Source organism: Buteo buteo, chromosome 5, assembly GCF_964188355.1.
Source record: "Buteo buteo chromosome 5, bButBut1.hap1.1, whole genome shotgun sequence".
In the NCBI taxonomy this organism is placed as follows: Eukaryota; Metazoa; Chordata; class Aves; order Accipitriformes; family Accipitridae; genus Buteo; species Buteo buteo.
The window spans coordinates 14,562,313-15,630,655 of record NC_134175.1 but is presented as its reverse complement, the minus strand read 5'-3'; the positions used below and the strand labels follow the sequence as shown (position 1 = coordinate 15,630,655).

Here is a 1,068,343-nt window from a genome sequence, read left to right as displayed (position 1 = left end):
ACCATTAACTCTAAGAGTAAAGGAGACACCTTATTGGTTCATTGATACCTCATCCTTTCCTTAAAGGTCACCTATCTAATTATTGAATAAGTATAACCTTATGTAATTGCAAGGCAGCTGGAAGATTTTTTTTTTGAGAGAGGGAACAATGCATAAAAAAAAGAAATCCAGCAAAACTGTCTGCATTTCTTACAAATTAGATGAGTACTCATTGCCTAATGAACAATCTTTGTGCTTCTCTCTTCAGTTCAGGGAGTGCAGTGTTCATTTGTCTAGCTGAACAGAGAAGGAAAATAACAAGCAGGGAAATTATGGTTAGGTCTGACAGTCTGTAGGTACTCTAAAGCTTGAAGTTAGGAACAAGTTGGTCTTGTTTGATGAGCGCAATGATAGTGGCCATATTTGTTAGCATCTGCACTGGAAGATCTAGGACTATTCATGCTGAATGAACGAGACTCACACAAATACATACACACAATTCCTCCATATGCTGTGTGTAAAACTGCAGGTGGCCATTATCATATGGGAAGGGGACATATGGCTAGTGAACTACAGAGAAGAGATTTCTCAGACCTTAAATTTAAGATTTAAATTTAAGAGCAGGAAAAGATTCAGACTAAATCCCCAGAAGGTATATGCACTTGGTACAAAAGTGGAAGTTCCATAGTCACTGAGCTGGTGTCAGGTAAACAGCTGTGTCTGCAGAGTATGCTGTACTGTGTCTTGTGGTTCTCAGCACTGTTGACAACAAAGGAGGAGAAGGGAAAGTCTGTAGAGAGAAAGGACTGAAACTTGTGCCTTTTGAATCCTACTCCAATATTAATTCTAATACTAATCCTGTTCTGCCAGAAATTGCAGACCCACTTTTCTGGTCGTATAGAAGGGCTCGAGATTGCAGGAGCTTTCTTATGCCTACCTTCCTGAACTCAGGGATTAGAGCTCCACAGCAGCATTTATCCTGCCTAATTTTTGCTGTCTAAAAATTACACATCTTGTGGAGAGAATGAAACTCTTCCACATCTTGCCTATGTGAAATATCTGTGTTGGGAAGATACAAATGTCTCTTTGGAGGGGTCTGTATCTAGTCTGATGGTACAGAGTTATTCAGGGTAGGGGATGAAGCCTTTGCACATCTTCATGAGACTTCATGAGTGAGCAATAAAGTGTGAGCTAAACCACAATGTAACATAATGCCATTAAGAAAAAATAAACCTAACATCTTATGTAAAATGGTGGCCTTTGAGTTGGCTGTTACAGATGAAGACAGAGATTAGGGCTACAATGGAAAGTCTCATGAAAATTTCAGCCCAATGCTTAGCAGAAACCCTAAAATACTGGTGGAATTGGGAGAGCAGTAGGGGACATCTCAGTGCTGCTGTACAAATCCATGGCTGGCCCACACCTTGAATCCTATAGGCAGTTCTCGTCTCTGCATCTCATAAACGATACAGCAGAATGGAGAGAGGCTCAGGAAAAGGCAACAAAGCTGATCAAGAGTTTAGATTTCATAGGAGGAATAAGTTGGAAAGCTCTGATCCTCTGTGGTGGAGTCTATAAAAACCTGTGTGGGAGAGAATGGGTGGGAATCAGACAGTCACCACAAGTTTATATGTATTCAGGGGAACTTGGAACATGTTCATGAAAAAGTAATCCACTGCATTATAAATGCACAATAATCACGTGCAGTGCTGGAAGGTGATGAGCTGAAAACAGTTGGAGGTGCAGCCATTTTATGTTCTTACATTAATTATAAATTACGCCAAAAACTCATAGGGAGCTGATTCTTTTGCTAGATAAGGTTGTGCTCCTGTATGAGGAACACAAGTCTGTAGTGGTTTGGTGGTTTATAGTTCATGAAGGATCTAGGAGCAGAAACCCAAGTACTTGCTTGACTTCACTGAGCTACTTAAGATCCCTACAGAATTCTCCCTGTAATGTCTCAAACCTGTCAAGCTAAACTAAGCTCCTCTGACAGACCAAGTTTTTTATGTCCCAGTCTATGCTTACAAATTCACAAAGATAATGCTAAAAAATTATTATGCCTTTTTCTAGAAGGTGTTGTCTTAAGGAAAAATGCTGCTCTTGAATCCATGCTGGGATATGTGCAATGAAGGCAGGTATCAAAGATAAAACCTCCTCTTGTAGTCATTCACACAATTTTTTCAGCAAGATGTGAAAGAGGGATTTGACTGGGGCTGATCTAGCACTTTGTGGCTGCAAGTGTAGAAGAGATATTGAGAGACTGAGTCTCAGGGCTGTTACAAGTTTTTACAGAGATGTCACGATTGGCATTGGCTTAATGGGACAAACTGTGGTGTAATGGGACAGATTCCTTCTTTCAGATGTGTAAGACCTCCTCGATAGTGAATATGTGAGGACAGGACCTTGCCTCTGTGAAAAGGTTATGTACCAAAGGGCAGGGGGTGCACTATTGTAAATGCTGTGGATTTGCAGAAAGCATAAATCAGGTCTGAACCTGGCCTGTGGACTGCAGCAGCCTTCTCTTTGTCTGTTACTCCAAATTTCAGACAAGGTTTGGGACTACTGAGAAATTTTGAAACTGATAGTCTGATTAGATTTGAAATCCCTCCCCCAGCACTATCCCTGCTTAAAATTCCTAGGTATCAAACAGCTACTTCCTCACAGATTTTTGGCTTTTCACGTTGCTCAAGTGCAGCCTTTTCATCAGATTGCATATGTTGTGATCACTTTCTGGCAATTTTTCTTATTGTAAATAGAGCCCATTCAGCCACAGTTTATATAACCACTATCCAGATAATACCCTCCTAATGACCACTTTCCCTGGAAAAACACAATTATATCTCTTTCCCCATTTCTGCCAATTGCATTTGAGTTTGCCACAGAGCCAGACATGGCCCTGCTATTGTACTAGTGCAGATGGGTGCGAGCCACAAAAGCCTGAATTGGAAAATTCCCAATCTCTGGGCAAGAGCTTTGGTTTACTTCTTTCTGCTGAAGGGGTTCCCACTGAATGAGTTGGATAGAAGAACTTTTCTATACTTCCAGACTTTTTCACAAGCTTGAAGGGATGTGATTTCAAAGGGTTTGTGGAAAATTAGGTTTGTGTTTAGATAGGGTTGCAAACAGGAAATGTACCTGAAGTTTTGCCTGATGGAGTGTTGTCAGCAAACAATTGCATGGGCCATGGGCTCACTTTTGCCATAGGTATGCATTGTTCACTTTTAAGATGGTTGGGGTACGTTTAAGCTGCTACAGATGCATGCAACCTGGGGATCCAGCGCAGATGAGCACTGGAGGACAAGCGAAAGCTTATCATAAGGAATACCCAACAGCTTTGCCACCAGCTAGCGGGCAGTAGCAAGTTGTGTAGGCAGACATACTGGCAGCAGGTTACATATTGGTTGGTTGCATTGCCAAAATTCTGCTAAATTCCGTGGTATTTGAAAGTGCTGGGTTACCAACACCTACCTCTGACACCAGGGCAGCTGGAGTGAGGAGTGGTACTGAGCATGGTGCAGCTAGTGGCTGCCTTCTAAAAGTATGGACCTCCAAAGCTAATGTGCATGCTGATTAAAGCCTACCTCCCCTTCTCAAGGTCTCTGTGTGAGTACTTTGGGTGGTAATGTCTGTCTGACCTCTTGTCCCAAGCCTGGCAGGGAAAGGGGTGAAAATGTCCCTGTTACTGCTTTCCTGCAGGCTTCCCTGAGCTCTGTGACTTGGGGACATCTCAGGGAAAGGGAAACAAGACCACAGATGCCAAATGAGCTGCACATCTCTGATCCAGGAGGTCAATATTACCTCTCTTCACCTCCCCATCCTGTGCCAGGTGGTGCCAGTGAAGAGTAGATCTTTGACAAGATGACTTCTTGTGGGTAGATGACAAACTGAACAGCTTGGGAAACCAGAGTCAGATTTTAAAAGGCTTTCACCAAACTTTTCAGGTCCCTGCATGTTTAGGCATCTGCCAGAAGGCTCAATGCAGGGGCCATATTTTCATAGTGTTTTCTAAAAAAAAGTTGCTCCTTTTAATACTTTAGAAGTGAATATTCTGAAATTGTTAGTTAGGCAGAATTACTAGGCTGCAGATTTGGCTGCTTCAAAAGGGAGGTAAAATAGTCCCAGGATTGCTCCTGCTGCTGCAACCCCAGTGGTCTCAGGTCACCCAAAAGACAGTGATAATTAGCCAAATATCAAAGCAGGTGCAGCTATTTAATTCTGTAACTTTTACACTCTGCTAGAAAAGTTGAAAGAAGAGGGCCAGAAAAGTCTGAGCTAGGATGGTGCCTTCCCACAGGCAGTGATGGGTATGATAAAACAGGTTTAATGTTATTCTTGTACAGGTAAATGACATTTGGCTGATTGTAGGATAGGCATGGCGGCCTTGTATTGCTTACAAAAGGTGACATTGATGTATTCTAAGAATAGCCGTAGGAATATGCACATGTACATGTGTAGATGCATGCAATTATGGACATTCAGAAAGTGCAGTATCTCTCAGAGAAATACTGATGTGTTTAGAATTTATTTTGGTTTTAGGGAAGCAAGATGAATTTTGCATTTTTTCCCTTCACAAATAACTAAGTATCACAGCTCAGAAATATCCTACTAAGGAAACCTGCTGGCAAAATGCAAAGGCAGGCTCTCAGATCAAGCAGAACAGAAAGAAAGGAGGGGGAAACCAAAAGTGTCTTTCAAATGCCTTCATGTGAATCAGACAGACAAAAAGCTAATTATCCTTCTGTCCTTTTCTGGTGAGAATAACATAATTTGTTGCCCTTTGTGGGGAAAACTCCAGGCCCCTTGCAGACAATGCATGTTGTCCATGCTAGGAGAGCACAGCTTGCTTGTTTTAGCTGGAAGCACATTGACAAGGTGGAGCATCTTGACTCAGACTGGATGCATGGCCCAAGGCTCCCTGTTTTGCCAGGGGACCATGTGTACAACATGGACTGACAGCCTGGCTGGAAGTAATACATGGCAGATGTTTCCTATTAGGCCATGAGAGAGAGAAAGGGAATCAGTTATTGATGTCTTCAGTAGCCTTTGTTCATCATGACAGCCCACCCTTCCACTGGTCTTCCTCATGTTTCTTTCCCAGCAGTTCATTATCTGTAATAATCTCAAGGACTGAACCTAATGGGTAGGTTGTGGGCCAGGAATATACTGTATTACATGCCATGCATGGACCCCAGAGAAGACCATGGCTGCCCACAACATGTGGGCAATTTGGAAATTACACAACTAGATAAATGTACCCCCAAACTGCAAAATTCGTCACCCATTGACTGCATTAGACTACAGCAGGAAGTTTGCAAACTGTTAGCAGTGAATTTTAATGTGAAATATTTATAAATTCTTCTGTATTTTTAATATTCTGTGGAGATTTGGCTGATACTGCAATTCTTAAAATTGCACAGAAACATGATATACTCAATGGCCCAGAATACATTGGCATGTCTCTCCAAATCACTGCTGGCATACTGGGGATGTTTTCAAGGTAAGTCAGTATGGGAAAATCACTGCTGGCTCAGTGGTGTCAGTGTCAGTGCCAAGTCCTGGGACACTGGATCACAGCTTTCATTGCTTCCAAACGGCCTGATTCTGCTTTTTTACATTGCCAGCGATGCCCCTGTGAAGAGAAATCAAGCCTGTGGCTCCTTCTTGGGCCAGATGGCCACTCAAACCTGGAGGTCAGGCTCTGATCTTGCTGACATGAGGCTGGATCCACTGCAGTGTCACATCACCCTTCATCTTGCTTGAGTCACTCTGGGCTGATATGGGTAGATGACAGAGAGCCCTGGGTTTGGCTAAATGATCAACGAGGCCTTTGTGGCTTGCTGCAAAGACTTAAATCCCTCTGTGGATCTTGCAGTGAATAAAACCCTAGCAGAAATTAGCCCCAAATGGCTAATAGCGGCTGACTCAGACAAAGGAGTCAGCAGCACAGGGCTAAAGTAACAGTCTGGCAGAGAAAATATATCCTGAACAGCAAATGATTTAAACAGGCACACTGATTTTTCTGCTCTCTTGTGTCAGCGCCATCTATCTATTGCTTTATTTATTTATTTGTAAGGAAGGGATTTGCAAGATAACAGCCAAGCTGTAGAAGCTCCCAAAGGAGGAAGGAATGGTGCTAAGGTTGCTCGCAGCAGTGGGTCCCACCAGCTGGATCATACTTGAGCTGGGGAGCTCTCAGTATGAGCAGGATCTGACCTCATATTAGCTAGCTGCAGCATTTCACTGTGTGGTTCACATTACGCTGGGCAGAAGCTCGCTCCTGTTTAGCAGATTACTTACTGTATGCCTCATGAAACCTTCACACAGCATTTTTTCACAGGATCTGTCCCAAGTTTTGCTTATAAAAAGATGTAAGGAGAAATCCCAAGTCCTAATATTGGTGGACAGACTCCCACTGGTCAGGGCTGTCCCTACCCAGGTGATTTGAGCATAGCCACAGGTAAGCACAGTGACTGTCCAGGGTCAGGCAGAAGATGCCATGGAGCATTTCCTGATCATCTCAAGAGGTGTCAGAACCTCTTCTGTACACACATGTCTCCATGGCAGAAGAGATGTGTGTGGACCTCCCCTCCAGGCACCCCCAAGCCATCTGTAAATTACTGACTTCAAGTACCGCTACCAGTTAACATTGCAGCCCTGGAACTGCCTGAATGAGGTTTAACCTTGATTTACCCTTTATTTTATAAAGTTTACCCCTTATTCAGAGTACAATACCCTGAGTACAATACCTCCAATCAATTCTGTTTAAGATAGGCACCTCTTCCTAGCCCAGCTCTGGCTGTAAGAGAAATGGGTGTTGATGAAACCTTGTGTTTGTTCAACCCTGTTTGGAATTTACAGTGCTTTGTAAGTGATTTATTGCAATAATAAATAATTGATGCCTCTGGAAATGGATTCCTGTCAACAATACATTTAGACCCAGGCCTTCATTTCAGCCTCATGGTGGCAATATGCATTTAATGGGGAAATTGGTCCGGTTGCTTTAGGTTCTTATTTATGTCTTGAAATGTAGTGCTTATATACCTGGTGGTGGTTCTTGCTTCTGCAAAAGGAAAACTGTGTGGAGGGTGCAGGCCCTTCCAGTGCAGGAGCTGTGGTACATATCCTACCTGTGAACAAGCAATGCCCTGCTTTGTGGAGGAATGACACAAGGAATTGCAGTGTGGGCTTTCTGTTATGCTATTAGTCTGAAGAGTGGAGTCTTCGAGGAAAACAGCATCCTCAGAAGGTCTTGACTGATGGGGCTAGACATAAACAGATGAAAACATTAAGGCAGATCTTTGCCTCTCACTCTTCCTCTCAGCTTGAGATGGAGACTCCTTTGCTTATCTTTTCCCGTAAAGACTTCTAGAGACCATGTGGTTTCTTACTTGTATTCCTTTCTGGTCATATCATAGGAGAACGTCTTCTACTACGCAGACCAGTTTTAGGCTTTCTGCTAGATTTTCCCTTTCTTTCTCACTGACATGCTATGAAAGCTTCTGTCATGCAGGATCTGGGCTGTTGCCCTTTTATTAGATTTGGTTCCCATCTGCTTCCACTGGTGCCAACAGCTCTTCTACTGATGGGCACTAAGCACTTTCTGCTTACATGAAACCAGAACACTTTGGGATTGTGGAGAAACTGGCTGTTCCCCTGTAGGTGCAGTCACAGTTGCTCCCACCAGAGGAAACATCAGTGTGGAAAACATCAGCATGGAAAATATGGGGACGTTGCACTTGCTCAGTAGCGGGCATTTGTCTGTGAACTCACCACCACCACGTGAACTGACTGCAAAGGAGGAATTCAAGGAAGGAATGGTCCTTACCACAAGGCACAGATCTGCTGAGTAAGTTGTCCATATCTGTCCATTCACAAGTCCATCCACCCTCTTCCTTGGCATTTTGATGTCTACAGCTTCAGCCATATTGACCTGTGGCCTCAGCTGTGACAGCAAGTGTAGTTCTGTGAGTCAACAACATTGCTTATGTATTTTTGAAGTAAGGATAAAAAGCTTGAATGCATTTGTGAATAAATGTAATAGAAAAATAATTCAACTTGTCCTTTAGAGTCAGTAATCCCAAATAGCCAGATGTTAAGCATTTCACCTAGTACCTGATTACTATTTTCAATCATCTCATTAAGTGCCTGGTTTCACAGTGACTGCAACATGTTATCTCCAAGGGGATTAGCACACCAAATACAGAGTAATTGAGACCTTGAGATCATTCTGTCACAAGTATCAACAGAAGGGGGGAAAAACTGTTACTTTTTAAACAAGATACTTAAAGAGAAGGAATTACCTTCCAAAAATAGAAGCCAACACTTTCAGCAGTCACTTGTGTTTTTAAGGTGTCACTGTTATTTGGTACATCTTAAGGGCTGCAGGTTTTAGAGAAGTGATATCTGTCTTCTCTGTGCTATTTACTGAGTCGTGTATAGGGACTGAAGAACAGTGCAGAGGGAATATACTTCAACTTCTTATTAGAAAGCCTGAGCTGGGAAGTATGAAGCCTTTTCTAGGTATGACCCTCTAACATGCCCATGGGTGAGCTGGTCTGACCCTCTAAGATAGCCTGATATCATGTCTGGAGTTGCCTAAAACAAGGTGGGACAGACTTGATGCTCCAGATGGGTTTTTTGCTTTCATCTTATGTACTGCTAAAGTGAGGTATTTTTTTTAGTTCTTTTTGCTTGTGGCTCAGAGCAAAGCCACCTTTGAGCCCACAGCATGAATAGATTGGCTGAGATTTGTCTGCTGGAGACTTTTCTCCAAACCCTTAGCTCTTCTTTTCCTTTGGATAATTTCCTGGCTGATCAAGATCCAGTTTTCATTATTTTCTGTCACATGTGTTTGTGCTGGTGGGTTTTGTCTTTATTGCAAGGCAGTCTTTGCTCCCACTAGGAAGACTGAGATGTGGTGATGTGCTGCTAAAGTCTCAGGATGCATTTGTGTGACTGGCAGATGGAAACAGGCAGTGTTTTAGGGGCTAATAAAGATGACATGGCTGCAGGGCCGACTAGAAACCCTGAAAAAGCCCAGAGGAGTCAAAGAGAATTCAAGATGTTAACCCAAACCTAGCTGCAAAACAAGTTGGGTAAAACTGCTTCAGTAATTCAAGCAGAAGGAAAGCAGGACGTGTGATGGCATTGCTGTGCATTTAGCCTGCTTCTGTCAGCTTGCGGCCTTGCCTTTGTGTTTCACTGTTTGCTGTGGTGGGTTTTTTGCTTCTGGAGATAGGTACATAATCGCAAGCCCGTGGATCCCCCTGGGCGTTAAGCGCTTGCACGTGTGTGCTTTGCTCAGCAAGAAAACAACTGTGCTCGTCCTGGCAGACAGCTGTGCAAGTAAGGGAACTTTAAGCAAATCTGTGACTGAGGCTTCCCCGAGCAGAGCTGGTGGCTCAGTCACAGCAGCTCAGAGCCACTGTGCCGGTGATAGCTCGATGACAGTTTCACAGGCTGTCAGTGACCGTTGTGCCTGAGTGAGCCAGCTGAAGGGTAATGGGATTTAATTGGTCTTTGGAGCAGAGGAGGGGCAGGGGGGTGGGAGGAGTGGGCTGGGTTTTTTGCATTTTTTTTGGCATTGTGGGATGCATGTAAAAAACACTTTATGAGGTGAGGCTGGGAGGGAGAGGGAGTGGAAATGGAATGTGCCTTTATGGAGTGGGATGAAGCAGCTTTAGAAAGAAAAGGGGATTCTTCGATGCATTTGTAAGTGGTTCTGTGGATAGGTGGTCAAGATAGGCGGTCAGCCAGTGCAAACAGCCTTGGAAAGGGTGAAACAAGGTGGGTTGGGTTTGCCCTGCTGACAGTCTGCCCCTCTTCTCTTTGTGTTCCCCATCCTTCCCACTCCCCCAGGGCTCCTGGGGCTCAGGCTCTTGCCAGAGGCACCATATCTAGGCTGCTGGGCCCGTGTGGCCTTCAGACTCCCACAGTTTGAGATCTGGGGGGCTCCATGGGACTGTTCCACTCCCATCCCCCAGACTGTCTGTGCAAGCCACAGAAATCACCCAGTTCTGACACCATCTCATGTGGTTTGGCTCTGTCTCTGCAGGAAGGAAACAGGGGGCATTGGTAAGGCAGCACAGAAGTGAATCCAACCCGGCGGTAGCCTGGAGCCCCTGTCCACACAGTGTCTGGCACCAGCACCAACTCTCAGTCTCCCCCTTAACTCCCCCCATCCTGAGGAAATAAAAAGAGACACCTTGGCTCCTTTCTCCCCCAGCAAGTGTCCTGGCAATAGAGTAAGGTCAGTAATGGTTTTCCCGTCCCTTCTTCTTTCCTGTTCCTTTTGTCTGGCATGAGGAGCCCTGGCAAATCCAATTTATTTTTTCATTTTTCATTCTTGGCGGTGCATTTGAAGTGCTAACTGGTGCCACAGGAAATGAGCTGTGGTAGAAGCCTGCGGGGACCCGGGGCTGTGCAGGCACTGTGGATTGTGCAAGTCAAGAGAGTAAAGGAGCTGCTCTCTTCATATTTAAAGGTACCACAAAACACACTGCCCAGGATGAGCATACCCATAGAGGTTTCTTGTTGAAGACATGTTTATCTTTAGTATGAATATACATGGCTCCTTGTTTTGAAAAACTTTGCAGTTTCCCTTATTTAAGAGTGGGGTAAAGGGAATTCACTATCTGTGTTTAAACATTTGTTCCAAAACCAGCTTTTCCAACACAGGGCTGCATTTGGCTTTACTTGCTTGCTTCTAGGTCATGGTTGTATTGTGGGTTTTTTTCTGCTTTGTTTATTAATTTCTACCAAATTAACATCTTCTTTTTACATCTAGCTAGCAGATAATGACCTTGTATGATAGTCTTTTATGGTGTCTGTTAAACACTACTTTTGAAGCAAGCAAAACTAATGACACGGGTAATTAAACGTCACACTTCAGGATATAAGATGATTGGCGGCAGACCCAAGATGGCTTTATTCCCTCCTCACCTCCACTCTCCCTGGCCAGTGTGACTATGCACAGATGCCTAGGGCCTGTGTGTCAGGTAAAGTCACCTTTCTCTGGAGCAATGAGCTTTATCAGAAAGACCAGGTTAATAAGGGCTAATACATACCTGTGGTCTGTCCCAGTGTGCCACACTTCATGAGTGAAGGTCTGGGTGTCTCAGCAGACCTCAATTCCCTGAAATCTCAGTCTGAGTACTGGCAAGGGGATGCTCCTACCTGGAGCGAGTCCCACACACTTTACTGCCAAGAAGCATCTTGGACTGGCCCTTGAAATTAAAGGGTGACTCTTCCTGTGTGAACATTAAAAATCATTAAGGAATCTCTATTAGCTGAAACAGTCTTCTTGACCAAAATTAATGTTCTTTCCAGATAGCTCTTCACCTTGCTATGCAGTTGGATATAGTCCTTCCTTTCCTCATCCTGCACTTGCTGGGCTGCAGAGGCATATAGGCACTGACATGCACCAGAAGCAGATTGTTAGCTGTTAGATATATGATAAGTTACTTGCTGGGGAAAGTGATAAATTTGTTTTCTGGCACATTTGCACACTTTCTTCTTACCTCCTGCCCTCCTTCCCCAGATGGTTAAGACTGTTTAAGGGCAATTCCTGGGACCCAAGTATGACACTGGTGCATGTTGGCATGAGCTGACAAGCACTCCGTGGCATCTAATGCAATGGCTCATTTTTGTAGAGTTCAGAGTAACACCACTCCAGTTGTGGGGTACCTGTATCAAGTAGGCACTATCTATAGCATCATTTAATTGTTCAAAGCAAAAAGAAAAGCAATGAAAAAAAAAAACAATGAAAAAGATAAACTGTAGATAAGTTTATATTTTCTATTTTGAACAGTAGGTCAGAGACCTGCTGTAACAGCTACATCAGCATTTATTGCATCTCTGATCCAAAAGCTGTCTGATAAATTCTAGCTAATTTCCAGACTTGGTTTAGAATGAAGCAGCAATCTCTTCTGAACCTCTTTTATATGCCCATTTTTATTGTAAAGCTATAAAGTAATTTTTTTTTTTATGATTTGCCTTTTAATGTCCTCCAGCGTTATGCCTTTGCTCATCCATTAACTACCAGCCTGGTCTAACACACTGCAGCCTAGCTCTGTTAATATCGAAAGGCAGTAACAGTCGATGCTTCAGGAGTCATGAGCTCTGTTTCAGAGCAGATGTAAACTGTCACACTTGCGTGACAGAAAGTGTACAGCCTTGGTCAGCAGGTCCTTTGCAGGACTGAACAACAGACTTTCCTTGGCAAAGCCGTTCAGGCCGTATCTTCAAACATACTGGGAATTTATATACCCTGAGGTGTAACATGCATTCCTTTAACTGCGTCCTGCCCTAGCTGAAGCTGCTAGACACTGTCCTCATAAGAACTCAATAATATTTTCTAATAAAAATAGCTACAGTTTTATCTTGTCATTATTTCATTGCAAGTACTTGCAGCAAGTATTTTTAGACCATATTCTGCTTTATTTTCAAGAGTTTGTTATTCATTTTGGGTATTAACTTTTGTAATGTATTCCCTTAAATTATTTTGCTTTTCACAGTTACGTGCCCTACACTTTGGAATTATTACTGTGATTTCAGTCAACAATTCTTACCAAACCCTGTGTTTTTATTGTGAGTCTTGTGCATCAGTCCCCAGATTCAGGAGCCAAGTGACTTCCGGTGCTGCAGCATAAGTGATAAAAACCCAAAGTCCCAGGGGTTTCCAGTTTGGAAGGCCAGCTCACTTTTTTTCTGATTTTGCCCCAGTCTGAGCAGAGACCAAAGGGGGCACTTCCTTTGTAACTCTGACTTGCTCGGGGGAAAGGACAGTGATTTAGCTGCCTAACAGTGCCTCAAGAGTGAGAAATCCAGGGACAAACAGTGTCCATTGAAATGAATCAGTGGGTTATGGTCTTTCTAAGCCCCAAGCCTGCTGGTTGTTGGCAGTGTTGTGTTAGCTATCGCTAAAGGGCTGCAGTCTAAAAGCAAGCAAAACAAGATGTTCTCCTTCCCCCAACTCCCACACAGTCACCTAATACTTTCACAGGGAATTCTTCAACACTGGGAAAAAAATAGAATTAAAAAAATGAGCCCTTTCAAGGACTCTGTTAATGGCCCAGGGACTGAGCTATATCCCAGGAGATGGAGCTGTCTGTCTTATACAAGAGCTGCAAAGCCTGCTGCAAAAAACACATATCCGAGAACATGTTCATTATGACTCCAATAAGCTCTGTGTTGTTATGCTGAGAGATAAGGACAGAGTCAGGCTAGTCATGATTTTCCTCCCTTTCTCCCCTTCCTCCTACATTTCCACACTGAATCCTGGAGTTCCTGGTCTCCACCACCCTGGTGAACTTTTTAAAGTCAGGAGATGTGGCAGAGCAAGTGATCCTGTGTCCAAGAGAAAAATCACACACACACACACACCCCGCCCCGCCAGTGGGAACTGCTGAGGACCTGATGTAAATGAGCGTGCTTTCACTGACACCAGATTACTTCAGTGAAGAAGATTTTGATAATATTGTGATTTTGATAATGTTTTGGGGGTAGGGTGAAACCACCGTTGATGACACATCGCTAAGGACATGTAACCTAAATAACCCTACATCTCTCTCATGCAATCTGCTGAGCTGCAAACGCAATTAAACATTTTTATTCCCCCCTCATATTGCTTTGCAGAGTTCATGTAGCCTCTTTTGATCGGGTGCTCTGTGGTGCTGAGGGTTGGGAGTATATTAGCACAAGCCTCCACCTTGTGGTTACAAGCACTGGAAAAGGTGTGTGATAGATTTCTCTGGCTGTATATGAAAGAAAAAATTATATACTAGAAAATCAGAGTGCTGGATGTCATGAAGGTGGTGTCACTTTGCATGTGATGAAGGAGGTTGTGGGAGCCCTGGGCAACCAGCTCTCAGAAAGCAAAGGTAGGATTTTTGAAGTGCTGAGCAAGAACATACATAATATTTTGTACTGATGGCCATTCAAAGAAAGAGCCCTGTTTGTGCTCCTTGCACTCCCTGCATGCAGGCCCCCCCTAGAAATTCCTGGAGAGAATTGGATGCCTGTGGATTGGGAGTTGGAGAATAAAATCGACGCAAGGTGGAAAGGCTGAAAACAATAACTTTGCATAACCTGATGTTAATTTTGCATGTGGTATTCTTTGCATGGAGCTTAGTGTGAAGTTGAGTGGCACCATCTCAAGTTTAGCTTAGACAGAAGACCTGGACTCAGTGAAATCAAGTATAAGCATCCCCAACCCTCACCAATAAAGAGCAGACACTCACTTTTCAATCTCGTTATCAACCATCTCTGATCAGATCAGTGGGTTCTTGTGAAAGACCTAATAGACCCTTGCAGCCCGGTGTCTCAGAGAGAAAATATATACCTAGAAAACACTTTTCTTTCTCATTATGCTGCTGGTTAATAATCATAGCAAATGGAGAAGCAATTTGAAATGATTTAGGCTGTTATGCCATCATCAGTGGTGGCTATTTTATGCCTACTAGAAAAAAACCTTGATTATAAGGACAGTAAAATGGCACGTGGTCGAGAACAGGAAAGTCTCTCTTTTGTAGCACAGTAGTTTTGTCCCAATCCTTTGTCCCTAAGCTCAGGAGGATAAGGCTGACTAATGAGACTCGCTACTTATCTCTGTGTCTTGTGAACATATATAAGTGGAATTATTGATGTGGCACTTCTGATGGAAGTCTTTGGCTGTGTATAGCTGAGGGTGGGACAGGATGGGGGCTCAGGTTTTGGGGATGCAATTTTGCTTCCAGCTGAAGTTTAGAAAGCAGTGTGTTCTCTGAAAGCAGTTACTTCTATAGATAATGACCAGGTCTCACCCAGCTGAAACCTCCCTATGCCTTAGCAACCACCTTCCCCTCCCGCGAAATGATGGATTAAGTAATCTGTGTTGCGGTGCTGCTGGCTGTAAGGTTGTAAATCGCATGCATGTGCTTGCAGAAATATGAGATCTCACATTGTTTTTTAAAGAACTGCTGCAACAGTAACGCTGATAAAATCTCCATCTCGCAGGGCATACGTGCTGAACCAAAGTCTGCTCTCAGACAGGCCCATGCATCAATGGGTGAAGAGCACACAGGTCTGACAGCAGACACTTCCCTTTAAGGGCTGCTGAGCTAAGTGAAATATCTCTTCTTGAGATGTTTTGTGGTAGCTTGGCATGTTACGGTATGTGAACTATTGCCGAGGTGATTGCAGGCAAACAAGAGCCATTTAGAAATAAAATGAGAATTAAACAAATCATAGAAACAAAGCCTTTCTGTTTCGAAATGATGCCTCTGTCCCTCAGCCCTGGGCATTGCTGTGGATCCGGTCAGTAGCTGGTGTGGTTGTCCATGGTTTTTGTTGGCTTCAAGTGGGTGATGCCAGTTAGGACCAGTCGAGACCCAAGGTCAGATATTCACATCAGCAAAGCAACAGAAGTAGCAATGCAAGAGCAGCAAGCTCATTTTTATCATCCTCAGCAGTGACTTAGTGGGACCTTGGCAACATCTGCCTGCCAAGGAACAGGTTGTGGCTCTGAATCCGTGCCTCGTGCTGACTGCTGGCTTTCTCTGGCAGTAAAAGTGATGTTTGCTACCTCCCACTTGTTGTCATTCAAGTAATTGTAGGGCCACACTCTCCAGTCATAACAGTGCAGTGATAAAGGTTTCAGTGACTTTCAAAGGCTTGTTGGTTTTGGGTTTTTTTTTGTTTTGTTTCAGTATTCTAGCTAGAGCAAAACCTTGCAAACTGTTGTACTGGTATAACTGGGGGGGACAGGGATGGGTGTGCCATGTCATCCACTGGCCTGATGCCAGGAAGAGAACAAATTACTGACTCGAGCCCAAAGGGAAAGCATGAAGCTTATCTTGCCCTGTAAGCCTGGCTCCATGGATGGGCAGCTGGCTGCAGGCTGCCTTGCAGTAGCACATTTGTCTCATGAAAACGCTCTTTATTTAAAATGAGCTCTTCTTTCAGAGTCTCCTGTTTGGGTTGCTTATTCATGGCTACATCCTATTTTGTCCCTGTGCTTGGTCTCCTGTGTGCTAAACACTGTGTATTTCCGACCTGCTCAGAGATCATGGTCTAGCTGGGGCCAGACTTATGTTTCAGAGGGAAGTGAAAGGCAGCAGAAATCCAAAAGTGCATTTACAAGGTGGGATGTGATTTCACTCCCCTTGGGTTGATGGGACCATATCTGAGAGCTGCTCCTCTCAAACAAATCCAATCTCCATTTTGGAGCCTGGCAGTAGCCCCAACACTGGCTCTGATTTTGCTAGAGATGGTGTTTTGGGCTGGCATCTGTAACACTGCACAGCTGTCTGACAGCAAGGGGAAAAGTCGCCTCCTGGCATTTATTTCTGAAGGAAGTGCTGCAGGGCTTTTCAGAAATGAAAAATAAGGCAGTAGCAAACAGAATTGGCTCCAATCTAGCTCACAGTCACCCCAAAGTTGTTTGTAGCTGAACTGCAGCTTAGGGAAGGCAGTAGGACCTGGACTAATGTTAAAAGGGAGGTAATGCCATACTCTGGGGACTGGGGACATCATTGCTTTTTGCTCAGGGCTTGAGGTTTGATCTCACCTCACCCCTCTGGGAATGGCTTTACTGGGAAGCAACAGCTCCCAGTGTGAGCTTGAACAAGGTCTCCTGCAGGCTGGCCATCAGCCAGAGGGCCTTGCTCTCCCCTACCACCCAAGTGTGGCCAGAGTTGTCTTGCCACATCAGCGCCCCGAGGAAAAGCCAAGCAGCCTGTTAAATGATGATTTTGCAATACAGCCCAGAGGGGGATTTTGAAGGAGTCCAACAAACTCCCTGTTTGCATTAGCCATGCAAGGTGGAGCATGGCAGCAGCAGGTAGGAGCCACACTGTCCAGCTATTGCTGCTTCCCAAGAGGAAGCTCCAAAATCACTGCCTGATCAATCTGACTGGTAAAGAAGCTGCCTTAGCACTGCTAGAGGGAGAAGTGACAAAACTGCAATCTAAATGTGGCTCTTTCAAGCTCTCTGAATGACAGAAAACACCTGACACACTGTGTTGGGGAAGGCTGTCTCTTTCTTTCTGCACATTGACAGGGGCATTAAAATATATTTATAACAGCTGGGGATGGCTTGCCCTGAGGAATGAACTTAATTCTTAGTCTGCCAGGCACTCCTTTGTGAGTGACAGTGATTTGTCCCCTGTGTGTTCATTCTCCTTCTTGCCCTCTTGCATTCCCCTTGCATTTTATAGTGCTGTATTTGACAGTCTAATTTCATATAACTAATAAATAACATTATGTAGTGAAATGAGCTTAAATGTCCGTTTATCTCTCCAACACTGAACTGCTTGGTAAACACTACTTTTCCCACCTCTTCTGTTGAGCCTCTGCCATGGTTCAGTTTTCTGATCTCCCTTTAAAACAAACTCTGACTTGTGTCTTCCACATGACTAAGCCAGAGAAGTGCTTTATGCAGCCGAAAGAGGCCCTTTGGTGACAAGCTGCAACAAGTAACTAAACAAAAAGCTAACCTGAAATTGGTTATTTTAATTTTTCAGGTAGAAATCTTGACAGCACATCTCAACCCTCCTCCTCATCTTGACATCGAAACAAAATGAATGCAGAAATCCCAGCTCTGCAGAAATCGGGGAGAGAGCTGGTGCTGACTTTGACAGGCATCAGTCTTTGCCCCTGCAGCTTCTGGTCTTTCCTACTCACCTTTGATCTGGAGCCACAGAGATCTGGATTGTTTTGCCCAGCTGAAAGGGACCTTTCAGGTAGAGGACTTGGATGCGTGTGTTGCAGCCCCGTCTTGGTGGGGGTGATGGTGGGGGGAAATGTGGAAATGAAGAGCTTCAGGTCAGTGCAGGACATGTGAGACAACTGACAGCTCTTGTTGCCTAATTAAAGGGATTTTCTTAATAAGACTCACCAGGAGGTTTGTAGCTGAGGATATGTATTGTAACACACAGGCTATGACTGCATACAGGTTGTAGTCACCCACAGAAATGACTAATGGGTTTTGTAACAGCTTCTTAAAAAGCTTTTGCTCTTGGCCACCAAAATACCTTGGGGCAATGAGTTCCACTGGGTAAGTCTATGGGGAGAAATTTTCTTTTGGTAGCTCATCTTCATATAGCAGGCAGATACATCTCCTTGGTATTGTGTAGAAAAGGTACAAACAAGAGCATATGTGCCATCATCAACTTCTTTATCCTGCACTTGATCTTCGAAACCTCTATCATCGCCTTATTGTCCTCTTTGGACATCCCATCTGCATCCTCTGTTCCTGCAAGGAAGAGTCAGATGCAGGTCACTTTTGAGGAATCAAACTTTCCAGACCTGTTTTGAAGCTAATGCTTTTAAAATCCTTTTAATTTTTTCTGAATCTTTTTCCATCACATTACACCTATGAATATTTTGTTTTGGTCAAATGTTGCATCAAATTCTTTTTAGCCAGGTGCAACAAAGCCCTCTGATTAAAAACTGCATCTTTTACAATGTAACCCTGGCCCCTGGCCTCATCTTTTCCCAGCTATAGCTCAGCCTTGGTTTCTGACATTAGCATGGATTTTTCTTACAAAATAAATTCTCAATAAAGGGAAGGGGAGGGGGAAGGCATAGATCAAAGCTGGCAGCTTCACAAACCTCATCCATTCAACAGAGTGGTGCAAATGGCTCTGCTTATTACCTGTTTCACAGAATATCATAGCACATCCTCCATAAATGGGAGAAACAGATGTTTTTCTATTCAATACCTGTACTCCCACTTCCCACATGGGAACAGAACGTGAAGGGGATGGCTGGTAACAGTGCAGCATACCTTGCCCACCTGTCCTTTCTCAGCATATATAAATACATATGTGTATTCACAGATAACTTTTATATATGAGGTGGTATACGGCATATGATAAAGCAAGTTAAAGCATGGAGGCAGGTCCCCCAGGTAGTGGGAACCACCCCAGCAGCAAAACTGTTTGCTCTTTGCTTTGGCCTTTGCTCCTTGTCCACATGGGCTGAGAGTTGTGGTGTCTCCAGAGGGAAGCAGTGGTCCTGCCTGCTGTTCCCAACCACCACTGCTCCATGGCTTGTTTATAGCCACAGTGTGAAGTGAATTTGGGATATAACCACAGTTGATAGCACTGGTTTCTCCTGCTATAGGAAGCAGACCCACAAGACACTGGATGTTTCCTGCCCATTGAGGGATCGGTAGGGATAGGACTAATAGCTACTTGGTAGAGTTTGGGCAAGATCTGCATGTGTGTTGTCCATCCTCTGTAGTGCAGTAAAATGGCTTTAGGTGAGAATGAGGATCACACTTGCTAGGCATGCTCTAAACATGTAAACATGAAAGACTGGTCCTGCATCCAGGGATTTGCAGCTAGCCCAGAGACAGAGGGGACGAGAAATTACCCGTTTATGGTGAGGAAGCAGAATGCTAGAGAGAATAAATAAGCATGGACAAAATAGTGGGTCAGTGATATATTTCGACTTAGACTTTGGAGGGCTGGATCTAGCCCTAAGATCCTTCTGCTCGTGTTTTGCCTTTTCTGTTCCTCACCATGCCATGAAAACAAAAGCCAACCAAGGAATAGTGATTTCCCTTCGGGATGGAGGAGGAGGGAGAATATCACATGGATAGCAAGTGGGCACTCCTCGTTCTTTCAGCCCATATGGAGTGCAAACTCAGTTCTGAAGAAAAAGCCAGAAAAGTATTTACTATTTTATTTTTAATAATAAATATGGCCATGTGGTGTAATTAGAAAGATGGCAAGTGCTAGATTGTGAAGGGGTTACTTTCTGATGTTTCCACTGACATCAGTTCTTTTGGCTGGCCTCAAAATCACAGTTGAAATGGCCCAAATTAGCAGAATTGAGCTGCAAAACAGAGAAAAGCTGCAGATCTTTTTTATTCCATCCAAGCATTTTCTATAAAGTTGTTTCCAATGGGTTTTTTCCTCTCATATTCATTAATATAAATTTTAAATGCTTAATTTAGAAACGAATGCAGTCCTTGATCACCTTCCTGTTTACATTTTGATGTTGGACTAGGAGCAAAGGGACCCCTCTTGTACTTCTTCTCCCTCCTCCACTCTCCAAGCTTTGTCACCCTCCTTCGGGATCTCTTTTCAAAAGATCAAGAGTAGAGAAAAGGCTTCAGCTGCCATAAATATTGCAGGAACCAGTGTTCATCAGAGAATGGCCTCCTTTAAGATCAATATCTCTTCCTGAGGGGGCATTCAGTCCTTCAAAGTAAACAAGCTGGGAACATTAATTCAAATGCTTTTATACTAAATACATATACATGAATTAGCCTGTGTGGCTGTGATAAATAAGTGTTATATAAGTGAGGTTTAAAGCAAACCACACATGCAAAAAAAGCAGACTCTGCAAATTTGCTAGGCACAAGCCAATTCGTACTGCAGATCTTCTGATGACCGAGATAATTTTGTTAAAGGGCTAAAAGGAAGTTCTCTTCACCTTTGTGAATAGATTGATCTGGGCTATCAGAATCTTCTCCTGAGAGAAGGAATGCTATTATGCTGATGTGTAAGTTGAGATATTTTGCAAAATGTGCTGAATCTACATTTTGCAGTCTGTCATTGCCTGGGTTTCGAAATGTGGTCATTTCTTGGGGCGGGGAGAGAGATGGAGATGGGGTTACCTCCATCTCAAGGAGGGAAGGTGGAAGCAATGTGTCTTTATTTCTTTCTGTCAGACATTGAAAACTGGCTCAGACTGATGTCACATATTTTGAGCAGGTTTGTAACCTGCCAGTCTTCCCCAAGATGGGTGAATTGCAGAGCTGTAACTGCCCTGCAGTGAGAGCAGGAGCCTGGCAAAGATTTGGCTTGAACTGGAGGTGGATAATACTGTTTGATTCTTTCATGATTCTGATACCGGCTTCCCTCCTCCCAGTGCCACAGGATACCAGGACAAATGAAACTTGTTGGAGAAGGGGTCCATGGAAATTCAGGAAAATCAGAATGGTCCTGAATGGACTATTTGGGTCTGTTCATGTTCAGGATAGCCCCTGTCCCTCAATGAAATCACAGTCTCCTGCAACCCTGGAGAAGGTAAGTGTTCTTAAGAATATTTGAGTCTCTAAGTTATTAACTCTGGATAATGGTTTCAAGAAAATCCTTCCCTCATAAAGTATAACAGGGGAGAGAAGACAGCAAAAAAATTTGGTAGGAACAGAGGAGAGGTTGATCATAGAGAAAATGTTATTAATGATGATGCATTTGAAAAACATTAGATTAACCAAGTGGAGGAAAGGGGAAGGAGAAAGACCCTAAATGAATATGGGAATTAGCAGAAGAATAGCCTTGTGGTCATTAATTCCTATCTGGCAGAGTCGGTAATTCAAAAGAATCACTTCATATGTTAGAAAACAGACTGGCTGGTGGCTAAAGCACGGGACAAAGTGGGTGTTTGTGGGTTTGGGTTTTTACACTGCTGTGGTCTGTGCCTTTTTTGTGTTTGGACAACTGGAGGATTTCCTCTTAACCCATGAGCTCTCTAATTCAGCAGGATGGAAAAAATCAAAGATTTCAGCATGACTTGGCCAAACCTCCTGATTGTACCAGGCATCAGTGCAGCAAAAATGTACCTCTGGGCCCGTGCAGATGCAGACTCAGAGTGCTGCAGACATGATACAGTACTAGCATCTTGATGTCAATGAAAGTACATTTCAGAAAGAAATGGTTTTATCCCTTAAAAGAGTTTAAGCATTCTAAATATTTGATCAATTAGCTTTTATGTACTACTTAATTCCTTTTCTGCCAAGTGCTCATGTCCAGAGTCTCTCATTTTGGGTGGTGGTGAGCAAGCAGATTTATATCACAGCATGGTGTGTTGAGCTACTCAGACATGAGGATGTGCCTTCCATGCCACAGGTGAGTTCACCTATCTTTCTGAGCACAGTTTCCATCTGAATAACATAATCTCCATCCAGTAGTCTTGAGTACTGTGACTAAGACTCATGAGGAGACCAGCACCAGGACTATGCAGTGCACAAGGGCAGGCTTTGCTGGGTTGTTAGTAGAAGAGAGCTTTGTAAAGTGAGAAGCAGGGCAGGCAGCTAAAAAGTTGCAGCTGAGAAGCAGTCATGCTATTCTCTGTGCTCTTTGTGTTGAAGGGTGAAATCCACCTTTTTATTGCAGAAGAATAGAGTTGCAAATAATTTTGGCAAATGACATTGCCTGCTCACAGGTCCTAAGGCACCCCTAGGTTTCCCCAGCTAGCCACTGCAATGGAATTTCCATTCCTCCTACTCTTTACCTTTAAACTAATGGGCTGAAATCCTCAAGTAGCTTTCTTCTGGTCTTTCCAGTTTGGGGCCGTAATTGTCTGAAAGGAAGACTAAGTGAATGCGAAACTACCAGCTAGGAGGGTCAGTTTTCATGTGGGCATTCTGGTCCTGACATGCAACAGATTCGATTTAAAGGAATTTCATACAGGAGGGATGGAGAAACAAATGGTAAATCCAGCAGGCCTGGTAAGGCTGCTGTGAGTTATTCCTTGACCTTGGGCGGCTCCACAGTATTTATGTGCATTTTGTTCATGGGCTTTCATCTCACAGATCCATCTGTGCTGCCTGCTGTAATGGGGATAATAAAGACTCCTAAGACATTTCCCAGGGTCTCTGATACAAAAGCCACAAACTTCTCTCCATCAACCTCATTTGACACTGTTGGAATTGGTCTGTTTGTTTAGGACTGTGCTCACTCTGTTCCTCTGAAAATGTTTAACATTGGTGTTCCTCTGAAGAGTGTAAAAACAGCTATGTGTGCAGAATATGTGGAGTATCAGTTCAGACTAACATCAGTATAATTATATATATATTTTAGTCAATATTTGCAGCAATGTAAATAATGGGGAGGTGGTGTTTGACTAGCTTTTGGACTTATTGGATGGACACATTTTCCATGTGTATAGCTGGGAGGTCACTTTCTAATTTATATTATTCTCCTGCAAATAAGCTTTGACAGGAATCAGAATAAAGCAAAAGCATCCAAACAACCTGGAAGGGAGATGCCTCCTGCACAACACATTGTGCAGGATAAGTGTACACTTCTCCCTGAGCAGTGCATCATAATTTGTCCTTTCGTTAACTCTAGCTCTTGTGCTTGAGTCATTGTTTCACTTCAGTGAAAGCTCTTGATAGCTGCAATTCTCCCCCTTCTTCCCAAATCAAATTCTGATCCAAAGCGTCCTACAGGCAATGCGAAGACTCTTGTTGACTTCAAGTTTTTTGAATCAGACTTTAGTGGGTTTTTTTAGACAGAGAGAAAAGCAGTTACTGCCTCTCCATCCCACTCTTCCCCTACTCTTTCTTTTGGTGTTTGTGGTTATGAGTCTGCAAGTTCTTTACTGGTGTGAATTTTTCTTTTTAAAGGAGGGATTCCCTGTGCTCCATACCATACGGGCCACACATCCATATGGTCAGTATTGACATGGAAAGCCAACTCTACCTAAGCAATGGGCTAATAAAATATAAGTCACCTGTCTGGAAGCTGTGAAACAGGTCAGGGTGGGCTTGTGCCCAAGTGATTTAATTTGCTGCTAAAAATCTGTTCCTCAGGCTTAGCAGAGCAGTGTGGTACTGGAACCATTCCAGCACAGAGCACACAAGGCTGCTGAAGTTGTGCAAAATGAGGCTTTGGTGTACATGAGAGCTTGATGATTATAGGGCAAACACCTACCTGGATTAGCTCTGTGCAGTGCTTCCCTCAAAACATAGCTCTGTCTTTTACAGTTTGGGATTTTCAAACTATAGGGAGCTGGGCTCACCCAGCCCTTCAAGGCCATGTGAGGCAGGCTGTTACTCAGCAAATGGGACCTGGGAAATAAAAATGCAGCAAAGAGTTTCCTGCAAATTCTCATTCTGTTGTAGTTCTGGTTTATTTAATTTGGCTCCTGCTACGTCTAAAGGTGGGGAAGACATGACACAAGCAAGCAGGCAGCAATACAAAAGGTTAGCTTCAGAAAGAGATGTGGGTGTATGAACAAGCAGAAGCTGACACTAAAAAGGGTCAGCTGTTTAAATGGCCTGATTTAAATAAGGCATGCGTCAGGCTGTACTGCCCCCAGCGGAGATTCCTTGTGTGGGTTTATGAACTCTGGGAAAGGGGCCAAGTTAGCCCTAATTATATTTTGTTTAATCAGCTATTTAAATAGTGAACTGTTTCCTTGGCTCTCTTCCCCGTCAAGATCACATCTTTATACTCTTGACCTTTTTATTTTATGCAAAAGGCTCTCTTATTGCTTTGGACCATACTTCTGAATCCAGGTAAGTCAGCTGCACTTAGCTTGCTCTTACATCACCTCTCTTCTTGGAGGAGAGACAGCCCAAGGTTATTTCTTTCCCATGTTCTCAATATTGAAGAAATACAGAATTTCTTTTTTTTTTCCATTTTCACTATGCAAACTCAAGAAGGCCCTCTGGAATAAAGGGAAGTATGTTTAAGGATGTAACATAAGTAGATTTCCAGACAATACCAGGAACATCTTGTAGTTTTGCTTTGAACAATGTTTGGAGAAAAACACAGCTCAGCTATCATCTTCAACATATATATTATTCCTCTATTCTAAAGCTTCATTTAGCTGTAAAGAAATGATGGGAGACCAGAGGAATTAACTCTCTGAGACCTTCATGCAGTGTGTTTCAGAGGACCGTTCTCCACCAGGAATACTGACTTTCCTTGAAAGTCAGCAGGGTCTGGATGTATATTGGTTGAAGAATAGAAGACTGAAATGATGCTCGTGCCTTTTCCACCTCTGGGTTAGGGAAGGAGTGAAATCTGGGCCATATACAGCTTCCTTTCTAAAGAGCTAATATCATAGGTTTCAGCCTGGAACCCACCTGCTTGTGGATAAAGATCTGCATGTTATCTTTGGAAGATGGAGACAGTCATATCACAGTTATTGTTGTCATTTCCTTGAGAACATTTCTAAGCATTTCACTTCTCAATAGCTTAGAAAATTTAATTACAGTTGTGGATTTAACAGGAACAAGACACTATCAAACAGCAGCCAGGTGGATTTTAATGAGGAACATGCTGGCCTTCCAGTTTATCTTGTAGCTAGACTCTTGCTTCCCAAGCAGACATGGAATTTTTAGCAGCAGCCTTTTAGCTCTTTTTCCCGTGGCTGGGAGCAGCTTCTCTCACTTTCCCTCTTTAAAAGGAGCATCCTCACACTTTAGCCCCTGAACTAGCCCTCTCCAGGGGAGATCTCTGCCCTGTCACTTCCGTTATGGTGTGTATGTGGTTACAGAAATTTTGCAAATAGTCTTGTCAAAAAAAGTACCATTGATGCTGTGGAAATCTGTCTGACTGAGCCCTGCTCCCTCTCTCCCTGCTGCCATCTTTGCACAGTTCAGGAAGGTCAGGTTTGTCTCTGTGAAGGCCACAGTTCAGATGGACATGCCCCAGTTATGAGCTCCTCTCTGGACTCAACAAGTTATGCGTGTTTAATCATCCCCTCTGCAGTGCTGGCAGGATGCTGAGGGCATGGTTTTGTCTTTGCTCTGGCAGCAGGGTGGGATCCTGTTTGCTCAGGAGCGGGAGGCCACAGGTTGCTTGTGCATCGACGTGATGTATGTCCTGAGAAATGCCCAGGCTTTCAAAGAAGTACAAGCATCACCATTTCACTGTTGGGACACCGATGTGCTTCTGGTGAAAATTCTGCTTTCTGATGTCACCTCCTTTCTCCTTACTCCTCCTCTTGTGCTGATGTGCACCCAAGGGTGGCATCTCAAGGGAAGCTAATATTGTTTCTGGTAAATGCAGATTTTCGAAGGGAGAGGCCTGTAATTCTTTGGCACCAAGTGCATCTGTCCCCTCGCCCCTACACAGCTCATTTGCACTCTGGTCCTGAGGGGACAGACAATCTGAATTTTAAATGGAAAATTGGAACTGATCTTTCCTTGGCATATCTTGGCTTTAGGAAGAATATCTGAAAACAAAGGCAACTTGTGTTGAAGGGGTCCCTGGGCAGGGGAGGGAAATATCTGTAAAAATCATCTGCTTTTGAAAACAACAGAGTTCCCCCTCTGCCACACATTCCCCTTCAACGCCTCTGTCTCCCAGAGGGAAACTGCTCCATGCATCTGAGATTGCAAAAGCCTGAATGAGTTGACCTCCCTTTCCTTCTTCGGTAAGGTAGGGCAGGCTCCAGGATTAGTTATGCATCTGATTGTGCGTCTAATAAACTAAATGTAATTAAAAATAGAGCAGGGCCATTGCATTTTAACAGCTTGGAGCTTTCCCTGTGGAAGGATCATCAAACAGTGAAAGAATATGAAGATTCAGCTCCCCAGCACCTGCTGGGCAGCCTCTGTCAAGATTAACAGCATCTCACCAGGTTATTAGAGTGAACATGAATACTTTGGAGGCTCTGTGGGTAGTTATGGTATCACGTTTTATTATCTTCCACTGAAATGAAATTACTTATTGTAATTGCTTGTCAGTCACAGGCCAACGAATCTGACAAAGGAAAGCTTTTGTGCTATGAACAGGGAGCAGGAGACAGAAGGGAGAAGATGGACTGAGCAAAATTCTGCTCTGATGGGGGGGGGGGGGGGGTTGAAAAAATATAACCAGAGAGGGATGGAGAGGAAGGGCTTCTGCCTTGCATAGTGAGCTGAGACAAACAATTCTGGCCAAATGACCTAAATTGAGCAAGCATCTTTAAGAGCTGTGCAGGGAGTGAGCGAGCTAATCCAGGGTGGTGCATTAGGCTGGGTGGAAGTGACTGCTTTGTGGCTAGTATATCAGCCACAGCAGCTCAGCAGTTTCTTGATAACATCAAATATTATCTCTCTCAGAGACGCTGCTGAAGTTTGATGTCTGGGGACCGCCAGTCAGCAGGAGGTGTAAGCTTTGCACATTGCAGAGATCCGAGTCAGACAAGTAAATGATCCATTTCGTTTGTTTGCTTTTGGACGGCTCAGTCTTTTCTGTTAGAATTGGACTTAAAGGAGGGAGAATTGTACCTGGGAACAAAGGTGCTGGGAGCAAAGGAGAGAGCAAGGGAGCACTGCAGATATTTGGAAGTGAAGATTGCTGTACCAGCAGATAGCTGCGCTCTTTTAAGAAGAGCTCAGGGAGCCAAGATTGCAGAGGCCCAGTAATCATGCATAATCTGTTATAGTGCAAGGGAGAGATGTGATCATTTTAGCTGCAGGCAGTCAGCTGTTCCAGCCCAACCAGGAGAGCAGAGCTCACTGCAGCTGTCGAGGCAAGGGTTGCCTTTTCCATCTGAAGAGCATCTTCCAGTCTTGCATCAGCAGAAGGCAAAAGGCTCAAGGTATAATTAGATGGAAGCGTGCCACTGAGAAGGCAAATGCCCCTAGTGTTTGCCATTTGCCATGACATTACATAAATCCACCAAGTAACCATGCATTATAGTGAACCCTAATGGGGTGTGACAAAAAAAAAAGAGGAAAAATGAAAAAAGACAAGCCCAGTCTCAAACTCTCCAAGTAGAAGGATGGCCTTGAAAGGACTGTGTGTCTTGTATGCAGCCATAGCCAGCATCAGGCAACAGGAATGGGTAAGACCTCAGGAAAAAGGCAACCATTCCCTACTTCCTCAGTCTTCATGCTGTTTTCTGGCATTTGCAGCTCCAATTTCCAACTCAGAGGTATATTTCCTCTTGCATCCATGATGTTGATATTTCATCACTTTTGGAATCTCTGTATATTGTAGTATCTGTAGCCTTCTGCAATATTTGAAGTACCTCTCTCCCTTCATGTATTCTGAATTGTTACTTCCTGACTTCATTTGACCTCCTCATTGCTGCTTCAGAAAAGACTGTGAGCAGCTGCTCCATATGCTGTGGCTCATGGTACTCACAAAATGCTGACTCACTGACCAGTTAAGTCAAACCAGTTGTAAGAAAAGTATGGGAAATAGCAGCTTTCTAGCTTCCTCACAGGCATAGAAGCAAACCGTAGCAGTGAACGTCACAAATCCTGTTGGAAGTCCAACATCACGTAGATCACCAGCCCAGATGGTTCATCTGTGCCACAGTTGAAGGATACAATCCTGCATTTACACAAGTGTAAATGTACTAGATGCTGTTCCAGAAGAAAATATGTTCAGCTCTTTAATTATTGTTTTGTCTACTGTATCTAATTTCCTAGTGCATGAATCCCTGTCTGGAGATAGTTTTTGTTATGTAATTGCTGTTAATGATTAGAGCTCAGCATTAGTTAGATCAGTTTTCATTCTCAGACATTTTTGTTAAGATGCCTTCAGGCTATTAGACTGGGAGGGGGTTCTTTTTTTTTTCTTAAGCATGTCTTCATTAGAGCTTATGTCTCTTTTATCTGCAGATGAGGATTCTCTACTTCCTTTGTACTGCAACATCAACCAGAGTAGTATCAGCTTTTCCTCCTCTCAGCAGAAACTGAACTCCAGTACTTTATTAGAGACATAAAGGATGCCTAGTGATACAATTACAGCTCATACCTGTCCTCCTGGCTGCTTTTTGAATCAGGAATGATAGTATGATATTTACATACCAATTTTAGAACTTAATCTTGAAATCAGCCTTATGCCATGCACTGGTGTTTTCAGCTGAGCTCTAGAACTTAACAATATCACTTCCTCCTTTAAAGTTCATTCTACGATGAAGCATCTAAATGTGAACTGCTTATGATAACAACTGCAAATTTGTGTTAACATAATTGTTAACAGTAAAGGCAGGAGGAGTCATTGCAATTGTTTGGATACCATGTGTAGTACAAAGTGAAAAACAACATTAATAACTCCTGTTTTCCTCCTGTCTTATGTGTGAGCTACAACAGACCCTTGGGAAAGTCATCCAATCTTCACTTACAGCAGAGGTGAATCCATTACGTTCCTGTGTTCCTGTAGTTAATTGTCTTCATCACTGGAAATGTGAATCTTATTTTGAATCAGAGCCTGTGCATTTTCAGGTTTTGGTCCCTGAATCTTGTAATTTCTCTGCCTGATATATGTAAAGTGCCCTAACCTAATGGAAATCTTCACTTCCGTAGACATAATTATAGGTGCTCAAGTGTTACGTCCAATTTGAATTTCAAAATGGAAGTGATTAAAACTCCTGTAATCATTAGTGAGGAGGTTTGAACTGTTCTAGATTTTAATGATTTTTAGAAGGTGGGATGCTTCTGTAACGAGTTAATCAATATTCTTCTTTAAGAGGTAGGAGTTGGTTCTGTAGATCTCTGATCAGAAGATCTGACCAAATGAACAGGATCAGATAGATTTCATGCACCGTGTGCTGGTTAGTGTGGAACAAGTGCCATGCTTTTCCAGAAAGGTAGGCTTTTGTTACTGATGCTCATTATCTTCATTTCCTGCTGGTCTTTGGGCTATAGATGATAAGGTTTGATGAGTCATTTTGCACTGGATAAAGTATACAGCAATATGGGCATCTTCTGAACTGTGGGTATTATCCTTTATAAGATGATCTGATAGCCTCTGTGGTATTAACCTGTCAACTGTGCTGTGCGTAGCTTTTAGAGTCTTGGCCTAAGTTTGCTTTGAAGAAATTAGTAAGAGCTTGGGTGGGACTGAGAGTGTAGAAAAGGGTCCAGATTTTCTGCACATAGCAGCAACAGTTATCTTAAGAGTTCTCCAGCTGACACCAGATACCCCAAAGTGCCTTGGGTCTTGTGGCTCAGAAGGTAATGAGAAAGAAAAAATATGAAGCCAGCAACAAAATATAACCTTGCCTTGGTTTTCTCAATATCAGGTGACAGAGAAGACCAAGAAGAAACAAATAGAGCTGGTGGAATACTCCTGAATGCCACTGTCTGGCTGTTTGCAAAAATGAAGGATTCTCCTTGGCATGGCACATATCTAAGTGCTTCATCATCTCTTGGATGCCTGTAAATCCTTTAGCAAATTATTCCAGTTCCTTATTGATCACTTAAGCATGTTACCTAACACAAATTACAATTTACCTCTTTTTAGTTTCAGTCCTGCTACGACACATACAGCTTGGCCACATAGTGAGATTCTTCTCTGAAACACTCATGGTTGCTAATAGCTTTATCTCAGTTTTAACCTTCCCTTCAACATCTTCTCATGCTTCTGGTCTTGACCTCTTTGAGGAGATCATATCAGAGTCATTAGTTAAATTCTAGGTTTGGTTTTGTTTAAATGGGACAAATATCCAAACTACAAGGCTGGGTTACAATTTTACCTCTCGCATTAATGTCAGTCTTTATGTTCACACCTTCTTCCATTAGCAAACAAACATGTAATATAGTAAAATGGAGAAAGAGCGAGGCTACGGTTCTGATCCTTGCCTTGCCCAAACACTGTAACCAGGGCAGCCTTCACTATCACAGTCTAGCCCTAGGGGCCTTTTTCAAGGCTCAGTTAAGTCAGCTGGGACCATTGATTTAAAGTGATGAATTGGCTTTTCATTGCTCATGTGGGTAAGGTTATTCATCTGCTTTGCAAAGTAAAGTCCTCTGGATGGAAGTAATGGCCAGGAGACATAATCCCATCCTGATTCCCCAGTATATCTTTCCTTATTTGAAAAGATTTATGTGATTTTTTTTTTTTAATATAATTTCCCTCAGAAATGAAATTGTAACCAAATACATTGTGATACAGCTTTCAAGGCTCATTTCCTTGGTGGATAATCTTAAATCTCTATTGCTCTAATTCTTTAACACTTTCAGAGTCAGTAAATTACGATTTGGTGACAGCAGTTTTTGCTCAGAAATTTTTTCTTCTGTAAGGTGTCTTCACAACAAGGGGGCTGCAATAATATAATAATTGTGTGGTATTTTAAAATGACTGTTTAAATGTGCTTTACCTCACATTAAAGAGAGTTGATATAAACAGTGTTCTGTTTAAACACTGTTTAAAAAGGACATATTTAAAGCCCCTAGAAGCACAGCTGGCTTTTTTTTTTTTCTACCTAATCAGATTAAGTGTAATATACAATGCCTTTCTGTAAAGGAAAGTAGAATGCACTTCTCATCAATTTAAAAGGGGCCTGTGGCAGTATTTAAAACAAATTAATTAAAAATTGTTCTGTTCAGAGGAGCCAGCCTGAAGCATAGATCCTCCTATACTTGTTTAAAACGATTTCTAAAGCCTGCCTGCAAGCAAGTACTGCAAGTATGTACTTCTCCAAAATGCTCCAAGCCAGCTTGTTCACACTGACTGTTTCTGGGGTTGGCAGAGCAGGCCAGAAGAGCAGTGGGGGACTGGCCTTAATTGGGAACACTGCAGAGTTACTGGTTTGGTATTTATTATAAGGCTCCACCCTATTTTCCATCTTGGATCAGGAAATTTCTCCTGGGAAAATGTGAGCCCTTGTAAATAAGTCTCTTTAATGCCATCTATCGCATTGTCACATGGGGTTTCAGGTGTTTGCTGTATCACTGAAGCAAAATACACAGCTGACTAGGCAGAATTAGAGAGGAAAAGGCCAGACTGCAGGACAGGGCAAGTTGCACATATTTGAAAATCAAGTGGGACTTCAAAGACCTGCATTTCTCATCTCAGTGCTTTTGGACATGGGCAAGGCATTTGGTCCCACTGCTTTGAGTAGTGCCTGTATCCCTGAAGGTAATGAGAAACTGTTGCTATCCTGTCAGCTCAGCATTTAGTGGCCAGAAAAAAAGGGAAATAAAACAAGTAATTCATAAGAGTACAGTTGGTGATTAAGAAACATATCCAGCTTTTTTACAGGACTTGCTGCTCTTTACTTGCCTGAAGACTTTTTTTTCTTCTTCTTCTTTTACTTTTTCTTTTTGTGAGGTGAGATTGTGTGGTTGAAAGTGTGTGACATCTTGCTGAAGCACAAGGGGATGAAAGCTGTGACTGGGCTATGTTTTCAAGCAGAAAATGCAAAGAATGCATGAAACGAGAGAAATAAAATAGGTGCTCTGTCTAAATTCTGTAGGTGTAGTGGGGGGTCCTCCTTGAAGAGCAGTATGAAAGGGAACCAAGTAAGAGCCAAAGAAGTCGAGCAGCCTTGAAATTGCTCCATACTCCTCTTCCTGTTCCTGTGGCTGGAGACACTACATTTACACTGAGTGGTGTTCTCTCTCAAAGGAAACTAAATGGGGCATGAACAGCAATTCAGTCCCTGGGGAAATATAAGGAAACTAAATCAGATTGAGCATGTAGGAAAGAATTGTCAAAATCATCCCAGGTGATAGAGTTATGGTAGAACAAGGAAGGACATAGACAAATGTGGGAAGGAGAAATAGATGCTGAGTGCTGTGAAGCCTCCTGTGTTGATTCAGTCGGGACCAAGGGCATCCTGACCTTCCCAGGAAGAAAGGAGACTGCTTGAGAGACTGATGGCTACTTGTCCTCAGTGTCTTCAGAAAACAAAGCTGAAAAAGACCTAGCTAGTGAAAAATGAGAGCTGAGTAATTCTGGCTGTTTACTAAATGAAACTCCTAGCACAGGATTTGCTTTTGCCAGGTAAAGAAGTGGATCAACATATTTTCTGGTAACTGAAGGAACGAGCTGTTACATGATGTTACACTGTTCATGATCATGGCCACTAGGAGAGTGAGCACTATCAGGTCAAGCAAACACAGCCAAAAAATTGCCCACCCCTCTGTAATAATTTCTGGTTTATAAAAAAAGACTATTTTGCGATGCAGCCAGGAACCTCAGTTAAAGACTTCCTACTCATTAGCTGTCCACAGATCCAGAACCGAGATCAGTGCACCATTTGTAGCCATGACTGGAAGCAAATGGAATTGAACAACTGTAAGAAATTAATTCGTTGTCAGTGAAATGTGTCCCTTTTTACTGGAGTATCTCAAGATCTATATATTTTGTAAGGACCACCTCTTTTGTGGCCTTTGCCACTGGTGCAAATTTTCCAACAAATGCAGCTTTATGTAAATATTATAATTCAGAAAAAATATTTTCTGTGGAATGCCATGCACACCCAATACAGGGAATAAGAAATTCAGAAAACAGATGACAATAGATAGTCTGTACTGGGGAAAGAGCATCCTAAGGTAATCCTAAGGTATCCCACAGGATACCATTAATGGTATCTGTGGAAGAGAGGAATTCAGGGAAGAAAAAGCAGCTAGCATCTCCTCTGGAAACTACTCAGAGATGACATTTTGAAGAAAACTGCCTATAATTGAAAAGGACATGAGAGAATAAGCATGAAACAGGAGCACCCTATAGGTGTAAGCAAGCAGGTGCAAAAATGAGAGTGGCAAATCCCTCTGCCTCTCCTCAGCTTCCTCCATCTGCAAGTAAGTTACAAGATAAATTGTTTAGAAGGGAATAATGGACACAATGAATTAAAACTGAAGTAACAAGGACTAGAAGAGCAATGCACGGGAAGGAAAATAAATGAAAAATACACCTGACTCCTGTTGTGTGAAGATCAAGATCTGTCATCTAATTACGCACTCCGTGATATGTATAAGGGATGGTACTGGATATGGATCTCCAAGTTTTTATCCTTGTGTCTATGTTCAGAGGTGGCTGCAAGCTGGCAATCTTCTCTTGCAACCAAGTCCATCTATAAGTGTATGTGGGAATCTTTTCTTTTCCATCTGAGCTTGAATAAATTATATGAACTGTTATTGGAGTGGGAAGGGATTCCTGGGGTGGGGGGTGGGAGGGAAACATTTTGAATGAATTGCAGTGACAGTCTACAGCTTTATGGCTCTCGACAGTATATGAGCAAGCCTTCTCCAGATGGAGATTCACCAAAAGGACTGATTTTTGTTCCCCACAGGAAAATGAAAAAGTTTTCATTGAACAGTTACATTTAGAAAAAAAGAAAAAAAAAAGAAAAAGAAAAAAAAAAGGAAGGCAGGGGGAGCTATTCAGTTCCTGAGCAGCATTGGCTATGGTGTGAAAGCAGGTATCTATTCAAACTGAGGGCAAGAGAAGCTCAAAATCCGGGAAGGAAACTATTGTTTTTCTTTGCTTAGGACACAACATGGAAAAGGTACAAGAAAGGCAGAGAATATATATGATCCCTGCAGGATAAAGGTCTTGTCTCAGTCAACATTTACTCTCTGGATGAAGGAGATGAAATCATCCCAAATGTACACAGTGCTCTGTCTCTTCTTTATACCCTTTCCCAGAGGTGCAGTCTGAAGTGTTTCAAACTGCAATGGTGGTATTAAATTACAGAGAATGAGAATTTTCCTGTGCTTTCTTCCCCAGCAGAGAACAGTAGGCCATCAAGTGTGTTGCTGCAGCATGGATAAGCTCCACAGTATCCACACGTAGCACTGCTGAAAAGGTGCTTAGAAGAGTGTGAATCCCTTTGATTATGTTCCTTGTCCCAGATGGTTGATTGATTTATGAACATGGAAAATCACAAGTCCACCAATGCCAGCCCAACAAGCAGTTTGTTTGGTTAAATGTAGAAGAGGCTCAAAATTACCAGTCTTCATGTTTACAGGGATGTTTTTTATTAAATATTTATGTCAAATATGCTGTCCTCTGCCAGAAAAAAATTCAGCTGTCAGTGCAATTGAAAATAGCAGGGGACTCTTGCTTTTAACTGTCAATTTGGTTAACCAAATTTAGTGGTAAAGATTTTCTAATATTTCAGCTTTTCATTAAAAAGTGGCAAGTAAAGGGTGATGAATTCCTGCAGAACTTCTCCCTGGCTTTGTTGCTGCATTGCTTGGTTCTAAGAATTGCAGCAAAATAGTTGAATGGAGACCTCCAGCCACAGGGCTCATGTAGCTCATGTTCACCTGTTGCTTTTGTCTAGGAGAACTGCTGGACTGAAAGGCATGAGAGCATGGTTAGAAGAAAATAAGTTTTATATGTTTCCCATAAATCTGTGAGCCAAATATCCTTTAAAGTATGTATTGTCTAGGTATTTTAATGCTCTTTCATCATATTTGGATGTGCAGAGTAGTACCTTGCTGCTTCTGTGTTGCTGTAGCTGTCCTGAAGGCAGAGTTGAATCCAGCACAATTTCTTGATGGTGTGTTGGTGTGTTGCTCACGTCCAAGAGGAGAGAGCAAAGGTTGTTTCCAGAGAGATTTCTGAGGTGTTGATTACATGTATTTCAAGCAGATATTTGCAACCAGTTTGCCACCTGCTTATCCTAAATACCCAAGTAACAAGATGTCTCTAAAGAAGCATGAGTTTTGTCCGTCTTCCAGGCTGTTACTCCAACTGTGCAAAGTCTGCTGCCCTTGTGCTTAAATAAAGAGTAGGTTTCATCATTGTACTACAGAGATAAAAAGGATTTCAGCAAAGACCATGGTTTCCTTAAGAGCCTTGGAATTATGTGTTTAGTCCCTGTCAAATCTCAGTGAGATTTTGGATACTCACAGATGCCTTCTAAAAAGAACCCCCAAAACCTCTGTCTGAATATTTACCATGTTTGCTGCTCCCCCCTGGTCCAGCTACACACCACTGCACCTGCCTTCGTATCACTCTGTTTATTCCAAGAGGTGTCCAGGTTTTATCCAGAGGGAACATGCCCAGAACAGGCTGAAATATTTTGGAATATGCACTGAGACATTTGAATTAGAATGAACCAGACCAGACCAGGCAATAGGAATGACTTATAATAAATGGCTGATTGCTGCCTATGCTGTGATCACTCAGTGAATTAATGGGGTAATAGGGAAATATATTCAGAATTAATGTATTCATATAAATATTGTACAGTAAATTATTTGCCAAATAACATTCATTACTTTGCAGCAGAGGTCAAATAATGGAGAAAATTTATTTGTTAATAAATTATTCAACAATTAATGCAAAACATAGCGGCTAAATTATTCACAGATACTAATTCAACCAGTTCTAATTCATTTCCACTTTGAAAGTGTTTCTGGGTACATCTACATGAGCATTTCAGCTAGGGTCACGAGTGCACTTTTGAAGTGAATCTCCTGGTTACTGGCACTCGTACAGTTTCAGCTCCCGTTGCTGCGTTGACTCGCAGCACGCGAGCAGGATTTGGGGAAGCCAGACTGGGAGGTGTGCTCCAGGAGAGCAGCTAATGTCCTCCCTCTGTGGCATGTGAGGGTCAGTCCTCCTCCATGCCAGAGCGACCACCCTGCAAAACACGCATGGTGGGGCTGCCACGTCCTCAGTGCTGGCTGCTTCTCTCTGCGGATCTGTTTCTGTAGTGCCATGCTGCTGCCTGACCGGGGTGTAGCCTGTGGGCAACCCACACACCACAGCTGAGTCCCATGGGAAAGCTGAGGTCCTGGTGCTCTTTGGTGGTGTGAGATAGGGGAAGGAGTGAAATGTGAAATAACAGCAACATGGGATTTGTGCAAGAATGCTGCCCTGTTTCACCCACCCCAGCATGGAGAGGAGACCCCAGGTGATGGCAAAGGTGTTTAATCTGACCAGGAGCTGCTTTCTAGAGAGGTGCTGGAGAGCAAACTTGCTATGATATCAATGAATGGTTCTTGCAGCCAGTAGAGACCACTACTCTTACCCTCTGCATGCTGCTGTTACTGAATTTCATCCACTAAGGCCTGTGTGGAGCCTGGTAACTTGTGCTCAACTACATAAATCCATAAAAGCATTTATTTTTGACTTGAAGACACAAATAACCTATTGCTTGCCTGGATCGTTTCTCCCAGTGTTGACTACCCTGGTATTAAAAAAAAAAACAACAACAAAAAAACCTGAACCACAACTGCAAATTATTTTTAAATTGAATTTGGTTTCAAGAACAACTTCACTAGAAGTTGTTATGACCCACCCTACCAGCCCAAAGATTTTTTTTGTGACCCAAACCCCTTCTGCTTACAGATCTTAATATTCTTTTTCAGTTAGATAAGTGGTTCAACCTCTGTCAGTTTCAACCTGCAAGATCATTTCTTGATCCCTCAAATCATGGATGTGCGGAAGAGACTCAAACTCCAGTTTGTTGGGTGTGTTCAAAGAGAAGGTAAGCAGACCTCCATGAGGTATTTAATTACCAGTTTGACAAATAACATAGACCTGGAATAATAGCACTGCTTCTGCTCATTAGCATTTACTTTTCTTTTTATTAATGCAGGGAATGAGCAGCACCATTTCACAATTGCATCGTAGTCAGTCCCTTCACAAAGGGCCCCCCATGTTGGGGTGTTTTGAGGGGCTGTTGGACCTGCTTTGCAGTGTGGCAGCTCTGATTGTATCAGAGGCCCAGATGCTATTTACAGGTCCGGGGAAAGGCTGGGGATTGCCCATGGTTGCTGTAATGCCAGTCAAGTTAATGGAAATACAGGAGGGAGCTAAGAGTTACGTATGTATTAAGGAGGTTAAGGCATGTCAGCAAAGATGACTAAAAAAAATGTCATTTTTCGTAGTTAATTGCACTTTAGAGTAACAAAAAGTACAGTGTGCTTCCTAAGATAGAATCTGAATGTGGAGAAACACAAAAGAGAAACGTAGTAAATTCACGTATTTTGAGCCCTTGTGTTTCCTTTGTATGAGGGAGCAAGCTGCTTTGCCAGCAGTGCTCCCCAGCTGCTGTGAGAAAGCCACTGAGTGGACTCGTTTAGGGGACAGGCAGCTGGCGAGTGGCTTTTCCCCTGGGCAGAGGCATCTCACAGGCCCACAAGGGTCACTGGTGGTCTCTAGCTCCCTAGCTTGAGGATGGCTCTTGTCTGAATTTCATTATGCTGAATCAGGATTTCTGGGCGCGCAGGCAGAAGTGTGAGCAGGGGCAGGAGCAGAAGGTGGTGCAGAGCAGCAGGGGCAGGTGCGGGAGCAGCAGGAGGTGATGCAAAAGCAGGAGGTAGTGCAGGTGCAGGAGCAGCCGGTGCAGGAGGTGGTGGAGAAGCAGGAGGTGGTGGAGGAGCAGAAGGTGGCGTGGGTGCAGAAACAGTAGGTGGAGGAACAGGGCGGGTGGAGGAGCAGGGGGTGGTTTGGATGCAAGAGCAGGGGTGGTACAGGTGCAGGGGTGGAGCCTGTCCCAGCTTGCTTAATTGCCTGATTGCCCAAGCAGGCTCAGGTGTGCACCTCTCCTCACCCATCTCTCACCTCCTCAGAGCAGTCATTGCCTAGGCAGGCAGGAGGTGCGGGTGCCATGGGAAGGGTCCCTGGCGTGGGCCTGGCATGCTTACAAGTGGTGGGGTCTGTCTGGGGAGCACTGTCCCCTCAGTAGGAACCTGAGGGGAGTCCCATGTGGGCCTGCAACTCAAGACCCTGAGGAACTCTGCCTTTTTCCTACCTCTCCTGACCTGGCTTATCTCACCCACACAGGATTTGGGCTCAGAAGGGCACAAGCGAGCAGGTCAGTCAGCCCCGAGGCCAGTGGCCATCTCCTCATTGTCTGGCATGAGGCAAGGGAGATGGGTCCCCCTTTCCTGGTGGAAAAGGACATATAATGGCACCTGGCCCTGTGGGTGGGCATGGGGTGAGGCGGCGCTTGGGGCTTTTCTGAGGAGAGAAGGATGGGGGAAAAAGCTTTTCTGAAGTGAAACAGGTATCCTGGCAACCTGTGCCATGACGGGGCCACTCCATGGTTACTTTCGGGCTGCTGTGAAGAAGTGAGAAATGGTGGGCTTCTTGTCATGCATTGTGTTAGAAGCCAGAGCTCACAGAGGTCTGTGAACGAGCTGCCCAGCGAGGGTATGAAAAGTATGCTGTTGGATGATGTAAAAGTTTCTCTGTTTCTGGTGGTTTCCTTCCTCAAGCAGCGAAGAGTGATGTTGGGTGGTTGCTATCAGCAAACTTTATTTTCCTTCCAAGCCCTATTTGAATCAGCCCGCTAACGCTGCTTGCAAGTGGAGGGCCAATGTACTCCTCCCAAAAATCAGCATTTTAACCTAGCCATTTTGCCGAAGAGCCAGGTTTGCAAGTTCAGAAATATTTGGAAACCCATATCTCATGGAATTTATGGCCTCTGACGAGGTGTTATTGGCATTTGTTGCTTCCAGTACTGACAGGGTGTGGGGAGGTACATAAAAATACCCAGACTTTCAGGAGCTGGGTCTGTGGTGATTATTTGGATTTATTTTTGGGAGATGGGGTGTAACATAGTCTTTGTTTGATATAGCGGAAGCCTTACCTGAAGTGAATGGACATTTTTCTCTTATTCTCTATTTCAAGGACGTACTATTTTAAGACAGCTGTTGTCTTTTAATATTCCTTACTTTTTTTTTAAACATTTTCTACCATATGTCATAACCAGATATTTTGAACAGGTCATTTGTTCCATTGACACAGTTTCTTATTCCCACTGAACTAGAATCCCCAAATTTGCAGTATTCATTTATGCCTTCATTATGTGCTGCTAAAACGTAATGAAGACATGGATGCTTCAGTAGCAGACCCAGATGCCTTGCAAAATAATCACAAAAATTAACCAGCCCAGGCATAAAATGTACTCTTGCCCTTACCATGATCATATTGGTATTAATCAGGGGAAAAAAAAAAACCTATTAACTGACTTGCAAAGAGTTTGAAAGAGATTATTCATTTCCAGTGAGTGAGATGCTGGAGTTTTCACTAGAAATCTGTGTCTTATGGTCTACAAAGAGTTGCTGTGGGTGCTGCCTGCCCATGGCTGCAGGGGTCAGGGGGTGAAATTTTTTGGCAGGCAAGCCTGCGCATAGGGCCGTGGTGCTGGGGCACCAGCACCAGTTCAGGTCCTGCTGCTTTGCTCTATGTTTTTTTATGGGAGGTTTAGCAACAACTTCTGCGTGAAGAAAACGTGTTAGGCTTTGTAGCATTTCACGCTGCATCTTTCCGAGGTCTCCCAGGACTAAATCTGTTTTTGTGTTGCCAGTAGTGGGAGTAACTGCTGGCGTCTCTGGTGTTACAGCAATAAAATACCAAAATCGTGCACATGAAAGAAAAGAGATTGGGTTCGACAGAGCTCAGGCTCAAAAGCAAGTTACCATGGTTTAATGAATTATCCTGCGTTAGCTGAACAATGTGTGCCTTTACCCAAAACGTGAGCTAAAGCCATGTTAGAGAATGTCTCTGTCAATAAGGTTTGAAACAGCTAACTTGCTTTTTGCCAGGTTTTGAGTGTATGCCTGGCAGCTGTCTGCCTGGTGATCAACAAGAGGTGGCAGTGTTTCTGTGTGGTGGCAGTGTTCTATTGCTGGCTCTTCATTTACAGTGGATCTGACAGAAGGGCGTTCTGACTACACAGAAATATGCTTTTTATAATGACCTCTAAGAATATTATGACAGACAATTAGTAATCTGACAGCAAAGTAACTAATTTTAATGGCTTTAAGCGAACACTTTATTTCATCTTTGAACCAATCCTCACTGTAATCCCATTACTGCAATAAAAGTTTGGGTAGCTGAATATGTGCTGGCCTTGCTCTGCCTTGGTGAGACCTGTGCTGGCAGGAGCAACGTGTCCAGCACCAACAGAAAAGCCTCAGGGCAGAATTGACCTGCTGGAGCATGTAAATGTGGCAGCAACTTAGTTATAAAACATCTTAATTAGCCTCAAAGCAATATCTGTTTGGTTTTGGGTGGTGATTTTTGTTTGGAGAGTTTCATGGGTCTGAGGTTATATACCTGTTTTTTAAAGGGGGACACTGAGATGTGCATGGCATACTCTAGAGTGCTAGTTTTCCTGTTATACAACATAAGACCTCGTCCAGATTCTGCTGAACTGAGTTTAAATAGTTTGCAGGGTGAACTTGGAGCATTCCCAGCAAATTTTGTGAGCTTTAGATGAGATTTTGCATAGCTGACAACTGCTTGTTGGTATGTAAGCATCCTTGGTAACGCTTATTCTGCTAGTCCGATCATAGGTACAGGCTTCGTTACTCCTGGTTTCCACCTATTGCAGTTTTCATTCGAGAATCTAAAACCTGCTATTACTGAAGTCCAGGGGAAAATGGTGTCTTATCCTTAGAAACAGCTTTTGAAAAATAATAAACAAAGTCGCTCCTTGCCTGTAGAGAAGGCTGTATAGCTTTCAGCTAAAACTATGGCACTTCAGCAAGAAGTTGAACTGTACAATAAATTGTTCTTTTCCTGTACTTTGTACCAATGCTCAATATCTGTATTTGAAGGGGGGTTAATAGAATATTTTGAATGATCACTGGTAAATGTTACATCGTACATGGCTTAAATCCAGAATGTGACAGATACTGCAGCTGGCTGTGATTCAGGTAAGAAACATGAATGATTCACGAGGTTGGTAGAAGTGGAGTAAGTAATTCTTTCATCTTGATCATTTTCTCCCTGAAGCCAAATATCTCACATATGGTGACAGCTTTGTAAAATAGTGTGATGGCCAGTAAGGATAGGGGAACTTAGAAAAGACCTGCTAAAACAGATTTGATTTGGATATAAGAGATGGAGCCTGTCTCTTTTTTTTTTTTTTTTTTTTTCCTCTTCTTTTTCTTTCCCTTTTCCTGGCTTTCTCTCTAGGTACACAGGGAATTGTTAGGAATGAAAGGTAGCTGGCCCAGAATGCTAATATCTCTGCTTTGATAAGCCTGAGAGATGTTTTAATTAGGAAGAGGATGCAAAGACTTAGCAGAGTGTAGTTACTTGTGTAATTTGAAAACCCTGGAAACAATCCTGAGGGGCAATAGCCTGAGGAACAAATGCAGTTTATTTCTCTGGGAAAATATAGCCGGATGTAGCTTATATGTGGGTTTCTGATGTGGCTTTATTGGAAAATACCCGTGTGATTCAGTTTCAGTTGGCTGTTCTCCAGACAGAAGAGCCCTAAAAAGCAGCACTTACTGTGTTTTCAACTGCTACTACCCTGGACCTTCTCACTTGCTTTAACAATGTAGATAAAGAGCACCTTTACCTGAGCCAAACCCATAATCTAGTAGATGTGGGATGTAATCCACGGAGGAATCCCTGCAGTTAGCTGCAGGAGAGGGGATCACTTGTAATGCTGCCGAACATCAGTACGATCCATTGCCAGAAGCTGAATCTTGCCAAAGAGGCTTTGCAGTGCCAAATCTGTCCATACGAGCCCACTGGGGACTGGCCAGTGACATAAAAAAGGAAGGACAGTCTCTGTGCCAGCCCTAGCATAAATGGTCAGAAGCTCCTCGTTCCTATGGTCATGATCACCTCAAAATTGCTGCCAGACTTAGTACTCTTGAAAGGATGATTTAACATAACTTAGAATTGACTTCAGTATCTGTTTCTACCTTCTTTTTTTCTCTGCTTCTCTTTGTCATCTTCTTCTTAAGACACCCATTCTTCTTTATTCTTTTTTCTTTCTTTTGTCTGTCGTCTTTTTTCTTTCTTTTGTCCCCTACTCTCCTGAGGCCTAATTGCAGGTCATCAGCACAAGGCTTCCTCCAGCTCACCTTCTCTGCATCAGAAAGAAGTTTCATGAGCCAGTGCAAGGCATCGTTGCCTTCTCTCTTGCCTGCAGTGAACTCCTCAATACAATGATAAACTACATGTATTAAACAACAGAAGAAGAATTTTGAGGCAACAAATAAATCATCTCCCTGCAGAGCAAATCGGTAAACGTGAACAGGGTAAGCTTTAAGCACTTCCAACCTCAGGAGCCACAGCATGTGTAAGGATTTGGTCCAACCCTACTGAAGTCAGTGAAAAGAATCCTGCAGGCTTCTAGGAGCTTTGGCTCGGGATTTGTGATTTCTGGGGAGACGTGAACTGTTTGTGTTCTCATTCCCCCAGCTGTCTCCATCAAAAAACGAAACAAATCTCACATGTTCTGCTTTCACTCTGATCCCCAAATGGTACTCTGATCCAGCAGTGGCACTAGGGCAAGTAGGAAGCTGGATGTTTGTAAACACCAGTAACACCACTTCTCTCTCTTCCAAAATGTTCAGTGGTAATACTACTTTTTTTTGTTATTTAGAAAAGTAGATTTAAAATAAGTTATTCACAGTAATTTGCTTTCTGCTGCTTATTAAGTTTTACATTTTGACAATTACTTTCAGTGATAACACTTCAATCAATTTTAATGTTTACTGTAATTATGAGATTTGTGAGCCTGTAATCTACAGCTTTGCATTTATTCCACAAAATGTTGGTCACATTTATAAAGGTGATCAGAAACTTCGGTTTTGTTTTGTACAGGGAAAGAAATAGCAGAGGCATTGGCCTTTAAGGTTACCTTATTCTATCTCCCTTATTGTCTCTTGCCACAGAACTTTGTGTATTGGGATGAAAGCCGACCTTACTGGAGAGAAAGCAATGTTTCTCAGCAAATCCACTTGCAAGAAAGCTCAAAAGCAATTACCTAGGTAAACAAGAAAGGATGTTGTAGATCTTGTCCCTTTTTCTAGCTGGGTACTAAATGCAAAGCTGATGGGATTCTTTGATTTCATCCTTCCAAATCCTACTGTGTGTTATCTTTGCTGAATGACTTTTATGTAATCTTCAGTGTGCATAAATACATGTTAACAAAAAATGATGCAATGAAAGCAAAATGGCAAGCATCGAAAGCAAAGCATTATCATGCAAACATCATGATACTAGGCTTGTGATTTGGGGGTTTTTTATCCCCTGTGAAAGGTAAGCCCATTGGCTTGGATACTGCAGGAATTCGTTATGTTATTTCTCCAGAGTGCAGATTCATAAAAAATCTAATGTGGTATGGAAGCTGAAAACATATGATTAATTCAAAGGAATGAAGAAAGCTTTGTGTGGTTGTGATCATGATTTTCACCTGATCTAGTTCCATTTGTTTCCCTGGTTTCTATCAGATACTAATCAAACTGGAGCCAACAGGATGGATTCTTGCTTTCAGAGCTCCACCTCTGTTTTCTTGTATGTGTTTGTCCTTATGAGTCTTGTAGTCAATGTATATCATCAAGCTCCCCACCCCATAATGAAATGTATGCCCTGTTTTAGAGGCATGATGAAAACTTTCATCAGAGTTTGTCACCTTGTCTTCAAGGGGGTTCTTAGCAATCAGCAGTAGAGAAGGAAATGTAAAGAGCTCTGTAGCAACCATAATGATTCTACATTTCATTGCAGCTGCCATCCGGAGGGGCTGCCACACCTCATTTCACATAGCAGATGGTGCTGTGGCTTCTGTCCTGAAGTTTTGAGCCTCTTTAACACTCCTTATAGCCGTTTCAGAAGGAAGTAAATTACATCCTTTGGAATTCAATGTACAAGAGGAAATCAACTAGATCATTTCTCATTTCTGCAGTTCAGGGAAAGCAAAGTACTCCAAGAATTTTAAAACCGGTTAGAAACACTGATTCCATACTAAGTCAGGTGTGTTAACCATTGAAGCAGCATGCCACTTTCTGCTGTGTCCAGCTTCTGCCTGTGACCTGCACTGTCATACAGTGGGCATGCAACTGCTTCTTTAGTATCTGTTGTTCAGATACCAGCCTGGCCTCACCTTCCTTATCTGAGGCCCCACAGGTGTACCTAGGGAATGAGAGCATCTACTTTCATGTAGAAGTTGAGGGAACAGTACCTTAGATTATGTCTTGCATTTCTGATTGTGAATTTGCTTGCATGTTTGTGGAATATATTGAGGTTTAAAAGGCTTGCAAAATGCCCTCTCTTCCAGATTTGATTGCACATTCATTACTCATTACTTAGTGGTATGCAGTTTGCTGTACAGAATAGCAGTAGTGCTATCAGTAATACCTAATGTAATTAGCATTTGAACATAGGAACTGTGGAATCTGGCCAACCAAGTCCAATTTTGCATCTTAGAAATGATAAACAGAAAAATTGTGCATGCATGAAATAATGTCACCTTAGGCTTGGGCAATTTTCCAGTTACGGCATGATGGACCTTCTGCTATAGGAATGGATGGAGGTGTGCAGGTCTATCTTCTACCTTCATGGTTAGGAAAAAATATCACAAGTATCTCATGGCAGGAATGACATCTCCATGCTTGTGCAGGGTTCATGCCATTCATAACTGTGCTGTCCAATTGCATTTCCATTCAGCCCTGTCTGACTTTTAGACATCTTGCAATAGGAAATTCCGTAAGGTGCCCATGTGCTGTGTAAACTGGCATCTTTCATTTGTTTGACACTGGCGTGCTGGTAATTTCATTGCTTGAACTCCTGTTCTTGTATTATGAATCAGTAGAAAAAGGAGAGATGAATCATTTTCATATTATGCCCTTCATAATCATAAATACTTTAATAAAATTGCTTCTAACTGTACTATAAAGTGAGAAGACAGATTTAATATTGTTTTACAAAAGAACAAAAAAGGCTGTGTATGTATGTCTTTTATTTTTTAAATTCTTTATGACTGATCCAGAACAGGAGAAAGGATTGGAGATGTAATGTTTTTTGACTTAATTGTAGCTGGAATGCAGTTAGTGAGAACACTGTGGGTAAAATAACAATTCAGTCAAAATGTTATTTTATCAAAGCTGGAGGGTTTTGCAGAGGCATATTTATTTCTAGGATCTTCTTGCAAGGGACTCCTGGGTCTGCGGCAGGAAGCAGTGTTTTACGCACTGACCTCAGTTGCAAAGAACTTGTGTTCAAATCCCTTTTTTTAGGATGAAGGGGGGGAAAAAAAGAAAAGAAAAAGGTGCTTTGTAATTTGCAGTCCTGGGACTTTGCACATGGGATTTTTGCATTGCAGATCTTCATACATGTTCTTTTAGAAAAATGTGTGAATGTATCTCTCCTTCATTTGGCAGGAAGGCAAATTTTGGCATCTTAACTTTTACCTTGAAATAACAATTGTTGCCTTCTGCTCTGAATACCTCATCTTCTCTGGATTTACCAGGGAACTCTAGGGGGGCTCTGGGGGATGGCTGCAGCACATTCCCAGTACCTGGGGGGGATTCAGTCAATTGTTTATGAAAGATTTCTATTGGTATTTTTTTAAAGTATCACCTAGGGGACCAGTCACAATTTGGATTCAGTGGTGCTACAAATGCCACAGAAAGGGGTGCCCTTTTTCTGAGGAACCTGAGTGATAAAGTAGGTGAGGCAGAAAGTGCATGGGAGGAGGGAAATGCTCTTGTGGTTTTATAGAGGGGAAACAGAGACACAGAGATATATAATGATCACCTCGAGCGTGACAGGAGCCTGCAGTAGAGTTAGAACTGCAGGTCTAAGATTGTCCAAGGCTCAGAGGGGTCCTTCAGCCTTTCTTCAGCCCGGGGAGTTCCTCTGCCTCCCCCTTTCCCAGAGACAGCTAGGAGGTGCCTTGCAGTGAGCCAAGGCAGGTGCTGGTGCAGTAGATGTTCCTTTTATGTTTAGTGCTTTATTTTTATTTTCTTATGCCAAATATGGTAAGTGATGGTGACTCTCAGAACGCTGCTAATGAAATATACCTGCTAGGTAGTAACTGTGGCGCTTTGGGCTCCACAAACCCTCCCAAGCACCAGGCTCTCATTTTGTTGGGTGCTGTGCAAATGAAGAGCTGAGTCTTACCACTGCCTCAGCTGAGGATGTAGTTTTAGAGCGCAAATGGAGGACAATACAGAGTCCTCCACTGTTCTTGCTCAGGAGAGGACAAGGCAACGTAATGTAGCAATCCAAAGCTATGAAATGAAGAAGTTTTAGCTTACCACTTCTTGCACCAATTCCCAGGAGTCCTTTGTAGGCAGTTGCCAGACAATGGAGCTGAATGCAGTACGCTTTTATTACTATGATAGTAAACTGTGAATATAATGCAAATAATATTTCATATAATAAAATGACTGAGTGATGCAATAGAAGGTAAAGACTCAGTCATGAATCCCCAGTCTTTTTTTAACCCCAGGTAGTGTTATACTTAGGTTCTTCCACCAAGATGCACGTGGCTATTAGCCCCCTTTCTGTGGACTACCAATGGCTTGCAGTCTGCAGCAGAAAGACTTCTTATTTCCCCATTCCACTCCATAAAAGTTTGTCATTGACTTCACAAAGACCAAGACTGCAACCTTACACATTGGCACTGGTGGCTAGTGTCACTTAACAGATTTCAGAAATCCTTAAGCTGGGTCCGGAAACACTGTGTCAATGAAGCAGCACTTCCAGACCAGGGACTAGTCTTTCTGTGATGCAGGATTATGCCAAGTAAGGAGGCTTTTTATGCTTTCACAAGAGCTGGGAGAGCACCAGCTGTTTATTACTGATCCCAAGATCTGAGTGTTGATAGAGGGAGGGAGGACTTCACTGCTCCTTAGTTAGATTTGTACTCTGCTCATGGTGCTTGGTGTGAAATTATACTCCACTGCAGTTAGTGGGGCTGTTAGCACTGATGCTGAGATTTCACCCCTGGTACTTTCAGGGTGGCCAAGGTTTGTGTTTGGTTTCCATGCAAAGTTGAAGGAACTGAGAGCTGGATGGAAGGCCTGCAACCTGCTTCCCACCTGCCTTTCTGCAGGGCTTAAGAGAAACAGCTCCTTCTCAAAATACCAGCTCTTCAGATTTATTGGCTCTTTGCTTAATGTGAAATAGTCTTGATTTAAGGGACATTGAAGCAGCTGGAGTCAGGTTAATTTTAGACCTTTCTGAATTGTTTCCTAAATGTAATGTAAGTTGCAGTGAGAAATTTACAGCAGTATGAGAACAGGCATTTCAAAATGTCAGATTGTGTCTGTAAATTGCCATGTCTGGTAATAAACCCACCCATCAAGTAACTGGCAATTGCAGCCTACTGGTGAATCTGATTTTGCTGTGTGCTGTTTCTTGAGTAAATCACAGACAGAGCAAAACTAGTGATTCTCATACTCAACAATTTTTTGGAAATTCAAGTGAAAGCAAACCTGGAGCTGTTAAGTTAAATGTGCCAGCTAGTTAAAAGCAACTCTAGGGAGATAAAATTTTAAAGCTATAAAGTTAAGCACTTCTTTAAACTAAGATTTGTTCTTCAAACCTGTTCCTTAGTATGGTTATATGTGTAAGAAACAGTAGCCTACAAAATCTTCCTTTAAATATTTGGTTCGCCATTATCCTTGCTGAACATTTTGAGCACACACATGCGATGTGATGTGATGTCTGATGGGCTTTAATTCTTCCAGCTCAGCCATCTGATCTGAAGAGGGAAGCAAAATTATAGCCATAAAACTGTACCCTCTGATTCACCTTCCTGTTCTATTTATGATTTTTGCAACAGGGATGAATAAACTCCGTAGTCAGCATTCAGATGGGCGGGTGTATAGTTAGCTCATTTCTCTGCACGTGTCCTCAGAACAGAATAGTAAATCTGGCTATTTTTGAAAATACTTTACTGCAATATTGTAATTATAATTATTTTGGCATGTTTGTATTTAAATGCGGTATATGAAGTGAATGAGACTGAAAGACATTCTTGGAGTGCTACCCATGAAGGTTATGCGTAGGTTCATTAGACATCAGTTGTATTAAAACACTGAAAAGATACCAGGAGTGCAAGGCCTCTGCACTGGTAATTATCCAAAATTCCTTGCCCATTGTCTGTTACTACCTTTTCTTTCACTTGCCAGCCCACCCAAAAACTGGTAACAAGGAGAATTTTCAATGGGGTGTGTTTTTAATAAACAACGGTATCCCCCAAGATGGTTGACTTTCAGAGAGTGCATGCCCATCTTTCTGCTTTAATGGCTGCTGAAGCACAGGTCACCTAAATTGCAAAAAGGTACACCTTGACCCTGAAATTCTGCCAACATCCTAAAAATGTATTTGATCTACAACTTGCCTAGTTAGATGGGCATTTATTTGGTAGTTTTATTCTGGTGTTTTAAGTATTTTTATCTTCCCCCTTAATTTCTTCTTGCAAGTGCAGGCTTGGCATCTCTTCCTCACAAGGAAAATCACAGCAAAACCCCTGTCCCAAGCTGTGAGTGCTAATAGCTGTACTTTAGGTACCAGAGGCTGGAGGGAGTCAGCAGCATGGTTTGAAGCTTTGTTGTCTCTGAGACTTTACCTGACTGGTGAATCTTACAGTGTATATTACCTGGTGGGGAATGTTACAGTGTATATCAGTAAATGGTGGAGTCGCTGATATGCAAAGCTCTATATTCTTCCAAATAATTTGTTTTAGCACATCTTGATCCTGGAGATTTTTTAAAAAATTGCAAGACTTCTAGAGTATAATTTATTTTAGCCTCCAACTACCCCTTGCTATGGATGGTGATACTTTCTAGAGTTCTTCAAATCTCCATTAGTATTTCCATGGTAAAATCTTTGTAGGAGCAAGGAGAAAAGATTTGTTTTCTCTCTTCCTTTGCATCCAATTTGGCAAGGAACCTCAATGTTTAACTGTACTTCACTGGCCTTCCTCACCAAAGCTGAGGCTGGTGCTGCAGTGCTGTTAACTCCTCCTGTGCGGTGGAGGCCACTGAGCGAGGGGAGTCTAAGCACGTGCAGGAGATCAGGGATGGTGCAGAGACTTGATCTGAGGTCTCTGAGCCATAAGCTGGTTGTCAGCCCTACTCAGGTGCCCCTGAAAGGATGTTCATTTGGGCAGAAGAAACATCAAGTTTTAGCAAATCCACAAAACGGGCTGGGGGATTTAACCAGATAGCATCTTCTATAATCACTAATTACAATATATCCACAGCCTAATAAAGAACCAGATTCAACAGAATTGGGAGACGTGCCAGCTCGGATCTGTGCCAGAAATCAGCCTGGCATTTTAAACCCCTTTTCGGTCATTCTTTTCCATTCGACAAAGCACTTCTACACTCGTTTATGAAATGCTTTGTTGTTGTGGGACAATACATGTCCTTGCCTTTGGTATGTTCCTATCTGCTCTCCTGTAGACAGTGCTTCACCTGGTATGGTGTATAGTGGGATAGTTTTAGCACAGCTGTATTGCTGCAGAAAATGATAAATCTGGTTTCTTTGGGGGTGTTATAAAAGCATTTACACAGGTGACATTCCTGAAGCTCAGTAATAGCACAAATGTATTGGGGATGTTTCTCAAGTATTTAATATTCTCATATATCCCCTTCCCCCATCTCCTCTCACCCCCTATTTGTAACTTCTAACAAAAAGGATGGCTGTGACAAAAGAAAGTAGATTTTTCCCTATTCAGGTTAAAGCATGATAATCCAACTCACCCAAGGGAAGCCAATGAAATCACATAAGCTCCAGACATCTGAAGATGCTGCAGGTCTTGCTGAGAATGCACATGCTCTGGCGAAGCTGTTTTAGATGTTTGTAACAGGAGATTAGCAGAGCTGGGAAATACTGCCACAGCTGAAGTATGCTTGTAACAGGCCATAGTGTTGTTTATTATGGGAAATCTCATGGGCTGGGGATAAAGGAGAGCAATTATTTTAGGGAGTTCCTCTAGTAAAGCTGCTACTCTATCAACTAATTACATCCCTTGTTTGCTAGTCCAACCTGATAGAAAATAATAAGTGTCCATGGAAGACTGCTAGTTAGAAAGTCACTGTGCTAGTGGGGAAATAAAGGTTAGGAAATGGCCGCTGTACCAGAAATGACCATGGAGAATGTCCTAACTCTAACAGGTTATGTTAGCCAGTGCCTCTCTTCAGAGCCACAAAGATGTGCCTGGCAGACACACCCCTGACTGGGGTGTACAGAGTAATACTGAGTGCACATTGACAGGTGTATTTGCTAGAGATTCCAGCTGGTATGGATGTACAACAAAATAGATAATTTCCTTAAGGTGTTTTTAGCAGTCAGGTCATAAACAATTAAATGGCTTCTCCTAAGTGACTCAACTTTAATCCAGCTGAGAAACACCACCAGGCTTTATTGGTATAAAGGGACTTTCCTTGCTCTTTCCCTGTATAGTTCCTATTCTACAAATCAATAACAGCCTGCAATGTTTATGTGACATCTTGAAGTCCTCTATACAAAAGTTCACTCCAACAACAAATATATGAAAATTCCCTCCACTTTCTGTCCATTAGAGCCTTCAGCTGGGAAATGTCAGCAAAGGACTGCTCAGCTGAAACATGACCTGCAGTTTTTCTTGAATGAAAGAGACATTGATGTTGCAAAGTATTGATGCCTTCAGAAAGATGCAGTTAAAGAGCATTTTTATTTACTTTACAACATCAACCTCTGTGCCCACAAATGAAGTCATCACTTACAAATTACTCTAACACAGAAATAAGCAGCTCCTGCAGCAATTTTCTCCTCCAAGAGTTGTGAAAGAGCTGTATTACTATCCACTGGAGTAGCACTTGGAAGGAAAATGGGAGATTTGTTTATTCGGGTTTTATTGGTAAAGACCTAGATTTACTAAAGCTTGCCATATGCTCTTGTTAAGCGTCTTGGTTTGGTCGTCTTCCGTGCCTGTTACCTGCTTCCCTTTTTAACTGTGTAAATTAACTGATGCTGATTCTGGTTTTTATTAAGACATTCCCAGAAAAGAGGGGGTGGGCAGAAACCTCTTCATGTCCTCAAATTCTGTGCTTAACTTAGCCCATTAGTTCTAGTATTGTGAAGTGGTTTTAGACCTAGATCAGATTCAGCAATTAGCAAGTGAAATACAGCTATTGCAGAAGAGAGATGTAATATTCCTGTTTGTTCTTTTGCATATACTGTGGCATCTCAATTAAACATGATGGTGTTTTTTCAAAAGCTGCTGAACGGACTATTTTTAGATAAAGAATCTGGCACAGCCCACTAATGAGAAGTTTGTTCCTTGCTGCTGCTAGCCATGGCCTCTTTTTTTTTTTTTCTTAAAAAAAAAACAAACAACAAACCACCAAAAACCCCACAACTGTTTAAAAGCCACACAAGTAAATATTGCCGGGCTCTTGCCTTTTTAATCTGAAGATCAAATCATTCCCATGAGGAGCTTCTGTCTCTTCTTGTACAGCTGTACTCCTTCATAATCAAGGGTCAGCATTTTAAAGTGGCTAATAACATTAAGTGCTTTAAATTCTGGGTGCTTAGTTTCCCATGTTCAAAAGGGCTGATTTTTAGAAAGTCCTGAGCCACTCAAAATACCAGATTCTGCTAGCTGGCTGCACAAAATCCCCCCCCCAAACACTGCTACCTTACAATGATATTTCAAAGCAAGATTCTTTAACACAAAAGATGGTATCTTCCGGAAATGATGCCATTGCTTTGAATTTACCTTCAGAGCTGTAAAACAATATGGGAGCTCAAACGCATATCCTCTGATTCTGCCTCCTTGTTGCCAGATGTAGATGAGGAGAGGGTGACCTAGGGACTGGGCTGAAGTCCTGTGGCTGTCGGTGGCATTGCACAGTGGCCAGCTAGAAGCTGAAGTGAGCCTGCAGAAACCGAGGGCTGCTCCCTTCAGAAAAGTCACTAGGGGCAAGCTTGGGTAAATGCAGTTTTCATCTTCTCATTTCAGTACACTTGCTCTCTTCTCAAGCATACCAATCAAATAAACTTGCATATGTGTTTATTTACTGCTCTGTTGCTGTTGTTCTACCATCCCCAGAAGCTCAGTGGAGGAAGTAAATTACAAACTGCCACTTAACATGCTGGGGTCAGAGCAGGTCCATGCCAGTCGCTCTCAGGTTTGCCATCAACTTCTGAGGCATCTGGCAGTGACTTCAGAGGAGCAAATTTGCTTTTAGTCAGCTGACGGTCTGCTTCCTGGGCACCTTTCTTTGTAATGTGTAAAAGCATCTCTTCCAGCAAGATTTTCACCTGCAGTAAATCCCTGCACTTCCATGAAAGTCAGCAGAGCTGTGCTGATTTATGCTAGCTAAGCATCTGACCTTCGCAGTCCACCTGCTGAAATCCTCCGCAGCACCTTAATTCTGAGGGTATGCTCTGCAGCTGCAGAAGATGCGGGACGTTGCTTATGGTCTGTCGTACAAGAGTCCAAAGCTTTCCAGGGAAAACTCCTTAATTTCAATTGCTCTCATGTCTAATACTTCATAATGGAGACAGTCTATCACTGGTGAGGCTTTTTCCTACACTCCTGCTATTTCAGTGCTAAAGAAAGTGTGGTTCTTAGAAAGAGGCTTCTGCTGTTATGGCTAAGACAGTTTATTTTTCAGTCTGGATGTGTTAAGATGAACAGCTTTTAATTTGTCATGGAAATTAGTCCTTTAAAATAGATGTTTTTATAGTTAAGTGGACTCCCTCAGAGTGAATCACTGTGTGAAAAGCCACACAGAGCCAGCATCACTTGGTGCTCCATGTGAATCTGGAGCAACGCTTCATCAAAGTCAGTAAATTGTATTTAAATAAAGTAAATCCAGTGTGAATGAGTCTGGAATCAAGTCCCATGTTTTCAGACATCTGCATTGGTTTCAGACCTGACAGGAAGCTGTTGAGAGGCTGCCACTGGGTGATTTTAACGGCCCACAGGAGAGTGCCTCTATAAAAATGATGGACTGGCACTACTCATTAGCTGCAAACTCTGAAGGTGAAATAGATAAACTTCACAGGAAAAAAAAAAAGTGGGTCTGTGAGCCATTTGTAGGACATATATATGCCATGCAGCTGAGGGTGAGAAAGCACCCACTGAATTGCCTGTCTGCATATACAGTGTGGGGCTGCTGCATTTGCCATGTGGTGCTTTCCTGCCCTGTAGCACAAACTGCCTGTAGGCACAGAAGAGGTAACATGTTTAGATCCTAGATGGTTTGACTTTTAAAGGCAGCTAAGTGATTTTGGACCATAAGTTGTGATTTCAAGTAGATTTAGGAGCCATGCATGATTTTTTGCATTTCCTCTAGTCTATATTGTCAGTCCCCACCGCCTCAGGGACCACCACCATTAGCAGTGGGGGTTAAGTTTCCTGTGCCAGGGCTTCAGGGCTGGAGAGTATTCCTGTTATGTGGCCAGGATTAGTGGTCTCTAACATCTGTGTGGCCCTTTGATGCTTATTAAATCTATAACTTTCTGATTTCCAGATTTCCCATGATGTTCATGCAAAGGGAGGTTTCCCAGGTACTCCACATGGGGTACACACATGGCCCTGCCCTGGTCTCATGCCTTGGGGGATTTATAAGGATATCCATGGGGGTTCTACTGGAGTGCAAGGCCCCATTTTGCTAACTGGAGTGGGAAGAAAGTGAGAAAAGTAGCTGGTTATCCAAACAAGAGGATCCGAACTTTGAAAATTCGGGTATGCATTTGAAAACATCTACTACCACCTTATCTCTGCATAGTTTCATAGCTCTGGCTGCTTGGGCAAGTGGCAAGTTGATTAGTAGCCCAAGCAGCTCTGATGAATTTGCCAAGAGCTTGCTAGCAAAGCGGTGCTGTGGATTTGTATTTCTTTTTTCCTGCCTTCACTGGATGCAGCAGCAGAAAGCTGATAGCAAGGCAAAGCAAAACACATTCATATGTCCTCTTTTCTGTGAGCAAAATAGCATTGCCAATTTGTTGGAGGGCTTCTGATTAGCAGATGCTGGCTAGAATGAGCTGGACCTTGCAATACATTTTGGTTCCTTGTTTGCAAACTGAAGAGGTATGGAAAACCCTGGTGGCATTCAGTTCTGTTTGTTTTAAATTTAACCTTTATTAATTTTTGTAAATGATACTTATTTATTTCTGGACGAGCATAGTCTGAATTGCCTTAGCATACTGGGCTTGACATTTCTGATGTAAATCAGACCACCTCCCCTCCCAGCTAATGTTCACTAGTTGAGGATCTGGCATGTACTGTTTTATTACATGTTGATTCTCCTGTGACACTCGGATCCTGCAGGTCTTTCTGGAAATGTTGCTTCATGGAGATGATAGGTAGCAAAGTTCTTCCCCATCACTTGTCTTGCTGAACTGAGAAATGCTCCAGTTGGAGTAGACTGGATGGACTGGGCTGACACTGGTTCATCATTGTTATGCTGTGGTCAGCAGAGGCCTCAAAAACTTACATATTTCTGAAAAATTAGGTGTTGCTGTGTATTCCTCTGGATGCTCGTGATGAGACTGTTAACCCTCAGCACTGTTGAGTTAATGACAGGGGTCTACAGAGTAAGCGTAAGGTTTGCATGTTGTATCTCTGTTACTGGTGTTGACCGTGCTTTGGTGACTCTCCTTTGGGACCTGCTCAGTCATCTGGACAAGTTGTCTTCTCCTCATACATGATTGCTTCTCTACACAAATGTTCAACCCTTGCATGCTGGGGTGCCTGGTGATTTCAGCAACTGATAGACAAGCAGTTAGGGTCTGCTTTTGACCTTGCATGTTGTACTGGTGTTTCTCTGTTTCAGTGTTAAATTCCAGGCCTGGTGCTAAGGTAAGCAGCTCCAGGGAAATCACTGGGTTTTATTTTCTTCCCCCTCCATTATAAAATTAAAAGGCTCTTGAAGCTTCTGATCCTGCAAATGAGAGCACTGCTGGGAATTTGAGTGCATCACTGGCTTTATTAGAGCTAGCCCTGAAAATAAATTTACTTAAGTGTGTTAGTGTTTGCAAAGGGAGGTTTTGATCCCATGAAGTGTCATGCAGGTGGAGAGGGCTTCCCAAGCATTCTGAGAGATAGGAAGGAGCCCATAACAAGTGCACCTCTAAGTCATTTAGAAGCTTGTAATCTTGCTTTAGTGTTAGCACACCTTCAGAAGAGTGAACTTACCATGCACCATGTCTGACGACACTTAACTCGGGATCCAGTTAAATGCAGCTGGGAGGAGCTGGCTGAAAATGCTGGCTTGGAAACTGTGTATGTTCCATTCAGTCTGGATATTGCTGACATAAATATGGATGATGAGAGTCTCTACAGCTGCCAGTGCAAAACCAGCACGACAGGACTATGTCTGGTGTCTGTCATGAGTCATGTTGCTTAATTTTTTCATGTCAGGGTGGGGTTTTTTTTTCACTTTTATTTTAGTTTGGTATGCCAAACATTTCGATATACATAATTTAAAAAAAAAACCCAAACCTTGGATGATGAAGATGTGGTCCTAAGTGATTCTGAAGTGTGAGGTATAGCAAAAATAGGGTAGTTGATGACTAAGATACTTCTGATGCTTCTGGGTCACTGTATTATTTCTTGGTAGTTATATGTGGGCTGAAATAAAGCAGGTGTTTAGTCCATTTTGATAAGGAAATGTCAGCTTTAGTCTATGAATACAATGAAATCAATAAGCTCAACAAAGCCGTGAATGGCAGAGTTGGCCGAATAAGCAGAGGGTTGAATCCCACAGCTCCGTTTGCAAAATAATAGCTGCTCTCTACAACTGCCAGGGTGAGATTGTATCCTAGGTGTTGCCAGGGGCTTGCAAGAGGGTGTGGGAAGGCTATTAACTGCTGGAGCAGGAGCAGCAAACCAGCTGGCATCAGGCAGCCATGGAGCTCGGGTAGAGAAGACCTCTGAAATACAGGTGTTACTTCAAAGCTAATGCAAACTTTAAGGCATTAAGGGTAGTTTTGTATGAGAGAAGGCCAAAAATGTTTCGCAGATGTCTTCTGCAATGCTTTGTGTCTCTCTAAAGCCAGGAAGTGTGCAGGCTTTTAAAGTAGGATCTTCTTAAAGGTTTTTGACTACATTCATTTAAAGCTTCCTAGAAAATACACAGGTAATTTCAGAGCAAGGGACAGTGATATCGTTAGTCTCTTGAGCCGTTCCTGCCCTGGAGAGGGGGAATGACTGAGGACTCATCTCCAGATTTTTCCAAGGGTGGTATATTTCAAGGAAGGAAAGGCTAGCTACAAGTTCTGCCAGCCTGCTGGGGGACCCCAGGAGCACAAGAAGGGCAGCTCTGAGGATCAGTGAAGGTTGTTTTAAAAGTTTGAGGGAAAGGGTTCGTCTTATGCTGGGTGTTGAGCAGCTCAGCAGTCTCAGGTCCACTCTGTTTAGGCAATAGGGAGAGGAGGTGAAAAGCTCAGATCAGATTTGTTTTAAGGAAGAAGCAACTGTTTTGTGTCAGGTTCATGGGTCTGTTTTGAGGAATGAGCAGATGTTTGTGGCACTTCATGTGACCCAACCAGTTCAGCCATCCATGTAATAATAATGTAGATTCACGTAAGAGAAACTACTCTGAGCTGGTTAGGGGTGGCCTGACCTACTCTTAGGGAACTCAGCACAGGCAAAATTCAGTTACTTAAGGTGATTATTGAGGTCCTGGTGGAGACAACAGCTGAGGTCTGACTTGGATCCTCCAGTGACGATGCGTTATGAATTCAACAGGGCTCTCTGGTAAGGATGGGTGCTGTGGGCAGCAAGAGCGCTTGTGACAGGTATCCCCAGTCCTCCGTTTAACAGGAGCAAGCATCACTTTTCAGGTCAACTGTTACTCTCAGCCTTCCTTTATCTGTGTTTGGTTCCTCTGCATGGCTGGTGTCCTTGTTTGTGCTGTGTTTTTTCCTGCCTTGCTATGCCAGGTGTATCAGGTCCCAGTCCAGCCACTGGGTCAAAGAGGTGGCGAGGAATGGAGGGACCTGCTCACCAGAGAGGATGCAGCTCTTCATCATGGTGTGGTGCTTGAAGGAAGGGCGTTTCAGACCTGGCACCTGGTCCATCCCTTGTACAGATCTGAGCACTGTGTCGATTTTCTTCCTAGTGTAGTAAGCTAAGCAGATTTCAGGCAAATTACTCTCTTGGAGCGCATAGGAGGCTTCTGGGTTGCCTCCTGCATTCATCTTCATGCGCTTAACACTCTCGTTACTCCACAGATGCCAAAAGCGTTACTCTGGTTCACCCTTGTGCAACTGGAAACAGAATCAAGCCTTTTATCTATAGCTGGGTTATGGGACTCCTGTCAAAATAATCTATTTATTTTTTAATGCATTGCTGGTCAGGGCCAAATTCTGGGACTTTTGTTTGTTTGTTTGTTCCTTTCTTTCTCGACATCCCTAGTGTCCTGGTTTCAGCTGGGATAGAGTTAATCGTCTTCCTAGTAGCTGATACAGTGCTATGTTTTGAGTTCAGTAGGAGAAGAATGTTGATAACACTGATGTTTTCAGTTGTTGCTAAGTAATGTTTAGACTAAAGTCAAGGATTTTTCAGCTTCTCATGCCCAGCCTGTGAGAAAGTTGGAGGGACACAAGAAGTTGGCACAGGACACAGCCAGGGCAGCTGACCCAAAGTGGCCAACGGGGTATTCCATACCATGTGATGTCACATCTAGTATATAAACTGGGGGGAGTGGGGGCGGGGGGATCACCACTCGGGGACTAACTGGGCGTCAATTGGTGGATGGTGAGCAATTGCACTGTGCATAATTTGTATATTCCAATGCTTTTATCATTACTGCTGTCACTTTATTAGTGTTATTATTATTATTAGTTTCTTCTTTTTATATCCTATTAAACCATTCTTATCTCAGCCCATGAGTTTTACTTCTTTTCCTGATTTTCTCCCGCATCCCACTGGGTGGGGGGGAGTGAGTGAGCAGCTGCGTGGTGCTTAGTTGCTGGCTGGGCTTAAACCACGACATCTAGGGACAGAGAATACCGACTATGCAGAACTTCTTGAAACAGTAGCGTAAGGTGAGCAGCTTCTGCCATCTGCACGGAGGGAACTCAGCAATGCCCCTCCTGATACACACAGATTTTCTGCCTTTCCAAACCTCCGCTTCATGGAGGGGGCAGTGCCCAGGTGAGCATGTTTGCACAGCCACTGGGCTTCAGTGAACCACTGACAACCATGGCAACTTTGCTGAATTTACTGACCAGTTAGAAATGCTGCATTGTTTGTTGTCGGCGTGCAGTGTCCTTTGTATTGACTGGCTGATGCCTACGTGCACGCACATGTGCACAGCGCTTGGGACTAGCTGGCCTGCAAGTGCTAGAAATGTATATGCCCAGAGTTTTATATATAAGAATGGGAAGAATGGGTTTTATATGGGGTTTTCTTAGTTTCTGTTTCTTATATTCCCAGTTCTGTGGGAGTGTGTGTAGCTGTATTAAATGGACTGTTTCATCTGTCATTTCTCATGTGATGCATTCACATGCCTACAGAAGTGTCGTGCTTACAGAGCACACTCATAGCAGGGTTATGAAACATGGCTGAGTAGCTTAGATGCCTCAGTGTTCATGTGATGCCACGTGTGCTTTCCTTCCAGCTCCCTTGTTGCTGTGCATGACTCTAAAGACATTTCCTGTTGTTTTCCCTACACTCGCATCTAGTGTCAAGTGGGGTTTCTTTGCTGTTGCCTTTTTTCATTTACTAGCCATTTTCCCTTTCAGCAGACCTGCCTGAGGCTGGATGAAATAATAATACTGAGGACTCTTACTAAGAGGAGGTATTATAACTCCAAAATTATTTTCTGACACTAATATATTATAACCTCATCCTAATTTAGTTCCACCTTCTTCTTCCTTTTTGCCTTCCCACCCACCTGCCCTCTTTTTATAATCTCTACTATTTTCCTTACATACCAGAATGCATGTGATCTTGTCACAAACCCAATTTCTTCTTTTTGGGCAGTAGAGTATTAAGATTTCCTTCTGCATCTGCAATAATAACATAATAAAATAAAATAATAATAATAATAATTCTGATGTTTTGCTGTGATAATGTGATGGCCACTGCTAGTGTGATCAGCATAGAGATGTCTCTTGCTGCTGGTAAATATTTGCAATTAACACAGAGTTCTGGGTTTTTGTTTTTTCCACTCCACACTGTTTTCCTTTTTTTTTTTTTTTAAATTGTACTTTTAAGAAATACAGAGAGTGCCACTAGAAAACTTCTAGTACCCTTAATTTCATATTGCCCACCTTACTCAACCTGTGAAAATTGAATTCTGGCCAGGTTCTCTCTGTCTGTCATGCTTGCTGGCTGTTCATGGACCTCTGTGGCATGAGGTCTTACGCATCGACACTGAAATTTGTAATGAACTGGCTGAAATTTGTAATGAACACTCATTACTTATGGATGGCCTGGATGTTTTTCTCTCACTAGAAGGCTTGAGTGATTCATGTTTCACGTGCTTCTCGGGGGATGATGGGCTGGAGTGACCTCAGGCAGCATGTACTCTTTGCTGCTGGAAAGGTAATTAAAAATGAGAACTGGTAAATAGGGCTATGGCTGGTTCTCAGTCATGCAGGAAAACAACCCCCACTTCCATGTTAGACTTCTTCCTGGATAGGGAGAATGTGCTCAAGCTTGAACTTAAGCTCAGCGTGTAGTGCTGAATCCCCAGAGATCATCAGCAAATGTCACCTCCTGGCTTTCTGCTGAGACAGAGGAAGAAGTGGTAGGACACAGGACTCATGGGCCTGTGCTTGGAGAGTGGCATGGGCAAGACTGCTCCTGCCCCCAAAATATTGCAGCTCCTCTTAGCTCCCATGGAAACAGCAGGAGTCTGGTACCACTGTACACAGAGGCACTGCAGTTGTGTGTCCATCTGGGTCTGATTCCTGAAGATGCTGAATGTAGAGGTTCCCAGCAGACTCCATGGGTGCTTTTGTGGCATAGCAGCCTTTCAGAAAAAGTCAAGAGAGTGGTGAACAGCCTACATGTTGTTTTCTTTCCTGTTGTGCAGGCAAGCAGGACTGTGGCGTGGGAGGGGAAGCGTGCGTTTCAGTGGGGTGGTGGGAACTGGCAGCAGGACCCCAGGCAGCTGTCTGGCACCCACCTTCCTCCTGCCCCAATTCTCCACCTGAGTGCTAGTGCTGTGAAAGTGGCAGTCTGGCCCTGTAATTAAATCTCAGCAACTCTGTGGTGTTCAAGAGCCCGTCCTCCCAGCCCATCAAAAACCCATCACTCAAGAGAGATCCTATTAATTGCCCGTGGAGATAAGCAAGAGGCATGTGCAGCAAGGCGTGTCGAGCTTGCTGCTCCTAGCCCACCGAAATTTGCTTCCAGAAGGCTGCGTTTAGTCCAGCTGATGTGTGGGGTCAGCAAGGACTCGGAGCTCTAATTTGCACCTCCTAGCATGATTCGACGGTAATGGGATGAAATGTTATGGCAGGGTATTGACCTCTCACTGCTGCTGCCGCAGTTGCTCTGGCATTGGGAGTAAACAAATGTTAACGTGGGGGCGGTGATTCTCTCATAAACAGGCAGCAGGGATGCTTGTATGCTGTTTTGTGACAATGAATAGATTACACTGAAAACAACAGATGCTGATTTCAATAAAATAATAGCATTTTCAGGCAATGGTTTTCTGCAACTTCAAAGAGCTTTGCAGGCCAGAATTAATAAGCTGGTGTTACTGTGGGTTGTTGCTGCACAGCACAGCAATAGACCTGTTTCATTGCTGGCTTTCAGCTTAGCCCCTGTTCTTCACTTCAGTTAACAGTAAACTGCTTTGCACAAAGGTAGTTTAAAAAAAAAAAAAGTTGTACTGGCTTTTATGAATGGGCAGAACTCCGAATGACAAGAGGTTCAAGGTGCATTATCTTATCAGTTACTTAGTAATCTGGCTGGTGGACAGCCCAGTGTGGTACTGAGCATAAGGTACTTATCTGCAATTAATAGAGAGGTCTTTTTCAAGACCTTGCAGTTGGAGAATGCTGATTGTTCCAGCCTTCTGGCTCAATCTGCAATCTCGGTACTGCTCTCAGCTGGGTGAATTTGTGTACTGAAATTGTTCCCTGCCCTGAATCACTATTCCAAGATCTCTGAATCTCAGACATTCCCTGAAGAGCAACAAAAAGCTGAAATGCAAAATTGAACAGGACAGTGGACTGGAGAATATGGAGTGAGAATATTTTTTTCCCTGATGGCAACATGGCAGCAGATACCTTTTTCTCCATTTCTATTTTTCTATTAAGTTGGGAAAAGAACAGAAAACCTGTTCTTTTAGGGTTAGGCTCTAAACACACTGCAGGCTGAACAACTGTTTGGTCATTAAGTTGGTACAAAAGCCTGGTGGAAAACAAACAGTTTAAAGCTGTGTATTACTGCAGGAATAGAAAAGCATCAGTAAATGTTTCCTTCTCCATGCACCATTTTACTCATCCTGGTGGTGTGGGGCCCTCTATCCTCCGTGCCAGTTGTTTTCCAATGCTAACGCTGCATGGATAGCGAGTCTCCACCTTCCAGGAAATGATGCCTTCTCCCAAGTCTGTTCTGCAATGTAAACATTGCATGTATACAAATAGAGGACCCAGTAAGATGGTTTGGGTCAACAAATAAAGCTTTTTATTAATACAAGCTCTGTGTTTTGCAGTCCCTTTTCCTGGACATGAGGTAGATTTTCTGACCCTCCCTGGGAGGCTGTTCCAGATCCTTGCTGCTGCAATGGCCTGAGATGTTTCCTATGCAGGTGCAATGTCCTCCCTTCCCAAAATGGTATGTTGTGATGTCGTGGTTTAACCCCAGCCAGCAGCTAAGCATCACGCAGCCGCTCACTCACTCCCCGCCATCCAGTGGGATGGGGGAGAAAATCAGGAAAAGAAGTAAAACTCCTGGGTTGAGATAAGAACGGTTTAATAGAACAGAAAAGAAGAAACTAATAATGATAACACTAATAAAATGACAACAGTAGTAATAAAAGGATTGAAATGTACAAATGATGCGCAGGGCAATTGCTCACCACCCGCCGACCGACACCCAGCCAGTCCCCGAGCGGCGAATCCCTGCCCCCCCTTCCCAGTTCCTAAACTAAATGGGACGTCACATGGTATGGAATACACCGTTGGCCAGTTTGGGTCAGGTGCCCTGGCTGGGCATGAGAAGCTGAAAAATCCTTGACTATAGTCTAAACACTACTGAGCAACAACTGAAAACATCAGTGTGTTATCAACATTCTTCTCATACTGAACTCAAAACATAGCACTGCACCAGCTACTAGGAAGACAGTTAACTCTATCCCAGCTGAAACCAGGACATGTGACTAACGAGATGATCTGAGATGAAAATGAACTCATTACTCTCACTTCAGTGCTTTGAAAGGTCTCATGCTCCTTGTGTAGTGACATCTCTCTTTTCTTGTTTTTGTTGCTGAAAGATCTTTTATTATTTGTCCTAATTTCCTTCAGAAGATGTGACCTGGTTTGTTTGTTGGGCAGCCGTTGTTCTGTATGGGAGGAGTGCTCCTCCACCGCAGCAACAGCAGCTTTACTGGCTTTCGAAAAATAACAGGCTCAAGTGTTTTCAGAGACCTGTAGATGGCACTGCCTTACTGGGCTAGTTGAGTGCCTGTTGCATGTCCCTGTGACGGGCTCTGTGTAATTTTCAGTCAGAACGGCTCTTCTTGCAGCTGGAGTAAATAGCTCAAAAGTTCCAGCTGTGGGATGTTTTTAGTTAACAATGAAAAATAACATGGAAATTGCTAGGAACCTTTCCCCTTACTCCTCTTCAGGTGGTTTTATTTTCTGGACTTCTGTTCTTTTTGAGGTTTATCTTCAAAGGGTTTTCAACAACTTCTCTGTACAGCTATTTTTTCTCCCCCTGACATTTCCCTGTGCCAATTAAGTACCGAGTTGGCTGCAGAGTTAATTGTCTCTTTCTAGGAGGACCCTGCTAGCAGTGTTTCCTAGAAGATTCCCTCCTCCAGGGGTAGAAATGCCCTCCCTGTAAAGAAATGGCAGCATCAAGGACATAGCAGTAGAGATGCATCTCATGTTGTTGTTGTTGCCTCTTTCCTACTGCTTCAATTGCTTTGTTTGCGTGTACTGTTCAGTTCCCGCAGCTTTTCCTGAAGGCTTGCAAGGTGTTGGGGGCACACCTTCCCCGTTACGCGAAGGTGGAGCACTGCTAGCCTTCGTGCTTGCATCTCCCTGGTCACCCTGTCCAGCACATTGTGACTGATGTTAGATGTTTGTTTTCTGGGGTACCTGCACAGCCCTGGTTCTCCAGGGGTGGTCACACACCCTCTGGGACTCTTATCCCAAGTCTTCCAGCCCATTTTTAGGTCGTCTTCTGTCCTACACTGGCTGCAACAAAGAGAGACTGTGACTTGTTCAAAACCTGCTGACACTGCAAATTGCTGACAAGCAAATGGAGGTCGATTTTTCTATGATTGCTCTCTCTGGGATTTCATGGTGGGCGAAACGATTTGTTTGCTGTTGCAGTGTTTAACGGAGGCAGGAGCTATCATATGTAAGGGATCTGCCATGTTTCCCAAGAGTCAAAAGAAAATTCAGCAATGGTGAGGTGTTCTTGTTTGCTCCCTGTACATAAATCCTCAGCTACCTCGCTTCAAGGTCAGTTGGGTATTTCATGCCTCATAAGTGGTTTGCTTTGTTGAGTGACTGGGAAGTAATGCTGCCCGGACATATCAAATCTCTAATTTCACTGCTTGTATTTCTTCTGTATGGAAACACTTGAATTCTGCTTTGCTTCATCGCTAATATAACTAATCAGGTATGCACACTAGCAGTTCTGGACAAGCTGCTTTCAGGATGACAGCCCCGCAGCCGTTTGTAGGGAACTCTGTTTTGCGATTGCAGGTGGAGAGCTGCTGCCCACATATGCCAAGTTTTTGTGTGTCTAGCTGCCCGGCGTGCAATGGATGTTTGAAATGCACCATCTCCTTGGGCTCTGTTAGCACTCTTCTCTTGGAGTATTTGAAAAGGAAGTTTTGTGTCTCTGCTGCCACCAAACTTGACTGAGCTGGCTTTTACACTGAAAAGTTTAATCTGCAGCATGTATGGCAAAATTTCCGGTTTTGATGCTTCAATAGTTTTCTTGATTTCTAAATATGTTTTTAGAGTGGTTTTGTACATTCATACAAGCAAAGTTAGGTTTGAGATTTTTTTTTGTGCATACCAGCTCCCAAAGACAAGTAGGCAATGTTCAAACCTCACATTGGAAACAAAAGGCAACTAACCCTCTGGGCTGTGAAGAAAAGCCTGAAAGCCAATGAAGGGTTCAAAATCCACAATGCAGTCAGGCTGCATTCAGAAATAATATTTTGGTCTGAATGTTGTTCTGATTGCACAGCAAGACGTGTTTCACATGCTTGTGACTGTGTATTGCAACAATGTGAGGACTGGTTGAAGGAACATACACAGTCTGAGTTCCTGGCTTTGGTGCCCCAGAGTACACAAGCTTTAGCAAATTAAGCTGTACATCAAATCTTCATGATGCGATTAATTAGCAAAACCATCATTCATGTTACAGTATTGGTAGCATCAAATTATTTTAAAAATTTCTGTTGGACATGGGTCTCTTACGTAGCCAGTTGTTTTTTTTATTAGAATTGGTCAGGAATTAGAAGTTAGGTTGCTCTTAAATAACAGTGCTTTATTTCAAAGACTTCATATATCTTTGCCAAATTTAGGTGGGTGGTAAGCTGTGTGTCCCTGCCACAGTGGCTGTTTGCAGGATATCCAATCCATGTTCTTTGGTATGGTGATGACAGAATTTTCTGTAGAGAAAGGAACCATCTCCAGAATAATTACTATTATTTTTTAATCCTTAAAACGATTTCCCCTCCTACCCCTACCCCACATAATTTTGAAAGTAGCTAAACCATTTGAAACCATTTGAAAGTAGCTAAATCCCCTTTCTTCTGCCAAACAACAAGGCTGCTGTGTATACCACCTTTCACAGAAGATTTCAGTCTGAATGGGGGTAGTCTGACAGAGCTAATAACCAAACCAGGACATCGTCCTATAGTGGGAAGATTTTGAGTAACAGTAGTAATTGATGAACATTGCCTACAGTTGTGTGGAGTCAAGGATTGAAATACTTTTTAGTTACTTAAGCCTTTCAAAAAAAGCCCTTCAAATACTTCTGTTTTCTTATTTTTGAGAATTTCTGAGTATTAGAATCCAGAGATACAGAGGGAGGGTAATGGGTGAAACACATTCAGAAACGTTAGCATGTGGAAATATGTATTTAGGGGTCTCAGTGCCTTTAGTTCTGTCACTCTCCTGACATTTATCTCACTTGTTCCATCTTTATTTGTACATGACTCGGGGCCAGGTCTTGTCTTTTCTTTGCTCAGTGTGTACATGTAAATTTGTAGAAATTTAGTGTGGGAACAACAACCACAAAATTCTCAGCTTCCACTGCCTCCTCATTGTCCTTTTTTTTTTCTGGGGCCTGCAAAAATACTTAGTATTGAAGAGTCTGCTACTGCAACAGCTTGTAGCCCTCCTGCAGTGCTTGCTTCCTATCATAGCTACTGCACAGAGGCAGTAGCCAGATTTCATGAAAGTAAACTGAATTGGCAAAAAGTCAGAGTGCACAGAGGCGTTTCTCAGCAAGTTCAGCAAAAAAAAGGTTCTGGCATGCAGACGGGCACCAGCAGCGAAGGCTTCCTGGCACCTTCAGGGAGACTTCCACCAAGGAATGGTAGATGCAGGTGTTGGTGTGCAAGGGCCATTTCATGCTGTGCTCATGTGAAATTTCTAATGCAGACCTCTAAAGCACTACGTGAGAAATGCTGTAGCTTCGGGGCTTGGGGTGATCCACAGGGACTCTGCAGCAAGTGCAAACAGGTGTAGCTGCAGTCAGGGCAACAGGACTCTACCTGTTGCCTGACAAACCAGTCCATGGTGGGCTTTGGGCTGCTCTTTTAAGGATAGGGTTGCCCCACAGTGGTCCGTGTCACATCTGCAGAGACGTGCCTGCCTTGGAGAATTTTCATTTTAATGCTTTGGGATATTCCTGGTTTGGGAGAAATTTTGGATGTCAGCAAATGGTAAGAAGATGCTGACAACGCTGGCATAGATACAGCAGTTTTCTCTCCTGGCTCTGAGCTAAACCCAAGCAAAAATATCCTTTGAAGGGTTACTGGGGCCATGTTCTGTTTTTATATCTGCTTAAAATCTTGACTTACAAATGGGTTCCTATTATATGCCTCTCTAAAAATTAGATTTAAAAAAAAAATAACAAAACAAAACTGTCTTTTGAAGTTATTGACTTACCAACCCTGTCACTAAAGCAGAATTGAATCTAAGTACCTCCTGATTGTTATTAACTGTTCCTGGTTGGCTACAGTGCATGATTGGTATCGATCTTGTGGGAATAAAACTAACAATGCTTTTGGGTTTGGATCTGGAGAGATATTTATCTTTCCATCTGTAACTATCATTTTCTATAAAAGAACATATCCAGGTCTGTAAATTCACACTACAGTTATACATGTTATTATTTTCTACCAATGATTTTCATTGGAAATACTGAGCAAGATGCTGGGTTTTTGTTGTACAACTTTTCACTCTGTTCTTGTCTGGTAATGTTCCCGAGGGCTAATGGATATCAATATGTAGGATTCTGGGAGATGGAGAGGGGTGGAACCATTTTATAGCCTAGGTCTTCATCATCTATCAGAACTATATGATGATTTAGATTTTATTGTATATATATTTTACTTCTATATTGTATTTGGGTCAGATGCACAGCTATTTATTGAGTGTATTGATTATCAGGTTTATGGACCTATGAAAAAGGGAAGAGAGACATGAATGTAATAAATAAGCATTAGTATTAGTTCATCCTATGCTATGATGGTTATTCAGATGGGTTTTCTTCATTTAACTCAATCTGAAAAAAAGGGGAAAGTGGCCAGAACCCTTCTTCTTGCCCATTTTCCCCCTCTGATGCCAGGGCAGGAGGTTTCTGGGAAATGGAGGGAATGGAGCAGCTGCAGGGAAGGGTGACCAGATCCCTCCATTTGCCTGGTTTGTTCCTGTTACACCTGGCAATCCCAAACAATAGGATGCTTCAAGAATATCTTACAGCTTTGGTGGGATGAGATAAAAGGAAGCATCCAAGCTGCTTTGTTTAGCTGCTGCTTTGCTTCCAGCCAGGGAGAGTTTGCTGGCCTGGGTGAGGTTGCTGCTTACCCTTGTAAAAGCAGCATTCACCTGCCTTGAGTGCAGGGGCATGTCTTAGTGGCCATGTCATCCATGGGGTTTGTGTGCTTGACTTAAGCAGGTACAGGTACAGGCTCAGAAACACATGCAGACCTGCATCAAGTCAGATACAGGCGTTTGTCCTGACACGTTTCAGCCAAGCTCCCATGTATGAGTTTGTGATAGGATTGGTTTCAGATTAATGGGACTTGGGAGGTGCCAAAAGATGGATCTTGGCTTGTTTGGTGTGGTGGCTGGAAAGATTTTGGTCATTCCTCTAAAGCACATTGCTGAACTGGGGCTTCTAAAGTCCCCCTTAGAGCCAGAAATTAAATCAGAAGGTAGTGAGCTGAGAACACAAACTGCTTTGATCTCACGATGTTATGAAAAAAGGTTGCATTCCCTTTTAGTTTGCATGTGGAAATTACCAGAGATGTGCAGAATTTAACACAGGGAGAGAAGTCTGGTATTTGTCGCCCTTCATCACTCTTGAGGTTTTGTAGCATTGGTTTGAGTTTCATTTAAAATGCTTCAAGAGGAGCCCATCTTATGGAGAAAACTGAACTTTCTGTGAAACATGTATTGATTTAATGGGGTTGATTTGTTTCATTTTCTTTTCATTAAGATGTGCACTGCTTGATATGGCTTAATGGTTATTTATATATTAGCAAATAATATGCTATTTCTAAATTCATTCATGTCACTTCTAAATTCATGTATATGTAATAATAACTTTTTACTCATCTTATGCCATTTACAGCAAAGAGGAATTTAAACACTGCCTCCCAAGATGCCTGAGCAATTTGGTTGTTGACCTAAATGCTGTATATAGAGAGGAATTGTAGCCAATGTTTTTCTGATACTTTTATGTTTTAAATCAAAAATGAACTTTTCTAAATAATATTTCTGGAAAAAATACTGGTTCACAAAATTATCACTGAAATGTCAGTGTCCTGGAAAGATGAATTTTTGACAGCACATTATGAAAAAGTATCATAAAGTGAACTTCATATCACACATAACGAAAGCACCTTCAAAATGTTGTGCTATTTGGTGGTTCAGATGAACAACTGTAAAATTGTCAGCATGTCAGGAACTGACTGCCCACGTCCTCTACGTTCTCATTACCGAAGGGACAGTAACAATGGAAAATAAAGGCAGTGCTCACAGTTTTCAGGTGCACTTCTATAGGTTGCATAATGCTATAAGACACTCTTAATGGTAGGCAAATTGCAGGGGGTGGGGGGCGTTGGGGTTTAGTGGGGAACTCTGCCTGGAGAAGGCTGAGAGAAGAGTTTCAAAACATCTCTCTGAATTCTGCATTGCTAATTTCTTCAGTTTGTTTGTATGCACAGGGAGAGATGGTAAAACAAGACAGAATAATCTGAGTAATTGCTGCGAACAGAAACACATGCAGTGAGGAGATACAATGAGAGATAGACGGTACATTAGTGTGTGAGTTGCAAATGTTATCAAAAGGTTATCTTCAGCTGCTGGTGCAAACAGACAGTGGAAATATCAGCAGAGCTTCTGAAATGAGTGCTTATGCAGAATAAATGAAAAAATATTCTAAGTTCCTGATTTTTCTGAGCTTTGCATGTGAACTTGGGGAATTCAGACAACTTTCCTATGTGAGAAGTTTGACTGATCAGAAGGAGACAAAGACTGTTTTACCAGCTGCTAAGAGGAATTCCAAGAGTGGTGATATTGTGCTCTCTGCTGCAAGTACAGCAGAGGCCATTAGTAGGTGAGTGTTGTGAGCATTTAAAGACGTAACTTGGTGTTAGTTTCATTGCCTTTTGGTGGAGGAATGGGTTCTTGGGATATGAGATAATAACATTTCTGGGTTTTCCTTCATCATGGTGGATGTTAGAAACTACTTTTTAATGAAAACATAATTTCCTAATCCTGTGAGTCTAGAAGCTGAGGTTTGAAAACTTTGAGAGCTGGCATTAAATTTGTGGCAATCAGGACCACTGACTGTTAGCTGTGATCACTTCGTGTGTGTGTGTGTGTGTTCAGCTCCCATAAAGAGCAACCTTCCCTGTAAGAGAACAGCACATAACTCATAATACGGTCTGATAAATGAAGGTCTGTCCCTGCATATATATTTCAGGCAGTGAAGAAGTGGCTAGCAATAAAGCAGTAGAAGAGGCCAGAAGAAAAAACAGGCATTAACTCGTGTTTGGCTTAATGGCAATTCTTAAGTTTCTTTTTTTTTTTTTTCTTACTTTTTCTCCCACCAAGGAAAAGTGTACTGAGCTGTGTGGCTTCAGCTGAGGACTGAGGTCATTATAACACCAGTGCCAGAGCTGTGACTAAAATTTCCTGGGAAATACGAACTTTGCAGGGAGTTGTTGGCAGCTTGCCTGGATGTTCTGATCCCCCAAGACCACTTCCATTTACGGGGTTGTGGCTACACGTGCCTGTGTTTCTACATTCCAGAGATATTGCCTCTCCCATGTTTTTTTTACTTTTGATTTTCAGCAGGATTAAGTTTCCCCAAGAAGCAGCACTTCAGTTGATAGCTTGTGACTGAGCGTTTAAGATGGGTAGGCAGCCATAGTTCAGGGCAAATGTTATGGGCAGTTTCAGCCACCCTGAAGTTGAGTTTGATTTTCTTTGAACAGACACACAAACTTCTAAATATCCCACTGTAAAGTTTAGAAGTTAGCATACTGACTCAGCCTTAGCAAGTCTCAGGGTGGTTTCTAGCTAGGCTTAAATTCTCCTTTTGCTGTCACTACCAGAGGAATTTATTTTCCTAGGGCAAGGTGTCCTCAGCCTGTCTCTCTGGCACTGTTTCTTCAGTGCATCAGTGGATATTCACTGCAGTTGGTGCACAAGCCTCTAGTGAAGTGTCCTATTCACCATTGCAGGGAGTCTTTCTCATGCCCTCTCTCCGTGACCTTTTCCATTGCACTGTGCAGGGTGGTGGCTGTAGGTGGTGAAGGCCCTCTCCAGCGCCCTCTTGCAGAAGAGTGCTGTCATCCACACAGAGGTTAAAATGCTCAGATGAAAGGCAGACTCCCAGCCTTAAATCAGGCAGAAGGTTTCCCTGATCTGCTTTATTAAAGTTAGTATTTCCTTTCCTTTCCACACAAGCACGCGGAACAAAATATTTCATTTCGGAGCAAATGGAATGTCAGGTGAAATGATTTGGTGGGGGGATTTTGTTCTGCAGAGAAAAATAAAGTTTGATCCAGGACTGTTTGTTTAATTTTTTTATTCTCACTCTATATTTTTTGGTTCAGCAGCTGAGCCAGAAAACCAATTGTTCCTACAGCCTCTGCATAGAGGGGGAATACAGATGCAACTAGAACCATATCATTTTAATCTGAGCTTGTGATTTAGAGGTGGCACTGAAAACTCGAGGTAAACAAATATCTAAATACTACTTTAAAGAAAGTGATAGAAACATGAGTGTTTGGGTAATTGTCATTTGTTTATAGATTAATTGCATATAAAACCCAGGCAGAAATTGTATGTTTTAAAATAGGAATTATGGCATTTGATCCTGATGATTTAAATTAGTTTCACTGACTCTGTTACCTGAATTGATTGCAATCACATGCATGGCTTAGCCCACTCAATAAATGGTTGTTAGGCACTGAAATGAGGTGTTTCTGCAAAATATTGTTTTATTCGGGTCTCTACAACAAATGGAGCACAGACACCAAGCTAGGATCAGTACCCTGCCTGCTATGTTTGGGGCCAGAATTGGGACCCTGGCCAGGTAAAGGTTGAGGATGTTGAGGCAGCTGCTTAGATGGGATTACAGGGAGAAAGGATGTGCTAAAGACACATGTGTGTTGTGGGTAAGGGTAAAATTAAGGCTGGGAGCAACATGGGGTTGTGGATTACGGACAGAGTTGGAAATGCCTGGAGTTCCCCAGGTACTATTAGGATGGGGCTGGTACGAGTTAGTTTCCCCAACAGGATCAGGGTTGGCTGCTAGTTTCATAATTGCTTTGTAATTATTACAAAGAAGCCATAATATTTATTTGTAAAAGCCTGGTAACCTGAAGAGCTAAGTGATGCAGCCTTGCAGCAACCCTGGAGCAGTGGGAGTCAAGACTTACTGGTCTAGACATCCCAGGGACACAGGTCCCCTTTTAATCAATGACAAATTGATTTCAGAGTGTCCCTGGCTTCATTGCAAGTGCACAGATGTTTCTTTGGCCCTCTTTTAGAGCCGCTTTGTGACTGCTTTAGAAGCTCCTCTCTTTAGGCTGTTAGTGTAATCTGTAGAGAGAGGATCCTCCAGAAGGGAATTTGGGGCTGTGATTCATTTTCAGAAAGAAGCTAATTTCTGTCAACTGGCAATGGAAGTAGCCTAAGGGAAAGCATCATCAGGCTGAATGAACATTCCCCAGAACAACCTTCTCCTGCTCTTTATTGCATTACTTTTGATGAACTTTCATGAACAGTTTTACCACTGAAGGATAGAGCAGTCTCACCAGGTTTCAGGTCAATGTACTCGGGTTTTATAGTTTTGTTGAATGTTTTGCTGCCAGGGAGCACTTCAGATCTCACCCAAACTGGAATTCAATCTAAAACATAATGGTCCTCCCTTCACATAGGTATTGCTGACCTCTGCTGGTCCCAACAACTGATTTGGACTTTCTGGAGCTGCCTTTAAGTTTGGGCCCCAAAGCTGCACAGAGACTGAGACCTATCCTTAGCTTAGTCCCTTCTCATGTTCATTAAACAGCTTTATCCAAGCAGCCAGCTGGTGGCCAACTTCAGAAAGTGTCACTGCTAAAAGTCCGTCTAGGATGTGTGGGGGTGCCTAGTGCATGCCCGTGGCTGCCGACAGTGGCATAGGCACTGGGTGTTCCTCACAGGGTTGTTGTGAGTTCAGCAAAGGTTCTGTCTCTTCTTTTTCAGGAAATGAAAACTTGAGCAAATAATTGAGCATAAAGAAGCTCAATTCTTGTTTTTCTTAGCTTTTTCCATCTCAAGTTGAGCTATATCTGAGGAAAGCGTGTCACTCTGCTGGTGTCATAGGCAGGTGAGGTTTACTCAATGGCTTGTAGTGGAAGCAATGCTGACTTAAATTTTTCATCTGAGTCTAGAAATTCTTTTTTAGTTAAATATTCCAAGGCAACTATTGAAATCTTTAAAGGCAATTCCTGTTTGTAAGACATATTTAATATAGTATAATATTCTCAAGTACAGCAAAACTCACTGTAGGAAGGTCTTCCTTAAAAAGAACAAGACTGGTTTGTAAGTTAAAAACCTTCCATTACTGTCTAACTACACTGGAAAAAAAATAAAATCTCTCTCTTAAAAATTTGCAGTGTATTTTAGAAGAATGTTATGTCATTTATAGTGCTGTGAAAGCCCTATTATTGGCTTATGGGTAGTCTCCATTAAAATCAGAAATTACAAAGCCTGTCTAAAAAATCACTAGGAATGATTACTCATACTTAACTCTGAGTATTTAGATGGATCAGTGCAACTCTGGTTACTGTGGGTCACTGTAATCCTGATACCATCACATGGTTATTAGTGACAGCAATCCAGCTCCCACATGAATGAAAAGTAAAATTTCAGCATTTCCAAAACTGTGAGCCCCTGGGAATTTTACCAGGCTCAGTGAGTTCAAAAGTTGGCATCTGTTGTTCCTAATTATTCCATAATAATTAGTGATGCAAATCCCACTTGGGGAGGATCTTCGCTGTGCTTTTAGAAACTAACAACAGAAGACAGAGCCCTCGGAGCTGAGGTTCAGTGCTCAGCGAGGTGATTATGCAGTTATGTTAGTAAGGATTAGAAGGAGTGAGCCAGCTGCCTCTGCCACTCCTGATAACACAAAAAATGATATTTTCTACTTGGTGTGATTTTTCAAGACAAAATGCAAAGTATTATCTGATGCATCAGTAACTTACAGCTGAGCAAGTCTATATAGACTAAATAAATTACCATTTTTGTTTTTAAATACCCAGCTCCCCCCCAAAATGTTTAATGTTTTACCCTTAAAACAGCTTACTAATTAGAAAGATTTCAGATGGAATTCATTTCCAGTTGGTTGACAAAATTCCTCTGATAATTCTGTTCTCAATGATCTTATCTCACATGATGTCTGTCAAACCCAGCCATGAGAGAGGATTTGGGCCCTCTGATTTCAATCTTTTCTATAAATGTTTATCTCAACTTGAACGTTCTTCTTGTAAGATAGAAAATTGTATCTTTTTGTACAGTTACAGTAATTACAGTGTATCTCATGAGAGATTGTGAATCATTCAGAAAAGGATGTATACTGTCTAGCAACAGTTATCCTTAGTGCAGAGTCAGAATAGCATGGGTAACACTGGAAGACTATGTGTTTTGTATCATGAAATAAAAAAATTTTGTGCTTCTGTTGCTCCTGTTCCCAAGAAGAGGTGGCTCTGATTTTGTGCTATAACTTCCAGATTGGTATCTGTACAGTCCCATCTCCAGTGTCATGGCCAAATACTTCTCTTCTTCAGAAATGGCTGTTGGGTTTTCCAATAGAGAGTCATTGCTACTGCTGTTTGGTTGTGCCAGGCCACCCCTCAAGACCCCTTTTCTGTTTCTCTTTTCAAAATTGTCTCTCAGTAATATGTAAAGTCTAATTAGCCCCAGAAGTGATCAGCTGTCTAGATTGCATCAGGGAATTTCATATTCATGAAATAACTTAAACATGTTTCTTACTCTCTCAGGTTATTTAGTTTCAGCGTACAATTTATCTTCACAGTGTTTGACTCTTAATATCTTATAAAAAGAGAAGAGGTCACAGAATGACAGGACTGTTGGCTGGGGAACTTTCTGCAGGTCTCTAGTCCAGCCTCCTGCAGGACAGTCACCAACACTAGACCACACCAGCTCTGGCTTTCTCCAGCCAGCTCTTGGAAATCCCCAAGGATGCACTTTCCACCACCTCTCCAGGTACCTATTTCAGCTGCACTGCTGTCTTAGTGGAACAACTTTTTCTAGTGTCCAGTCTTTACCTCTTGAGCTACATCTTGTGGCCACCATCCTATCTTTTGCTATATGCCACTACCAGGAAGAGTTTGGCTCTGCTATCATCATAACTCCTTTCAAGTAGCTCTAGGCTCCTCTTTGTCAGGCTAAACAAGCTCAGCTCCCTCAAGCTCTCTTTGTAGGTCTTGTATCCTGGACCCTCATCACTGGTTACCCTCCCCTGGCTTTTCTAGCATCACAGTTGCAGCCTTGCCAGCAGAGGCACCGTGTAGAGGATGATTATTGTTTCCCCCAGTCTCCTAGCAAGGATCTTCTCAGGCATCCCAGTAGGCAGTTTGCCTTGTTTATGATGGGATCCCACCACTGGCTCATGTGCAACTTTGTCTGCCACGACCCCAGCTGCTTTTCAGCAGGGCAAATACTCAGCCAGTAGTGATGATGCATGGGACTATTTCACCCCACCTGCCCAAGACTGTACTTCTTGTTGAACTTTGTGTGGTTTCCTTCACCCCACTCCCCAAGTTGCTTGAAGTCCCCTCGGTTGAAACAACATGGGGTACAGACAAGCACCACTAATGAGAAACAGGTCCATCAGTTCTGCATGAATTTCTAGTGTGATGAGAATGAACCTGATATCTTTGTGCAACATCATGTGATACCATATATATGTATCCTAGTTGAGGAAGGGGAGCCATAGCCACCCACATGCCTGCAGAAACACATACTATTTATCGTTATGTAGGATGCAAGGGCCGGTAAAATTGCAGGGCAAACATTTGCAATACTTGTTTTAAACTTGTAGCTCCTCATCCCTACTCCAAAAGATGTCAGCTTTGTGCTGCAAATGTTCTGGCTATTGCCCTTGGCTTGTTTGAAACGCATCTGAGCAGTGCCTTGTGTTTTATGAGCCATGGCACGTGAGGTATCTACAGTCAAAAAAACTATACAAGGAGCTAATGCTTGGTACTGGATGCACACCTGAAATGGGAACCATGGCTGTTAATTTAAAAAAAAAAAAAAAGAAAAAATGGAGCCCCCCCACCTTTGACTTGCTGAAGTTACTGGAAAAGTAAGTCTACCACTCCTTTGGTGGCTTTTGGGCCATCCTTGCACAAGACCACCATGTGAGGGGCTGTTTTTCCATTCTTTGTGACTTAGATTTTGGAAAACCTCTATGTCTGCACGCAGAGAGCAAGAGAGACATTGTGCTTTTTCACTTAGACCATGAGCAAGACACTACAGCAGTCGTGTGATCAGAGTCCTTTGCCTGAATGTTAGACAAAGAAATTAAACTTTCCTACCTGCCTGGGTCAGCACAGGCTCAGTGTCTTTGTCTCTTACATAGCAGGCAAGTGCTTTAGCTGCTGCTTCTGCTCTGCACCTCTCTGGTTTTGACCAGATATTCCATTCAGGACCTGAGGAATCCAGACAACAATAAACACTGTTCAAACTTTTAGTACGAAATAACAGATGCAATTTCAATGAGTCAACTTTTTCTGACAAAAGCAAAATGTGATCAGGAATTCCCTGACCTGATCTAAACCTTACCAAAGTTTTGGTCAGTGTCTAAATTTTCTTCACTGCAGAGTTGTAAATCATTGTTTTACTACGGACATTGAAAAATTCTGCTCTCCTAATGCAGAAACAGTGCTGCCATCTCTTCCAATTAATTTTTACCAGCCTTCTCGTAGTAATTGTTGTTTTAAACCTCCTTCACCTAAGTTCCTGTGAATATTGGCTTGGTTTCTGTTTGTGGGGGTTGGTTGGTTGGTTTGTTTGCTTGCTTGAGGGGCTGGGTTTTTCAGTTTTGTTTTGGTTTAAGCAATTTTTCTATCCTTACAAATAAAGAGAAAAAAACTTTAAAATCCAGTTGAACAGTAGGGAGCAAAAACCAAAGTACAAACAAAAAGAACAAATACCGACTCTCCCCCTGCATCTTTCAGTCGATTTCAGCCAGCTTTAAAACACTTAAATGTAGATACTGGTATTACATAATGTGGGCTGCATCCTCATACTACCTGTTGGAGTCAGAGTTGGATGACAATATACTTTTGTACGTGATCTGCATCAACTACATTTTACCAGACTGATGTTTTATTTCCACATGTAAATTAGTGTGACGTTTTCCCTCTCTTCACCATTCTTGCTTGCTGGTGGCTGTTTTGGTTGCTTAGTTAATTGCAGAGGTATTTATTAAATGGGGCTTTTTCTTTCAAGGTACTTGGTCCAGCCTTCACTCTCCCCTGCCGTTGTCGCAGTAAAGTGCACTTCCACAATTAACCATCAAGCAGGGATGTAAATTAAGCTGCTGGACTAGCAGATAAATGAAACTGTCACATGTATAATTTCTAGGCAAAGTGGTTACAATTTTAGCCATTTTCATTGGCCTATTATTGCAGCTTTCTATTGCTAAAATAATAAATCATTGTGTAGAAACAGGTATGTACCGTGAGAGAGAGGGAGAACTATTGCATATGTAATAAGGTAGGATGTCGGGAGATTTTTAAGCAGCGATTTTGTATAGGAGAACTTTGGCAAGGCCCCAGGTCCATTGTAACTTAGAAAATAATTGTTCAAACAGGGTGCAGTGCTGTGCTGGATGCTTTGCCAGTGTGCGTGGACAGCATGCTTGAAGGAGGTGCTGAGAGCCGAGTGTGGGGTGTCAGCAGGCTGGGGAAGCACTGAGCTGGTGCTCTACCAATGCTGGGTTGGTCCCTGGTGGTGCCTGAGAGTGGGTCAATAGCTCCACATGATGTCATCCTCTGTCTGCTCTGTTCAACTGTGAGGCTGTTTCAGGGACCATATTTCACCATGTGTATATACCATAGTTCAGTCAGCGATTCGCATTGGGACATAATGCAGCACCGTGATATAAAACACAGCAAATAACTTTAAAAAGTATTGGCAAGCTTTTACTTTTTCCCCCAAAGTAATTCTTCCTTAATGTTTGTTTCAGCTTAAAAGAGTATGGGTGTATTTGATCATTTCCTTTCTTGTATGACATCCAAGAGACTTATTCATATGCCAGATGACTAGAACATACCTTTCACTTAGAAGTGAAATGAGAACAGTTTGGTACATGCTTTTGATGCATTTTTCAGATTGCTCTGTGTAACTTTAGCCTGTCTGTTATTGTGCTGGTATTTGGAGCACTCAATAGTACTTGCTTTGGTATATCAACTGGATGTTTTGATTAGTTAAAACTTCCATTTGGAGAAAACCCAAGATTAGAAATTCAAGTTTTATCAACTGTGCCTACAGCAGAAAGTCATCAGAGTTTCAAATAGGTCTCAAGAGCCCAAGAAGCTATAAATCATTTGAGCTCATTAGAAAGTTGCTTAAGCTCTTTTGTTTACTATCCTAAAATTCTCTGTTATGCAGTATTTTATCCTATATATAAAGTCCCTACAACTCCTCCTTGTTATGAAAAACAAATGCAGGTCTTTGTAATTGTTTGGTCTGTATTCATGGAGGAAAATTTGGAGATATCATGTGGAGTATATATATTGTATATTTAAAAAAAAAACAAAACAAAACACCAACTTCGGGCATTTTTTGACAAAGTTTCTGAGGATATTCAATCCCTCAAAGAGATGATAGGCAAGTGATGAAAGTCCCATCTTTTGTAAATTACACCACTGTAAGGAGTCTCCAGTTAGTCACTCAAACGTACTGTCTGCTTCTAAAAATACTGACCTCAGTATTTCTCTTTACCCTAAAACTTATCAGTAGCATTGACAAAGGAACCCTATCCTAGACTGAAATTCCTACTTTTAATTGGAGAATATCACATATGGTAGGCTCTGAATAGGTCCAGCACAGTTGCAGATCCAATTCAATATAAGCAAGGTGTTTGGTCTTTCTGCAATTTCCCAATATGCAATTTTCCCAGAAATATTAGCAGATAAAGATAAAGCAATTTTAGCTATTCCTCAGTGGCATCCTCTGTACTGATTTCAGGTTCTTCTTGAAATGCTAATATATCATCCTCACTGCTGTACTCTTGCAGCCTGTTCCCCAAAGGGGATTCGGATTGCCTTCTTAGTAGAGGATTATTTCCTGATCACATTTCTCATATTAGGGAATCCATGTATTCAGCAAGAGACCAAAGCGCAATGATAATTTTACAATTTAGCTTTACCTAGTCATCTATTAGCAAGTCGTGTGATACTTCAAGTCGTGTGATACTTCAAGTCGTGTGATATTTCAAGTCGTCTGATATTTCAAGTCGTGCGATATTTCAAGTCACTTTAGCTTTGAGAGGAAAAGAGCTCACCCAGATATTATTCACCCAGTAGTTTGTATACGAAGCAAATCTGTCCCTCAAAGCATCTAAATGAAATCCTACCTCTTTGCCTAAAGAAGAGATATTCTTGCTATCAAGGGCACCAGAGGATGTTTACAGATGCCTTCATGTGTCTACTTTACTGGACCATTTAATGTTAATCAAGTGTTAGATTACCTTTCTGAAACTGCTAATAAAATCTGTTACATTACTGTGTTTAGCTGAGGCCCCAGGGCTTCAGAGATGAGATTTCTATCCACTGACAAATCATGGCTGGGTGAAAACTCAAAGCAGATTGAGTTTTCTGCATCAGGTGTGAAACACACTTGCATCCTAATCCTGCCAAATGATACCATAATGGAGAGATGTGTAAAAGGTTTGTTTTTTCCACAGAATAGATTTCATCTGGGTATGAGGGCAGGGGAAATATATATCCTTGAGCTGTATGCAATTGCAGGGAGGCCAAAGTGGATGTGGAATGCTGTTTGGCACCCATGGAATGCAGATTTTAAGGTCTGTACACAGTGGTAAAGGCTAAGACCCTATTTGTCTTCTCAGCCCTGCTAGTCTCACTAGTGCAAACAGTCCAGGGAATGCAAGAACACCAAATGCACCTCAGTGAAGAGGGGCCTGATAAGAGATTTTCAGTTGGCATAAATCTGTATCATTCTCTCGTGTCCCAGTGTAATTATGGCTGTTAAGCTTTTGGGGCAAGTACTGCAAGAGTTGGTGAGTTAAATTGGCCCTGGAGAGCACCTCTCTATATGACAGCATGACTGGAAGACTGAGATTTTTCCAAGACTAATGTGACACATCAGACCTTTGTGCTCATGTTATTGATGGAGTTACTCTATTGCATTTATTGTCCAAATGCCTTCCCTTTTAAAAAATGAAAAACTGTATTTTATAACTATTGGTATTCTTGGAAGATTCCCCTGGAAAACATCTCAGATTCCTTTGTCTAGGGTGCCTTTGGGGGTCTTTAATGTTTTGGATGGATAGTGATGGCTAGTGCCAAACAGGAATGCAATTTGGAAGGAAGCTTGAGTTTGATTTTTCACAGCATTATTTCTGGTGCAGCCCTTGAAATCTAGGCACTGAGAGTAGGACATAAAACACCTCCCATACAGAAATTCAGGACACCACACAGGCTTTGTTCTCTCTGTAGTGCCACCCGAAACTGGAAACCAGCAGGAAATAAAGCTTTCTCTTTCTGCTTTCCAAGTAATGCATCCAGTTTCTTCTACTTCAGATGGCAGCAGATGAGCTACTCATCCAGACTTTCTTTATAATCACTGCTAAGATATAGGCATTTTTGGAGCATGATTCATCTGATCTGTTTCAGATGTCTGCATTAGGAGGAGATGGGATGCACTGCTGCTTTCTGCCACCTATGAAGGGAGGCTCTCCATGTCTAGTTCAGAGGTAGGTGTCCAATCTTAGCTGACAGATCCTAGCCCGTATGTTCAGCCCCTTCCCCTGATGATCTTAGTCGGCCCTTCTAGAGAACAAGGCCTCTTCTGAGTCAGACTGTGTGTGTATGTTTTTTGGCAGCTGAACAGTGCAAAAACACAAAGCCCAGTGCAGGTATGTAATTTGTCCTCCAATTTAGAACAGGCAATTCCCAGATTACAGATACATGTTTCTAAGCCGTGCTGCTGTTGGAAGAAATGCTCAGTGATGGTCTTCCACCAGAAGCACTGAGCTCTGCAGGGTGTAATTTACCCTTTGCCAAAGTGGGACCCCAGACTTGGTGGGATGTTGATTCCCTTTGGCTGCTCCTAAAAGGAGACAGCAATTTCCTTTCAGAAGTGAGTGTGGAAAGAAAAGCTGGGGCTTGACTCCAAGTTGTTTGCCCTTATTGCTGTAAGGATCAACTCTGCACATGATAGTTTTCTGCATACTTTTTGCTTCAGCTGCCCACCCCCTCTCTTGGGACATTTTGCCTGGGTGACCAGATTTTCAGACTCGCCCCTTACTGTGAGTCTAATGGGAGAAAAATGAAGAATGACTCAAAGGCACCAACTGAAAAGAAGAGCCTAATAGCTTTGTTTATAGAGGGGGAAAGAAATTAAGAGTTGGTCTAAACGAAAGGCTGGGAGATGAAACGGAGATAAACTAGAAAACAGCAAACAATCAGTAGACTGGATGGTCATTTTTTGTTCTTGAAAACTCTGCTCTTATGAATAGTAGTGACCCTTGAAGGATCTCTCTGATTGATTGGACAACTCCAGCTAAGTGGGGAATACAGCAGTATATTTTTCATAGATCCTAGAGACAGGCCTGCTAGCACAGGCTCAGTGGCAGCTTGGATGACTCTGTTCTAACCCTTTTGCACTGCTATTAGACATTCTGCAGGCTGCCAAAGAAGGGATAATGAAAATCAAGCCAAGGGAGGTCTAAAAACCTCACTCCATCAAGGACAGTGTCTGCTGTGTGAATTGTCAGCAAAGGTTTAGATATTGGCACAGTCTGCTCTCCTGGAGGCAGGACAGTCAGGCAACTGAATTCTTCATAAATTTTCCTGTCATTCATCTGCCAGGAGTATTTTTCAGAAAGGCTGCTGTTCCATCCAGGTACTCCCCTTTTGTAATCGCATGATGATTTATTATCCAAGCAACGAAGAAAAATATATTACCTTGGAATTTATGAATGTGTAATGATATGTAAGCCATAATAATGAATCACTCCTTTCCCTCCCCTCTCTTCCTCGTGTATATTTGGATGTTTATTTCCATATGAATTTCCATTTATTTATGTCCTCTGAAGTTCTCCTTCACAAAGGGGAATTCCCAAGTTAAGGTGTTGGAGAGTTTGAGATACCTGAGTTAAAGAACAAATAAACAAAACCAGTATGCCTTCCACCTTTCTACTTTCCTGTTTATTTGCTTTCCCAAAGCTTGCTCGTTCTCCTTGTCTGAGCTGTCACTGTGTCTCCCTTACACACCTGTTTTTGACTCAGGTGACTCTTTACTTAAGGTCTGGGTGCAGAGCATTGCCCAAGTCTGAGCGCAGGCAAAGGCAAGCTAAGGTCCTTGACCACTTTGCTGCAATCGTGTGGTTCAGCAGGGACCAGTGCAGAGTCAGAGAAGTGCTGAATCCCCTGCAGGTTGTCCTGGTGAGAGGTGCCCAAGGTGGGGTGATCCCCGGGACAGCAGCATTGCATGCCTTGGAGTCTTTCTCTAGTCCATAGTCTTAGGTTTTGCTTATATTTGAGTAAAACTGAAGGAGCCAAGGGTCTAACGTAATCCAGGCTGGAGCAGGAGAGAAAACCCTGTTGTTAAACCCTTGAGGGGAGCAGTGTTGGAGAGAGACTGAAGCCTGTCATGAAGTGAAATGATGCAACCTGCTCAAAGTAACTTCAAATGAATGTGCTGCATTCAGGTGTTGAACTCGGCTATCATGATGTCTAGCCTTCACTGTAAGGTTATTTTTTCCACTCTAACGCATTACTCCCTCTGGACCTATTTGGAAGACAAGGTAGTGACATGCACAATGGCAGAGCCATTACAAAAGAATAAATCTATCTGAACTAGATTGAAAATTGTTTAAGCTGATTCAGTGGCATGGCCTTGGCCAATGTTGTGTGCTACAAGATGGGGTGGATCAAGAGTAATTCCATGATAGGTAGAAGTGACACCAGTTAAAGCATACCCGAGATCCCTGCCACACGCTCCCCAAACCTCTGCTACTGTTTGCCAGGGAACCTTCTAGTTAGGCTGATGCTTATATTTATTTTCTAGAGTTATTTGCAAATATTTGTGTGCTATTTACAAGCATCCCCAGTTGGTTACTATTATGCTGTGCTTGAAATGTTTTTGGCAAAATGTGTTCTTCTAGACTGGAGATGTCAAAAGATCTTGGTGGTGCTTAGAGGCCCAGGTCTACTGAAATTTGGAAGGAGCTGGGTATCTAGCACATAGAAATTTCATTGAAAATCCCAGGCTAGGCCATTTGTTATACTTGGTATATTCAGAGCATGTCACAGAAAAAAAATTTTTTCCCCATAAATGCTGTAGGGAACAATCCCACAGTTTTGGCTGCTCTGTTGAAGTCTCATAAGGCAGGATAGATGCTGCAGCAGGCTTCATCCCTTTGGGGCTACAACCTGTGGTTCTGAAGGGATTAATAAACCCACTGTATTTCAATGAGTGCTGTAACAAGACAGTATTGCAAAGGTGTCTCAAATACTGAGTAGGACTTTGGCCAGAGGCAGACTTTTCAGTGTCTGGAACTGCACACACACAAGCGCTCTTAGGTTGCTCAAGACTCAGTCGGTCTTCAACAAAATGAAGATGTTACTGGAAAAACATAAAACTTTATCCATCCTTGCAGGCTGCATTTGCATTTGAATGAATTTTGTTCTTTTCATGCTCATAAAAAGTGTTATATTAAGTATTAATATGGTACTTTTCTTGTGTTACTGTACACTTTCCACACACCTGGAAATTAACTCCATTGTAACCACAGTAACCCCCTAAAAAAGGACAAAACCCCTGTTTATACTAGTGGAAGAATATTGCAAAAGCAGATTGAAGAGTTTCATTTTTCCACCAGCCTGCTAAATTCATTGACTGACATCACTAAAGATATAGGCCTGACTATCTCTATGTTCCTTTATTATTAAAATGCAGCAAAACAACAGGGCAGGCAGTGCTTAGTAAAGCATGGAGAAGGAACTTGTAAAAACCTGCTTAATAGCCTTACCTTATCTTAGGGAGTCCAAATGAGGGTGAAAGTTTTGACTTGAGCTGCAGGGTGTGTTGTCCCTGATTCTTCTGCAGGCTGGAGTTAGATGTGTATGTGTGCTGGGGGGAGATGAGATAGGAGAGGCACCACATGAATTCCCTTGTGTGAAGACACACCAGAAACATCCTCATTAAAGTTGCCATGAACTCATGGGCAGGCAGTTGCCATTGATTCTGGTGCAGTTCCTTTTGCACTTACACTGGTTTGAGCAGAATTCAGTGCATTTTGCTCCTTGTAGCAATACATGTGCTCTAATTGCTTTCAGTTCTTTCAGCGTTAGGTTCTGGAATTTCCAAGCAGGATGTGAATATGTGAATTTAAAATTGAATTTGGAGCAACACAGAAAAGGAAGAAGGAAATTTTCCATAGGTATAATGGACTTCAGACACATAATATCTAAAAGCACAGTAATTACATTTTTCTGCTCTCAATATGAAATCTACTAAGGTACCTCAGCTGTAGTCCCTCATTAAATTGCTAATTTACCTGAAGGTTTGTCATGGAAACTCCATGTCAAACTTCAGAACTAAGGATGAAGCCTTTCTTCTTCTGAGGAGCAGACTGATTTGTTTAGGCTTGCTACACTTACCTTATGTCAAACACTTCCTGCCAGTTGCTAGTGATTAATTAAAAATAGGGAAAAGATTCTATTGCATGGTCCTGGCTGACTTTCTTATATGTTGCATACCAGCTGACTCGTGGTCTTACCAGGCTGACCTTTCGGAGAAGGGAAAAGCTGAAAGAATCAAGACCAGCCCTGCCTGATAAGACAAGAACTGCTGACTCAGCGAAGCCATATGTTTGAATTGCATATGCTAAGCTAACATACGATAGTATTTACAAGACTTCACTAAACACTTAAATCTATTTTGTGGACAAATGGATTTTAAGTTAATTTATTTTGTTGAGAGAATAATTTAAGCAAGTTAGCATTTTGTTGACAATTATGATGAAATTCATTTTGTCTACGCAACTGATTGGACAGTTAGCTGGATGCATTTTCTCCACAGAATCAAGTATGTGCCAGGACTGCCCAACAGGGTTTCCTCCACGGTTTCAAGTCAGTTTGTCAACAAAATGAATACAAAATCCTTTTGTCTACAAAATGAACTTAGTTGTTAATTGTTTGTCCATAAAGATTGCAAAGCCAAATGATCCTCTGTTCAGCAATGATAAAAAGGTATGGGGTCTGTGTGTGTGTGTACACAAACACGCAAAACTGTGTACCTTTGTTGTCAGAGTCTGAAAGTCACAAACCAAGTACCTGGCAGGGAGCAGTGTCCGATCCAAGTGGGGATGAGACATGGTCTGGATATCATGTTCATGTTGAGAGCATCACAAGGAATTAACTAGTGTAGAAATGCAGAACACAGGGGCTGGAAAGCCATCAATATTGTTTCTAGCAGGGATTCAAAGCCTCCCATTGTGAGTGTTAATTCCAGCTGTACTTGGTATGGTACAAATGTGGGATGCAGTGGTCTTCCTACCTTAAAGAATTGTATCAGAAATAGATGTGGCAGATGAGGAGCAGAGAGAGGACGTGTTGTATTCAGATCATGCTGGCTGCGAACTGAGGCATAACGAAATGAACTCATTAGTTTGAAGTCCCATGGGGAAACACCTCTGAGAGACCAGGAATAGATTTGAGTCTTCTTGACCACATAAACCACCCTCTCCTTCTGGACAGATGCTAATTAAGGTGGTACACCTTGAGCCGTGTGCCCTTACAAGATGGAAATCTGACTTAAACCTTGATTTTTAAGCACAGTTAGGCTCGTCTGAAGCCCGCTGATGGCTTCATTTTCTTTTGCCATTTTCATTTTTTCATATTTTTGCAGGTATAGTGTGATTGCAAGTATTCCCAGGGCTCAGATTTGAAGATAGCATCTGGGGTGTTAGCTCTGAGCACCCCTTTTGTAGATCTGGGAACATAATAGAAAAGATGTTGTGTGTTTTTATTCTGAAAATATCATTATACTTCTGGAGCAGTCTGCTTAGCATTAAATAACTGGAAAGGAACAAGAAAAAAAGAAATATTCACTCATTAAATATGTCATAAAAAGTGCACAAAATCTTTTATTTTTCCTTTTCCCTCTCCTCCTTTGTGCTTTTAAGAGGGTTAAAGTCAATGGAGGGTAGGAAAAATATGAAATAAAGCTATGAAGAAATATGACAGTGTCATAGTGCAACATAAAAGTTCAGCCCTCTACTATGTTTTCATGTTCATTCAGGAGGAAACAACCAACTAATCCCCAGGTTCATTTATGCTGTTTAAAGTACCCTGGCTTTCAGCTCTGCTAATTGTCAGAAAAGCCAAAAGGAAAGAAAAGCAGTCCTTTTTCAGCTGTGTTTTCTCTAAATATTCTAGTCACTGCCAGAGTGTTGAGGTTAAGGAGAGGTACATTGGGTATGGAGAGGCAAGGTTAAAGGCACAAAAGTTGTTTCTCCTAATGAGGTTTGTCATTTACAAGAGCATAATCATCTCTGTTTTCTGCAAGGGAACATTTATGTCGGGAGCACCATGTGAGATGCCATTTTCACATTCTTTTGCAGAATGTGACCTTTCAGAGAAAAGCAGCCCCGTACCTGCGGCTTTAAGGCTGCTCAGACATGGTACACGTTGCAGCAGCACTGGCAGGAGCTTGGCTGACGGTGGGGCCGTCCAGCTAATGCTGGACACAAAGAGCAACTGGCCTCAAGTCAGGAGGTGACAACCTTGTTTGCGCTTGAGTGTCTATTGCTCTTTATTACGTGCATTTTTTACAGTGCTTCCCACAGGTTTCCCTACTGGCTTTTACCTTTTGCTTCTGGTGTGAACAACTGGTCTGTGGGGCAGAGCAGGAGCAGCAATAGGGGTTTTGCAATTCGATTATACCATTTATTCACACTTTTTCATTTGAGCACCTTATGCTGTGTCCTACAAAGAGCCACAATTGCTCTTGCTGCGGAAGGTAAAGCAAATCAGACGTGTCAGACTCCCTTGTTGCTCAACAGTCACTGATGACTGCAGCATATGTTGCTGCTTCCCAGGCCACTGGGAGCTCAGTGCATCTGTTACTCCTCCAGGAGCCAAGTCCTGATTGTCAATACCATGATCCCCGTGCACTTAGTCAGCAGAACCATGGTGGTGTTAGCTGGTCCCAGGCCAGCAGCAATGAGGCTTGAGAGGGACCGTGCTGGAGAGGGGGTGCTGGGAAACCTAGGGAGAATTAGGCAACAACTGGGGACCACGACATGCTAATCTGTAATACACAAATGAAGTAACTGTCTTGCAGAAATCCCAACCTGGATATAAAAAGGTTGCAAATTGCAGATGTTACGTTAACATGGGTTCGTAAGGCACTCAGGTAATAAAAAAACTGCAGTGCTAGTGCTGAGGGACCTCTCAAAAGACAGGATTTCCAAAAGGGTACCATAACTGTGTCTGTAAATCTGGCCAGTGCGCTATGAATGTAAAGCTGGGAGACCACATTTTTAAAATGGCCTGGTAGAAACAAAATGACAAGAAAAGGCTTTAGTCACTTCTGTGTTTGAGATACCTCTTCACTGCTTACCAGCTCACATACTTGCATACTTCGCAGCAGATCACACCGCATTTCCATTTTACGCTGAGGTCAAGTCTGCGATGTAGGCAGTCAAAGTCACACCTACTCATAAAACTTATTTTGCAGCCTAATAACTCTTCAGGGCCAGGGAGAGGAGAGCAGGATTTTAATGCAGGCAAAGGCAGAACACTTGGAAAAAATAACAAGTCTGTTCTGTAAGGAGGAGAGAAGGGAGTACTTCCTATTAAACTTATAATGTCATACCATATAATAAAACCAAAATTTGAGCCACTAGAAAGGCCAAACCCTGCTCTCTTTTGCCTACGTGCATTTTCTTTGCTAATACAGTTATTCCTGCTGCTGGCTCCAGCACAATAATTTCCTAAATGACTTGGCCTGTGTTACATCTCACTCTCTAGGGGAAACCATAAGTGTCATTTTAGAATCTTGAGGTGGTGTAACAGACCTTCTCAGTATGTAAATTATTATCAGCTTCGTTTAAAGCCCTAATAACTAAGCGCACGAATGACTACAGATTCTTAGTAAGGTCTGTCTGCAAAGGTCTCATAGGATTATTTTGAGCGTAAACTGCTGAAATGGTTTCCAGAAAGGCTGTGTGGTATTTTGGTATGAGGAGCATAAATGGTAGTAGTTATTCCACCTATATCAAAAAGAATCGAGATGTATGTGGTTTACAGCTTTGTGTGAAGTAGAGTGCTATAAAGGATGGTTAGATCACCCTCACTGCATGCAGGCCACTGGAGGTTTCTGCTGTTCAAGGCATTTGCTCTTGTTTTGTCCAACAGAACCCCAAACTAATGGAGCTGTCGTTGTAATCTGACAGGTAGCTAACATATAAAGGGGGAAAGATACATGACTTGGAGCAGCACTTGTTTGGAGCCATCTCATTAGTCACATGCAGGAAATCAATCAGAGTGTGGTGGGGCTCCCATAATTCAAATGAAAATAAAATAAAATATATGTATACTTCATAGTCTATGTAGGTGACCATTTTAGATTTGTGCTGGAGAGCTTTTTTGTCTCCGAGACAATTTTTTGTGGTATTCCCACAGGGACTTCTGGGTGTAGAGGGGTTCACAGTACCTCCATCTGTGACCTTCTGTCCTTGCAGAAGTAACAACAGGCTGAAGAGATGGACTGAGTGCTTGCTGGGGGAGCACAGAGGGAAAAGGGGGCAAGATTTCCTTCTTGGAAGAAACCCGAGATGGTTTGCTGCACAGACATACTGGGTTTTTAGGTAGCCTGAACCTAAGTTGAGGACAGCCTGCTTACGAGAGGCCCTGTGGATGGGTAATGCCAGGTCTTGGGGACAGCCTAGGATTCAGAGCAGGGGTGCCTTTCTCCCACAGCCTTGGAGCCAAGCCCTCACTCGTCAACATGCTGGAGCCCTTGTGCATGTCCAGGGGGCTTCTGTGTTCATCTGCTCATTTTGCTGCTTCTAAGTCATCTCCTGGTCACCTTGTAATCTCCAGCAGCCTTGCTTTTAGTCTCCCACTTATCTGGAGCTATGTGGCTGGCAGGGCCATCTCTCCATTAAACATTCATGGTGCCCATCACAAAGCAGATGATTCCCTCTCTGGACTGCTCAGCGCAAGACAAGAGTCCCACCACCAGATTCCTACATCTGAAAGGGACAGGTAGAGGGTACATGCCTGGCAACTGAGGTGCTAGAGATCTATCATATTAAATTCTTATTAAAGCAAATTACTTTTTCAAGCTCACCTTTAGCCTGATTGAGGACCCACTATACCCATTTTGGGAACAGATTTCATTCTTAATGACCGAAGACAAATCCTACCTTTCTTTTTTTGGCAAAGAAGGCTCAATTATGTCAGCTAGAGGGGCAGCAACAGTATTCCTTTCTTCTCTTTTTGTACCCTAATGAAAAAGCATAAGAATGATACTTAGAAACAATAGGGTTGACTCATAAGGGATGAGTATATATGACTTGTAAGATGTGAGATTATTTCAGACTTGAAGTACATATACATATGCTGAGACTTGGGCTTGGGGGTGTTATTTTTCATAACTTTAAGAAGAATGCTTGCCGTGTATTTTGAGATGTACCTGACATCCAAAATAACATGTTCCTTGATGTTGTATAAGTGACTTATAAGATTCAGTGGCCTTTCTAAAATACTCCTGGTCTCTGAGGAAATCCAGCATTAATCACACTTTGCACATCCTTTGCTTTAACTTGGAAGGCTACAGCTGATGGCTGATACAATGGGAACTGTAACTTTCTAAAGAAATTGAAATCACCAGCTTTTGTTAGAAACAGCCTGGGAGGGAAGGGTCCCAAACCAAGGGTTGGCCTATGAAGATCCCCAGTGTCATCCTGGGATTTTGCACAGATTAAAACTGGCTCTGCCATTTTGCTTTGAAAACTAGGAAAGCCCAATTCAGAAACGTCTGTGCAAGGGACAGACACCCTGAGGATTAATGGCCTGTCCCTTTAAGCAGCACAATTAAGCACTAAGTATCCCTGAGCGATAAAGATGTGCGCTTTCACTGTTACAGCCTCTCTAACAAACCCTTGTGATCAATCAACTGTCCTGTTCAATTAGAAAAGAAAGATGTCACTTGCCTTCCATTTGCCAAAGGTGTCCTTGCAGTCAGCTGGGCAGAGGCACTAACCTGACCACCCCTGGAGCAAGACTCAGGGTCACCACCAGACAAGCTCTTGTTCCTTGCCTGGGGAGCTTCATTGGTTTCCCAGCCAGAGAAGGCTTTTGCAGCTCTTTGTTACCACATGCTGGTAAGGAAAGGCAGTGTGATGGATTAATGAAATGAGCCTGCTTGAATGGGGCTAGTAAGCTATCGATGAGTTTCCCCTATACCTGCATCGTTCTCCTGGATTATAACCAAAGCTACTTTTTCCTTAAAATGAAGCAAGCTCTTGGGTTTATACCAGCCAACATTATTTTCCAATACTGTGACATGTAGTGGCATCTTGTCCCATTAATTTGCAACTTGGAGAATATAAAGATCTTAAAAGAACAGATCATGTTAAAATGGGATAGTTCATGCATCTGAATTGCAGGGACTCATTAGTCCACAGGGAAAGATCTCTCCTTCCAGCTTGATGGTTTCCTTTATTTGGCTGCACATAGCACAAACAGTAGCTTTTCCTCATATGCATCCAGGTCCTTACTGCCCTTGAACTCTCTGCCATGCTCCAGTTATTGAAGTGCCTGAACAGCCTAAACTAAAGGAGAACATCTTTGGCATACTTTTTGTTTAGAATTGATTAGTTTGATGTGCATGTTGTGCCACATATGATTGTTTAACCTGGGCTGTGGAGATAACTTCTGAGAAATCCCAGCAGCTTCACAGTTGCTGCAAGCAGATGAGTTGCTCCTCTGCCTTCTCACCTTTTTAAAGAGTGATCAGGTGAGGTGGAAGGGAAAATGCCCAAGTAGCTCAGTTGGTCTTGTGAGCCACATCCCAGGTGACATTCATTTCCAAGATATGTTTGGATGTCAGGCTGTGCACGTGCTTGGGTGGTAGGGGGACATTCAGCATTTTTCTGCACCGCCACATCAGCTGCTGAAATCAGAGGTTGGAAGATTTTATTGCGAAAGTTGCACTTTGTACCAGCCCAAAGAGCCCAAACCTGCTAGACGTGGTTTCCAGCATGCTACGGATGTGTGTTCAAGCACTGATCACCTCTTCTCTCCATACTCTACTTGTAATTGTTTATCAAAAGGAATGTGAAAAGACTGTTGCAAAAGCATGCTGTGCTATAAATGATGGCTTTGCTGTGCCGAATATGAGCCATTCAGTGACTTGAGCAGAGACAGCTGTTGACAGAAGGCTGAATTGTTCAGCAACAGCAGACACCAGGATTAAGTGTGAGATTTCAAAACTGCCTCATAACTTGCACAGGAACATTAACATGTGACATCAAAGATTATTGGTGTTCCCAGGCATGCATTCTCACAGTGAGTTTTCTTTGGGTAGGATTTTCCTCCTGGAAAAAAGTAACACAGATTTGTGTAACTCTTCCCAAATTCTTCACATATTTTGAAGCTATGTTCTGTTACTCCCCTCTGTGGCATGTAGCCCTTATCCCAGCTCTAGCTGGGATCCACATACCAGTGCTTATGGTCAGGTGTGCACATACTGGCTATGGATAGTATTTTAAAGAACAAGGTGTATTCTGAAAAATCCTCATGTTAAAATTAACCCTTTCAGTCTTGTGTGTGTCCAGCACCAGACTTGTCCACCAACTACATATCATATGCAGAAACCTGTGCTCAGATTGGGATTTAGCCAGCATCAGAGGGCTCGGTACACCTACCCTAAATTTGCCACCTTTAGATAGAGATCAAGTGACCTTGATACGTGTGCGCACCTCAGTGTGAACATGTCCTCTGGCTCCAAGTTGTCAGGGGGTGCAGCGCATCCCAGCAGACTGGAGCATGCTCAGTGCTCGTGGTGTGGACTGCTGGGGCATGGATAGGGAGGTTGCTTGGCAGCCCTGCTTTCAGCTGGTAAACTACTCAGGGCTGCTCACCTGAGTGGTTTGCACAGGAGCTGGTGGTCATGGGCTTACAGCCAGCAAGATGTGAGTTGTGGCAGCTGGCATCGTTAAGACTGTTCAAGTCTGGTTCATGGTGTAGAAGTACTCAGGGCACCTGAACAGCTACGTGTGTGACATCTTCTTTTATTAAGGAAATCCACATTATGTCTTTGATGCCAGTTATGATAAACCACCACAAGGATCTGCTTAGATGGGAGACGGTAGGATGTGACAGGAAACCCCCTGTTTCCTCGGGGCTGTATATTGTTTTGTTTTCCTTTTTACAAACAGCAAATATAACGTGTTAGAGACTTTACAGGACACAGAAGGTAGCTTTTTGTGGTAACTATGGTTTGGAAAAGGTGACAAATATTGGATTCCCATATTACAAAGAGCAGCAGTCTAGCAACTTGATATTTGGAGCTTAGAATCACTCAAGGTTCATTCCTTGCTTGTACCAAAATCAATAAGCAAAGTCTATATTAACAGCGTAACAGAGGCTTGGCAAGAGATCCAGAATCTTGGCAGGAGTTAAAAAAAAATCAGAGTAAATCCACAAATATTTCTTTCAGGAAAGGAGTAATTTTAATTGTGTCTGAATGTGCAGTTGGACATGTATGGTGGGGAAAAAGTGAACTACTCTATGCTGGTGAAATCGGGACGAGGTGGGGGCATAACTCAGCATGGTTCCTGGCTTCAGAGTGGAAATTGGTGCTAGGAATTTGTCCATGTGTAGCTGGGAGGGTTTTGAAACCATGCCAGTCTGAGCTGGTTTGATTTTTTCCATCACAGACAAGTATTTTTTGCTGTAGTGTTTAACATACAAAGCAGGGCTTTCCCTGCTCCCTTTGAGAGGCACTGCTGCAGCCCTGTGAGATGTTGGTTGCAGGAAGGTTTTCCTGGTGTTTATCCTATGTTTTCACTTGCTCAGTTCCAGCCCATTTTTCATCATTAGAATTGGTTAAAGTGTGGGGGAAGGTTTTTATTTTAGGGATTTTGTTGAAAATCCATGCACGCTGTTCATCCTTTTTTAAGGGAGAGGTGTATAATTAACAGCATCAGAAGTTTTGATGAAACACTTTGTTGGACTCCTGAAGGTTTAAACAAGCTGTTTCCCTAATTGGTAATGGGCAACATAACCTTCTCGCTGTCCTTCCCCGCCTCTTCACCGGAGACTTTGGGCAAGCACTGAACATTCATTACAACCTCATTTCACTGCCAGCTTCCTTGAGGACTTTCCTTCATCCCTCTGTTCTCTCTGGGTGCAGCTTGGCACCATCCTTGTTCCTTACACTGGTGGTGAGGTGACACTATGCCAAGCTGTACTGGTGTGCGGAGATGGCGGTGGCCACTGTGAGGAGAGGGCAGGGCTGCGGGATGCAGCTGTTTCCAGCTGGCTTCAACAGACCCACTGGCGCACAGCTGAGCCTGCCAGTGTTAGTGGTGGTGTCTCTGGGAAAAGACACTGAAGAAAGGGGCAAAAAAGCCACGCAGGCAGAGGAATGGGAGTGGGGGGGGGAAGTGAGAAACAGCAGGGAGAAGGCCAGGGTCAGAGGAGGAGGAGGGTGAGGGTGAGCTGCAGGTGCCTCTGACCACGGTGGACCAGGTACCACCAGTAGCCTATGGAGAGAACCACAGTGGAGCAGGCATGACCTGCAGGCTGTGGAAGACCACGGTGGAGCCAGGGGTAAGGTGTGAGGAGGAAGGAGCAGCAGTGCTGACCTCAACCCCCCATTCCCCATCCCAGGCAGGAGGCAGAGGATTTGGGAGTGACGGAGTGAGGTTGAGCCTGGGAAGGGGGAGGAGGGGGAGGTGTGGGTGTTTTAGTTTTGCTTTTGTTTCTCATGCTCTAAATCTATTTTAATTGGTGATAAATTAATTTTCCTCACATCCAGTCTGTTTTGCCTTTGACAGTAATTGATGAGGGATCTCCCTGTCTTTATCTTGACCCAGGAGCTTTTTCATCTTATTTTATCCTCCTGTCCTGTTTGAGGAGGGTGAGTAAGAGAGCGGCTGGGTGGGCGTCTGGCAGTCGGCCAAGGCCCACCCACCTCAGAAGAAACATGAGGGCCTGTGGCATTGACAGGAGGTGACCCTGCCTGCAATGCACCACAGAGATTTGCGGTGATCACATTTGTGCCTCCCAAGCCCTCCTAGCTGCAACAATAAAATGGAGAGACCATTTTCTCTCGTTCAGTGTGGAGATGGCAGCAGGTATCTGCTGATTAGGATCAACCAGCATAGTAGCCATTTGTGTTTGCTTCTGCCTTGCCAGAGGACTGTGCCTGGCAAAAATTCAGCAGCTAGCATTCAAGGTCTTCCAAACCTCCTTGTGTTTGTCCTGGATGGAAATAGGCCTCTTGGACTATAAACATCCTTACGGTGGCAGATGCTTGACTTTGGGACTTTTGTTTCTGTCTGTGAGGGTGGTTGAAAGACTTTGAATTCGGAAGTAATCAGTGTCATGTTCACTGAGGTACAAACAATCTATTGTTACTTTACAAGCTATAGATACAGGAAGATTAACGAGGAATAAGCTACACAGGTTGAGGATGGGCTGGTTTTTTATTGCATTTCTGCAACACTTCAAAAAGACTGAGAGAGAAAAAGAAGCGAATAATGCCCAGGAGTTTCAGAGATGAGTAATTACTGGTTTGGGAATGAAATCTCATTTCTTTTCAGTGTCCCAAATAAATACCCAATCATTGCAGTAGGAGGGATTAGCCTTCCAGCTCCCCCAGACAAATATCCCCCCAACTTATCAGTCACTTTTTGCAGTTGACTAGTTTTCTAACTCAATGGGTAACCCAACTTTCCTATTTTGTGGTATGTTGGAAGTCAGCTGCCTCTTCCTTACTGGGTACTTTCCTTCTTTGAGTCCGGTGCATGTAATTAAGCAGAAGATGATATTGCAATATGTAATTCATCATGTGACAAGCAAGAACTTCAAGATGGAGATGGTTGCAAATGGGTACTAGAAATGCGGCTCTTCTGAATGGCTTGCCTCAGCCTCAGCAACTGTGTACCTCCCTGCCTCCCTGGTTTTACTGGACCAAAACTGGATCATCTGCTGCATGTCCTGGAACATGTTTGTCATAAGTGTCTCAGCCACTGTTCATCTCTCTCCAAATCTCCACTGAAAGCACATCATCCTTTGCTGCATCTTTTGTTTATTGCTTTTCCATTATTCATAGTCCCTTGAATGTCTCCTCTTTCTGAATTACAAATAGTCTTTTAGCTTATATGAAGCTGGAAAACAGAGCCACACATATGTTTGTGGGTCTTACAGATACAGAAATTGTTCGTGTCCTGTGGCCTGCATTGGACATAGTCTTGTAAGGAGTGACTTCAAAGTCTGTCTTTGCCTGCTCATTGCTTAAAGCAGTTCACAGTGGTTTTATAACATAGCAAACCATGAATCTACCATCTATATACAATTCACATATTGTTTGTATAAAGTCATGTACGTATATATTTATATAAGTAACAAAATACTTTCAAATCATAACTTTTGTTTCTTTTCCTAGCAAGTGGCTATGCCTCCATATAATTTAATGATGTATTTACTGTCTTGGCATAAATTAATAGAAGGCCCTAATAATACAGGATGGAAAGGGAAGTGAAATTTGAATAAACAAGCCTTACTGGGAAAAATGCAGGTGGTATAAACACAGGAGGAGGAAAGGTGGCTCTGAAGACCTTGTCAGATGTGCCTTTTTCCAGTCATGAATGTCCGCTCTCAGCACATAGGCAGGGGAATATATGAGAGCAGGGAAAAAGCAAATTTATTCAAGTGGGATCTGATTGTGCCATGAGTGAGAGGAGGGTGCAGAGCCATCCCCCTGGAGAAAACCTCCACGTCAGAAGTGACCTCTTAGTCCCACAGCTGATTCCCAGGACTCCTGCCTCCCACTTGCAGAGACAAGCTAAACATCTTTGATCCTCTGCAGGCCTTGACCCTGTAGGAGAGGATCAGGACCACAGGAAATTCATTAGGGACTTGGCTCCTGCTTTTTATGAAGGGTACAGAGAAAGGCACCAAGAAGAAACCTTGCAATGGGGGAGAGGAAAGATTAGGCTATTGCTTAGGCAGCGGCATAGCCTGGGATGCTGGACGTGCCAAGGGTGCATATTGAGGAGTCGCTGTGGAGTGAGGAAGAGGATCGCTGCCTACTGCCCCACGGTACTTGCCCCCTTCATAGCTCCTCTTCTTTCTTTGGGACTCTAAGATTTAAGGATAGTTTGTCCCATTGTAAGGTACACAGCTGCTACTTGTGTCAGGGAAAAATGAATTTACATGTTACTTATATTGAGCTTTATGGTATCTTACCTGTAAGGGAACTGTTGTCTTATTTTCACTGCAAAATGAGACAGTCATAGATAGACGAGGTGGTAACAAAACCTATGCAAGCAAAAATAGCTTTGGTATTTATCCAGTGTGTGAAGAACACTGCAAGCAACTGTGTGTGAATTACAATAGATGTGTCACATAGTGCTTTCTTTATTGCAGTTTCCTGGAAATTGCAAGGCTGTTTTTAGTTGCTGATAATTTCATCAGACTTTAATTGCTTGGGTTGATCTTCTCTACAAACTCAGTTGTAGGCTGGCATTCTAAAATTACTATTATTTTAGCCAAGTCTGTTCACCTGTTTTTGGGAACAAGGCATCGAGAATGCTGCTTTGATCTGTACATACTAAAAAATTCTGGAAACCTTTTCCTGAGCAGTTCAGGTGGTGGTGGCTGTTCCATCCAGCACGCAGTTTTCTGCTCTGCTGTGCAAAGTTAGACTAAGCGTGATGAGGTGTTTGGGGAATTAAGTTTGTACATGGTGGAGAAACCTGTTGATTTTAGCAGGGAAAAAACTCCAAAGAGTCGAAACTCTTGAAGCATGTGCCATCCTTTTCTGTCTGCTAGCAATGACCGATTGGTGCAGGTTTCAATCCCACCAAGTGACTGCCCATGCGTCCGTGGCCCAGGACTACAGTGCTAAGTCAGTGTTTGAACTTGCTTCAGCTGTAGGCCCTGGGGGACACTTTTATTGCCATGTGAGTTTGCATTTTTGCATCCTTCTTGTGTTTGCACATTGCAGGCAGGGGAGCCATCCTGTTCAAATGCAGAGCAGATGGGGGGCGAGGAGAATTAGGCTTTAGTGCTGGTGTTCTGTGACCTTTGAGCACATGGTGTTGCAGTACTAATAGAGATATTTACCGTGACCTGGAGCTTGTCCCCAGAGTTATGCTGGAGTCAGCTTTCATCAAAGCATCTATGGTGCTGAAGTTCCTTTTTAAAACAGCTGGGACTGGGAAAGGGGTAGTTGCTCACAGCTTCAGAACATTTCACTCGCAGAAGGATTCACTTGTGCTATATCAAATAGGAAAACAATTTGAAATATGCAGTGGATTTTGAATTATGGATGTCCAAAGCCTGCAGAAACCAATGAACCCATCTCACGTATCGTTCTATGTCATCATATCAGAATGGTTTCTGACTCCCAAGAGAAGGTCCTGAACAAATATTGGTTAAATTTTAAAGACATCAGGAAGGTGTCCAGATTCTCTGTCTTCTTGCTTCTCTTCGTCATTGATTTACTTGCTAACATTGCAGGTGGGTTGAACTGAACTTTCTAACACACTTGCACTATGGATCGTAAGTGCTGCTTGCCTGCAGTAGGATGAGTATGCTAATTCCTGCCACGTGTACCCAGCTGCCATCTTCTGGTGGACTGGTTGCTCCAGATCAGCTCATTGAATGAGCAGTGGCCATGCCACTTTGCATCTGGAAACCTTCCTGAAAGCGGGAGTATGCAAACTGTAATCCACACAGGGACCAGAAAGGATCTTCTGTATAGAGCAGGAGGAGGACTTTGCTTTGGAGGACCTATGGGTGCATGAGCCGAGGTTTTTGACCTCAGACTGTGGCTAGCTGGGAAGCCACCAAGGGTGCACATTTCTCTAAAGAGAGCAGATGAGGGAAGACCCCTCATTCCAGCTTTGTTTCCTCTTGTGAGGAGAGTGAATTGCTTTCTAGAAAGCATGCAGAATGGAGATGCTGACCTGACATTACACATCCGAAAGTTCTGAGCAACCTCATCATACATCGCTGCTGACCCTGCTTTGAGTAAGGGTTGGACTAGAGACCTCCTGAGGTCCCTTTCAGCCTGAATGATCGTATGATTACCACATGCAACAGCTGCCTTAGAAATTTCTGTCCCAAATCTCTCACCTTTTCTGCCACAGGCTTTGCATACTGAGTTGGAATGATACTGAGGAGAGCTAGAACTGCAGGCAAGGAATGACGGACTTTCACCAGGTCCTGGATGTCCTGGCACCCAGAGCCACAGGAGCATTCTGCAGGGTGTGGTAGCTCTTCAGCCCGTGCTTCCCTCTAGGGCTGGGTTTACAGCAGAGATGGGGGAAGCATGGGAAGAGAGGTTCCAGTGCTGCTCCATGTCCTAGGTGGGAATGGATTTGTTCTTTGTTACTTCTTTTCCCTCCCAGGCATTTGGGCTGACACTTGTTAATGCAGCTGGATTAAGGCCTGCACACTGTGATTATTACCTGTGATTAAACCCTGAAGGAACAGGACAGCTGGGAAATATGGGGTGCTGGTATCTTCTGGTGTGAACAAAAGGTAAAAGTTGACCTGTTCAGGAGCAAATCAGTCTGGATATTTATTGCCCTTGTTGAATATTAAATTCTGCCTCTGTGCCTGCAGTTTATTCTTTCCTTTAGTCCCTATTCATCTTCCCTCCTTCCCCCTTTTTAAAATTATTTCTCAGATGCCTAAATGAGTGGCTTTGCAAAATGCACAGTGTGTTTTCCTTATGTTTCTGCCCAGTCTAAGAATAAATTATAGCTGAAACTTGGGAATGCTACATCTGTCACTAGTTGTAAAATGGCCTTAAAGAATTTTGCCTTGGCAAGCCGTAATTGCTGATAACTCCTCCTTTTATGCAAATCTCAGTGCACGTGGGACTGCTAATGTGGTGGTGGGCTCAGCAGAGGCACGCAGCTGCAGCGGGCAGGACGGTTTCGCAGGCACTGCTCTGCATTGCAATGGGATGCCCCGGGAAGCTGTTTTTTGAATGATCATTAGTTTAGATACCTGCAAAAAACCCATGTGGTATTGAATCCAACCCAGAGAAAAAACTACTTATTTAAGTTCCTGCCCATCACTAAATTAGTCTTCAGTATTCATTTTTAAATACAAGCAAATTGTCTTTTGAGCTGTGTTGCTTTTATTGCCTGACTCCCTTGCCTTCGGTGGTAAATATAACTGCATGATCATACAGTGATCATGCTGCCTGCCAGCTTGGCTTGGGGGACTTTCACTGCCCTACTATGCCATCTTACCTGCTTCTCCTTTATTGTAGAAGCAGTTATTGCTTGGCGAAAGCTGGAAGTATAAAGTCATAAGGCTGCCAGCCCCATCCTTGGCCTCCAGGTGTGGTTATGGTGCCGAGTGAGCAGCCTGGCAGCCACTGAGCTGCAGTAACCCACGTGTCCCTTGCAGGAAATAAGGCGACTCACTCTTTCTCTGCTCCTTCAGCAAAGGAGCAACTGCTAAAGGGGTGGTAGCTGGGAAGAATGTTAAGATAAGGCTACATGCTTTGCTGACCATCCTATAGAGCAGTCTCTTCTTGCTTTAAGGCTTTGTTGAAGCATATTCACATCACTGGGAATGTGACCACCCAGTTAACAGTCCCAGAGACAGGTACTGTCAGAGCAACAACTCTGAGTATAATGTGCAAACTGTTAGCTAGCTAGTATCTAGCTGCTGAGGTTTGCAGTACCAAAAATGAAATGATTATAGAGCACAGTGGGGCTCAGCACAGCATGTGAAGCATCTGTTCAATGCTACATGGCTAATAGTACAAATTGTAATACCTGACTTATCTGGAAAGGTCAGCAAGCAATGCAGCTGTGGGACTGTGTTGCAGCTGGCATGCCTGTCTCCCTGCAGCCTGTTGTTAAAGGCTGATTCCAGCACATGGATGCTCCACTGGACCTGGCACTCGGTAGACTTTTCTTTTTTTTCTTCCAGGGTACAACAGAGAATTATACCTATTCTACAGATGAACAATATAGATACATGAAGGTATTATCTTACTTGTTTCACTTTAAAGTTCTGAGGTTTGGGGAATTTGGAATCCTTGCCCTTCTCAGCAATATCTCCTTCATCTCTCCAGTACCTGGGCATACCAAGCATTTTGCCTGGAGAATATGGGAGAACAATAAGGAAAAGTGGAGTGTTTAAATTTGCTGACTGGGGATGCTGTCTCAGTGTTACCTGGCAGAACTCAGAGCCATTAGATATCTTGGCTAGCAAGCACATAACAACATAAGGACAAGAATTAGATTTTTGCATGAGTAACAAAATGTTTAGTAGTGAAAATGGGAGGACCCAGGGAGATTTTGGAGGCCTTCATGGTTCAGGCTACAGAACAATTTTGCAAAGGAAGAAAGTTCCTTTACAAGGAAAAAGATTTCCTTGCAGAAGCTTTTTCTGCAGCACTTCTTATACTTTGCTCTGAAGAAGCTGGTGTGTGCTGGCTCCATCAGCATGTGTTTTAAGTCACAGTGGTGTTCCTTGGCTCTGGTGTTTCAAAGCCTTGCACTGTTACCTTTACAGCCCGTGGTAGATTTGCCTGTAGGAGAACATTGCATGGGCATACACTGAATGCTGCACTTAATATTGTCAAAGGCCTTTGCAAAATAAAACCAGGAAGGAGACCGCACCTAGTCTGTTCCCCTGATAACAACATATTCTTTGACTAGCAGTGGCTTTGCGGCAGGTTACTGCAGGATGATGGAATTAAATAGATAGTTTAAAAGTCCCAGTGTAACTATTGATTTTTCTGTTCAGACAATTGTAGTATAGACAAAGAAGCAGGGGAAGCGGGTGCCTTTGCAAGCTTTTGTGGCAATGAGCAGAACAGCTGTGGCATCCACGTGAAAGTGGCTGTCATCTCTCAGCGTGGAAGATCACCACAACCTTACTTGTAGCTCAGTCCTTTTGCTGTCAATGTGTTTAGTGAAGACTCATGCAGGCAAGACAGAGGAAAAGAAGCCCTTAATGGTTCAGCTCTGGGACTACGTTAGTGCATGTAATTATTTGGAAACAAATATGACTGTAGAGATCTCCCATAGTCACAGGCAATATTGAACAAGTCATCTACTTAACAGGGACTGTACATCTGAAACTGTTTCAGCTACGTGGATAGCTGGGTCCCTTCTATGCATATAAATCTGCAAATGCGTAGTAGGTTGTAAAATTTATGAGCATTTTAGCCCTTATAAATTTTTATCAAGTGTAGCTGTTAAAACCAAGGGTTGTTATTAGTGTTACATGCAGATTTTCATTATTATTAACACTCTGCTCAGAGAGAAAATAAGCCCTAAAGAAAAGGGAGCAAGAAGATTTAGTTCATTGGATGAAAGTAGTGAAATCACTTTCAGGTCCGCAGATTGGTGGACTAGGGCCTGGTAGTAAAGATTATATAATCCAGATGGGAGGAATTTGAAGGAGGATATTCCCATTAAATTCTAACTGCCTAAATGCAGTGTTGCTAAAATAAAATATGTATCAAATAAATCACTGCTCACTACAGCTAGATGGAAATCAAATGGTTTTCTTGCCAGAATTTAACTCAATTAAGAATATAAGACATAGTGTTGTTGAAATATGCTGGACTGTCATTATGAGGAAGGAACTGGTAACTGGAACCTTGATTCTTGCATCTCTGAGCTCCTTTTTCCCTTCTTCCATGATTTGGATGTTGTCCATAGGAGTCCTGTCAAAGTATGTGCAGGGCTGGAGCATGCCTGGGACCAGGGGAGGATGAGGCAATGCAGAGCCAGGCTGCAGAGCAGAGCCACTTTACAGATCTGCAGGGACCCCGGGAGAGTCATGGGGGACACACAGGACATTTGATTCTCACAGACTTGTTGGTGGCCTAGAAAAACTTATCCCAGTCCAGTGTAAGGATATCCACAGTCCACTGCAGGCTTTGGAGCAGTCCTCATTACTGTCATGTAATGATATGCATACTATCAGTGCATGGTATGTTCTCACTCCTGTATTTTCTTCTCTTCTTCCATGCTTTCTTTTTTTTGGTCATGGACTGGAGTCCTTTTTTCTCCCTTCTTTTCAAAAAGAGGAAAAAATGCTTTTAGGATTATGTCCTATTACTTAAAGTGCTTGTTCTGCTCCATGTACACGTAAATTTAATTATATTGGCCATATGAAAGATGCATGACGGTTCACTTTTGGGAAGTATGCCAAAGATATCTTCTGAATGTGTAGCTGTTTGATGTAGGCTTGTGCATGGTAATTGAATTACTGATCAAGTACTGTATCAATGAAATAATCTTACTAAATTCTGTGTACTTAAGTAACTATAGCCTTGAGGCTGTGGTAACTGGAGTAAAGCTGTTATTGATCTTTTTTGTTGAATATGCATATTTTATACCTCTTAATAAAACCCTCCTTTTCTAGCTGTTTCTGTGTCCTTCAGAACTGGGGTTTTCCTTTCAATCATTTGTGAAGGATAGTCCTGTCACTGCTTATACTAAGGGACTTCTCAGACGTCCTTCTCACAGCCCCATTGCTGCCTTCCTCCTCAGCCATGGGGAATCCTGCTGCAATGCCAACTCCAGTGAATTGCCCTCTGCTTCCCCCTCTCTCTCTTGTGGCCCTTGCGAGACAGGAAAAGTAGGACGTTCTCTTTCTGTCCTCACTGCTTTCTGTACAAAAAGTCCTTGCTCTAATTCTGCTGGAGTTTTATGGCAAAGTCCATTTACATCTCCTCTGTTGCTTTTTCCTGGTCTATCTGTCACTATCTACCCTTTGTATTGTCAGGGAGACATAAGGTCACAGGACTGGGGCATGACAGTAGTAAATCAGGGACCAGGAGAAGTGAGTCCATCAGGATCCTGTTAATATTATGGATTCAAAATCAATTGGTTTGTCTTTCCCCTCCTTTCCTGTATGTTTTTTTTCTCCTCTCCAGTAGACTGCTCCATAGTTAAGCTCTGGTCCAAGGGGTAGCTAAATTGGTGTTCTTCGCAGTGTTGCTATCAAATTGCAGAAAAAAGAGCTGAAGAAATAGCAAGCGTCATCCTAGGATCATCTGCAAACAGCTGTTGAAGCTGCTTCAAGACAGGGTAGGATGGCAAATATACTAACCCATAACACAGTACCTCCATGAATATATGACCTCACCCACTTATATACAGGTGCATGTATGGTATGCAGTGGATGGACTTGAGTAGAAGTTATTTTGCAGACCTTCATTTTGGAGTAAGTCTGAATCCTAAAGTGAGATCTGAGCATGTACTTTACACTTTTCCTAGAGCAAAGCTGTTTACTTCACCCTTGTCAGTACTAGACATGACTTACGGTATAGATGGCAATAATATAAATGACTGATAAAGGTCATTCAAACTCATTTTTGGATATAGGCATTACGTATAAACTCCTATAGTATGGCATCAGCAAGAAGCACAGTCTTAAAAATTGACCCAAACCTTCTGTCTTGAAATGCATGATTTATGAAATGCACTTAGTCAATTCCTTTTGGTATTTTAGAGACTGAAGATTTTAAAGAAAATTTCTGAATTGCTTGAAGTCATTCATTGTTCATTGCATTATGCAAGGTATTGTTACAAGTTGGATCTGACGTGCTCCTCTAGCAGCTATAGTCTCTGGTGGCCTGTTCCAGCAATTCCTTCATGCGTTCAGGAGGTTTTCCAGTGAAACTGAGCCCCAGCAATGCACTCAGAATTTGACATGCAGAACTTGGTTTGCTCAGCTGGAGAACAGCACTTGGGGATGTATTAAGAAGCTGAATCGGACACAGCCGATGCATGGGGAATTGAGCGACTGCTATTCAGGTTTCATGGACAAAAGTTTGCTTCTGGATGAGAGCCACATGATCACTGAAAGAAATCCCTTGGTCTCCTGGCAAGAGCTGAGCATGTCTTGGACTGTGTAGCCTGGCTCACGAGGGAGGAAAAAGCATTGGTGTGATGGGTTAACCCTGGCTGGATGCCAGATGCCCACCAAAGCCGTTCTCTCACTCCCCCATCCTCAGCTGGACAGGGGAGAGAAAAATATAACAAAAACTTGCGGGTCAAGATAAGGACAGGAGAGATCATTCACTAATTACAGTCACGGGCAAAACAGACTCAATTTGGGAAAATTAACTCAATTTGTTACAAATCAACCAGAGTAAGGTAATGAGAAATAAAATGAAATCTCAGAACACCTTCCCTCCACCCCTCCCTTCTTCCCGGGCACAACTTCACTCCCGGATTTCTCCACCAAGCCCCCCCCAGCGGCATAGGGGGACAGGGATGGGGTTTATGGTCATCACACGTTATTTTCTGCCACTTCACCTCCTCAGGGCGAGGGCTCATCACACTCTTCCCCTGCTCCAGCATGGGGTCCCACCCACGGGAGACAGTCCTCCACGAACTTCTCCAACGTGGGCCATTCCCACGGGTTGCAGTTCTTCACAAACTGCTCCAGCATGGGTCCCTTCCACAGTGTGCAGTCCTTCAGGAGCACACTGCTCCAGCGTGGGTTCCCCACGGGGTCACAAGTCCTGCCAGAAAAACCTGCTCCGTGGGCTCCTCTCTCCACAGATCCACAGGTCCTGCCAGGAACCTGCTCCAGTGCGGGCTTCCCACAGGGTCACAGCCTCCTTCGGGAACCCACCTGCTCTGGCGTGGGGTCCTCCACGGGCTGCAGGTGGATATCTGCTCCACCGTGGACCTCCCTGGGCTGCAGGGGGCAGCCTGCCTCACCATGGTCTTCACCACGGGCTGCAGGGGAATCTCCGCTCCGGCGCCTGGAACATCTCCTCCCCCTCCTTCTTCACTGACTTGGTGTCCGCAGGGTTGTTTCTCTTACATGTTCTCGCTCCTCTCTCCAGCGGCTGTTTCTCCCTGTCTCAACTTTTTTTTCCTTCTTAAAAATGTTATCACAGAGGCATTACTACTATCGCTGATTGGCTCGGCCTTGGCCGGCGGCGGGTCCATCTTAGAGCCGGCTGGTATGGGCTCTCTCGAACACAGGGGAAGCTTCCAGCAGCTTCTTACAGAAGCCACCCCTGTAACCCCCCTGCTACCAAAACCTTGCCACACAAAACCAATACAATCGAGCAGATGTGATGAGACCTCTGCTAAGCGTGCACTGCTCTATTCAAGGGAGAATCTCACTCTTCACTTTAGATGTTGTCAGTGTGTTTTTTTCTAGGCAGCTGCACCTGCCAAGACTGGAAGGCCAGTTTTTATTCTTCTTCTCCAGGACCTTGTCATTGTGTGTCCTTTGCTTTGGCACTTTTTTTTTTTTTTCATTTAAAGAAAAGAGAAAAGAAAAATGAAAATCAGAAATTATCAGGCATTAATGTTTCCACTTGCTGCTTGTATCCACACAGAGATCCTAAATGCAAATCCTCTGCTAGCAAGAAGAAATCATTGTTTCCCACTGTTTGCTCTTATTAGGGCTTATGTGTGAAACAGTGGAAAAATGAAATGTTTGATTTTCTTAAGCTTGGATGACCCTATAAAAAAGACACTAGAAACAACGTGTCTTCACTAGTAAACCGAACAAAAGTGATGTAAATACCTCTGAACATGAGTTTTTAGACTGTGATCTAGTAAACTTCATGAATGCTGTAGCTGTTCCTTCTTTGATGTTTGAGGTGAGAAAAAGCCAACGTTTGACATCATTCATAAAAATATCATCCTATTTCTTGTCACTGATAGCACATGGTGCAGGAACTTAAACATCAAACTGTTTTTTCCACCTTCTCTTCTTTCCCACAAACCACTCTTTGTGGCATTCTGTCTCAATGCGATCAAACTCCAGTTGCAATCACCTCCTATTTTTTGTTTCCTACTAAACAGAGCAGCCAAAGGAGGTGGGAAAAAACCAGCTGTCTAAGGCTCTAGTATAGAATTTATCATACTGGTCTACTCCTTTAATTTTTATTTTTTTTCCAAATTTGCAGTGTGTTTAGTTATGTTTTCAGGTCAGGGCATAGCCACGCCAGAACCTGTATTGGCAGTTCAAGTGTAGATCACACCTTTGCTGCACAGCACAGTACCATGGGAGTGTCTTTGCTGCGCATGATGGGACGTCTCACCTTCCTTAACAAGGGTGCAGGTCTGAGCCTCCTGAGCATCCACTGGCAACTGCCTTCTGCCTGCTTCCACAGAGCTCTAGCAAGTCCCTGTTTTCTCCTGGTGCTGTGGTCTCCCAAGAGTACAACACAGAGATTTCCTGCAAAGGAGCGAGGCTGTGTTTTCACAGCCGCTAGCACAGCACAGACCTGCTCCATCACCAGCGTTTCTAACGTCTGTGGCAGTAGCGGTATATATTAATAAAACTAAAGGATTACAGGCCAAATTTTGGTCCTGTAGGGCTTGGTAAGGATGCCTGACCTCAGCGGAGCGTGTCAACTCACAGCAGCTGAGGACATGACCTATCTCTCTGCACATTCGCTCTCTGCCGTATTAACTTGATTCAGAGTGGCAAGGATTATGGTTTGGGGACTGTTACCTAAACATGAGGCAGAGGGCAACAGCAAGGGTGCATTTATGATTATTTTTATACAATGCTGTGGCCAATGAAAATTCTGAAATCTGTTTAATGCTTTTCACCCAGGGTAATTGATGTACAGATTCTCTCAGACCTTTAAAATCAGGAATGCCTCAGGCTTTGTGGTACTGTCTCTTCCCTTTACCCCTGCCTTTTTCTCAATCTCGTGCAGTTCAATACTTGCATTTCCCTCACCTCTGCTGTACAATTTGGCTCCAATTGCACTAAGCCCCAGAGGCCAATTCTTTGTAAAAATCAGCCAATAGTGCCACTGGGGAGCATTAGCTAAGCAGCAGCTTCTTCCAGCTTTCTGCCACAAGAAGACGTCCCTGTGTTACCAGGCCTGGGGAGAGGGTTGGTGTGAAGCTTCCCCCAAACCTGTTAGTGGTCTGGAATAGGGGACTGAGACTATACCTGACTTATACCCTCTTTGTTGCATCTGTCCTGTTGTTTAGAAGAGAGGTGGTTCCCTCTGAAGGTAGGCAATCTTGCTCCTGCAACGTGGAAATTAATTTTCTCAGTGTTAATCAGATTTTGAGCCCCTTTTAAGTCATGGGATATAGTTTTAATAGCAGCCAGTTATCTGTTTTTAAAGAGGCCTCTTAAAACCATGCCTTCACAGAAGATCTTTAAGATCTCCATGCCGGGTTTTTTTCTATTTTTAATAACATGAAACTTTTCTTGAACTCCTGCAAATACTCCACAGTATTTCCTATTGCCTGCTGCCCAGAGAAGATGGAGAAGAGATGCCCAGGATGAGTGCTGTTTCCCCCTGCAGGAGCATGGCAAAGGACTGGACAGAGCTGGCGCTACTGGACTACTACCTGCGCTGGCCTGCGAGGGACTCACAGAGATGGATGGGCTGCTGTTAGGCTGCCCTCAAGGCATGATATACTTGATGATTATTCCCAGATTTTCCTGAAGAGTCAGGATGTCTGCTGTTCCCTCTCAGTGAACAAACCTGAATATGTGTTAACCTCATTAATTGTTTTCAGACATTCATGGCAGGTGTTCTAAAAAGGGAAATAGATTGCATAAATGATCAATAATGATGAGAAGAGAAGAGAGACCTCCCCCACACATCCCCCGAAGAAAAGTTCAATTGTTCATGGAGAGCTGTGAATAGATTTCAGGGAATTGTCACTATATGGGAATTTGAGGGACCTGCATTATTCTGTGATTACAAAGGACAGTAAGAAAGTGTACTGAATTTCTTAAAGATTCTATTGGTGTTCTATATTTTATATATCAATTTCTGATCTGATTAAAGTATTTAGTTAAAAAATGTGATAAAAGCCAACCTTGAAGTGTTTTCTAAGGCATATTCAAACACTGAAGAAAAGAAAAAAACAGGCCCTACAATGTAATGTATAAGATGTTTTGCCTCAGAAAAAGTATTTAAAATAAGTGGTCATGTTTAGAAGACTGTATGAACAGAGCCATTTAAAATTCTGTGGTAGAAAGGTAGTCCATAGAGATTACAACTATTGAAAATACTGTGCTACTAACACACACTTACACTTCCCTCAGCAAAATGTAGCTAATGAGACCACTTCAGCTTCTAGTGCTCTTATGAATGTTAACTTCATTGTTTAAAAAACATAAATAAGCAGGAGTGGGAGTGTTATATAATAAGAATGGTAAACAGTTGGGCTGTCCCTTGGGGAGCAGTTGCTGATGCAGAGTCCAAGCAGGGGTAATGGGTGGGTTTAGTGAAGGGAAGCTATCATTAGTAGTTTCATTTCACATGGAGATTAATAACCTCATTTTCTATTCCTTTCTTGTGACATTAAAACTGTTACAAAAGCAAATAATCTATTTTTATGGGATGAAAAAATGGCGGAGAACAGAAGTTCAGTGCACTTACAAAGACAAAAGAGAAGGAGGTATGTATCTCAGAGTAACATGTGCAGAAGGACACAGCGTAGTACAGATAGAGGAAAGCATTTATTAGTTTCTTGAGCCTAGATCTGACTCTGTAGAAAAGTCTTGGCTAAATATGTGCTTGCTTGTGTGTATGTGTCTTTAATAAAATCTTTTCTGATTTTATTCCTCCTTGCAGTTGTGAATCAAAGACCAGTATCACTGATAAAATGGAGGTCAGCAATTTAACAGCATCTTGCAGAAAAGATTTGGAGGTGAGTGAAATTAAGTGGTTATATGAATCAGACTTTTTTCCTATGTGGGGCTGAAAGCTCAAAAATCATGATGTCACCTGTAGGTGTATTTGGGATTTTCTGAAGTAGCAGGATCCATAGTGTTGGGAACAGACATAGAAATTGAGGGCTCTGTGACAGCTCATGGAGATCCTAACTGATGTTGGGGCCCCATTGTGCAGTACCGTGCACAAAAGCCTGAAAGCTTTTGGCTCTAGTTTCTGATTTACCAGTGAGATCAACTGATTAAAGTGCCGAATGATTTTCTTTCAGTTCACTGGATTTGAAATACTTAGAGCTAAGCTAAGCTTCAGGTCCTGCTGGCTCAGAGGTTACAGGGACAAAAAATGAGAGATTATGAAGTCAGCTGGACTGGGGCAGACCAAAAGTACCTGTCTCGGCTGCCACTCTCTGGGGTCAGAGCTGGGGGGTATGCTGGAAATGTGACTTTGCAGAAGGGAGACTGTGGTCCAAAGCCCTTTTTGCTGGCTACAGGCTGCACAATCTGAGTGATGCTGCATCCATCCGGGATGTAAATTGTTACTGGAAAAAAAGTACAGTGCCTCACAGAGGATGCTAAAGGCAAGTGTAAAAATGAGTAAAGGTCTGACAGTCAGTAATTTAGCGTGAGAGGGTTTTGTGAGGGGTGAGGGTTGGGGAGCGGACACAAAGGGTGGGAGGTGCCTGGGATCTGGCCTCTAACCCCAGCCAGCCACTTCCTTTCAGGAGAGTCCTCCTGCCCTGCAGTGAGATCTCCCCACTCTCACTTACTCAGGCTATCCTCTTGTACTCTAAGCTGCTTTTTTGGGAAGAAAATAAATTAATTCTTCAGGCAGAAAGCCAGAATGTCCAGCAACTTCCAAACATTTGTACTGTGTTGTATAGGGGGATTAATGTCGTCTGGGTGTACATCACCTAGTGACGTTTTTACTTTGGTTTTAAATTTGGTTTTCTGAGTGTGTGAGCAAGCTGTGACTCTTGTGAAGGTGTGCTGCATTGTTGGCCTTGGGTTACAGCTGTGGGAGAGAGGGGCCTCTGTGAGCAGCAGGTGTGCTTGCTGTTCTGGCTGTAGTTTGTTTTTAAAATGAAGCTATCCCAGGAGACCCAAGAGCTGGTGTAGGCTGAATTTTCTTCAAAGAAAGATTTGTTTGCATATGGTTGAAAATGTGTGTTGATGTGGTCATGTTACACCTTTGTGTCTTCATGGAGGGTGCTTTGCTGTATTTCTGTTCAGGGAACCATGTCTGCTACTGGCTGGAAGACAGACAGTACTGGTAATAAAAGAAGATATGAAACTGCCTTAAATTGAGATGAGGCTTAGCCTATAAACTCAGATATGAATTAAAAGCAAAATTTGGAGTATTTTAGGGTGTTCAGGCTTATGGTTCTTCTAAGAAACTTCTGTTGATGCCCTACTTTCTGACTGCTGTAATGGAGTAAATATCAAGGGGCTAAATTTTCAAAAAGTGCTCTCCATCTGTCCTCTCAGTTTTACTATTTAAAAACCTTTCTCTGTTTCAAAGCTTCTTGAGTGAGGGTCTCAAAATATATGAAAAAATGCCAAGTAGTAAAATTCTCAGTTATGTTTTGGTCATTTTAAGCAACTCCAAATTTCAGTGGTATTACAGTCGCTGCTCTGGTTTACATCCATCCACTGGTTATCCAGACTCAGTAACTGCTGGTCAATAGTTTGTGGCTCTTGTGCATTGTTGTGCAGAGTAATACCAGTTCAGAATCTGTATATCTCAGTTCTCTATTTTGTGGCTTGAAAAATTAATACAGCTTTCCACTCACTAAATGCTGTCATCACCGTCTAGTTGTCAGAGTTGTTTAAGTCTGTTACTGGAGTAGGATACATGCAGAAATGTTATTAAAAATCTGGCATCTCCAAAGAGATAGACAGAGCAAATGTAATGACAGTCATAAGCATTTGATTTTTGAATACAGCCTTCACAAATATACTTCTCGAACACCATTTTGCTGCAAAACTATAAACCATTGTGAAGTGCAAACTTCACATCTCTCTCTAAGTGATAAAAGAAAAAGAATAAAAAACCTGATCAGATCTAACACATGGTAGATAAATGATAGGTGATGTAAAAACTGTTTAATACAATAAATCCTGTTCATCAAAGCCTGCAGACATGTAGTCTGGCCCAATGTGGGCTAACTGGCGTTTTGCAACACATCAAAAGTTGGTTTGTTTCTGCCTATATGACACTTTGTGAGAGTGCAGGTACTTTATAAAGATCTCTTAGAGGCCTATCAGTAGTGACAGTGGGAAGGGCCACAACATTTTAATCAATAGTTGCTGAGTCCCTAAGCCCATCTGTAACATTGTCTGCCAACGTGCTTGTTGCTGTCTCCCACAAGATTTGCTTGTCTGCAAAGTCCTTAGTCCTCCGTGAACCCTTTAGAGAGGGATCGCCCACTGAAAGCATGGCTCAAAATCACCTCTGCTTTTGTCTGTTGGTTTTTTTTTTAAAGATCTTTGGGTGTTTTTACAAATCAGTAATGTTTATTAGACATGCCATCATATTCATTGCGTTACTAATGTTCACAGGGAGGGCCTGTTCCTACAAGCACTGGTTGCCATCATCTTTCTCTCCTGTTGCAACTTCCTTTAAGACCCTTATGTTGTTAATTTAGCAACAGTGGTAGTCCTTCAGCCAAACCTTTAAAAAAGATAGAATAGATTAAGTCTTTAGGCACTGTAAAAAATTCAGTTGTTAAGCAAATGAAGAACAGGGGAGGAATAAGCTTCTCCATTAGTACCCATATCTTGTCTGCATGGGCTCCTTCCTACTACAGAGCTGGGAACCCCATTCTGCACTGTAGACTGAATGCCCTCTGCTCTGCCCTGTGTAGCGATGCTGCACCTGCGGAAAATTGAGTCTGAATTTGTTCAGAACCTGTTGGATTATAACAGACTTCTCAGTCTGGAGGAAAAAAATCACTGTCCGCAGAAAGCATGCAGCTGAGAAAATGGCCTTTACAGACTCTTGTAGCCTTTCTTCATGGTGTCAAGCCTGAAAAAAGTGTACAACATTATGCTAGTCTGAAGCAAGAGAGACCACTTCCAATGTCGTTTGCATTTCTATTGGCCGCATAGACAATACTAAGCATAGTCTGTAAGCCTAGTGGGAAGGGTTTACTACTGAAAGGTTGTAAAAATAAAAGGATTTATAAAGATTCTGTCCTCTCTTGTGAACTCACTGGCTTTGTGATTGATGTGCTTTACTTCCACTGCATGCTGTAGTAAGTTGTAAACATTGGGATTGCTTATTTGACCAAAGCCAATCAATTTTTGCCAGATGAAACAAGTGAACTGAGCAGGTTTAGGCCAATCCTTGTAAAAAGGAGAAGCTAAATCTCCGTGCAGAGCCTCTGGTTTACCCTAGCAGGGCAGAGGGCTGAAGCTGTAGGACTGGGTCCTGCCCTGCTGAAGTGCTGTCCCTGAAAAGGGACCAGCCAAGTGGTGTTGCTACTGTTGGTATTGTGGTCCTCTTCAAGAAGCGCTGCTAACCCACTTTCCTCTCCCTATTTATTAAGAAAGGAAAATGACAACAGCTGCCTAATCTTTAACTGTTACCTAACTGGCTAGAAAGCTGGCTATCTGTCCTGTTTTCTCTGTGTATTTTCTTGATTGCTTTATCTAATGATGTTTAGTATTCTTCATTCCTCTGTTATCTGATATGTTGGATGATAATAGCAGACATCAAAAGTGAGAATTTTGTCTTAGAAACCCTATCAGAGACAGCATGGGCTTGATGTGGCAGAAGCAATAAGTTCTGCATCTGCTGGTGTGCAGTGAAAACTCTCTTATCAATTAGCCCGTCACTCACAGGTTTGTGCTGGCTTCCCAGCCCCGCAGTGTGTACTAGTAACAGCAACATAATGATGGAGATAACTCTGCTTTCTCTATCGGGTAAGGTTTTTTTGCTATAACTTTCTCCCCCTCTGTATTTTTCTCCAACTGTTTTCTCTCCAGCTGTACAGCTCTTTGGGCAAGGGCCATCTTTGAATTGCATAGAGGACAGTGATCATATGCTAGGAACTGTGTGCAAAACGCTTTGGTGGAGCTTAAACATCAATGTGTGCATGGCTTCGGGTCAGTTAAGTAGTCCTGGGCCCTCCTTGTTTAGCAAACCATCCTGTACAAGCAATCAGGCTTAATCCCACACTTAACATTCATTACAGGCACAGGAGTTTTGCTACACAGGCCTTGATTCTCTTTCTGATGGAAATTGCAGGTCCGAATATGTAATGGTCAAATTTAACAGAGGGCGGGCTCTGCCAGGGGCTGGGCAGGTGCCCAGAGGAAGTCAGGGCAGAGGTGGTGTGTGCTGTGCCCATGTGTGTAGGAGCTGGGAGAGGATGACAGCCTGCCAGCACATCCCAGGCAGCAGCATCCAGCCCCACTGGTGACAGATGAATGGTCCTTCCTTGGGTCCTGGGGCAGATGGCCCTGCAGGGTGGTTAGACCCTGCAGGTGCATTGTTTGTAGGCAGTGGTTAATACAGATTATGCATCAGAAGTGCCTTAACTATAAATGGTATCTCCCAGTCTGCTGGCATATGTGGTATTGTGTGGTCCAAAAGCCCTTCCCCAGGCCAAACATGCTGCATCATCTGGGAATTAGGGACTGTGGGTGAGAGAGACCGTCACCTTTCTCCTCCATGGGAGTCCCAAAGCCTGCTTTGGGACAGGATGGGAGGGCTCAGGGGGTGCTAGAAGGCAGCTGCATGTCAGAGAATGGCAGTCATTAATCCCAGCTGTAGGAAAAGCATCAGTGTTTGAGATCTATTTTTAGAAAACTGAAATATTGAAAATTGATTTTTTTCCCCTGCTTTTAGAAAATTGGCCAGGTGTCTGACATGTTCCCTGAGGGTTACAACCTAGTAGCTGTTTTCTGTGGCCTTCTTAGAAGTAGCCTGTTCCTACCCCTGGTTTCACTCCCTAGAAGTTCAAAACCATCACTTCTAGAGTTACTGCATGTGAGAAAAGTGTCTCTTCTCAATCGAAAACAAGGGCTGCAGGCTTGGGACTACAAGCTGGCCTGCTTAAAATGTGTACTGAGCTCCCTTGAAATACCGTGTTTTATAGACTTGGTCAATAATAAAAAAAGCCCCAGCATAACACTATTAACTGAAGCTTGGAACTGAGCATTATGGGCAGCAGTCTAGATGAGCTCGCAGACTTCCCCAGATCAATCCCATTCAATTCCATGCTGTTTTACAATGATTCTTGTAGTTCCTACAGATTTATGTGTTCAAATCCTTTTTCAAAACACATTAAAAGCTGAACTTGGCCTGGGTGAAGGTGGAGAGAGTTCCCACCAGAGTTTTTACGAAGCACGTTGCTTTGGCTTACGGGTCTCTCTGCAGGAAAATGCTGCAAAGTGCTTAGCCAGATGCTTATAATACTAAAACCTCCATGGGCAGAGTTCTAGCAGTATAAACATTCTTGGTTTAGGATGGTTATTCCCCTCTTGTTCCAGGTAGAGGGTCCAATCAGACCAGTATATTGCTTGTTTTCTTCTTTACATCAGCAAGTGTTGTTGGCCCAATGTGCTCTTTTGGTAGGCTTGCAGGGGTCAGTCTCCACCACGTGACGGGGAAGCTCAGGTCGCCTGCACAAAAATTACAGGGCTGGAGGCAGCAAATACTGAGCCCAAACACCTCTGACACAGTTGCTCTGCATAGGGTTGCGCATGTTGCCTCCATGTAGCAGCTTGGTTTAGCTTGACTTTTGTGTCTTTGATGGGGGACTTTGGGCAAAATGATGTGTTCCACCTTTGAGAAGTCCCCTTCTGCCCTGCTCTCTGAAGAGCTGAGTCACTGAGTGGCAGATAGGTGTAACACGTAACATGCCTCTCAACCACTGCTCCTCTCTCTGCCACAACTTGCTGCTCAGGGCAGCGGGGTCTTAAGTCCAAATCAGAGGCTGAATGGTCAGGGCTAATTCTGAAATGGTCACATTTGATGCTGCGATAAAAAAATTCTGGCGTGGATTCTCATATAGCATGTGTCATTGACAAAGTGCAAATGACAGTTAAGGGAAAGATCACTCTTATCCCCTGTAAGGATTTGTTTTAAGGATGTTACGCTGGCTAAAGATGTCCAGTGAAATGCTGGATGTTGCTGTGACAATTGCCAGGATTTACATAATCCTTTCTAGAACATCTGAATTTAATTTCTTATGTATAATATAATTCAGAATAATATGTCGTTTTGTTTTGTTTATTTGCCTATTCCATGGTGGTAACACTCTTTCAACCTTAGAAGCAACCCAGTGGCCAGGTCGCTTCATTAGAGGGATGGTATTTGAGGAAGACCCCTTTGCTTTTCATCTGTTCTTTGTCTGTGGCAATCCAGCCCACACTACTGGCCAAGCTGTGGCAAAATATAATCCAGCTCCTCCATAAGCTCCTGCAAACATGCTAATTGGGGAACTGAGGTGCGGGCAGTCCTCCCAGGAAGCTCATTCCCTGGGGCTGCATCAGTGTCTCAGCTTGTCCCATCTGCTACCAGAGCTGTCCTCTTTCCTTGCACATCAGAACGGATGTCTACCGCACTAAGTGCTGGAGACCAGAGCTGTTGCAAAGGTCCTCATTTGCTTTAGGACTGGGAAATAATCTCTCTGGGACACTGCAAAGTGCTGCCTCAAAGGTAAGTGTGGTTTTTTCAAGGTGTAGAGGCTCAAAGCCTGCTGCAGACTCAGATGGCCACATTCTCTTCATTTTAAAGGGAACTGGGAGAGAAGCTCTTGTTGGCAGCTTTGAAAGTCTGTGCAAAAAACTGAATCTTGCTAATGAAATGTGTTGCATCTGTTGGCATGGAAAATTAGAATCTTATTTTTTAACTAATGTTATTTGACTAACATAACATGTGCTTCCAAACTGCTTTATTTCTAAATACCCAAATAAATGTGAAATTTCCCAGGAACCAGTGTGACTTTCTCCAAAGTTTTCACGTCCTTCATATTTTTTCAGCCTATTTCCTTTCCCCTTTCAGGCCTGTGATACTTGCCAAATGCATCTCTAAGCCTTTCTCTGTCTCTGATTCTCTATGCACTAGTAGTACAGCTGTTTTACAAGCATGGTATTTGTTTGTGGGAGAAGCTAAAATGCTTTCCTGGCATAGGAGAAATCTCTGCCCCGAGGAGTTCAAAGACTAAGACTAGAAAGCCTGGACTAAGAAGATAACAGACCATTAGTGGTTTGGGTATTACAGCCTGACTCGGGTGACCAGATTATATTCTTCCCACAAGCACAAAACGCCTGTTTGACCTGGGGCAGGTCATGCGGATCCAAATAGTCAAAGATATGGAGGCAGCAGTGATTTGGGCATTATATAACCCCACTCCTCCCTGTAAGATAGCTCTGCTCCCACCTGTCCTGGTTTCAGCTGGGATAGAGTTAACTGTCTTCCTAGTAGCTGGTACAGTGCTATATTTTGAGTTCAGTATGTGAAGAATGTTGATAACACTGATGTTTTCAGTTGTTGCTCAGTAGTGTTTAGACTATAGTCAAGGATTTTTCAGCTTCTCATGCCCAGCCAGGGCACCTGACCCAAACTGGCCAACGGTGTATTCCATACCATGTGACATCCCATCTAGTTTAGGAACTGGGAAGGGGGGGGCAGGGAATCGCCGCTCGGGGACTGGCTGGGTGTCGGTCGGCGGGTGGTGAGCAATTGCCCTGCGCATCATTTGTACATTTCAATCCTTTTATTACTACTGTTGTCATTTTATTAGTGTTATCATTATCATTATTAGTTTCTTCTTTTCTATTCTATTAAACCGTTCTTATCTCAACCCACGAGTTTTACTTCTTGTCCCGATTTTCTCCCCCATCCCACTGGATGGGGGGGGAGTGAGTGAACGGCTGCGTGGTGCTTAGTTGCTAGCTGGGGTTAAACCATGACACCACCTCAGTGGAGCATTTCAAAAATAAATGCGTTACAGATAGTTAAGACCTCCATATACTAGCAACAAGGAACAGATTAAGTGCATTAGCTGGGATCAGGGAAAGGGAAGCTCCTGCACAAAGGACCATCATTTGTTGCAAGCTGGAATTAAATTTTAAAGCACAAGAGAGGTGGTTATGCTGACAGCTGCTTCACAAAGCAAATTGGCATGTGCTGAACCTGTGCTGGCACAACTAGACAGCTTCCTCAGCCTGATCTTCCTCCTCTTTGTTGAAGGGATTCATACCACATCGGCAGGCTGGACAGAAGGAGGAGTTGCAAAAAAGTGGCAGGAGTACGAAGCAGAAAAGTTCAGAGATGATGTGAAAATTTACAGGAAATGCTAAGGAGGGAGATGAAAAGGTGACCAGTAATTTTAATCTGTGAAAGGGATTTGTGAGATGTTCAAGTATATAGCCCATGCTGTATACTCAGCAGAGGTCAGATCTTTTTCTGCAATCCTCCATCTTTCTGTGCTTGCCTCATTTAATTTTGATGGGTGCGTTGCTGCATACCCTGCCAGTCAGCCTGGAATTGCCCATGTATCTAGTGGAAAATGACCCATACAAACAATGGCATTGTCTTTTTAAACTAAGGATACTACCTTGGGTTTGAATTTGCATATTGGGCAACTTCAGTTCAGAATGAATAGGGTTAAATGAAGGCCAGATATCAGGGAGTGAATATGTTCATTTTCTGTAATACCGTCTGTCCTGCAAATCCCTCATGGTGAATGATGGACAAAACTGGTGACATAATAGAGTAGTAAGGGACTACTTAGCCCAAGTAAAATGGTAGTGCAAATAGGTCCAAGGCTAATGCTTTTCTTTTTATATATATAACAAGAATTGCACCCTCAGGACTACTAGGAGTAGCATGTAGGAGGTGTATTAGGATTTCAGTGTTCCTTTGAGCTTCCAAAGACAACATATATTGGGCTGGGGAGATACTGACTGTGGTGAGCAGGCTGGCAGGGGGTGTGAAATTGCCACTGAAAATCAGTATTTCTAATACACTGTTCCCTCTTGTCCTTTAGTCAACAGCTCTGACAATTAAATGGTTTTAAGCAATCTCTTGGTCTATAACAATTGATTAAGCATTTATTAAAACATCTATTAAGAATGTATTACCCCTTCCTAAACCATTTATTAAGGGACTGCTTGAGCACTGTGTGACTGTGTTACAGTTGCTATCCATGTACTCCAGCAGAGTTCTTTGGGATGTAAAGATGCAAAGACAATAAAAAGTCTTATTACAGCAACATACATCTTGCTTGTTTTTACTACTCCAGATGACTCTAGTTAGCAGAACAGGGTGGTTCAAGGAAAACATGCCTGTAGCAAAATGCCTCTTGGATAATGTTCCATGAAAGGGGCCTTCACTTCTTGTTTTAGTGCAGCATATGTGTGCAATGAATGAAATAGTACTTTGGGGCATGGTGTATTTTAAAGGGTTAAAAGGGACTAGGAAATGAAACTAATTTTTTAGGTGACATATGTTGCATTTCTACCTTGTGATACTTAATGAAATACAGTATTTTTGTTATTGTATCCTGTCCTATCCACTTTAACTAAAAGTTACTTGATCTCATATAGGAACCTCTGAAATATCTGTTGGCAAAACCTGGTGAGAAGACAGTGATGTGCTTGAAGCAGAAATTTGAAGAACAAAAACTGTGGCTAATTCAAGAGGTGATGACAGAACCTATAGCTCTCTATGAAGAGGAACAAGTAGGTAATGGGCTCTCTATGAGGACTCATCATCACGACTGTAATGATACAGACCCAATGCCAGCATTGCATAAGCCATGAACTCTGTAGCCTGATGAAACGAGGGACACCCAGCCCATGTCTTTTGCCTCTGGGAGTCCTCTGCTTCTGTTGGCACCAAAGAGTGGGTTGGTTTGAAGTGCTTGCCTTTCCTAGAGATTGGTTGTGACTAATGGCATAATATTAACTGACAGCTCCTCTGTGGAACCTGTGGTTTCAGTTGTGATGAACACTTACACAGAAATAGACAAAGTACCCCTCAACATAAGTTTTTCTGCCCATCTGATGGGTGAAGTGTCAACATAAGTTTTTCTGCCCATCTGATGGGTGAAGTGTGTGGTTCGGGGGTGAGAATATCCAGTCCCTCCTAGATTAGACCCTGGCACCTGCCCAGCCTGCCACAGAGGCCGTTAACCTGGGGTGGTCCCATGCTCCGTCTCCTTCCCACCCTTTCTTCCTTCTCCCCACTGGTGACTGCCTGCACGAGGCTCTGACACAGTCCTTCTCTTTACCCTTCCCTATGAAAAAAAACTTTACCCATATGCCTCCTGGATTCACAGGGTCAATCCTCAGCTGCTGTGTAATGTCACTGGTTTCAGAGGGGCAGCTGTACACCACCATGGGCTCTCTCTGTCCATACATAGGTGCTCCTGTTGCATGGGAGCACAGTGGTACCAGGTGGGCTGAGGTCTGAGGTACATCCTCTCTGTCATACCACCACAGCTGCTGACAAGGGGCTGCTGCAGAGGGAGCTAAACTAAGGAAGCAAAGAAAAATGTGTTCCTCACTCCCCCAGAATTTTATCTTAATCCCTAACAGAGACTAGGCTAAGCCTGGACCTTTTGTTTGAAATAATCGCTATAATGTGAAATAGTCTCCTTACCCACCCAGAAGTTCTGTGTTAGGACGAGTCAGTCAATCAAAATAAAAAAAACCCAAACCCATAAAATTAGAAGAAGTAGCCAGTCCCTTCTGTTTTATTGTGAACATGTTTTCTCCTTCAAAAGGAGTTAGGGCTGAGTTAGATCTGAAGCACACAGAAAACAGGCATGCATTCCCTAAAGGGTTCCCTTCCTTGCTCTGCTTAAAATGACTGTTGGCAGGTGGGAAAAATCTGCAGCAGTGCTGCCCGGGCCTTGCACAGCACTGTAGGCACAGGTTAGCTGAGCCATGTGAGGGTGTGGGTACGCCTGGCTAGGTGGAGGTGGGAAGCATGTCACGGTTTTTCCATCCTCACTCTGTGTGCTCTGGGGCTGTCAGGAGTCACCCTCTCTCCTTTTGGGCAAGAGTAGAAACTCAGCCCTTGGCACAACAGAGCTTGATTTATTGTGCATGAAAGTGTGTGAATTTACACGGGGGTTCATTCTTGAACTTACACTTTGACTTTATTCCTATCTTTCTCTTTGAATGTATTCTACAAAAATACGGCTGAAATCCAAAGGATTCTGTTCTTAAGTAAATAGCAATATAAGACATTAGAGTGTTGAATGGACTCTGTGATGAGGCTAGCAGTGAAATGTTCACAGGCTTGAGGTATTATTATTTGAATCTTCATTTGGGTAGCTCACTGAGGGAAGCATTCATAATCTGCCTGAATTTCCAGTGCAGCCATAAAAATGGAAAAAAAGTTGGAAGCAGAAGTAATTAAACTGATAGTTAAATTCATACTGAAGGAACTGTGGGGTGCAGAAAGTCATGTAGCTTTTTTTTTTTTTTTCCAGGAGTTTTCCTTTTGTTGCTTTCTTTCAAGTGATTTCAAAGGCTTTTCAAGGGAAAGATTAGTGCTGTTCCTGACTTACGGTCCAAGTCAGAGCAGTTGCGTGGGGTTTGTTTCACCTGGAGTTTCTTGCCCAGCCTCCCTGGGCTCAGGTCCCCTGCCTCAAAACCTGCCGCACACCGGGGTATCCATCTGTGTCACGAATGGTGCTGTGTCTCATTATCTCCCTATTCTTGTCTGGGTCAAAAGCAAAGATTGTGAATACTTATCCATTCTGGTCTTGCCTCTTTCAAAGGAAGCTGAAAACAAGTTTATCACCTTTTATGTTTTCGAATCATAGATCCAAAATCCTCCTCTGACCTCCTTTTGCATGGTCTTCAATAGGCTTTGCTAAGTAGTAGCTTGGCACCCTTAGAAAAACTGCAAAACAATATGCCCTTTGCCTTCCTTGCTGGATCTGCCTATGTGGATAGCGGTGGGGCTTAAGGCATGGCAGTCACAGGGGAGAGGAAAGAAACTGAAAATTTTCTTGGGCTGTAGGACTCGCTGTGCTCTCAAGGAAGGAAAAGCATCGGCAAAGCAGGAAGAACAGTTAATAGAATTTGTAGGGGAGATTTACAGAGTACAAATTAGCCATTGTGCCAAATATCTCATTTGCTTGTTTTGTCATGCACTAGTTTTCAGTATTGCTATTGCTGGTACCGAGCAGGAAATAAATGAAAACAAAGATGCAAAAGGAGCGTTTATACATGAATTAATTCAGTTGCTTCCAAAGCTAAGGCCGTTCTTATGTTTCAAATCTGTAAAAAGTGCCTGACTTTTTCTTTTTTCCCCTACTTCTACAAGGTTGTTCAGGCTCTCCTCTTTTTTTTTTTTTTCCCTCTGCCCTATGTATGAATGAGCAGATAATAGTTTGATCAATACAGGGGAGTGCAGCTCTTGCTGGAGACAACTGGAAAGGAACTGGTGGGATATTTTTTCCCTCGCAGCCGAATATTTTGCATTGAACTAACATCTTTTTGTCACTTTTTTTGTGCCAAAGAAGTGGAGAATTGGTTAGGGGGAAAACCACAAAACCTTTCACAGCCTCTCAAGCCATTGAGCTCAAAAAAAGTATGACTGTAAGTAAACCCATGATTTCTTTCCCAATGAAGTGTCAGTGCTTCCTCATGTTCCTGCAGGACCCATGCACAGAGACTTGCAGTGAATGTTAATATGGGGGCTGGGCTGGGAGGTGACAGGCACCAGAATGAATGGGGGGGGGGTGTTTCCTTTTACTTGGAGGAGGAGGAGGGGAGGTAGGGGATCCCCCTCATTTCTGGTCTCGATACAATATTCTAGAGTCAAGACACCAGTCCAGAAAAACAACCAAGCAGGTACTATTACATAGCTGATGTTGACAGTGGCAGAAGTATTTGTGTACTGTGAGCTGAGCATGGGCTTGGCTCACTAGCTGTATTCAGGCTGTTTTAAATTGAAAAAGTGTGCAAGTAGAGTTTTACAGAACTTTTGCTGAGGGAAGTTTGGGAGCAGAACTAGAAAGCTTGGAAATTTGTCTTGAATCTATTTCTTGCATGTTTGTTAGATAGTTTTACATTATTTTGTGTCATAACATAATAGAATTGATGTATTTTTATTTTCAGCTCTCTACACAGAATTGAAATTTAGTGATGATTAAAATATTTTAGTAGTAGCTGCCCAAAATTGTTTTAAAGAGAATTATTTAAATAACATATCATTTTATTCCACTAAAACATGGCAGTAATGGCCACTTATATTTTGTAGAATGCACACATAAATATAAAAGTGAAAGAGAAACATGGTATTCTGAAATTCATTATCTTTGAAAGTATTTCTTGTCAGTCTGTATTGGAAAGAAAACAATTGTTGACATATCCAAATATTCTGTAGACCAGAAATCCTATCATCTAGCCAAGTGTACTGGTTCAAAAGAAAAGGACAGCAAAAGAGAAAAATTAGAAAGCAAACTTGAATGCGAAAAAACAAAGTCTGGGGAAAGATGAGAGAGAGGTAACAGAATTATTTTTAAAAATTAGTATTCAGAGTTAGGCATAACAGTCACTGAAAGAAACAGCATGGTATTCCCAGAAGGAATCAGCAGAAGTTCAGTTCTGCGTATAATACCTTTTCATGTAATAGTCGAAGTAGATATTTACCATATATATTTAATTTTTATTAACAAGTGATGGCTGGATCCTGCCATTTTGCTTGCACCAAGTGAACAGCTTTACTGGAGTTGTTTTTCACTGACTCTAAGGCCTGTTTACATCTAAAGTCTGTTTACATTAACCCAGGAGAGTAAAACACCCTTTGAAGTTACCTAGATCCACTTTAACACCACCAAAGTGCTAGTAATAATAACAGGGGATCCACAAAATATGGGTGAGGGAAGCAGCCTTAGATATGGTTTAAGCCTGAGGCTCTGTACTTCTGGCTGGCAAAGAGTGTAAAATAGCACTAAGGACAGGAATTCAGTCTCCAAGATGGGTGTTTGTAAATCTGCATGTCTCAAGCACTCTAACTCTAAAAATGTCCCCAAGAGAGGTTGTTGTCAGAGACTTGACATGGGACAGAGTCTGAGGAGCAGAGTTTGTTTCAGCAAGTCATCCTTCCCAGTTGAGGTCAATATTAGGACTCACAGAAAAACATATTGAAAGAAAAATTACTGATCCTTTTTACTTCTGGACTTTCGAGTGAAAATTAAGGTCATGTACAAATTAACCTGATTTCTGGCATCCAGCTGTCCTCCTCAAAGAGGAGTAAATGGCTCTCGCCATGAGGAGCTTCCCCCCCCCCCCCCCCCCCCCCCCATTTTAAGGCTCCGGTCTTTGCTGTATTAATGAATAGTCACACCCTCATGATAACGGCACCATTCATTAATGCACAGTGTAAATGCTGAGAAGGGGTATTGCTGGAGGAGAGAGCAATGGCGGTGCTGGAGGATGTTTGTAGGCTGACGGCTTCTGCCTAGAAGTCTCAGGGTGATGTGTGGTTTATTTTGCTGCTTTGGAGGACATGAGTTTGAATGGTATGCTATCAGAGGAAGGGTTGGAATTATTCTGAATTCAGGTTAAATAGACAAGTGCTCCCTTCCCATTCAGTGCTCTCTTCCTTGCTTTTCTTTCTTTGCCCACATTTCTCTCCCTCTGCCTCCTGAACAAGTCTGATGTTGTAGAAGTGGTTTGACAGAGCAGCCATGCAGTTTGTGAAGAACAGTAGGGTTTCTGGAGTGCCTTTCTTCTTGGAATATTACAAATTAATCATCACAAGATTCAATTGTTTCAGCTGAACTTCACATATTTCCACCTGATGGATGGCAAATAGTGGGCAAAACAGAAACAAAAGGATCAATTTGAATCACACTTGAGTTTCTCCTATGTTCCTTGACCTAGAATTTAATCGGGGATCTGACTGAAAACTGAGTGAACTAGAATGAAACAGACTTCACTGGACCTTGTCTCAAGCCCTGTCAGTATTACACCCTAGGAAAAGAAATTTGAAGCCTGAGTGTGAGGACAATGTGGAGGAGTGCTGTAGAAATTGGAGAGGTAGGCCACTTAGTATCTGTGCCATTATTTCTTATGACAAAGTTCATAGTTTTCCCTCATTCCTGCAGTCTTGGTTAACAGACCCACCTTTTTTCCAGTATGCTATTACTCTCTTCTGCTCCCAGACTTTAAAAAAAAAGATTTTTTTTTTTTCCCCAGTTGTTCCTTTGTTCTGAAGGTAGGGTGGGTAGGCAGACATCATTCATCTAGGGAAGGGATAGACACTGAAGGCTACAGAAAGCTCCAAGCATCTTTTTCTCTGCAGAAGTGTAAATATATTTCATCTCTACATCCTGTGTCCCAGAGCTCTCAAAAGCCATGTTTCCATCCTTTATAGGCCCTCTTTTTTGCCATCCCTTTCTCTTGACTTTTGCTCTTACCAGGAGCTTCCTGCCTGCTCCTGGGAGTACCTGGAGAAATGATGCCTGCTTGGGGGTTGCTGTGGCTGGGGAGCCAAGTGGGGGCCTGTGGGGGGATCAGTCACCCTAGGACATCTTGCATGGTCCATATTGGCTCTAGGAGGGCTGTGCTGCTTGTGTCACACGGGGCAGCCCCCATCTCCCCTATCCTCTCCTTCTCCTCAAACCCAAAGTCGGCGTAGCTACAGCAAACATGAGGAAGTTTTATCAGCTGCAGCCAGCTGGAAATCTGGCCTTGTACCATATAACCATGGTATAACTTGGACCGCTTTCCATTCTCCTCTGCTTCTCCCTCTGTGAATTAGTGGCCGTAAAGCATAGGCAGTAGCAAATCTTTCCATAATTTCTGCCTTCCAGAGCTGGCTAACAGTCCAGGTTTCTCATCATCTCTCTCTCCCCCTCTTTCTTGCTCTCTTTTAGGGACAAGTAACAATAATACTACACATTACATGTCCTCCTTACAGCTAGATAACTAATGATTGCCATTATATCTCTGCCAGAACTAGGTAACTGTAATATTCTTCATTATATATCTGTCTTAAAGCCAGTAACAGCAGTACTCTAAATTATGTACCTTTCTTCCTTTTTCTCTGTCAGGCAGGTAATTGTTATGCTCATCTTTATGTGTCTTTCCTGGAGCTGTAATAGTTTTCATTGTACCTCCTCAGAGCTTATTATTGTAATGTTCCTTACTGTATATTTCAGAGTTATAAGCAGATATTTTTTAGAGTCACCTCGGTAGTATTTTGCCTTCTATATTTCTTACAATTTGAGTAATTAAAATAGCGTCCTAAGGTTAACAGCTTTCAAAGGATCGTGCTTTTTGTTTCAGGAGCTCTCTATGGGACTATCTCAGGGTTGGAAGTGTCCTGTAAAGCGGCCTCTGCCCAGTCTTGATACCAGGGCTGGCTGGTGCCATTCACCTTTTGGATTTTAGCAGTGCTTTACTGCCAAGCCACCACGACTGTGGGTTCAGCTGTGGAAGATGCTGAGAGGGGCTTGGCCTCCCCTGGTAATCAGGGCCCATCTTCAGATACCATGCCCTAAATGTGTGCATTTTCATGTCCAGCATTTTGCAAATTGAGATGCTGAGTTATTCAGAGGAATGGGCTGCTCTGTTATGGTGCCTAGCACTGTTACCCCTGATTTTGATTTCAGTCCTCTTTCTTATCTCATAATATAAAATCTGCTGTGCGTGGTTAACTGAGGCAAGTTACACAAACTTGGCTATCAATCCTTGATTATTATTATGAATTATCTTTCTGGGATTTCAGTGTTTGCTTTTCATTTTTCTTCTGACAGTACAATGTCTTCTGTGAGACTCTGATGGAGCAGAAATAATACTGTGTGTTTTAGGTGATCTTCTTCCTTGCAGCATGTATACTAAATAAACCGGTTAATAAACTGGTAGTTGGTGATCAATTTATGTAAAATAACTCCAAGCAGCAAGCCCAATCTGAAAATCACTTGGTAAACTATTCAGTAAATGTATCTGCATAAATAACACACAGGAATAAATCGGAACTGGTTTGAGAGTAGAAAAGGAGGGCTACATTTGAAGCAGGGTTCAGACACTGTAAATCAAATCAAACCAATTTTGTCTCCTGTTCCAGCTTTTATTAGAGAATCAGAATTCATATCAGTCTCATGAAAAGATTTCCTTGTACTACTTGAATCTCATAAGTAAGCCTGACTCTACTTGCAAGTGAACACTGACTCTAAAAAAAAATGGAAATGCTGCCTGCCCATATCCCCAACATGAAGTAGCTGAAAAGTAAAATACATTTCAAGAAACATTTTGTTTGAATTTTGTGATGAACTGGAGTAGAAGCTGCTAGGAAAAGTAATGTGATGTGACTCCAGGTTAGGGGCAGAACATATGGAGAACTCTTAAACTTCATGGGAAATTAATGGGTATAGCTGAAGTGGGTAATTTCAAGAGTGCAGCCATAGAAGTTGATGCAGACCTGTGAATAACATTACATCCAAGAACTGTGTTATTAAAATTGCCACCTTATTGACTGGCATGGAAAAAAATCACAGAGGAAATCAGTCAGCAGTATTAAGGTCTAATCATGACAAGCCAGCAAAAATGGAGGGCATTCTTGCAACTTAGAAAGAAGCTGCAAAGTTCATTACAAAGAGCACTGCATTTAGGAGAAGGGCTTCTAGCAAAGCCAATCTAAGTGAAGTTACCTTCAGCTTACATGAGAAAGATATGCTGGCAATATTTTTTTCATATAAAAGAAATTCAAATTCCTAGCCAGAATAAGGAGGGGAAAAAAAACAACTGGAATTTAGTGTGATTGTGAAATTCCCCCTGTTGTAATCCTATCTGGATACCATCAGCCAGGGGAGGCTTTATCTGTCATTGCCTGACAAGGAGAATTTCCAAAGCAAAATGTCCAAAGTAGTCAGCACAGGTGATTGCTGTCAGTGGCAAAAATCTATCTACTGTTGTAAGAGCAGAGCTGGGGTAGTGCTGAGCACCTCCTGTGGCAATAGTTCATACATAAACTAATGTCATGAGGTATTTGGTGTAAATTGCTGTTGATTTCAGCAGGTGTAAAACCAGCCCGCATAAAGAGCTTGAAAGTAATAGATAAGTACATGCTGCCCAAAGTGCTTCACTTCTCTGCACCTCTGTGTCTTGGATGAAATGTTTTTATGTCTCATTTCCCCATCTATAAAACAGGTATGTGGGCACTCCTGCCTTTGCCTTATATATAGAGGGTGATGGGCATAGTAACTTAAAATGTTGAATACTCAATTTATCAAATTGAACCAGGGTATGAGTATTAAGGTGGTATCTGCAATACAGTTTTGCACAGCCCATCCCAGGCTGGTTTTATGCTCCCCAGAAACTCAACAGACCATGAGTTTACCAGTCCTGGCAGCTTCTAAGATCTGTGGTAGACAGCACCAAACAAGCAGGCTCCCTGTCTCAGATGAAGTCTTTTTATGTTACACCCACCCCCTAAAAAAACTTGCTTAGTACTTGTTATGTTGCACTAAGTTAAAGGAATTACTTCTGTCTACCTGCTAATAGAAGGAAAAACAAAATGAGCCATACTGTGTGTCTAACAAGGTCTACCAGTCTCAGATAATAACATGCCAGCATAGCCAGCTGTAATGAAAGCCAAGCAACTTATTGACAAGGAGCTGAAGGAGTCAAATTCTAATAAAAAGAAATAATGTAGATTGAGGCATTTCTTTAATTTGTTTCACATGAGGTCAAATCACTTGATTCTTTTTTTAAACGAGTGGAAAGTTTTTACAGATTTCATAATATGTTCAAGGTAGCTTATGCTTTTGCAAGAAAGCTGCTTTCAGAGAGCTGCAAATACTTATGTTCTGATGGAGGTGTTACTAAACAAAGAAGAGTTACATAAATGCCTTGTAGCACAGGCTTCATTTATTAGGAATATTAAAAATAACTCCTCAGTGCTCACAGGGTCTTATTTCAGTAAAGCGTGCTGCGTTCTCCATCCTTTTATTCATGAATTCAACTACAAAACAATTATGGAATTGAAATGTATCTGAATATCCAATATACAATGCCCCTTGGCAAAACCCATGTGAAAATAAGAGGGCTAAAGAGAGAAAACACATTTAATATTCATATAGGAATTGACTATATAGTCAATACACTGGCATGCCTTTTTGCTTAGTCTTCGGTTAAGTGTAACCATTTTGTGTCCAGTTTTCATCAAGCTTCAATGAAGCAGCATGCAAAAAAGAAAAACAACCTATTCGTAAACAGAGGTCCAAAACATAAATTTGACTTCCCCAAATTTGTAATTGGTAGGATCCACGTTTTGGGGCTTTCTGATATCAGATGGGTCCAGCTTTGAACATCTAGATCCAGATTTCCTAAGGATTCAGGGAGGGTCTTGAATTCATCTTAAGTCTGCTGTCAAATTTTATATGAATCCATACCAAATCTCTTCCTGCTCTTTAGCCTGGCTTCTCATATAAAATGTCTTTCTAGATGGGACAGTCTGTCATTCTTTCCCCAACAACTTTTGAAGATATTCAGTTTCAACATTTCCCAGGGCATCAAAAGCCTCAAAACATAGTATTCCTACAAGCCAAATGATTATAAACAGCTGGATAAAGGAGAAAGAGTGTAGAACTGTTCCCCACTACAGAAAAGAGGTTGCAATGGACCCCTCCTCATAGCCATCCAGGAGCTGTGAACCATGAGAAAAGCTCAGGATAGAGCCCTTTTCTCCTTAGGCTCCAAAAATCTAAGCACAAGACATGGACTCGTAGTAAAATAGGCTCTTATTCAGCTATATGGGAACTCTCACTTGTTTTCTTTGCTAGCCTGGGAAAATATTTTTAAGCTTTTAGCATAAGATTTGCTCCTATCTGAGACTTGCCAGAGTGGGATAGGAACCTATTATATCTGAAAATGAATGTGTATATGAAAACCAGTTCCTCAAACACACACTTGACACATGATTCACAGAGCATGCAAGAGCAATTGCAAGCAGATTGTAGTCCTGAAGAAAATGAAATAATTTTGTGAAGAGTTAGGGTTTGGTTTTGGGGTTTTTTTTCTGGGTTTTTTGTTTTGTTTTGTTTTTTTAATCTAATTAATTGAGAGGAAGAGAACAGAGAATGAGATCTCTCAGTGCCTTTTGGCCCTCTCCAGAGAAGAGAAAAAAAACCCCAAGCAAATAAAGAAATCTTGAGTATTAAAGCCATTTTTAGGAGTTGCCAGGAAATTTGAATACCATAAATTACTTACGTGCAACACAAATTCCCATGGTTTTATATTCACAAAGGCCTTAAAACTAATGTAGGAAACTAATTTTTCTTAATCTCACATACAGTATGTAAATCAAAGAAAGACCTCTCTTAACAGTAACAGTATTTCTAGCACTTACAAAACCTCCAATAACTTTTGACTGTTTAAAATTTCCCAAGTTCATGTACATGTGCTTTCCTAGGAGGGCCTGTTACCTGTTTCCTCCTAATGGCAAATACTGGGTGTGAGTTTTCAGTTTTCATCAGGTATCCCTGAGCCAAATTGCATTAGGCAGGTGTCAGATTAGATGGTTGGCTCATGTTTAACATACCAGCAGAAAGTGCAATTATATTAATTTTGGAGTTTTAGAAATATAAGGCAGTGTTAATAGGTGCTTCATCTTAATCACTGCCAGGACATGAGAAAGGATGAAGAATATTGGTGGAAGGATTAAAGGAGTAGCTTTGGGACAGCTTTGGTGGAGGTAACACTTAGCTGGTATCATTTATTTTCCATTCAGGCTGGGTTTCAGGAAAAAGTTCCCACTGTACCGTATAGGTCCAGCAACCTAAAATAAGGCTGAATCTGTAAGGGGAGATCTTTCAAGATATGGTGTTACAATGGAAAATAGATCATCAAGATACTTCAGATTAGGCATGGTAAATTTAGGATTTCGGAAGGCAAGGAATGAAGGGAGTGTTCTTCTGAACATGTCATAGCACACAGAACAATGAAGAGAGACAGGCTTTATCTAGGGTTACAGCAGACACCAGTTTCCCATGTGTCCATTATGGTAAGGCTAGGGTTTTTGAAAGAAAGTAATTGGACAAAAAATTTAAAGAATTTTTTGGTGACTCTAAAAACTAAGCTGGGAAATGGCATTTGTGAGAGCAAATGTCTTTACATGAAGTAAATTCTCATACAGCACTGTTCACATAGGCTTCATTTACCTAGTGTTAAGATTTAGCGGTAGGATTTCTAGAAGAAGGAAGGTCTTTTTCTCCATATATGTATATATATCTGTACGCATCTCCATATGAAATTACATGTATGTATTGGTGTATTTCAAACATAAAAAAATATATATTTATAGATATGCATTTAGTCTTCAGAATTGCAATAAGAAGGACCATTTTTCTGGAAAATTTTTCTTGCTGTTGATTCAGAGACTGGTTATCATGGTATAGTTGAAGGTAAGGGTGAAGGGTAGAGTTACCCCTCCTGAAAGCAAACACAGGGAGTGTTTCTGGTGATGAGTTTATCGGCTATAAAGATAGCATGAGAAACAACAGCTTATGGAAGTGAATGACTTCTTGTATGTTTTTGTAGAGGCACTGCCAACCCAGATGTAGTTTTTCCTGGTGTTGTAGTTACAATGAAAGCAGATGAGATTGTTTTCCACATATTCTTTTATGGCCAAATAACATCAAATAATTTTCTATTGGTTTAGATACAGTTATTACTATTGTGGATATGGTTTTCTAGGTAATTAGAAATAAGTTTTTTAAAAGAAAGTGATGTGCAGAGCAGTTTTCATCCATGCATGGTACTGTTTAGAGGAAGGACAGTCCTTGTATAAGCAAATGCATTTATATAATTTTTTTGTGTAGACACTCCTTACCTGTATGTGGTTTTTGCCAGGGATTTAGAAAGCAAGCAATGAGGTGTGCAGTTTTCTGCTAATTATTTTATGGCCCTTGGGTTTAGTAAGAAGAATGGTGTGTGGGAGGAACAAGCAGCCTCAGATTAGTTTCAATGCACGGACTGCTTAACTGGGTATGGTTTTCTGCCCCACCAGCAATTGCAGGGACAGCTAGAGCATAGCTTTCTGGAAGAAAGCACTCAGGAGTGTGATCCTCCATGGCTTCTGCTATGCTCAGGGAGCTGGGTAGAGGACTGGGATTTATACCAGCTTAGTTGATGTAGGGTGGGGGTTTCCAAAGGAAGCACTCAGGAGAGCAGTTTTCTTCTGGCTCTGCTGGATTTGGAGCAAGAGGGTTAATTGGAGCAGGTGCCGAATTGCCCTGTTGGTTAGAGAGAGGAGAGGAGAGAAAGGCTAGTTGTCAGCTTAGGAACAGGTATGGGAAGGGTTTCATGGTTCTGGTGAGGCAAAACCTGGTTTGGGTTTTGTTTGTTTATTTGTTTTGCTAGTGTTAGATTTATGGTCTTAGAAAGGGAGCTCTAAGTGTAGCAGGTGATCTCAAATTCTTTCATGGTCTATAGATTTAGAAAGGGGAAGCATGTCTTCAGGAGTGCATGGCTTTGTATTAGTATTGGTGCAGACTTTGGATTGCTTTCATTAAGTTTCATACACGTCAGGTTAGGATTTCAGAAAGGCAATGTCATGAAGAGTACGTTTTTCTTCTGTTTTCTTTACCCTGATGTTAGAATGTGGAACAATGCTTTATGGAATTGGATATAAACCCTTAATCTTTTATATAGATACTATTCATACTGGTACATTTTGGTCAGAGTTCATGATAGAGATCAGGTTTCAGAAAAGAAGCAATTAGCAGAATGGTTTTCCACTGAAACTTTGTTTGGTCCACAGCAGGGACCAATTTTGAATGAGACTGTGATCTTTATTTTTTGCACACAACGGTTACCCGAGTGCTGTTTTCCTCAGAATTTAGGTTACATGTATTAACCTGTAACATTTTGAAAAGCCAATATTAAGGGATGATGTAGGTCTGGGATGAAGAATCATATCGGAAGGAACAAGTAGTTTTGATTCAGCTCTGAGCAATATGTTTTACACTGGATTTATGACTAACATTAGTTTCGGAAACGGAGCAGGGAGGACTTCGTTTTCCTGTTGGCTGTTGAATGTTTGACCAAGTTATGATAAGGACTATGGTTCACAGGGTAAATGGCATTTATTTAGTTTGAAGTAAATACCAGCCACTCAGGTTTAGAATTAGTGTAAGATTAAGGTTCTGGAAAGAAGAAAACAAAGCTCTGGTTTCCTACTGCTTCTTTATTGGGTAGAGAATTTGGAAGAAAGCTCCTCCCAAAGAATTCTCTTGAATATATGCTTGAGGATTTGGGAATATTTCCTAGCAGAACAGGATTAAGGGAATGCAGAGCTTTTGTGTAAGTATCACAATTGCACTGAAGTTTGCTGGACCATCCGTCTAACTAAGGCAGATTACTTCTGAGAGAAAAAGCAAAAGTTAAAACAGGCTGATATGTTTTCAGGGAAAGGCATTGTGCTTGAGACTTTCTGGCATCTCTGTAGGCTGGGCAGCCAAGGCATGTGGAAAATAAGAAACATTGGTCCAGAGAATGATCTCTTCTCCCCCAGATGCCAACTCATACTCTCTAAATGAGACATAGGGGTCAGATGAAACATTTGCCCCATGTCTTTCTTAAAACTGGCTGGAGGGGATTGCACTGCTATCAAGGAGCCCTAAAGTGACATACAAGCAAGTGCCCTGTCAAACTCGGCAGTGTGCTGAAAGCAAGCAGGAGCACATAGCATCCAAAAATTTTGTGGATGGAGAAGATGTTATCGAGAGTCACTAAAAAGATGCTCAGGCTTGTACCAGAGGTGAAGGCCAGAGAATGGAAAGATGCAAATGTGTTAGGGTCATGGCATGGCTGGACCCAGGAGTTGTTTGTTATTAAGACTCTAATTAGATTATTAATTGGATCTTGGGTCATTAATATGGGCAGTGTGGCTCAGTAAATCCTGTCCCATTTATGCAGGGACTCTGTGAGACCTTGCAAGATATATTGCCATCACAGTAGTAAAACTTCCACATTGGCAGTTGATTTTAAAAGTGTGTCAATAAAGAAATCCAGCAAAATACTGAGTTTATCCCTGTCCTAACCCCTGTGATTACAGTAGAGTAGTATCAAGATGTGCTGGAGTGAAATGAGATCATAAAAAAATAGCAGTAACTGAGCAGCAGCAGATTTGTCAGCCTGGGGAGGTTGCAAGAACTAAGTAAGTAAAGATGGGCAGGGTGATATGGGGACAAAGCCTGTCATATCTAGAGTGCTCACAAATGGTAGTAATTTTTAATGGGAGCTGGAACTCGGTAGCACTACAGCTTGTCATTTCAAAAAAATGTTGTAAAGGTAATGTTATGCCCTGTTTCTGAAGGAAATGATAACAGTTTCCCCTTTGGAAAAGACTCCCCAGAGCCAAGTTGATGATTGAGTTTTGCATAAATTAAAGCATATACAGACTCATTCAGAGGGGCTGCTGTATCAGTGAAGGGGAGGAATAAATCCCTCAGAAACAGAAAATAGCAGAGACAGATGTGGTGTGTATGAGATTGGCAGCCCCGTACAGTGCAGTACAGGCATGTGGCTTGCCCAGAAATGCACAGTCTGAGTCAGAAAGCTATCAGCACAGTCCTCGTCATGACTTGGAGGTCAGAGAAGCTCTTAAGGATGGAGCCAGGCAGTGGACTAGCCTGCCAGCAACATACTGCCAAAAAAGCTATACTACGCTGGCTGGCAAGGGTCAAACAGCATTGCAAAAATATCTCCAAGGGGGGAACATCTGAGTAAGGAGTTGAGAGACAAAATATGTTGAACATACAGGGTGTCTCTGAAAGAGCCCTTGGTGGTAGCTCGTTACTGCCAAAGCATGGGGCTGGGATCTGACTGACTCAGGGCTCTCTGCTGCCAGGGCAAAGGATAGTGGCACTATGTGCCGTGGAGGCTCTTGATCCTCCACAGTGGAAAGTCGCATGCCAAAAGACGTGCATTTCTGCTTCCTGCTGCATCAGTCTTCCTAGCTTGTACAGAAGGTAATGTGCTCCTTCTGGAGACCAGCAATGTTTGTTCCAGGCAGAGTTGGACCCTCGGTGCTGGAGGGAAACACACAGTGTGTCCTGAAGTGTGCTTCTCACCCCAGTGCAAACTAGGAATTCTGCCTCCTTTCATAGTATATTGGGAATTCCTCTTAGAGATAGCCCTACTGTGTAGAACACTTAGGTATTACAAAAAGTGCTGAATACATCTGCAGTCTTTAATACAACAACATTCTTTTCCTGTTTTTATGTATTTTAATGGGAACTTGCAAGGACTGTTCCACCAACACATGAGGAAGGCAGATAAATGTGTCTGTGATTTTGTGTAGCTTGTGCAGTTGGTTTTCTATAGAGGTTGGATGTTATTTTTGATAATATGGATTGGTGTTATTTTGCTTTTGAGACTGGCCAGGGTTTTGTAAAATCATACCTGTTTGAAATGAAGTCCCTACTTTAAGGCTATGAAGGGCTGGAACAATGATGAAAGAAAAGACATTTATGCTTTTACTTTCTCCACAGATCTGGAAAGCACCTTGTGCTTTTCTGAGTGGAAAGCTTTTACAAGAGAAGAGCTTCTGGGGGCAAAAGACAAGCCTGGAGGACAATGACCCAGCAGACCTGCTAGCTGCTCCATGTGCTGGTAAACTCCAAGGGGAGCTTTCCCTGAGCAAAGTGGTCCACTGTCCCCAGTGCGGGGCACCTGGGGACACTTCGCTTCTATGTTGTTCCCTGCCCTGCATCCAGTTTGTCTTTTTGCTCTGTGTCTTCTTCAGGACAGACATAGATGAGGATCTAGTTTGTTAGACACTCCACGTCCTGTTTCAGGATATACCATCTGTCTTTGTGGAGGGGTAAGTATTTTTTACGTCTGGATGGAGAACTCTTTTAGATGTTTTTTGAATTACTGGAAGCTAGTACTTACATATAATACTAAATGTATTAGTTATACATACAGTCAGTCTATTTCAGAGCTGTCTCATTTGGCTATGATCATTTAGGTAACTGCTCTGTGATGCGTACCTGAAGAGCCCTAGAAAATCTTTTATTGGCAAATAAGACATAACTCTAACCTTCAGCAATTGGGAAAAATAGAGAAAAGAACTTAACAAATACATATCTTTGTGTTTTTTTCAGTGGTGCTCTTTTTATTAACTAGGTAAAGCAATTTTCAAAATTACATTTCAGGGCTTTTAAATGACCACAGTCTCTGGACATATTATTATCTTTAGGTGATTCAATACATTTGCACTGTATTTTCTGCACAGTATTCATTTTTAGCTCTTTTTTTTCTTGTTGAGAGAAATATTGATTTATCCAATGAAAACTAATTAATTTAGGTGGAAAAAGTGTCATCCACAAGGGAAAGATAGAGAGCAGGAATATCTGGACAATGCATATGTAGTAGAAAACATTCTTTGCGTAGTTGACTGCATTGAGGTTAAAGGGAATATAGTTCCTTGCTGCTCTGGAGATTAATTTCGTTGCTGACTGAAGATAAGTTTCCTGAATCTTTTTATACATAGGCAGTGATATGGTCATTGCAATGCTGCTGATCTTCTCCTGATGTTGATCCATATGTCAGGGTATGATCACAAATGCACTAATACTGTATTTGTGCATTTGGTGCCCAATCCAGTCAGTTGTATCCTTTGATGTGTTTCAGACAGGATTTTAGCAACTATCTTGAGAAGGAAGGAATGGAAGAAATCTTTCCCATGCAGCTCCTTTGCAGGCTCATGATGTGACGAGTCGTGACATGCTAAACTCCCAGTGCCTGATTTAGGGTGAGAGATCAGCCACTCTTCTATACATTGAACCCACTCAAGCCCCCTTGGGTGGTCTTGCATCTTGGCAGTTGAGATGGCTGGTTTGAGGTTATTCTTTGGGATATTGTGCCTTCTAGTGGTTTGGGGTGGAAATGATGCAGACAGGAAGGTTGAAACGGGCTGAAAGCTTGTTCTTGCCTACACAAGCTGAATGTTGGAGCCTAAGACATGGTGGGTGCAAGCAGATGGCAGAATTTAAGAAGGAAATGAGGTGTAAGTAATCTGAATTATTGATAATACAAAATACAGCCAGAAAGTTACAGGGGTTTACATATATATATTAATATACATATATATTTTATATGTGTATTCTTAAATTTGTATCCAGCTTGGAGCTCGCAAAATAGCCAAAAAGATCTCAGGTGTGACCCATGCCCTGGACATTAAGGCCTTGTAAACATCCATCTCCTACATGGCTCTTGACATGCCTCTCCACTTGGGAGATGAACTCTTCATTTGTATGCGGGAAAGCTGCAGTTCCAGCAAAACTTCAGCACAGTTCCTGTTTGTTTATATCAGTATAACTGGGATTGGCACTGGAGTCAGTATTACCTTTGGAGGTGTGCATGCTTCCCACTGAAGGAATTTGGGAGAAGGATATGAAGAAGGGTCATGAGTTCATGAGTTCATGAAAAATCCTGTCTTGAGGCAACTGTGTGTTGGATCCTGAAGCTCACTCTGGCTCGAAGGCAATAGTTGGGTCTTCAAGTGCTTTGGGCGCAGACTGCCCCTGCACAGTGGCGGGCCTGCCCCACCACCCACAGCCCACCTTGTCGGGGTGGGACAAGAGGGTGATGTTCAATCAGATAAATCCCCTGATCTGCTCCTTCATGAATTCAGTCTGTGTAGCAGGCTAATTGGCAGCTGAAGGCCAGGAGGGGGAATATTCCCCATGCCCTCCTGTGCCAAAGCCCCCATCTTCACAAGTCATTTCCCCAAATGTCTGTATCTGAGCTACACAGGTACCTTAGCCGTACCAGAAAGTGCTGGGAAAGGATATTTGTCTTTCATTTTGTGTGTGTGTTTTTTTTCTTTTTTTTTTTTTTAAGTATTAGTGTTTGTTCTGTTTCTCCCTTTTAAGGGGGGGGAAATTCTATCTCATGGAGAGATGAAACTTGACATGGTGCAATAAACAGCCGGTGGGATAGCTACATATTTAGCCAATTTTGAAAACTTGTCATATAGCTTGTATTTTGGAGTTGTGCTATCTATTGCATCAGGTTAGCAGAGGCTGAAAGAAGTGCTAACCACACACCAGGTGATCACATTAAAATTACCATAGCGACAATGGACACCAAAACATTTTCAAATGCAGTGTTTTGTGTCTTATTTTAAGGTGACCTCCAAAACAAGCCTATCTAGAGGAGCATATGGGTTTAATGCAAAGTGCGACTGAAATGAACAGATATTTGAGTAGCTCCTTAGCCCTGCCCAGAGGCCCCTTACTGCCCAGCAGGTATATGAGCAAGCTTATCTTCTTCATCTCAGTTACAGTTCTTGAATCTATTTAGTTTTGGTCCACAGTAAAATAGCAGCCTAAGGGAACTATCTCTGGGATGTATTTAATTTTACACTCTGAATCCAGACAAAATTTTCTTTAGTGTGACTTCTGGAGCATAGTACAAAGATGGGGATAAATTTTCTGTTCTAAAAGACCAGTATGTGGTCCTTATTTGTGACCAGAACAGTTCTTCCTACACCTATCACAGTGCTGTGGAAATATTGTCACAGCTGACTCGGATATCCAGTATTTTGGTAGTGTGCAGAGGGTTGTGTTTTATCTGCATTCTCTTGACTCCAAAACAGCACGAGTGCCCCATGTTCCTCTGCCAAAGTATGGCTTAGAAGTATAAGAAGAAAGAAATAACATTTTTCATTGCCTTGCTGAGATTCCTTTAAAGACCCTTTTTCCAAATGGTTCCAACTAACTTTCCTACAAACAATTAAAAAGAAAACTAGGAAAAGTTTTGAAACACAAAGGCAAAGGAAAATGAAACAAAACCCATCTGCCTATGCAAAGTAGCCTTGACTAATGCACATACTTTCTTATGAAGTGTAATTTACCAAATACTTAGATAAACAGCAATAGTCTATTTTGCAACATCAAAGGTTTTCCTACATTTCTTGATCTTATTTCAGCTAGTACCAACTCCTCTCATTAATTTAAACCTGAAGGGAGTACTTGTCTTCAGTGTCTAGGAATAAGCTTAAAATATTTTAAAATAAATACAGTAGATCCACTTTTCTTTTTAGCTTTGTGTATATAAGAGATAACTAGTAGCACATTCTCCAGATGTGTCCAACCTGATGAATCCATATGCCAGGTTGAACACAGCAGCCAAAGAATGGGCAGGGTGCAGTGGACTGGGAATATTATTAGTAAGAACAGCAGTAATAATGATGGCCAGGGTTTCTTCAGCCTTTTCATTGGGAAGACTCAGTGTGCTTCATGGTACCAGGAGCATCCCCATTTCACTAGGGTAGAATCTGGTCTGCAAAGAGGGAAAGTGGCTTGTCCCGGAGAGCCAGCAACCAAGCCCAGGACTCCTCTGCTGCTTTCGATGAAGTTTAAATACTCAACTACTTTCCAGGGGAGAAATGAGAATGCGCTGAGAAAATAAATAATTTTGATGCATATTGAGAATAATAATATTTTTCTTCCCTCTGGGTCTAAGGCAGGTTGGATAATAGGGAGGAATTCAGGTATTAGTGGCCTAGAGCCTAGCTGATGTAAATAATGGCAGCTCTCTTGACTTCAATCACAACAGTTCATGCCAGCTGAGAATTAGGGCTGTGTTTGCAGAGCTCTTTGAACAATAAACCAGCCATCTTTCTCAGTACCATTTCCCTCTGATGAGAAGCCATCTCCCAGAGAATGGCTCAGATAATCAAAAAAAGTCAATGTATAGAATCATAGAATCATTTAGGTTGGAAAAGACCTTTAAGATCATCGAGTCCAACTGTAAACCTAGCGCTGCCAAGTCCACAAGTAAATCATGTCCCTGAGTGCCACATCTACATGTCTTTTAAATACCTCCGAGGATTGTGACTCAACCACTTCCCTGGGCAGCCTGTTCCAATGCTTGATAACCCTTTCAGTGAAGATATTTTTCCTAATGTCCAACATAAACCTCCCCTTAGCACAACCTGAGGCTGTTTCCTCCTGTCCTTTCACTTGCTACTTGGGAGAAGAGGCTGACCCCCACCTCGCTACAATCTCCTTTCAGGTAGTCATAGAGGGTGATAAGGTCTCCCCTCAGCCTCCCTTTCTCCAAGCTAAACAATCCCAGTTCCTTCAGCCAAGGTGACAGGAGGGGAGGCTGTTTTGCCTTCAGTGCAGAGGACCTGCTCTGGCCTCGGGGTGGCTGTGTGGGGAATGGGGTTTCTCCGAGGCAAAACATAGTCAACCCCATTTTGACATGCAGGAAAGGAAGGCACAGCTGAAGCCTTTCTCCATGTTGTTCTTGTGATATGGATGAGTTGAGCTTTAAAAGAATAGTAGGGGTAAGAAGTACGTTCAGTTACTTGTGGCAGCCAACAGCACAAGGGAAGCAGAGGGAAATCAAGCACACAGATTTGAGTATATTGTCACTGAATACTATGCACTGAATTACACATGTAGTGGAGAAGAGAAAGCAAGTCTGGGGTTTTTTTTCTTTGTAGCATGATGAGAGGCTTAGACTCCATTAAAGCTGTTAGCCATGTCTTGATGTGGTGGTGTCAGCACCAGTGCATGCATTAAGATTTCAGGCTTTATTAGGGCATCAAGCAAAGACAATAACCCAAACAATTTTTACTTTTTTAATTTAAAAAGTAGATGCAAATACCTTTATGGCAGTATCAAAATGTGTCGCAACTACGATATTTCCAAAGTGGAGGGTGGAAGTTGTTTACAAAAGCTTTTTTCAAGGGCTAGGGGCTCTGTGCCTATTATCCTGTGAGCTTCCTTAGATGACAAAAATAAAAAAGGACAGTGTCCTTTGTTCAGCAGCAACCTGTGAATGGAATGAATTCAGGAGAGACACTTTGCTAAGGCAGCAAAGTCCTCAAATGTTACAGGCAATGTGCCAAGTTCAGTAGAGCGATTGCATTCGCGAAGGCTACTAGGGAATAAAGATAAATAATCATTTAGTGCACCAGAAGTGCTTATTTTCTCTCTTTCTTCTTCCCCCTCTTTCCCTTGAAGTGTGAGGAAATGTACTCATTTTGTAACATTTCTACTAGTTGTTTTTGTTTCTGCATGGAAATCTGCAGATGTAAGGATATTCCTCCTACTTTTAGTCTTACTGCCAGTGAGGTTGTCAACTTTGAGAACATCTGGGTAGAAGTAGAATGAATGCTTTCTCTGTAATTAAAAACCAGTCAGGCTATAGAAAGGTTGTGTCTCTGTAATGTGCTTGGTGTTGTGCTACCGTGCGTTTTGCAAGATGATGGTTATTAATTGGAAAACATTAAAAAATAGAAAGACATGCTTACATCAGTTGTTTCTTATGGTGAATACATAACTTCTAAAGATGTGTCTATTTGCAGTTTGAAATTGCTGTTTTAAATTCCACATTGTTGTTCTGCCTTTTTCCATTAGTTCAAAGAGTCCTTCAGTGCCTTGGGTTTTCTTCCCATACAGTGGTTTTTCACATCCCTGGATCAGTTGTGAAATTAAGGGGGAGAGCATGTTTGCCAAGGAAGTCTCCTCTCTGGCACTGAATAAAGACATAGCATTAGAGTGCTGGCTCTGTGGAATGACAAAATATCTCTGAATAGGTCCAAATGTCTGGCACGTAACAAAAAAATTTTGTTGGATCCTTTGGGTGAACAACGCCACTCCTTCCCTGTAGCAAAATAAATCCTCTTTTTAAGGGAAGAGTTAACGATTCACTCCTTTGAACCTAATTCACTTTTGCTCAAGCCCTTTTCTAGCACAAGAAAGGATTTATTACTTTCTATTATTGAGCCTATCCTAACCTACGCATTCCCACAGGGAAGTGACAAGCTCTGTATTGATTTTGTGAGTGGCAGTTGCAGAAGGCAACGCATGGCTTTGGGACACACTTTTCAAAGAGCATGGCCATGTCCTTCTGCCATAGCTTGGGCACTGTCAGACTAAAAACCCTCTGATTTTTATGGGGGAGATGCTAGAAAACTCCCAAAAGCATTTTGAACTGTCATACACTTTCTCCCTTGAGCCCAAATATCCCATATGTTCAATTCTTCAGCATGCAGCAAAAACTATTTCCTCTCCTAGGCGGGTAGAAAGATGGGCCATAAGACTTGAAAATGTAGATGGCAATTAATTAGGACTGGCAGAAATTATTTTAATTTCTCAGCTTTTGTTGGGTTGGACTGGTGAATTTCAGTTTTGACCACTGGCAATGAAAGATCTTGAGAATTTCAAAAAGGAGTAGTTGGTTGTTTGACACTTTTCATTTCAGCCCTTCTTTGCAAATACCATCAGGGATTGGTCCATATTGGAGCATGTCTAGTTTGGAGGCTGCAAGAGAGATGCTGGCAAGCTGGAGCAAGTTCAGTGTTGGACCACGAAGGTGTTTGGAGGCTGGAGCACAGAAGCCAGGGAAGTGGGGGACAGGCTTGTTCAGCCTGGAGGAGAGAAGGCTTTGGGTATGGAGGGAGCTAACTGCAGACTGTCACCACTGAAGGGGGATCGTTATAGAGGTGGAAGTGTTAGACCCTTCCCAGGGGTGCACAGTGACAGAAGAGGCAGCAGGCATAGGTTGCAACAAGAGCAATTCTTGTTGGGTAGAATTAAAAAATATTGACAGCAGCAGCAGTAAAGCAAGGGAGCAGGTAGTCCTGCGTGTTGGTCCTGGTTGTCCCAGTTTGGTGCAATTTCTGTTGTTGCAGGTTTTGAGAATTTGAGTGGAAAAGGTGCTGAGCAATCGGATCCAGGTTTGAAGTTAGTCCTGCTCTGAGCAGGGGATGGACTAGAGACCTCCAGAGGCCCCTTTCCACTTGGATTATTCTGTGACCACATGATTGCATGCACTGTATGCATTGAACATTGCACATGTTACAGTTATGTGTGCTTTAGCCTATGGTTACAGCCATTTAGCAAAGGAGAACAAAATTTTAAAAATCATTCCTATTGAATTCACTTGTTGTATAAATACTTATAAACATTCAGTTTCCACTATCCAGTGTTTTATTTTCCTGAAGATCTCTGGTTAGAAACAAAAGCATTAAGAGTTCCCCTGTCCCTGCTTAACATGGCACTCTTGGCTTGATAGTGAAACCTGCCCGTTGAGTGCCCATCTGTATTCCTTCTGTCCTCCTGAAGTGCTAATCCTGTTTATCCTGTCGCCATAACCTTACTAAGTCTATTTATTTGCTGATTAGCTCTAGGCTTGATTATTCCCTTTAAGCACTGACAAAACATGCTGAAAACAAGGTATACACATGGCAAAATTTGAATAAACAGAATTATCAAGGAAATGCTAGAGAAAGCCCAGAACACAGTGCTGAAGATGCAGAGATGTCTGTTCACAGCTATTAGTCTTAGATGGAAATCAAGGGGATATTTAGATGAGTAATGTTGGAAAACTAGGAAATATATAGGTGCCTGTGATAAGGCACTCAGATTTTTCATCTCATGACAACTGGTCAAACTCCACTTACTTCAGTGAAATTGCACTGATTTATTCTAGCTGAGGATCTGGGCTTGTGGTTTGTAAAATCAGCTGTGAATATGCCATGGAGATGGTTTGGGTTTCTTCAGAAAATGTGAAACCATTTAAATAAATATTCAACACACTTAATATGTTGCTACAGGAGAACCAGTTGCAGGAGAAGCAAAGGAATTAATGCAGCCTCATACATTGAAGCTCGTAACAATGGTGTCCCGTAGTTTTAGACTGACCTCATGAATAAAACAGCCCATAATATTTTGTCCTGTGCTTATTCCTGTGTTAAGCTGATAACTTTTTTTGAGTTACCACAGAGCTTTTAGAAGGCAAATGTCCTGCCTAGTTTTAAAGACATCAGGTGCTTATATCAAGTCCCTGGGCCAATGGTTTCAGTGGTTAATTACTTCTGACTATTAAAAGAAAATAATGCTTAATGTGGCCTGAATTTGTGTAGCTTTATTCCCTGGCCATTGGATCTTTTTATGTCTTTATGTGCTAGGTTAAGGAATTCCTGGTTACTGAAATGTTCTCCCTGGTTGTTTGGTTAGAGACTGGCAAGATTTGCTTAAGCTTTTAGGTTTCAGTTGTGGCTTTCTTAACCAACGTTTATGTTTCCCAAGACAATAGGCTAAACAGCTTTAAAGTAGACTATGCAGCCCATATTTACCCGGCTAGCTTCCACCTGGACCCTTGTTCCTGTTGGCTTCAACCACCTCCGGTCCTGCAGAAGGGTCTAATTGATGACAACCACAAACATGGTTGGAGAAGGAGTTTAGACTCACTGCATCTGAGAATATCTTTAAAGAAGGATATCAGGGTCTACTTCAAACAGCATTATTGTAACAAGTTCTGGGATTTCATTTGCCTGTTATTGCTAATTTAGTTACAAATAACAATGCATAAAATCAGTTCATGAGAATATATAAAGACACTGCACAGTAGTAATGAATTATCATTAGTGTGATGAAAATAGCAGTTGTGTTAATGAATGTGGAAAGAAACATTAATTTAATGTGGACTTCTGGTGTCAGGCTTCTGAACTTTCTAGAAGTAAATAATAGATGTGTGTTATCTGCCCAACTCACTCTCTTCCATTTTCCACTCTTCTGGTTTCTTTGGTAAATTTGTGACATTAAATGACTGGAACAGCTTCAGTCTGTCCCATAGAGCAAAGCTGAATCTTACAGGTGTTCTGCATTGCCAGCACCCCGCAAACCTGTCCAAGGGTATCAGTGCATCTCTCCTACTACACTTATGTTGTATTGTCTGCTAATGCCATTAACAGACCTTGAAGGATGGTCCCTGCATATGGTACCACCTTTGGAGTTAGCGCTTAAGTCTGTTCCTATTCAGATATTCTTATTTACTGGGTTTTACCTCTGGCTCCATTGAGGGAAGGCTGGAGCTTGTATTTGTGGAGGCTTACCTTTCATATAATTTCCAAAGTACCATTTAAAAAGTGCTTTTTCTCCACTTCTATGATTTTAAAATGGCCAGATAGATGAAAATTTGGGAACACAAAAATATATTGCCTTCAAAATTCATCTCTTGGGAAATATAGCTTAGTGCTGGATATGGAGGGGTCAGACAAATTTTAGATCATACACAATTGCTCACCTTATTCCTCAGCATGTTCCCTGCACAGACCCAGAGTCTGGGAGCATAACAAAATTGCTATGAGTAAGAAGCAGAGACAGGCAGGGAATGAATGAAGATTTCCTCCTGATCGTCTTATGCTGTATGCAGCCTCCTGAAGACAGTGATTTACCATGAGCATAAGCCATGGTTGCAAGGGCTGAATAGAGGAAGGGGGTTATTTTGCACTCTGGAGTTCACTGGACCTTAGTGGGCCATCTCTTTTTTGTAGAAGACCAGCTGATAAGTACCACAATGTATTTTTAGCAACATGACACATTGTTCTTCTCCTGTCATGGGTGTGAGGCAGCAGAATGCCGATCTGCTCTCTGCACAGCAGTAATTCTCGCCAAGGAATATTAGGAGTAATTAAAACAGCTTCTCCACAATGAAAAACACATTGTAATACCTAATTAGGAGACCTTTTGAAACAGAAAGTATATAATGCCTGATGCTACCCATCTCCCTCTGACAAAGGTGTTACCAGAATTTGCTGCTTTTAAACTTGCACAGGGAAGTCTTCATTTTAATTCTCCTGAAGTGTACAGCAGTGTTTTCCATGCGGGAAGCAGCTTCACGCCTGTATTTCATTTGAGGTCAGTAGGAACCTCTTGCAGCTGAGGAAGCGCTAAGCATGAGTGTGAGTGGTCCACATCCCCTTCCCTGGGTGTCCGTCAGTCCAGGAGGCCAGCACTACTGCTCACTTCCTGTGCTGTCCTCTATTCCAGCCTCACTGGCTAATCGGGCAGCAGGCTGGCTGCCTGCAATACACAACTTCCTCTCTTAAAAAATCTAGCGCACTGCTATAACTTTGAGTGCTAATTGCTGACACAACCTGAATTATGGAGTCATAAACAGAGAACTTTTACTGTTGCATGGGGAATTATTTACAGTAGAGAAGTATGTGAATACTGAATTCTCTGAGTGATTTCTGGGTGGATTTCACATTTAACTTATGATAACTACCTTGATAAAAGCCCTGAGAGAATAATTCCATCTTGTATCTTTTTCATGATTGCTATTGTATGGGTTATCGATCTTACGCTTTTCATTTAGATATGCTAAATAGGTTTTTCTTCTGTTAATAATGAGAAAATTCCCGGGTTTTGTATGCTTTTCAGTATTAAAATTAGTATTAACATTATATGGCTATCTGGTTGTGAAGGCAATTTCAATGATGTGAGCAAGAAAGTTAATTTCATTTTCAGAAGAATACTACTGGGTGGAGAAGTGCCACACAAAGAAGAATTTGTGGGATGGGTCTTCTCTCTAGCACATTAGTGAGTGGTCTGCAGTGATAGAATTCTTTTCTTTTTTCAGAATAGTTTTGGAAACCCCAACAAGCTCCTCTGTGTCTTAAAAGTAACGTCCTTGTTCTGTTAAACTCTAAAATTCGGGCTACCAATGTAAATGCATTTTTGTAGACTCTTTAGAGACCTCAGATTTATGGTGATGGAAGGGCTAAGCCATGCCCTGCCTCAGTTTCTTCTGCACCACAGCAGAAATGAGTGCAGCAGTTTGCAGTGCTGGATGGTAGCAGCTCTGTTCCTGGGGCTTTCCAGACTGACTGGGCAGCTCTTTTTGCTGTTCATGTGTCCCTGTCCCCAGTGCTCTCAACAGGTGCCTGGCTTCCTGTGACATGCCTGGCAATTGGTTTTGACTAAAACAACAGTTAGCAAATATGGCACATTATGGATTCTGGATTTCTGGTATAAAACAACTGACTCCATCCCGCTGCTCTTTGTTGCTTGGATTCTCCTTTCAGCTCCCATATGGAAGCTGCAATTCTCCCTTCTTTTTGAACTGTGTCTGATCCCAAACTCCTGCACAAGCCTGCTGGCCTTTTTCCTCCAACACCAGCCCTACAGCTGTGGCCTTATCTCATCCATCACAGAAGTAGAAAACAAAATTTTTACCATACCTGAAGACTGTTACTGGGTCCTGTCTCAGTTTTCCCCTTTTAGGGTAAACCATTGAAATACTTGCAGTCCTTTCCACATAAATTTTGTTTTCTGGACCTCTGATCCTATTCAGTGCTCCAGTCTAAGCTCTTCCCAGATGGCATCTGATTTTCTAGAAATGCGGAGCCCAAATATGATGCTTCACCAAGGCCGCCTTCCTGCTGAAGAGAGCTGGAGGATTGTTTCATGTACCTCGGAGGCAAAAGGAGCCCTCAGTCCTGTCAAAGAGCATTCTGGTGGCTGGGGCTAGAGCTCTTATTTGTTAAATCATTTTCAATTCCAGGTCTGTTCTCTAAAGGATGTGTTGCTCTTCTTCAGTTGGAATAATCTGCAGACTTAATAAGCATGCTGTCTGTTTTATCATCCAGATCATTAGTGGAAGTATTGAATAGCCCTAGACCCAGGGCAGCTCCCTGTGGATCACAGGGGTCCATACCACTGTTTTGATGCTGAAACACTGATAACTGCTTTCCAAGTACTGCTTTCCAACCACTTTTACATTCTCCTTGCAATGTGAAGTCCCTATGCTTCCTTAATTCAGCTATGAGACTGCTATAAAAAACAATGTCTAAAGTCAGGATATGTGATATCTGCTGCTGTTCTTCTACCTACAAAAGCTATCACCCTCTCACAGGAAGAAATTATTTTGGTTTGACACAATTTGTTCTTGAGAAACCCATGGTAGCTGCTACTCAAATCCTGCTTTCTCCTAGGTGCATACATGCAATGTGTTCAACTATTTGTTTCAGGGTTTTTTTTTCTTTTCTTTTCCCAGATTTCACATTGCTTCTATTTCATTTTTCCTTTCAGAGAAGGAGCCAAAAGCAAGAGCTGTGGATTTGGAGAAGTGGACACTGATAACACACATCCCACATGTGGGTACTGTTTGAGGTAGGGGGAGGGATGGTTTTGCGTGAGGACCCAAGGCAGAAACTCTCTCCTTGAGTCTGCCACATTTCCAAGATGACAAATTTCAGTGACCCAATGCTCTTTGCAGAACGTTTGCAGATAGAATTTCCTTGCTTACACAATTCTCGCTAGCCTTTTAGTTTGGGGTTTTATTGGGTTTTTTTTCACTCACACTGTGAGTCAAGGACTGCTACTGGCTCAAGAGCTCAGAACTGACCCTGATTTTTAAGTGTGATTTAGTTTCAGGTATAAACTTTACAGGCAGTTACAAAATGAAAGCTATTACAGAAAATGGTGATGTTTTCTCTCTTTTCCTCAATTTCCTCCCCTGTAAACAAGGTCAGGAATGTTATGAAGCTAACATCATTAATGGTTGCAAAGTGTTTCGAGATCCCTGAATGGACGGGCTTATATAAGCAGGAAAGTCTTATTAGGATAATTATAATTGCTAACTGTATTGGCACAATGTAGATCACTTAATGAGTTATTTGGCTTTTCCTTTCTCTCTCTCTCTCCACCTCGGCTCCCCAAAGCAACATAAACAGACTGATTTTAATTGGCAACTTTCATTCCTAGCAAATGGATTTTTCACTGAAGTTCAAACTCAGCAGCAACATTTAGAAAATGTGAGTTGGTTTCAGATCAATTGGAATTTGCAGGGCCATGGTAAAGAGGAAATTCTCTATGCTCTTTGAACTAGAGCACATGCTGAACCTGCCTTTTGAATTATGAGCACTTCTCTCTCCATTACCTTGCAGTGTGTTCACTGCAAGAGCTGTGCTCAGCTGTTGACAGATGCTTGTGACTAATATGATGAAGGTGAATTGATGACTTAGGCTGGCAACTAACATGATATAGCTAATGGTCTCTGTGGAGGAAAAGAAATCCCTTTTGTAGTTTGATCTCCCACTGATGTGTTTTACTCTCTTGGTTTTGCCAGCATTTCACTTGTATAGGTTTGAATGCGTGGTCTTCTGGAACTGACCCAGAGACGGGATGAGGAAATCAGCTCTTGCTGTTTTATTAGGACTTAAAGGACTATTGATAATCACCTAGCTTCCTTCCAGTAAAACTTTTTCTCTCAGCTGCAGTAACTACTCATGTTTATCCCTGTGACTGAGAAGTGGCTACTTAAAGCTTTATAAAAGTGGATTAAGAAAACTATTAAGATTTAGGACATTATGATCTCCTTGTAGGTAATATCAATGCTTAAATCAGTAGGGGTTTACTTGTTGAGCCCTGAAAATTGTATCTAATAGGCAGTGAGGACCCATTTGGAAATGGCAAGTGTGCTGACTGCTATAGAGCTTATATGTGCTTTCTTTCCTTTCTTACTTCTTGTGGGTTCCTTAGAAGTGCTCCCAGAGGTTGTTTGCCCGTGCATTGAAACACCATGCATTTAATTTATACAACTGCTATTATAAGTAATACAGTACTTTATTATTATTACTGCTTGTCATGATTTAATCCCAGCCAGCAACTAAGCACCACGCAGCCGGCTGCTTACACACACACACTCCCCACAGTGGGGTGGGGAAGAGAATTGGAAAAAAAGTAAAACTCGTGGGTTGAGATAAGAACAGTTTAATAGAACAGAAAGGAAGAAACTAAAAATGATAATAATAACAAAAATAAAATGGCAATAATAATAATAAAAGGATTGGAATATACAAAACAAGTGATGCACAATGCAATTGCTCACCACTCGCTGACTGATGCCCAGTTAGTTCCCAAGAGGTGATCCCTCCCAGCCCCACTCCCCCCAATTTATATACTGGGCATGACATCACATGGTATGGCATATTCCTTTGGCCAGTTTAGGTCAGCTCTCCTGGCTGTGTCCGCTCCCAACTTCTTGTGCCCCTCCAGCCTTCTCACTGGCTGGGCATGAGAAGCTGAAAAGTCTTTGACTTAGTCTAAACACTACTTAGCAACAACTGAAAACAACAGTGTGTTATTAACATTCTTCTCATACTAAACCCAAAACATAGCGCTATACCAGGTGCTAGGAAGAAAATTAACTATCCCAGCCAAAACCAGGACACTGCTATAAAATATTTAGCTGGAACTCATACGTACAGATCTGTCCCTTTCTGCTAAATGTTTTTCAAATATACCAGGAGTGAAATCTCCACCCTATAAAACAAATAATGTAGCACAAAAGGTTGTTCCCCAGCTTTTCAAGTTCACCTTCATTCCTGTTGTCAGCATGGGGGGAATACACAGCTCTTACAGTACAAACCAGGGGCTTCTGAACCCGAGTGTTGAGAAAGTGTCTGCTCAGTTGTGAAACCAGGGAGGGATTGGTTTCTTGCTTAGCCATCACTTATCTAGGCTTAATACTCAAGGGGCTACAAAAGTGAGCAAGAGCAGCCCAAAGAACTGTGCAGCCCCACTCTGTCCGTGTTTAGCTGCTGAGCTGAGAAACCCTCATGCAATACCACGAGGTGAGATGATGTACAAATGGGCATCTTTATGGCAATGTCAAAGGGTGGTGATGATTGTCATGAGTGAGTAGTGTGGCATAGCCCCACGGAACTGTATTCAGTTGTCAGAAAGACAAGTCCCAGTCTGTATTTGCTGCTCCATCAGTATTTCATTCTGCACTACTCAGATAGCAACAAAACAAAGCCACAGCTACTACTCAGTTCAACTTTCAAAAGTAGCTGAAGTTTTTCATGCACTATTCTTTAGGATGTCATGTTTACCTCTGGATAAATCACAGTGCACTCAATCATGCTTTTAAAACATGGGGGATGTCAGATGTGTAAATCCTGAATTATGCCTCAGGGTCCTTCTGAAGCAGCAGAATGGGCTGGGTTCTGCCTGTTCCCCTTCCCATCCCCCATACACTTGGTGGAGAGGTCAGCTTACACTGTACAGCTGCTGTCAGGTTTTTCCTAGTTAAAAATTTAAATCTTACTGCCATCCTTACTAAAGATAATGCTGATGTTTACAGCCCCTGGAAGCCCTTAGATAAACATACTATGTCCATATTGCCTGCCTTGAATCCAAAATGTTACAGCAGGAATCACATCCCATACAGACTATCAGCTATAGTCTTGCTACAGCAGAGCTCTGTTGGAGGTCTAATGAGCTCCGTATCTCACTTATGCGTATGTGTGTGTGTCAAAAAACACTCTGACATGAAAGCCTCAGAACATCACCATGTCTCTCAGGGAATGCTGCCTCATCTCTGCTCTCTGTTCAGCCTCAGACTTCCCACCTTGTGCTTAATACTCAGCATAATGTTCCTGGTCCTTTGGGGCTGGAACATATTCACCCCTTGGCAGTCTAGCTGAACGTTTCATATACAGCTCTGGGGACTCTTGCTTTGTGTACCCGTTTCTGCAGTTAGCTGTAGTGCCATCCTAGCCCAGGGCTGGGGAGATAACATGGGCTGCAGCGTGCTGCTCTGCACACAGCTCTGCAGTAAGCCCTAGTCGTGGTTTGGCACTGCACCAACAACCTTATCTCCCTCTAGACCTCCTCAGTGCTGTACAGCATCCATGTGGCAGCCCTATCAAGAGTATCTCGAGACACCCAGTCTGAGGTGCCCTTGTTCTGGTCAACCATACCAAAGAACCGGGAGGAAAGCTAAGACTGAAAACTCCTGTTCTGTTTGTGTCTTGGAGGTGTGATCTCGGTGTGCACAATACAGCTTTACCTTCACTAGGACAAGTAACAGCAACCAGCCCAGCACCTGGCTTACTTCTTGAGGAGCTTCAGTCACTGATTCATCTTCTGTTACTAGTCAACCTGCTTCCATACAGATTGAGAGTATCAAGGTGGGATGCAGTGCCATACAAGCACCAATAACAACACTGCGCTTGGCATAAGGAGCATTTCTTTGTGTGAGAGGTTGCTAGTTGTAGTGACAGCTCTCATTTTTTCCCAGGGAAAGGTTATTTTTAAAGGCCTTTCCCTTCAATTAGAACAAAAATTGTTAATATTTGAAGGTACATTACATTTTTTAGAAGCAGAGAGACAAAATGCTTAGAAAGGCCAGCAGTGGCATTTTCCACTGTAACCAGTGCCACCAGTCTCCGCATTGAGCAAGTTTCCATTAAACGCTTCATCTCACGCTACCTGATGGCTCAGCATTGTGGGGACCTGCGTGGCGGAGCAGATTGCTGTGCTTACAGGCTCAGTGCCATTCCTGGGGGCTCTGGTCCTGTGAGTGAGAACGAGGAGGCATTTATGTAATTTTGGGAATATGCTGTCTTTTCTTGGCATGAAGTATTCCCATGCCCTTAAAATACTTTATTTTATTTTTTTTTTAATTACACCATAGTTCTTTCACTGACGATTCTAATGCTTTGAAAGGAAGGTTTGAGTTCTGCTGTTCTGTGGAACTGATGTGTTTATAGCATCCCGCCTCACCTCTTTCTCCCAGGTTTTGTGGCTTTTAAAGAAGAAATTGGACCAGGACTGTGCATCAGCTGTGGGTGAGAAGAGTGCTGGCGGGTGGCAGGTCCAGGCAGTCCTGCCTGCTGCTGGCTGAAGACTGCCCAGAGTAGCAGTGGGAAAAGCTCTTGAGAAATAGTGAATATATCAGAAAGTGGAAGAGAACTGACATAATTTACTGCTTCAGTGGGGACCCGGCAAGGCCTAATAGCCCCAAAATGGGAAAGGAGAAGCTCTGAAATCTAAAATCTTTCTGATTTTCCCCTTTTTATTTATTAATGTTAAAGAAATAGGAAATTCTCAGCTAGTTCATTCCTGTGGTTTGCAAACAAAACTTGTTTGTTGTTTTGCTTTCCTTTCAAAAAGGCATTTCTTTATTTAAATAATGACCTACCAATTTAAAAGGAGAAGAGGTTTAGGAAAAGGATCAATAATCTGAAAATGAGATGAAGGATTTTGTGTTGGACTGAATGGACCATTTTACCCAAAATGACATTTTGAGGGTTTTTTCTTTTTGTTGGCTGAAAGATATTTTTATTTGTACTGGAGTTGTTTTGTTTCAGCATTATAAACTGCTGCATAATTCCAGAAAGTCACAAGCAGGTGAGAGTCCAATAATTGTTTATTAGCTACGGATGGTGAAGCTAAGGGAATTAATTCTTGGACTTGGGATTTTTCTGCTATTTTGCCATGCTTTATGCATTTTGGCTTATCTTTGCTTCTTGCTTCTTTGCATTAACACTCCTTCCTTAAGCATCTCTTTAATTCTGAATCTTGCAGCAATTTTTTTGTTTTCTGTGTGTGTGTTTTATTTTAATTGCTCCACCTACAAACTGTTGAAACTGTTCAGGTATCACCAAGGAGAGGGAAATGTGGATTGGGACTGGGCCAGTAAGCACTGCAGGCTCAGCTGTGGTGTTCCTGAAGGCATAGCAAACAGGAGACGATCAGTAGGTGTATTGCCAGGACACTTAGGTACCAAAATTCAGTTCAGGGCAGTGTTACGCTGACCACTAGTTGTATTGGGTCTGGCTGAGATGGAGTTAATACTCCCCATAGCAGCCCTCATAGCGCTGTGCTCTGCATCAGTAGCTAGAAAGGTGTTGATAATACACCAGTGTTTTGGCTACTGCTGAGCAGTGCTGGCACAGCATCAAGGCTGTCTCTCCAACATTTTTGCCCCCCCGCCCTCAATGGCAGGCTGGGGCAGGGCAAGATCTTGGGAGGGGACATAGCCAGGACAGCTGACCTAAACCAACCAAACAGATATTCCATACCATATGACATCAGCTCAGATATAAAAGCTAAGTAAAGGGAGACGGAAGGGAGGGCATTTTTTTGTCTTCCAGAGCAACCACTACACATACTGAAGCCCTGCTTCCCAGGAAGTGGCCAGACATCACCTGCTGATGGGAAGTAGAGAATAACATCATTTGTTTTTCTTTGCTTTCGTGCGCGACCTTTGCTATCACTTTATTAAACTGTCCTTATATTGACCCACGAGCCCTTTGTTATATTTTGTCCCGCCCTGTCCAGCTGGGGAGGGGGAGTGATAGAGCAACTTTGGTGGGCACCTGGCATCCAACCAGGGTCAACCCACCACACTAGTGCAAGAAGTAATCCCTGCCATGGACACCTTGTAGTCTAGGTAGACACGCAGGTATAAGCAGTATAGGTATAAGCAGTATATTTGACAGGTCTCAGGTGGAGTTGCAGTACCAGGAGGTGGAAGCGCTTGCTGGGAAGTAGGGGGCTGTCGGCAGTGTGACACTGGCTGCAGGTACCCAAGCGTGTGCCTGTTCCATCAGGAGGGATGGGGCACCGGGAAGGAGCTGCGGGAGATTCCCGCTGCCCTCACCAGTTGCAGGCAAAAAAGCCAGAAGGCAGCGTGCCATTTTGTATAGTCAGCCTGCTGTTATCCTGATCTAGCATGACAAATTGGTGTTCCCAGAGTGGCAGCAGAGTAATCAGACTGTGACAAATGGTTTACTTAGAGCAATTTGTTTTCATTTTACTGAAAATTTCCGCAGTCTTAACAAAAGTTTCCCCCCGCCTTCTCATTCCCACCGCCTCCTTCTTCCTTTAATGACATTTGCATGATGTTGAGAGAGGGACTTGGACCTGACCTATGGCCAAGAGGGCAGCATGGCAGCTGGGACCCCTGGCTTTTCGCAGCTGGTAGCGGTTGCTGGAGGTGATGTGGTGGTAAGTGTGAAGCTCCCCCTCCATTAGCCATAGGGCTGTACACATGCTTTTACCTGCCTTTCTCACATGGGAGCTGAGTTACCTCTCACCTTTTGCAGGTTGGTTGCTGGTAGATGAAGGTTGCGTGGGAGCATGGGTTTCCCTGAGGGTCTGAAAAGGGTGTCTGTCAGTGTGGCACCTTTCACAATTACTAAAACCCAAGCACAGCCCTATAGCAGTATGTAGCTGGGAAAGGGGAGCTGTGCCTGCCTGAAGCACCGCTAGCCACATCTGCCCTGTGGGTGACAGGGCAGCTATGCAGCCCCATCCCTGTTTGAGGCACGGCTGGATCTGTCTGCTTTAGCACACTTGCAAAAGCCAAAGAATACAGAGAGAAGGGGAAAACTGCTAAAAAGGAAACAATGACAAAAACTGACCAGGAATTTGAGACTGTTCAAGTCCCTGTCATTGACAGTGCCTCCAGCTGGCCCTGAGATGGGGACATCACTGCCTTTCCCTGCTCGAGTCTCAGTCCAGTCTGGCACAGGGCTTTTCTGTACCACGGTGCCATTGCAAGGTTAAAAGTTGGATGGATTCACCTGCTTGGCTTTCCTGGCAGAGAGATGAAAAAATGGGTAAACTCTGCATTGCCAGTTTAGCAGAACTTCACCCTGCCTTGTGGCAGGGAAGTAACTGCCGTGAGACTGACCTAGGAGCAGGCTGAACTCAGGCTCCTCATCTTCTGCTTACTCCAAGTTGCTCTCATTTATAATTACACACTGCTTCCGAGTGCAGTTCTTGCAGTTTCAGCAGACAGTGCTCTCCATGGGCTGCAGGAAAGGGAGACTGACACCTTGTGTAAAATAAAAGGGTAGTGGTACGTGGGGGCTGGAGCCAGGGGCTCTGTGCCATGGGGAAGAGGCCAGGAGGGCAGGAAAGAGTTAGGCTGGTGGCAGGGGACTCTGCAACAGTTGGCCTTCAGACATGGGTTATTGAGACAAATATTGAGAGTGCCCCACTCAGTACCATTCTCATGCAGGCCAGCAGGCCTGTGCTACCCAGCTCTTTTTGAGTTCTGGCTCCTTTCCTGCCTGGTCTTTTCCAAAAATGCATCACTGGCCAGGGCAGAGTACCTGAGGCTCTGCAGATGTGACACATGCTGCTGCACTCCTTTGAACCCACACCAAAGCCAGAAAAAATTATTTGGTGCCTTCTGGGGTGCAAGCCTTGCTTCTGCACAAATGGTGGGCCTGGAGCATTGGAGGGTGAAGTGATGGAGTCAAGGATTTTCTCCATCATGCTGCCTGTGGCTGCTACTTTTTTAAATCCACATGCAATTGTTTAAAGATTATCTCAGTACAGGCTAACGGGATGAAATGCTCAGGCCACTCATATGGGAGGTTGGACGTGACAGTCTATAGTGCTCTCGTTTGAATCTGAGGGCTGCCCGTAGCCTCAAGGGCTTGATTTGGCAAGCTACTGTGTTAGGTGCTGGTACTACATCTTGCATCCTTGTGCTATTGCACAAATACTCAACAACATGATGCAATTCACTGCTACCTCCCCCATGCAGCCACCAGAGACAACCATCAAGGTCTGGGCAGCAGCCAGCCCAGCCCTCTTCTTGCACTTTGTCGCAATGGCAGTTGTGTCTGAAAATAGTGCAGTGCCACTTAGAGAGCCTGGCAGTGTAATGGCTTTCCTTAAATGAAATTCCCACTCTGTTGGCAGCTTTGCTCTTTGCAGAAGCCCTTGGAAATAGCATAGCGGTGTGTAACTAACTGATGCCCACTGGAACGTGTCCCTGGCCTTGAGTGGAACGAGCTTTCTGCTATACGCTCATACAACAAAATGACTTAAGACAGACCATTATCACAACATGGTTTTCATAATGTATTAGCAAACATAATAAAGTGATGGAAAATTACTTGCACTAATCAGACATCCATAAATAGACTCGAATAGTATGTTTGACTATCTATTGGAGTGAATAATTTATCAACTGATGAAATCCGATCATTTTGTACAACCTGCCAGTAGTTTTCCAGTGCATGTTTCTACTGTCCATATATCTCTATTAGATTGACAGATTTGGGTAGTTCAGAATGGTAATAGTCAGGGAAATGGCATGTGTAAGTAAATAAAGCTGGATTTACAGCATTGGGGCACTACTCTCAGATAGCTAACACCAAAATGGGGTGCTGTTACATATTTAAATAATAGCTGCTCTGTGTCTCACAGGTGATTTCTTAAGATTTAGGGAGAAAGAAGGAAAAAACCCAAACCTCCACCCACCATATATAACCTTCCAGATAGTGTAAGTAGGGCAGGAAAGCTGCCCAGAGCCCCCACAGTGCCTTCTGGGGTTGCTCAAGGAGAGCAGTGGGGTGTGATGGCAAGGGGAGGAGATAACAGCACTCAGTGTTTCAGTCCTGCTTTGTTGGTGTTGGTAAGTCCCAGTGGTGAACACCCTTCAGCTCCCTGTCCACATCTCCTCTCACTGTACCTGCTCCCATCCACACCCACGTGGGGATTTTCTGAATGTTTTGATGTTTGCTTTCCTTCCTTGATGTTAAACACTAGTTCTTTTTTGCTGTTTGGATATGAGACATTTGCCTTGATGACACAGTAAAGTCTGTATTTGAGTGCAGAATCCCACATGGCTGCAAAACTTTGAAAGAGCTACATTTAAAAAGAAATTACAATTGTGCATAAAATTAATATTAGGTGGCTGCGGAGGTCTTAGGCAAGTCTTACGCACTTGTGAGAAGTGCAGTGTTATTGAAGGCCAGGCCTGAGAGCCTGAGCTTGCTCTGCACAGTCACCTCATCCTGTGCCACACAGACCTGAAGTCGCTGCGTCCCCACACCTTTGGAGGCTGGTGCAGGATCCCAGGATGCTGCTCCGGTGCCCTGTGGCAGGCAGGCTGGAGCTGGCATTGAACCCTGGCCAGGTTGGTGCCAGGACCTGGGCTGATCCACAGCCAGCAGGGAGAAGTGGATTCCCCGCTCCTCCAGTACGTGCAGCTCGCATTTAATCTGTGGAAATCAGAGGGTGGTCAGTTGGAAAGGGGGATGACGAATCTTAAGTGCTCTTTACTCTGCAAACAGGGTAGGTGTACAGAAATGCAAATAAAGATACTTTCTGCATTTGGCTGCTTCTTTTGCACTAAGGGAACATGCCAATAACCTGTCATGAACTGAGGAGCTCTGGTTTCAGTGCTTAGTGTGATGGTCCCGGTTCTGCTCTCCTTTGAGAACTGTACCAGTGAAACTTGGGCTGACTTCCCTAGGAAGAAAGGGAAGAACTTTGCATCAGATGATTTGCAGGGTTGCTTAGCAGTAATTTAAAGGAATTAAAATGAAAAACACCAAGGGGGTGAACCAGTCAGCCAGGGAGCATTTGTAGGGCTAGCTGTGTGTGAAGCAGGGTAATAACTGTTGCCATTTCCCTTCAAATTTGTAGCTGAAACATCCCTGTGATCCCCAAAGGCCATCAGTTCAGTTCTGAAGGAAGAAGGAGAATTGAGAGAAAGAACAAATTTTCAGTACTGGATCAATACTTTGGGTAGATAGATAGAGGTGTGGGTATAGAATAAATTTTAAAAAATTACTATATATCAGCATATAAAAGTAAGCATATGAAATATATACCTTTGGCAAGTCAATGAAGTTAGTGTTAGTGTTGTTACTTTGTACTGAAAATATTTCCTGTGTCTCTCTCAGAGTGGTGGCAGGTTAGGACCCACAATTAGCAACATTTTATAGGAAAAAAAAAAGCATTTTTTTCTGTATTAAATTGCTGCAAAACTAGATCCCAGCCTGGATTGGCACAGAGCAGTGAAACCTGGAGAATGCCTAGGACGACTTAGTGGTTTTTTGATAGGAGATAGGGTCTACGTACACCAGAAACACAATCATCCTTTTTAACTCAATGACAGTGTTGCTTGTTACTTACAAAACTAAACCAGTTCCTCTAGCATTTCCTCTTGTCATTCTTCAGGCCAGCCTGGGCTCAGCACGGCATGGGTGGGGGATGTGGCCAAACAGGGAAAGAATGGCCAAAGCTTTGGATTTGGCAGAGCTTTCTACTGCTTGCATTTCTTGAGTACTGCCGCTGCCTTCAGTGGGACTAGCTTTTGTCCAAGCCTCTCAATAATTAGCACTGCTGGCAGCATTATTCTCCTCAGATACACTCAGCCAAATAACACTGTTGTGTGGCTCTGGGCTGGCAAGCTGGGGCATGCCAGGAGTGTCGTTTGGAGGCTGGAGCTGCGTCTTGCCACTTGCCAGCCCTCACACAAGAAGAATTAGCTTAAACCCAGATTCACTGGATCAGGTATTCTGGGCAGACACAGAAATGCTGAACCACCACAGTTTCTGTTCTAGCTGCTTCAGGTCTTTTACGGTAATGAAACTGGTGATGATGTTAGCCCTAGCACACACCTCTGTGTCTTGTAGCGCTGGCTATGATTACTGTGATACAAGGACTGGTTCTTCCAAAATGTCTTTCTTGGCCCGGCCTGGACAGTATGGTTCATCTCTTCCCTCTCCCTTGGGGATAAACCCCAAGTTATTCTTGTACAACTTGTTAAATAGAATGGTATATGGGAGTACGTACCAAGCTTGTCTTGAAGGATGGCATCAAAATTCAGGACTGGGGTTCACAAAATCCAACATTTTCTTGCATCGTTAAATATCAGTCTTGAGGATGCTCCCTGGGTTTTGTTGTTTATGCATGGCTAAGGTGACATTTGACACTTCAAGTAGGAAAGACAAATTGCAGTGTTTGGCAAAGCTGCTAAGTGTTCATCAGTTAGTGATGAACTAGTTAGTAATAAGAAATTGATGTTCAGGTCTTTGGGTAATATCTGAAGCAAACAGATAAGGTCAAATCCTTTACCCGTCTGCATCAATGTCCTGTTGACTTAAGTGGGGTTAAGACAATTTACCAGCTATGTACCTCAAAAGAGTACTTACTTCCTGGTGCATTAGCAGCAAGATCAGAGCCTAGGAGAGTTATTTAGCTGTGAATACGCAACATGTTTGGTGCCGATTCCCTGCAGGTTCTCTTGTGCGTGCAGGCAGAGCTCACTGCTCTTCCTTTCTGGAGCCCACGTGTGTTTCAGCATTTGTTGTTTGCTGTGTGCTTTTCTCTTTCGAGCCTAACGTGGCCACTGATGATTTTATGTGCCCCTTCTCTTCCTACCCCACATAAGGACACCAGGAGCTTCTTAATCAACAGTGTTTCATTGTCATCATTTTGAAAACAGAGAGTAGCTGCTGATAATGCCACAACACTTTCTGACGCAGTTTTACGTGACACCATTTGCAACTGGAAGGGAAGATGGTGATGTGAGGGAAAACAGGTTTTACTAGGTTTTACTTTTCTGCATCATCATCTCACCCAAGGAAGATATTACTTTTGGAACTCAAGGAAAATGTTGCAAATTCCTACAGCTGTAGAGCACAAAACCCGAGCCATTTACCAAGGCCAAAATAACAAACTCTCAGGACTGAGGGAGAGGAGGACAAAGAAGGTGCAACCCATCTCCCCTCCCCCAGGCTGTCTGGGCATTGTAGAGAGGTGGACCAGGGAATGGAGATATGGAAAAATGTATCTCATGCTAATTATATCCCAGTTATCTCTGATCCAAGAGCTGCAGCAGTGCACAAATATGTTTGTTCCAGGGACGAAAAGAAAAGCTACATTTTCAGACACCAGCATCAGTGCTTTTTCCCAGTGCTTGCTACAGCAAGCTTTGGCCTGCCTCTGATATAGCAACAGCTGGAAAAGGAGATTGATGTTTATTTTCATTCATGACCTATAGATTAAACTGTCTTCTTCAGCCTTGTACATTTGTCCAGTATATCATCTACACCCTGGTCCCTCCACTGACCTGTTGATGTCACATTGGCTTTTAGTGCAGCATTGCCATCTTTTAACATTGCTCTAAGGTTCACAGCTGCATGAAGCAGGGATGGGGGATCACAGGAAGACCTGACTTCCAAAAACTGAAACAATATATTATTGGATACCTCTGGAAGTAACCCTGGTAATGATCAAGTCTGTGAGTTTGCTGTTTGAACCTTTACCCACTGAGATGTTTGAGTATTCACAGCAGGGAGAAGCAGCAGCTAGGTATGCAATTGGGGTTTTTGTCTCCTAAAGATTCATGAACAAACCAACCATCAAATCCAGAGGAGTATAAATAACACTGGAAAATCCAGACAGATATTCGCCTTAATTCCCTCCCAAGAGGGGAGGACTGACTGTGTGAAATTCCATCTGAAAGAAAAAAAACCTTCATTTTTACTATTTATTACAATAAAACAAAAAGCAGCCCACATTTTCTCTGAAATGGGAATCATGACACAGTCAGTATTACATTTTCTTTCTGGATGCAAGAAAATGACCTTCATAGCTCACTTGAGGCTTTGTCTCTTTAGAGTTATGGGCCATTCCCTTGTTAGTGGTAATAAACTGCATTATATTCCACTTCACATTGATGGGCTTTTTCTACATAAAGCTAGGGAACTTAAAAAAAAAAAGAAAGAAAAAAGGTCAGTGAGTTTCAAAATGTGCTTTATTAAAAAGGATATAAAAGGGAAAGAGCTCGTATCACTTCTCAAATGGTATGTGTTATATTAATAAACCATTATGTTTTAAGCGCTATTTGTAAGTGTTGTGCACACATAGTTTGGGATGTTATTATACCGTACACGAGGGTACCAGATGTTCAGCACACAGAATGGACTGGGACAAAAATCAGGGGGAGCCACAGAGACGGTGGCCCCTCTGCTGCTGAGCATGGCCGAGGAGCTTCACCTTGGCTATCTGAGTCAATGGCAGGTCCCAGTATCTGAAGCCCTCCTAAATGTTTGGCTCTGTTTTTAAATAACCGTACCTGAATAACAGAGACCAGGGCACTGTGTTAGTGCAAGCCAAAACCCCCATTGGCATGCTGTGCCTTTAAATAATGCACAGAAACTCCCTTATCTCCCCTCTGCACTTTTGGCCTCCGATAGGCCTGTAATTAGCACAGATTTTTCACATCTGTGAATAGATTGGGAATTTGGAAGCACTTAATGAAAAAGGTCAGTTACCTTGACCAGGCTGAAATTGCAGTTGGCAGACATTTACTTGCTCCCAAGGCTGGCAGCATACAAGTACATGAATATGAACATACTGCACGCAAAAATGCAAACACCCTGTGTAATGTTTGCAAGGATAGGACCTTGCATTCAGCATGACTCCAGCTCCGAGGGCTTTCTTGTGTTTTGGAGGCATTTCCTCCTAGACTTAGTAAGGCAGGGTTTGCACACAATCCCCAGCTCTAGAGCTGGATTAGGACATGACTCCAGATCCAGATTAAATAGCAATCCAGATTACCACCCTCCCATATGATTTGAGCCAAAGTCTAGGCCCAAGCCATGTGTTTCTTTTGTGGTAAATCCAGCACCTTACCCACCTCAGCTATTGCATTCGGTGGTGGTGCCAAAGCCTGTGTTTCCAGTAGGTTTTGTCTTGGGGAACTAGTTTCGATAGGAAACTAGGGGTTGTTTTGGTTTGCGGTCAGGACCAGGGCCTCAAAGGTCGCTGCCTGTTTTGGTTTTATATTCCTGAAACAAGGAAGTGCAGGAAACACTCCACCTGCAATATTGTGGGCTTTGGGGACAGTTAAAAAAATAACATGAATAAAGTAACACCCTCTGGATACAGGAAGGAAGTGCCCCTGCAGCAAGGGACTGGCTGGTTTTGGTCCCATGCCATCTTCTGTGATGCCTCCTGTCCGATATTTGTGGACTGGAGGATGACAGCAGAGGTCAAGAGGAGGCTGCCTCCAAAACCGTATCTACAGGCTGGGAAGTGATTGAAGGAGTCCTGTGGAAACAGAAAAAGATGTGTGAAGCACAGTGTGATTTCCTGTCTCTCCCTGTAGTTCATGAATTTAATGCAGATTTCTAAGACACTGGGCAATAAGTGCATAATGCATTTTTATTTATCTGTATCAATCTCTCAGACTATGCTGAATTATGACAAAAGTAAAATAAGAAACTCACACAGCAAATCCTCCAAACGACTGTTAAATTAGAAAAGCTCAGATCCTTTCGTTTCTGGATCTCTTAGGTGCAGGTAATACATAATGGGAGAAGAAGAAGGTCCCAGGTAATAATTACACAGTTTGAACTGAAGCTTATGATTGGCAGCTGCAAGGATTCTTACAGCAACATGTCTTATACTCAAAAAAACCCCCCACGCCTTTTAAACATTTATTTTTACTGTGTGTGTTTAATACTACAAGTGATTATAGCACATTGCCCTTCACCTTAATTGTTTGGCAAATGTCATACTGTAAAAGCAAATCCCTCTCTTGCACTTACAGAGTACCATGATATTCTCATGCTGCCAAGAATCCCCTGCAAGATACTTACGGGAGCCCCCTCCCTGTAGCACAGTTTGTGAGCATTTCATAAACCTTTCCATGCAGAGCATCCCTCGGAGATGAGGAAATTACTTTATTCCAACTTCTTTAAACCTGGAAAACTGAAGTACAGTAAAAGCCCCAGATCCCCTGTGGTGCTCAGATGCATAAATCCCCCTGTGACTGAGTTCTAAGTTCATCCCACCTGACTTTCAGGGTGTGGCTGACAGGAGGGTTGTGCTGGAAGTTTAGTTACCCTTAAAAAATCAGTTATCAACCGCCAGACCACTTTGTTGCTTCACTTTCCATCTCTCTGCAATGCTAAAGCTGGCTTGCCCACCAAGTGCAGAGCTGGTTCTCCAGCAATGCATGGACAGATTTCCAAAGGATGTCAGCACCAATTATTTGAACACCTCGCACCATTTGGATCTAGTGTTTGTTTGGTTTTGTTTTTAAAAGAAACTGGGCCCTAGCATGTGCACCATGTGTTCATTAGCATGGAAGAAAGACAAGTGTGATGAACTACTCTTACCTAGGAGTAAAGCAGAGCAGAGTAAGACTTGCAGCTCAGCACAGCCAGAGCTGTCAGGGCAGAACTGGTGCCTCTGTGATAAGCTGGACAGACCAGACAGGGACAGTTGGGTCTTCTCCAGGATCAGCTTCTCCTCTGACTGCCCATGAGGGTGCCAGTGGTGAGACTGCAGTGGTACGGCTAGATCACCACTAGGAAAGGAAATTCAGGACCTTCAAACTTGTTGCATGTGTGGAAGTTGTTAGTGCCTGGCTGCTGGTGCTCCTTGCTGTTGTTGCTGGTTGTCATTTATAGAATAGAGCAAGTAGAGCTATCAGCGTCTCAGGAGATGCCTGATGCCTTGCAAGATCAGGTTCTGGAAATAAGGAATCCACTTTATATCACAATGACTGTCACCTGCACTTTCCACTCCATAAACTGGATTTATTGTAAGGCTGCATCAAACAAATAGAGTCATAAGCTGCACTGTCCCCAGGGTGACTGGATGAATTAAAATATCCAAGACCATGATGAATGCTGCCAAAGGTGTTGATATTGGGTTGCTAGACCTGTGGTCTCTGGCAAAACCCAAGAAACGGTCTTGTTGCAGGGAGACTCCAGAGTTACCGTTCTCAGCAAGAGGGGAATTGGGTTCCTCTTTCCTCTGCCTTTGCTATCAAAGGGGCAGCCAGGCTCTGTGATAAAGCATGCTGACTCTCCACACTTTTGAGAATGAAAAGCTTCTTATCTTCAAGTTTAGTTTTCACAGGTCTCATCACCTCCTTCCCTCCACTGCTCCAAAATTCAGCCAAATAAAACATAGATCAAAACATGCAGCAATATATTGTGGGCCCTATGCCACTGCTGCTGAAATCAGCAGTGACAAAACTCCTTGTCATTTAAATGACATGAGATCAGGCATATGGTTATACATTTTGGCTGTGCATTGTTACAATATTCTTTGTGTGCGTCCATGCACATGTATTTTATATTACATATGCTTATACAGGTATGTACGCTTAGGAGAGATGAGTGCCTTTTATCTACAGGCAGCAAATATGTGTCTGTGTAAATGTAGATTTCTCTGTGTGTGCTGCTAACGTGTTTAAACTGGCATGAGGCCTGGACTGTGAGTCTTTGTAGAGTGTGTATCCCCATATGTGTACGTAAAAAGCTAGTCTGCTTTTCAAATTGTAGAAGCCAGTTCTGGATGTAGGCAGTAATGGAGACCTTTGATTTATAAGGACTTCTTTCTTTGTGGCTCTTTGTGTAGGATACCCATGTGATGCAAAATCTGAAATTGGTGATGGATCGTTATCTACTGGGCTGCAAGGAGAAAGCTCTGTGTGTAACCCTATCAGGTACAAGCTCCTTGTACGATGCCATTTTATTTTACAGGTGGTCAGCCATCCGAGGGGAAACATTAATTTGAGAGAGTCTGTACTTAACAGCAGCAATCCAGAGCCCTGCCATGTCCTTTCCATCAACCCCTTTTGTTCCTTTCTATTAAAAAAAATATTACCAGGAGACCCTTCACAGGGGAGAAGTCAAGGAGGGTAGCAGTGTATCTGCTCATGGTAGCAATAGTAGCAATGGCCAGCCCAGCTCTTGGCTGACTGCAACCTTGTGCTGATGGGCTGGCAAATGATCCCCTGCCAGGAAACATGACAAAAAGGAGAGCGTTTTTTGGCAACTCTGCCCTCGGGCCCTCAGCTCCCATGGAGGAACTGTGACCCTGGGGAAGACCAGGAGCAAGCTGTCTGCTTGGGGGAGGAGCAGGGGTTATGCATGGGCCCAGGCGCTCAGAGAATGACTCAAAATCAGAGCAAGGTAAGCAGTGCATCTGTTCATACCCAGAAGAAATCCATCCATTGCATCTGCGTCAGCTGTATTGAATCAGTCACGCAGCCGCAGCTACCTGGGGCTGCATGCTCATACACAGAAATTATACAGCCTCATCTCCAGCAACCCCCTTCTCAGCTGGTGCACATTTTCCCCTTCCCCATCCCCGTCCTCCCCTGCTTGCATGTTTCTGTCTCCAAAGAAATCACTGAGGGAGAGATACATTTCTTTTCAGCATCTTGCTGACCCCCTTTCTCCTCCCCCCAAGCCCTGAAATTAATTAAATGATGTCACGCTTGATTTTATCTGATTTGGAAGCAATTCATCACCCTTTTGCTGGTTCTATTAGTCCAAGTGATCAGCACATTAATTCATTTGTGAGACTAAGCTCAAGGGTAATTACAGTGAGGAAGAAGCTTAATGCCTAAACATGTTAATGTCTGTAATCAGAACTATTGTCTCAGTGCAGAACAATTGTTAGACAATTACACTTGGATATGATTGCCCTGGTAGGCAACAGACACTGTGTCAAGAGGGGAATAGCAGAAGCTTGTTTTGCAAGTAGTGTATTATCAACAAATTCAACTCTTTGCAATCTCTTTTTCTGGATTCTGCACAACTCACCCCTACCTCAGTTTTTTGCATTATTAAATAAGTTGAAAAGTCATCTCTCTTTTTCAGGCTGGGTAGTGTGGGGCACAGAGGAAAATAGACTCCTCTGCTTTTTTTTCTGGCATAAATGTCATGGGCTTTTGCTTCTGGTGACCTGGTTTATGTCCATGGAGAGAAATAATGAATTTAATAGGCAGCCCTTTGCTTCTCAGTAGACCCATTTTTTTTTTCTGTTCTACAATCAGTGCTTTCCAGTCAAAAGACATCTAGGACCATGTGAACTTTAGGACTGAGATTCTCCCTCTTTTGCCCATCTGGGGGACTCTTTGTTGACCTCATGGTGGGGAAGTGTCTTGTCAGGGTAAAATTCTGGACTTCTTAATTTAAAGGAAAAGTAGCTGTTGATGGAGGGGCCCATATGGGCACAGTGGGACCACACAAGTGTAGCAAGGGGGCAAAAAATCTTTCTGGGCAAGGTCATTTCCTCTTGTTCTCTCCTCTTCTGACTGAGCTGTCAGTGCCCTTGTCAGACCAGAAAGCTTCTAGTTTTATCTCAAGTATCCTAAATGTGTCATTTCCTTCATGCCTAGCTCCAGAAGGAAGTGAGGAAAATTACAGCTAAATGTAAAAAGATCAGCTTTTATTAAAAAGGCACCCACCCACAGAGTGTCAGGAAACATCCCATCCGTGTGATCACTCAGCTTAACGCTCAGCAATAACCCCACATACGCTGCACACCATGTATAGTATACAGCAGCGATGTCTGCTGATACATAGTCATGTGGGATGAGCAGGCACGCCGCAAACTGCCTAAATGCCATGTTGCAAAGGGGTTTCAGGGAAAGATACAGCTCTGGCTCCTGCCTGCAGAGGGTGGGCTGTGGCAGAAACCGGTGTTGCTTGGCCATAGAGAGGCATGTGGCAGTTGCAGGCAGGTTTTGTTCAGCCTCTTCCCTCCAGATATAGAAGCCCTCTATAGTGGAAGTGGGAATCAGTTTGCTGCAGTGTCTGTGAGCTGGATGGGGTGTCTGGGCAGAGGGACAGCCGGGAACACCACAAAGTCATTCCTCTTCCTCCCTGGCCAGCCACAGTGACTTCCACTGTCGCTGAGCGAGTCCAAGCACTTGTGCTTTTCAGCTGGGGAGACATTTTATTCCAGCTCAGCCTGGAGGCCCTCCAATGCACAAGGCACTGTACCTTGCAAAAATTCTCATTTGGGGTAATGATGTCCCATACACCACTGGTCTTGAAAAATGCATTTCTTGGTATTTGAAGAAAAGCCTCTAGCTGTGCTGGATTGGCAGCATCCTCAGAGGCCCCTGCCTCCTTAGCAGCAATCCCAGCCTCCTGCCACAAATGAGGCAGGGGAGGAAATGAGTTTACAATGATGTGTTCTGCAGACACGGTGAAGCTTGCGCCAGTGACAACCACAAGAAGAGTTGTCTGCTTGGATGGTTTCAGAAGGCTGTCTGTCTACACTGAGCAGAAGGTAAGAATAAATCTAAAGTTTCTGTTGTCATTAGTGGTATAGATGAAGAACAAATGATTTCTTTTCCTCCGGAAAGCAATCCTCTCTGGTCTCCAGCAGGACTTGCAAAGGGGCTGTGGCAGTGACCTCCTGCTGTCTCCACATCTGATTTAGCAGGACTGGTATTAGCACCTCCCTACTTTCTCCAAAACCTAGGACACAACAAAGCCCTGCTGGGGTGCCCCAATGAGGTCTATGCCCTCTCTTAACAGCACAAGAGCAGGGAGACTCTGCGGGTGGGAAAGACAACATGGCCTGGGCAATTGCGAACCAAAGTGCTGTCCCGGCCACTGACTTGCTTCAGTCCAACCCTTCGCCTGTTCAGGCTTGTTCCTACTCCAGTCTTTAGGTTGGTTCACTTGGGAGCTTCCCAGGAGAGAAAACCAGCATGTGTCAAGGGTTCGTACAGTGCCCAGCACGCCAGCGAGAGCAGCTTCACGAGGGCAGTGCGGGAAACCTGCCCAAAGGACTATGAGGGCTGCTCCTGCCAAGGGGAGCAGTTAGGGCTGGGGCAGGCTGCATGGGGACAAGATGGGCAAATTTCTCCTGCTGAGGCAGCCCGGGGCAAAATGATGGCTGACTTTGCTGTCTGTCGTCCCAATGCAGTCTTCTGGGGTCTCTCTGCAGGTGTGCCAAGGAGCGTGGCACAGCAGGCAGATTTTGACAGAATGGTGTGAAAACTTAACAAGATAACTTCACTGTTGAATGAGTTAAAAAATAATGAAATTCAGGGCAAGCTCACATCTGTTCTCACCCAGCTATCGGGTCTGACAACAGGGAATGTAAGCACAATAGGATGTTATGTGAAGAGGTCTGAATTTTGCTTTGTTTCTTCTCCTTTATGCTGGAATACCTTCTTAGCAGTGTAGAAAACCCATTCCTCACCCTTTCACGTTTTCCTGGCAAATCTTTGAATATTAATGCTTTCACCAGCTTCCATGAGTTGAAGCGATCTGTGCTGGGTTGATGAGGGTTGTAGGACATGAGTGATGTTCCTCTGCCTGCCCCTCTCCTGTGCAGGCAGCAAGCAAAGCCCTGGGGCTGCAGTGGCACGTTGTGCTGCAATACGGGACACTCACCTGCTCAGCAGGGACCCTGGCCTGGGAATCAGAAGGTTGGGGTTTATTTGTTTGGCTCTGGCACCGGCTTGCCAGGGAAGCTTAGGCAAGGCATCTCCTCCCATCTTTTGCCTGCCTCACAATTTTAATCCAGTCTCTCTGGTCCTTGCTCTGCTGATGAGGTTGAAAGCATGTTAACTCTGTTATTCAGAAAGGCACTGATGCCTGGGATGGCTGAGCCCATTGTACCATGCAAGGCCTCCAAATTTTCCTTCTGCTGTCCAAGTTGCAAGGACCCATAGCCCGTCCATTGTGTTATGGATGTTACTCCTCAAGATTAGTCCCAAGTTACTGTAGATACCATTTGAAACTATGATATTCGAACAATAGCTTCTAAAATACTCACCTACTCCTCCTCTTTTTGTCTTTCTTAAAAGCTATAGAATATTTCTAATTTGACAGGAAACATGCTCCATTGTTTCTCCACTATAATTGACTGAAACGAAGCTGCACAAAGCTACCCACCTCTGAATAGTTCACTATTCTGAGCCCTGTTAAATTTGGAGTCTAACTTATTTTAACTATTGCAGTCTCAGAGAGCCATCTTCTTCCACTCCATTAAAGCTCAGTGGGGTTTTACCCCATTTGCCAACAGAGATACAGAGCAGCACGTGGTTTCCAATGAAATACAAAATACAATCAGTTGAATTAATTAGGACATCAGTATCTCCATCCTATCATCTCCTGCGTTTGGTGGTTGGATGCTTTGAGATCCTTTCTGCCCACCAGAATGCAGTCTCCTTCTCCATCATGCATTTAGCCAGGGGTGATGGGATAACAGATGTAGTAAGAAGTAAAAATTTAATTGCCTAGGAGATCCCAGACCCAGAGATCAGATCCCTGTGCTCCCAGAGAAGCCTAGCAAGGCCTGCTGAACCCTGCTGTGCCCGGGGAGACTGGCTACAGTGCTGGGGTGTGAGGCTCATTCCACAGCCCCATCCCCAGACACAGCTCATGCAACAGCATCCTCCCATGGGGAGGGATGTTTCCCTGTGCATCACTGTGGCAGCGCTGTGTAAATGCTCTTGGACCTCTCCATCCCATCTGCAGTGTTAAGGAACAGCTGCTGAACACTCTTCCCACAGACGTGCTGGTCAGGGAGGTAATGGACAGGTAAAAGCCAAGCTGCTGTGTGGGTACGGGTGACTTGGAGCAATGAGTTTTTGCTGAGAACAAACTGGTGCATATCACCAAGAGGTGAGAACTTGTTGTTAGCGTTACCAGCCTGGTTGAGAAGAAGGAGGTAGAGGCAGATGTCTACAGCGCCTGGGGTATTGCAGCTTCACAGCCTCAAAGTGTTTCAGCTTCTGCACTGCAAAGCAAATAGCTGCCTGTATTGATTTACATTGCAAATGCACAACTATAAGCCACCTGCAAACTTCTTTGTGAATTTGTCTGACTGTAAAACCCATCAGAAGAAAGAAACTCCTTGCTCACAGATTTCAGTTCCTTTGCCCCTGGTTATGGCTTACGGAACCAAAGAAAACAGCCTTTTATGGTGCAGGAACAGTAAAGTTACTGAGACTGAATTCTTTTTCCTTGTCACACAGCCGTGAGTGCTGGAGCACTCCACCGGCATCGGTGCAGAAACACCACTGAGCTAAAATTCACTGGAGACCACAGGGCTGTGGGGAGAGGGGCAGCAGTGCTCGGCAGGATGCCTGAGGTCTCCTCCAGCCAAAGTGATCCATCACTCCCAGCCTCACTGGTATGCACAGCTTTGCACTCACCAAAGCTGCCTTAATGAATCTGTCCATGTCTCGTTTGGTGTGTCATATTGACATGTCTGCTGGGTGTGCGCCCTATTCCCTGAAGTCAGTGAGCAAATATGGGTGTGTTGGTGTGGGCAAGCCAGGGCTAGCTCATAGTTCTGCTGCCCTTAAGGACTTGGGACACAGCTCAGGCCATGGTAACTGTGCTGGGGACCAGCACTGGAAAATTACTCAGTTGTTACTCCTACCTTCCATGCATGATCATTTTCTCCCTCGTGGTTATAAATACATTCAATCAAAGTAAGTATGTTTTACTCTTCTCTGTAAACAATACAAATGCAATGCAAACATTTCACTGTCTGCTGCTTGGTGTTTCTGCATAATCTGGCAATCCTGCACAGAGCAGATAAAAAGGTAGAGAAGGAAAGTTCTTGCCTCATTTCTCTTTTTTGGCCAAGACAATACATCTAATGGCAGGACACTCAATCTGTCTGCCCCAGATACACAAAGCTCTCATGGCTAATATCACCTCTGCTGGGGTCCTGGGAAGCGTTGTGGTCCCCAATTCCTGCCACAACTCCTGGTTCCCGGTTGGAAGCCATCACCGCCCCATCAAACACTCTGCTTTTAGCAAATCAGCAAATTCAGACAAGAAAATATTTCTTGAATAATTTTTCCTTTCCTGCTGCCCTGCTCTCTCCTCAGGTTGTATGGGCCACATATTGCATAGTGTGACAGTGTTTCAGCAGATGATAGCTTTGCTCGTGGGCTAGTGCCCATGTGTGTACGTGTGCGCATGCATCCGTTTGCTCAGGCCCTCCTGAAATGCCTCGTTCAACTAAGTGAATCACCCTGCTGCTGGGTGGCTGTGGCATGCTCAGCACATCTTAAAAAGTGCAAACTTGCAGCAGAGAGGAAGCACCCTGACAGAGACAGGCTGGGGGTTTCTCTAGGCTGTTGGGGCAGCACATTTGTAAATGATGTTTTACAGACAACAGCACAGGTGGGGTGGCCTTTGGGTAAGAAAGACTGGCATTGCTATTCAGTGGTAAGTCATGTTAAGTATGTATTAACTTAGTTTGTTTTCCTTGGTTTGGCAGGATTCAGGGGTGCCATAACTCCTTTGAAACATAAAGCAATGATGTGGCATTCAGCGCAGCTATCAACTGGGGAGCCCAAATGTGCCATCTGCTATGTTAGAAGGCCAGAAGAAGGAAACAACAACTCATCTGTGGAAAGCTGCTCCCATATGGAGCAAAGGAGGAGCGAAGGGCAGGTTGTTTCCATCCCCAGGTGCTGTTTTGTGCTCCTCAGAGCCAATGGAGTACAGGACCAGTCGCTGGTGACTGACAGGGTTTTTGAGCAGTTGGGGCCCATTGCCAGCGAGCAGGGTTCGCTGGAGCTGTGTCCGCGTTGCTTTCCTGGTTGCCTTCCCTGTGCTGTGCTGCAGCATGCGATGCCTTCAGCCGTGGTTCAGCTGCTGAGGAAAGCTGGAGGAGTACTGCAGTCCACAGCCCCAACTGAACCAGCAAGGTCAGAAGGAGAGAGGCAGAGAAACAGACACAGGTGCCAAAGCATGAAAGAGATGAAAGAGATCAGTTTGCTTTTCATGCAGTATGGCTGTTTCTTCATCCCTCCTGCCCTACGCTGTTCCCATCCCCTTCCCAGCCCTGGCCCCTGCCTTGCCAGGAGCACACTTGTACAAAGGTCTGAAAAATCAGGACCACTTCTAGTTTGTGGGAACAAAAGGTTTCCTTTGTTGTAATTCCTCTGTTCAGCTCTGCGCAAGGCCCTCGCATGGGGGACAGCAACACGTGCCCTGTACGACAGGGACAAAAGCAGATTACTGTGGGGATGGCTGAAAGGAAACCATGACTCATTCCCTTGTTGCTACAATCTTGTTGACTTGCTGGTGCTTTGCAGGAAGAAATTCATATGGGTTTTCTCTGTATAATAATAGTAAAGGCATTTCTTGGTGGGAAAACACAGGGGGTGGGGGGGAGGATTTATCACAGGGACAAACACAGCCTTGCCAGAAGCAGTTTATACCATTTATGCAAAAATGAAATAATTACTTTCTGCTTCCCAAATGTTGCCTTTCAGCGTCACGGCCCTGATTCAGCATGGTGGAGAGGGTGATGTGAAGGGCTGGGGGCTCAAAGGCTGTGTTAAACACTCATTTCACTGCTGGCCCGTGACAGAAGAGTGGAGTGCGACACAGAGGGAGGACATCAGCTGGGCTTTGCTAAGACCAGCCTGCTACGTGTCTTGACTTAGTGTTTGTTGGGGTTTTTTTGGCATATATTTGGAAAAAAGTAGGCCTGTGTTAAAGGTCATGATTAACATGCACCTGACACCTCTTGGACTTCTGCAGACCCCTCCTGCTATCTGCATCTTAGACTGTTCTCCTGGTGCCTCTGTGGCCACTCTGGTGGCCTCCAGCATTGGCTACTGTGGGGGGGTGTAGCAATAGAAACACCCACTTTTACAGGTGGTTTTTTTCCTGGTAAGGAAAAAAGGCTTTTGCAGCTGTGCTGGCTGTTTGCCAGACCTTCCTTCTGGAGAGGTAAGCAGCCACAACAGGTTGGGGCCACAGAGCAGGTGTCCTTTTTGGGGGTGCTGGCTGTCCCCTTGAACAAGGTCTTCAGCAGGGCTTTAACGGTCAGAGTTAAACCCAGCAATGCCCTGCTCTGGTGTATGCTACTGCCTTCCGAAAGAAAGGGGGAAGATGGGTTTGAATGGAGGGTTGCAGACAAAGTTTTTTAAGTATAATCATTTAATCTGGGTTGGTTTTGTTTTTGTTTTTTTTTTTTAATACTGACATGTAAAGACTCATGCCAGCCTTCTGAGTTGTGCTGCAGGCATGCCAGAGGACTTCACCCAGCTGCCTGTTTCCAGCAGTTGCTTCTCTTGGAGGATGTGGAGGCTGCCTGCGGTCTCAGGAGCTCTTCCGGGGCAAACTGCTCTCACAGGCATTCATGACTCTGCCCACACAATTCACCTTTAATCTTCACTGTCCCCCATCACATCATAACCCACACCTCCCATGTCATTTTTCTGTGTGGCTGCTGAGACAGTCTGGGTGTTAGGTGGTGGCCCACAGACTGGGACATCCCCTTGGTGGCTGTACTGGAGGCTGGAGAGGGCTCAGGCTCAGAAATGGCAGTCCCCATGTGAGTGAGTAGTGGAGGCCTGAGCCGTTTGATGGTTTTGCCTCCTTTCTGGCCAACCTTCAAAATCAGTTTTGCCCTGGGAAGGAACAAGCCATGACTGCAGGGTAACAACAGATGAACCCCTCGGGGCAGGAGGGAGGGAGCAGGGAATGCACTAAGGCTGCACCAACACTCCGGAGTGTCCCCAGGAACCTGCCTGGAGGATCTGTGTAGGGAGCTTAAAAAAAAAAGGCAACACCACCCCTGACAAACACAAACCAACCCCCAACCCCCCCCCCCAAACCTTATAGGACATATCTCAGGGTCAGCCTTCCTGTACAGAGAGAGGACTTGCCAATATGAAGGGCTCAGGCAACAAATCCACCTTTTCAGGTAAGATCCCCACCAACAGCGCAGTTCCCAGCTCTCTCTTACACATGCATGTGTCCAGTCCTTTTTCTTCACCCACCCCCACACAAGCTGGTCTGAGGATGGGCAAAAGCTTGAGAGCCACGCTGTTTCTGGGCTGAGCTCCTCATGCAGTTGGTGTGAATGCTTTGCACAGCCTTTAACTGCTAGTGTGATGGGTGCTTTGAGCAAAGTACTGTAGGCAGATTAAAGGAGCCAAAGGGAAGCTCATTTGCCGAGCTTTATTTTTCTGTTTTGACTTTTTCTAGCTTCTGGCAACAATTGCCAAAATATTTGCTGGGCCAGTTTGAGAGCTGATACAGGCAACACGTTCAGCTGCTGTGCCTTAGCAGTAGCCACAGCCACATTGGTGGAGCTGAGCTGATTTTTATCCGCTGATGGTTTTCATTTGATACATACTTTAATGCATGAGAGGGGTTTGTTTTAAATGGGATGGTCACTGGACCTCTTTAGTAGCTTTACAATCATAGTATGGTTCACAAACTGAGGATGAGCTTTAAAGTGATTTAGCTGAATTCTGAGGCTGACCCACCATTACGGAAACTGGTAAAACAGCCTCTTCTGCCTGGAAGCTCCCCAGGGCTTAACAGAGGCATTAACAGTGCCAGCAGTGGTGGCATATTTTGCTTTTGGAAAGCAAAAACCAAAACCAAAACAAAAAAAAAAACCAACCCCAAACCATTCCCCGTACACTCAGTGCACAGGGTTGTAGTGGTGGACAAAACCTGCATCTGGCAGTGCAGGCTGGCCAGTTTCACTGCTGCAAAACTGAGCTGAATCCTGGGCCAGTTTTTTGTAAAGCCTGGTGTTGGTGTGTTAGGTCTTACCATCCCTGTAGGGGTTTTCTGCATTTTGTTTTTTAAGCCGCAGGATCAACTTCCTTCAGAAATGAGTCCTCGGGTTTGAACAATGTCATATGTGAGTGCCTATCTGGTTCATGAGTGACACAGAGCCGCAGCGACCTTCATTGCCATTAGCGCAGCATGAAACTGCTCACAAAGGCTAAACTGTGCTTTTCAGTAGCAGCTTAAACACCTGAACTCAAAGGCCTTTGTCAAGCTTTTCTGACTGAATGGCAGAGGGCTTTAAATTAATATTGTTTCACTGGAAAATAGTTGGTTGAGTAATCTTTTCTTTCTTTTTCCCAGGTAAGTAAAACCCACTTGGAGAAGGCATGAAGGGAGAGAGGGGTATTTAGCAACTGTCTCTCATATTGCTTATGTCTCTGGCTTGTATTTATTCTGAAACATTGCTGAAGTTCTACTGTGATCACGTCACTAGTTTCTTCTGTCACATTTCTGCCTTTGCATCAGACACCATGTCCTCTGCACTGTATTTATTAAATTAGCCGCAGCCTCTCATGGTGTGCGTATCAGGGCAGAGTGCGGGCCAGCCACGGAAAGGGCCTTGTGGTGCTGAGGTGGACGGGCCTTCACTGCTGTGGCCCCGATAGGTGCCAGCCACCTGCTGCAAATGGCATCCTGCACCTCCCCGCACCCTCCCGGGAAAGGGTGGGCATGCAGCAGCACTCCAATTTGCTAACAACCAGTGCTTCATCTTACCCCCACCCCCCCACCTGCCTGGAAAATATAGTTTATAATACCTACAGTCATAAAGCATGCATGCTTAATAATGTAAAACTAACTGCTTTTCGGCAAGCAGTGCTGTTACAAATGGCTTGTGCTCTTGGTGCGCGCTGGCAAGCACTATCTAAAAGTAGGAGGGGAATGTTAACAGGGAGGATCCACAGGGCTGTTAGGCGAATTGTATGTATCTATCTGTGCAATGACCTTTCCAGACTACTGGGTATAAAATGTTGAGGTCATTCGTGAAACAAATCACTGCAATCCAGGGAGACTGGAGTGTTTTCAAGTGCGCCGCAAAAAAGCCAAATGACCTTTCCCATTTCTCGCTAAATTTAAAATGCTCTGCGGAGTCCTGGTAACGTGGGTAGACGCAGAGGCAGATTGGGGGGCAGTGAGAGCATTTTGATTTAGGGTGCATGCCAGACCCCATGTGATTAACTGCGGCTTTTGAAGTGAAAGCTGCGCTGGGAATGCCACACGTGTTCAGGCAGGAGCTGGTCACTCCCAAGGGTGCAAGACTGTGTGCGACTCATGCGCTTTAAGCCACCTGTGGGGCAACAGTGGGCATTTGGCTGAGGGCACGTGGTAGCACCTATGGGCTTATTCAGCCCCTTTGATTGGTGGAAGGGTGGGGCAGCAGCTACACGTTTCCTAACTGGATGTAGATGTGCCTCTGCCAAAGCCACACACACACACCCACACACCCCCCCCACCCCACCCCCCACCCCCCACCCCCATGTTAGCTGCAGCGGATCTCGAGGTGAGTGAGTCAGGGCACAGGACCGTGGGACTGAAACCCTTCACAGGCCTTTTTTTAAAAAGAATAAAAGCTCAGAATTGCACAACCCCGTGACATAACAAGTTTGGGGGGGGTACAACACACACAGAGAGGTGTGTGGGGGTGTCAGTGGTCAGAAAAGAAGGCTGTTGCTGGAGGAGCTAACTTCAGTGCGCTGTAGTGTGGCAGCATCGCCATCCCACAGAGCTGGGCAGTCCTGGGGTGCCAGAATTGGGGGTTCAGGCAGGCTATGCGCCCAGGCTGCCATGGCTTTGGGGTCTGCTCAGCCTTTACTGGAGCAAACCTCCATGGGGTGTTGCTCCCTGCCCCAAGAGCTGACCAGTGACACCCGTGTGCCAGCAGGACACCCCGATGGGGGCTGTCCCCCAAAGGCACTCCCTGCCTGCAGTCACGGGGCTGCCCCACAGCCTGCTGGGCTGTCCCCATCTCAGGGCCACCCCAGTGGTGTGGGGTGTTGTGGCGGTAGGGGTGGGGAGAAAGGGAGGGACTTTGGGTTTTGGCAGGGGCACTGTGGGGCTGGGGAGTGGGTAGATTCGGGTCAGGATGGGGCCGCCCCCCCAGCCAAGGTGCCCAGCATGAGGGTCTCCCCGAGCAGGGTCCAAGGCTGCTTACTGTCAGGACACAGGCAGTCCATGTTGCTGGAAGTGCTCAAGCCCTGGCAAGAAATTTCACGTGTACACAGACTTTGTTTTGTATTTTATTGAATTTCATTTATATTAAATTAAAAATATATTTCTGACAGATTCATGTAACAAAAAGGCAGAACAGTTTTCAAATTGTTCAGCTGGGATGAGCGTGGGTTGATGCAAGGTGGGTCGCAGTCTACATTTGCCTTAACAAACAGATAAAGCTCTACCCAAGGACCATGAGGAGAAACTCGGGACTGCACACGGGGGGGGAAATATAACCACACGAAGAGAAGATCCACAGGTTTCTCCCCAGCCTCCAAACAAGACAAAAGGGGGGGGAAGGAAAAATAGAAAAAGAAACCATGAAAAGAAGGGAAATTATGCTAAAATATGTACCTAATATTAACCCAGGTCAGTAAGTATTTTAACAGTGCATAATCCTCGATAGCTAAAATATGAGAAACAAAAGGTTAAAGTAACATTACGCCACACACTATTGGCATACCCTACTGTGTAAGCAAGTGCAGAAAGTCTGAACACACCACAATAGTGCTTAAAACACAGAATCACACAGAATGCCAAGAATGGTACTTCTAACCGAAACCAGAGGGTGGGAAGGGAGAGAAAGAAAAGGGGAGGAGCAGCTTAAATCACAAGCAAATTACCTATATACAAATCAACCCTAAGGACAATTATGTTCCAAATAATGGTGTTCACAAGGAAAATAAAAGCAACATTATCCTTATTTACAAATGCAACTAGCTGTGTCTTTAACAAGCTATAAAAATACTATTCACATTTTCAAAGTAACATACAGTAGTTTTTGTATTTTTTATTTTTGTTTCAGAAAGGCAGCTAACTCTGAATGCATCACTTTGCAAGAAATGAGTGTCTTCCCCAACACGCTGATGCTTCTCTTATTCTGACGGTACTCCGTAAGGCAGAAGTATTGTTGTCTCTTTGCTCTCTGAGAACACAGAGAATTGGCTAAAACCCAGACCCTCCCCATCTCTGCCCCTCACCCACCTCCCGGGATGTGGCTGGGACAGGCCAGCTGCAGCAAGCGGGGCCCAGGGAGGCAGCTGCCCCCCATGCTGCGAGCCTCGCAGCAGCTCGGTGCTATCCCTGTGTCACCTCCCAGGTGGGGCTCAGCCTTTGGTTTTGAAGGGACGGTAATGTCATCCTCCTGACCTGAGAATCTGAGCCTTGTCAGAAAAGAAAAAGTCGATAGTTCAAGACTGCCAGGTCAGGAAATAATACATTTTGGGTATCATCTCGATTTTCAGAAAGACTTCTTCTTCCCCTCAGTTTCCCCTCCCTACACTAGGGCTACCACCTCTTTAGAAATTCCGGCTTATGATGTTGGGGAAATTGCAAAAACTGGGCAAAAAAAGGGGATTAAACCCATTGTATGTATCAAATGTACCAATTTCCAACATTAAAATGCTATAAAAAATGTTGTGTTTTCATTGGCCTGCATTTTCCTCTTAACACACCCCACCATGAAACGACAAGTACCCAGCAACGACCTTCAAGTTGCCGTCTTCAAAGGAACAGTGGTTTAGTGCATTCAAAGTTAGCTACCCCTTAACACAGCTGCTCAGTTAATAATCGACCCATTTAACAGCAGTACCAGTTTATGCTACATATGTCATAGTACCTTACCTCAAAAGAACGGCATACATATCTACACTTACTTATAAAATACCATTCACAGTTTATTACTGTGGTTATCCCAAAAGGGTTTAGTCTTCGGAGTGCTATGGACAATACAGTGTTTTCTCCCCGAGAGGGCTCAAAGGTTGGGCAGGGCATGGGGACGGTGGCGCTGTGGGGACCAGACTGCTGGCAAGCAGCACTCATGGCGAGCGCACGGCAGTGACAGCCGACGGCTGGATGTACGTGTGTGCTCTGCTCACACCCGAGCCGTCAGCGAGAGGGTGCTGTGTGGGATGCACCTTTGCCCTGGTGGTTTCGTCCACAACATGCCTGGAGCACGATATCATGGCTTTTTTTATTGGGGAGGGGAGAAGAACTGGGACATGATGAGTCACACTGCCCAACACCTTACAAACCTCCCTTTAAACCCCCTCTCTACCAAGGTCCACAAAGCTCTCTCTCTCAAAATTAAATAATAAAGAAGGGGAAAAAAAAGCAGCTCTGACTCCTCTTGGTTCCCGATGGGGATAATGTCCTTAGGTGTCGTCCCCCCCCCCCCCCATTTTCCTGGCTTTGTCGGCACAGACCCCAGCTGGAGGATGCCTGGGGCAGAAGCACCTCTTCAGGCTGGCGCTGGTTAGGAGACGCGCTGGGCTGCGGTTCAGGCAAGTCCTACCAACATCAGTCAGAGCTGGCCGCCCCAAAAGGTGCTCTGCATCCTCCAAACCTACAGGCGGATCCTAGCTACCACTGCAGTACCACTCACAGCAGCCTTACCTGTCAGTCATTTCCGCAACAGCAATGAGCCTACCAGTGTAACAACGTACTGATCCACACAATGGTACAGGAATATGACCTTATGCTAAAATAAAATTAAAACAAAGGTGGGGGCAAGTGATTTTTGGACATCTGAGAGTGGTGCTTCTAACCACAAAGCTTTATTTCTGTTACTTATTCCAAGTTTGAAAGCCCCATTCGTAACAGTGACCTTTGCCACCCCTCTAATGCTTAGCAAGAGCCAGAAAATTAAAAAGAGGGGGAATCTTGCAAACACAGAGATGCCACAGATTGTCCCTGGGGGACAATCACAGCTTCTTGTACGTGATGGAGTATGAATGTTACAGCCAACCAACCCTGCCCCGCGCAGCCTTGGCTTTCTAAAAAAAATTTGAACCCAAACTCACAGATTTATATAACAACAGACAAGCTCTTTTGTCAGCAGCAGAGGTCCACAATCCACGGGAAATGAGACTATTGCAAGTGAGAGAGCTAGAAATGCACAGGTACACAGCCTTCACCTAACTGCAAATCACAACACCTTTTGAAAAATAATTCCTTAAGGGAACGCGAGGCAATAATCTCCCCTTTGAGATGCTCCTTAAGAACCAAAGAGGTGACTAACAACTGGACGCCTGGCTATGATGGTTCATGCTAAAGCCTCTGTTCCACCAGTTGCCCTCAAGCTAAAGAGCCCTCAAAGCAGGTAAATACCTACGGGAGCTCAATAGTTCCAAATGTGATTGGGAATCAGGCTGGGAATCCCTGTAAGCCCCTTGTGCAAAGCAAGGGGAAAATCCATCCCGACAAGTGAGCGATGCCCCAGCTGTCAGTCCCCGGGGCATTTACGTTACTCCAATTCCTCCCTCCTAAAGGGTCAGCAGGCAGAGGGTGTGAGTGTCTGTGTGTGGGTGCTGCAGTGGCTGCTACCCTCTCCATAAAGAGATGCCTGCCCAGGGTGCGCAGAGCTCTGGGGGGAAGCAAGGCTGACCGGGACACCTTCAGTTATCCCGGGCAATTACATGACCAACAGCCTAATTCTGACTTGTGCCAAAGCCTCCTCATCTCCTGGGTGGTATAGAGGAGTGCAAATAACCCCTTCACTCCTTTAGCTGCCACCATGACACAGGACACCTACACAGACACCCCACCAGAAAGAAAAGATTTTTTTTCTTTAATATCCGAGTTTCCCACATAGGTCCATCCTCAGAAAAAAACCCAACCCCAAGCTACATTTCTAGGCTGACTTACCTCACAGCTGTACTGCCCAGCTCTACCTATAGGTATGGAAAAGAATGGACCCACAGAGAGCCAGGGCCAAGTTGGTCTTTCGGAGCTGCCATTTTCTTTGCTTCTAGGCTGGGACTGGTGGTGGCTGAGGGTGAGGGGACATGCTCCCCTATAACTCCCGATCAAATCTTTAGTGGAAACTGGTATCAGATCAGTGGCATGTGTCCCGGCTGCCCTGCCCCAGCACCACATCTGCACAAGTGCCCTCTGCAGGCAGCCTCTGGGCTTACCACTTGTGAGACAGGAAGGGAAAGGTATTTCCCCACTAATCCAGGAAATAATTGGAATGAAGTCATTGCATACAATTCCTGCAGTCAAGAAATGCATTTCCTACCAAATAAGTGGTAAAACCAGCAACCTTTTTTTGTACAAAGAAAAGGATTTCAGGGCTGAGCTTAAGGTACCTGAAACAGACCCACACGGCAGCTCCTACTGCTGATACTCACTCGGATTTATTTCTATTGCTTGCTCCCTGTGAGAGATGACCGGTTTGAAAGCAAGTTGTAAATACTCTGCTACAATCTGAGTGAACGGCCATGTAAGAATCCCTCCTGGCTATTTTGCAGAAAAAGAAAAATTTGAAAAGAGCTGAAGAAGGAAACTTAAAAGCAGTTGGTTTCAGTCAATTATGTTACAGCAAGTCAATCAGATCCAGCATCCACATCTGTTTGAAATAACCCTCAGGTAGATAATAACATCTAAGACAAGTATCACTGAAAGAGATTACAAAAAAATAAGCTGTTGTTCTCTTTTATTTAGCGCGTTGCTTTGTACCTTGGATGATGGCCGATACACACCTGGATATCTGCTCTTGAAAAGTTAGTCACTGCTCTTCTGCCGCGCAGGTGACGATAAGGGAAAGCAAAACATTTACAAATAGGAGACTGCAATATAAAATCCATAAAAACTGACAGTGCTGTGTACAGATACCATTGTTGAACTAGAGAATTAATTACACCCAGACAAAATACTTCTGCTGGTGCTCTCACCTACTGCTTTGTGCTGACCAAACACTGTTTGTGTGTGGAAATACCTGCTTTTCCCCACCAAACCTGTAATTATTCATTAATTAAGCCTGACCCTTATCTTTCACAACATAATACAGTGGAATGTTTGCCGTGATTTTGGCATGTACATTTGCCTGACTTCTTTCACCAAGCCAGCAGCTATACCCACTAAGGCAAATGTGTGACATAGGACCAGCCAGGTATTTCTGCTGATCTGATTAAAGCAGCCAAATGGTTCTGCTCTCAGTTTTGCTTTCTTTCTTTAACCATGGTTAAACTTTCTTTGGCAAAGAGACAAAAAATCTGCCAAAGTAGCTCAGAGGCAGTACTCTTCCAGAGGAAAGGTGCAGATTTACGGGCTATGTTCAGAAGACTGCTATTCTTACTGGGGAAAAGGAAGCCGCTAACCAGATGCTCAGCACCACGCAGGCCCTTTGCACTGCAACCAAGGTCAACTACTGGCACAGCAGGAAACGTAAGGGCCATTTTTGGCAATTGCAACTCAAACCAGAAGCCCAGGGAAAAAAAAAAAAAAAGCCCACTTGTGAAGCTGCAGTCTGTTGAGTTTTCCATCATCGGGAATTACTGTATTCATTAACCCTTTGTTTTCCCTCTGCTATTCAAGACACAGCTGGCATGGCTCAGCGCGGCCCAGCCTGGCTGTGTGTCAGAGCCCCGGTGTAAGGTAGCTCCCGTTCTGGCCTTCATGCTGCCTCACTTCAAGGAACCTCTGCATTTCCACACTACTTAATACATTATATCACACCCACAGACAATAATTAAAATGAATAAATAATTCAAGTTTTGTAAGAAATAAAATGTTAAATTGTTAAAACTCACAACTATTTACATTTTGATTATTCAACGGGCTTGTTTCCAACACTGGTACTACTTAATTACCAGAGAAACAAACAGGCCTTACCTCCATTAGCAGCTACATCCCAGCACCATCCCACCTGGGTTTGGGGGTGTGCATGCTTCTGCCCCAGCAGCCTTTGAGTGCACCTCTTTGAATTCGAACACCTAAGTACATCCTAGTACACTAGAATTTTATTTTTCCTCCATTAGGCATTACTCTGTTACAAGACTTGCGCAGGGACAAATCACCCCTTTCTCCACCTACCTCTGTAACCTGAGCTGCTTCTGTGCTCAAAGAGGACATCCACAATCCTGCGCTGGTCTTTGTCTCCAGGCAGCCTGGCAATTGCATCCCAACCTGGCAGACCCTTGCCCGTGCTTCAGAAAACACCCTGTGAGCACTACCGCTGGCAAATCTTCCCTGGAGGGGTGCCTCCAGGACCTCGTGCCACCCCTCTGCACCCCCAGCCCCGCCACCCCTCTGTGCCCCAGCCCCTCCCCAATGCCTGCCTCTGTCCCCTGCCAAGATCCTGAGGAGTTACAGGAGGGCACTAGGAAGAGGCAAGGCCTCTCAGGTGCATGATGCTTCTGTAACCATCTATCCCACTTTAGCGGTCTGCTGGTCATTTTGTTCTGCCACTACAAACCACCTTGGTACAGCTTGACCCAATGTCTCCTTTTAATAGCTTCAAATGTCTGTACTCGTTCTTGCTGTTTTCAGACTTTTCAGCTACGTACTCAGTTTACAGGTTTAATATCCACTCTGCAGCTGGTTCAAGCTGGCCTGAACACACCTGACGCAGAAACAGGCTGTTGGCCGCACAAACCTTGACCTAATGATCATACACAATTTTTTTCGCACCTACAAGCATAACAACCAACCCAGGTTTGAAATCTCTTCATACCTTTGTCAAGCTGACCCTCAGCCACCAAGATTTGGGTAACTATTGCTTGTTTCTTACTCCTTCCTCTGCTTCCCTACAATTAAAGGTGGCAAGCTGTTGAGATGGCAGGAATTTGGAGGAGCTTGATGTCATTTCCAGACCACTGGTTGTTGCTGGTTTTGTTGCCAGGTTAGGTCACCCCAAAGATCTTGACTTTAATAGTACTGAAGCATATAAACTGAAATACTGTTGTCTCACCTAAGACTGCCATCCATCAGGTACTGTTTCTTCCCCTTTAAAGGCCTTGATAGATAGAGACATAGGCAGATCTTCAAAGGTACTTAATAGTTCCTTAGGATTTTTGGTGGGAACTAGATATACAAATGCTCCTACACACATGGGCCTTGGCGTGTCAGGAGCAAGCCATCAGTGTCTCTGGCCCTTACACCTCCCTTCCCAGCTCCATCTGCCTCAGGTTGCTAAAAACGTCCAGAACTCTGGCTGAAAGATATTACCAAAGAGGAGCAGGCCAGAGGGTTGGGGATGTCTACCTAAAAATTGAGGTTGATGAAAGCAAAACTAAGTGCAAGGAGTACTTATTTACATTTTTGATGGAGTCATGCGTATTTTGACTTCTCAAACCTCATATGCACCGTCTTCTGTACCAGAGTAAATCCTCCCTTTAGAAGAAAGTATTCGTACTGTGCTGCAAGCCAGAGCAAGACATTTGTCTCCTTGGATCCCTTTCAGGGCTTGCTCTGCTGTCCTTCACATGGCAGCAGTATGAGCTGGTTGCTCTGTCACTGTATTCTCTGAAGCAGTCAATGCAATGGCTTCTCAGAACTGGTAGACATTGTTCCAAAGACTTGATTTGCTTCATTTTGGCATTTCCACAGTCATCCTTTACATATAATTCATTTTTTTTAAATTTAAAATTATTATTTTGTATTTTGCTGGTCACTTCCATATTGCTTCATTCAAAATCCAGAAAACAGTTCAAATGAAATTGTAGCTTAAGTGCAAACTAACTTTCCAGTGAATCACTATGTGCATTTTCTCCAGTCCAGTGTCTGTCTTCCAGTTTAAAGGACCCTTCCCACCACCACCCCACATAACACCAGCAGACTTCATGACCCATAGCAAACTCTCCAGTTCTCCATCTTGTCCTCAGTGTTGCCTGACAGCATCCCCAACTCCCTTCATGATCACGAAGAAGAAAAAGAGGGAAGAATTTTTTTAGGTCTTTTTATGCATTTATAGTCACCAGGTATAAAACAGGAAAGCAAAGTTTTTGCATACAAATCTTGGTTTCTTGGCCTGTCTTTTAGCTTCAAAAAGAACATGTTGGAGGCATGGTTTTGTTACTCTCTTCTGAAAGGGTTTTTTGTGTTTAAAGTGTTTGTCATGTTGGCACATATACAAAAATGGTCGTGTCACGTACCAGTTCTGAGCAGGAGTCTCTGTGGTTAGGAATTGGCACAAAATCATGCTGTGGCTCAGAAAAAGGGTTTAGCCATGTTTTAGAGTCACATCATCATTTCTTGGAAAGCCACGATGAAGATCTGAACAATTATGAAAAGCCAGGTTAGCAATTTTCAGTTGCTGGGATAGAAAGTGTTAGAGAAAGAAATTGGATTCTTAATCTCAATTACTATGCAAGCACACATGATATAAAAATTGTCCATTTTTCCCCCTATGAAAACTGCGTTGAGATTTCCAGGAATGCTGTACAGACTCTCATCAGTTCCTGCTGAAAGAAACAGCCTCTCTGTGGCTTTCCCTACAGTGTCTGGGTTGAATCACTGAGAACTAGCTCAACAGCAGGCAACACTGCCACTGGCCTTTACTGGTACTGTCTGGCTTCTCTGACCGTCTGACCCTCTGGATCTGTGGAAAGTGAGAAATGCCAGGTTGTACATGCCTTCTTTCAGTCTCTTTCCTTCCTTCCTTCCTTCCAGATTCCCAACCCAATCTGCAAACAACTCCAAGACATCCTTTCACTTAGAAATATCAAAATGAGTGAACTGGCAAGAAGAGGAAGCTTATGGGAGAAAAGGAGGGAGGGAGGGAGGGAGGGCGTAGAGAGAGAAGGAGAGAGAGAGAGAGAAAGAGTGAGGCAGCTAGAAGGGGTTGCCTTTCCAATTCTGTAAGACCACGGTCACTACACCACTGTATTTCTGTGTCTGTAGGGTGGCGGGGGCAGCACAGTACCAGGCTTCAGGGAGAACTCAGAGAGGTATTCAGGATTCTCTGCCACAATGGGCCGGATCCGTCCATTCTGTTTGTAAAAGTATTTTGTGCTGTACTCTTGCAGGTAGTCTGGGTGCTGGAGGGTGCTTCGTGGGGGCAGGCTGTGGTTCCAGTAGTCTGGGTTGTCAAAGGCCTTCTTGGCTTTCTCTGGCAAATTGTTCTTCAGGTACTCAGCATTTTCCAAGGTGTTTGCAAAAGTATTGAGGTACAATGGCTCGTTCACATACTCATCCTCTGCTTTGGGCTGCCCGTTCGGAGGGTTGTGATACTCTGGGTTGTCCACAGCTTGAAGATCTCCATTCTTTCTTCGGGAAACAAATGGGTTCTCTTCCACCGGGTTTAGGTAATCTAAGGAAACACAAAAAATAAATCAGCAAAGAGAGGGAGTTATCCATCCACGTAGCAAGCACCATGTGTATGTTACTACCAGGCAGTACCAGAAGCAGTACTTGGACTTGTGTGTCCTCCACCCCAGGCATTTCCTGAACTCCAGATGAGATCAGGTGCCAGCTATGTTGAATGCACACTTGCTAAAAGGGAAGAATTTACAACCTAAACAGACAATATGGGTTAAAATGAAGGGCCTGGAAGATGAAGTGACTCATCAAACACACTGGCAAACTAAACTACAGCTCTCGCTGAGCCATAGCCCATGTGCCTTGTGTGGTCCTGGACTTCCTCTCGGTGTATGATCTACAGGGCCCAACACACCCAGTGACTTCTGCCTCTGCTGCTGACTCTCTGTGCAACCTTGGACATATCAGTCAAGCCCTCTGCTCTGCAGTCTTTCTATCCAGAACGCTCTATAGAAATCTTAGTTCAGCCTCTCTGCACAAAAACAATCCCCAAGGGCCAACTTCTAAGACAGCTTCATTTCTAACAGAACAATTTGCCTAATTAAAAACCTTCCATCCCTGAAGGACAAAGGGCCTCGAAGTATTATGAAAAAAATGATTCAAATGAGCCCTGGAAAGGGTACAAGAGAGCCTTACATCAGCTCCAAAACAGGACTTGGAACAGGTTACAGTTGCTTCAAATCACTTTCTGTGGATTAACACCAGAAAAAATTGTAGCTGAATTGCAGGAAGGTTTTAAGGCATATGGTGCTTGCATGGAAAGCTAGATGGGAGGTGGGGAGAGAAGAGAAACATAAAGACACTGGCTGTCCTACGTTGAAAACACATGCTTAATAAGGTCTCTCCCATGGTCACACACAGCCGACTGAGCCATGGAACAATGAATTCATTGAGTGTCATGTCCTGCCTTGCTCTGTGTACAACAAGGTCCTGCTGCAAATGGAAAGCCAGTCAGCCTGGCCAGGAGAAAGGTCGCTGACACTGCAAGTGGGCTGCAAAGGGAATGGCTTGGATGTGAGCCAGGGACAAGAGTGACTGGGGATGTGATGCCTGCAGCAAAATATGTCAAAAGCATCCAGTTCATTCAAGGCTGGAAATCATCAGATCAAACCTATTTCCACTATTAATTTTGCCTTTCATCTCACAGCCTAGAAGTTCCTTGCAAAACAGGGTCTCCAAGCCACCGCCATTAGTGAGGGATGATCTCTCAGCCTGCCTGTGCTGCACAGGGATGCTAACACAAGACCTCCATTTCCAGTGGCATGGATCTGGTCGTGGGCTCTGGAGATACCTCCACACAGAGTCCTGCCTGCAAGGAAACAGGTCTCTGCCTGTTATAAGAGGGTGGCTATGGTCCTCACTTTAGCTCTGTTTTTTATCCAGGATGGGGCCAAAACAATTAAATTGCAAAAGTTCAAGACTTAGCGAGTACCTTTGAGCAGATAGCTAAAACTTCGCTGAATCTGAGGTGAAGAGGCCTCAGATCAGCAAAGGCATGTCCGCCTGTACCAAGAGCATAGTGGGAACACATTTTATTTTAGCGATGACAGCCAAGCAGTGCTTTGATATGAATCCCCCATCTGACAGCGTGCAGCATTGTGGCCACACTGTGACATCTCTGTGTCTCTGCCCAGTGAGACAGGAAGGAGGTGCTTTCTCCTGAGCCGCTACTACTGCATCCGCAAGGGCTCAGGTAGCACCTGTGAAGTGTTAAGTTCCTGCAGAACTCTGAGGATCCCCAGGGTGAACCTGTCCGTGAACATATGTGTAGGCTCACACTGAAGCAAACTTACAGCATCAAATCCCTTACTGCAAGGGTGGTTGCTGAAATGCAGGGCCATGAGTGCACTCCCACAATTGCTACTGCTGTGGGTCAAGCCCCAGGGCTCCCTCCATTTCCACCATTTCCACAAAGGGTTAAGTGGCTTTCAAATTCTTAGGAAACACAGTAGTTACTTGGCATTTCCATTTGCATTAATTAATTTCTTTAAAGCTAATGCAAAGGTTTGAAAACAAATTACTAATGACATATCCCCTTACATCTAAATGACTGCTATCACTATTTAAAAAGGAAGAAACGAATGATGGCAAACTGGGAAGTGTAGCACTCTGAGCTGGCACAGATCTAGGCAAACTTCACCTTGCAGTGATGGTCTTTCTGAAGCACATCTTGTTCTTTCAATCCTAAAGTTCTCTTGGGTATAAAATGCCAACTGTGTTTACCGGTTCTGTGATACGTTCGACATGACATTTACCAAGCACAATGCCATGAAGACAAAGAAGATCAATAAACAAAGCGAAGTGGAGACTACAGCTGGCCAAAGATAGATCCTTTTCTTGGAAATAACTGAAGATTTGTGTTTGGATAAGAAAGGGGTTTGGCTTTTTTTCCATCCGTCTCTCTTGTTATTTCCCAGAAAGAAAAGGGGGAATTACCAAACTTGACATATTGGCACATTTGAGCTTTTCTAAGTAGAAAATTAAGGAAAGAAAAACAAACCCCCATGCAAAGAAATATTAACCTAGTCAGAATGTTTCAGCCTTGCTGGGTTACTCCATAAAGTCATTTTGGGTGAAAACCTGGTGATGTAGAAGAAGGGAGAATGCAGTCAGACTAGATCAGGAGCTTCTCCAGAAAGGCAATTTTTTACCTGTTTTAGGTTTGTCTCGCATCGGTGTCATGTACCCATCCTCATCCAGCTCTCCCCGGACGACCCGCTCAGGTATGAAGACTGTGGGATCAGCACTGTACCTCTGGGTGCTGCTGTCCTCTTTTGCCAGGGTTGCCACTTGTTTTCGTATTGTGCCATTACAGCAAGTATCTTCAAAGATCTCTGCTGTGGCCCCTTGAGCAACTGGGGCTTCTGGTATTACACAGCTGGGAGCTCTGTATGGCATTGGCACTTCTGCAGCATAGCCACCATCTCGATACACAAACTGGTTCTGTTGAAGAAGAAAAGGCAGCATGAGAAAGGAGGCTCCGAAGGGAGAGAAGATTCAACAGCAAGACATCTCTGTGGCTCCTGTGCCTTTCCTGCCACACTTGCTCAATGACACATTTCACTAGGCAGGTGAAGCCTTGTCCATCCTGCAGACTACTGCACTTCCAGCACTGTGGGACTAGCAGCAGCACAGGCTCTGTTGTGGACCAGCAAAGCATCTGTCTGCCCAGTGGTGCTGACCCAGGTTCCCCTCCCAGAGAGGCATCATCGGTGCAGCAAGGGGAGCAGGGAAGCAGGCTGGCTGCTCAGGGCTGGAAATGTGGCAGGAAAACTTGTCTCCTACCTAGACATGTGGAGGTTGGATATACACAGCTGCAAGAGGCAAACATGGTATCTCCTCTTCTATCACTTTGGCAATCTCCCCTGATCTCTGAACAAAACCCTTAAACCTCATGTTAGGGAAATCCCCTTCTGGAAACGGGACTGGGGATAGAGGACAATATCATCTCTGAACTCTGTTTATTCCTGGTGAATAAACACTTTTACGGTGTCCTGCAGTGACAATCACACAGTCACCCAAACACTATGTAATTCCATCAGGTAGTGCATTTCAGGCTGGTGAACTGTGTTCGTACTGATACCTCAACTCAATGGTTCAATCCAACCTACCATTTTGCTTGTCAGCAAGGGCGTGCAAGGAAATTCCAACATCATGACCTATAAATAGGAAGGTAAAATGTACAGATTCATCCAAGCCTGTTACCTAAGTGCTTTTTCAAGAAAAGTTGGCAGTTGTCAGAATTTTGGGTGTGGGTCCATAGAGTCTGCACATGAATCCAGGCTGAGTGTAGAGATCTTGACTATTTGATTGCTTATATACACACTTCATTCACGACTGGCTTTTGGGCCATGTATGTAGGAAAAAGGGGGTTGAAACAGAAAATACGTAGTGAAGGAAGGAGGAAAACCTAAAGGATGAAGGTTGAATGTGAAATACTTACTCCTGACATAGGGGTGTAGGCAGGAGGAGGGCTGTGTCCAATTTCACTCTAATAGGAAAGAAAAATGGAATGATGGATATGTAATAAGAGGTCACATGAATGAAACAAGTCCCATGAGCTGTATGAGCTAATGGGGAGAAACATGCACATCAGTTAGATTTCCTAACTGAATCCAAAATTCAAAGAATTCAATCATAGCAAATGTCCCACCAACATCAACAAGCTGTGTGCCTCACCAGTCTTAGGGAGGGCTACTGAGTTCCTCTTGCTGGGTAAGGACAAGTGTCGTGTTACACCTGCTGACAGCTGTATAACCTGCTAATGTCTTGTGTCTAATTTTTGGAAAGGCAGATTGTACAGAAAGAATGACAGATGGTACACTCAACTGCAGAGGAAATACAGGGCAGGAGAAGTGCAGAAAGCGTCTAGCTCCAAACCAAAGCTTCCTTTCCCAGGGACAAAGCAGGGGAGGAATAACCAGGAGGGCAGGAGGGTGCAGGACCATCATTAGTCACAGCTAGCTTAAGAGTCACAGGAAGAACAGCCCCTAAGCTTTGGTAAACCCAGATAGCACAGCAGCTCCTGGATTTCAAGACTCCAGGAGTCCTGCTTTCAACATATACCACCCTTCTAATGTTACCTCTATATCACAGGCTAAAGGGTTTTACTGAGAAGTCTGCAGTATCCATGCAGAGATCTTAATTTTGATATTGGTTTCTTGAACCATCTTACACTGCCCTGTGGACCCTGAACTGCTGTAACATCACCAGCACAGTGGCTGCATTTATACCTATTACTCAACACTGGCCTGTTTTTCATAGAGGAAATGCTGATTTTTGGAGGAAAATAAAAATAAAACAAAGAACTCTTTATTTTTCATGTGTTTTTCTAGTGCCAAAATGATATTTTTGAGACTACAAGATCAGTTCTTCATAATTACTTTGTTTCCTATTTTGTTTCAAAAACTTTATCGTATTTCCCTTACCTCCTAGTTGGGGGAAAGAAAAAGTCAGGGTTTGAAAAAAAGAAAGTCTAAACTTGAGATAAATTAGAAGGAAAAACCCACTGCCTCAGGAAAGAAGTCTAACCACCCTGAGAACACTCTACTTTAGAAGATATCTTGTTCATCAAAATCTGTTTCAAAAACATATCCACACCAAGAAACATACCAAAATTAAAAGAAAAGACAACATGCATCTTCTCATAGTTAAGGATTGGATATACTACAGTCAATCTTTCCCTATTAAACTTCTTGCCAAAACATCAGGATGGAGATGATGGTCACTGTCAAATATCTTACTTTATAAAGGAATGTTTTGTGTTTAAGCAAAATACCTGCACCAGGAAAAACCTTAAACCCAAACTTTTTTTAAATGCATGCTGTCATTCTGAAGACCCTCTTCCAGTGATCAAAAATACACCCATTTCCTTCTGTTTGAAGTATGCCTGCAGCCACTTTGTTACTCAGATGTAGCACCTTGTGTTTGAGGTGTAAATGTGGTGATAGGTCATAGTTAGAGATACACTCTTCTCAATCCCCATGAAAATTCGTCTGTATTTAGCCAAGTTATGACCTAAAAAATGCTCCGGGTTGCAAATTACAAAAGTGCAGGAAAACCTTTGTTAGCTGAATTGTCTATCTGCACCATCCATTAGGAAGGCTTGAGCAGGACTCTCTCTCTCGAGTTGTTTTTCCTCAGGGAAACTAGGTCCCAGAAGGAAATACAGGAGAAGATCTATCCCACGGTCTCAGCGACCCCCCTGCCAGCACCAGTGCCCAAGGGAGGAGGAAGAAACAGCAGACTGAGCAGACTGCAGAAGAGTTGAGAGGTTTGCAACGGAAGTGATGCTGGAGGAGCTGGCAGCAGGGATGGTCAGGAGCCAGGGCACGGTGGCTTGCAAAGGAACGGAGGGCAATGGTAAGTGAGAGAGACTGTGAGGTGCTGGGAGGGAAAAAGGGTTGGCATGTGATAGGAGGCTGAGTAGGAAGGGAGAGATGGTAGTAAGACCTAAACGTGACAGGGAGGAATGGGAGGCACAAGGACAAAAGATAGTCTGAAGCACCAAAACACCAGCTTCTCTAGAGGCTGGAGCCGAACTTGAATCTCTGCTGTCAGTAAATTGCTCTTGAACCAAATGGCCAAATGCAGGCTTGGTTCAGCCAGTGCAGAGGAAACAGAGCAGCCACCGGTCCTCCCTTAGCACAAGTGGCAGAGCTCTGCTTTGTGTAGTCAGTGTACAGGTGAGGGAGGAGGGACCAAGACACCACTGAAGTCTAGGCTAACTGTGACTGATTTCACTAAGCTTTTGCCAAAGAGCTCATTATGTTTGAAAAGTAGAGCTTAAACTTAAGACCTAGGCTTAAGTTCCAGAAGAACAACAGCCAAGAAAAGTTCACAAGGAGGGAAGGAAGAACCAAAGTCAGCAGTTGCCTGGCTGAGATCATCACACTTGAGAGTGAAGATCGTAACAGAAGAGGAAACAGAAGACACTTTACCAGAGATTATGTTTTTTGATGGGAACAGACATCAATACACATCTGGTTACAGGCTGCACAGCAAGCTTGTAACTTGGCAGTCTTCTGCAAAAGGTTTGTTTGGGACAATTGGGAAGATCCCTTTAAACAGGGAACACTGTGGGAACCAGAGACGCTCTGATTGCAGAGGTCAAATCCCTTCTGAACCCCCCCCACCTTTCTTTTGTACCACAGACTTACAGTCCATTTGTAACAACACATGGGCAATGACAGGTTACAACCCAGAATGTGTTAGACAAAAGGATGAAAATCATCCCCTGAGCCTGCCAGCTGCTACTTTGAAGTCCTACTGATGGCTACAGGATGTTGCACTGCAGGAGACTTAATCTGCCTTCTCCTTGCCCTCTGATATCATATTTACTTGAATTCAGGGAAGCTTTCTGTCTACTCCTAAGAGGTGGAGAAGGAAAGACCGAAGACAGGCAAGTAGTAAGCTGTGGTCTATGGAGGGTGGTGAGGAATTAGGCAAACTGATGATTACAGATAGGATCCAGAGAATAACTACAAAGTGGTGACTAGAGAGAGTCAACAGTGAGGAATCCGAAGCTCTGCTGGGAATCGTCTACCTCCTTGTAAAGCTTCCCAGCTTCCTTGCCTCCCACCTGTAGGCTGCGAGATCCGAAGAGGGGGGTTGTTTCTTTTGGTTTCCAAGGTGGCTACAGCACTCCAGACTGCACAAAAGAGCTGTAGCAATACTGTATTAGTATTATGTGCAGGGTATTGGAGTTCGCTGCTGTCCACTTTTCACAGACACTAAACCAGTGACTGTAACCACTCCTTTTCTATTCAGTACTACACCATGCTATATCACACACCTTTAATTTACATCTTTCTATTTTCACAGAGGCACTCCCATAAATCAACTTGTGGTTCATTGATTCTGAATGAATAAAGGGAGAGCTGTCTTAAACTATTTTTAGTTCACAGCCCACAGTAATCTCTTAAAGATAACTTAGAAAATCAAGTCTTTTGTCAACAGGCTTGACTTCAGTACACAGGGCTATGCTCCTCTGCCAGTAAATGTTTAGATGACTAGCAACTTAAAAAAATACTGTTCTAGGATGGCCACATTATCTATCCGTGGGCATGCTTTGCTCCACTCTCATCACAAAAGGCTAAACCCACCATCCTATCTCTAGATCTTCTTGGCCATGACTCTAACATTTAAATACATACTATGAAACTGTAACAACATAATAACAGGCCCTCTTAGAATAGCCCTGTCCCAAGATGTCAGGAGAGGATGGACTACCATTAATGCATTTATTGCTATTTTTGCTGACAAGACCGTTCCCAGTCAGTGACCTGCCAACTAAGATCACAGAAACAGTATTTTCTTCATGCCTGCCCTTTAGCTCTGAACTAAACAAAGCTGTCTTGCAACACCATTAACACAGAACCTTACAGCTTGGCTCTTCTCCAAACCACTGGTGTCTGCACACTTTTTTAATTCTTTACTGTTTTTCCCCATGAGTTAATACCCTGTGGCCACTGTTCCAAAAAAGGAGGCAAAGAAAACAGCTGTGGTGCCAATTAGTCAGGCTGAAAATGCGATATAATTGTTTAAATGACTTTAAATTGCCTGCTAATTGTCATCACTTTTTAGGCTTCCAAGATAACTACTGAAAGCCCCAGCCAACTCTTATTGGTCGGGACATGAATCACAGTGTGAGCAGAAAATACACCTGGACCTTACCAAGTAAAACTTAAATAGCTTGATCTGCCAATTTACTTTGTTGATTTTTTTTTGGTCATAGTTTTTGCATCTTAAATACTATCTTGAAAAAAAAAGCTGATGTTCCTTTACTGAGAAAATCTAGATTTTTGGATTTCTGATCCTGAAATTCTGACCTAAATGATCAAGATCTCTAGCTTGTTGAGATGGACAGAAACTTCAGAGGCCGGTTGCTCAAAGACCTCACTACATAAGTCTACTTAAAAAGTCTCAACTCGCATACTAAAAAAAAGAAAAGATGAATCAATAATCACCCCTTTTTGATAGTGTAATATGCATTATAGCCAATAGCTCTGGAGTGCATACATCCATTGCCATTTAAAGTCTAAGCATTGTCCAGAAAGAGCCTAGCCTTTTTAACTGCCCATGAGCAGCCCTAACTAGAAATGCCCAAGATTTTGTTCTTTATATCACGATTGAATTTTAGGCACAAACATGACATCAGAGAGAAAAGTCAAAAAACAAGCAAATGTCCTCTAAAACCTTTAGAGGCCCTTTGGTATTAAATACCAGTATCATATCAGCTATTACAACTGCTAACATTTGTGTAAAATGAGCCTTGATAAAAGAGAGGTAAATAACACTTTTCTGAGTATTGGCTTGTGTTATTGCTTTCTATTCATTAATTTCACTCTCCAATTCCTTGCTTCTAAAATCTCCCAAAGGTAAATATCTCCTTTATAGCAGGGATGTAATATTTTCTGGCTGCATGTTAAACTGTAATGAAATCAAAGCCTTGTTGGGTCCTGCCACTCATATTTATATAGTTATGTGAATATGCCTGACTTGTCTCTTTTCATTTGCGTCTAGTGTCATGCTGAGAGTATGGCACCCAGAGCTGTGTTCATCCCCCTGCCTGTGCTACAGCTCATCCCACACCAGCCCTGCAGTGACCACAGCTGCCTTCAAAGCTGCACCCACAGTAGATCTCAGGTGGAAGAAATGCTGAAGGTACTCAGTGATGTGATGCTGCTGTGGGACTATGGGTGGTACAGGACTATCACCAAACAGAAAATAAATAAAACTATGTATTTTACAGCATGATCTGGTACCCCCATGCTTTGCTTGCTAGCAGAGCCTCCCAAAAGCACCCTCGCTGCTGCAGAGCTGGTTTTCCTTGTCACCCACCGAGACGTGCACACACATTTGATAGAGTTGCACACTTATTACTGTTTCTTGTTCTCAAGCAGCCTGCTAAGCTCATGGGACTGAAAGATTTTTCTTTACTAAAGGCAAGGCTCTGCCAACATCAATGTACGTACACACAGGTCTGAACCCACTCTGATACTGCTCCTATCCACAGGAAAACCCAGCTCCCTTTCTCTCTCCTTCTGCTCTCATATGCAGAAAGCACCAAACCATAAAGCAGGAGTAAAACACTCCCACCTTCTCACTGGGATGCTCCTCAAACATCCTGTTCAGGGGCTCATGGTCTGTGCTTCAGACAACTCAGTGATTATCTGTTTTGATCGAGCTCTGCAACACTTCTTTGTACCAGTTCAGTCTTGGGCCATGTGCCCCCAGAAATAACTCACTTTCCCCTAGAAACTGTTTACCTGATTTGAAACCAAGTCAGTTTCTAGGCTTGAGTCACCAAACAACAGCCTCCTAACATACCAGGCTGAGCAGATCTTGCTGCAAGCACCAAGATTTCAGCAGTTCTCTAGGAAGAGGGACAGCTGATTTATGCAAGTGGATCTGAATAATACGTTTGGGATGCTCTGGTGGGGCTGCAGGAAAAGCACACAACACAGAGCTGTCCCACCGGCCCCAAGCAAACTCCAGCTACATTTCAAGGGAGTAGCCTGGTATTTACAACTGATCTGAACTGAAATTCAAATAGGAAAGACCACTCCAGGAGAGCAACCACCTCTGTTCAGGAGCAGTCCTGCTTCCCTCTGACCACACAGCTAACAGCTTACTCTGCCCTGCTTCAGAGAACCCACAGCAAACATGTCTGAGACAAAAATCAAAGGAAAGAAAAAACACGTACCACGAGATTGCTGTATAAGGTTAAACAGAAATTAAATGCTGTTTGTATAGTAATAGCTAGAAGGCTTTGCAAACCTCTGGAGATTTCTGGTCCTAGCCCCTGCTCAGAGCAAGGCCATATATAAAAAGAAAGGATTAGACACCCCCCTGGCCATTAAAGTTAAAGCCTATCCCTACAGCTCGCAGCACCTTACACAAGCCTGGCATTCCTCATGCTCTCTCTTCTGTTCAGCCTGGGCTCCCCACCCTAATTAAGAAAACTCTATTCCTCACTGGGCACTTTCCTCTAGGACTATGAAGAAAAGTTCCGATTACTGTCACTGCCAAGTGTCATGGCTTGGCACTAGGTACAGGTCATTGCTGGCATCCTGCATCATTTCAGCACACAGAAAAACAATCACAGCATTACTGGAGATGTACATCCTCTGAAACTGGTTTGGGATATGTGTGTGTGTGTCTCTTACATCACCTATTTCAGGCACACAAACAGCAATGTGGCCTGCCCGAGTCAATGTAGCAAGACAGGACATGCATTTTTCCAGTGAGGGGAAATGGGAGCCTATTATTCAACAACAAAAATAAAAGGGAGGAATAATATACACAGGTTGTGGACAGTAGCTATGCAACAAATTACAGTGCCCTTAGTTCAATGGCTATGAAGTTCCATTGGGGATCAATGAATCTTTATTGGAAATGATGACGTCCCAGTCCCTTTTCCAGCACTACCCTTTCTCAGAATGCGTGTAAACATTTTAACTTGAATGTTGATATCCAAGTATAGAAAAGAATGCACCATCCTATGTTAGCTAAAGTGTTTGCTCCAGTCTTTGATGACTGCTTCTTCCACAATAAAGAAACAAAACATCCAGTTTAGATCAGTGTGGGGTGGGGGAATAGAAGAAACAAGGAATAAGTTTTTCTGCACCTAAGTTTTTTCTGGTTGCTGTTTGTCAGAAGAGAGGTAAGACTTTCAGGCAGCCTGAGCTCTAACTCAGTTCACATAGGCTGCCTGTATCATCTGGATGTGCCAGATCACGTCCTGGCAATATGGTGGGTTTAGACATCCCTGAACTTGTTCAAAATCAGTATGGATGTTTCACTAGTGACCTGGATTCAGGTCAGTACTGACTGACTTTGTAGCTTCGGATGAGTCATTTAAACTTTCTCTTGCACAATTTTCTCTCCTAACAGCTGTCTGCTTTCAGACTTACAAATTCTTTTAGAGCAGTCCATATGCAGTGGGATACCCAAATCTGAATACAGCCTTCTCGGAGTAGTTTAGTCTGGACTGTGAACAGTAAATGGCATGTGTCACAAACAAAACATGCCTAACAATCTTGGTATAGTGGTATAGAAAATGACATACCTAAATATTGCACAGAATAGTTCCTGTGCTGTTACTAGAAAATACCAGACATACACCATATATTTTTAGTCTAACACTTCACCAAGTAGAGGAATCAAAGATTACAAAACCACCAACGAAAATAACCTGTTAAAGAGATGCATGATGTGGCCACAAAACTCAGTATCCAGGCACACTGACAGGGAAACATAGGTGAAATGCTTTTCCATAGACCCATCTCCTATACCTGTGCTGGGAATAGAAGCATTCTCCTGCTGTATGGCATCAAAAACGCTCCCTGGAAACCCCCCTGTCCTCCAGACCTCGGAAACGTTTGTCCTTCCAACTTCAGAACAGCTGGCAAACAGACTTCAGCATGACACAAGAATGAAGATGCACAAATTCCTTTTCCCTACTATTTTGTATTAACATATCGTGAGTGTCAAACAGACAGGAGAGCAGGAAGAGAGACAGCTTGCATGTGTCTATCTTTCCTTTTCAATCTCTTTTACTCCCATATCCTTCCTGTCACCCATGACTAGCTTTCTGTCACTCCTTTTTAATATACTCTCCAAGATGTTTTACAGTAAATGGCACCTTCTGGGCCAATTCCCCACAGTTTGGAAGAGACAACATACCATTTCCTAGCTACTCTAGCAATTCCCTGTGGGACAGAAGGGTCAAGGTGCTGCTCCTGCTCATGTGCTGTAGCATCTGTCCAAAACACAGGAGCAGCAGCAACTTTTCTGTACAAACTTCAGGCTTCAAATCCCAAAACAGGGAAAGGATGGGGAATGGGACCAAAATCACAACTCAGTCATGATTTGTGATTGCGACATGGCAGGGAAAAAAAAAAAGCACAAAAGAAAGTTGATGAGCAATACTCGGAGGAGCAGCCCCCTCCTATGCTGCACACTGCATTGCCATCTTCCCCAGTCTGTTTTATACAGTAATCAAAGGATATTCTGAGCCTCTCAAAATGCCATCAACCCTCATTGAGAATGAAATAGAGCACATCTCTACTGAAGCCTTTACAGCAGTAATCATTACAGCATGCTGGCCTGAACAGGGAGCTCTTACAGACAAAGACAGGTTTTAAAAATAAAATAAAAAATCCTTCCTAAAATCTGAATAGAAACTTGATGATAATCTCCCAATTTTATTATGCAAGGGGGAAAAGAAACCCATAATTGTGCACTCTTGGTCTCTTATGGCAAAGAATAGGCTTCCTGATGAAATGCTGAGTTGATTTAGAGCAGGGCTGAGGTTCTGGTGGCAATAATACACTAAAAGAAATAATCATCCAGCTGATTTGGATAAAATAATCATTTTTTAACATTCTAAATCTAAACTTCATCTGTGCCTCCTCCCACTTCTCCCCACCACATCTTTTGGAGAGTCTTTTTATAGCTTTGAGAATTTTTTTTCCCTCCCCTGCCGCAGCATTTAACATGAAAGACAGACTCTTTACTCTGGCTAACAAAGGGCATTTTAGGCTGTGCTGGCATTTATCCCCATTCCATGTATGTTTAGAAAGTGCAGTATTTGGCACAGCATGCTCCAGAGTCCTCCAGCCACCTTACACTCGAAGCATTATCACACGGGTCCCACTGCTGTGGGACACTGTGGACAGCACTTTCCGGCTCATGAGCCCCAACCGTCGCAGGCAGACAGGTGTTTAAACGACAACTCTTTGGAGCCCTGCCAGGTGCATTTCCAAATTATGGCCCCTTGTATTTTCAGGTGCTTTTATAATTTTAAGAAAATCAAAAATACGATTTCTCAGAAATGGGTATTTTTCACTAACAATTTCTGCTTCAAATCTAGTCACTGAAGGAAAATTTTCTCCCAGCTCTCATAATTATTTCCTGACTCTCAGTCCACTTTTCCATCTACTGAATTATGTAGACTTGTTTAGCTTGCTGTTTTCCAAGAATGCCTCATCAGTGCAGTGTAGAAATATTTATTACTTACTCTCTTTACATCTATTGACTTTTTTTCTTTTCATGAGAGAAGAGAAAATGGATCAGCTGTGAGCTCTCTTGACTGTTAACACAGCCAGCAGCTATTCATGGATTAAGCAGATGCTGCCTGATTTTAAACCAGTTTATACTAAAGCTCAATAAATTTACATGTCATGCATCAAGGTTTGAAGCAATATACAGCTACAGTCTCTTCCACTGATTCCACTGAGCGTGAACTTGCAGGTCTCACCAGGAAGCACTGTGAGGCGGTGATTTGTTATTAAATATGTATTAAATTTGTAGAAACCAAAATGCCATCCAACACTTTTGGGAAGTCTGACTGTAAATCTATATGCCTGAATTCAGGAGACTGAACATGACAGAAAACAGCTAACATTAAAACCCTCCTGTTTTAAAGCACTTGACCTGCAAAACCATGAGGCAATTTGACAAATTGGCCCTGATAATCTATTCAGGCTGAGAAGGGCTTATTCCTTGAGAAATATCACTGATTTCAGCTGGCCTGGTTGCAAAGCAAGAAACTAATTGCCACAAAGCACTTTCAAAGAATTCTCTGTGAAGAGTCCGGCATCATCTATTCTGTTTGAGTCCTCCATATGAATTTTCTTCCTTTCTCCTCTGGCAAATTTAGCACATTTTAAAAAGGTATTTAAATACTCATATTCTAAATATACATATTTTGTGAGCAGCTTTCCTTTTTCATGTAAATTATTAAGACTGAAATAATTTCCATTCAAGGTATTTTACAGGGTATTTTTGCATGTTTATTCTTACTACTTCATTCACCCTGAGCAATGAAATTAGGCTGACTAGTATCAGCCTGCGTTCAACTCCTGCTTTTCATGGACAAAGATGGCCTTCTGCTATCTACATTTCCAACAAAGACTAGAAGTAGACACAGAAGAATTTCCCAGAAGAAAGAAGTTACAGTAGGTGAAGTATTTGTGATAGTCAACTAGACACCAACAAAACACTAACAGCTACTGAGAACTGCTTAATGTAAAAGTCAGAGCAGAACAGGAGCCTCCTACCACCAGGGTGTCATTAAAAATAGGGAAGCAGAAAATGGGAATTTGAGATCTTGAAAGAGAGCTTGGTGGGACTTCCAGAATTACCCTAAAGGTTTGATGGCAGCAACTGCGGTATCTGGTACACTGTTGCCTAGACTCTACTAGGAAAGTACACAAAATGTAGTATTTAATGAAAGACATATAGAATGGATTCATACAAACTTTCCTAACTAATAAAGCAGTTTTTCAAGAAGCAAGAGAGCTAATATAGAGTTAGTATCAGTGTAATCTTCTGAAATGTTATGAAACACTTTGATACAATGTCTAGTTAGTTTACAAGTTCATCTGTTCTGGCATTAGAGATTCCACTGCAACACTTACATGAGGAAGCTATGGAGTCTAGTAGAAAGGCAAAAAAATGAGTATTAAGATTTCCAGAAAGTTTTTGATCACCTTTAAGGAGAATGATTTGAAGAAATGGGAGAGAAATCAATAAAAAAGTCTACAACCTGACAGACTGCAGTAATAAGCATCAAATTTAAGAAAAGATTTGGTCATATTATTTTTGGGAAGATACTGCAGAAGCAAAGGGGTGGCAAACACCACAAGCCAACCTAATAAAAAGAAGACATCAGTATTGTCCTTCCTTAACAACAAATACGTACAAATGGTATTATCCTACTCAGCCCCTTAAGCAGAAGAGATTTCTGATAACTGGCAGCTCCTTAATCTAGCACAAAAAGGGGTGCATGGCAGGCAGTAATAGGATCCAAACCCTGCTAAAGAGTCAACATTAACTGCCCTGTGAGACTTTTCTACACTGTGATGTATTTTACACCCCACCTGATACAATCAAGACAATCTTTCTAAAAGACAAACTCCACCTCAAAAAGAATTTCTGCACTTCATCCAGAAATTAAGAGACAAGAGACTCTAGCCTATGTTATGCCAGAAGGTTAGACAAAATGCTTGCAATGGCCCCATCTAGCCTTGATATCTCTTCACACAAATCATCTATTGACTTTAGGACGAAGCAGTTTTACTGTCATAAGCCCCACATGGCTAGGACACACCTGGAGAAATAACTTAGCTTGAGAGCTTGGGCAGGAACAATTAACTGCCTTTTCTTACAGAAAAAGAAATGGGAACCAGGAAGGCGTTGACTGCTACTAAAGCCCTGGGGACAAGGAGAATCATAGACAAATCACGACTCCCTCCTGCCACCTTATTTGCCAAGAGGAAAGGATGCTATAACCAATTGCTAGCTCCCTCCACCTGCACTGACAGTACCTCTCATACTAGCTCAGCTGTGCTGACACTCTGGGAAGTGCCCCTCCAAATTCTGACTGCTCTCCAAAATCCTTCCTTCCAGCCGTAACTGAAGACAGCAGTGCTTACGGTCCCCCACCTTCCAAGTCTGCTGTATTTCAGTATGTAAAGGAGGTCATATTAGACTTCAGGTCTGATCTTCTAACACTGGAGCACTAGAGGTGCCTAAGAAATTCAGCCCTGTTACTTAGAAATCTAATAAAAGTCACTTAATTCTGGTAGCAGTCCCACTGGGTGAATAGTCCCTATTGTTCATGATAAGCTTTGGAAGGAAAGATGCCATACGCCATAGTGATGTGAAACACATCAGAAAATCACTAACAACCATCTCCTTTGTAATCTTGTGATTTGAAAATGGCTACCTTTCAAATTTAGAAACCAGAACAAATTAATCATAAAGATAGCTTCTTGCCTGGTTTCACTCTGTAATAATCCTTTTATGTGCAGACATTTACACATGTTCAGCCATGAAACACTACCAGACCTAATGTCACACCAGGACTGTTGCAATGGCATACCAGGCACTACTCAGGGAATTGAAAACTGGCTTTTGGCATACCAGAGTCTGCTTTAGCCAAGCAGAATAGTGTCCCTGGATGTATGACTTAGACATCTCTGAAAAAAATAGCTTGATATTTAATTGCAGGGTTGGCAGGTGCTTCCATGATATATAGCATATGGAATAAAATTACAGGGACAGTATCAGCAAGTAACAAACAGTATAGACAGTTTTCAGCAGGAATTAGCCAAGGATTTAGAGCAAAAAGCATCATGGGGTACACGGAGTGCTTTCTGTGTTAGTATTATCTCTGTGCACACAGGACAGTACTCATTACAAATACCTGAATGAATCATCTAATGGCTGTGAATGTAGGACATTCGAGCACTAGCTGGAGTCCTGTGCTCATGAAAACACTGCTGAGGATTCAGCTTATCTCTCAGAAGCACAGAGCTTCTAAAACTCCGTATTTCTAGAATATCTCTAGACAACGGAAAATAAAAGCTGGAAAAAGCTGAAGGGCTGAAATAGCAATTGAAGAGTTTCAGCTGCAATGAAAGAATTCAATTTAGCTTAGGATGCTAATTTTTACTTAAAAGCTGCATCAGTCTCAGGCTGGACTCATAACAGAGGGTACTGTTATGGGCTAGAGCGTGTGCAGGCTTCTGCTCCTGGCAGTAGAGGTCCCAAAGACATGCTAGTATGAAGCCAGTGTGGGTGTGATGGAAACGCTGAAGCTGTGTCTGAGCCTCACAACTTCATAAATCTCAGTAATCCTTGGAAGAAGAAGGATGTGACAATTCCCAGGGAGCTGGGAACTTCCTGGAAGGCTCCCCTCTTTCCAGTCTTCCTTCTACTGGCTGCATCTCTGTGCTATTAATTCATACCCAAATAGCTTTTTTCTTCTCATGGAAGGGAGAAAGCAGGCAGTGTTATACACAAATCACATCCAGTGGTGCCTCTCCCAGGCAACAAGCTGCAAGGATTTAGGACTGAGATCACCCTAGAGAAACTTCAGAGCTTTTCTTATTAAGTAAATGCTCTTGCTCTTCCTTAATTCCCTGACTTCAAAGCCTAAGTGTGAGGAGCCTCATGATCTCCCTGCTTTCTTCCTGCAAACTTTTGTCCGCAGTAGAGCTGCGCTGCTGGAACACTCAACTAAAGCTGTCCGTACAACACGTCCAGAGAAGGAGCACAATACTCTGCCATCACATAACTGACTCTTTCTTCACTAAAACTACAATCAGAACAATTAAGGTGGTAAATACAGTATCTTTCATGCTTCTGATCTCTGAAAATGACATGAAGATCAAGTAGCTCTTGTCTGTGTGTTTTACTTCACCAAATTGCCTGGCAATCTCCTCATAAAATTTAATTTGCCAGACACAGTGAACACAAACTACCTAAGCTGTATCAATTCCTTTGGCATCTATGGCTGTAGCAGCACCATAATGAGTTTGTGTAATATTAATATTCACTAAACCAAACAAGCATAAATCACAAACTATCTAAAGGAAACACAAAGACAGAATCAGACAACTGCAGATAGAGAGCTCTGACAGCATTTCATTTCTGTGTGATTCTTGTAGCTGACATCCATCTGTACTGAACTATACACAACAGATGTACTATTACTTTAAAGGAGCTACTATGTATTTTGTTTTAAATCAACACAAATCTTCACTGGAAGAATAGTTAATGCACCAAGAACCTGAGTGCTTCAGAAAAACAACAGACAAATATGTAGCTTTCTGCACAGAGAGGAAACAAATGTACTACATCCAGAAAAAAATTCTCTGCAAAGGAAACCAGGAATGCTAAGATTCTATGGGGCTCTCAACTTGGCCCCAAGTTCCTCCAGCAACAAGGTGCTGTGGACTTCCTGCAATCTAGATGTACTTACCTATATGGCAGTACTAGCAGTACATTTAGGAGATGCAGAATTGTTAGCAAACAAAGCTGAGACTGAAGCTAATCTGAGACACTGGACAAGCATCAAAATTCTACTGGTAATCCTGTTATGGGACAAGAGTCAGTGTTCAATGATACCAGCAAGTGCGATTATACATCAGCTTGTTTTACAGTGGGAACTTCTTTGCCCATCTCTTCTTTTGGCCTTAAAAATGACCCCTCCATAAATATGCTCCTACAATAAAGAAAAACACTATGAAGATGGAAGGGGTACAAAAATACAGAGCTGAGTGCAAGCTTTCTGTCCCCCAGCTGCCCTCTCTGAGGTTACCTGGGTCAGAAAACTTGGCTCAGAATCTGAAAACTTTTGACAAAGGGTAATTCCAGATTTGTTTAAGTGTTAGATTGTCATATGATGCCAGAGAAAAATTCCCAGCAGTAGGTGTTACTGAAAGAAGGATACAGTCTAGCTACTGTCATTAAATTGAATTGCAAATCAAAGCTCCCACTGACTTTAGTGGTACAAGATCACAGCCTCAAACCAAGACGGGAAATTGTAAGCTGTGCAGAGGAGACATCACACCAAGAATGTGATGGAGCTGCTGTGTGGCAAAAATAAAGGCACAGGGTCTCTTTCTGCAGCTCTGCTGACTTCAAGGGGATCACATGTGGGCAAGCAGCTGCAACAGTGTGGTTTAAAGTTGGGCAAAGGCTGTGAGAAAGTTACTTGAATTTTCCTACAACAACAACAACAACAACAACAAATTATTATCATTATTATTATTAAACAATGCCTGTGTTTGCTTTCTGTGAATATCCCAGTGACCATGTTGGCTGCCCAAACAGCACATTTTAAATAACTTGCAGAACATTTACTCTAAGATTTTTGTTGGAATTAATTCCCTCAGCTGTAGTGGACTCCTCTGCTCAGCTGGCACTAAAGACAGAGGGCAAAACGAACTGTTGAAAAGGCAAGAACATTTTCCTACTAATTCTTTCTCCTTTAAAGGTGTCCCAGTGTTGCCAGCAAATATGGGAGTGAGATGAATATAGCAAACCTGATGGGTCTGACTCTGCTCTCTCAACCCTATGTTGGTGTAAATGGTATAAATTATTCCACTGTGTAAAACTAAGCTACAGTGATTTACATCAGTATGACAGTGAGCACCTTTCAAAGGTAACTATTGTTGCTTCCTTCTTTTCTCAGAAGTTGGCAGCAAAGGAAACAGAACCTCTCCAGAGGCAGCTAGGAGTAAAACTGACTTATTTCAGATCAGCATCAACACTAAAATTTAACTCTTGTTGCCATAAAGAGGAAGTTTCTTGCTTATTGCTAAATCATTCATCGTCCCCTCAAGCATCATCCCCTCCTTCACTGCCTTTCAGTGATGCAGGAGAAATGCTACATGAATCCAGCCTACCCAGTGGGATTACAACCCAGCCTCTTCCTAAGACCTCTCTAGTCACCTTGCCTTTAAAAACAGTAGCAATTTCCTTATGGATTGACTGGATGTTATTTAAGATCAGATTTTGTCTTCCTTATTCCAGAAAAGCACTGATTTACTCAGGAGAGGTGAAAGAACTTCATGCAGTGTATGGTCAGAGCATCAATATTGACCTGGTTTATACACTCTTAGCTCTTTTGCTTACCTCTTCCCTGCCTCACATGGTGTAATCAGTTCAGACCAGGATATGAATTTGGAACTACCTCGGCTAAGGACAAATGTCCAGAAGGTTTCTAAAGCATGAGGAATAAACAACAACATTTCAATGAGACTCCACTTAGTATTTAAAATGAGACTTTCCACTAAAAGGAGCATGGAGACAAAAACAAACAAAAACAAGTCCCTAAATACATCTGATGCTTGTGCAAATGTCCTCACATTAGTAATGCATTTCACCATTTCTTAATTTTGTGTGAAGGGGTGGCACCTAAGCTGTTAAAAGCATGGAGCCAATGCAGGAACAGGCAGAGGTCAGAGCTGCAGGCAGGGAACTCAGGAGTGAAAAGGAATTCTGGAAACCTGAACTCAGGTCCCCACCTAAAGCAGGGCTCCTGTGGCACTGAGGTTGAGGCATTTAGGACAGGATCCAATTCACCAGAGCTCACACAACAGATCTGAGACTGCTCTGGAGTCAGTGAATAGTGAAAGACACCTCCAGAAAGTAACTTATCCCACTGTAACTGTACAAGGCAGGCAGCAATAATCACCCACTAGACACACCCACTCTTCTCCAATGACATGAAATGAAGGCTAGATGAAGAGCTTAGATTATATTCCTATGCTTTTGATAATTAGAGTTACGTGAGCTCAATTCCAGCTGAACACTCTCTGTGCCTCAGCTCCCCCTGTAAAATGAACAGCATTTCCTCCCCTGACAGGGATGTTACAAAGATCAACATGCTAAAAATCTGTGACATGCTCTACAAAAACAGATGCTTGTGAAGGAGGACCATGAAAGCATCACACACAAATAGAAAAAGGGGTTGGGTCTGAAATCTAGCTCCAGACACAAAAGCCGCATTATCTATATATTCCAGCTGCTCTCAGTTACATTAGTGCCAACCCTGTCAAGCCAACAGGATTGCAGGGATGGGAGAATCAGAGCTATGTCCTTCCTGGCCAGGACAGTATGCAACTGAGAAACAGCACTGCTTGACTTCACAAGACTCAGCTGTGCTTTCAAGACAGGCAGTTAAATCAAGTCTTTGTTCACTCAAGGCTGAATTCACTGAGGCACAATGAACAGGTGTCCCAGTTTCAGCTGGGACAGAGTTAATTTTCTTTCTAGTAGCTGGTATAGTGTTACATTTTCGATTTAGTATAAGAAGAACGTTGATGACACACTGATATTTTCAGTTGTTGCTAAGTAGTGTTTAGACTAAGGGAATGATTTTTCAGCTTCTCATGCCCAGCCAGCAAGAAGGCTGGAGGGGCACAAGAAGCTGGGAGGGGACACGGCCAGGGCAGCTGACCCAAACTGGCCAAAGGGGTATTCCATACCATGTGACATCATGCCCAGTATATAAACTCAGGGGAGTTGGCCTGGGGGGGTGCAGATCACTGCTTGGGAACTAACTGGGCATCAGTCGGTGAGTGGTGAGCAACTGCCCTGTGCATCACTTGTTTTGTATATACCAATCCTTTTTATTGACATTTTATTATTGTTATTATTATCATCACTATTATTATTTTCTTTCTTTTCGTCCTATTAAACTGTCTTTATCTCAACCCTCCAGTTTTACTTTTTTTTCCTGATTTTCTCCTCCATCCCCCTGGGTGGGGGGAGGTGAGTGAGCGGCTGCATGGTGCATAGTTGCTGGCTGGGGTTAAATCACAATAGTCCTTCTTGGTGCCCAACGTGGGACTCAACAAGTTGAGATAATGACAAATCTGACTGGAATGTGTTAGAACAAATTTGTTATAAGCATTCATTGTATTGGTTCAATAGTCACTGGTCACAATGTTGATTTATTTGCTCTCAAAGTTGGTGCGCTTGTTCTTAACGTTGCGTTACACAATACCTTACTTGCAGTATATGCTCCCTGTTGTGCTGTATGGTGCTTAGTTGCCAGCTGGGGTTAAACCACGACAACAGGGAACCCAGTAACAACATTTTTATAGTCACTCTCCTTACAATGGGAGCTTGTAATTCCTAAGGCAATTCTGGCATGTGTTTGATTAGTGTACTTAAATCTCCACCTGTGCTTTTATAATAACCAGAATTTTCTGTCAGAGCTTGCTCTTACCCTGTTGGAATCAATTCTTGTCCTGGAGGTGTAGATGGGAGGAGGGATGTTGAAGCCTTGAGGAACAAGATACTCTTCAGCATCCATCATATCTTCCAGGTCTTCCTCATCAAGAAGGTTTTGGAAGAACTTGCTGTCATTTGGGCTTGGGAGCTTCATACGATCATCTCCCTAAACAGGTTGTATTGAGAGAGGAAAACAGTCAAAAAATGGATTAATTTCCCGAACAGGGAACTTCAGCCTTCTTCATGCCCTGGCAGCCAGGCCGCAGGGACCACACATGCTGCTTTGTTTGTTCTAAAGCACCGCATCCACATCATTTGTTTTGATTTTTTACTGGGAATATGACGACAGAAAGAGAATAACTGCATAAATCAAGCAAAGTCAGTTTTTGGCGTTCTTGTGATCAAGCTTTTATTCTTTCTTCTCTCTTTTTCCCATACAAGCTCAGCTTCTGACCCAAGTTATGTCAAGGCCTGATGTATTTTGTGAAATATCTCCGCTATTTAGGCACACATGGAGAAGAAAAATAACATGGAAACTACTGTGTCTGGGTGTTTGCTTTATTTTCATTTGAATTTTTAGGGACTTAAAGGCTAAACTTGCCTCTCATCCATATGGAAAGTTCTGCAGAATGTAACAGAGCTGAAAGCAATAAAAATCAAACCAGGGAACTACAGCAAAAACAATGATATGTATTTTTATTGAAATAGCATCTACAAGCTGGAGAGGCAAATCAGGGCTGCAGGTTACTTGGTGCCACAAAACACCACAAAAGGCAGCCCATGCCCCAGACTCCTAACAGCCCATAGAAATTATGCTAAACTTAACTGCATGGCTAAAGAATGGCCTCCTACTCTGCAAGAATTACTATGCCACAGGTGGAATCCAGCAGGGAATGATGGCTGTGCTATGGGGTGCATAAAGACCAGTTTAAAAGCTCAACAGCGAGCTTGTCATTCTTGATTGCATCTGGGGAGACGGGGATTCATAATGGTAGAGATACCAGTGCAATGGAGATACCCTGCTTTCTCCTCAAGAAGCACATGGACTATATTGTCTAAAAGGATCATTGGAGAAGTCGCCTCACAGGATGAAATATCCACCAGACTATACAACAGGGGAGGGAAGGGCAGGGGAGAGAAAGGGAGGGAAGAGGTATTTGGAATAGGGAAACATGTCCTATCTAACGAAAATTCAATCATTTTCCAGAATCACTTGTATCAGCTGAACTTAGAATTTAACAGTGGGGATTACTGCAAGAGAAATTGACATTTCAGCACCACAAATCCTCTTGAGTAGTATTTTACTTTTCAAGTATATTTTACTTCTCCTCAAGCTGAAGGAGAGTAGCATACTTTCACACTGTGCAATAATATACCATGAGTAGGCTAGTGTGTCTACACAGTGAAATGAAACACCACACGATGAGACTAGCACTAGACCCTTTAGCATCAGGAGAAATAGAGTGGCAGTGACTGTACTTCTGGAGGCTCTTCAGCTAGGAATTCTTACATCAGTGTGAAGCTAAGGACCAGCTGGCTGTATCTCTGCCCTATACTCCTTGATGTGGAGCAGATATAGCATAAGAGTATCATTACCTGGATCAAACTAATTCGATGCTTTGGTCTCTGGTGTTTCAACATCACCTTACTTCTTATAATTTTTCATTTTAATTTGAACTGCTTACACACTGGGACCATCTAAGGACCTTACCAAATAATCGGATTCATTTTCTGTGGCTTGAGTCTGAGTTGTAATAAACACATACACAACTCTAGGCTTCTGCAGAATGTAGGAGTGAAAGGACAAAAATTTCCACATACGCCTGCACTCAGGGCATACACAGATCCAGCTAGATGTAGTCAACAGATATACCCTGCTGCCACAGTGTCGTTTCATGTGATGCATCATGCTGGTGTGGGTCTATCGCAGGGACAGCAAAGCAATACAGAGCCTACACAGCCTAAGGAGGACACAGAGGGAAGCTCCTCTCTAGCATGAGAGGTACCAATGTGACACAACTCCCTGTCTTCTGAGAAACCCTAATGTTTAGGCTATGAAAAGAAATTTTCTTATGATCTCAGCAGTGCAGGCTGAGATTCAGCCTAAGCAATCGTAGAATCAAGCAAGTCCTTGGTCTAAAGTAGGTCTACTGTCCACTGACAGACAAATCTTGTCCCCAGTTTCATGAGAGAATGCAAAGTAGTCAGTAGCTTGCAAAGCCAGATCTTGTATATGGGCGTTTAAATACAAGCTTAGGAAGTGAATTTCAGATTATTTAATTATTTTTATTATTTTTGAGATAATGACACTGGCCATTCTACTTCATTCTTGTATAATACTGTGGTCACTGTTTGCTTTAAGTTCAAGAGCACCTTGAACTTAAGTGATTCAAAGGCAACCCCCTTAACAGTTAGGTTTGGCAGACAGAATTCTTTATTTTTTTTCCCTGATGTTGTAGAGTTGGTTACCTGAATTACTAGGTATCTCTGAGGGTCTCGGGCCATTCTAGAGAATTCAGCAGCCAGCTCCTTGAATTTTGGCCTACTATCAGCATCAATCATCCAGCCTGGGGACAGATGAAAGACGAGAAAGAGAACAGTTAATTGTCAAGGGAAGAAATCATTCAGTTTTTAAAAACACACAAGTTTGAAGTCTTTGATGTCCCTGATAGCTCTGGCCTAAAGAAAAGTTGCAATAAAGAGCCCAGAAGAATGGAAAGCTAGAACTTTATGATGCATCTAAAATGGAAAACATCTGGTCTTGGCCAGAGAAGACTACATTGTTCCACACTGCATGGATTTCTTCTTGCTCTGAGCTCCTGTTCCCCATTCCCAAAACACAGACAGCAACAATGCCTTGCAATCTTCTGTGTCTATCTTGCCCATTTAGATGCTAGCTCTGACTACCTTTTACTATGTCCAATGTCTAATATAATGAATCTGATCCCATCTGAGTCTAGTGGGTTTATTACAAAGTGACTACTAAATACAATTTTACTTTAACTGACCTACTGTTCCACAGTGACTTAGATTAAAAAGAGCTGTTCAACAGATCTGCAGGATGACTGACCTCACATCCACCTTTCAGGTAATTCTGCATTCACGTCTCTGCATCATTAACACAGACCTCACACAAGGCATTAGATGCTATTTTAATTGAGTAAGGGTGATTCTTTTGTCCTTCACTCTCCAGGAAACATTCATTAGGAACAACAATTCTCAATCCCTGCTAATGCTTTCTGCAAAACAAGCAAGTAGGTAGTATAGGCAGTCACCACCAGCAACTAGTTTATCTCAGTGTCAGCTTTTTCTAATGGAAGATCCTATCAGCAGCTTCCCAAGAACATGTTCTCATTTGCCAGGGAGGCTAAACGAAGCAGCCTTTATCTCCTTCATGCTGTTTAACTGAAGAAGTGACCAATACAGGAAAAACAAAGCTACTATAGCTTATAAAGAATTTCACACAAACATTACAGGACTAAGTCCATATGTCTAGCCGTAACTTTCCATCTTAAAGAATATCCCATCTACTTGGACTTCCTTTTTTCCCCTCAGATTCACCCCATACTCATTAGAAATCCTATCAGATGGAACATTTTTGCACTTGACCAACATGAACTCCTTGCGCTATTCAGACATTTTCATACCTGCATGCACAGTACAACTGTTTTCAGAAGATATGTTATTTACCTCTTTTTTTTCTCTCTTTTAATGTTTTTGTGTACAAAGCAAAAGGAAAAGGACTATATAAGATGGATGAGATGTCTGTATGTTAATCTCACTTAAATTAAGTCAGAAACACCAGAGAGATGTTCCTAATTCTTTTTAAATTAGAAGCATAGCCTTGGAGGATACTGTCACTAGTGTGGGTATCTTGGAGATAAAAGGGTAAGAAGAAACCATGTGCAGATTGTTTTCCTTTTTTGCTACAGTAAAAATATTCATAAATTATTGTACTGGACTAAGAATGATAAAAAATTACCCTCTCTGTAGCATTTCTTGTATTAATTTAATTTTACTTTTTATTACTTCTGCAATCATCATCCTTGTTACTAACAATAAAACATTCATGCTTTCTTTCCTCAGTATTTGGAACCAGCATTTCTCCTCACAACCTTCACTGGCTGGGTATCCATGTACCATAATTATGTTTAATACTATCTTTTTTAACATCAAAATCAATTGTCATGGAAATGACAAGGGTTTACAATAACAATCATACAATTCTGACTTCACAGCAAGAATATGAGATACCATCTGACAGTAATAAGAAGCCGAGCTAACTCAACCCTTCATGGCTAAATTCATATCTTTTGCAATTACAAAAAATGTGCATACAGTATTTAAATGGAGTTTACAGTACCTTGGGAAGCTTTTGTTTTGAAGCAGCCTGCTCTATCACCCAGCACTGTGAGAGACTACAGATGCAAATCTTCAAAAACAGCGTCCTTCTTGCACTGAGCATAGGGATATTAAAAGTGACAATTACTTACACTTCACCATCACCATATAAACATCGATAGTGCAGATTGGAGGTTGGGGCAACCGCTCTCCCTTCTCCAAGAGGTCAGGGATCTCTCGAGTTGGGATTCCATCATACGGCTTCCCACCAAAGGTCATAAGCTCCCAGATAGTGACTCCTAGACAGAAAAAAAAGAGTGTTAATATTTGAGGTCATACTACTCAGATTCCTTCACAATTTCTTACAGCACCAGTATTCTGGCCCAGTTCTGGACTGCAATCTCTTCTTCATTACCACTGCCTGTAAAAACACTGAAGTTTGGTCTGCCATTTAAAAAGCTCAAGAAAATGGTGAAACAGCACTTTGTGTTAATCTTGAAAAGCAACTTCCCTCAGTTTTATTGGTGTAAGAAGCAGCATGATAGATCTGAGGCACAAGAGAAAGGTCTAAGACAAATAAATGGTGGTAAAGTAAATGGATGCAATAACAAAAGAATGCATCTCACTCTTTTATCATATCAAAACGGAAAATAAATGGCTGAGGTACTCTATTATTTTAAGGGGAAAAACCGCAGATGTTCCCTAACTTAGAGCATCAATTTCCCACAAAGGTACAGCACTGAGTAACATTATATCATTGTCTTTGCCTTGTAAGTCATTCACAGCCACTTGTATTATTTTTTTTCCTTAAATCACCTTATGGACTTGAGTTATGATAGTGCTATTCTTCAAAACCAAGATTCTCTTTTTGAATAGCCGTAGGATTTGTTTTGGCATCGGAGCTGGAAACAAAGATCACATATCATAGGTAACAGAATTAATCCCCCAACAAAATCTTAAATATTGAAAATGCTGCTCTCACACCAGTTTAACTTTTATTTTTATTGCAAAGGTCATTTTAAACACGCCTCTAGATCAATAACCATATTTTGCCAGCTGTCATGCTGATGTGAAAGGTGATGAGCAAAATTACCATATGTATAAAACACATATTTATTTCAGCCTCATTCACCTCTTTGTTGATGTTCAAGAACTGTAACTTGCCAATTGTTTTTGGTCTTGTCCTTTCTGATTACAGATATTCTGGGCTTCCTGCATTGAAAATTAATTTCATAAACAGAGGCGTATTTTTTCCTAAGTGATACGAGCTATACAGAATTTGAGGATAAAGAGCAGCTTTACATGATTGATTTAACTTTCATATGTTTTTCTCATCTGAATAGGAGAGGGCAGCTAACCAGTCACAGCAGTGTCTTTTGCTGCTACCCACAGGTAAAAGTGAGTAATGAATAGAATTGTACACATTTTTGTTTCAAAATGATATGGCAACAGGAAATGCAAACAGGAGTCCATAGCCCTAGATACTGCTGAAAAATTCCACTTACAAAGGTCTACATGATTTTATTAGTAATAGCTGTACTAGATAAACAGGCAGGTAGCTCAGCACATGCGGCACAATAGCTCGTCTGGATAACAGAATTTACAACAGTAAATGAACATCTCATTTCTCAAATGTGACTTTTTTTTTTGGTGTGTGTGGAGTCCACATGAACTGACCTGTCGAGCCAATTCCCAAGTTTTCTGTGAAATTAAATGGATGCTTGTTTTAGTTAGCTTGGAGAGCTTGTCTCTCTCTCTTCTTTCTCTTGCTTTATTTGCTCTGTATTATGACAAATTCCCTTTTATCTGACTGTAGATACAGAAAGTCCCATAAGCCTGAAAATGTTCTTTGACATTCATGGCTTTTAGAGTTAAGATTTTCAAAGGACTGCTGAAAATTATGGCCTGCAGCTGTATTTTTATGAATCTGTGGCTGAGCTGAAAGAGGCCTCCTTCTGTTGTAATAATCATCCCAGACCTTACGGCACTCGTCCCAGCAGGGACATCATGATAACATATTTTAGTGAGCAGGGAAGTAACACAGGAGACAAGTAACAATTGCTGTTTAGAGTTACACATTTTTAAAAAAAAAAAAAAAGGAAAAGCAAAACCCACTGGAATTAACTCCTCTTGGAAAAGAGGATGTCTTTAACATGGTAACACAAGTTGGTTTAATGCTCTACAAGAGACAAATTTTTAAACTAATCACATGAAGATTTACCATAGCTCCAAACATCACTCTGGTGGGTAAATTTCCTGTAGTGTATGCACTCCAGAGCCATCCACTTAATTGGCATCTAGGGAAAGACAAAAGAAATGTAACCTTAGAAATGTAATATTAAACCAATATTAAAGAAATAGGTCCTGTATGTGGACATCAGCTTCCTCCCTGTTTCCTTTTTTTCAACTGCAAGCTTAAAAAAAAGCAGCACTACCCAGCAGAGGAAATGGTTGTTCCTGCCCTCTAGAATGGGGCTTTGCCTCATAAAACATATGGAGGTGAGAAATACGAACCAGTTATCTGCAGGACTTCTCATACCACCCAAATTTTACTGATTCAGATGTAGTGGAACAACTGACTTTTTCATCATACCTGTGTAAAGATGGGAGCAATGCAAAAACTACATCCAATCCCTCTAAATATGAAGTGCAGCAGAGAAGGTGGAATACAGAGCTCTTTCTTTTGCCTCAACAGTTTGCAAAACCAGACACTGCTATCTCAATTGCTCTCTAATGAGGCTAGTTAATAATGCAGTGTCCACATAATCATCATCAGAGTAAACAGGCAATGGGGAGAATTTACAGTCCTTAATTTCTAACTCCTATTATTGGTTAGGAACTTAGCCTTCCCAGTTCTCTGTATCATTACTGCAGTGAGAAAAGTTGCTCCTGAAAGCAAGTCAAAAGTCCCAAGTTAGCCTTAGACTCTGAATCACCCCTGGGGGGAGCTCATCTCTTCTAGCAGAGAAGGCTGTGCAGGCAAACACAAACCTAGGTTTGGCATAAGGGTTTGCCCTGTCAAGTTTGTGTTAAAATGAGTTTCACAGTGTTTCCTATTCCTGAGCTGGACCTGTAAGGCACAGTAGTGCAGTCCATTAATTTCTAATGGACAGACATTAAAAATAGATTTTTACCTGGCATGGACTTGTATGGGTTGCCTTTAATTTGGAACTATGGAATATGTACTGGAATAAACCAGAGAGCTACATAACTGCACGCAAAATCTGAACAGATGGTGGGTGTAAAAGCAGAGGATGTGTCTTCAAACCCTTATGGAAATACCTTCCATGAAGTTGACTAATGAACATAACCTATACAGTTATGGCAAAAATAGCACTCTTTAATAAAGGTTGGCTTAGCACTTGTAAAGACAGTTCATCCTCCTCCACTAAAATCTGCAGAAATGTACCGCTTTCATTCCCATTAAATACGACTGGGTTGTTCCAAATTTGAACAATTGCTGAAGTAGCAAAGCTGCATTGCTCATCATGGGATAACTTGGGTTGGAAGGGATCTCAGGAAGTCTCTAGTCAAACCTCAGGCTCAAAGCAGGTTCGGCTATGTCATGGTTTCAGCCCAGCTGTTAACAGAGGACCATGCTGCCGCTCGCTCACTCCTCCTGTCCCACTCCGGTGGGATGGGGAGGAGAATCAGAAAGGAGAAGAGAAAAAAAAAACCAAAACAAAACGGAACCTCGAGGGTTGAGCTAAGGACAATTTACCGGGACAACACAAAAAAAAAAAAAAAAAAAAAAAAGAAGTTGCAACAACAACAATGGTAGTAATAAAAGAATATACAAAACGAGTGATGCACAGTGCAGCTGCTCACTGCCCAGAACCCGACACTCCGCCACTTCCCCCACTGAAAGCCAAGAGAGCACCCCCCAGCCCGCTCCCCATTTATATACTGAGCATGATGTCACATGGTATGGAATAGCTCCTCGGCTAGTTCAGGTCAGCTGTCCCGGCTGTGTCCCCCCTGACCTCCCAGGTTCCTGTAAAAATTAACTCTATCCCAGATGAACCCAGGACAGGCTATAAGATCAGACCAAGTTACGCAGGGCTTTATCTAGTCTGGACTTGAAAATCTCCAAGGATGGAAACCGCACCACCTCCCTGGGCAATCTAATCAACCGCCTGATTGACCTCATGGTGGAAAAGTTTTTCCTTTTATCCAGTCTGAATCTGACTTAGCATGCTCTTAATACAACTTTAAGCTGCAAATGTCTTCTGGATTTCACAGGATGCTTCTCTGGAACTGGGAAGTGACACACCTGATGTGTAAATCCTGCTCCAGAACTCCCAGCGGTGTGACTGGCCTCACAAGTCCAAGACACCACCTAACAGCTGCCAGGGAACAGCTGGTTTGCAAGGACCAGCTCATTTTGCATCATTCACTGGCTGATGGAGGGACGAGGCAGAGGGGTTACTGAAGAGGGGATTAGAGAACTGAAGGAATCGGGGAAAACTGCCAAAACTCCACCTTCCCTGCCAGTAGGTCTCTTTACTGGGGAAATGGGAAAGCACTGGTGACTCCTTTCAAGCTCTTCACCTTATTGACTGAAATGCCTATGCCAAGGGCAGCAGCCACACGAATAAGGCAGCAGCCCATCCAGGAGAGAAGCACACACTGGCAACAGCTGTTTGTCCCAGACAAGGGCATAAGTGAGCACAGAAAAACACAGACAGCATGTAGACAGGAAGCAAACTGAACATTCAGGAAAAGGAATGACAGGAGAGGCAGAATCCCTTGGGATTTTGTGACAGGTTGAAATGTGGAATTTCAAGATGTTTAGGGAGCAGCCAGCAGCAGTAGGTACTTACAGCCTTTACTTACAGCTTTCTGAATTTTATAATGTATTTATCTGAAGGCATTAGAAATGAGATGAGGCACTACATGGATGTTGTGCGGTATGCTGAGAAGTTATATGGGAAAATGCCTGGTTTCAAAATTATCCTCAAGCTTGCTTTTTAGTGGCCTGGCATTCAGCATGGTATTGGAGACATGGATGCAAGAAATAGCATACGCAGGCTCTTCCAATGTGATAGAAGAGGTGGCTCTTCATTGAGCATATGTAAACTTTCATATGCTACAAATACAAACATGTTCTCTGGCCTTCCTTTTTGTCTTCTGGAAAATTACTTGTCTGGGAAAATGGGACTGCAAGTTATTGAGGTCCTTATGACCAAAGAAAGGAGTTGGCAGGAATGCCCTAGAACATCTGTCACTCATTGAACTGACTTCAGAAGTCTTCAAAACAAGACACAAAATGGAGCATCTGAACAAAACCTAATTCCGAGTGTGAAAACTGTTCAGACAATTATATTTTGGCACCTGGAGAAGCTCACTGAGCAAAAAATGAGTGGCTTTTATGTGTGCTGTCACAACACAGTTCTTCTAGAAGACAGGGCTTTGCTAAGTCACTGACAGACTTTCTTACACAGATAATAGTCCCATAGGAATACACTGCCCTCGCAAGTAACTTCAGGAGGTTTGTCACAGTGTGGTATATTTACTTCTAGACATGTTCAGTACTCACCTTCCCTCCATCAGCATTATACTCCTTTTCATCCCCTTCCAAAAGTCTGGCCAAGCCGAAGTCAGTGATCTTCACATGGTTTGGTGATTTCACCAAGACATTACGGGCTGCTAAGTCCCGGTGGACAAGTCTCCTCTCTTCCAGGTACATCATGCCCTGAAGGACAAAGAACAGTAAAATAATCTTAATGAGTCTTACACGATTTTTTAGAACTACTTTTCACTGGTGACATGTAAAATTTCTGGTTCCCTTATTAGTATTCACACTAAGAAAATGGCCTAGAGGGCAGAAGTTCAACACTGCCCTTGCTGTGAGCAGGAAGTGGGATTAGATGACCTTAGGTTCCTTCCAAAGCAAATGATTCTGTAAGATTCTATGATAATTGCCAAAGGAAAAAAAATCAACAAAAACCCACATAGATATCTCCTTTGCTCGTGCAAGTTTAAAATCTGGAAATGTAAGACAAAGAAAAGAAATATTACGGCCCTTATTTTTCAGACAGGAAATCTGAAGATTGTAAAAATATATTCAACTTAGCCAGAGCCCCACAGAAGTTAGGCCAGACTGGTAAACAATCCCAGCTCTTCTATGTTCCAGGCAAGTGTCTTCAATTCAAGATGAAGCTTCTTATTCATCTCCAAATGCTTTTAAAGTTGGACATGAATTTTCACTACCCTCAGTGGATTAGAAGGAAAACAATTCTTTATTCCAAGTGCTGCAACCCACTTGCCTTTTTACTCCCTTAAAATTTTGCATGTAGTATTATAATAAGACACTAGATCAATCGCCATTTCTTTAATGAGCATATATATTCCATTAGAGGTACTTTTGTTCACAAGCCCATCCAGCTGCCTTTAAATATAAGGTAACATATACTCCAGCTGCCTGGCCTTAACCTTATTCTTACTCTGGTAAGAGACTAACCATCCACCATCAGTACAAAAGTTTACATGATGCTTTGTGACACTGAGATGAACACCAAAGCTTGGTCTTATTAATTATATGACACATAAAGGATAGTCAGGCAGGGTTACAAGCCTATAATTTAATTAAAAGGCATTTTATGACATTAACCATCATTATAAGAACCTACAGATGAAATTACACACTTGATGATTACCCTTAAGTATCTCTTAATATATTAGCTCTGTATAATATATATGGTAATTTTTAAAAAGTCATTGCTGAATACCGAAGAGATCATATTATCCCATAGTACAGATGATAATTCAAAGAGTCACAGGTAGTGATTAAAATAACCAGGTTACTCAGTGTCATGGGCCAGATTTTATTCCCTTTCACAGCGTGCTAAGTTCACACGAACCTATCCCCATACATACAAGGAGGACAATGCATATGAGTAAGGCACAACTCATGGTCACTGGGCCAGAATGTAGCTCTTTCTTGACAGAAAGTGGATGTCTGTACAAAAAAGCATCCAGTGGAGCTCTGAACTGCTGTGGCTTTTAGATGAAAAATTTCAGTGCAAACACCACTAAAAGGTTTGAAAATATGTGACAGAACATTTGGCATAAACACTATTTCATTTTTAATGTGGTAGGCTTTGCTGCAGTCAACATGAAGGTGGTTTGAAAGGGGACACAGGGACACTTTGGCATAAAGCAAATGGAATTATTTTTTAAAAGCACTGCTCGTTGAAGCAAACACACCCTCCTGCCAATTGCAGATCAATACTTTTGGCTGCTGAACATCAGAACTGTAAGTCTTCGAAAGCATAAAGTTTTTCTGACATCAAATTAAAACCTGTAGAAAAAGGACAAATAAATCTCATAGGTCAAACAATTGGGAGTCACACAACAAACACCCATGAAACCATAGGCACCATCATGACTTAGCACAAGAATTACCTCCTGAAGAAATCCAACCAGAAAAAGACAACACAGTCAATAGCAATGACACTGTGTAATGGAGGAAAAGCAACCACAAAAGTGGCCCTGTAAAATTCAGGCAGATGGGGAATTCATATAAATCCTGTTTCACACCTCTAACACTGAACAGTAACCACAAAGGGCTTCAAGGCAGTGTCAAAATCGCTCATAACAGGTATTCTGGGCAGTAGGTGGACTACAGCAACCTCTCAGTCTCATGTCCCTCCTCTTCACCTGGGGGTCTTGCAACAAGTCTGCTGAAATGTCTGCAGGTAGGTGTCAACCAACCTGTCTGGATGTGCCACAGAAAGCCACTCAGAGAGCACCATGCCCGTGTTGTGTTGGGCTGAACAGTGTGTGCAGGCAGGCAGGGCTCTGTGGAGCAGCCTCTGGCCCACAATCACATGTCCAGCTTTGCTGCTCTTACAGACAGTGAATCTAATTTTAAGGGTGGCTTCAGGGTGCCCTTAAATATACCACGTAGTCATTCCTCACACATCTAAAAATATACCGGTTCTTTGCAGTTCCTGACAGTGCTGCCCTTGAAGCCAGGATTGCAGTCATGTGCAAACAGACAGGCGTCCTTGTACTTCCCCCAAACACTTCTCTCCTGCAGCTCACAATCTCTTCCTCCACCTTCCATGGGATTAAGCTCCTCTCTTAAGTCTTGCATCTTTCACTGCAAAGGAGCTCCTCCCCGCAGAAAGTTTCAAGGTGCTGCTTACAATTCCTTTCTACTTAGTTTAGGAAATATCTCAATTTTTTAGAATGAACAGAAATACTTCTAAAACATCACAGATTTGAGATAACTTCCAATATCCTTATTTGGTCAAAATTCTCAATACCTCAGAATAAGGGGGGGAGAAAAGAAAGGTCCAAACCTTCAAACAGATCTTTGTAGGCAGAATCTGATGAGGACACAAGAACCCAGAGAATTTGATGAGAGAATTCTATTGGTATCAGAATACATTAGGCTCAAATAAAATTGTCATTTTAAATAGATTAATTTGCACCTATCAGCACTGAAATGATATGAAGATGTTGCAGATTTATTTTGGCAGAAATGAAGAAATAGAATTTCTGTCTTGTTAAAACCAAAATAGATGACCTGGACCAAGGCTTTAGCCTCCAGTCTTTAGCTAATGATGGCAGAAATGCATGGTAAGGTGTCCAGAAACATCCTTCACTGAAAGAGTTAAACAATCAAACTCTTAACCGTGCCTCCTTGGTCTTATTCTACCTTCTCTACATATCTAATTTCCAAGCATTTTTTAAACGTGTAGGCTAACACTTTAGGATGTTTCACTGTTTATTCTACTCATTCCTTTCCATTTATTTCAATCTTGTGCTATTATTTAATATCATCTTAGTAAGATTATATTTTATTCAACCTAACTTCATACTGTCTTATGAACTAGAAAGATGTGTAATCACCAACCTGAATACTGCTCCTAACCAATACCACACCTGGTTTTCTTTTCTATCCAGAAAAAGGGCAGAAATAGCTGTCTGTGTATCATTGAACTTACAGTTTACTTCACCTCTGTCAAACAAGCTTCTCATGGCTTTTCCCCCGCTGTGTTACCTGCCAAGCTAAAAACAACCCATGTACAGCTGACAGCTGCAAAATCCTCTGCAGGTCCATGACCTGCAGAAATGTAGATCCTCTTACAAATAGCCAGTGTAAACATGTTTGATTTTCCTGATACCCTATCAACAAGTTTTAAAGGTGGATGGTGGAAGTATAAGAGAAAAGGTGTATATATGTATATATTTTCAATAAATGAGATTATACAAGCAGAATGAAAACAGTCTAAAAATGGGAATCCTACAATATTCACTACAGCAATACTGTCTAAACATATACTATGCCAAGAATCATCATTTGAAGGCATTTTTGAACCTGGCAGGGAAAGTGCTCTATATGCATCTCTAATCTTTTTACATGATACAGAAGTACGATAACAAAAAAATACTCTCTGCATTACACAGCTGGTGCCATCACCACCCAACAAGCCCATGATCAAATAACAAGAGGACATTTTATGAGAGTTGCAAGACAAAACTACAAGTGACCCTAGACCCTGACAATGGAAAAAAGATCTGTTTGTAAAAATGACACTTTAAAGCCTGATCCAAAAGACACTATGCTGTGCCATTTGCGGTGTGATCTGTGAGGCTGGGGAAATGAAGTGCCCTTCAGAACTTGTGCAAATGAGAGCTATGCAGATCCTATATAATTATCAAAGTATAAAATGTCCAGTCCAGTTAATAAGAAACCCCATACTTTAGTATACATATTAGAACATCCACAATAGGGTGGGACTTTTATGCAAATCACTGAGAGGAAAAAGTTCAACATCAAGCCATTACGGATCAGTTGTCTCATTATCTCTGAGCCCAGATTCACCTCTCACAAACACAAGAATCAGCCATGACCTACCAATCACTGATGCTTCCTCATTACAGTCACGACAGAGGTTTCCACACAGAGAATGCCACTAGAAATGCAATTACTGCTGGGATCCCTTAACGTAAAACCACTCTCTGAATCGGCACCTAATGCTATTAAGAAGTCAGACAGCCACTGCAAACAGCTATAACACCGATAAGTTGAGGAATTCCCTTTGGAACTTCAGGATGAGTGAGGAATAGCCTTTTATCTTTCACAACTGCACCCCTTATCCTCACCCAGTACCAGTGTGATGTATGAAGACAAACCTGTGCTATATGGATCTTTACTTAGATGTACACAGCAGTAAAACCACCTGTAGTCTAGACCCCTTCTACCTGTGTGATTATGCAACTGTGAAAATGTAAATTCTACTTTCAGAAGCAGACACAAATGCCCTTTCCAGGACTTTGATTAGTGTTAAAGGTCTTTTATCCTTGTCCACACAATTACTAACCTGACCTGCCCATGTGTTTATATATTTCACAAAAGGCTTGCAACAGCACCAGGGAAACTAATAGCAATGCTGAGGGGTAGAATAGGCTTGTAATAAGCCAAGATGGCTTTGTTCAAAGAAGGGAAGTGGACAGGAAAGATGTAAACGGCCACTAGGAGCTTAACACCAGTAAGAATATCCTGCCTGTCACTTTTCAGCCGTGATAGTTTTCTATGTAATAACTAGGGGAAAAAAACCCAGCAGTTTTATTAGCCGAAGTGAATCCTGCTCTCTACCCATCAGTTTACTCTCAGAGTTGGCTAGAAATAACGGAGAACAAAAATTATCTTGTTGAATAGACTAAAAGTTAGCCATTAAGAGCTATAAAAGAAGAAAGTCTTTCCCAGTTTTATTATGGAGTGTTTGTGAAGTCTCTGGGATTGTGGATAGACAGATTTGGTATGGTCATTTCAGGTACACTCATGCTCTTTTCACAAGAAAAATGACAGACCTGAAAATGAAGTAACATGCTGGCAACAAAGTGAAGTGGGACAGTGGAAAGGAGACTTTGTGTCAAAAAATCCATGGGAGGACAGAAGACAATGAGATGGGACAGCTTTCTGATCTTTTCAAGTGCTGAACTGCACTAGAAAGTATCAAATTAGGTTCATAAAGTATTAGGACTTCTAGTGCTGCAGACGTCTACAGACGAGTATCATCAAAGGTGGGCTGGTGGTGGAATAAAAGAATAAAGGGATTTTTTAAAAAAACAAAATGATGTTTTTCTTCAAAGTTATGGGTTCGTCTCCTAAGATCTCCTGCCTTTAAGACATGGTTATAATTTGCTGTTTTCTTACTTTAATACCAGTGTTATTTTCTGTTGCTGTCATTTGTCTCCCAGTTCCTGAGGGTAGTTTTTGAGCACAGCCTCCATTTGTAGAGCTCAGAGTGTAAGAGTTGCAAGCACAGACCGTTTCAGATGCTGTTATTTGATTTCCTTTACTTTTCTGGACTTTTCAGAGTTCCACCTGCCCACGAGGGTGCTTCTGGATTCGTTTCAAAGGTGGCAGCTGCCGTTCGGGGAATGTCCAACTCTTTGAATTCCATGAGCCTTGTCTGAAAGCTCTTTCCGTTAGGTGCCTGTACCTCATTTCCAGAAAAAAGGTATTCATTACTCAGGACAGAATTTAAGCAGGTATGTAAGTCATTAAATGCAGAGTCCCTTTGGGATAATTACCAGAGATGAACTGAAGTGTGCTGAATCACTAACGAAAGTTTAAGTATATACATATGTCTTTGCATGATACAAGACATCATTTTGCAAGACAATTCAAATTAAAAAAAAAGACTGTCACCTGCCCCAAAACTTCAGCAATACCAGCAGATGTACTATAAACACTTTTTTTTCAGTGTGACTTTTTGCTGTTTTCTATAATAAAAGTTATTACCTCCCTAAATAGAGGGAATGTTGATCTTACCCATCCAGAAATTAAGAGCAGCCTGCCTTTCTTCGATAATAACTTCCACCCACCAAAGCCAGCACATATGGCAGATTCATCAAACAGGTAAGTGAAGGAAGAAAATTTCAAGTCCAACTCAAATCTCATGGACATTAATCTCCAACCTTGGAGACTGCCCTCTTTTCATCATAATAACTTGAGGCTAGCTTAATAACAGGAATCACTACTGAAAGCTTGAAATGATCACCTTTTCCCCCACTTACCCCACGGAAAAAGTGTAATTTTACCTGGGGCTAAATATGCTTTCAAGGAAAACATGGTGCCCTTTTTTGTCAGGAGCAACCAGAATCATCTAAGTAGCTGTTACTCCAGAGATAACTGTGCGAAGGAAAAACTGACACTGCTTTCAAATACACTGACTCAGCTGCAGAGGTGTGATTTGTTATGTAGGTCTGCTTGGGAGCTGGGACTGGAGGTCATCCTCACAGCCAAGGGAAAGCAAAGGATGCTAACTATTTCAGTCCAAAGCTGCCAGACTAAGCTGGGAACTCACACCTTGTGGTATGCACACCTCCACCAGGTTAGCTGCCAAGGATTTCTGAAAATGTCTGGAGTTCTGCCGACTCTGGTAAAGCTGCCAAGGGAGGCCTATTCCTGCATCATGAGCTGTGGTACAACCCCAAATATTTAGGAGTTCAATTACTTCCCATTTATATGCGGTAAGTTAATACCTCTCTTTGGTAAAGGGTGGACAAAAGAAACTTATGTGATAGTAATATATTTATTCCCATCTCCTGTTCCCTTGACTAAGCTATCTCTCTCTCATGGTTTCTCTTCTCTACAGTTTACTTAAGTTTGAAGAACTGTGCTATTGACATGTAACAAGCTGTATCTTGAGGTAAAAGTGCTTTTATGTCAAGCTGGTTGTCTTTAGATGCAGCCTTAGGGTACAAAGCTGATATAACTAGCTGGATTTTCCTACAGCCGCTTTAGACCTGTCTACCTGACCAGGACCAGACAACTGAAACTTTGCTAGACCTGCACTGGTCTAGCTGGTGTGACATGAGCAGCGTGGATCCTGTGTACTCATGCCTGCTAATATATCCCTTTTCTCACAGTCCTGCTGTGACATTACTGAATGGTTTCAGACTAAACAGTTCAGAGTACACAGCAGCAAGCCCAAGGCTATCTGTACTTGACTTAAGGGACAGGATCCCAGTGCAGTTGGATTATTACCCCTATGGAAAGGTACCGGTGCAAATACAAATCCTGCACAGGTAACTCAAGCTACTTCTGCCGTGAAAAGAGTTAGCGGTGATGTTTTGCACACAGGTCAGTCTTACATGTCTCCTCTTGCGGATCCCCCAGAAGTACAAATTCCGTCTGCTCACACATGGGAGTGTGATTGTACATTGGCTGACTCAGCTGAAGAACAAAATCAAGATGACCTGGCTTCATACCAACCACAGGAGGACACACGCTACCTGTGGCAGTATAAAAATGCCAGTTATCCATCAAAAGAACAATCTGGGAAAAAGAAGTCTACACCAGATCTTTGCTCTGCATCATGTGGCTGCTGCAGTATATTTGTTCCAGTAATAGGAGTCCTAAAGCCTGATTTACTACATTGCTGAGCTATGGCCCAAGACACAAAATAAAAAAGACGCTAAAGCATAACAGGTCAAAACAAAGCCAGGAAGCAAAAGGAAAGGGAAAGAGGCTATGAGACTAAAGTTTAGATGAGAATTACAGGAAAAATGCAGGCTACTCCAAAATGACAGGTGATTCATAAAGGGAGAAAGAGCAGAAAGAAATGAGAGAAGAAGCAAGTTCATAAGCTTATGACATTTCACGACTTAATTGACTGGACCGAGCAGACATTTTGATGGGCCCAGACCCACTACAATCCTAAATTAAAATCTCAGGAGTGCCTTCTTGCCCTTTCAAAGCACAGATAAATGGGCCACCGCTGAACTGACTGGTTCATGATTCTGAGGCTATGGGGTCCTTAAAATGAAGCTATCTATCCTGGGTGGGTGTGGAAGTTCCTCAGGCATCACCAGAAGGGGAGTTTGTTCCACTGTCATCATCAAACATGTCCTTTGTCTGAACTCCTGTGAAAAGTATGAGTTGTGTCCCTGGCTCCCTCAAATTATGCAGATATCTAGATTAGGTGGTGCTGAACATAACGAGTCTGTGAAGCACTTCATGTTCTTCTGATGAAAGATGTTACATAAATATATTAAGTAGCATAAGCAATGAGATGCAAACCAGGTATTTCAATACTGCCCATGCTGCATGTGCCTCCAAGTTCTGGTCCCACCTACGGTCACATCTGTGCAGCTGCTACATGGGCTGTTTAGGATGGGAGAAAAAGAAGTTCATTCCTATGCATGACATTCCTGAGGGAGGAAGCTGTGGAGTTGTATCTAATCTCCCTTTTGCAATTAAGACTACTGCCACAGTGCTTCCTTAAGACAGCTGGGTGCAAGGTGCTCTCCTATGCCAGCTTTAGTGCCTTCAATGAGAAACTGGCTCATATTGGCTGTGTTACTACTTCACGTGGGCCAGGTGTCCCAGCCTCCTGGGCTGTGTGGACACAGGCTACATCAGTCTCCTGCAGTACCTTCTCCCTATTCCCAAAGTACTCAAAAGGACAGGGATATTCTCCTGTAATCTATGAAGAAAATCACAGCTCATCTTATGGTATTGCAGCCCAAAGAGGCAAGACAAATTGTAGCTTGTACCTGTGCTTATAATAAACATATCACCAGTAAGGACACAGTAACCTGGATACAGCTTTGCAGCTCCTCTCATACCCTTACTAGGCCAACATAGATGCGATGCACAAATACACATTGCAGCAGAGACGCACCAAGAGAGTTTCTGACCCTCCAATTACTGAACAGGACCAACAGCTTTAATAGGAAAAACTTAATAAAGTCAGGGACTTGTGGGTAAAGGGTCACCCCCAAGACTTTGATAAAGTACTTAGCATCTGATGCCTCCCTGCTAGCTCTGCAGTATCTGCTTCTCACAAGGGCTTCTGAAGGTGAGCACACAAACCAGACAGGTGTTTTCAAGAGACTGTCCTTTGGGTGCATTGCCCCATGCAGTAAGAGAAAAAAGCAAGGAAGAAATCTACTGATGGTCCTTGTGTAAGAAGACGACTGACTGTTCAGATGCAGATTTCTGTTCCACTGCTGGGACGCCCTTCTACAGATGTACCACAGGCCTGAGTCAGAATTTAACACTTGCTGTGTCTGCTAATGCTAACACAACTCACCTTTGTCCAGGAAGCACAGAAGTACTTAGCACTGTTTTGGCTGCAACTGCAGCTACATGTTGTCAGCACCTTTTTCTGTAAAAGAAGCCTTTAAATAAGAACTAACTGCCTAAATAAGAAACTTATTACTGCAAAACTCTCCTTGCTGGGCAATAAACACTTACTGCAAAGTAACTACAGTTAAGAGGCTGGCAGGAACAAAGTCCTTACGACAAAGACTGTGAATTACTGTTTCAAAAGCGAATTCTAGTAACCTGTGCTACACACGCCAGCAGGAAGAATGTACCTATCCTCTGATTTGAGGAGTACTCAGAGACATCAGGTTTCAGCTCCCAGTGGATCACATACTCCTGGAAAGCATTTGATGCTTTTCAAAGTGGCAACCAAAGAGAGAGGTATCAGTGCATTAACAATCTGAAAGGGCTTTTTGAATACTTTTCTTCTCTCTTAGATTAATTGCTACAGTTAGACTAGCTCCAGCTCCTTCCTCTGAAGAGGCAGGCAGCCTAAATGTGTCCTATAAAGGATCTCCCAGTGCAACTTGAACAGTGGAGCTGTGACCAGTGCTTTCTTAATACTCTGTAGTTATAAACTGTCCATGAGGGAGAGAACTTGGCTTTCTTGAAACAAAGCCTGCAGAGAAGCCTGCGCTCGGAGGGCCAGCAGCATACTAAACAACAGGCTACCTTTCCCCAACCCAGCCACTGACCTCTTGCCAATACAATTACAATCGGGAGAGTATATTGTGTAGTGCATTCACTCTCCAAGAAAGTGTATTTAAAATGGATTACTTCTGCTCCTTAGGCAGGTGATCAATAGAGATGTGGACTGCAACAAGTACAGAGCTGTCTGTGGGCTGCAGCACTTATCCTCTGTGTCTCTTCAGAAATTAATTAAAAATCAAAGAAGTGTGCAGACTATTAATAAGGAACCTCCAGATTAACAGATACAAGCACAGCCTTCCCCCAGGTTCAGAACAAATGCAACCACAGTGCAAGCACATTAGAAATTCTCTAGTGCTTCAAACAATACTGTAAGAACTGTGACCTTTCATGGCTATGCCCTGCATCTGACTGAACTGCAATATTCTCAACTTTATGCACCCTTAATAAATTATATGCTATTTGTTTCAAGTTGGTTAAACAGGAGGACTTGGGGTAAGCATTTAGAGGCTTCAGATTTACTGTGCTGGCTTTCTAGAAAATGGTCTTATGACAAAGCAAAATCACCAGCATGGAGATCAGATCCAGCAAACATCTAACAGAGGAATACGTGCACTTTGTAATCCTGGAGGTCACTCTCACGATTCAGCAATAACTGACGAATTCAGTTATCTGACTTCAACAACCTGAAGACTATGCTTTGCAACCTGCTAAATGCTTAATTACTGTGGAAGATTGAATTTGCCTGGGCTTAGAAGCAGCTGGGCAGGGGCTGGAGAAAGGCATTTTTGTTGCTGGTTTCTGTCAGTCAGGACCCCCATCTCTACTACCCCTCCACAGCCCACACTCTATGTTAATAAACATACTAATTTGATAAATAAAGATTTAATAAACAAAGCTGTGTTTTAGGAGAAAGATGAAATGACTCGCCCAAGATCATTGGTGTTGGGGCAGAGCCAGGGACTGCTCCTAGGTCTCAGGAATCCCCGGTCCAATACAATACCTATCTACCCTTAGTTACAAACCCACCTTTTTTGTACAGCTTTCTTGGGAAATGAGTACTGACCCAGTAGCAGATAATAGTTTTCCACTGGAAGTGCACTGATAAACTGACATGTCATGCCTCATGTTGCGGGTTATGATAATAAAGTATGTGACAAAACAGGTCTTTCCTGTACTCTGTGTACTTGGCTGGTTCAGATGAGACAATGTTTTTGGACAGCTGAACTTATTCTCCCCTTCTCTTGGGCAGTGTTCACTGAGCATACAGGGAACACTGTGGTGGCTACTATCTTGTGTGTTCAGATGAAAATCCTACAAGAAGAGCACACAGCAGCTCCCTGCTTTGCAAAAGGCAAATATGTATATAATTCCACTGATCCCCCTGAAACACTTGAGAGGGGAAGTGTTTGACCTCAAGAAGCATGTTTCATAGGGCACTTTTGGTCCAATTAAAAGCTTTTAATATTGTCCTGTGTTCTCATTAAATTAAGCATGGATGACTTTTTTTCCCCCCCCTCAGCAGACAGCATGATCGGGGCTGAATTTCTGAGGTAGGTGCCTTTACTTGAAAGATGCCCCTGAAGCACACACAGCTTCAGGGCTCTGTATGACCACTTTTAAAATCACCATTTCAGTGTAAACAGGAATACAACAGGACAATGGAAGCACCGCTTCTCCTAGAAACCACCACTTTCAAAAGCTATTCCACTGCAAGGGTCACCAGGCTCTGCAGGAGAAAAGTGGAACAAAGGCATATTTACCCTCTCCCACTCCTGTTTTCTTCTCATGTGAGCAGAGCGAGCAGGCGGTCTGTATGATGGCTTCTGCTTAGGACTGCAATATTGTTGTACAAAAGAAAATGTTCTGAATTTATTCTACATGCTTTTGATACTCTGATTCAAGAGAGTTCTTGAATAAATTAAAGCTTTGAACCTCCAAACTCTGTTGCCACTAGGTTTCTGAGTACTTCTTAAAACCCCACATCATAGGTAACCATAGTTACCTATTTCATACTTTTCTTTTTTTTCCCTTTTCTAATTGAGAAGCTTATGACAGCTGACAGAACAGGAGAGGCCAGCCACATAAACCGAGTGTGCTAGCCTGATAATGGCTGGAGAAACTGCTAAATAATCCATTAACCTTATTCAATAAATCCAGATGAATGCTAGAGTGGGGTGGGTGGAAGACAGAAATGTGGTTTCAAGAGACACATATTTCCTCTCAGCTAAAACGTCACGTTATTATTAATGGTTCAGAGCATCACTGTGTTGACAGTGAGAGCCCACAGAGTGTGAGTCAAACCGCCACCGTGCTCCGCTATTTACGTGCATTCAGACTGAATAGCCTTTAGTGCATGTGTGGGGGTTAATCATTAAATACAGCCTGTCACTTTTCTTTTCACTTCATGATGCTGAGGAGGATGTTTATAACACAGATAATTTATCCAAGAATATATGAAAGGTCCATATGCTTCTTGAGCGTATGGAAACAACAGCCAGTGACTTTGCACTGGCAAAGTAAGGGACAACTAAGCACTGCCCACTGCACTGGGGTGCACGATCTGTCCCCTTCTCTGCTCCTCTGTACCTCAGCTCAGCCCTATCTAGACGGTAACACCGACTCCATGGAGATGTGAGGACAGCATCCACGTCAGGTTTAGACAAGCCCTCACATTACTTTGTTACAAGTTACTCACACAAAATGAAGTATAATTCTACCCTTTAGGTATATGGACTCAGATAATTACAGAGCACTGCCTGCAGTAATATTTTGTGCTAAGCATTAGTTCACTTGTCCTGCAAAGTGGTTCTACAGTTTTACCATGGGACCACAATCCTACACAGAGGAGAAACTCCTTCTCAAGTTGTAAATGCCTAACAAGAAACCTTCATTATGTCCTCAAAATAAAATTGATTCTTCTTTTTGCCTAGATCTCAGAAATAGCTAAATGTGGTTTGGTTCAAGCTTTCAAAAGCCATTAACTTTTAAGGTGAATCCCAGCACTGGAGGTTTCAGTTCCCAAATCTGAGAAACTTCTCAGTGAGTAAGAACTGGCTCTTTTAATTGATCTCTCTACACTTCCCAGCTACAGCAAATACTTCAGTTACAGCTACATTTTTGTCAAGCTGTCTCCGGAGCCATGAATGCCACGATTTATTTGAAAAGAAAGACTCATGACTTTGACATCTCAAGATTTGAGCATGTGGGTAGGTGAATACACTGGAAATTTTGAGAGCTGCTGAGCTGAAACAGGTGACCTGAGTAGAACAAAGAGGAATTGGGGCAGGTATATTTCCACTGATAGTAACATTTCAAGGTCTTAAGACTCAATTCCTGAGTCACTAAACTTAAAGGGAGTTTTTCAATTAATTACAAGTGAGACAGGGTCAAGCCTTGGGTCAGTGCTGCTACCACTGCACAGCACCCAGCTGGAACCTGCAAAGTGGGTTGAAATGGTTTTTAATCATTAGCAAAGTAATTCACCGGGGAAGCAGAGGAAACTTAACACCCTTGGGCTCCTCTAAAATCCCGAGTCTTCTTTGAGAAGACTCACACTTGACCTTTCTCCCCAGCTATGAACCCATGCCTTTTTGCCTCTCACTCTAAACCACAGCCATGAATTTTTCTATGATTTACAATGACAAACTGCTAGCCCCAGCTATGGAATATGCGTGGGGCATTGCCTGGAGTAGCTGAAGGCCTTTTAGTAGGAATCAACTTCTTCCTCTAACCTGTGACCAAGACCTTATGGGGACTGGCTGCTAACACCCTGCCTAAGAAATTGTCCCCATTCTTCCTCTGGTTCTGCAGCAGCATTTCCATGCTCAGACTATTGTTCCAGCGCTGCTGATCTGCCACATAGCCACAATTGTTATTGCCAAATTACCATACAGATACATGAATCTTCTTTTTCTTAGTATTGAAATGAGAAGATTTATAAAGGAAGGGTCTGCTAATAGTAAAATCATTGCAGCGAGTAGAAAAGTCTCCTGTTGATTTTGGTTCATTTGGACCAGACCAAACATAAGAGAAATCTCCAAGCGCAGCTTCCGTATGTCTCTTGGATGGAATTTTTCAGCCATGCCTCCATTTCTTGGCTGCTTCATTCACAGTTACGGTCCTCTCTCTTTTAAACTGCCTAGATGTTTCAAAGGCTCAGCTGTAGAAACTCACCATTTCCCTAAGGACCCAATCACGCTGGGCTTTTTTCTACTCTTCAATTAAAACTAACTGGCACCAGGCTTAAAATGTTTCTGTATCTTGACTGAAACACATTGATTAAAACATAGGCAAAGGCACAACATGACCCCCAAACAGAAATACCTTTAAAAAGGTCTTTACTGTAAGGGTTCTTTATGAGCATGGCAAGGAGAATCAAGCTGACACTGAGAAAAGCATAAAAAATCAGGTCAATAAATGCTGCACAGTCACCAGGTGGTATGGACTGTAATGGAAAGAACTTCTTTTCTAGAGGCACTGAGATAACTGAAGATGCCTGGGATCACACATGGATACCTATCAACTGGCTTCTTGCCCAGGAGACTACTACTAGAACATAACACACCCATACATAATTCTGGCTCTGCCTCTCCAGAAAACTCACACCACTATGAAAATTACTTTTAGCACATTAGCACACATAGCACAGATCATATGTGCACCTCCCATCCCAGATTCTAGAAGTACTAGAATTCATTTATAAATTCCCAGCCAAGCACAGGCAGAATGAAAGGTACCAACAGCTTCTCAAAATCTATACTGCATCTGCTAACGGTCACATCATTGGGTTGGGATCGGATACAGCGGCTGCAATTCTTTCTATCACAAGAGCTCGGAAATGACCATTCTCTGTTTTCATTTGAATTGACATTTGGTTTGGTTTTGGTTGGTTTTTTTTTTTTGCCATTTAATGTATTTTAAACTTGGCTCCCTAAGAAATCAGGCTGGTGCAATCATGATGTTTGCATATTTATCTTTCTATCTGTCCTTCTCCAGTACTTTTTGATGTTTTTGATTGTTTTCAGTCTGATTTGGCACTACACTTGTCTCAAAAGTTTTACATTCTTATGAGTTTCCTGAAAGTAGGTAGGCAAGGAGAGGAGAAAGACTGTAATAGTTTTCCTGCTATTGTGATTGCAGTCTTCCTTGGGCACTAGAGACTCCACATAAGAGAGAGACATTATTGAGGATACTTTAACTAGCACTAGGAACATATTAAATTCCAGATAACCTAATCACTAGACATAAATCGTAGGCAACCAGCTCTCAGCAGCTCTACTGCTCATAAAACTGCTTTTCTAAAGAGCTCCAGGGGGCCTCATTGATCACGAATTCCATGAAGTTCTACTGAAGGAAAAAATGCAGCCCTATTTACATACACATATCCAGACTAAAACTAGGGCTTGGTGCACCTAATGTGGGGAGCTTCAGACCAGAACACAACTACCCATGGGATGCTGAACCCTCTTTCCCTTGAGTTGTTAAATGACACTAAAGGGCAGCTGCAGAGATGCTGGTAATGGGGTCAGAGAGAGCCTTTCTTCAGGAAAACTACTGAAAGTTTTGTCTGTCACATGGAAATTTCTGTGACATAGCCTCCCCCAGCTTAACCCACAAGGGGCTGAAGAGTACCTGGCCTCAAACTTACAATAGCTATGGTCCCCTGTGAGGTGGTATACCCTATGGACAGTAGGTGTTCAGGAATGGCAAAGACACAACCAAGCACAGTTTCCCCTCACTAACTCTGGGGCTGGAATCATGAGAAGGGACGTGCAGCTTCGGAAAGCCTAAGCCATGTGCGTGATGCAAAGGCCAAGGTTGGATGCACTGCAACTCTTTGAGCCTCACATTGCATGTAGGTATGGAGGGAGCCCAGGTCTTCTCAACCTGGAAACAGCATGGCAGCAAGCCAGGACACTGCATCTGGACCAAGCTGGTAAGTCCTGTATGGTGCCCTGCTGCACCACACAGTCCCGCTTGCAGATCACAGATTCCCACTGACTTGAACATTTCTGCCCCGTCTTCCAGTCTGCAGGGGGTCTATGACCTGTAGAGCTTACCTTATAGCAGTGATGACATCCCCTAGACCACAAAAAGGCTTCATGAAGCTTAACGCAGACTAATTTACTCCTCCTCAAGGACCTTGAAGCCTCTTCCAATACCAACTGAACTCCAGAGGGCTTGAGATAAGCTAGTTTTGAGGGAATTAGGTAGCTTTGCAACATTGAGCTCACTCTGAAGGTCCTGATGTGTTCTGCTGATGCTGCAGGTGCACTAGTATCCTCCTCTAACAAAGAGGCAATCCTGCTGCAGATATGTCCAGGAAAAAAGACATGGATTCATTTTACTTTGCTGCTCCTACCACTGGGATGCTGGGCAATCTGGGTGGCAAAAGAAATGGAAACAGGAGCAGGCAAGACTCTCCAAGACAGCCTGAAGGCAGGTTTTCTATGGCAGTCTCCCACATGGACTTCCCACATGGACTCTCAGCTGTTTAATAATGTGGTTAAGCCTACAGTACCTTTTTTCCTTTAGCGGGAGTACTAATCACAGTCTCATCTATCTAGGTGCCTATTTTTATGAAAATCATACAAAGATAATATCTTTGAGACCTTTTCTCCCCTGTCAAATCTGAATAAATTCAACCAACATTTTGAAAAGTTATTGCAGGGGAAACTGAAGACAGACACAGAGATTGCAATGAGGCCAATTTCCACAGAAAACCAGGCTAAGTCCAAAAAGTTTTAAGAAAACTCAAGCCCTTACACATTCCTTTCTTTTAATGGAAAATAGCTTCCCTTCCATTTTTTAAAGGAAATTTAAAATAACCACACAGCCCTGTCCTGAGGGGTAAAAAGCCTGACCTACATAAATACACTTTGGGCCTTATTTTATGGATGCCAAACCTCACATAGCTCTGATAACTACCATCTGCTTCATCTGAACTGTGAGCTATTGTTCAGCAGAAAGACTGTACTAGAGCATCTTTGTATCACAAACTGGACCATCAGCTCCCTGGCACATCCAGGCCAGCAAGCCTGGGCAGCATCCAGGGTTTTTTTGCCAGAAATATCTTTCTGATCTTTCCTGTAACTGCAGCAATACCATAATTCCCCAGCAGCCATGCTGTCACAGAAGTCCCTCAGAACTCCAGAAGGTTCACCAATACACATATTATATGGACAAATGTCATGTCTTGCTATGCAGTGGAATTACAGCCAACATAACAGACACAATAACTGCCAACCTCAAACACTGAAAAATCAAGGCCAGAGCCTCTAAAACAAAAGATGTTTACTTACAAAATTCTGAAATTAAAAATACTTAGGGGGTTCTGTTCTTTGCTGCCCTTTGGCTTCTGAGACGTTAAGGTCTACTTCAACCCTGTTTGCAGGCTCATCCATTCTTTGATTTTGCTTTAAATGAAAGTAGAAAATCTCATAGTCTGACTAGAGCTGGAGTTTTCAGAATATCCTGAGGAATGGTGGTTTACAACACAACCGATGGCAAGAGTGTGGATGTGCAAGAAGACTTGGATAGTGAAAGACATTCCCCAAACAACTGACTCTCAAAGGTCTAAAAGTTTACTTCATCTTTTAAATTTATTATAATTTATACTGCAGTATTCATACTACTAATTTATATCTCATAGTCCCACAGTGCTAGACCGCCTTCTTCCTCCAACAAAAATACAATCCCAAGCCAATATTACTGTATGTGTTTACATTTTCAACACCCAAACAGCAGAGTCTTGGTATGTGTTGAACAAACAACATGTAAATCACAATAAGCAGCTAACCTAGTGTGCTGGTTTTGGCTGGGATAGAGTTAAGTTCCTTCACAATAGCTAGTGTGGGGCTACGTTTTGGATTTGTGCTGGGAACAGTGTTGGTAATTCAGGAATGTTTTTGTTATTGCTGAGCAGTGCTTACACAGAGCCAAGGCCTCTTCTGTTTCTCACACCACCCCACCAGTGAGGAGTCTGGGGGTGCGCAAGAAGTTGGGAGGCGACACAGCTGGGACAGCTGACCCCAACTGACCTAAGGGATATCCCAGACCATATGACGTCATGCTCAGCCTATAAAGCTGGGGGAAGAAGAAGGAAGGGGGGGACGTTCGGAGTGATGACATTTGTCTTCCCAAGTAACCGTTACACGTGATGGAGCCCTGCTTTCCTGGAGATGGCTGAACACCTGCCTGCCGATGGGGAGTGGTGAATGAATTCCTTGTTTTGCTTTGCTTGTGCGTGCAGCTTTTGCTTTACCTGTTAAACTGTCTTAATGTCATCCCATGAGTTTTCTCACTATTACTCTTCTGATTCTCTACCCCATCCCACCAGGGGTTAGTGAATGAGTGACTGTGTGGTACTTAGTTGCTGGCCAGGGTTAAGCCATGACACCTAGCAAACACCAAATCTTTTGGAAACATCATGCTGTGTGTATTTTAATAAGGAAGTTGGTTCTGTAGCTTTCTTACGAGAGTTAACAGTGGCAAAGGAAAATGGCTCATATCATTCCAGGAGTTGTGTGAAACAACACGGAATCAGGTGGGACTGAAAAACAGCTTTCATTCAGTTCAAGTGTGAGAAGGGACTCAGTCTGCTGAATGGATTAGATGGCAAAAGGAAGAGAGGCCACCCCCAGGAGCCCAGCCAGGAAGCTCAGATGTCTCCTGCAGGGTCAAAAAACAGCCATGGAGAAAGGGAACTGCCTGAATGCCAACTGGATGTCTACATGAGACTAAGGGATGCTATAGGATGACACACAGAAAGGAGGACAAAGAAAGTGAGAACAAGACTTTAGCATATCTTGAAGGAAAACCTGAGAATGACAGTTTCTGCACTGAATTCAGGCATGGGAAGTCAGAGGCTGTCTCCAGGGAAGGAAGGCTTTTCCATATGTTCCTAAATTAACTAAAATGAATTAAAGAAAAACTCGAACACATTATCTATCTGCTATGCACATGGAAACGGGATAACAGATCTCAATTTTTGGCGGATGGTGTCAGTCAGTAATTACTGGTGTTCAATCTTTGCATGTCCCTGTGGTTCCAAGGCACTGTGACACAGCAAGCGACACTGTTCTTGGGAGTGGGGACAAGAATATTTTCCAGAGACAAAAGGGACAAACAGTTGAATACAAACTGCCTGACCTGCCAAAATTTATGGGATTTCTCAAATGCAAACCCAGACTAGACAGTGAGCTGCTATTCCCTGTTCTGATGACATGAGTGGGGCAATCCTAGCCCCTTTACCTCAGCTTCACCTGACTCTCCTACCTTGGGCTCCTAGACTCCTCTGGGTTCTGCCATACTGCTGTATTCTCTACTGCAGGCAGCCCTCAGCCTGCTTATCCTGTGAGGTGCATCAGTCCCTTTGGAAATAGTGAGAGCTAAAGAACTGGAAAATGAAAGGTGGCGGGGGAAGAGTTCACTGTTTTGGCCAGAACTGGTTTGGCTAGAGGGATGTGGTTCAGTTAAGCCAGCAGAAGAGATTGTAACTTTTATTTGAAAGTTCCTAGGTGAAAAGAGAAACAGACAAAAATGGGAAGGGATACAGAAGATGATGAATTTACAAGGGTAGTGCCCTCAGTTTTCAAAGGACCTCAGGTAAGGTCATATTTAATGTTTGCCATTTTGAAGGAAATTATCATATTTTCTCTTGTAATTAGCTGAGCATTAGAATTAAAGCTATACTACTTACACAGTTGCAATGTGTTTACTGTTCTGGGTTGCATTTTTTTTTATGTCTAATGCAATTTTAATACTTTATCTTTTATGACAGGCCTTGGTTCAGACCAAAATAATCACCGTATTAACATTCTTTTCTTACCCACTCAAAGTAGTTCAGTTCATTACTGCAGAAACAGCAAGCCTCCCCAGTCCATCATTAATTCCTACTGTTTGAATTATGAGAAAGAAAAAAATTCTCTATGGAAGATTTTATGCATAATGACACTGTAAATACAGATCTTAATGCAAAGCTATAAAGTATAAACCAGACAAGTCAGTTGCTAAAGTAAGATTTTGGTAAAGATCACATTTTATTTGGTAGGAACTTAATTTTTCACTCTGCCAAGCCATTCTCATGCTGCTTTAAACCCACTGAAATTAACTGCATCACATCTGCCTGGAGAAGAATGAAGCCCTTAAAACTCTCCTAACAATGAGTTCAAACCACATCCCCATATCTTAATTTGACAAAGTTCAGGGAAATGTCAGCTCCAAATGGTGTAGAAAAGACCTATTTCTGTAATTAATTCCAAACAGCTCTTCAACATGGGGAAAGTTTTGATGAAGATCTGAACTTGGACTCATTTCTAGTTTGGGCTAGTTTCTTCAGCTACTTTCACAACAGAAGCCAAATCGATAAACCCACTACTTGCAGACAACATCTATAATGATACAGATAAACTACACATCTGAGATAGATGGTATTTTCAAAGGTATGAATAGACTTGATTAGGACCATTCTGACCTCAGGGCTTTTGGATCTCAAACTGAAGCATGACAGAAGTGCCACAACACAGAAACTGCACATCCACATTTCCAGAATGGAATATTTGAAGTTTGGAACATACATACATGGCACCTCAGAGACAACAAGTTTGCTTGCAAACTAGGAAATTCAGGAAGCTTAAGGTGATGTGGATGAATGCACCATACATATATATCCAAATGTGAAAGGCTGGAGCTTGTTTTTTTTTGTTTTGAGAGTAACTGGCACAAACACTGATATTTCACATTTGAAAGTGGTGGGAATTGGCTAAAAGAAGCTAACGTGAGGAAAAAGACTAAATGTAAACCACAACATTACACTGAAGTCTAACAATTCCTCCAGGTTGAGGTTTCAATAAATACTGTTCTCCTTCTGAATATTGGAAGATGCAACATGAATGACCCTAATTAACATGCAAGACCACAAGATAAAGATACAAACTGAAAGGATTTTTATGCCCATTCCTAATCCAGCCCAGAGGCTTTCTGGCTCAGAGTTACACCTGACTCAAATTCATTTGCTTCCAACCACTAAGTCCTCCAATACTGGAAAACAGATGTGATTAGACAGACAGATAAGAAAGTCTAGGGATCTTGTTAATGGTCAAAGCTTCCTGCTTACTCCTGATTATTTTAAAAGAATACCAATAGAAGCAAAGAGGACACCAAGAACACCTGGCATTCACGCTAATAATAAATTCAAGCAAAATCAAATCGCAAGTTAAAGCAAAACCAGGACCAGAGAAATAGATTCTTCTATTAAAAGAAATAAAGTTTTCTTCTACTATCCACCAAAGTTAACTACCTTTTACAACTAACAACTGCTTGCACCAGGAAATTTTACTTGTTCATATCCTTGTTACATTATACTTAGTTCAACTACTGAATTATCTAGCAGGCATGTTATTAGATATAGCAGAATCTTCTTCAGATGACAAAGGGAAAAAAGCTTCTTGCATGTATCTTTGCTGATTAACTGATTATAGCAGTAATATATGGAGCAACAGTGACCATTCCCAATAACTCACAGAATAATTATTTTCACATATATATATATAGATACACATACAAATAAAAAAGCAAATATGAAATGTTTACTGTGATACAGAAAACCTCTTGACAACCTGACCTGACATCAATGAAAAGACTTTTCAACCCCCATGGCCTTTGGATTAAAGTGAGTAAGGTGGAAAAGCTAGAGAGTGGCTGAGAAAAAGCATAATGTACCTTCACAATGACTTTCAAATACTGCATAATTATCAGGTTCAGCTTTGACAGATCAGTATTTGAAAAATAAATAAATAAATAAATAAATCCTCAAATTCTGCATTACTGCTGGATACTTGCTGTCAAGTCCACAGCAGATTGTACCTTGGGGCTTTACCCCTTATAAAAATCATCATCAAGCTTGACTGTATCACCAGTGACCAAAACCACTAATGGGAATTGCTGCGTAAAGAAATGAGCATCTTCACTGCTTTCAGCATCTTTGCTGGCTATTGAAATTGCATTTGGACTGTCTGTACTCTGCCTCTACTGCTTTGGCAAACACTCCAGGAACAGGGGCATCAAGGAACTTAAATCCCTACTGGACAGGTACAAGAGCTCCAGATATCGATCATGTCTGCCAGTTACTGCAGTGGTACCACAGGTCCATCCTTTGGCTTCACAAGATGGAGTCAAATTAGACCTCAAGCCACTTCTGCTGCTACGTAAAGCCCAACCAGAGATCACTAATGGACTGAAGATGATGCGTAAAGAGACATCTCTTGCCCGAGTTTCACTTCAGGCCTCAGGCAACTCTTGAGCAGTAAGGCAAAGTCTGGCAAGGACTGAAGGGCTAGCGGCTGTTGGGCAGGATAAGGGCTTAGCCTGGTAGGACTGCAGTTGGATCTCCTAGTAAGGACTAGAGAAAGCATGTCATGAAATGGATGTTTCCTAACAAAAAATATTTCTACAGAAACATGAGCTCTGCTAGGGTTGAACACTTTTGCTTGGAGCATTACTCTCCTTCCCGACCCCAATTCCCTGCAGTTATTCTACGATCAAGAGGTTGATCAGACCCAACACCCAAGGCTCAAACAGAAAACATATGACTGCATTTCCAGCATGGATATAAGACCAACTGAAATCAGGGAGCAAAATCCACCCCTTACTGGAAAGAAAACAAAATTCTGCAGCCCAGACCGATTTCTGGACATTACTTTTCATGGAAAGTGGATGATACAGTTAGTATAGAGTGTTAGTACAGAAGAAGCAAGAGTTTGTACAGTGAGACCACCATACCTGGTGAGAAGCAATTTCTTTTTTTTAAAAAAAACTGTTCTGGCCTTGAGCTGTCTCTGCCTGCCTGCCTGTATTTCAAACAGCTGCTCACCTCTTTCCATGGGCACCCTATTTCACAAAATCTAGTGAGGCTGTTCACATGTAAGCGGTGACTGGGAAAGCTGGCATGGAACAAAACTTAAAAGAGACAACTTCAGAAACTCTGAAGCCTGAGGTATCAATAGAAAAGGACTTTTTTAAAGACATAGTTAAAAACAGCCCACAGTTTTTCAGCCACAGAGAAAATTAGCAAAGAGAGCCTTCCATGGCCTTATTTATAACTATATTTACTAAGGTACAATGGTTAGAAAAAGATGTAGACTTTCTTTTCATCTTTCCCCTGTAGTGTTTTTTTTTTTTCTTACTTTGTATTTAGCATCTCAGGACTCATGACCAATTTTCAGCAACATGAAGAATACTGGCTTCCCTTGTGGCTATCTACTGGACTGTACAAGGAACTTTTTCCCTTTTCTAATAGTAGCACACAGCTATTGTGAAGATACACCAGACTAGGGACTTTTCTGATAGTAGCACACAGCTATTGTGAAGATACACCAGACTAGGGACTATCACAGACATTTAAAATGTAACACTGCCCATTTCAGCCAAGGATGCCCATTCACATGGAGTGGGACTATGTGTAAAATAACCAAACTGGACACGTGCTGGTAGGATATGGCTGTTACACTACTCCAGCGACACCCTGCACATGGCTCTGAACAAATGAGGCACCAGGTACCTGCCTGACCATAGATGCAACTGCAGCAAGTACCTCCTGACAAATATTTCCCTGCCCATTTCCATTTCATGTGTTGGGTTTTTTTGTGTGTTTGGGGTTTTTTTTCTGGTTTTGAGCTGCCATTCACAAATGAACATGGAAATGGAGAATCTAAAGGACGAATAAGCCAGCAAGAAAGGTAACAGACCAGGATTTCTCAAATGACCTCCTCTTCTCCCCTTGCCCCAGTTCTGATTGGGACCATGGTAATTGCCACCATTTAGTGGGGAGAGGTCCTGAGAAGCCCCATTAGCTTTCTTAGGATGAGTGGCAGCAGTAATCACTGTAGCTATTAGGCAAACAAGAAGAGCTGCCAGCTCTCACAGGGCTTGTGAGACCCACCCGAGCTGCTCTGTCCCCTTCTTTTGCTTAAGTTATTTGCTGGCTGGCTGGCAGAAGAATGCCATCAATGTTTGCTAGCTGCTTATAAAACATTTTTCCAACGGGAAAAAAGTGTGATCCCTTCACCTCTTCCCTGCCACTGCCACCCCCACACCCCAACCAGCCATTCAGCTGCTCGGCTGCCCCCTCTCCTCTTTGCCACCCCTCTGTCTGCCTCTCTTTGACTGTATTTTAAAGCCCCTTAAGCGTGCTTCCTTAATGCACTGTCACACATTTTAATTCCAGTTCTTAGTCTGTCAACAATGAACTCTGCCAGCTAAACAGAGCTGAAACTGCTTGCAGTTGGCGGCAAAGATCTATTGAAGTGGGGGGTAACATTTTTTCAATTGCAGGCTTTCATGTAAAATACTAAAATGTAGTGAAGTCTTTCTACTATAGACTGCAATTAAACTGTAATTCCCCGATAGGCTTATAACCATGATTTCCTACCAGCTGGCCTGGGAAATTATTTCTGTACTTCACCCAACAGAGCTGTTATTTAGATGGCACACACAAAAAATGCACATTCAGATTTGCAGTGCCTGTGTTTGGAAGGGAGGAATGTGACGCAGCTCCAGCCGGGGGCAGGTTTCTACAGTAGATGGCAGCACCCAGGAGCTCTGAAGCTTTCCAGCTGGCCAGGCTATTCCAGCGGCCCCCTCCTTCCATGGCCTTACTTGATTTTCACACGTTACGCGCAACAGGGGTGTCCTTCCCTGCCCTGCCTCTGGCTGTAGTCACCTCAGATTTCCTTCTGAAAGCCTTTCTTTATGTGCCCCCTTTCAGAGCAGGTGATGCTCAGCTAGTTCAGCTAAAATGACTTCCAAGCAGAGTCAGAACAGAGAACCTGGCCCTTTGCTAGCTCCCTTATTTGACAGATTTATTTCATCCCATAAAAAGAAAACAATACAACATATTCTTCAGGGCACGAAACTTAAATGGGCTTTGTACTTCACTTGCAGCATTCATGCAGTGAAAACAGAGGAGCAGTAACAGGTAACACCAACACAGACTACAGGCCAAAGGAAATGAGATGTGGAGAAGGAACGAGCTCCAAGCAACCATTCTTAGCTTTGCAAACTGAGAGCACATCATATGTTATCTTTATTATTCTCCCACTCTGGCAGAGAGGCATCCCACTACTCGTTTGCACCAGGAACAGGGCACGTTTCCCTCTGTTCCAGCTCCAGGTCTTTTCACATGCTTCCCTCCTGGCTGTGGGTGTGCCACTGAGGCCTCTGCTCCAGCCTGGCTTCAGCAACTTGTTACACCTGGGTGACTCATACAAACACTCCCGGATTTCTCTCAGGTCAGAGGAACAGTAACCACCATCCTTCTAAACTGTTCCAGCCAGCTTAGCTGATTTAGACTGAAATTGGTCTGATTTAGACTGAAACTGGCACAAACAGTGCAGTGACAACACCAGGGAGAGTGACCTCTTCAGACCGCACAAGCACAGCTGAAGGGGACTGTGTCCCCCAACACCCCTGCCTTGGCTGGTGTGGCTGGCAGGTCAAGGAGCGAAGCAACTGCTTCGGGTACTGCATGTTCGCTACCACCTACAGCAACACCACTGATGCTCCCCTACACGCTCTGCAAGTGGCAGTAGTAGAAGGGATCATCACATCCCCCAAAACATAGCTTGTACATCTTTAATACAGAGATGGGAGTACTGAGGTCCTCAGAAAAAGAAAGGGATGGAAGAAAAATCTGCAGAACACATCAAGATGAGCTCACACTTTTAGTAACAGAGAAATGACAAAGTATGTTGCTGCACAGCAATTCTGTTGGATGCCTCTATGCAAGGCAAAGGGTTGTACATCCAAACCTACAATGAATGGTATAGCTAACAATGGCTACTATATCAGGCAGACCTAATTTTAACCAGAGAATAAAAAGACCCAAAACTGCAGTTTTAAAAATTAATGCTTACTTATCCTGAACTTTTCCTAATACTGCCTTCTCAAACCTCATTGCCTTAGTTCATGCTGATTTAGCAACAAAGGTGTTAAGGAGACCTGCAGTGGCCCTGATGCGTATGTGGAGCAACACAAGCTGTTTTCTTTTTCCTCCAGATTCTGTTGTGGTTTAATGCGCTTGAGGAAAGTATAATAAGACAAATATGAATGAGGAGGGTTAGTACTACCTCTAGTACTGTCCTGCAATCACATTTCAGTGCATGTGAGCTGATTTCTTAGTACAAATGCAGAAGCCATTGCTCCTGCAAATCAAGACCTGGGATTTTCACATTGTGCACCTGATGATTTAATTTTAGGCCTTATATTTTGTGGGGTGCATTTCTAAGCCTTGTTTTAAGTGCCCAGACCTCTCTGTTTTGCCTCCTGCATTCAGAGGTGGTACAGAAGAGACCAAGGACAAGGAAGAAAGGGAAGATAGCACTGTTTGTTGTGGCTTTCATTCTGCTCCATTCCCTTTCCTAGATGAATGCAATAACTTTCCCTGCCACTTTGTCAGTGAGACAAAAATATGCAGCATCAAACATGCCATGTTAAAGTGCTGTCTGGGATATGAGCTGAGGGAGCTTGAGCCTTTGCTTGTGTCAACAGCATCTTTCACATTTCACAGGCATGGGGAGATGAAGGTCACTGAGGAAGAGCACTTGAATCAACACAAACCCAACTGACAGTGTTAAGCTTGAAAGAGAAAATTGCTCATGAGTTTTTTTTTCTCATTTTTGACCAAAAATAATAGGAGGAAAGTATTTAAAAATATCATACTGCTAACAGCCACTCACCTCCAAACCACCATTAAGATAACTACAGTACTGTGCCTCTCCAGGACCTTAGCAATGTGAATGCTCTGAATGCACCTGCCATTTCTGGCTTTGTGCAGAACTGAGTTCTGGGACTGGAACTTGCTCTTCCCTCTCTTTAAAGCCACCTTGCCAGCCAGACACTGGCTGCCACTGGGAAAAGTCCCTGTATGAAATACCAAATGGATTAGCAGAAAGTGACAGAGGGAGAGAAAAATACGTATTGCAAGTCTGATTCATGCACCATACCAACAGTGATGAGCAACCTGAATGAACTGAGGATCAAGCTCTAGCCATATTTTTTTTTTCCTGTGTGCATGGAGGTGCGTTTCATTTTGAATAAGGCTCCAAATACATCTAGTTTTAAAAAACACAGCAGATTATTTCATTTGGCAGCAATACTATACTCCTATATTGTCTTCCACAACTGAGTTCGGAGAACATGAAAAAATCCACCTAATGAATCGCTTTCATTATGCTTATATATTAAGCAGGTAAGGACTTCCACCAGCATTGCACAGTGGGGAGTATGAAACACAGGAGGGATTAGGAGGCCTGCAAAAGGTGAGACAGAATGTCCACAGGTTAATCAGAAACACTGCTCCCAATCTTGTGCTGTTAACACTGTCTGAGGACATCCTGTGCTTGCAGCACACTACTATCTGCTCTTGATACAGCACGATGTTAACATCAACAGCTGGGATATCGGTCTTCTAAAGGATTGGGAATTTAGTCCCTTCTCTTAACACAACACAATAGCTACTTGAACATAGCTGCACACACATTCAAAAGATGGTAAATCCTACTACACTATTTCAGGAGAAGGTGAGATCAAGGCTAATAAAGAAACAACCCAGGACATTGATTTTTCAGGTTTACAAAATGTTTCAGACAGAGGTGGCTCTGTGGAATTTGGCATCTTGTAAGAGTTTAGCATGGAAATAATGTATAGTCTCTGCCACATATTCAACTTCATTATGAGTGGTGAATTTTTATGATGAGAGTGGGGGTTTGCATTTTTTTTTTCATTATGAAATCCTTCATTTGCCACAAAACCAGAAAGAATAAAGTTAAACTCTTTACGATGATGCCTACAGAGCTGGCAATTTCCTTTTTGTCCTACACTGCATTCTCCTGTTAAGATCTGTGCTGACTGGGATCCTGATGCTGGAGAAGGCATCTGAACTGGACAGAGAGCCAGGGGTCCCCAACCAGAATCACAGGCACTCCTGTGCCACTAGACAGAGGATGAATATTAAAGCTCAACAGCAATTCCAAACCCTCTGGCCTTTCACTCCCTTTGCTGTACATGCCAACGTACAGTTAATCGTACTTTTCCCTTTTGTGTTCCTTAGCTAAGTGGTAGCTGGAGACAGGAAGACAGAAAAGGAATATGCTGCCAAGACATTTTCATCATCAGGCTTGTGTCCCAACACTATTTATGCTACATCATTATGCTTCTTCTCGCCTCCAGATGAAAGAAGAGAACATACAGTCTCCAGACACGAACTCACAGTCCTTTGTACACTCTCACCTGAAGGAAAATTCCCACTGCAAAATAGTGGGAGTTTGGAAAAATAATTGGTTCAGATGGTAGGAATCTGTAGTGCACATTTGAGCACGATATTGAACAGCAGTCAGCAATGCACCATCGTAGTCATGAAGCCTAACCACAGATTGAGCTGTACAAGCAAGAAATAGACAGCAGCTTAAAAGAAGAGATTATTCCCCTCTACTTATTTGAAATTGCATATGAAACTTCATGTACCTCTCTGCAGTACAAGAGAGATGTCAACAGATCAGAGAGAGTCCAGCAGAGGACTACTAAGATGGTTAGGTGAATGGACTAGATAAAATATGAGGAAAAGCTGAGGAAGCTGGGTTTTCTTTACCCTGGAAAGGAGGTGGCCAATGGGGGAATCTAACTGCATGCTTCCACTACCAAAAGGGAAGTTACAGAGGCAAGTGTCCTGAGGTAACAGGCACAAGTTGCAAGAAAGGGAATTTCAAGTGGGTAGAGGGATGCATCCAAGTTGTTTGCATTTCTGTGTTTGCTACCTTTCCCTTGCAGATTGCCTTACTGGTGAGGTGAGGGGGTTGAAATGTTTAATCCAGTCACTTAGTCCCATTTGCTTATTAACAGAATGTCCATCAAAAAATGAAAGAAAAAAAAAGAGAAACACACAGAGCCCGGCCCTCTAAACTTCCTTTGTGTGTGACTAACACAGAGTGGGGGAAAAGAACAGTCCCTCATTTCTGGGACTAGCTGTGCGCATTTGTCCCCCCAAATCAGTGCAAGACGGTGGGGCATGATACTGGAAATCTGGAGAAGACCCCCTGAAGGGGTCACTTGCAGGGCTACCTATTTTCAACAAATTTATCAGGTGATTTAAAAGAAGATATTACCTATCCTTCTCCAAATCTTTCTCTTTGTAATTTGAGCTATTGTGGACATGTCCCCTCAAGTATCACAGGCCATCCTGGCTGCAAAACAAGGAGGCTGAGAGCTATCATGGACAAGGAACCAAGCAGGCTGCTTTATGCTCAAGCCAGCCCCAGTATTCTGCTTTTACACACCACCTGCCATTAAAACAGGACATCATTCCTAAGCTGCAACAGCAAGCTGACTTTGATATCACTTGAATTACAAAAAGAGAAAAACTGTAATACCCAAGTCATTGCAAGTGAGGAAACTGCAGATAAACAATAGCTTCTGACACAAATGAGTGACAGTCAACATGTGAACCTCTAAAGGTATCAGCTTGTCATTCTTATTATGCACCAAGCACCCACTTTCCCCTTCTATGTAGTATGCTTGTGCATGCTACTATCAAAAATGTACACAAGGATTGTATTTAAATCAGCAAACAGTAATGAAATACTTCGCAGAGAGAACCTGTTAGGAAGTTGGATCTGTTAGAGAATTACTGGACTGGTCAAATGATGGCCTTCTCCAAGAAAATGTGAACTCTGCTGTGCACTTCAGCTTTTTGCCTCTGAGGAAGGACATTTCTTTGAAATATGAATATTCTGAAAAGCAACGGGGACCTCCAAAAAGCAACAACAAATGAAGATTCTGTAATGACAATTTCAGACTTCGCTGTTTACAAATCCAGCTTCAGATAGTAAAGGTCCATCCCTTTTTCCTAGGAACCATGTCCTGCAGAATTACTGATCTGTGCAAAAGTGTTTTTCATGACATTTGGCTAAAGACTGAGAGCTGCAAGGTTGACTCATACGCAAGAGGATGGGGGATTGTACAAGTGTGTGTGGATTTCTTCCAATCTTTCCATGAATAAAAAAAAAACCAAAACATTTCAGCAAGGCAGGGTTAGCAGCCCTTGAGAAAGATTTTATAAAACCTTTACACAGAATTGCTTTCCCTTTGTAAGTTAGTGTTGTTGTTCAACACAATGGCCTTCACTTAGCAGGAGTCAAGGGGCAGTAGTCTTTTTGTGATAGGTAAAAAAGGTGCCTCACAGCACTACAAGGAGTTAAGTAGATAAAACATTTTAGTTGAAAGAAAAAATACCTGCTTACAATGACGTATAAATGGTTTTATGCCCTGCACTTCATGTGCAGCTGTAAAGCAACTCTGAGGTCTTCTGAACAAACTCATTCAGCACTTAAGAGAAGGAAAATGGTGTGTCTGTAGCTTCCTCGACTTCATGAGCTCATTTCAGCTGGGTCTGAGGTTACAGAGTCAGTGTACAGTAACTCTGTGACTGCAATCAGGTTTGCCTTTTACCTGCTCCTCCACTAGGTCCCTACAGTTTCTGGGGTGTAACTAATCATCTCCTTGTCAGTAAGAGTGAGATTTGACAAGGCCTTGATTTCACCTTGTATTTTTAAGCAATTTAAGTTTTGTTCTGTTTCCACTTAGAAAATCCCTCAATTCGCAGAATCAGGAAAAGGAGAAGCTGAGATAATCAAGCCATTATCACAACACCACTTTGGGGGAGAAGACAGCTTTTTTTAGCTGATATCCCCCTATATAAACTTCCTGCAAAAATGCAGCAATGCACTTAAATAGCATTATATTGGGTATGCTTGTCCCTTTCCTAGGAAGAAGATGGTCTGTCAACCAGCTCCCTGAACAGCTGACTAACCTGAAACAGCTTCCGAGTTTTGCTTCTACAAATCTAAGCAATCCAAGTAGCCAGTTCTGCAAAGAGTTACAGTATGAAACAGCATCTTCATTTCAGCATTTTCCCCTCTCTTCTTAATTATTCTACTCTGGTCCCATGCATCTGAACTTTGCAAACACCCCGCAGAACAACTTGCCTAGTCAAGAGTTTGCATTACCTAACACAAATGTCTATTAATGACTGAAGTGATGCACAGCAGAAAAGATACTTCCCAAAGAGAGACAAAAGCCTATTAATTCTATTTAGTTGCACATATAAAATATGCAGCAAATAACAAACATGCACAGGAACGAACATACACAGCTCTCCCAGGGGAAAAACCTCAGAAGTAAAAACCAGGAATGACAGAAAAAAAATAGTATTGCTGAAAAACATTAAGCTTTAGAAGTAAAGATCAAATGTTTGCCTGTGAGAATAGGAAAAAAAACCCACAACAGGATCAGAGAATACCCTGTTGTGCGTGGGATTCCTGCCATGATATGGAACAGGGAGAAGATGTTCAAATAATAAGGTTATTTTGACAATAAGGAGTATTGTGTTAGTAGGCGTTTCATATGAAAAGCAGAAAGTAATCCCCAAATAGTAATAACTTCAGGTGTCTGGTTGCTAGCACTAGCATTTTCCTATGAAAGAGCATATGGATGTCTGCTTTTACGGTTATTTGTTGGACAGAAGGAGTGTCTATGACATTCACAAATAAAAAAAGTATCCTGTAAGAAGTTATCATTATACACCAAATGACACAGAAGGTCAATGATATTGACTGACTGATTAAAAATGAGATTTATAAAAAAGAATCAGATGAATAGCTTGTGTACATGAAATACTGCAAATAACATATAATGCACCAGGGGATTTATTACTAAAACCAATTTGATTTTCTAAGCCTTAGGTAATTTAGAACCTGCAAGTGAATAAGAAAAAGGCTGTTGTCCTCTAGAAAATTTTTCTTCTGGCAAAAAAGAAAAAGAAAAAAAAAGGAAAAACCTGCTAAACATTCTCCCCCACATAAACCAAACAGAAAAGGAAATAGGAAAAAACCCCAACCCTTAAGGTAGCAGAGCTCTATGCTTCATAATTTCATGTACTGCATTGTCAACCAGACTGGCAGATATAAGAAAGCTGACAGCTCTCCAGAGGACCCCGCTGAAGCTGCTGTGCAGAAGTCTGGAACGGCACAGACCTGATCCTGCATGTAATGAGACTGAAGAGAGCTGGAAGGTAAACTCCCTCCCCCAGCTGTAGGAAGGAGCAGACAGGCTGTCTGCCAAGCCTCACACGTGCCCTTCTGCATGTGCAAATGTAGATACACAGGCATGGGCCTTCCCTCCTGGGTGGCTTTGCTCGGGGGAGGCATCCTTGTGGGGAGGGAGAACCAAAAAGTCAAGGTTCTGTTTGCCGTAAATACACTGCAAAAAGGCATTAAATTATATTACATTAGAAAAAACCCAACTTGCACTCGAAGTGTCTTACTCACAAATCCAGAGAATATACAGTCAAATCAAGGAAATATTGACATATCTGTGCTTCTCTTTTATGCCTTAGGTTAGGCACACTGGAAAAGCCTCATTAACGGGTGACAGTTATAGCTGAAGGTCTTGCGCACAAGGCTGGCTGAGAATATTAGGCCTCATTAAATTAAAAAAAAAAAAAAGAAAAAAGAACAAACATAGCTGCTCTAATACTCCATTCAGTTTGTCTAATTCCACTTTAATTGGTATCCATGTAACTGATCTCTTGCATTCCTTGTGGAACCATCGCAGACACACGCACTTCACACAACTGAATGCAGCAAACAAAATCAATCCTTTATTTTGCTCCCACTGATGCCAGCCCAAAAAGGCTCCGGACGAACAGAAAGACTTTTCACAATCTCCTAGCAGGTGAGGCAATCCAAAAAACATGGCTGTGGTGGCAACTTGGAAAGCGCACAGCTCAATGTCAGATGCCAGAGGAGTGGTGGCCCGTTGGTAGCTAATAACTTACCCTGATTGTTGTATGAGACAACGTACCAGTGCTGCTCCATTTACTGCAAATTCACCACCACCTACAATGAACAATCGACCCCTAGCAACATCATGTGACTTCTCTTATTGAACGTATACCACTACCACAGCGAGGTCATCTCTCAGCAAGTTCAGGCTCTCTCTGATCTGTATTTAAAATAGATGCCCTGCCTCTGCAGGTAATTTACTCTGAAAACCCAGAGTAAACCTGCTGAAGAGGTTGAGGGTAGGACTCTCAGCAAGCTGAAGAGACAGCATGCCAAAAGTTGACACTGATAGTTGCATGTTTGCTGCCTATGGCAGGAGCTATCCTGTTATAGCATCACATCGTTTATGACTTAACAGGATGAATGCTCAACAAAAGAGACTGCAAAGGACAACTGCCACCCTAATGCAATGCTGATGTCAGATCATTCCTACTTCAGTAAAGCACTCTGTATTACTAGTGGTATGCTGGTGTAAAGGTGCAGAATGGGAATGGGCTTGCAATCTTCATGCTCCTTTCTGACAGTAATGCAGAAAAGGGCCTGTTATGCAGGATGGTTGTACCACCTCCACATACGATGAAATTAATACACGTACAGCTGTCCATTAATGCACACACATATGTATACGCCCAGACCTGGAGAACACCAAGACAAGACACAAAAAGAAAGAGAAGGAACATACATCTTATTCTTTGCATAATATTCACAGATGTGACTTTGGGTTGTACCTGCTCTGACATGCGATCTGTCTGACTGCATTGCAAACTAGTGGTATTTTCCTTTAGGGTGTGTGAATTCCTTAGGAAAGGTGGTTGTGACAATAAGAAGTCTAAGAAGTCAGCATCAAATGGAGATGCTGCTGGCTTGCAGATGTTTAAAGGAAAGTATCTCATTGGCATTCCTTTGTGTCCACTATACCTCAATTAAAATCAGACACTATGCAACAACAAAAAAAGAAAAGAAATACCAACAGAAATAAGATTGATTTTATAGCCTCATGCCTGTGGAGAGTAGGACATGTATGAGGATTATGATAATTCTGACAAAATTAATAGGCAATACTGTAATTTGGGGAAAGACAACGTACTACTCAAGTATAACGCATGTGACACTAATAGTCCATGCTTGGCATCTTTTAACAACAGATGGAAATGCTATGGCCAGGTCTCTGCTTCTGCATCAAACCCCTGTGGTTGCACTGCAGGATAGCCCCGCTGACCCCGCTGACATGGGCTGCCAAAGCCCCGGCACCTTCTCACTCCAGGCTCCTTCTTGTGAGGTTCATCTATATAAAGTCATTAAAGGGAGTAGGAGGAAGAGACCTTTTATTCATCAAGAGTTTAAGCTAGTAAAGAATTGCTTGAGAAAGAGAAAGGACACAGAGCTTCACTTTTCAAAGTGCTGGGCGAGACCCTTTTGTTCCCATTAAAGGCAGCTTTAGCAGCATTGCAGAATGACTCGGGATAGGGGAGGGAATGGGATTTTTCACTCTTTGCTCAGCCTGAAAGACCTAACTAATGTAGGTGACCCAGCACATGCTTTTTACTGCACATCATCAAACTAAACCCCACAGCTTCCATTCACATGTCCATTCTTGCTCTGCTCATTTTTGCTAATGTGCCATGTTCTCTCTTTCTGTCCTGCTGTTCTACTGTGGCGGTGTTTCCTTTTCCAGGAGATAATTAATGCATGAACTATAGCAAAACTAAGCAATCAGAATGCAAACTAGGAAGGAACAGTGCATTGGAAAGGTACGAGTTATTCCTTTTAAAGATCAGCCTGCATACTAATTTAACTTTCACTGGCCAGAACCAGTCTGGTCCCTGGAACTTGGTCCAAGAGGACACTCCTCTAGAGCAGATGTTCCCTGAAGTGCTCTGCATGGGATAATGTGCCAATGGTAATGACAAGTTTTTGACAAAGACAATGCTTCCATGATGTCACCATCAGACGCTCGCCCTCAGCATCCCCCAAACCAATCACACAAGTTGTAATATGCTTGTGCTCTTCTCACATCCATGGCATCCAACCAGACCACCTCTTCCATACAGGAGTGTTTTGGCCATGTTGAGTGAAATTCTCGGCCTGTGGAGATCATGGCTTATTCCTCACCTCCACCACATGGTTCTCTGCCTTCCCTTGACTTAGCATGTCGCTCACAAACGCTGATGGTGTCTTAAGGTGGTTCCTCTCTCTTTGCTTTCCTCAAAGCCAGCAGAGACAGGCACTTTCAAAGGACTGCTCAGAGCATGCCTCTGTTTTCTCCGTCCTTACTGCCCCTCTCGAAGTAACATCTTTCTCCATAACTATACAGCAAGAGAGCTATAGACTTCAACCTAAGTTACCTTTTCAGACATCCTCCTGTAATCTATGGGAACTTGCACAGCTATATATGCTGTGATGTGACTCTCCCTTCCCCACTCCTCCATACTCAGGCATGCACACACAGACACACATGCAAGCATTCCCAAGGCTTCATTGCTGCAGTTTAGGCTGATAAAAAAGAGCAGCTTTATGGAAAACCCCTCTAGGACTGACTGCACATTCTGCAAAACTACCTCTACAGCAAGTAAATAAATAAATAATGTGATCCTCATTTTTGATTTAGACTGTAATTTCCTTTTTAATAACTATCTGCTTTCACAGCATACTCACCAACTCAACAGTATTTAACAGGAGGCTTATACTATTTTCAGGGGACTTCAATTATGAATTAGACTGTAAAATTCTTCCTCTTTCTTTTTATTTCCTCTAACACTTATACTAAGTGGCAGTGTATTCAAATTCCTCTTCAAACAGATGTATTGCTTCAAGTTTTTACATCAGGGAATAAGGCTATTCTCTTCCTGCCTGACTCTACTGCTCTCCTCATGGCCATCAGATTAAAAACCAAACCAAACCAAACCAAACAGAACAAAACAGCACACTAAAAAAGCCCAGGCACCAAATAAACATTGTCTGAGATGAATCCCTTGTTTCAATCATTCAATATTCCTTCATCTGGCTACATATAGCCTTTTAGGTTGAAATGAATAGAAACACTTAAATTTCACAGTCACCTCTGTCCATTTTAAATGTCAAACCACATTTGACTTTGTAATGAACTGCAGAACTGTTTACACAGCCTCCGTGTGTTTTAGAAATAAGCAATAGTCCCCATGAAATCACTCATTACCACCAAGTTTGTTTATTAGAGCCTCAGGCAAGTGTAAGGGCAGTTAACTCTCTAACACCAGGATTGCTGACTCCAGTAATGACTTATTCCCAGGTCTTTCTTCTACTAGATATGCAACTCCTCACAGAGCAGAGTTTTTACAAAATGCTTTAAAAGTTACATCTCCGAATGATCATTCATTAATAAACTTAAAAAGTAGTTAAGTGGGGTAAAGTTACTGGGAGAACGATGTATCCTAAAAGGGCCAAACAACGGGACAACCTTCATTAAAAGTCAGAGTCACAGCCTCTAGGCCAGTAACAACCAGCCTGAGAAAGGGGAAATGCTGTCACAGAGAATCAACCACAACACATTCAAATTTGGCAAGAGAGGTCAGGAACAAAGTGATGCTCTCAGACCACTGCCAATGAGCACCAGCTAGGCATGATAGGGAGCCAGCCAGGTCTTCTGGCTTTCCCCTCTTACAGAAGGTTATCAATAGCAGACACAGAAAGCAAAGAAATTCCCAGCCATTTTGGCTACTTGGCATTGCTCACGTGTCAATCTTCTGGTTAAAAATAATTTCAGCTGATTGCCTCTTTGGAGGTCAAAGTAAAAACCCTTACTCCCAGCTTAGGAAGAGAGCAAAGAGGTATTCTGATACTGAAAATGAATCAGAGCTGAGTTATGCTTCAGGAACTCATACGCCACGTGGTACAAGTTTTGAGAAGGAGGGAAATGTGAGAGGGCTTGTATTTCACTTCTTACTCCAGCAGGACCCAGATGATTAAAAGGGACTTTGGCATCGGCTGTCATTGTGAGCCATGTGGTTGGACCTAACTGCATCTAACAAGCCAAATTCAGACTGGATTTATGAGGATGAATCTCACACAAGACAAATGAGATGTTTCTGGTTGAAGTTGATCTGAACCGAGTCCCAACTCTTCAGCAATCATAGAAATTTTGATGGCAACAAAGGATGCTGGCTTCCTTGCAAAGGGAATTTGCATCTATTGTACCACTTAATGAAGGGAAGGGCTGGGTTTCCCACAGCCCTGAACTTTGGTCAGTCATTGACAGGACTGCAGAACTGTTTCCCAGTGTGGCAGGACACCCTAAATAAATCAAATATGCCTTGATTTATCTGCCTATATTTATTAATACATCTGATTAGCCTGTGAATACAATACCTTAATATGCGAGGAAAGGGGGGTATGTCCTGAAGTCTACTGGTCTGTAAAGTGGAGGGCGAGAAGCCATTCTTGTCTTCAAGAATGGCAGGACAAAGACTGCTCACTTTATTGTAAAGCAAACTTCTGCACCACACAGACTTACAAGATTACCTTCAGAAAAGGATCACAGGCTACTTAAACATAGTTCTAAGCAGTGAATATATTCAATAGACAATTCTGCTCATTTTATATTTAGTTTGTAAGTATATATATAATAATACCATGTTACATAAATATTTGAATATTTATATGCTATGTATATTTTGTTTATAAATATGTTACAAAACCACACTGGCTAAAGTTTATTTAAACCAAGAAGGAAGACTTGCTTTTTTACATATTCAAAATTATTCTTCCATTAATACAGAGTCTGAACGACTCTGATGGAGAATGCTACAACTGCCAAGCTCTTAAGACCCTGGTTCTATTTCTGCAACTACCAAGCTGTTAAGACCATGGCTCAACGTAAGTCTCTTTTCAGTTTTTCTGTTATACACCCAGAATCAACTATATTTCACGCAGTCCTGAAACTAGCGTTCAGACTTCTTACCAACTGAAAGTTTAATTCCACACGATAACATCACTGTGTGCTGTCAGTGGAGTCAAAATATGAATATATTGCTAGACAGCAGTAGGATATATTTTCATCCTTTCTAAACACACACAGGCACAGATATATGTATCTGTGGTACAGTGAGGGATGGAGGATGGGAGGAAGGGAAGTGAGCTTTTCAAAGATAAAGAGAAATTAGTTGCCAAGTACCTTACCATTATATATGTATATATTATATATATGGTAAAAACATACCTGTGCTCTTAACTGCTTTAGAGAGAAAAATACATACATAATTGAAAAAAACCCAAAAAACCACCAAAACCCCCCAAACAAAAGGCCGTATAACACCTCCATTGCACTAGCACTTTCAAACTTTTCCGCTAGAAAATGAAGCTGAGGTAGTGGGAAGTTGAAAAAAATTGCCTATTCTTACCCTACTACTGACATGGAGAAGACCAGCTGAGAGCAGAAATGAACCCACACATACATGTATATTTTAAAGCAGAGACAGAAACAAAATCCCTTGAAGTTCTCTTTTTGGTACACTGCAACTTCAAGGAATCACCAGTATTAACTGATGTTCATGTATTTTTCCCAGTTATGAGCACAGGTTGCCACTCACTTGAATGCTGTTGATAAAAGAACGACGGTGCCTTTTAGTTCCACGTGGGCCGAGCTCGAGCAGTAAGAGAACATTATGCTATTACTGTAAATTACACTGACAGTGGAGGGCTGCTGGGGTTATATGGGATAAGCAATGCTGCACAGCCACCAGTAGTAGAAGTAATTAGCTGGTGTAATGAAGAGCAAGAAAAAGAAGTGTTGGACAGCAGAGTGTTGTGCTGTCAGCATTATCATTCTCCAAGGCTTCGGCAGAACAATGCACTGCTGAGCCGCTGATAATCTCTACACATGGCTACCCATGAAGAGAGTAATTAAGAAATGTCATTGCCTCCTTGGGAAAATACCATCTCGACTCAAAAGAATGATGATAATCTCCATAACAGCCCTGTTCTCTCTCTCTCTCTTCTCTTTGTTTTGGTGGGGAGTAAAAATGCATGACAATGCACTCTATGCTAAATGCGCTTTTGTTCTTCCTTTTGTTACACATCAACCTAAATAAAGCACTGTCAAAACAAAACAAAGCTAGATTTAGAAGGAAGTGCATGCACTCCTGAAGTCTGTATTACCAGGCAAAGCTAGATCTACTTTGGGCATCCCCACTGAAAGAGTATTTAAAATTCAAGTGTCTGGCACAAGAGGAGCAAAATCTTACAAACTTAAGTCCCCAGAGAGGAAGGCTTTTACAGGAGCTTCTGGATCTGACAAACACTGAATGATTTGGTGAAAGAGGCAGTGCCACAGCCCTTGTCCAAGGGCCAGGGAAGTCCATGCAGGACTGCTCTTTCAGGTCTGACTCCAACTAAAGAGCAGCATTCCTGCAGTGGTGTGCAGCCATGTTACCTAGGAAGAAGATCAGTACTTCCAGGCCAATGTAAACAAGACAATTGTTATTTTACCAGCACTGGGCCAGACTCATGTCATCCTTCACTAGGTGACCTTTGTATCATACTCATTCTTTGTCAATCAGCCGTAAAAGACCGACCCTGTTAATTGACACTGTGTCTGAAAATACATACATAAAACTGACCTTAAAGGTTACAACCTATAGTTTTCTAATAAAGACTTTTTCAGAGAACTCCATACTGCAGGGGAGCAAAGTAGTATGCACTGTCAGAGAGCAATGCAAAGGCCATTGCCACGAGTCACTGAGGATGCCGGAAACATCTCAGCCGTTCTTCCTCTCCCTACCTACTAGATGTGTACCACTAGAAATGCATGAGAACTGAAAGATATCTTGCTTGTCACAGCTGTACCTGTATAAATACTAGAAATCCCCTTACAAATGGTGTGATTCATTACACAAGCAAGGATTTCAGAGAAAATCTGAAATTTGCAGCAGTCTGCTAATGAGGCTGATCAGTTCAAATACTTTTTTCCTTCCCCAAAATTTCATTCCAGGTTGTTTATTCTGCTCTCTAAAATTAAGCAGTTTTGTCTACACAGCTAACACCTTTGATTCTCCAATTCATCGCACATTTGGATTGTACTGGAGGTAAATATTTGCAGCTGGAAAGTAGACAGCTGAGAGTTTAAATTTGCTATTTCTGTTTATTCCAGCGTGTTTCTCTGATAAAATGGAAAGGATGAGATGAGAAACTTTCATATAAAAGGTGTCTTTTGGGTTCTGTGTTACACAGCACAAAAGGGTCGGGGTTCTCAGACACTAGTGCAACTCACAGTCATTACCACTACTCACATGTTTTATTCTGGAAACCTTTAGGCAGAAATACAGCATTGATTAGTGTGTTCTGAGATTCTGAGCAATTTTTTCTGCAAACATGATTACATACAGAATGCCAATGCCATGCTGAAGGAATAAATGAGGGGATAAAAAAAAAAAAATTCTTTTCCAGCCTCCACTGATGATAGTAACTGTCATTCTCCAAAGGACCCTGATGGGTCCCTCTTAGCTATCTCTAGCTTCCCAATTTCAAGACATTATCTAGTGACACTGCTGGTTTAGTCTGGCATTCCCCCTCAGGATATGCTGAAACCAATCAGGTAAGTAACTAGGCAAAAAATAATCACAGTGAGGTTAAAAATATAATGGAAAAATGAATATTTAAAAAGAGCTGAATACACAGTTTGGAGAAAATGGAAGTGATGGAAAATGACAAGTCTTCATAGGCAGATTCAGAAAGAAGGGGTAGAAAAAAGTAAGGCTTTTTAAATGGCTTTTGGAAGAAGGGCTAAGTATTTTTAATCTTGACATTGAACTATTGCAAGAATAGTAAAAAAAAGACTACAATCTGTTAATAGTCCAAATGGACAATTACCTCTGCAGTAGACACATAACCTTGCCCGACAGAGTTGCAATCCCTGCAAAGGCTGTATTAAGAGTTTTGGCTTTGTCTGTATCTTTTCTTTGCCTCTGTCTACAGCAAATAACATTTTTCTTCAGCTATGGATTGGTGGGTTTGTACGAATACAGAGGGCATTTTCAACGTGCTTCCGATACACTCAGTAATGGTGTCCCCAAGTCTTTTACTTTGACTGAAAGTTGCAGAAAAACAGGGTATGACAGGGATGTATTCAACTGATACAGCCTGAAAAAGCTGGAAGGATCCTAAATCTCCTTTTGATTTCATGTACAATATAAATTCTGAAGCAGTGGGCTATGTCCCTTTCTGCCTATTTATGTTGATCTCACTTGTTCTGTCATTGACTTCAGTAAAACTCTGATTGTAATCCAGAAATGTCCAAATATGACAAAAGGACAACCATTTTTTCCTTGGATTATCAAGCCTAAAAGTGAAAAGTCTCACCAAGAATTCTTGTGTATAAGTTCTGAGGCAGTAGTGCTGACAACCAGCCCAGATAATTTGGATTAATATTTATCAAGTATGTCTGATCAGGAATCATTTTCAAAAGCAGTGTTCTTCATAATAAGCAAAATGATTTAACACCATTGGTATGGCTAACCTCCCATATTCTTTTTATTTAGCTTGAACAAATCCCCATAGATGCTTTGACTCCAATGGATTTGCACCTACAGGGAATTTGCTCACATATTTTCAGAGGGATTTAAAATAAAACATAAAGCTCTGAGTCTGTACTATTTTGACTAAATACCTGACAGAATGGGAAGAGGCAAGTTCATTCTCATCTTTCTGTAAGCCACTCCATTTTCTAAGATGGCTCCCAAGGAGCAAAGAACCACAGAGCTTCAAAGCAATGGAGGAACGCTTGGCTGAACACTCCAGGCCCCAGTAAAACAGACTTATTTTGTAGGCTATGTTGCTACGATGCTGTAAAAGGGAAAAAGAGAGAAGGGTAAAAAATGCCTGTGGTGGAGGGGGGTGGAAATTACATTTAACAGGGCTATAAAATTCTGCCTGACTCAGATCAAATGCTTCTGTCATTGCTGTCAGGCAAAATTATGGCAGATCAGTATTAACGGTGCATTCTTCTGAATCAATAGTCCTGCTTCTCACATTGGTTTGTGGCAATGGGTCAATACAGAATCCTTAAAAAAGTACATATATGTGCATAATTTGAGTCGTAGCCAGCAACGCTAAATTTGTGTGTGCATGCATGTGTGTATTTTATTTCATTTTGCTCCCATTTACTACATGAACGTCTTTTCAAACACATTCATTATTGTGACAACAGGTTGACTCTGCAATTCACCATCTGCCTAAACAACATTAACCTTCATGCAACCTCATATTATTATTGTTAGGCTTTGAAATTTAAAATCCTCCTAATATAAGCTGGGGGGACAACCCTTGTACTTAACGTCATCCCTTCTGTTATATGCACAACCATCCTTCTCTAGTGCAGTTGGAAACTTGCATTTGAGATTGATTTTATTTACTGAGTTACGCTAGACTCTTTTAAGACAGCTCTACTGTTAGCAACTGTCTTGTACCACTGGACAGTCTTCAGATACACCCCCCCCCCAGCCCTGGCCTTTCAGCAGCTGCAACTTCTGAACAATACTGCTGGCTGCTGAAGTACATCACCAAACTCCCTCTTCTTTGCTTCTAGAGACACAGGTACAAGATTTGCCAACCACTTTAAATACCACAATGCTATTCCTACAGAATCTTTTCAAAGGACTGCAAGTAGTTCTGGATGTTGAGAGTTTCCACTGAAAAATACAGCAAAGTCCCTCTAGTGGGAATATTAACACAGCTTGCTGTTGCAACAAAAGCACTATCAGGCAGTGGCACCACATCCAGCACTCATTTCTTGACAGCAAAAGTATGGACTGAGACTAAGAAAGTTCAGCGAATGCTGAATATATCACACATTCATCCTGCTGTTTTCATGAGAGCACAAAGCCTTTCCATATACCCAAATTTAACCCTCCTGACAGAAAGCTGATTATACATACACTTACAGCATGTGCACAGCTGAATAAAGGAACTGCTTTATTACTTTTAAAAAAATCTTGTATTAGAGTATTTTAAATCAAAATCCAGTTCAAAAACTCTTTCCTGAAAGTATGTCACAGTTTAATAACCTAGGTTACAGCATCTCTGCATTACCCTTCCAGAGGAGGAGGTAGGTGTCTTCCTCATTTCAAAATACCAGCATGTGTTTGGCTCAGACCACAGCTGGCACATCTGTTTGCAACTGGCATTCACTCCAAGCACTAGTGAGTCAGGAGAGACTCCAGTTCAGGAAAACTTCCCTGTATGTGAAGGGGCATGCTAAGCACATGCTTAAGTTTGAGCACTTGCTTAAGGCCCTTTCCTCAATCACACCCAAAGTCAAACCTCACTTTTCAATTACCTGATTTAGAGGTGCCTGAGGTAGGAGCAGAGCTTTCACTGACTTTCAGTCAGCTAGAGGGTTCAGAGCCCCACCTTCATGGATTCAGGGGCTGTGCAGCCAGTGACAGTCCTGCACCCCGCTATCTGCTATTGTCCACATATTTCCAACTCAAATTTCTTAATGTCATTTGGGCAATGTGTCTCAAACATGACCATAGAAGACACAAGAAAAGAAGCCCATTAACGACTTCACGCATTTCATGGTTTCACTCTTGAAACTACTGACAGGAAACTGAAGCAGTTTTTCTGAGTTTTAGATATTTCTGTAATATTACAAGTATCTTTATATAAAATATATACTTTAAATTGTTGCTTTCCTAGTGGCAGTAACTTGCATTGTCTGTCAACTAGATACTCAGCTGTACTTTCATCCAGAAAGGAGAAATCCAGGTTTGCAGCTATAAGCATTCTGAAAAATAATACTTTGCTATTTTTCTTTTTATCATTTCTGAGAACATAATTTCTGAGAACATGCTGGTTCCTTGGCTTTCCAGAAATGGACAACCATTACTTTGTTATGTTTCCTCTCCTTATAGACCACACTGCTCCATGCTGTTAGTCCTCTGCTCAGTTCTAAACAGACCTTTCCACTGTCACTACCAATATCCATTAGCGAAATATTTTTATATATACTGTACAATTTAGTTTCATCATTCACTACCACACTGTACTTAACATTGAGAAATTAAGCTGGTGGTGACTGGTCGCCATTCCCACTACCTTTGAAATCTAACCTTTTAGTGTGTGCCTCAGATGGCTTTTTTCCAGTTATGAGGTGTGAGCCCAGTTGCTCCCATTTTATCCTTTTTTCCCCTGTGTAACTGCATTGGAACAAGAGAAAACTGGTATGGAATTAAGATAAAAGGTAGCCAATAGAATCAAGCCCCCAGACATCCTTGGATCTCTGGGAAAGGCTGGATCTGGGTCTGAATTCTGAAACTTCTGCTTCTCTCCAGTCATTACTGGGGCTAAGACTTCCTGCACTTGATGGAAGTCATCACACCTACCAGTAATAAGTGCTGCACTGGGAATGCTGGGGTCCCAGTCCTGCAGAGGCTAAATGACATATGTGAGGATTTAGATGCCAATGATGGCAAAGATATGTCACTTTGAAAATAAACATCTTTGTTTTGTTTCTGCATGCTTGTTTGCTATAAATGCTTTAGCTAAGCCTCAATAACTATATTTCACTGGGAGAACATTATCTGTTGACAATTATGCACTTCTATTAACATCATTGCCTTTTTAATCTATGAAAGGTTACATTAAACAGAAAGAAGGCACACAAGAGATTACAGAAAGTACCTACCCTTTCAGGAAAAAAAAGATTATTCAAATTATTGTCCTGACATTTATTTTTATACGAAGGAAAATAGAACAAGAAACATAACAGGGTATTTTGGTGACCTGAATACTAACAGAAAGTAAATTAAAACTCACACAATAAATGCAAATGACAGGACAGAATCTTCCCTCTGCTCAGGTATGTTTACAATGTTGGGGTGAATCAAATTAACTGCAAAACGGTTATTTTGTGGACTTGTCTGCACCAGCCATTGCTGGACTGCCTGACAAAGCACAGCGAAGATCAAAGAGGGTGATCTAATGTATGCTACCTTACTATAGACTCTTAGCTGTCTAAAGAATCTAGGAAAACCAAAAGCAACCACTACTTTTGAAGTATTAGTAGTGTAATAGCCTTCATAGCCATAGGAGGAAACACATCTACCAACTGACATTTATGCCCAACCCAGCACTGGATGAAAATTCCAGCACAATTTCCAGCAGCCAAGCTCTTCTTGTTGCAGGGTCTTTGCAGGGAGCAGAGCCACCCAAAATGCACCCCTTCCCACAGGAACAGCCCCGGGAATGTGCATTCAAAACCCATACACCCAAGGGAGCTGCCTGGAGCAAAGAGGAGCTGCAGGCTTTCCCTGCATCTGGAGGTGGACCATTACAGTATCAGTGAAAACATGACAGGCAGACAGAATTTGCTTATTTTTCTTAATTCACAAAGTGGGGGGAAAAAGGCCCTAATTAACCTAACAGGTTATACACTCTGAATACTGTGCTCAGTTCTACTGAGAAGGCTCCCTCCTAATCAGGACTACAATTCCAAATTGTCTCAGTGTCCAAACATACCACTACTTTAGCTGCTTCCGAAGTGTCACCCTTCAGCTGGAGTTGCTGGCCAGCAGCATACAAAGCTCTGGAAGTTGGTAAATGCTTCTCTGACTTACTGAGTACTTGTGGCTTGTGGTTTTTAATTAACTCTGGGAGAAGAGTGCGCAAATACATGGGGAAGAATTGTGCAGTCTTCTGTCCAAAACTGAAATGAATGTGCATACGTATTTTTCATCAAGCATAGGCTAAGGACAATTGAGACAACAGAGAATTTACTGATGCTTAGACACTGCAACTGACTGACTTTCCTGCCTTACAGATCCCATTAGTTATTAGTTAGGTGATTTCAGAAAAACCTGTTTACAACCGTTATCTGTTTAAGTACATCTGAGTAGGCTTATGACCTCTAGTTAGCTGGCTCTTTGCATCACTCAAGTACTCTTTATCTTCCCTTTCCAACGCTATGCTGTCTATTGTACACAGTGTAGGAGGGATCTGTAATCACAAGCCAGAAAGTAGAGAGAAGAGGGTTATTTTTTGTACATTCTGTTAGTGCTTGAGAGGTTGTACATTGAATGGAAGGGGCATCTGAAGCAGAAGAGAAACATGAGGGCACCTTTCTTGGGACCCAACGCTGTTTTGCAAAAGTTGAATGATGGCAAAATTGCTAAAGAATTCTAGCAATTGCACCCCTATGTGACATTAGGGCAAAAATCACAAAGAGCCAGATTATGACTTCCTGTGACCACCAGCACTTTGCTCCACATGTATGAGTAGAGGTATGAGCTGGTGCTTGGAATTCTAACTTCTACCAAGGAAATCACATTTTCTATGAAAACGTGCATATTCACCCCTTAGATTTTTCACTGTTCCTCACTTGCTCTTTTCCTAATTTTCATCTTGAGACTTATGCTCTGCACGTGGTTGCTGTCAGATAGAGGTAAATAAAGATTAGTAGTTCAGTATGCAGAGCCAATGTAAGGCATGAAAGTACAGGAATACTTTTTATACTTTACTTTGTAGTTATGATAATGTGTATTTCTTATGGTGCTGCTCACAGAAGTATTTGCTTGTCCTTTACTAAGAAGTCAGAATTACTCAGTCCAGAACTGCACTTTCTTACCTGTCTTTACTTCACCTGAAATGACTGATTAGAAGACTATATTTGTAATACAAGTAAGGGGTAACGCCTGCTATGGGTCGGTATCTACAAGGACCTAAAACACTTAGAAAAAGCCTGTACAGAATCTTATTTCATTTGTGACTGGAAAGGATTTGGGCTTAGAATAAGGCAATTACATAACTGAGAAACAAACACCAGCTCAGGTTCTCTGCAAAGAGCTGTGAACAGACATAGAAATGTTAGTTAGAAAGGACCTCTGGAGGTCACCTAGTCCAACCTCCTTCTCAAAATGTTGTGGTTTAACCCCAGCCATGGGTTGAGATAAAGACAGTTTAATAGGACAGAAAGGAAGAAAATAATAATGATGATGATAATAATAATACAATGACAATAATAATAAAAAAATAATTAGAATGTACAAAACACGTGATGCACAATGCAATTGCTCCCCACTCGTCAATTGATGCCCAGTTAGTTCCCAAGCAGTGATCCACATCCCCACACACCAACTCCCCCCAGTTTATATACTGGGCAGGACATCACATGTCCCAGCTGAAACCAGGACACAAAGCAAGACTATCTCCAGTGCTGATTCAACTTCTCCAAGTATTTTTGAAACAAGTTGGTAATTTGCAAAACTGTATTTTCTAAACAATTCATTTCTTCATCTGCAATGCGTAAAAGATCTATAAGTAAGAACATCCCTGAAAATACAAGAGATCACACATCTCTGTCTAGCTATGAGAAGGCCTTTCACCAGATATGCGAGTTCACCAACTTTTACTATTACTTTAACTTACATTGAACTTAAACCATGAACCAGCCTCTGGCTGGCCTTCTTTAATCACAGGGAAAGCTGGTCATGGCACACAACTGCACTCGTATGAAGACAGTCCTGCATTTCTCCATGAAGAAAGACAAGGCTACACCAGTGAGAATTTTGCATGTTCTGGTCAATCACTACCAAGCAGATCCCCAGTAAGTGGCTGAATACATAGTGGGCTGTTTCTATGAACTTAGGAACTATTTCTATGAAAAACAATACTCTCGCTTGCAGTCATGTTATTTGTACCAAAGTCTGCTCAAAATAATACTGAGGACTGAAAAAACTGGTTGCACCCAGACAACAGAGCAACATTTAAGTTCAGAACACACCATTTTCTGTTACTCTAGGCTAAGGTTTTTACAAAAGTCTAAGCTATTTAGGCACTAAAATTTTGTTGAAAATCCAACAACTGTGTAAAAGAAGTGTCAGTAACTCACTAGCATTGCCTACAAATGCCAATGGCCAATAATGATAGACTTAGGCGGTATTAATAAAGCCAGTAACTGCAGAAAAGATAAATTAGTCCCTGTGAGGGTATTATGGGGCTGTAATTTCAGTTCAAGTTTCTATGACAATACAAGCCAGAAGTCTGAAGTCTGAATCACACTGAACCTAATTAGAAATGGCAAGCTTTGGAAAGCCATCTGTAACTTTCCTTTTAAATGGCATGCTGTACTAATACATGAAATGGTTTTACATGCCTTTTACCAGTTTTCACTAAGGCTAGTTCAATTTCAGAACTCATTCTTTAATTGCAATGTTATCTGAGAAGAAGCCTTTCCAAATGCCAAGGTAAATGAGCATCAACAAGGTGATGGATGAAAAAAGGAATGTGCTCTGTAGACAGGCATCAGTATATAGATGCAGATTCAATTAAATAACATTTACCTGGGGTCTTATGTTCCAGTCCTATTAGATCACCATACTTAAGCCCAGACACCTTCAAAAGGTTGTAGCTGGCCAGGAAAATCTGCTTCCTGGAATGGGAATAGCTTTGGATACATAAACATTCAGATTAAGTTTTCCTCTGACTGCTAACTAGAATGAATAGAAGTGCCATCCAGCTCCATATGGTACTCAAGTACATCAGCAGCCTTGAAGTAGGATTACCAGACTCATTATATGGCATAGCAAAAAGTGTGACTCTTCTGGAGATTGCTGATATTTGAAATGAAGGGCTGTCTTTCCTTTGGGGTTATGCTTGTATTTTTTCCTTTCTTCCTGAAGAATCACAAAAAGTACTTGGCAGTAAGCCAGGGATTCTGTTTTAGAAACTGTACAGAAGACACCTACACAGAGATGTGTTTTCCGTTATTGAACCTGTACTATTAGAAACTTTAGAAAAAGTAGCGTGTTTTAGGTCTGCTGAAGCTAAAATACCTGCTGTTCCTAACAATCTCCAATTTGCTGTTGGGCTCAAAATATCCATTAGTTGTCTCTCTTCAGGGCAGTGAAAGATTAGATTATCAATTATAAAGCAGACTGCTTATGAGTCTCTGCTATCCATTTCTGATATGTTTCTTTGCCTTCATAAACCAACAGTAGGCCATAAATGATGTGTTGTTGTGCCACTGCATCTGCAAAGCCGAAGACTTAAATTAGATGATGCAGCTCCACAGATACATATCTGTGCTCCTAATCATTCTTACTCACAGTATTTGTGAGTATTGTAACCAGCTCAAACACTTTTGACTTTGCCAAGCAATGCTCCTGGTGGGAATAGAGACATAATGAGATTTTTAAAACTGGTTGAGATGGAAATAAAAGTATGTCCATGTAACTTGAGAAAACTAGCTATGTGGCATATTCAACACAAAGATTTCATGCTGGCTTTTATGCATATTCCACGTTTATTTAGACAGATATTATCACATCTCAGACTTAACACCTGTGAGCTCCAATTTGATAAAACATTGTGTGTGCATGCTACAACCCACTGAGAATGCACTGGTTAACATAAACCACCTTTATCTAAAAAGTTTACTCGAAAGGGACCTCACATTGTTGTGCAAGTAAAGAAAGCTGTAACACATAGTTGGTTACTGTATGTCAGCTGACAGATGGAAATTTATTAAGATACACCAGTACGCGTATTTTCAGGTAACCACAAAGGTGAATGCTTTGTCTGAAAGTTGGAATCTAACTATTGCACTTACCTTCAGGATAACATAAATAAACAAATCTGTAACAGGTCTGCCATATGTAATCTTATGAAATTCTCTCAATTGGAAGCAGTTATCAATAATAACACTTGGCACTTGTATAGTGCCTTTCATTAGAGGACCTCCAAATGCTTTACTGATTAAGGACTGCAAGCCCATTTGCTGGAAAGAGTTTAACTGATGTGTCAAAACCTCATTTAAAAAAAAATGAAACAGCCAGGAATAGAATCCAGCCCTTTCTAACTTCGCACCTTGTCTTTTACCATAAAATCAGGGACTCCCATTTGAATCATTGCCTTCTGAACTAACACTGAGTGCAGGCACCACTGAGGAAAGAATGCTAGCAACTGGCTAAAGTAGGTTTTTGCTTAAGAATCAATGGCATTTTGTTATCTGCTGCTTTAAAATGTATGTGATCTTTTTCTTCACCTTAATTTGTTCTGGGGCAAACATTCAAGATTAAAAGTTGTATCTCTTCTCACCACATGCAGCCTGGATGGAGTGAAAGACTAGCATTCATGAAAATGATGAGAAACAAGAAAGCACCTCCTGACAGGTTCTGCACACAAACTGACTATGAAATAAAAAATGGTCTGAGGTTACCTTTACTGTAAGTGCCAGATGACTTCACATGGTTTACTCTTCAGCTGCAAGTCACTATCCATGCTTCTTTAGCATAATTCCTATACTGCATATGCAGGAGGCATGCACTTGGCACTTATGCAAAATTCTCTGCAAGGCACCTGCTTTTCTGCTTCTCATTTTGAGGATTTCCAGTTTAGATATAATTCATCATATCAAGCAACAGAACATTGGACCTTACCAAGAAAATAAATTCAAGAATGTCATGTATAACTTCTTTCTTTGTTTGCTGGGCAAAATACCAAGAGGCCTAATGCTTTGCTGCCAATACAGAAATGTGCATGTACATGCTCTTAAAAAGGAAAAGAAAAAGGTAAATGAACGCACCAGAAAAAAACCCCACAGGCTGATATATACAGCTAATTAGAAAGTTCTAAGAGGATTTGAAGATAAGCTACATCAAAATATCCCCTAGAATCTACTGCAAGCATTCTAATGCACTCAGACTCCCATGTGCCCATCAGGATTTCCAGGACAAAAATACAGGCAAGTATGCTCTAAAGCACATATATATGGTAAAGCCAATGTGTCCAACATGAATTGTGCATAATCTGTGCATGCTCAGATCATCAACACCGTTGGTGCTGCAGCTTTGGGCATGCTGCACAGTCTGCACATGCACAGTAGTGCAGGATTTTTGGTCTTCTAAAACCTGGAGATGAGCTAGCCCCACAAAGCATCAGTCTGCACAGCATCTGGGGGCTTCAGCCTCCTCACAAAACACAAATGCAGGATGCTTTGTTTCTCCAAGCATCTTTTGATGTAATTATTACAACTATTCTGGCACATGTTACATCAGTGGTAAAATCCTGATATTAATCCTTCATATGGTTAAGAGCTTTTAACAGTTTTTTTTTTAATTTCTCTCCCTTTCTTCAAATAATTGTATATTATTTTATATTGTTATGACACATCTACTCCTGTAATCATAATGTGACACCATATCATGATAAAATACACAGAAGTATCAATTTCTTTTTTATAAAATTTTACAATCTTAACAAGCATGAAAAGCAGCTACTACTTAAAGAACACTGCAACAGCTTATTTCTTTGTTAAAAACATCTCATTTATGTTGCAATGAAATAAGCACTGATCAAAAGTATCTTCAAAAGTTTTTCAATTATATTTTATTATTATTATTATAATATATAATGTATTATTATATATTATATTATGTCAGAATCAGGTATGTTATCAGATGATACACTTGACATATCATAGTTTACCTTCCAGGAAATACAGTAAAAATATGAGATGTATGTATTTAAAATGAACTTGCTTGAGTTTATTTCAAGACTAAATATGCCAAGTGCGTTTTTGCAGCTTCTTTTTGAAAGTATAATCTTGTTCACTATTCAAATCTTGAAATTCTGATAACTGGCCAGCTCTGTCAGGCAAAAGGAGCTTCCCTATGTGTTTTCCATCAGTTCTGTAAACCCGTTCATGCAGCAGGCAAGGTAAAAGACTAGAAGTCAAATCGAAACCAGCTCCAAAGGTCAAACAATATACAACCCACCCTTGAGATTTTTACAAAACCACAAATCCCCAGCTGAACTGGACAAACCACAAGCTACTTAAAACCCACCCCAAATCTTAGACATGATTCTGTTCCGTAGAGGAAGCCTTTCTAACTCATGTGTAAGAGACAGAGAACACAGAAAAATGGTCGTCATGTAGGACTGCATTAGACAAAGGGTCAAAAGCCTGCTTGCTCTACAGATTGCTTATTTATTATCATTTTCTGCAACTTAATCCTAAAATAAGTGGGTTTCATGAAATCACTGGCTGACCATCACTTAACTCTGTCATGGTCCCTGAGGAAGAACAGTTCTAAATCTAAGTCAGTCTTTTCAATCACAGAGGAGCAGTTTAAAGCCTTATCCTAACAAAGTGAAGCCTGCGTCTCTCTAATAAGCATGACCGTTGGGGACCAAGGGACTGCAGCACATTGGAAAAGGCTGTGACTCTGTCAAAGCTGTATTTTATCGTGAAATTTTGACAAAGAAGGGGAGGAAAGCAAGGATGTGAGATGGGAAAGGAACCAGAGCTGAGTATGAAAGATAACCACTCCCAGGTAAAATCCTGCCCCTTTGGAAGGCAACAACAAGGAGCTGTGAGTCCTGGCAGGGCTGGGATTTACACAGAGATTAAAACCCAAACAACACTTCCCTAGTGTAAAAAGAAGAGTTTGACAATGCAAACACAGGCTATTAATGCATAACTAAATGTTTTCCTCAGCTTGCTTCTGAAAGACAATTACAACAGTTTTCCATGAAGACAAAATAAAAAATTCCTAAAACTGTCACCTCAAGATTAGTTAAAACACAGTGAGAAAGACTACAGTAACAAGTGATTCAAAGGTAGGTAAAGACTAAAACCAAATTAATGCGAATTAACTAACACATTAAAATGGAGTCTGTGATTTAACTAACAGAATAATGAAAGAAAGCTCTGATGAATGAAATTAAAATAACAATACAACACTTTTTGAATACATGCACTGTTGCTCTTTGTCCTGGTTTCAGCTGGGATAGAGTTAACTGTCTTCCTAGTAGCTGGTACAGTGCTATGTTTTGAGTTCAGTATGTGAAGAATGTTGATAACACTGATGTTTTCAGTTGTTGCTAAGTAGTGTTTAGACTAAAGTCAAGGATGTTTCAGCTTCTCATGCCCAGCCAGCGAGAAAGCTGGAGGGGCACAAGAAGCTGGCACAGGACACAGCCAGGGCACCTGACCCAAACTGGCCAACGGTGTATTCCATACCATGGGACGTCCCATCTAGTTTAGGAACTGGGAACTGGGGGCAGGGAATCGCAGCTCAGGGACTAGCTAGGTGTCGGTTGGTGGGTGGTGAGCAACTGCCCTGTGCATCATTTGTACATTCCAGTCCTTTTACTAATACTGTTGTCATTTTATTAGTGTTATCATTATTAGTTTCTTCTTTTCTGTTCTATTAAACCGTTTTTATCTCAACCCATGGGTTTTGCTTCTCTTCCCGATTTTCTCCCCCATCCCACTGGGTGGGGGGGGAGTGAGTGAGCGGCTGCGTGGTGCTTAGTTGCTGGCTGGGGTTAAACCATGACATCTTTAATGATCAACTTGGTAAAGTGGAAGAGCTTAAAGGAGGCTGAAGATCTCACAATACCTGGTTATAATAGAACAGAAGTTCATGAGAAAAAGCTTCTTAATTTGCCACAAATATCTGATTCAAGTTGGAATGTGATCCTAAAGAAGGCTTTAGTTAATGCACAGGTACCAAACATTCCTTTCTGTTTGTTAATGTCTTTCTGCCCCCCCCCCCTTTATGTTTATGGGAAACAGATTTAAAGAAAAAGTAGCTCAGTTAACTAACATGCATGGCAAAAACCCTGAATCCCAGCCCTTCAGGCAGCACCACTCAGTGTAGCTCCATTGACTTCAAAGCCAGTTTGCCCCAGCTAAGAGTCTGTTCAGAACAGCATGGTAGATGAATGCAACAAAGAGAAGCAATGACCACTTAAACCCAACCCAAAACAAAACAAAAACCCATCAGGTTTAGGAAGCCTATTTTGGATGTCCCACCTTGCACTGAAGCATAATCCTGTGTAAGGGTTGCCAAGAACTGAAACCTCCATGTGTAAGAGAACACAGGGCTGTGAGCAACATTGCTGCCACTGGCAACACTGATGGGGAGCAGGATAGACAAGGCTGGGCAATGAGAGCCGTTTGGCTCCTCTTACCTCATGGGCTTGCTGGCCAGAAAAGAGAGAGCATCCTTGAAGTACAGTAACAGCTTGTGCACTGCTCAACTGCCTGAGACGCTACTAAATACAATACACATCAGTGGCGCAGACATGATCCATACAAATGTCTGAATCTAGCTCCTCAGCAGCAACATCAAGTAACAAGACCAAGCCACAGTAAGGTACTAAGGGATCTGAAATACCTTCTCAACTGTTAAGATCTGCTTCAGAAGCATAGGACTTGATTCAAAGAAGTAGGTTGTTTTGTTTATCACAGTGATGACTACAAATGCCTTTGCAACTTTCTATGGAAAAAAAAAAGGCCATAAATTAAATCTATGCTTACCTCAGTTTGGGAGGCAAAGCAAAAAAACCACACAATGTAGCACCAATATAGAGCTGTCAAAACAAAGTTTTTCTACCGTTTCTATGATTAGATTTCCTTTCTTTCTGACATTCATGGTTTTAAAATGAGATGTAAAAAGAATTATTATTAGTCTTACAATTCAATATACAAGATGCTGTACAGAGCATAACATCATTATTAAGATTTTAGTCTTAAAAAGACAGAACAGCAAAATTGGAAAGATTACAGAGGAGGAGGTAACAAGCTGTACTTGTAAGAAGCAGAGTAGAAAAGAATTCATAACTAATGGGAGGGACGCAAGAGCTGTAGCAGACAAAACACGAGATATTACTCTGTGAATACCGGTAGTCCAAAAAGACATGTAGGTCTGAATATCTCACAAGAAACAAAGTGAGTTGGAAGGCAAGATAGATAGGAAAAAACTCAAGAGAACATGGAATAAATTCCCTCTTCAATGAAATATTGTCCAGGTGGGTGAGCTCTGAACTATAATGAAGTATTTTTAAATGTAGCCAAAATGAAAGACACTGTTATTTCATCTTTTCCCTGAACCGTCAGTTTTGCAAAAGAAATGTTGTGGGTCATTAGTCTCCAACACAAACTAGAACATTTATGTTTAAATGTAATAAAGTATTCATTAAATAATGCCATTATGTGTGTTTTCTACCTACTGTACACATACCGTGAATTACTGATAGCAAGCTCTAGGCAAAGGCAAGAGGAAAAAACAAGAGAGCTGAAGTGAAAACTACTTTTTTTTTTTTTTTTTTTGGGTGAAGCAGGCTGAACACACATGAGATCGATTCTGATATGTTTACTCACAAGAATAGCATCATCATTGCATGAATAGGCTTGCTGATTTCAATGAAAACTCAGAGTAATGCATTATTCAGTTCAGGTAATGGAATCAGAATCTGATTTAATTTGAATTAAGAATGAGTAACATGAGCAAGTCAGAAACAGAAAAACAAGAAACAATCCAAAGTGCAAAACACAACTTGATCTCTATCTGCAGAAGCTCCAAATTTCAGACCTGGGCTGTCTCCCAGCAAAGCGTGGGAATGCTTCCTTTCATTGTTTATTCTTGCCCTGTTACTCAGCTTTGAAACAGGGAACTAAAAGCAACCATGTCATCAGAGTCTGCCCCTTGAAAGCAACTGTATCATTCAGTCCAAATCTGCTTCATAAATTTATCAAGTTCCATCTTAAAAGTCATTCATTATTTTGCCTCCCTTATTCCTACTAGAAGGTTTGAGAACCTTACCACTTAATAGTGTCTAATAACCTTCTTCTAATCTCCACTCTAAATTTATTCATAGCCAGTTAAGACACATTCATTCTCATGCCAGTGTTGTCCTTTAGCTTACATACTTGTTTTCCTCTTGGGTATTTAACCATGCTAAATTTATAGCTAACACTCAGCATACAAAGCTTCATTTAGTTAAACTAAATACACCCAAACATTTAATCTGTTCTCCTATGATGAACTTTGCATACGCCCAAACCACTACAACTGGTGCAATTTGATTTCACCTTTTGGGTACAAGTGGATGCTTTTCACTGTTATCCAGAGGAGGTAAAGTCAGAGCTTCACATAGAGATAACAACACATCTTCTCTCTATCGAAAGTGAACTGGCTGGTATATTTTAGACTTATTCTTATCTTTTATTGGGACTTCAAATTTTGTATTTAAATCTGAAAATGTGCAAAAAAACCCCTCAAAGTAAACCCACCCAAACCCACAACTGCAGAAAGTGTCATCTATGTTCTTTCCAATTCAGAAACACCAAATCCTCTCTTCATCTTGTGTATAGAAAAAAAAAAAAAAATTGTTCAAAGGTTAGGAAGTGAACCCTGAGTTTTGGAAAATAAAGACATCTGCTCCAACCTCAGAGTCCTGACACATCACCTGGTCTTTTGACCCTGCAGTTCCTCATCTACTATGACAATGATATTCCCCTGCTTAGCAGAGGTGTATTAGGACTGCAAGGTGGAAAGACAGTACCATTTTGAGAGTGCCCAAGCATGATACGGGAGCGCAACAATGATAATGTAAAGCACAGGACAAGATGACTTCAAGTGCTTTAAGTGCAACATTCAGAAATACTTGTGGTCAAGCAGTGGCTTCACATCACAGGCCTGCAAAGTTCTTTTATGACTTAACATACACATGTGTAGGCAGCAACATGCTAGCAAACACAAAACAGGACTCCAAGCTTTCTGACCAACAGAACCACTGGTGCACATAAAGGTAATACACAGGGATCCCAGCGTCACACGCTCTCAGGGAGTACCAAAGATGTAGTACTACCTGCTACACTACGCATGCCAGCAGCCTGAGTTGACACAGTAACTCCCAGGAATCAGTAAAGCATAGCAGCATACTCTTACTTGTGCCACCTCCAAAAGCCTTAACTTAAAATCACTGTCACCTATCATTCACAGTGTTGCACTGTACTGTTCCAGTCTACTCACAATGTCAAATTCCTCCTTCAGGGACATCTAGCTCTTAAACTATCTCCACTCCCAAACATATAGAAATTCATGTACTTTCTGCCTTTTCAAGTACCCTTCTGATACCTTACATTTAATTTCTTTTTTCCTATCTACTACATCATGCAATTTGGATTGGTTTACTGAATGCTGACATGGGAGACACTGCTGTAGGCAAGCCCCTACATAAAGGAATTCATGATGCAAGTAATGCAAGTTGAGCGTAAACACAAAACCAAATTGTATTACAGTGTAGCATTTTAGTTACATACACAGGTTCCTAGGAAATATTGGTCAAAACACTTTTTTTTGAAAAATAAAAGTTGCCTTCTCTAAAACTGACTTCGGTTGTATGTGTGAAACAACCTGACAAAACACCATTTTGAAAAAAACATAACAAGAATGTTTATGAAATAGTGAACTGTATTTTTTTTTGTTCCAAACCAATTTGCTTTAAAATTAATTAAAAAAAAAAAGCTAGTATAAATCAAAGACATTTCAAAGGTCTTGGAAAAATGTCTTCATTTGGAAAATTCGGAACTGTTCAGAACTGTTTTGGTTCAGGGCAACGCATTCTTTTAATGTTCAATATTTTTCATGGGATACATAACCCAATACTATTTCCCCTCTAATCAGAAGACATTAATGTGTTGCAGGACTTCAGTTTTAAGTCATGCACTGTGCAGAATACGATCCCCTCTGTTTGTTTGATAACATAGACAGTTTTAGTAAATAAAAATAGAAGCAGTGAGGATTTTACTCTGGCCCACAGACAAGGGTAAAGTTTATGGAAGCACAAAGGTCACAGGATGAAGAAAGAAAACCAAACTACAGTGAGAATTGCTGCATACTGAGAGCTAATTTGCACAAACGGGCTAGACAGAAACAGATGGGATGTGGGAAAGCGGGAGAGTGTTGACTAATGACACCTGACTGCCAGATGACCCTGTAGGTTTGCTGGCTTGCATAGCACCTGAAACTGTGCCAGCAGCCACTTGGAACTGCCCTCTCCCCTCTCACATTTCATTAAGCACACTCACCTTGCTCTTCTGCATCGTGCAGGAGCTCAGAGAGAGATTACACAGCATCCCCAGGAAGCATATTCTTTCAGTTATACTGCCCTTCTATCCCCAGTTTATCGAGGAGCTGTTTAACTGACTGCTGCTCACTGCTGCAGGTGTATTCATTGCCGTGCCTCAGGGGAACTCAGTTTCAGTAGCTCTTCCGTGACATGTATCCCGTTCCAGTGTTTCTGCAAAACTTTACTTTAGGATGGAGGGAATGTATCAGCAAAATACCAGGATGTAAGATGCTATCTTCAGCTCTCATTTACGGCTTGAGATATTCCTCAGCAAGGTTTCATAAAAGCGTATCAAGTGACTGCTGTGTCCATACTTTTTTCATGGGCCCCGACACAGCAAGTCACACTAGGACAGGTAGACAACAGGCTGCAGTCCACTACTACTCCTGGCTCCCACTGGGACAGAGAAGCAGTTATACATGGGGAGTGGACAGTTTTGTTTTTTTAAAGATACATCTGGATTTGGGACATGGTCAGTAGCTCTTCTGCTAATAGGCATCTGCTAGGTTTGATCTCATACCTAAGGACCACAGACCTCATCAGGCATGGCTTCTGTTGAGCATCTCCCCTTTCAACAGGCCAGTTCTTTTCTCTTGTACAAAAGGCTACTGGATTTATCCCTGAGCATTGGGTTGCACAGGAGAACTTGGAGATGTAGCAAACTGTGAAAGCTAAGCTCTATTCAAATATGGGTGCATCCTTTACTGTTGAGGATTTCTTGGCTGGGCAAGGGCATGTGAGCAATCCAGCCATTAGCTGCGAACAAAGCATAAGTTTACAAAGTGCTGAAGCAGACAAGGATGCTGTGTCCTCGTACGCTGGGAAAAAGGAAGATAAGAAGAGCCTGACAAACAACTCCTGGATGCCGAAGAATGAGATAAAAGTAACTGCTGGACACCTCGTGAAGAAGCTTGCACAGCCAATAGAGGATAAGATAGCGTCGTGTGAAGCGGGGTATTGTACCAATTAGAGTATTGTATAAGGCGCATGCACAAGCGCATAAGGTATATAACTGTGCTAAAAGTTGTAGTAAATGGGCTTCACTTGATCACATTGGTCTGTGTGTGATGTCCCCTGTGGATCCTCCGCAACACTTTACTGTCCCAGAACCTTTTGCAAATGGCCTTGCAGAGTTTCCTGAAGACTCTTATGTGGTTCTAGGAGCAAGTTTTAGTAGGGCATGTGCATACTGTGGTACTCTGCAAAAACGTGAGGGGTCCTAACTGTAAACATCAATGCCTTGGCCATCCATTTTTTGTAGTTACCCAAGCAGGATAAATTACGTTATAAAACACAATATTGAAAGACAGGCACTCACTAGGGAAAACAGCATTTTAATTTGTGGGTATATATAGAGAGAAATCCAGCTTTTGTTTCTGAACTCCAGCAACTTAAAAATAGCCAAATATGTTTATTTCTTGAATAATAATAAAAAAACCCCTGCTTTGGGCTGAGACATTTTATGCCAAGTCACGATCTAGAGCGGAATTTTATGGTCGAGTTATAAATGTGAAAAATATGGGCTTATAATGGAAATCCTGACAGACCCTAGTAGGTGCTCCTATAATATCTTGAATTTGATTTAGGAGTGGTTTTCAATAACACTTTCCCAAGCCAGTCTGTTGGGGACTGCTAGGAAAACTTTAATGTTTCCCCCCCCCCTCCCCCATCCCCAGTGCAGCTCAGTGTACTTTATGAGAATGCTGGTATGTTCAGGCAAAGCCAGCCTTCAGGGCTTTTGTAGCCTGTGGCTGTCAGGTCCCCAGTATCAGAGACCCTATAAATGTCAGTGCTAAGTGCGCCTTCCATTTTAACAAAACAATAAATTGTCTATCTCTGTGCAATAAATTGCTCATTTCTGTGCCTTTGCAAAGGCCGATGTGATTTGTAAATGGCTGAAAAATCTGCCTCTGCTTTTTTCCTAACAACTATGAACCACGGGGAACACTGGATTTTTGAGGGGAAGGGAAGAAGCAGCCTAGATAATCCAGAAGGAATCAGGTTAAGACTGGGAAAAGAATGATTACTACCCATTACAAACCTCTCCCTGTCACTGACAAGCTGAAAGCAAGTTAACATCCCTGCTCAGGACCTTACGCAGTACAGAAGGGTACAGCTCACTAACACAATATGTACCATACTGTGCAGAAAAGAAATCCAACCATGCTTGCGTTAGTAGTTCCGACCTTAGTTTAGTCCTCCAGTACCTGCTTTGTCCCAGATTCCCTATGTGTCCTTGTCATTACCCGCACCCTTCACATTTATCCCCCTGTAAATTAAGCTGTCAGAAAGCTACAAGGTTAGCCTACGCTTGTCTTGTAGACAGCGTAGTCAGTGGAGAGACATAGTCACCTTCAAAGGTTGAGTCATTCCACCCAGCTCTAGAGCTAATGACCAAATATATATACACACACACTCTAAAGACCATAAAAACCTCAAATACTATCAGACTGAGGTTATTATAGCATGCAGAAGAGTCTTAGAGAATCGGACGTCAGAGCACAAAGCTGGAAGAAAGATATATCTATAATTTTTATATAAACCCCATCTTACATTTCTGATGCAATCTTCCAGATTAAAATATCCCTCTCACACAACCTAGAACAGCACATGGGATTCATGCAGTCACCAGTTAGCTGGTATTAAAACCCTCAAAGCCAAATGCATTATTATGAGAGAAATGAGGAAATTGAGGTCCATTCCAAACCCTGTAATGAGACACAACAACATAAAAACTCTGGTGGGTGGCAGGCATGATGCTCCTGTGCTCTTTCAGAGCACTGAATGGGCACCAGCTAGAGGGAGCCAAGCAGCCAGAGAATGAGAATGGAGAAGAAATGATGACACTAGAAGAAAGAGCAACAGGAAATAGAGGTTGACACAAAATGCTGTAAAAGTAGGGGAAAGACAGAAGAAAGCAAAGGACAATATCACAGAGAAAGAGCGTGAATTTGGTGAGTGGACAGTCAGCCTGAGGTGAAAGGAGAAAGAAAGAAATGAAACAAAGGAAAAAAACTCACTTGTTCAACATTTGACTTGATGAATTATATCATGCATTCCTTCATTTTAATGCTTTTCACAGGAAATGTGGGCAACTCCTGTGGACAACTGGGTTTGGTAGAAAAGATAAAGAAGTTACTAAACCAGTTTAATACTCCAGATGAAATGACTGGTGAAGAAAGGGGAGGAAACTGAATGAAAGTCTCCATAAATAGGTACATAACTATGCAGGAAAATGTGGAATACTGTGCCTGCCAAGGAAACATGCAAAGCACAAACATGCTGTAATTATTTTTAATAGGATCCAATGCCCTGATTTATTTGGAGAATTATTTCCAGCCACAGCAACTAACAGTCAAGGGAAGAGTTGCCAGGCCCTGATCCTATGTCTCAGCACACTAGCAATGGCTGCACTCAATGTGCCTACATTAATCTGAGCATGGCAGATCAGACACGATGACTGAATAAGGTATATAACTGTGCTAAAAGTTGTAGTAAGTCCTAACGTTTATTTCCTGCCCTGCCTTGGATGGAAAAAAAAATATCTTAATATCTGAGACGACCAAAAGAGACTTCTTCAGCATCTTGCAAAAGCCCAAGACAGTCCAGTTAACCACATCAAGAAAGAAATCTGTACCCTTTCACCACTTAAAAGCTAGGATGCAGAATTCTGCAAGATCCACCTGAATTTTGTTGCAAGGGCTTCTCAAGTTCGTATGAACCTTTGTAAGCCAGCTAGCTGCCCAGCAGGGGTACCAAAAAAGTCCCTGGGTATAGGCAAGGTGGGGTAATTTCCCTCTGAGACATGATGACATTACCCTCTTTCAACAAGAGCTAACCAGAAAAAGGGTCCTTCATTTCAATCTGCCATCTGCGGATATCCAAGCTTTCCAGCAGAGTGAGAAATAGTCATGATGAATAGGAATAAGAAAAGCAAACTGCATAGAGGTATTCAGGAGAGTAAGATTATATTTTCCCCACCTATTTTGATTTTGCTCCTTCACACAATTAAGGCCTTGTTTCAATATGGCTTTAATTTCATAGCCCGTGGTTTAGATCCTACTCTTCTATACATTGCACTTCCTAATAGAGCAGCCCCATTAGTAAACTACATTTATGCTAATGTACTTGCTTGCAGTGATAATTATCATAGCCCTTAGCCCTGGTCCTTGCCAGTGTGAGCACGTCAGGAGGGGTTGGTATAGCATTATAATTATACAGTTAGCCTTGTCATGGCAAGGAGCTCTGGGAATAGAGACATCTTGAAGCTTAAAATGTAGACAGCTGATAGATGACTGTCATTAAGCTCCTCTGTTCACTCCATGATGGAATAGTCACTGAGCTGTAGGGTAGGCTTCTTTAATGAAAAAGAAAGACCTTGAACCATGGCCACTATCCTCCACCTCCTCTCAACTTGTCCAGTGACCCCCAATTCCTCCCACTTCACACAGCTTCCCTCTCATTCCATCTGCAGCAGAATAATAAAAGCTGTCTCTAACAAGTCATTCCTAATCCATAAAGACTTGATGGAGGAGAAAGGCTCCTCACCTCACAGTACAGCCAAGGGGACCTCACTTGCCTCTGGTCACCCCTGCTTAGAGCCTCCCTCACTCTATTCATGAGGAGTGCAGGCCAAAACCCATTTAGCTGAGGATGTGAGGTGAGCGCTGCTGTACCAGCTTCTGGGTCAGCTTCTCAGTTGCATAAATCAACACAGATCCTTTGAATTTCACATAGCCTGTGAATTTACATCCAGTTGAGAAGCACTGCCCTGGGCAGTAATAAAATACGCCTTTCTAAAAAGCCTGGCATGGAGGGAGGCTTCAGGAGCAGTCAGCAGACAAGCCCTCCTTTTTACCAAGAGAACTACAGAAGGGCACTGAGCCCTGTAATGTGAACCAGCTAAAAGGGAGAGAGAACAGGACAGCAGAAAGAAGCAGTAAGGAGGCTTTGCAAGCGCCTTTGGCTTGATGGCTCCTGGAGACTCCCAGCTGTGTATTTGCACTGCTGGCAGGGAATCCTTAAAGAGAGCAATGACTGCAAGTGTGCTGGAATAATACTCAACAGACTTGAAGACATGCATCTGCTTCATTAAAATTCAATCTCCAAGTTCCTCTGTCTCTTTCTTTCCTAGAGTGTTCTCAAACATTGTTTTCCTGCATACCTGGATAACTGAGGCTGTGCAGGGCTTTAGTTAAGGTAATTTGAGAATTCTTTTATATTGAAAAGGTATAAAAAGTAATCCCCTGAAGTACTTTGTTTTCCTCCCATGACATTCCACTATCAAACTACTTCTGCTTTACCTCATTAGTATTCTGAGGAGTTGCGAATGAATTATTATAGTTCAGAATGCAAAAAACAGGACTGGCAGCCCCTGGGGGGTACAGGCCAGAACAGTATGGGGCATTGGCTAAGACCCAGGAGAGCTGAGCTATCCTCCACAGGCTAGGTGATCGTAGGCAAGTTGCTTTGTTTTAGGAAGATTGCTTCCTTTCTCACTCTTCCTCTGCCTTGTCTTCTTTGGGGCAAGAAAAGTTTGTCTGCATTCGAACACTGCTCTGCCAAACTGGTGTGGATGTAATGCAAATCAACAGCAGCAGAATGAAACTGTAATTGTATCAGAAAAAAACAGTAAAGCAGTAGATGGGGCTGCCTGTGTTGAACTTCTATGTTGAATTTAGCGAGTGTTGTGTGCAATGTTACAGAAGCAAAAATGGATTTCTATATGCCTTTGAGAGAGACAGAGAGAGGGCCTAGCACAGCACAAAGGCCCACGATTATAAGTCCAACAGGACTCAGGCTAATTTTTCCACTAGAGTACCAGTGAGAGGATACAGCCTCAAATACAGATGCCTTATAGATAACCTCACCTAGCGGCAGAGTGTAACCAACTCTTTCTAACTAGAAACCTCAAGATGTTTCTTCTCTCCTTGAATGCATTTCTGTAAGAATGTCCTCACCCCCACAGCTCCAAGTTGCCAGTGAGTGTGTTTGGGCAGCCCTTGCTGAGAGAAATTATATCAAACACATTGAAATATCAATGCACACAGTACCTTTTTCTTTCTGTGTGTGTGTGTTAAATCTTCCTGATTTACATGTATCTGTCATACACTGGCTGACAAGGATGTAATTCACCTACTGAGAATTCACTTATAGGCTTGTGCTAACCTTACAAAATTTGATTCTCAATCTGTTTCTCAAGTAGTCACTACTATGGACATCCATGAAGCATTACTCCATCCTTCCATACCCTAAGGCCACCAAGGTTGTCACTCTTTCCCCCACACTAGGAAGTATCTTGATACATGAGCATAGTCTACTGCTTTACTGGACATCAAACTCCACATAATATTGCTGTGTTGAACTCAGAGCTAAAAGGTTAAACATTCAGTCCCTAAGTGAGACAGTACACATAGAAGTGAGACACAAGGAGATGTCTTGTGTATCTGCAAAGCAGAAGGGAAGAACCCCCTTAGACACAGCTGCTGTCTAACAACCATGTTTTATGCAGAACGCTTGGGGGCTACTCTATTTTTATAACTTTCATCTGTAAAATAAGAAGCTCAAGCTTCTGGAAGGAGAACACAATTACCCTACAATGACATAACAGTCAGAATAAATTCAACACAATCTGTATAAGCAAAAAGAAAAAGCATCCAAGCTTTTTTCAATTGGCAGTAGATAATACTTAATAACTGCCCTATTGTCAACCTTCAGAAATGATCTCCAGAGCCATATGCAGGTTGGCAACCAGGCATAGCACCTAACTAGTTTTTGCATCTAGTTGTACAGAAGTAGAGACATATGGAAATGAACAGCCTGGCAAAACAAGTGAACTCTGAAGCAATGACTTTGATAAATAAATGCCTGCACATTGGCAGATGGAGAAAAGCGCAGTAGGGAGGAACTGTATTGCAGCAGCAACTCGATTTTAACCGATTCATAAAAATCAGCCTGAACTGCGGAACTGAGGCATTTCCAATTCCTTCAGTCCTCTTCTCGTTGGGGAAAATTCTCACCATAAAAAGAGGGAAGGTGAGGGTAGAAAGGTGTATCTAACATGAGATACCAGAAGCTGCTTCAAGGAGCAGAGAATAGGACTGGGAGGTCACTGATCATTTTTGCCTCTTACTACATTGCTAATCACGGTTTTGGTAGCTTTCAGAAAGACACAACCAATCATTCCCAAAAGTCTAGAAAAGTAAGATGTGGAGAGACATTCTCAAGCCGTATGGCAGAGCCTGAAATATGAGCACAGTGGATACAAGTACATGGGATACACAGACCTTTCCCGCAGTGAATGGAAACTTGTGCTGCATGCAATAGCCACCTTCTGCACTCATTCCTCTGGAGACCAGTCTATTTGTAGGCAAATTGAATCTTTCCTGTTTGCAGGCTGCAGACTGATTCCTAGTCACTGTTAAATGTGACAGATGAGTGGAAAACAAGTATTACTACTCCCCTGCTGCTAGCAGGGGACTAGCACGTTTATTCCACTTTTTGGGAAAAGGGGACTCCTTGTCTGGTGACCTCAAAGATTACTCTTCCTACCAGTTCTGAAACATTTTCTTGTTATGACCTCTAACCCCAATCAACATTACAGTCTGAGAGATAGCAAGGGAATAGGCATTCCTGTATCCCATCAGAAAGCACAATGCAACGCAGAAAATGCTGTGCAGCATTTGCACTACTCTTACATATTATGCGGTGTGCACAGCCTTGTATGTCCCTACCTCTTTCTTCTCTCCACTGATAGCCTCCTATGTAATAATTATGATATTATTTTTATGCATAGATGCAACCTGACAGGGAAGATTTTCAACACACAACTGTCATTCAAGGTCTCCAAAGACAAGAAGAAAATAAAGAGTTAAAGGTACATTTTAATTCTTTGGAGTCTACTTCTGCAATAGGATTGCATCATACTGGCATGGTACGCAATTAGTCAGTACCTGTGGTGACCTTCTCAACTATAACAAGCCATCCCCTACTAAATACCACCGCTATGCATGCAAAAGCAGCAAAATGCAGAACTCCCTATCAGATGTCTACTGATTCTCTCCATACCCAGTACCAACCACTGCAGTAAAAATAACAGAAGGGAAAGAGACACATAAAGAAACCAAGGAGAAAACAATCCAGAGGAACTGCAATGGCCCAGAGTTAACAGGTCAGCCATATGCACCAAGTACTGCACTTTTTCAAGAAAACAGTCACTTACTGCTGTCCCCTTCATGGGTAGCCAAGTGGATGAGCTTCATGCTGTAATGTGAGGCCAAGGCAAAATTAACCTCAAGATTACAGTGATGCAGAAGAAGATTAAATTAATTAAACTTCAAGAAACCAACTAAACTTCACTAAACTTCCCCTCAATAATATGCCACCTTTTGTTATAAAGAAATTCCCTTTCTCTTTCTGATACTTCATCAGTTAATATTACGTGTATGATCTCACTTCTTTGCACTGCTTGGTTACCCTCCATCTCAGAGCTCAAATATCTATAGTAACTCATCTTCTCCTCCCGCATCACATGGTGATCAAGAAAACTGACAGGCAATGATTTTCAAATGGGTGTACCTAAATCCAATCCCCATATTATGCTGAAACCATTTACAATGGAAATCAGTTTAGAACCCGTTTTACTTTGATAAGAATCACCATGGGAAAACCATGACCTGCCTTCCACAGACCCTCCCATGGATCTGTCAGCTCTGTAAGCCTCTACTATGGATCAGGCTATTTGCTTCACTAAATCAGCTGCCCACATAAAGTCCACAGCAAAGCAAGTACAGCTATTAGTCCAATGAGTCAATAGCCATATGCATGCACAAAGTAAAAATAAAGGTGGATTATCTTTTCAGGTATGCCACTGTGTAAATGTTTTGTAATAAATAATAACAGCCACTATCAATCAAGAGAGTGGAGAACAGATCGGGAGAAGGTTGTGTTGAGAGAAAGGACTCAAACAGGAATATGTATTTTCTCCGCCACCTTCCTTGGTCTGATAACAGACCTAAATACACCTTTGCACATCTCTAGAAACAGGCAAACCCCATCAGTGTGTTCCAATATTCCGTGCAACTCTGGCTGCTTTACCACGACAGCACAGCAGAATCACAGATACTAACACATCTACAAAATGCTGGAACATCAGAATGTGGGCTGGGGATTTCCCCCCACCCCTTTGATGGATCAACTCCTCTACCCAGCATTATGCTCATTTCATCTACTGTCACCTTTGGGCAAGTTTGACAACAGATCTGACCCTCGAAAGAAAATAGTCCCTATTAATGATGAACCTCAAAATTCCTCCTCTCATTGAACAAAAACTCAGGGCTAGCTGAATTTCTCAGTTTTCTTACTTTTGTAAGAAAATATTTTGTATTTAAGTTTTTAAGAGAAGTGAATGTTCACTTGATGGCTGCAATTTGGTCCAGCAAAACAATTCCAAATCTTCAGGTTTCTCTCCAGTGCTAAAAGTTTAACATTACAACTTAAATTAAGATTTCATAATACAGGTTGCAGCAAATTCACTTAAGGCTACAGATTTAATATAAGAGAGCAGTCTGTGACACACGAGTATGTAACAAGCATTTTCACCAAAATAATCTAAAACTTTAAATAACTTCTAAATAACTCTAAATAAAAAATGGGTTCCAGATTCTCATTCATAGTAACATCATTGTACACAACTCTGTTTGCACAAACGAGCCTTTAAAATCGATAAAAACTATGGCCCTCTATACTCCCATATCTTGTTATTCTTAGCAACCAATTATGAGTAATTTGTTCTTATTACAACACTGAATACCTAAACATACCTAAAACCAAATGTGAAACACTGTGCAAAGATTATATTAGGGCTGCATTTATGACTGATACTCTGTTCCACCTCAGCTGAAGTGCAGTCAGTGTCTGAACCATAACAGATTCGCTGCTGCTCCTAAAACCCCACAGGAAGGCAGAGAGCATTACACCACGGCAAGCAAAGCAGGATCCAGCCCTTGAGATTTCCCATTCTGCAGAGACGAGCAATATTACACTCCAGCCTCAGCTGTTGTGATAGCTCTTAAACACAGCAGAACCATGGTGGTTCCCAAAGGAGTGACATGAAGTGAATACTTATCTTCTTGGCAGTGTGGGGGCAGACAATTGATGGCATATCAGAATTTAACTGGCAATGCAGATCAGAAAGGTTGAAAACTACAATGAGGTTAAATCAGTATCTATGAATAGTGAATAGTAGAAGAGGCTGAAAAATTATTCTATGCTCAGCCCCAGATGTCACACAGGGGGCTTCTTCTCCCACTCGCACTCCCCCTGCCCCCCCTGAAAGACTCCCCCATTAACACTGAGTTAGAAAGACAGTCAAGAAAAACACTTTGGTATACATATTAACAACTAATCTATAATATTCTAAGCAGCCAAAAGAGTGCATTTCAAGAACTACCCAACCTTCTTGAAAACACACTCACACCTGAAAACCCCCACAAACAAAACCCAAACAATTTTTTTTTTTATCCTTTTTGGGTTTTTTTTGCATGGTATGTTTTTCAGTTAGTTATGAAAATGACAAAAAAAGAACAGCATGAACTACATACCTTAGCTATTTGGACACACCAGTTTAGCAGAAGCTGGGAGCCAATATTGTCCTTATGTTCATGAACATAATCCAACAGGCAGCCATGAGGCATCAGCTGAGTGACTAGTTGGATAGTTGGGCTCAAGCAGACACCCAGGAGTCTCACCAGGTGCGGGTGGTCCATGCTGGCCATGATAAGAGCTTCCTGTAACAACAAAAGTGACCCAGTTACTCCAGTGTGCTTGAAGACTCTATGTGTAGAAGATTTCCTGCTTCCCATAAAGCATCTAAAGGGGATCAGCGTAGCCTAAGTGTCATGAATTCCTGTGTTGTCTATCCAGTGCTAGGCATACCTAGGCAAGATACAGTCTGATGTAATGCATGCTTGATGTAATGAGCACCAAGCAATGGGTCAGACTATCTGAACAGATCCAGTGAAGGCTCAGATCAGAAATTCTGCACTGCCCTATATTCCCTGTCCCATTACAGCCACAGAAACAAAGATGTAAGTGTGACACACTTGACTTTGCTTAAAGGTCTCATTTGTCTTGTTCTACTTCCCTTAATTTTGTTTCTTGAATATATTTTTCCAATTTGTGGTCAATCCATTGGGCATCAGCTTTTTTTTTGTATGCAAGCAAACTATGCCACCTGTCTATATGGTGAGATGGCCAGTTAGGCCTCGTTTGGCAAGACATTTGATTAAGCTGTGCTAAAATGCTTTACTGGATCAGAGATTTAATGCTTAGTATTTTACAGGCTTGAGCATGTAACATTTATATGTCAATCGAAGCTTTCCCAAAGTTCAACCTGCAAAGGGTTAAGATTCAGGAGGTTTAATGTGGGCCTTTCAAATGTGTCTGATATTCGTAAGTCATAGAATCATAGAATGGTTTGGGTTGGAAAGGACCTTAAAGATCATCTAGTTCCAACCCCCCTGCCATGGGGAGGGACACCTTCCACTAGACCAGGTTGCTCAAAGCCCCATCCAACCTTGGCCAACAAGTCCTACTGAAAGTTGGCAGATTTGTTAAGCTGTTAGGATATGACTATGCTACTGTCTCTATGACTGTTGTACAGCAATAGCCTAAACTAGAAGTTGTGGTGGTACAGTAGTAGCCCAGCTGCAGCAGCATGTCCTGCCTGTCTCCTGATGTTGCCACAAGTAGACCACTACAGAAAGCAGCAGCTTTCTAAATCTGAACCTTTTAGCTCAGCTCCTGATTCTTCCAAAGTCCTCTACCAATAATAGATCTTGGGTCAGTTACTTTGTTTTTTCCATCATTCAGCTTCTCACACAATGAACAAGAGATAGTATTCCTTTCTTTCTTCTATACTTTATCTTTTCCAGATCTTAAGTTTTCAGAGGTTTTCAGCTAGCTAGCTAGGTTGTCCAATGCCATGGACCAGAAAGACTTAATCATGGCTACACTATTTCGCTCTGAAGTTCGTACCACTGACAAGTAGCACAGGAACTCCTTATAAAAAACTTACATATCTGTTCTTAGAGGTAATGTTGCCATCACAAGCAACTGACATTCAAAAAAGGCAGGGAGAAAGCTTTTCTCTCTCATTCACTAAGCCGAGTCCTCCATTTCAAGACCACTTCATCACAGCAACAGAACAATGAAAAGTGAGATGAAATTGCAGCTTTGTAAAGCTATTTTGGTTCTCTTTCTTTCTCAGAAAACCTATATGACATCTTTCTGACAACTTAAAGAATAAAAACAGTAATAGCGCCAAAGAAAGAAAAAAAGGATGAGAAAAAGTTGTCACCAGAGGAACATAGCATACCCCCCAACTCATAAAAGTTCTGTTGTTTTTTTTTTTTTCCTTCCCTATATTAACACAAAAAAAAAAAGTCCTGGCAAGTAGGCTGAGTTTGTATTAAAGGAAATTGCTCATCATAGTACAAAGAATATTTGAAACCAAATTGCAGAGTATTTGCATAATAGTTCTCTTTCTTTCCCTCTCTTTTTTTGTTAAAATGAAAAGATGAACAAGACACTAATTGTAGGAGGTTTTTCCCCCCAATAAGAAAAGAACAGATGGCCTCCATTGGGGGGAGTATTGCCTTCCTTTTTCTTCCTAAATGTATGTGAAAAAATAAAATAAATAATGAATAAATAGGGGCTATTTGATGGGATGACTGGCATAGGACCTCTGAGGAAGATTCTGATGTAACAAATAAGAAAAGGGATCTTAAGTAGTTTTGCTCACATTCAAATTAATATAGTTCTTTCTCACTCAACTGGTACGTATGGGGTCTTCTTGATAAATTTTAGTCTCTTTTCTGCTGTCACTAGAAAATGTCACTGAAGGCCACCAGAATAAATACCTGTTGACAGGTGCATTATCCAGTTTCAGAGCACAAAATCACTCTGCCTCATTTTTTTCTTTTTACCCCATTCATTTTTCTCCTGCAGATGCACAAGGGCATAGTACTTGTTGCCCTCTCCCTCTCTGAGTAAAGGTAAGAGTTTCTCCAGGAATTTGGAGCAGGAGTACTTTTCTTTATAATGAGGACTGATTAGAACATAGACAATATACTCTTTTTGCTCACCAAGGGACCGGATGGAAAGCTTTGAAGCATGTGCTCCATTAGTCTCCAGCTATTTGCCATTTACAAGTCTGAGTCCAAACAAAAGACACTTCTGTACAATAACAAAAGCAAGCAGTGCCATTTGTCTCATTCTGATGTTATGGGAAAGCACATATTCTTCCAATAGTTTTGGGCAATGGTTCCAGAAAAAAATAAAAATGTTGTTAAAATATTATGGACTGCTCTGTAATGAATTGAGACACACAACAGAGAGCAGGGAAACCTTCATTATAGATCTAAGTCACTAATGGATACTAATTTAGCATGAATCCTGGTTTCACATAGTTATTCTCATTAGTAAAAGTATTGTTATTTTTATTGAACTAGCATCTACAGGAGAACTAAATTCAGGGTTATGTCTACCCGGCACAGCACAAACACGAAGTAAGAGAGATTGCAATTGTTCTGCTAGAGCCTAATTAGACAAAACAGACAAACAACAACAACAACAGAAACATTATGACTTAGTAGAATTTAAAAATCTGTTCAGCAAATAAGGAATCTGAGTCTCCATTTTAAAATCTGTTTGGACACAAAACACCCTAGTGCTACAATCTCCATAGCACTTAGGCACTCTGCAGTCTGGTTCCTAATTAAATTTTCTAAAACATTTAATCAGGTAAGGCACCTAAACTCACAGACTTGGCTGTCTGACACTGGCATCTTTCAAAACCAGGCTCTGCAATTTCCCATATCTTTTGGTAGCCTTATGTCTGCAGATCTTGTCTCTATACTCCATTGGCACATGAATGATTCTAAAATTGGGCCTATTCTAATTTAGTGGAGAGGAAACTGAGGTACAGAAAAGCACAACCTACTATCCATAGTCACATAGGAAGTCTAGAGCAGAAGTGGGAACTGAGCCTCACATCACTTTATCTTTCTCTCCTGAAAAAAAATCCTTTGAACGTTGAAATAAAAAAGGGGATGAGGGGAGAGAAATTATTAAGATATGGTACTTTATCTTTCCCCCAGGAGCCAGAGTTTTTGTAACATCATGTGCTCACACTAGCATATGAGAAATGGCAAGAGTGGTGACAGTTTTGAAAGGCTTCTGTTGGACATCGGGCACCCTCCTTCATCTATCTGCAGGAGCAGGAAGTCTTATCACAAGAGTAACTCCCCAGCCAAACCAAATCTCTTCCTGGAGTTTCTTTATGCTGTTGCTGCTCAGGTATTAATTATCACAGCAGTGTGTGGCAGCCATACACAGGACAGCTATATGTCAGCCAGTTTAGACACAGGTAGCAGTTGTGGACCTCAGCTTGCTCTTACCTCTTAAGATGTATTTTGCAGTCTACAGTGAGCCCTGACCAGCTGAGACTAGGGTACTACAAGATCTCAAATGAGTTACTTAAAAGCAAGGCTGTGTATGTATAGTCTATTCACAGCAATGCTTACAGTGTTAATACATCCAAGGGGAAGGCTGGTAAAGAAAGACCTTGATGCAGAAGGCAGCTAATCCCTGCTAATCCAAGATAATCAGGTAGTTTGGCAGGGCCATTGTTGTGTCCCCCAGCCTCATCACAGAGAGAATAGCAAGTGACTTTAATTGAGCCTTCTATGTTCAACTCGGTATTATACTTCTCAGATATGCTGTTTTGTATAAAGCAATCACATCACACTGATCATTCCTCTCTTCTGCCCCTTCTGAATGTGGCTGAAGTATTGCCACATTAAGCTCAACTCCTGTGATTTATATACACAACCCTATATTAAACAATTATATTAAACAATGACATAAATGTTATTTTTAATGCTTTACACTGATCCGTCTGTCATCTGCATTTAGTAACACAATAGCATACCACAGAAGAAGGGTCAGTTTGTAGGTCCCAGTGATCCATCACCAGACCTATGGCTGGTTTCTGTCAGCACAGCTATGTCAACAGGGGTGTGAGAAGGTGCAATTGCTAACACACAGCGAGAGGCCAGAAGAAGCCCTCAGAGCACCTGCCGTTAGATTGCCAAAACAGGCTTAGACAGGTAGAGCTTATTTAAGTTGTGAGAGCTGACCATCACTGTAACAATACAATGCATAGTTACATCCAGGCTAAAAGCACTTTGTCAACACAGATGATGAAGGGAACTAGTCACTCACTTCTCACAGGTCACTTAAGTCACCTTCTTCCTTAGATGGCTTTGAAAATCCCACCTAAAACTATTTCCTGATCTATCCATACTCTGCAGTCATGTTTGAAATGCCTTTAATTTGACTGCTGATTCTGAAAAGTAACTCAAAATCCAGCTAAAGCAGGATTTGCATTTCAGCCTTCCAGGATGAGGAAGAAAAAACAATTCTCAGGACTGTGACAAGAAACGGTGCTCTGAGTAACACCTACAGCACATCTTATAAGATGGCATTTAACTTCTCCCTTTCCTACTTTGATGTGTTATTGCTAACAATTGCAACTGAAGATAAATATTAGCCAGCATGATGGTCCCTGAAGAGCATCCTTTGATACAGGTTTTGTTTCTCTGACCATTTAGTTTGTAAACCAGTGGACTCAGCAAGGTGCATGTGCCACTAGCAGTAAAATAATGCCATACTTATGTCCGTTTTAAAATTTATTCTCCACCTAGAGTGGTCCAGGACACAACTCTCTTCCAGCACATGTCCTCGTTAATTAGTATACCAGTTCAGTATGTGGTCAAGCATTCCTGGCCAGAGTGTTCCTGAGAGGCTAGAGATTGCACACAGGCAACTCCTGAGACCGCTGGGGTCCCGGAACAGGGCAGAACTGACAGCGAGCCATCACCCTGCTGAGCCCAAAACCATGCTCTAAAGGAAATCTGAACATCAGAATCGGTCAAGAGACCTTCTCTCTGCTGCTTATGGAGGCTCTGAAACACATTAACAGGTTGTGTCATTAAGAGTCCTGTACCATGTGGTGGATCCCAGCACCTCCTAATGCAGTGCTTGATAACCTGATCTTCTTGCTGCTGAAGACTTCACCTAACAAGAGAATTAGCATTTGAAGCAATATTGATTATCTCATTATAGCAGATGTAAGTATCTGGCAGAGAGGAAAAGATAATCCTTCTGAAGGCTTGCTCTTTAACACATGAGCTTCCTGAGTGCCAATGGCCATACCACACAGAGCACCAGGAGAAACTCTCCCATAGGTAGCCAATGTCCCCTTCCAGCCCTCCACATACATGTGCTGTGCCTCGGAGCCAGTGCAGGAGAAATGTGCTCTCTGTTCCAGAGAAGTATCACAGATCTGCTGCCCCAATTCAGCAAGCCCAGGGTAAATTTTACTGCTCCAGTTAAGCCAGATGAACATATACACCTGATAAAGAGTTCAGTAAGCAGCGACAAAGTCTGAAAAATATTTGGTTTCCCAACCTTCTGCTTCTAACTGTTCTCGCCGTAAAATGTCCTCAAACAAAACAAAACAAAAGAAGCCAGACAAGAACAATCCACTTGTTTTTCCTAATTGTTGTTGAGTAAACAAATGTACTTAAAAGCTGACTTCATACTGTGCTGCGCATTTTTCTGAAAGCACAAGCTGTGCTGTAGTGAGAGATACTACAGCGAATACACTGCTTTTTACGTTAATTTTACAACTGCTTCTAATGGCTAGGCCAAACATCTGTCTGGAATGCATGTCTGACCTGCTTCAGGCCAGATCCAAACACAGTCGAACATATTTTCAATGCCTTTTGTTTGTCTGCTAGGTCTTACAAATTTTCTAGGTTATAGCCAACTTAGCCTGTGCAGTCTGCACTATTACTTAAGCTGAGAGACGGCACAACCTATGTACTCAACAACATACTTGCCCACATTTATCGTATGACAATGATACCCATGTTATATTTTCCCTGTACTTCCTATGCAAGATGCCGTTTTTCAATTGCTTTACAGCACTGCTATACTTTCAACCCTTGGGCTGCAATTTTTCACCACTTGGGCAGATACTCTCTGGAAAGCTTCTGTTGAAATGTCTCAGCCATTTCTGAAAATGAATGAGAGATGCAGCTATAGGGAGCAACAAAGGATATCAGAGTCCCACAGCGGGACAGTAGCAAACAGAGGGAGGACAGTAACAGCATAAACTGCCACAGCTGGTTTTCCAGGAACTGTTTCGCAGTCATTAGAAGCAGACACATTTAACAGGGCACTTTCAGGCAAAAGTCTTATTTGGGACTGGGCAACAGCTTCTATAACCAATTTTGCTGCTGTGTAATACAGTGAACAACACTTGAATGCTGCAAGGGCACATTCAACCCTGAGGTTACTACTGCAGGAGTGAGCTACATGCTTTAACTTGGCTCATGTGACTATGGTAGCATACCCCATGTCCTGTGATGAAACCGGTTTCTGTCACTGCACCCTCCTGAGAGACAGTGACAACACCTAGGTTACATGCAACAAATTCTCTCAACTTCTCACTGGAGAAGCAGGACTCAAGAGCAAATGAAGAAAGCTATTTTTTTAAAAAATCTTTCTAGACGTCCACATCCATACTCCAAGCATAAAGCAAGATGAATACTTAGAATAGGTAAAGGTTCATCAGTGGTTGTTGCACAGAAGTGCAACAGTGCACATTCAGGTCCAAATCCTATATGCACATTCACAAGAACAATCACTTTTTCTCTGTAGAAACACTGAGTTTGGCAGGCACAGCAAGAAACAACTAGAGGTCTAAATCAAGGCCCTGTTATTAAGAAGTCTAATGGGCAACGTTAACTAGAGTTTTGCACTAACCACCATCTCCTTGAAACTCCCCCTGTGCTTGTTTTGCTTTAGGAAGCCATGTTAAGGAAGCTATATGTGACCAAACAGAGAAGATAACAGTATGAGTCTTGTTAACATGTGTTTCCTCAGAGCCAGGACAAACTCTGACGACTAAAGAGACTACAGGCTTTGAATGGGTGGTTTTGGACTTTAACTCTTTTGGACATAAGAGATTTGAGCTTTTTTGAGTTCAGTTTCCAATGAGGAGCTTGACCAGGGGTCCGTTGGGTATTAAGTAGAGTCACTGCATACTTAGACTGGAGTACAAGTGTGCTGCACCATTAAATGGTGATATTAACTTATTCCTTCAGAAAGTTCTGGAAATCCAGCTGCCAGGTATGCCACTACACCCAAAACTTTCTAGTGTAAAAACTAAGAATGAAAAATAAAATAAAATAAAGTAAAATATCCACAGCAGGGACCACACACTGTGGTCTATCATGCACAAATGTGATGGAAAGTGCATCAGGCAAGTACCGCTCACTTGGCTCTGACCAAGCTAGTGTCATTGGGAGAAGCTGGCTCCAGGTCAGTGCCCCACCCTGCATCCAGGCTGTAGCCTGGTGATGAGCAAGGCACGGTACAACACTAGAGTAATGCGCTCTCCATTGCCCAGGAGCAGAGCTGGTCTCTAGCTGAGGCACTGCTAAACAGGTGCACAGCCTTTTCTGGAGGTGGTATGTGTCATTAAATGTGCTGCATTTCTCAGAGCAGGCATACCCTCTGAGACTCCTTTGCTTGTCACAGCACGTGCACACAGCAGAGAGGGTATGTAGTCTTACTGACTCAATGCTGCAGAGGCACAGCCTGCATTGTTGACACTGAATTAAAATGCATGCAATTGCCCCATGTGATTCAAATGCATGAGAGAGATGCCCCACGCTCCTCCAAACACTTACTTGAAACTAGCACAATTCAGGGATTTGAAAGCTCTCCCTCTTGAAGGTGACACTTACAGACTGCTGGGTCAAATATTCCGTGCCCACCTCAGAGAAGCAGTAGGTCCTATTCATGCACAAATAGATACCTTAATGTGCTTATAACAGCAAATCTGGCTCAATATATATTTTGGAGCAACATAAAACAAATAAATTATTAAAAGAAGTGGTACTGTGATCCCTGTCCTACAAACACTGAGGGCATGGGCAACCATGCTGACTCCAACAGGGCTCAAGTGCTTAGAGTTATGCACATGCTTAAATGTTTGAAAGTGTACAAGATACATTTTGTAGAACACCATATGCTTCTTAGTTCTCCCTGCTGACTTTGTACCAATTAAATCTCCCAATTCATCAGAGCCCATGTTAGACAGCTGAGGAGGAATCTCAAGTCTAAAGGAACAGACCTCTAGTGCACAAGCTAAGTGAAGATTTTCCATCAAACATCCAGTCAGGGGATAACTCCCACCAGCCCTTCTGTGAACCTGGCTTGAAAACATAGATTCTGGTGATGAGAAATCAAAATCTAGCCCATTTTCAGTTCACTTTTATGGGTAAGTGGCCAACAGTTCAGGACCTCAGCAATCAGAAATGTGTCCATTGAAAGCTCTAACAGTGTGAAGTAACAGTGGGTTTCAGACTGGCCATTCCCCCTTGCAGTAAGTGGTTTAACAGTGTGCACACCTCTTTGTAAAAAATATTGTATTATTCTGACAAATGTTTTACTTACAGTTTGTGACACGCATCATTATTTCAGAATAGTCTGTCAAAAGTGATTTGTTTCTTACTATTTTGGTGCAACTAGCAAAAATGTTTGAAGTTTTAAACATACAGTCTAAAAAAGCAATCATTTCAGCATTATTTGAACATGAGGGTAAACAGACCTTACCACTGACCAGCTTACAAATATTTTCAGCCTTAGCTGCAGATTCCTTTCAGAAGGAGGGAGTTATTGCTTTGATTTTTGATTTAATATGAGTGATAGCAAGGTCTCAAGAATAAGTGATAGAGGGAAAAAAAAATCAAGTTCTCACTCCTTTCTGAAGAGTCTTAGGACACTCTTTGAAATTTTCTAGTATCACTGAAAATGTTGACTTTATAATCACACACTCAAAGCTCCTTCCTCCTTCAGGATCCATTTGAAGGGATAGCATCAGATTGAAACCTAATTTAATCAAGTGTACTATCAACATTGAGTTGTTTTAATCAAAGATACATTTTGCCCATAACCCAGGTATTTAATCTCTCACAATTGAGAATTCAAACCAGACTCATCTCCATGTTTCCCTCATCTATATTCAGCTGCCTAAGAGCATCACACTCAGGACTCAAGTACCGCAAAAGGATGATGATATTTGAACAAAACAGTGTCATTGGACTGTTTGGTTCACTGTTAGATATATTTTTTTTTTGACCAAGCTGGCATCAGTGAACCACAAAGTCATCAAAAGCTGCCACACATTACCTGTGTTACAGTGCTTTCTTCCTTTCAACATTATTCTGCCTGCTATTTTGTCCTGAGTTTCTACAGTTCTTCCTTCACCCTTTTCTTCTCTACTTTCTTTGTTCTTTCTTTTTACATCCTGTTGACCTACTCTTCTCCCAAAGATAAAATTAAAATTAAAAGCCTCTTTAAAAAAATGCTTGAAAGAAAATCACTGCCATCACCAAAATTCATACAGCTCCCATCTTCTGTGCACTTCTTCACCTCTCCTGACTGCTGCAAGGCCGGGCTCTGCCCTGCGCTTCACCTGCCACAGCAGAACCTCGATCCTGGCCAAGTCCTTCTGCACCCAGCAATGTGGTCCTTACCCCAGCCGCTGGGCAGTTACCGCCAGGCTTTAGGACGCTCCTAGAACAGCAAATATTGGGTGCGCCGGGTGTGAATGGCAGGGCTGTGGTAGCAGGGGTGCTGCAGGGGGAGGCCCCTGGGGTAAGAGGCTGGGGCTGCCCAAACCAGACACAGCCGGCTCCAGCCAGCCCACACTGCTGCAGGCAGCAACCAGCTGGGAGGAGAGCTGACTGGAGTTGGGCTGGGGTAAAGGGGGAGGAAAGGTGGGGTTTTTCGACAAATGTTTTAATGTGGGTTGTTGTTGTTTCCTAACACTGAATCAGCTATTAAATATTTATGTTAATTGGCAGTAAATTAAGTTAAATTCCCCAAGTCGAGTCTGTTTTGCCTGTGACAGCAATTGGCAAGTGATTTCCCTATCCTTATTTTGACCCAGGAGTCTTCTGTTCGTCCTATTTTCTCCCTGTTCCCGGTGGGGTGGGTGGAGGCGAGCGAGCAGCTGTGAGGGAACTTGGCTGCAACCGGCTGTGAGCCAGAACGGCTCCTCCACTCCCTGCCATGGCCACCCCTGGGGTGATGCCCACGCAGTTCAGTAACCTGGCCCTGAAAAGTGGTCAGAATTTAGGAAGTCAATGTGAAGGAAAGCAAAAGTAGCTTACATCCTTGGCCTGTCTGTCTATAGATATGTTTTGGGCTGGGGGGAGTGGGTGGTGTTCTTATAAACCTTAAGACTGGCAGCTTGTCCTATGCTTTCTTCATAGGGTTTCATATCCCTCCCTTAACTTTCATAAGATTTGAGCATGTCCTACGGTCAGGGTAATATATACATATATAAAAAATATAATATAATAATAATGAATCTTTTTGTCATGTTGATAAAATCTTGACATCTGCAATAACCCCCACATCAAATACTATGTCTGATCTTCAATGTGTGTCCATGTTCAGGTCCAGACTTCTGTCAGGATGAGCCAAACAACTCCAAGAACAAACTTGCATGAAAGAGCGGTCAATTATCTGTTACCCATACAAAAACCTTGGTCAAATCAATAAATACCACTGTATTTATTAGTTTGTATTTGTGGCTGTGTAGACACTCTTATAAAGACAGGATCTCACTGAAGTATAGAAGCCAAGAACATAAAGTTATAGGCAAACACCACTTAAACTTGCAGTATTGCAGGAGGGAATGCCTACTTTATAAGTAATCCATAATTTGAGAGTGGCATGAATAGGGCAAAATAATAATTTATGTTACACTTTCATCCTCTTTTGTGAATTATCACAATCCCAAGAACATTTAACTATGCTAGTATGATGGCATGGTATCACAGATCCAGAATTTCCAAAGGACTCTTCAACTGAAAGGACTCTACAAGTCAAAACCCAAACCTCTTTTCCTAGCATTTCCTACAGCAAACTGTGACAAGGCTGATGGGTGAATCTGCTTTTCAACAGCCAGCCATACCTTGCAGCTGTCTAGGAAAGAAAGTGAAAAAATCTCTAAGTGACACCACCAGGGAAACTTCAGGCAAAGGAAGCACAATTAGAAAACCTGGAACCCTGAGGCACTACCGCGGTGCCAAAGTTAGTGCTAGAGACATATTCACAGCAGCTCTATGGATGTGCCACAAAAAGAGCAAGCTTGCTTTCAGATCTGAAGCACAGCCAATGTGCACTCTGATTATAAAGCAGTAACTCCATCCACACTGTAGAGACTTTTGACAGCTAGCACCTACTTTGCATCTTACTGCTAAGATCAGTAGTCAAGGGGTTGACATTCAATAAAAATCAGGAAAAGGTATCCATAGCTGTTACACCATCAGCCTTTCTAACCAACACAATTAACTATTTGGGATGACATTTATAAAACAGAAGTAGAGTTACATATAATTAATCCATCCTATCTATTCCTTGTTGCATGCATTTATGTTTTGATTTTTTAAAAGTTGTTTTTAAAGACCTACACTACCACGGTATGACATCTTACGAGTATCAAAGAATATGCTGTGCCTCCAAGAGGCACACCATGAAGCTCAAAGTGACACCAAGTTGCCATTTCTTTGGTTATCCTCAGTGGACTTCTGTGCCAATGAAATGCCAAAGCCACAGCAAGCTGTTACACATCACTGGAGGCCTTACCGGAGCGTTCACTGAGAGGAGGTTTTGGAAGTAGATAAAGATGGCACATTTAGATTGTGCCATCACTATGTAGAAAAGGAGAAAACAGGTATCAGTTACACCAACTATGGGCAAGCCAATATGAATTTGGAAGTGACCTGGAATTTTGTCTCATTTATAGAGGCAGGCGAGTGAGACAGACATCTCTGTACATTATTGTGTCTTTCATGACTGGGCTATGTAAGGAAATTGCATGGTAAGAAAATGCTCTCTCTGTGTGGCACTTTTTATGTCCACATGGAACAGTGAGTGCCACTCACTTTTTCAACACCAACTCCACCAGAGGGCTGATCTGCAAATTTTAGTTGAGCTAGAAACATTTATATGGTGACACAACATGGTTTAAGGCACTTTCTGGAGCTCTAGGACACTTTGAGAGCTTACTGAGCTGTCATATAAACATCGACATCAATAACCTTTGGTAGTCTCGAATTTCACTTGGATCTCTGTTCTCATGTGAATGACAGTACTGTCAAGAACGTAAATTGTGATCACATCTTGTGGAGATTAGTCACAGAGGAACCAGAAGCATCTCCCCACTCTGCTTAAAATCAGGCAGGACACAGCATTCAGATCCTCTGGAAAGACCTAGCACTGGAAAATTTCCCATTCTTTACTCAGCTAAAGAAAAAATTGCCCAGTCCTCCCACTCCTTCTCTCTGCTGTCCACAACTTAATCACATGTGAAAAGTGTTTAATATTCAAATTTAGCTTTGACAACATTCCTGTCTAATAAACACAGTCTGAGTTTTGAAACAACCAATGACTGCAAAACAGAAATCCACCAGAGTTCATTCAGAAAATGACAAAACAGGTATTTCAATCACTATCATATTTCTAAAACATCTTCTAGCTGCGGAATTCACTGGAATTTATCTCCCATTGAAAAGCTTCAGCAGAAACTCTCTTCCGTTTCATTCTAGCAAGTTAATATATTTTACCAAGAAATATTTGTTCAGTATTTTGCCACGAAAATATTTCACCAAGGAAACTCACTTTCTTTCCTCATTTCAAACACCATTTCTTTCCAAACACTTTCATTACTAAAATAACTTCTCAGAGGACTTGTATTTTTAGCAGGTGACTCTGGCCTCTGACCTAAACCAACAATACTTCATTTAAACAAACAAACAAACAAACAATTTGCTTGGCTTCAGAAAACATACAAACAGCTATATTCTGCTGTGCTATTTTACATGCATATGCGAATCATCCCACTGAACTCCATGAAAGGGCACTGCCTAGACAATAAAAGCTTCCTCGACACCGGAGAAGGCTTCCAAATAGATTCAACCTTGGCGTTGCCTATCTACTGATAGTACCTCCACTCAGTAAATTGAAGCCTGGGGAACCACCCATAGCTAGTCCATGTTCTACATTCTCCTACTTTACTGAGGTCTTACATTTCCATCAGATAAACTGTTATTTGACTGTACGTCAGCCATTTCCTACCTTTGCATTGGTATTGCTCCGTATCACAGAATTTACCTATGCAAGTCGATCAATGAATGCCTTTGAAGCTCGTATTGAGCAAATGCAATGCAGCTGCAATTTGTCAACATAGCTCAAAAATCTACATGAATATTTTTGTAAACATTTTTATATAATTTGTCATGTGAAGCATTAAGATAACAACAGGCCCTGGTCCATCTGAAACCTACATAATTCTATTTTGTACAATGCATATTTGTCTATGTAATTAAAACCCCGATATTCTATATAAAGCAGAAACCTTCAGGATACAATTGTTATCACATTATAAGTAACTAAGAGGTAAGAAAACTGATTCTCTTTCTTCTCTTGCTGATACACAATTTACCTTATATCAAGTGTCATCCAGCTTCTTTAAAATACCTGACTTGGGGAAAGCACTGACTGATAACAAGAGATGTTTAAGAACAGTTTAGACACATTCTCAGTGGCTAAGTAGATAAAGCAGCTTTGTCTGAAAACAAACCTCATATAGTATCTGCTTTTCTAAGTAAACATTCCAAGCCAATTTAAAACCAGAATGTAATTAAAAATAAAAATTAATAAAAGAACATTAAATGATTTGCTTAGATGTTATGAGATCTGTGTTGCAATTCACAGAGTCCCATCTATAAATGGGTATAATAATAATCATTCCTCTACTCTTTATCTCTTGCGTCTATCTTAATTGAAAACCTTTCAGGGCAGGGACAAGCTCACCATGTTTTCACAGCACAAAGGTTTTCTGATCTTAACAGGTCCAAGAGATGCCATATATGAGAACGAGAAACAACACCAAAGTTAATATGGAAAATATTGCTCTGCAAAATCTTTTCATTTTGGAACTACAGTTTCAGTATCGAAGGACTAAGCATTTCAAACCAGCAATTACTGCTTTGTGGAGTGCCAGCCACATTGTGAGCTCAGCTCTATCTGTTTATCCTAGTTATTGCACTGAAGTCTAAAAGGTATTGGCAGAATATTACAAAGATTATCAGCAAGCCAGTCATGTACCAGATTCCCCTGTCTTATTTCTTCCATTACAACTATGTGACAAGCAACGAAAGGGACAGTTGACTATCATTTGTAGATAATACATAGAATATTAATATGAACAGATGTTAATTATTTCATTTTTATAAATCTGTGACAGTTGCTGATGTATCAGAGGTGTCTGGATCAGCACTGAGACATGGAAAACAATTTTTGAAGTGTTATCTGCAACAAAGCAATAAGGGAGAAGTATTCCAAACTACAATATCTTGAAGATAAATTTTATTTTGCCAGTGATACTTCAAATTCAGCTCCTGTAAGCCTGAGCTTCTATACCCTTACATTTCTATCAAAAATGGACACAGTGTGAGTATTTGTATGTATAAAAGGTGTTGGAATTTTTTTTCTCACTACAACACAGAAAACCTTGCTCTCCCTTAACTTTAAGTTGACTTGGCACTTTGGCAGTATAAAAACAAGTATGACAAATACAATGCATTGATCCTCCAGGGCCGTCTGCCCTTGCTCGCTTTCTTCATTGTATACTGATCTGTGAGTTGCAGCATGTGCTTGAGCTCACACATAGCCCCCCATCAGCCTGCTTTCACGAAAAATCTAAGATGTAATAGCCTACCCATCTGGCACTGAACTAATCACAGGCAAGTGTACTTCAAAAATGATTAGCCAGCATATACATGCAATTTTACAGTCAGCTCCTCTGACTTAAGTATCAAGACATTTCTTCTTCAGTCTTTTCCTCAAACCTCATTAGATTCACCATTAACCTCAAACTAGTGATGGCTTGTTTGGGATGCATTACAGTTAAGCCTGTGGAAACAGTACCTCTGTTTTATTAACAGAGGTCCCATAAAAACTTGCATTTCTTATCAGCATGACAACATTCTGTCATACGCATTGCCCTTTAGGAACTGAAACATTAACAAGCGCCTATTTTATATTGCTAATGTGAGCTGGAGGCTCACATAGAAAAAAAATGCAAAGCAATAGGAAGTTTCTTAGGTACAGGCTTTCAGTTTCTTTTAGCAGTAAGTCAGCACTAGTTGCCCAGTTGTCAGTGCTGAAGTCTGCTTTAAAACAGGATATCTGTGTCAGTTTCTCCTCATAACATATTAAGTATTATTCAGTAATCTTATCTGCCATTTGACCAAGTTTTGTCAGTTTTATTTCTGCACTTTGCATCTGAACTTCAGAAAGACTCCGCAAAGAATTCCAGTATTCCCAATCACTTTGCTGATATTTAAGGAAGGCTGTTTCTCGTGTGTGTAATTACAAGTCTACCAGCTGTAGCCTACCACTCCAGCAAGATCTGTTCCTGCACAGATAACATCTTCCCCTCTGCCTTAAATCACACCATCCACTGGTGGTGCAGATGAGAAGACCAGCACCTGCAGGCACTATAATACTGGAAGGTGGGTCCCCAAATTCATGGCCTTACAGTATCCAGTGGAAACTTTTACTGAAGCACGTAAGATTGTTCTCCTAAAAGCCCACATCCAGATACAAAGTACGTTCTTGGAAAATACGAATCTGGAGGAGAGCATTCTGGCTCAGGTCCAGATCTAACATATAGTAAAGGGTGGCAACATACAGCACAATGCCAAGAACTAGAGACCCAGGGTACTGTAAGCAACAGAAAACCCATCATGGAAATACAAATCCCAAGAGCTTCTGATTAAGTCTCCTAATTAAACTACTGCATACCACTTTTGATACTCAAAGCACCACTTCTCTGCCTTCTTAGTTTTTTTTTTAGTATTCCCATCCTTTGCCTGTTCAATTTCTAAACACTTTTTCAAAAAGCCCTCTTCTACTGCGTCCTGATAAAACAGTGGCAACTATGAGATCATGACCTTCAGAACAGTAATACATACAGTAAGCAAATAACTGACTTCATGTTTCAGTAACCAAGCTCAAACCTACACTCCAAAGCAACAAGTATCAACCATGTTATTGCTGTATCTCATACCTTTAAAAAGAAATCATAATATATGACATCAGTTCAAAATGTTTCCTTCATATACACACACTTTACAGCCAAAACTACTTCTTGAATTTGATTAGAATTTCTAATAGTTTCAATTAATCCACAGCTATGTTTCCCAGTGAATAAACTAACACTCCTTCCTGATCCTCTCCCTGCGCAGAGATTTACCCAACCTTATGCAGGGTTTCCAAGTCATAATGCAATACAAACTTTAAATAAGGAGTTATGCTATTGCCATTAACAAAGCTTCTGAACATACTTCCTAACTCATTTAGGAATAACTCATAATGTCAGTCACTCACTAAAGCTTTTGATTCTCCCTTAAACCTGTGGCAGACTTCTTGGATGGGTGACTCCAGAGATGAAGTCCTGGCCCTGCTGAATTCACTGACAAATACACAGCTCCCATTGATTTCAATAGGGCTCAGATTTCCCCCATCACCAGTAGTAGGCAAACTCTCTTTCCCTCACTGTATTTTCCCATTAGAGCATTACGTTATGTTGTTTCCAAACAGCCTAGCTTGTCTGTCTGTGCTTGCACTTCATCCTTACTGTGGGTATACTTTCTCCATACAGCCACCTGCTTTTGCATATGGAAAATTAACACCCGCCTGCACATACACACACATCTTATCTTTGCATACTATGGAAGGAAGTATTACTGGAGTAAGTAAACATTTAAACAGAAAATTATTACTTAAGATGGAAATAACAAAAACGTGGCCTTGAAACACAGGCAATCTTCAGATGACTAAAGGCAGTTAAGCTTCAGATTTCCAGCTTCTGTAGAGGCTGATCACTACTGGGACTTGTGCATGGTATGCAGAGTTCTCCAGGACAGCTTGATTTCTGGCATCTCTGGACAAGTTGGAAATTGTAATTGCAATCACAGTGAGCTTCTGTGCCTGGAACTGACAGGCAAACAGTTCCCCCTCCTAAGTGGCTATACTTAGAGTGTGCATAAGTGGGAGGCAGAGGGGAGACTGCACAAAAGGGAGTCTACAATCAGATGAGTTCGGTCACCCCTTGCCTCCCACCCCCAGCAACTTAACATGATAGAGTGAAAACCTGTTTGAATCACAGCTGAAGCACACTGCCAGGCAGCGCAGCAACACTGCTGTTCATTATCAGCTATTCTTACAGAGATCCCTTATACCAGTTGGAAAGGAGGATGTTTACATAAATGACAGCAGAAGAAAATAAGGAAAAATGTCTCACTGCTGCCATAAAGGATTTCATTTGATCCTAAAGCTGCCCCATAAACCGAGGTTCAAGATTAACTTGGTTGTATTTCCCAAGCAGCTGTGCAGTCAGTGAAATGATTGTGGGGTGCCTGGATGTACTATCCAACTACTGTTGGTAGTAATGTCTTTTCAGACTTTCAGAAGCATCTACGTGGACTGTTGAAGATCTGGGTCAAACACTTGGCTAGGTAGCATGAGATGTACACAAGGAATTAAAAATAATTTAAGGGACAGACAAAAATATTTCTCCAGTCACCTACATAGTCATATAAGGCAGGATCTTGCAAGGAGACTTGGTGTAAATGCATCTGTATCAACTGAGAAACTGTACATTACAGAGTGTGTCCACAGGGAACCCCAAGGGCTCTATGAAAGCTGCCGTGGGCCAGGGAAGGAACCCAAAAGCTTCAGCTTAGAACCTTCCTATGTCTAATGCCAGTGGTGGAAACCAAGAAAAGGTAAATCTTCTCTCACCCTCCCCGCCTGACTAGTTAGCTGTATCTCCAGTGTACTTTCCACAATGGCATCTAGACCTACCTGAAGAAACAAAAAAATCATCTAGACCTATCAAGATCTCTGGGTTTTCAGCTGAACAGGAGATAAAATTCTTTTTTGCTAGTCAGCTACGTGATTTTTTTTCCTCTTGAAACCCTGAACCAAAGATAAGTTTGATATGTCTTAAGGACCTGTCTTTATTATAAGACAGGCTTATAATTTAGGAAAAACTGTTTCTCCTTTTTGCAGTACAAGACATTTGACTGCTTTATTAATTCAGTTAATTAGGCCAGACATAAAGAAAAGATGTGGGTATCAGCCCCCTGTATGCAGCTTTAATTTGTTTGCTGCATGCCTGGTGGAGGTCATTGTCACTTATTACCTTTACACTTGACTTGACAAATGCTCTCTTGCACACTGAATGCTGCTCCGAGAGACAGCAGGGAACTACAGTAAGTCCAGGTGAAGTCAAGAAGCCCCCTAGATCTTAATTATAAAACCATAAAAGGAACCAACTACCTCTGAAGCTCTCTTACCAGGAAACAAATGAGAACGGGAAATTTATTTCCAACCATAAATCCCAAACCCTTCACTTTAAGTTTTCCCAAGTTAACTTTCTCACCTAGCTAAGCAGCACTGCTTTCTATTATTAGCTTCTGGCCCAATATCAGCTGACCACCATCAGTCAAACTGTCTTCATCTCAATGAGCTCAGGGACTCCCAAGGAACTCTGTGTATGCAGACTTGTGCTTGCAGCCTCTAATTATTTTCTAACAGATAATGGAGCATTTAAGTTCAGAGAGGATAGATTAAACTTGTAAGTGGATCAAAACCCTGGACAGAATCACAGCTCAGGATTACTTCCTGGAAACATCAGGCTTAGAGGGCTAGAGAGGAAAGGCCCTCATCAATTGTCTGTTTTCCCACAACAAGTTAGTTTAAATATATTTTTTTTAGCCTCAAAGATGGTTTGCTATGCTTTACAACTGCAGCATGACTTTAGAATGGATTACATTATCAGTCGAGCATCTGGTTTAATGTTAAAGCACGTGATCAGGCCAATGGCTACTTGACTTATCAGACAATCATAACAGTCAAATCATTTGAGGCTGAGGAGGGGAAATTGTTTTCACAAGTGAAATTAGAAGCCCCTGTTCTACTATCAAGTAGCCTCTTAGCTGCCTATTTGCCTTTTTTCGTCACAACAAGCCTCTCTTTCCTCCCAAACACTCAGGACCCTCATGTATTCTTTTACCAGGCTTAGGGTGAGGAGTAGGATATCCTTCTCTCCTGATACCCTCTGTGTCAGCTGGTGACTCCCCTCCCAGCCATGCTTGCAAGCTGCAAGCTTTCCCAGACTGCAGACCAGCAGCAAGAATGCCTGCACTCTGAATCAAATTCCAGCGCCCTTCTGGGGATGATGAAGTGTGACCAGCCAAACAGGGAGGAGAAACTACGCCCCACAACTTAAGCACCTAACCATTTCAACACCTGAAGGGAAATTCTTTAGACTTTGAAATTATTCCAGAGATAATATGTATTTAGAAATAAGTGGAAAAAAAGGTAAACCTACATTTTACAAAACAGTAGCAATAATCTCTGCACGGTGAAAACAAATCCATAGAAGTCCACATATACATTCTGCTTCTGCCCTGGAGAAGGCAGTATGGGTTACTTGCTAGACATCAGCTTGCACTGCTGTAACAGACACGGACTACTGCAGTGATAAAAACTATGTAAGAAAGCAGGGAGCAGAGTAAAAGAAAGAGAGCCAGCTGGGAATGTGTGGAGAAAGCCGGACAAGTAGACTCTGCTGTAACTCCTCGAAGAAACATTCCAAATAGGGGATGTACTTTTTGGTGATGGCCAATTCATCATCCCCTGATGGGAGAAGGGTGGAAAGTGTTTGGCCATAGCAGGTGCTAACATCATGCATTATATCATTATAGCCATTACAGATCCATTAGTGGGTGTTCAAGGTGCTGAAATGACAGCCTAGTAGCCAAATTGTTGTTCTTTACTCTTTTAGCATAACATTTAGCAGAATTTCAGCAGCTCGCAGAGCACTTTTAGACTTAAATTCTGCCAACATTAGAAGTTTTAACCAGACCCTATGGACAATGCCACTAATATCTGTACTAGCCATTTCTGTAGACACTGAAATGTCCCAATTACTCTCTCTGTACACAAACTGCTGTTTACAAGAGGCTTTACATTTTCTAGAGCCTCTCTAAAAGGAATGCTAAGTTTTACTTGCAAGTACAAGGACATACACAATCGAGTAAGAAGTAACTGCTGACAAAAGCACACCTGTACTTGACAAGTACAAAACCCCAAAAGTCAAGGGTGTGACTCATATAATGACAAATCCTTCCCACTAACCTCCTCTTCCCATTCACAACCAACATGTCAGACACTTATTTAAGAGTTAACCCCCACTATGTTCATAATGGCACTTAGCCACCTATATGCCTTTAAAAAGTCTGATACAACTGCTTTTAACCAACAACTACTCATAATACTCTTTTTACTGAAATCACAACTGATACATTTTGCTTTCATATGTACACTTAAATTTTCCTCATAAAATAACACCAGTAAACAGTATCAAGTTTTATCCAGACAGTTATACTGACCAAAGCCTTGGAGTGAGAATGAGTAAAACACATTTTTCTACTATAACTTACTCTTCAATGAAAGATAATTAAGTTATCTCCTCATAATAGCTTAAAATTTTAAAAAGTTGAAAACTATGTCCTTTCTGGGACAGAGAGGAGTGGTCACACTAAAACCATAAACAATGCCTAGGCCATTCTCTTTAAAAATATGGCTTGTTGCACAAAATAAATGACTGGGTTAAGAGGTGAGGACGGCAGGAATGTCTGTACAATTGCATGAGCAATTGTTTCAAAAGAATGAAGTTAAATCTTCAACAATGCTGTACAGCAAAGGATGTTACAGACCACTGTACATATATCAAATGCAGCATTGATACAAAACATCTTTTTTCTCCTTATTGTCACTTATATCAACTAATGATGGAGTGCAATTTTTTTTATTATGATTAAAAATAACGTGTAAGGTTATTATTAACCTCTAGGACTAAAAATAACTTTAACTTTTCTCTCATCTTGTTACCACTGGGTCAGAGACTCATGAGAAACTGTTAATTTAAAGAGAAACTTTCCTAGTGTGGCTGTACCTTACATAGTTAAAATCTCCAGAGTTTCCAAAAAACCTTCATAATTTCTGAGCCATTTATCAGATGTTATGATGCATACACTGGAAGGAAATGTGGTCCGGTGAATTAAGTCAGCTGATCAAGCTGAGCTATGAAACGCCAGACAAGTAAGTCTGTCTTTTAACCAGGACTTTATGTTTTCTTTGTAGAGTGCTTCAAGGTTAATCAATATCAGAGAAGGAGATATTACTATTATTTCTCTATCAGATCAGGGGTCAGATCCTAAGCTGGTGCAAGTTGCTCTGTTCCACTGACAATTCCCTCATTTTGAGGCTGGAATCTACATCACTGACTGCCAGCATCAGACATGGAGCGCAGGTTGCATTCAGTGTCCTTGCACTCCCTGCACGTTGACTTCAAAAGTGTGCTGAATACCAGCTCTCCTCTTTCTCCAGCTCTACCATTAACAATAGTCTTGACCATTATTTTGTTCATTAAGCAAACATTTAATACTCTTTATCCCTTTAGTGCAATTAATTCCTTTTGAACAGGGCCAAAACGTCCTTTTTTTAATTTAGTTGTGCACAATGATTACTGAATGTCATCTACATAAACGTGCAGTTCTCTGTAAAAAGCACAGGAAATCCCTTCATCTATACAGCCTTCGTTCAATTGTCTAAGAACTCACACATGATAGTTTGTCTGAAACAGCTAAATCCATAACTGTATATTTCTATTCATTTCTAGATGGAAGAATAGCCTATATAACGAGAGTACATTCTCCTTGTGGTTTCCAGTCTCATTAATGGTAACCAAATTAAGTCTAAACACTGAACAGCTCTTCAAGACTTAAAACTCATATGTAATTTTCAAGTTCACAAGAGGGATTTACAAAAAAGTGCAAATTTTTGTGATTTGTCAAAAATTGTCACTGAATAGGACATACGCATTCACAATGTCAATGAGGCTTGATGTTGACAGAGTGCGTAATATCTGTGAACATAGAACATTCATGAAAATTATGATCTTGACCTCTCAACAATATTTCAGATTAGTAAAGCAAAACAGCTTTTAATATCCAGCACATTTTATTTTCCCCTCCCTGTTATGCTTTGCTGCTGCTGACAGCTCCCAGATTCTTAGTGCTTAGTTCTCAGGAACACTGAAGCAGAAGAGAGCCGAGGCTGAATTTCTGTTCCTGTGAGGTCTGCACCAGCTGAGACTCACATACGTGGTAGGATGCTCCCCTACAACTCCTTCTCTCTCATCTCTAGTTGCTCTGCCATGGAAAGATAAAATAATCTGGCACATGAGATAGAGGAGTTTCAGCCTTCCACTGATGGGAAGACCATTTATAAGAAAACTCCAAGCATCTTAAGGGTCTGTGACATCTGCACAATGAAAACCCCAGCCCTTCATTACCATGGGACTGGCATTACCCTGGTAGCCCAGGTACTTATGGTTCTGGAATGGAATGATCTACATGCAATAAACTAAACAGGGCAGAGCATTGCCTTATATAGATCTGCCTAGCTCTATAGCTTCAGAAAAGCAGCACTGACCTACCCGCAGCTTAGGTGTAACCTTGGCTGGTTGGTTTTGGTTGGTTGGTTTTCTTTGTTTGTTTGAACATTGCTGCAATAGAGAATGCTATGGATATGCATTAATACTGAGACAGCTTGTCAAAGACTAAGGGAAGGAGGCAAATGGCCTACACAGAAAATCTCAATAGCTGAGTGGTTCTAGGGACATGATACTGTAGCACTTGCTGAACATCAGCACAATACTGGTCCTGTGTACAAGCCTCCTTCTGCTATTTAAATATAAGGAAAGAAAACTGGCAGAAATTCCTCTTTACAATCTCTGTGGACTACAGAAAGACACATCCCCACCAAAACTCAAAGACACTGATCATCTCTTACTTACATCCATGAACTCCACATTGGCTTTTGGACCAGTGGTCTCATTAAGGATCTTAATGGCCACAGGAATCTTTACGGTTTCTCCTTCGGGGACCCAAATACCCTAGAAAAAGAAGAAAAAGTGACATAAGACTAATAAGACAACAATTATAAAAACTTCATGCAGAGTTACAGTTCTTTTTGATGCATTCTGTCACATTATGCAGATCAGTTATGAACCTCAGAACTGAGAATACACACAGCTATAAAATAATAGAAAAACCTACAAAACTAATTCTCACACCAGAAGTAAACCCCTAGGTAAAATGAAAGATTTTTGTATTAGTAAACATCCTCATCAGGCCCCCTTGATTTTCCTGTCCACAACCAGGTTTCTAGAGTAATGTCAGCACGTCAGTGATGCGCATACTTTTTCCATTGACTATTGATTCTGATAAAATTAAACAAAAAATCTGGATTTTCTCTCTGGATTCTGATGCTGAACTCACTTAAGCTATCAAGAAATTCTCAAAACTGATTATCACCAGGTCATACTCTCATGAAGGGACAGGACATTCTAAGAACAATATATTTAGGGGCTATTTCTCTAATTAATTGATATCTGAGAATTAAAAGCTTAGATGGCTAAAGAGTAAACTTTAAAATTAAAATTCACAAGCTGTGTGTCTCCCAGGCTACTTTTCCATCCTTCGTGACTATTGCTGTGTTCTTGGCAACCTCATGGTACCCATCTCTACTACTTTATTATTGTCTAAGTATATTCAAACTGATTATTCAAAAATGTATTCCCATGACCTTGTAGCTGTAGTGACCTGGTCTCTACTTCCTCCACCTCCTCCCCAGTTTGAAGATAGATGCAGTATCTGTCCTCCTTCACTGCTCTGACCTACCACCTTGATTTGGCAGGTTTGGGTTGCTCCCAAAGGGCTGGGTGATTGGTTTGACTTGCCCATTAAGCCCTACTTCATGCCTTTGAGATTTGGACATGACCAACAGATCTTAAAAACCCTCATCTTTAACGGAAGTATTTTTGTAGCATTCGCTACATATCAAGGTGCCACGCTTAGATCACTGGTCGGCCCGGACCAGGGAAAGAGACAGATAACACACGCAGTGTGAGCGCCAACTTCCGCCTTTTATTGCGCAGTTAATTCCTTTTATACTAACAAGGGGAGGTGGGGTTACAGGTACATCACAAGGCTGCGACTAACCCTCTAACTTTCCGTGACAATGCGAGATCTTCCGAACGCCGACCCCTACATTTTTTCCCCTATTGGTTCTGCTCTTATATCCTGGTTGTTACAGGGTGCATTGACATAACTCATCTTTTTTATTTCAATGGAAGAAACAAAAAGTATCATGGTTTAGCTAATGACAATATTGTTTTACAAGGTATTATTGCTATTACAAGATCCATGTGACTTGTGAAATGAGAGACAAAGTTTATCTAGCTTTCCAAAAGTGTACTGTAAAGCCATTATGAAACAACAGAATGAACAAACTTTGACGCTGCATTTAATATCAAGACAGCCCAGCTGGTGTAGTCCTCTTGCATGCAAGAATGATTGTGGCTGACACTCCTTTTCTCAGCAAGAAATAATAACTGCATGCGTGATTAAAACTGAAGTCAACATTTGAACCTGAAGATTCACTCCTCCCACACAATTCCAGTCTCCTGAGTTTCCCAGATAAGTAGGGCTCACGAACCCACACACAATACAGGGTGCTTTGCTGCAATGCAGAACTTGACGGTTCAAAAGTTACATGAGGGAACCCACTGCTGTATGGTGAAGACTCTTACCTTGTATACAGTTCCAAAGGCTCCGGAGCCAAGAACCTTTACTCGTTTCAGCTCAGTTTCCTTCAGGATACGAAGCTGTGCTTGATTGGGTGCTGTGCCACTTGGAGTCAAGGGTTCCACAAGCTATGAAGGAAAATCCAACAGTCTTAAATATGTGATAATGTGAAGACCCATCAGAAGTTTATACTGAAAACAACCAATCCAACTAAATACTGGAATAAGACAGTGGTGGGATCTATTGACCATTGACCTGCCAACTTGTGGAGGGATTTCTCACCTTCAAAAGCAAATGAGCAATGCTATGAACCAAGAGACCTGATAAAGAAAATCCTCACTCAACATGTAATAATTTCCACCAGGAACTGCGTGATGGAATTACGAACTGGAAATTGAATTGGTGTCACAATAACACACCCAAGGACTTTTGTTAATGGAGGCAGTATAAAAATTTTCTACATGACCGAAATACAGCATTTATTATCAGTGCACCATATTCTATTTTTGCCCATTTCATTGTCTTTTGAGTTGGCCACATTTCTTTTTAATAGCCCTGACTTAATGGCTCATCACGTTCTTATTCTGTTTTGGGAAGGGACTATTTTCCGAATTTCTGTTATACCACACAGGAGGGCAGCTTTAAGGAGAAAACGTCTTATAGCAGACCACTAATTTATAACAGCCACTAATTTATTGCAAGAAAGGCACAATTAAACAATTTGCTTAAGATGTCCCAAGAAACTGTAAATGAACCACAATGGCACATTCAGTTAAAAATGCTCTCAGATCTCAATGTTATACTGTCTCTGCCAGAAAAACAATGCTTCTTTAAAAATAAATTAAAAATACATGAAAAGGACAATACTCTAAACAATGAAAAATAGCCTGTTCCTTTACAGGATGAGGAAAATAATTCAGGGCTACTCCTACTCAGATTGGTTTGAAACCACTGCACCATTTCAAAGTTGTCTGTTTACAAGGTTTAATGCACCATGCTCTGCAGTTTGAGAACTGCTTCTATGGCTCTTTGAGCATCATGAACTACTTAATTAGTTGACTTAATTAACTACTTAATTAGTTGACCACACTAATTAGTTTTGTTCAGGTAAAAATACCAGTATCTGGAAATTATTGGGGTAAGAAAACATAAAAATCAAACAGCAACAAGTCAGGTTATCACAGAAATAATCTGTGAGGTGTGCTTTTTTTACAGTGATTTCTCTTTCCTCCTTCCCACTTTAGATGTCCAGTACTTACACAGTGAAAGAAAAAAGGTTCACTGTAAAAGAAAAGTAGACAGACTGGCAGTACACTTCTGTATTTTCAGTTTGCGAAACGTGAAAACAGCTTTTGTGCCACAGTCTACCAACACAGGTACGGCAGGGAGAAGCATTGTGGGGGTCTAAAAAAGCGCTTGTAGAGTTTTACAGAGACTGATCTACAGAAAGAATAGGTCTGTTACAGCCTCCAGCTAGAAACAGAGACTTTAGCTGAAGCGATAGTTGCTTGTGTGTCTATCTTGGGATGCTCATGATTTAATCTTCAGTTTCTAAGCCAAGACAACAGCTTCCCCATATGTTCAGTAGGAGGCCTTGGTCCCTCAGGAACTACTGTCAGCCACAGCTTTTATCTGACCAAATGGAGAATGAGAGCTGGACTTCAAAGACAATACCTCCCAAATACAATAAAAACTACCTGCTTAAAATAATTTATGCTTAAGTAGGGGCTGATGCAATAGCAAGATTTATGTATTTAAAGGCACCAAGTATTGTTAAGCTTTCTATACAGCTGAAAAGTAATAATAAGCAACAAAAATTCTAGCCAAGCATAAAGATACTTAGGCAAACAGACTGGGGATACGCAAATCATTTGCTCCCAGGTTCTACAGTGGAGATGAGTGGGAGCAGGACCCTTGGAACAGAACAGAAAACAGCATTGTTAACAAAGCCTTGTCAAAGAATCACTATTCCCAAGCTTTATTGTCTTAACAAAGGAGGACCCTAATTTAAATATATCATCACTTGTAAAGTGTCTCAAGTGTAGGACTGAGGAGATGGTAGTAATCATCTTTGCTGTAGCTGACAGATAACTATTTAATATTATGTTTAAATATACTTCCTAGATTGCCCCCTCCACTACCAGCATTTCAAAGAACGGGATGGAGTGGGCACCACACTCTTTCCTATAGCTCCACTACATATTTTTGCCAGTAGAATTGCAAACTTCATTTGATTAAGCTCTGGGAATTATCTCAGTTTAATAAAATACATTATTATTACTGATCATGACTACAGGCTTTGACAAAATCTGGACCATAAAGGCAATGTAGGCACAGGGAACAACAGTTAAGTGACAGTCTCTGCATTTAAGCATTCCTGATGAGCTTAAGTTTGCTTCAGAGCTTGCTGAAGGAACTTTCTTCAGTCTTAAAGTTGACCTCAGTATGCACTGGATGAAAACCTGTAATATTTAAGCATCAGAGCTGCTAAATGTACTGATGAACTGGGATAGAAGCTCAATTGAAAGCAGGATGGAAGTTCAAACATCTGATGGAACATGACTTCGTGATCACATGGATCTTTTTTGGTCTTCAGAAGCCATGAATCTACGTATGTACAGAAAAGTAGCATCTTGAAATAGCTTCATTCATTCCATCAGTTTAGTCCTGCAGAAGTTAGCAAAAAGATTTCTACAGACCTCTCTGGTAACTGGATTGAAGACCTGAACACCTTTAATATAACAGCAGAACGGCTCTGCACATCTTTTCAAATACTCTGTGAGATGAAGCACACTCTCACCTCAGTCTCCAGGAATCTTCGCAATGCTCTCTTCTTTTTAATGCTTTTGCGCCGAACATACACGGCAAATGTCAGGCCCACAATGACGATGATGAAGAGGCCACCAATAACTCCCGCAGCAATCAAAGGGGTTCTAGCAATCAGAATCACAAACTTTATTTTTAGGTAGGGTGAGAGACCGAAGAACGGTTAGGTACATAAAACACAATCACTTGGAAAGCTTATTAACTGCCTAATCACCAGAATTTCTAAGTCAGTCCAAATGGGAAGTCAGGGGAAACACATTAACATATGGTATGACTTTTCTTGTTTTTAGTCAATATACCAATTCTACTTTTTTCAAACTGCCATGCACATGTGAGGAGTCGTGTGGACAAGGAGACACAACATGCACTTTGATGGCAAACGCAAATCTGCAATGGCAAAATGAGGATACAAGTACCTGCAGTTTTCCTGCAAGAGCTTTAACTATGCTTACTCTTTGGTTCCATCTAGATTAACTCATGGGCTTGTGCATTTAGGGGAAAACAAACTAATGAAAAATGCCCAAACTACCAGTATGACGTGCCTTCCTGAATATGGAGAAAGTGAGAGGCAACTTCAAACATGGTGTTTCATAGACAAATCCGGAGGCATCATACTCGTACACCTTCCTCAAGTAGAGGATATTTATATTTGAAAGACGTAATTCATGACTAGAACCACACACCCTCTTGGAACTCCTGGTTCATTACTATTACACACAAACATTTTGGTCAGGGGTTATGGTTGCACCCATCTGGTTTTGCTGTGGCTTTTCAGCACAGCCAAATCCCAGACCAAAAGACTGATGTGTTGGAGCTAAAAAACTCTGTGAACAATGCCAAGCAAGGCTCAGCTTTTGCACAAGACCTGTTGTCCCCCCACCACTCCTATAACTCCTTTCAGCTTTCCAGGCTCTTGAGCAGCATGAGCTACAATCACTAATTTGTTTATCCATAGTGATAAGATATACTAGGCTAGCATCACAGTAGATGCTACACAAGCACAAACCAAAAAGATTGTCTCGGAGAGTCACTCTGACTTAGTTGCCCACATTTGGAGACTGCCTACACAGTCAGTGGAGAAAAGCAGGCTCCCTCTGAAGAAAAAAGTCAAGCAATAGTTGCTTTGACTCAGTTTTCTTTCTCTCTCTCCCTGCTCCATCTCTAAGGGTGGGTAAAAGCCTCCAAACCAAAACCTTCGTTTAGGCATTTTCACAGCATACCAACAATTTACCAACATAAACACACTCACAGCATTTAACATCCCTCCAACAATGGCTGGACAGTAGCTGAAAAAATGGGTAAAAAGAGACAGCATGACAACAGCAGAGTATAAATGGTGCTGAACCTACTGCTTGGTAACTACAGGAAATAAGTTAACTATTCTCAAGATTGTGGAAATATCACTGCTATGCTTTAACAGCCTTCCTTGGTTATGTCTGAATGATGATGAAAGACACATTATGGCCTATTAATAAATATGTACCACACAGCTATTGAAAATTTAAAGGAGTCTCCCACAGAAATAGTGAATTGATTTATCTGACCCTTTATTCTTCTTTTTATGTCCTACCTCAAAGCAGAGCAGTGGGAAGCAGTGCCATCTAACCTGGTTTGGTATATTAAGGTGTGTCTACAATACCACTGAGTACCATTTTGAAGCCCATCTCTGTACTGTCCTAACTGTCCCTTGTTACTGCAGTTTGGTTCAGAGAGGTCTCAAAGCATGCAACCTGGATTTATTTCAGATACAAACCAGAAGATAAGTTTCTGGAGTGCACCTAATGTGCTCCAACCTGTAACTGGCATTAATGTCCACAGGATCAGACTAGAGCTAACCCAAAGAAAAATCCCTTGCAGCAAACATAGCCTAGACATTGGGACCATTACCCATTTCATCCTCCAGATCCAATCCTATTGTGTCACTCGCTTCATGTTAACAGAGACAAAGCCTCATACTCCCACATTCAGTTATTAAAGCACCATGTTTAAAGCACCACTATCAGGCTTGCCAAGGGAAAACACATTAAGATTACAAAACTGTAAGGCCTATTATAGTTCAAAGACTTTGCGATGGAAACCGTAAAGACTGCAAATAAAGGAAGCTGAATGTTGTCTGGCTGTGAAATGGATTATGATGTTTGGGAAACACAAGTCCAGTACCACCTACTCCTCAGGCAGAGACACTCCTCCTTCATCTAGTTTGGCCTTAAGACACATTGCCTTTTCTAATCCCCTTGGTTACTCTGCCAATTTTGAGTGCAGAGCTTGGATTAAAGGACCTGGCATATCCACCCAAAACAACACTCCTCCTCATTTGCATGTGCTTTCCATGATACTGATGCAAGAAACTCTTTAATAAGCAATTAAGAAAAACACTGGACATCAAAAGACTTCTATGGAGCTAGTACTGACTAATGGTGTTGAGCAGAGGAATTTTTATTTTTTTTTAATGCTGTATGAACAATGATGTAGTTTTTAACAACCACCACCAAACCACTGACTGACAAAACAGGCAGGAGAGCTCTCGGCTTTGAAGTGCATATTAATAACTACCATAACAGCTGTCAAAATAAATAATTAGAGTTTTATGGTACTGTCTACACTAAAAATGGTCCAAATGGTATTTACATGATAGACCGTAATAAGGAAATGGTTCCAAAGGAGATATAATGAGTAGTGAAGAAAATAAAATTAAGTTAAACATTCTTTGCAGCCCTTTTATTGTTATAGAGTACAGGGGTTCAAAATGAATCTTTACGATCTATCATGTCAGCTCTCACTGACTTTAAAAGAAAGTCCTCATCAATTTTAGTAGTGAATTGAAAAAAATTAAATAATTTTCAAAAACTTCACCAAACAAGTATTTAGTCATTAATGTGAAATATGCTGTAATTGCATATTATATCTGAATTTGCAGGAGGTACCATCTAAACACACTGTTAAGCAAGCTTAAAAAGGCAGCGTAAAAGGAATAATATAGCATGTGAGAAAAAGCATATTTAAATGCTAAACAAATAACTGAAATACAGAAAAAGTTCTATTTTCAACTCAAATAGCGATCAGTTGTCTTCACTCCTAAGTCCACTATCCTTGCACAAAAATCATGACAGACACAAACATCACAGACCGAAATGGATGCGATTGTATACCATGCAGCTTCCCCTCATGCCGCTTCTGAGCTAAGCCCCAAAGTCAACAATCGCGTGTTTTATTTGCTACACTTCCAAACGATAAGTCACTGCCTTCAGTGCTTTCTGGTATCATCAGTGCACTTCACTGTTGTTTCCAACCATATGTAGATGATTTTCTAAGCCCCGTTTTCTGCATGTCACCTACCTCATCTGGGTTATTTTTACTTATGTTCATTACAGTGAATTTGCTTTTCTATCTATTCTACTAATATCTTCAATTCTCCTGTATCATTTCTCTACTGTTTTCGTGTCTGCGGTGTCTTACATTTAATACCCTGGTGAATTTCATTAACATGCTGTTTACCTTTCTTTTACATAATTGTTAAGGTTGTTTAACATGGATCCCTGCAAGGTGGTGCTGATCAGAGATATTGCTGAAGACACAAAACCTCTCTCCCGTTTTGTTTTTTTAATCCAATCCTTTTTTTGCATATGCATCTAACCAACAGTTCAGCTTCACATACAGCTGGACACACAGATCTCCTTATCTCATAGCATTAAGGGCTTAATCCACTTATATTTTTGCTACATTACTGTCCTGCAGCCATCTCTGTGAAAGCAATTGGCTACATTTGCCCACCTCAGATTACTGTCCACTTAAAACTAATTCCATGAAAGTTAACAGGAGCAATATTGATGCAGAGACAAAAATTTCACTATCAAAACCCCCCATTTTGTTAAAGTAATTCTTAAAAACATAGAGGCCTCACTTCTCTGTTAGGGCTCAAAAAGGCTAAAGTCAAGCAAAGAGAGGTAGTCCCATGTCAGTCCTGCCTGTCCAGCATAAATAATGGACAACCAAAAGTCAATCCTAGCTTACACTCCTTTCAGCTCCACCATGAACGCACCAACAGGAAACTCCTGATATAGCCACTACTTTCCTTTACACACAGAAAATCTACCCCAGAGGAAGAAAACGGTCTCTGCTAGGTGTCTCTGGACTTTCACGCTCATCAAAATAGACTTAGCCATCCAAGAAATATGGCCCTGAATTGTAACTCAACCCCACATAATTAATTTGTTATCTCCCACACCCCCCTTAACTGAGGACAGAAAACCCAATTAATGATTGGAAAAGGCAGCAGCAGGGGAGGCAGCGGTACGGAAAAAAAAATCATGTGTAAAATCCTGCCTTTTCAACCGGAAACTGTCTGTCTGTAGCTAGAAGTTGAAATTAAGATTCTAGTATTCCCTTAGGAGAAATGAATGATACATATTTCTTTTAAAATGTGTACTGTATTTTCATATTTAGAAGCATGTAACACCCACTCCCACACACGAAAACCGAGACAAAAAGTTCAAAGTTAGTATTCCAAGATGCACAAGGATGCTCAACAGAGGGGCTCATATCATTCCATCCACTCCAAAACATAAAACACCTGCAATTCCCACAGTGCTTTGAGACCAAGTATTAAAGCCTAATTACTGATTTAGATGAGTGTACGGTCTCATACTCTTGACTGGAGAGTGCAGCAGAAGGGGAAAGGAAATAGAATTGTGGCCCATGGAGTAGGGCTGAGAAAGAACACCTGTTTTCCTATCTTTGGCATTAATCCAAGCTTTGAAGCCAAGCTGTCAGAGGGCTTTAAGTTCCTGCCTCAACCTTCCCTACCTTCCCCTTCTTTGAATTTTATCTATATATCCAAACAGAATTCATTACAACCCTGAATATTTGTGAAGCAGTCACTTCTTGGAAAATTTCATTACCAAGGCATTATTTTTTCCTGATAGATGATTCATTCGCTCTGCATTCCTCACTCCTTCCATCAGTGGGGAGTTCAGCCGACTTTGAAGCTGCACTTCTAGAGATCTAACAGATTCCGCTAATCCTGGAATGATAATCTTAGTATTTAAAATATACAAGATAAACAACCAGACTGGGAAGCAAATTTGTGTATGTTTTAATATCTTCTCCCTGCTGTGCAGCACTGCCCTGGCAGAGCTCTACAACTATAAGTTCCAGAGTGCCTAGTGTTCACAAAATGGTACTCCCCGGGGGTGGGAAGAATTCATCTAATGTTATTCACATTAAGAGGTGCTTTGCTTTATATTTTTCTTTTTCAAGAACAAGGCTCCCTTCCCCCTTTCTCCACCTAATCTCAGGGTGTTTGAACACTGACAAATGTCACCATTTATGTACAGACCAGGAATTTTTATCATGTGTAAACACAAATTTTAACTCACAGCTGATCTCACAATTACTACCAATTCTGCATTTAATCTAGATACAGGCAAACTGCATTCTATTGTACTGTCAACTAGCTGTAGTTAAACTCTGGTTGGTGGCAGGCAGTTCTAGCCACAACTCTTCAATATGCAAAATGACCACAATGTTGCAGTCCATTCAGCAGTTAAACATCAAAACCAGTTTTCACTTTGGACAAGGCTAATGCTGACAAACATATCTGTAGTCAAAATTGGTTTTTCCTTACCCACACTGGCTCCTATATTGAAGCCTTCCTCAAGCACGTATTTAAGGACTTTTCTAGATCACTATAATCAAGTTATTTGTATGCTCAAAGTTTTTTCAGCAGCTTTGCCAGATGAACAGAACATGTGCGGAACAGAGACTTGCCGTCTCTAATTGACAGTGTACACCCTTTCCTCCTCTAGTATACCACTAACCAAGATGTGCTGTTGAGAGCAACTGTGCTGTTAGGATACATCAAAATGTTTTAACATATGGTGACATCATTTGCTGAAGGTTTGCACATATTTTGGTTATCAGAGTGTTTACTGAAAACAAAACACCAACAAGATGCAAACGAATACATTATGTGCATTCCTTAAACTGTAAAATTGTATCCTACTCATGCCTCGTTTTTTTAAAAAAGGTAGGAGTCCTCATTCCACTCAGCAAAATAAATGAGGACAAAGAAAAAATATGAAATATAGCTTTGAAAATGAATATAACCTAGAATTCTAGACATTAACATGTATCGATTATAAATTTATGACATCTTTATTATCATTAAGCACACACAGTGCACAATGAATTTCTTTAAAACTAGTTTTAAATCTGAATGGCATAATTTAGAACAACCACACTTATGTTTTCACCAGAAATTACTAAGAACTCTCAATTTTAACTCCCTGTTAATACAGTTGACTAGGAATAAATACTGAAAACTCTGGGATTACAGTATCCATATGGAGGCTTTTCATGAGCTTCTCTCCCTATAAAACTGAAAAGCCCATATGACATCTCTTGCACTGTTTTTAAGCTGAGATTTTTCTCTTCTGCCACAACATAAAAAAGGAATTCTATTGTTAAGAACGTGCACATTGACTTTGTTTTGAGGCTTGTACTTTAAGTAAACAGATTAACTTTCCTTGTAAAATATGCCAAGTCAGGCCCGATATAATGTAGATTGATTTATCTGTGACAGAAAGCCAGTTATATCCACTAGATTGGACTCACAGGTGAAGCCAGTTCATCAAGTAAAAGAACAATCCTCTTTATAAACTTGTCATATTTCCCATTTTCTTTGGGAAGAGCAATATTTTGCTTTAAATAAAGAAAACTAGACCTGTAATGACCATGGGCGCTGAGGGACTGCTCTGAAACTAAAACCATCAACATCAGCTCAGGGTTTCTCCCTGCATAAAGCATTCCTGTTAGAAGCAATAAACTTGGCCTGCTTCTCTGCAGCCAGTTGCAGTCAATTGGCTCTACAGTTATGTCTGTATACATGAAATTATTAATAAGAACACATGCTTTTCTCAAATAGAAACATAAAGCACATTTTCCTGTATGACGTTATATGCTGAGAGACTACTTTGTCTGGTGGCACTGCTTTCTGTTCATTAACTGTCAAACCCAAAAATACCACAGTCTGAGGCAAAGCGTGTTACATTGCCTGAGGAGCTGCAGAAATACAAGGTAGTGCCCATATTAAATCAGTAGGTGGCCAAAACACTCAGTGGGAGCTGCGTCGTACAGAGAATACAAATCCTAGCATAAAATTGGCCATTGAAACTGAGCAGGAACATTCCTTTGCTCTGCAATAGGTGTTCAGGGCAGATTTTTATAATGTTTTCTTCATTGCTACATTTTGGTTTCTATTACATGTTCTAGCAGACATGGGCAGGCCAATTACCTTCACCCTACATCCTGTACAACTTCTCAAGCAGAAGGCTGAACTTGAGCCTAAATGGCTCAGAAATTATTTCAACCTGCTCTCAGCTTTGCTCCACCAGTGACTGTACAGATGAGTGAATACTGCAGTCAGTGTTAATAGAATTCATTAACATTTCAGGTGGCAGCTTGATTCAGTCTAATGCATGCCATTTTTTCTTTACAGTTAACAAACAATTATGTAGATAGGTGTATGCTCCAGAGTCTGGAAAAACAATCAGATCTCTGAGGACATGTATTCATGATGAATTAGACATTCACTACTTCGTTCTCTAAAATTTTTGGTACCCAATATTTGATACAGGACACAGAGGGAAATTCCCTTCAGTTGGGTGATAAATCAAACCATAAAGAATAGAGAACAGGAAGGAATGTTCAGGAGCATTTTAAATAACCAACAGGAGTAAACCTGTTTGAATACCGTGCTTTTCCTTCTGCTATTTTTTTTAAACACTTTTCAAATTCCACTGGTGGAAAGTGCTTGTAGTTCACTTAAGTTCCAGTTAAGTGTTTGCTAAAATTGAGCTATTCAACATATGAAAAATCCAAACCCATACACAACTAAGCAAAATCTTGCCTGTAGGACTGCACAGGTGGTTTGCCTACCTTTAAGGAGCTGCAAGAGGAAGGTTTCTCTACCCCATGCCCTTAATTTTTACCTTACTTTACAAATCATCATCTTTCTTTTGAAAATGCATTGATCTCTCTTTTCATACCTTCCCCTTTTGATTGTTTTTTTGGAATGCCAGTCTTTCCTGAGAGTAATCGTTGAGAAGATTGAAGAAGAACAGAGCAGATTTTTTGTCTAAGTGGTTGTGAACACTGCATTCTTTCCTGTTCCAGTTTTCAATCATATGGGGCAGCGACCATTTGCTTTCACAAGCTCCAGGAGTATATCACAGTAGGGAACCTTCAAGGACTGTATTTGGGGACCAAGTCTGAGATTCTGTTCCACATTCCCTCCTTCTGAAGTCTTTACGACTTTATGTTTCTCCTTTGTGAGAACAGATTCTGTACTTAAAGAGCCCTAACTTCTGTCACACAACTTCTGGTCCAGCTCTGCATCTACACTCCCACGAGCCATCTGACCAAGGTGAACAAGCCTCTTCACATGAGTGAGCAAGTCAGACTAAGGTTCAGCACTGGACACTGGCAGAGGGGACCCCCCTCCCCCTTCAAAACAAAATGGGACATGATAAACTGACGACAACAGAACTCACACTAAGTTCACGATCTTCAAGTTTCTTGTCATATCCAATCATTTGTTTTGTGATAAATGTAGAGCTTACATGGGTTTCAGGTGAGGTTTTTTAACAAGTGGTGGCATTAAAGCATCTTTTGGACCCATGTGAGATGAGAGTACATGGAGGATTTGTACAAGAATGTGTTTGGAAATATGCCCCCCATATATCGTGCTTTTATTACGTGTATTTATGCCTATATATACACACATATGATTAAAACTTTTTCCTTCAAAGTCCAAATCAAAATACTAACACTTCAACATAGTAACGCTTTATTCCCCACTAGTATAAATGTATATATAAATATAGCATTTGAGACATTTATTAGAATACTAGTAATGGCCATGATGCTCTTAACTTCAACATACATTTTAGCTAGTCCTCGTTTGAGTTCTAAATATGCAGAATTTATCTTTGTGGAGCATAGCAGGGAATAGATGCAGCCAGTGCTCATAAATATTGAGGAAAATCTAAGGTAGATAAAGAGCAGGGCATAAGGAATTTATTTTTGAGTATGCCTGATGCTGCTTTCAGATCTATCACTATTATTTTACAGGGATAGCATTCTGTCTAAATGCCCTACACAAATTATATCAATCATTAGAAAATCCCATTTGATTATGGGGAAAAACTCACATAAAATTGAGATCCTCCTTCTGACACAAGGCTTATACAGGATCATCTCCTACATGATAATATGCCCCCAAATTCTTCTATGTCTGTAACTTAGTCATCTCTCAGCAGTTCTTATATTACCAAGCAGAACAGAGAGAAACTCTGGTGTACCTTGCAACTCCTCTTAATTCCAGTCATCATCCCACTGCCAGCATTTCCCCAGAGGCCATTCAGAAAAGAAAAGTTCAACTTAGAAGCTCCGAACCCACCTACCTTCACTCCTCTGTATCCACAGCCACCCAAAAGAATCTGTTTCACTTCACTGGCTGTAGAGAGCCAAGAGAAACCAGCCTTTGTGAATATTATCCTCATCTTGTATTCTCAGCTCTACTGATGATTTTTTTTTTTTTTTTGCATGTATGTACACAGCAACCTCCTATCATCTTGATAGTCACAGATGTGACTTGATTAGAAAAACAGCTTGTGTCCATGGCGAGGATACTGCTCAGAGTAACCTAGACTCTACAACAGCTGTTTTATTATGATTATTTTGCAGTACAGTATGGCCCACATAAAGGCAAATGATAATTTAGTAAAACAGCTCTTCCTTCTCCCAAATTTCAGTATGATAGAACATTCCAGAATTTATTGCAGATACCGCCTTATCTATGCATCTTCCAAATGTTAAAAATACTCCTCTTGCAATAGCTGCTAAAATCCCAGAACAGAGCAGGCCAAGCATCTGGGGAAATGGTGATCCAGCTTAAAAATCTCTTTTTCCTCTTTCAGCCACAAACCCCTTGCTCTCCCCCCACCATCAAACCCCCCAAACCTAAGTACCAGCCTCTCTGGCAGACAGTGGATCCTGCTAACTTTTTGTACCTTTTAGGTCTCACAGCTTCTGAAGCTCATTAGGGCTCAAGAAAACAAGGAGAGAGAAGGCTCATGTATCTTTTTTTCCCACCTCTATCATAAGGGAGAGAGGGACTGCCTCTCATCCCACTTCAAAAATATATGTATTTGAAGTATTTAAGTGAGAAGATCACAAAAAGGTTGATGAAACCAGCTAGAGAGAATACACACAAACATACTGCTACAGCTACAGGTTTTGGCTTGCGTTCTTAGTAATTGCCTTTTTCTCGCTGCAATTTTCCTGGAAAGGGAAAGAGCTGCCTTATTTTAAAAATCGCTTGATTAAAAGATGACTCAAACATCGCAAAGTTTGGAATTTGGAGCCCGATCCACTGGTTGATCCAGGAAATAAAGAGGAGAGAGTTCACGCAAAGCTGAAGTGGTGAGACAGCACTGAACTTAGCCTGCATCCAAGTCATTTACATGCGGAGGATATCACTGCCACAAGGGAGGGAAAAAACCCCATATCTACAGGAGATGGGCCTATTTTAAAGCTAGAATATTATCTCTTCAATCTGTTCTTTGTCTATTATCCTTACTGTGATTGAGAATACGCATATTAACAACTAGTTGTCCATTTTTAACGCAGGAATACTTTTTACTCCCCCCCCTCTTCCCCACCATCAGACCACGAGGGGCAGGAAAGAGGTAATTTATCTCTGAAATTTACACATTTTCTTTAAGGAAGGTTATTCAATCAAACAAAGCAATGCCCACTGATACAGAGCCCACTGAAATGAACTGAAAATATCTCAATGGTTGATTCAAGCCTACTGGGAACTTAGAAGAGACCAGTTTGGCCACTGCCACGTTGGTGAATTGCCCACCTAGAATTAGACCTCTTCCCTCCAGTCTACCAGGTCACTGCTGTTTCTTTGCTTCTAACCAACCAACCTACAGGTTCCGTGTATCATGGTCCATGCTCCCAGCATTGTTTTCAGATTAGTTTGCAGATTAACATGCTATAGTGCCAAAAGTAGGGATCGCAGTGTCTTATCTCCTCTTCAGAATGACCTGTAAGACTATAGTCAGTGACACTGACATCAAGCCTACAGGTTCTAATTTGGCTGAACCTTAAGAGCATTAACTGGAGCAAAACAAATGGTAACAAATAATTAAAAACACATCCTCTGTCCCTTTGTTTGCTTCTACTTTTCCACCATCACCTCTTCTTTTTACTCACATTATGTTGCTTTACAGCTTCTGTGCCTTCTAAGAAATATCTGTGCTACTTAATTTCAGTGACATATCCAAACATCATTAGGTTTACTAAAAGTAGACAGCTATGAGTTAAAATGGAACAGCGAGTAAAACAAGAAAGTGTAATGAAAACCCAAGCAAGCATTTTAAGAGGCAAGTAACACCTTGGTGTATCGCTTTGATGGCCTGTGTTTCTAATGGACAGACTGTCACAGGCAGGTTATTTGGAGTCCAAGACAAATGGTTTGAGGAAACAATTCACTCTTCTTGCAGTAAAAGGTTGATTGCATTTCAGACAATTTTCCTGCAGGTACTACAAGAAAAAACTTCGTATAATTTACAAATCAGGGATTACATCATGCCTGGACCATGTTTAACCAAAGTCTGGCTTTTGTCTTGATGACAAGGTTGAATTTGTTCTCAAACTTCTGCATAAATGCTACAACTCTTCAGGATGAGGGATTACCAGCTCTGTTTAGAGATATACCAGAACAGGCAAATACACAGTAAGCTCCTCACAACTCTCTGCCAATGAAAACCTTGATCAGAACTAGATAGCACCTGTTTTTCACCTTATCCCACAATCTTTCCTTGCCTGTTTGATCATCTGCTTAATCTCAGATAACTACAGAAATTATTATCTGCATTATCTTCTATTGATAAAACAGCCAATATGTCTGCAAAAGAGGTTGTTCACCAGTGTGTGAAGATCGTGTCATTAAAAATTTACATCTGATTGGAAAAAAAAAGTGAAGTTTTTTGACAAAAGTGTCATCCCTAAAGAAAACTTCACTTTCAAAGGCTACATACAACTAAAAACAGTATCTAGATACCATGCTTTCTAAAACTTCACAGTACCAAAGATACAGCTCCACCAAAGCATCTTCCAGGCAAGGAAGGGAGGGACAATAAGAAGATTACTTTATGGATACCAGAAGGGAATAAATCTATCCCAAACCCAAATGCAGTCCCTGCATACAGTAGATTACACGGCTTGACATACTAACTTTGATCTGAAAAGATCCAATTAAGCAGACTTGACTGTATAAATCCTTACAACACAAGCATACCAGTACCAATGTACTGTTCTGAAGAACCCCAACAAGACCTTCCCATTTTATGCAAGAATTGCAGCTCCTTTATCACCTGACAGGTCACGGTGAGTAAGCCAGAATGCAGAGAATTGAGTCTTGGCTGGACTCTAAACTCAAATACATTTGTCATGTAAATTGTCTAAATATGAAAAAGCGACAAATCCTGCATTACACAGGTAGATAGGATTTAAGACCGCAAGCTTTAGTTCTGATTTATTACATGTTAAATATTAATGAATTATTAAGAAACCATTCACTGAGGTTTAAACAACTCTACATCTCACATATTTCTAAAGCTCCACAAATGTATTTTTAATAATAGATAATTAATTTATAACAACATTAAATCTAAATTAAATCCTCATTTCAACCCATAAAAGAAACCCATTGGAGAGTGGCGAGATATATACTGTTACTCTATAATAAAGTCACTTCTTCATGGCACAATTTTATTTCTGCATCATATATTATTTGTGTAGCCAAACTAGTACAGACACACAACACAAGGCTTATGTAGCCTGATAAGAAATAAAAGCAGTGACATCTACAATAGGGCTGTGCGTTGTTTTCCATTCTAACAAACCATTTTCAATTTGCAATTTCCTAATGCTTCTTGCCTTTCAGCAGTGACATGTCACATTTGGCTTAATTACTTGTTATTTTTTCTGCTCATAGTTTCAGTAAAAATAATTTAGTCAGTTTTCTGAACAAAGAATTTTCTTATTTTAAATTTATTTGAAAATTTATTTTGCAACTTGTGGTAGCAAAGCTACAACCTCCCCCCCCCCAGTAAAGCTTTTATTGAGAAGTCTCTGCAAAGAAACTGGTTATGACCAGTGCTTGGTAAATACTGTGTTTAGTGCATTCTGTGTATTTTCCATGACACTCTTCATAGAACTGAGAAGCTTGCTGTTAAGGTGGGGCTGAACATATGCATACAGCTCACCAAGTTGGACTTTGTACTCAAGCCATGGAGGGGTAGGACTTAATGAACACTTAGCATGAACTTCAGGGATAACAGAGGCACTATGAAATTCATGATGTTACCTCGTGTGGTAAGCAGATCAAATACAAGTCCCTGCACATTTCTGCAAGAAGCCTGCTTGCTTGCTTTGTAAGACTGGACACTGCACTAATGGTTCTTCAGAGCTCAGCAGCTGAAGAAGGCACAAGGGCTGGGACATACCGAACAAGACAATAAGGACTGCCACACCTATATCCACAAGGAGACATGCTAAGACAACTTCTGTAACCTCACTGTGGCATTTCTCTGTTTGACGTGCAGCACTGCACAATCATGAATATTACCCAAACTCATCAAATAAGCACAGCTGCTGAGAAACTTGGTCTAGAAGTATCAACAATCTCAATATACTGCAAGAGTATTTTGCTCATTTTCCACTCTTTTATAATAAACTACTAGGAACATCAGATTCTGGCCTTATTCCATCCTGTGCACTCTCAACAGGATCCTCAAACTACTGGAGCCACAGAATGGACTTTAAAAAGCACTTGTGTACCAAGTGCTTCTAGTTCTTTCACTCTTGCAACCTTAACAGACTATTTCTCTCTATAGTAGCAGATCCCACCAAATCCTTCCATACTATGAGACCACACCAGCCAACCCTGCTGAGTAAAGCAGATGAAGTAGAAACCCTCACAGATCCCAGACAAATCTTTATGAACATGTTATAGAACAGAATTTTTAATACAATGAGAGCTTTTTTATCTGTGGTCAGATCTGTACAGCAGATAAGAAGGAAAACCCACCAAGCCCCTTTCCTAAGTACACCAGTCTTACTAAGTGGGATTTGTAAATGTGGGGGAGCTCAAGAAATTACTGCAGTGACTTTCACTCATGTCACAGGGGTACTCAAAATGTATTCCTCCTAAAGCACCAGGCAGTGAAATGTTGTGACAATAAAAATGTCCACAGCAAAGGTCTGTTTGAGAACCAGTTCAGTAGCAGCAAGTTCTCACACAGAACAGACATTTCTCTATCATTCTGTCCTAAACAGATCAAGTGTAAGCTCTATCCAACCCAAAGAGGCAGGACAAGAAATGGCCTGTTTTTCTAATCTTGATTCTTAAAAACCTGAAAATAAATTTGTTTCTTCAACTGCTCTGTGCTGATAGAGCACCAGAAAGCTCCCAAGAGTAGCATCTTTTACCAATCAAGTAATGTAGTTTAGTTTGTACTCACAGATCCTATTTTTCCTCTTATTTTATACAGAGATTCTCTTCTTCTGCCCCTCCAGAATGACTATAATTATTCTATAAAAATACAGAGCATATGGAACACTTTCCTCCAAGCAATGGAACGGAGCGCCATAAAAGCAATGAACATTAGCAGTTTATTAGAGGCGGTTTCCCTTCCCCATCATCTACTCAGAGCTGCTGTGAAATACTATTGAAGTCATACTGTGCAAGGGTACAAAACAGCTATGAAAGGATTTGCCTGCATTACATAGGGTTTACTGTTAATTAGCTCTTATACACACATGCAGTACATAAAACCAGCTTTTTTTGTTTAGGAAGTGATGATTTGTTGAGGGGACGTCCTTTGTTGATATAAAGCTAGCATTAGGATTGTAATTTGAGTTAACATCTACACATCATTTTACATAACCACTTGACAACAGTGGTCCTGGCTAATTAGCTTCTGTTAGTTAAAAGGAAAATGTGAATGATATTTTCTTAGGGCATAAATAGAGAGAGACATCAGCTTACTCAGACCAATAACATCAAGGTGCTAGTTCTTTCCTATCATATCCACCACATGCTTCTGATTTGCAGTCTCTCATGCACTGGAAAACAGAAACTTCACTCCTTTGATGATCTCTTCTCTCTTAGTATTAAGCTGAATGAATCATAGGAAGGATGAACACATTTCAAATTCATACTTTAAGTAAAAACTTTGTCCGCAGCCTAGCTTCGATAACTGATTTAGCAAAACTTTTCTGGTGGACTTGGGAACAGGGGAGCATAGAACCAGCAGCCTTTTGTGACTGCCTAGAGTTCTTAATGGACAGCAGAGTGTTATTTTTGTTATAATTGTTATTTGAGAGGAAATGGCCTCAAGTTGTGGCAGGGGAGGTTTTGACTGGATATTAGGAAAAATTTCTTTACCGAAAGGGTTGTCAGGCATTGGAACAGGCTGCCCACGGAAGTGGTTGAGTCACCATCCCTGAAGGTGTTCAAAAAGCACATCGACAAGGCGGTTCAGGACTTGGTTTAGCGGGCATGGTTGACGGTTGGACTCGATGATCTTAAAGGTCTTTTCCAACCTAAATGATTCCATGATTTTTACAGTTTTTCGATCTTCCTTTTAGGCAATGGTTATCCAAATCTTTGAAGCAGGCATATTCCTCCTCTCACTCTTTGTTCCAGATCTCTTAACAAGTATGCTGTTCCACCCAAGGAAAGCACTCACTACAGTTTTCAGAAGGTATTGAAAAGAGGATAGTCATTCTAGCAAGGGGTGGGAAAGGAGGGCAGCTAACTCCTTTGGGCACCCTGGGAAATTCCAGCCTCCATCTGCTTTCCATCTTTGCTTCAGTGATTTCTAGGAAAGGTTGATACAGAAGGGGGAACTCAAACTAAAGCCTTACAGTAATAATCTAGTACCTACTCCCCCCACCCCTAAAAGTCAGAGAACAACTGGATGAGCTACGAGCAGCTGAGTAAAGCCAAGACACAAGGCTCTTGTCTCCTCTCTGTTCCTCGGACTGAGATTCTCAGCACAGAAGGGAAGGAAGGAAGGAGACAGAAAGAAGGACAAAGAAGCAGTGATGTTAGTTACACGCCAGCTAAGGACTCCACTTTGCATGGGGAATTCTCTGCTGGCCTGTCCCATTCCTTTGGGCCTGTGTGTCATCTGAGCAGCCTGATGTGGTCAGCCAGAAAATAATCTCAGCAAACTACCTCAGTGAATCACACGAATTACAATCAGAAAACATTGAGACGGGAATGCTATGAATTAAACACAGTATAAATACAGGCAGAATGTGTGTCACAAATGTGAGGAAAGGCTTTCCTTACCGTATGACTTCAACTGCAGCAAATCAAGAGCTATAATGACAATAACTAGAATTTACAACCAACCACAAGCAGAAGCAGCACTTATTTTTCCTGTGACTACTGACTGCTTTAGAGTTTGAACTTTTCCTGGCAACTAAGAATACAGTGAAAGCCTTTGTGAGGATAAATTGAACACATCAAAAATAAATGTGGGTCCTCACAAGGAAAAAAAAAAAAAAGGCATGTGAGATCCAGCAAGTAACGTAACAGTCATTTGAAAAGTCTTTCAAGTAGGCTAGAGGAAAAGGGCTAAGATAGTCCTTATACGTGGCACTGAGCTGGAAATGGGAAAAGGGTTTCTTCTATCCTTTTGGACAGAACTCTATTGAAGTTAAGGTTTTAAAAAAACCAAACATATATGCAGAAAGACATGCAGTCCCAAAGGTAAGGATTTTTTTTCCACAAAATATAAGGGACCAAATATAAACAGAAAACCTGAAGTTTCACAGGTCATCTCAAAAACAAGCCATGTGATGCACATCTGATTAATCTTTATTAAACACGACAGTAAGAATTCCTTTGCTATTCTACCAGACTCTTACAAAAGCCCTCAAGTCAATGGGTCATGGCAAAACCAATTTGCAAACCACAAAACTGGAAAGAAAAGCAACACTGGTGTGAAAATGGAAATAGGTGAAGATGAGAAATATCTCGTTGTTTGAGGTTAAAGCCCTCCTCTCAATTTCAGCTGCCTGAACAGCAGAGAATCCTGCCCTTCAACTCACTGCTAATTCTGATCAATGGAAGACATTCAAGTGAATGTATAAGGGTAAAACTGATTATTAATTATTTTCAGGTCTGTAAATCTAGGGAGGACACGCAGTTGTCAAAGGGACATGAAGAAGGTTCTATCTAAAGTGAAACATATCCATTTTTTATTTACACCCCTACTGTAATAAAAAGTATCACTTTGCCAGTGCAGTTTTGCCCATTTTTAGCCCAAACAAAATGAACCATTTTCACACACAAAAAAATTTAAAAAATGCACAATTTCACTAATCTAATAAATGTAAAGGTATGAAATTTCCTTCTTTGGCTTGGAAGTGAAAGAATACATACCTACTGACATTTAAACACAGTGCAGTAATTTTCCTAAAATAAATTCAGCAAAGTTGGAAAAAAAAAAAAAATCCATCAGATTTAAAGGAAACATTTGAGGCTCTTCCCTTCAGACTGAATGGAGCAGGAAATTGATCACTTGAGCAGAGTAAAACAATTGCTTTAATTTCTACCCCCCTTAATAATTTGCTTTACTACCTTACCAGTAGATTCAAGGAGACAAAACCTATGATTTACACAACATATAAACCAAAATAAGCATTGCCTGCTAACACATGGCTTAAGCCTGGCACCCTACTAGACAACACTTTCTTTAGTGTTGTGTTATCATGTTCAAGGTTCCACTCCTTTAATTCCACTTTTAAATATAGGGCCCAATCTAACATCCACTGTGATTAACAGGAGTCTTTCCATCAAATTCAGTGGGTATTTGGCAGTACCTTCAGAGACTTTACAACTACCTGAACATTTTCAATGCAAAGGTAAGTTTTGGAGTTATACCACTCGAATTAAACAGTGAACAAGGTCTGATTGGCTTTTGGGCTAACAGAGGAAGCCAAAGCAAGCAGCCTGTAATGCTGTAAGAGTTACACTACAGCTAACAAGTTGTCTTCTAGTATAAAGCCCTTAATGTTCCCTCAAAAACTGATTAAAAATGCAATTGATGAAATACATGTTATTTTTAAATTGGTTACTAAAGCAAAGAACTTCAGCAAGGCCTTCATCCTTGGTACTTTGGTAAACCCTTAAACTTATGCAAGTAAGAACACATTTTCTGTATTTCTGCTTTGAGTAAAGTTGACAAAATGGAGACCTTTAAAACGGATTGCTTGGTTTGGGCAACTCACTTTGGATGAGTACATCTGAAAATGAGTCCCCCCCAGAATTATCTCAAACTGGATATCCCAGATTAAAACAAAATACTGAAAAACTCAGTCTTCTTCTGTTGCTTATTCACTGGTCCATGAATTAAGTGAAAAGTGATATTGATTTAATTAAACAAGTAACCCATTTATAGAGTACTGTTTTTCAAGTCTAAACATGTTCTCCCTCAACAGCTAGAAACAGGAATATTGACATTAGGTACACAAATAGGAAGGGAAGGCAACCTTAAAATCTAAAAAAAGACATGAAAAAAACCCCAAAGTAAAATCCTTAATGAGGTGAAATTGATTGAAATGATATTTTTTTCATCCAGTCAGCTCAGGACAGTAATCCCAAAGCCTGGAAGTCATACTAACCAGTTTGAATTTAAAAATAAACAAACTCAGTGGCAATGAAGGGCTTTCATGAAAAAGAATGCAGAGTATAACCAGAATATTTTGGAGTATTCTTGCATTAATTTGTTTCAATCATCATTACTGAAAAATAAAGTTGCTGCAAGTTTAAGATTTTTTTTTAAAACAGAAAATAATAATAAAAAAATCAGATAATAATGTTTGCGAATTAAGGAAGAAATTCGGTTTTGCTGAAATATTTACTTTTTTCCAGAGAATTACGGAAGAAAAAACTTCATTTGTTTTAAGCTCTGTCTTAAACAAAAAAACCCAACAAATGAGCAAAAAAAAAGTAAATTCCAATTTAACCAGAGTATTCACCATGTTTACTTCTAGTAAAATTTCATCAAAAAATACATACTTCTGCAGAAAATTTCAGAATTTAATCCTCATTGATTTAAACTAAAAAAAAAAAACAAACCCAAAAAAGAAGGGATTTTCTAATAACCCTAAATGAGATATTTAATTGGCTTTCAAATGCAAAAGTAAATTTGGGTGTTCAGAGGCATATCTTACTTAAGGACAAATTATATTCTCCCCATAATTTGCGTTTCAGAACAAAATGGATAGTATGACATTCCTATGGTAACCAGGGAAGGACCTTGTGTACAAAAATGGAAAAGTGGTGGATGTTACCTAGCATGTTGTGGTAAAGTGGACTGTCGTGTCCATGGATAGTAAATGCAGTCATGACTAGCGGGACCTCTACACCTGCAAGCAATTACAGAACAAAAGACGTCATTTGCCATTCACAAGGACATGCACACGCATGCGCCCTTGTCCACACGTGGAGGATGGAAGACACACAGGGAATGATCACTCAGCAAGTACCTATCCATCAGGCCAATGCAGTCCTCAGTACGTGGCCCTATGCACCTGCAGCAAATCCAAATTGAGAATAGGGAGAGAAAGAGAGAAATCTGTTATTTACAGATCCAAGAAGCACGCATCCCCTCTTTGTGCCACATTCTTAATTACAATTCTCAAGAGAGACCCAAGTCACCACAAAATTATAGCTTGTGAGAAAAACAAGCTTGCAATGGGAACAATTATAGCAACATAAACAGCACTCCGAGGTTGGACATATCTTGGCTCAAACAACACTTAAGGCAGTTTCACCTGCTTACATGGGAGTCCTGACAATAGAGTTGCTTTTTCTGGATGTTGTCTGCATCATCAAACCAGTGATTACTGCACAAAAGCTGTTCATTTGCAAGATGAGACCTCCAGGAGCACAATGCAAAACTTTTTTTATTTCTGTAATTGATGCAACTGTTCATTCTGTTCTAAGCTCCTAGCTAGGGCAGCTACAGAAATATTTTGGAAGTGGACTATACTTTTATCAGGGAAGCTCAAGGATGAACTTCCAATAAAACCCAGAACAAACTGGTGTCTGCTGATTGAGGCATTTTATTCTGCTTTCCTTAGATGCTGCCAAAAGTCCTCCACCTGCAAAATCAGTAGGTGCTCACCAAAGGCAATGGAAATGCAGGGAATCACTTTATGCAGCACCACTAAAGCACAACCATGGAGAAAGAGTCTGTTTGCAAAACATGGATATGCGTGGATTTTCCTTGCCCTCGTGAAGAGCAGTAGTGAAGTGGTGTCCTAGGTCCTCTGCATTCAAATAGCAAGTCAATTACACATTTACACAGCAGTCAGGATTCTCAGAGACAAATACGTGAAGTTAAGCTTTTCGGGGTTAAGACAACCTGACACCCTTTAGAGCTGAATGCCCAGCTAGTCCCTCTGTAGCCATGAGGAGTATCTAGCTCTCAGCATTTTAAGGAAACTGAACCACTGATTTCAAATCTTTAACAAGATCTCAGAGCCATTTTATTAACAGGCTCTTTGGCTGTACATCTACTACAGGAGCAGGTGATCTGACACATCAATAGAATGAAACTCATTTCTGTTGAGGCATTTTAAATTTAAGGTATGATCCCAAACTCTTTTTAAAGTCTCCTGCTTTCAGTTTGGCTTTGATAGAGGGATATGCATGTCAAAAATCTCAAAGAGTTCAAATGTGCTCCCCTGAGATCTTCTTTCCACTTCACCATCACTTGCCACTCATCAGCTTTTGCTGCATTTCAATTAGCCATCACTCTGCCATTATAATATAAATTCAGTGAATTCAATTTCCCCTTAGCTGCCCATCAGGAAAAGCAGAATGATAGTGAACCTTACCTCTTGTTTGTTTACTTGAATTTTTATTTTTACAAAAAACTGTGACATGCAAACACAAATTGTAAGGATTTCCTCAGTAATGGTTTCCTTCAGCAAATGTGCAGACATAAAAAGGATTCATTAAATACCCAGGTGGCCAGATAACGCATAAATGGAAAGGGTAGATTTAAATGCAGTTCAAAAACTTAATAGAGAGAACTCCTGAAGGGTGTTTTTTGAAATTTCAGCTGCCCTGGGCTTCAGGACTTCAGAATTCAGGACTATCTGAATTCTAACCAGTCAAATATATCCAACATTTCTTCCTTTCATGGCATTCTCAGCAATTTGCAGAAAACCAGTTGAGTAATGAAGAAGGCTGAAAAAAAGTTGTTCAGATCTTCGATTTCCTAGCATGTCAAGAGAAGCTGAGCTCAGACTCTTACTATAAATGAAAAGAAGGCCCTATTCAAATTAGAGATCTGAGAGCCCATTACTAGTAGTTCAGATAACTGGCAGACTAACATGAAGAGCCTGTTGTCTTGGAGACATTTCACATTTGTACATTTGTTCTTTCAGACTTTTGGAGAATAGAACTTAAATCCAAGGAGAGAGCGCTGTTTGGACCTCACCCGCTCTAGGTTGAAATACCACTGATTTTTATTTAAACCCGTAATCTTCTTCAGCGGATTTTGCAGCCCCAAACAGAAAATTCTGTCCAGGTACAATTTCCATTACTCCTAGTCATGTTGAATAGTTTCTACTCTCTGACTGGCTGTCCTGATTACATGCAGTAAAGTACAATACTGTGTGAGTAGCAGCCATATCTATTAACAAGTTATTTTGCACCACCTAGTCATCGGTTATTTTTCCTCTGGAAGTAACTTCCTTGGCTTCAGGTTTTTGACACATGTAAGTATAAGCATGACACAATCATACAACACACTGGTACTCCGTTCACCCCCAGGGTTCCTTCTTCTGCTTGGAGTCTGGATGATATTTTCATTTCCAAGTTCGCTCTGTAAAATGAACTGGTTAACCAATACGTGCCAATTTATTAATGATATATTCAGTACCTTGTAACAGTCCAATACAGCTTATACAGAAAATTACACTTGGAGCTCATCCTAGCTTCACAGATAATCATTCTGTCCCCCCAGGCAGGGGAGAGGAGGAGGGGGTGTTGCCCCCTATGTCAATGACCAGCTGGAACATATGGAGCTCTGCCTGGGGATGGATGAGGAGCTGACGAAGAACTTATGGTCAGGATTAAAGGGAGGGCAGAGACAGGTGACATTATAGTGTGGGTCTGCTACAGGCCACCCGACTAGGAAGACCGAGTGGATGAGGCCCTCTATAAACAGATAGAAGCAGCCTCACATTCACAAGCCCTGGTCCTCACGGGGGACTTCAGCCACCCTGGTATCTGTTGGAGGGACAACATAGCAGGGCATAAGCAATCCAGGAGGTCTGTGGAATGCACTGATGACAACTTCTTTCTTCAAGTGATAGAGGAGCCAATGAGCAGAGGTGCTACACAGGAACTTGTTCTCACCAGCAGGAGGGGCTGGTGGGGAACACAAAGCTCAAGGGCAGCCTTTGCTGCAGCAACCATGAAATGGTGGAGTTCAAGATCTTTAGGGCAGTGAGGAGGGTGCACAGCAAGCTTCCTACCCTGGACTTCAGGAGACCAGACTTTGGCCTCTTCAGGGATCTGCTTGGTAGAGTAATATGGGATGCAGCCCTGGCAGGAAGAGGGGCCCAAGAAAGCTGGTTAATATTCAAGGACCACCTCCTCCAAGCTCAGGAGTGATGCATCCCAACAAAGAGAAAGTCAGGCAAAAACACCAGGAGGCCTGTGTGGATGAACAAGGAGCTCCTGGACAAACTCAAACACAAAAAGGAAGCCTACAGAGGGTGGAAGCAAAGACAAGTAGCCTGGGAGGAATACAGAGAAATTGTACGAGCAGCCAGGGATCATGTTAGGAAAGCTAAAGCCCTGATACACTTAAATCTGGCCAGGGACATCAAGGGCAACATGAAGAGCTTCTATAGGTATGTCAGTGATAAAAGGAAGACTAAGGAAAATGTGGGCCCTCTCCGGAAGGAAACAGGAGACCTGATTACCTGGGACATGGAGAAGGCTGAGTTACTCAACAACTTTATTGCATCAGTCTTCACCAGCAAGTACTCCAGCCGCACTGCCCAAGATGCAGAAGGCAAAGGCAGGGACTGGGACAATGAAGAACCATCCACTGTAGGAGAAGATCAAGTTCAAGACCATCTAAGGAACCTGAAGGTGCACAAGTCCATGGGACCTGATGAGATACATCTGGGCATCTTGAGGGAACTGGTGGATGAAGTGGCTAAGCCACTATCTATTGTATTTGGGAAGTTGTGGCATCTGGGCAAGTTCCCACTGACTGGAAAAGGGGACACATAACCCCCATTTTTAAAAAGAGAAAAAAAGGAAGACCTGGGGAACAACAGGCCAGTCAGTCTTACCTCTGTGCCTGGCAAGATCATGGAGCAGATCCTCCTGGAAACTATGCTAAGGCACATGGAAAATAAGGTGGTGATTAGTGACAGCCAACATGGCTTCACTAAGGGCAAATTGTGCCTGACAAATTTGGTGGCCTTTGCTGGCATTACAGCATTGGTGGATAAGGGAAAAGCAACTGATTTCATCTACATGGATTTGTGCAAAGCATTTGACACTGTCCCCCCCAGCATCCTTGTCTCTAAATTGGAGAGACATGGATTTGATGGATGGAGCACTCAATGGATAAGGAATTGGCTGGATGGTTGCACTCAAAGAGCTGCAGTCAAGGGCTCGATGTCTGAGTGGAGAGCAGTGATGAGTGGCATTCCTCAGGGGTTGGTATTGGGATTGGCACTGTTCAACATCTTTGTTGGTGACATGGACACTGGGATTGAGTGCACTCTCAGCCAGTTTGCTGACAACACCAAGCTGTGCGGTGTGGTTGACATGCTGGAGGGAAGGGATGCCATTCAGAGGGACCTTGACAGGCTTGAGAGTAGGCCCGTGCAAGCCTCATGAAGTTCAACAAGGCCAAGCACAAGGTCCTGCACATGGGTCAGGGCAATCTCAAGCACAGATACAGGCTGAGCAATGTGTAGATCGAAAGCAGCCCTGTAAAGAAGGAGTTGGAGGTGTTGGTTGACAAGAAGCTCAACAACCTGGCAATGTGCGTTTGCAGCCCAGAAAGCCAACTGCATCCTGGCCTGCATCAAAAGAAGCGTGACCAGCAGGCCAAGGGAGGCTACTCTACCCCTCTACTCTGCTCTTGTGAGACCCCACCTGTAGTTCTGTGTTCAGCTCTGGGGCCCCCAACATAAGAAGGGCGCAGACCTCTTGGAGTGAGTCCAGAGGAGGGCCACGAAGATGATCAGGGGCCTGGAGCACCTCTCCTATGAGGACAGGCTGGGAGAGTTGGGGTTGTTGAGCCTGGAAAAGAGAAGGCTCCGGGGAGACCTTATAGAAACTTTCCAGTATGTAAAGGGGGCCTACAGGAAAGATGGGGAGGGACTCTGTTAACAGAGAGTGTAGTCATAGGACAAGGGGTAATGGTTTTAAACTGAAAGAGGGTAGATTTAGATTAGATGTAAGGAAGAAGTTCTTCACTGTGATGGTGGTGAGGCACTGGCACAGGTTTCCCAGAGAGGTTGTGGATGCCCCATCCCTGGAAGGGTTCAAGGCCAGGTTGGATGGGGCTTTGAGCAACCTGTTCTAGTGGAAGGTGTCCCTGCCCATGGCAGAGGCCCTTCCAACCCAAACCATTCTATGATTCTATGATCCTCTGAAAGAAAATGATGAGTTAAAACAGTTGTGAAAACTGGAGTAACAACTGCTTTTTCATGAAACAATCTTTTCCCCCCCTGTCACAAATATTGTCTTTCATCAATTTTCCTTAAGACTGAAAGGTAGGGTCTTAACTGTTCACGGATGTGGAGTAGTGAAGCCATTTCTAGTCAGGTGAATACTCAAAAATCTTTGTCATTGGAAACAAAACTGACTATACAATACCATAGATGGACTAACTCTGGACAGGAGAAAACCTTAGTTGTGGCAATGCCCCCAGTCATCCAACTACTGCTATGGATGAAGCCAGTCAACTCAAAACCAGGGGGTTACTTACCTAATAGGAACTGCATACTGATAGTGATAGTAAGAAAGTTGAACTAGGGCAGGGGGTAGGAGGAAATTTTGTATCAATGAAATAGTAACAGCTTCTTAGTCAGAGTTTGTGGCCATTGAGTTTGCACTATTGTTTCATCTGGAATTCATAATGCCTTCCTAAAAATATACCTAAGCTTTAGGGGCAAGACAGTACTTCTGCCTTCAAACCCCTTCTGGACCACATACATGTTGATACGTCTTCCATGACTTCTCTGGTCCTGGCTTAGAAGGAAAATAAAGTTTTGGTGAAGAGTAATACATTTCCTTCAAAAATCTGTATGAGAAAATGCCTTTTTATGATGAGGGGAGGTGTTCAGCGAGATCTCCCATTTGTGTCTTGCCCAGTAAGGAAGCAGACTGTCAAATGCTATTACATAATTAGTATTTTATTTCTGTGAAAGTGTTCTATTTTGGCTAGTTCTGCAAGAAAAGGTGCCAAATACTTTCCGACTCTCTTGAATTAAATGGGATAGCTGTTCCATGTGCCTCAGATCTGCTCCAAACTGGCTTCAAGTAGCTGATGTTTATCATAGGGATGCAAGGCAAAGAGCACAGTTGCATCCAAGGAAGTCACTCCTTGATAGTTCTCTTAGTCAGTGTAAGGTCATTAACAGGGCTGGATAATTACACACCTATTAAAAGAAGCAGTCATTATACTTGAATAAGGGAGGAGAATGGTGTTAGCATATCTCATGCTCTAGGGCGTAAAGCAATCACTGGCAAGTGCCACGAAGAAATTGTGGCAAAAAGCTCAGAGGAAACATAGAGGTGGGACAGATACCTTCCTTGGTGACAACAACAGGTAGGGATGACTAAAAACAACGTATGAGAACTAACAACTCATTTTAGCAAGCAGCCTGATTCAAAGAGAGTAGCACTGCAAGAATGAGATAATACCACTCTGGGAGCACTGCTCTGCAGCAGCTCAACACTTTTTGACGAGTATCCAAGCTGTACTGCGAGGGCATCGGTTTTGCTCCAGCAATTGACCTGACAAAGAGGAGAACGGACATGCTAGATGAAGTAGAATTACTGTTTCTCTGTAGCCATTCAGTCATGAGCCTAATATCAAGATGCGTTCCTTCCACAACCTATTTCACTGAAGAATTCTGATTGAGGGGAATTTAAATATTAATTTCTAAAGGAAGGGTATGAAACTAGAGAATTCAGTATTGAAGGAGAAAAGGAGACAGAGTTACTGATTTCCCTTCTCTCTGTGGGCATATTCAGCCCCTGACAACATTGGCAAGAAGATGGAAAACCCATAAACCCCAAACATCTGGGACAGTCATTAACAGTTTCATTAACATAATCACATGCCAGAAAGTCTTTAGGAACACTAGAAAAGAATACCCATGCTTACCCAGGTTTGGGGGGTGGTGGGGTGTTGCTTTTGTGAGGGGTAACAAAATACCTAAGAATAGACACATCAACTGTGTAATAAGAGGATGAGGATTTATATGAGGAATAGTATTTGACTCATGGCAAAGGGATAGCTCCGCATGTGGGAGATAACCACACCTTTGCTTATGTAACCTGGGTGAGACCTTTGGCCCTTTTACTAGTGGTAGTTTGTCATTTCTCTGGGGATTGGCACACGATGCTAAGTGAGATGTTCTTTCACCTAATCAGCTGCAGAAAATAAAAAGAAGGGAAAACTGAAAGTTCAAGGATTAAATGACAACATAACTCAGCATAAAGGAACCCTGTGTCACCAAGGGTCACCAATGAATACTGGCAAGTTCAGTTACAACTGCTTAATGCCCTTCCTGTTTGTTTATAAACTAGAATGTCAGATTTTCATCATAAGGCATAAAAGCCTCCCTTCTTGATCAAGTTCTATCCGGGGAGATAAAAACAACCAACCACTTGCAAAATACTGATGCATAGGAAGAAGTGGAAAGGCATGGAAAACATTCTGCTCCCTTCCTGGTCTAGGAGAAACACAGTTGTGCCACGAAGATTAGTAATAGTTACATCAGTTAGAGACCTCCCCAGAAAAGAGGACGGAATGGGAAGAAGTGTCACATCCTGGTCTTCTGAGAGGCCAGCAGAGCTGCAAGGCACTTCTTACACAGGACAGACAGTAAATCTATCATCCATAGTTGAGCTTGTCAGATTCCATCAGAATTGGCAGTTGCACCATCTATTAAATACAGGACCAGCACTCCTGAAGAAAGCAGATCTTTTCTTATTGTTTCTTCTTACACTCTTCTTCCACAGTAGCAGCACTTTTATTATTGTGCAACTGATTTAAAGGGTCTGAGGGGAAGACAAATCTGTAACAGATCCTGGCTGTGTCTTTGCAATCTCACTTTCATTTTCTTAATGGCTCTATTGTAATTAGATTTGCAAAACCAGCAAAAGGTCTCGTTTTGAATGGCAACAGCCATTGACATCAAGATTACATTGAATAATTTCCTGGTTTAATTTTAGCTGCTAAACAATAAGAGCCTCTTGTCAAAGATTATTTCACTGGCTGAAATTTTCTCTTTTTTCCCCTGGCTGCCTCTCCCTTTCTTTGTATGCTGGACACCATCAACTGTCTCACTGAGAAGACATTTATAACTTACGTGGCCCATGCAAAACAACAGTTGTATATAAGACTACTATTCTTTTGTTGCACAAATTCTTAACTGTCACTCAGAAACATGGGCTGTATATTTCCAAATGCAACAAGTGATTTTGGACACTTAGACAGGACTTGGGGAGTTGATACTCAGACTCCTGTACAAAGTCTGGTTTCAGACAAACCCTTTGCATCAGTCCCCATAAGAAAAAAAGAGAGCAATAACACTTTAGTTTCACAGTAGTGCTGCCAGGTTAGTTCACCATTACCAAGAAGCATAGATGAAAACTCTGTCAACAAGTAAATACTAAAAATAAGTCATTTTACAGGCCTACACTTAAGTGTCAATGGCAGCATTTGCTACAAACCAGTGGTTGCTAAAAGGAAGGCTAAGAGCATTGCTGTGAAAAGTTGTTCTATATGGTTTTCAAAAGGGGTGTAAGTTTTACTTCTGATAAGCTGCTAGACATTCATGACTGGAACCAGAATGTCACGAGAGACCTGAAAACCAAAGGTTACATTACTGCTGCACACACTCTGTTTTCAGGAGTAGGACAAGTGCTTTACCAAGCCAAACTGCATGTAAATCATCATGTACTATAAACAGTATATAGGATGGCTCACTTCACAGAATTTGCACTTACCCTTGGGTGCAGTTTGGATGACATGGATGACACTCACGATCCTCATCAGCGTATTTGAAAATGAAGCTGTTGGCCCCCTGTAAGCCATCAGGACATTTTTCCACACAATTTGGACCATCCTTAAAATGGAAACACTTCGTGCAGTGGTCAGGTCCCTGGAAAGTGTGGAAGAAAGTAATGCAGTGCATTCAAGTTATTCTGTCTTCTCCTGCTGCACTACAATTGCAGGTCCTAGATTGACAGCACAGTCAGCAATAACTGTAGTAACATTTCATTCCCAATGAACAGTGAATTTGCTATATGGTTCCAGTCTCTGTTAAGGAGCAGCAGATATGTAAATCCTGGTTCTTTTGACCATAAACTTATTCTGTAGAGCGTAAGATTAAAGTCCAGCTTCTAAATGGGTTTCTCAATATTATTGGTGTACTTAACACAATGGACTTTACGCCCATTTTAAGTCTGAGAAATTTCCCGCAACATTGTTCAATACTGAACCACATTTGCAAAGCAACTGCAATGGCCCTTCAGTGGGATCCCCTACCTCTGCACTCCAGATTTTTTTTTCCACAGTACATTCTCCCTGTGGTATCTGGTCGCAACAATACTTAAGAACTACAAAGTCTCCTTGTTAATACATATGTACACTAGACTGTTATGAACTACAAACCAAGGCTCCTGGACAATGTAAAAGTAAAATTTTAAAGCTGTGATGATAAGCCAGTGTATAACCAAATCTGGTGTTCATGTTGGGCACTGGTCTAGGATTTTATGTCCATAAGCCCTGCTACAAATCCAAATTTCACTCATGGGTTGAACACTTGAAATATTAGCTTCTTGCTTTATGGTTGTGTTGCAGAAAACACAGTATTGTGATGTCTTTTTTTCCATTCAGTAGGTAAGTCACAGAAATAAGGAAATAACTTATGGGTTAAATTTTCTCAACAATGAAGAGCCTAAAATACAACTCCTCATTGCCCAGGATACTTGTGACTTTTAATCTTGGCAATATACTAAGGACTAAAAGAAAGAGACAACTTCTATCCCACAAAAGAGCAATAATCTTTGAAAGAAGACTCACTGGCCATTATAAAGGTGACAGCCGCAGTTAACATTCATTTAGGATGCCTGAAAAAAATGCTCTATCAAAACAACCTAAAAGGCTAACCTAAGTTAAAAAAAAAACCCAACCAACATATTGTTTAAGCTAATCGAGAGATTGAGACAAATTCCCACAATTTCTGTGGAAAAAAAAAAAGTAACTGAAGTTTAGTAGAACAGGACAGAACTGAGTATAAAGAATGAAACAGTGATAAAAGAGGGCACTCAAATCACAACTGCATGCTATCTATCATTTAAAAATTTTGTGCATCTGTACCACTAAGGCATTAAGACAACTCAGGAAAGAAAAGGAAAACTTTTAAAACCACTTTCTAAAGGAGGTTGATCCAAGGAAGTTTATTCCCAGCACCAATTTAACATGAGAAGAATTCTTTCCCTACATGCAAAATACACCTATTTTCTGCTTTTGTTAACATTAATTTTCAATAGCTGCTTTAAAGTCTGTAAACAGAAAATGTCTGTGCTTTAGCACACTTTAACAAGCTAGCCCATAATATACCAAATTTTGTTCTTACCGGTCCATAGCACGTGATCATGTTTTCTTCCATCTTTTCACACTGGGGATCACATTCCACACAGACAGAACCATTTGCAAATTCTCGAAATTCCCTAGAAAGGTTTTTTGCAGGCAGGTTAGGAGAAACCAAAAGTAAGACTGAAACTGAGACAAAATGGCTAGCTCTTTACCTGGTGGAAATCATTTCAGCTTCACTAAGGTGAGCTGAGATCACTTCTGTTAACGACATTATGCTGCTTTACACCAGCTGAAAACCAGGCCCCATCAGCAACCTCATTCACAGGCAGGTGAAGCAGAAGACATCTTGTTTACCAGTATAAAACTATAGTGTTTTTTTTCCCCTCTCTCCTTAAAAAATAAGGACCTCATTAATGGGACTAAGTAACTCATTTCTTGATTTTTATCTATGGAATTGTCATTCATGGCTTAGATTCAGGAAGCCACTTGTTACATGTGAGACATACTATCAGGTAGGAAACAATTAGAAAGAGCATTGATCACAGTGCTGCTCTTGTTTTAGTTAAGTCTCTATGAACACTCTTTTTTTAAAAGCCCGTTCTCCAAAAAGGCTTGTAACTTTTTCATCAACAATTCTAGACTGAGGTCTGAATCTATAAAATGTCAAATCCTTTTGCTCATTTATTTCATGTATCTACAAGAAACTATCACCCAAGTGATTTTTCTTTTTTTTTTTAATTAACCACTGATTGGGGGGGGGGGGGGGGGGGTGAGTAGCAATAGTAGGTGGGATTTCTTTCTTCAAACACCAGGTGTCTCATTTCAGCTGCCAGTTGCCCCTCACAACAAACCTCCAGCACCCTCTCAACACAATTCATCCCACCCCCTTCTAGGCTGAGATGAATTAACATCTGAACAGGTTGTTTCTCTCCCACTAACCAAAGACAGAATATATGTAACTAGCTCAGACTGGACAGACCTAAGCTTTGCAGATGGATCCCATCTCATTGCATTAACCAGTTAAATATGTGCTGCACACTTATGTTAGTGGGTTCTAGTAGTATCCAAGTAAAGGGTAAAGGCCTCTCTGCTTAGTTTATCGATGCTCACCCACCACTCCTCTACAGCCATTAGGCTGTATTGCAACAATACAGCTGAAGAAGACCTCACTTGACTACTGCAAGTGAGCTCATCCTTCTCTGACTTTGGAGATAGATCTTGCCTGTTGAGGACTAAGAGAAGTTAAATACCTTTGACCCTTCCCTGAAGTATTGTTGCTGCCCTGCGAGATGAATGTGCAGAGCTCTCAAACAAACAAAAAGCTTCTCCCCAAGCCCAGGTTAGAAATCACATATTTAGGAAGGAATTGAGCCTGAGGAAAGTGTAAATACAATTCAGTAATTGATACAATCAGAACATCCTGACTTGAGGGCTGGTCACGAGTGATCTTACTGCCATAGGCTTCATGGCAGCAAGCCACCAAATGTGGTCCAATATATTCTGGTGCATATGAGAACACAACTGTGGTCTGCAACTTTTTTTTTGGGGGGGGTGGCAGAGGAGGAGAGAAGAGGAGCTTTTAAGCATATAAAACTGTACTCTGACAAGATTTTTTTTGCATGCATTCTCCAGACAGAAGAGTTTAGAATATTTTTATGTATATATGAGAGTTAATTCAATACTTCTTCCGTAACAGTTACATGAGTTGGCATCCAAGGCAGGAAAAGAAAGAGAACAAAACCATACAGTGATCTTATTTTCAATTAGCAGTTTGAGCTGAAAAAGATAATAAAAATCATTTAGGGTTTTTATCTTGACTTTAAAAGAGGTGCGTCAAACCTTACTATACTGTTATACAGGAAGCGAAATTCCACCTGTTTCCCTCCATGGCCTAATCATGAATTTCTGCTGCTGCAATTAATATAAGCAGTTCCGCTCTTCTGTCACAAAGCAGATTCAGCCACCTTGGCTGTGCAAATGTATGTATTCCTTTACCCACCCTCAAGAAAAGATGGTGCACATGCATGAGTGGCAAAAGGAAAGGGGAGGAAGAACTCATGTTTGGTTTATAATTTATATTTGTGTGTACACATATGCAGTGCATTATCTAAAAAGATAGAGAGTGAGTTTTCCTACTTTGGGGTCCTTAATCAGAGAATTTCTTTATCACATGCCTAAATCTAACTCATCTGAAAGAACATAATTGTATGTGTTTCTGAATATTCAAGTAGGGCTAAATGGTGGGGTTTTTCATAAGTCTTCACCTAAATTGAATTGCTTACATCAACAGCAATGCAAAAGGTGCAACAAACTTTTGATGTTGCATGAAGATTTTAGTCAGCAGAATACTAAGTAAAGCCTTCTACACAAGTTCAGATTTGGAAATCCTTAAAACTTATCCCACAAAATATTCCATGCAAAATCAGTAATATTGGCAATGGAGCCAGATATTGATTAATGCAAACCCAAAATAACTTACTCATTAAAGTCCTGAACAATGTAATCAGCAACTTCAGGGACCGGTGCAAGGGAAATATCTTACCCATCATACAGGTTACAAGAGTCTATGCAGGTCCTTCCCCTGATGAAGCGCTTGCAGGAGAGACACTGGTCTGGCCCTGGCCCCCAACAGCCATCACTTGAGCATAACTCATTACATACCATGCCATCGGCAGCTGCAGAGAGAGAGGATACTGTTATTAATTTACATAGTCCTCTGAAATCCACAGGAAAATATTTCATTCAGCATTCCATTATGCTCAGAAAAGTAAACTGAACGTTCAGATTTTCTAGAAACAGAATAGAGAAAGAGCAGAAAATTATCATCATACCACTACAGAAACACACTGTGCATTCACAGGTTGAATACTATACACGCTTCCGGTCTGTTATTTTCAGACAGGATATAGTAGAGTGAGAAAAAGGTTTAAGAGAGTGATGCAAGGATTATCAAAACTAGAGAAGAGCTTCTATACCAGCGATAAACAGAGAAGTAGCCTTAGATATGGGCAAGAAAGGACATGATAAGGTCTATAAAATCATGAATGACAAGAAGGTAAGTAAGCATGAAACAGTTGTTCATTGCTTCTTCCAAGTCCCTCATGGGCATTCAAAGAGACAGGAACCTAATAGGGTTCAAAACTGAGATTTTAGATCAAGCTGCAGAATTCCTTGACACAGGATATGGTAAATGCCAAAAATTTAAAGGATTTGAAAAATCAATTGTCCAAATCCACAGAAGGGCTATTAAACTAAACTATAAAACACTACCTTTGAATTGAGGACTCTGAAATAAAACTTTTGGATGGTGGGGAAAAAGTTGAAGGATGGTCACCATTAACCGTAATTTTTTAATTGTTTATTGCAAAAGCACCTGAAGAGCCGAAGAACCTTTCTATTAAAACCCTCAAAACCACACAAAAACAATGAACAAAGGATGAGAAGGAAAGGTTGTTTCAACAAGCATAATTAATTCTGTACTTTTATTTTATAGAAATCCTTCTCTACATAAATATCTAGATGACTGTGACAGATGGAGAAAATGAGCAAAGAGCAAAAGGAAACACGTTAATCTCTCCATCCATCTCAAGAAAGTCCAGTTGCACAGTTTCAGCCTGGCATGTGAAAGGGTAGATCTCTTAATTTGAATTCACTCTTGCACGATGAAATGTTTTACACAAATGGATTACATGCTAGACTGAGTAGATTAAAAACAGCAAAGATCTGAAATATCAGAGATGGCAAGTATATAAACACTTGTTTGCTTTTTAAACTACCAGAAAAAACTTGAGGGAAGCATCAAATAATGAAATAAAAGTAGGTTTTCTGGTAGAATGCTACCACCCCCTCCAATGCTGTAGCAATGAAGACATCCAGTCACAAACAGACAGACTTCCACTGAATACATGTATAAAACAGCAACTGCATATGCCCAGCACACATTTAAAGACAGGCAATAGCAAAATCAACAGAAAATCTTTTTGCAAAATGCAAAAAGCCCTCTGGCAGCTTTATATTAAATACAAAGTAGTTCTTCATGCGCTATTTTCTACACTTCTTTCAGTACAGCAGCATAGCTGGGTGACTGGAGAAAAAAAAAAAGAGCCCTATTTTCATTTGAGGATAGCTGATGGCTTTGTCTGTACTGCCAAGGCTGGAACAGTGCAGTTAGGTACTGTCCATTACAATCCACCTTAACAATTAAAGAGTATACTGAGTTTTATTACCTGAGAAGCACAAAGGCCTTCTCAATCATGGAAGAGTCAGCATAAAGATGCTTTCTGCTCTCCACGGCATGTTTTAAAACTGGTTATTCTGTGCTATGGTGTACTTAATGTCCCACATCTGAACCACTCAGCATCTGTCATAGCAGCCTACTGTATAGGACAGCACACTGCTTCTTACAGCAACTCATTTCTTAACCACTGCTTTTCATCATGCAACATTGTTTGATGTTGGTACCATGTTTGTCAAACATATCTTTCTGATCTGTACAGCATGCCTAGCCTACGTCATCTTCTATTTCCTACAAGGCATTCCTACACCTCCTTTTGACTGCTGATGTGCAAAGTCATGTCACACTGGCAGGGTGCTTTCCTTTGATATACACTACCTGTCCTGTCACTGTCACCCTGCTTTCTGACCACTGAATTTATTACAAAGCACTTCTTAGAAAAAAACATGCAACAATTGTATGCATGGTTTCTCCCTCCTAGCCCATATAGCAAGTAGACAAGAGGAGTGAAGCTTCTTCCATATTTCCTTTCTTCTTGCAATAGGACATTTTGCTTTATTGAGATTGAAAATGGCAGATCCTCATCTACTTGTTTGCTTTTCTGCCTAGAACATTTTTGTAATTCAGTGCCAAAAAAGGACATTTCACCTTTACAAGTGGCATAGGAACCAATCAAAGATTTCATGTCCTCCAGCCCTTGCAGGCAAACTGATCCAAGAACAGGCAATTCACTAGCATGCTTCCTACTTGTACAGCACTGTTGCTGACCCTGCATGGCTCTGCTGTACAACACATGTAATCCAGCAGGTAGATGAGCACTCTCTTATTCAATACAATACCACAAATAACCTTAGACACGAAAAGTCTGCACATTCATGTCTTATCAAGGCTGGAATGCTTGAATACATATATATATTTAGTTTTTTTAATATCGCATATACTTTCTTAATGACGACATCCAGAAGGTGTTCAGAAGTATCTTTTTGATTCCTCTTTTGCCTCAAAGCTCAAATCAGATACAGTCAAACATAAAATAATTAAATTTAGGAGTAATTCCAAGTGGTCATTTAATTTCCTTTGAAGCATATTAATTATTGCAGATTCCAGTCCAGCAAGAGAGACCTGAGCTATTTAGCATGCCATTTCATAGAGGTGTCTTGTTCTCTTTCCCTGAACTCTGCTGTGAATCAGGCATCATTCTGCTGCAAAGGAACCATACCACACAAAGCCAGTATGAGCAGAGACAAAAAATTCAGCTTTTCATTATTGACCCAACCCTAACTTTTTAAAAGCGTAGCAACATTCTTATATCAACTACCAGATGCCAGTAGTTCCACTATGCTGCCACCAACTGAACTTCATAGAAATCAAAGGAACTAGGCAAAACCTTTGCATTAGCAAATGCTACATGTGTAGCCCACACAGTTTCCTTTCTCACCTACTTCTAGATGTTTCATGTATATCTCAGTCTAATGCTGGCTTTGTGCAGTACAGTTCAGGAGGTGCATTGACTTGGTATTAAAGGCTAGTTTGGGCCTATTTCATGTTCATTGCCTACAGAAGCACCCAGGAAAAAGTTCTGGGTGATACAGCTGGTCGTTTCAGGGGAACCCAAATTATGCCTTATGATTTAGAGCACACGTGAGGGCTCCCTCAGAGCAGAATCCAGCACTTCATGCCTGGTCTGCCACTCTCCCTTGATCTCATCCAGTTTTATGGTGACATGTGAGTGACACTGACCAGGCAAATATATGAGTCCTGCCTCACATTGCCTGCCACAGGGACACCTGGGATTAACAGACAGCTTCAGGCTTAAACCGTACCCCAAACCCAGAAAATCTCACAGTTCTAATTAAGCAAACGTTCTATATGAATAGTTTTATTTTCTAGTCAATGACTCACTTGTCACGCAATTAAAAAACCACCCTGCTTTAGAGATCCCTTTGTTCTCATTTTCAATCTTAAGAATATTAGTTATTCTTCTGATTTTGTTTCACACACTCTCGTCATTGAAAGGCAGTTTCCTGTTTGCTTTCTCACCTTTTTTTGTAAACTGAAATTGTGCTTTTATTACCAGTGATTTCCTGTCTTTTCACTGTTCTCAGCTGTCAGACTACTCTGGGATCAGAAATTATTTACACACGCACACACACAGTGTTGCATTAAAACATCTCTTCAAATAGCAAGTGACACAATTACAAGATAGCTCAGAAAATACACTGAGTAACCTTATGCGAATAAAAAGAGGGCTTTTCAGTAAAGAAAATCATGATTACCCTACTGAAATCTAGCCAACACAATGCTTGTAGTCTATGAAAAAAGCAATAGAAAAAAAAATATCACTATTTCCTTCTGCTTATTTCTAAGTCATAGAAATGTTTTCATAAATGAATCTTGGCAAGAAGGGAGTGGTTTTTTTTGACAACTTACAAACCCCCATTATGGTGGTCTGTCTTCCTCTTCTTTAATTATAGGGATGGCTAAAGAAATGTTTCAATTTTAGGCACATTATTTGACATTTCCATGGGCTGAGAATGTTCTGAAGCTCCACCATATCACATGGCCATATGTGGAAGGAAAGAACAATAATGCTTTTGACAGGAACTCATTTTCATCAGGAGTTTTAGAACAAGTGTTCATTCTTTATTAATGGGGTCACACAGGTTAGAAGCAGAAAGGTTCAATGTTTTTCCTCAACCTAGATAGAACACAAGAAAATCAGCTATGTAAAAAAAGAAAAATTATTGCTATTTGGCTATACACTTATGGGCCTGATCCAAAGCTCACTCAATAGAAAAGCTCTTGCAGACTTCTATTAGCTTTGCATCACACCTGATAATGAATGTAATCATTTATTCAAGTTGTTAATTGGTGGCTAAATTGACATAATTCATAACAATCACATTTATAACAACCTTTGCCTAGAAAGGTTTCATTGTGCACTGCAGGTGTCACTAAAGCTGAAAGGAATTATTTAAATAACTCTTTATAAAAGAACATTTTTTCTACATTTATTTTGTCTGAACTTACATTTGATATAAGTCTCCTCTGACTGTTCCATAAAAAAACCCATGCTGGGAAAAAAAGGCAGAATCTTTACTTCAGCATGGAGCAACAGTAAAATCTAACTATCAGAGCCCATCCTCTAGCAAAAAACTTTACAGTCAGTCATTCTGCATTAATAATGTTCATAATGAAGTAAGTTTTATGCACAGTGTTTAACATTACAGTTTATAGTAGTAGATAATTAAAAGTCTACATTAGATGAGAGCTTCATGTACTGCATTTTACATAAATGCTCTCCAACTAATTTCCACTCGGCTTATCAGTTTGAAGATGCCCATTTGCCATCTGAACCCTTACACAACCTTGGGAGACACTATCATACTGTGCTAAAGGTGCAACGGCTGTTGAAGCCTCATCCTGTCCCTTGCCCTCAAGTCTTCTCCTGTAATCTGCCCCCAAGCCTAGGCTTCTTTTAGGGTCTATGCAGTTCAGAAGTCTCTCGCTGATGATCACATACTGCTGCCTTTCCATGGTGCTCAGCCTCAAAGGTGCCACTTCCTTCTATGTTCCCTTTGTACACAAACTTGGACACTGACATTTCAATCCCCAAATGTGTGTAGGGAAGGTGGAGAAGAGAGAGGTCGCACTCCTTCCAGGTACCCACCTCTCTCTGGCCCTGCATGGGACAGTATTAGAAAGACAGGACGAAGCAGTAGAGCACTGTGGGGTTTATGGACTTTTTTAAAATTCAAAAACCAGACATATGTTTTGCTTATGTATTTTCAACATTCTACAAAGAAGTGAAATCTGCCCTAGGCTTTTAACCAGCATTTAGAAAAGCTATCTTGGAGGCCGTGAAATATTTGGTAACTATTTTAATATTGTTAAGAAGTGGCAGAAACAGCAAGATGAAATAATTGAGGGTATCAGGAGTATATTCTGTGCGTTGGATAATTTTGTAGCATTTTCCACTGGCTGAAGTCTGTTGTCTTTATCTTCTTCACTGAAAAAAAAACCATCAAGACTTCTGCCCAAGTCTATAATGTCAGTGTTATCTCAAAGATGAAACATTAATATAGACTGAACTTTTCCACAAATATTTTACTCTCTCAACAATTTTTCAGTACTTCCTCACTGACTTATATGTTCAGCTGAACACAGCATTAAATGGTATGGAAAACATAATCATCACCTTGTGATGTATCATAAAAGTCACTTAAATATGATGCTGACTAGAACATCTTGGAAGCTATTACATGAGTTTTAAGAAAAACTACACATGGATAGTAAATGCTTGCTGTAACTTGTTTTAAGCTATTAACAATCACTAGTGAGGAAAACAAACCCAAGCTGATAGTGACTCAAAATATAAAAAAAAAAAACAAAAAAACCCCACACTCGAGAGTGGCTGTAATAATTAACATGGTTTAGACTGGTTTCTTCACTGGAAACCATGTGAAAAAAAAAAATCTTTAATGGGTATTTTTATTAACAAGTCACACCCTGCTAGTTACTATGCAAGCAAACAGACACTATTTCTACCATAGAGGATGGATTCCGATCCTGCAAATAGTTACTTACCGTCTCCCTTCCCCGTTCTGATTAGTCTTATTTGTCACTCAGAGAGGCATGGGCATATACCCAAGCATCTGCAGGATCAGGGTCTAGAACAGGCAAAACAACTGAAAGGCAGAAATGGAAACCTAGAAGCTTGCCCTCAGATCCCAAACATTCAGGTGCTGGAAGATTCAGAGAAAACTCTCCTAAACCCCAGTCTGTTGCCCTATCCTGAAAATTACAGATGTTTCAGAGGATGCTGGAGAAATGCATCTGGCTACAAGTAACAGTTCTGCCTTACTCCAAGTAAGTATCTACATCTAGTGAAGATGTTAGACATCTAGCCTGCAGCAGAACCCATTTAACTCCAGAGAGCTGCTGACTGACAGGCAGAGTTGAAGTAGCAGGATAGCTCTTCTCATCTACTGCTGACTCTCAAAAGGCCACAAAACATTAATCAATTCATTCACACAGACGTGCACAGAGAGAGAAAACCACTGTTCCCTGTTAGGATTCAGGAAGTCAGCTGTCTAAGACAGTGCCTTCTGATCAGAGTAACTTGGCCCCCAGCCTACATGAACATAGGTTGGAGTCCATTTTTAATACTAGTCCCTTGGTACTGTAGCTTACATTGTGACTTCTTAAAATGAAATGAATGAGATTTGTTTTCCTCATGAAGATTCCCTTGGTGTTAAATTTCATAAAATATCTTTACGAGTATTTTTCTTCCTGGAAAATAGTGAGTCTCTATTATAACAAATCCTCAATAAGCTAAAAGTCAAATGAAGTTTACATTTTCCCTTTGTGTGCAAATGTAGTGACAAGACATACAGCACAAAAGGATGATGTGACAGTATATCCGTGTTTCCATTTGCCCTGGAAGCCCAGGTTTCAGTAGTTGTGGCTGCTTCAAAGGGACTCAAACTTAGCGATCACAAGAAAGGGCAAAGAGGTATTTGACAAGGAGTCCTGACAACTAATAAGGGAATAGCTTTCAAACTAATGTGTTCCGCTATGTCCCCAAGCTCTCAAACCCAGTGAAACAAATGGGACACTATTCCATGAAGGGAAAAGCACCTTACGAAGTTCACCTTTGAGTGGTTTTCCATTGTCTTCTAACATACTGTAAGTTATAGAGAGCTTAAAGCAAAGAGGAAACATTACTGTATGAACGGAGTTCAACCATGTTACTGCTTGTTTTATTTTTATACTAAATCTCTAGGAATGAAGGAGAGCTGGTTGTTCTGTCATTAAATGATGCATTATTATCAGACAGCTATAGCCAATGTGCTGTTAGAAAACATCAAAGAGCACCAAGAGCAAGATTTTTCTCCCACAGTCAGCGGTTTTCCATACGGTAGAGAGGAAACAGGTGCTCTCTGGAAGGTTCACAGGTTCATGTATCTCCCAGCAAGATGGGACCACTAGGATGTTGGAATATAACCCTAGTGACTCTTGCATGGTCATCAAGACCTTGTGCTTCTTCAGACAGGTTCTATTCTGTCAGCCCAAGAAATTTCTCATGTGAAATCTCAAAGGGCTAATTTTTCCTGCCATGACATACAAAATACACTTATTACTAGACTGCTAGCACAGAACTAGGCTCCTCCTCACCACTTGATCCTATTAAACTCCAACCCCACTGCAGGGGAAAGCAACCAGCAACCCACCACCCTGGGCAGATGTGATTCTCTTTCTTGGCAACACCTCTATTTGCCAAATAATATACCATTTTTTCATAGTTGGCTTTCTATGTGGGGGCAGAAAAAACAGAATGCATACCGAACTACAAGCCATCTACAAATGCTCTAGCTGGCAAGACTGAAGGCACTAGTTATTCATGGGAAGTCAGGAGCTTTCCTCCAAGTTTCAAAGGAGCTGATGGTGCCAGAAAATACATACTTTTCTCTTGCAAGGCTGATCTTATTCAATGTTCAAATAATATTCACCCACAGAAGAACTCAAAGCAAAGAAAAAGCCTTGAGATGGAAAGAATGAAAAACAAGAGAACACAAGCCATTAAAGATGATGATACAAAGCTCATGGATGTTGAGCAACTGGAGCTGATTCAGAACAAGATAAAGTTGGGTGTGTTAAAAACAGAGACTGTGTAGCCTTCTTTGTCCTGCAATTGGTTAACTCCCTTCATTATTCAGCACTATTCTTGGACTCTTCATCCATGCTTCATTCCCACATAACATTATCATCATGTGTTCGATCATCTCTGGATGACAAAGAGAGCTATGCTACTCTCACAGACAACCACCTGGATTCATTTACTCATGCCCTTGTCACCTCTTGGCTGGGTTACAGTAGGAAGGACACCAGGGCATGAAGCTGTTCAACATATAGGACACCCTTGTGTACTTCCTCACCACAGAAGTAGCAGCAGACACTGCATCTCTCCTCCACCTTCTGTATTGCCTCCCCACAAAATGTTCTACCAAATATAAGGGTCTAATCCATAATTTCACAGCCTATGCCAAGGATGTCCTTTGCAATCATACACAAAACCTTCTACCAAGAAAAGTTCTGTTCAACACATCCTTCTGTCTCACATAACAGAAATTTTACATCAAAGGGTAACATATGCGGCAGTTTAAAAGTGGACAGTGGTCTGCCAGAGGTGAAGAAACAACCCTTTCCCTCTTCACCCTCAGGCACAATTGCAATTAAACTATCTACATCAACAGCAAGAGGCATTTCTTTAAACTTCACTTTTTTAGCTTGTATGTAGAGAAATAGCCTAATAATAATAATGCCACCCAAAACAACAAAACCGTGCAGAGACCTACCAAACAAGACTTTCTACTTCATGTAGCTTTTACATGGCAGAAGAGATTAGAAAAATAACCGAGCAGCAGTGATAAATGTATAGTGGTGTTTTACCTAACACTGGAAGGTACGCTCATACTATCAGTGATAAGCACAGCCACAAACTCTCTCAAAGTATAGCAGAATAGTACTTCAAAGGGAGGGGAGAAAAAAAAGAAAAAAAAAGAAAATAAAAGGGGAAAAAAAAAAAGAAAAAAAAAGAACTAAAAGAAAGAATAAGTTAAAAGTAGGACCACAGCCTGAAAAAACCCAAAGCAAACATTTCTGGCTGATCAAAGCACAAAACCCAGAAATATCACTTAAACATACAGCAATTTAATAAACCTCCTTTCTTGCTAGCAGTCTAACAGATGCTTAAAAGGAACTGTATTGCTGCTACAATATGACTGTATTAATGCTATTTGCTGCCTGATTTCTGTATAACCAGACAGTTTCATCTCCTACATAACATTCACTTGCTTTTCAGTACTATGATCTCAGTCCAGGTGCTGGCACATAAGCCTTCCTGAAAGACAGTTAGGCCCAATTATCAGTAATCTTCTTTATCAGATAGGTCAAATACAGAAAGGAGGAACTTGGTGATCAAAAACAGTCCCCAAAGTGACCTTTCTGGATTAAGACAGGGCCACTTTGGTGAAGCAGGGTAGAGGAAGCAGAAGATGCTAATCGCACTCCATAAGGAAAGTGCTGTAGTTTTCAAATCTTTAAAATCAGTGCCTTTCATGAACACTACATTCAGCCCACATTTATAGCCTTCAGAATTCATATTTGTGAAACTGGATCTCTAATCTGGAAAGTTCACATCATGGTAAGGAAGCAGCACTCTCTCTCTTCTCCCTTTCATTTGCTCATACCTTAAAAACATTTCATTTGCCTACAAATCTGCCCAGAGGCAGACTGGGCCAAATCCTTAGATTCTATAAATGATCACAGCTCCACTGATGTCCATGGAGCTCCAAGAGACATCAGCCAAGTTTCTGGCCAGCTCACTGTACTGTATCCTGCCAGTACTTGTAACATCCTCCCCCCAGGTGAGCCAATCATAGACAAGATTTGCACTGAGCAGCAGTACTTACTGCAGTTCTCTGCCTTTTTATTTCGATGAATCACTGTCTTTTGACTGGGTGTGCTGAAGAGGCTGGTCCAGTTCACAGTGTGGTAGTAGCACAAATTGCTGTTGTCTGTTATGTAAATATTGCCAGCACTGATTTGCTTCAAGGACTGAAACTGCAGAGAGGTAATGCCTTGTTGCTTTAGGATGAGTAAGGAAAGGCCACTGTGATGAAAACAAAAGTAAGAGAGAACAGGAATTAGCTCCAGAAGGAGGAACTTACTACAGCTGGTTGGGAATTTCCCACTAGAATTAGTTCCTAATGTCAAGGTGATCTTTCTAGCATAACTGAAATTTGGTCAGAAAAATTTTATTTTGAGGTGACGCAAATATTTTATGAGTCAACATCTAGTTCTATTGCCTAGAAAATTATGAGTCCTGTAAGAATTGCGACACCACAAGCTGCGATGCTTGCAGCTCTAGGCCAAGTGGGCCAGCAGAACTCCTCAACTAGTTCCATTTCATCCATTAATGTATTTTTTGAGATAAAGTGCTGCTGAGAAAACTGAGTAAAATCCAGATTTTTTTTTCGACAGAATTAATACTATGATAGTTTATACGCTAAGGAGAAACTGACAAAATCATACAAAATGTTTTAACATCTTCTGTCAGGCATCAAATTAATGTCATTTATAGTAATACAGGAAAAAAATGTTATTTTCAAGGAAATTTTTCCAGCCCACTTTCTACATTTCATTTTTCTTTTGTTGTAATATGTGGTTATCGCCTTTCTTCATCAAAGGAATGGTAAACGATTGTCTGTATAATATGGAAATGACTGCACATATTTTATGACTGAAGATTAGCGAAGACAATATCCAGTTTCTGGGCATCCTTTAAGTTATTGTATTTTAACAATTATAATTGTTTTCCAGCTGTTACAAATAAAAATTGCTGCTTCCAAACAGAATGCTGGTCTGTAATTCAATCTCAAGGTTTCACTGCTATTCATATTCTGCCTGGATTGCTGTTTAAGATGCCAGCAGAATCCCATGACTGATTTACTACATTTACACAATGTGGAACCAGGGGTTGCTGTATGTATCATTCAGGTACCTTCCTGTGCTTCCCCACTATCTCTCACCACATTTTCTTCCCTTCAAACCAATTCCTCCATATGAGTTTTCATACAGAAACATCTCTCATAAAAATGTCACTCCAGAGCTAATGTACACCCCACCCACCTGCAAGGTCCCTCAGTGATTTCAGTATTCTTCCATACATTTATCTTTTACCACTACTTAAGACCACATTGTTCATTGGACATATAAGCCTGCATTTCCAAATGCAACCATATAAACTTCATTATAATGGGGCTAAGTTTTACTATTAATATCTTTTAAGTTATGTTTCACATTCACAAGGTATTTTAAACCATAAAATGTACTTTCCTGACAATAAGAATGAGTTAATAGCTACAGCAATGAACCAAGAGGGTTTTTTTTAAAGGTATTATGCATTATAAACAACTGATTAGCAAAGCTACTGTTAATGAATACCTTAGTAACAGAGAAAAATATATCAATTTATGATGTCCTTCCCAAAGGATGTTGCATTCTGTGCTACTGAATAAAGAGTCATTGGATACTAATAAAAAATTATTCCATCAATAGAGGAAGTACCTTACCTATAGAGAGCTCTTCCACCAATAGTAACTAAGTTAGAAAACACCCTGAAATCTGTCATATTCTCAGGCCACGACTGTATGTTCAAATACCCTGAAGGAGAAAAAGGCAAGCGCATGAAAGTCAATGATTTCAGCCATAAAGACTGCTTTATCACATACATGAGTTAGGACAGGCTTAGCCTACAAATGAAAAACAGTGCTGGTTTGAGAAAAAGAAATAAATAGGTAATGAATGCTGCAGACTAATGCATTGGAATTCATCAGGCTGCTCATCACTGTCTCCTCCAAGAAAGCAAAGGAGGACTCATCACAGCAGCATTACATCCACTTTCAACAGCCACAGTGAGGGTGAACCTAAACACGGGCTGGAATCTTGCAAGGCCTCCCAGCCTTGTCTAAACAGCAGCAGCAGAAAAAAAAGATTTGCCTGAATTAAGAACATTCCATTTTAAAATGTGCCAGAGACTTAGGACAGAAGTTGAGAGATCTGTCGTGATTCATTAAAAGATGACAAGATTTTCCTACAACAAAGAACTTGCATTTGTTTCTGAGTATGTGTGTGAGGACTGTTCATCACCAGAGAGCATTCTCTGCACAAGTATGTCGGACTACTTATTTTGTGCTACACAGACCTCTACACAGTGCAGTTCCCTATGACTTTGATTCAGTACTGGACTGAAATGCAGTACGTCTTTAAGCACAGGGGTAATTCCACTTACATAGTGGAGCTGAGACTGTCAATTAATGTGCTTAAACAATGGCAAATTACAGACACCCAGATGCCAGATTATCTTTGACATTAATTAGGGAGAGATTTAGAGCTTACTTTCATTTTTTCAATACCACTGTCTTGCTGAAATACACAATTTTTGAGAGGTGAAGTACGTGGGAGAGAACTCATTTCAAATGCCAAACACTTGTTGAGCTCCGCCCAGCTACAATCATGCTATAGTGACCAAAGATTTTTTTTTTTAATTTGTGCATGAAATAGGGAAGTGCAACCCCCCCCCCAAACTATCTATACATAATCAGCAATCAATCAAGAACTCAAAGCTGCAGTATCTTCCTCCCTGCCCCCAAATGGTGCAACAAGAAGCAGCAAGATGCAAGAAAGCAAAGTTCTGTGTTCTAGCTGTATGACCCCACTGAAAAGTCACAAAAGATGGGAGAGTCTACCTTCCACACATTATACATTTGTCTTTAAATCACAGAAGCTAATTTGCAGCAGCATCTGCTGTTAGACCAAGAGAAGTAGCTGCAAAACCAGATTGACTTGTCTGGTTTTTTTCCAAGGCATATTTCAAACGTCTTCAAGTGAACACCACAACACCTTGTCCACTCAACAGTAAGGTCTTGGTCTTCTGAGGCTTGTGTACCCCAAATGTAATAGGCATTCTGTATTCATGAGCAAAGGACAACACACTTGTATCAACTGATACTGAAGTTGTTGTGTATTAAACTTTTATGAAATTTACAGTCCAGTGAGTTTAAAGAAAAAAGCATTTTGTGTTCTTCAGAAAAACTAACAAATGACAACCATAAATGCAAGTGAGAAGTTCAGATTATAGGAAATCAGAAGTGTGTTACCTGTTATCTCTCTCACTGTTTGGAAGATATTTAATTTCTCTGGATTGATTGCAGCGATTGTGTGATATGGGTCCCTAAAAGATTAAAGACAAAATGTGATACTGGATAAAAAAAAGATCAGGTTCTCAAAACTATACCATGTAGAAAGCAGTATTCAGGAGGTCAACACTTTGCTTTTAGGCAGCATATGCTGCAGATTTCTTCAGAATGTTTCCAATTTCTTCAGACTGTTGTTCCTGCAGAACCTGTGTCTAACTTCTCCCAAGTCATCTTGAAGGAAAATAATGGTGCTTAGCATCTTTAAGGTTCAAATCATTAATGTTTTAGCAAATATTTATGTTTATGGAAAATTAAGGCATTCTAAACAACCATGGGTGACATCCCTAAAGGAAACATGAATTCTCAACATTTTTTCCAGGAGTACTAGCTCAAATGGTACAGTTGCAATACTGTACTACCAGGACTAACAAAACTGCTACTGAAACAAGTGAAAGCTATAAGCAAAACAAAACTAAGAGCATGCCAGCAGTTCCTGAAATATGGCATTAAAAGGGTACACTTTTTAGAAGGTGTTGAACAAGGAACATCAAAAAGCACAGATCTTTGCCAAGCAAGTTTGTCACCTGAGAAATGAAATACCCCCCACAAACATTAAAATCTCGAAGTTAGATATGCTAGTGTAAAAAGATGAAGCTGACTTGATTTTAAGAGTTCCGTCATTTAGTAAATACTTCTTTTTCCTCCTAATTTTTAAAGAAGTAAAGACTCTCCAGCTACTTAAGATGCTAATTAGAAGCCTAACCCAAACAAAAATCCTTTAAAAATCCTTCTGTAACACCATGTTATGGTATTTTTGTGGGTTTTCTGAGGGTAGGAGACATCCTTAGTAAATGTGGAGCATCTGTTTCCACCTCTCCTCCTTCTGCTTTCCAGGAAACATCATTCTTGGAATTGGAACATGCAGGTAATCAACTAGGCTGTCTTTGGGGACAGGCCTCACAAGTCTATGCAGTGACAGACCGATGAGGTCAATTCTAACTATCCTGGAGGTGACTCCAGGTTAGCAGCAACAAAATGAGTTCTTGAACCTTAACATAAAGCCCAGTGGACCACAGAAGCATCATATACACTTAATTGTAACAATTTGGGGCTCTCAGAAAATTAGGTAACAAGTTTTGACTGCCTAACAGAAACACAGCACTTAGCTTTTAAAATGCATTACTATTAAAAAAGCAAAACCTTTGCCTGTAATAAACATGAGGTTGCTGAATTTCCCCTCCAAATCCTAAGAGAAAGTAGTCTTTAAAGATACAAATACATTTAAAACCCTTAAATAGCCAAATGTCTGATATGTTTTATCAACATATAAAACTGTAGAATAATGCAGTCATCTTCTACCATTAGAACAGGCACAGCTGAATTTTACAGCTCCAACAATGAGAGTTTCAGCTCATTGTGAAACTGGAGATGGCAGCTAAAGGGATGATAAAAAGCTCGTGAGCACTGAGGGCTTGTTGCTCCTGCTGCAAATTGGGGGAGAAGAAGGAGGCAGCATTTGCTGCTAGCTGGGGCTGTCTGTCCTTAAACTACAGCTCTCCTTGGTATATCCCAACCCTTCACAGGCAACAATACAAGCAGAAGGCAGCTTGGCTTTTTAGCATCCCAACCAGAGGAAAACAGCAGAGAGAAGGCTGCATCCGACCTATACAGGTCGTAACAATTTTCCATCCAATGTGTCTTCTGCCTCTGTCTCAGGCAGCAGATATGTACCCTAATGAAGATCACTTTATCCATACTTCATACACTTCAGCAGAGCATTACCTTAGAAGAATGAGTACTACTGACTCACCAAAATGTAGGTCTACCTTCACCCCACTTAACTTCTCGACACTAATTAAAGCCAATCCATAATTATCTAATTTATATATAACCTATTATAAATAATTGTGCATAAAACCAATTCATAATTATATATGTAGTTTTTATATAAATTATTAAAAATTCACAAAGACTTGAAGTTCAAGTACTCAGGAAAGGGAAAGACAAGCTACAGAATCACAGGATCAAAAATATGACAGGATCAATTGCAATAGCAACTGATACAATCATATTTGTGTTCTCTCAATGACAGAAAGAATACAATGCAAGAAAGGGGCTAGTTGCATTGGACCTCACCTGACCATCAAAACAGAGTATGTGTGTCTTTTCTGGACACATCCCGCATTTGCACCATGCATTCACCTTTGCTACAATGGCAAACATGTGGTGCACCAAACTGTAAACAGCAAGGCACTACTTATCTGGCTGGTATATCTTCCTTCCGGAGACATTGGTGAGACTTTTAAATACTGGTTCTGTACCTCCACATCTTCAACTGTTACTAACACTTATTCAATATACAGCCATATACTGGATTTAAATACCAGTGAGTTTTGTGTATCTCTGCAATTGAAACTTGAATATATACATCAAAACTGATTGACAAGAGGGCAGCTTTTTTGCAGGTACATGCACTGACAGCCACCCAGGCTATGACAATTTATGCTAGGTGAGGCACTATCTTTGCATATTCTGCACATCAGATTGCTGGTCATACGAAAACTGAAACAAACTAATGGAAGGTAACCTCCCCTTCTCCCTTCTATTCTCTAATCAGCCATTATTGTAAGCTAGTACCGAGGATCTCATAAAGTGCAAACAGTCTACTTCTCTTTGCCTAGAGGCTGAATCATAAGAATCAAGGTAACACTTTCATTCATAATGGAAGGCAGAAAACAAATTTATCCTGGATCTGCTATTCTATAAAGGAAGCCTGCAGACATCATTAAGAGGTGGACGCAATTTGTTTCAGCTGGCACCATGACATAACGTCTTAACATTTTGTCACTTACCCATGAATCCCAGTAACAAGGAAGATAAGGTTGCCGTTGATCTTGGTACAGTTTATGAACTTATCAATGTTGCTGGAATCCACAGTCTGAGCTGACACTAAACTCCCTGTTCCAATGCCATCACATGCTGCCAAAACAAGGAGTTTGTGTAAAGTACTAGGAAAAACAATTACTGAAACAGAACACGTTGGCCTTCTAGACATGAGTCTTCATTTATTTCAGAGATAAAGCAGCAGAAAGGTGTTAAAACAGCTCCCTTTACCTATATTCCCAAAGAAGCACATGCCAATTTAAAACAAAACAATAAGCTAAAGTACCTGCCACAGAAGGACATACTGGCACATAGGTTAAGGTATTTCACACTGGATCTAAAGGCAAGTATGAATGACACAAAAATCCCACTCGAGCCAGCTGTAAACAGATAGTAGATAACTTAGCTCAGACTAGCCTGGTGGTCATGCCATTTATTTGTGCACTGCTCACTGCAGAAACTGTAGGATCCTAACACTGCTAGGTCAAGAGGTCCCCTTTGCTCTGGTAGATTTGTGAACTTAACCATTCACATACCATAAAGAACTTTAGAGAGGATGTACAAATAATTCTTTACTCATCAGCCCAACAAAAAGATTACTGGGGCCTGGAGAAACTTTGGTAAGCAGTGAGTAAACCTCTGTGTAGCCTTTCTATGTAACTTAGTTGCATTTTCTGGGTCACATGATGCATACAGGAACAAATCCTTCAGGACTTCCATCACATAATGTATCCTATCTCCCTAACTGGGCTCCTCTAATGGCAACTACCAGCAGTACACCTGAATCTTTTACAAACGTGGTAACTTTCCTCCTCACAAAGTAAGGCTAAGAGTTTGACAGGAACACTACACATGTATTTTCATGCATTAAACTATCTATCCAGTTATTTACTGCAATTAGGTTAAAGGGCTGGGCATTGCCTTCACTTAGAATACAGCATGTCAGTACCCTGCCTTGGCAGATGTGTTTGACTGTTTCAGCCACGCGGAGAGACTCTTGATTTACAGAGTTCTTCAGTAGCTTCATTGTGAATTCCCTTCCAGATATGACTTCCACGAGGACTGAAAAGTGGCATAGGCCCACATGGGAAAACTAGTGGTGCTTTGCTCCTGAGACCTTCAACCAGAGAGCAGAAAGTCTTCCTAGAGGAGCTTGGGACAGCAAGGTAACATATAGATTTCAGTCTTCTCAACAGCACCATCACTGAAAAACTTCTAGTCTCTGTTTTAGGCACTTAGAAAGGAGGTAGAAGATTCTGGGGAAACAGACATTTTTAAATAACAGAGGAAATAAATGGAAACCTAACATTGTATTGACAAGTATGAGACATACCATACATTGAAGGCAGGGCTTTAGTATGGTCCCCTTTGGAATGACAAAAGGACAGCTCTAAAATACCTCCAGGAAATACTTGTCATTAAAATAACATAATAAAGACTTCTTTCAGATTTCTCTAAAAACAACAGAGAAATCTCCATCGTTTTATCTAATCAAAAGTAATTGGATTGGTTATATTACCATCACAACTTAGTAATTTTCATTCTGTTGTATATACGTCACACACAGCCCTCATAGCTCAAAGTTCTGTGGGTATCCAAAAGCTATTAATATTCTACAATGTACTCATGAAGGGTATTTCATGCCAAAATTACATTCTGCTCTGCTCTACTACAGTGTGGACTACATTCAAGAAAATTTATATTAAACTACTGCCTACCTTTAGGACAAATGTCAGTGCAGGGCTTGCACATCTTAATACCATTTTCTTCAACCTCCATCTTGGAGCTCGGACAGGCACGGACACAAGAGCTGGAATCTACCACAAAGTTGTCTGAAAAGAAAAAGATATTGGCAGGAAGCAAACCACTGGACTAAATAATACTGGGACACATGTTTTTGGACTCTGTGTCAACACACATTATTAATTACCTCAGCACTTCCACATTGACATTAACATTTAATGATCAGTGTTTTCAGAAGTGCATGAGCAAGCAAATTAGGCATGTTTTTGGAGACTTATGAAAATCCATGAACTGTCAGGCCTGATCCTCCCTCCTCCCCCAATTTGATTTTATTATTATTTGTAGTAAAAAAAGGTACAGTAATTGGAGAGAAATAAAACAAGATGCTCTGCCCTGTCTCTTTCATACACACTCAAATATATACATCTGGGATAAAACACTCCACAAGACAAGTATTTCAATTTTGCCTTGTAAAACAACTGCCAAAGGGGATATAGACTGATCCTACCTAACTGAAAGCTTAATACTGTCAAGAAAGGAAAAAAAAAAAAAAAAAAGGAAAAAAAGTTCAATGAAGTATTTGGACAGAGAATCATATCCCTTAAGTAGTGTATGGTATACCAGTTTCGTAAAATAAAAAATACCTTGCTTCAAAAACCCCACCACTCTATTACAGACAGAACTAAGCCTTGACAGTCACAGCCTCAGCCTACTGTCAATCTGAACTTCTCCACAGAGATTCAAAATTTGGATTTTGGTTTGGGTTGAACTATGGTTCCATTTATTATAGATTACACATCCTTCTTGTATGTAATTTATGGATAAAATAATTAATGCACAACACAACTGTAAACCTTGGTGGGAATGAAAGGGAGAACAAGAATACTGTCTCCCTTATTTTTCTTTCTAACTACAACAGCAGTATCAAAGACTATGTAAGTGATGACCCTCTAATTTTTTCTATTACTTGTCATCATCTGTCTGGTATCTCAGAAGCATGTGTTTTGTACATGCATGGGATTATTCTTTTTTTAACTCCCTCTTCCCCTCCAATCTTACTCTGCAGTTTTAAGACTGTATTGTCATCAGTATTGCATGTTTTTTCTGCATTGGGACAGAACTGGTCAGAAAATATTTATGGCAACTTTCTGTCAAACCATCATTATTCCAAGTTCAGAAAAGGGCATCAGTATCACGAAAGCATTTGGTGCCAGGTAGTACTGGAGGTGGACTGTTATTTTTGTGAAACAGGTATTTATATCCTTTTACAATCCCAATAGCTGTTTTAACAGTTAATTTTGAAATTTACAAATGCCGATCTAAAGCATGAATATAACAAGAAGTGGTCATGAATACAAAAACCTAGTGAATTCCCTTTCTTTAAGAAAATCACTATAGTATAGGATACTTGGGAAGTGTCAGCAACCCAGAATGTTAACACACGACTTTAGTCAACACATCACTGAGTTATTACAGCTGCAAGCACATGTGGAGTGATTTGAGATATTGCACTATGCACTTAGCTCTCATTCTCTCATTGTTTTCTAAGGCTCCTGAAACACAACATGAAACTTTCCATCCCTGCAGGAAAAGGCAGCTAACACAGCACTTACGTGGGCACTTTTTGACACAAAATGCCCCATAGGTGTACTTGGCATTGTGATTATGCTCCAGTTGGAAAGTGGTAGGGTTGTATACAAAAGTCTGGGGGCACTGCGTGACACATGCACCACTATCATTGAAATTCATACAGGCCTGCAAAACAAGGGAGAAAAAAATATGAAATTAAATCATATAGCTGCTTTTGTTCGTCTGTTTGGGTTTTTTTAGTTTAAAATACAGTCTTGATTGTTCAGACTTGTTGCAACAGTAATGAATGTTATATACAGTTTCCTAACCTTCATTTTGGCTACTTAGATTTCTTGCTAGGATCTTGGCAAATACATGACTTATATACATGACTAATTTGAAACACAGCTGACTGTTATAGCACTTCCTACAAAAACATAACAACACTGTAATTTGTTTCATAACTATTGTTACTACTACCAATCAATTAATTCACAACTTGATAGGACATTCTAAAACTTCCAAGAGTGGACAGCTATTTATCATAGTCAGTCTAAACAAATGCTAATGACTTTTTCAGAGGTCCAACCTTTAGAATCCCTACAGCATGAGTCCACCATCCAGCTGAAAACTGAAATTCCCAATTAGAAAGCAAGAGGGATAAGAATTTCTTTTGAGCTAGCACAGGAAGGGGTCATTTCCCTAAGTGGCAAATTTAACAAGGTCAGTTGCTTCACACACTGAGAAAAGAAAATAGGACTTTGTATCACTTAGCATTCAAGCTCAGCCACTCAGAGCTGACAGAGGACAGGGCCCTGACAAATGAAGAGGCAAGTGTGTGGATAGAGAAAGTAACGGTATGCAGGGAAAATAATTGACCATGCAAGGCTGATAATTAGTAATAGAAAAACACCACCAATTTTGACATTCCTTATCACCATGTATCGTGTCTATGGTTTTAACCACAGCTTATAAAAAAACTGTTGGAATAATATTCACAAAGCATACCATAAATGTCAAATTTCATATGAACATGAAAGCTGTAGCCTGGCTTGGATCCCTCTAGCAGTTTAAGCAACCACTGCTACTGGATTCTACTGAAGCCAGGCTACTTTAAAAGTTTTAGTCTAGGGATGAATCCTTCTGGTCCTTTTCCAGGTTGTAAAAAATACAGATGTTTTTGACTCTTTAAAGGGTCAATAAGTATAACAACATGTGTGTCGTGACCCCTTCCGTCCAGGGCTGGGACTGAGAGAAAAGCGAAAAAGATTCCTCTTTTCTGCTGCTTTTACTAACAGTCCTTATCTCCATTCAGATCAGGACCAGCAGGACTGAGGGAGGTTACTTGTTGTGTCAGAAGATTTCAGAATGGAGAGGCTAATAAAGTAACCAAGGGAGAAGAACAAAATCTGCTGCTGAAAGGGACAAACAGGGAGTTCCATGATGAAGGCACTGTCCTATATGGAGCATGAGCTAAGCCAAACTGCTGATCCTGTCTTTTCTGTTTCTTTAAAACGCATATTATAAAACCTGTCAGTTTCTCACAGAACCAGATCTATTTTTTTTCTTACAAAGATAAATACACTCAGTTACTTCTTTACTATGAACTGGACAGGAAGTCTACCCTATGAATAGGGTTGTGTCACTTTTTTAGTTCTGTTGGGCACTCAACCAGGCCCTCCCATGCATTTGAAGTTTTAGACCCAGTTTGGTTTTGAACACAAGATAAGAACATCTCTAAAAGTTTGTTTTAGCATGTTTGCTTGCAGTTATGTCAGATGATGATTATTGTCTTGCTTTTAGAACTGAATATGCAAATGATTGTATGGCAGCATATGGAGGAGGATGGATGAATTTTATCCAGAAATACCAAACCCATATTTACAGCAGGATGCTGTTGCAAGCTGCCATAATACGCTAAAGGATTTGTAATGCTTCATAAACTGCACTTTTGCTTATTAATAAATACTAATTTCGTTTGTTTCCTCAACGCATTTTTTACATCGCCTGTTGACTTAAAAGGTACTCTGTCATGTACATGACAATCCCCTGATAATGGTTTAGCAAATTCGTAAAGTAAAGCACACCAATACTCTTCGAAGAGATGGCACTTCTCAGGAAAAGCTCATCTCAAAGACTTGGGAACTTTTAATTTATGACTATAATGCTTTGCATACATTTGTAATTGCTTTGCTAATTTATGCAAACTTCTAGCCTTTGCTGTTAAATGCTGCTAATTTGTGAATGAAAGCACAGGAAAATACACAGGGAAAAAACAAAGTTCTGTATCTCTGCTGAAAGCTAAGCACAGTTGTCTATAGCCTAAAGGGTTACATTTTTCACCCAGTGTGTACTACGCAAGTAATGACTAGTGCTGAAAATTGCCAGACCCCTGCTGAATTTCTTTTACATTGCTCTCAGGCCAGGAGTGAATGAGAATAAAGCCCTGGGTGCTTCTCTGCTGGATCAGAACAAACACACTAGTTGATTTTTAGCACACATATTTCCATAACTGCCACAATTCAGAAAGTCTAACTCATTTTCTTACAGGCTGCAGTATTACAGAACTTATGCTGCAAATAACTTGTCCTTAACCTTTGAAAATGGACACACATCAACTCATCATCTTTGAGGATGTTCCTCAACAGTCACACGGGAGCAGTAACTGCATTCTTCCTCTTCCCTTTACCTATTTAGATCATACATGACATGGGTAAACATGTTATTTTCCCATCTCTCTAGTCCAAAGCCAACACAGAACTTCCAGCAAGCATTGGTACAGGTGTACCATGTGTGCTGAGTATCTACTTGTGCAAAGACTCAGCCACAAAGAACAGCTTTAGTAAAACCTGTTAGCAGTTAAGTCAGGCCATTACTGCATTTCATCAGCAGTAAAAGAATGGCATTTAGAATGCGTTTTTGAAGCACAACACCTACGACTATCAAATGACACCTGAACAGTGAGCAAGTTTCAGGTCCAGCCAAGGAAAGATTCATTTCTGCCAGTTCATTATGATCCACTTGCCTATGCTATCAAAACATCTGCAATTTTCCATACCATAAGATCCCTCCTCCCAATCCTATTTGGTAGATTTTAAAAGGAGCCTACCCAACTTTGTAGATATTTGGCTCTTCAATCACTTGGGTACCTTTGAAAATCCACCTCTGTGCATGTTCTAGTTCTAGGCTTCTTTAGGTCTAGGTTTGCTTCCCCTGAAAACATCAGCAAAACTTGTCTCTGCAAACCAGTGTGATGAGCTACAGATTTTTTGAGATCAGTGTTGGGTTCTGAAGCTGCTTACACTATTATAAATAACTGACTACAAACAAGTCAAATTTGTCTAAAGGCCTGTATGTTCAGATTGCCTGTTTTTTATGGAAAAAGTTAGCCTTTTCCTCTTTTCATCTTAAGCACATGTAGTAGCATGCATTTGAGGTAGAGTATTTTGGAAACCACTTTCCTTCCATCTCCACTAAGAAGTATGCCCAGTAAAAAAGCTGAATTTAAATCAAGTCTGGCAGTAGTAGGGAACACCTTTTACAGAGAAGCTAAATTGTATTCTTGACTTTCAAATAAAAAGCACACAGAGCAGTAATAAAAGCCATGCTCAAATGTAATGATAAATACTTTTAAAAATTCCCTATCACCTCTAAAAGTTGATTTTAGAAAAGCAAAAGATAAAAATCACAGAGATTAGCATATTAATGGTTCCCAATCTGTATTTACAAATCTCATGAATCTGTTAATAGGTAATATTAAGTATATAAGCAATGTTAACATAATGTGAAAAACATTAAATGCTAAAATTTGCAGTCTAAATCTGGGAGTGTGCATGCAATACATTAAAAGGAACAAAATTGTGAATTTCATGGATTAAAGCATTAAGAATTTGCAGTGTGACTGCCAGGAACAAGAAAAATGAGAATTCTCACACATACAAAGCAATCAGTGTCTTTAGGTCCGGAACAGCCTCCAGCGCATTCCCGGTGGCAGCAGTCGCTGACGTATGGCCCATAGCATCGTCCATCACACTGCTCTGCACACACTGTCTTCGTTACTAGGAGGCAGGAAAAATTATCAGGTCAGAATCAGAACTAAGGAGAGAGCTCTTCAACTGCACACTGAGGAAAACAACAAACTGAACAGCATACTGAAAAAACCCTCAAGTTTTAAGGTAATTGCTTCAATGGTACTGGCCACTCATATCCTCCACAATATCTTCTCAATACCCTCTTTAGCAACATATATGTTGCGCGAGGACTACGGAGAAAGAATTTTTAAAGCGTTTGCTCCTACCCTTGGAAATTCAGGTGGAGTATTATTTTCAAATTATTAGTTTTTGTAAACAGCTGATGGAAGGATATAAAAAAAACCCCACAAAGTAACAGAAGAGCCCACCAGTTCTGTGTGAGTTTTCCCCCACAAAGAACAGCAACACTGAGTAAATGAGTGAAATTCAGAGTGAGGCCAGCAATCTCAGAACCAAATGTTATTCCTGATGGCAATCAATTTGACTAATAGGCCATGAGATAACAGAACAGAACACAACCTGCAGATTGGAACAGATCTGGAAACACCACTTACCTTTTCTAAATAACACAATCCAGCCTTCATTCACAGGGAAACAACTATATTCTACCAACTGCAAAGCACAGTAATTTAAGCGTGTCGTGGTTTAACCCAGCTGGCAACCAAATACCACACAGACACTTGCTCCCTCCCTCCCTCCCCAGTGGGATGGGGGGGGAAATCGGAAGACCAAAAGTGAGAAAACTCTTGGGTTGACGTGAAGACAGTATAACAGGTAAAGCAACAGCTGCACGCACAAGCAAAGCAAAACAAGGAATTCATTCACCACTCCCCATCGGCAGGCAGGTGTTCAGCCATCTCCAGGAAACCAGGGCTCCATCATGTGTAACGGTTACTTGGGAACACAAACGCCATCATTCCGAACGTGTGTGTCCGTCCCCCCCCTTCCTTCTTCTTCCCCCAGCTTTATAGGCTGAGAATGACGTCATATGGTCTGGGATATCCCTTAGGTCAGTTGGGGTCAGCTGTCCCAGCCATGTCCCCTCCCAACTTCTTGTGCACTCTCAGCCCACTCACTGGTGGGGTGGTGTGAGAGGCAGGCTCTGTGTAAGCACTGCTCAGCAATAACTAAAACATCCCTGAATTATCAACACTATTTGAGCACAAATTCAAAACATAGCCCCATATTAGCTACTATGAAGAAACTTAACTCTATCCCAGCCAAAACCAGCACAAAGTGTTACCACACTACTGTACCTCAGGACTTAATCTTGTGCAAAGAATGGTCAACAAGTAGAGCATCTTCCTCCCCTCACTCGGCTATAGCTTCTATCTTTATTTTACGGAAAAAGAAATTAATATTATCCACAGGACTATACCAACGACTGACTACAGAATGCCAGGAAGCTGTGCTGTCAGCTGTCTTTTGATAAAAGCAAGGATGTTACACTTCTGTAATTAACCTTTACCATTTATTTTGTTAAAAGCATTTAATTACTTCTCTACGGAAAACACTTTTCAGGAAGTCAGAGAATGCAGAATTCCATCCAACTTTCTGCTTGATTCTACTGTTTAATGTATCAGTAACTGCTTTATAAGTACTTTCCAATCCAAATTCCCTCCACTACTTGCCGGAAATACTTCAGGTAATGCCAAAGCTTCTTGACATACACAATATTTATTTAGAACATAAAAACTGTAAATAACCAAAGAGAAGTCATCATTTATAATCTACAGAATAAAGGGCTGCACTTTTAAAGTAATTCCATCTTGCTGATACCAGAGGCAAACCCCCAGACAGAAAACACTTTTGTGCCTTATGCAATCTAATTTAAGAAATAGGGGAAATTTCTGTAAATGCACTTGCTGTCAACCCTGCTAGAGAAACAGGATTTGTTTATTTAAGTAACAGTATTGATAAACATTAGGACAGAGATAGAGAACAGTGGCATATGTTAAGCAAAACACACATGTCACAGTATGCCACCACCACACCATTAGCTGATAGGAACAGAGTCTCATCTCATGAAAACCAATTAAGACCTCATTTAGTCAGTGACTCCAATAGTTTTCTGCCAGTTCAGAAATTGTTCCACAACACCTTGATTTGCACTGGCCTGGGCACCATCTGCTTTGACCTCAAAGGGAGGCAAGGCCCTGATTCCTCCTGACTTGACAGAGGACCCTATTTGCCAGAGGGTCCCCCTCTACCATCAGTGGAGAGGCACAGAAGCCGAAGATGTTAATTTCATCCTGTTCCATGACCCAAATCCTCTCTGTTTACCTGTGTCACACCTCAAACAAGGAGCTGGCCCCCTGTCATGGTTTAAGCCCAGCCAGTAACAAAGCACCATGCAACCGCTCGCTCACTCCTCCCTCCCCGGCCATGGTGGGATGAGGAGAAAATACAAAGGCAGGCTCATGGGTCGAGATAAGGACTGGGAGGGATCACTCACCACTTATGGTCACAGGCAAAAGACAGGCTCAACTTGGGGAAGAAACAAAATCAATTTAATTTACTACAAATCAAAACAAAACAAGGACATTAGGAAGTAAAACCAAACCTTAGAACACCTTCCCCCCACCCCTCCCTCCTTCCCACCTCAACCCCACTCCCGGTTCTCTCCATCTCCTCCCCCTGGCGGTGCAGAGGAACAGGGGATGGGGGTTGGGGTCAGCTCCCCACACCTTGTCTCTGCCGCTCCCTCCTCCTCAGGGGGAGGACTCCTCACTTGTCCCCTGCTCCACCGTGGGGTCCCTCCCACAGGAGACAGTCCTGCATGAACTTCTCCAACGTGAGTCCTTTCTGGGGGCTGCAGTTCCTCACAAACTTCCCTGGTGTGGGTCCTTTCCGTGGGCTTCAGTTCTTCCCGAACTTCTCTGGCATGGGTCCTTTCCGCGAGCTGATCTTCAGTCACAAACTGCTCCATCGTGGGCTTTCCCATGGAGTCATGGCCATCTTTGGGGGCCTCCGCTGCACCGCTCACCTCCATGGGCTGGGGGGGGACAGCCTGCCGTCTCACCACGGGCTGCAGGGGCATCCCCTCCTTCCTCACTCACCCGGTATCTGCAGAGGGGTTCCTCTCACATTCCAACCCCCCTACCCACTACCGGTTCCCCTTCTTAAATCTGTCATCCCAGAGGCATTACCACTGTCACTGATGGAGTGGGCCTGGGCCAGACGTGGGTCTGACCTGGAGCTGGGGGAGCTTCAAGCAGCTTCTCACAGGAGCCACCCCTGCGGCCCCTCAACCACTACCAAAAAAACCCACACCACACAAACCCATAACGCCCCCAAGCCAAGGGGCACCATCCAAGTGCTCTGTCTCCTTTCTACACAGTGACCACGACCCCAAGGCCATGCACTGAACCACTTCTTGCAGCAGCAGCACGGGGTGCACAAATATGGCTGCCCTCCCCTGAGCATGCTCAGTGCCCCCTTCTAGAAGGTTCTGCAGGCAGAGGGTGCACTGTGCAGGTTCCCCTTACCAGCACCACTCCACCTATCACACCCTAAAAAATTACAGTGCACCAGCAGCATATTTCTTTCTTTCTTTTTTTTTTTTTTTTAATTGCACTAGAAACAGAGACCCAAGGAGCTAAATTTCAGGCGGATAAAATCAACGCTGCTACAACAGATAAAGAGGACACGATAGCAGGCCATGGTCACTCACCAGCAGGATGCTGTTAAAAAGCATTCCTTGCTGTTGCTCCACAGCAATTTAACATTTTGCTTAAACCTGAGAAGTTTTGGTGTAAAGTACCTTTGTGCAGACAATTAGTACAAGCCACCTAATTAGCTTAGTTATAATGTATTTACCTCAGTGCCAGCTGCTGTTGGGAGCAGGTCAAGATGTCCACCATGACTATATAACCATTGCTTCCCCGTGGAGAAGGATTCCTAGCAGACTTTTAAAAGGGCAAAGAGGCCAAGGCCCAGCAGCATGTCCAATACCATCAGCTGCAAAAGGTACTGGGAATCCTCCACTGCCGCCTTCCCAAAAACAAGCCCTGAGGAGGTGAATCGCCTGCCTTGAGGGGAGGAGGGACCTGGCTCTCCTGTGCCTGATGTCCGTGACCACAAACCCCACTGACCACCCGCTGGCATATTTAGAAAAGGCACGATCTTCTTGTCAGCTCATGAGTTACTACTTTTAGCAAGCCAAGATCTGTATTTGCAGGATTACACACTTCTTTCAAGCTGAGCTGCAGATAATAGAGCTTCCCTAGGCTGTGTAGCTTAAACAGCGGTGGGGAACAAACTCCAACAACAGCAATGGATTTAAGCAATTTACTGACATCTTTTCAGCAGTTTTCACACTATTAGGCTACGACAAAATCATCTCAATTATCACCCTCCTGTAGAGCCACACTGTAAGGCTCGTGCAATGTATAAAGTTATAGGTATTGTAATTTTTTTTTTAATTCCTCAACTTTTTAAGAGACTACAATGATTTATTCCAGAGTGTTTCCTTTTTAAAAAAAGCAAGAGCACCCCCCGCACCAGGGCTGACCTGGAGGTATATGGCCCCCTTTTCAGCACAATACTTAAATAGAGTGCCTTCAAAAAGTATACTCTGCTTATGATTAGGCACCAGCTTAATGAGGCCCTCTACTATGCTGTTCAGGATAGGGAACATTTTGAGACTTCCTGAAGACTAGGAAGTTTTAAAGTGGTTTGCAAAATTTGCAATTACAGCAAAGGTTTGTCACTGTTTTTCCCTAATTGTTTATTTTACTGGGAAAGCAAACAATGCCAACAGAAATACCAACATTTCATTCTAGGAGAAGACCACAACATACCCTATTTATCTTCTGGTTCACTGCATGCTGTATTTGCATTATAACTGTTATTGATGGTCCAGATCTGAGGACAACCTGTCAGATATCTTCAGTGGCACCACATACCCAGACAGAAAACAGCTTAGTGGGCTCTCAATGTTTTTAAGGACTCTATGCAAGATGGTTTGCAATGAAGGGTTTTCCCCAAAGCAAAAAAAAAACCCACAAGGCAATACTAGGTATTGTTTGAAGTCCCAAAACAATCTGATTGTTCAGCTTCCTGCATTATCATGGGGTAAACCCTATAGAAAATGGACATAGGTGCTCTGGTTTAAAAAAATAGCAAGCTTTTTCCTCCCAAACTTTCCTCCAAATGCACTCAATTGATTTTATATCTGTGACTCAAGACCTATCCGAAAGGGTGAAACATAAAGGTAAATATTACCCAAAATATCAAACTATATGTTAAGGCTGATGAATGTTGGTGGGTGCCTCCTCGAGGGGACATGTGGCTCAAGATGGTGCCAAGAAAAGAGTGGGGACAGATGGTAGGGAACTGGGCAGCAGCTGCAAACAGGCAGCATCAAATGAGAGCAACCCTGCTGCATGCTGAGAGAGTGGAGCAATACTGACCTCCTCCTCCTGCCACTTAGGGTGGAGACTGTTCACAGGGGAGCTGGTGGACAGGGGTGATCAGGAGCCCACACATCAGATCCTTCTTGCAGCCTAGATAAACGTGTGAGATACAGGAGATCTGGGCTGGGACCCCAGAGGAATTTTAAGTGCCAGATACTCATTTCTTCATCAAACATAATTGTGAAGAGACCCTTCACTAATCACAGCTGAGGCCCCAAGTTTCGAACCAAACTTTTGAAAGTCAGCACAACTACCTGCCCTGATGCCTACTGACCCTTTGTGGGATCCCAAGAAATCTGAGGGTTCAGCTGCACAGAACTGTCACAGTCGGGGTGGAACAGCAATGGACAATGACAAACACCGAGGTCTTGAAAAAACATGCCACGTGTTGGCACGAGTTTCTGGGGGAGTGCAGAACACTGACTGTCAATCTCTACTAGTATTTCTCTGCAATATAGCAATAAGCTGTGTTGGGGACAGGATGGAATGGGCACTTCATGTATGCGTGCAATTAATCAGTCTCATTGTTTCCCTTAATCTTTAATTATGTCATGGCACTATAAATCTATGAAGGAAAAAATGGGAAGTAACTGAAATCAATGAAAAAGTCTTATGAACATGCAAAGTTATTAGAGAAATACAAGGATTTTAATTAAAGATGCTGGCTCCAAGCAAAAACGTTGGGTTACCCTGATTGATCTAAGCTGCTGGTTCAGCTCTTTCTGTCTCCCCCACCAGGCTGCCGCTTGCCTTTTGCTACTTTAATTGGGCACTTACTGCATAGGCACCTTCTTTTTCTCAGCAACATCAGCTGCACAAAGACTGTATAAATGCAATTATGCTCAAGCCAAACTCCTGTACACGTACACAGTCACGGAGCATTTTACATTTGCTGAATGTTTATGTTTTGGTTTTGATTTAAAGGCTATTTGCCTTTTTTGCATTCCCTCAGTTGGGCCTATATTTTAATTTAGATTTTTCTCTTTTATTTCAGTTATGTTCCTCTAGGACAAAGTGCATAATCTGTCATTTTAAAAAAATAATGTATTCAATTTGTAAAAGCTTCAATTTCTTTTCATATGAAAAGTAAAAAAACCAAACAAATTCTTAACAGATATCAACAGCAAAAATACTAATAACCTATCCATAGATTTTCAAATTTGATTAGTAACTTCCAAAAGCATTTGTTCCTGTGGGTTTTTTTAGTGGTTTACATTCTATTTAGTGGGTGCTCAATCGTCTTTGAAAAATAGATTCTTTTTTAAAGTATTTCCACATTAGCCTTTCCTGACACTGAAACAAAGAATACCATCTAACTTTTAAATGTTCAATATTAATATTTACTAATATTTTAATTATAAAGGAAAAATGGACTGTTAACTGCATAAAACAGTACCCTGAAATTACATCTTCTCTACCTCCTAATGGAAAAGCTTATTTTACATTTCTTATTAACTGTCTTCTTAAATACATAAATTTTCTTGTCACATCTAGAGAGACATTAGGACAGGGTTTGATGCAGGTGGTGTTTCAGATAGAGTTAGAAGTACAGAAAGACGTTGCTGGAAGGCAACATAAGAAGCAGCTAGGTAGATGATATTCATGCAAAAAACAAAAGGATTTTGATTTTTTTCCATATGTAATTTGAAATGAAAGACAAGGATTAAGATCTTTCATTTTTTATCCTTTCCCAGGAAAATAATTTAAATCTTATCGGGGGGGTGGGGTGTCATTAGAATTTTTTGCTTCAGTGACTCCATTAAAAAAATGAAATTATTAAAATGCAGACATGCTTCTGAGTTGTTTCTAGGAACAAAACAGTTTGACACTGGGATGTAGTACTGCTGAAGTATTTTCCTACACGCGTTTGAAAGACGTGTATACCCAAGGTGACTAGGTTAAGGTATGCGCTATGTTTGTGATACCATTCATCCTACCTCCAGCTTGTATCTAAGAATAACATTTATGAGCTTGAAAGCCAGGCGTGTTTTTTAAAGTCAGAAAAGAAGGCAGCAAAAGCATAGCATCACTTGTATTTTTATGTTTTGAGTCTCTACTTACATTCTTTGCTTCAAACAGTTTGCAGAAAAACACGTTTTGAGAAAGCGCAATGAAGAAATGCCCATTGCCAGCCTAATATTCAGTCTTTTCCTTAAATCCTGCTCTTTACCCAAGGTGCAGCAAGGTCAGGGAGGCAAAGAAGAAGTATATGATATAAAATTAACACCTGTCCCTGACAAACAGAGGCTGCAGAGTGTGCTCAAAGGTAAAAGGCTGTAGAGTAGCTATTTCAAATTAGAAATGTGTGATCTGTGTATCTCCCTGGAACTTACATGGCATATGTCTTTCCATAGTTTATTATTTTAAATCCACGGTTGTGCCTTAGCCTGTCCCCACTGTTTGGATTTGAGAGGGCAGTCACTGTGAAGAGAGCGATAGCTGTCACTCCTGGAGCAAACCTACTGTGCAGCTCTGTTAAGCTTCTGACTTCACAACACTGCAGATAAGTTTTGCTCTCTCTGGATTTACTACATTATTCCACCAAATCAGTTTACTTATCTGAGAGCAGTGCTCTGTAGAGGTTGAGACTGTGGGAGCTGATCCTGCCACATGGACTTGTGCAGCCACACAGAGTCCAGTTGGACTTTCCAACTTTACATAAGGCTGGAGGCAAGGCCTGAGGCAGAATCTTCTCATCCTTACATAACCGCCAAGATTTTCCAGTATTCTTGGATAAGCTAAACACAAAAGGTCTAAATAAGTCTACTCAAGTTCAGATGAATTACCCAGGTTCTTACAGACTTAGTAGTTTTAATAGAAAACAGGCCTCTCATTAGGACAGAATAAAAAACAGCATTAATTAATTCTAACCTAACCATGATATTGTATTGGCTTTGTGTGGCAAGGTTTTGGTAGCGGGGGGGGGGGGGGTGGGGGTGGGGGTGGGGGGGGTTACAGGGGTGGCTTCTGTAAGAAGCTGCTGGAAGCTTCCCCTGTGTTTGAGAGAGAGCCCATACCAGCCAGCTCTAAGATGGACCTGCTGCCAGCCAAGGCCGAGCCAATTAGCGATAGTGGTAATGCCTCTGTGATAACATTTTTAAGAAGGAAAAAAAGTTGGGATGGAGAGAAACAGCCACCGGAGAGAGGAGTGAGAACATGTAAGAGAAACAAGCCTGCGGACACCAAGGTCAGTGAAGAAGGAGGGGGAGGAGATGCTCCAGGCGCCGGAGCGGAGATTCCCCTGCAGCCCGTGGTGAAGACCATGGTGAGGCAGGCTGTCCCCCTGTGGTCCACGGAGGTCCACAGTGGAGCAGATATCCACCTGCAGCCCGTGGAGGACCCCACGCCGGAGCAGGTGGGTTCCCGAAGGAGGCTGTGACCCCATGGGAAGCTCGTGCTGGAGCAGGTTCCTGGCAGGACCTGTGGATCTGTGGAGAGAGGAGCCCACGGAGCAGGTTTTTCTGGCAGGACTTGTGACCCCGTGGGGAACCCACACTGGAGCAGTGTGCTCCTGAAGGACTGCACACCGTGGAAAGGACCCACGTTGGAGCAGTTCATGAAGAACTGCAGCCCGTGGGAATGGCCCACGTTGGAGAAGTTCGTGGAGGACTGTCTCCCGTGGGAGGGACCTCATGCTGGAGCAGGGGAAGAGTGTGATGAGCCCTCGCCCTGAGGAGGATGAAGCGGCAGAAAATAACGTGTGACGACTGTAAACCCCATCCCCGTCCCCCTGTGCCGCTGGGGGGGTTGGTAGAGAATCCGGGAGTGAAGTTGTGCCCAGGAAGAAGGGAGGGGTGGAGGGAAGGTGTTCTGAGATTTGGTTTTATTTCTCATTACCTTACTCTGGTTGATTTGTAATAAATTGAGTTAATTTTCCCCAAACTGAGTCTGTTTTGCCCGTGACAGTAATTGGTGAATGATCTCTCCTGTCCTTATCTCAACCCGCAAGCTCTTTGTTATATTTTTTCTCTCCCCTGTCCAGCTGAGGAGGGGGAGCGATAGAATGGCTTTGGTGGGCACCTGGCGTCCAGCCAGGGTCAACCCATCACAGATATAAAATGATTTGGTCAGCTAGGGTTTAAGTTCCTTTCCATTACCTATTCCAGCACATAACCTTGATGTAAGGAGACTTTCTGAGCACTGACTTCTTTGGGGCTCTCATACAGACTGCCAGCAAAGGAAGGAAACGTATCAACTCGATTCAGAGAAAGAAGAATCTGCTTAGCATCACTGTACCTGGTTCATTATACAGTTATTCCTACAACCTGTCCTAAAGCGTTTTTAGTCACACCCACAGATAAAGCTCAATATGAAACAATAATATAAGAACATATTAATTTTAGCGGAGCTGTAACTGTCATCAGCTTTACCAGCAACATCAGCTGATGCTCCTTAATGAAAAGCAGCACCTGGCAAGGTGGCAGAGCCTCTGCAGGTGCAAAGCTCTGTTGCCTGTGCCCCTTGCTTTGCCATGGACAGGAGGTCAGCTTGGATTTCCTGCTTGTGCTCACTCGTAAAACGTTCATGTCAAGCTGTCCGCCGTTTCTAATTTCCTCTTATCTTGTACTCCAAGTAGTCAAAAAAAAAAAAAAAAAGGCATAGTTGCACTGTTCTTAGTATTTCCAACAAAAAAGGCAGATGACATTGAGCTATCATCAGCTGAGAGAGTTAGTTGGTGTGCTCACTTGATAGCCGTTAATTTGTCACAATCCCCTCCTCCTATCTACAACTCAGCCAAGGAAATAAGTACAAGCTAGAGCAGTGCTCTCTGGGGGAGATATCAGCAACTGTTTCATTTCCTATGAAGAGTGACTCCAGTAAAGGCAACCAATTTCCACCCTCCTAAATTTCAAAGAAAGGAAATGTAAAGGATAGTTCTATTCCCTTAAGGGGGGGGAGGGGGGCAAACTTGTAGGAAAAGGCAGCTCTCAATTTTCTGCTCTCTTATATTTGCTAATATTGTGACTGCACTTCTAGCTCTTTAGTGCCTACCTGAAGGAGCTGAAAGCATGCAAGGAAGAAAGTCTCTCGATATAGTTCTTTTTTATTCATTTTAATACTCTCTAAATTCAAGAGGACAGACAGACATTGTGAACAACCCTTCACTTACTACTTCCTTCACAAAAACCTTATTATTCTTTCTTTCAGTACAACTGAAATACATTCCAAAGTTATTATAAAGAGAATAATTCTGCAACATAACTAATATTCCCAGGCTCCCACTGAAATTAAAGAGTATTTTGGCATTAGGAATTTGCAGCATCAGGCCATCATTAAAGATCTCCAAATCTGCCTTGTAGTTTTTTCTATTCCTGAAGTATTCATTTCAGTGTATTCCAAAATAACCATCAATATTCTCAGGAGCCATGCTCTGTGTTGCTGTCAAGAAGTGAAAAGCTAATTCAAGTTAGCTTAAGCATTTTTAGAAAGCACAAGGGAGGAAAGAAAAACATAGATTCACACGGGTGGAAAAAAAAGTAGATCATCTGTTGGTAAAAACATACAGAAAAAAATATCAAATATTTTAGAATTACACTAAAACCAGAATTTATAGTATCCCTCCACAATTAAAAAAAGCAGGATCCCTGTTACATCATTTTTCAGTCCTTTGTTTCTGAGTCTTGCATACTTACAGGTCTGGCAGTGATTCTCTGTGGGTCCCCAGCATCGGCCTGTGCAGGACTTGTGGCATCGACCACCTGCAGGACAGACAGAAAGAGGGAGAGATTAGCAATGTGGCTTCCTTTCATTTCTTCAACATCCAGCAACTGCTGAAGAGGAGGGTCCATCTTATCTTTGGAGGGTTTTTTATGCTTTACCAAGGTTGAAACAGTGCCTGTAAAAAGGCCCAGATAAATAGCCAGAATTGGTGTCAAACATATATGAAATTTGGCTACTTTTCTAAGTGCCCTATACCATAAATACCTCCCTGCTATGTACAATGACTGGGATATTTTAAAACAAAAAAAGATGAACAAGTCTGGAGGACTGAAGAACAATTTCATCACCTAGTGATATTACTATTGCTCTGTATGTCCTATGTAAGACCCACTCATTCTTCCACAGGAGAAGAGATGGCTGTGCTAGAAAGGATATCTATCTATCTCATGTTCAATTTCATCTGAACAGTGGGGCAATACACTCAATGCCTTTGATTAAAAGCCACCCCTCTCCCCAAAAAGCTTGCATAGTCTTCATGTCCAATATCATGGTAAAGGAAATGTGCCCTGTGCAACCATTTAACCCCAGTAACAGCTAAGCTTACAGGACCTTTCCCTTTCTGGCTGCTGGTTCTCTAATTGCCTGTGGTTGAGCTTCTCAAGGAAACTCATGTTCCTTCAGAACCTAGAGGTGATGCTCTACATTGTCCTTCTACATGCTGACTAGTTTAGTCCCTTGAGAGAAGGAACTGTAGGTGCTTTCATTGTGAAATACAGATGGAGGAGGAAGAGTTAGCAATGGTAGCTTTTACAAACTACCTAGTAATTAGTGACTGAAACCCGCTTGGACTGAAGAGGGAGTTGAATTCACATCTCCCATTTCATGGCTAAATGCTGACCACTGTGCGAGGAAATGGAAAGCAGGCAGAAGAACGGGCTCATTTTTCTCTGGCTACATCTTAGGTTATTTGAGAAAACACTCAGTTCCTCACCAGTCCTGACTGTGAGTGAACGGAGACCTCACTCCGCAGTTCCTATCCAGATGTGGCCAGAGCTCAGTTACACTCCTGCTCTTAGTGCTTCTCCCTCCTGAATGTTTCCAGAGTACACACAGAGAGCCTGCCTTACAGCACGCTAGCTGCTAAAACCCAGGTGTGGCAGTGCCTGAGGTGTAGGCAGCCAAGCCCTTTACACCCAGCCAGACCTGAAGGGATGATCTGAGAAACCCAAAGTAAGCATTGTTGAAGACTATGCAGAGTCCTTATCGCTGCGCTTTTGACAACAGAAACCTAACCTCATCTTTGATTAAACTTTTATTCATCACTGAATACTGCTGAGATTCTATTAAGCCAGTCTCCCCTTTGAACCTGATCCAGAAGCTTACCTTTCAGTCCCTGTATTAGCAGCAGCTGCTGTTAACACTGCTCCATTACACTAAATTAAATACTTCTCACATGCTCTGATGGGAGATAGTGTTGGAGAAAGTGCAAAATGTCTCTCAGCTAAGGTTGGATCACCCCAAAATAAAACACTGCTCCTCTTTCAGCAGTGTGCTTATACTTACGAGACATTATACAGCTGAGCAAACCCACTGTGACAATTGTGTAAAGTCGGACTTTCTGTCACTACTTTTTCAAAGCTAGCGTTCTTCCCTCAGCACTTGCACAGCATTCACGGCGCTACTGATGATGTTGTATGGTAATTACCACACTGTATGCCAACTACCTTGTTAAAACTACCAGCTCCTTGCTGCACTCATGTTCATTTAAAGCAATTATACTTGGGAAGTGTTGTTGCTGACATCACCAGCACATAATTTGCTGTCACATTCTGCCATCTGTTTATTTAGATCACAAATGTACTATAACTACATAAAGCAAACTCATTCTGGCTGACAGGGAGGGGACTCCATCTGGCATGAATAATGCAACTTTAATCAGTAATAATGATTATTATGATTATTAAGAGACTGCTGGAACCCTGTGCAGAAAGCAAATAAATCCCTATTCATTTATAAGAATGGAAGTTTAAAAAGAAGGTGAGGTAAACAGCAAACTAAAGGAAGAGTTTTAACAGAGGAGGCTTGATAAGATACAGTTTGTTGATTTTGGTGCTCACTCAGCTGAATAAAAATGATCCCCAGGAACTGGGTTTTATAAACTGGCTATCCCTGACCAACAGAAGAAGCGGGAAGGAGAAAGAGTATGGCCCTAGATGTACATCCAGATAACCTTTCCACCACTTGCTTTGCTTGTTCCTCACCTGAGCTGGAGTGTCCTTGCTGGGGACAGCTCGGGAGGAACTGCAACCCATGAACAACAAAGCCTCCTCTTGCAATACTCTATTTTATGCCTGATCCTTCCTTGTGGTCAAGTCTCATGCCTGGCTAGCTTAAGGGATCTGGAGTTTAGGAAGAAAGCCAGAGGTCTTGCAGCAAGATGCAGTATAAAGCACTGCACAGATCACTTGTAACCACATATTCCTGAGGCAGAATAAGGCAGCAGTTCGGCTGCTTCTTCCTCTTTCCATCCCTCAATTCTATTGCCTTCCAAAACATACTGTATGCACTGGGCTTTCCACTGCAATACATACAGTGAGATAACACAGAAGAAACTTCAAGCATCCCTCCAAGTGATCTCTAACTGGGGACTCCACCCACACTTCTACAAAAGCTACATTTAAAATAAAAATCTTCGTATTCAAAACTTCTACATGCTGAGCTGATCCTCGGTATGCAAACAAAAATGTATTCAGCCACCTCTATTCCTCCTGGAAATAAAAGCAATCCAGCATCTTCAAAAATAATTTTAATTTTTTTTTTTAACCTGCATGTCTGCTTCCTGGTACATGACTTTTTTTGGAGTGTCAGATGATCATTTGCATTTAAATAGAGATATTTAACAATAAAGCAAGAAAAGGCTGCTGGTTTCCTTTTTTCTCATTGGGAACTCAAAAGGGTCTGTTTCATTGTTTTCACTTTTCTTAGCTGCACAGACACAACAAGGAGCTGAGCTTGTAGGCAGCACACCTCTGAATTGCATTGTTACATGTCCTTTTGAAGGTCAAATATACTGAGAATTAAAAACTAAAAAAAAAAATCCCTCCAAATAGTGTGTCTATATTGGTTTGTTTGTTTAAAAAGAAAAATAACTTTCTTTGCTCTCAGTATGAACTGGTCCAGATTCTGCCCTCACATAACTCAGTATTTCACCTGTTTTTCCCCATTGTAATAAGGACGGATTGCTACCCATTAAAGATCAGCTCTGTAAATCTAACACAAAAATAGTCCCATGGAAGTCAACATAAGTAGTTGGGACCATACAGAGCATTCATGTGAGGAACAGGTCTCACGATTAGATTTGTGCATCAGGCTTAAACAATAATAAATCTATTGGCCCTAAGACTGATGATGTCCTTGGAATAATTATACTACTTTTTAAAGATCTTTCTGTATGTATTTCTTAGGATTTTTAGATTGTAGGGAGCTGACAGATTTGAGAAAAAAATTAGCAAATGATTTGTGGTATAAAATAAATTATTCCTGTTATTCCTTGTGTCTCTGAAATATTCTAAACCTCTCCAACATACAGCAGTTAAGGCTAAAAGAAATAACTAACAAAGAAATGGCAAACCATGAAACTGCAGAAGTGTTCTTCCTTTTGTTTTGATGCAGCAGTGAGTAAAGAGGTAGAATCCTTCATCCACTAGTCCTTGACATCAAAAGATGCTAAATGTCCTAAAGTCCTGGTGGCAATCGGTGGGACCTAGGAACACTCAGCAGCAGTAAAACAGCCCATCTGCAACAACTCATCATGTATGTTCTTATTACAATCAAATAGTGATTCAAGAATTAGCTGGAATTTGGCCAAAAAAAAATTTCTGCAGGGCTCTACCTTGTAAGCGCTACCTTGCCCATTCACTTAATTCTTGCACATTAGTGAAGGCATATTAGAAAAAACGGGTTTTTTTTTCTTTTCTAAGTGAGATGAGGAAGAACCTGGAAAAATCTCCTGCCCCATTACAGGTGTGATGCTAGAGCATATTTCTGCTCCTGAATAGTAGCATTGTTTTGCATACACGATGACATTTTTTTCATTAGATTGCAGAGGAGGAGGGAAGGAGTTAAAGGGAGGCTTACGTAATTTTACAGGGCTTGTTATGAAATCTAAGTTTAGAAAGGGCAGATTCCCACTGGAACGTAAGAATTAATTTTGCTTTGGCAAATTTCATGCGGAAAACCAATGGCTCATCTCCTGGACTCGTCTTCCCTTGGCCAATACTACTGCAACAGATCTTCATTATGGACTCTGGTACAGAGTATCATTGTTGTAACTTCCAGGATAGAGTTTTATTTGTGGGAGATGCTTCTGCTCTCCCAGCTGGGGAAAGTCACCAGCAGAAAACATTTCCTCACTAGCTTGGGAAAGACCAAGGTTACTTCATCCTTGTGCTTTCCTGAGAATTGAGAAGGGCTTTCCTTTGGCTCCAGACTGACTTTATTACTTCAGGAACAGTAAAACTGCAAAGGATTAAGTTACTGACAATACATGTAAAATGAAGTCCTCCTCTTAGCTCTCAGCTCAGTGTAGTACAGAGGAGAAACACTGCTTCTTCCCCATCAGCTATGCCAGCTGCATCAAGCAGACCTCTCTCAGCAGGAGAAGGAAAGCAGAAATAAGACATCAAGTGACCTCACTTTGCACAAAGCTTGCATTTACAGATGGTTTCTATCAGGTTAATAAATCATTAATAAATGTTAGCATATCTGCAACACACTGATACTAAAGTGCGAATAAAACACACCCCAAATAAAGTGGCTTTGATGTTTACAAGCCATGGTTATAAGCAGCCTCTTTATTTATCTAACAGTCTAAAATAATTGATTAACTATCAAAACACCTATAAATCATTTATTAGCTTCTGTAAGCTATTTATGAACTCATCTTTTGCCTCAAAAATTCACTCCTACAAAAATGCTAGAGATGCCATCTAGATGTTTCTAGACGTAACTAGCCCTAAGGTCCAAGAAGTTCCAGGTATTCTCTGCAGTAAGAGTCCCAGTCTCTTCTTTCCATTGCTTAAATGGGACAGAAGGTTTAAATATGCTTGCGTGTTTTTTCTAGGCAGCTAAAACTCCTTAGTTTTATGTATGAAGAGATAACAAAATCAAAATATAACTCAAACACCACAGCACAGCATTAATGAGAATTAAAGATACTATTGTTGTGAAGGATTGTTCTGCTTTTATCAGGCTGTAATGCTTTCCCTGTCCTTGTCTGTCTATTCCTATTGTCATTCATTCATTCATTCACACTTCTTTGCTAAGTAAAAATCATTTTGCATTTTCTACCAGCCCTGTGCTAGCTTTCAGATCTCTTCTATTGATTTGAAAGTTAATTACCTAACAAAGACTCACACTTTTCAGGATTTCATTTCTTTATGGCAGAAAAGACACATATAGCAAGAGAAAGTAAAACTTTCTGTAAAAGAAGAAAGCTTCTTACAGAAGTATCTAGTGCTTATTTTCTCTTACTCTCTGTAGAAGCATTATGGGATACAGAAATCTAAGGGTCAATTCCTCTCCTGCTATTGAACTAGGTTGCTTTCACTGATGTCAGCTGAGTTTACCTCGGGATGTAACACGAAATAGTTTTCCAGCATGGGATTAGTCCCATAAAATTCAAGCTTTTCTTTAACAAGCCGTACCTGCACTGATATTGTTACTTCTGTTGTTGTAAATGGCAGCATTTCAGCTCACCTTTCTGTCTCATATCTGTGTCGTTGCTTCTACCTCGAAGTCTCCATGCCCAATAGAGGTACCCTGCACAAATATTAACAGGATCCCTTTATAGTGAAAACTCGCATAGTGTTCATCAATGTTGAATACTTACAGTGTGGAAAAAGCACAGCACCTTTTGTGGATGCTACCATCATCCATAAGTCAAATTTTTCTAGTGCCCACCCCCTAACTGCCAGGTGGGTGCATCCGGGGACCACAGGTGCTCAATATCAGTGAAAGCAAACTCCTTCTAACGTTTGCTTCCAATAGGGACTTCCAATTCTGCCATCCTAGGCCTCTATCTTCCCCTCATCTTCCTCAGTAGATAAGAAGAGAGATGCACACAAATGGAGAGGGACTCAGGCACAGGCAGCTGAAAAGAAACTGGCATGGAAAATAGGTCTGGGAAATGAAAACAATCCAAGAGATATGCCCTGAAAGACAGGCATGATAAGAGATACAGGGACAGTGTGAGGGAGAGTGAGGAGAGGGAACAGAGAGAAAACCGAACCAGCACTCAAGAAAACAAAACCTGAATACCAAAGGGGGACACATTTTCTTGAGTAATGTGGGATGGAGACAAGCCTCGTGTGCGCAGAGGGACCAGGGATCTGTTGAGAACTGCGAAATTACAGAGTATCGCTAGATACGCTGGTGGCAGACAGTTTTGATTTTAAGAGAGATTGGCCACCAGAGGTAAAGGAATAAATGGAAAGTCAAGAAGAGCATGTCAGCAGCACCGAACAGGCTCAGGCCGGTGGATTCATATTTAACGCTGACAGCTCTGAGCTGATAGGAAGCTCACTGTAACGTTACTTCAGCTGCTACAGAAAAATGTCTTCAGGCCGCAGTAATGACTACGGAAAGGGACTTCAGGGGGGTAATGAAGACACTGGTTATTTTTCTCCACTTGGAGCAGACAGCACTGGTAAGCCTATACGACTCAATGCATTAATTGGGGGTTTAGTCATCTACACAAAATAAAACCTTCATATATGACATAGTCTAAAACTTCACACTGATTAAGCAATTAGGAGCTATTAATTATCACTGCTTATAGCTGTTAGCACAGACCAATGTAAGTGAATTCCCCCCACTGTGGTGGTGAATTAGTTCCAATCAGCATCAAATGCCTTTCTGAACACACACACACAGGGATCCTGAGCAAATGGGGAGACACAGCCAGAAGGCTAAAAGGATAGGTCAAGTCATACCTGCTGCTTGGCAGGCTCATCAAAAACAACAAGCCCTCAGGAATCTTTCCTTGTAACCATTATTGTTAAAAAAATATATTCCCCTCCAATAAGCCATAGATAACTGCCCATCCTCGCACACTTGCAGCAGGACCTCTGTTCCTGAACAGCAGAGCAGCTTGGTCCCTAATGGGGGTCTACACTGGGGTCAAAATGAAACACCTTCCCTCATATGGACCATCCTTAAAACACATGGATCACAGCAACCCTGGATCCTTCAATACAGATGTAGCTCTTATTTTCCCTTTCCTCTGTGCGGAAGGAGAGGGTGATGTTCCACCCTCTGCAGATGTTAACACTCAACTCGGATGTGGGGTCATGATCTCCGGTTTCTCCTCTGCTTACTGTGATGAAGACTCTCGCCTCCCAGGACAGCAACCCAAGAAACAGTCTACAGGCTCTTCTCTGGAAGGGGAGAGCACAGAGCAGGCAGTCATCCCTCCCTATGATAGCTCTCCCGATGGCAAGGGGAACTCACCGGCCCTGAAGGGAGAGAGCTGGACACAGCATGCAACCATCCTTGGGTTCATGCCCCACAGCTCAGTGGTTATGATCACTGGAGAAGGGGTACATCTAAATATCAATCCATGCCCCTAGGACTATTTCTGTATCTGACTGATGATTACTTACTATTCAGAATTTCAAAAGAAGGAGTAGAAAAGACCCCAACTCAGACCAACCTGGGGCAGTTTCCACTGGGAAGTGGGAGATAGGAGGTACAGATTTGAATGCCTTCAGGCAAGGTAGGAAACTGAACGTTGCTCCCCCATGTCCTGGGGAACGCCTGAACTGCTAATGTATTTCATAAAGGGAATTTCTTATTGAGGAAATTTGAGTGTGAGCAGAAGACAGGTCTGTGAGGGGAAGGCAGCAGACAAGTATGCACTGCAGATTCCCAGCAGGCAGAGACCATAAAAAGCCAACATCTTCTATGCCTTTGTATTCATTTCAGAATTTCCCCCCTGGTTTGCTCCTGGCAGGTACTATTTTAATGGGCTCCCTCCTCTGAATAGGGGTGTCTGGAAGCACATGAATTTTGTATCTAAGAAGCAGCCACTGCAATGTCTAACACTGCAACACCCACATCCTTCCTTGCCCTAAAATACTGCCCATTAGCTCTCAGCCCAGGTGCTTTTTATTCTGGCTCACAGCAACAGGTGCTTCTGTTTGTGGTGTGACAACACATGAAATTAAAAACCACAACAAGCCAAGCAGCAGTGACTCTTACTGAACACAGCAATCACAAGTGCACCTGTGTATCAGTGCCTGTAATAAATCTTAAGACAGATATCTGTCATTAGGTGAAGCAGCAGACTTATTGCCTGATGCATAATCTTGGCTGAGAACTGAAGGATGCAGATAAAGGTTTCTTTTTTGGACACAATGTGTAACACTGGGTGAGAAATCTCTGCACTGTTAGAGCAAATTTTCAAAGGAGTTTCTCAACAAACTCAAAGACACACTGAAAAGTAAGTACCAAAGCTGGGGGTGTTCTTGTGCTTGTGTAATACCAACTCCTCCACCCTTCAAACAGATTAAGTCAGTCAATACCACATAAGTCAAAATAATGTCCTGTAATAATGTTCCTGTAATGCTGCCAAATCAGTAATAAAGTTTGAACAGAGGGGCATACAGTTTTCATTTTTTAAACAAAGTAAAAACCTCAAAGAAAGGAAACAAGAAGGCGAAATTGAAGTGGCTTTTAAAATTAATTTTACTTTTTCCTGATGTCATGTAATATTCCTAGAGTCTGGCTGGGTGCAGTTAGGTGTACTAATGTTCTAACCAACTTTTGACTCAATTAGATGGAAATACTAGAAAAGAACTCCCCCTTTTCTGGAGTCCATGAAATCTGGAGTCCAGTTTTAGACAAACTTTGGATAAGTATCATAATATGCTTATTCAAATGTAATTGCATATTCAAAATGTATCTCTGGCTATTAGAAACAAAACTGATTATTACGAAACAATACTTGGACAACAGAAGCCCTTTCTCTGTTGGAAAACAATGCTTAGGCACATACTCTAGTATTTAGATTCAGTGTTTGCTAATGAAAATAATAATACAAACAAATTTCAGACTGCAATTTCCTGGATAATCTTCAGCTATCAAGAGGTCTGCAGAGAGGTAATGCTGTGGACATTCTGTGACTATCATGTAGGTGTAATGCGATGAGTTCAGTACGAAGTTGTTTTCATATGTAGCGATTCGTATAAAACCACTTAAAACCCCTGGATTAAGTATTTTACTCTGCAAATATTCCCAACATTTCCCCTATGCCAGAACACTTCACTGATCATGGCTTTTATCAGTTTTTGAAAGTCAATTACAAGTTCCCACATGAGGATCAGAAAGAAGATTTTGAGATGTGAACCCAAGGAGATATGAATGTGGAGATCCTACACACAGGGACAGAAAGCATGAGGGATTGCAAGAGCATAAAATACACTCTTCTTTTTTGCTTTGCTACTTCCTTGTCCGTTACACCTTGTCCATTGCTTAGCAGACAGAAACTTCTCTTCTAGTCACTCAGCTTCATTTGAAGCCACCACACTGTCTTCTTCCCTAAAGGAGGTGTGAAGGGATCAGACAGAAGCCCCTGAAACAGCCCTGGGTTTGAGCAGACCAGGGGCCAGAGCTCCTTAGTCAGGCTGTCCACAAAAGTAGGACAGGAACTTTAGTGACAGTTCTGAGAATTTCTGCCAAAACAGGCATGTGTAACAAAATCCTTAAAAAAATGCAGATATGATAGCAATAAAGGTTTGGGGTGGTTTTGTGTTTTTTGCAAGCAACAGAACAGTCTGTCAGGAGAAGCCCATCGTGATGCCAGCTGGCTAGTCCCAACATTGCACCCACCCACTGCCTGTGAGCAATACACCTACCCTCATGCCCTGCGCAGCAGCACCAACCCAGCCCACTCTGAGCTGGTAGCTGGAACGTGCATCTTGCAGATCTAACAAACAACTTCAAAAGGGTGGGAAGCACACAGCATCTTCAAGAACCAGTAGATGCAATTAAGCAGCTGATTTTATAGTCCTTCTTTTCTTCCTCCTTCCCTAAGCAGCTCTTCAAAGGCAGCTAGCTAGAGCAGCTGGAGCTTGCTGTGAAAGACCAATTCCACCCACCCACCCACTCACTACAAATCTGCCAATTACCATTCAATTGGACTATTTTAAATATTCGGAATATTTGGGGTTTATTTCCTACTTTCAAGAAACATTGGTGTTTGAGATAAAGCAAGCTGCTTATAATGGAAAGGGACACTTCAATTTAAACTGAAAATCTCTCCCTTTTGCAATATACTGCTTAAACACCAATCTGCTTATAAACAAGTGGTACACAGTAGTATGTTATACACAGACAGGTTGCCATTAAAGATAAGCATTTACCAACAGTTGCCACACACTACTACATGCAGCACTACTTAAATTCTGTAGCTACAGAACTAGTGCCACTTTGTAGTATTTTTATACATCAGCATGGTTACCTGTGTCAGTTGGTGGGTGACTTTCATCCTCTAACTGCTATAAGAAGGAAGGAAGATACTCAGAACAGGTCAGCACTTTGGCAGGGAGGGGGTTGGTTTTGGGGTTGGGCATTTTTTGTTTATCTTTTTGAAAAATATATATCTCACTGCAAAGAGATGCCCACGTCAGAAGTTCTTCAGAAACTGTTAATGCTGGCTTTATCAGTGCCCTTTCTGTGTCTATGACTCCTAAAGATCCCCAGCTTTGTAGCAGTTCCCTTGCTAGATCCCTGGATTAGGCTCTGACAGCCTAAGGAGTTCTGTCCCTCACGGCATTATTTATTCGTATTAGCCAGGTATACTCGTGTTTGTTACTTACTTTTTATTCAGTGAACTCAACAGTTAGAGGCATTGTATTTCCATTAAATTCCATATCTGCCTGCTTTTCAAATCTGTTTCAAGGGCATTCACCAATTGACAAATCCCTTCTGAAAATGCTGGTTAAAGGTATTTATAAGGAAACTAAACTGATTCCCTTTTATTCAAAACATGCTGTTCTGGGTTGAGGAAAAACATTACGGGCAACTTCAAGCAGTTCAGCTTGCTATACTAATGCAAAACAAGTTCATTATATCACTGGATTTCATGTATTCCTCCATCTTCAGCTACATATGCTTGGCAAAAACTATTCTTTAAAATCAGTTTCTTCTATTGCTATATTTGTCTTTCAGTTCCAGGAAAATAAATGAATTCTGTCCTGACTAGAGGTTCCTTAATAGTAGGAAAAGCAACCTCCACATGCGCTGAACAAAAGGCAGTTGTGGGACTTCCTGGCTGTCTATATTCAGCTCTGATATAAATTTTCTTTCCAACTGAGATATCCATGAAACTGTAACTGCTGCTAAAATGCAATGCTGCAAGCCCATGAAGTGGTTTCTACATGGAAGGAGCTTTCACAAAATGGTTTAGTTATTTGTGGCTTTTTATCAGAAAGAACAGCTTCTCCTCCTGGCTTTGCCATGGTGACACTGGCGGCAGGGAACATATTCTGTACTGAGACCACCTGTCTGTGGAGGCCCCGTTTGCTGGTCTCCAAACATACATTTAAAATGTTAACTGAACTTCAAGTAATAACCTCAATGAAAGGTTATAATTTAACAAACTCTGCAATAATGAATGAATTCAGGGTATACTTTCTGGAATGCCATTTTCTCTATAGGTAGTTTCCAATTTGCATGTACACAGAAATGATACACTAGCTATTCTGAAAGTTGACTTTAAGCATGAATTAGTCACTTTCCTCTTTTTTTTGCCAGCATACATAAATATACTGCTGTTACTCTGGCCTTCTGTAGAGCAAAATCCTTGTGCTTTGAAAAAGCACAAAATATCTTGCAGGAGTAACTGGACAAAAAGTGGTTATATCACCCGTGTCTTGGTACTGAGGGCTGGGGGGTTGACTTACAGAGGAGCATCCACTGGTTTAAAGGAAAGCTTTCCTTGTACTTATACTGCATTCAGCTGTCCCGAATCTTTACGAAGCAATGACATTTTTACACCAGAGGGAAAGGACTCCGTCCTCCCTCCCGCTCTGATCCAAGACCCCTGTCCTGGTTTCAGCTGGGATAGAGTTAACTGTCTTCCTAGTAGCTGGTACAGTGCTATGTTTTGAGTTCAGTATGAGAAGAATGTTGGTAACACTGATGTTTTCAGTTGTTGCTAAGTAGTGTTTAGACTAAAGTCAAGGATTTTTCAGCTTCTCATCCCCAGCCAGTGAGAAAGTTGGAGGGACACAAGAAGTTGGCACAGGACAGAGCCAGGGCACCTGACCCAAACTGGCCAACAGGGTATTCCATACCATGAGACACCACATCTAGTTTAGGAACTGGGGAGTAGGGGCAAGGAATCACCACTCGGGGACTAGGTGGGTGTCGGTCGGTGGGTGGTGAGCAATTGCCCTGTGCATCATTTGTGCATTCCAATCCTTTTATTATTGCTGTTGTCGTTTTATTAGTGTTATCATTATCATTATTAGTTTCTTCTTTTCTGTTCTATTAAACCGTTTTTATCTCAACCCACAGGTTTTGCTTCTTTTCCCAATTTTCTCCCCCATCCCACTGGGTGGGGGGGAGTGAGTGAGCGGCTGCGTGGTGCTTAGTTGCTGGCTGGGGTTAAACCACAACAACCCCCCACTTCATGAGCGTGGTTTCCCAACTGGTCCTGCGCAAGAGCATTTTGGATGGTCCAGCTGGAAACACTGGTGCGCCCATGTGTAGCATTTTCTACAATTTAGCCACAGAGTAACTGAGAACTGGCAGAAGTTTGGGACTTTTGGGAGAGATTGCAAGGATCTGAGGAATCCCTATTTTTCATAACTATCACATAGTTACTTCAGAATTAAATACCCAATGGTTTGACCCGAGTATAAATTTCCAGATAAGTCACTATGTGTAAAAATGATCCTTTCCTAATATTGCCAGTACTGGTACAAAAAATGAGTTACTGTGCTCTGTGAAGAATTACAAGGTCACTACTGAGCATTAAATCAACAGACTGGCTACCCATCAGACCTCATTCTGTAGATGCAACAAATGGCTGTACACAAATTCACCTACATCCCTTGCCAGCAACTCCAAACACAGACTGTTAACACCCAGTGGAGAACAAAGCTTAACACTTATACAAGATTCCATGCAAACATCAGCTTATGCTTTTTGTGAAACACACTATGAGAATATACTGTGTATGCTGAAAGTTCCTGTATTCATGTGGCTGATTTTCTCCTATACCAATTAAAAAAATAAGTAAGGAACTTTTGGCCTTAAAGTAGTCTGACATAAAGAGACATTTCTACTAAATTAAGTTTCTACCAAATTGTTCCAATTTCTCCAATATTTTAAAGAAGTCTCTTTTTAGAAACTCTATTACTCCTTTTGCTAGCATGTGGGAAAACTTGCAGTAGAATATGGCCCAGCAAACTCTCAGTTATCAGGGCCAATGGGATAGCAGGTTAACCTAAATAAAGCAACTCACAAAGACAGTGTGACAGAGAAAATGAAGAAAGGAAAAAAACAACCCCACAAAAGAATATGGAGCCAGCACTGACTCACATCAACCAAATACACACTATACAGAGATAAGTGTGTCAAACTGAGCTATAATGCTTCCAAACACACCTGCACCCAGGTAAGTTCAATCACAGCCTGGATTACCTGCACCAGGAGAACAGAGAGCTGACTTCATAAGCAACTGTGCAGCTGGCTAGTCTGTTTTCTGTTCCTTTAATTAAAATGCAAAGCACGGGCTAAATGGTAAACATTTAATTAGATTTGTCTCTATGTTTCAATATTAATAAAACACATGAAAAATGCATTAAGAGCCAGGTAATTGGGGGCTCTCCAAAAGTAGCTGTAAATGAGCAATTATAATACAGTTGGGGTGTGGTTCCCCAGGGATCATCACAGGACTGATGCTTTTTAATATTCCAGCCAAAGGTTTAGAAATTATTAAAAAATCCCAGGCAATAAAATGTACAGATGACAGGAAGACTGAAATCCCAGCAAATTACAGTGAAGAGCTGCCAGTATTAGAGTTAGCCAGACTGGTGGGTAAGCTGGACTCATTCACACCAAATGTCTTTTATACAGCCAAACATAAGATTGCGTATTTTGGAATAAAGCATACGGGCATTTTCTGGAAAACAGGGAGTCTCTAAAACACACAGATGTCAGAACTGCCTGAATACCAGGTTCCTCATGTGAAGCTGAAACACAAAGAATACAATTTTTACTTCTACAGGATATTGGTTAAATCAGTAATAAAACACTATAAACACTTTGGTTTCCACCTTCTAAAAGCACATTGAAAAATACAGATATTTTACAAGGACAAGCAACTAAAATTATTGTGGGGCTGGAAAGAAATTCCTCACTGTGAGAGATATGAGACCCTCTATCTATTTCAGCTTATGAAAAAAAGATCAGGAGGTGAGCTGATTACACGGTACATGCCATTTCTGCAGGGAGAAAATGCTGGCTAACGAGAGAGCTCTTTGAGCTAGCTGGAGGAGGTGTAAGATGCAACAACATTTGCAATTTAAAACTGTGTTCAAATCAGAAATAAAGGCAGCTAGTATTATTTCTTTTAATACTAGGGAAGTAACCAACTTCTTGAGGGATGGCTGCACTTCTGCAAAGTTTCAGACCAGTACCAGGAGAGTGTACAGAGGACTGAAGCCCAACGCTCACCCACCCAGGGGCTGCGGGAGCTCCAGCCACACTGGGGCTGGGACTGCTTCTGAAACGCAAAGCCAGGTTGGAAGATATGCTGTCATTAGGAAAGTTACTGAGCTCAACGCCAGACAACAAGATGATACTTCAGGGCCTCTGCATGCAGGAAATCAGAGCTAATGATGTTTCAAGGCTTCTTTTGCCCTTGAAAAATCTAGGAATCAATAGGTAAAAAGGAGGGAAGATATTTTAAAGCAGTGTTTCCTTTGAATACATCATGGGATTTATTGAACCACAGGTACAGAGCTGAAGACCAAGCCTTTTCTCCCTGTGCATCATGTAACAATGGAGAAAGTGTTTTTACATTACTAGGTGCAATTAGATAGAAAGCAATGACAAAGGAGTACTATGTTCTGAATAGCAAGTAACTGAAGTTGATCTGCTTGAAAAAATGTCTTGCCAAAAATTCCAGCTTTTTTCACAGCTGACGGGCTCAGTCAAAAAGCCAGATCAAGTCAAGGGAAATTTCTCTACAGATCTCACTGTACTTCAGAGTCTGTGCAGAAATTTCAGTTCAGAAGTATACTTTAAAATGGGCTTAACTTTCACAGAGTTCAGTTTTCACAACTCTGGGCACATGCCAACACGCAGTCCTGCATTTTTCTTGAATAATTTCTTGAAAAGCAGTGCTATTTTTTTTTTTAATCTTGAAAATGGAAAGTAATTTTTTGATCTGTATTACCCAAACTCCATCATGAACATGCATCCATACAGTTTCAGTATTTTTAAATGCATCATTGATTTATTTGAACCTATGCTATTAGCTATGCAAGCAACCTCAACGCATAATTCAAACCCTTCAGGCTTTTCTGTGAAACAAAATCTCCAAGTAAAGCTTTACTGAAAATTCTGATTTAATACTACAGTTCTTGTCAAATCCTGCAAAAGAGCTCACCTGGTACAAAGAGGGGGCTAGTCCAGTTCCTGCTAACAACAAAATCAAGGAGACCATCGAGGAGACAGATCAAAGCAGCCAGGTTTTCACCAGACTTTCCCCAAAGCTGGTCAGAGTGGAGTTGTCTACCAATCTAGAGGCATTTTAGGCAAGAATTCTAATCTTTATTTCCTGCTTTATTTCCTGCACCATCACTGAGAACTGTACCTCAGGTTTCTAGCTCTGAAGGGCAAAGCTCTAGCTCTTCAGTTACGGGACTAAATCCAACAAGTGGATGTGATAACAGGGGAACATGCTCTTGCAAAGCGTGGCTTTAGCATGATTGGCTAATGCTTGAATTCACGTCTTATTTTTGGAAGGAGAGAAAACAGATTTTCAGCATTGCAGAAAAAAATTCAGTAACATACACCTAAAGGGAAAATTTTGTTCCTTAGACAGTTAAGCACTTTTGAGATTCCCACTGCAAGATGCCCAGCTTAAAAACCCCAGGCTGATTTCGTTGATTTCAGGTAAATGGAAGAGAAGGCTACTTTCAAATTACAATTAATTTTAGAAGCTTCAGCTTTCAAATTACAATCAATTTTAGAAGCTTCAGCTACAAGATACCAGTATGGGAAGGCTCTGCAAACAGTAAATACTAGTATTATTTCAGCATACAAGTCAAAATGCCAGGCACAGAGGTATCTGTCCTTGGAGAGTTGAAGTATGCGTGGTCCCTGCTACAACATTTGCTTATTACATTTCAGCAGTAGAGGCTGAGCCCTGTGCTGGCAGTCACTGGCTGTATTCATCTTAACAGTAAGACCGTATAATTCAAAGGCCTCTAACACGAGCTTTTCTGCATGTGTTTGATCAGAACATGAAGCAATGGGTAGGATGCATTTCAGGCTAAAGAAAAAGAAGAAAGGAGAAGAAGCACTTAAGATTCATATGTCTGCAGCATTTCTATCATAGTGGTTAAGATGCCATGGCCTTTTCAGCTGGTTTCTTAATAGTGATGTGACAATGAAAGCCTGCAAAGATGGGAATCAGAAAAGCTTTATTCCCAGAGTTCACTGGCCATATTCTCTTCTGTCTAGCACTGATGTAAATGAAGGGGATTGCCAAAGTTGGCAGATCCAAGGTGTGAAACAAGCACAGAGGCAGGGGACTGATTTTATTTCAAAGCATCTTCATTTCACTCCGCCCTTTTGTCTTCCTCATCTGCTGATTGCCTTGAAGCAGCAGGGAGGGTTGCAAGTGAAATTATCCCTGAAGTGGGACCATTATCAGGTCTTCTGTCTGGCTGGGGAAGAGAGCAGCACCGGCAGCTTGCAGTGTGGGCTCCCTCATGGGGGAAGATGAACAAGGAGCACAGCTGAGCCCTGAGCACACGCACACGCTGATGCACAGGTGCTCCCAGTACAACAGTGCATTTATAGCAACCTGCTGGAGTCCACTCTGGCATTGGCAAAAACCCAGCAAGTGTTCGGCTCTTCTCTGAAGGTGGGCCCTTGTTCTTTTAGACAAGTAGACACCTTGGGGGAGATTTTACGTCTGCTACTGATGGTTGGAAACAACACTAGCGATGCCAAAACACCAAACTGTGGTTTAGGCTTTAGGACTTGCTCGAATGATGAAGTATCTGATTCTGACACTCATGGCAGTTTGCAGCCTTTTGTCCCCAAAATATTCTCTGCCAGGGAGCACTACTGAGGTAGTCACAGTGGAACACCCCTAACAATTCCTGGGGCATAAGCCACCCTCCAGTCCTGCCAGCTGCTAAATATGGCACATAGGCCAATGCATCTACCCGGGTCTTACAAGAACAGACATTTACACAGACTTTCCTAGATTACTGCTAGTATGGACTTTGTTGAGCTTGACACAGAAGGTTTGGTTGGTTTACATTCCCAGATTGATGCAGCCTCTTTGACAGACCTTCTCCCTCTCCTCTAAAGGTTTTTAGATAAGCAGTAAAACCCACTCATTCTTTTCAAGATACTCTGACATGGAAAGTCCCAGAGGGCTTTCCTTGACAATCTCTTGCACTTAGGATATTCTCAATAATGCCAAGCAATGTGTACTTACTCAGTTCCAATGGACTTAGCTAAGATTTGCATTTGATAGGAGGCACTTGAGACTTCAGGCAACTGAATACAGTCATATAGAATAAACAGTAAATACATATACATGCTGGATCTAAAAAAGTATGAGTCACAGTCTATGCAGAAAAGTACCAAAGACTTGTAATGCACTGAGCATCATTTGCAGCAGTGGAGAAATAGAAACGCTGGGCCCAGCAAGCACCCACACTGCCTAGCAGATTATGAAAAGTGACATGTGAGCCAAATTTGAGAAGCATATACCTTATTTAATGATACTCTATACTGATTTCCATTCTAGGGTTATAATTCAATGTTCATTTCTCCAAGTTCTTTCTGTACCAGTACAAAAAACTTGTCTTAATTCTTTTGTAAACTACCAGTGTAGCACATTCCCTTTCTCCTACCTCTTGACAGGTAGTAATAAGGTTCCATATTTGAGTGATTTCATTGGAAGGCTTTTTATATATATACACACACACTATGTGTGTGTGTGCGTAATACATATGCATGCGCTTGTGTGTGCGCGCACACACACTCACACACAGACAGCTATATAATTTTAGGTTATTTTAAATGGTGACTTCTCTGTACCTGAATTCTTTGTTTCCCAAAGCCTTAACACCTTTGTTAAACCATTTTAGCCATTTGTTGGCTTTCTGTATGATGGGGTTTAGATTTTCACCTATGTAAGTTGTGAAGACAGAAATGGTTTGGATTAGCTAACTTAATCAAATTTCACAGGACTCATGAACTCATGAATAGTATTGAGATGGAATACAGTTTCTTGGAGAAGGAACACTTATGTTTATTACATTAAATACAGTTCAACTGCGCTCTGCTCCATCCCAAGTAAGGAAAAATAAAGTAAAGTTTGGTTGGCTATATTGATGCAGCTGCCTTGGTACATAGCTCTCAATCATCATTGAAAGAATGCTGTTTAACAGGTTCATCAAGCACAAATGGCAAAGCACAAATTGTGTCAAAACACCTCAAAAGGAATGAAAAACTGTTTTAAGAAAACTGGACTTAGGCACATACATTCTTTCATCTTGCTGTGGGAGCTAATATTTGCCTTTATTACTTTCAGGGTGTGATTCCAAAAGTACTCAGCACTGCCCTTGTTCTGATTCCTCTGGAGTCACCAGTAAAACTTTTATTATCTCAAAAAGATAGTATTGATGTTGGTTGCTTTTTTAAAAGAGCTTATTACCTTGGTGTTGCAGAAGCATTTGTCTTGAAGAACTGACAAAGGTTAAAAGAAAACCCAATAACTGAACAAAACAGAGTAACAACCAAGTCTTTTTCTTGTTGAAGTAATGACTCATAAAAGGGTACAGGCATTCCCTAACCTTCAAAGGTTTTATCGGTTCTGCTTAGAGCTGATCATCACCAGCGATGAGGTTTTTTAATATGCAAATAAGATAGCTGGCTGCATTACAACTATGTCAGGTTTCCAGCCAGAAGGCAGAAGAGACAAGCCTCAGCTCTGGAGTTGGAAGATTGAGGAGCAGTGGAGTTTGGCAGGCTTCCGGAAGAAGCCCTATCTCAAGTAGCTGTGCTCTGGTTTTGAGGGTATCAGGTGAGATATACAAAAGCAAGTCAGCTTTATATAAAAACTATTATACCACAAAGCACTTGGTTAAAAACAACTTGCTGCTTAGAAATTATGGGGACTCATCAAATGGTTTTTACCCAGAGTCTAATTATTATTTTTTTTTCTCTGAATTCCTAACATACAACTGAAGAACTGAGTTATCTCTTGGCTGTAGCAGAAGCTAAAGAGGCAATCAGGCATTTATACATCCTTGAGGGACACCTTAGGATATGGTAAGCAATCCAGAATGTCCCTATATCCAGAATGCTCAGAACAATATGTCTGCTGTGGTGTCACTTCTGACATCAGATACAAACTTCTTCCTAGCCTACACCTGAATTTCAATATTGATACATTATGAGGGTACAGTTTAATAGCATGGTTCATTTTGAATGCACTTTACTATATTATGGAATATTTTACCTACACACTTTGTATCACTGTCACCACCATTCACTAGAATTCATTATTGCTGCAAGAATCATCAAAATACTACTGAAGGTAAATAACTCTAGGGAAGGGAAATAGAGAAACGGATTAAACAAATTAATCAAAGTACATACATACTCCAAGTTTGAAATTGAGAGCATTAAAATAGAGAGAACATATTAAAAACAGAAAAGTATTGGCTATATTGTGAAGAGCACCCCATCCTCTGCAAATTCTCTCTTTCTACACACAAGACAACAGGATAACTATTTCTCCAACGTTCATTTCTCATCTAAAGTCAGAATATCTGTGAGCTTGTACCATAATTACTCCAGCAGCTAATTATGATGCCATAGACAGACCATCGTGACTCAAGGACCAACCTGAGCAGCAGGAACAAATGCAAAGCAAACAACAATGTCTGTGCTTCCACAGCAGCACAGTGGCTTTAGCCATAAATAGAAAAAAGAATATGCAGAAGAGAGAAAACAGATGAGAGAAAGTTCAGAAAATGTATGACGTTCACAAATACTCTCTACAGCTGAAGTGTTTTTAAGATTAGACTAAATATTCCTACAAGCAGTGTACGAACTTTGAAGAACGCAGTGAAGAATGCAGGGAAAATTTACAAATACAATTCTTCATAACAGAGGATCAGGGAAAACTTGTGGTCATATTTATACTGTTTCATGCTGAGTGCATGACAAGGTACTTACATCCTGAGCTGCCATTCATTGGAACCAAAGTGAAGTTGGAGGCCCAGGGGTTACGCACGATATCCTGCCAATGAATGGTGTCTGCGAAGCAAAGAAATTTGTTCTGGCCAACATACACCCCTCCGTTCAGTATTTCTGCATAAAAGACAAGAGAACATACTTGTAAGACTTTAGACATAGAGCTGATTAAATCTATTGCTGCTCTGTGTACTGGAGACAGAGGGCATGAAATTTAAATGCAAAAAATTCTCACTGTAATCTCACTTAATACTCTGAAAACTGGAGGGCAAGTAGCTTACAGTATTTGTAAACAGGAACCATTTATTTATGTGCAGAAGAAACCTGATGAAGACAACCACACAGTTGCTAGATAGGTTACTGGATTTACCCGTTGTTCCAGTGTAATCAAGGATGGAACAGTACTGTTATTTGTGGGTAAAATAACCTTCAAGACTTAGCTGACTTTAAAAACACAAGCAATCAACCACACTATGCTGTATTTTATTAATCTGTATGAACACTTAAAACATTGTCGTGGTTTAACACCAGCCAGCAACTAAGCACCACGCAGCTGCTCACTCACTCCCCCCCATCCAGTGGGATGGGGGAGAAAATCGGGAAAAGAAGTAAAACTCGTGGGTTGAGATAAGAACGGTTTAATAGAACAGAAAAGAAGAAACTAATAATGATAATGATAACACTAATAAAATGACAACAGTAGTAATAAAAGGATTGAAATGTACAAATGATGCGCAGGGCAATTGCTCACCACCCGCCGACCGACACCCAGCCAGTCCCCGAGCGGCGATTCCCTGCCCCCCCCTTCCCAGTTCCTAAACTAGATGGGATGTCACATGGTATGGAATACACCGTTGGCCAGTTTGGGTCAGGTGCCCTGGCTGGGCATGAGAAGCTGAAAAATCCTTGACTATAGTCTAAACACTACTGAGCAACAACTGAAAACATCAGTGTTATCAACATTCTTCACATACTGAACTCAAAACATAGCACTGTACCAGCTATTAGGAAGACAGTTAACTCTATCCCAGCTGAAACCAGGACAAACATACAATAAACTAACATGCTTTTCTGGGGTAGGAATCTTCTGAGCCCACAGTACATGAGAAGGGTCCAGTCATCACAATGGCTGGAAAAGCACGTTTTCTGATCAGACTGTGCTGCTGTAATATCATGATCCGAAATACTCAAATACTGTGATCCAAAACTACCATTATGTCAATGCCTTGCTGGAAGCTCTGTGTTGAAGGGAGATAGTTTCTGAGCAGATGAAAGTTTGGGTTTTTTTGTGGTTTTTTTTTTTTTAATTTTCACGTTTATATCAGTTTGTTTAAAAAAATGGCTTGTTGCCCTATCTTTAAAGACTTGATTTGTCAAATCTCAACGTGAAAATGATCTTACAGTTGTTGGTTGTAGCACAAGGGTTTTCTCTGAAGCAATAACTTGTTTTTTTACCCTCTAAACTCTTGTTCAAATTCACAATTTCTCTACTTAACCTGGCTCTTGTATTTCCAAAGCAGAGGATAATCCATGTGACTTTCACTAAAGTTAACAGGAGTTATGCAGCTAAAACCTCCTGCACAGCCTAGTGACAAGAGATTGTGATGGGTTGACCCTGGCTGGATGCCAAATGCCCACCAAAGCTGTTCTATTGCTCCCCCATCCTCAGCTGGACAGGGGAGAGAAAAATATAACAAAAAACTTGCGGGTTGAGATAAGGACAGGAGAGATCATTCACTAATTACCGTCACGGGCAAAACAGACTCAGCTTAGGGAAAATTAACTCAATTTATTACAAATCAACCAGAGTAAGGTAATGAGAAATAAAACCAAATCTCAGAACACCTTCCCTCCACCCCTCCCTTCTTCCTGGGCACAACTTCACTCCCAGATTTCTCCACCAAGCCCCCCCAGCGACACAGGGAGACGGGGATGGGGTTTACAGTCATCACATGTTATTTTCTGCCGCTTCACCTCCTCAGGACGAGGGCTCATCACACTCTTCCCCTGCTCCAGCGTGGGGTCCCTCCCACAGGAGACAGTCCTTCATGAACTTCTCCAACGTGGGCCATTCCCACGGGCTGCAGTTCTTCACGAACTGCTCCAATGTGGGTCCTTTCCACGGTGTGCAGTCCTTCAGGAGCACACTGCTCCAGCGTGGGTCCCCCATGGGGTCACAAGTCCTGCCAGAAAAACCTGCTCCGTGGGCTCCTCTCTCCACAGATCCACAGGTCCTGCCAGGAACCTGCTCCAGCACGAGCTTCCCACGGGGTCACAGCCTCCTTCGGGAACCCACCTGCTCCGGCGTGGGGTCCTCCACGGGCTGCAGGTGGATATCTGCTCCACCGTGGACCTCCGTGGACCACAGGGGGACAGCCTGCCTCACCATGGTCTTCACCACGGGCTGCAGGGGAATCTCCGCTCCAGCGCCTGGACCATCTCCTCCCCCTCCTTCTTCACTGACCTTGGTGTCCGCGGGGTTGTTTCTCTTACATGTTCTCACTCCTCTCTCCGGTGGCTGTTTCTCTCCATCCCAACGTTTTTTCCTTCTTAAAAATGTTATCACAGAGGCATTACCACTATCGCTGATTGGCTCGGCCTTGGCTGGCAGCAGGTCCATCTTAGAGCTGGCTGGTATGGGCTCTCTCTCAAACACAGGGGAAGCTTCCAGCAGCTTCTTACAGAAGCCACCCCTGTAACCCCCCCCCACTACCAAAACCTTGCCACACAAAACCAATACAGAGATTCAAGCCTCAGCAAAGAAATGTTGAAGGTTAGTTACTAATGTCACCTTAGAATGACATTAAGTGGTGCTATACAGTCAGGAGTATCACACTTCTCACAGAGACATTAAGAGTAAATCTTGACTACGGTAGCAATGATTAAGGTCATCTGATAGTCCTCATCTCCCAATAAAACCTTTAAAAGCTGTAGTGGGAATGTTCAAGTTGACAAACAACAAGGAAGGAATTACTGCATTATTTTATTTTTTTTAAATTTCAGGGTTTACAGGCCATAGCATGTAGAGGAGGTAGCCCCCAAGAAAAGAACATGTTAGATAAAGGATCATCTGTAAATACATCCTTCCACCATATTAATCAGTTCAGAGTATTACTATTTCTTAGAAATCTCTGGTTTAAAAGCTTGGCTTTTCATTGAAAAGGGGCTTAAAAATGAAAACAACAACAATAATAATAATCTTATACAGAAAAGAGTCCAGATTAGAGATATAGCAATGATCTGTCTGTATGATATTCTTACGATCCCTGAAAAAACCCATGGAGCATCTGTTAGCAATTCTGCTCTGGGGAAAAAGTGGGACTTAGAAGAACACTTGAAAACATGACTAGTGATGATTTCTCTGTGTTGTCCCAGCTATAGAGGATTACCTAATCCATTATGGCCCAGATTTTGATTAAAAATAATATCTAACAAGCCACGAAAAACTGTAAAATCTACATTCATAGCTTCTTAAACACTTGCACACAATTCCAAACAGTGTCACTATCAGTGCATCTGAACACCTGCCACTGGCAAAATTCACTCATGACAATACCTATCAAATTTTCTTTTCTGCTAGGAACTTTGAGGCATTCTTGTGTAGCAGGCAGCACCTCACTCTAAAAGTAATCCTAATAGTTTTCAATTTCTGGAGAAGGACTTTTTTCAGCATAAAAGTAAACAGAAAGTGTCGTGTCCCCTCTATACTGTAAGGAAAGCTGATAGCTTTCCCTGTGTTTTATTAAAAGCAAACATGGAGAATGCTCTGACTTCCCTCATCACTGAATAATAAGCGCTGTTCCTGCTGCTCTTCCCCCAAAACATGATGCAGAAACTTTTTTTTGCCCTGCACTGTAACATTTTTCATAGGTGACAGGATTAAAGTTTACAGGTCTATTCATGCAGTGAGGCACTAATAAACCTGAGTACTAATATCAAAGATGGGCTCTTACAGATATTAATAACCCTGAGTTCAAAGTTTAGTACAATCTTTAAAGTACTGGTGCTTGACTCTTCCTGCTCTGTGGGATCCAGATTCATTCCCTTTCTACCTTCCTGTTCCAACCTGCTATCCTGCTTTTCTTTATGCTGAGTCCTCAGCATGTGTAAATCAGCACAGATGCATTGGCTTCACTGACTTCAACTCAAATGCATTTTGCACTTCCCTGCCCTCTCTTAGCAAGAACGATGCCTGGAAAGTCCTAATAAACCTTGTTACATGTTAAGCAAATGAAGCAAAAATGTAATCAATATACGATACAGTTACTGTAAAACGAACTCATCATCATCAAGTCATCATCTCATTTTAATTTACAGCACTGGAAGTGAGAGATAAAGTTAAACAATAAACAGGAGGAGAAAGGCAGGCACCTCTGCCTATGCAGATGAGCTAGCAAAGGAAACCAGGCAAAAAGAGCTTTCTTTTCCTGCATGCAACACCTGAGGTGCCTCTTTGCTCAGCTCTTTCTGAGGCTGGAGGAGGAAGGAGAATGACAAGTCTCCTAGTCAATTTTGTAATTTCTACTGTGAAGAAAGAAGCTAGTTCCTGCTAAAGCAGCACTCAAAAGGATTGCGCACAGTGGAATGTATTTTAAATACCATTTTGGGGAGAGTATTCTTGTCTTCTAAAACAATTTTTTGTGACATTGGAAAATTGTTAGTCTAAGTACAACACTGCTGCCTGGGACAGGCAGCAGAGCACTCAGCTCTATCAGCTGCTGCCTGAAATACCTACTGTGCCATGCTGGCAGCAAATGTTACCCTTGGACTTCTACGCTGCTCAAGGACGCAGAGTTACAAAGGGGGATTTTGAAGCAAAAGTCCCTCTAGCTTTCATTGGTAAAAGATTTCCTTAAGGTGTCAAGACAATTTTGGATGCCTTCTTGTAAGGTACTGATGGCCACACTTAAGAGTACCACAATCTCCCATTTTGGCACTAGGGCTGCAGCCGGTGCTCTGAGCAAAGGAGTAGCTCCAAGGTCTTTTGCCACCCATTCTGAAGTGAATGCAAAATCTTATCTTCCTTATTAGAGCTACATTACTGGCTTAAAAGCAGTATAATTCCGTAACTAGAGTTACATGAAAATAAATCAGCAAGTACACTGGCCATTGACTTCTGTCATTATTATGCTTATTGCTGCCAAATCATAGATTCATAGAATCATTTAGGTTGGAAAAGACCTTTAAGATTATCAAGTCCAATTTATATCTGCATATTATTAAAATTCTATTAAATGGTTATTTATTCAGGAAGCTAAATCAGAAATGTATTATCCATTGTATCTGCTATTTGCTTGCTTCCATTAGCCCAGTGATGAAGCAGAACCATTACCACATAATTTTGGTAACCTACCATACAATACTTAAAATACTAACAGGGGAGATAGAAACATACAGGTCTCTGGCAACCATCAAACACAAGTATCTTACACTTTCCATAAAGTGCCATGAACACGGATAGGTACATCACACACAATTTATACTTAGTCTGCTGAGTTCAAAAAGGGGCTAAATTCATACCATCTATTCTAATAGAATGAGTTTGACCTGGAGTCAGTGAAAATGCATTACCAGCCACCAGAAGCTTAAGATCACTGTAAATCAGGTAAAGAAACACTAGCTTTGCAAGTGTGTTGTCTGTTTAGACCGGAGATAGAAAGAACTCTTCTTCATCTGCTAAAAAGGCATTTTCTTCAGCTGACTTTTTCTTGTGTACAGTGTAATCCCTCATGGTCTGTTATCTAATTTCTAGTGTGGATTAAATTGGCAAAACATGTTCACATTTTGCAATGTATCCCTAAGTGCAAGTAACTCGTGTGTGTTGATATGCAGTGGGGGCAGTAGGCACCTATTTAGCAGTAGAATCTGGTTCTAAAATTGTTCTAAAATTGGTTATAAAATTGCTATTGCTATTCAAGGTGGCAAATTAAGAGCTCTTCCCTGGTGCTATGAAGCCAGCTGGCACAATAAACTCGAAGAAGGCATAGTGAGAGGGAAAATAACTAGCTCTAAAGTCGGCAGAGAAAGGGGAAGGAGTTAATTAGGGAAAACTGTTGGACATGTCCACTGTAACCACTTTAAAAGCAAAACAGAAGATATCTTATACGTTCCAAGCTGATTGTCTGCTAAGGAAACAGCTGTCTTTTTTACACCATACGCAGGTATACTCTGGACATAACGTATTATATAATGCATGGTGATGATATCTTAACTTCCAAGGTCAGCCTCCATTAGAGCTGAAGCATCTTTGCATGCTGACAGGTCTGCGTCTTCGCCATCATCACCCAGGTGATGGGAATCAGTTGTCAGATACTGTATCACTCTCAAAACACGGTCATATTTCACCCAAGATGCTGAATGCATTATCTGAAAATGGCTTTGGCCTGGAAATTTCATGCCAAACCAAGTTTTTTGATCTCTTAGCACAGCTGACTGCTGATGACCCACTGGGAAAGCACTTCAGGTCCATCATTAATAAGCTATGTCTTAAAGGGTAATGAGAACTGGGTGCTCTAGGAGACACTAGCTCATCCATCATCAATCAAGATCTGAAGTTTTTATACAGATGATTTAAGAAGAGTTGGACTGTGTAAAATTGAAATGTCACATTTGTATTGGGAGATGGGGGGAGCTTGGTAATGAAAATGAGAGTTTTAACCTTCTCCATTTCAGCTCAATGACCATACTCAAAAGCTCATGGATGTGGAATCTGTGTACCAGCTAGAAGCCCCAGACAGCCTTCGATCTCGATTATACAATTTCAAGTAAAGATTATTTGGGTCATTAGCTGGAAGTCAGTTTCAAGGCTTGATGGTAACAGCAAGATATTCTTTATTTCTATCAAAAGCAATCAGTGTTATGTGCAGCCTGTGGGTCTATACTTCTAACTGCTGAATAACTAAGAACACTGGATTGTAGCACCTGAGTATAAATCTTCCAAATCTAGCTACCTATTTTGCTGCTTAAATAAAAATGGAGTCATTTGATTACCTTTCACCGAGTTTGATGGGGTACCCTTTTCACTATTTCACCGCAAATGTGTGTGAAGATGGGCTCACATGGTCCTTGTGAGTCATTTAGCTACTTCATTAAAGGACAACAGGCTCTAGTCAACCCTTTCTTTAGTGATCTCCCCAAAGAGAGTATCTGTTTCATGAATGGGTTCAGCCATATTAAACCAACTCAAAGACGACATTTGTATCTGCTTGGACTATTCCTCTGTCTGTGCATGCCCTGAATTCTTCCTTCCTGCAGCCTTATTAAAATTTAAGACACCAAATAATTTAGCTGGTTACTTTATAAAAGGAAACAACACTGCGAATTATCCCAGCCCTTTGCAGTAAAAGTGCCAGAGTTTTTTGTTCCATGACTACCTTATTCTCGGGGAAGCGCAAGTCTGTCTCAGGCTAATGGGTCCCATTTCACCTTGCACCCTGAGCAGTTACTGAGACCACTGGGCACAAAAAATGTGGCCACATGGCCCCAAAGGGTTCAGGGCATGGAGAAAGTAATCCAAAATACTATGGAGGAGAGTAGAAACAGCTGAATCAAACAAGTAACACAAAACCGCCTCACCCATCCAAAAGGGGAGAAAACAGTTGGGTATAAAGTAAATTTAAGATGTGCTTCTTTTCACAAGAAACAGTCCTGTTGTTAAGTATAATTTTGTTTTCCTCAACACACTTGGCTTGTGCTAAAGGAAATGGTCTCTCTCCATAATCCAGCTAGATTCACTTGTCCTAGCGGCTGCTCAATTTAACTCATCTTGCAATGATCACAGCAGCTTCTGCTTACTTGGATCTTGATTCTCCAAAGTGTTTAGGCCCAGGTTTACATTTAAATCATTTCCTTCCCCTCCATTCTGGAGGAGGCTTCCTGCTCCTATAATAATTACTCTGCTTTGACAACAGAGAACAAAAAGATGTACCGATTCCAACCAACACTACTTTTGTTAACCATACACCTGCCATCAGTATCACATATCCTTGATGTTAATTAATAACAGGGTAGACATAAAGCTATATGACCAGCCTTAGCTCTAACATTTCCTTTGTAGATGTTAACTGTAGAAGCAGCAGTAGCTGTTTACAATGTTACCCACCTCATTTGTTTGCTTCTTTTCTCATCGCTAGCTTTTGAAAGCTGTTTAACCCTGTTGTCTTTGCAGGTGAGGAGCTTTCATGTAATATGTTGACTCTGTTACAGGGATATTAATTTTCAGAAGGAGATGCTAATTGCCTTACTTCTTTGTCCAGTCAAATTCTGATCCTGATTTTAGCAGCCAAGTGCTTGACTACTGTTTTCTTAATATAATTTGGGGGGGTGACAGGTAGATTAACAGATATAAAACATAACATTTTAACAATCCACGTGGCTTCCTGTGGGTTTCTCCAGATCAGGGAGAGAAGCAGAAAAGGGCCTGGCGGTCCTTGTGGGTGGTAAGATGGACATGAGTCAGCAGTACACCCATGCAGTGATGAAGGATGATCGCACAGTGGGCTGCAGAAGCTGAGCCAGCAGGTAGGTCAAAGTGAGGTGATGATGCCCATCTGCTGGGCACTCATGAAGGTGCAGCTGAAGCACTGGGTCTGGTTTTGGGCACCTGAGTGCAACACAGTTGTTGCCCAATTACAAGAGAGTCCAGGGAAGGACCACTATGCTGGTTAGGGGCTGGAGGACTTGTCACGTGAGGAGAGGTGAGAGGACCTGGGCTTGTTTAGCCTGAAGAAGAGATGATTGAGGAGAAGGGACACCTAACTGCAGACTGCCTCTACCTAAAGAAGGGCTATAGGCGAACACTGAGCTAGACTCTTCTCAGAAGTGCACGGCTTAAGGACAAGAGGCAATGGGCACAAGACGCAACATGGGAAACACTGATTAGACATCAGAAAAATATTCTTCACAGCATAAGTGGTTAAGCACAGGAGCAGACTGACCAGAGAAGTAGTGCTATCTCCATCTCTAGAGATTTTCATAAACAATGAACAACCTGATCCTTGTCTGAAGTTAGTCCTGCTCTGAGCAGAAGATTGGACCAGATGACCTCCAGATATCCCTTCCAACCTAAATTATTTTGTCCTTCTACAATTGTTAATCATCTACTACCACAGTACTTACAACACTCAATAAGCAATCTATTATCTCCGTTTTTATAAAAGCATACTTCATTTTAAACTTTTATCTACTGATAAGCATTTGGTGATGCAAAACACCCATCTGGAACATAACATATATTTAAAAGCATGTCATGCGCATATATAAAGTACATGCTACAGTATTTGAAATACAGAACCTATGTCACCACCACTGTCCCCCATTTCATGCAAAGGGGACATCTGGGCTAAGAACCATTACAGTTTTCAGCATGAAAGAACTGTCGCCCTTCGATCTTTTTATTTTTGTTAGCAAAAAGAAAATCACATTCATTTAAGTCACTGTAATGAAGCACTGATGAGTTTCAAATTACTGTTTATGGAGAGCATGACACATCACTAGCTCACCCCAGAAGGCACACTCTTGAGCTCTATAAGAGCAGCAATACACCAACAGTCAGAAATGAGCAGTCATTTCATTCACAGGAGCCATGACTTAACATTCAGGTAGCACAGCACTACCTTATGGGGATATCTGCGTCCCAGTTAGCAGCGCCTGCGCGTTCAGAAAGTAATGAGCCATTTCTGCAGTGCACTGGTATGTGCCTCTTCAGTAAGTCCTCTGATAACGCACTGTTGCTTGGCAGTGCTTACCTTTCAGTTGTTCCAAAAACCATACCTCTGAGTATGGATTTCAGCAAGGAAGCACAGCTGCAGGCATCTGATTATTCAAAAGTTACTAAAACCTGCTGAATCCAAAATAAATCATCTCTCTTCTGCCCTGTTCTTATTCTTTGGCAGAAAGCCAGTAGAAGGTGCAGAAGGGGAGATGATGTGCAGCACACTGGGTGCACCAACAGGGCAAACAAAGTCACCCTGCTGTCCCAGCAGGCTCCAGAAAGCCTGGAAGCTCTGATGGATACCCCAGTACTGGAATTCATTTCTGCTGTCTGGTCACCTTTCATGGTGAGCATCCTGTGGGACATAATCTGGTGTAATAACCCAAAGCAGCTGTATCAGCACTTGCCTTGCAGTCTTTCATGACACAGACCCTTGCTTTCTGTGTCAGTCATCCTCCAAATTTGTTCAATGAAGACTGAACAGACTTCAATGTCACTTCTTCCGCCCTCTTGAAATGCCCTATAGTTGCAACATCTCCTTCATCTGTCACACTCATCAGCCTCTGCAAAAGTGCAGCAACAAGGCACAAGCAAGCCACCCTTCCTGGCTCACCATGATGGTTTCACATTCATTTTTTCTCATTACTTCTCTAGAGCTTTTGCTGTGATTGATGTGTTTCTCCAGATGAATGGTTTCTGCTCCTGAGGGGAAGTATGTTTATTTGCCAGCCCTACAACAACATGAATGGCTTCCAGCAGTTTCCTAGTGCCTCCAGGACTTTTCCATTGGCTGTAGATTCACCCACAAACTCTACAGAGAACCACCAGTCAAGACTTCCTGGGAGTAAGATTGCAGACTGATCCTTCAACCATCCTCCTTTGACTATGACCAGCTGTTCTGCTAGTTCAGAGTCCTGGTGTATGATACTGGGACCTAAACCTTACTGTCCCACTGCTCCAACAGGGACTCATCACATCTCCTTCCCTCCCTGATCTCAAGGGCAGGCAGCCATAATCAAGGGAGTCTGAAGAAACATGGGGCACCAGTGGACAGAGTGTCCTATTCCAGGCCAGAAAAAGTAGAAGCTGGTGCTTGAAGCCACATAATAGATAGGAGGTACACTGAGCCAAACTGAACCCTCAATGAAACCAGCTCTCTGCTGAAGACTACCTTACATTTCACATCATCTATGTGGGCCAAACTAGAGAAAAGGCACTGAGTGTACTTATTTTTATTTTTTCCCCTAAACTTTTTACAAAGTTCTCTTCTCAGAGGATGTTCATATTTCTCCACACAGGATGAGGTGACATACTTTGACTGATACACTTCTGCATTGCCAAGACAGACACAAGCATTTTAAATGCCTCACCTTGTCAGGCCATTTGCTATATAATATTTTGATCAAACCTGTAATGTTTCATGTCTGCTGGTGGCAGCTCTCAAGTTATCTTTTCCATCTGCTGAGATATGTAACTGTGAGACTACCATGTCCCTGTTCTCTTGGCAGTAGCTCTTTACAAGAGGCATCTTGGAAGTAAATGTTGCCCGACAGTTTGTCTGCCATTGCTGCTGCACCCTTTCCAAGCAGGCTTTTCAAGTGGAAGTCAAACAGCAGTAGGAACAGAAACCTCAGCAGGGCCAGGGGCATATGAATGCAGCAGGGTTCCCTGCAGCATCCCCAGGAGCTTCAACTCTGGCATTATCTGATGGTATATTTTTAAATTCTTTTCATACAACCACTGACAAATTCAAGAACCTTGCTTTCTATCCCAAGCACATCTGGCACTCAGGCTGTGCACTTGGCAAACAGGTTGATGGCCTTCTGTCTTGGTGCGCAAGTGCCTCAAGTACATCCTGATTGGCATCAACATGCAGAAATTCCTTCTCCCTTCAAAAAAAAATAGTTAAGATCTGGATGTAGTGGTAATTTCCTCCATTTTCTGAAAGGCTGTAAAAAATTACTGGGTCCGTAGAGCCCTTCTCTTTCAAAACTGTCATAATGTGGCTTGAAATAATCCTGGAAGGGTGCCCAGACCCACATCCAGCTGCATCCTGCATTTCAGTACAAGCATTTGCATACAGGCTGGTAATTGGCATGCAGCTGGTTTTATGCCAGCTCCAGCAACTGCATAACCTAACTAATCTTTTTTCTGGGCTTGAAAGAGGAGTCTGTGTCCGCTGAGCTTAAAATTTCTATATGGGATCTGTTCAAGTACGCTCTCACATTTCCATGCCACATTGTTAACCTCTCCTGAGATATGGTGTCGACTCTTTGAAGAGGAATTTTAATTGAAATTTGTCTGAGGTGGGAAGTGCCTGTGCCTTTCAGTGGCTCTCCTGTACTGAAACTGTGCGTATGACATGCTGAAAATCCTCCTCCCGCACAAAGGACTGTGAAGTGACTCTTCTTTGGCTCCTACAAGCCATAAGGACCTTGGATGGCATTTGCCCTCTCAGTGCTGTGCCTGGGGACAGCCAGATAGCCAAAAGAAGGCCTGTAAACTGAGAAACATGCATGTTAATAACATCAATCAGTAAGGCCTTCTTTGTAAGTTAATGAGTTTGATAAGGTCTGAGCCTCAAGTATCCCAACTCCTATTTTTTCCCCTTTAATTGCTATAATTGCTAGGAGGTCATTGTCAGTCCTGCTTCTTGCTTGCGCATGCACATTCAGTTCAGGTTTCAAATCTGACGACAGGGAACCTGTCCACGCTGCTGAGCCACCAACCCTGTGGAAACACAGCTGACGTGCTCCTGCTAACTGTTCTCCCTTCCCAAAACTCATGTGCCTTCTGTGATCATCATGTTTGACCACATCCTTTTTGACCTTAATTATGCCGGTTTTCTGTGCATCTATTATAAGGTAGTAGTGATACCATGGCAACAACTAAAATGTGGCTGTCACATAAAAAAATGCCAGAATTCAGGCCAATTTTCCTTAAACTATTAACCTCAAACCAGATGCTTAGGTGAGGCAAATAAGCACATGTGAATTCATGCCAAAATAACCACTTTGGATAGTGGGAGCTAAAGGAATGGGTGACAAGGTCCTAAGCACAAGAGAGAGTTCAGGGTTAGTTCATTCACTTTTTTGAGACTACCATCTCTCTCCTCAAGTGTTCCCCAGTTCTTCTGCCTGCTCTTAAATATGAGCCCTTCTCATCTCCCACCAATCCTGATTTTAAAAACACCTCATCCTACACATTTAGCTTTTTAAAAGCCACAATGAAAACATCCTCTTCTTTCATTCCATCAATATTTCGATTGTAACCAACATGGCTGCAAACATTCTCCCAACACACCTCTTTCTTTTCCCAGTAAAAGAATTGCATCGAATCCATGCTACTCTCAGTTACGATGCAGTAGATCAGGAGTGATGTTGTGGCCTGGAGTGACAGAAGTAAAACTGCAGTGAGATCTATGCCTCCGTTAACAGAGGACACACTCGGCTCTCAGTAATGGCTTGTCACATGGTGGACAGTCCCTTTTCTAACTCGTTTCTGCTCTGTACCCATACAATCTTGGCAGGAGCAAGTGTTGCTTTCCTTGTCGTATTTAATAGCAGAATACACTTTCTTCCTGGAAAAAGGATTGGTTTCCTTCCAGCATTTTACCACTCTGCAGTTAAACTAGTCCAAACAGTTTCTGTCGGCAGGCAGCAAAAGTGCAGTTTGTCCTTGTCTACACTCTAGCTAAACTGCAGCTGGCACTGATTGATGATATTTATTTCAGTGAGATCATTTTTAATAATGTAGACAACAGGAGGGAAGAGTAAGTGCCTGGACCCACCAATTCTGTCTTACTAACTGCTATCCTTAGCATTAAGAACAAGTCTTAGTAATTTTTTGCCAAAGAGCTTCCCAAATAACCCTACACAAGAGAGGGAGAGCACACAAACAGACCATAGGCTGTCAACAGAGTCACTGCGAGCAAAACAAAGCAGCTGTTCTCCTGGCTTCAGGGCTTGGCAGGGTAGGTTTCAAGCCTGAATCTCTGTCCCTGCATTGCCCGTGGTTAGCTTTGTGGCTTTTCTTACCATTGCCTTTCAAGGTTGATGCATCTCAGACACAATTTATAAATAAATAAATGAATAAATAATCATAAGAGATATCCTAAATGATAATTTCTTTCTCAGTTCACTGAGTGCTGTGCCCCAGTACTGAATAAATGTTGGTAAAGGGACGGGAAGATTCATCCCATCAAATATAGGGGGAAAAACATATTCTTCTGAGTTATTATAATGCTTTATTTGGCTTTAATAGCTTGTCTTTCTCTTGAGCTTCAGAAGTTGTTCTTGCTTAAATTGCATAGGCAGTCAGTGTAAGGCTGCAGAAGTTATATACCTGGCTATTCCTGGTCTTCAAGGGCTACAAAACATCTGTTGCTTGGCAAGAGCAATTAATTAGCAAAATTGAAAAGATGGTTCCTTTTTTTGTAAAATGGCTTGGATGAAGAAGCAGGGGAGGGGGAGACGACTCCAGGAAAGCCAAGCCTTGTGAAGGCCTGTAAGCTGTATGCCTCTGGGCAAATTCCCAAGGCTGAAATCTCAATGAATTTAATGGTTCTTAATTCCACAGGATTTCTAATTACAGCCAAGAGAAGGTAAGGAGACGTGATGTAAATGTTTAAATGAAAATAAAGAAAATAAAAAGCCTGTCAAATTTACTAGCTAGTCTCTGAGACACAGCTCCCCACACGCTCAGCGCCTGGGCGGGTGCTCAGAGCAACTAACTGATTCCATAGACACAATGACAGGAGAGGAAAATAAAATGGCTCCCAAACCATCCTTCCCACACCTTGTTACAGGCTGCCTCCTAATGAAGGCAGCCTTCTCTTTCAGTCCACCTCTGTAGGTCTGACAAACTTTGGTGGCTACAAGCAGCTGCATCCTGGAGCTTCCCTACGTTCGTAAGAAAGTCTCCTCCTTCCCATCCCAAATTGTCCCATATGCCAGCTCCCTGCTCTTCTCCAGGGTCTTCTCCTGGCTTTGGGGCTCACTCACAGCCTCCCTGCCTGCCCCACCCTGCCCTCCAAAGGCACACGGGCACACACACAGGGGGCTCTCAGCCAGGGACAGGGGGCTCTCAGCCAGGGACGTGTTGGTCCCAGAGCGCTGCAGGGAAGCAGCCTTCCTCCCTGCTACAGCCTTCCTCCCCCTGCCCCACCGCAGCCTCTGCTGCACAGCATGTGGCACCCACAGGGGAGCTGCTGCCAAAGCATCCTCCTCTGTGTTGCCCTGCCCATTTCTGCCTGTTCTCTGAGCCACAGAAGACAGCAAAAGCCTAGTGGTCTCACCCACGGAGAAGAGAGGCAGTTTGTTAAAAGCCATCACCAATGTCTCACCTACTCTATTAAAAGCTGTCATTTTCCCATTGTGAGCTCGACTGAATATTCCCACTCCTGCAGGGCGAGGGGCCCCACGGTAATCTGGGGAATCCTGGTGCTGCAAAATATGTCAGACAAGAGGACAGAGAGAAGGTAGGTAACTCCACTGAGCGCTTGGCAGGCATGGGATTGAAAAGGGCAGTTAGGCTGAGTGCTGTGGTGTGAGCAAAATCTTCCAGGGTTTTAAGCCCATTAATCACTGGCTTTCATATTTTAACATACACAAGGATCTTGCCCTTCCCTTTTTCCCCTGTTTTACACCATTTTAGAATTAAAATCTTAGAAAAGGGTCCTGCAAATGACCCATGTGTCAGATGGAAACACCTGTATATCACTAGCAAGGGACAAGCAAACAGTCCCCTGAGCTCTGCAGACACAAGCACCTGTGGAGAAATCCCACCAGGACCCAAGCCTGGGGCACAACACAGTGGTGCAGCATCGCTGGCCATTTCCACCGACAAGCCAGACAATGTGCCCCCATTGCATAACAGCTGGTGGGACCACCTCCAGCCCCTCTGCCTCTGCGTTAACCCAGGAGGGGATGAAGGAGGTAAAAAAGCCTCCACAAGGCACAACATAAAATTCAACCTTGGTCTTCTGGGCCGTACCATTAGCACAAATCACAGCCTGCGCATGAACAAAACCATCTCCTCGCACACAGAAAAAGGGGAAATTCCTAAAACATGTAACACATACGAACCCCTGATGATGTACCAGAGCAAGAGATACCACATGCAGAGGCATGTCTGAGTGACCTCTGAAAATGACGCTGCTGGTACATGTGCATTTTGGAAAGAGCTAGTACTCTCAGGTGAATTGGACCAACATCCACTTAAAACCACATTGGTAACAACGGACATCTGAGTTTGGGGTTTTTTTTTTTGCTTTTTAAGGGACTTTTTTTTTTCTCCCAAACAAAGTTTTCCCACTACTGACTGTGTCAGTCTCCTGTCTCAGCACCCTTCTAACTTAATACCACTCAATGGTTCAACAAAGCTCCCACGCTGGGGCACTGCATGGGGTGCGCGTGTGTTGCCAACTCTGGTCTGCAGTATTTGGATGTTTGGTTGTTTTTCACTCAAAAGCTGCCAGGTGCTTTCCAGGGGAGCTTAGCATTGCTAAGAATGGTAGAAGGAATTTTTGCAAACAACCAGCAATATTTCTCCTCCCCTTTTCCCAAGGAAACACCGTAGTTTGACAAGAGGAAGCACGTTCTTTACGATGGGGCTCGGTGCTCAGGCCTAGCACAGCAGCACTGCACAGGTCACAACCAAAGCAGATCCCAGCTGAGGATGTGCAAGAGGGGAAGAGCATCTCCACTGCATCCATCTCTCCTATGAACTTGCCTTGTGTGAGACTGTCTGTGAGGAGGTAGGCTGGACCATCGGGGAAGGCAGAGTTGGGTGAGAGCAAGAACTGGAATAAGCAAGCTGAGCTCAGGCTTGTCTTCCTCCTCAAGCCCTGTGAAGCACTCCATCTGCCTGAATGTAAGCTCAGCCTGAGTTAGCTCAAGCCTTGCCCCTTCCTGTAATGTGAACAGAGGAGAAAATGTCCTTGACTGCCTGCCAGCACTTGTCACAAGAGGGACAAAGTAATCAGGGCTCCAGCAGGCACTCTGAGATCTCTGGATTCACACATTTACTGGTCTGGGATGCAAAATATCTAAGAGTATGCTGTCAGTGTCATGAGGACCTGACAGCTGTTGCCAAGGGTGCTGATGCCTCTCCTGCACTTGCTTTTCTTCAGCTGCTTCTGAGTTATGGAAGAGGTGATTTAAGTCCAAACAAGCTTAAACCTGAACTTTCTGTTCACAGTTACCTAAATCTGACACAGAGATGGTAGTTGGTTCAACAGACAAATGCAACCACTAAAACACCAGCTGCTTTTCTCAAGTACAGCATGTACTATACTGGTCATGAACACTGCATCAGGCTGAACTCTCCTGGATGCTGCCCACTCTCCCTGTACCACACAGTATATTGGTAATGGCATCTTACTCAGGTGCCAAATCATCTGGCAGAGCAGACAGAAATCAGAAGTTCTGGCAGCTCTTACCTGCATCTAACTCTCAGTGTGCCCTGTCGAGACTTGAACTTGCATCCTTCAAAAGGGCGGTGCCAGCATGCCACAGTAGCGCCCATACTGTAAATTAAACATACCATATGGCATATAGGTACTTGGAGGGGTCTTCAAGAAAGCTCAGCTAAGAAAAAACATAAAGGTACTCACTGCACTCATTTATAAGAAGACAGAAGGAGAATATGGGCACACCCCAAATACACAGCAGAACAACCTTGCAATGATGAAATGACCACCTATAACTACAAATTTAGGAATTTTTTTCTTCGGTGATTTTGATTCCTTTTCAGGAATAATTAACCTTTTCTAGCATATAAAATGCTTCTTGCCAGACAAGAATAAACAGAAGACTAAATATGTCTCAAGGCTGAAAAAAAAGAATCAGATCTTCTGTTCAGTCATGGGGTTCCTGTACATTTTCCCTTTAAACCCATAACTCAGTTTTGTATTTACTTTGTTAATTAAAACTGAGATTTATTAAATTTGTAACTTAAAAATCCAATAAAGAAGAAGCCACCATAGGCAAAAGCATTTCCCTTGGTACAGCTGTTACAGTAGGCTATCAATCAGCTACGAACATGGATACACAAATTGACTGTGCCTATCAGAAAATGATAAAACAACATCCCACTGATGTAGGAAAGTTTTGCTTATCAGCAGCATGTGCCTTTAATCCACAAAATATAGAATTATGTTCCATAGAGGTAACTTCAAGGATGAGGTGTTTTTCCTCTGAGGTACTCCCCACGCTATATTATTATTATTCCAGTAATACCTATCTCAGAAATTAATTCAATGTAAGTATCCAGGATGCAGGGAAGTTGGGAAAAGATAGCACTCTATACATAAGGGATACCAAAACCATGCTGTTCTTTACCTCAGATTTTTTCCAATAATTTTGAACTGTTCATTAAATAACCAGTGCTCTTTGCCTGAGCAAGACACTGAACTAAAAAGAAACCCTGAAGAGAAATAGCGCAAACCTGCCCTGAGAGATGTCATGTGCTTCCTGTTGCTAAGGGGTACGACGAGCGCTTGGTCTGGATGAATATATCACGGGGCTCTTTTGAAGAGCCTGTTGGGCTAGACAGGAAGTACGGCAGAAACTGGATGGGATGTTAAGATGCATTCCTTCTGTACTCTTCTCTCACTGCTTGAAAAACACATGAGAAAGAGAGAAGTCTTTAACTTTTAACCTTGCTGTATATTTGTGGAAGGATGTACCAACTTCAGAAGTTTCTGTTTGTTTGTTGATTCATTGTGTAATTAACCTTGTGCTTACGACTCAATGAATTGCTAAAAAACCCTGTGCATGTGTCAATGCCTTTCTAAATAAAATACATTCAGTGTTCTTAAATGGTATTGTACTAGCAACAGTAAAAACCAAAGCCTGGCCTAATCATACAAATTATTACAGTAAATATTTAAGGACCGAGTATGGCTTTTGTGTGGTACTAAACAGTGGTAACACATAAGAGATGAAACTCGTAATGAACCTTACACATTCTCTTGCATGAAAAATTAACTTTTAGGCTTAGAGTTTCTTCACTCCCCATGCGAGTGAGATTTCTCAAAGACTACAAACATCTTTTGCTGTAGCTCCCAAATGTTTTCATTTATTTGCTGTGATTGTTTGCACAGTAAATTCCTGCTCAAAAGAAAACCAGAACGTCTCAGAGACGCACATAGAAGAGCTTGCGTATCACTTCAAACCAGAAAAATCCATGTGGATGACCTGAAACGTCTCTCACTGCCTATTTCGGTGTATGGGAGTTTCACTCAACCACCAGGGACCAGGAATGAATGCCATGATGAGCACAACCAGCCACCATGCCCTTCAAATAACAACTAGATTTAACTCCACTGCAATGGTTTTATCAGGACCTCCTAGCTAATCCTGATCAGCAAAAATATCTATTGTGTTATTTGGATTGAAAGATAAAATCATGTAAAAAAAAATTTTACAGTGATACACCAACAGGGCATCAAACTGGCTGCAAACTATCACAAGCCACAGTTACACCAAATATAGGTCTTTATGTATTCTTGATCCAGTGGGTCTCACACCTATTTGCACAGCTGAGGAACACACCTTCCTACAATTTCAAATGTTCTTTACAGTATTTTAATTTGAAACAAATATAAAACAAACCTGGGTCACTTGAAAAGATTTCTACCGGCACTGAAGTTTTTATTCGCTGAAATGTATCAGTACTCGTATATATTATTAATATAGCACTTATTAAAATGGACTTGAAGGCTAATAAATGGAGTGACCCTTTTAAAGGCCAATAAAACGCACCAAGGCAAATAAAAAATACAAGAAACTCACGTCAATTTTAAAATAATCAAGGTCTTTAGGAAAACAAATTAATACCCAAATAACTGTCATTCCTGAACTGTTTCTTAGCCAAGATAACTTAAGTGACTCAGCTGCCAGCCTGGCAATTAGAAATTGGCAAAGTACCTGATTGATACAATAACAGTACTTAAATTAATGAAGCAGATAACGCCTATAATCAAGGACAAAAACCTTGAAAGGGCCTAGGTAGCATGTTATTACCCCACAAAAGAGTTGATTTGTTTTGATTTCAGTTGTGCCTCAATATGTTTACTAAATGTGGTTCATTTTATAGGGACTTTCATCTCTTTATGCACACAGCAACTAAAACGCCAACTTGGTTAATGATAAATCCCAGAGAGTTTTCAAGTTTATGGGATGTGAAACCTAGAGAAAATTTCAGTTGCCTCTCCCTAAGAGCTGTTGCTGACAATTTAGTGGCAATCAGTTGGCAGACCAGAATTTCATAACCATTCAGATCTGCTGCAGATAGAAAATGAACTGATGGATTTCTATGTCAAAATGAGCTCTCTGGAAACCGTCCCCTTTTCAGTGACCTCAAATTCTGTTCTCTAATGTTTCTGACCACTTAGCACATCCACAAATCTATGAAAGCATGCAGTATTTTCATTTATGACGGATTTTAAACCACGCCTGGTGACACACTAGAACAGTGCCTCTTCGCAGGGATGGGAACTCTCAGTGGACTCCAGTGGAGCCGCAGGCTCTCGTTGGGGAATATTTCAGGGCTTATTGCAATTGGCCTTTTGCCAGCTTCCCACAGAGAAAGATGGACTAACTAGAAGATATATCACCAGACCCTGACACTTCATATTTCTCCATCACTGACAGGACCCTCATCCTTCAAAAGTCCATTTCAAACTCAGCTGTCTAAGAAGAATGAAAAATCATTCTTCTAAAAAGTCTAAGCAAGTAAAAAAAGATAAATGGATTTGATCCAATTTAAAAGCTGTTGAAGATGTAAAATGACATGAGAAGACACAAGTACTAGTTTATTTAGGACAGCAGCCTAAGGCATGGGCTTCCCATCTTTGGTAAACGCAGGCAAGCCGTCTTTTCCAAAGCTTTACTTCTATAAGGGATTCATATTAGAGAGATAACCTTGGTATAGATATGATGTCCTTTGCTCTAGCACCTGTCACAGATCCACTTTCTTGTCTTGCCAAGCTCTCAAGGGGCATGCCTGCTCTCTGGAGTAGCAAAGGGAAGGCATCTGTCAGAGTGCCAGAGGCTGTCGTTAAAAACAAATGGAGAAATAACAACAAAATGAAGAAACGCCTAGTGCTTGGGAACCTCCGCCAAAACCTCTCCGGTTTAAGATGTCACTATTGCTGTAACAAAAAGACCAGATGAAACGCACTTATACATGCCAGTGTTGCTACCTTCATAAATTGTTGGATCAATTCCTAGTTGTATTAATAATCTAGTGCTCTGCTGTATTCAGAGAGTAAATACCACTGCTCAACCCCCCTCCCCCAAAACTTCATAAGCCCTGCTAAAAGTATATTGTTCAAAGGATGCAAAACCATGCCTTTTATCAAATATGCAAACTAAATATGACACCTAAGCCTTTAAAATCAAATGTTATGCTTTTCTTCAGTTTATTTATACCAACAAGGGTAAACAGCAACATGAATCTACCAAAAAAGAAAGTGGGAGAGAAAAAAGCTGTTGTGCAGGCACTCCAAGCTTTGAAAGACTGACTCCACATTTATATTATGCAGACAGGGGAAACCCAAAGGATTCACAGTCTAACACCTCCCCTTCCTGTAATCCAGGCAGATTACATGATCAACACATTGTAACAGGAAGGATCCATTCAGATCACATCTGCCATAAATATATGGACACACAACAGAATAATGAGCTATTTGATCTAAGTTGCTTCTTCTCTTGCCATCACTCTGCTGCCAGAGGCCAACTAAGAGCCCTGGCACTCAACTAGCTTTGCCATGTTGCTCAAGTCCTCCCTCCACTCTGACTGCTTCCAGCAGCGGGAGCACAGACCCGAAAAACTGAGGCACCCAGCGTTACCGGCTCGTGCGAAAACGCTACTGTGTGCAGGCTCCGCGTTTTGTGGAAGCTGCCTTTTCCTCAAGGGACGCAGAGTGTTAGCTTTGAAAGGCTGAGAGAAAATCTGAAGTCCCTGAAACACATCCCAGATGCTAGAGTCAATAATACGGTCAATAATGAAAGACCCACTTTCTTCTTCCCCGCTGGTAACATGGCGAACTTTCAGCTCACCATGCAAGTGCTGCCGCCTCTCCTCACGTGTCTCTCAGATGCAGTTCCAGAATGAAGCTCCCATTGATTCCTACTTTCTACACACTGCTGGATCAAACACTGTACTTACTTATTTATGACCAGAGATTTTTAGGTAATGAAGTGAAGCAAAACAAAACAGAACTCAAAACACATAAAATGTCCTATTTTCTCCTTCTGCTTTATACACACTCGCTTAGCAAAACTTCAGCCCAGGGAGATGTGAAATCCATTCCAAGCATCATCGAAGAAAGCACATTTAAAACAGGAAAGCTACAGCATTCGACACTATAAGGCTTTTTGCCTGATGCTGGGTTTGGCAGACTTGTGAGGCTTGTAGTCCAGAAATAAAGACTGGCAGCAATCTGCCCATGATTTTTCTGGTGCAAAGGCCACAAAGAACAAGCTTTTGGTGAAAACGACTACCATTAGGCAATTTTTAGTACCATCAGCTCTTTTCAGCATTCTTCTTTTCATTTCATAGTACACAATGATGAACAACAAAAGTAAGAGCTGTAGGATCATGAGAAGATCATGAGAAAACACTCAAAAGAGTAGTTTCCACACAGGATTTCCCTTTTCCCTCTAATATTTGGATTGAATTTTAAACTCTGAAGCAATTAAAATAGCCTCCTGAAATGTGAGCAGAGCCAAGAATATGGGTTTACATATAGTCAGGAACTCACCTCCTCATCAAAACGAGGCCCCTCTTGGCAAGTTTTTATCAGTAGTTGATGTACAACATTTTCCTAATGTTATAGCTGACTGGAGTAAATAAAGCTGATTGTAACTTGTAAGATTTTAATTTCTTGATTAATCACAGGCATAAGTAGTTATGGTTTGCACACTTTAGGACTATGCATAAGAGAGGTGGCAACACAAGAAACTAGTAACTTATTGGAGCTCAGAAAGAGGTGAAACAGCTGATGCATTCAAGGAACCAGATGTTCCTGTAAGTACTTGTAAAACTGAGTTGAAGCCATCTGGTCTCAGTGCTTTGCCACTTGGAAGATGTGATACTGCATTCTCAATTTCCTCTCTTGATACCACTGATTTTAATTGAGGTTTCTATTCCTCTGAGGGTCATGGGGTATTATGTTTCTCCCAGAAACTATGCTCTGGTTCAAAAGTTACATTTTCCAGGGTAAAATGAAATTTAAATAAAAATGAACAAAGTACCCTGTCACCTTCTCAATCCCCATATCCCCCAGAGCTGGTACCATAGGTGAAACTGGAAAGGGATAGCTAAGTATCAATAACAGGTTAACTTTTTCTCCAAACCTCAAAGTCTGCTTTTGCACTTCAGTTACAGTTGACACTTTGTGGTCTTGACACCACGAGGCTGGGAAGCAATGAACTTTGGCTTGCAAAGCCCAGAGAGTTATTTTAAGACCTTCTGCTCTGTGTCTAGGTCGCCCTTAAACACTTCAGGCTGCCAGGGCTGTCCTAGTGGAGGTTATTATCTTGTACCAGATTCCTCTTTCACAGGGATTCCTCGTGTGGTATAACACTCCCAGGGCAGCCCTACCCTTCACCTTCCCATATGCCTGCTGAGGGTTATCACCAGATAAAAGGGTTGTGGAGATGACTGTTGTGGCTCACTAGAATTTGGCTACTACCAGGCCCACTGGAGGCCATCAACATGCAGCTTTAATCAGAGCATCTTTGAAACTAGGAGTACCTGCATGCCCTTATTTTATCAGTGCTGGGGCCTTAGCATGGCTGAAGATCACATTTTGGTCCATGGAGCCATGCTGATTTACAGCATTTGCCAATTCAGCCTTACATCTTTCGCTTTGCCCTTTAAGCACATATTTTTGCCTTCCAGTGTACTCACCCTTCTCTGTGATAGCTCACAAGTCACCACTCAGGAAAAAGATGCTCCATCAGGATAAATGCCAACTGCCCTTTAGAGATATTTGTAGTAAAGCAGCTTTCATGCTGGATGTTCCCTGCATTCGTTCTGGAAGAGGACTCTGATCACCATACCTGGTCATATTGGAGGCAGTGCTGAACACATTTACATTTTTAAATACACTATGCTTGGAACAGTGCTTCTGGTTTCTGTTTCTTTTTTTACAATCGAATAGGCTACGCAAAGTAAGTGGCAACCTAATAGTTCATGAAAGCACTTTTCTGGACAACAGATGTTAACCATTCATCATGAATGAACATGAAAAGCTCCTGCTTTGGATGTGCACAGGCTTCATAGGCAGGGTTGCACAGAAAGGCCATTTAGAAGTTGGAGTTTGCATCACACTGCTACCTGCAAAACACTCCTAACAGTCCATTCCCAAAGGGCTTTCTCCAGGCTAACTTCAAGTAAATCAGGACAAAGGCTTCTCGATACTTCTGAAGTCTGTATCGTGGCCTATCGGGCTTTATTATTGGAAAAAATTTCCTACCACAATTTTTCTGTGCCCAGTTTATTTGGGTACTTCTCGTTACAGTTCATGCCTTGTGCCTGGGCTTTTTCTTTCTGAATTTAAGCAAAGAAACAAGCTGAGCTTTCATTGCTGCGGCATTCACAGCCCTCCACAGTATTTCATGCAAAATTGAAGACCTTCCAAATCTGGATTCTTTTTGAGCTGGAAAAGTTCTACCGACATGAAGCATTTTCTAATATTCCCTGCTGCCATTCCATTTCCGTAATGGCAGGCTTGCTTCCTTTGTAGTTTCTCATAACAAGCCAGAACAAAAACCACAGCACGTCAGGACTAGAAGCATTGCCCATGTATTGAGAACGCACTGCTGTTCCCACATGAGTGCATATTGTTTCAGAAGAGCTTTGATGACATGGTGTCAGAAATAAACCAGCAGAGAGATTGCTCTTGTCAAGTAATCACAAATACCTAATTTTAGTGCTGCAGGATGTTTCAGTTCTAACAAGACCCCAGACCAAACCAGAGTGAAAGCTGTGCCTATAGCCTCTGCCCTGCAGAGTTTAGGAAGAACAAGGTGAAATCTAAGGTGAAATCTAAGGTGGACTGAGGTTGCTGGTAGAAAGGGTCTGTACAGAATGTCAGAGTTTTTGAGTACAGAGTGTCAGAGCATCCGCTGAGAATGCCGTGTATTGTGTTTATTGTGCCCAGCTTTCTCTAGGAAAGTGGGTTGGAGAGGTTATGGTAAAAGTCAAAGGCCTGGTAATATGAAAATGCTTTTCTTGGATGCCTGGGGAATTTAGCAGAATCCTGCAAAATACTAGGAGACACAGGCTTGGATCTGATGGTCCATCCAAGGCCTCCCCAGACTACAGTGGTGCACCACGTGTGGCAAATGTCAACGGAAGTGGAGATTTTACCATTACTATGCACTTTGCGTGCTCACTTCTCATAGCACAAGGGAGCACATTTGGGTTGAACTCTTCATTAACTTTTTCACTGTTACATCACAGAAGATTCAAATCCAACAAACCACTCCAGTGACAAGCCACTTGGAGATGATGAATTCCTGAAATCAATTATAACACTGGGAAGAAAAAAAACAACTACGCTGGAACCTTGAAACTCTTTTAGAAGAGAACGTCAGAAGAGAATGTCTCTCCTAAACCAAGAAATGGTGGAGGCAAATGAAAAATGCTTACACAAACAACAGAAAAGAAAAAGAAGCTGATAAAAAGGCATAATCACACCTACATCCATGGCTTTAAAAGCTTAGCCAGAAGCACAAAGGTCTAGATCCTCTCTCAGAAATACCAGACCAGAACAGTGAAAGATCTGATAGATGGAAAGCAGTGTAAAACATGTGAGATGAAAAAACACCAAAAAGGCACAGAGTGCAAGATGTACTGCTTTTTTTTGGCTTATCCACCTGTGGCAAACTGTAAACTAAGTTTTGCTCATTTGTAGTGAACAGCCTAATTCTAAAATAAATACAATGGATAACTGGTGTTTTATTTATTAGCTAAGCACTCACCAGTGACTGATCAGCCATCTACCAATATTCAGCATGTAGTACATCTCTGGGTACTACTGAAGTACAAACAAAGAAATTGACGTACTTTTCTGAGTGCCTTACAGTGAAAACAGTAAAGTTGTAGTGAAAGAACAGAGACATCTACACAGCCAAGTGCAGGTCAACACTGACTGCTGGATCCTGCAACATGGGGACACAGAAAGCAGGGATGATTACACAAACCTCTCAGAAGATTTGGCCAAAACAATAAACTACTGCAGGAATTTTCTGCGATGGCATTTCCAGGAATTCCCAGGCTGGCCATCCCAGCAAGAAATATGGGTATTCTGTTAGTTTTACTACTACCAACACTGTGTAAATACACAGGGCTCACCTGATTTAAAAACATTAGGAGATAGGGGCTTGGCCAAAGCCCCAACAAACCTTAGTGGTACAGCATGAAGATCAGAACCCAAAGGAATGGGAGATTTTTATTAGTAGTATGTATTTACAAGCTCTTCTGACAAATCCTGATGCATCCAGAGAGTGCCAAAATAGCTATGTCAATTCTATTTGCCTGATACCATTTTCTGTACTAACTAGTTTGGCCAATGAAATATCTCCACTGCACAGGACTGAATTGCTGCAGGATGGAGATAAATCTATGAGTGATATTTTGATTTGGGATTAAATCATTAGTATTATCTGGCCTAGTTTCCCGAATCACTAAGTGAAGGCATGTTGGTTTAGATCAGAAAATAATCCAGCTGTAGAGCCGTTACAGAGAGAAAACATGGGAAATGGTTTCATAACTATGCTATGTGAAGACTGTAAGACCTGTTTTCGGGGTATTTGAAATTCTGAAGTCTGACTTCATTGTCTTTTAAACTGAAAGTCAAAAATTCAAATTCCTCTGGCAAAAAGATTTCTTTCTCAGAATACTTGAAGCACTTCATTTCAGCAAATGTAAATATTTCCTTTTGATTTGCGCTTAGAAAAAGTTAACATATATTACAAAGGAAAACATTCAAAGCAAAACATATTTTTAAAATGGAGAGCTGAAATAGTGCATCATCAGAACTGCCTTGGGAGAGTCAGGAAATCCCTGAAGTAACTTCTGCTGAAACAGCCTCCTCTACAACATCCTTCCAGTTTTGACAGAGGCACATATTGTCACAGAACATAGTCCAGTTGCAGCTTTGCCAAGCTCCCACTTAGACATGTCTCATGCACTAAAAAAGTCCATAGGACAAGCCCTGAAAAGATGTGTCCTTCCATCAATTAGGCTAAAAACATTCTCTAGGGCATAGTGAAGCACAGAAGAACATGTCCCCAGCTGAGACTGAAAAAAAGAGGTAACTGCTAAACCAGGCTACTGTAAAGGGAGTAGTAAGTATATTACTTAATTAGAAGAGTATTTTCTGCTCTTTATTACTAGTTTTCAGTACTCAAAATGCCTTGCAAAAAACCTGAGTGTATGAAATCTGAAATGAACAGGTTTTACATTTTCATCATGTTCAGAACAGATTCTAATTAAGATCTTGTCTCAAAATATGCAGAATCTAAAAAGAAAATATATATTATCTTGGGAAACTAAAAATATGCTTCCCCAGGCAATAGTAAGGTTGTGCTGTCAGAAAGCTCCCTCCTGCCTTGAAATCTTGACAAGAGAATATGATGATGAACGAGATATTAGCATATGCACAAAACTAGCAAAGATGACTGAAATAAAACACATTGTAAGAAAGTCAGCTACTTTTTCACACTACCATTTGGTTAGAAATGCATAAAAAGCCAAGAAATGTCTTCCTCATCACCTTCACAAGAAAGGTCATGAAAGGGCTTCTCAATGTCTTTAAGACAAAGGATGACAGCACTGTGTGATAAATTCTTATTTTCAAGGTGGTGTTCATGATATTTGCCTGAAACTCACACCTTTGGCAAGTTTGGCATTTTCACTCTGGGTAAATTCCTAGTCACTCATTACAGATAATACACAACCAATTTTACACAGCAAGGTTTCAAGTTTTCAAGGAGACACCATTTTCAGAACATTACTATGTGTCTTCATTATCCCTGAAGCAAGAAGATAACCCAAAAGAGCTGTCAGGGCAGCTAAGAAAAGTTCCTAACGTGCTGATGCCTCTTTGGCCCCAATAACTTAGAGCGTAACTTGTTCTCACTACACTAAAATCACCTCCATTTTTACTAAAAGAACAAGAGCTGCAGCTGTAGTCACCTGAGACAGCTGGAGTCCCCTGAGAGGCTTGGTAGTACCTCCTGCTCCCTGCCTCGGTAATTGCAACATTTCTGCCAAAGCAGGTTAATGGGTAACGTGCTTCCTGGATGAATTCTGGAATGAATAATTATTTATGCAGAAAATCAGAAAACTTTCAGAATTCATAAGCAGTTTCTGTCTCCTTCCCAGTGTAAAACAAATAACCTCACAAAGAAAATGCAATGGAAAGTGGTTCATATATTTGCCACACTAAAGGTGAATCAGGCACTTGTGGGAGTTTGCCAGTGTGTCTATTAAGTATCAGAAATGTCCTGCTGGGACAGACCAGTGGTCCAGCCAGTCTGGTCTGCCTCTCTGCATGGCAAAACGGCTGTTGCTTAGGAAGAGGAGGTAGCCTGGCCTCTCCTTCAGCATCCCCCACCACCCACAGCCATTGTTTTGGGGATGTCAGGTCCCTACCTAGCCATTTATGGACCTGTCCTCCATGAGCTTGTCCAAACCCTTTTGAGCCCATTGGCAGTGCCTGTCTCCCCAGCCTCGCACAGCAGCGAGTCCCAGGTGCTTACCACCTCCTGTTCAAATAAATTCTTTCTTTTATCTCTTACAAATCAACTCCTACTTCTTTCACCTAGCACCTCTTGCTCTAGTATCGCAGGATTTGTTGAACAACAATTCTACCTCCCAACTTATCCATCACCTTCCTGATTTTGCAAACCACAATCATATTCCTCTCCTCCCCCAGCCTTCTACTCTACAAAGTGAAGTCTCAGCCTTTTTAGATACTCCTTACAAAGCAGCTGCTCCATGCACCTAAACATTTTAGCCGCCTTTCTCACTTCCTACTGTAATTCTACAACAGCGTTCTTGAAACTCTAAGACCAGAACCTGCATGCACTATTCTGTTTACTTCTTAATTATTGCTTTACATGGTCCAGTTCAACTAACTTGGCTTTGAAAAAGGACAGCACAAAGCATATCATGGAGCATCTCCCACAGGGCAAATAGATGCATATTTCCTGCATTCCTGATCTTTATCTACTAAAGCCAAACCCTCTCTGATCTTTCTGATAAAGAGAACTCCATCGCCCGAGTTAAAAACCCAGTTGTTTCCAGCAGGCATTTGGTTTAGACTCCTAGGTCTCTTCTGATTTTTTTTTTTTTTTAAAATTTACTTTCCTTACACATCTTGTAGTTGAGCAACTTTGGACATAATGCTACAAGAGGAGAGGAGAGCTATAAATCTGAGAGCAGAATGTGTTGGTGTCTGGAGCAAGGTCTGTGTCGTGGTTTAACCCCAGCCAGCAACTAAGCACCACACAGCCACTCACTCACTCCCCCCCACCACCCAGTGGGATGGGGGAGAAAATCGGGAAAAAGAAGTAAAACTCGTGGGTTGAGATAAGAACGGTTTAATAGAACAGAAAAGAAGAAACTAATAATGATAATGATAACACTAATAAAATGACAGCAGTAGTAATAAAAGGATTGGAATGTACAAATGATGCGCAGGGCAATTGCTCATCACCCGCCGACTGACACCCAGCCAGTCCCCGAGTGGCGATTCCCCGCCCCCACTTCCCAGTTCCTAAACTAGATATGACGTCCCATGGTATGGAATACACTGTTGGCCAGTTTGGGTCAGGTGCCCTGGTTGTGTCCTGTGCCAACTTCTTGTGCCCTGGCTGGGCATGAGAAGCTGAAAAATCCTTGACTATAGTCTAAACACTACTGAGCAACAACTGAAAACATCAGTGTTATCAACATTCTTCACATACTGAACTCAAAACATAGCACTGTACCAGCTACTGGGAAGACAGTTAACTCTATCCCAGCTGAAACCAGGACAGTCTGGGACCCAGAAGATCTGGGTGTAATTTTCTTGCTATGCCACAAAATTTTCTGCGCCCTTGGGCAAGGCATCCCTGTCCTGGTCTCCGTCAGTAAAATGGAGACAGCAGCAAGTCTCTGACTCCTGAGGATGCTGTAAAGCTACAGACATTAACAACTACGGGATCCTCTGTCAGCTGAAACCAGTACGTAAAAAAAATAACAGCTGCTTCATCAGAGAAGCAGGGACCAACCTCCTTGTCTGGAAGGCTCCCATTTTAAACCCTTTGTCAAATGCATAAGACTGCTCCCTGGGGCCACGAGAACAAAGAACATCATCTTAACCTCAAATCATAAAGTGCTCCTTTACATTCTGGCTGTGGAAAGGCTGTTCCACAGGCTACTGAGGAGCTGGAAGAAGAAATATGCTTCACTGTGTGTGCGATGGGTGGAGGGAACAAAATCCATCTCCTGTTCTTTATGAAGCACTTCAATATCTATATAAGAACCACCTACTAAGTATTTATTGTTTCCATTCTGGAATTGCACGTCACAGTGGCTCTAGGGAAGATCTTTCATCTTCAGTGCTGTATATTCCTCAGAGTGCAGGGGCTTTAGTACCGCAGTGTCTTGAGACCTTGGTGCTCCCACAAGTGCAACAGAGGTTCAGCACTAAAACAGAATTATTAAGTGGTCTTATTAACTTGCAAGTTTGCTCATTGGCTAGACAACTAATATGCACCTTGGCTCCTTGCCCCGTGAGAGATCTTGCTTTCTTCAGTTCCCTAAGAAACTGGTTTATTCATGCCCACATTGTTCTGTGAAGGCAAATGTGATGGCTTTTAATATAACATTAATGTTATGAAGTTTTGATTAAAGCTAACTACCATTATAGGAAAATCACCAAATTTATTTTTTTTTAAATAGGTTGATTACTCATCTGTGTGCACAGCCCATGGAGAGTGTAACAGCAAGATATTTTAGATATTTAAATATTGCATATTTACTCTCAACAGTTCATAAAATCTTAAAAATCAAAGGAGAAAAAGCAGCCATCACCTTTCAAAAAAAGTTACCATAAAGCAGCATATAAGATCGCTCTTTCCCAATACCAAAAATGAGAAATAATGCACCTCTTGCACTTTCAGTTAACAAGCAATATCCCCTTTAACTTCCTCCACCAAAGAGACACCAAGCCTTTCGCAGTTTTTCTCAAAGACTGATTTCCACCTCAAAGCAGGCTGCAATCCGATATATGCATAAATATTTGGTTTCTGAAGATATTTGTACAAGATGTGGAGAAATGCAGGATTATTTACTGGAGCAAGAAGTAATGAAATAAAAATACACAAGAAAATATTCTTCTTCTAAAGTTGGGTTTAAATTAGAACTATTGTGTTTATAGGATTCCCTACTCTTTTTTTACATTTAACAGGTTTTTTACTTAGTTGAAGGTTTTGAGCTCTTTGGTTTTTTTAAAAAGAATGATGACTCTGATATCCCACTTCAATGATTCAGTCCAAAAAATACAGAAACTTCCCTTAAGAATTTCAAAACTTTTTCTTCTCTAATCGAAGACAATATTCTGTGGCTACCCTAGGGGCTAGAGTTTGAAATTAATGCTTCTGTCTTTTTTTCACAAAGTTCTCACAGAAGAAATGAACCAACACTCCTAACAGTGTAAATCTAAAATGTTTTTATTAGTACTACTTTCATGCCTATAAAAGAAAAAAAGGACATAAAAGCCCTATATTGCTGTAATCTTCAAATAAAAACTGTTAAGCTTGCAATCAGTGGGTTAAAACAGAATTTGGAGAAATAGGAATGACTTTCAGACAGGTAGGAGAAGAGTATTTGCCTAACATCCAAAAACTGCTCATGTAGTATGTGGGTTATTTATAACATTATTGACTTGCTAGCTGTAATTAAATCCTATTAAGTGTTTTGATTGTTTTAACTTTGCTGCTGTACACAAAAAATCCTCTTCTGCTTTTTCAGAAAATCAAGAATAATCACAAACAGAAAAGAAAACCCCAAAAACTAGAGGAAAGAAAAACTATCCAAACAACAAAACAAAACAAAAAAGAGGAAATTTTCTATTTAAAACCCCAAAGCTAAACCACCAGAGCCTGTTTGCTGTAGCTCAGTACAATACCTGCTGCATTAGTAAAAGCTTAGTGCTTCAGGAATCTGTGCACTGCTCTAGTAGTATTCACCGTATTTACCAACGTCATTATACAGTAAAGAGGAGTTATGGGATGTACGGGGAAGCAAAGTCCCTTCCAAATGAAAAATCCCACCGTTTCTCTTCTCTTCCAATTCCTTACCAGATCCTTACTAGCAGTGTACATGAAATATGCCATAGTAGCATATCAACACAAAACACCGGTGGCTTCCGCTCTAGCACTGATAAGCAGGTCTGGATGCTGAGAAGAGCTGGAGGCTGCACAGCTGGAACCTGTGTCTTTCCCATCTCTAATCATGTTAGCAAGACCCAGAGGGTGCCCCTTAAAAGGAAAAAGCCTCTGCAATTAAGGTTGGTCATCAGATAAACATATTTCAACGTGGCAGTCAGAACTGAGTAAGGCAATACAGCAAATGCTGTAAGCTCTGGAAGCACTCTGCAGAGCCGCGACAGGCACCTCTCCACCATGGCTCTCCTACACCATCCGACCCAGCACAGCTACAAGTTCAGTGGAAAAAGCTTCACCAGCACCTGGTTAGAAACAATGGTTACTCTGCTTCCCAAATCAGGGACATGAAATTACTGGTCCAAAGAGTAATTGTGTTCTCCCAAATAAACATTTTAGACAGCGGTGGCAGAGCACGGAAACACTTCAGGCAGCAAACACTAGTTAATGGCTGATCTGCACCACTTGCTTTCAGTTTTTTCATTGTTCAGTAGCTCCCCAAGTACTTTGTTTCCTGAACCTGCTGTTGACAAAACACACTTTTCATACACAGAATTCAATGTTGAGAAAAATCCACAGCTCTTGGAACAGACTGTTTTTTTCCTAAACTACTCTGACCCTTCCAAATGAAAACTGCCCACCTCTCCTTCCCATCTGCTCAGCATAACCCTCGGTGTTCAACCTTTGTCCATGCTGGGGTGGATTCTGCTCCAAGCCCAACATATTGGGCCGTGCAACTGTATTTATGTAGTCAGTGAATCTCAGGAGGGGTGCAGCCTGTGTACAACAGCAATACAGATACTTATAGTGTCTGCAGAAACACCACATCCCAGGAGGTATCACAGCACGAAAAGCTACCAAATGACAGACTTTAGGAGATACAGTTCAATGCCAGCAAGGAAAAGGGACACAGCATACAGATGTGTGCCATAAGACTGGAGAACCATGATTCCAACATCATTATTTCTGTTTGTCAACCAGGATGTACTGGAAAAGGACAGCGTAAATTTAGAGACCTGCTTCAGATGGCAGAGCACAATGTCCTCCCAGCAGTGCCGGAGCCTCATGCGGTCTAAAGCGGGGAAATATTTTTTTTTCCTCTAAAGGAATGCAGTACTGATAACTGTAATTCACCATCAAGGGAAGCAAACTCTCTGCGAAACTAGGAATTTCACAGACCTAATATTTTCAACTACACACATTTTCTTCTAACAGTTACACCCAGATGGTAGAGCAGCATTGTACCATACATACCAAAATGGTCCACTTTTCTTACAAAGGCTAAATGAAATAACAGCCTGCTTTCCTGTGTTTACAAAGCTCACTACCATTTCTAGTGCAGAGCCAGCATCTTGATTTTCTGGTTATATGCTATGGCCTTGTGAGGTTGGCTAATTTCTCATCTTGTGTTTCTTAGCTGTGTTTTCAAAATGTCTTTATGACAAAAACATTTGCTCTGGAGAAGAAGCCACCATGTCTCTTGCTGGGAAAAAATTAGGTGGGTTTATGCTGCCCTGGCTGCTGCAATCTGGATCTATGCTAGCAGCAGGAAGAAGCACCTCAAGGCTCTCAACGCAAGCCCTTTGGAAAAGCCTGGCCTCAGCTCAACATGTCCCTCTCTGTGCAGACACCTCCTAACACCTGTAGCTTGCCTCTTCATATAGATCCAAGAGTGTGCCCATTTTGAGGAGCATTAGGTCTGTCAAATCACGCTCGCCATCTCAGTTAGGATCACTGTTCTGTGGGAGAACAGAAGTGCTGATTCCAGATTGGTGCTCTACCAGCTCATTCCTTTCTTCAGCCTTGACTAAAGTATTTCTATTCTCTGTAAGTACCTGCAAGAAGAGCTGCTGTGCCTGGAGCACTGCCTCCCACCAGCCAGCCTGGCAGGAGAGTGCAAAACATCACAGAGGTGTTCACCTCGGGAGCTACTGGCTCATTTCAGAAGGCTGAAACTTTAAAAACATGAGCATCTTTTCAGAAAATATACGTTCTTCTACTTGAGATGGAACATAAGGTTGTCCTGCCTAATATTCTGATAAGCATACCAGAGAAAGACAGTCTTGGGAGAACATGGAGGTAGGTGAAAGCTGGTTGAGTAGCTGTGTGCAGGGAATAGCTACAGCTGGCTTGAGGTCAAAATGGAGCCCTACACAGAGCGATGCTGAGGAGCCTGTCTGATTTTCTACAACTATAGCCTGGATGATGGACAAGAATGTATGCTCATATGTTTTCAGACAATGTCAAGCTGTGAAGGACCTCAAATAAATGGGGGAATAAAATTAGAATTTAAATGGTCCTGGCAAATAAAAAAATTTGTCTGAAAAGAACGAAATTCACAGGGACAAGTGCCAGGAACTATCCTTAGACAGAAATAATCCACTGTACAAACACTGAATGAGAAAAGATGAGAGAGAGAAGTTCTTCAGGAAAACATTTTGATCTGCAGCTGAAAGATACTGTCACGAGCCGCTGTGACACCTTGTCAGAAAAAGAGGTGAACACCATACTGCAGTGCGCAGAGAGGCACAGAACCTTCAATGTTTATGAGATAATCCTTTCATGCTGCTCATCCCTGGCAAGACAGCAGCTCAAACACTAGCTGAGTTTGAGCACTGCACTTCAAAACGAGATGGACCCACAGAGAAAATCCAGAGGAAAAAAATGAGAAGTGAGCAGAGACCTACAAGGTTAGGTAGAAAGAAAGGGGATTGTTTGGTCTAAGGAAAAGAGGATTGAGAAGTAAGGTAATAAAAGTCATTCCTGTACAGAGGAAGGGAATAATCTCCTCCCCTGATCATGGTGAACAGATGCGGAGTAACGAGCTACAGCAGAGGGAGGAAGGATTCAGAAGAATTGAAGCACGAGGACCAATGCCAGCATGCCTTGAGGAGTCATCTGGGATCTAAGAGCTGCTTTCACTTGTAACACTGGCACAGTGATTTCCTCTGTACAACTCCTGTTAGATCACTTAGCTTGCTGTATGAGATGCCTCCTCAGCCACTTCAACTGTCCAGGAGATGCAATTCTCTTTGCTGTGGAGATGTAGTGCCTGGCTAAGAGGCATGCTCTGGAGATGGGAAGCACTTAGCTTCCCATCCTCTTAAGCTTAAAGTGAAGCAAAACTAAAGCAAAACAGTGCTTCCAATGAATGAAACCTCCCACAGCAAAAGAACAAAATTCATTGAATCATGCCATCTGTAAATAAGAGAGCACAAATCTGACTGGCAAAGTCAGGTGACACATTCTTTTTTGTTCTATCTGGAGTTATCAGTACTTGCAAATAACAAAATGAACAACCAAAGGAAACTAATGTATGTATGGCTAAGGTAGCTTTTCTTACACGTTGTATCAAGCCTTCAAATATCTTTTTGGCAACTGTCAACTATAATGCCATCCAATCCCGACTGTACGTCTGCACAGCCAGGAGACAAGCCACAGGTTCGAGAAGGGTGTTAATTACAGTATGTAATTCATATCCCTTAATATTATACACACCAAGTGCAACACCTTATTCAGCACACTTGGAACCAACACTCGGAAAGGTTCAGCCTCCAAACAGAAAGGGGACTGTTAGGAGTGCATTACATAAAAGGACTTTTCAAAGCCACCAGCAATAATGTCTTTTTCTTTCCTGAACTTTATTCAAATTTAAATTAATTTGTATTTGTCTGGTTCATTTGTTTTCCTTACACTTTTTTTGTGATCAGAAGACAGTAGGGCAAAAATTTCCTAATTGTTTAATACCACTAATTAGAGCCAAGGTTTCAAAAGAATTCTTCTCTATGCCATTGGACCAAGATTTTCAGGAGCAATAAATGGTAACAGAAGGGAGTAAGTTGATGTACTGAGAAGGGGACCTGTTTTTAATGGGAAAAATAACCACTGCTCTTGGAAAAACAAACTACTTTGAGGAACATCAACACAGACCTCCAAAAATGGAAGTACCTTATGAAAACAGAAGCCCCAAAATAGGTCACTGTGTTGAGCTATTTGAAAAGACATATTTTCCATTCCGTGACAGCAGAGGTTTCCTGAATGTTTCTGAAAAGAATAGCTGTTATTTACATGCCTAAACAAGAAAGGAAATCTGCAAACCTGGCTTCAATCCTAATGATGAACAGCTGATAGATATTCCAGGTGTAACAATTTTAAAAATCACACTTTTGCAACCATTCCTTTAAATAAGCAAGCTCAAGATAGGTAGGGCCCACGGTATACAGCAATATATCAGTACAATTCCAGCATAGTAATTGAAGCAAATCATACAGGACTTTCTACCCACATGTAATCACTTTTCAACAGTTTGCAAGGAACCCTTTTAGGGGATCAAGGCTAGCCCCTCAGAAAATGTGGGCTTAGATCCACGACCTCCTCTCCCTGTAACAGGTTTTTATCCTTCCTGTAAACTGAATTACATTTAGGACCAGAATATGCTACTTGTGGAGCTCTTACGAGCACACTTTGTATTGAAGCAAGTTATCATAGAAGCAAAAGGAACCCGCACATGAGTAAGATGTCCGATTAATCATATCTATAGAAGCGACAAAGGCTTTAAAAGAGAAACCAGTTTCTGGTAAAACAGTGACTGGACTTTTAAAATGTTCTGATTCCTGGCCATTTATTATTTCCCAGTAATTAAATGATCTTGCTTCTTTTCACCCTAACTGTATTATAATTTGTGACATAAAAAGACATAAAAAGGACAAATACCACGTTGCCTACCATGGCTGAGGAGAAGGCAAGTTAGAGAAAGGTTGGTTTGCAAACTTGATGTTTTGAAGATTTCAGACTACATTTCAGGGTAGGTATCAAATCTGCAGAGAACTGATAGGCACTGCCACCTCCTCCCTTCCCAGTGAGGCCATAACTCCCTTCCCTTCTCCTACAGAGTCTCTCCTCTGGGCTGCTTCATTTCCTCCCTTCCTGCTAAACAAGATAAGCCCAGGGAGCAACAATATCCATTAACAGGGTTAGCTAGGCCAAGCTTAACTCTTCAGTCTAAAAAGGCCCCCAAATTCCCATGAATGGTTCAAAAATTTGAAGGGTTTGGCTTTGTTCTTTTTTGTCTTCTCATTGAAGACAGATTCTGTTTCTTGCCTTGTTTTGGGGCCTTTGAGATATATGTTGCTTAATTCCTTCTGCACCACAAAGCCTGCTCTTTCTTTTAATCCAAAAGCTAAGCATCATCACTTGAGCCCCATAACTGCCGCCTGGGCTTTACTGCTACAACCATACTGCCATTTTAAACTTGCATAAAATCATAGGGTCCAGGCAACAAGTAGCAGGGGGATTGTTTTCAGAAAGCATTTTGAGACCCAACTGCACAGTTCTCTTACAGCAAACTTTGACGTGAATATATATCACACTGTTTTAAAACGGCATTATTTGGGTAGCCTTCCCATGCTGTTCCCCTCGACTTCCAAGTTTCCATATGAAATTAATAAAATGCATTCACTGACTTCAATGATCTGTGACTCCAAATTATACACCGGGTTTACTTGTTGGTTTAACACAAACATCTGATTATATTTAGAAAAAGTTTAACATTAGAACATTAGCCTGGGCAAATCTTAATTTTTAATACATGTCACAGTGCCAACTGTGCATTCTGAACCTATTAATGATTATTTCCCACAGCATTAATATCTGCAGTAGGAACTGTAGTATTATTTTGAATGGAGAAACAGTTCAATTCTAACATTTGACCGCTATATACTAGAAATTGCTTATTACCAGCAAATTGATGCTGAGGGAATTGGCTATTTCAAAAGCAAACCTATCTGACCCATCAGAATCAGGTGATTAGCTGATTTTGTTTGCTACATGCAACTGCTGCAAACAGAGGGAAGCTGAGGGTAGGCTGGCTCCTCAGCCCAGTGAAGCAGGGGGGATCACTAAGCTGGCTTCACTCTGAGCATGACAATGACAGCTCGGTTCACACATACTTACTTCCCAGCATGGAGCAACACTCTCGGTTATCTCCCATTTCTGCCCTTTCTTTCCCATCACAGCAGAGCAGAGCAGAGGTCAAGAAAGTGCAAAAAGCTCGCTAGAAAATTATGCCAAAGGACCTCAGTGATTTGCTTTTGTGACTGCCACTAGCAATGAAGGGATGGTAGGATTAATGGATTTTTTTCTGGGCAAAAATAATTATGATCCTGTATTTTTTCATCCTTTAGCTCCTACGGAATACACGAGTTCATTTAAATACCTGGGGCTTAAGGATCTTTTTCTTCTAACAACAACAACAAAAAAGAAGTTAAGCTCTGTCTCCATAAGCATTATCATCATAAGCAAAGCAATGACAGACACAAGCAAATCCAAATATGAATTATTAGAGCCTAGCAGAGGACTGTGGCTGTCTACAACTGCATTCTCAATGATTTGTAGAGCTTTGACTTCATACTGCCCTATCTTTGCATACTGGTCAGTAAAAACCAGACAGTTTCACCCCTGTGTTGGAAGGAGAATTCATAATGAGGAGGAAAAAAAGTAATGAAAGGAGCTACCACTTCTTTATTATTTTTTTTAAAAAAACTTTCCTTCACTTTGTCACAGGAAAGACTGGTGCAGGAGGCTAGAAGGAGGGCTTGTCCAGGTGCTACCACTGCCTTAACGGCATGACATTTGTTCCACTCAAATAGCATGAAAAACATTGGCCTTTGCATGCGAAGTCCTAAGTTTTCTGAGCTGATTACTTACATCCATCAACAACCTCAAAAAAGATGACCATAAATGCACCCTGAGTGCTGCTGAACTGGATCCCCCTGCATATCCAAATGGAGCCAAAAAGGCTTGTGGTTGACCCACAAGAAGTGTGATTAGCGAAGATGGCAGCTCTTAGGCCAGGATATAACTGCTGTGGATAAGATTGGCAGACCAAGCCAGACCTTTTTATCGCTTTCATTTGATGCAGTGTTTGGTGCAAACAGTTTCAAAGGCATCCACTACTCTCTGCTGTATATAGATAAAAGAACAAATAAAGAATCCAAGTACCAGTGCACTTTACCAAACAGAGGATATCTGGTTAGATATAATGATACCTGAAACACATTCACAGCACAGGCTCAACTTGGTTCAAGACTAAAACCACACACAGAAAGCCATTTTCAATTCTCACATTCGGCTTGGAAAGTCCACAGAAGCCAAAACCACCACCGAATTACAGCATTTAAGATTCCGGTTACAACCAAAGCGTTCCTTTTTTTCTGGATATATCTGCTTCTGCTGCCACAAAATGACAAGCAAACCCTAACAACATAGTGTAGGGATATGAAATTTGCCCAAAGTCAAGCGTATATGGAATGACTACTTCACGTGTCTCCATTATGCACAAAAGCCCACATTTCAATCCAACTCTGAACACCTCACAGGTTTTTTAAGAAAAAAGGGAGGAACAAGCATGAATCTGCAGCTCTGCTTATGGGTTATACCTAACTTGAACTGTGCAGAAGACTAAAAATGGTTTTAAATGAAGCCAGAGGTTTCATGCAGGCATCGATTTTCCCCTTGCAGATTTCTAATCCAGATTTCTACCCCTGCTCCGATGTCTAAGGGGCTTCTCTGTCCTGAACAAAACCACTTTGTACTTTGCATTCTTTGCAGTGTTGGGGGGGGGGGGGGGGAGGGGGGGGGGGAGGATTTACCTGCCTGCAATGGATTTGGAAAGGCTAGTGTTTAGAAATATCCACAAACCTCATCCACCTATTCTAGACTTGGAGAAAAAGCTTCCCCCCCAACCTCACGTTGTGTGTCTAATCAAAAACATTAGATAGAAGAAATTAAAAAGTTCTTTCCCTAGGCATTTTTTTCCAATGCTGCTTTTGTTGTTCAGCTTTTTAGTTCTGTTCTCACTTTTAATGGTTTTAGAAGCTTTGACCAGCACAGAAATTATGCTAAGCATACTTTAAAGTGGTGCTACCTATGAAGTATTATATTTACAGTTTTGGAACACTGGAAATAAATATTGTTTGTATCATTTCATAACAACAAAACAATTACCAATTTATTTTGTTACACATTTCAGCCACAACAGCATGTGGTGATCTCGTGCTCACACAGATCAAAAACCACTAGGCAAAAGCCATTCCCCATTAGCACTGCTGAGCTCACCTTCTGCTTATCATGTACCCTGATCAGATTGGAAGTCATTTCCTAAGATTTGTTTTGAGGTTTTTTTTCAGCTAGGAGATGATTTTGAGAGGCAGTCAGCATTTGGTATAGCATGCTACAGATTTGGGAGAGCCTGTTAAAACCTGAAAGACCTCCCTTGATTTCGCAGTGCTTGGTAGGATTTTTTCTGTCCTTGGGAGATGATGACTTTATTTCTGTGTGCAGCCAACTTTAGGAATTTTACTTGCTTCTTTTTTACATGCACATACAATGGTCATTTGGAGCTAATACTAAACAGCATTTTGCACAAATAGACAATGAGCTTCCAGTCAGTACCAGAGTTTCACAGCTCTCCATAGCTGTGTGTGTTTATGTATAAAGCGGAGCCACTTGCCTTCTGTCTTGCCTAAAGGCACACCTGGACCCTAAATGACTTTAATCACTCCCTTGGCTAAATCCATCACTTACTTTCTGTGCTGAACCTGCTTGCTGGAGTCCTACCTCCACTGCTGAATCTGCTTTTGCAAATACAGTTGCTGTCTCCATGTCTCCTGCAGGAACCTTATTTTTAGGAGTTAAAGGTTCCAGCACATTGCCCACACTCCTCACCACTAAGGGAGAACAGAAATGAGTGACTCTCATGATCCAAGTGTATGCAAGTTACTGCTCACTCTTTCCACCTCATCAGAAAATTAGGAGAGAGAAAAAAAGAAAAACCTCATCCTCCCCCATAATAATTTCAGATTAATTCTTTTTTTCAATTACAGTACTGTTTCATTCCAGCTCTTGCTAATACCCTGCAGTTTGTTCACCTGTAGAAACAATTGTCCCTTACATCTCTTCTCTCTTGTCCCCCTTCCCCTGGGCTATTTTGGCTTAAGACATATCGCTTGCTAGAATAGACAAGATTAATATAGGTTTCCCACCAAATTTAGGCAAGAACATTCAGATGCTTTAGCAGCTGCCTTGGCTTCTTAAGAACTCGGTAATCCTTTAATCTCCAGACACTTTTTTTTTTTTTAATAAAAGATTCACAAGCAAAACAAATGCAATATGGATCAAAAATTCAATCAGAATGCTTAAAATGCAATTACATTCATCAGGGTGTTCTGTTAGGTTGGGTATTAAATCTGGGCTTTATTCAATATCCTCCTTTTATTATAAAGCAATATTTTTCTACCCTGTAAATCATCTGATCCCTAGGCTAAAGTCCTCTTTGCCCAAAACATATACAAAAAATAGTGCGGGGGGTTTGGGGAGGAGATCTGGTTAGAAATTCCAGCACAAGACTGCTCTAGTGGAGACATAAGAAAGAGACAAATAAGACAGTGAGCAAAGACATTTCTACTGAAGCAGGGAGGCTAATTTCAGAATTTGAGATTCTGCTGTTATGGCTTTAATAAGTAGTTGTCAAATGAGTTCCTTCTTTAACTCCATTTTCAAAGCAAATCCATGTGTCTGCTTGCACCTCTCTGTGAGCATTTCCCCCCATCTCGCAGTTTTAAAGGAGTTCTGAAATGCAATCACATTGTTTTGCACTAGAGCTATTTGGAAATTTTCCAACTCAATGGATTATTCTTGGGGAAATGCCAGCCTGTTTAAACCAAAACTTTTTGTGAAAATGCAACTTCAACCAAGTCTTTCAGCACAGACATATCTCAGACTTGGGAGAGAGCTCATGGAAAGAGACCCACCCTATTCAGCCAACTTCTTCACAAGCAGTTCGTGCTCAGGCTTGGGTGCGGGGGGATTTGGCTCTCTCTTCTGAGACAGAGCAAGGGGTGAGGTGGTCCCATGTTCAGACCATCACCTGGGCCACTGAGCTATCAGCTGTTTCAGGGAAGAGGCAGTAACACATCCCCCTTCACACCCTCTCCTGCCCCCACCTTTTTCCCCCATTCCTCCTACCAGAAAGGCTTTGCTTTCATCAGAGTCTACAATCCAATGAAAGTCCAAAACCTCTTTTTTCCTTCCACTGAGAGGTAAAACTGAAGCACGTACTGATGACCTGCAGGCTGTCACCATTAGCTTCCCACAGATCCTCCGGCACAGCCAGCCCCAACCTGCTGCGCATACAGTTGCTTTCCTGTCCTGCAATTGAGTTCCTCAGCATTCAAGCACAGGCAAAAGCTTGCAAGTAAAAGGCTGGTTTTCCTTCGTATCAGAGCACACAGGTCGCCTTGCGCTGCCTTTCTGCTACAAGGAAGGGGTGGTTCTCAGTTGCTGGGTGGTGGTTTAAGAAGGCTGTCTCTACTGCTTCTCAGATGTTAGCTGATAGACCATCAGCAGCTCTTATCAGGCTCAGTGCATCGACAAAGAGGTTCAAGCACTCAGTAGCTTGCTGTGCACAATCAGAGAAGGCCAGGGATAGCACTGGCTTAATGATTTGGATAATCTGCAAATTAGGGCTCAGTAATTAATCTAATTAACATTGTATCAGTCTCTTTAGTGCTTTGAGACAGACTGGGTTAGTGTTTTTATGACTGGCTTGGACAACATCAAGCAGAGTATGAGTGGGGTCCCTCCTGCATGTACATTAAGAAGTCCATTATGATTTGAGTTGTGCAGTGGTCCAGAAGCTAGAGGCAGTAACTTGCAAAGCCTTGGTAGCTCCGAACACTGCCCCCTAACTGTTTCTTTACAAAATTAAGCTGTGATGCCGTTAGATGCCTGATATTTGCTGTCTTTTATGACAGCTGGGCAAAATTCAGTACTGCTACATGCAACAAAGTACAATGGTATTTTACCAGCTGACATTCACCTGAGTTTGACTGACAGCTGTCACAATCCAGTGTCTGTAATACCTCAGGTTGGCACCATGAAAGGAAGCGGGATCTCTGTGAAACAGTTGTGTCTGAGCACACTTCTCCAAACTGCTTCCATTCCTTGTAAAAGCCACTAAGCAGCAGTGATCCCACTGCCAGTTTGGAGGCACAGAGTATCAGCGTCCTAAAAGGCCCTTCAAAAAGCTGCAGAGTCATATTTTCAACTTCTCAGATGCACAGTGATGTACCCTCTTCCAGTTAAGACAATCTGCACTTCTCTTCCTGGGTTGTCTACTGTAACTCACTACCAACTGGGAATACTGAAATAGAAATTTCTGAAGAAGATTTTAGAGGTTTCCCCAAAACACATCATTAATGTGATTAAAGGTTTTGTACCAATTGGAAGATGAATTTTGAAATAAAAGATTTTGAAATAATGATACCAAGTGTTTTGCTAACCTGAATTAAGATTATTGGCATTTCCATTTCATCCACTGTAACATCTTATGCAAAATCAAAGGTAATTTTGGGTGACACTAATTTTCTTCCTTTAAAATACTTGTTGACAACAAGTAAATTCCCTCAATTAAATGAGGAAAACCCAACAAAATCAACCCCAATCTACATAAAGATTTGATTTGATGACACTGACAATTTTGGTGGGGACACTGTGTCACCCTGTTCCTGGGCACATTTCTCTTACGGCTGCAGGTAAGGGACACACGTAAGCTAGCCCAGCACAGAGCTGAGCTGAAGCCCTGGGAGATATGGGCTTTCTTGTCAGTTCTTCTGTAGAGAAGGATGAGAGCATTCTGCACAAGGGAATCGTGACTCTCATCTCCAAATGAGCAATAAACAATAAAAAGGTGTCAATGTAGCCAGATGGAATAATTTGTACATTGCTTCCAGTTAAAGAAACTACTGCTGTTCCGTCATTCTTTTCTGTTTTCCTTTTTTCCCTTTTGTTTGTTCCAGAAGATACAGAAACACTGAATTAGAAAAAGAACTGGGGTCTCCAAGCAAATAGCTCTGCAAGGAGCATAATAAAGAAACTTTTCTCTTTTCATAGCTGAAATCATACATAGAAAAGATGGAGAATGCTTGCTTTCCCACACCAATGTATTAGTGATCAGTAACACCGTAAATGAAATGCAGAAAAAAAAAGTATTAAATATATATATACCTGCACGTGTATTAATGTAAAATGTAACATACATAAAATCTGTTAAATATGGAAAGAGTTCTTTGATAAACTCGCTCCTAGTAGGCATAAAACAATCTTAGCTAAAACCCATAGCTCAGAGAGTCTGACTTCTTTCCCCTATGATGAAAAATTTAACTTTTTTTTTCAGCTGCTAGGGTATTACTGTCACACATGGAAAGGGCTATTCCTGATTTATAGACACAGTAAAGTACTTATTAGTTCTAAAAAATTGCCTTGCAAAAATAGTTAATTTTTTAATTAAAAAATTAAAATATTCTATGAATTTAACCAAAGAAGGTTATAGACTTTTGAAATCCATATGTAAAATAGGCTGTCAGAAACATGAATATCACATTAGGGCTTTCGATTAGGTTGGTGGATCGCTTATATAGCACAACCAATTGTGAATCTTCATGAAATTGCTAGGGGAGATAAGGATGCCCTGGAACAGCTAACGCTTCAAACGCAAGGATTCACAGCATGGAAACCCCTGTAGCAGGGCTTCAGGCCAGTCTCATAAACCAGAATGAAAGGCCAAAAGAATACATTCGATGTCAGAGCCAAGTCACATGGAAATGTTCAACTGAGTTCAGTGAGAGGTGATGCACCAGTACCTAATTTGCTACACTGCCTGTCTCATGGAGACAGATAATACTAATACTTTTAATATGCACGCTTCCTACACTGCAGCTTTAGCTGTTCACCTGCATAACCCCACAAGATGCAGCAAGTTCCCTTTGCTTCATTTTACCTTTGCCTGTGCCATTTCCTTCTCTGCTGATTTACAGTAACATGAATAAGGAGGCAATCTAGGTCCATCAAGAGGTCAGCAGCTCCACTTTCCTGACCCTTTAAGTAGGTGTTTCCACAATGACCGCAGAGCAGGCAATTGGGCAGCACTTCAGGCCCACTTCACACTTATTTCAGTGCAATCTAAATGTGCACAAGGTCAGCTTTCACACACACCATGGCTCTGTTGCTCACTGCCCTCCACTCCTGTAGTCATCCTCAGCCCCTGCAAACTGGAAAATGTTCTTGAACCCAAAAAGCAGTAGCTACGTTAGCTTAATGCACTGCCAGCAAAAATCACTGCAAGAGATGCAGGATAGTAGCAGCCCTGACCCAACGAGCTGTTCCTGCCACAAAGTCCAAGCAGGGAGGATGATTCTGCCATGCTCTTGAAAGCTGGTCTCCAACAGTCTCATTTCCCTGGCAGACAAGTTTACACCACTCAGAGGCATTACAATAGAAAAAATGGGTCATGCAAAATAGCCTCAATGTTAATGACAATCGTACTCATTAAGTATAGTAAGCAGATGAAGAATGAAATCAGATGCTCCCCGGAAAACTAACTTGCTTAGGTTTCACCTTTTGTGGCACCCAATTTACAAAAACTTCCTTTATACTGCGCTTCATTTTCACATACCTTGCTTTCTCCTGCCTGAATCTTTCTCTTCATTTCCGTCAGGGTCATTGCTGAATTCCAATTAAATCATAAAAATGAGTGAGAACAAAAGGAACAGCAACATAACCAATGCAGACATGAGCAGGTGACAACTGCAGATTGGAGCCATCAGAGACGGTAGTTTAAAAGTATCATGTCAAACAAATTAACTAATTACAACACGCCTTCAGTGAACCCAGGATAGTATTGCATGGCAGAACAACCCTATGTCTAACATAAATCTAAAGGCAGGAAGAATAGTTTGTACCCAAAACATTGCTCCAGCAGCTCTATCTGGAAAGCAACCTAGCTTCAGAGTCAAAGGTGCACTCTTAGAAGGTCAAACAAAAGTAAATGCAAAAACTTAGTCACAAAGCATGAGAAGTACACCAGCACAGAAGTAGCCAACCCAGCTCAGACAAGGTTTTCTTCTATGTCCTTCCTTCTTCTGTTGTTACACAGAGTTTGAAAGAAGTGTCTATTTTTAAGGAAAACGGATTCCTACAGGTGGGGAGTTGTGGCAGTGTCATGCTCTGAAGAGCACTATAATGGTGAAAGCTGGTATTACCTGCACCACCAGCTGCCCCATTACTCAAGCCTGCTATGCTCCTGACTGCAGCAGGTATTGCAGCAGTGAGTTCCACAAATCAGCCAGCTGCCTACAATTGTGTTTATTATTCCTTGTTTCATGCTTGTGGTGTTAGTCTTTCTCATGTTATTTAATGTAATTTAATTTATTAAATTCAACAACTGCCCAAGTACTTCCACTGAAGACCTCCCTCTGCACAATTTTCTGGGGTCTGGTCAGTTTATAGTACAAAACAGAATGAAATACAAATCTTATGTCTCTGTGCAAAGATTTGTATGAGGTGCCTGGAACAACACACACCTTTCTAGGGATGAGTGAGCATTTTGGGATGGTACAACTGTTGCATAGCACCATGAACAGCTTGTTACAGGAGCAGCAGTCCTTTCTGAACTACTTCAATAGTTGTTCTTTATACACATCTTGATATTCTTTTCTTAGAATAGCTTTGGGTAAAAAAACCCCAGATGTCTTCATTGAATTGTTGATCTTTTGATAACAAAGCAAGTGATTTCTGGAACAGCCTCAGGGAAATTCATGTTGGTTTTTAAGCAATAAAGCAAATTAGTACCATAGCTTTAAAGGTTAACAGACAGAATAATCCCATCCAGCAGTAGGGGAAGAAGATGAAATGATTAAAAGAATCAATTTGTTGCTATGTTGTGATGTTTTTTATTATCGATAATAGTATAAAACCAGCTCCTCTGCATTCCATAAAGACCTGATTCCTGCACACAAAGTTATGCGTAACAGTCTCTGTCCTGAGCAGCTTGTACAGAGGATGGACAAGGCAGGTGAAAGAGAGGTGCAAAAGGGCATCGCAAAGTGGGACAGAGCAGCAGTGGCAACACTGCGGCCAGAGCCACAGTCTTTGGGTGCACAATGCAGGGCCTTAACCTGTGGCCCACCAAGCCTCTCAAAGACACCCAATAAAACATAACTGAAATCCCTCCTGAATGCCTGTTTCGTGTATCTGTGGAAAGCAGTGTAGTAGAGACCAAATACTTTGTTGCATAGCATCAGAAAAGATTATGTGGTCCTCGAACATAAGACAGAAACACCCACTTCTCCCTAAGTCTGGTGGCAAAGGAAGTAGCTTGTGGATACTGCGAGCTGGCAAGCTGTCTCACACACAGGAATTTCAAATGGAGTAATTTACAATGTTGCAACAGCAAGGCTGTGCTTGGTAGCTACACTGGTTCATTTTGAGCTAGTTTAGGTACCTTTCTGAGTAGGTACTCCTCTGGTACAGATGAGCAAGCTTTACCCATGCTCCAAGTCCCCTGAAAGCTATACAACTGCTTTAGCACAGTCCGAGACTTCAGCTAATATATTCTGACACACAACTCAGCACAGTGTTACTGAAGAGAGACAGCTCAGACTCAGCTGTAGGTATGAGCAAAGCAAACTCATACTGACCCGTAAAATACTGCAGACATAACTTCAGCCACCCTGCAGTTAGCAGTGTAAGCAGATCTCCTCCTAAGGAGTCAACTCTGATTAATCCTGTAGCACTCCTTCACTGAAACACCAGGCAGAAAATGAGATGGGGCCATTCTCTGAAAACCATAGAACACACCCCCATTGCCCAAAACACCTTCAGAGTATCACCTCCCATCACAAATGGACATACCCATCACTGCAGCATCTCAGATGACAAGGCATAGGCACAACAACAAAAAAGCAGCAAGAAACACAAACGCTAAGGAATCTCCCTTTTTCCCCTGAGCTCATCAAATACACTCTAGAGCAGACCCCTTCCTTTTTCCCACCACAGCTCACAGGGGTTTTCTGACTATCAAGACAACACCAAGTTTACATCTCCTTTCTCTCTATGCCCCTAAATCTTCCTCCCCTTACCCCAACCAGCACTTGAAAAGGACGATGGGGTGCAGAAACCACAACACTGGCTCTCCACCACTTGCTGCGAGGCTCAGCTAAGCCACCTTTCCTTGACAGCTTCAGGCAACCAGGATAGAGACAGAACAGAGGCTGTCCTGTCTTATTGCTGTAATTGCAGGTGACCCTCGCCCAGTGCCCTGCAGCGCCTGGCATGTCCTAGCAGGTCCCCGCACACTGACCATGCTTCGGCTCACTGCGCTTGGGCACTGATGAGGTCTGAGCCTAAGGGGCCACAGCTTCAGGCGGTGCAGCAGCTCATCCATGCCACAATGCCAGGTCAGGAGCTTCAGAAATTCTCACTGGTGCTGGGGCTTTTATTTATTTTGGTCTTTTGGTAAGCAGCTGCAGTTCAAATTGTACGGAATATCTTATTCTTAACCAGACTTTGGGTGCTGACAGGCCCTGGCATGGGGAACTGCAACACCTCTGTGACACAATGTCCCTTTAACGCAACAGGCTGATGTTGGTTTTTTTTCTTCATCCAAACAGCTGGTGGTCACAGAATTACTAGTTATATACTAGTCTCTAGGTCAGGGGTTTGAAAAACTATTTTGTCTGGAACATTTAATAGTCTGGTTTTCCACATGGATGATTTTACCTTATCTGAAAACTGCTTGTTCCATCATCCCACAGCAGCTTGCAAGTCACAGTATAAAAGAAAGTTACTCTCTACCTTAATGGATAAAATATGCTTGTCTGAAGAATATGTTTGCATAACACAAAGTACCAAAACATGCTTTCTTTTCCTTTTTTGGATTTATTTTTTTACATGGAAGGGACTACTAGCACTGCCTCATATGACAGAAAGAAGAAAGAAATAAAAAAGGGAGGCAAAGAGAGCAAAAACTGCCATGGATGGGAGAAAAGAAAATGTTTCCTTTGGCAAAACCAAGACTAACTGCAAAGAACAAGGAATAGATGAATGACAGATCTCAAAATGTGATGTGATGGGCATGGTGACATAGCTTATAGAAATTGTTAGCTTTAGGAATAGGAAACTGCCAGGAGCCTTGTCCAGCTCCACACCCATGAATGAAGAGAGTTCAAAGGCGGTTCACTGGTGGTTGTGGGGGCTGGACCATCCTCTCTCAGGTCCCCTTACTGCCTCTGATGTTAAAAGCTGCACTGTAGTGGTAGGTGAGGAGTCCCAGAAAATGAGAAAGCTTTTAACGAACCAGCACTGGGATATATAGTTTAACGCTGTCTGGCCCTCTTTACCCTCTTCGGTCTAGGCTCTAAGCTGTCTGAAGTGGGCAGAAGAGACCAAGAGTGAGTCAGTAGCAGCTGACTCTCATCAAAGGGACTAAATTGCCCTGAAACGGCTCTTACTTGCACCAGGACTCCGGGCCAGCCCACACAGGCTGCCGAGACTGGTGCCCCAGCCTCACTTCTGTCCCTGGTTGTACTGGGGCCAGTTTAGTATCTTCAATTCCTTCTTTCTTTAAGACTGTTTGCAGTGAGACTTGCATACTTAGTACTCTTCTGTGGTGGGCTTCTGCATGAAAACACATGGTTATGTGACTCCGTGTTCCATGAGCACACCTTCAAAGCCTTCTACATCAAAAAATGCAGGGAAAGCCTTTTCTGAACATAAGCTACAAGACAAACTGGCTTCATGCGCCACTTTCTACGTTTTCATTTCAGCTACTATGTGGAGTATAAAGAAACCAAGCAGTAGCTGGGTTCTTCTGGCACTTTGAAATCAGTGGAGTTGAGATGCCCTGCTTGCATTCACTGTTTGTTCTGGAAAGACAATATTGTGATTTCTAGTATAGAAGTGAAAGTAAGGATTTCCCAGGTGAGAAACTGTGTATTTGACAAATCTGCAACAAAAAGCTATGCCAAGTATTGGTCTACTGCTTTTGTTTTTAATATGTAATGAACAAAGGTATTAAAAATTAAAACACAATAGGAATAATGCAATATTGCTAAGCTATCTTTTTGCCATATGTCAAGTTTGCACTATTTTCAAACTACTCTCAAGTGAATTACTAATTCATTACAACATCTCTCTTCCTGTCACACGATTGAATAGACTACAATTGCTAATGCAGTACATTTAACCTCTGTCAGGAGTTTGTATATTTGTGCGGAACCATAAACTGATTGTTAGTGTGTGCCAGAAGGCTTCTGGCAGCCTTCCTAAGGATTTGTCAAAAAACAATTTGGATCCCCATTGCAGCAAATGTGGAGCCACAGACCGATTGTTGCTTGACACAATTGTGTCAAAAGCACCCTTTGCACATAGTAAGAATCTAGGGCTGTTGGATTTATCGCAGTGGACAAAAGCATCATGTCTTCCCAGCGTCTCCATGACTTGACAAACATCACGCTATTTTCCTCAATTACCCAAATTACCTCCTGATTGTTTGGCAGGTTGCAGATTGCTTTACAGGGACCAGGCAAGGTCTCACCTCCTGCTTTACAATCTACCAAGATGGCCAGGGAATGTTCCGATATTCAGGCGGTTCGAGTGAGACCTGAATCACATCCATTAAATCTCGAGTGGAGGAATTAAACAGTCATCCTCCTTGGAAGAAACAGCTAAGCTTATTGTTTTTTGTTTTCTACCTTTTACTTGAAACTAATGGAACCAGTTTATTTGTGTCCAATTTTCGATTAAAAAAAGATTATTATTCTTAAGTGTTAACAAAGCAAACACAGAATGAGTCACCCCAGTTACTGTTATCTGTGGATTTTACACCATCCTACCCATCTAAGGTAAATAATTAACTAACCCTTCTATTCTGTAAGCTCTTCACACATCTTAGTCTGCAATTTTCTGCTTTTCTGCCCCCTTGCTGATACAATTTTATCTTACAAGTTTATTGACAGTAAATATCATAAATTTTTATTTTCTCAGAAGAAACCTCTGGTGCTTTGGACTCTGCTAAAGCTGTGGCTCTTCAGGATGATATAAACTTTGCATAATGAGTTACTATTGAATATTAACAACTGAAATATTAATAATTAAAAGAATGCCAAGCAATAGCAGCACTTTCCAGATTATGGCCACCTAAGGATCACCACTGAATAAAAGGGAAGTTTGAGCTTGAATAGAAGCAAAGCTCTGAAAATAAAAAGGGTGAAGTTGAGAAGGGAGGGAAAATTGATTCAAGGTAATAAAAGAAAAATCTGGCAGTATGATTGAAGGGGAGGCACAAAAGTTAATTTGATACAAAGCATGCTTCAGTTTTGCTTTAAACACTCTAAACTATAAGGGCATGCTTTCTTTTGGTATGCCCCCACATGTTTTATTTCTCACAGTAACAGAAACTGCAATATATTGCAGGTTACTGTTTTAACTAGGAAAGCTGTTGGACTGACAGATATGAAAACCACATCTGACCACTTGGACTATTACAGCAAACAAGACTGTTTCATTAGTGAGACCAAGAACAGATGAAAATAAAAGTCCATGGGCCTACTGGACAGGGCTGGAGGTGCTAAAGCCAAAACAGCTGAGCTAGAAACTGAAGAAGTACTATCTTTACTGAAAAACTGGCAGAGGGCTAAGATTAGCTAGCTTAAGGGGTAGGAGATGGGCAGGAGGTTGCGAGGACTGAAGTCAAGCCTGATAATTGAAAGAAGAGAATAGAAATGATCAAGCTAGGAACAGAAAAACAACAGCTAACATGGATGTCAAACATTGGTCTGCTGCTTTTAGTGAAGTGCTGTTTTCATCAGTTAAGGGTCTGCTTCAGCATTTCAGGGTCCTGAATCAAAATAGCCAAATTTATTCTCACCCTCAGTGCTAAAGGGCATCTTCCTCAGTAATGTCACCTTAGCATTTTAAAATGTATATGCGCGCATGTGTATACCACCACCGCCACCACCACCCATGTTCTAAATCTGCTTTTTGGTCCCTGGTGAGCTCAGGTCTCTGCAGCTTCCTTGGCCTGAGGCCGAAGAGAGTTCACCTTCCCTCTGCATTATCAAGACAGCCGCCACTGCGTGGTGGAACCACAAGGAAAAAGGCCACTGGTTCAAAGAAAACTGGTTTACATCAACTAACAAACTCCCAAAGCCCAGCATACAAATTTCTATTTTTCCTGAAATCTTCCAAAAACTTTTCTAATACACTTCAGGGCTCCAATACATTAAATCCAAAGTATATTTTCAAATACCATCTAACCTGTCACATCACACACAGAGTGCATTGCACAGGAAAGATGTCACTGCACCAGAGGGTCTATATAAAGAAATGCAGAGGTAACATTTAATCCTTCAGCAGCGAAAGGGAGTTTTGCAATTGAATTTCAAGGGATATTAAACTGACACTTACAAGAGTACATGCTGGAGCTTCATCCCTGGGGCATAAATTAGCAAAAAACCAGAAAAACATTTGTTTTTAAAGGGGGCTGAAAGATTTTGTGTGCGTAAATGTCTGTGGGCTCCTGACTTTGTTACCAGCTCTGCCATTATATCACGCTACCTGCTTGCTGCTCTCTCACCAACAGACATTTTTATAGTTAAAAAAAAAAAAAGCGTCAGTTAATAAACAAGAACAACTCTAACTTGTAATGGCACTAGTTAAGGTAGTGTTACTCCAGCTAAATGCCTGCAGTACTATTCAATGCCACTTTTCCTGTATGTTTTTTAACAACCTGCAGGAAGGAATGAGTCCCAGCCAGGACCGAGCAAGTGAGACATCAGTCTAGGAGCAAGAAAGAGCGTACAGCAGGTGGCACTAATGCCACCACTGCCTCCATGTTGCCTCTGTCCTACAGGCAGCACTCTGAGGGGTAACTCATCTGGTTCTTCCAAGATTACCAAAAAAGGCGTAGTCTGTGGCAGCAGTCAGCCTGGAAACAGAGTAATGGTGGCAGTCAGCTTCCTGCGGGAGCAATACTAATGGATGTTTGGCTGAATGGGGCAGTGAAGATGCAGGCACCAGCAGAGAGCACTGACCTTCTGCTCATTGCTGACCTGGGGTGAACCTGGCACAGCTACCGAGAAGTAAACACTTCTCTTACTCTCCCTTTGGTTTCTAAATGCCTTTCCTTAAATTGAGGGCTGCATCCTCAGCAGATATAAATTTGCATACCTCCCTTATAATCAGTGAACCATGTCTATTTACACCAAATTAACATCTAGTCCTACAGTTCCAGTGGCTTTCCAGTTTAGATAGGCTGGAAAATTAAGATTTCTCAGTTCTAAATGCATTCCTGAACCTCTCTTCTCTCTAATGTGTCTACCTCTCCTCGTCCTCCCTTCCATTTTAACCTACAATTTTTCAGGTCATTTAGTTCAGAATGCAAACACAGATGAGTTATTAGGAGTTGAACACTGCCAACTGCGCATGTAATGTGACTTTGTTTCACAAGGAGTTATAAGCATATCCGCACTAACAAAAAATAAGGACTCACATATCAGACATGATACAACAGGAGAGGCCTCAGCAATCTGACAAGCAAACACTCTTTTGCCTAAAAACTTGCTGTAACTTTTTCAGGTACTTTTGAGCTGAGGAGATAAGCTCAGAGTAGCAGAAAGGACCAGGCCAGTGGAATTAGCTATAATTTTATGTACTGCCACCACTACGTCACCAGGATCAAAAAAAAAGATCATCCAGAGGGGAAAGGATAATAATGAGTGTTCTTCAACATGTCAAATACAAAATACCGCAGAAATGTTGAGGTCTGGAAAAGGGCTAAGCTAAAAGGAAAAGGGCAAGGGTCGTACAGGATTGGAGAAAGTAAGACCTGACCCCTAAAAAAAGTGTCATTTATTTTAGACAATCTGATCCTCCAGGCTCAGAATTTAACTTGTTTTTACTGCTGTTTTATTACTTTTTCCATTTTGCCATGACAAGCTAATGATTTTTGCAAAAATCTACCACAACAAATCTGCCCCTGCAGGTGGTTTTACACACACTACATTCACAGAAGACTTTGATCACTCTTCTCTTTTTAGTTTTTCTCCTTGTGTTGTGTTTTCAGGTTTTTTTTTCTTCCAAAGAAAGATTAAAGGAGAGAAAAACAGACACTGAGGAACTCAGGTAGGACACAATCCAACACAGTCCCACTAAACGAAGAGATACAAGGCTAAAGGAAGATTTGCAGCCGATTTCCCTCACATCTCCACCTCTTATAACTGCAGTGGGTCATTTGCAGGCCTGCTTGCTGGTCAAGGACATTCAATATGATACTTTGATGGTCACAAGGAGCTACTCCCCCTGAGGAATCATGATGCTCACATGTCACTGCACTTTAACACTCCCTGCCCCAGGCTATCCTGTGTGCTGCCAGGAATAGCTGAAAACACTGGCAGGATGACTCCAGTAAATGGAGGTCATCTTTAGGAAATCTTCAGGTAAGCCCTTTTGTTGCGGGAGTTCTCACTGCACACCCATTTAATGACCACATGCACTTCTGATTTCTGTGCCACACACACCCTGCACACCATCACTTGAGCTGCAGCGCTCCATCTTTGAAGCTCCACATTGTATTGCCATCAGGAGATGCAGTCCAGCTTCCTACCATGCCCAGGGTAGCTGAGCAGCAACCATGCTAATTCAGCAGGAGCTGCCCACCTCCTCAGAAAACTAGGCTTTGCTACTCTGGATTACATTCCCTAATTTAATTATTACCTGATACCTGCGAATGGGAATAACAACAGCTGTTGCACAGAGGCTGGGAAGAGAAGATGGGGGGTGAGATGGACTTTATAAACACTTATAACTTCTAAAGATTATTCCTTTTGAAGCTAGACATACATTTTAATCATCTACTTTAATCATTATTCATGAATGAATTATTAATTAGTCCTCTTGACTAAAAATATCATTTCCAGCTTGCTGCAAAAATACACACACACACATACACACACATAAACATGAAAAAATAATACAAGAAGAGGAAGATATTCCACATCATTAGCACTAGAGTAAAGGCTGGGTATTTGATCTCAGTTTAATTATGAATGTCTAGTTTGAAAGAACATTTCCACATCACCAGTCAATAACACTGCTCTGTGCACTTGGGTGTAAGACATGTTAAGAAGCAGTGTTGGCAATGGCTTATTTTTCAGCAGCTTCACTCACTATGTTAATGGGTGTGCACGCAGAAGTACCTGCACAAATACATCCCTTGCTAAAATGCCTTTTGTTTTGTGACTTCATATTCAAAATTGGGAAAAACCCAACAACTCGTCACTATTTCTAATTACACAGCAATCCAGGGCTTCAGCCACAGTAAGAACCTTGAGGAAGAGACAGCCTTTGTCCCAAAACTTACATGGGCACAAGAAAAAGAAAAGAAAAATCCAAAGAGGAGTACCACCATTTTACTTTACAGATGGGGAAACAACATAAAGACAGAAGAGATTACTTACCAAAGTCAGAAGTAAGGTCTGAGCCCAGATCTCTTAAGTAAAGTCTATTAGGCTGCATGATTCCTTTCACTTTCTAATCTATCCATCCATCCATCTATCCATCCCATTCAGCATGGAGAACTCTCCAGAACACGCACATTCATTCCCTCTCTGGCCTCTCTTTATCTCCAGACTCTCATCCACAGGCATCTGGCCATCTAGAAGCACAGTTTTTCCATGAGGGAACCCAAGACAGCTCTGTAATGACCAATGTCACGTTTCCTATCGCATACCACCATACAGTAAGGATGCATCTTTGTGGTAGTGTTGCTCACAGAGCTGCTGCAAAGGGGAAGATGGGAAGAAGAGGGTGGAAGGTGGTATCTGGGAGCCAGCAGCTACAGAGGACTCTCATCAGCTTGCAGGGTCTTTTTTTTCCCATAATGATAGAGACAACTAACAATTGTGCCTTTTTGTTATCTGAATTGGTTTCTTTGATGAGCACATCCCTTCAGAAGCCGCTGCAATGTTAATTTCCTAAATGATCAAAAAGCTTCTAAACTAAGAAAATGCTGCACACTCAGGGAAAGAGGGGAAGGGTTCAGAGGAACTGGAAATAACTTGTTATTCTTCAAAAATCTGGGCCATCCTCTGAATGCTGTTATTTTTAAACAGTTCACATTTATGTACGTGGAGGTATGTAAACACTCACAGAGCTAATAAGGTTGAATGTCTCTGAAAAACTCTTGTTTTGCCAGAGGCCTAGCAAAAATTTTAACTAACAGGTTTCACGAACCTTGTTTGGACTATTTTAACTGTTGCTGAATTACATGCCTGCCTCAAGCCTACTCCAGTCTGCAGTAAAGTAGCAGTTTCTTAACACGTATTTATCACGACCAGGGCAAACAAACTAATGTTACCGATGGAAAAAACCTCCAAGACACAGCTGTCACCTCAACTTACCTGAAAAGGCCAAATTCAAAGATGTACCGTGATAAACACACCAAGGAGAGGGGGATTTGGCACTTATTGTGGAACAGCAATGGTTCACCTGCACAGCACTAGGGGATGGATTTAAAAAAAAAAAATCAGGGAAGGTGCTCAAAGCTGAATCTGCTCAACTTGAGTTCTTCTGTCCTCTCAGGACCAAGTTAGGCTTCTCTGGCAGTTCTGCCTCTTTGAATCATGTTTATAGCTCTGTCCCTTTTTTCTTCTCCTCCAGACCTCCACAGAGACTTTGTTCACTTAGGTGTAATCTTGCCTGATGTGCTCTTTTAGGTCCATTTTCACCTCAGCAGGTTTGTAGATCTTGTTCCACTGTCCACACCTGACTTGGCTTTACCTGTGGATTCCTACTTGCTAACCCAGAAGATTCCCCCCAGGGAAGCCGCACTCGGCACGCTCACAGCAGCATGGGGCACACATGCTCTGCACTGACTTTTCTGCTCACAGAACACAGTCAGTGCAGAGCACATTCACGTCAGGCTTTCCGAAAGTGGAGTCATATGCATTGCGTTGGTTGTTATTAATATTTCATTTTCCAGCTACAGTAGTTTTCCCTTGAGAGATCATTAATAAAATACCACCCAAATCAGCAAGATAACAGGCAAAGTGTCCAAACTACAAAACAAGTTTAATTACCTTGGTGTTATACCTTTACAAGCGCCAGCTTTAAATTAAAGAATTGTATAAACTAAAGCTTTTATGATGTCTATTGCTTCCTATGTCTTGTAGTCTTAATTACTCCTCCGATTTTCCTGCACTTCCTCTATTTTGTTTGGAAGAAGAATGACAGTGCCTGTAGATGTTAATGGAGGGCTGCTGGGAGGATTTGAGCAAAACTTCCCTGGCACAAATCACCGACAGTGGAGACACCTCACCAATACGCAAACCTCGCAGTGAATTCAACACTGCCCAAAGTGGTAAGTCTTTCAGGGATAATGAAAAAGATGAGATTGCTCAATTAGCTATATCCTATTTCTTTCGAGGTTAAAATACAAGTTTTGCCAATAGCTAGTATCTGAGATTTAAAAGTAACCCAAACAAGAAAAGAAGTAAACAGCATTTTTGAGGTGTGGTCACACAAACAACATGGCAACTAACCAATTAATGAGCGTGAGCTACACAAAGAACTAGAGCAAGGGGATGAAGCAGCACAAAGAAGAAAGATACTTAATGTTTCCTTAAAAATATTCGTACATAGTGGCAGTGTTACACACAATGTCAAATCTGCAGGAGATTCATGGTCTTCCTGGCAGGCTTTGGACTAAGGCATATATGAACACTATGAAACAGAATTGTTCACATGAATCCAATCAAGCATGTACAGAAATGCTCCAACCCTCTTCTATTTCTTTATCTGCAAATGATTTTCCCAAGTATTCTTCCCAGACTGCTCCCTTCTCCAGTTGTAAACAAAAACTTATTTCATACAAAAGTACTTACCTAACTTGCATTACTTCTATGGCTCTCCTATGGATATTTTTATGGGTTTTGTTTTTGAGCTCTGTCTACTTTGGAATACCCCAAATTGTATGGGCCTTTGTCCAAAAATAAACTATGTACTACCTGCATTTAAAAATGAATTCAGATGACAATGATTTCAAATCAGATCTACTAATCACTAAAAAAAACATGCTAGCACTTTGTTTTCCTTAAGATCTATTAAATCCTCACAATTCAAAATACCATCAGTATAAACAAGATCATAAAAATTTGCCCCATAATGATAATAGCACCAATTCTTTTTGTGAGAAAATAAGCAAGGGAAATGCATTTCACACTTTTACACTGATTAAAGTAGTAGTTTTTGTAAGTATACAAAAAAGTACATGCCATGTGCATGTGTGTGTGCATGTATGCTTGGGTGTATATGAAGTTTATTTCATAGAAAGTTCTACTGAAATTACAACAGAAATAAACATGTAATGTTGAGACCAATTCATGGCTGCCTTAATTCTTTAAAAAAAAAAAAAAAAGTGCATACACAGATGTGTAACTCTCTTCCTCTTAAAATTTCTTTCTTGTCGAAAGTGTTCTCAGTTTCAGCCTGGAATTAATTTATTGCACAGTAGGCCCTACCAAACTGTAGTCTTTAAGCCTAGGAAAGGAAAAATGAAGTAGATTTGTTACACAGAGAAGAAGCTGAAAGGTAAGCACTTCTTCTGCCAACACAGAAAGTAAGTCAATAACTGATTCTTTGATGGTTCAGTAAAAAAGCTGAATCTTTAGTGACAGAATGGTGAAACCATTTTCAAAATGTACAGATTTAAAGAGAGACAGCTAGAACAAAGAACAATAAGAGACTGACAAATGAAATAGAGAAATAATTCTCGCAATCTTCTCTAATGCTTTGTATGACTTTGATCATCTTCAATAACTCGTGATGCAGAGCAAAATCAGTTCCAAAACAAATTTGCATACAGGAACTTTTTTACAGTGCTCAAGATGCATTTCTTGAGTCACATCAAAAAAAAAAAACAATTTAAACAAAACGGCAGAGAAACATGGCACTAACCAAGTGCAAAAGACACCAGCAAGTAATTCTCTTTGCCCTTCTGACAAAGTTACATTAAACTTTTGCCAAACCGAAAGAGAACATTAACTACAGGGCTGCAAAGTGCTGAACCCCGCCTGGACAACCAACAGTCTACCACACATTAAAACCTGTAAGATGGTTCAATGAACAACTTTAACAATGCCAAAGCTGTCAAAGCATGAAGAAGTGGAGTTCTCTGCACAGAGGGGGCTGCAAGAAGCTGGGCTTTCAACGTGGGAGCCCAAAGCAGACTCTCTGGTCAGGGCTTCGGCCAAAACAGCTATGAGTAGGTGCTGTGTTTGGCACCAGCAGGACCATTGTGTCTGGTTTCGGTGACAAAATTGGAATAAAGACAAACTGAATAAGGTTCAGAAATGAGCCATAATGATTTAAAATAATGATTTAAAGTGAAAGGCTTCTGAATCTCCATCTATTTTCTTTTCCAAAATAGAGCTAAGTGCTGGTCTTCTCACAATCTGCACACACCAACACAGGGAACAGATACTGGACAGGAAAAGGCCCTTCATTCTAGCAGACAAATATGCTGGATGTGACAATGCTACAGGAATTCAGGCAAGAAATACTGGATGTGCTCTGAATGGGAAGATTTACCAGCCAGCCCAGCAAATGGCCAGAGCTGAGGCAAAGCTCCTTCATGGACGTCTGCCTTCAAAAGGCAGACAGGCCATTGCCAGTACCTACGAATCAACAGACATTTTCTGGGCTGTTTCATGCAGGTGATCTAACTACATAATCACATACCCCTTTCAGGCTTCATAATGAGATGGTGGTCTTTGGAAACTGTGGAGTCAAATGGGGCTTAGTCCTCTAAGAGCCTAAGAGCCTGAGCATTTGAAATAAAATACGCAAATAATAATATGGAAGTCTACGAGCCTACTCCTAGAGGCAAACTCTTTGCTAGATTGTGCTCATACCTTGCAGGACTCACAGGGGCCAGCACCCATACATCCCCACACTATATGGATAGAGTTTTCAGCAGGGATCTAGTGAGATTTTCACTAATGACTTCAGTGAAGCAAAATCCTGCCAGTACACCACCAACACTGATTGGTTTAGAAAGTCCTGCCCAACGTGCATGAACATTCTTCATCCCACTTCTACTATGCAACATCCCTTAAAACATTGCCCTGGGGAGCCTGAAAAAATATTAAAAGTGATTACATAGTAATTTATGCAAATTGCTATGTTCATTTTGAAATTACTTAATTCTATAAAATGTCTGCAGTTTTTAGTGTCCTGTTCTGAGTTGGCTCTTGAAACACTCCTTCAGAGGTGTAAACAAGCAGAGGTGTTAGAACAACCCTGCAGCACAGTCTCTCACACAATGTTGCAGAAGCACAAAGGGAAGAAAACATGCATCTTCAAAGAGGCCCGAAGCCTTTCCAGAGGACAGGAAGCCGTAGCTGCTCTTTAGGGTCCAGCAGTACAAGAGAAATGAAGAGCAACAGTAAGGGGGATGCTGGGAGCAGAAGCGCATAGGACTCTGACTCATCTGCTGTCACCACACAACAATCACCATAATGAGGTGGCATGGGTGGCCAGCTACTTCTCTAACAGGGGAAATTTCTTTTTCTGTACCTCTTCCCATTAACTTCCTAACTCCTCTGGAGAACTAAATTCACCATTTGCTAGTTTGGACTGGAAGTCAGTGAACAACAAATGCTTGCACTTCTACCTAACTATCCTCAAACCAGGTCTTATAGGCAACTCCACAATAGGTATCCCAGGAGCAGGTACGTAGGAAATATGTTAATATAATGCAATCAGATCCACCTGCACCACATTTGTTGCCATTTCTAATATGAAATATTTCCTGTTTACATATCATAATTCCCACTCCCTGGAGATCCTTTCAAATGTTCCTCCCAGTTTCAGACAGGTTTGCTGTTAGCCATTGTTCATCCAAAGGTGGCCTGTTCTAGGTCAGCAGTGAAGCAGGATGGAAAGAAGACAGGAGTTCTTGCTGCAGCACAGAGGAGCCAGGGAAGTCCTAGGGGAATGCCATTCACTCAGAGAGGAGTGAAAACATTTGCCTACTTTCAGTGAAGGAGGATCCCCAGTCTGCTGCAATCCTGAATGGTTGGTCTCCATCACTGGGACAGAGAGGCTCCACACCCAGCAGCTAGAGACCAGTGGACATAGTGACTCCCTTCGGCCTGTATTTCTATAAAGTCCAAATTCTGACTAACAGTGGCTAAATGATAAACTCACCCCTTTATGTTTACTTAGTCATGACTGCCTTGATGGAAAAGACCTCACAGAATGTAAGAAGCATCTACATGTTTTAAATAAATCAGTTAAGAATAGAGACTTCATTGAGCAGCACATTAAAACAGATAAGCACAGCGGAATAAACTTCCAGCCTTAATTAGTAAGGAAAACAGTGACTTGCTTTCAGTTTTCAAAATATACACAATAATAATTTACAGGACACAGAGCATGCCATGGCCTAAGTAAACTCCAGGTCTGGCTGACTGTGAACCACCAGTACAGTATGTCTTGCTAATGCTCAGAGTATGCTTTTAATATACTAAATGTATCCCTAAAAGGATACTAAAAGCCTTATATTAGCATATTCTGCATGATCTTTGAATATATGATCAGTGCAAGACAGGCTAAGTGTCGCTGCCATGGCCTAATTAAAAACGAATAGTGTAGCATATTGACCTAACAAAAGTAATTTCTTCACCTCACCTTACTTCCCCTGTTCTTTTTAGTCCTTTGGCTGGAGTCAGTGAATAAAGTCGAACTGAACTCCCTTTAATAGCCGGCTTTGGGGTGCTAGTTTTTCATCTCAAACAATCTCCATATTTTGCTAAAACTTTTTTTGTGTAAACAGAATGTATCGTGACTTCCAGTGGGAACAATGCTTAGCCCACTCATTAGATACCTTCTGGTGCCTGTGGCACTTGGGAATGAGGTCTTCCTCAGCCAAGGATCAATACTTGATCTATCCCAGAAGAGTCATAATAGATCACCTCCAAAGTGTCTATGCATCATTATAAACGGAAATTGCAATACATATGGCTGTCAAGAGCAATTCACCCCAAGTTATCTAGATGCAGTTTCTCCAGCCAATACAAGTAAGAATGCTTAAGTTATGGTGACCAAGTAGAAATCTGTACTTAACACAACTCCATCAAAGTCAAATCTGCCAAATCTACTAATCCACATGGTAGGAAAATCCCATGAAACTTTTGTGTGCATCCCATTTCCTCACTATGTGTTTAACGTGTTTAATGTGTTTAGCAATGAGGGGAACTGCAGGGAAGGAACACAGAAGAACCACCAGTTTGCCTGTCCATTTCCCCAGATGCATGAAAGGATGGAGCGAGGACTGTTTCTCAAGCTTCAGCTTAGCCTTAGCTTTATCACATTGTCCCTAGCCACAGATACATAGCTTATGTGGGGAAATACCTGTTTGCAGTGACAAGACAAGTGGTAAAATCAGGTCGCTCATTTGGCATGGTGACATTCTCCTTCTCTCCTCAACTTTCCCCCCTCCCCAAACTACTCTTTTTATTAAATTATAAAATAGGAAAGGTGAAAAAAGTAAATTATTACCCAATTTATAGCTTTTTACCAACATGATTAGAATTTGTAACTACTTTCTCTCCATTTCTCTTTTCCTGCACCTTTTTCAACATGCAGCCAACCACTTGTATCTTCATTACACACCTGTGGAGCAGGGGTTTAAATCTCTGCCCTCAATAGAGCAGTGACAGGGTGGTATATTTTGTTTTTCTTGAACAGGGTCTTGATGCAGTGGTGCATTAAGTTTCATAGATGTCTTCTCAGTTCCTGGCACTTTCCGTAACTTTGTTTTGAAGTCCAGTTAATTTAAAAGTCAGTATTTCCACTTGTATTAAGTATCGAGTGAATTAAGAAACACTGGAATGAATGCTGACAGGCAAATAAAGGAAAAACATGCTGTCACAAACTTATTATTAAATTACTATTATATGCATGTGTGTTTAGTTAACCAAAAGCAAGTCATCAGTTTTCACTAAGTTACTTTGGCTTCCTGCTAAGAACAGTGCAGCTACAAGCTAGTGTGTACCATGATCCATGTAATTCAAGTCTGGTTGTATCCGCTAAACTGCTCACAAGGTGTTGTAACTTTGGTATGGTAAATTAAGCTTTCAGGGATATTCTAAAACCAGATCCCAGGTTTCTCACATATCTGAGCTGGCTGAGAACGAACTGTTCCCTTCACAGCTCAGAACTATCAGACACAGAAATCACAGCCAGCTATCGTCTTCAACCCCGGCAGAGAAAAACAAATTTCCAATTCCCGCTAAAAGCACTACTTCATGCAGGTATGCCAGAAATGTCTCTGGCAACTGACAATGTCTTGCATACACTGAGTTGTTTTCTATTCTAATTTAAAATAAAAATTTGCCAGCTTCCTGTGTCTGAGGAAAATAACATCGTAAAGGGCTCAATCCTCTGCAATAAGGCAAAATGTACATGGGATTCAAAGACTCAAGAGTGCGCCTCTAATATTTAGGTTCATATTCTAACTGGGGACCTATCTGTGGGTACCGTAGTTTTTTGTAGTTTCAAGCCTGAATGAAGGTACAAACGTGCCCTTCAGTTCCACTGCACTGTCTTGCACTCAAGCACCTTCCTGTACTTCCATGGTTTTACAGAGGCAGCTGATGCCACTTTCAGACTCAAAACCATACGTAATCCAGCCTTGCATGCATATATATAGGTCTCTGCCTTGCTTAAAATTAGAGGTTCAGAGCTCAAGTGCCTGGGCATACTGGGATACTGATACAGAAATACCGAAGACAAGAAGTCTGGCTCTTCCCACTGTGGTACACAGCTATTGCAAGCACTGCACAGATGCATCTCTTGTCACAGGCAGTGACCAAGGGAACCAGACATTTGGTGACCTTACGCATTTTCCAGAGTCTATTTTTGATATCTGTACGTAATGTAGCAGCACTCAATATGCAATGTAAAGAATAACCCAATACATGTGATGAGGAATAGGAAAGGCAGATGCATTTTCTGCAAACGTCGTCAAACCCCAAAGAATGAACTGCTTTGAAGCAGGTGAGAAAGCTGGGGAAGTCTTATAGTTGTGGAGATATTTTCCCCTCCCCCCGACACGATGAGTTTGGCTTGGTTAGTTTGAATTTAACAGGACCTGTCAGTGAAGTACAGAACTGCTGTTCGCACTAGTATTGCCTGAAAAGTGATTGGGCTTAGCATGTGACAAGCGATACGATGCACACACAAACCATAAGCGAGACACATACTCCACAGTGGTAGGGATGTCCACACAGCACAACCATGCTGGCTTTGCCCTGGTTGGCCTTGGGGGAAATCCCCCTCCTGATCTCAGCACAGCCCTTTGCTTTTGTGAGAGCGGGTTTTTGTGCACTGTCCCTTTCCCGAGCCGCTGTGGTTCAGCCTGCGCTCCAGAAGGTGTTGCTCTTGCCTGCAGCTCCTGCTCTGGTAGGGCACAGGGTCACCAACCTGACTGCCATCAGCCACAAGTGTCCCTGGGCTGAAAGTGATCTCAAAACTGAAATGCCTGTGAAGACTGGGAATTCCTGAAAAAGGCCCTTCTCTTTGCTTAGCGCTCTTGTTAAGTGGCATCTATTTCTGGACAGATTACAAACGCTGAACACAGTTGTTGCCACATTTAAAAATAGGCCTGGAGAAAGGCTTAACCTTTCCCTGACCAGCAAATTGTAATTGCTATTCCTAGATCAAAAAGGCAATTATTTAGCTGATCCTATAAAGGAATGAAGGGATCAGGAACATCTCCATGTGACATTACTTCAGGAGTTCCTTACCCCACCTAACCCTGAGTCTGCACCCAAATAACTATCCCAGCGTCCGAGTCCTAGAATCAAATCCTCAATTTACTACAACACCATAGCGACACTGATCGCGGTGGTCCACCACTCACACTTCAAGTATTTATAAACCTATGAGAACAGCAGGAAAACGTCCTTGTGCTTGAAGCCCACAGGAACTTCTTTTCACCCGGTATTTTACTTTGCAGCTCATTTAAGCTGTGGCTTTACCACCAACCATTTGTTTGTAATCCCTTTTTACAAGCAAAAGGCTGTATCTGTCTCCAAATCTAACACTTAGTGGAGCTGCACCACAGCGTATTTAGCAAGGGCAGCATCCTGACTAAGGGCTTGTATATGCACGTTGTGCTAGCACCATTTGAGGTATGAATTCAAGGTGATATAATCAAACCAGAGCACAGTCTCTGTGGATGGTCTTACACAAGTATACATGTAGTGTTGAAAAACACTAGATATTTAAGCAATTAGGAAAAGTTTTCATCTGTTAAATAAATTCCTATCTCATTGAAATTTAAATGATTGTACAGTCTCATGTAACTCTCCAATAATTTAAAAGCTTATCCAAGTTACACTCATTGCTGTTCTGAAAAATTTTACTTCCAAGGCTCAGTGTCAAGCACTCGGATCACATTTACAGCCAAGCTGCACACTGTGTACGGTTACACACACAAGTACATCCGTGCAAGGTGGGAACCGAAAGGAAGCGTCTTCCAGCCCCACGCTCTCAAAATTCCTGTTAGACACACATGATGCTGCTTGACCAAACAGTTAAACCCAACTCCCTTCAGCTTGTTGTGTGAGCAACCCGAGCCTACATCTGCAAGCCAACACTCCACCTTCTCTGCTCTTCTGGCACTTCACATTAAATATAATGGAACTGTACAGTGAGGAACTATTTAAAATACCTTTCCAGGAATAGTCTTAAATAAATGCTTCCCTTCCTATGATCAAATTTTAGAAAGGCCTTTTTGAACTATGGGGTTTAGAAGCTTAGTCCTCCCTAACACTAAGGGGAGGCACAGCTTCATGGCATGTGGAATGGCTGGCAGGGTCATAGCGTGGGTGCCACATGCATTCCCAGATGCATCCCACCCATCAGCTCCCACCCCAGCCCTGCACAGCACCCAGAAACCAGGGGAAAGCAGCTTCCTCACAGTAGAAATGATTAAAAAACTAGCAGCAATACTTTCAACAAAAAGTAATGGGGACACGGGCTAGCTGTAGGGCACTCGAGCTTTGGAAACTTCAGGTATACATCCTTTCTGAGCACGACTCTATTTTGCACTTCATATACCTATGGCTTTCAGAAACAATATATACAGAAAAGGGGAGATACTGTGGGTAAAGCATATGTATACTTTTAATACATATGTAAGGGTTTTTTTTAATTTAAGTATGATCAGTAAGAAAAAAACTTTAAAGCAAAACTGGCGTGGCTTTAGGCTGTGTGTGTGTAGGCTCACATACACAAACCTTTATTTTGGGCAAATGTTCATCTCACTTGATTCACGCTGTAATAATGTGCAATTTTCATGGAGCAAAGCACTAAAGGATGTGATGTTGTATAAGGAAATCCCTCATTTTCATTGTAAGTCATTCTTTTGTCATGGGAAATGTAAAACAATTTATGAAATTAAAATATCTAATAGACTAATGATGAAAGGTCTCATCCAAAGTCAGTGGAAAAAAGTCGATTCATTTCACTTTGTTTTGGATTTCTCTCAGATATGTCACTCCATTTCAGGACTAACAGCCGTGCCACAAACAAGGAAAGAGGGCAAGGTCTATTCAGAAGGCTGTGGCCAGGGCAGCAGGCGGGGCAGCGCTGGTGCAACCAGCCCAGCCCAGGTCTAATGGAAGGAAGTTCAAACTGGATTCGGGCCATTCATAGGTGAGAATTGCTTGCTTGCTTGCTGGCAAGCAACCAAGCTCCTGACACAAAAACTGACCCAGCTCAGACTGGTTTCTCTGAAGAAAAGCAACTGTAAGCATAGCCACCTGTAAAGTAATGAGCTCATATACATGCCAGGATGCTAACTATGGGACCTTACAGTCCCAAAGACTGTAGGAACATAAAGAACCCTTTACAAAGTGAGGGGAAGTTTAAGGTAATAGATGCAAAGAATCCTGAAAGAAGGGAAGTCCTTTGAACACACAAATGCTGTGGGCAACCAGTCACAGCTTTACTACATTAAACACAGAAACAGTCCAGAAGTGTGCCTAAAGACAGTATCAGAAGAACATCATGTCTCTGACCACAAAATGCCTCCTCCATTCTCAATACCCATGCAATGCCAGGCCAGAAACATGCAAGCAGTCTGCTTTATACCTACTGAAAACAAGTTAAAAAGTTAGCTCCTCTTGAACATGTACTCCATAATCAGTAATGATAATGAAATATTGGGGTGGGGCTCAGCTACCCATTCCCTATCCTGGAAACACTATCAGAGACTGCCACTGCCTGCCTCCTGCCGCAGGCAGGACAACATACCACTCCAGGAGTTCACTAGCAGACAGGAATGAGAAACGGCCTTTTCAGAGCAGGGGAGAAAAGAGAAAGGCATCTTTCTACCAACAGTAAGGACAGTGCTACAGGTGTCTGAAGCTGCAACACAAGCAAGAGACTTCAATTTCTTCTGTGCAACTTTTGTGCTATTCTGGGATGGAGTGTACTGCTCAGCAATAGCACTGGTGACATGCAGGAAATAATTTCCATGGCAGTAATCTGAGCAGACTCCTTGAATAGGGATGCTACTTTAGTCCCTCTTTTGAAGATAAGTCTGTATTCTGAGATACCAGCATCAAAATACATTAGGCAGGCCATAGGACAGCATTGGACTAAACTGGTTTTGAGCCATTTGTGAATGTGTAATTCCTTTGATAGGGCCATATTTATTTTGTTCACACTGCTTTGGTAATTGAGGAAGGTTTTGTATACTGCTGCACATTTTGGAGAAAACTCTTATAGCTGGGTGCCACTTAATGTGTTTGTAGGAATAAGCATGGCAATATGAAATCAGGAGTACCATAAAGGAAACATAGCATTGTCATTAAATACTTGCCCTACAGAAGGGTGGTCAGGGCCCACACAAGGCTGGTAACCCTCTTTGTCTTAGGTACCTCACAGGAAACTTGCATTTACTAACTTATAGGCTAAATTTATTCTACTGGCTGAACCAGGATGGACAGCATAAGGCACAATAAAGAGGCACAACCTGCCGAAGGTTGTACAGGAATGGGGTGCCTGTACCCACAACAGCAGCCATGTCTCTGAAGCCTCAGGGCAGCGTCTCCCACCTGGAGGATGCTCCCCGACACATCTGATTGCAACCCTCTGCACAATTTTTGACTGCAGGTGAGATGAATCGTCATAGTACTCTGAAGTGGCTATGAGCATATATGCAGCCTTATTGAGCCATAAATCTAGGAAGTAATGTGTTCAGGTGATTTCCAAGTTCACCTGAGTTTTATGAAACCTATTTTTTAGCCAAACAACTGCAAATGAGCAGTGCCTGGTGACATTTTATTACCTTTTCCCTTATTATGCCTTAGTGGTAAATTGTTCTTGCCAATCAGTGTTGCGGTATCAGAGAGACTGTTAAAGACAGTCACCTAAAGAAACTAGTGATAAAAGATTTGACTGCCTGTCCCTACAAAATGGGCTCCTTTTAATTTTTGTGCAGCTTAGAATCCTGATTAAAATAATAAACCAATACAATGATCAATTAAGAGTGCGGAGAAGCAGATATGCCAGTCAAAACTAGCAGCCATACTATAGGAATAAATCAAAGTAACAGGAGCACTGAGAAAGGAGCAGTTTACCCTGAATGTTATACCAAGTATTCTTGAAATCAATGTTTTACAGTGATGCTATTAAGCATATTTACACTGTACTAATGAGGAAGAGCAGACCCTTAAGGATTTTTCTTTTCCAATTACATCCAATAACAACATGAGTACCAGATTTATTAATTTTCAATTATCCCTATATCACAGAATAGTATCTGCCCATGGAAAGACCCATGTTTTTATGGTGCTATTAATGAACAGGACCTTCCTAAAGTTTTCAAAGACTGCTGAAAACACCAGGAGCTTAAAAAAAAAGCATGTTTAAATTTCCTTCCCATACATTTTGGTTAATAGTGTTGTAAACATAATTGCCCAAAAGCCAGTCAGTGGAACACACATTTTATTTCCATTTCTAAGAGATTACCACAGGGTCACCCACTTTGACACTTGTGACTTCTGTGGGCCCGCTTAATGAATACCAGAAACCTACTGTCGTGTTCTCCTTCTCTCTCATACATTACTTATGAGTTGGCAGGCCCTGTTAACCATTTGGAAAGCAGGCCTATTGTGAGGTTAGCAGCTCATTAAATGCTGTTCCTCAGAGCTAATAAACTCGCATTAGCTGAATTCTACATTGGAAGTGACTAGCAAAGCTCAGAACTCCCTGTTGCATTCCCTGGCCATCACACAGCACGGTGCACTACAGTAATTAACATGAAAACGCATGCTAATTCTGTTGATATTTGATATAGAGCAGTGTTGCCTCAAAGTGGTTGTCAAAACCATGTTTGCTGATAATAAATGGTTCCTATGCAAGTGAATGCAGCAGTCTGCAGCCTCGGTGATTATCATATTACAGTGTTATGGGCTCTCAATTCTGAATATTCATGGTGGGAAATCAAGCTGTAATTTTTGGATGCTAACCATAGTCGATGGTTAACGTCATTGGGTTTTGGTAGAGCTTTAGGTTGTGTAAGAAATACAAAACTAGACAGACAACCCATTTTTAAAGTAGCAACTGAAAGGAAGCCTCCTAAAAGGTCACATTTAGGCATCAAAATAAAAGATGCATTCAAACAACTCCATACTTGTAGGGTTTAGAAACAAACAAAACACATTAGGCTCTAATTGTGTAAATGTTTATAAGCATGCTTCTCTAAATATTTGGGAAATTACTACTTTATGTCAGTGCCTTGCTTTCAGCACTTAGTTTTCTAAACCGTAGGCCTGTTGAAATACTCCTAAGCAAATAAGAAAAGAAAAGAAGAGTATGCTAGTTACACTCTGGGGATGGGTCTATGCCCTGCTTATGAATCAAAGCATCCACCTTGTGTTTGTTAAATACTCCAAAAAGATTCACTCATTGTTTTCAACAAACTGTGAGAAGGATAAAAATGGACTGAAAAGTCCATTTGGGACAGAGTCACCAGGGAGAATGATGGCACAAAGAGCTGCATTTCTTCATTGTAGTCAGAAGATGATCAGAGGAGAAGCATTCTCAGAAGGGCTTTCCCACCTCTCTAGGACATTTGACAGATGAACATCACTGACTGGCCGGTAACTAACCTAACATCCTCTAAACGCACACTGTACATGCACATACAATGAGGTTTGATCTATTTGACTCGGTATCAGTCACCAGATGAAAGCGGAAGTAGCACAGCAACAGAAAAGCAGAAGACAGCATGGATCTTGAAAAGCCTGAAAGAAAACTCATGAAAGGCACAAAGTCTGCCATCCATTTTATGTGATCCACCAGTTCACTGACCTTCTTGTACAATCTTCTTCCACTGGACCCTGAAAGGAGCTGAAATAGCATTCTTTAACAAACAGCCAAACAATTATTAAAATTAGGAAACAGAAGCTTTTCATAAAACAGGCTCTCTAGAAAGCCTATCCTATCCCACCTCATTCTTCTCCCTGGTCCTCAATAACTAGTCCTGAATACGGTGTTGCGTTACAGAGCTTGTTGCTCTGGTGTTACCCCAGAGCAATGAGTGTATGGCTTTCAGTTGCTATGCGATTTTTAATTTTAATAAGGGAGTCCTTTCTGGCATTCTTGTGTTGCTAAGGAATATATAGTTCCTATCCCAGACTACAGTATCTCACAGCAATCATATATTCCCTTGGACAAATATGTTAATTAAAATGTCATTGTGCCATTTATTTCTGCATGAGATCGCAGTTTTGTTTTTAAAAAGAACACAGCAACAAGGTGGGAGAAATGCAAAAGGGGGCTATGGGAAGGTAAGAGCATTGCTAATTACACCTTCCACCTGACTGCGATACTGCTGAAATGCAAGCATGAGATCCAGCACAGGCAACAGGCTGCAAATGGGATCCTGGGCACTGACCAGCTCCCCCTGTTCCAGTAGAACCAATCTGGATGACTTTAATAAGTTGTTCATGCCTTTCAGCTCTCAATCACAAGGCTTGGACAGAAGACAGAGATTGATTTAACAGAGGATGAATGTAATGCTCTGCAAGTAGCTTAGACTGCACCAATTAATCAATTATCCAAGTACATTCCACTTTAATACATTCATTGCTATTCTAATCTTTAATCAACTGCTTGTTTCATGCACTATGCAGTTCCTGTGTTTCTGTGTGAAGAATAATATTCACTCTGCAAAAGAAAAACACTGCTTCCAATGCCAAACATGAAAAAACAGAAGTGTGTTGACCGCTGTATGATGTGAGCAATCTTGTAACTAATGGCTTATGGACCATGCTGGCACTTACTGTGGCTTTGTTTGATACACCCATTAAAAATATTTACTGGAGATTAATAACAGAAGCTGACCCGAACAATGTTTTTACCTTCATGTCTCAGCTTGGCACATGCAACTGAAACTTCTAGAACCAGCTACTGAATTTCTTAAAGTCAGAAGTACTTTCAAGCTGTGATTTATTTCATTTTTTTGAAAAGGAGGAAGAAAGTTTGAAAACTGTATCACCTCCAAGTCTTCAGCTGTATTGCTACCCTTTCTCCTCCTCTTCTGGCTCTAGTTTAGGGTAACTCCATTCCCAGAGGAGACAGTCCACCCTAGCAAGCCCATTGAAGGCTGGAGAACCTCTTCCTTGACTTCAATGGGTGTCAGAGTATGTCCATAACACTCTATTGTTAATTTCTGATGCACTTACTCTGCAAAATGAGTGACCTTTATGTGACCACTTCAAGTCTATCAGTCTCTTTGCCCCTGTAAGAATTTCACATATTTCTTCCAGTATAGGAGTTTCTGCCAGAAAGTCCTCTGAACCTCCATCACCAGCCAGGAGCTGAGGAAGGTCTTTCTGTAAAACCACCTCTTCATCAGTGTGCCAGGAAGGAGTCCTGGTGGCAGAAGACCAGGGGATGGGGTAGGGGAGCAAAACTGAGATCGCAGATTGAAGGTAAAAGTGGATCAAAAATTATCTGCAAGTGAGAAAAATGCATTTGTTGATAACAAGTCCAGTGTTTGATGTGCATACATACTTTACTATCTAGCCTTTCATCAAGAGCCAGAGGATTTATCCTTCAGGCATGAGAAATGGAACAGCTTAAAATGGTCCAGTGACCACAGAAAGGATTAGCACATTATTATGTTTTTAATACACAACATTAACTTTTTCAGGATTTATTGGAGCTAATACAAAAGTGACTAGTGTTCTGGTTTTGCCAAAGTAAGAGGCTGTTTATGACTCCGTTCCCACACATGGCCTGTAACAGATAGTCCTAGCTGGAAAGGGGCCAGCAAAAGAAAGTTTCATCATCTACAATATATTCACAGAAATAGAAGTGACTTGTTCAATTCCTAATAAGTACCTGGACCTTCTAAAACTAAAGCAAAAGTATGTTACATTACCCCACCCTGCAAGCACATAATAAAAGGTGGCATGGAAAGTCTTTCGGCTTTTTTGCTGTTGCTAGACTTGTGCTATTTTTACAAATGTGGCATAACTAGCCCCCAGCATTCCAGGATCTCAGTCAGCCCCCGAGAAGTCATAACTAAAAAATGCTGAGATGTTAAAAATAGTCAATGTTATTTTTTGTATGTGTATTCTAGCTTCTGAGAATTCAGGATTCATATTTTTCATTTTCGCTCCACATTTGTGATGGCTGGAAATGGATTTATTGGGTTTTAAATGGAAGCTGAAATTCTCAGGCCATCACAAAACTTGAGCAGCTACGGTTTTAAGAAGACTCCTCAAACTGACTTTCTCAAACCTGTGTATGTAATTTAAGACATTCAGTCTCTTTTTTCAGAATAGCACAGGAACCTGAGACTTCAGGATTGTGTCCCACCCTTTCCAAAATGGACTGTGTTCCTAGAGTGCATATCATTTTAAAAGGTATTTAGATGGCTAACTCCCACTAATTTGAGTTACATGCTTCTCTATTTTTAAATATGTGGCTCTTGCCACCTTTTGAAAACCGGGCTTATTATTTTAGGTCTTTGGCTTTTGAAAGTTGCACTTAAAATATTGCCACATTGGCAAAAAAGTAGAAGAAATCACTGGTAAGCTGAAAGGATAGACAGATAGATACATGTAGAGAAGTAACAAACCAGAAAACTTTCTTCTTCCCATCCTCTTACTTACACTGATTGAATTTGTTTCTATCTGTGTTTGGAGCAGACTTGGAGAAGTAGAATTTGTTTCTCCAAACCTCTCTAACAGTTAACACAATCAGAGCAAACTCCACAAGTGTAACAACTGAATGCTGCCAGTCTTTTATATATTATTAAGTTTTTAGCTTTCCAAAGACAGAGGCATAGGAATGCCCTTTAGTCTTGCAAATGTCATGAAGTTATAAAAGGCAAATAGCACAGCTTACCCCTACAGACCTGTAGGGGTCGGCGTTCGGAAGATCTCGCGATGTCACGGAAAGTTAGAGGGTTAGTCGCAGCCTTGTGATGTACCTGTAACCCCACCTCCCCTTGTTAGTATAAAAGGAATTAACTGCGCAATAAAAGGCGGAATTTGGCGCTCACACTGCGTGTGTTATCTGTCTCTTTCCCTGGTCCGGGCCGACCAGTGATCTAAGCGTGGCACCTTGATATGTAGCGAATGCTACACAGACCCTAGACTGTGACAGCTTTGTCTTGCAGTCAATCCTCACTGGTCTGTTACAAAAACAGCAAGCAATGTGTGCCTTAACACACACACAACCCAGTCAGGATTCTTGCTCCACTTGGTATTTGAAAACACATCTCAAGACTTAGTGTATTTGCAATGAATACCTCTACTAAATCTCTCCAGCATGTAAATGTTCCTTTCTTAAGAAAGATGCTAAAACTGAAGGTGAAGAAATTTAACTGTGGGTTGATTCCTCTAGTTCTCATTCACCTTGAGGCTGAAAGGACAACAGACAAGCTTGTGAGAGCTTTCTTTTCTTCCCCAGTTTGGACTGCAGATCAGATGTGAATTGCTACAGAACTCTGAAGCAGCTTGGGATTTCAAAATGTCTTTTCTCATTTAAAGGTTATGTCTGTATTGCAATCACAGTATCTCAAGTAGATGTTCTGGGCTGCCTTCAGACCACTTAGATCTCATACTGTGAACAGTGTGACTTGGGTAGCATAGAGATAATTTTTGGCTTGCAGCCCAAATGTTTACTTAGTATCTGGGGAAGCCTTTGCGGCCTATGCTGGGTTCCCTTGCTCCACTGCCAAGAGCAACTGAGCCAGGCAGCTAGCTAGGGCTTAAATCCCTGGCTTCCGCAGTGCAGACATGTGCTTCAGCACTTGTGCAGAGAAGGCAGAGCATACAACCACCTTGCACCGTCAGGTCACAGAATTACTAAATGCTTCACACATTGAGGTTGCCACTCTCACCTTTCACCTTGCCTGGTGCTTTGTGAGGCAGCACCTGTGTTGTGTACGCTGCAGGTTTCGTGAGTTAGCAAACACCTGCGTCAAACACACACTTGTAAACCTCAGTTTGGCCAAACCTGCATGGCGCTGGACTAACACTTGGCTGTTGTGCTGAGAGTATGCTGTCAGCTCACACCAACCTTCCCTCTCCCCTCCAGCTTTGGTGGTGGTGGAAAGTGCCTGACCCCAAAGGGAACTAACTAACTCCCTTGTGCTGAGCAGCTGCCAGTTCACCCCACTCTGCGGTATCAGAGCAGCCCAAAGGGGCCAGGGAAATGCTGGAGCTGTCCCTGTACATTTACGTGAAACAAAACTTATAAAGAACTTAAAACTATATTTAACTTAGTTGTCACTCTCCTTCCATTCCCTGTATGCATTTCGTACCTGCATCTCAGTTTCCATTAGGATCATTTCTTGTAGAGCGAGGCTTTTAAGACAATAGGGCAAAAAGCTCTCGCAAGGATTCAGGTAATATACTTCCCAATCACATGGCAGACAGGTGGAAAACATGAAAGTAAAACAGTCAATAGCTGCTTGCTATCTCACCCCCTCTGAACTGCAAAAATTTCTTCGAGAGCTGTGAATTACTCCCCTATTGTTCACGCCACATTATTATTTTGAAGTGGCTCATGCCTGTATTATTTGGTTGCCTGCTTTTTTTGCCTTATCAGTTTGCTGGGTGGTGTATAATTAAAAAAGCCCTGTTTTACCACCTCATTCATAGATTTATATAATACACCAAGTGTGATAGCAAGAAAAACACAATATAAACTTCAGCTGCTGCAGCCTCCTTGTGCATTTATTGAAACTCTCCCTTTTGGGATACATGTCTCTCATCAGAAGCAAGTCTGTGCTACAAAAGCCAGTATTTGTTTCCTGGTGACATCCATGAGCATGACAGTTTGTTGACATAAGAAAGCACAGACTCTGATAGCAGGTGAGGCTGGACAATCCTCCCCAACTGCTCAGCATCTGCAGTTCCTGACAAAGCCGTGGGGGATACACCTGGAAACGGTGATCGCAGACAGCTAGAAAATATATTTCGAGGTGGTGGGCTAGATACTCCACAAATATTTGTTGCAGAGAACAAACTCGGCGCCTCCTCTCCCACACATACTCTGCCCTCACTCTTTCAGCCCCAGCCACTGTGGCCAGTGCTGCTGACAGCTCCTGCAACCTGGAGGCCTTTCTCCTTTCACCTCTTCTCCAGTCTCAATCTGTGCGACACAGTTGATGCCACCTCTGTTCTCTCTTTCTAACATAGCCTTTTTTGTCTGTCATTGAATCTAGAGCTCCTTACCAGGCTCTTCTCATGTATTGACAATAGCCTCTCTCCTTTAAGAAGCAATTTTGCCCTTCTCTGTTTCCTTCCAAATGCCACTGTGTGACGACTGCTCTAGCTCACCACTCTAAACGTGCCTTTTTCTTCTCCCCCCATTTCATGCCTTCTCATCACATCAAATAAAAGCAAATTGTATTCACTTTCAGGATCTTCCAGAGCCTATCATTCTCTCATACACTATTTATGTCTTCTCCCACCTTCAGTAAGCCCATCATGCCACCCTTCATGAAACACAAGATACATTTTCAAACATCTTTTGTACTTCTTTCTGTGATGTATCTCAAAGATGTGGACGTCCAGCAAGTTATCTCACTGACCTCTTTCAAACCCTTCCCCTCAAACCTTCTTTGCCTTTATATAGAAGTGAAACTTGGCTGCCTTGGTAGCTTTGGATGTGCAGAACTGATGCTCCCCATAAGAAGCTGCTCTGTCTTCCTGTGTTTGCTTTACCCACCTCTCTGGGTCCACTGGTGTCCTCCTGTCTTAATCACACTGAGCTATTTAGAGCAGGGGCTATTTTCTTCACTCTTCTCCTATGAGTTCCTGAGCCATGACTGCGAAGTGCTGCTTACAGATGAGTCCTCTGTAAACTGATGACCCTTGCGTTCTAAAAAAAGTAGCTCAGGTCTATACATTAACATTTACAAAAGGTTACATTTACTTGCAAACTTACTACTTAAAACATGAACACAGCCCCTAATTTAGAAATGCCTGTGCAGAAACACTTTTCTCAACAGGTAAGCGAAAGTTCAATGTTTATTGAAAGTAGTTTCAGGAGATTATGCTGTTGCCATTTAACACTGTCCCACCATCTAAACCTTGGTAATAGATCCACTAATCCTACATAAAAATAAGGCAAAACACATTCCTGTAATCCATTTAGGGTGCAAAGAGCATATACATCACCAGTATATATCACAGCTCAACTGTTGAGTGATTATTTATGAACAAGTGACTCATGAACCTGTGGTAACTCACACACCTGCAATCATTGTCCACATCCTATCTTCACGGAGGATTAAAGGGAAACCATGGCCCTCGCTGCAGGCCCAGTGGCCAGCTCAGGAAGATGATGGGTTAGGTTTCAATTCCTTTCCACACTGTCAGTCAAGCAGAGATATGGTCACAAGTGTTAGTTTGGGCACTTAAGATTAGCTCTTGGTGGCCGAGATAAAAAGAGCCTGTCAGCTTAATGGTTGAAGGAACTTTGTTATATAGCACAAAGAGACACCAAGCTCAGCCAAAGCTGAAAGACAGTGTCTGAAAAGGGAATGAAAACTTTGCTTAAGGGCTCTTAACTGTTCTTGTTTGGCTTGGGGTGCATTAGGCAGAATGATAGAGAAGTAGGTCTGTAAGCCTTTTGCTCCTCTTCCTTTCTCCAGATACTAGGTAAGAGTGCACCTGGGAGCAAAAGGATTAAAGTCTTTTTCAAATGGCTGCCTTGCAGAAAGAAGGCTGCTACTAAGGTATTTAGGCAATGCCAGTATCCCTTCAAGGTCAAAATTAGGGACAAGGCTAGTAGGGCACCCCAGCATTACAGTCAGCAGGGCAAAAGACACCTTTTCCCCCAAGTTGTCACATTGCTCTTGGTCAAACCAGTAGAAACAAATGAGAAAGGCCTATTCTTCACACAAGGCTTGCACTGGTTTAACTAAAATCAGCTATGAAGTCAAGTCAGTTCAGCAGGTATGAAATCCCAAGTGAATGCACTTAACTTAGTGCACAGACATCAATTTAGCTCATCTGAGTTACTGAAGTAGGCTAAATCAATACAAGGCACTTGTAAATGCATTTGAAAGAACATTCATGTGGGGTTCATTTCAATTTAGCAAGTCATGTTAAGGAACAATTTTAGTTAAACCCAAGTAAGGTTTCTTTGTTGGCTATCCTTAAACCCTAGATTATGACACTAATTACACACATAAGAAAGCAGAGAGGAAAGCAACCCTTGCATCTCCAGGCAGGCTACCCTGAGTCTCTGCATCAGATCCCACAGAAGATGGATGTGAAACTGGCCATCAGAACCTTGTATCATAAACTTGCCATTGCTGGGTCAGTGAGACCACCACTGTGCAACGCCAAAGCACGTAAACACCAGTCACAGGCTAATGCCAAGAGAGAGCCAGCGACATCCTCCAGTGACCTCTGAGATGCTGCAAACAGCACAGCTTCCATCTTTGAGGCTACACCTGTGCCGAGTCGGAAGCAGCAAGGCAGCTTTCTCATGCTGCTCATGGAAAGACCTCAGACTTGGTTTGGATACCAGCAACAGACAGGCACAGAAGAGACTGGAAGTGGCCCTGTAAGGCATAGGCCAACAACGCCTCTACCGAGTTGCAAGCCGGTGCTTGCCAGGAGACACAGCCCTGACCAGATCTGCCTCTGCAGCCATGCAGCTGTCAGTGTGCCATGTAGCAAGCAAACTCCCCATCCTAGTGGAAAGCGGGAAGGAAGCTGCAACTCCATTTGCCCAGCTCCCTCCTCCCCTCCCTAAATTTCCATGTCTGGCCCTTGAGAAGGTTGTAAAAGGATTACATATGCTATAATGCTTATCTGAACTCAACCAGACTGAAGGTAGTCCCTTCCAGCTCTCCTTTCCTCAGTGACAGGACATTATTTCCATGTCCCATAGCTTCCTTCCTAGGACTGGCACAGTAAGGTAATCTGTCACAACCTGTCTCCATACAGGCAAACTTTATCTCTTCCCAGAAACACCCAAAGAAAAATACGATGGAGGGCAGCTATCTCCAGAGAAGGATGCAAGAAAGAGGAAGAGTTCCTAAATGGGCATGTTGGAGGATATATGCCCAGGAAGCAGATGCCCTGTTTGGCCCTCCTGCTGCAACAAGCAAGCAATAACCTGCCCCACCCAAATACTGTGGGATGGAAAGTCCCCTGAGCAGAGAAGCACACAGGCAGCACTGCTGCTTCTTCCTCAGAAGCAAAGCAGTAAGGTTGGAGAGGTCCACTGACAAAACAGTGATTGCAATTATATGTTTTTTTCTATTTATACCAAAGGCTAAATTAACAGATTAATGTTTACTTCCAGCCGCTGCTACGAGCCTGAAGGGGAAATGGAGCAGAATGAGGTCAGCAGAGGTCACAGCTCATTCAACCCATCAGTATAGTCAAATTTGCTCAGCAGACCTTTGATTACTTTTTCAAACTTCAAGGCTGGTTTGTGGTAAGAAATCTTTTTAGATATACAGGAATAAAAGGCTAAAACTAGGACCATGTTAAGATATTAATAAATCTCTCAACTAGCAAAACTATTACCTTTATTTGGGAAGCTGAATGCTTCTGAATATTAAATCAAAACCACTCAGCTCTAAACATCTGGAAGTCTTGCTCCTGGATGAAACAGGGGCTGTAGTGAGATTTACCAAGCTCGCGTGGGGCTAACTGTACAGCCCATGGGATTAAGTCATTATGCAGTCACAGCCATTAAAATATTCCTCTCAGCTCTTCTTCTGACACACACAGAGGATGATGCTGCCCTTGCAAACTTACCCTATGCATATTTTAGCTCAGTGCCTCCTTTTAAGACATCAAGCCTCTCTTAAAGATCACCACTCTCTAAAGCAGAAGAGCCTCTGGGTCCAGCTGTTGCTGAAGCACTTCATGACTCTCACCTTCACCTGACAGCAGCACTACAGCGCACACTTGGAACTGGCCTATATCAGCACTTAAGTGTGACCGCCAGGAGCATGGCTACCACAAGTAATAGTTAACTCAGCAGGAGCAAAGAAAACCACAGCCATGGGGTCACAAAAGCATCATTTCATAACTCCTACACATCCTGCATAGGCAAAGAAAAAAAGAAAGGAGACTCAAGTCCTGATCTGGCCAGTTCCTCTTGTACTTGGAGCATTTCAGAAGAATAATCCCTTCCACCTTCGACAACCTTTGCCGCTTCCCCGACACAGCCTCCAAGGGGGGGTTAGACAGCCGTGCTGACAGCCTGAGCCGTCAGCACTAGTCCAAGCTGGCTGGCTGCACCTGTGTCTTATTGTCAGCAAACAGCAGCCGGGGGCAACTCTTGGTAGTGGGGCTTTGACATCTAACTGAAGAGTAGCATACGTCTCCTGTTAAAGAAATAAACAAACAGCTCTTTGGTCTGTAAGAAGAGCCAGCAATGCGTTTCCTTCTTGGGGGAAAAAAAAAAATAAAATAAAAAAAATTAGGGAGCGTGGTATCACCATTTCAGAACAAAATGCAATTCCTGCTCGGTTCCAGTGAGGCTGGCAGAGAGCACTGATGCTATGGATATGCCAGACTTTGGGTGTCCTGGCGATGCTGGTAAATGTCTGACTCTCCCAGAATATAGCTTATAACTATGGATTCAATACAAGGGAAAATCTTTTATCAACTCCCATGGGCTTCTTCCACAGCCTTTTCTTATACACCCTTTTCTTACACAGCTTAGGACACATTCAGCTGTGCCCACTCCAGCTTCCCCATCGATCACATATGGGACAAGGAGCTTTGCCTTTATCCTCCTTGTATTTGTATTATCCTTTTCTGCATTGCAACTTTTTTATTATTATTATTAATGTTTGCCCCTCTTCTGCATTACATTTTTTATTAGTGTTTGCAACACTGTGCTCAGGATAATGGATCTTTAACTGGCTGAGGCTTGTGAAGAATAGAAGTATTAGGGGAAGATAATCATTACTATTTCATGGAAATGAAACTAAGTTAACTCCACCAGAGATGAGAACCCCGTCTCCTGGGTTACATATCCACTTTGCTTCTCATACAAAGCTAGTAAAGAGTAATTTCAGTAGGATCTGTACTGGGCCCTCAAGCCAGGGAATGAACTCAGTCATGACCTAAAGCTCGCTGCAAAGCTTGCCAGTAATTCAGGTGCACTTATTTGACGTTGCTTTGGCTTAAAAAAAAAAGGAAACAGCATGCTTTTATAAAAGAAATTATAACAACGGTAAACCAAGGGCACCACTCCAAGACACAATGTGCTCCTGCATTTAATTCTTTACTCCAGAACCAGACAGAGGCATACTGGGAGCCTGGAGTTCATCATATTGCTTAGAAATTAGCAGAGATGCACAGAATTTAGGGCTATGCATCCAGTATAACCTCAGAAGTGATTGCCGCCTGCTCTACAGACATCCCTGTAGAGGGGATAGTCTGAAGCTAGTTTATTGGGTGAAGTTCAAATACGGAAGCAAGCAGCTCCCAAAAAAAGACAATTCACCCTGCCAAGAAGCAGGTAGCTCATGTCAAACCATGTTGACAGACCTGCACCACAACCAGCAGCCAAACCGATTCATTTACAACTTGCTCTGTATCTGTTTTCCGTTGGACACACTCTTACAACAAAGGAAGTATTTTATGGCTGATATTGGGATGAAATGCGAGCAGAAAGCAACTTTTCAGCCCTTTTTAAGGTTTTTTAAAACCTTTCATTTCCTAGACCAGGTACACAAGCCAAGACCACATACTTCAGTGAGCTGAAATGTGATGGAAAAGAAAATTCAGCCTAAACCAGGTTCAATTATTATTGTTCAATTAACAAAAATTATTTTGATTTGTTTGGTTGAAAATGCAAGTTAATTTAGAGAAGAAAGCATGAGAAGCTGTTAAATATCATAAGCCATACATTTTCACTTTAAAATGAAAGATTGTGCCTGACAATTTCAGCACTTTTCCCCTTGTTTTTTAAACCACGCCTTTCTCTCAGAAAGCTTCCCTGTCAGGTATTTTTCAGTTCTAAAAAAGGTGTCAAAAAATCTGCTACTAGCTCTGACTGAAGTCTACATATAGGAGATTGAAGCAGATGAGCTTCTTTGACCCTGCACAATAGTCTTGGCAAGAACATATTGAACCTCTCCATGTAAACTCAGCTGCTGCATCCTGCCCTCAGGTACCTGTGCCCCAGAGCCATTTTCAAAGCTGCATGACTCTACAGCCCCTACACTGTGATGGAACCAGCTCCCAGAGTTTTCACAACCTTTAGCATCAATCTGAATACATGCCCAGCTGACCAGTTAAAAAACAACACAAACCCCCCCCCAAAACAACACCACAATCTCCTCTATCAGCACAGTAGACAGAGCCGTCTTTGATGCTGCCCTTCCTTCTGTGCCCCCACGTCAGGAGTACCCGCAGTTTCAAACCCAAAGCACATGGCTATGCTATTTCTGACAGGCAGAAGCCAGCTCCCAGGGGAACTTCAGTGTGGGCATGGCGTTTGTATGATGGTTGGCCAGATGGACACCCTCTCACTTCTAAGCCTTAAAGAAATGAAAGCACATCTATGAAAGTTTCACCAAGGAGGGGAAAAAAAAAAAAAAAAAAAAAAAAAAAAAGGCAAAGGGGTTTCAGAGAAGACAGCCCCTTGAGCGATTTCCAACCATCAAAGAAAAAGGCCTCCAGCATGTTCTCCTCATCTGATACCTTTGTTCCCCCACTCCATGCCTGCAGGCATGTTCCCTGCAATGCAGAAAAGGCTCCTACAGCCCCATGGACAGATCTGCATCCACATGCATTACCTGCCTCCCGCTCTAATTACCTCATGCTGTCACTTCAGACCAATCAAAGTTCATTTTATATAGAAAGTGGCTCTTGCGAAGCTAGGTGGGACCGACCAGGGAGTCTTGAATCCGAGAGAACTCCAGCAGTTCTGTATCAGACGCACTCCTGCCTAGCCTGTCTCCTCCTTCATCTGTAAGGCAGTTACAGTTCAGGTGAGTTCTTCTGCTCTGCCAAGAGATTGTGGGGCACATACTTGGATGTTTTCCACTTTCTTACCTCTGTTCACAGGGTGATTTCCCTTCTTCTACAGCTCTGTATTTCTATTTTTATGTTCCCCTCAAAGTTATGTTTTCCTGCCCATCTCTGCATTTGCCTCAGTGGCTTTGCAGAGATGCAAGGCAGGAGGCTATGTGTTTCAACGTTTACAAAGCACACTCACAATCACAGCACACCCAGCTGCCCAGAACTGCTGTCCTTCAATGCATCCTTGTCAGCATGTCCACTCTCATAGGGTGGGCGTGGGTAGCAAATGAGGCAGGTCAGGAAGGAACTCCGGAGACAACTGTAATTGTCGGTCCCTTTTACTTCCCCCAGTCACATAAGGAAAGGTCCTGACGGTAAACTCCTTGCTCCTCATCAAGAAATCCTGTTACCTGTGTGCAAATTCAGTAGCAGTGCTCATGTGGGTAAGCTAACAAAGAGTTTTTCTCACCCTGGAAACTGCAGGCAGGACCTGTAAGTGTAGCACTGCAGACAGGTTCAATCTGTTGGAACAACTTCTTTCATAGACTAACACACAATGCATCCTCTTAACAGCAGCATTTCCCTTTCACATCCCAACATACAAAGCTTGTGTGATCAAACTCAGTTTCAGATAAGCTCTTAATGAACTGCTGCTCACTCTGGGCCCTGCACTGCTGCACATTTTGAGGCTGCTGCAGACCCACCCAAGTTAAAACTACAAGGTTTTGACAAGACTAGTCCCAGTGCTGGCCAGGCTGAGACTTGCAACTCTGCAAGAAAGAGGTTTGTGTGCAGGCAAGGAACAAGCAGCCTGGGATGGAGCTGGCCAAGCGGAAGGTGGGAGTACTTGCCTCTGTCAGCCTGCAGACAGTGAAGGCTACGTGACAGTCTCACCCCTGTACCCAGTGTTTGGGAGGGCTTCTCTGCCTCCTCTGTCTGCAGGGGCTTCCCTGGAGCTAGATGTAGCAAATGAAAGAGTTTTTGGTTCATTGCCTCTCCCGTCCCTCCATATAGAGTTTCTAGGGAATTTCCCTCAGAAGCAAATGACATGAAAATGAAGAGGCATGAAAATATCCTAGGAAAAACAATTATTTCCACTGTGTAAACTTAGGGGTCTGATTCATCCTTCTTCGAACTCAGCAGGACTTTTGTGTTTTCAATGAATGGTGTCCTTGCCAACTCCTTACTCCTATAGGCTGGCCAAGAAAAGCTAGAAAAGGGAGCTTACTCTTCAATCTGAGTTTAAATCCAGGTCTGTAAGCATATGCTGCCTTGCAGACATATGCTGCAAAGCCTTTGCTGAGTTTTAAGCAAGGCACTAAACCGGACACCGGCTCTCCCCCCAGAGTTTCATGCCATTTTGAGCCCTAGACATCAGCAGCCCCACAGAGCTGGTGGCTGGTCCCTCTGCCCCACCAGTGGCTCACAGCTCACATCGCCATTGCGGGTGGGCAGAGAGAGCCCACCACCCCATGGCAACTGAACTGCCTTGCTCAGTAACTTGCCTTTTGCTAGGCAGTACTAATAGGTTACGTTCCCCATGTAACACAAGACTTTAATTATTTTACAAAAGCACCAAATTCCTTGTCAGCTGTAGCCTGTCAGAAGGAAATAAGAAAATCAATGAATTCAGAAGACAGTAGAGAGAAAGAGGGGAAAAAAGGAAAAGGAGAAAACCCACTGAAATTAACGCTTCTTTCATTCACCAGAACTGAAGAAGATATACCACTGGAGCAGCAAGGATTTTAATTTCTAAAATACCTAGTCAAGACCAGAGCTTGGCCTGGGCTGTGGAGTACAACCCAGCTCTTTCTTTCCTTTCCAAGCAGGTGGGGAGCGGGGATATATTTTTTCAGCAGTGCTGTTGCTATAAACTGTATGATTTCTTCCTGACTGTAATGCTTATTGCATTTTACCAAAGTTATAGTGTAGCTCAACAAATATCTGTCTGCCAAAGTTGGATGTTTTGAAGTGCCACCCATTCCTGACCCGTGTGAGTGAAATGGAGGGATTACTCTGTTCAGATGTTTAACTCCCTGCGAAGCATGTGGCCAAAGAAATCCCTGTGCTGCTAAAGCTCTCGAGTCACTGAAGTCAGGCAAAGCTACTCCATTACTAGAAGGCTTCAGTATTACTAGATTTATCTTGATTGCCCATATTTCTAAAAAGCTAAAGGGTGTTTCACACCTCTGGAACACGGAGAATTTCTTACTTCATAATTGAAAAATGCACAGATAGAACTACTGCAGAGAGGTAAAAAGGAGAAACTACCAAGAAAAGCTGAATGAAAGACATTGTTATTTTACATGGCATTATCAGGTGACAATGGCAGCATACCTGGATGTATTTTATAACAACATTTAAACTAACATCTGCCAGTGTTAAAAGTTGAATTCCACATCACACCAGATCTAACCTGAGTAGCATTTTCCTACCAAACTCTCAAAATAAGTCTAATTAAAGTAGGCAAGCATTACTACCTCTGTTGTAGAAGTGGTGATTGACAACAGAAAGCAGCAGAGGCATAGGTTACACCACAGGGCTAGGTAGGATTTCCTCTACCTACTATAGACCCCAGTCCTTCCTCCCAGTCCACTACCCTTCCTTACCCAGCAGCCATATAATTAAGACCCTGAAAGCCTGGGACAATGTGCTTCTGTTTGCAGAGACCACAGTTAGACAGGAGAGAACTGCTGTGTCCACCTTGATGGGTTATTTAGCCAAAGCACAGGACCCAAGTGGCGTGGCAAACACTACTTCTAAAGCTAGCTAGGCTCAATGCTAGCTCAAGTATCCCTGTGCAGAGCCCCACTGCATGGTGTAGACATGCCTTGAGTCAGCTGTCATTAGCTGGTATTAATCCTGACAGAGCACCCTGAACACAACATCCTCAAAAGGGCTTAAGTGGGAGTTAGGCACTAGTGAACTTATAAATTATAGCGTGAATTAACTTATCCACTGAAGAAAGTAAAGGGCAATTTAAATTTCAGTTAATTACAAAGTCAAAGCAAGTAAGCTAATTTACACCAGCTAAGGATTTGGCCTAGTTTCTCTGCCCCATAATTTTAAGCTGTTTTTTTGCAGGAGAAGCTGCGCAACATGAAGTTATCCTGCTGCATGACATTGGAGACTCACATCAAACATTCTGTGTATTACTTTCAATAAACTGGTGTAGACCATTCACAATCCACTATACGCATCTCATAGTTTATGTGCAAATATCGGGGGGCAGGGGGACACCAGCAAACAACTTTCCGTGGGAACCCTTGAATTTCCAGTTAAATACACTTACCAATATATCATTATTATAGTGAGTTTTTTGTTTAATTCTTTACTATAATCATTCCAAACAAGGTTGTGCATTTCTAACATTAGAGACAGAACTGAAAACAGTAAAGTGCTTTGAAATAAACAAAACTGGGCACAAACTGTCAATCAACAAGTTGCAAAGAATCACAGACATTTGTTATACCATTTGGCATGACAAAAGCATACCCAAATCCTTCAAAGAGATTGTGCAAAATTCTAGCCCTACTGAAATTTAAAAAAACATGTCCCACCCTTGTTTCTGAACATAATAAACTCACAAGTATAAATCTCATGGGGCTCAAAATCAGTATTTATTTCTGGCCATATACAATATACCTATTTGCCTTGATAACACCTGTGAGCAATTTTCTGCTAGCTGGAGGCAGTTGCTCCTCAGCCTGCAGGTCCCTTATATCTGGGATTCCTCAGGGCCATGTCTGCAGCCATAAGCTGAGGAGTGCCTGGAAGCATTCCCAGGCACTGATGCCAACTGGCAGTGAGCAGCCTGAATCCACGCTAGTAACTGCCTCCATGCTCAGCATACCGACTGCCAGCAGAGATAAGTCTCTGGACTCTCCTGGCTGTCAAATCACACCTAGGGCAAGTTTTTTTTCCAAAAAATAGTCTAACAGTGTCCTGGGGGAGAGGAGACAGATGTGCGCTAGCAGGCACGTTTACATTTATAAGCGCGGGGGCAGCCACAAGCCTTGGCCCTTCTTTCCACAGGGGTGAGGTGAGCAAGGGGAACCCATAGCAGGTCCTGCACTGTGCCCCCAGGGTCTGCGCCACCACACAGAACAGCCCTCCTTTCCCAAGGGAAGCACAGCCATGCTTGAGGTGTTCCTCCCATTTCTCCTACCCACAGGCTGGTCAGCAAAGACGTGCTGGGATACAAACACCTCTATGGTCCGTGCAGCTCCTAGGATAGGGAAAGGAACACTCCTGGGCAGTCACAGAGCCACTGCAGCTTCTTCTGCAGGGCAGAAAACTCTGGCAGCAGCCCCAGATGCAGAGGGTAACCACAGGGATTTTTTTAAACAAATTTGTCATTCCTCCATGTATCCTAGCAACACCTCTCTGAGGTTAGAGATGCGATGCCTTGCCCACCTGTTGCATAGGAAGCCCGAGGCAAGTTACATATTGCTTTCTTCCCAGCTTGCTCCACTAGTACGAAGCTGCAGCCTTTAAGGAATATGCCACAATCAGCATCATCCAGTCTCGTCTGCTCAGGCTGGGTGTCACACACAGGCATTTGCATCTCTAAACACTGTGAACTCAACACTGGCTCGTGCAGTGTATGTGTGGTCCAAGGAAAGGTCTTGCTGACACAGGCTTAGGGCTTTGTGATGAAGGCAATAAAAAGGGGGTGGCTTTAATCCCTGCCACAAAGATGATTTATGTGCAGTTACACAGCTCTGAAGGAGCTCAGGCTCTGAGCGCAAATCTAAAGAAGATTTCCAAAACCACTGTAGATCCAAAACATGCACAGTGAACAAAACTGAAAGGAAATTTGACTCCTCCCATGCTCCTCCATCCAACCTGATCCAGCTGCAATATAATTATAGAAAATGAGCAGTCCTGGTTTAAAAAAACCCAAGAAACTCATTGAAAAACAACCTTTTTCATAAAAGGTATCATTCTTTTTCTCCCTCCTCTAAAGCACTCCTTAGCATTTTCTATTTCTCGTGGTGGAAAAAAAAGGAAAATGAAAATGTCTTAGAAATGATCATAGAACTTTAAAATTTTGTTTTATAGAACAATTAAAAATAAATTTAATCAAAACCTAAAAAAATAAAACCTATTACAAAAATCTGTAGAAGGAGATATTTACAACAAATCACTTCCTACACCCAGTGAAGATGGTCCTTTCCCTATGATTCTCCTGCCCATCAAATCAGATTTCCTTTCTTTGGCTATCACTGACCAAATCCTTTCAGCTACAATATCCACTTGTCACTTGAACCTCAGTTATCTTAATTTATCATTTATCTGTATTCCTGCAAAACAAGCAGATAAGGAGCTACGTATTTTGCTGCTTTTTTGTGTTACTGAACTAATCACTGCTAAGTCCATTTTATTCTAATATGTTGAAGGAATTCAGTGGTTGCACAGGCACACACAAGGGAGCCTCTGTCCCCAAGGGCAATAGGGGAGATGAAGTTATCACTGCTCAGTCAAAGATACATCGTTTGCTGTGGATCTCTCTTATTCATCTTTACTCAGAGGAAAATATGGGATACTTCATAAGTGGTTTTGGCACTTGTGAGTTATCCCTCTTTCCCCACTCATGAAGATAAATGCCGTAATGAAATGCAGCCATCAGGTATTCTCTATATTTGGAGTACTCAAAATGTGAACAATGATTATGCCCTTTCATTGGATAAGTTAAGGTTGACTGCCTAGCCACCTGGGGAAGACAGGAATGATTTGCACTAGCTCACAGGCAATGAATGGAAGAAGGTGGCATACCTTCTCCCTCAGCATCGGTTATTCTGCTAATCTCAGGCTGAATAATACGTTCACTATGTCAAACCTTCCTTTTTACTTAAAGGCTACTTGGCAGCTGAATCTGCAAGCTGAGATAAATGCAGCTGAGATGGCAGCAGCCACTTCATTAGTTCAATGTCTGTTTGGTTTTGACACTTATGTGGAACCATTGACTAAGTTTTTATAACAAGCAAGAAAAGGATTTTTATAGGTAAGAGTTTTTGAAAGTGTCACGTGAATTTTAGGACATGGTCCTGGCCTGTGCTACACAAACAAAACTCCCTTTCGGGTTGACAGACATCATGAGTGAGAACTGGATCATGTTTTTCTGTGTGAGATAAAACTTACTGCCTTCATTGCTGTCATTTTTTTAATAGCATAAGGGAGGAAATTCAAGCATTTAAAGTTATATTTAAATATGAAAACCTGATAGACATATCTGGCAATAAAAACACAACTGTTAACAGCATACTGAAAATAATGCAATGGTACTGCACAGGAGGCTGAAACCCTGTCTCCGGTTAAGTCTGAGGATAATCTGCAGGTAAGAGCAGCTTCCTCATTTATTTAACACAGGGAGTAGTGTTTATATTCATATATTGTGTAGTACTGGGCAGAATTACCCTCAGGATCACATCATCCAGACACTGCACATATAAGAGCAGAACTTCCCAAACTTCTGTGAACAAGGCATAAGCCCTGGAAAGACAGTTCTTCACAAGCAAGACAGGAGTTATGTTTATATTTTACTCAAGTGGAAGAGAGGCACCATTAAAAGCCAATCTCTTGAAACCTGTGGTACACTGGAAGGATGTAAGCTCACAGGGGCTGCTTCATCTTAAATTTAATAACAAATCACTGGCTGTTTCTGATGTAAATATGGAGCAGTTGTTAAGACACAGGATAGGTTCAGACACAGCTGAACTATCTCAGCCTTGCAACATCACCAATTCCCACATCCACCAGTTATTTTTATGCAGTTATTAATGCTAAGGATGTGTTAGGAAAATAAATTAAGTATCAATATGCTCCAGGGAGAGCATCTGCAACAAGAAGCAGGTTGTGGGTTAATATAGCCAGGTGCATCTTAACCAGTATACAAAAATGGTCAAAGAACAACTGCTAAAAAGACTCATGAAGCCCTGGCACATGCTATCTAGAAAATATTAAGAGTATCTTGAAGCACGTGCTGGCTCGTATTCAGCACCCAGAAGCTATTTTAAGTGCTCAGTGGAGACAAGCTAGTGTTATTAGGGCACTTTTCTTCCAAGAGACAGCAATACATTTTGAGCCAAATAATCCCATCAGAGGCCTTTGTAAACACCTAAATCAGATGAAGTGGCTGTGATGATCTCATGTTAGGAAAGATTCAGAGGCTGAGCTAAGACAGGTTTTCATACAACACTTGAAAAGAAAGTCAAGCTATTTGCTGGGCAGTTTTGGTGCTGTGCCTATCATGTAAAATCAGCTTCCAGAGATTCTGGAGTCTGAGGAACTGCCTGTTGGCACAGGGCAGCTGGTTCAGGAAGAAAATCTTGAGCTGGAGCCTACAAAATAAGGTTTTTTACCTTACTGAGCAGCAAAGCCATGGCTAAACAAGCACTGAAAGTAAACCCTCACCCTCCTGGAAGAACAACAGCCTCAGACCCAAGAGGAAAGTATTCCAGTCCTTCTCTGGCCTTGGCCTCACATCACTTCTCTGTCTCAGTTTCACCCAGCCTAGTGTCTTTTACAAAGCATTTTGAGACCCACAGACAAGAAAAAGTATACGAAGAAAGAGATAATACTATTATTACCTGGTACTATGGCTCTGTATTACGTGGAGGCATAGACAGTCACAATGAACACCCTAAATCCGAAAGACGGAAAGAAATATAGGAACAGAACAGGAGGAAATTGGATTATGACAGTGATAGAGACAAGAGTAGTAAATGGCAGGGATTTAGTGACCTTGGGAAGCACTATGATATCAGCATGATGGTCTCAGTAAAGAAAATTGTTAAAAATATGACCAGAAGAAACAGCCTGATGAGAAAGAGTCAGCCAAAACTGTTTTGTAAAATATCTCAAGCCTCCTTTTCCCTCCTGTTTTCGAAAGCTTAGCTGTATGGCCCAGCAAGGCTTGAACAACAGGGAACTGTACGCTTGTGTGCCACTCTGAATACCACGACACAAAACTAGCAGAGGGTGAAGGGTGCCTAAATATAGTTCAGAAGGCTCCCACCCCTCTGTACTCAGGTTCAAACTCCACATCCAGCTCAGGTCAGCATTTAGCCACTAGCAGAAATAAGGCAATTTCACAATCACCAAAGCTTAGAGCAGAAATTATCACAGCTGATGAGGAACCAGGTATAAATAAAATACTTTCAATGAAGTCCCTAAAAAGAGTTTGCCATTGCCTGCACTTAAATAAGTTATAGTCTGGTGATATTTAGCCAATTTTTCATCTCCCAAACCACTGACTGTAGATCCTCAGCTGCGAGAAATGAAATGTTGATCTACCCCATATCATGATCCAGTTGTGAATTTACAAATGAATATAAAACCATGGACTTGGCTTACATTTTTGTCAAGAAAATAAGCACTTTTCTCACTGTATATAATGCTCTATTTTTCCTTAAAAAAGGGAGTTCTAAGTAACTAAGTTCTAATACAGCAATGATACAGTCTCTCCCACGCCCTTCTTCTTCCCCCCACCCCCAGTGGAGGAGCAATGGCGACACAGACAGCAGCAAGAGCAGAGGGGATGCTAAAGCTAAGCTAACTTGGCAGAAAATATGTAACACCTGAAGGAACATACGTGCAATAACCAAGGATCACAAGGAAACCAACATGCTCATAATACCAAAATGAAGAAAAAAGTTCATCTACTCTTTCAACAACTATTTTTGTTTCAAATGCATGACTTCCATATACAGCCTTTGATCAGTAGTGAGAAAAGTACATTTGTGAAGCAAAAAAAGTACAACATACAACTGCCAGCATCTCGTGGTACCTCCATTATTTGCAGAATGCAAGTGACTGAGGGCATTGGTGCAAATATTCAACAAGCTCATTTTTTTTCTTGAGACTAACCCATCACATTTGCAAGTTTCACTTACCCGTCAAGTTCTTCAAGCCAAGTTCCCTGAGTCCAAAGTTACCATCTTTTCTGTAGTTAAGAAATATCGCCAAAGCATATCGCTCTTCATAGAGTTTGGTCCCACGAACGATGCGTAGGTTCTCCAATGGCAGGTATTCAAACTGATTCAAAGCCACCAAAACATAGCCTGTGACTTCTCGGATAGACTGAAAGGCAAAAATGAAACAAACACATTAGAAACAGTCCATTTTTAATTGTTCGGAATTTCTCATGCAGTGGGTGCTTTAGTATGACATGCTGGTACCCAAGGAAAAAAAACCCACAACTTTGGAAAATTCTGTTTCAACTTACTGATTGCAAGCACATTTCTGTTTTAATTTAACTGAGTTTATTAGAGATACTTGTTTGAAAAGTAGAGAATAAAGAGGTAGCCATTCTTCTCAGTTTTACTAAACTTGAGCAGAAATTCACAGTAAAGTATTAAAGATGCACGAAAGGATGGCTTTGCACAACTCAAAGCAGAGAGCAGGTCAAAGGCCTCTGCAGGACATGAGCAGAATCCACTGTGGCAATGCCACAGTTCAGATAAGATTGTCTGTCATCAAGTAACCCTGTTGTGCAGGATATTTCAGGGTGAGACTGAAGGGACACAACATGGGGTAAGAGAAACACCTCTGGAAGAGCTCACCATTGAACAGGAATGGACGGTAGAAATAGGGGGGCAGATTTGGAAGAGTAAATGAAGACAAAGTACATATGTATTAACACCCACTTTTGTACATCTAAATGGAATCAAGCACTGAACATTTGCAAAGATTCAACTTCAAGTTTCATTCGGAAGTGCTGGAACCATATATGCTATATGTCCCAGACTTTGATCAAAACTGGTATCAAAACCTTTAGCAAAATTACTGGTGCATCTTTGGGCTGGCTGAAATCTTTGTTTGCTTTAGATGAACTACTCGATAACCCTCCTGCTCATACTCGGGAATTGATTGCCTGGGTTGTAAAGGGAAAAACTACCCCCAAACCCAATAACTATGAACAGTTTTTCAAAGTCCAAAAGATTAACAAAACTAAGATGTTTTTAGAAAGAAAAAAAAAGATTTAAAAGTATGCTCTTTTAGAAAGTAAAATTCATTCTAAGGAATTTAAATAAATGGCCTAGAAATCTGTAAATGCCTTTGAAAAGTGTCATTTCAACACTCACATAGAGCCCCACCATCCTCAGCAGGACTTCACACAGGCTGAGGGATGCTCTGGCCAAGAGCTGCTCCCAGAAACAGGACCTCCATGTTGGAAAGAGTCTCTCAAATATGGTTTTCAAATCTCACCTAATTCCATGTCTGCAACAGCCTGTAACCACTGTATACATGTATATTTATGTGTGTATGTATATTTAATGGACAAAAATTGATATAACTACTTGCATGCTTAAGTGGATGCATGCACTTTTTTCATCCCTTTGGCAAAGTCAATACCTTAAACAATGCACAGGAAGAAAAATTCTGCTTAGAGTAATGTGCACAGGCTATATGTAACATGATGGGGACTCCAGTCAAGATCGTAATAAAAACAAGCAGGCAAACAATAGCAGGCATCAAATTAAATGTGTTGCATATGTATCATTAATAAAGAAAGGCAACATGGATTTGCAGCACAAAGGACAGGCTTTTGCTTTGCTAGTTCAGCGCTGTCACCATGATTTCATACATAAGTGTGCAAGAGCCTTTTAATTAGGTTTATAAAAGTTCCTAAGATTATTAACAAGTGTGCCAGTATACATAAGGAAGGATTTATATGCCACAAACTCTACGCACTAGCTGTCCTTCTGAAGTTAGATATCTGTACTCAGCTGAAGCTGCTGAAAATGCTCTGGAGCTATTTCAAGACTTGCTTGGCATCTAAACAGAGCACAGTGTCATTACAGGACTTTGATGAGAACCCAGTGAGTTGAGCTAGGTTGAGAAGTACGGTTCAGTAGCTCAGTATTAAATGTAGAGCTGCATTATACCTTGGGACACCAATTCCATTATAACCAGAAGCTTTCCAGCACTTTCATGATAGCTCTTTGCTTTCAGACATTTCAGCTTAGCCAGTTTGGTCAGGAATTTGTTTTTCATCGTACGCAAAAATTTCATTAAGCTGTCTTTTTTAGCCTTTCTTCAGAACCTAGGAAATTTAAAGATTATACTCATGGCTTCAATTTTTCCACTGATGGATATTCTAAGGATACTGTGATTGCTCTAATTAATTTAAAGGGATGTTTAACTTGGAATTGAGTTGAAAAAAATTAAAAGCAGTTCCAAAACTGCATCTGACCAAGTCCTCCCTGCCAATTTTTGTCACTTACAACCACATTTTCTATTTTTAGGGTATGTCTTATTTACTGCTGAACAGCACAACCACTTGAAAGGGCCCCAATTCAGCATGGCACTGAAATTACACACATACTCAGCCGCAATTCTTCATTCTAAAGTTTAAAAAAAAAAAAGGGGGGGGGAGAAAAGAACAAAGTTTTGTTGTTGATAATTGTGCACTACCCCAGAAGCCCTGTACTTTGTATGTTTGGTTTATCCGACTGAAATGTCAAAATACTTGCCATAATTTGTCAAGCCAGAGGGTCCTTTCCAGTCTGATGGCTTCCATCATACTGCAATACCTATTTATTTGCTGGAGAAACTGCCGTGTTAATCCTTGCAAAACAAAATTATAAAAATAAACCAAAGGGTTTCTAATTTACTAGAACATAGCAACCTGACTGACCAAATCCAGTGGTTTATTATATTAATTTGGGGGTTTATTTTATTTTTTAATTGAAATTTGAATGAAAAAGGCACAGCAATAACATGTTTTGCAGGATGGTCTGTTTTCTGACTGGTCCAGCTTGAAAAAATGTCCTGGGAGTACAGCAGGCAGCTCAGGTTTTGGCCACTCCTGGCCAATGCTGTCACTTTGCCAGTCACTGCAAGTTTTGACATGATTCTTACTGAAAACGGACACCTGCCCACTTGGAGCTCACTCCAAGCCCTGTTGGAATCACTGCAAAGATGCCTGTTGGCTTCCATGCAGACTCACAAATCCTTACACCAGACAGGATCAGCCAGCCTGATCTCCTCTGCAACTCATGCCAAGATTAGGCATGATTTGAACCTCTCACCCTTTGTATACAAGGCTGAACACTTTCCTGTTCGGGTATCCTGAACTCGGGTATAAGCTCAGGTATCCTAACGCTCTATTTAAGCTTTTTTTGCTTCAGGATTAGTCTGTGTTTCACCAAGAAGGTGGAGTGACTTACAGCAGTGGTAGTTTGAGTGTCACCTCCTGGTTTGATTCTCCTGCTAAGGCTGGAGGTCCTTGCAAAAATATATTTCTCATGAGTGTCCCTCAGGAAAGTAAAAAAAGGAGACAAGGATGTCAATAACTGCATTTTGTTCCCATAACCTACAACTGGAATGGAAAGAGGCAGATCAATTTCCAACAGACTTAAAGCTAAAAGTTTCCGACAAGGAAAACCAAATGAACTCTGGCAACACCCAATCTTGATTGCTGACCGCTGTGATTTTGCGGGATTCCTCCCCAACCGCATTACAGCATTATTTTGACTGGGAATTCCTGGCCAGCATGATCTTGCCTTTCCTTGTCACCTTTCCAGCTCCTGAGACTTGACCTGTTATGTGAAGAAGCCATTGAGTGAGGCAGTGACAGGCTCAGGCTCCCATAGTACTCCTGCTGCTTCGGTGAACACATTTTGGCTCCCTAAATTTGTTTGGGTATGGCAGCAGGAATAAGCGTATAGATTTGAATGAGGAAAAGACTGAAATTCACAGGCTCCCTGTTGCAAAGGGACAAGGGAAGCTGTTCATCGAGCCCTCTGAGCAGACGCCTGCCTGGCTGTTCGAAAGCAGATGAGGAGACACCTCTGAGGATTCAAGAGCCAAAGGTGCCTGCTCCTCTGACTGGGCCTGTTAGGTATTAGATGCTGAAATAAGAAAGGGCATGCTTCTAGCAGGAAACAAAAGGAGTGTGTGTGTGTGTGGGAAGTATTATTCCTTGACAATCTAAAGCCTCATGAGCTGCTTTAAAACCACACCAAGACACAGGATTCAAGTCTGATATATTTACCAGAGAAAAGCTCCTCATCTCCATTTCAGAAAGGAAATGACTACTTGTGCTCCACAGCTTGCTGTCCCTAAGGCCCAGCACTGCCCTGCATCCCAAACCCAGGCACGATAGCCTATAACCCAGTCTCCTAACAGCCTCTACTATCTGCAACACAGCCAATTTGTTGTTTTTAAACCTAAAACCACATTACCCTTCAATGACAATGGACCCAGTCAAGGCCGTAAAACCCCAAACTCCTCGTGCCTCTGGGCGCTGCCCTGCCTTGCCCCAGATGACTGCTGCACCTCAGGGTGCTGCCACAACATGGCAGATGCTGCTCCCCTCAGCCGTGCTGGGGCAGCTGCTTTGGAGGGTGCAGGTTGGCGTGCGCAGGGTGAGCAGGGAAACAGTGTCCCAAAATTATACCAAAAGGGTTACTTTCAGAGGTTCTTTTTCAGGTGCTGAACTGTAAAAACGAGCTCTGGACAACCTGTTCCCTTAACTACAACTAATATTAGCTGAGCACAGGTAAAGCATTTTAAGCTCCCAACAGCAAAGCCAGAATTATCCTGTCAGCTGGGAGTAAAAGGCAAGATTGTTCCTTGCCATCTTAAATTGTCCTTCAGCTCAAGTCAAACAAATCCGAGTGAAATGGAGCAAAATAACAGTGAAAACTTCATCATTCTGCCCAGAACAACAGATCAATGAACGATTAGGGAAGCTGATGCTTCTCATAAACAGTACCAAGTCTTCTTAACATCTGTTGGGGAAGGTTGGGCTGTGGCTAAGGCACAGAAGAGAGCTATATTGTGGGGGTTTATTTCAGCTACAGACGCGTTATTTATCCAGTTGCTGAACCTGATCCCGTAAAGCTCTTGCTGCCTCCTGACTGGACACACGTCCCCAGCATGGGAGTCAGAGCAATGGCAATCTGCTGCAGGGGTCAGCTCACACTTTGTGAGACCCCACCCCAGACAATTAATTATCTTTTAGGTTAATTTTCCCCTTTTCCATAAAAGCTAAGTACATTTCGAGTCTGCTTGGATTTCACTTCGAAAGTGCCAGTAAAGGAAGATCACCTTAAGAATGAGTGTGTTTAATTCAGAAACATTAAAAAAAAAAAAAGCCATAAAGAATATATATATTCAGCATATTCACTTGAGAGACAAAGACAAAAGACTTTGCTTTTGCAGCACTCCTTTGCAGTGAGACAGAGGTGCTTTGGTCCCCAGGGGAAGCCAGGGTGCCACCCCCTGGGGTATAAAGAAAGTCAGCTACTGGGAAAAGTCTCAGGAGGCACAGGGGTTTCCACACGGAAAGGGTTTCTTCTTCTGCCACAAGGCGGAAAATAGAAAGGGCAAAGAACTTTGAAGTAGATATACATAGGGAATAAGCCCAGTGGACACTTTTCATCCCATCTGTTCCAAATACAGTAATTTCTATTTTCAGGGGATATCCATTTCACAAGGCAGCAGCAAGGCTCTTCACGCAGCTCAGCTGCCAGCAGATAACAGACATCTCCTGACTCTGATCCAAGGAGCTAGGCTGACCCTTCAACGTGAACTGTGCGCTTTGTTGCATTACATTAAATCCTAAGAAAGCCAGATTTCTGAGTGATACAAAGGGGGAAATATTTCCTAAGTGCATTGTCCTTTTTTCCACCTTAACAAAGGTTAACGTGCCACAGCAAAGTCACGATGAAACTAACGAATGCGAGTAGTCACCACCACGTCATCTCCTTCAGAAGTTTTTCACATCTCAAGTTGACTTGAACAGAGTATTTCACATTTTGGTTTTGATCAAATAAAAGGTATACATTTATATCTGGTTAGAACTGTGCAATATCCAACTGGCCAAATTTGTCTCCTGTTTTTATTATGAGGAAAAAACACAATATGGCAAAGACAACACTTGCTTAACTTGAAACAAGTTCTCAGGGCAATCATATAATCCCCCTTCACAAATATCAGTCAAGCATGTTTGTGAGTGTGCTGGTAACCTAAAACACCATCAATTCATTTTCACTATTTGTTCATACATTTTCACCCATGCAATGCAATACAGCTGTCATTATCATAATTAAAAAATCAGCATTTACTGAATAACCACAAAGTAGCCTCTAAGCAGCTACAGCACTTGCAATGCTAACTCTAAGGAAAATGCTAATATCCAAAATGTGGAAATAGCTAGCCTATTACAATGGCTATATTGGAGCCAATATGGAGCTCAATTAGCTGTTACATGCATTGCTCATTGACGGTTATGAATTTTTAATGATACGATAAACCAAGATTTTCAAAGGAGTTCAGGAGACGTGTTTACGGGATTCAGGGTCATGGCTGTTGCCAGCTTCTCTCAAAGCCCCAACCGTAGCTGTGAGAAATATGTAGCACATACTGACATTTCCCATGACTAAGAGGACACTCAATTTAGAGACAACATCAAAGCTAACACAGAGCACGCACATAAGGAATTTTGTTCCACAACAAGCTCACGTCTTGTCTCCTTCCATGCTGTGCATCCTTCAATTACGTCAACACTTGTGAAATTGTGATGTTAAGCCCTTCTGAGCACCAGCAGTTTTTCAGATATGCTGTACAAGCTACAACAAAAGTCCCTCAATTTTGAGCACACTGATCAGTATCAGAACATAGATTGTGAAAAACATTTTTCTCATGCCTGATCCAGAAGCAAGCCATGTATCCTAACTAGAGTTGCCTTGGCAGCTGCAGACAATTTATTGCCCCAAACACTCACATTGCAGTTTAGATTCACATTTGTTACCAAAAAAAGAGGAACTTCTGGTAGTCTTTCAGTTTGCTTTAAGATGTATTAAAGGCAAAGGAGGGGCTTAGATGTAATTTTGTTAAGAACTGTACTTGAGAAGCCTTGCACTGCTGCATGGCTGCAGAATGAACTGTAATTCAGTTATTTAAAACAGCTGGTAGAAACTTTAACTCATATTCTTGTACTCACAGACATCTAGTCTTCTTTGGTAATATGCTTACAAAATATTAATAATAATATCCTGAGCAGCAGATCAATGGATTGAACATAGATAGCATTCTATTGCCTCAAATTTAAAGTAGCAGTCAGTTAAATGCATGTTTTGTTAAAGCCATTGGAAATTTGTAAGTGAAGATTTTGCCACATAATTTATAGAACCCACCTTGGGAGTTGTTGAACTAAAGCTTTGTTTTCTGAATGGTTGGTCTTTTCATTTCATTATTCCAAGAGTGGGACTTTTCATACATTAAAATAGGAGAATTAACTGTGTAGTTATTTATTTACCGAGTTTGATGTAGGAATCACACTGCTGCATACATGAGGCAAGTTAGGCTGAGTCTGAGCTAATATACATTACAGAATGGTCTAGGGAGGGCTTGGAGGCAAAACAAATGCCAGTCTAGATCCATTAAACTGCAGATCAATGCCCAAATCTGGCATTTGGAAAGGAAGCCCCATAAATAACATGTAAGTGATGGCGATGGACAAAAATATGGGGAGCCTTTGAAATGTGTATCTTGACTAATTTTGCAAAGTACTGCTGGGAAAACAATGTGGGACGTGAAAAATAAAATAAGAATAAACAAAATAATAAAATAATGTAGGGATGGGAACATTAAGTAGAAATAATAGGTAAATAACAGGACCAAAAACCCCCTATTCTGCTTTCAAATTTTGAAATACAGTGTCTAAAGATGTATCCACATCCTCTTCCTGTTGACTGAGTTAGATTTAAGCTTGGGTGTCAGCTTGCACCATGTGTCTATGCCTCCTTTTCAGTTAAAAATATCATCTGAATAGAGAAACTGACCACACTTACATCAATATCTGAGAGTCTTCCCAACATCTTCTGTCTGCAACACAATTCCTCCGTGTATCTGCTTAGGAAGTATCTAACTTTCAGGTACACAGGCTGCCTGAGTGCACACAATAAATCCTAAGCTGTTTATGTTAAGCAATGTTAGGACCTAGACAAAGTCTCCACTCTGTAACAACCCAGCCTTCACAGCTAACATTTTTGTGTCCTGAGGAAAGCTATGGATGACTACATATTTAGCAAGTCAATAAGAATTTTGACATTATATCTGTAATACCTGATTGGCCTTCAACTTATTTGCAGAATAGTTCCCAGAGAGTTTATTGTATCATCTCCCAAGGTAAAACTTAGTCATAAATTAGATCGGAAAGTCTAAAATGAGAGCATTACGCTGTTACAAAATGCTTTACCATTTGGGCTGTTTAGTAGTAGTTACATTTTGCAGAAACTCAAGCACATGAGCTTATAGCTGCCCAGTTACATAGAGAATTTCCAACTGGAGAGATTGATGCCTTTTACTTTCCCTGCTTTTGGGAGCTTCAGTCAAGTAACTCATGGTTTCTTTCCAGGCAGCATAAAATTGCACAAACTACTACTTCATAAACCAAATAATATCAACACTCTGGAAGGATTTTAGGAAAGTAATAACCATAGCAAAACACATCCTCTTTTATCAATTTGCCTCAGACACCCATAGCCTGTTCAAAGGTCTCGGAATGCTTTCACCAGGGAAGACAAAGCGAGGGCCATCTTATCAAAACGATGCCTGAAACTGCTTTAGAGAGGCAGTGTGGGCCAGCAGCATGAGCACTGCATTGGGATGTCTGTGTCCGCTATCAACTTTGACATTTCTTTTTTGTAGTTAGACAGCATAGTCCTCAGAGCAGAGGTGCTCTCCTAACAACACAAGGAGCCCTGACCCCAGTTGTTACCTTCGCTGCACAATGCTTCACAGTCATATTTACACAAAGTGTCAACTGCACTGCCACAGGCATCCTAAGATGTCAGTGGACTGAACCAAGTTGGTGTATTTATTTTGGCAAAACAAGACATGATCTACAAAAGGAGAGAACAGCATTCAGTTCCTCGTTGTTCCTGTTTGTGATACTCTAAGTGCCTATGACATTTCTGTTTGATTCTATGCTGAACTAAGTCTTAGGAGGCTGCTTATTTGGTCCTCCGGATCACAAAACTGGTTGGAGCACGCCAAGAGGCCCATCCATGCCCAAGCCTCCTTCCCACAGAAAGAAAATGGAGGAGGAGGAGGAGGAACAGGACGTGCTCACAGTCTCTCACAGCTTATAAGCACTTCCAGCTTCTCCAGCTTACATGCAGCCTGAGACAGCAAGTGGATTAAGTTTTATACAGGGAACAAAAAGGAGAGGTGAAAAAGGATGTTTTTACCATGATGGTTATGAAAGGTCAAGCGTCTGATCAGAAGTCAAATAGAAGAATACACATGACAAATGCAGCGCAGGCCATAACAGGGTGTCCAGAATTACACACCACTGTAAGCAAGCTGCCTGTGAAGATCCCAGGAATGTTTTGTGGGCATTTAATGGTAGAAGACGGATTTATTTGTTTGTTTAATATATGATGAGTGACAGGCTTTGTACACCAGACATTGTGATTCCTTTTTTCCTAGTCATCAGCCAGGTTAGTTGGTATGAATTATGGGAAAGTCTATAGTTAGCCAGGTAAATTAAATGTGTTTATTAAAATTTCTCCACCATCTATTGTGGAAGCAATGGGAGCCCTCGGTTGGCATGATTCCCACTCCCTGGAGCAATGCAGAATGAATTAAACATCCCAGACATCTGGTACAGAGGTGGAGCTGAACAACAGGACTTTTATATTTTTCTATTCAAACTGCAGGTGAAAGTGTCAGGCCACTCCTGACAGCAAAAGGCTGTTTCTATTTCTGGATGCAGGAACTGACTACACATAGTGAAAATGGGTTAACCTTGCCAAATTTCAGCTAAACGTTCTCAGTCTGGGCTTTTGGTTTTTTGCAAGAAGCAAATAGCTGCCTGTCCAATCCTGAAACAGCAGTTAGCTTATTTTTTGAGAGCTTTGCTTTCCTTTCCCCCCAAAATACTTTAAAACATACTTCCAGTTTGTTTCATATGTACAACAACCACTCTCTAATGAGTATTTTAAATGGGTTTCATGGGAGGACCCAACTTTATTAGCACTCCAGGACATTTTTGCACACATAAATTAGTCAATATTGGAGGACTTGTTGTCTGTTTGCCTGGCTTCATTGAAGAGGAGAATCTTCATCCAAATATTGGATTTTAGCAACTTTTATTTCTAGCTGAGCATATACAAATACATCATCTGAGCTCAACATCACACCTACCTATTGAAACTATTTCAGCCTTTATAACTCTTTTTGTAATCTCTTCAAGAATAGAAACTCTGGAGAAATTCATTAATTGCTGCCTTTTGATTAGGTTTATTTCCATTAAGATAAAAAGTGAAGAGGCTTCTTGTTGCTTTTAAAGCTGTGTTTTGTTTTGTTTATCTAGAAGCTGGAGAATAGCTCCATTATTCAGGCTTTAATACATTGTTAAACTCTCCTTCAAGGATAGATCCATAATTTGTAAGATGTGAGCAATTAGTAAATGCATCTGATTTTCAAATTCAGAGGTATTCTTTAGGAAAGACATGTAAACTCCAGATTTTGAGATTATGCAAGGTGCCATGAACCAGGAAAACAACCTCTAATCTGTAGTGACTGAACTAACCATAAGATAAGATTTTTGTCTGCATTAATTCCACTGGTTTTCTTCAAGGGGCATGTTAAAAACTTCTCCCCCTCATTACATTTTCTGAGTGGTTCCTGGACCGAGCAAGATGCACAATCTTACAGGAGATGAGAACTTTTTTAATCATGTCCGGAATAGCCAGACGCCTTAAATATACCATTGAACCTACATGCAATTATTGAAACAATGAACAAATGGTAGTTCCCTCAAGGTGCACAAACACCATCTTTTTTATTTAAATTGTAGGTGAGCTCATGGACGAGGGTGTTGGAAAAGTTCTGCATAAAATTGTTTCTCTCTTTTCCAGGAACAAGGCTAGAAAAAGTGGTTTGCTCTTGATATAAAAATTCTGAAAAGCTTAAGAATTAAGAGTCCAGAAGAAATGGTAATTTTATGAAAGGAAAAGATGAGGCACACGGCAAGAGATGAGAGAGGAAAGGGGAATTGCTTGTGATCAGGAGTGGAGAAGGACAGAATGTGTCTTCCCTAACACAAGGCAGATTCAGGCAGCTGTCATTTTGGCATTATCTAATTTCTGAGTGCTTGAGTTTGCAATCCTACTGCTTTATTTTTATACAATTTTGTTCTTTTTTTAGGGGAAGCACGGCAGGAAAAGTGTAATACTCTGTACAAGATATAATTTCCTTCAATACTTATCACCAGCAAATGATTGGACAAGCAATCTTTTGCCTATGGCTTAATTAGAGGAAACCTCTATATTTAATAATGTTCCTTAATGTACTGAACCACACACAATAGCTCGTCAAAGGAGAAAAAGCAGAGTGGTTATTGTCATAGCTAAGGATGGAAGAAGGGTTCAGTCATTAAAGCCATCACAGAAACAATGTTATTAACTATACAGGAATAATCTCAAAGGAGTTCCCAGCTGATTGACAATGATAAAATAATGCAGCAAGCTAAAAAAAGGGCTTCTCTCCTCACTTATTTTTATTAATACCCTTATTACCTTTCCCTGAAAGACAGCTCTTCAAGAGCTATTATTGTATGTAATATTAAATAAAATTAAGCACAGCAGATTTTGAATCATGTCTTCTGAACAGCTAAACAGAGGGTGCTCACCAATGCATCCCTTAGCTGGGATATGCCCTTCAGCAGGAGCAGTCCAGTGGCAGACCCCCAAAAACCCATGATCCACTTGTGATTCCAAGACGCTGAGCGCTGCACCTGAGTGAGCCAGGCTGTGTCCGAAAACCACAGAAACAGCAAAGTCTGGACTGAGTCAACTGAACTTGTCCACTACTGTCTCCTTAACTGCACTGACCACATATCCACCCTCCGAAAGAGGACACAGGGGGTTGAGTGGTCATCCAAGACCTAAGACCAGGCTTTAGCATACCCAGGAGAGATTTCTCAACCAACAAGGGCCTTCACTGCCCAAAGTTGGCAGCTGGCTGTTGGCTTGGTAGTGGCCTTGAAAATGCATCTGTCCTTCAATATTCAGGGTCACAAGGAAAGAAAAGACAGCTCAAGAGAGAGAGAAGAGGGAGCGCTCAAGGACCCAATGACATCAGAAGGCCAGCAGTGGTATTTCATAGATATACTGTACAGTCTGTAAACTATACAGAAAGTGCCAGCAGCTGTGAGCTAGGATCATCAAAGGTCAGATTATCATGAAATCGTTACAGGGGATGCTGCTTTTACTTCGCATAATACTGCTGAACCTAAGCACACTCCATATAACCAATAGGAAAATGAATTATTTAAACACTTTTTTTTTAACAAATAGTATTACCATTTTAATTATACCAGTATTAATTTAACTGTAAAAAGTGCCTGAGGATTTTGCAGAATTAAGTTTTGCCACTGTGCAGTTTTCAGAAATTTCAGATCTTCTGCACAACAAACATGTGTGTATGTATGTGTATATACATAGTTTTTAAATGCATTTGCAAATATACATTTATGCAAAACAACAAAAAGGTGCATGTGTTTGTATTCCTGCAGGATTTCTTGTCTTCACATATTTTGGGTATCTAAAAATTCAATCCTTAGGTAGTTTCCTCACTGAGTTGCATGCTGCTGTGAGACAAAAGAAAAATCCTGGCTAAAATGACAGTTTTTTCTAAGCTGAGGAAAACCAGTTCTCATTCTCACAGCAGCCAGCCTGACTGTAGGGCTCAATCAGCAGGTATAATATCAGGTTAAAGTTGCAGGCATTTCTGGCTCCAAAGGACTTTGATTTTTTTCTTTTTACGCAATTCTCTTCTACTTGTAGCAACCACTGCTTTTGAGAGCCGATTGGGAAAACAGAAGATGGCAGGTCAGGGGTGTTTTACCCCTGGAGATGGAGCATATAGTTAGTATACTCAGTGCAGCCCCCCTGTATGCATACACGCTATTTCCTAAAGTACTACACATTTCCAGACATTGCAGCCAGACAACTACTCTCTCCATACTGCTCCACAGCCTGTTTACTCAATTATTTTTCTCCTCCCTCTTTTCTCACATGGCCCTAGACAGAAGAGACACTTTGACTTCTAACAGTTCATTATTCCCAGCTGTTCTGAATTTCAGCTAACTTTCTTGCATGGTCCCACTGGTTGAGGGCTGTGTTTCCCTTGCTTCCTGACCCACTCATCCCAACCTGAGAACTCCCTACCAGATGCACCAAACACACCTTTCAGGCCTCAAAAACATCTTACTGAATTAATAAATCCATTCAGTTTTATTGAATTAATTCAATAATGTCATTTATTGAATAAATTTGGTTTGTGAGCATTAAGTTGGACAGCATAAGTCCCAATCCTTTGAAGTCAATAAACATCATTTCACAGGCTTTGAATCATATCCTTAATTGGTCAGGGCATGCCCCCAAAAAATCATTTGGTCATACGACAACCTTGCATAGATATTTCCAGGATGTCTCAAAACCAGCCTTTTCTGTCCCTTAAACCCATGAGATACAATGGACTTGTTATGTGCAGAGCATACCCCACATGCTTCACCATTTGGCAAAGTTCATATATGTAACTATATAACCAGCCAAACACTGCCACTTTTGGGGGGGTGAGTGTGTGTGTGGAGTGTATGTGCACACACACTTGTACATGTTGCACTTCATACTCTGGAAGTCCTACACGCTGGGGGCAGAAGTGGCTCACGTTTAGCTCTCTGACTGACAGATGCAGGAAGATATCTACAGTATTTTTCCTAATGGGTTTCCATGGATGACTAACCTTTCGGCTGAATCCTTCTGCATCCTACTTTGCCAATGTCTGTTACAGTACTTTCCTATCCCTATTTGACCCTGCCAGTCCATGAATATTTGATACTAAATTAAAGCATTACAAACCAAGGGATAAATTCTATCCAGGATGCAACCCTCGCAGATCTTAATTACATTTGCCGGTGTGACTGTTAAAGGCCTGTCATTGCAAGAGCTTTGGGCTTTGGCTTCTGTTGAACCAGAGCTTGAGAAAGAAGGGAACTGTCACCTGCCCCACGCCTTCTCAAAAGCAAAGGGTTTTTATTTTACTTGACATTTGCTTGTGTCCTTGCTCTGTCCTTTAGTTCAAACTACTCCCAGGTATTGAAAGCAATTAATATACCATCTGAGGTTTTGTTTTGCTACACTAAGCAGGCCAAGCTCAGCCCTTCTAGTCTCCTCTTCTTTTAGAGGCTCTCTATTCCCTTCCGCCAGCCCAGTAATTCACCTCTCTTCTTCTCTGTTCCCCAAGAGAGGATTTAGCAAATTTTCTTTTGCCTTCATAAAATTGCCAGCTTTTTTCCCTCTCTTGTCCATGTAGGCTGTAAGCTTTCCAGAAAAGAGAAAGGTCTGCATCATACGATGTCCTTAAGCTGCGTAATGGAATTCTTAACTGAAATGAAGTTGCAAAGTCAAGAGTAAAACACAACTTATCAGTAGTTACAGAAAAAAGGCCATGATCTTTGCAAGGCAATGCTTAAGAGTTTAGTGAAAAGAGCAGAAAAGTGGCTGTTCTATACAAGCATTTCTTTCAAACTACTCATTAAAACAGAGCCGATGATAATGTCTGCACACCCTGCACTATAGATCCCAGCAATCCTGCCATTTCCAGTGAAGGTTCATTGGCTTTTCCATCTTGTCTTTCCAACAACTCACACTGGGGTCACGTGGAGCCCAAAGACTAAGGTTCTCATCAGCACCTACAAATCAGCAGGCACTCCCTGTCTAGACAGCTCTGGCACTCCAAGGCTTTGCCTTGCCAGAATATTTAGCAGAATGGCACAAGTGGCTACAAGGGACTCCAATAACCCAAATGACCAGATTCACAGCAAACTTCAGGGAACAAAGAACTGACCCCCCAGCTCTCCACATAGCATTGTAGTCTAAGGGATAATGTCCGCAGGAGAAACTACACTGTCACAGCCTTTGCCATCTTCACTGCAGATATTAGACTGAAGAAACAGATGCGAGATGAGGATCTCAAAAGCACTGGAGGCTCATTCTCATGTCACTTCACATTCTGGTGTTTCCAACAAGGCAAATTGTGTTTTCCTTTTCTGCCAGAGTCAAAGTTAACTCACAGGACACTTACAAATTAACGTGTCCTTTGCTTTGGGTGTTCTTAATGAGATTTATGACTAAAGCTGAATCAATTAAACCCAACAAAACTCTAACAAAGCATCACTCTAAACCAGAATTTCACCGTTCCCCCCCTAGGGGCCAAGAGGCAGAGGGGAGATACCTGAGGCCAAATTTACTTAATTGTTCCACAAGAAATCCTTATGTTTAATCACAGGAGCTTCAAAGGAACTCCCAATAGTTTTAATTAATTATCTTCATGTTATGTCCCTTCATGGAACTGAAAATACTCCTCCTCCACTCCTACCTTCACCAGCAAGCCATCACTTTCAGCACTGCAGGACACCTGAGGAACAGGACTGGTGAGAGCCGACCATGGGATTGCACGTGTGTGCTTACGTGTGCCTGTAAAGGGGAGGGCTACAGAACGGGAGGCCAGACACAGAGGTTTGCCTGCTTGCATGGCTCCTCACAGCAGGTATTTTCCTTCTAGGAAATATAATAAGTTGTGCTGGGATTAATTTCAACTGTACCGACAACACTGAATGTGTATTTCAATCTTAGCAATTATGTGACACGCTGAGGAGAAAGAAATACTTTCCTTTCAGAGAAGCAAACAGGCTCAGGGCTGATCCGGACAGCTCCTGAACTGCAGCATAAGACCAGGAACTCCCCTTCATGTCCCCAGAGGCTTTGCTGTGCTTACCACGACAATGTCCATCTCCCTCAGCATAAGCTCTGTGTTGGTTTGGGCAGAAGGACAAAGAACCATGTTAAGGCCAGCTATAGCCAGGGGACTTCATCTGAGGTTTCCACTGAGAAAAGACTGGAACTGAAACTCCAGCACTTTCGAATGGAGGCACATATGCATGGGCATAGACTAGAAAAACTTAGCCTTGCTCTGTAAGCTAAAGCATATGCTTAAATGCTTTCTGAATTCTGCCTTTAAGAACATGCTCCAAACCATGCAGGCTGTGGGCCTATCCCTGCTCTGCGAAGTACACAGCCACACACAGTTGCTACTGTCATAACACAGATGGAAGTGTCTTCTTTTCTGCCTCAGGATGTCCTCCCTGGGTGATGTGAACATGTCAAACTCCATCATCCTTTCCAAGCTAACAGCATTTTGAAGAGAAAATTATTTAGTCAGAAGGACATCTTTGGGTAAAAACTTTCTGATACCTGTCTCTGAAGCTATGCTTCATGCAAAACTCTGGCTGGCTCATATTTTGGAGGCCAATGTCTCAGAAGACTGCTATGGTGCAGACATTTGGGTTTAGTCCTTTCTTGTCTTGTCATGTTTCCTGTTCTGTTAGGAAGAAATTCTTAGTGTAACCATTGAATGAGTCTAGATGGCAGCCCTGGCTTAAGGCATGGAGGAGCCCAAGTCGCCCACCTCCAGAATCTGACTTACCTGGTGCTGGAGGAAAACTATTATCTTACTCTCTGAAAACTAAAAATTAATCACAGCATAGCACAGTGCATTGTGGTGGGTCATAACCAAACAGGCTCCACCTGAAGCAGATAGGGATGGATGATGAAGTTTTGCTATGGGTCAAGGTGTTCATAAATTATCAGAGCCACAAGTTCTGCCTTGAAGGCTTGTTCAGAGCCTAACTACAGTATGACCAGGTCTAGAAATTACTGCACAGCATTCAGCTCTCTAAATATCCTAATCATTAAGAATCTGGCAACAGTGGTAGATGATCGGAATGCTGAATTGCTCTCTGCAATTGCTCTCCTTGGCTCCCTATGCTTACCTTTTTTCAGCGTGTTTATGAATTTTTGAAGACGAACTACAGAACAAGAAAACTGTCAAAGGAGGTTTAGCAAGTGCAAATGCACACTCCGGAAAGATAGTGTTAAACCAGGCATGTATCTTCATCTTTTACAGTTACTGACTGCCTTTCCTAGGTCCTGCTTTTCCAAGCATTAGCAGGAATCTCTCTGGCAGCTGCTGAAGGGCTGATTGTGCATAGGGTGGCCAAATAATTCTTCCTGCTCTTCATGTTCTGATTGAACTTTTCTCCTCAAACCACAACACTTTACTCATCAGCATCATTTACGTTTCCATATATATAACACTTCATATTTCTGAGGCACAGCTAAGGAAGTAACTCTTTATCAAAGCTACTTATGTACACAAGAAAACTCAGCGCAAGAAAGACAGGGGTAGGATAAGGAGGGAGGGAAAGAGCGCTGCCTCCTAGGTGGGCAAGAATGCTGACATGACAAATATTCCCCCTTAATCAACTTATTTACCTTCTTGAAAGCTCATGATGACAAACTACCTGAACTGGAGTGGCTTGGGAGCTGATAACCCTCAGCAACCGCTGCAGTAAATTATTGCCTGGCTCTGCTGATGGAGATAGAGAGAGGTGATAGTGTTCCGTAAAAAAGGATAAATGGTAATATCCACCATCTCTTTCCACTCTGCTAGTACAGAGCACTTAGATTAGGAAGTCAATGCTATTAAAATAAAATGGTTTTCTTCCTTTTTTATTTTCTCCCTAAGGTGAACAATGGCTATAAATAAGGCATATATTTCCTAATAAATACTAAGCCGTGCTAGAATCAGATAACTGAGTTTATGCAGAGTTTTAAAATGCATTTTTTGGCAACAAATAGTCATTCAGATATCAATAAACATTGTGCACTTTAACATCACCCTGCTGGGTTTTCAGCTGGCAAAAGAGCTGTTTATGTTATATGTCTTCAATTCCCAATTTCTCAGTATCCCACTGCTGCTATTCCCACCCTTTTCTCATCTCAGAGATGACACCCGAGGTGCACGTGCGTTGCTACTAAGACAGGTCTGTTCCATTGTACTGTTCCTATGTACCACTTAGCAGATAAGCTTCTCCTCAACACGTCACAGAAAAAGTCTGGGGACAAAGTATGGGAGACCATGAACAGTTCCTACTGTCCTGAAAATAGTGATATAACTAGTAGTAACTCCATGGTGTGGTTCCACTTTGGTAGCTCTGGATTTAATTACACACTCCAGAAGGACACAGACATTAGCATATGCATGAAATGCAGTACACAGCCTTTTACTAGCCATCAGTAACTACTGCAAGGTGCGAAACATGGTTCAGGGAGTGGGGCACAAGGGAAGGAGGAGGTCACACCAGTGTAATATCAAAGTAGCAAATGGGGAGCGAGAACCCTCCAAGTCTGCAATGCTGCACTGAGATCAGCAAAATAAACAGAATGCCGTGAAAATGTTGATTAGAAGCAGAGCATGGCTTCTGTTTCTCAAAAAAACCTCCCTGATGCTTACTAAGAGTGAGCTGAGAATCTGCTCATTTTGCATAATGCAGGTGATCAGCAGGGGAAAAGTGCTGGAAAACCTGCTTCGATCCTCTGCCGAACGTCCCTTTAAGTTGGCAGCTACCCTGGCAGTCCCCAGGTGAGAGACTGCCCAGCACACCTCTCACTTCCCACCGCCAGAGCCACGACAACTCCCTTGCTATCACCTTTAACTCTCCCAAGTCTCAGTGTGGCAGCTCCTGGCAAACCCAAGAGAGGATTGCGTTGGTTTCCTCCAGCAAGCACTCAACTTTCTTAATGGAGGAGAAAGGCTGCTACTCGCCAACACAAACCAGCTGTTTTCCACCAGCCCTCTCAAGGCACTGGTGCTAAGTGGGTGCTGCACCAGAGCTCCTGCCATCCATGGTTCCTGCACGGGAAATAATCCCCTAAGGAGCCAACACGTCAACCAGCTCTCATCCCCGATCCTTCATGACCTGAAGGAGCTGTGTTTGACACCGACTGGCACTGGCACAGGTCCTGCACAGCCAGGCATTTATTGGATTTTTTCACTTGGCTAGATATTATTCGAACAGCATAGAGTGCTGTTGCTTTGATCATTTATCATAATCATATTTCTTTCATCTGAAAAGCCTCAGGTACTAGGCATTTCATCTGTGGCTAGTTTTGTGGCATTGACCTTTTCCCCTCCTCCTGAAGTCTGCTGTAAGTGAACATTAGTTCACAACCTGCAGGCAGAGCTACAATGTTGGCTCTAACACAGCCCTACGAACTCGAAAGTTAGGATCAGGGCTGCCCATGGCTGGGTTTGCAAGTCGCACCTAACACCCCTGCAGTCTGGTAGTATGCGGCTCCAACCACAAGGACAGGTTATCTTAGGAGCCAAAAACATGAACTTACTAACAGCACTTCCCATTTACTTGCTAGACAGGTACAAAATCACAGAGACCCTCTACACAGAGCAAAGCAGAGAGCAACACCGAAGCAGATGTTGTCAGTGATGCTGTCACCACAGACATGGCTACATTCAACTATTAAGTGCTTTTAGATTCAGACAACTCTTAAACTCACAGGTTCCCAATTTCAGCAGATACTGTGCCTGCTAATTAGGTAGTATGACACATCATACAACTCCTACCCTTCTCTGGGGTTTGTTTCATTTAAGTGAGAGATATTTAAACCGTCCTGCTCACTTAACTTACCTTGTCTGCCACAACTAACCTCTTCCACGAGCAGCACAAGGACAGATAATGAGAGCTCGGGAGGCTGCAGGGCTCTGCTCAAGAGCCAGAGGAGAGGGAGAGAAGCAGGTTCATGAGCAGCAGAAAGCACAGCTGCTGGTTTTCCCTTCCTGGAGGGAACTTTCTTGAGACTAATGGTGTGGTGAAGCTCAAGCTGCAATGAATCCCTATGGGGAGGCACTGGCTTGGGCCCCTGACATCTACCCTGTGATTGTTTTCCCAATCCTTGCTGGAACATACTGTCATTGGAAACTCTACCTGACTGACAAATTTGGTTGAAACCAGACAATGAAAGTTAAAAGGGAAGGCGACTGAGTAACAGGTACACACAACCCTTGAATGCTCAAGAAACCTGTCTGTAAAGGGACTGGGTAAGGGAGACAGAACTAAAGAAATAGCAAGTCTATCCACCCATTCACTTTCTCCCTCCTTGCATTCAAGCCAGAAGCCAACACATACTACAGTGAGCTGACTCAAGATCATTTATGATTTTGACCTCCAGCCTGGAATGAAATTCAAGCAGTGGGGACACGACGCTAATGATGCAGGAATATTAAACCCATAAACCCTTGGACAACAAGGACCAGCAATCCCAGAAAACTACCAAAACCAGGTGTGGATGACCCGAGTTAGGGCTTTGAACAAGTGACAATGTTGACAGTGATGAGATTATGTGATGGAGGTCATCCAACTCTTTCTCCAGATGCTTCAGACAGCAGAAGGCTGGAGAAACAAGGCAGGACCAGGAGGAGGAAGACTCTCAAGGTGACAGGCCCCTGCCTTAAGCATGCTCTGGAGTGGTGAAGGGATGCACTTTCACTATCCTGGGTCCTGATGAAACATGTGCCAGTCCACCCGCAGAATAAAGCCTGGGACAGGACTGGCCCAAGGAACCCCGGTGTCCCCAACCCTATGATAAACGCCACAGGCCCAGTGGGGAAAGGTAAAACCACTGTGGCTGAAGATGGCACAACATGGTAACGCAACATTTTACGTAAATTGAGGGCAGAGACAGAGAAGGCGGCAACTCTGGAGCCAAAATGTCAGCACAATAACAAAATGATTACTTCCAGTGTATGTCTGGTACTTCCATTCCTCAAAAGCTAGATTTACTCAGATAGGTTTAAAAAGCATTGACTATAAAAGATGTCAGTGTGATTGACCAGGCAAATGTAAATAAAAGAGCCCTAAATTGCATCATTTGGGTAAATATGTATTTATACAGTTTGGAGAGAAAAGCCTTGTTATTCAACTGTTGGACAGCAGCAGCGACACAGGAGCTGTTCTGGTTTATAATGCAAATCATGTAATTTGGGACATGCATTATGTGTATTAAAAATGCAAAGTAAGATCCATGTGAAATGCTGTTAATTTGTAGTAGCCACTTTTCAAAGTATAATTTCTCAGGCATTTACATATTTTTTTCAGTAAAATCCCCCCAGTATTTAGAACATTTGCCATCTCTTACTTGTAAGATCAAGGTACTTTTGAGCTACAGAAACACAAAAATGGCAATAGAAACTGGTAAATTACTAATTTCCTTCTTTTTTTTTAAATCAAATATAAATTAAATATAGGAGTCTCATATTTCTAATAGGCCAAACATTTTCAATTACAAACAATCTGATCTCAATTGAATTATATTATCATCTTTGCCAACTCCCGGCCCCTGGAAGAGTATTTTCGCTGAGAAAACAGAGGCACAGAGCATCCAACAGTAAGAAACTGCAATTTGAAGTAGAGTTGTGCTCTGCGGGTCAGCCCCACACAAGCTGGGACTCAAGCAGGGATCAAGAGGGATGAAGGACCAGTTTTGACCTCCCTAATAGGAGGGTATGGCTGGCCCTAGCAGGAGTCTCATAGCTGCTCCAAATCCTTGCCGTAATTCTGCATGTTTCAGCTCCATTCCTCCCTCTCCATGTGCCCTGTTGAAGGAGCTTCCAAGAACAATGGTCGGGAGGTGCACACATCCGTGACACACGGTGGTTGCACATTTTTCCTGTAGTTACCTCAACAACCTCTGAGCCTTTCCGTGCCAGGGATACTCCCCACTGCTGTGTCTCCTAGAGAGGGGGCTATCTTCTGCCTTCCTACTGAATTGGCAGATCCTTAAAAATATCACAGAGATTCTTCTTGGGGATCCAGAGGATCACTCTGTGTTTCTCCTTGCAATGTGAGCTTTGCTAGGCTGCTCTCCCTGGTCTTGGGAAGGAGCCTGAAGTCAGGGTGTGCTCCCCAAGCAAAGCAGCTTGCTGGCCACAGCATGGCAAGGAGTATCCAGAGAAAATGAAGGACAAATGAGTAAAAATAGTATGTTTTCACTGCAAAGCCACTCCAGGCCACCTGATATTTAGGAATGTAATTTTGCATTGCCACAAAATGCAAAAACAATTCATATATATGAAGTTAGAAACAGAGATTATATTTTCAGGTATTTTTCTTTGCTTTAATTTTGCTGGAATTGCTCACAACTAGGCATCTGAATGAGTTGGCGCTCGGGCCTGGGCAGCTCTTGGCTGTAAGCATCCTTCCTCTCTTACAAAAACTAAAGGTCTGTCACTGCCCAGGCCCCCCCAGCAGTCACAAGTAGCCAGAGCCTGGTAGTTCTTCTGTGTTGTACTAATTCCCACAGCCGAGCTAGAGCATGGAAAGAGGATCTTTGGGTCCAAGCCCTAATCCCAGCTCTGCCGCAGCACAGTCAGTGCATAACCCAAGGCAAGCCATTTTGGCATGTACCTCAATTGCTCACTCTCTAATCCAAACCCCATCATATGCACTGGGGAGCGAGCAAATCCACAGGCTGTAACTATGTTTGGATCATGCCCAGTAATACTTGGTAGCACTCCTGGAGGTTATTGCATAGAAAATATTATTTAAACCTAGCTACTTTATTATTTTCCCAGCAGCATGCCAAACAACAATCCTTGAAGTGGTGAAGCCAAGCCATACTCTTTGTCTGATTAGCCTTCCTAGAGGCCTTCTAAAATCAATTGCAAATGTTAGCTCTGAAGGACCAGGCAGATAAAAAGCAGTTTCTACTCCCTCCCACTAACTTTCATTTCAAGTTGCAAAACCAATCCACAGTCCCATTACAAATCAGATCTGAAAAATGCTGCTTGATTATTTTTTAAAGAGCTCAAACTAGGTCACCAAATATAGAGTCTCTAATGGGCTAAATGTGGAAAATGACTGCTCAAAATTAAGTTCCTGGGCTCCAGGATTACACAAAAGCTTTTTGAGTAGATTGCTTGCAACTACACAAACTGTATCCTCTGCCACACATGGCAAGAACCCAGGCTGCCAGATGCTAAGTGATCATTTGTACAAAGTATAAAGTCATTTTCAAAAAAACCATAAAGGAAGTTTTATTCTTAGGAATAACTCTCCAGCTTCTTTTCCCTTCATTAGGAATTGCTTTATAAACACGTCTCCTGCGGCTGGCTGGCTGGGCCACAGCAAAGCAGAGGCTTTTCGCTCCTGTTGCTGCTCTTAGACTGTTTTCAAGCACGTGGCAGGGGACAGCATTCAGCCCCCGGACTAGAAGACCCACCGGAACGTTTCCACAAGAATACAACTTCATAGGCAACAATAGGCAATACGGGACAATTTTGCTGGGTAGCTCCAATCAGAAGCCCCCATTAAATGGTTAGCAAGCCCTACCAGCCAGCCTGCTGAACCACCACGCTGAAAGCCACATAAGAAGTCAGACCACAGGGGAATATATGCCTTGTTTTCAAAACCAGGATACCCTCAACAGACATGTCCTCCAGCCAGTGACCGCTAAGAACCAATGATCATACATCAAGGTATTACAGAAACACTAGTGAATGCTGGTGCGTGGGGTTTGCTGTGATCCTTGTGCTAGCTACTTTGGCATCAATACTCACAGTGTTTCCGTAAGTCACAGCAATGCACATGCAAACCCTAGGATCTGGAGAATTATAGGAAATGTGCTGATTTCTCTCAGAATCGCCATTTGACACACCCCACCTCCAAACCAGTGGCTAAACCCTAGAGGAACAAGCAGGTCCAAACAGTACCTACCTTGGGCACAAAACACTGTCACGCTCCCTCTCCCAAAACCAAGGAATAGCCAGTGCGTCACCTCGACTCCTTGCAGCATTGCCTGTGGCCCCGTGCTTAAACCCAGCATTATTTTCAAGGGAGATAAAGCAAATGGAAGACATCCTGCTCTGGGGACAATCTCTGGCTGCCATTTCACTAGTACCCCTGCGATGATGCACAGCACCTGTAGCTCTCCTAGGTTGCTTCACTCCATCTTAATTTGATTTCATGCAGAAAACTATGATAATGGCTCTCAAAGTCGTGGTGTGTAAAGCTCTGATAACAAGGAAAAAAAAAAATGTTAGGTACCCCGATTGCTTTCTCCCAAGAACCTTCCATCTTTTGAACAAACATTTCCATGAATAAAAGCAAGTTCTGCCAGATTCATGGAAACAGAGAAAACATCCTTCTGGGAAGTACATACAGGCCTCGGTAGTAAACAGATGTGCTCATGTTTTGGACATGAGTCACCCTCTACACAAAGCTCATGAAAAATCAATCAAAGACAAGGATGGTCTTCCTTTCAGAAGAGACTGGTTCAGACATACGTTTTGGAGACAGTCTAGCGAGCAAATGTCTGAAAGCCAGGAAGCTGAAGTGGTACTTTATAGGCCCACCTTTGCCAAATTGTTAGTCAAAACATTTAATCTCTGCCTGTTTCCTCTCTGTAACATGAGGATTTTGCATAACACCCAAGACCCTTGGATAAGGGATACTTCAGTACCTGTCAAGCAGGATCCTGACTCTTCAGCAGCAGCCCACTGTCACCCATACTGGGGATCTCACTTGGAGGTTTTCAAGGCTGAGTGTGTTTGCTCAAGAGCCCAAACAGGGCTGATTTGATTTGCTCTGCATTTTATTTTTCCTGTACATGCCTACTGGATTGCCTCTCTCACAGAAATGTCAATTCCCTACAGACAGACTGACCTTTGAAAAAGTGAAGCATTTAAAAAAAAAAAATCTATGATTAAAGCCCAGCCATATGTTGGACAACTCCATCTCTGCAGATTTTCCACCTACATAGTGAGCACCTTACTGCACTTGTCCTCTTACATTATGCTACGTGACTTGATGGAACAAGACATCAGTAACAACAAAATGTGAAGTGTAAAACAAGATGAGAAAGCTCTAGACATATCTTTCTTTGAAAAGGCTTTTTTTTTTTTGTGGAAAGTGCAGATCTTGGGGTACCAAGACACGGAGGGATTTCCCGCTTCTGGGTAGGTGGCATGAAAACAACCCGGGTAAGCAACGAGTAAAATGTGGTGCGCTCTGATCTCAGCTCAGGGGGGAAACGAAGTGACAGACTGTGGTGATACCCAAGGGTGAGTCCAAACTAACCTGCTTATTAACTGCCTTGTAGGTGGTCTCAGGAGGATGAGCAAGGAAGAAGGCACATATTATCATCCTATGCCTACTGCTGGTATCTACATGTAATGTCCATGCTGAACCTGAGGAAGAATGCGGTACAGTGGCTGCTGCTGGCACAGGCTTTTCCACCTGGCAGTGGAAAAGGGACAGGGATGTGGGCAGGTGAGACTTGCTTTGGTCTTTTTATAACAGCTGTGGAATTAGAAAGGCACTGAAGATAACATAGTTTTGCTGTTGGTTTTAAGGCCCATCATGAAAATTCATGCCCGTTAGCTCATGCCGCAATTTTATTTTTAAGAGGTCAATAGAAATACTGTGTTATTAAAACTATATCGGTATGTTTTACATTGGTATGTTCACACACTTTTTTCTTCAATCCCTTCAGTGCAGTCAGCTGCCTGGTGCTGCACAACATGTAGGAGTCTGGACAGACCTTCCCCACAGTAAACATGAGTGTGGCTTTCTAGTGTGGGCAGCCTACTGCACAGGTCTGCACAAATTCAAAGGTTAGTGTGATACAGTTCCACCAAAAATGTCTGTGGGATTAACATAGTTTAGACTGTAGGCACTAGTGTCATTTCAGCATACTTGTATGTGAATACTGTTTAGCTGCCATTCATTTTCTGTATGCGTTTGTAGGAGTTTGTACAGGGGAAGATTAATTTTACAGGACCACAGCCTAAAGTCTTTTCAGGCAAATAGCACACTGATTTCAGAGAGAGGATTGCCAGCATTTTAAGATTTTCACTCAGAGACCTCTCTGTCTTTATACGAAGCCGATACCTTTTAACATAGACTGCGATATCCTTGTTGTCATGTATAGGACTTCTTAAGCTTTATAAGCAACCACAGCTCATGGATGTGATACAGCAAGTCTAAGAGAAGGTGAGGGTGGATGGAGGGGATCAGGTGAGGATTCAAATCCTCATTCATTAGGGTGGGGAGGAAGAGTGCAGACACTAAATTGCCCCAGTTTCAGCTCCTTCCCTTCTCTCCTCCCATCTTCCAAACAGCATTTTCCTCCTCTTAAGCAAAAGGACCCCCAACATCTATTTAATGGCTTTGCACGAAAGCTGCAGCTTAAAGCCTTCGTGCAGACTTGTGGCACAGAGATGAGTGAAATGACAGATCCTCAATCAAGCTTCAGCAAAATTCATGATTTATAGTCTGATTTTACACTGCTACTTACAACAAAGCATTACTGTGCCCTGGCAAGCAGCCTGTTGTAACCAGGTTATGGGCACAGCTCTTAGAGCGGAAGATGGACTTGAGTTTAGTCAGTGGAGTACACAACGCACCTGGTAATACCACACGTGGATGTTAAACTGGTCGTAACTAAATTTTACAAGGACCTAGAATCAGGAATTATGAATCAAAGTGCTCCTAAATTGCACATCAGGACTGAGATTTCAGATGGGGACCCATAAATATGTAACGGTATCAGAACTGCTTGTGAGATGCAGGGCACAGTAAATTACAGCAATTACTCTATTCTGTCAACTAGATGAAAAATGAGCAAGTTTTCTTTTGCCCCTAAGGAGTAGATCACAGATCCTTCTGGAGAGAGCTGCAGCTGTAGCAGGCCTGCAGAGGGCTTTAGAAGAGGACAGACTGCAGAGGGCAGGACAAGGGAAGGATGGGGATAGCCAGGACAGGGTCAGTAATCACCAAATGGCTTCCATCCATTTCATCATTTAGTGCTTTGAAACAAGCTATTTCTAGCACTAAAGACCTGAAAAAAGCAAGTTTTTACCATATGGCAACACCAACAAGTGCTCACTGAACACTTGTGAGCCCTTCCTTTACAGCTGTGCAGTGAAGTTGCACTTTAAAGCCTCAAAAGAGAGACACGGGGAGAGCGTCAGTGTTTTCATTAGCCATTTTACTCGTAGAAATACTCATCAATAGCTGCACAGTCAGTTTTGAACTTGGGCAAAGCATGTTCTCTCAATAAAAGAGTAAATAAATGAGCCTTTCCATCAATGCCTCTTGTTTTCTCGCTTGACAAAGAGTAGTTTTTCATTACTCAGATCGCTTTGTGCATTAGTCAATGAAGTCCCAAACATTAAATTCTGCTCATGAATTCGAAAAATTCAGTCCAGATAACTTTTCTTTTGCAGCCTTTTTTTTGTCAGAACAGAAATGGTCTTTCATGAAGCTCTATTAGGCACACACATTACAGCACTCTCGCATCTCCCCGCAAAAAACACCTGTGCTGTGGAAGGCCCATATCCATTTCTCCTGGCTGCTGTCATTAACCACTGAGCAAATCATTCGGTAATAAAATACAAGCATCCAAAACACCTGCATGTTTCTGCCACATGTCAGACTTCCACGTCCTTTTCTAGACAGCAGTACAACATCTTCCTTTCTAATGCAAACTTCCACCCACCCACGTACCACACATAATGACTCAAAAGCAAAGGCAGCGGATTAATTATGTCTCTGATGTTCTCCAGGTTTTGTTTTCACCATTATCCAATTCTGAAAGATTGGCATCCCTAAATTTGCAGAAACCTCTTTCAGCGGATGGCTGTGTCTGTCAGATGGCAGGCAAGGCAAAAACACAGGCAGAATCACCACAAATGCCAACAGAGCAACGCTGAGTTATGCCACCAAGAGATCTGACCCTGAAATTTTGCATACCATCTCTTCAACCACATTCCTACTGAAAAAGTTCAACAAAACTGAATTTTCTTGATTTTCTTTCTTCCCCTTAGAAACCTGATTGCTCCAAGATTAGGACCAAAACTACTCCTGAATTTGTTTAACTAGCAGTGCAGAATATAAAGACAGCATTCTTTCGTTTAAGGTGATGATGAAATATTCAAGATCAAGTCCCTTTAAAGCATCCATTTAAGTACAATAACCTAAACAGCAGAAAACAGGGATTTTTCTTTTTTTTTTTAATTAAGGTGAAAATCATCTCAGAAATATGTAGATAGATAGAAGAAAACCCATAGCTACTATTGCCCTTTTCAACTTCACTCGTGAACACCAAAAGCTTTCTTCTTCTTTCCAAAGAAGCTTCCGCTTTCATGTTTTTGCTGTGGGCTCTTATTTTTTAATAAAAATAACAGCTAATTCAATCTCAGTGCTGAACTGTTTGGGGCTTCATTTCTTATTAGAGACTAACTTTGGAAGTTTGCCATAATTTTGCTGTGTCTACAGTTTATCTGATGTTTATCGACTACTTTAATTAAAATGACTTGCAGTACAGTACTAATTGATTTTGTGATAAAATAATTAATAGCAATTAATTCCTTTTTTGAGTAATTAGCATATGTAATTTTTCCTCCAGCTGTCATTCTCTGCCTCTCAGAAGCCATGGCCTTAGGGCAGAAGAGGTAAAACAGCAACGTTTCTTTCTCCAAATGTCCACAGATGATGCTCATCCCTTCCCCTCATCCCAGTGCCTGTGTGAACACTCTTTGGTATTCTGAGCACTCCTTCATCAGCCCCAAATAATATCTGTATTGCAATCCAGTGATCACCAGGCAAGTTACCCAACCTCTTCCTAAAAGAAATAGCGAGGTGTTTCGTGGAGGCGTTGCCCAGGAAATGCTAAGACAACTGCATTTTAATTAACCTCTCTTAAACTATAATCATTTGCCTACTGAGAGCATCGTACGCGCACTAAAAAATGAAGGAATTTTTTCCCCATTCCCAGCACCTTTCCCTCTCCCGGCCCTTCACTTTGGCATACACAGTGTAAGCCTCAGCTCAAGCACCCATCCCTGTGAAGCATACAAGGATTTTTCCAAAGAGAGCTCACACAGTGCAAACTCACGTCAAGTGCTTACATTTTCCTATAGGCCTAAAATCACTTGGGGCCTTATGTCTTATTTTCAGAGCGAACTCCCTAATTACAACTCAAATAACCTTTGGCTTCCAACTGAACTCAAGATTCTAACTCCTTTTGAAATCAGGAGCTGCACATCCCGTGGATCTGCAAGGGCAGGCGAGCAGGGCAGGAGGAGACGTGCCTGCACGCTGCGAGATGCCCAAGGTGGATAACATTCAAAAAGCCATTCTGTCAGTGCTTGCAGTCCTGCAGGCTGTGAAGCACTGACCCTGGTGAAAAGATAGCCTAAGAACGCTGGGTAAGAAAATTGCTTTAGAAGCGCACCACACTTCTTAATACAGTGTCAAACACAGGGACCAGACCCCAGCGCAGCAGGCACTTGAGGATTGTAAGTTTTCCATTTGAAAATCTTTTTCTGAGGCAGCGGCCAAGAGAGATGTTGCTGCTGGTAGGTGTGAAGTGGAGCAGAACAGATTTTATAGTCTTTGCTACCTAAACCCATGTGTCCTAAGTAATCTTCTAGACTACTGAAAAACATGAAGGAACTACCATCTAGGAAGCTCTATGCATCGCACCACAAAAACTTCTAAAACTAGTTAACACACTAAAGAAGGAAGAAGGTGACCTGAAAGTGCAAAACAGTCCTCGACATCTGCAGCTGTCGGCGGAAAGAATTAAATCCATCACCAGGTTGGCAGGAATTGCCCTACCACAGTGCACGAGAAGACGCTGCCACAGAGACTGCATCAGGCTGTGAATGTGAAGGGTAGAGAATAAATGCATGTGGTCTCCAGGCAGCAGCCACTTATTTAGAGAAATCGGTGGCAAGGCTGTGATCCCCTTACCGACAGCATCCAAATCTGAACCCCAGACACTTTATTGACCTGGCAGTGTATGATGAAGCAAGATATCTAAAAGCAAAGCAATTAAACACCAAATTTAGTTCCTGTGGTCAGGACACCAGAAACCTTTATGTACAAACTTTTTCCTTTTAACTGTTCTGCTACCTAATTAACCATTTTTTATTATACATTTTCATATATTCTAAAAATTTGTTTTCAAGCTGTTACTATTTCACTTTGAATGCAGACATATTTCTATCTGTTGCCTAGATCTAGAGCGATCTTTGCCTAATATTGTGAACTGACACCCCAAAGGTGAATTATAATTGCTCTGGGAATTACTTTTCATACCAGCTCAGTTCTTTCCACAGAACTTGTAAATTCTCTTTCGACTGCTTTTCTCAAACCTCCTTAGGTTTGTGTCCAGTGTTCAGCAGCTGGTACCAGCTCCCCTGGACATACAGATGTTTTTAAAAGGTTGTCTCCTCCAGAAAACCACTTGCTATCTTCAGAATAGTACTTGGAGGACTTTGTCAGTGATCCCTGATTTATTACAGAAGAATTCACAGCCCAAAGGATTTGCTTGCTATTTTAGGTAGGCATAACCCAGAATTTTGGGCACATTTTAATTAAGACACCACATGAAAGTTTCATAGAAAATCCATTGCCTTTCTTTGTACAAGTTTTGTATTTTTTCATTACTTCCATCGACTCTCTTTGGAGGATGTACTAAAGCTCTATAGCCTGGCCCTGTGCGGTCTCTTGTCATTCTGATGGGGGAACAAACGATAATTTCACCTTCCATTTCTTACTTCTTTCTGCTCAGTTTTGACTCCCTCCTAAATATTCCTCTGAACAATAAGGATGAATAAAATCTATTTCTGCTCTGTTACAAATTATGTAAAATAGGACAAGAGTGATCAAAACCTAATACCCTGAAATTGCAGCAACCATGTCACAGCTGTTTAGCCCAGAAATGATAGTCACAGCTCTCCTTAAGGAGGGAAAGGCAAGGGAGATGGATTTCAAGCTTTGAGACAAAAATGCTCCACTGACCCAAGCCTAGCTTCCTGGCAGTGCCTCCTTCTCTTCCTTTTAGCTTTTTATTTAACTGACAATACTTATTTTCTAAATTTTTTTCTTTTGCAGTAATTTTGGAAAACCCGAAGGAAAAAAAGAATGCTTTGGTTGACCTCAGACTGAAATATTTCTGACGAGCTGACTGGAATACCCTGGTTCAGTTCAGTTCATCCTTAACTTGCCAATGTGTTGCTTCATGGCACTTATGATTTATAGTTTTGCTAATTTTTAAGCTGAACTTGCAACTAAGACAACACCATGGTGCAGCTGGTACCATCACACCTCACAACACAATTCACTTTGTCATTGCCAATACGTTTCTGCGTGGGCATTTCATTCGGCCGAATTTCTGGATATTTTAACTCGTCATCCCAAATCAGGATTACCATATATGTTGAAAGAGCAGAATTTTCCCGTAAGGCAGGAATATCAATGCTGCATTTAGCCTTGCAGTTTATATTGCTGCTGTTCGCGGAGAAGTCTTCTGCTGCTCTTCAATAGCTCATTATCCAAAATCATTTGGCAATGCATACTTAAAATAAAAAACCCAAAATAACCCTGCCAAGATTGAATGACCAAAGAATTGAAAGAAAAAAGCCATTTGGTCTCACTGACCCTGCAGCTAGTGAAAATCAACACCAAGGTGATGGCAGGAGGAATGAGTTGTGACAAGATGAGAAAGTACCGCTACCTTAGTTATAAAAGAAAATCTATGAAATACTCAGGAAGATAAATAAAATCTGCTTCACGCAAGAATTATCAAGGCCTTATTATGTCAGGAGAAAGAATAATTCTCTTCTCCTTACCTCCCTTTCTCCATCCTGACTGCTAAACATACAGAAACAAAAGCTACTGATGAACTGACCTGAATGGAGAGCTTCTGGCCAGTTCAACAACCAGAAGTATTTTAACTGTAGTTAGACTGACCCAAAATAAATCCTTCTTTTTTCAGCTTTCCAAATTAGTCTTTAATGAGGTTACGGAAAATGAACAGATTCTAGACTCCTGCCATCAAGCAGAAATGGCATTAAAAAAGGAACCATGACAATTACACAGATGTTCTGTCCTCCTCCCTTCGCATGGCAACTCAACCAATGGACTTCTCACTAAAAATGTGTAAACACCTAATACATACATAATTACCATTACAGGGCCTTACTCTGCCATCCTTCTTCAAGAAGGCTCTCTGCGAAGTCATCAGGGAACCCTAGACAAGGGCCATGTAGATATTCCTAAACCTGTACCGCATGCTGGCAGAGGAATAAGGCATCTTGAAAGAGGCGAGTACATGAGGAAGATGAAATTTTGCACAAGACTAGTCGAAATAGATTGAAATAATTAAAAAGGGCTGGAGGGAGAAAGAGATTGAACAGAATATAATGAGCCAAGGCACTGGATGTCACTGTTGGTGGAACAAGACAAAGGCAGAACAGCTGTGCAAGATGACGGGATTGCTACCAGCAAGCTGGAAACTACATAAAATTAACACGTCCATAATTTATTCACCCTTTGAAAGTTAAGATTTAGGTTCAATATTAATAGGCATCAACAAGTAAATGCCAGTCATTTATTTATGTCACCCTTCAATATGGAGCTTAATAGATTGATTTACAGAAAAAGTTTGGCGGACTTAGTTATGACAACTCTTTTAGGGCAAAAGTAACAAACTTGTAGCCAACCCCTCCTGGACTGCGCTTCCCTGCCTGTACAGGACCATTTAAAAGACAGGGTCTGTAATGCAGTAGATAATGCGAGGTATTTAAATCTACATTTACAGGCTCTAGAAAGTCACTGAAATTTTAAGGATTGGAGCAATTTGAAAACCTACTGAATTTCACATTCGAGCCTCAAGATTAATCAACCTATGCAAACACTGCTAGTGGTGACCATGCCCATGGCGGGCTGGCCACACTTATGCTTCAAAGTGCTCTGCAAGAATAATTCAGTGTCTATATATTTATATACTATACTGAAAATACTTATACTGAAACTTAGACTGAAATTAGGTGATTTCAATATATTTATATGTGTGTGGCCTTGGCACAGCCCTGGCCCTTTTCTCCCACACACAACACCCTAAAACCCTTCCAAAACCAGCGGCCCCACAGAAATCCAGCTCAGCCCTTGAAGCCCCACAGCACCTTCCCTGCAGGAGCTCCTCCAGCCCCAGCAGCTCCATCAAGCCTAGCTCCAAGGCTGCACCAAGCCCTGCTCCTGCTGCCATCCCATTTTCCTGCCAAATCCCTCACAAGCACCTGGGAAACCCTGTGAGGCGGTGGGCCTTAACTCTGTTCCCGGCTGGGCTGACTCAGAAAAACACACTGAGGCTTTCGCCCTTAGCACACAGCAACCTCCTTGTTTTCCAGCCAAAGTCTGGTGGTTTATCACTGAACTTTGCACCCAGCTCTCTTAGTTGGTTTGCAAAACCTATTTCAAATTCATACCGGATTCCTCAAAGAAACAGCCTCTTCATAGGCCATATCAATAAATCAGTAAATGTGCACAGCGACAAACCTTTTGCATAGCATAGTTACATAAAAATCACATGCGTATGGAGGTCACATTCAAGGTATAGTCAGTCATTCTGATAAACTGATGAGCAATGTCAGATTCACAGGACACAGAAAAGGAGCTGCAGAATCGGCAAAGCACAAGAGAAGCTGATCACTTTGTATCACAGCTCTCTGGAAATCAATTTGCAACTCAGCTTTGTGATTGTGGACACAGTTTAAATACATAATGAGAGGTTTGTATGTAATTTTGTGAATCATAACTGTGAGTTTGATTCACCTTCATTTACTGAGTCAAGTTTTAGTGCATTTGATTAATGCCAAAAAAATTATTTGCATACTTAAGTTACATGAGTTTTAGCACACAAGAACCTCCATTTGATGATTCATATAATAAACATTATTTGTCTTTAGCAATTCATGAAAACCATTTTAAAAAATAGTTCCAGTCACCCAGTGAGAGAACAGAAATTATTAAGGATGGCATATGTAGATGGTAGCAAAGATTGCTGTGACTGAACACACCTTACCAGTAAGAAACAGTGAAATATCCCTCAGAGTAGTTCACTGCCAGCTCATGGTTCGGGAAATATTTCTCCAAGGTGCAGTAGATGGAAAACTCTTGTAAACGCCAGAAGTGTGAGAAGAACATGAAATTGGCCATCAGCAATTTGGTAACCTCATCAGGAGCAGAAACCTCAGACCATTAGAAAATGATAATTTTAAATAAGCAAGTGCTTAAGTTCATCTTTATTTAGCATAGTGAAGCATGTACTCAAGTCCACAAGCCAAAGATTTACCTGCATGCTCTGAGTTAAATAGATGTCAAAAAGCTTTGCTGGATGGTCTGCCACAGAGTCCAAGCCGGAATGAATGGTTGACACATCTATGACATGGACTCCAGGTATGATCAGTGATGGGAAATAGTAACACAGTGACAAATACATGCAGAAAAGGTAACAACATGCAAAAATGGCATTCAAGAGCCAAATGTGTTGGAACAGTTCCTGGAGATCTACGTGATAATCTTTCATGCCTCTCCTCTCTAAACATCATCTAGTTCAGGCAGAAGCCTTAGCTCCATGTGATACAACTCTTACATGGACAGAAAGCATTTGGAATCAAAGTAATGAATGCTTGCAGGAGTATAGAACTCTTCAAGTCCTGTGCTTTACCTCTGGAGTTTGTCCCAGTAACATGTAGGAGCTGATGGATGCACAGGCCAGCTGACATGCTGCAACAGAAAAGCTCTTTCCACCTCCAGAGGAACTGCGACCCAGGAAAATTCTTCCTCAATTCTACTTTTTCAATTTCTAGACATGTATGCTCAAGCCTGTAATACAACCTGGAGCCTTACAAAGTGTGACTTCCCGTGGTCTCCTGGTCCAGAGCAGGGATCTCATGAAGCATTTCAAGAAGCCTCACAAAGGTCAGTAATTTTCAGCAGGAAGGTTAAAGCATCAAGGTTTCTTGCTCTAGAAACCATGTTCTCTAGAAAAATAAGCATGCGAATAGAAGTACTATATTTTGTCAGAAGTAAAATGTTCATTCTGAATAGTATTAAAAATGCCTATTACAGCTCCACACTGTACAATTCCAAAAATCTCAGGGATGGGGACCATCTCCAAGTAAGAATGCAATCCTATCAATTTAAACTAGTAGAGACTAGCATTTAAGTCCACAGCTCTTCATAAATGCCTCAAACTGTCTCTCAAGATTGTGATTTCCTTCAGGCACTATAAGGGTCACCAGCACAGACTGGGGAAATGTTCGCTGCCTGCAGGTTCTTTGAAATATTTCAAGGCACTACATTTGCTCAATGAGTTTCCTTTCTGGCTATTTTTTGATCAATGGGAAAAGAAAGCTGTCTTAAATGTTTTGATATTAAGTATACAAAGACTGTTTATTCGTGTCATTACAGCACAGCTTTAAAGTCTTTGCATTTTTTCTTTATTTTTAACTATGGGGGGAAGGTGGGGGAAGAACCACCACCAATCAGATTTATGAGGCTGGCATGGATTCAAAGCCAAAGTTGATCAGAAAAAAGCTTTGAATCTAACACACAATAACTAAGCCAGTCCTCTGAAGCTTTTGATAGATGTGGTCTCCCCTCAAGCCATGAAATCCTACTGGAGTAACTTCAGCTTGTCATATCCTTTTAAAAAATATCCAAAGGCTCCCCAAGCCCAAATCTCTTTGGAGTGATTTGAGAGCATCATCCATGCTAAGTGTTATCAACTTCCTCATGCCTCAAACTTGAGCTACTTGAAGGTTATCTCAGTGCAGCAAGAGAGGCACTCAGACATGAACACCAGACTGGAAGGCAAATGACTTCCCCAAGACGTACCTTATGAAACTTTGCAGCGGGTCACATCAGGAGCAGCCAACTCCCCTGTTATAGTTTTAGGGAAAGAGTGTGCTTTCCTAAACCATGGGTGTCACTTCAGTGCTAAATTCCCTCCAAGTGCCAAAAATTAGCTCCAGCCAATGAATAACCCAAGAGCAAGAGCTGGGTTCATTTGTATTGATTTATCATCACATATAATGAGTCCTGACCTAGACCCACTGCAATCGGTCTAACCGTTGCTGACACCACACCATATATCTTTGCCTGGGTCTTGCCTTAAAGTCTAGAGGCACTTTTCTTTGGAAAAGAGCAGATTTGATTTTGATCACAAATGTCTTTGCATGATTCACTGCCACTTCTCACAGCCTCCTGAATTCTTCATTAGTTTGCAAAACGAACATGGATAATTGCATTTTATTTTGTTCATAGCCTTGTTAACTTATTACAAGAGTATAAAAATGAACATTGGCAGTCAGAGCTATATCCTGAGATCATTCAAAGTCATACACTTTCTCTAGGTCTCAAGTTTTTTTTCACACAAGTGAAACAAGGGCAAAAAGTCTCTCTTCCCGTTTATCTCTGAAGGGACTGACCTGAAAGCCTGTAGCTGTGCCCATGTTCAAACCCTGACTGAAATACCATAATGACCAGACATTTTCTTTTCACCTTGGTGTATTGTTTCCAACTGCCAGAATACAGAGGTAAGAGCAAATAATCTCACTTTTCAGGATCCCACTAAGAAGTTTGGCTTGAGCCCAAATTAGGAAGGCCTGTCCTTCCCTTGCCTGACATTTGTCCAACTTTGGTATGCTTCTGCTGTGGCTAAAATATCTCCCTTAGGCCTGTCAAAGACTTGCTCACTATTTGCTCCACTCAGAGCACAAATACAAAAGGCAGTTCTTGGGCTTCCACAAGCAAACAGGTTCAACCTATAGAGTACATGAAAATGCAACACAATTTGGGGAGTTTTAGCCCAAACACAAAGCTACTTGAACTACTGTCAGCCAGCAACCAAGCACCATGCAGCAATTCACTCACTTCCCTCCAACCCAGAGGGATGGGGACAGAATCAGGGGAAAAAAAAGTAAAACTCATGGGTTGAGATAAGAACAGTTTAATAGGACAGAAAGGAAGAAAATAATAATGATAATAGTAACAGTAATAAAATGACAATAATAATAATAATAATAATAGGATTGGAATATACAAAACAAGTGATATACAATGCAATTGCTCACCACTCGCTGACCAATGCCCAGTTAGTTCCTGAGCAGCCATCCCCCCGAGGCCAAGTCCTCCCAGTTTATATACTGGGTATGACATCACATGGTGAGGAATATCCCCTTGGTCAGTTGGGGTCAGCTGCCCTGGCCATGTCCCCTCCCAACTTCTTGTGCCCCTCCAGCCTTCTTGCTGGCTGGGCATGAGAGGCTGAAAAATCCTTCCCTTAGTATAAACACTACTTAGCAACAACTGAAAACATCAGTGTGTTATCTACATTCTTCTCATACTAAATCTAAAACATAACACTATACCAGCTACTAGTAAGAAAATTAACTCTATCCCAGGTGAAACCAGGACAACTACCTGCCTAGGCAAAGGGGAGTGAAGTTAGTGACACAGAAATCTTTCCTAAAATACCATATGATCAGCCAAGGGTACTGAAAAGATGATGGCTGCTGCTTGTGCTGAGCTCTAAGTTGTCACTAAAGCCAACCAAGCAGAGGCCAGTAAAGCTGGGACATGGCCCAGGACAGGCACAAGATGTACCTGTGTAAGCCCTACAGGAACTTCCTCTGCCTAGAAATAGATACTCTTATTTTTGCATTGCAAAAGCCAGCAGAAACATCATGGATAGGAAATAGAAAATGAGGCAGCTTTTGAAAACACAAAATGCCTGCGCAGACCGTGCAGTCATATACCTTGGTGCAGAACCTGAGAAACAAGAATAAAAACCCCAGCAGGTTCAGCCAGTATTTGCTACCCCCTAACAATCGGTGACACCACTCTCCCTTTACAGAGCCGGCTGCCCTGGAAAGCCTGACCAAGCCTGCGGGTCAGTAGGGTTGACCCCACGGGAGAGCACAGGCTAAAGCAGCCCGTGCCCTCTCCAGCAGTCATGCAGTTTTAAGCCAAGGGCAAGTCCCCACAGCTGTCTGAGGACTCGTTTTGCCAAATTTGTGGAAAACTGGAAGAAGCAAAGTTGACTGCCCTGTCTCCGAGGCACTGATGGGTGACTCCGACAACCCAAGCCCATAAAAGACCAGCTGCTACCACAGACTCCAGGGACAAGATCTGTGTCTGAGCTGACATTTGGCTTGGCCCTTGTGAAACAGGGCTGCCTTGATTAGGTTTGCACTGACCAGAGCAGTCTTCTGAGACCAAGCAAGAAAAAACATCTTGCGCAGTAAAACACATTGTGCAACTATTTCCTGGTGGCTTGGTAAGTAAGCTCTTGGGTTTTTACTTTATTTTTTTCACAGGCGTGTAAGAGATAAAATGCACAAAGAAGGTGCATATAAAGGAAGACTACAAAGAGATTTAATCTATAGCTCGCTTTTTCATAGGCTGATTTATCCCCCATAATGGAATGCAGCTTTTGCACTGTTAGTGTCCATTGGAATAAGATTTCTGAGTAAGCCCATGAATTCTAAGGTTGCAAATTGATTAGAGAATGAATTAAAGTAGCAGTGGGCACAAAAACTAATTAAATAAAAAATAAAAAAGAATTAGAAAAGCACCCCAGAAATGGGGTATTTTGAAGGATATTCACACAATCTAACATAGCTGGTCTGAATCTTTCCCCGAAGGGATGCAACCTCCTAACCCAGGAACATCACACAGGCATCTGAATTTGCTACTGCTGGTACCCTTTACCCTCTTTGTTGTGGTACTTGGCAAAAGCACGTGTCACAGGACCCTCTTCAACAAAATGATCAACAGATTTTATACAAACATTGATTCATGGATTAGAGAACTGTGAAATAGTTAAAAAAAACCTCATCGATTAAGGTTTTTTCCATAGCTAAACAGGGGTTTTGAATAAACATTTTTATTACTCACTGGGAAAATTCTGCGTGCCTTGGAAATTGCAGAATTTGGGCTAGGACACTTTAAAAAGAAAATAAAAATCATGGCACAAAGTTTTGTTATTTTCCTTGCTTTAAAAATCTGTGGAGATTTCAGCAGTCAATTTTTTGCTTTTCACATTTTTTCAGGGTTTGGTTGGGCTTTTTTTTGAGGGGGGGAGGGGGGACTTAGACTTTGCAGATATAAACTGATTTCCCTGAAATCCCTACTCTGATCACTACAATTGACACAAGTTCTAATCTGTCCTACTGTTTTATACTTCAGAGATCTTGTCACACCTACAGGGACAGAGACTTCAAAGAAAGACTCTTTGGAGACTCCTTTGGTGCCCCTATCTTCAGCAGACACATTTCTAAGCTATTCCTAAACCCTGTAACAGAGAGTTTTCTATCGATCTGATACACAGATATACTGTCAGCTTCTATAAAGAAACTTTTTTGTACCACAAAGGCTTGCATATGAAAACACAGTGAACAAATTGAAAATAAAGGCAGTCTATAAAATTAAGTTAAAGCATATTAAATCCTCACACACATGCTTTTGTATGCATAGGAAAGCAGGCTTGAGTTCAGGTGATGTGACTTTGTACCAAGGCAATGGCTAGGATCCCTGTCTCTTGCTAACCCACCGTCTTTCAGGAATTACAATTTCTAACATTGTAATTTCAGAAGGAATCATGGAATGTCCCACACCCCGCTGTCTGAAAAAAATTGCTTCATGTTTCTTTGACCCATGCTTTTAGAGTGGCTGTGCCAGGAGCCAAAGCCTTGTTGCCCTCCCACGGCACAGGTGCTGCTCGGTGCAAGTTATCCAATCACCCACATGGCTTCCAGCTTCTACAGTTAACCAGGAAACATGGAGGACGTGCATGCTAATAACAACAGAAAACTCATTTTTTCACATGAAGGTTGTTTTCCCTCCCCATGCCCCAGCTCCACTTTTGACAAGAAAACATCAAGAAGGAAGAGTTAAAAATCTCAGCATCCACAGAAAGTTTCATTTCTGAAGTCTGATTTGACGTTCTGTCTAACAAAACCCAGCTCACTAATTCTTCTCACCTACGTGCTGCCTGTTCACAGGATACTCTCTGGAAAAAGCACAACTGGAGAACCTAACAGAAATACACTTTGTTTGGAGTTATTTCCTGAAAAAAGCAACAAAAACCAAACAGTCACTTATTCTACTTTCAAAATGCAACATACTCTGGCAAATGTCGGTGATTGACAGGATGAGGTTTAAAAAGGGCAAGAGCAATATTCAACCAGAGAAAAGCAGACCCGCTGTCAGAAACACATCTGGCCAAGAAATGCCAGTTTTTAGAAACAACACACAAAACTATAAATCACAAAGACCTTGAAGGAAAAAATTTGGAACCAAAGGGGGGTTTTATAAGAACATTTGTTTTGTTTATAAAACCCTTCATTGAAAACATCTGGTGGACAAAAACCAACCAGGTGGATAGCCCTTATTTTTATCTTGGTCATTAAAATCAAGAGCACTTGATCAGCTTTGAAGCACGTGAACTGAGCTATTTAGGAGATGCTGAGCCATGCTGCAGTTGATGGTGCTGCCTTCTACCCCACTGGCTGCTTCTGGCAGACTTGTAGCTGGGAAAAGTTTGAAAGCTTTCCCCTACTCTCTAGCTAAGGACCATGGAAAACATTTTGTATCAAATAAAAAAATCAGGATCGGAATGTGCTGCCTGTACTATGAAATCCTGCGATATTTTTTCCCCAACTGCCCAGCATCAAAGTGCATCCTCTATAAACAGAGACCTTGCACTTGATTAATCTGACAACCTGACCCTTTAATTGACCCTTTTTTGTGATTTCTGGCTGTCTTCTCACATGATCCAAGAAAATCATCAAATTTATTGCCTTTGGTAAATACTTCTTACCCACCCAGGCAAGGACAAAAGTTAAGTGCTTGAAAGAAAAAGACAATCACCTCATTACATGACACTGCTACAATGTTTTTTTCACTGTTTTTTCTTTCTACACAGCCTTACTCTCTGCCTTTGGAAAACACGAGCTTTTAAATTACACCTTCTCTGCAATCACTAGGTTCTTGTTTTATACTGTTTTGCAAGGCACAACCCTGACAAAGGAACATTTTATAAAACAAGAGAAATCCCACTTGTCACACTTGTCTGTAGGCATCAGGTGGCCATTTGGCAAGTGGCTGCTCACAGCCCTCCTCAGCCCGCAAGTGGAATAGCTCAGATCTCGCTCCCAGCCTTCGCAGAATGAATAAAGATACCTGAACAGTCAGAAAGGCGAAACAGAAGGAGTTATCCAAAATAGCAGTGTTTCAGGTGAAGGGCAATACCATTTACCATTTGCTTGCAATTACTGCTGCACGATTCAGGTAGCTCAAAGCTCGTCATTGCTTCTGTCGACCGTTTTCCCAAAAAATCTTTGCTGGTGGGGCTTAAAAAAAATTCCAAGAGGCTGGATGCAGGTGTCTGTTTAGGTACCAGCCTGTCACTGAAGCTAAATGGATTTTAACTGGCTCAGTCACAGGCAGAGGCACAGCAAAGGAAAAGTTATCTAAAGGCACAATGGAAATTAATAGAGAAATTCTGCTGGATGGCTCCAATGCTACCACATTTTCCCTGGTGAAAGCAGCCTGGACTACGGCCACATGCCACACCAGTCCTTATCATAACCATGAAATGGGATGGAGTAACAGCACATCATCTTGCTGTGCGCTCTCCTTTATTCCAGCACCTCTAAATATTTATAGAAACTGATAAACCAAGCACCATGCTTCAGCTGCTGTATGGCCAACTTTATCGTGCTTTTCCACACAGGAGGATGCTAATAGTTAGGATCCTTCCAGATTTTGAAAATAATTGCAAATCTCCAGCACACAGGGCTAACGATAGCTTTAAAGAAACAGCCATAAGCTACTGCTCTTATACCAGGGATGAGTTTACTCTACTGAAACCTGATGTTGGCTGATTCACATAAATAACAGGTAAGCCACAGAGAGGTTCAAAGTTCAGAGAAATCCACATGTTTTAGATGCTCACCTGAATTACCCTGGCCTCTTGTCTCTGATGGGCTGCAGCAGCAGCTCTTCACAAGCAATCTTTGATGTATTTCTGGTACTCCTGATACTTTTTACTATATCTGGTATTTTTGACAGCTGCAGATGGAAAAAAAAAACCAACCAAACAAAAAAACAACCCTCCACTTCAGTCTATTGCTGTATGCTGTATTTTTTCCTGGATGCTATTTATTACCTGCACTGAAGTAGCAGCTGGGAGCAACATCGACCCAAAGAAAGTCCCTCCCGTGGACAACTGATAGCCAAACTCAAAGACATGAGAAAACCATGAGATGCTGCAATCTCTTGTGAGAAGCAGAAGGAAAGCTCAGGGATGAACTGAAAAGCACTATCACCTGGGGAGGACATGCTCACGCTTCCCGTGCCGAGGGAATTGCTCTGCCTGTGGCGAGTGTGCAAGGGAGATCAGAATTAAGGCCAGATTGCACCTTTCTGGGCTTTCATCAAGAGCCCCTCTCCCACCAAATGGGTGGGAGGCAGCATCTGAAGGACATCTGGATGGAAGGGCTGACAGGTTATGTAGCATAATAAAGTGAAAAATAATGGGAAGAGTGAGGTTAAACAAACATTTCTGAGCCTTTAAAAAAGGCTGGGGTTCCCCCTTCAGCAGCGGCAACGCTTTGGGACAGAGCGGATGGCATCTCTCCTACTAACAAGCTGGTTTTCAGCCTTATTTAGTGTTCAAGTGAGTTAATTTTCCTAAAGCATTCAGCTATGCAGCAGCACAGGCACCTTCTCACATGGCATGTTGTTCTAACAGATCAAAACTCTGCTGTTTTTAAAGTCTCATTAAATACATATTCAGCTGTCAGACATTAGCGCACATTATAAAAATGAAACTGATGGTTGAGACTGAAAATCCAGCCTGATGTGCTGTCCCTAATTTACCCCGGCTATTTCAGCAGACTCTTTGGAGTGTGTGATCTGTTACAGTGTATTCACTGTAATACTGAAACACAAAAATGGATGAGTCAAAGGCAGAATGTCAGGTCAAATTTTTCAGGCTTAACTCAGGATTTAATTGCATTTAGAGGTTTAAGTCAGACTATTACAACTGCCTTTAAGGTAATCTCCTCATGTAGGAGGGAGTATGTATGTCCCACATGCAGGTACACCTGCTAACCCTCTCTGCTGTTGACCATCACTCAATACAGCTGCTCTGAGACTCCTCTTTTCCTCATTTTTTACTGACTGCTGCTGAATAATCAGTTTAGCCTGTAAGTCAGGAACCACAGGCATTGCTCATGTCAAGGCAAGGGACTCACCTCCAGCTCAGCTATAGAAACACATGGAAAAACTGCTACGGGGATTTCACAGAGAGATAGGCTCAGAAATCACCAAAGTCAGGAGCTGAAGTTTATGGGAGCAAGGCATCGTGAGTCCCTGCAGGATTTTGTCTGTCTAATTAGGAGTCGACAGCTAACGTGAACACGTTTGAGAGCTAAGCCCACATGAAACACAAGGTGCGTGGCTCGGATCCTGGCTGTGAGCTTGCCTTCACTGGAGATGTATGTACTGTTAGTATTAAAGCTGGTGGACACCATATGCAAATGCTTCCAAGGGAGAATAGTGCATTGGATTTTCATGCTAATGCCATGTCTGTGGCCCAGTGCAAAGGTTGCAGAGGGACGTGTGATCAAATCTGCCACTGGAAAGAAGAAAGTAGAGGAAAAGGCACCTGGAAAAGCAGCACTCCCATGACAGGGGGCTTAGCTGCTGCTTCGCACATAATACAGAAACCATAAGCAAACACCACTTCTGTTGGCTAAAATGTCGACATTTTAAGCCAGGCACCCACCAATGCACCTTGGTGGAGATATACTTGCCCATCCTAACCCTAATGACAGCTGTGTCCATCACACTATCTGTTTGCAACCACAGTGCTGCCATCCTCATGCTGACCCTATCCATGCAGTATTCAGTCAGTCCTCCCAGTGTTTGCTGAGCTTCTCTCCTACCACTGACATACACATGCTCACATATAATAAAAATAAACAATAAAACAGAAGAATAAATAAATAAGCCCTCTTTTTTCCCCAATATTGCAAGTTCATGACTCCTAGACCAAGGACCACTTGGTGTGGCCGGCAGAGCACCAGTCTGGACATTCAGACATCCCCTGCCAGGGCTTCTGCACATCTCGGCCCTTTCTCTCACTATTCCCCAACCTCTCCAACTCCCTGGACTGTTTGAACTGAAACACCGCAGATCAGAACTCCCTCTTCTAAAATAAAGTTTCCTGTAACGATACTCGCGTGAGGCTCTTTGGACTGTATCATCATACAAATACTGTACAAATACTTACAGACCCAAGGTATTATTTTGTGCCCCCCCCTTTTTTTCCCAAAATTAAGAGTCCAAACTCTCTCACCCAAAGAGAATTATCTCGCTTGTTATAATAAAGTTTTTAAAAAGAAAACACTGAGGCTTCTTTGGCTGTTTGGACCAACTAGTTCAGCAAAAAGTGAAATTTCTTCTCTCGATCTTCAAATAGCCTTTGAATTAAATACTTGTTGCAGCAAGACAAAGTTTGGTTTGTTTTTGTCATCAGATTTGAGATCAAGAAGAGATCAGATGCTCTAGGATGAAGGCAGAAATGCCAGATGAAAGACTGAAACCCAAAGAAGATGTAAAATAACTGCACAGAGGTGCTGGGGGAAAAACATGGATAACTCCACAGTGCTGGGCTTGGTTCCAGAATATGTGCTCTCTCGGTGCCTTGAGCTGGAGGCAAATACACACTGGAAAGAGCCAGAGGGTTGGTTATGCAGTATTGATTGGGATGGATCCCACCACCCCCAATGTCAGCATCGCCCCTGCCTAACCCTAATCCAAAATTTATGGTGCTTGGGGGGAATTTCTAGCCACAGCCCTCCCTTGCTCTTTAGCAGCTCATCCTGAGCAACACTGTCATTGCAGGGCTCTGCTTTCTCCTTTTAGGAAACTTAACCCTAACCACGCGTCAGTCCTGAGGTGAGACTTAGACCTTCAGGTGTCCTGGCAGATGGTCCCGCTCCACTCCGGCAGCCGCTTCTCGCCCCTCTCCTGTGCTGCACCTTGGGTGGCCTCTGCTTGGGGTCTAAGGGAATAAGGGCTGCTTTACAGATACTGCTGCATTACCACATCCACTGCAACGGTAACCACTTCCTCGTCCAGCCTTTACTCCAAAGTTATTTTTTTTGTCGGCTTAAACAAATCCGCCCTGGTTGCACTTATTGTATCAGTGATAAAACATGCCTCATCTCATTTCTTAAACCCAAATTTATAAAGGGAGTACAGCACAAATGTCTTTTAATCACAGAATATTCTTCTCATGGAGAACATTCTCCGTTTTGGGGGGTTTGTTTTAAAGTTCATGTTTCAATTTACAAGCCCCCTACCTACTTTTCATCACGATTGCATCAGGGGCACCCTCAGATAATCAGACAGAAATAGGTTCAGCATTGTCTTTTTCCTGCATTTCATTTGGTAATGTTGGTAAATTCAGTGGAGGTGTCTGAGGTACTTAAAAAAAAATTGCAGTTGGTGTGTCAAAAAAATCAGCCCACATTCCATTTCTTGCAAAACCCCACCAGCAGAGAGAACAACATGCCTAAGAGCCTACTAATTCGAATTTAACTAAACATGTTAAACAAACAGCATCGCAGCACCCAAATACTCTAACTTATGAGCAAACAAACATTATAGAATTAACAAAGAGGTGCCAATCTAATTAAAATCAATCCACAGATATCTCTAAACACCAAGGGAGCCTGATTAGTAGCTGTTTATAGTAGCTGCTTAAGCAAATTGTGGAGGAGTAATAATTCTGATCTTGTCACATGCCAGAAAGATTTTTCTCACCCCCAAAACATTCCTTTGGCTTCAATTTGTTTAAAGTTCACGTTTTAAAACAAACCAGCATCTTCTGTGGCATAATTCACTCTAAATAGTGGTTTTTAGAAAATGCATGTTGTAGCAGTGACTGCTTCTTGCGCATCGTCACCTGCTCATGAGCATGCACCAATAGTTTCTCTTGGTAGAGAAAGGAGCCAGAGGTGCTCAAAGCTGCCCAGCTAGGAACTGCCTGGGACTCTGGACAAGTTTTCTCAAATACACTGCCTCATCACTGCGGAGTTGATTACAAATAGGCCCCTCTGTAAATTTTCACAGAGTGTACTTATCCAGACCTCCCACACCTTCTCCTTTCCCCCATCAGCTTCAGCAGCATGTTAATGAATCCCTTTTGTAAAACAGACGGCAATTTTTCAAAAGACTTTTGCAAATATTTGCAGCAGGAGTGGGCGTGGTTGGGAGGGACTTTAAAATACCGGAGAATGTTCCAACCCTTCCTGATGTCCGCTGCTCCCCTCTGCAAACTGCCCACATTCCTCATTCAAGCAGGTGGTCCTTCTCCTGCACCCCGAATTGCACCAGCCCAAGAACCTTTCGGGGTGCTCTGCTCTTTCATCGGTCTTCATTGTTAGTTGCGCATTTGTGAAATGAGCAATGCCAGACCCCTAATAAGGGGCTATACAGAAAGAAAATCCTGTAGCTGCTCCAGTTGGGCACTAATTATTGCCAGGGAGAGACCCAGACAAAGAGATGCACAAAAAGTGAAAGGGAATGAATCTCCTAAGACATGATGCTCTGATCCATTCCTGCAGACTTGGCTATGTACATGGATGGCGGTGTCAGTGGCTGAAGAATTGCAGCACCTGAGCACATTTGGCTCACTGGGAACACAGCATACATCGCACTCTAAATAAAATGAGGGAGGGTTTCCCCAGGTTCTTTCCAGTGGTTTCAAGAATGACATTTGCCAAAGGGAGAGAAGACAACAGCCCAAAAACCATCAAGATCTGAGAAAAGAATTAAATTGGACCACAGATATAATACTTTCAGAAGGAAAAACCATTTTTCAACTGGACACTCAGTCCAAGCTGGGAGAAAACTGGTTTCTGGACAGAGATGCTCTGTAAGTCAAGAGAAAAATGATGAGCCCCAGGCAAATTTCTAGACACCTTGAAGATCAGTAAATCCTGAAAACTCCCAAGAGAAGCGACAACATTGAGATCGAGCATGGGGTAAAAATGTTTCTTCTCTTGCATGACCTGTGTACTTCATGACTAGTCTGAAGACAGATTCTATTAAAACCCCTTTGGCAAAAGCACCAAAGAGAGCAAAAACTGAAATGGGAGATCGAGGTTGTGCTAGATCCTCTTCAAAACCAACAAATCCTTAGAAAAGGTGGGGATCAAAATACAATAGTGTCAGGGTCATCTGCCCAGGACTGTCTGGAGATTTCACATGGCCCAGCTGATACGTGAGATCTTCTGGGGCTGTGACAGATACCAAAACGCATGAGACCCCTCAGCACTCATATACCCTTCCTGCTCTGCAACGCAAGACCTTACAGCCTAAAAAGTCTAAGGGAGAGGAGACGGCAGAGCTCCTCCAGCACCTGGACCTGCTCTCACCCCTGTAATTACATACTTGTGTCTGAACTATTTTATTTCTTATTAGCCACACGACCAGTATCCTCAGGGAGATGCCTCCAGAGATGCCCATCTCTACTCTCCCCACCAACTCCTCCCTCAGCCATGCCCAAAGTTAGCAACAGCAGAATGCGCAAACTCAGGCTGTGCAAGGACATCTGCAGCCCCAAACAATACCCAGCTGAACAAATCACTCACTGTTGCTCTTTTAGGCGCTGAGTGGGAAAGCGAAGCCTAGAGGCTCAATCTGCGGGTGCCGCCCCTCCCCTGCAAATGGCACAGCTGCTGAAATGCATTTGTTTTTAGAAAGAGGGGAGAAAGAGTTTTTTCGGTATCCAATTCACAGAGCTTTGCTTTTTCCTTTTTTTTTCCCCCCCTAATGTGAAAAGTGCTTTGTGAATGGGCCAGCTAAAATTATTTATAATGAGCTAATTTCCATAAAATTGGGCTAATTAATTTCCATGCTGCCTGATGAAAATTGCTAACATCGGCTTTTTACTGACAATCGAGGTCTTGCAGGCAGTCTCACACCCATCTGACTGGAAGAAGGTCCAGGCTGGATCCTCAGCTAGTGTAAATCATTACATACCTACTAAAACAAACAGAGCAGTGTGCTCATTTACACAGGAAAAAATACTGTGGGCCACTACAGTTTATATGGGGTCAACAGTGTGTTATCTTCAATTAAGTACACATGTAAATAGAGAGGCACAGTAGAAAGTTTGAGCTCTTCAAGCTCCTGAAGGCCTAGCAAAGACTCAGGTCAAGTAAAATGCATTTACCCTCCACTGGATTTAGGGAAAATATCAGTTTTGGTGCAGCAGTCAACCAGGAAGTGACAGGAGGGGCAGCTCAAAGGGAAAATGAAAAATAACCTTGCGGGAGTGCTTCAGTGCCTTGAGGTTTCACAAAGAGCCAAGGGATACGTGTGCTCCTAACTGATTTGCATATGAAAATTGCCACTAAAGGGATTAATATTACCCTTTTTAAAACCATTTCACACAGTATTAGTGAACACAGAAGTCCAGCTATACGCAGTCCTGGTGAGAACAGTTGACTTTGCAAAACAAAACAATGATGTCCTACATCAATGGGATTTCACAGATATAATTAAAGGCAGTATTTGGCTGGTCTCAGAAGCAGTAAAGTGCTCCTCATAGCGTCCTTGTGTTCTGGGCTACACTTTGACAATATCTTCTAAATCACATTAAGCTTTAAGTCCCTAAGCCCACACACCACCAAAAGCAACTACTGTCGGCATTTAGAAAGGTATTATTGAGTTGTAGCATGGGCTTGAGGTGCCTCTTGGACTCCTAAGAAATATTCTATCGATATTCTCGTATTACTCCCATCTGAACTCTTTCCTGTAAGCTCAGAGGTGGAAGTTAGTGACCATTACACCTTCTGTAATGTCAACATCCACACCTCTGGCCTCCCTGACAACACAGACCATCTTTCCCAGATAGAATAATCTTTCAGGTTAACAGCCTGGATCAACTTGTTTATTGTACTATGGTAAACCTAAGTAAAGCAAAATCAACCAACTTGTTTTTCATGTCTAAATACTGCTAAATGATGCTGTATCAAGCTAATTTTACCTTAGGCTTATTAACACAAGTTGAATTTGGCACTAATCAAATACCAAGTTAGTATGCAACATGGAAACATGTGATTTCCACTGACTGCTGTAAAACACAGTAAATGTATTCGTGCAAGACATGTATCTGGTAAAAAACCTCACAATTATTAGTAGTCACACAATAGCTGTAAATCATTGGATACTGCCTGAGCAATTTATCTGCTCTTGGCCTCAGGCCTCACTTTCAAATGATCTACATAATTAGAGGGCAGATGTTTCAGAGCTTTTGAGTTTATCCTGTGTTCCCTCACATTGCAGACCTCAGACTCTGCACAGGAATCTGCGGCTTCCAGGGTACTTCTTTCCAGAAATATCATGAGAAACATGGGGAGGTCTGACTGTGGGCTACCACAGTCACTTCTACAGTGAGGATCTCTGAAATACTCCATGTTGGTCAGTGGGATCAAACAGCAAGTCTGCTGACGTGTACAGGACAGGATGATCTGCCCTTGTACAGACACATCATCCTGGGCAAAGGCTGCCCCACATGCAGGACTGGCACTGCATGTCCTCTACTGAACAACGTCTGCCAGCAGCTGCAACATGGTGTCCACCTCCAAAATCCAGATGGGCAACCACGCAGGGTGGTGTTACAGCAGGAGGAAGGAGTGAGGGATGTCATGTTGATATCCTGGAGCTTCTACACACTCCACTGTCTGAAACAGGGCCAGCTATTCCAGTGCCTCTGAGGGAAATCCTTACTTTAACCTGTGTGCTCAAGGCTGACATCTCTTCTTCAGCTTAGCCTACCATAAATGCAGATACTTTTGTTAATTATATAAATGTCCAATCCTTTTTCGCAAAGAACGACCCTTTATAAGAGGACCAGAGCTATTTATTGCATTGTGATACATTCATATACATATATTTAATATATTGTATTTATAACATTTTTAATACCATTGCATTAAACGCTCAGTTTGTAAGTGTTTACAGTGTCACCACCATAAGGAAATGCAACTCAATGACTCCTGCAACTTTGGCATCCAAGACTTATCCCCATCTCTGACAACTGATGGAAACTCTTTAAGAACTCACTCAAAGGCTTCATTTCTATACTGCCTTTATGCTCCCTATTAGTCAAACGTGCATTCTAGGCACAACCACAGTATAGATTTATGTGAACTTATATATAATATAGCTAAAACATTGACATATGTCAAGCTAATATCTCTTTCTCCTTTTATTTCCACTCTTGCCCTTATAGAGGCATTTTATTCTACTGAAATATTAATTATTATTTTTCTTTCCCTGGAAGTGCGTACATTTGTCTTTTTCTTCTATTTACTGCTTCATGACAGCTCATGAAAAGACAGTCAATAACTCTGTTTTCCACTCCCAGGCAATCTGAATGGATGACTCGCAAGAAAAGAAAAGAAATTAAAAAGGTGTTTGGTGCTGGGGAGGAGGACACGAATATTAGGCCATGGTTGTGCTGGATGACATTTTCCAAAGGGGCTCCTCTAATTGCTTTCTAGTTTTTAATTCAGCGAGGCATAGTCTCAGCCTGGCTTTGGTGTCAATAGCAGAATGAATGCTCTTTTAGAGAGGGAAATAAGATCCACCGATGAGTTTGCATTTCTGCCTCAACACAAAAACTCCCTGGCTCAGCTTTTAAACTCCATGTATGGATCAATGGGGAGGAAAAATGGCTGGAATGTGGCAGTACTGGGAAAAAGAACACGTTTTGATCACCGTTACCCACAAACAAAAAAATCTCTGTGAATGCAGCCATGGCAGGCAAAACCCCCAAAGATTTTCAGTACAACTCCAGGTAAAGTCCTAAAAGCTTGCAGTACCTCTAATTCCCTGCAGCCCAGGCTGCTTGCAAGGGATCCTGGGAGGAGCTGTGAAGACACTACAGCCAGCAAGCGCACACACAGCGTGAGCAGTGAGGTTACCAATAGAGGAGATGGGCATGACTTCCCATCTGCCTCAATATCTGACCTGGGGTTTTAATTCCCTTTTGCAAGTGGCAGTCAAGTACTTCAGAACAGGTCTCTCTTGGCTATTATGAAAGGTATAACCCTAGATTTAAATCCACGAGAAATCAGAAAAGAATGTAAAAATATTAGGAGGATTAAAGGGAGAGTAAATACTGGAGAGATGCTGTAACACACTACGTGTATAGGCAGTCCAGGTCCATGAGGGACATCGTGTTCACAACTAGAAAGGACAAAGCCAAAATAAGGAAAGCCACAATAAAATGGTAACCATTGAAAGGAAGAGGAAAAATGATAAAAATATTCCCATGACTAAGTGGTGGGGAGGAGATGGATTGCAAAATTCTGTTCAGCCTCCTTCCAAGCACATAACCATCACTGAAAAGATGTGAAGGCCACCAAATTTAAACCTGATAAACAGACATAAAAAATTAATTCCAATGCCCAGTTAGCTGTGGCTCTCGCCACTCTAAGGTACCATTAAATTCATGCATTTAAGAAAAGGATTTCAGTAAGGATCCCACAACTGGAAAGATGACCAGAATTTTCTCAGGTATAAGAGCACATCTTTTAAAGGTGTAAATACAATCCCTCCAGGCCTGAGGCAGAGAGCTGTGCCTGTGATCAGGGCCAAGAAGGAGCTTTGTCTCCTTCAGGATTCACTGCCTGCACCAGCTGACGGCAGACCTACGGGTTCCTGCCTGGTCCAGCCCCAGGGGCTCTGCTCTGCTGGGCTGGCAGCCTCTCAAGAACCACCCTTCCTCTGCTGCTCCTGCTGTTTCCTGCAAGAAACAGCCTACGAACAACCTCTCCTATTATAATTTCCACATTTCAATTGCTAGGTTTGGCCCCAAACCAGAAATGCAGAGGCAAAGAATAATGAATATTATAAAAACAAACGAGTTGAACCCTCCAGAAAGAATCCACTCAAGTTTTGAGAAATGACTCTGGGTAGATGAACATGAATGCTCATATCGGCTGAAGGAGCTGCAAGACGGAGGCTGGCTTCACCCCGTTAGGATTTTGGGACGCCCAAACTAAGAGCAGATCCTTGAGATGAGTGGTGGCAGTTCTTGAGGGGCCCCCACCCCAATCAGAGAACTGGATTCCCCTGCTTGGAAACATTGTACCGGGTTAGTCCCAAGCTATTTGCACAGCATCAGCTGCAGTCCAGCAGAAAATACCCTATGGCCATCCGTCACTACTGCACACTCACAGACTAAGCTTTCCTGTTTCGCTTAAAGGAACTTTTCTAGAGTGCTATTGATATTAGACATTGAAGCCTAAACAGACTTGCTAAAATAATACATCTCCTATGCCTGCAACAGAGGCACTCATGAAATACAATGAAATCCTTAAAAGACAGAGAAATGCGCTTCTTATCAGAGAACAAAATTCCCAAACTTCTAACAGAAAAGGGCCAACCAAAAGAATACATCATTCTGCTCAGTAAAACATTTTTTCTGCAGACTGAGGCAAATACATTCTAGAAAATTATTGAAGTGTATTAAAATCCTTTTTTTGGATGTAATAGCTTTGTTCCATTTTGCCTATAATTTGTTGCATATAGGATGTGTCATTTAACTGTATTTTAAGGCTAATTTTTTCACAGATATTCAAAAGACGTAGGTGTCTGATTTTCATTCATTTTTAAGAGTACCTGAAACTCTACTCAGCCGTGCTGAAACACTCAGTCAGAAAGCACGCTGCACTGGGTTAGTATCTATTCACTGAAACGCAGCATGCTGCTAATACATGAACTTAGCATACACTACGTTATTACACAACAATGAATCGAGGTCCTAAACGATGGCATTTCAGATTAAGATGTAAGAGACTTTAATCACATTTATTGACTTTGCTCCCAAGGCAGAGTCAGCTTAACACACCTGCAGACCCCAGGGCACAGCCACTGCAAGCTGCAAGATCTCCAGCTCCTCTCTCTTGCCCCATCAAAAAAAACCCCAACAAACCAAACACTGTCTGCAGGATGCATTTATTTAGGCGGTTCTGCTTCAAGGTGGAACAAGGTCCCTTGAATGCAGGACCTGAAGTAGCCTCCTCTTGCTGGCATTACAGCATGTGATTCCCCTTATAAATTTAACAACTCCCATCCATCCTGAAACTCCACTCGCCATTATGACCAGAAGGTTGCTCCAAAGCCTCTGCCCTCTGATACTCAAGACACCTTTTTTTAACCTAAACTCAGTCTGTTCAGCCTTATCTAACTCTGTCCTTTTAGCCGTCATACTTCTTTTTATTCTTGTGCTTCTTCCTTCCCCACCAGCAATCTTACTTCCTTTCAACCCTCTCTTTACTGCACTTACATGACTTAACTCATCTAAATAGGATCCCAGCTTGCAGCTAGCAAGTGCACTGCATCTTTGCAGCCAAGCTCCTAGCAGCTCAGCTCACGCAAATTTCACTTGCTTACACTGATCCCACCTTTCTGTTACCATACAGTATCTATTTCCACATCTTTCATCAGAAGCACTACATCCTCCTTTCTGCTGCATGACATTACTTGCTTTAAAATAACATTGTAACCTTTCATTCGTTTCTTACCGACCAAACACTCAGTACTTTAGCTGGGTATAGTACTACAGCGTTATGCCTGTAAACCCTGCAAAAGCATGCGACATTTAAATAAAACATAGTAAGGCATAAAACTGAACTGCACATCTGCACATCACTAAACGAACTGACCAAACCAGTCCCACTATTGTCCTAATTCAATCAGAAATTATGCTGTTGATGATGACAGTGTGAGGTGGTTTGATTTTCAATAGAAAACTATCCTGAGGTGAAGGAGTGAAGTTAAGCCAAAACTATCAACAATACTGTTAGCTCTCCACAGAGGCATGCAGATTGCAGTCTTGCAGAAAGCGTCGGTGCTGAGGGTGTCCTGATGGACCAAGGACGGGGGACAAACCCTCCCTGTGCTATTAGCATGTGCCATGGTTTAGGTGTAGACTTGACTGGGAGATACCTGGACAAAAATTATTGTTGAGTCAAAGTTTGCACATTGAGATGGGTATAAGATCTTACAAGGTTAGTGTAAACACATGTGTATTTATACATTCGTGGTTAAGTGCACCCACACATTTACTGCATTGGTCTAATAACTTAAAGCACTCCTTTGGGATGTGGGAGACAAGGAGAAACTCCTACTCTGTTGTTTTGGGGGAGAAATAGACACAAAACTGGATATTTAAAAGTAATGTTTATGTTACCATAACTTGCTACCCAAGATACAAGGGCTTCATTATTAGTTTTGTACAAAGCTGAAACCAACACTCAGTCCATTTCACCAGCAAATGAAAAATCAAACCCAGATACATCAACCCCCCTCAAGCACCATTCCTTAATCCCTAGCAGCTTTTTACTACAGCGTAAATCAAATTGCACAGGTGGGATAGATCTCACATCCCTCTTTGGGGCACATCAATATGAAACCGATTAGTCCATAAGCCGTATGGCAGCAGTTTCCCCCCAACTGCAGCCTTGCAGATCACAGTGAGTTACGCTGTCGACTACTGATGGGGTTGTGCCACGCAGCAGCCCAACGCCTTCCCTGCTGGACATCAGACTGCTGGGCACGGGGAGGATTTGATCAGATTAAGGAAAGCTCCCATCCCGGGAACTTCATAGCGAAAGCCAGGCTAGTGCTGCTTTTCCCCAGGGTTTTGGGGGCAGCAGGAGCAAGATGTGGGCACAGGAGCAGCAGAAGTGCAGAGGACCAACTCTGCATCCCCATTTGCCCCAAAGCAGGGATGCCCTCAGCATCCCCCAGTGCTCCAAAAGCAGTCAAATGGGCAGATGGGAAAAATTCAAATGCATTTTGGGCAGTGGTTTCGCTCCAGCACTTGTCCTGTGAATCGGTTCTGCCCGTGATGAATAGGTGTCTTTGATCAGAGGTTAATTTGCAGCAGCATTCGCTGCCCTTCAGTCCCAGACACCTGTCCGCAAACTGACTGCCCCCACAGCAAGAAGGAGTGGGAAGAGTCTTCGGGATGAACGGCTTAAAATAACAATTGCCACACTGCCAGTTATTTTGCTGCATGCACCCCGACAACTTTCACCTACTCAATAAAATATGTACAAGGAAATAAGAAAATAACAGTATCAATACAAAGTATCACCTTCTGTAGCAAACACAGGAAGACAGCCCCAGAGCGGGGAAGGCATGTCCTTCAATATTTAACTTCTTCACTCTTTGTTCTCTGTCTCAAGTTGAACAATACGTTAATTACCTGATGAAGCGTTATAATTACTCTAACAGCTCTGCTCTTAGTTATAATTACTGCATCAACCCTTTCTTTTTCATATGCTTCAATCTATACCTATTACATTGTCATGATGAAGACACATTAACATTATAATACCGTGTAATTAGCTGATGAGCAATTAAATTATTCCACTGCTCTTGTTCCTCTTTGCCAAGAGGTTGCTTTCCAAGTGCTATTATCTTCTTTTTCTTTGGTTTGCTTCAGAGGTTGGTTTTTTCCCTCCATTTTAAAAAAGGACCTCATATACTTTATTCAAACAATGTAATTTAAAATTCTGAGAGAGGATGGTAGTTAAGGTCCTAGAAGATGCTAATGTATTTAAAATATTTTAAACTTCTTTCCTCTTGAGTTCAAACTGGTTTTGTTTTCTCAAAGCTGACCAGAATAGGAAAGTGTCAGAGAAATATTTGTGTAAAAAATAAATGAATCATTAATTGCTCCTTTAAAACACTTCAAGCCACATCATGGGATTATGCTAATAGGGAGGAAACGGAAAAAACCCCCAAAACCTGTTTTTGGTTTTATCCTCGTATTTATGTTACTTTATACCTCAAGGAAAAAAATGGAAGTATTTTTTGCACTTTATTTTTAACACCCTGAAGAAAAATGTTGACAATAAGCTCAGCATAACTATTCAAGAAGTCTGACTCAATTTAGAGAGCAGCATCAGCAAATTCTCATAGCATATAGGAAATCTCCTAACAAACACTGTGCAGTACACAATAACACTGTGTAGACTTTTTTTATCTCTAGCACCTATCTTGATTATTACCCTGCCTTGTAGGTCTCATTTGCTTTGTCCTCTCACTTGATTTTTGTGGCTGAAAATTGCTCATTTGGTTTTCAGTCAATGCAAGCGATTCGTATGTTATTGTATAGCCTCTCCTCTCTCGCTCTCCTGGCTAAAATAATTTTAATATGCTTGTAAAACGTCCACAGCACTGCATTGGTGAAAACACTGGATGCATCAGTTTTAGGCGGCACAGTGCTGGCTAGCTTCCATTCTGGGATTATTTCTTTCTTCTTTTCAGCCATGCTCTACTGTCATGGCTGTTGCACTTCAATCAACACTTTGTAATCAAACAGTTCTTTCGATGTAATAACACAGAAATATGAGCAAAGTGCCTTGGTACAATGTCAGAGTAGACACTGGTGATGCAGTCTGACCCCAGACACTTGGGGAGCAGTCTATCACCAAACAGCACTGACTTTCCCCATCCACCTACCAAACTTTCCACAGGGGGGTTCTCCATCTTTCTCCATTTGAAGAGAATGACAACTGCTTAAAATCATGCCTGTCATTTGCTATATTGATTAAATTCCTCAATTTCAGACCTACCCACTGAGTCTTCTGCTACCTACCATAGCAAAGCCAAATTTCTCATCTTCATGCTCAAGCTGTTACTGGGCAACATTCTTTATTTGCTGTAGGCACCAGCCCTTGAAGTGCTCAAGCCTGTGCTTGCCTTCATCTCTACCCAAGAAAACCCTGAAGGACCTAACTAAATTTGTCCCAGTGAGGATTACTAAAAATGTATGGCATCTGAATAAACATACAGAGGATGGAAAGTTGGCATGAAGGAATTTTTTTTTACTCTTTCCAGAAGGCTTCATGTCTCTGCAACACCTGCGTCCACCTCATTATTAATAATGCACTCAACGGTGTTCAGCATCCATTCCCTGAAGCCTGTCTTGGTCCTGTTTGCGCCCCATCCCTGCCACCCCAGCTCTTTGTCCTCCAATGCAGGGACAGGTTTCCACATGAGCACTCTGCTTGCATGAAGGGTTGGAGTTTGCTTGCCTCCTCCCTGCGTTAGTCCTAACGCTTCTGGGTGAGGTGTGAGACTTTGAAGGCTTTGTCAGATGGGAAAGCACCAGGAAAATCAGTGTTTATCCTCTCTGATGCTACTGCTGCTTCCCACAGTGCTCAGGATAGACTGCGTTAATCCCAGACAGAGGTACCAACGGCTCAGCTCTTGCAGCCATTCAAACCTGTGATCAGTTTTGGAAGTTTCTTTTCATCTACTGGCAACTCTCCTGCTTTTAAGTTATTTTTAAATCATACAGATCAAGGATATGTTATTTGTCTTATCACCCTCTTATTTTCCATGAAAACTCGTATTTATTTTCTACAAAGTTCTTCGCAGAGATACTGTGAAAGCACAAGACAGTGCTGCAAAACAATAAACAGAGCTGAAAAGAAGCACACAGGGGCTGATGCCTTCCTGTCCTCTGATCTGCCCCGCGGCCCCATCTCTGCATGCACAGGTCACAGCATCGCTCGCATGTGGCCACATCTCTCACACCGCAACCCCGGCAAGCTCCACGCCAGCCCTGAAGGAGCTACGGGTTGGTGTTGCCATCTGGGTGCCTGCAAGCTGCCTCGCACATGAATAAAGGAGAACAGGAGCATCACGAACAGGCAGCAATCAGTGCAGCACTTTTTTGTTCTTGATATCTCTATCTGCTGGAGCAGGGATAGAAAGTTCAACACCTTGGCAATGTGTTGCTGTTTCAGGCTCTTTTGGCAGCGCTCTTTCCAAACAAAGCCATTTGGCAGATGTGGCACACAAACATAGCCAGCCTGCTCATTTGTTTAGCCTCGATCCTTACTCATCCTCTAAGGACTCTGCACAAGCAACATACACACCTTGGACACTCAGGTTTTATTGCCGCAATTTCATTTGTAGCAGAGCTTCTGGAGACTGGCCCGGCACACAGAGCTGGTGCGGGTACATCCTGAACACCAATGGACCTGGTGCCTTCATGCAAAGGTCTCCCCACTGGCTGCCTCCAGAAGAAAAGCACAGCTTTTAAAAGTTTTCTAGTCTCCCCTGCCGAGTGAACATCACCCCAGCAGCACTGGGATCCTGCTCTCCCAGTCAGGGATATGGCTTTTCTTATAGTATTGGCTAAATTCAGAAAAAGATTTACAGGCATGTCCCACCGTCTGCTGGGGTCACCAGCTGAAGAGCTGCACTTTACACTTAATTTTCAGAAGAAGGGTCGGCTTCAGTCTCCACAGCTACGCTGGACTGATCTTACCTCTCTCTCCCCATTCCCCAACAACATGCTTTTTTTCAGCACTCGCAGCTTTTCAGCTTTAAAAAACATCTCATCATTTTTGCCCATGCCCTTTATTTCCCAATGTTGTTTTAAACTGTTTGCACATTGCCCCTGGTATCTCAGCGGGTGAGCACTTTACAAATAAAATGATGAGGAGGGTTAAAAGGATGCGACTTGATAATTCACACTAGTAGCAGCCAGATGTCTTATTGCCTTAGAAAGAAACAAAAAGGAGAAAAAAGATCATCCTCATGTGGGTTTAGTTGTACACAGAACACTTTAAAAGTGAAAGCAAAATAATACAGCAGATGCAAAAACTGAAAAGCTTAACACAAGCGAGCTGAAAACCAAATGTACAAAGAAATGATGAAACATGCTTCCTCACACTAGTCTACGTCATCGGTACCCGCATTCAGTAAGGTTTTGGTAGCCTAAACCTCTCTTCAAGCAAACAGCTTCTGCATACTTTTTTGCTAAAACAAGATAGGTTTTTCTAGTTGCTAATGAAAAACAGGAGATGCACATCTTTGCAGCATGGGTTACAGGAACAGAGAGATGGCATGGGAAGAGCAGATCCTGCCTTAGTGCACTTCACTGAGTCTCCTGCACCACATTTACTGCAAAAAGCTGGGTTTCTAGCTTGCCTTTGCAAAGAAAAAGCACAAAGAGAAGAGAAAGCCACGGGCTGGATAACACGGTGCTCCTCTTACAAAATAACATACTGCTGTACTATGGCATTTAAAATAAAGTTATCACACGCAGTATCAAGCTAAGTACAATTCAGAGCAGAAAGGGACCTACAGACCCAGGCTCTCCTACACCATGGCAGGTGGGAGAAGCAGCAGGCACCTACCCAGGGGCTCCAGGGTCCAAGGAGGGGAACCAGAGGGTCTTTTGCATTTTTACATGATCCTCTGACACTGAACTGACCTGGAGCAGCAAAAAGTCTCATCTTAAGATCATGTAATTCAGAATAATTTGATAAAACACAAACCAAATGATTTAAAAGTATCACTCCCCATTTCAAACCTCCAGCTGAGCTGTCATTTGGGTATGCCATACAATGCCCGGCATTCAGGGTGTCTCAGCCCCCGTTGGCAGCTTGGGAGAACTGTGGCCCCACTGGACCTTGGAGGACTGAATGAAAAAATCCATCTCTCCAAAGACCCCATGGCAAAGTCAGACCAGACTGTCACCCCTCCATGCCGCTGAGACACACACACATGCCTGGGCACTGGGAAAAATTACGCTGCCATCTCACACTGGTGGGAGGGAACATGGTGGAGACAAAAATCGTGCCAAAGGCTTTGCAGAAAAAAGATCTTTTCCTTTATAGGAACTGTGAAATGCCATAAAGCATTTCCAGGAGCATGCATCTGAGAGAGTGGGGGTTAGCTGTAAGGCATGGAGGTGGAAACGGCCATGCACAAATCTCAGGACTGTAAACGTGATCACCTTCTAAAAACCGTCTGAAGCCTAGTATTAAACCTAAATCTAGTTCTGCCTCAGTAGCAATAAATAAAATAGTAATACTACAGGTACTGGACAAGTTCAAACTTGTAGGGAAAATAAAAAAGTGACTGTAGTATCTAAAGGTGCTCTTTTTTTCTTGTTTTCCTCCTCTTTTAATGAAGACGACAGACATTCACTGAGAACCTAAGTTAATGCTCCTTGAGGCCAATTTTCCATTGAATTTCACAAAGCTGTGGGTTTTGCTCCTGGTGAATCTGCTGGTAGTTTCAAGAACGGTCTCTTCAAATGCACAGGTTGCAAGCTTAAATGTGCCTCCGTATTTATTCAACCCTTTGACACGACACTTAGGAAAAACTTGGGCGCTGACTGTCAGTACTCCCAGATGCACAGGGACTAAGTTCCCTCTGAAAACATACCAAAAGTTAAGTTTGCGGGGTCCCAACTCCAAGAAACCAGCTGCTTAGCAGATAAAACCTTGCACAGCACCACTGGCATCAGTTGAGCTCAGCTAACTTATACTGGCAACAGATCTGGCCTTTAGCACCCAAAGGTATTTACTGAAATCCCGGAAATCATTTAGTTTGGACAGAGCTTGTATGTCCAGTATTGATATTAGGACAGGGGTTGTCATACATCCAGATAAAATCAGGATACGCATCTTTGTGGTTCTAGAAATTATTTACAGAGTTAATATGCCTAGTATTAGGATTGGAGTTATTAGACACCCAAATAAAATCAGGAAACAATTCCATGATTCATCCTAAAAGGATCTTGATAAAACGATAAATTTTTGTGCGTTTCACCCCAGACGCAATACCTGCACCAGACCTAGCCAGGGCCCCCATAGCCAGCAAGGCACTACTGACTGATTAAGGCACATACAGCTACAATACTAGAGCTGTGCGGTGGGAGTGAGGGGTTTCTAGGGTTTTGTGCAGGTCACTGGAATATCTCAGTGGGGCCATCTCTTCCCTTACAGCTCCAGAAAACTGCTGTGCCCAGAAGACAGGCGCAGCCTGGAGCACTGCCCAGGACATCTGCCTGCTGAGGAGCAGCACCAGCAGCCCAGCACATTCCCAAACCACCACACCTCTCCTGCTCTCCAGGGGTTTCCCGCAGCGCCAGTAGCAACTGAACCACACTCCAGCAACTCCACTACCTGTAATGATGGTCTCAAGAGGCATGCACGAGCCAAAGCAAGGACAAGAATGGGCTAATAACACAGAGTTTAATCACCACTAGAATTTTATGACTCCATTTCAGGTCAGTAAGGCAGGAGAAAGCACTCCACGCGGAGAAGTTCAGTGAAGAGCAGGGTAAGCAGTGTTTCAGCTGCGTAGCTGGCAATTACATAGGCATGACAAGGGGCAAAATGAAATGCATCCTTGCACCAGTCCTTCCTCCTTTTACATCCCGGCTACCATTCCTTCCTTTATCTGGAAAGAGCGTAAACTGCTTACTGGGTTTCTTGGTCATGGTATCATTTCTTTGAGAAGGGTTGTGGTCAAGCAAGAGAGTGCCACACCAGACTCATTCCAAGATTAAATAAGTGAATATAATTTTCAAAGATGACACGTACATATTCACATGCTCTGTCCTGAAAAAATAAAAGCAATGTTGAAATGGCTTCTACCTTTTATTGTAAAGCTGTGAGGAGTAGCAGAACTAACTGAAATCGTCAACAGGAACCGTGTTCACTTCTTCGTGCATTAACTCCTTCCAATAACCAACATGGGAGAAGGGGGATTCCTCAGACCCGCCATGCAAAGGGAAATTTTCTTCACCAACACTACCCACAGTACTATTAATTTTAAGCAGAAATCTTATCCTTTACATGGCACATGAAAAAAAACCAGACAAAATCTCAACCATCTTGACACAGACACCTATGCTGAGCATTTAGGATGATTTCTACCAGAAGATCAAGGCCTCGTCAGCATGCCAGATGTTATTTTTCGAAGGCAGAGGAATTCAATGCCCATTCAAATCTACGAGATTGTACAGAGAGCTGGAGAAAAAGACAACTGTCACTGTCAGGCATTTCTTTCCATCTCCACCATTTAATGCATGGCAGCGTGCCTTGACCAATGCTGTACCTTTCAGCTCCCACCACAGGGGAGGCAGGAGGCCTGGAGACAATAAACGCTGAAACCAGTGGGGACAGACGCTGCTCCTCCTTTGGGATAAACGGGAAAAGCAACCGGGGCCAGTAACCAGAGCATGGCAGATGCCACCAAAACAAAAGGCATGTCCCTGTCTCGGCTGCATGGGGGGAAGGTCTGCCAGCATGGTGAGGGACAGCATGTGCATAGGAAACCGAAGACCCCAGAAAAACTGAGGAAGAAGCAGAAATACAAGGCAAGAGCCCCTGTAATTGGAGGAAATCCGGCCCCATGCAAGGACAGCATACGCTGGCTGAGCAGTGACTGCTGGGTGAAGCTTGGAAGAGTAACTAAAGAAATTACCTCCTCTTATTTTTGAAATTCCTTCTGCGTTCAGAGAAAAGAGCTTTGGGCAGTGACAGATGGTCCCTCGTGAGTCTCACTGTGTTGGTTTGAGGCTTTGGACGTGTCCAGCCAGCCCGTCTGTGCTACGGCCCTGCAGCAGTGGTGTCAGCAGAAGGTGACCAGGGGCAAGCGTTCGCAACCCAGACACATCCCAGGTGGAGGACGCAGGCTCTTGACTTAAGCTGTGTCCTGGTTTCAGCTGGGATAGAGTTAACTGTCTTCCTAGTAGCTGGTACAGTGCTATGTTTTGTGTTCAGTATGTGAAGAATGTTGATAACACACTGATGTTTTCAGTTGTTGCTCAGTAGTGCTTAGACTATAGTCAAGGATTTTTCAGCTTCTCATGCCCAGCCAGGGCACCTGACCCAAACTGGCCAACGGTGTATTCCATACCATGTGACGTCCCATCTAGTTTAGGAACTGGGAAGGGGGGGGCAGGGATTCACCGCTCGGGGACTGGCTGGGTGTCGGTCGGCGGGTGGTGAGCAATTGCCCTGCGCATCATTTGTACATTTCAATCCTTTTATTACTACTGCTGTCATTTTGTTAGTGTTATCATTATCATTATTAGTTTCTTCTTTTCTGTTCTATTAAACCATTCTTATCTCAACCCAGGAGTTTTATTTCTTTTCCTGATTTTCTCCCCCATCCCACTGGGTGGGGGGGGGGAGGGAGTGAGTGGCTGCGTGGTGCTTAGTTGCTGGCTGGGGTTAAACCACGACAGTCCTTTTGGCGCCCAACGTGGGGCACGAAGGGTTGAGATAACGACAAACCTGACCAGAGCTCGTTAAAACAAATTTGTTTTAAGCGTTCATTATGTTGATTTACGTATTTTTCGAGTTGTTGCTCTGGTTTTTAAGGCTCTGTTATGTATCACCTCGCTTGTTGTATGTAGTTCCTCTTCTACTGCTTATCATCCGTGGGAGGTGGATTAAGGTTTTCGCTTTGATGTATGGTATAACTCTGGTTTATGGTATGATAAAGTCATCAGCTGTGGGATTAATCCGGTATTTGCATTTAGCATTGTCACCTTTATACTGTGGGAGCCATCTGTGGGAAACTATTAATAATTATACCATTTACCTTTCCTCCATGGAAAACCAGTCTGTGGGTGGGGTACCTTTCTTCCCCTCTCCTTTCTCCTTCAGTCCAGTTACAATGGTGTTTGAGAATTTTGAAAAATTTGAATACTCCTGGAGCGTTGGGACTAGCACGGTCCTAGCCCTACTGCTAGGAATTAGCATACTTCTGAATGTGGTTCAGCTCTCGTTTAAGGTTAAACAACTATTTAAGAAGATCACCCAGAGGTGTGCCCCAAGGCTGGATAATTATGAGTGGCAGGGTGTGTGGGGTAGCATGGGCAAGTACCTAGGAAAGTGGGCACCTCCAATGTTTTGGAAATTCACCCCGGAACAAGTGCAGGATCCAGAAGAGCTAGTAAAATATTTGGAAGAGGTATGCTGTCACCCCGGCAGCTCCAGAGAGATACAAATCACTGCAACATGCTGGGGCCTGGCCCATGCCTATCAAGTCCTGTTCAACACCACTCAGTACCCTCAAGGGGAAGAGAAAGTCTCTGGACCTAACAAAACGATGAGCACCGTGGCCACCCAAACCTTGGCAACAGGCGCTGCGGCCCCTCCAGCCCCGGCAAGGAGCATTGCAGGCACCCAGACCTTGGTGACAGGCACCGTGACCCCTCCAGCCCCGGTGACGAGAACTCGGGCTACCCAAACCTCAACAACAGGCACTGCAGCCCCTCCAGCCCCGGCAAGGAGCACAGCAGCTACCCAAACCTCGGCGACGGGCACTGCGGTCCCTCCAGCCCCAGCGACGAGCACTGCTGCTACCCAAACTTTGGCGACAGACACTGCAGTTATCCAAAACCCGGTGAGGGATACTGCAACTGAACCAGCGGACCAACCTGCACCAGCATCAGTTGCCCCCGTACAGAAAAAGAAATATACAAAAAAATCAGTTCGCTTAGCGAAGGATGAAGATGAACCAGGGTCATCATGGGAACCGGAGGAAGAGGCAGAACCAGAGGTAATAACCCGGTCCCTATCCTTGAGTGAGCTGCGGGATTTGCGAAAAGACTTTGGCCGCCGTATAGGTGAGCATATTATCACCTGGCTCCTCCGATGCTGGGACAATGGGGCTAATAGCTTGGAATTAGAAGGTAGGGAAGCCAAGCAGCTGGGATCGCTTGCCAGGGAAGGTGGCATTGACAAGGCAATTGGAAGAGGGACACAAGCCATCAGCCTCTGGAGGCGACTCCTGTCAAGTGTGAAGGAAAGGTACCCCTTTAAGGAAGACGTTATATGTCAATCAAGCAAGTGGACCACCATGGAAAAAGGTATTCAATATCTGAGGGAATTAGCTGTGCTAGAGACAATTCATCATGACCCGGACAACCCACAATTACCCAAAGATCCAGATGAAGTCCAATGCACACGACCCATGTGGCGGAAGTTTGTACGGAGCGCACCATCGTCCTATGCCAACGCATTGGCAATAATGGCCTGGAAGGATGAAGAGGCACCGACAGTGGAGGAAGTGGCTCGCCAACTCCGTCAATACGAAGAAAATCTCTCCTCCTCCCTACAAGCCTGCATTGCAGCTGTGGAGAAGCTGTCTGAGGATTTCCAGCAATTCAAAGAGGCTATGTCCTACTCCACACATGTAAGGACCAATGTCTCAGCTATTAGGAGTGAGCGTTCCTCTGCCCAAGAGAAAGAATATAGAAGGTACACACCGCGAGGTGCCCTGTGGTTTTACCTATGTGATCAGGGAGAGGACATGAGGAAATGGGACAGAAAACCTACCTCGGTCCTAAATGCACGGGTACGTGAACTGCGAGGAAAAACCACCACAAAAGGGGATTCTACCAGGAAAAATGCCGCTCCAGTTTCCAAACAGAGTAGAAGGGCTGATTTTATTTCCGATCCTCTTGAAGGGACTTCTGAGCCAATTTTACGAGAAGTGAATACTGAATACTCTGACCAGAATTAGAGGGGCCCTGCCTCCAGCCAGGTGGAGGAAAGGGATAACCGGATCTATTGGACTGTGTGGATTCGATGGCCTGGCACGTCAGACCCACAGGAGTATAAGGCTCTAGTAGATACTGGCGCACAGTGCACTCTAATGCCATCAAGTTATAAAGGGGCAGAATCCATTTGTATTTCTGGTGTGACAGGGGGATCTCAAGAGTTAACTGTATTGGAAGCTGAAGTAAGCCTAACTGGAAATGAATGGCAGAAACACCCCATTGTGACTGGTCCAGAGGCTCCGTGTATCCTTGGCATAGACTACCTCAGGAGGGGGTATTTTAAGGACCCGAAGGGGTATCGATGGGCTTTTGGTATAGCTGCCTTGGAGACGGAGGGCACCGAACAGCTGTCTACCCTGCCTGGTCTCTCTGAAGACCCTTCGATTGTGGGGTTGCTCAAGGTTGAAGAACAACAAGTGCCAATTGCTACCATGACGGTGCACCGGCGGCAATATCGCACCAACCGAGACTCTCTGATTCCCATCCACAAGTTGATTTGCCAACTGGAGAGCCAAGGAGTGATCAGCAAAACTCGCTCACCCTTTAATAGTCCCATATGGCCAGTGCGGAAGTCTAATGGGGAGTGGAGACTAACAGTTGACTATCGTGGCCTGAATGAAGTTACACCACCGCTGAGTGCTGCCGTTCCAGATATGCTAGAACTTCAATACAAACTAGAGTCAAAGGCAGCCAAGTGGTATGCCACAATTGACATTGCTAATGCGCTTTTCTCAATCCCTCTGGCAGTAGAGTGTCATCCACAATTTGCCTTTACTTGGAGGGGTGTCCAGTACACTTGGAATCGATTGCCCCAGGGGTGGAAACACAGCCCCACCATTTGCCATGGACTGATCCAGACTGCACTGGAAAAAGGTGAAGCTCCGGAACACCTGCAATACATTGATGACATCATCATATGGGGCAACACGGCAGAAGAAGTCTTTGAGAAAGGGAAGAAAATAATCCAAATCCTTCTGAATGCCGGTTTTGCCATAAAAGAAAGTAAGGTCAAGGGACCTGCACAGGAGATCCAGTTTCTGGGAATAAAATGGCAAGATGGACGTCGTCAGATCCCAATGGATGTGATTAATAAAATAGCAGCTATGTCTCCCCCGACTAATAAAAAGGACACACAGGCCTTCTTAGGTGTCGTGGGGTTTTGGAGAATGCATATTCCAAATTACAGTTTGATTGTAAGCCCTCTCTATCAAGTGACCCGGAAGAAGAATGATTTTAAATGGGGCCCTGAACAACAACAAGCCTTTGAACAAATTAAACGGGAGATTGTTCATGCAGTAGCCCTTGGGCCAGTCTGGACAGGACAAGATGTTAAAAATGTGCTCTACACTGCAGCTGGGGAGAATGGCCCTACCTGGAGCCTCTGGCAGAAAGCACCTGGGGAGACCCGAGGCCGACCCCTGGGGTTCTGGAGTCGAGGATATCGAGGATCCGAGGCTCGCTATACTCCAACTGAAAAAGAGATATTGGCAGTGTATGAAGGAGTTCGAGCCGCCTCAGAAGTGGTTGGTACTGAAACACAGCTCCTCTTAGCACCCCGACTGCCAGTGTTGGGCTGGATGTTCAAAGGGAGGGTCTCCTCTACACATCACGTGACTGACGCCACGTGGAGTAAGTGGATCGCGCTGATCACACAACGGGCTTGCATAGGAAACCCCAGTCACCCAGGAATTTTAGAAGTGATCACAGACTGGCCAGAAGGCAAAGATTTTGGAATGTCGCCAGAGGAAGAGGTGGCATGTGCTGACGAGGCCCCGCTGTATAATAAACTGCCAGAAAATGAGAGGCAATATGCCCTGTTCACTGATGGGTCCTGTCGCATTGTGGGAAAGCATCAAAGGTGGAAAGCTGCTGTATGGAGTCCTACACGACAAGTTGCAGAAACTGCTGAAGGAGAGGGTGAATCGAGTCAGTTTGCAGAGGTGAAAGCCATCCAGCTAGCGTTAGACATTGCTGAAAGAGAGAAGTGGCCAGTGCTCTACCTCTATACTGACTCATGGATGGTGGCAAATGCCCTGTGGGGGTGGTTACAGCAATGGAAGCAGAGCAACTGGCAGCGCAGAGGTAAACCCATTTGGGCTGCCGCACTGTGGCAAGATATTGCGTCCCGGCTAGAGAATCTGGTTGTAAAAGTACGTCATGTAGATGCTCACGTACCCAAGGGTTGGGCCACTGAAGAACATCGAAACAACCAACAGGTGGATCAGGCTGCCAAGATTGAAGTGGCTCAGGTGGACCTGGACTGGCAACATAAGGGTGAGCTATTTATGGCTTGGTGGGCCCATGATACTTCAGGCCATCAGGGAAGAGATGCAACATATAGATGGGCTCGAGATCGAGGGGTGGACCTGACCATGGACACTATTGCGCAGGTTATCCATGAATGTGAAACATGTGCTGCAATTAAGCAAGCCAAGCGGTTAAAGCCCCTGTGGTATGGAGTGTGATGGCTGAAATATAAATTTGGGGAAGCCTGGCAGATTGACTATATCACACTCCCACAAACTCACCAAGGCAAGCGCTATGTGCTTACAATGGTGGAAGCAACCACCGGATGGCTGGAAACATATTCTGTACTCCATGCCACTGCCCAGAACACTATCCTGGGCCTTGAGAAGCAGGTCTTGTGGCAACATGGCACCCCAGAAAGAATTGAGTCAGACAATGGGACTCATTTCCGAAACAACCTCATAGACACCTGGGCCAAAGAGCATGGCATTGAATGGGTGTATCATATCCCCTATCATGCACCAGCCTCTGGGAAAATTGAGCGATACAATGGACTGTTAAAGACTACATTAAGAGCAATGGGGGGTGGAACCTTCAAACATTGGGATACACATTTAGCAAAAGCCACCTGGTTAGTCAACACCAGAGGATCTGCCAATCGGAGTGGCCCTGCCCAATCAGAATTTTTACATACTGTAGAAGGGGATAAAGTCCCTGTAGTGCACATGAAAAACATGTTAGGGAAAACAGTCTGGGTTACTCCTGCCTCAGGCAAAGGTAAACCCATTCGTGGGTTTGCTTTTGCTCAAGGGCCTGGGTGCACTTGGTGGGTGATGCGAAAAGATGGAGAAGTCCGATGTGTGCCTCAAGGGGATTTGACTTTAGGTGAAAATAGCCAGAATTAAACTGTATGATATTAGTTGCTATATAATCCTGCTACTGTATGTTATCATTACTATAATTGTTATATGCTATATCCATAGTACTATAGTAAGAATCACTTGGATCAAGCAAGAAAGAACTGTGATAAAACTGAGCAAAGCGCCGTAGAGGTGGAACCAGAACTGACTCTAGCATGCAACAATCCAACGGTGCACACCATCCTCCTACTGCGTCAAATGTCATCTGCTCATCACACCTCATTGAAGCCCAATTCTGCTCTACCGACTGAGAGGACTTTGCACCATCCCTTCCGCCCAGACAGACTGGTATGACAGATGGAGCCCAGAGTCGGAAACTAAATGAACTCAACAAACATTTTATGAACATAACCCATGAACTAAAGAACTGATATCTCTGTGTGTATATAGTTTTTTTAATATATATATATATATCATTGTTCATATGTCTCAAAGAGATGGAAAGGTGGTGATGATTGATCAGAATGTAACTAAAGGTATGGGAACTGAGCATGACGTCAATGGTATAGAATAAGGGGTGGATACTGTCCTGGTTTCAGCTGGGATAGAGTTAACTGTCTTCCTAGTAGCTGGTGCAGTGCTATGTTTTGTGTTCAGTATGTGAAGAATGCTGATAACACACTGATGTTTTCAGTTGTTGCTCAGTAGTGCTTAGACTATAGCCAAGGATTTTTCAGCTTCTCATGCCCAGCCAGGGCACCTGACCCAAACTGGACAACAGTGTATTCCATACCATGGGACGTCCCATCTAGTTTAGGAACTGGGAAGGGGGGGCGGGGAATCGCCGCTCTGGGACTGGCTGGGTGTCGGTCGGCGGGTGGTGAGCAATTGCCCTGCGCATCATCTGTACATTTCAATCCTTTTATTACTACTGCTATCATTTTATTAGTGTTATCATTATCATTATTAGTTTCTTCTTTTCTGTTCTATTAAACCGTTCTTATCTCAACCCAGGAGTTTTACTTCTTTTCCTGATTTTCTCCCCCATCCCACTGGGTGGGGGGGGGGAGGGAGTGAGTGGCTGCGTGGTGCTTAGTTGCTGACTGGGGTTAAACCACGACAGCTGCCAATGGAGGTGGGCTTCCACTGAAATGTTGGCCAACAATCCAGAGTAGCTACAGCCTGAGCCTGAGGGAACTCTGCTGGTGGGACAGGCAGCTGGAGGTGGACATGTTTTAAACCAGCACACAGCAAAGCGCATCATAACAGGGCTACCTAAATCCTCAGCAATTTCCATACAAATAAGTATGATTGAGAAATAAGCATTAAAAATGTCTTCAAAATCCATCTCTTCTTGGACAAAAATATTGCTAGACTGAAGTTTGGGCAATGGCTTAGATTAGGAAGGGCTGCAATATCAAGGATTCACTCTAGCATGCATTCACACTGCCCAGGCGCAGAGGAAAACAGAAGTCCAGAGTGAAAAAATAACTGTACTGCAAGGATTGCATCGCAGCATAGCAGATTGCATCATACCACAGACATGAAAGTGAAACTAAAACAGTCAGGCCACCTCTTTTCTGGCACCTCCAGACTTGAATTCCTACCTTTACCCAGATCTGGAGCAAGTTGCATATGTGCATGGATGCACAGAGGTGCCTCTTCCTTTAAGCCTGGAAGCCTTTGGGCAACATTATAAGCAAAACATTCCACTTAATAAAGCTAATAACCAGACGCTTAGCACCTATTTGAACCTGCCACGACACTCCCTAGCTAAACAGCTTGCCCCTAATCAGCATTTTTCCTGACAGGTTTGTACTGTAATTGATAAAATTAGACTAAGTACTATTGTGCCAAATGGCACTATAATTTAAATTCCTTCTATTTAAACAACTGCTAGCTCTTGCACAGAAAGTACTGTACTTGAGGCAAGCATGATACTTTTCATTCCCTACTTTCCTATTGTGTCAAGTATTTTCTTGTGGCTAAGCTGACTCTCAGGTCTATTTTGTTCTGTAACCCTTCTTTCATTCATCACCATACATCTGAAATGAGGCTCTTGAATATCATATTCCTCAATAGAGCATCTTTGTTTACGCCTGCTTATGCATAACCCCCAGCAATCTAAAGAACAGCCCTCAAGTAGAATATACCAACATGCACGTATAATTGAAAATGCAGTAGTAGAAAACAAAGAGAGAACTGATAGCGCACAGTATCACAAAACGTTAGGAAATATCTGAAATGCTAAACTATCTCCCCAAGAAGCACACAAAAAATGTTGCCTTTGCCATCAGTGCTGGACTTGTAACAAAGACGATGCTCATGCCTTCCTGGGGACAAAGAAGAACTCTGTAAGTAGAACTTTGCTATGACCATCAGCTCATTCATACTGTGAATAACAAAACTGCACAGAAGCAGGGGCTAACCAGTAAGAAATATATGACATTGAGAAATGGCAGACCAGAAAACATGTTGTCTTAAGGAACAACGTAAAAAAATGTACAGCTGTACACTCCGAACACTCAAATTTAATACAAAGGGATATGTTAAAAACAGCCCTAGATTTTTAACTTTTCCCTCCTCCTTAGCCATTCACTTTTGCATCTTGCCTACAGTGAGAAACAGGTGTATTTCACATCATGCACACTAATAGCCATATTAAAAAAAGCTACCTAGCATACCTCACTGAATTAACTTTTATAGCGTTTTCTTGCATTTTAACATCATTTACCATGATGTCAGTGCTACTGTGTTCACATAAGGTGATGTGAATAGATCTGTCTGGAAAACAGTGTTTCTATTTTTCAGCCACTCGGAGATCAAAAAAATCAGCTTTCCATTTGCACTGGCACAAAATCCCCAGCCCATATTGACAGGTTTCTGTGAAAGATGCTGACCGGGCAAAACCGACATTTCCTAACAACAACAGAAGTTTTTTTAAAAAAAAAAATCCCTAAATCGCTACTTCATGGGAGGAAACAGAATAAGCTAACTGGAATGGCAACAGCCTCCTGGGGAAAGAGCTGTGGCCCTGGCACCCCAGGAGAGGGACTCCAAGCACATGATCTGGATTTAGGAAAAAAACAGGGGAAAGAAAGGGAAGACCTTTTGAGGAAAAATGGAGAAGCACCTCCCTAGGGAGGATCCACACTGACCAGTAGCATCAAACACATTTGGTGCAGCAGGATGGGAAGTATAAAACTCTGCAAGGTGCAGATCAACAGTTCTCCAGTTTCTGGTACGCAGTGACTGAAGGAGAGATTTGCTGAGATCAGTGATCCTACAGGGATGGGACAGATAAGCTGCTTTCCAGCAGGATTCACACATACATACTCTACAAGCACATAAATATTCTCTTAGTATTGCTTTTCCATGGAAACAATTGCTGTACATACCTCAGGCATGCACAGCTGTGATCACGTATCTGTGGCATCAACCACAGGATATGGTCTAAACCTTCCAGAAATTGTACACCACGTTTGGCAGGAAGGACTGGCAATTGTTAGAAAATGCTCATTTTCAGTCTACTCACTGAAACAGCACTGTCTTTTCTCAAAGGTATAGATAAAAAAAGAATTTAAAACTTAGCTTACAAAACCATAATTAAACACACCGTTGGGCCTATGTCTTTTACTATGCCTCAGCACCACCTTGTTCAATTAAAAAAAGAAAATTTAAAAAAAAATCAGATTTTTCCTTTTGGACTATATCATAGATATGAAAACACCCGTTTGGCTGAAACAGTTGATTTTCTGTAATTTATTGCTTCTTACTTATTCATATCTGACTGATAATGTATTTAAATAAAACCTCTTTAAGACACTTGGCACTAATGCCAGAAATCATGCATTACCATACATCTTAAAAATATCTGTGAATATAAAGATTTCAACATGAGAACAGTGGCTGAGGAAGGGTAATGCATCACTGGATTGCAAGCAGAGCTTTTGCCCATTATCTATCATGCAGCAGAGATGATCTAAATTATCGTCTTTCACAAACCTGTGAGGAGCAGAGCCCACAGATGATCAGCTGTGGCATGTCCACATCCTCTCGGGAAAACCAGGGGGCTGTGCTCACCCACACCAGCTGAGAAGCTGCCCCTCTGACTTCGCTTGGCAGCTTGCTTGAGATCACTACATTTGAGCAAAGCTACTACACCTCTGGAAAGCAAACCAGGATTGTAATTTTGAGACCAACCTGTGCCAGTGTTCGAGGGCTATGCTGCCAGGCCTCTGGGGAAGGAGTGAAGGAGAAACAGCAAGGCAAAATGCAAGAGGGGAGAAATGGATGAAACACTAGATTTACGATGAGAAGAGAATTAGCCATCCTAGCACAAATTGAAGTCAGGAGGACAAAGGTGACCTGGCTTTGGCCACAGCAAAGGCCATAAAACCAGAGTTCTGGACCCAAGGAAACACACGATTCTTTTCTTGGCTCCCTGATGGTTATCAGCTCTTTTTCTAAGGGCTGTGTATGCTAAGCATGCACTACCTACACACACAGCATTTCCATCCTACCTCTCTAATTGGTCTAATCATGCATTTCATTATTAAGGCAATTTCTAATGTCACACATTGCGTTAACCAAGTGTTTCAATTTATTTCCTTCCCCACTTTTCTCAGCTAATAAAAAGAGAGCAATGAAGAAGGGGAAAGGAACCACCCGTGTTCAACACTGTTAATATTTGAATGAGCTCTGCGCAGGCTTTTGAAGTTCACACCTCCCAGAACTGGGGTGACTTGATTTCACTTTTACTGTGGCTACCGATTGGAAACAATTTCTCTAGAGGTGGGTTTATAGGGCATTGGAACACTGGTTTCCAGCTGGATGGCTGTAAACAGGTGCTCAGAAATGCCTACAGCCTCAGGAACTCCCTGCAGCCTGGCTAGCTACAGTCCCTCCCTTATAAAGCCCATCAGAGGCGGATGACTAACTTGGTTGTCACTCATCATCAAGGAAGGGGATCGTAAGTTATGGGGTTGATCACTTCCAGCTTATAAATTCACTAAAAATACCACCCTTGCCCATCCTCTTCTAACAAACTCCCATTTACTTTTCTTAATGAATTTGCCTGTTTATTTACTGTCAACTGCTACTAGTCTTGCGCCAGGACCTTAAATCAGCAGAGGACATTGTCTCGTTGGCTCAGTTCAGTGAATCACTGCAACTGATGGCTGCTTAATTTGGTTGGGAAAGCAGCAGCAACCGGCCTGCTAATCCAGACAAAAATAAATCCCTAGGGCAAAATATCAAAGGGGGCCTATAACCAGATCTGTCCCACTCTGAAATTGCTTGTGAAGCCCTTCTAAATCCTTGGAAAGCACCTCAAGTAGCATAGGGGCATGCTGCAAAGGCAGGATCAAGTGCAGAGCAGCAGCCACCGGCATGCATAAGAGGACGACATAAGCCCTTGAGACATCCCAGCCCAAATCCCTGCAACAGTGTGCTGGCACCTGTGCAGACAAAAAGCTCTCTGCATCGCTGTAGGTCTAGATAACTACACTTTATCCTGACTTTATTGTACGGTGGTGACATACAAGCACAGAAGAAAGACGAAAAACAGCAAAATGCTCTTTTGTAATCTTGCTGTCTTGCTAAGGACACTTCATTCTAAGTGATAAGACAAGATCAGTGGTGAAGGTATTCATAACTGAAACCAAACACCCATTATCTGGCTTTCAGTGACTTCCTTGGCATGGCTGTTAAGTTTCCTAATACCTTTACAGAGCTCAGAGCAATTTAAACTAAGGATGCTATTTTAAGCAATTCGATGCTAAACTTGTTTTTACCATCAACAGGAGTCTGTCTGACACCACACGGCAGCTGTTAAAAAGGTTTGTCCCTGTCTACATCGACCATAAGACATCTGAATAGCGACTTGGTTAATATGATGAAAAACACTCCTAATTTTCAGCTGAAGATAGAACTTCATTTATTGATCATTAACAGACCACATCCCTTTCCCACTGATCAGTGCTGGAAGGGACCATCAGCGCTGGACAGCCAAAGCTTCCTTTCACCCAAGCCTTTGTAAGCATCGGCAGTTGGACCACTTTTGCGCCACAGCTATGTGGGTTGTTGCTTTCCATCCTTTCCATGGTTGTCCCTTTCCATCCCAACACCACGCAGCAGCAATGCACCTTCCCACTGCCAGCCTGCAGGGCATCCCCAGGGCAACACTCTGCAGGCAAAATGCTGGGCTTAGTTTCCAATTAGTGCCCCGCCACAGACCAAGGTGCGTGCTTAAACACTAATTAACTATATTTTTCTGCAGCTCTGGAGAACAAGAGAGAGCGAGAGATGGGGAAAGACAGAGACAAAATGGCTGAGATCACTAACAGCGACCGCACATTCAGTCCCGTGGCCAGCGCCAAGGTCCCGGGCAGTGGAGATGCCCCAGCAAGCAGACAAGGCAGGCTAGGAGAGCCCCCAAATAGTAAAAACTAACTGATAGCCCCTGATGCTGAGCTGGAATAAAATTGTGTGCATGCTGCGAAATACAGCAAAAGGTAGCTAGAAGTGTGTATCAGCATACGCTTATTAAATAAGCAGCTTACTTGGAAGATACAGTCTCTCAAGAGTGTCATGCATGATTCCATGGTGCAACTCAGGTCACGTACCTCCTCCTTGGCCCTTGGTGCAAAAACCTTCCCAAATGCTAAATGTTGCCTAAACACAAATAAATTTGGGTGCTCAGATTGACTGCTCTTTGCCACAGCATGACTGACAGCTTACAGAAACTAGGGGAAGAATTAATGTGTTTAAAAGTGCCACAAAAATCACAATATATTTACATTTTTCTGACAGATTAGTCAAACATTTATCATTTCTTAAAATGTAGCTATGATACTTTGTCTAAACTGTCATGAGTCACAATGTAATTACATGGTAATCATATGGCAATTAATTTATATGATATTCATTTGAAACAGAGAAGAATTAGGCTTGTGATAGCGTGCAAAATTAACAGGCACGCCAGACAAGGAATGGAAATTAAGCCACTGGAAAAAAAAAAAAACAACAGTAAGAAAATAAATGTTAAAATCAATGTTTAAACAAATTGCTCCAAGCTTTAGGGAAAAGCTATGAGACTAAACCATCCAATTTTGTTTCTGAATTTCTTTCTGAAACAACCTCTCGAAAGTTTTCTTTTTTAACTTCAGTTTAACTCCTTCTATCCATCATAAAGGATCATTTTAATCTTCTTACAACATGTATTTTAACAGTTTCCAAGCCAAACTACGTAACGAAAACAAACAAACATGAGGCCAACAGGCTAACACAAAGGACCCATGAGCTTCTCTGTGCCACATTTTAGGATTTCAGGTCTCCAGATCGCTGTCAGGACTTATGCTGACATGATAGATGTTATCATATGGTGCGCGCTGGTGATGCTCACGCGTTAGTAGAAAATCAGTGGCAATACTGAGCTCAGCTCTCCTTGCTTCAGAGACCTCCAGCCCTGCACTTTCTCCTAATTTATTAGATAACTCCAGGTCAAATCTAGCTGCCTTGGGTGCTGAGCTCTGGTCACCAAGCTGAACCCTATGGCGATGGGAAACTCTGAGAGGGACAAGGCTGGAGGGAGGCAAAGATGGTTTGGGCACAATTATAATGTTGTCTCTGTCCAAAACCTGGAAGCGGGATGACGGACAACAGGGGAGCAAAAGAGACAAGCTAAAAAAGCAGGAGGGACCCATCAAAAAAGAAGTTCTGAACTTATGAAAGGCTTTTTACAGCAACAGAGAGTAAATAATAAAAAGTGAAAACTATTTCACAGGGAGGAAAATTAAGATGCTGTATGTGGTGAATTATTCCATTTACAGCTTCCTTTTAAAAAGTCATACTAATTAATGACTTCAGCTAATCTCATTCTTATTCAGAAGACAGCCCGTATTTATTTTGCAAAGAAAATTTTTAACTGGAAGAGCCTATTGACATCTTCCTAACTCATCTTCAGCAGTTGTCTTGGGAAATGGCACTGTAGTCATATTTAATACATGCACTGTGTACACCAACTTTGATGAAGAGGGGAATAAAATTATACAATTATTGCATTAATTATACATTATACATTTTTGTTCAGTGACCCTTAGTGCTTTTCAGAATAGCTGGGTCACCTGGAGAGAAACCACATAGCAAAGCTTTCTCATTAACATTGCAACGGGGATGCCTCGGACACTGCAAGCAGCTGGTAAGAACGAAACCCGACATTTACTTGAAAATAAACCCCATAAAGCAGGTGAGGTGGGGTACAGTGGTCATGCAGGCAGCTACAGAGTCATCTTCCCAGCAATCCCCTTAGCCTGCGTGGATCAGCATCTTGGAAAAGACTCTGAAACCCAAACCCACCCTGGCCCCTCACCTTAAGATGCTCTTGAAGCATGTCTGCAACTGTTGCTTTTTGTACAGCAGTTTCAGTAGACCTGACATGGTTCTGCTATAATTTCCCCATCCCCTTCATCCTTACCCACTCTCATCCAATCACAGGCTCTGGCCCAGGAGCTCCCCTACACTGGGAAATGGGAAGCACCACATTTTGGTGGCCCCGTTCACTCTGGAGCTCCCTGTGCACCTGAGATAACCTCATCCTGCAGGAACATGTTTTCTCCCTCACTGCAGGTCAGGGAGAGGCAAATCCCAAAGTACAGAAACTACGTGCTGATGCAGGGTCTGAAAGCACGGAGGTGTGGCTACCATAGCAAATGTGGTGCCAGGAGTAGCACTGTCCCCACTGCCCCTGGTCCCCAAGACCAGTGGCCAGCCAGGCCACCCACCACTGGGTTGTCCTTGGCAAAATCACCAAATGAGCCAGTGTGAACAAAAAAACACCAAACCCCTCTTTGAGGAAAGAGCAGAGGAATGGTGGCTGGTATTACCCTGGGAAGCTCCACCCACAACCACCACCAGAAGATGGTGGAGGTGGCACTGGACGCCATGTGGGACAGGATGCTAACAAACACACAGGGGACTTGGCAAAACAAGATTAAGCTGGGGACTCGCAGCTGCTCAGGGCCTTTCATGTATGTTGACTTATAACTTCTTGGTGCCTCCCTTGCACACATGTGAAATGGGGCACAAATCATCTCTGGCCATCCACCAGCACAAAGCAGAAGTGATCTTGTTCAGGCCACAGATGACAAATGACACTCAACAGCATCCCGTCACTTCTTATATATCAGAACTTCATTGCTAGCTGTCACACTACAGAGCCACTCCCAGGCTCCTCCTCTGCACTGCGGGGAGGAAAATGGATATTTCAAGCTCCTGATCCCATTTACATATGGCTTTTCTATTTGTGTGGGGTAAATACACCAAGGCTTAGGCAAATAATGAAAAAATAATAATTACCTAATGAATTATCTGATTAATTTGATAAATGCTCTCCAAACAGAGAGGAAAATGGAATCATAAATAATGCACTCCTCTGCTCATGGAAACAGTTTTGAATAAATTTGCAAGCGTCTGGCAGTGTTTGCTGAGACATCTCCAGTATGTCCACAGCTACAGGTACTGCGCCTGCCAGGAACCACCAATGTGAGTTTTGGTGTGCTGTTACTCCATCTGATGCAATGCCTGGTGTTTTAGGAGCAAGGTGGAAGGTGTATAAAAGAGCTGAGGCAAAGGGATCTCCTGGTCTAGAGAGGCGAGACAGTTGCACGCTATATCATTGACCTCCATGGGTACATCACATGTTAAATTGCACCGAGTTTGGGTTTACAGACAGGCAGAGAAAGAGTTCAAGTGGTTTGGCCTTTTCTAAAACCTGAAGCTCCGTCTGGTTCAAGCACAAACACAACAGAGAGCTGCCGTGTCCAGGCACAAGGTGGTACCGCTGCACAGCACCACGCATGCACCTCTTACTCTAACACGTCTCCCTGACACCCAAAGCCTTCTCCAGGCTCTGCAACAGATCCACCCTTTTCTCCTTGGCACATGCCTGAGGCAGCCAAGCTCGCAAGGGAGGCTTCAGATGAACTTCGTGTTTGTTTCTTGCTGCCCTCCCTGTCTGCAAAGCTAACCTCCAGGAAGCACACCTTCAGCTTTCACATTGTACCTACGTGAGGTGCATATAGAGCAGGCTGGGAAAAGTGTCAGCAAATAAATTATTTATCATATTATTGAGTGGGTTTAGCTTGGATGATCAATATGAAGAAACTCCCAAATGCTCTGAAATGCTTAACAAGGCAAAATCCTTGGATCCAGCAGATCAGTACGCCAGTCTTCGCAAGGGCTAGCCTCCTCTCTGGCATTTGGGGGATTTCAGGTTGGAAATAAATGACGAGCTCTTCCACCTCCCATGCTTTCTGCCACCTTTCCTGCACGGACAACTTAACAGTATCAGTTCAGCCTCGCAAGGGCCAGAAGCACCACACGCCTTTCTGCCTGCAGGCTCATCTAGCAAAGCAACACCGCTGCTGTGCTTTGCAGCTCCCAGCTCTTTCTCAGCTCTCCAAGAGAAACCACAAAACCTTCTGGAAGCAAAACCAAAATATTACGATTCCCAGGTTTTCTGAAGAAGGATTTGTCAATGCATATATATATATGTATGTAAAAAACCCCTAACATTGCTGACTTTTTTTGCACAACTCCCCAGAGCTTCGCCATGCTGGCTGGCTGTGGCCCTGAAGCAAAGTATTTTCAAGACTTACCAAAACTACGTTTATCTTGTTCCTGCTTTATATGCCCAAAACAGTTTTCACAGATGACACTCAGTGGAAAATGTTTTAATGGACTATAAATTCTGCCATCTCTTCTTTGCCTGCTCCAGGCTCCAGTTAAATATGGCAAAGAACAACTATTTGTACATAAATAAATTATTCTTCTATGGATAAAAATAGTCAATGTGGGAGATCGGATCCAGTTCAATTAGTGCCTCCATGACAGTAATGAGAAACATACTCTACAGTGACCTACTGTAAATCTAAGAGAAAAGGCTCCAGCAGGGACTTAGCAATTCCTGGGCTAATTGTACATAATTAAACAATGTAACAGCACCATTTACAATAATTTCAGTGAAGTTCAACAATACACACATTTACTAATTTTATTACAGCATCTGTGATCTTTGTTTTGTTTCATTTATTATGTTTCTTATGGAGGCAAGAGCTCTTTTCAGTACAACAAAAACTGACCTGCATTTTTATGAATAACTTGCTTCCATCAAATTTTAACCCAGCAAAGAGAAGGCAGATTTGATAAAATGCCATGAAAAAGATCTATCCTTATTAGGTTGGAGAAAGTTTTCAAAGAATAAACATATCAGCACAGGAGAAAAAAAAGATCAATTTTTGGTTGACCAAAGTCAATTGAATATTAATCTTGAATGTGGCAAACAGCTCTGGGAAGGGGAAAGAAAAACACACTTGAAAAATCAAGGTGCTCACTGCTTAGTGGTTTACCAGAATGTGTTATTTAAAACAAATGAAGAACTTTGAGCTGAACAAAAAACCCTCAATTGTCACAAAGCAACATTTTCTAGTATTGGGGGGGGGGGGGGGGAGATTTCTCACTTGGATCAACCCCATATGACTTTTCTAATTCTTTCCCAGTTCAGCCACCAAGCTGAAGTGTCAAATATTTGCATAGCTCTGGCTTTTGCAGTAGTTTCCTTGGTCACAAATCCTCCTTTCCCACCCCCCTTACTCACATGACTGCTGTCACTGTTAGGTCTCTCAATTATAAAACATCATCCATTACCTTTTTTTTCTTATTGCAAAAGCTTTATCATCTGCAGCAGGACAAATACTGATGAAACATCCTTTCAATGCCAACAAAAGAACACCCATACCCCAAGCTCCGCTCTAGCTTAACAAGATTAAAACACATCACAGAGATGCCAAGAAGCCATGAGCAGAGGTGCTCACGTTCACCTCTCCAGCATGTTTTTCCCCAAAGGTACTAGGCTGGGTATTGCCTCTGATTGGCCTCAGTGACAACTTTCAGCTAACAGGTCCGCCAGGGGACAGTCCCCATGAGGCTCTGGTGTATGCATAAAGAGTTGAGTTTTAAAGCTAAAATGGAATAATTCATTTGACTTTTACCAGGGGAATAGGATTCCCCCATTCACTGTAATACCCGGTTGCTGTATATTGTATATGTTTCAGCCTGCATCAGTGGTCCTCAGAGGTGCTAAAGAAAAACAGCCGTCTGGATTCAATTTGCCATTGTTCCAGTGGAGAAGTTTTAGAGGTCTCCTGAGGAAGACTTAAAAAAAAAATAAAGGTGCAAACCCCTGAACAAAATCAAGAGGAATTAAATTAGGAATCTTAAAGGCAAGAATGGTTATGCGCCTTCTTTTATTTCTAGGATGAAATTCTCTGCCGGGCACCCAGAAGAGGAGAAGGAGCAGAGCTCTTAACGGAAGATGAAACAACTGTGTGCTAAAGGTAAATGGGTGGCTTGGATGAGAGCCAGAATGAAATGGGGAGACCTGGATTTCTGCCTCTAAAAAGGCTTTCCAGACCCCAATGACAGGCAGCAGCAAAACTGCCTGTTACGCACAGTCAGATATCAGGTTTGCTGGGATCCCTGCGAGAAAAGACTCTGCTCTGCCATCATCACATGCAAACCATGCAGCGATCCAGTAAATGCTCTTTTGCAGAGGGCAAAGGGGTTTCACACTGACAGCCCCAATATAATGGATTGTTGTTTGTCCCCCCTTGTATTTAGGGAGACACCACGTATGTCCTACCTGTCCTACTGTTCCTCCTACCAGCCTTGTTCCACAGCTTGCCCAGTTTATTGTGTCTCTTTGAAGAAGGCAGACCTCTGGGGAAGCATATCAAGAGCAAACCGCAATCAGTCTTCATAAAAACTAACAACAATAAAACAAAAAAGCAAGACTGCCCACAACAGCTGGCAGTTTTTCCTCCTACGGTTACCTCTATCAGCTGCACCATGCAGATCTTCCACTCTCTTTCCTTATTGTGAAGCAAGCCAGAAAAATGAGGAGATGTCAAAGAGAAGGAGAGAGAAACTGAAGCTCGGAAATAAGAGGCAATGAATCTGAAATTTGAAGAACAGCCTTTTTTTTTCCTGGTAGTATTGTTCCAAGCAGTGTGGGCTTGTAAAAGTCTAATCACTTCCCATCCGGCTCATCAATTGCAGGAGGGAACTGGCCCCCTGTGTAATGAACGGGTTAACTTTGTTCATGAAATCACATGTGGGGGTAGGGACATTCTTCACTTATCTAAGACCATAAGTATCCAGTTGAGGAGACAATTACATACTGATGATTAGCATGAATGGGACTTGAGTCACCTAAAGAACAGCTGAGGAAGACTTCGGCCTTCATCCCAACAACCACCAGAAGGCAGATTACGACCACCTAACAACTGATGGCACAAGATACCAAAGATACCAGCCAGCCGTCACGTATCAGGGACTAAAAGACTGTATAAATAAAGAGACTCTTCCCCAGTTTCAGTGCGAGCTTGTGGCGGAGCATTGCCTCCCCGGCTGCCCAGCGCTGTTTTGCTCTGTTATCGCTTGCGAATAAATTCGATTTTTTTATCCAATACAAATTGGCTCCTCCAATTTGTCACGAGCGTCTATAACACCTTGCACAACAGAGTGAGCCTCAAATTGGCTCCCACCAATAATAAAAGGTAGTGCAGAAGGACAATCCCTTCAGAGGATTATTTAATAATCTTGTCTAGACAGGGAACACAAGAGAAATGGAAAAGATTTCTTGGAAGACCATGGCCATTCAGTCCTGTCCCGCTTACATTATTGATACGCGCTTGCTGCAACCAATACTTTAATGTTAATTTCCGTATTTTCATTCTTGGTATTCAGCGTCATCCAAAATTAAACGTTAAACTTCAAACATTTAAAAACAGGCAAAGGTAGTAATTGAAGCTGATGGAAATTGCACGCTGGCGCCATTCCTGCTGCATGTGCTTGACTGGCTGCAAAAATGCCAAAGACACACTGTTGCTACTCCTCTATTTTCAGCAGTTGCTGACATTTTACTGTAATTTATTCTTATTTTCTCCTCTTCTTAAAAATAACACCACCACTACTATTGTAGTAATAAACCAACAGCTCTCACGTCTGAAAGACATTTCAGCAGAGGACTGTTTCTGCCAGCAAAGGGTACCTAAGCTGGGTGCACATGGATGGCTTACGGAGTGTATACTGTACGAAACCCAACTGGCTGCTCACCTCAGTACACTCAGTGCTACATTTCCCTTTGGCTTCTTTTGATAGCCTGTCCTTTCCAATGCAGGGGCCCAACTGTCAGCTACCAGCAAAAAACCCATTCCAGCCTGTATTTGGTGTATTTTTTGATGGCTTCCTCCTCCACTTTTATCTGTCTTAAGCGCTAAAGACTCCCACAAGCCATAAAGTGTTTCTGACATTCATGGCGTTTAGATCCCAAGTTTCAAAGAACTGCTGAAGGCTATGTTGACTAAGCCCAAAGACATATTTCTAGAAAGCTGTAGCTTAAATAAAAGAAGGTGTTTTGCTGTCACAGTGATCAGCCAAAACTGTTACTGAACCAGAACATATGGGAGCCGAAAGCCATCAGAGAAACGTGTGATGTTCCAGGCTGCTAAGATTTGCTCTCTCCAGCAGAGATCAGAGGCAGTGGGAAAGCAGAAGAGGCATTTAGCTCAATTAAAAAAATAAACAAATAAAAAAAAAGCCTTGTATTGAGCGAGATGATGGCCGATTACCTGCCAGTTAAGTGAGGGCTAAGAAAAATCATTGCCTCTTATAAGTGCTATCAGACAAGTGCCCTTTTTGTTTCGTGAGAGCCCCAGAGGGGTACTCTGAGATGCCTCTGGAGGATGGAGCTGAAGACATGTATTTAAGGAAAGAGGAGCCTTTGCTAGGGGCTTTCCTGAAACCCAGAATGAAGGTCTTCCTATTTTGCTTCTGAGAAGTCCCTGCTAACCAGACACAGCCGGATTCATCCTGGCAAATTAACATCCAGTGGACACTGTCTGCAACAGATCTGATAAATATTTGCATCCACTATGAATTCATGGCATGATGCAGTATTAAAATTTCATGGGAGAAAAAAATTAAAAATTGCTTAAGGAGCTGTCAGGTTTGGGCTCCTGGCAGTTGCAGGGATAGTTACAGGCAGCAGACATTGTAAAACTGCCAGTTGCTTCACCTAACAAAATTTCAGCCCTTAGACATAAAAAGATATGTAATTTCCTTCCAGAGGTCAGAGTTAAAACCAAACACTTTAGGTACAGCAGTTCAGCAGGGGCTTTAATGAACAACTAAAACTTTAAAAGGAGCAAAACCAAAAACCATGACTACGTCTCACAATCTGAAGGCAGGTTTCGAGATAGGTGACCTTTTATGGGAGGAGCTGAGGTGCAGAAAGGCAATCAAAATTATTTCTTTTTACACTGAAATCTCAGGGAGTGTGTGAACTCCATTCAAAGTCATTTAAATAAGTAGGAATTTTATAACTCCTGGCTGCGGGCTTAGCTGGCTCCAACGTGTTTGTGCAAGTGTGCGCAGATTACCATATTTGAAATGGTTTCCACTCAGTGCTGATCTTTTCGCATTCATGTCGTCAGGCCGATCGAGCTGAGGACACCAGCCCCAGGACTAACAAGTGATGTAAGGTCTCTTAGAAACAACTCTCCGCATCTCCCAACACAGGGGCCATAAGAAACCACCCGTACCACGTTCGCCTCTCCCACTGCTCTGCCTAAGGAAAGACAGAAAACTTCCTAAAGAAGGTTGCTCCAAATGCCACCTGAAAAATCCTTTATCAGAAAATAAATAAATATACCTGCAGGTAGTTTACTCCTCCCTGGTGCACAAAAGCATGCAGGCTTCAGCAACAGATCTGCAGCAGGATGTCTACTGCATAAATTGGCTATCTCTCACTTTGTGATGGAAATCTAACAAGAACAAGAAACAACATCAAAACCATCAAACCAGGTGCAAAACAGTTGAATGAACAGGGATTTTTCCTGCCTTGCGCCATTCCCTCTCCATCCAGCCCTTGGGGCATGGGTGTCTGCACTGCGGGACACAACACGGCCCTCTCCATGGAAGACAGACCCAGCATGCCAGCTCCCGGCACAGCTCCTGGTTCCCAACAGCACCCTTGGGTTTCCTTGCACACTGTTTCCCCAAGTTGCATGTCTGTAACAGAAGCTGGAAAAGGAAAAGGTGACCAAAAGTGCGCAGAGCCAAGCACACAGAAAAGCACCCACTCACACCAGGAACCACATGCTTTAAACCTCTGCACACTGAAAAAAAAATATTGAGATAAATGACATAAACCCAGTATTTCCCATCGATGCTGAATAAGCATTTCATTCCACCTCAGGAACATCAGAAAACACAACAAGCATATGGGGTTGAATGCTTGTGGCAGGAAGAACTGGGGAACTTTCCGATGATAACTGGCATGCGATAACCTGCATTGCCGCAATCCCTTAGGGGAAAAGCATACTTACTAATTACCTCTTCTATTAAAGAAAAACAACACATTTTGGTCAAACACCAGGCTTGCAAAGCCAAAGCAAAATAGTATTTTAACATTTTACCAAAATTTGCTTTCTGAATACTTGAGCCAGCTCTATTTAGCCCTACGCTGCTCAGCCACACATCCACTGACACAAGCGGAATCGATCCCAAAGCGGGCAATGGCAGGGCTGCAGATGCAAACATATTGATGTTGGTATAGATTTAAATGTGCTGGACCTACTCTGCCCAAGGAAATGCTGGCTTGCCTACTAGGAACACCTGTAGCAATGCCATTATTTCATTATTTTGGGACTTTGCCGTTTCATCAGCGTAGTCAAAGCGTGCACCGGCTGAGCACGTGCCAGATCGATCTGCAAGGCGAGGGGTCTTCATTGCAAATGAAGCAAAATTTCTGTATTTCAGTGGCCAGTAATGGAGAAATTTTTGGTCAAAAGGCCATAGTAACATCAAGGAAAAGATCACATGAAAACACTTCCTTTGGAATTGAGACGGGGAACCAAAGAAACCTTAGCAGATATAGTAGATATATGAATGTGGATAGGAATTGTTTAATAATTATCTAGCTTATAATGAAGTTTAAAAAGTTTCAATAGAGGTAGACATAGCCCAAGGGGATGAGAAGTGATGTTTAATGCTTGCATTGTTGAGGCTGGCTGGGACAGGAGATAGTCCCTGATAAGAAGCAGCAGTGACTCCAAGAACCAGCCAAGACCGACCTTGTGATTTGGACAAATGCCAAGGGACAACTGAGTCTGCTGCAGGGACAGAAGGTTAAGAGTTCACCGTGAAGAAGACATACAGCCTTCATCTTCACGACCACCAGACGACCACCATAAGGAGGCACTGAGCAAGTGCAGTTGAGAGGAGACTATGGAAATGACTTCCTGGAGCTAATTTTAATATGAAGCGGGTTAGGTAATGTCTATGTATAGGCGTATTGCAAAACTCTATGTATATGTAACACTTGACTGTAAAAGTTTAAAGTGAACTGCCAAATCAGGCGCACACAACTTTGGTGGGACTACCCCCATGCTGCCCAGCGCTGAATGAACATACCTACTTTACAATCTCACCGATTGTGGAGTCTGTTTTCCACCTGTCAGAATGACTGGATTTCCTTGCGCACAACACACATTGCTTCCCAACAAGCTCTAACCAGATCTATTTGATTTTACATTCCATCAGTTTGAGTGATTTGGGTGTCACCCGGCAGCGCAAGAAATAAATGGCCTTTTAACTGCGTTTTATTTTTATATATGCTTTGTTCCGCTAAAATAATTCATTGTATCCTAATGCAATCAGCATGACTGGCTCCAGGAAAGAATGAATACTCACTCTCCGGTGATGGGTATTTATGTGCTGGGGCAGAGGGTCTGTAATGGAAGATCTATCGTTAATGCCTGAACCCGTTTTATCTTCATTTCACATGGTACAAGCTAACTGAGTGTTGTTTTGGGGGTATAATTGATATATAGCTGAAACAAATCAGCTCCCCAGCTAAGTGAGGAGATGAAGTAGTGGATAATCTATGGTTTAAAACCAGCTGTTCTGCTAAGATCAAATGATTACTTTGGCACTGAAATGATTAGCTGACAAGGGAGCGTGTTTCAGCATCCGCTGTCATTACTGGGCACTGCTGCTGTAACCTCTGGCCACACTGATGCCAGGCACCAGAGCTAATTGACAGCATGGCTGGGATCAGCTCATGGTTTGCTAAATTGATGGACCTCACCTGGCCTCAAAGACGAATATCAGCATTTTCAGGAAACAAACAGGCAGAGGAGGTGGGAAAGGAGGATACCCAGCCACCGGTCAGATGACCGTGACTGCAACAAATGCCAGCAAAACATTTTAGGTTTAAGCTGCGCAGCTGTCTCTGCTCTCTACAGTAGTTTTAACACAGCATAAATATTTGCAAATATTTTCCTCTTTTTTCTCTCTGCTTGCACATCTCTGAATTAATGAGAACTGAAATTCACCCCATCCCTTTCTGCAGTGACCTTCCGTTGGGATTCCTGCAACGGCTGTTTTTAACGGGTTTCCCTATTTTAGGCAAGGGAAGGCAAGGTACCACCTGCTCATGAGAACATCACACGAATGGGACAGAAATGCAGGGAGGATACAAGTTTGCAGTTGCCTTTTCTTTTTCCTTAATCATCTTCTGCGCTTTCAACTACAAGAGCCTTTTCCAAATTATCTGAAGATAACTGAGGTTGCACAGCAGATGAAACATAAACATGTTCATGTAAGCAGGCTGCAGAGACTGGCTACCACAGCAGCAGGGACGTTCAGCATTGAGCTCGCTAGCTCAGAGAGTGGGAGAGTAACCCATCTGCAGAGTGCACCTTCTTTCTTCCTTTTACCTAAAAATTCGCCAGACTCCAAAAGAAATTAAATATAGTATTTTAAAAATGACAGCAATCTATAATACCTATTAGGTCAGGTTTTCCACACCTGTATCAAAGCAAGACAGCTCCTTACAACAGATATATTTGCTTCTAGTTGATCACAGCAGGTTTGAAAGAAATCCAGTAACATCTTCTGCTTCCCAAAGAGGTTACTCCACACTTTTGTAGAGACAGCCATTAATTCCCTCATATTCACTATGGATTTTACTTTCTTAGGCCTTCACTCTGCAACATACTTTTGAAGGATGAACTGTCATTATCATTCCTGAGGTATGCATTACACAGGGTTGTTGCTTTTGATTTACAGCAGCAATACAACATGTGCCTCACCATCCCCTTCACTCTCCCCTGTTCTTCAGCCCTTTCTGGAGGGGAAGCCGATCAGTACAGAGCTGGGGGGTTGTTTTCAGAAGCCCCCTTCCAAATTTAAGGCAGAAGTCCTTCTATGTGCAAACAAGTAATGCTTGTCTGAAAAGGGTTTAAAGGAATGATGTTTCATATCTCAGGCTTCCCCATTTGGAGGCAGCAATATACTTGCAGGTAGCCATGGGTTTTGGTGGGTTTCCCTGTTGTTTTTTTCACAGGTTGTCGCGTGCAGTGAGACACAAGCACTTCCACTGTCACCATGATTACCCAGAATTATAAAGCAATTTATAATGCTTTACAGTTCCTTTGTTGGCCCTTAGGATCTGAATCAATCCCAAAACATCAGAAATCAGAATGAGTGGCTCTGGCCACCATTCAGGCTCTTGGACCACTTGGCTACATCCATTCCATCCTATTACACTTGAATGGCATTTACTTTGAGGGTCTCGTATCCCTCTTGGGCTTGTTAAGGCTTCTTTTCTTAAAGCATGAGCATAAACTCTCTCACAAAGTGTATTTTTGGTATAACCTCTCTCTCCAGTGAGCAACATTAAGTTATCACTATTATTTTTCCTGCATAAAACAGCGCAGGTTTGTCAAAATCGGCATGGTATTTCCAATTTGCCTTTTGACATTTTCAAGTTTATTATGTTCAGACAGTACCTCAAAGCACTTCATTCTTCCTCTCCGGTAGGACTAATCACCACCAAAGGGGGAAAAGAAACACTATGCGCTATTCAATACAGCATGCAGATCCTATTACCCTCCTAATAACTTCAAACAGAAGTACTAGAAGTTGATGAGACCAGCTGCACTCAAACCACCTGCAGAAGTACTGCCTTGAACTAGGTCCTTGTCACTTTAGCCAACACCTCTTGATTCCACCTTTCCGTGATGATGTTTGACACTGGGGACATCTCAGCTGAGAAGTCTGTGGTACTTGATTTCATACCCCATAGGATTCAGCACTCAGAGCCAGCACGTGGATAAGAGAGATGTCCTTGCTGCCTGCTTGTTGGGTTGAGCAAACTCAACCTCAATCCCAGAAAGACACATCCACTATCACCCCCCGGCCAGCTTCAGTCTCTCTAGCTCCTCAGACCTGACCCATACAACAGAGCAGCTTTTGCTAGGACACATCCTTGTGAACACTCTCTTGACATGCTATTTTTGAGGTGGATGTTCAGGAAGGCCAACTTCTCCCTCTACCCCAGCCTTCCTGGGTACCTACTCAAGATGCCTGTGTGACACAAGTGGGGCTGTAATTAGATGGGCCACTACTAGTATCAGGTTTGGGGTGGGAGGGTTGCTGTTGCTGAATGCAGCAATCTGCACAATTGTGCTGACATTTCTGAACTATAAAAGCCCCCCACCGCCCGGCAGGCATCTACAGAGGAAGCCTTTAAAATTGATCTGGTTTAGCACAAAAAGTGTTGGCTAAGCCTCCATCCATCCCTCTGCTCCTCCACCCCTTGACATAGCTTACAGCAAAAGACTTTGCTTTCCCTTTCATACGGCTTTTAACAGCAATTCAAGCCCATTGATCCAAGACTCTGAGTCAGTGTATTACAATGCAAGATTATTCAACTCTCTGACAGTCAGTTTATTTAACTTCATTTTATTCCATAGTAAAATGGGATTGGAGGGAGGGAATGCTAGAGGAAAAATTGGCAACATATTGCTTAAATGCTCAGCAAAACAGAAAATTGTCACTCAAAGGTAAGTTTAAAATACTTCAACTTGGCACAGGCTGCTATACCACAATTACGAATGTATCTATATGCCTATCTATACCTCGTCTGTGCCTCCCGACTTCAATCTCTGATCCACGGAAAGATTTGAGAGGGAGGGTGGACAAAGAGAATAAATAAGCTTTAACAATATCTGAGCAAAGCTTGTCAGTGAACAGCGTGAAGCAGTGGAGTTTATGCCATCTTCTAGCTAGGGTTAAGACTATGCTTGAAAACTCATTCACGCACCATTTACACCAAATAACCTTTCTTTCTACAGTTGGAAGAAAACTACTCATTTGCTTTACAACCTAATAAAACCATTTATAATTTAAAAGTGTTTGCAACTAGTCTGTTGGTTGGTTTTTTTCCTTTTGGTTAGTTTAACTTTACTCCATTGTTTGCTTTAGTCTAGCTTCAATTAGGCCACCATTTCCAATCGTATCAGTAGGGGAGAGGTTTACATGTACAAGAGTAAGATCATTAACAGCATAAGGTGGTTGAAAGGGAGGACATAATTGGTTTCACTTGCCTAGAGGGAAGATGAGCTTCTAAGAGAAACAACACCTAATTAAGAAGGTTTGCACTGTTTTATTTTTAATAATGTCCTCCACTCCACTACCAGCGTTTTTACAGTACCCATCACAGCAGCTTCTGGGTTCTGGCTTAGCCACACCTATTTTGCAGACATACAGGAGCTGACAGCATCAGACCCATTCATGGACAAACAGACGGAAGAGTCTGAAGAGACGCTAAACAATAGGAAAATAAATAAATTAATAGTCTGTATTTAATTAAAAAAAATAACAAGCCTAGACAGAGCCATGACTCTCAACAGTTGCTTTTGTTCCCATTAAGAATTTGACTCCTGATCTGTATTTTTGTCAGTGGCTAAGATTCAGAGTGCCAGGACCAGTTGGAAAGCACAACCAGTTTGTCAGACACTCGGCTGCCCATGGACAGGCAAAGGCAGGTCAGACAGCGGACAAGTGAGGTGACAGTGCTGGCCCAGGAGCTACCCTGGACCGACACAGGGCAGCGCATGGAAGGAGGTTTACCTGCACCTCAAAGATCCCTGGCAGATATTGCCCAAGGAGTAACGTGATTCCCCCAGCAGGTCTTGATCAGGAAGGGAAGGGCTGGGGTCAGCATGTAGCCAAAAATACAGCCCCATATAGCAGGCTGTTAGGAAAGGAACAAGATCTGTGTTGGAGAGAATAAAAAGGGAAAAAGCCTTCCTAGCTATTGCTGATGCTACACGACCAAAGTGCAGGAACAAATCTATTTTGCAGACTACTCATCAGTTTAAGCAAAGAGCCCCTAGACCTCTCCGTGATATTCCCAGGATGATGGTAGAATTTGCCAGCTCCTCCAAATGCTTTCCCCTACCATTAGCATCCTCCACACGCTACCCAGGCTGAACTGCTGCCAGCCAGCACCCATCCACTACGTTACCTCTGACAAACCTGGAAAGCACTCCACCTGGAGTGGTGAACCCCACATCCAGGCCACATTTTTGATACTGGGGCCTCTTGCACTTCAATCTCCCAGCAACGGGTCTGGCAATACTGTTGAATGGCAAACATCACTTGCAGCCATGGCTGGCACCCCGTCACAAGTCGAAGCGCTCCCACACCGTGCCTCCCACACCCATCTGGGCTTGCAGGTACCCCTGCAGCACCGAAAAGCTGCCAGAGGGGCTCATGAGGTTCAGCAGGACCACCAAGAAGGACAGACCCCTGGTTCACATTGCAAGGAGGACTGGTGCAGCCCCTGGGAATGGGGGAGCTGCCCCACATCACCTCCCCAGTGCTCTACTCTGCCTAACAAAGGGTGGCTTCGCTGCAACCAGGAAAACAGGATAGCAAGTGAAAAGGGTATTACTGATCTTGAGCATGTGCGTGGGTCTGGGTTACTCTGAATAATTTAAGTCAGGCTTCTTTTATCTTTCTCCTACTACTGCTGCCACGCACATGAATCAGACAGGCTTCCCAGGCGGCTGGAGGTAGGGTGCCTCCCATACAATAGGAGCTGAAAGGAAAATGCTAATAGACAATTTAAACAGACTCCTTAATCATCCTGGACTTCAAATCCTTACCTCTCATCCCCACATGTGATACAGCTGAAGGATGCTCCCCTCAACTGAAGTGGACACAAACAAAGGCTGCGGGAGAGCTGAGGAACCTCTTGGCCGCTGCCAACCCGGAGAAGGGGAAAACGAAGCCCCACATTGGGATCCATCCCTACATCCTTCCAGAGCCCCAGCAGGTGAGCCTCTCTGAACATCCCATACGTGGGTGTGCATGTGTCAGCAAAGGGCCTGTTGACACCACTTACTAGTCACTCCACATGCATGACGGCATGTGTTTTATACAGCAAATCAATCACAGGGATATGGATGCAAGGGAACGTAGTCACTAGTGCCCCAGTGGCTTCGGCAGCACTCCCGAGAGCAGCCCTGCAGCAGATGGGATGTGAGGAGCAGCCCACTACCGTCCCGAGCAGACCCAGGCTCCCCTGGAAAAAGGCATTGTCTGCAGCCCTCTTCCATTACAACCTCCCCAAAAAATGCTTCCGCACAGCACCTAGCACACACAGATGTAAAAGACCGCTTTACAGTCCATTCCTGCGCCAAAACAGGAGCCTGCACTTCCACAACACAAAACTCTCGTCCTAAACACAAGTGGTTATTTGAAACTTTGTCTTTTACAAAAAGCCACCAAAAATAATTGCTAAATTAATGGGGTAATAGCTAATGTACATATATTTGGTTACGGCTTGGCAAACCCAGCTCGAGGAGTAATTGTATATTAATTCTTCTCTACGTTTGTTTTGCAGAAGCTAAAAATCTGATTCAAGAAGAAAAGCACCAGCTTGCAGAGTCTTTAAGTTTCTCCCAGTCAACAGCAAAGCCCAAATTCCATTGCAGAGCTGACCTGGGCTGCTTGTTGATGTTGCATTGCTAGTAGGAAAAGGAGGAGAGAGGAAAGAGAGGCTGCGCAACTGGGTTTTTCTGTTTATTTTAGGGAGAGGAGGTCAGTGGTGTGTACGAAAGAGAAAGGAGCCTCCCAGCCCAGTTAATTCTGCCTGTTGCAATGCCCAGGACAGGTATAAAAATAAAAGAATAGGGCTGGGAGAAGTATAAAACCCAAGTCAAAATCTGGCTGTGGGGAATTAGCAAAAGCATTAGCTGCTTGGAGAGACAAAGCTGCCAGGTTTGTAAACAACATTAAAAAAAGGCTCAGCAAGAGCCGGACAGAAATAGCAGCGTGGTGAGCAGGGCTGTCACGACAGGGCAAGGAGGACACAGCAGATGGGGAGAGGGCTCGGGGTCACCCCTCAGTGCTCTGCAGCTCCACCAAGGTCTGGTGGGAGGGAGCAGCCGCTGCAGCACAGGGGCAGCACGGCAGGCGCAGGGCGGCTGTCAGCCAGCTGGGATTATTTGTCTCCCCAAGTAGGCAAGGGTGGCCAGGTGCAAGGGGGAAATCCTAGCAGAAAGGCAGGGAGGGAGGCAGATAGGAGGTTGGTGGCCGTGCAGGCAGCTTTTTGGGGGGAAGGAAGGGGAGGTGGGAACAAGGTCCCTGTGCTGCTGCACTGCATCTAGCAGAGGAGATGCACCAGCAGCAGCTAGAGGCTTACACCAAAGAGGCCTTGGCAGAGGTAGGAATTGAGCGGTACCATGTCCTGTATCTACCAAAAATGGGTTGAAATCAGACAGGCTGTTGAAAAGGGGGTTCTGAGAATCCAAAGAAGGGAGGCACAGGGGCTGCTAAGGGCAGTCTGTGGAGCTACAAGGACATATCTGCATTACAGACACCTGACTGGGACAGCACGGGAAAACAGATGCTGCAGAGATGTGGATGCTTTCCTATCAGTGTAACATGAAGGCAATAAGCAACTGAAACACAAAAATAATGTAACACCTCTGAACCCATTTAGGCCAGAAAGCACTGGATGCCTTTTACCTACTAGCTGGGGGGCTCTGGGAGTGGTGGGGTCAGGATGGAGCTGGGTGAGATTATGTTAGGGATTGCGTGGCATATGACATTTATCTTCAATAGCAAGGACCAGGCACCAACCACCCAGGTGCTGTCCCACACTTCAAGGGATGAGGGCAATGGGAACACCAAATACTCACTCACCAGTTACACTCAGCTACTCACCACGGCTGCAGCATCAGCTTCCCATTTCACTACCCACTTCTGACCACAGGACAGGTCTGGAAGACCCCGCAAATCCGTGCCATTCCTCACCTTGGCAAACAATACATCCTGGTCATTTTGAGACCAGTTTAAACCACAGGGATTATTTTAAGCTACTGTTTCTGCAAAAGCAATGGAAAACGGCAGAAGAAGCTGTCCTCCTGGATAAGAGCTGTATCACACATGCTTTTTGCAGTTAGCCTCTGCTCCCACTCCACCCTCCGGAGTCTTGGATCCAACTCACTTTAAATACATCTCGGGTTCATCCAGCACAGTTGGCAGCTGATCGCAGCCAGCATAAAACATTTTGTCCCTTCCAGAAGCATGGCCCGGCATGCCACTGGTCTCTTGTAACCCACCCAGCACAGCAGTTGTGTTTATTGCTCTGTGCACAGCATGCCCTAGCCAGGTTTACACAGCAAATTGGAGGTATCCTCTTTCCACCTGGATTTGTGTGGCACACAGAGCCCTGCCCCTCAGGCCGCTGCTGGAACACTATTCGGCTCTTTATGCTTCATTTTCTAATGGGTAAGATCCTGGCAGAGCAATTACAAATACATAAATACATGTATTTGATTTCCAGGTCTGTGTTTACCTGGAGGCCACTTTGCCTCTTGCCAGCCAAGGACAAAACACAGGCTGGCAAGCCTTTCCTGATGTAACTCACTGTGGGACAAATGCTACAGGGCATCTTTGCCCAGCAACCCCCCCCAAAATCCCTGTGCTGGTGTAGGGCCAGACTGCAATGCTTTCCAAGCACTTCCGGGCAAAATCCCCCTCCATGTAGGCATAGCCACCCCATAGCCTCTCTTTTTGGGAACTCCTGACAGGCATTACACTCCACATCCCACTTCCTTTCTGCTGACATGGGACCTTATTGAAGCCTGTCAGGTGGGAATTAAGATACTATTTTGCTGCAGAAGAGGATGCAGAGCTGTGCTGCCAGGCCTTCAGGAGCAATACGTATCATCACAATAATCCGCTGAGCAAACTGGACAAGGCAATATCCTCCCATCTCTGCGCTCCCCTTCCCAACACCTCTGTTCAGACTGCCAACTCTCTCTCCATGCCCATGTCTCTGCTGAACTCTGCTGCCGGAGCTTTCAGAACAGTCTGCTTAGACGCATTTTTCTATAAAAGACCAAAAAACTTTAAATAAAAGCTTAACAACCAGAAGCAGCTCTGAATGGCAGCACCGTTTGCAACCAACTCTTCCCCTGGCTGCTCTGGCAGTCCTCCTTCCTCAGAGGGGTCTGTCTGACTCAGACTTCCTCCAAGGCTATAACACAATCAGAAGCAAAATTACATAAAGCCCAAACTCCCAAATTCAATATGCCACAAAGTCTAAACGTGATTGTAAGGGAAGTGACAAGTATGGGCCGGTGCAGGTTTTCGCCAAGCACGCAGTTATGTATGCTGACAAAGGGAAGATGGGGCTATACATCTTTGCAGTAACTGCAGCAGCTGTAAACCTGCCCACCATGAAACTCCCACCCTGTTAAGTGGCAGGCAGATAGCTGCCAATGTAGCTTTGGCTGAGGGTGCTACAGAGGCATCATGGAGGTAAATGAAAAAAGAATTTATAAAGTGGTGGTAGATCATTTTTGAAGGCTGTTGATTGCTGTTAGAAATAAGTTTCATAATCGTTTGGGAGAGTTATTGCAGGAAACAGCACAGAACTTTGGTCATGTCTTCAAAAATAAATAATCTGAATGGTTAAATAAAATCCAGGCGCGAGAAGATAATTTACTGAACGTGAATTGCTAAAAGCCTGGGGATTAGTCAAAGATAACTCTTGTTTACCAAATGTGTTTAACAGAACAACAGTGCTTGCAGAAGATTGCTTTGTGGTATACTAATTGCGTATTTTATTTCAAAAATTGAATACAGAGATGCTATTAAGAAATAAGAACTGTCCACAATACGAACTCTCAGCTTTGCCAAGTGAAACTAAAATAGGTCCTTGTTTCTGAAACCAAACAGTCGTTTGCCATATGAACCAGTGCACAATCTGAGCTTTTCTCAAGATTTTTTTTTTCTGAAATCTGAAGCAGGGAAATAAATCTCAGCTCTAGCCTTGATGAAACTCATGACACGCACCACCTCAACAAGCTCATCTAGTTTCACAGAGCTAGTCCTAGCACAAAAGCCTGGCCCATGCAATCAGTTGAAGGATGCTAGTGGGTTGGGAAGCAGTGGGAGATGGAGCCCAACCTCTTCCCGCTGTCACTGCTGACTTGCTGGGTGAGCCTAGACATGCGACAGGGACAAGGGAGTTCTCGGGGCCTGTTTTCCACCCAATTGTTTGTCCTGCCCCGTTCAATCATGTTCTTGGAAACAGTAAGTGCCTTTCCCTACTGCAGCATCTACGTCAGTGGAGAGCCTGCTTTGGCCATGACAGGGAGTTGCTACTCCAGCAGCAATGTGCTGCGTTAACCTAAGCCTCATTTCAGTGCCAAAGCTTGCGGTGGTGGGACTCCAAAGACTGAATTACCCCAGTGTACATTTGCTGTGGGTAGGTTGAGCCTCGGAAGAATAATAAAGAAAACCAGCTATCAGCCCGCAGTTGGAAACATCTTGCCTTTCCCAGCACTCAGGCTTAGACACATTTTTTCCTCCTACTGAGCTCTCCTTTCCCCTGACAGGACTCCCATTGCGACTGTGGTGCAGGGAAGCACTGAGCAGCTGAACAAAGCTAATGGAGCTGGAGGGTAGCACATGCAGAGCACAATTTCATATTGCAATTGCTCACCCTTGTTTTGGCCACCCACGGGCAAGGAATACCAAGCCAGGAATAGCAAGGAATACACAACCAGAAGCAAAAATAAAATACGTAAAACAAAACCAGAAGATTTGTACTCCTGTTTTGCACACATACAAGAATGCTAGGAAAAAAAACCACTGGTACGTGCAATCCCTTCTTACATAAATGAAGCTCCTCATGATCTCAAAGCCATGCACTCGCTTGCAGGCCTGGAAGTTTAAGTGGTTGAACACTTCATTCAGGTGATAGGCAGCCCTTTTTAGTCTTAATCAGCAGATATCCAGAGGCCTAACTCCTAGACATAAAGCAAATCTACTAGGGAATAAATGTCTAAATAAATATGAGAGATGGGCTGCTGATCTTTTAATGTTCCTCTGCAGGGTAAATAAAATTATGGGGTTTTTTTCACTTCAATTCATTTATGGTATTCTTTTATTATTGCATGATAAAAAGGCTCAGCATGCCTAGCTCGCTAGGTCTTCCCTCCGTCCTGGAGTGAGAGGCTGCTCAGCTAAGCTGAACACTAACGAGAACGCAGGTGGGCACACAAAGCCATGGTACTCGTCAGCCAGACATACAGGTAACCCAGGGGTGCATCAACTGCCTACCCGATGTCTGCTTGGTGGAAGGAGAGTGCAATTATTGCAGCAGAGACTAAGGAAAACTGGAGCAGGCTGGAGGAGCATCATCTTGCACAATGAGTTCACCATATTTAAGTCTGAGAGAGACAAACAGCCTTTCTTTTAGTTATCTCCCATCTGCCACCTTCATTTGGCCATTAAAACCATTTTTAAAATGATAAAACAAGTAATACTGCCTAACTCATGAATGTGGAATTATCGGCATAAATATGCCAACATTTATTTATTTATTTGCCTCCCCAAGAACATGCTCTCCTCTGTTTGGTTTTCTATTTTAATGACTACAATTTATCATATTAACTAGACTTCCAGTTTGCTGGGGTTTTTTCAAGTTCTGCTTTTTGCTGAGACATCTGTGAGAGGGCAGACACAAGTTAAGAGAAGTAAGAAAACTAATAAAAAAGCGATAGTACCTGTCACCAAAAAGCACAAGTGACTGAACCACCTTCATTTACTACATAGGGCCCTTCTTTCTTGCTCTCATTTGCTGATTTTACTGCCCACCTTCCACCAATACTTTACTCTGCTTATAGCAGCTCTCTACAAGGAACTTTAATTCCCTAATTTCCAAATAATTTGCTTTCCCTGCCTACAAGCAGGCAGCATAAGAAAGAAAAGAAGCCAAAGTGTGAGAACCATCTCTGGTGAATTTGAGCCATGCACAATGGCCCAGTCAGGGGTTTCAGGAGGCATCTGAAAATCCAGCGATGCCTGAATCGGTGTGGGGATCCTGCCCTCACAGGAGGTATCTATCTGCCACCTGTCTAACATGATGGGAAACATTAGTCCAGCTGCACCAAGTCTGTATCTATTTCAGAGCACAACCATGTGTGTTTTCCCGACCTGTCACAACTGTGAAATGTATAGATAGCATTTACTTCCTGGGCATTTGTCACTCAAATTAACAGGCAACCTGTTAGTCTGAGTGCAATTAGCACCCTAAACTTTATCCAGATGTATCTAGTAGCTGAATTTTGCTTGCAGATCTTTTAGCAGCCTGGTGTACACTTTGAGTAAATATAGGCCAACGTATAGAGGAGAAATCCTGTGAAATCCCCAACAAATTTAACATGAAGCAAAACTAAACACGCTGTTGAAGAATCTGCTTTGCCTTTGTTAGAACTTGTAATGGAAAGTTCACATTTTTACAAACTGAAATTGAGCACTAGGTTCACCCGAGACCCGGCAAACTGAACAACTGAGTACAACACAACCTGCTGGGGCAGACTCCTGCCGTCCTTTTCCTGCTGCTGGATTTAAACTTCACCACTCCCCCTAAGTGCTTTTTATAAACATGCCAGCTACATACAGACACGTATCTTGAAACATGACATTAGCATTCTGCAGAAGTATATGCGAGCGACGCCATATGATATGAGCAGCGTAAACCCTTATGTGTGTCATGGCTTGACTTCTTCCATTGAAGAGTGACCAGCACAGCCTGCAACCACACTGCCACAGGCTGCCTTTTCTGCTGTGGTCGTCACACTTACACACCAGTTTCTTCCATGTTGCAGCCACATTGTCTGCAGCATCCTCAGATGCCCACCTGAGTGCACTGGATCACTCCTTTACTGGGATATTTCTTGAAACTTAATTAGTTTTGAACGCCAAATAACGGTGGGCTCAAATTCTTTTAATTCGGCATTCACCTTTCCCTAGCAAATTATCAGGGAACGTACAAACTACACTGAAATGTTTCTTCACAAACCCCAAAGCATGATATTTACGCAAAATGTGATGTAAAGAGGGTTGAGGGAGCGTACAACCCAGACTCCACAGTGGCAGGACAGCCTTCATCTATCACAGGCTTCCCCTGGATGCTGGAGATTCAGTTAAGCTCGTAACTCCAGTCTCGTACGCAAAGAGGGTTTTATGTTCATTCAGCAATCACCTTTTTTTTTCTTTTTCCTTAAATGCTCCACAAACATTGCCCAGAGTTCTTCCTTTGCTTAGTCTATCAATCAGTTCATATATAGCATTTTATTAGGATTAGCTTCTCCAAGCCTCCAGTGCTTATCTGCATGATTCTCTGACCTTCCTCAACCCTATCTTACCTGCTCCATACCTGCTGGCAACACAGTGATAGAGACCTGCAAGGTGTCACCCTTCTGCGTAGTGACATGGCTTTCTCCCCCGAGTCCTGCATAAATCTAAATGACGCATACTCAGCATCTGTCACCGCAATGACATTGCTTTTGTTCTCTGCACATCTGTGACATTTTATTATCCTCTTATATTGCAGTAGAGCTGGTAAGAAAGCAACCTGCCCTTCTGCAGCCCAACACCTGTAGCTACTCCCCTAAACACACAAGATGGAGGGAAGGAAAAAAGATTGCTTACCCGCAGGAAGGAGAGGTCTCGGTTGTGCTCAATGCTGGTGATTTCCAGGTTGCCCATAACTACCTCACAGTTCTCATAGTACTTGCGCAGGGCCCGATACTGCTGCTCCAGGTCAGAGAGGGAGCTCAGCTTGTTCTCGGTGCCAGCACACACTGCAAGAAAACACACGACAAACAATCAGGATGAGTAGAAGAGGGGCACAGGAGCAGAGAAGGAAATAAAGTTTGTATACAAGGATGCAGGTAATTGTAACAAAAATCCTGAATTATTCATAGGATTGGATCCTGCAAAAAAACCCAGCACAAGATACTTGAATATCAGCAGCAGAGATAGGAAGGTACAAATATGGTCCACGATCATCTCAGCAATTTAAACACATCTCACCAAATGGGATGAAGTGCTGGTATTTACCACCAAATGTAGAAAGGCTGAAAATGCAGAAATGCAGGAAAAATGCAAGACTTGTTGACCCCAGCACCTAAAGGTCAAACCCAGGTCTCAGCAAAGTCCCTACTAGTTCTGCCAATGACAGAATCGGACACTGAACAGAGATGCGCCAATCACAGACTAAAGGATGTAAGGCTGGAGAGACCCATGCACCCAAGCCGACCTGGGTACTCCAACATTTTCCCTATTCAGCTGATGCTCAGAACAGTCTGTTGGACAAGCCAAGAGCAACCTGACCAGAAGGCTTATACCCAACATTGTTTTCCCCATCACTCTCCTTAAGAACCCAGCTCTTCCCAGCTTTATACAATTAAATAGGAGAAAGACAATAGCAAAAAACATACCATCTTTCCACAAGTCACCAGAAAGATCTGAACATACAGTGGAGATGTGTCAGATGAGTTAGGAAACACCAACCTAATACAGCTAATTTTCAGAAGATGCCCTTTAATATTATACTACTCTGCTCTAAATTTTGAAGTCCAGTTGAAAGCTACTGCAGCATCGCAGCTCTGCTTAGTCTATTAGCTTGCCGTGCATCAAGCAATGACAAAAATGAATACGGGAAAGAAACACAGAAGCAGCATTTTACAACAGCAGTTTTTCACACAGCTCTCAGCCTACCAGGACAGCAATGCTACTTAAATGGTCAAGTGTGGGGCTGGGCTTTTTTTGCATGCACTTACTCTTCCCGATTACCAACAGCTTGTGGGTTGTTCTTATCTGCGAGCAAATTAATATGAATATATCCAAAGTTTTGAAATGGGCATTATATTATGCAAAACATGAGCCAGACCAGAATAGCATTTCTGGAGCCATTCCCACTCCTGGATTAGATCAATACAAACAAAACTCTCCATGACTGGAGGCATAATCAGTAAAAATGGCTAAAATATGTTCTTTTGAATTATGCCGGTCTTTTTTTTTAATATCAAAAGTAATTAGTTTTTTGAGTACTACTATTATTGACTGCTTGCTTACTACACTCCCCGCCCTTTTTTTTTTTTTTTTAAATAGAAATGGGAACAATTCTCATCTCTGTTCTCCACTGCAGTCTCTCTGCTGCAGAGCAATCTGCTCTTGTGGCAGAGCAATTCGAGCTTCAAGCAGCATCTTGGAGAAGGGCTTCAGGAGGAAGCCAGAAACCCACAAACTGCTTGGAGTTTTCTCCCAAGGAAACTCCCTCTGCCCTAAAAACAGCAGCAGAAATCTGTTCCTCTTGAACCGTAACTCCTCACCAGGGAGGGTTAGCAGGGGCTGGTTTCATTGCAAACCATTCATGGACTGAAGGTTTTATCAGATCATTTTCAGGTTTTGTGTTTCCAGTGGCTAAGAAGCGTGGACCAAAGGTGAACAGGCACTACATAGGACTGCTTTTCCAAATTCACATTTGGTCTAGTTACCAAGGGAAATATTGTAAGGGCTGTATTTTATTTATTTATTTATTTCTATGACCTGGTGAAAGTAAAATTTCAAGAGTCCTCGCTAAATTTAAAAACTTGAAATATTTGACATACATTCCTTATACGTGTTGCAGAGAAACAAAACTTGTTTGTTTGCTCAGGTTTTGAAATAAAAACTACTACCTCATTTCAAGGCTTAACTTAAAGCACGAACATTCCCATTTTGAAATCTTTCTCATAAAACCTTACCACATAGAGTAAAACATACCTAAACAAGATTTTATTTATAATATTTTTAATAGCCATTTTGGGGGATTCCCAAGATGGAAAGACACAGTCCAACTGGGACCTGATGTAGCTCTGCTGGAGTGGGAACACCTGGAAGGATTAACCACTGCTGCTAGGGGATGGCACATCTTTTTGAAATACAAAGCCCTATCCTAGCTCATATTTAAAGTTTCACTCAGAACAATCTCAAGATCTGCTGTACAAGCATCTCCACCCTTCAGGAAGACGCAGGCCTGTCCCTGTCAGAAGACTTCTAAAACTGTCGCTACGTATCAGTTTGTTAGCTACTTCTTTAAACACAGCAGCATCTATAACAAAAAGATTGACTGTGTTTCCAACCGAGTAAGTGTTATTCTGTCTTAAGGCTTCCAAGGACTAATAAATAATTTCTGTTCCACTTTGCAATCGGTGCTAATGATCAACATAGCTTAGAAAACAATTCCAGCAGCTCAGCTAATAAAGCTACGTACTGCAACACTGATATTTCATGTTGCACACCCATTAGACATTTCCCAATGTAGCCATTTGTTGCTGTAAGGAGGCAGAACACCTGGAGCCTGCTCTGGCAAAAGGATTCAATGGGGATGAAGCCAGCCCACATGTAAACTGGGGCTGCAAGTTTTATTTGAGTGAGATTAATTTTGTACAAGCAAACCATTGCAGTAACTACTCCCAACTTTTGATATTGCTATGGAAATCAATTCTTTTGGATAAATAAAAGCAAATTTAGAAGAAATCACGTTGATCCTTTAAATTTATCTCATACTAATTCCAAGCATTTAATTTATGTCTTAAAAAGAGAAATATCCTCTGTTCCTCAGTTACACAAAACATCTCCTTGTTTCAGCTCACAACTGGGCCTCTGCTGCCTGCCTGATACGTGGCAAAAGGTACATGCAACCCAGCTCCTCCCAGTCTGCCACAAAATTTGGAAAACCAGGGAAAGTCACTGCCCAGCATCAATCCTCCCAACTATTGCATGGCCTAGATCGGCTTTTGCAGCTCTGTACTGTCCTGACAGGTCATGTCCCCTCAACAACAACAACAAAAAAAAATTGGTTACAGATTGCCTCATGTCAAGTCATAGACCAAAAGTGAAACTATCCTACATCAATCCAGGAGTGCAGCAGTGCAGATTTTTTGCCATCAGTACCCAACCAGCAGTGCAGCTGATGCAGAAACAGTGCTCGCAGCAGGAGAGAACCCTGAGCTGCAGAACGAGTTGAAGTCCCAAAGCAAATTGGGGTATAACCATGGATCATTAATAATCCATTATTATAATAAGCCATTAATCTCTCTGTGCCTCAGCTTTACAGCATGGGTTTTGAACATATACTTTTGATACACCTAATAATTATGCCAGATTCAAAATACAAAAGAGAAAACTGTGAAAGTATTTAAGAAAAGCAGATGAGATCAATCGTCTCTCGCAGGAAGATAGAGCTGGGACAGTACCTCCGTCCTTTGCAAAGAGTCCTTTAAAACAGAGATATTAGATAGCCTCTTGGTGTTTTTTGTAAGGCAAAATACAACTAATAGGGTAAAAAGCCATTCCTGCCATGAGGGAGAAATGCTGCTGCCCTGTACAATTACAAAGGTGCTCCTACTTGCCCATGCACGCCAGGGAGCCAAGCCGGGGAAGGACATAGGCCAGAAAGCAGGCTGTGAACAGGTAGTTACCAGTAAGTTTTATCCCCCCATTTTGAGCCACAGGAGGCAATTCTCAGCTGCTCCAGGGCAAAAATAATCATTCTGCGTCTGATTTGCCAAAATAGTTAAGAAGCACTGAAGTAACCACGTGTGAGGTGGGAGCTGAGCTGGGGTCGCACAGCATCCCCAGTCCCTCTGCCCCCAAGCTCGACAGAGAGCACAAACATCTGCCCCTCACCCTCCTGCTCATCTCTTGGAACAGCAACAGGCATCTACATGTTGTAGCAGCTCTTTAAAATTAAGTGCCAAAATTTTACATATTTTCAGGGATGCTCCAGCAGTATATAGGCATAAACATGAGCGCAACAAAACGTATTTCCTTGTCATGCCATGCAAAACCACCATAATCTGTATTTCATAAACTCTCTTCAAAGCACTTTCTTGTATATTGTTAGACACATTATTTTATATAGCCCCAGAACCTGATGAGCGGAAAGAAAATAAAAACTGTGCATTAAAAGCAGCCCCTGCAGCAGAACCTCTCCTGGTTAATAAAAAATACTAATTCCCCTGACTCTAACAGAGGTCAAAAAAGTAGCAGCTCAAGACGTGCCTCCAGCCTGCAGCTTCGCTCACTGTTGAGCGTCTCTGAGCACATATACTCCTGACCTGCTCAGGTCTTACGGAGGCATCTCAATGAGGGAAACCCTTCAGCGTTTCAATGCATGCCCAGGAAAATCTGACATCTCCTTGCATTTTCCCTGACAGAAACCCCAGCGAGCTGTTGACTGACAGCCTGTACCAGCTTACCAGCATGCCATGCAGCTCTCAAACACATCTCTCCACCAATACACACATGACCATTCCCTCTCCTTCTACATTCTGCCAATAAACCTCACAGAGCGTGCATGTGTACGTGCCCAGAGACACCCACCACTAATGTTATCCTGAAGCTGAAGGATGTGCACCTTCCCATATGGGAAGCTCCAAACCGGCAGTGACAGTGACCAGTCAGGCTGTCAGCCCATGGCCACTTCTCATCTACACCCCAAACACGGGTGATTTTGGGTGGGCACTGGGGTAGGGCGCTGCTTAATCATCACAAAAGTGGATTTCAGGCATTACTCACACATTCACACTTCACATTCCGTTGTTTACTTATTACCAGCTACCTCAAGTAACAGAAAAGAGCTTCAGCTCCTAATGGCCCCAATTACAGCAGTAATAATCATCTGTATTGAATTGAATTTAGTTTATTCATCAATATTCATGTGCATGACTTGGAAATTAATTTCCCATTCACATTTTTTTTATAACAAAGCCAAATCATTTGGATGCTCACTTAAAGGTAGCAAATAATGGAGGCATTTAAAAATGTCCTTTAGCTACTGCTTTTTAGGCCATTATTTTGCTCTGCTCTGTTGATGATAAATCTATATGTTAAATTAAGAAATCACATTTGACTCCATCTAGTTCTGTTTCTTGTAATTCTAATGGATTTTATAATCCTCCCAGCTCAACAGATAAACTAACTTCTGACAGGAGGTCAACTTGTTTCATTTCTTTTTCAACCCCTCTCCAGATTTGCCTACATTTAGAGTTAACTCAGGAAGAGTGAATCCCATCATCTCCAGCATGGTTACCCCCACCTGAAATACCAGTGTCTCACTCCTCTCAGACAAGCAGCAATGAGGCAGTCTCATGGCCAGCTCCAAGAGAGTTATCTCAAGCATCTGGATATATTCTTTTGAATCATAAAACATTCATTATTATCTCTTTGGTGAGAATGCAGGAGAGCGGCACGTTTGCCCCACACCAGCCTCCACCTGAATACAGCACAACCTCTCTTTCTTGATCAGTTTGTCAAGTGGGCCAAAAATGCAAGAGGAGGCTTCACCTCTCAGACTCACTGGTACATAAGCGTGTTTATGAAAAAAGAATCACACATTCCTCCATCCCAGACAGGACGAGCCCAACAACAGTCAGCATCTCTTTCTAACACTTTCTTTTCCCATACTTCCCACTTATTTACTTAATTAGCTATGTTTTACAGACAGCACCATCATCAGGGTTTCCTGAAAGGCAGCAAACATAACTGTTTATTAATAATTGCAAACACTCGTGGCAATTTGTTAAGACCCCCAGGTGGCGGGAAATACTCAAGCCCCTTAAGGAACAACTAATTACCAGCAATGCCACGGCAGTCCCCATTCATTTCATTATGCTGCACGGTCTCAGCAACAGCCTGGGCACCCTGTCACATATGGACAGTGAAGAAGGGGTAAACACACTTTTAATCCTTTCATTATTATTTTACAGCTCTCCTTGAATGAGCTGCAAAAGCCCTGATTTTTCTTGCAATTAGGCACATTCTAATGAAGGGACCACCTGCATTTACAGTCTTGCAGATGTCTCCTGGGAGAAGGCAAAACACTCCTTGAGGTCACCAGCCATTTTCCTGTAAACCCAGTGGTTTTGGAGAGTGTTTTAAAATTAGAGGCTTGCTTTCCCTAGGTGAGAGAGTGTAATGAAGGAAAGCATAATTTTCTCTGTACTCCTAATCAAAAGCTCAGCTAGTACAAGTGTTTTCCTTCCGTGAGGTCTGCTCTACGCTAGAAAATTATCATCCCATTTGAATCCAGTTGCATGCAATCAACCCAACTGTCATGAACCTCTAGACAGCCACACGGCCATGAGAGAAGAAGCTCAGCATTGCCATCCAGCCACCGTTCAGTCCATCAGGGTGTCATCAGACTGAGGTGACATAGTACAGGCTGACCCACGGCAGCTGTGAGCCACACCATCATGGCTTTGAGATGGGGAACCAAAGGAACCTTAGTAGATATAGTAGATATATGAATGTAGATAGGAATTGTTTAATAATTATCTAGCTTATAATGAAGTTTAAAAAGTTTCAATAGAGGTAGACATAGCCCAAGGGGATGAGAAGTGATGTTTAATGCTTGCATTGTTGAGGCTGGCTGGGACAGGAGATAGTCCCTGATAAGAAGCAGCAGTGACTCCAAGAACCAGCCAAGACCGACCTTGTGATTTGGACAAATGCCAAGGGACAACTGAGTCTGCTGCAGGGACAGAAGGTTAAGAGTTCACCGTGAAGAAGACATACAGCCTTCATCTTCACGACCACCATAAGGAGGCACTGAGCAAGCACAGTTGAGAGGAGACTATGGAAATGACTTCCTGGAGCTAATTTTAATATGAAGCGGGATAGGTAATGCCTATGTATAGGCGTATTGTGAAACTCTATGTATATGTAACACTTGACTGTATGAATTTAAAGCAAACTGCCAAGTCAGGCATGCACGACTTTGGTGGGACTACCCCCATGCTGCCCAGCGCTGAATGAACATACCTACTTTACAATCTCACTGATTGTGGAGTCTGTTTTCCGCACATCAGCTTTAATCCCTTCTACCTGCATGCAGACATGCAAAGGGCCCAGAAACACAAGCCTGGGAATGCTATTCTTTATTTTGATTTCCAAGTTAAGCTCTCCACAACTGCTAAATAAAATCAAATTAAAAAATTAACCATAATTTTCATCCAGACTTTAATCTGCAATGCTAAAAGGACACTCTGAAACACTCCTATAGCCTTTCTTCTCTTTGCATGGAGGAGAGGGCCCTGGTTTGATAGCACCAATGCATGATAGCATTTGCTTGCTAAACTCCCAAATATCATATCACATGCCACTGTGAAAGCTTCCCAGCACTTCCAGAAAAGTTGCAGGGGTGTGTGTTATCAGGGTGGTCCCACCTTCAGCAGAGGGTGATCAGATGCCACCTACAAAGGGAAGCTCTTTCCCAATTTTATGAACAGGAACACAAATAGGCACAGTAAAGACTAACAGTGATTGTACCTTCACCAAGAAGGATTAGTTATGTGTGATAACACTTTCCCAAGCTGATGGCACCCCCTCCTTGCACCAAGCTCTCCAAAATCTGTTTGGTGGATGCTACACAGCTTATTTTACTGATGTAGCACTCCTGTTCATACCAACTAAAAAATGGCATCAAAATGTTGACTAGATTTATATTGCAACATCTCAAGGATAATTGCCTGCACCGACCATGTCAAGCCATTGTCATCTGCTTGCCTTTATGCCATCATTTCCAGCATTGTTTCTCTTTTGGTTTCGTCATATATATATTATGATAGAGCAACTGGAAAGGACAAAATGGGAAAAATGTACTGCAGGACCTATATCACACAGCTACCACTAAAAAAAAGCAGATATTAATACAAAAAGTTTTACCAATGCTTCCTCCCCTCCCAGGCCTTTGTACCAAATTATTTTCTCTAAGTACTTCTCCTTCCCTTTTTCTCCCTACTCTTCACACACACACACACACACACTTTCTTTCCTCGTTTCCTTCTATTTTGAGGGTAAATAGTTGCTTCTTAACTACAATGTAGGTACTGGCCTTGACAAGCAATTAAAGCAAACAATTTCCACTCATCTAACTTTGCCAAATTAGTCATCTGCCATCTGCTCTATCATGTGGCTCTCCTTGAGGTCTTGCTGTGAATCTGGAAGTGCTCGCTCCGATGAGGAGACAGCAGATAAGCCTCCAAGCTGGCGAGGAACCCAAGGGGTGGAGGTGACACGGGAGTGATACATGGCCCTGCACTGCTCACTGCCACCCCCATCAGGCCAGCTCCAAGGAGGTGCTTGCTAGCTCCGGTAGCCAAATTGGCAAATTACTGGCATGCAAGTTGTGACAGATACGCATTTAAAATTTAAGGTTTCTTTTACGGCCACTTATACAGTATGGTAGCTTTAGAAGGAGTGTGGAATTTTCTTACCGGATGCAAAAAATAACTTACTTTATGAAATATCTTCAGCATTTGCAATTTAGTTCCTAATGAAGTACATAACCTAAACAAGCAATTAATAGACATTATCTAAGAAAGATTTGAGAGGTCTCTACTTCCAACACCTGGCTTAGTTCAGGTAGGGCCTCATTTTGAGACAGTTAAAAGGTTTTCAAATAGCTCTGAAATACAACGCTGGTCTCCTCTGCCCTCCAACTTCTAAGCACTGGCAGGACCTTTCTCTTTTGCCAGGTTTCCAGTTTGGCCTCCTTACTGGGTCTCCCAGTATGATCAAGAATATCACCAGCACCCCTTTTCCAACTGACCTACGTTTCCTCCCCGAGGAAATTAAATACCACTTCAGAGTGCAAGTTAGCACACGCAAATGTTGCCGCTGCTCTGAACCATCACACGGAGGAATTGCTCTCCCTATTGTTGGTGAAGACCATTACAGACAGCCTAATCTTGCACTAGTCTCCAGTTCAGCCACTTGAGTGCAGCACTCAAAATTATGCTTGTGAATCTAGCTCTTGATGCCAAGAACCGAAATCTTTCCACACAGTACCAAAGACCATCACCAATGCTTTCTAACATTAGTAAGCAGATAAACAATCGTAATACAAGGCCACATGTTCTTAGGCAGCTAAACACAGAGCGAAGTGCCAAGCTGAAGGCCTAAGAGAACTTACAAACATTGCTCTCCCCACTTTCCAACCCTCACCCTTCCCAAGTCCCGTTTCAGCACAGCAGCTCATGAGACCCGTTCCCCTCCATCACTGCATCACGGCATGTTCTGGCTCCCTACCAGAGCAAAGTGGTAGAAATCTCTACAGATCTCAGTAGTGAGAAGGATCTGGATTGCTTTTACAATGCCAGGGAAGGAGTGGGGGCGAAGATGATGGAGCACAAACCACAAGCACCAGGTGAACACATACATGGTTAGGAACAGGGGGAGCAGAGGGGAGCCAGGCACTTGGACTGGGTTTTTGTATGTGTGTCTTCAACACAAATAAATTTAGTGAGGGATGTCAGTAACATCTGCTGTGAGGCTGGCCCAAAATCATTTCCCAGCTCACAAACCAGGCTGCTTTGCTGGGGACATGAAGGGCTCCTTCCCCCCCCACAGTGCTCTCCTGGGGGCCCACGGGTGCTCAGCTTGCACAGAGCATTGCCACGGTGCTATGGAGGCGGCCATCTTCCCTAGCAGCTCCTGCCACTCCACCAGGACTCATGCAGCTCCACAACAGCCGGGGGCCTTCGCCTGCCTGCTTTTCTTTTTTTATCTTCCCCAGAGGGCCCCTGAATACCGCAAGCATTCACTCAACTTAAATGCATTTTAATTAACATTGTACAAACACACCAAGTTTGTGCGTGCACAAGGGAGTGCATTCATTCAGCTTCTGCCTGATTCTCAGCCTGAGAAATCCAGTGGGAGCGCTGGCAGCTGCTATGATGGGAACAGGATTGCAATCCTCACTGCCTGTACAATATTTAAAATACACTTGGCAAAATGCACACAAGCCCTTACAACCTACTTACTAGTATTTAAGCACTGTTTATGCAAAAGATACAGCTCAGACAGGGTAGGTGGGACAGGTGCTTTTATATCTGCCGATATAACTGCGGGTAATTAGTCACCCCTAAAGCACACAGCAACCGCCCGCCACATCGTTACAGGGTAAGCACCAGCCACTTGTGACATAAAAGAAGATCTCCCACAGAAATTTTTCTTGCATTACATTAGTAATTATCACATAACCCAAATACCACCTAGTAAAATGATTAAAATAACCATGAAATTTAAACATATAAAGAAATGGACTGCTTCAGAGAGAAGAGCCTCCCCAAATTCTGGCAACGATGCAAGACAAAACAGCAGTGGGGCTTAAAGAAAAAGTCCTTGGAAAAATATTCGGGAAATAAAGCAAACCAACATCTCACGGGGAGCACCTGATATGGCTATGCTAGGGCTTGGGTGTCCCCATCAACCAGGCAAGAGCAAACCCAATGTTTTGGAGCTGCTTTGCCCAAGTGCTTCAAGGTGACTGTACAACACAGGAGAATGTGATTAAAGAAACTACCCTATTTTAGCCAATGCGCATAGGTCTATTAAGTTGAAACCACATGAAGTTTCTTTTTCATTGATGAAAATAACAGGCTCTTGAGCAACATGATCACCTTGTCAAGCAGACAGGAGAATTCAGCTCGTTTAAGACAGCTGAAATGGTAATTATTTAAACTTGGAAGTCCTACTACAGATGAGGGGAACAGCGTTGTAGTTGCCGGGAGAAACAGGGGCTAGCGCTGAGGCTGGCTGGGTCCATGGGTCGATGCTGCACTTCATCTGGAGCCAAACCACACTGGACCTGGGAACAGGGACCACGTCCCTGGATCTGTGGTGGTCGTATACATTAAGGTCATCAAGTCAAAGAATTAAAGTGCTCTCTTGCACAAGCCTTCCTTAAACCAATGGTCAAATTTTCGTAATTGCCCACAGCTAAACTAAGTAATTAAACACCTATGTTATTTAACCAAGTGCTTTCAGACACCGGTTTATAGGCAGGAAGAACAAACTTTCAATAACTAAAGTCTATACAAGAACCCTTTTTACTTCTATACATTACATCTAAAAACATACAGCCAAGTTTTAAGCTAGTATCTTCTGCCACAGACAATCCTTCATCTGTTGTAGTTCATGCCCATTTCGCACAAACGGCTTCATACAGGTTGCCGAGCATGTACGGCACTGCTGCCAGGTATGTTTAGAGGTGGAGGTGCAAGTGAACACCAAACTTCCACCTTATCAAACCTGCATGTTTTGAACCAAGTCCTGGATTGCACAATTTAAATTAAACATAATAAAAATAAAAAGCTAAATGAAAGCCTGATCACCCAATAAATTCTTCCAAGGCCGCTGAGGGCTTCGGCTCTGGTGAACAGCAGCACAGTGACCATTTTGGGGTATGGTCATGCCGTATAAAATCATACCTCTACCACTGAGAGGTTTTTCCCATTGTTAAGAAAGTAAAGGGACTACTTTTTAACCTCACTGAGGCTGTTGGCATAGGATGCTATTAAATCTGTACAAAGGGGGCAGAGGCTGGACTTGCATTTGAATTGATAACCTCATTGTACATGAACAGTATATTCAGGGCAAACACCTGCAGTGCTGAAGCTTCTGCCTATTTTAACTAGGAGGTGAGGACTGCGTGTCTGCATTTGATGAATTTCTCAGTTTGTCTCATTGACTGTTTAAAAATGAGTGAGCTGGCAGCTGAAATCGCAGACTGACTTGCCCCTCTTCATGCAATTCCTACTGAGCCTTTGTAAATGGTTTAACTTTCCAAGGCTGCAAGGGGACATGGGGGGAGTCAAAGCTGCAGTGAAATTGCTCCTCAAAGGCACTTCCCCTGCAGGCAAATCTGGCAAAGCAACTTCAAAATCTCTAATTGTTTTCCTTGCCCAACCTATTGCTGCGCTGCACTAACTCAAGGCCTATTTATTTTTTATTTCATGTACTTTCAGAAATCATCCCAAAAGGTAAGTTCTAAGTAACCATACTTGTCAAAATCATGTATTATGAATTCTTTACAGATCAGTTTGCTGAGGTATGCTCCCTGTTGATACTTTCCATTTGGCTTTTTAAAATGCACTCTATATATATTTTATAAATGTTTGGGTTTATTCCTGCCCCCCTGCCCCAGAGAACGCCCTTAAACTTCTGTTCATTGATTGTGACGGTATCAATTTGTAAAGGTCAACAGAAAGCTTCTCTGACAGCTGAACTCAGAAAGCGGTTTTTAAATGAGCTGTTTTTCTTCCTCTACAGAGCAAGATGCCAACAAAATCAAAACCTAACGTCTTTATTTCACTGGCCTGACCAGTGGCTTTGATAGGCTTTGAATCTCTGACGGCTGCTGAACACTCCTTGGATATCTGAGCTTATTTGAAGGTCTTAAAAAATAACAAGTGAAAAAGCAGATTGATGAAGAGAAAAAGAAGAGACTAGAAAAGAGAAAGATTTATGAAAAGAAGAACATTAATTTGCTGCTCCTCTGAAAACCTCTGCAGACCTCGGGTAACAGAGCTCCCAGGGATTCTCACACAAATGTCACCACTGCGTGGGTTTGGCCTTATGCATCCTTTTATCATACGGGAATAACCTACATTTTGCACTTAAAAAAAACCACCAAAACATAACCGGCTGGCTAGTCAAGAAACAGACTGTGCCAACTTATTTTGATGCTTGCTTCAGATTTGTATCGAGAGAACAGTGTATTTTGTTTGGCATTGTGATCAAAAGCCTCTTCAAAAGGCTTCCGCCCTCTCCCCCATCCCACAGTTTACTGAACATCTCAAATTCATAACCATTGAAAGTAGGGCTACACAATTTATGACACTGTTATACATGAAGAAAATCTGCCATAAATCAGAGAAAACAGTTATATAAATGAACATAAAAGTGCAGGGAAATGTCACAAGATAGCAATAAAGTATCTTCCAAATGGTAAATCCCAGGAGCAGAAGCACCATTAGTTTTGAATCCTCCCCTTGGCAACAGCAGGACTGGTTTATCGCTGGAGTAATCAGTACTGGAGCTTGACTCCCTTAATAACTGCGGTTTCAGGCAAAACTACACACCCTTGGCGGGGAATGGGGGAAGGCAGGAGAAAGCAAAGACAGCGAATGCACATCTGTGCTCACAGCATCACACAAACCAGTCATAAGTAACACTGTGATGCCATGGCTTTTCCCCTGCTGCTAACTCTATGTGGAACGCAGGAACACATCACATGTAGCTTTTCCCACATACACACACACACACATATATATAAATATATAAAATATATTTTATATATGAAATATATATAATAAAATATATAATATAAAAATAATATCTAAATATATAAAATAAATAGTATACATAATATATTAAATATATAAAATAAAATATATCTAATATCTAATATATATTATATTTTTTTTTTTAAATATGGTTGGTCTTTTTGGAGCCTGCATGGCTATTTTCTTGGCCCTTTTTCACTGAAACACAGCAACTGTGGAGGGCTGATTCTTGTTTTACCTGCAAGAAGAGAGATGCCCACCCCAGGGCAGCCAGCCAGGTCTCCTCTGCAGGCATGGCAAAGAAAGCTGCTTTAGCAAAAAGACAGCAATGCAGAACAGGCACAGAGCTTGCCTGGGGAACCAACTGCCCAAATCCACCGGCCAGACCTCACCCAGGGACCAAGGAGGCTATGGCAAATATGGCAGTCCTGGGAGGAAGTCGTAAGAGACTGGAAGAGCAGGGTGAGGGGTTTAACGCTGCAAATGGCCATAAAGCCTTTCACTGACTTCCCAGGCCCCAGCTCAGGCTGCCAGCTGATATTTGGTAATTTTTCTGCAAACACTGCCAGCAGAACAATGGACACATACCAGCAAAATGCCAAGGAATTTGTTGGGATGAAGGAAAGGCAATGCCTTGTAAAACACTGGAGCTGCCCCAGGAACAGCGGTAACAGCACCAGGAGAATCCGGGCACAGATTAAAGCTTCAGCCAGTAGCATACAGAGAGGATGGCAGGAGAAAATCACTCCGAGACTGAGTGTGGTGCAGAAGACTCCCACCCCAACCACCTGTGATCCTTCCTCCCAAGGGATTCCCTTTCCATGCTGCTTGCTCCAGCAAGGTAACCGGTAAGCAATCCAGAGCAACCACCAGCCTGTGCCCTTGGACTTATTTCTTATGGCTGTAGGCAAGACATTCCCTGACCCTTTTCAACTCACAAAATTCCCAGACTATTCCTGACCTCTTAAGAGGACATTTACGGACACCTTTATCCTGCAAATGGCAACCATTAGCTCACTGTTAAAATAAGGTGTCCCAGTGATGTGCCAAAATAATCTGTTTTCTGGTTCTTAACCAAAGGCAAGGGGGATGAAAGGAAAAGACACAGCAGATGGCTCGTTGTTTTTTTTGAAGATGTGAATGACATATTCCCACAGACCAAAAGCAGCTTCATATTCCTGCCTCTCACAAGAAGGTGACAGTGTTTCTGCCCGAGGACCTCCCCGCCTGATTTTATTTTCATAAACAAACACCAAGAAAGGTGGATGAATGACAGGTGCCTTGCTCCTCATCACCGGGTAGAAAGCAACAGGCATGTTATTAGTGGCCTCATTAAGAAGAAAAGGCCAAGAAGCAATTTTCCCAATGCAAGTCCTCTGCGAGGAGGCTGCTCCCGGGGTCCCCGTTTCATTAATACCTTCCTCTTGCTTGCTCCACTTGATGACCCAGTTCACTTGAACCTGGGAAACGGGAAGGAGGTGGGAAGGGGAGCCCCGGCGGGGGACACAGGGCACCTGGCATGTGATCCCAGCCAAACCGTGTGCCGGGGGCTTTGGCCACGGCCGTGTGCTTAAGTGATGCGGGAGCACGTCCGGCCAGAGCGGCTCAGTGCAAATTTACCGATTGCAAAATGTCCTTGAAGCTGCCTGCCTGTGACGGGTAAATGGCAGTGAAGGTCAGTGAAGCTAATTTGATGGTAACGAGCCTGGCACTGCACCTCTTGCTGATAGAGTGGCCCCGTCCTTAAAATACCCACACCCATCCCCAAACCATCTCACTGGGCACAGAGAAGTTCCCAGGAGCAAGGCTCCCTTGTTTTCCCTTCTTAATACTGTGCTTGCTAAATGCATTCGGTTTTTATTACAACCACCAAAAAAAAGCACAACCCAGCTAGGACTGCTAGGAACAGCTTAATTAATAACAATTAGCTGCAGCACAATTGTGATTCAGGTGGCGTTTTGGAGCATGAAGGAGAAACTTGACACTTTTGCTTGTGTGCACGGACATAAGAAATTCCAGGCAAAGTTAATGGAAACTGAGCGGGTGAGCGACACCGAAATTCAAATGTACTGTAAAATTACTAAATTATTTCAATGTCACAGGAAGGTGTCGCGCTACTTCCAGGATTATTAGCCCTTGCACAGTTTTAATAATATTTGGTCAAACACCTCAGGAGCGCATCACTAGGATACTATAAAATCACTGGGATAATACAAAATATTTTCCTATTTTAGAAGGGGGGGGGGGAATCCGTGTTTACAGCAAAGGGGGGGCGACAGCCTTGAAAAGACCCCTGATGGGATGAGACTTCAGCAGATCAGGGGGGCATGTGGGGTGCCAGCCCCATGCTCCCTAAAGCCACCCAGTCCCTGCCTGGCAGCAGATGCCCCAGAGGGGGCCTGGTAGTCCCCTCCTCGTTGAGGAGAAGGGGAAGGACACTTTATGAAATTGCGGTTGTCTAAAGTGGTCAAAACACCTGCCAGTCACGGCGGATTCATTGGCCGCGCTCCCCACAAGGAGGGCTGCATCTGAGTGCCTCTGCCTTAATTAGTGTCACTGCAGTCAGATGCAATTTATCTTTAAATATACATGGGGAATATGAAGACAGTCCCAACGACTACTTTCAAACAAGAGGAAAAAGGTGGAGGCTTTAAAGCTTTCTGGTGGAGAACAAGGGAAATTCTTAGCTGGAGAATGAGTGGACCCTGCTATTAACAGAGAGTATTTCCTGGCTCCTGGAAGGACTGTAATGGCTGGCTTCGTCTTATTAAAAATAAACAAAACAAAACAAAAAAAGGATAAAAAGACCCTACAGGATCAAGATTTGAAAGCATGAAAAAGCACAGAAACACACATCCAGTTTGCATGCTAAATGTGAGCACACGAAGGGCATTTGTGCAAGGCAAGCTAGGCAGCTCCAGGTATGCCAGTGAAACTTGGCGTAAAAACTGCGCACACATACATAGACTAGTTTTCACAAGGCTTCTCACAGCTTTGCATGGAGCCATCATCTTGATCTTAAGAAAATAAATGTCCTATACGGATCAATAAAGTACCTGTATTCTCTGGCAAAAGAGAACATACCATAGCCATCTTGCAGGCAGAGGGAATTCCAGGTGGTAATGCCTGGCCAGGAGGGAATATGTTTGGAGGTCGTTGTGATATTGCAGCTAGAAAACCAAGTGTTTCGGGCTCCTTACCAACACTAAAAATTGCATTTTCTGGAGTAGGTAGATTAAGAACATGTGGGCTAAAACTGGAAACAAAAGAGGGTAGCTCCTGCCCCAAAGCCGTGCAACAAATCCTACCTCAGTAATGGCTACCTCCCTGAGGGAAAGCTATTATATACTCAGTAACATACACCTTCCTTAAAATTTAAAAAATCTAAGCCATATTGTTGTAAAAATGTGTCTCAATGTATGAAAACTGTGCCAGGACTTCTGCCAGAGCCTTCAGATAAATGGGCAAAAAATATGCCTGCCAACAGCACGGATCCATCCTACTTGTCCCCAGCATCACCATCCGAGAGCACACAGCTGGTTCGATGTCACCAGCGCTACCTAATGCTCAGCAGCCAAGGAAATAGAGATCACCACATCATGAACTTACCAGCTTATCTCTGTACCTCCTTTTGTCACGTGCAGCTAGAGCATGGCACTAGGTTTTCATTTTGCTAGGTCTCTGCAAGATCCCTCATTTTGCCATGACAAATTCCCATCAAACTTAAGTTTGACAAAATATGTCATCAAGAGAACTGGTGAGGCATCAGTGTCCTTCCCACTGGCAGTGCTGGACAAAAAAAACACCCAGCATTTGATAAGCAGCTTTAGATCCTATTGTGTTACCTACATGAAAGGTCTGTGGCTCTCCACACCCCAGGAGAGAAGACTAGAAGAAAAATATACCATACAGATCATTTGGACTTAGACAAAACTTAAGAAAACCTCTCAGGCACTCAAACTCAGACCAAGGCCTTCTCTGAACATATTACTTGCACGTCTGTGGTCATTAATGCAGGTAATATTCCTGCTTAATAAAAGCAGCACTTTTGGTTTAGGTGCCTTGCTTGTCCTCAAACGTGTTCCTTCCCCAGGAAGGTAAGGCTGGGCTTGAACCTAAAACTGATTGCTCCTGTAGGTTTGGTTATGAATACAACAAACCTAAGTTCAAAGTTGGGTTTAATACTTGCTCAGTTTTAGCCTGATGTGCTTCATCCCAACAGAGATTAGAACTGTTTGTCATTTAAAATACAGTGGCCCTACTCCTCCTGAAATGTTGCAGAAATCACCCAATGCAGACTCCACCATGTTCTGCAAATTTGCCGTCAGGGAACTACAACCACTTGCTGAAATTAATGGTTCTCTGTTACCCTTGCCTCTAGATGAAAGGAGACAAATCTCTTCCTCTGTGCTTGGAGACAGTGGGAAGCACCACCTAGAAAAATACAGGGCCTGGCAAACCCACCTGAGAGTGGCCCCCCAGGCTGGGGGTGCAGAGGGTGCACCCGGCTTGCCTGGGAATAGGATACTCATTCCCTGCCTCAGCAGAAAACACAGACATGTACTGCACTGAATCCTTCCCCTCCCTCTCCCCTTTGCTCCCACTGGCGCTATATGATTAATATCACATCAAATTTGTCTCTGTACAATATCCCACCAATCTTTCTTTGTGTAATGTTCACTTTACATCAGGTGACAGTTTTAGTGATTCCTCCTTTATTTGCATGTCCCCTTGAAGAAGCCTCATTTCTCCTTCTAATCAAGTCATTAATTTTCACGAAAATCATTCCCACCCTGAGATGGCTGGATTCTAATTTGTCTCTGTCACACAAATGACAAGTATCACCTCATTGCCATGCTGTGATGTTCCTCCACATACCTGTATTTGGGTAGGAAAAGCACCAAGATTATTTTTCCACAGCCATAACTGCTTTTCTCTGTGGCAGTTTGATTCTATCATGATCCTTCCTTCAGTAGTAATACTATACAGCTGCTTGCTTTTTATTTCAAAGCAGATCTTGTTCATGATTTTTTTGTAATGGGAGAAGCGGAAACGAGGGTGCCAAAATTACTTTTCCTTTTTATCTCCTCCGCATCCTGTTTACCAACAGTGCTGCTCACCTGGGATGTCAGTGCACACCCCCCTGCTGTCAAACTGATACCTCTTTCTGAAACCTTTTCCCCTTCTGTAGTGTTGTCAGCACATGGATTTTCACATGCTTTAGTCACACACACAGCCCTGTAACAAAAGCTGAATACATCACAGTAAAACAGAGTTTATGCAATCTGAAATCCCACCTGGGCAGCTCCTCCCTTTCCTAGTCTTCTTCCAATTACATCCCTTGCTCCTCCTGTATCTTTTTTGGGGGATCCAAAACTGTCCTCCCTAATTCCAGGCCACCACTCAGGAAAATCATGAAATGCCTTCAGGAAAGCTAACATGAAGTGTGGCTGTAATGGAGGGCTGTACAGTTTGCAACTAATTTCCTTTGGCACCCGTCTTTTACTATGAAAACAGCAAAACTACTAATGACATCTCCAATTTACTACAGCACTTACACATCTCAATCTTGAATGTACTAGGAATATGCGGCAGAGAAATCAAAGACTGAAAGTCAGAGTTGCCAGACTCCTGCACCTGCATCGTGGCCACTGGACCATCTTTTCTCTCCTCCTGTCCATGAAACTTGCTTCCAACAAACAGTGCTCTGCCACCATCAAGCCTGGCCAACTATAAACACAGACTTTTCCAGGGGAAAGATCTTGCTTCGTGATTCACAGCATATCTGTGATTTTCTTCTGCCATTTACTATAAGGCACTAACTTGATATTAACATAGATTTTAAGAACACTGATCAAATTCTGTCTCATCTCATGCTTCTCCTTGTGGAAACGTACTTGAGCCCCAGAAACACCCCCGAAATCGTATTTGGAAAAAGGCTGGGGCTGCAACTCCTTCACTAGCTATTCCCAGCACACAGGATATTAGATACCAACAAATTCCAGTCCAATATCATTGAATAAATCCAATCTTTCTCTTAAAGACAGATTACTTTCACTTCATTAAAGTGTCAGGGTTGTATGCACACCCCTGAGGATTGTCCTGCCTTTTTGATTTCCTTTCTGTTGTTGTGCTTACCGTACCACCTTGTGGAGAATGCCCTAAAAAATGATGGGAAAGGAAAAGGGGAATTATTCAGAGAGGATCTGAAGACCTTGCAAGGTTTGGGTATTTTTTTGTTGTTGTCAGTTCAGCAGATAATTTCCACTGATGAGCCTAGATTACCTGCTTATATATTCACACAGTGCCCAGGGTTCACACTGTTGCTACACAGTAATACTGAGCACAGCACTCCAAGGAGAGGGTTATTCACCAGAGCAGTCGCCTGGTCCTTGCCCTCAAGGTTTTTTGTGGCAATGCTTCTCCTTCCTTATCTGGCCTTCTCCCTTACGACCTTTCCTTCTGCTGCTCCTCTCCCACTGATGCCCCAGCACAGGGTCCATCTGCATCCTCCGCACAGCCCTCATCTGCAAGGCCACTTTGTTTTCTCACACATCTCCTAAAAGTCCCCGTCTCCTCTCACATTGAACCAAACCCACTCAAGTAAGAGAAACCTGTTTAACAACAGCAACTGACCCAACACATCCAAACTACACAGTGCTGTCAGGCGGAAGCACTCTGCCAGAAACGCCATTCCTTCAGAGGGGAATTCAAATACCGCACTGGGGGCTAATTTTAGCGCTGGCAGGAGCAAGCTCCAAGGCACCAATTCAGCAAATTACAGAAGCACATATTCAACTGCAAGTGTTCAAGACTCAGTTGATAGGAGTGAATTGTAACTGAAAGGATTGATTTTGTGCAATACCATCTCCCACCCTCTCCCGCTCTCACATTGTGTGCAAACGTCGGTCACATTTTTCCAACTTTGTAATTGCACAAATCAATCAAATTCTCAACCATAAAAAGGCAAAGTAGTGGAGGGTTTCCTAACATGTTTCATCATTGCTGAAGAAATCAGAGTAGATCAAATGAATCACTGTATTTGAGTACCATTTCAAACCCCAACCTCAGGAAAGAAATTAATTTATTTTTTTTAAACTCAGAATTAAACTGACAACAAAGGTTGTGTTTTGCATTTATGCTGTGAAATCCTCCAAATGCATTTCAGTGTTTGATTTGAGATACAACACAATAGATGTAAAGCATGTGCGCAGGGGGAAAACACATGTACTTTTTAATCATTCTGAAATAAAACCTCTACAAGGGACAGCTCGCAGAACAGCAGAAAAGAACCTATTTCTGGATCTGGAGGTAATGCTGTTATTTGTAAAGGTTCAGTTGGTCTTGAAAAAAAGTAAATGTATGAACTTCGGAAAATCTCTTTTTTCCCAGCTGGGAGAAATTGTTACAATTCGTATAAAGTCTTGTAAGAAATAATGTGAAACAATACCAAGCAACACTACCCGGCAAAAATTCAGATTCATTTTGTATGATGGATTTATCTTGTTGGTCCCTAGACTAAAAAATTTTCATTCAGTTCTAATTTACTCAGCCAGGCTCCTGATTTTATAGACACGCAGCAAACTCGACACAGATAAATCACCTCGCAAAGAGCAGACCTAGAGTACAAGCAGAAGTTAAGCCTTTGCTCTGGTGTAAAAGCAGACAGGAAGAGAGATTTCCATGTTTTCCAGGCCATTGCATTTAACAGAAAAAGAAGTTTAATTGAAACCTCAGACATTTTCTCTTTCTTTTCCATCAGACAATTGTTATTGCTACATCACTTGATTCTAAAAGAGCCTATAACTTCAGGGAAATCACGTCTGGTAGCATGTTTTTCTTCTTAGGTGTATTCTGGGTGTAACAGTATCTCCTGACTGTATTTTGCCTTCATTCTTCAGTTATCTGGATACAGATTACTGTGACCTTACGCTGTGCATCAACAGAGAATCGCTGTCTGACCAGGGATGTGTGTGAGAAGACAGCATCTCACCTGGGACCAAATTTCGTGTTGAATTCAAGCCTGCTCCCCAGATGGCTCACACTTGTCCCTCGACTGCTCAAATCCATCTCTGCTCCTGGACCAACCTCGGTGAAACCCCAATTTCAAGTGCTCTGAATTGAAGAGGTCTCCAAAAAACTAAAGAAGAGAGAAAGCTACTGCAAAGGGGAGACTCACAGATCCAAAATCATTATCTGGAAAAGAGTTCAGAGGGACAGACATGGGATTCTCAATATGAAATAATCAAAGATGTGGGATCTGCCAAACCAAGGAGGAAAATAAAAGCCAGTGGAGGAATACCCAAAAAGAAAGCAAGCAAGACAGCAACATGGCTTTAAGGTCGGGAAGGTGTAAGCCACCACCAAGTCTGAAATAAAAGCATTTTCGTTACTGTTTTTGAAGCCTTTTATTCAGTGGCCTAGCAATCAGTAAGAACAACAGGGTTTCTTTTCTTATTTTAAACAGCATCAACTACATTAACCTCCCTGTAAGAATTCACTCCTAATTTTAAAACTCCCAAGCCTTTCTTTGGGTACTTAAAGAGCAGTCAGGCATTTAATCACTGCCTGGATTTCAGGTAGTGCAAAGAGCTGTATCCCATAGATTGAAGCATGGTTTATCTGAAAATACATTTTGACAGAAAGCAGGCCAAAATATGAATTTCTAGGTCCTATATTTAAAGTATCTGCCTCAGAGTGTCAGATCTTAAGAGTTGTACAGGTACAAGCATTTTCCAAAAGTGATGGAAAATCTCAGTGAAAGGAAGGAGACCTTTGAGAAAATTTGGGGGTCAACCCTTTCCTGAAGTTTTAAAAAAAGCCAAACCTTTAAACATTAAGTCTTACTCCCTTTTAGGGAGGAGAGAGAATTAGGTAAATGCCTGAAAATGTTCTGTTTGCTGAAACTAGTGGAAAAAAAGAAAAAAAATCCAAAATACATCACTCAAAAAACCACTCCCTGATTAAAAATATACAGCACCTTGTGTTCAGGTCTGCAAGACATTTCTTGAGGATTAATGTTAGATTTTATTTTGTGTTATGTGAATTCCCTGCTGTATATTATATGCATAGCATTGTCACAAACATCAGATAAGTAGGATCCCCTCTATCTTATTTTAACTTCAGTTTGTCTGGTGAGTGGATAGAATAAGCAGTTTTTCCTCCACTGAGGATAATAATAGGAAGAATACAAAAATTTTCATCTTTGCTTGTGTCTGCATTTATGTTTTTTTACTTGCTTTTGGGATCCCACAGCAGTAACGTTCCCCGAGATTAAGTTGCGAGCCCTTTGTTGTTGGTCATGATTGATTTTTAACTCCACCACCTTCAAAATTCCCGCACCCTAAAGCTGCTGCTTTTATGGTTTCTTCTCTTGCTCAGTAGAAGTTGTCTGGGGGAGAGAAGGAGGATGGGGCTGGATTGAGATTGCAGTGGCATTTGAAGATTCAAACTGTGCCTTATCGCCAGGCCCAGCAGGGAGGATGCAGTGGCAGCAGCTTTGCAGACATCAGCTGGGGCTACCTGTTCGGCTATCGAGTTTCCAAGGGTTTTAAATGGCTTCTGAGCACTAGTCATTAGCAGAACAGATATCCTCCACTGCAGTCCCTCTGGAGTCAAATAAAAGCAACATCTCAAAGCGAGATGTAACAGCACCTGCCAACTTTCACCTGTTTAGGAGGGGATGCAGTAAGGAAGAGACAATTGTGACTGCTTTATTACTCAGACAAGCTTACCAATGATTTGGGGATACTGACAATGTTAGTATGATTCTTTGGCTTTAAAGGAAGGCTGGACACCAAATATGCTCAAGTTAGGTAGTAGGGCTTTTAAGACTAGCTCCCAAACTAAAAACACACATTCTTTTCTGTGTTTCGAATTGAGGGAGAAAAGATCTTTTTCATTTAGTACTTGTGCAAGTCCACTGAAGTCACTAGGAATGGAGCAATGCCTAAAGCCAACCACCTTGAAGTGTTTTGTCGAAATGGGTCATATACCTTTGACCATAAGTCACTCAGAGATGAGCTTCCTGTACCAGATACTGCTGAGAGTCTAAGGTGAGACGGACTGAGAACAAGAAGAATATGAAGTCCATAAAAACTTTCTACTATCAGTTTGCTTCAGATTATTTCCCAGTAAATCACAGCTCTCACTGCTTGTCCCGTAACTTCATTAAGCAAGAGGCTACATCTAGCTGGAAGATGTCCATACTGAACTGCCAGATTCAGGGTTTCAACACTAGTTTTGAATAAACTGTACATCTTGCAAACCCAGTATGTTAAAACAAACCGCTCCAGTACTGTTTAGAATCAAGGATATCATTTACAGTCAGCAACAATAATTCTATAGCCTCAGAGACATGAGGAAATAATATCTCACTCATCTCTGTATCAAGGACAGAAGTTGATTTGTTCTGGAACAACATGTATTTTCATTTCATGAACATAAAAAACGTGAGCACCCTTGAACCACCACAAGCAAAGCCCTTCCATTTTGAAATTTAGATTCAGACAAAAATTAGTGCAAGATTGCTGTATCTTCTGAACGATCCTAAAGTTGAAGCTTACTTTTATAAGGGTATGAATGTCTCAGCCTCCGGCTCCCTAAGCTGGTACCTTGGTGAAATGAAGGAGACAGAGGCACTCAGCACTAAGGTTGAAAAGGCCGTTTCGGTGGACACAGAAGTACACAGAAACCAGTAAGACAAGAAAAACCATGGAATTTTGCAGCAAAATAACTCTAAGGAAACTTTTCATCACAGAATCAGAAGAGCAGGTCTAGAAGAGGTCCTGGGAGGTCACAGAGCCCTTCCCTCTGCCCAGCTGCATAATCCTCCCTAATATAATTTAAAATTCTCTGTGTACTCTCACATGCTACTAAAGACTAAGATGACTATTGAATATAGTTTGTTATACATCCATACAACACTGAGTCCACTGCTAAAATGAACATATATGCCCACGTGTCTCTTCTACAATCCTGCCACCTTCTGTTTCCATCTAATTTGCCCCTACTTACTTGTTGCTGTCCTAACTGCAATGCTGCAAGATCTTGAGGATGTGGACTATCTTTACATTATTTGTATAGCACCTGTGACACCCATTCCCTCAATCGGTTCTTTAATGTACCATAGCATATGACAGTAAGAAGAACGGTAACCAAACTAATTCATCTCTTCCTTCTGCAAATGTGAAGGAGAACATGCTGCTTGCTCTTCCCCACCCCACCTACATGGCTTTTCCACAGCTGACTTCTTACCAGTGTGAAAGGAACTTTCTCCAGCTCTCCAATCACTGGATTTTGTAAAGGTGACTCATTACTGCAGATCATACGCAGCACCTAAGGACAAAAGGTGTCACACGCTTTGCACTGATGGTGCACGTCAACATTACTCACCTCTTTGCAGCAATCCCAACCAAACGCTCAGCACAGCAATCTACTTCAGGGTCAAGAACAGCTCCTCACTTGAAGTCAGTAATAGCAGCAGACCAGCAGCTGGCTATGTGCCCAGCCCTACGTGACCAAATGCAGCCCTCTATTTTGATGGCTCTGGGGTCCATAACGATATGCAAGGTTTTGTGGTCCAAAATAATGCAGAACAAACCCCTTCCTTCCTTCCTATTTCAAAATAGTTTAGCATTTGTTAATAGCTTCAGACCCACACCATGTAAAATCCTTATCTGCCATTCAGTGACAGTCCCATCCACAGCTACCACTGGGGTTTACCCAAGGGGAGTTCAGCCTCCCCAACAGCTCATCTGATTCCTTCTTTTACACCCATTTAAAACTGGAAAACTTAATCCCAGGTACGTAACACTTGGGTGAAAGCAGGGATCACCAAGATATCTCAGCATAGCTGCATTTGCCTCCCAGTGCAGCCTGGTGCAACGCCATCACAGCTAATACGCTAAATTCTTCCATGCCAGGCCAGGACTTTTCCAGGCTGGAACCTTTTTGGGGAGTAAGAGGTGCAGGGGAGTCTCTCAGTTGACGTTTGCTGGTATGTACCCAAACCACCTATATTTATCATTCACCGAAATAAAGAAGAACAACCCAAATCACCTCTATTTACTAGTCACTGAGCTAGAGGAAAACAAACACACAACAAAAATGAATGACAGGCTCCATCTGAGCAAGTAACTTCGAGACAAGGGATGCAAAGGCATTGCTGGGAGAGCCTCTGGGAACTCCCTGACAGCTGCTGGGGGGAACGAGCCTCTAGCCTGCAGTGCATCCATAAATGCAGAGGATGAAGGCTTTGCTCTGACCAACGCAAATGCAAGTGGCTGTGCCTGCCCATGTGCATGGCAGCAGGCGGAGAAGGGGAGCAGCGCAGCCAGGAGAGCAGAAAGGCGTCTGAAGGCTTTCCCAGATAGCCAGGGAGATAAAAGACGACAACTACAAAGCACACAGACTGAACAGTGAAGGTTAAATATGGGCTCCCACTGCCATTATTTATCCCCTGAAACAGCTGGGAAACTTCCGAAGTAGTTAATATATCACAGGAGCAGAGGAAGCAAGACCAACTGTATAAACACACCTCGGGGCCTGCTACTGTTCCCATTAACCGCCTGTCTCCGAAAAGGTCAGCTATTAGACAGTCTCCTGCTGCAGCCGCTCTGATTGAACACTGCAGGTAGGGCAGGGAATTAGAGTGAAACACATCTCTAAAAATGACTCACAAGAGGTTTTTCAGGGAAACAACATTTACGTGGCAATTTTGGGAGGGGCTGAGGCCACTCACATACTTAAGCCCCCATTCTCCACCTGTCCCCCTGCAAAGCTGCTTCTGTCACATAAGCTCTCATGCAGGAAGAGATGCAGAAGAGGATATAGTTGTGCATTAAACTGGGGAAAAAATGCCAGCCCATTCCAGTAAGGGTCGAGCTGCAAAAGGCAACATGGATGAAAGGACCATATTCGAGTTCACACAGAACGCAGGTGAACACTGAAAAATTACCAAGGGCTGATCTCCTAGGGGCCATAATATGTCAGGGGAAAAGCGTGGCAAGGCTAGAAGTCTATTAAAAAAAGTTTTATGGGTGCAAGAATCTGAGACAGGTGAAATACCTTTTCTTGGAGTTACCATCATCCTGCCTACAAACAAAAGGGGGGTGAAGCTGCAGAGCATTTCAGTTCAGCTTTACAAGAGACGAGGGGTAACACTACTGCGTGCTGGAGCTGTGAACTCAAACACAGAAGCAAGCCAAGGTGAAAGAGTGAGTTTTATGTCCCTTGGAGAGGAAGTCTGGTAAGATTATTGAAAACTGTCTATTTTATCTCATATCATAGCCTACAGGAGGCATCTAGTGTCAGCAAAAATGCCTGTTCCAATCTCACTTCTTTTTTTTGCACCCCAAGAATGGTAATCTTTCTGTTGAGTAGTTTGAGAACAATTGAGTCCATAACCTCACTTAACTAAAGCTCTTTATAGAGACAAAATGCATGATAGTAACATTTTTAAGAGAAGTAAAAGCAAATACGATGATGTCTGGAGATGCCAGAGGTGTATACCTGTCCAGCCCCTTGCCCTGGGCAGCTCCCAAGCAGCACAAACCACACAGCCTTAAGCCGGTGGGTCTGTACCTGCACCAGCTCTCTTGAGGGAAAATCAGCTAATTGGCTTGCCCAGAAGAAATGCCCGAAACAAGTCAAGCTAAAAGGAAAATGCTATGGCAAGGTTCAAAGCACCTGAACTGAGCAGAAACCTTCCTGCAACCTTAACCATCACTGTCACTGTTATTTTCAGGAACAAAATGCAATGCAAATGGTAATACAACCCATCACAATTAGGGTATGTCAGACAGATGCCTTTGAAATGAAGGAACGGTGATAATTACAGTGTATAAGCAAAAATTTTGGGTTTACTGTTCAGAAATCTTCCCTTTTATATGGGGGAATGTAGCATCTGCTACTAATATAATGCACCAATAATTGAGGCATATAGTGTATACTCATGGGAACCATAAGGCTGTTTTATTTATTCTTGGCCAACTACGAAGATAAACAGATTTCACTGAAAACGGTACATATGGAATCCTATCTTCATGGGGAGCCTATATATTTCTGCAGGGAGGTAAGTACAGAAACATAACAGAGTCTTCAGTTGTGAACGCTAATGGAACTAGCAGAAAATGAGGTAGTACCATCAAGTTTGACCTTGAATCCTCCCCTCTGTGTGGAAGAGTGGCATCCAGGTTAGTCAAGTACCTGTGGAAGGAATGGTTTTAAGACTTCTTAGGAGCCCAAGCTCACTGAAATGAAAATCAATCTGCAAAGTCCAAAACTACTGTAGGTGCCTACTTGAAACGTTAGCAGAGGGGTCTAGATTAAAGGTATTTAAGCAAAGAGTAAATACAACTCCCATTCCCTGCCACGACGCCTGATGCACAAACAATATGTTCATATGCTGCTTGACTCTTACTACAGATGACTCAGGAAAAAAAGCTGCAAAAAGGTATTATAATAAATATACATGAATAAATGCAAGTTCATAAAGCCTGGCAGGTGGTCAGTACCACGGACAACTAGCTAGCATTCATCCACAAATTTATCTTGCACACAGGTGTTTCATTTTGGATTTGACAGCCAGCCAAAAGTGGACATATTTTGGGGGGAACCCTCACAGATGTTGCACAGGGAGACTGAAAGGGCAAGCTCTCCATGTCAACCTGTACCCATTACAATAATCCTCCTTCCTAACAGCTTTAGCATTGCAGCCAGATCTCTCACTACGCTCTCTTGAAACGTGATTCTAAACAAATCAGTCTGACAAGGTGCACAGATCTTTCAGACAATAACCCTAACACAGTATTTGCTCTTTCTCCTCTCTCTGAATGCTACTGTCTTCATCCTTTAGGGAGAGCTGAAGATGATGGCAGGAACTCCATCAGGTCCAGACTTTTGATTAACTCCAGCATGTAACATTTAGCTTCTGGTGCAGTTTGTAAGCAGGAGAGGGAAATGATGATTTTGCCTAGGAATATACTAGATGAAAAAGTCCTAAAAACAACATTTCCATTGACTCCATAAAAGAGCTGTTTGGCTTTGCACAATCTCGAACTCCACTGAGTGCTGTGAATCGAAATCTGTGGTAGAAGCTTTCCAAGTACACACAGGAGAATATCCATTTCTCTGCCTGGGGTTGTAAGAAAAAGATATATACCAGTTTTAAGAAGAAACTGCATCTGCTTATGAATGAGTACAGAATACAAGCAAGTTTTGATGGTTTTTTTTAACCTAACCTAGTAACTCTCCTTCTGTCACCAACTAGCTGAATAAGAAGCAAATCATGTCTCAAAAAAAATGCTCATCGGCTCATTGGAACAATCTCAAAATGATTTTATTACCCTGTGGCGACTCTTAAAAAACTTTAAAATGGTTACCAAGGTCTGTGCCTGAAGTGAGAGGCAGTCTTTTCTAACTCATATGTTGCTTAGGCTATCCGCCTTCACACCTACAGGTTTCTGACACAGACATCCTGTATCTCTGAGATGAACACACAACCCTATTTAAACATTTCTGTTCCTGACATCTTCCAGCAATGAAGATCCCACAATCTCCCCAGTGAATCTATTGCAATGCTTTGCCACCCTCAGCGTTAGAAAGATCCCCCCCTAAGAACTAACTTCTGTCCTTCTTGCTGGTATGACTCATCCAATGTCCTTCTCTGCAGCACCCTTTTATACACATGACGCTAGCTACCCCCCTCTGCCCCAGGTCTCTTCTACGCCAAACTTTACATCCTTCTTCCTCTTTTTCTTTCAGTCTGCCCAAAGCTGGGCACAATGCTACAGCCAAGGGGTGACTTCATATTCCTTCCTGAGATACTCTGTTTATAACACCAAATATGATGCTAGTTTTCCTTGCAGGAGCTCATGCCTAGCTTTTGCCTTACGATCCCCCATAACCTCCATATTAATAATGGCTATTACAGGGAAGAAAATTCCTTGCTTTTGCATCCATTCCAACACAACATGCTGTATGTTTTATAGCAAGGTCCTGCCACACAGAGAATTAGGCTCCAATTCTGAAATTTGCTCTATATAATGGCTTTTAGATCTGAATACACTTGCAGTAGCAGTGCCTGAACAAACCACTTCCATTAATGCAGTAAAGAACAGAAGATAAAGAGTTTACGGGGTGAATCCCTCCCATGAGCGCTTCAAAAAATGAGTTTGAGCTACGTGGTTTAGAGATGATGCATTTGTTTCCTCCAGCCTCACCTAAAAGTCAACAAGCTCCCCCTTGCCCATCAGCTGACAGGCTCCCGACGCTGGTGAGGGAAGAGAAAGTGGAGAGCAGCAGCACGGCTGGGGGGCTCGGCGAGACACAGCTGCCATCACTCGCAGCCGCTGGCCTCCTCTCCTCCATGCCACTCTTGCCTCAGCTCCATTCCTCCAACCCAGCACCAGCAGGTCTTATCTGATTTACCGATCTATTACCCATTTATATTAGGAGCTTATTCAGGACAAAATTGAAGCCTGCGTCTCCATGAAAGGCTATAAAGAAACCCCCACACATTCAAGAATCATTACAGGGTGATATTTTACTCTGTTAGCCCATTAAACAACAGATGAAATACCAGGCTACTGAAATCATAGCAGCGGTGTGGTTTCTAAGACACAGCCCTTAAAAGACCACATACATTTTATTCTCAGGATTCTCAGAAACTATATATTTTTTTATATTCCAGAAGCCATCATCTGCAGAAAAGATTTTATCTTATCGCTTGGCAATGGCAAATCTATTTTCAGTAAAGAATGGGTGTTCAGAGGCTACTGCTTGCAAATGTTGGCATTACAACTGTAATTTCTTCTGAGTGGAAGGATGAATTACGTTTAGATTAATAACCAAGACTCAAAAAAACTTTGAAATGTATTTACCAGGCATTAGTTGCAAACTGAGTTTGCACCTTGGATTTGTTCTCCAGTCCACGGAATTGTGCATCAAAGTCTGTCTATGCCAAGGAAGGGCTTCACACTAAAGTAGAAATAATTCAATGCAGCCTAATTGTTTCATGGAAGCATATTTAAAACAATGCATAGTTTGTTTCCCAGAAGTGCCTGGAAAATAGCTCAAGATAAATTGCACCGCTCTTGTCAATGCAGACCAGGCAGGCCCCACACTCTTCAGTACCAGTCTCGCTTCCACCGCCACCACTACAGGAACTGGTGAGCCCCCGAGCCCATGGTGCACTATGCTTGTACACCTTGTCATGTCCCTCAACATGGGGGGCACTTTGAGCAGCTTAGGGACACCCAGAGAAAACACAGAATTTGTGTAGCCTGTGAAAAAAAAAAGAAAGAAAAAAAAGAGCAATTTTGGCTGCAATCAGCCCCAGGTCTCAAAAGTTAACTGAATCTCCCTCTGCAGCCCCCAGTATACGGCGAGCCTTCAAGAAGCTGTATAGCTCTGCCATGCTTGCAAAATCACCCTAACCAAGAAAGTTTGGAAAATGGAAATATTTCCCATTGAGGGCAGCACTGGTTACATTCACAGTCAATACAAACCATAAACAAATCATGTTCTTTACCAAATTCCTGCCGGAGGTCCTGATGCTTTAGAGAAGCTTTTAAGCTGCTGGTATTATATCCCAAACAAGTTAAATATGTCCAGCAAGGATTTATTTAAAGAAGTTTTAATACAGGCGACCTTTCTGTATTTCCTCTCTCCCTACCTCTTGGAAACTTTTGTCTGCTCAGATACATTACAGCAGTTATGTTTCGTGACTGACAATTATCTCATAATGAAAAACAAGTCACAATTAATAAAGCTCAAAACTAATACCTGCTAAACTCATTTAATGATTTAATGAAGTAGGAGAGAGTCTTATGAAAAGATTTTAAAAGCAAGGGACTCAATTTCCAATTAGACCCAACAATCATTTGAGAGCCTGCAAGCTCCCAAGGTAAGAGATAGGGAAGAAAGGAAGGAGGAAAAAAAAAAAACAAAAAACCCACAAAGATTTTTCCACTGTTTTTCTTTGTTTAATTCTGAAAGGAAAGACTCTGTCCTCTATGCTATTCATGCTGAACCGGCCTCTCAAGGTGGGACAGCATTGTCCATCGATTTTAAGGGCTCAATAAAAACACAGACCACATTACCAGGGTTTGCAACACTCCCGGCTTGTCATACACATAGTTGTGGCATCTGAATGGGGACATCGAAAGCCAGCCCTTGCAGTAAGCATGGCCCAGTAACAATACGGCGTGTTTCTGAAATGCAGCGAGTGCACTAGAGGGAAATAAAAACAAAAACCAAAAAAGTTCCATGCCTCCGTTCTGGCAAGGGAACCCTACAAGCATTGGTAGGATGCGAGCCCTGCCGGCATGCCCTGCTCTGGCAGCAGGGAGGGGACCACAGTGAGCTGCTTCGGCATACAGCCAGGCCCACATTCAGAACAACGCACACAGATCTGGTCCCAGTGAAGACACCAGCGTCTAGCTGAGCCTGTACCCATGTGCAGGATGCCATCTCCACTACCAGGTTGCAAAATGGACAGGGTGCTGGGTGAAGGACAGGTACACATACATCAAGGGGATCAAATGGCATCCTGCCAGCTATTAACCCAGACGGCAGGTGCTGAGATGAGCAGATATTGACTCTGCAGAAGCAGGAAACACTGTGCTAGCAAGTTGAAGGAAATTACTAGATCACACATAACTCCAAAGACAATGCAAGTTCAATTTACAAGCGCAAATTTGATTCTTGAATGATGATACACCTGTAAATATTTTTGCACTCGACCAGCTCTGCTAATAAGCCTGAAACTAATTTAATGTTGTGCTATTCATTAATCACTATTATGGAAGAGAAATGTTGAATGCAGGGGACACCCTACAGAGGAGTTTTCATGGTGTTAGGCTTTTACCAAGAAGCATGCCACACCACCCTAAGCACAAAAGCCTACACATCAAAAAAATCCATAAACATTTCTGAAAAAAAACCAGGACTGAAGGAAAACACCAAACATCAGACAAGAAGAATGATACTTAGGGAGAGCATCTACCCCATCATCAAAATACCCAGATTTTACAGAAATGACAGACCCCAGTTGGGTTTATAAGGCACTTAAAATTTGGGGGAAAAAAAATCCCAGCAACTTCAATGGGCTTTGCAAGAAGCTGACAACTGCAGGGAACGAAGCAAAGGGGGACAGGGAGCTTGAAGCAAATGGATGTGGGTAACTCAGATCCAGCTCAGCACCAAGACTTCATGCAGAATGCAGTAATTTTTGAACCCATTATACCTGTAAGCACAGTCTATCTAGGATACCCCCTTTTCCATCTGCAGTAGTAACCCTAGTATTTATCTACTTATTTTCCCCTAAAAAAATGGTGACTAAATAGTTCTAATAATTAGGTTTTAATTTCTCATTTCTAGACCTAACAGGTGTCACCTCTCTTTAATGTCTCTATCTCTAGTGAGAGTGACAGTTTCCAGCCGGGCTCCAGAAAGCTAACCTAAGGCTGTACACCCATGGGACTCCTCTGTGACTTCAGAACAGCTAAGTAGCTGAATCCCTCTTAATTATCCATGAAACTCTACTGCTAGTAGTTTTTTAGGCAAAAAAATCCTACAGTTCATGCCCAGGAAACATAAATCTTAAGTCCAGGAGGATCCAGAGGAATTGCAGGATTTTACAATGGGTGAAGTAACGAATACACAAATTTGCAGGGAGTTCAATCAAATCTCACCTATCATTCTGAATATGCTCAAAAACATCTCTCTGTTTGCAGTTTACCATCAGGTTTACACTACTGTTAGGTACGACTTGCGTGGCTGTTCCCACCCTCGCTCTGAACACAGCACCTGGACCTCACCAGGACTTAACTGCTCACTTGAGGGACAGGGACACATAGGACAGAGGACCACAAAGCATAGGCAGGAACAACCTGCAAGATAGTTAACACTCATTTCTTCTCTCCTTATGATTTTCAGCAGTGAAACTCTGTTTTATGTTATCTCCTTTGATCAGTGGCTCCCCCACGCTACAGGAACACACGAAGCAGCTGACAGCGATGGCAAACTCTCCACGGAGCAGCTCACAACTGGGAACGTGCTCTTCACTTGCCTTACATCCAGATGAGCTCTCTGCCCATCACAGTATTATATTTATTAGCCATCTGTATTATATATCTCATAAAATGAAAAATCATTCGACGCTCCTTCATTTTGAGACTGCTAAAGGTCACCCTGCCTTGAGGGCTGAGAAAATCCTGGAAAGTGAAATAGAAATGGCATATACAGTAAAAGGTGCTCCCTGTCCCCTCCTGCCCACCCCCATCCACCTTCTCCCTTGAACAAAAGAAAATAAAATTTGAGAAGTTCACAACTCCTCTTCATGATGCATATTAGGACTCCAAGCCCAGAAAAAGAGCAGGTGAGCCACCTGTGCTCCTGTAGTTATTACTAAGCTGAAGGAATGACAGTGCTTCTTACAGATCTGAGGGTATCAACTGGTGATTGAACCGAGCTGTAAATTGCTGAAACTCCATTTACTTTGATGGCTCACGTCTGGCTCAACAATGATTCACACCAGCTCCCATCTTTTCAAGTCACACAGGATCTGTATTTTACTTTTCCTGGACCTACAGGAGTTTCACATACTTAAAAGTAAAAATGTTCCCATGATTTTGGCTGGTGCCATGCATGTACACCTCCTGTACATACGTATCTCCGAGGCAAAGACAGCCTGCTTGCAACCATATACAAACCCAACTGTGAAGCTGGAATCACTTTGCCCATTCTTTCCTCTTATTATATTATTATTATTATTATTATTATTATTATTATTTTCACATCCAGGGCTCTCACAAGGGTTTCCAATATAAGACAGAGCTGCCAGAAAAGCAGGTTTAATCTTTTTCAGTTTGTGGGCTCCAGAAATTTCACTGTGAAAGCTTGCAACCACATACAGAAAACTTATGTCTGTTAACAGCAAACCTCTTTTCTTCCTTGCATTTTATGGACCTCCTTGCAAAATGCACATAGGCCCCTAAGATGATAGATCACAGTTTAAAAATCCTGTTCTAGAGGGATACTGAGCTGTTTACAGGGATACTGTCCCTACACACCGCACACCTTACATAAATTGTTTATTTCAGAATATAAAGCCCCAAACCCCATTTTTCCCTCTGAAAGCAGATGTTCTCCAGAAGAAAAGAACTACAAGCAAATTCAAAATCTGTTTCCCAAAACCCCCATCAATTTTCTCAGCTGATTCAGAAGCTCAGCTCTGGATACTACGTTAGATGGTGCCAACATCAGATGTCTTGGACCTCTCAGGCTGTGTGGGAGAAATAATCTCCCCCTGCTCAGGCTATGACAAATAAGACTCATGAAATACTTTATATGGCTAAACCACATCCTTATTCTACACATAGGAGAAAAGAGCCACAAAACTATACTTTGCTAGAGGTCAGGCAGAGTCAGAAGGAAACTGTGTCACAGCTCCCTGTTGCAACCAGGAGCATCTTACACTCCCTTTGCCAATGAAGGAGGGCAGGTATGTTCAGCAAGTGGGAGCTCAAAGGAGTTTCCACCATGGCTGTCACTGAACACAGCACATCAGTACCACAGACCTCACATGCAAGAGATCAGCCTCACAAACACCCTTCCACCATGTGCCAAGCTGCTTGGACAGGGGAACACTGTGATTTTAAACTTCATTGATGCAAAATATAAGTGTAATTTATCTAGTGCCTAACTTCACAGCTTCATTGAATTGCTGAACCAGCATGGATTTAAGCCCTTAATTAAATGGTCTTGTTTAATCAAGGTCTGTATTGGATTGGAATTATTATAGAAACATTTCTGCAGTGCCCAAACCCCCTCAAACAAAAAACACTGCCCAGATGTCCCTGTCTTCTCTTCCAGAGCCCGCCTGAGGAGCAACAAGGAATATTTTAAGAAATTATTCTCCTTCCCTTTTTAATAAAACGTTCTCTCCCTCTAGCCCCAAATCAAATTTAAATACACGACAATAAAACACGCATTTGTCTACCTGTCAAAAATTGCAATCACATCTCAGATAAAGAACACTGACTCAGCCCCAAGGCTGTAGTTAGCCAGGTTTCATTTGACTATTATGTTCTCTGGGAAAAACAGAAAGAAATCTATCTATGCTGACACAATCAAGACTGCAATAGCCAAAACACCACAGCTGTTCTTTGAATATTTCAGATAATGCTCTGCCATCGTTGATAATATTAGGACCGCCTGTCTCTTCCAGTACTCTGCTACAATAATCAGCATGCCAATAGGAATATCTGCCACCCTCCCAGCTGCAGAGGAGCTTCTAAAGATTTAATTTTGGCTATTATTTCCTCTCTGCAACACTGTATTTTTGCATCACAGACACTAGAAACAGAGGCTGCTCAAGAGAAATGAAGAATTTAGCTACCCCAATGTAACTATAAAGGAAGGAAGCTCTTGGACTCAGTACATTGACCTCGCTAGACAGCAAGGTGTTCCAGCAGCACATGCTTACGTTAAAGCACATGAGTAATTCTACCAACTTCAAAGTGACTTACAACATGCTTTAAACTAGGTGCATATTTAGGTCCAGATCCCCACATGCATTTAGTATTATGTCCCATGAAAACCCAGCTCTACATCTCAGGTGCCATGTTTGATCTGAGGATTGATACAGAAAGTTCAGTTCACACATTTGTGGTTCAGATGCCATTATTAAAACTGGTCATCTATTAAAAATCAAGCTTTTCTTTTTAAATAAAACTGCAGGCATTTTTACTCAAATTCAGAATTTTAATTAAACACTACCAGTTTAGTTCCCCCTTCCACCTAGTTTATTGTGGAAAGTAACAGTGTACAACTGAAACATCTTCTTCCTTTCTTTCTGTTACCCAATAACTGCAAAGGCATAAAAAAGGTATAAGATATGTTTTTGTCACGGTTTTGTTGTTTCTTCTGCAAAACCACAGACTGAGAAAAGAGGAAACATTTTAGAACAAGAAAGAAAAGAATTTTAAGAAGTAATTCATTATATTGCCCTTCACTAACAAAGGAAAAGTTAGAAAGAGGAAAAGTAACCATTTCATATTTTGAAACAACTCTCTGAAAACTGATGCCATGAAAACTGGATCTTCAAGACGAGATGTCCTTACATAAAGCATTTTCAAAGGCCTAAATCATCTTTGGGATATCACTGATATTTATGTAAGTCCTACCTGATCTACAGTATCTTTCCTAATGGCAGGCAAAACTTCTTATCTGTGGAGCTTTCAGAGACTCAGAGAAGTCTGAATTTTTGACTTGAAATACCATCCTGTAGTATTTAGAAATGTGCTGACAGCATGGACTGAACACACTTTAAAAAAGGGGTGGGGTGGTGGTGATTTAAAGAAACAATTGTGTAAGATGTCTTCTTCAGATGTAAAGCCTGGCAGCTTCCAGTGAATGATACTAAATTGCAACGTAAGACCATTTCCCTCAGCTATTCTCTATTGCACAAATGCCAACGAGTTCACTGAATACATAACAGGAGATTACAATATTTAAGCATGCCTTGAGAAACCACAGAAACCCTGTAACATATTATTATAATCTATATAAAGCCTTCAGTAAAGAGGTTAATTATGGATTAAATAGTCATGCTTGCTTGTGTATCTTTAGGCTAGTGATTCTTAAAATGCAATAATACAATCGGAGAGATCTTAATAATAGGAAGTGTGGGATTCCTCCTATGCATTTCTAGCCATCCAAATGTGCAACACCGTGCCACTAGTAAGTTTTGCCTATAGTCTGGGAGAGAGCATGCTACTGAAAGGGGGCAATTCAACTTCAAATGATTGTTTCAGTTGGGATAAAATCACCCTTGGAGGTATTCACTGATGAGAGAGGGAGCCTGGCACACTACCTTAATACTTAAGCAAAATTATATTTCAGCATCTTTTAAACTTAATTGAAGTCACCCTTCCTAGTTTCTGAATGTAGGTTTCTTTAGATTTCAGTTCTTCCTTGAAAGGGATAGACTCAAACCATGAAGTCCAGCTGTGATGCCACAGCATCACCATGCATCTTAGTGATTTTACTTCCCTCATCAATTAAGAAAATCATTTTTAGGGAGGAGCTGGGTTCAGCTGGAAGGAGGTTGTCCTGCCAGGAACACACCAGCCTGGAGCAGTGCCAGCTGAGCCCACAGGTCAGCCTGTCGTTGCATCCTGAACTACTGAGTACCTGAACTGATCTGCACAAGGACAGGAATATCATGGAAGTTAGGTTGCTTTAATGAGTTTATCAGGGTTTTATAGTAATTTGTAACTGATTTCATACTCACTGCAAACCATTAATTAGTATCTTTTAAACAGAACTTTCCAAGCTGGACTTGGAGTTGAATAAGGATAGTTTCCCCATAAGCTGATATAATGCACTGGTTTGACATTCATTACAAGACCGAGAGGAATCCTGCGTTCAGAGGACTGGCCACTGCTTCAGTAAATAAACTCTCTGGCATGTGCTCAGCCCACAGAAATTTACTTTTTTAGTCCTGGGATGCCGCAGTTTCTTTCCTAGTCAAGTCAAAGATGGCTTTCATCACCCTGAAGTTTTTATTTGGGATTCTACTGACAAGCTAAAACACCAGTCAAAATAAGTTGCGGACTCAGTACTGGCAAGCTGAGGTAGAAATAGAACAAATCAAACAGTCAGAAATTCCTCCTTGCCTGGAAGTAACATGACATTTAGAAGAGAAATTTTGGTTCCAGTGGGTTACGGTCAAGAAAATACAGGAGCCCAGTGCCACCCAGGTGATTCAAGTTTCTTTAGACACCTACAGCTGGCCACATTCATTCTCACAAGAGAAATTCATGCAGCGACATCAGTGCTGTTGTTATCCTACCCCCAATGCATTTTTTCCTGAAAACTATCCCTGTGGGCTGGAAAGGAATGTAATATGATATAGAGTTAACGGTGGAGGACTAAGTGCTTGCCTTCATAAATTGCTTGTTAATAAATACCAGAAAGGAAGTCTACAGACCTTAATCCCTGAAAAGCCCAGCAAATGACATAGCTACGATCTTAGAAAGGCTCTTACCACTCTGTGTATAAAGGGGGCACGCAACAAATGTTAATAGTAAAGTGCGTATCTGGATATCACAGACAGGTTCACAGGACGATTCCTTTGGGTCTTCTGCTGCTTTGCCACAGACAAATAGTCACGCTTCAAAATAACACCGAATTTCTAAACTCTTCCTCATGTCAAAGTAGTGTTGAGAATATGCTGGCTGACAGATTGAAGCCTACAGTCATTTTGGAGGCAGGTTTGCAAGGAGAGAAGGGGAAATGCGTTTCACAGCAGGATGTAAAAGTCTAACCTTGGAAGAGTAAATAGAGATGAAACTCACAGAGATTATTTCAGAAACCCCAAAGCAAATTACCTGGGGAACATTTTACTGAGCCCCATACAACTTTCCCATGTATTTTAAACATTCAGAACATTCAGCTGTCCTCTTTTTTTCTCAGCATTTTCCTTGACCTAGGGCTAGGCTACCAGTGTCATTTCAGTTGGGCTGTGTCTCTTTTCGTGACTTGTGCTGTGTTCATGGGTGGATTTCTTGAAATTGGCTTGTGACTTGCCTGAGAAACTGTTCTGATCTGAGAGTGGGAGAGAGATGAAAAGAAAACACTAATAGAAAGAGAAATACAAGAACGCCACACTGAGAGAGGCATCCACTGGCTGGCATTACCTCCCTTCCTACTCCCCTGAAAGCAAGCGACTGTCTTATTTACAGAGGACCTGTCACGGGTTGCCCAGGAGGGCTAAGAACGATCCCAGCTTGCAGTGCGGCCCTATTTATATTCCCAGCTACTTCACCTGTTTTCTGCAAATTTTGCAGTTACACTGCAGACAGATCAATCCTGTGATTTGTTTCAGCAGGGAGGTGGGAACCCCCTCTGGCACTTCCTATTTTTAAACAGCTGAAGTTGTTTTGTATTTCCTAAACTATATTGATCCATGAGGCTAATGATAGTTTTTTATTAAAGCTCCCTTTTGTACGCTCTGTCACAGAGGAAACCTTCGAAATTACAATTAGTGATACAGAAAATGTTTGAAATCTATTTTACTGCACAAGTCTGCTGCCAGCTCCTGCTATGTGCAAAACAGAACAATAACCACAAATTCTGTCACTCCCACATGGAAGCACGGATGGATGACTATACAAGCAATGGAGAGGCGTGTATATAGTGTGCAAGAGCTACCATACACCTGTAATTTACACAATCATTTCCATTATATGAATGAACGTTAAAAATAACATGGGCATAATGCTATAGTTTGAATATATTGAAATATATTTCATATATGCACAACTCCTTCCCCCAAAGTAATTTAACTTCCAGTTTACCAATGGAATGTGAAAGTTATTGATTATTAAAATTATTATTAAAATTATTATTTAAAATTATTTTAAAATATTATTTATTTAAATTATTTTTAAAATAATTCCCCATCTTCAGGGTGTGAAACAGTCGAGGTTAGTAAAAATATCTTAACATAAAGGGCATTTGTCAAAATATATGTATCAGTAAGGGACCTCATCTCTGACAGACAGACCTATGAAAAAAACAAAACCACACCCAACCAGTGTGTGAACGTGGCCAAGTCTGACGGAAAAGAGAAGAGAATGAGCAGGTTTGGCTCACCAAGAGGCTGTCATTCACTCCCACTGCACATGCAGTGCTCACGCCTGCCCAGCACTCAGTCATGTTTTTCTGCCAGAAAGGATGACCCTGGGTGCCCACTCCTTATCACCTCGTGTTGTCACCTATATCTGTCAAAAGTACTTGCAACACTATGAAAAAAATAGTCACTTTTGGGGAAGTGAAAATGAAGAATTGCCCCCTCCCCCTGTACAAAAACCCAAACAAAACAAAAAAATCCATCCATGCTTTCATCACCTGGATCTAAACCACTGTTTCTCCTCTAGAAAAAAATTTTAATACGCACTTCCATAAAATGGTACTGCTGGGAATTAAAAAGCTAATAAAAAGGACTTTAAGGATGCATTAAACTTGGGTTGGAGAACTCTCTTGCATTTGCAGCACAAATGCTAATAAAATTATAAATCTGTTATTAACTTTTTATATTCTACCAAGTGATAAAGACTTTAAAAAAAAAAAAAAGAGACTTAAAAAAGGCTATAGATGTACATTTTAAGATTAAAAACAAGGCAGTCCAGACAATGCAAAAATTACTTACACCATATAAATTCTTCACACAGCCCTGAAAAGAAACCACACACTTGTTTCCCCAGGGCAATCCGGGACTGATATCGCATGCATTGTGAGGGCAAGGAAAAAAAAAATTAAAAATTCACTTTTCCTTTAAAAACTGATTAAAGCAGGATCCCACCAGCATGTGACTAAGGGGTAGGGCTTCCCCGCGCATCGCTCACCTGACAATAAGCTGTTTATGTCAAGCCCTGGCTGACAACAAGCCACATTCCCCCATTAGAGCCCTACAACTTTCTCACTGTACTTAACACACCAGCCTATTCAGTGCTTTCATGGTTTCAGCCCGTAACAACCCCCAGCTAATTGCTACACGTGGAAAGGAAATTAAAAGGATGGTCCTTTGAGACCTGCTACATCTGCTTCCAAATGAATATAATTAGCAGAAGAGGGGAAAAGATTGTAATTGCTTCAGACTTAGTGGTATAGCAGGGATTTAGGGATTAATATTTTGGGGAACAACCAGTCTGCCAGCTCAGTATTTGGGAATGCAGAGCAACGATCCTTCAGGATGGAAAAACAAGGTAAATCAGCCAGAAATGGGACTATAGAATCTCACTGGGGAGATGACCTCCTGGCACTTTCAGGAAGCTGACATCAATCACCAAACACATCAGAGGGAGGTTCCAGCCCCGCACAGAAGCAGGTCTTGAGGTGCCTTGTCCAATACTGAAAATTCAGCTCTTGCTTAAGTGAATTAATGGTTGCTGAGTAGCTGTTCAGTCTGAACTCAGCACTGTGTGCTGAGGTTTTCAGCTTCTGTCCAATAGTAAAAACAGTAGTACCTTTAACGGACCAATCACTAAAAGCAGGAAAAAGTAGACACTGAGTTGGAAAAGGAAGGCACATCCCCAACCCATTTTCTCTATACTGGCTACCTTGAAATGTTACAATGTTACCCTCTTCCACAAGAAGTGCTTCATTATCCCTCAAGCATCACAATTTGCTCCATAATCTGCATTAAAAATAGCATTTTCATTAATTCACTACAAAAGTTAGTTAAATGAGATTATTTCACTCTGCATTTCCCCTCTCAGTGTCACTTGCACTAAGACCCAACCATAGTGTGCTTCAGCTACTCCCTGGTTATCTGTCTCCATATAAGTCATATGCCTATTATGTAAATCTAGCTTAAAAACCAATTGTGCCTGAAGCTAATTTATTTTTTACTAGCTTCACAAAACCTATTTTTTGTCCAGCCCCTCACAGACGCAACAGGTACCACTTCACCATGGATCTCAAGCCACACAGGGTATGTGGCCACAGAAACACAAAACCAACCAAAACAGGCAAAAAATGTCCACTGGTCCTTCCTCCACCTTCCCCTCCTTTAGAAAAGAGGGGAAAATGTGCTGCTAGTAAGACTCAGCCATGAATGGATACCTAGAGCTGGTCCTCTCCCCTCCCTGCTCTTCAGAAAGTCCTCGAACTTGCTTTGAGACAAGCCCACTCCAAGAAGGCAGAAGTAGCAATGATGGAGGACTTAATGAAACTCAGTCCATCTGTCCTGGTGCACCTCCAGCCTTTCCCGAGGGCTGGACACACACCAAAGACTGCAAAGCACGAGGCTCCAGCACCTCACCTTACCCTCATATGCAGCCACCATGCGCCTGGATGGCTCCACAGCAGGTCCCTTCAGATAGTGTTTCTCCAAGTTTTTAGACTCTCACTATGTGAAAAGGCAAGTACTTTTTGTCCTCGAGTCTTCTTCAAATTATATGTATATAGCATCACTCTTACAGGAACATACATGTGCTTGGAAACCTCTGGAAATGGAGCAGCACAACCAGAAGACATGGATCCTCTTCAGCACTCCTGTGTTTGTTTTCCATCACTATATTTTAAAGACTTGCCACAGCACCAAATGGCTAGGGAATTAGAGGAGGACTACATTTTCACCTACGCTAGGTCTCCGTACGTAAATCACGTGAGAAATCAAGAAGTGACCAAGATCAACAGGACTCTCCCCAGCAGTTTCAATGGGCCTCTGGTAACCACCCTCACAGCAGTGCAAATTCCTATACCGATGCCTGTTGTGCATTAAGACATTTCAAACCTCCTGATTTTCTCCCTTTTGAGTGACACTACTAAAAAGTGCAAAACTGAATTTCTCAATTCAAAATCTTCATATAAATGCACAGCTAAAGAATGCAACAGAAGTGACATAACTAAGCCAATAAAATATTTCTTGATCTGTTTTTATGTTCTGTGATTCCAGGTCATGTAAAAACACTGGTTTCTTATTAAAAAAACAAACAAACAAACAAAAAACCCCGACAAAATTACATGCCTACTCTCCACTAGCTGATTGCCCCATCTTGCTCTTTTTTTTCAACAGGCTTTGAAGAAAGCAGGGTCCAGCCCAAAAGTGTTTGACTATCTAAAAATACCATTATTTTCCCTCGAGATTGAGTAAATGGCAAACTGAACAGCGCTTCATAAAACCATGTATTACACACACAGCAATAGTAGATCACCATTTCAAAGTGCCTCAGAAACATGAGTTACATAACCCTCATAGACCTAGAGTAAATAAGGAGTTTGGATGGATACTCACTTTACAGCATCAAGAAATTGAGCATGAAACACTACGTGGCTTTGCAGCTGGATCAACTGGTCTTAGGGGCAACTGCAGAACTGAGGTACGTCATCACAGATCCTCCTCCCGAGCACCAACTCTTAACAATGACACAGTCCCTGCTCTCCGCAATGTCACCATAGCTGATGCGCAGGCCATACATCACCCTTACTTTAAGACGGCAGATTTCTTTTCAAAGTCTCTTCTTTTAATACACAATATTCTGCCAGGAATGTTTCTTCTCTGAATTCCTGGGAACTCAGGCTAAAAGGTGGTAGAGGTCACCAGCTCTCCATTTAAATGGGTGGCTGCCCAACGTGGTATCTTCTGTGCCACTCAATGCTGTCCCCATGAATACAAACATAGAAATTGACAAAACCTATCTGCTTACTGGGATTAAATTAACAGAAAAATCAGACCTCCATGTTGATAAATACTAATTGCTCATATAGGCTTGGTGTTAAGGGAAATATTTTTCTGTAATACACACAAAATAAGTGTTCAGCATTGTAGTTTTTAATCCAATCTCACTTCATCTACAACAATTATTTTACCCTGAAATAAGCAACTACAGGAAGCCAGAATTAAAACAAAACAAAACGAACAGAAAAGAGGACTCCTGAATTTCCTCCACAAGTTCTCTCTTCACTTGCCATAATGTTTAAGTACCTAATGTCTATTAATTCCCCTCTTTATTGTCAGCTAATCAACATGCAGCTCCTACTATGTCAAATTACCTTAAAATGATAAAAATCAATGGAGTGTGTTGTTTTTCCCCTTTACAGTATACAAAATCATACCTGAGAACGATACCAGAATAACTTTGGACGACACAGGAGATAGCCACTCAGCACAGAGGTTGATACTATTCATTTTGATTCTGGTGATGTTTTGAAAAGTCCTTCGACCAAACTTCTCAAGAACAAAAAAGTAGTTTGGACCAAGGTTTTCAGGCTTACTTCCTTCTCTCTTTTGCTAAGCTCTGAAGCAAGACGGGATCTGTTATCACACAAACTATTCAGATTTAAGTAATTCCATAAAGTAGATGAGAAACAAATATATTGATGTTAGGAAACTCGCTGCAAAACACACAACAAAATTTCCTGGTGTTCTTGCTGCAAAGCTGTAAAGCAGCTGCAGCATTGCAGACCTCAGTTTGGTATCAGATAAATTGACCCTAGCTAATTCGGTTTTTATTCCAATTCCTCTATTTTAACTAATTCACAGAAATAGCAAAGTAATACAACTCAAATTGGGAGTTTGTTGGCAGTGCCTTCTATTAAAACAAACTGGAAAGGAGCAATATTCATATTAATGGGATTTTATGACAGATACATATTCTTATATGGCTGACAAAAATACAGAGGCATATTTAAAATTACATTAAGGTTACGACAACAAACAAACAAAAAAAGAGAAAGTGATGCCCAAGACTCCTTCAACTCCATTGCAGGATTCAGCAATGTAGCACGCTCTGTGGACAAGGTTCTGATGTGACCAAGGGACAGCTCTAGAAAAACCTTCTACCAGTCATGATCTTGGCAAAAATGTAAGGCACTAAGCTATAAACATGCACTCTTCCTATAATACCACAGCTTTTCTCTCTCGAGAAGGGAAAAGTGGCATTATGTCAGATGCCACCAGCATGCAACTGGTTCTGCCTTGTGTTGACTGCAGCATGAATGAGGCACACTGCCGGCGTCAAACACATCCTAGGAGATAAACCCCTGAATTTCCTCATTTCTTCATTGCTTTGTATTCCAGGACTAGCAAATATACTAGGTCAATAAACAGCATAGCATTTGATCACTGTTTTCCTTTAGAGTTTGCAATTCAGTATCAGAAAATCTGGCTATTCTGCAGAAACCTGCACAGATGCTTACCAAGCATTTTCCCAAGACTGCTAATAGTTAATCAGGACCAGAGGATAGTTATTGCCCTATATTATATGTTTCTAAGTACATCTGATGAAAAGACTATAACCAAGGAGATTTTTTTAATATACCTCAACAGCACGTATTGTATCCCATTGCCCCCAGAAAGCCACAGAGAAGTGTTGTGGATATCACACAGCACACACTGGCACAATCCTAAGGTCTTGGGGCCAGCTACCTACATCTTTTTTTTAATAAACACTGATTATCTTAGGAGAAAATTTTAAATGAACCCAAGATGTTGTTTGCAGGCAGCCAGTACATTTTTATTTCCCCAGGCTTGTGGATTTAATCAACTGTCACCCATGGACCTCATTAGATAAGGCACGCAAACCTCCATCATGCAGTTCCTATACTGCGATGCCACTTTTGCAACCCAGAGCTTAGGTAGTGTGTAAAGACTTGTCCAGGATCACTAAACCCAGGTCAGTTTTGCATCTGAGCCAGGGTAGAGTTACAGTAGATATATCACCAGAAGCAAGTCTAAAAGGCTGAACAAAACTATTCCTAGGAGCTCTCCCGCTCCCAGACTTGCAGCTTGCTAAATCTGTCTGCCCAGTGTCTGGTCAGAGATTAATTTCCCCAGTCCACCTCGCCAAGTCCACCTCAGTCTCCACAGCCACTTAGCCAAAAATTCAGAAGAAAACCAGAGTAATAGAAACAAGTAAGAGCGCAGATGCTGTAGGAACTATAAATCATGGCCAAGATGCTTGCAATCACATAGTCCTCGTCACGTCACCATCCCGACTCTGAGCTAGTCCTTGTTTTCCGATATGCTGCAGGCCTTGCCTTTGGTGTCCCAGCCAGGTTATTTTGGCAGGACTGGGTCTGGCTCAATGCCAAAGCATCACTCGGCCTTGAGATCAAGGCAGAACGGTATTTGTTTTTTCTGCCATGTAGTACTGGCTTCGAAAAAACATACAGACATAATTTCTGCCTTTTTCTAATCATATGAAAATGAGCAAAACTCCCACATAAATCCCAAATGAGAGTTCGCAGGTTATTAAAGACTTTGCTTTTTTGTTGTCTGTGAAAACAATGTCACCTATGTCAACAGACTTCGGCCAAAAGCAACCAACTGCAAAATCCTTGCCAAGTTTTTTTTTAAACAACATTCGTTGGACGTTACCTTGTCAAGTGCGACATTCAGCCTTACTACAGTTAAAGAGCCACTGAACTCAAGGACCAGGGGTTAAGTGCCAAGGTACACTTCTTCCCAAGGATAAATAACTCTTTTCCTGCACCCCTCCAATGAAGGATGTTCTGACCCATTACAATTTGAAGGCAAAAAGATGTAAGTAACATCAGATTACACACTGGCATCATCTGCCCAATAAGGAGGGAAGAAAAATTAGATGGAAAATGGTAACAGACATGGTGTGTTAGACACCAAAACGATTCCTGCAATGCCAGCCCTAGTGTGCCAGCAAGAGAGAAAAAGCACTGTGGGCTGTCATGCTCCCAGTTTGCAAATCTGGAAATTAATCAACAACGAACTGGGAAAGGTCATCAAAGAAGTAACTATAAATTCTTCCAAAAACCTTCATAAACCTCCTGAAACACCAGTCAGAAACTATAAGAGATGCAGCTGTTTTATTGGGATATAAAACTGGAGAGGGGTGAGGGCAGAAGGTGAGAGAAGGGATCAGGATAAGGAATTGCAGGTGCTGCTATTTGGTATTTAAAAAGTCCATCTCTAACCATTCCGTTGATGGAGCTTTTGTGCACTTGCACTAAATACAGCAGATAGATTTCATCTGTGGGACTCTGGAAAGCACTGGGCAGCCTGGAGGTCAGGGCTTAAGGGCTGCTCAAGTGCTGGGGGCTTCCCATCAAAGGTCCTGAGTCCACTGCTTCCAGCCTGGGTCTCCCCAGGGGGCCATACACTCACCACTCCTTATTTTCTCCATATCCATCAATAATCCACTGCACAAAAAAAATCTGGAAAAATAACTACCCACTTTTGGACACTTTTGATTAGGGCTGTCAGATTTACTTGAATGAAGACCTTTACGCTCCAAAGACCAAACATTTCATTTGAAACATCACAGGTCAGACTACTGGGAATTTCTTACGCAAATGGCAAGCTGCATAGTCCCAGGGAAGAAAAACTCCATTAAAAGCTGCCAAATCAGGCAAGCCAGAAACTGGAACTCTGGTCCCTTCTATCCCAGACCATTATTCAGGTTATGAAAGCATGTTTACTTCCGAAAAGTTTTGTGGAAAGTTTGATGCCTCCATGAAGTATTTAAGCTTTAAAAATATGACAGATAAAGAGACTTCTAACTACACAAGCTTGAGCTTTTGAAGGGCTTACGAGAGTTTGTAACAGAGAGAAAGAAGAAAGCTTTATGGCTCAGAGGGATGACATCTACAGTTTTTCTGATCTTTCAAGTACAAGAAGACATGTCCTTTCAGAAGTGACCAAATCAGCAGCTTAGTTTAACGCATCAACCAGAACCACCAGGTTTTTAATCTGACAAGTGGCAATGTTTTATTTGACTGACAACATTACCTTTTGCCATCTAATTTTGGCAGAACACAGATCAAATAAATCTTGACTCTCTTTTGAGTTCATTGCAGCTAATGACTTTGAACTTAAGGGTCTGTTAACACTAAATGGCTATGCTGAGCCAAACATGCTAAATTACTGCAGGAAGTAGAAGGTACCTTGAAAGAAGGAACTGCACCAATTTATACCAAGAAAACTGGACATCAGTGAATATTGTTGGACTTGCCTCTGCAACACCAGGTTTCTGGCCCAGACAAACATGTTTCTCATCTACAGCATTTATCTCCTGCCAATATAAATCCAGCCAAACTGGCTCCATCTAATTCTCACTCAATATGCCCTTGCAGAAACAAAAAGGGAAAAGAGAAGTCTTTATCAAGAAATAGTCCTGTGTAATGCAGAGCAACTCTCCTTCTTGCTTGCCTGAGGTAATTATCTCACTGTATTAGATACTTCCCTTTTATTGTCAATTTAAAGGTACTACTTATAGAGGAAGGACTGATGAAATAAGGACTGTAACCTAACAGATACCTAATGGATTCTCAAACACAGCCAAAACCACTTGACATTTGCTGGAAGCTCTTTGTCTTTTAAAGATAGCATGAAACGTGGCTTCATTCAAGACAACAGGATCGTTGCCTTTTTTTCACTGAGATGAAGATTTCATGCCCATCTCTTAGAAGAAGTTGAAAATCTTGTGGAACAGGAGAGGGACACAGCATATTTTGTGCTCTGGTGACTTACAGTTGTGACTGCAGTTGGACAGACAGCACCACGTGTCCTATGCAAAGACAGACTTATTAAAAAATAATGCACCAAACAAACATGGTTCACTACAAAGGTGGAAAAGGTCAACCAATGTCTAAAATACATCTTCAGGACATTGATTCAAATTGTATCTCAGTATTTACAAAAAGCTAAATGAAAGTCTATGTTTAGACCAGTTGCGAACCCATGCAGTGCATGACCATGGGTGCATGGGGATGATGTGAAGTGTGAAGGCTGAGCTTTAGGTGAGATGTCAGAAGTACTCTTCTCCCCAGCTCAGCGGTGTTTTTCCAAGTCTGAATCTCTAGATTCTAAGAAATAAGAAAATACTGAAGTCCTGTCCACACTACTGAATAACACAGTATTTATTTCTATTATACCTTGTTAAATAGACTCTGGCAACCAAGTGGTTTCTATAGTAAAAAAAAGTAACAAATTAATCACTTGTGGATAAACAATTCAGACACAAGAACAGGTAAACAGAAACTGCAAATTAAATAAAATTACTTTCTCATGCTCTTTTAGATCTATTTTTCCTTTAAAGTGCAAAAAAAAAAAATATATATAAAAAAAAAAAAAAAAAGAAAAGGCTTGGGGTTTACCATTTTTGTCCTGTTAAATCCTCCCAGAGCAGATAAAGGTGGCACCACAGCAATAATCTTACATGTGGCGACATTCCTTTGTCTCACTCCCTCAATTACCCTATGCCCGAGATCATGCCAAGCATCTGGGGACTCAGCACCCTTTTTTTGAAACCACCATTCATGTGAGTAATTTGAATTGACATGGCAACAAGGATCCCCCCCAAGCCTGTGTGACGTTATTAAATATTTTGCTTCAAATTTCTTGGTAATTTCTTGCAGATAGGTGGGTGTTTGCCTCTTCCTACAGGGACATGTTTAGTATGCTCTTTGTTGTGTTCTCACTAGTGGGTCCCTGAGATGCTTCAACACCCCAAAGGTTTGGGAAAGACTGGATCCGCATTTGTCTTTAATCAGTCATCCTTGCCAGCATGCAGTGGTCCAAAGCTTCACTGGACATCTCTCAATAGAAAACAGAGAGAACTAGTACTTACATCACCTGTAGTATCATCACATTTTAATCAACTGAAACACATCCTGTGATTTTATAACAGATCACTACTCACAGAGAAGTTTTCTGCTTGATAACTTTGCCACCGCTCTCCAGCGCCAGTGCTCTGACTGTGAGGTAAGCAGTGAAATTTTTAAGTAAGTGGATATAATACATTCTGGGACACGTATTATCACTGCTTCTCTTTGTGGAGAGGCAAAGACAATTCTTCTGCTGGAGTAACGCTTGGAAGACTTTCTGAAAAATCTTACAGCAATTAAGCTAATTTACTCCTGCCAAGCAGATGCCAGAAATTAAAACTTGCAAGAATGACAGACTTGCATGATAGCTAAAGACAGAAGAAAATTACAAGATCCAAGATTATCATTCTCCTGCCTGTATAGAAGTGATTGTAATTATTGTTTGGTTCTCAGCTATTCTGGGGCAGGCACCAAGGAAACACATCTATCAAGACATTTGGATTCATTTGGGCACCCTGCTCAAAGGGGTAATAAACCCTGGGCTAAAACTACCATTGACATTTCAATATTAATAAAGATGTGTGCTCAAGTATCATTGTAGTGATCCTTCTGCAATAGCTTTGCAATGTCTCTGTTGACTGCTGGCTTGCATTTACCTTTCAGCTTCCTGAAGGTAATCTACACATTGTTGTAGTCGGAGCCACTGGCTGTCCAAAAATCATCACTTGATCCAATTACTGAGTATATAAGCATTTTAACTTGCCTGCTCCCAAAGTCTGTACTTTACATTAGTAATGTAGAAGATTATAAGAAATTAAAAACTGATACAAGAAATGAAAGTGGCTGCTAACAAGCTCAAAATTACTTAGGGTTCAACCTTGTAAAGCAAAGTAAGAGAAAGCAAAGTAAGAGAAAGCAAAGATCCCAGTTTTATTCAGCTTTCCCTGAGCCTATAGGAAGCATTTGGAGGACACTACAGAAATGGATCTGAATATACATTCCTTGGGCCCTACATGCAAGTAGAACCCCTATTCAAAAAAACAAACAAAACTGTTCTAACAGTTTAATTTCATTGAGTCCTCCCACAATATTGCCCAGCACTCAGCAAGTAACAAATATAAAGATACCCATCCTCAATAGACCTGTCTCCAAACCTCTGCAGTCTGTGCATTGAAAGATAGCAAATATATTTTCACAACTTCCATCCTTGCCCATTTGACAAGGTAAGCACATCCACAAGCCAGACCCATCCATGAGGGTGCACCTAGCAGTGCATCCAGGCACAAAGCATCTCCTCTCAAGGTGATGCCGAATGGTTGGAGGTTAAATTCTGACACTTCAAAGTACAAACCTCCCTCCTCTCCTCCCAGACCCAAACGCATTTGGTATGGTAATCGTTAGGAAATAATCAACATGGAGCTTGACGCTGCCTGCACTGTCAGAGTATCGCTCTCCACATACAACAGCACCCTAATGAAGAAGCCCCTGGACTTAACGTAGATTGAAGAGTTTCTAGAGTGGCGCTGACAAAAGCGTATTTATTCACCGCTGCCTTATTTTAATCTCTGCATTTCACAAAGTCTTTGTAATTATGTACGTGGGTTGGTTTCAACTGTATCGCCCTCTCCCAGAGTTGTGAGCATATTAATAAAAATAAATAAGCCTGGCTTGCTAAAAGAGCTTTAAAGAGGTAGATGTCCAATTAAATTCCCAGGCTCCTTTGAAAATCCTAGCATTTTTCACTGTCAGATGCCATTAGAATAAGAAAGGTCACAGCCAAAGAGGGATCTCGTGTAATTCTCTGTGAAGAACACAGTCCGCAAGCAGACAGCATTAGGAGACGTGGCAATGAACGGTTCCCAGTAGAAATTCAAAGTTTGCTTTGCAAAAAATATACTCCACTGCTAAATTTATTTTGGTTACAGCTAGGTGAAGAGAACAAGCAAATTTTTTGGAACATTTTCAGAAACTTTCACCTAAATATTGTTCAAAGACAGACCAGCATAGGTTGTTACTTTAACTCTTGTATTAAATAAGCAAAAAGACAGGACTGATTCAGCACCTCTCCACATGGCATAAGCTCAACAACCAGGACAATAAATTTACATGGAAACAGAGACAGAAAGACAGATGTTTTGTGTTTTAACAATGCCAAGAAATGCTTCATGCAACCTGATCAACAAAGCCCTATAGGCTGTTTTTATACTGTGGATCTATCTCGAAGGTTAAGTGAGAAAATTAGCTTTAGAAATATTACTTATCGGTGTACTGTCATAGCACAGTTACTGAGGAGGATTATCCTATGCCAAACAAACAAAATAAGCACCAGGAGAGAATCCCATTAGCAATTGAAAACCCACAGCCTTGTTGTGGGTGTCATTTGCATACATTACAATTGCACAACGTTTAAAAACTGCAAATTGGATTTTGTTTTCCCCTGGCTACCTGCCCATTTTTCTTTAAATTGATTTATTAATGTCCACTGTTGCTTTGCAGTTTTATCCTTTTAGCAATAATAGATGTAATATATCACAAAAACAAATTTTTAAGAGTACAACATTAGAGTGATGTAGCACTGGTAATAAACCCCTTCACACTTGGATGAACTTAAATCAGTTTCTCTTTATTGATTTTTGGTCATAACATAATTTTAAAGTTCAACTCAGTTAATAAAAAAAAAATTTGCTCTGGTGTTGTGTGTAAAACACTTGTGCTGTAAGTTTTCACGTCATCTGTTGCAAAGGCTCTTACAGATTTATATATTCCCTCAAACAGTGGCTTGTCATTATATAGCCTGTCTTAGCTTCTCTGCTGACCCGCATTTGTCTGACTATCTTTATTGCCACTTAGTGCACAATAGATCTTTACTCTGCAACCATCTATCCAAACACACACAGCCATTTTATCTTTCCAGCAGCATTTTGAGTAACGGTCATTTACATTTTACCAAACTCTTTTACTTTACAGTGTTCCACGTTGACAAAGCCATTTGCATGGCTATGCTTTTTATTTTCTTCCAGCAGAAAAGCAGTAAATCACCTTTCCTACTTAGCTTTTCTGGCAATATATATTTTAAAAACTGGTAGAATATTTGCATGCTTAGTTTTTGGTTTTGTAGTTTGCTTGTTTTTTAATACACTTTTTATTCTTCCAGAATCACAGAGTTGCACAGAGTAAGTTAATGACAGCAGAGCTTAGGGATTTACTGGTTGAAACTACTTGATAAGGAAGCATATGATTTAGACAGGTATGCAATCACTTCCACTTTTCTTATCCCCCTGAAAAGGTATAATGATTATGGTACAAGACCAAAGACTTGGCTCCACTGTCATCACAGTCTCCAAAGGACAGCGTAGATGCTCCCAGTTGTTTGGCCTATTGGCACTTCTCCATAGCATGAAGACCATGGAAAACACTAGTGGCCAAACCCAACAAACAGGGCAAAATTACCCTAGGCTGAAGTGACACATCTCTGAAGAACATGAACTGCTCAAACCCTTCCATTTTTTACAGGACTCATCAAATAATATTAGAAATAAAAGACATGAAAACCTACCAGTGCAATAGTGCTTATGAGACAGTTGGCCTCCTCAATCTATTTCACCCTACTTTTTAGGCCACCATTTCTTAGGAAATCAGAGAGTTAACTGCCTGGCTTTAGATCTTTAGAAAGGGACTGTGCTTTCATCCAGCATTTGTACAGGACCCAGCATGTCACAGTCTTGAACCGTAACAAACCGCTGTAATAATACAAATAATTGGGCAATGGCAACTCTGAGTAAAACTCATGGTTCATTTTGATCTCTCCCCCCCCAGCAGCTCTGAGCCCTCACATGGGAGCCTTGGAGCCCTCCCAGAGCTTATTGTAACACTGGGAAAGCAACCTGCAAGCCTGGGTGTTGCACAAAGGACCAACCAAACATTTTATTTAATTACTTTTCATTTTCTCTCATTTAACACAGGTCACAGAGCATCTCTGGAATGGTCTCCTGCAGACATAAAAAGAGCATGATTGGTCCTGGAAAGTTCACAAAATCGGTAAAGGCTGATAAGATATGTAGTGGCTGGAAAGAAAGATAGGTTAGACTATGACCGAGATCAGTTCTAACAGATGCTATGCTAGAAATGTATCCGTCCAACGCCTTACCTAATCCAACACTTACCCTACAGATATCTTTACATATTGGCTTACTCCAGAAACTTCAAAAAAGTGAAAAAAATTTAGATCACTTGGAACTGGTGGCCCATGAGGAGACTTTATGACTAATGAAGACAACGGTTTGCTTACATCCTAGGCAGTGAATTAGTCACATATACATTCATTCAACAGGAAGCTTAGGGCTAGCGAGTTCTATATTTACTGGCACATCATTTACAAAATTTGTGTTCTTAAAATCAAAGAAATGAATAGGTGAATCATATCATAAATCTTATGTGCTACCCACCAAAACAAATTATTCTTGTAACAATAAGAAAATCCTTACTTCAATACATTTTCACTGACTTTGACTCAAGAAGAATAATTCATTCCCCAGTAAGCACTTTTTCTGGTTTTCTTTCGCTTAAAGGGCTGTTTGTGTATAATCTTAATAAAAACATGCCCATGCATCCATACACACTAAACAGCTGTATGTAGGATTCAGGCAGTGACATACAGGGAAACTCTGTGAAAGCAAAATAGGTTGTTATGAGTAAGTTGCCTTGACTGGTTAAGCAAAGACAAGGAAAAAAGGAAGAGATTTTATGTTTTATCATTTCAATTCCCAGTCTGCACTGCTGCTGCTTTTTTTTTTTTTTTAAATGGATTTAAGATTCATCCCTCTCTAGCTTTGTCCTGGAAGATTTGCATCAATAGCTACTTACAAGAATAAAAATTATTTCTCTACCTGACGCGTACTGTACAACAAGAATAAGCAGTTCAGATTTGGCCTTACAAAAGAAATACAGAAGGCACCAACTCGGAGCGTGACTAATTTCCCGAAAGCGGAACGCTGTGTTTTCCAAACCCCAGGCTTGGCAGCATGCTGAACCATAAGCACCAGCACAGCCCCGAGCTGCTCCGTCTGCCTGCTGAGAGCCCCACTCCTCATTCAGCTCTATTAGAAGTAAGCTGCTAATGAGGAAATCCATAACCTTTTTACAACAGATGCTGTGAAATATTCATTCTTGATATGTAATGGTGTATTGATTTTTAATTTCGAAATATGCAAACATGACATTTGCAATAGTGACTCCATATACACAAAAGCTGTATTTTTGGACTTTACGACCCGTATTGCATTTTGCAAGCATTTGCCATCAATAAGTAGGCAAAAGAAACCCAACCCTAACCATGAGGGGTTGCTTGTCTGTAAAAATAGTACAACTATGGGTTTCTCCCTGAATAAAAATTCTCTCATAAAAAGCTGATGTAAACAGCTTCATGTAATGAACTTGTCAAACCTCAAGGTTAACTTAATGCCACAGTGATAGAGGTATGTCAGATGGGGCAGTACCTCTACCTTGACTCTATGACTGCTCTACATTTCCTGTTATAAGAGTGAATCCAATAGCATCGCTCAGGCTCCCACCTCCCTTGCTGGATGCATGCCTCTTTTTTTCTTCCTTTGAAAGGGTGATGGTGGAAATACCAAAACAGATTCATCATTTGCACAAATGAGATTTTAGGAAAATATGGTTTGCACCTGTAAAAATAATTCTTAAAACTGACTCACTGAAAAACTGGAAAAAAAAAATTAAAAAAAAATTGGCACCACATCTATTTTGTGGCATATTTCCTTAAAACTGGAGAAGAGGGAGACCGGAGACTTCACTGCCACATCAGCAACGTGTTTTCAATTTTAAAAAAGTAGTTCTGACCATGCTGTCCAGCACAACCTATGCCCACTGGAAAGATGTACCACAATTTGAAAGAAACTATTGAGAGGGTCAGCCTGCGCCATGCTTGCCCCACTCCTTGCCAGAGAAGGGCTCTGTCCCTGCGGGCTGCCAGGGTGCGAAGCCAGGAGCTGCAGGGGGGAGGGCTGAACCAGGGCAGGGGACAGAGGCAGGAGCTGAGGTAAAGGACCACGTCAGACAAGGCAAATCAAAGGCACCTGGCTGGCAAGGCAGGGAATGAACAGCACCAATTGCAGAAGAGATGGTGGGTGTTCAATCATTTAAAAAGGCTTGACTTGGCCTTTTTTTTTTGCACATGCAAGCCTGGGTATAGCAGGAGAGGCACCGTACCAAACCAATCCTTTCACCCCAGCAGATAGCCAGTTGAATTAGAAATGGGTCACTTTTTCCATGGCTGAGTAAAACTTCCATATTGCTGGGAAACCATGGAGGAAATACCCAGTAATTCAATTCATTAGATGGTATCTTGATTTCTTAGGAACAATCATTATTAGTTCAGAAACATAGGATGTAAAAGGAAAAAGAAGCTATTCCTTAATGTCACGCTTGTCTCTGCCTACATTGGAGAGACAAGTATTTAAATCGTTTTTTGACTTCCCTTACTATTTTAAATTACCAAGCCCCTCTTCTTTTCCTCAGATACATATAAATTTTATCTATGGTGACAAAACCAGCTCTTCCCTATGGGCAAATGGAAAAAATAACCATAGGGCACATCTCCAGCTGGGATAAACTGGCATGGCTTTACTGACTTCAACAGAGTGACATTGATTTACACCAACTGAGTCTCTGGCCTTAAATTTACTTTCAGTTCGTTCCTAATGTACTTAAAATATATTCTTGGAATCAATGTTCTGTAATAAAATATCATCCCAAGAGTGCACACACTGAATGTCAAGGAGAGTTAAAAAAAAGAAAACAAAAAAAAATACCACACATCTTGCATAGACTTACTCCATGTTTATAATCATTCTCTTAATTTTTAAGCAATTCAAAAGGAAAAAAAATGCTGAATATTTCTTGGGATGTACCCTATAATCTTACAACATATTTAGAATAGGAAATCAAAGCTGAGCTAAACTACCAATTGTGTCAGCAAAAACAGCCTTTCATGGCAAAATGACAATTTTCTATCTTTGAAAGCTGCCTTTTCCAGTTCAAAAAAAAAAAAATCAGGCAGGAATGAAAAGTGGTTTGCCCTTTTATTGTGCGAACCAGCAAAAATGCATTCCTCCCTGCAAGACTTTTTCCCAATTAAATATGTATTTTTTTTACTGTGTCTTGGAGATCAGTCATTTGGTAGCAAAAGATTAAGAAAACAGCATTTAACTAGACAAAGGCAAATAATCAAGCCGTCAACATTTTGAACAGCTACAGGTTTATCCAAATATTCAGTGGGTTTATTTTTACCTTCTTCTAAACGCTCTCGCTGTGTGCAATTTTGACCCCATTGTGTAAAATAGCACAAGTCCATCTGACTTTAGGCCAGCTCACCTATTTGTAAGTCACAGTTCCTCACCATAAGGCATGTTTAAGGACTTCTTTGAATGCTACAAACTAAAAGGCATCAGCACAGCACAAGCACTTTAAAAGGAGCATGATGTTACGTGACCTGGTAAATCCCTAATTCTAACCTCTGCCCCAAGCTCCTGTGGCACTATGAACGTTTCAGTGCACGCCTTTCTTTAGGCTTTTGTGATTTAGCAGGGAATTTAATTTCCTTTTTTGCTCACCAAGATAATCTGAGTTATTCTGTATGAACAGAGACCCTCAACCCCCAGACTCCTCCTAGGCACAGGACCCTCAACAGGAGCTGCAGTAAGACCTTTTGGCATAACAAGACCCCAAAGCACCTCTTCGATTAGCTTTCTGTACAGCTGGATACTTAAATGATTCTCACTTTGGGCTCATGATGTTTTCTCATTTATGTCCTAACATGTATACACTGTGTGAATGACAGAGCCTGTGAATCAGGTACATATGAGCAAGGTCTGGGACTGGCTTTGCATCTGGTTGCACTCTTTAGGCACCAGAGGCTTTAAAGCACACCCTGTATGCAAGAAGTAAATGGGATATCCAATTATTCATTCTGTGCAGCCAATACTGCGTTAGGCTCCTCTAAGACCTGAGCAACAACATTTCTACCAAAGTCATTAGTCGGTGACAATGGAGAGCAACTTGACAAAGCCAAGGCTGTAGGTATAAATAAAAATAAAATTACCTTAAAGTGCTAGCTCAGCACAAGAGTGCATAAAAATTGGGGGGAACAGAGACCCAAGTGTTAGCCTTTGCCCAAGGAATAATAAGAAAAAGAAAAGGCAAAATCAGCACTCAAATCTTGCTGGCCTGCCAGGGTCCCGGCAAATAGCTCTGAGGGGCCAATTAAACTGCAGCGGTGGGAGAGGCAGCAACCGTGGCAAGCACACTGCCGGCCAGAGAGGTGTAATGAAAGCTGGCAGTGATGGATAGCCCACCTGCACGTGCCTTTGAATAAGATGCAAATCCATTAACAAAGCAGGGAGGACCGAGGGGGGGGTCCCCCTGTGTGCTAGTGCTACACACTAGGCGGATTGAAAGCAAAGCACTGGGCTCTTCCCTTCGACTTCCAACCCAGAGTTCTAAGGTACACCAAAGTGCCACACTTCAGAAAATCATGACCGCCTGCACTTTATCGTGGGCTAGCAGGTTTGCTACCACATCTGCCCCATGCCAGCAATGCTTCTGTGCCCAGTGGGCAAAGGAGGAAGGGAATAAACTTTGTACCTGGCTCTGCACTAGTCCCCTTTGGCTTAATTCAGGGTCAGAAAGGTCAGGCCCTAATAAAAGGAGGTATTTCTTCAAATGGCATTTGCTCCTTTCCTTTATCACCACTTAATGAACCGCAGTTGAGAATGCGAAGCATTACATGGGTCCTGAGTGCACGCTATGTCTGAGTTGCTGGAAACCATAATGAACAGCAATATCACTTCATCACTTGGGATGGGCTCTGCTCCCAGGGCTTTCCTCAGCTTCCCAACAGGGTGGGCATGTGAGCTTTATCCATTCTGCCAGCTGCACTTCAAGATTAAAACATCAGAAATGCCAGAGTGGCAGATGACAGAGGAAAAAGAACAGCAGTTTCAGGTTTTTGTGTCAATAAGTGAATCCTGAATTTATTTTAATGACTTGCTGAAAACTGTAGTATTGGGGAAAAAGAGAGTCACATCAAGGAAAAAACTACCACCCCAAAATTGCAGAAGTGAGCTTTAGTATCATTTTGCATTTATTAAAAGATCTCAGTTGAGCCTAACTGAAAATAAGGCTGGCAAACCCAGACTGAGTAAAGGTTTCTACTAGGAAAAAGTTACACTGAAACCAGAAACTCAATTTAAAAAACTCAATGTTGATGACACATCATCAACACTAGGGAAAAAAAACACAAAAAACCCACTTCATTGATATCTAATTGAGAGGAGGAAAACCCAGCAAAATTTCTCTTCACACTGAAACCTCCTCATCGAGCCAAGGACCCTACGACAGCTTTACAAACCACAACCTTCTGCCAGCTGGAGATGACAGCAGCTCTGCTGGCCCTGTGTGGGTGATGCTGGCTGGGCTGCACCAGAAGCTTCTGTAACCTTTTTGTGCCACTCAGGCAAGCACTCAATTTTGCAGTAGTGCTTGTAAAAGATCCTGAGGTTCAAGAGCAGCTCATGGTGAGCATGCAGATAATCCAAGGATACGTTTGCAATTGCAAGATAAGTCAAATCAAGGGCAAGAGAGCACTCTCCTTTCCAGAAGTCTCTGGCTCAAACGTGGTCTGCTTTTTGTCCCTAGAAAGCCCTGTTACCCATCGCCCCTCCATTGGTACCTTCCCCATACCCAACAAAATCCCAGCCTCTGAGTTTCCCCACCTCAGCCTCCAAATTTGCACAGGGTATTCCAGTACTTCATTCCACACATCTACACTGTACATGTGAAAACAAATTATACAGCAAAAGGCGACGGCTGCCGTATCAGATAGTATCATGAAAATTAAACTCGCTCCACTATGTTCAAGCCATCTCACTCAACAGCGAAGTTTCAGAGAGTCCCTGTTCTGCTGAATACCTTGCATTTAAAGAGGGAGATTTGCTGCTGATTGGATTATAACATAAGTGAAAATTCATGCGTATTAATGATAAAATCCATTATTGGGGTAAAGATGAATGTATAGTCATGGGGCATATTAGTAACTAACTTTTAAATGGAGATTATTTCTCCAAATGAAAAGGCAGAAATAATCCTTTCTAAACCTGCTTCATTTTTAATACTTGCTGCCAACAGCTAGACGTGCTTGCTTCCATTCCTGATATACCATAAAACCTTACAGCTTGTAATATACCCTCTGTGTATGTGTCACATCACTTACCCAACAACAAAAAACCAAACAAACAAACCCCACCCCCCACCCCAAAAAAAGACTAAATCCAAACCTGTAAACCAGAAAATTGGAAAATCATCTGTGAAAAACTGGTATTCAGGGGAGGTCCCTGACATCTGGGGAAGGGCGGGCATGGGGAGCTCTGGGTGAGTTCCCTGGCAGCCCATCCTCCTGGCGTGTCCTCTGCAAATCCACAGGTGACATTAGAGCGCGGGAGGTGACAACCTAAGAAACAGCTAGAACCCAACACTAGAGGGACCCTGATAAACCTGAGGATGGAGCCCATCAGAAACCTAGTGGGATCTGATAAGGAAAAGGGTCAATTTCTGCCTGGGGGTGCAGACTAACACCATGCAGTCACCAGTAGAGCAGTGGCCCCACAGAAAAGGACTAGAGGGCTACCAGGGACACCGACCTATCTATGGGGCTCCCTATGCTGGTGGAGAGGAAGCAACCAGCTGCCCACATCTATCTTCCCAACGGGAAGAAGGACCCCATCCCTGGATGCAGCGATGCTCCTTGCACCAGCATAAGTAACCCGCCCTGGTGCTGGGGGCTCCCCTGGAGCAGGAGCTTGAGCTGGGTGACCTCCAAAAGGCCCCTTTGGTGGCATTTCTGTAATTCTACAGCCCAAAAACTATAGGTAAAGGCTTTAACAGCATCTCTGCAAACTACTTATCTTACTTACCCTAGTACTTACACTCTCTATCACAGCCAGGCGATAGAATGAATAAATTTGCCTGCTGTCAGGCAGTATCAGAGATATGAATAAAGCATTACAAGGCAATTTCAGTAACACAGATCTTTGAACTGTGCTCTGCTTTCCCATTGCTACGCCCCTAACCACAGCAGCAGAAGGAAAAATCCCTATTCATTACACTGGTACCTTCATTTGATGTTGACTAGAGATGGAAGAGATCATGTTCAGACCCTATGGATTATTGGTCAGCATATAAAAAAAACTCCTTATGAAAGATGACTTCTGCCTGAAGACCCGTGCACGGTGGTGCAGGATAAATAGCAGTGAGATTTACAGCGATGAGCCACCATGTCCTTTGACACTGCACTGTCAAGCAAAAACAAGTGAGATTCAGTGGCTCCCTGCCAGCCCACTCCAGCTAAAGGCCATGCCACACCAGTCACGTTACTGCGCTGATGAAGAGCTTGTATAAAAATAGGGAAAACTGTCCATCACTTACTTCAATCTCCGTCTAAAACTATTTACTCCTACAAGCCTTTGCTCTCTTTCTTCCTGACATTTCTTTCTTTCTTTTTCTTGCCCATCTCCTTTTCCTTTTAGCCACCGTTTCTAGAAACGGTTACTGACTTGCAGTCCTTAGGATCATACACATTAAAGAGGCTGAAGATTTAGTTCATGGTATACTCAGGGAAGCTCCAAAGGTGGGAGCCCACAGATAGGAGTTACCCCAAATCAAATGCTGCTTTTGAGCACACCAGTCTGACTCTTTCCTCCCTCTTTTTTAGAGCCCCATCCTGCAATAATGTTCATATAAAGCTCCTACTCAATGTAACAGCATCACTCATAGAAGCAGCAGCCTCAGATACTTTTTTCTTATTTAGACCAGGTTTTCTTTAAGGTCTCAGTCCTGTAAACACTCAAAGCACGTGAGCAATGTCCTTGATTTCTGTGAGCTACTCCCGTGTTTAAGACGTACAAATGCCTTGGAGGTGGCAGGAGCAAGACGTGCATAGGCATACAGCTAGCTTTTAAAAGTGGAGAAAACTGTTCAGTTAATAAATTACTTGTTAACTGATCCTCCAGTTCCAAACAGAACAACTCGAGTGAAAACAACACAGAAGAAAACGTGCATTTACAGTCCAGCCCTGTAAGGCCACCAGCACCTTCCCTTCCCAGTAACTTTCAAGGAAGGCTGTACGAGGCACCCAGCCCGAAGCACGAGCAGGCATTTCATGCCAAGTAGGATCATACTTTAATTTTCTCAATTACTGCAGTAACCAAAAGCATGCATCTAGAGATCCGCCATATTTCAGACACTAAGTAATGCTTTTTCTGCAGTAAATTCAGTTATTCTTCACAAAGGAATTGTTTTTAAGACATCCTGCTGCATCTCTACATTTTATTTGCGAGAGGAAAAGAACTTCTGTCCTGGAATTGTACTCACTGAAATATCTGTAGACATAAAACAGAATATATCTTCTGACGTGAAGACATCTTTTTCAGTGAAGAGTTGTACTGCATTTTATACATGACCTTGTTATGCTTTTCATTTGACCACATCAGCATCCAAAAATCATGGAATGGACTTCCTCAGAATCATTTATGTTATACACACACACACAAACAGATACATACATATATAGAGAGAAATAAAAGCTGGAGTTTTCCTTGGCTTGTTTTACACATTTAATGTTTACATTTTCCTGTTTCTCTCTGATTTTCTTTTTATCAAAGCTGAAATTCTCATAAATCACATAGTTCCTGGAGTTTGGGTTTTAGGAATGCAAAACATCACAAGATTGATTTTAAGAAGAAATAAAACTCCAGCTGGGAATCTGCAGATACTGGGCATCTGAATATTAGACCTGATGCTTTGGGATGACAGAGCAGCAGTTTACACAATAATTTTGTACAGTTAAAAAAGAGCTCACGTGTTATCTTGGAAATAAATTTAAAATAAAAAAGCAGCCATTCTGCCTCGTGATTGTTTCAAGTTACAGAAACTTTTATCATCACAGCATCCAAACCTTTCCTCAAACAGTTAGGAGCTTTTGTGACTATGAAGTGATAATGCCAGCTCTGTTCCTGTGATGGCAGGAACAGCAAACACCACCTTTCGTAGGAGCCAGATTCCCCAGCACACAGCAGAGCAACCCAACCATCTCCGGCAGTCAATATTTCTCGCAACCTCTTTGACTTTCATCAGCATTCTTCCGAAAACCCTACTTTTCCAATGATGGCTTCACTCATTAATAACAGCTCAGGCCATATTCCCTTTCGTGGGAAATAGTTAACCCTCTTTTTAATGGCAGTTTTGACAAGCTGAAAGGTTTTCCTGAGGGAAGGGAGTGGTGGGAAAAATGGCCCCACCAACACCCATTATCTAAAAATAAAAGCATACACTAGCCATTGGGGGAAATGATAACAAAATGCTATTGAGATTAAAGCCATGAACTCTTTGAGACTCTGATTCCCTGCCAGAAACCCATGAAAGAGCACAGTGCAGCATTATTCGGCCATTTGCTGATCTTCTGAGTACACAGGGCAGCACCCGAGCACCCAGCCCACGCAGCAGAGCCCTTCATTATCTTCTGATTTTTACTGTATCAGAGGAAACAGCCCCTCATGTATGACCTCTGTAAAGAACAGTGACTCATCCCCCAAATTCTCAGCTAATCCTAGTTTCTTGTTTGACTAGATGGGATTTAAGGGGTGGGACCCCACACTGTCATTAGTAGCATCATTCTCTGATTTCTGCAATATCCTCTGTTTCTCAAGGGAGTGGGTTTAATGGAAAGCCCTTCTTATACTTCCCATTTCTTATCCCTCACCCACCCTTACAGCCCTACAATATCTTGATGAAAAAGTGTATCAACATTTTTCAGTAAAACCCCTACAATTTTCTTCCAAAACAACCCCCCCAAAGCTTTTGCTTGCTTTGAGTAATTTACTTTTTACTTTGAGAAAAACCTGAAAAATGTCTATTTGTACATGAAATTAAGTTTTTGAAGAAAAGTAAACCAAAAGAAATGAAAGCAACTTTGTTACGTGGCACGCAATAAGCAGCGTTAATCCTTCACGCCAACACACCAGCACTCCTGCAGCCTGGCACAAACACTGCCGAAGGAGGGCCCACATTTCACCCATCCACAGCAAAGGGACAAGGCATCTCTAGCACTAACAGGGCAACACAGCAGCACCAGGTGTAGCTGAGAAATAACACAAAGAAGGTTTCATGCTATGGGACCGCATCTTCTTTGTCAGAAAGGACAGAGTTTTCTGGCTGTATTTTTTTTTTTGTCCACCATGGCACCTCCCTGGGAGGGTGGTAAGGATGAAGTGACTTCCCAACTCTTTGTCCCCATCACCTGAAGGACCAGAACCTTGCCCCTCTCACTCCTTCAGTTAAATAAATGCCACTTAAGGATAATAAAGTCTTACTGTAGTGCACAGTCTCAGTGCCAGATTACCAAGTATAAGAACATAATATTCAGCCTTAAATAGCCAATCTTAGTTTGTAAAAAACATTGCTAACAATAACCAAAAAGTTAAGCTTAGATTTCAGAGCAAGTGTTCTTGACAATTATTGGAGATAATTTTGTTAGGCTAGTACGATTTCATAAACAAGGAGATCTCATGCAGAGCTAGGAATAACACCTTTTTTAATACCCCTCATGCAAACAGAGTGAAGAATTACAAAAAACCTCCAAGGGCTAAACTAAGCAAAGATAATACAAAGATGTTGGAATAGTAATATACCTGCAATTAAAGCAAACACCTTTTCTGGGACCTGCACAAAAGTCTCCAGTAACAAACCTTAAGAGCATGAGCGCTTTGTTTGCTGGGAGGTCAGGGCTTCTGTAAGATCTAAGCAATGGCGCAACTGCACAAACTTCTCAAAAAATATGTAAAATAAATTTGCAGCCATAAAGATTGTGCAGAAGACCTTACCTATCAGTGGTATACTTGGTCCGCTCATATATTTGAAGGTTGAAACCACAGTGAGAGCCTAAGGACCATACAGCAGCAGCATACAAGTCTCCCGCACTTCTCATACAGCCCCATTCCCTCTCTTTAACCCTATGTTTTAGCTTATCTGCTAAAGGCAGAGCATCCGGCAAGCATCCTATGCAATCTCCTGATGGCTGGAAGAGCTGGGGCATCTCGCCCTGTGCTCCCAGAGCCACTGACAAGGCAGGATGCAGCACCTGGATGGTTGCACTGACTCACTCGCGAACAGGGCCAGCACCCAGGGGACTCTAGGAACTGCCTTGCCACCATGGTCATGGGACCTGATACGGCCAAAAGATCATCCAAGACAGCTGTTGTGGGGAGATGAATACAGACTGTCCCCAACGCAGACAAATAAAACTCACTTTGTATGGGCTAGTGCTATACAACGTAACAAGCTTTCCTGTTCCCCTTCAGCATGTATTTTCCATTTATCTACTACATAAAAATAAAGGAAGTGGCATTGCACACAAAGTCCTTTAGCTGCTTACTACGTCCCCAAAGGAGCAGGTATTTTTCCACACATCTTTAAAGTAATGCTAATTACAATATACACCGTGGCAAATATACACAAGGGACAATAGTATATCTTTTAATTAAGTATTACTATTGCTTCCACTGTCTCTTATCCTCATTCTCATCAGAGGACGAGGAAGCCAGTTACCCTCACAGCTTAAGCCTGCCCTCCTGCTGTGCTGCAGCAGACAAGCCTCTGGGTCTGAGCCCCTCCAGGAACATGCCCATACTTGACAGTGGGGACTGACTTCTACATTGCTATTTTAAAGAAGTTATTCTCTAATACTCAAAACAAAAAAAACCCATGCCTTCTTAGAAAACTTTCCTGGGAATGGCTGGCTGTAAGACCACAGTGCTGAAGAGGGACAATCTTTCACCCAGTGCCCCTGCTATCAACACTCGTGGACACATCCACCTTAACAAAATAACACACCAAGTTCACAGCCAACGTCCCCTCTCCTCTCTGCTGAGCTCACCAGCTCTCATTCAGCTGATGGGGCCTTTAAATCATAATGCCAGGTAAGTAAATATGCTTAAGTTGTAAGCACAACTTAGATGTTCAACACAGTTAATAACTAAATACCGTAAATCCCACAGTGAAAGTATGTAGTCATACATAAATTACACATGATCATTAAAATTTATTTATACATGCACATATGCAAACAAATTTTTTTCAGGGATCACTCTTGTAATTCCATTATAAAACTGGAGACTATCTCCTCTATTATTGTTTCTTTAAATTTATTAAATCAAATGCCTGCGACAGATAAGGATGGTTTATAAAACCAAACTGAAGTAAATTTTACTTAAAAAAAAAAGAAAAAGAAAAGAAATCAGAATACTTTCCTAGTTTCACCCTAATTTCTGAGCTTTCACAATAGAGCCCAGTCCTATGCCAGGGGGAGAAGGGAAGACACGGTAGTCCTGCCGCACTATGGCACTCAGGACAGCAGAACAGGATTGGATCCTGGTCGTGGGGCGCCAGCAGCAGCAAGCCATTTTGTAGGCACATGCCTGCATGCAGAAAGATCCCTCTGTCCCGTAGCATTTACAGCTGAGATACAGGAAAACAAAGCCAAGGGGAAAGCACTGTACCAACCACTCCTCCACAGACACCTTGGGCAGGGAGCTGCCAGAGTGCAACCAGGCGGCTCTGTGAGGACACAGCAAGAATATGGCTTGGAAAGTTCAGGAGATACCCAGGTGCACAGATAGGAACATGTGGGGACATTTTAGATACTCTCAGACATCTTGCCTGGCCTCTCCCTGCCACTGAAGTTCTCTTATGGGTCCAGTGTCACATTTACTAGCACTCAGCAAGTGTCTGGGCCACCCTAAAGTGTCTAGTAGGCTGCAGAAGCTTATTTTAGCCTTTTGAGTCTCTCCACAGCCAAAAATAAGATTTGCCCAGGGATGCTCTCAATCTCTGCACCTACCTGCAGGGAGCAGGGAAAGGGCTTGTTTTAACAGTGCACTTCTTGCATGGGGTCAAGCCCCTCAATTGTATTGCAACTTCTCCCTTCCACATGCTGCAGTAACAACACAGCACTACAAGAACATTCCTCAATGATTTAGCTCTTCCACACCAAGAAGCTCGATAAATTATTCTCCATACTCTTTATCTGAAACAGATTTAGTCTGGACTACAGACGTAACAGGGTGGCGAGTTCAAGTTAACCATACTATTTAAAAAAATTTCTGGCAGAACAAAGGACCAAACCTAACTATCACAATCATGCTTGAGCCAAGCAGAATAATCACTCTTCTTCCAAGTAAAACCTGTTTAGCCTCCTTATTCAACGTGTATTTATGTAACCAACTCTGTACAAGTCTATCACAGAGAGCTTCACAGACCAAGATGACAGGTACCATAGGACTGATGATAATAAGCACCAGTGGGGGTGTTAGGCTCAACAAATCCAACTCTGTATCTCACCCAGGTCCAAGGGATGTGATTTAAAAAAAGAAAAAATTTCTCCTAAGCCAGCCTACGCTCACAGGACAGTCTGTGCATGGGTGGAGGAGCGCAGGTGCAATGGATAATTTAACTTAGCATTAGCATGCTCAAATTGAGCAAGTTTCTGCTTAGCAGAGAGATTGCTCGAACTGGTTTTGTCACAGCACACTGTTCTTCAACTAGTGGGAATATTCGACTGGTGCGAAAGCATGCAGAGGGCATTATCATTCAATTTTCAGTGGAAATATTAAAACAAATCAGTATCAGTAGAAGTCAATTTACATTTTTATATTTCAAAAGAAAATACTAGCTAATTTATCTTCTTACTAATATGAAGGGAATCAAGCTTGCATGTAACTTGATTAGTGTCTCTCTAGCTCCACACAACAAACCCTAAGGTAGTCTATACAGCAAGCTCTGTCGGGTCTAATTGATAGCAAGAGGAGAGGCAACGCATGAGGTGCTATAACACGAGCTGGTGCTGCAACTTTTCTCCTCATTTTCAATATGCATGCATAGTTTGGGGGCAGTAGAGCCTGTTACTGCAAGACAAATTTAGAGCTAAAAGGATATGGCAGCCCTCCACACTGTAGTCTGATTGCATTAGACTGAGCACAGCACAAGAAATAAATATTTAGACAGGGTAGACGGCACCCTGAACACATCGAAGTGTCAGTTCTGATCTCCGACAAGTGAAAAGCACCCTCCTCTTCCTGCGCTCACGTGAAGCTCGCCACCTCTCGCTGTCTCATCCACATGGTGTGCGGGCAGTGCTCTTCTGCTTTGTTCCTAGACAGCTAAAAACCACAGCCAATCTGCCATGTTATTTCTGCCTCTCTCTCCACTGGCTCATCTGTCACTGCCAGTGCATCTACTGCAGTACACACTCCTTCTCTGCTGCTGTTTACAATTAAAAAGGAAAGAAAAAAAATCTCCAAGCCCTAAATTACAATTCAGCTTCAGCTGCACAGTAGGTAATTAAGAAATCTGGGAGCTTGTAACTTCCCAGGAGGTAGTGGACTTAATTAAAATTAAAGCAGTTCATTTGAAGAGGGTGATGTGACCCTCTTTCTGCCAGACTTCAGGCCCATGGAAACCCCTCACTAGTAGCTAAGTAAGCTCTGAGTATTACGATAAATGTTTTCATATGTAAATTGAGCTAGCATTCCTCAGTGCCCTGCCTACAGAGCTGCTTTATTACTTCTCCCATACAGTCAAGCCTAGCAAACAACAAAAGGCAACCTGTGTTTATAGGGCACTGGCCTGACATTCAAGAAATCTCCACTCAAAATACTCAGCTGTGCCAAATGTCAGCAATGTGATGTGGGCAGGTCAAACACTGCTCTGTCTCATAGTTCCCCCATCAGGAAAAATTGAAACAATTTGTACTTCTCTCCCACTTAAGCTATATAAAACCATAAACTTTTCAGAACAGGGATGGACTCTAATTACATAGAAGCATAGTAGCAAACGGGGCAGACGCCCTCTCCTCTTTGGCAGTGCCATCTCACGCAATGGAAAGAGCAAATAAAAAACACTGGACCAGGTGCTCCATGCTCTCCCTCCTGCTTCTCAGGTTGTCACAAAACCAATTCACACTGGGTACGTCTGGTCAGTGCAACACGCAGTCCCAGCCCCGTCCAGGCTCGGCAGCCATCAGCTGCTTTATGGCGCGTTGGACGGCGGCATGGGGGCTTTGCCAAGTGGGATGCAGGGAACGGCAGTCTCCTCTGTGCTGCGGCATTTGACCTGCCGACAGCAGAATGAGGGAAGAATAAGTTAAGCTGCAATTTGTGACAGCAGAGCTTCTGTTGGATTCAAAATAATTGCCCACCATTAGCTGTAATAGGTGCACATTCTCCAATGCAGACAAAGCCTGTATTTGTTTTAAAAGGACAAGCAACCATAGCTACAAGGGGCGAAGAAACCACAAGCACGTTCCTGATAGTAACATTAGCCAGGGCAAGCACAGTGTCCTCAAGGATGCTACATCAGTACCAGCCACGTTCCTCCTCCACTCACCCTGTCGAGGGCTTCATCACCTGCAGCAGAAGATGAAGTGGTTAAGTTGTACCTCCTAAAAATATCAACTGTGATAGGGAACCAAACAGATAAAGAGCTAAACATACTGTCCAGCAATGCAGGTGAAGCCCAGAGCACTTTAAGGCAGTGGATTGCCTAGGAAAGCATCAGAGAAAGGCAGACAAGTGACCAGATGATGTCTTGTGCTACAGTGGGTATTAAGAAGATGTGATCAAAAAAATCACAAGCTGTAAAGGAGGCTAATGAGGCACGTGGGCAAGGATTTTCACAAGGCATGCTGCCTGCTTGAACATGACACAGCCTGAAATGGAAGTTGACAGCATGAAGGGAGGAAAAATGATCACAGTGACACAACCTGAGGTTGTGGCTTCCCAGCTCCTGTTCTGACATCTGAAAAAGCACTGGCCCACAACAGTGAACCAAGACAACTTAATTGCTGTTTCAAGATAATTACTATTGGTTGGCTATTCTTCCTTCAATACACATTTGCCCATCTGAGCTGTTGAAGTTCCTGTTTGCAGTCTCTCAGGCTCTCTAGCACCGCCCCATTACGGCTTAGCTATAACAGGGTCATGTCAAAAACCACAGCAAAACAACAAGATCAGCCAGTACTGAAAACAGTGGAATGAAATACCCAGCATCCATAATAATTTCTTCTATGTAGCTTTTGACCGTCACTCAACTTTCCTGGCAACCGTTCAAGTGTTCTCACAGCTCAGCTATTGCTGTCCAAGAGGCCGAGGCTCTATGGTGGAAAGCAGAAAAGATTACAACCATTGGAGAAGACGATAGTAAAGTTTAACTTAAATGCTCTAAGCATCAAGAAATAAAAAAACCCAACACCAACATGATTTGGAAAGGCAAAGAAAAACTGTAACAGAAGCATGGTTTTCTCCTAAGTTAACACTGGATTCTTGCGTCTTGTAGAGTTGACTGCAGAAACCCATCAGTTCACATCCGTTCCCAGTAGCAGCAGCACGACACTGCCCGCATGGTATTTGCCTTTCAGGGAAATACCACTGTTTTGGGTAACCCAATACATTCTGTCCTCCAGGACATAGGGTGTTTGCTTCCCTGGTCCATATACTCTCTTTTAAGCATTTTGGAGACAGGCAGAAAGGTTAGATGGATTCTTTGGTTTGACCCACTACAGCTGTTCTTACTCTGTGCAAATAAAGCACAGCAAATTGGCACCACCAGTGGACATCCAAGTGATGAGGAGTCTCCAGACAGTCATTACTTCTGAGGCATGCAGCTTCTGTGTACCATTACAGAAGTCAGTAAGGTTTGTTCTCACTAGGAAAATAGGAAAGTTGCCTTCTCTTTGCCAACAAATTACAACTAATTGCTCAAGTTGTCAGGAATCGAGACAGATTCTATATATCCTTTTAAATATCTTAAATACACAAGAACTTATAGGAGGTTGTGCATAAACCTATAACACAATAGTAGAAGAAACTGAAAGAAAAACAGCTAATTTATACCAGTAAATTCACTCAAACTAAACAGGTAGCTGGCAATAGCTCTGTTTAAAAACCCGCTATTAAATGTGGCAATTTTTCATTTGAAGTGTTTTGATTGTGACTATGTGCACTGGTACCCGAATTTCTGCAAAGATGAAACTGTTGCTTTTACCAGTGTCTGCGTGTAAGAAAGAAAAAGGAAAAACCTTAGGTTTTCTTTCTTTCCGTCTATTCCTACTCAACTAACCACTTCACAAGTGTTTCAGAGCACTGAAGTCCTCTTCAGTCTTAATTAGGCCATTTATTCAGTGAAGTTCCCAAGATTTTTGGTGAGAACACTTTACCTGCATTGCGTTCTGCTTTGAAGGGTTGCACAACACAGACACCATCTGAGAAAATCTTCCAGTGGCCCTGCGAGCCACAGCATGTGACGTGATGCCACTTCACAGTGCCGACGGTTTGATCCCACGTTTTCATGCGCCTAACTCAAGTAGGGTGTTTTCATGCTATGTTTTCCCTTACCAACTGAAGCTAGAACAAGCCCAAATCACAAAGCAAGCTGTCTGACAAGGCCACGTCTTCCATTTCAATCTCAAAGCAGTTCACATAAAGCAAATTTGACAAAATTACAATGGGAAATCTGAAACTCATCCCCCAGGTACACCACAGATGCAGGGAACATTCAAGGACGAATTTCTGACAAAACAGTGCAGTTCTGCCCAGTGTTTGCCTGTAGATTTCAATAGTTTCCAGCAGAACCACTGCAGGGCTATTACAGCAGATTTCAAAGCTACCGAGCCAGAGGGAACCCTGGATAAGTAACTGAACAGAGGGCAAGGATTTATTTCTTGCCTAAGGCCCACTTGAGCCCTCCAGCTCCAGCTGCCTTGTTGTTACATGCCTCCTCTGAGGCACTGGAGTCAGTGTGCATCCCTATGGGGCTACAAGTGTATTAAAGAGCAAGAGACAAATTACTAACTAGCATTAATCCTTCTTACCTGCTTACAATTAGGAGAGTTTGCTTTAGAGAGATAAAAAGAGTTGCTTTAAGCACAGCTCTGACTGAGATCTGGTGCCTCAGATTTGGCCTTGATGATCAAAATCCCTAAAATCTAAGGACAGACTAGTGAGACAGAAATGCAAAAGCTGGTCAGGGGCTCATTTACAAGGATGCTTACTTCAAATCACTGGTGGCCCCAATCAGCCCGCAGGCTGAGGAAATGTCTTCAGAGAGCAGATTTTTTTTTCTATTGCCATTTCCAAAGGAGCACAATTAACAGAATTCCAGGTATCTTTACCACAGTGGGAGCACCAAGTCAAGTGTGAAATAGGTAGGGAATGCAAGTGGATCACTTATTTCTCCCAAGAGAAAATGATGCATGCTGACAGGCTGATAAAACTGCTAAAATCTGATCCTACTAGCCTCATGGCAGGGCCAAACAAATCCAATGCAAATCTCTTCAGCATTTCCCACAGCTGTACAACAGGCAAAGCAACATCACATGAGGATTAAATGAAGAAATTAACTCTCTGACACCATAGGAGCTGAATACTGTAACATTTCAGAAGTCTTTGAAACACACTTCCCCACCCAGGTCTTTAATGCCAAAAATCCCTCCTCAAGAAGTAAGCTCTAAAATACCACACATGAATTCTCAGACTGGAGAAAATCACCTTGCACGAGGTCACTGTAAAACATTAAATAAAGATGCAGCTCTGCAGAGGGAGGTGTTTCATTGACCAGACTGAGCTTTCACATGGCACTGCCTTCATGGTGATGAACACAGGAACATGTTACAGAGGTCTTTACAGCCCGCTCAAATCAAGATGGAGCCCATCCTCCTTGGTAACTTGTCCTCTGCAGACACAGTATTTCAGCCCTGGTTCAGATTTTGAAACTTACAGAGAGGCTTAGAGGGAGGTTGTCCACCTCTACCAACCACACTCAGTATTTGTTTGCCCTGTTAAGGCACTTACATTTGGTCTCTATTTGCACCCTTACCACCAGCTGAGACACAGATGCCAGCTGCATGTTGGTCCACGGGCCCCATCCAGACCATGCTGCAGACCTGAACCATCTCAGCTCACAGACACATGCCTGAGGCAAAGGTGTCTACGCAGAAACCTGTGGTAAGAGCCTGCCCTGCTTGTGCTGGGAAAGGACATCGCTGCACTGCCTCCCCACCCACCCGGGAGGTGCGAACACTGACAGTGCATTTCATAGCTTGATTTTGCCACTCAGCAAGCATAGGTGATAATTTTTGGCATCCCCCTTCATCGAAGCCTCACCACACACAGCTTGTTCCCATGCTGTTGCTCTCCCAACTTCCCTGCTTTACAGTCAACTCATTAACTGCTTTCGTAAAATCAATAGCAGCATTTCACAGTGTATCGGGTCTGGCTGAGATGGAGTTAATTTTCCCCATAGCAGCCCTCATAGTGCTGTGCTTTGTATTGGTAGCTAGAAAGGTGTGGATAACATACCAGTGTTTTGGCTACTGCTGAGCAGCATTCACACAGCATCATGGCTGTCTCTCCAACATTCCCCCCCCTCACCAGTTGTCATGGATGGAGTCATGCACTTCACTCATAAAAGAGAAGCTCAGCAGGCTCTGGGCTGTCCACTATTTATGGAGCAAGATAATTGACTTACAGTCATATTTACATACTGACTATGGATGTTAGTTTCTTCCAAATTTGGCTTGAATCAGACCTTGACCGGCACCACGGTTAGATGGGCACATTATTCAAATTAGTCCTTGGCTATTGTGTTGTTATCTCTCTCCCTCAAATGACCAGATGCTTCCATCAGGACCATCACTGGTGGTTTTCACTTGAGCAGGGTTACAGAAAATACAGGTCGGGGGGGGGGGGGGGAGCAGCACACTGCCACACCAGTAGGTCGGGGGTAGCCAAGATCTTGGGAGGGGACACAGCTGGGACAACTGACCCCAACTGACCAAAGGGATATTCCAGACCATATGACATGTGCTTAGCAATAAAAGCTAAGGGGGGGAGCATTCATTATTACAATGTTTGTCTTCCAGAGCAACCACTACACGTACTGAAGCCCTCTGCTTCCCGGGAAGTGGCTGGACATTGCCTGCTGAGGGGAAGTAGAGAATGACTTTTGCTTTACAAACTGCATTTATAGAAAAAACTTGTGGGTCAAGATCTTATCCCCCACCCCCACTTCCCATCCTGCTGAGGAGTGATAGAGCAGCTTGGTGGGCACCTGGTATCCAGCCAAGGTCAACATACCACACACAGATGCCAGCACTGGATATTCAGCAGAAAAAGCTTGCTCCTTCTGCAAGACTCAGGAGCCATGAAATTTTCCCATTTCAGGCCTCTGCTAACCACAGTGAGGGAGGGAACACAAGTTTGGCATGTGTCCCATGGACACTGAGCCCCTGAGCCATGTACACGGGGTGGATGGGGCAGGGAAGGACAGTCCATGGGAAGCTGGCAACTTCCGCAAAAACAGCCCTGTCCCCTCGGTACAGCTATAAGGCACTGACCACCGTGTGAGTGCTTGTAGGGGGCCCAGGATCCAAAAACTCCATCCATGCATCAGACACCCAAATACTGAGGGTAAATTCTGCCTGTGATGTTAGGCAAATTGCCTGGACTCTGTGCTTCTGTTTTTTCGTTCGCCTTCTGACTAGTCCACAACGTGTTTGGGATGGAAATCATCTCCCGCACAAGGAGCTCACATCTCAGCACAGTTGCGTGTTATTTTTAAAACAGGTAATAAATCGTATTTCAAATTCTGTGCATTTGTCTTAACAGATTTCCAAAACCCACCCTTGACTTGCTAAGCTGGAAGGTATGCGAGTGTTACAGACAGGGAGTGCAGAAGCTCCCGACCATCATTAGCCATTTGCAGGGCTTGGATCTGCAACGAAGAAGAAGTCATGAGCTTTCAGATTCCTGCTCTGCAAGGAGCAACGAGTATTTATTTAATTTCTAGCACAGACCCCTGCAGCAAACACACCTTGTCAGAAAGAAAACCTTGCAATGAAAGTTGCACGCTCACTCTGTTGAAATCTGTGCTGTGAATGTGACACACACTTAATTTTCATGGAACCAAATTGGCTGTGAAGGCTAAAAGCCAGGGCCTGCAGCTCAGCTGGAAAGGCTGGAGCTGAAGCACTCGGATGAGGAAGCCCATATGCAACTGAGGTTTCCTCAGACTACTGTAATTTTTCAGTCAGACTGCTGGGCAAACTGGACACCACTGCCTTCTGCGCAAGCTGCCAGGGGAGGCTGTGTATTTGGCCAGCTCCTCAGCACAAGCAAAATGGCACCAGCCAGGCGAGAATCAAAGAAGCTCAATTTAAAATGGGTTTTTCCCTTCACTGCCCAGAGCACCCTAGCAGCCATACCTGCCCCATCCCCAAGTCCACTGGCATGGATACTCATGCCTCTCCCTCTCAGCTGGCGTTGCTATAAGGTATTAACAGGAGCATCCTCCTTTTAGGCAGATGCAAAGGTGCAGGACAGGGCAAGAAAAAACCCTCCCCTGAGCTCTTTCCAGTAGGTCCCATTGAATCCTTCCCATTTCACCTTGCCTCCCTAAAAATCCAGCCAGCCCAGTGCCCTGTGGCAACGCAGCACACAACTAATAAAAAAAACCAAAAACCTGTTTCAATTAACTTTTTACGACTTCTTGAAAACCATCTGTGTAATTTTGCAGCATTTCCTCTTAATCCCACTGACAGAATTATGTTCATCTGCCTGAAACACCGCATTTATTGTGACTATCACAAGATCTCATTTGGTGGACATCACGGCCCATTACCTATTTTTAACAGCGGGCCAGCGTAGCTCCAGTTTGCATGTGCTGCAGCAGACGTGCTGTCCTGCAATGGTTGGGAGCAGCCCCAGCCCCATGGCTGTCCAACAGCCTCTGCTCCCCAGCACCAAGCAGCAGAGAATAAGGAGGTTTTGCTTATACAGCTGAGTACAGGTGTTCTCAAGCTACATACCCGTTTCCTCATTGCTCTCTTCCTTTGGGCAGGTTTTTATGCCCATGCAAAGTGAGTTTTCAGCATTTTACACCTACTTTTGACAAATGCTGAGGAGCACATTTGGACCACGGCAGCCTGGCACACATCTGAACACATTTGGAGCCCACTAAGCCTCACCAACATCCCGTATGACAGGGCAGGACCTCAGGGGAGGAGGGTTTGCATTCAGGGAGCCGGCAAGCTCACAGCTGCTCATGGGGCAGCCCCCTCAGCCACTTCCCACGTGTGCCAGGCACAGGGTCTCATTGTCCCCCGGTGCCCTGCTTTGGGGAGCCAGAGCACCCCTTTCCCCCTCTCCCTGCTCTGCCTTTCCCTTCTGTTTACCAAGCGTGCAAGTGCTCTGAGGCTGTATTTGCACAGCCCTCAGCACTATGTGTCCCTGTACCGCAAGTAATCTTATCATAAAAGTTGGAGAACTGGGCTGCCCCCGCTCCCTTCGTCTCTCCTACTAAAAAGGCTTCACCCTCTGATTTAGCAAAGCTATCTTTAAGTTGCTGCTTTTAATTTTACAGTCTTCTGGTGGGTTTTTAGTCTTTACAAGAGACTAAGAGCAAGACGACAGTTTTGAAACCATATTAATGGGGCAATTGCACAGAATCAGTCCACTTGCTACTCCAGGAGGCATTTTGAGCATCATTAAATAACAGGGATGGCAAAAGCACCACTGCTAAAAATCCAACCACCAGCAGACAGAAGGAGTTAAAAAAAGACTGATGTGGGCTTCAGCAGGTTACTCCTGTCCCAAGGCTCCCAGGCAGCTCCTCAGAGCATGCCTGACACCCTCTGATCAGCCTCATGGTAACTCTCTATCCACCTGTCAGAGTAAATATAGGGATGATTTTTTCAAGTGTCTGTCTCCCCCACTTGCATAATCACTCAAGGAGCTTACCCACCAACAATTAGGTAGTAGTTGTTGCAGTGTGTAAACCTTTGAAATGCAGATTTCTTGGGAAAGTGAGAGGTGGGTTTTTTTCCTCTTCCTACAAATCCAAATGCCATCGGAATGGCATGTCATAAAAATCAGTGATAAAAAATTAATAACAATCCCTCCAGGCTAGAAGAACAACTGCTTATTGTATTTACTAAGCCACTGTCTGGGAGCCTGAAGCCTGACTTCATACCAATCCACTCATTAAACATCTAGATCAACATTGTACAGATTAGGGTGAAATGCAGACAGCAGCACTGGATCTGCCTGCAGAGATCACGGTACTAAGGAAACAAAAGCCCTATGTGGTTTTTTTTCTTAAAAATCACCCTTTCAGCAGCATCAATAAGCATCTTGTTCCTTGCTGTGTTCTTCCTCCCCTGCTCTGCTCTGCCAGGTTTTGCTGGCTCAGTCCCCTCTGCTGAAGGATCAACAGCCTGAACCAAAGCCTGCAGGTGACAGTATCGGAGGCAGATGAGGACACTGCTGTGTGGCACGTGACACCAATTTTTCATGAATCCACAACCTCATTTATTCCATGGTGCTCTCACAGGAGAAACCACAACATACTATTGACTGTTGTTTAAGCTGTTTCTCTTGCTGAAGAGGAAGGAATCCTCACTGAAAGATGACGACTGTGTGGTTTCCCCTGTGTATGTTTTCAAAGCTAATATCAGAGATACCAATTGCTCAAAATCATAATCTGATAGGGAGAGATTATCACCCTGAAATGGCTCATTTAAAAGCAGGCATCTAATAGCTATGCTTAAACCCTGGGAATTCTTTCAGAATATATAGTATCCCTACACTGACAACATGCCATTTTTAAAAAAAAACAACCACACAAAACAAACAAAAAAACCCAACAAAACAAAACAAAAAAACCCACAACAAAACCACAACAGCCTCATCTTGAAACTACTCAGTTTGAGGTACGAAGGCTGACAGTGCTTTGACTTTGAAGTTCACGGTTCCATGGTTTTAAAGGGTAATTATTTTTTTTCCTCCTCCTCCATGTTGCTGCCTGGAAGACCACAAAAATCATAAGGAAAACTAGCTTGGCCAAATTGCTTACACAGAGAAGAGTAACGCTTGCTACACCCAAGGACGCTGCTGTCCTACTTTGCATGGAGAGGAGACTCTTTGCAAACCACAACCAGCACAATAGCAGAAAGGCAGCCCGAGTGCTAAAATCCGAGAAGGGTCAATAAAATAAAACGATGTATCAAGAGCATATTTCCTCACAAAAAGGCCCAGTTTTGTTTAGCAACCTAGTGTGTTTAGGGCGATGAAACATCCACAACAAATGGATCTCTGAATTGCCCACATCTCTAGTATTTCTAGCAGCTGCAACACCAGCCAGTTGACAGTGCAACTTTTTGCGCAGGATCCACCCACCTTCGCAACGGTCGTAAGCCTCCATTCCCACAGCAGCTCAACAGCACAGTCCTTAAAGCACTGGTGTACCATCCCCTCCAGCATTGCACAGGGCTACGTGTTCTCCTTTGAGTAACAAAGGCCCAGAAAGGTTTTGTAGCTTTCCCAGAATACTAGATCTGTCCCTCCAGCTTGCAAGCTGAAACCAGTTGAATGCTGTAAAAAAGTGCTAGGGCCAATCCTCAGTCACTCGCAACCAGCAGTGCTCTCTCGATCCACGGTGAACTATAGTATTTAAACATGCCGAGAACAGGGCACTTGGTGCCCAAGATGCAAGATCAAGCCCTCCTGGCATAACTTCCTAGGATGAGCAAAGACATGCCCAAGTGGAGAAAAGGGAGCTGTTATTTCCATTGCAGCAATAGCTACACATTCGATGCCAGATCATAGCTCTTTTGTCTCAGGTACATCCCCTTTGAAAACACACCCACAAATAAAGTCCTTCCTTAAAGAGCTTTAAGTCTAACTATGGGACTAATGGGCTGTAAGCAAAACCTTGATACGAAGGGATTAGACCTTTGAACAAAAATCTGCCGCATCAGGCATTAGCACCGAAACCTGCAGGTACAGCCCAACGGAGACAATGCAACAGAAGTCTCCTGCCATAAAAATGAATAGATCAATGAACACTTCAAAGAGCACAATAAAAGCGGAATGATAATCCAGGTTTCCTAGAAACCCATCTCAGAGCCTAATGCTGGCAGAAGTGTTTCACACAGCCGCATAGGAGCCCTGATCTAAGCACCTTCCCAGGGGCCAAATCCCCCCCGACTTTCCTGGGAGAGGCTGGCAGCCATGACCAGCTCTCTGCAAAGCCTGGTCCTAGTGGCTCCTGTCCTCCTGTAAGCTTCTCGTGCAGCTTTTGAAAGAGAAAAGGAGAGCATGTACCACCAGTCAACAAGGGCTTTGCTCCAGCCCTTCTTGCCACTCTCCCCCTCAACAAAATTTCTCTGAAAACCAGGAACAGCAGCTGTCCTCTGGAGATGCTCAGCAGCAATCTGTCTCATTTCACAAAAAAGCTCAAGCCTTTTGATTTGCAGCACTTCCTGGGTATAGGCTAAAACATTTTAAACAGAAGAGTTCTCCTTTTTCAGACTTAGGTTTCGTAAATGCTCTAAACATAAAAAAATCCCACTCCAAAATGACAATGCCCACATTGCTTTAAACTGCACAACTGAGGGTCTAACTGGAGGGAGAAAAAGACTCCACCCCTCTCGAGCCCCCAACTCAGGCACCACTCACACAGCAGATGAGCTTCCGTAAAGAACAGATCTACCCTTCCCACAAGTTTCACAGCCTTTGGGCTAGAGATGGACAACTGGTATTGACTGAAAGAGCAGAAGAAGGACAAGATTTATCTCCTCCTTGGTAGCAAGGACATCAGCTGCTTGCTAGGTATTAAAATGAAAAGACCTCCATGTACTGCCAGAGGTAAAAACCCTGTTTATCTGTTGGAGGCTTCAGCCTCCAGATCCTCCTCCTTCCCTAATGGTATTTGTTTCCACATTTGTGCTTGTCTTAAGAGGTGTGAAACAGAACTCATTATCAAGATAAATGACCTAAACCACAAGCCTCCACAAGTGACAAAAGCAAAGGTTACACAGCTGTACAGATCCAGAGACTCCGGTGCACAAATCCAGATTAATCTATCATGTAAGATAACTTGGTGGCAAACAAAGTCCCAAGTCATTACATCTCTGGTGCAGAAGAACAGCTGACATGGGATCTTGCAAGCTGGCTCACAAGAAGCAGCTCTGCAACAGTTACAAGCACCCCTTTCTGTACCATTACCAGGGTGGATAAAAGCAGACAAGACTTCTGCTGAGGTTTGTATCCACCTTACTCATGTTCAGCAGAGGTGGCATTTAACCATCCCTGCTGCAAGCTGTCTAATTAAGTGTGACTGTGTGCTGCTCCAAGTCCCTGTTGTGCAGCTCCAAGAAATGCAGGACTGCCTGGCTTTCGAACATCTCACTTTCTAAAAATCAAGCTGCTCATATTTTTAGGAAAGCAGAGACACTATTAATTCAGCAACCCAGGATTTTTTGAGCCACTGCTGAGGTTTACTTGTATTTGCCCTGAGAAAGAAAAAAATAAATACAGTGACACCACCAGAAGGAAAGAAGCCAAGTTCTTCCAACTCTACAGCAAGGGAAACATTAAGTAGAGTACAACATAAAGCTTTTTCAAAGTATCTGCAGTTTTTCCCCCATCTTCTTGCTCCTACAATGCTATTTCAAGTCCGGAGCAAACTCTCTCCAGCAAACTTCCATTTCTCCCTGGAGCCATCCCAAGCCATGCTCTTTGGTGCAGGTTAAAACCTCCTACTACACAGGCTTTGCACCCCACTGCATTTGAAGAAGGGTATTTTCCTTAGACACAGCAAAGGCCTGGCTTGCCTTCAAGCTTTGGGTAAAGACTGCAGTTGGGTTAAGGTAGTTCGTATTTCCCTTGCACTGGCTCACCATCCCTTAGTCGTGGGAGGAATGAAATAAACTCAAATCACCGTTTTATCTTAAAAGTCAATGGAGCTCTAAATTGCCTTTAAATCTGAGGCCTAGTCTATCCTCCGCACAGCAAGCAGCCTTCCCCCAGCATCTGCAGGGACTAGAGAGAAACTGTGCTCCTGCTTGCTTCCCAGATCAGGCTACTAGTATTAATATCCCAACTACAGCTCAACTCAGCCTTCCTTGAGGAGTCCCTCTTACTTCCTACCCCCCATACAAGAGCTCAAAAATTTCCTCACTGATTGCTTTTCCTGAGGGGCCCCAAGCTCACCAGCAGCAAACAGAATGAATAATTACTTCTGCTACAGCTCTTCGTCGCTGAAGTACAAACCTTTGTGCTGAGGTCAACCAGAGTGTATTCTGACAGAGTGCAGAGGAAGGTTGGTTGTGCCTTGCACCAGGGCTGGAGCATGGTCAGCCTTGAAAATCAGACATGCTCAACCTTGTTTCTTCCAACAGCCTCCTCCCAGTGACAGGGCTATGGATGCGAGTGGCTCTCAGACAGCTTTCATCCAAAAGGAGATCAATAAAAACAGTAGCCACAGCCAAAGACACATAGAAAGTAGGTATGACTTGCGTGTATTTGGGATTTGCACATTCCAGCACAGCACACATTCAGGTGAATATAACTTGTGACCAGTGTCACACCACCTCCTAAATCCTGTATCCAAACACAAAACAGGACAACTGATGCACGGGCTTTACTCTGAGGAAGTCACCCTTCGCATGCACCCCCAGGGGTAGAGGCAGTTGCCCACCCTGGGACAGTGGGGACTGCTATTTCCCTATGTTAAACTGCAGCATCCAGAGAGGGGGACCTTGGAGGACAGGTCTGCCCACCTTGACTAATTTCTGCAAATGTCTGTGTATTAAAAATGAGCACAAGCTCCGAGTGAGCAATTCGAAGCCCTGATCTACAAATACCAGTTCAACTGGATGCCAGTGGGTGTGGTGGATGCAAGAGGTACATAGTACTTATACGCATTTCAGGCTAATGTAGTGGCAGAAATGGGATTTGGGTTAAACACTGGCTTCTAGGGAGTATCCAAGAAGACCCAGGGCCAATCCCTGTCTGCAATGGGACACTAGGCTGGATGGACTCAGCACAGAAAATGATCTGTAGAAGGCAGTCCCTAAATCATGAAAAAAGTAATTATAGACATAAACCATCCCTTCTTTTTATTTTTTCTCTGTATATGCCCTTATTTGGCATGAAGGCAATGACATTCACTTGTTCAAGTCCTGAAGGAATTAGGTAAACGCAAATCTTCTGGTTCGCTCGTTGTTCTAGTGAGTTGAAGCACTGATTATCACTGCTGGAACTCCATGCATTTCCCTCCCAGATCTAGTTGTTAAAGAAATTTTACACATTTTATGAAGGAGTCCCCCCCCAAGATTAAATCCTCTTTGCAGCTCATGTTGTTTACATGTCTAATCTGTTCAGTTCTGCCCATCAGCTCTGCCCAGCACGCCCATTAAGGCTGAAACTCCTGGTCAGAATAGCCAGACTAAATACATTATTTATGATTTGGAAAATTCAGATTTCAAACCTATGACTTTCCATGATACTGTTTTTCTTGTTTGTTTGGATACACAGTAAGACACACAGCTTCAGTTTATATTTTGCTGCTTGCCATTCATGTTTTTGTTGCAAGTTTAAAAAAAAAAAAAGCAGTAAGAAAAATGGTGTTCAGTCCTCTTGCCTCGTATGTGACTAAAACATAGACTATGACAGTGTTGGGATGCCATTTTCTATTAAAAAAAAATTGTTTTTTAACTGAAATAGTACTATTGAAAGCGATTCATAGCATGTGTTTTATTCTTTTATTTTGCTTTACCCACTGTGAAGAGTGCTCATCATGCCAAAGTGATGAGCAAAAACACCATGAAAACCAGCTCCTGGGTAACCTCATCAAGCTTTCCTGGTAACACTCAGAGATGCCTCCAGTCTGGGGTTGGTGAAGGATTAAGAATGATTATTTCAAAATACTTGATGGACAAATGGAAGACTCTGTGTTTGTATAAACAGCATGAGTAAATAAATAAGGAACCACTACCTTTATAACAATGTTCTCCATCACAGACCCCGTGTAAGCAGGCTATGTATCACCAGGACATTCCTGTACCTATTGAAGCAGACGCATGCATACACTGATGTCTAGTCAATGGGTTTGCCAATAACTTTAAATGCCTTGAATCAGAGTCTGCCCCAGAAAGAAGTATCTCAGGATAGAAGAATCATGCAGTTGAAGACCACCTCACACTGCATTTGAAAACAGGCAAAATTAAAGCTCTACGGTCAATGCAGTTCCTCAAATATTTTCCAAATGCTCACCACCGCAACCCTAATGCTCTTTTAATAAGGTGTGTGGTGTATTTGTTCTATTACATATCCTCCATCTGCTCAGTAAACAGAATAATGCAAAAATGTCCCAGCATGATTTATTGATTCATCATCCCTGCTTCAAACTGTGCAGTGAATGCCACAGGACAACCATATTAATACATCTTACATTTCTTTCCTCCTAGCAGGGATGCCCCTAGGAAGGCATTATGTCCATACGAAGAGCAAGGGAGCCAAGGCAGCACCCTGCAACGGACCCTTTTATCCCTGCAGCACCTCTTGGAGCACCCAAGAGCAAAGGCAGCACAGCTGCAGTGCTATCTTACATTTAACAGGGGGAGAGACCCTGCACAGGTCTCAATTGGCAATTGCCTCAAAGCACCTCCCACCCTCCATGTCCAAACCCTCATTTACTTCAACAGCACAAAGCTCTTCATCCTGTCCCAAAGCAAGGACAGTGGTACCAGTTTTCAGCACACAAAGGTCTCTCCCTCAATCTTCTAGACCAGAAGTTTGTGGGAGAATACATTACCGTTTCCAGATCTACCTGTCACAGAGAAAAGCACCGAGTTATTCTGGAAGGTAATTGCAAAGGTTGTACCTTTAGGAAAATTAGTACTGCCTTCCAGAAATAAAGCAAAAAATTCTGGTTACAGACTGACCACTGCCAGCTTAAACCACTGAAAGAGCGAGTCATCCATTCTGGTCCTGTCCCGAGGGAGGCTACAACAACAACTATCGGCATTTTACTGGAACACAATGTTCCAAATATGACAGCAGCAAGGAGGACTGGAGTACTTTAATAAAATTTAAATATTGTTTGTTTTCAGGAATTGTGACTCAGCCAAATACCTCCTAAGTTATTAAAATTTCTTATAAGCCCTGGAGCTTTTTATGGAGCTGTGGTATTGCAATCATTTTGTTATTTCATTAATTTTATTAATAATTAGCCATTTTACAAAGAAGCAGAAGTGACAGAAAACAACATCCCAAAACTCAAAATTACCTTAAATCATGTAATTCTTTCTACAAAAATAGCTGCGGTCAGGAACTCAGACAAAGCTGAACTACAGAATATTCTGATGTGCCCTTCAGAAATAGCCACAAAACTTGCCCCAGAAATCCCACAACACATCGGTGCTTCGACATCCCTCCTGCAGTATTTGCTAACGTGAGCCACCTGACAGATCTCATGTTTTAACGGCATCGGCTCTTCTATGGGTAAGAGGAGCACACAGCAAACAGGCAGTGTGCGTGCACAGTTACAGCAGAGCAAGTGGCATTCCCCCTGGGGGGGGCTGGGAGGGAAGCTGCTGCTGAACCCCACTTTCAGCTTCAGGAGAAGCATCCTCAGGCAAACACAACCAGGGAACACATAAGCAGCAAACACTAGGTGATGCTTGTCCACACACCAGGTATGAACAGCGAAACTGAGTTATATTGCTTTGCATTAATACCACCTGCTTCCCCCCCCTTTGTTTTTGGTTTTTTTTTTTTTTGGGGGGGGGGTTAAATCAAAACAAACAGAAATCAAGTTCCCAAGTCCCCCACACATGCACAGGCTGACTACCCTCATACCCACAAAGAGCCCAACGTTTTCCTCACATCAAAAACAACTTGGTAGCTACGGGGGCTCATGCCATGTCCCATCACACACAATTGAGAAATGCTGTAGCTTTATGTTGCTTACACTCCCTCATAATATTAAAGACACACTGAAAATCAGCTTGCCCAGTAGATAATTTTCTTAACGACCAGAGCAAGGTCTATAAATTACAGAATCACAACAAAAAAGAGCAATAGGTCCACTGAGGTAGGGGAGTGGAAGGAGGAGGACTTCTCCCAATATATGATCAATATTCAGACAAATTAGCGTAGCGTGCTTCAGTAGGACTAGCTCTATATCCAAGAAGCAGAGCATGACCCATTGATTTTGAAGCTCCTGGCCCAGCACAAGAGAGGTCACGTCCACTTCTGGATGCATCTCTTCTCTGCAGAGTGCAATGCCTTCTGAATGCAACAGGCAGAAAAAAAGCATATAATGGCGCAATTACATCAATTACAGCATTCGTGTAGCAGTATCATGACTTGCTCTGGAAGGCTTGCAAAGGGCTAAAAGTCAAAAACATCTCGCTAGGAAAATAATATTCAAACAGGTATTAAAGCACACATTAGCTATATACAGGAACTCCCCCTGCACTTATCAGCAGAATTAGTCACGAGGCAGGGATGAGAAAAACTTCCCTGCAACAAAGCAAAGCAAGCCAGTGCTCCTCATGATCTGATTTGTTTTGACACAACTGCATTGTTGAACATTTGCCATTGTGCTTTTGTACGACGAGACATTTAGCACGCGGCACGCTGGGCTCGTGTACCCCCGCCTTCTCTCCCTGACATTACACTGCTGCTCAACGGCAAGCAAGCACTCTGAACAAAATGTTTAATTTGCAGGCACGTGCGATTCCCTTTCTGATTATCCATCTCCCCACACAATAAAATCCAGCTGATGCAGAACTCTACAAGTGCTGCCAAGTCAAACTGCAGGCAAAGGTTCATTTAGCAGCACAGAAACACCTCTGAAATTCTCATTTATTGGATTCTGCTGCTGATCACATTAATTCCATCTCAAATGTCAAAATAAGATTAAAAAAAAGTTGCCTGATTAAAGGAGTGAGCAGCAAGGAAGGCTCTCTACATATAGTTTAAAACAAAAGATCCATTTAAATGAAGTAACTCTCTCCCTTTTCTGCATCTGCAGGCAAATGCAAACTCTTGAAACCAAGAGGCAATTATTTAGCCTGGATAAATCAGCAAGAACTCAGTACTAAGATCAGCTGCTTTTTGTAGCTCCAGTCCCCAGTAAGAACTTTTCTGCAGTGTTTCATTCAGTCTTACTAAAATCAAAAGGAAACAAACACCTATCTTCCCAAGCTGATACCCACCTCGCACATCCTCCATGCCCCAAGTCCACTATAGCAAAACCTTAAGCATTTAATGCCAAGCTTTACCTTTGATGCACATATGGCAAACCAAGCACAAGCCAGGGACTTTACCAAATAGGCAGCAACTGAACTCATTAGCTTGCTGGAACAGGCACCCACCATGTAGCCCACTAAAACATGAGAGGAAGGAAACTGAAAGGGCACAAGTCTCCTTTGCTGGCAATTTACTGATTTCAGCATGCTCCAGACATCATTTTACTTATACCGTCATTTTACCCTGTACAAGTTTTCATTATTTTTAACATATATTGGGCTACTGTCTTTGTGACCTGGAAAATGCAAGAAAATCTATTCCTGAGCAGAGACTGCTTGCCTCTATGCCACTAAAATCTGCACCCTCCAGTTTTACTTTTTTATTTTATTCTCTCCCCCATCCCCCTGGGTTGTGGGTAAGTGAGTAAGCGGCTGCGTGGTGCTTAGTTTCTGGCTGGGGTTAAACCACAACAAGCAGGTGGACACAAATCTCTCTCGCATACAGAGTGCGTAACCAAGCACTTCTGAAATAACATCTCTCGGAGGCTTTGCAGGACATTGATTGCACGTCACGTCCAAGATTTGGCTCCTGTTTCTTGGTGTGCCTGCTCAAGCCTTCTGTGCTTGCACCTCAGCTCAGGGATGTGAGAAGACAATGGAGAAGAGGGGGCTTTTTAGGCCATCTGAAACATCTGGACCTTGGGTACCTTGCACCAAAAATAACTTGCATTTGCATGAGTAACTCACACAAAATCAAAAGCGACCTTCCCAGGTCTGAAGAGTCAGTTTGAATAGGACTGAAGGCCCTCGACTCCTCTGAGCAAGTCCCTGGTGAGGCAGATCATCAGGTTACACAATCTGCCTCACGTTTTTCTAGTGCACATGGAAACCTGCCAGGACTCCTCTTCCCAGTGCTCCTAACAGGAAACCATTCCAGCACTTTGCGCTCTAGCCAGTTAAAAGCCTTCCTCTATTTTCCAGCTTAAATTGAATTACAAGTACTTTAAAGTAGATTTTTCTTCTCATAGGTATTTCTTAGACAGCTCTTGCTTTACGATCACAAGTGAAATCAGACTTGTGCTACCAAAAAAGATGACAAAACTGTTCACAGAAAATACATAAACGAAGCTTCTATTTGAGTGCAAAACTCCCGTCCAAGTGATAGAATCATAGAATGGCTTGGGTTGGAAGGGACCTTAAAGATCATCTCGTTCCAATCCCCCTGCCATGGGCAGGAACACCTTCCACCAGACCAGGTTGCTCAAAGCCCCATCCAACCTGGCCTTGAACCCTTCCAGGGATGGGGCATCCACAACCTCTCTGGGAAACCTGTGCCAGTGCCTCACCACCATCACAGTAAAGGACTTCTTCCTTACATCTAAATCTACCCTCTTTCAGTTTAAAACCATTACCCCTTGTCCTATCACTATACTCCCTGATGAACAGTCCCTCCCCATCTTTCCTGTAGGCCCCCTTTACGTACTGGAAAGTTGCTATAAGGTCTCCCCGGAGCCTTCTCTTCTCCAGGCTGAACAACCCCAACTCTCTCAGCCTTCCCTCACAGGGGAGGCGCTCCAGCCCCCGATCATCTTTGTGGCTCTCCTCTGGACCCACTGGAACAGGTCAAGTTCCTTCTTGTGTTGGGGGCCCCAGAGCTGAACACAGTACTCCAGGCAGTGTCTCACAAGAGCAGAGTGGAGGGGGAGAATTACCTCCCTTGACCTGCTGGTCATGCTGCTTTTGATGCGGCCCAGGATGCAGTTGGCTTTCTGGGCTGCAAACACACATTGCCAGGTCATGCTGAGCTTCTCATCAACCAAAACCCCGAAGTACTTCTTCACAGGGCTGTTCTTGATCTGTTGCCTGGCCTGTATCTGTGCTTGGGATTGCCCCAACCCATGTGCAGGACCTTTGTGGATTGCACCACACAGCTTGGTGTCATCAGCAAACTTGCTGAGGACATGCTCAATCCCACCATGCATGTCGCCGACAAAGATGTTGAACAGCACCAGTCCCAATACCAGTCCCTGAGGAACGCCACTTGTTACTGCTCTCCACTTGGACATCAAGCCGTTCACTGCAACTCTTTGAGTGTGACCATCCAGCCAACTCCTTATCCACTGAGTAGTCCACCTGTCAAATCCATGTCTCTCCAACTCAGGGACAAGGACATCATGTGGGACAGTGTCAAATGCTTTGCACAAGTCCACGTAGATTGTCAAAGTCAAAGGTATGCTTGTGGCAGCTCTAAAACAACCACCATTCAAAAAAGAAAAAAAAAATAAATCAGAAGGGCAATTCTGATCTCCTCATTAACACTGATACTCTGACCCTAATTTGGGATCATCAAGTTGTTCATGGGCTGAGGGCTTGCTCTCAGTACCAGGGTGAATTAAACCAGACTCTGAAGACTATACAGTGTCATCCCACCCATCACAGATGCAGCATCTTGCATCCACATCTAGAACTCTGCTGCCTCTGCTCCTCTCCAGCCTATTCAAAATTAACCCCCTTCCCTCCCTCTCACTCATGTACAGCAAGGATCAAAGCAGGCCATCATCCAGACAGTTTTGACTAAATACATCTTATCAAGGCAAAATAAAACTTCCTCTGTCACAGCTGCACAAAAACGCCTCAGGAAGTTACAAGTCATCCAACAAAAAACCCTCTGCATTAAACTGTCCGATTGATCGATTGCTGTCTTTGCCAATTAAGTACAACCAGAACTCCTCTACCTTTTAATATAATGATAACTGTGAACCACAGGGGCTTGAGCAACTCTTAACTTCTCTCACCTTCATATCCTATCTTACAGTAACCACTGAAGCAGCATTTACCATATAGGACACACAGAGCCATTGTGCTAATCGGTCCCGGCAGACCTTATGGTGCGCTTTGCTGCAAAAGCAATTTTCAGTTTTTAACTCCAACACCCTCTAAGTGAATAAAGCATTTCCAAAATCATCTTGCAGCTCAAAAGACTAGGAGCTGGCAGCCTTTCCACTTCCTTCCTTTTCCCCTTCTTTTCCCTGAAACACTTAAGCTTGGCCTGTCTTTCACTCCAAGAGACAAAAAAGGCACTGTGAACTGCAGCAAGCATTTTGGTGGCTTCTCCACTGACGTCTTCTCCCAGTCTCCCTTTTGAAATAAAGATGTGGCACCAGAAAAGAGGTTGACTTTATCACCAGGGGGTTTGCGTAGCAGGGAGAGAAGTTCCCATCTGTAAGGACAAGGAGCTCTGAAAAACCTGGTCAACATGGGAACATGGTGGTGGACAAAGAAAAGAGCCAGACCCACCCAGTTTGCTCACAAGCTTTTTTACACAAGAGATAAAAATGAAGCAATTTTCTTCTTTTAAACATGCAATTACTGCACTCAAAGCAGTAAATTAGCTGGGTAAACACAGAACCTCCACAAGACTGAACACTTTCAGTGAAAAATAATGGTGTTTTAAAGTGTATCTGTCCACACTGCATTTGCAGTTGATTTTTAAACATTTCAGCTTCTACCAAAAGAAGGCACTGCACTATTTGCCTTTCATTTTACAGCTACATTTCCCAGCTTTTTTCTTCCTCCCATACCTTCACTTCTGAGAAATATGCGTAGGTCAGGCAATGAAGTCAATGTTTTTCCTTCAGTCTTCCTCCAAGGGCCATCAGGACAATGTTCACGTGCTTATCAATAGTCCTTGCAGTAAAGTCGAGAGTCACAATGAGAACAATATATCCAGCCCAGGGGTCTGGCTTCTGTGGGAATGCTTACCAGAATATCGTCATCTAAACCTGTCCCTAGAGGTTTTTGCAATAAAGTTACTCACAGAAACAAGAAAGTGGCATTTCTCCTAGTCTAGAAGACACACAAAACAAAGCTGAAATTCAAGCTGTGTAGGAGCATATTGATTTCACCTTAACAAATCACTTTTTAAAATAAATCTTTTCCCACTCAGACAAGCTGATATCACAAGACCTTCCATGCTCTGAAATGTGTCATTAGGGCTGGATTTGTCATAGCCATGTTTATCTTATAGACATTTTACAGGAAGTCATAGATGTGCTTCCTACTGTGGTGACAGGAGCTATTTTCACTGTAATGCTGTGATAATGCAACAGCACAGATCATTACTAGATACCACATTTCCAGTTATCATGTCTGGGAGCAGCTAGTCAACTCTACCACAGACAGGAGCTTTCACTGGAATTACGCTGGCAGGAGATTGAACCTGAACAGAGGTGATAATATTATTTTCAAAACATTTTCACTTAAGCTGCCTACACGCACAATGCAGTTGAATTTAAAACAATATTTAAGGTTTAAAAAATAAGTGTTCCTTGAACATTCAACTACAGGAAGTCTATGGCTAAACAAAACTTAGATAAATTTATCTTTATTTTATGTTAATAAAATGACAGCAATAATGCCCGTGTTACTGGTAATTGCTAACAACCCATGCCTAATTTATTGACCTAATGCTTAGATGCCAAAGTGACAGATACCCAATCTGTGCCTTGGAGCCACCAATAGTTGATGGAGTAACCAGTGATTTGTAGTCTATATGGGAAAGTCTTTTGCAATTTTAGTTTCAGAGAGAATAGATTAGCTTTGGTATATTTTGAAAAACTATAAAGTTTTGCACTTAATTTTTAAAAGGTCAGATAGGCACCACCTGCACATTCCTTCCTAGTAGGAAAACACCCTGTGTTACATGTGGCAGTTGCATTAATTACCAACAGCAGGGAAATCGAGGCAGGGATCCCCAGACCCTGGCAAGCCTTGTGATGCCTGTACGTCTGACTGTAGCAGGGGTAGCTCAGGAAACCCAGCCAGAGGACACTATGTTCGTACAGGACTACCTTCTCACGGCAGTAGCATCGACAGGGGAGAAGCCCTCATTAGCACACTATGCTTCCACGCTCTCTCCCATTTGAACCTCAGCCACAAACAGACTCTCTCTTCTTCATGGAGCGTTTTGGCCAACACCACAAGCACATGGGTGCCATAAGTCAGCAACTCTGTGTACAACACTGGAAGATACTCATTATTCTTATTACCTCTTCATCAGGTCCTTTGTCTTTGCTTAGTGGGCTTGGAAGAGAGTGGGCCCTGTGTGTTATTCAGAGCATGACTGCTTTGCTCTGGCTGGCTTTCTGTGTCTCACATAATGCCCTTCTTTATGAAGAATACTTTTTCTTTTCTTTTTAAAACATTCTTACAAGTACCAAGAAGTAGAAGGAGCACAATCCTCTAATTTAGCCCTGACTGCAGAAATTGTTAAGACTTGACTGGTACTCAGAGCATGCAACCAACAGATAAACTTGTCTCATCTGCAATACCCAGGTTAATTTTCATATATTGCTGGAGAAAGAAAGAGCGAGCCATCTTAGCACATTTCAGGTAGCTGCTACCGAACTATACCAGATACCTGGTTTCTCTTTTCTCATGGTAAAGTTTGAGACTCCCCCACTCCCGGTACAGCCAACAAGCCCAATTGCTCTGACACAATCCTTGCTCAATCCTTTTGGAAGCATTTATTTTTATCAGTAGATAGAAATTAAAATTGGTGCATCAATTAGTCCCATCTGATTATCTTGAAATTCTTCTCCCTGGAAAACCAGCAGAGAAACAAGTCTCTTACAACATGGCCATAAAACACAAAATAAATAAAATAAAAATCAAGGTCAGCCTTTTCCAGGCTGCTAAACTGAGCCTGCATATGGAAAGAAATAAATGTTCAAGAAATATTTCTCATCATCTCCTAGATATAGTAGGGAACGGTTCCCTGCCCCAACAGGAGCTTTACCTTGGCAGGATGTAAAGCCATCACCGGCACACTGCCACAGGACTCTGCTATCCTCTCTCCCCTCTGCAGAGCAGAGGGAAGAAATATCTAAGGTTGGCTTGAGCCTCAGGGAACTCATGGGAGCCCCTTGCCAACAGATGCCCCAAACACTGCCTCTGCAGTAGAGGATTTTTAACTTCCAATGGAAAAAACCCAAACCAACCAAGAAAAAAGCACACACACACCCCCCAAAAAACAGGGCAAAAACCCAAGCTTGCAGCCCTTTCCATTGCAGACCCTGTGACACATATAAAGGCATGTCCATTTATACCACTAAAAGGAAGCACCTGACAGCCATGCCCTGCAGAGCATCCCAGAAACAACAGCCCTGCCAGCAAGCCTTGCTCCCTCAAAGCCTACAGCACTGAAGAGCTACCCCAACCCTTTCCCCAGCCCTCTTGGTTCTCCCCTTCTGCCCTCGCCCCCAGACAGGCTCCTTTTCTGCTTAATTTTTTGTTTCACTATTTATTTAATTTAATTTCTTAGAAAAGCTAGGTCATAAGCCATCTGATGACTTTGTAAATGCAAAGGGCCAATGTTGTGGAACAGACAACCTAATGACATAGTGTTTAGTGTTCCCTAAAGCAGGAGACAGATGAAGGGAAACGGTGAACCGGCAACCTTAGCATAATTAAGACAAGCCTGAGTGCTTGCTGTAGTGCCATTACATTAATCTCACATCGGTGGCACCTGGCTAAAATTTATGACATACATAAAAAGGGCCTTTCTGACTGACCTTGATAAGACAGTGTTATTTATCACATGAGGAGCAGGCAAGGATGCTCCCTGGTGGGAGGGGGTGGACAAGAAACAAGCTAGGAAGGAGATGAGAAGCCATGGACTAAAATCTGCTTACACCTAAAATTTTAAAAAAGGGTACGCCTGTACAGTAGTTGCATCTGGCAACTATAATCAATCAATACAATTTTGTATTACTAGAACACCAGAGAAGATAGCAGTGGAGCAACCCAGGCATTTGGCATAGCGCAGCCTTGTGAAATCAAAACTCAAAGCAGGCAGATTTTTCAAACTGGCAGATTTTTACATCCAAGAATTCATTCTTACTTTTCAAAATTCTCTTATCATGAAATAAAATGAAACTTGTACATAAAATAGTGACCTCACATTGGAAAAGTATCTTTGCACTAAAATTATATAGTGCATATAACAGCACAAAGTAAGTATACGATGATTTGATGCATTTCATGATGTCCTGAAAGTACAAAAAACTGAGGAGGATAAAACTTTAGGACAAATATTTACTTCCTACAGAAAAAAAATCCATATGAAGCCTCAAAGCATTACAATAAAACAACTTGAGAGTCCCCAGGAGCCTGCAATAGCCAGTGACTGTTGACTACAGACACCGACTGTATGCAAAGCTGGACCTGAGATCTCAAAGCACCTCCCTGCCAAAACAATACCTACCTTTCCATTTCACAGAATGAACTGAACCAGAGGTTACTTCAGTCCTCAAGGGTGTCCATCCAGTGCAGGATAAAGATTAGATATTATGTTTTTAGAAAAAACAATCTGTAAAACAACTGAAGGGGTCTAGGCCAAGCTTTTTCCTACCCAGTAAAATAGAGCTTTAATATTGGGTTCTGAAAGACAAAAGTCTGCAAAAACACCATTATTATGGCCAGTGCATTTTCAGATTTCAGAGAGGGCTGTTTAAATAAAGCCTTTCAGACAAGGCATTCATAAATAAGAGCACACGTTGAGAAGCCTAAGTGCAAGGAGCAGGAGTTGCTCTTTATGTCTGGTCTGAAGCATTCACAAGATCTGCAATATGTATGCTCTTGTTTGGTCAGAGCATGAAGCAACCGATCCTACATCAACACAGCAACACTAGCAGAGGGTAAGCAAGACAAAGTATTCATTGCACTGAGTTCAGAGATGGTAATTTCTTCTAAGAAACTGTCATTGGACAACTCCAGCTCTTCCTAAAAACCAGAAATGAAACCCACCAAGCCTTATTTCTTAAGCACTAATATTTTTATCCACATTTTTTCCAGCAAATAGATCTATTTGTTGTTGTGAAAAATGTAATTGTAGTGAAATACCCTCAGACATTTTGCGTTGCTGCTTTGCGTTCTTCAGCTAAAACTCAAGAAACAAGAAAATAATTTGTCAAAGGCTCTGCTAGGACTGAAACAAGGTAAAAGGATGTGTGAGTTTTATCCTTCTGCAGTCAATCACAAGCTTGGTGACAGTTACTAGCAAAGTAGTAACATATGCTAAGGCTTCTGCCAAATTTACACTGCACAACTAGCATTGTCCACTTCTATAATCAATTATTATTATAGCAAGAGATCTGTCAGATTCACCACGTAACAAGTTTCGGCTTCTTACCTGCAGATTCTTTCTTCCCTGCCATTCGAGCATGGGCACCCTTCCACAAATAGAGTTTCTTCAGAGGATGCTGCCCGAGGACTTGAAAAAAGTGAGTGCGTGACCGCCATACACCAGAGATCTCCTCTCTCCACCAGTATCTTCCCCTCAGTCACCAGACTCGCACCTCAGCTGCTCGCTAATGAAACCCTAGGCCCATCAAAGCCTCTCTGAAATATACAAGCTCTCCTTTCTCTTTCCATTAGATAGCAAAGAGAGGGGATCAGAAACATCCCTGTGCTTTTATTGTCAGTGCCAAAATGTAGACCTTTCATTTTTAAACTGTAATCAAATGAACGTGAAAGTCAATAGTTTACCACAGACCTTTCCAAACACAAGGAAGCTGCTCTGATGCAGTAAAGGCAAAAAAACTACGTGTGACCCATACTTGTCAGAACACTAATCTGGAAAAAAAGAATGTAATCCATTTCTGATGGGTAACTACCACACCCAGGCCAGGTTATTTTCCCCAAGGAATGCCTTTTGCACAGATGAAATAAAAAAAAACACATGATTTTGAGCCTTGCAGTATTACTCCAGGGAAAGGAGAATGTTGTAACTTGAACTTATAAGCAGCACGGACTTTCAGCATCACAACAAAAGCACTAAGTTACTTTAAAAAAACAAACAAACAAAAACAAACAAACAAAAAAATCACCTCCTATAGACCAGTTCATTATGGGGCACTTGTTACATCCCAGTCTGTATTCTTACCTATGCAAAGGTGGTATTGAGATGTAGGGAGCAGAGGGGTGAAGAAAAATCAATTACGTAGACCCTACAAAGCTAGGGGTCTGCTCCAGATCATCTTCTGGGGGAACCTGTCATTCCCAGTGCCTACAGAGGGAGATGAGGCACATCAGCTCATGGTGGCTGGGACTGGCCCTTGTGAATATCTTCTTCCCACTGTCCTCCACCCTTCAGTTGTATTCTGCATCAAAACAAAAGTGTTTTGAAATCTTCAGAGAGGAAGAGAACAGTACGTGCACTCATCCTTGCCAGGAAACTATAACTCTGACACCTGAGGGGCCTAGGCAACACCTAGAAGACACTGAAGTGCCTACTTCAAATCAGTAAGATTTGGTAGCTGGGTGAGAGCCTGGCTCCTCTGGGACCAAAGTGTGTTGTCCTCTGCTTTCTTCCCACATGTTTTAAGGGTAAAGGGAGGAAATGGAGGATGATTTGCTGGAGTAGCCCTGTAAGCATGACCTGCACCAAGCTCACCCCAGGCAGCACAAGGGAGCCACAGCCTGCAGCTGGAGAGCCATCTCCCCTATCCCACAGGTCTGGGACCCAGCATGGGTTCCTGGCTCCTCCTGGCACAAACCACGATGTCTTTCATCAAATAACACTCCCTGGGGGATAAAATAATACTACCTACCAGAGTCAGCATCTCTGAGCAAACAAGACAAGACTCTACAGTGTGTTTTTCTGTTGAAACTAGAGTTACATTGTCAAGACATTTCACACACTCAGAGAAACCTGCTTCTACCCGATCTGACTTTCAGAGTCAGTGGAATTGGTTTCAGACAGAAATTTGTGCTCAAATTTCAGGGAAAAGCCCTGAGACATGGCACTCCCTTCTTCCTGCTTCACCAAACCCTCATAAACAAGGCTTTATGGCTCCCTCTGGAAAATGACACTTTGTCAGATAAACCAGCATGGCTTCTGGTCCCAACTCTTACATGCTTATAATCCCAGCTCTGCTGTCAAAACAAAGAGGACAATTCTCCCATTTTAAATATAACCCAAAAAGCACAAGGGTTTTTCTGATCCCTTCCAAGCACAGACATCATTGTGCAACACCCACCAGCAAAATTCAACAAGGCTCACCTATTTCCAGTGCAAAGAAAGAAAAACAACAAAAATAATCCCAAATCTGGGTTTGCCAAAGATGGTTAACAACTGAAGTGCTGGCCTGCCCTGAACTAGCCTTCTATAAATGTAAAATCACAACAAAGTTACTATGTTATTTCTTATCCAGAATTTCTTAATTCTGGAAAATTTCTTAAGCTAGGTTTGAAAAAAGAAGTTATGAAGACTAAACAAAAATTATTTAAGTACCTCACCAATTGATTTGTTAATGATTTTGCAAGTTTCCTTATAATAAATTAATTTTAATCAAACCCCATTCCGCTGAATTTAGGGACTGACCTTTGTCAATTAAATATATGCGGGTTTTTATTCAAATGGGTATTGCTTCCTTCACCTGATAACAGGAACCTACAAAAGGCAGTAAGTGTGCCAAATACAGCAAAAATGGCAAAGATACCACAGCTGATTGCATGACACGCAAACAGGATCCTTTACGTGCCAAGTTTATATAGTCTTCCCTTGTGCCGACAGCATCATTTTCACCTGATCGCTCTCCACAGGGGTGCCTTTCTCCCATGCACACATGCCTGCAGGAACAGTAAAGACCTAAACTTTTTTGTCTTCCCCAGTGCCGCTCTCTAGGCTTCCTCCCGCTGCTGGAAATACTTTGGCCAAAGTCTGTTTTTAAACTGGTGTCTGAAAGAAAGGCTGAACAGCAAATGGAAACATTATACTGTGATGAAAAAGCATATCAGAGGAAGATACCATGAATAGCAAACTGCAACAAAGAAGAACTGTTTACACATAAAAGGCGTTATCAAAGTTGCCATTCAACTTGTGTTAATCAACAGGTTTGGATAAGACTAAGTCCTTCTCACGGGATAGGCTCCATCGGACCTTCCAATTTAAATAACCTTGTTTATAACTCCTTTTCATTGCTGCACAAAGACTCCATTTTCACTCTTGCTCTCCCTCTCTCTTTGTTGGTGCTGTTTACTCCCAAGTCTGTCTCTGAACTCTCTGTCTAATTAGCTGTTGATAGATCTGCTGCCCTGTTTCCACAAACATTTAATTCTGCCGTCAGTCCCATTTACATTACGGCATGTTGCATTGTCTTTTACCAACCTAATTTTGTTTGAGTGAATGTAAATCCCATTAAGCAGTCACTATATACCTATTAGACTGTGGCATATAAACTCAAAACCCTTCCTTATTTACAAGAGAGAACATAAGGCCCAATTCATAAAGGATTTCTAGGACATTGCAATTTGTGCTTTCTCCCAAACTACAGAAAATTCTTAAAGCCTGCAAAACTCTCTTCTTCAAGGTAGTATTGTTGAACTGCCCAAAACTGGACATGTTCCAACCACTACATAACCGACAATAATGCTTTTATAATTCTAATGAGTCCCCAGGGAGTCCTCACTAATTAGAGCAGTGATTTAAAGCTGTCATTAGGAGTTGCTCTATGTCTACCCTGGAATCTACTTCATTTTTTTGTTTGAAAAAGAATACTTGGGTAAGCTGCCCAACTGTAACGAAATGAACCCTGACACATCACTCTTTTTCCTAAGCTAACTACCATAGCACGAGGAAAGAAAAGCCTGTATGAAACTTATGGAGGTGATCAATACAGTTTTGAAGTTTCACCTAGAGTGAACTCTCATTCAAAACACAATCTCCGTTTTGCCAAAAATCTTAACGGCTCAGCTGGAGTCAACTCTTGTCTGAGTTTTTCCTCAGGAAGGGAAACGTTCCCTGCTCTATTAACACAGGGCAGCCCAGGACATTCCCAAAGTGTCAAGCCCAACCTGGTCATGACCATTTCCTCTATTAGAGGCCAAAACAGCAGCAATATTTTGCAATATGCCAGAGTCCACAACCTGTACAACCTCCAGCTGCCTTGTCAGTCCTCACTGTGTTGGCCTCAGACAGAAAGGTGACATTTAAGTCCTTTTATGGACAGTGCAAAGGTCCTTCCCAGCAAAGCCCCAAGCTTGGCTGCTGCACCACCACGTGGTATCAGCAGCCTAAAACTGCACTGAATAAGTGAATGAGTTTCTGCTTTTTAGTATCATACGGATGCTTGGCGCTGGATGCCAGCAGCAACTTGGGAGTCTGCACTCCTTAATCAACAGTAAGGCACTGTATACTGCATAGCATACCTAGAATAGAGCAAAACCTTGGCTGAGGTGAGGAGCACATGCTATCAAGCTGCCACTCCATACCTGGAGTGGAAAGCATGGAAAATTATTAAATGTAATACTCTACAAAAATAAAAGTCCTCTGCAGGGACAGATCAGTGTAATTTAATGGAACTACACCAATTTATATAAGTCTTGCTCAGCAAGTGCAAAGCCCAAACAGCAATAATATTGCTGCCAGAGTAATCTGGGAGAACTGGTTTCATCAGCTGACACTCTCCTCACACTGTAGCAAATCTCCAAATCAAAACTCAGAAGCAGCTAGAGATAAAATATTCACATAGATAACTAAGAAGTTCTAGGTACTAAGAAACTCACTTTGGTCCCAAAGGCAGCACAGGGGTTTTTCTTTTGCAATTTTGTCCCCCAAAAAAAACCAACAACAACAACAACAAAAACTGCCCAGTGCTAGTCAATTAAAATTGTAAATTTTAATAAAAAAAATTTACTATGGCCACTGAAATAGATAAATAAGTCCCAATTAGCTGCACCAAAAATTAGATGAAAAGACAATTTCAAGTTGAATTAATTGAACAGCTTTTCTGGGGGAAAAAAAAATAAGGTATTGTAAAGTTGCCAATATGTTTCATGTAAATTATTTATAATTTTCTAAATACTGAAACTTTAAGGTATTTTTCATAGCTAATTGTTGGTTTGTTCGGGTTTTTGGTGGTTTTGTTTGTTTTTTGTTTAGAAGCTAAAATATTTAAGGAAAAGGTAAAATAAAAGGATTAATTCACTTCAGAATGAAATGGCATCAGAAAATAACCCACTCTTAAAATTAAGTAAACTTTTCCTTGGACACTGAACAGAAATTGCATCGCTCATCCACTGTGTGCTCAAAAAGCCAGAACAGCAAGCATTTAAGACATTGGTATTTTTGAGCACCCAAGTAACAAGCGATAGGACAAGAGGAAACGGCCTCAGGTTGTGTGAGGGGAGGTTTAGATGGGATATTAGGAAAAATTTCTTCACTGAAACGGTTATCAAGCATTGGAACAGGCTGCCTAGGGAAGCGGTTGAGTCACCATCCTTGGAGGTATTTGAAAGACATGTAGATGTAGTGCTTAGGGACATGGTTTAGTGGTGGACTTGGCAGTGCTAGGTTAACCGTTGGACTTGATGATCTTAAAGGTCTTTTCCAACCTAAACAATTCTACGATTGTGTCACTTAGATGCATGTTCTTATTAACCTTCATTAAGAGTAAGAAGCACAACTCCTTTCTGAATAAAAGCTTAGGAGAAGAGCTTTCATGATCTCTGCCATCACTTAAATGATCTGAAAGGATGATGATACAAGTTGAAAGAAAAACTACCATGCCAGTAAGTATACCAGAGAAGTGTACCCATTTGCCAATGATTTTGTCTATGGCTCACATGCAATTAGACGTACCATTATGTAATTAAACCAAATGGAACATATAGTTTTCAATGTAGATAGAATATTTCACTTCAGCATTAGAAATAAGCGAACAAGCTCGAGTTTTGCATCCATGTCCGCACTTATTTCAGGCTACCCTTTGCCTAATCTTGAAGCAGAGAACACAAAAGGCAGATAACACCTCCAAGTGTACTGTAAAACATGCATTTCCGCGGCAGACTGCTAATTTCTTTGCCACATATGCTCTAATTTTGGATAATGGCCGGACTTGAAATTACAGCTCACATTTGATGGATCTAGCTGATCAGCATTTCCCCCCGTTCATACTGTCAGAAGCAGGCAGGAGTAAAATGGAAAAGAGAAATGGGAGGGAAGCTCCTTTCACCTGCAGGATTCCCAGGTGACTCAAACACACGCTTGCCCCCTAACTGGCTCCCCTGGCCCCCATGCCCACTGCTCAGCTTGGGAACAAGCAAGTATTTATTAACTCCTACCTGTGGTTGACAACTCTCCCCACTTTATCAAGACTACAGCGCATTTTCATACTCTACTGCACAAAGGTCCTCATCTGCTAAATGATTTATCGGGACTCCGAAGCACATTAATGTCAATCCCAACACTAATTGATTGTTAATGTCCAAACAGGCTGTTGATTGGCACTAATTTGTTAGCTATAGATTACCAAATCCTTTGGGATAGTAAATCAGTGTAATGTACTTTACTGTGTTGTAACAGCCCAAAGTCTTGAAAAGGTTACCTAAACCTGATCCAGACTTCAAAAATGTTATTCTTAAAGAGGCAGTTGGTCAGTCAAGTAATACAGCAAGAGATGTATACCAGAAATCTTAAAGAAATATATGTCAATGCCTCTAAAAGCAGATTTAAAAGCTGTTTTTACATGCTATCCGCAGCTCCCTGTGACTCAAATGCAAATAAAATTCGATGCCACGGTCAAACCCATCCCCACACATCCCATGTTGAAATATTCAAGAATCCACAAAAATTGAAGCCTACAACTTCTATAGCAGTTTCTACAGAGGCACGTAACATGCAATATAGCTCAGAGTGATATCCTAAATCTGCCCCCTCCACTGTAGATATGAACTTTAATGCTGATTTCACCTAAAATGAAGTTGAACTACTGCTATCTGCTTGTATGTCATGTTAAATGAAGAACCTCATAGTATATTCAAGCAGGAGTTTTTGCCAATAAACAGTTAACCCAGCCTAATGAGATTCTCATCTTTGGGGGTAAACCCTCATGGCAACAGCAGATAATATCGTAGGAAACATCCAAAGGAGAGCTTTTCTCTATAGTCCCAATTTGGAAAATAACTGAACTTGAATGGCTCTTCAGTCTACCTTTTGTTATCATTAACCTCAAAAAAATAGCACAAAAATTTAAAAGGTAACACCTAAATAGTTTGGAGCTTCAGTTAACTGAAATCTTGCTACATGGGACTGGGATCAAGACACCCTTCTCTGTCATCCTTTGAGTATTTTAAGCGTCATGTTGCACAGACATACATGTGTTCCCCGTTCCAAGACAAAGCGAGCTGCTCCCCAGACACAGACAGTGAAGCTTTCTTCACAGAAGAGATCAGGGATAAGGCAAGTGTGTGATTTCCCAATGCTCCCCTGGTAGGGTGATGTTTCCTCCCTCCCAGTGCCCACACTTTCCCCCGGTTGGTTACCTCTCCACAATCCAAGAGCATTATTCTATGACAAACAGTATTCTACCTTATTTAAATTATGGCTTTAAACACAAACACAAAACCCCAGTTTTTCTGGTCTAGTTGCTTGGCATCAATAAAAGCTAGTCCTAATCCCATCACCACTTCTTAGACTCTGTATCTGATGTCATAAACCAAAATACATTTCAAAGGCTTTCTGCACAGCAGTTTGTTCACAGCAAAGTCAGTGAAGCTCTGATAGAACAGTAAGAAATTATGGACCTCATATTTCCTATGCTTTGGAAAAATAAAACTGTTGTATTTTTATTGGGATCATATCTTGAAATACTAAGTTTCTGATATGAAAAATGTTTCATCTACCAATAAACATAGCTTTCAGCTTTCCACCTCAGACCTTTCCTACCTATGTTCCAGAAAACGTTTGGGGCTGTGTTGGTTTTTTTTTTCCAAAAGCATCTGAAGTTCTACTTCATCCTCTGTTCTTTTATCTTTGCTATCGTTTACATATAATTTATACTGTCACTATATATTGTGTCTCTACCATGATTCTTGAGGGTTTTTTCTGCTAACTATTGAAGTTAAAACTTTCAAAATAGACACCTTTCTGTGATCCTTGCTCATTCTCTAACTTTAAAGAAAGGTGTGTTTTGCCTCTTGCCTTTTCTTTTTTTTTAAATCCACATTTGTACAGATGCAAAGTAGAGGGCACTACAAGGAGAGAACCACACTCTGCAGGCTGCACATGTGCACATCGCACAACTAGGAAGAAACTCTTTGGTTACACTCATGCAGCTAAAAAAGAGAGGTCAGCAAGTGAACAGCCAGAAGGGCATAGTAGGGTGCTAAGTCTTGGAAACCTCTCAGAGGCTGCCTTTTAGCAGATTGATTTTCATGTGCCTTCAGGCTGACACAAAGCCACGCGTGAGAACCCCTCTCAGTTACCCAGTGAACTGGGTCATGTGTGACAGTATTAGTTAGATGGTCTTAGGATGTGACAGCAGAGAGGGAACCAGCTGTCCAAGGCTAATGTGCCATCTGTGCCTAAAATACTCTGCCAATTGTGTTGGCAGAACATAAAAAGTGTGTCCCTTTATCATGCTATAAATCATGAACAGGTCTTGCGCATTGTGAACTAAACGCTGATATACTGAGTGGCCCGGATGCTTCATTGACTTCCAGTCTTTTGAGTGTGACATTTGGTGGTATGACCACCGCAGAGGTCATTAGCTACACACTTAAAGCACCAAAGCAGCGTGAACAACTCCCCAAGTGACAGGTCCATGGTTTATTGCCATCCAGGAAAGCATTCAACAGTCCCATTTGGTAATGGGTTTAATGACTTGGGACAAAGGAAAAGAAGAAGCATCCATGGCAGAACAAATTATTATGGATTTCATTATATTTTCATTACTCCTGAGAGACTTGGCTGAGTATTTTTCCATCTTTCTAGTTACAGTCATAGGCAAAGACACCCATCCTGTCTTCTCACAACTGGTGTTTTGGTGGAACAGCCATCAGTCCTGCAATCAGGGCCTTGAGCCTGGGTTGGCTGGACTCAGCTTCTGGACAACTGTAAACCTCAGGTAAGCAGAATTTCACATATTCCATCACGTTCTTCTACCAAAGCGTTACCAGTCCTTAGTCCATGCAGGTCAACATGCATATTGGAAAACCCTGTGGTACAGCTGAGAAAGCAGTGACAGCAGAGGCCAAGCAGCACCACCACTTACTGAAATTATCATTACACAGCAGCCTCTGTACCAGGTCAGAAGAAAGCACCTGCTAGCCTTTGCCTGGACTCTAACCACAGCTGAAACAGATGCCTACAGAGGACTAAGAGCATGGCAAGCAGACACAGCTCTCCCTTCACAGTAGCCTCCCAATGAATCCCAGCCTCTGGAGCCAGACATGGGTTTGCACACATCTTTCGTTGCCATGTTATGGTGTGTGATCACCACCTTCCACCCAACTCTTAGCATGTAATTGGCATAATCTGTAATACGATGCACAGATCTTTCAGACCAGAGAAATGCTGTACCTAGGAATTCACTTTGAGTTGCCAATGGAAACAAAAAGGAGGAAAAGACCGAAAACTGAGATCAGTTTCTATGAGACAGCCTCCTAATAAACAGCCACTGACTGCGGAAAAGAAACAAGATACTGCTACCTTTTCGATTGCCACACATGGTACATTAGATAGATAACCAAATAACATTTACATCCAGAATGAACCACATTTTATGGCATTGTCCTTGCAATTAACAATGCCATAAAAGATAGGACCAAAATCACTGATCCTTAACTGGGAAGTACTGAATATCTGACTGGTTGGCCCATCTGTCCTTTTTTATTATTATTATTTTTCAGTTTGCTGATAGACAGTGTAATGTCATCTCTTTTCCCCACTTTAAATAAGGAAACAACACAAAGTATTTCAAAAGTAAGTTTGCAGTATTAATTAACTCTTGCTTTTAACAGCAAGAAATAGTTCGATGTATTTTGTAACTGGTTCCCTAATCCTCCTTGTCTTTCTATGTGCAGAAGTGAGAAGTGATCAAACTCAAAGGAACACATTTTCTTTAGACCCTTGGAAGCTAAACAGCTCTACAGCAGATTAATATAAGATACCACTTTTATGTTGCTATGTCATGAGCTACCACTAAAGAGAGCTGGCATCTGTAATTGGAAGAAGCTTTGATATCTCCTGAGAGAAGCAGTTTAGCATACATCAAAATAAACACAACATGCTAGTGCCTTTAAAAAAAAAATAAATAAAAAAAATCAAATCTTCAGGTACAATACACACCTGATGATTCCCATCATGTTGCTTCTGGGAACTGAACCGTGACAGACCAGAGCCTCTGTTGCCCGAGCAGAGGTAAAAGCCCCTCACATTTACACCTCGAAGATTTGTTAACCAGAGGTGCTCTGCCATTCACATGCACGGAAACTGCACAAGCACTTTCAAACAGCTGCTGGATGCTGGGGTTTCATGGGGCAAGAAGGTGGCATTCAGGGAAGAACTCTGGAAGGACAACTTTCACTGTGAAATCTCAATTTTTCATCACAAATGCATAAATCTACTTTTTATCAGTTTGGTGAGAAGATGACAAAAGGAAGATTCCTTCAAAGCCCCTTTCCAGCTCAACTGCATCTGCATTCACCTGTGTATTAAATGCACAATAAGTCTGAACAGAGATTTTTCTCTCAGAATTATTACACCAATGTCAGTAAACATTTTTGAGTACTTGTATTGTAAGACAAGAAGACAAAATCATTACTACACTTAACTGCTGCTTTCAAAAGCCTGGCCTACATCATCACTACTAGGAAAAGAAGCAAGGATAATTTTCCAGATATCCATTGCATTTGTAATCCACTGTTGACCTCCACTATCTGTGAACAAAACAGCACTTTAAAGCCTATGTGAAACTCTCTTCCTCAAAATAAGTTACTTCTAAGTGAGCTAGCTTTTCCTGATGGTTTTTTAATTGTCATTTCTAAATCACAGTGCCAAAATAAAGGGAAAGAAAAAAAAGAAAGAAAAAAAAAAGAGCTGTATGTTGCAGACTTGAGAGTCTGGGTAGGAAATTCAGTAAACATCTAGCCTTCAGAAGATTTTCTTATCAAAAGGCAAAACCGAGGGAAATTCATAGTAAGAGACATGAGGAAAACAAAATGAAGATTTATTAACTATTGATGGAATTGACACAGCATTTTTCTTTTATTTTATTCTCTATGCCTGTGCTTGATCTATTTGCATCAGAATCACAACAGGCTGTTGGACTTGGTAGTGAACTACTGAATGTGAACTTTCAATCCATCTTTGTATTTTCCTGTGTGCTTATTCTGCCAGCTTCCTGTTTTTCTCACAGGTTTAATTCCTAGTTCCCTGCCAGTTAATATTAAAGTTGCAAAAATGAAGAAAATCAGAAGAACAGCATTAGGGATGAGTTTACAAAACATAATAGCTGTATGGGCTTACAACACCTACTGCCAAAAATCACTCCAGAGAATTAACATTATGATGCTGTCTGGTATTCCCTAGCTAGCCCCTCCTAGGCTAAGTGCAGGGAAATCTGTAGTAACGTCATATGCTGGCAAACAGAAAAACCACAAAGTTTTTAATTGAGAATTAAATGTCATTGAATACTCCAAAGGTTGCTGAGAGGTCATCATCATCTTCTGTATGCCAGGAGGTGGAAGAAACTGCATTCAGCCCGAAGCAGAAAATTTTTCAAAGGCTGACGTGCATGAGGTTAATGCGTGCTTTCTGATTTTTCCTGTGTAACTCAGCTAAGAGGAGAAAAAAGGGTGTGTTAATATTTGGCTTTTCTAACACCAAAGCAGAAGCTGTAGTGCTCAGTCCTGAGTAGCTTCTACTTTGGAAAGAAACACATACACATATAATTTTTATATAAGAAAGACATTTAACAATGGAAAACAAAAATACTCATGTTACTAGTTATATCAGAGGATGGCATTACAAAGAATTCTGATTACAGTTATTAACTGCGTTAGTCACTGAAATGGAAATAGTCACCGAAAGAGCTAAGCAAGAGATGCTGAAAGTCATTAATGCAGATGTGTTTTTCTGAAACAGGTGATCGTTTCAAGTTAGCAGGTCTCACTAGAGGATAGTCAATAATCCCAGGGAGGTGTTTGCATTACTATGAAGGATACATCTTGGCTTTATAACCAGTAGGCACAGTAGTCTTTAACAAAACCTTGTGCTGAAGGGCTGAGCTACCTATCTCCATTAGGAGACTCAAGTGCATCAGATAACACTATACACTGGTTTTAGTCATTCAAGCCCAAATCCAGTATTTAAGGAAATCAAAACTACATGCCCAAATCATTTTGTAAGGACTTGTTGAGGAGGATAAACCAGACTGCTCCTTCAGAGGAACCTTCAGTTGTCCAGATGAAAGAAAAAGTTAGATTCGTTTACCATTAAGCACTGTCTATGAAAAGCCTTCTTTTAAGAGAGACAAATGGCAGCTGGGCACCGAGTCCCCACTGATACGCAAGCCTAATTCTCAGCAGGGCATATGGAAATCTTCCATATGACTTTTTATGCTGGACTGCCAAATACTCCTTATGTTAATTTTCAGATGAGCACATAGTTCATCTTGCATTTGCTACTAACAAAAACTCCACAATGTAAAAAGAAGAGGCCATTTATAGACAGTTCACAATCTGAGTTTGCTAGAAATGTTGTAACATGCATCTCTGCTTTCATCAAGCATGAATAACCAATAGCATCTGCGTAAAACATGCTATATGTTCACTTATAAATTACATGCTCTTTGCAAGATACTGAGTGATTTCTCTGGAGAACTCAAATCGCGGCTCATTATTGCCAGCTATATGAAATAAATGGTGTTTGAGACACAGTGGTAATGGCACTGCATTATTCAGAGATAACATCCCTAATAATATCTGTGCCCCATCACTGTAGCAAGCCACAAGGATGAACAGTGGGCTGTAGAAATCCCAGACTCCAGGCACAAATGAGCAAGGATAGCTGATAGACATTTCTGTTGTGTGAAAAGATCATGCAGTATTTGCAGTAATTCTTTTTCTTCCCCCAGGAAGTATGCTGCTCTTCTAGTTGAGCTAACTTTATTTACAGTAGTTTCTTTATACACAGTATAACATGTTTGGTTTTAGCCTCACAATTTAACTGTAGTAGGTCCTAGATTAGATCAGCCTGGTTGCTACTCACATTTGATTTACAGATAACAGCTTTTCTCCTATGCATGCATGGACTCTGCCATCTTCTACATCAGCTGATGGAGCAAGTTGGGGGATGCCTTTACATCGGCAAATTGTTTCACCTAAGCAGCAGCCTCAAAAAGGAGGTTAATTTGCACTGTTCAAACATAATCACTTTAAAAAAGGAAAGGACTCATTACTTCAGTGATGTTTCCTGGTCCATTGCACCATTGTTGGAAACTCTGTCAGTAAACAAATTACATCTAACACTGTGCCCTTCCGCTAAACAGATCTCCTGAGAATAACTTGTTATGCATAATGCTTTCTTTCACGCTTCCGTATCTGACAGAACGCAAGTATCTCTCTACGAATGCTGGATACTTTCCTTTCGTATTTTCCATCTAAAAAAGAAAGAAAGAAAGAAAGTGCAGAATGACTAAGCTAAATACTGAAACTTCCCTTTCAAGTGGCAATATCGAAGAAAATTATTTTTTCCTATAGTAGCAGCCACTTTTGGTGCTTTAACCCACACAGAGAAAAAGGACCAATCTTCAGAAAGTGCAGAGGTTCCCCTGCCTAAAAAAAAAAATAAAAATAAAGCAGATAGTTTGTAGATGTCTCCACATTTGGGTGCTGCATTTTTTGGGAGTATTCGCACATTTCAGAACCACTAACTAGATCAAACTACTAGGTTCACCTGAGCAGGAAGCTAAACTCCAATATTATGGGCAATTTTCCTGTTAACTGAGAGCCAGGACCATAGAAATAGATATCCGTCTGGGAAGTCACCACTGCAACACTGTACTATTATAGTTTGAAGATGATTTTAAAAGGACAGATGGAACTCGCAAAACATGCCGAAAGCCTTGTTGGCAAAACAACAATTCTTGTGAATTAAATTCATCACCAAGTTGAAGGCCTCCCTCCCCCCAGTAAGCCATCCTCTCACCTGGAGGTTTCTTCAACAAGTACTTAATTTGTATACTTCTTGATGTATCAAAATTATAGCAGTTAGTGAGAATTACAATGGACAAATATAATCTCTTTTGACTTCAGTGGATTTACATCATCACTGCAGTTATGGCTATTTAAAGGGATTATGCCATATGGAGTTTTATGTCAGATCAACCACCTCCCCAAACAACACTAGACAGATGTTACACTGTCAAGGTTTACATACCCCATACTCAAGGTAACAACAGAAAGCCCCCATGATCTTCCTGCACAGCACAGCAGGGGTCACCCCCACTGACCACAGTTGTTCCCAACAGGAGCTAGGGGATGTCAAGTGGACATCAACGTTCAACCCTAACAACCATCTGTTAACCACAAGGCACTTGAAAATGTGAACCCCAAAGAGTCTGTAAAACAAATGTATGATAATAACACTTCCCAAGACAACCATATTTTTTCAAAAACAAATATATTGGAAAACTCCCCTCCCACTGCCTTTGCACAGTATGCCTTGATTTCAAATTAACAGTATTTGCCTGCAGCCACTGCTGGCATCACACAAAATAAAAAAACAGAGTGTATGCAAGCCAGGGATGGGGGGGAAGGCAGAAATCTCATGAGGAAGGATATTACACACTGGAAAACAAAACGATTAATGCAGGACCTGGGTAAGAAAGAACAAACTTATGAGGAAGAAAAATTATTGAACTACAGAATTTTCACTATATGATAGGAAACTACTCCCATTACTTTGCCCCCCACAACCATCCTTCAATTTGGAGTGGATGCACAGCAGGTAACCATGTGGCACTACAGATCTCTGAGACCTGCAAGAAACAGGAAGGAGTTCAGAAACATTATAGGCAATTCTGGCCAGAATATCAGAACTCTGCATCAAAATGTTCCCATGTAAAAAACCAAGAGGGACAAAATAAAATGAGCACAGGCAGAAGAGCCTGATCAAAAAGAGCTGCATTTAGCTCATATATATTATTGTAAGTCATCAAGGACATCAGTAAAACATCAGCAGGTCTGCACGGTTGGTTTTTGTTGTTTGTTTTTTTTTTTATCCTAAGCTGAAGCTGCCAGCTAGCAAAGCATTTTGAGTGACCCTTGAGACTGATGAAATCTCAGGGAGAGCTTGTTTTGCAGCTATTCTTCAAGACAGAAAGAGTAGCCCATGGTAAACTTCGCAAACACTTGCACAAATTCTTACAACTTCATCAGGCCCAAAAAACTGGAAAAATCAGCACCAGAGTGGCAGGGACTGCCAAGACCCTCTGGCTCAGATGCCAGCACAGAGCTGCTGAAATGAAAAGTGATGTTCACAAATCAGTGTGCAATCATCTGAGCGCCATTTGTGCTTTGGTTTGCAAGGCAAGCCCAAGGCTTAGGAGAAAGTGAGCTACTAAACATTATTATTACACCCATGTATAATTTACAATAATCTGTTATAGGGCTTAGAAAAGAAATCAGACAGGACTGAGACAGAAGGGAAGGAGGAAATTATACCCCAAACAGAGCTTTTCACATACAGAGTTTTGCATCTAACTTTTGAAAAGGAGAGTTTAGGTAATGAGAAGTCTTACAGCAAAACCCACTCATGCAATGAGGAAGGGGTTTCCTATCCAGTGTTTTCAACACACTGGTTACAGCATCAGAGGCTACACTTGAAGCCTGTAAGGACCTGATCCAGAACCTGGGAGCACTGGTCTGACCTCCCTTTCTGTCTGCTCTTCCCTTTTTGACTCCAGCAAACCTTGGTGGACTGCTGATTTTGCTGACAGAAACTCCAGTTGGATGAACTTTTGGGAAAGACCAGATACCAAAAAACTAAAAAAAGAACAAAAATGAGGAGCTGCAGCAGATGAACATTTTGTGATGTTGGGCAAGACAACATAGGAAATGAACGCAGCATCATGCAAGTGTGCCTCAGTGGGTTCTTACATCACAATCATCATCAGCTTTGTTCCAGCTACAAAAGGTGTGTTTTGGAGATGGCTATTTCAAGGCAGGCATCAATCATTTTTAATTGAGTCAGGCTTATTTACCGACTTTGTATTTCGTATTTTTCTTGGACAAGTACATCACTTGAAACAAGAAAAATTGAAAAATGCTACCTTCCTGATGTGATGGGTAATACTGCATATATTCATAATGTATCCATCCAATTTTTCTGACAAGACGCATTGATGCAAGAGTAATCAAAACATACAACCATGTCCCTTAACCTCTTTGACACTGGTCCTCAGTTACATCTCAATGTGTTGTGAGCTAAAAATGATGTATGCCAGAACTATGAATGCTAAACAGGATAACTAACACTAGTAGTGAAAAGCAAAACACATCTGAATATGAACTGGTATTCTCAAATTAAATAGCTTTGATTTTGATAGCTAGTAAACATATTTATAATCATTCAGATGCTAAAATATGTGCTTCTAGTCCTTGGATGAATAAACATGAAAGCTGTGCCTGTTGATAAGTACTTACACATTCATTTCTTTAGTTGGAATACAAATCACACTTCTAAATTTTTTCTTTTTTTTTTTTCTTTTAATTAAATGGGCTAGGACTTTTTCAGCAAGTCTATGTCATTGTAACACCACCACTGACTATGAATGGTGCACAAAACCACTATATATGATTCCACCGGTGTTCTGACAAAAGCCTTTCACAGAGAGATAAACCCTCTTCAGCACATTTCGTATTTTGGTTGATCAATATTCTGGTTAACTTCTTTATGTTTGTTTTTTTTTTTAAATGAAGATGCATTCTCGATTCAGCACCTTGTTTATGTACAAATACCATATTTTGATTATATCCACAAGGAATAATGTTAGTGTGGTTAGAAGCCTGGGGATGGGATTAAAAAAAAAAAAAAACCACCCCAAAAAACCCACCACACCCCACCCAAAACCCCCAACAAACAGAAAAATCAAAGAAAGACGTAGTTAATATTAATTTTCTTATTTTTAAGAACATGTTTTCAATTATTAAATGGCAGAGCAGGAAAAAGAAAGAGGGCATTCAGCACCTTAAACCTACAAGCAGCTGGAAAAAGGATCAAAGGATCACTTGGCATGAATCTGCCTTCCTCTGAGTCTGAGCAGGCTGATTTTACCTCTTGTGAGTTTTGGAAGCAACAGAGCTGACAAAGGAGGCAAAATATAGCAATTCAAATACATATTTGGACACAATAATTTATCTAATGAATAAAGTCTAAAAATACAACTTCTCTTACAACTGCTCCAAGATCTTCTCCAAAGGCAAGCAGAGGAAGCAAGATCTCCCCACGTGGACACCCACCTGCCCAGCAGCACTAACAAAGCTGACGGGTGCATCCAAGGCACTGGACCCCTGCTCCCAGAATCATATTGGTGCATGAAAGAGGAGCTGGTGAGCACTCATTGTCAAAGACCTAAGAGGTGGAGAAGTGCTATCATTCTCAAGAGCCAAGAAAGAGGCACCTTCCCTGAACAGAAAAAGGAAAAATTCTGGAGGAGCTAAAAAACAAAGTTTACAAAGCAGTCAAATGATGCTCTAACCACTGCAACACTCTCTTCTTCAGTCTCATGAGAGGTTAGGTGCTTTACCTTCCCCCTCAGGGAAATATTTAATTGCAATTATTATGGTACCTAAAATTGCCCCTCAATATCTGACCCTGTCTGAATTCCTAAATCTTTGGAAGTGTGCACATTGCCTTGTATTATGCAATATTTATGGTATTATCCAGAGGTTTCTAAAGTCACAGTCTTAAAAATACACACAGTATGCAAACCAGGAGTCAAGCTGTACAAAAATAAATAAATAAAACCATCAAATCAACCCTAAAATTATGGAGGGGGCAAATCACTGAAAATATTAGTTTAGTCCTTTCATAAATTTTTTTTCTGTCATATGGTTTTGGAGCCTTTCATTTTCATGTCTATTACATTTTCCCCATGAACATGAAGTCCAGACATTACTTTCAAGAAATGAAAAAAAAAGTGGCAGCAGAAATTGCCATGTAGATAAACAAATCAAAGAGCAAAGATTCTCAAAGAAAACTAATACCATGGGATGTATGAAAAACAGAATGGGAAACACTAACAACAATACATATGACCAATATTTAGTTATAGCAATGCTAGCATGACACTGTGATTTTCTCAAGGATGCTTAAATGGGAATATCCTCCTCCCCCACCCTCAAGTGTTAAACCAACAGTGAATCCAGAATCGATTCAGGCTTGTGTCACTTCTCTTTAAAGTTCCTGGAGGACAACAAACTCCACTGCTCATTTTTTCCCCACATGTGTCACTTGACCCGTTCATGCATGTGTCTGCAGTAGAAAAGTACACAAACACATACAGCTCAAAAGGGATAAGCATTTCACAAACTTAAACTGATTCTAGTGTTCTGAAAACAGCCTCTCGCTCCCAGTCCATGCATACCAACAGCAGACCCCTCTGTCAGGAACACACACAAGCCTCAGATTTGGCCCTCACAGGGCTTCTTCCTTTAAACAAGAGGCTCAATCAGAACTGTAGCCTACGTAAAGACAAGAATGCTTTGCAAACTCATTCTTCTTTCTTCAAATGGCATGATTAATATGAACACAAATGCAAAACTTCACAATCTAAATTAAAATTCAAGAGGAAGAGAGAAAATGTGACAACCTGTATCTTAAAGCATAATGTTATGCAGCAACTGGACCGCTTTTAGCAACCAAGCAAGACATGACATGAAGTTTAATAAATATTCAATAAAAAAAAGGGAAGAAATATGAATTTGATGAAGTTTGCACGTAATTAGAGCAATTAATTTCACTATTAACATGACAGACTAAAATGGAAATCAGCTATGGGTGAAAATGCAGTTTTACTGCCCGGCATTTGGACTGCTTGTAATTAAATAATGAAACGGGTGAGGGGCATCCATGACTGACTTCTCTAGCAAGGCAACCATCCATCACAGCCTTGCCTCCTGCCAGCACAGTGCTGAGACAGTATTTGTGGGGATGTGTGTGAGCCTGCCTGCGTGTAACACTGCAGGGGGGAGATTTCTTTCCACTATGCAAAGAACATTTCCCACATGGCTCTCTTATCCCTGGTTCTGCTGCACTGAAAATGCCAGCCAGCGTTATGGGGTACCAGGTTTAGTTTACTGCTTGCTTGCTTTCTTAAAAAAAAAAAAAAAAAAAAAAAAAAATTAGTTAGACATTAAGCAAGTCAACGTTTTATCTGATTCCAGACTGAAAATAAAAAGCTATGCCATTAATTTCCCCCCCACAGACACTCCTTAGGAAACCAGGACTCTCTTGTATCAGACCTTGTAGAAACAAGGAAAAATAGTCTGTGCTTAATATACCACATGCAGCTCTTCTACCTTCCAAGAGGCTTAGAGCAGGAGGGGCACAGATATACTAGAACATGAAGATTGCTGCTGTTCTAAATTTGAGCATACGTACTCCAGTATTTCAAGATAAATTTCACTATTTATGTATGTTAACCAATGCCTCAATATTTCCTTACCCTTTCAATAGCAGGAACTGCTCTGAACAGATCTAGCACGTTGGTCTCAGTCACCGACTTGCTGTTCCTGACAGACTCTCCAGCAACAGAGTTAACAGTCAGTTGTGTTTGACAGATTGTAGACCTCTTTGAGGTTAATAAAATGCTCCCTTTCTAAAATAGCTGCTTTGTCTGGCTGCACATACAGTGATAGATGTGCAAAACACTTGCTCTAAATAATTCCTCCTTTTGACTAACTTGCCCCAAACACTGCCTTTTTGCAAGAGGTTTAAAAAAAAAAAAAAATCCACCTTCAAATATATCTGCTTGCAAGCTTACATCATATGTAAAAACTAAAATAGGCAAGTTTGGAAGGTTTGATTTTTAAGAAGCTTTAAAGGAATCTCCTTTCAGGAAATCTGCACAGTATCTAGGACTCTGCAAATAAAATCTCTTTACAGTAGCTCCAGCTGGTCACCCAGAAATTGCAGATACACCTGAAAATCTATTACTAAACTATCTTGCAGCATATAACATACAACTTGGCTATTGCTACTTACAACTTCAGAGCTGGTCCATCCACTAATAGCCATCACCATGGCAACAAGGAAACAAGCACCAGTGAAAGGTAAAATATTTTCTTAATCCTTGAAAACCTACAGAGATGTGCCTACCTTCCCTCGGTTGCATTTCAGCCATCAACTTACTGCTGAAGCAAGTGGGACTTTGCAACACCAAAATCAACAGTATTCCATCTAAAATTAAAAACATTTCTATGGAACAGAATTTCAGTTTGAATAAATATACCCATCTTTGTTCCAATGATAGGAAACATGCTTTACGGATCAATCTCAGACTCAGTTTCAAAAGGAAAAAGAGGGCCCCCGAAAGCTTTGATCTGGTAGACCTTGAGAAAACAAGTATTCTGTAGTGTCAATATTGCCATTTATCTCACTCTATGACTACAGAGTTTCAGGAAAGAAATTAAGAAATTCAAGGAAACAAGAAAGCTATCCCTATTAAATCTACTTCAGCTATGCATGTATCAAATTCACCTATATAGCAAATACTACAGCCAAGTCAATGCAGCATCAATTCATCGTTAGAGCAGTGCTGTATCATTGATTTACAAGATATAACATGGTTGACTTAATATGTGTATTGGTATATACAGTGGCAAAGAACACGCACATAATCAAAAAGCATGTGCACATTTTAACAGCAATGAGCTAGCATCCTAGTTTGTACTAAAAGGTTAGATAACATCCTGGTCCTATTGAAATCAACAGAAAGCTTGTGATGGTCTTCAGCATGGCCAGAATTACAGCCTAGCACATTCTGCAGAGGCCAGTGTGGTGCAAAAACCTCCATCATCTCCTGAAATTAGACAAGCTCCTTAAAAGGTCCAGTTTAACTAAACCCACTAAAGGATCAAGAAAAGGATTTGATGTACAAACCAACTCATAAAGGATCCATAACACTGCTATTAGATATAAAGTTGTATTCTAGTTTTAAAAACATGTGTGGCACTGATGCACTAATTAAAGTAAAAAGAGAGTGAGATGGCCAGCCATCATCATCTATATCAAGAGGAATACCTTGATCTCCACTTGCAGCTCCACTGCCTGCTAGCTGGTATGTTTTTCCCTTGTCAGGGCATCAGAAGGCTGCCTCAGTAACGAGGAGCCTGTAGCTATTAATTTTTCATAGGGAGTACATATCACCGCAGCATTGCAAGGAGTTATTGATAAAGAGAAATGAGAAATCAGAAAGCAAGCACACCATCTTTAATCATCAAGATTTCCACCCCTCTCCCAGGTTGAAAATGGAGAGCACCTCATTAAGACAAAAGCAATGGGGCACAGGCACTGCCACTGGCAGGTTCCCCCGCTGACACCTGGAAAACTCCACATGCATGGTGGCCATAGTAGCATCACAGACAACACACACACAGCCCAGCACAATGCCATGAGCCAATATTAGTGGGAGGGTAACGAAACACTCTGCCTGCGGTAAGACAACAGGCACCTGCTCTCTACAGTCTCAACAAATCCTTCGTCTGGTTACCAAATATTTTAAAAAACTGCAAGGGTGCAGCAGCACAGTAAAACCAGCCACACCATCCCTTTTCGATCAACTGCATACGAGCATAACTCATTAGCAATCTCAGGAGTCACCACCCACCACTATTAACAGAATGCATTAATATTGACATTATTTTAATGCTTTTTCAATTTGTATTTGCATTTATCCAAATGCCATTGTGTTAAGCAGCATTAATTACATGGTTTTGTCTGGGACATCACATTTACAGTTAGCATCTGTAGAGCTACTGACATGCGAGACCTACCACATTTGAATTTTTTCTGACAACCATTGCGCTAAAGAGCTGGTGATGCTTTATTAGAGCTTCCCTGAAGTTTCAGAGACACTGTGGCTCCTGCTCTGCATGCCCCCACATTTCCTGGAGCCACAGGAAGAGCTACATGGAAACACGGTCTCTTTTCTCCAAACCTCTTGGGTTTTTTATATATTTTTTTAAATTTGCTCCACACATGCTCTCCGTGATGGATTCAAAAAGGGGTTTTTCCCCAGTGGATAAACATGCACAGTTTTGTTACTGGGCTCCAGCTTTGTCTGTTGTAAACCCAGTCCCCTAGAGGTGCCTCAGGCCAGGGGCCACCTGCGGCCATCCTGTCTTCCTCAGTGCCATGACATCAGGGCAGAAATACCTCAAAAAGGCCCCCAAACCTCTGGGGCCCTTTGGGGGACACCAACACCCAGCCACAGTGATGGTCCCCCAGGAGAAGGAGGGGGCTGCAGGGCGACATTTTGTGCAGCCCACGGCCCTGCTGAGCCCTTCAGAGCAGCCCATCCATGAGGCAGCAGGGGAGCCGGCCGGAGCGTGGCTGCCATTTCCTGCCTGGGACCCCATTTTCCTGAGTGTCCCTTTCACAGGAAAACACAGAAGGAAAAAAAAGGGGGGGACATACCTGAAGGAGATATGGAAATCTCCACAAATGCTCCCAAAGCCAGAGGAGGGTCCTGGCCTGCCTTGATCATATACAAATATTTCAGTGGTTACTACTGGGGCAGCAGTGAGCACCCGCAGGGACTGCCTAGGCATCCACCAGAAAACACCAGCGTAACCCATGAGCCAGGCACCGCCAGAGGATTCAACCCTCTCCCTCACCATTTTGAGCCGAAAATGTTTCCTGAGGAGAACCAGGCACCGTCCCTGAGGCAGAGCACCTCCTCCCTCCTTTGCTCGCAGCTCCTCGGCGAGAGGAGCGCCTCGCAGTCCCTCACAGCAGCCGGGTTCCCGTCACCACCCCCAGAAGGCCCAGAGGCATCTCTGCAGAAGGAATATCAGAGAAGCTAAGTCTAGCCAAAACAAGTTTGCAGGCAGCACGAGACCACACAAGCAGGGTGGTATTCACCAGAGAGTGGTGGAAGAACTTCAGTGAGAAAATGCAGGCAAGCGGGCCAAGGCGTGCGACCACAGCACCAGCAGCCGCTGTGCCAGATGATGGCAGCTGGCCAGAATGAGTCCCATCCCCAAAATGGCCTCAGAGGGGGTCCTGGGAGCTGGAGACCACCAAGGCCAACTTCCAACCCTGCTAAAATGGTAAAGTTTATTATGAAGAATAAAACCTCTGGTCATATAGATAAGTAAGATCTTGTTGGGAAAGAACTGGCATGTCTTCTATAAAGGGAAATCCTGCCTCGATAACCTGAAGTCATATGAGGTGGTCAGTTGGAGTGTGAATGAAAGGGATTTTCAAAATAATTGGATTTTCAAAAAGCCTTTGACAAAGTCCCACACGAAAGATTATTAAAGAAACTAAGCTATCATGGGCCTGAAGGAAAGTCTCTTTCATAGACCAAAAGCTGGTTAGGAAGCAAAAGGTTTGGCGATGAAGAAAAGCTAGCGCAGGGCCCCCCAGGGATACATGTCCATGAGGATTTCATTCAATACCTTCATCACAGACCTGGAGAAAGGAGAAACCGTGAAATCTCAGAGCCTGCAGATGAAACTAAATCATTTTGAGTAGTCAAATGGCACAACAATGGTGAAGAACACCAGTAGAAAGCCAAAAAGCTGAGTGGGCAAGGAGGCGATAGCTGAGCCTCACTAGATAAGCTTAAAGGTAATACATATAGGGATAATAACATAAACCATGACGGTGATGCTGAACTCATGAGAGTCACAACTTCAGATCTTGGAGTCATCACTGACAGTTATCTGAAATCATCAGCTCATTGTGCAGTGGCCTCCAAAAAAAGAATCAACAAAATGCTGTGATTCATCTGGAGGGATACTGTGAAAGGGACAGGTGTTGTTTTGCCACTTCACAAGCCCTTGGCATGTCCCCATCCTGTATGCAGTCCTGGTCTCGGGAAGGTTGCAGCAGTTAGGCAACTGATACGATGAAGGGGAGGGAGCTGCCACCTTGCACAAGGAGACAGTACAAGGGTTCAGGCTACACAGCCTGGGGGGAGAAAGCTAAAGAGGGTTTGCTGTTTTAAGGTTTCCAAAAACATGGATGCAGTGGATAAGCTTAAGGATGTGCAGTTTGCCAAGTGCTGCAGAACAAGAAGTAGGGGGAATTGGTACAATTAGGAAGAGATCAATTTATAAGAGATAAAATAATTTCTTCACAGAGAAGGTGGTGAACACCTGGGACAAGGTGTCGGACAAGGCTGGGGAGACAGGCAGTGCCAGGGGACTCAAAAGGGGTTGGATGAACTCATGGACAATAGGTCCGCAAACAGGTATTGGGACAGTAGACAGGAACCTTACATCCCCAGAACAACTGGGGGTGTGGTGCTGTAGGAAAGGACAGGCTACCTCCTGTCCCTAAACACCAGTCCCTTTTGCCATCCAGAGAGGCAGAAGACTGAGTTGGCTGAACCACCGGTCTGACCCAAGGGGCACAGTGACAGAAGTGCAGAGTGCTATACAGAACAACCTCGTAAGGTCCTTCAAAATGCTAAAAAAAAAAATACATATATACATATATATAAAAAATTATTTCCATTTTAAAGACTTCTCTGCTAACCAAATCTTTGCAAAGCCCTGGAATACTTTCCAGTGTTGATGTGTGAACAGTAGACTAGTGTACTTCAAAAGACTTTTAGGTCACTGGGTGGTGCGGGATAAAGGAAAAACAAAGGAGAAGAAGGAAGAATGATATCCAAATCTGCCCAAATCATCAGATTGTTCCAAATGTTCAGCTGAAATCTCTGGCCAGGTCTTCAGTGCCCTGAGTGCTTTCCCCATCCTTGGTGTGTCAGTATAAATTATCATCAACATTAATTCTTTTGTTTCTTCCCTTTCCTAACAGATGTAGTAATTGCACATTTGGACACTGGCAATATTTCTAATTGTGTAATGGGGGCAGAGATAGAATTAATTAATGATCCAAGTTAGATAGAAAATCTGAGTTAATTTCTTGCAGGTTTTTGAGGGGTTACTTATGGCTGGAGGTATTCTTGCAGGCTTCCAGCTCTGTCACAGGACTCAGCCATGCATGCCAATGAGAAAACAGGCATTTTGGAAAGAGAATAGGCCAGATATTGAAGGACCCACTGCCACAAAAACTACTTTCTTAGTGGCAACAGGCCTCAGATAGTAACCGGAGTCAATGCAAAGCAGTACTGCCAGAAATTAAATTTTTCCTGCTAGGAGCACAGTAGAGCAATTCCATTTGAGTGTTTCTGTTTGAGTGTTTCTTCATCTCCCGACTACCACACCCTGTTTTTCCTTGTCTGTTCACCTATCTGATTTCTTCCTGCATATCAAAAGACAGCTGCTTTTCACCAAGGAGAACAACATTAACAAATCACAGGTGCACAAAACCACAGAATATTTCAAGGACAATGAAAACAATCAAGACCAGCCCAGTCTTCAGGCAGCTGTGTAAGTGAACTGCTAACTAGGAGAGATGAGCTCTGGATCTGATGTGGATCGGATGCCCTGGGCCTGTGTGGAATCAGTATATAGCACAAATTACACACTTTGCCAACAGGGAGACAGTCACATATCACCTCACTAATCTATACAAACACACTGCTGGCTTTTACAGGTGGCCACTCACTGGAAGTATTATAAACTGCCACAGAAGAGTCTGACACAAAGGAAAGGGAAGCAGAGCAAATATGAATAAAGCTTGTTCGCAGTCAGGATGGCAACTCTTGTTCTACTCTGGAAGTTTTAAAACTTGTTAAATTAATCCACCATAAATTATAAGTATATAAGGTTAAATGTCTAGCAAAGATGAGACTATTCAGCTAATTATGCAGTCTTAGATGGAGTAGTTAAGAGGCAGTAATTCTTGATGAGATGATTATGTTTCACAGCTTTTGAGATTAGTAACAAGATTTACATTTTCAGTAACTAGTTATTTTGAGTGGCTTCAGTTTGGAGTATGAAACTTACCTGAGAGGCACACTTTTCTGAAAAAGGCTGTGCTCCATCTCTGAACTCCCAGTTTCTAGTGTCCAAATTCACTACCAATTTAAAAAAAAAAAAGCCTCCTGCTATATTTTTGCATGTGATTGCAAAAACAGCTACCCAAGACCTCTAGAAGAGAAAGACACACACATAAATAAATACTGCAGTGCAAACATATGACATTACATCCATTGTAAAGCTGATCCAGTATAACAAGAAAAGACTGTATGATCCATTGTCATCACTGGAGCTATAATTACTCATGAATTAAGAACATTTAAACAGATATTGGGGCAGTGTAAGACCAACCCAAATGCCATTTCTCCACATGACCACCATGAGAAAGGCCTATCCAGAGTACCTGGTGCTCACACAGCCCGCTTGCAAGGTACAACCTTCATACAAGTAAGAAAGACCAACCCCAAGGCCTCTCCTGTCTGCAGCCAGCACAAGAGCAGTGAGCCTCTGGCTAAGCTGATCTCAGCTCCGCATCCTAGAGGCAATTTCAACTTGGGTCTGTACCTAGCCCCACCACTGGGAAATAGCATTTAACCATGCTAATGTAGCAGAAGTCATGTGCACTACTTAGCAACAAACTGAATCAACTCTGAACACAACACGCATAAAACAGCAGGACTCAGCTTCTACAAGACATGAAACGTCCCCCGAGGCCTCTATGTATATTTTATTATCAAACTTCTCTAGTTCAGGTCTTGAATTCCTATTTTTACTGTCACAACAATTTTTTAAATAAGCAAAAACTGTTGACAAACACTGCACTCACAGCTTTGCTCAGCAAACCACTGCACTTAAAAGATTTTCACCACATCTCAACTTTTGAGGAAAACACAACTCAGACACCAACACCACCTCTCTTGATGGAAATCAGGTGGCTGGCCTTTTGCTATGACAAACATCCAGGCTCCCCAAAGCTGCCCTTTCACCAGATTCAATGATTGGATATTTGCAGCAAGCAAATACTTACTCCGATTCCCACTTCACGCTCTTGCTTTTATCATTAGATTTCTCCTACTCGGTGTACACAAGCTATATGGTAACCCTCACTCATGCTGAAACAAGCTTTCAGGTGAATTTACCTTGGAGTCCCCAGTGATTGTGAGCAAGTTCCCCATCACTCACTCTCAGAATTGCACCCACATTGCCCCTAGCATTTGGATAAAAGTGGTTTGTCAATAAAGTGCTGAAAGAAAGTGCCTGCTTAGAGTATGTAGTGTCAGCTGATGGACAGGAACTGAGCAACTAGCTTATCCTTACAAAAATAGGGTAATTTTTAAGTGTCAAGAAAGAATTCAGGCCCCAGTTGGTTTATTTTTAAAAATAACACCCCCCAAAAATTAATTCTTCATTCAGCATTCCAGCTTGGCCTCTCTCTAAAGAAGAGCAGGATATTTTTCTTTTTGGTTTGAAAGCAGATGTTAATGTTTAACATGTTATATAGCTCCAGGCATTATTATTTTTCAAGCTACTAACAGCTTGAAAATGCCTTTTCTTTAACTGTGGCATTCCAGAAATTCCTAACTCTAACCTTATATACTGACACAAAAGCTCTGTGTCTTTGCATTAACTCCGACTGCTGCGAATCTACAGACTCAAGGAGTGTTAAAAATTAAGGTTACCATGTCATCTGGCCACAAGTCTAATCAGGGACAGCTTATTGTCTTTTTATAATTAGAACTAGATCCCTTGCAAGGCACATGACCTGCAATTTTGGTGTGTTTTTTTTTTTAAAATCATAATTTCATTTATCCTACATATACACACATATATACATACATTAAGTGTATGCTTATACACACACATATATGCAAAGGTCATCTTTTTATTGTCAGTATTGACACAACACAGCTAAGAGTCTTGTCAATACAGGATCTCACTGATTTTAGGTACTTGCCACAGTGAGAAGGCAACTTCAGTACAAAAGCTATCTGTCTTAGGAGAGACAAATGGTGGCAGAAATGACATATTATACCTCTTCAAACTGGAAAAAAAGAATACACGACTACATATCAAGCAAGGCATGACTGAAAGCATCAGACCTCTACGGAATAGCTTATAAAACACCAGGCAGAAAGTGAAAAAACTTTTAATATAAACAAAACTAACCAATCTGAAATTAACCTAATTTTAATACCACCTGAGTTGCCTCAGATAACTGAACAGGGTTAAGTTCATGCACTTCACTCTAGGCAGCACCATGAGGAAGAGCACAGCTCCCAGGATTTATCTCCTTAAATCCTGTAAGATTTATCCCACTAAACCCATTTAGCCAAAGCAAAACAAGTGACTTTTTGAGAGTAATGAACTCTTTCCAACCCCCCCCCACTCTGTCCTTCAGTTTTACTGCTGTATTTCTTTCCATCACACTTAATAGTGCTTACTGTTAGAATACAGAAAGTGAACAGTCAGCTAAATCAACATCTACCTGTCATTAGGGAGCTAGATGACATTCCCTGTCATACAAGAAATAAGGGAAGATACATCTTGATGGTCATCCTTCACCCCAGCAGATGCCAAAGTCAGCAGATGGCTGGAAGTACAGTGGCTCAATTTGCTTTTGATCACCGATCTGAGTTTGGAAGAACAGCTACACCTGGGCACTCCTGCATTCAGGTGTGAGAGCTTTGAATCAGCTTGGTGATTTGACAACACTTCTCTCTCTCTTCTCTAAAGTATATGAAGAGATGGATTAAGACAAACCTTGTGCCAAGCTTTATAATGCACTTCTAATGACATATATTAGAAATCAATGATTCTCCAATGTCCTGCCATTTCCTTGGACTTGCCACTGGAGTGGAAAGCAGATATTCAATACTTGACACAGATTACTTCTGAATGCCAAAATACATTAACAAATATATTGTGTTGGTGTACGGTACATGTTAAGTTTCTGGTGAAAACATGTTCAGTTTCAGGAAAGGGGGGGGAAGGGGGAAAGGGGAAAGGGGGGGGAAGGGGGAAAGGGGAAAGGGGGGGGAAGGGGGAAAGGGGAAAGGGGGGGGAAGGGGGAAAGGGGAAAGGGGGGGGAAGGGGGAAAGGGGAAAGGGGGGGGAAGGGGGAAAGGGGAAAGGGGGGGGAAGGGGGAAAGGGGAAAGGGGGGGGAAGGGGGAAAGGGGAAAGGGGGGGGAAGGGGGAAAGGGGAAAGGGGGGGGAAGGGGGAAAGGGGAAAGGGGGGGGAAAGGGGGGGGAAAGGGGGGGGAAAGGGGGGGGAAAGGGGGGGGGAAGGGGGGGGGAAGGGGGGGGAAAGGGGGGGGGAAGGGGGGGGAAAGGGGGGGGGAAGGGGGGGGAAAGGGGGGGGAAAGGGGGGGGAAAGGGGGGGGAAAGGGGGGGGAAAGGGGGGGGAAAGGGGGGGGAAAGGGGGGGAGAAAAACGGAGAGAAAAACGGAGAGAAAAACGGAGAGAAAAACGGAGAGAAAAACGGAGAGAAAAACCAAAAAAAGAACGAACAAACCAAACCAAACACCCAGCTGAACTCCACAGTCCATCACTAAGGTCCAGCGTTCTATGCAGAGGTCTGACACAACCATAGATGACATGAGTGAATTCTTGGTTGCCCTGATTCATCTTATTAGTCCCTTTATTTCAGCACATGTAATTTGTTCTCCTCCCCCCACTCCCTGCCCAGTCATTCCCCTTCCTACATGACATACTTTGTCTAGCTTCTAAGACGACAGAGGGTTTTTTCTTTCAAAGAATGCTGCTGCCAGCCCTAAGGACACAGTTCATCTACTCTCTGGGGGTCAACACATTAGAGATAGGATGGAAGGAATGAAAAGTTTTCTTAACCTATCATGATCTCTAAGTCTACAAATTCAGAACATGCAAACCTTTTGTTCCTCCATTAATTTGGGGACAGTCACAGGAGTCCATCACATGAAATCAAAGCAAGTTTCTCCAAATAGCATGCCAACTCCCATTTCAACACAAGGGCTACACTCAGAGAACTGCTCCGCACATGGGTTTTGAGACCACTGCTGCCAGTCTTAAAATGCTTAACCACCAACCCAAGTCAAAAAACACACGTACAAGTAGACACATGTTGCACAGGCATGCGCATTATTGCAATCCACACAGAAACACAGTTAAGCTATCCAAAAGGTTAATTCTCATAAAAGTAGTGACCAAGGAGTGGGCAAGGGGAAGGAAACTGCGGGGTGCTGCCATAGGCACGGGCTTGGCAGTGAGGGGTCAGGTCAGCAGCCGGTGCGGAGGACAGCAGCCAAGCAGCCCAGATGTCTCCCACTGAAGGAGAAAGGGGACTGCTGGGAAGGAGCAGAGCCAGCTGCCTCAGATGTCTGGCGCTGCCAGAGGAGGAGGTCTCTGAGTGTTTCAGCACAATGCCCCCCTTCCCAAGCTGGACCAGCAAGGGGGAGAGGGCACAAGGAAACAGGAGAGACCTCAAGATCACTGTCACCTTCAAAGCCTTCTGCAAGGCAAGTGATGCTACTGTCCAACAAAATAAAGATTCCACAAAAAAACCTGTAAATCATCACACAAAGCCATTTTGTAAAGCTTGGTAGCAATGGATCATATATACCAACAGGGAAGAAATGTGGAATGTGCCAACAAAAACGCCAACACTGCTGACAGAGAGAACTAGGGAAAACCCACTGGCAAAAAAAGCAGCTTGGCTTTTGCAGCTTACCCTCTGCTTTACATAAAATGCTACCTTCGATATTCAATATTTATGATTCCACACCCATACACATGCCTGCACAGACACACAAGACATAGGAAGCTTGTTCTACCATCCAATGAAGTGAGGCAGGAAACAGAAAATAAATGCACCAGGGATGAGTTGCTTTATATATATATATATAAAAAATATATAAATAAAATAAATGTGATCTTGCTAAGGACACTTATAGCTGACAGAAGGGAGGTAATGCAGAAACTGAAAGTGACTTCCACTGACGGAAGTAGAAGTGCCTCAATATTCAGCCTCTTGTCATTACATCACAGTAAGCTCACCCAGCAAGTGGAAACGTAGTAGCAAAGTCATAGCTAGGTTCATACACTGTATTTCCCTTGTTTTTATTTATTCATACCTGACAAAGATTATTTGTCCTTTGATTTCAGTGTCTGGTCCTGCTGCACCTCAGTACACTGCAGTACCTAGATGGGAATATCAGGCAACAGTGTTAGGTATAGAGGCATATTTTTGCCATTGCATACAGTTGAATTTGTACCTGAGTTAGTAATAGAGAGAGCTCATATGCCAGCATTTCCGGGGGGGTAAACTGACCCCTTTCAGCTGCACAGCCTGTCATCCCTATTTGCTTTTTTGCCATGCAAAATCCCATGTTATCAGCAAACACGCAGAGCAGTCTCTATGGCACTACAAACATAGCTCAAGATGAACACACATCACTGTACAAGTACCATAGCAGAACAAAGGCAAACATTAAGACATTTGAAGAAAGCTGTTTTGTGTTACAGGGCAAAGCACTGTTATTCCTTATGCACCGACTCCAGAAGTGGGAACCCAAATTCTACCTCCTCCATCCTAGGAATTACACACAGCATTTTCCATAGGGAAATGGCAATGCCCTTAATAACATGCTTTAACTTTCAGTCAGGCCCTGAATTGGTCAGGCAGTGGGACTAGATGGATCATCGTAGGTTCCTTCCAACTGAAATATTCTATTCTATAGACCTTTGGTCAGTCCAGGGATCTGCTTGCCCATGCCCTAGGTGCCAGGGAGAGTGTTAAGAAAGATCTTTCTCTGGTGCTGCTTAAAATTCTTGCTATGAAAATAGGACTCTCTTCCAAAATAGTTTCAGCTGATCAATATTTAGTGGCAGAGGAAACGAGGTCCTGAACAGGGTTTTGCACGTCCAGTTTTCCTTTGAAAATCTGGTATCTGAAACATCACTCATCTGATTGCCATGAAGTAAAAGTTCTGTATGAAATGCTCCAGCTACTGGATTACTGTGCAAAACCTCTAAAGCAGCTACTTGTAAATAACAAAAAGCTAACACCACTGTGCTACGTAACTGTTGACATACACTGAATATTTATGGAGGCATTCATCTATAGATTGTGCTATCTTTTATGGAAAGTGGGGGGTGCTGCAAGTCTGAAAAAGACAGATCTCTCATTCATAACTAGCTCTGCATCCCTAGAGTACTTCGGCTCCACTGTGGGCCATATTTCTGATGTCTTATGTTGATTCAAGTCATTTGACTTCTATTGCCTCCTTGGGTCTCATTAAGTCCGTCAAACTACAAAACACACATGAAAGGAAAATGGGCCCAAAACGCATTTGGGATCTCAAAAGATACAGATTCATGTAACCCAGTCAACTTCAACGGGAGCTGGCCACCCAGCTCTTCTGAAAATGCAAGACTATGCCACTTGACCTTGTTATGAGAGAAAAAATGAAAAAACATCCCATTTAGAAATGTAAGACAAGCACCAACTCCATTTCCTTATCAGGGACCCCCACTAATTACCTCAACTTCACATCTTCCATTTTTTAAGCATTCAGTTCACAAAAGACTCCAGAAGGTGAAACAACAGGGGAACAATAACACCCCCCCCCCCAAAAAAAATAGGGGGAGTAATTCCAGCAATATGAAACGCAGCAGGCCCGTTGTTCACCAACTGCAGGCCCAGAGCTCAACAGCGCTAATTAATAAGGTAGCATTCCAGGTTTGAAGACCATTCTCTAGACGTATCTTGCATGATAATGGCAACTGCTACTTGGTCTGAACACACACAGATATTCCTTGTAGGCAAGCCCCCTAGGAGAAAAACAGGTATTTGATATCATCCTAAACTGCTGAACTAGAACTGAATTACCTAGTCAAACCAGACTCTTACTGTAAACTATAGAGTATTATTGCTGACATGATGGATCAAGGTTTCTACTCACTGTTATCAAACACCAATAACACTGACCTCAGCAGCTGGCGCTCTGCCACCAGCCTGCTGCATGACACTGGGGTAGCTTCATCCCCCGTACCTCTCTTTTCTCCTCTCCTTTGTTGCTTCGCTGAGCTGTAAACTCTTTGTGAAGGCTTCTGGTCCCTTCGTAAGTGTTTGCCCTACATCTAGAAGACGACAACCTAAACTTCATTTTGACACTGGAATGCAACTTCTATTCTAATGTGTTTAAATGGATACGATACATTCATAAATCCTGCAGGCCCCTTCCCTTTCTCACCCAAAATTTATCATGAAGAGACAGAATGGTAAATGTTTAAAAAAATATACCTTTAAACACGTATAAAAATATAAGGAAGAAATCTCAGAATGTTAAAATTCAACCGAGTTGCACATGCAAACACACACAGGCACACTTTAGAGCTTGTATCGTATTCATAGCATGCAGCGTAACCATCAGGGAAAGCTTTATTAGATGAAAATAAGCCTGTTGTAAGAGATTTCCTTGCAATTATTCTGCTGCCATTATCCTGGCCAGGCATTCATGCAGCTTTTCAAATTAATATGCTTAGTTTTCTGAGCAGGAGATCAGAATAGTGGAATTCTATGGGGAACTCAATTACCAAAGAAAATAATTGCTTGAGCATTCAAGAAATTGGAACTACATTTAATTGTGAATAGTAGATTATTATCTGGATTATGGAAGACACTTTGAAATGAACTCAGGCATAGAGCTATATACATCTTGAGGATAGTACCTGCTAAGATTTCTAGGGCGCCTCTCAGGCACGGAGGGGCTCGCTCTCAAACAGAAAACTGAAACTACCAATGTGGGTTTGTTGGCTTTCAGACAGGAATGCAAAAAGCCAATATCCCTGCTGAGAAAATAAAAAGCTGAGAACAACAACAACAAAATCGCCAAGGGAGTTTGCTTGGGACTGTTCCTTTCCCATTTTGTATTCCTTTGGTGTGGATGAACATTACACATTGCTGTATCATTGGCTTTTTTGCTGCTTGAAGACTGTGCTGTGTGGTTGTAGGTTGCTGGTGCATTCAGGTGCTGGCTATACACTGAGAGTGGCAAAGCTCTAATAAATGAGGGTATCCTCCTGTCTTTGAGCTCTGCTATAGCACAGAGATAAGTTTAAGTGGTGGAACAGGAGGGCAAGAAGAAAAGGGTTTAAACCCAAGAAGTTGGGGATTTTTCAGACCGCAAAACAGGATGCTCTGTAAGGGAAAGAGATTCAAGGATTTTATTCAATTTCTCTCTGAAGATAAGCAAGCACTATATGGAAAAAAAGATTACAGTATTGAGAAAACATTTGAGAATTGCAACAAACATGAAAGGATATGGGATCTACAGGATGCACACTGAGTAAATATCTGGCAGAAATGATGCACGAAGGATACCTTGCAGATTGGCATCAAAACGATACGAAGACTAGAAAAGGAGCTGGGAACGATGCTGAAGCTCAGACAGCAGGAATAAGGATATAATAGCAGAGAGGCAATGTGGACAATTCGAGACCTGCAGGTACTTACGTGCAGATTTTAAACAAGAAAAATCTATCTGTGGTACCAAAAAGAAGTAAAAAAACTACACAGGAAATGAGAAACTGAATTGAGGAGTAAATTTGCTGCACAGGAGAGTACACTGAGAAACCAAAGACAAAATTGCAAGGAAGAAGCGAAGAGGAAGCAGTTGCGTTGGTTTTTTTTGGTTTTTTGGTGTTTGGTTTTTTTCCACAAAAATACTATGAGGCAGCCAGGCGGTATCACAAGCAGGGTCCCTCCAGAGATGGAGAAAGATCTGTGTTAGCGGCTGGTGAGAAAACCACAGGAACTTCCTTCATACAGATGATTTCAATCAGAAAGAGGCAGAGACACAGGCATGCAGAGTAGTCAGGGAGCCCACTTTCAGAGGGCAGACTGAGAAACTGAACTTATTTAGACTCAGAAAATAAAGGTTAAGAGGGCATTTAGTTGTTTATTACACATACATTACCAAGGAGATAAATATATTTCCACAAAACAAACAAACAAACCCAAACTGAACTTATTTAACACAATGCTGGCACCAGAACAAACAAGAGGCAGAATAGACTCAGGTTAGCAATAAGCATTTCTTAACATTCCAGGAATCCCAAAACTGTCCTCCAAGAGCAAGAGCAAAAGCAAAAATGGCAACCTAGCACTCCAAGGCAGGGCACAATTAATTTTACAGAAGGGATTACCTGATACAATGGTTTGCAAGAACTGAGGGCTAAACTGGACAGCCTTCTGCTCCCAAATCAAGTGACATCTCAGATTTTTCCAAATATAAACACACTTTTACCACCACAGCCCCAGTTTTGTTCAAAGAAAAAGGCAAACATTGGCTCATAAAATAGAAACTCTCAATTTAATAGTCAAAACCTAGCTCATTCTCCTTAAAAATACCTTCAGGCTGACCTTTTTACATCACACTTCCCCATATACAGCTGAGTATATGTCCATTCACAGCTGGTCTAAACACAAATGCATTTCAATACAGTCTCACCACTTCCAGCGATACTCTCCAGACTTGGCTTTGTAGTACAAAGACAACTTGTCAGTAACTCGCTCCACCAGCCTTTAAAACCCATCAGAGAGAGCTCCATTCTTTTTACACACCTATAAAACTTGAGTTGTGACCAATTGCATTTTGTCTGCACTCTGACTTCAGGTAGTTTGGCCAAGCCATTTCAGCTATACAGCTTTCTGACAAAGAACTGGCGTTACTCATGTTTTGAAGGTTACTGCATTGCCTGCCATTCCTTACTGCAGAAGAAAAATTACTTGAGCCTTGAGACTTCAAACTGAGTGCCAGTGAGGGATCTCAGAGAAGTTTAATGCAGGGGCCAGTTCAGAAGGAGAGAAAAACCTGTTCATGAAGTTGCTCGACAGCGAATGTGTACTTTGAGGCAAGTTCGTTTGATTTGTTGGGTTTTGTTTCCTATTTAATTGCCAATAGATAGCAAAGCTAGACACCAGAAACAGGATTCCTTAAGTTCTGCTTTCATTTCTACCACTGCCCCCAGTTTCGTCACCCATGAATTACACTCCAGAGCACAGGTGAGCTTTCTATAAGCACACCATGAAACACATATAGTCCATGACCACACAAGTTAAAAAAGAAACCAACTCTTCCTCCGGTTTGCAACTATCTTCTGCTTGCCCATAGAGCTCTTTGCTCCATAGCTGCTGGGACTTACCTCCCATCCAAGCAAGTCTGCTTCCCCTTTCACCCCTTCCTGCTTTCCAGGACAATTTTCCTTTGCTTGAAAGCACAAAGCAAGTTAGTGAAGTCTTTCCATGCTTTTAAGGAACATCTCCCTGCCTGCTCCCAACCAGAGAACTAAGACCTCCCAGTACAAGCAGGCTCTCTTATGTGCTCTCCAGCCCCCCAGCAACTAAAGAAATTGCCCTCAGCTGAGATGAGACCGGGGCTTCACTCTGCTGCACGTATATTTGAGTACCAGTCCTCCTAAAGGGCCCATCAACTCTGTAACAAAACCACTGTTTCTCCAGCCTTTTCCCTTACACAAAGAAGCTGAGCTGGCTGCAGAAGGGAGCTGGGCATGGATAATGCATCCCATCAACTACTCAGGATAACTCAGAGCAGTCTGTTTGCTCAGCCCTGCCCTCACTTGAATTTCTAGCCCCACAACAGCCACCCACCGCAAAAATACCAGGCGAACCCCACCCACACATAGCACTTTATAGACACCAGTGCTGGCCTCTTATTTGCCTTCGAAGAGGCGCTAGCAAGTCCATAGGACACATGCACACAGACCTTGAATTCGGAATAAAGAGAGCATTTTCCAGACCTTGCTAGCAGCATACTGAAGATGCACCATTAAATACTCATTTTAGAGTGGGTTTCAGAGAGACATGACTCCCATAACCAACACGCTACCTCTTCCTTACATTAGCCTTGTACCTCTTCATGAAACACTGCAGTTTCCTCAATCCAGCTCCAGGAGGTTTACATCAAATAATGTGTTTGTGCTAGTCAGCTCTCCACCTCACAATAAAGGGAAAAATCATAGTAACAAAGCAGAGATTCACTGTCCATAGCATATTATCATTACAGCAGAAATACAAGAAGGATCAAAGGCCAGAGATGAGACAGCTACCATATGGTTATGAGTATGGCATCTTTCTCAGATCTACAGGCAGCTTAAGACCCATGCAGTGCTAACACAGGCACATCAACTCAAGTGATAATGTTATAAGCCATTTCACTTCTGATTATTTTAGTGGAAAACACCCAGCTCATGCTGTTGTCCCACATTTGTGAGGGAAGGAGAAATGTGAGCATGGTCACAGCATCAGCTCGTGTCTCAAGGTGGGCAGGACCAGTTCCCAGCACACCTAACGTTGCCTTCACCGTCTGGGCAACCGCTTGGCCTGTGGCTTGCTCCTCTGCCTGTAACAACACTAGACTTGTTAGCTCACATTTTAATTATTGGGAGATATTTAGATACCTCTGGAAATACGTTTTCTTTCTGTTTAAGAGCCACAACTAAGGGCTTCTACCAGGTGGTCGTATGTAGACACTGTAAAAATCTGTGGCTTACTGAAAATGCAGAGAGACAATATGCTGACTTTAAATATATGAATTCAAATAAAACATAATGAGTTCAGTATCAAACCGGATGGAATTAGGTCATTATGCAGATTGTTCTGCTGAACCAAAACGTCTGTTTCTGGACTGAAGGATATTTCTGCATACTTTTATGAGCAGTCCCAAACTCCGACAGCATACTTTGCAGAAGGCTTGCAGCAATGGTTAAGTCTAGCAACTACTGAGCACAAGTGTCCATGGCCACCACTGGTCCATGGAAGGGAATCACCAATAGTTTTTAAATGGGCATCTCCACTTACAGGCTTATCCATTTTTCTTGAAGGTGCAGAGCTGCTCTGTGGGAATCACTCATTTACACCGCCCTTTCCCAGGGAAATAAAGACATCCAAACACAGAATGAAAGGAGGGAGAAAGGCTTTCAGTAGATGGGTAACCAGCTGTATGACTTAGAAGCACTCCCACTGGAGCACCTCGCCTCTCGAATCCAACATGGCTCTTTCTACCCTAAATTTAATTTTAAAAAAATATAAATGTGCCGTTGTTTGGCTACAGCTTTAAGGAAACACAGAGGAACTCATAGGCAATAAAGCGCCAGCTACTTCCCTGTAGCTAAGTTTATTACAGTTTAACAACAAATACTTTTTATATAATTTATAGCCTCTGTATGTTAAGTCTCTCCAAGTAGATACCTGCTGGAGTGGACATTTCTAGTCCTTGTGCTCAGAAAGATATCAAAGAAATGCTGTTCACCAAACAAGAACAATACATATACATATAAGTATGTATACATACATAAGTATGTTTATTTAGATGTTTACATATAGTATGTGTAAATGAATATATGTATATCTACATCCTATATATACATGTGTGTATAAAATATATAGATAGATAGATAGATAGATAGATAGATATAAATCTTCACAGAGGGTAGAGCCAAAAACAAGAGTTTGTGGGCAAAAGCCTTCCACGCATTCCAGTGAGGGCTCCTCACTGGTGTCAGTAAGACCCAAGACTAAGGATAACCTCCTTTCTCTTGAAAGACTATAGCCTATATGAGCTGAGCAAGAATAAGGTACACCCAGAACAAGTCTGGTAGACCTGTATTGGGATATAGGGCATTTGTTGCAGTTGGGAATCAAAGACATAACATCATCACAGGTGACCATGGAGGAAAAACTTGTGAGGCAAAAAGAGTGGCCCTTGAACCAAGGTCTCAGTTGAGTACAGCAGTTAAGCAATGTTTAATTCCCAGGCAGGTTTGCAAATGTGTTCAAAGCTAAGCACAAGCCTAAGTGCATTCCTGAGTAAGAACAGTAGACAATCCATTATGGTAAGGTTAATAAGAGGTTTGAGGCAGATATAAATATGAGATGCAACAGTTAGACATCCTTTACTCTTCCAGTATCCAAAGTCTTTTGAGCCGTCTTTGACAGCCATGTTACAAGGGTCTATACAATAGCTTATACTGAGCTCACTTGACTGGAGTTAAGACCTGTTACATGGTGATTGTCTCATGCCCAGAGCAAAATTATAGTTTTCACAGGTACTAGTTTACACAAGTTGGTTATTTCCATTTTCCAGTCTGTTATTGTTACCAAATACTGCAGAACTCCACATCCCACATGCAAAATTTTCATTCAGCTCTGCCCAGGCATGTTTTTCAGCCCCTCCTATTCAGTTATGCTGGGACTGTAAGGGCAGATTGAATTTTTTTACTTCAATCCAGAAGTACAGAACACACCATGCATGGAGTAGCACCGCTTCTCCAGGGAGAGGAAGAGTGAGGGGTGCCATCAGCTGCAGCTGCTGTCCCCCATGAGGAAAGTCCCCGATCCACAGTGGGCTGAAGGCTAAGCTCCCCTTTAAAGGCAGTTGAATTTTTGCCCCTCCTTTTGCCTCCTAGAAAGTTGTCTTCACAATTTCAAACCTGGTTTCCCCTCCTAAATGACTTGATCCTTGCTTCTACTCTTCTTGCAATCAAAGAGATTGAACAGGGATGGAAGATGTGTAATGTGGGCTCTACTGAGACAGAAAATATTGCTCCATAATACTCTATGACCCTTCTTATTTTCTTTGATATATCCAGTGGGTCAGCAGAGCCTATGATGAGTAAAACGTACAGAGGCCCTTATGAAGGAAATTGTGTGCCGAGATCACAGAACAAGGTCTGAAAGACAACCCAAGGAATCAGCAACATTAATTTTCATGTCACGACTACATAATATGGAGGGTTGACAGTAACTTTGCATCCCCCAGCAACGAATTAAGTACCATCCAGTAAAAGTAGTATAATTTTCCCCAAGTTTACTAATCCTGGGTAGGCTCTATACAGTTTTTCTGGTGTTTCATATGGTAGCAGTGTGGTAGAAGTGAAGGAGGTCTGCCTTGCCTCACTATAGCTGACAGAGCATGAGAATTAAGGCACTGAAGTAACTGCAATCTCTGTGATGCCATGAAACTTCTCGTTTCTAGCCTATAAACACTGTAAGCCCTCACAGTGTCCCGAAGATAAAACAAGACACAAGATTTAGTTCCAAAGTCATGGTTAATGACAGCACATCTCAGAAGCATTACTAAACCGTAAACCTTGGTGGAAAAGGCAGTCTCTCCCTATTAGAGATCAGGGTGAAGCCTGTGGCCATATTATCTTATATGTCAGCTTCACAGGTTTAACACTTTCCTCCAAGCCTGTGGTATTCTGCCTCTGAGAGATACAAGGTATACAGGAGATTTAATAGACTTAAATGTGATACCGGCTGGAAAAAATCCTATATTCTAATTTTATATTTTTTAATGAAAGAAAAATACCTAATAAATAACAGAACCTTGTCATCCATCTTCAAGGAAGATGCTAATAATAGCAGGTTATTTCCATAGAAATGGACTGACTTTACAAACTCATGGAGATCCACATAACAGAACTCTTCTATATATAACCGTTATTTCTTTAGCCTACTAAATTTATACCTCTAAACAGATTTCAAACCCAAGCTTATGAATCCTCCCAATCACAACATTAACCGACTTCAAAATTTTGATTAACTAGCAGAGGATTCAGGAATCTCATAAGAGTATTTGGACTGGCAAAGGAACCACATGACTTTCAATAAGGTGAAAGAAAAACAGTCAGAAATAACTGACTCTGTTATTAACGTTCCTGTTTAGAAAATGCTACGGACCATGGTTCCTGTGAGAAGGGCTGGCTTTTCAGTTAGCTACTGGTTTGTCTCCATCTTTCAGTCCTCCCACTCCAACAAATTTAACTAGCAACCTTTATAAATCAGCTAATAAATTACTGTAAAAAGGAGAATATACTTCCTGTCTAAATAAACGATAGCTGAAAAGTTCCTAATGGGCCTTGTATGTGGGAAGAGGCTGGCTTTGTTCAACATGCTGCATGTTTTTTTCATAAAAAACAGAGGCTTCATTCACTCAGCCTCCTTATCTGCACCTGTCGTCGCTGCAGCTTGGCAGCTTTTCCACAGTGGTGTGCTGTACGTTATTTTCTCTCAAAAACCAGAGGTCAAGCCTGCCCTATAGGGTGTCAATGGGAGGTAGCCGTTGCTGCATCTCAGCATCACTCCCCTAACCTGGCACCACATCTCCCGGCCCCCATCGAGTGTGAGCAGCCGCCTGTCCCGCTCCACGTGCCTGTGCCTTTCAGCGCTGGGCTTGTCTCAGCATGAATAATACATGACGCTGATCCCCTGGAGTCCCCACAGCCATAGCTCGGCTCACCCTCCTCCCTTGGTGCTGCAACTTCTGCATCTATATTTTGGCAGTTTGAAGATTTTCGATTTACACAATTATGTTACCTACTGCTTCTGCATCTTTGAAACAGCCCCAGTGGGCAAATATGCCAAAAAAAATAATGGAAGTGTACATGGTTGTTTTAACTTCCCCAATTCTCTTGAGAGTAAGTGGAAATTAATCTTGTAAATGCTTTCACATGAGTTACCTTATCCTGAAAAGGATATGTTCACCAAGCTGAGCGAAGTCTTTGATGAGTAAGAGCAAGTAAAAAAATGAAAATGTTGGCAATTAGCCGCCTTTATTTTATCAGCAGAGATACTGTTCTAATTATACCACACTCAACTTTGCACCACCATGGCCCCTTAAAAAGCCCTGCTTTTCCCACATTATTAATATTGCTCATGTCACGTGCCAATGCAGGGCTACCATTGGAAGATAAACAACATTAATGCAATGCAACAGCTACACTTAAAATACACATTTATTGTCAGATTAGCCCCGCTTCCTGGTTGAGTAACATACGCTCTGATCTACTACAGCAGTTGTAGACAGCGCAAATGCCAAAGGAGCCTAAAGTAGAGCATGTCATGGGGCACTGACTTTTAGACTTAGGGCAGGCACAGACATTGAAAAGTTTGCTTGAAAAGTGGTCAGAGCCATTTGTGCAATTGACACAACGTATGGCTCCTCCGATTACAGCACCAATCCCACACTCTCTGGAGTCAGCAAACTAAACCTCCCCATTTTCAACTAAGCAAGCAAGATTTAGCAGACTCTACAGAGTGCACAGTGACAGTAAAGAAACCTACAATTTCGGAGCTTCCTACCATGAGCTGATATCACCCTCGGTTTGCAAAAAATCTTCATCAAGATATCTCAAAAACCATCTGCAATTAGGAGAAGGGATGAAAAGAATTACTACACCCTTCCTATTAATGTCAGCTGGAACCAGCTTAATTTCCATGCACAGCCTTCAAGAGCTACTCCCATGATTCTTACTGAGCTTGTATTTTTCTATTGCTTATAGTACGTGTATTTGTTTGCAAGTGATAGCAATTCTGGCTTTGCATGTGTGCTGAGGTTACAAAACACAGGACGTATTCACTCAGGCAGGGGTGATATCGTATCACCTTGTCTCACTTCCAAGTTACCTTGCATATGATCACAGACCTCCAAACCGAAGTGATTATGTCCGAGGGCCAAGCACTCTCAGCACCTCATTTTGGCTCTGGGTAAGGTCTGAAAGCAGCATGTCACTATACCCCAAGCTCCTTTATTGTTCAGTGTATCACCTGGCGTGAACAGCTTCTCCTCTCAACCTTGTTCTCAAGCCTTCACAAACGCTTCATTATCTTTTCTGAAATAGAAATTGTTATAGTAATACAGCTGTTCACCCAGTCATCAAGCTGCATCGACCTTTGACGGTACGCGGCCAATGCTTGCAGCATGTTGTCTGTTAAGAGAGCACAGAACAAACAACGTGACCTAAGCCAGGCTGTGAGTTTTACTTTAGGGAAAAAAGGAAATTGTGGCTCAGGCAACTCCACTTCTCCTCTACACCTTTGAGCCTGTTCTCCACTTTTTTCCCCCCAATCTAATCTACTTTGTTCCTGAGATGCCTCTTCTCTGACTTTCTGCTCCCTTCAGGCCTTACCTAGCCCTTGGTACATTCACGAGAGAACTATTCTGTTTTGAGGCGGGCTGCTAGAAGAAGATTAGAAAATGGGTTTTGGATGGAAGAAATCCCTGCATACGACTGTATCATTGCTTAGTGAAGTACAGTAACAACCACGGACCGCCAGGGAAGGAGAATAAACTCCTGCCAGATTCCCTCATACAATAGGAAACACATCTTTTCTTAGGTGTAAAGACAAATAACTTGTCAAAGACTGGAATTTCTGCCTAAAATCCTATTTTGGAAGTTAATGAACTAGAAAGGCTGATGTTCCCTGGGAAGAAACAGAAATGAGCCCCATCCTGAAATGATGTCAGTGTCCTCACTTTGCTGCCCTAATCAGCACTGCCCAGGCTACATCTCCTCTTCAGCACTGTTCTGAAATACAAATACATTTATAACAGGACACTCAAATTTCATGTTCTTTCATTAGTAGCCAGGAACTGACAACAATTAAAATTACCATGCGTGAGTAATACTTAAAAGGTCTAAAAAGTTATTTCATTTTCTACTGAAAGCAACGGGTGAATTTCAAATCAAGCAAGAAGGATATTGCGATGCCTGCAGCCACTCTGCAAAACAACGGCTGACTCCAAGCCTCTTACCAAAATTCGCCATTTAATCTGTTAATCGCATCTGAAAATGGATGTGTGTGTCAAAAGAAAACAAAACAACTGGCTCAATAACATTTGGATAAGAAAAAAACCCTTTCAGACATCGCTGTTCTACCCTACGATCCAATTTATGTCATTAGAAACTGTTTGTAGTAGGCTCTGCTTGGAGGATGGCATGACTACGAGAGGAAGTGACCTGCATTAGAACAACAAATATACCTGGTGTGAAAGCAGTGAACTGTAAAAGCCTTTCAGAAATGCAGCGTATTATTTAGTCAATCATATACCACGGAGCTGCCCCCAGAGCTGTATGTCATTTTGATAAATTAACTTGAAAGACTTGGAGAATAATAAAGTCAAACCTGGGCCCCAGACTACAGCAATCATGCTTGAATGCAGCTTAAAATACTTCCCACAATAAAAGTCATGCTTGCTACTGTTTAATGTTTAAGATAATTTTGAACCTGATCAAGGTCAGTGGTTGCATAATGTGTTTGGGCTTCATTGGTTTTCTGTGTGTTTGGGTGCCCAGAATAAGAGTGATACTAAAAATGTCAGCCTCTGGGGACTACCTGCCTCACCCACAAATACTGCTTGGGATTCAGCATCCCTGCAAAGGTAGCTTGCCAAAAAAAGGGAAAATATTTTTTCAGCAAGAATTCATGAAAAATACAGCGTTTTGTTCCCTTGAATTTCTCCATAGACTAAAGTAACACTGCACAACGCATGAGAGGGCAAGACATGCTGCAGAAAGGATGGTACTAATTTAACATGGGGAACAAAGGAAGATTGCTGAGAAGAGAGCACATGCCTTAAGGACAAATACTCATGGTGGTGGGAAGTCCCCCATGCACAGCACCCTGTTTCTCTCCAGGAACCAGCGAGTCCAGAACTTTTTGGGACAGCACAGCTCTGCAAGTCCTGCAGCCCTTGCCAAGGCACTGTGCCCTTGTTCTGACTTCATTTTTTGTAATTGCACCACTTCTCTTTCAAAGAAGTCCTTCAAAAAAAAAATCCCGATCTTTGACCTACTTCTGATGCCATCCTTCATTTTGAGCATCAGTTTAGCACAACTTGCCAGGTGTTGTTGGTGCCTACCAACTTACAAAATAATTTTTCATGTCTGAGATGGGCTTTAGACTTTAAAGCCGTACTCCATCACAAACAGGGATGTGCTGCCATCCTTCAGAGAACCCGAGGCAGCGTGCAGAGGGGTGACTATGCTGGGAAGCCTCTCCCAGAGCACAGCTTGTTTCCCAGTCCCAGGTACCAGCATCTCTATCTTTTTGGAAGAGAGTATTGCTTCTCCTGCTGTTTCTGACTATTTCTATACCAAAATTGTTAAATAAAGCATGTTACTCAAAGTCTAACCAGAGCCTTCATGGCTGGTTGTTTCTCTTTCCATCATTACTTACTCCACTGCTGGTGGGCTCAGCAGCAGGGTGATGGGCAGTCATCAGAGGGAAGAGCAGCCCTCATCTTCCCAAGCTGTTTCTGCTGGCACATTCCCACACTCAGGGCCACAAGCTGCTGAAGGAGGAAGTAATGCTCATGCATTGGCCTTTGCGAAAACATAACCTCAGGGAGGGGAAAAAAGAGCATTACTTTTCATGGGGAGTAAACACTGCGACTCAGTTTTATTTCCCAGGCATCCTGACTAATTTGGTGCTGGAGGAAGGAAAAAAAATACAGAAGTTTTTCCTACCAACATTTCTAAAAGAATTTAGTAATTGATCTGCCAATTTTTCTTCACCTAGGTAGTATCTCTGACACCAGCACAGTTAATGTTATATAAGCCTCACAGTTCTGGTAAGGAAAGGACATAGGACTCTGCCCATCACCTTAACAAGCAGATGAACTTAAGGCACATTCGAAACAGCACAGCCACTCTAAAGTCTACAAAAAAAATCAGTTTTTCTGATCAAATTTCCTTGTTGGAGGCTGCTGAGCAGACCTCACTCAGCTCCCCTCCTGAAGGCAGCCCCAATGGTTCCACCACATGACCTGGAGCCAGGCTCCTCTTTGGTTTGGCTTAGATGTGCCTTAAACTGGAGTCCCAGTTATCGCATTTTTCCACTTGACTGTGCGGTGCAATCAAAAACTGCTCTGATTTATTTTGCATTAGACTTTGGGCATTGCCTTCCTGCTTCTGGAACGACAAATAAAAAAAATGACTGGGAAAATAACCATCACAGCTCTCTGCAGAGCACTTGTGGCAGGCAGCTGTTAGTAGTTGTCAAGCTTTATAGTCTTAACACTCACTTCTCTTTTCACCAACTCCCCCCAAATACTGTGCATTGCTCTGGTTTCCTAAAAGCCCTCCTGAGAGTCCTGCCTCCCTCCCTCCTTGCTCTTCCTCCCAAATGTCCCCTTTAACTACCACCCCTGCCCAGGAGACCACATAGGCTCTCTGGGCTGCCCTAGATGGAAACCACCCTTCCCAGCCTCCAAATTTATTCACTGTTTTGTTCAAGGGTCCACACTGCCCTGTTTCCTTAATTTACACCGGTGCTTACTTTCTTGTTCTCTGGCCTCGAATGCTGTCAGCAGCAAGCAATGTAAACCCCACCTTCCCAAGCTGGTCCTGTGAATCTTTTCTGCTGGTGGAAGCATGGTCAAAATCTTCCTAAGATAGCAGCTCCTCTCCATTCCCCATCACCCTCAAGCAGTGAAATGAGACCCATGCATTTAGAGGAACTGTCCCCAGCCTCCAATTTACCTCTTCTTACACCAGAATTAATACCTTAGCACTGTAGCTTTGGGTTATCTACAAACTTTAGAAGACCATCTAAAATAGTTCTATCATCATCTTTTGTAACCATTTTCTTTTGGCCATAAGAGCCTTATGCATAAAGAATATTTACTTAATGTAAATATGCATCCAAAGAAAGAAAAGCTATGATTTCTGAAAAGCAACACTCACATCTGATTGCTTCTCCACCTCCTAGTTGTGCCATAAAAGCACCTAAAGAAATGAGGGTGATGTATCTTCTAAAGTTTCCTAATGCTGTTTGTGATGAAAACAAACAACTACATGGGATTATTTACTTGAAAATTACTACAGTCAGGAGATGCCCTTAGTCTCTGCATACAGACAGTGCTTTGCCCAGTTTAGATTTTCGCCACTACTCTTGGTCACAGCCAGGGCTGCCTGAAATATCTGACACAGCATGTCCACATCCAGCAGCTTCTCACATTTTTATTTAACTTCGCTAAATGCACTAGTAAGGGGGGGGGGGGCGGAGACAAAAACCTGAAATTAATCTGCCTAGAGTCACAAAACCCCCTTCTTGCACACTTTTAAAACAAAAAAGCCCCCATCCTCATGTTTCTGCTTCCCTGCCCCTCAGCTGGGGTTTGATATACAAATGCCTTTTAAGTGGCTCATTTTTCCCAAGGGGAAGGATACCAACACTGGGCACTCCTGCACAATCCACAGCCATGGGTGCTGTCAGCCAGCCCCTTCCTCATGAATTGGCATCCGTGCTGGCCAAATCAATAGTGGTCTGTGTGCAGACAGAGTCTGTGTCAGTCCAAACACAGAGCTGGCGGCAGCGGCTCAATGCTGCGCTTCAATCCTAAAAGGTTTTTGCTTGCTATTGAACCCTGAGTAGGTTAAAATAAACCCTGGTTAAGGCAGGGAGGAGGGTGGAAGGCACTACACAAATATATGCATTGCCCCGAGCATCCTCCCACTGCAACAAGGGATGCTTATCTCCTCTCCCAGGGAGATCAGAGCTACAGGACAGTCTATTTTTCCAGGTTTTATCTCAATTAGAGAAAACTGGTTTGCAAAGGTCTCCGATGGCATAATAAACATGCTATGCCTAATACTACAGATCTGAATCTGTGGCTCTATTTAAGAAAGGTTAGTGCTATGTCGTATATCACAATGAGCTTATTGTTCTTGCTATTGAGTAAGGGCCACGTTTTAATTTTGCTACCGATGAAATAATGAAAGGGCCATTTCCATAGGAAATCACAAGAATTAATTAAAGAGAATACAAGGACCCTCACATGCTGCTTTCAAGCACAAATTTCACTTTGAACTCAAGGACATCCTAATTCTCATATCGTCAGCAGCATGTCTCTGAAGAAACAACCCTATTTTGGGTTTGCATGAAGAGAAAGAGGCAGTGATGCTCGGCATGCATACTGCTGTGCGTGAACTCACCTACAGAAGTCATGTTTATTTATTAATATGCATCCCTTCCCAAAGCACACCTGTTCAAGGTTTACCAGCTACTCATAGTTAATAGGTCTTATCTTTCCTACCTGCCTGGTGGATCAGGCACAAACTTTTCTGTAAGACAGAAGCCAAGTCACCATGACTACATTTAAAAACAGGTCTGCAGTCTTCAGACTTTTTCACTAATCTTGAAAAGCTGCTCTGGCGTATAACTTTTATAGTGTGTTGCACTTTACTTCTGAAGTGTAATTAATTTACAGAAATGTCCTTGATTTCACCTAAAAATAATTTTAAAAAATGTTTCCAAGGTGAATGTCACTTGAGCTTCAGGACACAAGGACATCTCAGCTGCTTTCCCCGGGAAAGCCGGAGTTTTCTCAAATGTTTTTAAACACCACTCTCAGTTTTGCTTTCAGAGATCACATCCCCCCCATGATAATTATTGCCCCAAGACTCCTCTGTGTTGAGGATGGTGAGAAGAGCAGCAGGAATGGCCAATGTCCCTCAGCAGCATGCAAAACAAGCTCTTCTTGCTCCTTGAACCAGAGGTGAAGCCTTTGCAAAGTCTGGAGGAAAGACGTATTCATGCACATGAAAACAGGAATGAGATGGAGATCACTTCTGCTTGTTCCAAATAATGTAGAAGGCTAGGTGCTGTGGTGCTGGAGGTACTCACAAAACAAGGTGTATGAGTCAGGATTCAAAGGCTGATTTGGCTTAAGCTTAGCTTAAGCTACTGAGTAGAAAAATATTATCTTTAATAGGCTTTACTGAATCCCAGCCACATTATTCACCCTTAGATTTTGGGTTCTAAATAGTTCACAGCTCTAAACCTCTTTAAAGGTGTCAAGATCCTTGTATTTGTGCAACAGCTTTAAAAAGCTAACATTTGTTTCAGCTTACAAACATACTTAAGTCTGTTCTTCAAACAGCAGTTGATGAAAAGAGCGCTTCTGAATTAAACTAGCATGTATTAACATTTATTAATTTCCTCTCACTCCTTTGGTTTAGTCTCAGGGTGACAAACAGGCCACGAAGACATTGTCCGGTTCCGGATGCCGCAGCCACAGAGGAAGCCTAGGAGGTGCATGCAAGCACCCATCTTCTACCGGCATCATGGACGTGTGTCTTTTGCAGCGAAGTTCAGCCAGGACAGAGGTGACTTTCTGCATCCCCTGACAGTGGGATGCCATATGTCTTAGCTCAGGGTAGGACACAGCTTTGGGGAAACCATGGCAGGTTCAGATCAGCAGTTTCCTCCACGTTTGCAAGATGGCCCTGATTCTGTAGCCACGCACCCTGGGAGCTGCAGTAAATGGTGGGGCTGGGGCTGGATTCAGGCAGGGCTGCCTGATCACCTGCAGTGGTGGGGCAATGCAGGTACCTGTGGATGCAGCTCATTGCTCTTCCTCCACAAAATAACCCCCCCTCAGCTGGCGAACGCCGTCTTCTGCAGCAGTTCAGTGGGCATCACTTTCTGTGGGGACACAGCATTTCCCCCAGCAAGACATCCAATCTGTGCCATAGCTGTACATACCATTTCTGTACATACCATTTCTTTTCTATTCAGAATAGACCCAAGCAAAACCAAAGCACAGAGAGAAACGTGTATTTTGGCAGCAAGAACAACACCTTTGAATAATCAAAATGACTTCTCCATAGCACAGTCTGAATCTAAGGTGCAGTAAGAGATAAGTGCTCCCAAGCTCGGGCATGCTGCCTGCCTGGTGGCTGCCATGCCATGGGGTACCACACCGCACAGCTCATTTTAACTCCCCAAGGCAGCAAAGGCAAGCCTGGACTGACCTGTGATGCCCTGAATCCAGAAAACTGGTTAACACACTTGGAAAATTGGAAGCAGCACAAAAAGAGGTGCTAAGATGTTCCTGGTAGGTGATGAAGTGCTACAGCAAAAGCTGTCCAGATACACAACTTATTCTTCATTTCTACCCATCAAATCATGGGAACATGACAAAGTCAGGATGCACAATGGAAAAACAAACAAAAGTCCAGTATGCGACGTGCTTTAGATCATGACTTGTGCACTAACATGCAAGTGTAAAGTTTGCCCCTTCCTTATTTCAATGAAGGGTTTCAAATCCAGCTCCAGCGTTGCTTCCAGTTCATTGTTGTTTGCAGAACAAAGATGCTGCAGCATGTAGCGCCAGAAACGCTTCCACAACAGTGAGTGACTGAAAGGAAAAGGCATTTCAGGAGCAAAAGGGAATAACACGGTTACTGCATAATGACACAGTGTATATGCTGAAAACAGAACTGAAGCGCTCTTTTCTTTTTTTCTCCTGAAGTCAAGAAGGACAGAAATCCTGTCTCTATCAAAATAAGTAGCCTTGCTTTCCAGACAGCACCAAAAATTGCAGTCACTGAAAAACATACACTTGTAGATAACCAGAATGTATCTTCTCCTCCAGGAAAAGAGAGTGCCAGAGAGTTTTAAGGTCTTGTTGAGTCATGAGAGCATGTTCTCCCTTTCCTTTAAACTACTGGGAGTACTGTAAACCTGATGTATAGCATCATCTAAAAAAACGAAGGCTTCCAGCCATCAAAAGTAGTGCAATGTAAACTTAAATATTTGATTCCTAGGAGCAGCCATATAACAAGATAAGAGAACATACCTGTGAGTGCAGAGTAAACTCATAACCGCATCATTTACAATTCTGCCCCCAAGCTCCCGTATTTCAATATATAAAACAGAAAGATAATCTCCATATGGCTTTCTCTTCAGAACTTAAATAAAAAAATGTCAGCGCCAAATGAATGCATTTTATACCCACTTGGTATGTTATTTCCTATCTCATATTGCAGAGTTTCTTTTCATTTCCCCCGATGGAGGTGGTACTTCCCTGTACCTGCTCAATCAAGGAGGTTGCTGACCTACAGCCGTGAAACCTCCCTAACCATTATACCAGCAAAGAGGGAAGGTTTGGCTGACCAGTGCGACTGCTCACCATACAAATGAGAAGCCCAATTTATTAATGAAAATAAAGAAGCAACATGAAATTAGGGGGAACAATGCCTTGTTCCCAATTAAGTCAATAGTCATTTTATCACTGACTGTGGTGGGATGAGGATGTGGGTCATTGTAATTAAATTCTTTTTTCCTTTTTGAAGTTTGGGCTGCAATGTATTAATTTACTGTTCATCTGACAGGACATTCTGGCTGCAATTTATTTAATGAGGAGAATCAGAGGAAAAAACAAATGAGGCAGGACAGCAGCAGCAGATTCATGGTGGGTTGAAAAAAGAAAAGGAAAGCAGAGATGTGATTATGTCCCTACATGTCTGTAAGAAGAACCACAAACTTGAGCAAAAAGAAAGACTTCATGAAGCTGATAGAGCTGTAAGATGGGAAGTGGTTTGTTTTCCCCAAACAAAATCAAATCAGGTAGATTTAGCGCAGAGGTTTTCTCAGTATCTTGTAGGAAAGTAGCAATAAGCAGAGAGGATGGCAAGCCTTAAAAGGTCGTCCAGAGTGAACAAACAGCACGCAAGGAGATCTCCTCCCTCATTCGACACTCTCACACCATGTTGGGTGGAAATATCATGGTGCAGGAAAAGCAGAGGCAATCGGAGTCACTCCTTTCCCCGCACTGGACATACAATGTGTCCTGGGGTGCACGTCCACCACCCAGCTCCATGCACTTTCCTCTGAGCCTACATTAGCTAATGGAACTCAGCAATGCCAATGGACCTGCAGAACGAAACAAAGCAGCACCCAGGGCCCAATGCCTACCCACAGCACATGCATTTGGGGAATTTTAATGCAGACTAGGTCCAACCTGATTTCGTGGTCTAAATGCTTGTGAGCAACCAGAGAGCCTTAACAGAGATTTGGAGCACCCCAAAGAAATTCAGCACATGCACCCTGAGGCAACTCCACAGCACGAACCCAAGCACAGACAGTGGGGACAGTTAGGAAATGCACTTCAAAAACATGCTCCAGGTGTGATCTGGAATAGTAACAAGAAAAAACTTTTCCCTAGGGAAAAATACAGATGTATCACAGGGAGTCACAACCGCTGGGTGTTGCCCGAGGCTGACCTGTCCCAAGACCAAATGCAGCCGCATCAAATTGGTTGTCATTTTTAACTACTGTAAAGAATGCCCTACCCAGAATCACATAAATAGGGCCAGCCTAGGCAGATGATGGTACATACAACTGCTCAGTAGCTGTTTAACAGATTATGCGATCTCTGTACAACCAATCACAGTAATTTACCAGCTTGGCCACTGCAGTGGCAAGCACTTTCCATTTTGGAGGAGTCCAAAATATACCAAAATTTGCTCATTTATATTGCAGGGTTGAACTGTGGTTACAATAACACCAGTCAGAATCTCTGCACCAACTCCTTTCACCCTCGGGTAATGTGCACTGCTCTGTTGTATAAGAAATGGATGTGCTATTCAGCTCTTTGATTTATTCAGGTAATATCTATTTGAGCTGATTGCAACCCACTGAAATGGCAAGTACTGGACTCACATTTGAATTTAACTATCTATTGTGACACAGTGATAAATTTAGACTGGCTCTAGGACCAGTGTTTGTCTCTGTATGTCACCTGACAGCAAAGCTCTACGCCACTGAAAACCTCTGGCAGTCCTTAAATTGCCGCTGTGTCATTTTTTCCCAAATTCAGCCTTTTGAAGAGCACCGGAAAATCCTACAGAGATGAGAGAAAGTGTTGCTAACACTGTCTGGACATGGACAGCCATCACTGCTGGCTTCTGTCCCTGTTATGCACCTACCTTGCCCGCACCATTCTGAACCATCTCCACCATTTTTCTGTAACACATGCACACACACAAAGAAAAAAATAACTAAACCAAAAAAAGGCCATCTAATGCTACAAAACCCATACCTACAATAAGTCTAGATGGCTTGCAAGGCTGCCCACTTAACGAAGTAGGGCTTCTGTAGCACTGGGGGCTCAGAGAGCTCCTTGCTTGGGGATTTGCAAAGTGCCGCTTCTTCCCTTCCCAGCAACATGTGCAATCCACAGGCTCAAAATGTGCCAGCGCTTGCAATTTCTTCTCTGTTGTATTGCCCTTTATTCCGAGTTTTTCTCAAAAGGCATGGGGACCCTGGATGCACCAACTGAATCCTCCTCTGCAGCAAATAGCTGACTTCATGTGGGTAGTTTTGGGCAGCAGTGTCCTGAATTTCCACCTCTTTGTGAGTCAGGTATGAACACCATGAAAAATTAATTTATCTTTAGACATTTGTCCCCAAAGGCAAATTGTTTTCCCCGTGCAGCTCACAGAGCTATCAGATCACCACATAAACAAATGTTCTCCATTACAAGGGCAACTAACCCCATTAAAAAAAGCCCACAACACCACAAAATCTACACCTTGCACTTCTTGCACCTGTATTCACATATGTTACTGCTCTGCATGTTTAAGCAGCAAATAAATCAGTTCCTCACACAAAGGTTTCAATGCAGGAACGCACTAATAGAGAATAAACTCAGCGACTTTCTGAATTCTTCCATCTCATACCAACTCAAGAACAGCAGACAAAACTCAAAACGTCCTCTATGAAATGTTCTGGGTGATAGATAGTTGGATGTTTGGTTTTTTTGCTTTGGGTCACTCTGCCTTTCATACAAAAAATTCACAGGAGAGTTTTACTATGAAGATTTCTTTACATGATATTGCACCTGTACACTGCTGTTACGGGGAATCCATACATCAGTGCAATGCCTGTTCACCAGCAGATCACTATATGCAACCAGACATACAAAAATAACAATAACATAAAATATAATAAATAAAGGAATATATTATCTTAGGTTGCATTGAAAATGTATTTGGTAGCAGGGTATTAGATGGGAAAATCTTCCTTAGAGCAGAGTAGATGAAAGGTTTGTGTGGTAATGTATAAAAGATAAGGATAGTTATTGCCTGGTTTCCATAAAACTAGAGTCCTTGTTCTGGTACTATCATCTCACCCAACTCTTCCTCCCAGTTGGTAGATCGCTTAACCCCATGATGGTTTCTCACAATGAGGTCTGTAATAACATGGCCACAGAACATTTTGTGTAAGATGCAGCTAGTAAGGGAATGGGACTAACCCACATCCACACTTTTATCAGCTGTAATTTGTTTGTGGTTGGGAAAGAAAATGGACGAGCGATTCCCCTGTGGTGCGTCTCAGCCCAGCCTCTCCATGCTTCACCTCTCCAAACCAACGTGATGCATAGTCCTTTGGCGGTGAGCTCACGCAAACAGTGAGTGCTGTCTGTTCTAGGAACATTAGAGATGTGCTGATGCCAGAGCAAGGTAAGTTACCGCTATCTTTAATTCCTACTGGGTACAATATTAGAGACAATGAGGATCGAACGAGCAGCACAAGGCTTGCAACCAAACAGATATGGGGTTTATTATCTCAGCAGAGGTTCTCCAAACTGCACCTGAAAAATTATCCTCAGGATAGTCTGCCCTGCCAGGATCTCCCAAACATGTTTTTCTGCCAAAATAACCCAGGTCTACAATGGAGCAGGAAGAATATTCTTGGCCTAACGATTCCCACAAAACTCTCTGGAAAAGTACAGATTTACCCTTTCGGCTGAACAGCGTGCACCTTTAGTAATGCCAAAAAAGTAACTACCAAAATGATCACTCATATGAGATGAGTTAGAGAACGAAAAGGACCCCACCATAAGCACTGCAGCTGCGGAGTAAGAGCAAAGCTCAGACAGTGAAAGCAACACCCATCATGCAGCAGGACCAGGATATTTGTACAGCCAAGCCCTGGGGATGAGACCTTAGAGGAACACTCTCCCAAATGCCACACTGGCTTCCTTATGGAGCAAAAGGGACACCTTCTTCCCCTGGCATTAGACAATGGCAGTGCCTGAGCTTTGACTGTGGGAAAAGGTGCCTTCAGGAGATGATGGCTCAAGGTTACCACTACCTCTACCATGGTCCTTTGCTGGAAGGACTGGAAAAGCCCTTCTGGAGCAACCCAAGCTGACTACTCAAACATTGTGGCTTGCAAGCAGCAGGCCAGCCGAGCCCAGCTAACTGGTTTCCACCTGGCTGCTCCTGTGAGCAGTTTGTCTTCAACAACTAAATATAGCAGCTTTGCACAGATTTGTCAACAGTTGGCTTTCCGCTCTTTAAAATTATAGAAACAGTAAAAGGGAAAAGCAAATTACTTAGGAAGAAAAATGCCCTTTATACAACCACTTAGGGAGAAAAATAGCCTCTAAACTTTGAGCAACACAGCTAGATGCCCCACAAGATAGTGCCCTACCAGTTTTGAGGGACCACCTGGGTCTACTGCTATTGTCACAGCCCCACCACCATCTGCCTCTGGCAGCAAACAGCCTCTGGGCATTGTATCACTCAAGGCTCTGGCACAGAAGCACCCCTCATCTCCTCTCCCTTGCCCCCTCCTCTCCTCTGTTCATTCTTACCCTTCTCCCTAGTTTTTCCCCCAATAGTTTTCCTTTGCTCTTTCCTTCTTGCTTCCCTCCACCAGCTAATGCATTGCCCAAAACCTACTTTCTGCTCATTAGGAACATGGGAGTAGATCCCTGTAATGATGTATTTACTCTAACTATATGATTTAGCAACCAGATGCCTTTGTAAGCTGTGAATTCTTCCATGCAGAATATATTCCTTGATAATCAAGGGAGAAAAAGTTGCAACTCCAGCTGTGACTCAAGGAACTCAATTTGTTTACATTGGTAGGTACTTATTAAACACCTCCTTACTAAAGAAATCTCCGAATCAACATATTAGTACATTTATTTTCATTGCTTATGGGGGTGTCTCAGCAAAAATAGGATTTGGACAGCAAACAGCCCAAGATTTCAGTGCTGTACCAAGAGGATGCCACAGCCAATGACGCTAACAGCTACAGCGGGAAAGAGAGCTGCTACATGTAATCAAACACTACAACTGAATACTGAAATTTTAAGTCAACTGAATATTGATCACATTTTTTATGCTATCATTAAACCTCTTGAAGGTATTGTAATACCATCCCTCAGCTCCTGGAGAGAACCTACTGCCAGGGAGGCAATGTGCAGCAGTGATTACCCACACAACAGCACGTAACAGGCTCAGACGGATGATTGCTCACTTATCCCCTCCTAGTAGGAGTAAGGAGCCACTGAACACAGTGGGGGGAAGAGCCCCTCTTCTGCTAAGTGCTAATTTGGGTAATGGATACAGGCACTGGAGGCTACGGAAGCAGCTTCCACCTGATGCACTCCATGGCTTCACGCATGAGCTGACTTTTTGGATGCTCTCATTGCATTATTGCTTTCAGAACAAATTGTCTTACTTTTATCCAGACATCAGACCCCAATGGCCTTAGTTCAATTTCTTTAATAGTTACTTCACACTTCCCAGGTTAAAAAAAAATGAAGCCATGTCCTAGGATCCAGCCTTGGACACAGCCAGGAGCAGCAGCTCTGGTCTCCTGCCCAGAACAGCCAGGGCAAAAGCACACTGCATGCACCAAGCACTGCTAGTACAGTATGGTCTTGAGCAGGGATCAGCCATGCCATGGGCAAATGAAGGGATCAGAGTGAGAGACATCCTCCATGCATGGACCACAAGACAGCTACAGATGGGGCACTGCCAGGGCAGCAGCCGCATGGTGCTCAGGTGATCCTTGCTCACCCGCAGAAAAACACGATGCAGGACCATAAGACAGAACCAGACTTTGAATAAGCTGGGAAGAGAGAAGAAAGGAGCCTGACTGAAGAGCTCCTTCAGTGCATGAGCCCTTGGCAGCACCTCCTGGAGCACTTCGCTCCCAAACTGCAGGAGCCACACCTCATTGCGCCGAGCCCTGGCTCTAGCACAGCGGTGAAGCTATCTGCAACTGCCTCGCTGGGGCCTCCTGTCAGGCGGCTTATTTACTAAGCCAGGGAATAATACATCTCATGTAATGTAATTTACTGCACAATTTCACAGCACTTCTAGAAAAACTAATCCTGGTGTCGCTGTAATTACCAGCCATGATCTCCACGTCTGTCTTTTTAGCTGGATGCTGTTTTGTGCTATTTCATCCATAATTGTAACACAGGAGAAATCAGTTGGTTCATTATTTTATTTTTTTTTTATCCCAAAAGATAACATCCCACTAGCCTTCCCCATCATTTCATAATTCAATACACAGGGTGGTTATGTTGATTAAATTACATCACATAATGATGTACTTTCTTTTCAGCACAGAAGGAGAAAAAAAACCAAACCCAACCTATAATTATCAAGCACTTCTCTCCCCTACCTGGAGGTTTTCACGAGCTAGGTACCTGCACCCAGCAGCGAGGACGCGCTAACAAGCCAATGAAATAATACACACCAAACTGCTGAACATGGATTTCCAGGGTTCCTGTTGGCTGGCACAACCCCATTCCCTACTTCCCAGCAATTCAGCAAAGAAGAGCAGAGGGCTGGAAAGCACTGCTTTAATTATTGCCATCAGTCTCTGCGACAAGGCACTTAAGGGCTTTAGCTGCTGTAAACACTCCCTTGATAGCAGATAAGGAATCTGCTGAAAGAGGGTTTTGTGCAGGGAAACCTCAGAGGAGTAAGGGTGAGTCTGGGGAACACGCAGCTCCAAAACTGGCACCAGAGGCAGCGAGAGGGCATGTGAAAAACCCCAGCTGGCTTCGCCTTGTTGTCATGACTCTGAAGTCGATGAAGGTCCACCAGAGATGTGTTTGGAGCAGGTACTGTCATTCACCTCTCCGTATTTCTCAGAATCCTCCCCTGGTTCCCAGCTGCTTGTGACAAGGAACCTCCCGAGCAACAGGCTGCTTCTCTGCATTTAATAACCCTCTATGGATTTTTCTTCTATGAATGTGTTCCTCACTGTATTTCAAAACATGTCATCGATTTGAGTGGTGTTTAAATGAACTCGGGAACTTGGGCTTAAAGCTGTCACCACCATAAATAAGTGATTGATACCAGTGATGAGTCGTGCCTACTCCTGTTAGAGATGAATTTGGCCCCCCGCCATTCACTGCAGACAGACGGACAAGCCAGCTTTCCTGGAACAGGTGGCTGAACTGTGTGTCTTCCCACGTTTGGGGCCAATTTGTGCTTTTGGGGAAAAGCACTGCAGCAGAGCCCAACCTCCTCCTGCTCCCCTCTCGCTGCTCTTCACCCCGGGAAAGCCACAGAGAGGTGGCTTTCCCAGGCTAAGATGGAGAGATGGGGAAGGAGCCCTGTCTCCTGTACCCACTGCAGGTGCTCCACTGAAAAGACATTTTCTTGGAGAGACCTGCATGGGTACATCCATGCACCTCTATATGTGGTGGATGCCAACAGACATTCAATTACAAGACAGGGGAAAATGATTGAACGCCACTTTGTACATACCACTGAGTCCCACCTTTATCCGTTTCAGTACAAACACGAGGACCACAGCATAAAACTCAAGAGCAAGTCACCAGGCTAAAGAAACCCATCTCTAAATCCCTACTTCTCTGCCCACTCCCCTCACTTTGCATCTCTGAATAATTTATTTATTAGCTTCCCTGGTTAGAAAGTTAATTAAGAAAAATAGTCAAGCATCAACACCAGGGACATTTGATGCAGATATAAATTTATTTTTAATCACAGTCTACAGCCTGCCAGTTTCTATGTGCCAGCTGTGAAGCAGCTTTTTACTGGGTGAACACCACAGTGATTAAGAGCTTCAAAACACTGCCCATCTACCAACAGTACCACTGTGATTTTTATGCTGGTGAATCCTGCACTGAAGCAGTGTGAGCATATGTGTATTTTCACCCCTCCTGCAGCATGGTGGCATGTATCTGCATGCCCATACACAGCATGTTTCAGTATAACAGCAATAATAGCTCAGAGGGTAACTCTGAGCCCTTTATTTTGAAGGCAAGCAGGTGAAGATGAATGATGATAAACAGAAAACAGGGAGCCACCAGTTCATGCTGCTGCCAAACTTCCCGGTGACACGTTTTTAATGACAAGAGCATCACACACAGAGCTTGACTTTTTATACAGAAAATGCTTGAAACAGTTAAACCATGCAGCCAGACTCTAAAGCAAAGGAGTTGAAGAAATATCATGGAGCATCTTGAAGGAGGGCTGAGAAACCACTGCCTGAGCTGGAGCTGCCATATGCCCAGCAGTCCCCCAAGGGAATCCCCAGCACTGCCGCCTCTGCCCTCTTCGCAGGTACAGGGTGTATTGCCCAAGATTTTTTACAAATGCACAAAATGCTCTTTCCCAGGTGTTTCCAACTAGAGCTCCTACTTCTACCTATTAAAAAAACAGCAACATGCATTTCCATCTCAAGCTTCTTGACTAAAGCAGCTTCGGTCAGCATCCTCGCAGGCTGGGACAGCCTGCTTTTGTGGAGGGGGAGAAAAAGAAACACTGCAGAGAAGAACTAAAAAGGTTGATGAACAAACACACAATCTCTCTTGAGATTTCTATTTTGGTTTTCCCTTTAAAAAAAGAAGAAAATAAAAGAACCAACAAAACCTATTCTTTTTTCTTCCGCAAAGCCAGCTGAATCAGCTCCTCCAGCACGAGTGCATCACCCCAATTTATTACAGCAAAATACACTGTAGCCATTTAACAGGGGGCCAGAAGCCTTGTGCGGCTTCTTCAAGGGTGGAAAAAAGGGCCAAACGCAAGGCTGGAAACAGACCACACAACCAGGACACATCAGTCTAGGAAGGCAGGGAGAGGCCAGTCCTCCTGGGACAGTTCAGCAACTATCAGCTTGGTTTCACATCTATATAGCTTCAGAAAACATGACACTTAAACTTCCCAGCACAGCACCCCACCTCCCCCACCACATATATCAGATGCAACACCAAACTGAGACACTGCGAGAGACTCCCCATGACCCATGAATCACTATGGCAGACGTATAGGACCTACAATTGGGTGCAACAGAGGATGTAAATATTTTATCTTATTTTAAAAGGCACAGGTTTACCAAAGAGAGTTGACTCCAAAAAATAACCACCTTATTCCTGCACCCTTCCACCACCACCACCCCCAGTTTAATAATCTCTGGTTATCTGGCAAAAGCAAAAACATCCTCTAGGTGTGCTGGGATAAAATTGCCTTAGTGGTGGCCTGGCCCATGAAAAACAGTTCCAACTCCTGCAGAAGGGATCAGAAACAAAAAGACATTTTCCTCTTCCCTTCAGCCTGAGACCCTTTGAGCAGCCAGGTGATTTCTGTACTTCCTGTAGTTGCTCTCACTTTGCTTGAAATGAGCCCAACTGCTCTGGGGGGATAGTTTCACAGGCACAGGTTGGTTCATAAAACCACCATCATGAGCGCACTAAATCCCAGCCTCCTGCCTACAGCTCTGTCCTGGGAGTCAACATGCTGCCAGGCACACAGCTTTGCCATAAACCTTCGAGAAAAGCAATTATTTATCTCTGATGTAAAACACCTTTCTTCCACTTTCTCTGATAATTTGATGCTGCGCCACCACATGAAAGCGTCTCCATATTTTATATAGCAACATAAAAATTTATTAGTGGGGAAAAAAAAAACCAAAACCACCTTGGTGGCAGAGACTGACCTCCAGTTCAGTAAGACTGGTTTAACATTTCCATGCTTCTCTACCACACTGCATCACCTTTTTTTGTTGTTTAAATGCACCCAACGTTTCATGGTCTAAGAACTATGACAAGGTGGAGACCTCGCCCCTTTCACAAGTGCTTTGACGAGCCATCACTGCTTGGGGTGAGCAAGGCTGCTGGTGTTACTTGCCAGAGTAATTTAATCCATTTTGTAAAGGTTAGGACAAAATTAAGATCAAACTTTCATGTTCTCGACACTTCCTTTTTTCTTTTTTTTTAAAGGTATTTTGAAGAAATTATTGCTGCAATAAAGGAAAGGACAAATACATGTCAGTAATAGAAAACAAATTTATATTCCTGCTGTGACAAATGGGCCATGTCGCGCTGTGCCCCTGGTCAGAGGGGACGCCCCAGTCCGGTCTCGCTTAATGGGAACTTCTCATCCTCTCCTGCCAGGCCAAGTTTCCACCTGGAGATTTGATATTTGCCTTCATGGCTGGTTCTTAATCAAATAGGGTACTTTTAGAATGAAATTACCGTGGCTGTATTACAGATATGAGACATCTTGCTTCAAGGGCATAAGCCAACCATTAAATGATGGACATTAGAAAGAAACTTTCCTTGCGAGCAGGCTATTACATCCTGACAGTGCCACTCGCATTTCTGCTCAGAGAACGACACTTCTGCAGTGCAGTGTCCATCTCCTCCCGGCATCCTACCTGGCACGCGGGATTTGGTCTTTCTACATTGTCCCTTGCCATGGGGGACGCGTGTGTAAGCCCCAAGCACCCGACCTCTATGCGATGCCTTTCCCCTTGCAGAAAAGCAAGGGGGGGGTCACAACAAGGACCATGGTAGACAACGGGACTATTTATATTTAGCAGCTCAGACTCCAGTGCCCAAAGAGGCTGTGGTTCTCCAGCCCCGACCATGTACCAAGGAAGCCCCAAGAGCTTCACCACTGCCTTCAGCTACATCAGGATGAAGCTCCACATTTGTTTCTGGCCCTCAGAGGCACCTGATTTCCGTTCTCAGGGATGTGCTGTGATTTTGGAGATCTCCCCTCCCTGGAGAGCACTACTGTAGTCATGTACCATGGCTCTTCTTTGTTATAGCCACTTTTTAGGGCTGTGAAACCACCCAAAACTTGCACCGTCAGCCCACATGCCCACCACGGGTCGGATCTGCTGTGCAGTACCCAGAATTGCTATTTCTGGGGAAGACTTGCCAAGATCAGAGCAAGGAGGAGAGTCCCCTTCCACAGCACTAACTTCATTCAAATTAGCTTTAAACCTCCATGGTGTGGCAGGCTCCAGATGAATAAGGTCCTGTTGCATGCACAAGGTAACACAAGTGGTTCAGCTGAGAAGGGAGGGACTTAGCTATACAAGATAAAGTTATAGCCCATCATTTTTAGCAGCATTTCTGTGTAGTTACTTTCAAATTATTCATTATCCTAAGTTTTCTTTTTCTCCCAGCTTGAAGATAATTCAAAAATAACTCGATTACACTCACTTCCCATCAGTGGCAACAGTATTGAAGAAAAAAAAAAAAGGTTTTCCTTGTTACTGTCTAGTGCTCAATTTTCTGATTTGATTTTTTTTCATGCATTTAATACAGCTTGTTAAGTAGCAATATAATCAAGAATGGCAAGTACGAAGACCAGTTTTACAGCAATTAAATGATCTCTAAAGAAACCAGCAATAAAAAAGTCGGAAAGAAAATCTGATCCTGCTGGAAATCCATTTGTTTTAAAAAGGATAGGCTTGCTAGAAAGGGCACTGATTAAATCAGCTGAGGCACTGTATAAAATAATAGGGTTGGTGGAAGGGGCTGGTTAATTATTATGCTATAAACATTATTACTGCAAACCTAAGTATTTGTAGAGATTACAATTGGGGGTATGTTTTTCCAGTGATGAACCTGCAGGATTTCTGCCTAAAACAACAGGTATATATAATATATACACACACACATATGCTGTATATAACATACAGTAATCAAAAAAAGAGGCAAAAACCCCAAATCCAGGGCTAACGCCTCCCAGCAGTTTTTGCCATGAAGACAGATGCAACGCTTACAGAAAACAAATTCTTGCCGCATGCATGTGATATCCCAGGACACAGAAGACGGCCATGCTGGGGAGCAGGATAGCATAGTTTCCCTTCTCCGACACCTTCCCCCTGCAAAGAGGAGCCACTGAGTGAGGACACTGGTATTTCTTCTTCCTGGCGAAGTTCATGGAGATCCATGAATAAGGAACCACACCTGAGTCACCAGCACCTGCAGGACTACTGATAGTCTTCCCTCCACCCACATAATCATTTTTAATTAACAACAGTTGGAGTATCTCTACATTATAAATGCAAGGGATAACTGCAACATTTGTATAAAAATATTACTTTCTAAAGGTTTTAAAAGTAGACATTCTGGACTCAGGCAACTAAATGCTTAATATGTATAGAGTTCTTAAATACTGCAAGATTTGGACTCTTACAACCCATCTCTTGTATTACCTTTCACTTTTTTTACTATTTTACAGTACTGTTTTAATTTATTATAAATACTGCCTACCCACCATTGCTAAGCAGCATTTCAAATGACAGGTTAATCTGCATACACATCCCCCTTGAAACAGCCCAAGGTCCACTGCCATCTGCCAGCAAGGTCACATAGCTGATTTCTTCATTTAAAGGAGTGAACTCAACTGCACATGGTTTTAGGGGTAGGTGGCACTCCTCAGGCAAGTCAAAGCTTTTGGATTCTCCTGTGCTACATTAGATTATACGAGAGCAATCAGATCTTCATTACTCTTTAAATAATCACATTAACATCAACCACAGAAAGCCAGCAACAGCCAAACCGACCGATACAGAAAGCATCTGTTCAGCAACAGATGTGTTGGGAAACTATTTTGACTGGGCAGATTATATGTGTACTTATATTTATACATACATAAATGCATACACACATGCACATATATAGATATATTTGGGCACAGAACACTGAATCTTTGCATTAGATTTAGGGATGTTTAAAAAAAAAGGATGCAGACTTTGAAAATCATAGATGACAGAAAAAGCTTACAAGAGAGGAGTGGCATCCTTCCCCACGTTTTGCATGGAACTGCAAGTTCTGCAATCCCTTATCTAATGGTGCTGCTTTTGGCAAGGGGAGAAGAAAAGTGAGGAAGCTGGCAAAAACACAAAACACAGCAAAAAAACACTGAGAGCAAGAAAAAACATTTAATATAAAAAAGAATAGCAGGAGAATTAGGGAAACACTGAAAGGTTTCCCATGGTTCCCATGGCTTCCTATAGCTGCTCTTCTTTCTGGAATTCCTCTATAAAACACATACAGTCTTTTCATAATATTAGCATCACTTTCATGGCATTGCATCCTATCTTGGTTTTCTGTAATCCAACACCCTTCCCAAACAGAGGGGATCCCAAAGCCACTCCAGGGCATTCACAACCTAGAAGTTAAAGAGAGGCCAATAAGCCAGGAGGGACTACTCCAAAGTGGTGAGATGCTCACTTGCTGTGGATGGCCATGGGTTTGCTGCTTCCACTAAACATATGGAAAATTGCAACAGTGATGGAAAAATGGTCACTTCTTTAGTAAAACATAAATATATATATGAATGTTCCCAAGTACACACAGTCTGGGGTAGCCCACATGCCAGTGACTCCCTGTCTAGAGGTGAGGGGACCACACCAGTCCTCAGCACCCCTCCATGGGTGCTCAGCAGCGATGTTCCCCTGCTGGGGGGGTACCCAGCCCACGGCTCGGAGCTGCCTTTGACAAGTTGTCATTAGCACCCTACTCCTGCTTTCCTCTGGTTTCTGTCTATCTAGGTCATTAGCTTCAAAAATACTGCATGGAGGACAGGAAAAAGGCTTGTAAGAAAAATAAACACATCTTTGTTTGCTCTGAAAATGGAAACTAAAGGATTAAAGGTACCTGTATAAAAAACTAATATCACAGATGAGTTGGAAGCTGTTTTGTTTTTTTAATCAAGAGAGTGAAGACCCCAAGGATGCACTGTACCCTAATAATCCACCAGCTATTTGAATACCCTAATCCTTTACTTTGTTCACCTCCTTTCTTTTATTTTCTTACCCTGACTACTTACTGTCTCTTTGTAAGCAGCAATCTTTACCTACAGCACAGATCTCCTTCCCGTTGTCTGAAATACTTACCTTGCAACTTCATGCTGCCATGGTTAGCTGCAAAGATGCTTCTCAGCCTAAAATATGGATAATTACAGAAGAATAAAGTGAATGAGCAAACACTGCCTTGGATTACATGGACCGGCTCATCCTCAGACATACTGAAATCCAGCAGCGACTGGGAGCCTTAGGCAAAATTACTTGAGTCCCAATCACAATTTGACCAGCGTAATGTTGTCTTCAAGGGCATTAAGCCCTCCTACCCCTCCAGGGAAAGGAAAGAAAAGAGTCACAGGTTCAAATGTACTATGCTACAAAATTGTTATTCCAATTTGGTGACTGCTGCCTTCTTTCCCCCTCCTTGTTATTCTGGTTATTCCCCCTTCAGGCGTATCACAGCGAGATGCTAACGGGCTGCCAAATAAACCCTTTGGAGAACATAAGGATGTTACATGCTTCATGATTCCTAAAGAAAACATCTAGTACTGTATTAAGGATTTTACGTAGTTCAATTTAACTCTTGCGTACTAGCACTAGGCTCCCATGAACAACGACATCCCACAAAGCTGTGCCCTCTGCTTGCTTTCTGCACCCTCCTCCACTCAACCTCCACTTCTCCTTCCCTGCCCGGAGTGGCCGTGGGAGCATGGAGATGAAGGGCATCTCAGGATGCCCAGGCAGACAGTCTGAGGGCTGCAGGGCTCACCCTGCTCGCTCCTGCCAGCTGCTGCCTGACCCTCCGAGGATGTTCAGATTCCTGCCTCTGTGGCGGCACATCACTTCGGGAGCCACATGTGTAAAAGCCACAAAAAAAGCCCTTCCCTGAACTCAGAAACGATGCTTTCAAACAGCTACTATTATTTTTTAATAAACTACAATTGACCAAAATGGCAGGATATTTAAGTAAAAATGGCACTACTTTATGCAAAAGTGCTATAATTGCCATATTCATTTCCACCTCAAGTCAATTTTCAAGGTGGTACTGGCAACCAATATGGCTTGAATGGGAAACATCTGGCAGGCAAATCCAAGGAGAGAAGCTCAGTGCTCAGAAAACACAACTGCGAAGCGACTTGGCCAATTCTGCTGCAGAAGCAAAGGCACACCATCACCATGCAGCCACACTCCTGTGCATCGGCTGTCCAGAAAGAAAGGCTTGCTTTCCCTGTCCAAATTCAACCCAAGGAGAAGAGAAACTCAACAGAGTGCCCCTGATGTGGCACAGTCCAGGAGAGGCGAATGACTTGGTAAGTACCACTGGTGGCAGTGGCAGGAGAAACAACCTTCCTGCAAGACATTTTGCAACTTAGCATGTTAACCACCATTGCATTCACTCCCTCTTCCCAACCCCTTTCTGACACTGAAATACATCCTGGATAAAACCTCCTACGAGAGACCTGGCAACCAACTAAAAGTTTACTCAAAGCACTTACCAATTACTCATTTGAAGCAGAGAAGCAGAACAAATCACAGTTCATGTGTGTTTCTGCTGTAAAAAAAACACAATTCCTTCAATCGATAATGAAAAGCTGTGTGGAACTGTACAACATTTCTGACCTAAAGAAGTCTACTCAGTAACATCTTTTTGCACTGCTGGATCTCAAGCTGAGAAAGCTGGGATACCAGCCTAAAACCTGGAAGAGGGAAATTCCTACACTACTTCAGAAAAAAACCTGATTTTTCACTGTATCATTGCATTTGTCCTGCTATGTCAGAGCATAAATAAACCTCACAAAAACATTGTGTGATGATGCTCTTCTCTTTTGGGGGGAAATTAATGAAAACAACTCTTTCTTCTATATATAAAAAAACCCCCACAAACTAAATGATAGCAAAGGCACATAATGGCTGCTATTACAGAGAAGAAAGAAAACAAAAAGCCATGTTAGTGTACCAGATTTCCACCCGCCCTCCCTAAGAATCATCCTCCAGGCAACCAAATAAACAGCACTAGACAGACCAGGGGCATAGAAAGGACCTCAAACCTGCCCACAACAAAGGAAGAACACTTCTACTACATTCACATCTCTTTAATAAAAAAAGTTGCTGGAAAGAGAAGTCCTGATGCCTTTTGTTGAAGAAAAGCCAGTTTGTGATTAGTACATTGCAGAAAAGGTTGAAGAACACTTTGACCATTTGAACTTCTAGACTCTGAAGTATTTTATTACCCAGGTTAGTGAAAGCTTGGATGAATCAATATTCTTTGTGCATTCACTGCACAGTTCAAAGCTGCCTGTCTGCTGGTTTCATGGCTCCACACATGTCTGTCAAGAACTCTAAAAACTGTACAAAGAAAAAAAAATAAAAAGTTTTAAGTCTGCATCAGTTTGTCATTTCTTTCTTCCTCCCTCTTATTTCTCTATTTTCTTGACCATCCTGAACATCCCTACAGACACTCTCTATTAACCTAACATTTTGCTTCCTTATAAACAGGGTATTTAGCATCTCATTTCAGGCAGCATAATTTATTTACTCTCTTCAACAAAAGTTGCCTGAAAGTCACCAAGAGTCCCATGAAATCCTACACAGAGCTCCTCCTACATTAACAGCAGCAAAAAGGTCTTTGCTGGCAGATTCCTTTGAACCATCAGTATCTCTTATGCCTAACTGTTACTTGATCTTGATCTGGAGCATCACCTCAAAGCCCTCTGACAGTAAGCTTGTTCTAAGTTATCTTCCCCAGGTTAAAAACTATCAAGGCACCAAGTCCACAAAGGCTTGGAAATTTGATGTCAAGAATGACTGTACCTATCAAACCACACAAAAATGTGAACTTTTGGTATTCCCTGCTAGCTGACAGCAGAAAGCAAATCTTGGGGATGACAAGATGGTAAGATTAAGACACTTGTAGCGATAACAAAATGGGCAATTAAATGAGCTGTAATCCTTCCACGATAACTTAGTAAGATCTGTGGAAATGTCACATTGGAATTCAGCTCAGCAACTATGCCAGTAAAACATGGTTTTGATTAATTATGGGAATCAGTTAATCAATCCGGTGTTGTTCACTGGGAGAAAATGGACATGGAAACACTGAGGTATACTCCAATCTGGAGCATCACCAGGACGGCTCCACAACAGGTTCTTACAATGCAGTCTTGGAGGCAAAGTCAATGTTAGCCCAGCATCCTTCAAAAAGAGCTTCCTTTTCCTGTTCCTGAACTACACAGCAAAACTTCTGACAGCTTCCACATCTTGAAAATCATGACAGTTATGAACTTGCATCACAAAAAAAAGTATCAATATTCAGAGTTTCTGACTTTTCCATTTCCTTGGGAAAAGTCTGAACCTCAGACTCAGCCTTTCACCCAAGGTGTACTTAATTGTATTAAAAAACACAAAGCAGAAGACAAAACACACTGCTTTACCCCATTTGCCTCAGCAAAGCACAGGAGCTAATGATTGTGCTTACAATACACTAAAAAAAAGTTGAATTGCTTAGGAAAACACAAAACCTAACTACGGAGAGTTTAGAAAGGACACAATCAGCACTTCATCATCTCAGACTGTTAGGAAAGCTTGATACTGATCACTGGGATATTGCAGCAGAGACTGGAGTTAGCAGTACAGGATTTCTGTCTTCAGCTAGTTCTTAATTGCACAAATAGACACCGTAAGTGTTTCACTATCTGAGCACGCCCTTGGTGAAGTACGTTGGAGCTGGTGATATGTCTTTGTTTATTAACAACACCAATGCATGATCTGGGACCAACCCAATGGTCCCCACCACACAGCTCTGCCAACAACCCTAAAGCCATCTATCAGTTACGACAGAGCATAAAAAACAGACTAATTTTTATCAGGAAACTGCCCAGCACAACAACACAGTAATAAGGCTCATGTTATGGTTCCTGAGGAGTCATTTTGACCTGGACACGTCCCCAGGTCTACCTTTATCACAGAGTTACCCAGTGATCAGCAGGACCCTGAGCATCTCGATGCGATGTCCATATTGGCTCCACTTTGGGCTGGGGTTGGACCAGACGATCTCCCACAGTTCCATCCAACCTAAGTTAGTCTTGCAGCAACAAGATGGCCAGAGGGGAGGAAGGATGGAGGCAACCTCTGGTTGAAGACCCACAGGCAGCCCAGGGAGAAGACATAGCCCAAATGGCAAGGACTTGAATACTCAGGCTACTCTCCGCCTAACATGGCACTTGTGCTATCTGCAGCCTCAATCAAGTGCTGTTTTGACAGCTTAAAATGAGGGAAGACTGTTCTTCATGAAGGAATTCAAGCTGTACCCACTGAATCAAAAACTACCTCATTCACACTCTGCATCTGCCAATCTTACCAGTCCGTCTAGGCCTTGGAAATAAAGGAGAAAATGAAGGTAGTGTGACATGATAGGGTATTTTTGAATATTAAATTTATGCCACATTGTTGATTCATTTATAATTCACTACAAATTGCATTGCAAATATTTGGCTAAAGTGCTATGATATTGGGAAAGACAACTTTTTTTCCTGTTTTTCTTTGAACAATCTGAGACCAGAAATAACACATTACACTTCCTCTGGGAATGAGTCCACCTCAGGGCAGACACAAAAGACAGCCAACTCCCAAATCCTGTGGACTTGGAGTAAGAACTAGAGGCCAAGAAACTCTTCCAGCCAGGGAGGATTCCTTCAGAAAAGACATATAACTTGTGCATGGCATTACATACTGGCAAACACCTTCACACATTCATGCATGACATTGCAACAGAAGAATTAATTGATTGAAACATCCTACAAAATTGCTAAGCAAGGTAAAAATACAGTCAAGTAAAAAACATATTTTTATCTTTTTTTATTTTTTATTTTTTTTATTTCCCCCCACTATTTAATTCCCTCAAGTAAGTCATCCAGACAGTTAGGCAGGTGGTTTACCAGGAAGCTCAGGCTTGAATGAAGAGGGAAAGCTTGTCTGGAGTGTTGCTGAAAGCCATTTTCCAGACTACAGAGGCTCAAAGGTGGGCTGAGAGAGCTTCTTTTCTGTCTTGAGAGATCAACACCTGCCAGCAAAATTTATTATTATCTGCAGCCTACAGAGACCTCCAGTGACACCGACTACCAAGCCGAAACAGAACTAGTTATAAGCCTTTGTCACCTGGGGAACGGTATTGTTTGGTTTTTAAGCTCCTGTAAGTTAGATTTTGTTTAATTATGATTAGTAGTGCTCCCTGTATGCTTTGGGTGTGTTGAGGTGATGCAAAGAAAGAACAGGCATGACTTGAAAAACAGATAATACCTAAAAAGGTCTCTCTTAGAGGACTAGTAGTTACTTGCATGTCCAGTTGTACTGGGCAGGAAAAGCATAGAACAAAGCACAAGGCAAACATACATAAATCTTTTCTTATAAAAAGAAATGAAAACTTCTATACACAGCACTCTTATCCTGAAGCAGTTGTCACAGCTTGAAAGTCTTAAGGCTGAGACAGAGAAGATATTCAGGGACACATCTATTATTAAGCATTTGAAGAAATTACTAGGAAATCTCTAGCCATAACTCACTCCTGCTAAATTCTTATTTATAAACATCTAATAGGAAGTGTCCCTCCATCAACAGGCTAAAGCAGATTCGGGCAGCGTGAGCAAGCGACAGCCACAGCTGGAAGATTTCACCTGCATGCCCTGAGACTGCAAGGGTGAATTTATGGCCAACACAGAAGGGCAGAGAGCCACAACCATCTGGGCTTAATGCAGCTGTAGGAGCTGCCATTCAAATTGCTTCCAGACATCAGAGGGGTTTTGCCACTGAAACTTTGCCAACGGGAAGAGGCTCCTCCAGCCAGTGGGAAACGGCAGCAGGAGAGAGCAGAGGGGAGATTTTCAAAGTCTTTCCCAGGTGCTCCAGCTCCCTCTGAAAGGCATCACCCAGGAGTTTACACCAGCTGTAACTGCTGCAAAAGACCAAGAAGAAACCATCCCAATACTGGTCCTGACTGTAAAAATCACAATTTATTTTACCATGCATAGTTAAACAAACAAACAAAACCCTATTATCTTGCTTCAACAAAATTGGTTTCAGATACTGAGGAAATACTCTTCCACCAAACACTAAACATAAGAGATGAAAACTGCACTGACCTCACTGGAAAAAGCTCCCATGAATGTAACAGGGCCAGGATTTCTACCCCTGTATTTCAAACATTACTGTATTACTGTGGTGTGCAGAATGGATTACACCAGCCTTGCTAACTCAGGCAAGCTCTGAATAGCAGCGAAGTCAGCCGACAAGCCAGTGCCTTTTATTATTCCCCCATCACTGCTTCCTTAGTATGCGACTGAGCATGCGTGGCAGAAAGCATTTGCGATTCTGCATGGGGCAGCGCTGTTGTGGTAACCTCAGCAGCATCCCTCCCAAAGCGAAGGCTGCCTTCATTCAGAGGCCACGCAGGTGTCCTCCCTCCCCGCGAGCAAGCAGAGCAGCTGTACCGACGGTGGCCAAAAACCCGTGGGCCCAAATTGGGCATCCTCATGCCCGCAGGGGCTGCTCAGCACAGCCAGAAGCCAACACCTCACCAGACCCCAAAAGTGCATCGGCCACCCAGGGATGCTCAGGAGAGACCTGGCACCAGCTGGATGCTCACGGGGGACAATAACCTGTGTATATGTGTGCATCTGCCATCCAGCTAATGTACCCATTGGTTATGGGAGAGGCACTCAGGTCCTTACTTTGGTCATCTTGAGAATAGCAACACTTAGTTAACCCAACCCTTTCAATGGGCTCTCTACTAAATAAGTTATCACATCACATAGACTATTACTGATTTATGGGTAGTTTACTCAGGATGGACCAACAAACCAAAAATAACTGGATTCCTCTCATTTATTATCTAGCCCAACCAAATTTTATTTTCATAAGCATCTTAGCTGGTGGAGCAAAATATCTCATGTTTCCCAAGTCCTCTTCAACAGTTTAGTCCTACGCATTGTCAAAGTCCACTTCTGGAAGATAAATGTATGTGCTGGCACACACATGCTTAGACATGCTCAAGCAGTGCCAGTGCCCCTTTGCAGAAGATCTCTGCTAAGAAGATAAAGTATTTAATAGGTAATGGCCCAACGGCCCAGATAGCTCCTGCAGAAACCGTACAGAGCACAAACCTTGTGCCATGTATTTGCTCCAAAAAAAGCAGTGCTTTTTTTAAAACATATATAAAAAAATATAAATATATATATAAAAAATATAAAATATTCTTCCGGCTGTATGAATATTACTCTCATTTTTAAACTAAAGCTCAAATAAGAAATATTTGCTTTTGCCTACAATTATTTGGGGGCTTTGTTTTTTTCCTACAGAATGACAGATGATACTGTCTTTTCAAACTGACAGAGCAAAAGAGATTACAGTGATAATCAGGTTACCTTATATAGAAAGGAACGAGAGATTCGGAGATACTCTTCTGCCTAACAATCCTCAGACTTAATATTTTCATCTGCTGGGTGAGCACTAGCTCTGTAAGGTTTATTTGAACATATCACTTTCCCACTAAAGCATTTTCTGGCTTAGACTTTCTCTAAGGATTTTCAACTAAAAATAGGTTATAGTTTCAAAGCATGGTCCTAACAGAAATTGGAGAAGATACATCATGCTAACAGTGTTTACCTTATGATAAAAGAAAATGAGGAGTATTCCACCTACTTGAACAGGAATTAAAAAAAAACAAACAAAACCAAACCACCACCACCACCACCACTAAAAGGGAATAAAACATTTGTCCATCCCCAACAAGCCTCTAACCAACCACTGCATCAGTTACCTAGAGACAAAGCCAGCTGCAGAGACTTATGTTCCTGGGGTGCATACAGAGTCCGTGGACCTTTGAGCCACACAAAAGGGAAGCTCTGAAACCTGAAAAGAACACACTGGATAACCCACCTCCAGTCTCACAGCTGCAGTCACACTTCAGTTTTGCTTTCCCACATTGCAGGTGATGACCTCTAAGCTCAAGCCTCCAAGTTTCACCCAGCTAGGCTTTTTCCCCCTGCATTTTTAATGCTCAGCATGGAAGACAAACGATGACTGGTCCCACAAGTTCCTCTCTAATATGCATTTGAGGATAAGAAGGGGACAGTATTGGAGCAGCACCTATAGTCCTCAAGGACTGGGTTAAGCCCCAGAGCACAGAGAGGGCTAAAATAAATGCATATACCCCCCACAGCCCACAAGTCTTTTGGTCAGCATGTCTAACAAAATGCTTTCACAGATCCCAGAGAAAATGTAAAGCAATGAGAAGATCCTAGTTTTCATCTTTTCAGGCGCAGCATCTTATAGCTAGATTTAACACCAAACCAGCATCAATTTCAGCCTGGGGAGGATCTGGCTTTTTCAGATTTGATTTCTTCATCGGCTCAGCCACAATGCTCAGCAGTTACGAAATGCACTGCTAAAATGAGAGCCCTCTGCTATCATCCTATTAAAAATACAGTTAGGCAACAGGGCAGCCATCTGCGTGCATCTTCAACTGTGACAATGTGCAAAACCTGAGGTCCATTCCCAAGGAACACTGATAGATCCGGTGAGGCTTGCTCAACTACACAGCACCTTTCACTTTGAAAAGGACCCGTCCTCACAGGTGAATTCCTAGGACATGTCAGGCCATTTGCAGGATCAGGCGCCATAATAAGGCTTTGCAAATTCAAGATCCAAGTCAAATTTGGATCTCAAAAGTACATTTGCTCTGCAACACCAAAATTCACAAAAACAAAAGGCTTTCCAGATATAACACTGGCTTGGGTTAACAAACAGGTAGTGTTTATCAGTAATGCACACGTAACTCTCAGTACTGTAGGGCTGATTTAAAACATTGGATAAATTAATAAAAATAGATAATCATTCAAATTACTACCATTTAAAAATGGATACACTAAAAAAAATAATTTAAAAGCGGATAAATATCAAGTTAAAAATCTTTAAAATAGGGTGGAAACTATTTGATGGCAAAATACTAAGCCAGAGCCCCAACCCTACATTAAAACACATGTGGGTAAACCTCAGGGCATCTCTCTCTTGCCCATTAGACATCAGCTCCCAGGGAAGGGGCTTTCACCCGCAGGCACTAGGAGAGCCATGGAAACGGGCATAAGGCAATGTGCAGCTCAGAGCTGGAGGAAAACCAGGTCTTCAGTTCACCTTTTATTCTCCTTTTTCTCTCTAAGACATATGACAGGCTCATCGGCCTCCATTTTTTTGTTTCCCTTCTGTTGAATATATGAGCACATCATTTGTATTCAAAAAGGCTACAGGAATGTGAGCATTAGAAATTTAACTCTAAATATTTCTGGAAAGGTCTAGTCTAAAAAAACAGCTCCAAGGAAAGTGTCTCAGGAGCATCCAGCCTAAGCCTGCAGCTCTAAATTAGACCAAGCCAGGAATCTCTCTTGACAAAACATTTTCTTTTTCCTTTGCTGAAAATACTAATTCCTCAAAACCCAAATATGCTGGATTTGAGGAAAACTTTATTAGAGAAAGCCCATAAATTTGATACTGCAATGTCTCATCAAAACAAGAGCAAAGATGAAAAGGCCTCTGCAAGCCAAAAAATGTTGTGGGATAAGACAACCATTGCCTGCTGCAGAGGAAATCCAGCCCAGGCTACAGATGCAAGCCCCAGACCAAGGACAATGCGGGCAAGAGAACCCCAAACCTGTGTCCTCCCTGTCATTGGGGTGCTCGTTCCCAAATCCCTGAGATTTAACAAATTGCTACGAGTGCTGGAATTACAGGCACTCAGTTTTGGGTTCCAGAGGTTGAACTTTCTGCCCTAATAAAACTTCTCCTCTTCAGTCAGCAACTACTTTTGAAGCCTTTGGTGAGCACAATGGACAGAGTTACTCTAAAGGCAATTCAGTGATTTCCAAACAAAACATGCAGCTGACATTGACTCCATCACCTGAAAAACACTGCATCAGATGAAGCCAAACAACCAAAAATTATTTCTTATTAAACTTCATTTTACATTTCTTCACATGGTAATTAAAAAGCTTATGGCCAAAGATATAGGAAGCACTAAAAATGATGCATACGAAAAGATCTTACTGAACTTAATGCAGCATGAAATTATTCAACAGGCTGGTTTAAATACTTTGCTATAAAAATACACAGTATAAAAGCATGTTTCATTGCTCTTTGTTTAATCACTGAGATAATTAAAAAAGACAGTATTTCCAAATATTAAAGAAAAAAACAAAAAAATCAAGTATTTATGTTCTCAGAGAGTTCCTAGAAGTACAGCTCACTGACGGCAAGAGCACTAGACACAAATGTAAAGAGGCCAGGGACTCACTTCTCTCTTTTAATTCTCTGAAACCATCCTTTTCCAAGCAATATAAAATACTACAGAAGTAATATTTCTATTCTGATTGACTTTTCATTTTACGAGGCTCAACATGTTTAAACCACTATCTCGCCGCGACCTGAAATATTTCAGGGCTATGGTTATCTTACAAATTATTATCAAGAGCAAACTTACAAATTAATCCTAAAGTAGCAAAAAAAATTACTGCTGAATAATTTCAGCGATTCTCCCCAATGTTTGCACAATTCTTTGCTTAATTCCCACTAGCCAAACGCCTCTGCTGGTGCAGAGAGCCAGAGACGTAGCACAGGCTGTGTCTACACTGCATATTCTGGCCAAATAAAGAGTTTTATTTTTTTTTTCTTTTTTAAAACCTAATCTTATTAACTCTCCCAGTGCTGTCACAAAGACATATATTCCCATTAAACTTTGCTTTTTAAAGGTTAATGGGACCTTCTTCAAACAACCCGCTGGTGGCCCACTGGTAACCCACTGCATTCAGGGAAGGACTTGGAGCACCTATTGACATGGGACTGTGTGTATTTTGACAATGATGATCATAATTCATTTCCTATCTCGCACCATATCAGGTAGCTGGTGTGGCCGCACTCTAATGCTCACCCTCTGCCATTTGAAATGCATCCCCTCCTCCTGACATGATCAGCCATGACAGCATTAGAAATGAAGCGAACAACATTTCTAAAATTCAGCAGGAGAGAAGTGGATGTAAAATAATTATTAAGGAACCAAATTAAGGAAGCAGAATGCATGTTTTGCCCACCAAGCACTTCAACAGCAATTTTAATATTTGATAGCTTTTACCACATTTATGTTAATCTTAATTTCTTTTAAAAACCTTTCAGTTGATAGAATACTAAAAAGGGAACTTTTTAAATGTTGTGAGTATCATTCCCCACTCCACTGTATGCACAAACTATGTGTGGGGTTTTTGTTGGTTGTTTTGTTTGTTTGTTTTCTTCATTTCAAGTATGCTTCCATGTGGTTTTCTATTTTACTTTCTTTTTACCCCAATAAGACAGGAAGAGAAAATAATGCTGAGGGTACTTATTTTTCGAAATACTCTAATGAAGTCAGTGGAGACTCCAGGAGCTCGATACCATAAATAGAGAAACAAAACAGAACATATCAATCAAACCAACCCAGCTCGAATTGCATCTATAACAAAAATAAGGAAGGAAACAACTTATTCAGCAGGGGAACAGCAGAGAAAATATTGACTTGTTAAAGAGAAACTACGGACATATTTTGAGCTCTAAGGCAGCTGTAATTGTTTCTAAATAAAGCTAAAAGTCCAACTGCATGGTCAGCCTGCTCCTGAAAGGACTCGTACTGCTGAACTACAAACAACAGATGGGATTTTTATCATCTTTTCTCCTCTGATTTTTTTTTTCTTGGAACAAAAATAAAAATACTTGCTAATTTTCAAAAGGAGATACAAGGTGTGCACACTGGTACTCTTTTATTGGCCACTGAAATACTTCTCTACTTATATTGCACTTCATTTCTGCTTTTATTGACCTTTTGGGTGGCCTTAAATGAGTCTGAAGTATAACTACAGTTGTGGCACAACCCCACAACAAGGGTTTCCAACGTCCCAGAGTCCCTCCCAAGCCACGTCTCAGTAGGAGCTCGGGTAGAGAAGCACCATGAAGACCCCCCCAGAAAGCATCTCCGGGCACCCCTGCACTGCTGGGGAAGATAGATGCTCGCTGCTAAAGCAATGCTTTCACAGTACTTGCATGTGAAACATTCACAGCTGCCTCTTTAAATGAATCTGGTTTAGGTTTTGGCAGAGACAATATTAATTACTGGTAGGACAACTGCTGTGGGCCCTTCCTTCTTTCCCCGACGCCGTTCTTCCTGCTCAGCACCGGGCTCTGGCAGCCGCATGCCAGCTGAGAGGCAGAAAAACCTCTCCTTTTTAAAGTGGTAATTATAATTCTCCTTGTTACAATAAAATCCTTTCTGTGATTAAATTTCAATCTGAGTGAGCTCATTTTCTCATTTGCAGAGATTTTTTTGAGTTTGTGGGAATGTCTGCTTTCCCTCCTTTGAATTTATTCTTAAATTACTCTCCCTTTTTTCTTTTTTTTTCCCTCCAAAATCCCTCTCTTTCAAGTGACATTTGCCAACATTAGTCTGATTTAAGACCTTTTATCCAACCCATTGCCTTTTACTTAACTATATTGCTTCCAAGACCATTGGGATCTCCAGGCATTAATCATTAGCATTTGCGCTGAAGCTAGCTGTAGGCAACGAGTTACTGCTTCTTTGGGGAACACCATGCACCATCAGCTGAAATACTCCAAACAGTTTGCTCTGATAAATTAACTCTAAAAGCAGACTCTCTCCCCACACCCGTCAACGCCCCTCTTCTTAAAAAGCCTGTTCTGCGGCACCACAGACCAACTCCATGGCTGAGATTGTCATACCCCATACCCAAACTTATCTCAACCCTTAATTTAGGCTGAACTTCCCTACCTACCTATCCTTGGTCAAGGGAAGGGAGGGCCCATGGTCCAAGCTTAACACTACATCTTGGAGCAACAGGCCAAACCCATTTGGCTTGGCCAAATCAGTCAATGGCATGGTCTTGCATCCACCAGCAGACCTAAAGCTGGATCATCTTGGTTGGAGCCCACCCTGAAGTCAGCGAGATGCAAAAGCCCAGACACCCTTGGCTAAGAAGGGCATACTACTGATGTCTGATAAATTTGTAAAACAGTATTACGAGCTCAACAGGGCCACTCAGCCTGGCAGCAAGGAGACAGGGATTGCCAAACAAGCACAAGGCAGATGGCACAGCAGCTCTGAATGCAAAATAAACTCCAGCTGGTGACAAGCACCCTGTATGAATGAAAAATAAGAAAGATAAGAATTAAAAAAAAACACCACACCAAACAAAAACCACTTTGCATTCGTTGTTAGGTTTGCTACTGCAGCACCATCTCTGTGCAGCAGGGAGTAGAGACTGCAACAGCTGACTTTACCAATGCTCTGACCACTCTGCCATGCTGCATCTGAAGCTATTGCTTGCATCAGAGCGGCTGCTACACACCTATAAACTACTATCATCCAGAATCTGCAAAAAAATCAGAGGTGTACCCTTCCATTGGTCTGAGCTCAAACCCATATTAAATCATTGTAGCCATTTAAATTAAGGGGTTTTTTGCATTTTGCAGAACTGCCTCAACTCCGTCACCTTGTACAACTCGGGGTGCAACCAGCCAGTTGTAGATAGCACATATTAAAATAACACATCATTGTTTTTTCCAAGCACATGGAAATTTCCTAGCTGCTTCTGCTTATTTTGGGTAGCACCGGGAAATAAAAGGGAAATAACGCACTTCAACATTAGCCTCACTTAAATCTGATGATGTGCCCCCAAAGTAGCTATGTCCTTGCTTTCATTTTTAAGCTGCATTTTACGTAAATCCCAACCATAGGGGCTGTGTAAGCCTACACCATTCTCCTACAGAGAGATTTCCAAGGTTCCCAAGGATGCATTAGGCTCCCAAATATATTCCCGATCACAAAGGGCTTGCATGAGAAGTGTTAAGACTTTTTTCTTCTGAAAGTACACGAGACATCTTGCATTCTTTTTATTTGTTCTCTTGGTGTTTATTATTGGAGACCTGAGGTCACATTCCCAGTCAGAATAAATCAGTAGCAGCACACACATTTACAGGAGATGAGCACCTAAGGTCGTTGTTTCCAAAGGCATCTGGTACAGGGGCGTGCCAGCAGATGCCCAACAAGGTTTTCCAAGGCAAAAAAATGGTGCCTGACCCCTATCAGCTTTTACTGAGATGGAGGGCTGGTCTACAAGGTGAAATTAGTGCCGAGCAAGTCAGAGAGTGAATTTAACATGCATTTGTAATTCCCCACAAATTCCCCACATGAACAGATTTAATCTGCATTACAAATGTCTTTTCATGGCTGAAGTCAACCCAGAGCTCTTCTTTCAAGGGTAGGGGAAAGCTGAGGCTCTGTTATTATACATTTCAGCTTGAGTTTCTGGCATATTTTTCTTCCTCTAGGAATGTGGACTTAAAAATATACTCCTGATTTCTGCAAGTCTAGGCCAATGCATAACTAATATTCTTAGGCATCTAATAATGCAACTCAGACATGCTACCTATAGGAGTATTTTTTCAAAACACCGTTAGCAGGCTTTGAACTTGTGCCTGTTAAGTTTTTGTGTCTTTTCCCTGTGATTATACTATAAAGTTCAAAGCTGCTCTCAGCAAATTCAGGAACTTCAAGAAAATCAGCTGTACAGGCCAAATAGCCAAACATACACATATACACACACACACGCAATTAAAATCGAATGCCTAGATGATCATTTCAGTTTTAATTAGATCTTACCAGGACTATGAGTTAAGCCAAGGCTGCAGGCTGAGATGTTGATTTAAAGCTGTAGCTAATGTGTTTTATTGCCAGATTTGCTCATAGTCAAAGCTAATTATCCCTATTATGCTTACATGATTTTTCAAACAACAAAAAAAAGCATTAAAAAGGCAAGCGTGTAGAAAGCAGATTGGCACGCTAGCGTCTACATGCATGTGTGTATTTACCAACTATTTAAAACCTAGATCTTCAGTCATACAGGAAAAAAACCCAAGCAATTAGCAAATCAAGTATGTATGGTATAGTTAAACAAACATTTCATTTCCAAGACCCATCAGGAAACATTTAATGCAATGAGAAGATCCTATGCTGTTACTAAATGCAGCGATATTGTGGAAAGTATGATTTGGGGCGGGGTGAGTGCCAAGAAGTACTGAGTAGTCTTTCACAGTCATATCTTGGAAAATAAGGGGGAGGGGGTTAAAGAGAATTTTCTGGGGTTATCTACATGGAAAATCAAATACTTTTGTTCTTGTTTTTTTAACGCTTCTCCCTATTAACATTTCTTTCTTAGTTTTACCTCTGCGAAAACGAAGAATGGGAAATGTTGAAGAAAAAGAACAGGACAGTGTAAGTTTGAAGCTTTTTACATTTTTAGTTCTTAAAAATTCCAAGACATTTCTAAAGAAACAGCAATTGGCAAAAAAAGCAACCCCTAACTACTCAATATGAAGTCTTGCTTCTTTTTCTCAGAAAGAGTTCAGGTATGTCTTGAAGAAGCCTTCAACATTGCTCTTCCCTCCTCCTTGAGCAAGAACATTGCTTCCACCCTGAACGGGTGCTCTGGGTCTGCCATCCACTGTCTCTTCTACCAGGGAGCCTCCTATGATGCACAGGGTTTCTAAGGAGACTCCCAGAAACTCATCTTCCATGAGTTAAAACAAAAATAGCATGCACATGGTCAGCCAATGCTTCCTCACACACACTAAAACAGATTTCAATTTGCTTCTATTTTGATTTTAAAAAGAAAACATTCTTAAGTGGAAAAAAGTATGCTTCCCCACTGGAAATTATCAATTTTCTTTGAAAAAAAGAACAAAACCACTCCAAAACCCAACTGCCTAACACAGGGCTGCAATGCCTCATTGTTTTCTTCTTGAGGAAAGTCCCCCAATGTGGGCAGGGCCACCAGGGAGGAATGGCCTTGGTGAGCACGGGACACGTGCACTGGTACTTCTGAGTCAAAAAGTGTTGTATTTTCAAGTCTTTTGTCTGACCACTGGAGCTGCCTGTCAGTTCTCCCACAAAACTGAAATTGTTTTTCTTGATGTTTTTGCAGGAATCCAATGGGAGGTCTCCAAGCTGCAGGAGGCACCTGCAACAGTTGTGAAGCTGGAGTGCAGCACGGTGGAAAGCCCAAGTAAATGGTGTGGTTTAGGGCAAAAAGCCAGAAAGAGAAGATGTTTCATCTTTTCTGGACATAGTACTGTATCGCTAAGTATGCGGACGGATTTTCGCTACTCACTTCCAGCCAGGATGTCTTCTATTTATAACTTTTGCTTACTAGTAGTTACTCCCTCACCACATACAGGGAACTTATTTCTTCCTAATTTTTTCTGTTGAAGGCAATACCATCCCAGCTAATACCCAGCCATGTCATGGAGCTCATCACACAGCCCAGGCACATCAACCCCAACGCAGGTAGATTTATGGAAGGACCTCCTCAACTAAGACGACAACTGCAGAACGGCTGACTGCTTACCCCCTAACCGAATGAGGATGACCCCATCACTTAAAATGCTGCTAAAGTAGCAGTTTGCTGTCATTAGATAAACAAACCACTTTCTCAACATTATTAACAGAATAGCAGCATAGAGACTGCATGGACCTCCCCAATACCTCACACACACAACATTAAAAGACATCTAGTGAATATGACAGTAGTGAACTATGTAAAACCTTGTTGTAAGGTTAAAGAACAGAAAGCTAGCTTTAATATTTCAAGTACAACCACATTTGACAATTTTGGGCTTTGGCTAGAAAGAGGACCTGACACACATTCCTGCTATTAATTGCTTTTGTGTTTACAGTCATAAGCTTCTTAAAACAATTTTCACGAGTAATACTCTAGAACAGTTCCACATTTTCTGACTTTCCTAGCCTTGTTAAAAAAAAAAGAAAAAAAAGACGACGGTAGGAAAGCACTTAAAAACTGTAAGTGTTTTGCTAAAACCAACTCCTACATTGTTTCAGCTCCACCACACTGCTGTTTCAGACCCAACACCAGAACCGAGTTCAGCCCTGTTGCCGGAGAGCACCTCTAATGTTAATGAACATTTGAGTACCCCTCCTTGGACACACATGGCACAGCCCATCTGGCTTCAGGGCACGTACAAAAAATTATTTCTACTTCTTTCCCCAAGGGGTGAAAGCCTGCCCTATGGTCTCGGCAGATTTTGGGACAGTATGACCATCACCGGAAGGCTGCACAGGCACATTTGCAGGTGTGTGCTCATACCTGCATGCTGCAGACTGCCAGTTAGTTTTATTTAATTTTTGCTGTGGCAGCTGATTTTACTATCACTTCCTTTAAGGGAACAGATGGGCTTGCTTATTTTGTGTGCGTATTTCCAAGCAAATCAGCCAAGAGTGGCCTGTGAATACAGCAAAGAAAGACCCCTCTTGGAAAGCCTTTCCTTGGGCATCCAACAAAAGAGAGAATGAAGAGCTAATACTGGACGAGACCCAAGAGCTCTTCATATGAATAACTGCTAATGGGAAAAAGATGCCCCTGAGAGACAGAACCGGAGGAAAGCTGTGACAATGGCTAGTAACTCTGGAGGCCATCAGGGCTAGGGATTATTTAACAGCCCAGCATGCTCGTGGCATTAGATGGGACACCATCACCTACCAAAATCCTGAAGAATTTTGTTCAGTCTGCTTATAAAGTACACCTGCAGATGAAGACAGAGCTTTTTGTTTTTCCAGCATCAAACAAAATGTCCTTTCAGCAACATCTGGACAGGGTTTCTGCTTCCGTCTCACTCTCCTGGTACTTTCTTGGTCAAACTGAATCCTGCAATCATTTTAGCTTTCAATCCACAATGGGAAGGTTGGACACTGTGAAGAGAGGCCAAAGCCTTTGTCTGCAGCCCCAAATAGGATTGCATTAGTTAAGCCTTAGCTGCCATTCTCAATCTTCTTCATTCACACTACACACTAGAAGCCAATTTGGTTGAAAGAAGTTTGGCAAGTGCTCTTGGACCTTCATCCTCCGCTGTGCCTTTTTCCTCAAACAGTTAAACCAAGTATTTTCCTTTGCTATTAATGACAGATACTAAAGCATCTCGCCAGTGCCAAAGCAGAGCAAACAAATGCGTGCCTGTTCAGAATGACTTGGTTCAAACCGTGAGGATCTGATAGCAATTAATGCCTATGTACAGAGACTTTTTTCTTTTTATTTAAGCATTTTCATATATATCACAAAGCACATCACCATCCAGCACACAAGTAAGTGACAAGGGGCACAGGATTATCTATCTATCAAACTAAACAAAACAGGAATTCCATCCCCAGAGGGCTGTGGAGGGATGACAACAGGAGAGCATAGTGATTGGGACTGCAAAAACCTTCAGTCCTCTGACTGCATTCATGGTGGCTTTTCTCCACTGTTCAAGTTGATGTTACACCTGCAGTTTTTTATGCTATGGTTTCAAATATGCAGCACTATCAGTACCATTTAGGAAGGACTAAGAGCATTAAGACCTTAAGACTTCAAAAGTAGCCTTGAAATATTGCTTTTCATGTAACACAGTCAACAGGACCTTTTCTAATACTAATCAGGATAATTCTGAACTCCAACATCACCAAATCTCCTGAACTAGGGAAAAAAGCACTGCTCTGAATATGTACTGCAGGTATTTATGGCACACTCACCTTGCAGTTACAGGTGCCTTCGTGCTGGTAGAAAGCAGGTCTGTATCACAGCCTCCACAGCAGTGAGCTCTGGGAAAGCTATGAAAGGACTTTAGAGATGGGTATATTCAGTGCAATTGTAGGAGCACAATTTAAGGCTGCAGTGTGAAAATACACAGGTAAGATCCCCTTAAGGACACTTTACACCAGAGCCGACCCTTCTTCTCCGAGAGAATGATTATCAGTCTCCTACTTACTATAGGCTCACTGCTTTTACAGAACAAAAGTCCTGCAACTCCAGTGGAGTGCCTTGACTGAGCCCACCCAACCACTTCCCCTCCAGACCTTGGGTCACACAGCAGAGGAAGCACTCACAGGCAACAAATTTCTCAGATGATAAACAGCTTTTCTCCCTGGCAGGTCACACCTTTCCCTGGATAGATTCACTTGATGTCATACACTGGCACCATACCTTGCAATGACTTGCAAGATGCAAGAGGCAATGGATGTTTCATCTCCTGGACTGCACCACCAGCATGCACTTATTATAGATATTCATTTCTAATGAGTAAAATAGAACCTGTACAAATTGGCATACACACTAGGTGGTGATCCCATGGAAATCAGCAGCGTGAAAGGTGCATGCACACAAACACCTTCACATGTCAGAGTCCTCCGACTGTTCTTTCCCAAAATGAGTGGCTGTGAAAGGCAAATGGCATCAAATGCAATCAGAGCTTTAATTTATTATATTCCATTCAAAAGCTGCCTCGAGCTGGGTTAATCAAACTCACTCTGCCTGCATCGTTTTGTACATTCCCAATGTTTTATTTATACCTCTTTCATGTTTGGAGAAAAAGATACTGGGTTATCCATGGGTCCCAGCTGCCAATAAATATCAGGACTGGAAGTTGCTTTGTTTGCTCAGCCCAGTAATGAGAGGTTTGTAACAAAATCATTCAACGTTGGCACCACTTATTGACTTTGTAAAACAACCAGTTTTCTAATTCACTGTCATTAATTGATCCCATGAAAGTCAAGCTTAAAAGAAAGACCAATCGTATTAGCATAGCAAGGCTTCCCACTGGCAGCTCACTAAGGGACTGTCAGTCACATTTATTTCCAGGCTTAACCCCTGGAGCTCAGAAACCCTTTTGTGCCCAGAACTGATGAGGAAGGTGAGCTGAAACGTATTGCTATCTGCTGTCCTTTCCCAGAGTTCACCTAGCACCAGCCCTCCCGAGTAAGGATGCGCCAAGACTGGACAGACTTGGAAATTTAGAACACAACCTCCCTTATTCAGTTCAAAAAGTTGTTTTCAGAATCAGGGATGAACTTCTGGATCACACAGATGTGAAGTAAAATATGCCCAATATCAGTGAGGGTCAGAAAAGTGTCCCTTTGTTCATTTACAAGGACTAAATTTTAAAAATATTCAGATGCCCAAGGGTACAGATACACCTAGAGTGAGATCACTGCTGTGCTTCTGAAAAGCCCTCTAAGTACAGGTGAAAATCTTGATCCTTATCCAGATGTCTCAAAACCACAAATATTTGGCCAAATCTTAAATTAAGTCCAACACCTGTTGCTACCCAAGAAAATACTGATGGTATAATGATAATTGTATTTCATGTTTTACAATAGCAGACAATCACTGGTTATCCTGCACAGGTTTATTCTACCTGTGGCAGAACTCTGGCATGCCAAAAATGTTTAAAATCCCACTAGCATTTTTGAAATTTTTTCCAACAAGAGTTGTATCCACTGCAAAATCCACCTTAACCAAAACAGGAGTATTCAATGGAATATATACTTTTCAGCAAACACGTAATGGGTAAAATTCCAAGATAATTGTTTCTGCTTTTTCATTTCAGTACTGTCAAAACATGTCTGTTCAATAAGAACAGAGTATCTGTGTTTCAACTTTGACATTTTAGACATGTATATTAATTGAATTATATTTCTATTTATTTTACTCAATACCATTCTGTTTATACAAACCCAATGATTCCTTATTTCTGAATTATTTTTTCAATCCTAGCTATTCTGTACAATTTTAAAATACTGCATTTCCTTTCCAACTTTGAAGCCTTGTTCAATGTCTAAAGACAACCTGCTGAGCAGAAACAACATCCCTCCACCAGTCCTAGCTCCTAAGCTTTATATGCTACATTTTTTTTTAATTTTTTTTAATAAATATAACTGACTGGGGGTTTGAATCAGGAAAAAAAAAAACCCTGTTCTGTGTTTCACAAGTACTGAAGATACAGGCTATTAGAAGGAAGAAATAAGTAAGGAAAAACAACAACAAAGGATCTAAAGACCTTTTTAAGGGTTTAAAGAGAGTGAAACAGTGCAATTCTCTCCAGGTAGTGTCCTGCATCAAATGTACTTTGGCAGATGGGCAGCCAGACTTGGTATCTGAAGGCACATCCCAACAGCACATTCCCCAAATTAGCAGTGCAACTGCAGCCTCACACAAAAGGACTGCAAATTTCTTCTTGTAATGCTTCCCAGCACCAGGTCAGGACCAAAAGCCCCATCCCAAGGGCATTTGCTCATTTTAAATGAGTGCACCGTGCTCCTTTCCTCCTTACTCTGAAAGCTGGACATGAGATTTATGTTGAAGGAGGAGCCGAGTTAATGCATGAATGACTTAGCAAGGTCATTAGAAATTAAACTTGACGAGGGATAAATTCTGCTGAAATAAACAGAGATTTAGGAAGGGGTTTGGGCCAACACTGGGATCTCCAGACAAAATAAACTGATAAATCAAACTCAGAAAAGTCTGTGAAAAGTATAAAACCATGAGAAGCAGTGAGTCACTCCCACTCCCAAATACCCCCAGCTGGGAGCAGGAGGAACCTTCCTTCCCCAATACCCAAAAGACTGTGATGGGTTGACCCTGGCTGGATGCCAGGTGCCCACCAAAGCCATTCTATCACTCCCCCATCCTCAGCTGGACAGGGGAGAGAAATATATAACAAAAACTTGCAGGTCGAGATAAGGACAGGAGAGATCATTCACTAATTACCGTCACGGGCAAAACAGACTCAGCTTAGGGAAAATTAGCTCAATTTATTACAAATCAACCAGAGTAAGGTAATGAGAAATAAAACCAAATCTCAGAACACCTTCCCACCACCCCTCCCTTCTTCCCGGGCACAACTTCACTCCCAGATTTCTCCACCAAGCCCCCCCAGCGGCACAAGGGGGACAGGGATGGGGTTTACGGTCATCACACGTTATTTTCTGCCGCTTCACCTCCTCAGGGTGAGGGCTCATCACACTCTTCCCCCGCTCCAGCGTGGGGTCCCACCCACGGGGTCAGTCCTCCACAAACTTCTCCAATGTGGGCCATTCCCACGGGCTGCAGCTCTTCACGAACTGCTCCAACGTGGGTCCTTTCCACGGTGTGCAGTCCTTCAGGAGCACACTGCTCCAGCGCGGGTCCCCCACGGGGTCACAAGTCCTGCCAGAAAACCTGCTCCACGGGCTCCTCTCTCCGCAGATCCGCAGGTCGTGCCAGGAACCTGCTCCAGCGCGGGGTTCCCACGGGGTCACAGCCTCCTTCGGGAACCCACCTGCTCCGGCGTGGGGTCCTCCACGGGCTGCAGGTGGATATCTGCTCCACCGTGGACCTCCGTGGACCACAGGGGGACAGCCTGCCTCACCATGGTCTTCACCACGGGCTGCAGGGGAATCTCTGCTCCGGCGCCTGGAGCATCTCCTCCCCCTCCTTCTTCACTGACCTTGGTGTCCACAGGCTTGTTTCTCTTACATGTTCTCACTCCTCTCTCCGGCGGCTGTTTCTCACTCTCCCAACTTTTTTTCCTTCTTAAAAATGTTATCACAGAGGCGTTACCACTATCACTGATTGGCTCGGCCTTGGCCGGCGGCGGATCCGTCTCAGAGCCGACTGGTATGGGCTCGCTCTCTCTCGAACACAGGGGAAGCTTCCAGCAGCTTCTTACAGAAGCCACCCCTGTAACCCCCCCCGCTACCAAAACCTTGCCACATAAAACCAATACACCCATCATCCAAAACTTGAGCCTCTGCTGTAAACAAGCCGTGTGGTCTCCTCTATAGCCAGCACCTTATAGAGGTGCCTGATCCCATGACAAAGATAGATATCTTAAAGCACATAGAATGGCTTGGTCTCAGGCAAAAGTTGTTCTTGCCCACAGATAGAGCCCTCCTGATGGGTTTAGGATCGGAGTCAGAGTTTTAGACTATGAAATAAGAAAAATCTCATTTGAGACAAGCAATCCAAGCTAATACAACCAGACAGTACCAACGGCAGCTCACAGTTTTATCACACAAGCAGTGAACATAGGCTGTACTTAACACATATTTCTGCTTTTCCCACTTACACCTTGCCAGAACCCTCCCCACCGCCAGGCAGCTTCACCAGCTGGTTTGCTCATTTTAAATGACGTTTTCCCAGGGAATCAGCCCTCAGTTTGGAAAACATAACAGATGCATGCTAGAACCCACCAAAACCTAGAAAGGACAACTTTTTAACCTTTACAAAGCCAGAAAAACATAATTCTAATTACAAAGAGACATAGGCTTCTGACCCTCAAGGGACAGGTATCTTAGCATTCAAAATCTAACATATACAGAAAAAGGCTTGGTAAGCCTTTAGAAAAAGGCTTTAGAGTCTTTAGAAAGTCTTTAGAAAAAGACTCACTTTTTCTTGAAGTGAGGGAGGGTCAGAGTCAAGTACGATTTTTCTAAAAAAAAAAAAAAAAAAAAAAAAAAAAAAAAAAAAAAGGCTTTACAAGTTCCTGAAGTCACTTGCACTATAGAAATATATTCCTATGATATGTCTTTGACCACCAAAGCAAATGCAGTGTACAAAGGAAAAAGATGCACATAATATTAACCACAGCACTGACATGAAATAAAATACTTCAGAAATATTATGATGTGGTAAGGCACTTTCCTGGCTACTCTTAAAGATGTCAAGTGTAATTCAGACTCTCCTCCACCATGGGTAACCCAGCCACCACAAATTTTCATCAATAAAAAATTTTAAACCACATGGCTTAAAACTCCCCACATATAACACTAAGAGGATGTGTAAACTGGATCATAAATCTAGTGCTCTCAAATTCCAGTGCTGCAGCCAGCCAGCCAGACACAGGGCATATATCCTGGATCAAGACAGCAATGTCAAATTACCCTAATTATTTTCTTGGAACAAAAGTTCTGAAGAGTTTTGGTTATGAAATGTTGATATGTCTCATTTCCCTTTGACAGCTCATTGGCCCAATGCCACCTGGGAGAGAGGGGAGGCTCTTCCAGATAAAACCTTGCCCAGTTCTACACGCTTTGCTATATTTATAATCATAACAGTACCAAAAATTTGAACAGCACATATGGGGAGACACTTTTGTCTTATAAAAGAGAGATGAGGCATGACACATGCTGGGCTTTCCCTCCCCTTCTTTTTACTGTGCTCTACACACAGTGCAGCAGGGAAGCACAGCAACCAGAAATTAGGAAGACCAACTTGGACAGCAAAAGTTATGCCCACACGTGCGAGTAATTTGGTGCAACAGGAGGAACAGATCAGTAGGTTAGAACCATCAAACACCACAGCTTTGTAAAATTTTAGGGGGAGGGTTCAGGGTGGTCCATCAGCCTGACTCCAAGCATGGACTGAAGGTGCCTGCAGGACTGGTTCAGACTCTTCAGTCTCTTGGGGAGTGCATTTGGTGCATGCCTGAAGTGGAGCACCAGACTTTGTTTTCTGCAAAGGAAATTTAGGATACCTGCTCCAAGGACATGCTGTGATCCAAACCAGCATGCTGTAAGTGAGGGTGCTGGAAGGATCTGCCCTAAAACTGTGCTACTACTCTGAACCAAAATGCTCCCCTACATGCTACTGGAACATGAAGTACAGGGAAGGCATAAGAGCGTAACGTTTGCCAAAAGCTATGGCACAGCAGGAAAACCAAGCCTGCTAATGGAGTACGTTCAGGGGACAGATTTATAGCTGCACATAGGCTTGCAAAGTCATTAGAGACCTAAACGCATTTACAAAACACAGAGAGTCAAAATGATCCTTTGGTTTGAGAGGGTATCTTTGCTTTTTCGCTTTATTAAAAATATATTTCAGCTGCTGATTCTTTCTCTCAGATTTGATTTTTGGCTTTCCCATCCTATAGAGGAAAAAACCTCCCCCTGGATACAAATACACCTGTGGGAGGGAGCTCACACACAAGTGTGGGTCTTCACTGCATTTATTTGCTGTTCTGCTCCCCATGAAGCCCAACCAAAGGATGTGACTAATGCATTTGATTCATTTGTTTTCTGTCAACAGAGCCTTGGTTTCACGGGGGGGGGGGGTAGAGGGGGGGGGGGTGTGTCAATTTATGAAGACCTTAAATTATTGTGAGAAATATAAATGACAGCTGAGTATGAAGGTTTTGCTTTGTGTTTACCCAAAGACATGAAGACATTCTTTGGTGCTGAGATCTGCCCTGGTACCTCCCAGGGAGCTGATGTCAATTCTAGTCCTGAGTGCAAGTTTCAGCCTGCAGTGCTGGGTGGGGTGCCTGAGTCAGGAGGAAATTATTAGCAAGTAATAGTTTTCCATCATAAAAAAAAAAAAGGGATAAAAAAGAAAACAGTGATTAAAGGTAATACCCATAAAAGAATCACAAAGTGGTAACTTCCAGGGTGGGATAAGGAGCAGAACAAACATCCAGCTCCTCAGGCCCTGCTTTCCTGCACCCATATCTAAGTAGTAAAAGAGGAAGATGTAAGGGGGGAAATGCCAACAATATCTGTGAAATCCAGTTCTACGTAGAACATGGTGAGAGTTTTCCCCCAGCCAGCAGCAGCCGAGTTTGCTAATGATACCTGCTCACATAAAATGTCACCAATGCAAGTCCCTTTCTTAAGGGGATGTTTTGTAAAACTTCACAAGTGACAGGTTCATAGTCCTGTTCACGAAAGGTCATAAAAACCTGTATTCTCATTTTCCGCTGTTCTAGCCAATAGCTGTGATTTAGAGTCCACAGTCTGGCGGCATGATTGCTGTCGCACCGAGGGAGAGGCTCCGTGCATACCGATACCATAGCTCCAATTTGGCAGGCTAAAAGTCTCCTAAAATTGTGAAGTGCCGCCATGACTTTATATGACTTCATTCCAAAACCTCAGCTATTTCTAAAATAAAGTGCTTAAAGAAATTTCAGGCCTCCAATTACAGTATTTAAAAGGAAATGTACTGCTGGAGACCTTGCAGCGCTCGTACTCAGACCCTCCTGCAAATGTGCACTGAAATGCTTCCAAATTGGTTCCTGCAGAGTAAAGTTACTAGAAATCAGTGCAGCATTTTTCACTTCATTTTCCAACGACTTTATAAGGCTGGGAAGCAAGAAGCATATTGAATGGATTTACATTGATGCCCAGGGATGCTGTGATGCCACAGCAAACAGCCACAATGCAGGTTTTTATGACTGCATGGCTGCCCTGCTGCGGGTAAACCTTCCCAACGCTCGGCCAATTCTGCCACATGCCTGTTTTGTTCCATTTTAGATAAAGCAGTTTCAAAAAAAATAAAAAGGCAATAAGCTATGGCATGAAGGAGGCTCCACAAGCTGGGAGTGACCCCTGGCTCTGCCTGAATGCAGTCAACTTTTCTGAGCAAAACCATCTGCTGAGGGTCAGTCTCCTGATGGACCCTCTGCCAAGATAACACTCCTTTTCAGCCTCAACCTCACAGCCAGTTTCACATATCTATTTTAATCCCCGAGCAGAAACATCTACATGCACAAAGCTCAAAGCAGGAAAAATTGCCGAAATCCTTTGTTGATAGAGATTATATAAATACCTACAAGGAACATACAGCAGGTATTAATTTACCATAAAACATAGGTACTTGATTGAAAAGAAAATTTCCATCAACCCTTTCGTCCTGGAAAAGAGCTCTCATAACAAAATAAAGAAAAAAAAATAGCTCTGTTTTCGTTGCAAATGCTTGGTTCCTAGAAAGGGAGCATAACAAGCCCTAAACCAAAGGCACTGAAAGGTCTGATAGGGAAAAACCCAAACCATAGGAAAACATGTTTGTGGGAGGGGTTTCAATAGAATAGAAGGGAATATTTCCTGTTGAATATTTGTTTTTCTAATTTACTGCCTCTCAGATATGGTCAGCAATCTTACTATTAGCTGTGACACTGACAAATACAAACCCATGTAATGCTAGGAAAGCACCTCCAGAATGCAACATGCAATGGGCTTAAAAATATCCCCTTAAACCCATTACCACACTGTTTTCCAGCACTGGGTAAGCACAAAACTTGTGTCCAAAGGCAAAGGGCCCAACAACCCACACTGGTATTAGCACCTGAACTGAAATTGCAAAGTTTGGATGCCCCTTGGCATTATGCTTTTGACAAGAAAAATTCCACCCCTTCGAGTTGGGCTGATATTGAAGAATGCAGTCCCTAAATAGTGAACCTCCCTTCCCAGACAGCTCAAGTCAGGATGCACAGTCGCAGTGAAAATAAATGTGACTCCTAAATGATGGCTGGAAAAAACTGCTTTCTAGTAGCATTTCCCAGTTTCTTTAACGCACAAGATAAAAATCAGCATATTGGCATTCTGCACTTTGCTGACTCTGAACCAGAAATAAGCTGGATTTCTTTCAGGTTCCTTTGGTCCACACAGTGCTTGGAATAGTCCCGATGAGATTTTATCACAGATTACTTTTTCCTGCAGGGAAAGCAAGGCTACAGGAGAAAAATATAGCATTGTTTGTGCTCACAAGAAAATTAAAAAACCTCATAATTCTCACAAGAAAATGTTGAAGGGACTTACTGCGAGACACAAAGAGCTGCTGATCATGTTGGGAGCTCTGGATTTGTGGCTTAAAGGTTATCTAGACCCAAAGTCACTCCAAGTGCATCTCCTCATCTTTCTTTTATAGCTCTGAAAAGGCAGATGCACAAATTGTAAATGGCCCTGCTAGCTGGCACACCTCTGAATTCATGAGCCTGCCCTGGGCACATCCTGCAGCACATGGCTCAGCCTCGCCACGCTTCCCCCTCCTATAGGGCTAACGTCTGACCAGATGCTGCAAACACCACAGTAAGCGATGCAAAGGAATCACAGAATGGTTTGGGTTGGAAAGGACCTTTAAAGATCGTCTAGTCCAACCCCCAACATCTAACACTATGACAATTTAAGGATTATTAAACCTGATTTAATCTCTTCTTGAATATCTGACAAGACTGAACACACCATATCCTCATTCCTAATGCCTGCAGAAGGGTTAACAAAAGTAAAGGCTAATAATTTATATTAAATACACTTTTCTAAGCTGTTTCTACAAAACCCCATTAAACACGCACAGAAACACACAAGTCGGCCCATAACAAGCTCCATGGAGTTCCTCTCTTGCAAGTGCCTGAGCACCTATGTTAAAATCAAGGTGTCTTTGCACAGCATTGCATTTGGCTCCTGCAAATGACAGTGGGAAAAATGCACATGAAAGAGTCCTTACTGCCAGGCTGCTCCTAAGGAGGGAGCCAAGACATGAATAACACAATACATAGGTTTTATATACATGGACTGCGTTTTCCTATTGAGATGCAGATGTTTTCCTCTCTTTTACTGCACATTTTCCACCATCTAACCTGCATGTCTCGAGAACAGAGACATTCAGGGTAACAAGTTGTTTGAAACTTCATATCTTTAAGTTATTTATAATTGGACACCTTTTACAACGAGCTGCAGCTAAGGGTTTTTCCTAGAAAGGCGAGAAGTTTAGCAGTAACTATGGGAAAGCTTTTAGTAGCAGAGTTGAGACAGGGATGAAGGTAAAGTGAAAGGTGTCAGAGTACATCCTAGGTGAGACACCTTAGTGCATCTTCATGCTTTAAGTTAGCACTGGCTGTTTACGGCAGTCTGTAGCTGCTCCTGCTTTCATTTTGGTCTTTTTCATCACTTGTCTTCATTTTTACTAAATGGTGCGATTTACCTTTTGTTCTTTGGTACAATAGTTAATTAATCTCTCTCCACCATACTGCCTAACACTGTGCCGTTCTGTGCCGTTCTGTTCCCAGAACCAAATTTTCAACTGCCTTTTTTCTACTAAAACAGTATACTAATGGGTGGAAAAAATATTTCATAGAAAAAATAATCAACTCTCCCAGCTCATTCTGATTAGTAAGTCTTGTATTTATTCAGCAATTCATTTTAAGGAACGCATTTACTTCCTCCTCTCTGTTTTAGACCTCAAATTTATGGTGCAAAGCAGCAGCAGCAGCACTTGCAGGTTGGATGTTTACCTAATTAGCTGTAGTTAATGGAACCTTTTATATAAAGCCCTTTCTCAGTTCTGGTACTTCCCCAACATCCTTCAAATTCACCTTTTTAAGAGGAGACAAAACAGACAGAGAGAAGCTACAATGCTTCATCCAGCACCACATCACCTTGCTAGAGCAACCCCAGTGCCCTAACCACCAAACTTCAACCTTCACCACCACCACAAAGATCAGTTTTATCCAACCCCTTTCAGTGTGACACCTTTCAGATCAGAAATGACAGCTCCTCAGTGGGTATCGTCCAAAGCCAAAATGTGTTAATGTCAAAAAAAATCTTGTTATGAACTTCTGTACCTTGAGCTAAGTCTTCTATAAGCTTCACAAGTGACCAGATATTCTACTACAGAAAATTCACTGATGGATGCTGCACATCTTTGAGCGCTTAACAAAATAAAACCAGCTCCTGCATTTGCAATGCCAAGCAGCATTTCTGCACATCTTCAAAAATACTCCCCTGTGTCATTATACCACAGGACGAATGTTTATTGATATTTCAACTGTACTCTATTAGGTTTTTTAATAACAAAGTGTCTTTATTCCATTCACAATAATATTCAGTCTGAGTCAGTGTCTTCCATTCCCGAAAATGGCTGTGAAGCCAAATGGGGAAGAAAAGGAAAAACCTCTGCACAGCATGTTACATTAATTGTAATAGTTGTCCTGTAAAACCTATTTGTTCTGTGTTATTTCTCTTCTAGATAATTTTCATTTCAAAATATAATGCGCTCATCACTTCTGGAATATACATATGTAATTTCTATGTTTTGCATAAAAAGCATGTAACAAATATTAACCTGTAGTAAAGGCAGCCCTGGGATGTTTGGGAAACTATATGTACTAGAATGTCACAGCAACAACTTTTCTCTTTTGTACCTTACTAATCTCAATCTTCTGCCAAGCAGTAGGTCTGCCCATCATCTCTGGTTGAACACTTTGAGTTGCATGCTCGGTCTATGGTTTGGGGTGCCCACTTTGTCACTGTTTGGTTCTTAATTTAATTTGGAACTGATTGCTATTAAATAATCGTGAATTCTCCTGCACCACCACCAGCTTCACTAACTGAGACACCAGTAGTTTCCTGCCCAGCAGCTCTTGCACAAATGAGCACATGGTGTCCCATGCACAAAGTGCTGTAAAGCTCCATGTGGCTGTTTGCTCAGAGAAAACCCAGGACAGGTATTGCTCCCTGGCTCTATTCCTCTTTCATTACTGCTGGGATCCCTTTCTCAGTCTGTTAGCAACTCACCTCTCCAGTCTGCTGTCTCACCTCCTCTCATCTGCTAGAAGCATTTGGATTTCTGTATCACAGAGTGCAACTGTAATACCAAAATCCTGGAAACTCTAGTCCCACAACATTCCCTAACTCCCTAAACATAAACCTTCACATTTCCTTGTGTTATTCCCTTCTAAGCCTAAAATAACAAGAACACAGAGTAATTTAAGATAGATCTGGAAGGGACACCAAGAAAATGTCTACTTCAACCACCCCACACTACAAAGGAAGACCAGCAGTGCCTAAAAGTTTAGTGTAAAATATCTGAAGAACTTAAGTAACATAGGGCTTTGCTTGTGTCACTACTCCTTCCAACCCTGCCCGATGTGGATATCTCCTCCTCTCTGCAGCAACCTGCTGTCTCAAAGCTGTCACCAGGTCTACCTTCTGTCTTCTCCTCTGTAAGCTAAACAACCAGCCTTCTCCGAATACCTTGTCCCCCAGGCTCCCAAACATTCTTGCTGCTCCCATTCACACTCTTCCCAGTTGCCCTTTTCCATTGGGACACAATCTGAGAGCAGTGCTTGGGCTGAGACCTGCCACATGTTGGCCAGATCAGAAGAAAAACCATAAAACCCAAACAAACAAAAAACAACCAAAAAGTCTCACAAGCAGTACATGAGATGGCAATGTGCAGTCCAACTGTTTATGTTCAACAGCAGTCTTGGTGCACCTCTGCAGGCAGACTACGACCTGCAGTCCCATATATCACTGACATTCTGATAAGCGTTTGACTAATTCATGGGCTCAACACCTTTACTAACTCCACATGTCAAGGCATTCAAGAAGGGAGAGGGGCTGGATGAACTAATATTGTCAACTGACAGCTGATGTTGACCTCTCTGAAGCACCTACTCTGACAACCTCAGCTCAGATAGCAGCACCAAGTGTGATCTGCACAAGCCACCTAATCACTGCCAACTTCAGGTACAGAATGCATGCAACAGGCATAAAACACCTATCATTCAACGCTTTCAAAAAAAAAAAAAAAAAGCTTTTTCTGTTTTGATGACAAACTCTTGTTGACTACTAAGCACAGCAACAGGATCTCAGCTGCTCCTGGTCTGGACAGCTACAATACAAATAATTCATGGAAGTTGCTCAGGTACTCAACTGGTATGAATCACTGCCACTCCAGGGAATTCAAGAGGCCAGAACCCCTATATTAAAAATACATAGATCCCCGGAGTCCCCTGCTGACTCTTATCTGCTAGTGATCTAGAACAGTATTTTCTGACTAATACTGCAAAGTCATTTTTTTATTCAGCCTCATCAAATTTCTCACATCTGTTATGCCTGCTGGGACTTTATAACACACCCTAAGTCTTCACTCCTTATACACGTGATTCATCTGTAACCACCTTTTCTCCCTTTGTCTGGTTCCCCAACAATTCAAAGTAGTACCCAAGATAAACACAATGCTTTTTCATTAACCGGTTTGGGTAAGTACTGTCCTGCCATAAGTTTTTCATTTTAAGGCACTGGTCTAGCCGGACTAATTGATATGGAAATGAATGTAATTACCAGCGTAAACAATCTGTTATTTTCCATACAAGTCAGAGCCTAAATCACCAATGCTCCACTACATTACCATCTGAATAGAAGGAGGTAGCTAATGGGCCATATGTTACAAAGCAGGTTACTTGCCTCTTCATTTGCAAATGAAAGGCAAGAATGACAGCTGGACAGTAAAGATATGACCATTGATCACATTGCCATTCCCAGGACCCCCACGTAGAAAACCCAGGTATCAGACAACCACAAAAGTTTCTCGGCTCTGAACGCTGTCCACTTCACAACAAGGCTCCAAAAATTACTTACGATACACCAAGTGTATCACCCAGCCCACCTCCAGCTCAAGATAAAAGATTTCCCAACTAAGTTTCACATATCACAAAAGAGTATTTGAGAAACTACACTACAAAAGCTACACATTTGCCTTCCCAAGTTGTGACATATAGCAACAGACCAAAGTTTCCCAAGAAAGCTGCAGGGAGGAAGCAAAACAACCGCTGTGCATCAACAGGGGCTCATACAAACCATCAGCTGCACAACAAGTATGCCCAATACAGTCCCATCTCCAGTTCTCAGTCACAATCCCTACCCATGAGCTACATGATGCCTTCAGAAGACCAGGCAGGCACAGCTGATGGACTTAAAGAAGGACTGGGAACAGCAACTATATACACTGACTCTGTACCAGGAAAAAGACCATGGTGCTCTTGCTTAAGCAGGAATTCAGACTCATAGAATGGTTTGGGTTGGAAGGGACCCTAAAGATCATCTAGTTCCAACGCCTCTGCTACAGGCAGGGACACCTTCCACTAGACCAGGTTGCTCAAAGCCCCATCCAACCTGGCCTTGAACCCTTCCAGGGATGGGGCATCCACAACCTCTCTGGGAAACCTGTGCCAGTGCCTCACCACCATCACAGTGAAGAACTTCTTCCTTACATCTAATCTAAATCTACCCTCTTTCAGTTTAAAACCATTACCCCTTGTCCTATGACTACACTCTCTGTTAACAGAGTCCCTCCCCATCTTTCCTGTAGGCCCCCTTTACGTACTGGAAGGCTGCTATAAGGTCTCCCCGGAGCCTTCTCTTCTCCAGGCTGAACAACCCCAACTCTCTCAGCTTGTCCTCATAGGAGAGGTGCTCCAGGCCCCTGATCATCTTCGTGGCCCTCCATCTGGACTTGCTCCAACAGGTCTGCACCCTTCTTATGTTGGCGTCCCCAGAGCTGAACATAGAACTCCAGGTGGGGTCTCACAAGAGCAGAGTAGAAGGGTAGAGTAGCCTCCCTTGGCCTGCTGGTCACGCTTCTTTTGATGCAGCCCAGGATGCGGTTGGCTTTCTGGGCTGCAAACGCACGTTGCCAGGTTGTTGAGCTTCTTGTCAACCAACACCTCCAAGTCCTTCTCCGCAGGGCTGCTCTCAATCCACTCAGCCTGTATCTGTGCTTGGGATTGCCCTGACCCATGTGCAGGACCTTGTCCTTGGCCTTGTTGAACTTCATGAGGCTTGCACAGGCCCACCTCTCAAGCCTGTCAAGGGCCCTCCGAATGGCATCCCTTCCCTCCAGCATGTTGACTGCACCACACAGCTTGGTGTCATCAGCAAAGTTGCTGAGGGTGCACTCAATCCCACTGTCCATGTCGCCGACAAAGATGTTGAACAGCACCAGTCCCAATACCAACCCCTGAGGAATGCCACTTGCCAATGCTCTCCACTCAGACATTGAGCCATTGACTGCAACATTTTGAGTGCGACCATCCAGCCAATTCCTTATCCACTGAGTGCTCCATTCATCAAATCCATGTCTCTCCAATTTAGACACAAGATAATTAATCACCAAGTTCAGCTGTAACAGGTAAGGTGGGCAGAAAAGTCTCCAGCTCCATGATGGAAAGCATTTAATGGCAAAGCTGAATTAAGGAGTTATCCCTCTCTACCCTGAGCTGCTTGCTCACAAATGTGAGCAAAAAAAGAAGGGAAAGAAAGGATTATTTTTAAGCCTGATTAGTTCACCCACCAAGTTCCCAGAGCAGCCTCATAACAAGCTGCATGGACACAATGACAAGGGCATGCAAGTGATAACTGAAGACCCAAAATGCAACCAAACCAAAACATCAACCCTAAAACGGAAAACAGTATCTTCTGATACTGTTGCTTCTGATACTGCATTGAGTGAGATTTCAGGTTTTTCTGCATTTCTGCAACACAAACACCAGGTAGGACCAGGAGGCCAGCCCCCAGCTCCAACCGCAGCAGCACACCTCGCCTGTGAACTAGCATTGTGGTAAGGCTGTTTGCTCAAGGCATGTCCCTCCAACAAGGAGAAATGGCAGTGCCTGCAACAGGGATGACAGGACAGTCATAAACTCACCGACTGATGTCCAGCAAGTGATAATAGGACTGTGTTCTGCTTCAATAGCACTGTTGCTATTAGAGGTATTTATATTCAATATATCCTTGCAAAGATGCTGCTTTGTTCTTTAGGAACAGGACTTTCTCTCTCAGTGCCCTGGTTTTCCCCTGTCCTCCTACTTACTCTCTTGACTTGGTGGTTAACAAAAAAAAGAAAATTAAGTGGAGAGGAGGTCAAGCCACTCTTAAAAGCATACGCATTAGAGCTCCCAGAAAGCAAACTAATTACACTGAAAATGATGAGCTAAACAGAACCAGTGGGACACCAAAAATGACCATTCAAGATGTGCTAATAACCTCCAATATATATATTATTTCTCAGTCAAAATGACTGGGAAGCTTTAAAAATCAGATTTCTTTCTGCAAAAATAAACCTGTCAGTGATGGCATTTATAATACAATATGCATGCGAGGCTCTGGGAGCCCTGGATTGGATTGGCTTGGCTCCCCCACACCTCCATCACCCCTACAGGAAATGGCTTCTCCCCCTTCCCACAGGATGCACACACAGCACCATGCTCTGCGGGATGCTCCAGAGACCCACTAGTCCCTCCCCAGAGGGAAACTTAACTGATAACCCTGGGAGAAAACTAAAACTACCTACATACTCGATAATTTTTTCCTACAAGAAGTTTTTCCTCATTCTTTACTGACTTCAAAAATTATCTAATACATCCTCTTTCAGTAAGGAAGAATGAGGCAGTCAAATCACAACATCCTGGCATTTGTAGCAACTAATGGATATAAACAGCATTTTCAAACCTGTCAAAATAATTTACAGTATCTCCCAAAGTTTCCTTTCAGTACATACAGTTGCTGAGTTAAATGGTTTTACAACTGCAAATCATTTTTGGGAACAGTCTAAAGAATGAGCGTATTCATCAATGCATTTATTAATATGGGTAGAAAGAATAATGGATGCAATATCTGCTAAAGGGACATCACATTTTGATACACACTTCAACTAATTTGCAATCTAAAAAAAAAAAGTATATTGTATCCCAGGGAGGCTCTTATCATTTGCCTACTGCTCTCTCTTTAGGCACTTTTAGCACCTGATTAATTAATAATTGTTGCTTGGGTTATGCTGCTCGGCAATTTCTGTACCCTGGCTGTGAATCATAATCTGGCACTAAAAATTAAATAGGTGCATTGCAACACTATCCGAGATGCACCCTGTTGAGTGTTAAATAACTTATTTTTTGTAAATATAGTCCTTTTTTTTTTTTTTTTTATCCTGAAAGCAGCATTATGCTTCGATAACTCTACCTATCACCAATAGCAGTAATTAGCACTTGTGTTGCTTCATCGAGAAGATTACCTGAGAGAATCCAATTAGGGATTTTTTTTTCCCCCATTGTTTTTCTAAAGCCATCACCACACTCGGCTGAGCTGCATTTTCATGCTGTGCAACCGAGTTCATTAAACACAAGTGGTCGGCTGGGGGGTGTTCTTTTGGTGCTGTTTGTAAGAGCTGAGCCCTGGGATGCTGGCAGCAACAGCACTGCAGATCAGGCCAGACAAAAAAGCTTCAAAGGTTTTCCCCAAAAGAACCGTATGAAAAATTAGTTTCTGGGGCAATCAACAGCAAGACCTACTCTATCGCCACTACATGTAAATAACAACAGCAGCAATAAAAGCAAAGCATCCATCCTTCCAACACCAAGCCCCCAGCAATCACAGGGATCCAAATAACAGCATGCACAACAGGTTATTTTGGTACTAAAACCTGCCCTGGCCAAACTCTTCAGTGAGAAAGACACAGTGAGAGTCAGACTAACACAAGACGAGTGTAGGAGTACCAGCACACATCATTAACATGAGCAAGGATGTATGCCACAGCCCATTTTGGGATGACTGCCCAAGGCTACCTGCCCAGCAGAGTTATCTGCAGCCCACCAGGGCAGCATCTCTTGGAGGGTCCATCCCATCACCAGGGCTGGGCAAGGGGACCGAGCTGAGCTCGTTAATGAGCACACTTCATCACCATGGAGAATGGCAGTGACAAACAAGGTAAATCCCGACCTTGCAGCAGCTCTCCTGTGGAGCCGGGCAGCTTTCCAGTGGCTACACAAGGACATCGGACAGCATCCACTGGCTGACCCAAAACCAGCACCAAACCTCAAGGCAAGGTGGAAATCTTGGCTAGGAGGCAGGGGAGAGCTGAGGGCCACGGCAGCTCAGAAAAGTCATTTAAAATTGCACATTTGTCCCTGCCCTCTGGGAAAAGCACCCATGATACCTTCCAGCAACCAGCACCAGCTCCCAGGCATGGTCCCAGTCCCTGCTCTGCGGTTTGGCAGCAGTGGCAGGGGTAGCAGCTATTTTGAGCACTGAGTAAATGCCACCAAGCTCCAGGAAAAGGGGGAAGCACTTGGAAGGACCTTACCAGAGGGGGTTTCTAAAGGCCAGATCAGCCTGGCTGAGCTCTCCAGAGCCAGTCCACTGACCAGCATGGATCACCATGTCCTGTAACTTAAAAAATAATTTGTTTTCTGAATTTGCAGCCTATTTTTCTAGTACATGCCAATTAATTTCTGCATAAAACAGTGACAGGAGGTTTAAGCAGCATGTCCCATGAAGGATGATTTTCAATTCCGACCTCGTGGAAGTAGATGAAGGAGAGGAGCAAGAGGCTGTGCTCCACAGTACTGCCCAAAGGGTTTGCAATCTCCCAGCCACCTCCATCTGCAAAGCTTACAGCAGCTGGGAGAGCACTGAACATCTGTCTGTGTGCCACAGGACAGGCAGTGGTTACTCTTACTTTGGGTTTGTTTTTTGTTTTGGTTTGGCTGGTTGGTTTTTTGGGGTTTTTGTTTGTTTTGTTTTTTTAATTCCTTCCTTTTTTGATAAGAGCAACTTCAAAGCCCTGTAGATAACAGATACTACTGACCTCCAGGTAACAAGGTTCCTGAGGGGAAACAAACAAACAAAAAACCCAATAAAATAACCATAACAACAAATTCTTTAATAACCTCAACCCACTCCCCCAACTACCTGGCATGGATACCATTTGCCACAGCTTTTCTGGGCAAAGCCGAGCACTTCAAAAGTGCAGGCTTTTGGGATCACAAAGAATTTTGGAGATGCTGACAATCTATGCCAGGAGGTCTGAAAAACAGCACCTTCTTACAGCACTCAGGATCACGAACATTTGCCTTTGCCTTGCCATCGCTTTCAGGGAAAGAGCAAAGGAAAGAGCAATAAAGCTTTTAGTAGAACTAATTAAAATTAAATTACTCACAATTTACAACCTGTTCCTTCTATATCCCTAAAAATAACCCCATTAAAAAGACAGACATTCTGAACTCTCTATTAAATAAAAAAAAGTTTTGGCTTTCCCTTGCTTTTATATGTCAGCCAAAAAATAAAATACTACCATTACGCCCGCATCTTCACCAGAAATAACTCTGGACAAAACCATTAATCATGAAAAATTTATTCAACGTATTTTGCCCTTTCTACTATGTGTGAATAATCCACAAGTTAAAAGGAGAGCAACTAGGGTTACCACCACGACAATTAAAGCTTTGGAAGAAATACAAACACTTGTGCTTCAGGGCAGGCACTGACCTGTAGTTAAGAGCACCTGGGAAAAGCTGAACCAAAACTGCAGCAAGTGAAACCAAAAGTGCCTTCAGGAGAAAGGCTTCCCCAATCAGCCAGCGCTGCCCCTTGCCAGAGATGGACCACAGACCACAACTTCTGAGCTATCTGGGCACACCTGAAAACCCTTTATGTATTATTTGTTGTTTAATATACTACGTTTCCCTAACCCCAAAGCAGCTCTCTGGCTCGCAGGCTGGTGGGTGGTAGGAAGCGTCAGTGCTAGCAAGTCTAGGAGCTATTACAGAGGTTTCTAGCCAGGCTCCCACAAACTGGCACATGCATATAGCCACCTGTTTTGTATGTACACACCCATACACAACCACTACTTCTATACACACACACGAGTGTGGGATCATTTTGTTATGTTGGAGCACAGTCCATCCATGGGGTCGTTTCTAGCCCAGGCAATTCTCCACCCCAGCTTCAGTGTAGAGCAGTCTGTCAAACAATATGGAGCAGCTTGCACCAGCATCAGAGATGCCTTGTCTACAGGTGACAAGGGTAATTTTGGGTAATTGCCTTTTTTTTAAGCCAGAAGAGAGTGGGAGGATGGAATCAACTACCCAACAAAAACACTTCTTGCTACATTTGAGAGACAAGCAAATTGGTGAAAAAGTTAACTCTCATCATCTCCAGGAACATTTTTCTGAGTTACAGCCAAAAAAAAAGTAGTCTGTGATGCATGGAAATCTCCTAGAACACATAATTCAAAGAACGGTACGAAGCCAGAAAAATCCCTGTGATTTTGGGAGTGCTTTTCAAATCAATGATAGAGCAAGTAACAAGTACATGAAATGAGACAGAGCTAAAATGAACTTATGACAAATGTTAAATATAGATATAACAATTGAGGACCAAAGCAAAAGCAGGAGAAAAAAGGGCCCATGATTAAGAGTCCAAAGTTTCCTATTCAGACAGACAATCCCATTAATGCTGCAAACATTGTCATGTCCCTTGCGGAAAATTAATAGAAATACCATCTTTCTCAGGAAAGACACAGCCTTCTTTCCTTTAACAGAAATTTGGGTTACGTTTTCAAGAGGACATTAGCTCAACTCACAAATGTTTCTTGGTGCAATCAGGTATCTCCTCAATCCTCACTGTAGCTTTTTTATAAAAAGGATCTCAAAGTGCATTTAATGAAGAAACCTGTACAACTTCACAGATGGGGAAACTGAGGCACTCCTGCTTGCAACAGTAAAACCCCAGATATCAAGCCATGGGCTTTTCTTCTTTAAATGTTTCCCCTTCGTGGAAAACAGGAATATCCTCTTCTGTCATCGCTAAGGGATGTTACGTCTCTCCTCTTCCCCTGTCTCAGTTCTGCAGCTCATATACGCTCTGTGCTGCATCCTGGGACAAAGCAAGGACCCCAAATCCCCATTACAGAAAATGAGGGATTGTTCGTCACAGTTTTAAAGCAGACATTGGCTGACCTCTTCAGCAGCGCTGGAGTATTTTTCTTTTCTGTTGTATTTGCTGCACCATTTATTATCTTCCCATTTATTTTAAGTCCTGCTAAGCCCAGTAAAGAGGGTTTGCAGTTTATATTTTGCTACACTGATCCTGATCCTGCTTGGTTTTTTGTAGCATATGGACATTGAGGTTATAGCCTCTCTTTCACTTCTGTGTCTAGCTTTATTACCTTAAATTTTTTTTGATACCAAAATCTATACAACACTTCTCTCTGCAGGCATCTCTTCTGTCCAAACTCCGATTTTCTCTCTACCTTTTTTCCCTTAACTACTCTGGATGTCCACAACGTACCAGTGCAAAGCCTGTACCACCACCAGAGGGTTCAGTTGCAAGGAGGAGAAATTAGCACTTGTGCTCTGATTTTTATTTGTTACTTACTAGCAATTTACTAGCAATAACATTAGCCCTATTTGTTAACTGTTAATAATTAGCTATTGCTAAACCTTAGCATTGTGGTTTAACCCCAGCCAGCAACTAAGCACCACGCAGCCGCTCACTCACTCCCCACCACCACCCAGTGGGATGGGGGACAAAATCAGGAAAAGAAGCAAAACTCGTGGGTTGAGATAAGAATGGTTTAATAGAACAGAAAAGAAGAAACTAATAACGATAATGATAACACTAATAAAGTGACAACAGTAATAATAAAAGGATTGGAATGTACAAACGATGCACAGTGCAATTGCTCACGACCCACTGATCGACGCCCAGTTAGTCCCCAAGCAGCGATCCCCCTGCCCCCACTCTCCCCAGTTCCTAAACTAGATGGGACATCCCATGGTATGGAATACCCCATTGGCCACTTTGGGTCAGCTGCCCTGGCTGTGTCCCCTCCCAACTTCTTGTGCCCCTCCAGCTTTCTCACTGGTTGGGCATCAGAAGCTGAAAAATCCTTAACTTTAGTCTAAACACTACTTAGCAACAAGTGAAAACATCAGTGTGTTATCAACATTCTTTGCACAAGGAACTCAAACATAGCACTGTACCAGCTACTAGGAAGACAATCAATTCTATCCCAGCTGAAAGCAGGACACTTAGTAATAACAGCAGTCTTTTCTTTTACCTCCAGTCCATATCTTGTCACAAAAAAAATAATAAAAAAAAAATCCCACCCAGTTTTCCATTTTCTTTTCCTGTGCCAGGCAATTTTCCTCTTGGTTTTTGCCACAAAAAGTTCATGACAGGTCTTACTGGTGTGTCAGGCACCTGGTTTTCTCACAGACCAGACAGTCCTACTTGGAGAAAACCAACGTCTTCATGGAAAGGAGGAGGACTGCAGGGTAATCTGTTCAAAACATTTTGACTAGGCAAGTTTCCTAACAAATCAATCTTTCAAACTGAAATGCTGAGTTTCATCAAGAACTCAGTCAGTTTTGCTTTAAATGCTACCAAATGCTCTGATGTTTTTGCAAACACGTTCATACCATTTTCACAGTTAGCCCCAAACCACTGTGATCTCAGTGATCCTTCGTGGCATAGTACCAACCACTTATCTTGGACCTCGAGATAGCAATGGCTGGTTATTGTGTTTAACACTAACATTAAAGCTGGAGGAACACTCTTTGGAGACTGTTTTGTTTGTGTGGCTCATCACACAAGATGATACACCACTTTTATTTAAATTTCTGCAATAACAACTCAATGCTTTCCACCTGTGTTCATGCATTAATACCTTTTTCTTCCATCATTTGTCATTTGACAAACATATTTTTTGTTCAATTACGATCACCCTACTGAAAATCCAACCTATTTACCATCTTACCTGCTATAAACTAAGGAGCTGATTTTGATATGTCTCCTGAGAAGCTGTCTCACACACAGTGTCACTCATCTGAATAGGTCTGCCAACACTACTACAGCCATATACTGAATATAAATATCAATACCCAGGCCTTACAGGTGAGGAAGGGACAAAAAGCATTCTCAGGGTGCTACCTGCAAGGCCAAGCACAGCTCCTTTTCTGTTTCCTTTCCCATATAAGATAGAAAGCTGAAGACAAAAATTTTAACCCCAGTTAAAGAAGTGAGGAATGATGCAGCTTCAAACCAGGAAAAAAAAAACCAACCAAACACCTTTCCATCTACAAAATGTCAAAGGTGGAAAGATGCTGTCCTTTTCATTTCCTTTCTTCTCTAATGAATGGGAATTTATCACTGAGAGCTATTTTTTAACAGAAGTACCAGAGTTAAACAAACAGTGAAGGCTTGATCTGCAGGTAATGTAAATCAGAGCAGCTCCATAAAAGTAGAATGTATTTATATCAACTGCAATCCACGTAATGTAATTTCAAAGCATTCTTGTCATCTGCTACTGTCTTTATGAGGAGCACAAGGCAGAAAATTTACCAAAAGGCAAAGGAAAAAGACAGTAATAGAGATATCTTAGTGATGATTGCAGAATCGATACAACAACGACGGAGACTAAATGGCTATGAATCATCTTGGTAAGTCTGCTAGACTTAAGTCTGCAGGACTGCCCCAAAACAGTGAACAACAACAAAAAAAACAAACCCCAAAGTGACTCATCTGAGCCCTGTGACTACTAAGCCTGTGTGGAGGATGTGATGCCATCCCAAGCGCCACATCACCAAGATGCTGAGGGACATGCCAGCTTTTGCAAGCCCCCAGCTGACATGGCGTGCCGTGCCCTCGTGCCTGCCCCACATCCCCGGGACGGAGCTGGGTTTCTGGGGCCAGGTGAGCTGCAGATGCCCCAGAGGGAGAGCGGAACAAGGATGACATTGTTCCCCATGCATCACCTGGGAATTCACATCACTTTTTTTTCCCCACAACTTGTTTATGGGAGGCAGTTACCATCATTCATTTTGACATTAAAAAAAATAATAATAATACAACAGGGGGGAGTGAGGGAGAGTGCCCAACAATGACATGGGCACAAATGTATGCAGGGAATGAGGAGGGAAGCAGCCCAGCTGCCCAGGGCCCATAAATCACACCAGTTGGACGATGACCTTTCATGTGCTGCCTACTGCTAAAGGTTTCTGACGTGCAAAGACCTCCTCTCTGCTTTGCAGGGACAACAGGGGCTCACAAGTTATTAAAACAGGGCCTGATCGCAAGTCAGAATTAATAAAGCTGTTTGGAAAAGAGGGAGATAAAAGGTATGAAAACTTCACATAAGCACGGATGCAGGTCAAAAATCTCCTGAAGGTATGGGTGTTTTGGGGCACATCTATTTTTGTCTTTGTGGGTGACGCTGCTGCAAAGGAGGGCTGTTAACATCAGTTGCAATGCTCACACCAAGACCCAGAGATGGCAACAGCTCTTGGCCAGCTGGATATCTGTTTGCAAGAAAGAAAGCAATGGGAATTTCACTGTCACTTTATAGGACAGCATTTCTGATCAGAAGGAAAGCTGAGGCAGTGACTTTCTTCTCCACATCTTTTGCCACCATCACCCCCAATTGTTTTAACCTGTGTTTTGAAGAATATGAAACTCTCAGACCACTGGACCACAAAGTCAATTATGCTCTTTCTCTGCATAACTTATCAAGCATCTTTGGTGCCAAACTGAAGTACTTCCAACAAGAGAATCTGAAGTTTCTTGTGCACACTAAAAGTTATATATAGTTTATACGCATATTTAAATAGTTATAGTCACAATGTGTGTGTGTGTGTATATATATATATAATTATAGTCTAAAAGGTCACATTTTCATTTCATTTCAGGGCAAAACACAAATTTCCTGGTTTCTTTATTTTCACAGAAGGGAAGTTTTCCAGAGAGACTTATATCTGGCTGACGACTTCTTGCAGGAAGAAGCTAAGCTTCTCAACAGGAAGGGTTGGTGGGGCTGGGTCCCTGTGAGATGGGTAAAATTTTCTGCTTGGACATTATTTTTAAATGTGACGGGATCATCAAGACATATAGTAATTGTCACACCACGAATTCTTTGCCCGCCACAGATCAGGAACTGTAAATAAACTCCCAAGGCAACAGATATACTAGTGTGGGCTTTAATCTATCAAATATGGTAATTGTTAGCACAATCTAACAACTCACTGGCTTGCAAATTAATCATTCAGTCTTAGCAGCAAGGTGCATCTTTTTATAACTAACGCTTGGCATATTAAGTGTGGCTAATAAGATATCTCCAATTTACGAGTCTCACAACATCCCCCTTAAGGGGATAATTGCTCACAAAGAAGGCCTCAATCCCAGAAAGGCTGCAGAGAACAATGCTCACCAATGGCTCCCTACCGCAGGAGGGGAGGTCAGAGCAGACCACCTCTGGCTGCAGTGCCAAGGAGGACATCACAGGCTATGAAACAAACAATATGGGATTGCAACTCATCAATATATATGACCTACTGGACCAGAAAGGTTACATAAGTACAGACCCAGAAATATGCACCTGATTATTCAAGATTTTTTAACCATTTTGACCTAATAAATTTGAACAATACATTTTAAACATACAGGTTTAAAACCTGTAGGTTTTGAACAATGCTTATAGTTCCTTCCTCCTAGCATCATCCTACCCCTCTTGCTGTCCAGACCTAAGCAAGTATCAAAGCCTTTTCTCACACACAGACCTCTTCTTCCCCTCATCAGTGTTCAGCTCTGCCCAACTGCCCCCAGCTTGCTTCTCCAGCTGGTCCCTTTCGATCTGCTCCTCTAGGAGGTGGTCAAGGTCTCACGGGCTTCAGCCTCAGGGCTTCTCCCCAGAGCTCTACCTGTGTTATCTATCAGACTGACTACCCCTTCCTAGTACCTCCTTGTGACCCCTCTCAGACATGAATTTGATTAAAGGCAGAAAGTTTCATATAAGGAACTCCTCCTCCTGGTTGAAGGGTGAAGAACTCACCCATGCTCTAGGGCACCACAGTGTAATAAATGCCAACAGTAGGTTTTATGTCTTTTCTATACATCTTCATAGTCTGCAGGGATTTCAAACAGGGTAGTGAGAAATTTGAAGAAAACAGAGGAGCCAACTCATGACAGAATATTAATGCAAATCCTGATAGACTTAGGGCCTTTCCCAAAGAAAGCTGGGGGAGAAAGGGAATTGACTGCATAACTCTAAAATTATAATTGGCTAGTAAATGTATCATCTCAGTTGATGTGATAATCAATTACATACTTGCATGAGTTCATTCTGATGACAAAATGAATGTATTTTTGTTAAGAATCAATACCCCCAAAATCATTAAGATGGGACAGTACATGTTGTGTGAAAGTCAGAGATGTAACACCAGACAAAGCAGCCTAAGTCCCCAGAAGCACAACATGAATTTTCAAACAGTTCAGAGATCCCATCTGCCAACCACTTTTATCACTGAAGCTAATGAAGAGCACAGACACTCACTGCCTCTCCGCTGTTTCTCAAGAACTGGACCTGAGGGCCACCAACACTACCACAAGGCTCAGGCTGGGTTCTGGATAAAGGCCCAAGTACGTGTGAAATCTGGAAGGAGGTAAAAATGAACCCATTTGCTCCTGATTTACCATGCCCAGCAACATAACAAACCTCATTCTCCACTTCTTTGAAAATTTGTGAAGGCAGAGGCATCCAAACCCCTGCTGTGGGGGGGCCCACATCCCTCCCACTCTCAGGTCACGCAAGTGAGAGAAGGTGATGAACGGCTTTAGAGAAGTCTGCTGCACATACAATACAAAATTTAAGGAAATAAGAGGAGGATTATCCAAGGTTATGGTGAGTATCCAAAACTTTCCCCCATGGCAGCTTGAGTACTTTTGAGACTGTACTGTAGACCAAATTATACAGTAGCAACCAGTAACACTAAAAATTCCCCATACAGCACTGATTTTTTTCTGTTTTATTTTGTTTTCCCTGGTAGTCAAAATATCTACTTTGAGCATGACTGCAGATCATTGCCAATCTGGTGAGACTGAGCTACTTCCAAATTGGGAACTGTGACAGGAGAGTAGCACAGTGTTAAAGCTCATCTAATGAAATAAGTCACTTGAATTAGAGAAGAAGGTATAGAATTTAATAGAAGAAACTGATAACTAATTAATGCTTATGATTGCTATTTTCAGAGTTTTTATAGAATTGTAACCTACATATCACTATATAAACATGAAGTCAAATAACTGATGTACAGAATCAAACCCCACTATACTTCCTTCTTCCAGTATATAACTGCTTGTTTAAGAAAAGAATAGTGGACTGATTAATCAATTAAGTTCAAGGGACCAGCACATTATCAGAAGGCCAACACTATCAAGTGAGCTGGCACTTGCATTTTAATTTAGTATTCTATTTCTTAGTTAAACTTTATTGGCTACCTTATTCATATAAACCATTTATCTTCTTGAAAAGCAGAAGGTACCTCTTCAGTAAGATTTACTGTTAGAATGACATGGCCTTTACTTTTTCTTCACATTCTTCTTTCTGACACTAGTGCGGTCCAAACCCCTCTCCCTGCTGCAGCTGCTGAGCAGTAGCACAAAAAAAGTGTGTTAACTGTTTAGCATATGCTCTTCCCCATACATTACATTAAGTGGGAAGGAGACCTGGCTGTTTCCATATGACATTTTCTTTGCTCTTTTCAACTTCAACGTTACAAAGAGAGGAGCGCAGCAGTTTCTCCTCTACAGCTCCAAGTCTCACTGCTCAGAACAGCAGCACAGTAAATAAACTTCAGAAGTAGTATGTTCAGAAATTGCAACACCTGGGTAAAACAGCCAGACAAAATCTACTCCAAGTCCTCACTTCTGCAGATGCACAAATTCACATGGGTCTCCTCTGCATACCCTTCTGCAAATATTTAAGTGAATGAGTTTCACTCTCACCAGTTTAAAAACTTCACACCTGTGTCTCTTTACCAGGAGTTAAGTTTTATAGGCTCTGGGAGCAAGGGAAAAGAAAAGCACAGGCATGGTTTACGAGCCGAAGGATGATGGTGAGACTGCAGGCACTCGGCTTTACATCCTCAACAGTGGAGAGGCTGGGAAATGAGCTCAGTAAAGGCCACGCACTAGTGACACCTCAAACCGGAGGCAACAGCAACATGGCCCGTAAGAGGCAATTTCCAAACGGGTGACGACGCGAGCGAGACAATTCTCCCCAGGATGAGCACAGCCCCACGTCGCTTACTGGTATTGACAGGACCAGGCAGCGTGCAACCCAAATGCCACATACCAAGATGTTTTATCTGACCTCCTTGTTCCAGAAACATTGCTCCAGACAAATCTGAAAAAGGAAGGAGCTCTAGTTTCTGCAAGGGCAGGATCCCACCAAGGCAGTAACCTTTCCAGGAGAAGCACAGAAAGAAAAAGCAGGTCCCTCTCCTGCCTGAGGCCCAATCCCATAAAGCTTTTCCACACACGCTCATCCCTCCACATTAAAGCACTTATGATGAACTTTAAGCACCATCTTATATATCATGGAAGGTTCACAAGATGCCTCTGGAGAACCTGGTCCTTGACTGCTCACTGAACTGGACTGGTTTGGCATTAAAAAACACCAGGTTCACCCCTGCACTGGTCCACACACTGAATGAGACAGTTACCATCAAAAACAGCCTGAACACAGCAAATCCAATGCACACAGTCAGATCTGATCAAAATTTTTCCCAAAATGAACTCCCCAAGTCCCATCCCAATCCTTTCAGCCACCTTCTAGCATGACCATAATGGAGTGCTCCACACATGCTATTCCTAACCTCATGGATCCCACTCCCATGGACAATGATACAAAGTCCATCCACTGGAGAGAGTAGGACCATGGAGAAATCAACTGAAGACACCCCAATGTGTGTTTCCCACAGGTATGTCTTCCCCTCACACACTGAAATCAGGTTTTCCCCCTCCACATGAGGTTGTGGCACACCACTTCTATATGAAAAAGCATTACGTAGTCACTAATTGCTCTAATTTATTACTGTTGCACTGTCTCATTCAAAATATCATTTAGACCCAAGTTAGGAGCCAGATTGCTAAATATGTTTTCATCATAATATTCTTCAAAGAGAGAAAGGCAGGCAGACAGCAGCCATTTTGCCTTCATTTGTCTTCTCTTGTTGCCAAAGCCCTTTCAGACACTCACCCATTTATCACTTAGATAGCAATCGTTAGCTCTTTTCATCTCAACTCTTACAGACTGATGAGGGTTGTTAGACTTTTTTATTTACTTTTTTTTCTAACTACACACAGTTAGTCCTGTAATAACTTCTGTCCTTTTATAAAAGTTCTCATTTAAAACGGGGGTGCTGAAAATCATACACAACTCCACACAGTCTGTACAGAGATGTGCCTCTGGATAATGAACAAACAAGGAGACTTCAAAGCAAAAGGTAAGCAGTCAAATACCGCAAGTCCACCTTGTTGACAAAATCTGGATTTTACTTTCATGGCATTTCATTAATCTTACTAAATGCACACCTCAAAACAAGTCACTCTCAGTTGGAATTGCAGCTGTTTGCTCAAACTTACGAGGCAATTAAATTTAAGCTCCGAAGAATATATGAAATGTATAATCTGGACCACAAACTGCACTGGCTATCCTCACTCATCATGGGTACCAATATAGCTGTATTCACCTTTTTACCCCAGATTTCACAGGACCAGCACGAGGTCCAGGCAGACCACAGGTGGGACATGGCCAGAGAGCCACCAGCAGTATTCCCACAGCAGCATCTGCTGGAAACACACTTATTAAAAGAAGAGTTTGCTCCCCAAAATGAAGTTGCCTCAATTTACCTTAAAGGAGGAAGTACTGTCACCACCTCACCTTTTGTGGTTGGGGAGGCACAAGCAGCAAAGTGGAACAGTCTCCTCTGCACCTTTCAGCAGTGCCACGGATGCAATCCTGCTCATTTATTCTCTTACTGCCAAACAAACCAGCCAAAGGTATTGGGGATTTTTTGCAGAATATTACCATACACAAAAAGCAAGGAAAGAAGAACTGATCCATTTCCAAAGTTTGCTTTTCCACAAGGCATTTACTTTTAGAAGCACAGTTGGGGGTTTTTTTCTCCCTTTTGAAAAGCTGCCTTCCCAGTTTCAACTTACTTTGAAACACCACTTGCTTTCCAATTTTGCAAAACATTTGGATGTCCGTTTCAGGATGTTAAGATGTTTTATTTCAGTTTTGTTTAAGAAGAAAGCTACAAAGAAGTTGACTGAGAAGGCGGGAAAATAACAGGGTTTTTCCAGTTATTAAGCTAAGGCAGTCTGAAAACGAAAGGGGGGGGGGGGGGGACACAACAACAACAAAAAAAAAAAAAAACAACACACCCAAGAAGAGTAGTTTTCTTCTAGAAAACTTTGACTTAAACCAAACAAGATGTTCTTAGTGGCAAAGTTATTCATGTGAAATAGTTTGACCAGCTTTAGAAGTAACTGAGATATCATAACAGGCCACTAAAGTGAATGAACAAGGCAAGCAGTGTTCTTTAAATTCAGATTTGGGGACATTAATTTATTCAAGAACATGAAATAGATGAACTGAATGCTCATCACCTTTAGCACCCAATCCACCATGTCTCACCCCAGTTATCCACATTCACTCAATGGCAAATGGTCCTTCCTGAGTATGTCAGGGAGCCCTATGCCTCATTTCTCACAGCTCTTCATCTACAGCATGAGTTCTCCCATTCTACCACAAAGACTCAGCCCCACAGTGCAGAGATTCATACAGCAATTTGGGCATTTATTGGGAAGGGCAGGTACCTGCAGAGAGCCCTTTTCTGAGGGTATGACAACTGGAAGCAGATGAGGAGAAATTACCTACGTGTCTACCAAAAAGCATCTCATCTGTCAAAAAAAAAGAAAAAAGGGAAGAAAAAGTGCTCTATAGGCTGAAAACTGCTGACTTGCATTTGTTCAACTAATGTCCAATTATTATTACATGAAACTCTACATGGAAAAAAAGCAGTCTAATAAGAAAGCTAATGAAAATTAAGTATTTTACAGGAAAGTTACCTAAGCATAAAGTCAACTAGGTATCACACCGGTTTTCAAATCCAGGGACACCAATATGGGAAAAGCTGGCATTCACACAGGAACAAGTTCTCAGATGTGGAAGAAACAGTGAGCCAAAATCTTGCCGAAGTCCAGACTCATCATGCTACCTTTGTTTTTTTTCCCTAAGCATACACTTTAATACAAGACAGGGCTTTCCATACAGTATTTGAAAACAGTTCTCTGTGCAACATTTTGAACTGAAACTTTTGCAAATAAATTTTTGGGAGAGGAAATAGAGGTTTGTGGTAGGAGGTCCAAAGGGAGCACAAGCTGCAGCCCCCTCCCTTGCAGCCCCAAATGGCTGAGGATTAGAGATGCATGACAAGAGACAGGGTTCAACCTCTCTGCAGGCTGATGTCCTGCATAAATGAAAGGCGTAGCAAATTGTGACACTGCTTGCAATTCATTACTGTTTTCGTTTTGATTTTTTTTCCTCGATTATAAGCTTAATAAAAGCCTCTGCTACACTTCAGTGCAGACAGACTTCACCGTTACTCTCTTCACCAACTTCAGCCATAAAGCCACACTAATTACTCTGAAAGGCTAATGGGAGGAAAAAGAGAGATACACACAAACACACACATATTCCTAGTGAGCTGTCATGGGTAAAAGAGGGCTACAGCCCCCCAGCTTGGCCAGCCCTATTGACAGAACAAAGGAGCTTCTGGCCTGGCAGCGGAGAGCAAAAACTGTCGATGCAGAGAACACAACGGGAGAGGGGAAAAAAAGGAAGAAAGAAAAGAAAGTAACACTCATTCTTGTGTTGTGAGGTCCTTACTATGCAAAGCTTTCATGCTGCAAAGAAAAGTGCTATTGAAAGAATGTGGAGGGGACCAAAATGCTGTGAGGCAAACAAGCAAACACACTGCGGTGCCCGCTGCGAGGGGCCCAGGACCCTTCAGCAGCACCAGCTTCGCCTGCGAACACAGAAATCATTTAGGAAACCAGATAATATGATACGTACCTATTTTCAAATAAATGAAATAACCACTCTCTTGACAGATTTGCTCTCTTATGCTGCTAACAACCTGCAGGTGCACACCACCTCTGAGTGTCTTGCACAGCGCAAACACATATTGCAAGCCACCACAAGATGGATCATGTATTCACCTTTCCTGCGTGCACACGTAATGTTCAGGATAGTTGCCTAAATTAGATCTACTTTTCTGTAAAAAGAGGAGGAGAGAAACCGAATTATGAGCAAACACACTTCAGTCGGATGCATAGAAATGCCAGGACAGACCCAAGTCATTAGGGCAGTCCTGGCTCCAGCCAGCTCCAGCGGAGTGCTCTGCAGGCTTGCGAACACAGAATTTACCTCCTCACTGGCTCACAGATAGAAACCTGCCTCTTGCCATTGTCCTGCGAAATTGCAAACTCCAAACACTGCAATTTACTACAGGCACTGAAAATAACTACAGGGTATCTCACTTGCATGGAACAAATTACCAGGAAGTTAAAACCACTCTCTCTCTCTCCCCCCTCGATCCTTCTTTTCCAAAGTCCCCTGAACTTACATTTACAGCCCCACTGATACAGATAAAAACATTTCATGTGCTGAAGTCAGCATGTGCTGAGGTGCTTTGCTCACTGAAGGCTTCCCCTGAAGCACTGAGCACCAGGACAAGGTCTGTATGTACCAGGTGCTCCCACCCAGTTAAGAAAAAAATTTTAAAAAGCCATTTTAGACGTTTTGCACATTTTTTTCTATTGGATAAAACACTGGGAAACACAAGCCACAAATAGCATCATACATATTTTGCCTGGGTCCAGCTCCCAGCAAATCAAGGGCATTCTACTCAAGTTAGGACCACAAGGCTTAGACCTTCGATCACATTTCATAACGAGTACTACTTGGGTTAGGATGATTTTCACCCATAAATCTCAATCACACTTTGCAAACACAAGGAAACCTCATTTTTATCACTGTTCTGTTTGGCAGAAAACAGGAGGGAAAGTGCAAAAGAGAGACTTCCTTTTGGAGCAGAGAAATCCCTCAGCAACGGCCAAGAAATGGGACAAAAGTATAACCCAGGTCCCCCCATACCTTGCCACACTTTCACTGGAGCCTGACCACCTGCCTACACCCTTGAGAAACCCCATGCCTTCAGATCACTTCAGAAATGCATTTGGGAAGTTCTCCATGAAATGTATTTATCTCCACGTTCCTGAAATGTTGTTATCTTGACAAGTGACAACTAGCCATTTTCAGCACAAATAAAGAAAACATATTTTCTGGCTCTCCATATTTTTAAAGTATAATTAACACATAGACTGCAGTCATGGGAGGAAAAAGGGGGAAAAGGGCGAACTCTGTCACAATAGCCACACATTGACAATCTAACAGACACAAACTAATGATTTTGTGTCTTTCCCAGCAAGTTTCATTCAATTAGCTGCACCACTGAGTTCAAAAGGTGATTGAGGCCTATTCTGGTTTATGGAATTATAGTCCCTCAATGATGTATGCAAAGACATAGGGAAATCTTAGATTTAAGCACAGCTGCCTTGGCTAAATATTGAAAGAAGAAAAGCAGAGAGGTGGGGGAAGGAGGAAGGCACTCAGCATTCAGATCTTGTCTGCACTGGAACAATTAATTTCCCACTCTGCAATGAGATGACCGACGCAGTGGTGTAGTGCATGCATAAATACTTGTCTACCAGCACTCCAAACCTAAGGCAGGAGAGCACCAAAACAGCTCCCCAATGTTGTACTGTCAGTAACGCCTGGAAGTCCCAGGATGGTCACCCTGCACTCAAAAGCTGATCCGTTTAGCCATGTTTTTAAATTACTATTTTTTTTTGCAGACTAATGACTTCTTTTCCTGCCCTTAATGCTTTTTTCATTATTTTGTTACATTATTAAGCAACTTCTTAATCTTCTTCCTTTGTTCATCCATCCTGATGGGGGGGGAACATAGGCACCTGGGTGCTTTTCAACAAATAAGTCATTTAGGATGCTCAGGGCCCTCCTTCATCCTGGGCTGAGGAGCAGGACAATAAAGAGAAATGTAAAACGAACCTGAGTGATGATCCCAATCTTTTTGCTGACCGCTGGCAGGAGGCTTGCTCTGCCTGCCCACACAGCTCCAGGCCCAGCCAGACAACATGTACCAGCACCTGCTTCCAGCACTGCCCCGGGTTCTCCAAGTCTTTGCTTGCATTAGGACAGATTTTCAAGAACTGAGGAACCAGACAGGTTCAAGGGCTCCCTTGGTCTGAAATCCCATCCCTGATTTTGCAGATTTCCAAAGAACCACCTTGCCCAGCAGCAGCAAGATAGATTTATCTGTTAGCAATGGCAGCCAGAGCTGTAAAACAATGAAAACAAGATGGGAAAAACAAACAAACAAACAAACAAAACCCAAAAACCCCACAAAATCAAACTAATTCTGACAATAATCTTGAAAAAGAAAGGAACAAAGTAAGTTTTCAAGTTTCCCAGGCTTCACGGACCCCCTCAGGTAATGCTCGGTGTCTGCAGCCGCAAGTTTCCCTCTGTATCTCCCCAGCACCTTCCAGACTTTCTTTAACCAACAAAATCCAGACCTGCAGCCACATTCAGATCTGCTGCAAAACAACTCTCATGCACAAAAGCCCCAATTGCCAACAGCACCAGTCCCAGAGTAATACTCAAAGCCCTGTTCTAATTGACAGCAGGGGTCTCACACCAGTCAAGAAGAGTGCACCTCCTCAGCTGAAACTTGGTAGGAGCTTTATACATTTCTTTATGCAGGACTAGCAAGGAACCTCCTTTTAACTTTCAGTGACTTTTGTGTATTGTTGACTTGCCCATGCCCCACAGCCCACACAGTGCCTGTGGTTTTCAAGTTAGCATTGCAATCACACCTGGAGACCAACAGTGCAAACTCCACTGAAAACCTAAACAATCCAGCCCATCCACTTTCGAAGGGGACATCTGCAGTTTCAACTTGCCATATGTTTATCCATAAACACTCATGGCTGCAGGATGGCACTGAGACCATGCAACACCATACAGACCAAGGAACCTGTTGGTCAACCCTCCTGCTGAAGCTGTTTCATCATACAGGCATCACATCACACCACAGGCTGCCCTACACATCACCCCTCAATGTGGGCATGCATGGCCTATCCTCTGCTACATACACCCCAGAACAGGGGTCTTGAGCCTCAGCCGTTCTGCACAGCACAGCCACTTTAAGAAAAAAAAAAGTCACCTAAAATAACCTATATTCGCAGACATGAGTTTTACTTTCATTGACTGTTATCTTGATTTTATCACAAGAATGCATGGCAGGCAAACGTATATAAAGTACCAACTGTATTTCAAATGGCCTCTGATTCAGAATATGTAATTACAAACTGCAGGAGTATTGCTTTAACTAATTATTTAAAATCCAAACAGCTCATAACAAATGTAACAGTCTGACTCAATGGCAGACGCATTTTTTATTTATTCATTTCTGTTAAAGCACATGCAATGTAAAAAGCAACAGATAATTAAATAGATGAGAGTAATATGATGCTAGGTAAAAAGGTGCCACTTAGTGTATCAGTAATTAAAGTGATCTTTCCGTTATTCTTGTTTTACAGGTATCATTGTCTTTGCCCTTGTAGTTTCTACCTTCTGTAGCTTAATAACTGTTTCTTTTTACTTACTTGTTCAGGTACAAGAAATTCAGCATCATATTATCAGAAGAAAAAATAGCTTTGAAAATATACCTGCAAGGAAGATGCTTACAGACAATCTGACTCTACTATCTGAGCCCACTTCTTTCCCCCTGGAAGGTTTACACTCAAGTACAGTGGAATAAGCATATCTAATTTTTATTAGAAAGAGTATTCATTACCTCACTATTAAAAAAAATAAATCACCAAGATAACAGACACGCTGGGATTCTTATCATGGCAAATCTAGCATGTGTAATTCACGTTGCATCCAAAATAGCCCTTTTAATTATGTCAACCCTCATCTTTCTTTACAGCATAGTTTACTTTGATTAGTGAATTAGCACTGCACATTCGGGTTGGTGCGTGCTCGGGAGCTTTCCTGATTGAACTGGCCCACTTTAGTCCAAAAGCTTTCTTCCATGCATGCACTTTATAATCCAGAGGAAAATAATAAAATGAAACTCGGAATCAAGTAGAAAAAAAGTATTTAAAAAATACCCCAAACTCAACAGCAACAGCAATCTATTGAATAGGTATTTGTAACAAAGAGAAGGCAGAAAGCTTAGGAAAAGGGGAAGAAGCAGAAGAGATGCAGAGTAGGGCAAAGTCCACTGAGTGAAGTTGGTACTGCCTTAACACATTTCAATGATCATCTTACAGGCATAAATATGGAATTTTAGCCATTTAAAGGGAAAGTTTAATATTTCTAAATTGCTAGGTGTCAAGAACAAAGAAATCCCTCCTCTGACAAATGCAAGCTGGCACGAATAATACTCATTTATGTCCTGACAGTATGCAACAGGGTACTATTACTATATGCAAATCTCTGAGCAGCCCCTGTACATGCACTTACACTAACCTTTAAACACCCCAAAGAAGTTAAATTGAAATGGAAGCAGACTTGGTAACAGCTTTTACTGAAGCACAGCAGGGGGACAAATCAATGGAACATACATCCTATGTAGGGAAGGCCAAGTTAGGTCAGATGAAGAGGACAAAAAACATCTGTACATTAAGCATCCCTTAGGTTCTGCTAAGATACACTGTCCTAATAAATGGGATGGCCACAACACAGCTGTATGGAAACAATTTTCTTTTTGCAAAGCATTCACTGCAGAGAGTTGCAGGCGAAACCACCTCTTGAAGGATTAAGACACCATGAAAGAAGTCCATCCACAAGGAGCTAGTGAGTTCAGGGAGTGACCATTCACCTCCACCAGATGCCTTTCACCTTGGGGACCAGAGATGTGGCTGCAGGCATAAATGCACCCAGGTTATAAAATAAAAGACAAATTTCTTCTCAGCCTTTAGACTAGACTGCATTGTGCCAGATACATCCTCTTTGTCCACATGAGAATTTTGGTAAGGTACAATGTGGATCTTTGCCAAGAGCTCCCCAGTGACCCCAAGAGCTGCAAAAGGAGGTGGCAGAACACAGCTCCCACACCAATGCTGGGGTACACATCAGGCACCAGCTATGCACACCTGTTAAGACCTCTCCTCAATCCCTTGAGTAGCACCTTCCAAAACATACCCATATGTATTTGTTGTGGTTTAACCCCAGCCAGCAACTAAGCACCACGCAGCCGCTCACTCACTCCCCACCACCACCCAGTGGGATGGGGGACAAAATCAGGAAAAGAAGCAAAACTCGTGGGTTGAGATAAGAATGGTTTAATAGAACAGAAAAGAAGAAACTAATAACGATAATGATAACACTAATAAAGTGACAACAGTAATAATAAAAGGATTGGAATGTACAAACGATGCACAGTGCAATTGCTCACGACCCACTGATCGACGCCCAGTTAGTCCCCAAGCAGCGATCCCCCTGCCCCCACTCTCCCCAGTTCCTAAACTAGATGGGACATCCCATGGTATGGAATACCCCATTGGCCACTTTGGGTCAGCTGCCCTGGCTGTGTCCCCTCCCAACTTCTTGTGCCCCTCCAGCTTTCTCACTGGTTGGGCACCAGAAGCTGAAAAATCCTTAACTTTAGTCTAAACACTACTTAGCAACAAGTGAAAACATCAGTGTGTTATCAACATTCTTTGCATACGGAACTCAAACATAGCACTGTACCAGCTACTAGGAAGACAATCAACTCTATCCCAGCTGAAAGCAGGACAATATTTTATTTTATTTATATTAGAAACAAAACAAAAAACTAGCAGGAAAAAAACATATGTATATATAAATGTAGGAAAAAATAACAAGAGAAAACATGGACAGCAGAGAAGCCCTGTGGCATGGCCAGTGCCCAGGCAGGAGCACAGGGATGCAGGAGTGAGCCATTTCAGCTGCTAGTATGTGCAGCATGCCACGCTGCACAAGAAATCAACATTTACTGCCAAGGAACTGTAAAAAGATATTGGTGCAGTTAAGTATGCAAATATTTTGTTGTTGACAAAGGAAATAATGGGGTATTTTTTCATCATTTTTGCTTGTGGTAACAGGAGGCTCTGTGCCTCTCTTTGAAGGCATCAAATAGCAACTCTACAAGCCTCAGCATCACCCTCACATCTGACACTTTAAATCCATAAGCATACACAAATGCATTTATATACACTCCCAACATACTTTCCCCCTTTTCAGAAAGGAGCTGCCACTTTTAAATATTTCCACTTTACTTGCTTTGAATTGCCAGAGATCAAATGAGTCAATTAAGTGCTGTGTCTTTTTTATTCAGAGGCGAAATGAAGGTAATTTGCTGCTCAGTGCATCTGTTTCCTCATCAGCACAGTAAGGACCAGGCTAATTAGGGGAGGAAAACAATATGGTCATATGGATAGGCCAGATTGCCTGTCACTCAGCTATTCAGCGGGCAGGCTGTGCTATGAGGACAGCAAACAGATGAGGAGTCTTCATCTCCTTCCTTGCCATGCCTCACAAAAAAAAAAAAAAAAAAAAAAAAAAAAAAAGACTTCAAGCACTCAGATGGCTACCTAAATATTTTTAGCATTAATCCCAAAAGGTTCCTCTCCAAGTCCTGTCATCGCTTATGGGCCTGGGATGAACATTGCTGCTCTTTGCTCTGGCGAGGAGCCGAGGTGGCACATGCCAAGGTTTCTATCTGAGCAGCTCACCGGCACCGAGGTCAGGCATGCTGCACCGCTTGCTCGCCCAGGTGGGCATGGGGTGACCTCAGCTCATGCCATGAGGAGCACAGGCAAGCTGCAGCAGTGGCACGTGGAATTTATTACCAATTAAATGTGCAACACTAATAAAGCCATCCCAATTCCCTCTTCCGTTGACTTCGGTCTACTCTGCAAGGCATCGCCCCGCTTTCCAGTGGATTCTGCGCAAGTGAACAGAGCACTCTCCGTGCTCTGAGACCTCCCCACAGAGCAAATGGGAAGGCACCCATCTGGAGGATGACTGGTTTTGTAATGCATCAAAATCTTCAAAATCTCTGCCTCCTTAACGCCTCCCACACCATGATTTTTTTAAAATACATGTTTTGAAAACAACTGAAACTTCTAAGAAGCACTGCATGATCAAGACCCATCTAAAAAGCTGTTGTTGCTACTCCCTGCACTCTCTAACGCTGAAAATTCCTAATTATTTTTCATGATTTTTAGTTTCAATAGATTCAATTAGGCATATGATTTCAAACGCCTCTTGACTTCACAGCCTTGCAGAATCACAGACCCCCAACTCAACAATCACGTGGGTAAGTACCCTGATTCAGCTTTAAATCATCGATTCTAAATCTGATGTCAAAAATTATTTTCCTGGTAAACTACAAACATGCAAGTGCATGAGAAAAACAACTTTAAGGAGATGAGCTAGAGATAAGTAATTCCCAGTCACTCACACACAATCCCACTGCAGCACTTCTATTTATTAGAAGATACGGAATATCAGAGGAAGTTCATTTATTCACTGGCCTGTAAAATCAAGCAGCAGTAGACATTACATTTACTACATCTAAGCTTTATTTGCTATTACAAAATGAAATGGTAGAAGGTACAGAAAACAAGTTAACTCATATCGAGCATATCATGAAGGCAATCAACCTAACCAAGGGCTTTCACATCTCCCTGTCAGCCACCACAAGACACAGACTGAGTGCTGGATACTGCACATACAGCTTTTTTTTTTTTCTTTTCTTTTTTTTATTTATTTTAATAGAGTATTCCCAGCAGATCTCTGGTTTTACATTGATCAAAAACTTACCAATGAAGTCTGCTGCTCAAGCAGGGAATAGTTTTGTAGCGTTTGTCCAAAAAAAGAAAAAAAAGGAAAGAACCCATACCAAAAAAACATGAAACCCAGAAGAGACTTTTAATGGAGCCCACCCTTCTTTGCACACTGGGGAAGACTGGTTCACTCACAAGCCATTTAAAAGTCCACAAGGGAGCATCTTAATGCCTCGGCCCAAAATGAGACAACTTTCATCCCAGATTTTGGCACACATCCCACACCGGCTTTGACCCAATGGTTTTGCTCCCATTCTGAGGGCTGCAAAGTTTGGGATGAGTAACCAATTAATCTAACTCCATAAACAAACAAAAACATGGATCAGATTGCAGAGCTCCCTCTGAACTTCAAGTCTTTACCACTGCACTCTCACCAGATCTCACAGAAATTGTTTCTTCCTTACCAACTCGTCACATCATTATTTACTGAAAGCCCACATCACATCCAACCTCTTATACAGGTGAACATTATCTGATGATAGACACCAAGGGATAGGTGCCAGTATTTGAGAGCAGCTATAATTATATACAGTAGCATAGGTGAAAATAAGTAGTAAGTCAGTATGCCATGTATTCAGTAGGAGTACGTAACTCATTTAACCACAGCTTTATTGCACCAGAATCCCACAAAATTAAGGGCAGAAATTACAATTCATGTCTTTCTACTTCTTAAAGCCATTTAAGTTGCTCCTTCTAACAGTGTGTAAATATTAAAACTTGTCCAAATGGCATAGTCAGATTTAGCAAACTAAGCAGAAGACATCAGTGGCTAGAATGGCAAACCAGGTTATTTGCTTCATTAAGCAAAACCAGGCAATAAACTGTGTCCTCCCCAAGAACAAACACTTGACGGAGCAGCCTTGAGTCAGGTGAAGGGAAGCACAGCGTGATGCAAAGGTCTGGCTTGTGAGAAACAGAGACCTGCACTCTGCTCAGGTGCCCCACCAAAGCCTTCCCATCATCACTCTGCAAAAATAACAGTATGAGTTGCAGAAAATCTACATTTCACATAGCACAGAAGCTATACTGACAACTGTATGTTGGCAAGCATATGGCCACTGTAAACACCAAAGCTTTAACAGCAACAGGCTAAACTGCAACAGGTCTCAGAGGGCTCTGCAAAACCCCTCTAAAAATGTCTTAAAATATCAGAGCAAGAGGGAGTATAGGGAAATTGCACACAAAGCGCAATGCATGCAAAACGCCGGCTTGCAGAGCACTGCAGATGCCAAAGTTTGCATGGGTTCAAAAAAAGTAGGCAAATTCTCAGCTGAAGAACCTCCATCAAGTGCAACTCAATGCAGGTCTCCACCTCCTGCTCAGGGGTCTGAACCAGAAATTAGCAGGAGTCCAGTGAAGTCTTATGGGGAGAATTTTCTCTGTGGGTCTTGCTCTTATATCCTCCCTCAGCACCCACGGTGTCCACTCTCAAGAGCCAGGTTACTGGACAAGGAGGACCATGGTTTGACCCAGCCAAGTTCTATGTTCTCACATGGACCATTATGCCTTGCTTTATGCTCTGCATCTGCACAGGCTGATCCCACTCCATCACTCAACCCTTCCTCATTAAGTCAAAAAAAAAAAAACAAAAAACAGTCTGCCCACTGCAAACGAGCAGACACCCTATTTGCCAGTAATAAGTGTTGAAGGGAGGTTAAACTGGGGGCTGGCACTTCAGCTTTGTCACAGTAATTATAACAGACTGCAAGCACCTAGCCTGAGCAAAGCTTGCCACAAAGTTGCTATGCTGTGGTTTTTGGCTAGAAAATTCAAAAGCCGCCTCTGCAGTAAGTATAGAGAAATATCCAGCTCCAACCTGGCAAACCATTGTGTCTGAAAAAAAACAGATATGGACACATTGCTTCATTTTGGCAAATGAAACTGAGGGGTCTAAGACTGAGTGCAAACCTCGGAAATTTTAGCAATGACGTGCATTAATCAAAAAAACAAATGGCAAATAGCAACCAACCAAAGGGAGCGCTTGAGTTTTAAGAGACGCCTTAAGTCCGGCCAACACTGAAAGCATTTAAATTCTGGCAGCTTCAGAAGTGCCAGCATGAATTTAGATACTTGGATACATTCAAAGTCTTCCAGTTGCAGTTTCACTAGAAAATAATGAAACCGTACACAATCAAATCACTATAAGTAAAGTTTTTTGAGCTCAGTGGAAGACAACATTGATGGATTCATGATCTGTGCTGCTGTAACAGAATTAGTAATAATTTTGATGTATTGAGTTATTTTTTCTTTAAAAAACCCAATAAACAAACTGGATTTCTGTAAGGAATGCCTGTGCAGTAATTGCAGCCAAGCTGAACACTGCATGTTGCTGACATTGTCACTATGCTTTAAGTCAATTAGGGAGACTGGAGCCAGATGGCTGAAAACGACCAAAATTACACAGTACATTCTGTTTATTAGCTAGGATTATTATTCAGGCCATAATTGCTTTTAACAGATTATTTATCATTATTAAGGTTACAATGATGCACAAGAAAACTACAAAGTTATGAAAAACATGATTTTTCAATTGCATCTGTCCCCACTCTGTTCAAAACTTTTCTTAAATGTCTGAACTAATTAATTAAGGGGAAAAAAAAAAGAAAGAAAAAAAAAAAGAAGAAACCCATTTCACTAGCCAGACACACTGATTTTGGGACATGACCAGGGACTGCAGAAGGATGCCAGCAACAGGGAGTTTCCAAGGCAGCTTTTGCATTGCCACTCACCTGAGCTGCTGGGAGCCTCTTGCAAGGATGGGAGGATGCTCAACTCCTCCAAGACTGCCTGAACTCCATCATAAACTCAACCAAACCCCCTTTGAAAAGGACACCTTGAAGTCCTACCTCTAAAAGATTCATTCCTCCTGACCTCCAGCCAAACGAGAACACACAGGAAAGGCAGATTTCACAAGGACTAACAGAAAAATCAGTTGGGAGAGGCATTCTGGACCTAATTTTAAAGCAGTGGCAAGTACATTGCTCCAGGAAAGGCCAGGGCTTGCCCAAGGGAGTAATGAGTTGTTTACACCATGGATACCAATATATTTATCTCCCCGCTTCAGCAGCTGAGATGGCCCCTCTGATGGGTTTTACTACAGCCCTCCTCTTCAAATTTTTGAGGTTTTTTAAATTAGTTAATAATACAAACCATCGTATTGAGATAAAGATGGTTGAATGCTTCCACCCATGAGATATCCACCACTGAGGAAAAGGCTCCTTCCTCCAAACTGCCACCAATATCACCAATTTTGGAAATTCAGGTCCTATAACTCCAAACCCTCAAAAGTATAAATCCAAGCGTCAGCAGCTGAAGATCAGTGATATATTGGGACTGGGAGAAAAAGACAAGTACTCATATCAGAGCCTGCCCTGGAAGGGAAGAGCACAGAGGAAACTCATCAGTGGACAACAGCCTCAGGTAGCCAAAAGCCCTGCTGCTTTGATGCTGGGAATATTAAGTTTAATTAAAAACTCGTGCAGGATAGGTCTCTTTTTCTGCCAGAGATCCTAAGATCATAACTGAAGTCAAGCAACAATTGTAACAATTCGTGTGAATCCAAGTCTCCTAAGCTTTTAACTTAATATATACACAGCAATTACCTGAAGATTTACCTTTATCCTACAGCCTTTGGGAAGCAGTTATGTTTAGCCATCCACCAAAATCCCAAAATGCAGTATGCCACATTGCAACTACAGTTCAGCTTTGAAATACAGTTCTTTTGCTACAGAAATAGGTGCTTTGACACACTCTTTGTGGTTAATCCTGTACTAGCACTGGGTCAACCTGTGGGTTTTTCAATAGCACCACTCTTCTCCCTCCTATTCATACAGACAACTTAGCATCTCACCCCACTAAGCCATGATATTCTCAATGCTTTTTGTTGCTGCTAGGTTGGGGTTTTAAGACTTCTCCTAAAAGGAGAAAAAAAAATGGCATTAGTAATATGCATAAAGTATCCTAAAGTGGGCATAATATGAGGCACCATTAAGATAAAGGGCACCAGATGAGAAAAGCATCATCCTTGCTCACCGTGATCCTGGCCATTAAGTTTTGGACAGAACAGTGAGGAGTGAAGGGAAGAAGCAGACTGGCTAATCAACAGGTACATTGCACAGATACCCATTATAACCATATTACATTTCCACAAAATCCATATAGGTCCCATGTTACTTCATCTCCCCCCACACCTACCTCCTCATTGCCCTCAACTTCTAATAGCAGTAATGACCTTGGCACAAGGCATTTTCTTAGAATTAATAGTTGGCTGGTGTTAATGGCCCTTTGCTACACGTTGGGCCATCAACTCCTCCCAGACAGTCATTAATCCCAAGGAAATACCCTGCACCTCAATCGTTATTACTCAATTTAACTCCACACGTAATCTGTGGACCTGTAACACCACACCAAAGGGTTGACTTGTAAGTTACAAGCAAGAAAACTTTCAAGTCAGAAGATTCAAGATACTGCAGCTCAACCTAATTAAAGGTATTTTAACATGCTAATAAATAAATAAAGGACAATTATTTGGGGGCTGAATCAGCTCCTTGAGTAAGCAAAGCAACTGCTTTTGACTCAGTGAAGATTTAGAGGAGTTCCTTTATTTTGCAACGTGATGGTGCATGCTGCAGCAGCCAGCTAAAGCACAAACCCAAGCTTGCACTTCAGCAACAAAGTGCTGCTTTTTAATATGCCATAAACTGCACCAAGTAACAGTTCTGCTCTGCTGGGGGAGACTCTTGAGGATGCACGCAGAAGGGATGCACACAACAACAAACAGAGGGTTTCGGACATTTGCAACAAAATCCTGTCATTAAAGGCTCCCCCAAGCACGGCTGAATACTCCTACAGAAAGAAATAGCTTGGGCTGCTGCAGCTCCTCTTTCCATTTTATTGCTCCTCTCGCATACTCCCACCACCTTAAGGGCAGGTGTTTTTCCCAGATTACATATCCTCTGCAGAGCCAAATATGATTAATTACATTCTTTCATTATCAGAGTCACCCAAAGTGAAGAGAGACCTCATATTTCATGATGCTGCATTAATACCTCCATCCCAAAGGAGATCTAACCTCATCACTGGCTAATTCAAGCCCAAAGCCTCTTCCATCTCCTTCCCCATTCCTCGAGGACAAAAGGGGAACAGGTTTTGGAAGCAGCAGAGCCAAGGGAAGATGAAAAGTCTCATCAAAATAAAATACAATAAAAGACTGATCCACAGAGGAAGATAAGCTCGAGGAAACAATTCAGATGAAGAGGATGCCTGATGATTTAAACGCGGGGCTCAAAAGGAAAAATGAGATGTCTATAATTATGAAAGACATCTCTTTTCATTGCCTAATAATAGCTGGGATAGGAAAGGAGATGACAGCCAGAGACTTCATAAATCAGCCAAGGACACGTGTTGCCCCTCGTCATTAAGCTAACACCTGCCCACACCTGCACCAGCACGGGGAGTCAGCAGGATCCTGCAGTTTGCTTGGGAGCTGGCTTTTCTTCCTGGCTTGTCTCCTCCAACTAGTGAACTCCACTGAGCTAAAAATATGCATACAGCGAGCAGACTGCCAAACCAGAGCATCTTTCAGACCTCACCTTTCCTCCCCTGTGCTACAACCACCAATGTGCCACAACCTGCCAAACAGGCATTTTAAAGCTATTTATCAACGCTCACACCACCAGAAAGGGAGCTTGTGCATCATGCTGCCCCATTGTGCATCTCCTCCTCTTTCCCATCATATGGATTTTCCTTTCTGGTTTGTTTTTATGTGTTTTCCTAATAAGAATTCGCCCATGCCACTGAGGTCTCTCCTCCTCACCCCAGGCTGGCTACCTACCTGCTCCAATAGCTGCATAATTAAAATGAAAACCACTCCAGGTAATTGGCAGGCTTTGCTAATTGAAAACTAGGGAGGTAATCATTTGGCCCAGGGAAAAGCCCCACGCATGTGCCATAATATGGACGACCATCTGTTTGCTAGATTAGCCACAGTGATATATTAACATAGAAATGACTGACACCAATTATTATTTAAGGAGTTTGCCTTAACACAGAGGACATCTCACCACCTCACTGAAGCTCCACCTGTGACAGGAGGGCAACTTCTCTTCCAAGGGACTAAGATGCAACCAAACTTTCTTGAGCATAAAAGCCAGTAGCTTACCAGTGATGGACCTTTCCAATACCATCAATTTAATAGGACCAGCATCCTCAGCTCTCACTGCCTCGAGCAAGCATTCACCCCTCCCGCAGGGACACAGGGTCCACCTCTCCAGCGAGAGGATGTAGGTCCTGTGCACGATGAAGGCAGCCCCACAACTAGGGTCACTTCTGAATTCACTGTCATTAACCAAACTTTGGGTGATTAAGGAGTTCTCACAAGCTCTGGCTGGCTGGCTCATATAAAACAAGGGACAGAAGTATCACCCTGCTTTATCTCAGATCACAAGGCTGGATCAGGGGTGACCACCTGCTTCTCTTTACAATTCCCACTCAAGCCAAATCCTGCCCATCTAGGGTAGAAACTTGGCCACTTGGGCAGCTAGCAGTCAAACCCCAGGTTTTCACACCCTGCTTCTGGAAGCAACTGCAGACGAGGAGCACCTGAAGTCAGGACCACCTTGGGCACACACATCCCAATGACCAGTGGAAAACAGCAGCAAAACCTGCTCGCCACAACATACAGATAACATAGTAGTTGAGTGCCTTAATTTCATCTTCATGAGACTTATCCTTATATTACTGTCATGGCAACTGTCTCCTTAGTGCTCCCACCACAAGCCAAAATCCAGGTACCACTGTGCACAGCCACATGGAAAAAACAGTCCTAGCATCCAAAAAACTCACCATAAGAAGATAATAGAGAAAGGAATGGGAACCAAGGCAGGGGAGAAGCAGCTGATTCAGGGGGATGCCAGGAAACCCAGCCGCCCCATCCAGAGCCACGGTGAGAAACTGCACTGGAGGAGTGGAGCCCTTCTTCCTTTCCAACCTGCACACACCAAGGGGAAGGCACACCACAGCAAATTAAAATCAGGACACTATTCAAGCACAGAATCTAATTTCACTAATTAAAATTATAACAACAGCTGTAAAACAAAACAAGATTAAAGCACACAATATATTTGCCACTCACAAGTTCCCATTGTACAGAGAAGGCCTTCCTTTCCCAGCACTGATTGTTTACCTAGGGGAAGGAAAACCTACAGATATGCTTACTTTTCTCCTAGATTTGTATTTCTCCAGTGAATGCACAACCTCTGTAGTATAACCTGTGTAGATGGTTGCAGGGCCAGGACTCTCACAATACCATAAAGCATCCAAAATACAGACCCCATCACCTGCCATACTGATACATCAGTATGTTGCATAGATGCATACATGTTGTGTACTGTATAGATGCATACATAGCAGGGTATAGGAAAATGCAGACACATTGTGTTACGCATTTGCTAAGTCCAAGTAAAGCTGTGCCACTGGGGCAGCAGTCAGAGGGGCTCCTCAGTGTGCCCAGAGGTCCTTTTTGCCCTTAGCAGTAAATTGCAGGAGGTCCCAATACTGCCTGTACCTCTGCTAGCCCACACAACCATCAGAGGACAGAAGACTGAAGGCACCAAAGCCACTTCCCTGAACCACACACAGCCTTCAAACTCACAGCAAGTGCACTTTTAGGAACTTGGAGTCACACTTTAATTCTTTACTTTGACACATGATAACGTTAGCAGTTAGTATTATGGGCAAACTGCTTCCCTCCATCTCTTTGATGTTTGCTATTTTTGCACTGATTGTTTTGCTGAGAAAGGAATTTGGATTCTCCATTATTCTTCAGGGACAATGAAGAAGTACCTAATGTAAAAAAACACTTAAAAAAATCACCGATGATGCCTAACATGATACTGAGAGCTAAATCTGAAAGCCTTTGCATCAGATATTATAATTACAAGGGTCACAATCTCAAACATTCACTTCCCCCCACACCTCTTTTGCAAGAGATCTATTTTTATTTTCGCTTAAGCATCAGAACAGGTAATAGGTAAAAGTTTGAGGAGAGGCCATACGAAGTTCCAGAGGCAAGAGCTCATTAGTGACTCACCACGATAATTAACAATTAAGCTGACCCCATCAGGAGTCAAAATGCATTCTTCTGATGGAAATGGAGCGCATCTCCAGAAACCTCACCATGGCAGTTCAAAACACACACATACACAAGTGGCACCCTCAAAAAACACAATTTACCATTACGGACTGCATTTATATTAGGACATAAGTAAACAACAGCAAATAAAGAAAATAATATTTGCGCAATGCCTTGATACATTTCCCTCAGATATTTTCAGGTGTCAGCTGTAATAAATGAAGCATTTACTGGGTGCAGACGACACTTTAAACAAATCAGTGCAAGTCCCTAAAGGAAACAAGCAGCAGCATATTTGGTAGTATTTCATCATTTCGGAGCCAGCAGAATGAAGCTGACAAGTACACAAGATAAATACTTTGTTCTGTCACGCTGTGTCATGTTGGGGAAAACATAAAGTGTTATATGACCTTTGGAGGAACAGCCCACAGAAGCCTTCCTTCTCGCTTCCACACCGTCATTTGCAGGAGAGAGAAGATGATAAAATAGAAACACCCCTCCAAGGCACTGCCTCCCAGCAGCTGTAACTCAAGGGATTTCACAGCCACCTTCCTGGCAGACTTTTTGCTGCTGAAGCCAGAAAAGTAAAGAGCCATCAGAGCAGGATGCACTGCCACTGCACCTCTCATGGCTCTGCAAAAACAACAGTAATGGACTCCTAGAAGAGGGAAAAGTAGTAAGATGGTGTAAGTTAATTACTATTGATCACTATTTTCCACCAACAGAATGAGCATTCACTCTTTTTTTCTTTCTAAAAAAATACACCCTTTTGCTCTTAGTGGGATCTGAAAGCATGAGCCAGGCTGAGGAGAAACCAGTCCTGCCGCTCTCAGCAGAGCACAGCCACGGCACAGCAGCACAACCCACGGGCCATGCCTTCTGCACCAAAATCACTTTAAACAGCTCCATGGGCCAGACGAAATCACACTGGAACAACTCCCCTTAACAGGCTCCGCTGGACCATGGTGTGCCCCAACACCATGGCCGATTCAATCATAATACGCACATCAACATAGAGTTCTAAGTAACGCAAAGCACGAGATCCTTGATGATGCACTGAAACCTAAACACTGTACCAAATGCCCATTAAGGCCCTTGGTAACTTTCTGCTCATTCTACCCGTGTTGAAATTCCACTTATTTTTTAATTCTCCCCTCTCCCCCCCATTTCCAGCAACAGCCTCTAGTCTCCCTGCCCCAGACAGCCAGGGCAAGCAATCCCAGGAAACATGGACATGACATCTCCATCAAATTTTTTCATGTCAAACAGCCTCATTGTGAGTACTTTGGGAGCAGGCAAAGGAGAATGTTGAAGTGCTTTGGATGGCAGAGCAAGTATTAATAAACACCTTTGAATCCTGAAGCATGGTGCAAGCGGTATTTTTAAACAGTAGAGACATCTGACAGGACACACTGTCCTGTCTCACCTTACTAGGATCTGCCTGCTACCCTCCCACCTGCCACTACTGCATCTCACAGACATTAGGACAATGATTTTTTTAATTTTTAAGTTTTTTTAAGAGAGTTCCCACTTTTAAAGCACCAGATAAGCAAGAAAACTAATTCAATAAAATAAATATGGTTGCAAAGCCACAAATACGAGCAAGACAACTTGGAGCTGGGTTTAGCATGTAAAACTAATTTTATGCAATTTTTATTAAATCTAAGTATCAAATATATAATTTTATTTAAAATAAATCACTTTGTGTTCTCAAATAACTGTAATAACTAACCATAGATACTGTATTAATCATAAGTGTGGGAATGTTTGACACTGGTCCCCTCCCCTTTCTCCCATGAAAGATGGCAAGTAACAGACCATCCTCATTAATTACACTGTCACTTTTTTGTAAGAACCCACAGTTACAGAAGCTTCATAATAAATTACATATATTTACATCAACTTCCTAGCTTTCACACTTGTGTATCTAATTACTGTGAAGGAGATAAATAGGTAATTAAGCTATTTGCAGCTATAGAAGTCTGGAATTATCAGTATAAAAAAATAGGTACTGGAAAGCTGGCCCTCTAGTATACATAGTAAAAAGAAATAATACTAAAAGCAGATAAAGTAAAAGTGCATCTGTAATTATTAACAATATGCTTAACATTTAAGTGTCACATTATTATGAATTAATTTAACATTCATTAGAGTTGCTCTGATCATAATGAATCCATTTGCCAATTGCTTTGCCTTCAGATAAGACTCCCATAGTTCCATCATAACCCAGTCATTAAGTGTTAATTAACAAACACTTAACAATGAAATGCTGGAAAGAGTAGTTAGATAACAAAAGTGTTTTGACCTGCCAAAAATACTGTATAGAAGAAAAAAAAATAGTCGGACATAAAGAACCTCTTTATTTTTTAGCCAGGTTCCTTTTGAAAGTAAATTCTGGACGGTTGCAAAGCACGTTGCATCTGTCCAAGCACTCCAAGTCCTCGCATTTTGTGGCCAAGTTCAACAAAACCAGCCTGCCTCAACCCCAGAGATGCTGAAGTTACTATAGGTCTAATGAGGCAGAAGAGAAGAGCCCGCTACCCAGACAGGTTGCCCACCAGACCCTGCTATGAAACCAAGGACAGAGGAGCACCCATCTTCATGTCCAGATGAGTACAGCACAATATGGACAACATCCTCCCAGGCCCCAAAGCAGGATGGAGAGCGACAACCACCTCCTCGCCCCAATCCAAACCCAGTCACAGAGACAGGACAGCTAGCAGGCAGCATCGTTCCAGTAGCATATATGTGTGCTTATCCTTCTTTCTCTGTAAATTTCTGCCACGTGATATTTTAAGTATCATATGAACTAAACCAGCATGGTACTCTGTGTTAAAGAAAAATACTCAGTAGAAAGAAATGAGAGGCAACCCAAGCAATAACAGTTTATTGTAAGCAACCATTAACTAATGCTGAATCGTAATAAAATACTTTCAGAAGTACATGTGGCATCCCCAGGAATTCTAAATGGCTTCATTATTTTTACTGCTTATAGACAGAATAAACAAATTTATAATAAAAAAACTGCTGCAAGAAAATTTTACCCCACCAGGAAGTAGAAGCAGGGCGAGAACTACTTTTACTGCACAACTTTCCATCCCCTGGACCTGGGAAAGCACAAGAAGAAAGGGTTAAGTATCCCGCTCTTTTCATATTGAGACTTAATTAAAAAAATGCTCTTTTCTTCCCTGCATTTCTGTCCCAAAGCCTCCCTTGAGCTGTGCCACCAGTGTGCCTCACATCCCACTCCCCCACTTTTCACTGGACCACTCCGCACCACTGCTCTCCCCCACTGAAGTTTGGGAAGGTGCCGACTCCTCCCCGCAGAGCATCTCTGCTCCCCACCGGTGGGAAAGACGAGCCTGGGCAGTGTGTATGCGAGTGAAACCCCGACAGAGGTTTTAGTGTGGTTTTCGGGGAGGTGGCACCACTAAGTGAAAAGGATGCAGTTCACAGAGGGATGCAGCCGCTGATGGGATGCATGTATCTATTTCTTCTAACAAGCTGACAGGGACCAGAGCCCTTCCCAGCAGTGGGAAGCGAGGCTTTCCTGCTTCAAAACTTGCATTTTCTTACCACAAGGAGCCTTGACCAGGCAAGCTGCTAGAGGAGATAACCGAGCGCAATTTCACCAACACCAAGCAGGCACACCTCTTCTGCTCAGCAGGGGACAGGGCCAATAACTGTATTTACTTCAGGATGACCCCAGATGATTATGATGTTCAGCAAGCAAAGCTTGCCTGAAAGGGCTCATAAAAAAAACCAAAACAAAACAAAAACCAACAAACTGGTTTGTTTTCTCTCCCATGTAGCGCTCTTCCCTCTGCATCCTTCTACCCTCCTCACCTTGCCAGGGGAAACCACATTTTTGCAAGCAAGAGCTATTCTCCCTAGTCTCCAACACATGCCCATGCAGTCATATATAGACAATGGACAGGCAGACAGACACACACACACTAAAAATAACATCGGCACTGCACTCAAAAGTAACCTGATGCTAAAAACAATATGACAGCTGCCATTCGCCTTTCCTAGGCAAGCCAAAGGAGGACCTTAGTCAGCCCAGAGCTGGGCTATTACTGGGGGATTAGCAGCTCCCACTAAAGGTTACCAAAAGCAGGGATGTGGGGTGCCTGTGACATCCCACGCAGCGGAAGAGGGGGGTCAGCATGGGGCCGGATCCAGACCCACAGGATCCCAAAGCCAGCAGAGCTTGTGCAGCCACGCGGTCTGGTCCACAGGGGGGCAAAGAGGAAACGTGAAAGCAACGGTGCTGGTGCCACTTCTCCTTCTGTCTCCCAGTTCCCAACCCCTAGAAACTTTCTTGCTATCCCAGCACAGAGAGGAAGAGACAGAGTCTGCACAGGGAAAGGGGAAGCACCTGCTGATACAAACCCAACACATAGTAACCCTAACAAAGTAACATTTTTTTTCCAGTGCCTCTTGCAAACTTCAAAAATCAAATACCCTAATGAGAAAGCAATGAAGAAAACCATCCACAGATTCAGCAAAAAGTGTTACAAAGATGTACAAAAGTACGTTTCCATCAGTCTGTCTTCCACCAGCTCTCTTAAAGGCCTTTTACATTTTTTTCCCTTTAATTTGGTATCTACTTCAACTTACAAGAAAGCCTCCAAATTAGCTTAACTTCATAATAAACCATGACAAATCAAGGACACAAAAAATAACTTTGTAGAGAAGTGGTCTGACTACACTGTACCTCATTATTGTATAAACCTTTTCTTTCCTTTTTTCCCATTAAAATATTTAAGCCTTCCAAACATCTGCCTTTTGCCAATTAAGAGTTCAGCTAACTACACTTTCAGGCAGCAAGAAAAAGACGCGGACCATACTTCACGCACTCTAGGCTGAATAGCTTGCAGTAACACAGGCAATACGCCGCCTGCAAGAACAGCCAGCAAAACTTCAATCTCTTGCTGGTAGACTGTTCCCTGGTAGTACAGGAGCGACTGCAAGCCAAGGTCAATTCTTTTAATTCCCTTCTCTTTTTTTTTTTTTTTTTTTTCCCCCAAGGCATGGGAAGAGAGCTTAGTTATTTCTGCATGGATGCAAGGTGAATGAGGCTGTCGCTTCTCATTGCAGTGCTATTTATTACAGGTCACTGACATAATACACCTTTTTTTTTTCTCCCCTCCCCAATGCAAAAAAAAAAAAAGCAGGGAAGAGAGTTCTTTAGCACTGTCTCACTCACTTCTTTGAAGGGAAGATATGAACAGGTTTTATTTATTTATATAGCAATCTGACAATGGAGATGCATCAGCTTGTTTTCAGAGGCTTCCTGCTGAAAAAGGCAAGTTACCCCGTTATTAGGAGGTTTAAGAATCCACACACAATAGAAGAAAAGAGTACACATCGGGAAAACAAAACTGCAAGATTAACAAGACACACCAATGAAGAAAGGAAAATTTATACTGAAATCAAGGAGGGGTTCAGGGAGTATTGTAGGCTTGCTCCTGTGTAAGCCAGATTCACAATAAGGAAAGAAACAGGGTAATAAGAAATTAAGCTCCACATCCTCAGCTGGTGTAAATCAGCATCATCCCTCCAACTCCCCTTGCTGCACCAGGAGACCTGTTCCTAAAAGCCTATCTGGATTAAGGATTGGTTCTGGTCTCTCATCAGCAGTTCCTTCCAATTTAATTCATAGTTTCAGATGAAAAGATTTTATAGATCTCTGTTCAGTCTTGAGATGAGTTTGCCTAGAGCTCCAAGCAATAAATTGATGATAAATCAATTTTCCTGTGCTGTGCTTTGTAGTCTGCTTTTTTTCATACAGCGCTGAGAGCTGTGTATAAAGTACAACATTCCTTACTTGTTTTTTAACGGTAGGCTAATGCCTCGAAAAATCAAGAATATCCACAGCCTATTTTTAGGTCACAAACAGTAATGCAGAACTGCCTTAATAAAAAGATCTTTTAATTCACCTCCAATATTTTATTTCACAGCCAGATTAAGAGATAAGCAAGTCCATACCAAAGGCTGTGGAAGTTGCAGCTGTGACTCAGGAGGAGGCAGAGCAACCCAAACATGAATGCAAAAAGGCTTTTGCAAGCTCCCCGTGGGGCTGGCTTTCACCCCCACCATGGGGTCAAGCCCTACAACCCACAGACCCCACAGCGCTTGTAAGTCACACAGCCAACTCTCACCCACAGGACCAATACATGGCTCAAAAGAGAGCAGTCCTGCATCCTCCTATACATCAGTTATCACTGTATAACACACTTTAACCCTTTCATCTGTGTTTTCTCACAGCAGTAGCTGTAACAGCATAGCAGTTGCTATGGAGCAAGGATAGCTATTAGCTCTTCTGCTGATAATATAATTAGTACTAAAATTTACACAGTGCATTTTTTTTATCCTTTCCTATCCCAAAATGCTTTACGGATTTATACCTTTACTTAAAAGGCTGTCCATCACATACGCCTGAACTGAGACCATGGACCAGAAATCCATGCCTTTGGAGAGCTTTCCAGTCTTCAAGACTGTGTTTCCCAATCCTCAGAGTGCCAACAGCAGAAAGGCGAGCTGGTGGTTGCCAACAGCCACAAAAGGCTTTCCAGCAATGTCTAAATGCTCCATGAGGTCCAGCAACACCAACCCCACAGCTACCACTAGCTCCTGCCCAAAAATCCCCTACTAAGGTCCCATCCCCCCCAAAAGCAGGAGGCTGATGGGTTTCTACACACCAGAATAAAGAAAATGCAATCATCTACACTCAAATTTGGAAGGACTGCCCGCATACCCCACAAAAAGTGAAAGGATTTTTAGTTTATTCAAGTGGACCAAGACAGAGCTCAACAAGCATCACGTGCTCCAACACCGCTCCCAGCTGCCTTGTTCAAATGTCATTTCAGGGGCAACCCTTCACCTGTATTTTTGGCTGCAGCTCAACTACAAACTGTGCTTTTCTGATGCCATCTCCTTCATCCTCTGTGGATGTGTAATCTTCATCAAAGCTACTGGGAAGACACGAGGAAGGGTTTTCTGAGCTCTGGCTTATATGCATTTAAGACATGAAAGATGCAAATTTTGCATACGGCAACCTGCCCATAACCTCCCACAAATGCCAGCCAAAATGAATTAAATGCTACGCAGGCATAAACAAAATGCAAATACAACGTTGGTCATTTGGGAGTTTCAGGCCTGGATCTTTCCACCATTTTTGCAGCAGTCGTGCTAATGCAGCACAGGAGGGAAAGGCAGCTTATTAGTCTGAGCTCCCTCTTTCAATTCAATTGCCAAGGCTACCCAACGTGTTTGCACTCATATTTGCTCTCCTTTCTACCGTGTCCCAAGCTGTGAAATTAATATGCACAGAGGACATAAATCTCTCGCTCAGGAATAAATAGTGACCTTAATATGCTCCCGCTTAATCCTCCCCAGGCTCAGCATACCATCACTTTGGTAAGACAACCCAGTGTGAAACCAAGGTGCCACTCCACCTTCTGGTGAAAGCATCCATCTCACGTGTGCATTGGGTGACTCCTTGTGGAAAATCCCTTGTTGGGAGGGAGCACCACAGCGGCAGGAGCAGAGGTACCACACAGGGCCATCAACTAACCCCTCTCCTGCACAGCGGCAGAAGCACGCCAAGAGGAGGGCAGATGCATCCATGGCTGGACAATACAGTGCTGGAAAGCACAGAGCGCAGAACCGATGTGCAGATAACTATTCAATGCAGCTAGTTCTCAGGGAAAGTCAAGGGGTTTGTGCTCAAAGGGCCAGGTTTTAATGAGGAGGTACATGTGAGAAACTGCTTCTGCTTCTCAACCCACTTACGCAGGAACGATGGGCACTTTGTATGGGAGCACCCATCCTGCCACAGGTGAGCACGGGGGCACAGCAGCTGTTGAAGCTGCAAGGAAAAACTCCATCCAAAGTACTTTTTTTTTTTTTTTTTTAAGATATATTTAATTTATAATGCCCAGCTGCACTCACCCCGCTGCCCCAGGTCAGGCCTGAAGGCTTTGCTAGCCTGTGGCTTCTCCTGTTCAGAGTTTCAAACCTCTGGGGTCCCAGACAAAAAAAATCCTAAAGATTTCTGCCAAATCTGCCTTCCCACACGAGAAACTTGCCACACCGAGCCCTAAAACAGGCACATACACTAGAGATTTGCACTGGGAAGCATGGTGCAGTCGGATGATGCCTTGGATGGGAATGTGGCTCCCTGCTCCGGGAGCAATTTGGACAACAGTATTTCCTTCACCCCAGTCTGGAGAGATGCATAAGTGCACGCCCTTCTGTAAAGGCAGAAAGAAGTACTCCCTCGTAGGAAGCAGCGCCAAATTTTGATAACAAATCACCACCACCTATCTTGGGGGGTTAGAGCCTACACGCATCAGCCATTTACACAATTATTCTGGGGTTTTTTGGAGATGACATTAACTCCCCTTTTCCTAACACACAGAGTGGCCATTGCCACAGAGAGACCAAAAACCTTGCTCATGTGAGCACCTAGGGACCGTACCAGATGAACAAGGGCAAAGTGGTAAACAAGGACAAGGGCTAACTGCAAAGTGGTAAATGCAGGTATTTTTACAGATTCATGGCTTTGAATTCTTTCATTGAAAAGAAATGTTCTGGCAGCACACCAGACAAAAACAACACAACAAAAATAACTCTTAAGTGTGTGTGTATGTGTAAATATATATATAAATATACAATTGAACAATCACTTTTACCATTGCAAAAGCATCACATCACATCTCTTCAAAACAGTAAAGTCCAGAACAATGAGGTTACGTGTATGTTAATAGGTCTTAAATTTAACACACACACACAGGCACCACCATTCATGGCCCTTTTAACAACTGTCACAGATCTGGAGCACAAGGCCACAGAGAAATCAAAACCCAAATCTGCTAGACTTACTCAGGAGAGCCCAATGCTGCTTTTGGCTTGGCCCCCGGTTTGTACAAGGGTGGGTAAGTCACATCACTCCTCGGCATTGCATCTTTTTACTTCCACCTTTGGCTTTAAATTAGTAAGCCTTTGGCACATGGACTACCCACCATACTCCTCACCGCTGCTTTGCTTGCGTGCATTACACCAATAGCATTACCAACCTCAGCTGCAATGTTATTAAAATCCATTGCACGAGTAATTGAAGAACTGCACTCGGCAACCGTGGAGGACAGTACTATCCCTAGCAGGAGGCAGCAACAAACTGCTGATGGCTGAAAACAGAGAAGCACCTTTTGTGCTCACTCACCTGCAGCTGAAAGAGCACTTGCATCCACAGCTTTATTGTTCAACCTGCCACCTGCTCACTACACACCTCCACGTACCTGCAAGTGGCTTTTGGATTTCCGTATTTTATTTATCTGGTGCTTATCCACACCAACTGGGCAAAGCCTCTAGCACACCCTTTGCACAGCAATGAACTACTGTGCCACAACCTGTATTTCAGAAGCAGTTCTCATCAGATGCTTGTTGTTTTTTACCCATTGAAAGTATACCGATACGTATTAAGTTTCAGAGGGAAAAGACACTTTTTCCTTCAGTTCCAGTGGCTTGTTACTAACATTTAAGCAAAGACAAAACGCACAAGGCTCGCAAAGGGAGGACACCAATGGAAGGGGAAGGTGCAACAATGCAGCCATCTCTAGAGAGCTGTGTTTTCTACCATGAATATTCAAAGCCCAATTTGCAAAAATTGGTTAATTTTGCATACAAATGGACAGTTACACATCTAACTGACCATTTGTGCAAGCAATTACACACACGATTACCTGACTGCATAATTGTGTGGGCCTAATTTTGAAATTAGGTCTTACATTTTCTGTTGAACACAAGCACTGTATTTAATAAATAGATATTGAGTAGTTTTGAAGCAAAGTCATCCAGACCTACCGACTCAAAACCAAATATTGACAAAACATGCTGAAATGCATATTTACCCAAAAAAGAGCATCATGTAACCCTGGCATAAAGCAGCACGTGCCCACCAAACTGAGCCACAAGTTTCTCTGTGGCAACTTGCAGTCCTTTAAATTGCGATTTACATCAAAACACATAATAAATGTAGGCACACTTATCTGTACAAACATGCCAGATATCTTCATCAGAAATGCTGGCAAGCTTGTTATTGTAATTTTTTCAGAGGAAGACTTGTTCTGGGACATTCTTGCTGCTTAGGTTGTATTCTAGGGAGGAAAATCAAAGTAGAAGCACATTAAAAGAAACCTACCATTAGCAAGCCAGTCAGCAGCTCGTAAGTGTGGTTTCACCAGACAGACCCTGAAGATCACACAAAATCCAGGTTTTTAATTATGAGGTGGCACAGGTTTTTTTGCATGTGATCCAAGCAGTCAATGTCCCAGGCCTTTGCATTGTTGACCTCTAAGGAGAGGTTTCCATGTAAACTTAATCTTCCTTAAGTATTTTCAACCAATCGTAACGAGTATTTTTCTTTTATGGAATAATCCTAAAGACCATCAGTTTCCCCATGACTGTCATCCACAAGTCTCTATTTTACATGTCAACCAAAAGCTCCTTAACTGTCAGAGTCCTCAAGTTTTGGCCAAGTATCAAATTTCCATGTGGATGATGCAATAAATTTAAGACACTTGTTGCTACTGCAGGCAAAGCAATATAGCAATTACCAAGCTATTTCTGACTTACAAATCCATAAGTAATCATATTGTTGGAAAACCAAATTTGGTGGGAAAGAAATGGAGTGTTAAAAAAAAAAAATTACTATTGCCAAGGTAGTAACTGCCATCTCCCTCAGGATGCATGTCAGTAGAAAGACCTGATGTCATGATCCCTGAGCCATACATACATTTGCAGAGACCTGGGGAACAGCAACTCCAGTGCCCTCAAGCCTGTATTTCATCTATCACACCTGTATTTAGACCATAGAGAGGATGCGAAGTAGCACTTTCTCCTCTCTCCACCCTTCCCTGGTACCTTGGTATCTACTGCTTATGTTTATTTCTATCACATCTCTACATGCCACTGAGGCCCTGTATTACCTGGCACCCAGATACACCCTTCTCAATATTATTAAGTCAGGCTTGTGTGATCTGAGAAGTGATGCTGTTCTAGCACCTCATACTTTTGACTCCCAAGGAAAGTCTTATTTTACCTGGCAAAATAAGCCTCTGAGCCTGTGCCACCAAACAAACAGGGGTTTTATTCCAGGTATTCCTCGAAACACAAGCATGCTCCAGTTCATACAAGTTCTCAGCGAATTTAATCAACGACTGGTTCAAGAAACACACATAAGATGAGCTTCAGTGATCTTAGGTGTCCTCTGCAAGAGTTAGCTGGGATCCCAAAAAACCCCGGCACTTCGGCTCACATCAAGAGCAACAACCCAGGTAGGAGCGCATCCCCCCCCCTCACATGGCACTGCTCCAGAGCTCATCCTCCAAGAGCCCGAAGCAGCAGTGTCTCCATAAAGTGCTTAAAGACCATCCATGCCCGGGGGAGACACTGGCATCATTAAGACTCAGGACAAACGATAAAAACCTTAAACTGGCCCCAGAAGGCAAGACAAACAAATCTAAACCTGACAAGGGTTACCCAGTTTCAAAGTGCCCCCATTGGAAGAAGGGCCTAGTCATCAGTGAGCCAAAAAGCATGCTCATAAACACTGAAGTCATGAATGTACCAGTAGCTGATGTCATTTTATCGCATCACTGCAAAAAACAGCCAGGCTAGACCCAAAACCCCAAATGGAAACACATATCGCAGCAATTCTCGCATGACCTAGGACAATTTTGACACTTTTAACCCAGCAAAGCCATGGGTAGATAGTGTTTGGAGCAGAAGCTTTCTGCCCAAATGGACAGGATCCAAATGGGACAGACAGGACCTACAGAAATCAGGCACTCTCATATGGCCTGTACTTGGAGAAAGCTACTATTCACAATGCTTTTTTCTCATTTGTAAGGGTCTTCAGCGAGACTGAGATTTTTCAAGCTGGCAGCAGAAGTTTGGCAAGATAATTTTCCAGTATCAAAGGACACCTAGCCAGTAATTGCTTTACTGTTAGCATAAGGCATAACCCACTTATTTTAATGCCTTAAACACATGTCATGGCAGCAATTGGACTAAAGCTATTAAGAGTCTTAATAAACCCATGTTTCCATCTCCAAAGTCACCAGCAATATTTGCCAGACACTGCAAAACCATAAGTCAACGAGCACCTGCATAAAATCTTACAAATGAGTTTAAAACCATGGCTTATAAAAACAATTCTTGGATTTCTTCCCGTTTTTTTAAGCTACAGGAGTTTTAACTTTTCTCTGCACACAGAGCAGCTAAAGATGCTTTTTCTTCTTTATGTGAAGACTGAGATCCTCACAACTCCAAGATCCTGGGATAAAATTAACACGAAGAAATTTGAGGCCAATAACACTGTGTGAATCTATTTGTAAATCTTCCAAAAAAAGAAGAAAAAGCACTCTCCTTCTGTCCCCAATCTTTAGTTACTACAAGAAAGTAAATGCTAATAAAAGGCTATTTAAGAAGCTATTTTATTAAAGGTTCAAGCTGCACACCAAAACCCTTGGGCAGCCAGAAACATTCAGCACAGACCTGATTTTGTTTCCTTTCTAAGAAGTTGGACCAAGCCACAGAGAATGTAAAGCATTGCTACAGTCGTTAGCAACTCCATAAAGAATCCCCCCACCTGTGCTGCAGGCACTGCATTATCAACACAGCAGCTGCTTGTTATATTGTGACATAACAAGGTTTCACAGTGACATATGAAGCAACACTAGAAGCAAATCTAGCTCATGACTTCAGTGTGTTATGCAGCACAAGGGCAATGTAAATGCTGTAAAAGTTAATCACCACTATTTACAGACTCTAATAATTTTACATTTTTCCAATACGATCTTCCCAATACAAAATACAGCCCCGGGTGACACCAGGGCTGCACGGCTGTGCGAGCTAGCAGCAGTTTTAAACATGTTGCACAAGAGGACCCAAACATGCGTGATTTTAAGAGCAGCTCAAAATCCTAGGAGACAAAGAGAAACCCTCCGCACGGACAAATCCAGGGAGAAACTCCATCAACCGGGGGCGCATCAGCGCCAGCACAAAAGCCCTCCTCTGGCTCAAGAAACAGACAAAAGGAGAGAGGGAAGAGCTGCGATGGCTTTACATTTGTTTTGAAAATTTCCATTTTCTCTTAATGGGATATTAATTCCCTTGTTCCCGTGAGCTCCGCTGGCTCTGGGGGGAACAACTCGACCTTACACCGCCAAAGCCCCTGGCAGAATCGGGTCCCCAGGTGTTTCAACGGGACGCTGCAATGAGCGACTGAGTCAGCTCCTGGAGGGTGTGAAATAGCAGGGATCAGATCTCAATTCGCTAAACAAAATTAGCTGCACACTATTCTGTTTGCGTATCAGTTTCTCTTGCTCACGATGTGCTAATCACTGTGGTACATACAGTAATAAAGGCAGCTTTCAAATAAAGCAGATATATACATTATTTTTGCCTCCTTACTACCCAATTCCGTGGCTTTTTCCATGCACTCCAATGCATATGTCCTCTGAGCATTATTAATAGCTACTAAAGAATATTATCTGCCTACCAATCACTTCAGCTTCCTACTTAATGGCAAGTACATTTTTAGAGCATCAAATATATCAACAGAGACAATGGTTGCTAAATTTGAAGTCAACAACAACTGGAAAACGTTAGCTACTTCACTGGTATTTTTACATGCTGCAGAAATATCTCTTGAAATAAATGAGCCTTTTTTTATCCTTTCAAGGAGATAATAAAATAATACTGAATTCTAAATACTGTCACACATCCTCAGCAAACAGCAATTTAAATTTAGATATATACATTTTTACTGCCAAAGATAATGAGCAAAAATATCCACAATTCAACTTTGCATAGTGCATCAAGAAATCTTAAAATTATAGCTGGATGGCAGCCACAGTACAGCCAATGAACAGTCATCAGTATGTGGACACTCCTAGAAAAGCTGTTAAAGCAAAATAACTCTTACAAACAAATGCTTATCGTTGCATGTGGCTGCGACGCGAACCTTAAAAGATTACTAAAACATTCCATTAGCATACTAACCACAGTACATAAACTTTTATGCTTAAAATGTTCGATATTTCAACGTAATTTCAATTAATGGAAATTGAACATTAGAACGTGCATCAAGTTAAGCGTGATGACTTTTCTTCCTTTGGTCCATGCACCAAAACGGCTCCATCCCGCCAGTGCCAGCTTCTGCCATGGGAGCTACGTCCACAGGAGAAGGTCCTCAGCAGCTCGCTGGGGTTCAAGCAAGCAAATCTCTTCCTGGCACGTTTAGCTCTGCACACCAAAGTTACTTAAGCACATGCTTAAATGTAAAGTGTGCAAGCAGGTCTGCAATATCTGCTCAGGCACCTCACCAAACTGCAAGCACAAGCAAGAGATGCATGCCCCAGAGGAGATGCTTTCTTGGGAAAACAGGAGACAAAGGCATAGAAGCACTATTTGGAGAGGCCCAGAAGAGCAGCAGGAGCCAAGCCATGCCAAAAGTCAGTAGGACAGGGACAGGTTTCAGAGCTTTACCCAGTGTATCATCACCAGCCCCAGACACAGGAGTAGTGTGCTCTCTTACAGCGATGCTACGGCCAAGGCTGCATCGCTATTTCACAGAGCTTTGGGCTTTTCCAACTTATTCATAACACAACTTTGTTCAGAAGGGGGTTATTTTTTTAAAACGTGCAAGCTTTTTTCTTCAACCTCCCTCTGACTCAACCCATTTCCTTCATAAATCACAATGCCACAAAACTCAGGGGTGCGTTGGAAAAAAAGAGAGAGGTCAGGTATCACAACTCTTAATAGACATTTATTAGGCAGTTTAGTCGAGCAGCTGCAGGCGAAGGGTCAGATAATGTCCTGCAGTGCCACAGTAGCCTCCCCACATGAATTTAAATCCTGTCAGCAGCATGTCCCACAGCTCAGCAACCTCCCCAGCCAGGCTAGGAGCACAGCCTGGGATAGAGACCTGCCTGCACAGGGCTGAGCTCTGCCTCAGGGCCCATGCCCTCCCCAAATCCTGCCGGGCCCCATTTCCCTGACTTTCTTACTCTTCACAGCTGCACTGATGGTTTGGTACATACTCCAAAAAAGAGAGGCACTGAGGTTTACGGCAGGTAGGTGCCACCCCACATATCAGCAGGGACACAACAGGCTCCCCACCTTCGGTGGAGTGGGTCAATGCTGCTAGAGGCGAGAGTGCAGCAGCATCACCCTGGCATGGCTGGAAACCAGCCATGACCGCTGGGAAAGAAGGATTTGGGAAAGAAGGATTCACAACCCCCCCCGGCATCAGCTACAGGCTGGTCCCCAAGACCAGTGCCCACCCAGAAGGGTTTTTGGAAGATTTGTCAGCTCGACACCAGCTGGTGATGAGATACAGGAGTCATGTCACCATGTGACAAGAGACCATGGTGCAACACCGATTTATTAGGAAAAGATTAAGAACGATCAAGTATAAATGCCCATTCAGCTACTGTACACCTAGCTGCACAGAGATCAGGAAAAAGAGGAACCAAACACAAAATGAGTGTATCTCAGAAATCTCTAAAAAGGACTTTACAGAAACAGTATATGACGACTGATCATTTTTTATAGCTCTGAAAAGAACTGCATCCACTAAAAGTTTGGGGCTTACTTTCCCATTTATTTACTTTATTTTCACACCTCCTTCGTTGTCAGGAGCTGGATTTTATAGGCTTCAGGCATGGAAACAAAAAGCAGTTACCACTGCAAAACAAAAATACTTTTTGACACCCTTACAGTATGAATTTCTATTCCTTGTACGTATTTATGTTCTTGGTATTCTTACAGTACAAATTTACGGTGTGACTAGTATGCACTCCTGTAATTTCAATTACAGACTTTGCTGTCCAAACACCTGCCAGTGCCAGACCCTCAGGTATCACTGATGCACAAGCAATTATTCATCTGTCCTGGACTTTGCATCCCCTTTATGCAAAGGGGGAAGAAGGACGAGTCTCCCTGGCAGGCTGAGGAGAGGGTAAAAAAAAAAAGATATATATACACCAGCAGCTGTTCAAAGACTTCAGGAGGCTTGGCATGTGCCCGTATGCCCAGCAGAGGTAGCGGACAGTGCAGAAATGAGACCATCACATGGACACACAGCTCATCACAACGAAGCTGCCACCGAGCACAGCTTAAACTGTTCATCCAAAGAAAGAAGTCGCTAAACAAACATTAACTAAAGTTGCTGAAATGATGAATCTTTCTCGCAGATTCCAGTACTCCCATGGGGATAATTCAGCTTCAGCTATGTGGGTACGCATAAAATTCACCATCAGCCTGTGCTTGTTTGCAAAAGGAAAACCTTTAAGTCAGTGAAAACAAGAGCCTGTCGCACACCCTGATGACTTGTCAGCACATGTGTGACACACGGGAAACAGCCCAGCTGCAGTCACCTCCTCCTGCCTTTGCTCATGCCACAGCAAAAAGTAAATCCCAGGAACAAACCCCTACTCCTTTCCTGGCAAAACTGCCTGAGCACACTGAGAGCAGCAGAGTCCACAGGGACAGACCTGGCTTAGCTGTTCCTACAGAGCTGCCATCACTTACTGGTGGTCTTAAGAGCATAAACGTCTGGTTCCACAGCATTAAAACCCTGTCTGTGCAGGCAGGACACAAAGCCAGTTCAGAAGCTTCCAGGGAACCATCATATTGCCCCATATCAACCACCACATGCCAGCCCACCCTTACTGTCCTAAAGAAATCAAGTGAGGGTTCCTTGTGGTGCCAAAGCATCTGCATTTTGAGTAAAGGACCAGAACGAACATTTTTAAAAAAAAGGAAAAAAAAAAAAAGAGAAACCTATGGGCTACACCATCCTTTTGAGGAAGTGTATGTATTTTAGAAGGACCATCTGATCTCAGTTAATGGTGCTGAGTGACAAGGTATCTTCTTTGTTCTTTCCCAGCTTGCCACAACAGTTACTGTACTATTAAGAGCATGCACTTCATTCCTAGTCTGAACTTGTTCACTTTCAGCACCCAGTCATCAGTCTCGTCCTGACTTATGGATTAGCTTAATGAGTCCTCTAGAACATAAACCTAGAATTTTGCTCCCAATTTTAAGCACCTCTGAGTATGATCAAATCATCTATAATTCCTCCTTGAAGTCACCTGAGCTCCTTTGGTTGCTCATCTGAAGCACTTCATAGTCTCTGAGTTACTATCCCAGCACGTTATTACACCTCCCCAATCCCGCAAGCAAGGGCATGGGAGGTGGGGACAGGACTCCAGGGACGGCCAATTCCCTGCACCCCCCCCTTCCCTTCTAGGCACCCAAAAAACTGCTCCCTGGCCCGGGAGAGGAGTATGGAGGTGTGCTAAGCAGCGGGACCAGAGCCTGGGAAATCTCATCTGCAACTCTGAGATGCGCGTCCTGCTGCCTGGGAGCTCCTGGGGCCTGCTGCCACCTAGAGATGCTCACACAGCAAGGCTGCAGGCACGCCGCCCCGTTGGCCCCATCCCACCCGACCAAAAGCTCACAACCCACCCGAGCAGCTCACCAGCTCTGGCAGTGACTTGCATGAAGATGTTTCTCCATAAAGCCTTTGAGCACGTGCATGCTCTTGATGACAGGCTGCACTTTCACATACAGCGCAAGTGAACTTGCTGTGGTTTGCTTAAATTAACTTAAAAATAGAAATAACTCTAATATCCTCTGAAAACTAGAAGAAAACATGTAGTTAAATTAAGGGCTGTGGCTAATTCCCTGCTAAAAAACTAAGGGCACATTTCAGAACGACTCAGCATTACAAATTAAGGTCTGGGGTGCGAAGCAGCACTTGCAGCTCAGCTCAGCGCACCCACAGGATGCTGGGCCCTCTGCTGCCACGCTTGCAGGAGAACCAACATGGTTTTCCCTGCTACCCATCCCACTTCACTACCGTGCAGGTTCAGGAGAAGGGCTTCTCCCTTCATGAGCTGCTAATGCCAAGTCTCATTTGGTTTACTCACAGTTATGTATTTCAGATCCTTATTATTACTGTATTCATGTTAATTACAAGCACAGCTCTTGGTGCCAGAATCCATACACATACACATCAATTACCATCTCTTAAAAAAAAAAAAAGTCACATCCAAGTCACTCAGGCACTTTGCAGCACTGGTATTGGCAGGGCAGGTCCACACACGCAGGCTGCGCGGTGCAACCCAGTGCCAAAGCTGCCCCAGGCTCCCTGGGGATGCCCCAAGAGCACGTCCAGATCCAGTCTCCCCTCCTCTGCCCTGCTGCAGCGCTGGCAACCAGTGCCCTCAGGGAACACACAGGGACAGTGACAGCCTGCCCTGGCTACCATGCAGAGACCTCCCCACAGACCCCCCCACCGCAGCCCTGAAGCCAGACATGCATGGGAGGGGGGGAAGGGGGAGGGGGCAGGACTCCCAGGGGATGCAGGTACATAACAGCCCCCACTCCCCCTCGGTAAAACCACCGAGACGGGACGTCCCCTTTGCAGGGACTGAGTCATCTGATGGCAGCTACAGGCTGAAACTCCCAGTCAATATTTATCGTGCCTTTGCAAAGGCACTCGGAGCTCAGCCTAATTTTAACCATCAAATAGACATCCTGGCGGAATAAACAGGAGAGATGCCAAAGAGGGCTGCTGCAAAAGAGAGGAGCTGCATCTCTCCGAAGGCATGTGGCATGGCCCATCCAACATGGCCCAGAGAGGAGCAGCGGCATGAAATTAAAGCCTGCCCATACATCAGCCTGAACGAGCTCCTCACTGGAAAGGGGGGGGGACGACGACGGGGGGGGGACGGACAAAAAAAACAAAAAAAACCCACCAAACAAAAAAAACAAAACCATGCTGCAAAAACCTCTGAAGTACAATTAATTTCTCAGAGCAGCTGAATACTTCAAACAGCGCTAAGTTAATTTGGCTGTAATTATTTAACAACTCAACAGCCCCATATATCAGAAAAAGGAGTTTATTTATCAGCGATTTCCAAGCAGAACAAAGACTCACCAGCTTCCAGGTAACAGCCCAAGCTGTTTGGCTCACGTGACCCTTGCTGAGCTGTGCAGTGCAAACATTATATGCCCAAGCCCGGAGACAGAAGAAATCAAAAAACCCCCATGTATTCACATATTCACATCTTAACCAACAGACACGGGATAATGAAATCAAAAGTTTGGCCAACAGCTTGCTTGCACGAGCGAAGTCATCATCATCTCCCTTGATACACTGAAAGTGAAGGTGGCAGCCAGAGCCCCATCCTAATGCCCCCAAAAGCCAGGACAACCCAAATTCTGAGGGGGGCCTAAATACTTGTAAATCAAGGCTCACTTGTCCAGCCTGCCTCACTATTTCAGCAAGTGCCAAGCAGCAAGAGTCAATCATTAATAGCTGCATTGCCCACAGCAGTGCCCAAACCCCTCCAGATAGAAAACATCACTCCAACCCCATTATTTTAATAAACGGATTTTCTTTTTTGCACAGTGCAGGGCATAGAGGCTTTTCTGCAGCACAGATCCAGAAGGCTTCCCAGGAGGCAACAGGAAGGCAGGCAAGTGACCCTGGACCAATGCCTTTTATTTTCACTGGGGTATAAATCCAGCGAGGGAGCGTCTTTGTGGTCGTCCACTCCAACAGCCACATCCGAACGGTGGGGAAGGAGGGCTGGAGAGCACAGGAACAGCCCAGCGGGGATGGCTGCTGCCTGAAATTGGGGCAGGCTACAGGGAAAGTCTGAGACAGAAAAGTACCAAGTCAGGGGAAGAGAGAAGCTGCGTGTAAAAACACGAGGCAGGCAAAAAGGTATGGCAAACCAGAGCCTGTGAAACAAGGAACACAATGCTCCTTCAGCTGGGATTTACTGATTCAAACCGCAGGAAAAGAAAAGGTAAGGGAAAGCAACAGCAGCAGCAGCCCAGTGCTTCACCCCTCCTGATTTCAAGGATTAGTAAAAAAATCACACACAGAAAAAGTAAACTGTGCACCAAAGATCAAAACTGCCTGTGAAGCCTAACCAGGCAAGCAAAGCCGGGACACGCATCTTTCACTTCTCATCAAACATATCATCATCTCAGTTATATAAAGCCCCAAAATATAAACTGAATTGTGAGAATGAGGAGCTGTTGCACCAATACCGCCCAAACATCATAAATTTTGCATCACCGGGGGGGGGGGGGGGGAGTTACAAGGATTGAAGATATTTCCTTTTAATGTTTTATTCACAGCAAAGGCTCCCGAGAAGCGCGATGCAGCGGGAGGCGATCCCAAGTGCTCTCCCCGGGCCACTACACCGGCACAGCCCCGTACTACGGCGGCGGAGAGCGGTGCTCCGACGCCAAAAAAAAAAAAAAAAAAAAAAAAAGTCAAGCCAACGCTGCAAGTTTCCCCGCAGAAAGTTAAAAAATCGGGGCAGACGCCGCCGGAGGAAAATGCGCCTGGTCTGGCTTTAACTTCCAAGCCGCCTACTCGCTCTCCACCGTGCGCAAACACACTGGGCCCTGTGTTTATGTTGCAGCGTTTGGACACACCTTATAGATACAATGCCTACGTGTAAGGGGGAAAGCTTCCTCGTCCGCCCGGCGCGGCGCGAACTTTGGGAGCGCGCAGCCCCGTCGGGGCGGCAGCGGCACCTGCGCGGCTGCCGCCGGCGGGGACACGGCGCCCGGGCCGGGGACAGCGCGGCCCCCGGAGCCCGGGCAGCCGCGCCCGAGCGGGGACACCCGAGAGCTGCTGCCGGGAAAAAGGCAGCCGCTCGGGGGGCGGGAGGGGGGGCTCCGAGGCAGACACCCCCCCCCGCCCCCAGCGCGGAGCACGCTATCACTCATAGCAATAATAACAGTAACGAAGTGAGCCTGTGTTGCCACGCCGCTACCTGGAAGCGGCGGACCGCGCGGAAGATCCACGGCCGCCGTCTCCCGTCAAGGGCTCGCCGTCCTCCGGCCGCCCGCCTCTCTGCGGGGCGCGAACAAACTCCCGCACCCCGCGCGGAGGACGGGGACCCTCTGCCCGCAGCCCCGCCGGGCTTGCGGGGAAGTTGGCGGGAGGGCGCCGCTCCGCCGGCCCCGCGACCCTCTTTCTCCGCCCCTCACCGCGGACCGGGCCGCTCACCCACCTGCCTGCGCCGCCGCGGCGGCCCGCGGGGCCCCGGCGGCCGCCGCCGCCAGCACGCAGCAGCTCCACCACAGCAGCCCCCCGGCCGCCGCCGGCATCGCGCCACCGCCGCTGCCTCAGCGCCGCCGACCTCACCACCGCCGCCGCCTCGCCGCCGCCGCCGCCGCCATCCCCCGCGCAGCCTCCGCGCTGCCGCCGCCGGCTCCCAAAAGTTGCCGCCGCCGAGCCGCCGCCCCCAGCGCCGCCCCTCCGCGGGCGCGCCGCGGCGCCGACGGGGCGGCCGCCGCTGCCGGCCGCAGGGCGCTGCGCCGCCAGCACGCGCGGAGCAGAGCGGCGCGGAGCGGAGCAGAGCGGCGCGGAGCGGAGCGGAGCGGAGCGGCGCGGAGGGAGCGGGAGGAGGAGGACGAGGAGGGAGGGAGGGAGGGAGGGAGGGAGGAGGAGCGGCGGGACGGAGCCAGGGGGCGGGCGGGGGACGGCGCCGCGCGGGACCGCCCCCCCCACCCTCCGCACCTGCGGAGCCGCGCGGGGCGGCGGGGGGGTGCGCGCGCGCCTCCTCACGCTCCACCCTGGCGAAAGTGAGGGGCAGGTGCGCGCGCGCGCGCCCTCTCTCCCTGCCACTTTTCGGTGCAAACGCTGGGCATTGCCGCGCGCCTCCGCGAGCGCGCCGGTGCGCGCTTTCACTGTCCCCGCCGAAAATCCGAGGAGGCTGTGGGGACCGGGGGGGTTGCGCGCGTGTGATCGTGCCTGTGCGCGCTGGCTTTCCCGTTGGGGGGGGGGGGGGGGAATCGGGGCAGCTGCCCGCGTGTGTGTGTGCGCGCGCGCGTGTGCGCGCGAGACGGAGCTTACAGAAAGCGCGGCTGGGTGCCTGTGTGCGCGCGTGTGAGGGCGCGCGGCTCGAGGGACAGCGGGAGGCCGCCAATGGGAACTTCCCCCTCCTCCCGCCGTCCCGTGGCAGCGCACAGCCCGGGCGGCAAAGCGTGACGAGCGTCGGGGGTTGCGGTGAAGCGCGCTCAGGCTCCGCTCCGCTTTGGGCTGACCGCCCCGACCCCTGATCCAGACGGGGGCCTGGCACATCACCCTTCTTCCTGGGTGCTCTCTGGGTGCTGCCCCCCCGCACCCACCCTCCCGGGTGCTCGCAGCCCTGCGCACCTCCCCACCTCCGTGCGAAGCCCAAAGCACCCCTCAACGCCGGGGTGCTGCCGCGGCGTAGCCCAGCCCCTGGTAAATTTGGGGGCTGCCGGCACCCAGTGCTCAGGTGGGGCAACTGGAAAGCTTTGGGGTGGAAGAGGTAGAAAGGAGGGGGCGGTTTTAAGGGCGACAGGGTGGGGCGGTGGCACCGTGGAGCTCGCTCCTCAGCGTGGTGGGTGCACTTTGCACTGAAGCGGCTGAGGACTAGCCATGTTTTTTCCAGCCACGGAGGTGTGGTGGCATCTTCCATCGGCGCATCAAGTATCCGCCATCTTGATGGCCCCCGCCATCTCAATGGCCCCTGCCAGCCTGGTGGCACCCCCTCAGGTGCACCCAGGCGGGGACAGCTGCAGCGCAGGGGTCCTGCCAGCACCAGCCCAGCTGCCACAGCATCCACCTCGCTCTCGCCTGCTGCTGCGCCCGCCCCGGCAGAGGGGTGAAATGCTGACACGTGCATCCTCCCCGACAGGTCCAAGGGACTGGCGTCTCGGCAAGGCTTGTCTCAGCAAGACAGCGACCCGAAACCCCAGTGTCTCATCGTGACAGCAGCTGCCATTTATCACTCTTGATGAGTTGATTGGCATCCTCAGAGCCTCAGTCGCAGCTTTACTGAACTCCACAAGTACACAAGAGGAACGCAGAAGCATCTTCAGCTCTTCGTTTTATTTCCCTGAAATATGTGCTCTGACATAAGTTTTTGCTGCCTCCTCACCCCAATCCAGCCCTTGTGGAGCTTTCCTCGCCCCTTTCTGTCTGGTCTACGTAATACTTCTGTGGAGCGCTCCTCTTCCCAGCAACCCTGATGGCTTTCCCCGGCACCCACAAGCAGATTTAGTGGAAGAGCCCTGCAGCGAGCGTCTTCCCTCCAGCCGGCTCCAGTGGAAGAGTTTTCCCATAGGAATTAACTCAACCTCAGAGGATCAACCCCAGCCCCTCCCGCCAAACTGCCTCTTTTCCAGCAAAGCCGGAGGCTTGCTTGTCTTTAAAAAAAAAATAATAATCCCCAAATCAAGATGGTATTTCAAGTCAGATTACAGCCCTTTCTCCAAAGAGCCGAAAGTTTTAGCTGAAAAGAATTAGCTGGGCTCTGCAGAAAAGAGGCTGTAAAGAAGGGGGTTTTATTGCCCTCAGCGCTGCATCTTACCGCCCTGCAACAGCTCAGCGTGCATCAGCGGTGGCAATTCCGCCAGCCAGCACAGCGGCAAGAGAAAGCAAAGGCAGTTGGGAAGCAGAGCCCTGATGTGCAGGGTCTTCAGCATCTTCCTTAGGGTTTTCCGTGAGAACATCGCTTGAGTGAGGCCAGTCACGAGTGGCCAGGAGCCAGCCTGTGCTCTTGCCTACGGGATTAGCAACAGTGCTAATCGTCCCTCCTCCCCACCCCCAGGGGAAAAAAAAAAGCGTAATTCCTTTCTGTCGCAGAAATGGATCCGATGGGAGGCTGTGGAACGAAACTTGCTCAAATATTGAACTAGAAGAATTTTGCTCTATCTGCCTTTCAGTAAACAGTGACTAATTGCTCTGGCTGGAGCTGCTGTACCTTCAAGATTGGAAGGTGCAGATGGAGCAACGATGGCAAAGGCTCATTACCTAACGTTGGCTGTACATTAATCACAAATGTTTGCTATGCAAATCTTGTCATACAAAGCAATTATTGCTGTTCCTATACTGACCTCATGTTTATTTATTACATGAGCTCTTTATTTGAACCTTGTCTGGTCTCTCTTCCCGTAGAAGTGTATTAGTGTGTGGCTTCCAAAGGCACCCAGCTGAGAAATTGTAGATTTGTGGCATGTAAGGATGGCACACACCATGCTGACTGCAATGCAGAGCCAAGAGGCTCGGCTCTTATGCCAGTGGCTCTTCATGCAAAATATTCTCACCCCAAGGTCTTTGCTGGGATGAAGGACGCTTTCTAATAGCACAGAGCTGCAACACCAGGTTTGCTCTGACTCTGCAGTATTAGCCGATGGTTAATGGAGACTGTCAGCCTGAGGAGCCGCACAATAAAACTCCAGTTGGGCTTTTTAGGGCCCGCTGAGTAAAAGTAAAATTTTACGCAGTCCTTCGTCCTCAGCTTTGCCACCTCTGCCTACCTCCAGGACGATGAGTTGCAAAAAGATTTAACTCCGCAACCAAATAAGTTACAAGTGCATTGCTGAAAGGGGTGGCGTTTGGGTGGCTGGAGCGCTGGGTGTCTTTAAGCACTAAATATTCTCTTGCCACAGGAGTTTTCTCCATGTGATTTAACATTGAGCAACAGTGGCATCCGGTGGGCAGAGGGTTCCCTCCCCGACAGCTCACGGCAGCTCGCTCCCTTGATTTTGCCGTATGGTTTCTCTAGATTATCATTAAACACAATTTCTAAATTTATCTGGATTTAGGATTCTTGTTTCTCCCCCTTTCTTCAGTATGGCTGCACAGCAGGCAGAGCCATGCATTAACTTTTCCAGCGCTACAGTTTTCTTTTAAACATGCTTGATTACACTCCACTATATAATCTGGAGGCAGGCAGGACGGACTTCTGAAATCAGCCATCCGCCCTGAGCCCATTGATTTTGTTCTGCCTGGACCCTGCGTGGCCAATACTGCAGGCAAAGCTCCATCCCTCCACCGAGGGAGGGCAGTGGGAAGGCTCCCCATGGGTGCCTGCCTTGAACCAGACCCTCCTGTCTGACCTCTCGTGGGCCCCCCTCCACATCCACAAATTCTGACAGTGCTCTTTTATCAGGGGAAACTGTAGAAAAGTGCCCAGAGCCTGAATCACATAAAATCCCGCTGTTGTATCCCCCGGCCCTCTGTTCCCATCCGCAGCCTCCCTGTGTCTCTCGCTGCTTGCTTTTCTGCTCTTACCGCTCATTTCAGCTCTTCTCAATGTAGTGTCATTTTCCAATGTAATTAACACATTTCCCATGGCTTCCAAATCATTAATAAAGCCAGTAATGAACAGCAGGCCTGATGATGACCCCAGCGATGCCACGCTGTGTACTTTCCCCTGCCTGAATTGCCCCTTTCCAGCATCACCCTCTTGTTAGGATCTCAGCTGGCTTTCCATCCATCTGACAACTCGCATGCACCAGTCGATTTGAAACATTTCTTTCCCCCTCAAGTATTTCGCTTTTATGGCGCAGCTGTAGCTTTTGCTAATTGTTCATGAAATGACTTTTTTTTCCTAAAGTAATATTTTTCTTGAGAGGTTGAATTAAAAAGGGGCCATAAATGACTAATGGTAATTAATAAAAATGAAGAAATAATTGGGCAATATCTTTAAATGTGTATGCCTGGAGTCAAACTCCTAAATCCCTGTTTCAGTTAGAGCAGCCTGGGGTTTTTTTTCTCCCCCGAAGGAGCAGCAGTTCCCATGACTGTCTCAGCAGGATAAGACACAAACAGAAGGACAGGGAATACTCCGAGTGATGGAATAACCCTCCAAAAAACCCAGAAAACTGAGGGACAGGAGAGCATGCTGGACCACACTGGCAGCAGACAGCTTGGTGCTGCCCTCCCTCCCTCTCCAAGAGGAGGAGGATCACCCGTGCCAGCGCAAGTGGGGCTTTGGGGAGCTGGTGACCATCTTGGTCCTCTTGAAAAACAGCACATTTAACCTATGGAAAGCCCTGCCGCTTCCACAGGACTGTTGTTAGAAAGGGATTAGGCATTTAAGGGCAAGACAGTTACATAAAAAAAAAAAAAAAAAGGCAAGCAAGCAATAAAAATCTTTTTGTGGTTCAGAGTGTAAATCAGCCTTTTACTGCTTCTCCTTGCAGGGAGTTCAGCCACAAACATCTAACTCGGGGATCTTTATATCTAGTTGTGAAATGTCTGGGCGAGAGCAGCGCCAGGGAATGAGCACGGGACCGTTCACCTGAGTCAGCGCTGCCAATCCAAGGATGTCACAGCATCCCGGTGGCTTTGGGAGGCTGAGCGTGATGGCGTGGGGTCAAGCATATGGTCCTGTCATGTGGAGTGGGACTTGGGCATGCACAGAGCTGGTTTCGATGGCTGCTTCACCCCTGCTCCCCTCTCCTTATGATAATTTATAGCCAGTGCTTTCCCTTTGCCAGTGCAGTCAGCAGAATCTCGGATCCAATCCCCAGATTTAAACCCAAGCTCATTAAAAGGTCATGTTTTACAAAGCAACGCAGCCACCCCAACCAAATGAGTGCCTGGCTAATTGCCTTCCGCGTGAAATCGGGTTTGTGGTTTCCGTGGGATCAAGCATGTTTTCCTCGTCTCCTCCCTCCACTCTTTGGATATGTTCCCAGTTGCTGATGAGCATTTGATTTGCAGAAGATACTGCATTTTGCAGGGACAAGTGTGCTTTCCAAATGCTTGGGTTTGCTTGCGCCCAGGATGGCACAGAGGCGGAAGGGTTGCAGAAGCTGCAATGTAGCAGAGCAAAAAAATGCCACACTGGGCTAAACCTCAGTAGGCAGTTTGAGAGGGCAAAGCACCTCCCGAGATGTCATGCAGAGTAGATTTGAATCATACATGTAAGGCATTAGGTCAACACATCACTTCATTTTCACCACTTCTTGCAATGTCAAGTGGGATGGAGCTGGCCAAGCTGGCACATGTATAATGAACTCCAGGTTCCTCCTGCTCGCTGGGGTGGAGAAGGATATCTGCATCACAGTAGTAAATTGTTTAGCTGAAAACGTGGGAGAACTTGTGCCTTGCACAGCAGCATCCTATGTCATTTAACAAAGCAATTGTGTCAGCTGCGGTGACAGAAACGCTCCTTGTCAGCTGCGCCGAACGAGAAGCCCTGGTCATTAGGCAACACGTGCCGGAGCACATGAAGCTGGAAGCGAGCATCTCTGCGCAGACTGGGTCAGCAAAGAGTTGCAAGCAGCCCTGTAACAAATACAAACACACCACAAGAAAGAAATATTCACCCAGGTACCCCCTCATCTACCAGCACAGCCTTACTTGTGCATGATGAGCAGCCAAAACCTCATGCAAGAAGACAGCTTGTGCAAGAAGAGGGCTTCTCACCTCCAGACAGCTGGGACCCTTGGAAATACCAACTAGCTCACCTCAAACTGATGTCAAGACAGTTAATTATGGAGGGTTTTTTTATAGGTGCAGGCTTTTCCTTTCACGCATAGACAAGCAGGACAATAAATACAGAATCTATACGCAGACACCCACGTGAGCAGCACTTTGGAAGTACATTGCCTTTATGGCTAACAGTGGTGAATGTCTATGGGAAGAAAAAGAGCAGCACAGAGGCATCCCCACCTCCTCCATCTCCTGCAGAGAAGATGCTCTGCCGCTTAGCTAAGATCCCCAGCTCCATGTTTAGAGAAATGTGACCTACAATGGGAGCAGTGTGGAGCTCAGCTGTGTTTGCAGGACTTCAGAAATGATATCATAACCCCAGAGGCAGAGCGGAGTGGAGCTCCACGCAAGCTGTGAGATGTGAGCTCAGCCATTCACCGGGGCCAGTTAATCCAGCATCAACAGTGGGTCCATTGTACGGGGGGTGCAATGCACTTGTTTGTCTTTTTTTTTTTTTTTCCTCAGAATTCTTGTTTGGGGAGTAACAAAAATTCCCCTGGAGCACAAAGAAGTGTGTTCTGGGAACCTGAAAGAGGCCAGCCGATAAAAAGCTGTGTTATAAACATGAAATTTCAGAAGTAATAGGTAGCCAATAAAACACAGACTCCGTAACTGTATTTTCTGGAACTGACGACTGCCCTCAAGAAAGCATTTTAGACCACGTTTGGTTTTTAGTGGTGTTTATGTGTCATTCATAGCAAAAGGATTTAAGTATACTCTCAACTTAAGGAGATCTAAACCAGGTCTTCAAGGTCCTCTCTGAATTAGGGCATGATATTGGTTTTGGGCAAGGGGGTGGTCCTCCTGTATACTTCAATCTCCTTGGTAACCTGCCTTTCCAAGGGCCTCACTTACATTTCACAGCTCCTTCTCTTAAAGCGCTCTGGTTCTCAGCCCAGTAGAAGATGCAGCCTTTTTCCTCCCTCATCCACATGCAAAATGGTGGGCATGTTCGTGTCTTCCTCCTACCAGAATCATATATGACATCCAAATACAGCATCCTCTTGCCTAGACCTGTCTCACACATCCCTCTTCCCCACCTCTCCCCTACCTTCTTCACGATCCTGGTGGTGGGTCTCACATCCACAGCCAGCTCCTTGCAGCTCAATGATTTCCTGCCATATTCCATGTCTTCCCTCTTTTTAGAAATAAAAGGGCCTCTTCCCAACAGGTGTTGAGCAGAGCGCAGTAAAGACAATAGAGGTCACCTGCTTGATACCAGAAGAATTTCTTCTTGTTTCTTCTTGTAGTTGGTGGATCATACTTCACTCCAGTCCTGATACATCACTTCTCAAGCTGTATGATGCAAACACATCAACATACTAGTAAGGTTTGCATTTGCTCGTGGGGGACACAATTTTGCAAGCTGACCGAAGGCACTACAAGCTGCCGTTCAGCATTTTGCAAGCCTGGTGCTACAGACTGACAGTAACGGAGCTGAGATTTCTCCTCCAGGGTCAAAGTACCCCACTGTTTCCAACACATTCAGGGATGCATCTGGAAAATTTTAAGGGGGACTAAAGGATATCCACCCATTCCCCAAAGCATATTTAAAGATCCCAGTCACGATTATTTATGAAGAAGTTTCTAATGCCTTTGTACAAAATTTTCCTACGAAAAATTCATTTCTACAGCACAGAATGTGTCTATAAATAATAGACACTCCAGATACCTGCCTCTTTACATTTCTATAGGTGATGCAAGCTCTGCTTACAGCAAAATAGAGAAAATTAATGCCATGGCATTATCAGCACACATCCCTGGTCTGGCACAATTTGCCAGGTGGTCCCCTTTTGGCTAATAATTCATTGTTTCTGTAGCAAACCTGCCAAGAAGAGTCTCCCATTGTGCTCAAGGAGGAGGGCACTCCCAGGACAGTGATAGCTTTATTAATTCCTAATACCGTACAAATACAGCCTTGTTATCAAAATCAGCTTCCAAAAAATCACCATTATTTCAAGCTTGGTCATTAATGTGCCCAGGACAAGATGTTCAGTCACTTCCAGGGGACCAGCCCATTTGCTTATAAGCGGCTGAGCACAGGCTCATACCAAGTTTGTTTGCAGGAATGACTGCACCAGTCAGATCGTTTCAGGTTGTTGTTCCCATGTTAAGTAGTTCTATTAATTCTTAATTTTCCATATAGTTGTAGGAGTCACAAAGGTGCTGATGTGAGCGGAAGCACTCAAGAAACTGCATCAAAGAGGATTTAAAACCTGGCTTGTTATAAATTTGGTGATTGAAATTGCTTGTCATCAAAGTGGCAAAAGCTGTGCTGACTGATGCCGAGGTGGTACCTGGGGCTCCGGGTGCTGCTTGGCAGGCAGCTCACGCGCAGGTGCTTTCACACGCGGGGCACCCCCACCCGCCAGAGCCCACCAGGAGCTGCAGCACAAAGCCGAGCAGGATTTCAGGGTGATGCTGCCAAGGCAAGTGCAAAACTTCCGCTGGCAGGCCAGGAGCAGGCAGCAGGCCAGTGGGTCGCTGTGTCTGCAGGCAGCCATGCAAATGTCTGCCCAAATTTTCCCCTTTTTTTTCTTTTCTTTTTCTTTTTTTTTCCTGGAATCCAGCCATTTGCGAGGTGAAGGCTCTCTTCTTGCACTGCTTTTTCTTTCCTTTTTTTTTTTTTTTTAAGAGCATGCACTAGAAAAATAAACTTTCAGCAAGTACTAGGTACTATATACATCTTTTAATTTATTTTTTAATTTATCTTTATATTTAACTTCCTTTACTGTTTGTGTGCATATCTGACCATCAGCAAAAAAAAAAGGGCGCTACTTCAAGTTATGAGAAAGGTCCCACCACCCTGACAACAGCAAACAGGAGAACAGATTTGGCATGAACAGTCATGGGGATTAATTCTGCTGCTTTTTGAGCTTTATTCTATGAGCAGAGGGTCTGGCACATTCCGCAGAGAGATGTTGCTTGATGCCTTGTATTACTGAAAAAGCAGAAAGGAAAGTGTAGGAGAAATCACAGTCCCTTCACATTTCTCCACAACTTCCCAGCCCATAGAAGCACTCGCAGAAGGACATATAAGGTCCTGGTTTAATTCATTTTTCTCCCTCTAGTTTTTTTTCCTCCCTATCATCTCTAGTTTAGAAATTTATCTCAAGTTCCACAGCAGCAGTTTTTTTATCTCAATAGATAGACTAAAAATAATCCAAATACAAAAATTTTCCTTTTTTTTTCTTTTTTAGGCAAAACTAACAATGCTGTTGTTAGAAGATCACCCAAGGAAAAAGCAAACAACCCCCTAACACCCCATCCTGATTTGGAGTAACCCTCATAGGAAGGGAAAACCCTTGCCTTTCAACCCACCAAGCCCTCCAGCTCTCCTATACCACCCTCTTAATTTCCTGATCAGGCTGCTTTGATCATGCAAGAGGTGGCTCGAGTCCGGATTTCATCCCACTAACCATAATATAACTGCTTGACCACTTAGTGGCTTCAGTGCAGTTTTTCTGAGCTTTCCTCATTTGAGTAGTCTCCCTCTTCTGCCGTAAAAACCTGCCACAAATGGCATCCATCCCTATGAGCGGGGAATGGTTGCACGCTTTCCTCCTAAGCTTTACAGTAAGACTTAATGAAGACTCAGAATTTAAGAATAAATGTTCAGCCCCTGGCTAATTATGTTTGTAAGGTTCAATTTGCTTGGCAAGCATCTGAGTTAAAAAAACAAAACCAAAACAAGCCCCAAACAATATTTACACATTTGTGAACACAGTGAATCCTCCCTTGAAATGGCACAGGAAATCTCCGTAGAGCTCTGGTACGCTTTCAGCCAGCCTCCTTTCATCTTAAAATTGTCCAATTTCCTGAAAAAAAGCAAGTTCACTATCTTTGTGATTTAAAAATAGTGAAATACCTCAAATATTTGTGCTTGTCTGTTCTGGCAGCTCTCGTGCATTATAGCTATGTGTATAGCTATATATGAATATAGCTATGCTTCTATTCCACACCTCTACATGGGTGAAGATCTGAAGTACAGATCCCCTTTGCAGCTATTATGCACCGCTTTTCAAGAATTACATTTAAGGAATTATGTTAAGCTGGCATTTACCTTTCACTTAGGCTTTTCATTACAATTCCAGCCATTGGCTGGATCAAGTTCTCATTTTTATAATATTTCTCCCTGTAGCAATGTCTTGTAAACAGTCTGCTTATTTATGACCATGAACGAGATGGAAAAGCCAGTGAATATCTTGTGGTATTAAAAAAAAAATGGCTGTGGTTACTGCCTTATACAATGCACTTGATAAATTTGAATAATCTAAATTTTTATTCCAGCAGTTCTTAAAATAAAGAGCTACAATTTCCTTTTTTTTTTAAATAACACACAAAAATTCTAATAAACAATTTAGTCTGAACCATGGGGAGAAATGAAAGGCTGTTCAGATGTAGTGACTCACTGGATTATTGAAAACAACTATGCCACTGCAACTGCTTTGACTTGCTGATACATCTTTTCCCTCTGTTTTTAATAATGGCATCACCATAGAGCTTTTACCAAAAAAATTAAATTTCCTTTTTTTCCAATGGATAGAAATATTTATGTGGGTTGGAGAAATACAGCTAAAATAATGAGACCTTTAACAAACCTGAAGTCTACCAGGCACAGGTTTTTACCTATATGAGTTATAGAAACCTGTCTGCCCATATTAATTCTCATGACTTATCCCCTAGCGTGCTTTTTCCCTTCTGTGGATCGGCTGATCAATGTTTCCTCTTTTGTTATGAATAAACCTCCCTCAGAAATGACACACGAGGCTTGCACTATCTGCGGGAACCTTTGCAGCCACTGTGTATAAAAAAGCTGTGAATTTAAAGGCTGTTCTGCTGTGGGACATTAAGTAGATTACACCTCCCACTATGCTGAAAAGGGCCATTGTCAATGTTAAACCAACTTGTTAATAGCCAGCTAGCTTTTTTTTTTTTTTTTTCCCTCCTTTAAGTGTATCTACAGTTAACTACAAGAAAAAAAAAAGCCAAAACCAAAGCAATGCCAAGAAGGGTTTTACCTCTTAACTGGTGGCATCTCTTTGGTAGATACTCTGAACATCTCATCTCTCCACAGGTATGCAGAGGCATGGCTGTGTCAACCGATCTCTGATACCATTACTGACACCACACAATGTTTAAATAAATGAATGATTAGCTGTGGGATTCAGAAGGCAAGTGTGTGTTTTGTTGGTGCTTGACATGCTGACAAGCAGGTGAAAAACGTTGCCCTGTAAACATAGTCATCTCTGTTGGTAGAGAGATGCATTATGGAAAGATATTAGTCATTGTAAGCCCCAAGATACCTTACAAAGATGGATTTCAATAAAAATAGAGAGTCATTAAACTAACCCATCTGCTTTTCACAGGCTGAGGCATAAAGATAAATGTTATATATTCACTTCTGTTGATCTCCATGCTTAACAAAGCCAGGAGCAAGTATCATTTCTGATACCACCGCGTTTCTTTTAACTACCCTGAAAAAACTGTCCAGGGTTGAGCCTCTCTCACCAAAATGCCAGTTACTGGTACAGATAGACAGACAGATATTCCCTCCATTGTGTTTTGTGGTGGATATTTTTTTGACTATGCAGAACAGGTGGACAGCTTCCTTCTTAATTATTTACTAGACTTATTAAAGATCAAAATGGCCAAGCCTTCCTTCCCTCTCTGCATTGGAGACCAGGTAAAAGAAACCACACCCGGCAGCCAGTTGGACTACTGTAAAACTCAGTGCTGGAAGGGGCTTCTTTCAGAGCAGCTTCCTGATCTTCACGAGCCTTCACCTCATTTTTCTTGATGACCTCTCGGCACTGAGCTCCCTTAAAGGAGCAAGTCTTGGGGAGCCATCAAAAGCTGGATGTGTCTCCAGCTTTCCAGAGCAGCAGAACCACCTCGGTCAAAGGTGGTGTTCCAAATGTCACTGCCTTTGTAGATGAATTCTCTTAAACAACATGGGGCTGCCGCAGGTTGGTTTTCTGGTTTGCGCATGTCTGCTGCTGTTGGGGGAGCCAAGGGTGCGAAGGGAGCAGAGTCTGCAGTGAATCAGTCAACTCAGAAGCAAGATTCAGTCCCAAAGATAATCCTTATCCTCCCAAAACTTTAACCTACAGGAGACCAAGGAAAAAAAAGTCATCTTGTGTTGGTCATTTGCTTTGCTTAGCCTGACAAGTACTGCAGAAAGGGTAGGCTACAGCAGGGTATGCATTAGATAAGGAATAACTACTGTTCCAGTCGTTGCTGGGGCTGTTTAGTCCTTCAGGTTTTTGACATATTAAGGGAAGCCTCCACAATGCAGACAACTGCAGTGAAATAAGAGGTTGGCTTGGACATCAAGGACCCACTTAGTCTATGTGAGCATGGAGGGATGACCATACTGTCTGCCTTGGCAAGACCTGTTCATCCAACCCACTTGGTAGACATGCCTTCAACTGCAAGGTGCAGAGCTGGTCCCTCAAAACTTTGTCTTTCCCTCCCACTCTTAATATCCTTGTTGTACAGAGTAGGAATCAAAAATGAGCCAGTGGCTTTGCTGCCACAGCAGAAGAAAAACCATCATGTCCTCATTGTTTGACTTTGTGAAAGAAAAGTGAAGTACCTGAACTCCTGTTTTGCCATCTTGAGATGCCATTTATACCTATAATAAATTTTCATGAAAGAAAGGCAATTACCTGTGAGTACTCTGCTGTAGTGTGGATTCATCTGTCCTACAGTATCAGATGAAGGTGAAGACAGCTCACTCCCACATGTGTTCAGGTGCAATAGTTTGCACCTATCGAAAGTTTTTGGTTCCAGGAAATGAAAGGAAAGCAAATAAGAGAAGATAATTTGCAATCACTTAGCATTCAAAAAAAACAAGATAAAACAAAGCAATGTAGGGAAAGGAGCAGCTTTGCACTGCACAAGGCAAAACAACATGACACATTCTCGCCTATTTGAATTGCTGTCACCAATGAAGCTTATTATTCTTTTCCAACCAGGGAAAATCTGTGGTGTAACCACTTCTCCAGGGCTCCATGGATGGAGGGTCACCCCAATGGGCACACAGCAGAGGTGGCCACGGGGCTGAGGTTTGGCTGACTGTCAGTTTGGGAACGGATGGGATGTGGTGGGGCATTGTGGGCATCTTGGCTGGGGCATCTACCCACCCGTGAGCCACTGATGGCTGGGATGTTCAGCTGACAAACAGTCACCTTCCAACCCTCGGGTGCTGCATCAGCACTGCTGGAAGGCCTGGGCACTCCCTCGGGGGGCGGGGGGGCCGGGGCTTTTAATTACATCTTTAAATTCCCTTAAATGCAAAATTTAATCTTGCAACAGGGAGTCTGTCGCAACTACTCTCTGTTGCGAAGTACCACGGCTTGACACCACGAAAATACAGTCAAAATGCTCCTGGAGACCATCGGGGATGCCGCAAGCGCTGCCCCCGCACCCCGGCTCCCGCAGCATCCTCTTCCTGCAATGCAACACTGCCCTCTCACGGCTCCTCTGCTGCCAAAATACAACATTTACGGGGGCTCACAGGCAACTCTGACCTCAAATCCTGGGGTTATACCCTCTATAGCTCTAGCATCGCTGGGGGGTGCATCCTATTTTATATGGGAGTAGAGCGCTGCAGGGATCCAGCCACCCGCGTCCTTCATCTGCTCCCCAGGCTGAAGGTGGGATGGGTGGGTTTGATTCCCGCTCCACAGCCGCTCATCACCAATATGGGGGGGATGAAATTGAAGGGAGAGGCGAGCCACCAACGCCTGGCATATTACAACACCCTGCTTCCACGCTGAACTGAGTGATGGGGCCTTCTCCCCAGGTTCACACCCACGCAAAAAACAAATACAGAAGAGCACATCACTGCATCGACTGCTGCTGACACACCTCCTTGCTTTGACCATGCCATGCAAACTGAAGAGAGACAGTTTTCCTTCTTAATATGGAAAAACTTTCCTTGGTAACATCAAGTCAGCACTAAGCCCAGGTAAAGGAGACGTTTGCCCGGAGCATCTCAATGGGTGACAAGGCAGCAGGATTTGCCACTGCAGATGCCTGGGAAAGCCAAGCTGGGTGCTGCCCCAGGCCCCTGAAGGATGGCTCAGGGTGTGTGTGTGGCAGACTCAGCTGGGATGGAGGGAAAAAAAATACAGTATGGTCTCCCCATCCCTTCATCCTGGCACCAAGAAGAGGTAAGAGGCCCCGTGGCACTGCCCAACCTCAACCTGTATGGCCTCTCCCCCACACTGACCATGGGGTCTAAACCCTACTTTGGCTGTGCCATGGAACACTGATAATTTGCTCTTCTGCTCAGTCTCATTCCTGCCAGCTCATGCACATTACTTTGGCCCAAGCATATCAATTGTGCCCATACCAAATAGCAGGTTTTCAGTTTTACATGTGCTGGAAATCAAATGCCTGCATCTCCAGCAGGTAGCTGTGCCCCCTGAGCTCCAGTCCTGCAGCTTTCCTCTGTATAAGCGATTCCTGGATTCACTTTTCAAACAAATAACTCCCTGGGCACCTCATGCACTTTTACAAAAAAAAAAAGTGCAAGATGCTATTAAAAATTGACCATACAGCCATCTCTATCGCACATCTCAGACTCCTGAGCTGGAAATAAAACAGACAGGTACAAGTGTGAGCTGCACTTGGATGCTGCCAGCCTAACAGTAAGCCATCCACAATAATGCTTCAGTCTCTCCATTTCAGTTCTTTCCTGATCTGCAGGATTCACTGAAAAACTTTGAGCCTCAACTTTTACCTTCTGGTTACAGACTTGTGGCCTCCAGCTCCAGGCTCCTCCGCTCATCAGCTGCTGTCGCTGCCCTTCTCCACAGTGGCTTTGACTGGATGGTACTTAAACCATGATCTCAATAGAGCATCACCAGTGAGCTGAGGACTAAGGCCTGACAAAGCAGGAAAAATAACTGGTAGGGTTTTGCCAAGAGACCGAGCTCTCCCGGACTTATTCCAATAAGAAAATAAATGGCAAGCAAACAAGTCAAAAGGTGTTTCTGCAGAGGGCAGAATTTTGTTCAGTATTAGCTGCAACACACTACTGTGTGATGCCCTGGCAATGGAAAGTAAATAGATTATTAACTAAACTACGTACAATAAATAGTCCATTACTGAATACATCACAAAGTGGTCACCAACATAAACTAATGACATAGTTTCAAGCCAAGAGGCTTGAAATGGTTTTACCAAGGCAACTGATCTTGATCTCTGCCAGCTGCAGAGTCATTCCGCTCTCATTCCTTCCAATAAAACCTATTTTGCAGGTGCAATTATTTAGTGGCTGGGCTTAACCCAATGCTCTTAAGGATGAAGGTAAGGTAATCAACTGTATTCATCTTAGTATTTCTTCGCAGTGCTCTGGGATTATAAATACAAGATAAAATAATATTGCAGGAGGCTAACATTTAACAAGGTATCAACCAAAGGGAGACAACTTCTACATGCATGGGGATGCTACGCTGAGAGCGGGACTGTTGGGGAGCCCCAGGTATGATGCCAACATCATGAACATCAAGGTTAATAATAGGTGATTTCATCATCTCTACCAAAATGTGCTGCATCCCTGGCTGCCAGTGTCATTCCCAGCATCGTAGGGATTTCCCTTCTCCTGGGGGCTGGAAAAAAGCCAGCCAGCCCTTCTCCTCCTCTTCACTCTGTCCTCCCTCCTGGGGTCTGATCCAGAGCCCACTGGTCCGGCTAATGAGAGGGGTCCCAAATCCGGTGGGAATATGGGCACTACCTGTGGGCTGGGATGCAGCTAGTCTGGGACAAGCCTGTGCATCCTTACTGCAGGACTTCAGAGGATTTGTTTTCAGACACCAAATTCCCTTTTGCCATCAAGAATGGAGGTTTGAAGAGCAGCATCCCAAGGGATGTTTTGCCTCCTTGCCCCTGGTGACACACAGGCACTGCAGCCCCCTCAAGTGAGCCCCCCTCATTAGACATGCTGCCTCATATTCATCCCTCAGGCTGAATTCAGCTGCCTGCTCCATTGCTTACCTTCTGTGTCTGATATTGCCCTTCACCTCCTGCACAAACACAGTCAGGCCAGGTTTCTGACATCTCCTGGCTCTCAGACTAATTACATAGTGACAAGGGGCTGCATCCCTACCAGGTGGTTTGGAACACAGCATCAGTGCTGAGCTCCACAGGGACAGGCAGAAAAAGTGTCAGCACGGAGCCATAAGGCCAGCAAGGAAATCGAGAACATTTGTAGGTTCAGGAAAAAGTCTACACATGCAATATCTGTATTCATCCTATGCATCATATGTTCCTCGACGTAGCGTTGAATCAGACCTAAAGGAAAAAAAAATTTTGCTAGTTTTGGAGAAAACTGCTGGTCTCTGAAACAACTTTGGGTCAGAAAAGGAGGTTTTTGCAAACCATAAGGCTTTTCGGCAAAGGTCTCAACCCACCTAGTGCTGGGAGCCAGGGCACTCATCCTCATGATAGCAGGGAAGTGGTCTGGGGTAGATGGCAATGCTGGACTTCACCACTAGCAGGGGAAATTAGCTGCACCCCGGGAGATTTCCCACAGGGAAAGGAAGGTTTAAAAATGCCTTCAAAATACAAAAAGATATTAGAGGATCCAATCCCTGCATTTAATGTAAGTAGCTCTCTTTCACTCATTGCCTACTCTTTGTAAAATTCTTGGCATTCCCAGTGTCTTCTTTTCCTATAGCTCCATTCAAAACCCATAAAAAGCTTAGAGGCATTTCTAAACCGAGAGATACCAGACCACACTGTCTAATTGAAACCAATAAAGTGCTATGCTCCAAGGTTTCCTCAGCGGCTTCTCTCCTGGCAGACAAATCTCAGTCTTCAGCTAACCCAGAAAAAGGTCAGCCAAGCCATCAAACATTTCAAAGCACAATTAAGACCCCAAGTGAAAGAAGTTAAAGTTTAATGCTGAAACTTCACTGCCAGTTGATGCTCACCAATTACAAGGGTCACTTGAAATACAATCAGCAGAACCACTGCATGTGTCAGAAACCTGTCTCTGCTGATGGGCATCAAGACATTATTTTGGTGAGGCAAACAACCTTGCTATAATAATATGACTGCTGCTATTAAAAAAAAATAATAAAAAAAAGAAAAAGCAATTCAGGCTGTAGCTGACAGATATAAAAGCTTCTTTGAGTCTGAAGAACTTAATGTGTTTTGATGCCCTTAAAACAATTCAGCTCCCATACAGGTGTGGTTGTCCAGAAGTCAGAAATCAACTCTCCATCCCAGAAATATAGCTTTTACGGATAAACTGAAGACCCAAGGGGAAAAAAAAAGTCCACAAAATAGTCTAATTCAAAAGTACCAAGAAATTTCTTTCTAATAAAGCTGAATTTTTTTACAGATAATCCTGTTTCCCTACCTTATGAATTCTTCAGTGCAACATCCTATACTTAAGGTTAAAACAAAAAGCACAAAGTCAAAACTAAATTAAAGAAAGTTCAAGCAAAGCATTTCAACATCAGAATAAACAGGTAACAAGATTTCATGTTTGACATTCTTCTGTCCACAGCTGATTACATCCGACACATTTATGCACTGTGTTTTGTTTGAACAAACTCCATCTTTTACAACAGCAAAGTGTTTCATCAGAAACTCTCTTCACTGCCACCCTACCCATGCCTGGCTAGACTTTATTTCAGAGGAATGACACTGAAATACTGTGGTGCTCATACAAATTTCAGACCAGTGAAGTTATTACCAGCAACAAAAAAAGTGTGTGGGGGGGTTCTAATATCTCCAGTACCTTTCCTACTAAGTGGTGGACTGTCTTCTATTAAAGAAACAAGGATTTGCCAGGATAAGCCTTTCCTTGGATCAGCCAAGGAAGATATTTTAGGATTAAACAAGACGTCCAGGCTTGCTCCAACTTCAGGTCCATTTTCACTTAAGTCTCTGAAGTTGAGGAAGTCAGATAAGGAGTTGCACTTTTCATGCATCCAAAATAAATCAATTATTGGCCTGATTCTGGCCAGCTGAAAATCAGCTGGAGACCAGGATCACTCACTGAAAATGTGCCAGGAAACTATTTTATCACTATCTATGGCTGCCTACTTGCTTATCATTGCTATACCTCCATCTCCTTCAAGCCAGAGGAGTCAACAGATCAAAACTAGATCTGGTTTTGGAGGGGGATGACCCAGATGCCAAGAGAGATGCCCATAAGCACTATTTACTCTACACATTGTTTCTGACAGTATGACTTCCCATGAGGTGTGATCTCATGGGAAAGAGGCCTGGAATGACTTCCCAACAATTTTTAATAAACCTCCTATTCGGACAAGCAGTTCAGAAATCTGCTTCTGGTCCCACAACATTCACAAAACCCTCAATACCCTGGTGCAAGAGAGAGATGGCACTCCTCTGTAAGTTTAGGATCAGCTGGAAATTCTGAGTCTTCCAGAGGTTTGATGGATCTTCTAGCAAGTCCCACTATGCCTAGTAAGTGGAGCTGAGCACAGAGGAAGGCTGTTATCCTGTCCTACCAGGATCAGGTTGAAACGGAGAGGTGTTGGTGGTATGCAAGTTTGGTGGGGGGGTGTGGGGTGTGTATAAAGGTCTTAGTCACACAGGTCAGTGTTCTAGCTACTATAAAACATACACTGCAACACGGCTGTTATTTGACAGAGATCCAAGACATGTCAGATGCTGAGGAGCCCCTGGAGAGGGAGAGGTGTAGCACATGGTGTTCTTTGCCCCTCATCCTCTCCAGTCTTTGTGGGGTTTTTGGTGGGGAATGAGGAAAGGTGAAGAAAAGGGTGAAGGGAGACTTTAAATTAGGAATGATCAGTCTGGTAGCTGAAGGACAAACCCAACTTCAGGCTTTTCTTCTTCTATCTAAAGAAATGGCATTAAAAAAACCCAAAATCACCAGCAACCATGCAACCCCCCCCAAAAAAACAACTCACTGAAGAGCCAACACTGAAGCCAAAAGAAAATCTGAGATTTGCTTACAACTTTTCTATGGATGGAAAATTGGCAAAACACCATCGAAGACAATTGAGTTTGGCTCCTTTTTTGGCAAGACAAAAATCTGGCTAATTTATTTCATGTTCTTACATCTATATTAAAAAAAAAAATCTCAGCTCAAATGCCACCTTGACACACTAGCTATCTACTTTCATTATATTCATCTTCATTTTTGGTGTAGGTTATGAATGTATAATCTAAGTCATAACACAAAGGTTTCTCCGTGGTAGTAAGAAGTGACATTATAAGACATTACACTGCAGTTTATAATGCCAGTGGAATAATTTTGCATCAAGGGTTACAACAAAATTCTTGATAGAGAAAGATGTTATGGGAAGTAATTACTCCCCCCCCCCCCCCCCATTAGCTATTAAACTTTAATAACTCAGATATGATTTCAGGTTTCCTAAAAGACAGGCTGGCATAGAAAGTTTCTGTAATTCATATATTTTAGTGGCTGGAGTGAAGCAAAAGTATCTAGAACATATATGCTCTTTCATTTAGACAACAAAAGATGCAAAATAAATACAAAATGGGTTATTCATGGCAGACTGAATGAAATCCTTGCTCCTAAGCTTAGATCCCAGATACCAAATCTCATCTGAGGGGCAGCCTGTCTGTTGGCTAATCCCATAAATACAGGTATTCAGACTATCCACTGTAAATGACATATAACAGCAGAAAGGGGAAGATAAACCTAGGATATACTTAATGGGTTATATAAAAATGAGCAAGAAATGCCCTGTAATTATTCTAGGTCATTGAGCTGGTTTCCTAGCTGATTTTAAAGACTTAGCTACCTCCTCTGGAGAAATAAGTATAGCCGACTATCAGTATAAATACTTGTTTTAATAGCCCACTCAATGTGGCTCCCAGCCTGTGCTACAGATTTGCCTTTTTCCTTCTGTCAGCTTATCAGCATGGTATAGCATAAGCAAGGCAAGGGACTTCTGTAACGTTGTGTCTGGGAAGTCTGATTGATAAACCTTTTTTAGGAAAGCATCTACACGAAAGCAATTCGGCTTCATTCATTATCTTACCTGGAAAGACCAGAGTCGGCTGTAGAAAAAACATGTAAGTTAATATTCACCTTGCTGGTTTCTGCACATGGAGATACCTGACAAATATTTTTTTGCTTGTTTGTGTTTTTTGTTTGTTTGTTTTTAAAGACATTTAAATTGGTACGCTATCAGCCTGAATGTGAATTTCAAATGCTCTTTTATGATCTGGGGTCTTGCAGAGACAGAAGAACTTCTGTTTTCATGCGGTCTAGCCACTAAAGCCTGACCTACAAAGAATAGCCTTTCAAACCCCACTGCATTTTTGCTCTCCCTTGGTGGACTTAGCTGTGCATGTCTGCACTATTCATCTTGCAGAATGACTAAAAAAAAATCTCATTAAGCATAAAAAAAGGGGAAAGGGGTAAGGGCATGAGGGAGCAGTGGTATCAAAGCAAACCAGAGCTTTCTTCTGCCATTTTCATGATGGCCTTGAAAATACTATACAAGAAAAAGTTAATTTTAAAGATGACAGTTAAAACTCAGCAGTTGGCCCTGTTTTAGGAAGGTAGCTATGCACAGACTCCGAACAAGTCCATTGCCTCAAATAAAATCAAGAGGAGCTTGTGGTGTCTTGAGTTGTGGAGCAGTCGAAGATGCTGCTGGTTAGTGCAGGGGAAAGAACGTGGAGAGGAGGAAGAATCAAATCTAGGGACATAACTGTAGTTTAAGGTTTTTTTGGTTGTTTTCCTTTTTTTTTTTGGTGGTGGTGGCGGTAAGCAGAATTTGAAGGGTGGCTTAAGGAGTGAAGCTGGGGAGAGGAGTTCTGCTGCCAGGATTGTTAATTCCTGAAAGTTTTGGTCCCTGGCACCGTGGGTCTTTGAGATTCTTCGGAAGCATTTGCTGAAAGTCATCATCAATACAAATCATCATAAACAGAAGGAAATAAATAATTCTAAGTACCTGTATAATAATAAAGGCGTAAAATATTAAGTAATATATTTTGCAGCTCTACTGCTAGCAGGAGTCTATCAGCTGGTGACAACCAAGAAAGGGAAAGCTCTGATGGCTCATCAGAGATCTGTAGGCTGCCTCTGGACCACCAGCATGAGACTGCTATGAAAAAGACAAAAGCAATTCCAAAAGGGATCAGAAGACCCTTTTTTTGAGAAGATGGGAAGGTACTGAAAGTCACGGTGAGACAGATCACTTTAAGGAGTTGCTTCTATCAGCTGGTGTTTAGCTCAGCTTTTCCTACCATCTCCTTTAGAGAAGGAAGATTGGCAATGGCACAAGAGCACATCAGTCTGGATGGCCACAAATATGTTGTTTGAACTTGGAAACAGATTAGAGAACCATTAGAAACATCTGTTTATGGACCAGCCCCCTAAGAGGAATAATACAGGCCAGAAGAGATAACCACTTCTTATATGGTGCTTGACACAGCTATGTGAGGAGTTAGTTACTTGATGGAGACTGACTACAAGGTCCTCAGCTCAGAGGATGAGTTGTGTCCTCCCAGGCTGGTCAATGGCACACATTGGTTGCTTATTTTGAAGCTAGCAAGACACTTAGAGATGTGCTAAACTTTACACCTGGGAATAATAAACAGCAATTAACGTACTCCAAATTTAAGACAATGGTTATGTGTTTTGTGATCTGGTTCTGCACATCTTCACCTGCCACTCAGATACAAGACCCACTAAAGATATCCCCAGAGTTTACAAACCTTCCAAACCTTTTCCCACATACTCCCCCCCACTAAATGCTTCAGGGGAAGAACATCTATTGTTGTTATATTGCCATCTCCCCAAGGACTGACCACCAGCAAGCCGGGACCAGCATTGCAACGTTCCTACAGCTGGGGTGACAATAATGAAGAAATAGCTTCTGTTGTGTCCCAAAGTTGGAGCGACGCAGGTTCATGGATTTCCTTCGTCAGAATTAAGTTGAAACGACACCAGGGGAGTTCAAACAACAATCAACATTTATTCAACCTAGCTCACCTTGCCCAAATACAAGTGAACTTATCAATATGAACCTTGCAACATGTCATTAAGCCACTGTTTGAAAAGGGAGGAGTAGAAAAAGAAATGGAAAAAGGAACATGAAACTGTGTCAGTAGGAGAGCCCTCCCGTTGAGTCATGAGGTTCAGAGCAGACCCCCTTGCTTTCTGGACTCCTTCTCAAAGAGGAGCCCAGGGGTGGCTAGATCCACTCCTAGTCTCAGACTTGGTCAACAGTTTATGTTTAAAAGGATGAGGTGTAGGGACTGTGGAAAAGAGAGAAGGAAAAGAGGGAGAGAGAGAATGGAGGGGGGAGGGGGGGGCGAGTGGGGGGAGGGGTGGAGGGGGGAGAGAGGGGGGAGAGTGGGGGAGGGGGGGGACAGAGGGGGAGAGAGGGGGAGAGAGGGGGGAGGGGGGAAGAGGGGGAGGGGGGAGAGGGGGAGGGGGGGAGAGGGGGAGAGAGGGGGGAGAGAGGGGGGAGAGAGGGGGGAGAGAGGGGGGAGAGGGGGGGAGGGGGGGAGAGGGGGGAGGGGGGGAGGAGGGGAGCGGGGAGGGGGAGAGAGGGGGGAGAGAGGGGGGAGAGGGGGGGAGGGGGGGAGAGGGGGGAGGGGGGGAGGAGGGGAGCGGGGAGGGGGAGAGAGGGGGGAGAGAGGGGGAGAGAGGGGGGAGAGAGGGGGGAGAGAGGGGGGAGAGAGGGGGAGAGAGGGGGAGGGGGGGGAGAGGGGGAGAGAGGGGAGGGGGGAGAGGGGGAGAGAGGGGAGGGGGGAGAGGGGGGGAGAGGGGGGAGAGAGGGGAGAGAGGGGGAGAGAGGGGGGAGAGGGGGGAGAGATGGGGGAGAGGGGGCAGAGAGGGGGAGAGGAGGGGGAGGGGGGGGAGGGGGGGAGAGAGAGAGAGAAGAGAAGAGAAGGGTTTTACCAGTCCTGGGTCCAGCATTGGTCCAGTCAGTGCAGAGGTCCAGTTCTGGAGGGTGCTCCCTGAGGACTCTTTCTCTCTTCTTTTATAGTGTGTTAGTTGATGGTCTCAATATGCGCATTTCCCACACTTGGGGTTCACTGGAATTAGTCAGTGAGCTTGGGGGGCGGGGGGGGGGTTCATTGTGGAGTTGCCTCTCTTTTCCTGCTGGCATGACCGCTTAAGATAGAAGCACAGTCCCAACTTCTGTGGGACCTTCTTCCTCCAGGAAGGCATAAATTGTGTTCCTTCTCCTGGTCACTTAAGATAAGGAATTGGGGCTTTGGAGAAGTGCGGTCCCACCCTCCGTGGGGCCCTCTCCTCTGGCCACATTGTCCTGTTCACAAAACTCCAGCATTCTACAGAGGCTGTTTTCTCCAGCAAAGCTCTTCTTTAACAGATATTTGAGACATTGAATTTGTCAGACCCTCATAGCTTCTCCGGACCGCACATCCAAGAAACATTTTTAATCAGTTGGGCACTCTTCTGGTAGAGGCAACTGCTAGCCTTGTCATACTCTTGAGTTTCCAAAAGGACTCATTTTCCTAGCTGCTTGAGCCAAGTTAGTAACATACCAGAGGCACAACAGAGCAGGTTTGTTCTCTTTTTTGCATTCCCATGGGAAAAGAGCTAAGCTTTTCCTCTCAGATGGTATGTTCAGCCATGGGTGAGATGGCTGGGAGAGCTGGCTGGCGAGACCAGACCAGCTTTAAGTCCCATGTTGATCAACTGACATATAGGAAGAAGGCTGCAAAATGAGAGGAAGTTTATCTTTCTGTTGGACATCAGCTATTTCTAGTTAGGGTTGACTCCAACCAGTTCAAGTCTTTGAGCTGACACAATGCATCAATCCAGATTTATTTATGGAGGCCTGAGACTGCATGTCCTTACAGACATGCTGCATTACGATGCTACGTGTCAGGTGCACATCCCTCCCATGTGCTAGCCTCCCCAGGGATTTTACTTTGGAGTTCGTGGTGTTTCAGGAGAAGCTCTGACACATGGGGCTACCAGCACCTAAACCACCACACTGTGAGGCATCAGCAAACACTGGGCTGAAACAGAACTGAGACAACTAGGTGGCTTTAAACAAAAAAATAAAATTTAAAGGGGTGAGAAGTGAAACACTATCAGTTGCTGTTGCTTCAAAAAAATTCAACTTTCCCCAGCATTTTACCATTGCAATGGGCAATGGCAGACACCAGGTCAGTAAAGTTAAGAACTTGCCCAAGGTGTTGGGTGAAGGGTACTGCCAACCCCTCAGTGGCACTCCCTGAGCAAGGGGAGGGTTCTCCAGCACTCAGACCTGGCCCTCAATGACCATTTTCTGGAGTATAGCCATTTTTTGGTTAACAGCTTTGCCTCAGCAAGTCTGATGAACAACCCGACCCTGCAACACCTTTCTGTCTGGATCAGTAAAGACAGTACTCAGACTCATGAAAAAAACCCCTACCTTTTTTTTCTCTTTATATTCTGTATTTAAATGTGCTATATTACTATATATTAACAGAGGAAATTCAAAGGTAATATCTTCAGAACAGTAAGAGATAACACATAGTTTTGGTTTTCCTGGTGTTTGACCACCCCCACTCTGGCATCCCAGTACAACCAGCTCCCAGAGACCTTCATCTCCCACCCCAACTCACCAGCCACTCTCCAGCTGCATTTCGTGATACGAAGTGCACAAACTAATAACTTCCTTTCACTGATCCAGAGCCAAACTACAGTATTTATATAATATCCAGAACATTGCCCAGTCCATAATATTATTGGACAGTCAACATCCAGCACAGAAGACGCAAGACTGGAGTCTTAGAGCATGTTTGGATGCTTTGTTTTAGGCACTAGATGTCAGTGTTTTACCTACACTTACAGAAATTTCCAGTCACGGTGAATGAAGAGTTACCAATAAATAAATAAATAAATATGTAAAGCTTCTTCAGTACCGAGGCCCCATCGAAACAGCAGCAAACTCTCCTTCTCTCAGGTGGTCAAAAGGTTTCCAAAAGAAAGTCACACTTTCCCCTCTCCCCTCAGTTTGTATCTGCACAGAAATAGTAGTTTAAAAAAGAGGAGCCGAGTCAAACAGATGCATGACACCAAAGGTACCTGCCAATATTACCTAGACTAAAAAATATGCCTATGTTTGCTAAGGGCTGCTTAACAGACCTAGCCAAGAATTTTTAATATAAGGAAGGAAGCATACCCATTTCTTTGAAACCTTTCTCTACCTTGTATAGCAAGGTTTTGACCTGGAAAAAGAAATTAGATAGTTTTTTAGCTACATGAAAAAGTTTCATAATTTTGTCAGAAGCAATTTTACTAACATCTTAAACTGTTTCTAAGTTCAGGTAACAAAAGGGGTTCAAAGACATTGACAACATTAACCGAAGCTGGTATCTAACATTTGGTTCATGCTGCTAGGACAGCCACCTTTCATTTGGATTTGAATTAGAAAATAAAAAATTTCTCAAATCAAGTGATTAAGAAAAATTTCACCCAGGTATATTGTATCCTATCATCATCTCAATATCACATTAGCAATACGTTACATGGTTTAGAATACAGTCCTATCCCTTCGGCTTGTGCAGACATGGTCCGTTTGTGCAATGTACTTTTTAAAAGACCTTGGATTTTAAAAGTTTGGGGGAAAGTAGGAGAGGGAGGGAGAACAGCTCATAAGTAACCTTTTGCTTCTGTCCCAACACAAAGGAAAATATTCCAGCATTACCAAACTTGCAGTGTTAACTCAAAACCTAATGACTCCTAATTCTTTTTAATTAATATATCAGTCTACCTGCTACCCTGCCTCCCACATATTTGGTGGCATGTCCCACCTTTGCTCAGATAAGGTGTCAGCTAGGATTTATAGCGGTGACAGACAGGAGCGGGACTGCATTAACCTTGCTGCCTGCCTGCCTAGAGCTATGGCCTCAGCCTGCATACAAACCTGCTGAAAGGAAATGTCTTCTCTAGTTTTCTGGAAGTTCAGGCAAGATTTTGAAGCTGGATGTGAGCTTCTGTTCACAGACAAAACCGGAGCCCATGCAACCATGGGCCATGCAAAACTAGGATGTGGATCTACTGAGACCTCTTCCCTTACGGCAAGGACCCAAGGGGGACTTTCACAGCTGGGTATTTTCCACTAAGTGCGTTGCTGTTAGCCAGCATCAGAGGTGGTACCTGGGGTCCTAAAAGAGGGATGGCTGCATATATTTGGATTATGTTTTTTAAGTCCAAAGTTGAAAAATCTTATTAAAATGAAGTGTTGGCTACTGATGCACACTCACTGTAAGGTTACCACTTATAGTTTCCTTGCAGATCATCCCACGCATGGTTGCCTTGCACCAGTTAAAATTACGTCCTCCTGAAATAAAATTTTTCAGTCCTTGAAGAGGAGCATTTCTGAAACAAAGATTATAGCAAATTGCCATGCAGACTGGTTTGACTGGGGCTGGACTTCAGCACAAATAGTTTAAATTAACCCATGCAACCTCCTGAGGTACCTAATAACTGCAGGAATTAGCATATCTCCTTGCCTTCCAGGTGGTCCTGTTTCTGATGTATCACCTTTCTGTTCCTCTCCACAAAGCCTTTTTGTTCCCACTCTTCCCCCAGCACAGGGCTGAAGGAGAGCAACCTCTCAACTCCCTCCTTGACCATCAAAGGTGCTCCATGCTGGATGACCACAACAGATTGTTGTTTGCCATTCAGAGTGCTAGTGTGTTACCTTTTTGCCCATCAGTATGTGTATACTCCATCTCACTTTGCATGTGTTGATTGAATGAGAAATTGTGTGCCATCAAGTAGATATGACAAAATAAGTAACCCCCCCCCCCCTTTTTTTTTCCCAGGCTACCTATGTATTAAATTCACTATGGAATTTCAAGTATGTGATGTTAGTTGTACTCAACAGCAGCCTATGGGCCCCGGGGGAAAGGTAGGGGAGTACACTTGCTGCAGAAAGATCAACGTTAATCTTGTTATGTCACTACTCATAAACGAAGTGTTGCAAAGGTCATACAGATTCCAAGCAAGTATGGAAAATTGTAAAACTTTACTGAAAGGACAGTATACTGTATATGAGTATACAAATATACTCATATTTGAAATTAAATCTAAGGCTAAGCTGCCCTCTAAAAGAATATATCAAGGACCTTTGCGCTTCAGATACAGCCAAATACAATGTTACATTTATGGCTTATTTTTAGACAAAGCCTGAGTAAAAGGAAAAAAATATTAAGACCAAACAATTTTCTCGTCTACTTCCTGAAGAGTAAGAAAAGAAACAAAATGAAATGGTCAGTGACCATCTAATGATCCACCCCATCCCAAATGCTGAAAAGTCATTAGTGTTCCTCCAGCCTGATGAATCTGGGTGTTGAATTGGTGTGGTATGAACAAATCAAAGCAAATCTAATCACTCTGGGCTACTTTATATCCTGACACATGCTGAGGAAGTTTGGCCTCTGTTACTCATGCTTAGCAGAGGGGGTTTTCAGGGAGGAAAGCATATGCCAGGCAGACCCAGGACCAGCAGGATGGGGCATAAGCAAGGAGACAGTAATTGCTTCCCTTTTTAACATGGAGCATGGCTTTTGATTTAAAAAGCTTTTGACACAATGAAGTGGTTTCTCCAAAGAAATAGATGGAAAGCATGCTGGATCATGGCTTTTGGAGCCCAATGTCCCCACTCTTACAGCAGGTGACCAGAGATCTCTCCCAGACTTCTTTTGTTCTGCTGCTTTAACAATGCCTCAGAGGATCCCTATTAATACAGTTTTGAAAGGAAGATAATATAAATTGGCATTTCAACTGTTGTATTGGCTAGAAGCAATAAATCATACTGTCAACCATAAATCAACTTTATATTTTAGGACAAAATATCAATTTGCTTTGTGAGATCCAGTCTCCATTGAAAAATCAAGTCAGCTTACCAGGAGAGAAAGGAGAGCTAGCAGACAGATACTGCAAGAGTTTAACAATCCACAATGAGCTTATTTTTAAACCATGTCAGGAACCACTTTTCAGCACCTAGCATGTGGTTTGCTACAGCCACAGCTCCCACCAACATCAAAAAATGCACAATCAGAACAAAGTGCTGCTGAGGGAAAACTGTGACTGTGTCAGCCTTTCACTTTTTAAAACAAAGCACCCAAACCTCTGAAGTCTTACAAATAAGCCATCAGCCACACACCTTTGAGTTTGCAGCCACTGCTACCAAGAAATGCAGAACTAATCCACGTACTGCAGGCTACTTGCTCGTCATAAGCTTTTCCTTATAATCAGGCTAGTTTGGAGAGGATAAAATTAATCAAGAGCCATCAGCCATCCCGCTACTGTCTAAAGACATTGTTCATAGAAAGGTCTCCTACTTCGGAGACCATTAAGGCATAGAAGAAATATAAGCTGGTATAGCCCTCCATATCAGAGGCAAGTAGATTTCAGTGTTACTCTGTGCAACTCAAGTTATGCTTGTGTAAAAACACGTGTAGATCAGCCCCAGTGTTTTATTCCCTCCTTTTAAAGCATTGCTCATGATTCAGTTAAAGTGTCTGACACATAGAAAGTATTTGCCTGGTCCCCAGGAAATCAGCGACAGTTTTGTCATTGATTTCAACGCGAGAACAATTGCTGTGAGACTTGACGAGCTGGTTAAGCAACGGGTTCTCAATCATTTTGTATAAGGCCATTAACAGCTGCAATTTCAGCCAACTGCCACATATTTGCAAGTGTTTTATGTTTATATTTTAACTTTAAAGGTTCTCCCTCTTTCTATCACATTCAACAGAAATACTCTTTATGGCAGTACTTCAGAAAAGGGCCACTTGCCACAGAGCCACATCTAATTAACACTGGATGAGCAGCCAATTTTCCATCTGCACAATAGCAAGAGAAATAAATTCTTGTGTCATAACACATTTCTTCTGAAGAACACCCCACCGACACCACAGAGAAGATGGCAGAGGTAAAGGATGCCACGTCAGGAATGGCTGATGTAGGCTTAAAATGGGGTGGGAACAGGACAGCTTTCCAGGCTGAGCTAAAAGCCAGTATTGGGAAAGTTGTTTTGACTTCATATTCAGTCACAGATTGACTGCAAGGGTCTGAGATTTTGCTATTGTTTGGATAGGGTGAGCTGGGGGAATTTCTGTTCACTCTTTTATCACTCATCCTCTATTGGACCTTCAAATATTCATGTAATCACCTACATTTTTAAGACTTCTTGGACATACACTATTTTACTCTGAAGCAGTTCTGGGTTTGGACAAATTTTCAACTATTTGAATGGGACAAAACAAGTATGCAGACACAAAAGTCTGTTCAGTACTTGCAGCAATATCATTGTCCCTTTCTCCCATCTGTATGCCCAAAGCAGCCCAGGAACCCAGCCACCTAGCTTTCCTCCCTGGGAAGAATTAAAAACAGCTCCTTAGAGCATTGTATCGTCATCCATCAATTCACTACCAACTATCATCCATCAACTCTAAGAAAGCTGTGAAGTTTCTCATTTCCCATGTCTTAGGCATTAGCAACTTCAGAGACCAAATTCAGCATTTTCTGGATTCTTCATCTGGATGTGTAACTCTTCTGCTGAGCAGGGAGCATTTCCTCCCACTTGCCACAGAGCCACCTTGAGGCACGTGCAGCAAACCATTCGGTGGCCATTGCCCCTAGCAGAAAAACCACGTGCTTTGATAGAAACGCTTTATTCTTGACAGTCCTCCAAATGTCCTGCCACCAAGGGCAATAAAGAGGAAAAAGAAGTTATAAAAGAAGAACCAGGTGAGCTTTTCCAGGGAACAGTCTTTGGTCCCTTTTGGTGTCCGGGGCAGATAATCTGCTAACAGTCCTCAGAGCTACACATCAGAGAACTACAGTGAAGGCAAATGTTTTTGGTTTTCTTGTGAGGGCAACACTGATGGAGTTTTGCCAGCCATGGAGGACTGTATTGTGAACTACAATTAAATGTGAAGAAAACAGAATGGATAATTTCACACCCTATTAAACTAATAATTTCTTTCTGCATTTCTGGACTTGGGCAACGCTGTTCTCATCCCTGCTCAGCTTTCCACAGCCTCATACCCATTACTGTAGAGCAGCGTAAGTTAAATACAAAGGTTCTCCTCGTCAAAGCGCTGACTAAGGAATGTCAAACCTTGTCTTCTCAGATGCCATACAGGGCCCATTAAGTTATCTAAACACTTCCAGAAAGCATTGCAACACAGGCGAATCTCAACATTACGAACAGGCACTCAAGGTGCTCTTACCCACAAGCTCCCAGCCCTGTTAGAAGCCCCACTGTGGTGTCTCTGCAAGTTCTGATATGGGCTTGCTTCCCCCAACAGCATCAAACCACAACACAATATTTCTGCCCACCTTTGAGGATAATGAGAAACAGAAGAAAAACCTGTATCCCCATAGCATAAGAAAGACCTTGTACCAGGTAAGGAGACATTTCCTCTTCCATAGCTACACCTGCTGAGCAGGCTGCCAGGAAAAGCCAGGTCTGTATCAGCTCATCCTCCTCTGCTAGAGATGTGGGAGGGCAGAAATGTTTTAAGAGATGAAGGACCCACATTTCAGAAGGTACCTCTTCTTAGCTTTGAGGATCATATACAAAGACACAAAAAACCTTAGATCACAACCAAAAAAAGATACACAAGTAGATTCCCCCAACTTAAATATACACAGACAACCAGGAATGAATAAGTAGCCCCACCTTCCTCTTTTATCCACACATGACCTTTTCCATTAGGTAATTTCCAAACCACTTTCACCTGCAACCATCTCCCAGTCAGGAGTACTGGCCTTTCCTCCTCTTCTCCTACCAGTGAAGGCCTCCTATCATCTTAGAATCACAGAATCATTTAGGTTGGAAAAGAACCTTGAGATCATCGAGTCCAACTGTTAACCTAACTTTACCAAGTCCACCACTAAAACATGTCCCTAAGTGCCACGTCTATACGTCTTGTTGCATGGCAGGGCAGTAAGGACCATGTGAAGTCTCCTGAAGCCAGGGACACATACCACCAGGGTTTTCAGGGTCTCCTTGCCTCACCCTGGGGAGAATGGCACTCCAGGAGATGTAATGGGCCAGAGAACATACCTCTGAAAGACTAAGAAAAATGCTGTTCAAAAGAGAAGGCAAAAAGAAGAAACCCTTGAGAATGTAATTCTCTGAAATAGCAGAGTTGATTTGTTGCAAACCCAGATTTTTCAGCATAAAAAGTTTCAGTGGGAAGGCTGTCAGCCCTGCTTTGGGCTTCAAGAAACTCTCCAGCAGTTCTGCAAGAGACTCAGGAGCACTCTTAGCAGGAGAGCATGTGGTTTTTCTGAATGCCTGAAAGGGAAGGCAGCTGCAACCTATTTAACCACATAAGCAGCTCTCAGCATCCTTGGTGGAGAGCCAGGATACTGCTCCAGGATGTAACCTGCAGTTATATCCAGGTAGCTGCACCTGAAAAATTTCTTAAGACTTGCAGGGAAGTGCCACAGAATAAATTTTCTGTGGCAAATTTAGGGTCTTGGTCGCAGGAAAATGAGCCCATCCATTTTGTTTGCCAGAACCATGCACAGTGAAGGGGATTTCCCATAAATCTTGTGCATTGCTACTGAGTCAGCCAATGTCAAAAAGTATTACCAACCTTGAGCACACATTGGGACCCAAACTCAGCCACAAACCTCCTCTGGTCCCACTTTGCACTCAGCCTCCTTGGAAAATGGGAGTAAGATTTCTAAAATGGGTTTACAGTTTCTCCCACAGTTGCCCCTTTCACTTTATACAAACAGCTTAAAACATGTTTCTGAGCATGTTTGTAAGAACAGACATCACATGTTCTGAGAGCAAAAACAGTTCCTAAGTTTTCCTGTTAAATAATGATGGCAAGAGCTCCCATAGCAAAAGGCACATGCTAGGTTTTTGCTACTTCACGCCAGCCTTTATCTTCTCTTCCCGCCCCCCCCCTCCCCCCCCCCCCCCAGGTACATGAGCATGTTATTAAGTGTGTATTTACAGACTTGGGAACCTCATCATGGTGTTTGGTCCTGTCACTTGTCATTGAGCTAGTTTTTAGTTGAAAATTTTAATCAAAAAATGCTTCCTCACTGTAGCCATATAGTTTCACACCTGAATAGAAAGTAGTTTCATGCCTGAAAGTTGCTTCAAGCCTTCTTTTCATTTTCAAAGAGGATTTTCTAGTTCTTTGAAATTATAAAAAGAAAATTAGGAAGATCTCCCTTCTCAAAAGTTTTTTAATGAAAAAATGTTCCTGTTGTGATAGATGGGTCAGATGAGCAGTCATGCCAGCAGAGCAGCGAGGAAGCACTGACCCTTTGCTACCCTGGGCTCCCTTTGGCCACTGCACCCTGTTGGTATCTCCTTCCCTTTCTCCTGCTCCTCCAGTATCGCAAGACATTGGAGATAAGCCACCTTCATCTCCCCTCCACACCCTACAACTATGCCCAGGCAGCTGTAGTTCTTCTTGTTAGAAAGCTTGTCTGTGTCCTTCCAGGTTGTATTTCCCTTCCTCTGAGAAGATATGTGTGTAAGCTTGCCTGTCTCATCTCTTTGTGTTCTACCAGAATTTCACATCCAAACCCTGGCAGTCAAATTGAAAACCTCATGTCTTCTTTCCACTCCCAAACTCAACATGCCCCTGTGAAACCTCGCAGGAGCCAAGCTGGCTTGTAGCAGTCACAAAATTCTCTGGGAAGAGCTTCCAGAGGCAGAGAGAGAAACTGGGAATATAATTCTCCTTTGAGAGCCTCTCCCTCCATCGAAAGTGGATAACCTATCTTGTCAGAGTCTGAGGACAAACATTTTTCCCTCCAAGAGTGTGGACATTCATTGCCAGTAACAAATATATGGACCTGCTGGCAGGCAACCATATAAATGACTATTATAGCAGCATCCCATACATCCCTTATAATAGAGGCTCTCAAAAAGGCTTTGTTTTTTACATCATTTCACACCATCTGACATAAGAGTCATTCCCGGTGCTATTTTTAGTAAACTAATCTGTGTTTGGAGGCAATTTTTCCCCTCAAATATTTCTGGGTGTTTGATAACTGACACAGCCCCCCACAAGCTGATCATTTTTCATCCTTCACTAGAGAAGGTCACTTATGACCATTTTAGCACCTCCAATACTTAACTGTCACAAAGAAGCAGTGGTTCTTATTGAAGTTCAGCAAATAAGTCGGCATTAAGTTTCCAAGACCAATTATTCCGGACTACCGGTTTATTATTAGGTCACAGGAAAGCAACAGCTCCTGGTTGGACTTCAGAGCACGCTGAGGTGCCAAGGTGCAGGATGAGCCTGCAGGAAACCAGGCTTTCCTGGATCCGTGGCAGATAGAGCCATCTAGTTCACCTGCTAGGGTCTTTGTCACACCACTAGGATTCATGCCTCAAAACATTTTCTCAAGTACTACCACTAATGAAAACAGACTAAGGCAGGAATTCAGCACTACCTGGTTTATAGCAAGGAAATGGGGCATGGCTGGGTTCAGTCCATGTTTGTCCTCTCATCCAAAGCTTGCCACACTCTTAGAGGAGAGTTTCTCACTTGGTGGTCAAAAAGCACTAGGAAGGTCATCAAAAATGTTTGCCATGGCTTCTATAAACATAGGTCCCTCAGGAGCAATTCTCCTCTGTTGGGTCATTATGTGGCACTAACTCCCAGGAATATAAGGGTTTCTCCAAACGCCAAGTCTTGTGGTGACCACAAGGAGCTCCTCTCGGGGGAGATTTGGTACTCCACGAGTTCAGGAGGTTTGCAGTTACATAGCTGTAATGTATGAGAAGTGCAAAGGCCCCTTGGAGCACAAGGTTAGTAAAGTACCTGGTCACTAGAGGTCAAGGTGTGCCCAGGAGGACTCTAGTACAGATCCCATCCTTCTCTTCCACAGAAATGAGATCCTGCTGCAACCCTGACCCTGGAGTTGCTTTTAAAAGCCAACATGATCAGGCAACATAGTGGGGGAAAACACAGTGATGTATTCATACAGCAAGGTTCACTCAGGGTGAGCTGGTTCCTGATGTGCAGAAATTTTACATTGCTGCCAAGAGCTCCTTTGAGACCTACCTAGTCCTGGAGAGACAGAATCCAGATGGAGGACTTAAAAGTATCTATAACAAAAATGTGTGAAACAAAGGGTATGGCTGCCAAGGCAAGCACCAATGTGTGTGGGTCCACTTCACGCCCAGACAGACAGGGAATATGGTAGGTAGCATGTTCTGGTCTGCTGTATCGGCGTAGCTCTGCAGTCAGAGCTCTGGCATCTGATTTTAAAAAGCAATCATTTAAACCGCTGCAAAGCTCATACCATTGTATTTCAGCCAGTCACGGTAACTGGAAAAAGCTCCTAAATTATAGCTCAGCTGCCTCAAAATGATGGCATAGCCCACCTTGATTTAAAGCCCTGGAGTGAGGAAAGAGCTTACCTGAAAGGTCTGATATTCTTGCAGTCCTTCAAACACCCACCATTAGAATCTCAATCTTATTTATTCTCTGAGTTTGTCTAGCAATTGAAAGAAATACTTAGACTATTTCTGAGCTTTATTTCATGTGGTGCAAGAGAAACTGGTCCTGTAACTAATAAGATTATTTCTTACCAAGGACCCTGTGTAAAACCTCTGTGACACTTGTTAGTGTCCCTAAGAGATACCCATTTTACTTCTTATCCTGCATCCAAAAACATGGATCATTTTAAATATCTAGGATTTTAATAGGATTTCTCATCATCTGTAAAGCACCATGAAATGTAATATTTTCCCCAGAACGGGCTGTGAAATTTGTCTACCTTATCAGCAATTTGTGTAGAACTTGCTTCTTGGATTAAGTGTTTGATTCACTGAATGCCTCCTTCCCACATTCAGTCTATCGAATTGGCATGTTGGAAAATACGTGGTTTATCCTCTTTTTTTTTAATGGCAGTTGTAGCCTCAGAGGTGATACGTGGCATTTTATTGTGCATGCATATGTTTATATTTAATTGCTGGAGCTTAAGGAAGAACATTATGTCTAATTCTCTGCTGGAGTGGCTTTATTGCACTTTAGGCACAAGCACACCGCTGCAATACCGAGACATCTAGAGGTCCTGCATATTGCTTGAGATCCTGAAGCTATACAAACCAGGGGAAGAAATGGTCCCTGCTCAAGGATTTCATGAACAAAGCGAAAAATAAGGCCACTGACTGGCATAGACTAGTAGTTTTAAACAGGACAACATTGGTATCTGTGATCAGGAACAATGTCGGAGCACCAGTGACCTATAAATAGGAGATTTCCCCCACCTAGAAGATCCCCAAAATGCAAAATACTGGGTTATTTGTAGATTTGGGGCTTATTCTTCTTCTGAAAGAGCAACCTCCAGGAAAAAAATGAGTGTGTTCTGATGATTGCCCCAGACTATAATTTAGTCTTGTATCTGCAAGTTACAGGTTTTGTTCAAGTACATAATGGTGCAGTGGAATGCTTCCCAGCAGTCCCACAATGCACACTCCTTAATAACAGAGAGATCATTTATTGGAGAGAATGAGCAGATTCTTGCATAAGCCTCTTTTGTATGAGAAGTTTCAAGGATATGAAAGCAGCAATTATCCTCACCTTGGCTAATACAATTAAGAAATTTTGAAGTACTGAGAAAACTCTGGAGCAATTAGACTTTGAAAATCACCTAACTATGAATTTTCATTTGCCAGCAAGCTATAGTTAGATCAAATTAAATCGGAGATGCAGGGAATGATCTGAAAGCAGTCAGAGGCAGTGGGGTAGGATTTTCATTGCAATTTGTTATGGAGCTGGATCTGAATCCTCTGTCAGCTACGACCATGAGTTATAGGCACTTGGGAATTTTTAGGGGACTAATCAGACATTTTTTGCTAACTTAGGCAGAAACATTACATTATTTTAGTGACAACTGTGGAACTAATTCTACTCCCAGTCCAAAGCAAAAATGTCTTAGGTAACAGGAAAAATGCTGCTTAACTTAAATCTTTCATGCTGACTCCAGCTTTTGTGAAAGAGGTAGGCTGGGGCTTACAATGGGATCAAAATTCAAAAAATTTGTCTTTGATATCAGGTAGAAAAAGTCCTTGCAGGATTACTGCAGCTTAAATATCAGCAAGAAACAATGCAGTACTTGGATAAGTGCTGCATTGACTTTAAGGCAAAGACATGGACTGCAGGAGAGCACTGGCAAGAACAGACATCCGGAAAACATGATCCAGGAGAAGAGGGTAGAAGATCAGGTCTGAAGAAGAGGAGACAACAAAAAAATCCTTCCATGACTGCTATTGACAGGAAGGAAACAATTTCTTCAAGGTGCTCATGAATGGTGGAAGTATTGAGAGGTTTAAGCTTACATTAAGAAGATTTCTGATGATGATAAGTGAGAAACACCGAGTGGCTGGGGATGGTGAGGCTCTTTCATCAGATCAATTTCTGGCAGATGTTTGATCTGACAGATTTTGCCTTAGTAGAGACAGAGTGGGTGACCCCTGAGAAGGCTGTGATTTCAGCATCCTATTTCTTGTGAGCATGATACTCTTGGAGAGCATTTCAGCTGTGAACAAGGCTGTTATAGCAGCATTCATGTCACCAAAGGGCAGAAATGTTAATAGCAGCATTAAGCTCTAACTCTGACAAAGGTTTAGTTCAGCCTTATTCCTCTAAACTAGAATGTAGGGTTTAGGGTTAATCCATCTGGGGTCCGGATGATGGAACACCAATATGATCAAAGTAGTAGTTTATTGAGCTTAGCCAATCATTTTTATATAATTCTATAAGTTGTTTAGAAAATTCTAATTGGTGAAAATTCTAATGAATTCTGCATGCAAGCATTTGGTGTCCACGCGCACAAGCATAAACGGTGATTGGTTACATCGGTACTGTCCACACGCACAGATGTAAGAAAAGGTTAGTTATACACGTGCATAAACATAGGACATAATTGGCCATATTAATTAGAGCATGCAAGACTTGTCTTAGTCCAATTGGTCGAGATAAGTCCTTGAATTGAGGTTGTTTGTGCCAAGTTCCCTTTATCATGGAATGCGCACCTGTGTTTTTCTAATTGGGATCTTTCTTCTTCTATCTTCTTGTTTAGTCTGTTCAAAGCCTTCTAAAGGTGTCTGGAACACTCTTGTGACCATGAGCTACTTTCAGGCCCGATAACTAAGTTCCATATAATTGAACCCTACACTAGAATACTAGTCCTAACTTATTGCTTCTCCTTGGTATTTAACCTTTTTGCTTCCAAAAAGGAAAGGTAATGGAAAGGCATAGGAAAACTAACATCACATTTGAAGCTGATGCTTTCATGAAGCTGACCCTTTCTGATATTATATTAGTGCTTCTGAAAATAGGATTAAGCAAGAGGCTCACCACTTATTTGCCTGAACAGGCATGTTGACAATACCTTTGTAAATAATTTTCTAAGCTGCATGTCCATCAATATCATCTCTCAGAAGCAGGACATGCTGTTAAGACTGAAGAGCATTCAACAGGTTTAGACTCAGTGCCTAAATCTGACAGTCCTTTTGTACTCCTTGTCCCTTTTGCTCTCCCATAAAGTGGGACACAATTTTTATCTCCCCACCTTTGAAACTTCTGCAAGAGGAAAAATGTACATAACTTGCATATGACCGAAATGAGGATTTCTGCCTGGCTTGGTGCTTGGAGTGCAGAACAGCTTTGCTCAATGTGTGGGAAAGGCCAGGAGTCTGGTTTAGTCATACTAATCAAAGGCTGGATGTGATGTGCAGGGCAGCAGGATTCAGCAGGATGCACAATGGAGGGTCACATTGCTGTGAAACACACCTCACCCACAGCAATAGCAACCAAAACCCCCTAGAGGATAAGAAACCCACTGAAATCCAGAGTTGAACTTTCAGCAGCAGTTCCACATTAGGCAACTAAGATTTTACCCAGAGACACATACAAAAGAGACAAGATCTTATGGGATGTCAGGGCTTTCCTCACCTTTGCAAATCTTGCAGAGGTCATTGCCAAACACCAGGTCAGTGCCCAAGTGAACTTCCTTTCCCACAGGGAAAATAAGCTGCCTTAAATCCCCCCAAAACCAACACCTGCACAACACCTCTTACATGTCCAACCTTTTTTGTAGTCTTGATAACCTAAGAGCCACTAAAGGGATTTTGGAAACATTTTAGTGCCTGGAGACAACTTTACACCCCAGCCAAGCCAGGATACAAGAGGGTTATAAGCCAGATCTAAAGGAAAACACCAGTTTTGACCAACACTCCCCAAGAACGTGAACAAATATAATCTTAATACAAGTGAATTGCTAAGGGGAAGCAATGCTGCCAGGATTAGAGGTCCAAGCGCATGTGGCAGCCATGGGCTCTGCTTTAGGACCAGCAATGTTGCAGACAACACCACGATGGGGAAGGGGAAGAAAACAGCTCCCCAAAACCAGTTCCCATGAGCTGCGAGTGCTGCTAGGCTGTTCAGATTTGGGAAGCATCAGCTAGAGCTTGGTGCATGTCAGACAACCTCTTCTCCCCAGAGAAATGTGGGTTTGTCAGAAGCAGACACAAGCTGTGGAAATACTGTATTTAGGTTTTTTCCCCCTATTGTGGGAACCTACTCACCTGCAAGCTTCCCACCAGGGCACGGGAGCCCTGAGCCAGCACATTACGTGGGTATCAAGAAATGGCTTTCCCCAGCTCTGCGGACACACATAGGTGTTGGGTTGGAAAGTTTTCTTTGCTGTATTACTAACAACAGCTTCTGAATTTGGGCTGGGGAGGAGGGAGATTTTGGCACCGGGCGATGGCACTGTGAAGTTCACGTGCACTTGTGCCTCAATGACTTATAAATATCTTTAATTACCAGCATGAGACCTCGAAATCACATGGCCTTAAAGGGAATATATAGTATCAGCTCTAAATCTAGTTTCTAGAGGTTAAAGCCCTGTTTCATCATGGTGGGAATTGTTGCCCTCAGCAGTGTTTCTGCATCACTAGGACAGCCACTTTGAGCCACAGGGGGCCAGGAGAGCTCTGGCTGCAGGAATAAACATGAACATGCTACTTCCATGACAGCCTGCTGCTTGCAGTCATTTTCTGTTATCTTTGTTAGGACCCCGTTAATACTTGACCAGTCAGAAATATGAGTGACTCCTGCAGCTGGCACTAGACAACCTTGCATGAGGCAGCCTGAGGGGTTCAACTCTTGCTCCTCTTGCTAATAAGTCTCGCATTGCTAACTCTTCCTATCACACAGTCAAGCCTTCTCAGGACTTGATCCCCAAACTATGGGGATAAAACTCTCACTGAGCTTCAAGCCCTTTAAAAAAGAATTGATATCCACTGTGTGAAACAAACAGTATCTCCAACTCATATTGAAAGACAATTCAGTGAAAAATACGATGAGTCCTGTCTTTCTGTTGGCTTAGTTATACTTGATTGCATTTGCTATGGTGTTCATGTAGTTTCAGATTTTTCCAGGGAGTTTAATGAATGCGAATCTCACCATGCAGGGTTGCTTAGCACAGCCTGTCAAAGGACACCCTGCCTGGGGCTCCAGCTCTGCTGCTGGTAGAGCCCAGCCAGGAGATACTCCTGCCAGGCTCAGGAAAGCTGTCCATCTACCTGCTCCACGGTTTGCCTGCACAGACAAATTGATCCCATGCTAATCCCAAGTTTCTTTTCAATGGAGACTTCCTTTTGTGCATGGAGAACTAGATAATGCTTAAAGCATGGGGATATCACCCCATCCAAATCCCACACACTGAAAGCAGCTGATGTTGTGCTCCTTCCCCAGCTTCCCCGTTATCTCGGTGATAACATAACTTGTGAAGAACATTACTTCACCATTAGCAAGAGAAACCCGAGAGGCCTGAAGGTTTGTCCTGGATAATCTCCTTCCTTATTAACAGTAGACTTAAGCAGGCATCAGTGATTCACCTGTAGTTAAATGGGCAAACTACTTAATTTACAACAAGGGATTTATCTGGGAAAGAAAGAAAATAATTTCATGCCTCATTGTTTTTCTGTGTTCCCATTACACCAATGGTTGATGCTTCCTTTATATCAGTCAAATATGAAATAGGAGCCAAGGAGCAGAGAAGGGATTGCTCTTGAACCACTGCCTAGAGAAGGATGGAGAATCTGGCCCAAGCTTAGTTTCAGTGAAAAATACCTTCTTCCCTCTCCTAGAAATCTAATAATCTACTGGCTGTAGTCACTGCAGCCGACAAACCTGTGGTACCTGAGAAAACTAAGGGCCCCTCCAAGCACCACCTCGCTCCTGCACCACCAAAGGTGAGGGCTCCTGACGTATCTAGGAGGTCCACTTCCACCACAGGAGGGACATGCATGGGTGGGCAGGCAAGAGCTGAGCAGTGCAGAAGACAAAGGAAAGGCATTTCAGTAGCCTGAGGAATACCCACTTGCTAAAGCATCAAAGGCACGCTGCAGAGTGGAGGTGTGAGAGCTTTTCACAGGAGAGGTTGTCAAGATCTTTTTATAGACGACAATCAGCACGGAGAGGTTTAAAGCATGTTTTTTCCTCCCATACAGTTATACAAATAGTTCGCTAGTCGAGATGAGGAGTCAGTTCCACAAGCAGCAAAATGACTAAACTCTCTTCTCCTTTTTTGTGTGCTGCTGCATTTGTTGGAAACAAATAAAAGTTGAACCTGCACCAGGAGCCTGTCCCTCCCTGGAGACCCTCTGTGGTGAGCGCTGATTCACCCAACCTCTTCTCCTAAGGCCTGGTGAAACCATGACATGTGACAGAAATCAGCCACAGAGTTCAAGTCTTCCAAGGGAATGACCAAGTGGTTTCATAAGGACATGAGACTTCTCTTTGTTTACAAAAATCATAGCAACAGATGTTGCACGAACGTTGTAGCTTAATGGACAATCTCTCTTTTATATTGGCTGATGTATTATATGTTAATACAACACCATTTTCTGCACTGATTAGCAGAAAACCTAGCACCTAAGGATCTATTTTAAGAGATTAAAAATCCACAAGGGGTTTCACACTTAAGTTATCTTTGTAAGATGAACAATGCCGCAACCTTAAAATAGTTCATGAGCACTTCACTCTGCAAGTTTTTTCCACTGCACCCAGATAAGCATCTCCTCAACAAGAGTGCCAGGGTCAGCTGAGCCCCATTTCACTCCACAACACCCTGTGTGCAGCAGCTGATTCAGTTTTACTTGTTGCTCTCCTGTCTTCATTAATTTATCTCTGCTGTCCCCGTAGTCCCAAGAGCAAGCCTGAGCACTTGTGGACCTCTGAGCACTGTTCCAAGGAGCTGGTGGCCCTTAAGCTGCTGTAAGCAACACTTCAATCTGTAGGTGCAAGGGAAAAAGAAAAATAATTAAAAAAAAAAAATAAATCACGCCCGCCACCCACCTCCACCCTCATCCACACAGGCATTGGAGATGACTAAGAAGAACCCAACTGTCCTTACCAATTTCAGTGAAAAGGTTTTAGTCTCAGTGTGGGCACCGTGAAGACACAGTATCGGCTTCTTGGTACAAGAGCCATTTCTACTATGAAACACCGTTTCCTGATTCATCAGCAGCTGGGTTTTCTGTCTGCAGGGATTAAGAAAGAGAAGGTGACACAGCTAACCTTTGACATAATGCACATCCCCAGCATGATTTTACCCAGCCTATCTCCTGGGGTGAGCACCCTCTTTGAAAACCAAGAGAGGAGGTGACCAGCCATGGCTATTTCTTTCCCTCTGCTTCAGCCGAGGCAGTGGGTCAGGCAGCCTCCAAAAAAGTTTCCAAACCAGAGTCTGATGCCAACAGTGACTTACAGCTCCATTACACAATGTCACCTTCAGGGCTGTGACAACCATGCTGGGAAAATCCCGCAAACCCAATAGTCTTCTCAAAGAGTTGATCTACAACCCGAGGTGCAGACAGGAGCCTCTGTCTGCAGCTGTGGCCTTGTCTTCTGCTCAGCGCTCCCCCCAAGATATTACATATTAAATTTTACAGACTTTTTCCAATCCAGCAGAGGAAGACTTAGAGCAGCAAACCACCTGGATATATTTTGGAATTTATATTTTACTGCAGTATGCACAGAGAGGACAACTTTGGTCTTCATTTCAAACCTGCCTGTGGATCCAGCTAGGCAGCTAAGATTTTTCTGAGGTTTTTCTGTGGAATTTCAGCAGAATTGAGATGTGCTGTCACAATACTACAAACTGCCTCCAAGAGCTGAATTTTCCCATCAGACGCAGAGGACAGGCACAAGTGTCCCTCCTTTCTGATGTAGTCCAGGACCAAAGCCCAACATGACAATGAAAATTGAGGAGTCTGCTGGCCCCAAAGGCCAGGTGCTGCACAAGCATCCAGATGAAAACACCAACCCTTGCCTATGATATTTTGAGCTGTGACACTCATTTCTGGTCAAAAATAGTGACTTTTCTGCAAAAGACTGTTATTACCCCCACCTTCTACCCTCAGTCTTCTACTGTCTCCTGCAGACCATGTTTTACCTGTCTGATGTATAGGACAAGGTTATTTAATCTGCCTGAAGCCAACAGCCTCAGCCAGGCTCACTGGAGGCAACAAGCTGTTTCTGACTAGAATAGGTTGGAAAACCCAATGATGAAGCAGACAAAACCTTGCAGCTGTTTCACCACTTGCAGCCAATTTCAGAAGTTTCTGCAAAGTGAATAACAGGTCAGATAGGAACTCGTCAGGTTTTTATCTGACTTATGGGGGGTACTTCTTCCTGATTATTTGTGAAGAGTGGGGGAAGGACTGATATTCCCTGAAAAAAACACCCAAACCAAAGTCAATGAGAAAACCCTCACAGGCATGTAATGGCATGATGGCTTTGTAGGCAGGTGGCCTAGTTACAGTCCTTGCTGGCATTAATTTCAGGCTGAGCACAACAGGGACCTCTGTTTCCACGTGAAAGAGAGAAGTCAGCATCACAAACCACGCAAAACCGCAGCCGCTCTCATTTTCCTTGCAGAGGTGCCCTGTGAGTAGCACAGTTTCTCAGCTGGAGGTGGCCTGGAAGATGACCACAATTCAATCATTGGCTTTACTTTGTTCCCAGCAGCTTGCGTTGGATGTGTTTGAGTTCTTGTGGTGGAAGAGCACTCTCCCAGCTGTGGTATGCAGACCTGTCCCTTCAGGCTGGGGAGCAGGACACTGGGACACGAGCACCATTTGTGGCTCTCTCACGCAGCTGAAGGCAGGAGTTGCTACTCCTGAGCCCTGTCAACCTTTCAACCCAGGCTGTCTAGGAGGAGGCCCCAGCACCAAGATCCTAAGGAGGACAGGAATGTAATCCTGGGCTCTATCAACTCATACACCTAAGCTGTAGGAATTAACTATAATTTACAAGTCTTAAAAGCAACACACAAGAGGACAAGTCTTTCAAAAGCACCTGAGGCGGTTCTGAACAAAGTCTCATTGGCTTTCAGTAGTACTTCTGCTGCCACATGCTGTAGGTGTCTCCGAAAATCCTACCCAGAGACGTAACGTAACACATGTCAGACAGGAGGGTGCAGCTCAGCCTTCTGGTTTCTGCTCATGATTGCCTTAAGTGCAGCAGTTAGATGCTGCAGGGCTTCATGCAAAGGCTTTCCTTTATTTCTGACGCACCTCAGAGTGTGACCTCCATCTTGCAAGCTCTGCAAGGACACAGGGTGTTCTGGTGTGAACAAAGACAAAGTCTCAAAAAGAAACTCAGCCACCACAGTTCCAAAACTTGCTGATTTTACATGAGTTCAGTATAAAAATGGTCATAATTTAACCCAGGTTACAACTAAAGGGCCTCAAGAAGAACTGTCCTCTTGGTGGGTTGGGCTGGCACTATAAAGTGGCTGCTCTTCAGCAGCTGGGCAATGGTGAGGCACCAATTCAACCTGCTCTCAGTCTTTGCTGCTGCCCTTCCACTAGAAATGTTGAATTTTGAGTCCCAGGGTACGAGTCTGGAGTAACTTTCACCGCTGCTCTTCTTTGCTGCAATCAAAGTGGGAAGGGATGGGTACTACTGCCCTTGTTTGGGATGAAATGCCGGTCTGCATCTTGAGAAGTGGGTCTTCTGCCACAGTGATCCTCAGATATAAGAATATTTGCACTTGCATACTTCTTGCAAAGAGAAAATGAAATGTTACTGGTGTACTTATTTCAGCAGATACCTGCAGATGGGTGGAACGCAGGTTTCCACAGAGCACTCAAGAGAGATTTCAGTGCTTTGCAGCAACGCTGTACTAAAAGAAAAAAGAGAATGCAGTAAGCAGGACTTTCCTTTTCACTCCTGCCTCTGCTCTGCTGTAGCCAAAATCCTGCTTTGGCTCCGGCTCATCACAACGTGTTGAGGACAACGTCCCTCCTTGTCTATCGGCTCCCCCCTCCCTGCCCCACAGCCCCTGCCCTCCCATCGAGGACACCACTGAGTGGAGGACACCAGCTGGGCAGGGGGACAAGGGGCTTCCCAGCCCGAAGCGCTTGGCTCTCCCAGCAAGCCCATGCAGCCGTCGCTATGCATCACAAGATGTCGTTGCTGTGCCGCTTTTGTCCCTCCTGCCCATCCCCGCTTTCCTTGCAGGGAAATGCACCATCTTTCCTATCCAAACCCAAAATCGAGTGCTCCAGGCCATTTTCTCGGGAGCAGCCCACGCCTCTAGTGACATTTATGGACAGGCTTCCCACAGCACCCAGCAAAACAACGCACTCGACGTTGCCGAAGCTACAGACCTGACTCGTGCTTGTCTCTTGCTAAAATATGAGCCTTGGAGGGAGGTACTCACATTTTGCTCTAGCCACTCATCCCAGTGCGTAAGCAAGTGTCCACAGGTCTCCTCCCGTGCCATGGCCACAGCACAGACATGCAGGACTTGCAGCACCCTTTGAAACACGGGCTGGGTTGTGCATGGGCTTTGTCCTGCCTGGACCTCGAGTGCAGAGCTGCCTTGGATAGGCATAGCAAGTGCAGAAAGACTGCTCGGATGGGATTGCTGGGATTCTGTCTTATATGGAAAAAAGGGGTTAGGGAAAAAAACGGACCCCTCATTGCTGTAGCGTGGAAGCCCCTGCTTGTGCAGCCCCTGTGGAGAGGGGCACATCACTGCTCTTCCCAACACCATGCTGGGAATGAAGATTTTTAGAGCTGTGGCTAATTCTGGCTCTTTTTCAGCCCCTGGACTTCATCAAGACAGACTAGCAAAAGCCTGGAAGGAGAAGAAGAGGTGCCTGCAAAGGTTAGCAGCTGGCCTGAGCTCACAGAAGAGAAGATGGGATTGCTACATGGGCTTCAGCAGAACTTAAAATCCCCGGTAACTGCCACAAGACCTTTCACATCCTACCTCTGGATAAAATCTCCAGTCTCTTTCCATACTGTAAGTTTAAGACATGGAAGTTGCATTTGGCAATGCCTAATTTAGCGCAAGCTCTTTTAGGGATGCAGTACCATGGTGTAAATCGAGACAGGTTCAGGCACCCTCAGTAAAAAGATGCAGGTCCCCTGCATGTTTGGCAGTGACCATCCTTTTAAAATCCACTTGATTCTTGGGGCATTTTGCACACTCCAGAACAAAAACTGCACTGCTGAAACCACTGCAGATCTGACAATATTTGGGATATCTATTACTCAGATCGATGTTTTTCCCTCTGTAATATTCATACCTTTCGATATTCAATTTCTTTGCAAAAAACACCTGGCAGATGGTATTATTTACTCTTAGAAGAGCTTGTGCAGCAGCTACACTAAAGCCCAGCAGGAATTTTTCCGCAAAATGGATTTCAAATACAAAAACCCCTGTTTCCTCCTAGGATGTCACCAGCTTTAACTCAGGTCAGGGAAGTTTTCCTGCATGGATCTAACCCATAGCCCTTCAACTCCAGCCCAGGGCTAACCACATGATTGCATTGGACTTCTACCAAATTCACACCAAGAGGTTTTAATCAGTTTTTTTAAAAAGGACCAGCACAGGGTTTGGTTGGGCTTTACATGCTACCTTAAAAAATAAAATTCAGGTATATTGGAGTCATTTGACTATCATCTCAAGCATCCTTTAGTGAACTCCCTGCCAAACCTTAGGTGGTGCTGCAGCTCACTTATTTGTAAATCTTGTTTATACCTGATGAATTAAAAAGTGTGAAACTTAAGCACGTTCACTTGGTTTCTGGGTTTCCAGAAACCCAGAAACTTTTACATAGCAGGAGGAAGAACCTTACTCTTCTCACTCCTCTACATCCCCACTCAAAGGAAATAAGCAGCAATTCAGCATCCTTTATTACAAGCCGCCAAAATCCTAGAGGCACTTTGCATCCTTGGTCCCCCTCTTTGGGCAAATAGCATGAAATAAAACAGCTCATACTCCCATCCGTGGTCCAGCGTGACAAGAAAACCAGAGTCCCTCACAAGTTCAGCGTTGCACTGCTGGCAGCAGCAGCCATCACTGAAAGCTTTTCCAGAAAGAAATGAGATTCCCTCACTTGCTTTGCCAGAAGCAAGAGGTTTGAGACATCGAGCAGCAGAAGCGCCTCTGCAAATCCACCCGAGCCTGCCCAGTGAAATGCAGGCGACCCTGTGGACATCCTGGACGTGCTTTTTTTTCTCATGTAGAAATCTCATGTAGAAATATGAAGTCACCCCAGTACATGTGTTACCGCTATAAATACTGCCAGCGCCTATTAAAGGGTTTCACTTTACTGAATCTGGCAAACACAAATAAGCATTTGAGAGCTGAACTAGCTTACAGAGCTTTAGCCTTTGGATTACTTACTAATGAACTCCCCATAGTCCAGCCATTTAATTTCATTAAATTGCCAAGACAGTTCCAGTTAAAGGCCTGGGTCAAGCAACATACTGCTGTTTTTTCCGAAACCTCATTGGGAAAAAGCACATTCCTCTGTTTAAATAGATATAATTTTATAAATATCTGCATTGTGCAATAACCTAAACAGACTGTTTTTCCCCAGCGTATCAGTGGAAAACCCAGCAGGAATCACAAGCAAGGATCACGCTTTTGGTTTTTGGGCTTTTCTGCTTCTGAGGCCAGAAGGTCCCCTCAGACCCTGCTGACACAGCAGTACTCTCCCAGCTCCAGTTAACTGCTCACATTTTCCTCTCCCCTTCCCAGAGGCAGGGACTTCAGCCCACAGAGGTAAGATATTGTAACAGGGATTTGCACCCTGGTTCAAGGAGAGACACTTAACCCGGCAGCTGATTTCAGTCCCCTCTTACTGCTTTGAACAAGATAGTTTGGGCTCTTTGGTCTGTTAGTTCAGTCCTTGTTGAGAGGTTTCAGGCTGGCATGGAGAAAAGAGGAAGCCAGGCAGGCTCTGGGGAAATACTGCCTGTACCATCCCGTTCACAGCAGTGGGACAGCCAGGGTCAGCTCCTGCATCCCACAACATCCAACGGCTTATATGCTGACCCACAGCCCACCAGCAGCAAAGGAGGACCCCGGTTCCATCCCACCCCTCATGCCCACAGCTGGAGACAACGTCTGAGCTGAAACCCACTCCTGGAACACCTAGCTTGCATCTCCCTGGGCTGCTGAAGCCTTTCTCGCTGATATCACAGGTTTTGGACTCAGTCCATAATAATCTGCGCAATCAGCAATCCTTTGGCAAGTGAGCAGGGCTGCGAGCCGAGGATGACCGAGAGGAGTGAAATTTAATTTACAGAATGGATGGCTGTCAGTGCCGCATATTCCCGGCTGCATCCGAGTGGGACTGCAGAGCGCTCCGGCTCCAGGCAAGAGGCTGCCACAGCACCGGCTAGCCCCAGCCAGGCACATGGCCCCAAATCCACTTACTCTTAATAACGCTGAATTGTCTCTTCTCACCTCCAGCTTTAGGACTTTTCCTTAAAACGGATTCATTTCTTCCTGACCTGCTTTATCAACCACAATGTTGCATCACCTTTTAGAGAGGCAAGGAGGTAACAATTCAGGACAGTTGCTTTGTCCCCCAGATTCACCCTCAGCCAGCAGCGACCCTTGCACCGTGTTGCCTATGAGGTGCAAGCTCATCTTGCTTGGATGCTGTTTCCCTCTGGCAGCTCTCGCTGCGGCAGCCAGCATGACTCCTAGAGCCTAGAGCCAGCAGGAATTGCCCTGAGAAAAGGAGCGTGGTCAGACTGATGTTGCAGATCTCAGCAATGCCAGGCCAGCCAAAAATAGGATTGAGACACTATGGGGTATCACTACACATGGATATACATAGCAGAGAGGCATTTATCCCAATGCAGTAAGGGAACTGCTGAAAGACATGATTTAATCAAAGAAAAAGTACAGGTGTGATTCCCCAACTCCTGATTTCCATGCTGGAACCTGTAGCTCTCACATAGGCCCCACCAAAAAGTCAAACAAATAGCCAGCAAAGCCAACATCAGCCAGACCAAACCACCAATCCCACTGCCTTCAGCAGCCTTCAGATCAGGACCCTTTTGGTTAACGCTGTTGATCTGGAAGACTGAGTTAGACACCCAAGCTCTCATGCTTGGGTGTAGAAAGATAATCTTTAAAACTGGTTGGTTTTTTTTTCCCCCAGACTACAAAAAAGACCACTTGAAGGCTTGTACATCATGATACCTCAATAGTTTGTACTTGGAAAAAGATGGTGACCCTTCCCCAAGGGCACCAAAAAGTCAGTAGATTGTGGTACGTGAAGTTCAGTCCTGGCTGTCCTGAGGGGCGCAGGTTGTATTCACAAAAATGCACAGAATGTGTGTGCCCACTGCTTCATAAAAAGGCAATATTTACACCTGGCACGAGGAATTTTGTGGGGCAGTGATCAGAAGAACACAGAGGAGGAGGCCACTTCGTGCTGCTGTGCCAAGGCTCAAAGCAACAGCAGCGTCCCAGGCACTTAGCATCAGGTGTTCGCATCCCAGCTGCCTCGGAGGCTTCTCAAGGGTGAGAAGGACTTTTCTGACAGACGTTCATCTTGTATGATAACTTCATCTCATACCTTCAGGGAGAGAGGGGAAAGGGAAGAGGCCCTCACTCCAACTTGCAGCAGCAGCCTCTGCTTCTTCGGGAAGGAAAAACTGTGAACTTCTAAATTCACAGTAGACATTGCTATTAACTGGGGTAGGGTTTAGATTTAGGTACAGAACCAGGACAATATCACTCTCGGAGAGCTCTTTGCAGGTGTTAATCTTTCTCAGAGTAGTTATTCCTGTGCAGAGTGATGTGCATTGTGGAAATACAGAGAAAATAAAGGATAGTCAAGAATAAATTACAGCAAGATTGAGTGTGTCTTCCTCAAAGATATGCCCTAGTTCAGCTGCAAGTTATTTGACTGTGCAGGAATCACGAGTAAAGCTTTATGTCCTGCATTATGTAGAGAGTGAAACGAGTTGAGCATGGTGTTTCCTTCTGCCCTAACAAGATGTAGTCTCCATACAGCCTTGTCCTGGTGCAGGGCTGATGCCAGCAGCAGGAGAACCCCTGTACAGATGCTGTCAAGTGTCCTGGATGGAGATCTATCCCTTTCAATTACAAATTTAGTGAAGAAAAAAAAAGGAAATAAAAATAAAAGAAAGTCACAGCTGTTGCAGATCCCTCTTGAAAGTGAAAAATCAATAGCTGTCTTTTAAAAAATGAATAGAGGTGAGATATAGAAGCTGCCACTGTCATGTCCACCTTCCATCCCAAGCCCCAGTGTGGAAGTGCTCGTTGCTAGTGACTTCAGCAAAACTTCTTGAAAAGTATGGCTTGGTGCAAAGAGGGCCATACAAGTACCAGCACAGAAAATGGCTTGGACTCATCATTCATTCAATGTATAATATATAGTAAAGCTGTGTTTGGGATGAAAGTAATTTTCAATCTCATTGAGGTGTATGTCTGCATTACTTTCTTATTTACAGCTTTCAAATATTCATAAGAAAAGTGTAAGTATTTGATGTCTGAAGATGACCATTCTGTATGCATACCATGTTTGCATGAAAAAAATCACTGAAGCTCTTGTGTCAGTCACACTAATCCTCTGTCTAGTAAGGTTTAGTCAGTCAAACTTGGAAGGAAAACAGCAGCAAAAGGAGGAGTCTGGAGACAATAATTGGGACATGGAGATACTTCCATACAGAGACATAGACAGGATCTCTTTTAGTGCAGTTAGAGAAGAGATATAATAAGTCATAAATACACTGGAATGTGGCTATTTGCACCAAAGGAAAAAACACCTACTGTGCTTTTTTTTCTCCCTCTTTCTCTCCCTTTTTTCCCTTCAGAGACAGCAGCGTTTTTAGGTGGAGTAGCCTGCACCCTCTGCAGCATCCTGCAGTGCCTGTACCCTAAGAATGAAGGGAAAAGACTGGCTTTGCCACCTCAGCTTAACAGAGCTTTTTAAACAAGGTCTAGCAGGAGTAAAGAGATCTTCCTCTGACACATGTCTATGCAGCAAGCAACTATGGTCTGTGAGCTACAAAAAGTCCCATGTCCATTGTTCACCAATCTGGGATTGGATTTACTTCATTAAAAATAGTTAATGGAATGTTAATAGCATGTAATTGTATTCATAGCACTGGTTTTGCAGCAATTTTTTCCTCAATTCACAAAGATGGGATTAAGTGCTAATGTATTGCAGACTGCTGAAATGCATAACCTGCGGTCACGATTTTAAAAACACATGTAGAGGTGCTAATTGCATTCAGTTGACACAACTGTAGATGGGAAGATCATTTTTCACACCTTATCAGTGCTGGGGAGGCGCTAACTGCATTCAGAAGACACCACTGCTGTTACAAAGGTAATTTCTTGCACTTCAACAGAGCTTAACACATGCTTAGCAATGCAGTTAGCCAAAAATATCATACCATCACAGTTAATGAGGTGCTTGCATGTTTTTAACAAATGGGAATTGTAAAAAATTCCCCCCACCCCTTTTTTTTTTAATAAAGAGTAACAAATTTCTGCAGATGCCACATTGTTGGAGTTGGTGGTTGCCTACCTCAATGCAATTTCTGAGCATGCTGTTAATGCTTTCTGGTGGATGGATGCCTACACTGATCACATGCAGTTGCATGTCCATGAACTGCAGAAAGTCCTGCAGCAGAGCAGGTAATACAGCCCCTCTCTGGTTTCAGAGCCTGCGAGGGCAAAGACTGAGACATCAGAAAATACTTCTGGGCTTCTTTGAACCTCAGTAGAGATTCATAGAATCATAGAATCATTTAGGTTGGAAAAGACCTTCAAGATCATCGAGTCCAAGCATCAGCCATGGCCAATCAACCATGTCCTCAATTGCCTTGTCAACATGCTTTTTGAATACCTCCAACGATGACGACTCAACCACTTCCCTGGGCAGCCTGTTCCAATGCCTGACAACCCTTTCAGTAAAGAAATTTTTCCTAATACCCAACCTAAACCTCCCCTGCCATAACTTGAGGCCATTTCCTCTTGTCCTATCACCAGCCACCCGACAGAAGAGACCAGCACCCACCTCACTACATCCTCCTTCCAGGTAGTTGTAGAGACCAATAAGGTCTCCCCTCAGCCTCCTTTTCTCCAGGCTAAACCACCCCGCTACTTTGCTAGCCTTGTTTATTTCTCTGTTGCTCCCAAACTCTGAGTAATCCCTGAGGTCTGGGCCATCCAGGCAGCACATTTTGGCTAATTCTCTTCTCTTGCATCCACCAGGATGGTGGGCAGCCAGCCTGGTGCTAGACCAAGCAGAGCTCTGCTGCTTTGCAGCTTGAGGAAGGGCAATGGGACACGGTCTTGGCCTCACTAAGTGTACCAAAAAGACTTGTGTGGTGTCCAGTATTGACTCTATGGCAATAGCCCACTCCTTTTCATCTCTTGTTCTGCTCTACTAGCTCTATCTAGCATATCTCCAGGAAATGTTGCTGGTCAAAATGCTGAAGCTTTTTTTGCCAGGTAGCCAAAGATAGTTTTAGGATCAGAACTCATAATTTTGTGCAATTTCAGTCTATTTTACTATGCTATGAATGGTTCTCTTTCCCTCCTCCTATGCTTTGAAGACTGTTCGACTCTTCTCTGAATCTGCCCATGGTGTTTGACTGAAAATCCCCCGTTTACAGGGTGCAACATGCTGAGGTTGCTAGGTTGTCCCAGGTAATTTGGACATGCAGCAGATGTGTGGCAGGGCTAGTCTGAGGCAAAAATTCCTACTGAAAGGAGTTCCTCTCTGCTTTAAATAAAGAAGCCTATGAGAAACCATTCTGCTGGGAATAAAACTGGCTGGTAAGAGAGCATCACAAGGCTCCTCTGGCACAGGCAGGTGACTAAATAACATGACCTGGGACCTTTTGCTTCCCCCTCTCCAGCTTTGACAGCACAGGTGATCAGGTTCTGTTTCTCACATCACCCCCAAAATTAACGCCGGGTTACTCAGAATAGCAAGTGGCAAGACATGACTGTTTAGCCTTCACAGCCAGAAGACCATATACTGCACTCTCTCTCGCTGTCTGGTTCTGAGCAGAAGGGTGCACATCTGAGAGGTGCTTGCAGGAAAATGAAGGGTGCACTATCAGCAGTGCTAGCAGAGCAGAGAGCACCGGACAGCAAAAGCACACCTACACAGGTGGTGCTGAGAGCTAATGTTTACATCTGTCCTCGGATGATTTTACTGTGTGTACTGGGCTCAGTGATTTTTCAGCTGTGCTGCTAAGCAGCACTCCCACATAGCAAAAGCAGGAGCCAATGGTCAACCTGAGCTGTGCTCACAGCAGTGAGCGCAGTAGAGACATACCCACAATGGAGTCAGTAACTTCGAGAGAAACTATGTAACAGCAAAGTAAAAAATGCTTCTTTAATCCCCAAAATACCCACTTTAGGTGCTTGATCTGAATGACATGCTGGTATGATGTTAAGAAGAAACAGAAAATTTAACTAATAGAAGCATGAATATTCCCCCACATTACCTCAAAATCCTTGAACAAATAAAGCTAATCTGAAGACACAAAGGTAAATTTGCAAAGCAAATTTACCCCAGTAATACACATGCCTCTCCTGGGAAGAAGCGAGGGAGATGTGAGCAATCACCCCAAGCAGACTGCCTGGCTGACGCCGAGGCACTGCAGCTCAACAGCATTGAACTGGGATAAAAATCACAGCCTCCAGTCTATGTCTTTTTACTTTGCCTTGTAAGACTTTCTCAAGCTCTCTTTGCAGATTCAGTCAGCATGTGTCCTGATCTCTTATTGTTTTCTCTGTTTTTTTCCTTTTTAATAGCTCTTTTCTTTGCAGGAAGAATCACAGCTTTCCCTTAACATAATAATATGAACATCACTGGTTACACATTAAAAGTTGGCTGCCAAATATGCTTTTGCAGCTGCCCTACTGCAAACTAGAGGGTTGAGCCCCAATTCACACCGACAACAGGAGGAAATTAGCACTTGGGATGACTTTCTTGCTCTGAGTGGCAACTTCATGCCAGTTCCTTTCTCTATCAAAGCTCCTATTTGTGCTGGGTCATAGAATCATAGACTCATTTAGGTTGGAAAAGACCTTCAAGATCATCGAGTCCAACCATCAACCACGCCCACTAAACCATGTCCTGAAGTACCCTGTCCACTCACTTTTTGAATATCTCCAGGGATGGTGACTCAACCACATCCCTGGGCAGCCTGTTCCAGTGCTTGACAACCCTCTCAGTAAAGAAATTTTTCCTGATATCCAACGTAAATCTCCCTTGCTGCAACTTGAGGCCATTTCCTCTTGTCCTGTCTCCAGCCACCTGACAGAAGAGACCAGCACCCACCTCACTACAACCCCCCTTCAGGTACTTGTAGAGAGCGATAAGGTCTCCCCTCAGCCTCCTTTTCTCCAGGCTAAACAACCCCAGTTCCCTCAGCCACTCCTCATAAGACTTGTGCTCCAGGCCCCTCACCAACTTGGTTGCCCTCCTCTGAACACGTTCCAGCAACTCGATGTCTTTCCTGTAGTGAGGGGCCCAAAACTGAACACAGGGCTCAAGGTGCGGCCTCACCAGTGCTGAATACGGGGGAACAATCACTTCCCTGCTCCTGCTGGCCACACTATTTCTGATACAGGCCAGGATGCCGTTGGCCTTCTTGGCCACCTGGGCACACTGCCGGCTCATATTCAGCCAGCTGTCAACCAGCACACCCAGGTCTTTTTCTGCTGGGCAGCTTTCCAGCCCCTCTTCCCCAAGCCTGTAGCGCTGCATGGGGTTGTTGTGTCCAAAGTGCAGGACCTGGCACTTGGCCTTATTGAACTTCATACAATTGGCCTCAGCCCATCCATCCAGCCTGTGCAGATCTCTCTGTAGAGCCTCCCTACCCTTGAGCAGATTGACCCTGCCTCCCAATTTGGTGTCGCCTGCAAACTTGCTGAGGGTGCACTCAATCCCCTCATCCAAATCATCAATAAAGATATTAAACAGAACAGGGCCCGATACCGAGCCCTGAGGAGCACCACTTGTGACCCGCCGCCAACTGGATTTCACCCCATTCACCACTACCCTCTGGGCTTGGCCATCCAGCCAGTTTTTCAGCCAGTGAAGAGTGCATCCATCCAGGCCACGAGACACCAGTTTCTCAAGGAGTATGCCATGAGAGACAGTGTCAAAGGCCTTGCTGAAGTCGAGGTAGATAACATCCACAGCCTTTCCCTCATCCATTAGGTGGGTCACCTGGTCATAGAAGGAGATCAGGTTGGTCAAGCAGGACCTGCCTTTCGTAAACCCATGCTGACTGGGCCTGATCCCCTTCTTATCTTGGACTTGCGATGTGAGTGCTCTCAGGACAAACTGTTCCATAATCTTCCCCAGTACTGAGGTCAGGCTGACAGGCCTGTAGTTCCCCAGATCCTCCCTCCGACCTTTCTATAAATGGGAGTCACACTGGCAAGCCTCCAGTCCTATGGGACCTCCCCTGTTGACCAGGATCGCTGATAGATGATAGAGAGTGGCTTGGCAAGGACCTCTGCCATTTCCCTCAGTACTCTTGGATGGATCCCATTTGGTCCCATACATTTCTGAGCGTCCAGATGGCGTAGCAGGTCCCTAACTAATTCCTCCTGGATTAAGGGTGGGGGTACGTTATGCTCTTCATCTTTACCTTCCAGCTCAAGGGGTGGAGTACCCTGAGGATGACTGGACTCACTATTAAAGACTGAGGCAAAGAAGGCATCAAGTACCTCGGCCTTTTCCTCATCACTGGTTGCTACATTCCCTTCTGTATCCAATAAAGGAAAGATATTCTCCTTGGGATTCTTTTTACTGTTAACATATTTGTAAAAACATTTTTTGTTGTCCCCTATGATAGCGGCCAGATTTAGTTCTAGCTGAGCTTTTGCCTTTCTAATTTTCTCTCTGTATGATCTAACAAGATCCCTGTACTCCTCCCAAGTTGCCCGCCCTTTCCTCCAGAGATGATAAACTCTCCTTTTTTCCTTGAGTCCTAGCAAAAGCTCCCCATTCAGCCAGGCCAGTCATTTTCCTCGGCAGTTCGACTTACGGCACATGGGAATAGCCTGGTCCTGAGCCATTAAGATTTCCTTCTTAAAGAATGTCCATCCCTCCTGGACCCCTTTGCCCTTCAGGACCGTCTCCCAAGGAAGTCTCTCAACCAGTGCCTTGAAGAGGCCGAAGCTTGCCCTCCGGAAGTCCATGGTAGTGGTTTTGCTGACCACCTTCTTGCCTCACCAAGAAATGAAAATTCTATTATTTCATGGTCGCTAAGCCCAAGACGGCCTCCGACCATCACACCTCCCACCAATCCTTCCCTGTTTGTAAACAACAGATCTAGCAAGGCTCCTCCCCTGGTTGGCTCACCCACCAGCTGTGTCAAGAAGTTATCTTCCACACACTCCAGGAACCTCCTAGATTGTTTACTCACTGCTGTGTTGTATTTCCAGCAGATGTCTGGGAAGTTAAAGTCCCCCACAAGGACAAGGGCACACGATTCTGAGACTACTGCCAGCCGCTTGTAGAACTATTCATCCGTCTCTTCAACCTGGTCGGGCGGTCTACAACAGACTCCCAGCACAACATCTGCCTTACTGGCTTTCCCTCTCATCCTCACCCATAAGCACTCCACCTTGTCATCAGACTCATGTAGCTCTGTACAGTCAAAACACTCCCTAACATAGAGAGCCACCCCACCACCTCTTCTACCTTGCCTATCCCTTCTGAAGGGCTTGTAGCCATCCATTGCAGCACTCCAGTCGTGGGAGTCATCCCACCATGTTTCCGTGATGGCGACTAAGTCATATCTATCCTGCTGCACAATGGCTTCCAGCTCCTCCTGTTTATTGCCCATGCTGCGTGCATTGGCATAGATACATTTGAGCTGGGTTATCGAATCCACGCCTAACATCAGCATGCTGCCCCCAGGCTCATCTCTGGTGCACCTGGTTTTATCCCTTACTCCCTTTGAACCTAGTTTAAAGCCCTTTCTATGAGCCCTGCCATCTCATGAGCAAGGATTCTCTTACCCCTTTGAGATAGCTGGACACCATCTGTCGCCAGCAGCCCGGTGCTGTCCAAACCTCCCCATGATCAAAAAACCCAAAATTCCACCTATGGCACCAAACTCTGAGCCACGTATTAACCAGGTGTGTTTTCCTGTTCCTTTCAGTGTATTTCCCTGCCACTGTGCTCCCGGTCTTTCTACTAATCGTCCCAGTGCCCTGAAATCCCTTTTGATTGCCTTTGGATTCCTCTCTGCAATCTCATCACTGCCAACCTGCACAACCAGCAATGGGTAATAATCAGAGGTCCGAACCAGACCAGGGAGTTTCCTGGTAATGTCTTTTACCCGGGCCCCAGGGAGGCAGCAGACTTTCCTGTGGGATGGGTCAGGTCTGCATATTGGGCCCTCTGTCCCCCTCAAAAGGGAGTTGCCTACGACAATTACCCTCCTTTTTCTTTTTTCAGAGGATGTGAGCATGCGTGGGGCTGCCCAACTGGGCCTAGGCACCTCCCTGGATAGGGTTTCATCTACACCCTGATCTTCACTGGCCTGGTCCTCAAGTTCCAGAGCCCCATACCTGTTGTGTAGGGGCAACTGGGAAGGTGAGGGAGACCGGGAGGGGACTCGCCTGCCTCCCCGAGCAGGGACCTGTATCCATTCCCCTCCATCTCTTAGGTCCCCTCCCGCCTGGCTGCAGGAGGGCAGGGAAACCTCTGCTTCTGGCGGACCCTCCATCTGCTGCCTCTGCCTCAGGGATGGTAGGGTGTGGGCCCACCAATCTGTCTCCCTCTCACACTCCCTGATACTCCTCAACCTTTCCACTGCCTCCTTCAGCTCTACCACCAGGCTGAGATCATTCACCTGGTCACACCGCACACAAGAGGTGTCCCCGCTGCCCTCCGGCATCAGCGATAGACTCAGGCACTCCCTGCAGCCAGAGACCCGGACAGCCGCATGTTTACATGGGACCTCTGTCTGCGTAGCCATGTTTTTCCTAACAATGGCTTTCACCCGACCGGCAGCAACCGTACCTGGGTCTCCCTCTGGGCTGACACGCCCACTTGAGTAGCCTTCTCGAGCTGGGAAGAGGGGGGGCTGCGCCCTACCTGCACGCCCTGCACGCGCACACTGCCGCGCCACGCCCTTTCTGTTTGCCCGTCCTGTTCACCGCGCTCCCGATCGCCGCCGCTCCTCGGGGCCGTTCAAATCTCCCGCGGTTGCCCCTGGCAACGCCCACGCCGCGTCAGCCTCTCTCGCGAGAGCCGCCGGCTCTGGCCGGGTCCCTCCGCTCTTCCCTGGGCCTCGGGAACCTCCCGGTCCGACTCAATCTAGCGCTTAGACGCCGACTTGCCGCTGCCGGCCTCGCCTCGCCGCGGACTTAAAAGATGTCTTTGTGGAGCACCGGTCCAGTTCTCCAGCCCGTAGGTGGAACAGTTTTCCTCCAAACAGCAAGATAAGAAAAAAATCCAGCAAAAAGCTCCCATCATTCAAGCAGCTTCTCTCAGCTCCACCTGATGGAAGGTTGTCTTGAAACGTGTCTCACCTTATGAAAGGTTATCTTGCAAAACGGCTGGGGCTAAACAAACCTGAGCACATTAGTCCCAAGACTCCCGATGTAATGTGTCCCAGCACAGACCATGCAACTACCTCCAAGTGCATCAGCCTGTCCAGCCAGCTGGTTTGGTGGCCAGTGGACCCTCACCATCATGCCCTTGGCCACCGCAGCTGCCGTGCAGAGCCCCAGTAGCAGATAGTACAAGGACCAGCCCATCTGCCAGGGCTGGTGCTTTCCAAGCTCAGGGCTGCAATTGCAGCAACCAGCTTCCTGACAGTGTAGCAGTAGCAGATTTACAAATGGGAAAGCAGAAGGTGGGATCCAGCATTTTGCTCCAGCATTTTGCTAAAGCTGAGCACAATGGCCTCAAGAGAAACAGACCACCCTTCCCAAGCTCTGGAAGAAAGATTAACTTCAGGGGAAAAAAAGGAAAAAGAAAAAGGCCTTCAGAGGCTTCATTTTACCCTTCTTCATGATGAGTTCCCAGCTGGAGCTGGTAGCCAACCCCAGCAACTTTGATGTTTAGGAGCAGCTCACCCCCATGCACCTTCCACTCTCCCAAGAGTCCCCACACACCCTGAGCCGTTACAGCTAGCAGTAATTAGAGCATCCCTCCTGCACAGCCCTCTTTGCTTCTCAAGTCTCCAGCATATTATTTGAATTGTATATAATATAAAATAAATGGTCCCAAAGACACAGAGGTTTGAATGTGGCCATGGGTAGGTCAACTTTTTTTTTGGTTGAGTAGTGCATTAAGCAGATAGAAGAGATTTGCTCTGTAGCATAAATTTACATGATCTCTAAGGCAGCATTCATTTGCATTCAATGACACACCTTCTTAAGGAAATGCTTTTCATATTAAGCATGTTTTGGGTGGCAAAGCTTGACTAGCACTGTGTTCGTGACTCTCGAATTCAGATGCAGATGGAAAGATGCCATCATCCCAGGAACAAGCCTGGAAGCTCATCACTGAGCCTGCCCACAGCAAGACACATCTTGCGGCTGCTCATTTCTTCAGTGCCGTAGGAGAGATCACGCTTATGTGGAACTGGTGAGTAATCGGCTACAACAGCTGGAGGGGTTTCCTCGGCTCCTGAAAAGAAAGGTCATTCTTTCGTTGGACAGTTTTCATGCCTGTCACAGCACGCAACTGGGGAGGACCCCTCACCTCTTTGCTACAACTCCCATAGGTGACATTGCATCAGTCACCCAGGTGCAAAGAGCTTCCCTTCCCCACCAGCAGTCTCTCTGCAAGTCAGTGCCTTCCCCAGCATTAATTTCGGGAGAAAAGGTGTCTTCTGTGCTCGAGTTTGGGAGTTACACATTCAACTCCCTCCTCTAACAGCAGCTGGGCTCTGGTTTTTGGGGCAGTTACATGATTTGACTATGGTTCTTTCCCCAGCTGTAAAATGGGAAGAAACTTACTTCTTTCCTCTCTTATCTTTAACCACAGCTATATCTTTATATCTATTCTTTATCTGTTTACAGTTTAAAACAGAAAGCAGGATTATTTCTAAAGCACCTGCAGGCTGCCTGGGCAGTCCGACCTCTTTGGGATAATTAACGAGGCCATCGCAGAGATGTCTGTGTCTCTGGCTTTGCTCGGGGTCTGCTGGCATTTCGTTAGCACCGGTAGTAACTAATAATGCGGGGGGAGCCAAGGACTCTTCCTCTGGGGGAAGAAACACAACCCAGCTGACTGCAAGATGAAATTTACTGCGATATGAAGGGATCACCATGGAAACCTCTTTATTTTATTTCAGCCAATCTTTCTGTGCTGTCACTAGCAATATCACCTTCTCACTAGCCATAAAGAAAGGATTCCCAGAGAGGTTTGTAATCCCTGCTGGCTGGCCAAGCCATCTGCTGGGAAGACATTTTTTCTCCAGGAAAACCATTTTCTTTCTGGTTCTTCTCCTCACCAGGTGTGACTTTACCAGTAAAGGATAAGGCACCACTCCCATCCTGCATTGCTCCTCCTGCAAGGATGCTAAATTTTAACTTTGAGAGTAAGAACAGGGACAAGCAGGAAAACCTGCTATGTTACTGCCACCCTTTTCCTCTGTCTCCATACCTCCTGGCAAAGAAAATTGCCATTTTGCCATGCATCTGCCTTTGAGCACCAGCCCTCGAGGAGCTGCACATCTCGAAAGACAGCTCCATCAATCTGCCATGCCCTAGTGCTGAATTGATGACCTTTGGGAGAGCAGGGAAGCAGGATAAAACCAGCAGCTTCTCCACAGAAAACCTGAAGTACGCCCATTTGGAGGAGTCCCACCAAACAAAGCTCCACTTGAATCTTCTTTGCAGGAACTTAATACTTGAAAAAAATTAAATGACCCATTTTGGCTTCCAGCTGTGGTGACAAAGGTGAGGAAGGGAACTCCTGTCTCTTTGGAGAAACTACATCTCCCTACACAAATACTTAAGAGAAAACAGGCTCTTTGCATGGCACAGACCCATCCTGGTCCTCTGGCTGTAGAAAAGCAGCCATTTCAAACTCTGCATATCAAAGTGAGAAGAACTTTGGTTTTGGAAGATCGTCGTAACCTGAATTGTGGAGGGAGCTAAATAGGTCAGGTTTTTCAGACACTACATGCGTCACATCTGGGCTTCCCTTATATCCTGTACAATTAAACTCTCCACTTACATTTGCAGTCATCAGTAATAACACTTCAGGCCACCACCATGCTCATTCAGAGGTGTTTCTAAAATGATCAGTGGTTTGGGGACCATCGGCGTTGTCCGTGGGATGTGTGACAGCTTTGCGCAGTTCTGCTTTCCCTCTGGGAGTGCTTTGGATGTCATGAAAGATCACATCCCTTCAGGTGGAGCACAAAGTCTGCTGTCAAAGTCTCCCATTCTGGAGAAGATATCAGCTATTCCCTTTTCAGGCTTGGATGAGCACAAGCACCTCTTTGCAAATGAACACCCCACCAGACCAGCTCCCGTCCCCTAACTCTGCCAGATGGACAGGTAATGACCACCTCCACCTCGCAGGGTGCACTCATTCACCCGTAGCAAGCGCCATCCTGAAGAGATGCCTCCTGTAGCTCCAGCTTATTGCATTAGCCCCCAGGAAGTGTGCAGATCTCAGTGACCTGATTTGCCCCAGAAAACACAATTGCCTCCAGCAAGGAGGGGTTCATCAGCAAGCACAGCACTTGAGCAGGAAGAAGACGGTGATCAGCAAGCATCCCCATGCCTTCCGCTGTAAAATTGCCTTGCCTCTAATTACTTCATGCCAAGAAATAGCCTCCAATATATCAGAGGAAGCAGAATCCTGAAGAGAGCTCGCTTGCCGACAATGCCCTCGGATAAGTTCAAAGAACAGCAGCTGCTAAAGAAGCATCACCTTGTCTTTTAGGCAAGGAAATATTATTCACAAACTCTACATATTCTCCAGTAAATTCATGGCAGAGATTACAGCTGAAATATGATCCAGGGCAGAAGAAACTGAAGTCCAGAGCACTCACATGGAGTGGCATGTGCATCCTGAAAAGGGCAATAATGAAGAAATTAGAAACTTAATCCGATGCTTTGAAAAACTGCAGATTTTCAGTTACTTTTTTTCCCCAGAATAAATAAATTATAATAGAAACATTTAAATAAATTTGAACCTGTAAGCCAGCTTCCTTTCTGAGCTTCAGGGTAGATGACCTCGTAAAGGATAAGCCTTACTAGCCATGCCTATGAAGAGGTAACCAAAGCAATCGCATGGGCAGGTGGGCCAGCTTGACCCCCACACCTTGCAAAGATGCATCATTTCAGATATACAGGACGTGTTTCAGTTTGTATTTGCTAAATAGCAATTTAATAGCCCAACATTTTATGATAGATCAGTCATCATGGTTTGCAAGACAGGAATGTCCACCCACTGAATGAATAAATTTAGTCATCCTCATTTGCTACTGGCTCATCTTCAGCTGAGTTACCTGGGGCATTTCTAGATCTGCTTCCTTAATAAGCTTATTTCTCAGTATAAACACTGAAGCAAAGTAGGAATTTTCTACCTCTTGTCACCAGGAGCATGTCCCAGGCCCATCTTGGCTGCCAGAGAGGAATGATGGGGAAGAGAGGTGAATAAACAGAAAATGGTGGGATACTTTGGGAAATGGTTTAGGTTTGCACTTGTATTCCACCACTTATGTGTGGCAGTTTTAGGATGCTCCATTTGTTGTCTTCTCCTTGTCTGTCTTGTTTACCTCCAGTGTTAGTTCTTCAGAGCAAAGACCATCTCCTACCATAATTTGGTACTCCATTTAACGCTAGAACAGCCTGTTCTCAGGCAAGGCCATTCAGTACTTCAGTAATATAAATAACAAGATCTCAAGTCTATTTTTGACATGATGTTATTGTGAAGGAAGTCGAAGAATCATTTTTGCCTATGAAGCGCAGTCAAAAACTTTAGAGAAAACATTATAATATCACTCACAGCAAACATCTGTTGAAAGAGTTCCTACAGATGAGCCTTAAAAATTTGGCAGGCACAGGCTTATCGTAAGTTCAGGTGGAGTGATCTCTCCCCAAACCTTGTTTTCCAACAGAATAAACCTCTTGGGGATAAAAATATTAGCAAATAATTTTTGACAAAGAAACCCAAACATGCCTTTATAAATCTGACATTTTGCAGAAACTGCAAACTTTACTTGTTGTTTTGTTTCAGAAATTTTCTTTGTGGAATTTTGCATTTTGGTATGCGTATATATGTTAGATTTTACCGCAATGTCATTTAGGAACTTTTGCAATGAAAAATGAATATTGCGAAACATAGGCCAATGTAACCTTTCAGGAGATTCTGACATAAATTTGGATCAATATAACTTGGAAAACTTTAAAATAATATTTTGACTCCCCAGTATAATATGTACTAAATGGTTTTCATATACATCAATCACTGTGTTACAGAGACTTCAGAAACAGAAATCAGTAGAAGGAAATAGAGCCATATTATGCATGTACTTACTACTGTACTTACACCATGGATTTATAGTGCTGTTACTATAAGCTTATTTTGCCGTAGGTTTCTTTCTGCCACAGAGAGTGTAGAAGTTCATTGGGAAACAACTTGAGGATAAAATCTACAATAAAGTAATCCCTAATAAAAATAAAATACACACAAACATGTTTAAACATCAGAAAAGACTGCATATATTCATTAAACCTTCACACTTTTTTTAAGATGGAAAAATGGTGGAAATGTTATTTGTTAAATGTTTTATTTTAAAAATATTTGTTAAATTATGCCATCACGGTTGTTGTACCATCACTAATCTGGATGCTATAAATATTAATAATTATACTTCAATAATTGATTTAGTAATTCAATAATTAATGGGAACCTTAATATGTATTAATATTTTCATCATTTTTGCCCAACTTTCCATCTGTCTAGCTGTCCTGAACAAAGCTACTGAAAAGCAGCTGAACGAGAGCCCAAACTGATGCATTTTGTGAGGGCAGGTGTAGAGCGCACGATCTCGTATCTACTCTAAGGTCCCAATGCACCGAAGCATTCAACTGCACTCTTGACTTTAAGAGCAAGAGCAGTTCACTGATGGCAGCAGAACTACCTTTGTGCTTTTGGAAATACTCTTTCTGCTTTCGTTAGTGAGAAAAATTTGCCTGAAATACCCTTTTTGGGTACGAGGGTCACAACCTCATACAAGAGCTTGTTCAGAAGTGTGGAGGGGAGTGCGGAAACGCTGTGCATCCTTAGCAGACATGTCCTTACTTTTAGTCTTGCCTTTGGTGTCTTCATCTGCCCATTTAATGGTCACTCCTGAGATAAAACAGCTGAAGGCTCTCTGAGGGGCACTTGGGTGGAGTGCTTGCTAAGGGGAGCTGTCATGGAGGCCTGCATTCAAATATTTTCCTGTTTCTCCTTTTTCTGTCTCCTTGTACATTCCAAATGTTGTAGTGAAGATCAAAGCCTGCAAATTGGTTGCTTTCCCCTAAAAGGCAACCCAACCGGTTTTGGTTTCCTGGCTAAATTTATCTCAGGTAGTTATTAGGGGAGATGTGGATTACGAGGGGGAAATCTGGCAGTCGTCTTATACTCTCTTACAAAAGAAAAGAAAGAAAGAAGGCAGCTCACCAAACACATCAGACCAGGGAGAGCGTAAGAAAAGTTAACTCTGCCTCACCATTTCTCCAGTGCTGCCCCTTCCCAGCCTCCGAACAGCCTTCCCATTGATGCTAAACTTCATCAGAAGCAAGCGCAGCAGTCCAACATCCACCAAGTGGATCTAGATATTGCCTGGGAAATATGCATAACATTTATTAACTGCAAAACCAGTAAAAAGTTATCCAGATTATAAATTGCCGGCACCTCTCACTTAGGAGAAAGCCAACTAATCACCTCTCCCATACTACCAATAACTCCTCTTGTCTACTTGTGCCCATCACATTTTCTTGCAGCCAACCTGCTGCATATCTAGCTAGGCTTGGAGGAACTGTGCTCAGGTTGGTTTTAGCATTGAAATTTGCTGGTTTTATTAACAAGCTGTTTCTACTCCATGCTTGCGTGACTTGAGGTTTCTCTGTTTTCTCCTGCTAGCTATGATAGTTTGTTCAATACATTACTTGGTGCTTGCAGACCTTGTTTCACCCTTATCTTTAAACCGACAGTCACAGCACTATTAAAAAGACACGTGCCTTGAAGTTAGAGAGGTGCTGCACTTCTAAAGCATCAGCCCTCAGGCATCTTCATGTACCCAGGGGTATCCTGAATACCAGGTTGGCCAAGACACGTCTGAGACCTGTCTCCAGAGGGCTTTGGAGGCACCATGCACTGTGGTTCAGCCTGTCTACAGCACCCATCTATCCTTACAGTAAGTTGTGTCCTCTCCGGGAAAGGCTAAAAACATATTTCCTGCCAAAGTCAATCTTTTCTCCATAGAGACATGTGGGCTAGATCAAGGCAGCCAGACACAGAGTACTGGGGAAAGACAGACAGAAAAAAAAGAAGGGAAAAATTATCACAGTGTGCAACTAGGCAGGAGACAATCACTCAGAGGACATCAAAAACATTAAAGAGGACAGATGTCATCTCATCATATTTAGTCACCAAAGAGCTGTCTGTCTAGGGAAAGCTGATCAGTCAGAGACCGTTGTAGAGTGCTGTTGACAGTCAGCGACAAGCAATAAGCCTCCCTAGGAGAAGATTCACAGCATCCTATGACAAGTGTGGTGTAAACTGTCCTTAGTAGATACCTCTCCCTCTCTGTGCATTGCCCACAGGAGCCTAAGGACTGTGCTTAACAGTTTTGTACAGCTGCCATTCCTATGGAAAGGTGAAGCCCATCTGTTAGAGATTCAGGTTAGATAAGAGTTCTCCAACTTGCATGCAAAGTCAATATAGAGTTATTTGTAACTCTATTATTTCCCTCTCTATCTGATGTTGATGTGCCAGATGGACAACCCAAGAGCTCTCCCCTTCTGGAAGGAGCTTACTGGTCCCTGCCACAGGACAGCTGCAGTTACCAGAAGGTGAGATAGACAACCAAATTTATTAGCAGCTGCTTGCCTCACAGCAAGAGTGACTCATTTTTATGTAGCATAAACTGGTCCACTTGCAACCACACAAGGCTGGATCAACCCGACATGGATGTCAAGACAGCATGTACATCTGTGTCACCAAATAAGGTATTTCTCTTTAAAACCCACCTCAAGTGTTTAATTGCAAGATGAAAATGTGAAACAAAGCCATGCCTTGCCCTACAAGACATACACAGGTTAAAGATGACGACGACAGTATTGCCCTAAGTAATGAGAAAGCAGCCACATTGGGTACAGCGAACACGCAGGAGGGGAAAGAGGAGAACAACCTGCGATGATCTGAACTTGGTTTCTTGCAGATCAGTAGGACATGGCCATTAAACTCACTGAAGAGTAGATTTTCTCCTGGCTTTAACTCTCTGTTGCCAAAGACCATGTGAAGCCTGCACAGCTGAAGTTAGATGACTGGAAATTCAAGAACGAGGAGTGGTCTGACAAATTTATTAAAGTGTACCCACCTCTGTCACAATTTAATGAACAGATTATGCATTAGTTGGACATATAAATGGTAGCCATGGAGAAACAGCCCCATGTCTCTCCAGAATAAACAACATTTCACAGTTTTAATTGTGTCCTGATGTTATAACAATCACAACTAAACTGGGTAATCATTCATTAAACATGAGCTATTTCCATGTCCTGCTATAATTATTATTGTTTCCTGAAAATATAACGTGTAGTACAAGTACAATGAGTGCAAATTGAAATATTGCTTTTGGAAGGTTATTTATTACTACCTTCAGCTGTAAACATTTATAACTGAAATTTATTGGTCCACGGTCTCTTCATATAAATATTTTATGTTCAGCCCCAGGGATCTGCATCTTCTTGTTTAAATGTCTCAGTCTTGGTGTCTGCACCAGCAAAATAATCTCAGGAGAGAAAGTTTGCTATCCTGTGTGATTTGGCCATCCTGCTGTTAATGTAAGGCAGCATTATGTGTGCGATATATTACCTGTCCATAGGTGTATGCAGATGTGAGGTAGCAGCAGGCTTGTTGCATTACTCTGGCGTATAAATTTGTTGGCATAGCACGTGTAGCATTCCTAGATGCAATAGAGCAGCACAGAGTCACTACTTCTTTTATTGCAATATTTCTGCTGAGATTCTTCTACTGAGTTGAGGAAAATCTCTGGGGCAACTGGAAAAAAATCTGTAAATGTCAGATAAGAGGAGGGATTCACGGAGAAGACACTGATGAGTCTTCAGTCTCTCTGTTCTTATTTCTACTCCCATGCCAATAGAACAGCAAGCAGTGCCCCAAAGCAAAGAAGCAAGGGTTGTTTAGATAATGGGAAACAAGTTTAAGACCTGGTCTTATACGTCAGCTTTACAAGGAAGGCTGGGAGCCAGCTAGACCACGGGACACTGCATGCACCTTGGTGTGACAGCAAAACGACTAATGCAGAGTAACACTTTTCAGCAGCCCTGATGTGTGCATGAATTTATGAATACGTTCATACTGCAGCACGCAGAAGGAGAGGCATCTTTTGCCTTTATTCCTTTCAGTTCAGAGACCCAATGCATCTAAGGCAGGTGTGAAGCAGACAGCAAGCTGGGCTCTGCCTCCAGTTCAAACGCAGCTCGCTGTCATTGCCACACAGCCGAGCAGCTTCGGCAGCTGATGCTGAACATGCTCTCTGTCCCCTTGCTCCATCCTACCATCCCTCCTGCACCGGGTGTTGGGGCTGGGTTGCTCTGTGCCATGCCCAGAGCTGATGGAGATGTACAGATAGCGATAAAGAAGTGCCCGTTCAATCCCAACCACTAAATTATAATCAATCATTTGGGTTTCCATGGCACCCATCCAGAAAAGTTGAAGGAACTGAGAATGAAGTAGCTGAACTGCTAACAAAAATAATGTATGCTTTTTAATGATAAATTACAATTTCTACAGCAGAGGAACTGGACGAAGGCCAGGTCCAGATCAATCCTTTCGAAAGGAACTAATGGTTCTCCCAGGACTCCCAGTGTCTCCCCACACTACCAGGAAAAATAGCAGCAAAGATCCTTAGGGAAAGCTGTAGAGCCTCTTGATGAATATAGTATGTGAAGGGTGAGCCAGCATGAGTTTTGCCAGGGAAAAAACCACCACCCTCTCCTAAATAGTAAGAATTTACTGAAAGGAGAAACAAAGTAATAATTGAGGGATAGGCAGGAGATATCATGTGGACTCTCAAAGGAGCTTCGTCTTAAGTGCCGCAGAAGACTATTAACCCTTGGAGCATGAAAGAGGAGCACATGCTTTCAGCTCTCACTTTCAATTATCTGCACCAAAGGACTGCTGAGCATGTTTGCCTCTGGATTCCCCATTTTCATAAATGGATAAACCCACACGTGGGTGCCTCTCTCTCCAGCATCTCTTCTCATCTCTGCCTGCTCACAGACTTTCCGTCTGATATTGTTTTCATTGCTACCTGTATAAATCAGGAATAAAACCAGAGTAAAACCTGCCTGAAAGATTATAATCAGCCCCCAGCTCTGCAGATAAATCCCCTGTGCAATGAAATGGGACTAAGTCCCTACAACCACTGTGTGTTTTTTTTTTTTTCCCCCGTTGTTTAATTTCTGAGAAGTCGTTTATCGCAGAATTTTTAACAGACCTGGAGTACTTGGTGCTACATCACTTACAGTATGTAAGGGGTATTGATCTCTTCAAGTTTATCCTTTTAAGTAGTTCCCATCAAATGCTGGGAAGTCAACCAGTTTGAGTTGTGTAGCCCATCTACAAAACTCAGGGTGAGATGAGTGAGTCTACTTGGAAAAGGGGAGTTTGTTTGTTTTTTCCCCAGAGGGAACTCAAGTGCGTGCAATGCTGTTAACACACTATGTTTGCATGCCCTTAAAAATCATTTTATAGCCATACGGAGTGCCTCCAAACATTAAATATGTTTTATAAGTAGTTGGCTAACTAGTTGGGTGTGCTGTAAATGCAGTAGTAAATGAAACAATAAGACTCTAAATATCAGCTGTATTTCATAGTTGGGGTACTTTTCCAGCCATGCAGTAATTCCCAATGTTAAACCCCTTGATTTTTACTGTTTACACTACACTGAGACTAGAATTCACACCTAATCTTTTTAAGTTATTCTAAATATCTCTCACCTGTTAAACTGATCATCCTCCCACTAAGAGTGAACATGATTTATACTGAGCAGGTAGGAACGTTTTCTGAAGCTGCAAATTTGCTTCTCAGGCTTCTACATGCAGCAATAGCATTAAATCTGATGCTACGTGGTTTAGGTCCAGGTGACACTAGAAATTTGTTTGATGTTGTCACTTACTGTAGGATTGCAAACGTTGAGGCAGTTTCCATATCACCGAACTTTTCCCGGGCAGAGGTGTTTTTCCCGGCAAACTCATCTCACTCAGCTGGAGAAATCTATGCTTTGTAGACAGCATAAGGGGCATCTGCAAGAAGAAGGGAAACTGGTAAAGTGCTAAGGGCAGCTCTTCAGATTAACTCTTCCAAAAATTTTCTGTTTATGGCACAGCAAAGGTTAACAGAAAACAGAGCTATATCCACCTCTATCTCCGCTATATCCACGCCTCTGAAATCTGTTGCCTTAAAACAAGTGTTCACAGGGAGCAGGAATAAGAGAGAGAGTAAAGAAAATATAACAAAAGAGAAAATGTCACCTCTGACATAGTTTTAATTTTTTTTTAGTGGGTTTTTTTCTGTAAGTATTTCAGGATTTTTCTTTTTGCTACCCCATGGGATGGGATGAGATACTAGCAGGAAGAGAAAAGGCACACTCTTCAGGGACAGAATGCTGCACTTCTGCCCAGCCTTGCAGTACCCATGCTATGGAGCAGGACAGCACAATGGAGCAAACCCATCTGCAGCAGGTACCAGGAGGAGCTTTTCTGCCTGCCCACGCCCACACCCACACCTCCCCCGAGCACTGCTTCTTCAGCCATCAGAGATAGCCTGCAGCGACAGATCCCGGCCCTGCCATGAAGAAAGCCCAACCCAGCTGACCAAAACAACTCAGAAAAAACAAACGCAACCTTGGCAGTCCTTTTGCAGACAAGTTTCCTTTAAAATAAAGGCTATCAACTATTTCTGCTTCTTCCAGTAGCAAATGCATTCTTGCCCTCCCAACAATGCAGAATTTAGTTCATTTTACACTGCTGTAGGGACAAAATCATTGCTCAGATGAACATTCACTGGAAGCCAGGAGGGTGAGCTGGGGCAGGACAGCAGTAGATGACTCCTGGTCATCAAAGCACACACCGAACGTGACACATCCATTGCTCATGCTGTTAAAATATTCCGGCTCTGCTGTACAGATGACTGCAATGAGCCTTGTGCTCTCAGGATGAGTGCTCGCACAGTGCTGCTGAGCAGCCCTGTCATGTAGCTCCACTAGTGCTAAACCCAATCCATAAATCAAAATGGGAGGATATAAACCAGGAGGGAGACATGACTGCAGAGTGCCTGTAATCTGAGATCAATACTCATTTTACAAACCTCTCCAGAAAAGTTCCTTAATTAATTGTTGGAATTAAAGTAAAAATTGACCCCTCAATTTGTTCCTGTGGCCTTTAAATCAATTTTCTTTTATTTACAAATCATCATTTTAGGACTGGCGAATGAAACAACACTTTTTTTCTTTTTAAGTATTAAAAAAAAAGTACTCACATTCCGAATGTATTCTAAACCTGACTCAAGGGCATGAAGCCAGCATCTCCCACTTTAATCTAAAAGAGAGGAGATATTTTCTCAATTACAAGCCAATATGGAGAGTTTACCCAATTCAGCTTGCATCCTTGTGTACGCACACCACTCCTTCCTTCCTTCCCACCAGGCAAAAGTTGGTCCCCAGGGCCCCGTTTCTCAGTCCACTTATTAAGCTGTGTCGCCGGCACGGCAGGGAGCTCCGATTGCCATGAGCAGAAATGTCTGCACGCTGCCACAGCCATGGCTTCCTAACCAGCCTTTATTTTCCCTTTCTTTACCAAATCTTAAATGACAGCAGAACTGCATCACAGGTTACCGAAGTGCCAGGACTCCCTTATTTTATGCAACTGTGTACCTGCCCTAACTTCACAGTCTTTTACTGAATTTATCCTCACACTGTGATCCACAAGGTAAGGAAAAGAGAAAATAGGATTCAAGAGATGAAGGGGTTTACTTAATGTCACTGAAGTCCCCATTTATGCAGAGTGCAATTTCCCAAGCTCTCAGTATGAGCTTCATAATCCATGTGCTACCTTCTTCTACATGTTTTCCTGGATTTCCTTACGTCCGTTATTTTGCCAACACTTTCAAATAATTGCTAAAAATCCCAAATTAGGTAAAGCTGGGGTTTTTCTCCTTATAGCTGACATGCTGATTGCACCCTCCCAGTATTTTACAGCTTGGTCCCTACATAACATTTTTCTCTGGGAGAGCAAGTACCTCCCACCAAAGAGCTGGGACTGCTTTCTCACTGATGATGCCCTACCTTGTAGACCCAAGACTGGCTTAAGACATACGATTTCTCACCTGTTGTACCCCAGCCATGGGAATTAACCAAAAAGCCCCACTCAGAGTGACCAGGATGGGTCTGTACAGTGGTCTTGACAGCAAGAGCAGCCTCCGTTGGATTACACGTTGATGGCAACATGAGACTTCATTCCTGATCTCCAGAGCCACATGTAGGTGTATCACAGGCTGTCGCTTCATACATGGGGCCAACACATCCAAAAGCCCTCTAAAACCTAGGACAAAAGGCATGTGAGCTCGACATAAAGCATTTTTCTCTGCGGGAGTGTAAGTTGGCAGAAAGATCATTGTAAATCAATCTCTCATGGATTTTTAAAATAATATTCTGAATACACCTATTTAGTTGCACTTCCTCACTGTAATTAAGAGAAGTAGTAAGTAAATAGACACATAACCCACCGAGTCAAATTTTCAAAGGCTGTGGTGGGGATGCTGGGTGGGCTCTGAAGACACCTAGAACTGGGCAGGTAGAACCAAGTCACCTCTTACCTGCTCAGGCACCATCAAGATGGGCAGTGAAAATGGGCAGATATTATGTCTGCATTTTAATGACACGCTCCTGTGCAATTTTTTAAATTGATAGCTCTGCACAGCATTCACAGATGAATACCATCTGGTGTGGTGATTTATTGCCCCTGAATTTCTCAAGTTACTTTATTATTTTTTACTTTTCTCATCTTACCTTTTCCTTATATTTTCTCTCTACAAAAACATTTTCTATAGAAACACAGTTGAGAGAGGCATTTCCCTAACATGCTATTTTATCATAAGATAAAGAGTGGCCTGTCACTAGACAGGCCAACAAACAACTGATGTATGGGATCTATTTAATATCTCTGCAACTCCAGAGGCCTTCTGGTCATATATGCTGTTCTTTTCCAATATTGTAAGAGATGTTCATAACAGGTCATATGGAAAAATTAATATATGGTGATGGCATTAAAGAATGTGTTTTAATGCACATACACAGGGAGAAAAAAAATGTGTTGTACAAGCATCCCTAACCCTGGTCCCTCCTAACTTTTAAATGACTGATCTGGAAGAACACAGTAAACTTATTTTGTAACTTTGTTCATTGTGGCTTTTATTGTAATTTTAGTGTAACCTTCCTAACTTTGATTTACACTTTATTTCCAGCTCACATCTTACCTCTTTCAGTGTATGTGATGTCCACCACTATAGCTTCCAAGTTCTTTATAATCCTTAATATATCTAGCCTCTTAGCACCGGCCCGTAATGGCATTGCTCTTGGACCAGGGGCTGAGCAGGAGGAACATGGGCCATGGGGGCCAAGATGCACGACGCTGCCAAGCATCTGCAGGACAGGGAAGGCAAGCCCGTGTTTTGGAAAAGAAAAGCATCTTCTAGGTGAGGTAGTGCAGCTTACTGCCCTTACAGCAAGGTACATCGCAAAGGCATTGGTAACTCAGGCCTGTGGTGATCAAATGATTTCTTATTTTTGAAATTCTGAATTTAAATTTTTTTTCTTTTTTAACTATGGAGAGCAATTAGCTAGATTTGTGATAATTTTGGGAAGCAACTGCTGTTACACTGAGGAACGTTGCACATGTTTCAGACTGGGTAAGAAACCAAAAGCTCTACAAGGCTCACCAAAAGACATTTTTCTCCCACCATGAAAATAAATTTGCCCTAAACTGGAGTCTCCAGAGAGAGCTCTGAAGCCTCCCTATAGCCTGGGACATGGGGGAACCTCTGTACCTCTGCCGTGTCCAGCATAGAGCTGAGCCCCTCAGGGACCTCCTCATGTCCCCATCTCCTTCCCAGGAGTCCTCTCCCTGATGGGACACTGCCTGGGAATAACACCCACAGCTGCACTCCAAACTCAAACCTCCGTCAGCAGAGACAGGCATAGCAAAGGCTAGCCAGGTTCACGGCCAGGAGGAGAAGGCTTTCCCAGCAGCTCTGAAGGGGAGGGGAGGAAAGCATGGATCCATTTGTACAAACTCTGAACTCTTTGTGATTTATTTTTTAATATATCTACCACATTAGACAACCAAATCACCCTTTATACCCTGCTAGGAGGAAAAGTTTCCCTTATTGTTTAACTATGTTAGACTGAATGGAAACCAGACTATAGATTGTCTGTCCTTTTACTCATATGAAAGTATAATTAAAAGTCATGTTAAAGTTAGGAGATCAAGAGAGTTTGTGATAGATAACAAGCTAGGAGCTGTCAAAACTGTCAGGCCATTAAGAAATGAAATAATCCACACCCCAGTAATTGCTTTTATGTGCATTTTCCTATAAAATCCAGGAGACATGAGTCACGGGTCCTTACAAAAGAGCCTTGTTTATCAGCCTCAAATACGCTATATTGCACTTCTACTTTCAGGGAGTGTTTGCCACAGGTATTGTCCTCTGAAGATTTAAAGAAAGCAAATGCAATACTGGGTGTCACTGCAGTGTCCCCTGCTCCTCCCTGTCGCCTTCCCAGCCCTGGAGCCAGGGACAGTTGCAGGCATGGCTGTGTCACGCTCTCCCCAGGCGCCTCGCTGCTGGCAGCGGCAGATTTGGTCCTGAACACCCATAGCACACTAAGAAGTTTTGCCTTTGCAAAAAGTCACATGATGGTTTTTCTTCCTCCCACCCAATTTGGTGATTTCTTTGGTCTTTTTAAGCTGAGCCATGCCTGAGCGAAATAAATCATGCAACCAAAACTTGGAGTAGTAGCAGGCTTCCTCCAAACTGATGTTTGCACCCAGGCTTCCTCATAGCAGCTCCTCGGTGTGCTTGTGGAAGCCACAGTGATGTGTGAAGGGATTCCACTTGCCACTAAGCATTATTTCCACACGTTCGACAGAAGGAGGCTTGAAGCCACCTGGAAAGTTCTGCTTCTTATCTGAAATGGGTATTTTGGGAAGGAGGAGGGGGGGAGCGGTGAGAGGAATAGCTTTTAAATCGGATTATTGGCAACATTTCTGACCTCCAGGCATTTATTGCATTCGTGTAATGAGGGACACTAACCTGTTTAAGATGAGAGGGCTGGTTGAAGCTGGTATTAGAGGAGGATATGAAAATACATCGCGATGCCCCGAATATTTGTACAGCTTTTAGCCACTAGATGCCCCTGCAAGCCATGCAGTCTGCTGGGCACCGCCTGGCTTTCGGCAGGCAGAAGAGGCAAACCTGAGGCTCAACGCAAGTTGAAGATACACTTTTTTTGTCTTTGCCAGGGTTTTTGACAGTGGGTGTTACCTCTTTAAGTGTCATCACTCTGTTATAACAATGGACATGGGATGTGCATCCAAAGGGACTTCAGAAGCAACCCAAAACCTTAGTGGCCCCTGACCAAGTGAAGGCACATCTCCTTTTCCACCAGCCAGTTTACAGCGTGTGAAAGAGCAATATGGGGAGATAGAAAAGGGAAAAAAATGCTGCAAAAGGCTCCAGATATCGTTTACTTACTGTGCTGCACTATGTAGCGTCAACTCATTTCCACAGATGCTCTCAATGCTGCCTGGCCAGGGAGAAGGATGCTAACCTCAGGCTGATTATTACTTCCAGCTCAATTGTCCTCAGGTCCCCATTTATTTTACATGCCATTAGCAGAGTAACAAAGCCCCTCAAACTTTCACATTCACCTTTCCTTCGTAAGGCATGATTGACTGCATGCTGCAGAGGGAAAAGAAAGAAAAAGTGAGCTTACACCTATATGCACAGGTATTTACGGATGTAGGTGCTGTCATCTTTAGGAGTGAGGCACTTAGGTTTGGTGCATCTGTGGCCATGACCAAGGTCCGACCAAAAGCTGGGACAGGAGCTGTTACTTTCCCAAAGCCTGTTTTTTGCGGGTTGTTTTTTTGTTGTTGTTGTTTTTTTCTTTTTGGTGGTGGTGTTTTCTTTTTCAATTCCTTTGAAGATCTCCATGTTCTTTGCAGAGATTGCCCAAGGCTCATGTGCCCCCATGGGTGGGGCAAGCACCAGTTTCACTATGAATTTCAGCTACAAACCTGGCTATGCAGTTCTGAGCACTCAGAGAAACAGAGATCTGGGGGTTGAACGTGCAGCCTGATCTGTACCAACACACACCTCCCACGGATGGAGGGGCTGGGCAGGAAGTGCCTCGTGACTCATTTTGACTCTCGCCGGTCTGTCCAAGATGCCCCTGCCGGGATCATCTCTCATCAGTTGCTTGAGCTTTTCTCACAGTTCCACACTTTGAGTCGCTGTGTCAAAACTCGGCGGCACCATGCGTGCATTGTCTCTTTGTCCCTAGCACCCAGGCCTCCTCCTCTGCTTCTGCGATTGCCCTCCCTTTCCCTCTCTGGTACTAACCTGGGTCCTTCTCCCACCGGGGCTGTAAGTCCCCACCCGGCGCTGCTCGCCCAGCCCGCATGCTGGCTCTGCTCGGGGGGCTTCAGCCCACATCCTCCACAGCATCACCCAAAACAGCTCCTGTCACACAGCCAAGTGAAAATACATTTACTTGTGGAAATAAACACCCGTGCAAGCATTAGGGTAACCTGTGCATGGGCTTGAATCTATACCCTACATGGGGGAGGGAGCAGCGTCTCTCCTGCTGCTTGCTGTGTCCAGAGGATATGTTTTCTGGACAACTCTCCATCCATCATCCATGAGGCAAACAGGATAAATGCTGAATTTTGTTTTCTGGTGGGTCTTAAAGAAGTATCTGAGAGCCGAGAATGGAGCTCTCTGACCATTTAACTGCAAAGGCATTGTCTCAGCCATAGCTTGTGGCTCCTCAGCACTTGGGGTTGTACCTGGTGTGGAGCAGGGCTCCCCCTCCCCCGTAAACCTCCCCTCTCTGCAAGAAAAGCTGTTTTCTTTTTTCTGAGCAAAATCCCCATCTCCCCATCTCCAGCCACGCTCCCAGTCACTGGGGCATCATCTCCTCCTGGGTCAGTCACCGCAGTGCTTGTCTTAAATGTTTGCTGCTGGCAGCAGAGGTCAGGATGCTGCAACCCGGGGGAGCACAGCCACGTCTCCCCTACACGGGAAGGTGATGGAGGAGTTGCGGTGGCCCCACAGGCTGCAGGGACCCCGTGGCCATGCTGTGGCCCTGTCCTGTCCCCACCTGCCTCTTCTGTGGCGCGGGCCCCCTGCCACCCGCCTTGGCTCACCGCCCCCCCGCAAAGCAGCCTCTCATAAATATTTGCCAAAGGGAGATCCTCACTGATAAGTGAGTCGGGAGGCTCTTCAGGGTGACCGCAGAGGGAGGATTAGGGCTGTCTGGGCAGGGATGGGCGCTACGGGAGGCTGTTTCCATGGGGAGCAGGAATCCAGCTCCGCTGGTGGCCTTCCCGCTGCACTGAACCCAAGGGATCTTGCCAAAAGAGAGACACGTGTTCGCCTCCGTGATTCACCCCATCCCCAGTGTGAGGGTTTGGCAAGACCTCTGAGCAGAGCAGGAACACAGGCCCTCAGGATGCCACCTCCAAAGCAGGGTCCTTCACGCTAAGCCAACACTTTCAGGGCAAGGACAGCCTCTGCCCACGTGCTCATACAGCGCCTTGCCCAATACGTCCCCTGAAGGATGATTTCCAGGATGCACTTGGAAAGGATGTTTCCCTTCCCTGCTGCCCTGCACCAAGGATGGCCATGGAAAACACCTGAGGAAGAAGAAAACCTTTCATTCCTTCCCCCACCATTTTGATTTCTTTTTTTTTTTTTTTTTAAAAAAAATCTCATTCCCTGGCAGAAACTACCTTCTCCCATTTTCATGACCCGCCTTGTCCCCGGGCTGGTGTTGACACTACAGGGAACAATGTGGCTTTGAGGCTCCTGGTGCATGCAGGGGAGGGGACGGGGTGCTGAGCTCTGCGGTGGCTGTAATCCCCCTTTAATTGCTGTATAAACACAACCAGTGATTTCCATGGATTGGCATAGCTGAATGCGTTGTTTTCTGACACCAAGAGGAACTTTTCAACTGAAAAAAGCTCTTTTTTCTTCTCAGATGGAACTAGCATGCACCCAGTTCTCAGTATTTCAGCAGAGGTGCTATAATTTACAAAACACAGTTAATACCAGAAAACCACTGGTACATAGTGGACATAGTTTAAAAAAAAAACAAAAACAACCCCCACAAAAAAAAATTCAAAAGCCTATCCCTTCATGGAAACAAGTACATTTATATAAACAGTTGCAGCCACATTATACCACTTTTCCCATATCAATAAATGAAAGCAGCACAAGCTGGGCGTATTGAGCAGCCCCTGATTTTGACGGCTGTACACACAGCAAACTGCAAGCTCAAATCACTGAGTGACACTCACCGGTGCTGTAAATCACTGTAGCACTAAAGTCAATGGAGGTAGATTGATTTCAGCCAGCTACACATCCGACTCGGTAATTCTGCAAGTAAACTTTTCAGGTATCAAAATACTTTCCTGAATTTCAGGATGCTGGACAAACATTATGAAACTCAAGAGAATTTTTCTATGAAATATCTTGAAGGCTTTTAATGCATTTGGCTGGTTGTTAAAATCCCACATAAGCCAACTACAGTCAAAACTTTTCTTGTTATAGGAATAGACTAGACTGAAAATTGGAGGAAAAGGATTTTCTTCTAGGAAATGCTGACATGCAATTTTGGTTTTATCAGAATTTTCCACAGGAGAAAAAATATTTTTCAGTAAAATATCATGACTCAAAAATGTGTCACTGTGCTTCAGGTTTTGTCCCTTAAGGCTTCCCCCCCACCTTTTGTTTTGTAGTCTAAGTTTTTTCACTGAAATTCATAAGACCTTGAAAGCTAAAGTCTTTCCTAGCTTAGCACACACACTCTTTCTGTCTATGCACATCCTGAGAGCTGCAGGTTGCAACAAAACTTGGCCCAGAAAGGAGAAAGGAAGCAGAAGGTACTGAAAACCACAATTCCCATGAGACATGCTAATGCCATTTTGCACAAAAATACTTTGGTTTTCAGCCAGAACAGCTTGGTTGTCAGTAGTATGATACATAAATACCAAGATTTGGGGTGGAAAGCAGATGTGCACATGAAAAGGTAATTTTTCATGAAAAAAAGAACAACTTTGCACCAAAGGAAAAGAGGAAGCTGCACCGTAAATCTGACAAGCTGTATTTCTAGGAGGGTCCTGTGAAATATCAGCTCCACAGGGACTTTGCTGTTCACCACATTGGGGTCAGGTCTCCTCCTTGAGGATGTTAAACACTGCACAGAGTTGACCAAAAGCAGCACTGATGTTCACGTGTGTAAACTGGCTCTCCAGGTCACGCTCTGCATGTGGAGTAACAGAGACATGCCATCAAAGCCATCTCATGACAATAGCTACAACTAGGACCAGAACATCTGCTCGGGCTAAGGTAATTGGTCCAAAAACTGGCCTCAGTGACCCCAAACTGGCCCCCAATATTCAGACCACATTTCTACTGGTAGCTATACCTGTGGGTATGATAGCTGCAGCCATTTGCAGGCTTGTGCCTAAGCAGGACATATGCAATCTGAAGAAGCTGTGCTTGAGCAAATATGCTGAGCAGTGCTGAGAGCATCACCTGCCAAAGCCATCCCTCAACTCTTGGTTTCAAACATGCTGCGATGCAGTCAGCTGGAAGGCGGGGTGGCCAGATCAGTGCAGTTCTGCCTGCAAAAGCCCATACAAGTGCAGTAGAGCCTTTCAGTTTGCTGGCATATAATACCTGCCCACCTGCCTTGGAGGAGCACCTTTCCTTTCCCTGATGAAAATGTCTTGATTCCAGCAGACTCAGTTAAAGCTTTCATATTAACTGTCTGAAAACCTACAAGTTTGTATGAATATGGAAACAAAGGAGAAGACAGACAAGCCCAAGCCTACAAGTTTTTTGTGTACATGCATCCCCAGCCATCTCGGGTATTGTGGTGACTCGTTCAGCTCTGTTGGCGAGCCTTGTATCCTTATTCATCCACTGCTACAAAACTTTGCTCTCAAAGTTACTACAATTTTCTGACTTGTTACTGCTACGGTTGGTAGTGGTCCAGGTTGTGTACCTACTGTAGTAGCTCAGGGATTTTCTCAAGGAGAACTTCATCTCGGTTACAAAATTAAGGCATTACAGGAAATTGCATAGAAAAGCTGAGAAGAACAATCATTAGGTTTGCACAGGTAAATATTCAAAGGATAAAGATCTGAAGCCCAGGGATATGCATCCCTTGCAATCCATTTTAAAACATAAAATGACCAAACACTATTTCCTGTAAAACATAACCCAGTTTGAACAACTCCCCATGCAACCTTGTGCCCAGGATCTCTCTAAGGCAGGACTAAAACTCTGGGTCTTTACCAGTGCCGTGGCAAGACCAGTAACAAGTGCACAAGACAAGGTATAAGGTGTTCCCTTTCCATTTGAGTTATTCCACTTAAATGCTCCAAAAGAAGTTGAAGGCACACCTATTTTCATGAGCCAGTAGGAGGAAAAGCCATTGCATGTATGGCCTATATGATACCAAGCTGAGCTGATCCAAGATTTGGCCCTTGGACTCTGCAGCAGCACTTGGCTTCTGAGCCTCCAGGAAGATGGATACGACATACTATGGATGGGATATTAGTTACTGAAAGGGAGGGGTACAGGCTCTCTAACAGTCAAGGATGCAGCTAGTCTGTTATGAAAGGCCAGATTTTGGCTACCTTGCAGAAAGTTTAAAAAAAAAGTTGTCATACTTTTCCTGTTGTTGCACTGAAGTTTCACTGAAGTACTTACTCTGAAAGGTTTAAGGAGATTGCTGGAAAAAATCTCGATAAATCCCTATTTGTGCGTATATATTTTGCATGCACACAAAGTCCATTAAAAACTCCCAGTAACTTTTGCTAAGCAAGTAATTACCTACTGGGGAGGCACACCTCTGCCTTGCCATGCCTTGGCAGACAGTGCTGGGGACAGTCTTTGTCATATAGGCTACAAACATACAGAAGTTATACTGTAATACGTACTATGCTCAAAACTGAGAGCAAAATCTGTTTGCCGTCATCCCTGCATTTAATGGAAAATTGTTAAAAGTGAGAAGTATTAAATCATTATGTACCATGAAACCATAACCAAACCATAACCATTAAGGCATCAAATGATAAATTTGGCGGGGTGAAGGCCTCCGTCTAAATTTCTTGAAGCATTGCACATGTAGGCACAGACTCCAAGCACTGTGGCAGTGCGAAGAACAGCATTGATGCCCACCATTCAGCAAAAAACATGACAGAAACCATGTTAGTGCCTCAAGGAGCTGAGAGCAGGCAGAGACAATCTATATACTGAATAGCTGAGTATCTTTTGCTGTCCTCCATGAGACAGAGTGTTTTGAAATACAGGGCACAGACTGCTCCCAAGGAACTCAACACGATGGGATCTGGACTGTCTGCATCTTCCACAGCTGTAGAGGACTGCTCTGGTGGGTTTGCTCCTTTCCCTTTTTCTCTGGAGATGAGGCTTTCAGGGATAAGCTGGAGACTACACCGATAAAGGGTTCCCCTGCACATTCCCATTCACAAGCCACTGAGATGGTAATTTTGTAAGCCATAATTAGACATTTTCTGACACCTAATCCACTCATGTGTCTGTTTTAATTTTTCCCATCGAATGTGCACAGGTAGATGACAGCAAAACAATACCCTCCTTATTCACTGCTTGTTGGCCTCGGGAGGAGAGCCGCTCTTGAGAGCTGCGATGGCAGGTTTCCGAGCTCAGGGAAGTGATGCACCAGCAGCGCTGGGAAAAGAGACAAGAGCGATGGGTGTTGCAAGCCCAGGCCTTGAGCAGGGCGCTTTCCCTCTGCTCCCCTGCATGGGCACACAGCCAGCTATTCCCATCTTACAGTAAGGAGCAAAGTTTCCATTCTAACCCCAGGAACTGGAGAGGAGAGCATTGCCATACAGTGCAAATCGCTGGACGCAAGAAACAAGCAAAGGCTGGGGGAAGAACAAATGAAGTGAGCATTTCTGGACTACACTGTCCTCATGGCACAGGAATGCAGGCAGTGTCTGATGTTGCAGGAACTTGGGAAACTCCTCCTTTCCAGCAGGCTCTTTCTTTTTTTCCTTTCCTTTCCTTTTTTTTTTTAAAAAACAAGCACAAGCTTACAAAATGTGCTTTGCTGAACTCAGTCAGATTTTGTGGCATTTGTGTGTTGGAGACTTTGCTCCTCAGCGTTCCTGCAGCCTTGTTCAGCCCATGGGTGCACCTCTGCGTGCTCTGCCCCCAGTCCATCCCAGCAACTGGGGCACATCCTTAACGGCAGAGGCATTGCCCCAGACGTTGACAGCACATGTTTCAGCCTTGGGATGGTTCAGGACTGTGCAAGGCAAATACAACTGACAGTGTAATTGATGTGTTTTTTGTCCAAGTGAGTCAAGAGAGTTTTGTTTGTCTGGGTTTGAATGTCAGATCGCTGCAGCTCATTTCATCAGTGTATTATCAAATTCCTTTCTTTCAGGTAAGAGGGTGCAACCAAATCAGGGCTAAGAGGATTAATGAAGATGTGTGGCACCTGAGCCTGAATTAAGTTCAGGTGAGAGCAAACAAAGATTCATCATCTAATGACCAGATATCGACAAAGGACTCACTATTTCCAGAAGAGCAGCCAAAACTTGGAGCCAGATGCCATCAGCAGTCCATATGAATCATCCCTGCAGTGAAGCTGTAGAACAAGATGTTGGTTTGCTATGTTCTTGCTTGATAAATCACAACCTTACAAATCCAGGGAAAGGCAGGAAAATGTCAAGATTTCTTAAGACAGGGATGGTGAGCTGGGGTCTGCCCTATGGAACATGTCTTGAAGCACCAAATGGAGGGGATGATCTGACTAGACAGGAACGGGGCCCATGAGTCTGGTCTCACCTGCAATGTATCACATAACCTGGACGATTGACTTCTTTCAGCCCTTTTCTCGGAAAATGGAGGCAAATTCTCCAACATCTCAATGGTTAACATCTACTACTGACAACAGCGAGCCTCGATACCATGGTGATGTGACTGTACAAAAAACAGTATGGAAGAAAGATGCTAAATAAATAGACAAAGGATTCAGTCCAAAGAGAAACACAATTACAGAAAACATTGAGGGAGGTCACTGAAGAAGCAGCAAAACTGTCAAGCAATCTAAGCCAGTGGTGATGAGGAGGCTGTCTCACTGGCTGCTAGACAGACAACTTGACCCATGATTAAATAGCCATATGTGGAACTAGGAAAAGGGAAAATGGCTGGGATTTTAAGAGGGTAAGACCCTTGTCCCCATGAAGCACTACCTTTGCAAACAAGGAGGCAGACTGGCCAGACGCACATGGGATTGGCACTTGTGTTTAGTGTGATCAGAAAGGCAGAGAGCTGTGGATGAGGAAGGAGATGTTAATTTATTTTGAGACTAGCAGAGACCCACCCACGAAGTATCGGGTTGGTTTTCTGAAGGGATTAAGGAGTCCTCACCCTTTTGGGAATTCTCTGTGCTGTTTTTGTTGCTGTCATCCAACAAAGGTGTGGCACTGGAGAGGTCACAGGAGAGGTGAGCAACATGTTGAGTGCTCTGCTTCCCCAGGATGGAGCAACACGCAGCAACCAGACTAGGCAAGCCAGAATAAGGGGAAGATAGTAGGGAAGATAATAGGGAAGACTGGGAACCTGCATTAGAGCATCCCGGTCAGAGCTCAGTCCCTTATAATCCTTTATGCTAATAATCAATGTTAATAGCTACTGAATTCTCTCTCTCTCTTTGATTTCAGTAGAATAAGCCATGGAAGAAAGAAGGAAACAGTTTGCCCTATGGACTTGCATGGGTTGGACTTTCCCACCCTTCCCATAAGGCCTGGATCTGGCACAGCTCTTCCCCAGCTGGGGAGTTCATGGCCACAGAAAACTGCTTTCTCCTCCAGTAGCAATGCCAAGGATCACAAAGAGTCGTTCCTGAACACAGAACCAGTAAAAAAGGGAAATTAGTGTCACCTTCTACAGTCAAGCTCCTGCCCACAGGATTTGAAGGGGAGTTGCAATGACAACAGGGCCACTCTTCTTGGTAATGGCAGGTAGGAGCAATGGTCACGTATTGTGGCTTATGAGGTTCAGACTAGATATTAAGAAAAAAAAATTGCACTAGGAGGGGAGCACAGACCTGGAACAGGTCACCCAGAAAGGTGGTGACATCTCCATCCACAGCAGTGATCAAGCTTTGAGCATGCAAAGCCATGGCTGACCTGATCTGGTGTTGGAGACAGTCCTGCTCCAGATGGGAGGTTGGATTACAGACCTCCTGAGGTCCATTCCCACCATCACTTCCATGAGACCTTGGGGGAAGGAATAAAGCAGAAGTGGCATAAATAGAGCAATACTTCCTATTTTGAAGCCTCCTGTTATTTTTGCAAGTCATCAGATACGTATTTTCACACAAATGAGGACAATGCCATACACCAGTGGGTAAGTACAGCATGGGCTGCCAGTTCTCTTGCATCCCCCCATCTCGTATTAGGAAGCAATGGGGGCCAACTCTTCTCCAGTCTTTCCCAGTAGGCAGAGGGTCCTCCTTCGAGCAATGGGTTGTATCTTCTGGGGAACTGCTGGAAGAGACTGAGGGCTGAGCTGTGCAGGTAGTCCATTTTCACTACTGAGGGGTCAGAGAATTGGGCGTTTCAATTTCCAGATGTTATGCTTTTTTTGACCACCTACAGGGAGCCCTTTTATGTGGCACTCACTGACAGAGGTCTCATCAGGAAACTGGGAACAACTGGTTTAGAAACACAAGATGACAACCTGGTCTCCACTGCCCTACTGCTCCCATGTTGATACTCCAGATAACACCACTTTGTAACTTCTAAAGGTGCTCTTGTGTTGATGCCACCAAAAAGCCACACTTCAAGCCTTCACATGACAGGAAAAGTATGGTTTTCAGTATGAGAAAACCAATACCTGCAGCAGCTAGTGGCTGGGCACACACTCGGCCATTAGCAGCTCTGCGGATGCTGCTGGAAATGACTGTGGGATTTTTTAAGGGCACATCAAATTGATTTGGATCTGTTAAAACTTAATGCCTTGAGCTCCATCTGTGTTTCAAGTGTCCCTGCTGGAGAACAAACATAAGCAGAGAACAGGATTTTCCTTGCCTTATCCCCACCAAATATGTTTGTTTAAACAAGATGGGTGGAACTTAAGCCATGCATGGGTGAAACTAAAAGGAGTCAACCTATGTGCCTGAATACTTCATACCAGCACTTTTGCTCAAGTACATTTCCTTGCAATGCAAAGGCCAATGGAATCCTCACAGCTCACCCAAGTCAACACCTTCTTTCCTCCGAAAAATTCTGCTTACCACCCAGGCCTTTAAATTTAGTCTTTTTCCCCCACTGCTAGTTTACTTCTTCCTGCCTCCAGTATTCCAGGCAGCGGGTTTACCTTTCTCACATCACATACCACCTTTTAAAACAGGCAGTATGGGGTGGGGATTGCTACTTTGTGCCAGTGCTAGCAGGTAACACCCTAGTCCCAGCCTGATTTCCCAGCCCTTCCTTAGTGCTCTCCCCATAAAGAGGGCGAACAGGTCTGTAGCTCATCCCTTCCCAATCCATTATTCCACCACTTTCATAAATTCAGTCTAGTAAATGGGTTGGGTGGGTAGAAACCTTTACACAGTATTAATACGCTTAATTTCATCAGTAAAGTTTTCCTGCAGTAATTCAGCCATGTACAAAATGTCCTTTGCACCCCTTTGCTGTCTATGAGCAGATCTCTGGACCACACCAGATACCTGACTCGCCCTTTCTGGAGTGAAGGCTGGAAAACACGCTCAACAGGCCTTGCAAAGAGCATCTCAGACATGTTATTTACAATAAGGGGGACATCCATCCAGTGTTGCTGGATTGCAGCACTGTCAGACAGAAGCTATTTAAGACCTTTGAGGGCACTAAGCCCAAGCCTTGCCCACTGGACTATTGGTCAAGGAGCTTCTACACTGAACCAAGGCAGCCACAGACCTACTTAGCCTGGTGTGACTCTCCTGGAATAGTTTGCTAGTAAATGGGTGACACTTGGCCATCAGGAGTCTGACAGCATTACTCCAACGTGGCCCTGAAATACTCCAGTGTTTGCACATGCCTCCACGGCACATCCCACCCCACTGCTGAGCAACCTTGCTCCCACCAACAGCACCTCACAGAGCTTCACAGTAATACGCACAGTGAGATATCAGAAAACCAGGACTAGAGTGGTTGAAGAGTTTGGAAACATGTCCTTGGTGAGTAAACATTCTTTTCCTTAAAACCAAACCTAAATCAACAACAAAACAATTTATTCACACTCTTCGGAAAATGCTAATTAAAGTTTACTTTAAAATACTAGCAGACATGAGTGTGGGCTGTAACAGGAACATACTGTGAAGTGACAGGTCTGCAATAATCCCATGCCTCAGCCAAGTCTAATTCATTCCGATCACACGCAGGTCCGAAATCCAGGGAGGCTCTTGGAGCAAAAGCATGTGCACTTGTGGGAGGTGCAAGAAGTTGCTCCAGAGCTCTGGAGGTGCGAGAGTGAGAACAGGTGTGAGAGCAAGGGTTAATAAACGGGGGGTGCCAAAGAGCCCAGCTCTGCAGCAAGCAGGAGGAAAGCTCTCCCGGCTTTGTTAGAGCAGCTTTGCAGAGCTCTCCCTCGTTCGCTGGCTCAGGGAAGGCACCTCCTTCAAAGGTTTGCTTTAGTCTAGAGCAAGCTGGCCACGGAGAACTGGAAGGAGCCAGGGGAAAGGCTGAATGTAGTAGTACTGGAAGATGAGACACTACGGCTGCTTTGCCTCTCAGAAGGTGAGCATGCACCATCATCACACCAAGCAGAATAACTCCCTTAGCTTTTAAGAGCTGACAAACCACTTGCTCCTCAGTGAATCCCAACACTGCCTCAAAACTCGTGAACTGGGGAAGAAATGTTACTTGTCTCCTGCTTTCTCAAAGTTTTCACTCATGCACAGTGATTTAGGGCCATGCCCTGATGGCACCTAGGTGCCCAGAAGAGGTCCATGAGCATCTCAGGAGGCATTGCGAGGGCCAGCACGAGTGGCTGGCAGGAGCAGAGCCAGGGGCAATGCAAAGTACTGGGCTGGGACCTGCAGCTGCAGCCACCTGAGCAAGGCTCACGCTTTCCAACAGGAGCAGAAGTCCTCCATACTCCATCAGTTATCTGAAAACAGGTGTTAGGTGAAACACCAAACATTGACAGAGCAGCAAAAAAAAACCCACGAGGGCAATACTAAAATAAAAATTATTTTGTTCTAGTGATGCATGTTACAAGCAGCTCTCCTATTGCCAGAGCAACACCATGGCATTTGGGCCCAGATAGGTACTGGGTGTTGAGGAAAAGGCTGATGGAGATGGGGTCCGTGTCCCTGAGCATGGCTTCACACCATGTGCTTTGCTGCTCATTTAAATTCGTACAATGTGTTCCAGGTTGAGTAGGAAAAGCTACAGAATGGGATGCATATGATTTTTTTTAAGATGCCACTTCCTAACTGACACAGGTCTATTTCTAAAGGACTCAGGAGTTACCTTCGTTTCAAGGTCCTTCAATAAAAGAGGTCAAGAACACCAATACTGCAGCACACAGAGGTCATTACTTCTTGAGCTGACAGGCTACCTTACTCTAAGCCAGCTAGCACAGGCAGTGATGGCAGCATAGCCTCCAGCAACCAGATTTCAATGGACATGACCTGATGCTACTCAGTGTCCGACAGCTTACTCGGGTTGCAAAGCCAGTGTGCACCATAACTGCTGCAAGGTTTAGAGCTGGTCCTAAACTGCTGCCAGAGCTGCCTCCCCTGCTACGGAAGACTCCTGGTTTCGCAATTCCCACACATGCCCCAGCCATGCATAGAGGGACTCGCCTCCCCATCCCTGCACAGGGAAAAATCAGCATCAACACATCTGACTTCTGGGCATGTTTTAACCTGCTGAACACCAATGCTGAGCAAAAGTGCAGGAGAGATCGCCTCCAATTTACAAAGGACCGACCAAGCTTTCTGAAATCACAAGAATATATGTGAAAGACTGCCAATGGCAGGGCAAGAGACAAATAGCTCTGTGGGGCCTCTGCTGTGCAGAAGGACGGTAAAAACTCATTACGAGTTTGCCAGCTCTGAGTACAGCTTGGGGATTACCTCACGTGTGCAGCACTGCCCCACTCCTGTCTCTATTCACTGGGGACAGCAATGAGAGGAAGCACACTAGGTGTAATAGGAAATAATTTCACCTGTTTCCTGCAGCCGGCATTACTTATTTTTATTCCATCTTTCTTCCCCCTGGTCTCCACATGCCCTGGGAAGGCATTTCAGGTGTAGGATTTCACTGGGATCCCACCTGCACTTGCTGCAGCACTTCTTTCCCAGGCAGACCCATATGTCAAATGGGTGAGTTCACTTTTAATTACATTTTCCGAAAGGTAATAAATAGTTCCATTAAAGCAAAAACGAACTGCCAGGCACTTGTTCATCAAGCCTGGCTTCATGTCACCTCTCACATGAAGCCCCACTTACTGCTGTGCCAGATCTGGGGAGCCCAGGTTGCTTCTCACAGCTTTCTGCCCAGCCAGTGCTCGTTGGAACCTGGCTCACATCCCTGCGGTGGCTACATGCACGTGGCATCATGCATTTCAGATGTGGTGCCTGCTCCTCCTTTAACCCAATGAAAGTTTCACCGGGCACTGAAAAGGAAAAAGGGAAACATGTCCCCTTAAGTTATCATAGAACTTGGAAGTGGAAGTCATGAGCCTCTTAAGCACTTGGGAAAATCGTACCCTTTATCCAGGCTTAGGGCTTGCCCTCACTGGTTATACCATCAGACTACTTACTGCCTGTCATCCTCTCAACCATTCAAGAGAATTGCAAGCTTATATGATGTCTTTAGGAAATTATCATCACAGACACCAAGGGGAGAGGCTTCTCTTTCCTCTTGCAACCCAAAGGCTTTGATTTTTTTGCATGTGAACCTGAGGTCCCACTTCATACCCCCCACCTGTCTGTGCTTCTGGATACAGCAGTTGCAGGTTATGTGGTCTGCCATATAATGTGGAACTAACCCAAGCATGCTCACACCCCAGCAACCCACTCACCTGTCATTAAGTTCGTGTCCATATGACACATAAAAGCGCTCTTAGACCCTTCATTGATAAACAAAGTTTCATTCATGTGTTTTCTTGCCTGTGAAATCCCCGTTGCTCCCAAGAGATGAATACATATAGATCCTAAAAATTAACCCAACAGATGGGAAGCAGTATAATGAAGGAGCCTTACTTCTTACAGAATCTCAAGCTTTATCCTTGGGCCTCTGAAGAGTTGGAAAACAAGGTCAGTATAAATAATTTTATATCCCAGAGCTGTTTAATGAAAACATCCCTATGTTTACCAGACTGCTTCTTAGCCGTGCGCCCACTGACATCTCCCTAATTGGAGAGCAAGAACTTCAGGGTAGCTACTTCACACTGATCGGAGCTTCTGGCCAGAAATCTGGGTCAGATCCAGTGTCGCATTCACTGGAATTTGACTTTTTCCATGTTCAGTGTCTCCTCTTTGAGCTGACATGTTGTATTTGAAAATAAATATTTGTAAGTAATGTCAAGTGTGAACTGCAAACCCCAGGGGAATTCTCCTTAAAAGCATGGTTAGATCCATATCAGACAAACACTCCGGCACATGCTTTGTGGTCTTTGGGTAACATGGACTGTCAGCTACGAAACCCAAATGAGCTTATTTCATTTGTGCCATGAGATAGTGGTACTCAGGGATGAACACTGCCCACTCAGTCCAGAGCACAGCCAAATCATATGGCCTGATTGTGCTGATCTTGCAAAAAATAAATAGCATTTGCACCATGATCCCTCAGCAATGTGGATCACAGACCTAAAAACCTTGAGAAAAACTCAATCTTTAAATTTAACATACAGATGTAGCATCTAGAAACTGAACAAGAATGTCTGCATCCTACAGGCAGATAGCAGAGAGAGCTGCCATCAGCATCCATGGATGCTTCCCATGGATTTTTAAAAAACCTTTAAAGAGCAGCTTCTATTCAGTATCCTACAGGAGAAAACAAAGCTATAATATCTTAATATAAGGGGATTTTGTTTTGATCCAAAGTAGCATCTTCATTTCAGATTTAGCAAGTGGCAAGCTGTGTGTGTGTGTGTCAGATACCACCCAGAAAAAACTTGGCTTAATTTGGAGTTGAAGCCACTGCTGACAAAATGTGACTTTTAACCTCAAGAAAACCAAAATCTTCTCAGTTACTACTGATTTGCATCTTCCAAGATCAATGACAAGCATCTGAAGAGGGTCCACGAAGGACCTGAGCTTGCCAACCTGTTGCTGTGGGCTCAGAAGAGGATTCCGTGCCTGTCTGGACTGTGTTTCTAAGGACATAGATGGGCGAAAAGCTGGAACAGAGAACTGGACAGTCCATGTGTCTTTTCCCATGGGCCTTTTTCAGACATGTCATAAAATAATGACTGTGACTATGCTAGCTTCCGTGGCTGCTTTCGGGCTGTCAGAGAGCAAGGGAGCTACTCCCAGCCTCAGGAGGGATGGCTTGCATGTACCGAGGATTTACGTTTTCAGATCTACTCTGGAGCCCTGTGGCACTTACTGTGCCCTGAGAACAGCATTTTTGTGACTCATTTATCATCTCTCCCTCCCATCTGCCCTGCAAGCCAGCAAAGTGGGGCACTCTGGGGAGACTTTAGATTTGCCAGACAGCCAAATTTGATCCACTGCTGTCTAGGCTCACCTTGCCACAGAGGCATGAGCTCACCCTCCCTCTGCCAACCTCGGTACCACCCCAGGCTCCGGGGTTGGATTGGGATGAATCCACCAAAGGAAAGGAGAGGAGGGGAAAAGAGGCATGCATACCAAATCTGAAGCCCCTCAGAAAGGTGTGGAGGGAGAAGGAGCAAGGGGCTGGGAAGTACCAGAGCCACATGCCTGGCGCAGGGCAGATGAGTGGAGCACAAGGATTTTGGAGGGGAAAGGAGCTTGGCACTGATGGATTTTGCTGTGGATGTGATAGATTTGATCTCTGGGTGAAAAGGAAAGAAATCCTCCCCCATCCACACAGTAAAAACTGGCTGTAAAGCTACAGAAACTGCCAGAAAGGCAGAATAGTCTTGAAAAGGGGGTCATCATCCAAACTTACACATCTTGTCCTCCTCCCTCGTTGCCCTGAGATCCAGTTGACAGCAGCTGATGAAAACAGATGCTGCTCTTCCTAAAAATGAAAACCAGCAGCCCTTACACTCCATGCTGAGGTTAAAAATTCACTCCAAAGCAGACCTAAACTTTCAAATAATAGCAAAAGGGTAGACAACCATTAGAGCTGGACGCTACTGCCGGGGCCATGGCAGTAGCATCCCAAGGCTCCATGCCTTACACCCAGCAGGGGCTTCTCTTCAAGTCCACTTTTCCCCTCCTGCACGTCTGTGTTTAACAGGGGAGACCTGTCTCTAAGCATGGGCTCCTATTTCTGCCCAAGCCCTCCTGAAAGATTTAATCCTTTCCACCTCCACAGTTTTTAGGGTATCCAAGTAGCTTATAGCTACTTGTAACTATAGCTTGTAACTATATATATAGCTTATAATTATATAGCTTATGACTATAAGGGCAGTTACAACATGTGCCTTCAGATGCATCTAGCAATGAGGAGATAGGATTTCAAGGCAAGGCTATCTTCAGTTCCACTAAGCAATATTATTGCACTCCAGTGTGTGGCATTTTTCAGTCTTAGTCCATGAAGAAACACGTGAGAAATGCCTTTGGGTACAAAAGTACTAAGTTACACACCTGCACAGATTTCTGAAGGACAGACATCACCAGTATGGGCTTTTAAAGGCTATATTATTCAGTTCAAGGTCAAATTCCTCAAGCAAGGCAAAACCCCTGTATCTTGTCCTTCAAAACTATGGACTGCATGTTCAAAGTTTCAATATAAGCCTTCCCATACAGGTGGTGTCTAGCTCACATGTGCCACACACTCTACACTCTTACTGCAGTATTGTTTACTACTTAGAAGTTATTTTTCTTCAAGACAGTCTTTATCCCTGATATCCTGGCAAAGGATGGAAATTCACATGACAGAGCAAAAGCTGCAACCAAGAAAGTATTTGAACCGAAGTGCTCCAATTCGTGGTTTTCTTTAGCACCTTCACCCTCAAAGTATGACCTGAAATTCCCTCCATATTTCATAACCATTAGTTACATATCTGACTAGCTTCAAATCTACGATGTTGTTCAAAATGCAATTATTTTACATATTAGAAGAAAAAAAATATGTACAGCTCACATTATGCATGAAAATTCATAGTCAAAACTAATTTCTTAGTAGGTTTAAACAGCCTGATGGGGAAAAAAGGCATAAAATAGACATTTTGCTTAATCTGTGGCTAGGGGTAAACATTCTTAGCCAACTTTTAACCATCTGTTTCCAAGTTATGTCAAAGGACTATGAAAGTGCTCAAATGCCTGAAGTTTATATTTTTCCAGTTAGAATGTCCTATTTTTCATTCTTGTTTTATACATCACCTTACCTAGTTGGTCATCCAAACACACTGTGTCCTCTACCTCTCTGGGAAGGTGTTACTCCCAGAACAAGAGGAAAAGCACCATAAAACTCCAGTTGCAGTGCTATGTGAGCATGCAAAACAAAACATTATGACTGCACAGCATGTACATATTCCCCATCATAAACAGCTGCAAAAATATATTCATTTTCAGTGTCAGGAAACCTCAAACACTCAGGCTCTGATTATATTCCAGAGCAGAATCCCGTAGCCTAATAGTGCACACCTTCTAACATCCACCCAGTCCACATGTACTGATTTTCCCAGCACAGGTATTTTCTTGTCAAGGGGTGGTGAAAGCTTACCTGGCCTCTCACTGTCCTTTTCAGGGAGCAGGGGAAAAAAGAGTTGGTCTGGTATTTCCAGCTGCTGTAGTCAGGAGCAGGGGACGATATTCCTTTGGTAACTTCCAATGGCAAATCTTTTTCTTAAAAAATGCTTTCCTGAATATTGTCTTAGATGCGTTGCTGCTGTCTGCTGGCATACTCTGAACCTTAGAGGTCAAACCTCTTTCCATCCTGTGTGTCCTCCATGCTTGGTACCCAGCATTTCTTGCCAGCAAAGCAGAGGAAGGCAGAGGAGAGAATCTTCTTTCCAAGGCTCTTCATATCCTACAGAGAAATCACGATTAACGCTGATAGGAACAAGAAGCTGCTCTCAAAGGGAAATTCTGTCCTCAACTCCATCAGAAAAGAACAAAGGACCAGCGTTTGACAGAACAAGTAGAAAATCAGGATCATCCAAGTTAGGAGTCTTGGCAGCTATCTTCCTCCTAGTCTTGATGGCTATTATTGTCATACTATTGCCATAACTGGAACCAAGTCAAATGCATGCTTATCCCACTGTGCAAAGCTATTTCTTTCAGCTTCTATTATAAATCAGGGGTATTAGCAAACTCTTACACAGGTTGCAATAAAGAACCATCCCATATTTAAAATACACCAACTTCCAGCTGCGATCGATCATGCTCCCTTTTAACTTTCATTGTTTAATTTTAAGGCAGCTAAACTCTAACTTCTTCCAAGACCGCTCACGCCAAAGCGCTGAACTCCCCAATCACCTTCTGGCCCCAGCGGGATGCAAAGACCCCTCAGCTCCCTGAGCATCAGGCCCTGAATAGCTCCAGGATCTTGCCTGAGCTTCTGCTCCCTGGGGAACTGGTCTCACCCACGTTGCTCATACCCATTTTTACTACTCATGTGGTGAAGTGAATATGCACTTTTATGTATTTAGAATGACATCCCCCAGCTGATTCTCCAGACCCTCATGGCTGACCCCAAAGCACTTCTCTCCATCAGTATGGTTTGCACCTGCATGTGACGCCACCCCATGGAAGCTCTTCCATTCTCACCAGTCATGCAGATTTGCTTCTGTTTTGTCAGGAATGGGTGAGCACCCACACTGCCAAGGAGGCTCTCTGGGACTCTCACAGCATATCAGCATTTTCACGGCAATGCCATGACGCTCCTCACCATAACTTCAGAGAGAAATTTAAACAGGAGCAGTGTCTACAAGACACAGGCAGCAAATCTTCCTGTCCATTGATGGGGCCTCACTGGAGTGTTGTGCTTCATTTATTCATACATTTGAAACAATATTGTAAATCAATTTCCATCCAAGCCAGTTATTTATACATGCTCACTCCTCCCTACAAGTCATGCAATCCGGAGCTAAAAGAGTTCCTCGGGGCTTCCAGTCAAGTTAGTTTGGAAAGTTTGAGCAAACCCTTTCAGGGAGTTATGAGGATAATTAGTTCTGTGTAAATTGAAAAATGCCAGAGAAACAAAAATAAATCCTGAAGTTTGCCATTTCTGCAGTGGAGAAGAATGTTTCATTGATGATCTAACATCAGCTACGAATAGTCACAAAAATACCGTGCAATTCTGAAAAATGGTGGCTGATACACCTTTGGCAGCTGCTGCAAGAGGATGATGGACACTTCCCCTTCAGGATGATGGCAACTGTCCTATATTATTGCTCAGACCTGAGTATTTTAAGTGAGTAGAGAAATCTACTGCTTGAAGTAAAATTAGACATGAATGGCTGAGGAGAGTCTTGACCTTTTTAAGTCCGTTTTTCTGTGAAATTTTTTAAACTTTATTGGAGGCCACTTCCTGCCTTCACAGAAAGCTACTTTTCTTTGTTAATACCCCAATAATTCTGCAGAATGATGTCACGGCCAGAACTGCTAAAGAACTGCTTTTAACCATTTCCTTTCAGATAATGTAATCATCTGCTCAAACCTAGTTATCAGAAATCAGCTGAAATCTTTTGCCATTTCTTCAAGGGCTTTTTCCCCCCCGAGGAGCAGCACGATGAACAGTCACGTAACCAACTGCTGACAGTGGGAGATGTGAACTTTGAATAGATTGACTATGACATTCCAAGTCCTAGCTCCATAGCACTAGCTTTAATTGCCAGATAATTTCCACCTGCTCTAAAATTTTGTATGAATATACAGGAGATTTCCGCTATGAAGTAGCTTTCAACACCATATGGGAGACTAAGTTATTCCCATTTCAAAGATAAGTTTGTGAGACCAAGAAAAACAGCTTGTTGACACTTGAAAATTGACTAGGAGAGCTTTTCTGGATGCTCTTAAGCTAGAATAAGAAAATGTATTAAGTCAAGTTAAAACAAATCAACTCTTATTCCAGAATGAGTGCTATTACATTTTGCATTCAGTACATCAGTCCTTATGGATATGCTTCTAGATAGGAGTCCAAAGGCTCTCAGAGGCTGTGGTTACACTTTCATTGACTTCACTGAGTCAAGCTCTTGAGAAAGGGCCTGAAAGGCTGCAGCCTTGAGACTTACCAGACATCCCAGGAGGCTGATCCCCATAGCAGAAACCTGAGCCTGGAGTGCATGGAGATGTTCCCTGGACTGTGAATGGGTAGGAAGAGTCACATGTCTCAAGACAACATCCTTTTAAGCATCACACCAAGGGGCAGTTGCCCCAGCTCAACAAAAGGACTAGGAAATCTTCAGTGAGGGAATGATGGGGATGGAGGTGTCTTTCATCTCACCTCCCCCTAACTCTGCACTCCTGGGATTTCATCATGCTTGAGATTCACTCCTCAATGTGGCACTTCAATCTTTCAGATTAAGAATTTGAGCAGGATAATTCTCCTTCCAGAAAGGAAAAAGGAGAAGGAAAAAGCAAAAAGCAAAAGCTTTCATTGAATATCTCATTGGTTAAACTATTTTTCACCAAACACACAAGTCCTAATTTCAACCTCTGTCTCAAGATCAGATGCATCTTTACTGCAGAGTGAAAGAGTGAAATTGTCACTCAAGACTAACTCATCCAGGAAAAAAGGTAAGTAGGTTTTACTCTGGAGCCACCATCACTCAGTGAGACTCAAAGTTATCTGACAATAATAACTTGAACATAAGCACTCATCATCCAGACAAAATATGTTAATGCTTGCAGAAGGCTGAGAAGCCCAAACCTGTCAGAAAAAATGAGTGAGACACTGGTGCCCAAGTCCCTTAGACACTTTTGTACACCCCAGCCACAGCTTATCAGCAAAATGCCCTATGGATGCTGTAAGCACTACCTAGTTTTTCTGGTATTAACACTCTCCATTTTAACCACTTGCTTAACCATAAGTGTTGGGGACAATCCCCTTCAGACCTCATTTGTGCATTCTTTGACCATCCAGCAGTCTTTCTCAATGGACTTGAGATCCTCCCCTTTCCACAAGAGAAAAATGTGATGGGTTTTTTCTCGAGACTTAAAGCCAGATGCTCTACATATGGCAGAATCCCCAATCACACCCACCAACACTGATTAGCTTTTCTTTAATTGGCTTTTTTTTTTACAAGCATGACATTTACCCAGGCATGGTTTTCTGCACATGCCTGGACCAAAGGTTGGACTCTTTAGCATGGCCATGGCCATGGCCAGAGCCCCAGGACAGGCAGAAGTGGACACTGCCAGCTTCCTTGCCACATCCACCTACTCTGTCCCCAGCACAATCCTCAGCATCTAAAGCCTTGTTTAAGACCCCCTCAGCTCTTCTCCTCCCATGGGATCTTGGAGAAAAGCTCTCCTTTGGTTCAAAGTGATGCACAGCGCCTCAAGGCCTCTCTCCACAAACACGGTACCCTGCTACCAGCCCTTGCCCAGGCTTTTTTGCGGTCATGTCCCCAAGCATCCCTTGGGAAGCCTCCAGCCACAGCAGGGAGCACCACACTACATTTTACCTTCAAACGCCTGCCTGAAGGCAGACCCCAGCCTCTGCCGCACACACCTGCAATCACTCCTGTCACAAGACGAGACTTCTTCAAATCTTGCCAAGTCTGAACAAGACAACTCTAATAAAATGCTAACATTAGAAATGAGTGACTCCATTTGGAGCCCGGCTCCTTGATAACCACCTAACATATTAGCTCCCTTGCAGGGTCTGTTCTGCATTTCATCCACCCAGTGCAGCTGACAAGGTCATGTCATAGCTGTCAGAGCTGGGATCCGATGGCTTCGATAAGGCACATCCCCTGGGCATTGTCTCTGCAGACACCTCTCATTGCAGCTGTTCTCATGCTTACTGACAGTTATGGGCCAGCTCAGTGGACACCCAACTTCACAGGTACAATTTCTGGGGGGAAAAACCTGTCCTGGGTACCTAAGGCTTGTTTATACCTGAGACTCAAACTTCAGGACAAAACCAAAGCACTTCTCATCTTTCTCCCTAATTGAACCTTTTCTCTAAGTGCATGGGATGCAAACAGGTTGGGGAAACCAATATTGTCCTCAGTGCTATGCCAGCTTTTCTGCCTTGGCTTGTCTCTCCTGCCTGGAGAGAGCAGAGAGTTATCAGCATCCTGATCTTCCTCCAACCTGTCAGCCTGGTGATATTTTCTCATAGTTTAGCACTATACCACTGCTGACATATTTCACATGACACACTCTACAGCCAGATGCCTCAGTTTCCCATTTGCTGTCACACATAGATAATCCCCTGAGTGCAAAAGAAGAAACTGGGGGAGAAATTAGCCAGCAAAGCCCAAAGAAAATAGACTGGAGGATGCCTGGGAGGAGCAGTGGGCAGCAAAGGGGACCACAGCTTGGAAAAATAGAGGAAACCCAGGTGGAGCAGGACCGCTGGGATGGCTCCATCACTATCCCTCATCCAGTGGCAGCCCACCACTCCCCCACCCCAGTCATCAGTACCTTTTGCCCAGGGAAATGCCATTCATAAAGCCATCCTGGGCTTCGGCACAAGCTTGCATTGCTGACACAGGCAACAGGAGCAGCAGGGGTGCCGCAGGTTAAGTGCTGCCTGCGCTTGCCAAATCAAGCTGGGGAAATGTGTATGGCAACTGCCTTCCACTTTGCTTGGCTCCAGGCAGTGCTATTAGTCTCCCCATTTAATGAGCATTAACCACCAGCACACAAACAAACACACCAAGCATTTACATATGGCTGACAAGTCTGATGGAGCAATAAACAGATGAGCTAAGCTGCTTTTTACATAAGGATACATTTCACGTGTCAGTGAGGGAGGGAATGCGATTTTTCTGCCACAAAGCATATTCCGTGAGAAATTACAGGTGTGTTTCTCATGCTCAGAGAGAATAATAATAATTTTAGAATTCCTGAATTAGGCCAATCATTCATCCATGGGGCAAAAAAAAATTTAAAATAAAATCCTGCCTGACAAGCTGTCACCTGAAACCAGAGGCAGGTTCTTGACCTAAAACCAGCCCTCAACAGAAAGGCATCTGAGGGAGGTAAAAGGAAGCTAGTTTTTGAAAAGATGATGATGATGATGATGATGATGATTATTATTATTGGGTTTTTTTAGAAAATAAATCACATGGCTCTTCAAACCAGCTGCATGACGGGTAGGACAGTGTAATGTAAGGGCTTCCCATAGTACGATCAGAAAAGGATCATTTCTTTGGTATCTACACAGATAGCAAGACAATTTCTATCTTAAAGTGCTTGCAAGAGGGTTAGAATATTATTTGGAGGCCTGAAACTGAAACATCTCAGGGTTGGATTTGAGTTTTTCCTTTTCATCTCCACACAGCAAAACATAGGTGTACCTGGAAAATATTGCATCACCAGAGTTTCATTTCCCCTTTTGCTTCTTTGCTACCGTCTCCAAAGGCAGGGAAAACACTAGGTAGCAAGCAACAACAAGAAACAAAAGCATTTTGGAAGGAAGCCAAACAACATGCACCAATTAGGCTTTTGTTCAGATTTTTTTTTTCCTTCTGTGGTGAATGGGAAGGGAAGAAAGAAATGAAAAAACCCAACCCCTTATGTCAACATTTTTAGGAAGTCCAGGCCTTTAAAAATGCTGCATGTTTCAGTCCCCGCAGAATAAAGTGCCAGTTCAAGCCAACCACAAACTATTCTGATACAATCTGCAAAGTTATTTTTCTAGTTATTTTGATGAGTGCTGAATAATTAGCAAGACAACAACTGAAAGTACCTGTTTCTGTTATCCCTACCCTTGTGCATCCCAGTTCTAATACAAACCTCTCCAATGGGCCAGGCAGGTGATTTCACCCCTCTTGCCTTGCAGCAGCCATGTTTGCTGGTGTGCAATGGGGAAACCCAAACCACTGGACCACAGCACCCTTCAGGGCAATGGGGAGATCAACCCCATGCTGCCAGGATTTACTGTCTCTACCTGAGAAGGTGGCCTCAGCAGGTACAGGGTGAAGATGGGCCTTATCCCCCTTGCACAGTAAATCTCCCCTGCAGACAGACTGCATGCACAAAGGCTTGAATAAATATTATCCTGATTTAATTTTTTTATCATGAGAGTTAAACTTGTTCTTGTCTCTGTGTGGTTTTGTTAGACTGCTTAGTCTCCTACGGTCCATTTCAGCTGCACTTTTTTGTGCTTCTAATTGATTATTGGAGTGAGAGAAAAACTTGTGTTTTTTGCAATCAAGTTTTAGAATTACTTTATTTATGTCAAAAACTCCCCAAACCCAGCATAGGTTTCTGGCTGGTGCCTGCATCTCTCTGCATATACCAGCATTTTCCAAATGCAATAGATGAGGTGATTCCTCTGCTCTCTGGGAACAGAGCTGGTTTTTCCCCTCGCTCCTTGCTTTCCCCAGTGCCTTTCATGACGTATTGCCATGCCATCACCTCTTCTCATCCCCCAGTGAAATTGCATGCATGGGTGAATTTGCAAACCCCACCCAGTCTGCCATGAGCAACTCTCAGCTATTAATCACCCGTGGCTGTTTTGGTGAGCTTTGTGAAATTTGACTGGTTTTCTCCTCTCCTCAATTCACTTTCTTGTGTCCTTGTGCCTACATAGGGACTAAAAAAAAAGAAACAGCAATACTGCCACTGCTGCAAAACCCCAGGAGCAAACCCAACATCTGCTGGCATGGGGAGAACCATCCTGCTTGTAATTTGGTTGGTGTCCTCATCAGAGGAGGAAATTCAGCCATCCACTGACCTGCAGAGCTGAGCCCAGGTCCAGTCTGAGGCAGGGTATCTGAAGAGGATGGTACCCTCAGAGGTTGTGCTATCTCACTCCATCCTCTGAGACTCAGCATCCGTACATTACTGGATGAGCTACAGCTACAGTACAGATGGACATAGGTGGACCTCTATCAACCTCGCCTTGTTCACTGGGTTTGCCTGCAGGTAAAAGTAGAGGCTAATCATTAAGTGACACAGAAAACAAGCCTCCATGGTGGAGGTAAACAGCAGATTGTACTGAGTGACGGGAATAATAATTTATTTCTTTATATTGGTGGTCATTTAACCAACTTTTGCTCATCCCTGTGGCAATGCGTCTAAATATTACAAACCTGCTCAAGCTTTACAAAAACAACAGGGATTTAAAAACCTTTAAAGTTTTTCACATGAAGAGCTTAAACAGACTCTTTGTTTGTAGCCCTAATTGTCACCAGCCCTGGCAATTGGGTACCAGCCTGTTTGGTGCCAAAATGGGACAGTATGAGTAGTCCCATCCCAGGTCTCAGAAAATAGGTGTTGGGGTTACACAAGAGGCATGGTACAGAGACAGTGATCCTGGAGAGACGTGACACCGACTCCTTCCAGGTCAGGTCTGAGGCACACTGGGGGCCAGAGAAGAGGATGCTTTATTGGGACCGGACAACTGCAGCCTCAGATGCCTTTCTGTAACTATAAAAACAAAGGTTCTCGTTAGCTTTATGAGATAAGCAAAAAGATAAAATTATTTCCAAGTTTAACCAATTCCAGCCAAAGCCCTGAGCACACCACCTGACAGGGAGGAGGAGGAGGGCCACGTCCTGTAACAGGAATCATCACACATGCTCCACTTCCTCCGCTCTTCTCTGCTCACCAGATCTTTATCACGAGAGATTGCTCATGCTGTGCTGTTTCCTCTTGTTACGATCTCCTGCACAACAGGGACTTCTCAGAATTTTAAGGTTTAATAATATATTTGACCTTTTCATTAGTCCAGCTTTGGGTCGGCTTTCACATTAACTTCATCTTTGTTGGGTGGCACACATTGCAAACCGGGTAGAAACATGCACTGACACCAATTCACATTAGAAAACAGTGTAAAAACCAGATTAATGTACTCCGCAATTAGGTTTCAAAGAATTCAGAAATCATTACAAACTGGGAAACGATACCACCTTTTTCAAAACAGAAGCGGTGCCAGGTGTGTCACAGATGACTAAGTTTTGAAGAAAAACAAGACATACTTCTCATTTATTATTAAAACTCAAAAAGCTAAATAAAATAGCATTATGTGGCATTGCTGGAGACTGCGCTCTCTCTTAGTGCTGCAGAAGCATAGGGCAAACAGCAGCAATACAAATATTAGCTGGTGCTGGGACCTGAACACCGCCGCTTCTCAAGTCACCCTTTTTGACATTTCCCAAGAAATCGGCACTAACAGTTTCTTTGCTTTTATATCTTTGCTGCCTGTTCTCATTCTGTGTTATAATACCCTTATCGGGGATAATCTGAATTTATCTGACAGCAGTATTTCATGTATTGGTGTATTAAAATGCTTTCCAAGAGCCTACCTTTGGTTCTCTTTTGAAATAGAGTTTAAACTAGACTAAATTGAGATACATTTATTGATTCCATTAGTATTGATTCATACTGATTCAGTTGCTTATTTGGGAGTAAATAAAGTGAATCAATTTTATTTGGAATATTGCAGCTTTTTATATGATCCCATTCCACCTGTGGGTGGTTTTCTGGCTTCCCTTCCCTCACTTCTCCACAGACATTTAATACTTGGTCCATTATTTTAATGAGGATAGCAGTGACAGCTATCAACTACCTGAGGGCAATTGCCAGATCAACCCAACTTGTCTTCTGAAGAACCCTTCCTGAACCACACTTTGCCTTCTCTGGGCATTTTCCACCATCCACATTTTTCTAGAACTCCTCTGCAAGCATAAGTCATCCTTTAAGCAGAGAAATGTACTGCCTTTGGCCAAAAATTAATTCTGTAAATTTGGCTTGAGGTGTCACGTCAAACAAGTCCAGCAGAGCCTTCAGCGCCGTGTCTCTGGGCTCTCAGTGGTACCCAAGATGCTCCACACAACACAGTAGGAATCCTTCTTTTGACTTTCATGGTTGTGTTTCCTCAAACTCCATACTAATGATCACCATTTTAGCACATCCCACTTCTCTGTATGTGCATACAGACCTCCAGGCCTCCTACATATCTATAGATACCTAAAAAAAGAGGTGTACACATACGTTACATTGCTAAACAAAATAATAAGAAGAGCTGAGAAAGAGAAATGTCCCTGTTCCTCCCCACCCTGAAATAAGGGGATGAAAATTAGTTGCTGTTGCACTATTAGAGATGTACAAAGGATGAGTTGGGTGCCTTTATCTTGTCATCGCTGGTTTACAGCTACAAGGGCATGTTATTCTCCTATGATGTTTCCTCTGGTGTGACGAAAATCTGTTTCAAAATGTTCCCAGCCGTGGTTTGAGGCTTCCTTGCTCAGGGCCGGTAGATAAGGCGGCTCCCCATCGCTACACGTGCTGCAAGCAGGGAGCGGAGCCCAGCAACTGGCGCCAACCGAAAAAGGAGCTCTGCCCTGATCTTATCCGTCCGGCGCGTGCAACACCCTGCCTTGCTCCACGCGGGCATCCTGTTTCCCAACGCCGCCGTGATCTTTGCACAAGAAAAACACATTTATAACCATGAGGGTGGTCAAATGCTGGCATAGATTGTTCAGAGAGGTTGCGGCAACTCCATGCTTGGAGACATTCAAACCCCAGCTGGGCACAGCCCTGGGCAACCTGCTGTAGGTGACCCTGCTTGAGGAGGGGGTTGGACCGGGTGATCTTTTGAGGTCCCCACCAAATTCAACTGTTCTGTGATTCAGAAAAGTCCAGCCTGACTCAGAGCACAGCTACCAAAAGTGACTTTGGCAATGGCACAGAGAAGATGGTTACTCTTTAATATAACTATGAGTTGCACGGCGTTAATGCCAAAGCATCCCAGTCATTCACCCAGAGCTGGGACTGCTAGAACCTGTACAAAGTCAGAAAGGAAGATTTGACTTCTTTCCTCTTTCTGCTCCCTTGTATAGACAAAATTACATTGCAATATCTGGAGAAGCAATGCTCTGACCAAAGAGCTAGCTTCATTATTAATACTGTTTCAATTAAATGTTACCTATGGGATACATTAATTATACTGGTTCATGGCGCAGTTGTCAGGTTTTGTTTTTCCCTCTCTCCATCCCCCCCAAATGAAGCATCACGTGGTGCCTTGTGAGTAGAAGAATATGGATATCATCTGGGTGGAGTAAGTGATTAGCAATGAATTAATTTTAAAGTGACAGGGAATAGTAACAACATGGGAGGTGGCAAGCAAAAGATCTGTGACACATGGCTGCAACTCAATATGCCAGCATAGTGAAATCATAGCTCCACACTGGCTAAGTAAAGCAGGTTTCATTCTTCCTCTCCACCTATGAATGAATGCATGGGAAAAATAATAATAAAATCAAAGGTGACATGGTGAAATTGTCCTTGGGAAGCAGTGGGTGTAACGGTGACATTTCATACAATTAATGGAAGCAATGAACGTAAATGCAAGAATGCAAAAGGCTGCGTGTTATGTGAAGCTATTAATTAGCTGATTTGCTTCCTTGTTTTGCTATTTCCCAAAAGCAGAACCTGGCGACAACCCTTACAGGTTGAATGTGCACACATTTACACCCCATCTTTCCTCTCCTTGGAGCTGAAACTATAAAGTCAACCAAGCGTCTTGTCACCTGCACCTTGGCAGCCCTCTTAACCAGTCCCTTAAACTGGTTTGGGCAGGAAGGGAAAAACCTTTATGTTAGTCCCACTTCATAACCATGTCTTCAACTGCGGTGTCCATGGCTTCCTCTCCAGCAGTCTATCCTGGAGGGTCCAGAGTCCCAACATTTAATAATCTTACTCACAACCGCCAGAATTTTTATCCTTCTTTGTTTCGCCAGATCATCTAGTGGCAACGTATGAATAGGATTGTCTCTTTCACTGTTGGATTTGGTTGCACGCAGATTCAGGGAGAAGAGCATTTTCTGAGCAGTCCCTGCCACGCTGTGTAGAATGGAGACACTCACAAAAATTAATATTCAAATAGCAAACTGGACAGAATTCTGCTTAACTACACACATGGTGGCTCTCCAAGAAACTATCTGAATTAACACCAGTCAGGTCCAGCTGATAAAAACATATTGATAGATAATCACTCACTAGGAAATGGCATAAAAGTACCAGCTTAATTCCAAATAAATTAACAAACAAGCTTGCATTGGCTGTACCTGCTGCTGGGCTGAAACTGAAATTTAAGAGACAATGCATTCACTGCCTTGACTACCTGTGTTCAGTCCTTACCTATTTTTTGAAGCTCAAAAGGTGAGCACTAAGTAGATTGCTATGCTTGCTAAAATACTGATTTCATAGAAATTGCTTTGGATATGGAAAAGAGAGCGTGGTTTTATTTGTTTGTTTGTTTAAACAGGCAAAGAAAACAAGGTAACAAGTGTCAAATGATATTATTAAAGTTCTTTTCTCTGTTAGGAGATTCTTAAAAATGCTTAAACCCCAATAATTTATATGAACCAAACACACCAGAAATACATTCTTAAAGCTTTTTCCATAGATAATTTATCAGCTGATTAAGAATAGAGATTTCTCTCCTAATTATGTGAACATGGACCACTTGAAGAGTTTTTCACATTAAAAGAAAGCGAATATTATTCTTTAATCAAGTCTCCCTGCCTCCACCCAAGCTCTGCTAAAAGCAGAAAGTTAAGTGGGTCAGGAGAAGGGTTACGAGTGATGCTGCAAGACCAGAGATAAGCCATCAGGCAGTTGGAGGGGAAAGCATTTTATCTAGAAGAACAGGCCTGACTTTCGTTCCATCGAGATAAGCACTAGAGCTTCTCTATGTGGGGAAATAGCCCAAAATAGCTGTTGTGGAATATCCCTGCCTAAATACCTCCCAAGATAGATACACCGTGCTTTGCACTAAACCCTCTTTTTGGTCCAGTGTGGAATGGGGTAAATGAAGTGGTGCAAAGGCTCTGAGAATGACAAATTAGAGGGTGCCCTGAGAGAGCTACTGTGCTATAAAATCACCATTTGGCTTATTCCACCATCATTTTCCCCTACAAAGAAACTTCAGGTTAGGGATTCTGGCACTGTAGAAGCTTGGTAGCAGAATGGGGCAAATGACTAAAGATAAAATTGCATCAGAGGTTATCCATAGTTTATTCAGCCTAGCTTAGACATGCACAGATCAGCCTGAAATAACAGCAAAGGTTTCCCTATAAACAGCCTGGGTCTCAAAGAAGTCTCGGCAAGGCAGCAATACATATGATGAAATGAAGTACATGGGCAGTATTGCGGTCATCTGAATTTGGCAGGACAAGAGAGCCAGAGGTCACTAAAATACCAGCAATTTCCCATGAAGCTGAATGGACTGGCTAGTGATGTTATCTTCAAAACCATTCCTTCCTCAAGAGCTTAAGTTTTCTTTTATAACTGAGACTATACCAAACGCAGAAGGTCCTTCACCTTTCATCTGTTACATAAAGTTGTCTCCTAAGAGCAGTTGAAGTGTTTTGTACAGGGTGTGTCACACCAGCTTAATCTTTAAAACTTCCTTTCCAGCAGATATGACCAGTATAAAAATGGTATCCTATTGATACTGTTATTGCTTTTTCCCTCTCTGGAGAAAAGAAAAAAAATCAATGCTCACATATTAAATGGATCACAGCCCATCTGCGTACCAGAGAGTTTTCAGTAGGAACTGCAAATAGGACATCATCCAGCTGCAGCATTTCTAGCAAGTTCCCATGTAGATCTGTTTTTGACCCAGATCATTTAATATCTTACCAAAAGATCTAACCAAAAAAACAGAGAAATAGAGCCAGTAATGTTCACAGATGAGGCAGATTTGTGAGAGCATGATAAAGATTGTTTAGGTTAAATATTGTTAGGATGTCAGTTATCCAAAGCCATCTGGAGCTGTTGGGTGCCTGGACTCATTTGACCAACATGTGTTTTAGTACATCTCAGCTTCAGATCAGACATCCAAGGACCAGCAATGCTGGTCATATTTATAAGGAGGAGGGTTGTATTCTGAAAAGCAGTGATTCAGCCAAAGCTTAGAGGCCAGCTAAACACAGGGTAATAGTGCAATGCACAATTGTAAACACAGCTCATTGCTCCACAAATACCGAAAAGCCATTCATCAAAGCACAAGAATATATCTCTGTATATAGCCATACACAAATACTTGGGGAATAGTCTCAAGAAGCAGCAAGATGTTAGAGGGACACATTCCAGTTACTGGAATGCCATCTCCAAGCCTGGCATCCATGCTTTGACAGATAAAGGAATCAGAATAGTATTACAAAAAATATCTTTGGACTTCCAAAAATGAGAAGAAGCTTGGTTTCTTTTTATAATTAGATGATCAAACTGTTAGTGCTAGCTAGGACCTATTTTTGCTACTCTGTGCTAGAACACCATCTAGCTCTGAAGGGCTTCTAAGAACTAACATAATGCAAACAATCAATAGCAACCTGGATTCATTTAAACCTTGCTGTGTTCTAATGTCTACTGAAAACTTCTGTTTTCTTACTGGAAGAAAGGGGGGGGAAAGTTGAGGGCAAATAAAGGGAACATTTGACAGAACAAATTAATTTTTAAAAAGAACTCCCAGGAAAAAGCACTTTAAATGCCTTATCATGGCCACACAGCAGCAGCATAACACTCTGTACTGCAGGCATCCAAACCATGCACTCTCTGCTCGGGAAATGCAACCGTCACCCAAACGCTACACATTTCTGCCACTTCAGGAAAAGGAGAAGCTTTTCCAGCTGGTAGGACTTGGGTTGTTTTCAGGTGAGCCATCAAAACATCTCTTTGATAGGTAGCAATATACAGAGGTATCCAAGGACAACTATATTCCACACTTTTCATAGCACACTGGCCAAAACAGTCAAGCGTGGCCACCTGTTTTGAGTATGCAGCACGCGACACCCGAACTTTAGTTTTCACGGAGACCAATGACTGATACTAGCCACAACCTCAGGCACAAGGAATCTATATGCCTCAAGCTAAGCATGGGAAAAAAAAAAAAAAGTCTTCAATGACTGTACTCCTAGATGTCTGGATTTACCCATAAATGAGATATAGACTTGAACTGACAACTAGAAGTCAAGTTGCACTAACTCAGGCAGATGCTGTCTCAAAATCACCCATTTTGGTGGTTATAATGGTTATCACCAGGACAGGTATATATGAGAGGATTCAGCCAGATGAGCGCATATCCGTAAGAGCGTGTGTAACAACCCAGAGAGCTCAGAGGAGCACTCGCATCTCACAGAGAAACAGGGTAAATCAGCTTAGCTCCAGCAAGGCTGCCCAGGCCACGTAGATTTGTAGCAGCTGAGGATCTGGTCCTATAGGCGATGTACCCCTCGTGCCTTATACAGCAGCTCATCCTTCCTAAGATGGGACCGGTTCAGAAATGGGTTTTGGAGAGCCAGAGCATCTGTGGTACTGCTGACAGCAGTCTGCCAAAATGCCTCTTCACAGCTTGTGTGAAAATACAGCTGTGTTTCAGGCATGTCTGTTATGGCTCATGTAGAACTGAAAACAGTTTGACAACTTTGCTTGAGTCCAACAGCAACCATAGAGCTCTCTTTTGTAGATTAGTCCTGTTTCTTCACCATCATGAATCACATTCAGAGGCAAACCTTTAAACTTGGGGTTTTTTAAAGTCAGTTATCAAGAGACAGCCAGTGGCAGGCTATCAGGGGAGATGAATTTGAAAAGGGAGGCCAGTTAGATTTTGCAACTAACTGATAAAAACAAATCAGTCACAGAAACAAATTCCTCTACTCATTTCAAAGAACAAAAAAAAAAAAAAAAAAAAGAGAAAGGCTTCAAGCAAGATCTCTTTTTTTCCATCTTGGAGATTTCTGGGAGTGCTTTGAATGCTTTATTTTAGCAAGGAATAAAGTCCCTGCTCCTGATAGATTGCAGCGTTCTTTGCCTTGAAGAGAGATCAATATTACAGATCACAAATAAAAAAGTCAGAAGGATTGAAAACAGGATTTACAACTGAATAGCTACCACACCCACATGAAAATAATAATTTACATTCCTCACCACACCCTATAAACTACACACAGGCAGCCTGAAACAGGAAAAGTAACAAAAATAATGGGAAAGAGCAGCAAATAGTGTCTTGACATTATTTGAACTGATATGAAAACAGGAGTTGAGGGCAGGGAAGTATTTTCTCTTGAAACCAAACAAAATAACCCAGAAACCTTCAGAGGGTTTAGAGTTTCAGGCTTTCTTATTGAGAAAAAAAATCCCCAAATCCTCCCAAATCTATGAAAAGCAGACACTTTCCATAGAGAATGGGTTCATTGAAAAGCAATTTTCTGTTAAAAATCAGTTTTGACAGGGTAGTTTCATCTGGGCTCAGATGTTGGATGCCACAGGAGTGTTTGCCAGGAATAAAACCAGGCATTTAGCTCTGAAGGGCAGGGTTGCCGGGGTTAAAGACTTCTTCTTGCCTAGGGGAGAGGTTCCTCTGTCCCAGGGATGGCCGGTGACAGATCAGAAGGGATAGAGGTTCATGATTTGTGTGGGAGTCTTGAATAATCTGTTCCTATTTTAATGTGAACATGGGTGGTAACATGGAATTACAGTGTGCGGAGGCGGGCTGGTGTGCGTGGATTAATGAAAAATAATGAGATAATATTGAGCATTTATATAGTCTCATTAGAAGGGCTCGGTTTCTTCACTGACAGAAATCCCTGGGAAATGTTGTATTCTGGGACTCCAACCCTAATCTCTGTACCAGGAATTAATAGGACACACAGAGGCTATTCCTTTCACAAGTATATTCCTTTGAAAAGAGCTTTCATTCTTAGTCTTAAATTTTAAGTGACCCAAGTACTTACACAGTAATCCTTTCAACTCATTTTTCATTGAATCCAGAAGTTGTGGCTCGTAAGGTACTCTGCTGTGACAAAAAAAACCCCCACTGATAATTGCATGATGGAAATTACGACATGCTTATATGATGCACCAAGAGGAGACAAAAATAAGCACTGAAGGACAGAAGGGTAAAACTGGGTTTATTGAGGACTAACTACATTAGGGTTGACTAAGAAGAAAAAAAAGAAATCAAGCATGTTCAAACTGCAATCCAAGCAAAATTTATTTTTAGTCCCTTGATTATTGTGAGTTTCATATTGCAATTTTGAGGGCCTACTGTTGCCTCCCATTAACACAGTTCTGTTATATATTCTGTGGTGTCTTGGTGGGAAATGATTAATTGGAGGGTTGGGATTTGACATTCGAGCACAGAAATGGAGAAAAACGTACTTTGATTCACCACGTTTTAAAAACACAAATTTACCCTCAGATGAAGCTTTAGTAATTTTTTGAAAGGACTGCATAAAAATAGAAATATTAGCTCTATCGAAGCAAAAGCCAGGAACCAACACTTAATCTTTATTAACTGGGAAAATTATATTGGGTTTAGTAAAGCACTTGTCAGAACATGCTGCTCAAATTTCAGTTTTGCTGCCTGTTGGTGACAAGGGGAATTTCAGCTTAATGCCAAGGTGTTGGACAGGCAGGTCAGATATGTGTCACTTACCTGGCTACTAGATTGATCCAGTCAATCAACATGAAGGGTGATGCTGCAGTTTAAAAGACCCACTGCAATTACATCATTTGATCCAGTAGCATAGGAAATGATGAAATATTTTAAAACCTGTTGCCTCACATAGACCATATTAAGACTTGACGATGACAGCATATGCAGACACTGGTCACTGGACTAATTTTTAAACCTCTGTTGCTATAAAGCAGGAAAAGGCTATTTTCAACTGAGTAAGAGTTTCCGAGCAAACGTGATGCAGGGAAAGGATTAGACATGATTCCCTGTTGCCTAGACAGAGTTGAATGGGTGAGGTCAACCTGCCCTTTGCCTGCAGCTGCTGACAGGGTGCTCTAGAAAAAAAGGCGATGGTACATCGTGGTGTGACTCTCACTTCAACAAGCATAAACAACGTGCTGGCCCTGCATCATGGCCAGGAGATTTCTAAGACTTTCTTCCTCAATAATATGAGGCTATGCACAGAATCTCCTGCAAATGACTCAGCAGCCATAATGATTATTAGTTGTTTAGTTTCTGCCTATGAGCTCTCCCCTCGTCTTCTCAGACCCTTATCTGAAGTCAGTGAAAAGAGCATCATCATCTCCAGTAAGTTTTGGGACAGGACCTTGAGTTGGTCGAGCCAGTCATTTCTGTCTTACAATGGCACAATGTGATTTCTCCTCCATGCATTAAATATTTGGACTGTCCCATTAGCTGAATCTTGGGTCTTTTGGAACAAAACCAGTAATCTGGCAACCCTGACCAAAAGAAAACAGGGGAAATTCTGATCACTGGACAGAGGCATTCCTTGGAGACAACATACATCAAACATGACTTAAAGAAAGATTAAGTTTTATTCAGATAATATCTTGAGGAGTTTCCATTCTCATGTCAAATGATGAACACTTTTATTACGGGGAGAGGCTGGTTAATCTTTAACCAAGAATTTACAAGAGGTTCTTAAAACAAACAACAAACAACTTAAAAAGCTTCACAAGATCTTCCTTTTATTCTGAAGAGTTTGTACTGTGAACGCTACCAGATTGATAGCTGCATTATGAAAGAAAGAACAAGTTAGGCAATGTGAACTACCCAATAAATCCCTACTGGGAAGATCACCTCTGGATAGGACAAAGGGGAACTCAGCCAAAAGCCTATGCTGAGGGAAGGGTTCAAAGGAGTTGTTTATGTGGTCCAAGTGTTTTCCAGAAAGAGTTGGACCTTAGGCCACTAACTCATTTCAAAAACATGGTAGACCAAGTGGCAGATGACTGATACCACCATTTTACATGGTAGGACCTTAGGGGGAATACTTCTCTAGCACAGGTTGAAGGTGATGAAAAGAATGTCATTAGCTTCAATAAATATTAAAAGTGGATCTGCATCCAATTCACCAGTCTCATAACCCAAACTCATAACCCCAACTCATAATGCATTCAGTTTCTTTAGTTAATTAATAGGATTTGTTATCAGGTAGAAATGCGATTCCTTTGAGGTGCCAAATTGCCATGCATGTTTCCTGCTGAAAGAAAGAAAAGTGTTTGCATATACCAATCTTTCCAGAAAGCTTGAATGGAAAACCCTTTCGTGTCAGAAGTTTATTTTTATTGGTAAAATATTAAATAATATACAGAATTAAAAACTGCACTTACACTTCTGAGAAGAAATAATTCTTGGACAAATTATATGCTTGTTCCTGAGATTCCCTACATTTATTCCAGTAGCTGTGCACTCAAGACAGTACAAACCTTTATAATATAATCCTTTTCACAAAGTATTACAAAGTTTCTGCAGCTTCTTTTATTTATACACACATACAGACTCACACTCTCACATGGCTGTACAACACTCACACATGTACAGAGTACACACATACAGATGTGGAACCATATGTATGCATGTATACTAAGAAGAAAAAAATAATAACAAGTCCATAGTTCAGTCTATAGCGGCAAAACTTTTTTAGCAGGAGGATACAGGTTTACATTAGGGTTGCTCACATGCACCACTGTCATAGTGATCATTTCTGATCTCCTTTTATAAGAGCATGTTCCAATGACCATGTAAAGCAATGGGACAATTCCCAATGTCTTCACTGGCTTTTGGAATAAACTCTGATTTCTCTGATTTTCTTTCCTTTTTTTTTTTTTTTAAATTTTTTTTTTAGTTTAAAAGATTCCTCAATTTGAGCTCCTAACATCTGTCACAGAACTAAAAAATTGAACCTGGGAGAAAAGTGATCCTTTGCCAGATTACTCACCCGGCTTGCTTCAGGAAAACAGCACTAAAGTGGGCAGAGTGCAACTCTGTATGAGTCAGGGAAGATGCCATGAGAAATGGGTCAGACCTTATAGCCTGAAATTACGCTCACAAAATGGTGCATGCTTTGCTATGATCCCACTGCTTCAGTGCAGCCCCCATTTGTGGGAGGACTTGAACAACCTACGTGAGGTTACTGGAATTTGGCCCAAGGAGTGTGAACCTGTGGGTGACCACAACAGTCACCCATCGAATGCATTTTTCTTCTTGAACCCAAATGCAAGAGTCTGGGAAACAATTTTGGCAATCAATCAGAATAGGATACAGTCTCCTCACCTTTGTTATTACTAAAAAGAAATATCTTAAATACAAATTTAAAAGACAAAAGTGGCTACTGTGCATGCGCAGTAACTGCCTTTCAAAGAAATATCAACAAGATTTTTTTTTTTATTACGTACCTAAATACATATTTACAGAACAGCGGCTTCAGTCTACTGGGGGGAAAAAAAGGCATTAAAAATACACTTACACTATATATAAATATGTATGATATGTAAAACAAGTCCCATTTAAACTTATATAAGACAAGGACAACTCTAAAGAAGCTTTTCTGGTCTCTCAGGTAGATAAAGGACATGAGTCCTGTAATTCTTACGCAGGCAAATCTCTCCCATTAGAGTAAATGGCAGGTTTGCCCTAGCTAAGAGATTAGGCCTAATCCAAAATCCATTATCAAAGTCAACCAGAGTCTCCACTGAGTGGGTTTTGGATCAGACCAAAATATCTTTTTTTTTTTAAAAATTATTTTTAATAAACATCAATATTAAGTGCTTTTCTTAAAAAGAAAGCTGCAATTAGAAAAGAAACGAGGAAGAGGTAAGAACAGCTATGTCCTTAATTCATACACTGGATGTGTTTCAATGTCAAATAAAAGCAAGAGTTAAGGTATGGGCTTTAGTCTTAAGTTACAGTTTCTCACCTTTTGTCAGTCACAATTTTAATTTACGTAGTTACTTGAACCTTATCTTTGAATGTATTTAAGACAGAGCATTTTGTTTCACTGATTTGTGTGGACTGAGGAAAGAAAAAAGAAACCACTGTACATTAATAAGACGTCAGGGAAAGTATTGCACTTGAACAGAAAAATAACCCAAAAAGGTGATTTTGTTGGTGATTTTTTTTTTAAACTAATATAAGCAAATCATCCATGTCAGCAACAAGTACGTTTAGAAAGCAGGATCCAAGAATGAAGCATAAGAAGCAAATCTGGGGTTGGTAACCCCCACCCTGGAATACAACAGTAGTAAAACTCTTTTTTAAAGCATTTTCTTCCAACAGGAAAAAAAAATTATATGACTTTTTTTACTTTACAGTTTTAAATCTTTCTAAACATTTGCATTAAAAGTTTCCAGTTTCTCATAAAAAGATATACATTTTAGAAAAAAAAAATACAACCAGAAAATAAAACCAACTAAAAAGGAAGGCAAATATACAGTATAATAATTACATCACTGTGGAGTTATCTCGGAAGGTACCCTAGATCTTTAAAGTGTTACAAAGAGTACGTACCTTAATTTTTTTGTTTTCTCAAATCAACTATCTTTTTTTCTTTTTCCTGTTTTTAATATAAAACTACACTTGAGTACAAAAATATGTAAACAGACTGTACAGCCAATGAACAACAACAAAAAAAAAAACCAAAAAACAAACCCCCAAACCCCTAGACAGCCCAAAGCTACAGGAGATAAGAGCAGGCCCAGACTTAAAGCTCAGAGAAGGAAAAGGGGGAGAGAGAAAGAAAAAAACACTGAAAACCAGAGGAGACTGCTACATGGCAGAGGAAGTGAACATGTTCAAGCTCTGAGGACACTTGACAATTCGTCAAATAATTGATCACAGTTTCAGAATCTGAACAACTACAAAAATAACCAAAAGGTCCTTCCCTTGTTACAGTGTGTTCAGGAATGAACATCCATTTCCAGTAAGCAATGTCAAATCCCAGTAAGTGCATAGTAGGGGATTCAGTGACCTCTACCCCCTGAAGAAGCTTTTCTTATTCGATGTCACTTGAGGTAAAACTAAATGGCCTGATTTACTGCAAACTGGCCTTGTTGTGCCAATAACGAAGTCATGCTCTCCACCACGCCTTGTGGGAGGCGTCCATATTTTATCTGTGATTGATAACACGGACTAGAGGCTACAGGTATTCACGTATCGCCGAGTGTGAGGGATTAAGGCTACTACACAAATGTAAGCGAATGCGTCTTCACCACAGAGCCCCACCACCTAGTGCTGATGACCAAGACCTAATCAGAGGTGCTGTGCTGCACCAATTAACAAATAAGTCCCCGATCTCACAAATAATGGTAATTATTAAGCACATGGCTAACTGCAAAGCTCCTGTGCACTTCCAGATCTAATCGAAGGGATGGCAGGAGGCTAATCATGTGCTCAAATGTTTTCTTGGGCTGCAGTGCAGTCACCTAAAACAACACCTGCTGCAGGAAGGAAGCATCAGCCCAAGCTTTGGGTCAAGCTGCTCCCTTTCTCCCAACAGAATACACACCATATGAGCCCCTCTTGACACATGATCTGATTAACTTTGTTTTCATTCATTCAGTTAAAATACTTCACATACTGCTAGTAAATACATCACAGTATTTTTTTGTAACTGTTAATAGTATTAGGTTTCACTACAGCAATGTAAGTCTGTTGAAATGGTCATTTCGGTGCACTGATTAATTAGGTCCCATGATTTGTATGTAAAGGAAAAGTTTTTAGAGAAGGAGAGAGCATGGGCAGTTATCCTCTCAGATGAGGATCCACATGAGCATACCAATAACCACCTTTCCGAAGGCTGGAAGCGAACAAGACCCGGGAATGCTTGTCTGCATGATCAACTGGAAAGCTAGGTGATTTAAATAGATACCAGTTTTATTGTTATCTTGGCCTGTTAAGTGTGCAGCATGGCAAAACATCAGCACGCCACCTCCTCCTGACTGTCCTCTATTCACTTCAGAGGCTCAGTGGAGAAGGACAGAAATCACACGCTTCCAGGCATGGCTGTAGGAGGCTAAATTAGAAACCGGTGATGTTCTCCTTGGCCTATACTTCACAAGAACTCTTAATGAGATAAAAGGGAATATATTTACTACAAAGCAAATTCTGCCTCTTTTCTACATAATTCCTCCTCCCACATACTCTCTGTGACCACCATGGGCCCAGGCCCCAGCAGAGAGGTGCCGAGGAGCTGGCACCGGGCTGCCGCTGGGCTCAGGGTCTGATCTAGTCACCTCCCCTGACGGCACACTTAGATGTTGCACCCATGCAGGGTAAATAACTAGATCTGAAACTAGGTCACCAACCTGCCAGGAAAGTACCAAAACAAACACTGCGTTTTTCACCAAAGTGTTCTAGCTAATAAACCCCCATAACGTCTTCTACAGATGGGCTTCTCTCATCTCTACATCAATTATTAGGACAGCAGCAGCATGACAGTCAAACTTGCAAACCATTTCCAAAGGACTTTTGTTCCTGCTGGATTTCTTTTTCCAGGTTGAAGCAAGTGGCAGGTGCTTTAAAGTCTGCTCCCGTTCCTAAGTGGGAACTTAAAAGCACAGCAAAGTCCATTTTCAAGTGTGCTTTACTTAAAGCTGTGGAGGGGAAGAAAACAGGAGATGTCTGCCCTGGCATTCTACAGGACAGTGTGCAGCTGGGGCTTTTGCAGCAAGTCTTGGTGCCGCTCTGGGGACGCCATGTTGGTTGGGACCAGCTCCAAGACCAGCTCTGGCTGGATAGCTGGAATGCACTTTACTAGGGTAATTTTCAGCCCTTCCCACTCCCAAAAGCCAGCTGAGTCTGGCAAATCTCATGGCAAAGTACTAAGATGGTCTTCTCTCTCAGTCAAGCTGCTGAGGAAGGTGCAGAAGGGGAGAGGGATCTGCCTTGCTACTCTGTAGGAGAAGGGATGCTTACTTTGGGTTGGTTTTTGTCATGCATTCTGAAAGGGTATGGTAGGATATCACGAATGACATCACAAACTTCCAAAATGCATTTGAAAAAGGCACATATACAATAAAGCATATATCTAATTATATGATACTGTATACATATAAATATACTTTCTCAAAATCTCCAGCTGCCCTAGACCGCAGGCCATTACTACCATCCATTTTTGTTTTTAAATGATACTAAGCCAAGCTAAGATGCAAATTTATAGCGTCAAAGCCAATTTCATCACACTTTTCCTAAAATCCTGCACTGAGTTTAGGCAACCCCGGTATCAGTGCAGCCTCCCTTCTCCCTCCTCATTATGTTATAACACACAACAAAGAGTTAAAGAAAGGAATACTATCTAGTAAGGAACTGTATTACTGTGGTTCTTGTCCTTGGCTGAAATAAGCAGCTTTCCCTAAATTATTTCCAAAGTTTCTTTCTGGAGGAAGGAGTGTCAGTTGTCTGGCTTCTTTCAAATATGAACAAGCTAGCTCCGGACCTAGACAACAGTAATAATGTCCTATTAAAGGCCAGTTTTGAAGGGTTTGGTTTAATTCCTGGCCTCCTCTTTTGCCTGACAGCCCCAATTTAGGAATGCCCTTGTAAACAGAAAGAAATATGGAAACTCTTAAGATTAAGAATTTCTTCACCTTGTAGTAAATATACTTTAGTTCCACATGGCTATTTTGTGAGCTCTGTCCTCACACTGTAGAAACTACTACCATTAAAAAATCAGGCCAATTAACAAATTTAGATTCTTTCTCTCCGATATAGACCCATAGAGGTTAATGCCTAGACACCTTTCACATCACATCATAGATGGAAGCACTTTTTAAGGAGAATAAAATTGTTTTAATCCCATAAGTTATTGAGTAAAGAGCTGGCTTTACTGAAAAATGCTATGTATTTTGATGTGCACTCCTAACTGATTGCAAAGAGAGGTGGCTGTAAAATTCATTGGCCATAACAGCAGATATATAGATAATGCCCTTTGCTCCAAGAATATGGATCATACCAAGAGCAGAATAAGGAGTCACAATTCTCTTTCAATTAACAGGCTTGTAATACTCTAAATTGAGTCAGAATCTTGCCATTTTTGATGTAAAAAGACGCAAAAGGTTTTACTGGCAGGGTTGTATGCAGAAATGGCGTGTTTTGGTTTTTTTAAATGAAAATGGGGAATGCTCACAGGAAGCCAATTCTAAATTTGTAAATGCATGTGTTTAACTGGAAACCTGATTCCAAGAATTTCAAGAGAGTCCAGTAAAAATCAGCCAGGTTCGATTTCCAACACCAAATACTTAGAACAAATGGATCCGCAGGCCAAGGATTATCTACTGAAATTCCTAGTGCATTGTGAATGACTAATGAACTCGACAAAACTCAAGAGCTTTTCTTAGAAATCTGCAGAGACCAAGTACAAAAAAAAAAAATCTCTGAGGCCCCATTTTGCACACTTCCGCGTAGGGGCAAACTGCTTTATATAAAACCCTCCAATAATTTTCAGTAGGAAGTGAATGCTAAAATAAATGCTAGTCCAAAACTTTGTTCTAAATTTGAACTAGAATTTAATCTTTCTCCTTTCCCTAGCTCTAGGATGAAAAACTTCAGTGAGTGTTCAGAAAAGGACATTGAAAATAAAAATTAATGCAACCCCTCAGCTTCTTGCTCTTCAAAAAATGCAGTTGTTGGAAGATAACTGAACCAGCATGTCTCCCTACCGCCTCCCCAGTTCTCTGTGTCTGTGACACCAGGACATGGCAGTGCTCACATACAGATCTCTCACGCTACCATTGGAACAAGAAGTTGGGCTTAACTGAGGCCAGCTACAAAACCACTGAACTTTCCCGTCCGATCTTTTCAACATCTACAGAATATAGACTACAAGAGGTACCAATGAATCATCAATGAATGAAAGTGCACACTAACGAACTGCAGATATAATTGCAGCCAACTTATCTGTGGACAGAGATGCCACAAGAGATTCTCTCCCTTTCCTGTATTCCGGTGCTTTTCCAAACACAGGCAGAATTTCTTAACACTTTTTCCCTAGTGCTAACTATTCGAAGAAACCATAGCCCATGTTCTTTCCACTGACCACAGAGGGGAGAACGGAGTGTTGTCCCCCAGAGACTGAAAGGGATTGTTGGAAACCCTTTTCTCTGGCTCAGGCATGTGTCTTTCTGGAGGCCAATGCAAGCCTAGTGACCTTCAGGCCCAGCACCATTCCCTTTGTACATTGTTCTTAAAAGACCTTTCCCACCTCAGCACTCCTTTGATTGCACCAAGCACAAGAAAATGAGAACGGTCTGGAGGATGGCAGCAGTTCATTTGCCTGAGTTTTCTCTGCATTAGGATGAAGAAAGAAGGAGGGGGAGGAACCCAACAACATTAAGAACAATGTTGGGAATAGGTGTTTAAATCTGTCTCTCCAAAGCCCGTATATTCCCAGCCTTGATAGCTCTCACATTACACAAGATGACATTTCTCTCCATATTGTATTATAATTAATAGGCTACTGCCAGACTTTACCAGCTCCTACTTAATAGCATTTCAGTGCTGGGAAGCAGTCGTCAGGTAATCTGGCCATGATCTACTGTATCCTTTCTAAACACAGGTTCTAGCTGCCAAGAATGTCACCATAAAAAGATTTCAATCAATACCACTCAGCTCCTACTTTCAAATGCTCCAGGTCTAGGAAGAGAAGAAGAAAAAAACCAGTACCCTCAAAACGAACAGCAAACTGGCATATGCATCGAGTACACAGATTGAAGTGAGCAGATGGGAATTCATTATGGCCTGATCTTGCTCTCTCTTTTATACTTTAGTAACTTTATACTTTGGAAAAGGTCTCACCAAGCGCATGGAGACCATGTGCACAGAAAGGGTTAAACCCATGCAGATCTTTCCATTCTCAAGCTGTGCTCTTGTTGCCAAACAACAACATTTCAACTATGATTGGTACAAACAGTTGGGTTTCAATGGCAATCTGTCACATAGGTTTAAGCCCAATTTTTACTGATGCAACCTGCAACTTGCTGGGTGGTTGCTGGCTTTGTTATTTATTGGGAGAGAAAGAAAGGAAACAAAAGAGATTGGTGGTTTTTTTCTCTTGTCCAGGCTGTAGCTCAAGGACTTGCTCTGGAGTTGGTTTCTCCATTTGTTTTCCCTACAGTGAAATTAATGAATTAGGAATAAAAATGAAATCTGCAAATCCAAATCAAAGCACAGCACCTGCATCTCCATGTATCACTTTCTGAAGAAGTCAGGGAAGGTCATATGCGATCTGTTCGTTTGCAGGGCTTCTGTGCTCTCCAAGAGCAAAGGCTATCCACCAAAATCTGCAAGCACTTCCACCCCTAAATTAAAGCAGAATTGATAACTTAAAAACAACAGGAAGTCACTGGTTCAGCAAATTAGCAAATAAGATGTCAACAAGAGAAAATGGTCAGGGCTCAGATCCTGATGTAGCTGAAGTAGTTGGGGTAGTTCCATTAAATTCAATGGAGCCAAGAGGATTAATGCTGGCCAAGGATCTGGCTGCTAGCGTTCTCCCAGCTGCAAGTCTTAGTTTAGGCTGTTGCCAAGAGGTTAACACTGTGATAAGAAAGTATTTATATAGGTATATATAGATATATAATTATATTTAAAGAACACTTTGCTACTAGTACTTTCGTAATTTTAAAAGAAAATTATTTCAGTAGAGCGGCAGAACCTCTTGAATAAACTGCAGACTCTTTCACCCACTCCTAGGCCACTTACTGTCCTAGAAGCAAGTTTAAGTGTTATTTCTAAATGCTATTTCTTAAAACATAGGGTGCAACTAAATAAGTAAGGCTCCCAAGGGTCTCTAAGAAGCCAGTGAATCAACACATAGGCATGGAGTAACAGCAAATCAACAATTCTAAAAAAGGTGCTTCATAAGTTAAGGAAAATAAAAATACAAAGCCTCAGACTTACCACAGAAGGCCTTCAGACTTATGAAACTAAACTGCTGTAATGTGGTACAGTGTTAAGACATACTTTTTTTTTTCTTTTTTCTTTTTTTTTTTTTTAACATTCTAGAGGAGCAATACACACTGAACCCAGGAAAACAGCTCACCCTAGAAAGTAATTTTGAAAGGAATATCAACTTTGACTCGTGCTCCTAAATCCCTAACAGTTTTGCTTTAAAAATAATTGTTCATTCTGCAGAATTAAGTTCCCCCACCCTCTCCTCCAGTCACCAAAACCCCACACCGTATCTACATGTTTGAAAAAGGCTCTCCTCTGAAATGTTTCTACATATTCATCTGAAATTGTAAATGAGTGGCATCTCATTGGGACTTTAAAGAACCTAGCAAGGTCGAGCGATATCCCAAAACAGGATATGATGTACAGCTGATTGAGACAGAAACGGACTGCCTTTCAATTCCCACAGAAAGTGAGGTGGGTCACTCACCAAAAAGTGACGGCAACAACAAACCCCTCTTTTATCCCTTCCCTTCCTTCTTTCCATTCTTAAGCTGGGCAGAGCAAATGAGGTTGGGTTCACAAAAAATAAGGTTAATAATAATAATTAAACAACAGCAACAACAACAACAGCAACAACAACAAAATAGGCGTCTCAATGTCTGAGGAAAAGTGGGATTGTAAGTGCAGTATTTCTTCATGTGCAGTTCTTCTACTTCATACAAGTCTCCTTTGGATGAGAAGGCCTAGTGGAATGTGTGCTCCCCTCGGACTATGTGTGATGAGAACTCATAGCGGTCCTGGCTTCGGTAGCCACAGATGTTGCACTCTAGCGGGTCCCGGTAGCCATGGCAGCCCATGTGGATGGTGTACATGACATGGTCCAGGAAAAGGACACGACAGTGCTCGCACTTGAAAGCCCTAATCTGCTCCCCTTCTCCGTTGATGACCTTGTAGATATCCTTTAAAGAGCCCTTAGAAGCTTTTGTGACATCCAAAGCCTTGGCGTCCTCCTTCATATAAGCCGGGCTTGGCTTTCTCTTGGGATTTAAGGCAGAGTTTCCTTGGTAGGACTGGCGGTCTTCATGGCTGCTCTCTGAGTCAGTAGAATCCAGGCAGCTATTGCTGGGGGAGCCCTCTCTATCCTGGGTTCGACTCTTTGGTCTGATGAGGGAGATCGGGCCATCCATGTTGTTCTCGTGACTGTCAGCTGTTTCCCTGCTAATAGGCCTTTCTATCCTGTTAGGATGATAGACCTGAGCGTAAGCTGAGCTGATGACTGGGGCCACCTCTGCAATTGTGCTTGGTGTGTGCTGCATCAGGGGGTGAAGTGCCTCAGCTCCAAGGTAGGTGATTGCATTGTTGATGGCTTGGTCCATCATGTGAGACTGCATCAGCTCAGCCTCCTTCTCATAGGTTAGGTTCATATCAAAGGGAATATCTGGATAGCCAAATCTCATAAGCTTTTCACCTAAGGGACAAGAGCAAATCAGAATGAGAAAAATCAACATAATCACTCCAAGGTTTCACTGTAAAAGGGGTAGGGAGGGACAGAAAACCCCTGACTTGGGGTGAAATTAATTCGAGTCCAAAGTCAGCCTCCTTCTACTTGTTTACTGACGTCCTACAAAGTTTCTGTCCTGAGATGGGTAAAACAGCAACCTCACCAACCGCTTTTTTTTTTTAGTCCAGGTGAAGCATGTGGCTGCAGCAACCTCCAGATCGATTCCAAACTTTCCAATGGGCCTGACTGTGCCCGCGCTTCAAGTTAGGGAAATACATGTTAACTGGTAGAAAATGGGATTGAACCACCGAGGTCAACGAAGCTCCACTGGTTTATACCATTAGACATACTCTCCCAAAATTAAAGGAGATATGTCCCCTGCACCGAGGTGCCTCATACATACCTTACAACAGGACTGCATAGCGAGAAACCTAAGCAACAGGTACAGGGGGCTGGTATGGTGGCTTCTTTAGAGTCACAGTATGTAAATCCTTCAACCAGCAGAAAAACTATAAAATGACCGCATGTGGCCACAGAACGGAGCAAGTAACAGGTGCACTGGGTGCTGACCTGCCATCTCACGTTCAGGCTATAGTATCTTTGTAGTTCTCCCCTCAAAAAAAAATCCTATCCCAATGTTCTGGGCTGAGAAAAGAAATACACACACCCACCCAGTGTCTATTTAGGCAAGAAAACAAAATAGAGAAACTTCATTTGGTAAAAGGCAAAAGCAACTTCATTGACACAGGATAAATAAATACATAATGATGATGAAGCTGGCTGATTCATCACTATGTGAATCCATATTCACAACCTTATAACCTTTTTAAACCAATGGCATTACAGATATGTGAAACCAGAACCACATGCTGGTAAATTATGCTAGTCACAAGGCATGTTACATATCACAGCTCTCCTTTGAGGTTAACAAATTTACCACTACTTACATCAGGGCTCAGCTCAGCAGCACTGCTTTTCCAGTGATGGCTTTAGAGTATCAGTACAAGGAAAGTTCATATAATAACTCTTCTTTTTAAATAGAAAAGGTTATATGTATAACTACATGTGTAAGATACAAGATATAGGTGCTCATACGTGTTCACACACACACAAGTATTAGCTAGTTGTAGACAGTTAACTTTTTAAGCTGCAAAGTCTGATAAATAATTTTGGTTGGTTTTCTTTGTCTTGGTTACTTTTCACTGCCTCAGTACATAAACCCAGACTTTTGTTCAATAATGTAACCTAATAAATTCAAGGAGTCGCTACATACAACTGGTTTGGCTAACCAAGAATTAAAGAACTCAAGAATCTTCTATCACCTTTTGCCAAAATTGCTTGGAACAAAACGTGTGTAAACCACCATAAGAAAGGAAGATAACTGTAAGCCCAAATCTCTTCCAAATAGCATTAGTACATTTCAACATAGCTATCACTCAGCATTTTATTTTTGACTATAATAATTCATTCCACTTAGCGTGGTTTATCTTGAAGTGATGCATAAAGAGAGAAATAATTTTACATTACCCATGGTACAATCATGTTATCCTTAGAGATGATGCATCACTTTTGCTTGGGAACTTAGCCCTGATTAGCAAGGTAATTAAATGCAAGTCTAAAGTGAAGCACGTGAATATTCCTACTCTCTTCAGCAGTACTGTTCACATGCTTCTGATGTTCATGTACCTCACTACGTTTCCCTACGGATGGCTGTGTTACCCTTATAGCTTACCAAAAGAAAGCATAGTGTAGAAAACTGTTCTTTTGATACACATCAGACATTTGGAGAAAAACAGGGAAGGAAGGAAGAAGCAAACAGTGCTACAATGACGGCCTTTGTAATCTAACGTGACCTAAGGGTGATTCTTGCCGTCAAACAACCTCTTTTCAGTGTTTCTGCCATGGGCTGGCAGTCTTGCTGTCTGTGATGGCTGTTCTGCTGCTGATCAGATGGTCAACTCTGTCACAGAAGGTGGCTCCAGCTTCACTTGAAATTGAGCAGCTCCTTCCCAGGTGGGGCCAAAGCGGAACTGGAGGACAGCTCCAGGAGGCATGTGGTGTCTTTGGCACGGTGGGAAGAAAGAAATGAAACTGGAAAAGTCCATTGGTCCCTATCACCTGTTCTGGCCACCTGTATTGTTCCTGTGTTTGAATAAAGAACTGGGTCTGGTGAGAGTCTGATTCAGTCTCCAAACACACGGTCAGTCCTTTGCAGGCTATATAGATCAAGAAATAATACCTATCCTTTATGGACTACTTGGATGAATGAGGCAAACCTTATTTTGATTCCTTTTATCTTCCACATTTAGTTATTCCACCACAGACAGCAGAGTAGAGAAAACTGTAAATTGCCAGTGACCTGAATTATTCATTCCTTTAATTATGAACTGGTTCCAAAGATGTCAGAGCCTTAGAAATGGAACGTGACATAAAAAAGTAAAATAAATGATAACACGGGGAGGAGAGGGCATAAAACAAAGAGCTCAGAAGAAACATTAACAAACCAGTCCAACATGGTTTTCAATTTTAAATCCTCTTTAGCCAAATCTGTACTTAAAACTAACTAATCAGATTCATCATTTTGAATTTCCATGCAAAATTATGCTCAAATTCTATTTATTCTTGCCCTACATTAGTGAAGTAGAAGAAGAAACATTCTCCACTGTGGTCATTTTATCATATGACATTCAAAAAAACCTCAAAACAGGTATTTGAAACTAGATCAAAGCACACACACACAGCTGTCCTGTGATACCTGTAGTCCATCTCATCAAGTATCTAAAGCAACTGCAATGCTGGACACTTGGGAGAAAGCTGCAAGAAATCTTGGTGAAAGCAGTTACAGAATTTACCACTGGGTAAATTTCTTCTGGACCCCCATTAACTAGAAGTTGACTCTAATTTTGAAGCTGGTTGATCTTCATCTGTTCTGAGATGCCTGTGTATTTTTAATTCTTACTATAACAGCCGTGGTCTTATCGTAAGCCACATAAATGTCTCCTTTTGTATCCTGCCAGTTGTTAACCTCAGTGACACTCTGTGAGACTAAGCACCACATTCAAACTGAAAATACGTGAATCTGCTTCATGATTAGCTTGAAGATGGTTACTTTCAATTTCACTAGTGTCTGCTTCACTGAAGGGGAAGCAAAAAGAAGTACTCAGACTCCTGCGCATCAGAAGTTATACTTGCTGCCTCCACTATTTCAACAGGTTTGGTAAGACTAGTACCTCAATAGCAGATATATAACCAAGTCTCTCACTCAGAAATTAACTCTATTTGCTGTATGCTGCTTCCTTTCCTCCCGAAATTTCAGCCAGAGTAGAGACTGTGGTCCATAACCAAGGTCCCTTGGAGACTGCTGATCAGAAAGAGCAGTAAAGCATTGATAGATGTAGCATGCAAAGATTTTAGCTTATGATTACATGACCTTCTCATAAACACCATTAAGTTGTTTTGGACAGGTGCCACACTTGCAGTATGCACAAGAAAATTTCCTGCAAGCAAGAGAACCATTACAAGTTCTTCCTGATAGAGTTGAACAATATTTCATTGGGGAGAAAATGGGAAGAAAATTAAGGTCATGGTGAAAAAAAGAAAAGTAGCAAAGCAAAGACTGCTGTTTTTCAATTCAAACGCTGTGATGCCATGAAAGATCAGAAAAGGCAGAAAAATAAGATACAGTAAATATGAAAGAGGACGCTTTTCCCCTACAGCTAGATCTGGAAAAAAACCTGCATGTCACATGAAACCCTGAATTCCTAGCCCCAGAAAAATGGAATACTGAAATGATCTGTTACACCTTTAGAAGAAACAGGTTTATCTAACAACAAAGTAGTATAGCCTGCAGAAGAGAATAATAATCTGCTACAGCATATCTCAGGCAAGGATTTCCAATCAGTACATTTCCCTTTGAAGAAAATAACAGCATATGGTCAATTGCACGTGACTGGACAAGTAAAATAACCTTTCTGGTCTAAAAAAGAGACCATAATCTACAGCTTCCAAAAATGGATTCAACTTATACCACCCAAAAAGTGAGTTGCCTCAGTTGCAAGGTATACTTAAAATCAGTAAACTATACTGCTTTGAGAGCAGGCATGGGTACACCAGAATTTAAGGGAAGGGAGCAAGGTCTCCAACCCTCTCAGATAAAATCTCTAGCCCCTGCAAAGATAACCTCTGAGAGGTATTGCAAACACAATTCTGTTCAAGTCTTTGGACAACCTGGGGGCTGGGGAAAGAGCAAGAGGTGTGAACTGCCCTTCTTCCTTTTGAGGCTGGAATGTTTCTGAGGTCTAGACACACCAGTTTAAGTGTCAGCATGGCTATTTCACCGTTGATCGCAACCTGCAAGAACGTACAGCACTTGCTGAGACAATACTAGGGAAACTTGCTATGATGGGGCCATGTTTACAATCTCATAAAGCTGTATTTGTCTTGTCAGTAGAGTCCTGCTCCCATTTCCACCCTCTTCAACCCCAACAGTTTTCACAGCAGTAAATTGAATCAGAGTATAAATCCTCCCGTTCTTATCAGCTATACAGTAATTCATTTCAGACCACTCTTAAAGACAACAGTCTAAGACTTAAGCTTTTGTCTCAGAAGGACTAATAACAGTATAGGAAATACTGATGCCTCCCAGCGTTCCTCCTGTGGGTTGGATTGTTCCTGACCTAACCTTGGCTTAGCACCGATATTTAGGAATGGTCAGATGACTGAGAGCAGCCAGGTCAGTGTGTCAGTGCCCCCCAGGCAAGCTGCTGCATGCTGCTAGCTCCCTACTATTCAAAACCATGTGAGTTAGCCTAAAACCACCTTTAGTGGTGATTTAACAAATCCAACTGAATCTGCATTTAGCTGAGGGGCAATGACTGTTCTAAATGGCTGTAGTAATTGCTTACAGTCCTCTGATCCTCTCTCTGTAAGTGTCCTCAGTGTAGGCAGAATGAGTATTTGACACCCTTAAAATATGTACAACTGTCCTTCCAGGGAGTGAGCATGGAAAACGCATTATTACATGACTTTGGAGTCTAGCAGCATACATTTGCCCAAATAATTCTCTGTCCCAGCTCCCTTCCTAAGTTTAGCACTGCCTCAGCTGCAGTAAAAAGCTTTAAGCTACAGTAAAATTCCCCATACTGTCTCCTGTTACAAGCTGAACAATTTTAAGATGTCAAGGTACAAAGCAAAATATGAATTCTGGGCCTAAACTTCCTCATGCCAGTATTATCAGACCAGTTGTTGCCAACTCTCAAGAATTTAATACAAGTTACAAGTACTGAGATACTTGTGTTTTGTTTTTTTTTTTTTAAACACACACACGTATGGAGACAGACAATTATATGAGAGTCTTAGTTTTTATTTGCTGGGACAAGGAGAAGGAAGGATGACAAGTCTAAATCTCAAAAGGGCCAGAGAAAAGTTAAAAAAAACAAAACAGCCTTAAGGCACAGTAAAAAGCTCATGATTTTCTAAGCCATTTTCATGATTCTGGGGACCTCACTTTTGAACTCTCTGGCTTGGTAAAAGTAATTAAATAATTTTCAGGATTTCTTGCTGTGATTTAACCATCTCCGTTGTTGTCCCTCCCCATCACAAACAAGTTCTGAGCGCGCTACTTTTTCCTTTGTTCTTTTGGCTATTACAAATTACAAGTAGCCTATACCTACACACTAAAAATAATAAAAGGCGTATTTCAAGCTTACCCACAAACTTCTGTGGGGTGGAGCTTTTACGCTTTCCCATGTTGCTTGTCAGCTTCTCTATAACAGCAGGTCTCTCAAAAGGCACCAGAGAAATATTGTTGTCCATCACAGGCTCTTGTTCCTTACAATCTTCCATAGGAGGTACTACATAAAACCAAAAAATTGTATCAGACAAGTCTGGTCTACACTTTACAGACAACGCAAATCATTTGAGCCCTGCTGATTGCGCAACAAGCGCAACACAAAATAAAGCAAGGTGCAAGAACACACTGGGCATCAAGATAGCAATCACCTTTAAGCAGAGCCACATTTACAAAACACCTCTCTTTGGGACCATCTCATTTAGCAGAAGCCCAACTTTAAGCATTTATTAAAGGACTTGTTTTGTTCTGAATATTCAAGATCCCCAGTGAAGAGGGGACACTTTTGAAAACTCACTCTGTAGATGACATTTTCTGTTATTCTCCCTTCAATATGGTCACCTGTTGCCAATGTAACTTTTTAGTTATAATTCTTTGTGCATTCCCTTAACTTCATGCTTATCATATGGCATGCTTACCGTTCTTATTCTCTTTTTGCACTAAATTCAATGACTAAAAAACATACAAAGCATTGATGACTTGTGTTTCCTGGGCCTGGCTATGTGTTCCCCAAGACAAAGGCTTCCCAAATGGAAGACCTGTTAAAGCGTGTTTTCTCTCTCTATACGCGAGATTGTAAAATCAACAAACACTGTACTGGAGTGAAAGGATTAACATTGTATGGAAATTCCCTTCAGAATCAGTCACAGAAACTACCAATTTTTTAATTAATATTTTATCCCTTCAAACACAGACCTAACAACCTGTGAATGTGAGTCTTCTGTGTCTGTCCTACCAGTTTTTGGGATCAGCAGGGAGCACTCCTGTGCTAACTATGTTAGGAGAATGCTCATACATTGTCTTTGAGACAATAACAAGAAATCAATGACCCTTTCTGTCTTTACTCATTTCACTCATTGTCGCTTGTTGGGTTAGGGAATAAGGTGCTAGAGCAAAAGAAGTATAGGCATTGCTTCTGACCAGGGTAGTGACCAACTCGCACAGGGTTTTATGTTAGTTGCTGACATAGCTATTCACTAAATACCTACAAAGTATTCTGTTTTTGTTGAGCATCCTCTTATAAACACCAAGAAGGGTCAGCAGTACCATGCTGTGGATCAGGCCCAGAGAGCCTGAGTCATTTGCAGTACATGTCAAGTGTGATTCCATGTGTAGGTCTGCTGCCATGAATTTAGTACATGGCCTAATTGTCCCACATTCAACTTCAGAAGGTAGCAAGAGAAATGTGAGAAGGATCAGCCACTAGTCCATGTGCTAATGGAATGGTTGAGATGTAAAAAAATTACTTGAGAAGAATGGATGGCAGAGAAATAGAAACTGGGATAATCTTGCACAGAGTTCCTACAATTTGCAATCTGTGAGCAACCCATTGCTTTCTCTGTATTAGATAAATCTTTCAGTGAAGTCACAGGTTGTATTGCAGAGGTAGCAGAGAAAAACTGAAACCCATATCTTCTGCTAGTCCTCCTCTGGTCTCTCACAGTAACAGCCTTTTGTGTCACAGACACCTTCTCACTGAGACTGTGCCATAAATGAACACCACCAGCCTGCTTTCCTCCCATGTAACTTTACTAGCTTCAGGATCCTAATATGGAATAATCACTCCCCTGTTCTTAAACATGCAGCTGTTTGCTAGCACATAATATATGAAAAATAGGGTGATAAAAGCCTCGTCTTTGCCTTCTTTCTAGTAAGGAAGAGCAAATACCAGGCAATTACAAAACAGAGTATCTGCTCAGGTGAACTTCTCAATTCAGACATTTGTAATAAGAAAACATGGCAATTTATTAATTTGATTCCATTTGTGCTTCTGCTGCTATGGAAAGCTGAGTACTTTGAGGCTTAGAATCTACCATATGCTATAAAATGATTTACTCTGCTGCTTTTATATTTGTACAGGATGCTCCCCCTGAGAAACACAATGGTTTCTCATTTACAAGGCAGTCCTGCTGGCATCAGTGAAAAAGAAGAAGAAAAAGCATAAATATGAAATGAATCTAATGTTGCAACAAAATGGGATGCAGTGTTCAAGTGACCTAATTAATGCCCAGTGCAGACTGGGAGGTCTGGAATACTTTAATAACCTTAAAAATTTAGCCTTAGCTATTTAAATACTATGCTTGGTCAGGAGTTATCTGCACTATTTCTACTCAACTATTTACTGAGAACATTTTGGAAGAAAGGAAAGATTATGTCTGTTGATTTTCACTGGAAACTGGTGTCTGACTCTCCTTTTGGCTTACCAAAAATCAGCGTATGCATGCACAGGCACACACACTCTGCATGAAACCCTGGATCCCTGCTCAGTGACAATACCCATCCTCACTGCGATAGGGCGGGTTTGCACGTAAGTGCTACTTCAAGAATTTCCAGCTGTTGCTGTACAGGACACATGAGGCTGGTGGTGGGGACCTAGGGAGGTGCAGAAGGCTCTAAATCCCTCCTAGGAAGACCTGCTAAAAGCATGCTGGCTTTGTAGGACTGTACTTGCCCACAAAATCAGTTGAAAACGTCTTGATTACTGTCATAGCCATCTGATTAAGCCCCAAATGTAGTGACATTTTTATGTCTTACTACAATTAAGTAATACTTAAATAATTCTATCATTGGGCATATGTGTGTAAAATTTCCTAGATGGAATCTGAAACCTTTCTTCCATGAAAAATGAATAGTGCTAAAAGACATCTGCTCTTCTCTAAGTCAGGCAAAAATTCTGCTTGGACTCCTTTAGAAGTAAAATCATCACCAATAAAAGCATTTTCTTTCTATCTTTTGTGCTGCAAGCTCTTTTTCCCACCTTAGAACTCAATTCTACAATCCAGAGCACAGCTCTTTTGCAATAGAATTACTGAATCATGCCAATATTTGTGTTACGATGGGAGTAAGTTACTGGAATGTGTTTTTTTATGTAGATTTTCTGCGAGGAGGGAGAGATGGAAATAGTCTAGTTTTGGAAACCATTTAAATTGCATGCAAAACCGGACCAAACAGGTGAGAGATCACATTTTAGAAACCCAAAGAGTTAAGCTAAAGATCTCCTTGTCAATTCTAGATACATTAATTTTCATTTCAATTTAAAAATATACAAATAAAGGACAAATAGCCCAGGCTGCTTTTTTTTTTTTTTTTTTTGAGGAAAAACAAAATAAAAAAGGGGGAAAGCAAACCGACCACACATAACCGACAGTTACAAATCAGCTCCTCTGTGGTAGAAGTTCATATGTACACATTTACTCTGCAGTAAATGCAATTCCTTTTTTGTTGTACTTCATTGTACTTCATTCCCTTGGTAGTTTGAGCTACTGAAGAACAGCTGACGTTATAACTAGCTTTGATACAGCAACTCATTTTAGGCTGTGAAAGCTATGGTCTCAGCTCAGGAATGCTTTTTAATTCTAAAAGCTCACATTTTAGTATGCTTCTGTTCAGGGGTGTTCTTAATCAGCTACCAGGGTGCGTTCCTAGATTGCCCATGCAAACGTTCACCACCTCTGACACTGTTAATGTTCTCCATTGCAGTTAACGCCAAATGTTGTTTCTAAGCCCATACTCTGAATACATAAACATGGATGCTCTTCAGAACAAAGACTTTATTTTCCTGAAGACATTGGTCTTTCAATCATAGTGTTCAAACTGGCTATCTCTTAGTTTTTCCTTCTGAATTTGTAAGAAACCACATATACTATTAAAAATGTTTATGCTGTTCCTTAGCAAGGAAAGAATAGAGGAAAAAAGAAGTAAAAAAATTACCCAATGCGCTTTTTGCTGATAAATACTTTTGTGTGCAGACAACAGACACTGGGCTAAGTCTCAGCTGGTATAAATTAGTGTTACTCCATCAACCTCAATTTCCTTTCCTAAGCTCACAATACTGCTATTTTAAAAAAGTGTGTGTGTGCAGAGAAGTGACAGGAAATATTCCCATGGACCCTGGTGGGAAGTCTCCTGTGGAACCAGCATTTTAACGATGTTTTAAGCAGCTATGTAAGAGGGAAGGACACAAGGCCATTGTGTGTTTTATGTGGAGCTGGCCTTTGAGCCTCGCACAGCCTAGGGCTAGGCTTCTTTCTCCTTCTCCTAAAAAGAGTATCCTTCTCCACTCTACTTTAAGAATTTCCTTGGACTTTTTGCTTTGTGGAGATGCAGAAGAGCATATAAACGGGTGTAAACCATAGCTAGCATTTAACATTTCTCCCTGTTTGTTCCCACAAAGGTCATGTTCTTGGCATTCAGAGACTGTCACTTTCGTCACCCCCCACACATTGCTAGCTAGGAGACCGCAGACTAATTTCTACCTCCGGGGCCACCACTGCTTAGCCAAAAGTTGCCAACAACAAAGTCATCAGAGCTGTCTTGCAGCAGCCGTCATGCTGAGCAGAGGACAGGACCTAGCCACAAGGAGGGGCAGCTCAGCAAGCAACCGGCACCCTGCGAGAAGATGGAGAGTGAGCCAGAGACTTGTACATTCCTACCCACACACAGAAACTAGCCCTCCTTCCCCTCCTCTCGCTTCCCCTTGTGGCTTTAGTCAGGTGATCTAGCCATCAGCAAGACAAAGATAATTGAAATTAAAGGCCTCATCAGGCCATGGTGAAAGCACCCAAGTAGATGTCTGTAGCATGCCTATAAATTGATCAACTTGAGCACAATGCTTGAAAAAAGTCCAAACTCTCTAGGGGCTGCCTCCAAGTTTTCTGGAACAATTCATCTCTACAGAAAAAATTTAGTGCAATGTTAAACATTGGCCATATTGGTTGAGACCCAGTACAGCCACTTGCGTCCTTAAAGCAGGATGTCGGTACAGATAAGAAAATTCCCACCTCTACCTATTCTATGCATAATGGTGAAGTTGTGACCAGGAGTCACACCAAAAGGCATTCAGAGGCTTCAAAACACTCAGCAAGAACAAAATACTTAAAAGTACTTGGAAAGAGACTCAGGAAAACTTAACCCCAATGTGATGCAAAACAAACCAATGAATAAACCAAAATCTCCAAAGCATAAACTCAGTCATCCTCAGGAATATCCTTTCCATGTGTGACATGGGAGAGAAGGAAATTAATACATTTCTCAGGGCTAGACTAAGACTTAACTGTAAGCTGAGCAATCATTTGTATACTCTTCCCTGGTGTCTTTATAGTCCCAGGAGAAAGGACTTTGCTGCAGACCCGCTACAGGTTGGTGCTCATGACCCTCACTTCCATGCTGAGCTTCACGGGTGAGAGTGACCGTGGGATGTGAGGTGAGATTTCTTACTGGTCCCAGCTGAATTTGGAGCTCCCTGTCGCTGCCTGTCCTTGCTGTGCCCTCGCTAAACAGCTAAACGAAGACAGTGGATCAAACATCCCCTTAAACATTCACCGAGGGAGATTTAGACATATTTGCCCAGAGGAGGCACGAGTTGAATTTAAAGTGCTGTTTTAAGCTAATTTTGTTGAGAAAGTAAAGTGGTTGTGTGAACATTGCTATTTTAAGCCCAGGCAAAGTCAGTCAGGGTGTAAATAAAAGAACTGCCCACATGGGGTTTGCACTGGTTTAACTTCAGTTGGTAGAAAAATCAATGCAAGGACAACTATTCCAGCCTCTTTGGGTAGACAAGGTTAAGGACTTACCCTTCTTGTCATAGCATTAAGCAGCTTAGAAAAAGCTTTAGATTTCCTCAGAAGTACACCATTGACAAGAGTAAACCCAATTTTAATAAATAACTGAATAATAAACCCAGAAGTTGAGTGGAATTTGGGAAGATCCTCCACAACGTGATCTCTGAAACATGCTGGCTGTTGTAACTGTATCAGCCTACTGTTATTCCCCTAAGGAAAGGCTGACTGAAATCATCACCCAGCTGGTTAATAAGGCAGGCATGCTGCTGTAGAGTGAAGAGCGTATATTTTTGGGGAATGAAGTCGGTGGTTGAACTCCTACTATCAACTAAGCACTCCATCTAACAGACCAAGCACACAACAGGTACCTGCAAATAGCAAAGCCCTGAAATCAGTCTTTCCACCGACTTCTACAAATGTAAATTCAGGCCTAAAGCAGATAATCACTAACTTCAATGCCTTTAAAATCATCCATTACATTTTAAATGTTGATTTTAGTCTCCAGGGTATCTACAAAGATAGTAATTACTTACTAGAGCTGTATGAACATTTTGGCAATACATATTAAATACATTTAGAATGCCTCTATAGGATTAAATTGTTGATGGAAAAGTACTCTAAAAATTTTTGGTCGTTTTTTTTCACCAAAAAATAGCCCATATTAGAAATACTGAATAGATTTTATTTCAGCTTGTATTTTAGGTTTCTAGAAATGACCTTTCAGAACTTTTACATAATTAATTTCCAAGTGAAGCCATTTGACTCCACTCAACAATGAAAAGCAAAATGGAAAAGAAAGAGGAAATGTTCTTTCAACTTTTCATTTACCTACAATCTAACTTTTTGGTATTCTTAGGTATGTGGTAATTTTTACTCAAAATGGAAAACACATAATTTTTATATTTTCTGATAGTAAGAAATATGAAATACTTCAAGTACCAAACATCTAAAGACAACTTTTAAAAATTAGAAGACGTTCAGTTTTAGAAGAGTTTCCAAAACACTAATTTTGAAAGAAATTGTAACAATTTTTGGACAGCTACCATTTAGTATTTAGCACTACAGATAAGCCTACAACCCTGCAGTCTGAGACATTATGTTCATTATCCATAGTAATAGCTACAGAAATTTTTGAAAACAAACTCATGGAGTTTGACATTTCTTGCTTTCAACAATCTTTTTGGCAATCTTCAGTCTTTATGTATATTAACACATGCAGTGTTAGTTAACATATTAATACTAACACATGTAAATGCATATAAACATTTTTTTTTGGTTATAATTACTTTCATCAACACTGTTGAATTCCATTCTGCTCTAGAGATTTTTATATCTATCCCTCCCTTTTTGGGGGCTATAAGATAATATTACAGGGAGTAGAAATAATGACTTCTGAAAACCTCCACCATCCTTATCTCTTATAATTATCAGTCACTACCAGAAAGGAAGGGGGGAGAATCATACAACTTATACATGGCTTAGTTCATTTTTAGGGTAACTTTGCACAGGTGACTTTGCTCTATTTTCATGTCTGCATATTTATACACACTAAAAAGTGAAATACTGACTTTAACAATAAAAATAAAAAAATAAAACAAATCAGCAAAACCAATGCTGTTAAATGGACAGAGTGAAGATTTTACCCCATCTTTTCTCCTCCTGCCTATCAGATATTAAGCAATCTATAAGATGGAAATGATGCAAAGTGGAAAGGAAGGAAGAAAAACAGATGGAAAAAAACCCGCAAGAGATGCTCTAGGTCCAAGAGACCTCAAAAGCGGTTTCCACCCACCATGGTGACTCATGACCTGCCCGGCAGCCTCCATACTGACATTCTGCAGATAGTTGTGGCAGCGTTCCTTGTGCTCCTCCAGCGAACTGCGCTGTTTGTAGCTCCGGCCACAGTAGTTGCACTTGTGAGGCTTCCCCACTGCGGAAAGAACGAGAGCATCAGGTCAAATCCACTGCAATGCACTTTTGCTATCAAAAAAAAAAAATCACACCTTTGCAACAAACAACTCTTGCAATGGAAAGACACCTAAGAAAGGTTACTCAAGTCCCAGACCTTTTTTCCCAGCCCCATTTTCCCACCGCACACACCTCCTCCCACCCGCTGGGTACTTCGCCCCATCCGTTTTTCACTCTAACACGTTGTATCAGCAGAAGGAAAAAGAGGCGGACTTGTTGGTCGCAAAGCAAATAAACAGATGATGAGGGGAAAACAAACCAAACAGCTGAATCACACCTCAGCACTGCCTGTGTGTCACCAAGTCTCGTGGGAAAGAAACTTCTGAGACATTTTGCCCATGGCATGAACAGTTGCCTTCACAAAAAAGAGCTGCCCCAGTGGCCTAATTCTGCTCCCAACAACTGTGGGGAAACCCATTACGTGGCCCAGAGGAGTTCTTTCATTGAGAAAACTTTGCCAAAATTACTAAGGGAAGGTTGGAAAATAAAAGACAACAGAAAGTAACTTTCGTAACAGCACTGTTACATGCCAGAACTGAGCTGCCACCAGTAATGCACAGGACCAGATAATATTAAAATGTATATAATATAAATATATATATATATATAAAATATAAAAGGCCATGTACAATGAAAATCAAGCTAGATGAACACAAGATGTTAACTCCAAATTTTAAATTTTTATTTTTTTTTGGTTTCACTCAGCAGCATTATGAACAAATGGCAAATGCTTCTTAATACATGCAAAACCTGGCACCAGATTCTCATAAAGTATATCCTTTTCGTAGCATGTCATTAAGAAACCACAAGAATAGCCTAACCCAAGGCCAGAAAGCTAGCCAGAAATGTATTTTGCCAAGCCATGCTAATAAAGGCTTTTAATATAATTTAAACTTGTAGAACATGAACATTTTTATTCTTTAATAACTAAAGAGCTATTAAGTCAGTACTGCAAGTCTAGTAAAACACCATCAGCTGTGATTTTCAGAGCTGGCTGAGGGATGGGGAAGGTCAAACTTCTTCCAGAGTTTTGGAAATCTTAGGTAAGAATTTTAGTTTCCAGCCAAAGAAATTGAGAACATCCTCTGTTGGATAATATCCAGGTTTCTATTGGGTTTGTCCCAATATTGAAAGCTTTTCATGGTCATTTACTTAAAGAAATCCAAGCTGTACTAACTGCAGCCAAAATGCACTGTCACCACTGGGATGGGAAAATGCAGGGAGGACACTTGTAGCCAACAAGAACCTGGGCAGAGGGCTCCTTGTGTTAGGGCTGAAGCCCTAAACACAAAAGACCCAGAGTCAGGGAAATTCTCTGGGGCGTTTTCAGGACTAGCACATACCCCAGTGTGTGCCCCACACCACCCATATGATGGAAGATGAAAAAGCCTGAGCCTCTGGTACTAGAGCTGGTCAAAAAGTTTCAAATGTTTTTGTCTCAGAAAAAAGGGATTTGATTAAATGAACACACTTGCAGAAAGTTTCTGTTTTTCTCAAAAAGTTTGTGTGTGCAGTTCAGTGACACAACCCAGTTTTCCACCAGGGAAAAAAGAAAAGCTGCTTTTAATAAGCATCCAAAGCACGGATTTATTTATCTTTATTTAGAGATAAGGCTTATCCTCGGGAAAGTATTGTGTCTTGGACCAAACAGTTGTTGTGGTCTTTATTTTATTTTGCTCTCTGGCTTACGCTGTTGCCATAACTGGTGCTGGTACTGGAAGTCTCAGCAGAGGCCAAGCGTGAGGCTCATTATCATTCCCAGAGTAATTGCCCTTGATGTGAATGATCTGGATCAAGCCTCAGCTCTTAAACATAAACCAGCCATCTCATTCTGGAAGCACCTTTAGGAAAACGCACTGGTGCCTCCCTAAGATGGAAAGACTTATCAGCACCATTAGAATGCTTCATCATGCATCTAAATGGTGTCAATGTCTGTCACTCTGACACCTCTATTAGAAGCTAACTTGGTATCTAATAAAAAAAAATCCAACACAATTGAAGGGATTAAGTTCACCAAGCTGAAGCCGGCCTGAGTTAGCCCACCCGGTTTGGCTACACCAGGTTATCAAGCAACTTAGATAAACTGTAAGACACAAGGGAAAGGGATGATTGCTTTCAGCTATTCAAGAGACAGCTACAAATCATTAAATATATTATCATTTAGCACAGAGAAACATATTCTGCTACAAGCTCACAGCACAAAAAAAAAAATTTTTTTACAATCAAAAAAGTTTATATTACACCTCTTCAAATGGTTGCTCCCTGCATTGCAACAATTTCAGAAACTATTCACACACAAGGCTGAGCTTTTCCAATGATATCTAGAATAGTCAGCTACCCAAATTCCATCAAATTTCAAGGCTCATAGAGGCGATAAAAGCTAATGATAAAGGCATGATTTCTACAGGCAATATGGGATTTGAGGAACGTAACTCCCCAAGGAAAGAAATACTCCAGCACACACGCTCCTTCCTCTGGGGAGGAGATAAGAGAATAAACAACATGTGACAAATGTTAGTCGTGTTGCCTAATATGCAACTGGAAGCTGCTCCGGCACAACCATGGAGAACAAAGTTTGTGAGCTCCAGTTGAGTAGGATCAAATACAACTCCCTTGGGTTCATTTCCAAATTCTGTCCCCCCGCTCGACAGATGAAATCACATCATAGCCCCAGATGTGTAAAATCTGATTTATACTATAAAATTACACAAAGTGACTGTGACTTGGATTGCAGCGCAATTGGTCAAGTCAGACCACAGTAGAATCAGTTCTCATAGCAGCAGTTTGTGTCACCAGCAATTCTCACAACCTGTTTGGTAAGAGGTGCAGCTAGCCAAGGTAGCAGTTATGGTCTGGATTTTAGAAACCTTGTCGTTGTGACAAACGTCTAGTCATTGAAATAGCTGCAAATTTCCCCTCATATTCTCAAAGTAACTAATGACAAAAAATATGTATATTTGTGGACATGAACGTTGCCAGTGGGTGCACATTTTTACATATTTCATATTACCCAATAGAAAGCTGTAAAAGTCTATTAGAGAATTAAATTCCGGTGATCTCCTCAACAGCATACTTTGTTCCACATAACAAACCACCATATGAAAACACATGACTGCCAAGAGAGATTTCAGCCTTTATCAAATACTGTATAGCAGGTGAACATTAATAGTCAAAATGTACCCCCAGAACACGTGGCTTGCACTACTGGGCACAAGCAGTCTTGGTCTATAGGCCATTGACTTGAAGGCAAGGAGTTCAACACTGCTATAGCCTACCAAAACCCTCTCCAAGCCCCTACTAAATGCAGCTCTTTCCACCACAGAGCCATTTCCACTGTAAAGCCACTTAAGTTTAGCTCAGCTTGCTTGGTATGAAGCTGCCTTCTCCGAGATCCCCACTGAATACCATGGTACACGGACACCACATTTGACATTGTATGTAACCACAGCTGCCAATGGTAGCAGCACCCAAGAAAAGTCAGTTTGGAAATCCCTGGTTTGTGGTAATTATTCCTTTATCACGTTTTCAGGGTAAGCAATCAGATAAAAAATTACCATCACTCATTCTCATAGAAGTGACACAATACAGTGAATGCAAACAAGCCCAAAATCTTGAGAAATCTTCTATCTGTTGTTGAACTGGGAAAGACCAAGGCACTGGGCAAACCCCAGCGGCCATACCTATGAAACAGCTAACTTGGAGAACATAAAAAAAACACTTTATATTTCTTACTGAAATGTCAGAATTTCCACGCATTTAAGCTCAGATTCATAGAGATGACAATGTGGCACAGAAAACCCACAGTGGAGTCTCAGCCTCAAGTGGAAAATATTATGACAGTCACAGTGAAAAAGACATTTAAATTTGAAGTACAATTTTTACCATGAAACAGGTAAACTGCTTGTCGAAATTCATAGAGAAACAGAGTTTGCTTGTGAAATTAAAATGCTCATGTGGAGGGAGGAGGGGGAAGAGGAAGAGGACATAAAAGGCAAGGTGTTTCTGAGTTAGGAATACTTTTGAGTCCTGTGGGTGAACTTTGATAGCTGAGAAGTCTGCGTGCAGTGACAATGAGATGGTGTAACTCTAAGGTCAATATTCAAGACAGAAAGCAGACTTGGGCCTAGGGAAACTTCTTTAAAGTCATAAAAAAAGGTCAGTGAAAGAGAAAGAGCCCGTAAGGCATTCATACAGTATTTTCTTCTCAAAAGAGATGGGAGTGCATAGCAGAATATAAAGTAAGTCAAAGGGAAATAACAAGGCATCCCAGGTAATACCTTGCCATAAGCATATAACATGAGAAAGGCTTATAGAACAGGTTAAGAGCAACAATACACTTCGCTGAGCTAAAATCCTGCCTCCATTAAGACCAATGACAAAACATGCACCAGCTTCAGCAGTCAGGATTAACTACTCCCACATTTCCCTGTCTCGGGTACCACATTCTCCTCTGCAGCAGCGCAGATCAGAACTCCTTCCCATCCACCTGCCCACATCCTGAGTCCCTGCAACAGCTTAACTGCTAACACAACTAGCTTATACAGGAAGGGGCATTACTACGGCCGTGTGGCATACGTCAGCCCAATCAAGGGACTAGAGACTTTGCACTGAGCTTTGTATCAGACTTTTATTATTTTTGCATTATTGCCCCATCAGGCCCTTGGAAGGGAAGCCAGCCAAGATTTCTGAACTAAGTGGACACCTGACGTAGCTACTTTTGGTCTGAAGAAGTCCCTCTGATAGCAGCACACCAAGCATGACTTATTTCTGTAAAATCTGAACTCCCACCCTAGCACCCCAGAGCTGGAGGAAACCCCAGTACTCTCTAACTGAAGCTTTTCTGAAGCAGCATTGAAGAAGTTAAAATGGTCTTTTGGGCTGATACTTATACCTGTCAGCGAGATTGCAGAATTGTCTGTCACAATGATAACCAGTATTAATTCATTATTTCTTCTTTCTTCCCTAAAACTGAAAGCTGCTTGGGAGAGGGGAGCTGTTCTGCAGTTACATAGTGCCTACCTACCCCAAAGCAGCCCTTTGCCTTGAATGGCACTTAACGACAGTAAGATCAGTTTTAATGCAGAGGTAGGAAATATGATTAAAGTGCTGGGCTGGGACTAGGGAGTGTAGGGTTCAACTCTTAGTTATACTACAAATTTTGTGACTGCAGGCAAGTTATTCTGATTTCCTGTGCTTCAATTATTCATACGTATGATTAAGGTAATAATTCCCTTCTTCACAGCATGTAAATGAATTCATGCACTTTGTGAGATGCACAGAGGCTAATTTGGTGAAGCTCACACAAGTAGGTAGACACAGAAAAATGCGGCCCATATCTCTACTGAGAAATTAAGGACTTAATACACTGTGATTTTATTAGATAAGGGAGTGAACATTAAAGAGCGGGAGGAGATATTCAGGGTGGCGCAGAGTAGAGGATCAAGCAGGAATAAGAAAATCAAACCAGAAAAAAAATAGGTGGCATATGAGGCAATTTGCAGGCATGGTGTCCCTTCAGGTTGTGAAACGATCAGCCCAAGGGAATGTAAAATGCCCCTGAGCTTAGTGACATTTAACACTACACAGGACAAAAAACCAGAGTGTGCAATAGTCACAAAAAGGTAGATATAATAGCTACTGTGGTCCTTCCCACCTCCAGCTTCCCCCAGCTGAGAAAACAATTGTCAGAGCCAGGGAGGTCCAAGGCAGTGCCGAGGTTTCGGCAGGAGGGCTGAGGCTGCACAGAGGCAACACGCAGTCCCTCCAGTTCGCTACTGTAATTAAACAGTGCACTTTAGCTTTTCTAGAGCTGCCTAACTCAAAGCTTCACACACAAAAATATTTACATGAATAATAGACCCCTGAACAAATTAATCACAAAAAACCCTAAAGCGAGACCTAAGCCCATGCTGGCTCTGAGCAGCACGTAGCTTTGCAAAGGAAACTGCCTCCCACTCTGCTGCTGTATCTCGCTGCTGTGCTTAATGACTGTAAATGTGTTCATTGAAATTCATGGGAGCTCTTTGATTTGTTGCCTTTTTTTTTTTGCCTGGGAGATTACACACACACACACACAAACAAATCGGTATATACCGGAGTTCAGAAATAACAGCAAGTCCCATAGCTAACCTGAGATTGTCAAAGACAACCTGCATGCAAAAGTCACGACGTGTAAATACCTGAAATAAATGCTGCTAGAACACACAAACACACAGGCTTGTGACACGCAGTGTCAAGTACCTCCACTTCTGAGCACCCAACCTGTGACATCTTAAAGCAGTCTGATTTTCAGAAAGAACCAAATCTCTAATCACATTATGAAAACTTTGCCCTTAATCTTTTAATGCTTGCCAGTCCAAGCAGAGACAGCAATACCTGGGGTACATTTCATGGGATGCCAATACGTTTCTGGACCTCATGGATTTCTGATGTGTCCCTTCTGCTAGCACTTTTTAGATTATGGTATTTTGGGCCAAGTATTAGGGTTCATGATGTCATGTGGTAAAGAACAGGTTTGCTAGATCATATGGAAGAGGAGACCATACAGCTAGATCTGTGCTTAAAAAGGTTTCTGGACACTCTGGACACCTCAAAAGGTTCAAAAACCAAAATGCAGCATTACAATAGGAGAAGCCTACATACATGCCACTAAGCAACTAGTACTTTCTTGACTTGGAGCTTGATATAGAGCTGTTGGCTCACTTCATGACCTCGTGGCCCAATGCCTCTTAGTAAAGGTTATTATCAATTGCCTATTGATACATGTGTGGCTGTTCAACATTTTATTGATACATGTGTGGATGTTCAACATTTTGTGAGCCTCCCAGCAAATGAAAAATGGCTCATCCTGCCTTTTTTGCACAGCAGCAATCAATGATAAGTTATTTCTGTCGACAACTACCATGTACTATTACAGTAGCCCTATAGAGCTAGCAGTGAAACACCACTAGATACTCATGGTACATCAGCATGCAGTAAAACAATGGCAAAACATTGCACCTACAACACCCTTTGTTTTCTAGACACACCTGCCTTTCCTATAAATATCTCCAGGGCACAAACCAGCAGCTTGACACCTGCATCTACCTGCCAGTTGTTTACGGTATCGTAAAATAAGCAGCTAGCAGTGAAATACTGTACTAGTGTTCAGTCCTCCCTTGATCTTCTGTGGCAAGCACTATTAAACATCAGATTATATACAAACTCCAAAGACTTCATCCATGCTACATTTTGGCTAGAACGGACCACAAAAACATGCGCATGCACATGTGGAAAACAAGTAAATACTCTAGTCAGGACAAACTTTCAAGCATCTATACCTTCTCTACATAAAAAAACATGGGTCAGACTCTGGTGTAAATCAGTATACGTTAGTGCTCATGTACAAGAGTTAAGGGGTTGGGCTCCTTATTTGTACCTTCAAGGTGGTTCTGTCAGAAGCCTTTTATTACTTTAGTAGTTTATTACTATTTCTCTTGCAGCTACTGGTGGCTCTATTATTTAAGCTGATTCATCAGATTGTGTTTATTTATTAACTGATCTGCAGGATTTTACAGATAAAACAATGTTCCAATCTGCCACAAGGGTTATAAATAAGTAGGTGGCATTTTTGTGCCAGAAGTTTAAGAAACAAACAAACAAACTCCCGTTTCATTGGCACAGTCACAGAATTACTGAAATGTCCCTAACCATCCAGGACTCCTGCCACAGTCTCTCAGCACCCATTAGATAATTAAAACCAGAAAAGCAAGAATATTACACCCCATTTTCTTCCTTAGCAGCACAGAAGACAAACAGTTCACTTTGTAGGTTTGTATTTTGTATCTATGTATGTGTGAAAAACAAAGAAAAAGACACATGTCTACGTGAAACCATGCAAATAAATTACGTAGTAAATCAATGAAAACACAGATAAGGACATTAACATTGTATTTAGTTCTGAAAAAGATGAAATCCACAGATATTTGCTCCAATTCCGTGTCCCAAGAAACATACTGCAACAGACAGAAGATCTCCTCATATATTTCTATTGGCTTACATTTATTTCCTTCAACATAAGAGCTTCAAAGCTGGCAAATGGCACTCGACACTCATTTTTAGTTTATATTAATGGCAATGGAGCTCTCAGATCCCCCCGTATATATCTGAAAATCTCAAGTGCAAATGTTCTGCGCTTGCACTGTGAGGCCACTGAGCTGGGTGCACTGTGCTTGTCCCATACCAACACGTCCCAGTCCTTAGGCACCCCTGGCACTGGTGGGGTTCCTAGGGATTTTACACTGACTCTGAAACGGTTAAATACTATTAAAAAGGGACTCTGTTTAAATAGCACTCTGGTGGCGAGATAAACTAACAAAATCCAGGATGTCCACAAAATAACTGGGTGTTTTATCACCTGGCCAGTTTCAAAATTGCTTAAAGGCAGCCACGTTTATGGCAACTTACTTTTAAACAGAGAGAGGCCCTGCAATGAATACAAGAGAGGGGACTTTGGAAAGGAGCCTCCTCCCTGCAATGCCTCTGCACTATCTGGATGTGGGTGGGAACCGGCTTAAAACAGAGGTTAAACCTTAACTGTATGTACTGGCTTTGTACTTTCCACTCCACTTCAGACCTTTAACATTATATTAAAGTCTACTTGATAAGTGGAGCGTTAATTGGTTCACTATGACAAACCTTCCAAAATATGCTCGTCGGCTTCTCTTCATTTTAACCCTGCTCCTGGGACACACTGAGTAGTAAAACCAAAAACAAGTTTAGGTCAGTCTGTTGTTCTCTGCCCTGTCCGCTCCCCATCAGTGCCACAGCTCAGCAGGAATTTAAGGAGGTGACTGGAGATGCACAGGTCATTGCAAGCCGAGCTCTGACTGCAGGCAGAGAGGAGCAGCTCACTCATGCAGCACAGGGTGTGGGTACCTCAGTGGAGATCAGGAATGCTGCTGGACAAACACTCCCTTGAGAAGTGCTTTTGTTGTTTTGGGTTTTTTTTTCCCCGCTTTGGGTAAAACAAGTGTAGGTGTTGGGCCAGATTCACAGGCAGCATCAATACAAGTAATACCCTGAAGTCAATTTACAGCAGCTGCTTACAGTTTATACGTGCTGTCCCTCTGCATATCTTGCAGAAGCCCTTTAGCATTACAAAGCCAACAGAATCTGAGTTATTTGAAGCAAGCAGTGGCAAACATAGTAGTATTTTATAATATATAAACAAATACTATATTTTATACTATATAAACAAAAGGAGACAGACAGAATACATGACATCTAACTTGCACTGTAGCATTAGATAGCTTTCTTCTGCTTAAAATCACTGAACAAGCCCTTAACTCTAGCTCTTTTCTTTCCAGCCTGTGGCAATGAGTTCCACCGTTCCACCTACATGCTCCTGCACAAGAAAAAGCACTTCTTTTAGCACCTGGCACCTTTCAATTTAATGTCTCATATTAGGAGATAGGAAGAATGAGCTCCAGTTTCCCTTCACGTAAGTTTTCCCTTTTCTTGTCGCTGTCAGAAACAAAGTTTTGGAAACAGACTATTAACAGCAAGCTGTCATGAAGATAATAGCGACACAGAAAGGAATAATATTGACAGCTCCTCTTCTTTTCCCAACCACTGAAGTTGGGAGTTTTCATTTATTTTGATCAAGGCCAGCAGTGAAGGAAACCTTGCTTCTAAAAACAGGTCAGGCTGTGAAGCTAATGGGCTCCTTTGGGACATGCAAATTTTTATTCATACTTCCCTTACTGCCCAAGAACCAGTGCGGCCCATGCCTTTGTGTTACCCTGGTAAAGATCTGCTGTTCAAGCATGTGGTTTTGTCCTGTCTTGCACAGATGTCAAATGAGGTCAAACAGAAAAAGAGCTGACTGACTCCTTTTACCTAGGCAGTTTTCCTATCTCCTCCTGTTGCTCTCTGCCTGACAACCTATATATTTACCACCAGCGTTACAGAGGAACTGGAAATAAGGGTGGGACTTTTCTCAAGCAGACAGTGCTAAGCCAAGCTGTGCTGCGTACTTTAGAAAACCTCATATGCGAAAGGCTCCTCCAGGGTAAGGCTTTTTGGGCCAGCTCACTGCTCCCAAATGCTCTTCCCAACACCCAAAGCATTTACTCCAGCTTCGTCAAGGCAAATGAATCTGCTGCCACCAGGGCTGGACAGACACCTCCTTTTCCCACCACACTTGTCACCAACACTTGTGGTCTTCACTGCTCCACATTCAAAGTTAGCCACAGTACTTGGCAAGGGAAGTCAGGACCATTTTGTATGAAAACAATTCTTAGCACTGCAAAAATTAACAGTAAAGATATCTTTTAAAGGATGATAGGATCCTTTAACTCTCAGAGATATTAATCTGGAATACTGGACAGTTTCTGTTCTTCTACATCAAGGGTCTATGTCTAACATTGAAGCTACATTAATCTTTTCTGAGTAATACAATTCAGCAATTCCTGTTAGCCTCAATATCTTTCCTAGCTGTATTTTTTTTGTAACACAAAAAATAAATAATGACAGTTCCAGAGCACTTCCTAAACCCCAGGATTTTTTAGGTTTGCTCAGTGAAGAGAATGAGAAGGGGGGAGAGAGGAAAGATTTGAGGGTTTAGGATGTTTCTTTTTTGGTGCGATTAGTTTTGCACTACAAGCCCTGGATAGACTCAGAAACCGTTATCATGGCTGAAAGGGAGGCAGACAAAATGAAAGGAAATTAAATATGGGTGTGAAATTAAACCAAAAGGAAGAAAAAGAAAAGAAGGGAAGAAAAAGCAACTGCTTGGGCTGTAAGTAAAGTAAAGACAGAAAAGCTAGAGAACACAAAACAGAGTGCTCTAAACATCCACAAGTACTTTAAAAAGGTTTCCTGTAAAAACAGGGAATTTAGGAAACTCTGAACGTACTTAACTGCATTCTTTGACAGAAAAACACCCTAACAAAAATTCATATTGAAGGTTCCACTAGGCTATTAAAAAGAGGTGATTTCTCTGACAGATCTGAATCAAGAGTGAAAGAGTGTAAAACTTCTCACTTCTTGATACCTGGGAGAAGGAAAAAAAATATCTCTTTTTCTCATTTTCTTACATCTATTTCTGTGTGTGTGTGTGTGTGTGTGTGTGTGTGTGTGGAGACAGTCTTGTAACTGAATCAGCAGGCAGGGATTTAGGACATCTGGGTTCATTCCTATCTGTGACACTGATGTCTTCAATGCCTTTGACAAGTCCCTTTTTGTCTGTACCGTAGGTTCATCCTCTGCAGAAGGTGGTTGGGCAGTAAACCTTGCTGTCTTCTTGTCTTGGGATTGAACAATCTGAGGAATTACTGTCTCTTGGTATGAGTTATATTACCCGACACAAAATGGTCCTTTCCCTTCTTTTCACCAATGGTGTGATCCTATGCAAGTGTCATGGTTTAACCCCAACCAGCAACTAAGCACCACGCAGCTGCTTACTCACTCCCCCCCCCCTTCATCCAGTGGGATGGGGGAGAAAATTGGGAAAAGAAATAAAACTCGTGGGTTGAGATAAGAACGGTTTAATAGAACAGAAAAGAAGAAACTAATAACGATAATGATAACACTAATGAAATGACAACAGTAGTAATAAAAGGATTGGAACGTACAAATGATGCGCAGGGCAATTGCTCACCACCCACTGATCGACACCCAGTTAGTCCCCAAGCAGCAATCCCCCTGCTCCCACTCCCCCCAGTTTATATACTAAATATGACGTCCCATGGTATGGAATACCCCGTTGGCCACTTTGGGTCAGCTGCCCTGGCTGTGTCCCCTCCCAACTTCTTGTGCCCCTCCAGCTTTCTCGCTGGCTGGGCATGAGAAGCTGAAAAATCCTTGACTTTAGACTAAACATTACTTAGCAACAACTGAAAACATCAGTGTTATCAACATTCTTCTCATACTGAACTCAAAACATAGCACTGTACCAGCTACTAGGAAGACAGTTAACTCTATCCCAGCTGAAACCAGGACAGCAAGGGACTGTATACGAGCCAGGTCAAACTTGTCCTGGACTTCATGCTGATCAAAGCAGAAATCTCATGCATCTTAACCAAAACTGTACTTGCAATCTCCTGAAGTTGGCTCATCATTAGCCCTTGGGACAAACTCATTGCTTCTAGAAGACTAATGATATGAACTTAATGGATACATTTTTCACAATATAGCTAACGTGGACATTTTACTGTGGGCATGTAAAAGTCAAACAAAGCACTTTTCCTGGTGGATGATCTATAATTTGAAGCCGAGCAGCTTCATTCCAACAAAACATGCCAAAAATCCATCCTTTCATGCTGCTCAATGGAAACATAGCTATGGATATCGAGACAGACCTGATCCTACAGCATTACCAACACCTGCACTTTCACCTGAAGTCAGATACAATACTATGCTTTCCTTCATCTCCAGCTCTGAGAGTCAAATGACCAAGGAGAAAAGTTAGCTTGCATGTTTTTATCACTTCCTCCCCACTCATGAAATAAATATTATAAGGTAAATTAAAAGGCCAATTTATTACCTTTCACTCTCCTAATTTGTAAGTGTCTATCATCTCAGGGATCCAGATTCATGATTTTTTAATTCCTGGGGTTAGAAACACATCAATAGCATAAACTCTGAGGAATCATGCCAATATCACTGGGTTTTTTTCAGATTAGTACAACTACAACTGATGTCAAAAGCTCAATCATTTTGTTCAAAAACACTTTCATGAACCACCTGTTTTCCTACTGGAAATTTTCCACTCTCCTGTTGTTTTAAGATCCAATGGTGTTAAGATGGCTTTTCTCCCTAAATGTGCTCTTACTTATGCCTTAAGTAATTTTGCTATTCCATCCTGCTGTTTTATAGGAAGAAAACTAATATTATATATGAATCACAGAATAAAGTGCCTCCTACAAAAGACATCACTCTATTAGGTGCACATTCTAAGTAGCACATTCACTGTGCATTTAATTTTCATTTACAGTATGTGCTCTATACCCAGTATGCTGCCTGTATCAGTTTTTGTTTTCATAACCTATTCCTGACACTTAACAAGAACTGGGAGTGCTGCTCCAGGATTTGGCAAGAAGGAACAGGTTGTGGATGAGCAGGTTTCTCTGACTCACCTACATGGATCAACAAGGAAAAATAAAAGGGAGAGGGTGGAGATTGCAAAGGGGAAAAAAAGAAAAAGGCTGAAAAAAACCACCAAAAACGAGAGAGAGAGGAGTGACGTGTTCCTTTGGATGCGGTGTGTAATGCAGCTGGCAGACTGCCTGCTCACAGTGCCACAGAGTTCCAGACATGCCAGTCCAGCTGACTCAGCTATTCGGAAGAAGGAAAGAGAAGGGAGAAATTTCACAAACTTTTCTGATATCCAAGAGACAGGGATCACTAGGCTCTCCTCGAGGATCTTTGAACCTGTCTTTCACACCAGGGACTCGAGTGGTGTCCCCAGAGAGGAATTAGAGAAAGATGCTCACAGGATAACCTTGTACAGAACTGCTTATGCAGTATCAAATCATGCCTCTGTGGTTGTTGGAAAATTCAGCAGCACAGCTTCATCCCACAAACCAGAAATGTCAGGCCTTTCCTGGCCAAGGCTAGCTGCTCTCAGACAAGCCACTGTCTCCAAGGAGACGAACAAAATGCATGCACATGAAGGGTATCCAAGTGAGAGAGTCTATGGACCATGTCACTTTTCTATATAAAAATTTCATCATCAGATTCTCAGCAGTGTATCCTTTGCATATGATTTATTTTCTAGGAAGAGATTGAAGCCCTTAAATAGTCTGGGCTCTGCCTACGTATGAGACCAGCTCTATCCCACGATACAGTACCATGCTGTAGACAGCTCATAACAGCCCTGGGTCCTGTTCAGCTGGTGGGAGACTCTGTGCTGTCCTAGACTTCCACTCCAAACTGAGAGGCAGGAGGAAAAAAAAACCTATTTCCCAGCAAAAGGAACAGAAACACAGGCTAACGCCCAGACTGTCAAAGCCCCTAATTCCCACCAAAATCAAGCAGACCTCAGTGCTCTTGAAGATAAGAGCCATAGTGAACTGGCCCCAAAATCAGCACTAGGATGAGTTTGTCTCAATTTTCCAGTCAGGATCCCTGCTACAGGCCCTCAACCATCTCAGAGCACATGACAACACCCACACCTGTCTCACTGGAAGGGAGGGAAAGGACATGTGCTTGGGGAGCACATTCCCCCATCCTTAATACAGAGTAGCTGGCTCTCTGGGCAGGAAGAGTCTCAGGGCAGCAGCAGCATCCCTGGGAACTCTGTTGCCTTACATTGAAAATCCTACTGAATTACACTGCCCAACTGATCCCTCACAGCGCTTCGCACAGAGGTACAGTGACTCTTGCATATTTAATACAAAAAGAACGAACAACCTTTAAGTAGAGGTGCTTTGCAGCATACAGATAACTGTGTGGTTGGGGAGCGTCCCAGCGAGGTGCTCTTTGTCAAAGTTTCAATAGGCAGGGCCTCAACACCATTTCTCCAGCTTCAGGAATGAAGATAGAGATCTTGACTCTCTGTTGCAAGGCAGGGAGGGAACTTGGGGCACCCTGTCTGAAATCAACACAGCACAGTTATGCAAAACATGTGTGCAACTGGCATCTCTTGTGTAATCCTGGCTGCAACGAACCTCTCTAACCACTCCAGAAAGGAAGGAGGGGCAGAGGGTGGAGAAAGTTCACACTTAGATCAAATAAAAAATGGGAAAATATCCAGAGAGCTTTAGTCAGGTAAAAACACAGTTCCCTCTCGTGGGAAACCTCCAGGACAAGTTTCCGTGAACTTCACACAGGGTTATAAATAGGAGGAAAGTCACACAGAGTTCAGTACAGGTTCACTGTAAAAAAATCTAGACACTCTCATTTTCCTTCTTGACTGATATCCATCAATATCTTAGCTGTAAGCCAATTCATAATTACAGGTTGCTGAGAGCTCAGGAGAATATATCAGTAGCAGCCTTCTGCAGCTCTGCTATGGTATGGTGTTAACTGCGTTATTTTTTTCCCCTTTAGTTTCTCTAGGCTTCCTTACCAGATGGCAAAAATACCTCTCTTACACCTTAAAGCACTTTTTTATATATATATATATATATATATATATATATATATATATATATAAAAAATGTCAGTGGTGGTTCTCCATTTTTGCACTGCCCCATAAAACAGCTGAGATAGCAGTGAAAGATGGCCTCAAACCACCGTTTGATTCCAAGCTCAAACTTTCTCAAGCTGAAAGGTTTCACAAACTCCTTCAAGAACTGACGAAGGCCAGCTCCAAATGCTGGATCTCCTTTCCTCAGAGACAATATGCAAAAGCTTTTTGCCCTTGAAAATAATTTTCTCAGGGGAGAGAAAAAAAAAAAAAGAAAAAAAAAAGTACTGTTTTCCTCCTTAGAGCTGCTGTGGTATTTTGCTGCTCAAACAGAGTATGTGAAGAAGTGGCCTTGCTTTTGCTGAGATGTGGCTTTGTCAAGTCAAAACCATGTTCTTGTCTCAAGTGCACGAGAAAGCTCTCAGTCACCTCTTGGATCTCTGTTCTGCAAAAACCACTGCAGCTACCTCAGAAGGCTACCTCTGGAGCAGGAGGACTCCTGATGCACTGCATCACATCCCTCAAGCTTATTCTAATGCAATGAAACACCCAGCTCCCAAAGACAGTCTGATGCCTGTGTTTACTGCTGCACCTTAAATTCTGGTTTTGTATGTACCTATGCCAACTCGAGCATAAAAATAGTGGATTTCTGAAACAATCCCTGATGACAAGGAAAACGAGGCCAAAAGAGGCCTCTGTAGTTTGAACTTAAAGGAGCAAAGGACTACACATCTTTAAATACCTAAGCTGCCAGACTCTCACCAGCCAGCCTGTCCATAGTAGTTCTGGTGCAGACAAGTGATTCACATGAAGCTACCTTGGTGCTTAGGTACCTGAATTTGCAAATTGGGTCTCTCAGGGTTTTTTCCTATTTCATTTTCCCACCACTGAAAAACGGATAACAACAAGGGAACAACACATACGCACTTCACACAGGCTTTGTGCTGATGAAACAGATAGGGTTCATAAAAGAAACAAGACACAAAAATTGCAGGCTAAGTAGTAAGTCCTTTAGCATTATTAATAATCACCTTACTATTGTGTCTAAGATAATCATGCCAGTATCAGGATATAATACCTCAGTGGTTATGGTAACAATACAAAGTTATTATTCCTTCCACTTTATAATTATCTCATTTCACTATTGCACAAAGGCTAAGTAAAACTAAGGAGATAACATGCAATGCTATGCAGCGGGGGCACCAGCAGCACTGGAATACTCTGCTGCGTACTTACATGATCTTCATTGCAGCAATATGCATGCACCTTGCAATCATTTGTGCATGCAGCCCTCTCACCATCACGACAAGGTTAAGAAGTACTCTTTATTCTGATTTCACTGACAGACAACTGAGGCAGAGATGAGGTTAAGGGGTCTGCATCTGTACTGGCCCATGTTTCCAAAGCATAAAATGACTTTGCAATTTAGATGCCTCATAAATGAGTGAATAAGAGTAGCAAAAAATTCAAAATTAGTAATAAAAATGAGAGATGAGAGGACTGGAAGATAGACAGACTAGAACAGAATCAGTGCCAGAGATATGACTACAGCCTATTGCAGTGTAAACTGAGCACAGGAATTACTCACGATAACAGAAGAAAGTGTTAGGAAGAGCAATAACATGCAGCAAAAGAAAAGATAGTTTAGGTTAAATACCAGGATGAGAGTCACAGCTTAAAAAGCAGATGGGAAGTGGAATTTTCTCCCTAGGGAGGCAATAGAAACAGTCTCTTCGGATGTTTAAAAAACAGGTTAGGCATGCTGTTTGGAAGGACTGCTTCTCTATATGCAGAAGTCTTATCACATTCATCTGCTTTTTTGATGCCAGTGAAATCCCACACAGAGCACTGTGGCAGAACAAAAGCCCAGAGGAAAAAAAGTCACTATCTTGTTTGCTCCTCCAAAGCAGGATAGCTGCCGTAAGAACTGGCATCACTCAACAGTGGAGAAGCATCTGTTTTCTTTCCAAACAGTAGGGCAGGACCAGGTGCTTTGTTCTGGTTCTATGTAGCCTGAGGCAATACAAAGAGGGACAGAATCTGGCTGATAATGCCAGGATGCTAACATGGAGGGGAGACAGAACACACACAGAAAACTGGATGTCAGCAGTCCTGTCCCAAACACACACTTCCATCTTTGCACAGGCATTCCATCAGGAAGAAAGGATCTGGTCAAAATTAATGAGGGATGATCCCATGTCAATCTTACACCATGATGATGCTGTCTAAACAAGGACCTTGGTACCCCTAAGTACTGTGGTGCTATCTGACTTTCTGCATGAGGTGACAGCAGGTTCAGGAGGTCTGAAGAAAGGAGTAAAGGACACCCCATCCCCTCCTTGTGAGCATCTTGTTGCATTGCAGAACTGAAATATGCCCTGGGGAAACTTTCCCTCATGGTGAAGCTGCAGTGTTGGGGTATTAGTACTCTTTCCCATTTTGGGGTGCAGGAACTCATGCCTTAAACACAAAACTCTTCCTTGCCAAGGGTCTGGAGACTTAACCTGACACAAAACACACAATTCTGCCATCCTGTCTCATTAAGGAGAGGAAACTTGGATGGTCAGGGAAAGGAGGAGCAACCTCCCTCCAGACCTGCTCTTCCCCTTCTCTCTGCTGAAGAACGGAGGACTTGCTGGCAGACCTGCAGGTGGCAGAGACATAGCAAGGCCATGTTCCACTCAGAGATATAGCAGGAGGCACAAGACATGTCTCACAGATGCCAGGATAAATCTTAGCACCTCCTAATCCTGCTGTGAACTGATATTTAGAACAAGGATACTGCCATGGTGTTGGTGTCTCTCATTGCTGGCAGACTGGGTGAGTCTTTCTCTATTCAGCCAATTTACATGCAGCCCCCAAGCACTAAAGGAAGAGGCCATCTCCTGCTTGCACTGGGGCACCACAAGAAGCAGGGAGCCGCACAGTGTCTGTTCCCCTGTCATCTCAAGCACACATGCTGGGGGCAGGGGAGAAGAAAAAAAAAAAAAGAAAAAAAATCCAGGAAAAAAGGGAAAAGCAGCTGATACCCAACTGATACCACAGCTGAGAGAGAGAGATATTCATGAGGCTGGTGTACAGCACATCTACCTTTGCTCGCCAGGACCACTTCTCCTGTTTCTCTGTCTTATCTGTCGGAAACAGATCTCCTGGGTTGAACAGTCAAAGATTGATCCATAACTACTGCAGATAAGAGGGAATCTTTATGGAATTTCAAGACTTTTAAAAGTCCAACAAGCAAAAAGTGAACACTTCTTGCTTTGGGTGAAACCATATCTTTTCACAAGTTCCCCTGAAAACAAAGCCCAAATGTAATTTTTCTGGAAAGATCATGATCCTACAGCATCTTTAAATCAAAGATGGTTTCTCAGTGATAATTACGCTCTGTAGAAATGGCTTAGCAAGACCAAGCTTGTATACTGAGATAATTCTGAGCACATAAAAGATGATCTTTTCATATCACTGATACTAATACTTGTTGCAGTAGTGCTCTGGAGGTAAAGAGGACCCCACCACTTCAAGGACCAGGTTCAGATGGGGCTTTAGTGAAGCATGGGATATAAGTTGGCTATACAGAGGATTACACTTTAAATAAGGATGCCTAGGGGATGAAAACCTGGCATACCAAACTCCTACCCTTGAACACATTTTGATCTTACCTTCCAAAAATACACATACAAACATTATGGAAAGCAAAATACCAAATATTTTAGACACTCTACAACACAGAATGAAGGCCTCTAGGTATTGGAAGCATTAATGAGAAAGCAGAGCTGCTGCACTATTGTGTACATGCTAATAACAGTTTGGAACCTGGAGTCCGATAAGAAAAACACAAAATGATTTTGTGACGAGGTTAATTCCACTGAGTTTAACTGAAACAGCATAAGAAAACCTGAGAGGAAGAACAGCTCTGCCTGATTAAATAGAGCTCTAAGTATCAGATCAACAGAATAAACGCCCACTGGCTCATCACAACTAAGGGAAGATGCTGTTTGCTAACCTATTTGCAAACCTGGGATTTGTATGCAAAATATTCCCTTGCCTTTTCATGTACTTGCTTCATTTTTCACAGATAGTATCCTACTTGTGAACAAGTAGGGTTTTTTTCCCCCATTCACAATGTGTTTGAGTCAGTCCAGCTCAGAGCATAATGAGAATTTCAGGTCCCTAGATTCTTCTAATTATGATGTTCCCATCCTCAAAAACATGGTTACAGAGTAGATACTGGGCCTTTGGAGAATGGAAATGGTAATAGTGGTAAAAGTCTCTTCAAGATGAAAAAAGCAGTTTAAAACATTGAGTCTTCATTATTTTAAATAACCATCCCTGCCACTGTTTCAGTAATTCTCACTGGCTTTTGACAGGCGAGACTTCATGCACAGCACTGTGCTTTTCCGCACTGTGCTTGTTCATCCAATTTTTCAGCTGGACCGAGACACTCAAAGGTGAAATGACTCTCCCAAACATGTATTGAGTCAGGCACATTGTCAGAATTAGGAACCAGGTTCCTTCTGCCTCTGAGCACAGTTGCATACACAGGTATCACTTGTCAGTTCTGCCAACAACAGCCATGCAATTGCAGGCGTGTAGGACATCTTGAATGGCTCACTACCACACAGGAGGAGCTGAGAAGAAAGTCCTTATGGAGAAGAAATGAGAAAGATAGACTTGCAAACCAAGAAACATAGAAAGAGTTACTAAACTACCTTTCCATGAACAGGGCATTTACCTTCTTAATTATACATGCCTTTTATGCACTGTACATAGTTTGCTAAGATTGTGCTTTTGGGAGTTTTTACCTAAGCCTTTCTTTTCAAAACAAATGCTTCACTGCTTTTCTTTTGCAAATAAAATGATACCACTAGTTCAGTGCTATTGGAGAGCTGGGCAGTAACAAACAATGTGCAGCAGCAATGCAGGAAGAAGAGGGGGAGGAAAAAGCAAATATTTGTTGAAAGCAGAAAAGGGAAAAAAGCATTTAGTAAACAGGAAAGAAGTAGCTTGGAAGCAAATTTTAAATTGTATTGTGAGGAAAAGCTGCTGTGACAGGAAAAAATAATGATCTGACTACCCGTTTTTAGGAAGAAATAAACTGTAAAACTGCTTTTAGATATGAATAACACTTAGGTACTGCCACAGTACAGGAACGTGATTGAAGTTGCCAAGATAAAGAGAAAAATCAGGAAATTCCAGAATTAAGGTTGCTTGAGAAGGCTTCATGTGGCCAGTTTGTGTGTATGCATGATGAGACAGTCTTTTAATCACAAAGATCACAAAACAATCTTCCCACAGGACCATCCTTGCTTAGTGCAAAGGATGGATGGATGGTTCTCACTTAATCAAAACTTATTCCGTGTTTTGTTTTCACCTTAGCAGGTGATCCTATTCTGCATTTATGGCTTACTGCCCAAGCCCTGCTCTGGAAACTAATGCACTGATGTTTTCTATGGGCTCTTCTAGATTGCTCATCATTGCAGCTTTGACTTTTTTAAGAACTATCAAAGCATTTATGTTTACAATAGCATTACAAGGGGAGGGCTGACTTGGCTCCATTTTAGTCATAAGAGAAATTCATGTCAAAACATAACTGCTAATTTTATGTGTCCATTTGAGGATGCCTGGCTTTTCAGGGTAAAACTGCATCAGGTTGTACATCATATCTTTCAAAGCATGGAGGTCAACATCTAGGTGCTTTAACCATCAGATGGATCTGTCAGATCAACTGTCTTCCTTAAAACTTCTATTTTTTGTTCATTAATTGCCTACAGTAGAATTTGTCTCATCTGGTTTGTATCTGCCTTTGTCTCTGTGCAATTCTAGAGATGATGGAGAAGATGGACACGTCTCAAGGTGAGATAGCAGGTAATCTGTGACTGCCATCAGGAGATTAGCTTTGCCTGGATGTTTTCCTATTTCAAAACAGCAAAAGCTAGGCAAGGTGAAGCCAATCCCTGCTGGTTTGTCAAGTGCATGCTGCAGGAGGGGGCTATGACTTTTTGCCCCAGCCCTCCACAGCCTGTCCTTACACTCACGTCTTGGAAGCCCACTCAGGCACCTCTCCTGTATTATCTGTGTTGTGGGACTACGGAGTTAATTCTGAAAACAACATTCAAAGTCCTGTAAGTACCTCGAGGCTCATGCCCACTCTTAGTGTAATTCTGTGCATGAATCTCTCCCCAGGCATTATCCTACTGATGTCCTGAAGGCATCATTATATTCCCGAAATCAAAGAAGCTGCATGTGGGAGGAAAATATAGACACAAAGTTCACCAGAACTCTGTATGTCAGTAAAAGGTAAATAATCGCAGGAGTAAATCACTGCAAGATAAGTCCTTAATTATTTAGGGTTAAACAGCAGCAGCATTACAGATGTGAAGTAATATTTTGTTAACCACTCATTCTGGGAACACTTACATAGTAAGATATTATTCTGCACAAGGGGAAGCAATATGTGGATTGTGATGCTTAGAAACATTTTCAAGTAAATAGGAAATAACATTGGAAAGCACAAACAAAAAAATCCATCCAAAGGAAAAAAAAGTTGTCATAAATTAATTTTTTTGAAGTTAATAGTAGTTTCAGCTATTTCAAATATCTCTGAGATGCTTCTGCTAATTTCTGTTTGCAAGTACATTTCCTTATTTTTTCACCTTTCCTGTCTTACTGTATGAAAACCCTGCAGTAAGCACAGAAAAAATTGACTGACTGGCAGTAGTGAGAGGGTGTAACTGACTAAGTGGTGACACAAAGTGCTTTCAAATGCACAGATCAAACTAGCTGGGAGAAAAAAAAAAAAAAAAGATATAAAAACATTCTTCAATTCCTCTCTTGCATACTCTGTCTTCCATAAAAAAATGAGTAGTTTAAAACCTTCTTGGGAAGGAAAAAAGAGTGGGGTTTTTTGATTAATAGCACTCTCTTATTTAAGGAGGAAAAGGACATACAACATAAAAAAAGGAAATTGGTCTTGCATTCATGAAATCATGTGCCAGATTCTCAGCTGGTACAAAATAGCAGTACTTTCCTTGCTTAGGGGATGTAATTCCAAACTATATCAGCTGAGGATCTGATCTAAAGAGCTTTCCTCTTACAAATATAAAAACATATTCAGACTTGCCTCAATTTAGACTTTAAGTGTACCAGATTGAAACTCAATTTAAGTCTCATATTTCAAAGTAGTTTTCAACCTCTTCTTTCTATATTTTATCTGATATCCTCTTTTCTGGTCAGAAATAGCAGAAGATGTAAACATTCACAGAATCATAGAATCATTTAGGTTGGAAAGGACCTTTTATGAAGTTTACTAGATTTGCTATACCTTCAATGTCTACTTACAGACTTTGATGTGTGCTTTATTAAAGCAGAAAGTGCTTGTATAGTACGCTGATACGAAACTAACATCTCCAGGGAACATCTACTCATCTTCTTCGTGAACCAGGTTCACACATGTATGCATAAACCAACCAAGCTTGCCTATATGACAGGGACAGAAAGACACCTTAACTTCCACACTCACATTCAGATTGGCCTTTCGCGTTCGTGTACGTGGATGCTGGGTTTTAAGGCAATATCCCAGGTTTTTAACTCTTCATATGCAAGTGCTACTCTAAGAATTGTCTTGGAGAGTGTTGTGGGAGCACTTGTCTGTTCCTGCTGGCCCTCTGCTGAAAACTGTTGTAGCTGACTGCTTAGAGGGGTGACAATTTCTCCACTGAAAACAAAACACAAAATTACGAATTGAGCACAGCTGAACACAGCTAAGTCAGTTAGGGAAGGAGCTCCAGGGGAACTCCTGTGCCTAAGCAGCTTAGGTGCCTTCTGAAAATCCCACACCTTTACATTTCATCCTCATGCAAAAAGCAGAAACATCAGCCATGTACTTTTCAACAGGAAGAACGAACAACCTCTATCAATGGCTGTATCTAGGTAACAAAATCTATATTCATATTATGAAAACAATCTTCAACCGCAATGCTCATGTTTTGTAATGTGGGCTATTTTATGTCACAACTCCCTTTTTTATTTTAATTGTGAATATTTTTATCATGTTTTCTTTTTTACTAAATTTCAAGTTGAAACTACCATTATGGTCAGATGTGTGAAAATTGCACCACACAGTTCCACAGACATTTTCCCTTCTGACTTTCAGAAGAAATCCTCTCAGCTGACAACTCTCAAGCAATTCTCTCTCAGCCTAGTCCCACACTTGCACTCCCTTGGAAGCTCATGCTTTCTGTCAGTAGCATATTTGCATCAATACAGCCTCCTGTGTACTCCAGTCTACCTGGAGAAGCTTACTAGCTTATCCTTTCTGATGCTTGGAAATGTCAAGGCAACTCTGTATCCCAAGACCAACCTAAGGCTCATAAAACAGACACCTCTACTGAAGTGAGCCTGACCCTGTAGAAGAAATGTGTATAAAGAGTCAGGAAGCTCCATGATTACATTTTGACATGCAGAGTTTCTGTCTGCAGCTGCACTTCAACCACTGTGTTTCAGTAGTCACACATTTGCTAACACCTCAAAAAAGTTCATCTGTAATGCGGTCACTTGTAACCAGCCCAATTATCTCTGCTCATTCAACAATGAAAAATACAGTCTCTTATAAATGGCCCGGACACAAAAGTTGAACATCCTAGGAGATAAAAACCACAGCAAGTTAAGATCTTACTCAAGAGTCCTACACAAATGAGTAAGTGGGCAGAATGTGGCCCCTTGGTGTAGCATACAGGGACTAGAAAAACATCTGATCCTGATCATCAGAGCTACCAACATGACTACTAACATTGAGTTATGCGACAGGTATTTTTTTAGAAGATATCGAGAAACTCTATCAAGTAGACTTGATAGAGACATAATTCTATCAAGTAGCAAGACAAACCAAACCCAATCTCTCTCCGTCACCTTCTGCTCTAGGGTGAGTGCTGTGGCTGCCATGAATTAGGACTTTACAGCAAGATGTAACTGAATCAAAAATGCAACTAGGAGGGTTTTGAAAGATGAACAAGTATGAACTCCACCAGCATATGGCATTTATTAGATGAAGGAATGGGTATGAACTGCAAAGCAGGCTTCCAAGAGCACATAGTTATTCATTGTGATCTTTGGAATTTCACAGCCACTTTGGGGCTGAGAGTGTCAAAACAATCTGCCAGCAAGCCTGGATACACCCAAGGAGACATTCAAAGGGAAATGCGATAGCATCAGCAGAGGAGCTCAGTTACACAAAAAGAGAGGTGTGGCTGAACCACAACTTTTCTGATTCACATCAAGGCTTTCCCAAAGTTCCGAGCTGTGTTATCTGAAGAGCATGGTACAGACCCAGAACCACCAGGAACACACAGTTATTTTCACAATCTGCTTCACTTGAACTGTAATGACGAAGGAAGAAATGAGAAGGAAGAGAAGACAAGGCGGGCTCACCAGAATGCGTCCTGAGGTGTCCTGTGAGGGCGTCCCTCCGTCGGCAGGCATAGCTGCAGAAGGGACATTTGAACGGTTTCTCCCCAGAGTGCAACTTGATGTGCCTCAGCAGGTTCCCCTTCTGGGTAAAAGAAGCTCCACATTGGTTACAGTGGAAGGGGCGTTCACCTGGAAGGAAAATGGAAGGGAGAGAGCTGTCAAGAAACATCGGAAGAGGCATGGAGCCCATTATCCTGCTCTTTCTAACAGTGCCATCTTACATAGGTACAGCCCTCACAACCACACGGCACTTGCTAAAGTCAGAGGCTGTTTCTTTTGCACAATGGGCAGAGCCTCCAGTAGTGATTTGAGACTCTTTCCTTAATGTGATTAATGCAGCCTGATTTTCTTAAAGTTCTCCACCTCAGAGGTTTTATCTTAAAACATGAGCTCTGCTCAAAATTTAGATCCATAACTGTGGTTTTGTAGTATTTATCTCTATGGTTTTGCACTTATTTTTAGTATAGGTCCAATCCTTATGAGTATTTAGACCTGATCATAACAATTGGACTTGGACAGATGTTAAGATCTTTGCTTCAGACCAAATCATTTGCTTACATTATACTTTATTTGAAATCCCTTTTTAAAGGCTGCTTTGCATTGGTAGAGTGGTATGAAGAGAATCAATGCGAGTGAGGGTTGGGCCCACAAGCTTTGGGCAGTAGCAAACACTGAGAAAAATCTTATACCATTAAACTGTGAAATAAGCAAATTTGTGCTCTAAGTAAGACTAATTGAAAAGACTTGTTTGATGGAAAAAAAATGATTAACAGAAACTCTACATGTTACTCTCTCCCTTCACCCCATGCATTCACCCCCCCCCCCAACCAATTTTGATGTTAATCCTTCATATTTGCCCTATACAGTGGGGATTTGGTCCATAAAACCAAACACACACACACACACCCTTTTTTTTTTTTTTTTTTAGAGGAAAACCCCTGACAAACTTACACAGGTTTTGTGAAAAATTGTCAAAACCATACGTTATGTCAACATTTGTTGAGGACACTCAGTCTGCTCCAGTGTTCTTGGGCAGGCAGTCAGCTCCAATCATCTGCTTATGTCCCACTGTGCAAATCAATAGGGCACAAGCATATACTTGTGCTGGCCACTTGCCTAAGTGCTTTACTGCAGCTGGGCTTTAGAAGCTGAAATGTTTTCACCAAGTAGGGCTCCAGTTCAACAAGGTCTTGAACATCAAGTTTCAGATGTAAGCAGCCTCATTCATTTTTTCAGTGCATCACCTATTATGGGGCCTTGGTCAAATCCTGGTGGGACTTTCTGAGGTTGAATTCACTGGCCTAAAGCACAGATCTCGTGAAAAACAAACACGTTCTGTAATCTGTCATGTCTCTCCAAAGCCTTTTTCAATTACTTTAAAATGATTACTCCCTTGCTCGACAAAATTAATGCTATGTTTTTATGAAAGTGGTTCATGCATCTAGTGTAAAGTCCAAAATGTGCCTGTAGATTCAAATGGAAAGAGAGGGAGGAAAAGAGCTCTTACAGATGTCCACAAGCAATTCTTACTGCAGTGGTTTAAATCACTGCCAGCATTACAGTCCTGCCAGGAAGGCAGCAGAAGGCAGGTGTGCCATATATGCCATACCTCTGCAACTTCACTTCACATGCGTGAGCTGGAAATTACATCTGAAACCACTGCAGATGCACTGAAGAAAATACTAAGGTTCCTACAATCTTGCCAAGAACATTATGGAGTAATGATAAAAAAAATCAGGGCATAAAGCTCTTCTTCCAATACAGTGAACACGAGCTCATTGGAATTGATAAAGAGTTTGTGGTTTCCCTTTCAAACTCCCACATTATACTTAAAGGATCTGATTAGCCATTATCTTCTTTTATATCATTTCAAAAGGTCCATAACAGAGATATGTAAAGAGACTGCAGTAGAAAGGCATATGGGGTTTTTTCTTCTCTGTTTTGCTTTTGCTGTCTGAGAAAACAGGCAAAACCCCTTCCTTTGACATGTTTCTCAGTATTCAGGAATGACAGCTTCAGTTTCAGGATGACAACATTAAAGAAGGTAGTGAGTTTCTTACCAAGTCTAAAGTCTTTCCTTTTACTCCTGCTGTATTTAAAGCTATGGAGTTAATATGTTTTACCTGCTACATCACCCACTTATCTTCGATATTTTGGAGGCCACAAATGAGTAGGTATTATTCCTCGATAAACTGGTAGCTAAAGAGATGCTGAAACCCTTCAGTCAGGAATTCAAGTAGTTCCTGCACCACGGTTCAGTGGCAAAGATGACATGAAAATGCTCACCACAAAGTCATCGATAGTCTGCTCCTCTCTTGCAACAGACAGAATCTGCTACAATAGCATGTTTTACCTCAAATAACTTTTGTATCTATTTAAAGTCAGCATTAATTAATTTTTCCTACTGGCTTTAATTCCAGGTAAATAGCTGCTTTGATATGTTTATTATACTTCTGTTCAATCATTTGATTCCTGCTCCTTGTTTAAGCTGCAGGCTTGTGGGATGACTGTTAATTTTAGTCACACCTTCGCGTTATTGATTAGCAGCTTTTACATTTAGCACGGCTAATCTGTGAGACCATTATCCAATAGAAGGGTGCACAAAAAAAGTAAAGACTGAGTAATAAGAAGATTTTGCTGGTTTTCCAAGAACTCTGCTGTCTGATGCCCACTCCAGATACCACCAAACCAGCCTTCTTTATCACTTCAGTGCCTTGAGAAGACTGTTTTCCAATTATTTCTCCTACTGCCTTTTCTAGTAGGTTTGCAAGCAGTTCTCCAGTATTATTATTTCCTAATAACAAAATAAGAGCCTTGATGTCCTTATTCACTTCCCTTACTCTTCTGTGAAAACTAAAAGTTTTTATCCACAGGCTGAAATTAATCACACTTCAAACTAAACATCCACTCACAAAGTCTTTAAATACATTTCTTCTCTACATGAAAGTCCCTGACTGTGTTTAAAATGTTTTCCTGTCTTTGAGGGTGATGGCAGCACAGACATACCAGAAACTATGGACCTATTAAACAGGTGGCATACACGACTACAAGAAGGTAATGACATGTGTGTTTTTCACCATTTATAGCTATGTATTTACCGTTTGACACTATACACTAATACTCATTTATTAAAATAACTCCTTATAAGAACATGTACTGAAAGGTGACTAAGTAAGCGGTTTGCTTTTCAGCGCTGGAAACTATATGACTGCAATGTAACCGCAAAATATTTTGAGCTTACTTTAAGTACTAAAACTTTTCTCTATTTTAGAGCTAGCACAGGGCAGAAAACCCTCAAACCTTAGTGAAAAAAACCCAATTAAAAAACCCCAAACAAACAAAGACTTTCTGAGTAGGGAGAGGGGGAGGAGCAGCTAACCAAACAAAAAAGATGTTTCTTTTCAACTCCAGATTTAAGATCTAAAGCCAGACAAAACCAAGAATGCCTAAAAAGCCTTGTTCTCCAGCACAGACAATTTAATTATCTAATGTTACTTCAGGAATGGACAAGGCAAGGTAAGCCAGAGCTGCAAAGTATTACCTTTCCTAAAGGCTTAGTAAAAGGGGCTTGTGCCAGGGAACAGCCCTGATGATTAAATTAATAAATAAATAAATAAATCCATGGGGTTTTATAATTTTACAGTTAAAGAAAGTATTCATTAAAAGGTACAATTTCAAATATTTACCTCTAAATTACAGTAAAATACTGCTGAAATTTCACAGTTCATTGTTTAACATGCATCCATTACAGCTATGTCTCCTCCAGTAAAAATAATAATGAAATACTACTGCTCTTCAGCTACACCAGTATCTAAAGTACACAAGTTAACTTGCTGTTGTGTAAACAAAGACTGAGATGAAAGGTGAAGTGGACCAATGGAGTCAGGGTTATTAGCAAGACACGGTCCTTTCATAAGTACCTTTAATATATGGCAGCTGCCTGGAGACTTCACAGCACAAACTACAAATGCTGTCTAGCTGATACAACCTGAAACCAGGTGAATGAGCTGATTAACTTCCTACTAATAGCTTTCATATTTCAATGCGTATGCGTCTAATGTTATTTCAAAAAGCAAACCAACTCCTTTTTCTGCTTAATTGGAAGCTTCCCTGCACAATAACTCTCCTTTACTGCCTCAGCACGGAAGTACTGCGCAAAAGTTTCAGTATGAGTTATCCTTCTTTGAAACTCACACCGGTGCAAAATACATCAGTGATATTTTCTGTATCAAAACAAAAATTTGACTGAGGACAAAGAGCCTGCAGACCTCGCAACTAAGGAGACTTAGATTTTCATAACCCCTGGCTGGTAACTTTTATCCCTTTGAAATCAAACGGAGCGACTGACAAAATAATGCACTAGTTCTCATTAACAGTGAGGCCTGGTTATTTCTACAGCAGTGCTCGAGTCCCTTCCTGTGAATGTTTTAACTACCTTTTTTTAAAAAACACTGGTTTTAAAGTCTCTTCACAAGGAAAGCCAGGATAGAGTCCTTCTATACATATAAGAACTGGGTCCAGTGGGACTACACTTAACATCTGCCCTGGCTAAATGTATATCTAAGATCTCAGCCTGTTTTGTTTGGCACACACTTTTGATATGCAAAGGATAACTTGGGTACTTCTCAAACAGAATTTTTTTTTTTAACCTCTTAATACAAAATTACTGTGCCCATGCTGCCATCGGAAAGTATTTGGTCATAATAATAATATTGATTTTCATACTTCTGTAGTAGGCTTTTTGTTAATATTCAGTTAAAATGAAACATTTCTCCTGATTCATCAGATGCTGCAACTGCTCTGATTCTGCTCTGTCCCAGGAGCACAAATGAAATATCAGCTGCACTGCTAACACACTGACAGGCAGTGAGTTGCAACCTGCCTTTACCCATGTGAGGTACAGATCAGCAGGCTTTGCTCCATTTCTGCATTTGTTATTCTAGGGACTATCTAGTCTGCATACCTACTTACTGTTCTATCAGATTCACTTAACGGGCTGCACATCACTTGAAATAGTGACTTTACTAGGGTTTTTTGTTGGGAAAAACCTAATTCCAGATAGGGCAATTTATTATAAAGCAGTAGTAACATATGTCCCATGAAAAATCCCTTGGAAAAACTGGGTGATTTCCAAGTGTCCTCTGCACACAAATTTATGGCCATATTCTTAAGAGAGAAAAATCCTTTAAGCGAACTGGCAGAAATACCAGAAGAGCTTAGCTACCGAGTACTGCAAGTAAAACACATCCTTATGCAGAGAGTGATTTTGAAAATCTAAGCTCTCCTTTATGCTTAAGTAAATGAGACTTTTGGAAAAGTTAGATCTAGGAACCTCACTTTTAGTTATTTGGCCCTACAATTTTTGATTCAGTGACAAATCAATTCATATTGCAAGAGCCTGCACTAGGTTACAGATTAAACAAAATAAAACCTTTCTACTAGAAGAATAAGACAGGCAGTCCAATGGAGTTAATTGTAATGTGTTTATATGTTCATTTTTTTAAATTTTTCCTGATTAGCTGCTTTAGGCATAGAAGTCTTTTATACTGAACAGTACAATTGGGGTTTTCCTCATTTATTAATCGTGTCCCAAAAACTTGAACTCTGCATGAAAAAAATTAAATGGCATGCAGAGTTCCAGTGTTGCATATGTTCAATTATAATGCTGTGGATGCTAAAGCAGAACTTGAGGACTTTCCTCATGGGCACATAACATATCCCATTTCACTGACTTTAGGGTACTAAAATACACATGGAGTGCAAGCAAAGATCTGAGACGCTCCTGCAGTTAGCACCCCAAAAAAGCCTAAAAATAACATATCAGCAGGTCAAAGAGAGAGTGGGGCAAGACCGCTATCCGTACTGCCTGCTGCATCATGCCCTGCACATGGGGACCTGGCTTTGCTCTGCCACTGTCCTGCTGCATTTACACAGAGGAAGCATTTAATCTCTGGGTGTTCTTAAAACAATGAGGATGATCCCTACCCTCTCTTAGAAATAAAAAGTGTTTCAAAATCCAGCAGTGGACTAGATAAAGGACTGGACATTACAGTGGAGAAAAATCACAATTCACAGCTCACGGGAGAACAACACATGGACCTCGCAGATCACAAAGGCAGCAGCACGGCTGTAACAGCAAATGGTTTCCACTTTACCAAAAATTAGGAGCAAGGAAATTTTAATTCAGACCCACCAGCAGAAAGCCTAAAGAGGTGAGAAATCACTGGAGTTCCTTTTCATTACCTCAGACAAACTGGATTATTGACTTTATCTTCTTCCTCTCACCTTCCCTCAACATCCCCAAGCACAAGCCCCCAGAGTATCCAGTGGCAATATTATGTGACCAGTCATCTCCTGCAGTAACAAAAAACTCTGATAAAGATGCTGCAACTTGGGGCATGTGCTGTGGAATATGAAATTTGGATCAAAAGAGGATAGTATGGGAAAGGAGGAAAGTAAATCAAACATGACACATGCTATTTTTCTGACACAAGGATGTGGCACAGGAGGGAGGGGGTCGTGGGGTTACCCCACTCACTAAAGCAGGGAGTGCATCATGCTTAATTCCTACATTGAGCATTTTATTTATTTTCTGTCAGCAATGACAAATAAATAGAAAGGCCTTCTTCTGATGCCCATGCAGATTACAAAAATGCTTCACCTGAATTTTCAGTGTTTCAGAGAAATGTGTTTGGTGCTATCAGATGAGCAGTGCCATGGGCTCTGTGACAGAGGTGCCATGGGCCAAAGCATCGTTTCCACCACATGCACGAGGCAGTGCTTGTGTGGATCCAAAGGATGAATGGGAAATCCCCAGGTCGGTCTATCATGGGAAGAGGTGATGGCAGCACATGAGGATGAGAGATGGGGCACTGAGCTCATCTACTCTGGCCTCATCCACAGCACAGATTATTTTCCCCGTTCCTATATCTGTTTGACTGACTACTATAATGTGGCAGGGGAAGACAACTGTTTGTCAAGAACAGATGAATAATGGCTGGAGAAAACTGTGCCCCTTTATGTGCATAACACAGCCAAAGCCATATGGGCATAGCTTCTCGCAAAGCCTGGGTCCCTGGTGTAAGGAAAGCCACACTCTTGTCCCAGCATACATGCAAATTACAGCCTCTACTACGGACCACAGCATTTTGTGAGATTTACATAGAATGCTGACAGGTTTTTTGGGAAAGGAAAAGGACTTCAGTTTTTGCCAATGCAAACAACTGGCCAGACCATGCTTTGGTTGTGTACAGATAAAGAGGAGAGTAAGGCGGGATTCAGCTCCCAACATACTTAAATTGGCTTTGAGATGTAATGATTTACATGCCAGTTGCATTAGCCGATAAGGAATATCATCCATTTCCACCCACTAGGGACAACCTCTGTTCCCTCCACCATTCACCCTTGGGCTGCAAAACCAGACTACCCACAGGTCAGGGCTCATTCCAGAGCTGGGGCCAGCCCATTGCGCCTGGATGCTGAGGAAGTGGCAATATATTTTTAAATACTGCATTTTAAAAGATAGATACCACTATGTTAAAAATACTCCTTAAAATCAAGGATGTGGAAATCCAAGCAAACTTCTCCTTCTGTTGTGGACAGTGAAGTAGCAGCATGCATTAAAAAACAAACAAACAAAGTGGGGGAAAAAAAAATCCCCTGCAAAACTTGCCAACTGGTTTACTGAGAGTAGAGCACTGAGCTGCACCTTAAAAGGAATGCCATTTCTATATGCTTGAAATCATCTGTATAGAGCAATACATCACAGCTCCTCTGCTCAGATGGGAAAAGAGTCAGAGCTCTATGAGCAACCAGCAGTAGCCCAGAGGAAAAAGCTACCAGTTATGCAATTCCTACCCGTGCACCTGCATACAGCTGTCTTGCCTGCACGCAGATGAGATTTTGTTGTGTTCACTTTGAATTTGTGCGTCTTCTTTAACATGAAAAAGGCAGCTTGTCTGCATTTAAAAGATGTGCTAGCTATTCAGTATCTCAAAAAATGCAGATCATTTAATTAAGTACCTAAATCTAAATTTAGCAGGTCTAATTTAGCTGCTCAAGTTCAAATACATGGAATCTGATGCACCTACAATACATATGCTCAGATATGTGCAAGTGCCAATGAAAACTTTTAGGGAGGTTGAAAGCTGGGGACGCAGCCTGTTACATTCTCTATTCTCTTTCCCTTTCCCAGTAATAGCATGTCAAATTGTTAATCAAGATTTTGGTTCTCCAGCTAATGCTTTTCCCCTGTCGTAATTGCTGTCTAAAATCATGACTGCATCATAAACGATACTGCAATGCTTTGCATTATACATTTATGTTAAGTTATTATCAATCCAACTTATATACAGGGCATTATCTATGTAATATATATTTATTATTCCTCTGTACAGAAATCTTATTGATTTCTTCCCCATCAAGAGCACACTACTTGACTGCAAACTACTAGGTTTACAAAGGGATTACACGAAGTCCTTCTTATTTTACCTTAAAACCCCACTTTTCTTTTTAAGTCTTGGCAGATATCTCACAGTCAGAGTCTCTCACCCCATTAAATAATAGCAGAGAAAGATAAAAAAACCAAAATATCTTTCATTTTTTTAAAAAAATATGAAGAACAAACACCCACTGAGGCTCCAGTACAGAAACCTGTGCTTAACCTTAATAAGATTTAAGTGCGTATCTTAAGCATATGTTGTAGCACTTCAGGTGACTTATATGTGCTTAAATCTCATAAAAGTTAAGCACAGCTTAAGTGCTTTTCTGAATCAAAGTCCCTGCCAGGTAGACCTCTGAAAGAACAGAGAGCATTGTCTTCTGGCACCATCTGTAATTTTATGCTGTTGGAGGTAACTGTCACTCCCACCTGAGGAGCAGAAGAGGCTAGTGAGTACCAGCCTCTTGGGCACCCCAGTTTGTCATATTAGCTAAGATTCCCCTGAAATTCCCTGTTCTGAACTCAAGGCCTCATCTTTCAGGCCCCAAAGACCTGCTCAATCAGCATATTACAAAAAGTTTTGTCTGCCTCTTGAATTCTCAAATCCATAAGCCTAGCAAGCTGTTTTGGTCTCCAAACAGTAGTAGTACTAATAGTAATAAAAATAATTTATAGGAGAGTGCAGGTATTGAAAGGTGCCACAAAATGGTACCTGGATGGTAAGGGGGAGCCAAGCCCTAGCCCTCAGGAGTGGTTCAGGTGAGGTTTTCCTGATGAAGCTGTCATGCAATGAGCAGCAAGCCCACCCTGGCATCAGGATCACTAGGTAATGAGTGTCCCCTGCAGGGTTTGCTAATCCCAGGTTTTCCAGGCCACCAGCATGATGCCTAGCCACTTGCAAAGGAGGCATGAGATCCCCAGGAAGCTGCTGGCATTGTCCATCTGTGAGCACCTCCAAGGGAAGACCATCTAAGACTCGCCTTAAAGGCTCAAAAGCCTTGCACATGCACACACACGTGAGCACCCACCCCCCACCAGAGAATGACTCTCACCATCTTGCCCCTGGTCAAGAACAATAAAAAAGGCAATTTCCAGACTTTTGTGCTGTTTTTAAGAACCAAAGGCTGGTAATCAAAGTCAAGGAAGCACAATACTTGCAAGAAGCATGGCATCACCGGAATTTGGGGAGCAGGAAGAGAACCAAACCAATGAAGCCCATCTTTCCCCTCCCCAGCCTCCTGCTACCCCATGAATGAAAAGGGAAGAGAGAAGAGTTGTCAGGTAACATCAACATCAGACGCCACAGGCAGTCATCAGATTTTCTTTCAGCTGCTTACCAGTGTGGCTCCTTTTATGTACCATTAGCACATTGGGCCCAATGCAAACCATGCCACAGACGTCACATTTCAGTTTACCATTCGGAAGCCGGATTCCTCCCTCGCTCGATAGCTCCTGGATCTTTCTGTTATCCGCCATCTCGTTACTCTCAGTGAGGGGCTCTTCCAGGCTGCTTCCTTCATCATGAGCCCTGATCTCATCTTCCTGACTCAGGGGCTTCCTGTCACATTCCTCATCACTTTGCATTTCTAGCTTTACTGAATTTGCTGAAAAAAAAACACCAAACAAACAAACAAATAATTAAAACCTTGTATTTTCTAAGTTCCCAATTGCTAACATCATAATAAATTTCTATTATCAATATTAAAGCACAGCCTTGAAGCTTAAATGAACACGAGGGCCTCATGGTGATGATGGCACCACAGATTACAACTGCATATTTTTTCAAGGCCTTGTTTGTTTGTTTTTAAAATTCCTAATTTCTGTCTGTCTTACAGTTTAGAAACTAAGGCACGGCATGATCCAGAGACCTACCAAAAGTTGCAGAGATGCAGCAGGCTTAAGAACTGACCTCCTGCTTCTCAGCTTTAAACACAGGAGCTCCCTTCCTTTCAAGGAGCTCAAGTCACAAGAGCAAAGGACTTAGCCACAGCTGCTTCTTCTAGGTCTCTCCTGCCTCGTGCACCAAGACACAGGGCTTCCAAAGACAGGACACTGCACCGCCACAGCTTGCGGAAACAAGAACCCTTCACAAGCAGAATTGTTCAAAACACAGGGACCTAGTGAAGCCAGGCTTGTGGGCTGTGTCAGTAATCTCCAAATCACCCTGCCTGCATGGGCAGGTTTCCTGACAGAGGGGAAATCAATCTCTGGATGAGCCTCCAGTGCTTTTTTGCTACCATATTCTGATTCATGTAAATGGGACACTGCCAAGGCAAACAGGTCTGAGGTGAGACCTATGCTGCTGGCTTATTTATATTTGCAAGTGAAATAAGCACAGTTGAAGATCTTTCATATTTGCCTGGTTAGACTGATGGGCTCACCACTGATTTCTGTGATCCTTGGGTCACATGACAAACCTCCTCAAACTAGCAAAAGCTTGTGGGATCGGCAAATATTTAAAGAAAATGAATGCATCAGGCTTTTTCATGTAGGGGTGTCGGTGCAAGGGTGTTTTAATCACCAGACACCCCCATTTCAATGCCTCAGTGGTTGGTCGAACCTGCTGAAAGGCCTGTCCCAGAGTCACACTCTCCATCCACACTGTCAGCCAGAAGGCAAGCCCACGTGCCTGCTTCCCTAAGCCTTGATCCTGCTGAGGGGTTTAAAAAGGAGGTGATTCAGCCTTTATATCTAAGCAGTCTTTGACCTCTGTACTAAGGCCATTAGGACGAGTGCTGGTAACAGCGGTGGACCTGGAGTGCGAATGTGTGCTCTGAGGCTGGCCAGTGCCTCCAAACCCTGGCCAGGTATGCTCCAGAGCAGCTGCCCAAGGGGCCCCTGTCTGGGAACCCAATGAGAGAGTTACGAATAAATGTGTCTGATTGCTGTGAGCCACCACAGTTTCAAACAGCAGGCCTGGAAATGTCAGAACAAACCCTCCTACTTAAGACTTCCTCCTTCATCCTCCTTTCTCCTCCTTCCCCAGAATTTATAGTTAAAGAAAACACAAGGTTCAGAGGCTGATGTTGATGTTGCAACTCTGAATCACGGTTGTTAATCCTAGGCAAAGCATAATGAACAGGGTAAAGGCACTAGGGACCAAACAACGGTAAGACGTTGCTTTTTAATCGTAAAATTGTTGAAACACATCTTCGACTATTCATCGAGGCACTAATGGGAGCGAAGGAATGAAAGTACTACTACAGCAAAACACATCCAGAGCAAGGACACAGGCAGATCAGATCACAGCAGACTAGTATCAGCACAGGCACTGTCATCGAAATGGCCTGTAACTACGAAATATTTGAGCGCTTCATTTATAGAAGGGAAGAAACAATGGCACAGACTGAGAGCTTGACTGTGACCTGGCCCCAGCCAGTGCCAGTGGGTGGCTGTGCTGGCCTGGGCACAGGATGGCCATCCCCACCTACACCCAGCGTGGTGGAAGAGCACAGTCCCCCAGGGATGGCGCTCTGCTCCACAGTGCTAACCCTGGTACCAATAGCACACACAGTGACAGCAATGTCTTGCTGGCCTTGAGAAAGATGGCCTAAACTTTATGCAATTGCAAATCATCCCCCAAGGACAAGATATAGCCTTCTTAATAGCTTCTTCTGCGAGGCCACCACCACCTCAACAAGGGGAGGAAGGAAGGCAGAAACAGGTCAACAGGAGGCCATTTGCATGGCGAGCATGAGGGGGCCCGGCCCACCACAGCTGCAAGAGAAGCAATGGGAAGCCATCCAATGCTCGTGCGGAGCCCAAGGTACAGTGGGTGGCACAGCCATCACCAGCCTTGTGACCAGGAGAACACACCCTCAGTGGAAGTGCTAGAAGAGTGGGAGCTCTGCCAGCTTCGCGGGCTGGCAGGGAGAAAGCTGAGGTTTTAGTCCCACCTCCCCATGGAAAGCACGCATTTGTGATTTATGGACAGCCCACTTTCAGAGCTAAGAAATAGCAGTTCCCTCTAATAATAGCAGCCTTTGGGGGTATTCAGCAAGTCTGAGAATGAAGCCCAAATAAATGGTTTGCTGTCTTCAGGAGCAGTATTTAATACACTTGGCCACACAAGTAGCTAGGGTAGAGCCAGAAATAGTGCCCTGCACTCCTCACCTAAAACCCCGGGTCGCTGCCACAAGCCTGCACGCTCCTCACGCACAGCAATGTACAAAATAACCAAAAAACCCTCACACCAATTGTGTATATTTATATGTACCCACAAGAGAGACAGAAAGCCTTGTGTCTCATGTGTCATCTTATGTATATAAATTTTTCTCTCTATTTCTCTGACATGGAATAATAAACACTTGACTGTAATAAGTGCTGAGCACCACAAGTTCCCATTCAAGTCTCTGGACCTTTGCCTACTCAGCACATATGAAAGCAAGGCTGCAAGATCTTACAAACTGGAAGATCACTTACTTTATCTTGCCCTAGCGTTTCTTTCTGCTGAATGATGGCTTTCATGCAACAGGATAAAAAGCACAACAAAACGGAGCGAGCTGTTTGCTGAAATGCACCCTCCCCAAACGCACAGTGCTCCACAGCTCCTGCAAATGTATCTCACAAAGCTCAAGTAATTCATGTTGCATCTTTCATAATATGCCAGCTATTCTGCAAAGTTGTGCAGGCTGTTTACTCTTCTTATTTCCCTCACCTTCACAACACACAGAGAGCACCATCATTGCCATTTTCAGAAACCCTCTGCTAGCTCTTGTTGCTGCAGGAAGGTTTCCTTCATCTGGGACTAGCCGCTGGTCTCCAAGGAGGGGTGCATTGGTGCAGCAGGGATGTCCTCAGGTCATTGAAAGGGCTTTGCTAATCAGGTCATCTCCGCTGCCTTACATCATACTAGTGTATATGTTAGGCTTGTGTGGTAGCCTGCATACAAACAGGCGCTTAAATTGCATATAGTTTGTTTTCTCTGTTCACAGCCAGGCTTTGAAACTACAATCATTTTGCGGCACTGTCTTTGTTTTCACCTACAGCCACAACTCAGACAGCATAATGAACTCTGCTGCAAAGGAACAAGAAATATTCAAGGGATGTTTATGGCTATCCTGCACCATACACAAGTCTCCACATCAAATTTCACCCTGGGTTCCCTTGCCTTTCTTGTTCACATGCTTGCTAAAAGTGGCAGGCTTTCTCATTCCTTGGCAAAGCAAAGCATAAATAAGTAAATGGAAAAAAAAAAAAAATTAAAGTTTTTGGCACTTTTCCTAAAAATCACAGCAAAAGAGATAGCAGGGATAAACTGTAATCCATCTCACTGCAAAAGCATGAACTTGAAGTCAAACCATTTCCCTCCAGTTAATACAAGTTCCTTCCACTTTTTCCCAGTCCAGCACAATACCTCATGGGAAAAGAGAGTCAAGCAGCCAACAAAAGTTTCTACCTATGAACACGAAGCTAATGGCACATATTCACCAGACCACACAGCAACGTTTCTTTCTTTTTCTTTTTTTTTTTTTTAAGAGCACTAACCAGCTGATCCTGAATCACACTTTATCCTGAGTGGCCAAATTGAATACAATTATTGTTAATGTCTCATAAGTGCTAATTAAACTGCAATTCCCTGATAAACAGCATTTTGGCAAGTTTTCAGTACCAAAATATTTCCTTCACCCACAAATTAGTGTAGCTACAAACCAGAAGTTGGAAGATCCACCTAAGAAAAATATTCCTAGTATTTCATCCTCTGACATGGAAATTTGTTTCCTCCAAAAGTGAGATCTGGGGGAAAAAAAACTTCCTGTCTTGCTGAGAGATTTGATCCCCAGGTGGGATGTAAATTAAAGCACTGGCCACCTTTTTCTTAAGCAAGCAAGCTAGAGTGCAATTCCCACTACAGAACAAAAAAATCCTTCTGTCCAACACAACAGGACTGTGCCCCTCTGTCTCCTCCACTGTCTGCTGTCCTAGGTCGTTGCTTATTTTATCTGTGGCCTTGGAAAACCAGGCTGGCCACTGTCACCAAGGGTTTGTGGTCTTCAGCTAGAGGTTAGCCTTTCCTGGCAGCAGCCACGCACCACCAGCCTCTTCCTGCTGCCCCCAGAGCAGCAGAAAAAGCACGCCTAAACCCTCAAGCCCTCCCCGTGCCTCTTCCCCTATCCCTCTTCTCTCACCAGCAGGAAACGAAGCTTTGGCCCAGCTTCAGATACTCATCCTTGAGGAGGCAAAATTCAAATCTGCCACCCCCGAAGAGCCTTGGGGTGGCTCTGTGGGTGAACACAGTGAAGGACATTTGCAGCTAATGCGGACACAAGGTGTTCTCTGACCAAACTCATCTGATAACAGGGGGCTGGTAGTACATTAGCTCTCCCAGGGTCTGCTGCAGATTCCTTGTCCAGAACACAATGTAATGCAATATTCAAAGCCTGGATAATATGTCGGTCTTTACCCCAGAATGCAAATAAATTAAGAAATTGTTACTTCCCTACGAGACTGAGGTCTAAATACCACAGCACAGTGACAGGCAGCTACAACACAACCTTCTGCATACCGTCTTGTCAATGGTCAGTGACACCATCTATTTTAATCATGAACTTCTCCTAGGCAGTGGATTAATGACATTGCTAATAGGCAGCTAAAGACAAATAGAAAATGACCCAGCTTCTTGCATGTTTTGAACCAGGGTACGTAGTTCTTACACATTGCAAGACTCAGATGCAGAGTGTTTCTATACTATTAAATGCACTGTCTCTATACTGTTAAAAGCACTCAGTAATGGTGAGTGGAATACAGTTAATTTTAAGAGCTAGAGTGTCAAACAGATAAATGTTTTGTAAAATTAAAATTAAGGGGGGGAGGGGGCAGAACTCTTCCGTCTTGACAGATTTTGAAAATTCAAGGTAAGGAATGCCCAAAGCTGGAAACAATGAGCCCTGACTCTTGTTCAGTCTAAGAGCACTCTGGTAGCAAAAAGAATTCTTAAAGAGACTGTTTACACCACTCCAGAAGTGTAGTGAGACTTTAATGCATGTTTAAACATACTTTCCTCCTGGAAGAGTATAAAGGGGTCTTAGTGAAAAGAAAACTTGCCTTTGAGTTTCTTGTTGCTGGTAGAATTTGGCTCTTAATTAACGAGGCTTTTCGAGTCCATTTTGGCTTAATTTTGAGCTATTAAATGTGTAAACAAGGGATCACTGACAAATCTTCCCTCTTTAAAAAGGCACCCATACAAAGGGTGAGAATGCCAGCTGAGCAGCAGCAGAACCAGGCAAGGAATCTGCTCTGTTGTCGCCTCATAGTCACAAAGTACTTGGCAAACAGGTTGACATTAAAAAGCAAGTTAGCTGGAAATTATATTTAGTTCCTGAGAAACAAACAGGCCTCCCCTTCTCCCCTCCTCCTCATGTTGCGCTGGTGCAAAGCAGGTATTGCTCCAAAGCTGCATAGGTGTGATGCTGAGGAATAAGGAGAATCAGGTCTGCTCGAGGCATTGACAGCACATCTGCTGCGTTGGGGTTGATAACCGTGATCTTCAGGAGAGAGGAAGATGTCTCTTAAATGACACCTGTGGGCAACACTGCCCTAACAACACTGTAATGGAAAACGTTTCACTTGGGGGTTAGAAAGGTGTATTTCAAGGGACCAAGTTCTGCTTTCACAGTAGATTGAGGCTTTCTGGAGGCTTAGAGAGAAGTGAAGCTGCGTCTAGATGGAACAAATGAGGGTGAATGTCACCTGCAAAGAAAGGGGAATTACCCAACTCCTTTCTCAAGTCAAGCGACAAAAGCCCAAACAAGGCCTCTTAGATTACATATGGACATCCCCGATGCTGGGTGTCAAATTTGTTTATCACAACATGCCAAAGATTTAGCTTTTGGCCACTGAGTAAGTGGGAATCTTAGATGATGACACCATGTTGTCACAGTGACCTCAGCAGGGTTATGTCCATTCATAACAGTTAAATCAAAGAAATATTTCATAACTAATATAAAGAAGAAGGAGGGAAAGGATTTTTAGAAGCTTAGTGCAGAGTCCTTTTCTGCATGCTACAAATGGGATTCTTCAAGCCCACATGGAGGTAGTTAATACGCCAGAAATTCAGTGAGAAATGATCAGCTTATTTAGGCATCCTTAGAAATTTTTAGTTTTCACATTGAAGAATCTCAGTTTAAGCCTGCTACCTCTGAAGTCAATTTAAACTCTCACTAAATGCAACAGAGTACTTATTTCATATCTTCTGGAGGTGGTGTGTGCAGTAAGTGTAGACTAACAGGTCTGTTACACCCAAGTTTAGTTTAAATTAGGATGTGGTTGCATAGCTAAGCCAAGCTTCAGTCAGGTTTTAGCTGACACAAACTATGGCTGCCGTCTTCTCGTTCCTCACCCCTTCTATCTTTTATACTGGCACCAGTGCTCATGGAACGGGGTGGTAAACCAATCTGGTTGAAAAACGACCCTTCCTGAAAAAAATCAACCATTTTCAGCTGGATCAGGCCCCTGATCAGGCATACCGTGCCATCACAAGAACCAGCTTTGGCTAATGTGAAGCAGCACCCTGGATGTCACTGCATGCTTTCAATAGCAATGGTTTTAAAATACCAGGCAGCTTCTCGCAACCCAGCTGTCCATGGCCAGACACAAGGAATGAAGACTACAGCAGTGAAACCTGTGGAACAACTTTTATGCTCAAATGGCTATACAAGCTTATACAAATATTAAACTGAAAAGACCACAGTTACAGTTGGAAGGGCTCCGATTTAAGCACACAGCATCCCTGCAAGTGCAGCATTAAGACCTGAAATTTCTTTTCTACCACAGGACCAAATTCTGATGCTTTCAATGATTTTTGAGTCGCATTCAGTGAGAATGCTGCTGAAGTCCAAAGGCTGAGACACTAATTAATGAGTACCTTGATATAAGTAAGGATGGCAGTATCTAGACCAGAATTTGCCCCAGATGCCCAGCCTTTAGGCATGACTGTTTGCTCACCACAAGTCACCCATGCTGCATACCTCGATCTGGCAAGAGTAAGAACTCCTAATTGAATACATATGATTGCTCAGTGTCGCAAGATTCCTCTCCAGAAGGACCTCAGGCCAAATTTCACCCACAAATGCATCTATGCAACTTGTACTTACACAAGTGAGAGTCATGTATTCATAACCCAGGGTAGGAAAAGTACTCCTGATGACCCACCCTCCCCCTCCCTTTTTGCCTATACTTACAAAGTAATTACAGTGCAACAAGTATTGTGCTTAACGTAATACAAGGTTTCTGCCAATTCCCTACAAGTGTAAGGAAGAGATGCCTCACCCCCATGGCCACCCATCCATTCGCAATGTCAGAACCTGGCCCCTGTGTAGGACAAGTGGAATGCAGAGGTACTTGGCTCCTAGCTGCTGTCTCCTCTTCTGTTGCTTGAGCTAAGTCAGTTATTAGGCTTGGACTCATGGATTTTTCCCTAAGGTCAAATCAGGAGCAATTGCTGGATACCTGTTTATTCATTCTGCTACTTTTTGGGCTGTTTTGATGGGGTCAGAGATAGTAGGATTCTTCTTTTTCCTCTCCATTTTCTGTTGCATGAAATGTGCTTTTCTGGGCAAATGTCATCTAGCAAACTTTCTGCCTTTATCCCGCACCTGGTCAGCCCTTGTGCTCCCCTGCTCTCTCCTGCCACGTACCATAATCACTAAGACTTTCTGCCTTTGTCTTAATGACTTTACGCTTGTTACAGATGGGCAGGTGATAGAGCTGGGGCTGGGGGGCTGTAGTGCATAGCAGGTGTTCTCCAGGGCCCCTTTTCATTGTAAACTTTTATTTCACAGTTACCATGAGCTACAGGAGACAGGGTTCGGTGATGTGGGTGGTCTTTCACAGCCCTTTCCCTTGCCAATCTAAAGCAAGTCTCTTACTGTCTGCAACGTACATTAAATACTGCCAGTCTCCTCTCCTACCACAGCTCTTTTTTACTTCAGTAGAGTTATTTCTGATGTATACTGGAAAGCAGAGAGAGGAGGAAAAATAAAATCAGGTTCAGTCCTGCAGTGAAACACTCTGTCTCTCTAAACATTAAACCATGAACAGCTTTTTATTTTTAAGGCCGGTTCAAATTCTAATAAGGGAGCAGAAGAAACATATACTCATTGAGCAATGACACAACATTCACCTCTAAGTGGATTTTCTAAGAGGCTGCTAAGAGCTCTATATGGTACCCAAAACTAGAAGTTTGTATGACAATGCTGACAAACTACAGCTATATATGGATCATCTCTTATAAACAAAAATAAAGTGATTTATAACATCCATTTAAAGTGACCAAAACCTCATTGCTCACTCATTGTCGTCTCTGCTTCTTAAAAAGTGCATGACTTCCTAAAATGCTTTCCAATGTACGCAAAGAGTAGTAATTATAACAGCAATGATTATTTCATTTATAAGGAACTTTCCATTAGGGATCTGCACTATATTTGAAAATACACCTGAAAAAGTTGTTTGAAGCCAATGGAATGACTTCTCTGGGTCTGGACCACATACTTTGCTTCATTTTCTGGCATTTTTACCACTAGAGACGTTATTTTACATAAGTCAAAGGCTTTCATTACAAAGTTATACCTTTGAATCATTAACAGCTTTCAGGGAAAAATGTATTTGTTTTTAATTATATAAACTCTAAATCATCTTAATGTAACCTGAGCTAGCCACGTCCTCCTCCTCTAAAGGAGGCACGTCCCCTGGCTCATCAACCCATGGAAAATTATAGGATAAGCACCTGCCACAAAAAATATTTTCTGTCTTTATCACTACATTGTAAAAAGAAGATTAACAACAAAACCCATTTCATTTATTTATTTGAGTCAAAGCCTTGTCTGCACCCTTGGAGGCAGGTGGCTGATAGAAAGCAATGGGCAGATCCCCAGGTACAGCACCATTTGCAGCCCTGGATCACTGCAAACATCTGAGCATAGGGACTTCTCACCGTGCACTTCACAGTCATTGCTGTGTTGGACTCCACCATGATTAAAAGGAAAAAAAAAAAGGGAGGGGGGGGAACAGTTTTGCCTAACCATGGTATGACTGCATGAATTTGAAGGAAAACTCTTAAAAGCCAATGTCTTTGTAAATGCCGAGTTCTGTCAGCATAGTGCTGCTTTGAGACATGTATTTTTACTTGATACTGCTGAAAAAGTATATTTCCCTTACTTTTTTTTTCTTTACTGATTTCATATGGCCAATGGGGACCAGGATTTGGGGATTTGGGATCTAGAGACACCTGCTCACAGTTCAGAGACCCCAGCAGTATTGAATTCAGCACATTAAGGCAGGACTTGGAGCACAAAAGTTCACCTACATCTAAAGATGCACATGAAGGGTCTACTCCAAGAACCAGACACTGACAGTATGTTATAAGGGTGGCAGAGTCTGGTTTAGTCCCTTAGCCTTTCCAGATTTAAAGGACAGAACAGTTTATAATCATTTTCCACTTTCAGAAGTCACTTCAAGAATCTATATCTGTTTAAGCCCCAAATTTAATATACTAAAAATGGGGGGAGGGTATCTCTGTTGCCTCCTTCCCACAACTTAAAACAAACCAGCTATTAAAGCCACAAGATATTTAAATGACTATTCATTCTGATTTTTTTTTAAAGCAGTGTTAGGCTTTCACCTGTATCATTATTATGTAGGCAGTGACAGATGGCAATGGAAAAATATAAAATAACTCTTAGAGTATTAACTTTTTTTCAGTACCGTATGTGTCAGATTCTTTAGCATAAATAAATGGCATTACACAGTCTCATTAAATCTATACATCTGTGTAGTAACTTGCAATTTATGGATATTTTCTGACACAATGTTCAAACCAACAGGTTTAGCTCACATGTTTCTTTTCTCACCATGCCATCTCCAAGTCACCAGAAAAGCAAACAAAAGCAAAACCCTACAGTAAATATTCCTGAAAAATTCTGTAAGATTTGCTGTTCATCATCTACACGTATTTAAGGGTACGAGAAGGGAAGAGAGTGGTGGGATCATGGAAGAAAGGGACTGGAGGGAGTTGGCAAGTAAAACAGATAATTAGGTACCTAAAAATTTACATATCTAACAAGTAATGAATGTTTTCTCAAGTTAGATTAAAACAATTTAGAATGGGGACACAAACACACATTTTCTCATATCAACCACTTAAACAGCAAAAGCACCCACCACAGTTTCACCACAGTACCCAAGAGCACTGAGCAGATACCCCCATCGACTGCTCAAACAAGAACGGATGAGGGACTGCAGGACTGAACCCCAGGCTGAAACATCTGCTGAGGAGGTCATACAATGCACCATCACCAAACAAGCTGAAAGATACTGCAAGGGGCTTTGAGCACCGCTCGGTATTATTCCAAAAGGTCAAGAAGATGGAGACTTAACAGATTCATAGACTGAAGCATCTGATACTTCCCCAGCAGGTACATGCAGCCCTCTCCCGAACACATTCCATAAACTCAGCTACTCCATGGAAATCACACGTTCAACCACCACGTACAGCCATGCATACAGCCTCACTGATGGACAGCAGAACTATTTCATTTCTTTGTCTTTGGTTCGCTGTAAAGCAGCATGTCTCCTTTGTTTTATTAAGGGGCTGAGGCTGGGCAGCATCAAGGAAGGTCCTTGATGCCTTGTTCTAGCTTCTGCAGCCCAGGTTACCCAGGGAGAGCGGGGACACTGCTCCTCCTGGGGCACAGGGCCCTGAGGAAGGCAGAATGTGAGGAGAGGGCTGGCTTGTACACTTGTACAACAAACCCACTCCTGGGAGCACTCCCAGGCCCACCTTCATTCATCCTTGAGCAGGAGTAGGGCAGCTGCGAGGACCTCGTAGCTGCTAAAGTATGTCACAGTTAGAGTCTCTTTTTGGGCAACAAGTTGTCTTTGGGAGCCCTCCCTTTAACACAACAGCCCGCTGGTCCCCGCTGGTGGAATGGGATGCAGCACCACTCACTGTTACTAAACATTCATGAAAGACATCACCAAGAGATAAAAATCCGTAAACATAGCTGCAGCCAAAGAACAAGTGCCTGCCACAGAGTGCAGCAGCCCTGCAACTACATTCCCGACTGCTGTGTTTCAAAAGGTACCTCCTTTTTCAACTCCTGTGATAGTACCTTTGGAGATGTTCTCCAAAGAGCTCCAACAGGTCTGCAGAGCTGTTAATACCTCCAAAATATCACAGACTATCAAGAAAGACTCCTGCCTGAACATCAAGTCACATCTTACAGAAAAACTCAAACCTCATGTACATGACACATTCCCATTGGAAAGCTTAAATTTGGCATTAGCAGCAACTTCCGCACGTCACCCTTTTGTCTCCTTGGGTAAAGGATCTGTTGGAGCTATTTACGTACTGGCTCTTTTCCTCTAGGAGGAGCTGGTATCTCTGCCTAAAATTAAGATTGCTTGACACTTCCTACGATGAGGCCCTGTTTTTTACTTGCTTATCACTTTGCCAAAAACAATTTAGGCTGAAATTTATAGGCAATATTTTAAATTTTTTGTGTGAAACTGCAAATCAAAACTAGCTCTGACAAAGAGGTCGGAGAAACCACCACTGGTTCTTAGCATTCAAAGTAAGGTGATCCATGACAGGCCAAACTTATGAAGCCTAATTTTCTATGGATTTATACCCACGGTCTCTTTCAAGCCCTCTTTTCTTGCAGTAATCCCAACTGGGGTTCCTGCTGCCAAACAGAACGAGTGACACCAGAGTTCCACTTGCATTCCCCCTCACTAACAAGGGCCGGCAATCCCAAGAGACCCTCTGACCATGCCCCAGATTTCATCTTATGGGTACACTTATTCTATTGTGTTCGTTCAAGAAAAGTGAGACCCAGAGACACAGAACGTCACTGACATGCCTTACTTTTTTTTTTGGAGGAGGATCATGTGCATTTAAAAATCATTATTCACTGCAATGAAAAGAAGAATAAAAAAAAGAAAAAAAAATTGGCATCCTAAGAACCTCACTAAAGCTCTTTAAAGTGCATAATTCCATCACCGTACTGTACATAGCACACAATCTCTGAGGGGTAATTATCCATGGATTGGAAGCCAGTGTGAATATACACACAGTCAGTCAATATGATGTTGTGCTTGCTGCTGCTGCTTTTTTTCCTTTTCTCTTTTTTTTTTTTAAATCAATTTTAATTGTTGTGGATCTATTTCTGCTAATAAAAGAGAGTGAACCGATTCTGGTCGGATAGATTTCTGGATACGGAAAATGAGTGAGCAAAACATGTGAGAGTACTTACTGTATTACCAGAAATATTTATAAATGGCTCTTCCCTCCCTCAGCTGGCAGAATATCAAAGCACTGAGGAAGCAGCACAGATGACTTCTGAAGGGATGAAGAAAGAAAAAGTCCACTCCATTATCAACCTGGGAAAGCAATGCCACAGAGCTCCAGCAGAAGCCCAGACTGGAACTGCTCTAACAGCAACATCTCCCCTCTTGTCAAAGGGCTAACGCTATTCTGAGTGCAAACTGTATTAGAAAGGATCACAAATGAGCCTCTACAGGGAATATATAATGTGTCCACTGGTTTATAACAACATATGAACTGGACACCCAAGGTTTTTTGCAATTCAGATGTGATTCCCGGGACTGTCAGCCATTCCAGCTGAGGACAATCACGTGCTCTGAAGGCTTGATGCCTACATACACCAAGACCAACCTAGACTCTTCAGGCTTGAGAGCAGTGCAGCCTTCTCTATGAAACACAGCACTATCACAGTGCAGTAGATGTATTTATATCAGCAAAATAAAAATGTGGAGACAAGCACATTTTCAAGAGGCAGACGGAAAATCATCCATATCCTTGTGTGAGAACTTGGCTGAGAAAGAAAGGACTTTGCACCACAAGCTCCTGCAAACAGGGTTTCTGCAGAGGTACACACACAGAGCTATACCAGGATGCAGATTCCTGGTGCGGACATGTGCTTTTGCATAACTCATACCTGCACACAGACTAATGAGGCTTTCTAGAATTGGATTAACCAAATACACACTCTGAACTTTGTCTAACGTCATGATTTGTTTCCATGTATCCCACTTGTGTTAATGCAAAGGCATACAGGCCAGCTGTGGACTGCAGATTTACCTGGGGAGAGACGAGCACCCAGCTGGCCGGGCTGCAGAAGCCTGCTGTTAGTTCCCATCGGTGGAGAACTACAATAAGGTGCACCAATTCCCAAGTTAGCTTGTTCATGTGAAAATGCCTGGGGGTCTTGATTCAGTGCAATACTTAAGCAATCACTGATCTTTAACATTAAAGTCAACAGGACTTCGGTACATACATCATCAGTAATTATATGAATTCATCATTGGGCTGAGCAAGCATGTTCCAGCTCACAAAAGCAATGAAAGGACAACATGCAGGAAGAACGAAAAGCCTTCAGGAAAGGATTAGTAGTGTCACAAGTTAAACATCTCCTCCCTGATGACATACAGGATCGGGTCAACTGTGCAGACAAGCGAGAATGCTATAGCATGAAGCTAGAAATGGTAAAAGCCTGCTCAGACTGCTGCCTGTAGTAGCATTTCAGATAACAAACACAGAATACTAATGTACAATAAGCAATAGTTTAATAGCCCTCCTGTATAGGAGAGGTAGAGATTTTTCAGTGTTTAACTGCACATCATTTCTATTCCAGATCTCCTACTTGGCTGTTTTAACTTAGCTAACAGATTTAAGTGTAAGAAATAACAATAAACTTCTCTCTGTAATCAACCTCTGAAACCCTTCAATTCTTGCTTTATGGTTCTAAAAATCGTAACCTAGGAGGGCTATAACCTAATAGCCATATGCTGTCATTAACAGTCTACTGAATTACAAATAATGTAGGACCTGAGCGACAACTCTGCCCCACTATTTTAAAACTAGATAACAGGGGTTTGGTGACAATACGAACACATTTCAGTTATATAGTACTAAGTAACTTAACACTAGTTATAACCAATATTGGTCTTTTAAAAAAAATACAATTAAAAAAAGCATTATTTAAAAAATCATCTTAATCCACAGTAAATATCCAAGTTCCTGAGATGATTATGTCTTCTCATAAGTATAAGAAATAGCAAGAATTTACAGTAGGTCATTTAAGTACCCTCACTCACAGCAAGCAGAAAGTAGTTCAGCACCTGCTGAAATAATTGCCAAGCAAGGAAAAGATAAAGATATAAAACAAATTTATTGGCTGTCTAGCAGACTTTACATTCAATTTTCTCTTGTCACATTCTCATCAAGTGTATGTACCCACACAATTCTAGTTGCAAAGGTTACGATCAGAACTGTGTCAGATTCAACTACCCAGCTGCCAAATTTGATCTGAGGGTTCAGGAAGGTAGTATGCATACTCCCAGGTAGGACATACAATTTCATATATCACATGTGATGCTTCATTTATCTGCTTTCATGTGCACAGTAGATCCATTGATTTCCTTTAATGTTCCCAAACATTCATAAGCACCATTATTCATGCATATATGCTCAACGGTCTTTGCAGAAAGTGACTTGTTCATATAAGCAATGCCTCGTTACTACTCTGTTGTCAAGTTTCTGGCCCAGGGGTTTGGGATCATTGTCTTCCTTAAAGATATCAACAGAGGATTCTCACTCTAGGGTAAGAATAAAGCATCTACCATGAGGCAGAGTCTGAGATGCTTAAAGCTCGGAGATTTATTTTAGGCAGCTGCACCCCGGCACACATGGAGGTGGAATATTCCAGTCTCCAACTTTCAGTTCTGGTGGGAGACATAAGGAAAATGGAGTTTTTGCAGTGACTACTGAAGACAAAAAGAAAGAAATAATCATATGGGTCAAACAAACAGAAATGTTTCATTTGCTATGAAAATAATTTGAGTTGACTTGAGACATTTATTTGGGCAAAAAGAAAATAAAACATTTCTGAAGTTGTATAACCTCCCTTTCAAGTGCTGGCCCGTTTGAACTGAAATACATAATTTTGAAGCAAACATGGAAGTGTTTTCTACTTTCAAACATCAAAAGCCATTTCAATGTTGCTGAAGTGTTTTCTCCCCCAACATTTTCATATAACTTGACTCAAATTTCATTCTGGTCCTGCTCACAAGCTGCCTTTTCCGACAGATTTATTACTTGTCATTTCCACCTAGCGGTTTCCACAGCAAGCTTGTTCCCAGCAGGCTGTAAGGATGCAAACCAGTCTTGAGCTAGGTCTTCTGCATCAGGAACTAGGGAAGCACTGAACTCATTTAAATCAAGGGATTTCTGAAACAGGCATTGTTTACAACTAAATAAAGTAAAAAAATTTTCAAAATAAAAAAGCAAATATTTGAAACCTCTGTATGTCCTTAACTGCATGACGGCATAGTTACATAATATTTTGGGGAGTGAAACAGTTGTGAAACAGCTGTGCCTCCTATCCCTTTCTTCAGCACAGATGGTCAATTCAGAAGCCTTCACTATGTTCCTGGCTGCCCAGCCATGAGAGGGATACTGCAACTCTGCTGTAACTACACCTCCATGGGTCCTGAAGCCATACCCTCTGCTGTGTCTGGAATTGATCCAGCTGAAAAATAACCTGAGGTGAATAGGGGAGTGCTGATAGAAGCATGAAGCTGGGAATAAACTGAAAGGGGGAATAGTGGCTGCATATGCCTGAGTGAGTAGTGCTGTCCCTAAACACAAGCTGCAGGCTCCTCAAGGACTCAGCTTTCATCTCCTGCATGCACTTTTTGCCTACCACAAGGTGCAAATCTAGGTTCGGCTCTAGCTCTGCTCCCAAACACAGGTGTGATGATGGAAGTCAGCACAAGGCTGCTATAGATAATCCAGTGCTTAGCTGATTTTATAAAAGCCCCTCACTTCTCTGGGCCCTAAACTTCCAATCAGTTTGGAATCAGTTTCCAATCAGTAACTCAAAATCAGTTAAGGCACTTTCGTAAATCTTACTTGGCATCTAGTTGCATCTTTAGGTGCCTAAACCCATGTTTAAACAGGAACCTAAATCTCTTTGCAACTCAGTTCATCTACAAAATAGAGGTTGTAATTCTTTATGTTATGGGGGTTCAGCAACAATAAATGGATTAATGTTGGAGATTAATGTTCATGTGCTTAAGTCAATGCAAGCAGAAACAAATTCTAATTCAGCATAAGTGACATACACTGCTTACAGGAATCCCAGCATTTGTAAAGCCAGTGCCTTCTCTTTCAGGGACAAGATACATCTGCATGCAAAGAAATTTGCACAATTTTCACTCCATATATTTTGGCTCAGGCTAGTAGTAGCAGCCTGCCTCTTTTATGAGCCCTTCAGAAAAAATATCTCTGTACATCCTTTAAGTTCTCTACTGTTGGGTTCAATGAAATTCATGCAGAAAAACTTGGAACGTAAATTCAAGCGACAACTGAAGTTTAACATAGGCTGCAAAACAAGAAAGGCAGGCAGGACTTTGCATATGTTTGCACAAAAGAGAAATTGTTCAAGCAAGTGGGAAGAAATTTCTAATGCTAATGTCTTATAACATGACCCCATGCCAGTTGAGATGTCTTTTACAGGGACCACATCACATGCTGTTGATTCCATGACTCATTATTTCCAATGCTGAAAGAAAAGTATGGCTGGATAGCATGCTAAGAGGGAAAATTAATTTGTGTCACTACAGTAAGTTTTTCCTATATTGCAAACAGAATACATTGATTTAAAACAAACAAACAAACAAACAAAACACAAACAGAATCTGGATGTTAATTTGAGGTAAAATAGGTCATTAATAGTAATTTGGAAAGAAAAAGTAACTACATCTGCTAAAATAGTATCTGCTTGAAGAGACACGGAGCAAAATCCTATCTAATATTTAATACATTTTATTCTCCCCCTCTATAAACACAGCGCATGACTAGCGCTGGCTTTAAAGAGGGGTTGCAGTATACAGAAAATATCAAGGCTGTCATTGAGAAATTCATGAAGATGAAGCAGACCCCAATTCAAGCCGAAGGAAGAACCTCTACCTCCCTTCGGGGTCTATGGCAACACTTCGAGCACTTGCTCAGGTTGATTGAGGCCAAGCTCTCCGTGGCACTGCTACAGCCTCTACCTTCTATGCTGGCAAGGGTGTTGATCAAACATCTGTTTTCATCAGAAATTCCATCTGGATTTTAGAAATCTTCTCAATTTAGGTCTCATCAAGACTTGCACACATCTGCAGAGAGCTTTGATTTCTAGACACCAAAGGCTTCCAGAAGGAAAAAAGCTTCTCTGAATAGTTTCCCACCCACCCTCACAGCAAGACTGATAACAGTACATTTGTGCCTGCGCTTTTGGATAGAAAAGGTACACATGTATATATGTACACACATGTGCTTTTGCTGGTGAAGCTATGCTGTCTTCTTAGCTTGGGTTTGGATGTCCTCGCTTGAAAAATATCACAGCATCCTGAACTTATCAGAACACTGTCTGCCCTAGAGCCCAGCACAAGAGGTTTTAATGAGCAAATGCCTATGCTGATAGGTTTTGTTTCTACCGTATCTTTATGTGCTGGCTGGAGAATTTAGGTGCAGAAAAGAATGTGGATGTCAGCTGGATACCAAACATCATTGGCCACTGGTTAGTCAAGCAAACGGCAGGACTGAATGGAACAGATTTGACCCAGAGGTTACCAACTTTTCAAAATATTACATGTGACCATTCCTTAAACAGATGACACATTCTCAGCCAAACACAAACCAGAAAATGGGATTGTTATCCTCCTATTTGCCCTCTTTTTGGAAAAAAAGGGGGGGCAAACTTTCAACCTTCTTAAAAAGGCAGTGAACTTTCTGCATTCCTGACCTTTCACTTGCAGAGGGAATGCTGATTTCTTGCTGAGCTATGGCTCTGATCATCCTTGCCAAAGCTAAGATGTACATGAGCTGGCTTACCCTTGTTTCCACTGGCTGCCGGAACACACCAAAGAGACCGTGTGCCCTACTGCCTTAAGCACGGAGCCAAGCAATGTGATACTTTTCAGAACCTTATATAGCACTTTAAGAACTGTATAGAGGAGCTTGAAACAGGATGACATAGAGGGCAGCAGTACAGGGAAGTTGAGAAATGTCTTCTGCTTTTGCTCTCAAGCAGATCAAATGGTCAGTTCCAAAGTGGGGCATGATAAAACTCCCTAAATTTTTGGAGTCAAAAGTTAGTTGAAAGACTAGAATAACACAGAGTAGGAGGGGAAAGTGGATGTGATCACCCATAGACAAAAAAAGGTTTATTCAAGCATTGCAGTATGACAACCATGCGTTGCAAATGCCCCAGCGAAGTGAAAATTTACAGCCAGTCTTGGAGGCCTGGGGTTTCAGCATTCACAAGGTAGGTCAGGTAACTGAAGCACTCTGGGAGCTGCATTGGGCTGTGTCATTTCTCCGAGTAAGCCCAACAGGAAACACTTGTGCTGAACTACTACTTCTAAATACCCAAGTTACTGTTTGAACAGACTTACTACTATCCCTTCCATCAGAGCTGTGCCTACAGATCCTAAACAATGCCAGGGTCCCTCCCTGCCCAGTGCTCTGTTTTACCCAGCATAAGGAAAAGGTACAACAGCAGAAAGTCTGGAGCTTTGTACCTGCAGTACCCAATTATCTATCCTGTTATTTGGTGTAGTGCCTAATACATGCCGCATTCTACTTCTGAATGAATAAAAAGGGATCAGAGTTTCATTTTACAATCATTGCAGCATATATCTGGGGTGCTCTCTACCAGTATCAGCACAGACAGAGTGTATCTTCAGGCTTGAGAAGAAGAAAATTTGGCCCAAGATGTTAAAGGGTTATTTTAAGGAATGCTTTTTCTCTCTCTCTCTCTTTCCCCATTTGTTTGTTTTGGAATTGATACCAGGAAAAAAAAAATGTAACTAGGAAACAGAATACATAACTGCCTGAGGTGATGTACAAGAAGTTTCTTCGCATTCTCTGACTTTTTCCTGGTTAAAACCAGTTTGCCTGGGGATGGGCCAGCGCGGTTTCGGCTTCTCCTACTTTCCCAGCATTCCACAAACTAACATGACCTTCATTAACTCAACACAGCAACTGGATCCAGCTAACAAAATCCAACACATGTAGGCACTTGTCCCCCTCGTCCTCAAGGGTAGAGAAACAAGGATACAGTTGTTCCAAAACTGGCCTTGCAATTTCCAATCCTTATCCTCGCACAACAGATGCTATCTAGATTGTTCCTTGCTGTTCAAAGGCTGCAGCAGCTTCTCTGCACCCTTTCTGCTCTCTGGATTAACACCCAGTTGGTCTCTTAAGGAACTGTGGATCTAGTGAGGGAGCTTAATGAAAAATGGTTTACAACAAATGATAAATAACTAGTAGCCAGCTCTATACTTGCGTTAGCTGGGTGTCAGGGTATTTGTTACTGAGAATACGGACATGTCCCAATTAAAAAACCAAAACAAAAAACCCACACACCACACTCACCCCCAAACCAAGCAACAACAGAAAACCTCAGAATTGTAGCAATCTGGACACAGTCTGATGGATTAGGGGGTGTGGGGGAGGGAAAGATCTAGTCAGCCTGAAAAACTACATATCTGGAGATGTGACAGAGATAGTGGGGAATGCACTGGAGATAACAGACTGGCCTCATATTTCATTATTTATTCAAATTTTTCATGTTTTCAGCACAAATTTAAAAAAAAAATCCAGTAGCTATTGGCAGCATAAATCAGGACACTATTATGAGCTAAAAAAAACACCAAGAAAGCCTCTCTATGTACCATTCACACTCAGGACCAACATTCACGAGCCCAGACTTGGGAACAGCAGGTCTTATATGCTGCCTACATCCTGCTGCCTTTAATAAAACTATTTTTCTGAATTTACAGGTTAGTGAACAAGAGAAGCTTCAGACCTAATAACTCCAGAATTGGACTCTGCACCTCATCTAGAGTGGAGAGCTACAGTACATAGAGGAACTGCATTATTTTATTGACTATGCTGTTTTTCAGGCTGTACTATTACTTGTGACAACCTTACAAATGCTAAATTGGATCTTAATCCACAACGGCTCCTTCAGTGAAACCAGCCCTTTGCAAAGCAGCTGTGCCGTCTAGCTACAGATCCAGAGGCAGACCCTGAAGCCTTGCTCTAGATGAAGCCTGAAGCCATTCTAAATCAATTCAGCTGTAAATGGATATCTGCTTTAATGGAGACAGGGAACCAAACGCAGCTGGGTGCGATGCTGGTCCGGTCACTCCCTCAAGGAGACAAAACCTGGCACACCTTCTACTCAGGGGCCACGTAAAAACAAGGAAGATCCTTGACATATTTCTGACCATGATGTAAGTGTAAGCCCTTTCCAGACTGGGACCCTTTCCCCCATAACTTCTTAAAAAAAAAAAAAAAAAAAAAAATCACAGAAAACTCTAAAGTCCACAGACTAAATAACCAGCACGGAGATGGGCAATGGGAGATGGTGGAGGAACAAGCCTGAGTGTAGTGTTGCGTAAGGAGTGTTAGGGTCTTAGTGGGGTTGGTTAGTTTAGTTTCTCGTATCAGCAAAGTAAGCAGAGAAAAGTGAAAGTGTTTCATATTTATAAAGTTAAAGAAATACCTCTCAGGAGTTTGCTCCTCAGTAAGGATTCCAGGTACCACAGTAACACCAGAAGGAATAAAAAATATCAGCAAGCTTGTACAGCAGTTGCTATGTCTCTGTTATTTGAGCAAATGGAGAAGCCTGTCATTTTTATCCCAGTTTAATCTCAGATGTTATCATCTGGTGGTGCATGTATTTAACCAAACTCCTCATTACAGTGCATATGAGTTCCACTAGCAGACGGCATGCTGGATGATCCTACACAGATCGTTACTGTTATGAGCATATAGTATATCAAAACAACCACTGTTTTTAAAGAAACCAACATGAGAGATGTCCTCACCGTACTCAAATTCCAGAATGGTTTTGTGCATGCATTCCCATCTGTCTTTGTCCTTCCCCATGGTGAGTTTAACTATCACCTCACCATTTACTGCTGTGAGGGCAAATTCGTGCCACCTAGTTTTACACATCTAATAGCTAGTTAGCCAAGTCCCAGCTAGCACTGTCTAGGTTCCCTGTGAAGTCAATCCAAATAAATAAGCATCTCCAGAGGGCAAATAATTTCATCCCACCTGTTCTGTGAGATGATGATTTCTGGAGGAGCCTACAGAATAAGATTAAGTGACTAGTTTGGACTAGATATCTAGCTTCTGCAAGGCTGAAGTTCCTCAAAATGAACTCCACGTGGACAGGACTATTCAGTGCAGAACTTCACAGATCCTTCCAGAGAAGCTGGAAAATCTTTTACCAGCAATTTCAGCTGAAATCATTACTAAGACAACAGTCCTAAATCATCTTCAGAGCAAGTCATCCTCACTAGAACCAAGCTGGACCATATGGCTATGCCTTCCCAGCTTTGGGGGAGGTGCTCAGATTGGCCACCACCACCTCCATTCTACTTTCTTGCTTGTTTTGTCCCTTCAAAAATCCTAAAGGACATGGCTTACCCATACCTTCATTTCTATGTTTTCCACGTGATGTTTGAGTCAAGTTCTTACAATGTTATAAGTTCTGTCTGGATTTGAGAAAGTTTTAGTCACAGTATTTTATGTTACTGGCATTTCTTATACCAAATTCCCTTTTACAGGTCACAGATTAATTTATGCCAGAAGAAAATCTTGTACTCATTTTAATTTCTTTATTGATTCTCAGAAAAAGAAATACAAACTCAAACTAGGAAGAGGGAAAGATAATATGCATTTGTCTTCCACGTACAGTCAAAGTCCTTCCAATGATGCTGGGTTTAATAATGCCGAAGATCTACTCTTCTGCTCTACAGTGGTAAAAACCAGACCTTTTCTTTCCCCTATTCCCATGGGAGAAACAACTACAGAGAAACAGCAGGAGTGAAAAGACATGGAGATACACACTCACCTATGAAAGCTTTCATATACTACAACTTTGCAATGAGGTTACAAGCATTCATGCAAAGCATCCTATGGCGAGACAGAACCTACTGTTAAGTCACCGTGAAACAATGAAAGGAAAACTACCGATAATGAAGGGGGTAGGATGGTTTGAGAAGTCCAGAGTCAGGTAGGATTCAGACACATTAAGATCAGAAGAGGTTGTTATGATCTTCTAGTCTGACCTCTCTACCCACAGAGCTTCTCCTACCAATGCCTGCACAGAAGCCACAGCTTGTTGGCTGTTTTCTTTCCCTAAACCACTGATGCTGTTTCTCTGCTGGTGCCAGAGGCAGGTAGTTCAAAGGTTTCTATCAACTTGTTTCACTCCCTTGTAAACAACAAGCACATTACATAGACAGCTCTTCTGAGGACAGTCCTGAACTCTAATGGTGTGACCGATGTAATTAACTCAGGATTCATTACAGGTGTGCTGTGATCTGCCCTGAAAATACTGGGACACATTGGCTGCACTTGGCTGTCCCTCACACTAAGTCTTCCTTCCCGTCAAGCTTCCAGCCGGGACACTGAGCAAGGCCAGGTTTAATCCCAGGTTACGAGCATGTATGAGAGCATACCACTGGAAAAAAGCAGATTAATAGAAGCTGGACTTCCTCCTAACTCCACAAGTATTGCTAGGGCAGAAGTCCTTCAAGCTGAGTCACACAGTTCCCCACCCTCCCCGAAAGAAGAGACCTATAAACTTGTTGAAGAGACCTATAAACTTATACAGAAAAGAAACCCTACGCATTTTCTCAAAGGGCAAAAAAAGAAAAAGACAGAAAAAAAGGTCCTAAAGAAACACACAGAGAATTTAGCTACGCTTGGATATTTTCTAGGACATTTTAAAAAAAAAAAAAAGTAATGGAGAAAAATAAATTCTTTCTTAAATCTAAAAAAATCGTATTTTTTAAAGTAATTTTTATTAAAGCTAGTTAGTGCTCAAGAGAGTTGTACTGGCTATGTTCTAAACCAGATCTGCAACATAAAATTAGAAAGTAAAAAATCCTCTCCCAGAAAACACTGTGTTTTGGTTTTGGCTTTTAAACTCTGGCTTTTCACAGTGCCAGGTTTTCTCCTGATTTTTGAAGCACAGCCTGGTCACATATAACTCAACCAGAAGAACAGGCAGTGCACAGCCTACAGTAGCAATAGGAGAACAAGCAGGCAAGGCATGTCCCATCCTCTCTCTGTTGCCAGCATCACTGCTGCTGGAATAACAGCACAGCAACACTGCGTGAGCCTGGGTCCTGATCTGAGGGGTGGCAAAAATAATCACTTCTTCCTACAGTGAAACTGCGAAGGACAAACAGGTTTCCTGTGCTATTTAAGAGTGGAAAAAAAAAATTACTATTTGGCTTTTATTAAGAATGGCTGCTCTTGGGTTAGAGATTATTCTAACAGGCGTTACCATCAGTTGGTTTGAGTTCTTCGGTTGCTGCTTGAGCAGAGCTGGAAAACAGATTTGTATTCCCTGCAATAAATTATTGACTGCTATGACTCTCAGGAAGCCCAAGGTGTGGTCCTTGCTGGCAGGTGTGAGGATGTTTGTTTGCCAGCCTTTCCCCCAGCTGGAGGAACGGTGCTCATAAAGTAGGAACTGCAGAAGAAAAGCGAAAAGTGGGAGCCAGGATTCCCTTAAGTGACTTTTCAGCGTTCAGTGGACATGCAACATTTTGAACATGTTGAACAACCGAAGTGGACATCAGAGCACAAAGGCACCCAATACCAGAAAACTGGGGTTTATATTGGTCTGTATTAAAATGCATGGAGACAGCCGACCTTTGCTACATCTCCTTCTCCAGAGCCACAGGTAAACATGATCAGGAACACAGAAAGCACAGATCATGCACGCACCACACAGACCAACTACAGAGCAAATAAGGACAGACCACTGCTGTGTATGAGACCACTGTTAATAGCTACTAAAGGATGTTCATGTCCTGTATGATTATGTTTCTGATTATTTGGGTGGGATTTAATTAACTATTCTGCCAAACACCCACCCTGGAAGGCAAGCAGGGAAATGTCCTTACCCCTTCCCTTGCACAGGAGAGAAAATGAAACAGAAAGGTGAAGCAGCTTGCTTAAGTCTGTCCTGTGAGCCAGAACTAGATTTCACCACCTCCTGCCTCCCAACCCAGTTTTCATTCCTACAGACCATGCCACCTCTCAGATCTGCTCCAGGTGAGCAGATAACACACGTGTACTTCATACCACAGAGGAGGAAAAGTCATAGCGAAAAATGATTTGAGGATTCAAAGGTTTGCTGTGATTTATAACTAAGCACCCTGGGAACTGTGGAGGCTGATGATATTTGAAAGCGAGTAGGTAAAAGCATAAAATTAGGACTGGACCTAAGGCGCTGTGCTAAGCGTGACAACCTGACTGCAAACAGTAACTCCTTTTGCACTTTTCCAGTGCCCTCAGAAGCCTTCAGACAGAAGGCAATTCAGATTTCATTGATGAATCCAGGGTACTACACCTGGTTAACATCTCAGCACCCTTTCCCCACAGTATTCCTCTTTGTGCAGCAAAATATTAGTTACACGTTTCAAGAAAAGAAAATCTTTATCAATGGTATCATTCCTTAGGGCACTGCCAGTACAAAAGCCCAAGGGATGCAAAATTAAATGCCTTGTGTCCTTAAATCTTGTAAAGTGTATTTCCTAGGGTTTTGGTTGCTGAAAAGTTCAAATGACACCAGGCTGTTCAGAGTTATCCTTCGTAGGTGTTTTCGTCATTCTGACCTTCTATTCTAAAACACAACTGCTAATTCCTCCTAGTTAGAAATAGGAAATTTTAATAAACCGTCCAGCTCTACCTCGTATCTTTATAAAGTAATGCCCCTTGCTACCTCCTGGTTGTAAAAAGCTGGACTTTAAAATAAATCTTAGGCTTTGGAAACAGAAAGATATCATGCCTAGATTTACAGGAGTTGGAACAGTACAAATATTCCAAGGTGAAACACTCTATGGCCAGAGGCTCTGAAAAAGAGCACACTTAAAAGCACTGAAGTTACAGGCTAATTTCAGTACCTGGTGAATCTTAAAATAAAGCCTCCATGCAAGCCTTTTTAAGATTGTGGCCCTCATTTGTGTCTAACTGAAGAAATGAAAACTATCATTATATAGCTCTGGAAAAGGTTTATTCCCAAATAGATCCTATTTACAGGCCAAATTCTACCCTTCCATGTTTACATGGAACTCCCATAAAAAAAATTAAATACCGTCCCCTGAAGATCATGAGATTGTGCAAATACACACAGGCTCCCAAGGCTCCTCTAAGGCAGCATCTGTCATTCCCTTGCTCTCTTGGGTACCGGTGCCACAGCCGCAGGGCCCACAGGCTCCCCGAGGCTGCAATCAGGGTCGATACCCAATGCGTGCTAAGCCTGCGCTGTTAGGCTGCAGCACTGGCCCTCCCTACACCTACACACAAGCTAATTGAGAGCCAGCCCAGGTAAATCTGCAGAAGCTGTATTCACACCTCTGACCACACTGTAGATGTACTTTGAGGGGAGCAGAGCGACTCTGAATTCTCTTGAAAAAATAGCCCTTAATGATCTAATTTCAAAGATAAACTTTTTCACTTATTGCAGACCTGACAAATTTACGGTTCCAGAAAAACTAGTTTCCATAGACATAAGAAAGGTGCTGCATTTTAACTTATTTAAGAGTTAAGACTTTCAAGATCACAAGCATTTTCCCCGTCTCCTTGAAAGCACCACCTCAGCCATACCTTGGTGGGCCAACATAGGTGAAACCAAAAGGGCATGTCAAAATTTTAAATCAAAATCACTACCTTTCAGGATGACGGATTGCAGCATTTATTGCTGAAAATAATTTTCAGTTTCTTTTGATAAAAAATACATTTGGTTTTTTTGAATGCTCTTTGCGAGTAAGCAAATCTGCCTGGAAGCCCCCTCTCCACGGTGCTGCTGAATTTTGATTGTGTGGGGAAGATGAGTTGGCTGTTAACCTCTGTATCATTGGGTCAGCATCACAACAACATGCTCCTCCAACAATCCTACACCTCCTGTCAGAGCATTCCTCTACCTCCACTTGTTTTTCCAAGTTTAATTAAAATCCACCACAATTTTTTCCCATCTGCTCTGACGGTTGAGCGCTTCTGCCTCATTTCTGCTTCTGGAAAGCAGCAGGAACAGAGGGGTTAACGCTCTGTACTCAGAACAAAAAAAACCATAACGCTGAGGCAGATCTGCACTCATCCAATCCATTCCCTGACAAAACTTGTTGCTAGTCCTGTCTGCACCATCCTAGATCTCCCAGGTTTCACTGGCCTCTAGCCAAAAGTGTCGTTTTACTCTCATAATGAAGGGGGCCAGCAGGATTTGTCTTTCCCAACCTCTCCCTACATTATGTCCCTCCCTGCAGAGCAATCTTCTTGTTTTTCCACATTTTCTTGCAGTCTGAAACCCTCCCAAGGGCATATCCCCAAGGATCTGCTCTGCTGAGATGGAGGGCTTCTCAGCTTACAGCTTCTGCCTACAATGCTGTATTTAGCCCATTAAAAATCCCAATAAGGTTACACATAAAAGCTCCTTCAAAGTTTTGGCCCTGACACTTTACTCCTCGGCTTCTAAATCAAGTTATGCCTTATTTGAAAATCTTTAGAAATTGTTTGGAGGCGTGAATGACCTATTCTGAGGCTTTAAAATTAGATCAAAAGTATAAAGTTGCTTCCTCCCAAGCCACTGTATTACTAAACAAGGAAACGGTCACACAATAAAATTTCCACAAGAAGAATGGAGTCTGTAAACTGAAGCTGACACAGGTGAAGTAGTAAAAAAAAAGAAAATGAAGAAAAAAAAAGCAAAGGCTGATGCTCTACTATTTGTTAAGCTTCTGAAAGCTAATTCAACAATATACAAAATACAGTTCCCATTTTCCAATTTGCATCAAAAACTGCCTCCCCCAAAACAACCACCCCTCCAAACCACCAAAACTCCAGGGTCAAACATTTTCCCTAGACACTAAGTGCAGGCTGAAAGACTCAGGTTAATGGGGGAGATGGCAATTTTACCTTTATCTGCTCAAGTAGTCTGCTACTCTGCCAGAGTCAGGGGATTACAGACAAGTACAAATAACAAAGTCTGCCCACTGGATCCCTCCTTTCCCTTTTCAGTCTCTTTTCTCCCTACAATGTATCATGACCAAGTTAGTCACAATATTCCTACTGACTCGTGAAAGCCCTCACAAAGCACTGGAAGCACAGCTGAAAAGCAACCAAAAATCCAGCTTCGTACAATGATATATTAGCTTTCTCTGAAAGGATTTCTTTTCCTGGGCCTGGAAGACTAATCCAAGATTTAAATTGCTCTCCTTCTGGCCCGTGAAGAAAACTCAACAGTAAAAGTTCTGCAGCTGGAACTTAACAAATAATCCCATTGATGAGGCACAAATACCTGTTCTTCTAACGTGGCAGTTACAACTCTACTGGCTCAGTCAATACTACAGTTGGAGTAGAAACCTCCCTTATTTTTAGGCAAAGTGAGCAAATACAAGTCTGAAAGCAGGGGGAAGGATCCTGAAGCCAGTAAGCGCTATTTTTACACACTAATTGCCGATAAAACCACACTTAAGGAAAGAATGAACTTCAGCGGTACATCCATTGTTCCCCATTGCCATGGTCTACTGAAGGAAATCAACTAGATCGAGCCTGCCTTGAGTTTTACTTTGTGTTTTGATTCCAGCTTTGATAAGGTCACACCTTAGAAGAGCCATGCACAGTGTAACAGATGGGAATAAAGCTTTCAGCTACTCCCAGACTCCGCTAATAGCATTTCTAAGAGAAGAAAAATCAAAATTTTTTGTATCTATATAAATAGGTACAGGTTTTCAGGTTACTTTTGCTCCCACCTCATCCCACCAACTCACATGGGGATGATTTCTGCTGCAGTGGAGGCTGTAACAGCTGAGACTGCAGAGGCAAATACCCACTCAGGCAGGTGGAGCACCTGCAACTGCCTCCCCCCCCAGGACCATGATCATGCCTGGTCTCCTCTCTGCCGAGCCACAGTCCTCAGGGAAGCAACTCCTACCATGAGCTCTGCAAACTACCCAGATACTGTAGGAGTAGGTTGGGTTGGGGTGTCAAAGACCAGTTTATGCTCAGATCTTCCTTCCCAAATAAGCCAGTCATCTTCCACTGCTGCTCCACTCCTGGCACTGATTTCACACTCTGAATTCACCCCTCTGAAGCCTCAGACCCTTCCTTCAGTCTCCTTCCTGCTGTCAGCTTGGGATCCAACCCATCTTGGGCATCATTGGTAAGACAGCAACAGTGTCAGCTACAGGATATACCACAGAAATTTTAAAATAAAATATTTAAAAATAAAAAAATAGTGAGGTAATGGTGACCTAATTTCCTAGACTGGCTGTTTGCTAACCACAACTTTAAGGTTTCAGAGACTTTGGCTCACTATCAGCTTGCTGTAAAAATGCCTTCTCTGCAAACCAGAAATAAGCATATTAAGTTGTTTTCAGATAATACCATCCAAAAAACCATGAAGAAAGGCCACAAACTTGCATCCCCATGAGTAACAAGCCAAAACCTTTTTTATTCGTATCAAACTTTTAAAAGAACTGTGAGCTTTTATATAGAAAGGATCTTAACTCTAGTGCATCACAAGAATGATGCTGCCACAGAAATGACCCTGTCCCAAGATTTCTACAACACAGGCTTAATCTTCAGTGAATTATGTTAGAAAGGCCTCTGGTTTAGTATCACTTTATATCAGGTCAAGTGATAAGTGGTAACATTATTAGCCATAATGCTGAAAATCAACTGCGGGGAAGAAGTTTTGAAAACTGCATGCCATAAGAATGAACACTAGGAAAATGTGGAAAGCGATGTGCTTACGACTGTGGCGGCTGGACCAAGGCAGAGGAGGTCATGCTTAGCAAGGCCTCTGGAATTTCCCGAGGACAGCACTGCAGTGACGTGAAGGAATTTCGGGGGATGCTGTATACTCAGAGCACTAAAAGGCATTTCACAAGATTCTGCACCAGACAGCAGCAGCTAAGTTGAAGGGTTTTGGAAGAAGAGTTAAGAGCAGGAGCCAAAGGGTACCAAAGGTGAAAATATTTCAGGCTGGAATGAAATCAAAAGCCCACTCCAGAGGTCAGTTTAAACATCTTAAAAAATACATAGGTACTCATTTATTTATACAGGCTCTTCTTGCCTATTTATGTGTTTGACAGAAGTATAATAAGTCCATAATGTGGTTTTGGTATGCTCTTCCTTTCCATGTTCAGTGTATTACATCTGCATATCATGTTACAGTTGCTAAAAAGCAAAATAATGAAATTAAATTGAAACAGGACTAGATCAGTGACGAAATAGAGCCATCATACATCAAGTGATGTTTGATAGATGTGAGCCTGAAGTAGCTGCATCAGTAGACGGCCTTGTGTGCCTAAATAGTTCGTACATGGGGGTTAGTATACACAAGTACTCAAAACCACAACCCAGTACATTGGTTAAGGAAGGGAACCCCCCCCCAAAAAAAAAGACTAGGCTGTATTTACATGGGTCACAAAGATGTTTGTTCTGGAAACTAGAAAAGGACTCAAAAAGCTGTAGAAGAGAGGGGCAAAAAGCCTAGCCAGATTCAAGATTGAGCTTAAGGGAACTGAGACATGGTTGCCTCTACCACAGCTAAAGACAGTAAGGCTCCCCTGTTCTTAACTAGGGATCATGGCAGAAACATGGCTAAGAAATTCAAGTACCATACACAGGAACCAGTAAAAAAGCAAAGTATGTGGTTATTCTTCTAGAAGGCTTCATTCAACAAGGCTCTTGGGTGCACTCTCAAATCCTATACAAGCCAAATGGGCTTGCTAGTGTCTTCAGACCCCTGGTGAACGGGGAGAGGATTACTCAAAATTAAACAAGAGCATAACTGTTTAACTAAACAGTGTGCTACTGAATTCTGATCTAAGACATTTGCTAAATACCCATATTGATTAGCTTGTATAAATCCCAATTCAGTTCCTCAAGGACATATTGTTACTATCCCAGAAACAGTTCAATGAAAAGCAAATCGGGAAGATGCCAAATACCAAACCCCATACATTATGAAGAACAACTGAAGAAGGCAGGTTGGTTCCCAATGGAAGAGACAATTTCTAGGAGATCTTTTTTAAATTTTTTATCAGTACAGGAGGGACAGACATCGTTCACACACCAACTGTTTCACAGTGGTAAAAGGCCCAGAAATGAAGGAGCAGTGTAAGAAGAACAGAAATAAACAGTTTTGCTTCAATGCCTGGTTAACTCAGGCAAATGTAACTTGGAGAAGAAAACTGAAGTTTTTAACTGAGCTTAGAGGAGACTTACTCAATAGCAGTTCTGGATGAATCCACCTAAGTTCCCAGATCAACTGGTTTGTGTTGGACCAGTTTCTGCTGAAAAGCCAGCCAACAGCAAAATTCCAGCTCAGAAGGAACAAAAGACAGTGAGCATAGGCTACCTGATACTTTTTTTCAGGAAAGAAGAAAAGTGAAGAAAGGTTATTCCAAAGACTGTCTCTTTTCCCTAAAGTGTCCTCAATTTTACTAGTTCCACCACCATCAAGCAGACAAAAACATCAGCTTTGCTCATTTGCACTGAGCTAAGTACCTCAAATGCTGCAGATCACCAACATGGTTTAAGAAAAACAGGAAACTTACCATTCTTATCACACAGCATTTCCTATATCCAGCTATATGTTAGCAAAGCCTTTGGCCTCTCAAAATATCCTATACCTAAACTGCAACCATGAGCTTCTCTAATGTGTCACCGCTGTTTGCCAAGTCATTATTCAGCAGAACTACCATGAGAACAGAGGAAGACGCTTCTCTACTTCCTGGCTTTTAGACATAGATATTTCTCAAGTCAACTGTTTTGCTTTTCTCCAGCTTTACTGCAGGCCATGGGCATAAAAAAAATCTTGGACCCATCAGGTCTTACTAATATTGCCAATGCAATATTTAAAGGATGCTGTATTAACACGGAGGTCTATTTCCACCCATAGACCCCAGGTGCCATTTTTCAGCTTGACTCCAGCAAACAAATTCCTTGATAAAAAAAGGGATACATAATGTTCACTCTTCCATTTAAAGGAAACAGGCGAAAACTCATTGGTAGTTTTCAACCAAAATGTGCTTTTTCTTCCTCTTGTCAAGCAGCTCTTGTAGAGATAGTAACCCAGCAGTGGAAATAGGCATAGATGCACAAACAAATTTGCAAGAACTGATCCTTATTTGTCACATTGTCTATGAGATAATGAATTATCATACTCCAAGAACCAACCTCAGGGTGAGCAGGTACTAATCTGTGGTGAATCTTATCCCCCCCAAAACCCCAGCAAAATACCAAATTATATTCAATGCATATACATACACAATTTCTCATTGTTCAGGTTTGACAGACAAGATATCTTGAGGTAAGGGTGGTTAAATAGCCTTTCTCCTGAATAGCACTATATTCTTCTACATAAATATAATGAATGTATTTATCTCCTAGAAAAGCCCAGCCTCTTTCATTGTCACATCAGGCAGCCCAGAAACATGAAAATTCTGCATTAAAAGATCATTTTGAGGTAGTCTTTTTAAGAATCACTTGTAGTAGCTTCTTCCAGTATGTACTTTAGATACAAGAAATGCCAAGAACATTGGAAAATTCCTATTCTTAGTCTTTAAAGAATACAGTAAGTCTTAAACATGTATCCAGAAAACTTCTGACACTTAAGGGTATGTTTTCAAAGCAGCTAATGGGAAGTACATGCACAAATCCCATTATTTGTTAACAGGATTACTGAACACTGCTTTGAAAACATATCCCAGACTGTTTTGGCATTAGCATGCACATTTACAAATCTCAAAGACGTTATAATTTATTCTTTGTAAGAAAACACTGGCCTACTAACTATTGTCCAAAAATTCCAGTTAGCCAGCCCCAGTTAATCCCTTGTCTCATTTACTATCTGGGCAGCATACATTGTTTGTCTGACAGAAGTGACATTATACCATCCTATTTCATAGTAGATGAGAGGTAGGTTGTAAAATTGAATTTTGATCATTGGAGTGAATTCATGATTTCAACCATATTACAGAAGAATAGCATTCCTTCTCCTCTTATGATAAATATATGGGAAAGGAAACCAAACAATGTTTTATTATGGAGCTTTATGTTAAATAAAAATGATCACACATTTTTAAAATTGAAATAAACAATAGTTAGTAAACTGGAACATCAGATGCTCTAAATCAGAAGCCCTGTATTATGTACTTATGGCACTTTATACCAAATGAAAATTTGGCAGCAGCTGAGGATTTTTGTTCTGTATGATACTTTTCCATAAAAATCAAAGCAAATTTGCCAGAATGTTTATACACAACTAATAGTAGGTTTTATAAAAAAAAACTGTATATGGTTCAGCCAAAATTTTCATACCCATTAGAATTTCAGTTAGTCAAGGAAGAGTTAAATCTCCAGTGCTCCAGACACAGGCCTGAGCCTTTATTTCTGCTGCTACTCATTCATTTAAAATTGAAGATGGGCCTAACCTTGCCCTGATCAAAGCAAGTGGAAAAAGGAATGCACTATGTTTTCAGCCTCCACACCTACTGTCACCCATTACCAGTGAGGAACACTGAAACCTCAGACTTACTTTCTCGATCTAACTTTTCCTTTGTACTCAGGATTAGGTTGTGAGTATAGGGGTATAGAAAATAATATGAAAGTCACTTAAAATGCACATAAGCGGTATGAAACATAATTTTCAAGGGAAAAATGTCAAACTAAAACCTATGTATTTTAATGATATTTATTAGGAAGATGGACACATCATTTAAAATGTTCTTTTTCTCTACTTGTTCTTCCCCCCCTCAAAATATTTAGTCTGCTGCATGGCTAGCCTCAAGTTTGGGTAGCAAAGGTTATTACAGAGAAGTGAAGTCACCTTGCTCCCAACAGTTACTGAAAGAGCAACACTGAACAGTGCCAAAACACCACATCATTTAGACTCCTTCCACAGCTGCCCAGCAAGATGACTTTCCTTCTTTCACCTTCCTCTCATAAGGAGAGGAGGAAATGCAAATGTCTGAAGACTTTCATTTTTGCTGTGCTGCAAGGCACAGCAAACAAAAAAAGAAACAGACTCTCAGTCTTCACTAACTCCAAGCTCCCCCAGGTCTATAATAAAATATGGAACATCTCATCCAACTAAAGGGAGTTCATAACCATGCCTCCACGTATCTTGGGGCTTCTTGTAGGCAACTGCTTCCTTGCTATAGACCTAGCATAGGTCTTGCCAATGAAAACCTTGGTTTTCCTACTGGAGCTCAAGTCAATCAACAGGGTAGTGAACTCAGGCTAGAGTTGCAGAAAGTCATGGAAATTATGCACAATTGAACCGTGGCCCATGAAATGCAAGACCTTGTGTATGTGCACAGACATTGCAGGCCTTGGCTTGCACTTCAGAATAGAAAGGAACTGCTATCATCCTTTGAGTGAGAATTTGAGATGAGGAAGGCGTTGCTTGTGGCTCCAGGCAGGCCACACAATTGGTGATCTCTATAAAGTGAAAAGGTTCCTTGTTGCCCTACATGACTTTCAACCCTCTGCTGTCAGGCCATCATGCCATATGATCCTATTCAGAAACGTGTCAGACTCCCACCCACATTCTGGCAGAAGCAAAAGGGTAACTTTGCTTTATGCGTTGTCTGCTGCTTCTTGTGACAATTTTGTAAGTTTAAATAGCTTGCCACCCTATCTGATATTTACCCCTTCCCATACTTTTCAATGGGCCCAATCCCATGCCCTTTCAAAAGGTTTAATTTACCAGGTTGACTAGACATGGCAGAATACACCTTCATTTCTTGACAGAGAGGAAAGATTCCCGAGCTAGTTTGAAAAGGAGTTCATGAAACGGAAGACGTCTAGTCGCTGAAGCACAGACCTCTGCGTGGGCTAAGTTACCCTGGTTCTCAGGCTTGTAAAATGGTGTCAACATTTCCCTTCTCCACTGGAAACGCTTTACCTGCAATATCACATCATGGCATGTGCCTTTTTTGCAACTTTATTATGTTGGTGCCTGACAGATGTCTCGTGTCACCTAAAAACATTCAGATCTTTTTCTTCCTCTGTCATTTTCAGGCATGCAGGTTACAAAAGAAATTCTTATTAGTCCCTGTGTGTCCAACCTTGCACCATGCACTATCATGTTTCATCTCATTTTCTTTGCTCCAACCCAAGTGTGTCAACTCTTTCTGTACAACTTTCTGATTCTCTTTCATGTTGATATTGCCTTCGGATTTGACTTGGAAGATACATCAGTACTTCCTCGTTTTTATGGCAATTTATTAACAAATACTTGAAACAAATCCATTCTGAGACTGAACCAGGAGCTTGCAACCTTCTTGTAGCCTGATAATTCCCATCTATTATAGCCTGCACTGATCTTCCATTTAGACATTTTCTCATGCACTTTATAATAGCCATATCAATTTCTATGTTCTTAGTTTAACTAAGAACTTCCTCAGTAATAGCATACCAGCTGCTCTACAGAAATCCAGATAGATTAGGTAGACTGTGTTTCTTGTTTCTGAGATAAATAAATTTTGTTAAAGAGAGAGACGTGGTGAATCAATTCATAATCAAGTGATTTAATCACCTTTTAAAGTTGGGGTTTAAAGAAGCAACCAAGAAGCTTCAGTTTAAATACTGTAGCTTAACATTGTCTCGCATTTGGACTTCTCAGTTGTTTTCTAACCAAAACTATTAGCCACAGAGACCAGTGATTTTGCAAATAAATGTAAGCTTTATAGTAGATCAGGCACTTCTTTTTATTACCTCGGGATATACTGTGCACCTATTTAAAAAGCTTAACCTTCATTTATTCACACATTTGTTTTACATGTTAATATATTAAAGATAATTAACAGCTTCATTTTCTAGATGATTTTTAAATTCATTATGTATGTCAACCTTATCCTGAATGCAAATTGGAATTGGCCTCAACCTCTCAAACCAGTTTTTATTCATCAGCTTGCAGAGGAGAACAAATCTTTCTGCTTTTTCATCTCTTAACCATCTTACCCACTTTGACTGAACTATAAATAAACTGAAGAAAATATCTCTGTACCAACAGAAAAAGCAACAACTATAGTAATAAAGCACTTTCAGCAACAAGCTCTGCTTTCAGGTGCTGATTTTGTGACATCCCCAATTTTAGTAGCTAGACATTCTTTAACATTTCAGCAGCAAATATTTAAGCAGCACTTTTGCTGTTATTTAAGTGATTTTTCTGTTACAGTCAATTCATGTTTTAAAATAGGCTCTCTCTCAATTTCAAACTTAAGCAGGGTTTTAAAAAGTTATTGAATCGAATCTGAAAATCCAACTGACGTGTTAAAACTTCCTTTTAAACTAATGGATATTTATGTACTCTGGTGTTCAGCTTGCTCAGCCTGCCTTTGGACAACTTTAGCCTCACATGTTCCTGAAGGCATCTTAAAGTGTTTCCCCCCTCATCCACTCTCCCTCTTTTCTTGCCTCAATACTTTGTATTATTGAGGTCACACTAATCCAGCTATAGTTGCTCACATGACTTTTGTCCTGAGATATGCCAGTGGCTACTATGCCATCCCTGTGAGTGTTATTTATTAAATTATGCCTTTGTAGACATTTATTTATTTAAAAAACCCAGGCTTGTGCAAAATATTGTTAGCTAAGAGGAAGTACACAGAGTTTAATAGACAGGGATGGGCATGTTTTGCTAACTAGCTAATCAGACTCAGAAAAGCATAAACCCATTTAAACTTCCTGGTAAAACCTGGTGCTGTCACAACCAGCTAGTCACCGGAGTACAGAGGAGTCACTCTCCGTATTGTCCTCCTCCCTTCATTTTCTGCTCTGTTCACTCTGGATTCCTGCTTTGAGCAAACCAGTATTTAAGGCAGTGTGAGATGCACTCATCTGCACAGGCTGGCCAGGTCAAATAGCTTCACAGGGACACTCAACGTCTACAAGTGCTATAGGATAATCCTGGAGTCCTGCCCAGCATTCCTGCTCTTGCTTTCATAATCATACATAAATTAACTGGCACTAATGAAACGTTCATAACTGTGTGTGGAATATTGTTGCGTGCCTAATGCCTATCTTCAGGTGCATAATTAATTGCGCTGTGAGGCATTTTGAGGCAGGGGGAATAAAAGCTCAGCATAAATGCTGATACAACAGTCTGTAAAGCCAGTGGACTAGAACTGAAAGGCCTCCGAGATCAGTAGCTTTCAGCTAAGACTCCCGCTATCGTTATGCAGAGGACTAATTAGGATATTATTTGTTACCATTTGGAGGAGCAGCTTCTCAGTTTGGTTAGAGGTGAGCACTAATCAGCTACTGAAATCTAAACTGATTATGTCTGAAGTGTCGACAGATGCAGAACTCCCTGAGTGAAGAATGAACATGTGTCAGCTTTTTGTGACAAGCTAAGGGAATACTTGTTTAACAGAAAAAAAATGCATATTATTTAATACTGTGCAACAGTCATGTACAAATAGAATGAATCATATGGAGAACAGTGGAATTGAATGTACCAGTCTAATGCATAAAAATAATTATATATAATGTCCTTTTTCTTCTCAACATAACCAAACTCTTTCCCCACCAATGCTTTTCTCTTAATAGAGTTGTCAGGGGTAAGAGAGGGCAGAAAAAAAGCAAAACCTCTCAGACTTGTCAGCAAAGCATCCTGGTTCATTGCTCTGTTCAACGTGCATTAACACTGTTGTTTAAACAAGTGTTATAAATAGATTTTCCATTCCTCAAACACTAAGCTCAAATCCTTCCCCCAAAATCATCTGTGCACTTACATTTTTACATGGTAACTTAGCACCACCTGATATATCTACACACAACAAAATAGCAATCTTTGCCCTAAGGAATTTAGAAGGGAATTTAATAGTAATACTCCCATCCCTGCTTCAGGGCAGTTCAAAAGTAGCAGAAAGGTCCTAGTTCTAATCAGGACAGTCATGCAGGCAGCCAGGGAAGACTGCCTAACTTGGCAGGCCCTAAAAATTTTTAAAATTTTGCCAGAGGGGCACTCATTCCTGTTTTCAAAATGCCATGGGTCTGAAAGGGAGTAAAACACAACCAATTTCCTTTGATCTTCTCCCACAGAGCAGTGGGGTCTCATTCAAAGTAGAGTCAGCACTGAACAGCTCAACACCTAGCAGGAATAAACATAAACACTCCACTTGATACAAGTTACACAAACGCATTAGTATTTGCAGGATTGGGACTTCAAAGACAAGATTTGAAAAGTGAAAAAAATAGAGGGATACAGCATCAAAAAATGGCATGTTTCAGCATAATCACCTGTTCACATAACTACCAGATACAAGACAAAGCAGTTGCAGTCGTCGTGCTCATTGCATGAAGTGAGGCAACAACTTGCACACTTACCCTGTCTGCACTTTGCTGGATCAGGCATACAGCTAAAAATATGCAACAGTTCAAACCACTCTTTCATAAGTACTACGATGAATTATAAAGGCACTGCAAAAGCATCTAAACTACATAAGGTGCTGAGCATATATATGGAAAGAGACAGCCCATATCCCAAAAAGCTTTATTCCTCCTGAAAATTAAAATCCAAATGAACGCGTGGGTTTGAAATGTCATTGTTCAGCACCAGCCAATGAGATATTCCAGTCTGAGTTTCTGAACCATCTGGTAAAGCATCACAACAGCTTTAAGCATCCAAGGATCTGTCAGGGGCTTTAGTTTAGAAATACTAATAATCCCATCATGTGCAGCTCCTGCTGAATGGAAGATATACCTACTCAATGATTTACTTCCCCCTCCTTTTCCCGACGGAGCTAGGGAGAATTAGCCTGAACAAGATTTGTTAACATTTCTCCATTCGAATACAGCATTGCTCAAATGATTTGAGAACTATTACCTTCCTTCAGCTTACGAGTCTTGGTGAGGACCTTTGGCCCACCAAAAGGAAAGAACAATTTCCAGGACAAATATTTAAGGAAGAAAAAGCGTTTTGCTTTGAACTACTTAGTTCTACTGATTTTATGCTAGTGATTTCTTTCTTTCTCACAGTTTACCTTGACTTTTAGAGGTGACATTTAAAAAAAAAAAAAGGAAAAAAAAGAGGGAAGGAGCTTCATTAAACACATTTAACACTTCTACACAACTCATGGAGCAAGAAACAGTGGTCTGGTGAAGTGACCTCATACCTGGAAGACAGGTGTTTTGGCTTGTTTGTGGCTCGGTTGCTGACTCACTGCATGTCATTGACCAAGAGTCCAACTTCATGTATTCTTGACCCATTTTCAAATGGTCTAGCAATCCATGCCATCTCTAAAAGTCAGGTGTACAGCATCCCAAGTGAGGCATCCCAAAGACAGGTGGCTCTCGCTAAAAGAGAGGGTAAGCTCTTCTCCCACCTTCATTCTCAGAAAGTGCAGAGGATGCTGCTTGTTTATCATTAAAGAGGGCTTTGAAACCTTTGGATGAAAAAACTCTTTCTGAACCTTATCCATAGCCTGCTAGCACTAATAAGGGGGCTTGGGGTTCTTTTCCCCTTTTAATTCCAATAGGGATTAAGCCATGTCTACAAGCATAAAGCTGAACTAGCCTAACACGTGGCTTGTGGTCAACGTGTTGCACTTGGGAGACTTTGATAATGCTCACAGAAATAGAAAAATGAGGTGACACAGAGACCTGAATATAATACATTTGCAGCACTGTTATTGCCCACAGGCTGAAAGTGGCTGGCAACTGTTTTCTAGAGCAGCAGTTTGCAGTCACTAGAGCATGGGGTACTCCTGTGGGGCACACACACAAAAAAGAAGAAATGCAAAGCAGTTATTAAACAGTCTTAAATTCACTCAGTGAGACCCATAGCTACAATGCAAAATGGTCTGGGGTCTCGAAATTAGGAAAAAAAAAAAAAAAAAAGGGGCACTTCTTAGAGGAAACCAGCCTTTGAAAGTAGCCTCGCAGTCTAGCCTCACTAGAAAAGTACTCTAAGCCTAATATGCAGAATCTTCAGGGAAGTTGTTTAAAAATGCTTTGTACACAGCCAATTAGCTCTAACTTATTGATTGAGATTGCATCTCTCGATCATTCAATTTGATAAATATTTCTCTTTGAAGAATTTTCTTTCCAAAGAGCCACTTACACCAATTTCTGTAACTTGTCATTCAAGCTATCAGTGGACACATACACATTCATAACAGTTATATACATGGTGATGAGCTTTTAGTAGTTCAAAAAGCAGCAGCAACAACAACAAAAAGCAAAAAAAGTTTTGTCTTAGAAAACCACACTGGAAAATAACCACTCACAGGTAATTCTAAATAGAGACTTGTGAAGCAAAGACAAATGCAACTGAGAGCTAATAAAGCCCTATCTGTTAAACTCAGCATCCTGTGAGCTGATATTGGGCTTTTAGCACTCACCATTCTGCAAACCACTGGAAAAATATGGTAATGGGTAAAACCCAAAAAGTGTGATAAAGTCTTCCTATTTCGCTGAAAAGCCACATGTCATTTGCATGAACAATTCAGCAAATCATTGCAGAAAAATCAGCTATCAATCAGCTGCTGCTCCTATATCACAAGCTCAGCGTGGGGGGGGAAGTAATTTTCAAAATTAAGAATGGCATTGATTTATAAAAGGAATTGATCACTACGTGGGCCAATGGAGAAGTGACGCAAGTTACAATGTGTTGAATTAAGAAGAGTCAAAACACACAAAGTGCCAGTCCTCGCTAAACTCATATGCTACCGGCATCTGAGCAAGAGGGACAGTTTTAGGTAAATGAAGAAATATTCTTTATTGATGGGAAAGCAACCCAGTATGGGGTTCATGGCCCTAAAGAAGAAAAAAAGCAATTCACCAGACAAAAAGTCAATGCTGAATGGAAACCTGCTGAACACAATTGACAAGACCAAATTTTTTTGCTGGTATCTGGGCCTTTTCCCATTAGCATCACAACTTCACACTTTCCAATGCAAATCAGTGAAAGTCAAGCTGCCCCACAATCAAGCCATGCATGAAAGCTCTCCCCATAAAGGATTACAGTGAGGGAATTTGCCACGATGGTAGCCTTAAATTGTTTTAGGGCAACTGTGCAGATGAGAAACAGTGTTTGACTCATCACCAGCTCTTCCACACCCTCTGCCTAAGATGCAAGCTTGTGAACACTGAAGTACATGAATAATTCTACCTGTGTGGGTATTCCCAAGGCCTGCTCTGATAAGCCAAGGTATACATGTGCTATATCACAAGCAAAATTCATGCTTTACACTTGCTAGACGTCTGGACATAATCTGAGATTCTCAAATCTCAAAAGGAAAAATGTGATGAACACTCTGGTCTTTCTCTCCCTTTCAAAGCTGAAAAGGCTGCTGAGCATCCATGCACTAGATGACAATGTTCTCAGAAGAGTAAAAGGCAGATACTGAGTTATCGCACCCATCCCAAGCCAAGCACGCCTTTTATTGGGGCAGATGAGAAAACAGAGTGAAATTAGGCCTGGACAACAAATATCATGGATGTAAGATACAACTCTATCATTAAAGAATGCCCCATTTTTCAATCAACAGCAAAGCTGGCTAAAAATAATAGTAATTTAAACTCAAACAAAAAATTGAGGTATTTTTCATTAAAACTGATTTTTCAACCAGCTCCGACAAAAAGGAAGTAGAGGAAGAATGAAAATAAAAGACACAGAAATGTAACATTAAAAGTACCCCATGTTTTGTGGCTTTTACTACAGTAATAGCATCTCCCTGCCCCATCCACAATTTTCTTTGTAAGATCAAAACCAGACCAGACCAGCACCTCACGCCATATAATTTAGCCTTCCACTGAGAAACATACATAATACTCTGTCTCCCTCATACAGTCTACTATTTATCAGCTACAAACACCTTTACTCTGAAATAAAGTAGGTTTCCAGCTCTCTAGATCAGGGGATAACTTACAGCAGCATTTCAAAAACATGTTTACCCAGCTGGGGAGAATTCAGAGCAAAAAGGGAAGTCCTGCAGGACATGATAGCCTCTGATAGTAAAACCTCTGTACTGTTACATGAAGAACCAAGACTGAATGAGGAGTGAGGAAAAGGAAATGTACACATACCACAACTTCGCACTTATACAACACTTCCTTCCACGGTCCTCTACAGAGAAACAAGGCATGAATTTTCATCATCCCCATCTACCAGGGAAGAAACCAAGGCAGAGGAGAGGGGGAATTTCCCCAAGATCGAAAGGGTACTGGGGGGAAAGCGAAGTTCACACTGAAAAGTTTTACTGGCTCTCAGGATTATGCTAATACTACCACCCTTGTTTTTTTCCAACAGAAGAGTCCTACCACATAACTGCTTCTCCAGCACAGCAAAGGACATTGAACTTGGAGTTCAGGGAAGCAGGAGGAAGGGGGCAGAGAAGGGGAGACAAGCAGAGTTTCAAATCTTTGGTGTGTATTTATAATGTTGTAGAGAAACTGCATTTCAGGATGGAATGATTATTGATTTCTTAATGGATTACTGCTGCACAAATTTACACTCCCCCCCAAAAACATCAATCTTAGGATAATAATTATAAACCTATCACAGTGTACAGAGCATTCTGACTGAGTAGAAACTTATCACTATCTGCCGGGAAATGGCCAGTTTTCTATTTCTCCCACTCCAACCACATTACAGCATGGAAAAGAGCTACTGAAAAATACATGCTATTATAAAACAAAGTTTGTAATAGCCACAGGACATAACTCCAGTCAACTTTCATTAAACGGACTCTTTTAAACTGCTGCCCTTAAGACAATGCTTGATCCATTAGTGAACAAGTTAATTAGTTATTAGAATCCTTTTATGTTATTTTTATCATAGTAATGAAGCAGCCCCAGCATGGAGTGAGACTCCTTAATGGGCAACATACATTCACAAACCCACACACCCTCACTTTCTCTGCTTACCAGCCTACAGTCAAATGTTTCTGTAGCTAAGTAATTTTTTAGCAAAGGCATCCATAGAACAGCTTTGCTACAAGCAGCATCACATTGCAAAAATGACTGAATTACCACAAGAACTCCCCTTAACTTCAAGAAGTGTCAGACCAAATCACTGGAAACAGGGCACTATGGAAATTTAAAAATCATTTTAAAACAAAAACCTCAATACCCCAAAGTTTGTGCAAGGCGCAGGGAAGTGGAAGATTCAAGTCTGGCTCTGCTTAGTGGTTCTCACCCATAACACCACCTATCTTCAGCCCACTGTTTAACTAAAGACGTTACATGAGGTTATAGCCCAACTGTGAGCCATGAGCTAAAGGCGACCTGCAAAAGGGCTGGTTGCAAAGTCAGTGCGTCTCAGCTGCTGGTCCCATCTCTCTGCAAGAGGTGACCACCGTTCGCACTGGGGCAGAGGCAGCAGAAAAGCCAATCTGCTGCCTCCTTAACCAACAAAATTTACAGATCTCTTAGCTCCAGGCATTAGCACAGTTCAGCATACCTTTAATTCTGCAGAAACATCAGCACGAGGAGCTCCCACCCCTGCTCAGACACCACCCTCTCACTGTGTGAGACCATGCAGTAAACTGGATCAGTGAATTGATCCCAGCTAAAAATACCCCATTTTGTTGTTTGGTTTTTCTTTTTTAGAAAAACTGCTGGCATTGCCACCGAGAACAAGGCACATTGAACTCTGCTTTGAATGCTTGCCTTAGGAATTGTCATCTCTGCTAGAAGGGCATGTGGGGCACTTGTCAGTCATAACATCTTTGAACAGTCCTAAACTAATGACAGCCCACACGTCCAGTGCCATTAAAACACGTGCAGGTTAAAACCCTGCACACAACAGATTTTCAAGCTCTTGCAGCATTGTTCAACTGCAGTTTGCTCCAGAGCAGAGTCACAGTTACACCCTGCTCAACACCATTCCCATTGTACCCAGTGCTGAGCCTCACTGTAAGCAGCAGGTAATAGAATAGCTCGTAGAAGCCAAGTGCTAGAATTTACATGGAAAGATGAGGTACAACTTGATTGAAATCTGGCTGTTCCCTTCCATGCCTAAAGCAATTTCATATACAAATGCAGCCAGCTGATGTTCCCCCAGACTAAGCTTGTCACTACCTACAACTTGCCCCCATGACAGGGGTCTGGTCCAAAAGTGTGTGGAACTAGACAGAGAATCTCCCACTAAGTGCAGTGGGCTTTGGATAGGTCCTAGATTACTCCTGAGGAAGCTCTCCAGCTACACAGCACAGGTTCAGCACCTTAATTCTCATTTCTCTAAGAGGCTACAATTCAATTAGCGCAACAACTTCTCTCCTTTCTCATAACCTATCATTCCTCCCCTAGCCCAGGAACTAGCCCTAGCTTCTGTAGGACAGCAACAGCATCTCCAAAAAAATATCATCTACTCAGAAGGTGGTTAACAAAAAAATAAAACAGCATTCTTCAAGGTACACAGGCCACATAAAAGCCAAGGGCCTAAAGCGCGATACTTGCCATCAGCTTCAATTAGCAGCAAAGTGGGGTTTGGGAAAACAAGGCCCTCTTCAGAGCTGCTATAGGGCAAAGATGAAATCCCAGAATTAAAAACAAAATCCCCACATGCACATTAATATTCAGAGGCAATTACCTTTCAGCTTAAAGTCAGCCAACATGCATCTTACTACAGCAGCTCTTAAAGCAATCTTGTTTACAATTGGAAATGGATTACATTATCTCAGCTCCACCTATCCACATAATGCAGAGCAAACTGTCAAACATAAAATTACAAAATGGTTATTGTAAGGTATCCCCTTCAGCATAAGAATTAATTTGACCTATTTTATTACTAAATTATTACTCCCACACAAATTTTCTATCATAGATATCTATCAGTGCTGACATTTATATTCCAGCGAGGCACTCTCAGATGCATATTTTCTTCCTCTCCATCTCAAAGGTGTATTGAGCAGATTTGATGTAAACAGCCTCCTGCCAAGCTAGTTAAAATCTTTAAACTTTATACATACAATTAGATTGTGACAATAACCATTTGCTTTAAAAAAAAAAAAAAAGTAGAAGACAGTTTTCTACACAGTTTCAGGTTCTGAAACAAAATGCTTCACAAGTTAAAGAAATGATTAATCTAAATTTAAGGAGGACCTACAGATATTTTTACTACGGCTCTGGCAGGTTGTTCTGATTGTCACCAAGAGACATGATTTGACACAATGGCCCTGATTAAGAGTGTGCTTAAGTCCTATTAAAGCCAATGGAAGTTAATCATCTGTTTAAGAGCTTTGCTAAATCAGGACCAGAATGGGAGACATTTCCAAAAAATCTGGGCCTAAATTGAACACACACTAATTAGCTGCACACACCAATTACATGATTATGGATGAAACGCAGTTGTTTAGCATTTACAACAGCACACTTTGTGGGGAATCATTTAGAAATAAGGTCTTATTATCATTCTGTAACAGGTCCCACAATGCATTATAACCCACATATACCATGTTAATTTTAGTTGAAGGAATAGCTTAAAAAAGGGGGAGGGGGGAGAAATAAAATCCTTCCAGTAATATTTGTCCAAATTCTCGAGTGGATCAAGTCAAGATCTGACCCTTTTGGAACTTCACTGTGATCACAGTGAGAACATCTGAGCACTCCAGCTCAGCTCTGTTTTCTTATTGCTACATTTTGCTTACAGAAAATTTTCACTCTTGCATTTCAAAATGTAACATTTGTACTCCATACCGCCTAACAACTTAAGCCCTGCACTCAGGAAACAAAGTGGACAGATTTGCATATCTAGGATTACAGATAGATATCAGCAAATTATTTCTAGTAAATTATTGTGCGTACAAACCAGGAGTTGCTATAATTGTGAATGATCTCAACCATTCGAACTATTTGACATTAGCCAGGATTGCCAAGACTCACTTTTATGTCCCTTAGCCCAATATTTGCTGGTTTTTCTCAGCAGCAAGATTTTCAGATAAGTGACTGCAAGAATCTCCATTTTCATTCAATAAAGAATAAGAAAAAAAAGGCATTCCCAACCCCAGAGACTGCTGAAAAGCCATGCTTCAGTGCAAAACACAGCTCAGAAATGAGAAGGTACATTGAGAATTACACTTATTAAACAAACACACATACAAAAAAAACAACTCATGGCATGTAAGGCAATCTTGCGATTTAAAACTTGACTCATGATTGTGAAAGTTTGGAGTTGGCATGCCAACTTGGTGAGCCATCTGCTCACCAACAGTTTATAAACGAGACTGCTGCCAAAGCCACCCGATTACTCAGTTCTAATATTAGTGATGTAACTAAAACATGCTCGTAGGGTTTTTCTCTCCATGAACCAGGAAGCACAAGAAAAAAACCTCACAGAGGAAAAGTTAAAAATAAAATAGGTAAAATGTACTTATGCTCAATATTCCCTTCAAGTCTTATTAGTAGGAACAGTCAAGATTAATTCAATGCTTCAGTTCTGCTATTCCCTCTAAACCAAGTCAGAAGGAAAAAAAAAAAAATCAGGAGAGTGTTACAAGTGATGAGACAAGGCGAATCACATATTCTGTATCCAATGCCCATTTCTTTGTTAATGATTCAAATGGTAGTTTGTTAAAATAAAACACACTATGCTAAAAAAACCCAACACCTCATAACAGCATTTAATATATTTTGACAACAGATTAAAAAAAAAATCAAGAAATTGTGCATACAGGCTAGCAGGTACAACTGCTGTTTTTACTAGTGATGCTAATTTTACTGTTAGAACTGGGCAATTTGGGATAAAAACCACTATCCTATTTAAACAATTCCTTTCTTATTAAAATTCCAGATTACATATAGCAGTGAAAAACTGCTGGAAGTTAATCTACAGTAAATAATCCTTGGGGCAAAAGATACTGTAATGAAACGACATGGAAAATTACTCACTTAATCATTTTTAAAACACTGAGTCACAATTCAGTTTTGTTGGCCTGAAACTCCAGATCTATCTCCATGGCAAGTCAGCAGCAAATCCCAAAGCACAACCAGTATTCCCAGAGCTCAGACATGCGGATGCGCTGCCACGGTAGTAAACCCCGGAGCGTGCAATGTCTTCCACTAGCACTTCCACGTAGCACCTTCTTCCCGTTGAAGTAAAAAAACAGTTTAACCACTGGCTTCAATGTGAGCAGAACTAGGACATTTCTGAGTGCTCTATAGGGGACGCTAACAAGACTGAAAACACAGGCAACTGTGGTGGCATTAATTAAGAGGACAGTGACAATGACAAGCATCCCACTTCATTTCAGAACACCTTGCTCTATCACTGCCATAAGGAGTAGCTTTTAAATCTGCATTTTTAAATTAAATGTATCATTACACAATTACCATTCTAATTAGCCTCCTCAACAACAGATCGGCTTTATTTACCATTAATCTTGGTTAATGAGTTAGTTGTAGTTTTATTCTGATGGATAACGGGGGAGAATTAATAATTGCTTAATCCACACAAAATTTTGTTGTTCACGTAGTGCACAAAATTTTGACAAATGTTTCTGAATCCTAGCCAACAACCACCAGCACATTTTCACTATTTGAAAGCAGCCAAAGCTCAGCAAATGTTACCATATTATATTATAGTAGATTAAACTGTTTATATATATAATTAGAATTATTATTATTATAAGCTAGAGTCATAATTATAAATTGGAATTTCGTCACCAGCTCATAAGGAAGCTTTCTCCCTCCCAAACCACCTGGCCAGACCAATTAATTCAGGTCACCTTTTTGATGGTCTACCAAGATCTATCTCATTTACAGTCACATGAGAAAATGATGCAGAGACCCAAGCTGGAGAAGAAATTGTCTCATCCACATGTCAGGTGTCCTGTATATCTCATACCTTTCTCCATACCTCTCCAATGAACCCTAGCCTGCCTCTGAGGCCAGTTGAAGGTCACAGCCCTAGTTTTTTAACTAGGCATTGGTTCTAAATGGTTTTAAACCATCATCTCAGAAACACTTTCCCCTTCCCAAATGCAGGGCTGGTTTTGCCTCTACCCCAACCTGAGTACTGACCTCACAACAGGAGACATGTCAGAAATTCCTTAAAGGGACTCTCACACACCACTAGTTTCATAAGGGCATTTGGATGCCACAGCAAAGGTGAGGAAAACATGACAAGCTGGGGCACCAAATGACATTCACGTGTTTGAGAAAACAGAACAGATGATAGCCATCAGCATAAGCAAAGCAGAACAGATACCCTAGCGCAATTCTCTTCTTTTAGCACAGTAGTCTGTTGCTGGGGTGCTGTCTATCAGATGCAACATAAAACTTAAGGATCTCCCCGTATACAGTCACTAGGGAATCTTGGATAATTATACTGCAATTATCATTCACGTTTCTACAGTGAAAACACTATTTTTACTCTTTTCCTAAGACACTGTACTGTGTTGTTCTAGGCTGTTAAAAAAACAACCAGGGTCCACTGCAGGAATGGCTGCAGTTGGGACACAGATAAAGCATCTTGACATGAAGATGAGCAAGTACTTTGCAGAGCATCATTATAGATTATTTCCTGGAATGCACTGCAGTTTGCTTTGGGTTTGAATACATATGTGATATATATTTACTAGAGCAAAAATCTCACTACTATTGATTTTTCTATAAATATTTAATGGTTACCAGTCAGAAGCTAAATTTAAGTAACAATAGCGCTAATGACGTTAAATAAACGAATCACTTTAAAAGTGTGAGAAAAAAGCAAATACCTCTGTACAGCATTTTAGCACAAGAACAGTAAGACAGCAACCTGAAACCACGTTACGTGCTGATACACTGAGTCATGTCTGGTCTCACAGTCTGACCAGCGAGGTGATTTTGCACAAACATCTAACAAAAAAGTAGGTTTTGCAAGCAACAGTCTTAGCAGAGACCGGCTTCCAACAACTTTTTCCCATGCATTTGACATTTGAAAAGGGTGGTGCTTAATAGCTTTTCCTTCAGCAGAGGCACAATTCGCATATCTTTCCTCTTTCTGGCTTCCTAATTTCATGAGACTTGCAGGATTCTAATATTTTTCAAGCCTGTACATCTTTATTGTGTGTGACCTAAACTCACTATAAGTGCCTTCAATTTGTATTTACACACATCGCACAGGTACAGGCCTGTCACAAACCAGGGCTGGACATATTTTCATATTTTTTTCTCCAGCTGCCTACCTTCTTTACTTGGTATTAGGCAATCTGGGGACAACTGACTGGTGATAGCATTTATACTCCGAGAACATCCTGGTTTGGGATTCACATAAGTGCACGGGATTTTGGAAAAATAAAGAAATTGTGCAACTGATAGAATACAAATTTAAAAGGAAACAAGAACAAACTCACAGAGCTCTCAATCTGCTAATGTCATGTACTACTTGACCCTTAAATACACAACTAGCATATCATTCTTCTGAACTCAAGAGCTACCTATAATCTGACATTCTGAAGTCACATACACAAATGATGAAGCTGACTGCCTCCCACCTATAGGAGCTGAATTCATACTAACACTAATTTCTCTAATTTTTCTCCACCTCTTCAGCCTATAATTTTATTCACCCATTTGTATCTCTTCAACTGGCACCCTTTGTGAAGCTCTTAAAGATTTATTGTTGGAAAAGCATGATATAATGAGGAGATATTATTACATTACACTCTAGAAGAATAGATTATCCAAAGGATAATACCTAACAGTGATGGAGAGAGAGGCCTGTATATTGAAGCTAGAGGAAATTTTCAAACAGGGGGTTTCAAGTAAAGCTGATGCCCCAGATTGTTCCACACTGCTGCATGGAGATGTATTAAACTCACCCAGGAACCACCTGTGCTGGTAACAAGGTCAAAACAACTGCTAAATTTGACCCAGTTGGGGGAGATTAAACCATAAAACTATTACACACATCTATGTCTAGGACATGCCTATATCTGAAGGGTGATGAGGATTAAGGCATGGTGTGAATTTAAGGCCCAATAGTGTATTCTAAAATATTTCTGTACTCTGGCAGACTCTGCACAGATGCCAGACCTTTGCAGACTCTCCAGAGATGCAGGGAGAGAGGCCCCTCATCATGATACTAACATGCAATACAAAGGCCATACTTGGGAACACACAATTAAAAGCAATATGCAAAACCACTATTTAATAAGATTTTTTCCCCTTCAGGGGCCATTATCTGGACAAGGCAAAACATACGCTGCAGGAGATCAGTTTCTCAAGAAATAAGATTAAAACCCACCAAAACCAAACCCTGTTTTCTTCTTTTGCTTGAGCCTTCTCCCCCCATCTCAGACCTGGCTGCTAACCAGAACAAGGTCTTCAATCTACTGTGACTCTTTCCTGGAAACTTTTAAACCATCCATGACCTAAAGAGAACAGCTACTCTTCCCCAAATGAATAGACCTCACATCTCTTCTGTGTAAAAGACTTTCTGTTTTCATACAGAAAGAGGCAACTTCTTTCATTTTCAAAAGAAGGGGATTTATACCATCCTGTGTGCTGCTCTTTGGACAGAAGTGGGTGTTTAATTCACGCTGCAGGAGTTTCAAGGATGCACAGATACAGTTACCAAAAATTCTCTCAGTTTGTGTTTTATGGCTAGACCATTACCTAAGAGAGCACATTTGCTTGCAGAAGGAATCATAAAAATCTCCGAAGGCTGAGCTGAGGACTAGGAAAGAGTAGGTGTGAATTCTCGTATGACTGCACACACACACACATTCCCAAATCAAAGAATAATTATGAGAAAAATTAACATGGACTTGGGCATATCACAGGCTTCTCTAGCCAGCTTTCTGGGCCACTCACCAACATAACTTTTGTAGACTGAGGGAACACATGTCCCTGGAGAAAAACCAGGACAACATCACTTCTGATGGAATTAGGGTTTTCTGGAGGCTGAGGGGAATGCAAGGGAAACATGACTAATAAGGAGCCGAGAAGACTCCAGCCTTCTGCTACAGGTCACAGCATTGATATCTTTATGATAACACTTGTTTTGTTCAAGTGGAGGAACAGGAAAGGGTATACACAAGAAAATATCCCTCATTGGAAACTCAAGTTTTGTCACGTATGTGGTTTAACTGCAAATGGAGCATCTCTATTGCAAGCCGTGCCCAGACCTTGCATTACCTGGAGATGAAACATAGACCATCTTACCTCCTCACATAAGAGGAAACTTCATGAGAAAAAAGGTGATAGATAGGACAGGCAGACAAGGCGAATAGATGTTCTGTGCTTTGGTATGCCCTACCTTCCTTGGAAACTGCTTCAGACTTCCACCCCGCAGGACAAAGGACCTGACACTGACAGCACCAAGATGCGGCTCAGTCTTCTATCCCCACCACATGAAGCTTCTTCAAGGTAGAGCCACATCCTCAAAAGGCCTTCTCCAGCCCAGTGATAGGGAAAGGACTTTAATATTCCCACTAGTCTTCCCTTTCCCTCTCCCCTGCTGCAGTGGCTACACCTGTGCCCAGAACAGCATCACAGGTCGTACCAATACCTCAGCAGAAGAGGGGGTGAAAATAAAGTCTTTGCAGCTTCTCCAGGTAACATGAAGCCATAGAGGGGAAAGTGAAGGTAGGTCTGGAGTGAATCTGATTCCTTGGCTCATGCCTTGCTTAAAACCCACAGCCTGCTAAGAAGAGGGGCTCCTACCTATTTAGGGAGATGATGCACTTAAAGTCTGTTGTCTTCTTCATTCATCACCAGCTGGTAGATGCAGGTATTCACACCCTTCGCACCAGGGCTGGGAGTGCAGTTTGGCCCTAGGACTGACCTCCAACCACCTACAGGTGTTCCCCCCCAATTCCTGAGGCCACAGGGATCCAACCAGCAATCTCAGCTTTGCCAGAGGGGAGACTGAGAGCCCTGTGACCCCTGGACAGTCCAAATACAGAGCAACCATGACCTAAAAGATACACGCGAAGCCCACCACCTCTGTGGTGCTATGCCTCGGCCACATAGTGTTACAAGAGTAAACCCCAAAACTGGAAAGCAAAAAATAAGAGGTGTGGAGAAAGCAAGAGTCAATTAAAAAAAAAAGTTCTATTTCACAGAAGTTTACGTGACCTATCAGCACAGAAATGAGGGGGATCAATCAACCCCATGCTTTTCCAGGAACACTGTCTGCTGTTTTACGGTACACTACAATGTAACACCTGTAACACCACTTGCAGGTGACCCTGCCAGCCAGGGCTATGCTCACAGCAGGAACTTCTGCCAGCATCACTCCTCCTGTGAGGGATTACAGCTCTTCAAAGCTACAGGCTGACACAGCAGTGCCAGCAGAAGCCAGTAATGTAGACCTGGCTCTGGATCAAGGGCACATTTTGCTGGATAGTGTAAAGAGGGGGTTGTCCACACACAGACCTGGTAATGCTCAGCTGTATGGGAAGAGTTAAAATGCTGTGGTTGCTCTAATGTAATCACACCAGAACAGGGTGCTTTAGGACTATGGCAATTATTCCCACATGGGACAGGAAATAAGCTACACTGGTATTAAGGTACTTCTGAATGCATCTCATTGTGGGACTGCAAAAATTAAATGTAAAACCAGCCCTAAGCAAAGTAGATATTGTAATAAAATTCCCACTTTTGACGAGGCCTAACATGTACCATCCAAACCTCCATTCTAAGTGATCTACAGCCTCTGTGATTCAGAAAAAAAAGGCACGAGGGGAAAAAATGCGGCACAGAAACACGAAGATACTCCCCTACAATGACAAGAGTCAGAAGAAAAACTGGGCCTCTGGTCACCTAGCCCAGAGCCATACCTGTCAAGCCTCATTGCTTCTTGGTGATAATTGCAGCTCTGCTTCCTTCCATTGGGATGCAGCAGTCAGCCGCCTGGACTCCAAACAAGCGTTCATCGCTCTAGGCAAGGGACAACATGCTGTGGCACAGGCTCCACACCTGGGCTGGCAACAGGTCTTGTTACTACAAAGAGCAGTGGCACAGCCTTCTCTTAAATTATCTCAGAGCTGCTTCAAGGTAGATCCCCCAAGGAGTTTCCTACACTGGGATTACTGAGGAAAAAGCAGAAGAGGGCTATGCCTTTTTCCTCCCAGCTAGAATAGCATCACTCCCTCAAGGTGCCCTCTTGGCACTGCGAGAAGGATCAGCCCAGGTCACCCTCAATAATGCACAAAGATGACACAGGTAGCTGCATTTCCACCTGTAAAACCTAGTTCTGCAAACTCTCACTTAGCTGGAGGAGTAGACAGAGCCTGTGGCCCAACAGGAACAGGAAACAAGCCCTTGATCCAATTTCCCAGTAGAAAATACCCATCCATTTCAACAGGAGTGACACCTTCCCCCAGGTTCAGGGATGGGAAAGACAGACCACTCTCTAATGGGTATCTCGTCATCCAACTGCTATCAAAGTGATGCATCTCAAGGAAGATGAGGATTGCTCTTTTTGTTGGCGTGTCTGAAAAGGAACTGAAATTCCTGAAGCAAACACTGAAAACTTGCTGACTACCAAGCTAGCAAGAGCACCAAGTGTTGTAACAGGGTGTGTACCAAGGAAAGTTAACAGAACCTGACAGTCCAAGAGAATAACAGAAGCTCCCTAAGAAAGGTGTGTGCTGCAACAAAGCCTGGGCAGATGACCTCTCAAGAGACTTCCATCAGAATGAATAAAAACCTATTTAATGAGATTAGCTGATCATTTTGCTCCACCCTCGTTTATAACACTCACTGAGAGAAATGTTTTTGCGGCCGAGTATCTGACTCCACAGGGAATGCCAGAGAGACTGTGACTGAAGATATGGAAAATATACAGGGGAACCCTCTGCTGTTGGACTGTGAGCTACAGATAGTATTTACTTAAACACCTGCTAGTTTCAGTGGCTACTCAGTGTTCATTTACACACAGAGTTTGTATCAGAGGCACTATTTCATTATTTTAACCATACCAGTGTGAAAAATCTAAGCTGATGTGGATGAAGCTACAACAATCCAAGGTGCATCCCAGCAAGTTTTGCATTTCCAGGTAACCCTTTTTTTTTTTTTTTTTTTTTAAGAAAGAAACAAACAGTGTAACACTACAGAGCTTCAGTTTCTTAGGTGTGGACAAAACCCTAGATTTCTGTTGAAAGCCTGATTGTCACCTTTTTATTTATTTTTTTTCTTCCTTAAACTTCAAGAAAGCTAAACCCATTGGCTAAAACTTTGATGAGTATTATTCCCCTGACAATTCTTAGGGAGTTTAAGGTTAAAAGACTGAAGCAAAGTCAGTACTCCTGTAAGTGTCAAAGGAGGTCACTTCCTCCAGTTCCCTGCCACACTTTATTGAGCTCATCCCATATGTCTAAGCTCATCTTGGCATAGTGCATCTTCACTGTCCTTCAACCTGTAAAACCACATGTCTGTATTGGGCATCATCATGAAATTCCACAGCCGAGTTCTCTAAACATCAAACTGTCAAGGTTGGAAAGTCAGACACAAAGGACTGGAGGACATCTCAAGTGACTGCCAAAAGTCCACCTCTGCACTGAGGCAGGATCAAAGATACCCAGACCAATAGATGTTGCCTATCCTACTCCTTAAAGGCCGCTGAGGAAAAAGATACCTCAGCATCTTGAGGCTATCCAGTCCAAGTTTTTAGTACCATACGCAGTGTTTCACACTATCCAAGATATTTGGAAGAACTGGAGACCTGAATCCCCACTTCAGAGCACAGCAGTTTGGCTGCCAGAATTCTTCATGGCCCAGTGCACATGTCAGGGGAGTGACTGCCTCAAAGAACTAATTCAGTGCCGCCCCCCCCCCCCCCCCCCCCCAGTCCAGCCCAGCCAGCTTCAACCACCCTCCCTAAAGAAAAGCCTTCTGCCGAGGCTCAGCCTCTGTCACCTCATTCTACTGAAAAAACACACAGCCAAAAGGAATCCCAGTGCAAGGTCCGGCCTCAAGTGCCTGGGCAGTAGGCTCTGGGGATGGCAAAGCTTGTTTGCCGCATAGCTGAGGCATGAAGCAACCTCTAATTTTACAGTTTCATTCCAAAAAGCAGGCTCCATAGTTACATTTCTCCATCCATATCCATACAGATGTGGTGCTGATACAGCTGTGGTACATGAAACTTTCTGCTTAGGGCTACACAACTGTGACAAAACAGGGCTTGTATGACAATTTAGAGTTGAGAAACGAAAGTAATCAAGAAAGATTTAGGGCTTTGAAGATACGAAAAAAAGAATGCAATTGATAGTCCACTCCACTCTACCTGGATCAGGGGGAATACAGTATTGGTTACATTATAGTAAGACCTTGCCCGAGTTCTCTTTACCGCCTTTGAAATCACTCACACTTAATACTGTTGTCCCAATAGCTATCTTGCCAGACAGCATGATCATTCCCCACCATGGAGAAAATGCGATCGCCTCATTATTTTCAGCAACAGAGTCAGTTGAAAATGCTTATTTTCTTAATAAATTATTTCTCATAACTTAGTAATACTTTAAGCTACTATAAACACATCTTGAAAGTGTACCACAATTTTAATCAGTTTCAAACATCAGATGTTGGGTTTGATACTTATGATTGCTCTGACTCTGTTTCTTTTAAGGGCTCCTTTTGTCTATGAAAGCAGAGATAAAGTTATCTGGGACACCCACTGTAAAGTCTCTAATTTAAGAAGTAATTTCCTCTGTCATTGACTGTAAGATGCTAATAGCTGCTGTTATTATTTTCCTCATGATACCAGGCAAGTGGTCTTAGAGAAGTATCCTTTGACCTATACAAAGTGGTCATTGAGTCAACTAATTGAACAACTGTGCCCCTGAGGTTTCTAAGGGGGACATTCTTCTAAGTCCATTTTGACCTACAGAAAAAAAACCACATCTCTCTCTAATAACTATAGTAAGAACTCAGTGTGGTATTATGAGGAGGTGACTGGGAATTATTTCTTTTTAAAGCCTCTTTTATAAGGATTCCCCATCAGCCTTTAATTAGCATGCCAGTTCCTATTCAGATGTTCCTGATCACTTATAGCTCAACATTCACTGAAGGCAACAAGTCAGACTCCCTTGAACTCTGTGGGGTCTACAGGAGGGCTTAGGGCCATGCAGGGAACTCTCTAGTATCAACACGAAGTTAATTGAGCAGGCCTTTGACGCCCAACTCTGGGCATCAGCCTTTGGAAGAGTTTTGCTATGGAAGATCAAAAGAAAATCTGGACTTCCAGATTTGAGGCTATGTAAATGTATCATCTGTACTCAGCAGGTATAGCACTAATTTGTCTTTTGCTGCAGAGGCAAGCGAGATGATCTGTCAACCTATTCAGTTTGACTATTTACATGTATTTTAAATCTTTGCTTACATAAAACTACAATAATGTATTTCAGAACGGAGCATCTGCCAACATACATACAGTATTCTGCTAAAGGCAGATACATACCGTAAGGTATATATATAAGATCATTAGTTAGCTATGACAGGCGATTTACTGTGATTTATCTTTCAGGATCATCTCATTCACAAGGAAAATTGAGTGTCAGTCCCATCCATAACCTATACATACCGTCTAGATACTTGAAAACGATAATAGGTTAAAGGATGCAGCAGACAGCTCTCCAAGACAAGCCAAAATATTTAACCCGAAACCTTTTGGAATAGAACCTGAAAACATCAGTAGCCCAGCCAGAACTCCTGCTAACACAGATTGCCAGGGGCTAATGAACATAGAATACTCTTTACCAAGCACATAATTTTACTGTTGGTGGGAGAGCACTGCTCAGTTGCTTCAGTACAGATCCAAGAAATTTGCTTCTTATGGTTTTGTCTCTGTTTGAGCCAAACACAAATTAAGGCTAAATTAAGAGCTGTGGTTCAAAACGATTCAATGGAATGCAAGAACAAAGGTCAAAACTTAGATCTCTGCCCTGCAGGTGCACATCCTCAGCGCACAGCTAAACAGAGCCATCCACCTTCTGGGGAAGACTGGCAACAAAACCAGGAGTGAAATATTTGGGGTCTGATCCACATACCACCTCCTCCATTAGCAAACCGTACCCAGCCAGAATGACATGCCCTGGGCTTCACTGTAAGGACAGGCCAATAGTAGATCAGTCTCCAGTGACTCCACTAGAAATTAAACCATACTGAAATACAATGCGGCCACTTCCTCCACTTACAACGAAGGATGATGGATCGATCCAATGGGAGCTACCAAATTCATACAAAATCTTTCAAACAGCCATTCCTCCTTACTCTACCACCTCCACCTCCCCTAAAAGAAAAAAAAAAAATTACAAAAAAAAAAGGAAAAAGAAAGAGGTCGCAGCCCCCTGGGTTACTGAACCTTTAAAAGGATTTCCTCTGCCCTGCAAAACAGGTGGAAAGCTCTAAAGTATAGCCTGGCAATTTAGTCTACACATACCAGATTCAAGATTTAGCCAAAAACCTTAAATGAACCAACAGCTGCCACAAAAGCCAACAACCTCTAATCAATACCTTCCACGTGTAAGACAGAACAAACCACCTCTCTGCAAAACATTCTTATGCCTGCAAAGAGTAAATAAATTACAACAAATTTAAGAAGCTCGAGTTTTGCTTGCCTTAAGAAACCCAGGCAGAACCCCTAATTTTCCAACAGCAGCACATGCTTAATTCAGAGCTGCAGTGATGAAAGCAGTTGAGACACCTGGGAGATACCACAAAACACATTTTAAAAAACATAAGATATTCACCAAGTCTGCAGATACACATGTGTTGCAAGAACTAATGAAGCTTAAAAACCATTGAAAATGTTAACACAATGAACAGGAAAATATTGAATGTGTTAAAGTATTTTTGCATGACTTCATCCTAGATCTTTTCATTCTCTAATTTTACTCCGGTTTTTAGTCTAGATTATAAAGAAGATTTAAAACAGGTAGCTTTTTTTCCCCTTCCAATGAAGGCTTCCCATTAATAAAAAGGAAACAAAGAAAATGAAGAAAGTGAGTAGTAAAACTTTTACAACATAATAAAATATATCAGAATCCCAGTGCAGCAGGATTGGAATTGTCTAAAGATGCTGAATTATGATCGGTTGTCATATAAAGTTCAGTCCAGAGTATTAGCAATCATATTCTCTAGCAACATGTATATAATTGGGAGATCTTCATAATAACCCTCAGTTTTAAAGGCTCATAAAAACTGCATTTTACTCGTAATTTGTAGGAGGAAAGAAGAATTCTTAAAGGAAAGTAACATCTTTCTCTCAGTAAGAAAGACTCTGAAGGCAATACACTGTGTATTTTAAAGCAAGCAACCCTAAAAGCTCTCTTTTCCTTTCACAGTTTTCAGTGGGTTATTATACAAACACTCAGTTTAAAAAGGTAAATATGTATCTGTAGTATGCACACTAGAAAGAAAATCAGTATTACATAGTGAGGAACCCTGCAAAAGTATATTGGAAGCAAAGCCTGTTACATGTTTTTGAGTACAAGTAGAGAGTTATTTTAAGGTAAATATCTTGATGTAACATTGTAACCAACAGTAAAACAAGCTATGGCACGGGCACAGAAAAGAAAGGATGTTGGGTTTATTAAATGCATGTAAACTACATTTATCCACCTCCAAAATACAGCATGAAAATAATTGAGTCCTTGACACTCTGGGTAGACTCCCAAATGTCTCTACATTTTCTCAATTTCTCCCTTGACATTCTAAAACAAAATCCTTTCAGTTTGTTAGAGAGTCAACTACCGAGTACCACAAACTTTCAATTATCCCAGCCACTTTTGGACTTGCCAAGGCAAAGGTAATGAATAGGATGCTAAAGTTTCTATATGGAATAGTAAAATACAACCTGCCACCAAACTCAGATATTTTAACTTTATACTTTTGCCAGAATAAAGCTTTTTTGTAAATAAAATATGTTTGTTTTCAAATAAAGCTACTTCAAGCTGTTTTGGGAAGCACAGTAGCTAATAACAACAACAACAACAATTTCCATTTGGATTTCAAAACCTGATGAAACAAAACCACCACGTCAAGTCTAGTGTTTTCCTACCTGGAACAGGTAAGGACCAGCTCTCAAATGCCACCTTGGGATAGTTCAGACTAGTAATCCCCTTCATGTTTAGATGAGACACCAGCATGAACAAGAACAAGAAAGAAAGAAGGAAAGGAAAAAAAAAAATCTACCCTGTCCTCTTCTTTTATTAGCAATGCCTACAGCAGTGGGTAAGACCCGGTAAGCAAGCTGAGGAGCCGGAGGACCAGACTAACCCAAACCCACTACTAGAGAGAAACAGGTTTAAGAGACTTACTGCTTGCCATGTGACTTGGGGAGGTATGCTGCCCATTGGGTGTGCTGGAGGTCAGGTCAATGGCCATGCCGGAGTGCTCCCTTTCGGGCGAAAGCTCATTGTCACCTGCTTTCATAAAACAAGTCCCCCATAAGGTTCCATCCCCTTCTTCAGCAGAGCAACACAACGATAAAAAAGCACGACTTGCTTGCTCCCTTCACCCTTCCCTCCCTTACCCGCAAGGTCTTCCACAGCCTGTAAAAACTGAACTCTCGATGGCCACAAGTTTGACTGACTCATTTTAAAAGCCCCCCCAAGCCCATTGTCACCAGTCTTCTACGCACAGAGCTGTGACAAACCTTGCCCCAGCTGCTCTGTCTCAAGAAGTCAGGATTACTTTTCCATTTGTGGACACCAAAAATCCAGGCTGGGCAGGAGAAGACTGAAACAGTACTTCACCGTACAGACCTTCCCCCCAAAGGTCTGGGTTAACTGACAGTTAAACAACTTACACAAACCCTGACAGAGAAAACAGGAGAAATTCATAGTGAAAGGCATAAAAAGTCTTTGGCTGCAATTTGAATTTCTGAAGATGAAGTCTCTCTCATTTGCAAAGTTCATTCATCCTCAGCAAATATTTAAAGCTAGAGGTATTCACCCATGTACCCATCCCCATACATGTTTCAGTCATACACAAAGTTTATGCTTAAATGCTATTAATTCAGTGTCAATCTCAATGCAAACCCCATACACAAGGAAGCTAAAGTTCCAGGTGCCTGCATTATAGAAAAGATAGCAGGAAAAGAAAAGTAATTCAGAATAATCAAATCAAATCACTACTTACATGTTATATATCCATCAGCAGCCTCTGCTTCCATAGTCAAAGTGCAGTGCTGCAAGGCAGAAAAGTACACCCTCAAAGACGCCTGTCAGTATCAACCATTAAATGATTAAACTTACTTAAAGCCCTAAGTAGTTGCCCATTTTACTGCTGTTGCAACCATTGCCTACAGAAACACACAAGTGTACTGCATGTGCTCATTTGCAAATCACTGAACTCTTCCTGCAAATTATGTGAGTAGAGAAATTCAGCTACCTCCTGGGCAGGCGGCACTGGGATCATCTTGTTCTGACTGTACCCCCCTCTGTCCCCACTCACATTTTTACCTCATCTGAGAGTTTTTTCTCCCTGACTTTCCACTTTTGCTCAAGGCAGGATGGTAATGATTTATCAATTATCAGCTCTCGCAGCCAAAACAGACTTTGAGGAGATGGATACTATTAACAATTGCTCTTTTCACACGCACTCCAAGAGACTCCATCCTGATCTAAACAAAATAAAGCCCTCCAGTGTACATTCCTCTCGAAGACAGTTATTACAACTCTTTGTCTCACACCACCGTATGTGCTCACACACCTGTACACACACCTGTTCACTCTAACCCTATTTATCTGCCACAGCATGGGGCCCGAACGTCACACTTAATACTCCCAGATCATACATTTTGTGGTGTGAAGCAATCTTAAAGTTTCTGGAAGCACTTTGCTGACAGAGAACAAGCTATTACTTTCCAGAAACCCAAGTAACTGTATAGAATGACACCCCCTAGCTATCATTTGATATATATTGGGGGGGGGGAGGGGGGAAGAGAGATCAATAATCATAACTATGTTCCTTTAAGTGGAAAAGTTAAGAATATGACATGACCAGAGGACAATTTTATTTCCTCTCTCCCTCCATGGCCTCTTTTTTGCCTTTAGTTTCAAAACTCTCACTGCACCAGGCAGCTAAATTATTCACAATGAGCCATTTCTGTATTGATCGCCAAGTATATTTAGCCCTGGCTCCTGGAATTTCTCCATTACTTACTGGAAAACAGGCAGCTTCACTTCTTGTCTCCAAAACCACTTCCCTCCCCCCCCTTCCCCCAATAAATAAATACTTTTCTCTGTGTTCTTCTTTGGTATAAAGCAGATCGAATTCCCAAGGCATTCAGCACATAACACTTAAATTTCAACCTGCCCAGCTGCTACTAAACTCTCTTCAATTACTGATTTTCACAAGACTCTTAAAAAGAGATCTCAAAAAAAAAAAGTTTTCAAAACAGATAAGCCGCTTCCTCAAGCCCTTCAAAATTACCTTATCTTCCCCCTAGTCCAGGTAGGCAGGCACGCACTGAGAAAAAGAAAGAAACATCAGAAGCAACAGGGAAAGATCATCCCAGCCAATGAAGTGGAAGGAAAGAAAGGGGAGGAAGGGAGGAGGAAGAGAAAGGAAGACAAAAAGAAAAGCAGAAACATCCATAACCGAAATTAAAACACGGTTTGATTTTAATTTTTTATTTCTTCAAGGGGGGAGGAGGAGGAAGAGGAGGGGGAAAAGAAAAAGTTTGGTCACCATTTTTAGGCTGGTGATGGCAAATCCCAGCTGCTAAACCTCCCTCTCCACAACGAATGGCAAGAGAGAGTTTTGCTTGGGCTGGAGACAGAACAAGACGGGGAAAGTTTAAAAAATATTTTTTAAGAAGACAGGGAGAGAGAAGAGGGGGGGAGAGGGAAAGGGGAAAGAAACCCGCCCCCGGCACTTACAGGTGGGGCATGCGGAGCCGGGGAGCCGGGCAGCCCTGGGGATGAGCCGGCGGGGAAACTCGCTCAGGAATGGCACATACTTTGAAGGAAGATGAAGAACGAAACAACAAAAAAAAAGAGAGGGAGGGGGAGGGAGGGAGGGAGGTCAGCCGGTGCTACAGCAATGCGATTAACCAGCGGGGAGAGAGAAAAACTTGATCCACCGGTTCCTTACGAATCGGCACGAAAACGGGGGGAGAGGAGGGGATGTGGGGAGGGATGGGATGGCGGCGGGGGTGGGGGGGGCCGGCAGATGCACTCACACCCCGCGCAGGAAACCTAGGCCAACTTCCCCGGAGTGCTGCTCCGGCCCTGGGCGACACCGGGCTCCGCGCCTCATCCATGCCTCTCCCCGCCCATACCACAACCTGTCAAAGTCATGCAAGTCCTGCCTCGTTTTTCATTTCATTTTATTTTCTCCCTTTCCCTTGCACACCGCCACCTCCGTCCCCTCCACCCCCCACCCCCCGCCGCCGCGTCAGGCCGCAGCCCCCCGGGGGCCCGCAGGTGGCGACGGGCGCTGAGGGAAATGGCAGTTGGGGCCGGCGCTGACTAACGGACCGGGCGAGCCCCGCCGCCCCCACAGCACACCCGCCCCCACCGCCCGCTTGGGATGGATTGGGGGGGGGGCTTTTGGGGGGGGGGCTAACAGCAACAAGTCATCGGAGCCCACCGGAGATGCAGCACAACCGCACTTTACTCGGGGACCCCTCCACACAGACACACATACACGCGGCCACACGCAGACAGACAGCCCCGCCGTCCCCGCAGCCGCCTCGCACACCGGACGGAGCTGTCCTCCCCACCAGGGAAAGAAAGACCGGGGGGGGGGCGGGGCGGGGAGAGGGAAGAAAATAAAAAAAAAAAGAAAAAGAAAGAAATAAAAAGAAGCCAGGCGCAGATTTACCTCAGCCGCGCAGGCAGTGAATCACTTCCATCACCCTTTTGTTTGTGTTTTTATTAGTGTCGGCTCTCTCTGCCTAGTGGAGGTGTGTTTGTGCACGGCAGTTGGCTATGGAAACTAAGGCAGTGGAGCTGTAGCTAAGGGTAATCCTGTTTTTACTTCCTCCATCTTCAGAGAGCAGGGTTAGCCTGGGACAGCTGGTCAAACCCCGAGAAACCGATCCGGCGGCGGCGGCAGCCGCACGCCCGCACTCACTCACACACACGCACGCACTCGCACACACACGGACACACACACACAGAGTCGCGCACAGACGGACACGCTCACACAGACACGCGCGGCCGACGGCGCCCCCACACGCGGGCGGGCGCGCGCAGCCCCGCGGGCGCGCGCCCGCCCCAGCCGCCCCGCGGCGCCTCACCCTAAGGCGCGCGGCTGGAGGTGGCGGGGGGGGGGGGCGGGTAGTGGGTGTGAGGGGACGGGGGGGGACGCGGGGGGCGGGTGCCCGCGCGGGCAGGGCCGCTCAGCACGCTCGGCAATCGATTAGAGGACAAGTGCCGCCGCCGCCGTGTGCGCTCCGCGCCTCACGCGGACGGACACGCGCGCGCGCCGCCCCCCTCC

The 1,068,343-nt window shown here is 42.5% G+C and overlaps 2 protein-coding genes across 6 annotated transcripts; both read right to left on the bottom strand.

The window, feature by feature from the left end:
• Positions 1–175,186: 175,186 nt before the first annotated feature.
• On the bottom strand, positions 175,187–837,293 carry ERBB4 (erb-b2 receptor tyrosine kinase 4). Of its 4 annotated transcripts, none has more exons than XM_075027921.1 (28): positions 836,947–837,293; positions 591,467–591,618; positions 492,084–492,270; positions 400,547–400,681; positions 380,011–380,076; positions 368,869–368,987; positions 364,974–365,115; positions 363,336–363,449; positions 361,587–361,713; positions 358,696–358,769; positions 357,109–357,199; positions 355,447–355,646; positions 345,281–345,413; positions 342,779–342,872; positions 341,145–341,299; positions 332,399–332,443; positions 312,732–312,864; positions 309,937–310,059; positions 308,140–308,238; positions 284,591–284,776; positions 216,019–216,174; positions 212,701–212,776; positions 210,632–210,778; positions 208,608–208,705; positions 206,134–206,304; positions 188,041–188,088; positions 186,749–187,040; positions 175,187–184,089 (listed from the first exon to the last, which is right to left on the bottom strand). In XM_075027921.1, the coding sequence occupies exons 1-28, from the start codon at positions 837,041–837,043 to the stop codon at positions 183,653–183,655; spliced, it is 3,897 nt and encodes a 1,298-aa protein (XP_074884022.1). In that variant the 5' UTR covers positions 837,044–837,293; the 3' UTR covers positions 175,187–183,652. The 4 variants fall into 4 exon arrangements, with proteins under 4 accessions (XP_074884022.1, XP_074884020.1, XP_074884024.1 ...); XM_075027919.1 differs by lacking the exon at positions 332,399–332,443 and adding an exon at positions 332,204–332,278; XM_075027923.1 differs by lacking the exon at positions 188,041–188,088.
• Positions 837,294–956,117: 118,824 nt separating this feature from the next.
• Positions 956,118–1,067,874, bottom strand: IKZF2 (IKAROS family zinc finger 2). Of its 2 annotated transcripts, XM_075027917.1 has the most exons (8): positions 1,067,726–1,067,874; positions 1,065,035–1,065,083; positions 1,064,212–1,064,316; positions 1,005,243–1,005,509; positions 995,427–995,594; positions 970,713–970,850; positions 963,220–963,363; positions 956,118–957,478 (listed from the first exon to the last, which is right to left on the bottom strand). In XM_075027917.1, the coding sequence occupies exons 2-8, from the start codon at positions 1,065,066–1,065,068 to the stop codon at positions 956,754–956,756; spliced, it is 1,581 nt and encodes a 526-aa protein (XP_074884018.1). In that variant the 5' UTR covers positions 1,065,069–1,065,083; positions 1,067,726–1,067,874; the 3' UTR covers positions 956,118–956,753. The 2 variants fall into 2 exon arrangements, with proteins under 2 accessions (XP_074884018.1, XP_074884019.1); XM_075027918.1 differs by lacking the exons at positions 1,064,212–1,064,316; positions 1,065,035–1,065,083.
• Between the last annotated feature and the right edge of the window lie 469 nt (positions 1,067,875–1,068,343).

Excerpts from the sequence above, each read along its gene's own strand:
- IKZF2 (XM_075027917.1), bottom strand. The coding sequence starts at position 1,065,068 with ATGGAAGCAGAGGCTGCTGATGGATATATAACAT. Across the intron at positions 995,595-1,005,242 it reads ACATAAAAGGAGCCACACTG|GTGAACGCCCCTTCCACTGT; the intron begins GTAAGCAGCTGA and ends TTTTCCTTCCAG. Across the intron at positions 970,851-995,426 it reads ACACCTCAGGACGCATTCTG|TGGGGAAGCCTCACAAGTGC; the intron begins GTGAGCCCGCCT and ends TTCTTTCCGCAG.
- ERBB4 (XM_075027919.1), bottom strand. The coding sequence starts at position 837,043 with ATGCCGGCGGCGGCCGGGGGGCTGCTGTGGTGGAGCTGCTGCGTGCTG. Across the intron at positions 361,714-363,335 it reads CACTGACATTTGTCCTAAAG|CATGTGATGGCATTGGAACA; the intron begins GTAGGCAGTAGT and ends TTGTTTTGGCAG. Across the intron at positions 312,865-332,203 it reads ACTTTACCACAACATGCTAG|AACCCCTTTGATTGCTGCGG; the intron begins GTAACATCCACC and ends TCTGATTGCTAG.